At 42.1% G+C, this 948400-nt stretch overlaps 3 protein-coding genes and 1 long non-coding RNA gene across 12 annotated transcripts; 2 read left to right on the top strand and 2 right to left on the bottom strand.

The window, feature by feature from the left end:
• The first annotated feature begins 159517 nt into the window (after positions 1-159517).
• Positions 159518-180411, top strand: WNT5A (Wnt family member 5A). 2 transcript variants are annotated; one of them, XM_035106349.3, is made up of 5 exons: positions 159518-160323; positions 165734-165861; positions 166984-167249; positions 171618-171910; positions 176662-180411. In XM_035106349.3, the coding sequence occupies exons 1-5, from the start codon at positions 160318-160320 to the stop codon at positions 177118-177120; spliced, it is 1152 nt and encodes a 383-aa protein (XP_034962240.3). In that variant the 5' UTR covers positions 159518-160317; the 3' UTR covers positions 177121-180411. The 2 variants fall into 2 exon arrangements, with proteins under 2 accessions (XP_034962240.3, XP_088518379.1); XM_088662253.1 differs by lacking the exon at positions 159518-160323 and adding an exon at positions 163071-163355.
• Positions 180412-181256: 845 nt separating this feature from the next.
• On the bottom strand, positions 181257-191592 carry LOC148686930 (uncharacterized). The gene is made up of 3 exons (XR_015948239.1): positions 191345-191592; positions 182477-182592; positions 181257-181388 (listed from the first exon to the last, which is right to left on the bottom strand). It is a non-coding gene; the product is annotated as an uncharacterized LOC148686930 (long non-coding RNA).
• A 180715-nt stretch (positions 191593-372307) lies between these two features.
• CACNA2D3 (calcium voltage-gated channel auxiliary subunit alpha2delta 3) lies at positions 372308-876190 on the bottom strand. 8 transcript variants are annotated; one of them, XM_088662249.1, is made up of 38 exons: positions 875074-875805; positions 874318-874399; positions 747631-747747; positions 699366-699425; positions 656926-657088; positions 642638-642769; positions 639669-639729; positions 639423-639573; positions 632470-632544; positions 616235-616324; positions 613485-613598; positions 558073-558151; positions 550218-550351; positions 523684-523701; positions 511345-511416; positions 510111-510191; positions 504861-504935; positions 486624-486707; positions 479492-479563; positions 479135-479196; positions 476412-476479; positions 474770-474815; positions 474530-474627; positions 473436-473529; positions 470806-470901; positions 468825-468946; positions 468159-468239; positions 428282-428343; positions 426110-426154; positions 424278-424340; positions 420598-420668; positions 410203-410278; positions 408434-408486; positions 407111-407166; positions 403352-403463; positions 374193-374305; positions 373332-373414; positions 372308-372748 (listed from the first exon to the last, which is right to left on the bottom strand). In XM_088662249.1, exons 1-38 carry the CDS (start codon positions 875181-875183, stop codon positions 372656-372658), a joined length of 3264 nt encoding a protein of 1087 aa, XP_088518375.1. In that variant the 5' UTR covers positions 875184-875805; the 3' UTR covers positions 372308-372655. The 8 variants fall into 8 exon arrangements, 3 of the variants coding, with proteins under 3 accessions (XP_088518375.1, XP_088518376.1, XP_088518377.1); XM_088662250.1 differs by lacking the exon at positions 523684-523701 and having other exon boundaries at positions 875074-876190; XR_015948234.1 differs by lacking the exons at positions 372308-372748; positions 373332-373414 and adding an exon at positions 404982-405020 and having other exon boundaries at positions 374289-374305.
• Positions 449489-462217, top strand: LRTM1 (leucine rich repeat transmembrane protein 1). The gene is made up of 3 exons (XM_035106348.3): positions 449489-450104; positions 452416-453012; positions 457717-462217. The coding sequence occupies exons 1-3, from the start codon at positions 450098-450100 to the stop codon at positions 458151-458153; spliced, it is 1041 nt and encodes a 346-aa protein (XP_034962239.3). The 5' UTR covers positions 449489-450097; the 3' UTR covers positions 458154-462217.
• Positions 876191-948400: the final 72210 nt, after the last annotated feature.

Here is a 948400-nt window from a genome sequence, read left to right as displayed (position 1 = left end):
GGGGTGCTGATTTTTCATCTGGAATAGTGATTCGAAACTTAATCCGCTTGAGTTTTGTGTTCAGATTTAATAGTACTTCACACCTCTTTCATTTATTATACATATAAACAGCCTATTTTCCAACTCTGGATAGGAAATTAAATCAGGAAAAGTTTTTTTACTAAAAAGTTCAAAGAAAAAAGGTTTGGCTTAAAAAACTTTTGGGGAGGGGGGCAGAAAGAAGTACTGAAATTGATGTCAGTTTGGGGAAATTTTTTCAAAGGGTTAATGGGATGGCCTGACAATAGCAGGTTCCCTCTCCCGCCCTTTATGCCTAGAATGAAGCTTCTCTAACTAGATTTTCATGTACCTGGTAATTTCAAAAAGGCTTCTGTTAGGCCAGGTTTATGGAAGCCACGAGTGTCTGTTTCTCACTTAAAGCCAAGCAGCAGTAAATGGTGGTGGGTGGAGTGTATAGAGCATCAGCAACAGTACCCTCTTGCTGGCGATGCATTTGCATGCCCTCCAACACGATGTGGCCATAATTTGGGACACCATCTTCTGGGTCTGCACTCCTGCACAAATCACGTAACACGTGAGAGATTGCGGATCCGGAAAAATAGCTTTTGGGGGGCACGGTGTCCATAAATGCTCATTTTGGAGCACCACGCAAGATCACGGACCTAAAAAACAGTTGGGGGGGGAAGCAAAAACTCATATACTTGGGGGGGGCAGGATGTCCGCTTTCTTCCAAGGCAGTTGATGGGTATGCATTTTCCAGGATGGAGCAGGGTGAGGTAGTAGTAGGGTCAGAGGCATGAGAATTAAGAAATTCCTCAGGTTGTGCAGCCTTCTTTCCCTTCTAGTTGTTTAACCAGTATTGCTGTATGTTAAAGATAACAGAGATGAACTAATGTAAAAGAAGGAGGCAGAAGGAGGCTGCAACACTTATAAAGACTAGTTGTTGGAAACTGTAGGAGGGGAGGGTGCTATTCTGCTCAGGTCCTGCTTCTGGGTTTCCCACAGTCGTCACTGAGAGAACAGGATGCTGGACTAGATGGGCCATTGTCCTGCTCTAGCAGGCTCCTCTTTTGTTCTTATTGACAGTTCAAATTAGCAGCTGTAGATCTCATACTGCAAAATTTGATAGAAATTACTGCCTTAATTTCATAAAATCAGAAATGTTTTGGCAACTTTTTTATTAAAAAAACGCCCCTTTTTTGAAAATGTTTATGGGAGATGCCAGGTTTGTTTAGAAGAGCTTGCATCTGAGTCATTCAATTATTTTTATCTCTCAAAAGTCAAAACTGAATTTGGCGGCTACAGTTTGGGATCAGCATGCTTAGGACTGAATTGGATACTCGGCAGAACAGAAAATTAGTAAAACTTCGCTGCTTTGGTTGCTGTGGCATAAACGTTAGTATTTTGATAAAAGGTAAACTTGGAGCCCAGTCTCTGGAAAATGCGGTGAAACCACATTATGTTGGTGTGCTCAACTGGTAAAAGCTTATTCTATGCAACATGGTAGAAGCTTATTCTATGCAATTTCTGTAAATTGAGTCAGATCAACATTATGATGCTATTACCAAGATGCTTGTAGAGTGGACTCTGGCTTTGATGATAAAGGTATTAAAGGATATCAGTCACACACTTTATGTTGGCACTCCACATGTAACCAATGAAGCTGCTTATGGTTTCCAAAGAGCTCCTTCGACGTGCGCAAATGCTTCCATATTCACACTGGAGTTATGCCTCTCCACCTTTCTTTTTAACCACAGCACTTGCTGCCTTAAGAGGCTCTTCCCAAAATTCACTTGAGCTTTGGGAATGCTTTTTATGCAGTGTGAGGAATTTGGTTTTGGAAGGGATGCTTCTGTAGGCATGAAAAATCTACCACACAGAACTTAAAAGTGCTGCATTCCTAAAAGGAAGCATGCAATCTGATCCTATGCATGTTATTTGGAAGTCAGTCCCACTGAGTTCAGCCAGTCTTACTTACAAGTATGTTTACTTTAGTCATGTGTGTCTTAAAACATTAAATGTAAGCAATTTCTTTTTCCCAGATACAAGTATCGTATTATATGTAAAACCACTTATTTTTTATCATTTAAGATAAATATGTTTGCAGGTGTTTTTTCAGATTTAGTAGTCGGGGGGGGGGAGAGAAGCATAACCATATTAAAATTAGTATTTGTAGCATTCAATGGAGTCGGTGAAAACTGGAGGAAGGTCAGAACTGTCCAATTCATTTTTCTCATAAAGTGTGTGGATGCCAGTTCTATGCTCAGTTAGGCAGAAAAGTATTGTTACAATATTGTCCGGAGACCAGATGCCTCATAGAATGTGCAATTTTTCAAGTGGTATAAGTGTTTGTTATATTGAAACTTTGCTATTATATTTGGGGTGGGAGGGAAACCCTCATGCAGAAATTGGAAGGGATTATTTATTATTACAAGGAACATCATTGCTAGGCTTTGTTGCCCATGGAGCATCCCTTGTTTGGCAGTTTTCTTTCTTTTATTCAATGTGCCCAAAAGTATTCATACTAGAACTGCACTGATTTCCTCCCCCCACCCCCACCCCCCACACAAAGATTTTCAGGATAAAATGTCTGTTTGTTCCCTTGGTGTGTTTCTTTGATGTTTTGAAGAACAACCCCCCCCATTAACTCCAGGCTGTTGGGTTGGTGCCAGCAAATTACATTTTATTGCCATTGTGCCTGGATGCGACTCTAGTTGACAACTGCCCCCACCCACTGCTATAGCGACACAAGGGAAACAGCTGTTCTGTTTTGAGTAGAGATGGGTGGAGTGGACCTGTGACATCACATATGCTGACTAAATCCTATTTACCTTGTACCATTCTGTATGTTGATCTTTACTTTTCTGCTTGTGAATTGAATGTCTGCAACCATTTGTGAAAGGCTCAGTGACTTCAACTGTGAGAAGCTATTCATGCACAAGCAAAACTTTTCAATTGGTGGAGCAGTACTTCTGTTCAATTTCACTATCAGAGAGTCCATCTAGCCACTCAGGATGCAACTAAACTGGTAAAGAAAAAGCAATTTATATGCATTGTATTGCGGTATAACATTGCACCACCAGATGGCGACATGGAATCCCGGTTTTCTCTACCTGTTTTCCCTGTTTATGTTTACAACATGAATTATGCATCTCTAAAATTTCTTTAACATAAGTACAGAAAACAATTTTTTTGTAAATAGGTAAAAACATAACTATGAAAATTAATGACTGCATACTGCAATGTAGTATCATTTTTCTCTTGCACTGTAGTATGTAAACATAAATATGAATTGGTATATAAAAAGTTGATTTGTCTTTTGATAAGACAAAAATGAACAATGAGCAACAGTTTTCAAAAGAAGATTATTACACTTTCTGCAATTATGTAGGTCATGGTCTCTTCAGTTATTTCTTCAGGCCTCATTTTTAATTTGTTGAAAAGTTGCTACACTTTGTCTTTAAGTTACTCTCTCTCCAGTTAAAAAGTTAATTTTGGTAGTGGTGGGCATAGTTTGAATAGATAATAATTATAATTAGAGAATGCAACTGTATTTATTGATTTAAAATATTTCTCCGCCACCCTTCATACTGTTACAAAGGCTGGATGCCACCCCTAAGCTCTTTCCGAGGATTCCCAGCACTCACCCGGGGTCTGTGTTCCTCTGAGAATCAAGAGGTGATAGAACTGTCATAGCTTTAAGAATAATGTTGGAGCTGTATAGCTTATTTCTGTCTTCCCTAAATTTATATGTTTCAGCATTAATTTATATGTTCCAACATTAAGATATGCTTTGAACCAACCTAAAAACTGCTGACTGCAAAGACTCGTTAGTATAAATATCTCCATTACAGTTCCTGGTAACATTATAAGGTGGGCTTCAATATACAGATGAATAATATTGCTTCTAAAAAGAGTGAAAATAGATGTTTGTATATAAAATCACTCACTTTATTGTCTTGTGAATGTTACAGCAAATGTACATTCTTTCTTATACTGGTGCTGTATACAGTTTCAATAATGGAAATAAGTTATCACAAAAATGAAAGCTGAGCAAATCTGTCAAGAAAAAATATTGAAGGATCCCTGACACAAGGGGAAGAGGAGGTGGGAAACGTTCCTTCAATGAACTTCCTTCCTTTCAATTGTCTTAGGACCCTTGCCCAAGGTATTTTAATGGGATTGCATTGGCCAGTCTGCATACAGATTAGCTTTCCTCCTGTGTTCTTCTTAAAGGATGCTATGCAGCACACATGCTATGTGGCATGTGCAGGTAGACTTTTTTTTTTTAAGGACATTTTCAAAACATACCAAAATTACCTTATTACTATCGCTACCCTATCAATTATGTTATCTTCTTAATATATATTACAATATTAATATCATTGTTCATCACTAATACCTGGCTGAGTGATCTGGGAAGAACTGATCTCCTACTAATTATGTCTTATGGTATTCTTGGTACAATGTGGACATAGGCTCGATATCAATGGCTGAGGAGTAAGGAACACTGTAGCAATTAGGCTATCCATCTCCTTTGTCAGGATTCCTGCCCAGCTGATTTCTCAGTTCACATATATAAGTCCGTAAAAAGCTTCTGCTGGACCAAGCGAGTGGCCCATTCTGTCCAGTATCCTATAGTCACACTGGGCAACCAACCTCTTTGTCTCTGCTGTCTAACCAGGCTGGCATCCTCTTGGCCCTTGTGGTACCTTTCCTGATCTGCGGTTCAGTTTCTAATATTGTGTTTTTAAACAATTCCCAAGCATTTTGGAAATGTTTGGCGTTTTCGACTTTATCAGTTCCCTCATTTTATCCTATGGCATCAAATGTGACCGTGCTGGGTTTTCTTGCCAATTGGCCATTTACATGTATGCTTAGGTTAACAGCACTATTGCCACTGCTCCCAGTTGGCTCAACAACACTTATATCTCACACCATGTCCTGGCAGCACTCAAGATTAGGTCCAGAGCTGCTGACCCTCTGGTCAGTGCCATGGCCATAGTCATTTGGGGTATCTTGAAATTTTACCAAGGGTGATCGTTGGACCAGTACTTAAAATGCTGTATACATCCAAGAATGTTGGAAATCTTGCCCCTCCAATTGAAATGCCATCTTCTCCATTGTCCCCCATCTGAAACAGGGCAATGGAAATGACCTAGGAGGGGATGGTCCTTAACAAAAGAGAGGCCATGGCATCTCTTCTTAATACTTGCAAGTAAGGCCGACTCTGGGGTTGCGCGCTCATCTTGCATTATTGGCCGAGGGAGCCGGCGTATAGCTTCCAGGTCATGTGGCCAGCATGACAAAGCTGCTTCTGGCAAACCAGAGCAGCACATGGAAACGCCGTTTACCTTCCCGCTGTAGCGGTTCCTATTTATCTACTTGCATTTTGACGTGCTTTCGAACTGCTAGGTTGGCAGGAGCAGGGACTGAGCAACGGGAGCTCACCCCGTCACAGGGATTCGAACCGCCGACCTTCTGATCAGCAAGCCCTAGGCTCAGTGGTTTAACCACAGCGCCACCTAGATTTTGTTAATTGTAAGAATCAAGCCACGTCTATGAGAAATTGGAATTAACTCATTTTATTGCATGTACAGAACTTTAAAACTAGGAACATATTTGTTAGGTGGCAAATCCCAATAGGACTGAATTAAAGAATTATGCCGTCTCACAGATCTTAAATTTTTACTTTACAAGGATTTACTAAGGGTTTATGAGTTGCTGTAGTTCCCTAAAGCTTCACAATTGTACCACTTCAGCTGCTGAGGCTGCCAAACAAGAACAGCTGGTAAATTCACAACCGTATATATTTCACGTAGATTTCCAGCCAAAACTCCTTGAGGGACTATCCAGTTGGGATTTCAATTTAGTCCACTGATGAAGATGCTCCTGGCTCTTTCAGTGACATTTATTCTTTAGAAGTTATTTCATCTCCTTTGCTTTTTGGTAGGCTCATCACATAGAGCAGACTTGTATTAAATAAAAAAAATTAAAAGATTGTGCAGTAGCACCTTAGAGACCAACTAAGTTTGTTCTGGGTATAAGCTTTTGTGTGCATGCACACTTCTTCAGATACACTGAAACAGAAGTCACCAGACCCTTATATATAGTGGAAGTGACTTGTATGTTAGAAGTCTGTGCTTATATAGAAATGAATGGTTCTACTTACTTCTTTCCAGATGATTTTTCATCAGTTTAGGTGGCAGCCATGATAATTCATGTACGGAGGGGCTGAATACGTTTCCTGGCTACAACCACAGAGTGGCAATGAAGGATGGGAGGAAGTCCTACCTTCTGTTGGAGGTTCTTGCTTGGCATTAGGGAGGAAGTAAAAAGCTCTGAGGCTGTATCGAGAGGCTGTATCCAGAGCATCCGGTTCAGGCTAATTGCCCTACTGACATGCCTATGATGGTCACTGCTGGCTATTCCATGAGAACCATGTGTCAAACAGCTCTTTGCAACTCTATCCCTTCTCCTTGCTGCAACAATGCATTATGGTTAACAGAATGGGCACCCTCCCTTTCATATGTTCTCAGGGTCAGCAGTCAGGCCCTGTATGTACTACTCTGCCACTAATCACAGAGGGCCATAGAATTGATAAGTATCCAGCCACCTGAAACACTTGTCACTACCTTTTGGCAGAACATCTGTGTTCCAGTGCTGCTGGTGGTGGAAGAGTTACTTTCCTGCTCAGCAAAGAGCATTGTCATCATCATCATTGTTAAAAGAAATACAGCGTTATATTTCAAGAAGAAACATCAAGGCAGTTCAAGTGGCAGTTCAAGAGCGTGCTGCTGATAATGCCAAGGTTGCAGGTTTCAATCCCCAAATGGGACGGCAGCATATTCCTGCATTGCAGGGGGTTGGACTAGATGGCCCTCAGCGTCCCTTCCAACTCTACAAGTCTATGACTCTATAAGCAGCCAAGAGCAAGATAACAATTATGAAAATATAGCTATATTATGATAATATAGCTACTTGTAACAAAAATGCACAATAGATTGAACCACCCATAGTTAAAATATATAACAAACAAACCCATTAAAACAGCAAAGCAGTCTAAAAAGATGACCGTCCTGCTTTGATTGTTGTCTGAAGTCAGGAGATCAGGGAGATGCTTGTCTAAACAGGTGTGTCTTCAATTACTGGTGGAATGTCAGTACTCATGCCCCCCTCCATCATTCAGCAGGGAGAGCATTCCACAACACTGGTGCCAGCATTAAGAAAGCCCCAGTTCTATGTTATCAGTTCATGATAATAATCAGGCCATGGTCTTAGTTGGTCTTAGGCATGGCCAAACATGGCCCTCCAGCTGTTTTGAGACTACAATTCCCATCATCCCTGACCACTGGTCCTGTTAGCTAGGGATGATGGGAGTTGTAGTCCCAAAACAGCTGGCGGGCCAGGTTTGGCCATGCCTGGTTAGTTGTCCTTACCAGGCAGTGGAGGGGGGAATGGTGTTTCAGGTAACCTGGTCCAGAGCTGTATAGGACTTGGACTATGAGTAAAAGGATCTTAAATCTGGTTTGGTGCTTAATAAGCGGCCAGTACACAGCTGATGAGGAGCACCACTCAGCACCCAGCCTGCAGCATTCTGCACCAGCTGCAGTGTCTGGACCAGCTGCAAGGGCATAGTAGAACCTGTACCCTGTTAAGAAATACGTCATATATATGCGCTTGAGTAATCCAGTGCTTCAAGTGTGTTGAGATTCCTTGCAGGACACTGGTTGCATTAAGATAATCAGGGAAGCCTCCATCGACTGGGCGACAGTTCTCTTTGAAGCACCATTTACAGGGGCAAGGGGCAGGAAAGTTATAGTTTTCAAAAAGGAAAAAGTTATCAAATACAAGGGTTGTTTTTTTTTAAAGAAAATATTAAAAAGAGCTGAAAGGCAAAGAATACCCCCCATGTTCTGTGATTGATATAAGGCATCATGGCAAAGAGCTGACAACTAGCTAAAGAGCTAAAATGTTCAATAAAGTTCACTACTGGGAAGCTAAATAATTGCTTTTCAGGATTATTTTTTACCTGTGTGCTCTTTTTGGTTAGAGATTCATGGGCTTAAAAAAACAAAACAAAACCCAAACCACCCAATTTTATGCATTGCTACTTCAGCTTGCCAGTCAAACTTTGATCTTATTTTGAAGTGTTCAAAAGCTGTCCATGTTGCAAGATTTTGGAAAATCTGATCTTACAGGTTTAACTTAAATATTCTTTCCATTTTGAAGTCTGTCATGTGGGTGCACCACAAAGAGTGTTTGGTTTTAGCCTTGATGCCTTGGGTGGTAGTATGCAATAAGTAACAAAATACTGGGAATAAAAGAAATGTCCTGAAATGTATCCCTCCAGCTATTGCCCAGTTGAGAGACAGAGAGAGAGAGAGAAAGAGACAGGATGTAAAGTAAAACCAGCATTTCTCCCTTTGATCAAAGGAGAGATTCTCCCACCACCCAGCAGGCGATTAACACATAAGTAAATTCTCTTGTAAAAGCCATTGACTGGAGAAAAGCAAGTATCTGCTTAGCACCTAGAAAGCAAACTTTACTTATCCGGTATGCAGCTTTCAGTGGGGAAAAAAAGAACATTCTTTTTCCAAGTTCAGGGTTATAAGTGAGGCTTAGTTGTCTCAAAATACTGTCTGTCAGCAAAGTGACTTATTTCCCTATATAGTTTGTCTCTGGTGTTATATGACAGCTGCCATGCTTCTAAAAGGGAAAACAGTGAGTTAGTTCTTCTGGCTTAAGAGCAGAACTGATGTTGAAATTCAGTTGGCACAACCTATTTACGTGTAATTTCGCATTTATTTTCACTATTGGCAAATGACATTTCGCATTCGGTGCTTTTTTTTGGTGGGATGAGCGGAATAATCGGTTCCATTGTGGCGCTGTACGCAGCCCCTTTTTTATTATGTAGCTTTTTGAAGTCCTGGTAAGTATCCTGACACTTGCCCTTGACTTGATGTCCTAACTGTCAATCATTTGCTGCCATAAGTGGCCAGGCAATGTCCTGAATGTCCTCCGGACAATTCTTGTTTGCATTTCTGTTACAAAGGGCCTGCCATTGTTATTACACCTGCTAGTGTTCAGTGTCACTGGCCTCTCATTTAACGCACAATCAAGGGTGTGTTTTTTAAAAAAGAGTTAAACTGGCACCCAGCCCACTTAAATTAGAGAATTTGTCATGCACTACTATCTGCAACCATGAGAAGAGGACAAGAATATTACAAATGCCAATCCAATGGAGTATGTCCTTGATATTACAATATATTGTTCACTGATTTTTCCCCCCTGAACGCCCTTGCCTCTTAAAGTGAATGATGTCATACATACCCAAGGGCCAGGGACATTTTTGTTCTTGTTTTGGGTATTATTATCTGTGACTCTGTCTATCTGATTGTAATTAAGATAATAAGACAACACAATGGGAGGAATTCAAGGTAATGCTAAGCAGCTCACTCTTATCAGCTCAAGCATTTTTGCTTGTCTGATAGAATGATCTCCTCCCTCTGCACACTCCCTCCCTCTTTTTATTGGGTTTATTATTATTACAGTGGTACCTCAGTTTAAGTACACAATTGGTTCTGGAAGTCTGTACTTAACCTGAAGCGTACCTAACCTGAAGTGAACTTTCCCATTGAAAGTAATGGAAAGTGGATTAATCCGTTCCAGACAGGTCTGCGGAGTACTTAAACTGAAAGTACTCAAACCGAAGCGTACTTAAACCGAGGAATGACATTATTATTATTATTATTATTATTATTATTATTATTATTATTATTGTGTTTTTATATTGTGATTTTATGCTGTAACAGCCATGAGACTTGCTGGTATAGGGCGGTTGTTGTTGCATATTTGGCTACATCAGACGTGCACTTTCATCCCCTAAATATCTGTCGTTAAATCAGGAATGGTGGACTCTCAATCAGATGTGTGAACTGTCACCATCAGAAAATGCTGTTGTTGTTGTTTAGTCGTGTCCGACTCTTTGTGACCCCATGGACCATAGCACACCAGGCACTTCTGTCTTGCACTGCCTCCCACAGTTTGGTCAAACTCATGTTCGTAGCTTCGAGAACACTGTCCAACCATCTCACGTTATACAAATGTAATAAATAAGAATTAAAAAATAATACTATTCTGGGGGTTCTACCAACTGCAGGGTGTTTGTGCAGGGGGCACATGGGGGGGAGGGGAGGGAAGAGAAGCCCTGTTATGCTAGTATAAGTCATTGTGTTAGCAGAAGTCATTGCTGAATCTGGCCCATTGTAAATGACAATGGAATGAAGTGTGAAAGTCAAAATAGGGAACTGGTAAGAAACAGTTCTATAGAAAAGCTGCTTAAGGTGCACCAGTAGAACGAAAGCTCGTACCAATGACAAACTTAGTTGGTCTCTAAGGTGCAACTGGAAGGATTTTTTTTTATTTTGTTTCCAGTAGAACACTGAATCAGTATCATGGCCATTATTGGCTCTGTTCTGATGCGTATGGGGAACTAATCTCCACTAACATTAAAATGTGCAGTTTATGCATGGGTTGAAGGAAGAGCCTCCTCCATCTCTTGCTCTGTTGAATGTGTGACGGCCTGATCCATGTCCTCATTATTGCTCAAAACGAGGGTATGCCATAAAGATCACACAGATGGTACAGATCAGCCCTATGGGGATATTTCGGGCTATATGCACATAGATCCATTTCCACATTAACCTCAGGACACGTGCCAGGGGGGTCCTACTACTTCTCCTTTGCTTATCATAGACTTGACATGCTTTCAGGTTGGTGCAAACAAGGCAAAAAACTCTAGGTGAACATTTTGAGCAACTTGCTATGGATAGATTTTTTTTGTATGGAAAAGTTCAGAAAATTAGTAATTATTATCTGTTTTGTTGCATGCTGATGAGGAATGGAAATTTTATTCTGCTAGTGATTTATTTTGGGAAAATTGTATAAAACAAATTATTATTTAATTCTTTCACCAGCTGTATTTGCATCATAGGTTTATACCCTGGAGAATGGCTCTTGAATGTAAATCATTGCAGCAAGATTTTGGCCTTCCCACTGCTAAGAATCAACCACAGTGATGAAAGAACAACATATAGGAAGCAAAGAGCAACTCAGAGTTCCTGTTTAGGGATAGAGCTCCATTTTTATGTGGAACTGTAATCCATTTTTTAATTAAAAAAAAAGCTAAATTCTCCAATGAACTTCCTTTAGTGATGAACTGCATCAACACAATTACATGGTTTGGCACATCTGGTAATTAAATATTCATGTATTTATCTTCTAATGGCTGTGTTCAAGGATTCCCCACTCCTATTTTACCATTGGATAGAATTATGATCAGTTTTGCAGCTGTAGATTCTACACATGACCTTGACTGTTGCAGCAATTAGGAACAATTGGAATGCATTTAAACTTGATTTTGATAAAGTAAGAATGACAGACACTGGTTTTCATCCTCCTAGTAACTGTTTCCTCACAATGATGTACTTTCAATTGTCTTTCCACACTTTTCTATTACACTGGTAGAGGACTTCAACTCTTAAAATCTTATATGGGATGAGATTGTTTAGTGGTAATTTGACAATATGCAAGTGAAGATCAGAAGGGGAATTTAAATGATGTAAGTCACCCAATTTGATTGAAGCGTGACTTGTGTGCTAGACTAGAAGAGAAGTTTTCACATCTTAAGTAGTTTTCATTAAATATCTTGATTCAATTATTTACACTTGTTACCCAACTCATTATGAGGAATTTGAGGGTAACACAGGGGTAAAATAAGTGCTCCCAAATCAGAAAAGCATGAAACTGATGAATCCCTGTAGATCTTTTTGTTGTTGTTCTGCGATCCATCACAATTTGTATCTAAAAGCTTCTTGACATTAAAGACCAGGTGAGTGTGTTGAGGAAAGGGAATTGAGGCGGCGGCGGGGGGGGGGGAATATCTCCTATCCACATTCAGTTCTTTGAATGTAAAAGCATTTTTGGGATAACAGCCAGCAAGTATTAAATGGGTACATTTGATAAATGCAACACACGCACCTTGAGTGATTTAACTCCAGTGACCAATAGCCAACTCAAATAATATATATATAAGCAACACCTCCAAAGATGCTTTAAAAAGTGCAGTTCTGCAGCTGTGAGGCAGCAACTAAGAATACACATACTGTACTTAAAATCTATTGTGTCCAAATATAAACCTCTATAATGACACAAAAATGTGTAGAAAATGTGTCCTAGGAAAGCAAAGGGAAACTAAGGAAAGAGGCCCAGAAGCAGAAGGCCCTGTACATATTGGAGAATTTTCCTCTTTGATGTGATAGAAAGGCACAAGGAGGCATCACACAGCCCTACCTTGAGCAGTCAAAGTTCCCATAAAATAAAACTGACTGGGCCTGATACTCCATGATATATGACTTTAGATGTTGTGTGTTGTTTGTACCTACGTGAATCAGAAGGAAGGGGTTGTGGTCAGTGGGCTTTATAAGACTTGGCAATTTCTGGGTCACCTGGAAGACAGCACACCTTCCGGGACATCCTGTTACCTCGGCACACTGCTGCCTCTGTCACCTACCACCACCATATGTCTCTTCCTCCTCTGGGGAGCAGCAGGAATAATTTGGAACACTGTTCCTTTCACAGCCACTTCGGTGCATTCTGAGGTCTGCGACTGCTGTCATTGCTCCTCTGGCTTGGAATTAGTGTTCAAGGGGAGGGCATGGAATCCAATTTGCAGCTCCAGTGACGCAGCATAGCTCCTGACAGTCCTGCTTCTGTGTATCAGGGGCTCATCTCCTGCAATGAGCAATCTTCCTCCTCTTTAGGGGCACCCCACCTGCGTTGCTGTTCCAGGACAGTCCATTCTGCTCTTTCGAGACGTTCCTCATCTTGCCCTGTAGCTTGAAGTGTGGATAGGCGGGCCTCTAGTTGCTGTATCTTCTCTTCCAGCAAGGCAACCAGCTTACACTTGCTGCAGGTGCAGTTTTGCACATTCTCAGGCAGGGAGACAAACCTGGCCTAGGTGTTGCAGGTCACATACCTGCCAAGTTGCTGTCAGAGAAATAATGGACCAGGCCGGAAGTAGCAGACCGGAAGTAGCGCTGTCGCCATTTTGGAACTGGGTGGAGCATGCTCAGAAGTGACTTTTGATGCTGCTTTGCCCAGTTCCAAATTGGCCGCCGCGCCAGAAGTTGCACTGCAGCCATTTTGGAACTGGGCAGAGCAGCATCAAAAGTCGCTTCTGAGCATGCTCCGCCCAGTTCCAAAATGGCCACCGCACCAGAATAAACCGGGGGGAAACAAAAAAAAATCCGTTTTTTCAGCTAGGAACAGCTGGAAAAACGGGGATTTCCCGGGGAAAACGGGAGACTTGGCAGCTATGGCAGGTCACTGCAGTAGCTCCTTCACCGTCCATGTGTGTTGGTCCTACATCACTGTTGGGACAGCACTCTGGGCCTCCATCTCAAAACGCCCTCACAAACACCCCTACATACCAGTCCTGCTCACAAGCTCCCTGAGGCTGCAATCAGCTAGGTAGAACTGCTGCTGGATACTAACTCTTCCCCCAACTACCTTCCTCGTTCAGCCTGGCTTCCCTCTCCTTTCACTCGGTGTTCCTGGGAAATGTAATCATTCTATAAAGAGAAAATGAGAAGATTGTTACCTGCAGTCACACCACTCATTTTCAGCACCAGCTGCCACTACCCAAAGAAATATCCCTCATTTATACAGAGCAGCAGGTGGTATTATAGAGTTACCTATCCAGACCAGCTGTATTGTTGTTTTTGAAAATCTCCACAAAAGAACTTTGACACAAGTGCATGTTTTCATTTGCTTTTCAACAATGCTATTTTATTTAAAACGGAGAGAGGCAAAGGGGGAAAAATGGAATTGAGAACCAAAAAAACTCCATTTAAGTGTGGCTAAAAATTCTGAAGGCTTGTGTTGCTCTGCAGAGTTCAGAGCAGCGTTGCTCATAGGCAGTGCTTTTTTTTTTCTTAAAAAAAAAAGTGCTTGGGGTACTCTCATTTCCCTACTCATATTGAAATACTGTCCCTCAATGAGGCCAAACTTAGATCCACAATATGTTTAGGGGTATGCGTCCCCCTATGTCTCCCCAGAAAAAAAACACTGCTCATAGATAATGAACTAACACTTTGTTGATTTCCTGTGAATGCATAAGATATGATTTTAAGATATTAGGAAGGAATGTGCTGATTAAAAATATCACTAAAGGAATTCATATTGAAATTTAAATAACAGGGCATTAATACAACTATTTTAAGATGGATCTTTTTAAGAGTCTGATAAAAGGCATTTCAAGGGAAGGAACCAATAGTTTCCAGGAACTGAATTTGGAGAGGATATTTTATTCATTATTTTCGTCAGTGCCTAATCTGAGAAAAATTGCCTGTTTGACCAAATCAAGGGAGATGTTATTAAGCTATTTAGTGGTGAGGAGCCTCTCAGATATCCTGTGGTTTAATTCACCTGTTGGTTTTATGCTACGCCACTGGCGTAGGAAGCTGCTCAGGCACCCAGAGCAGCAAACATGATGTGCACCCGGGGACGGGGCATCGCTATGTAGCGCGCATGTGCAGTGTCACTACATACGACGCATCGACACTTTGCTTCTTCCTTCCTGCTGGGCGGAGCCACGGAGGCGAGGGGCGGCCAGGGAGGCCTCACCTCTGTGGATCCACCCAGCAGGAAGGAAGAAGCAAAGTGCACGCCGGCCGAGCAGGTGAGCGAGGAAGCCAGCTGCCGCCGCGCCGAGCAAGGCTTTTTACTGGGTGGCGGGGCTTGGCTTGGGAGTCGTGGGGGGGCACGCCGAGTGTCACCCCCGTCCACGGTGGCACCCGGGGCGGCCTGCCCCCCAACGCACTCCCCTTGCTACGCCCCTGTATAGAGCACCTTTGGATGGTCTGCCATGTTCATTCCTGCCTTCTGACCTTTTGCACAGTGCGGCCTGGAGTCATGTGGGCACCTATAGGGTGGATGCTTTAGGAACATGGCTGAATATATCATTCACCTCTGTTTCAGAATAGTCACTCAGGGGTGATCAGGGTAGAAACCCCTTTTTGGGGGGCTGAGGGCCACATTGACATGACTAAAGTGTAAAAATGGGTGTTGTGACAACTGTGGTTCTCAAGTTCATGTTTTAAACTTTTTTAAAAAAAATATAGGTGTGGTGACTTGGATGTTCCAAAAAACAAAACAAAACCCAATTTCAGGTATCATGGCGGATAACCCCAAAGAAGTGGTATAAAAGCCCTTCCGGCATCACTTTATCAGCGGGAGACTTATTAGGAGCAGTCAGTGAAAAGTTGTTGTTTTCTTTTTTTTAAAAAAAGAAAGAAAACACAACATTTTTTAAAAATGGAAAAATGTGGGAGAGAGCTGGAGCTGGGGCATCACAAAAAACCTCTTGGCATTGCAGCATCCTAGCAATGCATCTATCACCATATTTTAGGCTCATGAGGATTCCTTCCCACCTGTCAATGTCTTATTAGCTGGCAACTTTATTGGGTTTTATTGAGGGATGAGCAGGAGGCATGTGCAGCCTAGCTCACTTGCTTGAACTGTCTGGACTAATGAATGAAGGGAGTGTCGGGATAGCCGTCCTGAGAATGCAAGTCATCTGAGCCTGCTTGAGTTCCCTTGATTTCATTGGCTGTAGTCTTCCAGCAGCTTCCTGTAAAAGCAAGCAGGGAGATGATATAAAAGGCTGCACTTACAGCTGCTTTTTCCTTGCCTTGCTCCGACCTTCCCTAAAGTGGCTTTTGCCCTGAATCCTGCCTGGTTTTGTTGCCCTTGTGCCCTTAGGTTTTCAGATCTACCTGTCCCAGCTTTTTGATGCCTAACTCTGCTATGCCACCCACATTTTATTATTGCAATGAATGTATTGGTTTTAAATTAACCTCAGCTACATCTTAGTTGTATTATGCTATAGAGGCATCATTTACTTGGCTGGTGGTGTTTTTTCTAAAATGCCCGAACTTCGAAGTGGGACGGATGCAGGGAAGAATGGGTGCATAGGAGACAAAATATGTTTCAATTCAAAAAGGCATTGCCATCTTCCTTTCCCTATTAGTGGAAATTGTTTGCTAAACTTGTTCTTATCCTTTCAGAAAACAAAGGATAATATTTAGGGAAGGGGAAGGGGAAGCTTTTTCTTTTATTACATAGCTTGCAAACTGAGAGTCAATAGATTCATTGTAGGAGTTAGGGTGGATTAGCTAATAGTTCTTAACTCGGCTTGAGAAGCACTATGCTTTTAAAGCACATGACTTCCCCCCAAGTATTCTGGGAACTGTAGTTTACCCCTAACATAGCTACAATTTTAGCACACTTAAAAACTACGGCTCCCAGCATTATTTGAGTGGAGTCATGTGCTTTAAATGTTCCCTAGATGTACGGTGTGTACATAGCCATATCTCCTGGAACAGCAGTGGTTACCCACCCTTGAAGCATTTGAAAAAATGCCACTGAGATTTGGTTTGTAGAACCTGGAGTGCAAAATTCTCAGAAGAAACACAATTATTTTCCATTTAAGAATGGCACTGTATAAAACATTTTCTATCATCACTTTTAATGTCTTGCACATGTCTTTGAGGAAAATAAAACCCTTCTGGGTCTTGTAGACTATTTCCCACAATAAAATTTAATCCATTTCCCTGATATATTGGTATCTTGAGACTTTGAAGCCTGTAGTATCATAAAAGCTTTGTCTAATTTCATTAATTTCAGTAAATGTTCCTTGTTTATATCATATCCTACACCATTAAAGTGCCCAGACTCATGTCTTTAAGGTCATCAGACTGTTCTCCTTAATATGAAGAGATAAGAAATGGGGAACCGCTGACCTCAACAAATTCCCTATGGAAACACCTTAGTAGCTTCCCAAGGGTTTGGTGATCTCCTAAACCTCACATAAAGCCACATAGAAATGGCTTCTTGTATGCAGTAGGATGCCAAGTTTCTCCTCCCCTTAGGACCAGTCACTTCTTCCATGGGAAAGCCTATCAAACCTCAGTGAAACCTGTAACAGTTGGCCTTTGGGGTGGTACCATATCCATTTGCTAAGTTGGTTGAGCCGTCTTAAATAAACTAGAATTCCTGAAGAAGTATGTAGTTTAATACGCCTGATTTCCTGAACTCCCTGTCAGACATTAGATTCTGTGATGTCCCCCAGATGCTCGAGAGGTTAATAGTAATAGCTGGGATGCATATAGTGATACTGAGAAAGAATGTTATCAATAAAATGGCTCTTTCTCCTTGGTTGCACACTGTCCCCCCCCCAATGGAATTTAAGTTCAGATGAATTATTCTCGCAATAATGGCTTTATGTATCAATAGGTTTGTGTGTCTGTTTTGAAAAAGGGCCTTCTTATGTTTGTGCTGTCAGTGGCTAATTTCTCAGTGGAAGGATAGCAGCTGTTCAGTGATTGAAACATGAAGAAAGATGTGTTGGAATCAGATAAGCATCACTTCCAAAGCAGATTTACCTCCACATTTGCTTGCCTTTGTAATATTACTAGCAGTTAAGGAATGCTGAAACTGAGCTTTATGCTTGATTTGAATCATAATCTCATAAGATATAGTTAAATCTACCTTTAAGATGCTTTGGTTGCCATTTTGCGTCGACACGCAGCAGAATGCTCGTACATGGCAAACTAAAATTATAATCAATATTGACCTTTGGTAGTAGTTCTGTAAGGGTTCTAATTGTTGTCCCTTATGATTATAATTTGCCTTTTTGATGGCTTATGAGACTCTTCTCTCTCCCCCCTCTTTCCCGCTTTTCATCTGAAGTGATTTGTAGCTGCGCAGCATTACACTTTTATCTCCACTTCCAAAGCTGCACTTGTAAGACTACATTCAGCAGCAGATTAATCCCCAAATAGCTTGGTTCAGTTTTCACAGCTGCTGCCAAATAGGCCTTCCTTCACAGCCTTTTCCAAAGTTTCTTAGTCATTATAATTAACAATTACTCATGGCAAGGTTGTTTCTACAATTCAGAGTTGTTGGTGTGTGTGTGTGTGTGTGTGTGTATGTGTGTTGGGGGGTCATGAGTGTACTTTATGAGCAGGAATTATCAGTGTGAGAACTTAGGAGGAAACCATTGTTTTAATATTCAGAAGTCGTCCATTTTGAACATTAATCTAAATGCAAAAGCTCTGAAGCAAAGTTGTGGCAGGGGTGGGACATAGTCATCAGATGTAGCCTTCCCACTACACATGGTGAGTCCCTCAGATCACAAAGGCATAGCTGCCAAGTTATCCCTTTTTTAAAGGGATTTTCCATTATGCTGAATAGGCTTCCTCGCGAGAAAAGGGAAAACTTGGCAGCTATGCACAAAGGAGGCCGCCGGTCTGTTTGGCCAAGCTTTGCTAGCTCTTCTGTCACAGGCATTGAGTTTTCTTTCCACTGAAATAAAAGGTCTGCTGGGTAATATTTAGGCTACTTGGATATGAATAGAACAGATGTATTCCTTCCCACCATAAAAGCTATGGGATTGCCCAGCCCTGTTAAAAAAAAAAAGATTTCCTTTGTTCGGGTCTGTTGGAACTAGAATTACATTCAAATTACTTGCTCATGAAGACTATCTTGAAGAGAACCTGGCCCAAAGCTCAATCTACTCTCCCTGCACTTCCAGGGACGCTAGTTTTCATTTTCTTCACAAGGGATGGCACGCTTATGCCTTGAATGAATAGAAGAGAATGAAGAGAAGAGAATCCAGAGGCAAATATCCTTTCACAAATTCAAAGAATGGCTGCAGTCTGTGCCCAGATCCTTGTGAAATTTGATCTCCATGTAACCCACAAACTGGCCTGGATCAAAGCATTTGGAATACGCCTGCCCACCTTCCAACTTTTGTTAATGATGTGTTTTGGTACTTGCTAAACCATATGGCTGTTAGAGGATACTTAGTTCTTGCTTTCACCAACATGGAGTGTAACAAAAGAGACAGTAGTCTTCTGGTTATAGGCTGACCGCCTTGGCACAGGGGTCTGGTTGCTTGTCACCTATCACCAGGGGCACCAGCTTTACAGGGCCAAGTTGTCTTTGGCACCCTTAATGTCTGCTGGGAGGGGGCCAGGCCCCCTCAATGTTGAGGGGGCAAAGAAGGGCAAGCACGAGAGAGGAGAAGCCACCGGCCATTGAAGCTGCACCATGTTGGGCTCCTTGCTTGGCCTCCCACCAACGATAAGACATCGCTCACGCATCACATGCATGATGTTACATGTACGTGTCACACACATGATGTCATGTGTGCACAGTGCACACCAGGCTCCCTCAATCTTCGGTGCAAGGCGGCACCTCTGCCTATCATATATGAGTGGTTTACTTGATGTAAGTTGCTTTGAGGCTCTTCTTTTGTATAAAACAATGGATAAATTAAGAAATAGGATAAAATAAAGATGCCCTCAGCTTGTAAGGAATTGATGGCACAGCCCACTTGCCGCAGAGTGCACAAGGCCTAGTGCATTCCTCAACTAGCAGATATCAAGAGTGTTGAAACAAAGAGGAAAAAGGGAAGTTTCAAGTCTTCCAAAACTTTTTGGCCTGTTAGCAGCATTTTTTATAATAAAACATTCAAGTATGAACCTATAATGTTTGGAGTATGTGTTTTGGAATGGCTGAAGGCCTACTAGCAAGTGAAAATGTGTATACCACAGAATCCTAGTCACATAGCTTCAAGGACTCTGAAAAAAAATGAAGAATGGGGTAATTTGTAATTTTAAAAACAAAAGGTACCATTCAGTAGTAGAAGAACTTTTAATATTGTCTTCTTTGAGTATATGTAATATTCCAGATTCTTTATAAAAATAGATAAGTGCAATTACTTAGTTACAGCCTGATCCTAAATTTGAAATGAAGTGCAGTGAGTCTAGGTGTGCTTACTTCCAGGTAAGCTTCTGGGAGTAAGAATCCTACATGAGTTTACTCAGAAGTAATTCCCACTGTATTCTGTGGGGCTTATCCTGATGCATATAATTACATTCTCAGCTGATTAATAATTAGTGTTGGTTATTTGTTTCAGTTACAATGCATTGTGATTCAGAAGCAAAATTTGCTTTTTAAAGAAAACAATTGCCCTATATATACTTTTTTGACATGAAGCAAATATTTTAAACTTTACTCTCACAGAAACAACATGCATTAACTGAATGAGTTGTTCAGTACTCTTACTCCTAATGACAATTTATGAAGATGATTTGATCTCACAGTGTAAGTGAATGCTCTGCTGACAGGTTCTCATATGAACAGATTAAGCTCTCATTTTAGACATTTTTATCGTATCGATTCATTCCTATGGAAGAATGTTGGCTTTTACATTTTTAGAAATTATTCCAAATAGCTTGTCCAGATTACATCTTGCATTTGAATTTCAGCTGTGATTATGTTACAGTGGAGACTGACAATTGTATAATAGGTATATTTCAAACAGTGTAGGAGAAAGCAAGCAGGGCTGGTCTTCCTAGACGGGATGCATCTTTGTGTGTGCACCCCATATAGGAATTAGACATGTTTGTTTAGGATGCTTTCAGAAAATATATGTGTCCAAGCATTTAATATGTATTTACAATCTATATTATTGCTTACAGAATATATGCAAGCCACCTGTCTGTCAGAAGTAGACTAAGAGAATCATATAATATGACCCACAAGGGTCATCTAGTTCAGCCCTCCGAAATGCAGGAAGGTACTTTAAATGAAATGCTTTATTTCCAAAAAAAATAATGCAAACTGACGAGTCCAGAGGATCCTTTCTACAAACTCACAGACTTAATTGTATTTGTGAAAAGATCTGAGATCTGAAGCTCGAATTAGAGAAGTGGGTGGGGCAGAGAGGCCGATTCTCTTTGCCCCTGCAGTCCCCTGTGCTACTGCCTATGAGCTATTCCAGATGACACCCCCCCCCAAACACTTTCAGTGGACGTATGGGGCTGCAGGGGAGAGAAAAAGAATAGAACATCATCTCCCCCACTTTTCTTCCCAAGGGAGAGTGGATTTCTGCTGACAGGAATTATAGATCCAACCCATTACTTTTTATGACAACCACGGTACAGTAGCGTATGTCCCAAATTAAATGAACGAGCTACATTATGGAAAGGTTAAGAACTGCCACCCCTAAATCCACTTGAATAGCCAACCCATTCTCTAATTCATTGTGTGCTGCATGTGTAAGAAATAGGACAGATCGTGATGTTTGAGTCTCTGACCTTCTGGCACAGCTAAAGCGAATGTTTCCGGGGACTTTGTCTGGTGAAGGGCGTTGAAGATAAAAAGTGAGGTAAAAGGCAGTGAGCGCAGCCAAGGACAGGAAGCATCAGGCTGCATTTAATCACTGATTGGTACCAGGGGAAATCCTCTCTGCATGAAGCCAACAGTTGCCTGAAGAAAGGATGGAGGATCTGAGGAGAGCCTTCTAACTGTTTTTGCACATGTGCTTGACATTTTAGCAAGCTTACTTATTGGTCATAGAGGTAATCGCAGTAGTAAATGCTCACTGCCAGCACCACCATGAATGTAAGCATTGAGTGACTGTGGGAGGGAGCCAAAGGGTGCAGCATGTGGAGTAAGAAAAAGGGTTTGTTTGTTTGTTTGTTTGTTTAAAATAGTTTTTAAAACTGACCCCCTCCCCCCAAAAAAACACTTCTTGAGTCCAATAATATAGTGTAATACAGTAGGTTGGGCGTATAATTAGGTTTTTAAAAATGAAAATAATAATAATAATAATAATAATAATAATAATAATAATAATAATAATAATAATAATAATAAATACGCCCTAAAGCACTGCAGATTAGATATTGATGTTAGTGTTGTATTAGTACTCTGTGCTGTTCCATGAGACATTGTCTAAAACCACATTACACTGTTCTGAATGTACCTGGCCTTCAGCATTTGCACTGAAGGGACCAACATGTAAGCTATTCTGGGGAAGAAGAGCAGGCACAAATATAATAATAAATAAATGGTGCTAGAAGGATGTGACTATGGTGCTACATGCAGATACTGTATACCTTATGGGAATGTTTAGGTTTGAGTTGTCAGCAGCTGCACCTGAAAAGGAATAACTTCCAAGACAGGACTTTGAAAAGTTAGCATTAGCAGAGTTAGAGAAACAGTGCAAAATGAACTATCTGTTTACGATTCAAAGATTTGCTATGTGAGAGAGCTTGGTTACATTAAATATATCTATCATATGCAGGAGGAAAACAAATTAGTTCAACTCCCTGTTTCCTTTGCAAACAGAGAACTTCAGCAGTTTGGCATCATTTGATGGCCTGAGCGTTTTTTTTTGTACCTTTTCTTGCCTTTTAAGCAAGTCAAGTGCTCACTTTTAACTGTGCTATAAAAAAAAAGGAAGAGGGAGTTAATTTCAGCCGCAGCCTCTCTCCCCTACCTCTGACTGTGTGACTGACTGGACAGACACCAGCAGTTTTCTTTATCAAATGCTCCTGATGGGGAGATGCTTGTTATCCAGAAAGGCAGCTGCAGAACAACTAACTCTATAATACAGAGGAAATGCTCTGAGTAATCTTCACAAAACTAGATAAAGCTGAAAAATGCTTCTGTTTCAGTGATAATGTTTCAACATACGCATTTAAGGAAACAAGGCCTAATTCCTAAATAAAAGGTCAGCTGTCTTCGTTTATCACGTGTTCATTGTGACTCTGGATAGAAAATTGAACCAGGACATAAAAACATGAGGTTTGTCACAGCTGAATAATTTTTTTTCATAGGACTCTTGTTTGCTGCCAATTACCTTCATTTTAATTTTAAAATTGCATTCAGCCTGCAGCCGGTTCTTATACAACATAGTTTTCATCATGGCCATCAATGAATGATCTACAGCCTCTGAATGGACTTGCTTTATTTGTTTCCTTGTTTTGTTCTATCAGTTCCGAAGCACAGAAAGGGGAGTGTTAATCCATTCCTCCTTTTACAGGTAGGTAGCCGTGTTGGTCTGGATCGAAGTAATAAAAAAATTCCTTCAGTAGCACCTTAAAGACCAACTAAGTTTTTATTTTGGTATGAGCTTTCGTGTGCATGCACACTTCTTCAGATACCAGTGTGCATGCATACGAAAGCTCATACCAAAATAAAAACTTAGTTGGTCTTTAAGGTGCTACTGAAGGAATTTTTTCATTCCTCCTTTGTCATTTTCCTGCAGAAAACTTCTCCCAGAAGCTGCTATTTGCTCTCAAATTTGTGGGCAAAAAGCAATTTCAACAGGGCAGAATGGGTTAAACTTCCCCTTTCACTGAACTGCCCAAATTCAAAATCCCATGGCTGTGTTTTTCTTTGTTTCCTAAAAAAAGAGACATGGTGGTTGTATCCGTATGCAATAAACTGTTTTAAATATTTATGAGAAAATAAAGGGATGAATGACCATAAAGACTTTTTGGTAGGTATGGGCTACTCCCAAAAGATAGAAATTGTAGGAAGTAGTAGCTCCAATTGGTTGCAGAGAATTCAAGTAAGATCATCAGCTATCAAAATTTTATAACAAACAAAAACGTATTTTCTATCCTGCACGGAGATAGAGCTGTGCCTGCCCTGTTTCTGGGTAGATTTTGATGAGAAATTTGTTTAGGAATCAGTGTGGAAACAAATTGTTTTTAAAAGGCACTTATGAGGCAGCCCAAGAGCTGCCTCTGTGCCTCTGAAAATAAATAAATCTTTATTTTATACTTTTAAAAATTGGCAATTCAGCCACCATACCCATAATTGTTCACTTGATGACATTCTGAGCAGACACACAAACACACCTAGAGCACGCATACTACATGTTTGACATGGTGCGCTCTCTCTCTCTCTCTCTCTCTCTCTCTCTCTCTCACACACACACACACACACACACACCCCACAGAGGAACATACACCACATTTTTGACAGAATTTCAGAGAGAAGGAGACCTCTGCACCCATCGAAAGTGCTTCAGTGGATAGAAGTAGAAATACAGCATTTTGCTCTTCACAGAACAACCAGAACGCAGCATTTTAAGTCCTTTCGATCACAATGCTATGATGAGGTAACAAAGCCCTCTACCTTCTTTAGAAATCACTCTCTAAAGACAGCTCTCTAAAAAGCAGGCAAAGGACATTATCTCCCAATCTTAGCACTTAGTACCACAGCACTGGTATTGGCTGGGGGGGCCACTTACTGCAGCTTGGTGGGCCATGGGTTGGCCACACCTGCCATAAGGACTCTGGATCTGCACTGTAGTGTTTTTGTAAGTTGCAAATCCAGTGAACAAGGAATGGCCTTTTCCTTCCTTATTCAGACAGCATTGGCTGATAGTTGAAAGCCACAGTATTGTGTATATCTATATTTGCTAATACGGGATTTCAGCATCCATTTCAGCAGCTGAAATTTATGGGACCAAGTTTCCATTACACATTAGGGTCAAATCAGGCATTGTGTGCCTATGTGCTATATTCTTTCTTCTATGAAATTAGTATTTAATATGTCAAGAATTAGGAGTAAGACAATTATGTAGACCGACACACAAAGTTAGGTTGAGAGGCTATATTAGATGTGCTTCAGTAGAAATAAAACTTGTATTTGCTCTTGCTTAGAATTAAAATGTGTGTGTATTAAATGAAAAGTATAAAACACACAGAGAATAACTGAGAAGCTGATACTTTTGTGCAGTCAGTATGTTGCTTAGAATACAGTTTTATTGCTAATTCATAAACTCCTGCTAAATGACTTTTACAGTGGAAACACTGATCCTGCCATCATTGTAGCTATGGAAATAGCGAGGCATTTATAAGGATCTGGTTACATTACATCTGTTTACCGCACCATCTGCGTGCGTGTATGTGTGTACACACAGAAGGAGCAAGGGAAGACAGTTTTCCTCTGTGTATTAATTTATTTATTCAGGGCGATATACAATTGCACAGTGAAAACAGATTTAAAACAATATAAAAGCAGTAACTTTAAAATAGGTTTAATAACAATATGAATAAACACCAGACAGAAACTTAGTAATAGTAATATCCGTTCCCATTCCCATGTATGATAATAGCACAAATCATTTTGCTTTGAGCAGGGGTGGTCACTGACCTGTATTGACAATGCTAGCTAATTTGAGGTATAAAATGATAATCACAACAAAGTATACAGCACTATTTTGCAATGTAGTCTTGAGTATCCAAAAGCAGGGCTTTCATATAACCCTCATCAATTGAAATCTATCCATCTCCCAGTCTGAAATGGTGCCTCTCAACCTAGCTTTAGTTTTTAATTTTTAAGTTTCCACTGCCTAATATAGTCACAAACGATGTCAAAACGGAAACAGTTCATTATTGTGGAATATTACCCAAGAAAACACCCGCTGATGGATTGTTAGCAACTCCTGTAAGAATTCGCTCTTGGAGACAATTAGACACCATCTGGTTCCCATGCTCATCTTCTAAAGCTATGTTGTTCATTTATGAGCAAGAAATTGAACAGAACAACATTCCAGGATGCGAGAGACCAGGATGGTGAAGGTATTGGAAACCAAGTCCTATGAGAAACTGTTGAAGAAATAGGGGAACCTTAGAAGAATATTGTAGGACTAGACCAAAGAACCACTATTTATATAGTAGCCAACCAGATGCCTATCCTGTAAGCAGGATAAGAGTGCATCAGCACTCTCATTACTCATATTCACCAGAAACTGGTATTCAGAGGTATACCACTTCTGATAGGGGAGATGGTACACACCTATAACGATGGTAGCCATTGATAGTGTTATCCTCCATGAATTTGTTTAATCCATCTTAAGAGCATGCCAGTTGGTGGCAATCACTGTATCTTGTGGTTATGAATCCCCTAGTTTTAACTATGTGCTGCTTAAAGAGAAAGTTAAGGTGAAAGTTAAGCTGTTTGGGGGATTTGTTTTCTGTTGCTCTGGAGCAGGCACATCCCACAGGTAGATCGTGATCTACCCGTAGATCACTGGACGTCTGTAGTAGATCACTGGTAGATCACTGGCTCCCCCCAAGGAAGCTCAACAATTGTGCCTCCCCTAAAAAAAGCTCATTAACATTTTTGCCCTGCAGCCCATCAAAACGGTGCTTTCCTCCTCCCTAAAAAAAACAACTCAAGAACTTTGACCTAAACCCCTAAAACATGGGCCCTCCTCCTCCCTAAAAAAAGCTCAACAACTTTGACCTGAACCCCCAAAAAGGGGGTAGATCACTGCCAGTTTTTAACTCTGAGTAGATCGCAGTCTCTTGGGAGTTGGCCAGCCCTGCTCTAGAGAACAAGGATGGATCTGATGGGTGGCATTCAACTAAGTGGTTACATGCCCAGAATGAGGTCCACTTGTTTAATGGGTCATTCCCCTGTCTCCTCTCCCCACACCTCCTGAATATGCTCTGGCAGGTTAAGAGAACCTCTAAAACAGGTTAATAATAATAATAATAATAATAATATATTATTTATATCCCGCCCATCTGGCCGGGTTCCCCCAGCCACTCTGGGCAGCTTCCAACAAAACATTAAAATACAGAAATCCATCAAACATTAAAAGCTTCCCTAAACAGGGCTGCCTTAAGATGCATGTTTAGAGGCAACATGGAGGGAGGAGAGGGTTCGAAAGTCTGGTTGTGTAAGTGGGCCTTGTTTTGTGCACAAACACCACTTAGTGGTACATTGAATTCCATCCAATGGGTGGAAATAGCTAGGAATCAGATTTCATTTAAATATTAGGAGAAATATCCTAATGATAAGAGCTGTTTGACAGTGCACAGGACTACCTCAGGTGGTGTGGGCTGTCCTTTACTGGAGGTACTGAAGTAGAGTATGGATGGCCACCATTCACAGTATATTAGGTGCCTCCGGCACTACAGGTCATGCATCGATTCATTGGGGTGGATCCAATGCTAGTTAATTTTCAGAGAGTCTACTCTGAGTAGGACTAGCATTCAATACAACCCTATGATCACCAAGTTCCCTTCCATCTTGGTGATTCTGTGATTCCAATTTATACGACTTTTGCTCTTGTTCTGTCCTGCCTGACCTGCAGTACAACTGAAGGTAATTGGAATTATGCCATGACAGTTTGTCTGTCAAATGCTCCTTTGAAATAAATGGGATTCTTCTTTTTTCTTTTTTTCAAAACCACCTCTTCTATTTCATTTTAATGTAGCTGAAGAGAATAGTTCAAAGTTCATAGAGAAGAGTTCAAAGTTTAAGTTTCTTGGGGTTATGTTTGACAAAGGGTGAGAACCCTGGTCCAGGGAAAACAATTTGTGTGAAAGTCATATTGAAATCAATGGGGAAAAGTTATTTTAAGTATATAGGTATATATCAGTAAATTAAGACAGAATAAAAGCAGCAGCAGTATCTGAAGGACCATCAGAATTTTTCAGTCCAGTAAAAGAAAAAAATGCTAGTTTTCTGAAGGATTAAAGGGACAAGTCAACTCAGAAGCACAATTTTTCAAAATGGCTGTATTCAGACATGAGGGCATGAGTTCTCAATGGCAGATCTGGAGATTTTCTTGGGAGAAGATATTCTGTTAAACTGGCTGTGACTTGCCCCATTGATTTCAGTAGGACTTAACTTCCTCCCATTGGAAACATGCAAATCACATTTTTTGGCACTTGCTATTTTAATACCCACTAAACAAATAATTGTAACCATGACCCAACAAAACCAAAGTGTGTGTGTGTGAGAGAGAGAGAGAGAGAAGGAAAGCTCCAAAAATATTTATGTCAAAACATCCAGCATTTATTTTAAATTCCAATATTCTAGACCCTATTTCCAATTATTGCTAATATATTAAAAATTAAAAGGAAGACACCAATATTGAGATTTTTTTTCTTTCCTTAACTGTAAGATTAGCTTCTTCTAATTGTAGATATTGGTAGCAATAGAATAATCCTAAATAGGATATGGGATGTGATAATATAGGGTAGGTATTGGATGTTTTGACACATAGACCTCTCTTGGAAGTTTATTCTGCTCAGCGTGAGATTTGTCACTCAAAACCCCCATGGCCTTACCTTTAACCCACTTCTCTTTATGCTCTGCTGCAATAATTTGAAACCATGTGTAATACCTGACCAGTGCATGCTGGCAATCAATGGACCATTTTGAATTGGCCTTTGTATATTTTGTTATACAACAGAGCTTTTCAGAGTATTTGGAACAGTATTTCCATAGCTAGGAATCTGTCTCCAGCAGTCAAGGTTTTAATAAATTTTAATTTCTAGCGTTCATCATGCCACGCATATGTATTTCTTCTACATTAATGTTTCTTAGAATCCTGTTGTTGCAGGTTTCCTTTCTTTCTTTCCACGTTATATAATTCCTTGTTTTTAGAGTGTTTCTTCATTGTTGGTGCATGATAAAAACAAAATTTAAAAATCTTGTAAATGCTTGTATTTACAAGCGCTTTCAAAAATTCTGCTTAGCCTAAGTGCAAACAACAGATACGTTTTTGATGCTCATGTTGTCATTAATATTAGCAGACAAATATTTTTTCCTTAGCATTTGTTGCTAGCGTTAAGTGATTCACTATGATAGGCATGAAATAGTTTTGTCCGTCTCCTTCCCTCTCCCAGCATTAAATAGTTGGCTATCTGAAATGGCTAGTAGAAATAGGAGATTAGTTCTGTACCTTTATGGGTGCTATTTACAAAATTCCAAGTAAGCGCTGCACAGATAGACTGCTCCTGTGGTTTGTTCTTCAGTCAAGCAGCTGAGATTCAACTGAGAACATAGATGCTGGCTGTAGCTGTTCAAATAGCAGTAGGAAGAGGAGGAGGAGGAGGAGTTTGGATTTGATATCCCGCTTTATCACTATCCTAAGGAGTCTCAAAGCGGCTAACATTCTCCTTTCCCTTCCTCCCCCACAACAAACACTCTGTAAGGTGAGTGGGGCTTAGAGACTTCAAAGAAGTGTGACTAGCCCAGGGTCACCCAGCAGCTGCATGTGGAGGGGCGGATATGTGAACCCGGTTCACCAGATTACGAGACTACCGCTTTTAACCATTACACCACACTGGCTCCCGTATGCCAGTGTTTCACTCATCAGCAGCATTAGCTTCACTTTGCAGACATAGGACCAATGACTATCCAGCTTTAGGTTCAGCTTTGCCTGGTTTTCTGCCCTTACTAAGCTTCCCAGAAATCTGAAAATCAAATTTTCATCTGTCACACTGATGGTGTGTCCAGCAGTACGATCCTATGCATGTTTACTTGTAGTAACACGGGTGGCGTTGTGGTCTAAACCACTGAGCCTCTTGGGCTTGCTGATCGGAAGGTCGGCGTTCTAATCCACGTGATGATGGTGAACTCGCATTGCTCTGTCCCAGCTCCTGCCAACCTAGCAGTTCAAAAGCACACCAGTGCAAGTAGATAAATAGGTTCCGCTGCAGTGATGGCATTTCCGTGCGGTCTGAGGACAAACGCTGGCTCCCTCGGCCTGAAGTGAGATGAGCCCCACACCCCATACAGTCATACTTTGAAAGTCGAACAGAATCCGTTCTGGAAGTCCCTTCGACTTCCAAAACGTTCAGAAACCGAAGCTGCGGAAGCCCTGTCGGACATTCGGGTTCCAAAGAACATTCGCAAACCGGAACACTCACTTCTGGGTTTGCGGCGTTTGGGAGTCAAAACATCCGAGTACCAAGGCGTTCAGGATCCAAGGTACGACTGTAGTTGCCTTTGACTGGACTTAACCATCCAGGGGTCATTTACCTTTACCCTTACTTTTAAGTAAATATGCAGAAGGTTATGACTTAATTTTTCCAACCTGAAAAGACATCACATAATTTAACATTGTCTTAATAACTGTAAATGTATTTTTAGGTCAGTTTGCACCTTTATCCAGGATACATATTCAGCGGGTATCACTGCAGCTCTGATTTCATCCTGCTACTGGTCATAATGGCAGCTGGGTTGGAAATAGTTGCCTGTGATGTGATCGAGGGGGGAATGAAGTGAGGTCCAAAGAAAGGTAGGAAATGGGGTGACAGCCAAGTTTCTAGCATCTGGTGACATTTTCTGGTGACAGTATCCATAGTGGAGAGATCTATGTGGTTGGTCTGTGGCTGCTGTAATAAACTTTACAAAATTAAATACTGTCCTTGTGGTCATTGTTGCTTGTTGGGTGGGCAGACAGTTTCACTTGGTTTTGTGTTCTTCCATGATACTGAAACCCCAAAGTGTGAATTATTGTCACAGTATTTGGCTGAAAGCATTGAAATTCCCTTTCCTGAATAGTTTTTGCTGTACTTGAAGCCTGTTCAGAGTTATTATGTAGATAATTCCATGGGTGCAAAGAAAGAAGTGCTCTGGGAGCCAGAGCTTCATAAGGAGCGTGTGGGTGGGTGCCAAAGGGACAAACTTCTGACGAGTTTCAAATAGGCTTGCCAGGTCTCAGGGCTTGATATAAAATGCTACGGTTTTAGTCTCTTTCTCATTACTGTAGTAGAATTGTCTAATTTTGTCATTATTACCTGGTTCAGAATAGGCATTTCATGTGCTGTAAAGTGTGCTATCCATGTGCAAGGTTATATAGATTTAACAGATTAATTTATCAGCCAAGGTTTTAAAAAAACAGCTGAGGGATCTACGTACTTTAAAACACACACCACCACCCCCCAATGCTTACAGGCTGTTTCCTGCTTCAAAATGCGACCATCCTTGAGCTCTCAAACTCTTCCCACTGAGTCTCAGGGGATGATCCTCATCAGACCCCAACTATTCAAAAGCAGTGCCTCAGCCAACAAAAAAAACCTCAGGCTGTACATTGATTTCACACACACGTAACAGGTATCTGGACTGTGACTATTGCCCACGAGTAATTAAAGGAAGGGGAGTATAAGAAAACTTTTGAGGGAATGCTTGCATCAGTCTTTCTGCTGCAGATCTCCTGTGCATTCGTGCAGAAGATTATGAGAATGCCTTTGGATCACATGACACCAGTAAAACCTGCTGTGTTTAGCCTAATCCGCGCACTGAGACTATGCTACAGAATGCATGCAAAAGCTCTCCAGTGAGCTGTGGTGTTGCAGCACATTGTAGGGCAGGTGTGGGGAACCTTTGTCCCTCTAGATGCTGCTGAATTACAAGTCCCATTGCCCCTGGCTTTTTGCCATTAGTTGGTGGGAGTTGTAGTCCAACAACGTCTGAGGGCCAAAGGTTCTCCACGCCTCTTGTAGGGGGTGGCCAGTAATACAGGCAAGTGGGTCTCCACACTGGTTTCCTCATTAATGAACCAATGATAAACCACCACGAGACTTCAGAACTGCACAGAACACTTTTTGAAAGTCACTGATATTTATCATACCATTTGGGCATTCAATATTTAGGCATTTGGAAGCAAGATAGGACCACCCCAAAATAAGGGAGTGGGTTCTATATACAAGGGGAGTCCTAAGATATGCAGAAGTAAAGACATGTGCAGATTAAAAGGAAACTAATAATAATAATAATAATAATAATAATAATAATAATAATAATGTTGATAATTACCTGTGACCTTCAGGATTTACAGAATAAAGAGCAAATAGATAAGAAAAATGATTGACAAATCTTATTGTCTGGAAAATCATAGAATCAGAGAGTGAACTTCCAGGTTCATATTAAATGTTCACAGAATGCCTGTCTTTGCCAATTGCTACTTTTTGTTGAGGGGGACATGCTAGTGCCAGGCCAGATCTTCCCTGGATTTCTTCATTGTTTTCTGTGGGCAGTTTCTATTGTAAGGGGTGTGTGTAAAGAAACTAGATGTTTTTCAGATTACATACGTCTTTCAGATTAGTCTGTCGTTCACGCATGAAGTGTTTTGTGGCTGCTGAAAGTAGGGTTGTTATACGTCCTCTTTTTCCGGGACACGTCCTCTTTTCCATGGGCAGTGTCGCCGTAGCGATCCATAGTTAAAAGTCGGCAAATGTGTCCTCTTTTCTGCTCTTCAAAATATGGCAAGCCTAGAAAGGCAGATAGAGGGCTGGTTGAAACACAGAATGTTAGCTGAGGGGGAAAGGGCAGCGGACAGCAGGGAGTGGCAGGAAATTTGCTTATAGTGAGCCTCCTGGAAGGAAGATTTGGCAGGGGAGGGGTGTGTGTCCCATGAGATTAAAAGCTACACACAATCTCTATGCTATGTGGGGATGTTCCAGAAGGAAGGAAAGGGAGAAGGACACCGTTCCCCTTTCCTGCTGTATAGAATCAGCAGCCATCGTCCATACATGTGCACACACACACACACACAATATAGCAATTGTTCAAGTGTTCAGGACTGGAACACACCCCGAACCTGGACCCTCTAGCACAATAGAGCACAGCAAGGGAAGCCCTCGGGGAGAGTGGCCAGTGGCACTTCCCCCTTCTCCTTTCTTCGCACCCACCCTTCAGCACTTCTGCTCCAAGTTTGCCAGAACACTGAACCCACGTGTGGTACTCATACATTTGTGTTAGCAGCAAAAGATGAAAGGGAAGGGTTAGCTTTCCGTGCTAGTTACTGGCGAAAGAGTGAGTCTGGATTGCTTACTATGTTGGATGATTCGTTTCCCTCGCTTGCTGCATATTATGGGTCATCCACTAACCCAGATATTTTCAGCTGCTTAGTGACTAGTGCTGATGTATTAATACAGTCAGAAGTAAAAAAAAAAAATCAGCCTGAACCTTTTTGAATTCTATGGCTCTTCTTAAAAACTTCTTTAAAACTTTGTTTCCACATACCTATTGGCTTAACAGATGGACATATGATTTCAAGCTACTAAACATCAAGGACTGTTTTAAAAGGGGCAAGAATGCGGGTTGAGGAGAGAAGGCTGGAATTAATACCTAGAAAGAATTTGATTCTGGCTCAGACTTAATTGCCTTTCATTTTTCCATCTCTATACAGGCTTAAATTGAATATTGTGCATTTCTGCATCTGTTTATATTGAACAAGAAAACCTGCTACAAATGAGATTATTTTAAACATTCTTTAATAAATAAAGTGAACTCAGATGCATGTAGTTATATACACTCCTCTGAGGTATAAGGATGTTTCTTTGCAAATGTAAGTAGGACTGGACTTCTATAACTAGGCCACAGGAATGTTATTTAAAAGCAACTGAGAGGCATCCATGCAAACTCTTAAATTTAATTCAGTAGTTTAACAAAATAATGTATCCTGGATTTAATGCATATTAATACCTTATGTTGCTGTCCAAACAGTCACTGGAATAAAATGTCATATTTTTCTCTTTTAAATGCGAAGTGTCTTTCTTTCTTTCACTTAACTATTTCATTTCAACCATCTTGGCTACAATCCTCAACAAACGTACCTGGCAGTAAGTACCACTGACTTCAAGGAGCTTTACTTCTGACCAGATATGCATATGACTGTGTGGTTAGCGTTGCAGTCATTAACCCACTAACTTATGTTGTGGAAATGTAATGAGTAAACAGACAGAAAAAAATAAATGAGGCATTAAAGCTACAATTCTGTACACTTAGGAGTAAATCCCATTGAACTCAACTAGGCTTTCTTCTGAGTAGACATGCACAGAATTGTACACTTTAATCTGCTTTCTTAATGGGGACATCTTAAACACGTTGCATCTGTTGTGATGTGGATTTTGTAAAATTTGCTCCTGGGAAAATCGAGGAGTCTTAAAAACCTCATCCTATTCTCTAGGATTCTCATTTGGGAAGTTGAGTTCACCCAGGCCTTGGGTTCAGTGATGTACAGATGATTTAATGGCGTTTAGGTAGGGGTATGTGCTGGTCCCATGCTTTGACTTGAACAGAACAAGCATCTGCTCTGTAGCAAATATTCTGATTGCTATTGACCGAACTCCAGGCTTGTGGCCCGATATCAGCATTTGCAGGTTTTCTCATACACCTGAAAGATTGTTATCCAAAAGGCACCCGATTCTTTTCTTCATTTGAAACATTTTTTTGAAATTGGAATTAGATTACTCTTCTGATTGTTTTTTTTTTTTACAAAAAGGGCATTATTATTTCAGTAATTTTGCTTAAACTTTTAGCATCAGCTTTTAACTCCCCCCCCCATATGTACGTTTTCTCCTCTTTCTCTAATTGCTAGTGGCTGTACAGTTGAGTGAGATATACAAAAGATCTTTCAGTCTTTGCTCCTCTTTCCTCTCATCTTACATCTTCAAGGGGAGGTTGCATGAGGGTTTGGGGTTGGTTTATAAAAAACAGACATAAAAATTAAAAGCGAGACTGACTAGTACTGAAGCGAGGAAAAAGGCAGCTGGCCTTTTATCACCATAATTTTTGCTAAGTCTAGGAGACAGGAATGGAGATCAATTTCCCACTCCTTTTTTAATCAGCAAACTATATCCTGATTAATTTCTTAAACAGAGTATGTAAAAACAAGGTTGTTAAAAAGACACAACTTGCAAGATAAATTTCAGAATTGTAGGTGCTGATCTATCTTCATTTTTTTCATCTTTCTGTCCTTTGTTGTTGTTTAGTCGTTTAGTCACATCCAACTCTTCGTAACCCCAATGATCTGTTCTTTACATCGGCTTTTTAAATGACACACAACTTCTTTAATGGAGATTATTTGTATATTAGCTATATGCTCTGGAAGGTTAAAGGTCCTGTAGTTTCATGAATACTTGCTAATATTTTTACAGTTTACTTGCACTTTCTGTAAGGCAGAGCCACTGTTAGAAAATTGGAGTGAAAATAAACAGGTTTAAGAAATAAAGCAAGGCAATCTAAAGATTCAGTGTGCAGCTTTGATGTGGAATTCATATAAGGTCAGGGCCGGAACTAATATCAAGGAGAATGAGTTGGCCTTTCTCAAGAGGCAAATTTGGGGCTATTGTGAAAAGGCCTGCAATTTACCAGTTATTTAGTTTAAATAATTATTAATAATCGCTCAATTATTAACAGAATTTCAAGTATTAACCAACAATCACTCAATAATAAATTGTATGCTTTTTTATTCTATTTTAGTTTATGGGGTGCCATTTCTATTTTAGGCACCAAAATATTTTGAAACTTGTATGGAATGCTGTTGTTGTGTGAGCAAAACATACTTTCCTTCGTGGCTCCGACTCTGTGACTCTGAACTCAAAGCTCAGATATTGTACCCAAACCTGTCACATGCTCCCCCAGCTCTCCTTTTCACAACAACTGAGTGGAGCCTGTCATTTGCATGGATCATGTCCTTGGTGCATGGATTATGTCCATAGCTGCCAAGGATCCCGTTTTTCACGGGAAACCCCCGGATTTTAATCTGTTTCCCACTGTTCTCCCGAATAGAAAAAAAATCCCGGAAATCCCCCGGATTTCCTACCTGCCAGGGAGGCTCCATTTCGGGTGCCGCTCTGCCCATGTCTGGGCACCGGAATTGGGCAGAGCGGCACCGGAAGTCACTTCTACGCATGTCATGCGTAGAAGTGACTTCCGGTGCCGCGCCGCTGCTGATCCCGCATTTTTTAGCTGGAGACTTGGCAGCTATGATTATGTCTGCAGCCGAGCACTCCTGCAGCCAGCCACATCCTTAGAGACAGAGGCTTGTCCAGTTCCTCCAGCTCTCTCTTGGCCTCAGGCTCAGCTGCCAAGGCAACATCCAGCAGCAGAGGGATTTCCACTGTGCTGCAGGAGCCCTCCCCATCCTACTCCTCAGACTCCGACTACTCTTTCCCCTCTAACAGACCCTGCCACACTTTCCCCCTCCCAGATGGTGCCATGGGACCATCACACTTTCACTTGTGCAGCAGAACTTCCCCTTCCTCTCTCTCTTCCCACCTACGGCTCCTCAACCTCAGGATCTGCTCCAGTGGTTGGGAGGCTCCCCCAAACAGATTTTAGGGACCCGAGGGAAGGCTACAGGTGAGAGAAGAGGAAGGAGTAGCCTATGACATGAGTGTAAGTGCACTTACATAGCACTGGAGGCAACCCTAAGGGCTTGAAGTTTGATGCCCTGTGTTGCTTCAATAATTCCATGTTGCAACAACAACAACAACAATTTCAGAGGTCTTCAGAATTCTGCACACAGTATTCTAGACAGACTCACATCAATACATATAATATCTGCCTGAGGGCACGCAAAAACTGCCAGACAGAAAGGACATGGTGAAGCTGCGATATTTTTTAAAAAAGGTATGAACAAGAATGCACAACACTTGGCCACCTTTTAATTATAGAAACAACCCCCCACTCTCTTCATAAGGTATTATGAAGTACGATATTCATAATACCTCTTCATAAGGTATTATGAAGTAAAGGGAATCCCTTTTACTTCCTTCACAAAAAGCCCCTGGACCTATTCACCTGTAGTTTAGAAGGCTTAATCTACTCCAGAGGGGCTCCATTAAATTCATCTACTGTGTCCAAAAGAGGAGGAAATTACAGCCATTTTTAGGTTCCCCATTATAGTGAATGGGGAAACTCTTCATTTTATACAGAGTGGCTTGGAACCTGAAACACAGACCAAAGGAAAGAGCATAGAAATAGACTGGGGTTTTAAAGAATGCACAGATACAGATACGTGGTAAATCGTGGGGCCTGTTCACACCCCTCATATCTTCTTTAAAGGCTTCAAAGTAATTTTTGACCTTTTTTGGAAATGAATTACTCAGGTTATCTTTTAAATGCTGAACTATGTCACTGAAATTACTTGAATGAACTTCAGAGCAAGTCTGTAAAGAAACATGCTATTAAATCAGTACAAATGCTAGTGCCTTTGAACTGTGGTTGAAGTCATTTATCCTACATTAGCTCATTATTTCCCCCTCCTTGTCTGGAAATATTATAATAAAAATCCATATTTGATAAGTATGCCCTAGTAGCATAAAATACTTGGAGAGGGGAAACAGGCAACTGGGTTTGGAAGGAGAAACTTCCAATAGGTACTTTTAGTTTTTAAAATGGTGGCACAGCTGTGGACTATATGGAGAGGAACTGTAGAAGTTTAAAGGCACTTGCAGGACTGAAATAAATCCTACGAAATGGCTTTGAGTAGAGAGTGTAAAAGAACGGTGAGACAGGAGTGGATAAGAAAACCGAATGAGGGGAGGGAGGGAAGTCAAAGCTCGGCGGAGCATATTAAGATAGATCAATAGATGTTAAAAAGAAAAAAAAATGTGTTTATTGTGTGTTGTTGTGTTTGTTGTTGAATGTTTTGTTATTCTTGAATGTGTTTATTGGAAAATTTAATAAATTGCTTTTTAAAATAAAATAAAATAAAATAAAATGGTGGCACAGCTAATTGGCATATTTTTAGCTGCAAACATGACCCAAATCTTTCACATGACCAGATAAGGAAACTGGAGTTCTTCAAGTTTGTTCCCACCCAGATTGCTGTAGCCTAGCCTAAGCTTTTGGTTTTGTTTTAATTTTATCTTACTTTTCAATATGTATTCATCCAAACCGACATTTCATCACTCCAGTTGTAGAACAATGTTCCGTCAACATGAGAAACACACACACACACACACACCTAAATCTGGAACAAGTTATGAAATTACAAAATAGGCAAATGCAGAAACCAATGGAATCAAGTGTTTGAGTGTGCAACCTCTGATGCATGAAGCATCTTATGAAGGACACATGATATTTTGTTTGACCGTCAGCTTTTAAATTTCGCTGCAATGTGATACAGCTTTTGCTCCTTTCAGAAATTGTGGCGCTAACAATATTCCTTTCTGCAGCAATTCTTTTTGTATTTTTGAATACACACTTTTCTCAGCATACAAACAGAGTAACATATCTATCTGAATTACAGGTTGCAATTACAACACTTTTAGTTCTGTCCTTGTTTAGAGAGGTTTGCTTGCACGAACTCCCTAAACTCATTCATCACACCTTATTGCTAATAGAGCTGTATGCTGATGTTAGCGGAACAAAGTTGCTTCCATGGTCTTTGAGACACTGCAGTAAAGTCCCTGAGCAACTCTTCTATTCCTAATAATCCTCTGACCCTAGTGCAAAAATCCTCTGCAGCACTGGGCTTCTCCACCAGTGCTACAGCAACTGCATCCTGTTGACGAAGCAGGTTCTCCCCTTAAAGGAGAACATGGGTTGCAGAAGGGTTAACAAGACATCCCAGGGTTGGTTGGGCGGGTCAGTTTGGATGGCCACATGTGTGATTGGTGGGTGTGCTGTTGCTGGGGAATTTAGCATGTAGCAAAGCCTCTTCCCGGCTTGAAGGGAGGAGGGGTTGTGGGCCGCACGCGGGCTTCACGTGGGGGGGGGGGGAATGGCTAGCATTTCCCCCATTGGATTATCTCTTGAGGTCCAGATGTGGTGGGGAGGTTGCTGCCATCACCTCCCCAAAATGCGGAGGGGTACTCCCTTAAGGAGTCCAAGGGGCGTTGCCAAGTCCGAAACCATGGAAGGTGAGGGCCTGAGGGAACGACCCCGAATGGTGGCCCCAGGATGGGTACCTAGTTGATGTGCATCGCAGGACCCATCCAATGGTGGTTAACCCTTCACAGACTGCCAGCAGAGCGGGCTGGAGTCAGATATAGTCGGTTAGATCCAATGCCTATGCCAATACCTCTCTTCTTCCGTAATCAATAAAGTTGTGGCCAATTCGACCCATTAACCTTAAGCTATGTGTCCTGTGTCTTTATTCCTTCCGGGGAGACCGCGTGCATTGCCACACAAATGATTCATTGACAGCCTTAGCCCTATACATGCTTAGCGAGCAGCTTTTAGTTCCACTTTGCTGCTCACAACATCACAACAAATCTCCCGCCCGCCCTCCTCTAATTTTAGGTGTTCTTTGCACTGAACTTGCTGCGCCTATCATGGGGTCGCCTGTTTTGGATCAGGGGCCTGGTAGGAATTTGCCCACTTGGCTGATTGGCTGGTGCCAGGTGGTTTTTGCCTGCTGCGTAGCAGTAAGTCACAACTTGTAAGGGGACCAATGCCTAAGCAACCACTCACATCAGTTGTATTTAAATAAAGTTGTGGCCAAAATTAATGCCAAAAACCTTAAACTTAAATACTGTGTGAAGTGTGAGTTTTTGGGGGGATGTCTTGGTACCTCGGCACGCAAGTGGAGAATGGATGTGCCAAAGCTGAGATGGGGCACTGGAGGTAGGAGTGAGAATCACCTAGGTTGGTCAGAGGCCTGTTGCACAAGCAGGGTAGAGAGGAAAGTCCCCATTCCATGAGCTTTCTTTTGCTTGTGGTTGTAAGGATCCAAGTGGTTACATTTTTTTAAAAAACCAACCCACTTTTAATAAACATGCTTTGTTCATCATGCACTTGTCTTGATTCACACCTTTTGCCCAAGTTACAACCATACACACAGGCAGGATGTTTATCCCAGGAAATGAAGTTCAATCAGGAACCAAATGCCAATAAATAACAAAACTCAAGGGGCAGTCCCATCATTCTCCTGCCACTGGACCTTCTAGTGGCTGATGCTAGTTTGAGAATTCTTAGAAGTCATATCAAGTGTTGTTTTAATGCAGGACGCCAGAAATGTAGCGATGTGGGTACTGTGCATATTGTCAGTGGAAGGAAACCAATTGGCATAAGTTAAGGAGCACTTCTGACCTTAAACATTTCAAGAAGCGCACAAGCATTTGCATTTTGAAATAGCATCCACTATAAAAATGGAAATGAACTTTAGGGCATTGAGTAGGTGAGCTGGTGTTGTCATCCTTTTCTTTTCTTTTTGGTCATCCCTGTAAGTTATTGGTTCATTTCAGCTGCTAAATATATGTACATAGGAAATCAGGGACTTTCTGTCCAGGTTTGTAACAAAGAGACTAGTTCAGATGCAGCACCAAGCAGCTCATGTAACCCAGCAATGCCCACCTGGCAGATGCCTTAACTGTTCACCATCACTTGTATTTCTGGCATATATGCTGCTACAGCCCCCAGTCTCCTCCCTATGGTCACACACTCACAGGCCCTCTAAGAGCAGCCTGCCCTTGACACAAACGCACCAAATAAATCTGGAAGCTGGGGCTGGTATACCTGGTAGGAAGCTGTACACCTGGTAAGTGTTCCACATTTCCAGACACATTAGTTTCAGGCTGTGTACAGCTGAAAGCTAGAGCTGTGTAAGAAGTGATTACCTGATAGACCACCAGTTCCATTGAAGCAAGCAAAACATCAATTTTAAATCTGAACAGCATGGTGTGGAAAATAAAGCGTTCTGAAAGTTTTAGCTTATTAGTAAATACATACAGACAAAGTATGTTAAAATGGTAGTCAGTCAAGCTTGTTAAATCTGCAGGAGTCTTTCCTCCCACCCGCATCTGATTATCATCACACTGTAGATAAAAGGCAATTAGTCTCTCAGCTCTTTTCTAGCCAGTTTATTGGCATTTAACACACAACCACTGAACAGACAGGGCCATATTAAAAATTCCACTGGTGGATAAATGACCGTAAATTTCAGACAAAGGTAAGGAGCCGTAAGAGAAGCTGTCACCAAAGTACTCAAGCAAAAAGAATGTTAGTGCAGAACAGCACACTTGTAGCCATAGTTGACTGAAAATTATTGAATCATATATTGCCAAGAAAATGTGATTATGTATACTAGGAATATGTACACTAGGAAACAAAAATGATACTCCTTGGAACTATGCACAGGGTATAATAGGACCCTAGCATAATACTGAAAATTAAGAGCAAAGGTTTGTTTGTTTGTTTTAAAAAAACAGTGGTACGGGGAGGGCTGGCTGTTGCTGTTTTTGAAGAAATGCACGAAATGTTTATTAAATGAAAAATTGGGTATTTCTAGAATTTTTAAACATTTTTTCTAGAATGTGTTCTTAATGAAATATTAGTAATTAGCTGTCATATTTCCTTCTGAGATGAAATAAAAATAGGATTGGAAAAATAAAATGCTACTTATTTTAGAGAATAAAATAAGTATGTTGCCTTTTTAGTCATATTGACTAACATTAGTCACATTTCCTGAAAATTTCAGCATGTGCAATGTGTCATGTGGTAACTTACTGTGCGTTCTGCAAGAGTGCGGGGCTCACAGGTGAACCCCTTCAGTGTCTCAGCAAAAGGCCAAGGCAAAAATTCAAGACTACAGTAGGATTGTGCAGGACCTTGGAGAGCTCCCAGAGTCCTACTGAAACTGCTCAGCATGCACCTACCATCTGAAGCATAACATACAGTTAACTAGACCTGTAGTGTAGAAAACCCCGCCTCCCCAGAAGAGCCAGCTAGCTCTTAAAGTGCCCTTCCCTTATTTTGCAGTTTTTGCCTCCTGCAAGACTGGGGCAGTTTGAGAGACTTCTCCTCTGAATTAGAGCAGTTGGCAAAGCTGTGTCCTGTGGCTGAGGGGCTCCTGAAAAAAGTCCTGGCAGTTGTTCCACTCAGGATGAAGCTAGAGCCTTACCCTCCTCTGAGTCTTCCATTGCACAGTGTATGGTCCTTGGGTGAGGAGAAACTATTGCATCAGGCCTCTCTTCTTGTTTATCTACTACCATCTTACTTCAGTAGAATTCCTGGATTCCATAATTCTGTGCTGTGGAGCTAGCACCGCTTTCCCAGCACCTTTGCTGAGGTCATTTACTGATGAAGACTGTCCCTAGGATATCAGATCATCACTCCTAAGGAGCAAGCCATATGCACCAGCCCAAGTCCATTTGGTAGCACCTGCATACCAGAATAACTCGGGGTTATAGGCTTTCAGCAGTGCACTTAAGGCTTTTAAGAGGAAACTTTCTTTAGATTTGCGAGGTCTTAGACTTGCTTGTATTTTCGCAAAGCGGCCCGATTTTCGTGTTAATGGAGTGGATCCAGAAAATCATACTCCAACAAACTTCCTTCAATGTGTTTTTTTTTAATTTTTTTATCAAAGGACCACTTTGTTCATTGGAGAAAGCACCTCCCTCAAACAGAGAAAAGTTTTCCCACTGGAGGAAGGTTCTCTGTATCTAACTCCGTATCCCTTGCTTTGTTTGAAATAATGGTTTGGTTTGGTTGCCTCTCTTTTAAATCAGGAGCCTTCTATTGAGATGTACAGATCAAAATCCTAGTTTTTCTGAACTTGGAGTAGTAGAGTTGGCATCAGGGAGGTAACCCCTACATTTCGAATCTTGCTCTTGATTCTAATGCAAGAGTTACATAAACACCACAGAATTAGCAGTGTACCAGTTCTCTTTTTTAGCTATAGAAATGCATATTTCAGCTTTTTTTCTGAGTTGACCTTCCACATTCTGAAACTAATTTGCCATACTCCTTTGCAACGTCTGCTCAAGGACTTCCTCTTCAGAATAATGTGCTTCTTATTAAGAGCATCCTATAAAACTCAGGAGGATTGCATACAGAGGAAGCAAGACTGAGACGCATGAATTTCTATACCAGAGTTAGATATATGGTAGTGACGACCAAGTTGTATATCACGGTTGTTGTTGAGAAAGCAAAGGAAGAGAATGGCTGTAAATATCAGGCAAACTGGCTGTCTATATATATGCAAACCTGACATATGAAGAAGAACTTGCCAAAAAGGATAAATGCAGGCACATAGCCCAAAATGTTATAAAGGTTATACAGTGAATTTTTTACTTCTTTAATTCCACCTCATATACAATTTTTGAGGTGATAGTAAAATCCTAAAATAAAACATGATGATATTTGTTATAAATAAATCTTTGCTTTATATTTATTTATTTATTTATTTATATACTCCTCAATTAAAATATTTTGTCATAGTTTAGAACCACACCATGCCTATCAGGGGATGCTGCTATGCAAATAAGGTACTTGTTCAATAATATGACTTTTGTTGTTGTTGCTGCTGCTGCTGCTGCAGTTTTTGACGCTATATGAATATAAATATTAAAATGTAGATTATAACTCCCCATCTGTTAGGGAAACCAGCACAATTGGTGCACTGTTGTTATGTTTGCTGTCATTTTATTTTTCCCCTGCCAGGAACACCTAATTTTACAGGAGCACCAACAAGCAGTGAGCACCAGATTAGGCAAATCATCTTTATAATTACAAAAAATGCTCAAAAATCTGACCATTTCCATTCATTATATTCATTATATTTCATCTTCACCCATCCGTCACATTAGTCACTCTTGCCCAGGACTCACACAGGCTCAATTTATAATGATAAATTCTAATCTTGACACACACAAGATTTTCCTCAGTCATGTTCCCAGTATCTTATTTCTAACACCCAGACAATTAATGCACAGTCATTAAATAATCCCATGATTGGTAAAGAAGAGATCACCATATATTTCTACCAATAAAGCTACACAACTCCTAAGACCTTTTGGGAGAAAATAATTCATTATATCAGAGTAGGTAGAATGGTTGCCATCATAGAGTTTACCTAAAATAATTGGATAACTTGCTTACAGATTAAAAACATGTGTTAGCTCTATCCCTTTAAGTTTTAGGCCTCAGTATTAATTGCTGTCAGCATAGAGTAGACCAAACAAAAATAATTTTGCATCAGATCATAGTAAAGAAAAAAAATCTAATAAGGGTGAGGATAACTCTGTTTTGTGTTTTGTAGGGCAAGGAGTTAATCATGCAGCATCCAAAAACTGAGGCACAATACTATATATGGCTAAGACTATGGGATCTGCAAAAAATTATAACTCATACCTTTGAAAAGCAAAGAGTGAAAAAGCCCTCTGGCTCCCACAATGCTAGTCTATCTTACTCCAGCTGTCCTCCCTCTGGGGCTGATGTGAAGAGAACTGAGGAAAGGCCAAAAAGCAAATACTGGAAAAAGCACACAATTTGTAGTATATACACAGACTTTGTTTTTCTTTTCTTTTTTACCCACACTCAGAGTCATCCTTCTACAGAAATGAACATAAGGCTGTGGGTTGCTTGTGCAACAGCGTGTGGATACCTTTCCGCAGCCATTAGTAGTGTAATGAATGGCATGATGACTGACCCGTAATTTCTTTTTCACTTTTTCATTTTCCTCTGTATTAGGGATGTGGAACCTGCAGGCCTTCAGATGTTGTTGGACTATAACAGGCACCCCCAAACTGCGGCCCTCCAGATGTTTTGGCCTACAACTCCCATGATCCCTAGCTAACAGGACCAGTGGTTGGGGAAGATGGGAATTGTAGTCCAAAACATCTGGAGGGCCAAAGTTTGTGGGTGCCTAGACTATAACTCCTATTTTCCATGATCATTGGCCATATTGGCCTAGGACTGATGTGTGGTTGGAAGTCCAACAACACTTGTAAAGATACATGCTCTCTGTTCCCATCATTACAGGAGCAGTAGGGACTTGTGGCTCTCCATATGTTATTGGACTCCATCTCCCATCAGCTCCAGCTAGCATGATAACAGGAGTTATAGCTCAAAAACAACTAAGGGGGACACAAGCTCCCCACCCCTGCTCTACAGTTTCAGGTCAATCATGATTTTGACATGAATGAGAAACAGAAACTTCTATTGGAATGAGAAGCCAGGTATTGATATTATAGGTCACCAAGTTTAACTGGATTATCATCTTGCTGCAATTACAGTTCACCAGTTTTGAGTTTTGATTATTCTAGGTTGCCATCTTAACCAGATGATCATTTTGCTGCTTTGCTGTATCACAACAAAAATAGATGTATATCTCCAGGCTGCCAAATATATGGCTGTAGATTACAATCTAGCCCACAGATTTTGCTTTGTTTACATTTTTGTTGTATGTGTGGACCAGTGCCAGGATTTTGAAGAGGTGTTTGTGGGCCAAAGAAGCAGCCACAAAAAACAATAGTGATTCTTTTGCCACATGGGAATTCACAAAGGTGTAATTCCTTTACTTTGAGATATACTGTCCTTCTTAGAAATTTTAATAAGTGCTTTGTAGATGAAGATTAGAAAGATGAAGGTCAGTACTTGACAAAATAGAACTGAAAACCTAGTGAGCAGTCATCAGTAAAAAAGGAAAAGAAAACCTAAACTATATCTGACTTATAAAATAAGTAAGGAGGCAATTAAAATAACCTGCCAGTTCTATGAACCATAAACAAAGCTGAACAGTATATTGTGTGATGATTTTTTACCAGAGGGATTGTAGTCTATTTCTTTCGCTTTCTTTTGGTTTTGAAAGAGCACATTAAAACTTTTATTTCCAGCTTATGGAACTTCACACACAGAGCAGAAAAAAGAATTTGCAACGGAATCCAAATACAGATATATTGAAAAATTCTGTATTAGATGAACTATGACAGAATATTTTGAGTGGCCAAATTGCAGCAGGGGTTCAACTTTAAAAACAGCAGGATCTTGTTCGTTGCAGCCATGAGTGACATATTGCAAGCAAAATGGGGGGTGAGGTGGGGTGTTTAGCTGATAAATGTATGCTTTATGTTTAGAGAGAACTTGGTCTGGGAATTCTGCAAATGTTCTGGTTTAAGTATATAGCTCCAGATTTTGAAATTATTATTTTTTTTCTAATTTGAATGAGTAAGGAATCATAATCTTAAAGACTGGGTAAGGATCAAAGTAAACCCAAGACCATGATTGTGGTGCTATTATTCTGTATTGAGACTGCTTCCCTCATAACGGTTTTTAATTCTTACCTGTTGCTGCACCAGTAATCTGGGAGGGGTGGATCAGGTCATCACAGACCAGAAGTCTCATATGTACATGTAACTCCTCAAACATTTTTGCTCCCTTGACTCTGCTGAGACAAACTGCAATTTGGCTCCTCCTCTCTCTCAAATGTTTCTTCAGTCGCCGTTGCACCTTGTCATTATGTGACTAGAAAGTTTGGGTATCTGAATTTATTTGTTTTCCCTTCCCCATGCCTTTTTCAGTCAGTAAATTATTGTTGTTGTTGTTGTTGTTGTTGTTGTTGTTATATACCAGGGGGCAAGACCTGTGTCAGTGTTTAATTTTTGTACTTAGGAAACTTTATTCAGTGTGGTGGGAGAAGGGGATTTGTGCAACTTTAGACTTTCAGGCACATCTTTGAACTTACTTACTTACTTACCTCTTTGGGCATGCTGACCTCATGAAAGAACTTTGTATTCATAGATATAAATCACGTTTACTTGGATAAGGAGAAATTTTAAAATGAGCAAATCTGATTAGTAACAAACTCCATTTGATTTAGAAGCAAATCGCATTCAAGAAGGACCATGGTTTTATTCATAATGTTCGTTGTTGCTTAGACCTTTATGTTTGGGGGGGGGGGAAGCTTTTACAATAAGTCAATGATATACTTGCCCCCCAAAACTGCATAGTCAAAGATGATAATTGTTCTGATCCCAAAAGGACTTTATTCTGTATGTAAAAAAAGTCATTTTTTTAATTGTAACTTAACATTACAATATGATTGAGGTGCCATTTGGTATATGCAGTGCTTTTATCTATATAAAAAAAATATATGTTGAGGGGTACTCTCATTTTCCTATTCATATTGAAATACTGCCCCTCAATGAGGCCAAACTTAGAGTCACAAAAAGCACTGTGTATATGTCATATAGTTTTAGCAGATGCACATACCATTGTTTTTATTTATTTCATTTAAAGAATTCAAATTCAAATACAGTGGTACCTCTACTTATGAATTTAATGCGTTCCAAACGCACATTTGTAAGTAGATAAAATCTAAACCGCATCCAAGATGGCGGACAGAGCTCCATTCGTAAGTAGAAACATTCGTAAGTAGAGTTATTTGTAAGTAGAGGTACCACTGTATATAGTATAGCAACTCAACATCATAGCCTCCAAATGACAAGTCACTGCATTTCTGTTTAAAATTTGGTCTCATGCAGGAAGTTTTTGTTTTTTGGTTTTTTGTGGAGATGAGGAGAGAAATATTGTTCAATTTTTGTTTGTTTTCACTAGCTTGCTAAACCAGGAGATGCTCTTTGCAAGCTAAGGAGATGTAACATCTTTTGAAATTTCATATACTGTAATAGGAAGGTGGAGAATGGTGTGTGGTGTGGCAGCAGTAAGCACAGCAGCTCCTGTGATTTATTTCAGCTTCTGGAAGATTGTTCATATGATTGCTGGGAAAGCGGAGAATAAAATATAGGAAAGTGAATAATAATAATAATTTATATCCCACCCTCCCTGGCCAAAGCCAGGCTCAGAGCGGCTAACATCATACAAGTAAGACAATGTATAAAAACAAGTGATCAATAAATTAAGATACACCCCACAATTAATTCAAACAAATTAAAAGTAAAATTAAAACTGGACAAGTGGCAATCTTCAGGTTACCAACTGTTTCCACTGATATTATAAGCACCTGTGAAGAATTGTCATGCTGAGTCAGATCAGTAGTCCCCCCCCAAGAGTTCCTTCTCATTTTACATGTTGTTGTTAGGTCTGAACTTAAGAAGAGACCCACTGGATCAGACTAAACACCTATCTAGTCCAGCAAGCCATTACTCACAGTGGCAACCAAAATGCTTCTTGGGAAGCCCACAAGCCAGGACATTCAGCATTCAGAGGGAAGGAGAAATTCCCCCATCCCCCATTCATTTCCCCTGTAACAATGTCAGCCAGTCTATGGTGACATTACTTTGAATTTTCCCACTATTTATTATATGAACCTGGGAAATTAGGATTCTGACTGAACAACTGTACAGTAATGTATCTGTTGTCTTCTGATTTGGCTTGTCAAGTCTTAGCAGGCATTCATCTTTCTTACAATTTATAAAGGACTGTAAAATATATTGTTGGTTGCTTTCTGAGTTGAACGTCATCACTGGATTTGTTTGACATTGAGTTACATGTAAATAGCTCCTTGGCAGGATTAATTTGATTAATTTGTAAATTTTCCTACTCCTTAATTTTAAACCTCACTGTTTGTTTCATATTACAAAATCTTTCAAGGTCGCTGAACAAAATAATTGATTTGGATCCTGTAGGATAAGAATCCATAGGGTAAAATTACATAATTGGTTTTAATTACTTAATTATAGCATTTTAAATGTGTGGAGGTGAAAGGTTACCATTAGATGCAGAAGCCATGATGAGGAACACAAAAATAAGCCATGTGTTTAATTCTGTGTTTCTTTCCATTTTTATACAAGAAATTCAGTGAGATCTATCCTTGACCTTGGACACTGAGTGATTATAGCAAATAATATAGTGCTGTTATGGTTTTTAGAACCATAGAGACACCTTTGTAAATCACTAAGTGCACTTTAGCAAAGGCTTCATTTAGATTTAGTGCACTCCATGGGTAATCAGTGGTGGGAACCTAACTGACAGCAATTTAACATGATTGGGCAGGGTAATTACATAATTACCAGTAGTGTTTATAAATGCATAAGGATATTTTTATTGGGCGAAAAAACCAATTGCTTTCTTACGAAGAAGAAAACTAAATAAACAAATTTGTTGTCACAGGTTAAGAGGACATGCTCTGCTCCTTTATGAAATGTGTTCTTGTTATGTAGTGAAGTGTGTTTGTTTTACTGTGTAGCCTTTTCTATTTTGTACCAAAGTTCTGGAATGCAGCCTCCTATTTGAACCTCCTATGAAGCATGTTTGGTATATCAAATGGCTATTTTACACACTAAAGCTATAGAAACCTCAATTACACTGGCTTTTTTTCAACAATCCAGGAGGAAATTGTTGTTAGATTTTGGATTATAACCTGAATCTATTTGCAGCGCTATCTTATGCATGTCTACTCAAAGTAAGCTCCATTGAATTCAATAGGTCTTACTCTCAGGTGAGAGTGTATAAGGCTGGAACCTAAAGCACTATTCTGCATTACTTTTTATTGTTTCTGAAACAAGTTGTGGTTTCTTTCTTTACCATGCTTTCCCCATTTATCCAAATACGTCCACTGTGGGGGGGGGGGGGAATCATGGTACAAGGTGACCCGATTCATGATGTGCATATACATGTAAATCTAAAATCTCTGTTCATTCTATGCATAAACAGCAACTTGCCTATCGCCTCGCAGCAATTTTGTCCCATGTTTATTGATTTTATGCAAAGGTTCAGTTCGCACATAACATTAAGCCAAACCATGGCTTAGTGCAAACCTATGATCGTGCATATTCCTGGAGCAGAAATAATTTTGCAGAGAATGAACAGAGAAGTCAGTTACTGAGCTTTCAAGTTTCCATTACATTCGCATCACAAAGGAAGCTCAGTTTACCTTTACCAGGGCTAAACTTGAAATTGCTCTGTGCTTGTTTTATGAGTCTGAAAGCATTTGATCGTTTTAATTCATAGATCCACTGACTTTACTTCGAGGAATAAATATTTTGAGGGATTTTCCATCTAAGTGTACTTGGAGCCTTAAAAAATTAATCTCAAATAGCAGCATATCTAGTCAGAGCTGTCTTCAGGAAGAAAGCGATCCTTTCCCTGTGTTTATTAATTGTGTGTGTGTGTGTGTGTGTGTGTGTGTGTGTGTGTGTGTATCCCCAAAGTACTAAGGTTTATTCTGATTGGAATATGATTTCTTTAGCCTTTTAACTGTATTTTTATTTATTTATTTGGAAGAATTTTTTGAATAAATTTTTGTTTGTTAAATAATAGCTGAGGGGGAGGACAACGTAAGTTGCAGAATCAGCTCTATGGCTAAATATTAACTCTCCCACCAATCGTACAATGAAGTTCTGAAAATAATTGGGTCCCTCTAACCATCACCCTCAAAAAAACCAATGGGTTCAGTTACGAAACTCCTGAGTAGCAACATTTATGTCCTAACAAATGCAAGAAATTGTCTCCAAATATTTCAGCCCTTTCAGTTAAATGCTTATAACCCTTCTTTACTGGAAATGCCACTTTCTGCCATTATGCATAGGATCTGCTTGGTCTCTTTCTCAAGCAAAATGTTTCATGTTGGTTTTGTTTCTTTTGACTAGATGATCCAGTCACTGTTGGAGGCACATTGCCACAGCAAAATCTCATGCTGTACATTGATCACCTGTCCAACCTTTGCCTAGAGTGTGATCCCCAGTTCCTTCAAGAGATCCAACTTTACCTGTCTATAAAGAAGATGAGGAGGGAGACATCTGGGATAACCAAGCATCAGAGCATTAACATCAGAGCAGGTTAAATTCAAATTTATCATAGTCTTCTACTTCACACCCCACCCCTTGCAGATTTTTTGCCCGCAGGTGATGTTCGTGAATGTGTACCTGTCCTTAATTATTATAGTCATTTCCTCAGAAACCCCCAGATTGGTGATAGTAACTGTTATGTAGCATTTACTAGTGAAAGAATCCAAGACTTGTGTTATGTACTGATATTTTTTCACTTGTTCTAAGCATACAGAATGTAGCTTCCTTGCCTGCTTTCTCTTCTGCCATTAGGAGCAAAGCTTTGATATCTACAAGGCATACATGTTTTCACTTACTGACTTAAGGACTGCCCCCTAGGAATCTAGCACAGCCCACACACAATCCTGGAATATGTCCAGCTTTTCCTCTGAGCAGAATGTGAACCTGTGACCTCGTGAGCCTCAGGCAAAAGGGCTGCCTACTGAGCCACGGATACCCATGCCATCAATAAGTTTTAAATGCCAGCTGCAGACTTCAGAGAGATAATGATTTCAGTGTGTAAAAGGTTTGGTTGTGGAGACTGCAGCTCACACAGATGGCGTGACAGGGTAAATGTGTTGATATTTTATATAACATTTCCATACCTGAGATATTGCTAATATACTTAGAAGGACACTTTCAGGCAGATGAAAGTTTCAGGGTTATGTATCCGAAATGGACCGTGGAGTGCATGTTTTAATAAGAACACTTTTATTGATTGGATTTTAAACCCAGGATTTCAACAAGAGACGTGGTGTTGTGTTAAAGGGGTGGGAATTAAAAAGTGAAAATGGTAGCAAGTGAGAATCGGGAAAAATAAGCAAAGCAGGATTGAAATCCTACACTGATTTACCTGGGAGCAAGCCCCATTGAACTCAATGTGACCATACCGAGTACACATATATAGTGTTTAGCTGTTGGTGACTTACAGTTGGATACATTACATGATTAGCCATCCCATATTCATAGCTGCCAAGTTATCCCTTTTTTACAGGTATTTTCCCTTATGCTGAATAGGCTTTCTCGCGAGAAAAGCGAAAACTTGGCAGCTATGCCCATATTAATATGGATCTTTAAAAGGCATTTCCCCCACAAACTATTAATTTTAGTTTGCAGCTAGTGTTAGTTTTCACATGCACTTTTCAGATATTCACTGGACCCTGTCAAGGAGGGGGTCGCTTTTCATGACAGACCCAGAATATCATTCCAAGGCATAGTTCCTGAGTTTCTATCAGTATGCAGATGTGTTTCAACGTTGTCTGTGTTTTGATGAGTAGAGCAGGGCCAGCTACCTTCTTAAGCACCCTTTCTTTCCTTAGTCAAAGTATGTGGAAATAGTAACTAATGTGTGCATGTGGGTAGAAGTGAATTGACTGAAATTCTTGTTTCATACTAGGACACTAACTTAAGCTTCCTGAGACCAAATCTAAGCTTTCATTAGGTTGAACACAATCATAGATGGCCGCTAATGTCTCTTTAAGAAATATTTCTTCTATCCCTGGGCATGTTCACTCATTGCATCCAAGGCCTATTGGTCATATTGTCTCCCTGAGCCCTGTGCTCTGATTTCAAAAATTGTGGGGTTTGCGTGGGCTATGTGCATTTCAGAAGCAGAGAGTAGCATGAAAACCTTGCATTTTATTTTATGTTTTATTGTCCATTTTGTCTCATGCACTTCTGATTGTAGGCTGAAATGCATGCTAGGAACAGGCAAAGATTTTTAGAGAGATGCACAATTAGAAATGGACAAACACATGTGGTAATTAAATTGTGATTGTGACAATCAAAATACTTTTAAATACAGAGTTCTCAACAGTGCCAAGATTAAATCTAGCAGTCCATGCTCAGACTTGCATCTGCACCATTTCTGTGCATACTTCCTTCTGAGATGATCTACAAAGACACCATTTGCAATGTAATTTTGACATGTTCATTTTTCCACTAGAAGACAGATGGAATCCATTATCAATTTTGAATAGACTCACAAACAGTAACAGATGTTACCTGCCTGGGAAACCATCATCTGGACAGCTATTCCAGATGAGACAAGCAAGCAGCCTGCCTCACAGGATTGTTGTGAGGCAAAGACATTGTTCTGAGATCCTCAGGGGAAGCACAAAATACAAATGCATCAGATTAAATGATGATTATCAGTACTGTTGGTGGTGGTGGTGGTGGTTTTACTTCTGCAAATGTTCCTCTTCCCCTAATTAGTAGAATCTAGAGGTATTTCTGAAGAATACATCCCTCACTGATGTGTTGGCCTTGCGGTTCTGCTGCTTTAAAAAAAATATGGAGATGTTATTCTGCATTTAGCAGCTTGTCAATGGCTGATGACTGAGGATTTGAACAAGCACGGCAGTGCTGGCCTAAGAACTTTACCCAGCCTGCAAGATAGCTTTAATCCAGTCATATGGGAACACAGACAGCACAGCAGCCACTTCTGAAACATGAGACCACAAGGACAGCTGAATAAATTCAGAGACGTTTTGAACATTCTAACCTTTGTCTTAGGCGGGGGGGGGGGGGAATTTGATAATGAACAAAAACTAATACCAATTTATTTTGTTTTTGTTCTTCAGTCTGGTAGCTGTTAAGAATTTCATTTTATTAGAGTTGCTGCGTAACAAAGTATTAGCCAAGCAGCTTCCCGCCCCCCCCCCCTTCACACTATGGTATATTTAGTTCTGTATGTAGTCTATTCCTTCACACTCATTAAGGAATGAATCTGGTTTCTGTTTTGTTCAATACTGTATATACATTGCACCCATAAATATTTGAACTAAGTAAATATAGTATCTCAAACATGGAAAAGCTTTCATTATAAACTGGGGGCTGGTAGGGTCTTTTAAAACATTCTATTCATTGGCCCAATGTTGCCCTTTTGGAGGGGGGGGGAGTATGTAAGCCAAAAATATGATGTATTCCTGTCTGCTATGTTGCAACAGACTCTTTCCCAGATTATGTCTTGATTTGCACATTTTATATGTCTAGTGATCTGGTGATGAGGGAGCTCTAGGAGAGGCCTGTAGATTCCCTCTGCAGAAACACATGGCCGGCATTCAGCTGTATCTGGGGCTAATTTCCTTCTTTTCCTTCATTTAAGGTGCCTCATTCTGGTTTACAAGCAGTAGAATTGAAAGTAATTTTCTTACTTGGAAATATGGTGGGCTTGTTCCCAAGTGGTAGTAGCAGGGGTTAGGGTTTTTTTTTAAGTGTTAAGTAAAACCAGAATAACTTAAAGAGTCCCCCTGCCCCCAACGAATTAGCAAAGAACAGAAAGATTAGCCATCACAAAACTGCACTTGAAATAATTTTCCTAGAAAGCTACCTAAGAGGAATGAGCAGCAAAACATTTTGTTTCTAGGTTGATAGTGATTTCATATGTGTTTCTAGGTCGATAGTGATTTCATATGTGTACCCTTACGCATGTTTGTAATTATGCTGATTGAAGGCAAAGCACTATTTCATCACATATTTAGAAGGCAATATGTTCACATGACTAGCATTAAACAGGTACCTGGGTTTTATATAGGTTTATACTTTTTCAATAAAGAATTTAGAGCTGTGTGGCTAGGATTGTGTATATTCATAAACATGTATTATGCAAGCACGTAAAATAGTGGGTGGTCTAGCCACGTCCACCTAAGCCAATAAGGCTGGGGTGATTAAAACACACACGTTTCTCTAGACAGTGGGAATCGTCTGTTTCCAAATGCATATTTGGCTACATCAGACGTGCACTTTCATCCCCTAAATATCTGTCGTTAAATCAGGAATGGTGGACTCTCAATCAGATGTGTGAACTGTCACCATCAGAAAATGCTGTTGTTGTTGTTTAGTCGTTTAGTCGTGTCCGACTCTTCGTGACCCCATGGACCATAGCACGCCAGGCACTCCTGTCTTGCACTGCCTCCCACAGTTTGGTCAAACTCATGTTTGTAGCTTCGAGAACACTGTCCAACCATCTTGTCCTCTGTCGTCCCCTTCTCCTAGTGCTCTCAATCTTTCCCAACATCAGGGTCTTTTCCAAGGATTCTTCTCTTCTCATGAGGTGGCCAAAGTATTGGAGCCTCAGCTTCACGATCTGTCCTTCCAGGGAGCACTCAGGGCCGATTTCCTTAAGAATGGATAGGTTTGATCTTCTTGCAGTCCATGGGACTCTCAAGAGTCTCCTCCAGCACCATAATTCAAAAGCATCAATTCTTCGGCGATCAGCCTTCTTTATGGTCCAGCTCTCACTTCCATACATCGCTACTGGGAAAACCATAGCTTTAACTATACGGACCTTTGTCGGCAAGGTGATATCTCTGCTTTTTAAGATGCTGTCTAGGTTTGTCATTGCTTTTCTCCCAAGAAGCAGGCGTCTTTTAATTTCGTGACTGCTGTCACCATCTGCAGTGATCAAGGAGCCCAAGAAAGTAAAATCTCTCACTGCCTCCATTTCCTCCCCTTCTATTTGCCAGGAGGTGATGGAACCAGTGGCCATGATCTTGGTTTTTTTGATGTTGAGCTTCAGACCATATTTTGCGCTCTCCTCTTTCACCCTCATTAAAAGGTTCTTTAATTCCTCCTCACTTTCTGCCATCAAGGTTGTGTCATCTGCATATCTGAGGTTGTTGATATTTCTTCCGGCAATCTTAATTCCGGCTTGGGGTTCATCTAGTCCAGCCTTTCGCATGATGAATTCTGCATATAAGTTGAATAAGCAGGGAGACAATATACAACCTTGTCGTACTCCTTTCCCAATTTTGAACCAATCAGTTGTTCCATATCCAGTTCTAACTGTAGCTTCTTGTCCCACATAGAGATTTCTCAGGAGACAGATGAGGTGATCAGGCACTCCCATTTCTTTAAGAACTTGCCATAGTTTGCTGTGGTCGACACAGTCAAAGGCTTTTGCATAGTCAATGAAGCAGAAGTAGACGTTTTTCTGGAACTCTCTAGCTTTCTCCATAATCCAGCGCATGTTTGCTATTTGGTCTCTGGTTCCTCTGCCCTTTCGAAATCCAGCTTGCACTTCTGGGAGTTCTCGGTCCACATACTGCCTAAACCTGCCTTGTAGAATTTTAAGCATAACCTTGCTAGCGTGTGAAATGAGCGCAATTGTGCGGTAGTTGGAGCATTCTTTGGCACTGCCCTTCTTTGGAATTGGGATGTAGACTGATCTTCTCCAATCCTCTGGCCATTGCTGAGTTTTCCAAACTTGCTGGCATATTGGGTGTAGCACCTTAACAGCATCATCTTTTAAAATTTTAAATAGTTCAGCTGGAATATCATCACTTCCACTGGCCTTGTTATTAGCAGTGCTTTCTAAGGCCCATTTGACTTCACTCTCCAAGATGTCTGGCTCAAGGTCAGCAACCACACTACCTGGGGTGTACGAGACCTCCATATCTTTCTGGTATAATTCCTCTGTGTATTCTTGCCACCTCTTCTTGATGTCTTCTGCTTCTGTTAGGTCCTTACCACTTTTGTCCTTGATTATGGTAATCTTTGTACGAAATGTTCCTTTCATATCTCCAATTTTCTTGAACAGATCTCTGGTTTTCCCCATTCTATTGTTTTCCTCTATTTCTTTGCATTGATCATTTAAGAAGACCCTCTTGTCTCTCCTTGCTGCTTTTTGGAAATCTGCATTCAGTTTCCTGTATCTTTCCCTATCTCCCTTGCATTTTGCTTGCCTCCTCTCCTCCCCTATTTGTAAGGCCTCGTTGGACAGCCATTTTGCTTTCTTGCATTTCCTTTTCCTTGGGATGGTTTTCGTTGCTGCCTCCTGTATAATGTTACGAGCCTCCATCCATAGTTCTTCAGGCACTCTGTCCACCAAATCTAAATCCTTAAACCTGTTCCTCACTTCCACTGTGTATTCATAAGGGATTTTATTCAGATTGTATCTTACTGGCCCAGTGGTTTTTCCTACTTTCTTCAGTTTAAGCTGGGATTTTGCTATAAGAAGCAAGCATAACGCCAGATGCTGGGAATACTCTACCTGTGGTGATTAGTCAAGGTTTGTGCATTCACACATGAAAGTCATCACTTCAGGGGCGTAGCCAGGATCAAAACTAGGGGGGGGCAAGCCATGGTCGTTCAGGGGCGGGGCCAAGGCACAGAAGGGGAGGGGCCACAAAGTGGGCAGGGCTAAAGGGCCAACGGGCCTGATGACATCGTGGCGGTGGCACGATGTGCTTCTGGGGCTGGTAGCGTTGGCGGCTACCCTGCTTGGCTGGAGAGGACGGGAGGGTCGGGCAGGCGAGAGGGGGTGGCAGGGCGGGCGAAGGCGAGGCAAGACATGGCCGCAGCCACGACGGCTCCGAGGCGTTGCTGCATATCAGCATAATATTTCAACCATGGTTCAAGCCCCACCTTAGGGAAAAAATCCTGCATTGCAGGGGGTTGGACTAGATGACCCTTGTGGTCCCTTCCGACTACAATTCTATGATTCTATTGATATATTACCATAGCATATGCATCATTCTGCTTTCTTGAATTGTCCTACTCCTAGGCATAGCATCTAACTCCTAGAGGCCTAGGTGCCCCCCCCCAATTACTGGTAAATACCGTATTTGAAAGAGTCATCCCCCCATGTTGATGGGCTTTCTATGTGGGGCTTATCTGCCCCCCCATATTTTATTAAGGATGGAAGATGGAGGGAAGGAAGGAAGAAATAGAGAGAGAGATAACTCATATTTGTGGGTGTCTCTGGATGACGGTGTGATGCTGGAACTCTGCAGCAAGAGGACAGGAGGGTCGGGCAGGCGAGAGGGGGTGGCAGGGCGGGCGAGGGCGAGGCAAGGCATGGCCGCAGCCATGACGGCTCCGAGGCGTTGCTGCATATCAGCATAATATTTCAACCATGGTTCAAGCCCCACCTTAGGAAAAAAATCCTGCATTGCAGCGGGTTGGACTAGATGACCCTTGTGGTCCCTTCCGACTACAATTCTACGATTCTATTGATATATTACCATACCATATGCATCGTTCTGCTTTCTTGAATTGTCCTACTCCTAGGCATAGCAGCCAACTCCTAGAGGCCTAGGTGCCTCCCCCCCCCCAATTACTGGTAAATACCGTATTTGAAAGAGTCATCCCCCCATGTTGATGGGCTTTCTATGTGGGGCTTATCTGCCCCCCCCCGTATTTTATTAAGGATGGAAGAGGGAGGGAAGGAAGGAAGAAATAGAGAGAGGGATAACTCATATTTGTGGGTGCCTCTGGGTGACGCTGTGATGCTGGAACTCTGCATGTACAGGAGCCTTGTAAGCAGCTTTCTCTCTGCTTGATTTACAGCAGGCACGTCCAACAGGTAGATTGTGATCTACCAGTAGATCACTGGATGTCTGTGGTAGATCACTGGTAGGTCACTGGCACCCCTAAAAAAAGCTCACCCAAAATTTTCCTCCTCCCTCAAAAAAGTTGAACTATGACCTGAAGCCCTAAACAAAAATGGGCCTCCCTCCCTCCTAAAAGAAGCTCAACAAGTTTGACCTAAACCCCCAAAACAGGGCTTCCCTTCCTTTAAAAAAAACTCAACAGCTTTGACCTGAACCCCCCAAAAGGGGGTAGATCACCCCCAGTTTTAAACTCTGAGTAGATCAGAGTCTCTTGGGAGGTGGCCACCCCTGATTTACAGTATACAGATGCAGGAGGAGGGGCAGACTGGAACACCAATGCTTTTTATAAACATCACTGTGTCTGTCAAAGCTACAGCCCCCCCTTTCTTATTCACTTCTTTTTAGCCTTGCAGAGCCACCTTATTCAAATTGAATCCTCTGAGTCTGCACCCTCATTAAATCGCCAATAGAACTCTTAATGCTCCTGAATGCTCATTAACAACTGCCACTTAAGAACAATAGGGTGAAATGGTCAGCTTTCGAATCTTGCCTGGGGATATATGCTCCATTGTCTTAACTGCTTAACTACTGGTAGCCACTTTCCTTTATTTATTTGATGTGTTTTTGTTACTGCTGTGCCCCCCCCCCCAGCAAGCGGAGACTTAGCTGCTCTTGCTAAAGCAAAGCCCTTTCCACTTCAGTTTTTGGAGGGGAAAAGTGCTGGTTATGGTCTGTAAAATACATTAATTTTTTTGCTTCTAGGGGGGCAGCTGCCCCCTCCTGCCCCCCCTGCCTACGCCCATGCATCACTTATTGCTACAGTCAGCAATGGATATCACATATGAAAGCTGCCCATAACTTCACACAGTGAAGATATATTTCCATTAATATTGGAAAAATTGCTGTTTTGGTTTTTTTTTGTTTCTGCTTTTCATAATGATGTATTTTATATTTAAGGAGAAACATACCTAGAAATGCCTAGATCCAGCTCTATATGTTGTGCTTCTAATTCATCAACAGCTATGCAACCACTTTTCTTTAATTTGATGGAAATATATCTAGGATATGTAATCAGTTAGCTGTCAATTGTTATTTCACAAAAAAAGAAATCCTAGAAATGTCAGGTCACACATTAAATATATATTTCCAACATTTAATTTCAAAGCACGAGAGAAAGTAAGGTGGTCAGCCATTCTATAACATTTTTTAAAGTGCATTTCATTTGGCCTCACTGTGTGTGGCAGGCTTTCAGTCTAATTAGCTGAGTTGCTAGAGATTCAGAGCCTGTTCACATGAGTTGCATGTCCCTTGTCCCTCATGTGTCATGTTTATTAGATTCTAAGCCTGCCAAGTAGGGTTGGCCTTTAATTTATTGTATGTAATCCTCTCTGGGAGACTTTTTGGCCGAAGAGTGGGATACAGTGCTACAAACAAACAAACAAAGTGTGAATGAACAATCACAGATTAATCACCGCATGTTGACAATTCCTTCCCTTCTCATAAGGGACATTGATTGGAGGATGGGAGAATAGCAATTTCACCAACTCCATCTTCCCTCTGCTGCTGCCTCCAAGCAAACTCCCACACTTCTGAAGGATCTCCCAAGCCTCTGAAGCAAGTTTTGTGGAGGCACAAAGAACCACAAGAGAAAAGAGGAATTAGCTAAAATCACCTTCCTCCAGCAGCAGCAAAGCTTCCTTCCTGGCAGGTCTGGATCCAACCCATGGTGCCCCCTTTAATGGAACTGTGTTCATAAGTAACCATTCACCTTCAGTTACCTATTTTTGTAGCTCTTGTTTGACTATACATTGGATCTAACCTAACTAAATCCCAGATGCAGATTTCAAGCAGATATTAAGATGTCAGGATGCCTCACCACCAGTTTTGCATTTTGTATTCTAATTAAGTGGTATACTGGTAAATCTCCGTGCAGATCTGTTTTTTCTCATGCAGGCAGGATTCCAAAATAATGACTGATTAGAGTAAAGGAAGCGAATTATACATTCATGAATTCATTATGTAGGCACACAAAATTTAAATACACTTAATGACAAAAAGCTACACTTCTGGAAATAATGTTTTGCAAAAGGGCTTTGTGGAAATCTGTCTTCTTGTATAGCAATCCATTCAGCATATTAACATTCTCAATCAAAGCCAGCATGAAGAAACAAAAAGCATGAGGAAGAGCAGGAGTCCCACTAAATGAATTAACATATATTCTATAGCTCTGTTCCAAAACCATTTTTCCATCTGTTTTAACTAAGAATCATTCTATTGTCCTATAGAATATTCAAAACGTACTGCTAGCCTGATGAGGCCTCATTCTTGTATTCTAATATCATTGTTTTTAGAGTGCTGAAATTGCGATGAATAGGAACATCAGCGTATTGTTTTTTTTTAATGGAAACTTCTTTGCACCATCCATCTCACTTGCCCTGGTATCCTTGCAAGAATCCAAACATTCCCCTTATGCTCTGTCTTTTTTCCTGACCTGTTACAAACCTACCACTTTGTAGAACCAACTTTTCCTTAGCATTACAGTGGTGCCTCGCTAGACGAATTTAATTCGTTCCACAGGTCTTTTCTTATAACGAAAAATTCGTCTAGCGAATCCCATAGAAATGCATTGAATTTTTTTTTAATTTTTTTTTGCCCATAGGAACGCATTAATTGAATTTCAATGCATTCCTATGGGAAACCGTGATTCGCTAGATGAATTTTTCGTAAAATGAATTCGTCTAGCGAGGCAACCTCCGCTAGAAAAAACCTTTCGTTAAGCGGAAATTTCGTTAAGCAGGGCATTTGTTAAGCGGGGCACCACTGTACTAGTAAACATAAATCATGTTGGTCAGTTAATATGGTGATTGGAGTAATGTGCTCCCTTACAAATTGAGCAGTTCCTTAGGCATTTGTATAAATAAAGTTTATGGTATTTCTCTAGGCTTGCTTCTTCTGCAGGGACTCTGTGTGGCTCCACTCCAGGAACCTCCAGACATAGCTGCCAAGTTCTCCCTTTTTTTAAGGGAAATTCCCTTATGCTGAATAGGCTTCCTCGCGAGAAAAGGGAAAACTTGGCAGCTATGCCTCCAGAGCTTCAGACAAGATATGAGGTGTTCTTACTTCTTCTCACAACTGGAATCTTCTAGTGTAGTGCACAACCACAAAGATAAATGTTTTCTCATTTGCTTCTTTGAGTGGAGCCGCACAGATTCACAAACATATGGCTGGATGGACCATGGAGGATCATTAAATGGTACCCTTCAGGGTAGGATGGCCACTTACAAATTACGCCAAAAGAGGAAAGCAGCACTTCAGACTCCAGTGGCACATTGGAATCCAGGAGAACTCCCAGAGATGAAAGTGTTCCTTCATGGGGAGTGCATCCCCTCCCATAACTAATCTCTAGACATGGGAACCACCCACCCAGAGCACTTTCTTGCAACTGGTTGGTCATAACCGTCTTGATCACATTGCCCAGGAAAGGAATATTAGAGTCTGTGTGGTAGTTTTCTAACATCCTCCTCATATAGAGAGAACCATTTCAAGAGAGGCTGTACCACCACCTCTTTCAAGGCGTAGGGCAAAACTCCCCCTGAAGCAAGGCACTCCCTAGACCCATCCAGTCAATTGCCTCCTACTATATTTTATCAGCCATATTAATGGGGCAGGGATGAAGAGGACATATTGTTGGCCCCATCACTGCAAGCATCCTGCCTATATCCTGAGGCTGCAACAACTGAAACTGATTCCACAAGGTGTAATTTTATGCTGCTCCTTAGACCTCCTCCTTAGACCTCTTGGGCCCCTTGATCACTGCAGATGGTGACAGCAGTCACGAAATTAAAAGACGCCTGCTTCTTGGGAGAAAAGCAATGACAAACCTAGACAGCATCTTAAAAAGCAGAGACATCACCTTGCCGACAAAGGTCCGTATAGTTAAAGCTATGGTTTTCCCAGTAGTGATGTATGGAAGTGAGAGCGGGACCATAAAGAAGGCTGATCGCCGAAGAATTGATGCTTTTGAATTATGGTGCTGGAGGAGACTCTTGAGAGTCCCATGGACTGCAAGAAGATCAAACCTATCCATTCTTAAGGAAATCAGCCCTGAGTGCTCCCTGGAAGGACAGATCGTGAAGCTGAGGCTCCAATACTTTGGCCACCTCATGAGAAGAGAAGAATCCTTGGAAAAGACCCTGATGTTGGGAAAGATTGAGGGCACTAGGAGAAGGGGACGACAGAGGACAAGATGGTTGGACAGTGTTCTCGAAGCTACGAACATGAGTTTGACCAAACTGCGGGAGGCAGTGCAAGACAGGAGTGCCTGGCGTGCTCTGGTCCATGGGGTCACGAAGAGTCGGACACGACTAAACGACTAAACAACAACAAGACCTCCAACAAACCTAAATCAATTGTGCCATCAAATTCAGCACTGAGTCATTTTGCCTTCAAAGTGATTCGAGTGGAAGGGAGTTCCATCATGACTGAGAAAACCCTTTCTCCCGTCCTCACTTAGAGGCCAATATTTGTAATTATTCGTGTGATTTGCAGCTTCCATTTTTACTGCGTAGGGGTCATGCAGGGGGAACCTACATGTGTTGGAGCCTTGAATACTGTAGGTCTGCTCTTTCACAATCCTAGAGCTTGAGAGTAGAGCCTGGGGACACAGTCCCAATCCAGAAATCCATTTGCACCCTCAATGACTTACTGAACAGGTCTATGGAGGAATGAGGACTATATGACACATAAGATGGAGGAGCAATGGGAATGGAAGAAGAGAGCATTCGCTTGACAGGAGTGGGGAAAAGAAACTATGAGACAACTTCAAAAGGAGGAAAGTGAGACAGAAGAAATGGAAAAAGCAGGACAAATAACAATGAGCAGACAAAGCTACCACACAGCGAGGGCTTCTCACCAGTCTTTTGTCTTCATTTCCTTCATACAGCAAGAAAATTCATTATACAGTACAGGCAGTTTTCACCAAAAAAAGATGCAAATGAATTAAAAACAGATCTGCCTCCTCATGAAGGCACATTAAAGGAAGGAATGGTTTGCTTTATGTAACTTTTCTTGTTGCTGAGAACTCACTTGTAGAAGGTGATGATAAATGTTAAATGGTTCTAGTAAAACTGCTAGTTCCAAAACTGCATACAATGCTGACGTTTTCATTATATCCAAGGGCTGAAGAACATCCGGCTTTCATCGTAACTGTTTTGTTTGGTTATGTATAAAGACTAAATACACTGCCCTTGGGAGATATCTTAGTGTCACCTGCTCCTAAATTGAAAATTACTTGTTTAGCAGAAGTTTTATTGGAAAGGATAATGATCTTTTTCTTCAATGAGAGTTCTTTGAAGTGGAGTGGGACAGAATGTATAATAGGCCAAATCTTTTGGAAAAACCCTATCACACAGAAATACATTGTACAAATATTCTAAGCAACCATCCTAAATAAGTTATTAAACCTTGGGTTTTCTTTTTTAACCTCATTCATCCTATAGAGAGAGATTGTTCAGTAAATGATTTCCCCCCCTTCTTTTTTGGATGGTGCATGGAGAAAACACTATATGGAGGGAAACTAATATTTTAAAGTGGTTGTGTGTACAACTATATACTTTTTTATAGAATCTAGAAGGTAAAATGTAGTAAGTAGTAGTAGTAGTAGTAGTAATAATAATAATAATAATAATAATAATAATAATAATAATTTATTATTTATACCCCGCCCATCTGGCTGGGTTTCCCCAGCCACTCTAGGCAGCTTCCAACAGAAAAATGAAATAAAATAATCAATTAAACATTAAAGCCTCCCTAAACAGGGCTGCCTTCAGGTGTCTTCTAAAAATCTGGTAGCTGTTTTTCTCTTTGACATCTGATGGGAGGGCGTTCCACAGGGTGGGCGCCACCACCAAGAAGGCCGTCTGCCTGGTTCCCTGCAACTTGGCTTCTCGCAACGAGGGAACCGCCAGAAGGCCCTCGGTACTGGACCTCAGTGTCCGGGCAGAACGATGGGGGTGGAGACGCTCCTTCAGGTATTCTGGACCAAGGCCATTTAGGGCTTTAAAGGCCAGCACCAACACTTTGAATTGTGCTTGGAAATGTACTGGGAGCCAATGTGGATCTCTCAGGACTGGTGTTATGTGGTCCCGGCGCCAATTCCCAGTCACCAGTCTAGCTGCCGCATTGTAGTTTCCGGGTCACCTTCAAAGGTAGCCCCACGTAGAGCGCATTGCAGTAGTCCAAGCGGGAGATAACTGGAACATGTATCACTCTGGTGAGACAGTCTGCAGGCAGGTAGGGTCTCAGCCTGCATACCAGATGGAGCTGATAAACAGCTGCCCTGGACACAGAATTGACCTGTGCCTCCATGGATAGCTGTGAGTCCAAAATGACTCCCAGGCTGTGCACCTGGTCCTTCAGGGGCACAGTTACCCCATTCAGAACCAGGGAATCCTCCACACCTACCCGCCTCCTGTCCCTCACAAACAGTACTTCTGTCTTGTCAGGATTCAACCTCAATCTGTTAGCCGCCATCCATCCTCCAACCGCCTCCAGACACTCACACAGGACCTTCACCACCTTCACTGGTTCTGATTTGAAAGAGAGGTAGAGCTGGGTATCATCCGCATACTGATGAACACCCAGCCCAAACCCCCTGATGATCTCTCCCAGCGGCTGCATGTAGATGTTAAAAAGCATGGGGGAGAGGACAGAGCCCTGAGGCACCCCACAAATGAGAGCCCAGGGGTCCAAACACTCATCCCCCACCACCATTCTCTGAACACGGCCCAGGAGGAAGGAGCGGAACCACTGTATGACAGTGCCCCCAGCTCCCAACCCCTCTAGACGGTCCAGAAGGATGTTATGGTCGATGGTGTCAAAAGCCGCTGAGAGATCCAGCAGAACTAGGAAACAGCTCTCACCTTTGTCCCTAGCCTGCCGGAGATCATCAACCAGTGCGACCAAGGCCGTTTCAGTCCCATGATGAGGCCTGAATTCGGACTGGAAGGGATCCAAATGGTCCGCTTCTTCCAGGCATGCCTGGAGTTGTTCAGCAACCACCCGCTCAATCACCTTGCCCAAGAATAGAAGATTTGAGACTGGGCGATAGTTGGCCATATTGGCCACATCTAAAGATGGTTTTTAAAGAAGCGGTTTAATAACCGTCTCTTTCAGCGGGTCTGGGAAGGCTCATTCACAGAGAGAAGCATTCACCAACCCGCGAAGCCCATCGCCCTGCCCAGCCCTTCCCGGCTAGCTTTTATAAGCCAGGATGGGCAAGGATCAAGGAGACAGGTGGTTGGTTTCACTCGTCCAAGCAGCCTGTCCACATCCTCAGAGGTAACAGAATGGAATTGATCCCACACAACTGGACTAGACAGGACTCTAGCACTCTCCCGCCCCGGCCCTGCTCCCACAGTGGAGTCTACCTCTTCCCGAATCTGAGCGACTTTATCTGCAAAAAACTTTGCAAAATCGTTGCAGGAGATCAAGTGGCCCGTACTGGAGCAGGTGGTTCCACTAAACTGCGAACCACCTGAAAAAGTCTCCTGCTGCTGTTTTCTGCAGATGCAATAGAGGCTGTGAAGAAAGTCTTCTTCGCCGTCACTACTGCCACTTGGTAGGCTCGACATTGAGCTCTAACCCGTGTCCGGTCAGCTTCAGAATGAGTTATCCGCCACTGGCGCTCTAGCCGTCTCAGCGATTGTTTCATTGCCCTCAGATCCATGGAGAACCACTCCATGCAATCGGAGAGGGCACTTTGGCAAGGCCGTCTTAAGCACCTCTGGTGCCCTGGTGCGACGGATCCCTCCACCGCCCCGTTTTCCAGCGTTATGGGAAACTGCACCAGCTACTGCACCACGGGTGGGTGGGCGGGCTTAGCGACGGGTGGGCTTAGCGCACAGCACTGCTGCCGAGGGCAGTGCTGCCGTAGGGCCGGCCCTGCGCTTCGGAGCCAAACAGTCAATAGCCCTGGTTAACTCTACATTCCAGCGGGCCACCAGGGAATCGGCTGAAAGGCCATCAACATGGGATAAAACATCCCCTACCACTCTCTGGAAACCATTTGGATTCATTAAGTGGCGGGGGTGGACCATCCGAATTGGTCCCACCTCCCTGCAGAGGGGAAGGGTCGCGGAGAAGTCCAGTTGCACCAGGTAGTGATCTGACCATGGCACTTCTTTAGTTTCGCTTTTACTTAGTGTCAGATCACCAACATCCATAGAGGTAAACACCAGGTCCAAGGCATGTCCGCGGCTATGAGTTGGGCCAGACTTATTCAGGTACAGCCCCATGGAGGCCATGCTTTCCACGAAGTCCTGAGCGGCCTCTTGTAAGGTCGTGTCAGCATGGATATTAAAATCCCCTAGGACAACCAAACTAGGTGTCTCCAGGAGAACGTCCGCCACGACCTGAAGCAGCTCAGGCAGGGAATCCTTGGTGCAGCAGGGAGGTCGGTACACCAGAAGGAATCCTGTACTGCCCCTATTGCCCAACTTCCGGAACATGCACTCAGAGAACTGGGTCTTCCCAATAGGACGCCTGGTGCAAACTAGTGACTTCCTAAAAATCACTGCAACCCCCCCCCTCCCCGCCCACAAGGCCTGGGTTGCTGTGCATAAGAGAAACCTGGTGGACACGCAGCAGCTAAAACCAGCCCATCTGCTTCATCCAACCAAGTCTCTGTTACACATGCCAGGTCAAGTCCTCCATCCACGATCAAGTCATGGAAGGCACTGGTCTTATGAATCATTGACCTGGCATTGCACAGCAGTACCTTCAGGTCATGTGGGTATCCCTTGCTGATTCCAGTCTCCATCCAGTCAAGGCCAGACCCGGAGGCAGGGATAGTCCTCAGACAACGACTGAGCCTGCCTCCTCGGTAATGACATGGTCTGGTCTTAGCGTAACTACTCCTCCTACCCGTGATCACTGAGATCGGTTGTCCCAGTGCCACCCCCCCCCTGTGGAACCTGCCCCAGCCATTTTGTTGGCTGGGACCCACTCCCAGGCAGCCCTGACCCCTCCCCCTAAGAACAAATTAAAACCTATATAAAACACAAAAACACAATAAAATACTAACCAAGAAATAAAAATAACAAAAGTAACAAAATTAAACAAGTTCCCAAACCCAAATAAACATCCAACCCACCCCCCACACCATATGGTATTTAAAATGGTAAAAATAAAATTTTAAAACATTTTGCAAAGACCTCTGCACAGTTCAGAGTCCTCCTGGGCAGCAACAGCGATAGGGTCAACAGTCCCCAGGAGGCCCACCAGGCCCTGCCCTGGGCCAGGTGGTGAGAGGCAGGGACAGGACCTGCAGGCACTCACACAGGGGAGTCCTCCTCGGCAGCAGCAGAGTTGGAAGCAGCAGTCCTTTTTGAGGCCTGCCAGGCCCCGCCCTAGGCCAGGTGGTAAGAGGCAGGGACAGGACCTGCAGGCACTCACACAGGGGAGTCCTCCTGGGCAGCAGCAACATTGGGAGCAGCAGTCCTTTTTGAGGCCTATTTATCTACTTGCACTTTGATGTGCTTTCGAACTGCTAGGTGGGCTTGAGCTGGGACCGAGCAACAGGAGCTAACCCCATCGCAGGGATTTGAACCGCCGACCTTCTGATCGGCAAGCCCTAGGCTCTGTGGTTTAACCCACAGCACCACCTGCGTCCCTCTGAAGGCTTTAGGTACCATCTAAAGCAGATTTTGGAGGCACATGGGGAGGGAGGCTGCAGGCAGTAATGAGAAATAGGAAGACTTGTTGTGCAAGATTTCCATTGTGAAAGTGGGTAGGCATCATGAAATATCATATCCGTACAAAATTAAAACAATTGCTTGGCTTGATGCCTCATGTAAACACTCTGAATCATTTTTTTAAAGGTCATATCAACATTAAAGATGTCTAGTACTTTAAAAAGAAATAGCCAGTCAGTATTATCAAAAGCTTTTTGTGTAATAAGAAACACTAAAGGATCTTATTTGCAACTGCTAACCTCTTTGACTACATGAATAATATTTGTAATACTTTCATTCATTTGCTTATTCCAGATAAACCCTGTTGGGTCAGGTTCACATACTATAGACTGATCTCCAAAATTAGTCATACTCAGAGTAAACCCATTGAAATCCATAGTCAGGTAGATCCATTGATTTCAGTGGTCTACTCTATGGTCTACTCTATGATTTCAGTGGGTCTACTCTATGGCTAATGTTGAATATCACCCATAATGTTGAGTAAGTCTATTAGCTAGAATTATCATAAAGAGTTTATAGACATCATGTAACAATGATAGCAGCCTGAAAAATGATACCAATACACAAATCATGTTTAGTCCTTCATTAAGAAGAAAATTATAATTAGCATCTAACGAAGAAGTTTGTATCTTTTGATCTATAGTGATATCATTAACAATTTTTGAGTAGTTTTGGCTAAAATATCAACAAAGATATACATCCTTATCCCTCCATTTGAACACACAATCTCGTTTGTTTTTAGGTTATTACTTCTTGCAAACCTCTTTTCCATTGTTAACTTGTTTAGCTTCCTTTGATCTATAATGTCCATCTCTGGGAGATTTAAACAGTTGAGATAATATTTAATTTTTATTTCCTCTAGATTATTAGATTTTTTATTTCCTCTAGATTATTAGATTTAAATAAGATTTTAAAATACTAAAATTCACAAATTCTTGTCTAGGTAAGACATGTTCCAACCCAGTCCAAATTGGATCGGGGTTTTTTTTTTTTGCCTGTTCTTTTTATGATGTGCAAGTAATTTGTTGAGTTCATTGTCCTTACAATAAACTTGTAAATACATTTTATAAATGTGTTAAACAAAGAAACAAATAAAGTAAGAGAATGGTATCCAATAGTGGCTGTCCAGTGACAGAAGGGAATCCATCAGTGGAATGGGGAAAAGCAGTTTTCTGCAATCCTTCCCACCTTCCTGCAGCACCACACACCCTTAATCTGTTCTAGAGGATCTGGAGCAGATTTAGAGGTGTGGGACACTGCAGGAAGGAGAAGGGATTTCTGAAAATGCCCTGCCCTTCTGTTGCCTGACAGTCTCCACTGAATGATTAATGTTAAAGGATTGTAATTTTGCACATTGTACTGTTTTTGCAATGTGGTATTGAAATATTGGTGTTTAAGAATTGCTATTATTGTTTTAGTTCACAGTTAATATAGCACTTTACCATCCAAAACCACCTGCTTAGAACAGCAGTAAATGGTGAAGGCATAACTTATTCATTAAATCCTTATCCCACTGAATAAAAAGTAAATTTCCCATTAATTTGAAAAGTGTCAGAATTCTAGCCACACTTGTTAAAATATCGCCAAGCTTTATCTGCTGTAAATCTTGCAAAAAGTATATTTTAGCTGTCTCATGAGAATTTACATTCTGTACTTAAACAATGAATTATTGACATTTTGAAACCTATCTACTTGTGTTTTATTCTCAAGCACTAAAATACCTGTCTTATTTTTCCTTTTATTTCTTTTATTTTCTATTTTGCTTTATATTTTTGATTTATAGGAACAGAATATTTATAATTTCTTATCTACTGATCGTCATTAATTTTTTGTCACAACATTTTTATTAGGAAAAAAATGTATCAAAACTATCCAATGGAAGTAAGCTGCACATTTCATTATGTGCCTGTACTTAAAATTATGAGAAGCTATAGGATAAGTGAGTACCAGATTCAAAACGGGTTAAGCACATGACAGATAAAATTGTATGCGAAAGGGTTTCATTCCATGACTTACCTGTAAGGAAGCGTATTTACTGTACAGTGGAACCTCGGGTTGTGAACATGATCCGTGCGGGAGGCACGTTTGCAACCCGCAGCATTCACAACCCGCAGCACCGTGTCTGTGCACGTGCGTGACACAATTTGGCACTTCTGCGCATGCGCAAAGTGTGATTTAATGCTTCTGCACATGCACAAGCGCCGAAACCCGGAAGTAACCCGTCCATAACGCGAAAATGCGCAACCCGCAGTGATCACAACCCGAGGTATGACTGTACAGTGAATATATTATTTTAGCTTGTCCTTACAGTAAGGTACTTTGGACAAGCACTAAGGTGAAATGTTACATTCTAACAATGTCAGCCATCTTCACCTGTTTGTATCTTTGAGTGTGTGTGGATGGAAGGTAAAAGTAAAGGACCCCTGGACGGTTAAGTCCAGTCAAAGGTGACTCTAGAGTTGCGGCGTTCCTCTCACTTTCAGGCCGAAGGAGCCGGTGTTTGTCCAAAGACAGCTTTCCAGGTCATGTGGCCAGAATGACTAAACCACTTCTGGTGCAACGGAACACTGTGACGGAAGCCAGAGCGCACGGAAACACCGTTTACCTTCCTGCCGCAGTGGGAAGTGCGAGGGGATGGAAGACAGAGGTGTGTTGTAGTGCAAGGCGCATACATTATGGCATCCAGGGGTCCTGTCTGACAAGACTAGCCTGAAACATTTTGATGTCTGAGCCACAGAACAAGATTGTGCCCATATACAAAAGCGAAGCGAAGTACCAGTTTACATTAACACTGGCAAGAGGACAGAGTCCTCCACCCAGTGCTACAAAAAGAGGTTCCAGAACTCACCCTTGTTCTCTTATAATGACAACGGCGCCCACCTGAGAGGTGCCGGAACTGGGTTCCTGTGAATTCTGGCTGGGGAAAAAGCCCTGCCTCCACCACACCTGAGGACAACTGGTTAGCGGGCTCAGCAAAGGCAATCTAGCACAAACAGCTCTGTCCTACACTGTACTGTGCTGCCACCCCCTAGCATCTACCCCATGAGGCAGCTGCCTCTACCTAATGGTAGGGTCATGAAGAGTAGGGGCCTGACCTGAGCAGACCTGAGTTACCAGGGGTGTGTTTGCACTTCTTCCATTGTGACTGTTTTCCTTCCCCATCACTATCCCCTACTACACATGGCTGAGCAGGGTTTGGATGCTACATAACTTGCATGGGCAGATTGGCATCATATGGCATCCCCTGGTTGATTTCCCTACTATGCATTTCTCTGCCCCTTTCTTAAATGTGTGTGTGTGTGTGTGTCAACATTTTTATTATAGCAAAAACAACCGTTTGAATTTTAAAGTTGGGATTTTACATTGTTAGAAAGTGTTAGGGAATCACCTGCCAACTTTCTGTTCAGATTTGCTATGGGTTAGTCAAAAAAAAATGGGTGGGGAAACTCAGGTTCAAGGCATGGACACTTTCAGAAAGCAGGACCCCTATTATTCAACAAAGCTGTTGAGTGACTTAGGGAGAAATCTGAAGCTGCCTGGGTTGGTGGCTGTAGAGAAAACCTCCATTATTGAAGACCTCCTTGGGATGGTAGTGGAAAACTTTACCTCCAATGGCAGTAGAAGAAAAGGGGTGTGTCAAAGTAGAAGTGGAGAGGAAATCTATCAACTCCAGACTTTCCAAAGCAATGTGTGAACAGCTAGTCTTTGAAATTCATGCTTATCTGAATTTTGTGGTGCTGTTTTCCAACCAAGCAATGTTTACGAAAATAGATTGAAAGTGTGCATAAAAATGGATATATTAGTAAAAACAGCATTCAACATTGCTTGCAAAATGTGCACATTAGTTAAAATTGCGTATAAAAATGTGTTCATTGGGAGAAATTCATACTGAAATGCTGACGGAATTTTCCTGGCGATTTTGTTCAATTCTCAAAATTCTGCAAAATATGGAGAACTGGAAGAATGGAAAACTGAGAGAACCAAGATTGATAGATCCTTCCATACCTAGTAAAGGACACATCAAGGGAGACCATAGATGTGCAGGATCCAGATTCTGCCAATTACCCAAACATACACAAGGAAAAAAAATATCCACCCACCCTGGTGACGATGGCTGTCCCCCACCTCCCAATTGAAATAATGGGAAGGGGGGTGAATTAAAAAGCAAAACAGAGTGTAGGGATGAAAAGAAGGGAAGAAGACCTGGACCTACTTTCTGTGCTGGCTGGAGTGAGTCTGGCGGCACCTCAACAACTAGTGATCCCTTCTCACGAACTCTCCTCACCCTCCCCATTGGATTTCTTTCGTTCTGGTCTGTTGTTAATGAGCATGTTATTTTAGGAACAAATGAAATATGGTTTAATTCTCCAGAAATACTTAGCAAACTGTTAATGAAATAAATATTGCTTAAGTAGGCTCTTCAATAGAGTGGGGCCGACATTAGCTCCCTCTGACATGGTTGCTTATAATAAAAAGGCATTTTGAAAATTCACGCTTTTTCACTTGAGGTAGTAACTTTCCATAGCCACCCCAAGTTTATAGCAAGCGTCGTATTCATTTATAGTCATGGTATATACATATGAGTTGTTGTTTAATTTTTTATGCAGCATTGTTACACAAATGTGCCAAATCTGATTCTAATTGTGAAGCATACTAAAGGAATTTGGAAAGCATGCCCAGAAATCCAGCACCATTTAAATAAAACACATGTGTATTTTAAATGTTTTAGCAATCTTTGTCAGTACTAAATCCTGATGCCTGATACCAAGCTTCAATTAGGATTTTTTTTTTAAAAAAAGCACTCTTGCTCTTCCAGTCTATGATCTTTGTGTTACACGTATTAGCTAGTGTCATACATTAGTAGTTCAGTACAGCGGCTAAATGTTTGTTTGTTTTTAAAAGTAGTAGCAATTGCAGCAGCATTTATATCCCTGGGACTATTAATGAAGATAGGTTAAAAAAAACTTTTTTTTACTCTAGTCTGGTCTAGTACAGGTGTGGGGGACTTTTTGCCCCTTTGGATGTTGCTGAACTGCAGTTCCCATCAGCCCTAGCAAGTATGACCAATGACCAGGGATGATAGGAGTTGTAGTTCAGCAGCATCTGACAAGCCAAAGGTTCCCCACCCTTGGTTTGGTAGTAGTTGATGAGAAAATGCAGAAAACTAGCTCACAGAGATAATAAAGCAGAAGTAATTGCTCTTGTCATGCTGTTTGGCTTTCATGAAGGAGAAGCACCTGACGAAAATACTGGTCCACCTGGATCAGAGCGGTGGATGCTGATGAACTGGTTGTCTACATTTGATATGAAGGTGTTCTGCTAAATCAGCAGTGTTTCCTGATACAGTCATACCTCATGATACGTCTGCTTCATGTTGCATCTTTTCAGGTTACGGACGCGCCGAACCCGGAAGTCCCGGAATGGGTTACTTCCGGGTTTGGCGGGTCTGTAACCTGCGCGCATGCGGGGAAGCGCTAAATCGCACTTTGTGCATGCACAGAAGTGCCGCATTGCGTCACGCGCATGCACAGATGCGGTGCTTCATGTTGCGGCCTTTTCATGTTGTGAACGGGCCGCCGGAACGGATCCCGTTCGCAACATAAGGTACCACTGTATGTCAAAACTGAAGGTTCATGTTACTAAAAATTAAGATTCTGTGCTATCTTCTGGATCCATGTGCTCCTGGTTTCCTATATGTTGGAATCAGCTTAGAAACAAGGATGAGAACTGGTAACTGCGTGAGCTGCTGCTGTTGTTTCTCTTCCTCCTCAGCATCTTCTCACTCACTTGTTCCATTCCTGTTGTTCAGAAGAAAGTTGTTACAGGCACAAAGGAGCAGGAGCAAGGGTTATTTTTATTGTAGTAAAATCCCCTTTTCAGATTCTCTCCCCAGTGGCCCAGTTCAGTTCCTCTTTTTGTTGGAGCAAGCAGTCATTCAAAGGGTTAGAAAGACTGAAGCATATTTCTTTTATTTTCTTTTGTTTTTCATGCAGCACTGAGTTGGCAAGAGGTTGAGTTTGGTGCAAATTCCTGGCTTGTCATTATTTGGGAAATAGGATCTATATTCACTTGTTGCCCCAAAATGGATACTGAATGGACAGAAAGGGCAGCATTAATTAAAATTCATGCCTGCTGATTCTACTCTTGAACTCAGTGGGCATTCAGTGGAAGTATGAAATAGGCTTCTAGTCATATATACTGGTAACTGCGTCTTTAAGTTCCTCCATGATCAGGAGCCCTGATCGCACATCATTCCCAGCCTCGTAGAGGAATCCCTCCCATACATTTGGATGCATACAGATCCCCTTTTCCATTGAAGACATGCAGGTTGGGGTGAGCTTTGTGGGTGCCATCCAGCTTCCGCCTCTATGTATTTAGTATGCACATATGAAAAGGGCATGGAAAGAACTGCAGTTACAGTAGGCAGACACAAAGTATCCAAATAATCAGATGGCTGATTCCATGTGTGGATGTGGTCAACCTCACTGTAGCAGAAAAATTAATATTTTTCAGTTGGTGGAGGGGGAGCACAATTTTAACAAGTCAATGGAATTTGGAGTGGTATTATTTGTTCCCTTCTAACCAGCAGTTAAGCAAAGAAAGATGTCTGGATGTATTTTCCATCTTGTCCCTTGGTTCTCCTGCTTTGCTCTCTCCTTGATAAAGTTTTGGCAGTCAGGTCATTAAAATACAAAATTATTGCCCCTCAGACATCCAGTGATCCACAGTTGCTGACCTTCTGCTGTCAGAAAGCTTGAGTAATCAGCTACATTGGGAACGCTTGTAGCCTGTGGACCATGACAGTGGTGTGGACATCTTTTTCATCCTGACGGGGAACGAGTGCCGCAGGCAGTATGTTCAACATAGCGTCTGCATTAGTTCATTTCATATGTGGTTGAGAGTCTTTGCTTTTGCTTTTTCTGACTCATATGAAAAATACAACCATGCTTCAAAGTCATCATAGCACGTTCTGAATTCTAGTTCTGTGTCCCTCGGGTGATATAATCTGTTATTTAATACCCATACAATTGCCATGCTGGTATTAAATTAAGCATTGCAACTTAACGTGCAATGTGTGGATGCTTGAAACAGAATTTAAAAGACACCTAGGTTTCATAGCAATGTATGTTACTAGATGGTAGAACAATGTTGAAATTAACTTGTATCTCCTTTTTAGGCAAAACCATTTTTCAGATCTGAATATACTATTTGCCCCTGAAAGAAAAATTCAGATATGTCAATTCAGATTGTGACACACACACACCTTTCCTAGCATTTTGATTCTGATCTGGATTGGGGCTACTTTGATATTTTTACAAGCAAGCAAGCAAGCAGAAACCTTGAGATATCCCCATCTTATTTCTATCTTGTCTGGTTTGGCACACTTTTGGGTTTGTGGTTTGCAGATGAAAGCAGGAAAAAGATAGGAATTTGAGCAAGGGACACCCTTGACTCAGTCTACTACCATTACTTTTCTGGCAAACAGACAAAGATAGAAAGAAAGAAAGAAAGAAAGAAAGAAAGAAAGAAAGAAAGAAAGAAAGAAAGAAAGTGCCATACTCGAATTCATCTCCCCCACTCCATTTTCTTTTATCCTGATGCTTACTGGTATATTCATTACATTTTAAGGGTCTTCCTTTCAGTTTAAAAATTAGACTTTTAAAATATTATTTCACTCATTTCTGACAAATCTCACAATAGGAAGAAGGTAGCAGCATGAATCACTCGGACTTTAGGGGAGGTGAAAGGGCTTAAATCCTGTATGTGTGGCTTCTTATCTTTAACACCCCCCTTTTTTACATTTAAAAGCCACCAGCTCTGCCAGGGACATGGTGAGGGCGCAGCAACCCCAGAACTCTGCCAGTTGCCATTTTACATCAACTCAAGAAATTCTACCTCTGCCACCACACCCTGCAGAATATCATAGGGTGATGCCTTGAAAAGGGGCATGCTATGGAATGCCCTTCTCTCTGCCATATGTGAAGCAGCAACTACGGTATCAGTTGCTTCAGATGTCTTATAAAGACTTATCTTTTTGGCCAGGCTTTCCCTGACCCATAAAATTTGACCCTGTTTTATGTGCTCGAATTCCCTGAATTTTTGTTTTACTTGCTTTTATATGTTTTATACTGCTGTTTTATTGGTTTTAGGTTTTATTTTGTTTTGATTATATTCTTTATTTGTTGTATTGTATACATGCCCTCAGAAATAGCAACTTTTATCAACTTTTATCGTCAAAAAAAATCAAAATGTTCTAGAGGATTCCTTTAAAAAAATCTTTTTGGGAGTTCCCCAGCACACACATATATCGCCCTATCTGCCTGTAATTTGGCAGACTTTATAAATTACTCTGTTTGCAAATTTTATCTACTTACGACAAAAGGGAAGAAAGTGATAGACATTTTTTTAATATCCCAAAACTGAATGAGGGGGAAACAACCTTCATTTTCCCCCAGTCCTCCAAACCACTTCAGCTCATGGTAGTGATTTTCCTAAGCACTGAATTGGGGCCCCATATGAATCTTCTGGTCAGTGCAACAGATGGGTTTCCATGCTGGTGCCAAAAGCACCATTTTGATTTCCCCACAATGTCCCAGTTGTTGTTTTGTTGTTTAGTTGTTTAATTGTCTCTTTGGATGAAGGGCGATACACCAATTTAATAAATAGCAACAACAATTGATGCTGGTGAATTGCCCACAGTTGCTGTTTATATTCTTGGCTTGATGAAACATGCCAAAGCACAGTCTATATGTTTGTTGTTGTTTAGTCATGTCCGACTCTTCGTGACTCCATGGACCATAGCACGCCAGGCACTCCTGTCTTCCACTGCGTCCCGCAGTTTGGTCAAACTCATGTTCGTAGCTTCGAGAACACTGTCCAACCATCTCATCCTCTGTCGTCCCCTTCTCCTAGTGCCCTCAATCTTTCCCAACATCAGGGTCCTTTCCAGGGAGTCTTCTCTTCTCATGAGATGGCCAAAGTATTGGAGCCTCAGCTTCATGACCTGTCCTTCCAGTGAGCACTCAGGGCTGATTTCCTTAAGAATGGATAGGTTTGATCTTCTGGCAGTCCATGGGACTCTCAAGAGTCTCCTCCAGCACCATAATTCAAAAGCATCAATTCTTCGGCGATCAGCCTTCTTTATGGTCCAGCTCTCACTTCCATACATCACTACTGGGAAAGCCATCACTTTAACTATACGGACCTTTGTTGGCAAGGTGATGTCTCTGCTTTTTAAGATGCTGTCTAGGTTTGTCATTGCTTTTCTCCCAAGAAGCAGGCGTCTTTTAATTTCGTGACTGCTGTCACCATCTGCAGTGATCATGGAACCCAAGAAAGTAAAATCTCTCACTGCCTCCATTTCTTCCCCTTCTATTTGCCAGGAGGTGATGGGACCAGTGACCATGATATTGGGTTTTTTGATGTTGAGCTTCAGACCATATTTTGCGCTCTCCTCTTTCACCCACATTAAAAGGTTCTTTAATTCCTCCTCACTTTCTGCCATCAAGGTTGTGTCATCTGCATATCTGAGGTTGTTGATATTTCTTCCGGCAATCTTAATTCCTGCTTGGGATTCATCTAGTCCAGCCTTTCGCATGATGAATTCTGCATATAGGTTAAATAAGCAGGGAGACAATATACAACCTTGTCGTACTCCTTTCCCAATTTTGAACCAATCAGTTGTTCCATATCCAGTTCTAACTGTAGCTTCTTGTCCCACATAGAGATTTCTCAGGAGACAGATGAGGTGATCAGGCACTCCCATTTCTTTAAGAACTTGCCATAGTTTGCTGTGGTCGACACAGTCAAAGGCTTTTGCATAGTCAATGAAGCAAAAGTAGATGTTTTTCTGGAACTCTCTAGCTCTCTCCATAAATCCAGCACATGTTTGCTGTTTTGGTCCCTGGTTCCTCTGCCCCTTCGAAATCTAGCTTGCACTTCTGGGAGTTCTCGGTCCCATTAGGTTACTATTTTCTCAGCATCTGTCATTTTCTCTACAATGCCCTGCAATAATATTATGCCTAGACACAAAATAGTGGCCAGACTAACACAAGAGTTCTGTTGTTGCTGCCACCACCACTACAGATAACCCACAGAGAGGTTTAAAATGGGGGGGGGGATTAAGTGTTCCTATTAAGAGGGGACTAAAATGGTCAAAGATTTGTATGTCTTATTTTTGCTTTACTTTTAGTATTCTCCCTTTTATGCCAAAGGCTCCTCAATATGGCTTGTGATACTTTTTAAAAACCTAAAAGTTGAAAACGGCAAACTATAAAAATAAGCAAAAAAACTAAAGCCAGCAGAGGGAGCTGAGAGTCAGACAAACAGCAAAATATAGGAATCCCCTCTACCACTCAAGTGGCTTTGGATTCAAAACAATCCAGTCTTTTTGCCTGTTAGTGGAAAGTCAATGGCAAAGGGATGGAACAGTTTTCCTCCAGGGTATGGTTCCTTAGTTTTGATGCCACTGTAGAAAAGGCCCTGTCATTAAGTTAGCATGACAATGAACACAAAACCGGCAGTGATTATGTTTTGTTCTGTTAATAGTAGTCACAAGAAAGGGCTTCCATCCCCTCTTCACCATCACCACCACCACCACCTTGATCCAGATCAACCCTGGTGGCTGCTATTTACTAAAAATCATAGAACTGCCAGTGTGCCAGCCACACACCCTGCAACACACAATACCTGTATATAATACCCTCCCAACTGGTCAGTTAGGGTTCACATCCCTCTGCAGGGAGCCCTAGGTGCACATATCCACACTTCCTTTCAGAATTGCATCAATCCTGCACCATCTAGGGAGCATGGTTGACATGTTTGTCCTGGGGCACAGCTAGCCAGAAACATAATTGGAAGTCTCTTACCAATTAGGGCTATAGCCACTCTGGGCGGCTCCCAATCGAGTATTAAAAACAATGCAGCATTAAATATTAAAAACTTCCCTAAACAGGGCTGCCTTCAGATGTCTTTTAAAAACAGGATAGCTTATTTCCTTGACATCTGATGGGAGGGCGTTCCACAGGGTGGGTGCCACTACTGAGAAGGCCCTCTGTCTGGTTCTCTGTAACCTCACTTTTCGCGATGAGGGAACCGCCAGAAGGCCCTCGGCGCTGGACCTCAGTGTCCAAGCTGAACAATGGGAGTGGAGATGCTCCTTCAGGTATACTGGGCCGAGGCCGTTTAGGGCTTTAAAGGTCAGCACCAACACTTTGAATTGTGCTTGGAAATGTACTGGGAGCCAATGTGGATCTCTCAGGACCGGTGTTATGTGGTCCCGGCGGCCACTCCCAGTCACCAGTCTAGCTGCCGCATTCTGGATTAATTGCAGTTTCCCGTGTCACCTTCAAAGGTAGCCTTCAATGGAGGTGGCAGAACTCAGTGAAAGGACTGTAAGTTATTTTTAAAAATACAATGGTACTTAAGGGAAGAAGTGTTCATTTGTGAGCACAAGAAATGATGCATAAACAAGACCAATGAACAAACACTGAGACCTATGCCTCTTCCTTCTGCGGGCTCCATTTAGCCCTCATTTGTGTCCAAGTCTTTAATGTTGCACTGTTGTTTTTTACTGTGGTGTTACCAGAAGCACATGAAAACAAGGAAGGGTTTTGAGCAGAGTTATGAGAAGCAGAATGAAAAACAGTCACTGTTAATCCTTAAGAGGATTTGAGCTAAAATAAAAATGAATTTGGAAGATGCAACAGGAAAACACAAAATTGCTGGCAATTTTCCCTCTCCAGTGTGCAAAAGGTTTTGAAAACAAGGAACAACAATCACTGTAATTAATAATTTGTCATGTCTTAAGGGAGAGAGAGAGAGAAAAAAAAGATGAATAGTCTGAAATGTTTTTAGATTCTTGACTTAATTGAAATCAGTGTTTATATAACGTGCCAAAGTAAGAAATGTGTGTGACAGCCTAAGAGTGTCAGAAAAGAGTGTTGTTGAGTACATCACATGCAAAAGCACTGGACAAACCACTCATCTACTTTAATTATCATCTTATGCCAAAAAATGTTAATGTGATAGCTTTGAAGAGTAATTGGTATTAAAAAAAACGATCCTCAAAGAGAAACATTTCCACAAGTCTGGGCTATATCTCACCCCTCATTAAAGTATTTTTCCAGGCTGAAGGTTCCATATACGTTCCCTTCCAGTCCTCTGCGTTGGGGTCTCTTTTGAAACGATGAATCTCTTAAGTGCTTACCTCTGCCACATTATTAGGCTCTGCAAAGATTCTCTTCACAGATCTTGCCAAGATAATGATCTCTATGGAGAGCTTTTAAAACTGTTAGTATTGAAAGCCAGCTCTGTATTCCTCTTTTATTTGTTTAATCAGAATAGTTAGGAAGCGGTACTGTGGTCAGTTTGCTCATCAGACATAGGACACCTTATTGCGCACTAATGGCTTCCTCAGGCACATCTGTTTTTCTTTAAAGAGATAGACGCGCAAGTCAAATCTCTTTTGGTAAACCTACAGAGAAGATTAATCAGGAACTAGAAGTGTAAGAATGCAAAGAAATGAATGCTTTAGCAAGGCTAGCTGCAAGTCCTACCTGTTGTTGCTATATTTCCCCCTTTCAGTCTACTCACATTTCTGCATTTTCTCAGATAATTTATCCCTGGTGTCTAATGGTTGTTTCATGGCCTCTGTGCAGTGTCACATTTGAGGGTGCAATTAGGCAAGTCTGCCCATACATGAGTTCTGGGTGGAACATTCTTGAAAGCTTGCCCCTCTCTAGGAGATTAACCCCAACCCAACCCCTTATGTAGACTGCAGTGGTACCTCGGTTTACAAACACAATTGGTTCCAGAAGTCTGTACTTAACCTGAAGCATACTTAACCTGAAGCGAACTTTCCCATTGAAAGTTATGGAAAGTGGATTAATCCGTTCCACACGGTCTGTGGAGTACTTAAACTGAAGCGTACTTAACCTGAAGCGAACTTTCCCATTGAAAGTAATGGAAAGTGGATTAATCTGCTCCAGACGGGTCCGCGGAGTACTCAACCTGAAGCGTACTTAACCCGAAGTATGAGTGCAATTGGTTCCGGAAGTCCGTACTTAACCTGAAGTGTACTTAACCTGAAGCGAACTTCCCCATTGAAAGTAATGGAAAGTGGATTAATCCATTCCAGACGGGTGTGCGGAGTACTTAAACTAAACATACTCAAACCAAGGCGTACTTAAACTGAGGTATGACTGTAAGTTTTTTTCCTGCAGCATCAATACAAACAGATGGAAGTTGAGGGGCTTACTATCTTCCCACTCTGCCATGGAAATCATTGACTTTGAGGAATCTTTCTGGCAATTGTGATATAATGACTATTTCATATTCCCGTGTATCTGGAAGACCACCCTCTTCCCTGCAGATCTCCTTGGGTATTAAGAGCAGCAGAGGGTCATTTCTCCCTCAGAAGTTCAGGGTGGCGGCGGCCTGGGACAGACACTTTCTGTGGCAGCCTCTATTGGTAGGCAAACTAAGGCCCAAGGGCCAGATCCGGCCCAATCGCCTTCTAAATCTGGCCTGCGGACAGGGGCGTAGCCAGGATGAAAATCAGGGGGGGCAAGGGGCGGGGAGCAAGGGGCGGGGCCAAGGGGCGGGGGCAGGGCCACATCGGAGCAGCCCAAAATCGGGCTGCTCCGACTCCCTCCTCCCCCTCCGCGATAGGAAGGGACGAGGGGGAGCCAGGATCAGCCCGAAATCGGGCTGCTCCGACTCCCGACTCCCCCTCCGCGATAGGAAGGGACGAGGGGGAGCCAGGATCAGCCCGAAATCGGGCTGCTCCGACTCCCTCCTCCCCCTCCGCGATAGGAAGGGACGAGGGGGAGCCAGGATCAGCCCGGCTCCGACTCCCTCCTCCCCCTCCGCGATAGGAACGGACGAGGGGGAGCCAGGATCAGCCCAAAATCGGGCTGCTCCGATCCCCTCCTCCCCCTCTGCAATCGCTGGGGCAGGTGGAGGGAAAGCCCCAGAGCCGCGCAAAGCGGTTGCCTGGCTTTCCCTCCGCCCACCCCACAGCCAGCCGGCTAGAAGGGACGTCTCCCTTCTCCCTTGCTGGCTGTGGGACGGAGGGAGGGAAAGCCAGCCAAACGCTTTGCGCGGCTCTGGTGCTTTCCCGCCGCCCGCCCCACAGCCAGCCAGGGAGAAGGGAGACGGCACCGGGCGGGCAGTGGGGCAGGCTGGCCAGTGGCCCTGCTTCTAGGGGGGGCAATTGCCCCCTCCTGCCCCCCTGCCTACACCCATGCCTGCGGACGGTCCAGGAATCAGCGTGTTTTTACATGAGTAGAATGTGTCCTTTTATTTAAAATGCATCTCTGGGTTATTTGTGGGGCATAGGAATTCATTCATTATTTTTCTCAAAATATAGTCCGGCCCCCCACAAGGTCTGAGGGACAGTGGACCGGCCCCCTGCTGAAAATGTTTGCTGACCCCTGCTAAGCTGTGGAATCTCTACCCCACAGAGGTATATCTGGAAACTTTACAGTTTTCAGTGACACACAGTTGCTGAACTATGCTGTGTTTGAAAGTGACTCTCACTTCTCTGGGGCCTTTGATACCTGAGGTGTATATTTAGGAGTCCCCCGATGTTTGTGATTCTAAGTTGTTTTCAACTGTTTAAATGTTGTATTTGAATTGTTGTAACCCATCCTGGGACCTTAGGGTGAAGGGTAGGAAATAAAATAACCACCATCACCATAACTTCACAGTCCTTTTTATTAATAATAATAATAATAATAAGAATAATAATAAATACTTGGTTTCTAACATGTCATTATTATAAATTCCAGGTATACATAGTTTCCCAACTAAGTCCTGGATATATAATGTACTAGCTAAGCAGATGTTTTCCTGACGATATTCACAACCTATACCTGGTTAGTCTGTATGGGGGACATAAAGTCTGGGGATGTGGGGAGAGAAGTGATGGTGGTTTCTCTCTGAGTCTAGTCCAAATAGAGAACTCCAGGTAGAGAACTCCAAGTCTCCTTCTCCAAGTAGAGAACTCTCTGTCACCCTTAAATTTAAGGTGCAAAAATATCCACTTTCTGGTGGATGTGAACCTAATTCAAGTGTGGTTCCTAGAGACCTTCAGTCAAGCTTATAAGGTATACATACCAGAGGCTACATTCTGTGGCGGAGCTTCATGCTTTGGCACCCAGGACGGAGAGCAGGCGTGGCGTGGCTGGCGTGTGTCCCGAGGGCGTGGCGCACATCCTGGGGCGTGGCGCACCGCTTGCGGGCATGCGCCTAGCGCGGAGGGGCAGCCACGACGGCACCGCACCGGGATCGTGGTGCCGGGGGCTGTGCACTCCCCCCGCCCCCTCTTCCTCTGCCAGTGGCTCCATCTCCCTCTGAAGAGTGCTGTGGTGGCTTAAAGTGGTGAAAGATAAGAAAACACAACTCAGTGACTATATCTTTTATCCTTCTGGTGTTGGTTGTGTCTGTGACCACAGATTCCTCCCAGGCAGGAAACAGAGATCTAGAGCTCTGCACAAACAGCCTCTTGAAAGTTCCCACACTATTTGTGGAAATAGAAATTGGGGGCAAACATTTCGCTGAGTTTCTCCAAGAGAATATGAAATTCTACAATAGTTTCTTGGGGGTGGGGCTTACTATAAGCAGTGGCAGTAGCACATATTCTTTTCCCTCCCCCCCCCAATTTTTCAGGGTGTGTGTTACTCTTGCTGATGCTGCTTCAAGTAGTGATATTGCCAACTGTGCTGGCAGCCTGCCTGCCATTTGCATCCTCCATACTGCCCTAGACTTGGAATTGTTCCATGGCATTGGGGTGTGTTTTTCTGCCATCAAAAAATGGCGGAGAAGATTATACAAAGTGGCCTTTCTCTAGTGGGGATGGGGGGGGGCAGAGAAGCTCAGGCATTTTTTCCAGCAAAATATCTTCTGAGAAATTTTGGCTCAGCTCTCCTGAGATCACAGTGTGACTCCAAACCAGTAGACACTTCGTTTCACAAGAAGCTGTGAACATATTGGATACAGCATAATGAAATTTGGGTCCATTTGATGGGCCTGGCCTCACTTCTAAGGGAACCATTCAAATGGTCACAAACAATGTAATTTTATAAAGCCAAACAGGGAAAGGGGGCAGCGAAGTGTTGCTGTCCTGGGGAGAAAGGGAGATGGATACCTCCCATTTACCAGAGCTAGAGCCATGCTGAAATTGCTCAGAAAATAAAGACAAAGATTTTTTGGGGAAATGAATTCCTTCTGAGGTGTTGGAGAATGTCATTCCTCCTCCAAAAATATTCAGTAAAATGGCCTCTGTTTTTGCCATTTTGGATGCAGCTGTGGAACCAACTTTAATACTTATTAATATTATTATTGTTGAAGGAAGAAATAGGCTTAATTGTTACTCCTTCCAGTTCTTTTCTTTTAGCCCATTTTGTCCTTTATCCACCCAAATGAGCTAGCGATTGTTTCTTTCAAACGTAAGTGACCAGAAGTTTCTCACAAAAGAATTTTCTGACTTCTTTGGATTCCCCCCCCCCCAATCTCCTCCTGAACTGTTAAGAGAATTTCAGTCCACCATTGGAAATATTTGGCAAATTCACCTTCTTCCCCATTTTGCCACCCGCATGGAAAATCTAAGGAAGCTGTCTTTATCTTGTTTTTCTTGCTTCATAAATTTGTTCTTTGCCTAAGGCATATACAGCTCCAGGCCAGTTGATGGCTGCTTCTGCGTTGGTTATTGGGTCTGGATCTCAACATTGACACTTGATTGTGACTTAGTCACCATCAAGCTATTGAATAGAAGACTTGAATAGCTGCTTGCTACTCTTCCTAACAACAATGACTTTATTCTTCAGATCTAATGTGAGACCAACTACTGGCATCAGTACTGAACCATGAATATGGGCTGCTGTGAAATATTTTTTTTCAGTTGGCCCTCTAGAATCTACTTGTAACTCATGAGTTAAGAAGACAAGTGAAGAAAGTTGGTGTAAAAAGAAAAAAGAAAAGAAAAGGAAGACAAATGAAATATAGATAATCGGGAGACATGCACTCCAAAGCTTCAGATAATCCCTATTTATTTGTCCAGACATTTAAGGGCTTAGCTGAACCTACTAAACTCTTGAGACTTGTCCATCACAAGTAATGACATGCAAGCCACAAGAAATAAATGTGTCTGAAAGAAAATGAACAAACAAGTCTGGTGCTTATTAGTAAGAGGAAAAAGAGGAACAAGAACATGATGAATTTGTGCTTTTACTAATTTAGAGTTCAGACACATAGTGTCAGAAGACAAAGAGCAGAACAATGAAATTCAAAGCTAGAGACAAGATTTATAGCCTTATGACAATGTGCAAAGATGTTTATCGCTTTGTGTGAATCTTTGAGATGAGCAACATTTCCCAGTGTTTCTGGATTGCACTGGAGGGGGGGGGAATCACAGCATATTGCATTCTATGCTCTTTAGGACTTTGATTTGGCACAGCAGCGTTCTCATGATAGCAGGTTTCTCGAGTTTGTACACATTGTAGGTCGTTGCTAGGCTTTGTATTGACATTTGTTTCTTGCAGCTTAGTCACTGCCTGTTTGTAAAGTAAATGTCAGAAACTGATCCATGGGTAAGAATGTGCTGTATACTGAATGCTTCAGACAACAATTAATGTGCCTTTAAAAGTGGAAACATCTCCTTTGTAATTAGGTTGTTTAACTCTTCAGGTTGCAGTGATGTGTGAAACAGAGCTGATGAAAAGCCAGCTTAATGAAAAGATTAGTAGGTTGTTAGAAAGGGACCATTGAGAGATGAAAATGTGCCTTCTGAAACAGTTCTGAACTGATTATTACTGGAGGTACATTTCACTCCGTGGTATACTTATTATAAAATATATGTGACTGAAGAAAGCACTTCAGTAATCAAATGCCTAGCACAGAGATGATTTAGTGCTAATTAAGTGTTCACCCCAAAGGGATTTTCAAAACATATTATCCATGGTGTATACTAAAATAACCTCCCATGGTAGTACGATATCACCACCACTGTGAATCTTAGCATCTTCCTAATGACAAGCAGCTCACTAATCAGCAATGCACAGCTCAAGGGCAGCTATGTTAGCTGAAAACAGGCATTTTTTTTGGGGGGGGGGAGGTTCCAGCTAGATAAGCTTCATTCTGGAATTGAGCCAAAACACTTCTACCACCCTAGATAATGCCATGGTCTCAAGAATCTCCACAAGTATCAAGAAGAATAGCAACCTCTAATAAATGTGCACAGGTAGAATGGAGTTCAAGGGCTCCATGAAGTCAAAGAAGTGAGAGCAATTCAGGATTGTATTTTGAAGTGGATTTAGCTGGGCATGAAGCTTCTACCTATACAGTCATCTGGAACAACCTTGCAACTTCTCAGTGATACTTCCAATAGCAGATTCAGGAGCTGGGGGCGGGGGGGGGGGTCCAAGCCCTAGAAACTCTCACAGGTATCGACAAAGGGGGACCTATACCATTGCCTTTCTCTTTCTGCTTCCTTCCTCTGCCAGTGTGAAATATTAGCTTTTTATGTTTGTTTAATCTGTTTATTTTATGTCCTCTTTTTATTTCAGTAAAGCTGAAAGTAAAGTAACACCCTTGCAACTAGGTGGAGAAGGAAGGGCTCCTACATTCATAACAAGAGGCAAAAAAAATTACAGAATAATATACTGAGTAATGAGAATGCATCTTGCGACCTTTGGTGCTCTCTAGTTTCCCGTGTACCCTGTCAAATCCATAACTCGAACAAATTACATGAGTAAGTGTCTGTGGTCAATGCTTTGAATACAGAAGGTCTCCCAAAGACTTTCCAGAGCCACTGTCAGTCAAAGTAGACAAGGTGGGCCAGGTGGACAGTGGCTTGACTCAGCCATATAAGCTTCAGATATTCAAAGACTACTTGAAGCACAGAACACTCAAGGATAGGAAAGCTTCCTTCCTAATAAGAATGTCAAATCTTTATGTAATTCATGTAAACTTGGATGGCAACTTGCAGACCACTAGCTTGGTCAAAACTCCTTTAGTTCTTCTCTAAGTTCCTCAGAAGTTTTGCCTAAGCATGAACCTCATATTTTTGCTTTAGGGGAAATCCCAGGGCTAAATTCCTAGTTGTTATGTTGTGCCACCTAAAAAAAAAAATTCTTACCCACCTTTTGCATGTCTGCTAACAAATTGACCCTGGACCAGTGCTCTATGCAAGCACAGAAGCTCTGAATAACTTACTCGTGCACTTCACTGAAAGGAGCCTATCTGTGTGTGAATTGTTTTTGCACACATAATTAGTTCCCTCTATGAAATCAGTAAGGGCCACTATGTGTGCAAGAGATCCACGTGCATGTTTAAGCACTCATGAATCTGTGAATCAGGTACATGCTTCCCCCCCCTTATGAATGAAAGTGGACAGAAAGAAAATTCCTTGGGTGGGGGTTAAACATCCCATAAGCAGCTGGTGGGATAAGTAGTTTTCTTCAATTTTCTTCCATCAGTTTGTGCAGGGTGAGAAGACAGGTTCACCTACCTGTCAACAGTTCCCCATATTCTCCTACCTGCCTCCTCACTTAGCTTTTGTGTTTAATGTGTAACCTCTACTTTCATCTTGTTATTATACTGTGACTTGGCTTGGCTCTGTCTTGTGCTCTGCTCTCTTCCAGTTTATAATGGAGAATTTTTAAAATTAGTGACAGAATTGGGACATGTGCAATTTGCTGAAGTTTCCCATTAGTCTTTTCTTTACCCTACACAGGTTAACCTGGGGGACATGAGTGCATTTACAATTGGATTAAATCACGGTGCAAAGCAAAATATTGGTGTGAGTGCATACACACTCATTGGTAATCTGTAACAAAGGAAAATATATGCCACTTGAAAAACTGTGCCTGCCTAATGGTCTGAACAAAACCCAGATACCAAAAACAGAAACAGAAAGAAAATAAAAACTCACATAACCTGAAACCTCCAAAAACTAAGAAGAAATTCAAGGGGAGAATTGTATAGGAATCTTAAGGCACAAGGAGTGTAAAAATCCTTTGCCAGAAACTATGGATTTGTGGCAAATTATCTCTGTCTTAAAAAAATAATTGCTGTTTTCCTTTTATATTTTTAAGGATAAGAGAGCATGCACTGGTTAAGAATTTTTCCTGGATCAAATGTAGCTAAGTAACAGCTTTCATTGCCAGGCCAGACTTTTGGCTTGCATAATTTGCTCCTATCTCTTTGATAAGGCATGATTGCCCAAGATGCATAGTAGCTTCAACTCCCTTCTACAATCAGTTCATTTTTTCATCCATATAAACAACCAAATTAGTAGCTCCTTTCTTCTCCCATTTTCTGCAGAATGATGCATGTTGTGCTAGGTTGTGCCAGGTTTCATAGCATAACAAAGCACAAATTGAACAAACTTCCAAGAACAGGAATCCCAGAGGGTTCTCAAGAAAACCTAAGAAATTGTCCAAGTTTCATGTTGAAGTGCTGACCAAGTTCAGTTTAGACGGAAGCTAAAGGCTCAACATTCTTCTAGTCTTACAGAAACCTTGGATAAATGTATATTGCCCCATCATATTGCTCAGGTTAAAAGAGAGCTTTAAATGTTTCAAATGCTCCCTGTGTTATCCTGCCCCCTACATACACATACACCACAATTTATAGAAAGTTATTTTAAAGCCCTGGTTTAACATTTTAGTATTGCATTTGTCTCTGTTATTGGAGAAAAAACAACAACTATTTTTTATGCATGCCTTATGTCTCACAGTGCAATCATATATTATATCTACCCAGTAAGGAAGTCCCACCGAGTTCAGTGGTCCTTACTCCCAAGTAAATGGAAACAGAGTTGCAGCTGCAGTGATATAGCAGGTCATTAGAAAGCTCATATATTTCACTCTTCTGCTCCATCTTCAAAAACCATTTAGAATTAGAATTTATCCCACCTTGATTTTTACCCCCATCTAAAGTGTTCATTGTATGTTTTCTTTAAAAAACAATAACCAAAGATTTCTACTAAATGCCACAAGCTTTCACTTTGATATGCACACTGTTTTTATAAGTGGAGTCATGCAGATTACTCCTCTGATACTGCAGGCAGAGCTCTGGTACTCAGCATCACTTACAACTTGGAGAGAACCACAAATTTCTGTGGCTTTGCAGATCACAGGAGTGGCAATAGGAAACCATAGCCAGAACACTTGCATGTTGTCATGTCATGTGCCAAGTATCTTTCATATCCCATTTAATGCTGTGTCCAAAAGTTGGTGGTCACATGGCTATTACAATGCCTTCTACGCAGTTCTCCCATCCCCAGGTAAAATGAGTCAGATCCTGCAGACCTGAAGTCTTCAGGTTCTACTCACTGACTCAGCTGGTGCATTGCTGGGGTGAAATGGTTGCTGTTCCCATGGGGCTCCAGTAACATTTGGAGGATAGGATCACAAGCACCAGGACTGAGACACTAGTGTGAGTAGTATCTCTGTGATGAACCACTCATCCTACAAAATTTCACTCTTGAGTTGATGTATAACATAACTGGAGTTTTTTTTTGGGGGGGGGAGGCAAAATCAACTGTTCACTTCAGCAACATGGAATCCAGTCACTAGATGTGGGGTGAGCCCAAGGCCACATTTCTCCCATACTTCCCTCCAGGCACCCCTAGTTCTTAGACATAAACAGAGGTGCAAACGGACCTTGGTTTGTGCTCCATTTCACTTTGCAAAAAGCAGGTTTGCTACTTGATCAGAAAAGTAGATTTTCTTTTTTTAAAAAAATAATCCCACAAACTCTACGTTGACTGGAACCAGTTAATCGATTCCAATTATCAAGTACCGGTAGTTATATTCTTGACTTCTTACTTTTTAAAGTCCAGAGTCTAATGCGGCACTCCAGCTATTATTTTCCCATATATTCCTTTCCATCCTTCACTTCCTCTGTCTCTTTGAATTAATATGTTCCTGGCTTGGGGGGGTGGGGGGTGAGAACAGCTTCTTGCAGCGCTAAACACAAGAAGAGCCCATTAGAAACTCTGTTCTCTTGCTGCTTTTGTAATGAAGAAGAATAATACAAGACGTTGTAATCCTCCCTTTTGAACTAAACAATCCTCCTCTGCTATATTCCCTAAAGAGCAGAAACATATTTTGAAAGAACTCATATTAGCACTATAGTGTGTTTTACATTGGCTCTGAGACAAATAAAAGTTAAGCAAACATATCTTTGGCTGACTACTGTGTCTTTGGACACCCCTCATTCCACTCTTCCTTCGTCAAACAAGATTAATTGTTTAGAAGGGAGGGCTTCCATCTTCCATCTAAGAATGGAGAAATTCTTTCTACTTAAAAAAAGAGAAAACATTATTGAAGCCTTTCTTCATTATCCATTTTTACATATTGTGTTTTTGTCAAAGCAGTTTGTGGAGGGGGATATGCCTATGTCTATGTCTATAGCTATAGCTGTATCTATAGCTACCGTGTTTCTCCGAAAATAAGCCATACCCCCAAAATAAGCCATAGTGATAGGCAGTTTAACCTTGTACCATACTTAATAAAAAAATAAGATATCCCCTGAAAATAAGCCACCATGTGTTTTTTTGAAGAAAAATAAATATAAGACGGTGTCTTATTTTTGGAGAAACACAGTATATCACTATCACTTAGTCAGTCATAGCTACTTCTTTTGTTCCTTGATTCATCTCCAAACCAGACCTTATCAAATAAATACTGTCTTTTTAACATTTATGGTATTTGATCAAATAATCATTAGCCTTTCTAACCTCTTTTCCTCCCTAATTTCTTTTTAACCTTCCCAACATTAATTAAAGCACACTTGGTATTTTGTTTTAAAATATCCTGATTACGAAGACAATCAGCATATTACTCTGGTTCAGAATTAAAGAAGATGCGTGTTGCAATTTGTTCATAATTATATAGTAGTTTTTAAATTAAAATGTCAATACGACAAGGTTCTGGGTAACATAATTTATATACTGGTTTAGACAATGCAAACATATTTTTGGCACAGCTTTAATTCAGTAAGAACTTTTGAAAGAAAGTGTGAGAATACCCCCCAAAAAGCACATGCCTAATTATATCATTCTTAAGATCAGTTGAGGAAATTAACAAAAGACCCTGGAAACAGTCCTATATATATATATATATATATATATATATATATATATATATATATATATAGGCACCTTCAAGTCTCATTGATTTCAAATGGAGCCAAATCAAAACAATCCTATTTCAGTTTCACTTTTATTACTGTCAAAAAAGACCACCATGTTTGAGTGGCCCATATTTCAAATATAAATTTCAGTAGGTTGGATTTCTCTTTAATAAATAAAAATGTACATGTCCTGGACACCCATGACATACAATAATTCAAATGTGGTGTATTGGTTAGAGTGTTAGACGAAGACTTGGGAGAAGAGGACTCAGATCTTTGCTCAGCCACAAAGCTCACTAGGTCAGTTTGGACCAGTCAGTCTCTCAGTCCTAACGTACCTCATGGGGTTGTTGGAGGATGAGAACCATATATGCCACCTTGACTTAATTGGGAGGAAAAGTGGGATATAAATGTAATAAGCAAAAATAAAAAATGGAACAGTGTGGTCCCACAAGCCACAGTTAAGGAAAGACTTTGCAACCAGGGAGCCGTGCATTTCCTGAGGTCTGATCATGCTTAGGAATTATCTTTGACAAAATAAGGTATACAGAATCCTTTAATGTTCTCTCTCTAAATTTTCCCCACCCGTTTGACTGTAGGAGGTCTGGGGAGTGGGGTTATTGCCAACCAAACAGGCCAAGGAAGAGGGCTTGCAGAGAGTCTGTAAAGAGATTGCCTTAGGCTTGGCTTAGTTGGATCTAGGAGTTTTCCCAAACTTTGCCAGAAAACTGAAATGTTGCATAGTTCCTTTGCACTCAAAGCTTGCAAGCTTTTTTGCGTGTTGCCCCGTAGCCCAGCATGGGGCTGCATGGTTAATTTAAACATTAATTTAATTTAAATTTAATTACTGTTAAATTTAATTACTGTTAATTTAAACAGTAGGGGCTTTGACATAGTTGTATCTGAGCTGTAGTTGGTGTCCAGGACCCGGGGGAACAACGGAAAAAATCTTTTGATGTTTGTACCATTTGTTTAGCCATTCAGGAAAAGCTCTCTCACACAGAACATGAAAATTCTAACACGCACGACAAAACCCCTCAAAATTTGACCGAGCTCTTATTTCAGTTGCTGAAATATCCCACTAATATAGAGTGGTGAATATTTAAGCACACACTTAAAGTCTTCTATAGAAATTAGTTGGGCTGAACATTGCTTAATTTGGGTGGGTTTTTTTTTGTAAAGTTCATGACTTCTAATAGAATAGTACTTGTGAAATAAATGAACATCTCTACCTATTCTGCATTTTCCCATGTACAGCATGCTCCACATTGTTCATTCAGAGGTCGCACTGAGTTTCATAAAAAGTATTTCGTAGAAAGAATCTTTAGGATTTCAGCCTCCTTAGATCATTTTGGAAGGCCAGTTCCAGATACGTTGAGCATATTTCAAGAAAATGGAAAAAGTGAAAACGGATGAACTAGCAACAAAGGGAACACCCAGTTGCAGTGCAGAAGCAGTATATAGAGGTCATGCAGGAAATGCTAGAATACTTTCCATAAGTGGAAACTCTATAAATTACAACAACCCTAGGGTCAGATATTTATGTGCAAAATTGCTGGAGATTTAAGCAGCTATTCATTAAAATTGTGTAAATGCTTAGGTAATTAAGCTCTGACCATACGTTGGTATGCTTTCCTTCTGTTAAACAAAATGTGTTCCATTGGATTGCTGTAGAGGAAAGGAATATAGCGCCTGAGCTCCCGCAGAAATATGTTTGTCCTTTAAATTCATCTCCTCTTAAGGAACTTATATAAAGTAACATTCCTGTACCTATGGGAAAGCAGGTACAACTTCACTGAGTATATTTTGTGATTTTTCCTTATATTAGTCGCAAAGAAGTAATGTTGGTATTCGTTTGGAGCATTCCCAGTCACAGAATTCAGGATGTTTGAGTGGTAGGGGGTCTTGCTGTGCACATAAACTGGCATTTCCTCATTCTTTCAAACAAATTTCTCCTCTATTCATTGTTTCCTGGTAAATAGAAGAAAGACTGTTGATAACACAGAATGTGTATTTTTCATTTTTCATGGTTTGGCTGTAGATCTCTGAGAGCATAGCTGCCAAGTTCTCCCTTTTTTTAAGGGAAATTCCCTTATGCTGAATAGGCTTCCTCGTGAGAAAAGGGAAAACTTGGCAGCTATGTGAGAGGCACTTATACATTACCATAGGCATGCACATGCCACTTTTCCATAGGTGGCTTCTACATGGCTGGAGTAACGTTTAAATGACCCAACTGCACGAGTCGTAGCTGATTGCTATAGCTCTTTTCACTGAATCAGTCCCCTTCCATGGGTCCTGTTTAGCAATTGTGGCCAATGCAAATTGGCCCACATGGTTGGACCATTTAAATGTCACTAGCTTAAAGGGATCCCTCTCCAATTGACTTTTAATCTCACAGTACAGAGGGGCTGATTCCTCAATACAATGTCTCATTTCTTTTTCCTGTTCAGAAAAAAATCTGTGGTCTAAAGATGGTTCCACAGAGCATTTAAAATCAAAGTGAAAATAAGACAGTTAATGCCACGGTTCAATTTCCTGTTGCATATGGTGTTACAGTCCCTATGATAATTAGAACAACAGACATTTTTCTTCCATGCAACCTTGTTCTTTTTCAAAGATGTTTTGTCAGATTCTTTCTTGGCCACTTGCCACTTTGTCTTAAATTTTCCATTTTTCCCTCCTTGAATTTTCAAATCCCTCTTCAGCGATCATGCTGTTGTTGTCATGCCTTGTCCTTCCTAGACCCTTCCCATCAGAGAATGCCAGCTTCCTTTAGGGTGTGTCTGCACTGGCTGTTTCCCCCTCTGGATATATTCCAGAAAAAGCTGGCGAAATCCTAACCACACCTTGGACAGAATCACTTACAAGGGTGGGAAGAACATTAGAACATAAGAAACGTCCCGCTGGAACACACCAAAGGCCTATCCAGTTCAACAGCCTCTATCCCACAGTGGCTGACCAGATGCCAACTTCTGATCCTAGAGATCACGTGTAGCCATCATGATGAGAAGCCATAGATAGTTAAAGAGGTGTACACTTCCCCCCCCCAAAAAAAAAGTTCTGATAATGTCTGGACAATCAAGCTTGACACAAGGACCCCAGCAAGTGTGCCACTTGAACTACCCTATTGGGGTGTGCATTCATAGGTAGGCAACCCTGCCTGCCATTGAAAACCGGCGGGTGGGATCCTTGCTAGCAGAACTGCTTGAGAGAATCGGGTTCTGATTCTTGTTATAAGGCTTGAACTTCTTCAATGGGACCTTTCGTTGGTTCCGTTTCCCCCGTAAATGGGGAAATCGTTCTGTTTTTTAAAAGAGTGGATTTGATCTCACAACTCTCGTTGCTTCTGCACATTGACTTGGAAGCGCATAAAGCAGGAGTATCAAGCTCGCCATCTCAGCAACTCTACTCACAGCTGAGATTTCTAGCCTTCTTATGGAAAATCGCAGGCTGGAATATTTGCTTTAAAACCATCCCTATGCTGCCTCTTGGGTGTGTAGTTGGCAAGCAGGGCACCCTCTGTCACTTGTTTCAGACCATGTGATCAATCCTCAGCAGCAACTCTTTCTCCAGTCTGCTTACTGATCCTACAACATTGAAGTACTTTGGTGATCATGTAGACAGTGAGGCAAGCCTTTGTCCTAGGTATGGATGACAAAGGCACAAGTCATTCTGTGTTTCATAGGGTGGATGATCTATACTGATAGCATCGCTTTCATTCTTTTTTACATGCACTCACATATTCTCATTGCGCTTTTGTTATTGTTTTGCACTTTAATCTTGAATATCCAAGGCGGGCGCTTTGTTTTTTTTAACGTGTTGTAGCTTTCACCACCACCACAATCCCTTTCCTCAATGGATTCCTTCCTTCAACTGCCTTCTTTAAGAGAAAGATCTTGGCGCCTGCTGGGTGGCATTGTTTTCAATGCAACTAAGATTTGAGAGAGAAAATGTGTTGGCAAATGCCACCCACCCACCAAACATGAATGGACTGAACTATGATTCCCCCACCCCACCCTGAGTTCTAAACAGGGATAACCAGTTTGGTGCCCTCCAGATGTTGGACTCCAACTCCCGCCATCGTTGACATCTGGCCATGTTGGCTGGGCTGATGGAAGTTGTGACCTAGCAACATCTGATGGCTGCCATGTTGTCTACCCATGTTCTAAGCCTTTGAGTTCAAGGCTGCCACATTCTGTTCTCCCTTTTGTTCTGTCATTTAAAGCAGACGTTTTGGGGTGGTGCAGTTTCTATTCTAGGTGGGATTAAGTAGTCTTAATCATTTGAGCGCCAGCTTCTTAACAAGAAAAAAAGATCTATTTTGTAATAGGAAAGACATAAAATGTTTCTCATTACGTCCTACTTGGGTGAACTTGAATAAGGATGCCCCTGGGAGCCAATGGCATTGTTTCAAAGTAACCCTGCTGCAACAATAAGCCTTAAAAATAAACAGCCCAGCATTAGAACAAAGAAACAAGTCTTTAAGAGCTTTACAGAATTAATATGTATTAATGAAATTGTCTCCCACTGCCTTGTGCCACATGGAGTTCCTGGTTGGCACTCTTGAACTGACACACGATAGTTTGTTTTGAATAGATCACAACTGGTTTCTGAATCCTATGAAAGCTATGCTAATTCTCTAGAGATAATCATGCTATCCAGCTTACCTTAACATTACCAATATCATATTCGCAGAGAGGGTGCATGCATAGAGGAAGTGCAAGAGAAAATGGAAAGCTCTATAATGATTCTGTCAGGTATGATAATGCAACATCTGAAACAGATTATCAAGGTTGTCTGGTCCAAACCAGCCGCCATAGACCTGAATTACTTGGGGTGGTATTCCACTAAGTTTTCTTCAGGGTGGACCCACTGAAATCAATGGAACAAACTTAGCCATGTTCATTAATTTCAATGTGTCTACTCTATGAAACTTACTTGAATGACACCCTTGGCTATGTTGAACTATGTTGCAAAATTTAGAGTAGTGCAGAAACCAAAGGGTAGCTATCTTCTGGTTAAGAGTGAATCTTGGGGATGTGAATCAGGCTGGTTTGATTAAAACATGGATCAAACAACATACGGTAATAGAGCATCCTTCTAATCTGCTGTCTTGCACCATCTGAAAAGCTATTTTTCTTTTGTCTCACCTTTTGCATGGGCATTTTTCATGTAGAAATGCTCAGAACTTTGGTAAAAAAAGATATGGGAAATGTCTCTTAAGTGCAACCTCTCTTTTTGCAAGTATTGGAAACTTCCAAAGTGTCTAGGAAGGAAGTGGATTTCACAGATGATTTCAGCCATAAAACTGGGGTGGCAGAGGCTTCTCAGAGTTGTGTGATATTTAGATCCCAGCAAGGACTGTTTCTGCCAAGGGGGCAGGAAACTGTCTCCTTGACTGTCTTCAAATTGAAATGGGCACACAACCTTGTTTGCAGCCCTGGAGATAAGAGAAAGTTAGACAATGGGTCCTTCTCATAACTTTGCCTTGTTTCTGTGAAGCAGCTGGTTGATTCTGATAACAGAATTGCATTTTTTTAAGCAGCAGATTTTTGTAGGAGAAAAACATACACTCGGTATAAACAGACCCTACAGCACTATTTTAAAAAGTTATCATTGACAAAAAATATGCCTTTGGCGCTTGCATAAAGTTCCAGTTTAAAAATCTGCCCTATCTGCTTTGTCCACAGAAGCTAACACAACACATGCTCACAGTGTAACAGGATACGAAAAAAGAATGCCAAAGTAGCATTTGAGTTTTTTGTTTGTCGAGTGTAAAGGTTCTCTTCATTGCTTGGATGTTGGAATAAAATCAGACGCTGGCCCCGTTTCCAGACAAACCTGTCCAAAAGCAACAGAAACAATTTATATTTGACTTTATTTTGTCTTGTGTTTTCATGCTGACTACTGGAATCCCTTCAGCAGATTGTGAAGAGTGTCTGGAATGCAAGATGCTTGACTGCTAAGTTCAGAGAATAGTTTTACTCAATTGTCATGGATCTTGAGCATTAGCAGCTCCTGAACACCTAGTCTCTTCAAATGACTTCTTCTTAACAGGATACTTCATTCCCAAATGTTCGCAAATATCACACAAAGAGCTATAATCGTTAATAGGTTGGTTGCTGAATGCTTGGAATTTTATGAATTTTGTAGTATTCAAGAATTCCATAGCAGATCTCCCTGTTCTATGTAACTGATGTTTTAAGAATGTTACCTCTTTTGATCTATCCTGATGAAACTTCTTTGACAAGATCCTGATCATATTTTTATGCTGTGAGCCACCCTGGGATCTACAGATGAAGGGTGGTATACAAATTTAATCTCCTCCTCATCATCGTCATCCTGATTGCATAGATAGGTGCGGCATATTTCAACTCCATATTGGGTTGGCAACTTCTTTACTAGCTCCACTCTTTTAAGAGCAGGTAGGTAGCCGTGTTGGTCTGAGTCGAAGCAAAATAAAAAAATTCCTTCAGTAGCACCTTAAAGACCAACTAAGTTTTTATTTTGGTATGAGCTTTCGTGTGCATGCACACTTCTTCAGATACACTTGAAACAGAAGAGTCAGACCCTTATGTATATACAGAGGGTGGTGGGGTGGGTGGGAATGGGTGATGGGCTTATGGGAGTGGAAAACCTGTAGATGGCTGTTAACGACTGCTGATGACTGCAATTGGTCCTGCGGGGGAAAAGCAAGGGCTGAAGCGCTAAAGAAAGCTTGATCATGTATAATGAGATAAGAATCCAATGTCTTTGTTCATCCCAGGTGGCTCCATATTTTTAAGCTTGGTAATGAGTTCCAATTCAGCAACTTCTCTTTCCAGTCTGTTCCTGAAATTTTTCTGTAATAAAACAGCTGCTTTGAGATCTTGTATAGAACGTCCTGGGAGATTGAAGTGTTCTCCTACTGGTTTCTCTGTCTTGTGGTTCCTGATGTCAGATTTATGTCCATTTATCCTTTGGCGTAGGGTTTGGCCTGTTTGTCCAATATAGAGAGCTGAAGGGCACTGTTGGCATTTGATGGCATACACAATGTTAGAAGATGAGCAATTAAATAGTCCTGAGATGGTATGTTGGATGTTGTTGGGGCCAGTAATGATGTTGTCCGGGTGTATGTGGCAGCAAAGTTGGCATCTGGGTTTATTGCAGGCTCTGGTACCAGTGTCCATGTTAAGTCTGGTGGTTGTATTATTGTGGGTGAGGAGTTGTTTAAGATTGGGTGGCTGTCTGTAGGCAATTCTTTTAAGAGCAGTTTGACCTATGGACATTAGCCAGCAATTTCTCCTCCGTGCCCTGAAAAACTTTCTGCAGATCAAGCTGCTGTTAATGGCACAAGAAGAGAACATCCCCCGCCCCCATCAGCTGCAACCACATCTACTGTACATCATTTCCTGATGTACAGTACACATGGCCATGTGAATAATTGTCCTGGCTCTCCCCAACTTTATTGACAAGAAAAGCCCTTACCACAGCTTCTACAGTGTTCTGGATACACGTGTACACACAATTCTAGCTTCTAGGCAGTTGTCTGCAGGTCTAGGCACTGTGGAGTAGTTGCAGCAACAGTGGAATCCTGCCCCTCTGCTGTTTTATATACCCTCCACTGACGGGTTGTACCATAACCTGAGACTTCTCCTGCATGGTGGTCATTGCTGCTCTTTTCTGCTTCCAGCGCTTCTTAGTTCTAGGAGACAGTGTGCAGGGGAAGGTGGGGAGTCTACTGACCCTCTGTAGTCTGAACAGCCTCTTCTTCTGTCACATTTGGTACACCTTCCTCCAATACAGACTGCTGTGACTCTCCCCCCTCCCCTGGCTCCTGCCTTGCAAGCAGTGTTGTTGTTGTTTAGTCGTTTAGTCGTGTCCGACTCTTCGTGACCCCATGGACCATAGCACGCCAGGCACTCCTGTCTTGCACTGCCTCCCGCAGTTTGGTCAAACTCATGTTCGTAGCTTCGAGAACACTGTCCAACCATCTTGTCCTCTGTCGTCCCCTTCTCCTAGTGCCCTCAATCTTTCCCAACATCAGGGTCTTTTCCAAGGATTCTTCTCTTCTCATGAGGTTGCAAGCAGTGACAAACCCCATAAACCATTGGTCCCCTCTCTTGCCTCACACTCTTTGGAGTCCTGCCAGTCCCTGACAGCAATCCTGTTTTTTTACCATTCAATTCTCCACTGGCCTGCATTCTGCAGCCCTCCTGGGTGCCCATGCATCCTGAAAACCCCATTACATTATCAGCTGGACTTCTTTGTTAGCTCAGTGGACAGCATGGCACGGGGCTGCCTACCATGCGCCTGGCAGTTCCTGATTTTTTTTAATTAAAAAGTTAACTTTTAAAGAAATTAGTGCAGAAACATCTTTTGAAAAGGTTAAAAGTAAGGACTTCCCTTAAAAACAAAATCAGCGCATTCACTGATCTCAGGTGGTTAGTAGTCAGTTTTCCCAACTTCTCACAATTTAATCAAATCCCAGGGGAAGAAATCAGGAGGTAATTCTTTCCATGGGGGTTTTACAGATCAGGAGGTACAAGCAGCCTGGTGGGCTGCAGAGAACTAGATCAGTGGTTCCCAACAGGTGGTCCGGGGACCCCCAGGGGTCCGCGAGCTATGCCAGAGGGGTCCTCAAGATGCTATTAGAATAAAAAATATATTAAATATATTTTGTATGATAACAGATTTTTTGTTTTGGCCGCTTCCTGCATGAGCAGAGTCTAGCGCAAAACTAGAATTAGATAGAGGCAGTAGTTCTGCTGTATGCCGTTAGGTGGCGCTTTACAAACACTACTGTTTTGCAAAGAGGCAGCGCACGCATTCTACTAATGCTCACCTCCCCAAGATGCTTTGCGCGCATCGGCTTCATTTGTGCGCTACTGTGCAGGTACCCTGTCTTCTCCATTCCCCTCCCTCCTCCCTGGCGCGCGCTGCCTCTTTGCAAAACAGTAGTGTTTGTAAACAAAGCGTTGTTTTCCGTGGAAGCTACAGTTCGCGTAGTTAAAAATGGACCGTTGGTTAAAAAGTGGTTCATCTCATTAAGAACTGAAAATTAAAACTAACTGTATACTGATGGAGTACTCTGTTGTAACTGTAAAAAACGTATAAATATAAAATATAAAAAGACTCTTAATTTGGCTCTCACTTTTTAATTTTAGGATTGGGAATTAATGGGGGTCCTTGTCACAATAGCGGCTCGATGATGGGTCCTCGAGAAAATTTTGTTGGGAGCCCCTGAACTAGATAAATGTTTAATGAAAAGGGGAAAAAACCACAGCCACTTTACAATCATACATTCAAGCCCACACCCACTGCAATTGCCAAGATATTTTGTTGTGCCCTGTCAGGAGCCTTTTTTAGGAGAAGAAACTTGGAGGAGAAGTTTCAACACTAGTTTGGATGATATTACAAGCTACAGATAATAATGATAAGGATAATAAAGTTAAAGCTTCTGAACTCCTCCTTGTGGCTGCCCCAGATGGGTAGTCATTTACGTTTGTTCCCATCATGCTATACCATGACTTATTGTCACATCCAAACAACTAATTGCCACATCAGCACCCTCTAATTATTATTAATTTAGCTGTCAATACAATTCACAAGCAGAAGGGGCTACTAATGTATTATAACACAAATTTGTTCAAATAATTCAGATTTCCCCCCAAGAGCCTAATATGCACATTCCTGGCACATTTATTGATTCATACTGCAATTCTATGTGCACTTACTCAGTAGGAAGTCCCAGTGAAGTCAAGTGTTACTTACCTTGGCAAGCATAAGATTGGCATGTCTTGTCGATTTGGAAGTTATGTAGATTTACAACATCTTAATATTAATTCATTTGCAACAAGAAAACCTTGGTGAAGCCAAAGTTGTTGCTTGTCAAGCCAACTCCATATTCTAGGAAGAATGCCTAGAATAGCTTGTAAAGGAACAGGTGGTCCCCAACACCAAATTAAAACATCTAAAAATGTATTGCCAAAAACTGTTATAATCTGTCAGTCCCAAAGCATGGGTCTCAGTCCATCCTTTCCACTACCAAACTGCCAGCACTCATCAGAGTCAGCCAAAATTTGATGTTTTAATTGTGATGGCATCTTAGGAGTATTTTTGTTGCCTTTATCTCTGTCCAGTATTTATTTAATGATGAAAACTGAGTAATGTTGAGAGTATCTTTCCAATGGGCTGGCTGAATGTCTCCTGTAGAATATTGAGCTCAATCCACCTAAGGAAGGAGCTGGGTATCTCAATTTCATGGTTTGTTGAACTCTTACTATTTGGTAAGATGAAATGTATGGCAGAAGTCCAAAGGATCATGCAAAAAACAAACAAAAAACATTTGTTTAAATGGGAGCCCTGATGGCTCTCTCTTCCAACAACCACCCTTTGTGTATCCCCAACAAAGCCACTTCTTAGGGTGGGGAACCCTCCAGAACTAAATTAAATATGATGCAAGCAGCAGCAACTGGAAGAACATACCCAAGCATGTTCTCAAAATGCACGTGGTATTGTTATGAGTTTGTTGGGTGCTTGAGCTCCCCATTTAATTCCTGGACTCCCCTTTTCATTCCTGAGTGCCAGGCACCAAATTTAGCAAGCCAAATAATATAATACAGGCCAAACCAGTTGTTGTTTTTTCATGTTCAGGAAATTGCCTGGAGAGAGGTGCCATTAAAAGAGGACAAAATGGAAGAGTGAAGTCCCATTAAGGCACTAAGGCCAGCCTGCAAATGAGTAGAACCCCACCTCCTTCCTTTAAAGAGGAGCAATGGCAGGACTCTGGCTTCTCTCCTTCACCGGATGTTGTGGGATTCCCCACCCTCCTACCCCAAAACGTTGCAGCCCTACCCAAAGGTGAGAGGGCTGGAATGAGTGAGGACCTTGCTATGGAAGACTCAGTCACCATATCCAGGGCCAGGGAGTCCCCCCCCCCTAATTGGCCGATCTGCAGGTTTTCACCTCCCTCATAGCAATTGTCACAACTTTGGCAGTTAAGGCATTGGGTCTGGATCTTTAACATCTGGGTACTCCATTAAAGGGGCCTATGAAGGTGTAGTGCTGTCCAGGAGCCCACACAGGGGCCGATGGGCCATAGCTCTCCTTTGAGAGACGGCCCTGGAGAGATAACCACACTTGGGGGATGGCTTCCTTGTCTCGGGGCCAACACATACATTACTAACCATCAGGCAGGTTGGTTAATCATGGATGCCTTTGCCAAAACTGGTTTACATCTGTAATCAATTAATTTGTGACCTATTTCGCTCCAGTACCAATGTCCTGTGTCTCATGCAATTCCTATCTCCTTCCCCTCCCCTCCTTCTTAATAGCACACTGTTCTTATTGCTGTTAGGCATTGTGTAAGATTTCTTCTCCACCCTCTGCCGCACAAGCTGTGCAACTTATCAACCGCCTGCTGTTTACACCTTCTTCCCTAGCAGTTAATATCTTCTGTGATATTAGAACATTCTGTTGACGACATAATAACTCAGCCAACGTTGATGGACAATTTGCAGGTAACAAACAGGCATATATATTTGATTAAAAACCTGGAAAGTGCAGCCATCTTATGACACTGATGTTTTTCTGCTGTTATTGTTACAGCAGCAAGGGGCTTTAATTCCTGGGAGTGTCATAATGGTTTTTGTTTGGCCGAATACCTACAGTATAGTAGTCTGTTTGTCATCTTCCAGTTTGTTTTTTAAAAAAGAAAAAGATGATGGAATTAAAATTTCAAGCCAAAAATGTTTTTCGTTGCAGTGAGACCGAGATTATATAGCACTGGGGTGTTGTCTTCCAACTAAAATTATGGAATAACTCAGTGATATTCAAAAACAAAATGATTTCCCCACATACCATAATCTGTCCCTAAATTCAAATTAATCTCTGCTATCTGGCAAAGTGTAACTTTGTTTTGAATATTGCCTTCATATATTTGTACCCTTTTATGCTGTTCTGCTAGCCAGGGCTATAACACTTCAAAAACCAAAGTTGCTGGAATTTCTTGACTTGCCCAGTTACAAGAAATGATTAAAGATATAGCTGAAGTGCTTAGGAAAATGTCACAGGTTTGGAATCTGCTTAGAAGAACTTTGCTAAGAATATTCTGGCATCAAGGAGAGGCTGAACAGGAGGGGAAAGTATTCTGATACCAGCAGATGTCAGTATTCATTGGCACAGAAAGTATAGAGAATTTGAAAGAAGATAATTTCAGAATGGCAGAGTTGGCAGGACTAGTCAGAGGTTGATTCTTTGAGAACAGAAGATGTCCACTTGTAGAAACATTATAGGTAACATTTAGAGCCAAACTAGCAAAGAACCACCTTTCCCTTAACTGTTTCTTCATTGCAAGAACACCAGTAGGAGCCATCTGCATCATCTTTTGTGGTGTGCTGCCTCTGTGTGTGTGTGTGTTGAAAAGCTATAAATGTGCTAGGCTGTGAACCATCTAGCGCCATTAATTATGGTAAATCTTTCTGCACAGTGGAACATGTTGTAGCAAATGTAGAGAGTGATGGGGCATTCTCCAAAGGCGCGCTTGGTTTATGCACATGTCATTTTCAGATTTTACAATTTAGTTCCAGGATTCACTTCAGAGGCAATATGAGGTTTCGTCAACTTAAGAGCTAACACATCAAGACAAAGTTGGCTATTAAGTGAAACTATTTAGCATTCTGCTAAGCTAAGAGCTTTGCCAGTGGAACATACATATAAATGTGTGATGAGGATGCTAGTGACAATGTAATTAAATGTTTATAATTAATAAAAGGTGTACAGAAAGATTCACATTTTAAATTTCACAACCTCCAGCTGAACTGCAAAACTCCAGATCTTTCAATAAAATATTTCAACAAAAACTTTGCCAAATTTTCCCATTGACTTCAATAACCACTAGGAAAATTTGTCAAATCTAATTTTGTATATATGCAATCTTTTAGGGTCCGTGAGAGAGGTGAAAACAGGATTTGCTGTCATTGACCAGAATGCTGTGTTTGTGTGCGCATGTGTGCTCCTGGTTCCATTCTATCCGGAGAATAGGCTAGCCACGTGAAATCTTTGGCAACCAGTCCCGGGGGGCAGGAGTGGTTAGATAACAGAGAGGAAAAGGTGAAACCCTGTCTTGAGAGAAATAGAGAAATGCCAAAATCACAGCATGAGACTATATGTTGGAGTAGATTTTGTCAGGATGGGTGAATGAGGGAGCTGGGTGAGGTATTAGAAGGGAGCAACTGAGAGTAGAGAATACCGGTCTGTGCAGTAGGGTGCAGGAGTGTGTGAATGAGCGAGAGAAATAAGGACAGGAAGATTAAGTAGAGAAAGAATGAGGTATTCAGGGTGGGAGAGTGATAACTCTGGGTTGAGAGAGTTGGCTATGCTTACGTGAAAAAGAGGGAGAAGAAGAGCCTAGATGTGCGGGGTGTGTGTGTGTGTGTGTGTGTCTAAGAGACAGAGAGAGAGGTGGGTGGTCTATGTGTACCCTGTTTCTCCGAAAATAAGCCGTAGCAGGATTTTTAAGCATTCAAGGAATATAAGCCATACCCTGAAAATAAGACAAAGTGATAGCTGGCCGCGGCAGGAGGAGAAGGAAAAAATAAGACATACCCTGAAAATTAGCCATAGTGTGTGTTTTTTTATGAAAAAAAAATATCAGACGGTGTCTTATTTTCGGAGAAACACGGTATCAATGAAAGAGATGATCATAGTAGAATCTGAGTCCAGGTGGAGTGGAGACAAAGTCTTTACACAAGAATTTGAGGCACACAGCTGCCACTTCTCTCCACCCTGGGGTCAGTCTTCTGAGAAGCCAAGGGAATATGGCACAGGTACACTTGTTTATTTCCATCCTCCTCCTTTTTCTTTGCAAACTCCCCTCCCCCCACCAGAAATATCTGGTAGCAAAAAGCCCAGTATCCTACAAGTTACTCTAGTTTCACGGATAATAGGTTGCTATTACAATTCCAGCTTTTCTTCCTGATATTACAAGTGCCTCTATTTGCATTCTCTCATCTGTGTTTTCTCAGATGCAGAACATTATGTAATTAGTTGTGGGGTCTCATACCATCATTGCAGAGATGTTTCCCATTTACATTAAAGGCCTGTTCTTCTACCCAATAAGTAATTGTCTGGATGGCCCCAAATCTCTTTCAGCTTGATTTAATTGTTAAACATTAATGTAGCAGGAGGGGAAAGCCTTCAAAGGAGAGAGAGGAAAAAATGAAATGCTGGAGGGGCAAAATATTAATAGGTGCTTAAAAGGAAAACAGTAATTCTTCTCTTTCTAAGCCTGCAGCCCTACAGAGCCTAGTAGAAAAGAAACAATTGACTGTATTACAGGATTATATAGGTTTCATTGACTTAAAATGAACTGAAAGCAGCTGTAGGGAGATTTACCTCAAGTCTTTATTATTAGCCATATGAGGACAAAAGAGAGAGAGTTTTGTTTGAATCCAAAAATATAATTTTTAGTGGTGGTTCTGAAAAAGCTTGATAAAGGCAGTGTTGATTTTCAACAGACAAACAAAGAAGAAAAGGTGAATAGAAACACTCTGTTTTGCTAGCATTATAGGTGGTATAAAAGGGGTTAACTCCTTAGAAAAAGAAAAATTACAGCATGCTGTAGCCTTTTTCTTTAATATTATTTCATATGGATAATCTTTTGAATGCTACCATACCAAACCATCTGTTCTTCCATTGATCTGAGCTTGGACCAGCAAAACTGCACCTCCTGAATTCTTTCTACCATGCCAAAGGAGGCAAAGATCAAAAGTACAAGCCTATATGCATTGGCTTTTATAGAAAAGCCTGCTTGGGTTATGAGGCAGATTTCCCAAGGGAGCAGAGGGCATTACTAACCTATCCACCTTCGTGTGAAACTTGACTGGGCCAAGAGGCAAAATGAATGCTAGTTTCCCACATATTTATGAATTTGCTTGTGTCAGGGAAGTTGTGTGCCTTTTGAGTGATTGTTAGGTGGAATAGCGCATCCTGCCAATTTTCTAACATTTTAACCATGATGACATGCCAGCTGGGATTATCCCAATTTTCCCTTGCCCTTTTCTTCTGACTCTCCTGCAAACACACCATGACTTGCAACTTTGTGTTGGTGTCATGCCCAACCCATCCAGGTTCTTGGACAACAAGATGCCTCTTGTTCAGAAACATTTGGAGAAAAGGCAGCTATAGGAGACCAAGCGCAGGCTGTGCCCCTGAGAGCTTCCTAGAGCCCCATATTGCACAGAACTATTCTTGCGATGAAGGGAGATGCATGTAATGTGCACCTCTCCTGAAGTCCTACTTAATAAAAATGATGGAGATGGAAGTGACTCAGAGAACACTGAGGAGAGGAGGCAGGAAGGAGCCCTAAGCTGCTTAATCCAGTCTAACAAACCACGTCCAACTTTCCTCATCTTGATGCCATATATTACGTCAGGTGCAGGAAACCTCAAACTGTAGCTACAGGGGAAACAAATTGGAAGTACACTCTGTATGAGCTCCTGATTCTACCTGTGGCTTGAATTCAAGCTGGCAATGTCAAGGATATTTTTCTACAAGCATGGCACAAGCTATACCCGCAAAGAAAAAAGTGCTTTTGTGTCATCTGCTGTAGCTGTGATGTCAGGGGATTAACAGATCCCACCCTAGGTCAAAATGGCCGACATGAAGCTCTGGCCTTCCAACTAGATTTATCAGTGTCTAATGCCACATTAAAATTGTAGACTAACTCTTGAACAAATTTGTTGCAGCTTGTGTCCCATTTATAAGGAAAAGAGTTGTGGCAGAAAGACAATTGCTTGTATTGACCAATGCTGTTCACAAGAAGTAGAAGAATGGTTAATTACACCAAAGGTTTATTCAGGGGTCCTGGAACAGGGAACCAATGAGAATGTTCATGCTGGTGTTTTGTTTTTGTTTTTTAGAAATAATTATTATAATAATAAGACAAAGAATGGAATTTTTAAAAAGGGAGCTGTAGGCCACTTCTCATTGTTTCATAATCTGTTCATTCAACCCTTCTATACATATGGGATTAATGACTCTGAAATGTCAACCATATTTTAAAAATGGGAAAGGGTGGGTCAGCTTCATTGTTTCCCTATTCAGAAATATTAACTAATGGACCAGAGATCAAAAGCAAATGTTTGTACAATACATCTGTGTCACCCTTGAAGAGGAAGGAAGAACACTGGTTTGGAGGGCAAACTTTGTGACAAAGAAAAGGACAGCCATAAATTCTCTAAGCGTCTTGACACATTTTGGAAGCTTCTTGAAGGGATGCAAAATTAAAGTTAAAAACTGTGCTCAGCTGTAATCCCCACTAGTCTTGTGGTTCACCAGTGTACAGCTGGAAACCTCCACATTCAAATGCACTAGACGATTTCAAACAGAGCTCTGTTCATTGTGGCTCTGTGTCTAAGTATTTAAGATCAAGGGTGCAATCCAGCCAAATTAAGCACTTCTAAATCCCTTTGATTTTAGTGAGGGAGTTAAACATGGGCTTACAGAGTTGCCAATGTTTAAATCAACCTCTGTAGTTGATTTATATTATCTACAGGAATTAGGTGGTGAACTTGTTCATGTCCTGGAAATCAGCATTGTCATCTGCTGTTAAAGGCACAGTTACACAGGCATGTTGAAGAGTTGGCAGCCATGTGTGCTTAGCTCTTCCTTGTGTAAATTAATCAGAGAAAATTAATGAGTGAGTGAACCGTGCCCCAACGTATTTCTAAAATATGAGCTCCCTGCTCCGAAAACAATAATTTGGAAACCTGATGTGAAATATAATTCTACATAGAGTTTATCCACACAATCGTACAAAGTGTACCCCAACTGTGTGTGATTATTCTTTGCCCAATACTCCCAGTAAAAAAATTGTATACTGGTTCCAGATGTTTTTGCTGCAGTGAGTTTACACCATCTTGGCACTGACAAACCACTGTAAATTTTGAGGGCAGGCAAGGTCTTCATTCTATTCATTTGAAATGGGAGGTGCCTTTTTTTTTTAAATAGCTGCGTATAAACTAAAACCAGGGACATATAAATGAAAGGGGTAAATGATCAGTGGGTAGTGCGACAATTCTTGGGAGGGGAATAATCCTCTCTTTCCTTGGCACTACCGGCCAGCTATTATTTTATCAGCTGTGTGGAATATTCTGCCTGCTTTCACAGCAGTTTCTGTTCACAACTGGTGTGAGGCATGTCTTCCTTCAAAGAGTTGTGTTAGTGATCAATAGGAGTTTTGAATTGTTGAAAATTACCTTGCCTTAAAGGCTTTTCAGCCCAGGAGCACACATAATAAGGAGAGGCACATTTCTGTAAGCGAATACATTTCACTGAGCAGGTTACCGTTATTCACTTAACCAGCATTAAATGTAATCCTCCCTGATTCTCTGTGGCCTCTCCTCCTCCCCTTTTCCCTGTCACTCTTCATCTCCTGTGAAGGTAGAAATCCTGCCTTCAAAAGCCTGTGGAGACAGGGGAACCTTGACAAACCCACTGAATATATTAGCTGGAGACATTTGATCCGAGGAGTTTCTCTGGATTCACCGCAAACGATAACTTAAGTACTGTAACCTCTGATATATTACCTCACAATCCAAGTATTCCTAATTCGCCTCCTTTGAAATCATGTCTATCTCTCGAGCTACAGTCCGTTTAGATTTGTATCCAAGCTCTAATTTTAGTTTAGATTTTTTTATTTCACAAGCAAGCAAATTTGCTGGACTTTTCGTGACTCTAGTCCTTTTCACCAGCTTCGACGTTTATTCTTCATCGTACCTTAAAGGAAGGGAAAACTTCACTAGATGTGTAGATTCTGCCTGTCCTGGAGCATAAGGAAGGAATCCCTTCGCTACTCACCTTCACCGGGCTTATCTTGCTGACCAGCTTATGCTACACTGCGAGGGGTTCCCCTACCCCTTCTCCATAGAGCAGGCATCCCCAAACTGTGGCCCTCCAGATGTTTTTGCCTACAGCTCCCATGATCCCTAGCTAACAGGACCAGTGGTCAGGCTTGATGGGAATTGTAGTCCAAAACATCTGGAGGGCCACAGTTTGGGGATGCCTGCCATAGAGCCAGTTTGTGGGGAGTAGTGGCACGCAGGGGAAGACGAAATCCCCATTGTGCTAGCATAAGTCTTTCTGTGGGCTCCCACTGGCAGAGCCAGTAATGTGAATTGGCCCAAATGGTTCTATCCAATGCTAGACCCATTGAATTTGATGGACATGACTAATATAGGGCCATTGATTTCGGTGGATGTACTCTGGGTAGGATTTTGTTGGATACAACTCATACAAATGTATTCAGCTGAGTCTTCTTCAGAATAGATCCATTTAAATCAATGGACTGGAAGTTAATCATGACTGTTAATTGCAATAAGTTTACTTTGAGTAGGACTAGCACTGGATACAACCCAAAGGGCTGGTTCTTTGCTTTAGGCTAGGGCTACCTGGGGGTTGGAGGAAGTGTGTGACATGCATTGACACATACCCAGGTATTGGTAGTGATGGTGGAAAGGAAAGCTTGGGGGGGGAAAGGAAAAATCAGTTGTATTACAAATACTGTAACATGGGCAGTATTGGGGGGGGGCATTTTCACCTCCTCAAACAAGTACTTTCTTTACTCCCTCCATCCCCATTGCTGGACCACTGTGGTTACTTGAAGGAAAAGCATTTTTTACATCCCCCCTTCCATTTTACCCAAACTTCTGAGCTTATAATTGCGATGCCCCTTTACTGCCCAGTTCTGCAGCGATAATCATGCCAAGATAAAGTTGCATGCAAAAGAATTATTATTAATAATAATTTATTAATCGTCTTTTAACCACCATCTTAAGGTGATTTGCACCTTAATAAGATAATTAAAAACAGTTTAAAACACAAATGCAACAAATGCATTTTAAACTGGCATTCTGCTTCCTGGCAGAACCAACCATGCACATTCTGGTAAGTGGAACAATGCTCCTCACACACAAACACAAGGCTCACCTGGGCAGCAATTTCTGCCTCATCACGAAAGCCTGGTTCACACATTGAGTGCAACAGGCATGAGGCATTACAGAAAGGCTCTGTTGACATACACTTAAGATGACTGCATTTCAGAGAGCAGAGCCTAAGGAGGCAGGTGTCTCCAAAGGGTGCTGACAACAGTGAGGAAAGGGACCTGGGTGGTAATTCCTGCCTGTATACACGTGGCCTTTCTAATGTTCTTAGTTTCTCTTCTTGGGTTGGGTCCTAGTAAAGCCCACATTTCAAGGGCTTCAGGTGCCTGTTTAAATAGGAATAAATGCAATTAGAGACTATAGCGTTATGTCTTGTGGAGCTTTTTTGCAGCCCATTCCTCAAAGCACTTGCCCTGGCACAAATCCCCCTGAAATTTTATCTTGTACATTCTGCACTATTCTATGTTACCTCTAGTCATTTTATATGATTCGTTTTTCCGAAAAAGGGAAATCATAACATCTTTTGCTCTCTGTTTAGCCAAAACAAGCTGTTCAAGAATGTAAAATATACCATTTTATTGGCACTGGCTTAGCAGTGAGTCAGTAGACTTCTTGGGGGGGGGGAACACCCTACAACTAAAATTGGATTCTAAGCTTCAAAAATTTATGACAATTGCTCCTTCTTGTGGCTTGACTGTTGACATATAATTAATTTGGGATTTTGTCTTAAGGTTTCCTGTCTAGGTTTGTACCTGTCACAAAAATATCCTTGAAAGTTTATCTAACAGCTGGAGCACTGTGAAAGTCTATTGAAATGTAGCAAAGCAGACTAATGTTTGAGGCAGAAGGAAGTGTTCATAGCATGATGGAATTAAGGTGCAGAAAGAATATAACTTTCAGCTTACATCTAGGGCCTTGGGCTGATGGCCGTTTTGTATCAGTAATTTGGAGGAGATGTTATCGAATTTATTGGCCTGCTGAAACTGAAAAGTACTTACTAATAGTTAGTACTATTAGTTTGAAGCTACCAGCTGCTAATGGCAGTGGTTTTAAGAGTGTTGATATACCACCAATTGTATTTGGATAGCCATTGACCTTATTCCCCACATCAATGGTTCTCAAACTTTTTACACTGGGGCACACTTTCGAAATAAATATTTGCTCACACCACACCAAGTTTTCATTCCTAAGAAATACATTGGAAAATACAGTTCAGATTGTCCTCAGCATCACTTGATGTTCTTGCTCTCATTATGAAAAGATATCTATCCATATTCTGTTAAAAACATGATACTATACTACGCTGAAATGGTTAGATTTTTCTTTGATTGTTTGTGAATCTTCCTGCCACACTTTGCATCCTCCCCAGCCACACCAGTGTGGCGTTCCATACCCTTTAATATCTTTATGAAGCTGCTGAGTGGAGTCATCCAGAGATGTGGAGGGTGTTGTTATCAGTATGCTAATGACATGCAACTCTATTTCTCCTTTACATCTATAAGTGTGGCAGTGGATGTGCTGTATCAGTGTCTGACTGCAGCAATGGAGTGGATGAGAGCAAATAAAAACTGAAGCTCAATCCACTGGTGTACTGGAGAGCCAGTGTGGTGTAGTGGTTAAGAGCGGTAGACTCGTCATCTGGGAAACCTGGTTCGCGTCTCCGCTCCTTCACATGCAGCTGCTGGGTGACCTTGGGCTAGTCACACTTCTCTGAAGTCTCTCAGCCCCACTCACCTCACAGAGTGTTTGTTGTGGGGGAGGATGGGAAAGGAGAATGTTAGCCGCTTTGAGACTCCTTCGGGTAGTGATAAAGCGGGATATCAAATCCAAACTCTTCTTCTTCTACAGTTAAGGGGCATAGTTGAGTGAAGTTCAACCTGTTCTGGAAGGGGTTGCATTCCCCCTAAAGGAAGAGATATGCAACTTGGGGATACTCCTGAACCCATTGCTGCCACTGGAGACACAAATGGCCTCGGTGATTCAGAGTGCCTTCCATCCGACCCTATCTGGACAGGGACAACCTAGTTTCTTTCCATTGTCTATGCTCTGGAGAGCTCTAGGTTAGATTATTATGCCTTTGAAATCAGTTCAGAAACTGCAGCTGTAATGCAGAATTCAGTGGCCAGATTATTGATTAGGACCAGAACATCTGAGCACTTTGCATTGATTCTGACCTACTGCACAATTAGTTTCTGGACTCAGTTCAAAGTGCTACTTTTGACTTGTAAAGCTTTGTGTGTCTCAGAACCTCAATACCTCAGGCACCAACTCCTTATGTAAACGAGCCCAGGCTCTGCAATCTTCATCAGCAACCCATCTCCATCTGCCAAATCCCAGGAAGGTGGGGAGGATGGCTGCACAAGACCAGGCTTTTTCAGTGCTCCCATCTCCCATCTATGAAATGCTCTCCTGCCACCAGCCTTGCCCATTTTTAGGTATCAGGCTAGGGTGTTTTTATTTATCCAGGGATTAGATGGTTAAGTTAGCCACCAGTATGGTGCTCATCTTTTAGTGAGGTTGGATAGGACTTTTCCTCCTTATTAGATATTTGGGTGAACATCTTAGGAATTTTGTATTGTATATTGTTTTTCTTAGTCACTTTTTACAAAAAAAAGGTCTCAAACAAATTCAATCCATAATATAATAATACTACTAGTTTGGGAGAGGTGCGTAGGATCTTGCAGGCTTTAAAGGTTACAACAAGCACCTTGCTTCTTAGATTAAGGTGGGACGAAGAATGGATTGCCTTGATCTTATGCCACCTATTCTATCTGTCAGGTGTATAGGTTCCTAGTACAGGTGGGCTAAGATCAGGGCAGTCTTCTCTGTCTTTCTCACCCTAAAGCAAACACCCATCCCACTTATTAATGTGCTATATACCCAGATTGCTTCTTGTTTCCCAGAGATCTATGGATACAACTCCAGAATTGATACACCTGACTTACACAGTCCTAATTACCCTGCATTCCGCGGGTCCTTGTTATTTCCAGGAAGCAAATTGTTAAGAGGACCTAATGTGTGACTTGTCTTTTGCACTTGCACCAGCAACAGCTGCAACATGGCACTAATTCCCAGTGTTGCCAAAATTTCATAAATCGGGGAGAAGAGGAGGAGGAGGAAAGTGAAGAGGGAAACAGGGTTTAGTGATGAGACTGTGGCAGAAGTCAGTCCAGACTCACAGGAGAGGAGAAGGGCAGGAGACAGAGATGAGGCAGAATGCTGAAGAATCCAAGGAGTCTCCTCCTTCTGCTGCAACCAGCTCCCCTCTCCCCTGGTCACCAGAACATACACCAATCTCCCCACCAATCCCCTGGCACTGAGCCTTCTTCCCTTGGGGTTCCCCCAACTGGTTCCTCCCGCCACTCCTCTGCAACCAACCAGTCCAGGACACATGTTTGCATATAATGTATCCATGCAGATTCAGTAACACAGCCCAGATATACAGGTATTCTCCATCTGAAGAAATTAAATCGGTGACTCTATCCCCTATCACTTTTTCCATCTCACTTCTCTGGGTCCCTTAATGAATACAGATTCATTGGCTTTGGACCTTTAAGTTCTGCTTTCCCACTTACGTTTTTTCATGCCAGAAATAACAGACATTGTTCAGTGGCAGAGTGCTAGGTTCAATTCCTGGCATCTTTAGTTAAAGGTTCTCAGATAACAGGGCTGGGCAAAACCTCTGCCTGAAACCCACTTCCAGGTAGTGCAGACAATATTGGATGACATGGATTAGTGGTCTGGCTCAATAGGAGGCAATTCCATATAGTCATGTGTATACAACTTTCTGTTCCTGGAACAACCTCCACCTGATATAATTATCCCAGTTCAACAACAATATGCTATTTCTTAGACCACAAACAAGCTGCGTGCACACATTCCCTCCTCTCCTTTATCCTCCCATTCCCTTCTTCCTTCTCTCATGCACCTTAATTCAATATTTATGGGGTTTGTTAAACCACAGTATTGCATGGCGTTGGAATTGGGAAGCTGTAGTTTAAGCAGTCCCTACAAACCAGACGATCAAACCACAGTGTGGTGCTGAGTTGATACTCTAGTTTGTAGGAATTCCTTAATCATAGGAAACTGTGGTTTAACAAACCTCAGAAGTATTAAATTGAGGTGCAAGAGAGAAAAGATGGAGGCATGTATGTCTGACACCCTGAGATCGTGACATCTAAACCAGGGGTGGGGGACCTGTGGGCCTCTAGATGCTACTAGGATACAACTTGCATCATTCCTAACTGCACACTGGCTAAGGTTAATGGAAGATGGAATCCAAAAACATCTAGAGGTCTACAGGTTATATATATCCTTGATCTAAACTAAGCTCCTCGGTCAAGCAACCTTTCTCTCCTGCTTAAGAACCCTCTTCTAACCACTTTCCTGGACCACAGTGACCTCACTTTTCCTGTGACGTCTGCTACAAGTTAATATTCCTCAGTTTAATCCTTCCTTTTCCATCAATTAGTTTGTTCCACGATTATAGTGCTAAGAATGTACTGTTTTAAAAAAAAATCAATGCATGCTACGTTTTTAATGTAATTACTGCTGGTTGTTTAAATATGATTTCTTTTTCCTTTGAGGAGCAAAACCTGCATGATTTCAGTCCACGGCCACTTTCTCAGGTTGTTGCATTGACTTTCACCAGTTAGGCTGAGCTTGAATACAAATTCCCAGTGACCCACATTGATGCTGATTTGGCTAGCCAATAAATCAAACAGTGAGAGTGTGGGTTGTTTCTGAAGCCAAAATGGCAGTAGAACAGCAGCAGGAGCAGGAAGAAGGAAGGATAGTAGTGAAAGGAAATGGGAACAGGGCACTGCAGGACTATGAAGCTGGAGAGAGAGAGAGAGAGAGAGAGAGAGAGAGAGAGAGAGAGAGAGAGCGCAAGCACCAAGGTTCAAGAGCAATGAAATTGTGATTTAGGGAAAAGAATAATACATACGGGGCAGGTGGACTTAAGAACACCTCAGCTGATGCTTTTGAAGTGGGTTTGAAGAACAGGGTTGTGACATGTAAGAGTTTATTGTGAACAAAAATGTCTTTGAGGCAGGCAGGCAGGCAGGCACTCTGTTGGCTGTCACTGGCAGCCTTTGCATAACCAAATTGGACGGTGGCTCCTTCAGGTGTCTGGTTCTCAAGAGTTTACAAAAAGCGGGACAAAATGCTAGGGTATATATGTTTTTAATGCAAGGAATCCTCCCTGTTTTTAGGAACTTGTGGTTACCCTAATTGGCAGGTAAGAGAAACCTCACACCACTCCCAAGTTGCGTGATCCCTATGGAGGCTGGAAATAAGCATTTTCAAGTCAGCATATCGAGGCCAGTGTCTGCCTTAACTGACAGGCTGTTTCTTATTTTAAAAGGGGAACACAATCTAGATTAGATTATTTCCTTTGTGAGTCGAGTTCATTGTTTTACTGCTCCTTTCGCCCATTCTGCAATGCGTCCCTCCCCAAAGTCATCTATTTTGTACATATCTTTACGAAATCCTCTTTTGCTGAGAATTGTAGATTTGATCCGTGCTCTAGCCAATGAATGGGGTTGATCATATATGGGATCTGAGTGGGTTCATGACTCCTGTCTTTGTTGTCCTATACCTCTATGATCGCTTAACCTTCTGAGCTTATTTTGTAGGCCATAAAAGGGAAACTATCCCTTAACTGCTGTTCTCCTTTTTTATTTATTAAACACACAGCAGGCATCACATTGAAACTGCAATGCAAAAAAAGAAAGATATCGATTCTGCCCCTCCCCATCTGCCAAAAATAATTTGAGAATTAAGTCTGCCTCCTTGACAATTGCAACTGCATTTGTGAACTGTTACTGCTGCCTTGTTTCATTCCCTTCTTGCCCAGTATTGAGAAATAAAACAGAAACACATTGAGATCGCGTCACACGCTGTTGCCACACTGCTGCTCTAATGGGCTTACTGACCACAACCTACGGGGGCCAGAATGTGTCAACAGCAAAAGGGCCAACCTCAATCACTGCCTTTGCTTTTTTACTAAGTTGTTACATGTCTAATTCTTTGCAGCTTAGTGCTCCTGCTGCTCTGGCTGCTCCTGTCCAAGGCTCACATCTCGCAGCAGCCTTTCCTACCCCCCTGTTGTGCCACAAAGGTCCCAGCAGGAAGTCTTTCAGTGGAGCAGACAAGCCACAGTCTAGAGCAAATAGGGCATCACAATTTCCTAATAAGATGACTTACCAGATTGCAGCCAGAGTGGGGTGGGGTAGGGTGACTCCGTACAGCTTTCCTTTAACCACTTCCCTCCTCAAGCCCCAGGATTTCAACTTGTGTCAAAGCCCTAAATCGAGCCCAAATCAAATGGCATTTTATTCCCTCACAAAGTGTTGCCTCCTTAGCTTTGGCTGTCATAAAGCCCCATCTAGTCCTTTGCCAATCAATTAAATCTAGTAGTGACCGTCATCACTCCCTCCATCGGAGGCTCCTTGGTGTCAAAGGGGATGAACTCTACTTAGAGTGGGGTGGGATGCGGAGAGGAAGTTTCGTTACTTACAATTGCCTGCTCGGGGCATTGATTCTGCTTACAGAATGCCAGCGCCGAAGTGGTTAAATGACTTGAACATGGCTTGGTTTCCTGCCTGCACTTGTAGTGGCCTAAGGCGGTGCCTGCTGTTTAGGAGTGAAAGAGAGCGCCTTGCCTCGTCCCAGGTGGCAGACAGGCAAACCATGTTATTAAGAAGCAGAGATCGCAAAACCTTGATCTTCACAAAAAAAGGCCCCATAATTAGTCCCTAGCATGAGAATAAATGGCATTCCACATCAGCAAGGAAGGAAAAAAAACAAGCCTCCTTCAGATTTCATTAAGTGATTGGTAATATTGACAATTTTTAGATTCTCGCAGGGACCTCTTTGTTATTTGAGCCACTTCAGCTCCACACTTTCTCTTTCTACGGTACTTTAAAGTTTAGGGACATGTTCCAGGAGCCTCACACTCTGCCTTTTAAGGGGAGATGTTGATGTCTTGATAAAGCAAGCCATATGGTCAAATGGAGCTGGGTAAATAAGCGCTTGTTTACACAGTGTGATCATCATCACTACCTTCTCTGAGCCTGATCCAAAGCTCAGCAAGCAGAAGCAATGTAGGACATTGCCTTTTGACAACCAAGGGGTTTGAGGCAGGCTCATTCAGAGCAAGGTATTGATTCTGTAATGCTGGCTTCTGTTTTGCACTCAGTGGGGAAATGACATATTGAAAAATATGCATTAGGCCAGCTTACATTTCCACAATCTGTGTTTGGGGCTCTTGATATGCATATATAAATATATGAGACAGGGCAAATGTTATGTGTGCAGTTGAGGAGCGGGGGTGGAATCTATCAAGTCATGTCCATTTTACAGATTTGATTTACAGCTGTTCCCAGTAGGGACAGCATCCTGTCTAGGTAAGTCATCTAGCTTAGTCAAGAAATTGCTTGGTAACTTTCAAGGATACTCCTTCCCCCAAGGGTTTGATCCATTTCATTTTATGAATCTCCTGGGGCATCTACTGTTATTCCTAACTCAGATTGGTGATTCCAGCCTTTTCTTGTTCTATTTTTTTTGCAACCTGGGAAGTTCATCAGCCCCACAAACTAATTCAGGCACCAGCTGCAATTTTGCCTTTAGATCATTTAGATCATAATTGCACAATGTATTTGAAACAAAAATAACAAGATGTGATAGAGCATGTCCATATTGCCTCGTTTGGTGTGTTTTGCTGTGAAAAGCATTTAAGTACTGCAGCCACCTCTCCCTTAAGATGAAATCACGAATCCTAGCCTGCAAACACACTGTACCTTTTACAGCTTTGAAACACACTCTTTTCCTCAGAGAATTCTGGGCACTGTAGTTTACCCCTCACAGAGTTACAATTCTCTGAAACCCTTAACAAACTAAAGTGCCCATAATGCTTTGAGGGAAAGAATGAACTCTGAACTCTGCTTTAAAGGTATAGTGTTGTAAGCATGATCTCTGTCCTTTATCTGTTTTCGTATATAGGCTTTGAAAATGCCCTACCAATTTGCGCACACCAAAAGCCTTATTTGGGAATTCTTCGCCCTGCATGACTACGATCCCATGAGAGGAAGGTTGGGAGTTTTCTCCCTGGCCCTGCCCACTTTATTGCATCCCTGACAGTGTTTCCAGAGCTCTCCACTTCTGCAGCGGCAAACCCACTCTATTCATGTAAGCTCCCTACATGCTTTGGAACCCTAAAAGACCAGAGTTCTAAACTGTGTGGACAAACTACATGAGTCAAAAAGTCTCCCCAATGCAGAAGTACAGTCTTGAACACATGGGTGGCTGCAAGAGCATCAAATGCAGTGCAACATAAGGAGTGAGGCCAGGAAATGCGACCCCCCCCCCAAAAAAAGCTTTGCATTTAGTGAATTTTGTTCACTATAACCATATGAAGTAAATCCCCACTGTTCACATTTAACAAACAGTAAGTAAAGAAGTTGACTTACTCAATGGAGTCTTATCTCCATTGAACCTCAGTGGGACTTTAATTCTACGATGGCCTATGCTTTCTTGTAAGTACTCTTTGAAATGGCATGCACTAGTAAACAAAGTATTTCTATTACTGTATAATAATTTAAGAATAATGTTTTCTTTCTATAGTACATAAGTTTTAAAGCTGCCCCTTCTGAGTTCAGATTGGTAATGCTGATGTAGTGTACATTTCCAAATACTGATGGAATTTATTTCATTTGTTTTTATTTGATGCGTGCCTATATTACCAAGCCTGTGTTGCTTTCCGGATTTACTGTATATTCCTGCGTATAAGACTACTTTTTTACCCAGGAAAATCTTCTCAAAAGTCGGGGGTCGTCTTATACGCCGGGTCATATTTCTTATACAGCGAGTATATCCCAAACTCTATATTTTAACTGGAAAAGTTGGGGGTCGTCTTATATGCCCAGTCGTCTTATACGCCGGAATAGGTAGCATTTTCTGGATAGAGCATGCCAAGCTTTGTGTACAATTCAAATGAAGAGATTTCCTTCACTTTTACTTAAACCTGTGAATTTTTATTGATCTGAGAAGTAAAAAACAGGACACCCAAACTTTGGTTGATTTACTAGTTCTAAACAATAAAGACTAACATCGGTTTTGACAACAAACAAAACAAGTTTCTGTTCTATTGGTTATGTTTAAAAGATTTCAGTTTCAAACCAAACAGAACTTGTGGTTATTCTGTCAGATATTTATATAGCCACGGGGGCGCCATAGTCATGCACCGCATACATCATTGTATTTTTAAAATGTACTTAATGAACTTTTTTTTTCTCTTCTGGTAACTACTTCATTGCCTTAAATGAATGCATTCCATTAGAATTTGTAACAAATGAGTACTTTGTGTTTGCATTAATGCCAAACACGTTTAACAAATTTTTAACAAGGAACCCTGGCAAGAAGCCAAACTCCTAGAGGGACACTGAAGGAATGCTATAAATTTAAACTGGATTTTACCTTTTCACTTAACTCAGCAAGTGTCTTAGGTGTCTTTGGCATCATGGTATTTGCTGCTTTTCCATTTCGAGTTAGCTGAAATTTTGTATTGGGGTGTGTGTGTGTGTCAGAATTCTTTTTCCATAGCTAGTCCTGTTTGCTGGATACTTTTTAACACACGTGCAACTTGAAGAGGAACCCTTGGTTATTAAATCGGAGCTTTGATTAAATGTTGTGCTTGCGTGGTTTTTGCACTTACGAAACTATGACTTTGAGAAAACTTCATTCACAATGGGAAACCTCTCTGTCAGGACCAAGACTGCTTTAAGTCACATCAGATCATACACTGCCATTAGGGGGGGTGGGGGGGAATTACAGTTTAGATTTATGCAGAAAGCAAACCCAGTAATGGTTTTCGAAAATCTCCTGATGCTGTGTCTTGTGTTCACAGCTGGGTTGCAAATTTCTGATGCTGTTTGCAACTGCAGTTTTCTTGGGGGAAGTCTTGCCCTCAGCTGCTCCGAAGTGATGATGACATTGCTGGCTGGAATGGTGGGACTCTGGCACTCCATCACATCCACAGGGTCATGTTTTAAGTAGTCCCACGGGAATCAGGTATGCTGCAATGTGGGTTGGCGCTGTGAAATTAATAGGTAGTTTCCAAACCGCTTGGCTACTTTGCAGAGAATGCTTCACGGAGAATTTCCAAGATGCTGGGTTACCACACAGCCTTTTATAGGGAAGTGGGGAAAGGAAGCACAGAGGCTACCAGGCTACATGCAAGGAATCCTTGCAACAGTGGGAGGGTGGTTAACAAAGTGGCGGCTGGATTTCAGGCGTGTGGTAGGTGACCTGAAGCTGCCTGTTGGGATTGGAGGAATTCAAGGCTCTTCAGAAGCTGGGAGACATGGACCACACTGTGAGGGGCCTGGTGGATGCAGCAGGAGAATGGAATGTGAAGGAGGGACCAACAGCACCCACCAATCACAGTGCTGTGTAGGAAGAGAGCAAGGAGGCATCAGATAACTCTGGGTCCAATTTGGGGGACAATCTGATACAGGGAGTGGTGATGCCCTTCAGCATAGGGATGGTGGCCTTCCAGAAATATACTTCTTTGGGCTTTCAGACGCAGGTTATGTGCATATCCAAACAGAACCAAAGAAGGTCACTGTAGGTCAATGTTATTATTTTTTATAAACAGCTCTTTTTCCCATTAGCAGTTTCACAAAACAACTAAATAATAATAATAATAATAATAATAATAATAATAATAATAATAATAATAATAAAGATTTGTGCATGCCTTGTGCTGGGCTTCGTACCCCAAGGAGTGAGGCGGCCTCCTAGAGAGCTGGTCTATCCACTCTGTGTGGAATGCTCACTGTGGAGCAACCCCTCTCTCACAGTAGATCACTTTTATGGGAAGAAAATCTGCAGCTTGCCAAGGAGTGTCTTGCCGTCACAAAGAACAGCTAGACAGAAGGAGGCAAAGGTGCCTCCGATCTCCAGACCCTTCCTCCAGCGCTGAAAGTTGTGGCCCTGAGAAGGTTGCTCTCAGCAATGGTTAGAAAGTAGAAAGCACCCGAGGAAATGTCACCAGACACGTAAAGAGCTGCCACAAAACACTTGAAGCTAAAGTGTGTTTCGGTGCATCGACACAGCTGGGCAAAGTGTGAAGTCTTGTAGGATTTCGCCCCAGATTGGATTATGTATGGATCACCAGCTTGCAGATCCAAAGGCAGAAAAGTGCAGGTGAGAGAATGTCATGTAGATGCTGGGGAAATCCTGCAGGCCTGAGGGGCTCCAAATCCACACTGAACTGCCATGTGGAAAGGCCCTAAGTCATGCTTAGCAATCAGCGCATTAATCCTTTCAAATATTGTCTGCTAATAATAGGGGGATATAAGAATTAGCAGGTGGGGATGGAACCCTTTCAGGCAAGAGTAAGCTGTTGTTCTTGTATTATCATATTCTTATGCCAGGGAAAATGCAGAACACAGACACAATGATTTTACACTCTGAGCACAATAATGAATGTTCTTTCTTCAGTAAAGAGATCTCACAGCAAATTCAGGTGACAAATTTAAAGATATTAAGACAAAATGGCAATGAAGTAACCTGATATTGTATGAATGGTAGTTGGATAGTCCCAATGCTTAATTAGATATCAGTTTCCCAGTAATAAAACCATTGTTTATATTGATAAAATTATTTATAGGCCACCTTTTGGGACATAGCTCACCCAGGGTGACTCTCAGTGTCATAAAAGCAAAATAAATATAATGATCTGAAATAATCACAATTAGTGGCATACTAATTATTTTTAAAGACCATTTAGAAGACTTAAAACAAAGACTTCTAAACAATTAAGCAGAACTATGCTTTAAACTAACTTTTAAATTATTATTATTATTATTATTATTATTATTATTATTATTATTATTATTTACTGAATTGGTTAGTCACTTTATCTTGCTCAGGGCAGCCCAAAGCAACTGACAACCAAACAGACAGTCAGATAAACAAATGTGTGTGCGCGCCCCTTAATGCTAAGAGAAAAGGGAATACATTAAAAACATCCCATCCACTTCTAAAAGGGCACAGAAGTAAAGTTTTTGCCTTGCACCTAAAGATGTACTGAATAATGAGGGCGCCAGGCGAGCCTCCCTGGGGAGAGCATTCCACAAATGTGGTTTATGATTCTGGCTTGTTCCAAAGCTGGTAACCATAGTTTCCCAGTACATATGAAATGGGAAACTGTGGTTAATTAGAGACTTCCTGGTTTAATCCCAGGGCACTGAGAAGGGAGGAGTGAAGGAGCTGCAGGCACGGACAAAAGGATCATTCATTTCTTGGTTTATTAAATTCAGTTTTGACTGCCCAAATGCAGAAATCTCTCCCCTACCCCCTACCCCAGTCTTTCACTTACTTCCACGTCATTTGTTTGCCTTCTATGTGCGTCCCATGTGTAATGTGTCAGAAGAGGACACTTTAAAATTTTGTTAATGAGTTTCTCTTGCCACAAACATTCTGGAACAGAATGGACATTAACCCAGGTGTCAAAAATAGCCTGCATTTTACTACCGTTATTAAACAGTTTCCCCTTTCACCCGTTTGTGTTTACCCTTATCCTTCAGCGTCCTTCTCCAAATCACTCTGGAAAGGAAAGGGATGGAGGTACCGAGTGGGTTCTTCAGGCAGCAGGTGTCTTTATTCCAAAGAAAAAACCATCTGAGGAACAGTCGCAAGCTATAGGACCCTTTTACATCCTTCTGTTCCCAACATGCAATATTTACTCCGCAGTGCTGGTGCTGAGTGTCAGTCGCTTTCACCAAAGTCTCCTGAAGGCGTGCTGTGCTCAGCTTTAGAACGGGGTCTTTCTTTGCACTTCCGCGTGGAAATCTGTCCTAGAGCCTCAGGTGTGCTCATGCACACAGGCTTGGGGCAACACAGGTATGGGGCCTAACCCAGAATTCCGGCCTATGGAAGAGTACCATTGCCAATACAATAAGTGGTCCTGGTGCTAGAAACCCTGAGCCCTGTCATACAGCCAGCTTTCTCTGTACAGCCAGGGTGGGGATTCGGTGACCCTTCAGGTGCTGTGGACTCCCATCAGCCTCATCCTGCAAGGGTGCAGTTTCTACAGCAATGCCATACAGGTTGTCACGCTTCTAGTTGCGCACGGAGGGCGAGAGAGAGGAGTACTGGCAGTGGTACCTTGTTGCTTACTAGGAAAATAGGTTCTCCTGAAATCAATGCATGAGTAGGTGGTTTGTTTATGACTGGAATGTGTCAGCGTTGTGTGTTCTGCAAAAACAGTAACCGGAGAGAAAGATGCAAATTACATTCGGCTCTAGCAGGTGTTGGAAAGCAAGGTTCTTCTTCCTCCCTCTTGCACTTCTGTCATTTGTCCATTTCTCTTATTGTAGAAATATGTGCAATTTCTTGATGAGTGGATCAGCCAATAGAGAAGGATCATTGAAGGATCATTCAAGGATTTTGATATTGTTTGCTGAAGTCTGAAGGGACAGCTAAATAACAAATCTGCCTTCTGCATTTTATTGCTCATCCTCATTCCTTTATTTGTGCAGAATGTTTGTTTCAACAGCCTCAGTGAGTGTAAAGGGATGCTTCAGCTTGTAAAATATCAAAAACATGGGGAAATTGCAAACTTGTTTTATTCAGCTCCCAACCTGGTGCAAGGGGTGTGTGTGTCATAGATTGTTCTTATAGTTGGAACATGTGCTTCTTGTTAATTCACATGGGTGCTTCCTGTATGTGTGTGTGTGTGTGTGTGTGTGTGTGTGTGTATATATATATATATATATATATATATATATATATATATATATGAGTAATCCTTGGTGCCCAAAGAATGGGAACTATGTAGTTTGCAAAATGCAAAGTGTGCTTTGACTTACAGTTTTCATAAAAAGTTTGCAAAAGTTTTATGTGCCAGAACTAGTAACTTGATCTACTTCAGGAACTCCCAAACTTTCCAACTCTGTAGAAATCACTTCTTCTTATGCCAGAGTTGGATTCGAACTTGTAATGAAGTCAATGGGAATCTCTCCATTAACATGAAAAGGTTTTGGATCAGGCCCCCAACAGTGTTAAACTGTTTGCAGTTTTAATTTACTTCTCCAGTATAGATGATAAACCAATAATTCTGCTTGAGAATAACCCCAGCGAATTACATGTAATTCAAATACTGTTATTGTTGTTGTTGCAGCTGTTGTTGTAATGTTTTAGTTTTGCAGGCTTTTACAGTTTTAACAGGATTGAAATAATGCAAAGGATTTAGATGTGCAAAGTATGAAATATTGGGACATATTGGTGGCAATTGCTTAGGTTGTGAGGTTAGCACATTGAGTGCCAAGAGAGATAGGACTATACCAGCTCCAAGTTTCTATGACTCCTGGCCTGGATGCATAGTCCCAAATAGTTTTGTTTCTGAGAATTCAGAAAATACTATTTACCGCATTCCATTTTAAAAAAAAACCACACACACACACACACACACACACATCAGGGCTAGCAACTTGAAAGGTTATACAGTGGTACCTCGAGTTACAAACGCTTCAGGTTACAAACACTTTGGGTTACAAACTCAGCTAACCCAGAAGTAGTACCTTGGGTTGAGAACTTTGCCCCAGGATGAGAACAGAGAGTCCCCATTAGCGAAAGCACGCTTCAGGTTAAGGATGGTTTCGGGTTAAGAACGGACCTCCAGAACGAATTAAGTTTGTAACCCGAGGTACCACTGTATGTTCTCTCTAAATTTTGTAACCAGATGTAAATTGTCCTTGTTTGTTCATGTGTGTTTTTTAAGTCAAAGAAAAACTTTTAAAATAATCTTTTCAGACATGTCATTTATTAAAAACTACAGACAGAAGCATGTTATGCTCAGTGTTGTACTATTCACAAACATATTGGAAATGCATTTTATAGCAGCATACGGATACTGTTAGGTAATTCTATGGATAATGTCTGAACCGCAGACTTACGTTTAACGTGCTAATAAACTGTGAAGCATTCATTTTTAATTTTCTTCCTGTGTGATGGAAGGAAAAAAGCATTCTAAATAAGACTACTTTCAGGTACAGTACTGAAGTAATGCATATCGTTTTTAAGATAAAGAGGGAAAGACTATACCTGGATTTTACATTTTGCTGCAAATTGGTTAGGATCCAGATTTCAAGGATAGCTTAGCCACTGTGACTCATCACTGAGTGACAACTGAGGCTATTTTAGTACCTTACCTTATTAATGGTTTGGAGGCTGCAGCTGGGGCAGAATATCATGACTTGAGTGGTGAGTGGTGCCCCTTGCACTGTCTTCACCCCTGTATTCAACTGGGGTTACAAATGTCTACCGTTCTGGCTTCTGATGCTTTACTACATGGGCTGAATCCCAAGAATATTCTACAAGTAGAATGACTTCCGCTCATGCAATGCAGCTTCCTTTTCTCCTCCTCCGGGGACTGTAGGAACCCCCCAGAGCAGGGGTTTGGGGGGTTTTGTTTTTGTTTTGAGGGGGTGTACAGGCTATATTGAGAGGAAGAAGAGGGCGAGTAAGTTCCATTGCATGAGTGGAAATCATTCTGCTCATGCATGATTTTTGTTGGCTCCAACCCAATACCCGAAACCTAGCCTTCCTACTGAGATAGCTCCAGTTTGCTGGTAGAAGGAATAATGTGACCCATTTCAGGTTCTTCATGAAAAAGCAGACTACCCCTCTATATGCATCTCCATTGCAGATAACTATAGATCAGGAGCCTCCACAGTTAGAATGGTGAAATATTCATTTTGTCTGTTTAATCATCTACCCATCACCTTTCTCTAAAACTACTCGAGGTGGCATCTGACCAAACAGAAACAATACAATAAAAAGTGAAATGAAATAAAAGTGTGGGTGCAGGAAGCCTTCGCTGACCTGAACTGGGTCCTACTGTGTCTCCAGAAACTATGTGAGCTCACCGTTTTGGATGGCTTCTTGTTTTGCTGCAGTTATCAAGAGGAGCTGGAGAAAGAAGCAGACGCGAGGCAGTGCTGCAGGACGATGAGAGACGAGAGAGAAGAGGATGATTTGGTGCAGTGGGGATCTGAATGCAGTTGCCACTCTTGGAGCTCCACCCCCCGAAAGATCACAGAAGTGGACGGGGCACACGAAGGTTGCCATCAAACAATATGAGCTGCAGAAACGGGTGTCCTTCTCCATTATTTCTTGTAATATGTTACGAAGTCAGATACTTTGGAAAACAATTAAGGGGACTTGATTGGAAATTAGAAGAACTTCATTTCCTTTAATGGGGTCATATGAATTATTCCATTTTTAAAAAAGAAAAAAGAAAACTGGGTTACCATCTGTTCTGAACATTACTAAATGAAGTTAATTAAAGTGGGATCTTTAATTTGACAGATTTGTATTAATTTTAATCTGTAGTTGAGGTTCCATTAGCTGCAGTATCATTGTCTGCTGTTTCTGGTTAGTTTCTTCTAAAGTATCACTTCTAAAGCACTAGATTATTACAGGGACTAGCAAGCTGTTTCATAATGGTGTCGGCATTAGTCATACCCCCAGTAATGTGGGCTTTTCAGGGTAATAAAAACAAAGTCTTTGCCCTCCTCTGTTTCTTTACTGTTACTCAAGCCATTTTGATAGTGTAACCAATATTAAGCTCTGGGCCAGGTTGGAAATGAAATCAATTTTTACTACTAATATCTGTTGGCGTATGAAAATATGGTGTGTGTCTCTGACAATGCATGGGGCATCTAACAGTGTGATCCTATACATATCTAGTCAGAAGTAAGTCCCATAGAACTCAGTGGGGCTTACTCCCAGGTAACTGTGTAGGACTGCAGCCTAAAATGATTAGCAATTATTTGTATACAGTGGTTGATGTATGTCTGGAAGATAAAAGCTTGAAGCAAGAACCTATAGATGTATACGAGTGTCTATGAAGATGCATCAAACTTTTATCATCCAGGTGCACAACAGTATTTAATATAAAAGCTGGGACTCTTGATTTTTTTTTTCTAATTCAAAAGAATGTCGTGATTATTAAATATATGCATTTGGGTCTCCTTTATGGGAAGGGACCCTTCCTCATTGTTTTCTGAACAGGGAAACAATACATACCATGATTTATTATGTATTTTAGATGTTAAACAAAGAAGTATCGATGAATGAGTAGATAATTGAAAATTATCTCTGTCATCCAGCAAATTATAATAAATGTGAACATGTTAAAAACACATGCCAGGGGAATAGACAGGTAGGGGAGGGGGAGCCCTGGAGCTATTATGTGTAGTGACAGACTGCTATTGATGTTGAACTATCTGCTGTTTCCCCAAAGTAAGGGTCTTCCCTTAGTGAGCATGTTCGTTCCATCTGGAATACGTGCTCATAAGAGGAGCTCAGTCCTGTGACTGGCGTATCTTTTTGTCAGTGAGAGGGGCACTTACAGGCTTGTAAGTGGACATTGACTTATATGCACTTCTTAGAAGCAAACAACATGTGCAATCCACCAGACACCTTCTGTTATGAAACCTCCATTCATTTTAATAAGATGTGAGCTGGGCTTTGTTGAAATGAATGGATGTCGTGGAGCAGAAATGCTAGGTGGATTGGCCCTCCCCCATAAAATTAAACATGTGTGGCCTTAATTCTTGGTTCTTTCTTTCTTTCTTTCTTTTTTTCTTTGCTACTGTGGAAAAAAACAGTTTTTGAACAGGATATTCATAAAATCTTGCACTTAATTTAGAAATAAGTCATTATTTTTGAGTGATTGGTGCAATTAATCTTGATCATCCAGTATGAGCCATACATATGAACCCCCTGGAAATTATTTTTTGCCTAGAAAAGAGTACTTTATTAGTTGGTTGCACCATCGTTCTCGATGAAATTGAAGAGCCAGTGAATGCAGGCAGAATTTCTGCTCAATGTTAATTCAATTCAATACATGGAATAATAAATCTGTATAAAATATGTATAGCATAGATTATCCATATTCATTTATATTTTAAGTTTGTCCTTTGACTTTAAATGGGGTTTTGAACCTTGGGTTTGTTTGTTTGTTTGTTTGTTTGTTCATTTTAAAATGGAAAGCTCCTGGGAGTTTCTTTAGCACATATGACAAATGTTGCACTTGTGAACTTGGACAACAAAACGTGTTACTTTTGACAAAGTTGTTGTCCTAGTAAGGGATGGCTGTTTGGGCACAGTCCACTGGGATGTTCTTTTGCACAATCTCTATTGAACTGAAAGGAGGAAGACTAGGATATGAGCTGCTGCAGAGCTCCCATTCATTCCAACGGGGCTTGTGCAAGAGAGCTTTGCGGAAGATTGTGCCTTCTGTGTCTCTTACAGTCAGGTCTTTACCTTAATTCTGCAACTGAATACTTGAAGTAGGAAATAAACTAGGGAAACATAGGGTCCTTAAAAACAAAACTGTATAGTTAGATATTTATATGTATGTGCCAATTTTGTCACAGATATTATTTTGGGGGCATTTTTGTTTAATTTTGCTCCTTTCATGTTGGTAAGAGCATTGAACCTAACTTTTACCAAAGCCTAAGACTTAGCCTCTACAGAAGAAATTTTTGTCTAACATTGCTTTTTCCCATTTCACATGATATATACTATGATGTTTGGCGGGGGGATCTTTTCATACACTAAAATAGAATCTCGGGGTTTACAATAAACACTGTGATGTTGGGCAAACATTTTATTTGAGCAATGTTTGGTAGATTTCTCCCCCCTTGAAATGTAAAAAAGTCAAACAAGCCTTTTGGTTAACATTTAAGATGAGTATTATTTTACTGTGGGATCAAACTTGTACTGCACATTCTTTCATTTAAATGTACAGAATGAATTTTGTATTTAAATGAATTTTGTGTATCCAGTATGCACGTAAATGCACATTGACTTTCATTTGAAAGTGGGTTTCAATTTCCTTTTTAAACAGTGTTTATGGAAAGATTTCAGATGTGTCACAACCTATACCTGCATTTTCCTTTGGTGTAGAGTGGTTGTTTGAATGTGATGTTCTGCAACAATGGGTCAGCATTCCCTATTTACCTTTGACCCTCATTTGATAGTGCTTCTTGTAATAATTTTCTCCAAGTGAGTGGCATGTTCTGGATTGTGATCTTGACATGTGATTAAGGACATTGATATGAAACTAAGGAATCCTTAGAAATTACCAGTGGGCATGTTTTAGAACAGTCATTGTAATTTTAATGTCTCGTAGAAGTGTAAAAGTACCAAGGTATTTAGAATTCATAACATTGTTATCATGTGTATGAGAAGTGCTTGGTGTTGATCGGCTCGTTTATATTCATCAAATAAATCTGGTTTCTTTCTGAAGAATGTGTTGTATCGTTCAATTTAAGAACTGAGTATGATGCAGCAATAGGGACCTGTGAGTGAAGTCTGATTTTGCGCATGGAAATGCTGTCGTGGAGCATCAAGTCCTGCCAGGAGACAAAGCAAACATCTGTGTCCAATAAAGGATCTGCATGCTTGGCATAGAAGATCAAAAGCATGACTGCAATGAACCTCAAATAGAAGGTGAGGTTCTTCAGTTTTGGAATACAACACTGTAACTATATTCCCATCCACACTATACCTTTAAAGCACTATCATACCACTTTAAACCGTCATGGTTGTCCCGCCCCACTCCCAAATCCTAGGAACTATGCTCTGCTCAGGGTGCTGAGAATTGTTTCAAAATCCCTATTGCACTTAACATTGCTACAAGTCCCAACACGCTTTAACAATCAATTGCTCTTCATGGGGAACTCTGGGAATTATATCTCTCTGAAGAAAGAGACTTTCTATTTTAGTAACAGTCAATAATTTATATGGTTTTGCAGCTCTTTTTAAATTGGATTGTAAAGAGCTTTCTGCTTGGTTATCATACAGAGGGCCTTTTCGGTAGTCGTGCCTGTCCTGTGGAACACCCGTCAGATGTCAAGGAAATAAACAACTATCTGACTTTTAGAAGACATCTGAATGCAGCCCTGTAAAGGGAAGCTTTTAATGTTTGATTTACCGTGCTTAATATTTTAATTTGTTGGAAGCCGCCCAGAGTGGCTGGAGTAACCCAGTCAGATGGGCAGAGTAGTAGTAGAAGTAGTAGTAGTTGTGTATTGAATTTTCAGGCACAGCACAGTAGCAGAGCAGCCAGGAACTAGTTAAGGGAGGTAGTGACTGCTTTTAATTAGCTTCACCTGGGTTGGGTAGGCTAGCCCAAGTGCCTATATATAGCAGCAGGGCTGGGGGTTTTGTGTCCCTTTTTACTTGCTTGCTGCCATGAATAAAGATGTTACTATACTTCCACTGGTTGAACTCACTATATAACAGTAGTAGTAGTTGTTGTTCCCAAAATCTGGTTTCTGGTGTGGAATCAGTTCCTCCCACATATTACTGAGATGTTCTCTCTCTCTCTCTCTCTCTCTCTCTCTCTCTCTCTCTCTGTGTGTGTGTGTGTGTGTGTGTGTGTGTGAGAGAGAGAGAGAGAGAGAGAGAGAGAGAGAGAGAGAGAGAGAGAGATGCTTGTCACCCTTATATTGTAAAGAAAGTCCTGCTAATGCATGGCTAGCTTTTGTTAATGGTGTAGATACTACTCTAGCGCTGCTCTAGCTGTTGGAGAATGGGGCACCCTACCTCCTATTTATGCACTGCCTCTGACTTACCTGAACCCTTAGAACCTCCATGTTTAGAAGCAGTATACCTCTGAATAGCAGGTGATTGGGGAGGATGAATGAAGACTGCTGGCTCCATGCCCTTCTTGTGTACTTCCCAGAAGCATCTGGATAGCCACTTCTGGAAACAGGATGCCGGGTTAAATGGACTCTTGGTCTGAAGCAGCAAGGCTGCTCTTATGTGAAATCGCTTTCACTTGTTCTCCCACAATTCCTGGCAAAGAAAGAAGAATTTACAAGTCTTCCAAGAAGCAAATTGTGTAATGAGATTGAGCATATGTAGAAAATATATTGGTAGACTGCCATAGAACGGTCCTTTGGGCTGAAAAAAAGGCTAAAGCAAAATAAATAAACAAACACGTGAAGTACAGAACAAAAAGGGAGTACATTTCATGGGTGGATAAATGGTTGGATAAATTAGTACCTCAGAGACACTGAGACAAGTGATAGAAATTAGTTCAATAGTAAGACAGCTTTCTGGTTTCAGGAACTGCAGTATTTTTAGTGTGAAATTGCAGCCGTCCAAGCATTTGTTAAGAAATGTGTTTATATGCTATCCATGAAGGTGATCTAAGGTCAATGTCTGTGATGCGTCAGTTTGGAACCTAGAAGCACTCGCTCCTCTGTCAGCTGTATCAAAGGGTCTTGTGAGAGAAATCTAACAACTTTGGATAAACACAATGCTGGGCAAAGAAGCCGTATGTCCAGCTGTTTAAAAAACTGCTCCAGGTCCCCACCCCAAAGAACTAAGTGGGCTCCAGATGTTCTGGCAGTTAACGGCCACAGCAGGTCTTCAGCCTCATGACACAATGATGAACAATCGTCCAACTCCATATGGTGCCTCAGCCAATTAGGGGAAACAAATATATGGAGATCATGAGGCTAGAGGCCTTTGGAATGCCCCAGATTCACTCTGGATGGCCCCAAATTGTGCCTCTTGTAAATGTTTATAAACTAGTACAGCAGCCTCTTGGACCAGGGCTCATGAAGTAGGTAACGGATCTGGAGCTCATGGGAGACAAAGCGGTTCCACCTACCACCACCTCTGCCCTCACTGTTGCCTCCTCCTCCTCCCTCTCCCCTTTCACCCCCTGTTTAGTCAGTGCTCTCCAGGTGTTGTTTGACTCCATGTCCCATCATCCACAGCCAGCATGGCCCAATGTTCAAGGATGATGGAAGTCCAGCAATAGCTCTCTCTATGTGTGTGCTATCATTGGTGGTGGTGGGGGACCTCAAATTCCTATAGGCCACATATTTTTAATAAGAAAAGTAAAATGACTGTGTTGTGTGGGAGAAATGATTGCCTACTACTGATTATCCACTAGGAGCAAGGAGATCTGGTTTCACATCTCTTCTTAGCCTGGAAACTCATTGGGTAGCAGCAACTCATTTTGCTGCATGTGACAAAGCAGCAAATGGCACTGTCCTCGCCTGCAGTTCAAGGTGTAGCGTATCCAAGGCCTGTCAAGTTATTTTGGTATCTGAAGCATCACCATTGTTGTCCCTCTCTGGCCATAAAAAAATGCAATAATAATAAAATAACTAACCATTTGGTACCCTTTCATGGGGCTCAGCAGAAACTGCCTCAGGCAGCCTCCCCATTCTGCCCAGTGTTAGGGCTGGTTCTTGTAAGGAGTTTCCAGATCTGAGAGCAGGAGGCTGGGAATCTGAGGGTGAATGTTGGAAAATGGAAGGGCTGGATCAGCCTATATTAAGCCTCACTCCAAAGTATGGGAGGGACATTTTATTTCATAAAACGTATGTACTACTTGATTGTAAAAAGCTTCAAATCGTCAGACTTGTGTTATTTGTCCTCACTCTTCTGAACCTAAGATTGCAAACAACAAGGGGATCAAATCTATCGTCGTCATCATCATCATCATCATCAATGATTCACTTCCCATGAGGCATTCCAAAGTGATATACAAATACAATGAAAACATGCAAGAAACAGCTGCATATGAAAACAGTTAAAGCAATTGGAGTGCTTGTGGCAGCAATTAGTTTTATTAAATAAAATAATTCATACCCATTTGTTCCACTGTTCACTTCGGGTCCAAGTGCCATATTGATTCCATATCTCCTGCCCCACTAATTCCAGGTCAAAAGTCAGCGAGCTGAGCCTCAGAATCAGTTCAAAATCAGGGTGTCACTAGCCAATTATGCCATGGAAATATAAAGGAGACAGCGTGATTGTTAAATCGCAGGCCTTTCCAGATGACTGGCTCTTGGAGGATCTGTTTAAATTCTGACAGTGTTTCCCATGTCAGAATTATTCTCAGTCAAGTTAAACAACCAATTCCTCTGTATCTGAAAGGTGAAGGCTGTAAATCTCCTCAGCGAACTTTGCCAAGGCAGAGAAGGAAAGACTTGCGTAACTACCACTTGTACTTCCTCGGAGAACACGAGCTCAAGTCTAAAGCAAGGAGGCTGGTCAATAAAACACTGTTGGGCTTTGAGGAGGGGGAGAGTGGAAATACAGGGGAAAGTCCTGCCCAGCTCATGTGATAAGAAACATGTTCCTGGTTAGAAAAACACAACGTGACGAATAGGCCTCCAATGGAGGCTCCATCGCAGGGCCAGTGAATTAAAGAAGGATGACTGCTCTTCCTTTAAAGACTGGGAAAGGTCAGAGTAATTTGTACCAACGTGACACGAGATTCTCCACTGTCTTTTTACCGTCTGCTTTATGGAACTAATTATGAATACGTTATAGATTGGCATTGGGTGTTACAAATTCATAACGTGTGTGCGTATTAGCAACCTTATGTGGAATTGGTATTGCTTATTAATATTAATATTATACCACCCAATGCAGTCATTAATTTAGAGTTAGCTGCTGAACTCTGTTCCTTCATAAGCAGCAGTCTGTCACGTTTATAACTAACAGCTGTAGAATTTGATCCTCCTCCTCCTCCTCTTTTTTACTATTATTATTTGACCTTTAAAAATAAGAGCGGAATGTACCAGGATATTTATGAGAAAATGTTGGCCCCCCATCTTGCCTCAGCCCAAGCATTTCATAGAGAAGAGGGAGATAACCTTTCTCAGACTGAAGGCTGCCTTCCCTCAGGGGTCTACATGCCAGTGGTGGGCATAAGCAAAAAGTGGGCGGAGCAACTCTTCTCTTAGCGCAATAGGCTACATTCAAACCATGCACAATTCACAGCTTTCTGCACACACATCCAGGCAAAGAAGAATTGGTCAGTGGGAAGAATCCTATGGCCATGCAGAGGGGTCTAGTGGGTCATATTTACCTTCCAGACCTGTAGTTCCCCATCCTGGCCTAACAAGTCATATTGACTGTTTAGAACTGAAACACACTATGCCTGTTAGTTCCTAGCAAAGGGAGGCAAACTACTTGCAAATAATTTACTATTTGCATGTTCTAGTTACAGGTAGGTAGCCGTGTTGGTCTGAGTCGAAGCAAAATAAAAAAAATTCCTTCAGTAGCACCTTAAAGACCAACTAAGTTTATATTTTGGTATGAGCTTTCGTGTGCATGCACACTTCTTCAGATACACTAGAAACAGACCCTATATATATACAGAGGGTGGTGGGGGTGGGTGGGAATGGGAATGGGAGATGGGCTGATGGGAGTGGTAAACCTGTAGATGGGTGTTAATGGCTGCTGATGGCTGCAATTAGTCCTGGGCTGAGGTGCTAAAGAAAGCTTGATCATGCATAATGAGATAAGAATCCGATATCTCTATTCATCCCAGGTGCTTCCATGGTTTTAAGCTTGGTAATGATTTCCAATTCAGCAACTTCCCTTTCCAGTCTGTTCCTGAAATTTCTCTGTAATAAAACAGCTGCTTTGAGATCTTGTATAGAATGTCCTGGGAGATTGAAGTGTTCTCCTACTGGTTTTTCAGTCTTATGGTTCCTGATGTCAGATTTATGTCCATTTATCCTTTGGCGTAGGGTTTGGCCTGTTTGTCCAATATAGAGAGCTGAAGGGCACCGTTGGCATTTGATGGCATACACAATGTTAGAAGATGAGCAATTAAATAGTCCTGAGATGGTATGTTGGATGTTGTTGGGGCCAGTAATGATGTTGTCCGGGTGTATGTGGCAGCAAAGTTGGCATCTGGGTTTATTGCAGGCTCTGGTACCAGTGTCCATGTTAAGTCTGGTGGCTGTATTATTGTGGGTGAGGAGTTGTTTAAGATTGGGTGGCTGTCTGTAGGCAATGAAAGGTCTTCCTCCCAGAGCTTGAGAAAGGGAGCTGTCATTGTCCAGGAGAGGCTGTAGATCTCTGATGATGCGTTGTACTGTTTTAACTTGGGAGCTGTATGTGATGACTAGTGGTGTTCTGTTATTTTCTTTTTTGGGTCTGTCTTGCAGCAGGTTCTCCCTAGGTATCAGTCTGGCTCTGTTGATCTGTTGTTTAACTTCATCAGGTGGATATTTTAGTTCTAAAAAGGTTTGCTGTAGATCTCTTAGGTGAGATTCTCTGTCTGTAGAGTTGGAATAGATACGGTTGTAACGTAGGGCCTGGCTGTATACGATGGATTGTTTGGTATGTTTGGGATGGTAGCTAGAAGCATGTAGATATGTTTGTCGGTCAGTTGGTTTTCTGTATAAGGTGGTGTCTATACGTCCATCCTGTATTTTTATAGTAGTGTCCAAAAAATGTATTTCTTGCATAGATTGGTTCATTGTTAGGTTGATGGTGGGGTGAAAGTCATTGAATGTCTGGTGGAAGGTTTCCAGGGTCTGTTGTCCATGTGTCCAGATAATAAAGATATCGTCAATGTATCGTAGGTACAAGAGAGGTTTGAGTGGGTAGGAGTCTAGGAAACGATGTTCTAAGTCTGCCATGAAGATGTTGGCATACTGTGGGGCCATGCGGGTGCCCATGGCTGTGCCGCTGATCTGGAGGAACAGGTCATCACCAAATTTGAAGTGGTTGTGGGTAAGGACAAAGTGGCAGAGTTTGGTAGCAAAGTCCGCTGTGGTTTTATCTGAAATGGTGTTCCTTATGGCTTGTAAACCATCATTGTGTGGGATGTTGGTGTATAGAGATTCCACATCCATAGTGGCTAGTATAGTATTGTTAGGAAGATTGTTCAAAGATTGTATTTTCCTCAGAAAATCTGTGGTGTCACGTACGTAGCTGGGAGCACTGATAGCATATGGTTTCAGAACAGAGTCCATATAGCCGGAAACACCCACTGTAATGGTGCCAATACCTGAGATGATGGGGCGTCCTGGATTTCCTGGTTTGTGTATTTTAGGTAGAAGGTAGAAAGTTCCTGGTCGAGGTTCCGCTGGTGTGTTTGTGAGGATCTGTTCTTGGATGTGTAGGGGTAGCTCCTTGACAATCTTGTTCAGTTCTTTTTTGTATGCTTGTGTGGGGTCTGAGTCCAATTTCATGTAAAAGGCAGTATTGGAAAGTTGTCTGTGGGCCTCTTGGATGTAATCAGTTTTGTTCATGATGACGACAGCTCCACCCTTGTCTGCCTCTTTAATTATAATGTCTGGGTTGTTCCTGAGATTTTCTATGGCTCTCCTTTCAGCATGGTTTAGATTTTGTTGTAAGTGATGGTGTTTTCTGGTCACATCCGTTTGGATTCTGTGGCGGAAGCAGTCGATGTACAGATCTAGTGTGGTATTGCGTCCATCAGGAGGGGTCCACGTGGAGTCCTTTTTTGTGTAACATCTTTTCGGTGGTGGTTGGTGGTCGATGTTCTGTTCATTAATGCGTTTGGAGGGTGATGGTTGTTCCCCAGTAAGTTGAGAGGTGTTGTGTTGTGGGGATGTAGTTTGTTCTACTTTGTCTTGTTCTTGTTTGTGATGAAAATACTCCTTCAGGCGTAAACGGCGGAAAAATGCTTCCAGGTCCCCGCAGAACTGAATCATGTGTGGGGATTTAGCAGGGCAGAATGATAGACCCCGTGAGAGGACGGATTCTTCAGCTGGGCTGAGTGTTTGCTGTGAAAGATTGACAATGTTGTTGATCTTGTTTTGATTAGTGGCTTGTAGGTTGGAAAGGTTGCAGAGTTTTTTATTTTTCCGGTTCTTCAGTAACTCCAGTTGAGAGTGGTAAATGGTTTGTTTTTCCTTGTGGAACTCCTGCCAGGCTGGGTGATTCCTGATAGAGTTGTCCAGTGCAGAGAGTTCCTCCTTTATAAGCTTCTGTTTTGAATAAAGAACGCCGATAAGATGTTTGAGTAGCTTCTTGGATAAAGTGTGGCAAAGTTTCCTGGCATATTCTGTGGAATACGTTGATTGAAGGGCGTTCTTAATTCTAAGACCCTTAGGAACAATATCCAGGTTCTTGCATCTGGTCAGAAATATTATGTCAGTTTGTACCTGTGCCAGTTTCTTGGTGAGGTTGATGGACTTCCATTTCATGCGGCTCAATGTGGTGCCTTCCATAGTAGATCTCTGATGATGTGTTGATGAGGCTGTAGATCTCTGATGATGTGTTGTACTGTTTTAACTTGGGAGCTGTATGTGATGACTAGTGGTGTTCTGTTATTTTCTTTTTTGTTATTTTCTTATTTGCATGTTGTTGGTGATCTCTGCTCTCTTCTCCACCCTGTGATGTCACCAAGGAGCCTTCTATCCAATCCCCGGTACAGTGTTGCTCTTTTTGAAAGTTTATTTTGTTAAACAATACTGCAATGACTGAATGGATAAACTCATGAATGGGCATGCACCACTTTTGAAAATAAAAAAAAGATAGACAATCCACCACCCAAACTGATGGATTGACAACACTGGTAGCTGAACCAACATTTATTTCTCCAATACGGGCATCTCTCATTTCATTTGCAGAGCCCATGGCTGAGGTATAGCACGTGAGACTTCACTTTCTAGATGTTTTTGATAGTGGAGACAAGGCCCTTCTTACTAATTTGTAAATCACATGACACCTGCATTAATCTCGTGAGAGAGAGAGAGAGAGAGAGAGAGAATGTACAGTACTACAAGCCATTACAGCCACAACTGGCTAAGTTACTTTTTGCCATGGTATTGTGCTAGATCAGTGTTTCCCAAACTTGAGTCTCCCTGTTTTTGGACTACAACTTCCATCATTCCTAGCTAGCAGGACCCATGGTCAGGGAGGATAGGAACTATCGTCCAAAAACAGCTGGAGACCCAAGTTGGGGAAATACTGTATACCCCACTCAGATCCTTGCCATATTCAGAATTTCTAAATGTCTGATGTAGTTGATCACAATGAACATACTTTGTTGGATTATATATCTAGAAAGAGTGAGCAGAGCTTACTCATGGCAAACATTCTGAAGATGAAAACAGTTCAGTCTATTGAAATGGGCACTGGCTGTCCTGGGTGCAGCCTTCTTTAAGGGCTAATCAGTGCATATTATAATGCTTAGAAGATTAATTCATGCTCATCCTATCTTTTTAAAACAAAAACAAAAAGCTTGTCCAGCTATTCTGTCCTGCTGTAGAAACAGGGCATAGAACTACAGTGGAACCTCGGTTTATGAACACCTCGGTTTACGAATTTTCGGTTTACCAACACAGTGGACCCATCTGGAATGGATTAATTCACTTTCCATTACTTTCAATGGGAAAGTTAGCTTCAGTTTATGAACAGACTTCCGGGACCAATTACACCCATGCTTCGGGTTAAGTACGCTTCAGGTTGAGTACTCCGCGGACCCGTCTGGAACGGATTAATCCACTTTCCATTACTTTCAATGGGAAAGTTCGCTTCAGTTTATGAACGCTTCAGTTTATGAACAGACTTCCGGAACCAATTGTGTTCATAAACCGAGGTACCACTGTAGCTTCATGCCTACTGCAGCACAAACATTTTTATAGTATTATCCAGGGCACTATTTTTTATTATTATTAATAAAGTAAAAGCTTGCCAGGGGTGAGGGAATAAGGTGAATACAAAGTAATAAGAAAAGGTCATTTTATTTCCTTATACATCTTTCCCCGTGTTTCATAATGAGATATGACTTCCTTGCACAGTGTGTGCTTGTGTTGGAAGCTTTCTTTTGCAAGCGGACGCCCTGATCTTCTGCTGTCAAGTTCTCTACGTTGCTCTTTAGTGAAGTTTTCCCTCAAAACATCCCTTGTTAATAAACCATTGGTAGGGGCTGCCACAAAATACTGCAGTGTGATCACCCTTCAGGATCCCAATCGCTTGGTTCCATTCCCCGTCCTGCCAGTTTTCTGCCATCCCTCCTTTGTTATTGGTTCCTGCAACTATTTGGCTTTTACGGAATGATCACTGCCTGCCCCTTTCCGGCACATTAATCCTTACCTGCCAGTTTAGGATTGCACTTCATGAATCAGATGAAAGCTTTGGCCGTAATAAATTGGATAAACTTTAAGGTGACACAATATGCCTTTTGTTCTAGTTTTTAACTTTGCTACCTTTGCTACAAGGAAGTTTGCGTTACCTTTTTCTTGATAGGAATTTAATAGGCATTTCCCTCACAGATATGGGACCCAGTCGGTCGTTCTGAGTTCACCAAGAACTGAAGATTGCTTTAGCTGTGGAGCAAGCAACTGTCCATTTGCACCTTGGAAAGCTGGCAGCTAACACAGCTCTTTAAAGCTGGGCTATTAGCTGCCTTTGGCAAAAATGTGCAACCCTGGCTTCCAGGAACAATATTGATATTCTGTTTCATGGGTTGTTGTTTGTTTTTACCTTGTGTGTTTTAACTGGAGTGCAAACCACCTTGTGAATTCCCCCTTTACCCTTAGATATGCTAATTTTTTGGTTCATAGTTTTTCACTGCAAAATTTACAACTGCAATTGCAAAGGAAAAAACAAGGGGGCGGGGACACTCATACTGTAATAAATGGTAATACTAAATTCTATTTCATTATTTCATTTGGTTTTTCTTATACCAATCTGGGTATACAAAAATTAACCCCAGAGTAGTTTCCATAAAATAAGCAATGACCAAAACAAAGTCAGTAAGTCACCTTCACAATCAGTTCAGTTCCATCAATCAACAATACGAAAAGTGAGCCAACCTGATATAATACTGATTTCACTTCCAAATTTTAAAACATCAGTAGCAAGATTCTGTTGGTGGTTTTCTTTTCAAAAACTGCCAAATAAAATCGACTTTGAAATAAAACCCCTTCTGCTAGAAATCCTTTCCCTGACTTCTCTAAGCTACAGCGTTGAGGCATTTCCAGTGCTCAATAAGTAATCTCAACAACCAATAACTTCAATGCCCATAAATTTAATAGCAGCAGTAGCAGCAGCAGCAGCAATAATTGCTGTTATTTACACAGCACTTTCTCAGTGACTAAAGCACTTCCTAGATATCATCTATGGGGACCTCACAACAACCCTGTGAAGCAGACAGACATTATTACTCTGTTCAGGTAGGTAGTCATGTTGGTCTGATGCAGACAAAATAATAATAATAATAATAATAATAATAATAATAATAATAATAATAATAATAATTGTCCAGTAGTGGATACTCTCTGAAGAAGTGTGCATGCACATGAAAGCTTATACCCAGAACAAACTTACTTCGTCTCTAAGGTGCTACTGGACAATTATTTTATTTTATTTTATTTATTATTTATGATTACTCTGTGTTGCAGATGCATATCGAGGGGTGCTGAAAGATTCTTAAAGATTATATAATGTGTCCATGGCAGAGGTGAGATATAAAACAGGGTTCTGAGGTCAAACTCTTAGCCTCAAGCCAACACTAACTCTAATTAAGGCCATGAATGAAAGTGATGTGGTCCAAAAGGTAGACAAATATGCACATTTTTATTCAATTTACAAATATGGAGCACAATCCAGCCTTCAAGTCCAAAGGGGTGAAAGCCTCTATTTTGGCATATTGCTCACGTATTGGCATTGGAGAGTCTGGCAGGAAAAGTGGAAAGAGGCAGCCAAACCATAAGGGGTCTATCTGGTGCAGGACTGGATCACAAGATCTACAGATCTGCTTGTGCAGCTCCCTCATCCTCTTTCCAAAATCTTGCACCCCACCAGCAGGCATTCAGGTGGCTCCTATGGAACTGTAGGGAGATAGCACAGCATACATATTTGAACCCCACTGGACCTGTGTGCACATGATGATGCTCTCCGTGTACAGAATAGCAGGGGCTAGTTCTGATGAAAAGATCTAGCCGCTTTTGTGGCATGTGCTTTAGAGACTGTTTGAGGAAGAACATGTATTTCAAGGGCCAAATTGCAATGCCAAGAGGTGGGGTCTTCCATTCAACCCATGCTTTCTATCCAGCCTTTGGACAAGCAGCTGTCAGAATACTCTACCGTTTGCCCATGTCCCAGTTTAACTGCCCTGCCATTTGTGGCGATGAAACCAATGGGCAGGTGGGTGGGGTGTTCCGATGACCACTTTGCCATGCTTCAAAAATGAGCTGACAAGGTTAAGCCCGCAGAAACCGAATACAAGTCTGACATATAGCCTTGTGAATTGATCTTGAAGTTAGTTTTAGGGAGCACCTAGATAAAAAATTAGAAATTGTGTTGTCTAATTTGAGGATATTTATAGTGACCACCATAGCGGTAATCCAGGAATCTTTGAGAAATCCACTTATGCAATGATGTAAAGCTAGTATTTGCTATTGCACTAAAATTTCTCATACATGCACACTCAGATCGCTTCACACTCCTCCTCTCCCCCCCCCCCCGTGCAAGCACATTCTGCTCCCACTGTCGGGAATAGTAGGCAAGGGCACTCAGCACCTCCCAGGCTGGTCTCTAAGTACCATGCCCGTTTGATGTTCTGGACAAACGGATTATGTTCTATTTGTTAAGGTGTCTAAGATGATTGAAGCACATCACAGAATTCAAAGAAGATTATTCTGAATGAGCCATTCTTCAAAGGATTCCATTTTCTAATCAGTTGGTTCTGAGGATTACATCCCCCACCCCACCCTCTTGCTTCTTACTTCTTCTAAATGCTCCCTGTGACACACATGACCTCGCCTGTTTGTTAAACTACAAATTCCTAAAGAGGAATTATGTAGAAACTGGCTGTTCTGAAAAAGCATCAAACCCCCGATAGCGACTTGTCAGATTGAAGATTGCATCCCAGTTCTGGTTAAGTAAGAGCACAATTCATTTCCAAGCCCAAGACACTGAAAACAGAGACAGAGAGGAAAAAGATAAATAACTGCTTATTCGATTTGGGTGAAACAGATGAAACCAATCAAGCATGATGCCTTGATGCAATGATAAAAGCCTTGTGCTTTTATGCAGCTCAGCCATGTGTAGAGTTAGGAAGTTTCTCAAGGAGGAGAGAAAAAAGAAGTCAGATCTATGTTTTGGTAACTTTCGTCCTATCTGCATAGCCCCAACATTTGCAAGCAGCTTACATGACCCACATGTTGCAAGGGAGTCAGTGGTTGGAGAGATAGTTTTGATGTTATGCATACTTTTATTTGCAACACAGGAATTGAGATGCAAAGGGGACACTTGCCTTTTCCCCCAGTGCAGATTCTTAGTAAAATTTTGCAATTACACTACAAAGGCGAGTTTAACAGTTATGATTAAATACAGGAGATCGAGCCTAAATGAGTACCACATTGGTAGGAAGAGGCTTTGACCAATATTTTGAGCAATCTGATTTCACTTTGGGCTTAGATTCCAGCCTAGAGAGAGAGAGGGAGAAATGCAACACAACACTGCAGATTGTATATCATTTTTTTTTTAATAGTGGTGCAATGGGAGAAAATGATAAATTATTGGCTGCTTTCATAAGCAACTCAAGCAGTCTCATCTTTTAGTGGATTTTATTCTTGTCTTCTTCTTTTTAAAGATGTATTGCCCCCAAAGGCAATATATGTGATCATTTACAGATTTGGTCATGTTCTGCTCTGTCTTCTACCACATTTGGCTGTGAAGGCGGCTCTTTGCTTTCACAGTACAGGCACTCGCTTATTAGGGATGCAATCCGAAATCACTTCTGAAAGAGTACAGATGGGCATATGGAATTTGGGTTGGGCATACTCCAAGAGTAAGCGCTGTGTGGAGTGTAGTTCACTGTCATGGTGATAACAATTCTCATGACCACCACCCACCAGGTGCCTCATTCATTCCTATGGAGAGAGTAAATCAGCACACACAAAGAAATAGGCACATGAAACTCTTCTCTCAGCTGAAGTAAATGAGGCAGCAGTACCCAAATACACATGTATGTGATATGCAAGTACCTCTGAGTGATCTCAAGACTAGAGTGTGCATGCCACTTATAGAGAATCATAGAATCATAGAGTTGGAAGAGACCACAAGGGCCATCCAGTCCAACCCCCTGCCAAGCAGGAAACAGCATCAAAGCATTATTGCCATATGCCTGTCAAGCCTCTGCTTAAAGACCTCCAAAGAAGGAGACTCCACCACACTCCTTGGTAGCAAATTCCACTGCCGAACAGCTCTTACTGTCAAGAAGTTCTTCCTAATGTTTAGGTGGAATCTTCTTTCTTGTAGTTTGAATCCATTGCTCCATGTCCGCTTCTCTGGAGCAGCAGAAAACAACCTTTCTCCCTCCTCTATATGACATCCTTTTATGTATCTGAACATGGCTATCATATCACCCCTTAACCTTCTCTTCTCCAGGCTAAACATACCCAGCTCCCTAAGCTGTTCCTCATAAGGCATCGTTTCCAGGCCTTTGATCATTTTGGTTGCCCTCCTCTGGACACATTCCAGCTTGTCAATATCCTTCTTCAACTGTGGTGCCCAGAACTGGACAGAGTATTCCAGGTGAGGTCTGACCAGAGCGGAATACAGTGGTACTATTACTTCCCTTGATCTAGATGCTATACTCCTATTGATGCAGCCCAGAATTGCATTGGCTTTTTAAGCTGCTGCTAAAATCCCCCCCAAAAATTGAGTTATAGAGTTATGGAACAACTTTAGGACATGGTCTATCTCATCTTTGTGTGGTCCAGGATGCTCAAGTCCCTAGACAATCAGCCTCCCAGGCGTGGGAGTCATCTCACGCTACAAGACCCCTCCCTCCATCAATAGCCATTCTGTCAGCCTGCAGCAAAGCGAGAGAAAGGATGCAGAGGAACGAACATCTCTGCTGAGAAGCCAGCTCCATCTTGCTCCTCCATCCAGTGAAAGCAGGAAAAGAAGGAAAATGGGGCACCTAGCTCAGCAGGTTATGGCTGCTCCTCTCATTGAACTGTTTTCTGTTCTTGGTGTTTGTTAAAAGAACTTTGTGACTAAGCATCTGTGCATTAGTTTGCTTTTTTCTTCCTCCGTCCTAATCCCCTTTTCCTTTTGTATCATGTCTTTGATCCAGCACTGGGCCACAGGCCAAGAAATGGCTGCCTTTGGAACCACAGTGTGAGGAGGTACCGGCAATTGACTCATGCCTCCGTGAGTATGTGCAGGAAGCTTCTCCAGCAAAATCCAGCATCAGGCTAGAGAGCACACCTTCTCTTTCAGTGTACAGGGAAAAAGCAGAAATGCTGAGAGGGAGGTGTGGGCTTCTGTGAGAGAGGGAAGGGAGTGCAGGGAGGGAGAGGTGGCTGCAGGAAAAAGCCCCATGGCATTTGATGCTTACTACTGGAACACAATAAAAAAATTCCTTCAGTAGCACCTTAAAGACCAACTAAGTTTATATTTTGGTATGAGCTTTCGTGTGCATGCACACTTCTTCAGATACCCTGCTACTGAAGGAATTTTTTTATTTTGCTTTGACTCAGACCAACACGGCTACCTACCTGTAACTAGAACTACTGGAACACAGACAGGCAAGGAAGGAGCGGCTTCCTCTACCCCAATTCTGCAGATGGCCAAAGCACTCATAGGTGAAGGTGGCAACCTCATTTACTAAAAGCCAAAGGGAGAGTGATATTGAGGGAAGGAGCACTAGTACAGTGGTACCTCTGGTTAAGAACTTAATTCATTCCGGAGGTCCGTTCTTAACCTAAAACTGTTCTTAACCACTTTAGCTAATGGGGCCTCCCACTGCCGCCACGCAATTTCTGTTCTCATCCTGAAGCAAAGTTCTTAACCCAAGGTACTATTTCCGGGTTAGCAGAGTCTGTAACCTGAAGCGTCTGTAACCTGAAGTGTCTGTAACCCGAGGTACCACTGTACTGTCTGTGGTAATTCTGTACAGGGACGAGCCTCGGAGAAAGAAGGGAAGGAACCTAAGCACAGGAATCTAGGAGAAGCCTATAGAGGTGTCCTATGATGAACCAGGCTCCTAAGTTCTGAGAACAAAGGGCTCCCCAAGGCTTATTCTAAGCAAGAGTGGCCTGGCATTCTGAGGAACCTCAAGCAGGGCGAGTTAGAGGCATGGCCACCCCACTGTGCCATGTACCAGAGAGATTTGGCCCAGGCTCTTTAGGCATATGTGGATGTCTTTACAATCTGCTCACCATGTCAGGGCCCCACAGCCTGCGTTTTCTCCTGAGCTACAACACTGATATTAAAGTCCTGGAGATTCTGGTTTTGATGTTTGCAGTTCCACTGGGAAATAAATCCTATTATGCCTTCTTCCAAAGTCTTCTAGTGACCTGAGTTTTCTGGATTTTCTCTCATGTCTCTCTATATAATAGGATTGTTCATTTACATTATGTTACACAGTTTTAATAAGTAGGTTTCCTTTTTTTATGTCCGTTTCTGTGATGACTTCCAGTTCTTGGCTATAATATAATCATCTCGCAGCAGCAATCATATATTTTACCAAATCCATATGAGCCAGAGACACTGATTCTTTTAACAAACTCAAGTGACAGATAAAAAGCAACCGGGCCAATCTTTATGTAATAACATGTACAATAATATCTTAACGCCAGTTCCCAAAATTTCTGTAACTTTAGTATAGGACCACCACATATGATGAATCCGTAGAGACCTGCCCACATATCCACTCATGTTTCTACATAATCTTCCTTCTGAGAGGTGAGAGATGAATGACGCCCATCTAAAATCTTTGAAGAGGTTGATTGCTTTGGCTCTTGCATATTAAATGGTTCTCCTGTTGAATTCATCCACAAACAAATCTGGGTATGTTCTTGGCAAAGTTAAGCTTTTTATGTCCCATCTATTTTACACAGAGGGTCAAATTTTCTCATTGAAATCTGTGAAACTTACACTTGCTTAACTTTGGCTGGACCATGTCCTTTAGTTTGGACCCATTCCCATTTATATTTAATGGTTTTGTGCTCAATTCACAACCAACTCAAGCTCCATAGGTTTCATTTGGACTTAAACACATCTAAAGTTCTCTGGGCTCAGTAAAATCTTAGCTGACATAATGACTTCTAATTAATTTTGCCATGTATTGCTCTTTAGTTGGGGTTGGTACTTGCATCTTTTGTTGTATTTTTATGTTTCTTGGTTGGTTTTAAATTGTATTTGTATTTTGCATTAGTAGGGGGTCATAATATCACACACTTCTGCAATCTTTTGCTGAATGGCCGTTAATATTAGGGCGAGGAAAATAAGATCCTCTACCCCACAATTTTTAGCAAATGCTGTCAAGGGAACATCTCCAGGAAAACTTCACCATAGAGGTAAGTGGAATGTAAAAGATGCAAAGTACAGAGTTCGTGACTTTTAAAAAAACAGAAAAGGGACAACCATTACAGAGTTTGTAAGCAACAAAGAGAGCTGTGTGAATGTCATTGAGCACCTTGAAAAAGTGAGGTGGTAGATAAAATGGAAGCTTGCCGTTGTTGATTTTGTAAAGAAAAGAAACTTCTATCATTTATGGTGGGAATATCCTAAGGCAGTGTTTCCCAACAGGTGGTCCGCGGACCCCCAGGGGTCCGCGAGCTATGCCAGAGGGGTCCGCACCGCTGCCCAGCGCTGCCTGGGGCTGCTTCCCGCGTCCGCAGGGAGGGCGTAGTTCAGCACGGCTACTGATTGGCTGCAGGAAACGCCAATCAGAAGGGGCAGCCAATCAGAAGGGGCAGGAAAGAAGTCTCCGCCCAGGCGAGGGAGGGGAAGGCTGGCCGGCAGGAAGAGCGAACCGGAGCGTGGGAGTGTGCGGAGGAATACAGCGCCGCGCCGCGCCGCGCCCGAGAGGACATTTCCTGGCGCGCGCCTCCGTCCTGGCTCCCTTGGGGATGATGGGGACGAGGGAGCGCCCTTCCCCGCCAGGGCCTTCGGGAGCTGCGTGCCGGTTCGGCTGCCTTTGGTCCTCGCAGAGGCTGCAATGCACGGCCTGGCGTGCGCGGCGGTGGCGGCTCCGCGGCTTCCCTCCCACCCGCCAGCTGCGTGCCTCAGCTCCCGCCAGTAGCAGACAGAGCGCAAAGCTCTTCCCGGCCCCGCATCACTCTCCTCTTCCCTGGTAGCTCCCGACCCTCTGCAGGAGACTCTCCCGAAGGGGCAGGAGGAGCAAAAGGGAGCCCAGCGCCCCACTTTCCTGGGAATGGAAGAAGATGAGTTCGCCTTCAAAGTGAGCACTTCTTCCATCTTCCATTGCTGCTCCTGAGCCGTACAGAAAAAGTTTGAACGCCAAGAAGGTTTAAAAAATGTATTCTGTGTTTTTACTTGTAACCAGGCAGTTTATATTTTCTTCTGTGGCTGTTCTCCTATGACAGGGTGTTTTAAGGTTAATTTGCACATGCATTTCCACCAACTATGAAAACTATTTACTGTATGATATCATAAATACTAATGTCGATCTGATTCTCAGGGAGCTGTACCACCACAGGAGAGCTATGAGCTGCCTTGCTGAAATCTAAGTAAAAAAATTCCTTCCAGCAGCTCATACCAAAATAAAAAACTTAGTTGGTCTTTAAGGTGCTGCTGGAAGGAATTTTTTTATTTTGTTTCGACTACATCAGACCAACACTGCTACCTACCTGAAATCTAAGGTTTGTAGGTGCACAAAAATATTTTGAAAACAGCTGCCTTGGGGTTAGAATCATAGAGTTGGAAGAGACCACAAGGGTCATCTAGTCCAACCCCCTGCAGTGCAGGAACCATCTCTAAACAAATTAATGGGGGTCCTTGTCACAATAGCAGCTCGATGTGGGGTCCTTGAGAAAATTTTGTTGGGAACCCCTGTCCTAAGGCATAAGGATTCTGGACCATGATGACTGAAGTTACAAATGAAAATTTCCAAACTGGAGCAATGATTAACTCGCCAATGTGCATGTTAAATGACACTGGTGTAGGTATACCCACCAAATACAAGACATACCGTATTGGCCCGAATATAAGCCGCACCCGAATATAAGCCACACCTTAAAAATTTGAGAGGGGGGGGGAAGAAAAAATACCCGAATAGAAGCCGCTCCATTCCTTGCTGCTCCCGGCTGCATACTGGGGCGGGGGGAGCCACGCTGCTTTGCTGGCGGCCTTTCCCATTCCTCACTCTCCCTTCCTGACCTTGGGGGAGAGGACGGGGGACTTCGCACGGGGCGGGCACTGCTTTGCTGCGCTCCTGGTGCTGTTTAGCCCGCGCTCCTGACTGCATACTGTAAGGTCATGAATATAAGCCGCACCTTAACTTTCCATGGTCGGAATTTGGGGGGAAAGTGAGGCTTATATTCAGGCCAATACGGTAGGTGTGTTGTATACATACCTTCAGGAACAGTCAAAGGGTTAGGGCAGTGCTACAGAGGTGGCAGAGGTGCCACCTTCCTGAATGATGTGGCAGGAAGGGACCTCGACCCCTAGGAGTTGGATCCTATGCATTTTACTACCAAATTACCCATTTTGCATGTTAGAATATCTGTGGGGGGGTGTTCCCCCATAATTATCTCTACTGATGTTTGAAATCTACACCTATGCATCTCACACAACTTTTGTTCAAAGAAATATTACCAAAAGGTAAAGCGTCTTTTAAAAAATCTGGCACCTGTAGTAAAAACTTAGGTTTCATTTCAGTTTAGTTTTTAACTGGAAAATGCCCTGTACAGTCGTACCTATGCTTACGTATCCCTCCGGTTACGTAAACTTTGGGATACGTAAGCAGCAAACCTGGAAGTATATTTCCAGGTTTTTGCTGCGCACGCATGCACAGAAGTGCTCTACCGCCGCATGTGTGTGGGCAGAAGTAGTCTTTCCAGTTGCGAAAACCTCGGGATCTGGCCGGACCTCCGGAACGAATCCTGTCTGCAACCGTTGAGGTACCACTGTATACCATTACTGCTACCACTGTAGCAAATAGAGGTTATTGTGATAAGTAACTAACAGTGCAATCCTAGGCAATTTTACTCAGAAGGCTATTTAAACGAATTCATGGATAAGCCAAATATGAGCCTGATTATTAGCAGCTAGAATGTTTGCTATTGCCAAACGGAAGACAGATAATAAATTATCTTCAAAGATGGAGTGGCTATATAAAATGTGGAGTGTAGCCAAAATTGTATATAAAAGAGATAATTTTTTATATGACATAGAATCCTTTTATACAATATTGGTTGGTATACCATAAATCAATGAAGCTAGAGTTATTTTTACCATATAGATGGCATGATTTTTAAAATTATTTTGTATTCTACTATATGTTTTGTAGGTCTGTGTATTATTACATTTTTATTGTTATTGTATGAGGGCATCACTCATGTTTGGGAGATTTTGTTTGTATTTTATTAAATATTAATAGATTTTCATTTAATTTTTATTGTTGTTAATTAAAGTATGGGGAGACAGTGTGCCCCGATTTAGGCCTCTTGTCTAGCAAAGTTGCAATTCAAATTCCACTTACCTGGGATTGTAAGCCCCATTGGATTCAATGGGACTTACTTCAGGGTAGTCATGGTTAGGATTGCAGTCTAATACTCCAGTTTACTGAGGGCCCTCTATAGACTATAAACCTGGCTGAAGAGGACTAGCCATCACAGGATAATCCGACTATGTACACATTAGTGACTTGAAACACATGGAGGTTGTTTCCCCCTGTTGTGTTTCAAGTTGCATTATTATGTTGCGGTGCAAATCAGTTGATCAGATCAAACTGAAGGAGGCTTGTGTCAGTCTGGTCCTGTTGGATTCAAGAAACCAAGAGTCGGAGGATTCCATCATCACACTACACCTGCATTTAACAGAGAATCTTGCTGGCAACTGAACTGATCCATCAATCGCGGGCACAGTTTGCGATGCCACAAGCCACTTGCTGCTCAACTCATATCACAGGTGCACAAATTCAAGGTTTTGGTTTGCTATCAAGGATCCACATTTCTCATCCACCATGCACATAGATTGCTCAGTCTGCATTGCTTTGCATTCCCTGTGAACATCCTATTGGTGGGTGGGATTTCAAATCCATTTGATGTTTGGGCAATTGGACAAAGCACTTCTCAAAGCCAATCCTGCAGGCTGCTTGCTGTTCCCTCTTTGTTCTGCTCACATAACCCGTAATGTGAGCCTTCCCCAATCGAGTGCCCTCCAAGTGTTTTGGACTGCCTGAGGTTGATGGGAGTGGGAGTCCAACAACACCTGGAGGGTTCCACGTCGCTTACTCTGGCAGCTCTCCAGAGTTTCATGCAGATGTTTTCCCCATTTCTCCCTGGAGATTGCAGGGATTGAACCGGGGACCTTTTGAATGCAAGGGATGTGCTTTGCTCTTGAGTTACAGCCAGGGCTGGTCCTATCATTAGACCAACTTGGCAATGTCACAGTCCGGTCAGCGGGCAGTTGAAGCCCTGGCTGAGGACGTCAGGACCAGAGGCAAGATGGTGGTGTAGAAGCAGGAACAGGTGCAGGGTTGAGGGTCCAGCAGCAGGCAGTCGCAGGGTCAAGGAGCAAGGCAGAGACGAAGGTCTGGGAGTCAAGGAGCAAGGCGTCAGCAAGGCAAAGGTCCAAGGGTCGAGGACCAAGGCGTCGGCAAGGCAAGGGTCCAAGGAGCAAGAGGCCAGAGGCAACCAGGCAGGGATAGCATTGCTGTGGCCAAGAGCTGAAGGAAAATGCTGAGCTTTTATCCCTCCCAGCTCTTGCCACCAGGTGCAGTGAGTTATCAAGTGGCCTCACCTGAGTGGCCACTCCTTGCTTCTCCAGCACAAGCTGAGACAGGCCCCAGTTCTGCAAAGCACTATAGGCCTGACTTCTGCCCATACTCCTGACAGGCAACTGCCTCGGATGCAGACTTCAGAGTGGCACATCACTGACATTTGGTGGAGGGGCACAGTTTTATATAGTTTTTGTTACAGCTTATAAATTTCTGACAGGCGGATGTCAACAGCCTTGTATGTCTGATATTTTACTTTTATATTTTGAAGAATTTTATCATGTTTGAAGGAATTCATACAGTAGAATTGCCAACAATTTTTGCAGGGGCATGCAAGAAGTTAGCCTTGCGTAGGAAACAAAATAGCCTGGCAGAGCCCAGGCTCGAATTGCAAGGTGTCTTCCCACTCATAAAAATAAGTAACATTTAAAAACCAAAGACAGCACACACACAGGCAATATATCTTCCTGCTGCAGGGTATTTAATCAGCATTGCCTTTCCGCTGGTGCAAACATTCAGATAGCTTGTAGTTAAACCCAGGAAAATCAGTCCTCTGTCAGGCCAGATCTCAGTTCCCCCTCTTTAATAAAAACCAGTGGAAAACAAAAGCAGGAGAAACCTGAGCGCCTTGCAGCCTGGTTTTTTTTTTACCCTTTCTCCTCCGCCCTCTTTTGCCTCCCCAGCTGTTTTAATGGCTAGGGAACAGGAGAGGGAGAAACTTTCCAAACATTACAGAAGGAGGACACCTTGAACTGCTTCTTTTGGGGGGGGGGGTGTTATTAGATGCATTTTCCTCTGCGTCCTCATGCTTTCAAAAGACATCTCTCGTTCACAGCAACCATCTTTTCTCCCAGTGTTTGTTTTAAACCCTAAAAGAGGAACGCCGGTCGGTTTCCAGAGGCCCAGAGGATGCAGCCTGCGCTTTGATTTCCTTAATACCTGCGCCTGCCTGCCTGCCTGTTGATGACCTCCCCCCTATGGAGGTGGTTCCCTTTGCCCAACTACATTGGTCAATTACACCCTGAGAAACATCCAGGCAAACAACTTGAGGGACCCTTCCGGGGGTTTCATTCAGGCGGGCTGGCTTGTTTTACTGCACCGCCCCCTCCCCCACTTTACAGTTTTCTGCTATTCTTTACTAATGCCAGTGATTCGAGAAATGACCTTTAACCTGCGCAGTTTGCAGACTCCTAAAAGGGGATCATTGAAATGCCACAGTAAACCAAAGGCAATAAAATATTTACTAGGCATAAAACCCAGTTGCTCTTCCTTTAAAAGAAAGAAAGAAACAAAGAAAGGAAGACTTCTCTCTCTCTCTCTCTCTCTCTCTCTCTCTCTCTCTCTCTCTCTCTCTCTCTCTCTCTCTCTCTTTTAACCGGGCGTCTGCAGAGAGCTGTAATTTATCCATTCTTGATCATGATTTCTGCTGAATGAATCAAAGTCCAGGTTAATATGGGGCCTGATTTATTTACCATGTAACGCGTACCGAGGGGAATCTTTCCATCCAGTAATAGAAGATTCATAGAGACAGGGCGAGTCTGTGCAAATGTTTCTACTTCCCCAGAATTACACACTGGGATTCAATATTTCTCAAACGCAAGTGTCTGCATGTGCCAGGCACACCATTCATTGCAAGGGTGTGTGTGTGTGGGTGTGTGTGTGGGTGTGTGTGTTGTGTTGTGTTTAAAATCAAAGCTGCTGATCCTTCAGGAACGATCCACAACTGCTTATTTCTATTTATTTATTTACTTGTGGCATTTATAGCCCATCTTTGTTTGCCAAGCAGCTCAAGGTGGCATATATGGTTCTCACCTTCCTCATTTAATCCCCACAAAAACCCTATGAAACACAGTGACTGGCCCAAGGTTACCCAGTGAATTTCATGGCCAAGCAGAGATTTCAGCCTTGGTCCTATTCTAACACTCCAACTGCAATTGTTTGTAGAATGTTTTTTTTTCTGAATGGTGCCCACCCAGACTGGTAGGGTGAATGCAGGCAGGGAGGACAACAGTAGGTGGCAGCAGAGTCAATAAGAGACAGAGCCTAGTACTGCATTTTTCTGTGTATAAGACGTTTTTGCTACATTTCTTAAGGCAAAAATGGGGGGGACATCTTAAACATGGATAGTGAATGCAGAGGCAGTCAGGCGAGCGGCGGTGGTGAGTGATTTGCTGTGGTGGCAAGTGGTCAGGGGGACAATTTGATTCAGTGGTGAGAGGGCAGGTGGGCGATTTGGTGCTGCGGTGAGTGGCCAGGGGCGGCGGCGGGGGGGTGATTTGCTGCGGCATCGGGCAGGCAATTTGCCACGGTGGCGGGGTGGGCGGCAACCTCCCCCAAGAAAGCTCAACAACTCAAGAAATACTGATTTCTTAATTTTGGGGTTGTCTTATACATGCAAAATATGGTAATTATAGTTTTGTCCCCATCCACTTCTCTGTGGAGTTCTACAAGGCAACACAGAGGAGGAGGGGGAGGGGGAGGGGAGGGGAGGGGGAGGAGGATAGCCAAGAAGCAGACAGCTGAGGGCTGTCTGAGGGCAGACTGAGGCCCTGAGCAGTCACTGGTTCAGATATGGGACTGCTTCTGTCTGTACCTCTGGAAAACAGAAGATGATGTGAAGCCCTCAGTGGATGCCTTAGTCTTGCTTTGGCTGTGTGCTTTACATGAGATCTATATGTATTTACATCAGGTTGGCAGCGCTGTCAGCACCCTTTTTTCTCAAACCGGCATCCTTCAGATGTTTTGGACCACAACTCCATGGCCATGCTGTCTGGGGCTGATGGGAGCTCAAGTCCAATATCTGGATAGGAAAAGGCTGGTATACGTTGACTGGCATTTTTCCAGGATCTCAGGCAGAGCTGTTTCCCATCTACCTTTTAACAGGAGGTGCCAAGGAGTGAACCTGGACTCTTCCGCCTGCAACAGAGGTGACCTACTCAGGAGCAAGTGGCAAATTTCTGCTGAGCCAAATGGCTCTAGATTAAATCAAGTTCAGCAGTAGTTCCATTCATTTTCATGGCAGAAGTAAGTGAGCACTTTTTGCTCTCCCCCTGAATTTGGTGGGACTTGGGTAGTTCATTCATGAATGAGCCACTGGATCATGCACTAGTGGTTTGCGTACATGCAGCCATTGCTACTTGATTTCTCATCTCCAGGTGATGGGTGGCTGGATCTGTGTGACCTGCCTCCACCTGCTGATGGGAAGGTGATACATTCTGTGTGTGGCGTTTGATCCTTGAGGATTCCTACAATGGTAATCCCTTGCGCATGTGTGAACCAGGCCTCAGAAACACCCATAAATCCAAAGTAACTCAACTGGTAGAGTATGAGACTCTTAATCTCAGGGTCTTGGGCATGAGCCCACATTGGGCATCAAGATTCCTGCGATGCAGTGGGCTGGAGTGGACTGCATGACCCTTGGGGTCCCTTCCAACTCTACCATTCTATGATTCTATGAAGAAGAAATCAACTCAGAGAAACCAACACGGGCAGGGCTATGATTTTAGAAGGAGGCTACTGGTGCCTCCGGCAAAGGGCCCATTCTTTCATGAGTGTAGCCAGGATTGGGAGGGGGGGCTTGTTTTTTTTTAAAGGAAATCAAAGTTGCAGAACTTTTCTTGGGAAATCACTGGTAAAAATACCCCGTAAATAGGACATTGGGAGGGGGGGGTCAGGTTAAGGGAGAACAGAACCTCAGATAATTGAATACTTTAAATGCTTTTCAATAATATTTGTGAATGGGGGGCTGCCCCCTGCTCCCCCTTGGCTACGCCCATGCGTTCTTCACTTTCGCGTTATTTTCTATTCCCCACGTACCCATTGGGTTGGGCTATATCTTCCTTCCAGTGCGTGGATTGAGTGACCCTTGCTTGGCCGTGCTCTCACTCTCTCGCTTTGTTTTTCTGACCTGCCTTCACTTCCTTCTACGGTGCTTGCCCCCACCCCCCACCCCACCCCCGAGATGGCACAGATCCACCTCCAGAACGCCTGGAGGGTTTCTAAACCACACACCCGAGTGACCACGAGGAGCCATAAAAGGCCCCGAGGACGAGCCGCTCTGGTGGTGCGGAGATAAGAGAAGGTGGGGAAGGGCTTCTTTGCGCCGGGAGCCTCGTCCGGAGAGGAGCGCAGGAGCGAGCCCTCGGCAGGCCGGCTAGGTTGGATCCTGCACCTGCAAGGGGGCGCAAACAGACGAGGAAGCTGTGGGGCTTCGTTGCAGACGGGCCTTTCTCCGGCAGCTGCGGTCGCCTGATCAGCATCTCCTTATGCAGCCTGTTCCTTAAAAAAATCATCTTGACTGAGTTTCCCAGGGGTATATAAACATCTTGCAGGGACCCTAGACGGGGCAGAGGGGGAACAAGCTACCCGCTTCAATCCCCAGCATCTTCCCGTTAGGGCTGGGTGTAGGGAACTCTGATGGAGAGTCATATATAAATTTAATAAACAACAACAACAACAACAACAACAACAACAACAACAACAACAACAACTCAGAAGCCTTGCTACAACTTAAGAAAAATAGTCATATACAATAAATAAAACACTAAAACTACACAACCAAACTGAACAATTTCCAAATAAATCACAAGTTCTAAAATAAAGATGAAAAGCTAACAACAACAGCAACACCCCCAAACAATGCCCCAGCCCCTTTTTACCTTTGTACCAGCTCCTGCCCACCTAGCAGTTTGAAAGCAAGTGAAAGTGCAAGTAGATAAATAGGTACCACTCCAGTGGGAAGGTAAACAGTGTATTCATGCGCTGCTCTGGTTTCGCCAGAAGCGGCTTTGTCATGCTGCCCACATGACCTGTCTGCAGACAAACGCCGGCTCCCTCGGCCTATAGAGCGAGATGAGCGCACAACCCCAGAGTCGTCCGCAACTGGGCCTAATGGTCAAGGGTACCTTTACCTTTACCCCTGGCTAGTTAGTTACTTTCTGCACACACTCACACAACCCTCTCTATCCAGGGAAGCAAGAAGCATGATAGGACACATTCCAGTTAGGCAAAAATATTCAAGGAGGGTGTGAAGCAAGGCTGGCTAAGGGGGGGTGGTCTGAGGAAAGAGGGTGTGGCCTGGAAGAGTCCTGACTCCCAAGGGCCAAACTTGGAGGGCCTCATGGGCCTGATGTTTCCAATTCCTGCCTTCAACTTCTTCTTTGCGCTCAGGTCTTAGCTACCCCACCTATCACAGTCAGGTGTCAGTCACAGAAAACTGTGTGCAGTAATACTGGAAACAATGTTCTGGGTGATGAACAGAGTGTGTGTTTCCCACTTCAAGGGAACAGAGCCCCCCAAGGTAACCTAAAGTAGAGCTTACTCTTCTTGCCTCCCACAATTGAGGCAATCTGGTCCACATTGAAGAGACAAGCAGCTGATCCTCTGGAGCACATTTCCCAGAATTGTCCCATTGTATATCTTATCTCCCAGGGGCACAAATATCCTAAACATGTTTGCTTGGAAGTAAGCCCTGCTGATATGAATGGCTCCCACGGACAGGGAAATGTGGTTTTGCAGGATTGTGCCTTTGTTCTGTATATATGGTTGCCGGCATTCGTATGGAGGCTGTAAGCCAATAGGGCCACAGGTAAGTCTCAGTAAATCAACAGTTCCATAAGGTGAATCAATCTTTTTTAATCTCTTTATCGATTGTTGGGCTGGGCACGGTGGGGTTGAGGTCGAGAAAGGGTAGCGTGCCTAAGTAAGTTTGTGGGTGAGACAAAATTTAGCCACGCTCCTATCCACACTTCCCCAAGAGTTGGTCTAATTGAAATCAGCAGGGCTTGCTTCTGAGTACAGATAGGATCGTGCTGTTCATCCGGGTACTTTGCAGAACATAAACATACAAGAGCCTTGCTGGATCAGGCCAAAGGCCCATCTAGCCCAACATCCTGTTCTCACAGTGGCCAACCAGATGTCTACAGGAAGTCCACAAGCAGGGCAAGAGTGCAACAGTACTCTCTCTGCTGATTTCTCAGTATCTGGTGTTTAGAGTCATAAAACAAATCCATAATGGCTAGTAGCCATTGATAACTGTCTCCTCCATTGATTTATCACAGAGCTCAAACTCAATACTACCATTCTCTGTAACTGTGTTTACAAAATACGGGCCTCAACCTCCTTGGCTTTAGTGGAAATGAACTATTGTGGAACAACAACTGAAGATGAGCAAAGGGCTTAAATAACTGAAGAATCTTGTTGGTGTCCTTGCCCACCCCACTCTTTGGGGGGAAATTGAGACAGGGGATGAGGTGTTTATGAAGCTTCACAATGATGACAAGAAGCTTCAATGAAGAATTGAGCTGGAACTGGAAGCATGGCAGGTAATCTGCAAAACCAAAAAAACCCCAAAACCTGCTGCCACCTAAGGCTCCAGTCCTCAGCACACTTTCTGAGGAACAAGTCCCCATCACTTCCAAGTATATAGAGCTGTAGTTTGACTTACCTCCCATTCCCACCCTAGTCATAACTGAGAGCAGGCTAAGGTGGAGAGAGGTTGGATTGGATCACCTCAGGCAAACGGGGAGAAGGGGGCGGCGGCTCTTGTGCGGACTGCAGAGGGCTACCCTTCCCACCACTGGCCATTTGGTCTCCCTTTGCCAGAGATCCTTTCCCAGGACGCGCGGGAAGGGGAGGCGAAGACGCACTCAAGGCCTCCTGCTCCTCTTTGCTCCTGGATGGCTGAGCCAGAGCCGGAGATGTGGGTGGGGGGGAGAGAGGGGGAAAGGCAGCCGCCAGCCCGAGCGACGGCTTTGGCGGAGCCCTACAAAGGCCAAGGAGGACAAAAGCTCCAGCAAGCCTTTCATTCAGATCCTGCCTGATTTAACCGACCGTGGCTTGTCAACAACCTGCCAAATTGACAACGGAAACACACACCGCCGAAGGAGGAAACCGACCTGCCAGGGCTTAGTCATCCTTCAAGGGGGCTGGGCTGGGCTGGGCTAGGTGGGAAGTGTCATCCCACAACTACACGTGTAATCGCTGTGTGTGTTTGTATGCATGTTCCCCGACGGCAACCCAATCCTAATCGGGTTTAGTAGGAAGTAAGATCGAGTAATATTGGTTTGCAAACCATACAGGAATCTTAGCCTAAGGGGGAGGGGTGTGCAGCTCAGGATCCTAAGGACTTTTGCTCAGATATAAATCCCATTGGATTTCAATGAGACTTCTACGATCATAAAGCTTCTTGGTTAACCTGCTTAGGGTTGCAACCTAGTATGCGTGCTTAGAATTGCAGCCTTTAAAAAGGTTGCCTATCTATCATCTATCTATCGTTGCATCTGTCTATATATCGCAGGCACGTCCAACAGGTAGATCGTGATCTACCAGTAGATCACTGGATGTCTGTGGTAGATCACTGGCTCCCCTAAAAGAAGCTCAACAACTTTGGCTCCCCTAAAAAATGCTCAACATTTTAGCCCTTCACCCCCCCCCCCCCAAAACCCAGGGCTTTCCCGCTTCAGAAAAGCTCAACAACTCTGACCTGAACCCCTAACAAATGGGGCTTCCTCCTTCCTAAAAAACCTCAACAACTTTGACCTGAACCCCTAAAAAACGAGGCTTTCCTCCTTCCTAAAAAAGCTTAACAACTTTGACCTGAACACCCCAAAGGGGGGGGGGGTAGATCACTGCCAGTTTTTAACTGTGTGTAGATCGCAGTCTCTTCTGAGTTGGCCACCCCTGATATATCGTATCTTTCTGCGAGGTCGATGTGTGTAAGTGATTTGTGCGAGAAATAAAGTTCTTCAAAACGTCATAATTTATATAGTAATGTGTTTGGACTGTAATACTACTTACCTCAAGTATCGATCCTATGAATCGTTTTGCTTGGTTTGTTTTTTTAACTTGCAGGTGCACCTGGCGAATACCATTTATACTCAGATGGCGAGTCTAATACTTTTTCTAGCCAATGAAATGGGGGCTATCTCTGTCGTCTCTATCATCCAGAGACTTAGGCACGCTTCAGCCCACTGAAATTATCAGCGCGGTTGACGTTGCACTGGACTGTGGCACGGCGATATAAAATTAACCACGTTGAGAACAGAAGCTTTATGATTATGATTTCGATGGGACATGCTACTGTGCAAACGTCCTTAAGATTGAGCTGAATAGATTATATGATTATCATTATGGGCTGATCACCATTAATAGGGGCTTGAAGGATTGGAAAACCCCCCCCCCAATATCTAAGTAGGAAATTCTTCGGGGGGGGGGCGGAGAGCTTTTCTGCAGTCAAAGAGAGTTTCAGGTGCCATTTCTTTAAATTGCCCCTTTGACGGACATGTTCAAGATCGCTTCCTGTAGGTTACTCTTCGCCCCCTCACACTTTTTTTAATAAAAAAAAATAGTTAGCTCGTACGAGTTGAGATGCCTTTCAGCATCACCATTTGCTGACAGCAACAAGAGGAGCGGGGCAGCGCCCCCAGGTTTTGATCCTGGGTTCCCCAGGGGCCTCTGCTTCGCCACTGCAGGGAACAGGATGCTGGAATAGTTGGGCCTTTGGTCTGATCTGTTATCTGCTAGCAGCGCTCCTGTTCCGCTCATGGCAAAGTTGGGTTTTATACCAACCTTTCAATACATGGACGTGGGTGACGTAGGGGCTCCGATCTGTACCATTATCCTTCCAAGGCAGTCACGTGAAACGTCTTCCCCTGACCATCGGATTTGGTGCAGGTCAAAGTTTTGTGAGTACTTAAAGCCACCTTGGTCATCACAGCTGTTCCTTGGGGAGAAGAGCGCACTTCGCTCATGGCCAGAGGCACCTCTCTCCTTTTATTATTCCTTAATCTAGACCCGTTGCAAACTTATAGTACATACAGGGAAATCCGGCAGGGAAAGACTGGACTCCACAGCGCCACCTGGTGTCACAGTGTTATATCGCATATACAACGAATATAAAACGATTTTTCTTTATCAATCTAGGTGAGGACCTGCAGAGCTTCGCTGCGCAGTTGGCTAAACTTTAGAGCTGAGCCGACCAATTAAAAGAAAACAAAAAACCCTCATAGCCTTAGACCGGCCTTCCTCAACCTGGTGCTCCCGGCCAGATGTTGTTGAACTATAGTTTTCATCATCCCTACCTACTGGATCTGTTGAAGGGGGTTGATGGGAATTGTAGAACAAAACATCTGGAGGGCGTCAGGTCGGGGACAGTTGCCTTAGTCTGCAGCTACCCGCTCCTGCATACCTACTTGGAAGTAAGGCCCCTTTTATTCCAATGAGTCTAAGTAAATATGCAGAAGTTCGCACCTGAGCTAAAGTGGGTGGTTCCCACTCACGTCACCACGTAAAATAAATAAATAAAAAGTTTTCTCCATGTTGTAGACTAGGATTAAGGGCGAGTCCTGGATCTGAAAACAGTAAGTGCTGGATTCTTTATTTATTTACTACTATTTAATCCTTGGAACTCAAAGCGTTGCAACAAAAACAAATCTAAAATCAAACAAGGAATGATCAGAAAACTCGTAACCGTGATTAAAATAATGATTAAAAGATAAAAACCAGAAAATTAACAACAAGGGCAAGGGCAGGAGTTTTCTAAATCGGCGGAGTCACTGCTGCTCGTGGGAGTGATAACTATTCCTGCGTCTGTCTAGTGAACCTGAATTCCGAACTGATTAAGAAATGGAGAGAAAATTAACAAATGCTTTGAAGGGGCGGGGAGGGGGGCAAAGCAGCCACTCCAGATTCACTGATGCGGATGGCGTCCGTATCCCAATGGCGCCTTTTGCAAAAAGCCTGGCGGCGACGAAGACGCACTCACCCGCGGCTCCGGGCACCCTCCTTCCTTCCCTCGCGCGGAGCATCTCCGCGCCGCGTCCCTCCCGAGGCTGCCGCCTGAGGTGCTCCTTAGAACCTCGCTCTGGGCTGCCATAGGTTGGCGCGGGGCGCATGCGCGCCTCTCTCGGAGGGCTCCCTCTCGCCCGCTCTCTGCACCTCCCCTCCCCTCCCGTTCTCTTCCCCCTTCGGACGCCGCCGTCGCCGCCGCAACTTTTCTTGCACTTCGGAGGAGCGGCGAGGGCAGAAGCGCGTCAGCCGCCGGAGGGAAGGCGAGCGCCGGGAGCGACTCTGCGCCGCGCGGCGGAGCATGTAGCCGCGGGGAGAAGGAAGGAAGGAAGTCGGTCGAGGGGAAGAGGCACCTTCGCGCCACCGCGGGCCATGGATTGGGACAGCCGCCGCCGCCGCCTCCCACTTTGAAGCCCAGAGCTCCCCTTGCCCCGCCACCCGTCTTGACTGGCTTGCAATGGAGGGACGCAGCCTGGGCACGGCTCGACAGCCCCGGGCGCCCCGTGGCAGCGGGTAGGCAGCAGGCGAGCGCCGGAGGGAGCCTGCAGGCGCGCTCCGGAGGCACCCAACTCGCTGCTGCAGCACCACCACTACCTGGGCCGGTCTGAGTCCCAGAGCCCAGTGAGGAGCTGCCAGCCTCGGAGCCAGTCCCGTCCCCTCGCGACCGCGGATGGACCTTGCGAAGGAGGCGCCTCTGCTCCGTCGCTGGAGCGGCCCGGCCCGGCCCGGCGGAGATTCCTTGCCAGCCGCTGCCTTTCTCTGCGTCGGAGCGTACGGCGACGATTTGGGCTTCGCACCGCCTCGCTTGTGGATTACTTGGCTGCTAAGCTAGGCTCGCTTTCGCGGGTCTCTCTCTTCTCCTCGCCCGTCCGCCCCCGACCACCCCCCATCCATCTTCGACGCTTTCTCCCTCCCGCAACAATGGAGGTGAGTAACACAACTTGGGAATGGAAAAGCGGGGCGGGGGCTCGAAATCCGCTGGGCTGCGGGAAGGAGGGGAGTGGGGTCCGAAGCGATGGCTGGATTTGCTCCAAATTTGCGACCGGGGGGAAATCGTCGAAAGAGAGAGAGAGAGCGCTTAAAAATTGGCTCCTTGGAGAGGGAGGGCGCGAGAAGGAGGCTGTGGCTTCGGATTTCTTACAAATATTTGGCTTAAGGTGAAACTGACGAGAGCGAAAGAATGAGAACATAGCCTTCCCTCTCTCTTCAACTCGTTCATTCAGGAGCCCCTCTTTCCGCGCGCTCCCCCGCCGGTCAGAACTCTTCAGTCTCGTAACAAACCTGTTGCTGCAAAATGCTCCGATTCTGCCCCACCCTTCCCATAATGTCCCCCCTCCTCTTGTCTTAGTAGAGTTGATTTCCTTGGAAAGCCCTTATCTGTTCTTTTAAGAACTTGTTCCCAACGCCTAAAGCTTCTCAGTCTAAACCCCCCCCCCGCCACCTCCAAGGCCGATCTAGGTTTAAAGGACATCTCTTGCAGCTTTCTCCCGTGCGGACTTCTGTTGAAGAACCCGGGCATGGCAGACATGGAGGCCTGTACCTTTAAGAGAACTTGGCTCGTGGCCAGTGAAAAACCTGGCCGCTTTTCTTCTTCTTCTCCTCCTCCTCCACCTCAGTCCCTCAAATTTTGCTCTCGGTTTCTGCATATTGTCACTTTGCATCTGTAAAGCGTTCCGCTTGTGTTGGAAGGGGAGGACGGAAGGGGCTTTGCTTTGTCCCCCTCCTTGCTCCCCCCTCCAAGCCTCGCTGTCCCTTTGATGCTCCACATTGAGGAGGTTGTGTGTGTTTGTTTTTAATTGTCAATTGTATGCTAAATTAGTTACAGTCGCGAGGTCACCGGGAGTTCAGTTTCACCCAGAAACTAATCTTTTTGAGGGATGGCGGGGCGGGGGGCGGAGGAGAGGAGAAGGAGAGATCCAGGGAGATCTTGAACGAAAGTCCCGGGATATCATTTAATATGAAAGAACAGGGGGGCGAGGAGAAAAGGCAACCTTTTCCCTCCCCTCTTCCACCTCCCGGAGTTTTAGTATATGAGTAGCTTTCCTTGTTTAAAAACTGCAGCCCATAAAAACCTTGGAATGCTTCGCCCGCTTTTCTTAGACAGCCCCCCCTTCTTTTCCAAAGCCCCCTCCCCTCCAGGGCAAGGTGGTGGGCTCGCTCTTGGCCCTGCAAAGCCGTCCAGCCGGCCCGCCTCGGCAATTGTTCCTGCGTTTTACAACCCACTCGAGCCCAGGGGGCTCGCAGTCTGCATGCCTACTTACCCAAGGTAGAGCTAGCATTAAAACAGCGGCCATAAAACCAGATGCCCTAACAGGCTTTCCAGACCTCCTGTATTCTTTTTTCTTTTTTTAATGGGGGGGGGGGGAGAAGCAAGTTAGGATCGCAGGCGAGCGAGCCCTTCTGGCTGCTCTTGGGGAGGGATGATCTGCACCCCCCCAAAAAAGAAAACGTTTTAAAATAGCTAATTTCCCCCACAAAAAGCAATAGGCTGCTCTGTCTGGGGGCTGCCTTCGAACGCGAAGTTTAAATGGCCAGGTCCTAATGGACTCTTTGGCGGCTTGTTTCCAGTGTTCGCCAGGCTGCGCATTTTAAAAAAAACGGTTCAGGGAGACTTCGTGGCGCTCCACACCACCGGGCCTTTCTTTTTGGCGCCCTCCGAAGGGGGTCTCCGCCTCCGAGCTCTTTCTCCGTTCTGGATCAGGCTGAACGGAATAACCCCTAGAAATGGTGAAGTATTCCCGTACTTCTTAACAAAAAGAGAGGGCGAAACGCGGAGAGAGGCACCATCCCTCTTTCCCTGGCCCCCTAGTGTAGCGTTCCGGGGCTTCGTTTGACGGCTGAGGCTGCCCTCTATTGGGGGAGGCGGAGAACGGCTTCCGCGCCAAACTAGGCTCTCTCGCCTTTAAAACAAAGCCGGCTCCGCCATAAACCAGGTGACTCGTTTTAAATATTAGATCTATAGCTGGATCTGTGCGTAGAAAATCGCTCAGATGCAGCTATACTAGTGTTAATCCTCCGAGCCTTGCCTAATATTTCGACTCGGGGCGCGCGGAGTTTGAATAGAAACTTCTCCCGAAGAATCTCCTTGCGGCCCCGGATTCCGAAGTCAAGGCTGGCCTGTGTCACGATCACTGCCGAAACTGGGTTTGTGTGGCAGAGATGGGTCAGGGTGTTCTAATTCGGATATATTGTATATATTTTCTTCTGTGGTTGACTTTTGGAGAGTCTGCCCCTGCTATCCCGCGCGCCCACACCCCCTTGACAACCCCCCTAGGACTGCGCGTCCTTGGACACACACACACACACCCCCGCCTTGACTCGGCCAGCATCTTTGCGAGAGGCTTGCATCTCCGGCGGCGCGCTGCCCTCGTCGGGAAGAGAGTGGTAGAGCTCCGAGGCTAGGAACGCGAAGTTGCTGTCTTGTTCGCACGACGCTTTGAGAGAGGCGCAAGGCGCCCGACGGGCGGTGCCGACGTAGTCCATCGCTCATTCAACAGTCCCATATAAGACACACGGAAAAACCGAGGGGATCGGGCCACACAGGGAGCCAATGGCAAAAAGGCGGGGGGGGGGGCGTTGAACCTCTTATGTGCACATCGGCCGAAACACACACACATTGGATTCTCTCACCAATACTAGGACTATATACCGTAGCTGGGATTTATTCCCTTCTGTTATTTGCACACGCACATGAGATTTGCATCCCCCCGACGGCTGCGGGGGCTTTCTGTTCCCCTCCAGCCTCGCTTTCTCTGCTCCCTCCCCGTCCCCAATTTGCTGGAGCGTGGCCGGCTTTATGGGGCATGAACTCTCCACATTCCTTCAAGGCGCTTCAGACTGCCGGGGAAATAAATCGGGCGCCGGCCTGTTCCCCCAAATTCCTGCAGCCTTGTGTCATGCGCTGCTCGGGGAGGAAGGCCGCTCCGCGGGGCTACGTTGGCCCTTGGCTTTCTCCCGAGGTAGGAGCTCCTGGTTGATAAGCTGATTTATATATGTATATCTGTAGTAAGGGGAATCGGGCTGTGGGTGAACGAGGCCCTCTGGACGCAGCAAAGTTCGGGCCTGCCTAGGCGCGAGACTGCAAGCGCGGGGACCCCGCGATAGGCCGCGCAGGGCCAAGTTTCCTCGCTCGGGCCCTTCCGGCGCCAGAGCTGCCTTCTTCGTGGCGCGATCGCCTGGCTCAAAGCGCAAGGGAGCCCGCCGGTGTCAACGCACCGGACTTGGAGCCTGGGGGAGCCGCTTCGCCACCGTCACCGGCGAGCCTCCGAAAAGCCCCCTAGTTTCCGTGATCCGGTGTACTCGAGAAGGCCCTTCTTGGAACCCGGCCCACAAGCTAGAGGCGCTCACAGCTCTCCGCGCCGACATCCGTCGAGCCCGCGAAGCCCCCTTAAGCCCCCTGGAATAACGGTGTCCGACGTCCTAAGGCAAGAAGGGCATTAGAGGGGGAACGGCGACGCGGTCTGGACGGCTTTGTCAATCAGATTAGGTGGAAAGCGCCTACTTGAAAGGCCAAACTAGCGCGTGAGTCTGGAGTGGAGACCAAGTAGCTTCTCTTTGCTTGCATTATTAGGGCGTCATCCTGTCCCTTATCGGATTCTTGTAATCGGGCCAATAAAAATCCAGCCATGGGAGCTTTATGCGCGCGTTTACTTTTGAGTAAACTCCACCGAAGCCGCTGGGGCTTCATTTCTCTGTTATAAGCTTGGACGGCTGCTACCGTTTTTCTGGATCGAGCTGTCCCTCGCTCAACATTTCTGTTTACACCGACTTGAATGGCACACTTCACGCGGATCGAGTCCTTTATATTATGCGTGCAAAAGTCCCGGTTGCTGTCCAAAGTGGCGCTTGGAGCGCTGACAGCCGCAGAACTGCATCCCATCCCACCCGCCGCATTTTTTCGCTCTTGTGACACTCTCGAGTAGCCCCGTTCAGTTCACACACACAAACTCGGATCGGTTGGCTCCAGAGGACGATTTCGAGGTGCGACATTCCAGACTCTGGAATGCCTCACGTAACATTAAACGGGCGGGGCGGGACAGGTTACTAGACTGCGATCGCCAGATAGAACTTCGGACTGCAAATTCTTCTCCATAGTCCTATTTAAAGCAAGAACAAGGGTTTGCTCCCAGTTCATCAAAGGGAGCAATGAAGCTTCTTTCGCTGTGAAAAAGAGCTGGTTTTCTTTAATTCCACTGGAAAGGGAAAAAGCAGCCTCATATCGCCATTTAGCAGTACATGGAAGGGTTTCCTATACCCTTTCGCCTTCATTTCCCCACTTTAACGAGAAATCAGCTGCGCGGAGGAGGGGGTGGGAAGAGAGGAGTCGAACTGGGGGGGGGAGCTAACTCGCACCAGGTCCCTGCCCGAGGCTGCAGGAACTTCCAATATTCCCGTCTCCCCCGCCGTGCGCTTCCAACTGGATGGTCCCAGGGGGGCCCAGCCAGGTCACTGTCCTCTTATTGCCCCCTCGCCCAGAAGAGAGCTCTGCGCTCATCGGCTGCTTCAAACTGCGGCGCGCTTCGGCGGACGCGTTTCTCCGCCGCGCGCCTTTGCGCCTTGTTGCCCCTCCCTCCGTATGGCTCTGTCTTAACTTATCCAGATAGCACAGTGAGGAGCGGGATTGGGGTGTGTGTGTGTGTGACACTGTCCGTCTCTGCGGGGTTTTGGTTTGTGTCAGAGCCCTAGGTCTTGCTGTCTGTGATGGGGGGAGGAGGCGGGACGGGACGAGACGGGGGATTTTATGCGCGGACGTTGGGGAGGAGCGATGGCCGGCGGCGAAAAACGTGCTTTGCAAACACCTTCCTGAGCAGGATCCGTTTTGACGATTCTCGTCTGGAAGCGGCTCCTATAATTAAAAAGGAGGAGGCGCGCGTCGTTCTAATCCGAAACCGAGCGCCACGGCTGGGACGTGGGTGCTGCTGTCCTCCCCGTAGGCTGACCGTCGCTCTTCACTTGTTGCGCTCTCCGCGTCTGAGCAGCAAAACGCGGAAGGAGCTGGCAACGGCCTTCTTTTTCTTCCCGGAGGCGGATGGTGTGTGTGTGTATGTATGTATTTGTGTGTGTCCATAAAACTGTGGGCTGGGTGCCGCTACTACTCAGCTTTTTCCTCCTCCTTATCGAGACTGCTTTGGGATTCACTCAAAGCCGAGCTTTCGCGGCGAGGCGGGTGAATGAACTTGGAGCAGACACTGGCTTGGCCACAGCACAAGTCCCTGGCTGAGGCGCAGAAGGACCGCCGCGGCCTCTCCCAGACCCCTGGGGGCTGTGCTTTGTTCCCCGCGAGATGGTCTGGTCCAGGTCATAAAAGCGTCTCGCTCTCTTCTTCCCTCCCCTGCAGAAGTCCATGGGAACCTTAGTCCAAGGTGGAGCTCTGTGGACAGAGGCAATGACTTCTAAGTACCTCTTTCTGAGTCTGGCCATCTTCTCTTCACTTGTCCAAGTTGTGATAGAAGCCAGCTCTTGGTGGTAAGCTTTTTAATATTTTCATCATCTGTACAAATTAATTAACCCCCTTCCCTTTTTTAAAACCCATCCAATAAGGTGGAGGAGGCCTAGTTTGCTCCTGGGAAAATAAAAACTACAGACACCCTGAATCCACATTTCCTATTCTTTTAGGAGGGATGGAGGGGAAAGGATAAGCAGTCTGCATTTATGTAGTCACTCAAATCCTGGTTTGGAATAAGTAGTACTCTAGAAACTAAATTAAATGTAAAATTGTAATTGGGAATGTCCTCCTAGCTTTCTAGACACATGTGTGCAAAAGTGAGCCGCATACTTTTGAGTCATGTGTGTTTAGGTTCTTGTTGGTTTCAGCGCAAAAGAATTGTGCAAATGAGGCTGTGAAACCCTAGGCACACTTACTGGGGAGTAAGCTTCATTTTTTTCTGAATAGAATTTGCTTCTGAGTAAATACTCACGCAGAGAGCCGAGATTAAATTTATCCCTTTGAAAACAGGCACACATGTTGAGGTCTTTAAGACATTGGGTGAATAAGGCGTTTGGTGACTGGATTCACTTGTGTGCCAATTCTTGATTGTGAAGATTTAAATGATGGCATGAGGGGAGGGAGGGCCTTGAAATCCCATTTAATTTATTTGGCCTGCATCATAAGACTGAACTTTTGGAGGGTGACAATTCTCTTGTTACAGAAGATTCTCTAGTGTCTGATAGTTATTTTTCTTTTTTTAAAAAAACTGACATGGCGTGTTCTGGGAGCATCTTGGATTTTGTTTCCAGGTTTGAAAAAAGGAAAAAAAAACCATAGGGATGGATAGTGTGAAATTTGAAGCCTAGGAGGGGAGACAGCCTAAGAGGGGGGCAACCATCATATTTAGATAGCTGCATAATTCAGTGTCTGTCTCAATAACTTCATGCATGTGGTTTACTTTAGCTTTCCAACCATTGAACAGCGCTGAAGACACACACACACCCAGCACCTTTCCCACATTTTGGCCGCCGTCCCCAGCAGACCAAATGGAGCAAGCAAATTTGTTTCAGGGCTGGGTTCCATGTCTGCGGAATCCACACAGCATGTGCATTCAGCCGCTGTTCTTGAGCTTATTGCTGCAACCCTTTGTCTTTTCACAGGTCTCTGGGTATGAACCACATGAACCCCATGAACCCCGTTCAGATGCCAGAGGTGTACATCATTGGAGCCCAGCCCCTTTGCAGCCAACTGGCCGGGCTCTCCCAAGGACAAAAGAAACTCTGCCACTTGTACCAGGACCACATGCAGTACATCGGAGAGGGCGCCAAGACGGGGATCAAGGAATGCCAGTATCAGTTCCGCCACAGAAGATGGAATTGTAGCACTGTGGATAACAACTCTGTTTTTGGCAGAGTCATGCAGATAGGTAGGAAGTGCCTGGGAGTTGTGTGTGCTGGATTTACGTCATGGTGTGTATGCTAGGAAAACCTGCCAGGTTCTTTATGCGCCATTGAAACATGTCAAGAAGGAGAAAGCTAGAAGGCCTTTAACCCAGAGATCCTAGAAGCACATGGGGACCACTGGTGGTATGGAACAGGAAGAGTAGCATTGCCGTTCTCACCTTGTCCTGATGCATCTTAAAATTAAGCCAGATCTAAATTTAAAGGAGGGAGCATGAAAACAAGTCGTTTTCAGCCAGAACAGGGTCATTGCTGTGTCTGGGATTCCAAAGCTGTGTGACAATTGAATTTTACTACAGATTAACAACACGTCAGCTTTTTGTCATGCCATAATTTTTATGTGCGGTCCATTTCCCCTTCACAGCCCAGTTCTCTGTGTGTTTGGAAGCAAGCCCCCAGTGTGCTCAATGGGGCTTACTCCCTAGTTAAGTGTGCTTTAAGACTGCAGCCTTTTCCCCCTTCTCTTCCCCTAGCAAAATAATTTTTTTTCAAGGGGATTTCAATTTAGAAGTAAAATATGTTGGCACTCGCAGTCAACGTGCTTTCATTGAGGCTAAGAACATAGGTAGGTGTTGCATGCGTTTAACCATAATTATTATGGTTAATTAAAAATGCTGTCTTGGAGCAATCTCCCAATCCCTGTGTGCTGAGAGTGTAGCTTCTGTTAGTTGCTTTTGACAGGGCCCTTCTGCTGTAGAGCTCACATCAGCATAAATACTGCCCCTGCTTAAATTACAAGGGTTAAAAGGCAGCATCACTCTAATGACTGATGGGTTGCTCCCCAACTAGAATAATGGCATTTGTAGTATACATTCAAATCTATACCTCTCCATGTCCCCTCCCCAGCCCCAAATGCACAACTTGTGTATACCAGCATCTCCGAATGTGGAGATCTAAATCTAATTTTAAATCCCTCTTTTTGAAATAGGATAGGGAAGGATTGGAATGACTTTAAAATTAGATTAAAGGTAACTTCATTTATGCATTGAGTAGGCTTCTGCATTGCTAGCAGGGATGCTGTTAAGTCACATTTACCCTAGAAGTTAATTTTATGTAAAAATAAGCTTCAGAAAATCTCAGATTAAACATTTTCCATCCCTCCCCTCCCCCCCCAAAGGAACTAAGTGGAAACACTTGTTTATTGAAGACTTGAGTATTCTCCTGCAGCTTTGGATTACAGATGCTGCAGAACTGAGAGGTTTAGAATTACTGGCCAGATTATCACTGCCCCATACCGAAAAATAAAAACAGTACAGCAAAAGCCTGGAAGTATACTGAAACCTTAAGCGTTTGTATACCTGGTCAGGTATGTTCCAGCCTTGAAGACTCATGTCTAGGTTGCCATGGTCTCTTTTTGCAGACTTTGCATCTACAGATCCTGGAATGAGTCTCCATTGCTTCCAGGTCTCTGTTTCTTCTCCACAAGACATCTGCATGTATTTATTTTTATTTAGTAGGGTAATTGGCCACTTAGATTAACTGAAAATAGAAGTGAGTGTAATGTGTGCATTGAGCTGTTAAAGATCCTGAAAAGTGTATTCATTGAGAACAAGTATGCACTCTCATTGCATAGTTGGGTCTAGTTTCCTCGAATAAACTATTGGATTGGTTGCTGTTTCTCTTGAATGGAGGACAAGATCTCGGCTTCGGTGCCCTGCTTCTTGCTTAGACATAGCTCAGCCTTACAGGGCTATAAATCCACTTACAGTGTGCAGTTAGGACAAAAGATTGTGCCAGTTTGGGCTCTCTGCCTGGATCTGTATGTTTCTCTATGATGTCTTTGCTGATTGACCTGAAAGAATTATGAGCTGATAGTGGTTTGATGTAGCACACTAAAAATCCTGGAAGTTTATATAACATTTCAGACTGCTGTTGGACCAAATTTAAGTCAATAGCAAAACTCCAGCTGAGTTCAATATATCCTGCAGTATGTTCAGATTGCAAATGAGCCATCACTGTGGTACCAAAACGTTGACTTGCTCTCTGTGTAACTGCTCCCAGGGGTTGATCATCTAAACCTGATTTGCAAAAGCCTTGGCATTCACTTCAGCGTGATGTGAATCAGATCACCACAATATTGCTGGCTCAAATAAAACATGCTGCTTCCTTGCTTCTGAAAGAGCCTGGAAAATTGGTTGCATAATATTGGGAAAATGTCTCTCTCTGTTGTTGTTGTTGTTGTTGTTGTTGTTGTTGGTTGTTGTTTGTTTTCCTCCCTGGAAGGAGAAAGTAATAAACTGCAGCAAATTCAATTAATAACCTTTTAAAAAAATGTCTATGACTAGACATTTTACTGCACTGGCAATAATAGTGGAATCTCGGCTTCAAGTTGAGAATGCTGTTCAAAGGAAATATAGCTTTGCGCCTTATCATATGTTTGTATAAGTTCTTGCAGCTTGATGCAAAAAAGCCAAAGCCAAAACCCCAAGGCAGTGTCCTCCTGTTGGGCAGCTTAAATCCCATTGACGGCGATGGCATTTCAACCATCAAACTGAGCCGGATTACAGCCTAAATTCCCTTTCGAGATGTGTAAGCGAATCACTTGTTTTCTCTGCAGCCCCTTTCTGTCAAAATAGTATAAATGTAGGGAGGGCTTTCTTTTTTCTTTTTCGTCTTCTTTTTTTAAAAAATAAGACATCAGCAATTTACATGGGAGAATGCAAGAAAGCTTTAGATAATAATAAAGGAATCATGTTCGTGCCTAGCAGAGAGCGAGGAGCTTCTAAACAAACCAGCCCTCTACTGGCAACGAGATTTCGAATACTGTCAAAGTTGATGAGACTTGCTTTAAACAGGCTCCTACCGTCTGAAGCTGAAGCCTACAGAAAAAGTTTCATGGCACAGGGCTGCTTGCTCAAACTGCTCCCCACTCCCCTGCAAATTTCTTCCATCTGTTTTCTTTCTCTCTTTGGCGAATTTCGATCTCTACCTTTTTGCCCCTGTCCAGACTTGAACGGGTTCTTTTAAAAACATGCTTGTGGAGACGTGGCATATCCCCCCCAAAATGATAGTGAGATATGTGGCATGAGATGAGAGCTATCTCTGTGGAAGTGGACCAATTAGGCAAAGCTCCTATGAACTTTGCTGTGAATTACACTAGAATAAATACTACAGGGTGTTTTCAGTGTTCTGCTACGTCTGTTAAAGTCGAATCAAGCTTATAAAATGTGACCAAGAATTGGTAGGCCTATGTAGTAGTACAAAGTTCTCCAAAAGCAGAAGGTGCTCTCAAACAGAAAATGCCTCAGTGACAATGGTTGGGTGCTTTGGTGCATGCCTTCCTTAATCTGTTCCGTTTGTTTAAAAAGTTTGATTTTCCAGTGAGTCCTAACTTCCTCAAATAGAAAAAATATATACCTGCGAGTGCCTAAATAGCTAAAGACTCCACTGAAGAATGGTCTCTTTGAAATTTGGGTCCCATTCTCTGAGCTACTGAAGCTCTCAAAATTGTTTTTGTGTAAAACAACAACAAACACCCAGACCTCTGGTTTCTTAGAATCCTTAGCAGCACACAAGGCAGAGCTTAAACACAGCTTTAACCTTTTTGGAGCTGTTACTGCGAGGACAGTGTGTGTTGCAAAGTATCTGCTGGGGGTTAAATAACAGGGAGGGGGTGGCCTTTTACCTTTTGTAGAGACCCTTAGCTACTCTTTTTGAGTGACTGAGCATGGTCTGGCTAAAATTGGGAGGAACTGAAAGATGTGGCTTGTGGGCTTCATCAAGCTCCTACGAAGTGAGATTTTTTATAAATGAATTCTTTTCGGGGGAAATTGGATTCAGGTAATTTACCAACTAATGAATTTCCCCTCAGGATAACTAGTAATTAGCCCACTTGAGTGGAGCTTTCCATCACAGAAAACTCTCTCTTATGCTGCAATCCTGTGCACATTTACTAGGGATAAAGTCCCATTTAACCCAACGGGACAAGTTCTGAACTTCAAGCCTTTAAACGTTTGGCAATGAAGAAGAAACATCTTTAGAAAGCTTCTGACATTTTTTTTCTTTTACTTTAGCAGAGCTGATGGCCAGACCTCAGGCTTCTCCTTCAATATGATTCCTTCTTTGTCGATAAATGAATAGATAATTCAAGATGCCTGCATTTCTTTCTAAGGAGTTCCATTTCTTTCTAAGGAGTTCCCTAGGATTTTTATGCCGCTATCCTGTTATCTAACACCATCAGCCATAATGGGAACACTTCATTCCTGTGCTGTTGTTTCCCTTTCCAAATGAGGGGGGAAGCTTAGAATTTAATGGCGGTTTATCTTCACCTGTATGAAATAATAAATGTATGTGATCCTGGTGTGTAACTCCAAGCCTTCTCTTTTTCCTTGCAGGCAGCCGAGAGACAGCCTTCACGTACGCAGTCAGTGCGGCCGGTGTGGTCAATGCCATGAGCCGGGCCTGCCGGGAGGGGGAGCTCTCTTCTTGTGGCTGCAGCCGGGCTGCCAGGCCGAAAGATTTACCTCGGGACTGGCTGTGGGGTGGCTGTGGGGACAACATTGACTATGGCTACCGCTTTGCCAAAGAGTTTGTGGATGCCCGCGAGCGAGAGAGGATCTACCAGAGAGGAACGTACGAAAGCGCCAGGATCTTGATGAATCTGCATAACAACGAAGCGGGGAGGAGAGTAAGTCACACACACACACACCCTCAAATCACCACCCCCTCCCAAAAAATTAATGTTTGCTCTTGCCTTTTCTTACCGTGATGCCAAACCATTTGCGTTCCCAAGGCCTGTTTCAAATCTGTAGCAATACCTGTTCCCAAAACTCTGTGTGTGGTTGTTGTTTTTTTTGGTGAAGAGGAATTTTCTTTTGAATGAGTTTGAATGATGGGTGATCTCTGGAATATGTCTTGTTTAAATAAGAGAGATCCGTTATTTCCCTTTAGATCTGGAGGGGGAAAGGTTCCATTTAAATGCAATGGGTGAGAGTGGGAGAAGGAAGCCTATCAGTAACTATTAGCTAGAATGGCTGTGCTCTGCCTCCACAATTGTGCTCAAATCCTGCTTGCTGATTTCCCCACAGCCTTCCTGTTGGCCACTGTATGAACAGGATGCTGGACTAGATGGGCCACTGGCCTGATCCAGCAGGCTCAGTGGCAATAACAAGGGCCATGGGTTGATACGGTAGCCTTCCTTCAAATGGGCTAAATATCTACCCCCTTCCCCCCCTCCCTTCCAAGTTGTTCTAGTAAAATTGTGCAAGTCACAGTGAATTTTATGCAGAATAGAATTTTATTAGTTTATATTTCCAACCAATCCAGTTTTCTTTGGAGCAGGCGACCGAAGCGCTGTATTTTGCCGGAGTGAAATATTCTTGCAAGGGGGCTATTTTCACTCTTCCTTGTGAGGTTGTGAAGGAAAAAAAAAACACACGCCCAACAACCGGCTTCTCTGTATTATTAGAAAACATGCTCTTCTGCGGTGGAAGTCAGTTTTTATGGCTTTTTTAATCTTTAAAATCTTTTAAACGAATGAGTGTAAACTTCATTTTTATTGCCCTGGAGTGGAAGGAGCCAAAGTCATTATTTTCCTAGAAGTGACGGTGCCAGGACTCGTCGGCTGGAGACTTTACACTTGTGTTTCAAGGTGAATTAGGATGAAGGATAATTGAAAATTAATAGCATTTAAATGTGAGAAGAAGGCATCTGAAAGCAATGGAAAGGCCAATTTGCTGCTAGGCAGGAGAAAAATGGCTTTTCACAGTTGCCCCTGTCGGCTTCGAGTGGTTCCCTGCTACCACCCCCTTTGAGCTGCCTCCCTGCGATGGCATTTGGCAGAGGTTGAACTCTCCCTCCTCCATCTCCTGCCCCCCCCCACTTTCTTTTAATGCTGGGTGGAAGTGGCATTCAGCATCCACCTAATGTGTCAGACCCCAGGATTTTTGGGGCTGTGTCAACACTGACTCATGTCTATTTATACAGGGTAAATTATCGAGGTCTCCTTGCCAAGGCTTTACAAAGAGGATATTGCGGTGTAGGCCTGTCCCCCACCCAGAGGTGTTTTGGGGTTTTCTCTTTTGGACGGAGCGGCTCAGCTGTATGCAGAGAGATTGGTGTGGGAGGGAGCTGCCAAATCAGGAGTGGAAAATCTGCAGTGCGGGTGGTGTGCAGGGAGAGAGAAAATCTGATGCAAGTCTAGCAGCGGCAAGCCAGACCATGGACTGGTCAGGTGGCATTGATTTTAGTTCTGCCTACTTGTGTGTGGCTGAGGATTGGCGGCAGAGCATCTGTTTTGTGTGCAGAAGATGTCCTCGGCATCTCTAGGTTGGCCTGGGAATGCCAGTATGGACCTCGGATGGGGGACCTGAAGCCCTCTAGACGTTGCTGGACTCGCAGCCAGCAGAACCCAATGGCCAAGGATGATAGGAGCTGTAGTCCAGTAACATAGACAATACTACGCTAGACGGAGCAACAAACTGACTTGGTAGCCAGTTTCCTATGTTCAAGGGAAGAAGACCATAGCTTACACCTGGCCCAACTGTTTCCACTTTCCCTCTTGGAATCTCCCCTCTCTAGCTGATCTCAGCCCGATACAGCTCTTTAGCCAGGGAAACAGCCACCAGTGAATGCGCAGTATCTCCCATGCTTCTGCCTAATCCCACAAGCTAGGTGGCCATATTGGGTGCTTTTGGGGATCCCTTTGAACAATGTTTGAAATGGACTTCTGATTATGGTTTGAAGCAGTGCCTGCCCCCACCTGACATGACATGGTTCTTGCGTTTTTAAGATGTGCTGGGGTGTTTGCCAAGCACCATGCAAGTGCATGGTTGCTTCAATAATGGCAGTCGGATGTGTTCGTGAGAGTCCCTCGGCATTTTCCCTTTGAACATGACAGCCGGCAGTTCACCTCAATAGTTTTGAGGCAAACTAATAATTTGCAATACACACAGTTTGCTTGGTTTTCAATTTGGAACAAGCCATGGTTATTCTTGCAAGTGAATATGCATTTGAAATAATTGGCTAGATGAGGTTCACAGGGAATGTGCGAACACCCAGCGCGTTCCAGTGGCCAAACCATTTCCCCTACTTTCTTTACAGTAACTGTAGACTTCAGTGGTCCATAACAATGATGCCGCTGCTGATAATGATAATTTTATAATGACAACAGTTAAAATAATGTCAGTTAAGACAACAGTGCTTTTAAAGTTACAGTGAGCAATTACAAAAACAAGGAAAACAGTAGCTAAAACAATAGAATGCTGTCAAAGCTCCATAGTTTGGTGAAACAGAAAAGGCACAGTGAATAAATACGCTTTGATTCCTCTCCTAAAGGAAGTGGAAACAGTGTGCTAACTTGATCTCAAGGGGAAAGGAATTTGACAGCTATGGGGCCACCATTGAAAAGGCAAAACTATTTGAACTAGGCCTGTGTAGTATGCTATGATCTGATTATTATTATTATTATTATTATTATTATTATTTAAAAAAAACACTTAATACTGGCAGAAATGAGAGCAAGAACTTTCCAGCAAGAGAAGAAGGCTCTGGTGCATGGGTACAGGAGCTCTTATGTGTTCATGTGGTTTTCCTGCCCATTTGTTTTAGTGTGGGGAGCATATGGACCAGGCAAGAATCCCCAATGCACATTGGAGAGGATATGAGATTTCGGTTCAGGGCATTATTCTTATTGCTCTGGCATTTGGAATTTTTCTTTAGTCAGGAAGGTCTAGGAGTCAAAAGGTCTATTCTCAGATTTGGTTGGGAGTTACAGATCACAGCATTTTTGAATGGTCAGAAGCTCGCTCCTATTCCAGCCAGCAGTGCCTGCGCATGGCTTCCTTGCGCAGTTGTCAGGGCCTGCTGCCTTAACTGTTTTCCTTCCTGGTCCTGCACTCCAGGAAGCACCAGGTGGCTGGATCTAGGCATCCTTTTGATTTTCTGTGGTGTCTGACCTAGTATAGCTCTGGAGCAGTGGTGGGGGAACCCTTCTCTTCAGTCCTAGGGCCACATTCCCTTCTAGGCCACCCTTATGCTAGGAGTGGACAGCGCCAGAGGCAAAAGTTGGGTGGAGCAAGGAATGTAAAATTTACCTTTGTGCAAGCTAGATCCTACACACGCTTGCCTTCCACTGTCCATCCTCCATTGTCACCAGAGTTTAAGGACACATTCCAGCCAGGCAGAAACACTGCGAAGGGGGCATGACTTGGAGACAGGGCTGTAGCCTGAGGAGAGTCTCAAGAACAAAAGAGAAATGCTGTGTGTGTGTGTGTGTGTGTGTGTGTGTGTGTGTCATTTGGCCCCAGGCCTGAGGTTCCTTACCCCCTGCTCTGGGGCATTGTGAGAATTTAAAAGGGTGTCTAGATCCAGCCATGCAGTGCTTCACACAGGGGCCAGCGGCAGAAGAGAGCTCCCAGCGCCTTGCCGTACTTGGAGCCAACCCTGCCAGTCAGCATAGATGCTTTAGGCACCACATGGAAATACTTCTAATAGCATCATTAGGGGACCAATGCCATGTGACGAGCTGCTCTCATTTATATCAGGGGTGATGTGAGGAGTTGGAGACCACCTGATCCATGTAACCCAATGCTACAACTCCTGCCAGCATAGCGTGTGGCCTGCCACTGAGCTATTGTCCCCTCTCATCTCAGTGCCTGTCCAAGGGGCCAAGACAAAAAAACATCTGTAGAGATTTGGAGAAAACGACCCAATTCATGTGGTGAGCCCACGGTATGCCAAACAGCTTTCCATGGAGTAATTTCAGCCTCCGTGGGGTGGCCAGACCATTCCCCGGGAGCATAATCAAGAGTCTTGTATGACAACTGGTGCTTGCTTATTATTATTTTGTTGGCAATTTATTGTCCACTTTTCATTATTGTCCCCATGGTTGGTGAAAGGCTCTCGGTAAATGACATGCTACAAGTTGCACGGAGGGATGCAAGCCAGACTCGTTCCTGTCTGTTATGCACGTATGTGTGCTATGTATATATAAATATAATCTCCCCTTGGGTTATTTTTATTAGAAAGGTGAATAATAAGCCTATTAAACAAAGAAGGAAGCAGACAAACAAATTGACAGGGAAATGTGCCAGAAGTTCCTCTTTGTGTGCGGGACGCCCCCCCACTTGCCACGCTGTGCCAGTTGACAGTTAAGAACAGGTGGGGCTTTTTGTGAAGGGAATGAATGAAAGTAAAGCCGTTTTTAATCATCCTTCACAATAAGGGCGGTGTGGTGTTTTTTTTTAAAAAGGATCCCAACAGGGCAGTTCAGAGGTGTGTCTTGGAAGAGTGACAGAGCTGAGCCAAGGAATGCAGTGCTGTCAAGGGAATGGATTCCCCGTTGCAAAGGCCATGCCTGCTGCGCATTTGTGGTGGGCGAAGGTATATTTTGTCACAGACTTGCGCTGACCTTCTCCCTTCTTTCCAACTCCCACCCAGACAGTGTACAGCTTGGCGGACGTGGCCTGCAAGTGCCACGGGGTGTCTGGATCGTGCAGCTTGAAGACCTGCTGGCTGCAGCTGGCCGACTTCCGCAAGGTTGGCGACGCCTTAAAGGAGAAATACGACAGCGCAGCAGCCATGAAGCTCAACCTCCGGGGCAAGCTGGTGCAAGTGAACAGCCGCTTTAACGCGCCCACCATCCACGACCTGGTGTACATAGACCCCAGCCCTGATTACTGTGTGCGCAACGAGAGCACTGGCTCCTTAGGCACCCAGGGGCGCCTCTGCAACAAGACTTCGGAAGGCATGGACGGCTGCGAACTCATGTGCTGCGGCCGGGGCTACGACCAGTTCAAGACGGTGCAGACGGAGCGCTGCCACTGCAAGTTCCACTGGTGCTGCTACGTGAAATGCAAGAAGTGCACAGAGATTGTGGACCAGTTTGTCTGCAAATAGATGGGGACTGGTGGGAAGAGCTTTTTCCGGTCTACCAGCAGAGGGCAGTAGGGGGAGGGGGAAGGTTGCCTCAAGAAGGTCTCCACTCTTATTTATAGAGTCCAGCGGGTGCTTTCCTTGTTTATAGATTTTTTAAAAAATCTTCAGCAAGAAGTGATGGGAAAGCTTGCTGCATCCAGCTCAGACTGTGCATAGTTTTTTAAATATATTTTTTTGTTTTGCAATAACGGGTGGGAGAACCTGAGAGAATATTTATTTTACAGGATTTGGAATTAAGAAAAGAAAAGATAGAGTAGTTCAAAGGGAAATCCAACCCCATCCCCATATAGCCTCGTGGGACATAGTACAAGTGCAGTAGATGAGCTATCTGCGTTACATGCTTTGGATCAGAGCATGACCCGTAACGGCTTGGTGACATACACATCTGTGCAAGGTATTTCTTCTGAGCTTTAACAACCCCAAAGAAGTGAGACAGTCAGATACAGCATTGATCCGTATATCTATCACCTGTAGCATGAGCTTTCCTCAGTGTGTGGCAACTTGAAGGTGTGGATGGAAGCAGAATTTCCCAAAAGCCACGGTTGTGCTGCTAGGTAACATCTAAAGGCCCATTGGCGTGACATGGCGTCCCCCCCATTTATGCTTGGGAATTCTGTGCAAATGCATTGTGGGGAATGACGCTAACCAGTAGTAGCCAGTGGGGTGGGGTGGGGTGTGGCCTCCCGACACCAGTATTGCTCAAGTTTGCCCGGATGGCACTGGAGTAGGGTGGGAGTGAGTTCAAAGCTGTAGCAACCCATATCGGGAGCGTGGCTCTGTAGCTCTGCCCGCCTGCAGCAGCCATGATGGATGCCAGTTTTTAGGGCAGTTCTCTCATCAGCACCGTTCCACACTGTAGTCTCGCAGGTCTCCATTAGGAGGAAGGGGTGTTCTGAATGGGCAAAGGAAAAGAACCCCAACCAACCGATTGCTTCAAACAGCTAGCAAACCAGGAGGAAGAATATCTGACTTTGGCTGCACAGCTCAGATCAAAGCAGAATTTGGAACATTGCCACGTCAAGTAAAACGTGCCTGTCTCACATTATGCACATTTAGAAAAGCCTCTCTGCCTTACTTTATAAGAATATTGAAGAGCTATCTGTGGGATTTCCCAAGCAGTGCGTGTGCCGGTTTGACTGTGCTGAAACTGCAGCTGCATTGTGTGTGCAGTCTGCAAAGTCCTTAAAAACAGTAATAAATTCAAAACTAATTCTTTTTAAAGTGACGTGCGTAGTCAGTTCCCTTTTTTTAAAAAAAAAAATCAAAAATCAGTTGACTGTGATAGCATTGCGGAATTTGGGGAAATGCCGAGTTGATGATACAACCGCGTGGTACTTCTTTTTCCAAAGTGCTGTTACAATTCAAAGTGCCGTGTGGCAGCAACGCCTTTGCGATCATCCTGTGTCTTTTTCATTTTAATGCACTGTGCTTTAGAAATATATTGCAGCTATGCACAAACTGCTCAAACTGTACTTGAGCAATTATATATGGGGAAACTATGGTCTGCTGGTGTCTGGTATCTCAAACCTTTTTTTTTTTTTAAAAAAATACAATCATATTATCAGGACAAACTACAAACTTATGATTTCTTTTTTTAAAAAAGAAAAAAGAAAAAAACCAATGGCACAACAGTACAAAAGGCTTTCAATTTGCCAGGACAGTTTCTTTGTTTAGACTGAACATGTTATCTACCCTCCCCCCCGGTCCACATTTAAAATAACACACACTAACCAAGTTGGCGTAAGTCAGGTTGGGTGGTTCTCTCCCCCCCCCCCCATGCTTTCACAACACATGGGTGTTGAAGGGTAAGTCAATCACAAATTAATCAACGCTTTTTAAAATTCCTCCCAGAACATAGTATCTTTCCGCTCAATTCAGTGAAAGCTCCTGTATACCCTCTACTGTTGGTTATGTTTGGGGACTCTACATGCTTGATGTGTGAGTTTGCAATGATTTGTAGCAGACTTCCACAACCTACTGCCCTCCAAATGTTTGGGATGGCAACTCCCATCAGCCCCAGCCAGCAGGGCCATTGGGAGGTGAAATTCCAAGCTTTTAGACTGTTGGTGCCAGCACAGAGCTCCAATGCTTAAAAGCCCCTATGCAACTGAGCCAAGTTCAAGTCCATTTAACTGCTTGGGCCCAAGATATCCAAAGGACCACCTCATATCGTATATCCCTGTTTGATCACTAGCTTATTAGTGGTCCCCCTTGGCTCAGGTGCTGAGATTGTCTACCAGGAGACATGCTTTCAAAGTTGTACGTCCAAGTGTAGAGTTTCCTCCCAGCTGAGATCAGACCTGTTGACCTCCTGGTCCCTTGGTGAAGACTTTTTTTGAATTGCAGCAGGTGTTTTAAGTGAGGTGTTTGTGACCTTACGATCAGTTGCAACTGATTTTGAGATGCATGCTGTATCCCTCTTGTACACCGCTTAGAAATGAGGGTACTAAACGGTATATAAATGGATAAATCTGGAGGGCACCAGGCTGGGGGAAGCTTGCTCAGAAGCGTTCTCTTTCTGCAACGGCGCCATTGCAGATAATGGAAATGAGAGACAAAAATGCATCTTAACACAAACAGCCAGTGTTATTTTTTTAAAAAAGGCAGTCTTTGCTATTGCCTATGCCACAATCCCAGTGCTGCCTTTTCATTCCTTGAAAGACCTCTGCTCTTCCCCTAAATCATCCTGTCTAATACATATAAGCAGATTGCAATGAATTCCAGGCTTCCATATAGCATTACCATTTTAGAAGCTTTACTTTTTCAAAATTCTGTGAGCTGTCTCATTAATGACATCAGGATTATCAGCTTTCCAAATGATGATTGCTCTTAATTTATTGTGCAAGGGTATATTTAACTTCCCTGGTTCCTGGTGTCTGCAAACCAATGTCAACATAAAAATAAAATGAAATAAAGCACTAGTTCACTGAATATGTCACTTTTGGTTTTTATTATACAAAAACCATAATTCTTTTTCTAAAAAAAATATGTTGAATCACTTATTCTTTATAGCGACTCCTGTCTGTGAGAGCAGACATGAGTCTAATGATCCTAGCTATTAAAATGCTATTTAATGTAAAATATTTCACTTGTGTTCTTCAGATATTATGTAAATCTACTATGTCCTCTTCTTTGTTCTGTACATTTAATGTACATATTTTCGTATCGTGTGATTTGTATATTTCACTGGTTTTTTAAAAAAGGCTTATGCCGTAACAGAAAATAGACTATAAAAATAAAATGTTGGTTATATATTGGGAGGTGGCTTTAATTCTTTTGGACAGAGGGTTTTTATTTAAACAAGGAGCAAAGTTGCTTTAAAGAAATACTTTGTGGTAAGATAGGCAAATGACAAACAAACTGAATTTTAGAAAATGTGTAAAAATGGTGCGGGGAACTAAAACTCCCATCAGCCCTAGAAAGCGCGGCCAATGGCAAGGGGGAATTGGAATTGTAGTTCCACAACATCTGGTTACTTGCTATGATACTTGATGTAAATGCTTTAAAGTACAACCTTATATTTATCTAGATAGAAGTAAGCTCGATTGAGTTCATTGGGGCCTAATCCCAGGTGCATCGATACAGCAGTAAGAATGGAAACTTGGTAGAACCTTGAGCTGCTGCTAAATTCCGTGAGCAGAATGAGAATCCTGAGCACTTTCAGTAGACAGTTTTCCCCTGATCTAGCTTGCACTATCTTGCCTATTCGTTTCCCCTCCCTCAGCCAACAGCCAGTGGATCCTTTTTTTGGAAAGTTAAAACGGGACTGATCGGCTGTTCAGAAGGTGGAGCTGGATTCATCTCCCTTTTCTCTACCCAAATATCTATTTGTTGAAGCGCCTGTGTGCTTTGTGCATGCTGCGCTGGACTTGACTTCAATTCTGATCTTGCCTCATAAACAGGAAAAGCGAGAGCTCTCTCCTTAGGATAAGACTAAATTACAGAAAGGATTTGGGACATTGGGATGTTGCTGTTGAATGCCAACAAGTCCACCGGTGGGCATGCCGTTGAAAGCTGTTGAAGAGATTACATTCTTTATGCAAAGCAGTCTGCTACTGATGGTCCAGTCAAGTTGCCAGGTCTTTAATAGCAGTGAAGAGGCTGTAACTAAGACTGGCGAAGCTGGAGGTGATGGCTCCATCAAGGCAGCTGCAGAAGGCACAAACATGTCCTTGCCCGTTTCTGTGTGATGCTTTATCCGGAGTAGACCTGGAGGGATGTGTTTGCTCCTGCAGCGACAGCATTGATGTCAGAGGGTAGGAAGCAGTAGCAGCCTGTGTGGTGGGACAAAGAGGTGGAGCCACCCTCCCAACACTGCCGTCTCCTAGCTTACCTGAAAGGGGCAGGGTGGTGGCACAAGGTCATGCCTCAGGTGCGCCCATGCAGCTGTATCATACCATCACCCCATTGCAGGCCTGTCCAAGTAAGCTGCAATAACACCAGTGCCAGGATAGTGGCTCACCACATGGGCCACTGCTGTGACGAACCAACAAAGGGGTTCGGTGGCACAAGGTCATGCCTCAGGTGCGCCCATGCAGCTGTATCATACCATCACCCCATTGCAGGCCTGTCCAAGTAAGCTGCAATAACACCAGTGCCAGGATAGTGGCTCACCACATGGGCCACTGCTGTGACGAACCAACAAAGGGGTTGGCTGAAGACCTGTGGAGGTTGGACTCCACAAATCTATAAGATACCTTTCTAGCTTTCATGAGCTCTTTCCTTCTTCGCATCCATGATTTGTATTCATGTTTCCCAAAGCTTTTTTGGGGGGGGGAGCGTTAATAAAGCAACAACCCTAAATGATTTTAATCTCTTGCACACTGCATTAACATTTTAGTAACTCAGGGTAATGAATTCAGAGATCCTGTTTGACTCAGTCGTTCAAAAGGATAAATGTGTTGGCTAACATCACACAGCTGAGGACGACTTGCGCAGAGGAGCACCTGAACCTGCCTTTGTTTTCTGGAAATGGGGAGTTTGTGACAAAGTTAAAGGAGCCTTAATGGGGGGGAACGGGAACCATGATGAATACCAGGAGATGGACAAAAAAGGAAATTACATAGATGATTTCAGGTTCACCAGGAGAAACTTGGTCCACTCCACATTTGATTTCTTGAAATCTCTGCCACCTCAGCAAATCTTGATAGATTAGCTTTATTTTTTTCAAAAAGAAAGAAAAAAGGCTAGCCTAACGTACTGAACCTCTCTTTGGGTGCCAAGAATGTGTTACACCACAAAAACAGAAGATCAACATGTAGCGTGCTTTAAAATAGCACTTCTGGGTAAATGCAATTTCTGTGGTCCGATTACTCACATCTGGTTCCATTTTTCTTCGCTTGTATATTGACCAGCGTTCTTTATTGCGAAAGCACCGACCTCCAGTTCTCTCGGTCAGCATTTCTGGGGGACTGGAGTATGTTCAAATTCTTTCTAATAACAGGGAAATTAACAAATTTATATCTTGGAAGCAGCAGCAGCAGCATAGTTCTGCTACGGACAGAACAGAGATGATTTTAGATTTCAACCAAGTTTATCCGTTTTGGTTCCTTGTAGCTTTCCTACCTTGACAGTAGGTGTCTAAAATATTTGGAATATTTCTTTAAAACTGCAGCCTTGGAGCAGCAACCCAAAATCTGTCTTGATGTCAGGGCAAGGGTTTCATCTATAAAACAAACCGGATACATTCCCATCTAAAATTGTGTGGCATGCGAGTGAGTGCTAGAAATGGTGCAAACTTGGGTTATGGTAGAATAGTTAGCAAATGGTTGCCTGTCCTGAACTATTTGGATGACATGGACCATAAATCCATTTTTTTAATTAAAAAAAGTCCAAATGGGAAGTTACAATGCAGAAGAGCACTGCTAGATTTTGGGAAAAGATTACTGATTACAGTATGAGGTAATCATATAATATTGAGGCAAATTAAATCTAATGCAGTGCATGCAATGTGAAGGTCTGGTCTGCTTTTTCACAATAAAATCTTAGCTTTAATGCAGAAATATTCCCCACATTTTAAAAATTCCTCTGGGCTATTATTAATAATTTCTGAATTGTTAAAAAAAAACTCAACCTGCAACTGTTACCCTTTCAAGCATTCCCTCAATTTTTGGCCACAAATTACCCTAATTTTTACAGAACATAAAATGTTTATTACTGATTCCTCCCCACCCCCACTACAGTGGTACCTCTGGTTACGAACTTAATCCTTTCCAGAGGTCCGTTCTTAACCTGAGGTACCACTTTAGCTAATGGGGCCTCCTGCTGCCACCGGCACACGATTTCTGTTCTCATCCTGAGGTAAAGTTCTTAACCCGAGGTACTAATTCTGGATTAGCGCAGTCTGTAACCTGAAGTGTCTGTAACCCGAGGTACCACTGTATTTGGAAACGCTTATTAGCTTTGTTTTTAATTGTACATACCATCAGAAACTAAGATGCTATTAAAATATTTTCAATTTAAATTATAAAATGAAATAACGCTTCTCCACTGTGATTCGCAGAACATTCATAAATGATATTTTCACAATAAACCCAAAGCAGTTCTAGCCATCTCTCTCAAAGGTATCCCAGCCGCAATTCTGAAATTTGTACCCGAAGTGGGGAGAGGTGGTGATGTGGCCTGTGTGCATCTGCCTGCCAGATCATGTCATTGTTGCTGCCTGACTATCCTAATCGCTTCCTCCGGCATGCACTTAGAATTAAAAAAATCAAAGAATTGCAAGTTGGAAAGGGCTCCAGGGGTCATCTAGTCCAACCCCCTTCTTACCCTCCCATTGCTGAAGATATCAATGAACTCCTGGATGCAATGAACTCCTGGATCAGTGAACTCCTGGATGCATATAGTTCCTGGATCTCTAATGGGGGCCGTAGCTATATGTGCTGGATTGGGCCATTAGATGCCAGGAATTACACATAGGCCACCTTTCCCCATGTTCAGTTTCCAGTGTAGCAGGGCAGGTGCATACACACCAGTTTCCATGCACCCATGCCGCTTGCTAAATTGGAATAAATGTGAAAGTGGGCTAATTTCTTTTTTCTTTTTCTTTTTTTGCAAAATTAAATTCTTTAATTATCCGCTTAAATCCATAAATATTCTGTTTGGTACATATACATAAACATATATACATATACAGTACTTACCGTACATAAATCATTCTTTAACCATTTATACTTTTCTATATTTAAACAAACTTTTACTCTGATAATTGATCCGCAATTTTAACTTTTCCTGAATTGAGTCTTATATCAAAAGTAAGGAATAATGATAAAACAATAATAACTAAATGAAAAGGTACTTAAATACAATAAACTAAAGTGGGGGAAAAAATTTAGTATAGAAAATTTGAGTATTAATGATAAAATGTGTTAGAATAATTTAAGGCATAAGATGAAAACTGCTTAATTGGAATTTTAAAATGGACCCAGTGAGGGGGGAATTGAGGAAGTCAACAATGTTAAGTAAATAATATAAGAATTGAGATGTTTTTCTTTTTATGCTTTGTTTTTGTTTTTTGTTTTGAGTTTTTTTTGTGTGTGATTTTGTATTTGGAAAATGAATAAAAATTATTTGGAAAAACAAATGAACCCCTAGATCTGATCCGACTTCTCGTCATTTCCCAATGTACTTAACATTTACAATATTGAATGCACTTGCAATAATACCTTAATCTTACTGTATTTTCCAGTACTTTCTTATAACATATCTCACCCTTTTTCTTTACAGTACTTGATTGTTTGCAATTAATACAAGTGGACTACTTTCATCACTTTGATGTCTATTTGCTGACCTATGATTGACACTGTTGTTTAGTCATTTAGTCGTGTCCGACTCTTCGTGACCCCATGGACCAGAGCATGCCAGGCACTCCTGTCTTCCACTGCCTCCCGCAGTTTGGTCAAACTCCTTGACATGGTGAAGGAGCTTGAGCTATGACTCAAGAGAAGCTATGAGTTATGCCGTGCAGGGCCACCCAAGACGGACAGGTCATAGTGGAGAGTTTTGACTAAACGTGATCCACCTGGAGCAGGAACCGGCAAACCACTCCAGTATCCCTGCCAAGAAAACTCCATGGACCAAAACAACAGGCATGATTCACACTGGTGGCACCAAAAAAAGGGGGGGGGGTTGCACAAAAGGCGTAAAGTATATTTCTAGGTGGTTGAGTTGTGTCCCACATGAAGAAAAAAACCTTATGTATTGATGGCAGGAGTCCAACTATGGGGGGGGGGAAAGCTCCTTGTTTGGGGGGCACCCCACCTCTCTGGTGCAACCCATGCTGATTCTGACACTTTAAAAAAAACCATGATGCAGGTTACTTCTGGAGAGAATAACACCATTTGCTTAGTTTTTAAAATGATCAATATTGGGTGCAGTGAGCCGGTGTTTGGGCTGCTCTGACACATCTTCACAGCTGCCTTCTGAAGGATGTGGCAAGTGATTTGCTCAACCACAAGCCTTGTTCACCATGCCAAAGTCTCCTGGGAAACTCCGCTTAATGTTGGTTTCATCAGACAACCGCCGTCTTAAAATAGGTATGGGAATTACCCCTAAACTGTCTTAAATCCAAGTTCTGTGGTCCAGTTAAACCAAATGCACTATCCCCTGGGAATCATATTCAGAGGAGGACGTCCATAATACTTGCCTGTGGTTCTCCCTTGATGGTTTAGCATAAGTATGGGTGTATGGGTAGGTGCCTAATCTTATAGGTTGCCATACAGGTTTAGCCAGATCTATATGCAGAAAAAAATCCACATACAGGTGGATATGATTCAGGGGTCGACCAATGCTAAACCTTTAATAAAGATAATTACACTGATGATCTGTTTATATTTCTCTGCAACATTACTGGGCCAAATAAAAAAATTCCTTCAGTAGCACCTTAAAGACCAACTAAGTTTATATTTTGGTATGAGCTTTCGTGTGCATGCACACTTCTTCAGATGTATCTGAAGAAGTGTGCATGCACACGAAAGCTCATACCAAAATATAAACTTAGTTGGTCTTTAAGGTGCTACTGAAGGAATTTTTTTATTTTGCTTCGACTCAGACCAACACGGCTACCTACCTGTAACTATTACTGGGCCAAGTTCAGGTGTTAGGACTAAGGCCCAGGCCCTATACAGCTCAGGACCAGTTTACTTGAGAGACAGCCTTGCTCATTACATGCCCAGTAGATCACTGCAGTCTGTAGAAAAGTTCCAAGTTTCAAAGATCTCAGAAGGCCACTCCATAGCAACACAGACCAGGCTTGATGTTCTTAGTGTGGCTGGTTCTGCTCTGTGGAATAGCATTCTTGTTGCAATACAATGGGCATCCACTGTCTGTACTTTTTGGAAGTGACTGAATACATTTTTAAAAATATCTTGGGTCTGTGTGTTTTTAAACTGATATTTTTTATGCTTTTGATGTGCATTCCCTTGAGACAATTGCATAGAAGACGATTAATAAAAATAATAATAGCATTATATAAGCTTGTAAAATTATTCAAGTCTGTCTCAATGCTATGGGTTTTATTGTGGCCACTGAAGACAAAAGAAACACCAAGCCATCCATTTAAATTGCTAATAAACAGCTATAAATGGCTGAATAGTAAGAGATGCAGATAAACAAGATTGCTAATAAATAGCTGCAGTGCCGTTTCACGTGGAATAGAAAAGCATCTGTCTAATCTAATCCTTACGAATAGCTAGAGAAGAAGAGTAAGACAGTCCCAGAGCTGAGGATTGTTCCCAATAGGACATTGCTCCACCAAGATAATTCAGTTCCTACAAGCTCACCTGTCTGCCTTCATCCTTAAAACCTGTCCGGGGGGGAGGGGTAATCCTTGCTGTTAGCTGCCTCCTTCTGAAGTTCAGAGTTGTTTTTGTAGAACCCGGCAAGGAGGATAGGGACAAAAACAGAAATAGTTTGTTCAGCCTGTCACTGGCTCTAGCTCCCCCTACTGCTTTCCGCCCTACCAGTCCAAACCAGCACCAGCCACCAAAACTTAAATAAGAAGACAATAAACGATTGGCCACAGAAAGACCTACAAATATATTGGCTACTTCCTCAATTATCTTATCCAGTGCTTTTTTCTCTCTAAAAAAATGTTAATGAGTATGTACCCTCATTTTTGACTCAAGAAAACCACCATTTTATAGTTCAAATCGGGGGAAATAAATACAGTAAATGGACAGAAGTACAAAGATTCACAAAAGGTTTAGGGGCATGCGTACCCCTGTGTACCCCCCAGGAAAAAAAAGCACTGATCTTATCACTTAGGGCAGTGATGGCCAAACTTGGCCCTCCAGCTGTTTTGGGACTACAACTCCCATCATCCCTAGCTAACAGGACCAGTGGTCAGGGATGGTGGGAATTGTAGTCCCAAAACAGCTGGAGGGCCAAGTTTGGGTGCTGGACTGGATGGGATACCATTTGCACCGTTGGCAAATGCATGAATTGTGGTGCATCCTCTCTCCAGAGGCTCATTTCAATCAAGTTGTCCCAATTTATTAAGGGACTCCCTTCCCTGAGCAAAAACAGACTTTGCTGCACACAAACAATGTGAAGGCAGGTATGCTTGTGTTGCTCCCACATCTTTTGATAGGGGTGGGGATTCACACCCCAATCCAAAACTACTAATTCTTGCAAACAACTAAAGTTGGACCAGGTCTTAGCCCTTTCCTGCACCTGATATTTTGAGACAGCTCTTTGTGTCTGACAATGGAAGATCTGGCTAATAATAATAATAACAATAATAATAATAATAACAATAATACCTTTATTGTCAATGTACAACCTGTGTACAATGAAATTAACCGAGCTTCCTCCCCCAAACACTCAATCTCATAGCACTCTGTGTGCTTGTCGCACAACACACCAACCCCGAAAGTCAGTTGCACTATATTATTTTCCATTCAGCAGCCTAACAGCCTACGGATAGAAACTGTTTTTTAGCCTGTTTGTACGACTGATTATACTTCTATATCTCCTGCTTGAGGTTGGAAGATTAAAGAGATGCTGGCCGGGGTGTGAATCGTCCCTGATAATTTTTCTTGCTCTCCTAAGGCAACAATCCCTTGCGATGTCATCCAGCGGGCTCAGGGGACAGCCCATGATATCATGTGCTGTGTTCACAACCCTCTGTAAAGACTTTCTGTCCATGGCTGTCAAGCCAACGTACCACACTGTGATACAATATGAGAGGACACTTTCTATTGTGGACCGGTAGAAGGAGGTCATCAATTGTTGTTTAACATTGTTCTTTCGCAAGACCCTGAGAAAATGGAGTCTCTGTTGGGCCTTCCTAACCACCTGAGTTATATTGTTTTTCCAGGTGAGGTCTTCACTAAGGTAAACTCCCAGGAATTTAAAGGAAGAGACTCTCCACACAAGCCCCCCCCCAATATACAACGGGGCTAGTTCCCCTCTCTTCCTCTGAAAGTCCAACACGATCTTTGTCTTGCTAATATTTGTTGTTGTTTAGTCGTGTCCGACTCTTCATGACCCCATGGACCAGAGCACGCCAGGCACTCCTGTCTTCCACTGCCTCCTGCAGTTTGGTTAGACTCATGTAGGTGGCTTTGAGAACACTGTCCAACAATCTCATCCTCTGTTGTCCCCTTCTCCTTGTGTCCTCCATCTTTCCCAACATCAGGATCTTTTCCAGAGAGTCTTCTTTTCTCATGAGGTGGCCAAAGTATTGGAGCCTCAGCTTCAGGATCTGTCCTTCCAGTGAGCACTCAGGGCTGATTTCCTTAAGAATGGATAGGTTTGATCTTCTTGCAGTCCATGGGACTCTCAAGAGTCTCCTCCAGCACCATAATTCAAAAGCATCAATTCTTTGGCGATCAGCCTTCTTTATGGTCCAGCTCTCACTTCCAAACATCACTACAGTACTGGGAAAACCATAGCTTTAACTATACGGACCTTTGGAAAAACAAAGGGTGCAACTTTTGCAGTTCACATTGATGACTGGGGAGTGCTCTGCCTACCTTTCTCCTTTCCATTGAAAATTGCTTAAGTCTCTGTTTCCTATCTGGAGGTTTTGCTTTCAGTGCATACTGATCTCTGCAAAGATATGGCTTTCTAAACAAACAGTACTTGGAATTCCCCCCTTTGCTTAAGGTGAACTGGCAGGATGGAAATAAATCCTTGAGCAAATGTGAACTGACCACTAGCAAGGCAGGAGTTCAAAGGCCCACCAGTTAACTGCCCAAGAACATTTTTTTGTGTCATACATTCGTTCCACAAGTTATAAAAACATATGAAAGTTCAAGAAAGGTTTATTATTTCATAATGACTGGAAGTGGCCAAGACCCACAATGAAATGGGAGTGTTTAGATGATTTATAGAAAATAGAAGGGAAAGGTCAACAACAACAACAACAACAACAACAACAACAACAACAACAACCCACCTACCACCACCACCACCGGCTAGTACAAAATCCCTTTCTTGTCCAAGAACTTAGTTTTTCACTCCATAGTTATTTCATTTATTTTTTATTTAAGTTGTTAGGATGATAGCCCACTAAGACTCTAGAGGAAGCCCATTGAAATAAATCGTTTTAAGAAGGCTATGGATTTTGATGGGTCTACTCTGAGAATAGCTAACATTGGATATCACCTTTTGTTACTTATTTTATTATTGTATTTTTTACTGTCAAGCAGGTGGGGATAATAATAATAATAATAATAATAATAATAATAATAATAATAATAATAATTTATTATTTATACCCCGCCCATCTGGCTGGGTTTCCCCAGCCACTCTGGGCGGCTTCCAACAGAAAAATACAATACAATAATCTATTAAACATTAAAAGCCTCCCTAAATACAAGAGTCGCTTGTGGAGTTTTCTGCCTCGGTTATCAGAATTGCTATAGGAGACTTAAGTGATAAGCCCCATGACTGCAAAGTTTAAGGCGGGGAGGAATTTGCTGCTTTGTCTTAGGCAGCAAAATATTTTGGACTACCCCTGGACAACATAACCTGGGCTGTAGTTCTGTCAGTCTAGGTTAGAATGGCCATCTGTACCAACCTGCCTTGAGAATATTTTCACCACCCATCAGATACAGAAGTGTAATGAAATGTGTAGTAAAAGTGCCTGGCTATATAAAGGCTATCTTGTGATATTTCTTCTTGAGTCGCAGTTGAATTCTGGTTCAGGAACAGCACGGAGATCAGCTGCAGGTAGGAAGACACGGCAAAAATTGGGTGGCTTGCCTTGACGTAGTCAATGTATTTTCCACTGGTGCAGAGCCTCCATTGAATACAGCCATGTATTTGTAAGCCTGTCAGAAAACCAATCAAATTTCTTTGACTGAAAAGGCAAAAATAATCCCTCTGCTGTCGACTCGCTCTCTTTCAAACAGGGGTGCCAACCTGAATTTAAAAATGGGGGAGCAGGTAAGCCCTGCCCTACATGACATGGCACACACACCTTTTGAATGGCAATGCCCATCAACTTTGGGGGCCCTCGCCCCCTAGGAGTTGGCTGCTATTCTTCCAGATTCTCACACACTACTCTGGTAGGTTGTTGTTTAGTCGTTTAGTCGTGTCCGACTCTTCGTGACCCCATGGACCATAGAACGCCAGGCACTCCTGTCTTGCACTGCCTCCCGCAGTTTGGTCAAACTCATGTTTGTAGCTTCGAGAACACTGTCCAACCATCTTGTCCTCTGTCGTCCCCTTCTCCTAGTGCCCTCAATCTTTCCCAACATCAGGGTCTTTTCCAGGGAGTCTTCTCTTCTCATGAGGTGGCCAAAGTATTGGAGCCTCAGCTTCACAATCTGTCCTTCCAGGGAGCACTCAGGGCTGATTTCCTTAAGAATGGATAGGTTTGATCTTCTTGCAGTCCATGGGACTCTCAAGAGTCTCCTCCAGCACCATAATTCAAAAGCATCAATTCTTCGGCGATCAGCCTTCTTTATGATCCAGCTCTCACTTCCATAAATCACTACTGGGAAAACCATAGCTTTAACTATACGGACCTTTGTCGGCAAGGTGATATCTCTGCTTTTTAAGATGCTGTCTAGGTTTGTCATTGCTTTTCTCCCAAGAAGCAGGCGTAGGTAAGGAACCTTAAAATGAGAACTTAACAAGCTGGCAGCACAACCAAAATGAAACAAAAGAGAGTGGTGTTGGGGGCGGGGAGAGGCTTCTATGAATGAGATAAATGTTGACTGTGGTAGACAAATACCTTTTTCATCAACAGCTGCATCCTGTTACAGGTAGGTAGCCGTGTTGGTCTGAGTCGAAGCAAAATAAAAAAATTCCTTCAGTAGCACCTTAAAGACCAACTAAGTTTATATTTTGGTATGAGCTTTCGTGTGCATGCACACTTCTTCAGATACACATCCTGCATCCTGGTTACTGTTTCCAAAGGCAGTACATTCAGAAGGAGCAGGACTGTTTGTCTATTTTCATGGGTATCAATCAAAAGCAAATGATAAATGGCTGGGAGTGGTTGCGTAACAGTTATCCACTGAGAAGAGCACAATTATTTGCTAGTTAGCAATTCATGAAAATCTGTCTGCACCGGCACCTGGAAGCAGGGTGAGGTTAATTTTCGGCTTTGCTTTTGTGTGTGTGTAAAGGTAACACATTGGAGCTTGTCCACAAACAAAGCTCACTGGGTTGAATGGAAATCTATGTTCAGTTTTATTCACAGTTTTTATTATTATTTGAAATTTAACAATGCAAAAAGAAAAAAGAAAAAAAGAAAGCCGCCAGGAAAACCAGTTATGCTACAAGCATGGGTAAGACGTAATTAACCCATTCACCAAAGGCCTTGGAAAAAGGAATGTGTGGTGATGTACTCCCTGCCTACAGTTTCTGCACTTAAGTCATGGAGCAGGCCACAGATGCAATAAAAGGTGAAGTATTCAGATGTTAAACAAATTGAAGGCGCACTCTTTGCCTGAGGTTCCATTTAATCTAGGCTCAGTCTTGACAGTTGTATGGAAAGATTGGGGTGAAATGTTGCTGTGTTTGCAGGCAGTGTTATAAGAATGATCTAGTTGCTTCAATCGGAGTTTAATATACTAAAGAAAGAAAGTTCTCATATTCTTGATGTGAGAAAATACCAAATAAAGTTTCCCCCCTCCCCCGATCACAACTTTCCCACAGGAAATCTCATCTGCTTTCAGACCACACCCATCTATTCCAGTAGCTTTTCCTCCTTGGTGAATCTACCTGGAAGGAGCTTCTTTAAAGAAGTTGGAACGTTTGTGAGCTGCTTTCTGCTTAGCTTTAGATGGTTTAAAATTGCCCTGGGCCCGGAGAAACACATTTTTGGACGGCTTTTAAAGAACAGTTTAAGCTTTGAACTTTTGTTCTACAGGCAAATACTAAATTAACATACACCAGTAATGATAGTCTTCAAAAACTGGTATATTTTGTTTTGACAAATGTATTTCCTGAGTAGGTCTATTAGTATTAATCACATGCAGTCAGTTAGGATTGTCATATGATACCTATACTTAGCTTGGGAGTAAGCCCTACTGAATACAGTTGAACTTGCTTCTGAGTAAGCATGCAAGTCTTTGGCAGTGGGAGCTCACTGTGGGTGCAGTGTCAGGATTGCTGGATTGGCTCTGCTGCTGCATTTGCACTGCACTGCACTGTTCCCACTTCCTGCCTCCCTCTGAGTAAGTGATGGTAAAGTGTAGCATTGGAAAAGGTAGGTCAACAATGCAGCCTCACCTGCCCCACCACCTGCTACTGCCTGTCTCCCCTCCCCTTCACAATGTGTCCTGAGTCCCTGCCCCATGCCTTCTGAAATTATCCAGGTAAGTTTCCTAAGGGCGAATGCTATTTTTTATAATAAATTCAGTGTCCAGAAAACCACAGGGAAGGAAACCAATCTCCTTTAGTTCACTCCCCAAGAAATCAATTTTAAAGGCACCTAGTATAACCCTAGTCCCCCCTGACTGATTTGTCTGTAAATGGGCAGGTTTCTTACCTAGAGGGCACTTCTCTCGTGTATGCTACTTTTAAACAAATTGCCCACAAAACAGTAAGAGAGATAAAGTAAATCTCCCCCCCCCCTTCTGGCTGCCCTTCTCACTGCTGTCATCCTTGAGAGTCATTCTCTCTCTCAGAATGGGCTACAAGCCTGCAAATTTCATCCAATTCTGCCAAACCAATAAAGCTGAATATATTTTAAAGGCACCAGGTAAGCAAACAGACAGACAGACAGACAGACAGACAAACAAACAAACAAGATCCATTTGGCTGTAATCTGGTAGGCTTTGTCCACTCAGCAGCACCTTCCATGCCTGCAGATATCATCTTATTCTGCCCAAAGTGTGTGTGTGTGTGTGGGGGGAACTCATCACCTTTTGGTAATACTGAATGAGGAAGGCACAATGCTTTGCTTTTCCTAACTGGAATGCAGAATCAGACTCAAACCAGATCAGGCAGCCTCAAAGTGCTTTGCCCCTAATCAGACTGTTTACCAACGCAGCAAATTGAGGTCTGAATAGAATCTCTAAATATGTAATTACGTAATAAATACATAGTATATCACAGACAGTAATGTAAGGAGAGTCATTGGGAAAGGCTTCTCATTGTAGGCAAAATATGATTTTCCAGTGATTTTGCATGACTGTCACCCAAGAGCAGATGTTTCTGTTGCTTGTAGCTGAAGGGGGGAGGGAAGATGGCATGATTCCACACTTTTTTCCTTGTCTGAATGTCCCTACAGAGCAGGGATGGGGAACTTGTGGCCTTCCAGATGTTGCTGGATTCCAGCTCCCATCACCCCTGACTATTGGTCATGCTGGTTGAGGCTGATGGAAGTTGGAGTGCTTCAACAACTGGAGGAGCATAGGCCCTATCCCTGCTATGGATAGAGAGGAGCTGAAAATACAAAATACACATCATTTGGGTGAGAAATCCCCCAGGCTTCCCCTTTAAAAATTCCCAGGCTTGCGTCCTCACCATGTTGCCAGCTTTCAAACTGTGCTGGCATCGAGATTCGCAGATATACCTGGATGCAAGTGTAGGCTGAAGAAAACCTGATGTCCAAAGCGAGTAAGTTGCATGCCTGACCTTGCTTCTTTGACCTTCCATCTGCAGTGCTCAAATGGACTTACGGAACACATTTGTCAACTAATGATGGTTGTAATCTAATGACACCTATGATCACGTATAAACATTTCTGTGTGTGTGCCCCAGCTTCTTTTCCAATAAAAGCTCTTTGTGCCATATTGGAGGTCACTGCTGAAAAATCCCTTGAGGTTTTGGAACTGTTTGTCAGATGGTATGGGAGCAGGGATAGAGAAACTGTGGCCTTCCAGATGTTGCAGGATTTCCAGCTTCCATCACCCCTGATCATTGGCCATGTTCAGTGGGGGCTGATGGGAACTGGACTCATCTAGAGCAGTGGTCCTCAACCCCCGGGCCACGGACCGGTACCGGTCCGTGGATCAATTGGTACTGGGCCGCCCAAGGAACATTAAATACAATTAAATTAAAATTATTAAATCAAAACAATCTAAATAAAATATAAATAATCAATGTCCCCCCCTCGGTGGGCCGCGAAACAATCAACGACCCCCCCTCAGCGGGCCGCAGTAAAATTATCAAACGTTGACTGGTCCGCGGCGATAAAAAGGTTGGGGAGCACTGATCTAGAGGACCACTAGTTTACTCCCTCTGATATAGGGAAAGTGCAGTCAGAAAGAGGGCCTTCAACACCCCCTGTACATGTAGAAGTTCTGTACAACTTGGTCTTCTGGCCTAAGCTTAAAAAAAGGAAAAGTGTCCGTCTTTAGGGTAAGTTTATATTGCAGTATGAAAATATTTAATTAGCAAAGGAAATGTTTTGAATAGCTTCATGTCTTAGTGTCAGCTCAGGCTGTAATTTACCCACATAGACACATTAATTTTGCCATTAATCATTCTTAGTGAAAGTCTGTCAGGCTTCTCAGTTTGCCTCAGTTCCTGCTGTGTTTCTCGTATCTCGATATGTTTGGGGCTCTTAGGACCATGTGAGGGGGAAAAAAAATCCAATCTGCTTTGGATTTTATTTTCATTTCAAGAAGTAAGTGGTTTGTAATGCTACAAAATTGAATTAGCAGCCCGTTTTTCACTGGGAGGTTGAAATAACACATTGGATAAGATTTTAGTGATGATGCTGTATCCCAGTGCAACTTAGAAAAGAGAGGACATACCATTAGCTACTATTTTAGCCATGTTCCACATGCTTTACTATTGCCTGCAAGTAGAGTTCATTTATGTGACAGAAAACCCTGATTGGGCCAGATATACCCACTATGGGAGCATCAGGGCCCACATATATCCCTTTCCCACACTGGTCACATGAAAGGTAAAAGGTAAAGGACCCCTGGATGGTTAAGTCCAGTCATACACATGTAGTGGGTAAGTGTGACCACACCTTGTGTCAGTGGTTGGAGGCGGAGTTGGTGCCCATATTCTTTCAGTGGGAAGACCCAGTATGAACTGTCTCAGGCAAACATTTGACTCATCAGTACTTATTTATTTATTCTACTCCATTTATGAATCTTGTAAAGCGTTTCAATGTGATTTAAAAACGGAAGCATCAGCAGTAAAGGAAAGTAAAATAATTTCACATATAAAAACAATTAAATCCATTTCATGTGTAGAAACCAAACCAGTTTCATATAGGGAAGCAATTTCAAATTCAATACATCTACAGACTGGGATTAAAACATCCACTTAAAAGGCTTGTGGAAAAAGAAAGGCCGTCAATAGGCGCCAGAAAGAGAGACAACACCTGTCTGATATGTAATGGACAGGTGTAACTTGGAAGGTTTTGAAACATGTGCTCACCTGATTGTCTGGTTCTACAGCCTGATGCTTTAAAATTGTTAAAGCTAAGCAATATTTGGATGGTGGATGCTCCACCCCCGCTCCACTCTCACCACCGCTGGAGCTTCCTCTGAGCAATTCTGAATTACCTATAGCAAGAGAAGAATGAAAAGGCGATAGGGGAAGGAAGGAAGGAAGAGAGAAACTTTTTAAAAAATGGCTACATCTTCTGGTAACCGTATTTAGAGGATAGAATGAGAGAAGTAGCCTGTAAGATGATTCCTGTACATCTACGAGAGACAGATAGCCTAACAGCATAGGAAAGAGGAGTATCACTTCTGTTCTGCCAATATTGCGCATACGTATTCATTTATTGAGAGGATTGGTGGCTTCTTGCACTCTTTAGAAGAAGAAATGGTGGAAATCAGGCTGTGGTAATTGCTTCACTCCCTTTCTCTTGAATGCTGCTCTTTCTCATAGACGTCATCTTCACAACCTCACTCAGAAATGTGTGTACCATATGCATCTTCCCACTGCTGGCCCTGGCATCCAGGGAATTTTAAAACTCAAGACCATCATCTGTGTAAGCTGTGTAGGAAAGAATCCAAAAGACGTTAAAAGATAGTTTGAGATGCTGTAAAACCATTTTAAGATCTACGTTGACATCCCCGGTTACGAGGTGTAGAACGACCATGTAGTCATTGTCTGGTTCCCAAAGGAATAGGGCTGATCATCCAAATATGCTCTCAATAATTTTTATTGAAGTGAAATGGTGGTGGTGGTGTGTGTGTGTGTTTCCAAGCCAAAGATGTATAGGAATTACTGGATCCTCCCGACTTATGTCTCATGATAGGTTTCCTGTCAGATGATGCCCAGATTGCACACACAGGGCTATAGCAAAACGTCACGTGCAGCTGTTAATGCACCACTTCATCTTTGTGTTGAACATGTTCATATGGAGACTTGGAACACAGAAGTTAAATGATTACAGTGCAGGAAATAACAGTTTAACAGAGGAAAGGGTTTCCTAGGTTGTGCATTAGATTCCTAATGCAGCATATAGTGATGGACAAACTCTGCTCAGCCAAATTTGGAAATGGGCTAGCAGGGGTGGCCAACTTCCAAGAGACAGTGATCTACTCACAGAGTTAAAAACTGGCAGTGATCTACCCCCCTTTTTGGGGTTCAGGTCAAAGTTGTTGAGCTTTTTTTTAAGAAGGAAAGCCCTGTTTTGGGGGGTTCACGTAAAAGTTGTTGAGCTTCTTTAGGGAAGGAAACGACGTTGAGCTTTTTTTTTTTTTTTAGGAAGGAAAGCCCTGTTGGTTCAGGTCATTTTAGGGGTGCAGGACAAAGATGTTGAGCTTTTTTTAGGGCAACCAAAGTTTTGTAGCTTCTTTGGGGGGAGCCACTGATCTACCGGTGATCTACCACAGACGTCCAGTGATCTACCGGTAGATCACGATCTGCCTGTTGGACATGCCTGGGCTAGAGTTTTGACATCATTGTGATTGTTACAAGGCCCACGTGCCTTGCCATGCCCTCCAGAACACCCCAGCAGTCTCCCTTCAAGTCACCAAGCCCTCATAAGTCCTGCATGTTTGCACTGACAGCTCTTTGCTTGAAACTTACTAGGTGGCATAGATGGCGACCAAGAGACCTCAGTTGCTTGGAATGCTGATATTAAATTGTGGTCTTTCAGGGATTCAGGACCCCCAAACATGCCATTTCCCTGAGCACCGATGTACTCAGGGCTTGGAAACGACATCTACCTGGTGAGTGAGCGTGCTCATAATAGCATCACAGGTGCAAGGAGTTCTGAGACATGTACTTCCCAGGATGTCTGACATCTCTGCTGAGACCTGAGGTGCCCTGGGAAACCACATTTTTCAGTGTTCACAGCTGACATGCGTATTTCATTATAAAACATTTGTATCCCGCCTTTCATTAAGAATCTCAAGGCAGTGTATAACAATATAAAGTTCATTAAAAATACAATCCAAAGGAGAGCAATAAATATAGCAGACACTGCGGAAGCCTGGGCAATACTGAAACGGAAGAAATATAACCAAGCAGGACATGCACGGTCATGGACCTTAGCAGGTACAGTTGGAAGGGTCTCAGTTAGCCGTATGCTAACGTTGCTTTGCATTCTGAGACGGAGAAGAACTTTGTGGGGAAATGGCGTTCCGTTGGTAATGTATCCAAGCATTACAAGATGGAGTCTAAAACAGGCAGTTATGAATTCTGAGGACATCACTATTGATAGGCATAAATTAACAGGTTTTGTGGGAGGTAAAGTAGATGGAACTTGTGGAAGTGTGGATGGGCTACTAGGCTTCATTCACTACAACAACAACAACAACAACAACACTTTTATTAGTTGTACCCCGCCCATCTGACTGGGTTGCCCCAGCCATTCTGACTGGCTTCCAGCATATGCAAAAACGTATTTTCATGGCACAACACATCTTGTGCTGTAGGCTATATTCCAGTGGTGGGGAAACTCAGGTTTGGGGACAACATGTGGACCTCCTGGCCATGGGACTCTCCCCAGGATACACTTCCTCAGTCACTCTCTCTCTCCCCTGGTTACATCTCTCACTAGCTCTACTTTGTACCCTCCTTTGGTGTTTTAGCCTGGCTTGAATGTGTCCTTCAACTCCGATAATGACTTTTGCTTTGACGAAGAAGTATATGGGGGTGGTGGGGAGGTGAAACTAGCTTACAGTACAACGGTAAAATTTGCATTCATTGCTCCACCCACTTTTGCTTCTGTCCCAGCCCACCACTGGAATGTAGCCCCTAAAACAGAGCTTTCCCAACTTTTCAAGTTGGCGACACACTTTTTGGACATGCATCATTTCGCGACACAGTAATTCAGTTTTGCATCATTTCGTGACACAGTAATTCAGTTTTCCTAGCAAACTGGAGGATAAACCAACCCTTTCCAGTCCCAGGAGGAGCACAGGGAGTGTTTGTGCGACATACCTACACACTGCAACCAACAGACTAACGTGTCACGACACACAGTTTGGAAAGCTGTGTCCTATAACATTGCCCAGAAGTTCTCTGTCCTATAACATTGCCACAGTCTGAAGGAGGTTCCCTACCCCTGCTATATTTTGTAACGCCCAGCTAGGTTTGTCAAGCCAAATGCTACTGCCTGGGCAGACTTAGGCAGAGCGACTTTAAAAGCTCCCAGTTTCTCCAACTGTAAAGGGAACAGCGAAAATCCTTAGAATGCTCCCTATTGCCCTTTCCAATATTTTGACTTTGATTTAAACATTTTCAGATTGATATAGACTTAGGCTAGCAGAGCCAAAGATCCTGTACTTTTGTGCTGTGATATGATTCCCATCTGACCACATTTTATAGGTGTTTCTATCTATCATAGCAGTTAATAGTCCTTGGGGTGCTCTGCACAGCAATCTGGTGCTTTGTCATGGAAGTTTAAACTTCCTTTACCGCGCATGTAAAAATAATTTTTCATACTTGATGTGGTTTGGGAGATGCCAAAAGTTTGTTTCTAGCATGAAGGGAATGTAAAACCTGTATCAGTTTTATTATGAGGTGCAATGGCAGCAGATGTGTTTGTTTAAATCTGGGCCTCCCCCAATTGTGTATAAAAGGGTTCTATAGAGGCCCAGGGCAGTATTCGACTACATTTGCTGCACTAGCACAAGGGGAACTCCCCCTCCCCTCTCCACTGACCCAGCACCATTTCCAAATCTGCTGTGGAGGGTTGGGGGAATGACAGCACTTGCTTCCTCCAAAGCAGATCCCATCCATCAGGGTGGGGATCAGTCCCATCCTGCCAATATGTGTAGAGACATACAGTATGATGCTGAGGTAAAGTGAAGACTGCCCAGATAATATGCTTTAAATCAATTTTGTAATTTGCTTTGAAGCCTTTGTCAAAAATGGTACAAAAGTTGGACTTAACAGAGCCGACTTCTTGTTTCATTTGATTGTTACCCCTCTCGCTGCTGAAAATTGTCGCGCTACCAGCCAGAAACCAAGATCTGACTCTGTTGTCATCCCCTGATTTCGCTTCATTGTCCCAGATTCCTGCTGTTTTTGGTCACTACTTGTTCTGGCTACTTCAAAAGTCCTTTTCAGGCCTCTCGGTTCCTGATTCTCTGCCTCTCTGCATGCTGACCTAGAGAATACTGTACTCCACTGTATTATTATTATTATTATTATTATTATTATTATTATTATTATTATACCCCGCCCATCTGGCTAGGTTTCCCCGCCACTCTGGGCGGCTTCCAACAAATACCAAAATACATTAAAATATCACAGATTTAAAACTTCCCTAAACAGGGAATGAGGGTGAAAGAGGAGAGCGCAAAACATGGTCTGAAGTTCAACATCAAAAAAACCAAGATCATGGCCACTGGTCCCATCACCTCCTGGCAAATAGAAGGGGAAGAAATGGAGGCAGTGAGAGATTTTACTTTCTTGGGCTCCTTGATCACTGCAGATGGTGACAGCAGTCACGAAATTAAAAGACGCCTGCTTCTTGGGAGAAAAGCAATGACAAACCTAGACAGCATCTTAAAAAGCAGAGACATCACCTTGCCTACAAAGGTCCGTATAGTTAAAGCTATGGTTTTCCCAGTAGTGATGTATGGAAGTGAGACCATAAAGAAGGCTGATCGCCGAAGAATTGATGCTTTTGAATTATGGTGCTGGATGAGACTCTTGAGAGTCCCATGGACTGCTAGAAGATCAAACCTATCCATTCTGAAGGAAATCAGCCCTGAGTGCTCACTGGAAGGACAGATCGTGAAGCTGAGGTTCCAATACTTTGGCCACCTCATGAGAAGAGAAGAATCCTTGGAAAAGACCCTGATGTTGGGAAAGATTGAGGGCACTAGGAGAAGGGGACGACAGAGGACGAGATGGTTGGACAGTGTTCTCGAAGCTACGAACATGAGTTTGACCAAACTGCGGGAGGCAGTGCAAGACAGGAGTGCCTGGCGTGCTATGGTCCATGGGGTCACAAAGAGTCGGACACGACTAAACGACTAAACAACAACAAAATGTCAGGTAGTTGTTTATCTCCTTGACCTCCGATGGGAGGGCGATCCACAGGGCAGGCGCCACTACCGAGAAGGCCCTCTGCCTGGTTCCCTGTAGCTTTGCTTCTCACAGTGAGGGAACCACCAGAAGGCCCTCGGTGCTGGATCTCAGTGTCCGGGCAGAACGATGGGGGTGGAGACGCTCCTTCAGGTATACTGGACCGAGGCCGTTTAGGGCTTTAAAGGTCAGCACCAACACTTTGAATTGTGCTTGGAAACATACTGGGAGCCAATGTATTACTAAATAATGAAATGTACAGAACTAATGGAAAATGCTGATGAGTGAGAGCCATTTGCTAAGATACAATACCTTAATGCCATTTTGATTTAGTAGCGCTTTACATCTTTTCATTTTCAACATTTCTTTAATGCTCCGTGTCACAAATGTTATTATTACCGATGGCTTTTCTTAAAATCAGAAAGAACTTGAATCCTGGGTTTCACAGTAGGTTTGCTGTGTTGGCCTAGCAAAGCATGTTTACTTTTCACAGTTATTTGTGGGTTAGATATGGAGGAGAAAAATATACAGTTTTAAAAATAGTATTTGTCCACCCCTGCTGCTCTTTAAAATACTGTCAATTTGGAGACATCTCTGTATTTCTAAGGTATGAGATCACATTATTTCTTAATGCCTTTTTTGGCTTTGTTAGGTGCTATCTCTGTGCCCTCTCCCACATCTTATTTGCTTTTCCTGAAAGGGAGCAGAGAGCTTTACTATATTTATAGCTGTTTGAATTGCAGCGAATGATCTGTATAATATTTTCAGATTTGGTATGTCTGCTGGAAAACTTTTCATAGGATATATATGTTTTGGTTTTATGCTAACCCATCCACCGTTTTCAACAGGATTCTAATTTCCCCTGTATCCTTCCATTCCTATCCCTTCCTGCCTCAGAAATGAAGGGCATTACGAGTTCCATCTCCGGTTCCAGGCCTTCCTTTATTCTTTAAGATTTGAAGTTTTATGTTCAGTGTTTTAGGGCAGGTGCTTAGTTATTAGGCGAAAGAATCAATGATCCCCGCCAGTCCACCTGGAATTCTTTGTCCTTCCAGGAGGTTTTCCAAAGTCCATGTCTATGTTGGGAATGGCCAAGTGCAATTATTACATCTCTTCAGTAGGCTTGTTTTCCTCAAAGTAAAATCATTACCTAAACAGTGATACGCAATGTTTTCATTTAACTTCCTGAAGCCAATTTTTGGTGACACCAGACTTCTCAAAGCTTCAGTGATAGCCACAAAAGCTTCACTGGTGATCACAGTATACAGAGGTTTGCACATATCATTTTCTACTGTTAACAAACCACAAGGAAAATCTCAAAGTTCGGTGATCATCGTTTGAGGGCATCAGCTCTAGCCAGGAAAAAGGCATATTCGGTAACTGAATGTAGCTCATCTTGTGTGACTAAATGTAACGTCCAAATATGTCAAACCCATCATATTTTCCCATTGTCAAAAATACAGGAAAAAGCCTTCCAATTTGTTCATTCTGTCCAAAACACCCACATATTTCCTTATCTTCATGTTTATGTCAAGTAGCTCTTCTTTCTGCTCTATGTTCAAGCAGCCAGGTGGGATTTGACCATATTCCATATTATAGTTGTCGCACTTTATTTGCAGTATAGCCCCCCCTGGACAGAAATAATATGGCAGCATTGGGGAAGAACAAACCTCAGCAGAATAAATCCACCAATAATGCAGTATTTTTGTGTCCGGAACATGTAGCAGCACACACCCACAATAAGTGTGTAGTGGCCCCAAGCAAGCAACGTTCAGCACAGACTGACAGCTTTAAAATACAGGCAGAAAGAACCTAATCCCAAAAATGGGGAAGGGAGGGCAGAAGCTGTCAGGTAGCCAAGTGCTACTGTCTAGACAAATAAGGCTAGAAAGAGAATGCAAAGCAGGCTACCTGATTGAAGGGGAGGGAGGGAGGGAGAGAGAGAGATATTAAAGTACAGATTTTGCCAATTCTAAGGCACAGGAGCGGGAAGAAACTCTTCCTAAGGGGCTTGCAGTGAATCAGGAGATCCTCATTAGCATTTGGACCGCAGGGATCCCTTCAGGTGCTCCTTGTGAATTCTTGGGGGTTAAGACACCTTGGCTCATGGATAAAAAGGAGGCATCCCTAAACTGCGGCCCTCCAGATGTTTTGGCCTACAACTCCCATGATCCCTAGCTAACAGGACCAGTGGTTAGGGATGATGGGAATTGTAGTCCAAAACATCTGGAGGGCCGAAGTTTGGGGATGCCTGATAAAAAGGTTCCTTTGGCTTCCAAAAAACAACCAGAGAGAAGGAAATGGTGGGAAGCCAGCAGGACCAAGGATAGGGGAGAGGAGCTGCTGTTTCTTCTACCTATAACTCTTCTTCTTTGGTGATCACTCGTAGCGATTGGAGGATGGGTGGTGGCTAATGGATTGAACTTGAATCCTGACAAGACAGAAGTACTGTTTGTGGGGGACAGGAGGCGGGCAGGTGTGGGGGACTCCCTGGTCTTGAATGGGGTAACTGTGCCCCTGAAGGACCAGGTGCGCAGCCTGGGAGTCATTTTGGACTCACAGCTGTCCATGGAGGCACAGGTTAATTCTGTGTCCAGGACGGCTGTCTACCAGCTCCATCTGGTACGCAGGCTGAGACCCTACCTGCCCGCGGACTGTCTCGCCAGAGTGGTGCATGCTCTGGTTATCTCCCGCTTGGACTACTGCAATGCGCTTTACGTGGAGCTACCTTTGAAGGTGACCCGGAAACTGCAATTAATCCAGAATGTGGAAGCTAGATTGGTGACTGGGAGTGGCCGCCGGGACCACATAACACCGGCCCTGAGAGATCTACACTGGCTCCCAGTAAGTTTCCGAGCACAATTCAAAGTGTTGGTACTGACCTTTAAAGCCCTAAACGGCCTCGGTCCAGTATACCTGAAGGAACGTCTCTACCCCCACCATTCAGCCCGGACACTGAGATCCAGCACCGAGGGCCTTCTGGCGGTTCCCTCATTGCAAGAAGTGAGGTTACAGGGAACCAGACAGAGGGCCTTCTCGGTAGTGGCACCCTCCCTGTGGAACGCCCTCCCAGCAGATGTCAAGGCAATAAGTAACTATTCTACTTTCAGAAGACAACTGAAGGCGGCCCTCTTTAGGGAAGTTTTTAATGTTTGATGCTGCACTGTTTTTAATATTCGGTTGGAGAGGATGAGGCCCTCAATTATGAAGGCAATACACCCCAAGATTGACAAGTCTCATCCCAGGTAAAAGGCTGGAACCTGATTCTAAACCCCAAAAAACTTGTATTTGCCAACTACCCAAAACCGAAGGGTTTCCTTACAGGGAAAGAACAAATAATGAATTCCCTGGACATTCTGAATGATATGTTGCCAGGAGCAGTAAAGCCAAATGATATTATTTCCGTAGAGTATTTACATTACGATGGCTATTTGGTGAGAGCAATGATCACTTTTAGAGATCAAAATCTGGCCAAGTTTATTTACAGGTCAAGATATATATTCTTAAAGCTGTGGATAATAATACTCAGATTCTTTGAAAATAAGGCACCATTGAGTCCTCTCCTTGAAGTTAAGCATGAAAGTCCTAGTAAGGAGAAACAACCTTCAAAAGTCTGGCCTGATCATCAGAATCAAGAACTCCTAAAATTAAAAAGGAAAGACTCACATCTGGAAGATTTGCAATGCACTGTGAGTGAGGGTGAGAACAACTTCTCTATTGAAGAAAATACCCTAATCAGTCAATTCTGGACATTCCCACCTTTAATACAAGCTGAAATTTTAGAAAGATTAGAAACGTTAAGAAATAAGCTGGCCAGGAAAGACATATATAATGAAACTAAGGAGGATGACCGAAAAAAAGGGTCAGACCCCTCCTAAAATGATCATCACACAAGAACACGATTCAGCGGCCTGTCGACTACGTAACCTTCAGATAAAGGCAGAGATTAATCTACCTCCAATCAAGAAAGCACAACTCACAAAGGAGAACAATGCATCGCCCCCTATGAGGAAAATCATCCCTAAGGAAACCTCGCCAGACTTCTGGACCAAAATGAGATATTTAGATGAAGCGGAATTAGGCTATAACCAGGTAGAATACCCCCAGGAGGAGGCCTCGTATAGCAAAGGCCCTGTGACTACCAATGTGAGCACTCTACATTTACCATCTGACACCATAGAACACCTGGGTAGCTTCTCATGCAAAGATGATAGTCGGTTGCCACCAAAATGGTAAACTCTAAAAGTACCTTGGAAGATAATTGACAAAGAGTAGATTTTGGTAAAGCCAACCGTAGCTTTTTATCATGGAATATTTGGTTGGAAGCCGCCCAGAGTGGCTGGGGAAACCCAGCCAGATGGGCGGGGTATAAATAATAAATTATTATTATAAATTATTATAGCCGTGTAAGATTGTCTTCCATAAACACGGTTTTAACAATGGGTCCGTATGTGACTGTGGAGGCCAATTCTGGATCCACACTTCCTTCCACAGTGGGGACATTGGTTTCCAGGCAGGAGTTGATCACGGTGTTGATTTGCCACGCGTGCCTTCCTCTTAGCAAGTTTCTCCCTTGCGTCCTGGGATTGAGTTTCTTCAAAGTCCACAACACCTTTGGTAAAGGCTGTTCTCCAACTGGAGCGCTCGCAGGCCAGTGTTTCCCAGTTGTCGGTGTTTATACTACTTTTTTTAGATTTGCCTTGAGACAGTCTTTAAACCTCTTTTGTTGACCACCAGAATTATACTTTCCATTTTTAAGTTTGGAATAGAGTAGTTGCTTTGGAAGACGATCATCAGGCATCCGCACAACATGACCAGTACAACAAAGTTGATGTTGAAGAATCATTGCTACAACACTGGTAATCTTTGCTTCTTCCAGTACACTGATATTAGTTCACCTGTTTGCCCAAGAGATGTGTAAAAATTTTCGGAGATACCGTTGATGGAATCTTTCGAGGAGTTGGAGATGGCATTTATAAGTGGTCCATGTTTCACAAGCATATAGTAAGGTTGGTAGGACAATAGCTTTGTAAACAAGCATTTTGGTTTCCCTGCAAATGTCCCGGTCCTCAAACACTCTGCACTTCAATCAGGAGAAAGCCGCACTCACAGAGCTCAGGCGATGCTGGATTTCGGCATCAACTCTATTGGAGATGTTACAGATACAAACCCTGGTTGGCAGGTCCTAGCCTTTACTAATGTTAAAGTCTTCCAAAGCAACTTAAAGTCTCCTTCTTTGGAGGTCTTTAAGCAGAGGCTTGACAGGCATATGTCAAGAATGCTTTGATGGTGTTTCCTGCTTGGCAGGGGGTTGGACTGGATGGCCCTTGTGGTCTCTTCCAACTCTATGATTCTATGATTCTAATGGCCATTGATTACCTTCCCTGATTATTATATGGGAGAAGATGGGAAGGTACGTACTATGTGTTGTTAGCTTGCAGTTATAGCAGGCTTGACTTCTGATGAGTGCTTTCTCTAGGGCAGGGATGAGGAAACCTCTAGAGGCTGTTAGATTCTATCTCCTATCATCTCCAACTATTGGCCATGGGGCTGATCGGAGTTGGAGTCCAATATCTTCTGGAAGGCCACAGGTACCTTATCCCTGCACTAAGATCATTGTTCAGTGCGTTATATGTTGCTATTGGTGGAGACCTGGGTAGTCGCAGTAGCCCATGGGAGTGGCTGTCTCAGCACCTGAGTTAATGATTATAAAATTGTTCTTTTCTAAGTTGCTGGTAAATAAGTATCAATTTCTGATTTAACAAGTAGCAATGCAATGGTAGTCGTCTTGCCGCAGGCTTCCTCTGCCCAGCTCTGTTAATGATAATAAATCTAATCTGAAGAACCTTTTCCTCCAACCTGTAAGGCACCTTTTCATGCAGCCTGCAGTAGCTTTGCAGTGAGAAACACCATGGGCCGATTTTTCATATAAAATGTTCCTTAATAGCTTTCATATGAATTCAATAGAAATATTTCTTGCAGACATGTGGTTTATGCAGTGCATCTTCCCATAACTTTGGGCAGTAATTCTTTTTTTTTTTTGGCGTCTGCCTGCAACTCACCCTGGAGTAGAGCCTGAGAATTCTGTTGGAGCTGAAACATGTTAGTATCTCATTTATCTGTCCTTTAAGTACAGCAACATTATGAATGATATGAAAAGAGCCTTTAGAATATGCTTTTGTAATTAAAAAACTAACTCAAAACTGTGACTCATGGTGCACTTGTTGCAACATGCAGAGCTTCAATCACTATTAAGAGGAAGGCTGTGGATTTTCCTTTCAAAAGCAGGGTTGAATAAAACCTTCTCATAATAAGCGCCCTTATACCTACATCAAAACCACAGATAAGAACGGTTACAGGTAGGTAGCCGTGTTGGTCTGGATCGAAGTAAAATAAAAAAGATTCCTTCAGTAGCACCTTAAAGACCAACTAAGTTTTTATTTTGGTATGAGCTTTCGTGTGCATGCACACTTCTTCAGATACAGTGAAATGGAAGTTTCCAGGCACTTATGTAGAGAAGGGGTGGGGAGGGGTGGGGATGGGGAGGGGGGATCACTCAGAAGGGTGGTGGAAATGGGTGATTGACTGACTGATAGCTGTTGATGACCGCAAACGACTGCAAATGGTTTTGCATGAAAAAGCAAGGGTTGAGATGGCTGAAGATCGCTTATCATGTATAATGAGATAAGAATCCGATATCTCTGTTCAAACCAGGTCCCTCCATGGTTTTGAGCTTGGTGATAAGTTGCAATTCAGCAACTTCTCTTTCCAGTCTATTTCTGAAATTCTTTTGTAGTAAGACAGCTACTTTGAGATCTTGTATAGAATGTCCTGGGAGATTGAAGTGTTCTCCTACTGGTTTTTCTGTCTTCTGGCTCCTGATGCCAACTTTGCTGCCACATACACCCAGACAACACCATTACTGGCCCCAACAACATCCAACATACCATCTCAGGACTATTTAATTGCTCATCTTCTAACATTGTGTATGCCATCAAATGCCAACAGTGCCCTTCAGCTCTCTATATTGGACAAACAGGCCAAACCCTACGCCAAAGGATAAATGGACATAAATCTGACATCAGGAGCCAGAAGACAGAAAAACCAGTAGGAGAACACTTCAATCTCCCAGGACATTCTATACAAGATCTCAAAGTAGCTGTCTTACTACAAAAGAATTTCAGAAATAGACTGGAAAGAGAAGTTGCTGAATTGCAACTTATCACCAAGCTCAAAACCATGGAGGGACCTGGTTTGAACAGAGATATCGGATTCTTATCTCATTATACATGATAAGCGATCTTCAGCCATCTCAACCCTTGCTTTTTCATGCAAAACCATTTGCAGTCGTTTGCGGTCATCAACAGCTATCAGTCAGTCAATCACCCATTTCCACCACCCTTCTGAGTGATCCCCCCTCCCCATCCCCACCCCTCCCCACCCCTTCTCTACATAAGTGCCTGGAAACTTCCATTTCACTGTATCTGAAGAAGTGTGCATGCACACGAAAGCTCATACCAAAATAAAAACTTAGTTGGTCTTTAAGGTGCTACTGAAGGAATTTTTTTTATTTTACAGATAAGAACATTATGACTCTAGAACAGAGGCAGCAGAAGGTAGCCTGGGGTCCTGCATGAACCAATGGCCAATTTATGGAGGACTAGGTAGCACATGTTGGTGACATTCTTGCAAAGAGTTGAACTCAGTGGACATTTGTTTGGTCCTAGAAAGCTTTGATTGAATCCTTTGATTGAATCAGGATAATTTAACAGATTAATTATGTGCCTGATACTGCAATTCTGTATTCACTTGCATTGGAATAAATCTCATTGAACTCAAAATAGCTGACTTCTGAGTAGACCTGCATAGACTTGGAACATGAATCTGTTAAAAGATCTTGAGTATGCACTGTGTTAACATGCACTGTGCTGAATTCAAAACACATTGGTGGTCTGTGGGGCTTCTAGTAAAAAAATAAGGCAGACCACACAAGGCTGAATGAATTCAGGCCACTTCTCTTCTAGAGTTCTTGACTGTGAAGATGCTGGATTCCAGAAACCTAGTTATGATTTATAGCCAGAGCATCATTTAATGCATGGTTTTGTGGTATGCCGAAATACTTGGTTAGAGAGGTGTGAGAAATTTTAATCCCTGTATCTGCGGAACTGCAAGGGACACCTTCTTATGGTCAAAGGCTAAAACCTGTTTGTAGAATGAATTTTCAGTGCAGTTAAAATATCCATGAAATGTAAACAAAAGCAACAGCAAAGGGAAAATCACATCTACATAATCTGTGTGCGATTCATTAGTCATTCTAATAAATGAATTAGATTTGAAGAATACTGATAAATCAGTACAGTCTGCTTGCTTGATTCCTTACATCTGATTCGGCTGAAGTTCATGCTCATGCTTGTAACTGTCTACAGAAACCAGAAGAGTTGAACAGTTTTCAGGACCAGGTGGCAGAGGCAGATTTAGGGGAGTGCAACTGGTTCATTTGCACTGGACACGGAGCCTTGGGGATGCCACAGATATTATGTAGAATGGAAGGTGAGAGGAAGGGGGGCCTGAATTTGGGCATCACGCAGAGCACCACTGAAATTTGAGGACCCCCCCCCCCAGGTCTGCCACAGCACATAAGTTAAAGAACCCACTTAGAATTAGCACCACTCTCCTGGCTCTCATTTGCTGTCTCTGTTGGCCAGAAATCTGAGACTATCTCAGGCTAGGATGCATCCACATCCAAGGCGATGTACAGTGTTTCCAGCCTTGCAGGTACCTTCTCAAAGGAAGGCCGTATCCAGACCCCCTTAGAAAGATGACTCTGGGATTGTCTCTCAGTTTGCATACCCCCCACACCCCTCCATCTCTCACTAGGCATATCTCTGCTGCTCCCACTGGACAGTTACGAGCCCCTCCTAAGTCAACTCTTATTTTTGAGATACCTTGTTCTGGCTCCAAGGCAAAACATTCCAATACTTGGTCCCTTGTCTTAGCCCTGGGCCAATAAAATGAGATATGGCATCCTCATTAAGGGTTTGTTGTGGCCCCTGCCCACATCCTGAAAAAGCTTCTTGCATTGTGGTACACGCAGGAAAACATACTAGCACTACTTGTTATTTTGTCCCCACTTAGTTGCTCCCACCATTCTGGCAATTGACCTGTAACCTCCTTCCTATATGAATGTTACATCCCAGAAAATATCATGAGTGTGCTGTGAATACTGATGCATCTGCCTTACAGAGCAACCCTATAACATGTCTGCTCAGAAGTAAGTCCTGTTGAATTCAATGAATGATATTCCCAGGTATAGCCATAGTGGGGAACCTGTGGCCCTCAAGATGTTATTGGACTACAATTCCCATCAGCCCCTGCCAGTGTGGCCTAATGATCATGTATTGTGGGAAGTGTAGTCCAGCACTATCTAGAGGGCCATAGGTTTCTCATCCTTAGATTACAGCCTCAGCCAGTGAAGGAAGAGCAATTGTTTCAGCAGAAAGTTATACATACTAGCTACCACGTGGCTTTAAAAAAAAAATCATTTTCTTTGAACAAGGATTTTTACCTATGTCAACCAGAAGGTCAGTGGGTGGAACTGGAAACTGCTGGTTTATTTTTACTACCAGTTTATGTTTATTTTGACCAAGCCATGGAGGCTGTTGACTTTTCCCTTCTGCTCCCCACAGGGATATCATCTTTCCTCCTCCTGCTTAATGTTTTACAGTTTAATTAAGCTCATTCCATAATTTTGGAAACCACAAATAGGTGGCTTTTCATACTAAAATAAGGCGCTTGCTTAGGATCAAATAAGACACGGTCGTTGCCACCCACTAGTTCGCAGCACGCAGAGAGACATATGAGAGAATTGCTACCCACACACCTGTAGGCTGAAGAGTGACACCTGTATCAACAATGCCTGCCCAAGCCACAACTGAAAGCACAGTAGCAAAGGCGATCCTATTTTTGAACTGTGGAACTGAGAATGACGATTAGAAAGAGGGAAATAAGATGTCGGCCAAATCTTTTAGCGGGACACTTTTCTTTTTTTTGTAAAGAACTTCTCCTCTCTAGGCAGAGACTGGTCAGACAGCTAAAATGAGCTACTTGCTGGCTATGTCAGCAGTCACATTAAGGAGACGATGTTCTAAGAAGGACGAGGCATCCTTTAAAGAGTACAAACAGGAGCAGTTTTTCTTCCCATGCCTCAGACTGACCAGAAAGGGTCCTGTAGACTATCTACTTCATCCTTTCAAGGACACTTTTGATACTGGAAGCAGGAGGTGACAGCAAACTGGGTTTCTTCCAAAAAATGGGCCAAGACTTTCAAGTTGGCCCACTTTATCTGCAAAATGGGCAGCAAACTCAACAGGGAAATGATAGCTTGATCTTGGGGTTGAGACACCCAACTTGTGCTCAGGTGGATGATTCTTTGCAGACACAGGGAGAGTCTATGGCATTGTTTTGTTTCCATTCGGGTCAAATGCCTTATGCAACCTAGTCATCTCCCCTCATGCTCCACTTGGCTCCAGTCTCCACACACCACATGGTCCATGCTGGTGAAGCGGAGCGAGACACTCCTAGGAGTAACTATGCAGTCAGTCTGTTACTAGTATGGTGAACCAGGAAATCAACAGAGTGGTCAGCAATGTCAGTGCAAATTTTGTTCTGTGTTTTACCTCCATTGTCAGAGGAAGTTTGCCTTTGAACACCCAGTTGCTGGGAATCACATGTGGAGTCTGTTGTGCTTGGGTTCTGCTTCTAGGCTTCCCATAGGCATCTGGTAGGTTGGCCACTCTGAGAACACGATGTTGGACTAGGTCGGCCTTTGGCCTGATCCAGCAGGTTTCCTCTTATGTTCTTCATCCTGTGAACATTTTGGAATCCCAAACTTCCATGAGCCTTTAGAGCAGGCATCCCCAAACTTCGGCCCTCCAAATGTTTTGGCCTACAATTCCCATCATCCCTGACCACTGGTCCTGTTAGCTAGGGATCATGGGAGTTGTAGGCCAAAACATCTGGAGGGCCGCAGTTTGGGGATGCCTGCTTTAGAGGTTAAGCAACCTAAATGATTCATCATCCCCAACCGAGATCTTGAGGTGCAGGAATATAACCATCATAAATCAACAGCACATTGAAAATGATTATTTCAGTTTAAGCAACAATGAATTCTTCAAAAGGAACCTTTCTGCTGCAAGTACTGTTGTATTTATCCTAATATATTTGTTCTTGTATTTTGGCCAAAATTCTATAAATAAATATCTATCTGTCAACATTAATAGAGATGTAATATAATCCTCTCTTCCTCTTTCCACCACATAGAATTAATTTGTAAGCCAAATAAATAAGCAGGCCTAGCTGTAACACTTACCGACTACTGAGGGAAAGGATTATTTAAAAATCTTAGCAATGAGATAAGCTGAACATGCCTGGTGTAGAACAGACCACAGACGTCCTTACTCACTTGGCTTACAGCCTGTAATTTCCTTCTTCAACATACTTTCTTGGAAACAAGCTCCACAAGGTACAGTATGATGCAGCCAAGGTTAAGCTGTTTTAGGTCCAGTTTAACTGTCTCCAGTTGAAATTAATGGCAAAGGAACATGTGCAACTTGGGTGGCATTGTGACCAAGACTGGGATGCTCGCTCACAGATAGCCTCCCCCACTCCCTTCAAATATTCAGAATGCGCCATAATTCTGAACCAGTGATAGGCGACATGTTGCGCTCTAAATGTTTTTGGAATACGGCTCCCATCATCCCAGACCATTGGGCGTGGTGGCTGGGGCTGATGGGGACTGAAGTCCGACAACACCTGGATTGTTGTTTTTTTGGCCAGGTTACTTACCCTGTTCTAAACTATGTGAAGACAAGCAAGTATGTGCCATAACTCCCATTCACCATCCTTTCATTTAGCAAAGGAGTGGACACATATCTCTTGTGACCTTCATATATGAGCACAATTCAGGCTCAAACATGTAATCAAGCCGGCGGGGGAGGTTGCATGAATCGGGCCATTGTGTGCATGGCTCCCCACATACATGGCCCACACCACGCATTCCTTTATGAACATGTTGGAAGGCAGTGGCATGTTCCTACTCCTCTGCATTGCAAAATGATTGGCCCACAGGGTAAGTGACTAAACCAGACCTGCCTCAAGATTTGATCAGGCCTGGGGTGTCCTTGGTAAAGGGCTGCCAGGTGGCGCCCCTCCACCTGTCAGGCTCACCTATTGGCGATGCAATGATTTCCATTTGTGCAACAAAGCTGTGACAACCAGTGAGAGGATAATCATTACGAACAACAAGGGGGATATATGATGTTGTTTTGTTTTGTTTTTTAAGAAAAAGGGGTGCTGGAACTCACCATGAACTTCTACCCTTTCACTTAGAATGGCAATTGCGCCCACTTGAGAAGAGCCAGAGCTGGGCTCTGGTGAGCTCCAGCTGAAAGCAAGCCTTTTGCTGTCTTACATCATACTGCAGTACACCTACATTCTCACCATCAGCCACACTGCCTCCAGTTCTTGCACTTTCACTTGCTTGGTAGAAACATACCAAAGCATGTGATGTAGAAAAAAATGGAGCTGGAAGGAGACCGCAAAGCAATTTTTCACTCAAGACTCAAGCTGAGCTTCAATTTATGGAACTGACAGCCCTGATGGGCAGGGCTATAATGACAGAGGATTTGTTAGTGATCTGGTTGAACGTACTGTTATCTTTCAAAACCAAAAGGGGTTTGGATCTGGCTAACATTTAATCAATTGCACCTGGTCCACAACCAAATTAAAAACCAGCATACATCAATTTATGATGATGTGTGTTTTAATGACTTATGAATGATGTGTTAATATTTTCCCATTCTAGTTACTGCTTTTCTTGATGTCTGTGCTAATGCAGTTTACAGCTTCCTGTACATCACCCTGAGCTCCCCAGAGGAAGCGTGATGTATAAATATTTTAAATAAACAAACATGCTCCACAGTGTTGGCTTAAACCCCGTGGAGGCCCCTAGTCAGTCGAAATCTCAGGGGGACCCCTCGCAAATTATCTCCTAAAACGTTTTTTGTAATTTTCTTTCAAGAGAAAACCAATATTATTTGATCCATTGTTGTGAGGCCCCTAAAAGACCCCATAGGCCGATGCCTATTTCGCCTATTTGGTAATCCTGCACTGATGCTCCACCTCATAACACCATGGGATTTCCATTCTGTCAGTCATTCCCATGCTCCTAATGGGGGCAACTGGCATGTAGACACAGCTTTCTGTATGCACTGTCCATGAGAAAAACTGACATTCATTCTCCATACAATGGTTTATTTATCACAGATCAGCATATATGAGGTTATGGAATTCTGTGGCTCGTTCAAGCTTTATAGCTGACGTGAGGAGGAAATGAACCCAGGATTTGTTAAGGAATGCAGTTAATGGGTCAATTCTCCATGAGTCAGCACTAGATATGACTCGTTCCCTGCAATGCACCTGCACGCATCTTGCGACTCTCTTATTTGTGTTACTGGGCAGATTTGGCAAGTTACTTTGTGTATAAAAGATCCATATCACATGACAATTTTTGTGTGGAAAATATGCTCTGGCCCATGATATAGGGTTTTTGGTAGGTGTGCACAGAAAAGACTTCACACAAATGATTTGTGTAGAAGAGCAATGAAACAGCAGTGAGGGTGTGGTTTGATGACAATCATGGTTTGTTTGCTTTTTAGAAATAGTTGGGGAACTTTAACGTGTGCTTTCAGTACTGAGCTGGAGAAGATCTTTGGGAACGTTCCAGTCCTATGATTTTGTGATTCATGTATTTGGCGAGGTGACAGTTGCTCAGCAAGGCCTGGATGTTCCAAAAATGGCACAGTGAGTCAGACACACAGGTTTGTTGTGTTGGGCTCTGTGAGATTGCAAAAGGACAGGGAAAGTCTATTGAGGAGGGGGGCAATCCCAATACAACCCCAATACAAGGCATTGTCTGCAGTGGTAGTGGAAGGGTTAAAATGCTACTTTTGATACCATTTCTGTATTCACTGTGGTGATTCGCTGATGCTTTTTTCAAGATGGAGTTTGCATTCCAATTAGCTCTGCTTCGACTGTTCTTGAGGAAGCTACTTCTGATGTTTTTGGAGAAGTGCCAGCAGCTAAACGCACAGCCTTTTCTGATTCAGCTCTGGGTACTCCATGTAATATTTTGAAGGAACCCCTTGCACAAATAATTTGTGTAGTATATAAGGCAGGAAGAAGTAGTCAAGTATGACATAGTGAATTGAGAACAGAAGGCCGAGAGGGTGTGTGTGTGTGTGTGTGTGCGCGCGCCAAATTTTGGCCTTGGACAGGACACCTCTGAAATTTGAAGACCAAAGTCTGCCCCTGCCTCCAGATGTTGGACTACAACTCCCATCATCCCTGATCAGTAGCCATGTTGGCTGGAGCTGATGGAGTTCAAGTCCAGAAATATTTGGATAGTGTTGACATATTTCAAACAGTGAAAATCCGGACAGAAAAGTTATTGAGCTTTTTCTAAGCTCAACATATTTTCTATCCAGATAAACAATGCGGGTTCACCATCATGGTGAGCACGGTGTGCGGTGGAAGCCTAACAAGCCACTCCTGAGTTCCAAAGGTGGGGGCATGAGTGGTCACTAAGGAATAGGTCCCTGGCTGTTGTTGTTGGGCAGATTGTTATGTTGCAATTTTTCGGGTCAGCCCCCTGGGTATAAAAGCCTAGAAGAAAGGTTTCTCTTTTTCTTTGGCTGCGTTTTCGGATCCCCACCCTCCCTCCGCTGTTTTTAGGCCTCTGTGTTGACATTGTTGTGCCTCTTCTGGGGTCGCCTGTATTCAGGAGCCTGGTAGGAATTTTCCCATTTGGCTGATTGGCTGGTGCCATCTGGTTTTTGCCTACTTCATAGCAAATAGTCACAACTTGTAAGGTTGGCGGTTAGGCATTGTTTATTGGTTGTATTTGGCGGTCTGTTGACTGTGTTGGCCCCATGAGTTAATGCCTGAGTTAGAGGAAATGCCGGTCAGGAATACAGGGACTCTGTGCGTGTCCATAATCCCGGTCGGGGGCCAGCAGGGGAGAGCCAATTGGACCCGACTCCCTGTCTCTCCCTGTAGGGTTTCCTTTTGTTGACAAGGTGAGTTTATTTCTGTCCTTAGGTGACAGTTGGAGAACCAATGCCTACGCAACCACTCACTTATTTTATATTTGTATTTCAATAAAAGTTGTGGCCAAACTCATGCCAAAAACCATTAAACAAAAATTCTGTCTATGGTGTGAGTTATTTTGAGGGGTGGTTTTGGGGACCTCCACACGCAAATAGACAGACAGATGATGGATGGATGGATAGATAGATAGATAGATAGAGATGATGATAGATGAAAGATAGATAGATGATAGATAGATAGATAGATAGATAGATGATAGATAGATGATAGAGATAGATAGAGGTTTTTGAGCTATTTAAAAGGAAAATCACCAGGGAAACAACACTGCCAACATGAGTTGCCATACGTCCAGATTTTCCCAAACATTTTAGCGATTTCCGACTGCAGTATTCTAGATATGTCTGGGAAATTCCAGGCATATGGCAACCTTAATTTGGAGAGCACCATCTCAGCAACTTCTGTTATAAGGCCTCACAGAAACTACTATTGTAAAAAGGAACAGCTTTGTAGCAAAATAAAAAAATTCCTTCAGTAGCACCTTAAAGACCAACTAAGTTTTTATTTTGGTATGAGCTTTCGTGTGCATGCACACTTCTTCAGATACCTTTAAGGTACCTTTAAGGTCTTTAAGGTGCTACTGAAGGAATTTTTTTATTTTACTTCGACCCAGACCAACACGGCTACCTACCTGTAACCAGCTTTGTAGCAGTCATTAGCTACTCCCCCCCCCCAATTTCTTCATGTATGATGTATCTGATTATGGTACCTGTCAGCACTTCTCTTTAAAGTAAGCAAAACCCCTCTAGAATCTCCCATACTATGAAAAATGAATTTTGATAAAAGTATGATAAATAAGGCTTCCTCTCAACTCAGTCAATAACCATGTCCATGAATAATATATCTCAAAGTACATTTTCTTTTTTATTTATAAGTTTTCAGTTATACACTCATATCATTCTCCATTCTTTATACAGTACAGTGATTCTTTTTGGACTTTCCACCCAACATTCCACAACAGTTCTTCGTGCACCAGCTGTTGTTGCATATTGGAATAAGGTATGGGCTTTTTCTTTGGTAGCTCATTCCCAATTATGCCAGGAAGGAATGCTTCCGGTTTCTTGGGAAATGTGTGTTTTGTTTTGTTTTTACAAAAAAAAAAACAAAAGCTCGTTATACACCATTTCTCCAAAAGGCATTTTCATAACCGTTTTGCAAATTAAACCAAAGTCTTGGTAGAGAAGATAGCCAGAGATTTGCTGGGACTTCTGTCTGTCAGATCAAACTCTGCTGGAAACTGTGAGAAAGAGAGCATGTGGTATTTCGTGGCACAATGTTAAAGGCTGGATGCTGTTGCTGCAGTTTATATTCTGCTGGGCTTTAGTGTGCTGAGGAAATCTTAGAATTCCATCTCTCTCTCTCTCTCTCTCTCTCTCTCTCTCTCTCTCTCTCTCTCTCTCTCTCTCTCTCTCTCTCTCTCTCTTTCCACCCCTTTCCCTTTATAGGGGGATGTGAAGGAAACTGTTCACTTTTAAATCAAAATCCCTTGCAGATGTATATTCCAGGGAGGGGGAAAAACAACCCAAAGTACAAAAACTCTGAACCAGAAGAGAAAAATTAGTCAATGGTCCTGTGGTGAATTCCAGTGAACATCACACAGCCATGTAGGGTCCAAACATGAAAGGGAACTCCCCATCCATGAATGAACGAAGATGTTCTTCAAGCCAGAGTCAGATTGCATTACTGACAGCCAAATGCCTAGAAACGAACCCTTGAATCAATAGCTTTCCAGTTGCCACCATGTAATCGCTTTGTGAAAGAGCAACTTATTTTGACAGGCTTTGGCAAGAGCCAGCTATCCTGCAGCTTAGGGTAGAGGCAGGTTTCATCTTTAACACTATAAGACATGATTCAAGAGATACTGAGCAATCCCGTGGAGTGTAGGAAATGTTTAGTGTTTTACGCTCCTCAGAAGTTGATTTAAATCAGCCTGCCACAAGTTGACTCATCAAGCCGGACACAGCCACAGACTTGCCTGATAGCTTACCAAACCTACCATACCACCTGAAGATGTAACTTGAGTTTCTGAAGAAACGTCTCCCCCAGCTGCATGACATCTGTAGTAGTGTTTATTATTTAACAGGTGTCATGGAGCCGAGTTCAGTATTTGACAGTAAGCAGATTGATAGTAGATGATTGGGAAATGATTCCACAGGTAGTCTTCAAAGTGCAGATGTGTTTGTGAAGGAAAGAACATTTGTGTTTTCAGAGTTTCTGTTCAGTGCTTTAATGATTAGGGAAAATGAAGGGAGGTCTATTATTATTAATTATTATTATTATTATTATTATTTCACAAGCCTTCGGCAAAGGGTGGTTAAGGGGAGCCCTCACAAAAGGTAAGGGAGTTGGGTCTCTTCTGGTCTCTCCTGAAATTCAGGCACCATTTCTGTTTAGAGTTTTGACAGTCCTCATCCATAGGCAGGTCTGTGCTCCCACTTAAAGACAGCCTCAAATCCATCTGCAGATGCATCCGGCTAACATGATCTGCCATGTCACCAAGCCAGCTGTCAACAATCTAGTTATTTGTCAGTTCTGCCCTGCAGCTTGTCCTGTTCTGTTCACTTTACTTTTTTTTTTAAAAAATGCTTTAGCTCCCATACTTTCCTTCTTGCTCCTCATATCTTTTCTTTGGCTGGATTCATGTTCTTCTTCTGTTGGAAGCAAGATTCAGAAGTGGGATTTGGATGTGCAAACTGCATTGAGGGTTAGCACAGCACTGCGGAGTATTTGTTGTTGTTTAGTCGTTTAGTCGTGTCCGACTCTTCGTGACCTCATGGACCAGAGCACGCCAGGCACCCCTGTCTTCCACTGCCTCCCGCAGTTTGGTCAAACTCATGTTCGTAGCTTCAAGAACACTGTCCAACCATCTTGTCCTCTGTCTTCCCCTTCTCCTTGTGCCCTCAATCTTTCCCAACATCAGGGTCTTTTCCAAGGATTCTTCTCTTCTCATGAGGTAGCCAAAGTATTGGAGCCTCAGCTTCACGATCTGTCCTTCCAGTGAGCACTCAGGGCTGATTTCCTTCAGAATGGATAGGTTTGTTCTTCTTGCAGTCCATGGGACTCTCAAGAGTCTCCTCCAGCACCATAATTCGGAGTATAGCTTTAACTAATTTATTTGAAGGTGTTTCCCACTTAAGAGAACATCATAATCCCATAAGATATAAGGGAAATATAATATAACGTCTAGAATGGAAGAGGCCTCCAAATATTTTTTTAGAGGGGGGGGATGTTCCTCTGCAGAAAAGAATGTTTCAATAACTACATAAGAAAACTGGAGACATTTTGCATTGGTTCCTAAGACTCCTACAGGGAGTCTTTACGGGAGCCCATCCAATATTACTTATGCAGAGATGAGAATAACTAAAATGTGTGTCCTCTATGCAAATTTCTCTGTTATTGGGGAGCCATTTGAATAACATATTCTGCAGTGGTTCTCATGCCATAAGGTAGGGTGAGGAATCTATGGATCTCCAGTTGTTGTTGGACTACAACTCAGCACCGCTGTTCATCAACCATGCTGGCTGAGACTGATGGGAGCCGAGAGCCCAATAACATCAGGAGGGCCTTGTGGCATGAGACCCACTACAGTCTAAGCCATTCCCTCCAGTATCAGTGGAAGTTGCAGGCCAACAGAAAGGCAGCAGGAGAAACTTCTGATGGTTTGGAGATGCAGTGATGGGCTGCTACTCCTGTTGGCTTTCTACCCATCACACAGCAGTTAAAGATGCAGGAGTGCTGGCACAAAAATAGTTAAGACCATACAAACATCAAAAGAGCTTGCTGGATAAGGACAAAGACCTGTCTAGTTCAGCACTCTATTCTCTCAGCGGCCAACCATATGTCACAGGGAGACTTGTGAGCAGGACCTGAGCACAACATCACTTTCCCCACCTGAAATCCCCAGCAATTGTTATTCAGAAGCATCCTGCCTCCCACAGGGGAGTTAGAACAGAGCCATTGTGGTGAGAAATTAATAGCCTCGTCCTTCAGGAATTTGTCTAAGCCTCTTTTAAAGCCAGGTTGTTGACCATCACTACCACTTATGGGAAAGAAATCCTAACTGTGTGCTGGGTGAAAAAGTACATGTACTTTCTTTCGTCTGTCCTGAATCTTCCAACATCACTGTATCCCCCCAAATTCTAGTGTTATGAGAGAGAAAGGAAAGCTTTTCTCTCCTCACTTTCCCCATACCATGCATAATTTTATACACTGTGTGGGATTTCCTTCCCCACCCCACCAGCCAAATCTCCATCAGCCATAACAGCTCATTTAAAGGCAGTAAAATCCCTCTACCTTGCCAACCCTATCCAGAAAAAAAACCTGCACTGTGTTGGGGAATAAAGGGCTCTAGAACACTGTTGTTTAAAAGGCGCTAATAGGGTAGCAAGTTAAAGTAAGAAGTGGGGAATTTGCAGCCACAGTGGGGTGAGTTGCTACACAGTTTTTTTTGGGATATTACTTTTCTACTGAGATATAAATGTGCACATCATTTCATTATTACATTATTTTTAAACTTCTTATTCTTCTTCATCCACCCTTCACCCTAAGGTCCTAGGGCAGGTTACAACAATTTAAAATGCCGTACAACATTAAAAACTGTTGGAAACAACCTGTGATCAGAAAACGAGGGTGGGTCAGGTGAAAGAGGCCAGTTAGATATGTATTTGGGATTACCAAAATAAAGGATAAATATGACAGGTTCCCATGGGGAACAGTGATGATGAACAGATTTTTGCAAATCACTTCTGCACTGAATCTTATTGCTTCTTCAAAGTAAATTGAGTACAAATAATGACTTACGCATTTCTCTAGAGGGTAAGCATATTCATTAAATGTTGAACACTTTAATATTCATAAACTGTGCTTCGATAAATGGAACCAGTTGCAACTGCAAATAATGAGTATAAACATCTTTCTTACTTTGCCAGATCCAAAAAATCTTTTTCTTTGCAGAAAAATCCTAAGAAAAGGGGGAACAAACATTTAGCTTAACACGTTGAATAACTTATTACACATGCCTTTCCCACCAAAATGTTAGTACTTAATTTATTTTAGCTGTGTCCTCCTGTTTCTTTTGGTGTTTCATGCCAAGCTTCTGTCCTGGGGTAAAAGAATTCCAGTACAGTTTTTTTTAAAGGTTTTAATTAAAAATATTAGGCAGAAAAGTATTAGTGTACCCTTGACTTATTAATAACAGATTGTTGGCCTTTGAAAAGGCAGAATTATATATTCTGAACACACACATGTTATTTTACTGAAATAATTCTCAGAGTAGCACATTGCATTTGATAAGTGATTATGTTGGCAGATGTTTTCTTTTTTCTTTATTAATCCACTGCTGCTTTGTAAAGTGTTCAGGGGGGAGAACATCATCCAGTCTAAACTGGCTGCAGTCCTTGACAAATATGCATAGTTACCCAAGGCCATAGTTACTGTTGAATTCAATAGGATGTAATTCTGAGTTGACATGGTTAGGATTGTGCTGTAAATCATATGGAACATTGAGTTTACTTTTGAGTAGACATGCTTACCGTAGGACTGCACTTTCAATTGAGTGCAAACTTACTTCTGAGTAATCTTGCATGGAATTGGACTGCACATCTGTAAACAACTTAAACGGAAATTTGTGCATTCAAAACTGTTTCAGGGTCTGATCTCAAACTCCGCTTTCCACTTAAATTGGAGAGTACTTATGATAAGATGTCACAGCTCAGAACCAGACCCCAAGACGTTTCAGTTTTATAGTAGGGTACACCACGGAGATTTAAGCGAGAGAGGCTGTGGTATGGTGAGGAGATCCACACCATGGTTCAAAGGCCTAACAAAGGATTGTTGAATTTATTGAATTTGAATTTATATTGCGCCCTATAACCAGAGGTCTCAGGGCGGTTCACAGAAAAGATCAACATAAAAACACTATATATAGAATCAAAATAAAAACAACAACCCAATAACACCCCCCTCCAAAAGAGCCACATTTAAATGGGCATTAAAAAGGGCATAGGATGTCAATCAGATCAACCATTTTTGCCTGGCACCTAATGATGGTGCAAGGCAAACCTTCCTGGGGAGAGCATTCCACAGACGGGGAGCCACTGCAGAGAAGGCCCGTTCTTGTGTTGCCACCCTCTGGACCTCTCGAGGAGGAGGCACATGAAGAAGGGTCTCAGAAGATGATCTCAGGGTCTGGGTAGGTTTATATGGAAAGAGGTGGTCCTTGAGGTATTGTGGTGCTGAGCCATTTAAGGCTTTATAGGTCAAAACCAGCTCTTTGAATTGGGCCTGGTAACTATTAAATAGTGGGTAGACAACACAGCGGTTCTTCAAGAAGCTCTTTATTCGGAAGCCAGAACAGAACTGAACTGCATTGCTGAGCCGGCCTGCTTTTATAGAGGCTGGCTCAAACAATGTATCAAACATAATTCAAAGTTGCCTCCTAAAGTTCCCTCCTAAAGTTCCCTCCTAAAACAACTGTCAGGGACCTGAGGACCTGAGGGAAAACTATATACACTAATACATAACAGTAACTAACTAATACATGTCAAACAAACAAGTGTATTTTAAGAACATTTTTGGGGGGAAACACGTTGTAATAGGTGGATAGTAGCCAGTCCTGAGGAAAAATCCATATGGCCTGAAACACAAAGGGAAGTAGTGAAGAAAGCAGCAGAGAGACCTGATGAGGACATACGGATAAGCAAACCATATAAATCTGGCCTGAAATAAAAGTACTAAGATGTGAAATGTGATGCCCAAAAGTAAAATATAATAATAATAAAGACGAAAAAAGATTAAAGACTGAAAAAGCACTTTTGCTGTAGAAACAGAAATGAAAGAAGCCTTAGCAATATTTAAAAGGAAAACATAACAAGATCTGGCAACGGAATCTGTTTCATGGGGAAGCTCTAAGATAAGAAAGATAGTACAATGTACAAGATCAAAGGAGTGCTACAGAAAATCAGCAACGGAAAGATTAAAAGCCTGTGTGCATATTATATGGGCCTCAGAGCAGCCCCTGAAAGCGGGTGTCCTCGTTCCTACTCTTCCATGCAGCAACATCCATCACAGGGGGGGGGAGCTGTAGCCCACCAGATGTGGATGGTCTCCAGCTCCCATCAGTCCCACCCAGAATGACCCATGGGCAGGGATGTTACAGGAGTTACAGTCCAAAACATCTGGAGAGTCACAGGTTCTCCATCCTTGTTCAAGAAGTGCCTATCGCGTGAAGACGAAATGCCACATTGTGAGTTTCCTCACCCAAATCAGCAAGAATAAAAGAAGTGTGGTCAGGGGAGTCAGGTGGGTAAGATGGAAGTGATTTTGTCAGGTGGGGTGGGGGGTGGACCATGAATCAAAAGTGTGAGAAGTTAGGTTAAAAAGGAAGAAGAGGGATAGGAGAATAGGAAAAATGGAAAGCAGAAAAGAGATAGTGGTGGTGTGGGGGGAGGCAGGAGAAAAACCATTGTGTTTAGAAAAAAAGCAAGAAGAAAAACTAGAAAGTATACATTTATAATGTTGGGATGGGACATGGGGGTAGTTACAAGCTACGGAATATATATGAACAAGCCTTCACTTCCTTAAAACCAAGCCTGTATTTTTTTCCACATTCAGTGCAAACATTACTATAACAACAACAACAACAACAACAACAACCCCACCCATCTGTCTGGATTGCCCCAGCCACTCTAGGCAACTTCCAACACATCTAAAAACATAATATAACATCAAACATTGGTAGTTCTCATTAAATCCCTACATTCTAAAGCAAATTGCTGAAACCAATGTTGTTGTTGTTTAGTTGTTTAGTCATATCCGACTCTTCAGTTAGGTTTTTCCTAAATGTACTGTCTTGCATTGACTTTTCCATCTCATTCTTCTACTTTCACCAAAATGTATTAAGTAAGACAAGTAAAATGATGAGATGAGATGAAATCATATCACGGGTTATTATAATAAAAATTGTGTTACTGAACTATTGTGCAATTTTTATCATTTTCTTCCCTTATTTTTCATTTTTATCTGGGTAGTTTATGTAACCCTGACACATTTGTATATGCGAATAATTTGTCTGTTGTGAACACATTTTTTCAGTCATAGATAAGATTAATGGAAATGTTCTTTGCTGTGAAAGGTTTGTTAAATGAAAAAATAATACCACATTAATTATACACCTAACTCACATTTTCTCTTGAGATTTCTGGAAGCTAAGAAATATAGAAAGAATGTGAAAAAAATAGTGCCTCTATCAAACCAATACTTATTCTATTGGTATGAACAATAACATGTGTTATCCAATGAAATCAAATAGATTTTTTGCTGTGGCTTAGAAATCGGATCCTTTAAAATAATAACGTTTATTAATATCATCTACATTTTGTGTAAACAACACTTTGCATGATAATTAGATACCAAATGTCCACTAAGATTGCCACCTATGAGCCATTCATATGAAGGAAATATTTCTCTGGGACACCAGAATCCAACAGTTCATAATTAGTTGATTTCACATACTGTATATAACTATCCAGCACTTCCAGCAATGGAAGACAGGAGTGCCTGGCGTGCTCTGGTCCATGGGGTCATGAAGAGTCGGACACGACTAAACAACAACAAATATAACTATCTATTCTGTAACTATCCATTCTGCCCTCACAGACCCAGGCATTCTTGCACAGATAAAATGCACCACAAATATTTTTATTCATTTTTTCAATAAACTTCCGGCCCTTCAACAACAACAAAACCCACCTTTCCTCCCCTTTTAAAGAAAAACGATAATAAAGGGGAGTATGAAATGTTGGCTTCGCGTTAGCAGAAAACGCTTACACTCTCACAAGGCAGGGAATCCAATTTTCACCAATCCATCCATCCTTTTCAGGAAGTGCAGGCAAGTAGGGGAAGGGGAGGTGTGGGGGGGAAACAGAAGTGCACTTAATGGTTGCTGGGAGCTGCCATTTTTATTTCCTCCGAGGTTTGCAGTCCAAGACCAAGCTACGAACCATGGAGAGCCCAGAGCAGGTATAAGCAGTGGTGAGAACTGCTAGATCAACGAAGCCCTGGCAGCTGTCCTAGGATGCTGGGCTTGGGTACGCATCTCCTCTCTGTCTCACCTAAACCTTCACAGCTGTGAGTTCTCCTATAATCATAACCTCTGGAAAATCAAAAGATGCTGCCCACAATACATGAATTAAAACAAACTTTCTCACCAGAGTCTGCAATATAAATATTCTCCTCTGCCTCATGGGGTTTATTGAATGAAATTTGCTAAAATATATTAAAATATATCACAGGGGATGTGTGGGTTGCTGGAATGGGTCAGATGCCCTGTTGATGGACTTGCATTAGGAGGTGAAGAACTTTGATGTGTTCAGCTTTGAGTAACATGATTATAAGGTTTCAAGTTTATGTACATTCTGCAGGTTGAATATGCTCCTAGAGCAAAGCATCAGCAATAATAGTAAAAATATTAGAAGCTCACACAGAAGTCAAGGAGAGAGACTTTGTGAAGAGAGAGGCTTCTATAACTGCTTGTGGCTGCTTCCAGCATTACTTCTTAAAGAGCTGAGAACACTCCTTTATGAACAGATATCTCTGGCAGAGTGTTGGTGATGGTGGTGAAACCGCTAATTATGTAGTATTAGTATTATTAGCCAGCACTGGCTGTTAATGCATGCTACATAAGAGAATGTACCAGTAAGTATTGTAATACTGTGTGATTTGTTGTTGGAACCCCTGACAATGGTTGGCCTATCAGGAGAGCCCTGGCTGCTGTTGGTTTAGCTGCCCGAGAAAGTCAGAGAAGCGAGGTGGGGAATGGACTCCATTTGGGCTCTGCCTCAGGGAGCACTGAAGCTGCAAAGTGGTATATGGTGGTAATGTGCAGCATTTGTGCTAAGCATTTTAAGATGGTGACTGTTTTGAAATGGCTGTAATTGTGATATTAGGGGAGGAAATAATACGTCCATCTGGTTCTGAGTAAAACGGCACAACCTTTCTCCTTACTTTCTCTTCCCTTTCCTTTTCTTACATACCTGTATATTGTTGCCTGGGGATCTGGAAACAATATTTTTTTTACAATAACAAAAACTGTTCTTAATAAAGAGAAGCCTCCTTCTTCTTCTTTTTAAAGGAGAAGAAATGTACTAACCTTAGAACCACATATGGAAGCTTTTCTCAAAGCAAATACACAAGAAATTAGGCATTACATTTTCTTGTGTCCTAATTTAAGACCACAGCTATAAACAATGCCATCCGGAAAGGTGGAGTGCTTCCATTGCTCTCCCCTTGCACACCATCACAAACAACCAGTCTCTGGCAAACCCCACACATACCTGAGAGGTGGGATATAACGTGGTTCTGTAACTACCTCCAACTGTGCCTGTTCCTTGGCAGAATTTGTCATGCAACTGGCCAGAGATGACAGACTTTAAAAAAATGCTGTTCTATAGCAGATATAGCCACATGTTGCAGTGGGATGGAAACATTTATGGGTTCTGGATTTTCTGCCTCTTAGTTCTTCCATATGTGTGACATTACAAAAATTAGAAGGGCTGAAAGAGTTCACTTAATTTACAAGGTATTGCTTTCTCTAACACTAGAAGACCCCTTCGAGTATCAGAGAAGTCTCTTGTGTCACACAGAGAAAATTTGAAATTATGCTGATAGCGTGCAGAAGTTAGAGGACAGGAGATTTCTTTACCTCTCCGTTGTTTAGTAATTAACAACCTCTTTCCACTATTTTAAATCAAACTGCCCTTTAAAAATGTCTGTGCCTCGTATTGTTAGTAGAAGAGGAGAGGGCAAGAAGGTTAGAGAAAATAAGTTCTGGACACCACCATTTAAGAAGGATATTGAACAAGCTGGAATGTGTGCAGAACAGGGTGACCGAGGTGATAAAAGGTCAAGCCTTATGAGGAGCGGTTCAGGGAGTTGGGTATGTTTAGCTTGCAGAAGACTGAGAGGTGACATGATAGCCATCTTCAAATATCTGAAGGGCTCTCACCGGGAAGATGGAGGAAGCTTGTTTTCTGCTGCTCCAATACATTCAAATACAAGAAAGGATTAAGCATTAGGAAGACCTTCTGGATGGTAAAAGCTTTCCGACATTGGAATGGACTATTTTGGAAGGTGGTGGACTCGTCTTCAATGGAGATTTTAAAAAAAGGTTTGATCAATATGCAATCTAATAAAACAACCTCCAATCAAGCTCACTCCCCACCAAAAAGATAGCATAAGAGTAATTGTCTATACACTAAAAGTCAATAGGGGGAAAGGCATCAAAGCACAGTATTTCTGGAGAAACTACAGGATCAATGTGGAGTGTGGCCAATGTTGTATATTCACGGCTTCCCAAACCAGTAGTGGGAATGCACGGGATGCAGAGTAAAGATGCCGTTGGAGCCTGCCTTCGCTGCTCAGCTACAAAAGCTCTTGTCTTTCAGGTAGTGGTTTTCGCACACTCTTTGATATACACTCATTACATTTTGGCCTGAGAGGAATATTTGTGCCATAATTAAATTGTAATCTCTGTAGCCTAGGGAGCATTAATGTGATAATAATTTATAGGTTTTAAATGGCAATTAAATTTTTCACTCTTTCAGTCTAAAGGCAGGATTTATTGCCTGGCAAATGTTTCTTGTTGGACTCCTCACATATAGTTCATTGCACCTTTTATTTGTTTTGTTTTGAAAAAAAATCTATAAGCAAGTTTCTAATATGGATCATTCTTCTGAACAATCTTTTTGGCAACTGAAGCACATGGGAATTTCCCCATGAAATTGGACTGGGTGGCTGTGAATATTTATTTAACAACTTTTGCCTAGAAAGCTTAAGAGGTTTCCTATTCCTGCTAGTCTAGTTAGCTGTGACTGTAATGCAGAGGAGCTTGTCCTAAAAGGACTGGTGAGATCCTAAATGAGATGAGATTGATTCAAGACCCATCCTATTATTTATCTCACAGAAATATTCATATACTGCTAGATCATTAAAAAAAATCCAACCAGTTTACAAGAATGCATATATACAATTAAAAAAATATAAATTTAAAATAGGAGACGATCAACTAACTATCATGGAAAGCTGTTCTCTCAGTTGCTTGCACAAGCTTGGTGGAATAGACGTTTTCAGCAGGTATTTTAAGGTTAAAACAGAAGGCACCTGCTAAATCTCTATTGGTAGAGCATTTCACAGGACATGAAAGGCTCAGTTTCTTCTTGCTGTCAGATGAGCTTCACAAACCGATATGACTGCATGTCAACTGAAAATGTATGATACCCATTATAAAGGTAAAGGGACCCCTGACCATTAGGTCCAGTCGTGACCGACTCTGGGGTTGCGCGCTCATCTCGCATTATTGGCCGAGGGAGCCGGCGTATAGCTTCCAGGTCATGTGGCCAGCATGACAAAGCCGCTTCTGGCAAACCAGAGCAGCACATGGAAACGCCGTTTACCTTCCCGCTGCAGCGGTTCCTATTTATCTACTTGCATTTTGACGTGCTTTTGAACTGCTAGGTTGGCAGGAGCTGGGACCAAGCAACGGGAGCTCACCCCGTCACAGGGATTCGAACCGCCGACCTTCTGATCGGCAAGCCCTAGGCTCAGTGGTTTAACCACAGCGCCACCTGGGTCCCCATTATATCCTGTTACAATTAAGGCCACTTCAGTGTCATGTGTTAGCTCCATATTATGTCAAACCCCTACTCAGATTCCACCCCCAAAATGTATCCAGGGAGTGCAGGACTCTAATAATACTCATATGATTTTCAGTAGTGGAGAGTCCTCAAGTGACAATTTACAATTCTAAAGGAAGTTATGGGGAAATGGCCAGGGACATATGAGGTAATTTTGAATGGTGAACAGGATTCAATAGAAACAGAAGTGGTGGGGAGCAAATTAAGAAAGACAAAAGCTGTAAATAGATCCATCGAGTGTTGGCACGGAAAATTATTTTTGCTCAGGCAGGAGGAAGGTTTGGAAGGAACAATGGGGAGAAGGAAGGTGGGGGTTGCAGTGGTGCATACAATGGCTAAGAGGACTAATCCTGGACCCTGAAAAGGCTTGGATTAGGGGGTGAAGAATTTGTAGCTTTCCAAACATTGCTGCACTGCAGCTTCCATCATGTCTGACCATTGGCAGTGCTGGTTAGGGCTGACTGGAGATGGGAGTCTAACAACACCTGGAGGGCCACACTTTTCCACTCCTGGCTTCGATGGAAAAGTTGTTCCAGCTGTAGTTCCCCCCTCCAAATTACGTTTAATGGGAAAACAGTATTAACTACAAGGACATTGGCAGCTCTTTGCCAGGGATCATTTTTAATCCTTTGTTTCTACACAGTTCACATACCTGGAACTGCCAGTGTTTGCTCATTGTTAGTTGCATGCCAGATATATGTTTGTATATCTGAAAAGGGTGGTGTAATTCACCCGGTACTCATTTTAAGATGTCACAGAAGCCATGTTAAAGTCATGGGGAGAGGCTCAAAGTGATCTCACGGAAGAAAACAAAGACTAGGGATGAGCTTTGAACTTGAAATTTTCCCATCCTTCAGATTGGGTTGGTTGCCAAAGAAACGACAGGTGGGCAACACATGTACAGGTTAGAATGTAGTCCTGAGTGGCATGATGACAGTTGTGTGTTTAATGTATATAATCCAGGGTGCGCTTGTGCAACTGTTACAAATCCAGAAGCTCCTGTTCTTTGCCATATAGAGGTACAGAGAAATTTTGCAGGAAGATGTTTTCTTTATGTGTTTTCAAAGACTAGTTATATACCACACTGCTCACCTCCAATGATTAGTTACAGGTTTGGAGGTGGCTTGATAAGAATTATTAAATATCCTTCATTGAGCTGTGACTAAAAGGTTTCTCAAATGGGTTATGAATTGACTAGGAAGCTGTTAAAAACTGATGGAATCTCCTACCCTGAAGAGATAGGATGCATTTAGGATGCATTTCAGACCAAGAGTTTCTGCAAGGTGACAATTATCTTACTCATTCCATCACAGATCCTAGGGTTGCTGCATTTAAATAGAAGCTTTATGGGACAACAGTGCCGCAGAACCGGAATTTGTTAACAAATCTTATTGTGCCTCCCAGGCTTTAAATAAATTTCCATTGTATTCATATGGGATTAGTGCTCCACTTATCAGTTTGCGTTGAATTCTTGTTATCTATACTACTCACTTTATTAACTTCATTTATCTTGCTATGTACGGTACTTCAAACACCTGTCTTTTCAGTTGTGTTAATTCACGTGGTGAAGAAGGCACCTGCATGCTAAGTCTCATTGTACACTAAAGAAGCTGGTGCTTGTCAATTCAAAACTCAGGTGGGCCAATTCTGTGAATCAGCAAAGGTGGCTGCTGCTACACCAGACCATACGTCTGGATTTCCCCAGACATTACCAGGATTTCAAAGGTGGTGATTTGTCCTGGATCTCAGGCAAGTCAATAAAAAAAACCAACACTTTTTTGGCGTTTGTAAGAAAAAAAGCTCAACAACTTTCGGGTGTCCTGGTTTTTAGTTGGTATCCCATCTTCTTCCAGCAGCAGCAGCAGCAGCAGCAGCAGCAGCAGCAGCAGCAGCAGCAGCAGCAGCAGCAGCAAGAACACTAGCATTCCCTTAGTTGGAAGCCATCCACAATAAAGTAATTTTAGTACACTTTCTTTCTTTCTTTCTTTCTTTCTTTCTTTCTTTCTTTCTTTCTTTCTTTCTTTCTTTCTTTCTTTCTTGGGACCTTCCTACGGGGAACCTCCCCCCCCCCCGCTGACCAGCACTTTGCCCAGTGAGAGCAGCAGCAGCGGGTCAGGTGGGGGGAATGAGGAAGTTAGCGGGATGGAGGAGGCAAGGCTCAGTGATGTGGGAGAGCCCTTGCAACACCTTGTCCAACAGGTGGAGGGGAACAGGCAGCCCCTTCCAGCGCCTGAATTAAGGTGCGCCACCAAATGTAAGGTCGGGACGAGGCATTTTGGGGTGCCCAAGCTCTTATGCTGGTCACGCAACAGGAAACGTCCACTCCCGGATTCTGCGAGTGACTAGGAGGTCATGTTTTCTGCTATCTCTGCACTGTAAATATTATGCACAATAAAACCTTTAAAGAGAAGCACGGACCTGGGCGTCTTTACTCAAGAGTAGCCGCAACAACACCATTACACTTCCTTCCTTCCTTCCTTCCTTCCTTCCTTCCTTCCTTCCTTCCTTCCTTCCTATTTTTGTTCTTTAAATTTCCCCAAAGACCCCCCCTACAATTTAGCACATTAAAAACAACAACAACACATGCTTCTTTTGTTATTTAAAAGTATTGATGCTCAATTGAGCCACCAGGATTTCAGAAAAATGATGCATTAGCAACCCAGAACTGCAACATGGACAAGTAATAGCACTGCCCATATTTTCATGCTGTCCAGTTTATGGGCTTAATAAAACAACACAAGCCTAGATGAAAGTTTACTTAGAGCGTTACCACATAGCAAATGTCAAGAGGCGTACATGAGGTGGAGATATGTTAACTTTGCTAAGACAGTAGGCTAATTTACATACTTTAGGTATAGCTTACAATGTGATACCTAGTGGTCAAAATGGGATCACTAGCTAATGGAGCGTTAAGAGAAAACTTGAGGAAAATATTTTCCACATCCTGAATCACTTAACTTCTTTATAGCCTACTCCATGACAATATGACAACGTCTATCAACTCAAATAAGCAACCTCTGGCATCACACACACTTATTCAGAACATGTGGTGGTGAGTCAAAACCAAGTAACAAAGGCGTTTATTTTCCTACAAGGTCTGAGGGATTCATAAAATGTTACTCACATATTTGTGGCATCCCTACATGTTATTCTCACGAGCTGAAGAGAGTGCCACATCTTCCATAACAGTGCAATTGAGCTGGACACCAAGAATCCTGAATTTCACCTCTTCACTTCAAGTACATAATGTGGAACCTTTGAAGATTGTGATAATTCTGCTTATTCATTGCTGGATGGATAATATATACAGAGTTCAATGTGACAGATATCAGCCCTGGTGGATTGATGTAGTAGAAGGTTGCTGATTTTTAAGAAATTTGATATGATCACCTATCTGAATTGAGGTGTGACCTCATTTCACTCAACTGTTCATGAATATCATAGTAACCCCGAACTCATGACAATAAATAAATAAATACAATTTTGAATTAGTTTTAAATCAAAGTCTCCTCTCTCACACACACATACGCACCCCACATGAATCACATTATCCTTCACCGTGTGCATAACTGAATCATGCAAAGTTTAAAAGTGGATTGCATGAAGTAAACAAAAAACAGTTAAGGATTACAAGAAGAAAGGCTTTACCAGAAGCTTAAAGATTTGAAATGTCTTAGCAAAGCTGCTTTCTGAATACTTGTTTTCGCAATTGTACATGTACAAGACAACTGTAGGTTGAGAGGAATGGAGATAAATGGGGAGGGGAGGCTGAAATGTGAGAGACTGGATAGCGTGCTAAAAAGCATTTAGATAATTTTTGAATCCAAGCCTTTCTTCAGTATTTATGCACACCTGCTGTTGGTGCCCACTTTTTCTCTTATGAAACATTCCAGTGCTTATCATTTCATCTGACTTCTGTTCCATGTAAGGGCCAGACCCTGCAGCTGCTTCACGCACCAAACTGAAACAAGTCAATTATCCAAGATTCTGTAGTGGAGGTATATCCAGGGCCTTTAATGCACCTGAGCTCAGTGTAGATTGGTTCAATTGTTTGTTTGATACGGTTTTTTAAAAAGTTCTCTACACTGAGATTATGTCAAGGGAGGAATAATGTTGGATTTGAATACTGTGCGTTGTGTGATAATATGCTACCCTTTTTCCTAGCATGCACCTTTCGGGGGATATATATGTTTAAATACCATGTTGAAATTGTATTTGCAACCTCTCTGCACTCAAGGTAATTTACAAGCCATAGATATGCCAGATTGGGAAAGATTGAGGGCACTAGGAGAAGGGGACGACAGAGGACAAGATGGTTGGACAGTGTTCTCGAAGCTACGAACATGAGTTTGACCAAACTGCGGGAGGCAGTGCAAGACAGGAGTGCCTGGCATGCTATGGTCCATGGGGTCACGAAGAGTCGGACACGACTAAACGACTAAACAACAACAGATATGCCAGAGCAGGCAACAAAAATCATCTGACATAGTGCAAAACACATCTTTCTCAGTAAGTTCCCTCCATTTTGAGTTATGCAATGGCTACATATGCTTGGAAGTCAACCAACTGGAGAAAAGGATCCCTCCATGGTAAATGGATTTAATCAGCAGGGAATGGATGATTATTTTCCTTAAGTACTTCCAACGTACGTAATGGTACTCAGGAAAAAAGACCTTCCACTACTTGGTTCATAGACAAGGGCTTCTAGTGGAATGAAAGGGAGGCATAAAGGTTTTCCTCCTCTCCCTCAGAGTTTTAGCTTATGGCAAATTGTCTCAGCAAGCTGATATATTCCCCATCTGCATTTCACCCAGACACGTTGCCCTTCATTAGTGTTTCATATAATTGCCCCTCTGGGTGTTTGGTAGGCGAAATGTTACTTATGCCTGTGCTTTTCAAAAGATCTGCCCACACTGAGCTGAGCCTGAGAGAAAGATGAGTAAATTAAGATGAACAGATACTACTTCAAGGAACATAGTTTGCTTATCTATATTACTTTCTTATCCCATGGGTTTATCGCCTGCTCTTTAATTTTTTTTTAAAGATCTGCCAACAAATTTGTTTTCTTTATTAAAACCTTTGGAAACCAACAAAGTATTGCCCTAGGGTTATCGCATGTGACTATTGACTTTGAAGATTACCGGCCTGGGGCTGCAAGGCCCACTGAACTCATGGAAGCTTACTTCTGAGTAAACATGCATAGGATAGTGCTGAAAGTAAAACTGTACCACTGTGGAATAAGAGATTTGCTCATATGTGGAAGTAATGCCACCCACATGCATTGGAGAGCCTCCAGTCCGTATGAATGTTACACAAGCACATCCATTGTCGTGCCAGCCGTAGAAGTAGGGCTCATTTAACGCTGGATTTTGTTTTGTTTGTTTTGTTTTGGGAGGGATTCAATGGGGAAAAAACAGGCTGATTTTTTGAGAACAAGGATAGACCCACACCATACATTTAAAGCACATCCAATGCACATGACTTCCCAGGGGTATTTTGGGGGAGGCATGTGCCATAAATGTACGGTGTGGATCTGTGAACACAGCAAAGAAAACAAAAACAACCGTGCATGTATGAGCCCTCAGCCTAGAGAAAACACCTGCCTGGAAGCACCCTTTGTTTGCCTCATCAAAGTACCCTTCCTGGGATTCATTACAGCAGGTGTGGGGAATTTTTTATCCTTCCAGCTGTTGTTAGGGTTGCCAGACTCAATAGAGGACAGGACTTCTGTGCCTTTAATTGCCCTGCTCTCTTTTGAGTCTGGAAACCTTAAAGAGAAACCAGCAGACCCTTTGCTTGGAAATTAAACAAAGGGTCTGCTGGTTTCTCTTTAAGGTTTCCAGACTCAAAAGAGAGAGCAAGGCAATTAAAGGCACAGAAGTCCTGTCCTCTATTGAATCTGGCAACCCTAGATGTTGTTGAACTGCACTTACACCATCCCCATCCAGCATGTAACAATAGTCAGAGATGATGGGAATTGTAGTTCAGCAAATCTGGAGAGCCATAGCATGAGCAGAGCAACTTTCATCTCTAAAACAGCTAAATTACAGCCCAGGCAAGACAGATGGCTACATGGCAGCGCATCCCAGAATACATGGGAAGTTTGGTATCTATCCTCCCTGGCTAACCAGGGCTAAGAGCCTCCAAGGGCATGGGGACAGCCAGACTGAAGAAGGTCTGTAAACTTAGTATTGCTGGCTGAAAAGTGGAGAAACTTTTGAATATAAAGCAATATACATGTTTAGTTTGATGACTGCCATCAAACTAATGGCAATGCCAGACCCAGGTGGACAATATGCTCCTTTACCCCAGCTAAACATCGTCGGTTCACACAGAAGCTCTTTCAGATAATCATGGGCTCCAATTTTGGCCAGGACCAGATTACTTAATAGTTAATCCAGTCCTGAAAGTGATGTGTTTTACCAAGCCACAAAAGAAAACCAATCAGGCTAGCAGGAGCAGCAGTTGTCTTAAAAGCTTCTCATTATACAGAAGGGGAGGCTGTGGAGTGGGTGGGAAGGAAATGTAGCTTTCTGATGAGGAACGTTGGAAAATCATATTGCATGCCAACTGCTCTACATATGACAAGTGTCAAGTTTTAAAGAAGGAAGCTTTTGAATTATACATGAAATATCAAAACGACAGGACAATTGCTTTAAGCGCTGGAGAAGTGTGCCTCGTGTTTGTGCAACAAATTGCTTCAAGTTTAAACTTTCAGACAGCTGCTCAAATGCTTTTGGATAGAATGCCTTCATGGGAAATGCAAGTCCAGAAGGAACATTTTAAATAGAATATCCAAACTATGTCATATCTAACTTCTCAATCTTTCTGAGCTTACTGCCATGAATCCAGCATGCATTTCCAGATGGGGCCTGTAGAAATTAACAATGGCTGAGGCGGCGTCTGCTCATAATGCAGCAGCTGCTAGCAGAAGGGAAGGAGCCAGCTAATATTTTAATATCTACATTTCTGCATCTATGTATACTGTATATCCCTGCATTTAACGCTTTCATCAGCCAGACTATACAGTGGATATTTCAAAATACACCACTCCTTTTCTCCAGGTAAATCAACAGAGCTTAAAACAAGAGCGTGTTGTTATTCAAAGCACCCCTGGAGGAGGGGGGGAAGAGGGGAGTGGGGTTGAGAGAGAGAGAGACTGGTGTTAAAACATTTATGTCTTGCTGCTGTAAAAATTACTCATCTTTAATAAAATGTCTACAGACTGTACAATTCACATTTGCACAACAGGAGTCTGGTTCTCCCTCCCTCCCCTTTACTGAAAATATACAAAAACAGGTGGCTGGGCTGCCCAAGAAATTCCATTTTAAATGTTTACTTGTTTTCAGGTGCACTTAGGAATGTCGAATGGTATTCTAAGGACTGTACAGTATTACAGGCTACCACAGTAGAGCTTTGTTTTCTGCAGACGAAAAAGCAATACAGCTTTCTTTTTAGCACGTTTGACAGTTCAGTCCTAAGGATCTTTACTCAGAAATACGTTCCACTATGTTCAATGGAGGTAAGGGTGTATAAAATTACAGCCATCATAATTGGGTTTTTTCCCTTCATATTTGAATATATGTAATGCTTGATTTGAGTTCAGTGGCTTTTTAGTGATGAAAATCCTACTTCAGTGTAAAATTTGTTTAAAACAATAGCCCTCAAAACTAGAAGCTATTTACCTCTCCTCCTCTTTTTTATTATTAAAAAGCCATTCCATTCTCAGCTATGTAAATTGATTTCATATAAGCTCTATGGTCCCAGTCCAGAGTCCTCTTTTGTGAGCTATGATGGAGGTATTTCCAAATTTGTCCCATGCATTTCAATGAAGAGAGCCCATCCGCATGGCAAAGGGATTTGAGTGGCTGGGATTCCTCTTTGCATCTATCAGAACCCCCAAGCTCAGACCAGATAAATCAGGTCTGGAAGTCTATGGCTGCAATCTGGACACACTTTCCTGGGAATAAGCACCATCATACTCTTCTGAGAAGACAACATAGCAATGTACTATTTAGAGAAATCCTAGAAACATTTATGAAATCTTCTTAAAATGTACAGTTGTCTATCACACTCACATTTTCATTTAATTTTTTTGCTTTTCAGCTTTAATGAAAAGCATTCGTTTGGTTGCATTTCACCCAATAAAATAATAATTTAACATAATGCAATGAAATATTTTTCCTTCGAAAAACTTGGTGTATCTGTTTTCCAAATCTTAACAATATCAAGGTTCTCCATCTGTCCCACGGAGGTCCTTCCCGCACTCCCAATGAATTGCTCTAATTAGATTTAATGTGTGGTTATGCTGGCATTCTTTGGCAGGCTAAACTTCTGTGAGGTTTTTTGGCTGGGATTCTGTGAGTCGCTTGAATGGTTTTGCCACCGCAATTGACATCATTGCCTGTGACACTGCGATGACACAAAGCATGAGCAAAGCAAATTCCATCTCTGAAACGGTTAAATCACATCTTACAAGCGATAGGATCAAATGCTCGCAGTATGAGGATTTGTGGGAAGAGAGGGAGCATACTGGTTGCATAGCTGCCAAGTTATCCCTTTTTTACAGGGATTTTCCCTTATGCTGAATAGGCTTCCTCGCGAGAAAAGTGAAAACTTGGCAGCTATGACTGGTTGGTATGTTGAACATATGATCCCAAACACCGAAAGCTCTCTACATGTGATCTGTCCGGGGTGTGTGGGTAGGGAGGAATCTTGCATGACAGAACTGGGAAGTTCTTTCTCCTGTAGGGTCTCAAGAATATACTGTATGGTTTTTTTTGCTTATTTTGGTTGTTGTTGTTGTTGTTTAGTCGTTTAGTCGTGTCCGACTCTTCGTGACCCCATGGACCATAGCACGCCAGGCACTCCTGTCTTCCACTGCCTCCCGCAGTTTGGTCAAACTCATGTTGGTAGCTTCGAGAACACTGTCGAACCATCTCGTCCTCTGCCGTCCCCTTCTCCTAGTGCCCTCCATCTTTCCCAACATCAGGGTCTTTTCCAGGGAGTCTTCTCTTCTCATGAGGTGGCCAAAGTATTGGAGCCTCAGCTTCACGATCTGTCCACAATCTGTCCACGATCCGTCCACGATCTGTTCACGATTATTTCGGTTATGCATGCTTAAATACACAGGTAAGAATTTTGAAACAAGTATCTGGTTCCAATGGAATGTAATCTACTGTGCTTTCCCCCTTTGCAAAATGTATATCTAAATGAAAACTCAGACATCTTTCCAAGCAGTACGCGTCTTTCCTTCTGCTAATATTTTTACCAGATATGAGCTCCAGCTTCAGATAGAAATGAGGAACTACAGGGCAATGGAGACATATGGCTTTTAGAATATGTGCCAGATCCATCTGACATCATAATGGAGATTTGAAAGTTGGGGCAATTGGCTCAAATAAATAATTGTGTAACCTAAGGAAGGTTGCTGGAAGGGCATACTTCTTTCCAAAGACCAGGGCTGTGCAAAACTGGTACTTACGTTTTTAAAAAAGACACGCCCTACCACAACCATCAATATCATGGACAGGTGTACCTTTGGCTCCACAAGAAGCATAATGTTGCTGCAGTGAGTGCTTGCAGATATGTTCCTTCTCATAGATGTCAGTTGCCTTTCCCCCCTCTTTGTATGAGTTTGCATGTGTAAAATTAATTGGGCCTGCTGAATCCCACAGCGGGAATAACCAGAACACAGTAGACAAATTGCATGAAGCTGTTACTCTGTCAAACATGCAGATAGCCCCGATGGGTAAACTACAGTGCCCACCCAATGTGGTTGGACTGCAATTCCCATTGGGTCCATCAGGAAGGATGGGAGTTACAGTCCAGCAAAATCTGATGTTGAACTACCACTGTTTTATGGCACTGTATCTGATCAAGAAAAAATGCTGGACAGGTTCTCAACAATCCCAGGAGAATTCGTCCCATACCATCACCCCATGTGCAATCACAGAAGCATCCCATCTGCCCAGCAGGATTTCTGCCCTGGTACCTAATCACCTCCCACTAGCCACAGATAGCTACAGGACACACAGACCAGTCAGGGTACATATACAAAAAAAATCTCATACCTTCAGGAATATATTTACTTTGCAATGTGACTTCTGGCATGTACACAGTCCCCCTTCCTCTTGTTCAAGCTGTCCATGTGAGATGTAACTAAATGGAACATAGGAAGCATATGAGCCATTCATCCTCCTAGCTCAGCATTGTTTACATTCATGGGCAGTGACTCCCTGGGGTTTTAGAGAGGATGCTGGCAATTGGACCTGGGACCTTTTCCAGGCAAAGCAGATGCTCTGCCACCAAGCTTTGGCCTTGCCCAAATGCTTCTCTCCACACACCTGAGTCATTTAAATATAAATACAGAGGGAGGGAGGGAGGGAGGGAGGGAGGGAGAGTCTGAAAAGTGATTTGGGAAGTTATGTATGTGCAGAGTTCTCTCCTTCCCATAGGTAACAACATGACTTCACATATACCCAGGTCTCACATGATGCCTCCCTCTCTTGTATCTATTCTCGCAATGCAAGATCCATTACTGTGGTGCAGAACCGACAGACTATAGTTCAGCTCATGTTCAAAGCAGTAATTGAAATGTATGGTGTTTATTAAGCCCCCAGATGTTTGCAATCGGAGGTACAACTGTAGTGGATGAGAGGGGGGGGGAGAGCGCTATAATTTGCTGCCTCCCATCTGAGCTGTAGCACATTCATTTCAATAGCTTTATTTATCTTCTTCCTCATAAAAAGCATTCATACTGTAAATTTATTGAATGCTTAATGGCCTAAAAATATGGGGTTCATTAGGGAATGAAGTATTTATTGCAGTGTTAATTAAATAAAAGCATTGTAATCTCTCCAAATTGAACAATTATGCTCATTCGAACATTTTTTAAACAGAAAATCTTTTATGCACTAATTGAGTTGCGTAATGAAAAGCACGTGTAATAGAAACTTTAATCAAAACAAACACTGGAATTATTTGAACCTTTTTTTTTTAAACAATATAAAATGCCTACCTTACTTTTTTTAAAAGAAAAAAAGAAAAAGAAAAAAGTGAGGGACAACAGCCAGATTAGTTTCAAGACTCGTGACTTTTGAGTGTGGTATATTATTTCTAAGCTGATAGGCCACCCTCACATACCAGTTGGCTAACCCTTTAAACATCAAAGTTACTGCTTGGCTACCAGCCTCAGACCATGACAGCCTGGCGGAAAGCCCAAAACCTGACAGCCTGGCTCTAGGCCCTACAGCTCGAGCTGACAGGCTTTTCTGCAAAGGTCTGATGAATGGTTTCTGGCAGCTTGTGCTGCATTCTGACTGACTGCGCGAATCGTATTCAGTCGCAAATATGTGCATGGAACCTCCACAGGTCTTCAGTGAGTATGGCTCTCTGCCTAATACTCGGATGAACTGCATGTTCACACCCAGGTTTATTTTATATGGTTTCGTTTGATTTTTGTGCCTTGCTGCTTCATCACACCGCAGCTCCCTCCGCCATAGTTCATTTTCATTTGACGGGGGTCAGGGATTGTGTGTATGCAAGGATACTTTGAAACGGCTGCACTTTTGCCACCCCACCTACTCACCCCCAAATATCATCATCCTTTGAGCTCCTGTCTGTGAATATATTCTTCACACAGAGATAGCTGCTGCTAAGCAATTATTAGACAAGGTAATTTACAGTCATGCATGCTTCAAATTATTACAGCTTTGCTCCTTGGCAGCACGGTCTGAAATTAGCTAGGTACATCCATCCATGGAATAGTTTCACTCCAAGGTCTGAATACAACGTTGATAAAATGAGACAGGATTGCAAAATATTTTGGCTGTGTTCCTGTCAGTGTTCTGAAGGCAGCATGTAGCCCAAACACTTCTCTTTTTTGCAAAGCTCTGTCTATTATTGGCTCTTGCTTCAGCATTTAAGATGTTTACGAAAGGGAGAAAGGGAAGGAATAATTTTTTTTAAAGATCTGTTTCCTTGACGAGAGGATATAATTGTGTTGTGAAGGAAGTGGTCGTTATTTGACATCTGAAAATTTCCAGGGATTATTAAGAGATTTGATTATGAATGATATCCACAAAAGCTGGTATTTTTCTGGTCATATAAACAGTAGTTAAAATGCATATTGTCAGTGCATTCATGAATGTGCTTTGGAAGCAAATTCCTGCTTGCATTATCTTAAAAATGAGCAATTATTTATAGGAATATTTCCAGGAATCTCACAGAATGACTAAACATATATAGATCTATTAGTAAAAACAGACTTACCTGAATACAAGTTTGGGGTGGGGGGCATGTAATGTTGTTAGGCACAACAGACATGTTTTGCTCTTGAACTGCAGTAAAAACTTGAATCAAGTTCTATAGGGTTTGATCTTTGTGGATACAGGAAAGCAGGAGGGAGTTGAATTCTTAAATGCAGACACACTAGAAATAGGGTTTACTCAGTTCAGTAGATAAAATTAGGCTTAGACTTAAGCCTAGCATCTAGTACTGAATCTTCTCAGTGACAATTTTCGCACATTTATCATCCTTTGTATACTCTTTATGTTGATCACCCCAAGAGCACAGTGTTGTTGCTATAAGATAGCTGAATCAGTCATGTGATTCATAGCTCAGCTAACTCCCTGTCTCCTCCATTGACAAAACAGGAGTCGGGATTCCAAAGGCCAAAATCTCCACCTCGTGCATTTCATCAGAAGAAAGCCTTTCCAAAAGTAACAACAGAGCTTTCAAATGTCTTCAAGTCTCAATATCGGATCAGACTGCCAAGACTCAGCCAGTAGTTAAGAGAAGGTCACAAGGAGTGTACAAATTTTTGTTTCGTTTTGCTCTGAGGGCCTTCTGGCAGTTCCCTCACTGCAAGAAGTGAGGTTACAGGGAACCAGGCAGAGGGCCTTCTTGGTAGTGGCACCTGGCCTGTGGAACGCCCTCCCATCAGATGTCAAGGAAATAAACAACTACCTGACTTTTAGAAGACATCTGAAGGCAGCCCTGTTTAGGGAAGTTTTTTATGTTTTATGTTTTATCATATTTTTAATATTTTGTTGGAAGCCGCCCAGATGGGCGGGGTATAAATAAATTATTATTATTATTATTATTATTATTGGCCATGCATTTTTCAAAGATCACACATTTGTTGCATTATTCATTTGGTAAGATACCAGTTGTTTTGTTACCTATTCATTTTGATGGCTGCTATTGGCGACAGCCACCATCACCCTTAATTCCCCCAGAAGTTCTGTTATTCTGGGATAGTGTCACCAAAAAATGGAGTCTGCCATTCAAAAAATTGCACCTTTTTTGTTTGCAGGTGGGAATGGCACAATGTGTGGGGCATTTGCAGGGGTGGGGAGGCAGTCACACGAGTAGTCACCCATCTGAGGTCTGCCAATCTCCTTGAATAAGTATACTTGGGAGTACCATAAATGTACCCTTAGAACACATTTGTGCATCTGGAACAGGGACTGGATGAATGCCATTCAGTCCAATTTTTCATTCACTCCAAACTGAAAGCACACCCCAGATGGCATCAGTGGCAGTTTTTAAGACCATTGGGTATTTGAAAGATAGAAGGACAGTGGTACCTCAAGGTTAGAAACATCTCAGGTTACAAACACTTCAGGTTACAGACTCCGCTAACCTGGAAGTAGTACCTCGGGTAAAGAACTTTACCTCAGGATGAGAACAGAAATCGTGTGGCGGTGGCAGTGGGAGGTCCCATTAGCTAAAGTGGTACCTCGGGTTAAGAACAGTTCAGGTTAAGAATGGACCTCCAGAACGAATTAAGTTCCTAACCAGAGGTACCACTGTATAAGTATGCAAATGTGTTGTTTCCATACCACTTTTTCTGAGGGTGTGGAAAGAAACGACTGCTAGCTCAAAGATAAAGGAGGGGTGCTAGTCCCTTAGCAATACAAAGACAGCATGTAAGTAAAAGAGCATTAGTAGCTTTTTCCATTACATGCTGTTCATTTTCAGCCGTTCGATTTGTAAGTTCTACTACGCTAATCAAACTAGACATTCATATGGTCCAAGTAAAGATAAACGCCTTGCCAATGTGTTATGACACCAACAAATGAGTAGATAACAGCTAATGCAATTGCGTAGACCCCTGAGAAGACTCTGCTGTAGCATTTTTGTGCCGTTACAAAAGATTGCTTCATCTCCACTCACTCAGAAACTGTGAAGAAGAAGAAATAGCCAAGAAAGTTTTTACTTTGAGGGATTGTTCTTATTCTTCTCATACTATCCCAACTTTCGGCACATCACAGACAGGGCCGGCACCTCCATTTAGGCAAACTAGGCCTTGGCCTAGGGCGCCGAAATGGAGGGGGCGCTATTGAGCCTGCCGGCCGGCCGCCCACACTGCCGCCAGCGCTGGGAGCAACGAGCGAGCGGTGGCGGCGGCGCCGGCAGCGCCCGTAGCTGAAGCCTTCAGCTATGGGCGCTGTTGCTGCCGCCGCTCGCTTGCTGCCGTGGCCGCTGAAGAGCTCACAGCGTCCCCTCCATAGGTGGGAGGCGCGCGAGCCGAAATGAGAGCTCAGCGCCCTCCCGCCTATGGAGGGGATTCTGTGTGCTCCTCAGCGGCTGTAACGAGGGAGCGGTGGCGGTGGTGGTCATGACGCATGTGCCAGGGGGAGGCGCTAGAAGGTGATTTAGCCTAGGGCTCAAAAAGCCCTAGCACCGTGCCTGATCACAGAGCTGCCTGTTTTTCTGTCGAACCTTCTATATATATTAGTCACCATTCAACCTAGTCCTCTGGGTGATGCAACACAAATAAGATAATACAGTGGTACCTCGGTTTAAGTACACAATTGGTTCCGGAAGTCCGTACTTAACCTGAAGCGTGCTTAACCTGAAGCAAACTTTCCCATTGAAAGTAATGGAAAGTGGATTAATCCGTTCCAGACGGTCTGCGGAGTACGTAACCTGAAGCGTACTTAACTTGAAGCGAACTTTCCCATTGAAAGTAATGGAAAGTGGATTAATCCGTTCCAGATGGGTCTGCGGAATACTTAAACTGAAAGTACTCAAACCGAAGCGTACTTAAACCGAGGTATGACTGTACACTAAAATATCAAACCAGAAAAGTACTTCCCCTCTCTTTCTGTCCATCTGTGGGCCCTCTTCGTTGTGCTCTCTCCACAAGAGGTCCAGAGGGTGGCAACATGAGAATGGGCCTTTTCTGTGGTGGCTCCCTATTTGTGGAATGCTGTTTCCAGGGAGTCTCACGTGGTGGTTTCATTATATAGCTTTAGATTCCAGGCATTATTATTGGGCACTCTTGTGCACTTGTGAAACTCCCATCTGTATTCTCTAGTGATGGAGTGAAGTTTGACAATGTGGGTGGAGGGATTGGATATTGATATTTCGTTGATGTGTCTCCTTGTGCTAATGGATTTGCTCCAGAGTCCTTTCTGCTTCCTCCTTCATTTTGCCTAAACCACCACTAAACCCTAATATCCTGGCTCGATCACAGATCATAGGAGCATTGTTGGTCATCCCCCAAGTTCACAAGGCTTATCTGATATCAAAAACAAAACTGAACCTTTAACGTTATTGGCCCCGTCCTGTGGGATGCTCTTCCAATAGAGGTACAGCAGGTGCCTTCTGTTTTAACCTTTAAAAGCCTGCTGAAAAGTTTTCTATGCCACCAAGCTGATGCAGGCAATTAAGAAAACATATTTCTTTAATGGTTAGTTTATTATCTCTGATTTTAAATGTTTTATATGCTTTTTATTGTTTGTAGATATTGTTGTAGTAAACTGCTTTGACATGTGTTATGATGTAGCAGTATATACGTTTTTTTTAAAAAAAGTGTCCATGTCGTTAGGCTATTACCTACATTTCTTGGATAAAGTCCTCCTACATTTGGCCTTTGGATATGTTGTATGAATGAATGAATCTTTATTTGCATCAGCCATCGGCGATAGAAATAAAACAACAATACGATATACAAAGAATAGAAATAAAAAGTCAATTATATTTAGATATGTTAAGCTGCCCTGCGTTAAAGGTTGCGGAACCAAAGGTTGTGTGGAAGGCAAATGGCTAAAACAGTTCATTGAAGCACCAGGAGGAAAGATTGACTGGCAAGAACAATGGGACAGTTCCTGGAATCTCAGTTTGGAATATTATATTTATTACCTTGTGAACGCCTTCCATCTCTCTGTCAGAAAGCCATCCAAGCTGCCTTTGCCAATCTCAGGCAGAATACTAAACATGAGACGTGAATTTTGGCCGACTCCTTTTCAATCATTTTTTGGGTGGGTGGTGGCAAAACGAAACCACCTGAAACATTGCTGGGGTGGGGAGAGAAGAAATCCCCACACAGTTACCAGGGCAGGGTTTTGCTTATCTTACTTAAATTTACAAGGTGGTCAAAGGCTTTCTACTTTTTCCTTTAAAAACTTTTCTTTTTAAGCCATCTGCTTATCAAAGTGGTGCAACGCATTCCACCACCCAAACTTCCTGGAATGCCTCGCTAGCAACATTATACCACATCACATCACATTGCATTGCATTCCTCTTGAGCCAACAGGTAGGCTGAATGAAGCAATCTGCATGGCTTTTTTTGAAGGACCTTGATGTAAAATTTCTACAGTTTCTAATGATATATGTAATAACTTATATAAATATTTGAATAAGGTCATGCGCGTGTTCATTTTTAAGGTGACTCAAGACTCCATCCCTGCTATTTATGCCATGTAAGGTTGTATTGGGAGTTAGATTGGCATCTGAACCCCTTTCCGTGTACATTTATAGCATTTGAGATATGCCAGTCATGATTAACAGTCAGATCTCAGTGACTTCATTGCAGATGAAACCAGGAAATGAAGCAACTTGCGCAAGACTACAAAGCAACTCAGTGGCAGAGAGTATTCAGTGTTTTTCTTTTTTAAAGATAACAATATTCAGAGCTTGTTGCACAAATCCAACAGCTGTTTTTGTTCCACGAATGGGTGTGCAGCACTCATGTACAATTCTCGGTAATTTTAAATGGCCACAGCCATTTGCAGAGTATGGAATTACAGCAGTGTTTATATTTCCATGTGAAAACCATTGATATGATGACTTAGTCATTTATGTAACATTAGAGGATAGATGAAGATGGGGATCCTGGCTCTTTTCCATCTTCAAACATGGCTAATGTTTGTAACATTACACTGCTTTTTCCTTCTGCATTGATGAATTTGTGATTAATGAGGTTTTATCATAAAATACTGTACACAACTATAAATCACATGCAATTATGTGTGCAGAAACAAACTAAAAGATATTTACTTTGGAGCACAAAACGTTGATTTGGCCACTGTTGCTGGTTACACACAACTGAATTTGGTAGATTTTTCAAGAAAAACAAAGTAATTAAATAATAGTAAGGAAACTTTCGTATCCAAACTGAAAAGCCCCCAAGTTACTTATTACTCATCTCTGTAAAACATAAATCAAATAAATTCATGCATTTTGTTGCTCTACCACTAAATATGTAAACCTTCATCCCCATGCATTTTTTTAAAGGAATTACAATAATTGGGTGTTTTTTTTAAGTGTTCCATTTTACCAATTTCTGTGGAAATTCACAGATAGCAAATAAGAGCATGATTTAGCTCCAATATGTAAACAAGAATTGAATATATCCTGTTGAGGCTTGGGTGGGGGGAGGTGGCAGAGAATGAATCTTAACAGATTTCAATGACTTTGCAAAAAAACAAAACAAAAACCCACACAAACCACAGATCCATAATATAGCAGTGCATGTAACTGATCTTAAATGTTTTGTTGTTACATACTATACAGCAGGCATCCCCAAACTTCGGCCCTCCAGATGTTTTGGACTACAATTCCCATCTTCCCCAACCACTGGTCCTGTTAGCTAGGGATCATGGGAGTTGTAGGCCAAAACATCTGGAGGGCCGCAGTTTGGGGATCCCTGCTATACAGTATGTGAATAAATGTGTATGCAAGGGCCTAAGCTACAAATAACACTAACTGTGTTACATTATTACATATAATATTTATTTTTGTTTATGGATTGCTTCCTATAATGCATCTCAGTGATTTACAATTCACTTTCAATTACATCATCCCCACCCCACTTTATTTAATCACATGTGCAGAGGGAGGTGATGTTCCTTGGGAACACAGCATGGCAATGGAACCTTTTATTTTCCTAAGCCTCACTGCAGTGTGCGAGGTGGTTTTTGTTGCAACCATCATAGGGGTAGTTGCTATCTTCCAAAGCAACTACTCTATTCAGAACTTAAAAATGGAAAGTGTAATGCTGGTGGTCAACAAAAAGAGGTTTAAAGGCTGTCTCAAGGCAAATCTTTAAAAATGTAGTATAAACACCGACAACTGGGAAACACTGGCCAGCGAGCACTCCGGTTGGAGAACAGCCTTTACCAGAGGTGTCATGGACTTTGAAGACACTCGAACTCAGAACGCAAGGGAGAAACGTGCTAAGAGGAAGGCACGCTCGGCAAATCCACACCGTGATCAATTCCCGCCCGGAAACCAATGTCCCCACTGTGGAAGGACGTGTAGATCCCGAATTGGCCTCCACAGTCACTTACGGACTCATTGTTAAAACCGTGTACTCGGTTACATCGCCAAAGAAAAAGAAGAGGGCCAGGGCCGGCACATCCAAGAGGCAAGGTGAGGCAACTGCCTCAGGGGCAGCAGATCTGGCCTCGAAGGAATGCATTACTCACTGCTGTTGCCAATGTAGAGCTTTATTTCCCCCTTGTTCCTGATGTACATCTTCACTCATCCCTTCTTTCCTGCATATGTGTCAGTTTGTAGTTTGCCTCAGGTGTCTTGAGCTGGCCCTGGGTAGGGTCAAACTCCCCTTCCCTGCATACTGCATTCCCAGTGAACACCACATTTCTGCACCTGCCATTAAATACCATAATACAGAATGACAATATGATTGCAAGCAACTCAGTTAGGCCCTAACTTTGCTGCTTTCCCGTTACAGCGCTGAACGGTATCATCACCAATTTGCAATCACACACAGGGATCTACCTTGCTAGATCAGAGCAAAAATGTTGTTCGAACTTTATTGGAAAGTAATAATAATAAATAGATATTCCATTTCTTCTAAACAGATCAATTTCTATTTCAATCGTCTTCAAATATTTATCTCCCCCCCCCAAAAAAAATTTTCTTATATGCAGTCTTTTCATCTTGCACGTTAACATTTGCTGGAAGTGGGGTTACTTATGGAATAAAACCATTATCCCACAAGTTGATTTATGAGGGGGAAGTCATGTCCTGTGTAAGAAAGACACAGGAATTATAAACGAACTGTGAGAAAACTCAATGGCCATGGTCCAACTCAGAATTAAGTGAGTTTAAATCCACTGAAATAATTGGCTTAAACCAGTGTCAGGATGTAGCCTTTTTAGCTAAATACTCTAGACTCCATTCTCTTTACTGCTTGGGGGTGGTGTTCAAAACCATACATCAATCAGAAATGACAGTAAACTGGAGTACTTTTGGTAAGGGATCATGTAAGGGACACACACTAGTTTTATTCAGGATTCAACGTACACATAATTAATATTGGGTGGGGAGGAGAGCAGAGCCTTTCTTGGTGGCCCTACCCCTCTCTGCTATGTCCTACTGCACTCCCCACAATTTTTTTGGGGGGGGGGAGATATCATGAGGGGAGCTTGTTCTACATGTGCAGGCTCCCCATGCAATTTGGAACCCAGATTGCAAAGGTGTGGATGGGTGCGTGAGTGTGGCCCCACTCTTCCCCTTGGGATATAGGGCATAATGCCTGAATAGGATTACAGTGGTACCTCTGGTTAAGAACTTAATTCATTCCGGAGGTCGATTCTTAACCTGAAACTGTTCTTAACCTGAAGCACCACTTTAGCTAATGGGGCCTCCTGCTGCCGCCGCGCCGCCAGAGCACTATTTCTGTTCTCATCCTGAAGCAAAGTTCTTAACCTGAGGTTAGCGGAGTTTGTAACCTGAAGTGTTTGTAACCCGAGATACCACTGTACTCACTTCAGATATTATGGAAAATTGATGTTCAAGGGTTGTACTCAATTAAAATAAACTATAACAGGAGGCGTTAATCTCATCTCCTACCTGTTTGTGTGTGCAAGCGAGCACACACACACACACACACACACACACACACACACACACACACACTCAGTTGTGTAACAACAGCAATGGAACCAGATTCTTCAGTTGCCTGGCGAGGATTATGTTTACATAAGACACATGTGAAGGTTTGTCTGTAGTTTGGCAGGCAGGCGCACAATTTGTCTGTCTATTTGTTGAGCAGGGAGAGTGAGCCAACTAGGGGCTGTTGCTAGGAAGAGTGATTAGCAGATACTTGACTGCCTGCACATAATGCTTGCATGCAGTATTCAAGCTTGCAGCAAACACTCCCAAGAAAAGCCCTCTCCAAGGCTGGCTTTCTGTAGATATTAAAACAAGAGGAATGTTCAAAAAGGCAATTCCTCCTTGCCTGCGGTCAGAAGTGCTACAGCCCAGGAAGGCCTCTACCCCGTGATCTTACTGAACATGTGTTCAAGCTCTGCTGTAAGACACAGCTACAAGGCTACAGGTAGGTAGCCGTATTGGTCTGGATTGAAGTAAAATAAAAAAAATTCCTTCAGTAGCACCTTAAAGACCAACTAAGTTTTTATTTTGGTATGAGCTTTCGTGTGCATGCACACTTCTTCAGATACAGTGAAATGGAAGTTTCCAGGCACTTATGTAGAGAAGGGGTGGGGAGGGGTGGGGATGGGGAGGGGGGATCACTCAGAAGGGTGGTGGAAATGGGTGATTGACTGACTGATAGCTGTTGATGACCGCAAACGACTGCAAATGGTTTTGCATGAAAAAGCAAGGGTTGAGATGGCTGAAGATCGCTTATCATGTATAATGAGATAAGAATCCGATATCTCTGTTCAAACCAGGTCCCTCCATGGTTTTGAGCTTGGTGATAAGTTGCAATTCAGCAACTTCTCTTTCCAGTCTATTTCTGAAATTCTTTTGTAGTAAGACAGCTACTTTGAGATCTTGTATAGAATGTCCTGGGAGATTGAAGTGTTCTCCTACTGGTTTTTCTGTCTTCTGGTTCCTGATGTCAGATTTATGTCCATTTATCCTTTGGCGTAGGGTTTGGCCTGTTTGTCCAATATAGAGAGCTGAAGGGCACTGTTGGCATTTGATGGCATACACAATGTTAGAGGATGAGCAATTAAATAGTCCTGAGATGGTATGTTGGATGTTGTTGGGGCCAGTAATGGTGTTGTCTGGGTGTATGTGGCAGCAAAGTTGGCATCTGGGTTTATTGCAGGCTCTGGTACCAGTGTCCATGTTAAGTCTGGTGGTTGTATTATTGTGGGTGAGGAGTTGTTTAAGATTGGGTGGCTGTCTGTAGGCAATGAAAGGTCTTCCTCCCAGAGCTTGAGAAAGGGAGCTGTCATTGTCCAGGAGAGGCTGTAGATCTCTGATGATGCGTTGTACTGTTTTAGCTTGGGAGCTGTATGTGATGACTAGTGGTGTTCTGTTATTTTCTTTTTTGGGTCTGTCTTGCAGCAGGTTCTCTCTAGGTATCTGTCTGGCTCTGTTGATCTGTTGTTTAACTTCATCAGGTGGATATTTTAGTTCTAAAAAGGTTTGCTGTAGATCTCTTAGGTGAGATTCTCTGTCTGTAGAGTTGGAACAGATGCGGTTGTAACGTAAGGCCTGGCTGTATACGATGGATTGTTTGGTATGTTTGGGATGGTAGCTAGAAGCATGTAGATATGTTTGTCGGTCAGTTGGTTTTCTGTATAAGGTGGTGTCTATATGTCCATCCTGTATTTTTATAGTAGTGTCCAAAAAATGTATTTCTTGCATAGATTGGTTCATTGTTAGGTTGATGGTGGGGTGAAAGTCATTGAATGTCTGGTGGAAGGTTTCCAGGGTCTGTTGTCCATGTGTCCAGATAATAAAAATATCGTCAATGTATCGCAGGTACAAGAGAGGTTTGAGTGGGTAGGAGTTTAGGAAACGTTGTTCTAAATCTGCCATGAAGATGTTGGCATACTGTGGGGCCATGCGGGTGCCCATGGCTGTGCCGCTGATCTGGAGGAACAGGTCATCACCAAATTTGAAGTGGTTGTGGGTAAGGACAAAGTGGCAGAGTTTGGTAGCAAAGTCCGCTGTGGTTTTATCTGAAATGGTGTTCCTTATGGCTTGTAAACCATCATTGTGTGGGATGTTGGTATATAGAGATTCCACATCCATAGTGGCTAGTATAGTATTGTTAGGAAGATTGTTCAAATCATTCAGCTTGGGGTTCATAATACTCACACTATCTATCAAAGTCCACATGAATGGGTGGTGCCAGCGGCTGAACCTTATGCAGTTCATCTCATTTAAAAGGTTGGCTGCAAAATTACACAAGATCGGAAGCCTGCATTCTACCTCCCCTGGTGAGTTCCTGTGTTGGGGGCAACACATTAGCACCCCGTTTTTTTTCCTTGTACTGTCCAACAGTGCTTCTCAAACTTAGGTCCTCAGCTGTTGATGGACTACAACTCCCATCATCCCTGCCCACTGGTCCTGCTAGCCAGGGATTCTAGTGCATCAAATGGAGTTTGGGGATTTGGGGACAATGGTATCCACTTTCCCTGTGAGGCTGCACACACATAGCATTACGATATTGGCAGTTTTATCTACCAGCACTGTCTGCGAAGCTATCCAGATGAAACACGATCTCTGCAATCTTTGTGTCAGACAGGCAACTCACCATGCAGTCTGCAAGCTCATCTTGCAGGAAATCTAGATCCTTAATAACAGAATCACCTACTACCAAGATCCCCCACATCTCCCCATAGGATTATTCTTGGCATGAGCTGACTCCTCCTCACCGTCCCCCCTCCAAGGAATGAGTCCCTTCCAAGGGATCATTCGCCTTTTCCTGAGACCCTCCTTCTCCACAACAGCAGGGGAGTTTCCACTCAGCAGCAGAATGAAGCTATCAGGTCTCTGAAGATCTCTTCTGCAAAGAACAGTAGGAGCTTAAGCTCACACACGTAATATTTTGAAGCAAACACTTTCCATTTCACTCAAGCTCTTAAAAATATATGCATTCTACTGATCAATCATAAAGAGCTGCTTTGAGATCTGGGAAATGGAGCATAATAACACCCCAATGTAATATTAGAATATAATGTTTGGCACTCTCATTTGTGCAAAGAATAGCATGTTATTTTTGGACAGTGGGATTTTGTTTCTGTTCTTAGCCATGTTACAATTCCTCCTGGCATTCAACCTTTAGAAGCAAACATTTATCTAATCAAATCATTAACACCTTACAAACCCAATTTATAAAGGTTCTCCCCCTTTCCCCTAGCCCATCTGTTGAATAAACTTACCCAAGATTTTGGGAATTACTTAATATTTTCTCTGCAGACTTCCTCTAACTCTTATTACAGTTCCCAGCTATGTAGTTATTTCATTTTAGTGTTTTTCCAATAACAGTCTACTTTGGTGGAATACTAGAATGCTTACAAGTACAGTAATTTCCTACATAGGGGAAAGGAGCAGAAATCTCAGTTTGCTTCAGATTTAATATATATCTCTGCAACAATTCCTTGTGATTAAGAAACAGGAATACTTTTCTTGTTCAACTGTACTTTCATCCTAAAAGAACAGGGCCTCGACACACACATCATGGATGCAGAGATTTCAACAACTTAAACTTTAAACAGGGATTTTGTTCCTACCCGCCAAGTTTCTCTTGAGTGAAATCTGGCCTGAGCTCTTAAAAGAACAGTGTGGACAATATCATCTCCATGCAAAAGTCTCACACTAGGCTGATATTCTGCAGAATACTGCCTTCATTGTAACGGAGGCATAAGATCCCTCCCCCCTTGAAATGTAACCATCATTTCTTGATTGATGTGTGTGGAAATGGTACTTGGGGGGCATTTTTTTAAAATGGAAAATTAATTGTTACATATGAGAGACAGGTCATCGTCCCACAACATCAGAATTTATGAGAGGGAAGGACCAGTTGTGGTTCCCTCAGGGTCTCAATGACGAAGAGAAATGAGATGTTCAAGCTTCATTGGAAATGTTTGCTTTGGTCCAATTCAACTCTTATTCAGGGCCATTGGATTAATATATGCAGAAAATATAACACTACGGAAGACTGTTTGACACCCAAATTATGGAGCTGCCTTCCAAAAGAAGTTCATCTGGACACTTCACACACACACACACACACACACACACACACACACACACACACACACACAGAAACAAACACACAACCTTATACCCTTTGCTCCAAAATTCTAAGAAATGAAAAAAAATCAGGGCAGTTTTGAAAGGTTGAATCTGCCATCTTGGTTGTGCCTGGTCCTTGATATCAGGAGCCACCTTGCAAAATTTGGTCATGATATCTTGAAATCCCTGATTGCTCTCAGACTGCTTCAAAGGTCAGCCTGAATGAATGGTACCTTCAGACCTCCTCCCCAGAACACACCCTGCCCACATTTGCTTGCAGAAGTCGTGTGTTCTGCTGAATAAATGTTACAAAGGAAATAAGACCCAAGTTAGAGCAGTGATCCTTGTCTTCAATCGTAACTTTGTTTTTTCAGCCTCTCTGCCACAGGATCAGGTAACGTGCCAATGCCACTGTAAGTCGTTGTTGCTGGGACCCTCTTGTTATTCCAGCTTTTGAAAAAAACTGTTGTTATTATTTTCCCCCACTGTAGTTTCTTAAGATGCTTGATCTTTAAAGCCCCACACAGCTGATGATCTAGATATTTGTTGGACTGTTTCTCCCGTATCATTTGTCCATTCACAGAGATCTTCATCTGAATGTTTCCGCCATCTGAAGTGCTGCTTGGGGTGACAGGAGAAAGAGGTTTTCCATTGAAGGTTTGGCTACAACCACATCATTGTCATTTAGGTGCTAGGCAACAACATTCCTATTTTTCCAGGGTGTGTGTGTGTGTGTGTGTGTGTGTGTGAGAGAGAGAGAGAGAGAGTGTTTTGTGGCTACTGTTTTGTTGTAAATAAAACTATTGTTGCTGGATATATATATGCTATTAGGGACGTGGGTGGTGCTTGGGTTAAACCACAAAGCCTGGGGCTTGCCGATCAGAAGTTCAACGGTTCGAATCCCCACAATGGGGTGAGCTCCCATTGTTTGGTCCCAGCTCCTGCCAACCTAGCAGTTCGAAAGCACATCAAATTGCAAGTAGATAAATAGGTACCGCTCTGGTGGGAAGGTAAACGGTGTTTCTGTGTGCTGCTCTGGTTCGCCAGAAGCGGTTTAGTCATGCTGGCCACATGACCTGGAAGCTGTACGCTGGCTCCCTCGGCCAATAATGCGAGATGAGCGCCGCAACCCCAGAGTCGGTCACGACTGGACCTAATGGTCAGGGGTCCCTTTACCTTTATTATTATTATTATTATTCGAATTTATATATCACCCTATACCCAGAGGTCTCAGGGCGGTTCACAGAACAATCATTTTAATTGTTTTAATTATTATTTAAATTGTTTTAATTATTATTTAAATTGTTTTAATTATTATATTGTATCTTTGTTTTTATTACATTTCTGTTAGCCAGCCTGGAACATGATTGTATTGAAGATGCAGGCTATCTAAAGAAATAATGATAGCAGGGAATCATCAACTGGCCACACACACTCTCTTTGTTCTTCTCCTAGAAAAGAAGAATGAAAATAATATATAGAAGCAGTTGTACCTCCATGTAGAGATCTACCAGGGATGGAAAATGATGTAATTCTATGTCATCAAAGTATGGTCTACACATGCAGCAGAAGGGGATGTCAGAAAAAAAACTCCCTGATGTATTCAAAGAAGGGGGGCACATACAGGGGCCATGGCATCCCCACCTTCTATAGGTTCAGGCAGTGGGCGAAGGGGTTCTGCATGTGTGTGTGTTATTTATTTCATAAAATAATCTCAAAGTATATAAAAAAAATCTCAAAGCAGTTTACACAGGGCTTTTTTTTCCAGCCAGAACTCACCAGAACTCAGTTCTGGCACCTCTCAGGTGGGCGCCATTGCCATTATAAGAGAACAAAGGAGGCGTTCATGGTGAGTTCTGCCACATCTTTCCCCAGAAAAATAGCACTGAGTTTACAAACAATAAAACAGTAAAATTGGGGGGGGGGGGGAAGATAACAAACCTCCTTTAAAACATACAAAAGTTAAAATATGAAAACAGATTAAAATTACTTGATGTACGCACATAACAGCCCCTTTCATGTGGCAGCCAAACATACACATGGTGGGGGCTGGCTAAGTGTCAGAGATTAGCAACCCTGCCATGGGTTCTCATTCTTGCAGTTGGTCATCTGAACTTCCCTAGAGTGAAGAATGAATGGGGCAGTAAGTATCAGTTCAGATTGCTGGTGTTAAAAATCCTAGGGACATTTATTTGTTTTTTACTCTATGCTTTGGAACTGCACCCCACCCCCCAACCCCTGTCTGAAGTGGTGTAGTCCGGTTAGGATCCCATCACCTCATTCTAAACCTAAGGCTGAAATTGTATACCTACAAGGGAGTAACCTTTAGCACAATCATGGGGATTGATTTACTTTCAGATCATTGCATGTAGGTTTGGGATGCAAGGCAAATTTGAGTACTTGCCTGCATGCTGGAACCATATTTTTGGGGATTCAGCAGCCCACTTACCTTTAAACATCTGTTCAGTTGAGCCAAAAAGGCATCCAAGTGGCTTTTAGAGTTTGTGGTTATATATGGAGCACAGAATGTGCTTTCAGTTCCAGAGTGCTTTTGAATTTTGCTTTGCTGAAACACTATCTTGTTGGTAATTATCTGTCTGGTGAAGTCTTGTTTTTCCTTTTTTGCCTTCCTTTTTTCGCAGTGGGAAAATGTATCCGTTTTATCTAACCAGGACTAGTCATAATAACTATCCCTTTCTTACATATAAATTTGCTATCATTCTTTCGCATGCTTGAATGTTCTCCCACCTGTCCTCAATTTAATCCACAAATGTAAAGCCATAAATCTTCATGACGTTTTGGCAGAAATCACCCTCTCTTTTTTTTCTTTAGACGACTCCTTTAGGAAACGCTGAATCCAGGTGTTTGGTTTTTGCATAAGCTGCTGCAAAATGAGAATTTCAACATGACTATGTGCAAATAAAGGTAGAAGGAATGATGTTTGAATGATCGGAAAAGCAGGACCAAGTTTGTCCTCAGGTTTTATACAGGCCATCCACACCTTAAGTTAAGTTCAGGCAGCAAAAATTATAATTACAGCACCATCTGTTAAGAGGAAAATTTAACGTTAAGTTGCTTCTTTTTGAATAATAAAAAAAGGATACTCGGATACTTGGCCATGTGTACTTTATTTATAAGAAGCACACATTGCACTTGAAAGTCTCTTATTTCGACAAAAAAAGAATGAAAAATGGGATGCAAACTTCTCAAAACAAAGAGAGTTGGGACAAAGAGAGTAAAGAGAAGGGGGGAAGATGAAACAACTTGGTATTTTCTCTCTCTCCACCAGATGGTTTCCAAACCACTTGAAAACCCTATCACACATGTCTTTTGAACAAAACGAACACAGTATAACCCCCTGTTTCCAAGTGCCAGGAGAAGGGTGAAGGGGTCTTACAAGCACTCAGAGCCTCTGAACACCTCCTGGAATCTTACTGCTTTCGAGGCCAGCAAAAGCAACATATGTGCCACCATTTGCCAGTTTACGGCAGGGCTTTGGGAGGGGAATCCAGCCCTATTTTATTGATTGGCTAGCTGACCCGGCCACGCGTTGCTGTGGTTCTTTCCTGTGATCCCCACCCCACCCTGTCATGATCCATGACATATCCTGCCCCTCCTCCCTCCACCCCGGCTCATCCCTGTGTTTCCGTAGGATACCCTTCCCTCTGTTGTCCCTGGGGAGTGTTGGCCCCTCCCCCTGTATCTCCATACCTTGGCCCCCACCCTCGAAAAGGAACTGTTAGGTTCTGGGTTCTATTTCCCAGCATGCACTTTTGTCTGAACCCTCTGTTGTTCCTGGGGAGTGTTGGCCCCTACCCCTGGTATCTTCCTACATTGGCCCTCAGCCTTGGAGAAGGAGCTGTCAGTTTCTTGGTTCCATTTCCCAGTATTTACTTTTGTCTGAGCCCTCTGTTGTCCCCTCCCCCCTGTATCTCCATACATTGGCCCCTGTGCACACATTGTGAACATTTCTATATGTTTAGATTAAGGATCGGGGGTGATGATGTGCCCTGGGACCCAGAGAACTACTTAAAGAATCCCAACCCGGGGAGGGGGGGGTCAAATAGCGAAGCCCCATAGCCCCGTAGCAACAGACAGGCCCAGACAGAAGGAGGGGGGTCATATGGTGCACTTGGCGCGGCCCTCCGAATCTAAAGGGGGCCTCGCTCAGCATTTTCTCAATCAGTAAAATGAAAAAAGTAACTAAGGGGTTAAAAACAAGGACACATTATCTTATCTACCTGGGCTGGGCCTCTGTCTGGCCCTGCAAGGGCCTGGCAACAGAAGGCGTGTTCAGAAGTAACCGAGTTGTTCAGTTCCATAAAAAAAACCAGGAAGTGGCAAGGGGAAGGTAGGGAATTGTAAATGGGGTGGGGTGTGTGCACTGCAAATATCTGAGGACTTAAACTGGGGAGAGAAAATGAATGGTTGTTTTTTTTTTTTTTAAAAAAAGACACAGAGGCTTACAATCAGTTGTTTCTCATAAAATAAGACATACCCATAAAATAAGTCATATTTATTTTTGTCTTGTGGATTTTTGGGGGGTAGTGGTGCTAAATTGTAAAGTAAAAACCCCTTGCAGTGTAGGGGCCTACATAAATCAAAGGCCGTGCTGCGGCCTGTGGCAAACCCCTCCTCCGGCAGGCCCCGACCTCCACTTGGCAATGTTGGTTTTTTGGTGGTTTTTTTTTTTTTTGGTGGGGGTAGTGTTGCTAAATGGTAAAGTAAAACCCCTAGCCGTGCGGGAGCCTACATAAATCAAAGGCCGTGCTGCGGCCTGTGGCAACCCCCCCCCCAGGGAGGCCCTGACCTCCACTTGGCAATGTTGGTTCTTTGGCGGGGTTTTTTTTGGGGGGTAGTGGTGCTAAATGGTAAAGTAAAACCCCTTGCCGTGCCCCCAAGTGTGTTGCTGTGGGTTATCCCCCTCCCCGGGCCTAGTGGAGGCCTGTCAGCCTGTCAGGGGCCTAAAACAAAGGCCTAGATAAAATGGCTGCTTTGGTGTATTTCAGTTGCTTGGTTGTATTTCAGTTGCTTTGGTGTATTTCAGTTGCAGGACCAGTCTTCCCCCCCAGAAAAAGACAGCCATTGGAATAGTAAACGCGGGATTGGCTGCTTTGGTGTATTTCAGTTGCTTGGTTGATGATGATGTCATTTGGTTTGTAGGTGTGGCTTAGATTTCTCAGGAAGGGAGGGGTGGAGGAGGGTACTACGCCACTTGAGGGCGCTGTTTGACTTGGTGGAAAAGCAGGTCTGCACCTGGGCAGGTGTGCGATTTGAGGGATTTTTGCCCCCAACAACGCTCTAGGAGTGGCCTGGATCGTTGTGTCAAAATTTCAGAACGATCGGTCAAGCGGTTACGGAGAAAAGTGTCAAACGGAATTTCACGATTTTTACATTTATATATATATATATATATAGATTATTGATTGATTGATTGATTGATTATTGCATTTCAATGCCACTTTTTCCTCCAAGGAATCATAGAATTGTAGCATTGTAGAGTTGGAAGGGATCCCGAGGATCATCTACTACTCCAACCTCCTGCAATGCAGGAATCTCAACTAAAGCATCCATGGCAGATGGCCATTCTACCTCTGCTTAAAAAATTCCAAGGAAGGAGAGTTCACCACCTCTCGTGAGAGTCTGTTCCACTGTCAAAAAGGAATCTCCTTTCTTGCCACTTGAATCCACTTGGGTCTTATCCTCCAGAGCAGGAGAAAAGAAGCTTGCCCCACCTTCCATGTGACAGCTTTTTTAAATACTTGAAGATGGCTATCATACCTCCTCTCAGTCTCTGCCCTTGGTCACCTTGGCTGCCCTCCTCTGCACACATTCCAGCTTGCCAGTATATTTCTTAAATTGTGACAACAGTATTCCAGGTGTGGTCTGACCAAGGCAGAATAGAGTGGTGCTATTACTTCCTTTGACCTGGATACTAGACTTCTGTCGATGCAGCCTCGAGTAGCATTAGCTTTTTTTGCTGCTGCATCACATTGTTGATTCCAGTATAAGGCAGTTTCCTAAAATCCTATTCCTTTAGGGGAGAGACACTTGTGTGATTTTCTGTCTCAGGTGAGTAACCTAAGGTGACACTATGCACTATGTCTTAGGCTGGATTAGCGTAAGGGACAACCTCCAGGCTGATCCAGCCACCTGCACATAAGCAGTGATGGCATGACTCCTAAGCAGCTGCCGTGCAAAAGCTTTCATGTGCTCCCATGCATGAGCACCCACCCAATAAATCATGAACATTGTGTTGTGGTGGCTCCCAGAAGTGCAACCACAGATGGCTAATATTGGCCAGCATACAGGAGGCTGTAATGCAGGGATGGGATGGGAAACCTTTTCTCACCGCCCTCCCACCCAAGAGGCTGTTGGACTGCAACTCCCATCAGCCCCGGCCAGCATGATCCAGCCAGGGGGTGGTGGGTGTTGTAGTCAGTCTTACAATGTCTGGAGGATCACAGGTCCCTCATATTGTTGCAACCTTCTTCCACCAACTCTGTGAACTGACTGAACTGCAGGTGTGGGTATGTGCTTTTGTGTGTGGTCAGACCACACCATTGTCAAAGAAGCTATCTGGAATGCTGAATTCACTGTGTGTTTGTATTTTCAGCTTTGAAGCATCAAATGTCAGGGATTGTGGTTTATTCCACAATAAATGTCCTTAGAAAAAGCTTTCTTTTCCCCCTTTCTTTCTTTCTTTCTTTCTTTCTTTCTTTCTTTCTTTCTTTCTTTCTTTCCTGAAGCCACTCTGCAGGGGACATACTGATATTTGGTCCTCAAAATGTTCCCATAGAGGTCTGGGCTACAATTGCTTTTTTGGCATCATCAAGACAATTTAAAATCCTAATTTCCCATGAGTTGACTTATTCAAGGAGTATTTCTGGTTGCATGGAAGCCTGCTGATTGTCCTAATCTCCTGACGATGTGAAACAAAAATTCCCCTTATGCTCCTTGCTTACAGCATAAGAGACTTCATTGTCCGTTTCTCACAACACACACAAACGAATCAACCCCCCCCCCTCTTGCAAATAGGAGGGAAGATTTTATTCTTAACTATTAAGTTCATGTTGGCATCTTCCTTTTAAATAGGCGGGCTTCCCCAGGGTTGAGAGTGATAGGGGTTTTGTGTTGCCAAAAATAGACTCATATTCTACTATTGAAGGGGAGGAATAGCGTTACTGTTTAGCAGTAACACATTTACAGTTCACTGCAAGAGCTCAGGATGGTATAGAGATTAAAATGGCTTTTTATTGAGAAAACATTTATGCAGGCTTGGTGCTCCTTGTGATGAGCTCATACCATGTGGGACAAAGCCCAGCTAATACAGACTCCTAGGCTGGGGGGGGGGGAGTGTGTGTGCAATACATCTAAACATAAGTCCAATTAAATGTGGAGCTTAGTTTTAGGCAGATATTTATAAGAATGCCCTGCAATCCTATGCCCAGCACCCACTAACCTGGGACTAAGTTCCATTGGAGATTACTTCTGAGTAGACATATATAGGATTGCACTCTTTAGTTTGCATTTCAGGAACATAGGAAGTGAATATGGCAGTGGCAGAGGTCCCCCACAATAGCAGTGGAGCCTATGGTGAAGGCAGTGCCAGATATATGTATAAGCTAAACAAGCTATAGCTTAGGGCCCCAGTCTCTTGGGGGCCCAAAAAAAATTTAAAGGAAAAAAAAACTGGATGTACATTTCCAAAATATAAGATAAAAAAATAAAACCTACATACAGCAACAGTGTTTTGTGTTGTGCAGGCTCCTATGATGTAAGTTATGGGCCCTGCCTGCTCACCTGCTCCCTAAAATATCACAGGTTTGCTCATTTCTATATCAATAAAATACATATTTTGTTATGTGCAAATGGCTTTAGATACCTATTAGGTATCTATTAAGTATAAATTACCATACAGTGGTACCTCAGTTTGCGGCCGCAATCTGTTCCGCAGAGGTGGTTGCTCGCCGAAGCATTTGCTCCCTGAAGGCACGCTTCTGTGTGTGCGCGAATCGCCAATAGAGCACTTCTGCGCATGTGCGCGCTGCGCAGATCACGTCTGCGCATCCGACGCCACGGAACCCGGATGTAAACACTTCCGAGTCTGCGGCTGTCGCTCGCCAAAGCGGTCACAAACAGAGGTAGGTGTAAACCGAGGTTTGACTGTATAGCATATATTCAACACAAAAAACAGCCACAATTTGTCGTTGACAAAGGACAGCTGGACATATAAAGGACCCCATTACCTCCAGTAGCTTAGGGCCTCATCAAACCTAAATCTGGCCCTGGGTGGAGCCTGCCCTGGAGGAGAAGGAGGTGGTGGTAAGGAAGCAGAACTGGGACATCTTTGCACTTCAAACAGAAGCCGGGGCACCTTCTGTGAATTCATGGTGTCCCTATTAATTTGGGGAAAACTGAGTGATCTGGCCCCCTTCATGGATCAATGCCTTGTCGTGGCGAAGGGGCTTGAATAACTCAGAGAAGCTATGAGCTATGCCATGCAGGGCCACCCAAGATGGACAGGTCATAGTGGAGAGTTTTGACTAAACGTGATCCACCTGGAGAAGGAACTGGCAAGCCACTCCAGTATCCCTGCCAAGAAAACTCCATGGACAAAGACAACAGGCATATAAAAGTTATGACGCTGGAAGATGAGCCCCTCAGGTCGGAAGGCGTCCAACATGCTACTGAGGAAGAGCGGAGGACAAGTACAAGTAGATTCAGAGCTGATGAAGCGGCTGGGCCAAAGCCGAAAGGACGCTCAGTTGCGGATATGCCTGGAAGCGAAAGGAAAGTCCGATGCTGTAAAGAAAAATATTGCATAGGAACCTGGAATGTAAGAACCATGAGTGGAGGTAAGCTGGATGTGGTCAAAAATGAGATGACAAGAATAAATATCGACATCCTGGGCATCAGTGAACTAAAATGGAAGGGAATGGGCGAATTCAGTTCGGGTGACTATCATATCTACTACTGTGGGCAAGAATCCTGTAGCAGAAATGGAGTGGCCCTCATAGTCAACAAAAGAGTGGCAAAAGCTGTAATGGGATGCAATCTCAAAAATGACAGAATGATCTCGATACGAATCCAAGGCAGACCTTTTAACATCACAGTAATCCAAGTTTATGCACCAACTACTGGTGCTGAAGAAAGTGAAATTGACCAATTCTATGAAGACCTACAACAACTTCTAGAAATGACACCAAAGAAGGATGTTCTTCTCATTACAGGGGATTGGAATGCTAAAGTAGGGAATCAAGAGATAAAAGGAACAACTGGCAAGTTTGGCCTTGGAGTTCAAAATGAAGCAGGGCAAAGGCTAATAGAGTTCTGTCAAGAGAACAAGCTGGTCATCACAAACACTCTCTTCCAACAACACAAGAGACGACTCTACACATGGATATCACCAAATGGGCAGCATCGAAATCAGATTGATTATATTCTCTGCAGCCAAAGATGGAGAAGCTCTATACAGTCAGCAAAAACAAGACCTGGAGCTGACTGTAACTCAGATCATCAGCTTCTTATAGCAAAATTCCAGCTTAAACTGAAGAAAGTAGGAAAAACCACTGGGCCAGTAAGATACAATCTGAATCAAATCCCTTATGAATACACAGTGGAAGTGAGGAACAGGTTTAAGGATTTAGATTTGGTGGACAGAGTGCCTGAAGAACTATGGATGGAGGCTCGTAACATCATACAGGAGGCAGCAACGAAAACCATCCCAAGGAAAAGGAAATGCAAGAAAGCAAAATGGCTGTCCAACGAGGCCTTACAAATAGCGGAGGAGAGGAGGCAAGCAAAATGCAAGGGAGATAGGGAAAGATACAGGAAACTGAATGCAGATTTCCAAAAAACAGCAAGGAGAGACAAGAGGGTCTTCTTAAATGAGCAATGCAAAGAAATAGAGGAAAACAATAGAATGGGGAAAACCAGAGATCTGTTCAAGAAAATTGGAGATATGAAAGGAACATTTCGTACAAAGATTACCATAATCAAGGACAAAAGTGGTAAGGACCTAACAGAAGCAGAAGACATCAAGAAGAGGTGGCAAGAATACACAGAGGAATTATACCAGAAAGATATGGAGGTCTCATACACCCCAGGTAGTGTGGTTGCTGACCTTGAGCCAGACATCTTGGAGAGTGAAGTCAAATGGGCCTTAGAAAGCATTGCTAATAACAAGGCCAGTGGAAGTGATGATATTCCAGCTGAACTATTTAAAATTTTAAAAGATGATGCTGTTAAGGTGCTACACCCAATATGCCAGCAAGTTTGGAAAACTCAGCAATGGCCAGAGGATTGGAAAAGATCAGTCTACATCCCAATTCCAAAGAAGGGCAGTGCCAAAGAATGCTCTAACTACCGCACAATTGCGCTCATTTCACACGCTAGCAAGGTTATGCTTAAAATTCTACAAGGCAGGCTTAGGCAGTATGTGGACCGAGAACTCCCAGAAGTGCAAGCTGGATTTCGAAAGGGCAGAGGAACCAGAGACCAAATAGCAAACATGCGCTGGATTATGGAGAAAGCTAGAGAGTTCCAGAAAAACGTCTACTTCTGCTTCATTGACTATGCAAAAGCCTTTGACTGTGTCGACCACAGCAAACTATGGCAAGTTCTTAAAGAAATGGGAGTGCCTGATCACCTCATCTGTCTCCTGAGAAATCTCTATGTGGGACAAGAAGCTACAGTTAGAACTGGATATGGAACAACTGATTGGTTCAAAATTGGGAAAGGAGTACGACAAGGTTGTATATTGTCTCCCTGCTTATTTAACTTATATGCAGAATTCATCATGCGAAAGGCTGGACTAGATGAATCCCAAGCCGGAATTAAGATTGCCGGAAGAAATATCAACAACCTCAGATATGCAGATGACACAACCTTGATGGCAGAAAGCGAGGAGGAATTAAAGAACCTTTTAATGAGGGTGAAAGAGGAGAGCGCAAAATATGGTCTGAAGCTCAACATCAAAAAAACCAAGATCATGGCCACTGGTCCCATCACCTCCTGGCAAATAGAAGGGGAAGAAATGGAGGCAGTGAGAGATTTTACTTTCTTGGGCTCCTTGATCACTGCAGATGGTGACAGCAGTCACGAAATTAAAAGACGCCTGCTTCTTGGGAGAAAAGCAATGACAAACCTAGACAGCATCTTAAAAAGCAGAGACATCACTTTGCCGACAAAGGTCCGTATAGTTAAAGCTATGGTTTTCCCAGTAGCGATGTATGGAAGTGAGAGCTGGACCATAAAGAAGGCTGATCGTCGAAGAATTGACGCTTTTGAATTATGGTGCTGGAGGAGACTCTTGAGAGTCCCATGGACTGCTAGAAGATCAAACCTATCCATTCTTAAGGAAATCAGCCCTGAGTGCTCCCTGGAAGGACAGATCGTGAAGCTGAGGCTCCAATACTTTGGCCACCTCATGAGAAGAGAAGAATCCTTGGAAAAGACCCTGATGTTGGGAAAGATTGAGGGCACTAGGAGAAGGGGACGACAGAGGACAAGATGGTTGGACAGTGTTCTCGAAACTACGAACATGAGTTTGACCAAACTGCGGGAGGCAGTGCAAGACAGGAGTGCCTGGCGTGCTATGGTCCATGGGGTCACGAAGAGTCGGACACGACTAAACGACTAAACAACAACAACGAGTGATCTGGCATTATGATAACTACTTCTAACAGTCATGGCTTCCCCCAAAGCATTATGAGAGCTCTGGTTTGTTAAGGATGCTGTAAGTTTTTAGGAGGTCCCTATTTCCCTCAAAGAGCTACAATTCTCAGAGTGCTTTAGACATCAATCCCTCTTCACCAGGAACTCTGGGAACTGTAGCTCTGGGAAGAGAATAGAGGTGTCCTAACAACTCACAGCATATTTAATGAACTACAGCTCCCTTAATTTTTTTTTTGGGGGGGGGAGCCATGACTGCTTAGAATGATACCATAGTGCTTTAAATGTCTGATCTCTACTAGGGCTGCCATACGTGCGAAATTTCCCAGACACAGCCAGGATTCGGCCCTCAGAAATAGCGTGCGGGCAGAAATCGCTTAAATGCCTATGTCGGAAGTGTAAATTTTGGCGAATTTCTTTAAAAATAGCTCAGAACGTCTTCTTTTTCTGAGACTGCAGAAAAAGCTCAACTTTTGTGTTTGAAACATGACAACCCAAATTAAGCGTTCTCGATGAACATTCATCCTGATTTACTTGCAGGGTGTTTTTATGTCTTCCCGCTAATCATTTGGTCCTCCCACACTTCCGTGCATTTTCTCATTGCTCTCTTAACTACAAAATGACTTTTTAAAAACAAACAAACAAGTATATTTGTTGCGCCGAGGCGACAGAACGCTTTAACGCATGTTAACTGCGCAAACCTAAATTTCCAATAGGAGCTTGAATTCCCCACACAAAGTCTGGAGGCAATATTGTGGCTCAGGCACATCCATGAAGGAAAAAAAACAGATAAATGTTTAAGCAGGAATGAGCCCGTTAAAGGATTTTTTTTCTTTTTAAGGAAAAAATTGTATTGGGTTTATTTATAAAAATGCATAATTCAAAGCCAGTTTTGTGTGTGGGCCTCACTCATTATTTTTGAGCATTTGTGTTAGTATCCATGGGATTTGGCATATGAGAAATCTTCACTAGGAAATTTATAATCACATGCCACTCACTTTAATGACTCTGTTTCAAAAATATACATAGAATGTGCCTTTTATCTGACAAATGCTTTTAAAACTCTCATTAAGAGCAATATTTGTAAAAAACCTGATGTGTATAATGAATAATTACATGACTAGAGCAAGTATTTCCCATTCCAAAAGAAAATTAGTAACATAATAAACTCTATGCCTATGCAGTCCAATAAAATTGATGGAATAACTAATTCTCCTCTAAAGTGCATCTGCTACATAAGTGCCAAAGAAAGCACAATTCATGTCTGTTTTATTGGAGTCCCTGGGCCGGCAGAGTCATTTATGCTGGTGTAAAATAGGAGAACATCTGCCAGCACTGTAAATAAGTGGAAAATTCTCACTCGGTAGCATTTAACCGCTGCTATTTCACACTCACTCTTAGCCCAGTGGGAAAACCAGACACACCCACCCAACAATAAAGGGGGGAAAGCAGGACCATTTGCTTCTTAAGGACCTCAAAACAACGTTGTGCTCCCAGTTTCTGACCTCATGGAGAATTCTCAAGAGAGTTTTGACTGAATTAAATGCAGCCTGATCTTACGTAGCAAGTGTTGTGTCATGCTCGGAGCATCAGTTCAGGATTTTGTTTAGTCGTTTAGTCGTGTCCGACTCTTCGTGACCCCATGGACCAGAGCACGCCAGGCACTCCTGTCTTGCACTGCCTCCCACAGTTTGGTCAAACTCATGTTCGTAGCCTCGAGAACACTGTCCAACCATCTCGTCCTCTGTCGTCCCCTTCTCCTAGTGCCCTCCATCTTTCCCAACATCAAGGTCTTTTCCAAGGATTCTTCTCTTCTCATGAGGTGGCCAAAGTATTGGAGCCTCAGCTTCACGATCTGTCCTTCCAGTGAGCACTCGGGGCTGATTTCCTTCAGAATGGATAGGTTTGATCTTCCTGCAGTCCATGGGACTCTCAAGAGTCTCCTCCAGCACCATAATTCAAAAGCATCAATTCTTCGGTGATCAGCCTTCTTTATGGTCCAGCTCTCACTTCCATACATCACTACTGGGAAAACCATAGCTTTAACTATACAGACCTTTGTAGGCAAGGTGATGTCTCTGCTTTTTAAGATGCTGTCTAGGTTTGTCATTGCTTTTCTCCCAAGAAGCAGGCGTCTTTTAATTTCGTGACTGCTGTCACCATCTGCAGTGATCAAGGAGCCCAAGAAAGTAAAATCTCTCACTGCCTCCATTTCTTCCCCTTCTATTTGCCAGGAGGTGATGGGACCAGTGGCCATGATCTTGGTTTTTTTGATGTTGAGCTTCAGACCATATTTTGCGCTCTCCTCTTTCACCCTCATTAAAAGGTTCTTTAATTCCTCCTCACTTTCTGCCATCAAGGTTGTGTCATCTGCATATCTGAGGTTGTTGATATTTCTTCCGGCAATCTTAATTCCAGCTTGGGATTCATCTAGAATCCCAGTTCAGGATTAGGGATGGGCAAATCTGTCCATTTTGGTTTCTGTCAGTTTATCATTTTTCCACTCTAAGTTCAGCTCTCCACATCAGTTTGCAATTATTATGATTATTATTTTTTAAAGGCCTCAACAAAAATGCACCAGTATTTTAGGGTGAATTTCTCCTAATATTTTTGCCTAATACACGCTTTTTTGGGGGGGGGGGTATTGCTGTAAAATAAGCCATCTACAGTATATGCATTTTTATGGATGCTTCACCCGAGTATATTCACTTTTGTACACTTTACTTGACTGGAGAAGCTGCACGACAAAATTCGGAGAAGTGCAAATTTCAACAGACGGCTGTGCTGCAGCTCGGATATTGTTTGGGGAAGTGCAAATCAGATGAGATTTTCTTTAAATGTGAACTGAATCAAATTTCTACCCCATTCCTTGTTAGGACTAGGAAGGCTTTAGTTCAGGAATGGTTAATCTGTGGCCCATATGGGGGATGCTTTTATGAGATTTAAAATACAGCTCCAGAACCCTTCAGCCGAAATCCTGCCACCTTTTCTGAGCATGTGTTCCTGTGGTCACCAGGAACCTATTTACCTTGCATTCAGATGCCACTCTAGCCACTGCCGGAAAAACTGCAGATTGTCCCATAGCAACCAAAGAGGCAGCATGTTTTCAACAACTGCCCATCATATTTTGTGACGATTGCACTTCCTATATTTTTATAAGATGATCAAATTATAATGTTACTGGGGGGGGGGGGTGTCGTTTGGTTACGTGGGCCTAACAGGTGTCAGCAAACTTTTTCAGCAGGGGGCTGGTCCACTGTTCCCCTAACCTTATGTGGGGCCGGACTATAATTTGGGTGGAGGGGGATGAACGAATTCCTATGCCCCACAAATAACCCAGAGATGCATTTTAAATAAAAGGACACATTCTACTCATGTAAAAACATGCTGATTCCCACACCGTCCATGGACCGGATTTAGAAGGCGATTGGTCCAGCTCCGGCTCCCGGGCCTTGGTTTGCTTACGCATGGCCTATAACAATTCCAGTGTGCTCCAAAGGTTTGCTTTTTGCTCCTTAAACTACAGGGAAATGGTTTGATCCAGGCTGTAGTGAACTGCAACCCCAAGCGTTCACATAATTGTTTCAGCATTCCAAAACTGCCACCAGCAGCCCAGCAACAAGCATATCCACCATGGTTAAAAATGCTCATGTGAAAAGGCACTTTTTCTTAACCGCAAAGGATGAATCCCAAACTCCAACCTGTTGGAGAGTGCTGTCAAGTGAAATAATATGTTGACGTGAGTGTCTCTGATAATATGATGCCATAGCTGCAGGAAGGCATGTACGATCCTTGATTTGTTGACAGAATAAGGCCAACACCCTTGGCTTTGAGAAATTTCATTCTCTCTGGGAGATGTTTTGCTCTGTAACATATTACTATTAGAGATCTTGGAATATATATTCCTCTGCTTAGCGTGCTTAGGTTAACTCTGGCACGCAGCAAGATCAGCTCTGGATCTTCTCCAAGTTGCACCCTCTCCCAGAGGGCAAAGATTTTGCTACCATCGCCCATGCCTTGGGAGTCTCCTGGATCAGTTACAGCAAGGGACTCTACCCAGTGCTTCCCTTGAAAAAATCTTTGCGTAGCTCTGCTGCGGTAGACCACAGAAAGTATATTATACAAGTCCTAGGTGTACTTGAAAAGCTTTGGGTGACAGCTCCAGAATGCAAAAAGAAAGTGCTGGAAGAGCCTTAGCAGTAGGTAGGGAAGTTCGTCATATTCCTTACATTGCACATAACATGCATTTTTTTTGTTTTTGTTTTAGTAGTAATAATAGCAACAACAACAACAACAACTTTTGTTCTAATTGTCCTTCTTCATTCAAACATTTTAGAGTTCCACAAGCCACAGCCTTGGCTCAAATACTCATTTACCAAGGAAATGGCTGGAAGGGAAGCAAACTGAGACTATAAACCATACTCTATTTTTGTTAATTAAAATTTAATCCAGGCCCCCTAATAAATGAATAGAATTCAACATCCTGGTGTAAATCTAAAATTACCTTCCTGAAACCCATTATATGGATGCAAACTAAACCAATGTGACCTATTTTCCTGTAATTTATGCAACCTTTAAACCAAAGATTCTGCTCTTTTCTCCCCTTGAATCAGACTGGAAAAAGAAAACTTAAATATCTACCTGCTCACATGCAGTTTCAGAATTAGGGCCTCCATCACCACATTATGGAATGTTTTCCTCATTCAGACTGTATAAATAAATATTACAAAATGCTTTTTGGACTCTGCCTTGTCTGTTATGGAGACCAAAAGCCTTCCTGCTTCCAGAGAGAGCCACTGGAGCTTGCTTTACATTTACAGCATTTGTCAGGCTAGCAGCCAGCCAGCAGACAACTTATTGAAAACCGTCTCAGAATATTCTATACCCCATAATACATGAAAATTCAATTTATGGATAGTGAAAGGGGGAACCTACCCAGTGGAAATGTGACAACAGCAAAAACTGTAATGCAAAAACAACAGCTGAGGTAGTTTATCACAAAATAAATAAATTTCTCCCGCAGTCCTAATGATAACTTACTAACTTAAAAAAATATATCCTATAACTTAATTCCCCTCACAAAGCTATTCTAGATAAGCTACACTGCCTGTTTAAAAAGCCAAGAAATATACAAATGCAAGAGAGTAGCATGCTGAGATGAAATGCTAGATTTAAAGTTTCCCCTACTGATTTGAATTACACATTCTGACAGGCCATCATTTTATTTCAAGAGTTCCTGTATAATGCTCGATTCCATAGATGACAATACTCAACCACTATTTCAACATAGCTATAGACAGGCATTATTATTTTGTTCCCTGGAGCTGGCAGGTTTATTTTCCCTCTCATTGAAACCAATGGGGTTGGCAGTGACCAAGAACAACAAAAAAAAGGTATGGAGAAGTGCTGGGGAAAGTGTTCCTTTCACCTTCTCTCTTGGCCAGTATGAGGTCTGTAGAGGTTAGGAAGTGGTGATTCCTTGCCATTGGCTCTCCTCCCTCTGCCTCCTTCTGCAGGCAAACCTCTTCCAACAGAAATCCAGAATGAGATCAGCAGATGACGGGACTCTGACTAAATATAGCTTCTTAGAACAAGGCGTCAAAGTAATACCAATAAAGCATATGGAATATGTCTCTTGGCCACTGGATGTCACTGATGACCTCAGAAATACAATGGGGAATATGCTCCACTCCTAAGCTCTACACAGGTAAAGAAAACAGGAGAAGAAATTGCCAGCTTTTTATTTTAACACGTTACTCTTCTCCGAAACATTTTGGGAAGGCCCCAGGTGGCCTCGGGAAGGAGGATATTTCAGTGCTATCATTCGTTCTTATCTATGCACTTATTTCTCTTGGTGTGGAACAAATGACATTTTTGCAGGTAATTAGAAAAACGCGAGAATATGAAGATGGAACAGGGCTCATCTGTTTTCGCTGCGTGAATTGTTGGGGAAAGCTGTAATTAATCTCTGTGTTTAGTTTCATTAGGACCAGGGAGCTCTTTTTTAAAAATATATATATATATATGCCTGTGTTACAAGCAGATTAGCATGGCTCCCTGCTCACACGCTTGCAGTAATACTGGCCTTACAACAAAACAAAAACCATCCAGCCCATTATATACTTGTATAGCATTATCATAGTATCTGGCATTTTACAGAGAAACTAAGAAGACAGGCCGCTTGTGAAACCTTGACACAGGAGTAGAGCTGTAAGAGGAGGAAAGAGAGATTGGGGGGGGGGGTGAGGGTGAAAGGAGAACAATAGGTATTGTTCAATAGGTACCTGTTTCACTTGCAGAAGGCCCTTGGTTCAAACCCTGGCATACCCAGATTAAAGGAACAGGGAGCAGATAATGGGAAAGACCTCAGCTTGAATTTAGAGAGAATAAATGGATAAAAGGACCCAGGTGAAGGCAACTGCTAATGGACCTAGGCTTAGGAACAAATCTACCCTCTCAGCCCTTCCTGAAGTTGCAGGCCCAGGTGCAATGGAGCCATGGATGGGGAGGGTCTGGGCATGTTATAGTTGCAATAAACACAGGACAACCAACTGGGATTTAAACAGGCCACAACTTTATTGATGACAGATGTCAGCAGGTTTCGGTGCAGGCATTGGGTGAGTATCATGAATTGATGAGCCTGGCTGCTGGTTGACTTGGCAGGGTTTGCCAAGGTTATGGTTAACCCTATAATGTACATCAAATCAGGGCGATCCCCCACGATTATTCTTGTGGGGATACTGTGGCCCATCAGCCCCTGTTTGGGCGTCTGGACAGAAGCACCCCCCAAAAAAAACCTTTTAGGGGATACCTTGATCCCTTTGAGCTGGGGGGAGGGGCACTCTCATCCAATTAGACCCCCCCTCCAATCCAACCCAATGCCTTATCCATAGCTGCCAAGTTCCGACCTGAGAAATAAGGGACTGGACCAGAAGTAGCAGACCAGAAATAGCGCTGCCGCCATTTTGAAACTGGGCGGAGCATGCTCAGAAGCTACTTTTGATGCTGCTCTGCCCTGTTCCAAAATGGCCACCGCACCAGAAGTCGCGCTGCGGCCATTTTGGAACTGGGCAAAGCAGCATCAAAAGTCGTTTCTGAGCATGCTCTGCCCAGTTCAAAAATGGTCGCCGCGCCAGAATAACCCGGGGAAAAACAAAAAAATCCGTTTTTTCGGCTAGGGACAGCTGGGAAAACGGGGGTTTCCCAGGGAATACGGGAGACTTGGCAGCTATGGCCTTATCTGAAACAAAGTTGTGACAGTTGCTATGAGGGAGACAAAACTGTCAGATAGCTCCAGTTATTCTGCAGGCAAATTCCTGCCTGGCCCCTAATACAGCCATTGAAGAGGAAGTGACTGGGTATTTTCTTGAATACCCAATCATTTTAATGAGTGTTTTGTACTGCTTGTAATAATTTTTCTTGTTTTATATTACTGTGCATTGCCCTGATTTCATAAGAGGGCGGTTGTTGTTGTTGTTTAGTCGTTTAGTCGTGTCTGACTCTTTTGTATATCAATAATTTTATACATAAACAAATTAAATTAATAATAAAGAAAGGCAAACAGATATCAAACTGATAGGAGACAAATGCTTAACAGCACTACCCTAACCATGCCGTCCCATAATAAATTCCTTATGAAATGAACAGGGCTTACTACCAGATCAGTGGGATTAAGATGGAAACCTTTCGTTAATGATGTTAGTCATCAGAGCATGCTTGGCTTGACTTTGTTTTGACGGCTGGTCCTCACCTTTGTGAAACACAGTGCAGTGCAGGAAGTCCCTCATCCCCTGCAGATTTGGGCTGGACCTCTTGAGATGGCATTATCCAAAACTTCCAGGCCTTCCTTTTGTCACCATGTACCTTAGTGGCAGGAGGCCACAGTTAGAACAGCTAGAGCTTTTCGCCGACTTTCAGCAGTTTTTAAGACTTGATCCATAATAATAAGCAATAATGACAGCTGTTCTGCATGGTTCCTAAATGTGTCCAAGGCAAGCATCAGGCTGAAGCTTTTAGAAATTGCTATAGGATGGAGACTTTGGTCAGCATACATTTAGTAATTAGGAGCTCTCCTCCCTGCAATTTGCTGGCACCCCAGTAAAAAAGAGGAGTACAAGCTTGTACAAGTTGCTGGAGGATCCCCATTGATTTCACATGGAAGCTGATCCACATGAACAAAAGATCCACTATTGCATATAGAGGACTTCCTGCCTCTAGAACAGGGTAGCCAACGTGGCATCTTCCAGATGTGGTTGGACTCCAACTCCCATCAGCCCCAGGCAGCATGACCAATGGCCAGGGATTATGGGAGTCGTTGTCCAACAACATCTGGAGGGCCACAGGCTCCCAACCCCCTGCTCTGAAAGTTAGGTTGCTTGATTTGGGCAAATATTTCTGGGGTGCTTTAAGCCACTGCTCAGCGTATCTGGATGGGGAATGGAATAGGGACAAAGAACACCATACAGGTTGCCTCCAGACTGCAAATACTTTTCAGGAGGGATTCACGTGCACCTACCATATCTTCGCACAATTAAAGTGGGTTAAGTGCTCTGCCACAACAAATCCACTTAAAAAACACATAGCACAGACATTTTGCAGTTAGGAAAGTGGTGGGGAATGCATTGTACAGCATGGGTGAATGATATGCATAGCTCACAAACAAATCGGAATGAATGTTCACTAAAGACTGGACATAGTCAAACCTGCTCATAAGCTTTGTGCGAGCAAATCAGGACGAATGCCTGATGGACAGGTCTGAAGGAGACCACAGTCTACATGGCTGACTTCCCAAAGAAAGTGCAGGGGGGTCCTTGGAGAAAACGCGCAGGCTATCTTTCAGATTGCTTCTTACTCTTCTTCCCACCTGAAGGGGAGTGCAGAAAACTGACTTTGGAGCATGCTTAGGGAAGAAGCTATCAATGCTCTCAGAATCTGATGGCTTTTTTCTCTAGCATTACATTCCACCTCTCCCTCTTCCCCATGTAAGCCTCACCTTCCCATAAATATCTAGAAGAGTCTGTAATGCTGTACGACAGCAATGAATTAGAGCAGTCTAACAAGTGATCTGGATTGGGCTAAAAAGCCCTGCACATTTTGAATATTCAAGGGTTAATGTTAATCACACTAAGTGTGCATTTAGAGAAACATAAAACAGATGTTCGTATCAAAATATGATGTTTTTCCTCTTAAGAGCTAAACATGAAAAAGATGTTAAGCTGAAACATGCATGCTAATAGTTCTCTTCAAACAATTTAGTATTTTTCAGATGCGAAGATATTCTGAAATGCATGGTCTGAGCTAGAGTGGGTAGCTTTTAGAAAGGCACCGTTATCTGGAACTAATGGACCTGCTGCTTTCTATCAGTGGGGGAGGTTTTCCCTAGAGGGTTATGTCTCACCATTGAATTTTCCTTATGCATTCACTTATTAATCACTCTGAAGATTACTGCAACACACACACACACACACACACATCTATATCATGTGGCAAACAGACTATTCCCTTGGGGTATGTAAGTATCTACATAATATGGAAAATGCAAATGTTATTTAGAGGACAGAGCTTGCATGGGGGTAACCAAATCACATTTTAGTCACAATTTAAGATGTTGGGTTTTACCTAAGCATCTTTCAATGACTTGAGCAAAATGTACCTATAGGGTGCAATTATTTACCCCTTTTCCTTTCTTTTTCTCTTTTGCTGTATTTTGCTGTATCAAGTATATCTCTCAAAAGGCAATCATTCCATCCACAGTGTTTCAAAAGTCAAGTCACAAAAGCAGGATGCAGGATGTTGGGATTGCTTTCTTAGTCTGCCCAGGTACTAACTACTGATGGGCAACTTCAAGCCCCCTGTTCAGCCTTCTTATGGTTCATAAATCTAGATGCGGAACAGACAGTCTTGCAAATAGAGGACTGTCCACTGTAAAATAGGACACATCACTACCTCTACTGAGGCTTAAAGGTAAAGGTAAAGGGACCCCTGACCATTAGGTCCAGTCGTGACTGACTCTGGGGTTGCGTGCTCATCTCGCATTATTGGCCGAGGGAGCCGGTGTATAGCTTCCAGGTCATGTGGCCAGCATGACAAAGCCGCTTCTGGCAAACCAGAGCAGCACATGGAAACGCCGTTTACCTTCCCGCTATAGCGGTTCCTATTTATCTACTTGCATTTTGATGTGCTTTCGAACTGCTAGGTTGGCAGGAGCTGGGATCAAGCAACAGGAGCTCACCCCGTCACAGGGATTCGAACCGCCGACCTTCTGATCAGCAAGCCCTAGGCTCAGTGGTTTAGCCCGCAGCGCCACCTGGGTCCCTTACTGAGGCTTAGGCAGGCTTAAATCTAGCTGCTTCAATATAAGCTCCAAAACATGTGCTTCCTGTTTTATCCAGGAACAAACCGAGGCCTTCCCTGTTCTCCCCTGTGCCCTGATTTGCCTCTACAGCACAACAACATTTTCCTGAATTTGCAAATGGCGCTTGATAGAGTTCTCTTTGCAATTGCCTGGTGGGGAACTGGAATGAGCAACTGGATTGCTCCTTATCTTGCAAAGAGCTTATGGCAGCTGACAAGGTCCGCCCAGCAGAAGGAATAATTAAAAACTTGGCAAGAGCAGCCACCGAAGCAGGCAGACAAGTAAAACAGAATAGTTTTTGCAAGCAATAAGCACAGCAAGATCAGTGCTGAGCCAAATGTAAGCAGAGAAGCAGATAGTGAAATTGCTGGACTGTGGAGAGTTTTCTTTTGCTGGGTGTGTGTGTGTGTGTGTGTGTGTGTGTGTGTGTGTTTAAACTTCATGCAAGTGGCAAAATGGCAACTGGTTCTACATGCATGAAAATATATTGCACAAAGCTCCCACATTTAAGAACATGCATATGGCAATTTAATAGCAAAAACAATGTTTGTCTGCAATGCCCACCTACATAGTATATATATATATTAATTAGTGCTGTGAGAACTTAGGAAAACTTAACAGGTGAGATAAAGGGTAGGTTGTGCATTAGGGAAAGGCCACCTAAATGCACTAGCGCAAAGGAGGAAAAGGAAAAGGAAAAATACAAGTAGATGAGGAATAGGGGAATGAAACCAAGATCTCACAATGAAAGAGAAATGCTCATTACTCCAAAGCATTTGGGCTTGTGTTATTGGAGCTACTTATACTTCAAAACTACACTAGTGTGGGAAAAGAAACAATTACAAGCAGATGGAAGATTCATGACTGTGGAGAGGGCTGTTGCTCTCAGGTCCTACTTGTGGGCTTCCCACAAGCATCTGGTTGGCCACTGTGAGAACAAGATGCTGGATTGGATGGGCCATTGGTCTCATCCAGCAGGGCTCTTGTTACGTTCTTAGCTAATGCTAAATTTATAAATTGAATTTCTAGTAACAGATGTACTTTGATTAAATCTCAGCGGTTGTATTTTGATACATTGTAGACCAACCTGTGAGAATGCAGTGATGGGCACGATAACAATGCCTAAATAAAGTAAGATAAAATAAATAATCTTCACTGGCTTCCAGGCTGAATTCAAAGAGCTGTTTTGAATTTTTAAAACCCTAGATGTCTTGGGACCAGGTCACCTGAAATATCACCTACTCTCACTTCAAAACCAGACCATGAGATTTTCCTGGGATACCTTTTCCCACATCCCTCTGTCTAATGAATGAAAAGTGTACCTAGAGAGAGGTGCATTTTGGATACCCCTTTTTATGGGCTGTCCTCCCCAGAGGGACTCTCCTGTCACTATGGTCTTTAAGGCACCAGGCAAAGACCTTTCTGTTCTCCTAATTACAATCCTTCTTTAAGTCTACCCTTCCTGGGTTTCATATGCTGGTTCTAATTTGTTTTAGCTGCTTGGTTTTCTAGTTGGGGTTTCTGCTGTTTCAATTTCAGTTGTTTGGTTTTTGTTTGGTTTTTAATGTTTCTCTTCTATTTCTGTTCTGTAGTTTGCATTTTATTATTTCTGTTAGCTGGTCAGAGAACTCGGTTGGATGGGTGGTGTACAAATGTAATAAATAAAATACAGTTACAAACTTAATTCATTCCGGAGGTCCGTTATTAACCTGAAACTGTTCTTAAACTAGAGGCATGCTTTTGCTAATGGGGCCTCTTGCTGCTGCTGTGCTACTGGCACATGTTTTCTGTTCTCATCCTGGGGCAAAGTTCTCAACTCGAGGTAACTCTTCCAGGTTAGCGGAGTTTGTAACCTGAAGCGTTTGTATCCTGAGGCATTTGTAACTCGAGGTTGTTGTTTAGTCGTGTCCGACTCTTCGTGACCCCATGGACCATAGCACGCCAGGCACTCCTGTCTTGCACTGCCTCCCGCAGTTTGGTCAAACTCATGCTTAGGGAGCTGGGTATGTTTAGCCTGGAGAAGAGAAGGTTAAGGGGTGATATGATAACCATGTTCAAATATATAAAAGGATGTCATATAGAGGAGGGAGAAAGGTTGTTTTCTGCTGCTCCAGAGAAGCGGACACGGAGCAACGGATTCAAACTACAAGAAAGAAAATTCCACCTAAACATTAGGAAGAACTTCCTGACAGTAAGAGCTGTTTGGCAGTGGAATTTGCTGCCAAGGAGTGTGGTGGAGTCTCCTTCTTTGGAGGTCTTTAAGCAGAGGCTTGACAGCCATCTGTCAGGAATGCTTTGATGGTGTTTCCTGCTTGGCAGGGGGTTGGACTGGATGGCCCTTGTGGTCTCTTCCAACTCTATGATTCTATGATTCTATGTCCGTAGCTTCGAGAACACTGTCCAACCATCTCGTCCTCTGTCATCCCCTTCTCCTAGTGCCCTCAATCTTTCCCAACATCAGGGTCTCGAGGTACCACTGTATAACAAATTACACGTAAAAGCTTGCTTCCTCCTTTGCATTGCCCTACTGTGGAGGCTGTGGATTACTTATAAGTTAACACAACACACTTCAAAGGAAAATGTTTACTGAAAACCTAAGAACAGAGACCAAAACACAGACAACCTGGCTTACTCTGGTTGCTGTGTCAACCTTTTTCAAGGACAACAGAAATCTTGAGAATGTTTTGCTAATATGGAAAACCTGTTAAAAAGAAATGGGTGGTTGTGCGTGCATGTGTTTGTTTGGTGGTGGTGGTGGGGAGGAGTCTGGAATGTGATGCATCATTTAACATCTTTGCTTTTAGCATCCTCTCCATTAGAACGAGTTCACTAGGCTGTTCTGGTTTGGATTATCCTTTGTGTGCAGTGGGAACAACTTAGTGGAGGTTTCCTGAGTTCCCTAGTTCAATTCCCATGTGTTCAGAGGCATCAGATCAAGTGCTTAAAAAGTCAAGTGTTCCCATGGCAAATATCCACCACTGATCCTTTCATCTCATACAATGGCAAACAGCCCATTCTTTTGCTTCACCATTCTCCTTGGTAAGTTTGAGTTATGAGTGAGCTTCTTCACCAGTGTGACTCATAATTAGATTATTCTCCCACCCTACAAAAAAAAAAAAAGCTTTCTTGAGAAAATCTAGGCCCAACTCAGGATTTTCCTGAGAGTTCTCAAAAATAGTTCTCACGTCAGGAATTGCTTTCCTAAAACTTAAGTTCTCAAAGTGGGGCAATGGTAGTGTGGAGAACTTGGGAGTACAGCCCTAACCTCACCAAAGATTACATATCCTAAACTTGTTTATTTGGGAATAAGCCCTCTTAAACTCAATGGGCCTTACTTTGGAGTGAAGGTATTTGGCATTATAAAAATAACTTTTTAAAAGAAGTATTCAGCACAAATTAAAAGATTGGGGAAACCCCTTCTTCTAAAATGCAAGCGGCCAAAAACATTGTATATTTAAAATCATTTTGAAAAATTGTGCAAAATTGCTTTTCCATTTAAGCAATATTGTGTAAATATTCATTTTTTAAAGTAGGTGAGAAGGGTTTTGTTTTTTTTTGTTTTTTTAAAAAAGCAAATTAACACCCTGGTCAAATGGAGTTAATGGGAAAAAGTAATAGTGTATGTGTGTTGAGGTACAGATGCAGGTGTTAGGCTCAGCTGCCCAGTCAATATATTGCTGAAGACATCAAAACTGCACCTCTTTAAAAAGAGGGGGAAGTAGCACTAAGGTGATTTACATTTGGGGAGATTTCACTCCTGTTCCACCCTTTCTGAGATTTATTTTATTTTATTTTATTTGTAATCTGTAAGAAGAACCAGAGGAAGAACAATGGTTTGCCAATGACATCATGCAGGTGCCCTGTAAAAAAAGTGAGCAGACAAATCATGGCTATTCCAGAGGAAAGATGCAAGTCCTTTCTTCACTGTGAGTATTTTGCAGGAAGGATTGATTTATATACTGGGAATTTAGGTTTGTGCTGTGGATAAAAGCATTCTGTTGCCTTGGCACAATCAATAAATTATTTTTTAAAAACCAGACCTTGTAGCAGTTAGGAAAGTGATGGGGAAATGCTCAAAGTGTGGGATGGGTGGATGTTTAATAGGATAGTGTACAGCACTGCACAAGCAAATCAGGATAAATGCTGATTGTCACATAACCCCCCTACAGACAGCGCAAAACTCATGCACAGTGAAGACCAGACATAGTCTAACCCAGGCATCCCCAAACTTCGGCCCTCCAGATGTTTTGGACTACAATTCCCATCTTCCCTGACCATTGGTCCTGCTAGCTAGGGATCATGGGAGTTGTAGGCCAAAACATCTGGAGGGCCGCAGTTTGGGGATGCCTGGTCTAACCTCTGCGTAATCTTTGTGCAAAGATGAATGCTCAATAAACAGGTAATCTGGAGGAGGCCTTAGTGTGAAAGCATCCCAGATGGCCTTATTTCTTACAAACTCCAAAAGGGTAAGGTAATCAAGTCCAGTTCTATCACCACACTTCACAAGAAGCATGTCATTCAGAAATCTCTAGCTGACTCAATATGTTAAAGGTGTATGGTCCCAAATAGATGTGTGTATTGCTTTTCCAAAATGCACTGTCTATAGAAGAAGCAAATAACTCTTCGCAACACCTTAACTGCTTCTTTTCACAAGCCCTAGGGTTTACACTTTCCTCCTTTTTTGTCTCTACACTAGAGCAATTTGATGGGATTTAATACCACTGGGGGGGGGCATTTTAACACAAAACATGACGATGTTCATATGGATTTCCAGTAACTATTCAGACATTCCAATGCTAATAAACTTCTTTTACCACAAGTGCTAATGCGCAGGTGTGCATTTTTCAACAATGAAATGTCAATTTAAAAGAGGGCTGAAGCAAAGTCTGCAAAAAAGAAAGATTAGTCTTCCATGATGTGGCCTTTTGTTTTGCTCCTCCGTATTGTCGGGCAGACCTATAAAAAGAGTGGGCAGCATTTTGTTCCTATTTTTAATGCAAATAAAAGCATCAATAAAAAGGGTCTGATTTTACTCCGGTAGGAGGGATGATGCTTACAGATCACTACTGATCAACCTATGCAGATAAGAGTTTTAAAAATAGCCCTGAACTATTTCATTTTTGTTCTTTTTCTTTGTTCCATATTTATTACTGTAACAGATTGGTTGTGGTTTCAAACCATATTTATGCTGCTACAATTCTTTGAGATCGCTCTGGATTATCAGGCTCAATATCTTCCCAGGGAGTTGGAATAGGCTTATTCACAGGAGCATTGCTTGATGTTTATAACATTTAAAGCCCTAAGTGATTTACGTCCCAAATGTCTGAAAGACCTTCTTCTTTGGCGATCACTTGTAGCAGAATAAGATTGTCTTCCATGAACATGATCTTAACAGTGAGTCCATAAGTGACTGTGGCGGCCAATTCTGGATCCACACATCATTCCACAGTGGGGACATTGGTTTCCAGGTGGGAGTTGATCACGGTGAAGGTTTGCCAAATGTGCCTTCCTCTTAGCTTGTTTCTCCCATTTGTCCTGAGTTCGAGCATCTTCAAGGTCCATGACACCTTTGTTAAAGGCTGTTCTCCAGTTGGTGTGCTTGCAGGCCTGTGTCTTCCAAATGTCAGTACTATATACTACAATACTACATTTTTAAAGATTTGCCTTTGAACCTCTTTTGTTGACCACCAGCATTGTGCTTTCCATTTTTAAGTTCAGAATATAGTAGTTGTTTTGGAAGACAATAATCAGGCATCCGAACAACATGAACAGACCAACAAAGTTGATGTTGAAGAATCATTGCTTCGACACAGGTGATCTTTACTTCTTCCAGTACACTGGCATTAGTTGACCTGTCTTCCCAAGTGATGTGTAAAAATTTTCGGCAACACCATTGATGGAATCTTTCGAGGAGTTGGAGATGGCATTTATAAATGGTCCATAAAATAAAAAAATTCCTTCAGTAGCACCTTAAAGACCAACTAAGTTTTTATTTTGGTATGAGCTTTCGTGTGCATGCACACTTCTTCAGATACAGTGAAATGGAAGTTTCCAGGCACTTATGTAGAGAAGGGGTGGGGAGGGGTGGGGATGGGGAGGGGGGATCACTCAGAAGGGTGGTGGAAATGGGTGATTGACTGACTGATAGCTGTTGATGACCGCAAACGACTGCAAATGGTTTTGCATGAAAAAGCAAGGGTTGAGATGGCTGAAGATCGCTTATCATGTATAATGAGATAAGAACCCGATATCTCTGTTCAAACCAGGTCCCTCCATGGTTTTGAGCTTGGTGATAAGTTGCAATTCAGCAACTTCTCTTTCCAGTCTATTTCTGAAATTCTTTTGTAGTAAGACAGCTACTTTGAGATCTTGTATAGAATGTCCTGGGAGATTGAAGTGTTCTCCTACTGGTTTTTCTGTCATCTGGTTCCTGATGTCAGATTTATGTCCATTTATCCTTTGGCGTAGGGTTTGGCCTGTTTGTCCAATATAGAGAGCTGAAGGGCACTTAGTTGGTCTTTAAGGTGCTACTGAAGGAATTTTTTTATTTTACTTCGATCCAGACCAACACGGCTACCTACCTGTAACCATAAATGGTCCATGTTTCACAAGCACACAGTAAGCAGGCCCGGCTCTAGGTGCAGTCCCGGTGGCGCAGGGCGCCGGGCTGGCAGGGGGGGCACTGCGCGGCAAAGGCGCGCTGTGTGCTGCGAGGGCAGGGGCACTGGAGCGATCTCCGTGCCTCAGCGCCAGGGCGCCCGACCTGCTCGAGATGGCCCTGACAGTAAGGTTGATAGTACAATAGCTTTGTAAACAAGCATTTTTGTTTTCCTGAGAATGTCCTGGTCCTCAAACACTTTGCACTTCAATTGGGAGAAAGCGGCACTCACAAAGCTCAGGTGATGCTGGATTTCGGCATCAATGTCGGCTATTGTGGAAAGATAACTGCCCAGGTAGGAAAAGTGATCGACACTTTCCAACGTTACACCATTGAGCACTGCTAAGGGGTTATTTTGTACTTGTTGATGCATCACTTTGTTTTTTGTTTTTTTTGAATGTTGAGCGAGAGGCCAAGCTTTTTGTAAGCTTCTGTGAAGGTATTTAGGATGGTTTGGAGGTCATCCTCTGAGCGTGCGCACACTACGTTGTCATCAGCATACTGAAGCTCTATGACAGAAGCTATGGTAACCTTACTCTTTGCTTTCAGCCTACTCAGATTCAAGAGCTTTCCATTTGTTCGATATATGATTTCTACCCTGGTGGGGAGCTCTTCAGAGTTCCCCCACCCTCATGAGTATGGAGAATGGCAGGCTGGGAGAGTTCATCGGGGCATGGTATCTACAATAGTGGTTGGATATTGCTAACATTTATAAGTTCCCAAGTAACAAACAGTTTTCTCTGTGTCAGGAACCAAATCCCAAATAGAAGTTGTATGCTGCCCTCTTCCTTTTAACTGACAGCAAACAATGTGCTTTTGACTGACTGTACTGCAATGGTAATTCTAAGGCTGCCAAACATCCAGGATTCCAGAGTTGTCAGCAATGTCTGCACTGCAGCCCATGTTGAGAACTCAACAACTATAATAAAAAAATTTATATATGTAACAAAAAACAACTTTGCCCCCCCCCTTAACTATTGCACTAGGGATCTGCTCTGTCTTACAGTACTCAGAATTTAGTTCAGAGGGGCTTCCTGTTAGGTTAGTGGTATAGGATTGTTTCATAGTTAAGCCATTTAACTCATGGAGGATGGAGACCAATGGCATAAGGACATGATACAAAGGGCATGTGACTGTTGCGTAAAATGACAGCACCATGCCAAGGCCTCCACTTTCCTTAGTAATGCTTAAGGCAGCATATCCCACATCTGGACATTGTTACACTGTTTGTTTCCTTGCCACTTCTCCACATAATTGACTGCTGATGGCAGGGACAAAATAAAACACAATGTAATGTTGTCAGAATGTTGCACTTTACATCACAGAAGGGGAGGGGTTTTTCTGACACATGGCTTCCCTTCTCAGTGGCAGCCTTGTGTTCATTCTAATGTTTAATTTTACCCTGCCATGCTGCTCTCCTAAGATTGCCTATGTTATGAAGTGTGCTTTGTGAGCTACTTAATATGTTGTTGTTGTTGTTGTTGTTGTTGTTGTTGTTGTTGTTGTTTTATACCCCACCCATCTGGCTGGGTTGCCCCAGTGGGTTGCTTAGGATTGCATCCAATTCACACCCGTGGAACTGGAAATCATAAAACCTAAAACCTGTATGTTGGAATGGGTGAAACTTTCAGGTTTGGTTTTTCTCATTTTCCTCATTTCCCCACTTTTAAGTTCTCCATGTTTCCACATCAGTTTTAATGGGTTATTTTTAAGTCCTCAAAATTCAGCAGCATTTTAGCTGCCCAGAATGACTGGGGCACTCAGTCAGATGGGTGGAGTGCAATTAATAAATTATTATTATAAATTATTATAGTGTCAACTTCTAATGTATACTTTTTGCATGCAAGAGTGTTATTATGCATTTTTGTATTTCATTTTCATCATGTGCATTTTTATGCATGTTTTGCCCTGTGTGTACACAATATTTGGCTGAAGAACTGCATTGCAAAATTCAGAGAAGTGCAAATTTTGAAGGGTGGCTGTATTTCAGCATATTGTTTCAGAACATTCAGATTGGGTGGGTTCACCCTTAAGTTAATCAGATTGCTCCTCATCCTTACCCACATGCCTGTATATGGATATTGACGTGAAGGAAGGGCACTCAGCATGTGCTCAGAAGTACCCTATTTGAAATGTTTCAGAGCCCTTGTATGCTAACGAGATCTGAGGCTGAGCTCTAATCCAGTTTGTTTGTTTGTTTGTTTACTTGTTTGTTTTAAGGCACTGACCTTCATAACAATGAAACCCAGGGCACTTTGCAACTTAATTTAAAACAAAACAACAATAAAATGTACAATAAACCAATTAAAGGCAAAGGATGTCTTAACCATGACCATAACCCCCTTAAATTGTGCCAATGCCATAAACAAATCCAGGTTGTTCTTTTAGGAGGGTATGTGAGTGCTTTACATGTTTTTGGATTTTTTAAAAAAGGTTTTCAAATGTTTTCAATGTGGTTTTTATTTTATTTTTAATTGTATTGTTTTACCACTTAGGTGTTTGCCACCCTGGGTTCCTTTGGGAGGAAGATCAAAACAGAAAATGAAGAAATAACTGGTTAGTAGAGGATGGATCATCTACTTGGTGCCATGAATAATTCCCAAAGAACATGAAGTAAGTGGAAGACAGGAATGAGAAAAGGGGGATCAGCTAAAGGCTTGATCCAGTTGTTTTGGGTCAAGGTTACAAATCTGGCATACAGCAATAAACAGAAAGCCTTAGTGTTGACCGAGAGTATAAATAGGAAGGATCTGCCTCACTTGCCACAGGACACATGTTGTTGCACATTGTAATATAATAGCTCTCATAGTATAACGGTGGAATGCAGCCATCTACCAGCTGAACAAAGACTTCTGGCAAAAAGAAACCTATGAAGTCAATAGAATCCTACCGGTTTCAGCAAACTTTGAATTGATTCCTGCTGGGATAGCAGAACTTTGTCACACAAAGTAAAGCAGTTAGGCTATCAATAATGTTTCTCTAACTTTACTTATTCTGCACCTTGCTTTCTTTGACTGTATTTTGAGAAAAAAACAATTTCATTCAACAGAAGTGTGCGGCACTGTTTATGCATGGAGCCGAGTTTGCATATTTTTAGAGTGCAATCATTAGTTTAATCTCTAATATATGAGAGTCATGGGTAGTAAATATATGCACACTAAATATTTTTGAAAGGAGTTAGACTGTAGGCTCAGTCTTTCAACCTCAGTCCTTAAAAATCTTATGAATTTACATTTTGAAAATCTACCTAAAGGCATATAAGATCACATTAAAGACTAATAGGCTGCCAGTACCCCTCCCCCGAATATTTGAGCATAAGGGGGTGGGGAGCCAAGCATCTGAAACAACAAAATTAGATAAAGAAAATATAGACCCCAGGCAGGGACACAGAGTGCCAAAACTATACACAAAATGTTATACCACCCCTAGCAGCTATGTTCCATTTAATATATGCTGTACATGTTAATATATATTCCATTCTGCAAGTAGAGAGAGGTTCCTGGCTGCCAATGAAGCTCTCCTTCCTCTAATATGAGGAGTATGTGAGGGGAAATTCTGATGCGTCTGTAGCTTTGCAGCATTAGTGACTTATGCTTTCAGACTTATATTTTCAGTAGCCAAAGCAAATCTGATCTCTCGCTTTATCCGAGCCTTACTCAGATACAGTATATGAAAGGACCACTAGAAATGGCTCCATTCCACTCTTCCCAAACATAGGAGTGTCGTGTGGGAGCTAGAATGGGCTCCAGAATCCACTCTATGCCCGCACTTAAACAGGGGTAGTGTGCATCACTTCCGACTCTTGGCCAGGTTGGCTAGGGTTGGTTGGAGTTTAACAACATCTGGAGGACACAACATTGGCTGTCTTCACACTAAGAGACTTTGCATGTTTATCCTCTTTGTGCATTTCTAATTGCTTCAAACACAGTGTTGCCACACACATCTGAAAGCTAATTTTGTGTGTCCAAGGAATACGCCTTCAAAACAGTATGGTAGAACTGTGGGTGGGCATGGGGAGAATATTTCAGAGGTGGAAAAGGCTTAGAAAAGGGCAGTGAAAATGATCAAGGGGTTGGAGCAATGATTTAGTTTTTTTTTGGGGGGGGGATAAATAAAAGCAAACAGGATAGAGGACAGTTAAATATAGAATTTACTCCTACAGTGATGTCATCAACTTGGGTTGAAAGAAGGTTGGAAGAATTTGTGGCTCTTAATAGCAACTAACCCTGCTATATATGTTCAACTTCCACTCTCAGAGGCTGTACACCTCTGAATACCAGTTTCTGAGAATCATAAATGGGGATAGTGCTGTCCTGCTTGCAGTTTCCCATATGCATCTGATTGGCCTCTGTGACAATAGGATGGTGAATGAATGATAGGATGATGAATAATTCCACTGTTCGGCAGTGGAATTTGCTACCAAGGAGTGTGGTGGAGGAGTCTCCTTCTTTGGAGGTCTTTAAGCAGAGGCTTGGCAGGCATATGTCAAGAATGCTTTGATGGTGTTTCCTGCTTGGCAGGGGGTTGGGCTGGATGGCCCTTGTGGTCTCTTCCAACTCTACGATTCTATGATATGGGCCTTTCTTCTGATCCAATAGGGCTCTTTTACAATCCTGTCTTTCTGGAACATAAGTGACTGGTGAGAAGAGACTGGTTCTAGAGGAACCTCCTTGCCGCCTGTGTGTGGATTGCCACCCCGCCCCCATGGGCGGCTCGCCCCGCCTCCACCACTCTGGGTGCCGGAGCAGCTAGCTGCGACCCTGCGGAAAAGACAGCACAAAGAGCAGGTGTTCTTCAGCCTTAGAAAGGCTGTGCAGGGCAAGGAACACTGGATGGCGAGGGGGCAGAGACAGGCACACAAAGCAAGGACTCTCAAAAGTCAACCAAGCTGAGTTTATGCTAACAGGCTTCTCTCCTGAAATCACACTGAGTTCAAGGCTCCAAGACCAGTTATAGTCTTAGGAGAGCAAAACATTAGTGTGGAAACTGGAAAGATTTCCAGGTGCACCAAGGTGGAGGGTGAATAACTCTAGATGACTCTTATGAATATTTGCACCTGGAGGGCACATACTTCCCAGGACATCCTGTTACCTCCACATACTGCTGCCTCTTTCACCCTCAGTAGGGGGTCACCTACCTTACCTTCCAAGTCCCGGACTGCAGAATCTGGGACCAGCAGCCGTGTGACACTGGAAGTTGCGTCAATGCAACTTCCGGTGTCGCTCTGCCCATCTATGGGTGCCAAAAATGGCCGCCGCCGACACCGGAAGTCGCGTCTATGCACTTCCGGACATGCGTAGATGCGACTTTTGAAGCCGGTGGCAGCCATTTTTGGTGCCCATAGAAGGGCAAATCAGAAAGAAAAAAATGGCCGCCGGCAGGAGAAAATAACGGAGAAAAACGGGAGACGAAGTGATACGGGGGACCACCGGGGAAAGGTAAGTAAAAACGGGGGTTTCCCAGGGAAAACGGGGTACTTGGCAGCTATGTCACCTACCACCACCACATGTCTCTTCTTCCTCTGGGGAGTGGCAGGAATCATTCTGTACACTGCACCTTCCACAAGCCCCTCAGTGTATTCTGAGGTCAGCGACTGATGTCCTTGCTCCTCTCGCCCAGAGTTGGTGTCTGAGATGAGGGCATGGAATCAATTTTGTACCTCCAGTGACATGGTGTGTGCTTTATTGCTTTAGTGTTTTTGTGAGTAATTATGAGTGTATTACTTTAGAAAGACAGGGTTGAAATCCTTGCAGTAAACAAGCAAACAATACAGAACAAGATGCTGGAGCAATGTTTGTTATATGAGGAACATTCAGCCCTCTGTGCTTTAACGGATGACATACAATTGTTCAGTTTTCATATTCTCTCCTCCTGCCCCCCGGTAACTGGAGTGGCTTGGATTTCAATCTGGCATGGGAGTACTTACTTTAATAATTTGGATATCTCTATGAATGAGTCAGTTGGGGCCAGGGGTAAACAAATTCCTTTGCACTGAAGAGCCAGTTGCAACATCCCATTCAAAGCCCTTTATTTGACCTTGAAAGATCAGCCAATCTAGGTGAGAAATAATTCTGTTTTCGTGCTTCTCCAGTCTTGGTTTTTCCTTGACAGAGATTTAGGAAAGGAAAGCAAACAGTTGATGGAATAATAAACCCTCTTATTAAAAATATGTAGAGAACTTTTATTTATAGTGGAACCCACTCAAATAAATATGCCGTTAACAAACTTGTGTAAAGAATTATAGTATTACATAGTGTACCTAGTGATGAAATAAAATGCCACAAGACAAGTGGTGAAACCTGATGATTGATTATCAGGCCTTTTAAGCAAATAAACCAGCACCAAGTAATGATAATCCTTTTTGATGAACGTCTTATTACATTAATGCTCAATAAGGAAATAAAGCAGTATTAAGAAATCAATTGCTTATATTCAAAGTTGGATATTCTTAGCTCTGGAAAATGGTATGGAAAAACACAGTTGCATGAGTGTATCTTTTACCTCAATGTTTATCAATGATCACTTTGGATGGAGTACTGAACTGGGGTTTAAAATACTTGGGTCCAAATCATTTCTCAGTGATTAAGATGGTCTTGGAGAAATCAATTTCTTTTAGTTAAAGAACAGAAACGGAAGCATACTGCTTGGGACTGTTATGAGGATGAGTACTGTAAAGTTATTTACAATTTAAAAATCTGCTTAAAAATAGAACTAAATGACTGCTTAACTTCACAGCACTTTTATGGCCTGTAAAGCACAGGTGATTTTCTGGAGTATATGCATAAACCCCGATTAGGTGCTCTGTCTTAGACCAAACAAAAAATAAAAAAAATTCCTTCCAGTAGCACCTTAGAGACCAACTAAGTTTGTCATAGGTATGAGCTTTCGTGTGCATGCACACTTCTTCAGGTCTTAGACCAAGACACCCAATAGGCTTTCCAATTAAGCTCAGAGCTGTCCAAGTTCATTTTCACACACACACACACACACACACACACCTCATTATTGGGAAATTTTAAAATGGCTATAACTATTTCCCCTTTTGACAGAAGTGGGTGAAATTTGCTGGCATAGCAGTCCCTCCAGACATTAGCAGTCAGTGTGTACCATATTGTCTCCATTGTGCATCTGCAGCACACCAACCTCACTGCTGCATCCCTTTCCCACCTTCTGGTAAGATATGGTAGGTGCCATGTGTCCCTCCCTCCACCGCTGAATGCCCCAGAACAGTGCTGGTTAATAATAATATGCCAGCTTTAAATAATATGGCAAAAACAAACAAACCCAACAACCCCTAAAACAAAGAAGCCTTCCACTGACCCATAAAGAATTCTATCCACCCTGTACAGGGACCTGAGTTCCCTCCCCAACCCCACATACACACTCCCACATGAGGATTGCACGGTCGGTAAGTTCTGTCCTTCTCCCAGATCTAATAAATATAAATGGAAGTTCTTGGATTTAACCAGCTGGGATTGTATTGAAGTAAATATGACTGGGAAGTGTACTAAATCCTAGTACTTCAACTTAACTGGATTGCAGATTGGGCAATGTAACCTGTGGACCGCAGACCTATTTGGTATAGCTTGAGTAAGAGAACATAGCATGCTAAGTTACATTGTAGGCACGACAATCGGTTTAATTTAGCCAAAAGGGGGCTAGAGAAGAGCAGCATGTCAACACCACATGCAAAGCAAGGATACTCCCATCCCAATGATTAAAGAGTGACTAAAAAGGCCAAAGCTTGACTGTTTGTTTTCGTTTACCTAATTAGCCACACAGGCCAAGACACTTGGCAGCTAATGAAAGGGGTGAAAGAGGACAGCTCTTTTTCCATGATTAGTTCCATTACTTTTGGGAAGAGTGTACCAATGGAAGGGGTTATGAATACCCTTGGAGTGTGGGAAATACTGCATTGGTTTTCCAATGCTAGCGCTTCTGCCCAGTTTTCTAATGCTCCTTTCACACTGTAGAATCTCATGTGTTGTGGAATTGAGGCTTTTTGGCTGATATACCGAGGGCCCTCGACACATCCTAACATCAACGTGTGGGCCTCTGAATACTGAGGGTCCCTGCCCCCCCTAAAAAAAAAGATTGCGGGCCCATAGTGCTTCGGCCCCCAGGAGCTGGCGCCCTTGGACACAACAGTGAACACTGCCTACCCTTTCCGCACATGTGTGCTTCTCTTCCTTCATCATCGTGAACTGGCTCAGATTGATTCAGGCTGATCCGATTTGGTTCAGACCAATCAGAGGTGCCTCAATCAGACTCAGTCCCAATTGGCCAAATTTGGTTTGGAATCTGGCTGAACTGGTTGCACAGCCCTGCTACAGACATACCAAGTTGCAATATCTTTCATATTAATCTTTATATCCTTTCTTTCTTTTTGCAAAATCACCTAAAGAAAGTTTTGGAGCTTTTTGGGGTGGGGGGGGCGGGGCGGGGGAATTCGCCAAAAATAAATTGATGATAAACTTGCTGTGGCACCCTCTTTGCTCCCCAGCTCCCCAGAGCCTCCAGATGTTTGGGGTTCAGGGAGGCGGGGGCGCCATTTCCATCCAACCAGAGGCCTCTGCTGCACTCCTCTTTAGGTTGCCTCGCTGCACTTCCCACCGGGCGCAAGGCTGAGTCTTCCCTGGCCAGGTGCATTTTGCAGCACGCTGGGTGCAGGAAGGGTGGCTGGGGAAATCTTGGCAGCCCCACAGGGAAGGGTCGATGGGACCCTCAGGCTGCCTGCCGGGGTGAGGCCGTCCTGGGCCAATGAGGCAGCCAACAAGGAAGGCCCATCTATCCCAGCTCGGTGGGTGAAGCAAAGCGTGGCACTGTGGCTGGACTCCTTTCCCCCTGAAGGGCAGCACACACACACATGTGGGGTCTCCTGGTTTCCCCATGGCGAAGTTTCCTGGTGCCAGTCCCTCTTGAAGACCCTCACTTGAGGTAACCCTTCCAGGAGCTGCAGGGACCCTGAGCCCCACCCAAGAGCCATCCGCCTCCAGAGCGGGTGAGGGAAGGACCGGGTTGGAGGCATGGGCAGCCTCGAGGAGCTGCTCTGCCTGCCCCAACAGAAGCGGGGGGTGCCTGCCCAGCCACACTTTAGCCAGGTGTCTTCCCCCCACCTCCCAAACTTAGGCATTTGCTTCTTTTTTCCTGCTGCATCTGTGACTGGAGCTGTTGGAGAGGCTGCATTGGATTGCCATACATGCGGGTTTCCCCGGGAATTTTACCATTTGCTGGAAATTGCCCCCGGGCACAATTTCAGAGGGCCCAATCCCAGATATGTCTGGGGAAATCTGGACGTATGGTAGCCCTGCACTTTACTGCCATGCTAATATCTACAAGCATGTGTTTTCTGAAGGATTGCTCCTATTCCAATGTAGCATTCTAATATATGACTTTTCCAATCACCCACAAAATAGAAGGTAGTCATAGCCATTGATTTTACACATAATAATTGTGTTCCATATATTTTTGTGCAACTCCTCAGCAGATGGCTTCCTATCTATTTGCAATTTTGCTCGCAAAGCATTTGTTGTGCACTAGGTAATAAATTATAGGGACGCAGGTGGTGCTGTGGGTTAAACCACTGAGCCTAGGGCTTGCTGATCAGAAGGTCAGCGGTTCGAATCCCTGTGACAGGGTGAGCTCCCGTTTCTCGGTCCCAGCTCCTGCCAACCTAGCAGTTCGAAAGCACGTCAAAATGCAAGTAGATAAATAGGAACCGCTACAGCGGGAAGGTAAACTGCGTTTCCATGTGCTGCTCTAGTTCGCCAGAAGTGGCTTTGTTATGCTGGCCACATGACCTGGAAGCTATACGCCGGCTCCCTCGGCCAATAATGCGAGATGAGCACGCAACCCCAGAGTCGGTCACAACTGGACCTAATGGTCAGGGGTCCCTTTACCTTTACGTTTAGGTAATAAATTATCAGCCAACATCCTGTGCTTTCTGTTTGCACAGCTTCAGAAACCGTTCAACTGGACTACTTGTGCTGTTCTTAGTTTGATAACTTTGAAGATCTTTCTGAAATTCTTCCACAGTTTCAAGGATATTTAGCATGATATCTGTGCATGCTTAACCCCCCTTCATTCTTTAATTCTTAAATAAAACTATGACAAGATTTGCCACATTCAGTGAAACTGCAGAACAACCCAAGCAAATGTGATATTTGTTGTTTAGTCGTTTAGTCGTGTCCGACTCTTCGTGACCCCATGGACCAGAGCACACCAGGCACTCCTGTCTTCCACTGCCTCCCGCAGTTTGGTCAAACTCATGTTCGTAGCTTCGAGAACAGTGTCCAACCATCTTGTCCTCTGTCGTCCCCTTCTCCTAGTGCCCTCCATCTTTCCCAACATCAGGGTCTTTTCCAAGGATTCTTCTCTTCTCATGAGGTGGCCAAAGTATTGGAGCCTCAGCTTCACGATCTGTCCTTCCAGGGAGCACTCAGGGCTGATTTCCTTAAGAATGGATAGGTTTGATCTTCTAGCAGTCCATGGGACTCTCAAGAGTCTCCTCCAGCACCATAATTCAAAAGCATCAATTCTTTGGCGATCAGCCTTCTTTATGGTCCAGCTCTCACTTCCATACATCACTACTGGGAAAACCATAGCTTTAACTATACGGACCTTTGTCGGCAAGGTGATGTCTCTGCTTTTTAAGATGCTGTCTAGGTTTGTCATTGCTTTTCTCCCAAGAAGCAGGCGTCTTTTAATTTCGTGACTGCTGTCACCATCTGCAGTGATCAAGGAGCCCAAGAAAGTAAAATCTCTCACTGCCTCCATTTCTTCCCCTTCCATTTGCCAGGAGGTGATGGGACCAGTGGCCATGATCTTGGTTTTTTTGATGTTGAGCTTCAGACCATATTTTGCACTCTCCTCTTTCACCCTCATTAAAAGGTTCTTTAATTCCTCCTCGCTTTCTGCCATCAAGGTTGTGTCATCTGCATATCTGAGGTTGTTGATATTTCTTCCGGCAATCTTAATTCTGGCTTGGGATTCATCTAGTCCAGCCTTTCGCATGATGAATTCTGCATATAAGTTAAATAAGCAGGGAGACAATATACAACCTTGTCGTACTCCTTTCCCAATTTTGAACCAATCAGTTGTTCCATATCCAGTTCTAACTGTAGCTTCTTGTCCCACATAGAGATTTCTCAGGAGACAGATGAGGTGATCAGGCACTCCCATTTCTTTAAGAACTTGCCATAGTTTGCTGTGGTCGACACAGTCAAAGGCTTTTGCATAGTCAATGAAGCAGAAGTAGACGTTTTTCTGGAACTCTCTAGCTTTCTCCATAATCCAGCGCATGTTTGCTATTTGGTCTCTGGTTCCTCTGCCCTTTCGAAATCCAGCTTGCACTTCTGGGAGTTCTCGGTCCACATACTGCCTAAGCCTACCTTGTAGAATTTTAAGCATAACCTTGCTAGCGTGTGAAATGAGCGCAATTGTGCGGTAGTTGGAGCATTCTTTGGCACTGCCCTTCTTTGGGATTGGGATGTAGACTGATCTTCTCCAATCCTCTGGCCATTGCTGAGTTTTCCAAACTTGCTGGCATATTGGGTGTAGCACCTTAACAGCATCATGTGATCTTACTGTGGAACAAGTTTCTTGTTCAGTAAGGCTGCAGTTCTATTCAGACTTAGCTGGGAAAAGGCAAATGAGATCCGAGTATCCACACATAGGCTTGTGCCTCAATGATTGCTCTTGATACTTTGTTCAAGATAGCATGCTCAGCGGCCATAGAGTGTCGGAAGGGCGATGAAACAGGTGGAGAATGACACACAGTTATCCTGAAAGACAAAATGGCTGGCTGGAAGGAACAACTGCTACCTAGAATTTTGTTTCAGTTAGAACTCGGGCATAAGCCCTGAGACTACGTGTTTATTTTGGCTTTGCTCTGAACAGTGAGTGAAGAGCCAGGGAAAGAAATTGGAGGAAGCCATGGAAGCTTGAGCTAAGTCTCAGGGAAAGTCTCAGGAGGTCTGTGAACAATCCTCCCCATAGGAGCTACTGTACAAGAGAATTTCCCTGTCCTTGAAGGTATATACAGTGGCTTGGTTGGTCCCCAGAATGTATCCCATCTCAGACACTTGTTTAGCATTCATTAATTTAAAAATGCCAAAGATTTTACAAACCACATCTTTCCAGTCAGGGGGATTACTTCTGGTGTATACAATCCATGATCTGGAATTATCATGTGTGAACCTTTCAATAAACTGTGGCTTGAGCTTCAGTTCCCGGTCCGATTTAAAATGCAATGAATCAATTTGCCCATCTTTCTTACAAAGGTGACCTAAAATACAGTACTCCATGTTCACATATTTTAAACAGATTTGTGCTTGAGCCCTACAGCTATGAATGTGACAAAGGTATGAATGATTGGCCTGCTGTGTTGCTCATGTTGCATCAGTAAAACTATATATAGCACATCTGTATGTGTGTGTTTTTGAGTAATCCAAGCAATTCCTCAGTACAGTGAAGCCTTTGATGCCCTAAATCCAACACCATTAATGAAGGATCTAAATCCTGGAACTGAAAAAAACTGGTGGTTTGACTGCTGACCTGTCAAAACCTGCATAACATAAACAAGAACATATCAAAGATATCTTCCAATAATCTCAAATATAGAGCACTTTGCTTAGGCAGAACTCAGTGCAGTGGTTTAACCTACCTGGTGCAGTTTCTGTTCATCTTCTTTGTAATGTCAAGTGTATGATTCTATTTATAAATAGGTGATCAGACTCTGACAATGCATTGTGACGGAATGGCCTGGTGGGCAAAAGAACTCCAGGGTGCAGAGAGTTAAACCCCAACCTCCTGGATAAATGACACATTCCATTCCTGAGGGGCGGGACTGCCAGGGTTTTAAAAGGAATGGGAGGGAGTTAATTTGGGGAGAGAGTTGTGGGAGCGAGGGAGAGGTGTTTAGGCAATTGGCAGTTGGGAGTTAGGGAGTTGGTAGAGAGTAGAGTGTTAAAGAGGGATGCAGGAGCTGTATGAAGAAAACTGTGTTAAATAAAAAGAAGATAGGTGCTTTTAAGAACCAAAGAAACTCATGTTTATAAGTTAAATAATAAAGTTAAATGTGCTTAAACGTTCACTGACTCGGCAGTGTCTCAGTACCTTCAGAGGTGTGACAAAGAGGGGAGAACAAAGCTTTCCTGGGGAAGAGGAAACTGTTTGCTGTTTCTCCTGTCATACAAAGGGCTGGTTAGCGAAGCCGAAGGAGCCACATAGTTGCCTAAGGGAGAGGCATACTGTAGCTGTAGGGAACCCAGGGAGGGAGACCCCACTGGTGGCCATAGGTTTCGAACGCAGAGCCTGAGGTACTCTGGAGACAAGTCCAATTTGGACTCTGGAGGTTTTTTTCTCCTGTTTGTGGAGAAGCACAGGGAGAGCCTCTGAGGTTTAAGCAGTGAGGTGGGGGATCCATCACATTATGCCACGGAAGATTTGCTAAGTGGTCCTGTTTTAATGAGTGCTTAAAGAAAGCAGGCTGGGTTTACTGTCATCCATTGTCCTATTACCACCCCCCATCCCACATTAGGACAATCATTCTGGCCAGGAAGAAGAAGAAGAAGAAGAGTTTGGATTTGATATCCCGCTTTATCACTACCCGAAGGAGTCTCAAAGCGGCTAACATTCTCCTTTCCCTTCCTCCCCCACAACAAACACTCTGTGAGGTGAGTGGGGCTGAGAGACTTCAAATAAGTGTGACTAGCCCAAGCAGCTGCATGTGGAGGAGTGGAGACGCGAACCCAGTTACCCAGATTAGGAGTCTTCCGCTCATAACAGGACAATAGTTTAACTCTGAAAACCCTGATAACTCCATGGTCCTTTAAACAGAAAGAAAAATATCTGCCTGGTTGGAAAATGAAACATCAAAACCATAGAGCTGCATGGTCCTTTTCTTCCTTGCCAAATGTAGTGCTGCACTGAGCTCCTGAAGGTATTTATTAACTTTCCAGGCTGTGTGGCAACAGTCCAGTTTGTTGGCAAATTTACAAAATAGCTGCCATCGCAGCCCATTCACCTATTAGGCCAAAGCCGCAAATATCAAATGTCGCGCATGTATTTATAAAACACAAATGCAAACCATGGACTCTGTGACATCTGAGCCAGAAGTGTAGCTACAATAACAGTTGTGTGCAAGAAACTTCAAATGCCTGACAGCTGATTAAAGAACATTAGCTTGCCCTTCTTGATCCAGCTGTAAAATATTTCAAAAGTACTTTGTAATGTAGGGATGATGCTCCTTTGATATAAGAATCCTTGTTAAGGTTAACTTTAAACAGGCATGCTGCAGTTTTTTGGGAAGAGACAATTAAATCAGTGCTTTGCTAATCTTTGTTTGCGACTTGCCCCAAGGGACTAGGAGAAGCCTGCATCTTATTGTACATTATAAACCAAAAGAAGTGAACAGTAACATTCTTCCTTTGCTCTTTAATTCCCCTTCCTGGAAGAGATAGGGCATTCGTACTTGTAAATGTTAAATGGGTTGCATCAAGGCACTCCAAGGCTACGATCCTCATACTACCTCCTCTGGAGTCAGAGCACAGGCAACAATAGGATAACTCTGATGAAAGCAGCATGAGTCTACATTAAAACGCAGGGATCGGAGGGAGACCCTGACATTTCTCGATCCAGAACATATGCCAGTTACTGCTTCCACTCAGCAATTCTTTAGCAAGCATGGCAATATGCTGTAAATAATATATACAAAAACATATACAACCCAACTACTTTGCATATTCATAAATATACTGGTTTGGATTTATTGATGGCAGGAATTCTAACAGGGAACCAGCCCACACTGGCCAAAAGCAGCCTTTATTCCATATTCTTTTTAATATGAAACATTTAGAGTCAATCATACAACACAAACAAAATTATTCTCTGTAGGCTGTACTGCTATGCCCTCAATGTGTTTTGCATTTGTTTAGGTCCCAAACTCAGCTGGTATGTACACAGGTAGTCTACCAAATCGGAGAGCTGTAACTATTGATATTGGCTCTTTTAATGTAATGTTTTCAGTATCGCTCTTTGCAGCAAAAGGTAGTGTCAATTATCTTTTATGTGGAGGAGCAGACAGGCCCATATTCACAATTCCTGTCACTTCTGAAACATCGAAACCATAGAGCTGCTTCTGTCAATTTTGAAACTTTGGGTGCTTCCAGAATGCCACTGTTTTCAGATTCAATCACATACTTCAAATCTTTATTTGCCTCCTCCATGAGAGGTCCAGACTGCAGGGGTGTCAAACTCAAATTCATCGGGGGCCGCATCAGCAGTTTGGTCACCCTCAAAGGGCCGGTTGTATGTGTAGGACTATGTGCCCCCTCTTTATTATCATGAATTATTGTCACTGCATTCAATTATTACTGTTTTTTGTAATAATGTAAGTAATAACTAGCTCTGAAAGCAGAAACATAGTCAGAATAATGGCAAGTAGATATTCAAATGTACAATTATTGTACAATTTATTGAAAAATGATTTTTGGTAACTGCACTGGGTGGTGGAGGCTCGCTAGTGTTTCATGCAGGACCTTTGCAGAGCTACTAGTACCTGGAGATGCTGGGGTCCTTCTGCATGCAGGACAGATGTTCTGCCAGTGAGCCACCACCCTTCACCAAAGGGACTGGCTGAGGTTGAGTCACTGGAGCTGCTCTCCTGGTTCCAGGGTTTAAGGGCCAGAAGTATAGAGCAGCATCCTATGTTTCTGAGGAGAGGGAGAGGGGGGAAGTAAAGAGGGAGTGGGAGGGAGAGAGGAAGGAAGGAAAGAGGGGAGAGAAAGAAGAGTAGGAAATAAGGAAGGGAATAAAGAAGGAAAGAAAAAGAAAGAGGGAGAGAAGATGGAAAGGGAGAAAGAAGGAAGGAAGTAGAGGGAAAGAAAGAATAAGAATGAGGGAGAGGAAGAAAGATGGGAAGGACGGAAGGAAGAAAGGAAGGAAGTAAAGAAAGAAAGAAAGAAAGAAAGAAAGAAAGAAAGAAAGAAAGAAAGAAAAGAGGGAGCAGGAGGGAGAGAGGAAGGAAAGAGGTGAGAGAAAGAAGAGTAGGAAAGAAGGAATGAAGAAGGAAAGAAAAAGAAAGAGGGAGAGAAGACAGAGATAAAGAAGGAAGGAGAGGGAAAGAAAGAATAAGAACGAGAGAGAGGAAGAAAGAAAGGGAAGGGGGGTTGCCGCCTTGATTCAGCGCCAGCAAAGAGCGCGAAGGGACCCAGGGGCAAAAAGCATTTCCCGTGCAGCATGAGGCAGCGGGTGTCCGTTTTAGGAGAAGTGCGTAAAGCCTCAGAGTTGCATGTTCGTGAGGCTGAGCCGCTGCTGAGCTCACGTTCAGGAGGAGAAGGAGGTGAGGCAAGAGGAGGAGGAGGCAGCGGCTTGCTGGGTCGGTGCCCGGCAGCGCCGTGTGGAGAGTCCCGAGCCTCTGGGACGCAGCAGTGCTCTGTAGCACTTTGAATCCTCCTCCTCCACGCGGCGCTGCTGGGTGCTTTGTCTGTGCTTCAGCAGCAGCAGCAGCCGTTTCCAGGCGCCGAGCCGTGGCAGGAGGAGGAGGATTCAAAGTGCTACAGAGCACTGCTGCGTCGCAGAGGCTCGGGACTCTCCGTGCGGCACTGCCGGGCACTGACCCGGCAAGCTGCCTCCTCCTTCTCCTGCTGTGGCTCGGGGTGCTCCACGCAGCGCTGCTCCGGCCGCCTTTCTACACCCCCCCCGGCCCCAGCTGTTTGTCGGCGCTTTGTCAGCGCGGCACTTCAGCAGCAAGGTCCCGCTGCTGGGTCCCGCTGGCTGGGGTGCTCGGCGGGCCACATGACGAGGTCTGGCGGGCCGGATTTGGCCCCCGGGCCTTGTGTTTGACACCCGTGGTCCAGAGGATGGCAACATGAGAACAGGCCTTTTCTGCAGTGGCCCCTCCCTTTGTGAAACACTCATCCCAGAGAGGTTCGTTTTTTGCCTTCATTATACACCTTTAGGTGCCAGGCAAAATGTTCCTTTTCAAACAGGCCTTGGGCTGATTAATATTCTATGACCTTTTAAATGTGTTTGTGAGGGGGGGGGGTGTAGATTATTTTTCTGTTTTGTTTTTGTTTTCAACTATTTATTTTGTGCTTTTACGCTTTATTTTTATCTTGTGCACCACCTCGAGATCTCTTCAGATGTATAAATTTAAAAAATAATAAATAAATAAAGTATTAGCAAATTCTGGCTAAGCAATAACAAGTTACTTGCTCAACTTCCCTTAAAAACCAGACATTTTGTGATAAGGAAAGTGATGGAGAAATGCAGGGGGAAAGTGTGGGATAACAAATGTTTGATGCAATTTCATCTAATCTCCCTGCAAATAATTCAGAATAAATAGCCAATCAATATTATCTAAGCTCCCACCAACTAAATAATGAATACACAATATACAGGTTATCTGGACAATGAACTTTCTCCCCAAGCTTTGGTCCTGAAAGCATAAATAGCCTTTATTCATTCATCAAGCTATAGCTCCACCCCCTTGGACTGGATCTGCCAGTTGGGAATCATAGGAAGTTGCCTAATACCAGATCAGGCTATTTGTTCATCTGGCCCTGTTTTGTCTTCTCTGGCTGGCAAAAGTTCTCTAGGATCTGAGTTCTTTTGTGTCATCTTCAATCTGAGCCATTTAATGGATATGCCAGTGATCGAACCTGACCCTTACTATGTATATGCCAAGCATACCCATTACCACTGAGCTATGGTCCTTCCCTCAAATCTCTTTTCAGCTAGCCACCATGTTGGGAATAGCCTGGGTTGTCTCACCTTTCTCAGTCTCTGTCCAAGTGGTTGCCTACTTACAAAGAGTTAATGTTGTGCATTGATGCATTTGGCAGGATCCCAGTCCCACCTTCTCTAGGAACTGGGAAAGAAGACAGGGAGCATCAGGGGGCAAAAGAATGCCACCCGGACACAAAGAAGACTGTGTGCTCTGCAGATGATAGGTTTGCGTGCTTGAGAGTATTGGAAAGGCAACTAACCTTTGCATACGACCATCAATCTGATGCCTTTAGGCGATGGTTTAATCTCCTATCTTTATTAGTTTCTGAGCAAGAGCTTCATTGAGTCAACTAACAACTGTCGTAATAGCATTCTTGTCAGCTTTACTAGTTTGCCAAAATGCCAGATTATGTCATAGGCAGTGGAAAGGTCAAGGGGCACAGCCTCTGTCGTCTGATAGACAGTTTCAAAGTTAACAGACTGAGCAGTTGATTGACTGTGCCATACCTAGTAAGGTATTCACCTTTGTCTAATAGACTTTGTCTACATAGACTAAAAGCATCATATAGTGTGACAGAATAGATTTTTGTGCCTTGGAAAGAACACCAAGTTGGGAAACCCATTAATGGGGACAGTGGTCTGGCTTTAACAATGCAGTGCTTTTCAAAAGGGTGTGTACACTGTTGCAAATTATTCCTTGCTGAGCACCCCTGAAAAGAAATGGTGAACCTATTATGGTGCTTGCAAATGTTAGGCTAGATGGTGTCATAGGCCAGAGTGGTATCTTATTTTCACCAGTGTGGTGCCTGCTAATTGCTCCTTTCATCACGAGGAGGCAAGGATAGTTACCTTTTCTTCGCCCCTTAAGGAGACACTCTTTCATACTTTCTCTTTCAACTTTTCAGGGTTCCAAACTGCCAGTCTGAACCTTGAAAAGCACATAATGCTGAATGGGGAAGTGGGATGGGCGACACTCTTTCCCACTTCTTCTTTCTACGCAATGCACAATTCATGGCTCAGATCAGAGCAGGAGGGGAAAGGGAGCAATCTGGGGCACTGCAGAAAGGAAAACTGAATGTACAGGGAGGAGGAGGAGTTTGGATTTGATATCCCGCTTTATCACTACCCGAAGGAGTCTCAAAGTGGCTAACAATCTCCTTTCCCCTCCTCCCCCACAACAGACACCCTGTGAGGTGAGTGGGGCTGAGAGACTTCAGAGAAGTGTGACTAGCCCAAGGTCACCCAGCAGCTGCATGTGGAGGAGCGGAGACGCGAACCCAGTTCCCCAGATTACGAGTCTACCACTCTTAACCACTACACCACACTGGCTCTCAGGGGAGATGTGGAGGGCGGGAGAGGTCACAGAGGTCAGGAAAGAGATAAAAAATTGTGTGCCAGAAAGAGAGAGGGTTTACACACACACACACACACACACACACACACACACACACACACACACTCAATGGATCAATGCTATGGTGGTCCTTATTAGCACCAGATCTGTACTTTTTACTGAACAGTATAGTCTAACAATGTACCAATGTACCATTATATGGTGCTTTGAGGGAGCACCACGAAAAACCCATACAAATTCAAGTGGATTTGTTTTAATTCTGATGGTTCTGACTTATACTCTGACTCCATGGAAAAGCAAAGTCTCTCTCTCTCTCTCTCTCTCTCTGTGTGTGTGTGTGTGAGAGAGAGAGAGAGAGAGAGAGAGAGAGAGAGAGAGAGAGAGAGAGAGAGAGAGAGAGAGAGAGATCAGCCTCACCTCTCCCTTCCATGTCAGACTAGCTCAGGAATGAGCTATTTTTTAAAAAAGTCAAAGTGAAAGAAGCCCATCCTCTCCATCTTTCTTTACCAACCTTAGCAAATGGCATCAAGAGCTGGAGCAGTGCATGGGTAGAGTTGTAGTTGTCCTTTGGACATCTCCCATGGGCACCAGGGTCTTTCACCTTGACATGCTGCTCATCAGAGCACTGGGGCATCAGAGAGGGAAGGAGAAGAACATACCTCCGCCATTCCATCTCCCTGATTGGCACCACTGCTGCCATCAGCCAGGAAGCCTTGGGGGGAAGTTGGAGAACAAAGGTTCTGGTGAGGAGGTAAGGGAGGGAAGCCAGGCAGTATTCTTCAGCTTAGATTTCATTCCACGTTTGGGGGCTCATAAAACCTGCCTCTTCTTCAAGGCTTGATTTGAAGCAGAGCTCATCAGATGACGTCCCTTCTAATATCCTAATGTCCCCAGCCTTCTAATTACCCAGTAAAACAGCTGAAAGAGATATATAAGGGACAGTCAGCAGACTCTGGCTATCGCCATCGTGTTCTTCTTTGGAATTTCCTCCTGGCATCTGGAAGGCTGCTGTCAGGAGAGGGGAGGGATTCAATAGAGAGACAGAACTGAGCTCCAGGGCCACCGATCTGACCCAGCATGGAAATTCTGACAGGGCCAGGGTAGCAGCTCAGCTCTGTCAGATGGGTCATGCACATAGCTTCCAGAATGTGAGGATAGGAATCAGGAGAGAGAGAGAGAGGAGAGAGAGAGAGAGAGAGACGCCATCTCTTTAAAGACTAGTGAGAGCTGGCATTGAAGACCCTCCTCAGGGCCCCTTGATAATGTGCAGAGTGTCTCTCTCCACACCGGATGCTTCCCTGTGGGCATGCTACATCCCAAATGTCTGGTGCACAGATGACATGGGGGAAATCTAGTATCCAGAATGCACAGGTAAACCTAAAAGGGGTCTAGGCATGACAGATGTTTGACATCAATCAACAGTTCATTTTATTAGACTAGTTAATAAAGCTTTAGCAGAAGTCTTTGATTCAGACACTTCTGAAGCACATTGTCATGTGCGCACACGGAAGGTCACAGCTCAGTGTCCTCTTCGCAATCTGCTCTTCAATAATAAATGTGTATGTTTATGAGGTGAGCCACTGCGAGCAAAGTGTGTGTGTGTGTGTTTTAAGGTACTCTACCATTTTGCATAAAATATTGGATGTGCCAGACTCTTCCAATAAGCTTTCCTGGGCATTAAACACCACACACACAAACTAAACATCTGTTTCATATCTGAATGCCAAGCTTTTAAGAATGTTCGCCTGTAAAAAGCCCAGGTCCTTATTTTAACCAAATCACCAGGTGCTTATGAAATATCATACCCTTGTGAAACAAGAGAGAAGTGGAGATAAAAAGGCTGCTAGGACAGAAGAGAAAATGTCAACATGTCAGTAAGATGGACTATGGGTATAGCAGCATAGCAACAATTACATCAAGAGGAGGGGAGAGAATAGGGGTAGTTAGATTTTAAAACAAAACAAAACAGGATCAAAATATTTGGCAATGACATATATAGCAAAAAAAAATCCACCGAAAATACTTTTGAAAAAATCAGACTTCAGCCAAAAAAAAGAAAAAAAAGATCCACAGATCACTAAAAAAGAGAAAGAAATTCCCTGCCTTCAGAATTATAGTCTATAAAGACATGACACAAAAGGAAAATGGATTGAGAGGGAGGAGGAAATAAGCAGGTTCAGGTTCTAAGTTACACGTTATTCTAATGACCTGCTGGCTTAGAAGAGCCAAGAAGAGGAGACAACACAAGTTGCTGGCCTTTCAGCTGCACCAGCGGAGCAGCCCTATGTCCCCTTTCTTCCCAGCTCTGCTATTATCATAATAAAAAAATAGCAGATTAAGCCTATCAAAATACATGAAATATGAAAGGAATTTCATGAGATTCAAAGCAGCCAGCTACACTACTGTGGTTTTTAAAATGCATTTGTTTTTAAGATGACAATAATATACAGACTAAGATCCAAAAAAGTCAATGTGCAGCATCTGACACACATACTGGGAATTTCTGATCTGCTCTTCCCACAACGGTTCTGTGCTCGCCCTTCCCTCAAGTCACTTCAGGGTGTTGAAGAACCTGTCAGAGTGACGTCTAATTCAGCTCAAGGGACTGGCGTTGGAAGCAACAAATTAAGAGAATTTGTGTGCAAAAAGGAAAGCACATGAGTTCATTCATTGGATCCCAGATGACAGCAAATTTCTGCCTAACAACATAGATTTATTAAGAGTAAATAATGGGAGACCAGCGCAATTCACATCTTTCTGAAAGTAATCTGGTAGTAGACAAAATGAGCACAATCTTTCTAAAACTGGGGTAGACTCCAAGAAAGCTTTCAAATCATTTCATATCACATCTGCAAGACAAATTGGGAGAAGAACGAAATACAGGAAATTAGCGACGGGCAAGCTCCCGCCAGCTGGATTCAGAACTTGCTTGGTGTGTTTATGAGCTTTGTCCGTAGGCGCTCAGAAAAAGCTAATCTGTATTCTGAAAGTGATGTCTCCACTGATGGTACCATGTGCACATAGCTGTTCCTGCTACCTCCCTTCTACCAGCTATTCAAGCAAATGGGAATAAAGTATTTAATAGGATAGTAGAGGAAAAGCAGAACTCATTATTAAAGTATGAACAAGAAGGAAACCAGTGGAGGATGGCCCAGGACAAACTGTCACAAGCAAGGGGAATTAGAAGCAAATTTAAAGATTCCCCCAAAATTCACAAAAAAAATCTCATGGCCACAATCTTTCCTGCCTCCCCTAACACTTGAATTCTGAGAGACATTTCTGTCAATCTTCCATTGATTGGCCAATCAGCACTCTGCCCTGTTTAGCCAATCTGTTGCTATGGGTCCCTCCCATGCATCTCAGACAGAAGAGCTTGGAGCATGAGTAAAGAGCTGTTTGACAGTGGAATTTGCTGTCAAGGAGTGTGGTGGAGTCTCCTTCTTTGGAGGTCTTTAAGCAGAGGCTTGACAGCCATATGTCAAGATTGCTTTGATGGTGTTTCCTGCTTGGCAGGGGATGGACTGGATGGCCCTTGTGGTCTCTTCCAACTCTATTATTCTATTATTCCATGATTCAATGATTCTATGAAATCCAGAGCCAACCAGATAACGGATTATTATAGATATAGACATACAAACACAACATTGTCAGAATTTTCTTTTCCCCCAGGGAGGATGGGGGGGGGTTTGTTCATTTTGAATTCCCCCAAAGCCAACTAGTGATATATGTGCAGCACAGATTTCAGAGCGCTTCCCTCTTCTTTCACATTTGTGTTACTCTGGTTATTTTGCACAAGCCCTGCTGAGCTGAGGTCAGCCATTCCCTTACTCTGTATATCCTGGAAGGGGCAACAGATGGCCCAGCTTCTGAGGGCTGTGCATGCAGACATCTCCAAGGGCACACAAGAAGCTGATTGCTCTCAATTGTTCACCTGTTGTGCCGTCATGACTGGGCAAGCTATAATTTGAAAGTAATTTGGGGGTAATTGCTGTAACTACAATCCCCCCCTTTCAAGCACTAGCTTCATTTTACGTTCATAACGCTACCTCACTAATGGTGGCATTCATCATTTTCTGTCAAAACAGTATCAGGTGCTAATCTAAATCCAAGAATGTATGCTTGGTGCTATTGGGTGAGGGGATGTCAAAAGAAAAGAAAACCAACTGTCAACTCTTATTGTTACATAAAATTAACTTCTAGTATTACTTGGGTAATTAAACTGAACCAAAGACTAGGCAAAGTCATTTGCCCCCTTTTCCACAGTCAAGATTACTATAATTAACATACTCTCCCACTCAGCCATGCCCTTGGGTTGCTGAGCCTCAGACTGCGAACTTAGACTGTGTCCCACTGCCCCCAAATACATGTAAAAACAGATTGAGTTCAGTGCCTACAGGTCAGCGGCATGGAAAACAATCTGCTCAGACAGACTCAGAGCCCCGGTTAGGATACAGGCCCACTTTACACCGGGGGGGGGGGGAGTGGATTCCAAGAACATTTGCACCACTAATGATGCACATCCAAGACTCATTTGTCGAAAGGCGGCCTCCCAGGGCACAAGACCACTTCTGAAATTGAGGAGACGTTCAAAAACATGAATAAAATGGCACGTGGGCTGAAGGAGAAGAGAAAATACACACCCAAATGAATGTTTCGTGTTCTGCCCAAATGGTTTGGATTTCAGTCCAGATAGTCAGAGACAACATATATTTATGAGATCACCTGTAAAGATGCATGCAAGTGGCGATGCATATAATAACTCAGCTTTCCCCTTTCAGAGGAGAAATATGATCAGTGATCAGGCAAGGTTTTTATCCTGATGGCTATGTACTCTATTATCTCCAAGATCAGAAGCAGTCTGACTTTTCATCCTCCACCATCAGGTCTGGCAGCTGTGCCAATGGCAGCAGCATCACCTCTTCCATTTGGGACCCACGAATAGCTTCCACTGCTATCTGAACAGGGTCAGGCCCTGCCTCCCCTGGACTGCATCCCAATGGCCACCAGCTCCACAAAAATGACCAGGGAGACCATCGCAAGCTCCACATTCATCACTGTTTGCGTTATCCCTTCTTCCTCTAAGGCCCTACATTGTGGCCCCAATACAATTTGTGGCACCAACCACTCACCCTGCCAAAGTTCATTGTGAGGAGCTGCCACAGCATGGAGACATCCACGAGCTCCAACCCAACAACAACCTACTTCGGCCAACGGTACATTGCTGCATCACCAAAAAACCCAGTGAATCAGATTCTGTGGCCTGACTAGGGCAAGTGCTAAACATCCCTGAAAACACCAAACAAGCCCCCTGCCTTTTCAAATCTGCCAATCCATGAGTGACACCTTTTCAGAAAACATGTGGCCCTCCAATTGGTCCTGTCTGGCCTCTTCAATCTCACAAAGCACCCTTCCCCCCCAGCCTGGAAACAAGTGTTCAAGTGAAGGGCCCTTCTGACCACTCCTTGGCCCAAGAACATGCTTGATGCTAATATGCCCTACCCTGCCAAAATAGTCTCCACCACTGAAAGTAGTACCAAATTATATCACAGCACCCGTCTAGGCCAGAAGTGGTTAAGTTGTGGTCCTCCAGATGCTGGACTTCAGAACTCCAGCCAGCATGGTCAGTGGTCAGGGCTGATGGCCCTGATCGAGGTGATGGCATAAACAGATGTTCTTCAAGACAAAGGGCAAACTCCTCACGGAAGCATCAGGCTAGGGGTGTTTTTTCTTTTCTTTTAAAAAGTATGTGAATCACCCCATTCATAAACCTCCCTGTATGTTTATTTGGCTGTAAGCACACACTTCTATATAAACATGTCCTTTCCATGTAGAATGATGTGCCTATAATTAGGTTTTGGAAAGAGTGTGGAGGGTTCCAAAAGGAAATGCCATATGCTTCAGTGAGAGACAGCAGTATAAAGGCAAACATATTTTCTGCAATTAGTGCCTACAGTACTTGTTCTTCATGATGCCTTTGCTCCTTTTATTGTCCAAGGCAGGCTTCCAGTCGTGGACACCAAAGAGCTGCTTTGAGTGTGACCACAGACCAGGATCCTGCTTCTTCTTTCCCCTTCTGGTAGGCCATACACATCGGCATATTATTTAGAGAAGAACATCTGGGCTGGGTATAGGCTGCAAAGTCAGCCGCACGCATTATCTTTTGTTCCAGCTGGCTGAACAGAAGGCTGATATTCCTGTCTGGAGCAGCTGAGTAATGGGAGCAAAACATGTCAATACGTGCTCAGGTTGGTGTCTGAGAACCTGAAGGCACATTAGCGACACATCTACAAAGACAGTTCTACAGAGACCGGCTAGAAACATGACATCTATCACACAGGGACCTAAAACAGGACCCTAGAGCTGAATTTATTTAAGGGGGGGGGAATACCAACTTCTTAATCTAGGCAGAACCTCCAAGAGGTGCATGTAAAACAATATATAACAACGATCAATAACACACCAAGCAAAACCAGCAATTTAAAAAACAACAACCAAACAAGTACACCCAACCAAATTATATATCTGGATAGACTTGCTAAAACAAAAACATTTTGGGCAGGCACTTGAAACAGTATAGTTAGGGTGCCTGCTTTATATAAATAGGCAGGGAGTTCCAAAACATAGCTAGTGCCACACTAAAAGGTCAGTGAACAGATACAGAGCAAGCATGATATGGCACTTGTAAAAGTGCAAGTTCCACAGATCACTTGGGCACATATTCACATCCTCAGCAATTTATTCTTCACCTTCTAAACGATAATCCCAGGGCAATTTATGCATAAGATCGTTAAAAACAGTTAAATACATTGTAAGTGTAAAACAAATTTAAGACTGAAGCTATAAAAAGAAAGGCACATGTGATGAAGACCCATTTATCCAGTTGAGAAAGCTTGTGGGAATGTGGCAAGGCTTGTTCAGTGGGTCCCAAGCTGGTTGGGGCTTTATATAGCAACAGCAAACCTTGAGCTTTGCCTGATAACATAGAAGGATCATTTAGCAAAATCAGGTCACTGCATTAGAGTGATGATTTTAAAATAACTAAGGCTGCCATTTTCCACCCACTTTGTTGTTGTTTGGTCGTTTAGTCGTGTCCGACTCTTCGTGACCCCATGGACCAGAGCACGCCAGGCACTCCTGTCTTCCACTGCCTCCCGCAGTTTGGTCAAACTCATGTTCGTAGCTTCGAGAACACTGTCCAACCATCTCGTCCTCTGTCGTCCCCTTCTCCTAGTGCCCTCCATCTTTCCCAACATCAAGGTCTTTTCCAAGGATTCTTCTCTTCTCATGAGGTGGCCAAAGTATTGGAGCCTCAGCTTCACGATCTGTCCTTCCAGTGAGCACTCAGGGCTGATTTCCTTCAGAATGGATAGGTTTGATCTTCTTGCAGTCCATGGGACTCTCAAGAGTCTCCTCCAGCACCATAATTCAAACCCACTTACCTGGGTATAAACCCTGTTGATTGCAGTGGGACCTACTTCTGAGTTGATGTGCATTAGGTTGCACTGAAAGATCACTAAGACATGATCGGTACACCTTAGTGCATTTAATCTACTGCGCAACAGTGCATCAAATTTTTTATATATATATAGTGATAAGGAACCATTAGCGCATGGGAACAAAAGACCTGCATAGTATTATATGTCTGTACATTTGATTAACCTGCCTGCAGCAGATCGAGCTCATGTGGCCCACCCAGAATCGTAGTAAAACAAGTTGGAAGAGATCCAGCAGGCTGTTGAGTGCAAGATCCCTGCACTGAGGCAATGTGCCCACTAAAACATGTCCGAAAGATGTTTTGCTAACCTTGCTTGGAATGTTTCAAAGGAAGGGCAACTTCCTATGGTAGCTTACATGTCCTCTGATTTGATGGCAGGGAAGGTTCTCGTCATGTCTGGATTTCAGTGACAGCAGCTGTTATTGTTGCTCCTGTCCTGGCATTCCAGCTGCTCAGTCTAAGGGTCCAGGCTTTGCTGGGGGAGATACAGGATGATCACCCCAGCTCCCATGGACAGATGGGATGCCTTATAGTGATTTAACAGCGATAGGGAAATGGGAGGATTTCATTTCTAATGAGGACTCCTTTGTCTCATTGGGGGGAAAGTTGAAGCTCAGTGGCAAAGCTGGTCCCTTGCACCTCCTCTTGCCCTTTCTGAGCCCCAAATGCCAAGCACACTAAGCCACCCCCTCTGCCATTTCTTCCCTTCTTCTCAGGATGTTCCATCAGTCAATGCATGGGAGCCACTGCTGTCTGCCATGTGGATCCCGCTCCTCTGCTCCAACAAACCAAGAAAAGCAAGATGCATTGAAAATGATGAACAGAACAGAGAGATATAACTGTTACCAAACAAACAAACAAAACTTGCAGGGAATTCTCCTTCAAGGGTTTGGGTTTCGTTTTCTGTAACAGAACATTCTGTGATTAGTTTACTAAGATATAAGAAAACAAGCCCTTGATAAAGGCACTTTTGCCAGAACATACCCGGCAATCCGAACAATAAAATACTCTATCTTCTTGGCATCTTTGAGATACGTTTGTCCTTTTTGTATGCCTCTCCATTGCCATGTGAACCCCCTACTCTGCACTGCTATCCACTGCCTGCGCAAGGGTGGCAGTACCTAGAGCTGAATTTAAATTTATCAGAAGGCGTTTTCAAGTAAAATCTATGATATTTTTCTTTTGGTCGCACCCCTTGGAAAAAAAATTAAGGCCACCATGACAGACGAGGGGGCAGCTTCATGCTCAAAGAAGGACCTGGATTCCCCATTGTCATGAGTAATAATAATAATAATAATAATTTTATTTATACCCCACCCTTCCCAGTCAAGACCGGGCTCAGGGCGGCTAACAACAAATAATATCAACACAAGTATAAAAGAAACAATTCAGTTAAAATGCAGATTAATACAATGTTAAAATTCAATTTTAAAATTAAAAATCTACAAATAAGATAAAACCATTATGAGATAAAACCTTAGGGGAGGGTAACCGTGGGGTCAGACTGCATCAGTCCAAAGGCCAAACAGAACAGCTCTCTCTTGCAGGCCCTACGAAAAGATGACAAATCCCGCAGGGCCCTAGTCTCCTGGGACAGAGTGTTCCACACCAGGTCGGGGCCAGTACTGAGAAGGCCCTGGTCCTGGTCGAGGCCAGCCTAACCACCTTGTGACTCGGGATCTCCAGTATGTTATTATTTGTGGACCTTAATGTGGGTAGGTGGACCCATGCACCTAAAACTTGCCCAGGGAGTAGCAGTTCCTTCTAGACCTCTTGTAAGTGATAAAACTAGCAATTGCCTGCTACAGGTCAATTCACATGACCCCCTGAGTTTGCGGCAACAGAGTTTTCATCAGTCCATGTTAGCTTTATGCTAAGATGCCACGGGCTAAGCTGTCTGGGTGAATGCTGTCTCTATGGATATGCTTTGGACACATAACTATCCCATTGTAATCAAGCAAGCCTTACATTTTGGAATGTGCCCACTTTAGGGGCGGTCCTAAGTTAAGGGGACAGTCCTCTTTTCGGAAAACAACCCTGCTCCAAAAATCCACGTCGAAACCAGGATTCGTTTACCGCAGGCATCCCCAAACTGCAGCCCTCCAGAAGTTTTGGGCTACAACTCCCATGATCCCTAGCTAACAGGACCAGTGGTCGGGGAAGATGGGAATTGTAGTCCAAAACATCTGGAGGGCCGAAGTTTGGGGATGCCTGGTTTACCGTATGTCCTGTGGGACAGATAAACAAATATTAAAGCCCAATCATTCCCAGAGAGGAAACTGAAGGAACAGAAATGGCAATCGCAAGGAATATTGCTGCAGGAAATACAGCTACTTGAAATACTTTAAAGAACTATGTACCTGGGTTATATATCTCATCAAACCTTCTGCAGACATTGTAGATCTTGCCTTCATGGTGCTGACTGATCATTATTGATGAAACAATGAGTTCAGACCTCTTCCAAATAAGTCTGCTTTTCATTCCTTCGTTATTTAAATTCTTTCTCCCTCCTCGCTCCCAGTCTTGTAAAAAGCCAAACCACATCTTTCTTTAATAAGAGGTGGAGTATAAAATATTTTAATGGTACCTGAGGTTTTGAAAATCAGGAGAAGATACCTATTCTGCTTTTAAAGAAAAATAGCAAAGAGACTACATTTAAATCCCCGCAAAGCACCCAAGTGTCAGCAAACTGATAAAAGGCAAAGGAAATGTAAAAGATCATGTCTGCTGTGGAAAGAAGAAATATAAGAACAGAACTATGAGCAAACAAAAGGTTAGTGTGGCTTTCCAAATATACTGCCATGGTGACAAACCTTTTGCCATGTCAAAGCTAAAAGGGGATTTACTGTTGACATAACTACTAGCGGAATTTCATTCTTCCTCCTTGCTTTTCTTTCACACACACAGTTTTATCTGAATATCAGAAAAAGCAGGACCTTTTCCTCTGCTTTGCTTAATACATTTTATTTTGAACCCCATACATATTTTGTTTTTATTTCTCAGAGGCTAGATTTATTTCCCCCCAATATTTATTTACTTAGTTTACTTTTATTTGTTTTAGCCATAGGCCATAACAAAGTTCGAAATATAAAAATGCTGCAATCAACGTAAGCATAAAACAAGAATCAAACTGGCGGAAATCATGAGGCTGTAACAATAAGACATCAGAAATCCAACTTCCAGTCTACAGCAAGAGTATCACAAGAGCTTCTAAAGCAAAATTAGCTCATTACTACCAAAGATCCATGCAGTGATCTGATTTTTCACAACTTTGACCAATGAGTTTGATCCATCATGGTAAGCTGTCCAAGGAAGGAGCAGTAGAACATATGATTACATTTTTGTGTGAATACTACAGCAGATATTTATTTAATTTAAACATTTACACTGCTTTTCTGTTGTTGTTTTGCTGTTTTTAAATGCTCGAGGCAATTTACAGCATGGCATTTAAGATAGGCAGCAAAATGAATAATCATTTAAGAATCAAAAGAAGAAGAAGAAGAAGAGTTTGGATTTGATATCCCGCTTTATCACTACCCGAAGGAGTCTCAAAGCGGCTAACAATCTCCTTTCCCCTCCTCTCCCACAACAAACACTCTGTGAGGTGGGTGGGACTGAGAGACCTCAGAGAAGTGTGACTAGCCCAAGGTCACCCAGCAGCTGCATGTGGAGGAGCGGAGACGCAAACCCGGTTCCCCAGATTACGAGTCTACCGCTCTTAACCACTACACCACACTGGTTTAAAGCCATGTTCAGGCTCTAATCAGGGTTTCTTATTGGCAGAGAGGTTTCTAAGTGTCTTTAGCAGAGTGCACTTTGAAACGTTTTAATGACCCTCTCCAATCCTGCCAACATCTAACATTGATTGGCTGGCATGTGTTATCTATGTGCAATTTTGTATGTTTGCTACCTCAGAGGAGGAGCAGGAAGCCTGCACAGTCCATGCCAATGAAAACACCAAAGTTACAGGCAGCAGAGGACTGAGTAGTTTCCATTGAAATAACTTGCAAAAGAAAACAAATGCAAGTTACAGAAGAAAAACAATGTCCAAATTAGTAATGCAATAAATGTAATCATCATGAATAAGGAATGAAACAAATGAAACTTTTAAGGATAAAAACGATAACTAAATGGATTTTTTTGGGATGTGTGTGTGTAGAAACTGATAAATATGCCTCAGCTGAATGGTTACATTTAATCATGGCTTAAAAATCATCTGAAAATTCCTTAATGAGAAATTTCATTGAATAAAACTGTTGTGCATTCTCATCTCAAACTGTTTCTTAAATGTAAAAATTGTCTCACATGTCAAACTTTGTGAACAGCAGACATTTTTTCTTCATCATGCTAGAATCTGAAGTAGCAAACGTGTCTCAATATCTGGCAGGGATATAGTTTGCAATCTCCATCTTAGACTTAATCAGTAAGCAGAGTTTGTGACTATAACATCCAGCTTATTTTTTCCACTCATAAAAATTATTTTCCGTCAACCAAACACACCCTAAGTTGTGTAACGTTTTGCCTGATGAGATGAGAGATGGAGAACTTGCCTGATGAGATGGAGAACTTGACAGCTTGCCACATTTTTGTGAATTTTTGGTTGGTTCTAATAAAGTCCAACTGTGGACTTTGGAGTCTTCTTCTCTATCCAACGGGGGGGTGGGGGGGTGACCCATGGTCAGTTCGTGATGACTCATCCGGCTTATTTTGTTTACCTACGTAGCCTGATTAGAAAAGTTTACTTGCAGTTGTTCTGCCAGGGAAATTTTAGGAAGCCAATCCTTAGATAGAAAATAAGTGAATCCAATAATTTAAAAGGCTTAGAGGAACCTTCATTACAACAGGCAAGAGTCCGGTTTCAGCTCAGGCAGAGCAGTGTGTGTGTGTGTGTGTGTGTGTGTGTGTGTGTGTAGAACCCATAGTGAATCATCACCTGTACCCAAAACCCTGTTGGCTAGCTGTGACCAGGGTGGGAGGATGGAAGTGGATTTTCCTATATTTTCAATCTTTCTGCTCCCCCCCCCCCTGACTGCAATGGGAGGCAATTGTGTATTTCAGGGCTGATGTGGTTTTGGGGTCTGTTAGGGGACATGTCAGAGGAAAGAGGAGACGTTGGGGGTATATAGTCTTTCTTAACAAGCCCCTGAACATCTAGTTTTAGTCCCTGCTCTGGGTGTTCTAGGGGCTTTCTGGCATTGCCATCTTGACAGTGGGCCTCCATCTCTGCCAGTGGAGCAGCACTTATGTAGGATTGCAATGGTAGGATTACAGCCTTTAGAGAACGGAGCAATGTCCTCTTAGAGTTCCCAATATTGATGTAAAGCAGCCTTCCTCAACCTGGTACCCTCCAGATGCTTAGCACTACTGCTCCCATCAGCCAAGGGCCAGCATGACCAGTGGTCAAGGATGATGAGAGTCTTTTTAAATATATTTTTATTAGTTTTACAATATACCACCAATAATAGCCAAATTATAACAATAGTAATTAATTCAGATGATGAGAGTCTTAGTCCAAGACATCTTGAGGACATCAGGGAAGGGAAGGTTGATCTTAAGACTCAAATTGGCCGAGCTTCCAGATCCAATATACTATAACAGTCCTATCTTTCCAAGTCATAGATTATTTGAGGACAGCATTTAGAGTCCATAATTTTGAAGACAGGTAAAATTTACATCCCTCCCCCAAGTAATCCAAAATCCCAACCAATCTACTCTGTTTAATCTACCTTTAGCTTTGTTGGAGTAAGGCAGGGTTTCCAAATTCTTGATCTGGTAAACAAAGTATAACATATACTTGATATGGTAAACAAATTATACCATAAGGTTCTGACTGCATTTGGTCGATCTGTTTGAGTTAGGATGCTAATATATAAATCTTCAAATATCTAAAGGGCAGTCACATGGAAGATGGAGCAAGCTTGTTTTATCCTGCTCTAGAATCAATGGCTCCTTACAAGAAGGAGCTTCTGGTAGGAGTTATTTGACAATGGAACAGACTCCCTTGGGAGGTGGGACTCTCCTTGCTTGGAGGTTTTTAAGCAGAGGTTGGATGGCCATCTCTCATGTATGATCTAGTTGAGATTCCTGCCTTGCAAAGGGTTGGAGTAGTAGATTGACACTCGGGGTCCCTTCCAACTCTACAGTTTTATGATTCTATGATTCTAAATTGCTGTGCGTTACTGACACTGTCGGTTTCACCACCACTCTTTGCAAGATTCATGTATAATTTTCTGAGCTTGCACATCTAACTGCATGCACTTTCCGCCTCTCTGAGCAGCATGCAAAAAGGAATACACCACCAGCCACCAAGAAATACATTTTTTTCCGTATGAAAATTAAATCAGATAAAATCTGGCATAAAGAGGGTGGGAAGGTACTTCACCAGTGGAACAACAATATCTGCCTCAGAAATTGAAACTGGCAGATTATCACAGCACTCCTAGCCAGAGCGTTAATTAAATTGATGGTTTGAGGGTGAATTATAATTTATAAAGATTGGCGCCACTCTGCTAATATTCCACCTACAGGGGATACAGCCAGTTGCATTTTAAAAAGTCAAGCAACTTGGTTATATCAGAAACCTGGCTGGGTAGCATTGCTTTCTCATAATCAACTTCCTAAACTATCTCCAGAGGCGTCCTTCCCATAGGGGCTAGTGGCTCATTGCGCCAGGGCGCCGGCCTCTCGGGGGCGCCCCAGCATTGGCGGGGCGCAATGAGCCACTAAGCGCTATGGCTCTGCCGCCGCCACCTCTCGGCCATGGGAATCCCCTTAGCCGCTCGGCCATGAGAGCCAGTTTCCCTTGCCGCCTGGGTGCTCTGCGGGCATGCGCAGGCGGAGGCAGGGGCGGGCCAGCCAGCCAGCCTGCTGAGGGAGAGGGATGCTGCACCTGGGGGAAAGGAAAGGAAAAGCTCTGCCCGCCCTGCCCTTTGGCCAAGCTGAGCCACGCCCTGCCGGAGGAGGGTGGGCACAAGGGGACCTTCCTCCTCTTTGCAGCACAAGCCGGGCGGGCAAAGGGCTTGCAAAGTCCCGGTAGGTGAAGGTGCTCGTGGGGTCGTAGGCACGAGAAGCCTTGTTGCAACGCCTCTGGTTGCAGAAACCCACATTTGCCCCGAGGAAGAAGCGCGGGGAGCGTGGCGTTGTTTGGCCCGCCCCTCTCCCTCTGCAAAGGGGATGATGGAAGAGGCGCACTCTGTGTTTCTTCTCCTTTGTCCGTGCCGCTTCTTGCTTTTCTCCCTCCCTAAAGTGGAGCAGGACATTGGCCAAACTCAGCCCAGCCCAGCATGAGATCCGAAGGGCTGTGAGAAAGGAGGTGATTTAGAACTTGGCTCCCGGGGCCCCAATTTCTAAATTTTGGGAAAGGGAGGGGGTGCCGGAGGGGACCTTTGCGCCACGGCGCTGGATGTACTTAAGACGGCCCTGACTATCTCAGTCTCAGAATGAGAGGTTGGTGACCAAAGACAAGCAAGGTCAGTGGCATAGTGGGGGGCTGGGGGGCCATTGCCTTGGACACATTTTTTGAGAGGGCACAACCAGGCTATACTTCATTCATTGAGTGAGGCCATGCCTGGGCTGGCCTTTGGGGCTGGGACATGCTGCTCCACTCAGGTCTGACTGAGGGGCAGAAGTGTTTGAGAGGTGGCGGTGCTGCCCCTCTCCGATGCTGTGATTGCCCCTCGGAGAGGGGCTGGGCAGTGGCGCCGCCTCTCTCTGAGGGGGCAGGTCATTTCTTCCTCTGGGTGCCCAGCATGGAGAGGGAGGAATGAGCTTCCTTCACTACGCTGCCTCACGGCAGCAGAGGAATGAACTCCATCAGGCCTGACCCCACAAGGCACTATAGGCTAGTTCTAGTCAAATTTAATAATAATAGTCTTCATTACCCTATCAAACAAACAAACCCCAAAATTGGAGGAATGCATCAACTCCAAAAGTTGGTTATGACTGTAATTTGAAGTTTCAAGAAACAGTCCACTTTGGTCTGAAGTGCTTCAGGGACTACCCAATTTAGCTTGGGATCTGAATGCACTTTGAGGGGAAATGAGACTTAGTTTGGGAAATCAAAATATTCCTATGAATCTTTTTGCTTTTGAGAAAAGGAGGAGGAGGAGGAGGAGGAGGAGGAGGAGGAGGAGGAGGAGGAGGAGGAGGCATAGTAATCCCTTCAGGGTGGATAAAGCCATCCAAATTACAGGCAAACAGGTTTGAGGGCTTTTGCACTAGCCACCTTTAAATTTTGATTAGATAGATGATAATAGATAGATAGATAGATAGATAGATAGATAGATAGATAGATAGATCTAGATAGATTTAAACTACCATAGATTTAAACTACAGTATAACTTTTTATTTCTTGGCAGAATGTAATGAAATTTGCAGGCAATATTGCTCTTTCTGGGGGCACGAATCTTGCCAATTTTCAGAAGTATAGCTGTAGTAATTTTCCCATAAGGCAGCTGTTACTGTTTTAGGGTGGGTAAAAAGTATAATGGGACGCGGGTGGCACTGTGGGTTAAACCACAGAGCCTAGGGCTTGCCAATCAGAAGGTCGGCAGTTCAAATCCCCAAGACGGGTTGAGCTCCCATTGCTCAGTCCCAGCTCCTGCCAACCTAGCAGTTTGAAAGCACATGAAAGTGCAAGTAGATACATAGGTACCACTCCGGTATGAAGGTAAACGGCATTTCTGTGTGCTGCTCTGGTTCGCCAGAAGTGGCTTAGTCATGCTGGCTACATGACCCGGAAGCTGTACGCCGGCTCCCTCAGCCAGTACAGTGAGATGAGCGCCACAACCTCAGAGTCGTCCGCATCTGGACCTAACAGTCAGGGGTCCCTTTACCTTTAAAAAGTATGATGATTTCATCCCTCCTAGCATTTTGCAGGCAATTGGTCTAAAACAGAAGACATAAAAAGGGGGCCTTTAGGTAAGAACATTGCCAAATTTCCAACCAATTTGTTCGTGCCTTTAATGTCGATTTGGAGGCAAGAACGAAAGGGGTTTCCTTTCCTTCATATGACTTTCTTTCTTTGTTTTTTTTGGCGTCGGCATTGATTCAGTGGTATTAGGTAGGTGTCCTATGGTACTACACACAGAGCCCCAGGGAACGTGTGTTGGTTTGAGAAGTAGGCTGGGCTTGGTGTTGGAAAGTTCCTTCCTGTAGACTCATACATCTCCCACCCCCGTGTAGGAACAAAGCAAGGAGTTTTGAGCTCTATAGCTATAAAAGGTCTAAGTATCAGATTGAGCACCCCTGAGATTCAAAATAATAATGTGCTACTGTAACACAGGCTTAGAATGAAGTAATATCTTAATATGATCTGTCATGTAGTCGTTCCGCTTTAGTCATGCAAACTACTTCTAAGTCAATCATCCCTGGCATGCTGTTAATAGCAAATTGTTCCTTTCCAATAGGGATTTCCAAATTGGCCTTAATAGGCTGATGATCATAGACACCAAATGGTAGCTATTCAAAATTTTAAAAGCTGCCAAGTATCTTAGCTGGAAGACACATGTAATCTACCCTATTCACAATAAGGACAATTTGTAAGTTGAGACACCTTTTTGTCATGTGCTTATGTGTAATTAGTTATAATTTGAAAAGGACTTTCATTAACAAAGATACCTGCAAACGTAGTTTTTTCCATCTTTTAATTCACAATGTGGGTAGCAGAAGGAATTTCCAAGATCCAGTTCCATGTGATGGGCCAAAACTTAATTTTTTATAACACTTTGCATGAGTATCACAGTCATTTGGCAGTGTAAAATTTGTACAGTTATTCTTCAGAAGTTCTATGGCAGAGCTCAGTTCCTGCCAAATGATGCCTGAGCATTCTTGAACAGAATATAAATGTTAGTTGTAATTGGGGAGATGGATTCCTCATGCCAAACACTTAGAATAAGTAAAAGTGGAATTAAGAAGGTCTATTAATTCACAGCACATTATCCTTTCGGAATTGACAAAAATAGTAAGTGTTCCAAACAGTTCGCATCTGTCAAATGCTCATGAGGCTCCCAACCCCATTGAACTTCATGATGAAAATCTTCCCCCAAATCAGGAACAGTAATTCACATATCAGGCAGACAAATGATAACAAAACTCTTCTCAAAATGAAAAAAGAAATCTTTTTAAATCACATCTCAGCTTGCAATATTGTAAGATAAAGTAACAAGACTATAGCTATCCACCATATTTTGGAGTAGGGGAATAAATAGGTTTTTGCTCAATTCTGTGTAAATTGCTCACCACATGGTTTATTCAACCCAGGTATCAAGTGTCTGGGATATTATAGACTATCCCAGACTCTAGTGTTCTTTTCTCTGTATACCCATGTAAAAGAAGATAACTGAATCATCGTTACAGGGATCAAGATGTGTTTTCATGCTAAAACTCTATTCTGAAGGCATATTGGTTAGTTGGTCACCTTCCTTGGGTCCTACCAGAGCAAAATGACTGGCAATTCTGCTTTTAAGTTTAGTCTGCTGAGGTGGAAGTAGGTTGTGGAACCTTCTGGAGCTGCTTGGGGGGGGGGGCACAACAAGGTACAAGAAAGAAAAGAGAAGTCTGCAGGTGTGACATTGATCTCACCTGCTTTCTCTGCCTTGTAATCAAATGCCCCAGATTACATTATTTTCAAACTGCTTCCACAACCCTTTTGTCCATTTTGTCAACTATGCCACAATTTTTCAAATTTTATTTTGGCAACAGTGTATAGAATTGATAGTTTCAGACTACCTCCGAGGAGAGACCGTATTCTAAACACATTCAGCTCAATGAATCCCCCCCTTCCATGCACCTGAAGTAGGGATGGACCAGGCTATCAATTATTAGTTCGCTCAATTCCTCCTTTTCCCAATATTAAATTCAATTTGCAATTCTATAGCAATTTGCGATTTTTTAAAGGAAAATCCTTGCGAAAATTCTGTAACATTTTAATGTGAATTTCTCATAATACACACATTTTTGTATGTAGTTTTGACAAATATACATTGCTGTAGCTTACTTTCACTAATATGTGCTTTCATATGCACACATAATGCTTTATGTTTATACACATTGCTTAGCTTGAGAACTGCATCGCAAAATTCATAATAGTGTGAATTTCAAAGGATGGCTGTGTTTCTGTTCACATATTGTTTCGGAAATTGCTGATTTAGTAAGTTCATATTTAAAAGAGAACTGAATCATCTCCCCCCAATTCTCACCACCCCTATCCTGAAAATATCCTTCCTTCCTTTTTCCTGCAACCAGTGCCTACCTGCTTTTTCAATACCCGTTACTCAACTCAATGCCTTCACCTCTTAGGATGAAAGGATCTATTACCTTCAAAGGATATATCATGATAAATCTCTTAGTTTTGGAGTGCAAGAACTCTTGAAGATTAGGCTGCCTAAGAGTAAGAGGGAGACGGCCTCAACCATTTAAACTGCCAAGTTCTCAATGTTGCCTGTGTTAAGGACCACCATTTTTAATACAGTGGTAAGTGAGGAAAAGCTTGATAAGAACAAAATATTTAAAAAGTATAAAATCACAAGTCAGCTTAAATAATTGAGACTCACTTTTGGCTCATCCAGACTTGCCCTTGCCATGCCGCTTTCCCCCAGGGATACCTGATCTTTACCGCTGAATCGGCACAAATGTCAATCGGGTTTTCTCCAGATTGACGTTTGCGCCGATTTATCACTAAAGAGTGGGATTTCTGGGGAAAGTGATGGGGCAAGAACAAAAACCACCCAGACTCGTGACTTTTAGCCACAGAACAAGAGCAAGCCTGGGTGAGCCCTTAAAGTCACCACAGATACTAAAAACATAAAAATCTTGGAGGCAAGGATAAAGAACAAAGCCTCAAAAACTAAGAGAGCTAGAACATTTTATAATAATCTCTGAACAACACTGAAGTATTTATTTAAAATAGTGATGTACTACACAGCTAAGTTATCAGCATATGTAATTGTATGTGCGTGTGCATAATTATGTACAGATGCAAAGATCTCATGTAGAAAACAGCCTCTATTCCCTCCAGCTGAAAAGATAACATTCCAAATATGTATTCATTTGGTAATTAGTTTAACTTGGATACCTAACTTATTATTGTATAGACTTGTCTGAGGCATGTGCTCTATGTTGTGTATGATGTGGATTACGTTCAATGCGAATGAACAAAATGTGGACTCTGATCATTGTGTGTATTTTGCACAGAGCTGTACATATTTGAAATATAGAATCATAGAATTGTGAATGTTTTGCCAGTTTTTTCCATGCATTTTCATTATTTAGGACATTTGTAAATTATTTCCATCAGGCCTAGGGGGCGGAGCCTACACTCACCACCACAGCTTAAGAGGCTCCAGAGAGGCCTCTGGGACATTGCTGCTGTTGCTGCTCCCGTGAGTGTTTGGGAAGACTGCTCCCTCCTCTAGCCAACTCCATGGGGCCCAAGGGCGGGGCCCACACTCACACATACTCTGAGCAGCTCTCTGCAGCGAGTGGTGAAAATGGTTTTAAATGTTTTAAGTGGTCTTATTCTGCTGCACCTTGAATGGTGGTTTTTAAAAATAATATTATAAGGGGAAAGGGTCAGGGCTGCCTGGGAGGGGGCCTCAGCCAACAGAATGGCTGGGGCAGGTTCCACTGGGGGGGTGTATTGGGACACCCGATCTCAGTGATCATGGGCAGGAGGAGGAGTCATACTAAGACCAGACCAGACCATGTCATTACCGAGGAAGCAGGCTTAGTCGTTGTTTGAGGACTATCCCTGCCTTCAGGTCTGGTCCTGGGCGAAAGGATACTGGAATCAGCAAGGGAAATCCACATGACCTGAAAGTGTTGCTGTGTAATGCCAGGTCAATGATGTATAAAACCACTGCCATCCATGACCTGATTGTGGATAGATTATTTGACCTGGCATGTGTTACAGAGACTTGGTTGGATGAAGCAGATGGGCACCTCCTTGCCGCTGCTTGTTCACCAGGTTTCTCTTACACACAGCAACCCAGGTCATGAGGGCAGGGGGGTGGTGTTTGCAGTGATTTTTAGGAAGTCATTGGTTTGCACCAGGGGTCCTATTGGGAAGACCCAATTTTCTGAGTGCATGTTCTGGAAGTTGGGCGATAGGGGCAGTACAGAATTCCTTTTCGTGACCTTCCTACTGCACCAAGGATTCCTTGCCCGAGCTGCTTCAGGTCATGGCGGATGTGCTCCTGGAGACACCTAGTTTGGTTGTCCTGGGGGATTTTAACATCCATGCTGACAAGAACTTACAAGGGGCCGCTCGGGACTTCATGGAAAGCATGGCCTCCATGGGGCTGTCCCTGAATACATTTGGCCCAACTCATACCTGTGGACATGCCTTGGACCTGGTGTTTACCTCTACAGATGTTGGTGATCTGACACTAAGTAAAAGCGAAACAAAAGAAGTGCCATGGTCAGATCACTTCCTGGTGCAACTGGACTTCTCTGCAACCCTTCCCCTCTGCAGGGAGGTGGGACCGATTCAGATGGACCGCCCCCACCACTTAAGGGATCTAATTGGCTTCCAGAGAGTAGTAGGGGATGTTTTATCCCATGTTGATGGCCTTTCAGCTGATTCCCTGGTGGCCCTCTGGAATGTGGAGGTAACCGCCGGGACCACATAACACTGGTCCTGAGAGATCTACATTGGCTCCCAGTATGTTTCTGAGCACAATTCAAAGTGTTGGTGCTGACCTTTAAAGCCCTAAATGGCCTCGGTCCTGTATACCTGAAGGAGCATCTCCACCCCCATCGTTCAGCCCGGACACTGAGATCCAGCACAGAGGGCCTTCTGGTGGTTCCTTCATTGTGAGAAATGAGGTTACAGGGAACCAGACAGAGGGCCTTCTCGGTAGCAGCACCCGCCCTTCCATCAGATGTCAAGGAAATAAGCAGCTATCCTATTTTTAAAAGACATCTGAAGGCAGCCCTATTTAGGGAATTTTAAAATATTTAATGCTGTATTGTTTTTAACACTCGATTGTGAGCTGGGGAAACTTTATTAATTAGCTTTACAGGCTAATCCATTGCAAAAGTAAGTCTCCCTTGGGTTCAATGGCATCTATTTTCAAATAAATATACATACTGGTGCATTCACGGTCATTTTTGGGTTTTGTTACATTGCATAGATGTCAATAATGTTTCTAAAATGCATTTCTTTTATATGCAGACTTTGTTGTACCTGAAGTGCTATATTAATGATGTTATATTTTAATGTGGGAAATTCTTATATTTTTTCACATTGATTTTTTTTAAATAATGGCTTGGACATGATTTCATTACTTTTTAAATACTGTAAGTAAAACTAGAGCATGATCATGTCACGAATTCACTGCTGCAAAGTACGGAATTGAATCAAAATTGTACAAATATTAGAGAAGTATGCAGCCCTGTGCTATCACTGATTTTAGAATGAGTTAACGACTCCTTGGTTTGCTACTCCTTTCCCTCCACTTTGAAGACTGTGTTTTCGTGTGTGTGTGTTTATGGTTTTAAATGAATACATTAAATGGATACAGAATGAGTTAACGACTCCAGATTAGCATAGCTGCCAAGTCCGGGTCGTAAAGATCCGGGACCGGCAGCGCGCGCATGACCGGGATCGGCGCGCGTGTGACGCAACTTCCGGTGGCGCTTCGCCCTTCTATGTGCATCAGAAAATAGCGGCGCCAGCGCCGGAAGTCGCTTCCGCGCATGACCGGAAACACGTAAAAGCGACTTCCGGTGCCGGCGCCGCCATTTTCTGATGCCCATAGAAGGGCGAAGCACCACCAGAAGTCGCATCACGCAACTTCCGGTCATGCGCAGAAGCGACTTCCGGCGCCGGCGGCGCCATTTTCTGGTGCCCATAGAAGGGCAAAGCAGCACCAGAAAAATGGCCGCCGGGAAGAAGCGAATTTAAGGGAGAATGCCGGGATTTATCACCAAACGGGAGACCGCCGGGAAACAGTAAGAAAAAATGGGTTTTCCCGGCGGATACGGGATACTTGGCAGCTAGGCAGATTAGTTTAGGGGAGTAGAGGGCAGATCTGCCCACCAACAGAAGAAAATGGCTGGAGGCCCCCAGAAGGAACAGCAGAGGGGGCTTCTGCGCAAGCAGCAAAATATCACAGGTGACCTTGTCAATGGCATATAAGAGTTTAATGTTAAATGGATTGTACCCCTAATATTTCTATTAAGATCTTAACAAAGCATCTCATGTAAATCTCTATATCACCTACCACTAAATAGCAATGCTAATTGAAGGTAGCAAATTGTTTTTGCTCTTCACTCAATCATTATTTTTGACATACTTTTTTTAAAACACTTTCCCCCATCCACGTTCTCGCTAATTACCACACTGATAGGAAGCCTGGCCTAGGAACATAGCAGATGTGTGACTCTCCCATTTGCTCTAAGGCAGAATAGATAGGCACAATTTATTTCTGTTATATTTTAATATGTGCAGAGGGGAGCGCTATAATTTTCCAGTAATGTAATACAAGCAAGACACGTGTAAAGAAAGTTGTGTCTGTATGTTTTCCTGGACTAGATGTGTAGCACACAAATGGTTTATTTAAAGAACAATGCAATTTTCCTGAGCTGGGTGTTTAGTTTTCTTTATGGAAGGAAATGGAAATTGTTGATTTAGCTCCCATCTGCACGCAGCAACAATTGCCAACATTTGTTCTTTTCCACGAACACTTAAACACACACTGATGTATCAAGCAATAAAGATCTCCCAGGGAAATAAAACAAAATAGAGACTCCCTGCAGCAATCTCCAGTGTGTGGCTAGGCACACTCAAGGGACCAATACACTCCATCACTGTGAAGATATAGATCCCCTTCTCTCTTTCACTCCTATTGCAAAGATGTCTGATGTCCCTCCAGGTTCTACAATCTGGATTTGATTAAATAATTATAAACCCTGAGCAGCAGATCTATCATTCATGCTCCTGAACATGCCAACATGCCCCATTTGTGGCGATGCCAACCAATGGTGAAGCTTCTCTCATTATTGTCATTGAAAATATAGTGGTTTGGTGTTTGTGCTATTTCCTGGATTTTGGTGATATAAGATTGCCCAGCAATTTGCTTCTTTCGCCAACAACACTAAAGAATTTTATAATAAATCCCTTCTATATTTACTCAGTCCACCGCTCTGTCACTGAAATTAGCCATTTATGAACATATGTTCTGTAATACCTGTTTTCTTTTGCAGTTTGACTCTTCTTTGAATCTTAGCAGAAAATCAATCAAAATATGGTTTGCTACTCCTTTCCCTCCACTTTGAAGACTGTGTTTTCGTGTGTGTGTGTGTGTGTGTGTGTGTGTGTGTTTATGGTTTTAAATGGATACAGTACTTACAATTTCACAATATATGACAGCAAAGCTAAATGGACCACACTTGAGATCTGGTGCATTTTGCTTAGAAATCCTGTAAAGCAATTGATGAACTACAACTACATTCAATGAAAAATTAATTCAAAAGAAGTAAAATATCTAAATCAGCTTGTATTGCCAGGTCTATGATTCTGCTGTTTGTTTTTTAAACTTTGTCTCACATGGAGGGGTCGGAAAGGCGTAATTTCTATATCAGCTGCATATAGAGCAGCATACCATAAACGATCAGATTTACTCAGAATATAAGCATTACTTTGGTGAGTGACAATCCAAATCAATGTGCATGTAGCCTTGGTTAGATATTCTGAATATGCCCAACCAGCTGTTTGGTTACAAGAAGAAAACAAGGAGAAATAAAACCATCTCCACAACCTTCCACCCTGAAAAGTTTAAGAGTGTTTACTGGGGCTACATTTGTCTAGCCCAGCTGCTTAATAAGGTAGGGAAATAGCACAGATGCAAAATTCCCCACGCAAACAAAGAAATGCTTGCTGCCACAAAAGTATGGCCCCTAGCTAGATTGCACTAGTAAGATATCTTGGACATACCATACCAATGACAAACTTAGTTGGTCTCTAAGGTGCTACTGGAAGAAGAAAAATTCTTTACTTTTTTTATTTTGTTTCGACTACACCCGACCAACACGGCTACCTACCTGTAACTAGATCTTGGACATTTTCACTGACATCACAATATTCCAGATATACAGCCTTTTCCATTGCAACCTTACAACTATGAAACGAACTCCCGAGAAGACGGAATAGATCTCTGGAGGTGGGTAGATCCCAGTTTCAATCCCTGGCATTTCCAGGTGGAATGTGGTGGGGGAAACCTCTGCTGGTGATCCCGGAGAACTGCAGCTGGTCACAGCAGACAACATAGAACTAGATGGACAAATAATGTGACATGGTATAAGAACATTTCCTGTATTCATTTCTAGGGTGTATTAATGTACAACCTTCTGACTTTTTCTCCTCCCCCCCTTTTTTTAGAAACCTTCCAAATTCTACCTTACAAGTCTAGTTGAGGAGTGGGATAGCATTACTTTTATTGTCTGGGGGAAAAAATCTTGCTCCTGTAATAATTTTGATGCTTTATTTTTATTTTATGTTGGGAGTTAGCTTTAGGGTGTTTTTTGTTTTGGTATTGCTTCTATGTATTTCTATGTATTTCACAAAGCTTTGAAGGAAGTAGGGTATAAATACATACATAATACTTAATGACCATATACCAAGAAAAGAGAGAGAGAGAAGGTCAACATGGACCTCATATACATTGAATTATATCCGTTCCACAGCATCAAAGCAGAGGACAGACTGTCTTCCACGTAGGCAATTGGATTCATTAGTTCATATGAAAGAGTAGAACTGACATGTGTTGAACTGACCACAAGAGGTCACTCTTATTTTTTATGGCATGTACTGGAAAGTGTATTAACAATTTCAGCGGCTCTAAAGTGTTCTATTATTGTATCTATTTCAAAGCAGAATTCCATATAGATATCTACACATAAGTAACTCCAACTGATTTCAGTGAGACTTACTCCCAGGTAAGTGCAGGTAGGATTGCAGCCATATCATAACCCTCACCATCATTTACCTGCCCTTCACCCTAAGGTAGCAGTTTAAAGCAACTTAGAATAAATTGAGTTCTAAAAATATACATCTCGGGGGGCAAAAGCCTGGGTCAAGAGCTGTGTCTTCAGCATTCACTGACTGCTGTGCTGTGCAGATGCCAGATGCACTTCTCTGAGAAGGGGGTTCCACAACTTTGCAGCTGCCATAGAACATGCCCTCTCCTGAGCAGCCCCTGAGCTTTTGAGGGCCGTGGAACAACCAAGAGGGCCCCCTCTGCCGGTCTCAGCACCTGAAAGGATATGTAGGGGAGGAGGAGGCCTCTCAGGTATTTGGGGTCTGAGCCCTTTGGGGCTTTATCATGGAGAGAGGAAGTCCCGTCTAGTCTGGAAGTTACCAGAGCATGGAATACAGTGGCCAAGTTATTTCTGTTCAAAATGGAGCTGTAGCAGTAGCTGGGAAAAGGCACTTCTAGCTGCCAAAGCCATCACGGTTGTGACTCTCTTAGTTTTCTTCAAGGAATGCTCAGGTCACAGGAAAGGCACAAGGAATGTTTCAATGTCACCAGGCAGTGCATAGCCCCCATTTCCTTTTAAGAGGCCTCCATAAAAGCACTCAATAGATTATTACTCCCAAAGATATTGACTTGGCTGGTCTACAAATCCTTGCCAGTAAAATGGATATTTCTGATCTATTTCCACCGCTGTATTGACCTACAATGCACTGTTGACATACGATTTCTGCAGCGAGAGAATAATGGACCTCTCCCATTTTCCTTCATCTTCATTCAGTGGGTGTTCACTCTGTCCTGCATTCCACTCTGCTTGAATTCTGCTTCAGCTAGGAGAAGGTCTAAAATTAATTCGGGAATTGGAGCATACTGTTTATAATTCCTTCATCTCATTTGTATCCTCCCTGCCAGAAACAGTGGTGAAAAGGATAAGATGTATTCCACACTGTTTCTCTCCCTGCTCTTTTTTTTTACCTACTGGTGAAATCTTCCGTCCCCTGCAATTCCCCTGATGATTGACACCATGCCATTATTAAGCTTTCCCTTTAGTAACAGTGCAAGAGTAGAGAATTTTCATCAGAAGTGTAAGAGGAGAAGGAAGGTTTTACATTTTCTTCTGCCTGCAAAACCCACTTCTGCTGCTGAGCTGACTAGGGAACAGCAGAGTGATGAAAAGGAGCTGGACTGCTGAAAAGAATGAATCTTCTTGTGTAGCCCCACACCATTCTTCTCACTGCTGATCAGTGGGAGGGTATGTTGTGGGCCACTCAAGATTTGCCAGTGGGCCAGAAGCAGCCCAGGGGGTGCAGATTGTACACATCTCAACAAGAGAGGCATGTTTCTCAGAGACTATACTGATTGGAGAATGTGCACATTGTCTGGAGAATGTATACATACTACATTTGGAATGCCCTCCCACAAGAGGTCAAAGAGAACAATTACCAGACCTTTAGAAGGCACCTTAAGGCAGCCCTGTTTAGGGAAGCTTTTAATGTTTGATGGATTTCTGTATTTTAATGTTTTGTTGGAAGCCGCCCAGAGTGGCTGGGGGAACCCAGCCAGATGGACGGGGTATAAATTTATTATTATTATTATTATTATTATTATTATTATTATTATTATTATTATTATATATGCACATTACCTAAGGTCTGCTGAGAATTATGCATAATAGCCAAAGAAGTCCCGTCTAGCCAAATGTGCACATTCTCCAAGGCCCAATTATGTATAATGGCTGGAATGGCTAGAAATGGCTAGAAAATTCAGTTGAGATATGCACACTTAGCAAGGTATGTTGGGGATTATCTACTGTATATTGACCAGGAAATGTTTACGATTCCCTATTTATGGAAGGTTAATGTGCACATTCTCCATGAGGCCTGGTGAATATACACAATGGCTACTTATTATGCACATTAACCATTCAACTTATATTCCCCTTAACTTATACACACACACACTTTTGTTCTTTCTGTGCCAACTTTTCTGTTTGTGCATGTGCGCACAGATACAAATTTGCAAACATGTGAGTTCTGTTTCAAGCAGAAAAACAAAAGAGTGAGTTCTGCTTAAAGTTGATGAGTACCACAGATATTTGCAAAGAAGAGGTGGCTATGAAGGTTTTATTATCATGTGTTGCATTCACACTCCGATGCACAGGTGTAAATCATAGCCTATGAAATGTCATTTATAAGCATGCCTGGGAATTTTCTTTTTAATCCAGGTGAATATTTGCCTCTGTTTAAACCTTGCCCCTCTCACTGAAGGTACCAGATCTTATCTTATATATAATCCTGAATTTTCGTGCACATTTAAAGCCATTTTCAGCTGTTCCATTGTCCCAGGTGCAATTATTTATCTGTGTTCAGTTTCCTTTGGAATGAGTCACTGGGAGCTTATGATATTTGAGTTTATTACGAATATACAGGTTGAGCAAACTGCTTAAAAACTGCAGAAGCCAAATCCACTACCCTATATCAAACCTCCAGAGACAGCCCGGAGCTCAAAGCAAACCCACTTCCTCTGTGTTTCATTCAAAACTGCAGTCTGTCTGCCAAAGTGTTTCTGTTGTTTTCCAGCCACACCGAACCTGCTCTCTCCCTCTGTCTTTGGACAGGGAAGAAAGCAGATGAGGCATCTCCTTCTCTCCTTGGACCATTTATCCCTGATCTACCTAACAGAAGAAGTCCCTGGCATCGTTGCCACTGACTATTTATTCATTTAAAAGCACTTCGAGACCACTTAATAGTTTTCAAACTTCTAAATGTACAAACATCATCATCAGCAGCAGCAGCAGCAGCATTACTACTACTACTACTAACTTGTACCCCACCCATCAGATTGCGTTGCTCCAGCCACTCTGGGTGTCTTGCAACAGAATGTAAAAGAACACATGCTACATGAGACATTTAAAGCCTTCTGATACAGGGCTGCCTAAGGATGTCTGCAGAAGGTCATATAATTGGTTATCTCTTTGACATCTCACGGGAGGGTGTTCCACTAGTAAGCCCTCAGAGGAGGACCTCAGTGACCAGGGCTGAACGATATGAGCGGAGGCACTCATTCAAGTATACAGGGCTGAAACCATTTCGGCCTTTAAAGGTCAGCAGCAACACTTAGAATTGTGCTTGGAAGGGAGCCAGGGGTGCCATCTTGCCCTCAGGATTGTGAGTGCCCACCGCTGCAAGCAGACGTGCAACATCACATGCACACACTTGCACTTAGTGCATGTGACGTCACAAGCACTACGTACAGGCGTGTGCATGTGACATTGCATGTCTGCGTTATGGGGACCGGCAGTGACTCCTCTTTCTCTTCAGCCAGCAAGGCACCCTTTTCCGTGGAGAAGGTGGAGCTCGGACTTGGAGGCAGAGAGGCTCTCATAGCTGCCAAGTTTTCCCTTTTCTCGCGAGGAAGCCTATTCAGCATAATGGAAAATCCCTTAAAAAAAGGGATAACTTGGCAGCTATGGAGGCTCTGCCTTCACATACAAGCTCTACTCCCCAGAAAAGGATGCTTTGCTTGCTGGCTGGCTGCGGAAGATGGAGCTGAACTGCTTATCTCCCTGCTGGCTTTTTTCATTGACTTTGTGGGTGCCCTAATTTATATTATTGTGGGTGCCCAAGCACTCACAGCTCACTGGAGTTGGCTTCTATGCTGGGAACCAATGTAAGTCTTTTAGGGCCAGTGTTATATGTTCCCATATAGCAGCCTCTCCCAGTCACCAGTCTGGCAGCCGCAATCTGGATTAATTGTAGTTTCCAAGTCACTTTCAAAGACAGTTCCCTTAGTCATCTAATCTTTGTAGGTAAAATTACCCACCCCTGAGCATTTTTAGGATCTTATCAGTCCCCTAAAGTTGCCAAATGTGCCCCTCCACTTTCCCCTTCCCACAAAAGGTGGGCAAGAACTATTTGGCTCAGGTTTAGTTTTTAAAATAGGCTATTATTAAATATTTGGAATGGAGCATCCGTAATGAAAAACAAAACCACAACATTTCAGAAACATGCTGTCTGTGGAATACAGAAGACATCCATATTGGTTGGATTTATTTTGCCTGCATCCATCTGTGCATTCTGTCCCATTTTCCTGGTGAAATATTTGATTTCTTATTTATGCTAGTATCTATGAATGCCACAAGCTCTGTTTATGTTTTCACTTATAAGAGTTAGCTTATTTTCCCAACCGCTTACTGGAAGGAAAATGATAGAAAAGTCAAGATATTTAATCCTGATGATGCAAAGGTGGCAGTGATTACTCTCACAGTGTCTATTGGGAGAGAGAAAAGATCTCTTTCGGTTGAGGTTTGGACAACTTGCAACAGTTGCCCAATATTTATAATGTCATTAGTACAGCAGCTCTCAGCAGACACAAACCCAAATTTGACAGCTGATCCTTTTCACATATACTTATTAAAAGCTCAATTTTCAAGTTACAATTGCAGCTGCATTTCCTTGCCAATATTCAAAACCTGAACTGGGAATAGTTCTTGATCCCACAAGCTCTGTATTATCTTCAACAAAGTAAAATTAAAATTGTCAAAAGTCAGGTGCTAGCTTAAGCCAATATCAGTTGGCATGAATGTCAATGGTTGCATTTTTACATAATGTTAAGCCAAACTACAGCCATATGGACCATATGGTTCTTTATGGACCATAAAGAAGGCTGATCGCCGAAGAATTGATGCTTTTGAATTATGGTGCTGGAGGAGACTCTTGAGAGTCCCATGGACTGCAAGAAGATCAAACCTATCCATTCTTAAGGAAATCAGCCCTGAGTGCTCTCTGGAAGGACAGATCGTGAAGCTGAGGCTCCAATACTTTGGCCACCTCATGAGAAGAGAAGATTCCCTGGAAAAGACCCTGATGTTGGGAAAGATTGAGGGCACTAGGAGAAGGGGACGACAGAGGACAAGATGGTTGGACAGTGTTCTCGAAGCTACGAACATGAGTTTGACCAAACTGCGGGAGGCAGTGGAAGACAGGAGTGCCTGGCATGCTATGGTCCATGGGGTCACGAAGAGTCGGACACGACTAAACGACTAAACAACAACAACAACAACAGCTTAGTGTGAGCTTGCAGACTTCCAGAGAGGAGATTGAAGCTCCTTTGCTCTTCCCAGATCCTTTAAGCTCCATGTTGTGAGGCAGCTAAGCCAAGGTTCGGCTTAGTAGGTCATATGAACCCTTAACAATGACAAGTTGCCTATAGGAAACCTTGGCTACAGACCTCTCCAAAATCCAGCAGTTCTGCTAAACCATAATTTGGCTTACCATGTAGTGTGAACCAAGGCAATGTTTCATCTTTTCATAAACAACGTGGGGGGATAAAATTGAACCCTGCTGACTACTTCAGATGTTCTACATCATTTAAGGTCAAGAGGCCATCACACCTGCACATACCCCATCTCCCTCAACACACAAATTCACCCTCCCACTGGATGAAGCCACATCAGGCATGCAGGCCAGGGACTAGCACTGTTGCCTAGCACTGTTTTTCTCTCCTCTGCCAGGCCTTGCTCCACTAGAGTGACTGATGAGGTTAAAATTCCTGTCAGCAGCTTTGAGTTTACCTCAGGATTGTTCCCAGTTCCAAACACTGCTGTTTCTGTGGCTATTGGTGGATAGACCTTTCCCAGCTGCAGTACCAGAAATGTCACAGGGAAGCCTGGTCCATCTCTTTCCCAGTAAAAGCTGAATTGCAGAGAAGTTTATGAACTTGAAGAGTAGGAAAGCCTTTCATATTAAAGGGAAGAAAGAGACTAGAGAGCCTGTCCTCCCACTTGGTTTTTGCCTGCTCTCACAGCTCTAATAAAAACATATGGAGAAGGTAAATTAGGACAGCCGACTGCTTCTGTCAACGCTGAACAAACAGCATCTTTAAACTTTATGTGTGACTTAGAATCCAAGAATGCAGACTTTGTTTTAGTTGATGGGCTTGTTAAAGAAAATACTTTGATAGCATGGAGGGAAAGGGGGGGGGAGAGAGAGAAAAGAGGAGAATTATATAGAAATGAGAGCAGATTAAAGTACAAAAAGAACCCCTGACATCAGACAGAAGCCTGTTTGATTAGGTCACCCTATAGACTAGAAATAATTAAAAATAAAGAAGATAGATGGAATATGTCAGGTGCTTAAAACAACATCACGAAGCCTACTCAGAGAAGCACATGTTTGTGCAAGCCGAGGAAGCAAGGTTGTGGCAGATGTGGAATATTTCTGCTGGCTGAAGGCCTCGAGTGGACAAGGAGGAGGATTTTGAATACTGTGCGAGTAAACTTGATGCAAGGTATATTACAAAGCCAAAGCAAATTGGAGGTGGAGTTAAAAAGGAAGAAGAATGCTTGAAAAATTGTAGTGGTGTTAAGGACCAGACAGATACTTCTGCTAAAACGAATGCCTCAGTTATCCAGCCTGTGCTCCTCAGTCCTGCACTATTCTCTCCCCTTGGCCCCCATTCCACCCCACCCCCCAAATTTTGTGGCTCTTTGGTTAATAGCCACCCAGCTCTCCTGCCTCCTGCCCACCCAGCTTTCAAAATAATGAAGGAAGCATTTGCTTTCAGAAGAGCATTATTAAAGCTCCAGGTGAGTGTCTCCCTCTTGTTTTCCCCTGACATAGATTCCTGCAACACAAAGCCTCAGCAGGCTGGCAGGTGCTGTTAGGATCAAAGCTGAACCTCCCACAGAGCTTTATGGGGATTTCCACACTAATATGCTGATACACACATTGGCCAGATAACTGACATTGCCTAAATATTTGCCCTTGACTGCTATGCTTGGCCTCGCGCTTGTAGCAACAAGGTGGTTTGCAAGTTAGTCTCTTTAGCCTGCGCTATATTATCCAATTCCCATTTGCCAAACGGCGGGGCAACGGGGGTGGGGGGAGGATTAGGAGAGCAAGCATCAGCATTTCCACAGGTCTGCTTCCTGCTCATCCACAGACAATATTCTACTCAATTAGGAGCAAACCAAGGAATCTGCTTTCTACAGACTGTTGGTCCATTTAGTTTAGCATTGTCTACACCAGTGTTTCCCAAACTTGGGTCTCCAGCTGTTTTTGGACTGCAATTCCCATCATCCCTGGCCACTGGTCTTGCTAGCTAGGGATGATGGGAGTTGTAGTCCAAAAACAGCTGGAGACCCAAGTTTGAGAAACACTCGTCTACACTGATGGGCAGAATTTAAGACAGAGAGCCTTCTGCAGCCCTGGTCCTGGAGATGCTGGGGGTTGAACCTGCGACATCCTGAATGCAAAGCAAATGCTCTAATAGGGTTGGCACTTTCTCAGCCCAGCATCAGTAAGGACTTACTTCAGATGGATATGCTTCCACAGAAAGCTTACCAACATTGGTAGCTGGATTAATGTTGCTGAGTTTTCGTTGTTGTTTTGGGCTGGGAATGGTGTTGGAGAGAGACATAGTGATTGTAGTAATTACACACACTTCTTAGTAGGGAACATAGGGATGGGAGTTTAGAGATGACCCCCTGGAATCCAGAATAGCCAGAGAGAGGAACCCCAACAGATAGTGCTTCCACTTGCACAATGGGGCGTTTTCCCTCCTCTTCTGCCATGCCTCCCCAAAAGGTCTTGGCTTGGGAGAACCCTGTAAACAGTGTGGGGAGGGGATTGTTCTACCTAGCATGCTGTTATGCTTGTGCTGTTAGAATATTCATCTTTGTGTGACACTGAACTCCATCCATCATGTGTATATAACAAACTATAAACCTGAGAAACTTCAATATAATACAATGCCACACTCTAAAACAATAAAATCTCCAACACAATAACATTTTGAAACATCTTAATGTTTTGAAACATTAAGCACATTTTGAAACATCTTAAGAGTCAGGAGTCCCTTTCGTCTTCAGCCTCCCCCTTGCCAAGGCACACCCTGACTCACAAAATAAAACAATCACCCCACTAACGCATACACATCATACCTAAATTCTGCCTTAATATTATTGATATAAGGCATATATCAATGACAGCCCAACCAGTTAACTATGGACAAAGTTTTGCTGCATCAAAAGGGTTCTAATTATGTGACCTAACCAATTAATCTACTAAATGCTACAGCCTTTCTCAAGAGTCAGTTATGTTTTAGCCTTGTAAATGGGGTGATTAATGTCAGACTACAACTCCCATCATGTTGGTTGCAGCTGAAGAGAATTGGAGTCTAATAACATCTGGCAGGGCGTGGGTTTTTTCTGCTCTGCTTTAAAATATTGTGCCTATGATTATTTTGGCAAAAACACCAGAAGGTTGTTTTTTTAAAACACACACACACACACACACACACACACACACACACACCAAGATTTACTTTTAACATTTGGATTATTGTTTATTTTCTCCCTCTACCTGAAACATATGGAAAGTTTGATTATCGCTGAGGAGCTGCTGAGCCTACATTTATGGACAATTCACTGGCCATGTTAGCAGAAACTATGTACATGTCACAGAACATAAAGTTTGAATTCAGACCAAGCTCAGCATCAAATATTCCAAAATTTAACAAATGACCATTCAAGGAGAATATTGCCTAAGCATTTTCCCACAGCTCAGACGGGGTTATCTGTCATCCATCGACTTTTTCTGAGATGCTTTTTGTAAGCTTCAGGAAGCAATCTCTGTGGAAAATTGGAAGCATTCAATTATTTTAACCTGAATTACCTATAATAGATCTGCTACAAACATGAAAAGCTGTGTATTACAGTACAGGCTACGTGTGTCTTTAACTGCATTGACTGACAGAGTGAAAGAAGAGATATAGGAAAGAGGAGATATGGGATGCCTTGAATGATGGTCAGGAGTGCCACGGGCAACACAGGCCTCTGTCCCTCTTTCCTTCCTGCACTCCTCTGATGCCGTCTTGTATCTCTGCCTCCCAAAGGCAGAGCTGTTTGTTACACAGATGTTTGTTGCAGTAGCCCCAGCTACAAGCTCCCCAGGCAAATGGTGCCTCTGGGACATACCTACCAAGTTTCTGTGGGAGAAATAAGGGACCGGACCGGAAGTAGCAGACCGGAAGTAGTGCTGCTGCCATTTTGGAACTGGGCGGAGCATGCTCAGAAGCAACTTTTGATCCTGCTTTGCCCAGTTCCAAAATGGCCGCCGCGCCAGAATAAACCGGGGAAAAACAAAAAAATCCGTTTTTTCAGCTGAGAACAGCTAGAAAAACGGGGGTTTCCCGGGGAATACGGGAGACTTGGCAGCTATGCTCTGGGACTGGGCAGGGGTTGCTGGTTGCCAGGAGCTGAAGCGGCCTCAGAGTAAGCAAAAAAGTGGGCAATGGAGCCCAGCCAGCCAGTCCACCAACCCTTGCTGTTGGGAATGGACAGACAAGTCTCATGCCCCTGTGGGGTGGTGTGAGGAGGCACCTTTCTTTGGGGCAGGGGGAGCAGCTTAGAGACCAGGGGCAGCAGCAGTGGCTGCCCAGAGGACTCCCAAAGAGAGGGGAGAGGGAGGAGGCTGATGGCACACTCTACAAGGGAAGGTGTTTGAAAAAGAGTGAGAGGTACCAGCTCTGCAGGCAACGGATGACATAACTGGGCTTCGGAGCCCTACTGGGGTGCCACAGAAAGAATGTAGCTGTGGACTCAAAAAGATTGAAAACCTTCCCCCCCCCGATAAGGAAAGTAGCTGGAAAATTCATTGGAAAGTGTGGGACAACTATTGTTTGATGATACATCATCTAACCCATCTAACCTCCCTGCCAACAATTCAGAATGAATGTTCAATAAACAAAGGACCTCCCCACAAATTTTGTGCAGGCAAATTAGGATGGTGCTCAATAAACGGGTCTTCTGGAAACAACAACAAAAAGTTGGGGGAAGGGGTGCTTAAAGCGTGTGACCAACTCCTCGGCCTTCTGATGAGGTTTGCATTGTCTCTCAATCTCACATAAATGTTGCCAGGGTTAGAAGTGGTGGGTGCTCGGAATGGACCTACATAATAAATAGTGTGGGAGATCTCGAGGCTAATAAAAGTAGTCCCGTGCTCTTTCTCCAAAGTGTGGCTAATCCATATTTGCTGTAAACCATAGGTTAGAGGGTGGTTAAGGGCATGACCCAGGTGGCGCTGTGGTTAAACCACTGAGCCTAGGGGTTGCTGATCAGAAGGTCGGCGGTTCGAATCCCTGTGACGGGGTGAGCTCCTGTTGCTTGGTCCCAGCTCCTGCCAACCTAGCAGTTCGAAAGCACGTCAAAATGCAAGTAGATAAATAGGAACCGCTACAGCGGGAAGGTAAACGGCGTTTCCATGCGCTGCTCTGGTTTGCCAGAAGCGGCTTTGTCATGCTGGCCACATGACCTGGAAGCTGTACGCCGGCTCCCTCAGCCAATAATGCGAGATGAGCGCGCAACCCCAGAGTCGGTCACGACTGGACCTAATGGTCAGGGGTCCCTTTACCTTTACCTTTAAGGGCATGGCAATGAGTGTGAGCCTGTGTATGACTGCTTTCATCTGAAGTGCACAAATGCATTAGTTCATATTAAAGGCACATTCACAGAGGTCACTGTGATTCAGGACATCACAAAGTCTTTTTCAGGACCTGCACCACGTCCCCCTGATTCATTCGGCAAAGTAGGTAGCTGTGGCTGCCGCTTCTTCTTTGTTAATCTTCCTGACATAATTGTGCTTGGGTTCTTATAGCAATGATAAAAAGCATATGGTAAAGGAAATCAATTATATGCACCCCCTATAATAATGAAAAGACAGCTGGCTGCCAGATCCATAGGTTTCTCCAGAGCATCCAACATTTTTTGTATTTTAAAAAAACAAAATCCCCCTTGACCCTGTCAAGAAGGCCAGTGTTTCTCCTGGCAGCCTACTAGCTTTTAAGAAAAAACAACCTTGATTTTTATTTTACTACGGTGTAATGCAATTTTACTCATTATCACTACAGATGTCGAACCAAACCTAGCAATATCATAGCAGTAGCTGGAGCATATGGTTCAGCTATATGAATAATAATCATAAATCCTTCTTGACACTGGCTCATTATTATATCCTCTTCATGTCCCCTTGGAATCTCTTGTTTGGGATAGTGTTTAAGTCATTAAAAGTTTTTTTGGGGGGGTTTTCCCCATGAAGTTCCAAATGGGAATAACCACGTGTAAAAAGAAATATTTTCATTCTGATGATTACTGTGAATAGTGTAGTTTTATTTATCTATATAAAACAAACTATATTTATCGATAAACCACGCTTTCATAAAATATATACAGTGGTACCTCTACTTACAAATAACTCTACTTACGAATTTTTCTACTTACAAATGGAGCTCCGTCCGCCATCTTGGATGCGGTTTAGATAGGATTTTTTCTACTTACGAATTTTTAGATAGGGTTGCTTCGACTTACGCATTTTTTCTCCCAATGCATTCCTATGGGATTCGACTTACAATTTTTTTCGACTTACAAATGTGTGTTCGGAACGCATTAAATTCGTAAGTAGAGGTACCACTGTATTAAACATTGTTGTGCAGCATAAAAACATTATCCTGTATTAACATTTATATTAACATATAACACCGGTCTTGAAAGACCTTCATTGTATGTTTCTGAGCACAATTCCAAGTGTTGGTGCTGACCTTTAAAGCCCTAAACGGCCTCGGTCCAGAATACATGAAGGAGCGTCTCCACCCCCATAGTTCTGCCCAGACACTGAGGTCCAGCCGAGGGCCTTCTGGCAGTTCCCTCACTGCGAGAAGCAAAGTTGCAGGGAACCAGGCAGAGGGCCTTCTCGGTAGTGGCACCCGCCCTGTGGATGTCAAGGAGATAAACAACTCCCATCAGATGTCAAGGAGATAAACAACTACCTGACTTTTAGAAGACATCTGAAGGCAGCCTGTTTAGGGAAGCTTTTAATGTTGGATGTTTTATCGTGTTTTTAATATTCTGTTGGGAGCCGCCCAGAGTGGCTGGGGAGGCCCAGCCAGATGGGCAGGGTATAAATAATAATAATAATAATAATAATAATAATAATAATAATCATCTGGTTGGCCACTGTGAGAACAGGATGCTGGGCTGGGTGGGCCATTGTCCTGTTTCAGCAGGCGCTTCTTATGTTCATCCAAGGAGTTCAAGTTGTTTGATGTTTTATCGTGTTTTTAATATTCTATTGGAAGCTGCCCAGATGGGGCAGGGTATAAATATTATTATTATTATTATTATTATTATTATTATTATTATTTTGAAAACAACAATTCCCTTACCCTATGCCTGCCCCTCCCTCTTCCTGCTCCCTCCCCCTCCAAGCCATCCAAATACCCCTGGCAAAACTGTAGATGTAGTAGTGGTTAGGGGGGGGGTTACCTTAGGGTAAAGGGCTGTTAATAAATTTAATAATAATAGAACTAGTAATAATACAGTATGAAGCAATTTGTAATACCGTGGATGAGTCTTCACAAAACTACGTCATGGTAGAGAAGGCAGTAATATGAATCTACCTACAGGGTAAATTAAATCTAACCATCCAAACGTAAGAAATATATTAATGTTTTATTCCAATCTTCTTACTTTTATCCTAGAATAAATTAGCTTGCGTCAAGTAGCCGGAACAAGGTTCGCCTTAAGGGCCAATTCATAGAAACTTTAGGGAAATTAGTTACTTTCCCCAGGCACTGCATCCAATTCTCCTTTCTTTACTTTTTGAGTTGAAGAGTTCTTGTGGGCATGTGTGGTGTTCCATCACCAGCATAAACTGCAATCTAGCATGCTATGATTCAACCTGTGATTCATCTCATATGGGTTGCACTGAATTGTGGTTTTTGGATCACCAGATTATTGCTTCTCCACAAGATTTGCATAGGAAGCTTTGTGGTCATTCAAAACCACTATAATACAAGTTCAGGAACAAAACAAAAAAGCACACCACAGATTATGAAAGCTACACCACACAAGTCGAAAAAGGATGCCAACAAGGTTAATGAATAGAACAGAAGGCAGTTTTAAAAGGTAATTCAGCTTCTTTTTTAAAAGTAGAAGACTATCCCAAATGAGAGGTATAAAAAGGGATCCATACTCTGAGGGGGGAAATGTAATTTGACAATAAGCCAAAAATAAACGCAAAAGACAAAACAAATGATAAATTGCCTACTAAAATTAAGAATAACAAATGCCTAATGGGTGGCGCTGTGGGTTAGACCACAGAGCCTAGGGCTTGCCGATCAGAAAGTCAGAGGTTCGAATCCCCACGACGGGGTGAGCTCCCGTTGTTCGGTCCCAGCTCCTGCCAACCTAGCAGTTTGAAAGCACATCAAAGTGCAAGTACATAAATAGGTAGGCCCTGCTGCGCCCATGGGAAGGTAAACGGCGTTTCCGTGTGCTGCTCTGGTTCGCCAGAAGCGGCTTAGTTATGCTGGCCACATGATCCGGAAGCTGTACGCCAGCTCCCTCAGCCAGGAAAGCAAGATGAGCGGCGCAACCCCAGAGTCACCCGCAACTGGACCTAATGGTCAGTGGTCCCTTTACCTTTACCTTTGATGGATCAAAACCAAGGGAGGAATTCCATATTGTGCTGTCAGGGCCAGCATTCCAGCTTACTCGACAAAACAATCCCCCCCCCTGCACTGGTCCATGCCCCTCCCCGAGCCAATTTCAGGGTGTGGCGAGGAGGGGAGGGGAGGGGAAAAGCTTCATTGCACAAGCTTGTGTGATAATCTGTCAAGAAACATTCTCTTGTTTTTAGAGATTCTTGTTTTTATCTTTAAGATGCCTTGATTCCCAGGAGGAAAAAGTGGGGTATGAATTAATCTACAATTATAACAATTTATACATAACACTTTATCCACTGCACAGGGTTTTTTGCAGAAACATTCATTTATCATGAAGGTACAGCATTTATAGAAAATAAAAATTGATATTTTTGTATTTTAACAACCACGGCAAACCAATCTGAAAATATCGATTGAAAATAGGCATTCAAGTCCCTATTATGCAACTATAGCTCTATACTGAAGTCACATGACTACACTGTCCATTGAAATATTTATGGTTCATCAAGCATAGGCTTAGCTTTTGTACTGATGGCATGATAGAAGTCCCAGGCTGCTTTGTAGCTATCCATTGTATGAGGGACTCTGACCTACATCCAGAAGTCATTTTCACTAAGTATGAAATATAACGCAATCATATATTTCATAGTTAGCCTTCCTTTGATGCCAAAGCATACAGGCTGACAAATGTACAAACGTACATGAAAAGGAATGTTGCTTAGAAGTTTTTTGCTTTTTAAAAATGTAATAATTTGCTTTAACTGGCTTTATTCTTTCATCTTCCTTGACTAATACTAATATTTTAATGCAATTAAGAACATGAACGTCTCAATTCAAATTTGGCAGCCCCATTCTGAAAGCGTCCACCTGTAAGTATAGCACATCAATTGCAGTGTTAAGCCACCTCCCCTCCTCTCTGCTGCATCCCAGTGGTGTTCATCCCCAGTAAACTGTCCTGACTCCTGACCACCTGAGTCTTCGTTCTGTAATGTGCAAGCGGCTCACTCCACCCCTTACCTTCTGACCATTGGCTTTTTCAATAGCTTCCTACAGAAGAGCACTGAGGACAGGGTGAAAATCTAACACATGCAGCCACCCAAAGGCCAACCCTCTAAATTGATAACACAGGGGCCCCTACTCTGAAATGGGCATAGGGAGGACACCTGTGTTTTGGCGTGCATCTTCCCATTTTACACACACACACTGACCCATATAAGGACCAGAACTTTAATCAGCAGATCAAGCCACATAAATGACAGACTGAACCATGCATTGGATCTCTGCTGTATTTATGAGGCAGTTTAAGGTCCGTATATTTTTTTTTAAAAAAAACATTAAATACATTTTAAGCTCCACGTTGCATAGTAAAATATCTCAGGAAGTGACTGTATGTCATCATGTGCAGTACCTTCCTGGGAAATTATTATTACTATAATTATATCATTATAATAATTACCCGCCATTCACCCTAAGGTCACAGAACAGGTTACAACAATGAAAACACAATATTAAAAACTGTTTTCAACCACTAAATGATCACAGAAATAAGGTGGGTCCAAAAATACGGGAAAATATGGGGCAGAACTACATGGGGGGGGGGAAATGGCTTGATCCCATGTGCCTATAACTAAAAAAGGGAAATCTTAACTTTGTGCCAAAAATATTATAATGTTAACACAAGATGCCACCACGGAAAGGTCCTGCCTTTCGTGACTTACTGCTTTTAAAGAAGGTACTTGGAGAAAGGCCTCTGCAGAAGATCTTCCTCCACTTTAACTTTTTTATTTTTCAGTTTCTAAAAATACATATCACAAATGTCCCCCATATGCTGCCACCCCCAAGAAACATTCCATGTATAAACCATGTAAATAGATAGTCAAACAGTACATATATAAGTAGGTTTCTTCTCATCTCTACCTTAACAGATTGTCCCAAAGTGAGCCATGGGTAACTGGTGGTGAGAGGGCAACCATGTCCTTTCTGCTGTATTGAATAAACATGCATCATACAGTTTCTAAATCGACTTGTTTTCCTGAGTGCTCTAAGATGCTCATTACATCCTGACAGTAAGAGCTGTTCGACAGTGGAATTTGCTGCCAGGGAGTGTGGTGGAGTCTCCTTCTTTGGAGGTCTTTAAGAGGAGGCTTGACAGCCGTCTGTCAGAAATGCTTTGATGGTGTTTCCTGCTTGGCAAGGGGTTGGACTGGATGGCCCTTGTGGTCTCTTCCAACTCTATGATTCTATGATTCTACTTTCTCCAGTCACTATTCTGTTCCACCATGACTCTAACGTTAAGTTAGTAGCTGTTTTCCAATATGGTGTTATTATATTTCTAGCTGCAGGCATGTATTTGTAGGTCCTTATACAATAAATTCTTATTGTCATCTATAGACAGATTTAATAAAGCCATCCTTTTGGAGCAGGTTGCATCAGAAGATCGTAAGACACAGACAGGCTGAGATGGGAAGAAGCACCTCTTAAGGGTTTGGTTCCCAAGCCATTTAGGGCACCAGAGGAAAGCATCAGTGCTGGGACTGAGGAGGCAGGCACCACCATTCTTTCAAAATAATTCTAATATAGGCCACCCTCACTGTGCCAGTCAGGGCTCTGCAATAACTGAACCGCCCGGGTCATTGTTAAGGGCAGGCTCACATCTGTGCATATTTGCTTCATACCAGCAAACTGCAAGGTTGCAACTTACCTTGGCGCATGTCTCTGTGCAAACACAACCAGCCGTTTCTTGTAAGAAGTAGAATAGGAGACACAGGAAATGGAATTACCTCCAAGCCAAAGTGATTCTATCAGCATGATTTCAACTCCAAGCAGCCAAAGCAAGCAAGTCCAAAAGGAAAATAGAAAAGCATATCATACAGTACAGAGGCGGCGGGGGGGGGGGGGAGGAGACTACCACTACCACCCACAGTATGCACTCTCCCCACAGATTGCAGCCCCTGTGTTTTCAGGCTTCCTGCCTTATCCTTGAAAAGGCAATTGAGGCTCCAAACGGTTCGTGGCTGTTACAGTGCCAAGATTTAACATGCCATTTTACGCGACTTTGCAGCCCTCCCAATCCTGCAGTCACTTCAGCAAACAGTGTCTGCGATTAAAATCTTGAAATTTATCTATTGTAACTGGCAGGTTTCCTTCAGGAAAAAAAGGAAGACTTATTCCACATATATCCAGCTATGGAACTGGTGCTTGACTTCTGGTACTAATGTCCATTTTATCTGGAACAAATATCGAAATGGATCTCAACGTGCTGTGGTTTATGAGCATGTTGAATTGTAGTTCGTGTAAGTTTTAGTGAAATTTGATGACATTAATACTTATTTTACTTCACTGAGGTTATGTGTTACGTATTTATAGTACATCAATGTTAGGGAGATAATTCGGTACAACATCAGTATCTCAAATTATAGATTCTATCAGCATGTTCAATTGCTTCATTGAGAAGGAGGAGCTCTACTTCTTAAGAACCAAAGCAAGGAGGTATGAAGAAACACCAGTGATAATAATAAAAAGAGGCCTCCCTGCCATTGCCCAAATAATCCAAGGCTCCAGAGCTGTCTACAGTGGAACCTCAGTTTATGAACACCTCGGTTTATGAATTTTTGGTTCATGAACACCGCGGACCCATCTGGAACGGATTAATTCATTTTCCATTACTTTCAATGGGAAAGTTCGCTTCAGTTTATGAACACTTCAGTTTATGAACAGACTTCCGGAACCAATTACACCCATGCTTCAGTTTATGAACGCTTCAGTTTAAGTACTCCACGGACCCATCTGGAACGGATTAATCCACTTTCCATTATTTTCAATGGGAAAGTTTGCTTCAGTTTATGAACGCTTTAGTTTAAGTACCCCGCGGACCGTCTGGAACAGATTAATCCACTTTCCATTACTTTCAATGGGAAAGTTCGCTTCAGTTTATGAACGCTTCAGTTTATGAACAGACTTCCGGAACCAATTGTGTTCATAAACCGAGGTACCACTGTATTTCAATCCAAGATGCCTCTTCAGGCATTGCAAACGTGATGAAGAAAACACATGAAGGAGATAAGCACGGATGGTTACACTAATTCCACCCTTGCTGCCATTGCTTCCATCATGGAGGGTAACTGTAAGAAGCTGTGAGTCTCCTGTATCCATATGGAAAATCAGAGTTCTGAAATGTATGGACAGAGGGGCTCCCGGCTTCATACAGCTGTCTTCCACAAGTTGGAAGGCTACACAAATGGGGATGGGAAGGTGGAGTTCATCCCATTCCTCCATATCTTCACATGCTTCCTTCTCTACATATGATGTAACACTGAAGAGGACTAAGGTCTTCACTGATGAATTCTTTTTCATCCCTTTTCATCCCTTTCTGCTTATATCACCCCGAGCCCTAGAACAGGCACAAAATATTACGACCTTTGTTAGAGTTAACCCTTCATCAGAACCAAGGGTTTGGGGGAGCTCTCTGAGTCTGGGCTCAGATGCACTGCATAAAAGACCAACCCAGGTTAGGTTTGTACTACCAGGGGAGAGCAATGATTTTTTCTACAGGCAAAACATGTTGTTTAGGCTGAAAATCTTGTCATAATCTCTCTCCTTCCAGCACATTATATATGCCATTTTCTCAGCTTGGGAGCCTTGAACTTTAGCCAGTACTTGAAGGCTGAACTGAAAGATGGCAAACATTCCTAATAAAACCTTTTTAAAAAAAAAAGATTTCATTCATATTCCAAGTAACTATACAAGTCCCAAGAAAAGCCACAGAACGCCTGACAAATCATCCCAAACTCATACCACGGTGGAAAAAAGAAACCATAGTGGTGTGCAAACTATGCAGATAGTTAACCTTAAGCCTGAATGGTCTCGCTTTTGTGGTTTGATATCCTTAACGTTATTCAAAAGCAAGATTTCTCTTGCCATGTTAAGAAAAAACTTTCACAAGCTACAACACGTCTGGCTGGCTACAGTATGAAGAGCTTTCCAGCACACACACACCCCACTCTTGTACACAGAGTAGGGACTTAAATTTAGCAAAATTGCTACACAAACATTTTGATGTACTTTCCCATGTGCGCTTTCTGCGTGCTTGGTGGCTCAAGGAAAAGAACAGAAACATGGCAGGCACCATACAGGAACATAAGATAATTCCTTGAGGTCTGGAGTGAAATTGGAGCTGGTGCCAGAAAGGTGGCAAGCGTGGCAAATACCAGGGCCCCCATACCAGCCAAAGACACACCACCCTAACAGAGCAAGCAATCTACAGAATATCCCAGTAGATTAGAAGCAGCCTCAGAGAATTATCACTTTGTGTGTCCTGCCTCTTTCGGGTGGGGGTGCACTGAGGAAAGAATGGCCAAAGCTCCCCCAAAACCTGGACCTAGCCATCAGTGAAAGAAGCAAAAATTGAAGTCATGTATCTGTAGAATGTAGAGCAGCCGACTTGGAACTATTGAGAGGATAGAGATGAATCACCTTCTATGGTCTCTTAAGTTTGATATGCTGGATAAAGATAGTGTAGACCAATTGGGGGTAAAAATGCTTATGATCAAATTTGATGGGGCGGGGGCAGATAAACAGGATGCCCTTTTAAGCTCTCTGCCTTGCTTACTAGGGGACGCGGGTAGCGCTGTGGGTTAAACCCACAGAGCCCAGGGCTTGCCGATCAGAAGATCAGCGGTTCAAATCCCCGCGACGGTGTGAGCTCCCGTTGCTCGGTCCCTGCTCCTGCCAACCTAGCAGTTCGAAAGCACGTCAAAGTGCAAGTAAATAGGTACCACTCCGGCGGGAAGGTAAATGGTGTTTCCGTGTGCTGCTCTGGTTCGCCAGAAGCGGCTTAGTCATGCTGGCCACATGACCTGGAAGCTGTACGCCGGCTCCTTCGGCCAATAAAGCGAGATGAGCGCCGCAACCCCAGAGTCGGTCATGACTGGACCTAATGGTCAGGGGTCCCTTTATCTTTCTTACTAGGCTCAGAGAAACTCTTGCATGTGTAATGGAGGCTTTTGTGACATCTCAGACAGCCCTGAGAGATCCCATGAAGGCCCCCAGAGCCCGTGAGATACCTTCTCAGAGCCTGGTAGTTAAATCTGAGAGCTTTAAAGCTCTTTCCACACCAGGAAAACCTGGTGCAGAAAGAACTTTAAAGCTCTCTGCTATACGTGTGTTCAATTTGTGTGATTGTGGACTGGTTGGCTGCCAAGTATGTAAAGCTGCGATTGTGCATGTTAAGTGTGTGCAAGTTGAGAGTCAACTGTACTTCCTTTTGTCTATCACGAATCTTCCAAGAAATAACTTCATTGGATGTCTCTGACGTCCAGTATTTTGAGAAAGTGACAAAAATATATCTCCATCTGCTTTCTCAGCACTATGTATAATTGTATACTCATCTCCATACCTTTGCCATTTCATGTTTAAGTTTAAATAAGGCTGTGACTCACTGCCCGGCTGCTGTGAATGGGATATGCCTCTGTTCTGTCCAAACTTCTGCTCAGGAAATAAACAACTGTATTTATTATGCAGAAAATTGATCATGCAGAAAATGGCCTAAATATATGTACCTAACCACATTACAATTCAATGATTCAAATTCACCATGCAGCAAATCTTAGCAACCAGATAATCCAGGAAATGTTTGGGGGTCCCCCTCCCTTTAAAAAAACAGATAAGCAGAAAAATGGCATTGCTTTTTCCCATTCAGCACATCAGTAGCATCAAAATGCTCATTTATTATATTTGTACCCTGTTCTTCATGGAGCTCAGCTCAGAACAGACGGCTCCCAGGTGATCTCCTATGCTGGCATTGCTGAGGAACAGACCTCCTTTAGCAATGGCATTTGAAAATGATGGCGTGGCTGAAAATCATCCATGTGCATAGGTGTCTAAGGGTCAAAAACAGCTGAAATAAAGTATTTGTCTTGCATGGAGTGTGGCTGTCTTCTGGTGTGGCTTCAGTTCCATCATCAGGAAAGGCTCCAACACAATTACTGCTATGCCATGCTCACTTTATTTACCAACAGAAAATGATCCAATGGAACAATTTCTGCCTTTGGCTTCTTCTGGGAAATGGCTGCAGTTGTAAGCAAATTACCTTTTAAATGATTTAAATGTGACTGGGCAAAACCTCCAATTAATGTTGTAATAATGAATAGACAGGTTGAGGAAAGCATATCCTTTAAAGCAATCATGAAAATAAGTAGAAAACTGAGATTCCTTGACATTCTTACGGTTTGCCATTTGTTTTCATAACCATTCATAGAAAGTGACCGCAAAAAAGCCTTTTAAAAAAAAAGAAGCAACCTGATGCTACTATTTAAAATATAATCATAGATTAATACCAGAAAACTATAATCCACACTATTTAATCGCATGCTAAGAAATCTTTGAAAACTATATTAAGCCACTCCAACTTTATATTTATATTTATAGAAAGGGGTTAGATGTTGCCACAGAAAGCAAGATTTCCAATAAGGCCAAATCTCAAGAGGTAGTATAGTAGTAAATAATGAGCAAAAATCATGCCGTGAGTCCATTCAACAAACCCTTGCTTCCTACTGGATAGGAAGGTAGTACAGTGAATTGCAGTCCTTTACCTAATATAAACATACAAAGCTAATGGTGGCCATAACATTTCTTTTTATGCTGTGTGGAGTACAATCTTTATTTTTATTTTTATTTTTAAAAAGATTGTCTTTCACTAGGGCATTCTATCCCCTTCCACCTCAGTCTTGAATCTCATCCATCACCCTGTAGGCAAAGTGGGTTTTGGGGGTGGGTGGGAGCAGGGTCATCTTACTGACACCGGATTGCTAATTCAGAGTGTTGGCGAACAGTTCAAGAGACTTTGATCTTCTCAGCCAGTATTGTGGGCTATTTTATGGATGGAGTCAGGAGTTGAAAACAGCAATACAAGTGGAAAATAAATATGTAAATAAAAGTGGTTTGATGTGACTGACTCTTCTGAGTTAGGGATTTCTGGGCTAGGGAGGGGAGTGTCGACATCCCAAGTTTTTGATTTTTCTCTGCTGGTTTGTGCATGGGCGTATCATTTTGTTTATTGTTACTATGCTGCCACTGTTATGGGAGAGGGCTATTTTCTATATGTATGCTGTATGGAATGATAAATATTCAAGTTGTTTTTATTAAAGGATTTTCATAGTTAACAAGTCTTATTTATTATTTATCTTATTTATTCTTATTTATCAAGAGCATTCGTACCCCACTCTTCAGCCAAAAGGGCTCCCAGAGTGGCTTATATACAATCAGTCTGCAGACTTGCAATCTAAAATAAAATAAAATGGGTACCAATGTACATATTTATGGATGTGTGTGTGTGTGTGTGTGTGTGATCCCCTTTATTACATCTAAACTCTTTGCTTCAGAGTATCCACACAGAAACCAAAGGATTGCTCCCAAGTAAGCACATGAAGGCAGTTCCCCCAAAGTTTGATCCTCTTGAAGCATACAGAGTGATCAACACACTCCAGTCCTCTGCATCTATCTATCTATCTATCTATCTATCTATCTATCTATCTATCTATCTATCTATCTATCTATCTATCATCTATCATCTATCCATCCATCTTCTATGGTAAATGCATCCCTCAAACCCCATCTGCTGAACTCCATATGCAGGCTCCCCATCTGATGATGCCAAAATGCATTCCTTTGGGGTGATGTGAATGGAATAGTCCTTGTGCGTGGGAGAACACTCTCTCTCTCTCTCTCTCTCTCTCTCTCTCTCTCTCTCTCTCTCTCTGTGTGTGTGTGTGTGTGTGCCCATAGCTTCCCATAATCCTAAATCTTTGCATCACTGAATCTACTGGCAATACCTGATGCAAATATTTTAAATTTAGCACCTCATTTAGGCCTTCGTGGCCTTCCATTCTGCTGCTGTGCTTTTATTTGGACAAATGAGCCATAACAAGTTACTGAGTGTTTTTTAAAATCACGTAGATAGTTTGTGATTAGATATTGCTTTTGGAAGAAGAAGAAAAAGCTGCAAGTGATGCTTTGTCCCTAGTGCCTGCCATTTGCAAAAATGAAAATGAAATGGAAGTGATACACATAAGGGACCCTCCAGCTCATAAATCAAAAGAGGCGAATCTGTGCATGTGCAGCAGCTTACGGCTGAGTCCTCCCTTTCTATGGAAAGCCAGGGTTCTGAAGATATCCAGATGTGCGTCTGAGTTCACATGGATTTCTACATAGGAATGAAGTCCCTTCACTTTGTTATCACACAGTATGAAATATTTGTTTTGGGGGAACAAAACTGGATGTGGTGCTTGTTCATTTTAGCAAGCTGAATTACCCTGTTAGCAATAACAGTAAAACTAAATAGTGTTTTTGAGGAGCATAGATTATTTCAAGTCAAACATGTTACCGGCCACTGCTGTAGTCTTCTGTTATTTTCTAATGACAGCAGAGATGAATTGATGAGAGTTTGCTCTTTGTAGATACTGATAATGTTTGGCTTCCAGGTACATAGAATTATGGCCATACAAGTGAGTATTCAAGAATAGAAACAAAGGAAGGTTTTGAATGCATCTATGGCCTCTATCAATGTCCAATATGTATAACCATTTAGCTTCCAGCCAGGGCCGTCTCAGGCATGTTGGGCACCATGGTGGGCGGGCGCAGCGTGCAGCACGGCTTCTGCGCAGCTTTGCCATGCGGCGCCCCCCTGCCGGTCCAGCGCCCTGCCGCCCCGCGCCCCCCAGCCTACCCCTAGAGCCGGCCCTGCTTCCAGCAGCCTTTGCAACACATCTAAGATCCAGGGGGGGGGACAATTTCTTGTCGCAGTTACAAATTAGATAATTTAGGTGCAAAATAAGTAATTTTGAAGCGCTGTAGTAAGTACAACAGTAAGTGGTTTAAAAGTTAAGCTAGACATTGAGAAATATAGATATTCTCCCTGTATATCATTTTGGAAAGTCTGAAAATAAAAACTGCAGCCCAGAACCTTTTGCCTTTGATCTACATTTCAAGGTGATCTTTTTCTCCTGGGACCTAACTGTGAATACAATCAAGAAAACACCCACTGCCCATCCTCCTTTGTTTTAAAAGAAGTAGCATTTGAGACTCAAACCAGCTCCTTTGAAATTAATGGCAGATATCCAGAACTGCCCGCTGCCCACAGCTCTTTCACTTTCTCTTGACTGAACTGATTTTGCCAGCTTCAGTGAGGATTCTTTATAATACATTCAATATGTGAACTTCCCTTTGGATGGGCCACAGTAGTTTTGTGTTCACATTTTTATCTGTGCCTAATTTCCTAGGTTGCACATCATACCATCTTGGTTTTGTGCTTTTGCCAGTGGGGAAACTTTGCCTTGATCAATGCTATCAGTCCTCTTCACAAACTGCAAAACATGAGTTAGATCACCATAAATGCTCCTCTTTACTGGTGAGGATAACCCTAATCGCCTCAGCCGATGCTTGTTATTTAAATCCTCAGCCTTTGCAAATGTCATGATTTTGTCATTTGACACATTGGTTTAGCTCCCCTCTATGAGGGACATAGGGATGTGGTTGGCGCTGTGGTCTAAACCACGGAGCCTAGCTAGGGCTTGCTGATCAGAAGGTCGGCGGTTCGAATCCCCGCGACGGGGTGAGCTCCCATTGTTCAGTCCCAGCTCCTGCCAACCTAGCAGTTCAAAAGCACGTCAAAGTGCAAGTATATAAGTAGGTACCACTCTGGCGGGAAGGTAAACGGCGTTTCTGTGCGCTGCTCTGGTTCGCCAGAAGCGGCTTAGTCATGCTGGCCATGGTGAAGTTGGTTTCCTATATAGGGTGTTTCGATATGGCATATTGAAACATTAAAACTAGTGCATTAAAACATGCATTCTTTCTGACAAGATATGTAATGTTTAACTCTAAGAATAGATTCACCCCACCCCCCACTATTTTGGATTTCATGGAAATATCATGATAAAGGTAAAGGGACCCCTGACCATTAAGTCCAGTTGTAACAGACTCTGGGGTTGCGGCGCTCATCTCGCATTATTGGCCGAGGGAGCCAGCATACAGCTTCCGGGTCATGTGGCCAGCATGACTAAGCCGCTTCTGGCGAACCAGAGCAGCACACGGAAACACCATTTACTTTCCCGCTGTAACGGTACCTATTTATCTACTTGCAATTTGATGTGCTTTCGAACTGCTAGGTTGGCAGGAGCTGGGACCGAGCAACAGGAGCTCACCCCGTCACGGGGATTTGAACCGCTGATTTTCTGATTGGCAAGCCCTAGGCTCTGTGGTTTAACCCACAGCGCCACCCGCATCCCCCCTTTTTTGCCATTGATCTTGATCTTCATGGGCAGCTGCCGGGCCATGGGAGATTTCATGAGGGGATTTCAAATCAAGTGTGATATTATATTGGGCACTGAAAATATTTTTTTTCATAATATTCAACTTGGTGTCTTTTAATAGTTCACGGAAGAAATGACATCAATCCACTTACCTACACCTCCTTTTGCCAGGTTTAGAAATCTTTTTAATTGATGTGAAATAATTATAAAAATAACTATTTTTATAACATGCAAGGACATTAGATACATTTAAGTATAAAACAAAATCCAGTTACAACAAATGTAATTTGTAATAAATTTAACTTTCTGAGCAGGTGCATAATCAAATTTTCATTAAGAGATTGCCTCAGGTAAGGGCATCAAATAAACCTTCTGAATCAATTTTTAAAAAAACTTTTCTTCTTCTTCCCATTTATCCATTTCAGGATATAGGGATAACAATATTGAAAACACTATAAAAGAGATATGGTGAACATTGACAAAACTAATCCAAATCCACTTAAAAGCAGGAGACAGTCTATGCTCCTATACATAAGCGTAAGTTACAATATCATACCTTACTGAAATAAATATATATTTTTCTACTTTAACCTCTAAGGACACTTAAAGCAGCCCAAAAGCACTTAACCTTGGGGCATTCGCATCATAGACACAAGTACACCCCAAGGGCACTTTTTAATTAATGTGGAACAGGCGTTTTGCTTTGATTTTAAAGAAAAATGCACTAATCAACAGAGTACTGCATACCTAGTCATTATGGAGAGTAATGCAGTAATCAGAATGTCCTTTTATTCTTTTTGTTTCTGATACCAACCTTTTAAAATCAAACCAGAAATAAAAACAAAGTCATCCTCAGAGTAGACCCATTGAAATTAATGGGCACAGCTAACTTAAGTCAATGAATTTCAGTGGGTCTACTCTGAGTATCACTTAGTTGGATGAAGCCCATGCAGAATAACAAAATATATTCTGCACCCAGTATCCCAGAAGGGGAAAAGTTCTTGGATCATCTTACTCTCCACTCCCATAACTGACCATAGCTGCCAACCTGCAGATTTGAAGATAAGGAATCCTATGGTGCTGTCAACTCCCGGATATGAAAGTAAGGGCACCGAATAAGGGAATTTCCTGCAAAAAAGGGAAAGTTGACAGCACTGTAACTGGCTGTCCTCCTCTTTGAATAACTTGTTTGTTGATCTGTTAACCTGATCTTCTCATGATTTTCCTTTCTGAAGGAAATCAGCCCTGAGTGCTCACTGGAAGGACAGATCCTGAAGCTGAGGCTCCAATACTTTGGCCACCTCATGAGAAGAGAAGAATCCTTGGAAAAGACCCTGATGTTGGGAAAGATTGAGGGCACTAGGAGAAGGGGCGACAGAGGACGAGATGGTTGGACAGTGTTCTCGAAGCTACGAACATGAGTTTGACCAAACTGCGGGAGGCAGTGCAAGACAGGAGTGCCTGGCGTGCTCTGGTCCATGGGGTCACGAAGAGTCGGACACGACTAAATGACTAAACAACAACAACAATCCCACATCTGTTGTTTCCTACATTTCCTATCCAGAGTGGAGTTCATCTGTTTCCGCTGTGTAGCAATGCTCAGAGCTGGTTCATCCATGGCCATCTAAGAGGGACATTTGACATGGACACTGTTTCTCTGTCTCTACTGCTCCTAAGTGCAGGAGAGGGAGACTGTGGCACACAGCATACCCAATGACCTCTTCCTCGTTTGTTGTGCTAGCTCTAGTGGGGAGAGGAACAAAGTCAGACTGCTGAAGTTCCCAGAGTTTGTGTCGACAATGCCACTTCTCCTCAGCATGGAGGAAAGGCGCTAATGTGGCCACAATTCTCCTGCCTTGGCTCCCTGCCGCTCTGTGGACCAGCTGAGGGCTAGGAAGGAGAAGGTCATGGTCATCTCCCATTTTAAGAACTCTGCAGAAGCTGCCGCATCGTCTCTAGAAATCCCAGCGATTAGCTCCTGAAGCGGCTGCATTGAAAGCAACTCCCCTCAGTAAGGGAGCAAGGAAGGTAGTGTGAAATTCAGAATTAAACAGAGTTGTGATTCATTTAAAGGGAATACAGCCTCCTATTATGTGATTTGTATAGGAAATAAATGTTTAGATTTGACCCAGCATTTAGCATCTTTAACACCTTGGCCAGAATCCAGGGGAGAATTAGGCATGCTTAAATACATTGATTTCAATGAGCTTCAGCATGCCTAACTCTTTGCTGGATGCTGGCCATTGACTTAAAAGCCTTCTTGAAATATCGTCTTTCACCCAATATTTTTTTCATTTTGCATTTCGGGTAAATAGACCTGAACATAATACAGAACGAAATGAAAATATTTTGGATTCTGGCAAACCAGGGCATTTTCTGGTTTCCTGATAGCCGTAATATTTTATCGTTTTGGCTGCTTTTATCCCCTGCTATAAATTTAGAGTGGATACTTATCAGTTCTATTATCTCCATCATCCCAACCACTAAAAAGTTACAAATGTAAGGGAGGAAGTATGAGAGCTTTTATGTATTTATTTTCATTGGGGGAAACCGCTTGCTTGGTATCCATATGTTTAATACCTCCCCAAGCCTGGTTTTGAGAGAGGTAACACTGTGGTTTGAGAAGAAATGAGGGGTAGAGTAGCCTACACAGAAATGAAATGAATATTTTTTTAAAGTTCTTTTTCAGCCATAAAATCATCATAAAGGAAATTGTCTGATGAAATAGCAAATAATAGGTGGTGAATGATAAGCTCCCCAGCAACACAGTTAAAATATTGGGCTTTCAACAAGGATGATCTTCTGGTCCAGGCTAAAATGGACATTCTTATCCTAGAGTTACCACTATCCCAGAGTAATTAATCAACTTCCTCTTCCTCTTGAAATTTGCACAGTTCAGGTAGAGAGCTTTTTCTGTATTGCTTCTGAGTTTCTGGATGATAAATATTACAAATATTTCCATTGTCATCCTCCAAAAGACTTGGTTGTGCTTGTTTTAAAAATACGTTCATCTACTAGTTTAAAACTACTGCTAGAGGACAGGAATCCCAAGACTACATTAAATGTAGCCAAATTTTGTGTGTCTGCAATCAATCGCAGGAAGCAAGTGGTATCCCGTAATGACCCAACCCCTAAATGTTAACTACAGGGGGTTCGTTAATAAGTAATTTTAATTTTATATTTAAATCCTTGTTGTATTCACACTGCCCTTTGTATTTTTGTCATGTTTTATGATCTGTGACACTGTGCGTGTTGATGCTGGTCTGCGACCGTATTAATAAATTCATTCATTCATTCATTCATTCATAATCGGTTTATTGACCAGGGGATATTGCAACCTAAAATAGAAACAATCAGCCATGGATCTCAAAAGTTATGTGAATTGATCCTCGTTTTCTCAAGATTTAGAAGATAGATAGGCACACAAGCAAGTTTCGTGAGCTTAATGTTTTTTAAAAAAGCTTACCACACTTAATTTATTGTACTTTTTTTTAGGTCACTTAATCATAAAAAACTCAAAGGGTTAAACAAAAAGAAATATAAGTATATAAAGTACCAAATGAGTTCTTACAGTACTTGTGAGCATGTTACCAGGGATACGCCCCTCTAGCCATCATTCTTGATGTAGAACATCCTCATCACTGCTTCAAATTAGAACCAAGAAGGATGCGGGTTAATATGAAACAAGACAATTGCTTTAGAATGAAGGGTCTACTCTGTAGTTTCCTGAACCTTCCATTTATTACCAATATTTTATTTGCCTTGCAGTACTGTATGTTGTTTTGTTTTGTTTGGAGAGCCTGTAATTAATAACATGGTTCATTAGCTACAGGGAAGTTAATGCAGTAATTCAGTAGTAGTTTCACATGACTGTGGGAGGTAACTCACTCCATATGTTCAAGCATTGTATTTCCAAAATATTATTCTAATAGTTCTAAGATGATATTTATAGGGGGTAAATCAATCTGGCCTCCTTCAAAGTAGCTTGAACAGGGATGGTCCTATCCACTTCCCTGCTTTACAGAATAGGAACGCACTACTGGGGTGGCTTCAACTTAGGCATTCTGGGGAATATGTGATGTTTCCAGCAGCAGACGTATTACTGCTGCTTGTTCCAGAAAGTCCCCAGCCCTGAATATTTTTATACTTTCTCCTGCCTCCCTGGAAGAAACTGAGGGAATTCTTCCCCACTTTCCTGGACTTCATGTTACCTCATGTAAGTCAGGTGGCATCGTCTATGGATGCTTAGGAGATATCTGTTTCGAATGGAAGATCTGCGAATGTTTAGAAAAGGTTGGCAACAATCCAGGTGAAAGGAGGGGGAAGATAGCAACAACAACAAAGAGGTTGGTAGAACAAATATAAATACATGTGAGCTGGCTGAATATGAATCTCAAAGCAGGGGGAGAGCCTTTTTCTTAGGATCTGTGGCTACATCCCCTATTGTACTATTTGTGCTGTATTGGATATGTTAGAGGTGTGCGCTGGCAAAGTATTTGCCTGACATCAGTGCCAGAAGTACTGAGAAGCAACCTGATTTGCTTTGGATCTGCTTTATGTGTCCCTGATTTGATTTATTAATGAAACGATGGAGGGTATGGTAGGACGTCCCTATTTTCATTGGATTAATGTTGGAGGGTATGGAATAGGACATCCCCAGGGCTTTTTATCGGCCAGAACTCACCAGTACTTGGTTCCAGCACCTCTCAGGTGGGCGCCATTGCCATTGTAAGAGAAAGAAGGATGTGTGTTCATGGTGAATCCCAGTACCTCTTTTTCTAGAAAAAATATCACTGGACACCCCTATTTTCATCAGAGAAATGTTGAAGGGTATGGATGGGATGTCCCTATTTTCATTGGAGAAATGTCGAAGGGTATGTTATCATTGCCAAACTTTGTACAGAATGCTATGCCTCTGCAATATTCCACAGCATGTGCAGGTCATTTGTGCACAGCACGTTACTGATGTATTGAAAAAATGCTGTGGGAGGAAGGAAGGAAGGAAGGAAGGAAGGAAGGGAGGGAGGGAGGGAGGGAGGGAGGGAGGGAGGGAGGAAGGAAGGAAGGAAGGAAGGAAGGAAGGAAGGAAGATCCTGATGTGACTTGTGCATAGTTGGGTGAAGATATTTTTTGTGGAGCAGATGCAAGCATTTGGACTACTCGGTTTCAGGACTTTCTGCTGAGTGGGGTCCTAGCAGTGGGCCTCCTGTCCACCTGCATATGGCAGTTGGTACCCGCCAGAGTGAAACATGCATACCTTTGCTGGTGGCTGCTGGTTGGAGGGCAGCTCACCTGGTAGTGTCAAGTGAAGGGAAGCCTCCATTGAATCCAGCTCCGCCACAGTCTGGCATAAAGGTGGCTTGGATCGCACCGCCCAGTCTCAAAATTTTCATAATTAAAATTGGAATTCAGAGTGAGTACAGAGACCAAGAAAGAATGGAGCAGGGACATAATGTCCCTCACATAAACTGAGCACCACATGCCAAAAAAGTATTATTATTTTGCTCTTTCATAATTGATATGCCATACAATGCCTATTTTTACTTTACTTTGGCTTTTTAAGCTATTATTTTGCTTTAGAAAGATGGTGCATTTTAAATTATAAGAGTCCCATTTATTTTCCTACTGACAAGGTACACATAACATTTCAATCACCCTTACGTGCCGCATGATAAGATTATATCATTATAATTGTTCCAGCATAGCTGTCAGGACACACACACACACACACACAAGCTTCCCAGATAACAGAATTACATTAAAAGCACAACTCTTCATTCATAAGATTCTTTATACCAAATCAAAACAAACAACAAACAAAACCCCAGCAACTTGACCCTGAAGGAAAACACAAGAAAACAAACATTTACAAAGCCAGGAATTTATCTCTTCATATCATCAATTAGGCTGCCATCCAGCAAAGCTCTTAGGCTGCAATCCTGTGCACGCTTTCCTGGATGCAAGTCCCATGAAACACAGTGGAACTTACTTGTGAGTAAAGATGCATGAGCTTGCCCACCTCTCCTCTTTACAACTGAGCACTTGCTACTGGTAGGAGCCCCGCCCTCAGGATTTAAAATGCACCAGTTTCAACTAGTTTCTAGGGGTGGGAGAATGCATGTTGGGAACTGCAGGAGGAGAGGGTGCTTTTGCAGTCAGGTCTTCCCATAAGCATCGCTCATCCCGGACGCTGAGCTCCGGCTCCCTCCCTGCGAGAGGTGAGGTTACAGGGAACCAGGCAGAGGGCCTTCTCAGTAGTGGCACCCGCCCTGTGGAACGTCCTCCCATCAGATGTCAAGGAGATAAACAACCACCTGACTTTTAGAAGACATCTGAAGGCAGTCCTGTTTAGGGAAGCTTTTAATGTTGGATGCTTTATTGTGTTTTTAATATTCTGTTGGGAGCCGCCCAGAGTGGCTGGGGAGGCCCAGTCTGATGGGCGGGGTGTAAGTAATAAATGATTATTATTATTATTATCATTATCATTATCTGGTTGGCCACTGTGAGAACAGGATGCTGGGCTGGATGGGCCACTGTCCTGTTTCAGAAGGCTCTTCTTATCTTCATCCAAGGAGTTCAAGTTGGCACACATGATTCTCCTCCTCCCTGTTTTTAAACGCACAACAACCCTGTGAGGTAGGCCGAGAGACAAGGCCACCCAGTGAGCTTCATGACTGAGTAAGGATTTGAACTCTGGTCTCCCAGGTTCTAGTCCAGCACTCTAACCACTACACCACACTCGCTCTCCACACTTTAGCCCCTAATGCCCTGTTCTTTCTTTGCTTCACTAAACTTCCTCATGCTCTAGGAAGGAATCTGTGAAAAGCAGCCTTCAGTTTGCCCTGTGGGAAATCAGCTCTCACGACTCAGCTGTGATTTTCTGTTAGTATAAATCTCTAATGACAGTCCAACTCCACCCATCTTTTGATGGGAGCATCCTTAGAAACTGGAAGCTTAATGGCTTCCGTTTGCTTACAAAAGTGAACGTGTATAAACATTTTGCAAACCTTTCATGATGATTTAATCTGGACCTCCTACACAGTTTGTGGAAGGGGGAAGGGGATGCTTTTAAAAACTCATTTAAAGTCTATCCTACCTACCCACAAAGAAGATAGATAATGTAATACTAATAATAGTAATAATCCAAAAAGCTGTTAAAAAGCCTCCATGTAGGGATGGGAAACAATGAAGTAGGGAGTGCCTGTTAAAAGTACAGTTACCCGTTTCGGTAGCTGCAAAAGTATTACAGGAGCTAAAAAAGGAATGCCTTCAGGGCTGTGATTTCACCACCCTCATGCCTGTTGAAATCACACGTGCATAAGTGGTACCACTTTAGACTTTTTCATTGGGGGGGGCTTCGTTTTTAATCTAACTTTCTTATGCAGACATATTTCCCATCCCAATAGGACAGTCTTCCCCAACCTGGTGCCCTCTAGAAACTTTTGGACTACAGCTCCCATGATTCCTAACCATTGGCCATGCTGGCTGGGGCTGATGGGAGTTGAAATCCAGCATCATCTGGCAGACACCATGTTAGACAACCCCCCTTTCTCTGTTGTTGTCTTCTGCATTCCCAGGAACCAGCAAAAATCAAGTTTAGCAAGCACTTGATTTGCCCTTATATGTACCGGTAACTGGTAAGCAGTTTGGTGGCTTGCTAATACTGTAGGTCTCCTTCAAGTCAAGTACTTTATAACAGTCATAGACCAGCATGAGCAAAACATCTAAATAAATAGCATAACAGTATGGATCTAAGCGAATAATTATTAAATAAATAGGAGCAAGAACCAAACGTAGATTTAAACCTATACAGTGGTGCCTCGCGAGACGAAATTAATTCGTTCCACAAGTCGCTTCGTCTTGCGATAATTTCGTTTTGCGAAGCGTGGTTTGCCGCGGGGGGTGGGGGGACCCGCAAAAAAAATCGTCTTGCGAAGCGCAGCCATAGAAAACTTCGTCTTGCAAGTCACCAAAAACCTCGCAAAACGATTGCGAGTCTTGCGAGTTTTTTGTTGCGTGGGGCATTAATCTTGCGAGGTACCACTGTACATAAAATACTTAATTAAGCATAGATAATGGGTGAGTAAAAATTTATAAGAAAAATTAAAAGATAGGTTAATACAGCTCTATGGGGTGGGCTTCAGAAGTGCGGATCGAACAATATGGGCCTTCAGTTTAGGACTGAATTGTAGCATAGACCATTCTTCATCAAATATCTATCATGGCAACGCAAAATCTGGTGACTGAATATGTGACTTCTGGGCTCTCGTCCTGAAGTAATAGGGAGATGTTGTGTTGTTCTGAACGCCCAGGAAACTTATATAAGATGAGTTGGATAAACCTAGTTTGAATGTCTATGTAATACTGGCAATGAAGAAGGGCATGCTCCGTTGTTTCCTGTGGCCCAGAGTCACATGGGCATTTCTGTAGGTCTCCTTTAAAATGGTGTGTGTCTTTGTGTGTGTGTGTGTGTGTGCAATTCAGATCTAAAAATATTAATGGCTTCTTACATGTTTTTCAAAGTATTACTCCACCCACCCATTGCTCAAAAAGAAATCACCAACTCATCATTTCCCCTGCTTTCCAGAAAAAACGGTTTTTGGTTAATGCTGATAAACTCTGCCCTAATGTAATGAGACCATCTAAGCCCAGTAATGCACAGAATTCACTGAGCCTGGAAACTGAGCATGATAAACCCACAGCATATAATTTTCTAGTCCTAAACCGTGATTGAAATAGAACTGGTCAGACAATTGTCCAATGCAGTTCGAGCAACGGTTTCAAGCTTTTTTTGAAAAATAAAAAAGCAGGTTTTGGGCAATTAAATTTTCCATAGATATTGTGCTTGTTTAGTTTGTCTCTTCTGGCAAAGTAAGTTGTTATTAGTATATTGCTTTAAAATGTGTTGAGAGATTAGAGAGGAGTCAGCACAAGTATAGTAACAGTGCGTGACTTTCTGCGTCTGACACAAAATAGCCTACCTTTGGCAAGCTCAACTAGGGAAGCTGACTAAAATGACCGTGATATGCTCTTCATAATAATTTGTCAAAGGCATCCTGGGGCTCACATTTTTCTATATGCGGTACATTTGCACAGCTCATTTCTACAAAGTCCTACTGGATTTGAATATGCGGCCCTAAACATAGAAACAAGTTCTTTCCACACCAGCAATGACTTTGTTAGTTAGTTAAAACACTGGATTATTGGTTTGTTTTTGTTTGTTTTATGCAGTGCTTTTTCTGGGGGGGGGACGCATACTCTTAAACATTTTGAGAATCTAAGTTTGGCCTCATTGAGGGGCAGTATTTCAATATGAGTAGGAAAATGACAGTACCCCTAAACATTTTTAAAAGAAAAAAAGCACTGGTTTTATGAATTTTGAGTTTTTCTATACCAGGGGACCCCAAACAAAGCCCGGGGGGCCAGATGCGGCCCAATTGCCTTCTAAATCCAGCCTGCGGACGGTCCGGGAATCAGCATGTTTTTACATGAGTAGAATGTGTCCTTTTATTTAAAATGCATCTCTGGGTTATTTGTGGGGCATAGGAATTCGTTCATATATATTTTTTCAAAATATAGTCCAGCCCCCCACAAGGTCTGAAGGACAGTGGACCGGCCCCCTGCTGAAAATGTATGCTGACCCCTGTTCTATACCATAGCTGCCAAGTCCGGATCGTAAAGATCCGGGATCGGCAGCGCGCGCACGACCGGAAGTTGCGTGACGCAACTTCCGGTGGCGCTTCGCCCTTCTATGGGCACCAGAAAATGGCGGCGCCAGCGCCGGAAGTCGCTTCCGCGCATGACCGGAAACACGTAAAAGCGACTTCCGGCGCCGGCGCTGCCATTTTCTGATGCCCATAGAAGGGCGAAGCACCACCGGAAGTCGCGTCACGCAACTTCCGGTCATGCGCGGAAGCGACTTCCGGCGCCGGCGCCGCCATTTTCTGGTGCCCATAGAAGGGCAAAGCGGCACCAGAAAAATGGCCGCCAGGAAGAATCGAATGTAAGGGACAATGCCGGGATTCTCTGCCAAACGGGAGACCGCTGGAAACGGTGAGAAAAAAAGGGGTTTTCCCGGCGGATACGGGATACTTGGCAGCTATGTTCTATACAGTATTTATATAGTATTTTTATGTTGTGAACTTCCCTGAGAAGAACAGGGCAGGAACTACAGCTTTGTGCTTGTTTCAGTTGTACATGAGCTTTGGTTGGTTTCTTTCTCTCCTCTCAGCCCCCGCCCCTCATCCCAACCCTGTAATGATCTTTTTAAGGATTCTCAGGAATCTCAGGAAACCAACTGCCACATCTTGCCTGTGGGCCTCATTGAGAGGAGAAACCCACCCATTGGATGCCCTCCTCCAAACTCTAGATGAGGAATGGCTATGTATGTTGTTTTCATCCTTTTAAATGTGCTTCAGTCTGATCCGAGCAGCTGTCCAAGTGAGATTTATTCTTCTGCTTGTCCACTGATGTTCCCATCTATGCTAATCAGTCTTTCTTTGTACATCTTGATCATTATCTCCCTCGGGCTTAATTTCATATCCATTTTCCTGGCTTTCATGGTTTTGTTGCCCCATTTACTCTCATAGATCATTTGAGTGACTTAGCATCAAGGCTAATAAATCTGATTTATTTTGTTTTCTTTTTATTATTTTCTTTTTGGTCCTAACCCAATTACCCTGAAATGGGCCCAACTCTCCTCAAATCACATGGCGGTTCACATACTTTTGCATATAAAAATAAAATGAATTTATACATAAAAATTAAAAAAATTCCTCCATATGAGAAAGCAGCATGTCAACCTGCCCTGAGGCCATGTCATCGATGATATGATATTGTGAGATGGGAGAGTAGAACGGCAGACCATTTCATAGTAAGGTTTGGATTGATGGTATTGAGTTCTGCCTATAGGGTGGGAGATCTATTAAGATGATCTGCCCCAGGAGACTTAATGGAATCTAAAGGATTTCTGAATGTTCTGAGGGATTTTCCAGTTAGTAGGTCTGATGCTCCTGTTGGCATTTTTGGTTGAAACACGTTGGGCACATTGAATAATAATAATATATAATAATAATTTGGGCGGCTTCCAACAGAAAAATAAAATAAAATAATCGATTAAACATTAAAAGCATGCCTTCAGATGTCTTCTAAAAATCTGGTAGCTGTTTTTCTCTTTGACATCTGATGGGAGGGCGTTCCACAGGGCGGGCACCACTACCGAGAAGGCCCTCTGCCTGGTTCCCTGCAACTTGGCTTCTCGCAACGAGGGAACCGTCAGAAGGCCCTCGGTACTGGACCTCAGTGTCCGGGCAGAACGATGGGGGTGGAGACACTCCTTCAGGTATACTGGACCAAGGCCATTTAGGGCTTTAAAGGTCAGCACCAACACTTTGAATTGTGCTCGGAAACATACTTGTCTGTCTGTCTGTCTGTCTGTCTGTCTGTCTTTATTATTATTTGCATTTGCAATTGTGAGATTCATTTCTCTTTTTTGTACATCATCCCTGGATGTTTCCTGTCGTTCAATTGTTGTCCAGTTGCAGCAAATGAGCAACAGGAATCATCCTGGCAGCCTTGAACACCTTCCTCGAAGGAGAGGCCACCATCTCCTATGGCAGTCAGCTTCACTGCCAAGACAGCATTGATTTAGGAACTGCCTCCTAATATTTGTTTCCTGGCCGTTTCCACCCATTGATGTTTCAGAGCAGGTTTCTGCCGCTCTGCAAGTAAGACAGAAATGGCTGCAGGCTTAACATGGATCCTTTGCTTAATATTATCATAAATTTGTTATTTTAAAAAACAGCAAATGTGAAAGAGAAACTGAAAGAGAGAACTTGAGAAGGCCACCCAGCCCCTCCCACTCCCCTGTTTACTCCAAGATGCATTAACCCCTTCAGTGGCTCTTACTCTCTCTCAGTACACTGGGTATTCATTTATTTTTTCCAACCACTAGTTCTAGTCCTGCTCTCTGAGCAAAAGGGAACAGCATTATTCTTTGGCTTTGTCAACACTCATTGGTCAAATGTCATTGGCTTTTCAGAAAGCTGCCAAGTCCAAAGCTTTTGATTTCAGTAACAATGGACCAAGAATGTCGCGATATTTACATGGCAAAATTAACATGATAAAGAATTCTGAGTTGTATCCATGTTAGTCTTACATAGAGTAGACCCATTGAAAATAATGGAGAGGACTAATTTGGACACACTATTTTTTAATCGGTCTACTCTGACTATAACTTAGTGGGATACAGCCCACTGTCCTAAAAATACAGAATGAAGGGCTCACCAACAAAGAAACATTAGCTTCTAAAGGAAAGTTCTCATGGAAGGTAAAAGATCGGACCAAGATTGTGTGAACTGGATTATGAAAACTAAACTAAACTTGTCAAACATTCATTATATCTTGATTAAATTTAATGTCCACTTGTTTTTAAAGTTTTGTTTTTATCTGTATTTTCTATCAAGTAAGTGTGTGTGTGTGTGTGTGTGTGTGTGTGTGTGTGTACACCCACTCCAAAGGGGCCTAAAATGCCTTAGTATGGTTTCATTACTGATGATGTTAAACCAACAGTAGCTCATCATCACTGACCATTAGCCATGCTGGCTGGGACTGGAGCTGTAGTCCAGCAACATCAATAGGAGTATAGCATCTAGATCAAGGGAAGTAATAGTACCACTGTATTCCGCTCTGGTCAGACCTCACCTGGAATACTGTGTCCAGTTCTGGGCACCACAGTTCAAGAAGGATACTGACAAGCTGGAACGTGTCCAGAGGAGGGCAACCAAAATGGTCAAAGGCCTGGAAACGATGCCTTATGAGGAACGGCTTAGGGAGCTGGGCATGTTTAGCCTGGAGAAGAGAAGGTTAAGGGGTGATATGATAGCCATGTTCAAATATATAAAAGGACGTCATATGGAAGGGGGTGAAAGGTTGTTTTCCGCTGCTCCAGAGAAGTGGACACGGAGCAATAGATTCAAACTACAAGAAAGAAGATTCCACCTAAACATTAGGAAGAACTTCCTGACAGTAAGAGCTGTTCGACAGTGGAACTTGCTGCCAAGGAGTGTGGTGGAGTCTCCTTCTTTGGAGGTCTTTAAGCAGAGGCTTGACAGGCATATGTCAAGAATGCTTTGATGGTGTTTCCTGCTTGGCAGGGGTTGGACTGGATGGCCCTTGTGGTCTCTTCCAACTCTATGATTCTATGAACATCTGGAGGGGGCCATGTTGTTTATCCCTGAGTTTAATCTACCTTAATAATCAGATCGCCTACTTGAGTAGAGAGAATTATTATTTGAAGCTGTTATCAAGCATGCCCTTGGTGTTTCATTAAACTTAGACTCTAAAGGAATGATAAGAGCAATGGAATCTCCCAGGATATTAGAAACTCTTTTGACTTTCCACTTTGTAAACAGAGAAAACCTTTGCTGATGTCTATGGGACAATGCCCTACATTAAAAGAATAATATATTTTTTTAAAAAAAAAGCAAGAGGAAGAGCCTATGAGCTTTAAGATGAAAACTGATCCAGAAGATTGAAAGTGATTTATAGTGACACCTAAGAGGCTTGTGTGAAAAATGTTGCCCATGGTTTGCTTTAAGTTATTGCACCCAAGTGCATCTGCAGTGACTGGGGTTGAGAGGTGTAATTAGAACCAGAAAGTAAGATGATTTTCTGCTTACCATTAACAAAAAAACGAGTGTGGAATCCTACTCTCTGCCATCCATTTCCAGGACTAAATATATTTCCCCTAGAATAACAAAACCAATCTCTTCATTTCTAAGGGCAGTAAACCTTGCAGAAAAATTGCTGGACAATGGTAAAGATATTCAGGTCACTATTTCTGAGTTCTGATGTCAGTTACAGTGCTGCCTCGCTAGACGAATTTAATTCATTCCACGGGTCTTTTCTTATAACGAAAAATTTGTTTAGCGAATCCCATAGGAATGCATTGATTTTTTTTTTTTGCTCATAGGAACGCATTAATTGAATTTCAATGCATTCCTATGGGAAACCGCAATTCGCTAGACGAATTTTTCATAAAACGAATTCGTCTAGCGAGGCAACCTCCGCTCGAAAAATCCTTTCGTTAAGCGGAAATTTCGTTAAGCAGGGCATTCGTTAAGCGAGGCACCACTGTATCTATAAGAAAAGTTATTCACTGTAACCAAAGAGAGAGGGCGGGGGAAAGGAGATAATTGTGCAGTTCTGGCTGAATATACCTATGTACAGTCTAGCATCTACTAGAATCCAATTTAGGAATGCCCAATGGGCTCCTACAGGTGAAACTCGGGAAATTAGAATATCATCGAAAAGTGCATTTATTTCAGTAATGCAACTTAAAAGGTGAAAGCAATATATGAGATAGATGCATGACATGCAAAGCAAGATATGTCAAGCCTTTATTTGTTGTAATTGTAATTATTTGTCGTTAGCGGGTCAATTATAAATGGAATGTAATTAATGAAATGCAATAGCGATGTTTATTTTTGTTAATTTTTGTATTCTTGTAACTATTTGTTTTATTACTGTGGAATTTCCAAAAGAAATCATTTGTAAAAATTAAAAATTAAAAATAATAAGTTGCATTACTGAAATAAATGCACTTTTCAATGATATTCTAATTTCCCGAGTTTCACCTGCACTTTGAACAGTAGCTCCTCTTGCTATATACAGGGCTAAAGCTGGGATGAAACATTTTGAGAATGTCTCCTTCAGTCCTGCACAATGCCACAACTTTTCAGGAATTTTACATCCAGGATGTAAAACTATTCACAAGTGAGTGGACGATTTAGTCCTGATGGGGAATTCTCACTGAGACAAGTGGCCTGCAAAATCAAAGATTTGGAAGACCCAAGAGGTCATCTAGTCTAGTGCAACTCGTGCTAAGTTCAGGAATCCTGCAGACTGATGGACTTCATTTACATTTCCAGAGTGTTGCTATTGGGTGGGTTTCAATTGCTAACCAAGAAATATGCACATCACACAATTATAGTGGCTTGGTTCTATTGCACAGCAAACTTCCTTTGAAAAAAACAATTATGGCCCTTTTGCTGTAGCAAACGTTATGAGAAAATGCACTGGGATAACTATTTGATACAGTGTTGTGTAACCCCCCCCCCAAAAAAAAATCAGAACAAACAGCTAGCGATGTATAACTTCCACACAAACTTTGTGCCAACAAATCGGGATAAATGCTCAAAAATCAGGTCATCTGGAAGCAACCTTAGTAAGGTAATCCTTATGTTCTTATGAGGATCCCGGTGAGAACTGTATCACATCACTTGCTAACTGCAACAAAAAACAAACAAACCCTGCCCTCCTAGAGAATTTTTAATCCTTGGGATAATTTACCAGATCAAGGTTTCCGTACAGTTTACTTTAGAACACAGAACATGGAAAAGTGACAGCACTGCGGGAACACAAATGATCTCATCTAATCGCAGTACTGCTACTATTTACATCCTTGTATAAATACTTCCACACTAGCATCATAGACTGGGTCCTTCCAAAGCTCAGCCAGAGTCTCTGTCTTTCAGCTTCTAATTCCTACTACTGAACTCAGCATGGGTTTGCAGTCCTGTTGTCAATTTTCCTACGCTGTTAAAGAAAAGTGCTTGCTGGACCTTCAGTAGTCGGCGCAGTGGCCGTTTAAACAAAAGCAGCACCGACGTCCTTCGATTATGGGAATCATGCAGAAACCATGGGGCTCGGGTGTCCCCTGCTTGCTCTGATTCAACGTGGTCAGACCAGGGAGTGAGAGGAATATACAGTGGTACCTCTACTTACAAATAACTCTACTTACGAATTTTTCTACTTACAAACGGAGCTCTGTCCGCCATCTTGGATGCGGTTTAGATAGGATTTTTTCTACTTACGAATTTTTAGATAGGGTTGCTTCGACTTACGAATTTTTTTCTCCCAATGCATCCCTATGGGATTCGACTTACAATTTTTTTTTTTACTTACAAATGTGTGTTCGGAACACATTAAATTCGTAAGGAGAGGTACCACTGTAATAGCACTACAGGAAAGGAGCCATCCTATGATATACCCCAGTAGTGAGCATAGTGGGGGGGGGAGTTCCATATTTTATTAGTATTTATTCCCATGGGAAACCTGCAAGCAAGTAGCATGCTACACAAGGCTATTTCCCCCCATTTTCAAAATCACATTGATAGATAATACAATTAAAATGACGACTACTAAATAAAAGCTTCGCACTGGAGGGTGGGTGGGGTGCGTTTGTGGATAAGGCCACACACTTTTGCCAGCATTTGTGGAGGAGCTTTGCCGGAGACTTCTGCAGTATCAAAGATTGCTTGTAGGAGGATATTTCCATAAATCTGGCATGGATGCCATGAGCAACTGTTACCAAAGGAGAAAAAGGAACCCACCTAATATTTCTAAGAGGTCTGCATGCTCCTTGGCCTCCCTACTGGCTTGCAAGGTCTTTTGCCACCCTATGTATAACATATGAAGCACTCTACATGAGGGTAGTAGTGGTTTCTCTCTGTGTGTGTGTTGATCTTTTTCCTTCTGGAGGCCATTAATGTTTCCTCAGGGTATCCTGTCTATACTAATCTTAAATCTGCCAGATCCTTACAAAGAAAGGGGGTGCTGTGTTCGGAAAAGAGTGAATGGGACAAATTTCTAACTTCACAGCTAAGAATTATCAGCCCTTCCCCTCTCCAGCGAAATGCAGTCTTGGAGATTCATGCTTTGTTCTAATATGAAACAGAATTGCCTAAAGGCCTCAAAGGCTGGGCTGGAAGTAAGGTGCATGAACTGTAGATCATTTACATCCTTCATAAGGCTATTTAAGATCATTGTTTACTGTTAGGGAAACCATAAGTGATTAGTGCTAAATATGTTCAGCATAAGCTTTTCCTTTCAAAGACAGACAGACACAAAGATGTAATAACTGCCATATGTAAAAAAAGAATTAAATTAAGATTTTTTTTTTTAAAAAAGATTCAGTGGTAGGGGGAATAACAGACTTGAGCAATGCTGTTTTCATTTCCCACAAATTCAACACTTTCATAAGATATTGTGACTATCCTGCTATAATAGGCTTTATAGCAGTGAAGGGGACGCGCACTGTTTGCTGGCTTTTATATATGCAATCTCTGTGACCCTTTGACTGAACCAAAGTTATGTAGGCTGAAGATCTTGGGGTTGGAAGCAGTATATGTAGAAAAGCATTCTCAGATCTATGAGGAACACAAATAGTTATCTGTTACCCATTCTTCCAAAACACAGAATTATTGTGTTCCTAAAATGTTTTCATTTTAAGCCTTGAAAAGTGTCGTGAACTAGCAGGACAACTGGGGGGAGGAAGAGGATTCCAGCGAGGGGGGTAGGCAGGACTGGGACACACCAGGGCAAGCAGGGGATGGGAAAAGAAGTACTCATGGGGTGACGGAGGATGATGAGGGGATGCAGGACAGTGCACAGGAACCAAAGCAGGACCCAGGGGCAGAGGGGCCCCTGTCTCCACAAACTCGGTGGCAGGGCCGTCTTAAGTATATTTGGCGCCCTGGCGCGGTGGTGCAACGGATCCCTCTGGCGCCCCCGCCCCGCCCCGTTTCCCAGTGCGGCGGCCGGCCGGAGTTGTGCGGGTGGGGCCAGCGGGCGGGTGGGCACAGCGCGCAGCGCGGCTGCCAGGGGTGCAGCTCCATGGCGGGTGGGCAGGCGCAGCTCGCAGGTGGGCGCAGCTGTGCACTGCCCCCCTGGCAGGCGCCCAGGCACCCTGCGCCACCCAGCCTGGCCGTAGGGCCGGCCCTGCTCGGTGGGCTCTGAGGCGGAGGGAGCAGGAGGGACCTTCTAGGAAACTGAGGTAGGCAGAGGCCCACGGCCCAGCTCCCTAGCTGGCCAGGTGGGGCTCGCTAGCTCTTTGAGGAGGTGTGTGATTCCTCAGCAGGTGTAGGCTTGGGACAGGTGAGGGTCACATGCCTCATGAAGCCCAGATGCTGCAATCAGCAGGCAAATTATAAAGGGTAGGCAGAGCTGAGGTGCTGTTTCTGCTCAACTGCCTATGTTGATGAACTGCAGCTTAGATGCTCCAGGATCTCTGTGGGACTGTGCTTTGGTCTCTGGACTTTTTGGACATGTGTAGTTTGATCCTGGACTGGGGACTTGACATACTGACTTGCTGCCAGGTAGGCCAGGGGTTCAGGACTAAATGGCTCTGAACAACAACAGTGATTGTTCCTTAAAGGCCCTCTGCCTGGTTCCCTGTAACCTTACTTCTTGCAATGAGGGAACCACCAGAAGGCCCTCAGCTCTGGATCTCAGTGTCCGGGCTGAATGATGGGGTTGGAGACGCTCCTTCAGGTATACAGGACCGAGGCCATTTAGGGCTTTAAAGGTCAGCACCAACACTTTGAATTGTGCTCGGAAACATATTGGGAGCCAATGTAGATCTCTCATACCTGTTGCGATAACAGCCACTGCTGCAACTGCTTACAGAATAGTAGAAAATGCAGCTTAATGAAGGGATAACAGAGGAGCAACACTCTCCCCCACAAAATACTCTTTTCCATCCTTGCTTAGCTAGGCCTAGCTGACTCCATCCTCTTCCTTTATTCTTCCATATGTTTGCTCTGGTCTTTGTTGCATTGCACTTCTCCTGAAATCCAGTCTGCCTAGGATATTTTCTAAAATTATTTTAGAAATTGAATTTCTATACTACCCTTCATCCAAGGATCAAGGGGTGGTTTACAATATAAAAACTCAAAAATACATAACATAGTAACAAACAAAAACAATACCCCCCCTCCCCATTCAAAAGGCCATAGGTGGTTTAATCAGCCAAAGGCCTCAGAGAAGAATGTTTTTGCTTGGCACCTAAATATATATAATGAAGGTGCCAGGTGAGCCTCTTTGGGAAAAGCAAAAAGGGGGGAAAGGAGGAGCTGCTGCTTAAGTATTTGTTCTTGCTCTCTCACACACATTATTGTGAGGAACGCTTTTTGGCTGGAACACAAATGTATGGTTTTTTTTAATGCTTTTGATATGTTTTGAATTTCTTTCATTTGCATCGTTTCTGTTTGCATCTGTGTGTTTATTCTTTGTAATCTGCCTTTTTGGCCAACAGTGAGAGAGCATGGGAGTTGTAGTACAACAGTGTCTGATGGGCACCATGTTGACTATCCCTCATGTAGGCCCTAGGTGCTCAGGGCCCTTTTTGTTCAATTTGTGAATTGTGTGAGCCAATAAAATAAGAGACAGAAGAAGTTAAATAGTTGCTATCTTGAAAGTAAGTTCATATCAAACCCCAGTGCTTTTTTTCTGGGGGGAAGCAGGGGTACGCATAACCCTAAACATTTTGTGAATCTAAGTTTGGACTCATTGAGGGGCAGTATTTGAGTAGGAAAATGAGAGTACCCCTAAACATTTTTTATAGAAAAAAAGCACTGTCAAACCCTATAATATACAGTATGCAGGCCTATAAAATAAGTTTGTTTCATTTAGAAGCAAACTTGGGTGTTAACCCGAGATGTAGTGTGTGGTTATAGTGCTATTTCCCGATCCATCCTCGATGCTGAACTTTTTTTGCAGTACATACATACATACATACATACATATGCAGTTGGCAAAGATCATCCAAAGATGCTTTTGCTAGAAACTAGAAAAAGCCAAATGTAAAAAGGGTGAATTGGGGGAGGGGGGATATGTTGTGTTAGTCCCTTGAGCAAAAATAAGTTTTGTGGCATGTTAAAGACTTAATAAATGTCGTCCATATTCCTATGTATACTTGCTTGGGAAAGCAAATCCCATTTGACGTCAGTGGGGCTTATGTCTGAGTAAGCATGCACAGGAACAAGCTGCATAACAAAGAATTATGAGCGAAGGCACAAAGAGTTCCTTTAGGAGAGAAAAAACTACAAATGCTCCGTCTTCCACCTTGATCTCCAAACCAGAAGGGGGTAAAAATGCCCACGGCCTGCAGGGTTTCAGTTCTGAGGGGGGAAATGGTCCTTTATAGTTGCTTACACAATGAAACAGTTACTGCTTCCTTTGAATCAATCTGCCTCAGGCAGCCACCTGTTCAGGACACATTGGCAGAACTGAAAGGAGGCCATGGATTGAGAGTTCTAAGTGACACAGATGCAAGAGAGAGAGAGAGAGAGAGAGAGAGAGAGAGAGAGAAGACAGCACAGCTGTGAAGTCTAGGGCTGGCAGGAGTTTCAAAACTCTTCTTTGCAGCAGAAGCATCTAGCACACTTTATTCGATTTAGGGTCTGGCCAGACTGGCCTTAAGCCTCATTTACTTGTGCCGGATTGTAACAGCCCTAGTTTTTGCTACGCAAATATGAGGAATAACTGTGAATAAATACAAGAATCTTGCGGCTGAATGTGAGTGATTCCCTAACCCATGTTTTGTTAAGCACATGTCAAGAAAAATGACTGAATCACTCATATAGATTTAAGCAATGATAGTCTTGTGACATTTCTAAATAATATGGTTTCCAGCAGGGCTTAATTTAAATTAAGAACTCTGGTTGATCAGATAGCTCTACCCGTGAGAGTTTGCATCATCTATCGTAAATTGCAAAGTTTTATCTAGAACACATCAGCAAAGACACAGTGTTGATGAAAATGACAAGAAAATGACAGTGTGGCATATAACGTTTAATCAAAGTGGCAGGAAGGCTGATCATTCCCCCAATACCTGTATTCTAAAGCTCAGTATTTTTACATTTGCTGTTGTATTGTGTCAAAATCAAACACGCTGTCAAATTAAAAATGGGCAAACATTCACTAGTCTGATTTAGAATTGATTAAGAGAAAAGAAATCAGCATTAAGTGTTGTGTGTGTGTGTGTGTGTGTGTGTGTGTGAAGGTTAGTCCCCAATCAGTTCCCCAATTTCCCCAACTGATTTCCCCAATCAGTTCTGAATCAGGCTGAAAGGAGTCTTCACACATTCAGGGTTATCAGTAAGCTTATAGGTTCACTGCGTCTCCCTGTTTTCACCCGTGTAAAATGTTTAGGAGGGGTTAAATACAATCTTTTGCACCGGGGCTTGCTTCATAGCTAGGTTAAATCAAACACCTGCTAGAAAATTGTGATTTTAATATACTTTATTTAAAAAGTACACAGTTTTAAACCGTTTTCCATGGAACAAAGCAGAAAATAATGACCATCTGTTTCTATCTAATGAAGTCCTGTTCTTGATGAATTGTGACTATTGTATGGCAAATCCATCTTTGCATGATGCACCAAAAAAAAGATAAATCTCTCTCTCTTTCTCTTTTTACATAATTTGGAGAGTTTATATCACCCCACCATTTAAAATCATGAAATGCTGATGTTTTGACTATAGTTTCATGTCTTCTAAGTTGCACCTTTTCTCAGTTCACAGTTTATCCATGTATTGTTTAGCATGCCAAGTGATTGCTTCTCAGTCAGTGTCACCTTGAGAAAATGGCCAGAAGCAGAGGAAGCACAAGAAGAGTAGGCTTAGCACTCAGGCCTAAAACACCACCACATTCTCTGGCATTCTCCTGAAAAAAAAACCAACAACCACAATAAGTGAAGCGGGAGAAAAGCAGAGCGTTACAATTGTTCAAGCCAATATTTACTAACACACACATTTTAATAACACATTATTAACATTCTAAGCTAAATGGAGTGTGACCCTTACAGCTTTCCTTAACCTTTTCTCAATGTTAAAAACCATGAGTGTAGATCTGCCCACAGGCAAAGACAGGAAGCACGCAGTCCCCTCTTCACTCATCAAATGACTGATCTGATAACAGGGGGAGGGAGCAACACGAATAACCACCAAGGCATTAGGCTCTGCACACCCCAGCACACTCTCTCTTTTCTTTTTGGACCCCCTGCCACCAAAATCATTGGATGGGGCGAGAAAAATTTGCTTGGGGAGGCAGTTCAGGCCCCTAAATGGGAGTTTAGCCACCCCTGTTTAAGAAGGGAATGTGGGAAAGTCCTTCCTGTGTGTACTGAGTCTGTGATAAAAATGAAGCATCGTAGCAGAAAACAAAGGCAGTGGGAGATGCAGAAAAGGAACAAATACACTTTCGTTCATTCTTAACACACCTTTTCAATGTAAACCAAAGCACATACCTCAGGATGAAATCCATGGCAAGACTCTGGACGTCTTCTAATCTTGTGGGATTTTAAGCGTTCACATTTTAGGGATTCATTATGTTCTCAGAAGTTAAGGATATGCATTAAAAATCAGAATTTATCAAGCTCAAAGAAACACCCAAACCCCTCTAGTCCAGTGCCTGTCACAAAATGGGAGCATCTACTTGCAATACTACCCCCTATAGGTGCCAACTCCCTGGGGCCCTGGGTCCCCCAGGCACCTACATATTTCAGTGCATGGTACCCACAGTCTTGGGGCCAAACTGGCACTCCTGTTTGGTGCAGAGGTGTGTCCTGACATCCACAAAGCAAAAACAAGATAAGTTAAACAAATTGGAATATCAGATTTGCCACCCTTCCCAGTACCCTACTATTAAAACAGATTATCTAATCTAACATGCTATCAAATGAAACCTCATCACTTCTGCTACATATACAGAAAATATAAAATAAATTCATCAAATAAAGATACAGTTTTATAATCTCTCTCATTTACTTTTTCTGCATTCTGGACTTGCTTGCTTTACCAAGAACATCACTGAGGGAAGTGCTTACCAAGAGCCCCAAGCTTGCCACAGCCCCAAGCTTGCCACTGCCAACACCCCCCCCCCCCAGCAGTGATGCTTCTGCAGAGAGACGATGGCTGCAGCAATCCTGCTATTGTTGAATTAGCAAGTGCTCGAGATTTGGCTTTCTTGGTTACAGAATTGCATTTGTATGGGGGCAGGGAGGTTGTATGCAGTGAATTAGCAAACCAATTTACTTTGAACACTTTACTAAAAAGTACGTATTCCCATTGCTTGCCTGAGGTCGTGCCTGCGTCAAATAAAAGGATATACCTTATTTCTATTGGTTCCATGGTAATTGGCAAAACAGACTCGCAGTCACATTCATTACTTACTACCACCATGAAGAGATTGCTGTTTTGAATTTGCTGGATAACGAAGGACCTGTGAAAATAGAGTCAATTTAAATATCAGCCAAAGAATCACAGAGGAAACAATCCTGCATATGTATGTTTACTCAGACATAAGCCCTACTGTGTTCAAAAATGCTTACTACCAGTTGTGTGTACACAGAAACAGAATTCCAGCCTCGATTTCTAAGGTACCAGTAAAGATTAAGGCTTTCTTCACTACCGGAAGCTCAGTGGTAGAGCATCTGCTTTGCCTGCAAAAGGTCACAGGCTCAATCCCACCATCTCCCTGTCTGCAACTCTGGACAGCCTCTGCCAGTCAGTGCAAATAATACTGAGGTACACAGAATGTGTCACTTATGACCACTATTAACAGAAGATAGCAGAAAGTATTTCTTTAAAAAATCAGATCAGAAGAATCTCTGTGCAACAGCCCACTAGCCATGGCAATAAAATAAAATAAAATGTACCGAAAGATAGAAGTAAAAACTTGCGGTAACTATACAAAATACATTTTTTGGAGGTTTACATCAATGATCAAATAACAGATCTTATTCTAATTGCCCCTGCTAAAATTGTTGCAGTTTTTGCTGTCACCTGATTATCTTGATCTGCTAGAAGAAAGGGCACAGGAGCAGTGGTTGAGTGACCCAGCATGGACAGTGCAAGCCAGAGTGCAAGCCAGAAGCACATGGGCCACTGACCCAATACTGCCATCTCCACATGGACATAACTGTTTTTCCAGCTGAATTTTTTGACCCTCAAGTACAGCTGAAGGTACTGTGGAACGCCCTCCCATCAGATGTCAAGGAAATAAACAATACAGTGGTGCCTCGCTAGACGAATTTAATTCGTTCTGTGAGTCAATTCGTTAAGCAAAAGATTCGTCTTACAGGGCATTCGTCTAGCCAAGGCACCACCGTATCTGACTTTTAGAAGACATCTGAAGAAGGCAGTCCTGTTTGGGGAAGTTTTAAAGTTTGATGTTCTATTGTGCTTTCAATTCTGTGGGGAGCTGCCCAGAGTGACTGGGGAAACACAGCCAGATGGGCGGGGTATGTTTGTATGTTTGTATGTATGTATAAATATTATATTATATTATATTAATTATATTATATTTATTATATTATATCTTGCACACGTGAAAGCGCATCTGAATTTTGGAATTGTTAAATTTTGCAAATATTGCAAATAGGGTGCCAATGTGTCAAAATCACTAGGTGGAAAATAATCATACCATGGACAGAATTTCCTAAATTATTCTGTTGCTCGATATCATATAGGCACTGTTGAATTAAATTATTTGCTTTACTTAAGCAAAGTGTTAATAACTGTTGTGGTGATAAACCAGAAAAGTAAACTTTTGGTTGACAATTTTAGTCCAAGTGCTCTCATGACAATCTTGCGATATTGAAGGTAGTAGACCAGTGGGGTTCAAATTTAGCTGAAGCCATTTAATTACCGGTAAATGTCCTACACCAAATCTATAATTCAAGTGAGGAGAGATTTCCCTCCAAGCGCAACGATGCATTTGGAGCAGGAAAAAAATTGCCTTAGGAACTTAGACTGCACAGCTTCTGTAGACCCAAGGTGAGCGCCTGTCCAAATATGAGCCCCATATAATAACACTGCTAGGGGTTTAGGTTTAAACAGTTCAAGTGCTGATGGTACCTTTTGTACAAAAAAGCATGTCAGAATTTTGGCTATTTGAGATGCTTTTTGCTTTGCATATTTCTGATGTGTTCCCCATGACCCTAATTACTGAAAAATAAGGCCGAGGTATTTAAAGACTTGTTTGATCAACTGATTATCCGTATACCATCTATGGGCCCTATAGATTCTTGAAAACACCATGACTTAATTTTTTTGTAATTCACAGCCAGCTGTTCTCTTTGGGAGTATCCTGAGAATGCCTTCATCAGTCTTTTTAGGCCCACTTTTGTTTACGATACGTAGAAGTACGGCATCATCTGTGTATAATAATATATTTTAGAATAATATAATTATTATAAAAATAATAATTATGTGTATTATTATCATTATTATTATTATTATTATTTTGTGGCCAATTTAGGGGCATAATAAAGGTAAAGGGGACCCCTGACCATTAGGTCCAGTCGTGACCGACTCTGGGGTTGCGCGCTCATCTCGCATTATTGGCCGAGGGAGCCGGCGTATAGTTTCCAGGTCATGTGGCCAGCATGACAAAGCCACTTCTGGCAAACCAGAGCAGCACATGGAAACGCCGTTTACCTTCCCGCTGTAGCGGTTCCTATATATCTACTTGCACTTTGACGTGCTTTCGAACTGCTAGGTTGGCAGGAGCTGGGACCAAGCAACGGAAGCTCACCCCGTCACAGGGTTTCGAACCGCCGACCTTCTGATCAGCAAGCCCTAGGCTCAGTGGTTTAACCCACAGAGCCACCTGGGTCCCTTAGGGGCATAATACTTCGGGGATATTAAACTCTGGATAATATCATCTATATATAAATTAAACAGTGCGGAAGCCTTGCTTAACTCCCTTTGTGGCTGGTACAGATCCTGTGAGTTGCCCATTTGTAGAGCAATGCACTTTCAGCACAGTGTTTTTATATAGACATTTAATCAAGAACAATACTCTTTTATCTATACTTGAAGAGTTCAACTTATTGCACAGTCTTACTCGAGAGATTGAATCTAATGCAAGTTTTTAAAAGTAAGTCAACAAAGTATTTTAAATTAATCCATAGATTTTAAATTAATCCATAGATTATGTGCGGCAGGAGGTGGGGAGAAATTAAGCATTGAAAGAACTGCTCATGCATGATGTAGAAATATCAGGGGCTTAGAAATTACATCTGATTTCAAAAGGCTCCTATAAAAGTCTATCCTTGCCCTGTCAAGAAAGGCGCATCCCAGTGTTCTCCTATCTTCCCGCAGTGGTACTGTGGTCAACCTCTATGCTAATCTTTACATCAGTTCAGTATAACATGCTGTGACATGTATTGCCACCAAATCCAGAATAGATGTTTTCAGTTTGGTGGTCTGGCAGGGAATGTCTGAAGTTAAGTGAGGACTTGACCATGTGTAGATGTGGACAAAAACATAGTTCCACTCAGACGTCTCTACTTAAAATACATATTGTCTTACTAAGAAAATGCTCTGCTTTTTCCAAAAATCACAGAAGATTGGGGGGGGGGGAGAGACGGGAGACGTGAAAGGGAGGACGGCCTCTTTGAACCAATTCTGGGAATGAAACAACTGGGAAGTCTGCAATTAAAGTATCATCAGCAGAAGGATTAAATGCTGCTTGGTCTTCTTCAAACTTACGGAATAGCCATTAAAGTTACACTTACCCCTATCTGTAGTATGAGAGCTTTGTGATGATAAACACAATGTGCATTTTACAGTATCTCTCTCACACACAGAGTTTGAACTTTCTACAGAAACCTCCAAGCAGCTGGACCATGTAGGGAGGCTGACATCACTGCAGCGTAGCATCTGTGGCTTTGTGTGTGGGAGAGAAGGGGCCAATAAAAAGGAAAAAGGAGGAAAATTCTTTCACAGAAAATAACAGCTACATTTTTATATACGGTGCTATCTCAGAAAGTTATAAATGTATCGGGTCTCGAGGGGAATAAAATGCAATTCCCGTTTATCCATTTCAAGAACTGAAACAACCCAAATCCTACATGTTGTGCAATATTATATGGGGATTGTATGTGTAAAATTAGCTTAGGAGAAGCCTGAAAGGAGATACTCTGTAGTGTTGACACAATTGCTATTTGCCTTGAATCGCTCAAGGGATATTTTTTTAAAAAAGAGGGTTTGGTTGGGGGGGGGCTGCCATGTTGAGGTCTGACTACAGTACGGTATTGTGCAGACTGCCCCACGCATGGAAATGCTGCCAGAGGACATTCAAAGCATGGGAGGAAATGTAACTTGACAAGACACTGGTGGGCTGACACACAGTCTCACATCGGGCATGCTGAGGGTGTACTGTAGCAGCTTTCATGCTAGAAAACATTAAACCCTTCCCTAGAGCTTCACCTACCTCACGGAGCCAGCGTAAAAAAGAACCGGGCTTTAAGGTGGCAGTTAAGTGTACATTAGATGTCATTGTTAAAGGGGAAGGATTTCTAGCAATTGCAGCAAGGAACCCGCTTCCGGCGAGTTCTTGGTTTTCAAAGAGAGCTCACAAATATTTGAATCGGCACCTATGTGTGCAAGTTTTATCTGAAGGCGAAAACAAAACAAAAACCAGCAGGAACACGGGGCACCTTGCTACTAAACATCTTGCCAGATCATGTATTCCCCCCCCCCCCCCAGCCAGATACCCAACAGCCAAAGAATTAATGGCTACTTCCCTATTTGAGACAATACAGCATTTAATGTAAAGACCCAGATGAACCCCCTCCCTAGTCCACCAAGAACTGATTGAGGTAACACATTCATGTGCTGACTCCTCTGATTCACAGCAAGTTTCAATTCAGCTGACAACACACTATGAAGAAGAAACCACCCCGGCGAGAGCCAGAGAAAGGAGGGTTTCAAAGACAAATCTGCAAACCTACACCCTAGACCATACCAAGTGATTCATGCTTCAAGGTACATTTAGAAACAGATAATAAGCATCGTCATCAGAAAAACAACATCTCACCTCTTGCGACCTTCCGTATGTTTCACTAAAATAAATCTTCCCATGCTGCTATTCAAGCTTCAAATATTATACCGCTGGAGATCAGGTAACCTTCATTGGCTCCAGCTGATCCCAGTTAGAACTCCATGGACTAGAATGGATCGGATTTCTAGAACTGGGCTGGCAGGTCATGAGCATCAGAGCCGAACCACTTTCAAGTCCTTTCAGGGCTACGCCATCCTACTATGACAAAGCTTTCTGTGTACAATAAATAGACCACACACAGACCACGTGCTGTAGAAACTGCAGATAAAACTTTTTGGGATTTCCTCAAGTCGCTCTTATCACAAAGTTTTCATGTGTGCATAATTTAACAAAGTATTGGCTGCTTCCCCATTCCCAGAGCCTAATCTCGACACAAAGCTGCAATGGTGAATTTGTATAAACGCCCAGGCAGTTCCATGCTGGGTCATAAGCAAAGGATTAGGTTGTCACTGTCAGATGAGGATGAAAGACGTGGCTGGAGTAGTGCTCGGTCTGTAATCTCCGATGGGCAATTCATCAGAGGAATTTATGCTGCCTTTCTGCTCGGCAGAACAGCAGGTCACATTATTCACAAATATGCAATGGGTTTCCCATTCAGTAGATTGACTTCAAACAGTTATGATGCCTGGGAAAAAATTGCTGAGATATGCCACATGGTATGCTTTCTGATGCATTTCAGGCAAGCTCTCAAACGCATGTTTTTATTATAAAGGGTGAAACCCACAGACTAGAACTGGGAGTTATAGCTTCACTTCTGGACATGACTGGACTCCTCAATGACATCATTCACGGCTGCCAAGGCTGGGTCCTTAAAAGGGCGCTTGTAGAGTCCAGAGCCATGCGAAATGAAATCATTTTTTTCTGGTGTGGCTTTCTACATTGCTGCACCATTGTGGCGGAATAGTAGTACAGTAGTAGCAGCAGCAGCTGGTTGGTTATAAGTCTCCAAGTGACTTACAACACACACATAATCAGTGCAAGCTCTGAAGCCTGCCAGATGGAATGATCCTCTCTTCTCCCCCCCCCACCCACCGGCACTGCTGTGGGGGTTATTCCAAAACCCTTAGCCAATTTTGGGAGTGTGGGGAGGGTGCAGGGGCAAGAGAGGGGGAATGCCCCATTGCTTGTGCTGACAGGACACATTAAGTGAATCCCACCCATTATGTTGCGAAACAACATTATTAGTTGCGAAACAACTCCCACAACAGCCACAGGGAGCTTAGCAGCACACTAATAACAAAAGATCGCCTTTGTCTATCAAAAGTCTGGATGGGGAGGAGTTGGCATCAAAACAGAGGCACTGAATGGGCCAGGCAGACCTCACAGGGGAAAGCATTCCACATTACTTGAGCCACCACTGAAAAGGCCCTTGTCACTCCTCTCTGAGACTGCCCCTGAGGTGGAACTTGGAGACAGGCCTCAGAAGAAGAGCTAAGAGGCATTCCAGAAGGTGCCAGGGTCCTGAGCCATTAACAGCTTCAAAGGTCAAAACCAGCACTTTGAATTGGGCTAGTAAAGTTGTAATAGATTGGTGTTATATGATTGCTTAACTTTAACCTGTTGGCCATCAGGCAGCTGAATTATGCATTAACTGAAGCTTCTAAATCATTTTCAAAGGCAGCCCCATGTACAGTGCATCACAAGAGTCCAGTCCAGTCATTAGGTTACCAGAAGATAGATTACTGTAGCCAAGTCATCCCTGTCCAGATAGTGCCTAAGCTGATGGAAGGCATTCTGAGCCATCAAGCTGCACCTGATGAAATTCTGCTTTCTATGCAGCACTTAAAGAAATGGAGGCAGTGAGAGATTTTACTTTCTTGGGTTCCATGATCACTGCAGATGGTGGCAGCAGTCACAAAATTAAAAGACGCCTGCTTCTTGGGAGAAAAGCAATGACAAACCTAGATAGCATCTTAAAAAGACATCACCTTGCCTACAAAGGTCCGTATAGTTAAAGCTATGGTTTTCCCAGTAGTGATGTATGGAAGTGAGAGCTGGACCATAAAGAAGGCTGATCGCCGAAGAATTGATGCTTTTGAATTATGGTGCTGGAGGAGAGTCTTGAGAGTCCCATGGACTGCAAGAAGATCAAACCTATCCATTCTGAAGGAAATCAGCCCCGAGTGCTCACTGGAAGGACAGATCCTGAAGCTGAGGCTCCAATACTTTGGCCACCTCATGAGAAGAGAAGACTCCCTGGAAAAGACCCTGATGTTGGGAAAGATGGAGGGCACAAGGAGAAGGGGACGACAGAGGACGAGATGGTTGGACAGTGTTCTCGAAGCTACAAACATGAGTTTGACCAAACTGCGGGAGGCAGTGGAAGACAGGAGTGCCTGGCGTGCTATGGTCCATGGGGTCACGAAGAGTCGGGCACGACTAAACGACTAAACAACAACAATGCAGCACCTCTTCTTCTTCTTCTTCTTCTTCTTCTTCTTCTTCTTCTTCTTCTTCTTCTTCTTCTTCTTCTTCTTCTTCTTCTTTTATACCTCGCCCATCTGGCTGGGTTTCCCCTGCCATTCTGGGCGGCTAAAAGGTATACTTAAAGGTATATGAGCCTTCTTATGGCTTGTATGGTAAATTACACTCAATGCATGAGTAATGCCTTCTCACTGTGGCCTTGTAACAGCACTCCTTAGGCGACAAAGCAAAGGCAAAGGGGAAGAGAGACATAGGCCACAATCATTCTTCTTAATGCCCTACCTGCATAGTGGTTTTGGCTAACACCTGGAAGGTGCTCTGAGCAATCTACAGATGCCTACAAAGAAACCTACTATTAAGGGAAAGGGATTGGAGAAGCGATGGCGCCTGGTGGTCTCCCAAAGCCATAACCCTTGTTCAAGCTGGGTTAAAAAGAAAAAATGCATTTTTGTGGCTGCAGCATGAACTAAATTAGACTAAATCTAGGTTGTGGGGAAACCAGTCTTTTCAAATCATTTAGAAAGGTTTATACTTATGGCGTATCCTCAATTCTCTGATTTTTAGGGCAGGTAAAGTTATTTTCTAATCTCTTGTTTCTATTTTCAGGTGGAAGCGAAGATGAGACAGTGGCACCCAAATCCACTGACAGCAAGCTCTAATTTGAACCTAAGGCAAGCAATCTAAATATGGATTGCATTGGCTCTATGCAGTCAACAAATACAGTTGCAACTTTGGTGAAGCTTGTCAAAATACAGGAGAAAAATGAAAAGCAGAAGGGATCCCATTGCAATGGCTGCAAAGGAACATATATATGACACACAAAAAACAAAACCCTGCATTAAAAAAAGTGCTCTGCTTTCAAAGGATTCTTCCAATCTTGGATTTTAAGGTACCCTCAGGATTTCAAGGGAGAGTACGTTCTGAATCACCTGCTGAGCTAAGGTGACATTTATGTCACTAGCGATTTGGGAGCTCCAGCTCAGAGGAAGATAAAGGTTTCTTTTATTGAGCTCAACAACTGGTCTAAAAATCAAACGGAGGTCTAATGTTGAATATTCATGGTGAATGTTTCATGTTTAAACAAGAGAGCTCTTTTGAAGTGAAGTGATGTAAATCAAGAATTTGAGCCGATGCCTTTTACAACACTGTCATCGTCAGCATCACCACCAACTGCCATCTGAGGCAAGGCAATGCCACAATAGATAGCAGCAGCATGCGAGGAACCTTTCCTTTGGAAGCCATAATTCAAGACGCTTCTTAATTATCTCCACTTGTTTGAGACTACTGCTGAATTTAAACCAAAGGATTTCGTGTGCAGAAAACTTCCTGAAAACAAAGCCTCGAAGACTTCAATTTTCTTCATAAAAAACAATGTGGAGGGGGGGGGGGAAGATAAATCATTCAAAAGAAAGAAAAAAACAAATACTAGATTGCTAGCAGCCCATCCATTAGCACAGGGGTATGTTCAGGACCCTAATCTTCCCTCTCCCAGTGAAGAACCACCTCAAGAGCTGTGATGGCAAAAAGAAAACAAATCTAAAGTTTCGGGAAGTTTAATGTTTGATGTTTTACCGTGTTTTTAATATTGTCTTGGGAGCCGCCCAGAGTGGCTGGGGAAACCCAGCCAGATGGGCAGTGTATTAATAATACAGTGGAACCTCAGTTTATGAACACCTCGGTTTATGAATTTTCGGTTTATGAACGCCGCGGACCCATCTGGAACGGATTAATTCACTTTCCATTACTTTCAATGGGAAAGTTCGCTTCAGTTTATGAACGCTTCAGTTTATGAACAGACTTCCGGAACCAATTGTGTTCATAAACCGAGGTACCACTGTAATAATAATAATAATAATAATAATAATAATAATAATAATATAGTCACATTGCTGGGGCATATGGAGCCCAGCATCCTGATCAGGAGGCAAAGCCTCCCCTTGCTGGTCCTCAGACTGATCGTTTGATGTGCAGAGAGGTGGTGAGGGAGGATAAAAGCATAAAAAAACTAAAAAAAGACTGGTCAACAACTGGTTTTTCTGAAAAGTTTATTTTGGAAATAGTCAAATAGCTGAACATTTCGATAAGTTACGCCCTTGGTCATGTGAGCCTTTTCTCTGATTGGACAATCCCCCTTCTTTGGACACACATTCCCACAGACCACAAATGCTGCCTTTATATTTAGAAGTGAACTTGTGCAGGTGCCTTTCATTATGGCAGGCTGCGGGAGATGGAGGGCCCTTGGACTGCAGAGTGCCAAAGGAGGGGCATACCCAAAGAACAAGGAGAGGCACCAGAGCCAAGGTAGGCTGCCCAGAGGGAAAGAGAGAGCCTCTGATTCTTGACACTCATGGTGCCACTGCTTCTGCAGCATAAGCAAGGGAAGAAGCCTTCTCTCGCGTGCCATGACAAGGTCATATTTGACAATGACCCTTCCCAGGACATTCTGTACAAGATCTGAAAGTAGCTGTCTTATTACAAAAGAATTTCAGAAATAGACTGGAAAGAGAAGTTGCTGAATTGCAACTTATTACCAAACTTAAAACCATGGAGAGACCTGGTCGGAATAGAGACATTGGATTCTTATCTCATTATACATGATAAAGCTATTTTTTAGCCATCTCACCCCTTGCTTTTCCCTGTAAGACCAATTGCAGTCGCTAACAGTCGTCAACAGGTTTACCACTCCTATCAGCCAATCACCCATTCCCACCACCCTTCTGAGTAATACCCCTCCCCACCCTCTCAGGGATGTACCCAGGATCAAAGCTAGGGGGGGGGCAAGGCAAGCCATGGTCATTTGGAGGAGGAGTCAAGGCACAGGAGGGGAGGGGCCATGATGTGGGAATATGGGCGGGGCTATAGGGCCCGCGGGCCCGCGGCGGCAACTGCAGCGGCCGCCTTGTGCTTCTTGAGGAGCCTGGCAGCTGCAGACCTCAAAGTCAGGGACCCAGGAAGGGAGGGATGGCGCCCCCCCAACCTGCCCCAGAACTTCACCTCCAAAGTTGCACAGAATTAACTGCCCAGTTGGCAAGTTGGAACCCTCCCCAATTAACCCCTTCCTCTCCACTCCCAAGTGGAGTCCCCAGCTCTTCCAATTCTGGTTCTCCATTCCCCCCTCCGTGTTTGATCTAGGAAGAGCAGCAGCAGAATGAGCTGAACGAGCGAAGGCTGTGGGGAGGCAGCCCGGGCGAGCTCCAGCAGGAGGGTGTTGCGCTCTCTCCCCTCCTCTCCCTCACCGTGTGCGTTTACACGGCGGCAGTGGCCGCCTCAGCCAGCAAACAACTGTGCCCACCGCCACTCGCTCTTTCCTCCAGCCCCAGCGGCACGTTAGGAGTTTATTCTCCTCAAGCAGTTTCTTCCCGCGCTGAGGGTAGGGGTGGCTGGGTTGCCTTTAGGTTTTTGGGTTTTTTTAGGGGCTGCTGTGGAGAGGGAAGGGGGGTTTAAGCAGCTCGCTTGCCAAGATGTTGCTCAGGCGTCGCTCTTATGAAAGTTAAGGGAAGCAACTCCGCAGCTTGAAGTGATTTTGAGGAGGTGGGAGGGGGAGAGGAAGAAATTGAAAATGGGTTTTAACTGGGTGGTTTTGCATAAGGAGGCGCGGGAGTGTTTCCCTTTATTTTTTGCAGCGTAACCCTCCGTCCTATGCTCCCAGATGTCAGTGGCGGGGGGGGGGGAGTAGAGAGGAAGGTCAGGGCCCGATCCGGGGGAGGCCGAGCGGCGGCGGCAGCTAGGAGGCTAGAAGGTGGCGAAGGCGGCGAGGGCCCGATCTGGGGAGGCAAGGCCAGGAACAGCAGGAGGCAAGCGGGGCAGTGCCAGTGAGCAAAGCACGAGCCAAGAGGGAGCCTCTCAGCTTGCGCGCCAGTTTAAACGGAGCCGGGGGCCCGGCTACGCTCCACCCCCAGCCACCCGATTGGCTGGCGATGACGTGGCCGGGATCACCCAGGAGGTGTGGTGAACGTCCACGCCCCCTGGAGGGGAGGGGGCGATCTCTTTTTACTCTGGTAAGAAAACAGCCGCGGTTTGTTTGTTTTTTGCGCAAGCTGTTTTTATACCATTTTTTTCCTTTTACCATTTTTTTTCTTTTTTTGCTTCTAGGGGGGGGGGACACCTGCCCTGCCTGTCCCCCCTGGGTACGCCCATGCACCCTCTCACTATATATAAGGGTCTGGTGACTTCTGTTTCAGTGTATCTGAAGAAGTCTGCATGCACATGAAAGCTCATACCAATGACAAACTTAGTTGGTCTCTAAGGTACTTTTTAAATTTTGTTTCGACTACGGCAGACCAACACAGCTACCTGTAACTAGAACCTTCTCATCAGTAAGAGTCACTCCTGCCACAACTAAAGATACCTAGCAAGGTGTTCCCTGCTCTTGCAAAGTACCAGAATCCCCCATCATTCAGGCCAGGATGATATATCACTCTGGAAATACAGCATGATCAAGCAACAGAAGTCAGGAAACATCTCAGGTTTATGATTACCAATAAGCCAGGCATTATGACCAAACGTGTGTGGATGTGTGAAGGGCCTGTTTATTTCAGGGACACCTGAGGGCCTCCTGCTATGTATGCCAGGTCAGTTACACAGATTTCTGGATTGTGACTTCAGTTGGAAAAAAATGGCAGGGGCATGAAGAATCTAACTTCAATCCCGATTAAACAATTTAAACCTGCAAAATCAACAATGAAGCTCCCCCCCCCCCCAGGACGTGAGTTCACTTTCAGAGGATCAGGATCCAAAGAACCAGTCAGCCAATACCATGAACCCAAGGGATAGGTGTGTTTCAAAATGTGTGAGATCACACTGCTGTGGGGAAAGGAAGGCCTAGTCTGCTATTAAAAAGAACAAAAGCCCAATAGGGACTGTGGGCCTTGTGGGTAGCCCAAAGAAGGCTTCTAGATGGCCACAGTGGCTGAGAAACTGCAGGGCTCATTGACTTCCTTAGGTGCTATAGGTGCTGGGCACCTGTTAAAACAAAGGCCTTTTCCTACGGGGTCCAAGACAGGCAGCTAACTTTCAGTCATTCTATTTTAGCTTGCATTCTTTAGTGGTTACTATGGGATCTCATTTCATAGCTGTCACATTTTGATTTTTCCTATTGTTGGTTTAAGTTTAAAAAAGAAAACACACATGCACACACACATACACACACATCAGGATGTCGTAAATGGAAAATGATGTACAGCCTATACTCAAATATCTGTTACTCACATAATTGTCAGTTGCATAAACCAAACCCTAATGGAGTGGAACAAACTTCAACTGTTCAACATGCAGATATCTGTTGTTCTGGTTTCCAAGTCCTGTAATGTGTTTTCCAGGCTGCTGGCGATACTTCTAACTCACATTTCTCTCATATCCATTTTTTTAAAAAAAGAAAAGAAACCATGAATGAGTGTAACATCTATATTGCCGTCGTAAATTAGGCTGCTCAGGTTTTTGAACAGTAGATGAAATAGAGAATGGAACATTTTGGGACAATTTAAAATAATAATATGTATTCCAGTAGCTATGGCTCAGAGAACCTTAGATTTAGATACTTGAAAAGATAAATCTTTAGGTCAGACTTTGTCTGAAGCATTCGTGCCTCTAGGTCCATTCAGTCATCCCCTCCATGTGCAGGATGTGTGAACTGTGTTTATTGGCCCTGCTTCTGAAGTCCACCCTGCTCGCAGCACATCCAATGAAACATCTGCAATGTATGCTATAGATGCATAGGTGTTCTATAGGATTGGGCACCCTGTGTGATTGGGTTTCCTGACTGTGCAGTGTGCCAACAAGAGTAAGCTATATGTGGTGTGCTGCTGAACACATGGATGTGAGAAGGCAGGTCACCAAGGTGTGACAATGTAAGGGTGCAGCCACTGAGTGCAGTTCAATGTCATTCTTCTCTGCAGAGCCTACACATAGACAGAACAACTGAACACACCCCCTCCAGTGATACGGGGCCCATTGTTTCTCTTGAAAAAACGATTGCTAAACTGTCTGAAGTTTTCTATTATAGTGTGCAGAGAGCAGGACTGAAGCATTCCAGATTATAACAGCAATTGCTCTTATAAGATCCCACACTTTGCCTTTCCTTTTCCAGGATAATACAGGAAAGCAGATCTTCACATCCATCCCCTCCAATGCAGCACTTAAAGGAGGAGGACTGGAGATGGGAAAGTTGGCAGAGTAGAAGAGGTTCTTTGCCGTTGTGCAAATGCTCAGCCTCTGACCCAAAATACCTGGTGATCAGAAACATCTCCTGCTGCACTCTCCCCCTCCCCTTCAACAGCAGCAGCAGCAGCAGCAACAACAGACACAACAAACTGATATGGGCTGAATGTTTTCCACTGACAGGGGCTGAAGGTTTGTGTGGGAAGCCTCCACCCCCAACAATAGGTTCATGGTCAAAGAGTAGTAAGCTTGCTCCTATACCACCCTTCAGCTCTAAATCACACGTGGACGGTGGGGAAAGTATCTTGGACTCAGGGAATTAGTTTTAATCTCCCTGTATAATTTAGTGAAACAACTCTTATTCTACGCAGGAAACGTTATCATTTGTTTATTTTTCATTTAATTTATATCCCATAATCTTTCAAACTGAATCTCCTGTTCCAACAGCAGTAATGTTTCAATAGGATTGTTGCATTGTGTATTTTAATTGTGGATGTTTATATTTTAATGTTTCTGAAACTGGTGTTTTACTTTTAAAAGCCTATTTGGGCATTAAGCAGTATGTAAATAACAGTAGCAGCAGCAGCAACAGCAACAATAGCCCACCCATCTTCTCCAAAGGGTGCCTAAGGCAACTAACAACATAAAACCCAGTAAACCACATCCAATAATTTAAAAGTTATAAATATATCTAACCACTTGCAAAGGCCTGGAGGAACAAGAATGCTACCTCATCCTCCCTGATCTCCCCCAGGAGGGGGTTCCAGGAATGGGGTGCCACAACTAAGAAAGCTTCCTCTTGCATTCACAATCTCCTTTATCATCCACAGGGCCTCTGTCTCTGTCATAAACTATGGGAAAGGCACTTCTTCAAAGAAGTTGGAACACTAATAAAACAATAGAACAAAACAGTGAATAAATTTTATTTTCCACAGCCACATTAATATATTGTTTGGTGCTGTGTATGCAATAAAAACATTTCCTCTGGCTTGTGAACCACTTTTGAGTTTTTCCCAGTGCTGAAGGTATATTCTACGGTTACTGGAACCTCACATTCTCTGACATGCAGCACCAAGATCACGGCAGATGGCAGAGAATGCCGCATTCTTGCTTTTAATCAATCAAACATTGCTAATCAACTGCAAAGATTTATTATTCACTAAAACAAATCCTTACCTAAATAAGGGCTGATTCATAGGAATATCTAACTTTTTAAAGTTGGCTGAAATGTATTCCTATTCCAGTTTTAATCAATTTTCTTAATACAAACAATTCCTCCCATATATTTCTAGTGATTTTGCTGAAAATATTATGACAATAAAAGTCTCCTTGTGTTTAAAACGATCCCCTCCCTATGTAAACTATAATCATTAGGTTTAACTTTTTCTGCGGTATGTTACAAATGGAAAGTCATTCCTTGGACTTTTCAGCAATGCCTTGTTATTAGTATTTTACAAGAAGAAATATAGCCAGTCCCAGATTGTGGATGGGGAAGAAAAGGTCTAGTCATGGGTGAGCTCCCCTCTGCTAGCTTCAGAAAGCATTCAGTTTTTCCAAGCTTTTTCATAATCTCCTTGGAAAAACTTTGGGTCTTTCCAAGCCATTTCTGTGAAAGCTCGGAAAAACCAAACATGGGAAATTGTCTCCAGTTTTCCCTGCCACCCTTTCAGTCAAAGAGGACTTTGTGAAGACTTGGGGAAACTGGTTGTGGGAAGGGCTCCCTATAGCCAAGAGAAGCCATGCCGGTTTCTTCTTCACTGGACCGGATGTTACTGAGCATGCTCTAGGTCAGCTCAGCCATTTCCTGCTGGAGGTTTTGCGATTTGTAGTTTGCTTAGGGAAGGCACTGAAGTTCACAAATGACAAGGTTGGAGAAGGCGGAGATGAGAACATCTCCTAGGTAAAGGTTTGTCTTTGCACATTCTATCAAGGCACAAAATCACCAGAGAGAAACTAGCATTGCAGAGCTAAAAACAACAACCCTGTTTGATAGAAGAAACACGCCCTGCCAAAACAGATCTTTGCAACGGACATGCATACACGGACTCCTCCCCACAGAAAGGAAACTGTAGAAATGTTGACACAGTTTATCCCTGCAACAGGTTCTCCACTGTTAACATTAAATTGGCAAGCCGATCCTACTCGGATATGCTGACATAATGTTCATGCAATGGAATCTGAGATGTTGGAATCGTCTAGTGGTTGGTGTTCAACTCCTCATAAGTATTTGGCTACAATCCTAAGGATGCTTATTTACTAAGTTCTCATGAAATTAGTATGACTTAGGGCTCATCCACCCTTACCTTTTGCCCCATGCTGTCTAGGAACAGCTCCAAGTTATCCTGGTCCACGTCAGAGTGCTTCTCTTTCTCCCCCTGCCGGTTCCCCCAGGAAAACCTTATCTTTACTGCTGAATTGGAGCAAACAGCAATTCAGGTTTTCTGTGGGTTGCTGTTTGCTTTAATTTAGCGGTAAAGTCTGAGTTTCTGCAGGGAAAGTGACAAGACCTACTCAGAGCAGATCCATTCAAATTAGGGTGCCAAAGTTAGTCATATGCAGTAACCTCAATGGGTCTACTCAGAGTAGGACTAACGTTGGCTCCCACTCATAGACACTGGATCCGTATTTACCTGTCATGCTTAGAGCAGGCTCATTGAAAATGATGACACCTGTGCTGACTCTGAGTGTGGCTATGTCTGGATTCAACCCACATTGACTAATCTGCATGAAAAAGAATTGGCTTGAATGGAAAAGCACAGTGATTGTTTAGTTTCTTTTTTCTTTTAGGTGGGTGGGGCATGTAGCTTTCCAGTTTAAATAATCGGTAAGAAGGTGATCTGAAAGACAGAAACCCTGTCAGTCAGAGTGGAGAATAATGGGTGAGATGAACAGAAAGTCAGACCAGGCATGAAACAGGTTCCTAAACTGTAATAACAAATATTTGCCTTTATATCACTATATGAGCATTTCAGACTAGACATTGCTGTTGTTATAAGTCTGGGGGTGGGTGGGTTGTAAAGGCAAGCACCCAGAATCCCTGGAATCTCACACCGCTCAGAGATTGGGGTGTTATGCTGAGAGGTGGCTGGCTGAAAGGACTTGAAATGATTTTTGATAGAAAGAGTTATTGCTATTAAGAATTTTTTTTTGTTTTCACCCCAAAACAAATTACAAAATGATTTTTTGGTAAGTTTACAAAATGCTCCTTTAAAGAATCTGCCATGTTTCAAATTCTTATTTGAAGTACAAATGCATTCAAGAGTTTCTTTTGGCCTCCTTTGATCTGCAAAGCTCATTTAAGTCTCTAGCATTGATGAAACCTTTCCAAAGCAAACAGATAAAAGGAGGATCAGAGCCAACACATATAGATTTGTATGGTTTTGACACCTCATCGGGCAATCTCAGATGAAAAAGTGGCAAGCAGATGTCTTCTTGACATTGAGATGTTCTGTTGCACACTTGATATTGAAGATCATAAATGTGCTTTAAGAAAAGAGAGATACAGTATAGAACAAAATCAAAATCAAACAAAATTAAAAGATGATGGGAAACATGTTTCATTTTACCTATATTAAAGCTGTGCATTTTTATAAGGTACAGAACATTTATTAATTCCCATCTATCTTTGGCATGTGTTAAAATATCCAGAGAAAATCCTTTGCCATCACACATTTCCAGCTTCTTGCAGAAACTCCTTGGATATACCGGTATTATTCAATGGTTGCAACTTATACATTATGAGATCCTCATTCTAAAATATTTTTATTTCCTGGTGGGGAATATGAATCTTCCCTTCTGTCATAGCTTCCAAACAACTGTTCTCCGAACTAAAAATGAGTTAATATCAAAGTACAATGATGATACCCAGCTACTCTTTATTACGGTCGTAGACCAGCATAAGGAGGGAGGGGTACAATCTTTTAAAATCTAAAAACAAAACAAAAACGAGTTAAAACAGAATATCTCCCTATCAAGGAGGGCTATTATTCATATCATGTACTGCATGCATTGTAATCTGTGAAACACAACCCAGAATCAGAATAACAGAATCATAGAATTATAACGATTTATAAATTGTTTTCTCCATGTAATACATATAGCAGAGATTGAAGACCTTGGTTCCCACTTAAGGAGGGTCCCCTCCCCCATATGCTATTATGGCATTATACTGTGTGAAACCTGTCAAGATCCGACATTATATATGACGAAAATCAAACAGAACATAAATGGGTGCTAATTTTAACACATTTTAATGTGGTTAGCTGATCTGTTTACAAGTAAACAATATATGCAAAGGGTATATAATTTCCCTCTCTCATAAGGAACTGAAATGAAAGTTAACATTTTACAGCAATTTGGCAGAGCAGCAGAAGTTAATATCCTTTAGCAGCTTATGGTATTTCTCAGCTTTAAGTGGTTTATTTTTTTAAAAAGGCATTTTAATGCTTACAAGCAATTCTATTCACAGCACTAACTGGTATAGGCCTTTATTTATTTAATAGTTGCTGGGTTCTGCAGAAATTCATTCTAAATTAGGCATGAAAAACTCTCACACAAAATTCTCAGTGGTAGCTACTGCCTGCCTATGCCCTGGATAAGCATATATACCAGCTTTGCTGAAATTTCAATATAATCTGCCTTCTTTTCAAGCCAAATGATGCAGAACAATGTCGCCCTTCAGGAGAGTTATAATTGTACCTGATACGCAGCAGTAACTTTAGTACAAAAGGTTTATCACTGATGCAAATCAGAGGCACTGACTGTGCTCACACCTTTAAGGTGTATAGTATCCCATCTTAAAGTTCTGGGCTGGGTTTCTTTCTGGGTGTTGTCTTACAATAAATGTCAGCAACCCATGGCCAAGGTATACATTATAACAGGCACATGTTACTCTTGTAACTCTACTTTTGTAGCTCTATTCTTTCATTTTATACTGTTGAATGGAAATTGTAATGACATCACACAACATGTTTCCCTGTTCTTGTGAACCAATGATACAACACAGGGCCAGGAAAGCATGCAACATAATTACATGGGCTGTTTGTTTTAGGCGTTACACAGAAGAGAGAAGAGAAAGCGATGGAGAGCTTCCAGTTTTGTTCTTCTATTAAGATCTTGTTTGGCCCTTAGGCTTGCTAAGGGTCCATCCATACTTCCATTTATGCAGTGATTTCAAGTGATTTTAAGTCATGGGTCCGAGAGGTGGGGTGTTTTTTGTCATGGGACAAACAGAAGATTAGATGGGCCCTTAGTTAATTATTTATTCCCAATATTTATTCCCAAGACTCATAGAATGCATATAGAGTTTCTACACTCTCGGAGCTACAAACTGCAAACAGTTGGGGCTGAAATCTATTCATAGAACAATTCCATGACTGTTTACTCAGAAGTATGTCTCCCTGTGTTCAGTGGGACTTACTTCCTAGTAAGTGTGTTTAGGATTGCAGCCATAGTCCAGGAAAACAGCTAATGGCATTTGGAAAGAAGTAGCTTGTAATTTGCTCCAAGTATAGCTGGTTTGAATTTTTCAGTGGCGAACTTGTATTTCTGTGAAATATGCATTTGCTCCTTTGCTCCTATAATCGCACCATCACAAAAAAGTGTAAGGATGTCGAATGCCACCACACAGATTCCTCCTAAGACTGGTGCTCTATCATATCAAAGCCAAATCATTTTAAGGACCCTGCTATTTAGACAAAAAAAAAAGCACAGGCAAACAGAGTCCTCAGATGAACTTCACAAAATCAAATCTCAGCTCCCAAAGAAACTGATCAACAGCAGTCTCCTGCAGTACAATCTGATAGCACACACAGTACAATCTTTGGTCAACAGACCACAGACCTTGTGCGACTCCTGGATGCCAGGAGAAACATCTTCTTCCCTTTGCATACCAAACAGTTTACAATCAACCTCAAACCAATCCCTGATCTCAACTCTCTTTGATAATTCCTTCAAGCTCTTTCTTTCTCCGCCTAAGTCCATCAAGATTGTAAAACTACCAAATCTCCCTTCCTTCCTCTCCATCTCTTCCCCTGGTTTGATGTTACATTTATTTATTAATTGAAAGTTATATACCAGTGTTCACAAAAAAATGTCATGATGCTCTTTTCCTACTCCATCATAGGAATTGGGTAACTGGGACCCGCAATCCCCTTTCTGCCATCATCCTATGTACGGTAGATAACTTTAGGAAAACTATAACAAAGCCTCCATCTCAGCTCAACACCTTATACTACCTTTTCTTCCACTATCCAATGAATATTACCTATTCGTATGTTAACAAATAGCACAGGAGGCTATTGCTACATTCCATGCCAGATATATTCTGCTCCCTCAGAAGGCAAGGCTAGATCCCATGGACTCAAGTTACAGGGAGAAAGTAGGTTTCAGCTGAATGTCTGGATGGTAAGAGCAGTGCAACAATGGGACCAGTTACTTTGAAAGGAGGTTTGCTCTTTCTCTCTGGAGGTTTTCTAGCTGGACAATGGTCTGTTGAGGATGCTCAAGGTGTGGCTTTCCTGCACTAAACAGGAAGATGGACTGGATGCTCAACTCCATTCCAGAAAATGATTGAGGGACCCCCTGGTTCAGATTATCTTCTGCATGTGGAAAGGGGAAGCTGAAAAGATGGGTGGAGGTCTGGGAGCAAGTCCAAGGACTACTCCTGACGTCACCATGAATGTATTTGGGAATAACAACATTCTAATAGTCCCCCCTCTGTGTCCAAAACTATCATAAAGGTGAGTTAGTGGCCCTGTTTTATTTCTATTGTGTGCAATCTTTAAAGATGCCATTGTTAAAATTTAACTAATGCTACAGATTTCAAAACTACTACAACAGACAAGAGGGGAAATCATTTGCACCCTGAAAAGGCAGACATATAAGATGGGGTTGAACTGGGCCACTTTTATTTAGACCTTAAATTGAAATCAGCAGAGGGGGATGGCTATGGGGAGGGAACTAACTTAACTGCATAACTGTAGACATTGGGTGACCCACCCTTGCCTAAGGAATTAGGGCACAGCTTCCAAGCCTGCCCCGACTCCCGGGCCACACCCTGAAGGTGAGAAGGGAGGCCTTATCTTGTCATGCCCCACCTCGGGACTGCAGAACCCCATGTGGATGAGGGAGTTTGGCCTCAAAGGAGGCCCCATCTCTCCTTCTGAACCGTGGAGTCCAAGAAGAGACCCTCGGGGCCGACTCATCACCTAAAAGCTGCCTAAAGGGCATCACCAGGCTAAACCAAACTATTTATTTTCCTGCACCTAAACTGCCCAAAGTGACCAAATCAAGATCAACCTATTTAAACAACACAGCATACCATATAGCACTCCGTCCCGCTATTCAGTGTGAAGCAGGCAAAAAAAACACTCGAGATCCAAAATGCAGATTGGGAAAAATTCCTACATGGCCCCCTACTGGGAGACAGGCAGGGAGGGATGAGTGCTGCTGCAAACGGAGACGCTGGAGGGAAGGCAGATTGTCCCTTAACAGATCAAGCCCTGCCCACTCACTCACTCAGGCCACCATAGAAATGCGCCAATTGGGGCAGGGAATTTTCCTTCTCTGCCTCTCTTGCCCAACAGCTCGCAAAAGCGCCCAGCCTTCTTGGCACCATCTAGGCCTTTTGACTGAATGTTCATATGTTACCGAGGCTGGTCTGTGAGATGTGCTCATTTTTCTTCTCCATAGGATCAAGATTTTACTCTAAAGATTGTGTTGCAGGAAAACCTAATTGCTTTCCTGCTTCTACCAGCGCACAGCTTTAAAATGTATTTTTTTATTATTATAAAAAAAACTTTAGTTTTGATTCAGCTAAAGCGAGTTGTGACTACACCAATGAAACAACTTGAACTGAATGAAACAACTCTGCTGAAACCAGTCTAATACCTGTTTTGCTTTCAAAGTGGCTGAGGCTGCAATCCTTAACACACTTACTTGGGACTAAGGCCCAATACGCTCACTGCAACTTGTTTCTGAACAACCATACTTAGAGTTGAACAGTCAGTTCATTTTTGCTGGATTGGGACCGCCACCTTATTCTGTCGATAGTATAATAGTGTGAATCTACTTTTAAAAACGACATTTTAAATGAACAAGAATAACTTACTGGAAAATGCTAAAAAGCAATCCAGTTTTGTGTTCTTGTTGACAGCCCCCAATGCTTAAAAAAATATAGGCCAGCTTGTTTTCAATTGCTTTTTAAGTAGAAGATTTAAAAGATTCATAATCAGTGGGATATAGGATGACAAAAAATATCGACTGGGGCAGCCAAACCATAACCATAATGGCATTCTTATATAATCCTTATTTTCTTTCAGGCTCCTACATTCTCTAATGCGTCTATATTTTGGAAAATAATTTAAACATTGCACATCATGAAGTGCAAGTTATTTCTTCATATCAAGTGGAAAGAAAGAAAAGTAACCCACACCCATGTATTGGATGTTGAGGACTAGATTAATTATTTCCAGGTTTCGATCCTGGGTTTTCTTCTTCCAAGCCTAAGAAACTAGCAACTGCATCACACTTGGTTGAGATGAGGCCACTTACTATATTGCAGTTTCCTGAAGGGCGACTGAACCCATGAGAGTACAGCTGTTCACATGTTAACTATGGTGGATGAAGCTTTGGTTGGGAGGATTAACATTTAGTTCAATATGTGCAAGTAGGCCTCTTTTCAATCAGTTGGGGCTCCTAGTCATAGGGAGAAATCCTCTACCAGCACTGGGGTGAATGCATGTAAAAAGCGCACCCCAACCCCAATACATTCAACTTTCCCCCTGATGTATGTGCATTGAGAATGAAGGTCTGCATTCAGCTGAATGCAGTTAGGAGTCTCACTTTGAGCAGCAAGAATATTAGCGAAGAATTGGAAGAACGAAGAATTACCAACGATAGATGAATGGCAGAAGGAGATGACAGAATTTATGGAACTGGCAGAGTTAACCGGGAGACTCCGAGACCAGAGGGAAGAAGTGGTGGAAGAAGATTGAAAAAAATTCAAAGTGTATTTAAGAAATAAACATATCATTGAAAAGAATTAATAGAAGTTTAGGAGGTACAGGGAGGTTGTAGAAATAATATAAGTTTAGATAAATATTGATATGGATGTGTAGTTATAAATAAGCAGTATGTGTAAGATTTTGTGTTATGATATAAGATTAGAAAAAGAATAGTTATAAGGTAAACAAGGTATAAGAACAAGAATATGTGTAAGATTTTGTGTTATGATATAAGATTAGAAAAAGAATAGTTATAAGGTAAATAAGGTATAAGAACAAGACTTAGAAATTACTACAGAGGATTTACAATGTAACACAGTTGGAAGGGGCATGAGGAAGTCACAGCCACTAGAATTGATACAAATTGAAGTTTTGGAATTTTTCTTTTTCTTTTTTTGTCTTTTTGTCTTTTTTGTATTTGGTACTTTTTGTATTTTGTATTTCTTGTATTTTGTCTATTTTTTTGTCTTTGTGTGTTACAAAATAATAAATATTTTTTTGGGGGGGGGGAAGGAGTCTCACTTTGATCAGGAATCTTGATTTCTGACCACAGAGAGGACAACATCACGGTTAGACTCACCCTTTGGAGCTTTAGGGTGGGAAAAGGAGAGAGGGCAGGCCTGGTACTCACAGGGTCACTGGAAGCAAGGCCAGTGCGTGGGGCAGTTTGAGTCCTCACATGGTCACCCAAATACCTGAGGAAGGCTAGAAAGTTCCACACCTGTATAGGTCCAACTGGATCCAACTGAATGCTCGTAAGCTGGGGTAGGGCCTGTCACTGCTATGCCCCTCCACCACCTTATTCACTCAGCACCATTAAGTTTTTTATTTCTTTATAAAAAATATTTATATAGCGTACAGAAAACATCTAAGCAGTGTACAGCAAAACAAAACGGGCAAACACTTGGACACTGACTTACAGCAAAGCACTATACAAATTTCATTAAATAAGTAAAACTATAAAGGCAGAAAATGTCATAAGAAACTGGCCCATTACATAAAATGCACCCAACTGAATGTTGTTGCATGAGTAGGACTTGGGAGAGGGTCAGAAAGTGCGTCTGCAAAGGCTTTCAAGCCAGATTAATAAAACATTTAGAAAGAGGTGGTGTCAGGGGGCTAATTTAAGTTTACTCTTCCAGATGTGGTACCTCGCTGGACCTAGGGGCACCACCTCAAAATTCATATGCCAATATGTCAGCAACAATATTAGGCATCACATTTCATCATTATAGATTAGGGAGAAGTGCTTAACCCGGTTGTAGGATGCAGTTTTAATGCAGGGAATCTTTATATAAGAAATCTCCCTTTCCTATGAATTCTGAACTAAGAAAGTCATGTGAAAGCACTATGCTGTCAGAAACAGAACATTTGAATCTGCCCAAAGTCATAATTTGTTGATTGTTAATGACAGTAATTGAATAAATTACACAGTGAACGAAAGTGTTCCTATGAGCCTCTAACACTTACTCAAAATCATTTCTTTTTGGTTTACCATTGCTTCCAGAGAAAAATAATGAGTGTCTTGAGATTAGAGTATTACTAACATAGGGAGGTTTTCTTTCCACTATGGAACTCAAAATGATTTTCTATGAAAATTATCTTAGTTTATTATTTTTTAAAATACTATAATTTTCAGTAAACTCAGTTTCCAACTCACTTCATCCAAGTACTGCTGAATTATATTATTCTGTTTGACCTGAAATTGTCTTTAAAAGAGTCGGCTGGATTTCTGTCTTTCATCTGGGGAGAAAACTAGCCCTGTTAAATCAAATCTTTTCTTCATTTAATTGAAGCCTTTTTGAATATTGCAATAATAATGAAAGGCTGTCATCCTAAACACACTTACAAGTGAGCAGGACTCATTCAATTGAGTGGAATTTGTTTCAGAGTATGCATGCTTAGGGTTGCATTGTGAATGCTTTTCAGAGTTCTCAGCTCTATGAGAAAGGGAAGCCTAGTTTGGCACCAGGGCCTGGAAGCCTATGGCCCTTGCAAGGGCATTCTGGAGACCACAGGAAGTTCTGTATCTCCCCCTCTGAAAGAAGAGATGCCTTATGTTGGCAGTGGAGAACCAACCTCATTGGGCCCCTCTGCACCACCAAAGAAAACTCTGTGGCCTGCCATCATTTGAGGGTGTAAGAAAGCATTTACATATACTTCAGGCATAAAGATATAATGGTATAGGGGAAATACTTTCCCACAAAAAAGCAAACACAAAGCAGACATTAACCCAGAGGTTATTGGGATATACTGAACATTATTTTGTGAGGAAATCCTATGCCTATGTCTAGGACAGCACAAAGATGCATGCCTTCGTATTGTTCACAAGGACCTAAATCAAGAAAACATTGGGATTGGACTGTAGAAGAAAACTCTAGGAAAGGACAGAGGAGGACAAATAATGCCACTCCACCCACACATTTGTCCCGCCATCACAAGCTAAGAAGGGAAATGGTAGTTCATCTCACTTTGCTTTTCCTTCCTCATGCATCCACTAATACACACTAAGTGGAAAATATCACACTAATTGTATTGACTTAAAATACAGGCTGCGACCATTTTGGGTCCAATATGAGAGCAACTGCACACACACACAGGGCCGTCTTAAGCATATCGGGCGCCTGGGCGCCGTGGTGCGATGATCGCTCCGGCGCCCCCCTGCCCGACCCATTTCTCACCGCGGCGGGTGGGCAGGCGCAGCATCGCTGCAGTGGGCACAGCCACACGGCGCCCCCCCTGGCAGCCCGGTGCCCCCCCGGCTTGCCTTAGAGCCGGCCCTGCACATGCACATCACACCAAAGCTGGAGGTGACCTAAAAAACATAACAAAAAGGGCCAGAACAGGGCAGGGGCAGAATGAGATGTTCACAGGCTTTTTCAATGTTGTTCCAAATATGCACGATTTCACTTAAATGCATGGTGCCTTGGAACATAATCCCTTTTTTAAATTGAGAAGTGCCTGTATCCCCCCAAATCTCATTTAAGGAAGGCCAGTCCAGTTAACCTTTTCACATTCCAGAGGCGGATTTAGGGCAGTGTGTCTAGTTTCACTGCACTGGGTGCTGAGCCTAGGGAGTGCTGCAACTATGACGTAGTGAATTTAGGCAGCACAGAAGGTAAGAGGTGGGGGGGTGGGGGAGCGCTGAATTTTGGCCTTACACAGGGAACCATTGAAATTTGAAAGATCAAAGTCTGCCCCTGCTCCTTCCTAGGTTGGTATATTTAGGCATAAAGATGTAACACAGTGGAAATCCTTCTTAGGACTGACTTTGCTGGAAACTCAAACAATTGACGCAGATGTTATTGGGTAACATTAGTCATTCTCTTGTGGAGATATCTTACGCCTGTGGGTAGAACTTCACAAAGCCACATGTGTCCATATAGTTCCATTTAGCAATGAGGTCTACATATCCTAGAAATATGTCTTAAGATACAAAACTTTAAAACTATGAATCTTCACTTGTTTAGTTGATTCTTGGTGGATGCAAATAAATGGTCACATAGGAGAACAAAGTGCAACTTGATGGGTAATGTGTGGTTTGACAGCTGACAGCCATTAGCTTCAAACAGTGAGAGTGCATTCCAAGGACACTGGACCTTCTGATCGTGGTCCCATTTTTGGATCCAAGTAGCTTTCCCCTTAGATCAACATGAAATATTACATTCTGAAGCCACAACCCTCAAACTTGCCAGCTCTCGGTTTGTCCCCTCATGACCTCAGAAGTAGAGCAACACAACGGAAAGTCGCCTGGTGACCTTCGGATTGCAATGCCACTCTCAAAAAGCTTTAAAAATGTAGTAGTTGTGCCATATGAAAATTTAGTATTCAGGCACATTTCTGACGTTCTCAACAAGAGAAATACAAAAGCCACCGACAAGTCCTTCACTAGAATTAAGATAAATGACATAGAATCATAGAATCATAGACTCATAGAGTTGGAAGAGACCACAAGGGCCATCCAGTCCAACCCCCTGCCAAGCAGGAAACACCATCAAAGCATTCTTGACATATGGCTGTCAAGCCTCTGCTTAAAGACCTCCAAAGAAGGAGACTCCACCACACTTCTTGGCAGCAAATTCCACTGTCGAACAGCTCTTACTGTCAGGACATGTTTTAAGGCTTGCCTCATCTTTATTACTCAACACACTAGCGCTACATGCTAGCAACAAGACAGATTTGCTAGCATCAGAAAATTAACCATTACAATTATCCCTTTACAGCACAATCCTTGTTTTCAAAAAAATGTTTTCATGCTGAATTTATATGCTTCCCATGTCAAATGCCTGGTTTCAAGATGCAACACTCAGGGTAACTTGGATTCCTTTTCAGTTGTGGACAATGCCACAAACACTGATTTATCTCTTGAGGGAGGCCTTCTTGGCCCAGTGTCTCTGATAAGCCACACACACACACACACTGTAATGTTTTCATTACAGCACTCCTATTTTTGTGCAATCTTATTAACCTTATTCTTTGCTTAGGACCAAAAGTGCAGAGTATGAAGAATAGAATCATAGAACTGTGGAGCTGAAAGGGACGACAAGGATAATCTAGTCCAACTCCCTGCAGTGCAGGAATATTTTGCCCAGTAAAGAGCTCAATCCCACAACCCTGAGATTAAGAGTATCATGATCTACTTATGACTCATAAAACAAACATTTTTTGTGATCATCCTTGAACTGAGATATGGCTGGCCTTTAGCACATGATATTATATTATTATTATTATTACTGCTACAGCTACTGCTACTACTATTATACTGCCCTTCATCTGTTCACATAGATGGTTTATATTCTATTTTTTGTGATGGCATTTTTAATTGCAAGTTATAAAACTGTTTAAAACTGTACTTTATATTGTTGTAGCCCACCCCTTAAGGTGAAGAGTGGATAAACAACAACAACAATGGCCCATCTTTCTGTCTTGCAAAGAAAATGTCTCATCTAGCATTTCACACTTCTCCCTAACCCCTACAAGGAAAACATTCCACTTGATTCTGGTAAATCAACCAGTAGTTTTGAATATCGTACATGAAACTTGCAATCCATAATGTATACTGCAATCACATGTATGTTTACTTTGAAGTCTGTCCCAGTGATTTCAAGGCATGTTAATCCCAGGTAAGGATGGGGGTGAAATTTATGTAGTTCACATTTTAATAAAAATCCAGTAATTTTCACTGAACCAATATACAAAAAACCCATCTTTTGAAATACATGCACCTCCAAATTTTATTATGCAGCTATCCAACAAAAAATGCAAATAAAAGTGTATTTTAGGGGGCAGGTGTGCAAGAAAAAATATTACTAAAAGTAAAATTCAAAATTGTTATGCAGGAAAATTGGTTGCAAAAATGCATATAATAGGCAAAAGTGTATACAAAAAGTGTATTGAGAGAACTTTCATGTGGATGTGGTTCCTGAGTATTGTGTTCTAAGGCATGATAAAGTAGTCTGGAGAAAAACTAAGATGTGGAGAAAAACTAAGCAAACACAGAATCATAGAATTATTGAGTTGGAAAGGACACCGAGGGTCATCTAGTCCAACCCTGTGAAGCAGTTGCCTAAGTTATTTGAAAGAGAGGTCCCTATCTTCTTGTGACTGTAGCTCCTCTATAGCTGAAAATACAGCTAAAACTAACAGAAAGAAGGTTGAAAAATGGATTTTTAATTCCTCTATGCTTGGTGCAATTTGAGGCTACAGAGCCAAACTCCAGAAAAGTTACCCTGTACTTGGAAAATCTTATATCATGCACACATATAAATAATATACAGTGAATTGTACATTTTATTTAGCAACGTTGGCCCTTGGCTAGCAATACTGAAATTGATACAAATTCTTAACAATAAGCTGAGGAGGCTTTGATCAACAAACTTCATTAAGGGACTAACAGAAACTGCTCAATAAAGCTGAAATTGTCAATTCAGACACAAGGACTCAACACTCTATCCAACTTTGAACTCTGCATCCTGAAATCAGAAGAAAGGTTGGCTGTGTAGCTGTTCCCTAGGTTGTGAGGCACCTGCAATGGGACTATTCATCTGTGATAAGAGCTTCAGAACAGTTTTAGAAACAATGTGGACACCTGGTTTGTTGATAGATTGCAAAGTTAGCCGCTAGGAGAACTGCAATTTATAACTAGTTAATAAGCTAATGGGACCCAGGTGGCGCTGTGGGTTAAACCACAGAGCCTAGGGCTTGCCGATCAGAAGGTCGGCGGTTTGAATCCCCGCGGCGGGGTGAGCTCCCATTGCTCAGTCCCCGCTCCTGCCCACCTAGCAGTTCAAAGGCACATCAAAGTGCAAGTAGATAAATAGGGACCACTCCGGCAGGAAGGTAAACGGCGTTTCTGTGCGCTGCTCTGGTTCGCCAGAAGCAGCTTTGTCATGCTGGCCACATGACCTGGAAGCTGTCTGCGGACAAACACCGGCTCCCTCGGCCTATAGAGCGAGATGAGCACCGCAACCCCACGACTGGACCTGATGGTCAGGGGCCCCTTTACCTTTTACCTAATAAGCTAATAAGTCAGATGGTGATATGGTGATTTGAATATGGGATCAGACCCAGATCAAGCATGTGATGCAACTAGTTGCTATTGTTGACTCTTTGGACCAGCAGAGTCCTGGTGCCTAGGACCACACATAAGTCTCTTTCAATAAGCTAGGGTAACTCATATTTTTATATATAGCCAACACATTGCCTGGTCTCCTTGACAAATTTATGAACATCAAACTTTAACCGTTATCCATTCTCCCAGGATTAGACTAGACTAATTGCAGCAGTTTGTGAAGTTTAGAATTTCACAACCAGTAAGAATTAAAGTACTTACTTGAAACAATCATCGCAATCAATATTGCCAGTGGTCTCCTTGATTGTGCGTTCAGAAACAAAGGCTGGGTATTCGGTGTCACAAGGCTCTAGGGTTTGTTTCAATCTCTGAGCTAAAGCAAATAAAAGAGATTGATGGAATTTGGTAATAACTTCACTCAGAATCGTACAGTATAAGATACTATATCAAACGCCTTACAGTGGATGAAAACATTACTCTGCTTCTGCCACCCTGTGATTTATATAGGTAATGCATAAACTTTATTTTACAATTAACAAATCCATTTATGAAGAGGATGTTATTTTTCTAGGGGATGTTATTAAACTAGATATTCACAATTTGCCCTTAGCTAACCTAGGGTGCACAAACATTTCCGAAGTGAAACTACTGTATGTGCATGAACAAATGTGACTTTAGTTTCTAGTATACAAAACAACAGGGCTGAAGGTGCTGTAAACGCACTCTCTGACCAACAAAGCCCAGTTAGCTGGCATACACTTGCTGCTGTGCTCATTCTGGCAGCATCACAGAGGCTGGGAAGAACAGTGTGAACAGACTAGATAAGGCTGAAGGCTGTATCACAGAGGTGGTTTAACCTGTGATCTGCAGACTGCATATGTCCCCCAAGGGGTTTTTGGTGGCCCCCAAGACCCAGTAAAAATTGTCAATTTTAAATTTGTTTCTTTTTGCTGCTCCAGTGGGTCCCCTAATATGATGGGAAAAATTGTATTCCCTCCCAATATCTCTAAAATGTGTATTTTCAAAAATAAAAATTGCTATTTTTGCATGCTTGCTTTGATATGCGGCTCCCAGACAGCTGACCATGGGTCAATATGTCCCTCTGCCCCCAAAAGGTTAGGCACCCCCTGCTATATAACAGTATTTTCGTAGAGTTTGCCAAGAGTGCCTAACCAATAGTATTTTATTATAATTGCTAGAGTATCCAAAATTAGCTCTCATCTGAAAAACTCAACTGAAGGCAAAATCTTTTAAATTGATGAACGTATCCAAAATAAAATGCACTTGCAGGGGGTCTCCCACATTCTTTTCACGTATACTTGACAACGGATGTGAACACACACATTCTCATTTCTGCCCAATCATCTCCATTCTTTATACCATATACTGGCTACCCCTTAGTTGGTCTGGGAGTACCTGATGCCATAGGATTCTTGCAGTTGTGAGCCCTGATTGGAGACTGGATGTGTGGCCAATAGGAGCCACCTAAGTCGCCATCAATTTTACAGATCAAAACGTGGATCGCAAGCATCATAAAGGAATAATTCCAGGAATATTTCTCACAACCACAACACAAGGATTGGGGTACTTTGAGCGCTATGTTCAGGAAAGTAGACGCAGTTGATTTGATTCTCAATAGAATAGAAAGAGAGGAAGACAACTCAGGCATAGGGACTCGGTGCTCCCAGACTTTGTTGGGCTCCAGCTCCTATCATTCACGGTGACAGGGACTGATAGGAGCTGGAGTCCAACAACATCTGGAAGGCCACAGTTTCCCCATCCATGTTCTAGTTTCTGAACCTGCTCTCTTTAATGCCTGCTAGCCACCTTCCATATCACTGCCAGCTCACCCACTTCTAAACTATAAACACAAGCTGCATTAAAATGATACCTTTCTAGTGATCAGGATGAGGGGGTACTTTCCAGTCTCCTGGTAATTAAAGAAAGGGATCAGGTGAAGTGTATAATTACATGCTCTGCTTCCAGCTATAATGTGAATGAATACCCCTCAGGCTCAGTATCTTTATCTAGTGAGGTAATGGCAAACCTTTGCCCTTAAGGAAGGTTGCAAGGTAATAACACTGTTACAGTGGCAACACACATTTATTTCTATTTGTTTTGAGGAAGAGAGTCACGGGCCGAAAGGACATTTCATTGGGCAGCGTAACGTGTGCCATTGGGAGGGGGGCGGGGCAGGGGTCGCATAAGGACACTGCATGATTTGATCAGTACTGCCCCAATCCAGCAGACCAGAAGAGCATCAGAGGGCTACATTCAGCTGCTGTGTGCTACATTCTCCTAGCAGACTGCCAATGCTGGAAATGCTAGCAAAATGACCAAGATCACAGCCCAGATGGTCTGCTGCACTTTGCATTTCCCTGTAGGGACCCCCCCCCAGGTAGGAGGAGCTGCACCAGGAGCTGTGACTCAAGGATAGAGGGCAGATCTTTCCCTCTTTGTCTACGGTAATGCAGTGGTTTGCCCCAAAGACACACATCTCATTCAATCACGTGGGAGAAACTAAAAAAGGCACCCTCAGGGATCACTAGAACAGGAGCTAAAACTATCCCTGGTCCAGGAGATTCATAGAATTGAAGAGCTGGAAGGGAGCCTGGGGGGTCATCTAGTCCAATGGATGAATATCAACTAAAGCATCTTAGACAGATGGCAATCTAACCTCTAATTCCTCCACTTTATATGTGGTGAGGGAACTTGGGGGCAGTGCTATTTTTCTAGAACCATAAACACCTCCTTTGTTTTCTTAGAGTAGCAATGGCGCCCACATGAGAGGTGCCAAACTGAGTTCCTGTGAGTTTCTCCCTGAGAAAAAGCCCTGCTTGGGCGCATGATTTCACTCAATTTCTCCATTGGGAGAAGAAAGTCTCCAACAGCTTTTCAGGCGTGGAGGTCACCATGAACAGTTTATTTATTTTGTCTAAAGGTTTGTTTTTTTTTAAGTGGCAGCAGCAGCAATAGCTTTGGCAATCTATTTACCATTTCACACCCCTGGATTTAGGGTTTTCCCAGGGGGGAAATATTCAGGTAGTTTTGCAAAGTGGACTTTTTTGCGCCAGGGGGCCCTGGGATGAGAAAAAGAAAAGTCTTTGCAATTTTATCAGGGGGGGAAATGAGTTATGGGAAATTTCTGCTCTGCTCTAAGTTCAGTGTCTGGGAGAAGGGACAAATAAGGAGCTCTTCCCAGATTGCTCAGCTGGGAATACCGTTTCCAGCCCTGGAATGGGAAGATCAGCAATTTGCATTGGTCCCCCTTTCTCTTTGCCCCCCACAACCCTCTGGAGAATATTTAGGGAGTGTGCAGAAGCGTTGCAAGAAGGAGGTGGAACTGCTGAAAACTGCTTCCCTCTCCCTTCTGCTGACAGAAGCCTTACTGTCCCTTGAGCCCAATGAATGAAATAACTACAATAAATCAACAGGTAAGAAAGCTACAAAGCTCACTGTGGCTACAATCCTAGACATAATTACTTGGGAACAAGTCCTACTGAACTCAATAGGATTTCCTTTTGAGTACCCATGCATAGGATTGTGCTGTAAGAGAAAAAAAATGATCTGCAATCTAGAGAATCATATTGGACCAAAGGAGGAAATAAGTTTTGCTCTACAATATTCTCTTTTGCCTTTGCTGAAAAATGAAAGTGTTATTCCAAATGGTTAAACATTTTGCTTTATGCACTGTAATCTCACTGCAGTTTTCAAGCAAGGCTGCCATAAGATAATGTAATGGGCTTTGGCTGCAGTCTTCAAACCACTTACCCTTAAGTAGTCTCCATCATCTTACTATGCTTGACCCACAGGTTTCAGGACTGTAGCCAATGCCTGTCATCAGAAGCCCGCATGTGCAATGGAAAATGTCCCTGTGCATGGCAGGCTTCCCTTCTCATAGCAGAAAACTGGAAGTGCCTGCACACATGGAGTTCCATGGATCTTTTGGAATGCTGCCTTGTGTTTATAAAAGCAAAGAACATATTTGTTAATGTCGCCATGAATACAAAGCGTGCTTACCCTTTGTTGTTAGATCTGAATGCCACCAATTGCATAGATTAAATTCCACCAGAAACCTAAACCACAAAAGATCAAATATATCAAATGATTACATCTGGCATGTTCATACCATTAGCTGTCAGTAACAGGATTCCTTTCATTCTATTCAAAATAAAGATAAATGTAGCTTAAGATGAACTCTTTTCTACGGTTGTTAATTTTAACCCAGTTGACTTGATCCTGCCATTCCAAATTCTGCTAAAATTGGTATTCCATTGTATAACCAAGAGATTCCATAGGTAAAACATCTCATAGTTTCTAGTGTTTGGCAGTCTTCAGCTATCTTAGCTTTCAGATATGTTGCAGAGTTATTTTTCAGTACTGTCTATTTTGATTCTCTAATTAAAAATAATATGTAGATTGAACTTTCATTGCTCCTGTATTAAAATTCCATGGCTGTGGTACAAACCTTCATTGCTGTGGTACAAAAGAAGAAATGATTATTCCCATTCTAGCCTTCATTCTATGCTATGGTACGACACTGGCATCCTAGATGTTACTGGACTTCAACTCCCATCAGCCCCAACCAATATGATCTATGGTCAGGGATGATGGAAGTTGTAGTCCAGCATCCATCCTTGCTATAAAAAACAATGTTTTTGATCATAACTATGTAGGGTGCATATTGCTTTCTTCAACTTGATCTTAGTGATCACTAAATTTTGATTTTGAATTTTACAAAGAATTTCATTGGCAATTAGTAAACACACCCACACATATTTTTTTTGTTCCTTTCAAGAAATTCAGCTTAAAAACTGCATGCTGGAAGTTTGCAAAACCAGGTCAATCATATATATATTCATTGGTTTGCAGATAAGATTATAATAAAAATGTTAAAGGTGTTTTGTACTATCTTAGTGTGGTTGAAACTACTCAAACATTTGTCCATTTTCATTTTAAATATTATTAGATAATGACAAGACTTTATTATAATGTAAGAAACACAGATAGAGCTTGCATAAGCTTCAGGTGTGACAGCCTATGTGTTTGAATCCCTTATGAAACTGCAGAAGAGAAGATCCTCTGAAAAAGTATACTTGCTTGGGAACAGCCCACCCAAGCAGCACTGGAAACAGCCAAATATTCATATTAGATTTCACTGCAACCACAATAATAAATTTAGTTTGCATGTTGGAAATGACTACATCACAAAAACAGGTTTTAAGCATGTTCTGAAATTATGCACAGGAGATTTGAAAATCGAGGCAAATTGCTGTATACATGAAAAAACATGCAAGATGGAAAGGTACAAATAATCTTCAAATCTTAGTAAGTGTTACTTACAAGACTAGTTCAGTCACAATCCATTTTATTGCAGCAAAGAAAGCTTTATAAGGCTGGAGAGAAGCAATTTGTTTAATCAAAAGACTAGAATATATAATATTTAAGTGCACCAAGTGATGGATTTATGTAATATTTCAAGAACATATAGTCTTTTGGTGGTAAATACCACCCCTTCAAGATTTTGTGGTTCAGTTAATTTTGTAATACATTTTTAAACAAATGATGATCAATATAATCAGTGGCCCAGAAGGGAAATGACTAAAATGAGTATTTGATTATTATTTTTTAATCATTCAGTGGCTACTATTTCCCAGGCTTGAGCTCAGGAGCAGATTCTGGGAAGTGCAAAGATCTGCAGGAAGGATGAGGAATCTACTGGTGGATACATTTTGTCAGAGGAAAAGACACCACCAGACGTCTACCAGTGATGACGTCTACCTGAAATGATTAGCTCTGAAACCAGCAGTAAGTGGAATGAAAAAGTAGAAAACAAAGCCTTGTATACTTCCTTACCTTACTTTTTCTATTCTAAAAAGAACATGATGGATCATAAAACAGTGAAGCTAATGATTTCTAATGAAGGTTAGGCCGAGGTAGAAAACAAAATTCTTTCCATTGCGACATTTTTATTTATTTTTGCTTCTGAAGAAAAATCACCCAAAACTGAAGAAAATACTTAAGTCTGTTTCTCAGTTCTCTCAAAATATTCAATCATAAGCCAAAAAAACATTCCATTTTATTGTATATAATAAACGGTGAAGGTTTGGTGTGCTTCCATCACTTTGTGTTTTCAAATTTAAGAAATGGTAGGTACAAAACTAAGCTTACTAATCTACAGAGCTTCATAATTTTACAGAATTCTACTCATATTCTGTTGACAGTTTCAGCAACCATCACATTGATGACTAATAAATAGGCAAGGATTCTATTGCAAGTGAATTAAAAATATTCATGCTATATAACTGCCATTTTGGGGTGAGATCTAGTTGTGGCAGTCTGCTTGCACGATGAAAATATGCTTGTGCAATGGGGCTACCACTTTTTCTTCTTCCCCCTCTAGTCCTCCCTGAACCCAAACAATCTGCCCCCCCTCCATTCATTAACCATACTCACAAATCTTGCAGCAAATCCTGAGGCTCAAAATACACTAGGCCTCTCTTTTTATAATTTTAATAAAGGTGCATCTGGAGGAAGAAGCCTTTTTGTAGGTCTACAAGTTAGATGCTTAGAAAATGAATCTATTGTTCATTAATGGCTGAAGTGTTGCTGGTTTTAATGTTAAGCTGTGGGCTATTGAAATTCCCCTCGTAATTTAAAATATAGCCAATGTTTATAGGCAATTTACAAACTCCAGAAAGCAGGTGTTCATAACAGACAAAGACAGCGACAAAGCTTTAGTGCTAGTCGGGGAGAAAATGCTACCGTAGAGTCTTCGGAAATGGCAAATGTGGATCACACTGGGTGGTATGCAACTCAGAGTAGACCCATTGAAGTTAAACTTAGGGTCATTATTTTCAGTGGGTCTACTCTGAGAAGGGCTAAGATGAATACCACCCATTTGTCTTGATTTATTCCAAACCATTTTTCTCGTGATATGGAAGAGTGCTGAAAGGCAATATGAGAAGACTTCTGAGGCTTCTGAGAAGACGTATCGTAAAGATAACACATATATACTGCATTTCCTCTCTCTCTCTCTCTCTCTCTCTCTCTCTCTCTCTCTCTCTCTCTCTCTCCAACAATGTAGGGATGTTCATGTTAACTGTACTTACATCCAGTAAGCTATGGGCGCTGTCGCTACTTTCTTTGGTTGTTTTGCACATGGCTTGGTAGTCATAAAGAGTAATTCTAGAGAGAAGAATAGAGAGAGAAAAGGCTTGAGCAAAAGGAAGAAAACACATCTGGGGAAAACCGGGTGAAATACAGCAGGACTTGCCCACAAGGCAAGTAGAACAAATAAACATTTAAAAGGGAGCAATGGGGTTAGAAAGGATCATTAATACATATTCCAGATAAAGAAGAATAAAAGGCAAGGGAAAGAAAATATTGTAAAGTCTGTAAGTATTCAATAAAGCTGTGAGATTTTTTTAAAAAGGTATAATTAGAAACACTACAGACATAGAAAACAAAATGGGGGGGGGCACGTGCAAGGACAAAGAACACAAGGAAATGGGTAGAATGCACTCCATGCAATGCTAAGATAGCCAACCCTTGGACCAAAATTAAGGGCCAAAGCACATTAAGATTCAGTTAGTTTCAAAGGGAAAGAAGAAGAAGAGAAGAGTTTGGATTTGATATCCCGCTTTATCACTACCCGAAGGAGTCTCAAAGCGGCTAACAATCTCCTTTCCCTTCCTCCCCCACAACAAACACTCTGTGAGGTGAGTGGGGCTGAGAGACTTCAGAGAAGTGTGACTAGCCTAAGGTCACCCAGCAGCTGCATGTGGAGGAGCGGAGACGCGAACCCGGTCCCCCAGATTACGAGTCTGCCGCTCTTAACCACTACACCACACTGGCGGTGTGCTTAAATTTCTACCATTATAAATCAATGGGACTCAAAAGTGTTTAACTTTGGGATTGTCACAATCCTGTGGTTGCATTTTGGCTTTAGAAATCATTTCCAAAGCAAGTAGACTGAAATATTCTTGCACTTCCATTTTTTTTTTTGTGGCCTCCTAAGGTGTAGGCGGTTGAACCCAAAGTATATAGACAGTTCTATATGATCAGCACAAGGTGGGCTGCCACATGACTTCTCCAAAATACAGAGCAAGGTAGCAACCGAGTGATGAAGGAAAGTTTTCAACTATTTGTCCATTTCGTCTATTCATTTTACATTTCATAAAAGCGGTTCAAGCACAGACCTCGTCTGCGGTAGTTTTATGGTGCTGTTTTATGGTGAAGTAAGAAGAGTGGTGGTTTGGAACATGGGAGAGTCAGATTTAAATGTCCATAAAGCTTATACATTGAGGTGCTACATTTTAAAATGGTTTGAAATGTGACTTTCTTCATACTTAAAACATATTTTTTTAAAAATAGGACCCACAATGTGACAATATTTGCAGAACTATCTTCATGAAGCTCAATGCTGACTACATTCAGCCACAACAAAACCTACAGTTTTAGAATTGCCATTCTAACACAAGTGGTTTCTCTTCTTCCCCACAATACGTTGCAGAGGCTGAATATGTCACAGTGGGCAATTTGCCACAGGTCTCTGTGACCTAGAGGAGAAAGAAAGAAAGCCATTTGGAGTTGGATTAGCCCTTTGGCTAAGAACAGATGTATGAATGGAAATGAGGACACAATTTTCTTATAGAATGAACAAATTTGTTTGGTGTGTTTGTGAGTGGAGCTGGATATTATACAAATTGTTCCGCTGTGCCTCTGAAACTAGTGAAAGAAACACAAAGGATGCCTTTTTTAGCCAAAGATGTTCAATGTACATTATAGAAGAGGTAGAAATGTACAGTGCAGGCATCCCCAAACTTCGGCCCTCCAGATGTTTTGGACTACAATTCCCATCATCCCTGACCACTGGTCCTGTTAGCTAGGGATCATGGGAGTTGTAGGCCAAAACACCTGGAGGGCCACAGTTTGGTACAGTGGGTGCAGTGCTCCTTAGTCAACACTACCTGCTAGATCAGCAGAAATTGGGTTTAGAAAGGGGTATGTTAATACCTAAAATTGTAGAGTTGGAAGGGACCACAAGGGCCATCTAGTCCAACCCCCTGCAATGCAGGAATCTTTTGCCCAACATGGGGCTTGAACCCACAAGCCTAAGATTAAGAATCTCATGTTCTACCATCTGAAATACCTGCTACCTGTCACATTGGTGGGGATGGGTAGTACATTAAAGGAAAGGCACTCACTACAGTTAAAGCAGTAGCTCCCAGTAGGTGGTCTATTGGCTAAGGAAAAACCGTGTTATGACCTTGGCTGTCTTCCCCTCTCCATTTCCCATTGCCAAAACTGGAACAGGATACCATATGGGACTTAAAAGTAACATAATTCATGGGTTACAGTTGAAGACCCGGTGTCCAAATGATCATTATAGAAGAGGCTGTACTGAACATTTGTCCACATTAGAGCAGTAAATTGCAATAGCATATTTAGAAACCTTTTCCCATGGTACGCAATACTGCTGTCTTACTTTCCTGTTCCTTATCCAATTGTTGTCTCTGGCACAACGCCCCTTGGCCTTTTCCAATCTCTCAATGTAATGCATCATAATATGGAGATATACGTGGCTTTAATGTTCTTCTGTGACTAACACATTAATATTCTAGGGGTATCTTTGTATGAGAAGGTGATGGATCTCATGTCAGTGCAAGTGGCCTTCTAGTTGTTGTTTTCTCTCTGGGCCAAAGGCAGATAAGAGAGTATGGGAATGTTCACTTTTGCTATCCTTTCAAAATCTTCTAAAATGTTCATATACCTGAAGGAACGTCTCCATCCCCATCAGACACCGAGGTCCTCCTCTGAGAGTCTTCTGCTGGTTCCCTCACTGCAAGAAGCGAAGTTACAGGGAACCAGGCAGAGGGCCTTCTTGGTAGTGGCACCCTCTCTGTGGAATGCCCTCCCTTCAGATGCCAAGGAGATAAAGAATTACACAACTTTTAGAAGACATCTGAAGGCAGCCCGGTATTGGGAGGTTTTTAACGCTTGGTGTTTTTATTATGTTTTTAGATATGCCATAAACTGCCCAGAGTGGCTGGGGAAACCCAGCCCGATGAGCAGGGTATAAACAATAAAAATATTATTATTATTATTATTACTATTATTATTATATTACAGAGCAGTTCAAAAAAGCTGATGGTGGGGAGATTCCATCACAGAGGAGCCACTACTTCCTAAGTCCTGCTGGCTCACTGCTGCCAGGGAGAAAGAGGAGTGTGTGCACGAGAGTGACCTTTTCCATTCCCAGCTCCCATTCATACCAATGAGACAGAAAACAGCCATAACAGCTCCAGAGCTGGCACAAGATGCCAGGGGAAGAAGGGGACTTTGGATCCATTCCAAAGTGTCCCCTCATCCATCCCTGACACACCCCATTTGTGGACAAATTCTTCGTGGAGCACTCACAGTGGAAGATCAATGGCTCCAGAGCTCTCCACCACCATACCAGGGAGGCCTCTGCCTGTGGATCTCCCTCTTCACCCACAGAACAGGGCGCCCACAGCATCCTGCAGCCCCTCAGCCACCCTCCCAGAGAACATAGGATTGTTTATTACTTGTCCAGTGCAGTTGTTGTTGTTTAGTCGTTTAGTCGTGTCCGACTCTTCGTGACCCCATGGACCAGAGCACGCCAGGCACTCCTGTCTTCCACTGCCTCCCACAGTTTGGTCAAACTCATGTTCGTAGCTTCGAGAACACTGTCCAACCATCTCGTCCTCTGTCGTCCCCTTCTCCTAGTGCCCTCAATCTTTCCCAACATCAGGGTCTTTTCCAGGGAGTCTTCTGTTCTCATGAGGTGGCCAAAGTATTGGAGACTCAGCTTCAGGATCTGTCCTTCCAGTGAGCACTCAGGGCTGATTTCCTTAAGAATGGATAGGTTTGATCTTCTTGCAGTCCATGGGACTCTCAAGAGTCTCCTCCAGCACCATAATTCAAAAGCATCAATTCTTCGACGATCAGCCTTCTTTATGGCCCAGCTCTCACTTCCATACATCACTACTGGGAAAACCATAGCTTTAACTATACGGACCTTTGTCGGCAAGGTAATGTCTCTGCTTTTTAAGATGTTGTCTAGGTTTGTCATTGCTTTTCTCCCAAGAAGCAGGCGTCTTTTAATTTCGTGACTGCTGTCACCATCTGCAGTGACAGGACTGCATATGTCCAGTGCAGTCCTGTACATATTTATTCCGGAGTGAGTCCCGCTAGTTCACTGTCAGCTATGTGGCTACAGACTGCAGCCTTAATTGTATATTTTATTGTTTGTTTAAAACTACATTGCAAATGACCCAGAGTAAATGTTATGAGGGGGGGTGGGGGACATAAATATCTTATATAAATAAGCAATAAGCATTCTTGGTGAATTTAAACTCTGCTATAATCGGGAAAATGTGCTTGTTTTCATGCCATGGTTTAAAAACTAATACACTTGAAATCCATTTCATAAGATCCCCAAAAGAGCCAATGACCCATCTTGTCCAGCATCCTATTCTCACACTGGCCAACTAGATGCCTGTGGGAAGCCCACAAGTACTTGTAAACTAAATGCAGCAACACAGGCTTTGCTAGCCTGGTGCCCTCCAGATTTGGGGGGCATGGCTGTGCTGGTTGGGGCTGATGGGAGCTGAAGTCCAAAATTTATGGAGGGCACCAAGTTGGGGAAGGCTGCTGCAGAAGAATAACTTCCAGATTATCGCCCCTTCTTATAATGATGGCGTATCTCTTGAGTATCTACATTTTACAGATAGCCGTTTCCTCTTCTGCTGATTATAGCTAAAGAACACACTAACTATCTGCTTTCCCTCTGAACTAAATTTAAATCCATAAAACTGCCCAGCCCAAGCCTTGGGCTGTGGACCACTGCACTTAGCTTCTGTGCTTTATTTTAGCAACTGATAATAATATGTCTGAGTGTTTCTGACATCACTGTGCTAACTGCCTGCAACCTTGTTATTATCAATGACCATGGGATAGTTTCTCTGTGATATCAGGCAAAAAGTCAGGTGAAACACATTCATGAGAAACTTGTCCCTGGAAGTAATGCCAAAGAACTTTCTTTAGCGACTTAACATGCAATCCTTTTAGAGCAAACACCTTGAGACAAAACCTACTCTTTTATAGACAATTTCCTGAGATAGTAAAAATCAAGGTTTGAACTCTGCAATAGATTACGAGGAGAAAAGAAAAGCTGTCTGAAGTCAATTTAACTTCAAAGGATTACCAGCAGCTCAGGTTATGCCAGCAAATTTATAACAATGTTTGCCCTGGGATGCTCTGTAGGCATCTCACATTTCAATGCAAAGTGTTCAGTTACATTCTCAAAGAGATATTCATGTGACTTACATGAATGGAAGGTCTTTACTTTGAAGAAAGTATGATACTTACTCTTGGGCACTTATTCAAAATATTCAATACTTTTGAAAAACTCAACCTGACAGTACAAAAATAGATTTATCAATATAACATTATGGTTCAATTCTACAGAACTACTGTCCGTTGATTTTTAGGTTAGCATCATGTCTGGAAGCATATTGTGCCACATCTTTCTCAGAAGAACATAAAATGCCCCAATAAAAAATGGTCAGATCAAAGCGATTGCATGGAAAGGGAATTCTGTTCCTAGAAACAGGAAGAACATTTGGCTTCCACACCATATAAACCTGCTCAGATGCCCGTGATTCAGTTTTAAGGATAGCAAGCCTACGTAGTCACGTCATGCCTTTAAAGAGTCATTCCAATTTGCTCACAATACATGAAACACGGTGGTTTTATTTTGGAAGAATATATGCACTGTGTACATTTCACAAGAGGGAGAAACATTTGCTGTTCTTTTACACCAGAGACTAGTTAGCATCTTGGCTTTATTGAAATGGAAAGAACTAACATTTGACAAAATGTATCCTTTACACCAGGGGTGCCCAAACGTTTTTCAAAGAGGGCCAGGTTTGATGAAGTGAACATGTGTGAGGGCCGACCAAAGCTTGTTGAGCTTTCATTAGGGTTGAAGTTGCTGAGCTTATTTTAGGATTTTACCCCAAGACATATAGTGCCACGGGCGGCGGATTAAACCAAAACGGACTTTGGGCATGCCTGCTTTACACTGTCCAGTTGAAACTCCTTCAACATTTTACAAATGTTCACATTTACACCTGCCATGGATTTTAGTAGTAATGGGTGAAATCACAGGCTTGGATCCATAAGTCTGACAGAATGCCACTCAAGTAAAGCTCCTACCCAGGAAAGAAGGGGGGGAGTCCATTTTCATCAGTTCCTCATACCCTCCCTTCTCAAAATCCTGAAAAATGAGGGTTGGAAGTACCTGTAGAACAGTGTGGGACATGGCACAAAGCGGGGGGGGGGGGACCACCACCCTCCTTCCAGCAGGATCCTCCACTAGACCTCAGCCCCTTCCATTCATTCCAGAGACACTCTGGATCCAACTCATAAGCATTATCACCAAATGCTGCAGATGTGCATTAAGTGGTGGATAGGTGTCATTGTGACCCATGAGTTTTCCCCTTCCAGATCTCAGGGGTTTGGGATTATGCATATGTTTAAATAGGTGTTTGTGTGTGTGGAGGGGGGGTGTTAATCCCTCCCAGCTCTTCATTTTTATTAGTCAATTAAAAAATGTTCAATGTAGAGTGGATTTAGTCATATCCATTTTCCACAGTAACTGGGAAAATAGTCCACTTGGAAGCTTCCTGCAAAATATGATTGCAATGGCAAAAAACCCAACAATCAACAACAACAAACAAACAAAAACAAACCCTCTACTGATGTCTTCTAACTATCCATTTTGTAATGTATGAAGGCTTAGACATCTGCCTATATGGAAACCCAGTCAACAGATAACACTATAAACTGGATGCAACTCCAGCAGCAATACTGGCGCAGCATAGCTGCCAAGTTCTCCCTTTTTTTTAAGGGAAATTTCCTTATGCTGAATAGGCTTCCTCGCGAGAAAAGGGAAAACTTGGCAGCTATGTGGCGCAGTGAAATCAAGAAGAAAAAGGAGGGGGAAAAGAAAAATGCTCTTCAGAAGAACATTTTGCATAAGCAACATGATTTGAGACTGGTCTTGTAATATGACAATTCTGTAACGTTTTGATACAAACTAAATTTATCTGAACACACCACTGCAACACTTTAAGCACCAGGGTGCCCGTTAGTTATTATATAGTTAAGCTCTCTGAAATGGGAGCTTTCAAAATGCATCCACCCTGCGTGAAAACATTCCTTAATCCAAAATGCGTAGGAGATGGTTGTGGCTACTCAGTGTCATACCCTATACATGCTCAGAGGCATTCTCAACTTTCTAGACTTTGCAACTTCCAGCCGTAGGTTCTGTTCGTTGCAACCGTTTTGCAGCAAACACAAAACAAAGGAAATGAGAGAGATAAACCAAGCCTGACAAAAAGAGCCAAACCACAAGTACAAGCCTGCTGCGCCATTTTGGCTGCTTCTACTTGACTAGGTGGCCCTGTGTCCACAATAATAGCCCCTGTTAATTGGAAGCCATGTGAGCCAAGCCGGTGATGTTGTTCATTCTCTTCACTACTGTGGGGCCTTTCTGTTTTTGGGGAGGGGTGAGCAGCACAGGTGTTGGAAATGACCACGTTGTGTACTTGACATCTCTCACATGGTTCCTGTTTAGAGCAGTTACTGCTGCAGCCTGTGGAACTGCCAGCCAGGTTGTTGCAGCCATTTAGATGAATAGGCCCTAAGTGACTATTCATAGCTTTGACAAAGGAAGGAGGGACTGCGGAAAAGTGTATATTGCAGCTGGGCTATTTTAAAGACCTCTGCCGCTTGCCTGCTTTCTCTCTCTACATTAAAACAAAAATTATCTGCTTTGCAGAGAGGGAAGAGGCAGGTGGGTTACTTAGTAAAATTACCCTATTTGGGATTTAGCTCCTTTTTAATTGCCAGCTCCTGTTGTTTAAATAACCACCTCATTTTCTTTGTGTGCTATCTTCAGGATGGAACTTGGTTGTTCTCGGCGTATTAACTTTTCAATCAATGAGGCATCTCAAATTAGATACAAAGGCTATAAAAGGGGTTGCACCCACTTTAGTTTTAGTCAGTCTTTCCCTAACTTTCCCTAACTCGGTATAATGCTCAGCATCATATTACATCACAAAAAAATAAGGCATGTATGCATGAAGGTTTGTTTGTTTGCTTTTTAGAAACGCCAACACATTAGTTATACATTACTTGCAATAAAATATGGTTGTGGGATGGGATTAGCTTTTCAATACAACTTGGAACTGGATTTCTTAATTTTTGGCAGTATTTTATTTGTTAATATTTAAAAACATTTCTGTTTCACCCAAACGACAAAGTCTATATTGGATTAGCAATTATTTGACAGTTGTTAGATAGTACAGTTTGGGAATATCTGTGTGTTATACAAAGGGAAATTTCACCTGAGTATACCTCTAAGGTCAGTAACTACTTACATCAGAAAGTTAGCTGATGTAAATAATCTGCCCAGCCTCACTGAAGAAACTTTTTAAAGAGAGCTTCCATGCCTCTCCCACTGATCAAAAACCCAATCCTTCCAGAGAATATGTATATGGATTTTTATATGAATGGCCCACAGAGCAGGAATACAGTGGTACCTCGGGTTAAGAACTTAGGTGATTTCGTTCTGGAGGTCTGTTCTTCACCTGAAACTGTTCTTCACCTGAAGGACCACTTTAGCTAATGGGGCTTCCTCTTGCTGCTGCGCGGCCGCCGCACGATTTCTGTTCTCATCCTGAAGCAAAGTTCTTAACCCAAGGTACTATTTCTGGGTTAGCGGACTCTGTAACCTGAAGCGTCTGTAACCTGAGGTACCAAGGTAGTAGCAAGACAACTAAAGATGGAGGAGGAATTTATTCCGTTTGCATTTAAAGGAGAATCTGCGTAATTCAAACAGTATGTGAACCAAAACACAGGTATTTTTCAAAATTTACACTTTACCATTTGTAATATATTCTGTCAGCAGAATAGTGTTTACAAAAAGGCAACAATTACAATATGGGCTGTTGACATTGGTTACAACATAGAATTTTCTCATGGGAAAAATGATGTGGAGGAAAACATGAATTTCTCTGCCTGCTATCTTATTAAGGAAAAACCTACAAAAGATGATGTGCTGCTGGACACCGAGCAAATTAGTGAAAATGTACAAAAAGGGGTCAAATTTATGCTGGAAGGTAGTGGGAACCCTGATTTATATGTGGTGGTCATGTACACTAGAAAGTATTGGGAAATGATTCACACAATTTAAAAAGACTGTAAAACCCACATTTCCCAAAAGACCAGAGGGAATAATAGGTGATGACATTCCAAATAAGGCACTCAATATCTTTTATACACAACCGCGGCAGCTAGAATAGTATATGTGAAAAAACTGAATGAAGAAGAACTTTGGCAGAACAAATTGATAGAATACATATAATTAGTAACCATGACCGTGAAAGTAAGGAATAAAGATGAGTTAAAGAGAAGAGATGAGTGGAGGTGTTTTGGAGATTATTTTAAGGGTACAATATACAATTTAACCTACAAGTAGGAGTTAACATATAAGCAGCAGATAACATCAAAAAAGAAGACTTGGGAAGATAATGGGTGAAATATCAGGATATGCAGCAGATCAAGATTTCCCTAGAACGCCATAGAGAGATGGAATGAGAAATCTTAGGAAAAGAGTTCAGTGGTGGATACTGTGTGATGTGTGTATAAAAGCTGTCAAAATTGCATAAATAAAAGCTAAAAAAACAAAAACAAATAATGTGTACAAAATATACTATTGGAAAGTGTGCTTAAATTCATATATTAGCAAAAATATACTAATAAAGGGGGTAATAAGTTCCATCAGCAGAAGTATTTGCAAGGTTTGGGAAAGCCCAGGAAAGTGCACTTGAGGGGTGGGGGGGTTCCATCCATTAAACTAAAATCCAGTCTGGATTTCTCAAAAAACAAGTCATGCCAGATGAATCTCATTTATTTTTTTACAAGCGGAGTGGATCAGGGGAACGCTGTGAGCATTGTGTATCTTGATTTCGGCAAGACTTTTGACCTAGTCCCCCATGATATCCTTGTGGAGAAGCTGGTAAAATGTGGGCAAAATGAGGTAACTGTTAGGCGGATTTGGTTGACTGACTGAATCCAAAGAGTGTTCACCAATGGCACCTCATCGTTGCAGGGAAAAAGTGACAAGTGTGGTGTGGTGCTTCAGGGTTCTGTGATTGCAACAGCCACAGTTCCAGGGCTGTGGGTGGGTTGGTGGTGGAAATACCAACCCAGAGCACTGTGATACCCACAGGGGAAAGAACCAGCCCCAATGTGATTGTATTTTCACATAAGCCGCCTGAGACAGAAAATCAGGATAAATCTAAAGGAGGCCATTACACAGAAACAAGCAAAATAATTTTTGAACTTGGCTTCATATGTATTATCATTTTTGTTTGATGACTGCAAAAAGTAGTGGAGAGTAGACTTCTTACCTTTTAAAAGAACCCATTATGAGCAATTTGTTCATCACTGCACCCTCAACCTCACCAAAGAAGTTTCCAGTCTGCAAGAGAAAACATAATCATGTCCGGAGATTTAAATAAATGCCAATCTCTGCTGGCTGCAATGCACCGTGGCAGCTCCTATGAAACCATTGGAGGAGTTTTGACAGCTACGTAATGAAGTTTTAAGGGGTACTTCTCTTTCATAAAAATTGAAAAAGGATTTAACTGTCAGGACACGTTACAGGGATTACAAAATAATCCCTTGAGCAGATGTGAGAGCTTACACAATAGACTGGGGTTCATTGCATAACATCTGATGTTGGGAATAAAATAAAAAAATACACTCAAACCCTAAAGCTTGTAAAGAAAATACTCTAATCTGAGCATAAACCCATGTGATTAAAAAACTGCTCCATAAAGATATAAACAGGGTTTGAAAGGATTTCCTAAACAAATCATAAAAAAGTATTTATTTATTTTTTTGTAATTCCTATATGACCTGCTTAAACTGTTTGAAACTACATTTTATCAGACGTATAAATGTTTATATTCTAGCTTCATACTGGGGAGTGCTACATTATGCTCTTGTTCACTAAATTAAAGAGGCCTGGGATAATGAAGATAAATCTTGGACAGGAAAACAACCATTTGGGTTATAGGTTTTCAGGGCAATCCCAAAGAGACCCGTTATCTCCCAGGCAGGCCCCTTTCCTGACATACAGTTTCAAAAGTCCCATACATATGTACTGAAGTGTCATTCCGTAGCAGAGAAACAACTTGCTCGTTAAAACCCCTTGAGTACATTGCTTCATACAAGCGCCCCCCCCCCCATGAAATTCCTGCATGCATTCTATCTACTCCTTAAAGGAGTAATCCCAAAATTTCTGTGGGAAGAAAAGGGATGGTGTGGATTCCATGGGTTTTGTTTTAATGAAACCCTGATACCATGGCAAATGATAGACATGGCCTCAAATGTGCACCTGGGAGTTTGTTGGCAAAGAAATTACAGGCTAAGCCAAAAACGGAAGCATTCCTCTGCTTAAAGAACAAGCATTGCCTTCTCTACCCGAAAGTATTTGGGTGTGTAAATCTTGCTAGGAGCAAGGAGATCATTTGTACTTTATTGCTTTAATACATCAGGTTCACTGGGGCCCTGCGAGCAATGAATATCAATAGGCTAAGGGTGTCAGGCATCAAACAGGCCTCAACAGCTACACTTTCCCCAGATTCACAAAAATGACAACAACCTATATCATTTCACAAAAAGAAGGAAATCTGATTCTACACCTACCGTATGCATCAGTTGCAGTTAAGCTTTAAAGGTTAGCTTCCATCCCATAATAATAAGCTTTGAATAATTTGAAACAATAGTAGAATGATGCAACCAAGCGTGTTTAATTTCTGTTGGTTTATATGGGGGGGTATTTAAGCATGTATTGAGATCATGCAGCTTTAGCTGGATAATGTTTCTAGAATTTTCTGCTTTACTGAACTTAATTTGACCCTTCCATTTATTGTATATAGACAATACTAAGAATTCTCTAGAAAACACAATGTGAGTGCTTCTCTAGTTACCCATAAATGAGGAGTTTTCACAATATCCATAGGATGAAAAATACACACCAAGACAGTGTAACTGTGGCCATTCAACAAGATGCTGTCCTCCTGGGTCCTGCACAACCAAGGAGATATCTGCCCAATCCTCCTCTGTTCTTTCACATATATTCTCTCTGGTGTGAGTAGTTAACTCAATCTGCTTTAACTTTGCTATGCCAGGGTAAAGGAACCCCTGGCCATTAGGTCCAGTCGCTGTTGATTCTGGGGTTGCAGCACTCATCTCGCTTTACTGGCCGAGGGAGCTGGTGTACAGCTTCCAGGTCATGTGGCCAGCATGACTAAGCCGCTTCTGGCGAACCAGAGCAGCGCACCGTTTACCTTCCCGCCGGAGCGGTACCTATTTATCTACTTGCACTTTGATGTGCTTTTGAACTGCTAGGTGGGTAGGAGCTGGGACCAAACAATGGGAACTCACCCCATCGTGGGGATTCGAACTGCCCACCTGATCGACAAGCCCTAGGCTCTGTGGTTTAGACCACAGCACCAACCGCTGTATCATAAAGGGGAAATAGTTAAGGTTGCCATATGTCCTCTTTTTCCAGGACATGTCCTCATTTCCATTGGTATATAAAATAAGAGTTGTCATAGAGATCCATAGTGAAAAGTAGAAGTCGGCAAATATGTCCTCTTTTTTGTTCTTCAAAATATGGCAACCCTAGAAATAGGGTTGATTAAGGAAGTCTAAGTTAAGGACAAGGATTTTGGGACAGACAAAAGAAGAACAGAACAACTTGTGGAATTCAGTGACTTGAGCTGTGATGGTGCCCATAGAGTAGCCATTGCCAAAAAAGGCAACACATCACCCAGAGAAAGAACACTGATCTGCGTAAATTTGCACATGCTTACTTATGTGTATAGATACAAATTTAGAAATGATTACTATAACTTAAATAGAAATATAATACATCCCTGCACAGTGGGGAAAACTATGACCAGGGACCTGTTGTTGGGGACGTCAAGGCTCCAGATCTCCCTTCTTACAGTTCTTTATCTTTAAACAGGACTTTGACCAAGCAGAAGACTGCTTTTTGTAAAGTAGGGCTCATGGTTCCCCTAGAAGGCCACTAGTCTAAGTAGCTTTAAAAGGAGATTAGACAAATTCATGGTGGATAAATTGAAAAATAAATATCTCAGAAATACAATGGTACCTTGGGTTAAGAACTTAATTCGTTCTGGAGGTCCGTTCTTAACCTGAAACTGTTCTTAACCTGAGACACCACTTTCGCTAATGGGGCCTCCCGCTGCCGCTGCGCCACCGGAGCACAATTTCTGTTCTCATCCTGAAGCAAAGTTCTTAACCCGAGGTACCCATTCTGGGTTAGTGGAGTCTGTAACCTGAAGCGTCTGTAACCCGAGGTACCACTGTATTCCAAAAATATTCAACCATGCAATCATAGAGTTGTTATCAGTGGATGCTTTTCAATATAAATATTAAAATTTGATATGTTCTGCAGACTTATATATGGTCATTGTTTTCAAACAATGTTTGATCCAAATTAATTTAGGTCTACGAAGTTACTTCAGCATAGCCGTATATTGCCAGAGGCTGCTATATTGGGCCAGTGCTAATCCATATTTTCTGAAGTCATGCAAAACAAACCACACTCTACTTGTTCCTAATTCTTCCTGTATATTCATTAAATAACTTGAAAAGCCATGGGCAAACTTTAACACTCTATATTAACAGCCATAATTGTATCGCTCATACAGAATTGCTTTATCTTCAAAATGTTAGAACAAACCTTTCTAATTATTATTTTTTGGGGGGGAGACTTTCAGAGAAACCGCCATCTCAAGGTAAAAATTCCTCAAGAGTGACAGACATGTCTGCAGAAAGGGGTTCTATAAATTTAAAATTTTATGAGCTTTAGAGCAGACCCACCCTGCTGTGCGGCAGAAATTATTTCAGACCCCCAGAAAGATAGACTACATGCTTTTGGGCAGGGAGGTTGCATTTATTTTTTAATCTTATGCTACTTATTTCCTCAACAAAGATCAGACAGAAAACCTAATTTGTATGAAACTGATTTTAAAAAGAGATTTACACTTACCTGTGTGTAATCTTCTGAAACTAGTATAAATCCATTATTATCAATGAGGTAACAGTTAATATTCTGTAACATAATACAAGTTATGATCAAATGCTTGATTTCAAGAATTAAAGAAGTTCACTGATGCACTATATAAAGGGGAAATGCTTTATTCATATACATTGTTACAGGTAGGTAGCCGTGTTGGTCTGAGTCGAAGCAAAATAAAAAAATTCCTTCAGTAGCACCTTAAAGACCAACTAAGTTTTTATTTTGGTATGAGCTTTCGTGTGCATGCACACTTAAGCTCATACCAAAATAAAAACTTAGTTGGTCATTAAGGTGCTACTGAAGGAATTTTTTCATATGCATTGGTTAATGTTCACTGTGGAGATTCTGTCTTCATGTTTCTCATCCAAGCACATAATAGTGATGTTTTTCATCTCTCACAAAAGGCACACTCTGTGCAGGTCTGGAGGCCAAACAGCACTGATAAAGGCCAGCGTCTCTGAGACTGCACAGTGGTGCAGTTAGTTAATATTAATCTCTAGGCTAACAGGTCCCTTGTTTAGAGGACTTTGTGCATTACTTCATTTCCTTCAAAATGTAGTAAGCCAGCCATGACCATCTGCTAAATGGGGCCTGAGACCTTTGTCCCAAAGGCCTGTTTTGATGACATCACGGACACAGAGAGAGGATAAATCCAGAAGCTGTGTGCATGTGTTTGTGGCAATTTGTTAGGGGTGCAAAGTCCCCTGCCCTGAGATGCTGTGAGCAGTAAGCCTCACCACTCCACAAAGCCCAACCAGCGGAAGGTGGAAGTTTGGATGGCATCCAAACTGCACAATCTCAGATAAGGATGCAGTTAAGCACATACCTTGAAATGAACTCATTCTTCTTTTAGTCAACAGCAGGGAAGGGGAATCTGTAGCCCTCTATATGTTGTTTGACTCCAAATCCTATAATCTGGCCATTTTGGTTGGGGCTGATGGGAGTTGGAGTCCAGCAACACCTGCAGGTTTCCTATCCCTATCCCTGGTCAAGAAGGAAGAGCCTTAGCACAATATAAAAGGTATATCCCATTGCTGGGCAGCTTCGGGTAGGAGAAAAAGTTTCAAGAAAATGTTGCTTTATATAAGTACAGTCGTACCTCGCAAGACGAATGCCTCGCACAATGAAAAACCCGCAAGATGAAAGCATTGCGCGAGGGGACTCGCAAGACGAGGTTTTCTATGGCCGCCGCTTCGTGTTGCGAAGTGGATCCGTTCCTCCGCTTCTCCCCCTCCCCCTCACACAGAGCCGGCATCGGGGAGCCTTGTCGGACTGTTGCCGCCTGCCTGCCTTCCCCGAGCCAAGCGCCCACTGCGCTTCGGCTCGGGGGACTGGCGGCGGCGGCGCTTGGTCGCTTGGCTCGGGGAAGGCAGGCAGGCAGGTGGCAACAGCCTGGCAAGGTTCCAGGGCTGTTGCCGCCTGTCTGCCTGCCTTCCCCGAGCCAAGCAAGCAAATGCCGCCGCCGCCAGTCCCCTGGAGCCCATAGGAACGCATTAATTAAGTTTCATTGCATTCCTATGGGAAACTGTGCCTCGCAAGACGAATTTTTCATTAAACGAATTGACCCGCGGAACGAATTCAATTCGTCTTGCGAGGTACCACTGTAATACCAGGCCAAAACAATGGAAAACCCCACCTTTCTGTACATTTAAAATAACGGCAAAGAGAAGAACAGCCCACATACCTATTGGTAATATGTTTGCTTTTTACATAATCATTCCCCCAGCATGTCTCCAGTTTTTACTTGTGTTCACTTTGCAACCCTGCAGGTATTAAATGTTAAGAAAATATCTGCTGCTTACCTCGTCATCACAGCTGATAGAGCACCTCCCATCCAGAGATGTACACTGTAGGAGGATATATTTATCCCATGAGAATACTGTTATATTTTTTTCTGCTACTGAACTTAACAAAGATGCTTGATTTATAAATAATATTAAGAGAGTAAAATGAAACCTATGTGATTCCTGCTTGATATTGGGTTCTAGTTCTACAACAGATTAAGAGCTGTACCAAGTATTATTTACATATTTTACTTTAATCTACTCTTCATTGCCAATCCCAGAGCAGATTACAGTGAGACACAATCACAACACAAAGTCATAATATTCAACAAATTCAATTACATCAGACCCGAGCAGCAAAAAAACACAACCTCATTAAAACCAATTAAAAACATGCTTTTACCATAGATGCGATTAGGGAGAGAGGGTTGTTTGTAACGAAACCAAACACACTTAGACTCACTCAAACAAGTTCACTTGGTCAGGAAAGGATGGGTGGTGGGTGGAGAGGCAGGCTAGAGGCGGGCAAAGAGGAAGAGAGCGAGCCAATCAAAAAAAGATTGTGCCTGTAAGTATGGTCAGGAGAAATGTCTGTCCAAGTATGATGAATGCATAAGGCAATCAGGTTTGGACTGCAAGGGGATCGTTAAAATAATAAAAATGTGGATTTTTATGGTAGCAATTTTATGCAATGGAATGGAAGAGCCCTTAAAGCTGAATAAGACCGTAAGCCACAGGTGGGGAACCTGAGACTCTGGGTCAAATAGCGCCCTTCAGGCATTTCTAAATGGCCTTTGGGACTCTCCTCTGCTCTGTGCCCTCCTCAAGTGCTTCTGTCTGTCTGGAGCATGTCCTTGGACTGTGACCATTCATCTTGCTTGTTTGGATGGGAAATGGAGAGATGCTTCTGTATGTAAGAGCCTCAAGTTTTCCATGGTTGGAATGCAGCCTAAGAGCCACTCCTCCACCCACTTTTACCTCTGACCACCCATACTTTAGTACCTGGTCCCAGTGGCATAGTGTGTGTTACCACTGCCCAAGACAGGCAGGCATGCACCGGAGGGAGGGGTGCAGAGGGAGCCCGCTGCGGCCACACCAACACTACCACATCAAATCAGTCTTGGTTAGACTGATCTGAAGGGCACACTCACACCACCCTGGCAGCCCTGCGTGGCTTTGCAAGGCTGTGATCAGACTGTCCGATCCCAACCTCGCAAAGTGGCACAGGGGGTGCACTCACACGCCAGAGCCTAGGGGAGAAGAGAGGTGGTGAGACTGCCGATGCCTCTACTCCTCTCTGCTGCTTCCACCTGACCCAGGAGTGGAGCTGTGGCTGGCTGGTGGCGTTGGGTCATTGCACAAGGAAGCGGCCACCCCATGGCTTCCTCGCGTGCCAGAGCCCAGTGGAGGAGAGGGGCAGTGATGCTGCCACAGGGTCTCCACCACTTCTGCCCCTCTTCCTCCCTCCTTGGTAGGCTGTGGCAGTAGCTGTGCCTTCCCCTCCATCTTGGCTTTCGGTTGGTCAGAAATATTGATGTGGAAGATATACCTTTCGTTTTGTTTAAGCACCTTTTAAAAAGTGCCTATAGAGAGGCTCTGTATTGCATGTTGTCCTGGTATAGCAGTACCACTTTGGACTTTAATGGATGGGGTGAGTAAACTGATGGGCTTTATCTGGCAGGGAGTCTTTAGATTTTCATTGGGGGGGAAATGCAGCACAGGTTCTGCCAAGACCAACAATAGCATTAGGTTGGAAAGATAGAGAAAAATGGACAGTAGAGGTCTGGACTAATTATTTGTTTGAATTTATTCAGTCAGACATCGTGGCAGTAACGTCACATGGAAATAACATGGAAGGCCAAGTCTACTATGGTAAGGACCAGATGGAACCCCTATCTTCAATGGATAACAACTACTGGACCAGAAGACATTCAGTGGAAATTAAAGACATTGTGCCCGTGGCTGAGGACAACTGTTTGAACCCTTCCAATGGATTATGGGTGGGGGAGGGGGTGGGAAGGGAAAGGAAAAATGGTACGGGAAATTAAAAATTGGAAGGAGATAATATAATGTATGTAAAAATTCTTGTACTTCAATAAAAATCTTTTTTTTAAAAAAAGGTTCTGCCAAGACCTTTACCTCTTCTTCTCATCGTGGGATAAAGCTATCCAATACCCAACTGTAACATACCTGTCTACTAGCAGTCCAAAATTTCCTCTGGAAAAACTCAAGTTTCATCTGGATACCAACAGCTGGTGAAATAATAAAGAACAGGGGTTTGTTTTGTAGGCTTTTCATGCTTTCATTTAACAATTTACAATTCAATGCTTTTTAAAACTGGAAACAATTGTTAAAAAAAAGAAAATCTCTCAGGGTTAACACCTCAGAAAGAACGCAGGCAACAAATAGAAAGCAACACGCCACTCCACAAATAAGGTAAGTCCAGCCTGAAGAGACAGACTGACCTGCTTTCAATTCTAAATGCATTTATGTAGAATTTTTTTAAAAAAATTCAGTGGAACTGACCTCTACGCAAATTTGCTCAACTTTTGCAGCCACACAGCCATGTCTTGTGGCTGTCTCCACTGTGGGCTTACTCTCAAATAAAAGGCTGTTATTGGTGCCATAGTTAAGGCTAAGGGGGCCATAAAGCATTGAAAGAGCTACTAGTGCGTCTTGCATGACCCTCTTCCTCTCCAAGCTAAATTCTTGCACTAGTTTTTCCCAGTTTGGTGAGGTCCTATCCCCAATAGGCTATTTATTCAGGGCCATTTTCTGAGCCTGCCGGCCTTATGCTGTTGACCCTTGTTTTTCCAGTCTGAATAATTCATTTTAACAGATGATTTTTTTATAATAAAAAAAACACCCCACGAGAATGCATCTAGTTTGGTGATACAATACTGATATCAAATTCTAAATTGTTTTATTATATTGGTTCTGCACAAGTCTGATTCCATGTCTTCCTCATTTTTATTTAATTCAGCTCTCTCTCCCCCCATACATAAGAAATTTACTTTAACTGGGCAAGATAAAGCTAGCCTTCTGTGACACAGCAGAAGCCAATTGCCCTCAATGCAACTTGCCTTCCACAAACTGGCCAGGGAAAACAAAAATACTGCAACCATTCATTTTCCGGAACAAGAGGTTTAAAGGCAGGGTCCAGGAATAGTTTCTGAGTAATACTGTGCCAACATATGGGAACTAGATAGAGACGGCTACTTTCCAATTGGCTTGAAGATGTCTCTTGTGGTGGTTGGAAAGTGTGAAGAGCCAGTAATCTGTTGGCTTCATCCATGTGGGGAACTGTTCGCATGCTCCTTCAGCCACTTGGAAATGCAGAGGTGAAAAAGCATGATGATATTGGATTCCACACGCAGCTGGAACCTCTCGTTGAATGGCTCTCCTCATGGATGAAATCCCAACACAGGGTGATAACTGTTGTGTATTTAGTCAAAGGATTTTATATCTGTATTACTATTGTATGTATTTGCATTAGGGTAAAGTAACTACCTTTTGGTTCCAGAAGGTACAGCTACTATTGGTTCATTTCAGCTGCTGTATTTGGATCCTCTGTCTTATTGGTTTCCTCCAAAAGGCAGCACTGTGATTGCCTGATATTGTTCCCTCCAAAATGTATTCCTTTCTAGCTAGTCCCCCATCCCTATAAATGTAGCTTTCCTCTCCTCAGAGCTTAGTCTTGTTTGCTTGAATAAAGAAGTGTTACTAGAGAACTGTCTCCAGCATATTATGTCAAGAGAGCTGAAATCACGAACTCCACGTCACAACAATATCTGCATGCTAAGGAAGAGGGAGGCAGGTTCCTGGTTCTCCAAACTTCAAGGACTTCAGCTTCAAGGACTGATAATGTGATATCTGAACTGGGTCTAAATCTTGAATGCAAGCATGCGGTGGAGGGTTGTGTAGTATCCACACCAAGATATAAAATTTTTAAAAAAAAATCTTAACAACCAGCCTACACCCAGCTTATAATGGTAACATTCACAGGCCTCCCCAATGTAAAGAAAGACACTATTTAATGCTGTCTGTTCTGCTGACAGAAAGCTCTTTGAACCAGCAAAGCCTTCTATGCATAGAGAGGGGAGGGGAAGGTGAATATTCTCCTTTCTTGTGTAGCTCCCCCAGTCCCCTCCCACGCCCTACCAAAAGAGGGGAAATGAGAAAGCAAGACCAGATCACAAGCTAAGAGTCAGGCCCAAAGAACAAGTCAAAACACACTGGAGATAGAATACCAAAAGAGAGAATACCACGAAAAAGACCACTGAGTCAGGAAGTGCTCTTGCTCCATTTCCTGAGTCAGGAAGTGCTCTTGCTCCATTTCCAGAGTCAGGCAGAGTTAATTACAGTGGTGCCTCGCTAGACGAATTTAATTCGTTCCACAGGTCTTTTCTTATAATGAAAAATCCGTCTAGCGAATCCCATAGGAATGCATTGATTTTTGGGGGGGATTTTTTTTTTTTGCCCATAGGAACACATTAATTGAATTTCAATGCATTCCTATGGGAAACCGCGATTCGCTAGACGAATTTTTCATAAAACGAATTCGTCTAGCGAGGCAACCTCCGCTCGAAAAATCCTTTCGTTAAGCGGAAATTTCGTTAAGCAGGGCATTCGTTAAGTGAGGCACCACTGTATAGGCCTGGGTAGAGTCAGTTCGGAAGGTTATTCCCTGAGAAGCTTTAGTGATGCTACTGTACTCCATATGGGGCAGTGGTCGGCTCTTCTTAACAAGATTACAGAAAAGCACAGGGTGAGCAGGTAACAATTTTAGAATTACCCAGGGCTTTTTCAGCTGGAACTCACCGGAACTCAGTTCTGGCACCTCTCAGGTGGGTGCCATTAACATTATAAGAGAACAGGGCAGCTGTTCATCTTTTTCTAGAAAAATAGCACTGGAATTACTGGCCTTGGAATAAGATGAAGAAAGCTTCCCTTACTAATGCACAACAATGAAATACTTTTGAGATCTCATTTTGATGACAGGCTTCACATTAAATATGCAGAATAGTGGTAAGTTTATAGTGGTAAGTTGGAGAAATCAAAGAGACTTTATGTTTCTTATAACATCCATACTGCATGGGAAGAAATTTAAATCTGTGATGAAACAATTATACAATCTAGGAAATATTCCATGTGTAGATTATTTTTTTTACTGAACGGTACTGTGCAATGTTTGACTCCAAAGGACAATTGAAATCCTGGGATTGATTTCTGCAAAGCTTAAATTATTCTCATTTCAAAGTAATGAGGAAAAGCAAGAAATTGCTATTTTGTGTGGTGTCACTCTTAAGTGTTTTAATGAACTTTTAAAAACTGGATTAAATAGGAAATCAAAGATCAGGGAGAACCACTGGACCTGCTCTTGCTTGTCTGCATTCAGGTAGAACACCTACCATTTTAATGGGATTTTTTTCTTGTTTTAAAATGGCAGGACAGGATTTATTACTATTTTCCCAGGTGTTCCATTCTTTTTGATATCTTAAGCTTTTGGCTCATAATACAGCTGCAGCATTAACTTGCAAGGTACAGCTTAGCTATAATATTTCAGATGTGTAGCTGAGGCCATAGACTCAAACTGCATCATGATAAAATCAACAAATGTCCCGTGTGATTCTTTGATGGAAGAGAACAGAAGAAAATGCTCCCACACACACTTCATGGGAATAGTGGCTGGACCAAGGGTTTGCTTTGAAGAAACAGAACATAGCCTGTCCTCTTACTCAAGCATCTTTTATTGTTTATATGTTGTATTTTACAACCTTTTTAGGAAGACTGCATAGGGTTTTATGTGCCTTTGGAATGTCTCCCCAGAATTCATTTCCCCCAAACACACTACGCTTTGAAAAGCCATTGCCATATGAAGCATAATAAACGGCAATTATGAACGTTTCCTGCTTTTCAGGTCATAGTAATTTAATTGAACTAATTTTCAGAAGAATTAGCAGCACTAGTGAATGGAATACTAATTTTCTTTTGAACCCCAGTGTTAAAAACAAAGCAATTTTGCAGGATTTAGTGTGAGAAAATGTATGTATTTTTCTTGTGCTTTTCAATAGCAATGAAACAAACATAGGTTTGTTTGTTTTTTAAATGTTCAGATCATCTAATGCTCTGAGAACCATTCCACTATACACACCCACACACCCACCCCTTCTGGAGCCAACACATTCCTCTTCTGCACATTCTGCAATCCGTCAATATACCAGAGCTTCAGAGTTCAATAGCTAAACCCCAAGCTGGTTAATATTTGTCAGCGTCCTACAAATCAGTTGCACTTTTAAAAGGCAATGACTCAAACTTACAGCTCCCATGCCATTCATTTCCTGTACAGCCAGGTTCATGAATATAGTTGTTGCTTTTAATGGATGAGTCTGGAAACATTTCATTGATGCTGACAACATGGTAGGGGCATTAAATGGCACTGTGTTGAGCCATCTCTATTGACCAATAAGAAGTGTGGGGTGGGACTGTGTTGTTTCCTACCACTGTGTTTTGGGACATATGTGTTGTCATTTCCTAGCAACTAATAGCCGACTCATTGGCCACATTGGCAGAACACAAAAGGAAGGCGCTTATGGCAATGCCCAGTGGGTGTGCCCAGCAGCTGGCAACCTCATGCAGAGCAGGCATCCTAGGCAAACATCCCATTTCTGCTAGAGCTCTGCTGGCCCAGGGTTCATCACCGACTATCTGGAAATAACTTACAGACTAAATGCAGATGCTTGGGAACCCAGGAAGCTGCCTTATTCTGAGTCAGACCACTGGTCTGTCTAGCTCATTGACACTCACTGGCAACAGCCCTCCAGGGTTTCTTTCCCAGTCTGATATGAAGCCATCATAGCCTAAACCTTGGGACCTTTTGCATTTAAAGCATGTTCTCTACCACTGAGCTATGGCTCTTCCTGGTAACACAGCTATGGCTCTTCCCTGTCTTCCCTCAATTTATTTCTTCTTTTCTTACCTTTGACACCTAACTACCTGTAGTACCATTTCTTACTGCATTAAAGGATGCTCTGTTGTTAGTTTCTGAGGGCACAAGATGCAATCCAAACACGTCCAGCTCTCATCAGTGCTTGGATGGGAGGCCACCTAAGAGCTCTCATGGACGCCTCGAGGTGGGACACAAACATATTAAATGAATACAACAATCACTATAAGAAAGTGTTGAATCCAGGAGTCCTCTTTCCATTTGCAGAACAGGCTCTGATACAGCAGAAGCTAGAGTTGAAGAATGGTGGGGGGGGGGAGAGGCAATTTTTGGCCAATCTCCCTTCCTCTTCCTCTTCCACCCAAACTGGATTGGATTTCAATGTCTAGAATTGATGGAACATGTCAATACATCAATAATATAAATACTAGGGCTCCAATGAAATCTGCCACCCCATTCTTGGTGTGGTGGGAAGGGTAGGGACACTTGCCATAGAGGTGAGAAGTAGCTTGTCAGCAGCAATCTCCCCCCAGTGGCTAAAACCTGTCATTCTCTCCACCACAGCTAGGATACCCCTAGAGCCTAGGGCTTGCTGATCAGAAGGTTGGCAGTTCGAATCCCTGCGATGGGGTGAGCTCCCGTTGCTCGAAGGTGAATGGCGTTTCCATGTACTGCTCTGGTTCGCCACATGCCCCAGAAGCTGTACGCCGGCTCCCTCGGCCAGTAAAGCGGGATGAGCGCCGCAACCCCAGAGTCGTCCACGACTGGACCTAATGGTCAGGGGTCCCTTTACCTTTACTAATAGAATTACTGCAGGGAATTAACTGAAGAGTTCTAAGTACATTTTAACAGTTTAGACTTAATATAAAGTGGGGGTGGGGGTGGGGAGAGAGGAAATGGTCACAGTTTGGCTCATTTCCTTTCCAATCCTTCCCAAACCATCCAACCCACAGTGAAGCAGAGGGAAAACCTCCCCCACCTCTTATTTCATTTTGGCTATAATGCACAGCAGAGTTCACAAGGAGGTTTGTCTTGGTTTTGTCAGCATGCCTGTCCTTTTGCAAAGGAAGAGGAGACATGAACCGGAAACGTATTCATTAAAGCCTCTATATCTTGCTCTCCTGGTGCAAAAGCATCACCCAGGGTGGCTTACAACATTCAAAACGGCAGTTTCATGAAACATGATAATATAATAAAACAATCAGCCAAGGATTGTCAAAACCAAGCATAAATGCAGTATTTGCCACATACAACAAAAGCCTGCTGAAATAAAATGGTCTAATACATGATGAATAACAGTGACCTGGGAGTGATCAGAGTTCTAGTCCATGATCTTTTGGGCACCCAAGTATGGAGAAGGTCGCATTACATGAACACAGGAAAGATGGGAAGCAGGACCTACAACCTTTCATGCATCTATATCCCTAAAAGATATATTGTATATATTCATACCAGTAGATATATTAATATGTTCTAAATTAATATTTTATTTTTAAAAGTATCACCTATCTGCATAAAGATGTTTTAGAATCACTCACTCACTCATTCAGAGACTTATTTGGTAGGCTACCAAAATTGTTAACTACTTCAACATGATATAAAAAGCAAGTTTTGGTATGTCCTGATTCCTAGGAAAAAAATCTGACAATGTACTTATCTTCCTAAAAATGGTACCTATAAAATGCAGTCCAAAATAATTAAGGTCCATGGGGTCACGAAGAGTTGGACACAACTAAACAACTAAACAACAACAACCACTCTAAAAGCTGAACTATGATACAAGCATAGTCCGAGTAAACTTGGTTGTTGAGAAAGTCACCACCCTCTAAAGTGAAAAAAGTTAATGTGCAGATCTGTCTGAAAAAGAGCCACAAATCAATGCTGGATATATTTGTATGGGCAGCATACAACAACAGCAACAACAACAACAACAACAACAACTTCATAAAAAGCGCTACTCAACACATATTGTTAAAACATCTCTTCAAGGATTAATGTTTAAAATGTTCTGTTTAAAAATATGGGCAGTTCGGTGCTGGCAAATGCCAGCTGTCCCATGACAAAAGCAGAGATTTTGGAGGTATTGGGGAGACAAATGTGCATTTATTACACATATACCAGCAATTACGTACAAAGATCCCACAGTTTTTATGAAAATGCATGTTCCTGTATTTTTATAATAAGGATGTTGGCATTTATAGAGATTAGCTGTTAAGAGTAAATTCCTTTAAAGCAGCTTACTCTTTTGTTGGCATTATCTACTGCTAGTCATTCATTCATTTAATATTTGTTTTAAAAAATGCAGCAGTTTCTAATCTGTGCAGAAGATAGCACCACACTATATTGTTCAGTGATATTCAATGTTCAATATAAACATAAGGTACTTACTGGGTTGGCTAAGAGCCATCTATCCTGAAGTACCCTGATCTTTAGTTTTAAGCCATGTTGAAACAAGAAGTCATTAATTCAATCCCAGCAAGATTTTAATGTAAACTGCAATGCTGAGATTTCCCTTTTTCTAATCTACCTTCATCCTGTAGTCTCTCAAAGCAGGGTAGGGTTGTGCATATCTTTCTTTTTAAAGGACAGAGCGGTTGTGTTTATATAGCTTCTTAGAAAGATAATTGTAGGTGTGCCTGGTAAGATTCCATTGAAATCAATTTTCAATAGTGCACTTATAATAACTACATACTGGCAGGATCATTGTAAAAACCTGCAGTTTTAAAAATATATACCGTATGAGATACATTTCAGAATAGACAAATAAAAGAATAAGTTAAGACAATTTGGAGTACGCAGGAAAGGACAAAAATAAATGTAAAGAACCACAGAAAGAGGGGGAAGGGGGTCGAAATTGAAAATGGTAAAAATTGGAAAATAATAATAGTAATGTATATAAATGAAAATTACACACACACACACACACACACACACACACACACACACACACACTGCATACTGATAGCCTCTTGGTTTAAAATCATTTATCATTTCATTGGTACATGGTAAGATGGGGAAGCAGAAGACATGATCCTCAGAACTGATCCACTGATCCTCTAATCCACTGAAATCTATATGTTGAGACATGATTTATATCCTATGTCCTTTTAAAATGTGTGTGTGGGGGGGGTTATTGGGTTGTTGTTTTTATTTTGATTATGCATTCTGTGGTTTTATATTCTGATTTTATTCTGTGAACCACCCTGAGATCTGCGAGCATAGGGCAGTATATAAATTCTAATAATAATAATGCAAGCGCAGTGAAGATATGGAACACATTAGCCGGGCTGAAATAGGTCACAACTAATACACAATACTCTTTGTAACTTGCCAGAATAGCAAACAACCAACTTAAGTCTATAAGGGTGGAGAAGCAATGTTTTCCCTATATACCCTTTTGGTGTGATGCTAGAGCAGGCATAGGCAAACTCGGCCCTCCAGCTGTTTTGGGACTACAATTCCCATCATCCCTAGCTAACATGACCAGTGGTTAGGGATGGTGGGAGTTGTAGTCTCAAAACATCTGGAGGGCTGAGTTTGCCTATGCCTGTGCTAGAGCATGAAAGAAGCCTAGGAACTGACATTTATCAGATTACATTTTATGATTCATCAGCTGTTACAATGAGAAACCCATCACATTTACAAAAAGAAAAACACACACCAATAAATAAATTTTAGAAAGGGGCAAGATTAGATGTAGACACACAAAGCATTTTTTAATATAAAAAGACCAAGACTCCATGTGCTCCGCTCCCCCTTTCTTACCACCCAGGATGGCCCTGCCTTCTCCCTGCCCCTAGAGTCGGCACACCACACAGGGCTGGGTCTTGGTGGTGGCAGCCTTTCCTCCTCCACACCCACTCTCCAGTAGCCACTGCAAGCTGCCCAAGTGAGGAGGCCAGCAGGGGAGGCCATGGAGATGTCTTGGAGAGGCGATGGGATGCTTCCTCACAGCTGCTACCACTGCTCAGGACAAGTGGTATCTTGTTCTCCTTCCTGGGCACAGTGGCAGTACTGGCAGGGGGAATAGGGACATTCTAGGGTCAAATCAGATGGCTTTCATAATTCCAGCACTGTTCCTGGAAGATCGGGACACTTGGAACGTATGCCATCATAAGAAGTGCAAGGGGGAGGACTCCCAAGGAGAGGGAAGAGGAGGCTGAGGGAACATATCACAAGGGAGGGTGTTTGAAAAGGGGTGAGGGGCTGCCAACTCTGCAGGCAAGGGGTGACATAACTGGGCTCCTGAGGTTTGGAGCACGTTTCCCCAAAGGGAAGCCTCAGAAAGAATGTAGCTGGAGCTGTGGACTCAAAAAAGTTGAAAACCTTTGCCCTAGGGAGAGCATTCTTCCTAAAATATCTAGATTTTTCACTACTCACATCTTAGCATCCCTTGGTTCAGTTATTAGAAAGAACATGTTCCAGAATTGCTCAACTTCTCTATCACCATGTGTGCAATACAGACAGCTTCACTTATTACAGTAGTCTTTATGTTCACGTCCATTGACTCTCCCTTTTGAATATGCTTTTTGATGCAGCACCCATTCATTCTTTTCCCAAATGTGACTGAATTCCACTGAGCTTCCCTGATAGCAGAAGAGGCTGAGAGTGCCTGATTATTTTACCTGCCAAATTACTAAAATATATCTAGGCATTTCCACTGGTGAAACACTATACACCGTCCCTGGGCTTAAACGAAAGCAGATTCCACAGCATTCTTGCTATTTTTGTAAACGTGTGCTTTGCAATAGATTTTCTTTATAAAACAAACCCCATAGCGGCCTGCGTTGGAAGTGTTCGACAGCGAAATCAGTATAATTCATCCTCAATTGAGTGTTCCAAGGATTTATTATTTCTGACAACAGCACAATTGTGGTACATGTGGTGAAGAATGGAGAAGTTCACCCATATACCTTGCTTTCCTCTCTGCCTTCATATATTTATATACATATATATAAGTTTTCTGTGGGTGGAAAATAATTTTTAAAACATGGTGGGCACAGGCTAAAAAAATCTGCTTGTAGTTAAGAAATATGCCAAAAGCTCTCTAGGATGTTGTGGCAGATATAAAACTCACTGCGCTGTCTGCTACATCAGTTGAAACAGAAGGTTTAAAAAAATGCTGGAGGAAGAGGAATGGAGACACAGGAACAGCAGCCTGCTGGATATTGCCTTGTAAAACATACCTGCCATTGAAATGAAGAACAGCAGCAGCAGCAAGCAGAGGTATCCATGTCATTCATGCTTGATAGCATCATATGGAAAGTGTTTGCCCCCTCTGTGCACTATTTGGGAAATGTCATAGAGAGCAGTAACATGGATATTCCTGTTTCTGCCTGGCTATTATATCACATACACTACTTGGCTATGACAGCTACTGATCACTAAAGAGGACTACTAGGTAGCATTCACCATTAAAGGGTATAGAGAGCATAGAGAGTGTGACCTTGAACAGGTAGGACTCTCTCCCTCTGGTTTCCTACCCACCTTCAGTTGTCAGCCAACAATCTGCAGCCATGGGAATGCTGACCATAATGGGTCACTTTGCTTCTCCCTGCCCCTTAGGTTGTTACCCATCCTTTCTGTACTTCTGCAAATGTTGGTGTCTCTTCAAGCTTGCTGATACTTACCTCCTATGTAGAGGGTCTCAATTTAGCAATGTAAGTAAGCCAGACCTGGAGAATTTAGTTCAGTATATAAATACACACACACACACACACACACACACAAAATGAAATGTATCGGCTTTGTTACATCTTTCAAGCACTCATTTCAAAGGAATGTCATCTCATGGGGAAACTGTGACATCTATCTAAGCAGACCTCAAATAGTCTATTCAATAGAAATCTGTAAGGAAAGATGTCCTGATGCTCTTCTTCACTGTATGGCCATTTCCCACTCATGTGCTTGTTTATATTTTTATGTAGGCCTACTACTGATCAACGTATGTGAAGTTCTTTTTGTGTATGCAAGAATAGAACAAATCTGAAGCTTTTTTAAAAACAGGCTACCAAAAAAACCCCAACCACTATTATTATAAAGGCTTTGCATCCCTTTTTTTTAATAAGAGTGATACTTCACTTTAAAAAGATTGGGCACCCAACCCTCTCAAAACAACTCCATAGTCACTCTAAGAGAGAATGTTTACATTATTTCATTATCATTGTATAAGATTGACAAATGAAATGCCATAATTTAGAACAACCGCATAGCTACCAACTTGCAAAAAAGAAAAGCACCAAGACCAAGACAACATTGGAATCTTCTTTGATGTAGTCATGGATAATGTGGGCAATCCATCACGAGTGAAAATGAAATTGAGTAAAATGTATAGCCTTTGAGAAGAAATGATCTAAAATATCTAAATAAAACAACATGTAAACCCTGCGCTTAATCTCAGACATGCTTTTCTAATTCTTCCTTTTTCTTGATCCCTTTTGTTTCTATTACTTTTATGTAAAGTGTCATCTGCTTCTATTTACTGCAACAATATGAAGTCACTAATTAACTTTAATCATGCTTATCTACCCGACATTTTCTCTGTATCTGCAAAAGGATGCACAGCACATACAACTCTGTATGTAAGTGGAGAGTTGATTGAAAAATTGAAACCTGTTTTTGCTGCCATTACTAAATAGGCAGACACATGAAATTTGATTTAAAGTCTCTGGCTACTACTTTATTTAACTTGCAATTAAATGTAAGCTAACCCAGTCTCTCATTTCCCTGGGGTAGTACCAGACTCACAAGGCCCCCTTTCCCGCAAACCAAAATGCCAGCATAGGGGAGCCTAGCTGGTGTAGGAAAAGATTCTTGTATCTGGGCCAGATCACCAAAAAGCATGCCCTATGTAGTTATACCCCACCTTCAAATGGTTATGGCTCTCCTTGCACCACAAAGAGACCCAAATTTTGGGACTATCATACCAAGTTGCTCTTAGTGAGACATGGTTTTTACAAACAAGTGAATGAATTCAAGCTGATTCTCCCAATGGAATTCGAAGTATAACCTCAAGCTAAGTAGCAGCAGAGCCAGTTGATAAACTTTGTTGCATCCAGCATAGAATATAATATATGAGACTTCTTTGCATAATATTGGAAAGATCTCATAATCAAAACCCCAATTTGCTTCCCAGGATCTAATGGCTTAACTTTTAAAGGGACTGGGGTGTGTGGCGGGGAGAGCCAAATTATTTTACCTACCGGTAGCAGTCAAAGAAACCCGATCCAAGTCCATTGAAGCCCAAAGACTAAAATTATTCAAAGTTTTGGAATGGGTCCAGCAGTAATATAATATGATCTCCTATTAACCCACTGGAAGCAGTTGGTATGTCTCTCACTAATCACCAAGCCACTTAACAAGGAGGAAGCAGAAACCCTGTATTTTAAACTCTCTGACATATAGTTCAACATTCTCTTTGAATAAGGGATCTTGGAACATTAATACAAAGTTCATTTAGAAAGCTCTGAGAAATAGAAGCTTTAGAGATCTTTGTTTCATGACACAATACATGCAAATACATATTACTGATGTCCTTGTTTTATGTCTGGAAAAGCCACTTAAAGCAGCAGACGGTTTGGATTGAAGAACCGGTTTGGGAATGTGTTTAACCCATTCTGGGACTGATTTCGTAGCTCCAAATCATCCCCAAACTTCGTTCCCCCCCCCCCAATTCAAATGTGCGTTTTGGAAATGACAAGGGGAATTGCTTGGAAGGGTGTGTTTAGCATGGAGAAACGATTATGCAGAAAAGATTGAGCCCTACTCCAAACATCTCGTCAGCAAGTGGCTTTTTTCAGGGTGGCTGGGGGCAGTGTTTTTAGTGCGTTATTTGAAAAAAGGAGGTGCCAGAATGCATCCCTCCCCCTCCCTGCTTTGCCTATCTCCTCCTCCTCCACCGCTTCCTGCCCCCCACCCCGGCATTTTGGCACAACCCACCAAAGCGGGTTTACCACAAAGTGGTACGGCTAGAGCAGCCTGTGCAGCAAGGAAAGGAGGGAAATAAGTGTTGGCTGCTCTAACCCTGCCATGTTGTGATAGAGCAAGGGCCAGCAAACGTTTTCAGCAGGGGGCCAGTCCACTGTCCCTCATATCTTGGGGGGGGGCGGACTATATTTTTTGGGGGGGAAATGAACGAATTCCTGTGCCCCACAAATAACTCAGAGATGCATTTTAAATAAAAGGACACATTCTACTCATGTAAAAACACGCCGATTCCTGGACCATCCGCGGGCCAGATTTAGAAGGTGATTGGGCTGGATCAGCCCCCGGGCCTTAGTTTGCATACCCATGTGATTGAGCAAAGCAGTCCTCCTCTACCACAAAGTGGCATGGCTAGAGCAACCCGGCTAAACAAAGGAAGAAGGGGGAAATGTCAGCTGCTCTAGCCACACCACTTTCTGGTAGGCCCACTTTGTCATGTTGCACCCAAATGACTCCAGGGAAGCAGCGGGGGAGGAGGCAAAAAGAAACTCCTGGTGTTATCAAGGTTTGGCTATACATGTTTACTCTTAGCTCCTACTTTCTAAACACAATGCATCTCCAGGAAAGCTTTTTGTTAGACAAGTGTTCACATAACGAGCTGACGATTTCCATCATTTCCTATAGGAAAATAATAATAAAAAATTGTCCAGTAGCACAATTTTATTTATTTATTTTAAATATATATTTTGACTGTGTCAGACCAACATGGCTACCTACCTGAATTTATTTCCTATAGGAACACTTCTAATCAATCCTTTCTCCCTCTATGCTTTCTGCCTGACACTGCTGCAGCCGATCAGCAAAAGCCAAACAAAAACTGATTTGTCTGATCTCTGCTGTTCCCTGATTTCTCCAATCTCTTTCCCTCCCTCCATGGTTTCTGCCTGAAATGTTTGCTGCCCACCAAACAAGTAAGGAAAGGAGCAAGCATTGGCTATTCAGATATGGGAATCAACCACTGGTATAGCGAGGTTTGGGTATAACTTTGTGCTTGGCTGAGATCTCAGATGATGAGTGTTCTGATAGCGGGACCTGCATGCCCTTTTCTCCGACTTCAGAAGCTTCTTCTGTATTAATTTTTGAACATTTGCTGAAACCTTTTTATGCGGTTAGGCTTAAGGGGGGGAAATCTATTTCAGTAATAGTCAGTGAGCTGTGATTTAAGGGGGGAATTGTGTGTGGTTTTTATTGTATATATAATTGTTGTAAACCGTTCTGATACTATTTATGAAATTGTGGTATATAAGTATTTTTAAAAACAAATAAATCAAACAGTGCAAAGGCAGCAGCTTGTGGTTGCTGACCAGTTTGAATCTTGAAGATCATATTACAACAGTCCTGAAAGGGACACACTGGCTGCCAAGGTGCTACCAAGCCAAATAAGTAATCACTTATAAAGTCCTACACAACTTAGGACCTGGATATTGGAAGGAACATCTTCTAACATACTAGCCTGACTGTGCACTAAGATCAGGTCTGCCGGGTTTTTCTACATCCTAGGGACAACCATTACAGTCCATGCACTTGTTACTTCTAGATATGCTTACTCAGTGCTTTTTTTCTGGGGGGGACGCAGGGGTACGCATACCCCTAAACATTTTGTGAATCTAATGGGAGAAGGAACTAATTTTTAAAAACTGTTTAGTTTCTTCTCTAGCACGGTGCATCATCCCCCCCCAATGGTGGCCTCATTTCCTGTCACTGTGTTATCTGAAGAAGTGTGCATTCACATGAAAGCTCATACCTATGACAAACTTAGTTGGTCTCTAAGGTGCTACTGGAAGGGTGTGTGTGTGTGTGTGTGTGTGTGTGTGTGTTTTCTTAGTCTCAGATGGAATGAAAGTACCCCTAAACTTTTTTTTTAGAAAAAAAGCACTGTCCTTACTGTCATTTGCTTTTTGTGGGGTTGCCCTTGAATTTGGTCTGGAGGCAGCAGCTAATACAAAATGCTGCTTCACAATTGCTCTCTGGAGCAGCTTATCGGCAACATATGATACCTTTGTTTAAAGCACTGTGCTGACTGCCAATCTGATCCTATTTTAAGTATTACTGTCATGAAATGTTTTACTGGTGACTGGATTATCAAACACTTGTACAAACATCAAAATTTGTGTAAAAGGTTGCAAAGAGCAGCCACAGGGATGATTTTCCCCATCTCTGTAGCAAATCAATGGGGTGCCTTCAATAGAGAGGTAAAACTGAAACAGAGTTTTAAGCCTATTGCCAATTTTACCTGCACTGTGAAGTGGCTTCTCCCTACTTGATGCAGATACAAGGCTAGCACTTGTCAGTTTCACTGCTGCTCTCTGCAGCCTGTCCACACAACTACTGTACTCTGAGAATTTATGACATTCTATCCAACCCACAAAAGCTGCAAATAATAACACTGAAACTGACAGGCTCAATTCAGAATAATACCTCAATAGACGTAAAACTGGCAAGGGGTCCCACTGCTGCTCTTTTTGGCCCTTGAATTGGGACTACTTAATATGGAATTGTTGTCTTTGATGGTGCTTTGATGGTGCTGGAGGAGACTCTTGAGAGTCCCATTGACTGCAAGAAGATCAAACCTATCAATTCTGAAGGAAATCAGCCCTGAGTGCTCACTGGAAGGACAGATCGTGAAGCTGAGGCTCCAATACTTTGGCCACCTCATGAGAAGAGAAGACTCCCTGGAAAAGACCCTGATGTTGGGAAAGATTGAGGGCACTAGGAGAAGGGGACGACAGAGGACAAGATGGTTGGACAGTGTTCTTGAAGCTACCAACATGAGTTTGACCAAACTGCAGGAGGCAGTGCAAGACAGGAGTGCCTGGCGTGCTATGGTCCATGGGGTCACAAAGTGTCGGACACGACTAAACGACTAAACAACAACAACAATATGGAATTAACTCCTAACTTTCCAGAACTGGCAGCTGGATGGGGGGGGATGCACACCTGCACTGAACTTGTTTGGAAATGTTGAAGGTATCAGAGACAGAGCTCCTCTGGATATCTGACACCCAAGGTTGGACCAGCAGAAAACTCCCAACAACTTATAAGGGACAACTCTGTACACCCCTAGTTTAAGCAGTGAAATAACAGTTGCCAGACTACATTAGAATGCCAAAAGGAAGCTTGCTATTTTTTAAGTGGCCAGTTTTAAGAGCTGTTTTCATTCTTTTTTGCGCTCACAAATTTACATTAGAGTTTTATCACAAAGGATAGGTAGGGTGGGGGAGGGAGAGGGAAAAAAAGAAAAGAAAATTAAAGAGGACAATAACATCTGTGTACCCATTTTTATTGCCAATACCCTCAACAGGAAGGTAGAAATAGCCACATAGTAATAAAAGGTAACTTGACAGCTCTAATCATATGTTGCCAGAAGATGGACCAAGTAGAAAGGTTTGACTAAAAAGGGGGGGGGGGAGAACAACCAAAGGGTAATAATTTCTTCTACCACAACTCAAGAGTGCATCAAACAAGGCCTGTATTATTGTTGGAAATGAACCTCACACAGTGCTGTAACTTTTCACTGACCCTGCTCTGTGAACATCTTTTCAATTTGTTAGTGCTAAAAATAACACAATTGTAGTTGCAAAGGATTACTCAAACTAAGAGAGGCAGTTGAGAAGCATTATTTAAAGCTTCCATTCTGTAGCACAGAGAGCTTCAGGATCTTGGGGGAAACACCTGGCTTGGAAGACTCGTCTTAAAGACAATGCTTATAAAAACAATTTGTCATCTAATAGATATGCAAGCCAAAGGAAAAGTTTACTAAGTCTATAGAGAATTCTGAGCCGAGAAAAACCATAAAAGCCACAGCAGGAAGCAATAATATCTATATTACTGTTCTATATCATACATCCCATTCAAGACTCATGGGTGGAGCCTGGTGACAGTCATCATAATGAGAAGAGATGGGCTAGGTCAAGAGTGGAGGGAATTTTATTTGTAGAAATCAATACCGTGAAGCAGCACATCAGAACTTTCAGGTTACCACAGATCCTAGCAGCGAAACATTTTGACCGGACATTCACGTCTAGGTTAAATGCAGAAAATGTGGATTGAAGAGTTTTGCTGAGTGGCGATGCAATACCTTCACCAGTTCACACTTCAGGTCACATTAACCACACTTCTGTCAAAAACAGGGCAAAGCAAATGCAGGTAATGGCTACTATTGTCTACTTCATTATGTGCCAGCCTTCTGGAGATCTATTCAGCCCACAACTTCAATACAAGATGCTATCTTGTATGGGGCATCTTGTCTTGAGGTTGTAGGATTTGGAATAAACCCCCTCCTGAGATCTGCAGACTGACTTCTTTATTGGCCTTCTCTCCCCCCCCCCCAATTTGGCCTTTGGTTCAGCTGGCTAGAGTTACTTGGTTCTACTAGCTTTTCTGTTTCTGTTGGCTGTTGAGATAATTCATTTGTGGTATACCAGCTTGAGTACGGAAGCATCATCATAATCCACACAGAATATTCAAATAGACTCATATATTCATTGTCTTGCGTTTATATCTGACTTTTTTCGATCATGGAACTAAGGTGGCCTGATGTCATGAGCCGCACAGCACTGCTGGGATTGAGTTTGGGTTGGCAGACCCTGATGGAGAAGCAGAAAGAAACAGGGGGGGGGAGTTTAGCTGAACTGGAAGAACCTGGCTTGGAGGGGGGGTCTGGTCAGCCAAGGAGGCGAGCTGAATAGGCAGCGGCAGCAACTGAACAGGAGCCTGAGCAGGAGAGGGCAGTCTTTTTGCCTAGAACCAGGCACTGCCTTCACAGATGGGAGCAGAGCTGCCCTGATGGATTGTGCACTTGCAATCCCACAAGGGGAGGTAGTCTCGCAAGGGTGCATCTTTAAAATCTTGACAGGGGAGGTGTGGAAACACCCATCACTTGTGTCCGGTTCTGAACTTTTTGCCCTGCCCCTGAACTCCTGAACCATAACTCCTGAGAATTCTGTCTATTGTCAAGCATGTACCATTGCTTGCATGATTAATTCCAAGTAAGAGCCTCTGTCTGTGTACTTTGTGCTGGAGTCAAGAAGAAGAAGAAGAGTTTGGATTTGATATCCCGCTTTATCACTACCCTAAGGAGTCTCAAAGCGGCTAACATTCTCCTTTCCCTTCCTCCCCCACAACAAACACTCTGTGAGGTGAGTGAGGCTGAGAGACTTCAGAGAAGTGTGACTAGCCCAAGGTCACCCAGCAGCTGCATGTGGAGGAGCGGGGAAGCGAACCCAATTCACCAGATTACAAGTCCACCGCTCTTAACCACTATACCACACTGGCTCAAGACACATACATGTCACTGTCTATCCAAGGACTACCTAGACTCAAGCCTACTGAGGTTCAAAAGTGGTGGCCGCATGTCCCTTCAGACCACACCCTGTGACAATAAGGCATGCCCCTGTTAATACTTCCCTATTATATACCTGCATCTGAAGAAAACAAGTAAGGTTCCAATAGGACAGTAGGAATGCACACAGTACAATGCCTGCAATGTATTGACCTTGAAGTGCATACCCATTTTAGGAAATGGGGGGTTTGAAGCCCAGCTTGAGTGCCGCACAATCTACATTCACAGGATTCCAGTAGAGTCATTTGCCCTTCAGTGTTCGCAACATATCACTCATCAAGAGCATTATGAGCTAAACTTTAGCAGATGCTACAATAGCAGAACAAACATTTGGATGAGAAATCATATTGAGGGAATGCAATGTCCCAGCCCATGTTCAGCTTGGCGCACATTCCCATAGCATCATCAGATCTGGTACCATCTGCATCTGGTACCAGATGCAGCACCTCAGAGAAAAGAGGAGGGACAACAGAAAAGGTCTCAGGAATTTTTTCTGATGGAAGTGCATGCAGTATTGGTGACTAGTCTTTCTATCCGCTCTGAAATACTAAAATACAAACTATATCTTAATTAGCTACCAATAGTTTCTAATTGTGTTTTGCGATAATCCAGACTAGAACTATTATAGATTCACAGAACTGTAGAGTTGGAAGCAACCCTGAGGGTCATCTAGTCCAACCCACTGCAGTGCAGGAATCTCAACACACAGTTTCCCATCCAACTTGAAAACATACCAGACCCTGCTTAGCTTTGCAAATGTGGTAGCAGTTTTATTGCTGCACCATTCCGCAGACAACAGAATAAATGGGAGACCTGCAAAGGGTGTGTTTGATAGATCCCCTGCTCAGACCACTCAGTCCATTTCAGTATAGTAAAGCAGTTTCCCAACTTTTTTCTGACTGTGGCCCTCTTCTGACCTTGTCTCCTTCCTGTGCCCCCCATGGGCGCATCCAAGGGGGGCAGGCAGCTACCACCCATGAGTAAAATCAATACAAATCAATACATATTTGAGGTTCTGCCCCCCTAACAAAAGCCTGTCCCCTAAGAAAAATTATGACTATGCCCCCCCATCCTACCAGTAGAAAAGCTTTATTTATAATTTTTATAATTTATACAAAATACAATTGCATAAAATGATAGGAACAGAATGAAATATTGTTGAAGCACAAAAACAGAATCATGGAGCTGGAAGGGACCCGAAGAGTCATCTTTCTAGTGCAACCCCACCTGCAATGTAGGAAACTCAGCTAAAACATCCATGACAGATGGCCGTCCAACGTCTGATTATAAACCTCCAAGGAACCTCCCAAGGGAGATCCATCTTCCATGTGTTATAAAAAGTAAGCAACACTTATTTGACCCCAGTTATTTGACACAGAGGGGGAAACCTACAGATACAGCCCAAAAGGTGCACAGGGGTTTTTGTATATATGAAGGTAAAGGGACCCCTGATCACTAGGTCCAGTCGTGACCGACTCTGGGGTTGTGGCGCTCATCTCGCTTTATTGACCGAGGGAGCCGGTGTACAGCTTCCAGGTCATGTGGCCAGCATGACAAAGCTGCTTCTGGCGAACCAGAACAACACACGGAAACACTATTTACCTTCCCGTCGGAGCGGTACCTATTTACTTGCACTTGGACATGCTTTCGAACTGCTAGGTTGGCAGGAGCTGGGACCAAGCAATGGGAGCTCACCCTGTCACGGGGATTTGAACCGCCGACCTTCTGATCAGCAAGCTCTAGGCTCTGTGATTTAACCCATAGCGCCACCCACGTCCCAGCTTTGTATATATAGTAAAATTTTTAAAAGCAAATGTTCCTCACTTGACCTGGTGCAAAAAGATCTTGTTATCCGGAGCAGCCCTGGTTGCCTAGATAAAACACTATAGCCCCACAAACCCTTACCTGGGAGTAAGGCCCAATGAACTCAGTGTGGCTTTCTTCTAAGTAGACACTTAAGTTATTTACTACATGCAAGTCAGCAGATGATCCCGCTTGGCTAGGCGCTGGGGTGGATTTCATCCTGTACCTTGCAGAGTCGGGCCGACACTGCCAATGGGCCCTGCTCCACTCAGCAACATCCGAAGGCCCTGATCCACTAGGCGCTGGGGTGGATTGGACCCTGCACCTTGCAAAGTCAGGCCCAGGCTGCCACTGGGCCCAGCAATGGCAGCAGCAACAAGCAGCTCCGGCTTGCCCAGCCCTACCCATTGCCACCCCACCGCTGCACATACCTGACCTAGGGGTTCTGGATTGCGGGCTCTACTGGTCAAAATGGGAGCCTCAGCGATTACCCTCTCCTGCCAGAAACCCACCAGGACTGCTCCAAGGAAATGCACATGGCAAAAAGGAGTGCTAGGTCCTGGTGGGCCACCCCCTTACCCACTGGTGATTGGCCAAGTGGATAGCCAGCCAATCAGGATTTTTTAAAAAATGGATTTCCCCCTTCAACTTCTCATTTCCCTGGCTTAGAGTATGGTGGACTGTGAATTTTACATCTGGTGAATTAGGCCCTGGCAAATCTATAAAACCCACCCATTATGTAAATACCAGTTTGATTTTAGCACTCTGCTGAATCTTCTGTGAAAATGGCAGCCAGATTTCACTGGAAACGTGAAATTGTGGGATTGTAGAAGGAAGTATTATATTAAGAATTAAGAGAAATGACTGGATCCATTGGGCCACAATTCTTCCCAGCCCACACTTTGAGAGCCCTCTGAGCGCCGAACCCCAACCCATACACCAGTGGAGAAACTGTTTCTAGCATTTTTGTATTAGGGGCTGGTCCTGTTCTTTATGTGACACAAAGCACTTATTCAGAGGCTTGGTAGGGAATTAGGAAGAAGGAGGAGGGTGTTTTCTTCCTGTTCCCTCAATGGCAACCTCATAAGTGAAAGTGATGATGAGTTATGTCAGGCATGTTCAGCAGCAGTGGCACAAGTCGCTACACCCACAACTGCAGCATAAAGCTAATCCACATATCAGTTAAGGCTGTTCATTCTTGTTTGGGGAAAAAGAGAGGACTCATATTTTGCATGTCTGAAGTTCTTGGGCATTTTTTTCCCCAACAAAAATTTGTCGTCCCCCCCCCCTTTACAATAAAATCCTGTCAGCATGGCTAATCCCTAGGGAAATTTAAAGTATAAGCCCCAGAACAGTAAACAAGTGCACGGTCAAAACCATGTAATCAAGATGAAGGCCTCCTCATACTGAGATTACACACTCCATTGCCTCCAATCACAGCCAAGGACGGCGGGAACGCAAGTTCAGAGTCATCTGATTTCGAACGGATTGACAAAGCATGGCTAACAATCCAACAGAAATCAAGAACTACATGGGATTTAAAAAGTCAGCTTTATTTTTGTGCCTTGGATTTGAGGTAGATTAAATAATTGAAAAGGCTAGGCTATTAGGTCATGATTTCTGTGTTGCAGCTGTCTAGCACAAGTTGACAGACACTCTGCAAGGCCTGTTGATTTAATAAGAGGCATAGGAAATCTCTGTGGGTAGCAAACGAGCAGTCAATGAATCTGAAAAGAAACACGATTGAATGGGGTGGGGGAACTAACCAGCATTTGTAAAGCTGTGATTAGCTGGAGGTCCTATGGCAGCTACAGTTGTGTTTTCTGAATAAGTGCAATAATGCATAGGCAGCAGTGAAGCAACTTTGCTACAGAGAGTTATTGCTTCATATGAAGCTTGAACTGAAACCTGCAAGCTCGACAAGTGAACAGCCATGAAAGGTAAGATATAATTTTATGTAGATGTATTGTGAAGGGATATTACTTTGCAAATAAACTATGCTTTAAAATCCAGGCAAATCAATAAACCACAATTTTTTTTGTAGCTGCTTGCTTTTTGTGGACTCGAGCAAATTGTTGCATGCTAAGCATGCTGATTCAAAATGCATCTCCTATCTTCCTTATATGAATGCAGCATTCAGAAACCGTAATCAGACATTTGTAGGGTCAGTTCAAATATTTCTAGGCGGACTTCAAACACTATTTTTGGCAATGAAGTTTGAGAAATTATGTACATGATAAACTGTAATCTCAGAAAGTGAATGGCTTCATATGAAGGCTGACATGCTTGGTTATGAAATCAAAGGCTCTTAAATAAATGTATCTTTTAGGAAATTCTAATTTAAGTTCTGCATTCCGTGACTTTTCCTGAATATTTCAATACTATTTGACTTGAAGCTAAACCCTGTGCATGTTTGCCAAGTGGAAAGTCCCTCTGATTTCATTGGGATTTACCCCAAAATAAATGTACACAAAACTCAAGCCCTTAAGACTCCTGCTTAGAAATAAGAGATACTACTGATCTGCCTCAGGGACCATTCATGAAAGGAGACAGAAAGCTTTTATCAATCTGGACATATGGCTCTTAGCTATCATTGCCTGGTATATGATTGCTTTTACTGTGTAAAAAAGAATGCTGCCTGAGAAATATTATTTATAAAAAATTGTACTCATTATTTTGTTTGTGCCATTGTAAGGAACTGTGTGAACTTCATTCACTGTTTCAACGAAGGGAGACATTTTAAGATACTAGAGAATACATATGGATTATAGACATAAACAAGTGAACCATAATATGAAATATTAGTAATAGAATTAAAAGAACTATAGAAAATAATAGCAATAGATGTTTAAGAGCATTTGTTCAAATCAGAGTTATTATATGGTGTTATTGTACGGTGTACAGTACAAAAAAGTAATAGACTCACTGAAATTAATGAAACATAGTCAGGTCTATTCACTTGTATGGATCTGTTGAGGATAGGACTACCATTGGCTACAACCCTTTAGTTTTATTTATTTTTTGATGTTTGATCCAGAAAAGCATCCCAGACACTTGCTCAATACTCAGTTCACTCAAATGTGCATATTGTCTAGATCTCTAATGCATGTTGGCTATCTCATTCATTCCAATGTGCAAGCTGGTGAGCCACTGGAAAGGAATTCATAGAACTTAACAAGGAAGCTCTTGAAGGCTGGAAAGTTTTTAAACGGTTAAGAATGCTGTAGATCAGGGTGACTACAGATCACATGATGAAATGTAAGAAGCTGAGTAACACTTGCTGAAGTAAACGGGACCACTCATAGCCCTAAAGTTAATCAGTGTTTTTCATAACCATGGTCAGTGGGCTTAGTGCAGGGGTAGGCAACCTAAGGCCTGGGGGCCGGATGCGGCCCAATTACTTTCTCAATCTAGCCCGCGGACGGCTTTTACATGAGTAGAATGTGTCCTTTAATTTAAATGCATCTCTGGGTTGTGGGGCCTGCCTGGTGTTTTTACATGAGTAGAATGTGTGCTTTTATTTAAAATGCATCTCTGGGTTATTTGTGGGGCCTGCCTGGTGTTTTTACATGAGTAGAATGTGTGCTTTTATTTAAAATGCATCTCTGGGTTGTTTGTGGGGCATAGGAATTCATTCATTTCCCCCCCCCCAAAAAAATATAGTCTGGGCCACAACATGGTCTGAGGGATCGTGGACTGGCCCATGGCTGAAAAAGTTTGCTAACCCCTGGATTAGTGTCTCCCAGGGAGCAGCCAATGTGAGGCTCATCAGTGAATAAGTAACATGGATGAAAAATTCCTTAAGCAGCAGTTGGACCTGCTGTTTTATTATGAGGCTTGACCAAACCATTAATACTGATAAAAAATAAAATTACAATTATGCTCCACTGAAAATAGTCTGTTGAATGTTTTCTAGCTCCGTCTATGCTGTCAGTGGAATTCATTTACTATGCTGGGTGTAAATTTCACAGCGCACATTTTAACTTCTGGCAAAGTTTTAGGATTCTCCCCAACAAAGCTTTGAGTTAATCCTTTGAATTTAACGGATCTAAATTATCCATGATCATTAATTTCAATTGGTCTACTTTGAGTAGGACTGATATGCATGACATGAGGATTTTATGACTATAACTACAGTTCATCCTACTATTCAAATATACAAACTTACTCTGTACATGTATGTCTTCAGTATACTAACTGCCATCACAAGATACAGAATGTAACACTGATATTTCTTTTCTTATTGCATAGGTTCATTACTTTTGATTTCAAGTGTCATCTTGCTAACAGATGTGCTGAGTGGCTGTCCTCCAAAATGTCTGTGTAATCGCTTTTTAAAGACAGTGGACTGCAGGAATCAAGGGCTTGTTGAAGTTCCTTCACACTTACCTGCTGAAACTCAAATATTGCTGTTGTCAAATAATCACATTCAGAAAATCAGTCAAAGTGCTTTTGTTGATACTCTGGCCCTCAAAATCCTGGATTTATCTAATAACTCTATCACGGGACTGTTGCCTGGCACATTCAAAGAACTGCAACATCTACAGATTCTAAACCTAACGAAGAACTTCATTGAATATGTAGACAACAAAACTTTTAGTTCGCTTTCACGCCTAAAAGAGCTGGATTTATCCTCCAACAATATATTAAGTATGCCCAGAACTCTGGGAAAAAATACAGGGAACATAACTTTATTGTCTATGAAACATAATAAACTTCAGAAAGTAGACAGACTTCTGTTGGAATCGCTCCCAAACCTGAAAGTTGTTCTCTTTAAGGGTAACTTCTGGCAATGCAATTGTCAAGTCTTTGGCCTTAAATTGTGGCTGGAAAGTTTTTTATATAGAGGTAAGTAACTTTTCTCTGTTACATATATACTATACATCCAGCAAATGTCATTAAGACATATCTCACCTTCCCTATTTATTGAAGTTTTAATTCAAGGGAGCATCTAATAACATGGAAAATGGATTTGGTGGGGGGAGGCGCTGAGTATGGATGACTTCCTGATGTAGAATTTACTGTATAGCCCATACACTTCCTGCACTTGATACTGTGTAACAAGGTTTAAATATAGCAATAAGTGATGGTGGTTAGGGTTGCCTAAATCATACATTACAACATTCTTAACTCTATACAGAAGTTACTATGACTTCTGCTTATTGAGAGGGTTCATATTACGTTTAGTAGTACATACATGGCTTTAGCAAACTGTTGACAAGGAGCTACTTGCACACTGCAAGAGCATGTTGGGAAGTCTGGACCATTCACTTATGTTATATATACTGAAGCCACAATGTAAGAGCCTTGTTGGATCAGGTGAAAGATCTGTTGACCCTGATCTTTTGTTGGTAATGGTGACCTGCTAGATGCTTTTCTGATGTTTCTGAACACTTGTTTGTCCCCCAGCAGATAATACTGGGAACTTTTCTGTAAACTATACCTTTCCTATAAACATGGAGCCAGGGGCCATCATGGCAGCAATTTATTTATTTGTCATTTCATATCAGTGTATTTAGGTGACCTTAAATTTTAGAATCTTGAGAAAGAGCTTTGTAACATTAATCGACAACTAACATCCATTCATTGGTTTTTATCCCAATCTGTACTGAATTAAATGAATTCATGGATGATAAGACTATCAATGGCTACTAGCCATGAAGGCTATGCTCTGCCCCATTGGTCGTAAACAGTAACATTTTTGAATACCAGTTGCTGGAAACCACAGTTCTTGTGCTCATGCTATGCTTGCAGGTTTCTCGGAGGCATCTAGTTGGCCACTGTGAGAACAGGATGCTGGAATAGATGGGCATTGCCTTGATCCAGCAGGCTCTTATATTCTTGAAATGTTATTGTTGTTGTTGTTGTTTAGTCGTTTAGTCGTGTCTTTGTGACCCCATGGACCATAGCACGCCAGGCACTCCTGACTTGCACTGCCTCGTGCAGTTTGGTCAGACTCATGTTGGTAACTTCGAGAACACTGTCCAACCATCTCATCCTCTGTCGTCCCCTTCTCCTAGTGCCCTCAATTTTTCCCAACATCAGGGTCTTTTCCAGGGAGTCTTCTCATGAGGTGGCCAAAGTATTGGAGCCTCAGCTTCACAATCTGTCCTTCCAGTGAGCACTCAGGGTTGATTTACTTCAGAATGGATAGGTTTGATCTTCTTGCAGTCCATGGGACTCTCAAAAGTCTCCTCCACCACCATAATTAAAAAGCATCAATTCTTCAGCGATCAGCCTTCTTCATGGTCCAGCTCTCACTTCCATACATCACTACTATGTGTGTATTTATTGTTCATGTTTTTATTGTTGAATCACTTCAGGATGTTTTATGTGAAGCAATTCATATAGTTGCAATTCAATGCACATATTTCAACTCAAATCAATTCAACCACTTCTAACACAAATAAGAGCATACCCCTTACAAAGGAAACAAGTGGAGATACTGCTGTCATATTTCCAAAATTATGGTTTCAAACTAGTAGAAAGAGCAGATATATTGATCATGGAACAATACATCATGCAGTTCTGTACTCAAAATATTTATTCAGAAGTAAACTTCCTAGTTAGCAGGCTGTGGAATGAAACTAGATGGACACCTTAGCTACTGCTTTGAGAAGACTACATGAGATCACGATTAAGCTAAAATGTAGAAGAGAGAATTGGGGGGTGGAACTTGTGGGTTCTTTACACCTTCTGCCTTTCCTGGGGTAACCCAGTCTGATGAGTGGGGTATAAATAATAAAATTATTATTATTATTATTATTATTATTATTATTGTTTCAGAATTTGAGTACTGGGTAAAATATACTTCCAAGGTGGTAATCACTTTCCAAGAGCCTTGAACGGTTAAAATATTACTGAGTAATTTCTTTCCATCCTAGGATATATTGCTGGAGTCATGCTCCATACAGACATCTTCAGGGATATCTTGTAAGTGAATGAACATAATGAATAAATATAACTTAATTGTTAAGTTTGTAGGATAACTTCATTTATCTCAGGGAAAGAAACTTTCCAAGACAAATTACGAACCCTTTTTTGCTTTTTCCATCTTTGCACTGTTCTAATCTGCATACATTTGTAACATGAATAGAAATCAAGTTACTATCAATGCTATCTGGGGAAAGCACATGCTGTATATTCCACCAGCAATTTTTCATTTTACTAGCAGTTTTATTGTAAGACTTGCATAAAGCAAACTGATATATCCTGTGTTAATGATGCCCAATCCTCTCCCAGATCCATTAAATAATCTGCCCTACCTTTATATCCCCCAAAATGGATGGACGGATGCACACACACACACACACTCATGAACAAAAATAAGAATGATATGTCCACCTTAAAAAAAACAAACCACACACACAAGTAAAACAGCATAACAATCTGAATATTACCTATGCTACAAGTACACTAGAACAAAAAGTTTTAGCCTGGTGTGCAAATGTCCAGTTGTGATAATTGCTGAGGATGGATGTAATGGAGGACAGCGGGGATGGAGGGGAGTTAGATGATAATATGTAGTCCTTCACTTACTGCAAAATGTGGTAAGCAATGTTTCAAAGGAGGAACAGCTCGACCTTCCTGCTTGTGGGAGAAGCTATATTTTTGTCCCAGGAAATACAGTTTACATGGCATCTTTCTGCCAACATTAACAACCCATTGTCAGAATACAAAACAGCCACACTGCCCACCTGTCAAATTTGGCCCATGAGGTAGAACCTGATAAGGATCTCACCCATGGAGTGAAAAAGATCCTCCCCACCACTGTTGTGCATGTTCTACTCAGATGCATATTATAGTGAGTCCAATTGGGCTTATTTCCAGGCTACTGTGCATGGAATTGCAGCCTTATACGATTCTTCTATTGTTTTTTCCAAGTCATTCATCGGCAGTTGTGGTGGACAATCCCATTGTAATTATTTGCTGGACAACGGAATAATCTTCTTACAAGATTATGACTGAATTTTGAGTCTCCATTATTCTTTCCTACCTAATCCTATCAACATGCAGTAAACTGCAGCCCAGTCGTATCCATTTTAATGCACAATTTCCACTAAGTTCAACTCCTACATAATGCAAAAATTCCTTCCAGTAGCACCTTAGTGACCAACTAAGTTTGTCATTGGTATGGTACAAAAGCTCATACCAATGACAAACTTAGTTGGTCTCTAAGGTGGTACTGGAAGGATTTTTTTTTATTTTGTTTCGACTAAGGCAGACCAACATGGCTACCTACCTGTAACTCCTACATAATGCATTTAGGGCTGCAGTTGTACAGAACAATCCTAAGCAATCAAAATTAAATCCCATTGAGCTCAATGGTGTTTACTCTCTGGTAAGAGTCTTGGGGGGCAATCCTATGCACACTTTATTGGGAGTGAGTTCCACTGAACTTAGTGTGCCTTCTTCCTGGGAAAAACATGCACAGGAGTGAGCTCTGAGAATATTTATATTACACTGAAGGGCATCATAGCATTTTTAAAAAACAAAAATCACATAAAATCTTACAGTCATGGCAGCATGAATTCTACATAAAAAATACTGCAAATCTGACTAAACTCCAAGTCTGAGAGAATGGGAGTGAACATTGTTTGAATATGCAAGGAGGGCCTTTTATATACAAGTTAAAGAAGGCAGACAGAAAGCAGATTTCTTGAAAAATGGCTCACATTCAATAACTCTTGGATAGCAAAATGACATATTACATCAATTTTACTATTATATAACTTTTATATCTGTAACTTCTGTGTCCATACTTTTTACTCACTTCATTTTATATCTATATGTATACTTATAAACAGAAACAATAAAATGGGGGGGGGGGAATAGGCGATTCTTCCCACCCACCCTTTTGTATGCTCAGACTGAAATTCACTCCTCAAGTGATTGAAGACATGTGTGATAACATTTTTGTCCCTGGAAAAAGAAACCAGAACCCTAGAAACCAATGTAAAGTCAATCCAAAACTAATTTCTCTGCGATCTTATACATACAATTGTTCAAATATAAAGTGAGGTCAAAGAAAGTATAGTATTTCCTACCCATTAACTATCTCCTACCCTCAGTCCATCTCTGTTTAGACTCTCTTCCTTAGCCATTATATCTTCTGGGCCCCTACGTCCTGGTCCTATCTCCTGGTTCGTCTTTCTACTGAAACTTCCCTCAGCCTCTTTGCTTCCTGAGCTCGTTGTCTCTGCTCTCAATTTCCACCAAAAGCACACAGACCCTCTTGGTCCCAGACCTTTCACTGTAAACCCCCCCCCCCCATTTGCAACGTTATTACAACCATTTGTTTTCCTTGATTGGACTGTTTTCCAATAGCATCTATGAATGAAAGGAAAGCTTAAGTTTCACAAATGACTAACAAAACTACACACCAATATGAGGTTTTTCCATTGTTGTAATTTAACTGTAAACCAACTAGCATAGAAGATGGTTGTCATTTTTATACAGGAGAAAAATCTGTTTCTTCATTACTTTAGTTAGTGGGTGTTTGGTTGGTTCTTCTGAGTGAGCAAGCGCTTGACAAATGATCCTTCTTTTTAGGAGGAATTAGTGACAGTATCATCTGCTCAACGCCTGATCATCGGAAGGGAAAAGACCTCCTGAGAATTCCTTATGAATTGTATGGAATCTGCCCTCCTACAGTTTCCGATGTCCACCAGGCCAATGCTCTTCACTATACTTCTGAGCACAAAAGTTCTCCAAAGCTCGCCCATCACAATGAACACGGAGGAGACAGCAGCCGCTCACACTGTGAACCTAAACCAAAGCCACGGCCTGTTAGCTTGCGTCATGCAATTGCCACTGTAGTAATAACTGGAGTGGTCTGTGGGATTGTATGTCTCATGATGTTGGCTGCCGCTGTGTATGGCTGTGCTTATGCTGCAATCACTGCAAAGTACCACCGTGAAAAGAACCCCTCTGGTAAGGAGAAAGGGACTCTTGAGGAAAAAGAGTCGTTTGAGAGGTCATTGGCTTGAGTTACTGATAGCTATGGGCTTTCAGAAACATATACTACTCCCCTTGCCCAACAAGTTAAAGGAGCAGAGTTGGAATATGGCTGATTTATTAGTTCCACATTCAAAAATGTTTGCATATAACTACAGAGGTGCCAACAAGATTTTTCTGGCCACTGGTATACCATATGGCTGCACTTGCTAAAGACACACATTTGCATAACAAAGTATATTCAAATGTCACATGCAGATTTGTACCCTCTTTTGCAGGTGGAGGTGGAGTGCCCAAAATAAAGTCGGTAATAAGTTGTCCAACAGATGGAATGTCAACCAGTGAAGCTTTCCCCATAACTGTAGTTCTATACTCCAAAAGACTTACTCTATTTAATATCTACTTGCCACATACCAGTTAAAGGTACAATAGCCCTACAGTCCTCCAATGCCAGGGACAACTTTCTAATTTCAGCAGCGCCCTTTGCCAGGCCAAAATTCAGTACTGCCCCACCTCTTGTCTTCCTTTCTGCTCAATTCAATATGTCATAAGTCTGATGCCCTGTGGTGCCCCCTAGTCTAGATGCCTGGTGCAGCAGAACCAGTTGTGCTACCCTAAATTCACCTCTGCCAATGCCAATACTAAACTACACAAAGAACTCAGGTTTCATGAGTTGCAAACAAGGTGTGTTACTGTAGGTCTCTCATGATACTAAGTTCTGTGATACTAAGGCTCTGATACTAAGTTAAGTGGAGGGAGTAAAAAGTGATTTAAGATTTATAGCAATTCTGTTCAGATACTCATGCTTGGATAAATTCAAGCTTTAAATAGTTCAAACCCCAGTACTCATTTGTGGTGGTCATTTATTAATACCCCAACAAATACACTCTGAGTCTGAACTGGCGGTGACGGACCAGGACTGAGACCTTGAGATCATAATACATGGCTTGATGAAGTTATCAACCCAGTGTGCAGGAGTGGTGGAAAAGGCAAGTTTGATGGGAAGAGGCAGCAATGCTTCAGAATAGCAATTTCTGGAAACCACAGGTGCTCTTGCACTCAGATCCTGCTCGTGGGCTTCCCACAGGCATCTGGTTGGCCACTGTGATCACAGGATGGTGGGCTAGATAGGCCATTGGCCTGATCCAGCAACAATAATAATCCCCCTTTTTTTCTTTTTTGAGCCAAAATGATTTGACACACACACACACACTCAGCCATGAAGTTTGCTTGGTGCCCTTAGGTAGGTTGGCCATATTTCAAGTAGTGAAAATGCGGACGGGGTTTTTTTTTGGGGGGGGGGCAAAGTTTTGACTAAAGTTGTTGGACTTTTTTTGGCAAAAAGGGAGAGTAGATTCTGAGCTATTTTTATGGAAAATTGGCACTGCTGACATGGGCTGCCGTACATCCGAATTTTCCCGGATATTTTACCGATTTTCACCCAGGTGCTGCTGCCGACTGCAGTATTCTGGATATGTCCAGGAAATTCCAGACATACGGCAACCCTAACTTAGGCCAGCTTCTGTTTCTTCACCTAACCTACCTCACTGAGTTGTTGTGAAGATAAAACAAATATATAAAAGGATGTCATATAGAGGAGGGAGAAAGGTTGTTTTCTGCTGCTCCAGAGAAGCGAACACGGAGCAATGGATTCAAACTAGGTACAAGAAAGAAGATTCCACCTAAACATTAGGAAGAACTTCCTGACAGTAAGAGCTGTTCGACAGTGGAATTTGCTGCCAAGGAGTGTGGTGGAGTCTCCTTCTTTGGAGGTCTTTAAGCGGAGGCTTGACGGCCATATGTCAGGAATGCTTTGATGGTGTTTCCTGCTTGGCAGGGGGTTGGACTGGATGGCCTTTGTGGTCTCTTCCAACTCTATGATTCTATGATACAAAAGGAAGGAGAACCATGTACACTGCAAAAACCCATTTAAGTTTTTATACCAGCAACACCACTCCTCACTGGAGAAGGAGGCCCTAAAGGGTGGTGGAGGAAAGTTCAGCATGAGGCTGTTATCTCTCTCAAGGCTGGTCTTATCAGCATAAGCACTGAGTTGCATCTCGCCTCACTTGGACGCAGTCTTGGCGTTGCCAAATTGGCTAGATGTCTGTATAATAGCAATGAAGGCACAGCCTACTGCCTCCCAGCTCTGGAGTACCTGCGACTCATTTTGTGTGTCCCCTGTCTCAGTACTCTCCCTCTGATCACCAGTGTGCCCTTTTTGACTTGGTACATTTAAAACCATCTGCACATTACATTATATAGAAATATTTAATGTGTTCCTGTAAGCCTATGTGTAGCATTTTAGTCCACAAACAACTAGTTGCAGCAACATACTTACTAACACTGCAGATGCCGGCAGACATTTCAGACGTGGAAAAATATAGATCTAATCACTTAAATTAACAAATGCAAAGCTAGCGTTTTGCAACATGGGGCATTTTATGCCTAATGTAGTTAGATGAAAGGCACCATTTGCTATATATTCTGCGAGAACCGCAAATTATCTTCCACAATTGCTTGCAAGTATTTTCAAATGCATTGCAGGTTATTTTTAGATACTCATTGGGTACCAAATAGCAGGAATCTCTACTGGAATGCCCTTAATTTGCAAAGCACTGGTGTGAACATCTGCTCCTAAATACTGAAATTATCTGCATGGGCTCATTTAATTTTATGTCTCAAATAAAAATATCAAAAGCAGTTTTCTAGAATCTGAAACTGAGAATGCAAATACATTTTATTTTATATCTGATTTAGATTTTATATCCAGATTTATCTGGTTGTTATTCCTTTAACATCTTCCCAAGAGAAGTTGCCTATGCCATTTTGGTTCCAGAAACTATATATTATAAACAGACTTGTTGTTCATTTGAAATTTTTAACTGTGATAAGATAAAGATTATGTTCTCATGCTGTTTATATACCAGAGATCACCAACCTTTTTTGTACTAGTGGGCACATTTCCCATTCTGAGTGTGCTGGGGGTGCCTCCCACAGTTTGACCAAACTGCGGGAGGCAGTGCAAGACAGGAGTGCCTGGCGTGCTATGGTTCATGGGGCCACGAAGAGTCGGTCACGACTAAACGACTAAACAACAACAACATGTTTCAGCTAGGATGGGCATTCAGACAACCCAGACAAACAGAGACTAGAATATTATCCCTAGGCTCTATCTTTAAGGACTGGGGATGCGAGGAGGAAAAAGAATTGCTATAGTTCTTGACAGACACCTCTAGCTTCCAACCAGTGAATAGCTTTACCAGGGCTGTTTTTTTTAAAAAAACTTTCAATCTCAGTGCTTCTGGAAGGGATGTAGAAAGAACTCAGCTTTTCAGCTGGTGCCAACTGAGCAGAAAACACACAAGTCTCAAACAGTTTATCATTCAGCATACTTCCTAATTCTTGCATCTATGCTATGTAGAAGGTTATTTATTTTCAGGTATCTCTATGAAGTATGCTATTTTCATTCAAATTGCTCCAGAAAACATGGGAGAGCTGCACTATGCCCAGCTCCACATTCACCCTCTGAACAGTGGGGGCTCTGGCCCCCTCAAAAAGTACATGGGGGAGTCAAAGTGCCTTGGGTCCTAGGAGTCAGTGCACAAGCCCTGTTGCATTAATCCAGGCATCCGCAAACTGCGGCCCTCCAGATGTTTTGGCCTACAACTCCCATGATCCCTAGCTAACAGGACCAGTGGTTGGGGAAGATGGGAATTGTAGTCCAAAACATCTGAAGGGCCGAAGTTTGGGGATGCCTGCACTAATCTGTCTGAAATTTTGGCAGACTTCACCCCTTCATTTGCAAAAGAAAAAGGGGAAAAAAGGACAGATCATGAAGCTGAGGCTCCAATACTTTGACCACCTCATGAGAAGAGAAGAATCCTTGGAAAAGACCCTGATGTTGGGAAAGATGGAGGGCACTAGGAGAAGGGGACGACAGAGGACGAGATGGTTGGACAGTGTTCTCGAAGCTACGAACATGAGTTTGACCAAACTGCGGGAGGCAGTGCAAGACAGGAGTGCCTGGCGTGCTATGGTCCATGGGGTCACAAAGAGTCGGACACGACTAAACGACTAAACAACAACAACAATACCCTAAAATGGAAAAGTAAAGGTGACTACTGTACACAAAATATTCTCTAACCTATTTGTCTGAAATATTGCAGGCATCACCCACTCACTAGCAGCTAATACACCTGCAAATTTCATATAGTTATTTTACTACACTGTCAATGGGGCCCCATTGAATTTTCTGATCTATGGCTCACTTCTTCTGCTTCTACAGAAAGATCCAACACTGGAGTGGAATGGGCAACATGTTTCTGACACTTTCCCCATTTCCCCTTACGGATTACAATGTTGATTACTGTATAATGATTACAATGTTGAGTGGGTTGCATTCTGAAGTTAACAAGTAAATATATTTCTTGATCGATAAAGGTAGCATAGACTCAGTTTTGTTTGTGATGCACTGCATTTCCCCTTACACTTCCCTTGAAGGCATAGGACTCAAAGAAAATCTCCAATAGAGTGGATATTGTTGCAAAGGATTGTTCATGCTTGTAAACGAAATTGTTTTCCATGTTTTTGTTAGGAAAATCTATCAAAATAGATTTTAGACTGGAAGAAATAGATTATCTCAACTAGTGTCACAGTTGATAATAAATCAATAATGCAAGAAGGCTTTCAAGAAAAAAGAGATTTGAGAGTAAAGAATATGGTGTGGGGTGTTTTTTTTGTTTTTGTTTTTTTAAAGCTCTAGTCCGGCTTCTCAGTTTTAGGATCCTGTTTTCAGTATTTCTTGGAGAATGAGGTGGACACATATAGAATTCTGAAGCTACTAAGCAGGTTACAGTGCTTTAAAACTGTATGTTGGGCATCCCTAGAATATTTTCCTTTGTGTTAACAGGACACCAGCAACAGTGAATGAAATGACGCCTGTTAAATGCAGCTGGTACTTCTTTGTGGTACATACCTCGCTGGTATATTTAAATCTCAAATAGCCATAGAAAGAGGATACACCCTAAGAAAGATACTGCGCATGATAGCAAAAACTAGAAGGCATCCGACTTTCTTTTCTTCATATTTTCTCTATTGAAATGAAAAAACCAGCAACAGCATATAAAACCAGGGGTGGGCAGACTTCGGAGCTACGGTAGGTGTTAAAGACATGCTATTAGAATGAAAGAACAGGGTGGCTCTGAACACATTCTAAGCGTATTATCTTCAACAGAAAGTGATTTCACAGACCTTTCCCACAAAAGTTCAGTCCTGATTAGCTTTCTTCATTTGCTGTTTTGTTGTTGCTTTTGTTAAACAGCTAGGCTCCTTTGGGAGGAAGGGTGGGATATAAATTTAATAAATAAAACAGCTGGGAGTCTACTAGCACAGGCATCCCCAAACTTTGGCCCTCCAGATGTTTTAGACTACAGTTCCCATCTTCCCCGACCACTGGTCCTGTTAGCTAGGGATCATGGGAGTTGTAGGCCAAAACATCTGGAGGGCCGCAGTTTGGGGATGCCTGTACTAGCACATCCTGATCTGCCTTCTGATCACCCCTAATCCATATACGACTTGGGAAATAGTCAACATTGGTGTTCTGAAATTCTTTTGGAATGCCAGTAAAAATGTTGATAGTGGCAATCTGATTATTCACCTTTGTTTGTTTTTCTAAAGTTTTCTACAAACTATCTCACAAAAGGTTCCTATGTAAACTTAACCACTTGGTTGTGAGCCTGAGTTTTAGCTTCTGTGCAGCCAACTGAGTTAGAAAGATTTCAGAGAACAGAGGACAGTTCCAAGTAACTAATACTGTGGTGAAGAGCACCTGTTCTTCTCACAAGCCAGTTTATCTAATAATAAACTATTTTCTGCTGTAACCTTTCCCATTATGTAAGGAAAGTGTTTGATGACATTCAGGCCAGATGGTCAGCATCCTATCTTCAGTGAAAGATAACCAGAGCATCTGCTAATATGCAATCAATGCTCAGTGGCATCTCCTGCTCTTCAAAATGCTTCTCATTCAAAAAGTCTAATGTTACTTTAGCACATCCTGAAATATTAAACGTGTATTATATGCAAGTGTTCCTTCATTGGTTGAAAGTTGTATAATCTTCTTAAAAGCACATTAGAATTTTCCTGACTTGCAAAGACGTTCATTGCAGCATTTCCCTGTGGGGAGGGCTCTCTAAAACAACCAAATATTGTAAAAATGCATTGAAGCAAAAATAAAAGTTATCCTTTCAGTGTGTCCTGGAAATGTATCAGGATTGCATTGATCCTCAAGCTGTGTGGTTGGGCTAGGGATGTCAGAGAATTCCAGCAAAAATGGAAAGCGAAACAGAAATTACCAACATTAACATACTCATCCCATTCCCGGAATAAAATTCAGTATAGAGAATACGATCAGTATTCATTGTTGTGATAGTTTCCAACCCACAGAGGATACATAATGATATGTAATTGATCTCCCCACCACTCTGCAATTTGCCCTGTGTTTCCTTTGCACTGAAATGAATTGTGTGGAAGACTCAATGATAACATATTATAACATAACAATAATAAGCCGACCTGAGTCCCTGTCAGGGAAAAAGATGAGATATTACTTAATAATAATGGAAGTTCCATGCAGCCAAAATCCCCACCTCAGTGTCATGAGGGGTCAAGAATAAGGATGGACCAGGAGTCCTTAACACACCTGACAGCTGCAAGGAACCTCTAAACCAGCATTGGTTTCCCAGAAAGCAAGCTCCCAACTACGGAAGTTGTAAACATTTGAACATGTAAGGGGGACTCTCGCAAAGGCAAGAACCCCTCATCAAATGTTTATGAGCAGAACTTGGGCAAAGACAGCCTTGCTTGCATGGAGAAATGTGTAAAGCTTCTTGGCCTTGGGATGCTTTGCCAACATTCATGTCAAATGCCCAAATGACTTACAGCAGCTGAGCTTCACATACCATTTCTTAACATTTTGGATATTGTTATCGTCAATGGTACCTTGTACTCAAATATTATTCACCAGTAAGGTTAGAGGAAAGTTCTGTTCATTTTGTATTTTAATACAAACTAAAAGCATTCATGTATGAAAACAAGACACAAATGTATTATGTTAGGAGAAACGGCTTGCAGAAATGTTTATATCAGGCAAAACTGCTTGAAAAAAAGCTGTACATTATTATCAGAATCTTTTTTGTGATTTTAAAGTGTTGTGGGAATGCAGTGAACTGAACGTAAGAATCAACAGCAGCGAAATGCACACAGGGAAGAGCATGGCTATATTGGATATAAATAAAATGCAGCATTACTGATGTTATGTCGTGAGTGTGATTTCAGCTCTTCGTGTAGTCAGCTCTGAGTAGTGAGTCAGCATACTAGCAAGGAACTGCTAGGAGTCAAGTATAACAAGAACAGTCTTCTTTATTGCAGTAGGAATCTTGACTAACAGGAGGGAAAGGGTGAGTTCCTTTTATCCTCTCAGGAGCAGGGGTTGGGGAAAGGATACATTTAGATTTCGGTGGGACCCTATCAGAGTGAGGATCCAAATTGTGCTAACAAGTTAACCAATAGCAACTGTCACCACACCCATTTGAATCGCCCTGGTGCGGGAAAGGTAGTTACAGGACTAGCAGAGGAACTCATGTACACAAATTAAACCAATACATAACAACTGATCCAGCACTATTCATTACAAAACGAAAACATTGCTACAATTTACATTGTAGTTTTACGTGAACAAAGTTCTAATTTGGTTATTCAATTATTGGCTCTGCCCCCAGTAACATTTCAGCCTCAGGCCCTTTTTCTATGCATATACCAGCTCATATACGAAGTCCGTACGTTTTGTGTACCCAAAACACCTACTTTGCCTTGAACAGCAAACAGAAAATCCAGTACTCTGGAAGTTGGGTGGGAGGGTGGATTGTTGTGCCTGACTGACACAGGCCAACTTAAAGATGCGCACCCACACCAGGAGAATATGCTAGCCCAGTCCCACTCTTGAAAGCTCAAGTTCTCTTTCTTTAAGCAGCCCAGATAACTCATCTCAACCTGCATATGGGAAAGGATTCTTTCATATTTGCATGGATTTCACTACACAGTGACTGAGAATTTATAATGTGGAGGGGAGAACACCATAAGAAGCGAAGAATAAAAGACTGCTGTGGGGGAGTGAAAAGTTTGTGAATAGCAAAGATGTGTTTCAGAATGGTTTGACTCAAAATACTGCTTTTCACACCACAATTGAAAGATACCTTTTCACCAATCACATTTGTATCATTACATATATTGTAAAGGAGTGTCCCAGATCCAGCCAGTTTGGTGCTCCTTCAGATATGGCTGGACTGCACCTCCTTCCATCAACATCAGCGGCTGGCTCAGCTGCACAGCTACCTGGGCAGGGATAGCCTAACTTCTGCTTTCTGTGCTCCAGTAATCTCTAGGTTAGGTTACTGCAAAATGCAGAGGCTGCCTCTGGAGACAGGTCAGAAACTTCAGCTGGTGCAGAATTCAGCAGCCAAGCTGCTCGCGGAGTCAAGATGGTTTGAGCATATTAAACCCAACCTGGCCTGACTGCACTGACTGCCAATCAGTTTCTGAGCACAATTCAAACCTTAAATGTCTAAATACAGTGGTGCCTCGCTAGACGAATTTAATTCGTTCCACGGGTCTTTTCTTATAACGAAAAATTCGTCTAGCGAATCTCATAGGAATGCATTGAATTTTATTTTATTTTATTTTTTGCCCATAGGAACGCATTAATTGAATTTCAATGCATTCCTATGGGAAACTGCGATTCGCTAGACGAATTTTTCGTAAAACGAATTCGTCTAGCGAGGCAACCTCCGCTCGAAAAATCCTTTCGTTAAGCGGAAATTTCGTTGAGCAGAGCATTCGTTAAGCGAGGCACCACTGTACTGTAATACCTCAAGAACTGCCTCACCCCATATGAACCAATCCAGACCCTGCAACAGTAATAGTAATATTAATAATAATATATGTATATGACACCAATCTGGCTGGGTTGCCCCAATCACTCTGGGCGGCTTACAACAAATTAAAACACAGCAAGACATCAAACATTAAAAACTTCTCTGTACAGGGCTGCCTTCAGATGTCTTCTAAAAGTCAGATAGTTGTTTATTTCCTTGACATCTGATGGGAGGGTGTTTTACAGGGTGGGTGCGACTACTATCTTTGTGTGCCTCCTCCACGGGACGTAAGAGGATGGCAACATGAGAATGGGTCTTTTCCACAGTAGCTCCCCACTGTGCAATGTTCTCCCCAGAGAATCTCACCTGGTGACTTCATGATATATCTTTAGGCACCAGGCCAAAACATTCCTCTTCTCCCAGGCCTTTGGCTAATTAAACCATCTATGGCCTTATAAACTGTGTGTCGGGGGAGGCATTGTTTTGTTTGTTATTATGTGTATTTTGATCCTGTTAACCACCCTGTGATCCTTGGATGAAAGGTGGTCAATAAATTAAGGGAATAAAACAAACAAACATTAGAAATAAACTCCCATCAACCCTGACTCTTGGCCATGCTGGCTGGGGCTGGTGGGAACAACATCAGGAAGTTGGGTATGAAATAGCTTGTAGAAAACACTGGTGAACTCCAGTGCTGCTGCAGAAGTACTTTTGCCCATTGATGTTCCTGTTAAGCCAGTTGTATATATTGTTATTCTCGATATATACATTTGCAGCTAACTTCATACACAGGTATGACCAATAAGGGTCCACCTATGTTTATTAAAATTTATAATAAGAAAGATTTGTGATTTCAGATTTGCCATACTGAAATTTTGGTAAATACTGCCTTGTTAATGCAAATTAAACCCCTTCCAGGGCATTCAGAATCAAGCATTTTAAGGTGAGGAGGCCTGCGATGGTCCAGACATTAGGTCATTAAGTTGCACGTCATTGAGCTTACTTCCAAAACAGTCTTTAAGTGAGAATTTTATAGGAAGTCTAAGTAGCATAAGAAAGCAAAGCCTGTTTACAATATTGATATAGAAAAGGAGCGAGAATTTTTACCTGCTACCACTGGAGATTTTCTGTCATCTAGAAGCTGAATGGCAGTACTTGCTGTTACCACGTTGCTTTTGTTTGCTGTTTCTACAATAAAAAAGAAGCAGTTATTCAATATGTATTTTTAAACAACTGGTGGTATGTTTTCACAGCAGCAGATTAAAATAAGCTTTGCATGTCATCTGAACTGGAGATTGTAGTCAAGCTCTATCCTGCTAAACCATAATCTGTAACCAAGAACAAACCTTGGTTAAGGAGGGGAGAGATTAACCATGACCCCACATTTGGATGGCATGCTAACCCACACATTTGTTTAGTTGCTAGGTCGTGCTGAGCTCAAAGTTGTGGGGAGGGGCTCAAAGGACTGTGGCAGCCTCCCTGGAAGCCAGTACGTTTGTGTGTTCATGCTAAACAACAGTTCTTTGTGTGCACAGTGAAATTAGAAACTGAAATTACAGCACAATATTAAATTAAGTCCTGCAAATCTTAACTGCTTGTAGTTTTAAGTAAGCAAAAATGTTGGGTACCAATCTGGATTGATGGGTGCAATTCCTTCCTTCCTTCCTTCTTTTTATTTACGTAAAGATTTTATACCACACATTTCACATGTATCTCAAGGTGGTTTTGAGTGTATGAATTAGCTATGAATCGAAGCAAAATTAAATGACAAACCTGTGCTGAAAGGGATTGAGTAGACAAAGCTTCCTGGTATCTGTTCTGCAGCTCTTCTGTACCAAAGCGGGAAATGATCAGCATTGAAAATATTCTCCTTGTCTCCAGCTGTCAAGAAGTCTCTTGAAACAGAAGAAAACATAATATGTTTGCTTGTTTTGGTTTCTACATCTTAAGCGCCTTAAAAAGTTTTCTTTCTTTCCTTCTTTCTTTAGTTCTCCTGAAAGTAACTCTAAAATAACGTAAGCTACCCTCTCGATACCAGAGTCACTGGTGTCAGAATGGCAGCCCCACATGCACCTGGTTACAACTGCGTTTACAATGCCTTCCCAGGTAGAATGCACCTAAAATAAACATACTGCGGTTAATAAGCATAGCTGCTGCTAAGACACAGAAGCTGGAAAACCTGACTCCTCCTCAGCTTATAGGTAGCCCCAGCAACCAAGCAATGAACATCTTCCAGGAAGCATAACAGACAAGCACATTAGGCCTTACTTTATTGATGTTTCAATACAGTGGTACCTCGGTTTAAGTACACAATTAGTTCCGGAAGTCTGTACTTAATCTGAAGCGTACTTAACCTGAAGCGAACTTTCCCATTGAAAGTAATGGAAAGTGGATTAATCCGTTCCACGCGGGTCCGCGAAGTACTTAAACTGAAAGTACTCAAACCGAAGCGTACTTAAACCGAGGTATGACTGTATTTGGTTTCAATATTTGTATTTTTGTTATTTCAGTTTTGATTGTGTAGGTTGCTTTGAGACCCTTTGGTGTAAGAACCAACAAATAAATATAATAACAAATAATAATAATAGTAAAGTAGCATGTGTGTTGAGAAAAACCAAGAAAAGGAGTGCATGAAACAATGCTGAACCATTGCTTTCCAGGGTTGTTGGGTTTTTTTGGGGGGGGGTGATTTTATTTTACAAAACAAAAGAAACAGATGTGCGCAGAAGGGCTTTGGGCTTGTGTTTTTCAAAGAGCAGTCCTCCAAGCAACATGTAAATGGAGGTGCTTTCAAAAACATGAGAGTTCAATGTGTAATGGGGATGGTGAGGTTTCTTCTTCTTAGGCATGCTTTAAAATAAGTCTTGAGATTCTGGGCATTCTCACTTAAAATGTTATTTTGTAGCTAGCAATGCATGATGAATTGGGTGCAAATAGGGAACCATTTTCTTGGGAGATTCAGGGGGGGGGGGAATCAAGGGGATAGATATCCATTGCCTTTTGGGGGGTATATGAGCTGTATTAAACCTGCTAAAAACAGATCTGCATTCTTTGTGTGATGAGGCAGGATGAAACAGTTTGAAAACTGAATGAACAATCTGTTATGCACAAGCATCCCAAATTAAATCCCAAATTTATTTTCTTTTTAAACATTTATACACCATCTTCCAAACAAAATCCCAAGGAGGCTAACACACTATGCAATAGACAAAACACATTGCAATAAATGAAAATGAAATCATAAATTCAGTAACTGGTACATTTCTCAAGGCCAGGCGTTTTACCTCCATGCCGCCGCCCAAATAAGCTCAGCTGAGGTGTGCAAGTGCACTTTCAAGATTAGCCAAAAACTCAACGAGGTTGGCACCCACCTTATTTCCACGAGGACACAGCTCCATAAATTGGGCATTGCAACAGAGAAGGCCTTCCCTGGTTGCTACCAGATGCATTTCTGCAGACTGTAGTGCAAGCAAGAGGGCCTCATTCTGAGATCATACTGGCTACTCTGGTCTGAAGAGGTGAAGGCATCCCCTCAGATAGCCAGGTTCCAAGTTGTTCAGGGCTTCCTAAATCAGCAACTGAAGCTCACACTTGGCCCAGCAGAGTTTTAGTGTCCTTTGTTTTGACACATGGAATCTGAACTAGAATGCAGAGAACTGGTGGGGAAGGGAAAGAAGGGACTATATAAAATTATGTGCATGGTTCTCTACTTCCGGTACTGCTTTCTTACATTGCCATATACGGTACTACTTACTGATTAGTTAGCTGTTCCGGTCCCACAAACAAATTGACACGAGAAAGACCCGTCCGAGTTCCAAGGAAGGCAACTTCCACTCCCTTGTCTGAATTTCTGAAGAAGAGCAACACGCAAGGAAGAATTACATTTCCAGACGGTAAATGGTACGCAGATATTCTGAGGTCACAAGAAGTGCAAGCACAAACCAGGACTGCAATTTTAATCAGTTTTAATAAATATACTAATCAACTTAAGCTTTAACTGAAATTAAAATATTTCCCCAATTAATTAGTGGGAGTTGGACTGAAAGGATAAACTATTAAGCAGTCAACACAGATGCACAATCTCCCTTCCTCTAACCCAGGCATCCCCAAACTGTGGCCCTCCAGATGTTTTGGCCTACAACTCCCATGATCCCTAGCTAACAGGACCAGTGGTCGGGGAAGATGGGAATTGTAGTCCAAAACATCTGGAGGGCCGAAGTTTGGGGATGCCTGCTCTAACCTATAGTTGTGTGCAAATGGCTGCTTGAAATTATCCGAATTATCCTATACATCTGAAGGCAGCCCTGTATAGGGAAGCTTTTATAAAGGTGAATGTTTTACTATGTTTTTATGTATGCTGGAAGCTGCCCAAAGTGGCTGGGGCAACCCAGTCAGATGGGTGGGGTATAAAACAAAACAAAACAAAACACCCTACTTTTAGATGACTGGGAGCACAATTTATCTCAATTTTTCAAAGTTGGGGAATAAGAAATTACCTAGCAGGTTTTTTCAGGGGGTGGTTGTGGGGCTCACCATTACCAGTGGCTGTAGCACACTACCATTTAATTTAATAATGGGGAATATTTTGGGGAAATTATGCGAGGTGACCTTTTTATAGGGGGTGATGGGGGGGGGAATCTCAGAAGTTTCCCCAGCTCTAATCTGATGCTCTATCAAGGCTGCAACCCTGCACATTCTTAGGAGTAAGGACTAGCAGAGTCATTCCAGGATATTGTTTTTCATTGCCCCCCCCCTACCCTTCAAAAAGGAAAAAAAGGAAAAAAGGAAAAGACACTCCACTATTCTTCATGTGCTTTTAAACAATGTCCTATTGGTCCCTTAAGTGAATCTTCTATATTCCCTTCCCAGTTTCCCTTTTCAAAATTGGTTTTAAATGGCCTCAAATGTGGCCTTAATGCACTGATTTTATGCAAAACACCCCGAGAGCGAGTCAGCAGGGGCACTGCATGTCAATCTTGGGTTTTATTATTATTATTATTAAATTAAATGCTGTCCGTGCAATTTCATTTTGCAGCTCCAGAAAAAATGACGCCATGAGGGTTGTCAGGTGGCTGCCTAGAGATTCCCCCCATAGCCCTTTAATGGGCTGCTGACCTGGAAGACAAGAGAGTCCTCATTTCTCTCATCCATTATGCTGCAGGCTCTGTCATCAGCCTCCCTCCTCAGCTGATGTACAGCTCACTTGCTCATTACAGCGGGTAGGGGATGATTGTAGGGGAATGACAGGACTGAGGATAGCCACACAGCTGCCGAATCTTTTATTTTAGTAATGGGTTTAATGGAAAGGAGAAATAGCTGGGTTTCAGCTTAGCAACCCTACATGCCAGGGCTCCAAACGAAGTCACATCACAGCCCCAGTTTTAGAAAACACCAACAGTTGGTAGCAGCACCTCAGAAGAGAGAGTAGTGGCACTCTCAGGATGCCAGCACAGCAAAGCCTGTACCAGGAGGACAGTCTAGATCAGGGGTAGCCAGTGTGGCCATTGGCTTAGGGTTGATGGTTCCTGGAGTTCAACAATACCTGGATCACACCACATTGGAAATCTATGATTTAGGTCATTATTCTGTAAGTATAGTATTTTAACACCCATTACTCTAAACAAAATAAAAAAAATTCCCTCCAGTAACACCTTAGAGACCAACTAAGTTTGTCATTGGTATGAACTTTACTCTATGAACCATTCCTCTAGTACAGAAGAGGTTCTAAAGAATGTAGACATGAATTGACTCTTTCCACTGATACTAATGGAGGAGTCTATAAGGGCAGGTGAATTATTTCTGTGCATCATTGTAAGGGGGACTCCCTACAGGGAGCCAGCCCCCATCATCCTAACGTCCACCTCATCAAGTACAGAGAGCACCAGTGGTTCTGAAGCAGCCAGAGGGGGAGGAAGAGACTCAGAGGGGGAGAGAAATCAGAGTGAGGAACAATAGAAAGCTCAGGCGGAGGGATGCAGGCAGACGCTTGGGGATACTGCAGAGCCAGAGAACCGACTGCTGAGGGAGGAAACTGAAAGGGCATCACTCCTTCCGGCGCCAGAAATAAGGAGAGCACCGCAACGCAGGTCAAGGGGGTGGCGCTTCGGGGTGCCCAGACTACTTTGCTGGCGTAGGAACAGACGTACGCCATTGCCGGATTTTGATTCGGGATGAGAGGTCATGTTTTAAGCTGTTTCTACACTGTAAATAAATAGCACAATAAACTTCTTTGAAGACAAACTGGACTCTAGTTACTCTAGAGTAGCCACGCCGACCCTCTGACAATCATATATTTAAAACAATGAATGAATTGGTGAAAATAAATGTATGCAACCGAGTGAAGACATTATTAAAAGAATAATAAGCAATGCTCTGTTCACTTACTCTGATTTGTTCAGTGCAAGGCTGGTCCAATAAGCTTCTATTGGTGCGCTGACCACTGCATCAAACAGTACTTCCTGTATTAATTCTTTATCACCTATAAAGTTTTTAAAGCATTAATAAGGAGCATGTGTGCAGCCTTCTTACGGCAGTAAACTTGGAGTCAGTAGATATCGGCAGGAATGCTACATTTCTGTTATTAGAGACTGTATACTTCACTGCGGACTCTGGCCCCAGAAGAACTTGTAAGTACGCAAGTGATGGAAATCTCACCTATTTGAGATGAGATGGGGAGGAGGGAAATCTCACATACCACGGCTAGCATCTTTCTCTTGCACATGAAAATCAAAATTTCCTGGATTCCATGCACTAATCCTTATAGGAGTTCCATATGTCCATACTTTATTTCATCCAGGGACTATCATGCTTGGTAACATCATTCCACAATACTGGTTGTGATCCACCACCACCCATATTCTGTCCCAGTGCCAGCTATAGAAGACACAATTAGATGAGCACATGGAACATTTGCTTTCTGTGGCCAGCAATGGAAAATTCCCAGTTGCATGTGTATGGTTGTGCTGCATACAGTACCGTCTCACATCCCAACCACAGCTCAATTGAGTTTTTGTTACCAAAGCACATACAGGTGTGATCATCAAACAGCCTGAACGTCAAAATCTGTCTTGGTTTTCTCAGTAATACGTGCCAATGTATTTCTAGTGATGCAAGCAAAGGTTTCACCCAGCGGTTTGTTGTATAACATTCAGTACAAATGGAACTTTCTTAAGTAAGGATACTTAGTGTTTATGTAGCATTCAAAGAGCTTCAGAATCTTTATTGTGTTATAATCCATTCAGTGGTAGGTCAGTATTATAACCCCAATATTGCAGATGGGGGAACTGAAGCTGAGAGAAAAAAACTTGCCTAGACCAGCTACTGATTTGATGGTTCAAGCAAGCTCAGCCCCCCACCAATGATGTATGCTGCCTCTGTATTGCATTAAAAATGAAGCTGGTGTGTTATTCTGTAAAAGGCAAATACAGTTTGGAGGAATGCTGGCAATAATTATCAAAATCAGTCAACAACATACTTACAAGGAAGCAACGGCTCTTTCCCCATGAGGTAGTTTTGAATAGCCTTCAGCTGAGTCATTTGGCGGTGCTCAGGATGCAAGTCTGTGTTGCAATATGACCTGAGAACATAGCATGGTTAAAAATAATTTCAACAAATATTTGTGAGCGTGATCTCCCATTGTCATTCTGCAGGAGTCGGGCACACCACGCATGAACAAAAAGGCCAACACAAATTAAGTGCATGCTTTATTGAAGACTTACCATTCGTCTGCCAAAGATACATCAGGCTGTTCTAAATCAGTCAATCCTGAAATCAGAATACATGACAAAGGTCATTTTCTGAAAGCTATCAGCATCAGTTCAGTGTCTGTATACAGTTCATGACAGTCATTCTTCCTTCTTTGGGGTAGGGAGGGGGCTGCTAGGTTATATACCATAACTAATGTAAATTAAGTGTATTTCTATCAGTACTCAAAAATATGCAAGAACCAAGGGAGTACATTTGATTAAACCTTAGGAACTGAATATCATTATATATACAGGATCACATAGGTTAGACAGCTGGAAGACACCTGTACAAACTTCAAGCATGTGAAGACAACAGGCGCTTTTACCCTAGTTATCCCACAAGCATGATATCCTAAGGATTGTAATCAGTGGGTTGTATCCAATGCTGAGTGTGTGGAATTCCGTGCATGCAGCGGGACTTCCTTTTCCTCTCCTCCCCTAGTACACCACCCAAATATACTTTTGTGAGTGTGCAGGGAGATGGAGGGGGCAGGAAAGGAATAGGAAGTTCCATCGCATGCACAGAAACCAGTTGACCAGTGACGCTGCAGTGTTGGGAAATAGCCTTGTGTGTTTCTCTATTCCTTTAGTGATCTTGTGGTACTGTTACATATGCTCTTTTGTTATTGCTGTCTGTATTTTTAAGTTTTTTAAAAAACAAAACTCATGAAGACGCACAGGCATAAAAGAGCATAGGAGGTGGGTATGAGAGATAGTCAAAAAGGCAAGTAGCTGAAGATAGGAATGGAAAAGGACGCTGAGATTATATAGTCTTAAACTCTACTGACCGAGATGACAAAACATAATTTTTAATACAAAATGAAGATGACCAATGTAGGCTTGGGTAATTGTTTATACAGGAACATAGGAAGCTGCCTTACAGAAGACCCTATGCTGTCCACTCTGGCAGGCAGTTTCAGACAGAGGTCCTTCACATTAGCTGCATCCAGATCCTCTTAACTGGAGATGCCAGGGACTGAACCAAGGAAATTCTGCATACAAAATGTGTGGTTTAGGCTGGAACTATCTATCAAGAGTAACTACAGGGGAATGAAAACTCACTCTCAACCTCAGTTATCATTGTCTGAACAGCTGGACCCAGGTTCTCCTGTATGTTTTGGCTCTAAAACATTCATGAGTCCCACAACTGTGGTTAGCAGTAAAAAGTAGGGGATCTGATACTCTAATGATGATGCTTTGACCATGAAAAACACAAATTGGGGCAGATGGGGTGGGAGTTTTCCTGCTGGGCAAGCAAGGTGGCTGCATAGCTCCGTGGTCCGATCCACCTAACAGGCCTAATCAATTAAAACCACAAATCTAGCACAAAGATGCTCACAAAGTGAGGGATAAAATGATGCAGCCATGTTGCCGCTTTCTATGTTACAAGGAATCTTTGTTGTGGGCACTGTCCCCATAAATCTCTCACATATATCTTTCATCCAATTAGATATGTGCGCATGCACACACCCACACCCACATACCCAAAACATGCACAAGGTCACTGGGCAATAAAGCAGAAAAACTGCTTGAGAGACCTACATGCCTTAAGCCCCATTATCATGCAATAGTTGAACAAATGCCTAGGAAATCTGATTTGCTGTGCAAATGCTACCTTCTTCTATAGTCACGTTTCCTCTGAAGAAATATTTGCCGTGTCCTCTAGAGAGAGCCACACCTAAACTGTGCAGATAAACAAAAAGCAGGCCATGAAATCTGTCCCACACACAAAGCTAGGAAAGTGCAAGAGAAAATCTATACCATTTCTCCCGGCATTTTTAGTCCGTGCTCTAGAAACAATTCAGTGTTGTTTCCAAAACCTTGGTGGTTGCATTTATTGCTCAACCAGCCACTTCAGTGCCATTTCACTTTTACTGTGCCAGGAGCAATGGACTGTATCTATTTGTGTGTTTAGGGGTGCAGTAACCCGTGCATTCTCTGGCAAGCTCAAACGCAAGCCCCACCAAGGTCAGAGTGGTTTTTCCAGCTGCTTCATTTTCCAGCCAAGGTCTGAACATGCCCATGGGCTCACCAAGAAGGAGGCTCAAAAATGAAAGTCATCTGTGTGCGTGGGGGGGGGGGACTGCCCTTACTGATAGTTTGGGCGCCAGTAGAGCTGCTGAGTGCAAGGAAATACGAGAATGTGTTAATGGGGGTCATAATGACCCACTTGGCATAATTCTTTGTTGCATATTTGGGCATGTTAATATTTTACGGGATGTAAATAATACCGCATTGGGCTTATCTTCTCCATATAACACGGTCACACACGGAGGACTACTACTATAGAATGTATAGCATGGGCGAATGGCTGGAAGACATTTCCTCTGTTTTCTAAAGCATTCATGAAACTGCAGTACAGGTGACTTGAATGCCTGGCAAGAGATCAATAGGATAAAGCCCACATGGTTCCCACTCGGAGATACAATCTATTCTCTGTGGTCAGGTATCTAATTTGTTTGAGAATGGCTATCAACAAACCTTCGGAAAGGAAATTCCAAAGACTCTTTTTTGGCACAACAGAAATGTATGCTATAAAAGTACGTTTCCTTTTCTGCCCTTTAAACCATCTACACTACTATCTCTTATCAATACAGAACCCACAATAGAAAGGCAAGGATCTGGAAAAAAACGTTTTATAAAATAGCTTTTGCACTGCACTTATACTGCTCTCTCATAGGTAGAGGGGCATCCTGATCCACAGCTAAGTTAAGACAAGGGGCCAACCTGAGGCATGGATGCCACAAATGTCAAGAGCCATTACCAGAATCTGGTAATCTTCAGGCTTCTGTGCAAGTCACTGGTCCAGTGAGCTACCAGAACTATGGTTTACAACAGCTTTCGCTAAATGATTATTAATATTTCCATACCATCCTTCGTCAGAGGGTCACAGGGCAGTTTACAATATAAAAGCACAAAATATACAGCACAATACATATTAACAAACAAAAACAACCCTCCCCCATCTAAAAGGCCATAGGTGGTTTAATTAGCCGAAGGCCTGGGAGAAGAATAATGCTTTTGTCTAGCACCTAAGGATATGTAACAAAGGCGTCAGATGAACCTCCCTGGGGAGAAAGTTCCACAAGCAAGGAGCCACCACAGAAAAGGCCTGTTCTCATGCTGTTGCCCTGTGGACCTTTCGTGGAGGAGGCACACGAAGAGCCTCAGATGATGATCAACAGGGTCCAGGTCAGTTCATATGGGGAGAGGCCACTCTTGAGGTATTGCACTTTCCATATGTTTTTACTCCAACTCCCATCAGCCCCAGAATGGCTGGGGTGATGGGAGTTGTAGTCCAAAATATTTGGGCAGCAATGCATTTTCAGGCTCCGGACTACCCACCCTGATTGGCTAATGGATCCTCCTGGACAGGAAGGACTCCAAAAGGCTTCCATTTTGGGATGAGACTTTGCCTGAGCTACAACAGGCTTCTTTACTCTGGTATATTTTAAGAGTCTCTCTCAGCTCTCTTGCCACTTGGCTCTCCTCCGTCTGATGCCTGTGGCTCAGAGCTGATATGCAGGCAGTAGGGGCTTACTGCACAATTGGGCAGGAAGAAGAAGAAGAAGAACTGGGGGCCCATTGGTGCCACAGCCAGGACTAAGCTCTTGCCTGCTTTCTAGAGGCAGATCCACTTGCAGCCTGGAGCCTTTTACAGGTGTTACTGGCCTGCCCCTGGGGCCACACAAATTCTCTCAACCTCTCATGCAATGAGGATGAGCTTCTGGAGTGGGGAGTCTTTTGTATTCATGGAAACAATAGAGAACTTTCATCTTCCTGGGTTCTCCTTGAGGGGCTCAGAGAACGTGTGGGAATTTGGGGAAGAGCTAAACGCATAGCTCTGGAGCCCTGCTGTACCCTTGTTGCCTCTTCAGTCGAGTTAACACCAGGTCAGGAGAGGCTGCATACGCCCAGTATCATACTTTGAATGGCTTGTGGTTCAACAAGCCTCCTCAGTTCAGATCCATGGTGCACACAGAGATGCATTTGTGAGTATAATCCTTTAAATGGTACCATTCCTTTCCCAGAGCTCTGTGGCAAGCAGAGCTGCCTGTTTTCTGGAGTGGCAGGGGCAGTTCAGTAGAGGCAGGAACACACACATGCTGCTTTCCCCAAGCACTGAAGAGAACGGAGGACTTCCTGAGTGGCAGGTCCAGATCACAGCCAGGGAGTTTACCTAAAAAGGCATGCTCGGAAACCTTTTCCTTTGCTCTTTGCAGCATTGTCCAGGAGTATTTTATTGTCAGCCCCTCCTGATGAGCTTTTAATGAGCTTGCAAGGCTTGCAACTGCAATGAGCCTGATGAAATGTTCCATTTATTATGGCCAGCCCTACCTGAAAGGAGTCCCCTTGATGTCTGTATAATAGTAGTCATTTGTCATCACCAACACCCGCTTCTAGATTTAGAAAAGAAAGGAGAAACAACAACATGCCTGTTAGGAAAGGTTTGCAGGGTTAAATGCAAAAGCAAACTTAAAATCTGTGACAAGATTAATAACAGCAATATGCACACATACATGCAAATGTTTATATCTGACCCACAATTAATAAACACAGTGGACATCATGTCTCAGGGAAAGTTTTCCACTCCAAACATACACTTTAAACCAATGGCTTGTGGGTGTTTTTTTTATTAAAAAAAAGCAATTATTTGTTTTACTTCTAGCTGAAAAAGTATTTTCTATACGATACCCCTTTGTCCACTGTTTTCTTCACTTCCATAGAGAATTTTCCTGTTTTCTGATTCACCATTGCATTTCGAAGCTGAAAGTAAAATACAGTCATATAGTTAAACAAGGAATGAGGAAAAAATAATCTTCTTTGTAGTTCGCGTATTTGGGCAAAATGAAGATATTTCGCATAGCTGCATAAGGAGTAGGTCAGGAGTAAAACACCCCGTGTCAGTGAAGTTAACTCTTTATTCAAAAGAACTCAAACAGTGCAGGCCTAGTGATCCCAGCAACTCTTCCCAGTAGGTCTTGCCCCAATGAGCCAGTTGTGAGGACTGAAAGCCCCACCTTCCTGCCACTCTCCTCCCCAATTCCTTCCCCAGCAGCCTAAGGCTCTCCTCAATGCTCCACCCTCTTCATTTCTCTGCATGCTCTGGGAGATCAGAACTACTCACAGCAGGAGGGGGAGACTCCCTGGCCTCTTTAGTAGCCTGACTCCATTTCACCTCTTGACCCCCCTCTGCTTCTGCTGCTGATCATAGCTGCCAAGTTTTCCCTTTTCTCGCGAGGAAGCCTATTCAGCATAAGGGAAAATCCCTTAAAAAAAGGGATAACTTGGCAGCTATGCTGCTGATTCTGGATTGCTTTCTGTCACAGCCCGTTCCTGCTCACTAAACCCTGTTACCTCTTCAGTTTCCGAAATGTCCTCCTTCCAGTCAGTTCCTCCTTCTCCCTCCTTTCTACTAAACTACATGGGCATGTTCAATGTTGGGGTTTCTGGGTTGGATAGAACACCCAAGAAATTCTGAGAAACCCTAAAAGAGTTCCATTCAAATTTGGAAAAAAGATATGCACGTGGTGATGGGTACCCTACACATCTCCAACTGGGGTCCTTCTACACTGTGATATTACTTGTTTCTCACCAGACTAGATGACCTTTCAGAACCAAGGGCTGCAAAGAAACACTCCACACAGTGAGAAAGAGTCATAAGACCAGAATTGCCTCCATTAAACCAATATGCAGATTTGAGGTGAAGGTTTCTGCTCAGGAGAAATATCTGATGAGTTTCAGAAAAAGCTAGAAGGATTTATATAAAACTGGTGGGACTTCTAAATGGGTTCCACACATTCTTAATTTAAATTTCTTTCTAGAGATTACAGGATGTAGTTGGAAGCTCCTTGTATGTGTGGTTCTGTGCCTGACAATGAAGTAATATTTGTGGGATGGTCATGTGAGCACCAGAGTTTTGCATCCGAATTATGGACTGGGAGTTCAACTCACAATTTTAGCGCCAGGACATTTATTTGCCCAAGCATTTTAATGGTTTTTTTTTTACTTTATAGTCAATTTAAACTTGTTTTATACAGTGTTTCTCCCCCCCAATCCCCCTAGCTTTCTATATTTACATTGCTATAAATGATGTCATTTTCTTGTTTTTGGTATACTGTCATTTTGGTATGTTCTGTTTCCCATGCTTCAACCTCCCTGGTATTTATATAGATGAAGAATGTGCTAAATGCATGTCAGACTCAGAAGGAAGTTCCACTAAGTTCAGTGGGGCTTAATCCTAAGTAAATGGATGCAGGATGGCAGCCTGAATAATATTTTCAATAAATAAAAAAAAACCATTTCTGCTTCTTTTTTCATTTTGCCTTGAACTAGCCTAACAGAGCTCACACAATATAGCATTTGAATGTGTAAATAATGCATACAGCCCTGGAGAAAGGACATTTCAGGATACCTTAAGACCCTGCTGCATTCCAGGATTTGAACCCAGTGAGCTTATTCTGCTACCACTGCACCTATTTATTCGTCTCCAATCCACTTGCATGCATCATGGATGATTAATTGGACAATAGGGACAGGCTTTTTTTCATTGTCGATTTGCTATCAATGTCCTCCTGAAGGAGGACTGTGCTGTTGGGGGTGGGAGTAGGGGGGGGAATTGTTGCCAAAGCTTGTCAGGGAAGGAGCTGTTTTTGTTTTTGTGAAGAATTTGAGCATGGCTGACAGACTGAAAACTGCAATGTTTGCAGCTCTTTAAATTTAATTCTGGGCCATCTAGATCGGAGCTAATAATCTTAGTCTTCAGTCAGCAAGTGTAAAAGAATAATTTTTCGCTGGAGGCATATATAAAATAAAACATATATTTTACTGTAGATTTGTGTGTGTGTGTGTGTGTGTAAAACACACAGTGCGTAATAGGCAATTCTGGAAATATTTTCCCTTTTTAACTTTTGTGGTTTTGGACTAGGAGAGCTGGTCTTAATTAACAATCTACTTTCTAACGTTTAAAGAACTGTTCCATTTATCTTTAACATGTTTCTCATTTTTCTCCATTTCAGAGCCTGTAGTCTTCCAGCGCCCACTCCCCACACAACCCTCGGGCAAGTCACAGACTTTACAAAAAGGGCCCCCAAAACCCTCGTAGCTTTTAAGATCAAGTATGCATGTGGGAATTAGATTTTTATTTTTTATTTTTATTTAACCCTCTGAATGGAGTTCTTGGCTTTGTAGCTCAGTTTTTCATCTATTCTGTAGACTTTTGTTCTGCTACCTCTCTGGGGTTGAAACTGGTGACCAGCGATATGGATGCAGAACATCTTTCATCCAAAAGCAGGCCAGAAACTTTTAAGTATAAGTAACACAATGTGCACTCCCAAATGTAAAGCTTCGTTTTCACTAGGGAAGACATTTTAAACACAAAATAAAACTGTACCTCCTTTAATCTAATTAAAACTGCATGTTTTCTAGTCTTGTTAATGGACACAATGTCACGAAGCAATCTATAGAAAATGGGTAAAGAGGCAGGCAGACAGGTTGACAAATGTAGCACAATATAAGCTTGCATCCTCTACACCAGGTCTGCCAACTGACAATGTACTTCCTGACTTGTACACAACCAGGTATTGCAGCTTCAGATTTTGGGTGGCCCTGAGCAAGGTGTTAAAAGGTCCCTTCAGAACTCACCGCCACCGCCGCCACCACCGCCACCGCCACCCCCATGATGTTGGTGCTGCAACCACCAGCAGCCTCTTTGTTTTTGGAAGCTTCTATATATCTCTATCAACACTAAGGAAGCCTTTTGGGGTTGGACTGTTTGGTGGCTGCAGTATTGCCAGGGTCAACAGCAGTCACATTTGAACCAACAGAGGGCCAGAGCAGGGGCATCGTCTTGCCCCCACCCTCCAATTGAGGGTGTGCGGTCATCTGACATGATGCATCACGTGATGCCACCTGGAGGGTGCCAGGTGGGGGCAGGACGCACGGGGGGGGGGACGATCTCTGTGTTTGCTCATCCCAGCCACAGTCCAGGAGCTCAGGAGCCAGGCAGAGACTGGGACAAGTGAATCAAAGACTGCCCATGCTCCTCCCAGCCGTGCGGAGTTTGGGACAAGCATGGGCGATCTTTGCTTCATTCATCCCAGCTGCAGCCCGGCTCCTGGGCTGCTGGGTGGAGGCTGGGGTGCACGGAGCGCACCCAGTGGCGGCTCCCTCAATATTGGGGGGCACTGCCCCCTGCCAAAAAAAATATTGGGGGAGCTAAAGCCCCTCCACCGCTGGGCCAGAGTGGTGGCTGAAGTCACAGTAATGCTGAGATGATGACGTGGTCTCAAACAAATGCCGGCCCCAGCAGATGTCCAAATAATTGGAAGATGACACTGGACATGTTAGTGTCCGGAGTCAACCCAAGATATTGTGTTGGTGAAGTTTTGCTGCCACTGCTACAGCAGCAACAGTTCAAGTTTATATGCCTGTGAGATGTACTGAGTCAGCAACCACACTCTCAAATATTCTTCTGACTGGCAGGGAATAAGAAAAATAAATCTCCCCACCCCAGCTCCGACCACGGAGATAACAGGATCTGAGGTGTACTAACTGCTTACTACTACCCTTGGTCCCTTTCTTGATGAGAGCAGCATTATAACAGCAGGCCCCTCCCTTGACCTCTGCAAACTAGTCTAAGGACAAGATGCCTATCCCGGTTTCAATTTGAAGGGGGGGGGGTCAGTCTTTTCCCTTCTTCTAGAAAGCTTGATAGTGCAGGTGCTCTCCAGTGAGTGCTAATGCACAGATTAAATAGAAGTCTTTGAGTCTCTGGTGAGATGTTCAATGGACTTCAGCAATTGCAGAATCTGGGTATTTTGATTTGAATTGCACAAGTGGGGAATTTCACTTGCAAATCTCATTTTGAAATGAATTACGCCAAAGTTCAGGTTGAAAATGCAGAAAAGAATGTAGGAAACTGTTATGTACTGAGCTGAATCATAGAACAATAGGATCCAGAATCAGCAGTCTGATTGGTCCGCAGGAGCCACCCAATCCAACTCCAGGTGGAAGTGAATCCGCAACCTGATTGGCCTGCAGGAGCAGCCAATCAGGCTGCTGGCAGAAGTCAATCCACAAACTGATTGGCCCACAGTTGTAGCCCTGAAGTAGCCAATCACGCAAAGCCCATTGTGTAAATAATGTATATAAGCAGATGGTTTTGGGAAAAGGGCATTCTTCTTCTCTTCAATGACTACGAGCTGAATAAAGAGCATGAAATTCACTCTCGACTCCGAGTATATTTTAGAAACATCACATAATCTAGTGGAAATGTTTAGGAGCAGAAATCGTAAGAGCAGAAGGGAAGAGGTGAAAAGTCCCTGAAAAGATGAACTGATTTAATCAGCAAAATAAAGAAAGACTGGCACTGCTAAAGCCCTGAACTGTTTCATTCTTTATAAACTGAGTAGGGGTGGGCTGACAGAATCAGACATATATTTTGCAAGGGAGAAGGAAAACATAAACTTGAGTTGGAGAAAAAGGATAAAAAAATGCCTACATCTGAATGCTGATAATGCTCCAGAGGCAGACATACGTGATGAATCCCAGATTTCAGAAAGACGTGACACTGTAAATATGGGAACCTTCCGTTGATATATTCAAAACCTCTCCAAAATGAGTGGGTTTTGGAAGGATATAGGGGATGCTAATGTACTGCTGATATTTGAGAAGAGTGCTAGGAAATATCTATGAAAATGCAGACATGCAAGCATGACTTTAGTCGGCGCAGACATTATGGGAAAAGCTCAATAACAGGAACCGAAAGGAGAACACCTGGAAAGTTATGATTTAATTAAGGACAGTCAGCATGGATTTGCACAAAACGAATCATGCCTAACAAATCAGATTTATGGTGGAAGTAACAGAAAGACCAGGCAAAGGTTAAGCCATGGACATAAGGAAGACTTTTGATACAGTGCAGCTCAAGGAATTGACATGTAAATAAAGAATGACACGGAAGGGAGATGCAAGCTGACTGGACAACACAGATATGAAAAAAGGGCAGAGCATGATCTTGGAACAGAAAGGACTTAACTGAAAAGATTAGCACATACCTAAAAGAAAGTGTTAGATGGACAGCACTAACATGATCTTGCAGTTCTGGATTCTGGGGTTTGGACAGAGACCAAAAATGTGGTTCTTTTTAAAATATTGGTTGGTTTCTGGCATTTTAAACTGCTTCATAAGCAACAGAGACGTTTCTTCAGAGATATAGAGCAGCCTGGCAAAATTTGGCACAGGGTTTGCTCTTGTGTAATCTAACATCTAAATGGTATTTACTCAGCAGGACCTAGAGGTGACTCCTGGCTTTTGAAAGTTTGAAGTTCTTACCAAGCTCTATGGCTGGTGGAGCTTGTAACAGGACTAGTCTCCCTCTGCCAATCCTTACAGCTGTATGTACTATCTATCCTGTGATTATTTATCACCTTTATTTCCCATCTTCCCACTAAGCACATTCGGGTTATTTATTTATTGCAATATTTATACCCTGGTTTTTCACCTTTCTGTCTTCGCAAGGTGGCCAAGTGTGTTTGTTTCATTTGACCTATACAGCTATGAGAAGCATTAGGCTGAGAGAGTAGGCCTGAGCATGGGTTTGAATATGAGCCTCCCTAGAATTATATGTTATGCCAATCCTCTCCACATGACATACAGATTCTGGCTTCCTGAAACCTTTCTGCCCCTTCCCACTGCAGCTGGTATATCAGTTCTACGTGGGCTAAGAGTAGAAGTTTAACAAGTAAACTCAGGGGGAATTCAGTGTAGCACTAGGGCAATTGTTCTGTCAGCGCAAGGATGTTGGCTTGCCAGACAGAATGATCCCCCCCATCTTCTCCCCCTCACACATTGTTCTGGGGATTCTCCCAACCCCTCTAGAGCCATTATTTTTTATAGATGTGGTGACAGGGCCGGATTTAGGTTTGATGAGGCCCTAAGCTATTGAAGGTAATGGGGCCCTTTATACGCCCAGCTGTCCTTTGTCAACAACCAATTGTGGCTGTTTTTTGGGTTGAATATATGCTACATGGTAATTTATGGACCTAATAGGTATCTAAAGCCATTTGCACATAACAAATAGGAGCCTACACAACACAAAACACTGTTGCTGTATGTAGGTTTTATTTTTTTTTATTTTTATCTTATATTTTGGAAATGTACATCCAGTTTTTTTTTCCTTTAAATTTTTTTGGGGCCCCCAAGAGAGCAGGGCCCTAAGCTATAGCTTGTTTAGCTTATACATAAATTCAGCACTGTGTGGTGAGGACAGGGAGGGAAAGCACTGCTGCACTAGCAGAAGTCCTTGCATGGGTTTCCACTAGTGGGGCACAATAGTTGAATCCCACCCAGGCTCCATATAACACTGGGCTATCTTCTATTCTCTCCCCGCCCCCCGTCACTGAGCAGCAGATTAAATGAACCAAATGAACCAAAGCAGTGTAGGGATTTATACACACGGCCTCTTATTAAGTGCTTCCCTGGACCACCACCCAATATGGCCTGCCCTTGAGGGTCACTTCCATGGTAACCAACGGAAAGCAAGATGTTGTGCACGGCAAATGGCACTATATCCTTGGTACATCTATACACGGGGTACGTATGTACGAAGTGGAAGAAGAGTGAGAAAGTCAGTACTGTATATACCTGGGGGGGGGGGGAACTAATACAAAACGAGAAGACAAAAATAAAATTTAAATGGAGAAGGGGAAGAACAAGGGCCATTACCTTTCGCTTCTCTTTTCTTCCTGCTGCTTAACACTTGAAAGTGATATACTAGTGAATGCAATGACCTTTCTGACAAGCTCTGACAGAACAAATCACTCACCACATCATCCCTGTCTTCCCACTCCACCTCGGAAAGGTCGACGCTGCTATAGTTGGGCTTCCTTCGCTTTTTTACTTCTTCATACTAGAGTTTTAAAAAATATGTGTTTATTTTTTAAAAAGACATTGGACAAAATGATGAGCCATTTCTTTACAACCTCAAGTTCAGCTTTTATGCTAGATAGGTGTTTAGATGCAGTGGGTGGTTTCAGCAATGTCTTTGGTTAATCCCGAGGTAAGCACACAACAGCTTTACACAAACAAGTGTTTTGTTTTAACACAACTCTTTGGGGCTCCAGAATGGATTTCCTTTCATCAGAATGTGCCCTTTTCACAGACTGTAAGCACAGCAATTGTCAGTGTGCCCTTGACACCGAGGGATCAGGGACAAATAAACTTGGACACCTAATAAAAGAAAATTGCTTTGGAAGAGCACCACAGATACATTAGACTGCCAGCTACTACACCATATGGAAAGTATGCAAGTCGTACTCTCAAAGTTTATAAAATACATCCTGAACTAGCTCTGCAGCCATGCAGGAAGTGATATTTCCTAAAGTGTTATCAACAAAACGTTTACATATTTCTCTTTAAACAAGATAAGGCCCTATTCCTAGGAAGTTTGGTGTTAATATCTGCTGATACTGTAGTTTATCAGCCCTTTCATGGGGGCAGATGGGTGGGAGAACACAAGAAGCACACTAATAGAGACATGCTATTTGTTTTTTATCACTAATATGGCAACACTGTAAATCTCACATTTTAAAATAAGCATCACATGATGACAAATGGCTTTGACACTGGCGTTCCTGTAATGTAGGAAAATCCTGCCCCCTGCTGCACATCACAACTGAGAGACCCTGAAGAAACACCTTGTTATGGGTTAAAGCTAATACCTACAATGAAATGTTGTGAGCTCACCCAAGAAAATAAATCAATGCATTCTGTTACGAGTACATCTCAAGTGCACACAGTTAGTTATTCTGTATTACTCAGTGTTAAAACTAAGGCTGTACAAAATCCACAGGAAGACATCCATCTGAAAAACTCTTTTCTGGCACCAAGCTATGAATTCTGCCAAAAATCTAACTGCCTATACTAATTCTGCCAGCATTACTCTAAGGAATTGTTTGCTTCAAGAAAAGCTGTTAAATTCTTTTTAAGCACACACACTTTGCTCACAGTTGCATTGCACAATGGATTCTGTAATCTCAGTATGGCAATCTATAAACATTTTTACCTTTACTCACACAGAAATGACAGAGGGCTAAATTTCTGAGGATTGTAGCATCTTCTGAACATTTTTATTTTGGCCAGCATGTTTCAGAACATTTCCACATTTAGGGCAAAATACAACCTCCCCACTCCACACCAGCAGGGTTCTGCAGAGTGGCAGAATTATTTACTTCACCTACAGCTCCGCTGCAGTGGAAGAGGGGGAAGACCATTCAGACCCGCTCCTTCACAAGCTCCATGTTAGCATACGGTAGTGATCGGGTTTGAATCAGGCTTGAGGCCATCACCCAACAGCAGTGACACTTGTTGTGACGTGGGGGTTCGTGATTTCAGCAAGCATTACCGCTCTCTGACATAGTATGCTGGAGACAGTTTCTCTAGTAACTCTTCTTTATTAAGGCAAACAAGACTGAGCCCTGAGGAGAGGGAAGCTACATTTATAGGGAAAGGGAACTTGCTTAAAAGGGATACATTTTGGAGGGAACAATATCAAGCAATCACAGTGCTGCCTTTTGGTGGAAACCAATAGGACTGAGGATCCAAATGCAGCAGTTTAAATGAACCAATAGTACCGGTAGCTGTTCCTTCTGGAACCAAAAGTAGCTACTTTACCCCAGGCACCCCCAAACTTTACCCCAGGCACCCCCAAACGTCGGCCCTCCAGATGTTTTGGACTACAATTCCCATCATCCCTGACCACTGGTCCTGTTATCTAGGGGTCATGGGAGTTGTAGGCCAAAACATCTGGAGGGCTGCAGTTTGGGGGTGCCTGCTTTACCCTAATGTGAATACAGACAATAGTAATACAGATATAATATCCTTTGAATCAATACACAACAATACTAGTTTAAGATCCAGCAAACTGCCACTCTCAGAACAGCACATTATGGGGTCTTTTCTCTGGGCTCTGCCGACATTGGTATAACCAATACTCTTGCCTACCCTCATATTTGGCAGCAGGCAGCAGGCCTGCTCAGACAGCAGAGCTGAGCAGAGGGAGACCTCCGCTCAATCTGACCCTCTTCCACAGCCCGGCATAAGGAAAACTAACGATTGTCCTCTCAATCTCACTCTAATCCTTTTGAGGTATTACATACCCTGCAACATTCCTCAGATGAAAATAGGGACATTTCCCACTCACTCCCGCAACTGACCCTCCTCAACCCCCCCCCCCATTTTTTAAATCACACACACCCATGCATTTTCACCACCGCTACACACCCTCCACTGTCCTGAGATTTTGATTTACAAAAAGAAAAACCACAAATAAATAAATAAATATTAGAAAGGAGCAAAATTAAATGCAGGCGCAAAAAGCGTGTTTTTTTTTTAAAAAAAATAAAAAATCAAGACTCCTTGTGATTGAGATTGAATCCTGACAAGACAGAAGTACTGTTTGTGGGGGACAGGAGGCGGGCGGGTGTGGAGGACTCCCTGGTCCTGAATGGGGTAACTGTGCCCCTGAAAGACCAGGTGCGCAGCCTGGGAGTCATCTTAGACTCACAGCTGTCCATGGAGGCACAGGTCAACTCTGTGTCCAAGGCAGCTGTTTATCAGCTCCATCTGGTACGCAGGCTGAGTCCCTACCTGCCCACTGACTGTCTCTCCAGAGTGGTGCATGCTCTAGTTATCTCTCGCTTGGACTACTGCAATGCGCTCTACGTGGGGCTACCTTTGAAGGTGACCCGGAAACTACAACTAATCCAGAATGCGGCAGCTAGACTGGTGACTGGGAGCGGCCGCCGAGACCACATAACACCGGTCCTGAAAGACCTACATTGGCTCCCAGTACGTTTCCGAACACAATTCAAAGTGTTGGTGTTGACCTTTAAAGCCCTAAACGGCCTCGGTCCGGTATACCTGAAGGAGCGTCTCCACCTCCATCGTTCTGCCCGGACACTGAGGTCCAGCTCCGAGGGCCTTCTGGCGGTTCCCTCACTACGAAAAGCCAAGTTACAGGGAACCAGGCAGAGGGCCTTCTCGGTAGTGGCACCCACCCTGTGGAATGCCCTCCCACTAGAGGTCAAAGAGAACAACAATTACCAGACCTTTAGAAGGCATCTCAAGGCAGCCCTGTTTAGGGAAGCTTTTAATGTTTAATGGATTTCTGTATTTTAATGTTTGATGGATTTCTGTATTTTAGAATTTCTGTTTTGTTGGAAGCTGCCCAGAGTGGCTGGGGGAACCCGGCCAGATGGGCGGGGTATAAATAATAAATTATTATTATTATTATTATTATCCGCTCCCCCTTTCTTCCTCTGACTGCCTGCCTGCCCCACCACTGGGGCTGGGCCGCAGTAGTGGCAGCCTCCCTTCCTCCTTGCCCACTCTCCAGCAGCCAATGTGAGTTGCCCAAGGGAGGAGGCTGACACCATTGGCATGCTGATAGCAGTACCAGCCTGATGGAACATGTATGAAACCCATAGCAAACATGGGAAAGCACTGAAACTCCTTGTTTTTGGAAGGCTTTTGGGTAACTGTTACAGGTTTAATCTGGCACGTTGCTGAAACATTAATATTGCTTTTCTCATTGTTATCATGCTTTTATAATTATTTCTATCTCAGTTTTTCTCTTTCTTTTATCTTGCATTGTTGCTCTCAAGTTGTTGTAAGTAATGCAGGGTGTAAATCAAGTTAATATAAATAATACAGATTGGCTTGAATCCAGATAGTTGATGTCCCGGCACTGGGGAACAACCATGGGAGAGGGCTATTATTGCCTGCATGCCATGATCGTTGACTTCCTAAAGTCATCTGCTTGGCCACAGTGATAGGATGTTGGACGTGATAGGCCTGTGGTTTGATTTCAGCAATGTTCCTGCTTCTGCTTTAAACTTCACTCACAGAATAATCCCATTGCGGGGAAAGGAGAGGGGATTTTCACCATTTCCCCCCTCTTTTTGGAAAGCTTCCCCAGAGAGTTGGGAACCCTTCCTGAAGAGAGTGGGCTACAGTGGGAAGGTACCTCCCCTCCCCCCAATCTTCCTGCAGCAGGAACCTCTCCTAGATCTTGTTCCCCTGCATTGATGGAAGAAGCAGAAGTTTAAAAAGGCATGCAACACTGCCAGGTGTTGCCGGTGGGATAAGGAATTTGTTTAGTTCAAATATCCAAATGACTCAAGCATGTAATAGGGAGATGGGGAGGGAGAGGGGGGAGAGTAACATTTTAAAAGCAACATGCAAATCCAGTTTGCTAATATCCTTGGCTCTAGACAACATACTTTCTTAGCGAGTGAGCACTTAACAAGGTAAGGCAGAAATATCACGTGACAAGTCTAGCCTAGGGAACCCCACCCAGTGTTAGGTTTCATTATTAGAATGGAAGTTAGGCTTCAGCCTTTGGAGCTGCAAAACTCCCTCTCTGCTCCATTTATCAGAGTTAAATTCCCAGAGGAAGAATTTAGTTGGCATACGTACAACTCTCCCCCTGGGGATGTGTCTGGGAGCAGCACGGGCTCTCAGTTTAAATCTCCACTGGCAGGCTTTTAAGCTTTTTTTATTTAATTTGTTTTTTTTAAAAAAAACTGGTTTCCTGCAATTCTGGTATCATGTGAGCTGCATTTATTTTGTAGTTGAGCACGATCCTTTACTGAGCCCTGCTGGGCCCTGAATTTGTAAAGCATTTGAAATGTGTTCACTCATAAAAGGGTCCTTGTAAGAGCAAACTCCCAAGATTAAGATTAAACAAAAGTGTGACTTTCTTTGCTTTCTTATAAGAGAGTAAGAGCTAACCTTTTCCCTCCCTTTCCAAAGAAAGAGCTGCAGACCAAAGCTATAATTTAAGTTTTTAATCCAGAAATTCTTAGATTATGGTTGGCAATGAAGACCAGTTATTTTGGATTGGAGGTCCATGCCAGCTGGCAGTAACAATCTGCCATGCAGTAAAATTTCCAACCCATAATGCAATGGGAAAAAACCCCAACCCTTAACTATGTCACATAAAAGGAGGGGCAGTGGGTGGGGGAATAAACCTCAGCTTTCACACAGGGGAAAAAAGGGAAGCAAATAAAGATATACAGCCCTGAAAGAAGCCCCTGGCAATGTAACGTATGAGAAAAATTTCTCATCCCCCCACCCCCAAATATATGCTTATGTGACAACTAACACAGAACACATCTAAACCTCTGGTTCTCAAAGTGAAAAAGTCTTCTAAAGAGATATAAACAGCTGTTGGTACCACAGAATTATAGAACTGCAGAGTTGGAAGGGACCCCGAGAGTCATCTAGTCCAACCACCTGCAATGCTTGGACAAAGATACAGAAGATTGTCCTAATACATCAAACCTACCTAATCATAGCAATGCAAGCTGTTGCAAAGTATCTATCAATGCAACTGATAATGAGATCTATTGGAACTTCTCCCACCTCTCCCATCAATATTTTCAACTTTGGATAACTTTGAAGCAAAGGTAGATCAGAATGTACTGGCTAGACAGAAGATAGCTTCCACTAGATCTCAGACTGATTTACAGCATATCAGCAAGGATTCTGACTGTCAACAGCAACACGGATAATAACAATAACAACAACACCCTTCTAAATTAGGCTGCTGAGATAAAGTTTGTTGGGGTAGGATTTTGTGTGTGACAGGACTATGAGGATATGCTCATAGGCACTCTGTTACTTAATTCTAAGAATACGCTGACACCCCCATTGCTGTTCTGACTCTCGTTGGTGGATCTTGGGGTTCTAGTAAAAAAAAAAACCCTAACTAAAAACAGAGCACATCCCACAAGCCTGGAGTCTAAAGGCCCTCAAAGCACCATTGCCTCTTCTTTCTGAGCTGAGAACCTTTGCTATAGACAGATTATACAGCTGAGGTATCTTTATTTTTACCTTGGCTGTCCTCTCATGCTACTTCTGTGGAGATAAAGTCGCTCTTCAGTACAGCTGGAACTTGCTGCTTTTCAAAAGTCTCTCCCCCCCCCCAAAAAATGTGGTAAATTCTACTTTCACAAAGTGAAAAGGTAGCTGTATGGAATAGCCTGAAGCACTTGGATCTTGTGGTAAAATGCCTTGTGGTAATTTTGTCATATGAAATGGAGAATCTGCCCTCTGTTTTGTATTTCTGGAGAGCCAAATGGATCAAGCATGACTAAAAGGAGCTTCCTTACTACAAGGCTTTAAGAAGTATTGATCGAAATAAGGGGTAGACAACATGGTGCCATCCAGCTACCATTGGACTCCAAAGCCCATCAGCCTCGGCCAGCATAACCAGGGATGATAGGAGCTAAATAAAATTTGGAGGGTACCACATTGGCTACCCCTGGTCTAAATTAATGACAGCGAAAATAGTGCACAGATCTTTATGTACCTATAAAGGCTGGGTAAACAATACCTTCAGATCAGATCAACCACATACAAGCAGATTAGTAGTGTGACGTGTACTTGATTCTTTCCACGGCAAACCCTCTTAATTTAGGATTTAATTTGCATTCTTAAGACCTTATCATTCAGGATTATGTAAAAATGACAGCTGCTTATAATTATATCTCCTTAGAGTGGAAATAATTTAAACCATCTGCCATCATTTCAACATTACCAGACTTAAAACTCGGTGAGCTTGTTTCTACCTAATGTCAAAGTTGAAAGTAAAGAAGCAAAGTGAACTGCAAGTATATTACTACCAAATTTCTTGCATTTCATTTGTATGTGCAACTGGTTTTTCCAGCAAAGCATTCAAACTGTTAATTATCTTTTTAATATATGTAATTTAGGATTGCTAATTAGATAGCAATTTAATGCCCTCACAGGGATTCAGATGCTCTTTCTTTTTTAACATGTAAACTCCGACAGGAATAATTGTTGACATTAAAGTAATTGAACTCTTCAGTTATTTAAATGAACACAAGGCATTTACACTGTTCAAATCATTTAAATATTCCACTGTCAGCTACAGCTGTAGAGTTTTATGGAGTCTCTCAAAAAGCAAGGGTAAGTGTAGGTTATCTTAGTTTTCAGGCAGGACTCCCCAGAGAGAAATGAGATTTGCTGCTTATGAAAGGCTAACACCGTTTAAGTGGGGCATTAATGTTTCCTCTGAGACTTGGATTTCTCTGTTTTTCTATATTAGGAGAAACAAATTTTCCCAGAATTTACAGCTATGAAAGCCTTAATACTGGTTTAGCAATCTTTAAATACACCGGGTCTTTTTTTGCTACATACAATGCATTGTGGCTGTTAATGTTTAATTTAAACTCAGCAACTTGCTCTGGGTACGAAACTGCCATCGTATTTAGGGGAAGGTTTTTTATCTTTCATTCCTATATATACACACACCTTCCTTTACCAAAGGCAATGATGAAAACAATTGTATAAGGGCAGTTATGATTTTGTGAATATTTATCACGTTAACTACCTTTTGAAAGAAGAACAAATAGGATTTTGTAGAATACAGGATTACTACAAAAATGAAACCAACACTGCCATCATATCTGAACTAATGTTGGGAATTTGTGTTCTTATTACGTACATGAGTTGCAGTTTGCCTGTTAAGTAAAGGAAAGTTTCATTTGCACTGAGCTATCCTACATGACTAGGAATAAGTGTAAGATCACATGGCCAACTGCGCCTGCAAAGAAACAGCAGAGTTAAACCATCACATGTGTGTGGTCGTAAGAATAGGAGATGGAAGAGGAGTGGAACTAGAAGCAAACTGCATGATTATTTTCATGCAGGGCAAATGCAGAGAGCTCAGTGCAAATTGTACCTGACCTGGCTACACTGTTAATACGGAGATCTTCCTTGATGGAAAATACATATTGTTAAATGAGATAATATACTGGTGTTGGTGGCCTGTATGCAGTGCTAGCGTGGAATAAGTGGGCCTAATGTTTGAAAAAATAAGAAACTCCATCTATGGCGATGAGCTGATATCCTTTCATCAATTATATGCTTCTGGGTTAGAGTGCTCCTAGTGGCAGTTTTGCTCATTGAAATTACAGGGTTTTGGCATGGGCGCAAAGGTTGGTGGGCATCATGAAATGTTATGATAAATTGATGAAAGAGGGTCTTGACAAGGAGTCAGTGGTCTTAACAAATGTGGGCACCAGTGTCAATGGAAAACAGAATATACCTTTGAATCCCAGGTGCTGGAGACAAGTGGCAGCAGGGGGCCACTTTCCTCTTGTCTTTGTATGATCTATTATACAAGCTCTTAACAACGCATGGAAAATCTGGTGTGTGGTTTGAATCTCTATTTCAATTTTTTTAAAAAAACAAACCATTTATTGGGGGGTGGGGGGAATAAAACCCTGTGGCAGGTTCTCAGTGTCTTTTTCTCGCTTATGGTTTGATAACATAATGCTAACATTATATTCCTAAATTAAATTGTGTCTAATCCATGATGCTTCTCAATCCACCATTGGTGCCTATAAACAAAACAAAGTACAACAGCTGATGAGGTTCTTTTCAGAAAATGAAAGTTCAACAGCCTGCTGTAAAATAATAACAAATAATTTTATTATTTATACCCCGCCCACTCTGGGCAGCTTAAAGCATATCTAAAAACATAATAAAAACATCAAGCGTTAAAAACCTCCCAACACATAGCTGCCTTCAGATGTCTTCTAAAATTATCTCTTTGACATCTGAAGGGAGGGTGTCACTACCTAGAAGGCCCTCCGCCTGGTTCCCTGTTGCTTTGCTTCTCACATTGAGGGAACCAGCAGAAGACCCTTGGAGGAGGACCTCAGTGTCCAGGCTGAGTGATGGGGGCCGAGGCCGTTTAGGGCTTTGAAGATCAGCACCAACACTTTGAATTGTGCTCAGAAACGTACTGGGAGCCAGTGAAGATCCTTTAGGGCCAGTGTTATATGGTCCCAATGGTCACTCCCAGCCACCAGTCTAGCTGCCGCATTCTAGATTAGTTGTAGTTTCCGAATCACTTTCAAAGGCAGCCCCACATAGAGTGCATTGCAGTAGTCCAAGCGGGAGATAACCAGGGCGTGCACAACTTGGGTGAAACAGTCTGTGGGCAGGTAGAGTCTAAGCCGGCGTACCAGATGGGAGTTGGTAGCCAGCTGCCCTGGACACAGAATTGACCTGCGCTTCCATGGACAGCTGTGAGTCCCAAATGACTCCCAGGCTGCGCACCTGGTCTTTCAGGGGCACAGTTATCCTGTTCAGGACCAGGGAGTCTCCCCCTGCACCCCCCCAGCAAACAAAATTATTAAACTGAAATGTGTTACTTTATTATCCCCTCCAGCAGCACCTTAGAGACCAACTAAGTTTGTCATCAATACCTTTGATACATTTAAGGAGGCATGGAGAACACACACCTCTTTGCTCTTGGACAATAATAGTACTGGAGTCATGGATCGGAGTTAACATTTATATACGAGTTGATTTTTAGTAAAAAGCAGTTTACAGAAATAGTTCAAAATCCTAAACACTCAATCATAATCACATTTACTTGGAAGCAAGTTCAAATGATTTCCAAAGAATGACTTGTGAATTTTCCTTGCTACACTCTTGGAGCAGTTTTCGCCTGTGCAAGGGCTTCCACTTACGTAAAATGGCTTCCCTCTCTTCTGATGCACAACCAAAATTGGGTCCAATATTTACTATTCTGTTCCATTTTACTAGCCCCACTGGGAGGGCGACAGGTCCTCAACGCTAAAGTAGCGGATCAACTGCTTTTTCAAGACCAACGTCTTAATGCGGTATCAACATGAAATTGGCTACGACTCAGAACTGGAAGCATTTACACATGCTATTAAACTTTATTAGAGCGAATAGTCCCACAGAAATAAGTTTAAAGCTGTATGAGTCCAATAAGCAAACTGAGAAACCTACACCTCAACTGAAACCAGATTTTACTGAAAAGGCGCACTGATTTCAATAGTTATGAGAGCCAAAATTCCATATTAAGAGGCGGTAAACTTTTAATTGCCTCTGATTTATACTAGCGCACTATTTGGACCAGAATACATCTGAATTAAGTCCCACTTGTTTCAGTTGGATTTATTTCTCAGTCCATAAGAGAAATTTTGACAGTATGAGGAGAATCATCCTGAATATAGTTGGCATTTTAATTTAAAACACTTCCAATTTTATTTATACAGTATGGGCCTAATTTTGTCCCACTTGCAATGTTCATGCTGATACATGGTGGCTGAAAAATTTATCACCGAGGGAGAAAGATTGTGTACATAAACTTGGCTATGGAGCTGGCATCATTGCATCCACCACAACAAGGCACTTTACATGGAGCATAGGTTAAAGAATGGTTAGAAGGGTCCTATGGATGAAAACAAGGGAGCTCAATTATTGATGAGGAGCTTTGGATGGTCCAAGCATAGAACACCACTGCTGGTCCACAGGGCAGCTTGCCAGGTAGCTTGTGAGAACCACTGAAAATCTGAGTGTATGTGTGCTCACACTGAAAGCCCAAATGGTGTAGGCTTTTAAGGGTGCAGTCCTAACCGGAGCAAAAGTGTGCAGTGGCAGATTCCTTGCTGTTGGCTCCTGCTGGCTGAGGCAGAAGGTGAGGGAAGAGATGCTGTACCTATTTTGCTGGGCCAGCTTTAGGCTGCTGCAGCACAGCGGTCCAAAACTACACTCCTCTCCAGGAACTGTGTTTGCTTTGATCCATTGCCAGCCCAGCTCTGCCCTCTCTTCCCCAAATCACCCCGAGGACCTACTGCTTGTTTCCGCTGCTTCAAATACCACCTTTGGCAAGGGCCTCTGCAATGGTGCAGCCCACTGCTGGTGAAGCCTGTCAGGAGGACACCTCCTAACCATAGCGAGCAGCACAAACTGGGATTATTCTGCCAAAATTCTAAATTGATTGGGTCTCTCAAAGCAGTTACTCCCTTATAAGCCTTCATTCATCCCAATTTTTTTCATCACTTGGGGGAGAGGAACTAGGGGGGGATGCCAATGCTCTTCAAAGTTTTAGGAAGAGTCTGGGCAATTTTAGAGGTATAAATGAAGTGACTGAGTGACATTCACTCACTAAAAAGAAAAACTAAGTTAATGATTGAAGTGGCTGGACTCAGCAGCCCAGCTGACATTCAGCATGTGAGAATGTCCCTGTGAATGATACTATGTCAGGATGTAGGGTAACAAAATACATTATTTGAATTGTTCCTTTTATTTCACTGGGAAATAATTATTTGTAAAGGGCTTGGGACTCTCTCTCTCTGTGTGTGTGTGTGGTGTGTGTGCGCGTGTGCGCGCACACACACACCTAAGAATGTATTTTTTTTTTTACAAATATATATGTGTGTTATATCTGTAATTTTTTACAAATATATGTTAATATATATATATATACTTTATGTTTTTAAGACACAAGATGAGAACAAATGGAATTAATTTGAAGATGTTTCCTGTGCTCTGTATTACACAGTATTACTATATATTCTAATCTGTAATACAAGAGGAGTCATTACTATTGTGTTTTGAATTGTGGCTGGTGTTTTTCCATTTTTGTCTCTCTGACGCCTACTAGTTTTCCCGTTGTGGAAGATTTTATATATATATATATATATATATATATATATATATATATATATATATATATATATCACTGTGCGTTTTAAGTATATGCATTTTTTCAAGGCTGCTTCTTTGGACCGTAGAAACATTTCCTGTTAATATTTCCATACTGCAGCCAAACAGAGCTTTCAAATGTAGCAGAAAGTGAAACATATAGAGTTTCTGTTTCCTTGTTGCCATATATGATTTTATGCCAGTGGGGCTTTGTTTCTGTATTTTAATAATACTGTGTTTTGCAGTAAAGAGAAACACATTCAATACAAGTCTTAACTTTCACTTTTTACATAAACACAACATATTCAAAACATGCATGCATATATATATATATATATATATATATATATATATATATGTTTTGAATAATGGCTCTGCCTGCTCAGATTCCAGTGAAGGCTATGTCAATGGTTGATTATACATGGCAGTGCTATGCTGCCATCTAATGTCTGATCTTACATAGTTCATCACCAGCACAAGTATCTATAAGGAAAGCTACTCAGATGATTTGAGTTACACTCACCTTTGTTTATCCATAGGGTTTGGAAGATACTGTGGCTAATTTAAACTTACTGTACTCCTCTGAATGTCAACACTAGCTTTTTTTTTTTGAAGACTTGATCAAGAGAATGTCAACTTAATTGACAATGATCACAATTAAAAGTGTTATTTATGTCAGGAATGCTGAACCTGTGGCCCTCCAGATTGCTGTTAGGCTCCAACTCCTATCAGCCCCAAGCGGCACGAATGATGGGAGTTGTAGTCCAACAACCTACGGAAGGTCACAGCTCCCCCCTTTCTGATTTGTGTAAACCTGGCAGGGAACAGAATCTCAACAAGATGATTCAGTTATGAAGTTCAAGTCCGCAAACATATCAATCAAAATATGGCTGAAATGAAGAATTGCTAGACAGCTTTAACTTGACTTTTTGTAGAATACACTTACTTCATATGTTAGCCCCCTCCAAAGGGGAATGTATTTCACAATACCTCCTCCTACTGCATGGCTAATGAATCATTTTAAAAAATCTTCATAGTCCCAATAACTTATATGATCTGAGAGCAAATTTCCTTCATACACACAATGACTTCTGGCCCATTCGCATTTGCAATTTTCCCAGCGTAACAAACCATTCCAATAATCACTGCACCACTAAAAATAAATAAAACATCAAATGGGAATTTTCTCTCATTAGTTACTACTGGTTATTAGTTGATCATTTGAATTCATTGCAATTAAGTTGCTCTTCATCCCACAAGCACCTCTGACCTGCACAGCATACACAAGCTAATCAGGCTATATGTTCATATCCTTCAAATAAATGAGAAAATTGAGATGGCTTTTAAGTTCCTTCTACTGCTGTGCTGATATGAAACCATGCTGAAGGATCCAGATTTTTATTTTATTTTTAAATCAGTACTCCCAAAACCCACGGAATGCATATAATGTAGTGAGCTCCCTGGTCTCATGGGTTTTATTTATCTGTGCACTTACCATTGGAATGATTGTGTATGGTAATGAGCCAGAGATGTGCAGTGATGTGAGGAAGGGAAACATCCACTTTTTCCCATTAAAAAAACTGCTGTCATGAACAAAAACAAGGAAGGGAGATTACATCATTTGCCAATCTGTCTTGTATCATTTATTGTTGCTGGAATTCATTCCACATTTCCCTCTTAAACAAGGAATGCATGAGATCTAGTTTATGGAACCCATAATTAAAGAAAGGAAGAAGACAAGGTAAGGGCCCTTGTGTTACTTTTAAGTTTCACAGAGTAGGAAGATATCTGCCTTGCAGGACCTACTTTGTACTAGGATCCTGAGATCCATCAACTGGATTAAAGGATTTTGAAAGCTCAGGAACTTGTTTTGAATACTAACTGAACAGATCTGATGCATATCCTCCTGGATCCCAGTTCTACAATTAGTATGTGCATTTTGTGTGGTCATAGATTCCTTGCAGAAACAGGATACCCATTCATTTAAATGGAACAGTACCGCTGAGCAAAATAAGGGGGATGCTGCACATAAAGAGTTTATGTTACAGGTAGGTAGCCGTGTTGGTCTGAGTCGAAGCAAAATAAAAAAATTCCTTCAGTAGCACCTTAAAGACCAACTAAGTTTATATTTAGTTGGTCTTTAAGGTGCTACTGAAGGAATTTTTTTATAAAGAGTTTATGTGTTTACTAATGGTCCACACAAGGCTTTAGTTCAAATGCTATTTTTAAATGAGATAAATATTCCTGCAGCATATACATATTTACACAAATGAATCCTTCCGCATCCTTTTGAATCATGATAGAAACAGGCCATGAAATAAAATGGGATCTAGTAAGCACATAGGATGAAATCTAATGTCTCATGAGTGGACTTCCCTGAATACCACAGGGCTGCCATTCCTTCCTTCCTTCCTTCCTTCCTTCCTTCCTTCCTTCCTTCCTTCCTTCCTTCCTCCCTTCCTTCCTTCCTTCCTTCCTTCCTTCCTTCCTTCCTTCCTTCCTTCCTTCCTTCCTTCCTTCTCTCTCTCTCTCTCCTGGAGCTCCCAATAGTCCCCAAAATCTGCTCCAAAGGGTCTCCCATAACAGAACATACAAGGGACTGTGGGGGGAGCAGAAGAGGAAATCCAGTTGTATGAGTGGAAATCTGGTTTTTGGGGTGGATGGGCACAATAGGCTCACGGCCATCTATGTAATGCTCATTGAGGGAGATGTGAAAGGCTTTGTGTGACTTTGTTCAGTACATCAAATAATGTCAGTAAAATAGGATGTGAGAGTTCAAGGAAACTGGGGAGGATTCATCTTGATCTAGTCCAACCAGAAAAGAACATTCTTCTTATAATGCTCTTAAAGTGCAAAGCTGGTTTCAAAGAGTGTGGATTTTCATACAATACATTACAAAGCATAACATATATCTTCAAAGGAATCGATAGAGTTGAGCAAAAGCTAAATACCATGTACTTGAGTATAAGCCGACCCGAATATAAGCCAATGCACCTAATTTAACCACAAAATCTGGGGAAACTTATTGACTCAAGTATAAACCTAGGGTGGGTATCAGTCTCTGCCTAGGTCAGTCTCTAGAGCCCCATATGAAGTTGTTAAACCATGTCATGCTTTTTTTGCCTTTGGAATCTTTTCCAAGTCAACTTTCATTTTCTGCCACTCCCTCACTTGTTTTTCGTCAACACAAAATTCCCTACTTGCAATACAGGTACTGTTATTGCTTTCTTCTGCTCTTGACACAACCTTAAGTTTGAAACCAGCTTTGTATGACCTGCGTTTTTGTTTTGGTCCCGGATTAGAAGAATTGGGACCCATTTCTAACAGGATAAAAAAAAGAGAGAGAGAGACTTTGAAAAAGAATGCCGTACCATAGCGACTGAATTCTCAAAATATACCGTAAGCCCTACTCCAAAAAGAAGCCCTAGTTATTGTTCTTAAAAGAGATCAATTTATAAAATATAGCAGACTAAGTACTGTAAACAAACGTACTGTATATCCAAGACCAGAGATATACCGGTACTCGTATTCAGCAATGCTTGGGCAGAGCAAGGGGGTGTGACCAAGCACAGGTAAGACTGTAAAGGCTACGTCATTGGTCACAGCCCTGGAGAAGAGTGGGAGAAGAAGAGCAGCTGCATCTGACATTCATCTGACCAGGATGCAGTGTACCCCAGGTACCAGCACACAGAAGCGGGCATGATCTTGCCCAGTACAGCACGGACAACACAGAGGCTGCCGGTGTGCAGGAGAAAAGAAGAGCAGTGATATTAGCAATCATTGGACTACCCACAAAGGCACCCGCAGATGACCGGGAGAGACCGGAGAACAGGCAAGTGGGACCCTCACTCGAGTATAAGCCGAGGGGGCCTTTTTCAGCATTAAAAATGTGCTGGAAAACTCGGCTTGTACACGAGTATATACGGTACTCACAGAAAACTATATTTAAGTGAAACAACAACATTTGCTGAGTGTGTGTAATAATCTACAATTAAACTCACCAGGAGTTTTCTTTTAAATGTCACTGCTGAGAATAAGGCATGGTGAGATATTTGTTTTCTATAACTTGTTAATGTAGAAAAGGTGGGGAAGGAGACTACACAGGTTAAAATGTCATTTTAAAGAGTTATTAACAAACTCTCTTTAAAAGCTGCACTCATGACAAAGCTAAGTGTACTGATTATATCTTGGTCACATATTAGTGGTACATGGTGCTGGTAATGGTTTTTTTTGTTTGTTTCTGAGGGGTGGGGACACACACCAGACAACATGTATGCACACAAACGTGTTTGTCTCTTGTATCCTCCACCCGCCCCGCCACCCACCGGAAGCAGGGTTACATATACAACTGAACATAACATTTACACACTGCATACAATTCTGACCCAGGGTGCCCAGCTAGAAAGGACAGTTGTTGCTGTTGTTGTTTAGTTGTTTAGGCGTGTCCGACTCTTCGTGACCCCATGGACCATAGCACGCCAGGCACTCCTGTCTTGCACTACCTCCCGCAGTTTGGTCAAACTCATGTTCGTAGCTTCGAGAACACTGTCCAACCATCTCGTCCTCTGTCGTCCCCTTCTCCTAGTGCCCTCCATCTTTCCCAACATCAGGGTCTTTTCCAAGGATTCTTCTCTTCTCATGAGGTGGCCAAAGTATTGGAGCCTCAGCTTCACGATCTGTCCTTCCAGTGAGCACTCAGGGCTGATTTCCTTCAGAATGGATAGGTTTGATCTTCTAGCAGTCCATGGGACTCTCAAGAGTCTCCTCCAGCACCAGAAAGGACAGTGCTGGAGAAAGGACAGTTATTCAGCAGCTAATCTAAGAACTGAAGAGCAACCAGTGCTGTTGCTCTGCTAGCCCAACACTTCTCTTCCTTGCAGCCCCTTCCATGCATAAGAGGAAGTCCCATTATGTGAGTGGAACTTCACACATGCAGTGTTGGATGCAACCTACCACTTCCAGATTAGCTTTGTACAATATCCATTGCAGCCACTACATGTTGGGGGGGGGGGGAGTCTGAAGCAAAGCCCCACCCCATCAGAAGACGGAATGCTAAACTAAGGAAGGCTCCATTCAAGCAATTAGCAAATGAGTGTTTTGAAATCTAAAAGCAAATTGCAGGTGTTGGGAGTGACTATGGCCCCAGCACAGGAGGCAGACACAAGAGGCAGACTGTGTCCTGTTGCAGTTCTGATCTGGGGTCACAACACCTGCGATTTGCAATTAAAACAAAAGGGAGCTTCCCTCACATTGCAATCAGCCGGTGCAGGGGGCCTGATCTAGACTGAGACCACAGCAGGGACACCCCTCACCAGGATCCTGCTCCCGATTTGCTCTGCTCATGCCTGCAATTCACTTTGAGAAGCCATTCACATAATTGCTAATAGCGTGACTAGCATCACATCTGCTGCTACCCCCAGCTTTACGCTGCTGCTCCCATCCCAAAATACTAAGCAGTTTTTATAGGTAGGATGATTTGTCTAAATTTTGAATGTCCCTTAAAACAGTTTATACCCAAAAAATAATTCCACTGCCTTTTTGCACTGTTAAAACAAAACTTCTTAGAGGTGGAAGGAGGAACAGCCAGGAAAATGTTGGTGTTCTGACAATTTCATTTCATCTTCTCATCAAAACCACTCAAATGTAAATATTAACCAAGTGTAATGCCTAATCCAAACGTTAGAGGGATAAATGTTTTTGCAAGCTCCAATTATGACACTATCAATCCTTCTGTACAATAATCCTGATATTGTTTGATATGCAAATACCCCTCTGAGATATATTGCTGCTTTCTGCTTATATGTTGTTGAATTCTGATAATTACATTAAGTGCCTACCTGAGAAATGACATCCATAATATATTATAATGAATTCACTAATGCCACTCCTTTAGTTAGATTCAATGGTGATGAAACTGTTAAAGTGTTCCTATAAAACCAAAAAAATGAAGCTACAGCCTATGCTACCATTCAATAAACTTTTATTTAACAGACACATCAAACTTCTTTCTGACTTTGGTTAATTAAAAGAAGGCAAAAAGGGTAATGGAAATGAATTTTCACTTTTTTTTAAAAAAAAGAGTAATTGGGAGAATAATCCTTCAAGTGAAGATAAAATAGAGAAGGAGCTTGCATACAATATCCACACAGTTTTAGAAATTTGAGTCCACTTAAACATGACAAATAGGGGCTATTACTTAGGAACACAGAATTCCACTTTAATGTAAGTGTACATAATTGCAGCAATTTATGGCTTTACCTTGCACTTACAGGGGTTTGGGTCTCTCACCATACAACCTGTGCATTTCTATATCACCAAAAGGCTTATGTTATTATTTGCATTGGATCTTCAAGGGGGAAAAAAGTCTGCAATATTTTTATTTAAATAGTAGCCTTTTTAGTAGTCGTCCTTGTGAACCATTATACTTTATACTCTTTAATTATACTCTTTAATTCTGTGTGCTGTATCTTAAGAAGAAGAAGAAAAACATATTTTTTTATCTTACCAGAGGCCTGAGTTCTGGATGAGTCAGAATGTATCCATTGTTCGTGATTGCGAATGCATATCCATGAATACCTAACTGTAAGGATATAGGAAAGAAAAGAACCTGAATAAATAGGGCCTACAGAGCAGGTAAACATAAACCGTCAGGAAGTTCTCTGACACAAGACCCATCTAAAAAATGTGAACTGGACAGAAATACATTTCAGTAGTGGGTTTTCAGGAGAATTTCCTGGTGCATTGTGCCTTGACACCTCAAACCTGGCAATTATACGCCTTTAGCAACAAAGCATTTCACTCAAATTCAAGTGAAGTCCCTTTTCTTTAACATGTAGTAAAATAAAAAAAATCCCTATAGCTGTGGGGACCTCAGTATATTAGGGGTGGGGAGCTCTGGCCTCCCCCTTCCTGGGGGTGTCACATAACAATGATGGGTGGGGCTAGAAGCAAAAGATAAAATGCAAATTCTACTACTACTACAGTGGTACCTCGGAAGTTGAACGGAATCCATTCCGGAAGTCCGTTCGACTTCCAAAACGTTTGGAAACCAAGGCGCGGCTTCCAATTGGCTGCAGGAAGCTCCGGCAGTCCACTGGAAGCCGCGGAAGCCGCATCGGATGTTTGGGTTCCAAAGAATGTTCGCAAACCAGAACACTCACTTTCCGGTTTGCAGCGTTCAGGAGCCAAAACGTTCGACTCACAAGTCTTTCGGGATCCAAGGTACAACTGTACTACTACTATTTTTATTACTGAATTTGTATACTGCCTTTCATCCACAGATCTCAGGGTGGTTTTTTCTACACACATTTCCACAACCCGCTCTATCTGCCATCCAGGCAGCACCAGAGTTCAAGGACACTCAGGGAGGATGCAAAGAGGGGCTGGTGAAGTGTGTGACATGGGGACAATCTGAAGGGCCAGACAGAGAGGCTTGGAGGACTGAATTTGGCTCCCAGACCTGAGGTTCCACATCCCTGCAGTAAACAACAGAGCTACAATATCCACCTCATTGCATGCATGCATCTTCTCTCACTCTCTTCTATATTTTAGGGGAAATAAACAGATATATACACATCAATCTAACACAGGCATCCCCAAACTTTGGCCCTCCAAATGTTTTGGACTACAATTCCCATCTTCCCCAACCACTGGTCCTGTTAGCTAGGGATCATTGGAGTTGTAGGCCAAAACATCTGGAGGGCCGCAGTTTGGGGATGCCTGATCTAACACATTTAGTGTTGCCAGTAGTGGCTGTGGGATGCCTTCCGGACTACCTTGGGCACAGTGGGGTTCTTGGCCCCACCCTTTCCTCCTCTAGCCACACCTCTCTCTCTCTTGGCCCCATCCCTTCAAACTAAAACACATACATATTGATCAGCATGGCAACCCACTATTGTCAAATGTTAGTATTTCACTCGTTGCCTTTATTTATTTATTTATTTATTTAGCCAGCAGTATAACTTGGAGTTCACCTAATCCACTACCCTATACACACTCGTCTGGGAGTAAGTCCTACTGAACTTACATGTGGGGTTAATTCACATATGATGGATTAGGTAAAAGGTAAAGGTAAAATTATTATATGATGGATTTCCCTGTCACAAGTAGACACCTATCACTTATAGAATCCCATGCCAGGAAAAAGTGCAAGAAGATGCTTAAGAAGGCTCCAAATCTCCACGGCTATCCTTAGAATATATGGAAGCAAGTCTTGTTTATTTTAGCTTCTGTGGTTCCTTTGGACGAGAAAGCCCCCCAAATACAGTATTCCCAGAAACTGTCACAGCTGTCACTGACAGAGCTTATGACTGAGCTCAATGTGAAATCTCAATTGTTGTGCTTTGTGAGAAATCCAGCTGTCCTGCCGAATTAAAATGAGGGGAGGAGTTTCAAATATGCCTGCTCAGGGCTCCTCATATTTTTAAATTAAAATATCCTGGATTGGGCGATGATGTTTACCATTTACACCCCAGGGTTTTGGCAGGGCACAAGTTACCCCTTGCCCAGTTCTACCGGTAGCAGAACTCTGGCTTTACAGAAGGGAAGAGAAAAATGAAGCGTCCTTGCTTCCTTTACTCCAAAGTTAACGGAGCAATATGATTTATCAGAAAGGAGGAACCTAAAACATAATTAGCAGAATGTAAGTGCAGAAGATGTGCTGCTCTTTACTTTCCATGCAAAATGGAAGTTTTTTTTTTTAAAAAAAAAAACTTAATGGAGATAAGGAAAAACCTTGATTTGGTTTAAACCACTTCAATACTGAAAGACAACAGAAGACTCTGGCAATTGGACCTACGCACCTTACTGTCTGTGATCAAGAGAGTAAAAAATAAATAAAATAGACAGACATAATACTATATGCATAAAAAGGGACTATTTCTAATTCAGAGGCTCATACAATTTCCACTTTCAAACCTCAGAGATATATTGGAAGTAATCTGAGAGCAATGTAGTGTTGTATTAGGCCTGAAAGTACATGCATAATCAAATTTAGCACTGCACTTATTCCAATAGCAATCCTACCCCTTTTGACAATGCTTCTGTTACACAGCTGACTGCCCTCATTGATTGCAATAAATGTATCTTCAAATCACTGATGTCTAGTCATTAAAATGTCCCCTAGTGGAAAAAACCCGCTGCTGATAGCTTTGGCAGATGTTCTGTACAACACAGCTTTACCGCTGAGAAGGCAGATCAAATACGGAAATAGTTTTAAACCTGCTGTGTGTGTGTGTGTGTGTGTGTGTGTGTTGCAGTGCATAATACAACTTATTTGTAAAATTGCCCAAATCATCTCTTAATCAATTGTGACTCTTCTCAAGACATTCTTTAGCTTAAAGGTCACATTACTTTATATGAAAGGCCACTCTCTTCAGATAAGGTTCATTCTAAAGTAAGGATCAATCTTATATACCACCAGGGAATGGTGGGATAGATCCAGCGAAGCCTAAACAGTTTTCTGCTTACAGAATAGGGCTTTTCTCTCCCCTCCATCCCCGTTTCTCCCATGGCCCTGAAAATATGTTCTTGAAGGTCAGAGAAATGGTGTGCTATGGGGCATGAGGGGCTATAGTTGAAGAGGGAATCAGCAACATTCAAGAGCCACAGTTTTGATGGTACAAAGAGGTTGATGGCTGACCTGCCCTTGAACAGCCCTCATCGTGTGTGTGTACTTCACTTGCGTGCGCGTGACAAAATTATCAACTAAGGTCATTTCTAATACAATGGGGTGCATAATCAGGTACAGATTGCTTTAAAGGAAATGGCAAAGGACAATGAAAAGGGACTCCAGTCCAGTGCACTTGAAACTGGTACTGTACTTTTTCGGCACATATATTATCAACTATATTGCACAAGGTACATTGGCAGACTTAAAATTGTGATGCAAGAATTTACTATTACTGCCCAAGCCCTGTCCTTATTTAGCTGCTACAGTTTGAACCCAAACTAGTAATGTGCTGCCTTAGGCCATTGATCTTCCTATTCGCCTCAGCAAACCTTGAAGATACCAAATCACATATGAGAGTTTCTCCTCAAGACCACTTTGTAGCTAATTCAGAACCTTGGGCAATAATACCCAAATTCTAACTCCAGTAAGATAGATAGCCACAAATCTTACAGAAAATAAAAAATGTGTTTGAGAAACTCAAGCTTTTTTTGGAATCTATGAAGAACTGCTTAAGTCAACGATCTCTCCCTCTCTCTCTCTGTGTGTGTGTATGCGCGTGATTCATGTGGGTATTGCTATATTGTCCTCTTGTATATTTGTTTATAGTTTTACAAGCAAAGGAGTGCATTAGTTGCATAGCAACGACTTGGATCTAAAATTATCCTTTGCCCAATATCTTATGTCATTCTTGCAGCTTGGCTAAGCAAGAGGAAGTCAGTGATATATTGTTCATCCTGCAGTGTGGAATGTGGGAGAGGAAAAGCCACACGTAGGCTTGTGTGGGTTATAAGAGGCCACAACTTTATTGATTACAGCTTACTGAGTTTTGGCGTGGCATAGGATGGGATCCAGTTATCAGGCAGCTGTTGATGGAAGTTGCACGACTTGCAGGCCAACCACTGTGTGCACTGATACCACTGATATCCTATCCTACAGCCTGGAATGAAGTACGTGTGCTGCCTCCCTGAGGCCTTGAAGCACCACCCAGGATCCCTTAAGGGGATCTCCCAGAGGGAAGAGAGGTGCTCATCCCTGCTCTGGATTCAACCCAATGCCTTTCCACTTGCAATAATGAGTTGGGGTGAAATATAAAATAATGAACAACAACCATCAGAACACAAATGTTGCTATGAGGAAGGTCAAAGACCCACACCAGTTGTGAATGTGCGTGTCAATCAGTAGCTAACCTTCCTTCATAGCAAACTTAAGTCTCTTTCCTAAAAGTTCTCCCTACACTCTGCTCCCTGGTCTTGCTTCCTGAGCTCCACTGGCAGCACTGGTTGCTCCTGAGCAGTGGTTGCCACACAACTGGGCAGTGCCCTACAGCGGAAGCAGCACTAAAAGGGTTTGGGTCTGCTTCCTTCCCACATCCCACGTGGTGCAGCAAATTGATGTTTCCAGAAAGCGAGGTCTGGGGCTTGTAAGTTATCATGATCATGCAGGAGCTTGAGGAAATACTTAGCAAAGTTTTGAAGGGTTCCTTTAAAAACAAAAACACTTCTTTTTAAAGGATTTGGGAAATGTAGGCATTTCCAGAAAAGGGATAGTACATTATTGAGTAATATCTAAGGTATTAAGAGATCTGGGATTCCATGATAACATTTTGGGGGGGATGATCTGTGAAGAAAGCTTTCCTAGACTGGCTTTATTATACATAAGAAGCATACCCAATAAATAATTTGTTTGAATAATATGGGTTGGATCCCCCTCTAGAGCTACACCCGTTGAAGAAATGATAGCACTGACAACATTCTGCAAATAACAGAAGGCTCAGCACAACATGGTTTTTAGCACAAACACATCTTGGAATGGTGTGCAACACTTAGAGCAATACCTGGCAAATGTTGCACAAGGCCTTGTTAAAGAGATTGCACAAGAACTCGTGCTACAGAACAACACAGTTGGATTTCAGTTCTCTTTGCTTGCACAACGGTTGTGTGCTACATTAAGAAAAGCCCCTTCCTTTTCAGAAGGCGCTGCTCATTTGCAGAACAGCATATCCGGATTCAATAGACATTTTGCAGCATATAAATGTAATTTACTTCTAATTCAATACAATGAACTGGTAATCAAAATGTTACTCACCTTGTATTTTGGAATAGTCTTTAGAAGTTCTTTCACTGGAACATCTGTGCCCACCACTCCCAAAAGAATGCCTTTCGATCTCTATTTTAAAAGATTTTTTTTTTGTTTGGGGAAAAATGCAGATTAGTTGGAACAAACAATTACAGTTAGAGCACAGTAATTCAGTCAATAAGTATTTCCCATATGGATTAAAACTGCACTGAGCACCGCCGATAACTACCGTAGCTAATTCTTCCAACTATTTGACAAGGTATTATGGGTGGCTGCAGCTAATCTGGCTGAATACGCACACAAACAAAATCAATAGATGTCTTCTTTACCCTACCCTAGAAATAAAATCAAAGGTTGTGTGCAAAGTTGCAGCTGATAAGGATGCTTTCAATTAAACACTCTGACTCAGGAAGCCCCATCCAGACAAAAAATATGGCATAGAAAAATGCAATTTATCTTCTTTTTCCAAATAGCTTGCGAAGCCCAGGAGGCAAGAATTAAATGTGAAGGGCAAGGTAAATGCAAATATAAAATGTAAAATAGATTTTTAGAAACCTAGATCCCTATTATAGAAATATTTCTGGATATATACACTAGCACTAAGAAAAGAATAATTACAGACATTTGCTCCAATCGGAAAAACCACAGTGACAGCAAAAGCACACGCTTGCGCCTGTGTGCACAGATGTATAGTATCTTATGCACAAACATGTGCACATGTTGCTGCAGGGAATTTCTATGGTAAAATTGGTTACAGGTGCACATGTGTTACCCTTTTCCTGCCTGTGATCTATTCTGCCTTGAACAGTAGGCTGCTGTGCGCCCAATACAATAGTGTGGCAGATCTGAAGAATTCAGGGCAAGATTGGGGTGCTTAGATCCTATTGAAACCTAACAGCTTCCAAGCATAATTAAAAAATATATTTAGCTTTACCTGGATTGCATCCTATTTGATGTCCCCAAACTATGCTAAACAGTATTAAAAACCTTGATATTTGTATTTTTAATGTGTGCTGCTTCTTAAAAAGGGACAAGGTGTTTTTTATTTCAAGAACCACTGAAAGTTTACTTTTCAGTTCTTTGCTGCTAAGTATGTTGCATGGCCTTTATTTTAACACCAAGTACACATTTATGGGGGGAAAGGTAGAGGATCCCAACAGTCGAGAAATGCATAGCTTCATCAAGACGTTCACATTGGTGCTGATTTTGTAGCACATGGCTGGTGTATGGCGCGAGTACTTACAGTCTCATTTTGCTTACTAAATACTGGCATGGCAACAGTGGTCATCAAAACCAATCCCTGATCGTCTGCAAGCTACATTTAAAAAATAAGAAGAGATATTAATACAGAGCAATATGAGATGGGACCATTATCAAAGCATAGCTATGAAAGCATCCAAAGAAGTTATCTTCTGATTAATGGAAATGATGTTTAGGAGCCCATCGCAACCTGCATTGCATTGCTTTTTAGTGCATCTAAGTGAGGCTCAGTCCAAAACATGTGCCTATAGGAAGGTGTTGTTGAAATCATCTTTCATTTAAAGAAAGAGAAATACTGGTATATTACTGCAATCTTTTACCCATCTGTTGGATATGTATTGAATATTTTTGTATGTAGACAAATCTCCCTTAATTTTCTTCCATTTCCACTTCTCGTGGGATCCAAATTACTGCATTGTCCACAGGTTTTTTGTTTGTTTTTTTTGCAGGATGAACACTCTGATAGTAGTAGATGATGGTAGCCTTTGAGCTAGTACCTAAACTCCACTGGGCTGCTTCTTACATGGCTTTCATGCCAGCTTGGTAAGAAGTGAGTTGAGAGCTTATGGCTCTCAGCCATAGTCATTTCCACAATCTCCGATGCATTGCAGCTATGTTAGAGATCATGTACGACAATGCTGCTGACCTCCGTGAACTCCTGGCTCACAGACTGCATATAGCTCATGCAAACACAGATGACAGGCAAATTCCCTGTTAGCGAAAAAACAGTGCTGAACCAGTCTTCTACCTCCTGCTTTCCCATGGCCAAATTCAGCCCCAGCATTGGGAAACAATCAAGTTCTATGTTGTCACCAAACATATGGCAACCACATATTAAGATTGTGACTAGAGAAACGGGGACATATCCCCCCCCCCCCCGCCCCGGTAGATTTGTGATGGACAATTTTGACTGTTTGCGAAACTGTTCCTGGAAGAATATAAAACTAAGTCTTTATATTATTCCTCATATCTCAAAGTTCATATCTCGAAGTTTTTTTTACCTGTAAAGCTGGTATAATGTGGTTTTGCCAGTCAGTGGGAGTTGAGGCATTAATAGTTACTATACGATAGCCTTTCATGTAATCTTATGAACAAAGTACACATATAAAGAATTGCTTTATATGGATTACTACTCAATATACTATTTATTTACAAAGCACATTATGTGGGAGATTAACACTGTGACAGGATATACAGAATTAAGTCACACACACCACACACACACACACATGCACTAAACTAGTCGGGGGCAAGCATATGTTTGGAATTTTAAAAATACTGTATATCTCTCTGGATCTTCCCTCCCACACAATTCCCACACATCCCTCAATCCCCTCTAGCCAGGGGCTGTTGAAATGTTCCCTCCCAGCCACAGTGACATCACTTGTAGGAGCACAACAATGGGTCCAGACAGTATGGCTGAGGTTTCCAGGGTGTAGTGCCAGAAAGCACGTGAGTTATGCACTCAGGTGTGCCCCCACAGTGTCCTGTAGCACAGCACTTTGGGTGGATGCAGAGTTTTGCCATCTTACAAATGTATATTGGCATGGATAGTTTACAGGTACAAAGAGCTATCAAAACACGCTGCCATTTCCCCAGGGAGAAACAATAGTTCAAGCAGTCCACCGCCACTGAGAGAATACCACACCTCAAAGTATTTTAGAAAGTCCATAGCAAAACATCCAACATTTAGCAGAATGTGTATTTAGCTAAAGCACCTGATGTTATATTGACAGGTAGGGATTGAATAGAAGTTATGGGCTGACTCTAGAATTAAGCATCTATAATGGAGCTGATTTCTCCACCCCTCCTTCCTGTAAAATAGGGTGCAATGTGGCATGGGGAGGGCTGAGGGGGGAGGAAGGATCCTGGAAAACTTGGCAAAAGTGTATTTCACAAGCAGAGCTCCCACTCTCTGAGGTTGCCTGATGTGTGTGTGTGTGGGGGGGTCACCCATCTGCCCATGCTACAGCCTACCATTCAGTAGGGTCCCCCCAACTCTTGGTGGACCATTTTTGAGGAGGCTGCAATGCAGAGGAGAAAGCAGGTATGTCTGCTTCTGCCAGCACTGTTATGCACACTTAATTCTGAATCCAACTATTCATTTTTCAAATTGTTTCACAGCCATTTTATTACATGGCTCTTTGATATAATTAGCAAAAAAACATGGCCAAGACATGATGGAAGCTGGAGGGTGTTGTTTTCTCTTTGAAGGCGGTGAACCACCCAAGCAATGTTGTTCCTGGACAGTCAACAAATGCCTAAACAAGCAAATGCTTTAATTGGTATATTCCACTGGAATCCATAGGAATTCTGTTATCACGAAATAAGGTAATCATAAGCACGTGTAAGTTTAAATCTAAAATAAAATACTTTTTAAAAGATGATAAACCAAGTGGAAATTAGCTAGCTTCTGAAGACAGGAGTCTTAACGTAGTTAGTGAAGGAGTCCCATGGGTTCAAACAACATATTTATTAATAATTTGTATAAACAGAGAAGTAGGACAAAAATGTTAAATGGCTAAAGCATCAGATTGAATGTTTTTACAGCTGCCAAATATCACTATTTTCTGAACTGGAAAGCACATTGTGAAAGGAATGCCCAACATGAATGAAACTGTTCAGACATTATGCATTTGCTTTTTAAGTTATAAAATGGTTACTTTCTGTTTAAAGGTTGTTCTTGCCAGGGATGCAAAATATCAGGGAAAATACAAACTCAAGAAACTGAAACGTAAAGAGTGGGAAAGGAGAAGAAACCTAGTTAATATAGGAAACAGAAATGTAGTGAACTATATTGCCTTTCCGGATGGCCTATAACGTTGGAAGGCAGATTGAAATTAGCGTATAGAAATGAAGCTGGCAAGCATACCAAAAAAGCAAAGAAGAGCAAGAAATTGGAAGTAGCAGCCAGGACAGATAATACTGCAGAGAAGGTTATGTGAACTGTAGTCCAACAACATCTGGAGGGCACCAGATTGGCGGAGGCTGGTGTCAGGGCCGGATTTAGGTTTGATGAGGCCCTCAGCTACTGAAGGTAATGGGGCCCTTTATATGTCCAGCTGTCCTTTGTCAACAACAAACTGTCGCTGTTTTTGTGTGTGTTGCATATATGCTATATCAGGGGTCACCAAACTACGGCCCCCGGGCCGGATGCGGCCCAATTGGCCTTCCAATCCGGCCCACGATGACCCCCGCCGCCCGCTGCCGCCGCCCGCTCTTACAGCACGCGGCGACGATCTTAACAATCGGCAAAAAATCGCCGAAAATCCTTTGTGCGCATGCGTATGGGCCCCTCCCGACCCAGAAGAGGTCATTTCCGATGCACTTCCAGGTCGGGGGAGGCCCATTCGCATGCACACAAGCGATTTTCGGCGATTTTTTCCCGACCGTGTGCATGTGCGCATGCGCACGGGTGTGCACTCCCCCGCCCTCCGGCCCGCTGCGCGTGCACTCCCCTACCCTCCGGCCCGCCGCGCGGTAAGTCTGGGGATCCCTGTGCTATATGATAATTTATGGACCTAATAGGTATCTAAAGCCATTTGCACGTAACAAAATATGTATTTTATCAAAGTAATTGTTGAATTGAAATACAATTAAGAAGAAGTATTTTAATAGTGAAATACTTTTAATCCCCCCCCCCCACACACAAAAGAGTGGGGCCCTAAGATACAGCTTGTTTAGCTTATACATAAATCCGGCACTGGCTGGTGTAGATTATTTATGCTGCAAAGAGAATCCCCCTTGCATCAGGCTGTTCCAGCCCCCTAGCTGTTCCAGCCTCTGCTTGGGGAGTGCTGCATATACAGAATTCTCCATTCCACCAGCCCAATGTGTAAGTGGGCAGAAGTGTCACTGGCGGTATTCAGGCTAGCGAAGTGATATACCTGCCTCCTTCCAATGTCTTCCACCTCAGCCAGCATGAGCTGCAGGACTGCACACTGTTCTCCAGCCCCAGAGGTTGGCTGCACCCTTAGATGCCCTTGAGTTATCTCAGGCAAAGATAACTTTGAGGACAGGAACTGAGATGTGCTGCTCCATGGATATGATGGCTTCCAGGGAAGCAGAAAAAACTTTCAGAAATTCCATGAGGTAATATGTCCATCTTCCACAACACTTTGCTACCGATCTCAAGAGTCATTCCATTCCTATCCTTTATACCTGGTCAACAGAAGATGCTTCAAGCATCTGAAAAAAAGTGGTCTCTAGTCCACAGTAAGTTATATATTGCACCATAAATCTGTTAGTCTTTAAAATACCATAAGGTTAATATGGTTGCCTTCCTGAAACGTTCCAGCTTAACTCTAATTGTTATGTTAGGGAAAACATTAACATATTATGTAAGAAGCGGGAAGCCACAAAGCAGAAGCAATTGAAATAAAAAAAACAGAGCAAGTCTTCCAGACATTGCATCAAGCTTTCTGAATGTTTCTCTTTACATAAATAGGTGAACAGAGCTGAGTCACTTTTCCTAATGGAACTTGTTAACTATGAGTTGGTGACCAAATAAGAGAATTTCCCCCCAAAGATTAATGTAATATAAAATTTAGCCATCCTTGACATTGCTATATATTCCTGGCCTATTAATTCTATTCTTCCTAGAAGTTATTGTACTGTATAGCTGAAGGTGTTTAATAAGCTAGTTCTAGGCAGGATTTTAATAAAGTAGAAGAGCAAACCAAGTGCAAAGTTTTATAAAGTGAGGGTCCAGAATTCTAGGCATGCATAAGAGAACTGTGGGAAGGTAGGATCAAGTCTTCCTCCTGAGCCTCACACCTGGTACATAGATGGATATGTATGGCAACACAGAAAAGGAAGGCAGTGGTGACACAGGAGGCTAGTGGAGAGTGCAAACGGACTGTTTCCCCCCAGCTGAGACAACAGAAGCCCAAAAGTAGGCAGAGTGAGAACCAGTGTCAGGTGGAATCGACTAATTCTAGTTTGGTCTTCATCATCCACCCAACAGTAAGCAGGCACCAGTGCTCAAAACTCCAAAAAGTGGGAGTGCAGTTTCTGGGGAAACCCTTTTCCTGGATGGATTGAGAAAACAAGCAGTTCCCCCTGATAAGTGATTCGAAGCAAGCAAGCAGCCAGAAAGAGAGAGAGAGAGAGAGAACAAGAAACACCAAGGCAAGGGAAATCTGAATACCTTCTGCCTAGATATTACAAATTCCACACAAGGTAGAATTTTATTATTATTATTATTATTATTATTATTATTATTATTATTATTATTATTAGTTTCTATTTCTTGGACAGAGGGCACAGTTCACAGTAGAGGCAGGGATTGCCGAAAGGCAGATGGAGGGACAATCTCCAAACCTTATTCTGAAAGGATTGTGTTCTTGGTTTTATTTGTAAAGAATGGTTTTGAATGCTCCCCTTCTAACACGACCAACCCTATAAACATTTCACATTACGCTTGGAAGACATGTTGTCCACATAGGGCGACAGCCTCCTGCTTTGGCTGGCCCAAATACTTCCATGCACTGTGCTCAGGCAGTACCGGTATGTGATGTATATTGTGTCGGAAGGGAGCTCCCCAACCCCCGCCCAACAAGTCACTGCAGCTCTCAGGAATATGGCCACTGTATGAGGTATTTTGGTGGAGACTTTAAGATTTCCAAGACCGGAGATCATTTACAAGATTTGTGCCTGCAAATCATGTTGTGTGAATTGGCCCAAAAGTTAGACCTTTTATAACAAGTGTTTATCGCTAGGTTAGTGCCTTAAATTCTAATACAAAACCCCCCCAACCCACCGTTTGTTTCTGTCAATGTTAATACCAACTCCTCCTGTGTGTGTGTGTGTGTGTGTGTGTGTGTAATAGAATTTATTTTTAAGATCTTCAGCATTCCTACTCCAAATAGAAGGATGTGTGTTTGTCCTTTGAAATGCAAGAATAATTAGATTAAACCCAGTAACGAAGTCCAGATTCTCCAACCCCCATTTGCTTTGATTTTTAAAGGTAAACACATTGTCATTTCTTTTTAAGTGCTATTGCAAAGGGGTATTTTTTTTACATTTCATGAGACATCTACATTTCCTAATTGTAAATGATATGCACAAAATTTAAATGGAAGGAAACTTCTTAAGAGATAATGATTTTGGGAGGGAGGGGGAGGAAGTGTGGGGTTTTTTTTGTTGAGAAATAGAACTTTGGGTTTTATATTATGACTCTCCTTTTGAGGTTTTTATAACACCAGTTTTTTTTTTTAAAAAACTATTCAAAGGACCAGTTCAGCATTTAACATAGTAGAATAGTCAAATTCTATAGGCTCACAAGATTCCAGGCACCGGGGGGGGGGGCTTCAGGATGCTGTGCATGTAATATAAGAAGAACTGGAAAATAAAAAACTGCTCTTTCCGCCCCTGAAAATAAATAAAACAGATTTACTTTTAGTTACAGCCTGATCCTGTGATGATCATACAACTTCTTCATAGGGGCCTACATGTGTAGAAGCCAGTCTTCATAGGCATGAAAAATGTGATCCAGTATGATTCAATTTTGTGATACACAGATCAGTGATTAGAGTCTACATGTGTTGGGATCCACCTATGCTGATGTTGATCATGATGCTCCTCCAGGCACACAAGCATTAGCTTTAAAAAGAGTTTAAATGCACCGCAAAGAAAATAAGCAGCAGCACTCCAGAAAAACAACAACCCATAAATAGCTACTGTCCCATTATATTGTTCCTTTGTACTTCATTTGGTTCAATTTAACTTTTTAGATAACTTTAATAAAAAATCCTTTAAAAAATTGCTGATGCACTTCCACGGCAATATCAGGGTTGCAAATTTTCCACTTTTCCTTGTAATTCAGCACCTTGAAGTAGGAAAAAGTAAATGAAGCAGCGAATGATAAATGATGTGTCTAGCTTTTTGGAAACAGAATAGTGTCAAGATAAAAGGACAGCAAGCCTTGCCCAAATAAGTTAAGACTCAAAGAGCAAAGAAGCTGCTGGAAACTTTGAGGGAGCAAGATTATAGTCTAAAAACATTTCGGGCAGGGGGGAACCATGTTTTCAATGAAGCAAAATTATTTTTTCCAAGGCTGACTCTCTTTCATTACTATGGCTAATATATAGTCCCTCCTGTTTCATACAGGCTCAGTACTAAATACCTCACAACAGGAATAAGGTAACACAGCTCAAAGCCTGCTGTTTCAACAAAGCAAGTAAAACAATGCCCCAGTGGGCTATTACATAGGAGTAGCTTATGCTTGAGGAACAGAATAAGTTAGAAACCAGGAGGGCTAAATACACAGATTCAAAGCCCAGAGTAAACTAATTGCTTCTCTGAATTAATTATTTGGGGTTTTGTTTATGGCATCATAAGCCTGGAAGGCTTATCCAAAAACCAAATTATTCGGACAAGTCCAGATCTTATTACAGCATGTCTCTTCTTACATAGTGATCTAGAACTCATATTCAATTCTTATGTTTCAGAAGTGCCACAGCAGCCCCTTCACAGGATCGGTGCCATTCCACATAGAAAGCTGTGTGAAACAGCACACCGGACATTCACTCTATTTACAAACCCCCTATGCAAAATTTAACTCTATGTCCTTGTGTTCATTTCAAGCAGTACAGTTAATCATATGCATTTGTAGATATGAGGTCTGTCTTGCATCTCACGCTGTACCAAATGTTAACTGTTTATATAGCCTGACCAAAACATCACACAGAAGAACTTCACAAAATAACAGATGGTTACAAGTTGAAAGATTGCCCCATACTGTTAAGCTTGTGTAAAATTTGTGAGCAAATTGCTGTCCTAGCTACGTCTCTTCTCTTTTTATGGTAGTCATAATTTTTAAAAGTAACACTTCCACCTGTTGCTGTAGTTCTGCTGTTTTTCTCTTTAACCTTTAGATGACTCTAGAATGCTTCCAGCCATTATTATAAGAAAGGCCACAGAAAGTTTGGTAACAAATACCAACAGAAATATCTAGTGAAAATATGTTTGATAAATGTTGACATTTACTGATAAATCATGGAAATGGATTGTACTGAAGGCACTTGGTTATTCTTCAGATGTTCTGTTGAATGACAGAAATAATTGAGTCGCCGGGGCATGACAAATGTTCCCTTTACCAATAAATTATAGGAATGTGAGTGAAATGTGGTCATTTAGGTTTTAACCTTATATACATTTGCCTAGAAGTCCCATTAACTCCATGGGGCTTACTTCTGAGAAGTCCTATATAAGATGACATTGCTGCTGAAGGAACTTTTGAGTTGCATCCACTGTTCTATTCAGAGAAGACCCACTGAAATTAATGGGCATTAGTTACTTATGTTCATTAATTTCATTGAGTTTACTCTTAGTTAGTACTAACACTGAATGCAACATTGCTAATTTTCTTACATTTATTGCTGGCAGCCGAAAAACGTATACTGGTAAATGTCAATTTGTCCTCAATTCCTACCGATGTCCGTTGCACCCATATTTTAAATAACATGCACACTGCTTCGTATCTGGTAGGAATTTATAGTAGTTAGCTTACTTAAAACCATTTTCAGTATTTATTTTTTTGCAATAAATACTTCAAATTCTACAGTTAATAGTAGCGTAAGAGAGAATCTGCCACTTGTCGCCAAAAAGGTTGTTTATATCCACAAAGAATAACCACACACAATCCCTAAAAGTTGATATGAGATTTCAAGCAGATAGAAATTTCAAAAAGTAAACTTGGATGGCAACATTGTTATTCTAGAATCATCTGAAGATTAAAGTGAGCATGTTTATAGAGACATGACCATTTAAAATGTTTATACAGAAAACATTTGTAGATGATACACAGATTCCAACAAAAACACAATACAAGTTCAGACACCATATGGCAAAGCGTACACTAGCATTGATTCAAGTCATTCACAAAGAAAAGCATCAGTCCTGCACTGGTCTTCCTCAAACAAACAAATGCCAAATGGATTTGAAAACTTCTCATCATGCTTCAGTTAGTTTGGGGGGAAAGTTTCAATGTTAAACATCTCCGTGTTATTCAGAATGGGGGGGGGGACTAATTAGTACACTCAACAAAACTCCATTTCCACTCAGAATTTCATACCAAGTTCATGTTAGCTATCAAACAACTCCCTGTTGCTTGATACAGATCTGAAGAAGAAGATGTAGCTCTGTAAATATTTCTGTTTGAGGAATGCCTTATGACTTCGTGAGCCAAATAAGCCATTAGATAGACACACATACACTGTGCATCCAATTTACGCTGCATGTCCTTAGCACTGCAACTGCTCATATACCACCAATGACCATTTACAGACAAGTTGCAAGGAATGGGGCTACTGCATATGCAAGCAACCTCTTTTAATGAGCAATAAGGGATTTCTACTAATGAGTGAAGGTAGAAGTTACTAGTGCCTTGAAAAAAACGTATGCAAATTAAGCTAGGAGCACTAAAAATACCACGACTGCATCCAACATCTGCTAACCATAGAAGAGGCTGGAGCTAAGCCTAGGAATAAGCAGCAGTGATATTACATTTTAAACCAAACCTGTGGGATGAAAACTAACTATGAGATTTGCAACAATAACTGAAAGACAATTATGATGCTGTTCAAGAGACTGAAGTAGAACTGAGACAATAAACCTGACTGATGAGAAAAGAATAACTATTACAATATGGAATCACTTAACAGTTTTGTAATATCACAAGGGAGACTGGCTTCTGAAGGCTGTTCCAAGTCAACTATAGAGAAACACGGATAAATTGCAGCAAGATATCTCCAACACCTATTATTGCTTCATTCTTTTCACTTTTCATATCCCTCTTTTATTTCCCTGTTTATTTCCCAGCGCAGGGCCCAAGGCTGCCTGGAAATTGCACCTAGTGGCTTGCAGGTCATTTTCCTAACAACGTCCGGTGGAGCGAATTGCGGTTACCCAATGTTTTGGAAATGGGACTGTGCATATGCTTAACGATGAGTTCATACTTAACAGGGCTGTTCCTGGCATTAAAAAGCGGTTCAAAGAATGAACTACAGTGATACCTGAAGGAAATGATTTTATTCCTTGGCGTTTGAGATGCTAAGAAAGCAACAATTCTGCCTTTAGAACCTAGAGTTTGTGACTCTGTGCTCAAGGATATATGGAAGTCTTGTAGATCTGTAACAATGAACAACAGCATATACTCCAGAGCTGGGAACTGGTGGCATGATATTGGCATACTCTTAATAGGAATCATATCCGCCACTACTTTAAACTGGCGATCATATGCCCATAACTGACACAGTGCTTTTACCTTGGTTGCCTTTGCCTTAACTCTAGTAATAGTCCTAACAAATCACTGTACACTGTACACAAAAGCCCTTTTCAGCTGTTCATTCCATGCTGAATAAGAGGGCAGCCCCAAAGTGACAGGCTCCACCCCCCCAAAAGCCATACAGATGTTCCAACTCAAGTATTCTCTCCCCGCCCCCTTTCCTGTGGGTAGTTAGTCTGAACTGAATGAACAACTAAAAAGGGGCTCGAGCATTTTGGTGGAAGCGTTTAACCAAAAATGGTTTTTACTAAATAATGCAGAAGAATAATGAAGCCACATTTTTGCTAAGTCTAAAAAGGCTACTAACTTTTACAAGTGGGTTTCAGGAGTTTAAAAAGATTGTGGTCAGCACAATCCTACAAAGTTGAGGCAGAAGTAAGTCCCACTGCGTTCATTAGTATGAGAATTTAGAATTGCAGCTGCAAGCATCTTCATAATGATTGTGCTTGCTCTGGAAACTAGAGTAGTTACCGTATACCGCATTTTTGCACTGATAATTGGGTTGGAATAGATTTGGCATTTAAAAATTCTTGGTCCTCAATGTATTATTTCTTTATTTACTAACTACATTTCGATACGGCCCCAAAGCTAAAGCTCCTTGGGTGGTCCATAAAACAGTTAAAGTGGTTTACACCTCAGTGACAGTTTGAGTACTCAGTGACCATTATCTTGCATGCATAGTTCTCCTCAAAGAAAACAACATGGAGGCTTCCATGTATGTGTGACCCTGTGTTTATCATTGGACCATCTAAACTACAGCCATTGGCTCTGACCTGGAGCCAAGCTACATGTGAGGCAGAAGAAAGATTTTTGTTTTTGTGTTTTAACTTTATTACTCCAAATGATCAAAGTAACAGCTCTGAGGAAAGGATCTTAAACCTGTCCCTATTAGCTTCCACCCCCCCCCTTAAAATTAAAATTGCTTGCCCCTGCTTTTTTCCCTTGCCTGCAGAAGAAAATATAGTGGGTGCATGTGTATTTTTCTCTTGGAGGAGAGAAGCAGCTGGGACAAGGAAAAGCTTAAAGATCGCCTCTGCCGTGCCAAAGGTTTTCTGCCACTCTGGCTTTTTTTATCCATACCATGCTACTTTATTCACTCTGCGTCGATAAAGCAAGTTGTGCAGCTTCATGAAACAAAATGAAAAACGGCGGCGGGGAGGGAGGCTTTCTTGCTTAATAATGGCAGGAAAAGTCCAGCTAAGCAGACAAACAGAGGGGCACTTGGACTTTTCCATTCAAGTCTGCTGATCTAGCAATAATTACGGTAAAACAGACGTGAGGGACGAGGCTATTTTGTTGTAATCATACAGGAATTCTGGGAGGCTAAATGCTGCACCCCTAATAACACAATGACATTCTAAAAACTGTAGCAGTGTGTGTATATATATATACACATGTGTTTCAATTATATTTGTGAATTATACAAGAATGATGCAACAGGCATCAAGTGATATGTTGTGCTGGCCACAATTGTTGTTTGTGATATCATGAAATGCAATGGGGTAGCTCTGGATCATACCATATCAAAGCAGAAGCTGTACAACAACAAGAGCATGTTGCATGGAAACCTCCTTGGACAAACCATATGCTAGATGTACTGAGAGGCTTTTGATAAGACAATACAATAGGGACCAGTGAAAGGATATAGCCATGCCATGAATCCCATTGTTCCTCCGGTGGGGAATGTAACGGCCTAGGGATGGCTTCTTCGTAACTGCCATGTCCATTTGATGGTTGCCTATTATTTTCAAAGTGATAACAAAATGGATCCTTTATTGTGCAACTCAGCAGTCCACTCCATGTCCATTTTGTTCAAATAGCTCTCACATTGTGTCTGAATTGTAACTCTCAGTGGGTGACTTGACTGCTTACAATGCCTGGCTTTGATTTAAGCAATGTTATGCTCTCCAGTTCATTACAGCTGTGACATTGTAAAGCATTTCACTGATCACCATTGTACCATATTCATGACACTGTGGAAACATGAAGAGTTGGTGATTTCTTTTGAATAAGTATTGATTGAAAATAGTTTACCTTTTGAGCCTGAGGAAGCTGGAAAAAAACAAGAACAAAATAGAACAAGCCATCATTATATAATTGATGTGATATATTAACGTGAGTTTAGCTGCTTCATTAATTTAAAAAAAATCACCGAGCTAATAAAAATAGAGGAAGTAACAGGAGAAATATTTCCAATTAATTCAATCTGCTGCATAAACATGGGACTATAGGAGGAACGAAAGGACAGCTTGTCTGCTAAATATCACTAGCACTATGCAATTTGTTAAAACACTGCAGTGCTAGAGGAAAGGGATGGTTTCCCCAAAAGATATGGTATCACACTTGAATTGTGAAGTTCCATCTTCCTGTACACAAATATAATTCAATGTAGAGGTAACTGCATCGTTTAAAAGGCCTTTCTTGGATCTCTAAGGCCCCTCTTACTGTTAAGATCCATTCCAATTAATGGACCGTTCAAAATACACATTCATAATTGTGTGTGCACATATTTAAACGCAAGTATGAGCTGCATTTGAGTGCCTGTGCATAAGACACAATTATGATTTTGTAAACGAAAGCTTCATGCTACTAAATGGCAGAATGCTACTGTCACTACTGAAACTGTCACAATTATTTGAGGGCTGAATTGCAAGAACTGTAAAATCTGTGCCATTTGTCTTACATACTTCCAAACCGATCAAAGTTGCTGTTGATATCTAAATAAAGGCATATGCCAGTGAAAAGCTACACACTAATTTATGTCACTGAAATCAGTGTGAGAGATGATTTAGAGATTTCAGTAGGAGAGCTGAGAAAATATTTGACCCTTCTGTTGAAATCACTAGGCCACTGAAATGCTTAACTTTGCCTACATTACTCCTAAAGAAGACATGCTGATTCAGTCCACATAGATGTACTCATCAGGTATACCATGAGCTACGACTCAAATGAACAATCCAAAATAGGGCTCTACAACTGTATATCATACATTATAGGGATGAGGGAGAAGATGGCTTGCATTTTAATGTGAGCGTACTTAACTTGCCCTTCCCAAACCATTATATGACTCGAAACGCAGCTATCCTTCAAACTCTTGTTTTTGCAATGCACAAAAGTATACAAAAGGGTGTATTTTAAGGGAAGGTGTGCACACACAAAAAGTATATTAATGAAAGCAATGTGCAAAAGTGCATTATATTGGTGAAAACTTCCTGAAAAAAACTGCATACAGAAATGTGCAATGTGCATGAAAATACATATGGGTTTTTGTGAGAACTTTTAACTAAGCATTGCAAAGTGATGTGGAAATGGAGTGAACTGAACTTGAGGCTGGAAAAGTGAGAAATCCAAAGGGACAGATTTGTCCATCCCTACACACACATTACTAGCTAGATAAAACAACTACATTGCATAGTCCCAACTCCGGGGGTGGGAGGGTAGCCACTATGTCTGGTATTTTGTCAATAAAACTGAGCATTAACCAGTAGAGTCAATTACAAGCGCCCCACCTCTCTGCCAACACACCCACACACCAATCCTTTAGTATTTTCATTCAAACTCAATTAACTTCCAACCATGTGCCTGTCTTGAACTGATCCCCTAAGAAACAATGTCAGCAGCAAGTGCTTTCATTAGAAGCATCAGATGAAGACAGAAAACAACAACAAATTTACAAAATTGCATGCAATGTAAAAACACAGATCAGTACTTGCCAAAGAGAACAGCTGATAAAATACTTCCCTGCTGGAATCTACGAGTTGCTGACCTCTTCCTTAAATATTCTACTTCTAATTTAGTAGGGAGATGCTGAAAGTTTCCAACGGACAAGTGCAAACATTACAGGAAGAATCCATGTTCCTCCTAGCCAATTTGACTTCCATCCAGTCTTGCTTGCACTGACTGCCATGCCTTCAGTATCACCAATTGCTTGTTTCAATTACATGTTTCCCGGCATGCATTCTTCACACATTCTAGGTCATGAGTTTTACAGTTTCAGGGCTGCCATGCATCAACAGGGATTCTTGCCCATTTTGCTCATGGGAAGAAGAATGGGGAAGGGTTAAAAAGAGAGAATTATCCTCTGAATTCAAATGGTTCTGGATTAGAACCCTGAGAAGTGCTGCTGTGACATCAATGTCATGCTCCAGAATTTGGAGGACAAATCTTACCGGCACTGGAGCTGAGGCCTCTAGGCTAAAGCATATAGGGTGGTATCCAACTAAACAGCTCTGCTGGTGCTAGCAATTTTGGCTACACAGTGGCACTTCCTCTCCCTCTCCTTTCCACTTCCTCCTAAATATATTCTGGGGTTTTCCCCAATTCTGTGGAGCAGATTTTTTGGGGCATGAGGTAGTTGGAAGAGAGGGAAAGGAAGTGTCGTTGTACATCCAAAGCTGTTTGTAGAAAACCAATGCAGCTATGTTAAGGATGTATTTTAAGTCATATGAATAAAACTAAAAGAAGAATGACGGGCCAGTTAGACAGAAGTGGCTGACTTGCTTTACTTGCTTCCTGGCAGGTGAGTTGCTGTTGTTTACTGGGAGGGGAAAGGGCTGGGTTGAGGTTGGTGCAGTGGTACGGCACAGCAGAAGCACTGGATTGACTCCACCAGTGCCTTTCGATAGGCTGACCTCTGCACTGCTTCATCTCTCCTGGTAAGTAGGAGAGGCACATGATTGAAAAGCTAGCGTAGCGTCCCAGTCCCTCAGCTGCTTCTGCATTTAGGATAGCCTCCTCCCAAAATCTACTGGACCCAAATGGTTTCCATAATTTTTCAGGGAAGTGTTTGACTGACTCTATCCGGTTTGGCATTGTACTAGGCACACAGGCAACTGACTTAGTAACTCCCAGGTTGTCTCCTCCTCCTTGCCAGAAGAGTTCAAGCATCTTCTTGGTTTACTGAGGGAAACTGAGGGCAGTGGGGCAGCATGGAAGGTGGCTAAAGCATAGTCAGAGAAAAACTGAACCTGGCCATGCATGAGACACATATTTATGGTCAAGATGTCGTTGAATCTGTGTGGTCTCATCCAGTGGAGATATTCCGCATGGTGAAAAGATTGTGAACCCTTGTTCAACGAGGGCTTTGAAATAAACTGTAACAAATTTGAAAATAAAACCCTGTATACACCCCCCCCCCCCGGTCTCTTTCCACAGGGATGTAGAACTCACACCCAGTTCTTAGGTTTCATTGGTGATGCAATAAACACTCCAAAAAAAGGATGCAATTCTATATGGAAAGCTGTACCTTCTCACATTTAGCACCAGACATTCCTTCTATTTGCAACCCCGCTATGCAATATTTAATATACAATATACTTGCACCCATTTCAAGCAGTACATTTAATCATATGCATCTGTAGGCATGGGGGTCTGCATTTTATCTTATACTGTAGAAAATGTTAATTGTTTATATAGCCTGACCAAAACATCACACAGAACTTCACAGAGTAACAGATGGTTACAAGTTGAAAGATTGCCCCATACTGTTAAGCTCGTGTAAAAGCTGTCAACAAACTGATGTCCTAGGTATACCTCTGCTCTTTTAATGGCACCCGTAATTTTTAAAAAGCAATACTTTTGGAAACAATTTCAAATTCCCTGGATTGACTTCAGTTGCAAATAATCTGTAGGATTTAGGGCTCCTCTGTAAAAAAAAGAAAATACTTTAATTGTTTTAAACAACTTTTAAAATGACTTTAAATGTAGTAGTAGAGAGAAGCTGATCTAAAACATCCTTTTCTCGTTTGGTATTAGTGCAAGTCATCATTATTATCAGCCTCAGGCTTTTGACTACCACCTCAGAATTCCAATACAAGGAAGTAAGCAGCAGCTCCCAAAGGCTGGCTTTTGGAACAGTGTAGTCCCTGTAATAGCTCATTCATCAGACTTGAGAACGAGGAACCTGAGCAGTCCCCAAGGAAGATTCAAATTCATTCACAGGTCTCCCGCAGTCAGCGAGAGGGGAAGGAACCCTCGGCACCCCTTGTACACACGCAAGACCTGAGGACTTCACACTCGCTTGTGTTTCTCCTGCTCCACAGTCAGCTATGGCCTTTAATTTATTCCTATCCCATCTTTCTTTCATCATGGATCCCCAAAGCAGAGTGCAGCTGGTTCTGGTGGAAACTGCTCTGGGTCAAAATGAGAAACGACCTGGTCAAGAGGAAGAGAGGAGCCAGTAATGGACAAAGACCTGTGATTCCTGTATTCAGGCACAAGAGGGCAGCATAACTTATTGATGTCATGTGTTTACCACCTCTGGAGAAATGCCTATTTTTAGGGAGGGAAATAGTTAACATATAAATATTTCTGCAAATTCTTGGAAAATCAGCAGATTCCTATGGAAAGGGACTGGAAATAACTCATAGGAGTGAACAGATCAGGTTAAAGTGGCATGGATTAGAAATTTGACCACCCCTACTTCGAAAACAAATAAAATAAAGCTAAAGCTAAGGCATTTTCTGTTCTTAGTAATCCTTGCCCCGTCACATGTGCCCAACCTAACCCTGTGCCTGTTGACAAGCACATGGGCCAGGGTGGACTGCTTATGAAGAGTATATAAAATGACCCTGACTAAGCTGTAGCTCGGTTGAGTTGGGGAAATGTTTCTCAAAAACTTTATTCAAACAGTTATACAAAATTTATGAAATCTCGCATTTGCACAGCATTACTGATCCCAAGGCTTGGGAGTGTTCCTAAACTGTGCCCTGCTTTAAAGGAGAGGCGCATTACCCAATGTCGGCGTAGGCCACTCAGCTGTTTGACAAAATGTTGCTAATTTCAACACAAAACATGCTAATTTCAACACAAAATTCAAAACTCATTAAACTTTGGCTCAGCTCTTGTATTTTGACACCATGAATTCACCTATAATAATATGCAACGATGCTTAAGAAAATTATAGCTGTTTGGTGAACTTTAGCAAGAGTACAGGAAGAGTTCCAGCTCCTATGGAGCTGGAAGAAAAATTGGTCAAGTTTGGTATGTTGCAGAACACCTCTCTCAATTAATCTTTTTGATCCACAAAGATTAATAAATATATCGGGCAGTGTTGCATGCATGGAATGAGGTCCACTTGTGCAACAGGATTTTCACCCTACTCCTCCAACTGTGTGCCCCCCCCACTTTCCTCCCCACTGTGTGCAAGCAGGAGAAGGGAGGGGAAGTTTTATTGTATGAGCAGACTCCATCCAACAGACACATAGCCCACTAAGTACTAAAGTACTATGTTGCATTCTACCCATCACTTTGGGTCATTTTGGCCTCTTTCAGAAAGTGGCGTATATATTTTATTGAACTGGCCGGACTTTTGGTGCTACTACCTCTCATCTAAAAGGCTTCTTTAAAACATCACATTCCTAATAATTACGAGAAAGTATAATAAAAGTACTAAAACGTGACTATTCATTGACTGTTAACCTTCCAATTTAGTCCTAAAATGCTGTCATAGTAAATATAAAACTGGAAAAAAGTCTAGTAACTGCAGCACAGACCAAGAAATATCCAGTTCAACAATGGATGCATTCACATCTTTTTAAAAAAGTCTGATTAGCCATTATTCACAGTCACTAAGGGTCTGACTTGCTGGACACATAGTGTGACAACCAACTAAGTCATAACCAGAGGAGATCAATGCACTTAATTCCATTTTCTGATGTGCTCTGGGTGTGCTCTGCATGTGACTAACACTAGGTATCACCACCTAGCTCAAGAGCTAAGGAGCCATTGTGTGATAAATCTCCATTCTGTTGCTAGATTGTTTAGAAGTTAGTTGTATGAACAACTCACACTAGACCTGGTTAGGATTTTCTTTGAAATTACTTGTGCTGCTTTGACTGACACTTTGCCTCCTGAGAGGCCACAGGAAACAAACAATTTTCATAACAGTAGAAGCAAGAGTTCTTGGCTGACCCTTTACAGCAGAGCATACAAATTACTTATCTCTGCAAAACCCAGTGGGTACTATTGACTCCAGTGGCTTCTTCAGGCTCTGCCAAGACAAGAGTTGAGCAAAAGAAAAGGCTCCTCAAGCTTTCTAATCCTCAAAAGCAGAGTGTAACAGTTCATTTTCTTGCATCTAATGGAAATGTGTTTTTTTTCCTCCCTCATACCTTTGCCCAAGTACTATATATGTCATCTGTTTGTCTTTTGAATGCCAGCATTTTAAATTCAGCTTTGAAAAAAATATAAAGTTCACATTAGTATCTTACTTAAATAAAGGATATTCTGCAGTTAAAATAATTATGATTCAGTTTCAATCCCTTTCTATGTCTTGCACATGTTATCATGGCCGCCGAGACCACATAACAGTGGTCTTGAAAGATCTACATTGGCTCCCAGTACGTTTCCGAGCACAGTTCAAAGTGTTGGTGCTGACCTTTAAAGCCCTAAATGGCCTCGGTCCAGTATACCTGAAGGAGCGTCTCCACCCCCATCATTCTGCCCGGACACTGAGGTCCAGTGCTGAAGGCCTTCTGGCGGTTCCCTCGTTGCAAGAAGCCAAGTTGCAGGGAACCAGGCAGAGGGCCTTCTTGGTAGTGGTACCTGCCCTGTGGAATACCCTCCCACCAGATGTCAAAGAGAAAAACAGCTACCAGATTTTTAGAAGACATCTGAAGGCATCCCTGTTTAGAGAGGCTTTTAATCTTTAATCGATTATTTTATTCTTCTGTTGGAAGCCGCCCAGAGTGGCTGGGGAAACCAAGCCAGATGGGCGGGGTATAAATAATAATAATAATAATAATAATAATAATAATAATAATAATAATAAATATTTCACTGTTTTACAAGGCAGACTTATAGGCCAGTCGAAAACAACGTCCACTTGGAGGTCCCACTGAGTTCAATGAGACTTACTAAGAAGGATGCCTAGGACTGTGTTCCAAGTAAATTACAAGACAAATATTTAAGGAAGAAAAGACAAAGCTGGCTGTTTTGACCACTGGGGAATATAAAAACAGCTCAGATGAGAAATCACCAAAGCTCCCTTTTTATTATTGGAGGATATTCAATAATTACAACACAGGAAGGGCCTCAATCTGGCTCCTACACTTTAGTGGCTAATTTATTCATGGTTCCTCTTTTCCATTGCATTTGTGGCATTAAACTATGTTATGAAATTGCATTACAAACAATTAGCATGATAATAAATAGCTTTCCAACACACCTAGCACACATTTTCCTTTTTTATTGTCATTTGTTAAAATCTGAGAAAAAACATTTTTTTATGTTTACAGAATGTTTTTAAATTATCTACCACTCTATACCTATAGGAAGTAAGGGTGTCTAGGGGTGTGTGTGTGATATGCCAGTTGATATGTGGATTTCACATAGCCCTGTTCTATGCATGTATGCTTGGAAGCAACCCCTATTATGTACAAAGAGGCTCGCTTTCTTGTAAGTCTGCACAGAATGATCGCCATAAGCAAGCAAGATGCCCCTTCATTTAGTGGAGGGGGAGCTGTAGACAATGACCTCTCCGAACACTTGGAGCTATTTGTTGTTGTTGTTTTGTCATTTAGTCATGTCCGACTCTTCGTGACCCTATGGACCATAGCACGCCAGGCACTCCTGTCTTCCACTGCCTCCCGCAGTTTGGTCAAACTCATGTTGGTGGCTTCGAGAACACTGTCCAACCATCTCTCCTCTGTCGTCCCCTTCTCCTTGTGCCCTCCATCTTTCCCAACATCAGGGTCTTTTCCAGAGAGTCTTCTCTTCTCATGAGGTGGCCAAAGTATTGGAACCACAGCTTCAGGATCTGTCCTTCTAGTGAGCACTCAGGGTTAATTTCCTTCAGAATGGATAGGTTTGATCTTCTTGCAGTCCATGGGACTCTCAAGAGTCTCCTCCAGCACCATAATTCAAAAGCATCAATTCTTCGGTGATCAGCCTTCTTCATGATCCAGCTCTCACTTCCATACATCGCTACTGGGAAAACCATAGCTTTAACTATACAGACCTTTTTTGGCAAGGTGATGTCTCTGCTTTTTAAGATGTTGTCTAGGTTTGTCATTGCTTTTCTCCCAAGAAGCAGGCGTCTTTTAATTTTGTGAGTGCTGTCACCATCTGCAGTGATCAAGGAGCCCAAGAAAGTAAAATCTCTCACTGCCTCTATTTCTTCCCCTTCTATTTGCCAGGAGGTGATGGGACCAGTGGCCATGATCTTGGTTCTTTTTTTTTTATGTTGAGCTTCAGACCATATTTTGCGCCCTCCTCTTTCACACTCATTAAAAGGTTCTTTAATTCCTCCTCACTTTCTGCTATCAAGGTTGTGTCATCTGCATATCTGAGGTTGTTGGTATTTCGTCCGGCAATCTTAATTCCAGTTTGGGATTCATCCAGTCCAGCCTTTCGCATGATGAATTCTGCATAAGTAAGCAGGGAGACAATATACAACCTTGTCGTACTCCTTTCCCATTTTTGAACCAATCAGTTGTTCAAAATTAACTCAACTAAAAGATATCATGGAACTCTAGTGCTGAGCAGAATTCTCATGCCTTGAACAAATGATTAGAAGGTCATCCAAACAAGGACCACTGAGATTCTTTCTGAAAAGAAAGAAATCAAATAACAAAAAGGTGCCAGGCTGAAAACTGTTTTGCTATATGTATCATGCCATTTGACTAAAGAGAGAATATTATCCCAAAGTCTCTAGTTTGGTTATGATGTACTGTTAGATTATGTGCTATGGAACATCTAATAAGATATGTAAATAAAGAGGCTTTACCAAAGCCAAGCTGTTCAGGGTTTAAGATTAATTCCTTCCCAACTAGGCCTAATCTTCCCTGATTGGCCAATAACGGCAAAGAAGACACTCAGAAGCCCTCTTAACAGAAACACTTAAGACGTGAACCCATGCCACCACCTTCTATAATAAAAGGGCCATATATACCCAGGGTTACATATGCTGAAGCATTTAAATACAGGGCCATTTATTTTCCTGCCCTTTTACATGAGTTGTTATACCTGTCATTCCTTTTTCTAATTTGTCACAAACTAGAAAATAAATAAGTGTGTGTGTGTGTGTGTGTGTGTTCCTTACACTTACGTGATCCGTTGATGCCCCTTTCCATTTCATGCCAGAGCATTCCTGTGTGAGAAATGATAGCCCTGCTGTTGTGTTTCACCTTCCCATCAATTTTCATAAATACCTCATTTAAAAATGATTAGGCTTGGCAGTAATTAAAATTATGCCTTCCACCTTGCAAGCATCTTTGTATGGCAGACAATAAGTGCTAAGAGCAAGGGTAGTGGCAAGGGAAGAAAAAGCCATAGCTATGCCCTGTAATTTGTATCAGAAGCTTATTGAAGGTGGGATATAATGGTGAATTTAACCAAAATGACTGGAAAGTGATATCAATTTGCAATACAAGCCATCTGCAGCGTGTGTGTATATATATATCGTACATATGCATATACAGTATGCATGTCTTCTTTTTTCTTATTCTTGCCCATTCATTTATTTTTGGATATTCATATGGATGTGAAATACTTCCACCATATGAGTTTAAATCAATTATATTACGCTAGGGGAGGGGGAGTAGCTCCCATTTTGGGTATCTTAACCTTTTCTTACAGATTTATATATACCGGTATATACAAATTCAATTTTCTGCCCTGCTATATCTCCAGCACACACACACACACACACACACACAGAGCTTGGCTTTGGTAAATTTGAATATTCATAAATTATGAGGGGCATCCTAATTTCTGCGTTGTTAAGTGGATACAGTGGTACCTCTACTTACGAATTTAATGCATTCCGAACGCACATTCGTAAGTAGAAAAAATTTGTAAGTCGAATCCCATAGGAATGCATTGGGAGAAAAAATTTGTAAGTCGAAGCAACCCGATTTAAAAATTCATAAGTAGAAAAAATCCTATCTAAACCTCATCCAAGATGGCGGACGGAGCTCCATTCGTAAGTAGAAACATTCGTAAGTAGAGTTATTCGTAAGTAGATGTACCACTGTACATTCTGTCAGGCGATGGTGTGCTATTGTTAATTGTCTCAGAGTTTCTGCTTTTGCATGTCACTGCTTTGGGAAACAGGGGAGGCTGTGGTTTTCAGGCTTCATCAGTTAATACATGGACAAGAAGTTCCTCTGGAAAGCAACAACAGGAAACATACCTTGGTGCTGATATTGAAAGAGGAGGAATAATTGGGACTGTGGGGAATTTAAATAATGTGGGGTTTTTTTGGTCATTCTCATTGTGTACTCCTTCTTTTAGGCCATCTATCAAACTGTTACATTGATGGATAAGATAAAAGTATTAATTTGGTTTATTCTCCTTAGAGTGTGCTTCCACGGTAGACCTTCTACAGTGAACCCTGAAGAAAGTAAGAGAAGATTCCACACATGCCCCCCACACTACCCTCATTGTTCCCAAAATTGTTTCCCTCCCCCCACCTGCAGCTAGAATTTCAGAATGGATAGTCAGGGGACAGATCTCTAGCCCTATTTGGCCGTTATTTATCTCCGGAGTGGACTATTTGTAGGGATGGTGAGGGGGGGAAAGTAAATAAATCCCAATTAAATAAAAAAAATTCATTCCAGTAGCACCTTAGAGACCAACTACATTTGTCATTGGTATGACTTAGTTGGTCTCTAAGGTGCTACTGGAATGAATTTTTTTTATTTTGTTTTGACTATGGCAGACCAACACGGCTACCTACCTGTAACTAAATCTCAATTGTTGCTTTTTAAAAATAACTAAGATGTGATGAACATATATTCTCTGGTAAAGACAGCAACACAAAGCATGTAGCCAGTGTAACCTTCCCCAACCTGGTCCCCTCCAGATCTAGTAGTTTATGGTTTATGGAATATTGTGCAAACAAATGCTTTGCATTGTGACAACAATTGAAACAATTGAAAAGGAAAGAGACTTGCACCTGGGACCCCAGAATTGCAACATTCCACTCCATTGCCATAATACTGTACAAACCTAGTAAAGTATCATCCAGTTCAATCCTATGCATATTCACTTAGATGTAAGTCCCATTGTTTCTATTTGAGAGTACTTCTAGGTAAGTTTGCACAGGATTGCAGTCTGGCACAACTAGAACAAAATGATGCATCTGATGAAGCAGGATGTAACCTACCAAAGCTCATGACAAAATCCTTTCATTAACTTTTATGATGCCACAGACAGGATCCGTGTTTGAGTTTACTTTAAAATACTAGCATGGCTATTCTTCTGGAATGTTGCATCTGCCTCAATCATAGTTTTTCATCTGTATTTTCCAATACTTTCCCAATTCGTTTGTGAAAAGTTCAATTATGTCTAGTGTCGCCAACAGGAACTGATGACAGTACAATCAGTTTATTGATCAATAGCTTTACTCTGAGCAATGGACGGTGCACACCATCTGTTAATAAGTCTGAAGTTAACACATTTTGCTACTAGTTTTTAAAGCTACAGCTTATGAATTAGCTGCTCTGGGCCATTTCAGGGAGCTACTCTGTAGAATGAGTATACAGTTTTGCGAAGGGATACATACTTTGTTCTTTTTCCATACTACAAGCAACTCTGTAGAATGAGTATATAGTTTTGCAAAGGGATACATATTTTGTTCTTTTTCCATACTACAAGCAACTCTGTAAAAGACATGTAGAAACTGTAGGCTGACTGGAAACTACAGAAACCAGCCCAAGGGAATAATTGGAATGTTTCCACCTTCCGCCATTAGTGCTTTTTCAAAAATGAGAATTTTGCATAAAGTTTATTATTATTATTATTATTATTAATTTAAAAACACATTAGTGTGTTTTTTCTCGTTTGATCTAATACATGAGAAATGCAGAAATAAATTCTTCCTTCATTTAATGATTTGTTGCCTTTTGATTTTCAGGTTTGGGTCCTGACAGGCGCAACTAAATTTCCAGTGAAAACAGGTCTGAAAAATCTAAAAGCATTCTTTGTCCTCTCAGAGAAAGGGGTTGTACATCAATGACAAGTTGAAAAATTCCTTGCCCTGCTATATCTCCAGCACACAGGTGTGGAAGACATGTGTAGAGAAGAGTTCCCATTGGGATATCCTAGTAAATCAAAACTGAACACCAAGCCTGCTGCCTGTGATTTATAGAGATAATATTCCATAGCAGAAGACTGCGAGTTAAAGAGACAAACCCCTGAGCACTATGAAGAGCATCCCCAAAGATGCAGCACAAGATTCTAAAGTCACACGGGTGCAATCCACACTCGGGGTTCTTTCGTTTATGAGGTACTGCTGTACTGGTATGTTTCGCTAATGCAAATGCAGATCAGGGGTCACACTGTAAAGAATACATGTTTGCGCAACATGGTAAGACCAACTATGCCTTCCTAGGATCATACTAGCCTGCTGGCTCCCTTTGCTTGCTTTGCTCCTCTTTGGTCTTTTTAGCAGAGCAGCTAAGCCAGTGATGGCCAAACTTGGCCCTCCAGCTGTTTTGGGACTACAATTCCCATCATCCCTGGCCACTGGTCCTGTTAGCTAGGGATGATGGGAGTTGTAGTCCAAAAACAGCTGGAGGGCCACGTTTGGCCATCACTGAGCTAAGCCCAGTATTGGCTTACAGTGACATCCAAACCCAGGCTTGTTATAAAGCTCTTTCCTCCTTAGCGGTGAGTTGTAGTCAAGAACAAACCTTGGCTACAGCTTGTGATTAAAGGGAACGGAGACTGATGTAGAGCCAGGGTTCAGAAGCCACACTAAGTGGTGCTGAACAAAAGACAAGTAATGGAGAAGGGGGTAGCAGGGCTGATATATAAACTGATGATAAGAGACAAAGACAGATTGACAAGGATAATCCAGATCAAATGGGAGCAGGAAGGGATGATTCATTCAAACACGGTACAAGAAATGATGAAGAATATAAACAATATCAAAATAGAAAAGTATAAGGAATTAAATAGAATTTTTTTACTAAAACGGTATAGAAGCCCGGCACAAATGGTGTTCATAGTGAAAGGATTTAGCCCCAGATGCTGGCATTGTGGTCATGAAAAAGGATTCTATTCACAAATGTGGTGGGAATGCAATCTGGTTAAGGAATATTGGCAGAAGATTGTAAGGGTAATCTCTGGACTATTCCAAATAAACATAGAAATTAATAGGGACTTGGTATTTTCGGGAATATTGGGAAATAATAAAGCACAAAGTAACAATCAAGAGTTGTATAAGATCATGATTTTAGCTGGAATGGCAGTTATTGCCCTAGAATGGAAAGAAATATTTGCACAGATAGTGGCAGAGGATAGATGGGAAAATAAATGCCAAAAAATCACAAACAAGTGGGCATTTTATAGGAATTGGGTAGAAAGGGGAGAAGCCAACCCGAATATACAAGCACGAATGAACAGACTGTGTACATGGTCAAAGATATGAAGAAGGAAGTCCCGATCAGGGGGGAGGGTGGGAAGGGAGGGGGGAGGACTGGGGGGAAAGGGGGGAAAGGCAAATTGTAAAGATACATGGAATGAACTTATGCTTTTGTTATGTAAACCTAGTAAAATAAATAAATATAATAAAAAAAGAAGCCACACTAAGTCAAACTTTGGCTTAGCTGCCATGCTGCACTAAGCTAAAAGGACCAGGATGAACAAAGTGGCTATGGGCACCTCCCTGGATGCCTGAATCTTCACACTAGACTATGGTTTGCTTTAGTATGATATGTGACTGCAACCCCTTTATCTCCCTTGGGATGCGAAATAAAAAAGTGGATGATTCTTAAGTCACATATATGTATTGTATTTCTTTGTCACACCACACTGCACCACACCTTTGTGATTTCTGATCACAGAGAATGACTGCACACACAGGGTGCATTGAAAAGAAGTCCTGCAAAAAGGAGGAGGGAGATGGAGAACAATCACAGCACTTCTCCCTCACCCTAGTGAAAAGTGAAAGTTTTGGGGGAAAGGGCTTTCAAATGAAATACATCTGTGCTTATTGAGACTTAGCACCACTACCCAAAATTATGATGATCAGTCATGGAGGCTCAAACTTCCTTCCCACAGATTCGTTCCCAAACACTGAAGGTTAAATGCTAAAGAAAGGTGAGGAAGGGGGTGGGGGTAGGGATGTAGTTCTGGAGGCTGGAAGGCACTCCCATCAATAATAGTTATAATATAACATGTTTGTTGCACATAAAATAAATCTGAAAAATCCCAGAATTAAGTAGCAGAAGTAGTGGGCCAACTGCATGAGAAAGCAAGAAGCATACCGTACTACCACCAAAATAAACCACTCTCCTAATGTGGACTGGGTCTAGGTTAGAGGGCAATCAGAATGTACAGTAGGTTGACTACATGGAGTAATCCAGCAATTTCTCATTTTTGGCACTGTTTTATGGATTTGATGTCATTAGACCCTTCAACACCTCCAGCAACAGTAGAAGGCATTCACTTAGCCGTTTGAAAGGTCTGGATTTCCTTAGCTCTTTTTTAATCAAAGACGGAGTTTGAAATGTCAGCTCATGCCAGGGCTTAGATATGATGAAACTAAGCCACACTGGAGCTGCCAAAATACATTTTAAAAGAATGTGCTAATCAAACAAGAACAACTTCAACACCCCTCCCTTTTGTAGCGTGGGAAGAAGGGGGAAACGTGACTGCAGAGATTTGTAAGTTGATGACCAGAGCAGACCAGGTCTCAAAAGTTGTGAAGAAAGAACCACAGATACAGAAGGTGAAAGAAGAAGGCGGAAAAATGAACCTGGGGTAGGTGATGAGGAAAATGAGGAAATGGATTGAAAGTGAAAGAGCACACTGCCAAGAGTTGTATGGATAAGAAACACTTTCCTCTCTCCTTAAAATTTGAGAACTTGGGTTTATGTTTGGCCTGTCCACTGCATTGCTGTCTTGATATTTGTGCAGAAGACAAGTAATTGCCGATTAATTCTCCAATCCAATTACAGTATGATTATTGTTATAAAAATCCTGCTCAATGAACTACATAAGAGAAAATGACAAGCAATGCCAATTGGAGGACTGCTTCTGAAGTTGGCTAACACCTTGGCCTTACTAGATAACAGTAATAGATTAAAATGCAAGACCTGAGTTATCTTTGTGCACCATTGCTGAAAGTCCATGTTATACTCTATGGAAGGGCAGGCAAGAACCAACAAAAACATCTCTACGTGCTTCAGATATGGTTTTCTAGATAAAACTTAGCACTTTTGTTGGTTTCCTCGCCACCGCAGGAGGGGAAATGGCTAATTTTCTTAACCCACATGATTGCCTTTTAGTTTCTAAGGTTGCATGCAAGTCAAATAACAAATAAGAAGTGAATCTAATATGGGAGATGGATCTCAAGTTCAGCAAGAATGCCCTTAAAACAAAAAGTGGGATGCTGCAGGAAAATTGAAACAATGGCAGCCTTCAACACTTCTGAAGTTACTGTACATGAACAAAAATAATTAGAGTAGTCATTTGTTTCAATTGAAATAAAGTACTTTAATATTTATAGTCTGTGCCAGAATTATAATGACTCTGGGGCTAGAAGTGAAGTGTCACAGCATGTTCCACATGTTTTTAACACTGTTTCTAAAAGCTCCAGAGGCTATTAAATTTAATGAACCCATCTGCTACGAAATAGAGGTCCAACATAATCAGTTTTCTCAGTGCCATATAATGCAGATGGCATTCCACAATCCACGTGCCCAGATAGTTTTGTTTTGTTATGGTCTTCTTTAGGTGTGGGGGGATTTTATTTATTTTTTACTTTGTTTTGATGGTTTGAACCTCTTTTATTGTCTGTTGTATTTTATTTTACAAATACAGTGTACCATGATGCCTGCAATGCAAAGTTTAACTAATTAAAATAAATACTGCCATTTAATAACACCCTTTCCCCTCCGTAGCAGTTTTGACAACCAGCAATTAGCTCAATGATATAATACTCTGCAGCTAATATAATCACTGAAAATTGCCCCTAAGAACTTCCAGGTCTAGCACTAAGACAAAAGCAAACATGTAATTTATCAAATACAAAGGAGTTTGTTTCAAGAATAAAAGATTCTAGGTGAAAGACTAGATGTGCATAATGCAGTTTATTCATGCCTTAGAAATCAGGTGTCAGTGTGGAAATGGAAGCATTAAGTGGCCATCTTTACATTAGCTTGTCAATCTCCCCATGTGCTCTCATTTCAAGTGCTTTTATTTTATAAGAAGTGCTTTTATTGAGCCGAGCAACTCAACAGCTTCCTTAACCATTTGGAAGTCATCACAGCCCCTAGACTTTCACTGAAGCAGCATGTACATGCTTGTTCTTATTAACATCCAGCTGCTGAGGACAGGTCATCTTGGCTGCATCTACTGATTAAAAAAACACACCACTGCTCACTGCACTTTGAGCTCAAGTTCAGTCGAGATTGGAAGGGTTCGTTATGTTTCTGCCAATTGCTACTTTAGGTTTGTTTGTTTGTTGTCATGTAGCGCAATTAGGATTGCCAGACTCAATAGAAGACAGGACTTCTGTGCCTTTAATTACCCTGCTCTCTTTTGAGTCTGGAAACCTTAAAGAGAAAGCAGCAGACCCTTTGTTTAATTTCCAAGCAAAGGGTCTTCTGGTTTCTCTTGAAGGTTTCCAGACTCAAAAGAGAGCAGGGCAATTAAAGGCACAGAAGTCATGTCCTCTATTGAGTCTGGCAAACCCAAGCACAAAGCAGGTTCCCACTATAGGGGAGAGCATGGGTTGCGGAAGGGTTAACAAGATGTCCCAGGGCTGTTGGGGGCGGGTCAGTCTTGATGACCTTGTTGTATCTTATTGGAGGGTTGGTTGTTGCTGGGGAGTTTTAATTGTTGCAATTTTGTGATTGACAATTCTAGTCTTATTTAAGCTTAAGAAGCAGTTTGTGCCTCCTCTTTGCTGCTTGCTTTGAATCTCCCGCCCGCCCTCCGCTCTGTTTAGGCCCCTTGCTTTGACCTTGCAGTGCCTGTCTAGGTGGTCGCCTGTATTCAGGGGCCTGGTAGGAATTTTTCCACTTGACTGATTGGCTGGTGTCAGGTGGTTTTTGCCTGCCATACTGCAATTAGTCGCAACTTGTAAGGTTGCGGTTAGTCATTGGTTCAAATAAATTGGTCGAGGGGTACGGATTTTGGCTGGGCCTGACTCTCATGTGATTGCTGCTGCCATATAGAAGTATTCCGTTAAAGGAATCCTGGGCTCTACATGTTTGTCTGTTTAACCCCGCTAGGGGACAGGCCATGCATGAGCCACGGGGAGCATCTGGGGAGAGGACAATATGAAGGGCGTGTGCCCCCTGCCCCGTCCTCTCTCAGAGGATGCTTACTTACTGGCTCCTCTACTAGGTTAGAGGGGTCAGATCTGTCCCAGGCGGGGGACAGATGGCTGGGGAACCAATGACTAAGCAACCACTCACATTTGATTTGTATTTTAATAAAGTTGTGGCCAAAATTAATGCCAAAAACCCTTAAACAAAATTTATGGTGTATTGTGTGAGTTATTGGGGGGACATCTTGGTACCTTGGCACGCAATGGGTGTCATGAGCAGTTCTATAGTTCGCCTTTAACAAGATAGTCAACAGTGAAGCAAATATAGCACACTTGTTGAGAAAGCAGGATGTTTGGCTGCGACAGCTAGAACTCTGGAGCTAGGTTAGTCTTGAAAAATGTACATGGCTACTTTTGGAAGTTTTTACAAAGGCTTATTTTGAACTTCAGAAGTGTGCAGGAGTGCCTTTCCCCACATTTGACTGGTTTGTCAGCAGCCACACTATCTGGAGAAAGAGGGGAGTGCCTCAGTGACACATGCTCAGGTTACCACCCAGCTAGATGATTCTAATCCTGGCTCCATTGGAGGCTGCCTATAATGATGCTTCAGAGTCACCAGTTGGTACAGAATGCATGAATAAGAACTCTTATAGAAATCTAACTATCAGAGCATATTATACACATTCTGTTTCTGGGTCCAATTTGAAGTGCTGGTTTTTGTTTTAAATGCTTTGGGCCAGATTATCTGAATGCCCAGCTGCACAAGTCTGCCTAGGCTCTAAAATCAGCTTCAATTCAGCAGCAGGACCATAAAAATATGCCTTACCAATAGGGGGAAAAAACCACATGAGTAGGGAGTACAGTTTCATGAAACCTTTAAGGCACTCTTAAATTTCTTGTTTTTTAGCTTCTGAACAGAACTTAGCGCTGGCTAAGTTTTATTTGCTTTCAGTCAAGTCAGCACACAGACAAATCTGACTGGCTAAATAATATTTAAGCACCAGGCAAAACTTTTCTTTTTACCCAGGCATTTGCCCTTAATTTAAAGGGTTTCAGGTATCTGTGGCAAGATATACAGTATAAGTCCTGTCATTTATCTGTATAGCTGGATTTATTGGGCTTTTATTGGTTCTGTCTGCTATAATTCGTTTTTATACTATGTTTGTACGTTGCTTTAGGTCACTTTTGTGAAGAAAGTGAAACATTCCAACTCTACAGTTCTATGGTTCTATAAATAAATAAACATTAAATAAATAAAAGTAGCACTCATAAAAATGTTGAGAAGTGGTTTCTGCAATGATGGGCATGCCATGACAGAGTTTTCATTTTTAGAAAGTAAGGTATCCACAGAGGTTACCTATATGGAGAACTATCCAGTGTTTGATAGTCAACTAGTCTTTTGTCATTCTACCTGCAGCAAAAAATGTAAGGGGGAAATAGTAGAAGAAATCTATGTGTGAAAAGAAAAATAGAAAAGACTGATAGAAGATGCTACCACAAAGTATGATGTTTAAAGCTATTTTGATTTTGTGAGATACTTTAGAGGCACAAAATAAATTTCATTATTCCCTGCATAAATAACTGACTCACAAACACACTTCCTCCTCTCACCTTCTTAGAAATGGTTTTTACTATAATTTGCATTCACAGTAATTGCTAATATTTACTTGCCGTTGTCATGTAAGAGCATTTCAAACTAACTGTGAAATATTGCAATGGGCTTTCAGAGCAGCAATCCATAATGTGCACTAGAAATAAGAGACCCTGGGCTCCTTTTACTGTGCTGAAAATGCTAATTATATTCACTTATGATAATAGCTCAATTAACAAAATGCTGTCTTTGGGAATATCATCTGGGAGAAAGAGAGTGCAAAATTACTTTGATTTCTTCCTAAAACCTGATAAGACTTGGCTCTTTTATATATAATGCTGAGGAAAGGTGATTTGACATAAGCTCATAAAACCTCAGCCTAAGTCTAAAAGGGAGAAATTCTGTCCTACTAGATGCGGTTCATCCATAGGGGCAAGCTGTGAGCCACTCTTACCAACACCATGATCTGAATTGAGCCAGAAACTGTTCTTCTACTTGGTATAAAGAGGATCTATGGATGAAGTAGCAGGGATGGCAAGACATCAGGGGCAATGACAAGCGGCAGAAAATTCCCAACAAGCTTCACCAAATACGGGCTAGAGCTCATTTGAAGGTCTACCCAGGATTAGCCAACACACTGCCTCCTATTGTTGCTGTTCTCCAACTCCCATCAGTCCCAGTCATCATGGCCAATGGTTAGAGATTATGGAAGCTGTACTTCAACAACATCTGGAGGGCACAGCATTCGATACCTCTTCTGTAAGTCATGGTCCCAGAATATGTTATTGTTTAGTCGTTTAGACGTGTCCGACTCTTCTTGACGCCATGGACCAGAGCATGCCAGGCACTCCGGTCTTCCATTGCCTCCCACAGTTTGCTCAGACTCATGTTGGTAGCTATTGTGCTGAAAACCCCACATTGGGCTACCCTCTAACATATTTCCAAGCGCTACCTACATTTGCCAAGTGTACATTCATTGAACCCGACAAGGATACTTAGGACACAGGTGTGTTGTTTAGTCGTTTAGTCATGTCTGACTCTTCGTGACCCCATGGACCAAAGCACGCCAGGCACTCCTGTCTTCCACTGCCTCCCGCAGTTTGGTCAAACTCATGATCGTAGCTTCGAGAACACTGTCCAAGGACACAGGTGTACCTTACATTTAAAGAAGAGCTAACTCACATTTAAAGCCCATAGCTCCCCCCCCCCCAAAAAAACATTATATGAATTGTAGTTTCTTAAGGATAGTGAGGGATAAGCTAAAGTTCCTAGGATTCTGTTGTGGAAGCCATGTGCTTTGAATGTATAGCATGGATGTTTCCAAAGAGCACAAAAATGGCAGGGGTGTATATGCTATTCCTTGGGTACCTCTGGGCTCCTCTACTGTAGTGGTGAATGAATTCCCCCAAAGTTGAGTGAGCAACTTTCAACCACATTTGTAAAGGGAGAGCTAGGGCAAAAGGGGAAGAAGGGTGGTTTGATGGGGATAAGGAAAAGACATAGAAGCTCCCCATTCCCTCAAGTGAAAGGGCAAGACGGGTTTGTACTGAGTTCAACGGCTAGTTCTCCACCTATGGGTGAATGGATTGTGTTGTTACCATAAAAATTCCTAATGCTAATCATTCCCAGCACTGAACTTTTCTTCTTTTTATCCCCCCCCCCAATTGCCTACTTTTTGGCGAGTGTTCCACAGAGACCCCAATATCTCTTTCCTGGGTACAGTCAATTTAAACCTCATCAATGTTTATGTGTACTTGGGACTTTATGTGTGTGGCATTTTGCAATTACTTACATCTTATCAGCCATTCTGTTGCCCAGTCACCCAGTTTAAAGGGATCCTTATGGAGCGGTTCAAAATCTGATTGGGATTTTATTATCCAGAACAATTTGTGTCATCTGCAAACTACGGAACCCCCTTGTTCACTCCGGACTCCAGGTTAACTCACCCCCCCCCCCCGGGCTGGAAATTGCAACTTTAGGTTTCCTGAGTTTTCCCTTCACTGAAATTAATCTTAGCCTTCAGGCTTGCAAACAGCTTTTGTATATAATGGAAATATAACTAATTCCACAATAATCCACTTGAAAACACACTAAAGCTGTATTACAGTGATAAAATGTTGATGTCAAGGTAGAGCAATTTGCAATCTTGGTCATAGTCCAGTGATCTTGAATTTGTAGACAATTTTTTTTTTTAAAAAAAATACAAATATGCAGGAAATAAAGTGTATTATAGAATCATAGAGTTGGAAGAGACCATAAGGGCCATCCAGTCCAACCCCCTGCCAAGCGGGAAACACCATCAAAGCATTCTTGACATATGCCTGTCAAGCCTCTGCTTAAACACCTCCAAAGCAGGAGACTCCACCACACTCCTTGGTAGCAAATTCATAGAATCATAGAAAGCCTGGATTCAACCAGCCAGGTGCACACACAGAAGCTAGCTCAAGGGCTCCCCTCTAGCAATGGGGCTTTCCTTCCTCCTCCTTCTGTGTCCTACCCCCAAATATGCCCTGAGGGTCCGGAGAACTCCCAGAATAGTGTGAAGGGGAGAAGAGGAGGACCATGCCATCTGGCAAGCAGAAATGCTTGTGCTGACAGAATGATTATAAGACAGTGACATTGAACTCCTCCCTATAAATGGAGTTTGCCAAAGAAATAATAATAATAATAATAAATAATAATAATAATAAATAATAATATATTTATACCCCGCCCATCTGGCTGGGTTTCCCCAGCCACTCTGGGGAAGGATATTAAAATACAATAATCTATTAAACATTAAAAGCTTCCCTAAACAGGGCTGCCTTCAGATGTCTTCTAAAAGCCTGGTAGTTGCATTGCATTGCAATGTTTATCGACCAAACATAGGGCTGCCTCTGAAGATGGCTTGGAAACTTCAGCTGGTGCAGAATTTGGTGCCCAGGTTGCTCACGGGGGCAAGACAGTTTGGGCATATTACACCAATCCTGGCCTTACTGCACTGGCTGCCAATTAGCTTCTAGGCCCAATTCAAAGAGCTGGTTTTGACCTAGAAAGCCTTAAACCGCTCAGGACCGCAATGCCTCAAGGACCACCTCTCCCTATATAAACCGATCTGGACTCTGCATTCATCATCCGAGGCCCTTCTTTGTGTGCCTCCTCCATGAGAAGTCTGGAGGGTGGCAACAGGAGAACAGGCGTTTTCTGCAGTGGCTCCCCGTCTGTAGAATAATCTCCCCAGGGAGGTTCTTCATTATACATCTTTATGCACCAGGCAAAAACATTCCTCTTCAACTAGGCCTTAATATTCTATGGCCTTTTAAATGTGTTTGTGGGAGGGGGCATTATTGTTTTATTTTCAACCATTTATTTTGTGCTTTTGTCCTGTATTTTTATTTTGTGAACTGCCCTGAGATCTTCGGGTGAAGGGCTGTATATTAAACACATACATACACACATACCGGTACATACATACATATACGGGAAAGAAAGCATGATTAAAATTGATTCTAACATAGAAATCTGCCTTTTAACAAGTCCGATCAGCAGTCCACCAACCTCAGCATTGTCTACAATGACTGGCAGAGGATTTGCAATCCTACCTGCAAGGACTAAACCTGGATAGGGCTTTCAGCATACAGCATACAGCAGAGCCTCTACCACAAAACAAATTCAAATTCAAATTTTATTAAACGGTCACAGACCAAAACGACTCATACAACTGATCAAAGAAGGATAACACAGGGATAAACAGAGGACAATTTCAATACAAATTAGACCATAACAACACTGTAAAGGACATAAATAAAACTAAATATTCGCATTCGTCTGCGTATTGACATTGGAAAGCTCTTGTTTCCTGCGTCTAATAGCAGCTACGCAGCATTTGGCAACATTGATCGTAATTTCAGAGACCTTATCTTCTACCAAGGCTCTCAAACGTTGGGATTCTGGTTCATTTTTAAGCTTTTGTAAGGCTGGGGCGATAAAGGTTCAGCGTAGATCCTCGTAGAGACTGCAGTGCAGCAATACATGCAAATTTGTTTCCACTTCCGATGAGCCACATGGGCAAACATGTGACTCATACGGTTTACCCTCATATCTACCTAGCAACAGCGCAGAGGGCAACACATTAAATCTGGCCAAGGTAAAAGAATGTCTATACTTGGGTATTTGCAATTTTGCCAGGTAATTTGCGAATGAGAACCCTCTCCCAAAATCTCTTATTGTGGCGTATTCTGCCACAAAACTATCAGAAGTTTTGTGGGCACTTACTAAGTGCTTAGGTTATAAAGTTCCAGTTAGCCTCCAACTGACAGATACTGTATCCATATGATAAGATACAAGAATCCAGGACAGCTGATGTGCACAGCAATTTCACACAACTAACCCAGACACAAAATAACACTCTCAGGGTCTTAACTCAAGTGAGAGGTGCAATCAAAAGAACATTATCAGCTCTTTTCCTGCCCACACGAAGGCAAGCACTTATTGATGACCACACCAAATGTTGCTGTGAAAGACAGATGATAAGTGAGCTCATCATAATTCCAATGTTGAAGAAATCAGGTTTAAAGGTAGCTCAAGAGAGTATGAAAAATGGTATTGCAATTGGAGATGCTCAGATGTGACTAACATCACAAAAGACGGAGACTTGCACAAAGACGAGACTGTATATTTCACAAAGCCACTGTCCTATATGGTGTAAGACCAGTTTGCATAAGTTGCACAAACAGCCCCTAATAGTAGGTAATGCTTCTATCATAAAAAATTCTCTTTATACCTAGGCAATGCAACCAGTAAATATCAATTGAACCTATGGAGAAGCCAAAATAGCAACCAGCTTAGAGCTCCCTCCCCACTTCTCTTTGCTTGCTGCCAAGCTGGGAAGGGCAGTGGCAGAGAGTGAAAAGTGTGGAGAGCAGTATTTTCCCTCCCTCCCTCGCACACATGGTGTCACCACAGGGGGCCGCCTTGTTGGTGCTGGCCCATGACAGGGCCTTCTTGGTGATGGCTCCCTGTTTGTGGAATGCTCTTCCTGGAGAGTTGTGCGTATCTCCCTCATTATTAACATTCAGGAGGAATATGAAAAGATCCCTTTTAAGTAGAGGGACTGTAGGATTCTCCTTTCCGCACCACCCACTTTAAAACTCCCTTAGTAAGACAGAGGGAAGAAAATGGGCCTGTGGGGAAAGATTCCTTCTTATCAGGTCCTCACCATATGCCAGACAGTTGATCACGTGAAACTCAAGAATAGATTTTGCATAATGGGACTAATTATCCTGTTATAATATCTGAACAAATATCAACTAAAGATTTCTGCCAGGAAACTGCAATTAGCAACTGGAGCTATCAATTATTATCCCTTTAATATCCAAAAAGACAACACAAAAACCAGAGCCCACAAAAAAGAGGACTAGAGAAGATGAGATCAAGATTGGAAATCCACAATTTAACCCTGATTCAAACCAAGAAGCATATTAAAATCTATCCATTGTCATAGATTTGTCAGAATAACACAGTTTAAAGTTGTATAGTTCCTTTAGCACAGTAATGAACGTGGATGCTAGTAATGTTTCCAGATAGAGGTAATGTTATTTCTTATATAAATTTGCACAAAGCTAATGAATCTCAAATTTATTTATATGTTTAACATTTTCAAAAAGTGAGATTGAGCTCACCTGGTGAGATTTCTGAGATTTGTCTAGTTCTGGTGGAGGTTAAAAAACAGAAAAGAACTACCGTATAGAAAATCTGTACAGGCAATTAGAACAAATGTTAGATACTACTCACACTAAGCTACAAGTGTGTGCGATAGCTATGTTTATATAAAGAGATCCCACCATGTCATCCCTGTTTAGAAATGTATTGTTTCTTTTCTTTTTTAAATATATTTTTAATTAAAGATTTATTGAATTACAAAGGTGTGTGCGGTGTCTCTCATATTTTAACATGTATCATTTTTGCAAATCAGTTTCATTTTCTAAAATAATTGCAAGTAAGTTCTACAAACAATCAAAATGATCTACTACTTACCATAAAAAACACGTGAAAACGAAACAAACACAAAATAAAAGGTTATATTGTCATTGGAAAACAAGACCGGTTCTAATATTTTCTATCAATCATGCTTATAGGCATACAATAAAAGGAGAAAGGGTATTTACTCAACTTCAACATGAAAGGCATCTCCCTTTTAAAAATGTAATAGTACATTCTTAAACATATTGTTCACATACTAAAAACTCCCAAGGCATTTCTGCAAGGTTTCCTGATGGAATCCTGAGCATACCAGCTTCTATGTACACATATCTTCAGAATATGATTTCCAAACTCACCTTGAAGTTGTTGCCTCCTTTTTTTGGTTGGGATTTAACTAGAGATACCCCTTCTCCATTCCACCCACCCCAACCTCAAATTAGGAGTGCGCAATTTTGGATTAGATCTATCACATATCCACCAGATTTAGCTGAACATCTGCCACATTCATGAAAATGGTATGCAGAATTAGTTTATTGCGTGTTCGTAAAATATGTAGATTAGGAGCCATTCACATACCTGGTATCCTTGTTAATAATTAACAAGTTACCCACCTCTGCTTTATAGCATTGGAACTATAACCTTGTGACTTGACCTACTGGTATTGACTAGGGGTATGCGTCAGCAATGTGTGCACCCCAAGGGGAATTGGGGTGATTCGGGTCCTGATCTCACATTCATCAGGCCAGATTGCATCATTAACAAGGTATCACAAGGTGGAACAGGGAACCCATAACTTCCAAGTTGCTCTGCGGTCTCATTTCCCCCCAAAAAACCTTGAATGTGCAACCTATTTGTTTGAGCTTCATCTAGGGACACTTCCCCTGTGTCCAGTTTTCAATCTGATCGTCCACAAATAAAATTGGGGAGGGAACATGATTTCTATTTTCTATCACACTAAAGTCTTCCTTTGCAGAACCACTAGATCTATCTTTTTGAAAATTGGTAGGCTTCGTCCCCTCCAAAAGCATGACCAAGCATGCAATTTGCATTCAAGTCTATCAGGAAATTAAAACATTACAGAACTTTTCTTTGTTGAAAAATAATAATTTTTAAAGGTTCCCTGCACAAAACCCCCTAGATGGATCTGCATGAAATTTGACATTCTTAATTTACCCTGGGAGGGCTCATTTGCTTGCAAATTCCATCTACTTATGTGAAAAGGGGAAAAAATGTTATAGCTATTCTAAACTCCTGAGTTTTGGATGTAACAGATCAGATTCAGACCCAAAAAAATATTAATAGAATGACCAGAGCAGGTCCAAAGCAGATTGGGCTGCTTCCAAATGCTACAAATACAGATATAAAGCAAGTCTTGTGGTTGTTGCACATACAAATTTAATAAATTAAATTAAGTTTTAAAATCCCTAGTATTGATTGCAGTTGTATGAGTCTTATATGCATTAGCTGATTTTTACTTATGCCATACATTTGTACTTTATGTGCTTGACAAGCAAAATGGCAGCTTTGTTTACTGGGCTTTAATACACAAAGCCTTACATTCTCTACAAATGAAAGACTTCCCAGTAACTGCTGCAGGTGAAATTAGTCAATTCAATGTAATGTAATGTAAATTGAACTCCATCTTAGCAGCCATGCACAATCCAGTGTCAAGGAAGCAAAAGCTCAGGACATTCTATGTAGTGTCAAATGCAATATGAGAACAATACCAAATTCCTTTGGGTGTTCTGCAAATAAACAGGATGTATTAAACATTGCCTCTTGAAGACTTACAGTGCTGTCAACATAGGCTTCAGTCCATACCACGTCGTGCTCTTGATCGATCACTTTGGGTCGACTAAGCACATGGAGATATTCCATAACGTTTTCCTGAACATCGGCTAGAGTAGATATCTGAGTGAAAAACCCTGCGGAAGTTCAAAAGACACACACACAGAGAAAAACATGAGGCCATGCAGACAGAGGGAGTGTAGAATATGCATAATAATTACACTCATCTTGTCTTCTGTTTGCTCTGAAAGAAATAGGGGGGAGTGGGAGGGGGGGTGGACTTGAAGGAAAAAAATTCCGAAGAAGCCTTGTCACGCATTAATTTGTGAAAGCACAAGTCTGTGAAATGATATGTCAGTCCTGAAAGGTTCCATTCCTCAGAGTGTTATACACCATTGCACAGGCTGTCCTAATTTGTTTGGTTCCAAGTCAATTTTTCAGCTTCAGGATAAAGTAAAAGTGGAACAAGTTTGTTCTTAAAGGTAAATGCTTTTTAAAAAATACTGGGGATCTATTAACTTTTTAGGGCCTCCCCCTCCCCCTGCCCCATTCCAAGTACCCAGCATCACAAACATAAGGCTGGTATTGTAAAAAAAATGTCTGGTTGTATCCAATTCTAGCTCTTCACCAAAATACAGAGTTCCAAGCACCATAATTTCTTCTTCTGCCCACTGCAGTGGCCTGTGCAGTCCATAGTTGTCCACTGAGCCAGAAAGGAACTAAATAACTCTAATGTACTGAGAGTACTATGTGGACTGCATCACTGGGCTTAGGATGTGATCCTAACTCATAGTTTATTGTATTTTAGGAGTAATCCTAACCCCCAATCTACAGTGGCAGTTGGAGCTTGTATCCCTTCTCTCGCAGAGGGGCTCGACAATGATTGAAATCCCTGCTGTGACCACTGCAGGATGTGAGCTATTGTGAAGCCAGCGCAGCAGTGGTAGCCAGAGTAAGGTCCCAAATAGTGTTTTCCAGGGCCAACAAGTCAATTTGCTGGAGAAGATCCTGATCTCAGCCTCTCTGCTGTGCCAGCCAGAAACTGGCAAGGTTTGGGGTGTCTTGATATGGTTCCACTGCTCTGAGTGGCCCAGTCCTCCTCTGTAGGATTGTTCATGCTGATATTTTGAAGACTTTCTTTTGGTGCATTTCACTAACAAGGAAATAACAAACCTGGATAATTAATTAGTGAGCTCCTCCCACAATATTATGTGCATCTGTTGATATCTGGCACAGTACATATACAAATGCATATGCACATACATGTTTTCAGGCACTCACGTACACAAGGACAGTTCAGAGATTACTCTGAACATTTACAGAGGGAGAAATAGGATCGCTGACCCCCCCCTTTACTTGTGTTTGACAGAATGTCTAAAAAGATTACAAATGCATGTATGAGAATGATGGTATTTCCAAAATGAACAGTCAAATGTGTGGTTGGGCACAGATAGCTTTTCCTGATTACCGTGTTTCTCATATTATAAGACATGTCTTATATTTATTTTTTCCTCAAAAAAACACACTATGGCTTATTTTCAAGGGATGTCTTATTTTTTTTCTCCTCCTCCTGCCGCGGCCAGCATTGCTGCTGCGCCTATCACTATGTCTTATTTTCGGGGTATGGCTTATATTCCTTGAATGCTTAAAAATCCTGCTATGTCTTATTTTATGGGTATGTCTTAAAATATGAGAAACAGGGTATATGTACAGCTTTTAAGCAGATGGGCTGTTTAACTCATTATGCCAGAGATGTGAGAATGGGACCAGTGGACATGAATGAACAAACCGAGCTCATTCAAAAATCATATATACACACACATATATGTAATGTAAGTTCCATGTTCTGAGATTTTTGTCAATTTTGAGCATCACATTAGTCTCTGCACAGAAAAGAACAGCTGTGAAAAAAGACACATCACAGCACTTGCAGACATTATTACAGCAAGGAAGCTTGAGGGCTAACCACACATATTGCAAGCAAGGCACAGACATGGGGAGAAGAAGAAGAAAGCCCAATGGTTGTTTTCCCTAGGTGAAGTAGCTTCAGGAGCAGGAGCAGGAGTGGAGAACTGACACAGGGGCAAGGGTACTTGAAATGCTGAATGAGGTCATCCACTCGTTTGAGCAAAATTTATTTGTTTTGTTTATTAAACCATTTACATACCCCCTTTCACTTTAAAAGCACCAAAGCAGGCAAATGTGTGGGTGGCACCCAACTCCACTACTTATTTCCATCAGCCGCAGGTGGGGCAGTGGGAGTGCAAAGTCCATGCCAGGATGCAGTAACGGTTGGGAGGAGAGCCATCAAACTGAAGCTCAATCCATACAAGGCGGAGGCAATGTAAGTGGGTGGTTCACCTGCCAGGTAAGTGGTGTTCAACCTGTTCCAGAGGGGGTTGCACTCCTGCTAAAGGGAACGAGGCTAAACACAGCCCTCTAGGCCTCTCTTTCTGCCCCGTGGGCCTCTTCCCCAGGTCGCAGCCCCTCCCCAGCCACATCCCCCTCTCCCCAGGCCACACCACTCACCAGCCTTGCTTCACACCCTCCTTGAGTGTTTTTGCCTGGCTGGAATGTATCCTTGAACTCTGATAATGACTTTTGCTTGCCTGGATGGAAGATAGAGAGGGGTGTGTGAGAGTGTAAGTAGAAACTAGTCTGGTGCTCAAAGGTAAAATAAACACCTGTTGTTATGTCCACTTTTGCCTCTTGCCCTGCTGCCCACCGTAGGCATGTGATCTCTAGGAGTTTTCTCCAGCCCTGCACTACATATTCAGGTTGATACCCTGGGGGTGCTCATTGATCCATCTTTGTCATTGGGAAGACAAACTGCCTGGATTGCCATTGGGTACACTTGGGCTGGTATGCCTGGTACAGCCTTACCTGGGAAGGAATAGCCTAGTTTCAGTCACCTATGTACTAGTAATCCCCTACTTGGTTTATTGCAATGTGCTGTAAGTGGGGAAACTGTTAGAGGTCCAGAAACCTTCATCAGTTCAAAATCAGTTCAAAACTGTGAGACTGATAACTGGGGAGGGGAAAATATGAGTAAAACCCTTCATCGTCTTCACTGGCATACAGTCCATTTCCAAACCCAGCTTGAAGTGTAAGGATCATTTCTCCACATCTGTATCTATCTAGACCATAAGATCTGCAGAGGTCCTTATCAGTTTCCCACCTAGTGGGTTTAGCAGATTGCTACAAGTGAAAGGAGTGCAGGTGGCGCTGTGGGTTAAACCACAGAGCCTAGGGCTTGCCAATCAGAAGGTTCGAATCCCTGCGATGGGGTGAGCTCCCATTGTTTGGTCCCTGCTCCTGCCAACCTAGCAGTTCAAAAGCACGTCAAAGTGCAAGTAGATAAATAGGTACTGCTCTGGCGGGAAGGTAAACGGCGTTTCTATGCACTGCTCTGGTTTGCCAGAAGCGGCTTAGTCATGCTGGCCACATGACCTGGAAGCTGTACGCTGGCTCCCTCAGCCAGTAACGCGAGATGAGCGCCACAACCCCAGAGTCGTTCGCGACTGGACCTAATGGTCAGGGGTCCCTTTACCTTACAAGTGAAAGGATCTTTTCAGTGGTGACATGCCAGCTGTTGAATGAGCTCCCTAGAGCTCACATGGCACCTTTTCCATGCTAGACAAAGACCGTCTGATTTTTTATGCTGTATTACTTTTTCTTGTTACTTGTTTTTTCTGCCATTAATTAATTTTAACTTTTGTATTATGTTTTAGGTTGCCTAGACATCTAGAGCTACCAATAAATATGGTAAATAAATAAGTAAGATGGATAGTAAGCTGCCAGGGGACAGTTTGGAACAGAAAAGCAGTGAAAAAAAGAACTAAGTGCTCCCATAACCGCTTTTCCCTAGAAAAAAGTCAGTGCCTGCTTTTGTTACACTTATGCAGGTAGCATGCCATTTCATCCTTCATTGAAATGTGTGAGCCATTCTCTGCAGAACATCACAATTTAGGATACTACAGCAGTGGGTCTCAACAGCCAATCTTTTAGTTACTTCTTGGTGATATAATAGCTTAATAATAACTCCACAGGTTCAACTGCCTCTTGCCACCATTTTGTCCCTGCACAGACTGATGTATTGATGAATTTTCTCAACCTCTTTCATCAGTGTTATGTAACGTGTGAGGCACATGGTGTACAATTAATATTTAAATAAACTAACATTAAAGGGAAGGGACTGTCAAATTACTATAGTGAGGTAGACTATTTTCTTAAAGACTCGCCTAATACTGGCTCTTTTGTTTGTGGCTAACTAAAACATTGAAGTACGCCTTTGTTTTCACAGCTGGCAAGCTTTCAGTTGTAATTGACTGTTGAGGGAGAGGCATGGCCGAATCCTTTAAAAGTTGGCAAGCCAAACCTTTGGAAAATGTTACTTGTGCATCTGAAGATCTTGATAACAATTTGCCCCTTCTCCTGCTAGGAAGATAGTTGAAAACTTTCATACACTATTCTGTCGCGGTTTTGGGGTCTTGACTGTTTTAATGTATTTAAAATGGGCTGCTGCTCTGCCTCATTAAGCCTATGCTCCCTCAAGGTATGGCCTACTTAGGTAGGAGCAGGAGCTGGTGGTGGTCTCCTTCAGTGTGTGAAATTCCACCATGAACCAGTTCCAGAGAAAGGATTTCACTATCCACAATCAAGTCGGCTGGAAATCTTTCAAACACCCTCCATCTCTGCTGTGTGCTTCCAAGGAGAAAATCACCAGGAGGAAAATTGATTCTAGGGGCAATGACCTCTATGACAGCTACACGGTTTGGCTTACCCATCCATGCAAGAATTAAGACTGCAGTGCAGTCCTTCTGAGACTCCGCAGAGAGGCACTGCCAGGTCTCAATCCTCTCTTGCTGATATTATCTTTCATTCTCCTACCCCACAAAAAAAGAACCCAGCAGTGCTTCAGCTGATAAGCCTACCCTGATAAGGATACCCTCCATAAGTGAAAGAAACTTGTGCTAGTGATGTTGCTGCAGCATCTATAGGGATCGGGTTCAATTAACATGACATGGAGTAGCAGATAAATTCATGTTGCTCTTGACAATCTAAGCAAACCGACAATAAAAGATTCTGCTGACTTACACTAATTCCTTTTTCCTTTTTAGCTTTGGAATAAATTTCCCAGATTTATGCAGGTACAGAAAGAGGATTATTGGAAGATTTTGTTAAAAGATTTCTACCTTGCCTTTTGACCCCAAGATGGCTCACTACCATAACTACAAAAGACAATGACAACGTAACAATCAAAATCGATAAAACAATTAAAGGCATCAAGAGAATCTATTGAAATCTAATCTAACAGCAGAGCAGAAATCCAACACTAGTTTTGTTGAGCCCAAATGTGTTGCACCATTAGAATCAGGAGTATATGCTGTCAAATTGCCCTAAACCCTATTGGTTTAACCAGTGAAGCAAAGGAAATGTTGACAATCTAAATGAATAGTGGTTTGTTTCTGCTTTAGTTTCACTCACATGACTCCTCTATCGAGTTGTTACCAGAGTGGTGTGAGACTGGAAGATGTCAAAAAGCAACACCTTGTACACCCTTCTGCTAATATATCAAATGCCTAAAATGCATCCCAGGATATTCCAAGGCATGGGTAGTTTATGTGATGTGCCCTATAAGTTGTTGGCATCCAGCTCCTCTCAGCATGGCCAAAAGCATCTTCAGGAAATCTCTTTGGCTGCCCCTGCTCTAGGGCATTGTCTCATAAGACATTGTATTGGAAACCTTAGACAGGACTACTTCACTCGATCTCAAGATTAAATACTGAAACATTTGCTTAGCAACCTTCTAGCACAGGCATCCCCAAACTGTGGCCCTCCAGATGTTTTGGCCTACAACTCCCATAATCCCTAGCTAACAGGACCAGTGGTCGGGGAAGATGGGAATTGTAGTCCAAAACAGGGCCGAAGTTTGGGGAAGCCTGTTCTAGCATATTTCCAAGTGCTTCCTACAATCATTAAGTGTTTACACACTAAACTGGCAAGGAGACTTATCTGGGGGCTTTTAGCATGGATAAGGTCAAAAAGGAAGTGATAAAGAAACCATTAGGATTACAAGAGCGTTCTTTCAAAGACCACAGAAATATGGTGCAGAGCCATATATGCTATTTGTTCTTGGCAACTAACAAAATTCTTTATTTTCCCATTTATTGGAGATTGGGCTAGTACATGCCAAATTAGAAGAGAGGAAGGAAGCCACCTCCTGATGGCCCTACTTTCTGAATGGCTGTGGTTAGATCTTTATGAAGCATGGGTAATGTACTGTCTGAAAAGCTAACATGCTTTGTTGTTGACAAAACTGACTTTTAAAAACTTGCTTCAAAGGATTCTTACACAGTGACTAAGACTAAATCCTAGAGCAATATTAGCTGATTAAGACAAGTCTTTCAATTGAGTAATTTCCATCAGATGGGCACAGACAGCGGTTACAGCAATAATCCATGACTAAATGGATGGACTTCAAGTGAATCATTAGAATGTCATGTGGTGCGAACACACGCAATAGTGGGAAAACTTCAGTACATGAAGCGATGACAGAAAGAATCGTAGCTTCACCAGAGCTTTCTATCACTGCGCTGCGATTAGGCCACAGCCAACCTGACATGTCTGCACATAGCATAAACTGAAGCTCCATTCCTGAGTAATACAGAAAGTAGCTCATTCCTCTAACACCCTCAGGGTCAAAGTCCACAAGTGAGAAAAGGGCACTGCGGTCCACCTATTATCTGTGCCCCAAACCCTGTCTACTAACTGAATAGAAGAAAGCTCACATCCTGTTACAGGGTGCTTGGCGTTCTCTCGTGGTAACAGAACACAATACAGAAGATATCATTCATCTTTGCCGTAAGATATTCATTGCTACATTATTTCATTCTACACTATAGAACTGCTAGATTTCATTTATTTCCAACTTCCCCAGTGTGCAAGGTAGATTAACATAAACATTTATTAAAACAGCACCAGTTTAAAACAAACAAAATACAAAATATGTTCTGCGGACTAAGAGAAACAGATCAGGCACACACCTTTTAAATATCCATCCTAAAAGATGTATCAAAAGGGGAAGGATTTTGCCAGCCTTCCAAAAACTGCAATAATATTTTGTTAGGGTACAATATCCCACAGAGCTGGAACCTCAACAGAAAAGGTCCCATTTCTCCTGACAATCTTGCTTCCTAAAAGGAAGCATTAGCCAGATATATTGGGCAGATTCAAACAATTCTTTGCATGTTTATTTAGTCCCACTGACTGTGTTCACACATACATACTGTATGCATCTTAATCTTGTAATCTTGTAATCTTAATGAGGGTTTCCTGCAGGGAGAGGTGCTCTTAAACCTCAGTACCCAAGCTATGCTTAACTTCGAGAAAAATCCAGCACCTTGATTTATTCCTGGGGACAGTTCTCTGTATCACAGAGCATATTGGGAAAGTTTCTGCTTTCTCACTACAACTAGAAAGAGCTCCTGCCATCTGTACTAGTCTTGCACAGAATGCATTACAGTAGGTATGAAGGATGGTGACCAAATGAATTTGTTTCCTCTAAAAGCACTTCTAGTTCACTTTACAAGGTTAATTCTGCAGAAATAGTCTGAAAGTACTACCCTCTTGCACCCACCTGTGGGTTAGTGAAATACAGGTTTGTGCACAGATTGTGAGACCATAGAGTTAACTGAACCATACTGGGATGTGCTCCTTTAGCACGCCATAATTGGGATCACAGTTTAGTATTCCTTCAAAAAAAGAGTTAAATGAGAACAGAGAGGATATTACAGGGAGAAAGAACAGCCACATGGAAGGAGGAAATAAACATATTTTGCAAGGAAAATTAACAAACCTTTGTTGGCACAAGCCATCCACTTGAGGTTATCAGCAAAGGCAGCTTCTCTTCCTATCAAGTAGGTGAATATGCGAACCTGAAAATACAATGCTAAATTAATGTCTTTCTGCTATAGGAGTGTATTTAAAGGAAACACCTTAACCAAACTGATAAATGAGTATTAAACTGGTTATACAACACAGTAACATTAGATACAATCTAATATCCTAAACATATTCTACCGGAAATGCTCCACTGCTTTCAAGGGAACTTTATTCTGAGCATCAAACTACATATCACACTTAATGCATAAAGAGTGACTTTGTCCGTGGTTTTTCTTCAATTATACCTTCCCTTCCTATGAACAAACAGAAAATTGCTGTCCCTGCAGAGCTAAGACGGCTGGAAATAAAAGTTCCCATTGATATCAATGAGTGATTTAGGGTATCAGCCAAATAAGCTATTTATGCTCCAATCAGGCATTGTTTAACCAAATTACATCTCAGTTGATTTTTGTAATCACACACTATTCGGCATTTTCCACAAACTAAGAGTAAGTGCAAACTAGAACTTTAAGCTACTGAGTTATAGCCTGAAGTCACATGATACAGAAGTCTGTTCTATGGTTCAAAATATAGTAGACTGTTCTGGTCTAAAGCTTACATTTAATTACTACACAAATTATTACTACAGATGTGAAACATGAGATGACCTACTGGCAATGGCTCTGCCTCTCTTAACGCGTGATCATATATATATATTAATATGAATCTTCCCACAGTATAGAAGCATGGATACATTCTTTCAAACTAATTTCCCCACCCACACTACCTTGGAAAGAAAAACCGCAGAACAATCCAACACAGTCTTTGTTCACGAGGTGGACAATTAATTTAAAATACCTTGGAACTCCGCACCAGACACAGTTATATGAGAAAACCTGACACAGTTAAGGCTACAAAGGTCACATCATATTTAAGAAAGGCATACTCTCCATATTTCTAGAGACAGCCCTACTTTTGTTGCTGTTGTTAGGTGAAATCACTGACCCTGTTTCTGCACTTTGTGAAGACTCCATGCACTAAACTCCAGTCACTAAACTCCAGGCCTTACACTGGGTCAGGGTGGCCACTTACACAGAACAAAAGAGAGAGAGAGAGAGAGAGAGAGATCTAAAAGAGGGCAGAGATTTACAAAAATGACATAAGCTAATTTATGTATAAAGGTACAAAATCACAAATAATTACTATATTTTTAATAGAAGTACATTTCACCACAATGGGAAATACTGTGACCAGATGAGCTGTGGATTGGTCCCTCTGCTTGCCCCCCTTCTTATCTTTAAACTGGACTTAGACTGGACAGCCCTTCAGATAGAGGACTACTTCCTATGACTGTCCTATGACAGCCCTTCCAATAGAGATTTATCCACTGTGAAGTAGGACACCTTGCTCTTGGTGACCTGAAGAATGACCTCTGGAAAACATCTTAATGGCTGAACAGGTTCATGTGAGCGAAAGTGTCCTTTGAAGAACGCTTGCCCCATGTCATTTACAGCTTTGACATACTTTGAAATGTATCAGAAACAGGCTGGGAACTACAAGCCAATGTATTCTGTTCTAGCATTAGCCTTTCTTCTACCATGGAACCCAAGCCAGCGTACACGTGGTTCCATTTAGGCACTGGCCAGACCCAGATCTCCTTACCTTCCACAAGTTATTGTGGCCTCGTTTACTTTCAGAACACACCTTAGGTTCACTCAGTAATCACCTGCTGTCATTAGCATTGACAGAAACTTCAAAGTCAGCCTCTTTATCTAATACACTGCAGTAAGCCATATGGGATGTTACCAGTGCTTGGATAACTGAGGCCAGGCCATCTCTGTACAGGAGAAGGGTTCAGCGTCAATGCAAAACTAAAATGAAATTGTAAAGAAGGGTATGAATGCATTCACTGTACTCACACACCACCAGTCAATATAGGTCTGGATCATTCATCCTCCTCTACCAAGTCTATTGTTATCAAACTTGACAACATCCCTACTTCCTCCCCAAACCAGTTTTCGAAATCCAGTTTGAAATGAGAAGGATTGTTTTCATTTATTTATTTTGCATGCCCAGCTCTCATTACAGTGCCTTTATTTATCCCTCTCTCCACTTTTCCCTGGCCAAAGGTCAAGGTGTTTGGCTATGGAACTCAAGCGTCCCAAATGGAACTTTAATAAGAGAAATGGCAAGAAGAACCAGCTTCATTTTACACATTCAGCATAAGTCAATAATGCTTGGACATACCACCAGAGCCCCCCCCCCCCGGGAAAGGAAAGGAAAAAGTACATAAATTGTTGTCAATGTTTATCTCTGGGAAGATTGAGCTAAGCTCTAAGCAGAGAATGAATCTATCAGATAGATTTATGCCTGATGGTTTCCTTTAATCTACACATAAGCAAAAAGCAACTATGTTCCTAATAAAAGGAGAACAGAGAGAAGGATAGACAAATGTGGCAACAGGCCAGAGCATATAAACTTAATTAGATGCAAGTAATCAACGTTCAACAACTGTGTATTGAAGACTGCTACAAGAAAAGGACATGATTTTTATCAGTTCTATGTGGAGGATGCTAAATCTTATTTTCCCATCTCCAACCACCACTGCAGAATGTAGACAAATACAAGTCCTAATATTTAGTGCCTAAGAAAATTTAATACTTCGTATTATTCATTGCCACTGAACTGCAAGGTGCAAGGTGATTTTGTGAAGCTCATCTTGCATATTGTTTGTGATGCAGCTAGTGACAAGAGTCACAATTCCCCAGACTTCATGCTGCACCATATTACATATATATATATTCATAGCATTCACATTGCTGTACCAATTTAAAGTATAAAGCAGCAGCACGGCCCCACTCTTCTGTAAACCTGGTTTGTTTTTTGCTCTTTGGGTACCTTGCCCTTTCTATATTTGAGTATGCATTTTTGCCAGACTTCTTCCTACAGAGACACATGCCAATAGGGCTTTTAACCATAGCTGTCAAGTTTTCCCTTTTCTCACGAGGAAGCCTATTCAGCATAAGGAAATTCCCCTTTAAAAAAGGGAGAACTTGACAGCTATGCTTTTAACTGTGTTTCATGGTTATCCCCTCTCTCTAGATCTGTTACCTCAAGAAGGGATATTTTAACAACAACAATACTCTGGGTTGCTTCCAACAAAATATAAAAACACAGCAAAACGTCAAACATTAAGGAAAGGCCTTCAAGGCCACTAGCCAAACTGACCTGAAGCAAAGGAAATGTTTCCAGTTCCAATGTTTGCATAAATATGCATTCATGTTTCATTTTGCTTTATCAGAATAGTTACTGCACTGAAAATCCACCTTTAACTGTGAATAGATTATGATTATTTAAACGTTTATCGGACTGCTACGGAAAATAAATACAGCAGTCTTTTGCAGTGTGATCAGCACATTTTAAGGGAAATGCCTGCTGTACTGATTTTCAGTGATCATACCACTACATGGAAATAGTAGGTAGATTATGTGGGAAATATGCACAAGTGTCACAGTATCTCTAATACAAAGTTAATGAGCAATCAGTCACACATGTTCTCCATTGATTTTTTTGTTGAGCCAAAGAAGCAGAGTTGTACTCTTAAACCGATTGTATAAAATTGCCGTCTACCCAGGCTGCTCCCCATGTGTAGCACATGACCCCGCATTACACAGATATGGAACTCAGGTGCTTGGGAGAGCAGCCAAAATTGAAATATTTTAATTTTCAGCCTTAAGCCTATGAGGCCTAAACGACCTACTACGCCTCATAGAGATTATCCTCTGTGGGAGAGGAAGTATGCTTCGGCAGAAACATTAGTTTTCAGTTGTGAGCACTGCTTTATGTAACTTTGAAATATTGGGCCGCAAGCATATATTGCCTAAAAAGAAAAAGAAAATAACAATAATCCTGGCATTGTTACAGCTCTGCATTTGCTATGTTTGCAACTTTGATATGGAGGCCCTACAACCCTTACTGGCTTGTAGTGCTTTGGTGTTATGAGAAGCACAAATAATTAACAGTTGTCTTACTTTTTTCCACTTAGCATTTTTTTCTTGGCCGAGTCATTTTTATTACTGCAGCTTGCCTTGAGTTAGACGGCAGATTTATTTACACAGCCTTCTGTCCAAATCCCGTCTATGTGGTTTTTCCCCAGTTAACTTGCTACTCTTACAGGTCTGAAGGGTTCAAAGATTATAAATCACATTTATAAATGAGGTGTCCGGCTCCGACCTTTGGGAATATTTTGTGAGAAGGGAGAACAGCATCTTAGAAAGACAAATTCATTATTTAAATTTAATCCCACCCTTCATCCAATGAGCTTGGGTTGGTGTACATGTTGTCATGACCCCAGACCATGACTGTTCAGAGTCCTCTTACAACTGCATCCATGCCCTAGTATGCCCTGTGTCTATCCACAGGCACCAAAGCTCCCCTCCCCTCCCCTCCCCTCCCCTCCCCTGAGCACTGCTCAAAGACCTCTCTGCTGTAAGACTCTGATAGCTGGCCACAGACTTCCTGGAGAATCATGAGAGATTCCCACCGCTGAGAACCCATTACCTGCTTCTGCAGTCCACGGCTGAAGAAGAAACCATTCCTTTAAATGGCCAGGAGGCAGCACTCAGGCGATGAGTCTTCCAGTCAATGACTTCCTAGGCCTGCTATAAAACTCAGCCAGTTGCTGAGACAACTTAGATGTTTGTTCAGCTGCAAGAGAACTATCCATGGTCCTGAACCCACACCTTGATCATCTGAAGTGCTGACTGTTGCCTTTAACTGTTGTGTCTTGTCCTGCCTAGGGAACTGCTGACCTTCCCTTGCTTAGGACATCATCACTCCCCCGTGGTAAATATTTTGCATACAAACACTGTGATAGGTTGAAAAATAGTGTTTGAGGATTTGAACTCATGTCTCCCCAGACTAATTCAAGTGTTCTAATAATTCTTTAAAAAAAAACACAGTCCAGTGAAATGTTCTTGCGTGAGTGATATTTCAGATTAGAATATGACTATTGGTGCTTACAGGGCATATCCCTCTCAAGCTCACATTCAGAATGAGGGTAGTGCTTAATGCCCTCACTCTGAACTGGCTGCATGAGAAATGATTGTCCTTGTTTGTTGGGATCAGCAGGGTGTGGTTGCACTGTAGCAGTAGTCAAGAGGGACTGGCAATACTATTTATAATTTATTCAGTATTTATTTATGTGAAATATTTGTAAGCTGACTTTCAGGGTACAATCTCCCAAGGCAGCTTCCAGAAGTATAACAATATATAAAACATAATTAATTAAAAATGAGAGAGAAAAACCACAATAATTAGCGAAGAGGTACCATGAAGGGGAGTAGGTTGAGAAACAGTTTGCACATGAATGTATGCAAGTGCTTAATAATATTCGTCCCCCACCCCCACCCCGGTCTGGCATTAAAAAAAAAACCCAGCAGGTCTGTTTGGACAATGGTGAGCAATGCTGGCAAGCTGCCTTTGGCTTTGTGGGCAACAAGTTGTGCACACCCACTCTAGAAAGCATGTGATTTTCCTTTGTCAAGTGTCCTTCTCTATGTGTTGCTTAAAAAAAATGGAATTATGTCATTTGTCCTGCTGCTTCAGACGCAGCAATCTGGCAGTGGGCATTGGCTTCGGGGTAGCACAATCCTAAGCATATTTTCTAAGAAGAAAACCCTCCTAAATTCTCAATCCCTAAAAAAGCATGCCTAGGATTGCAGCCTCAGTTAAAAGATAATGCTATAGGATACAACCTCTTGCAGCTGACAGTGGAAGGCTCATTATTCCCTGTTGAATGTTTCTGGAGGCCCAAAGTCTCTGTGTGATGTGCAACAGCTGGCCAAATAATAATCTTCTCTACTTAAATTTACTAGAGGGAAAGGAGGGGACTTTGGCTTATAGCTTCCAGGGAAACAGAGACCTTTGCCTACAGCTGCAAGCCATTTCCATGGACAGTACTGTCTGAACAGATTTCCTTACTCACTTTTCTCCCAAGAAATGACTGCTGTCTTTATTGCAAATAAAAAAACCAAAAAATGACAGATCCATGTTAGACTTTATTTAGTTAATAGCAAAAAAGACAACCAAGCAGAAGGAGTTCTTTACAGATTCCTTTTAGAGACCCTCAAAGCACTTAAAAACAATTCACAAGTCTATAGAGTAGCCCTGAGTACCATGAACGGGCTTGGTAGACCTTTGATGCACTTATGCTTTTGAGCACATATTTTGCTGTGTACTTAAGAACATGAGAGCCAGCGCAGTCCAGCAAGCGCTGAAAGGAATTGTTAGATATCCTGCATCTATCTCTGTATCTGTGAGCAAAAATATACCAAAGATAGATACAGCCTATATCATATAGGTAATTGGCAGGTCTTTGGTCCTGTCTCAGTTCAGTATCCACTCGGATTGGTGTGTCAAAGGAATGGAACTAAGGGTGGAATGGTGCAAAATCAAAGGCGATTCAGTTGTCAGTGGCTCCAAATGAGTTCCAAAGGACAAAATATCAAGAGCTGCATACTTGAAGGGTGGGGGGAATCTTCTCTGTGGGTAGAGGACATTTTAGCTTTCAACCTGGTGGGTGTTTGACTGTCATCCAAAATAAGTGAATGACTACCAACTGGTCTTATATAGGAGCACTGCAGTTGGGAACAACACCACAGTGCGTCCAGAACTTCCCCATCCTATGGGATGGCTTCTATTAAGAGGGATTAGTTTGCACCCCCCTGCGAATCCATCTAATATACTGGCGCACCCTGTCTTTCAAACGCATAAGCATTTGGCACATGCTTAAACAAAAGGAATTGGCTGCAGTCCACCTCTTTGTCATAGTCTTTACTGTCTGCCCAGTTGGTGGTGGCAAATAGCTGTTGGGGTGCTGTCTGTAAGCAAGCACAGGCCTGCCATCCAATGCCTGTCTGAGGGAAGTGTCAGTGTCTAGGTTGGGATTTAAATCACTGGGGATATGTCTGAGCAATTTTAACTTGTTGTCACTTAGAGCTCCCAGTTCAAAATAATTTGTACGAATCAGCATGATCTACAGCCCCTTGTCCTGGCCAAGCCCAGCTAAAGAAGGCACATGTCTGATAGCTAAGTCTTTATTGACAAAGAAAGCACTTACGGCAACTTCCACGGTGCTGCAGATGCACACACACACACACACACACCTAGTCCCTCAGATCTGTGCCCTACAGAGAAGTTGCAGCAATGGTGAGACCCTTCCCCCTCTTCCAGCTTACATACCCTCCCCTGACGGGTTGCACGCCCATAAGCTGATTCTTCTCCTGCACTGAAGTTGCCACTGCTCTTCTCACTTCAAGCCCCTCCTGGTTCTAGAAGACAGTGGGGAAGGCAAAGGTGGGGAGTCTACTGACTCATCTAACACAAGAATAGCCTCTTCTTCTACCAAATCCTGCACACTTTCTCAGATGGCCTGACACTTCCTCCTCCACCTGCCCTGGCTAGTCCCCTCTCCTGAGTCACTCCCCTGGTCCCCTGCTTCCACCCCACACACTTCGGAGCCCTGACAGTCCATCCTAGATAAAGGGTTGAATTCAACACAAAGGTAAGGATATCATTCCATCAGCACAAGCATTTCTGCTTTCCTGGCACAGCAATTTCCTTAAGACTTAAAAATTATCTGATAGTCAGTACCCACCCACCGCACCCAAAAAACCTTTTCTTGCCCCTCAACAATAGTTTCATAACACCTAGAGGAAGAATAAACAAAATAATCAGTGGAGACACATGCCTAGAAATTTAGTACAACAGGTAAAGGTAAAAGACAGATCCAGTAGGGAATAATAGAACCAACAAGGACTCCACACCGGTCTCATCCCAAATAAACATGTTTCAGAAAACAGTGAACTGAACAGATGAAGCTACCTTATAGAGCCCCAGTTTGCACATAACACTAAGCCAAACTATGACTTAACATGAATAAGTAAAAATGTAAGCTCCTAGAGCAGAGATCGCAGCCAGTTTGGTTATTTTCTGAGCTCAGTTATAGTTTGACTTAGCCTGGTGTCCAAACTGGGGCTAACGGTTTACCTATCTCCAGACAAACTGCAAGCTCTTGGCATAACACAGCAGTAGAAGAAACAGGAAGGAGCAAAACATGCTTGCTAGTTTGTGCTAAGCCATAGTTGGTTTAGTGTTACATGAAAACAAGCCTAATGGGTTACACCACTGGCCTCATCTTCTGTCTGCTTGGATTAGTAGAGGTCTCCAAGTAAATCAGGCAGAGACCTTTCAAAACCTTCCCCCTGGGATCCTTTAATCATATATGCCAGGATTTGAATCTGAAAGCTCCTGCATGCTACCACAGAGGCACTACAGAGGTCATTCCACACATTCTCTCAAGTGCAGGCTTGATTTCCCTTGGCCAGCCAGGTAAGAACAGTTTTCCTGGGTTGAATTTCAGGGAAGTTGCAACCTAAGCCAGAAACATGGTGCTTGACAAGCAAACTTCACTTTTCAAGCCAATCCTTCTGACCAGACTGCTTGATTTCTTAAGCAAAACCAGTACAAATACTAAACTTTGCAATGTAATGAATGTCTCCTGGAAGGAACTGCCTTATTTTTTTCATATATGGTTACACAGCCAACATTTGTTGGCCTCCAGGATTCCCAAAATAGTTCTTCAGTACCCACAACATCAATGTGGAAAAGCATTATCATGCATATTCAACTTGAGCACCCTCAAGAGATGAGGAAGCAAGAAAAACAATAAGGCGCTGAAGAATGTTTATATGACTTTCTTTATGGGTGTTTATAGGCCACTCTTTACCATGCAGTCTCAGGGTGTGGTTACATAAAGCTTAACACATGTGGCATCTTCCAGTCGGTGTGCAAAAAAGTGTGCCTTGACCTGATGTCAAAATATATACAATGCTGAGGCCAGATGCACCTCAGAGATGGTATTCCATAGCCTGGGGGCCACACCACTGCCCCACAGTGGAACTACTAGCAGGACATCTCCTGAAGATTTCAACATCTGAGCACGTTTGTATTGGAGGATGAGCCCCTTCAGATTTTGAGGCCCAGGTCATTTAGTACTTTGTATGTCAGCCTAAGCACCTCAAATTGGGCTTGGGAGCCCACTAGCAACCAGTGTAGATATTTAAGAAATTGTATTATACGCGACTTGCCAGTAGTACCATTCAGTAGCATTCTGCACCAGTTGAATCTTCCATACCAGTTGATTTTCAGAATGTGTCATTTCTGGCCATGGTTAAATTAGACTGTAACTAATTACAATCTCTTTAACTACAGAGTGTAGCTAATGCCACAGTACCATAATACATTTCCTCCTTTCCCCTCCCCTATAATATTTAGATTTCATCCCATTCCAAGTATCCACGCTGCCTTCCTACTTGCAGCGGGTGGGGAAGAAATGAGGTGTCAGCCACAGGTTTGAGTCTAATGTGTATTTCAGCCAAATGGTTTGCTTCCAAGGGTTTGCATTGATATACAAAGTGGTTTATTGAAAAGCGTATTTCAGCGGCATGTGATGCGGAAGTGGGGGAAAATATATCTTAAGTTCAAGCTTGGCATGGCAAAACTAATTGTGTTTCAACACACAGGCGACCGAACAATTTAGACACAAAAGAACTTTGTCATTAACCCAAATGAAGCATGTAGAATTACAGGAGCAACAGTAGTGCAGGTGAACTAAGCAGCCAAAGGTACCTGCACAATGGTCTTGTTTTATATGTCTGTTAAGCAAGATAGAGCTCAGTCAGCCTGATTTTTTCCCCAAGCCAAAGTTATCAACTCCCCTATTTACTCCAGATACTTGAGATAGCTGCAGGATGTTGCAGGGAATCAGGGAGAGACATTCACAATGTATTGCACTCTGCACACAGCAGACAGAGATTAGTGGGATGACATAATGGATAAAGTGCTGACCTTTTACCCCTGGGATTCTGTCCAGGCTGCAATCCTATCAGATAATGAGTTTGGCAATTGCTGCGATTTTCTTTGGACGCTAATCCCCGTCACAGAATCTCTATAATTCATAATATAATTTAATACACCTGGCAACCTTACTCCAGTTCATTCTTTTGTTTTGTAATAGCCCAATGTGAAGTCAAAGGTGATAAACACTCTGATAACAAGCTCTTATCTCTCATAACAACTAGTTTGGAGGGGATTATTGCGGCTATAAACCATTTGGTAAAAATTGTCAACCAAGACAGCGAGGTAACAAAATAAGGTGACATTTGAAAGGTTTGTCACTAATTGTCTACCTACCTGCCAGAGATTTGATAGCATCAGAAATGCTGGAGAGAGAAAAATCTCAGATTAAAGATACAGATTCTGGGGCCAAAAGCAGAACACAAGGATTCCTAAAATTCTAAAATGAGTGATGGGGTTTCAGCCTTGAGGTTAATAGCTTCCCTGCCTTCCTTCCTGAATTTAGCAATATTTGTAACTGAGTAATGTATTCGGCCTGAAATATATTACCTACATTAACTGTTAAGTAACTATCAGGGCAAGGGCCACAGCTCAGTGGCACAGTGAATGTTTTGCATACAAAAAAATCCCAAGCTCAATCACTGGCATGTCCAGGTGCAGCTGGGAAAGAATCCTGTCTGCAATCTCCGGGAAGTTGCTGCTAGTGAAGCTGCTGCTTGTGTGAGTGTCTGGAGGCGGTTGGAGGATGGATGGTGGCTAACAGATTGAGGTTGAATCCTGACAAGACAGAAGTATTGTTTGTGGGGGACAGGAGGTGGGCGGGTGTGGAGGACTACCTTTGTCCTGAATGGGGTAATTGTGCCCCTGAAGGACCAGGTGTGCATCCTGGGAGTCATTCTGGACTCACAGCTGTCCATGGAGACGCAGGTCAATTCTGTGTCCAGGGCAGCTGTCTATCAGCTCCATCTGGTACGCAGGCTGAGACCCTACCTGCCCACGGACTGTCTCGCCAGAGTGGTGCATGCTCTGGTTATCTCCCGCCTGGACTACTGCAATGCGCTCTACGTGGGGCTACCTTTGAAGGTGACCCGGAAACGCCAACTAATCCAGAATGCAGCAGCTAGACCAGGGATCCCCAAACTAAGGCCCGGGGGCCGGATGCGGCCCAATCGCCTTCTAAATCCGGGCCCGCGGACAGTCCGGGAATCAACATGTTTTTACATGAGTAGAATGTGTCCTTTTATTTAAAATGCATCTCTGGGTTATTTGTGGGGCCTGCCTGGTGTTTTTACATGAGTAGAATGTGTGCTTTTATTTAAAATGCATCTTTGGGTTATTTTTGGGGCATAGGAATTCGTTCATATTTTTTTTTCAAAATATAGTTCGGCCCCCCACAAGGTCTGAGGGACAGTGGACCGGCCCCCTGCTGAAAAAGTTTGCTGACCCCTGAGCTAGACTGGTGACTGGGAGCGGCTGCCGAGACCACATAACACCGGTCTTGAAAGACCTACATTGGCTCCCAGTTCGTTTCCGAGCACAATTCAAAGTGTTGGTGCTGACCTTTAAAGCCCTAAATGGCCTCGGTCCAGTATACCCAAAGGAGCATCTCCACCCCCATCATTCTGCCCGGACACTGAGGTCCAGTGCCGAGGGCCTTCTGGCGGTTCCCTCGCTGCAAGAAGCCAAGCTACAGGGAACCAAGCAGAGGGCCTTCTCGGTGGTAGCACCCGGCCTGTGGAATGCCCTCCCACCAGATGCCAAAGAGAAAAACAACTACTAGACTTTTAGAAGACATCTGAAGGCAGCCCTGTTTAGGGAAGCTTTTAAAGTTTAATAGATTATTGTATTTTAATATCCTTCTGGAAACCAACCAGAGTGGCTGGGGAAACCCAACCAGATGGGCGTTGGTATAAATAATAATTCATTATTATAATACTGTTTTGAAGACAATACTGTGCTAGATGGTTTACCCAGCAAAATACAGCAATTGACGTGCTGTGTTCCTCTTGCATTTTCTAAGAATCTCAGGACAACTGCATACATACGGTAGTTAGTTCTACCCTACAGTTTGTAGGTCCCCTGTGAGATTTTGCCACAGCCCTCCTTGGTTTCCCTTCTCCTTCAGATGCCCATGTTTTCCTTGGATGCCTGTTTTCACTGCCCACAGTCCACTTTGGAGACCTCTGGATGCCCTCTTTATTGTGCGTTCATGATGATTTGCACTGATGATTGTATCAGGGTGGTTGTAATACACAACCCTACTTTCAATACTGTTTGCACATGCAAAGGTTTTTTGGGGGGCAGACATACTGCTTGGCTTCCAATTGGTGCATGTCCTGTAGCATCCTGATGACTTCCTGGAACTTTTCATACCACAAATGTCCTGGGGGGAGGGGAGTTTGCTCTTGATCCTGCTTTCGCTGTACCATAGCACATGAGTGACTCCAGTGATGTTGGAAAAGCATCACTGAACGACCTATAAATTGGAATAATGTGCAGGCAGCCCAGTATAAACCCACCAAGAATTCACTATTACTGCATCAATGACATGTTGGCACAATACACCTGCAGAAACCACCCGTTTGAAGGGGCCTTTGTTCCATTTCGTTTAGTCAGTACCTTCTGCTCTAAAGCACTACGAGTTTCTTCAGTGCTCTTTCTTGCCTCATTTCTCCATCTCTGTTGCAAACATTCTGACTACCCCCCCCCCACTTCCTGGACAGCTTGAAGTGTTCACAAAATGGAAATATTCACAGCAGCTCATGCAATCAGTGCCAGTGGCTTCATCACACAAGCAGAATACAAAATAAATATTGAAAATCTGTGTTAATTAGACAGCTGGGAAGTATTTCAGGCTTCAAAATGCAGGAGTGATGAAATTAAGTCAACTCCCTTTATCTTGATGTTTCCGTAGACTACGGGGCAATTGCTTCGTAGGCTATCAGCATACTGTACTCAAAACTAAAATCAGTACATTGTCTTTATCTTTGATTAAAAATTAAAATCCAACTCCACTTTATCATTTTTTTGGTAGCTTCACAGAATCCATGTGCTCCCAGAGTCAAATCAAGATGGACTGAATATTTAATACACTATTCTAATTAGCTGCAAACTGTTACCTGATTTCTATCTGTAACTGAATGTGAAAAGCCTCTAGAGGCCTAACGTTAACCTTCATCCACTCCAGTTATATTACAGGCACTAATTAGACTCTTTAAATGGCAAAGAAATAGAATTTTCATAACTAGCTTATTAAAAGTCTAAGGCACCCTTGGGACAGGGCAAATTGCTTCTACCATGATCCGCTTATCCTTGTACGACACCATACAGAAGACTCATGTTGTCTGACTTACACAGCTCATATTTCTCTCAAATTAATGAGCAGTCAAATTATTCCCACTGCCCCCTTGGCACAAGGAAAAATTGAAAATCCATGGCTACCAAGTGACGTGTACAACCCAGATGCTAAATAAAAAACTGCTTAAGGGGACACAGCTGCTGGAGTGCCTGTTTACATTAAACTAAGGAAGGCCATGAATACAGAACAAATTCCTAAAGACAGCAAAAAACTGCTTGACACTGTGGTTAAACCTTTCATTAGACAGGTCATTGAAGGCTACAGCTTCATTTTCAGACTGAAGAGATTGAAGCTTTCACATTCAGAAGAATTCTGTTGAAGAAAGTGACCGCAATTTGTCACTTGCCTAATTCTTCCTGGAAGCTATTGGATTAATTTGTACCAATGCAAACTTGTTGAAATCATAATGGATGTTTCAAATTCAGAAGAAATTCGGTTTGCAAAATTTCACATACTGCTTTCAAGGCCAATTTGGTTGTGGAAAAAAAGCAGGTGCGGGGTGGGGAAACAACTATTCTGAACATAAAAATAATTTTCTTAAAATACTTTAATTAATTGTGGAACATGGAGTCGGGAAGGCATTAAACAATTCCTTAAAACTTAAAAGAAAGAAAATAACTTAGGGCATTTTGCACAGAAGATTGTCCTACATAATTGCTAGCACTGGAATAATCACCCTCCAAGAAGATCTCTTGTGGCTCAGAAACTCTGTGAACCATTAGGGTGTGGATTATGCTCAGTTTGAATAATGGAGGCGTATCTAAGAAACACAGAGCTGGGAATAAGATTCTTCTAGGAAAAGAAAAACACAGCACTGTGTGTTTGGAGTTTAGCTTGCACAGTGGGACTCTGCCTTCCTTTCCTGGGACTCTGCCTTCCTTTCCTCTCCCAATGTGCCCCCCCCTAATTCTTTGGAGCAGATTTTGAGGGGGTACGGGGGAGGGGAGAGGAGGGGGAGGGGAGAGGAGGGGGAAGTTCCACTGCACCAGCAGAAGTTTGTTGTGCAAGTGGAATGGACAGCATTGTACACAACCCTGTTTTCCAAAAAATGTCTCCATTAGATGGGATGAGGCATGATATCAAGGAAAGTACCTAGAGATACTTGGTAGCAGCCTACTAAATGCTAACAGGTGCTGTTGTTATTTTTTCTATGCAAAATTTAAACACGTGTGTGTGTGTGTGTCCCTCCACACTGATAAAATTACATTTGCTTTGCAGTTGTTGGGCTTTACGGAATCTTGTTGTTGTTAACAGAATTGTTGTTGTTTAGGGAAGCTTTTAATGTTTAATAGATTATTGTATTTTAATATTCTGTTGGAAGCTGCCCAGACTGGCTGGGGAAACCCAGCCAGATGGGGGGGGGGTTATAAACAATAAATTATTATTATTATTATTATTATTATTATTATTAGTGATAGTAGTAGTATTATCCTGCCTTTCCCCCTGACAGTGACCCAAGGCGGCTTATAGCTATAATAGTAACAGCTAAAAACAGGGGATGACGACAATAATTTAAAAACAATTTATCATTGATATGATAATAAACAACTGTAAACCATCAGGAGGTCTCCATTCTTCCATTGTCCTTGCCCTTCTCTGTCTAATCCAGTAGCTTTTGTTATACCGGACACCATTTCTAAATGCACATCAAAGCAACCCTTGACCCAATGTATTATTAACAATCAGACAGAAGAAGCAAACCATACAGTAATTCATCTTCCTCCAAATCACATTTCTTTGAAAGCATTTTTAATGTAAAAGTAGAAATGGCTAAAACCTGCTGGTTTACTTTTAAAGTGTGTCCCAATTCAATTTACCCCTCTGTGAATTCCAGGAGTCAAAGATCCTCTAGTGGGCACTTAAACTTCGGCCTTGCATAGAAGAGCTCCAGCCATTTTTTCCACTAGCTGCAACGTCTTGCAACTGATGGTGCTTTAGAGGATTTCCCTACCTTAAGAAATTGGGTGGTTTTGTTTTGTTTTTTTAATGAGGCTAATGAGAAAAAGAGAAGGGAGGATCACGGGAAGGGAATGCAGAAGGCTTGGTGTCAACTATGAGATATCCATTTCATCATAGCCATGATTGCCCAGCTAAATTACTTCTTATGGTGGGAGTGGAATAGAGACTGATATGTGCAGGTGTGAAATAAAATCTAGTGAATGTTTAGTTCTGTTCTCTTCAGCAACTAGTTTTAGAGGGTCACTCTGAGGAGCAATTGGCAGGTAGCAAACCAGGCCATCAGTCCCTGAAATGGGCTGCTGAGAACAAGTCCTAGATCCTATCTGCCACTCCTTCTCTACTCTCTCTCTGGGAGGGCAACTGATGACACTTTTCCAGACCCAAATTTGATCATCCCTTTCAGCTGCCTTGGATTAGTGCCGTGACTACAAATTGTAATGTTCGAGAAATAAATTAAATTAAACTTTGTGTGTAAATTAAACTTCATGTGATGCCTTTTAAACTTGGGGGTATTGTTTCTGTTTGTTATTATGGTATGCATTTTTGTGTTTTTATATTGTCCACCGCCCTGTGATTTTTGGATGAAGGGCAATACAGAAATTCAATAAACAATAATACTAATACCATTAAAGAAATGACAATAGAATCTCCCAGTTCTTAACCCTAATCTCTCAGTCCTTAACACAGAAACTCATTTGCTAAATTATTCTTTGGGCTTAGAATTGCTAATACCATTTTTCTTTATTGGGGCTAATAAACTATATTTCACATTCTGTGTTTTTAACTGTAAAAACAACCTGTTTGCTAACCCTTTCATTTACATTTTCTTCGGTCCAAACCATGAGAGAGAGAGAGAGAGAGAGAGAGAGAGAGAGAGAGAGAGAGAGAGAGAGAGAGATCAATGCATTATACACAGGGGAAAACAGATGAGTATTATGTAAACATGGTTTTCCCCTAAAACACACAGCCTAAACAGAGGAATTCCATATCTCTTTGTAATAAGTGAAGAAAAATCAGCAGTGGAGAAAATACAAAACAAAATGAAGACATGAGAATTTCCGCATTTGATAACAATTAGGGAGATTTCCATATGTAGCAGCCGCAACCTGATTCGAGCTGATTCATCCAGGAAGTCCAAAGTTCAGATCCCAGGATTTCCAGTTAATGCAGGAACCTGTGACCTTCCAGATGTTCTTGGGCTCCAACTTCCATCAGCTCTAGCCATTTTGGCCAATGGTCAGGGATGCTGGGAGACCAACATCTGGAGAACCACAATTTCTCAACCCCCAAGTTAAATGACCTCAAGTTCAAAGGTTTTGGAAATCTTCTGGAGAGGTGTTGCCGGTCAGAGTAGGTAATAATAGATGGGTCAATTGTCTAACTCGGCATAAGTCAGCTTCATATGCTCCATAGCATTTAGTCATATTTTAATTACACAACAAACACAGGTTGTCCTTGCCCCAGGGTTTCCAAACACTGAAAGGAAAAGAAGGAATCCTAGCTTGGACTATATATAACCTACTTTCCCCTTCCAAGTAATTGATCAAGAAAGGGCCAAAATCTTTTTGGTGACTATATTTTTATTGAAAAGAAAAGTAATCATGGATAGAGCATGATAAGAACATCATGGATAGAGCATGATAAGAACAACGCATCACAATGGTATGTTGTCTACTCAGAAGTAAATTTGGTGGGTTCAACGTACAGTGGTACCTTGACTTACGAAGGCAAACCTACGTATTTCGAAGCGTCCATTTTGCGCATGCACGAAGCACGATTTTGCGCTTTGCGCATGCGCAGACCGCACGTGCCGCTTCTGCGCAGGCGCAGAACGTTTGTGTGGCGAAAATACTTCCAGGTTTGCTGACTTCGTAAGTCGAAACCTTCGTAACTCGAGGCATTCGTAAGTCGAGGTACCACTGTATACTTACCTGCAATCCTATACACAACTTGCCTGGGAGTAAGTTTCAATGAGTAAACGAGAGTAGCCATGCACAGAAAGAGGAAGAGAGGGGAGCTGAGAGCAGGTGAACCCAAGGCCTATCCTTGTAACACTAAACCATGGTATGGCTTTATGCGCAGTTGCAGCCTATAAGGATATCTCGTCAGAATGGCATGCATCTCTCATGAAAAGACCAACTCAAAAATATGACAAATAGATACCAATCACCTAGTCCAATCTTTAAAGCAGGAAGAGTCATTTTCTATGTTTAATTCCGCCAACCTATTGCACATCTGGGCTGAGAGGCTCTGCATTTGTTGTTTCTCCAAATTTCACAACTTTCTGAAACTCTTTTTCAGGGGTGAAATTTCTGTCTGGGTGGATTTTTTAAAAATCCAAAATGTCTCTGGCAGTACTTCCTGGTTGAAGACTTGCTTCCCTCTTCTCGTCTCCTGCCCGCCCCAGCAATATATCACCGTTTCTATAGCCTACATATAGGCTATGAGAGTCGTCATAGAGTCCTCTTTTTTGTTCTTCAAAATATGGCAACCCTATATGAACAGATACAGAAATAACTGACATGCCTTATCAGGAGGGAGACTTAAGAGGTTATGAGCTCTACACCTGTCCTGCTCACTTCCTCAGTGTGTGCTGAAGACTTGAGTTAGCTTGATCACAGTTGTAGCAGCTTGATGTCTAAAAATCACAGCAAGCAATGTCAGGAAAAGAAGAAGCTTCAAGTCACAGGTTTTTTTGGGTTTTTTTTAAAAAAGAAAAGAAATAAAGCATTTTGCCCAAAGAGCTATGGTTTAGAGGAGGCCTTATTTCTTTGAAATGTTCTTGACACACTATATCACTGTACACATTTTCCTTGTGGCAAAGGTTTGAAGAAAATAATTGAGTCTATTCAAAGAACATCTTTCCTGACTTTTTACTGCCTGCATGACTACCCTAGTTACAAAGTTTAAAATAATGGCAATGAATCAGAGCTCTAGGGCATTTTAATAGGTAGCAATGTTCTTAACATCTTAACACTCCTGATCTATCCAGAGTTTTATCGCAAATGACTAGTGCTCATTTCTACCTTCAGGGCAAAGAGAGAGAGATAAAAGTAAGGAACAGATGGATTCACAACCAGAATGACAAAGGGATATGTAGTGTTCAAAATGCTTTCTGAAAACCACAGCTCCCTTCATGAGGTTCAATAATGCATGTTGTATAGTTTCGATAAAAAGTATATAATTCAGTTTATAAAACTCATCAATGAAAACTGACCAATGAAGAGACAAGCCTACAATGTATAATGTAGAATTTCTTGTTAACAGTAGCAGTAATACATTATATTGCTCTTATTAGCCATCCTATAGCAATTTTTAATCTGCTTCACAATCCTTTAACTTGTTTTTCCAATATGATGAGATATTATCCCCACAGTTGGAGAGGGCCTTGGGCCTTGGAAAGCAACATGATCATTCTTCATGACTGAACAGGAATTTCAACTCAAGTTTCAACATGTCTATCCCCTTCTTCATCTATTTAGGAATAGAAAGGTCTGATCTCTAGCATTTGATCACCAGCTCCCATGGGTCATTTTAATGCAAAGTTCACGAGATTGCCTTCCATCAAAACGCTGCACTTTCATGACACCCAAAACCAGACGTCTGTGGCAGCTGCCTCACTGTGCCTAATGGTAGAACCGGTCCTGCTCAGCACAAGTACAGGTGTAGTTATCCACAGGGGGCAGTTCCTGAAGAAGAAGCATGCCCACATATTGAACATAGATACCTGCAGCCCCAGCCTGTCAGAGTGTTCAGGAAGTGTCCCATCCTTACCTCCCACAACCTCATTCTGACCCCTGAGAGCTAGGCTTGGAAGAAGAGCAAGGCAAAGTGTGCTAGCCAAGTATCCAAGGTAAGGAAGCTTGTACACAACACCTGGCCACATTTATACTTGGCTCAGAGGTATTCCCTTTGTGGCTTTTCCAAGTGCATGAATGCCAAACTCATCCCAAATAATAAATTTCTATTTCAGAACGAAAAAGGAGGTGGTGGGGAGAGCGTCCCACTTTAAACTGCAGCTGCTCTGATTCTTTAGGCAATAACAGGAAACTGTAATTACACTACAAAGCAATTTTGTAAATGACAATAGAGGAAAAATGCACCCCGGGGCCTGAATTATTATATAATAATTTATGTTGAAATGCTGTCAGCCAGCAACAGCTCTAAAAAGTAAATTATTAGAACATACTTCCATCTTTGCCCTGTCACTTCCTTAACCATTTAAAGCAAAGCTGACAGTTAATGGAGTAGAGGGCAAATTTTTATCTCTTCTAAAGCTTGACTCAGGCAGAATTTTGGTCACCAATTCATACCCGATATACTCAGTATAATCTCAGTATAATATACTGGTGTTTGGGGGGGGGAAGGATTCAAATCTGGATAGTATTCCATTTACAGAATACCCCTTCTCCACCTCTCTTGGATTTTTGAGCCCCTGGTGTTGCAGGGACAGCCAATGTGATGCCCTCCAGATTTGGTTTAATTCCAGTTCCCAGCATTTCTGAATACTGTACTGGTTATGCTTGTCATGGTTTGGGAGATGTAATCCAGCAACATCTGGAGGGCTACAAACTATTCCTGTGTTAAAGGAAGAGCTGTAGCTCAGTGGTAGAACATCTGCTTTGATGCAAAAGGTCCGAAATTTCAATCCCTGACATTTCCAGGTGGGGCTAGAAATGTTTCCGATGTGAAACCTTGAAAGTCACTGACAATCAGTGCAGTCCAAACTGAGCTATATGGACCAACAATCTGACTTGGAATAAGGCAACTTCCTATGTTTGTTTGTTTATAGCATTGATATACCAATTTTTATGCAAACCTTACAAAAAGGCATTGCAAAAATGATCAATAAAAGGGAAAGACAACATAAGATAAAGTTAAATTGCTGCTTCTCCTCTCAGGACAAAATGGTCCTTCAAAAACCCCTCACCAGCTTGTTTCTGGCTTGCTTCTCAGGGCAGGGATTGTAAGCCACTGTGTTTATAAGCCTCTGCAGAATTGGAAACTCATGCTTTAAGAGGATTCCCAATTGCACAGAAGTGACCAGAGGAGGAATGACTGCTGGGAGTAACGCAAAAAGAAGAAATGCCGTAGTGCACCTGTAGCAGCAAAACCGTACGCCTTCATCTGCAAAAAAAGTGCCTCCAGTATCAATTTATACAGCAGGCGCTGTAACTCTCCAACAGTCTGACTTCACCTCCAAAGGCACAACTTTCCATTGTCTCCCTAGACGGATGGATGCCAACAACTAACATTGAGGGATATCAGAATGCCACTTATTATTGCCATTCCATCAGGTTTCTGGTATTCCCCCCCTTTATGTAAGCTACAAGGAGTAGAAAGTTATTACCAATATTTATCAGCAGCAGAAAAGAAAATACATTTTAAAGAATTAGCTGCATTGAATTTTTTGGCTAAAAGTAAAGGACCAAAAGATCTGAGAAAGTCTGTTTCAGTTTTGTTTTCTCACCAAGAACTCAAAGAATAAATAAAATACAGAATTTCCTCAGATTTGGGTGTTTAAATTGTGGGAAAGGATCATAATGCATCTTTCCCTGCAATATTTAATTGATTGGTTGCCTGTTCAAATAATGGTCCCCACTTTCCCTTTTTTTTGCATACTTTGGCTAAGTTTGGGCGTAGAGCACTACTAAAACTCTACATTTCATGCTCTTCATTCAACACATGTCTATTATAAATATCCAGAATTCCATTTTGGCAGCATTCCAATCCGTTACAATCAAAGAGATTTTGTTCAGTTTCATTCATTGGATTTCATGGCCTTTTTTTTGTTTTTTGTTTCTCCTTTGCAAACTATAACATCCCCAACAAACTCCTTCTAATGCAAACCTTCAAGCTATCTACCGGTATCTCATGACAGAGATGCTCCCATTTCATTAGTATACACATGTACCCCCCCCCAAAAAAAACCTGGCTCCTCTTTATCTGTTTAGATGTACCATTAAATATATAACAGGTTAGACCCTCCAGATATTTCTTATTCTAGTAAGCTACAAATCAGGGGAATGGAATGGAGCTATGCAGACATGACTCTTGGAAATAGATATATGGTGGATTTATTTAACCCTCATTTATCAGAGCCAAGAAATGCAAAGCTCCAGGGGACCTAGACAGTTGCATGACTCTTGGCACAAGGAAGAAACGGAATCATAATAATTCCCTTTCCTAGCAATGACTTCAGCCTTTTTAGAAACTATGTGCAGCAAAGCAGATTTCAGGAATATTCTGTATATGCCCCAAAATGAAAACGATCCAACCCCAACTCCCTATTTTAATCCAGTTGGTTTAAACAATAGATTACAAAAATGCTTGTTAATATGTGCACATTGTGAGATGAACATAAATATTAAAAATCCCTTCTATAACCTGCCCTGGTGGAGAGCTCGTTCATTCAGCAGGCAGGTGTAGCTTTTTGCCACAGTGAATTGTTTCTCCAGGCACCCCAATCACAGGGATTTAGGGGAGAAAAGTAAATAGAGTTGTTCTTCAAATGGGGCACCATTCTCCTCCAGGTTTGGGTGTTGATTGTAAGTTGGAAGGGCGGTTGATGGTGACGCAGAGGGAAGAGAAGTTCTGTTGCACTTATGGAAGTTGTTCTGCACACACAAGGATTTACAGTACTGTAGTTGGAAACAGCCCACTGCTTTTTGGCTTGATCATGCTCAGACTCTCTAACTGAATTTACCTGTCACACACCTATTGAGAAAGGTTAGTTTCTTAAGAATACTTGGAAAGTTTTTGAAATGTATTTTTGCTTATTACAACTACCACTACACTACTCTTAGTTTTATAATTATTCTGGAGAAGGACAGTTAAAAAAGACTTTAAATACATAAATAGCAGCCAGACTCCGCCCCCTAGCAAGCCCTATTGGCCAGCTGAGGGGCTTAACATGGCGGCGAAGAGGGGCTGATGTAGGGGGCCGAACATGCCCCCCTGCAAGCGCGGGTAGCTGGCCCCGCCCACAACTCCTCCCCTCCCCATGCAGCAATGCTGTACTTCACATGCTTATTCCTAATTTAGGATATTCTGTAGATTCAGAAAAGCTTAAAAACATAAAAGCCTTCCAATTAAATCTTTGTGATCAATGTAAACTCTGTAGCTAGATAGTGTGTGTGTGTGTGTGTGTGTGTGTGTGTGTGTGTGTGTGCAAAGAACAGGATATTGATCCTACTCTCTGTGCATCTGTCATTCACCAATATTTTAGATTTTATTATTATTTTTTACACAATTCCCTATTACAGACTTAGGAGTTTTACCATTTTTAGCATGCTTCTACCTGTCATTACGGTATTACCTTAAAACTTATCTATGACACATAAATTAGTTTCTTTAAGTCCTTCAAAATCAGTTATGAAATATGAAAATTCAGATTCAAACATTAATGAATATCACCCTGTGAATTCTCTTCTGCTCATTAAATATCACTTTAGAATTGTATTATATGACACCTCATAAGTATGCTTTACAATGCTCCTCTGCATCCCACCAAACACTTTCTGTCATAGTTGGTGATCCGTTTTAATTTTTTTAATGTGGTTTTTACTGTGAACATTTTATTGCCTCCTTTATGTAAACTATGTTGATATTCCTTATAAAATTGTGGTGTGTAATAATTTTTATACATAAAGAAATGTCAGCTGCGATCCCTCCAAACAAGGTTGCAGACTTGAATAATGTTGCAAAAGGTCACAAGGACAGATTAGGCATCTGTCGTTCGCGAGGGACTTCCTTCCAAATGCAGAGTTTTAGACATGCACAGAGATGTGTGTCATGATGACAATATCAAATACAAAGAGGGAGGGCATGTTGAGAGATGGTTCTGGTGAGTTCTGGACCACCTTATTCCCATGCATTAGATCACAGATGAGGAATCTGAGGTTCTCCACACACCATCTCCCAGCAGCTGCAGCTAGCATGGCCAATACAAAATAAATTAAAAAATTTCTTCCAGTAGCACCTTAGAGACCAACTAAGTTTGTCATTGGTATGAGCTTTCGTGTGCATGCAGACTTCTTCAGATACACAGCATGGCCAATAGTTAGGGATGATGGGATCTTCGGAACCAGCGGAGTGCCATAGGTTCCCTATACCCGCAACAGACTAAGATGCAGTTTTAAACATCTTTCAGAGGTCACGCAAGTTGTTTGTCACAGAATCATTTCATATAATCATTGTTATTATGTGAAACCTTTAGAGGCCTGGTATCACTTTGTAGCCGCCTTACATTTTTGCCGAATGTCTCTGTTATTCTTGCTACGATTCCATTATCTGCTTTCTCTCGTTTATTTACAAATACATTCCGATATTAGGCTTTGATATGGAAGAGCCTCTCAAAACCTGCCTTCTCTTCTTTATAGCAGAATGAGCACATATCAAACATGTGCAGAGCAGGAATGTGGTAAACAGCACAGGCGAGCCAAGCGAAGCATATGTTGGTCCTGAAATAAGGCACTGACGGGGGGGGGGGGAACTGTGGGATTCTTTCACAGTGAGATGAGTCCCCAACTGTCTCATGAAAAAGCTGATATCATGAGTGTAGCAACAACAGGAAGACCTTTCCTTCAAGCCTATCACTGCGCCTCTGGTTCACATTATCTCTCTGGCCCGCCCGGCTGAAACATATTGTATCCTAACTCCCCAAGAGACTGCTGCTTCCTATTATCCTGATTGTGCCCAGCCTGCTTTCTTCAGTAGGGTGAGCATCAATTGAAAAGACAAGGATCCGCCTGAGTAAAAGGAGAAATGGGGTGTTGTTGTTCAGCACTAGCAGCCACTTGGCGATGTTCTATTGTGCTATGCCTGCACCATAAATGCATATGTACCCAAAAACACGCACACTGCAATGTAAGAGGCTGCCTAATACAAAGTCAGATTGGTCCATCAAGCTCAGGATTGCTTACTGTGCCTGGAAGCAGCTCTCCCAAGTCTCAGGCACAGCTTTGTTGCCTGTGATCCCAGTGATAGGGATCGCCCATAGACACTGTGCTTTGAAAAGATCCCTGCCCAGAGGGGCTCATGATCTAGAAACTGAACACAAGTGAGACAACAGAAGAAAGGGAAGGAAATGAAGGCAGGGCTAAGCAGGGGAACACAATATGCTATTATTTCAGCTGCACGTGCGCAGGCTTGGTTACGGCAGAATCTGGGGAGAAGGGTGCAGTTGGGTTTTGAGGAAGAAAAGGAGGGGTAGAATCACAGAGGCATTCTGAGAGGTAGCTCCAGTTGTAATGGGAAGCAAGGGAGAATCATTACTGAACCTGGGTGTTTCTGCATACAAAACATCTATCAGTGAGTCAGTACTGAAGATCCTGGAATAGAGGCTTTGATGTTCAGTCAGCCACTTGAAGGGCTGATAATTCTCTATCCTGGCTGATCAGGAATAATTTAGCTGTGTTTTATTTATTTGCAATTTTTACTGCTAATTTTAATTTTCTCTTTTTAATTGCTGTTAACTATTTTTATTGATATTTCAAGATATTTCTTGTAAACATTAAAGGTTTTAATACAAAAGCACTATATTAATGCTGTTTTTAGTCTAGGGCAGGCATAGGCAACCTTGGCTCTCCAGATGCTTTGGAACTACAACTCCCATGATCCCTAGCTAACAGGGCCAGTGGTCAGGGATCATGAGAGTTGTAGTTCCAAAACATCTGGAGAGCCAAGGTTGCCTATGCCTGGTCTAGGGTGACTTTTCAATTAACTGTGGCTCTTGAAGCAACCATGTTTTCTTGCTCTAGTTCCATCCCTTCCACCACCATTCATTGCTAAAATGTTGTTGGGGGATACACTGTATGAACGCGGAGGTGGGAAAGTTATGGGAGTGTAGGTGGCACTAACCCACACGCTGTCCTCCATCTGTTTTGTCTTCTAAAGCTAGTGAGCAGGAGTGAGCTGAGCCGCATCCTCGCTATATGAGCAGGTGGAGCTAGTAGCATCCAAGTTAATTCTTGTTGCTCTGCTCATTGCTCACCACTACTGTCTAGCCTCCCATCTCATGTCAGATGAGTGCAGGTAGTGATGGTGATGAGTACCAAGATGGGCACTCTTCCCCTTGGCAATCACCTTTCCTGTGCCTCTGGAATTGGATGTCCCTGTTCTGGCCCCCACGGTACCAGAATTGTTCATTGCAAGAGTTGACTAGGCATATTTCCTTGGCACCTGAGGAAACATCTATACCAAAACTGCTTTGTGAGATCCTAAAGGGGGAGAAAGGCGGGGGGGGGGGCAGAACATCATCACTTAATTTCCATCCTGACCTTGCCTATATGGGGTGGTGAAAAGATGAATCTTCAATAGCTTCCACTCCTAACATGCATAAGTATTTAACAAAACACCATTCCTTCCCGCTCTGCCCCCTGTAGCAGTAGTTTTGGTATCAATTGACTTGGGAGGTCTGTCTTTGCTGAAAGTAGTTAGCATCTGAGAGAAGGAACTGGTCACATACACCCCTCCTCCCTTCTTTGGAATGCATGGAAAATAAGTAAAATCTGTGTGGCTTGGGATGCTGAATGAGGAACAGGATAAGCAAAGCAAGAGAAGGGTCACCTACCAAAAAAAAAGGGAGAAAAGCACTATAAGCATTCTTCTGCAAGTCCCCAACTGATTTATATTAGAAGTAGTATTTAGGGCAATAACCCAGAGGCTGTTCTTGTGTCGACACACAGGGTCCTTAAGTAGTACACAACGTGATGGTTATTATTCTGTTAAAGATGGTCTTGGCAAAACTCCGCACTTACTTGTTGCTCCCCTCTCTTCCTTGTTTTGTGTTAATCATTCCAATATGCATTTTTTTAAAAAAATAATAGATTAAATGTAAGCTCCTTGGTGCAGAGACCTTTTTAGAATACACATTCTGTTTACCAATATGTTTTTCTCAATCACAGCAGTTCCCAATTAGCTAATGACTGAAGGCCGCCTTGTTTTTCAAAAGCCAAGCCACAGACCCCCTACTATTGAAAATTTTGATAACTCTATGGTACCGGTAGTTACCTCTGGAAAGCAATTTTCTAAACATAATGTGGGGTAGCCCCTAATGAGCAAAGGATTTTAGATATACTAAAAAACAGACTAGGGCTGAGCAGTATCTGGTTTTCAACATTGTAATATATCAGCCGCTAAACATCACAGTATTCTGATATATTACGAGGTCTGAAATTGGAGATCAGGCATGGAGATGAGGGAAGGAGCAGCCACAGAAACTGGATGGGTGGGGGGAGGAGAGCAGTGGCAGCCAGCAAAGATGCGAAGATGCACATCGCGCTGTGGCTGCTGCTGCTTTCCTGCTGACTGAGAAAAGCTGCTCTGCCTCAGTGCCAGGGAAGGTAGTGCCACAGTGCCTTGAAATGAGGGCGATCAGCTGCCCTGTTTTGCCTTGGTGCAACAGAAGGCTGCAGCATTATCAGCTGGCCTGGTCTCCCTCAGCATGAGGGAAGGCAGCTCAGATCAGCAGCCTTATTGGCTGAGATCACCGTGCGCTCTAAGGCAAGGTTGGGTGGCACAGGGCGGCGGGCCGCCAGGGGACTGCTGCGCCCGCCCGCCGCGGCGAGAAATGGGGCGGGACGGGCGGGCGCCGGAGCGATCTTTGCACCACAGCGCCAGGGTGCCCGACATGTTGAAGACGGCCCTGATTGGCAGTGTGATTTCATAACTGATTTTGGCCAGTGTATTAAAAAATCGCACAGTGCTAAAACAGACCATAAAATCTGTGATACTACCATGCAAATATGACAAAAAAAGTTGGGGGAGGCAAGGGATGGGGCCGCAGACCCCCCTGGGTGCATTCCACAGACCCCCCCCCCCAGGGTCCCCAGACCCCTAATTGGGAACCACTGCTCTATCATATTCAGTGACAGTGATTACCAAAGCATGAATGCATCAGCTTGGATCCTGCAAACAGAGGTTTGTTCATTGGGATGTTCCTGGTAGCTGGTGGAAAGAGAGATGGGGATTTTCCTCTGATTCCACCTTTCCGCTGCAAGCCCCTGTGCCCCTGAAAAACGGCTCCAGCGTTGGGAGAACAAAAATCTCTCCTAAATCACAGCCCCTTCCACAAACAGAAGGTGGAAGAACAAGTCTGGATCCAAGCCAATAAATCGCCAGAATGATCATCATTGTGACTCATGAAGACAGTGCAGTCAAAACCCATCTGGGCCGTTGTGCTCATATTTGTAACCATTCAGTTCATGTCCTAATAGTAGAGGAGGGGGGAGAATCCAACATGCTTCACATTACTATGCTAAGCAGACCAAAAACATTGTTTAGGGAATTATTTTGGTAATAAAACCTGCTTAAGTGACCTGAAACATCAAACCTGCTTAAGTGATTGTTGGCTTTCTGTGAGGTGAGGGAAGGGTGCAGAGACATATCCAGGTTCCCTACAGCAGACATAATGTTTCCTACTTCACCCAGAATCTTGTCAGTTTTTCCATTCTGCTTTTCCAGATATCCTCGAATGAATCATTCAAATTCCTTGCTTAACGAATGTGTACCTATTCCTGGATTATTCCCCCCCAATAACCTCCCAGTAATGCCCATTTGTAATAAATGCTAAAGATTAGCCTTGCTATCCTGCCCAGTATCTCATCTTTGAAAGTAACCAGTGCTTGACTAAATAGGAGTATATTAGCAGAAGCAGCAGAGCACTGAGTATTCCACAGTATTCCTTATCAGTTGCTTCCAGCTTCCTAAATATAAATAAATATTCCTCTTCCCGATAGTCCCTGTTTTAGACCTCTATCTTAAATAGGCTGGTACGACCTGCAAAGTGTGCCACTTCGTTTGCTTCCCGTTTCCCCCCGGTTTTCAATATGTTAAAAGAGCACATGCCCAATGTACATCCACATCACCTATACATTCACTTCAGTGTTGACTTTTTCTACTGTGGAAATCTGTCGATTACAGCCTTATCTACAGCGAACCAGAGAAAATCCATTAAAACACTCCTGACTACAAGCTGTGTCAGCTAATCACTCCTCAACTGTTCTGAATGCTCAGACAGTAATGGCGGCTAATTAGCAATGGCCTAACCCTTTATTTTCCACACTGTTCTTCAAAGAGGCATGTGCTTAATGCTGCACACACACACACACACACACACACACACACACACACACACACGAATGTGAACTTGGGATTGTGTATCCAAATTCAATATGGTTGGTGAGAACAGGCCTTAAATGCATTTCCTCTCCTGATCTATAATCCTGGAATAGAATTCAGCATTCTGAAATGAACATTAGTGCTGAGCCATAATTTGGGAGGGAGGGAGGGAGGGGGGATGTTTTGCAAAACTTTCCACACTATACGAAAAGCAACTGTGCATAACTTCTAAAACGTACAGGAAATGTCCACAAGTCCTTCTTCAGACCCTTGCACTCCAACTCATTAAGGGCTATAAAAAGGACGAAGGTGAGGTGCCAGATGAAGCAGGGTTTTCAGCCTTGTGCTTTTCGTCTTTTAAGTTGTTTACATCTGAAGGGTTGTTTTGCAGAGCTGGCCTTGCCATGAGCTAGACAGAGAACAGCTGACTTGGGGTGTCATGAAAGGGCAATAAATTGTTAGTGATTCCGTTTATTATTGGCACTTAGGGGGATATTCTGCCTTTGGGCCAAAATGACTTGACATACTAGGGTGCTATGTACCTTGACTTGGGATGGGGAAGGAGGGGAGGAAGTACACTATTAGCTGCTCTGCTTACACTATTAGCTGCTCTGCTTCAAAGAACAAAATATCTCTCGGTTGCCCCGTTGGTTTTGTACTGGGGGGGGGGAGTTTTAAAATATACAGTATTAAGAAATTCACAGGCAAATCCTGGCAATCTGCTTAAATTTTCAAGAGTTTATGCCAACTTTGGAGGAGGATCTTAAAAGCCTAAGAGGCTGCACCATACAAACTTGAGGCAGATGACACCTGGCTTGTGTAGATTTATTGAAGTTCAAATTCTCCACAGCAGCATGTGATCATGGGAAAAGAATGCAAACTTTTTTTTCCTCTTGACTGACTTAACATTAATTTTTATAATTACATTTCCTAGGGAAGCAATCTTCTGATTTCAATAATGGGAGGAAAACAAATATAACTAATGTATTTTCTCTAATAGATAACATTTGTGTTCTTGAAGGAACATCTTTGGCTCCAACAGTACTTAGATTTCAGTCTCTGGGGAGTCATTAACTATCTAAAGGCCAAAGGAAAGAGGCAAGGTTAATGTATAACTCAACATATTAATTTGTTCTGTATGTCACTTGGGTTATACAGAGTGTTATTTATTCTCCTAGCATGCAAAATGAAGCTATTAGGATCCAGATGTGTTAAACACACACACACACACACACACACACACACACACACACACACACAAACACACCTCTCTCTTAATAAAAATACATATAAACAATTTGCACAGGATTAAAAATATATGTACTCGGATAAAAAGAAAGCCACCCTGAATTTTTAAAAAAGTTCAAAGGCATGGCCCCATAATTTCTGCACAGGAACCACAGGACAAACAAGACCACCACTGCAGTTCCAGACCTGAAACAAATGAAGAAGTACATACAAAAAGCAAAATACACCGTCTAATACCAGAAACACTTAATGTTAAACAACACTTGTTCTAAATGCATTTCTTCTAAACACGTTTACTGAGAAGTGGTTCCTGTAGAGCTCAGTGGAGCTTTTTTCCTGGAAAATGGGTCCAATATTATAAGTTATGTGTAACTTTCCCCAAGTATGTGTGTGGTTTTGTGTGTGTGTGTGCGCGCGCGCATGTGTGTTTAAGAAGGTGCAAAAAAAATTGGGGGAGGGAGCATCCTCACAGGAGTTGGGCTGAAGTAGACAATAGATATTACCCAGTATTGTTTTTTCTCTGGGGGTTTGCAGGGGTTCGCAAACCCCTAAACACTGTACTACTAAAAATAATTTTATTATTTGTATCCAGTGCTTTTTTCTTAAAAAAAATGTTTAGGGGTACTCTCATTTTCCTACTTATATAGAAATATTTCCCCTCAATGAGGCCAAACTTAGATTCACAAAATATTTAGGGGTAGGTGTACCCCGGGGTACCCCCAGAAATAAAGTACTGTTTGTACCCCACCCATCTGACTGGGTTGCCCCACCCACTCTGGGTGGCTTCCAGCATATACAAAAACATAGTAAGTATATGAAACAAACAAACAAACAAAAAATTCCTTCCAGCAGCACCTTAGAGACCAACTAAGTTTGTCATAGGTATGAACTTTTGTGTGCATGCACACTTCTTCAGAAGTGGTATCTGAAGAAGTGTGCATGCACACGAAAGCTCATACTTATGACAAACTTAGTTGGTCTCTAAGGTGCTGCTGGAAGGAATTTTTTAAATTTTGTTTCGACTACATCAGACCAACACGGCTAACTACCTGTAAATAGTAAGTATATGTTATTCTTCCTGTATAGCAAATACACAACACACACACACACACACACACACACACACACACACCTAACCATGACGATAATCTACACCAAGTGCAAGAAACAAAACACTATTTGCAATAGCATGTTGTTGTTGTTGTTGTTGTTGTTGTTGTTGTTGTTGTTGTTGTTGTTATTATTATTATCATCCTAGAACTAACTTTGCTAGTTTCACTCCAGCAAATTCCCTTCATTGTGGCCCACTGTGAGAGCTTCTGCTGTGACTGTGATGCTACTTGGATTTGATTCAAACCTCTTGGGCATCCCAAAACAGATGTCACACAGAACTCATTGCTGCTAATGGCTTGCTCTCCGCTGACACAAATGAAATCCCTGTGGAATTCACTTAACGCTGCACACATTGGATCGTGGTTTTGATACTTTTCTGCCATGTTGTTTTACTTAATGTAGCTAGTCATCTGGGGGAACAACTGCTGTAGGGAATAATAATTTGCTTCTAAAAGCAGTAACTCCAAAGTTTTGTTTTCAGATAAACATGGTTTAGTCCGTTACAGCAGCCATTCCCTTGATTGAACATTGTGAGAGAATAAGGTGAGTGGTGTGAAAAATACATTAAATAAATTATGTATGGCTTCTGTGCATCCCTGAGGATCTACCCATGGAGAAAGCTCCTCACTGTAGCTCTCCTTGAGCCATTGGTCATGTACAGTGAATGCTGCCTAATACAGGAGAGTGCATTCACACATGAAGCAAAGCAGCTCCGCTTGGTTCAAGGCTGGGCAAAATGTTCCCCTGTGACTGCCCCATTTGCTATGAAATGGGAATCCACTTCAGTAATTCGAGGAACATGGATATCAGCAGAAAATGGATGGATTTTGATCCCATAAGTATCTCTGCATAAGTGCTTGATGTATCATTTCACTTGGTTTGAAATGAACTCTGTAGATTATTTCTTTCTAAACAGTTTGGGTTGCTGCCTAAGATTTCATCCCGGTAGAAATATGAGAGAAGGAATGACCCAAAGCAGAAATGCCATGGTGCACCTGTAGCAGAAAAAACTGGGTGCCTTCATCTGCCCCAGCTGCCAGAAAACATATTGTCTCCTGAGACAGATGGATGACTACCACAACGACAACTATTAAGGGAAAGGATGAAAATATGTGTTATTTTCCCTTTCATATTAAGTAAATTTGATAGAGTTAACCTCTAGTCTTTACTGTACTTTCCTCACCCTGTCCTTTTCAGCTGGTTGTTTCCTCTTAGCTCAGTGTTTTCTGATAAGTTTTTGCCAACATGGTTAGATACCTTTCCATCTACAGTTTACCTGTTGTATCCGTAACTACAGAGGAATAAAGGAAGACTTTAAGAAGAGACTTTGGTTAAGCTTGTTGTTGTTGTTGTTTAGTCGTTTAGTCGTGTCCAACTCTTCGTGACCCCATGGACCATAGCATGCCAGGCACTCCTGTCTTGCACTGCCTCCCGCAGTTTGGTAAAACTCATGTTGGTAGCTTTGAGAACACTGTCCAACCATCTCGTCCTCTGTCTTCCCCTTCTCCTAGTGCCCTCAATCTTTCCCAACATCAGGGTCTTTTCCAGGGAGTCTTCTCTTCTCATGAGGTGGCCAAAGTATTGGAGCCTCAGCTTCACGATCTGTCCTTCCAGGGAGCACTCAGGGCTGATTTCCTTAAGAATGGATAGGTTTGATCTTCTTGCAGTCCATGGGACTCTCAAGAGTCTCCTCCAGCACCATAATTCAAAAGCATCAATTCTTCGGCGATCAGCCTTCTTTATGGTCCAGCTCTCACTTCCATACATCACTACTGGGAAAACCATAGCTTTAACTATACGGACCTTTGTCGGCAAGGTGATGTCTCTGCTTTTTAAGATGCTGTCTAGGTTTGTCATTGCTTTTCTCCCAAGAAGCAGGCGTCTTTTAATTTCGTGACTGCTGTTAAGTTTTGGTTAAGCTAGTCCTTTGGTTAAGCTAGTCCTGTCAATACTGCTTGCAAATATGACAAACGAACAAGTAATGGAAATATTTAGGCTAAGGTTATCAGATTTTTTCCCAGTGAATACAGGGACACTTTTCAACTTCTTTTCAACTTCCTACTAAATAGATAGATTTTGTCAGAGGACTGATTTGTAAATCTGGGGACTGTCCCCGGGAAAGCCTGGTAACCTTAATTTAGGCACCAGGCAAAAATATTCCTTTTTAACCAGGCCTTTTGTTGATCCAGTGGCGTACCTAGCCACCTGGCTGCCTGGGGCGGCAAACCCAAAGGCATCCCGCCGGGGGGGGGGCGGAGTGTCCGTCACGACGCATGCGTCGTGACGCACAATGCATGCATGCACAGGAGGCATACAACGCGGTGCCATGGCAAACCCCACGAGCAAGCAGCTGAGTGAGGCAGTCTCGTTTGCATCGATGACCATCGGAGGTGGCCAGTCCTGTCCAGCCTGCTGCCCCCTGCCCAGCCTGCCCCCCGGGGTGGTGTGCCCCCCCACCTATTACTACGCCACTGGGTTGATCTTGGGTTGATCTCTGGTTTGATCATCCAACACCCTTTTAGAATGTGGCTTGGGGGGTTATTGGGTTATTGCTTTTGGTCTGATTTTATGTTGTGGTCTTGTCGTGAACCACTCTGAGCCCCCCAGGTATAGGGTGGTGTATAAGTTGAATGAATGAATGGATGAATGAATACAATTTTGGCACTTCTACAAACTTATCTTGTGGGTCATAGGTACAGTAGGTGGCTCAAATGCAGCCTAAAATCCAGCATTTTGTTTTCAACCTTGGTGAAAACTCTTCGTTTAGGAAATTCTGGCATACAGATGATAAAACCAGATTTCATATAATTTATTATATAAGAGTGATGATCCAATACATTTTTTTTAAAAAAAACAGAGATTATTGCTGATCTATAGGAGTTTTAGGAAATAAATATCACAGACAGTTCAGAGATAATTTCGGGAGGCTTTTGATACTTTAGCCCTTCACATTACCATTGCTTCTTCTCGCTCAGTGAGATAATTTGGGAAATATATTTTAAAGAATGGCTAGTTTAATATTTTCAAGAAAATTAAGTTTTAAAAAGAGCTTTCTCTCAAGTAATTTGGTTCATATTTAACGCCCATGTAATGCCTGTCAGGACCAGCATGAAATACAGGTGTTTGTTCTTTATGGGTAATTTCACACATTCTGGCTAACATAAGTAAATCTGTGTTTATTTAGCTGCTGGAGTGTGAAAACTGTAAACAGCACACAACAGATGATTTGAGGGGCATAGGCCAATGTTACTGGAGCTATTCAAATTCTGTTGTGTTTTAGATTTCCTATAATTTCCCATTCTGATGAAGTGGGGTGATGGGGACGTTGGCTTCCACACACAAAAAGATGGTGGTTCCACTAGTGGACATTTCTTCACACTCAAAAAATGCACCTTGGAATGGAACACATGTAGAATTCCAAAACAGTAATGGCAAGTCCAGCAGAACATTGATGAGCTCTGTTAAATTCTATTCCACTCCAATTAATGACACCCCAATCCCACAAAAGCAAGAAGAAAAAAAAAAGAAAGAGTGGTTATCATCTCTTTCATCACTGACCCCCTCCTAATTTGGGCCAAACTTCCAGCCTTTTCAGAGTTTGGTATAGCTCCAGTTCAGATCTATTTAACTAAGCTGGAAAATTCCATCTATATGCTAAATTTTACCCTTTGGCATTATACCTTTTGGTATAATGACCATTATACCACCGACTGTGTTATTAAGAGCTATCCAGAAGTCAAACAAGATCAAGCTTTCAATATAAACTCACATTCTTCCTTGCCAGAAGTGCTGCTTTTTAAGGTGGATTTGTGAAATCAGTTCACCCTGTTTTTCATTTCATGAAAAGCGGTTAAGCAGGATTCCACCACTGCAGGTGCATAATTTGTGGCAAGACAGCTTATGTCTGGAACACAAATCAACTGCAATTAAAGTTTAAATACTTCGTGCTGAAACACAGACCGCATTTGCTCATTGTCTGGTGCTAATGCAAACATGCATACATTTAGGGATATGACTTCACATATAACAGTTAAGTCTTTTCACTCAGCACTTTTTAGCCACCCTCATAATATTTACGGATCACTCTTTTTAGATCTCTTGGTTGGATGCAGCAGCTCAGCTGCCAGCCAAAAGGACCACATCTTGGCTGTATTCAGAATGTTTCAACTACTGAGCTGACATTTAGTTTAAAAATAAAAATAAAAAATAGGTGTTTGTAAGCCCATTTACTGGTACGTAAAAAGCCTTTTCACATTTTCCAAGCTCTGGAATGGCTGGGAGCTATTTGATATGTGCGGAGAAGTTAACAGTTATTATGTCTTTCCTAGACGACTTGACTGACTGAAAGTAAAAAATGTTTCCTCCTGGAAGATGGAAGGCATTTCATATCCACTATTTGCTATCATTCTGCTTCTTGATTTTGAGTTCCAAAATGCACACAACTAGGATGGGACTTGTTAAACACGAATTCTAAATCACTGTATGCTTGCTCACCAAGTGAGTAAGAAATTGTCTTCTAATATACAAGTCCTGGTTCTGGCATATATTCGTATTAGTATCTTTCACATGGTAGGGACCAGGACTGGACCTTAGGAGCACACCTGCTTACTGACATGTGAAAGAAAACTTATAGGACTGTGGTGAGCATTGTATACACATCAGTTCTTATTCACCCACTATGCATTATCTGCCCTTCACTCAAAAGCAATGCAAGAAATAATGTGTATCAAGTGAACACCATAGTCTCTCACTCTGTTGTTGTTGTTGTTGTTTAGTCGTTTAGTCGTGTCCGACTCTTCGTGACCCCATGGACCATAGCACGCCAGGCACTCCTGTCTTGCACTGCCTCCCGCAGTTTGGTCAAACTCATGTTCGTAGCTTCGAGAACACTGTCCAACCATCTTGTCCTCTGTCGTCCCCTTCTCCTAGTGCCCTCAATCTTTCCCAACATCAGGGTCTTTTCCAAGGATCCTTCTCTTCTCATGAGGTGGCCAAAGTATTGGAGCCTCAGCTTCACGATCTGTCCTTCCAGGGAGCACTCAGGGCTGATTTCCTTAAGAATTGATAGGTTTGATCTTCTTGCAGTCCATGGGACTCTCAAGAGTCTCCTCCAGCACCATAATTCAAAAGCATCAATTCTTCGGCGATCAGCCTTCTTTATGGTCCAGCTCTCACTTCCATACATCACTACTGGGAAAACCATAGCTTTAACTATACGGACCTTTGTCGGCAAGGTGATGTCTCTGCTTTTTAAGATGCTGTCTAGGTTTGTCATTGCTTTTCTCCCAAGAAGCAGGCGTCTTTTAATTTCGTGACTGCTGTCACCATCTGCAGTGATCAAGGAGCCCAAGAAAGTAAAATCTCTCACTGCCTCCATTTCTTCCCCTTCTATTTGCCAGGAGGTGATGGGACCAGTGGCCATGATCTTGGTTTTTTTGATGTTGAGCTTCAGACCATATTTTGCGCTCTCCTCTTTCACCCTCATTAAAAGGTTCTTTAATTCCCTTCATGGATCAATGCCTTGTCGTGGCGAAGGGGCTTGAATAACTCAGAGAAGCTATGAGCTATGCCATGCAGGGCCACCCAAGATGGACAGGTCATAGTGGAGAGTTTTGACTAAACGTGATCCACCTGGAGAAGGAACTGGCAAGCCACTCCAGTATCCCTGCCAAGAAAACTCCATGGACAAAGACAACAGGCATATAAAAGTCTCTCACTCTACATGCCAGAAAAGAGACTAAGACAGGGAGAGAGGGATGCAAGCAGAGGCAGGGAGGGAGGGAAAGAGAAAGAGATGTTCCTGCTTCATCCCCTGCAATTACCCACTACTACCATAAGTTTGGTATAACAGAAGAAGCAGGATGTGGGAGTTCATGGTGGGAAAGAGTTGGTTGAGAGATGAAGAGTGCCTCTTTCTTTTTCCTGATTTTCTTGCAAATGCTTGAAAATACTCCTCCGTTTCTAGTTTCTGTGGACCCATTTCAAGGCCAGGGCCACCAAGCCAATATAAATAACACACAGCTTGTCTGTCAGGCAGCGGTGGACCAGAATGAGACAAATGCACCACACGGACTGGAAACTTTCCCAAGCGCTGCGGATAAGCCATCAGGAGAAAGCTGAGAAAACACAGGGCCTTGTCTGCTCTGTAGAACTTCAGCATCTGCTTGGAGTGGAGCCCTGCCTGCTTCAAGAGCAGATGAGGACACAGGGGACGGTCCAGGAAACAGGCCGTGCCCACTACCTCACTGGGTCCATGGATCAAAGGAAGCCTTACTCACTAACCCACACCATGATTGTGGGGGAAAACTGTCCCAGCATTTCCAAGAACAAGCAAGACAGGCCATCTGAGGAGCAAACTTATTTATATATTTATTTATTCATGACATGTATATCCTGCTTCCCAGCCGCAGCCACCACCCTGGAAACAGTTTACAATAAAATACACACAAATTATTATTATTATTTTCCAGTGAAAGGAATAAGGTTGTTTTGTTGTTGAGCCTTTGAGAGGCCAGGCTGTTGATTCTGTGCTCCCTGCTGCTTTTTAAAGCCTGTGGTTGATTGATTATTTGTGCTGCTTGGCTGCTCTGTCTTTTTATTATTGTGGTTAGATTTTTGTTTGTTTGTTTGTTATCTTGCTTTTTATGGAAAGGCAGCATGTAAATGTTAATTAAGAATAAATAAACCCTAAGACAGTCAAGTTATAAGAAAGTTCCCTAAAAAGGAAGGACTTAATCAACTCCCTGAACACAGGGAGATAGGCAGCTGGCTGACCCAGCAATATGTTTTGAAGTGGGGGCCCTAAAACAGACAAAGGTCCTCCGCCTCCTGCAACACCTTCAGTAGATGAAGGCATCTGTAGCAGGTATTATGTTACAGATCTGAAGCTTCAGGTCTGAATATACAGGGAGACATGTATATGTCCTCCTTGAAAATAGTTATGTTGTGATGTTTTTTTCTACCACCCAACTGCCATGGCTGTGGTGAACAAATTGATCTCTGAACCTGAAAGGCAGAATTTTACATGGAGCCTACATATTACCTGTACCCTCATAAGCTGGAAGACACTCTAAAAATGCAGAAGGTTCTCCTAACTTGAGCTATCATTCCAATGTTTCAATGGCCATGGAATGTACTATGTTATAATTTGAATTTCCTTCTCCCCTTAAAACTGGTTGTAGGGCTTATGTTGGTATTTGAACTTGAATCGTAGGATTTGCTTAATGATCTGCTCTAGAATCTTTCCTGGTATTGATGTCAGGCTGACTGGGCGGTAATTGTTTGGGTCCTCCCTTCCCCCTTTTTGAATATAGGGACAACATTTCACTCAATAGCTCAATCTTTTACAGACAGGGAAATCCAAACAGGCAAACTAAACCAAATGTCTCCCATTGATCAGCCAATAATGGCATGATTGATTCTAAATGTGGCTGTTATCACCTTGCTCATATGAACTTCTAGCTGGTTCACAGCAACACATGGTGACATGGCTTCAGTTTCTTTTTATAACTGTTGCCAGACCATACTTTTGTCATACATTTAATTCATTCAAGAATGTATGACTAATAAAAAAAAGTTGAAATGTATCCAGATTGACAATAATGGAGGATTAAAATACTTGAGAGCAAGTAAACCATTAATGCTGAAAGTATTTTCTCTCTGCCACAACAGCTGGTCTGCAGCTCTATCTTTTTTTTCACATTATACTTCTCCATCACTAATAACAAATCTTTTAGAGTCACTGACAGCACCACCTTATTCATGTCTACTCAGAAGCAGTGCTTTTTTCTGGCGGAACTCACAGGGAAGAAGTACCATCACCTCTTTTTTTGCTGCTCAAGGTCTGAGTATCAGCACCTCACTTTTTTTTACCCAAGAAAAGAGCCCTGCTCAGAAATAAGCCTTACTGAACTCAAATAAATAACTGGCTCCCCAATAAGCATGCATATTGCGGAGGTGCAAAAGAGCTGTATCAGTATGAAATCTAGAACCAAGGCAGGGCTGCTCTGGGGCCTTCTGTTTTCATTTCTGTATTTTTATACTATCCATGTTCCACAGTGGACTTGTATGTGGCAAACATCCAGCTCACATTAATTGTCACATACTCTGACATCAAATCAAACACACTGCTTTTGAGTGGAGACAGTTCAGACATTCAGCAAAGAACACTCAGTAATTAAGTAACAAGAGGTGCCTTAGCAGGGAAGGGCTCTAGACCAGTGACAGAACACAAATCACATTCAGGAGGTCCTGTGTTCAATCCTTAGCATCTTCCAGTACATCCTAGAAAAGATTCCTGCCGGAAATTGTGGAGAACCACTCCCAGTCAGTGTAGACAATGCTGACCCAGACAGATAGTCTCACTTGGTATAAGGCAGTTAGGTTTGCCAGACTCAATAGAGGACAGGACTTCTGTGCCTTTAATTGCCCTGCTCTCTTTTGAGTCTGGAAACCTTAAAGAGAAACCAGTAGACCCTTTGCTTGGAAATTAAACAAAGGGTCTGCTGGTTTCTCTTTAAGGTTTCCAGACTCAAAAGAGAGCAGGGCAATTAAAGACACAGAAGCCCTGTCCTCTATTGAGTCTGGCAACCCTAAAGGCAGTACCTCTGTTTCCTTACACTGGGGTCAGACTTTTGTTCATCTACTTCAGGATTGTCAACTTTAATTATCAGCAACTCTCTGAAATATTGGGTTAATGAATTTTTGGCCCTACTACCTAAGGTCCTTTAACTGGAGATGTCAAGGAATCCAGGACATTCATTCAAAGCATGTGCTCTCCCATTCATCTATGGCTCCAAATGAAGTTTCCTGATATAGTGCTATCCTAACCGGTGTGGGGAAAGCATATTCAACTGCACTCCATTAATCAACATTATTTTACAAGTTCTAGAGTGAACACCTAGCACTGAAATCCATTGACTCCTTCCTACATCCATTTCAGAGTACCGGTACATTTTTTCCCCTAGCACTGAGGCTGAACTAAATATCAGGTAAGAAAACTTAGTGAGAGGTAACTTGCCCATGAGTATCAGACTGTACCTAATGCCTACGTAAAGTTTAATTAACCAGCACTTAATGTTAAGTAAATTGTCAACAAAGCAACATGTGAGCAATTACTGTAATAATACAATAAGATTCACATAAACAGAAGTGTGCCGTGACAATACTTAGCAGTGAATTTACATATTCATACTCAGCTGAACTGGAACTGTTGGGGCATTCCCCTCCCCCACCCACCGACATGAAATGCAAGGACACCTTCTTAGCATTCCCAGGAGTTTGTTTTGTTTCTGCAAGGGGGTGGCATTAGACAGCTTTCTGTTCCTGCCAGAAGCTTTTGACGCAGTAGCACACAGTCCAAGGGGAGGGGTGGGTTACCTGACAGCATGGCTAATAAATGTAATTATGATAAAAGCCCCTAAACGGCTTCATTCTGCACTGTCACTCACAGCCCAACCTACTATTGCTCACTCCTGCTCCACAATATGACCTTTGTCATGCTTGAGAAAACAGCTCCCCACTGCTATTTGACTCTTACTGAGTGACCAGATGGGGCAGTTTTGCTTCATTATTTGTGCCTGTGAAGTGGAAACGCCAACAGAAAGATTCATTACTGTCAAGACCGTCACTGCAAAGCTCCCCTGATTTATTAGGGCATAACTGCTGTACTGGATGTAATGAGACATAAATGTTCTGCAAGGCCTATGAACTCCAGAAGGAAATACACTGCCATCAAGAGGCTACAGCATGCCTAATTTATTAAAAGGTTGCAACAGGGCGGTGGGGCATGGGGATAGACTAGCAGTACCAACTAATGCGTTTGTGTTTCCTTAACTTTCCAGATTGTAACGGTAAAAATTATTGAACATTGGTATCTTGGTAGAAAAGTGATGCAATTAACCTTGTTAAAAAAGAATCATTGATCTGTTGATATTCCTTAAATGGGATGTTCAATAAAAAGTTAAAATTGTCTGTGCATATGTGTGAGTATGGAAAGAATTATACAAACTTCTGTTTCTCTGACTCTGCAGATCTTAGCAACTAAAGATGAATTCACATGATCAGTCTGATGTTCTGAAAATAAAAGTCACACGGACCTATGCAGAGTTCAGTGTCACTGAAAACCATGCAGGATTAATGTTCCATTGCAAGGGTCCTCGATAGTGATGATGAGTCATAGAGTTGATCCTGTATGGCTTTCACAGGCTTTAGTCATCTAGTACCACATGCATAGCAGATTGTGTGAATGTCGATTTCACATGAACCTTGCCATTGTTTCAGTGCCAGGCAAAAAAAAGACACTTTTGTTTTCCCAGGAATTTTGACACCACCAATGATACAACCAAATTGTGAAATCTGTTTCTAATATGTTTATGTGATTTTATTATTGTATTTTTTCCTTGGCTGCAAATCATTTGGGGACTTTTTCTTTTAGTGGGAAACTATCCATAAATTCAACTGAACCCTAAACCTAACATGAACATTTCAGAATGGACTATCTGTCTATCTATGTGCCAGCATGGACACAATTTTGAAAACATTTGCACCAGTATGAAAGATCATTCCCTACTGATTTCTGCACATGGAACTGGCATTCACATAACCTCTTCTGCAAATGACACTGTCTATAAAAGTCATCTATGGCTGCCATACCCAGAAAGGCCCTGAGACAGCATAGTAGTGTAGGCACATATTCAAAAAATCACACAACAGCTTCAGTAGCAAACCATTCACTGATCCATACTCTTAGTATGCTGGAATAGATGGTGCATATTGACTGAGATTGGGCCTTTTCTAGTATTTCAGTTTAGCTGGTTTGTAATTTGGCTGCTACTACAGTAATTGCAGAGAAAAACACAGCAGAGAACAGTAGAGGTTTTTAGGAGCCTCATCCTCTTCCCATCTATTTTGCCATGCCTCTTGTTTGTGTCAAAGTAGAAAATAACAGTCATTATATTTGTGTGTTATAGGAGTAAGCAATGCCACTAGAATGTTAGTTCAATCTCTTTTCTGTCATTCTGTCTGCAAAATGAAACTCATTTCATGAAAGACCATCATACCAAGGGTCCTTCAACTGTGCCAGTGCTTCCTTGATAGAAGCCGAACACCTTGCAGGTATGTGATGAAGAAATAGGTGATCATTAAGGTTGTGCTTGGAACTAACTTATGTATTTATAACTGAAGGCACCAACTATGTCTGACCAAACAAAATGAGATTATAGGAGGTTCATAACTGGTTCTCCAACCATTGTTATTCTTATTATTTTTAAAGTTAAAGGCAGATGCGAAGATGGGCACAAGCTGGATTGGGACCACAACACCATGGCAAATGATTAACTGTTTTGCCTCATATCATTTCTCCAATCTAAACTGTTCCCTATCACAGATGCTATTTTTCTTTAGGCAATATTTGACTATGTGATCCTTACTTGCAATTTGGATTAAGACAACCCCACGTGCAGGGGCTTACCACGTTTGTCTGAACTCCTTGGTCGTCTTCATTTTAATTTCTTTTCAAACCAGGCCAGTGTTTTCTTTCAGTCCAAATCCAGACTAAGTATTTTGAATTGTTCATCAGAAACCCACATTTTCAGCCTATATTGAATCGTGAGGTAAAAATCTAGTGCTAGTGAATAGGACAGTAGAATCAAGTGTCCATGTTTATTCCTGATTATCTGATCATATATAATCAATTGCATAATACTCTAAAGCATATAGCATGGAGAACAGGCAACCGTTAAACACAAAAAAATGTAGCACCCTAAAATACAGCATCATTAAAGTATCTGAAATATTGGCATTCCTCAAAGCTTTAATCTTTATAGCAGGCACCCCCAAAATCAGCCCTCCAGATGTTTTGGGACTACAATTCCCATAGTCCCTAGCTAACAGAACCAGAGGTCAGGGATGATGGGAATTGTAGTCCCAAAACATCTGGAGGGCTGAGTTTGGGGGTGCCTGCTTTATAGTATTAGAGCAATCCTCATTTCATTTTATAGAGGCCACCTCGCCTTCTTATCCAATGTTCCTGGGGAAAAGAGACCAAATAAACATCCTTCTCTTTGTAGTCTTCCACCTCAACACAGGAGAGCAAAAACCGGGAGACGGGGAGCTATCCATGCATAGCTGTCAAGTCTCCCATTTTTTGCGGGAAACCCCCATTTTTAAAGCCGTTTCCCACTGTTATCCCGAATGGCGAAATATCCCGTAATTCCCCCGGATTTTCAAAGCAGCTCCTGCCGGCCAGGGAGGCTCCTTCTGCACATGTCTGGACATGTGCAGAGCCGATTTCGGGTGCCGCTCTGCCCATGTCTGGGCACCGGAAGTCGCTTCTACGCATGTCTGGACTTCCAGTGCCGCGCCACTGCTGATCGCGGATTTTTCAATCCGGGAGTTGACGGGTATGTATCCGCATAGCTGCCAAGTTATCCCTTTTTTTAAGGGAAATTCCCTTATGCTGAATAGGCTTCCTCGTGAGAAAAGGGAAAACTTGGCAGCTATGATGTATCCGTGTTTCCTCACAATTAACTGCTATAAACTGGAAGCCGAGTCCCCACTTACAGGGAGTAAGTACCATTGAGCTCCATTGGACTTACTTCTGTGTAATGGTGCCCAGCATTGGGCAGCATGATACTTGCCTTCTAACAACTGCACATTGTTATGACTGAAATCATCTTAAAATAGTGGTAAGAATAATTAAGCAAAAGAGTAATTAAGTAAAAGAGTAAGGCCATATGCCTCTTGTAGTTCTGTAACCTCAGCTTTGACTTTAATAATGCTCCATTCCTCATTGAACTGGAACAGTTTATATCAGCCCAACTCCTCCTGGAATTTATGGGTCTTGTAGAGACTGAAATGCTGTTAGCACCTGATTAAATAGTAAGATGGGAATAAGAGTCAGTTTCTTTTGCCACTCAACAACCCATTAATAAGTCACTGTGGAGCACCAAAAAAGTAGCTCAAAAACATTTGTGTTTTGTTGAATCACTTTATTTTGGTAAATCTAGCTTGATACCTTGGTGGAAAAACTTAGTTCATTAGGAGTGTTTTATACATTGCTCAGTTTACCTTATGGCTCCCTCATGCCTCTTAAAACATGTCTGTATTTAAAATGCTTTGAAATGAACTAGAGAAGCCAGGTGTTTTCTCATTAAATTATGGATAAAAGGACACTGCCTCCATTTTACCTATCTTTGGGTTTTTATTTAGTTTACTGTTAAAACCATCATAAGCAACAAGCCCTTCGTGTATGTGATCTTAAATGAATAGATGCAGTGAACGTCTAAGCTGATACAAGCTTTACAAACTTTAATGTCAGGAATTGACACGAACATTTGAAGGTTCAAGTGCATGACCATGGATTTTGGCTGGCTTTGGTAGCCCATCAAAATATATGCTTGCCACTGTCCCTTTATTACTTCAGGGGGAGGGATGGAATGAGCCATTTTCTAGGCTCAGGAGAAATGCTTGCCGTTTGGTTAAGATTCCGTGGTCTTGGGAGATCACTTAATGATTTCTCTGTCTATTCTATCAATTGTTATGTTCTATGCTAGATGCTGTATGGTTTTTAATTATATTTCTTGCTTATTTCATATATTGCATTGTAATACGATACAATAACATATAAGAAACAAAAAAGCAAAAAATGGTGTGCTCTGGTCCATGGGGTCACGAAGAGTCGGACACGACTAAACGACTAAAAATGGTCTGAAGCTCAACATCAAAAAAAACCAAGATCATGGCCACTGGTCCCATTACCTCCTGGCAAATAGAAGGGGAAGAAATGGAGGCAGTGAGAGATTTTACTTTCTTGGGCTCCTTGATCACTGCAGATGGTGACAGCAGTTACAAAATTAAAAGACACCTGCTTCTTGGGAGAAAAGCAATGACAAACCTAGACAGCATCTTAAAAAGCAGAGACATCACCTTGCCGACAAAGGTCCGTATAGTTAAAGCTATGGTTTTCCCAGTAGTGATGTATGGAAGTGAGAGCTGGACCATAAAGAAGGCTGATCGCCGAAGAATGGATGCTTTTGAATTATGGTGCTGGAGGAGACTCTTGAGAGTCCCATGGACTGCAAGAAGATCAAACCTATCCATTCTTAAGGAAATCAGCCCTGAGTGCTCACTGGAAGGACAGATCATGAAGCTGAGGCTCCAATATCTTGGCCACCTCATGAGAAGAGAAGACTCCCTGGAAAAGACCCTGATGTTGGGAAAGATTGAGGGCACTAGGAGAAGGGGACGACAGAGGACGAGATGGCTGGATAGTGTTTTTGAAGCTACAAACATGAGTTTGACCAAACTGTGGGAGGCAGTGGAAGACAGGAGTGCCTGGCGTGCTCTGGTCCATGGGGTCACGAAGAGTCGGACACGACTAAACGACTAAACAACAACATATACTTTAAAATCAATATGAATATTTAACGCAGACATGCCACCTGAATGAAGTTCACAGACCACTGGTGGTCCACAGACCACATTTTGGAACCCCTGGGCTAGACGGTGTTATATTGTCCTTCTCTCTTTCTGCTGCCTCCTACCTCCCTGTAACCTCAAGCTCCCTTTTTTCTGTCTCCTAGGAAATCAAAAGGTTGGTCAGAACTAACTGCTTTCTATGGCATTTATTTAACAATGAATAGACCCATTTGTTTCATTTTCCGCCCCTTTTCATTATGAATTCTTTGCATCAACCCTAGATCAGTAGCTCTCTGGGGCTAAAGTAGACAACAAAGCTAAACAGCGAATCAACAGAATGATACTGCAGCAGAACAGTTCAAGATGGATGTTGACAACCTGTAAACAATTTAAAGGAGAACAACAAATATGGTCCACAAAGGAAACCACATGAGGATTTATCAGGTGGAGATATTTTAACAATTTTAAAATATTTAAAAGAATTTCAGAAATAAGAAAATAATCTTATTCACAGAACATAATACAAAACCCAATATTTTTAAAGGTGAGTTAAAATAAAATAAACTATACAGGTTATTTACATTAAATAGCCTGGAGCTGGGGGTAGGAACACCTCATAACATATGCAATAAATTGTTCATGTAACTGCAGAATCAATTATTCTGGAATATTTTTAAAGCTGGACAGAAAGGTCACCTTAAATTCAGACTGGACTCCAGGCATTATAACCACAAGCTGGAAATGGCAATGATATAACCTATGAAATAAACTGTTTTTTGTATTGACGCAGAACAAATGCCATAAATGACAATAATGAGAGTAAACAGCAGCCTGTGAACATCACAGTTCATATAAAGGTGAATTCACCTCTTATGTCCTCACAGTTCTCAGTGCTGGCTAACTGTTAAGGGGAAATGGTATGTCTATTTTTTTAAAAAAAAAATATTATGCACCAGGTTTCAATTCACAATACAATAATATGAATATAACAATGGAATAGCACTGAAACAAACAATGCACAACCACAAAAAAGCCAAAGAAAACAACAGCAGAAGCATTCAAAGCAAGAAAACTAGGTCCAATAAAACAAGCAGCAATAATACAACAGAGAGTTGTACCAAGTGAAGTCACAAGGCTAGTGGAACAACTTCCACTTGTGCAACAGAACTTCCCTTCCCGCATCTCCCCCAATTTGTTCTTGGGTTTCCCCCAAGTATTTGGAGTAGTTTTGAGGGGAAGGGAACAGGAGGAGGAGAGGGAAGCAAAGCTCCACTGTTCAAGTGGAGGTCATTCTACTCATGGAATAAATTTGTTTAGATTCAATTCAAAATTGCTGCACATAAAGCAAGGTTTTTAACTTTGCATCTGAAGGTAGTCAAGGTAGGTGCAAGGCAAACCTCTCCAGGGATAGAGTTTTAAAGTTGAGCCACCAAACCTTTATTATGGAAGGGGCACTTGGGAAAGGGCCTCAGGGAAAAATCTTACTTAATGAATGAGCAGGTTCATAGGGGAGTAGGCAGTCTTTCAGATGTTATCCGTGTTGACTAAAGTTTCACACTTCCTAATGCACTAGTGGAAACTGCAGTAATCATGTGAAGAGAGTTTATGTGAAAGACTTCCCACAAGAATAAGATTCAGGGTTGCCTATAATTGTTGCCAGTTAGAGGTGGAAGACTTCTGAGAGAGAGAGAGAGAGAGAGAGAGAGAGAGAGAGAGAGAGAGAGAGAGAGAGAGAGAGAGAGAGAGAGAGAGAGATAGTACAACAGTATGGCCCTTTAACTGTGATAAATGCCTCTTGCTTGTTTGGACTTCAGCATCTCTGGAACTGAGCCTTACAAAGGTAAGAGTCACCTCAAACTTTGTATCTGGCCCTGCACACTGTTATGTGGCCCTTGGAATGCTGCCTACAAGAAAATATAGCACTTAGACTGAAAAAAAGTTTTCAGACCGTACTCCAAAGTATTTAAGAGAGGGTGGTGGTTCTTGTTTATTTTATTAAAATATTTTTTTTTTAAAAAAATCAATGCCTAGCTGCTGGGTTCAAGGCACAGGAGAAAAACAATAAACTCTTCCATATACTTAGAACTTCAAAATCGTACATTAATTGAGCACATGCAGAGTCACATACTGGTGGAGCAACAGAATCAGAGACAGGAGGGCAGTAGCAGCTTTTTCTCAACAGCATAAGCATTGCAGCTGTAATAAAATGTGTTATATGAGTTCTGAATGGAACCTCAGCCAGTAATCTGGCTGCTGCAGTTGTTTCTGAGTCATCTTAAAGGGCAACTCCAAGTAGAGTGAATTGCAACAATCCACTCTGGAAATTACCAGACTATGAAGAACCATGGCCAAGTTATCTCTGTCCAAAAGGGGCTGTAGCTGGTGAACAGCTGGAACTGGTCATTTCTAGTCATCAAGGCCACTTGAACTTCCAGCAGCAATGTACTGCCAAGCTACCAACCTGCTCATTCAAGGAAAAGCTGTCTTCCTCCTTCCAGACTTAAGAATTTAGAACACATAACACCTCTGCCTTTTAAGGATTCATCTTCAGTTTATAGGCCCACATCCAGCCCATCACCATCTCCAAACACTGGTCTAGCACCTCAACTGCCTCTCCCCATTCAGATGGAACAGAGAGGTAGAGCTGAGTGTTAATAACGGCCTATTAATGACACCTCACTCCAAATCTCCTGATGGCAGCTCTCAGAGGCTTCATATAGATGAAGCATGGGGGACAAGATGGAAGTCTGTGGGAAACCACAGGACAGCTCCCCTGGTGCTGAACAGTAGCTTTCTAGAAATAGCTCTGGAGGTAGGAGCAGAACAAGTAGTACCATGTCTCCAAGCACCAGCTCCCCAAACTTCTCCAGAAGCATACCTTGGTCAATGGTATCAAGTGCTGCGGAGTAGACTGGAGGAAAAGGCTCACAATGTCTCAGTTAATCTCCATCCTGCTATGGAGTAAGTTGCTCAACAGGACCTATCTATAGAGCTTCAACTGCCGGTCAACCTTGCTATCTTGTGTGCCATGTCTACTGCTCACTGCCTTATCTTTTTGATGCCACATAGTCTTGCTGCTTTGCTACTGTGCCTTAGGGGTACCAATTACAGATAAATCAGAATAGTCACTCAAGGTTTCTATGGCATGTGAAGCTGTTGTGCTGTCATGGATAGCTCATCACTATAGTGGCATCAGGAGCAGTGCCCCCGTAAGTAACGTTGCCACGTCTGTGGGCCACAAGCAAGCATCTTGGCAGAACTAGAAATAAGACTGCTTGTGCAGGCATGGCCCAGCCCTTTCATGTGCATAAGTTTTGTATGCAATCTAAATTAAAACACATGATCATATTCTCTTCTCTTCCTCAGACACAGATATGAATTTTCATGGGAAGTGAACATAAAAATAGGGGTGTGAACTTGATCAAAGCAAAATCATTCAAATCTCCGGGAAATGTTTATAGTAATCCACTTGTTTCTGTCACAGATGTTTCAGCTGGTACAATTTAGCTTGCGTGCACATTTACTTAAAGAAATGATTAACTGCTTCTCTTTTTGCAGATAGTTCTCACAGAAGAATTAAAAAAAATGAATAGACTTCATCGCTTTCTTTTTGTTCCACAGTATGCTTTTCTTATGAAATGAAATTAGCAAGCATATTTAAAAATATATCTGGTTCCGCACAATAGTGGGTTTTAAAGTAATTAAACACAGGCGTTTGCTTTCCAAAAAAAAGAGAAGGGAAAAAGAACATTTCTTTTTCAGTTAAGGTGGGCACAAAAGATAACACAGAGCTTTTCCTGGGCAAGGAAGTTTAACACGTAATCCATCACTTGATTGGTTGCTCACATTTTTATGTGTTTAAATTCACCATTTTTTAAAAAAAGAGTTGACTAAAGTTCCCGGATGCCATTTAATGTTCATGATCATGTTCCTGGAAACAGTATTACTTGGATCCCCAGCCAAACCCTGAATACTTCCTCCACCAAACCTCCATCAGACCATGTTCCTGCCCCTGGTGTCCAGCTCCTTACAGAAAGTTGCAAGAATCAAAATGCATTCAAAGACTGGTGAAGGCAACTTCTGAGAACTCAGAAGGACAATAAGCTATGCCTGCTGGATATCCAAAAGTTCCTTCCCACTATTATATAAAAGTAGCGATCTCTGTGACAGATCATATGGTTCCCATTTCTCAATGTGGGGTTGTTTTTTCAGCTGGTCCTTGGACTGGATAATTCCATAGCCCTTGCTGGGCATACCAAACCTTCTCTGCTGTATCAGGGCAAGACTGTAGTTCTGATTCAAACAAAATAGACTCACATGGAAAAGACAACTTGTTTTCATTGATGAAAAACTGGTTAAATGTCTGGAGAGCTTCTCTTATGCCTGTTCTCCACCCATGGGGCCCCCCATGGGGCCCTGCTGAAATTTGAGAGCCCAAAGTCCACCACTGGCAAGGGAAACAGATGCCAAATCTTTGGGTTGCTCTCTGCTGATCCAAAGGGTAGGACTAGAGCCAGTAGGTGGAAATTGCAAGAAATCAAATTTGGACATCGCTTTAGTAGAAATTTCCGAAGAGCTCCCTGACCTTGTTATAGGCAGCCTTGGGAGGTGGGGGCGGGAGGCGTTCTCCTTCACTGTATATATTTAAGCAGATACTGGACAGTCATATGTCAGGGGTACCATGGCTGTACAATAGACTCTGTTTTAAGCTGTGTGTGTGTGTGTGTGTGTGTGTGTGTGTTTGCGACTAGATGGCCTCTAAGGTACCTTCTAATGCTTTTTCGTTCTAGAAATAGAATGTAGGCAGGTAATTAACAAAAAAAGCAAGATAAAAATGTATAAAATAACTAATCTTCAGCAGAAGAGCTATTTAAAATAAAAATAAATTAAAAATTAAAAATCTTTTGTTAGTTCAGTTGTGAAGTCGGCCTGTTTTATGAAATCATAACACAGAACAACTTCACATTTCTACTATTATTGAGGTACTCATGATTGCTTCTAATTTTTAGGAGCATGTCACACAACAGATGGTGAATTAGACAATGAAGAATTACAGTGCAGTGAGATATGTTCTCCATTAATGAGTCCCAAGTGATTCATGATTCTGAGGTGTATTTTCAAGATATGAATCCCCAAGGAAGAAACACCACGAAACAAAGACACTGTGGAGCATCCAGCCATAAATTCAACTCATCTTCCATGTTATAAACCAGGCAAGTTTCTTTGATTGCTCTTAAGGGAAACCTCAGCTATTTAGATTAAAGCTTAACGGAAGTCGGTGCTCCAATGTCTTCCCATAAAAACAGAATGTATTTACCCTGATGTATAAGTCACCTCAACTTTTTATACAACCAATTAAAGTAAGAGCTGTAGAGATGGTTATGTCATAGTGCTGAAAATAACTCCAGTATTTAAAACCTTTGCACAGAACTGTATATGCTGTAGGACTTGTTTACTGGTGGGCATGGGAAACAAACAATTAAGTCTACTAATGTTAATAACTAATTTAATAAACACCCATCCTTCTCATAGCTAACAGTCAAATAGTGTTAACATCAGTCCCAATTATTAGGGGTCATAATGAAGATTACTCAGAATTCTGATCCTCTATTTGTACTTGTTAATGTCTGATGATTCCCCATCACCCACCAGGCTTCTCCTCCTCCTCCTCCTCCTCCTCCTCCTCCTCCTCCTCCTCCTCCTCCTCCTCCTCCTCTGCTGAACTCAGATGGCTCCATGCTGACCACACTGAAGCCAAAATGGGTCCACCCACCCAGATTATTATTTTTTCAAAAATACCCAGAGGATGCCCATAGTATACACATGTACATAACATGAAAATTATTCTCTAAAAGGGTCCACAAACCAGGAAAAAATCCAGAACATTATTGTGTATGTATGGCCTCACACAACAGGCTGGGAAGGCTTTTAGCAGCTTCCCACAGTGGAAGAAGTGTAGTCTGTGCTTGAGATTTCGTGCTTTTGATGCCCAGTGCATTCAGAGTATGTATGATAGAAATTCCCACCAAAGATCTTTGTGATTTGGAGAAATGGTTTGTATTGGGATGAGGGCTCATCATAGCAGACATTTATGTTATGTCAGTATTATTATTATTTTTAAAAAAACAAGACAATAACAACTTTGCCACACTTTGAGAAGCAGCAGACGTATCAGGATCATATCCACCATTCTCCTACTTGATCCATTAATTAGAGATGCAGGAAAGGAAGTTGGAAGTTCTACATGCCAAATATGCACTTTACCCAGGGATCTAATTTCCCCCTCACATCCCCAATTTGGAAAACTATATTCCGTTTCACTACAAAATTGTAACAGCAATAAAGCCCTCAAAGGGCAGATAATCGTCCTGTTTCAGGTCACAATGCCCTAGGTGGTGTCTGAATCCTTCCTTTAGTTCATGAGACACCTCATGATTCAACACACAGTACACACTGACCTTTGAAATATTCTGACCCTTTCTTAAGAAAAGAAAATCAATTTAATAACACCAGGACATTAGCGATTTGCCGCTCCTAATGTTCCGTGTGGGTAGCATCAGTATATTGCTAAGCTACACAGGGTTGCTTAACATTCTAGGGAATGTTTTAATCTCCTTGTAGATGGCAGTCTAGAGGAAACAGATAAATGGTCACTGCAGTTATGTTGTGGTCCAGCTATCAATTTTGCCAAATTGATGTTAATGTTCTTAAGCATTATTTTACCCTTGCGGAAAGTGAGGAGGAGAACCATATGCTACCCTTTTTACTTTTTAGAAGCTCTCTACAGGTACTCTTGTATAACGCAGGGTTACAGTTTGTTCACTGAAATGTGGCATTTTATAGTTACCTCAGCTCGGACTTGTATGGTGCTTTACTCATGAGTCTTTATTTTATAAAACTAAACATCTTGGTTTCTACTTGTGCGGGTTATCCATGAAACTTAAAACCATGAAAGGTCAGACTTCTGAGTTGCAGTGAGACCCTAAAAAAGTTTTTTTAAAAAAAAACCCTGCTCCATGCTGCAGAAGTTACACTTAACACGCAGGAGGCCAGGATTAGCCTCATGACTGCCTTCACATGAGTCATACCTAGGCGCAGCATCCACTTCCTAGGCGTTGGTGACTGGTTCCCCGATTGGTGCCAGAGCTATAGTTTAGGAAGCAGCAGTGGCAACTGTATAAATAGACTGTATAGTTTGAGCCATAAAGTGATTGTGACATGTGCATCGTGTACTCCAGCAGAGACTAGCCAATAAGGCTCCTTCCCTTCACATCTTTTATAAAGGATTCAATGACAAAATGAATAGCTGCCAACAGCATCAGTGTCAAGTGCAGAAATGTGTCAGTTTTTATTATCTACACTGTCCTTCATATGTATGAAGATGCTACTGCTGCCATACCATGCAAATAAGGTGTATTTATACTATTAACATCACACAATATCAGGGGAAGAAACCCCTAAGAAACAAATAATACTTTCATATTTCATCTACCACATCTACTTTGAACTAAGTTATCATGTGGTATACAATTATTAGGGGCAAGTGGGTACAATTCAGGATGCCTTTGCATGTGAAATTTTACTGTTTTTAATGGTTTTGCGTGAGATAAAATTTGGGGTACCTTTGCATATGTTTTTTTTTTTTACTCTGTTCATAATGGTTCTTGGACGTGGCTAAGGGGGGCAGGGAAGGGCAGCTGCTCCCCTTAAATCAATAAAAACTGATAAAATCAATAAAAATACTTAATAATAATAATAATAATAATAACAACAACAACAATAATTTATTATTTATACCCCGCCCATCTGGCCGGGTTCCCCCAGCCACTCTGAGGTTTTGTTTCCACCCATGTAATGGTCAATGTGTGGTATAATTCAGTGTACCGTTGTATAGGAATATTTACCATTTTTAATGGCTTGAATGAGATATGAATGATTCAGGGCACCTTTGTATGCAAACCTTGGCCCTGGTTATTTTGTATCTAAGATTGTGTATCAAAGATTGCTTCCTTTCAGACATCTTCCTGCTTGCATGTGGAAAGGACAAAAGGGAAGCAAAAGCCCAAAATGCATGCACAAAGCCCAGAGAAATTCAGACCACCAGTGCTGAACCCTTTTTTTGAGATTACAAATCTAGCCTGGATTCACCGTGGGCCACAAATACATACTGTGCGCATGGCAGGGAGCCTCAACAAGTTTCAATTCAATTACGTGAATGTTGGTCCCAATTTTCACAGGCTTCAGGGCACACAAAAGTGTGCTCTTTCACAGCTACGGCCAGAAAGTCCAACTAGATTCCAGGACAGCACATCAGCCAGCTCACATTCTGCAGTCCTAAACCATCAACTTCCAACAGGAATGACCTTAGATTTCTAATTTCCACTAGCCCAGCCAACTTTAAACTGCGAAACTCAAAACATGTACTGTTGTTTCTGACTCAAACTCATGCATTCAAGATATTGCCTTGCCTACCTCATACCTCATACCAACACAGCAATACTCTTGAATAGATATGTTCAAAAACATAATCAGACCTTGGGTGGAAGTCCTTTTCTCCACAGGATTTGGAAGTGTATCTCATTTAGGTTCAATGTGCTGGTACTTGTGTACAAAGCCCTTGAGACCAGGATACCTATGAGATGGTCCTATCCCTTATTTAACCAAACAAGCCCTGTACTTCACAGGAGAGAGCCTCTTGCAGATACCATCTCAGCAAGAGCTCCATCTATATGATGCAGGAATTGGGCCTTTAGCCTGGCAGCACTTATCAAGCCTTCAGAACTCCATCCCTTTACATACCAGACAGGCAGCGTGTCTCTTTGCCTTTTACCACCTACTGAATACCTTCCTTTATAAATAAGCCTTTTAAGTTATTCTTCTCCTAGTCTGTATCTGATTTGAAGCTGGTTTTATATATGAAATTGCTTTATGTATGTTTTTGTTGTTAAATCATTTCAAGATGTGTTATAGGAAGCAATTCATAAATGGAATTATTATTATCTCAAAAAAAAGTTTTAAAAAGGCAACTACTGACAAAGCACATCCTGCCTGATCATGCAGCATAAACGCAATTACTAACCATTATAATTCTTTTCACAGCAGCTCATTTTGCATTTTTTAATTTCGTGAATGGCGAGGGTGATTTTCTATTAAATCATCAGAAAAAATTAATTCCCGAGTCAATCCCAGACAATTAGCAGATACTCACACCCTAATTTCAACTTTACTAGGTCTAGCTGGCTTTCTGAAAAATCAGAGATACACACGACTAGAGTATAATTTCACTGTTGTTTAAAAGCTGTGAAATTATACTCTAGCTGTGTCACAATTTCTATGCCATTTTACCCCAAAGTCTAGTAAAGTAAATGGGAATGCTCAAAAGCAGATTACTAAATGCACCCCGATTCAGTATTTTATGCTGTCACTGAGCTGTCCCACAAATGGTAAAACAATTCCTTTAAAAAAAAGTAAAATAGTCATGCAAACCCAGCAGCAGATTTATAAGTATGTTCAGCATGTGCAAAATTAGGGGTCCCTGAGGCTGAAGTGCTCCCAAGTTATTAGCATGGAATGGTAAGTGAGCCTTTGAAATGCAACTACAGACGATGAGTTGCCATTGTTGAATTCTAATATTACAAATTGTTGCATTGTTTCCACTCTCCATTTCTCCTACTCCCCAATTAAAGTCAGTGGAAGGGTGGTCCATAAAGGCAACCAGGACATAGCTCTACCAAATGAAATGTCAAGCACATTTTTTTTTAAAGTTCTCCCCAAATCTCAAAGCCACACTCTCTCTCCTGTCCCGTGCATCCTTCCATAAATATGCAATATGTTTCTCAACACCATTTTTAAAAAAGCAACAGCTAGGAGAAGATGCATTTTACACGGGAAATGACCCCTGAAAAGAAAATAAGGCTGTCCATTCTAAGTTTGGTTGGGTTTTTAAAATGCAACAAACACACATATAATAAGATAAGAAGAGCCAAAGGCCCATATAGTCCAGCATTCTGTTCCCACAATGACCAACCAATTGCTCTTGGGAAGCCTGCAAGCACAAAAACATACTCCTGGTCATTTTTGATCCAGATCAAAGCTTACCTGGTATTAGTTGCTCTGCTTTTCAGTTAACAAATATCTGCCTTAGAGCACAATTCTGCTGGTCAAGGTCCCACTAGTAGAGAACACCTGTATTTGAGAGCTTGTCATCATCAGAGATATTGTTTCACAGATACAATATATAATGGACTTACCTTCCTATCTGGCCAATTGTACTTTTCAAATATGGCATCATAAGTGTCCACAGCACCATCCGTAATCAGCATTATGGCTTGACTGCAAATACTCCCTTGTCCTGTATGATTGAACTGGGAAACAAGCAAACAAATATTCATTGAGGTCTGGCATACCTAGCTAGGCAAATGAGTATTTGCTGTAAGAAAGCCATGCTCATAATTCCAGTGTGCATATGCTTTACTGAAAAGCACCCAGTGCTATAGCCGTCACTTTCCTGCTCATTCCCTCAAAAAAAAGCAAGCTGCTGGTGAAACCCCTATGGAATTTAGTACTACATCAGAGCTATAAATGCACACCTTCCTAAATCAAAGAAATTTGCAGGAAATATGCCACAATTTTGGCATGGTGTGTGTGTGTGTGTGTGTGTGTGTGTGTGTGTGTGTGTGTGTGTGTTTTAATGTTAAGGTAAATGGGATTGACAATCACAATGGTGAGGGAAAAATACAACTCCCATTTTACTCATGACTCTTTTTTCTATTTAGGGTATTTATCATCTTGGACTCCTACCTGCTACTTCCCCATGGACTGACACCTACACCCAATCCGAATCCCAAACTAAATCTATAGATTTTTTCAAAGCAGATAAGACTCCCTCATCTTCTCAGGCACCCTGTAACTTTGCTGTCCCATCCTGATCCCACCAATTGTTTAGCCACCAATGAAGTACAGAAACCAAGGTTCCACCATAATGTTTCCCTTGCACAAATTAATTACATTATCTGTAATTCTGCATGCTTTTATTAGAAACTGGGGCATGAATTAATCTAGCAGTCTTATATCAATGTAGATACACAGTCTTTGAGCCAGGATCTGAACTGCAAGTCAAATCTTTTTCCAGTTCAACCAACCTCCCTTCGTAAGGAAGGCAGTTTTATTAGTTCTCGTAGTGCCCAGACCACCCCATCTAGAAAGAGATTATATCAATGACTGTGCAGCAAATGCAGCAACACGGTAATTGGGTAATGGCATAGATGCCAGTAAGTAACAGGAGGCTGTGTTTGTTTCTTTAACAACCAAGCAGAAGACTCCTCCCTCAGTGCTGTTACTGAGCCTTGGATTCCACCTACCGGTACTATGATGGGAAACACTAAGTCTGCCTTGCTGAAAATGGGGTGATTGGAGGAGAGGGTGGGGGAAATGGCACCTGCATTCTCTTTCACTTCTGGGATTACCTCTGGGTTATAACTTGGCAACCACTAAGTAATGGTCAAATGTGACGATCAATGGCAACGTGCCAAGATAAAACCAGCCCAATCAGGGCCCATGACTTATAAAAGTAGAACCCCCTTTTTGAAAAGTGACATTTCCCGTGTCTAAAGGCACCTGTTGTTCTTCCTGAACTAAATCAAGGACAGTATGTAAAAAAAGAAATGGTGTATTAAAATACCTTAGAGGTGGGCTGTCTTCATCTATTTATTTTAAAACATTGCTTTATTCTGTCTGAATCTATCATATTCCACAGAATAAGCTACCGTATTCTCTTTTTAAAGCAGGTGATTAAATGTAAATGCTTTGATGAGTAATATCTCCTCATATGTGTCTAGAAGTTCTTTTTAGTTTTTATTGAATAGAAGGAGTGATGAACGTCTTTTCCATAATAATAACAATGACAAGAGCCTTATAATGAACTACAATTAACTCAGTGATTCATCAGTTACCAGTGAAAATTTCGATGCATCCTGACATTTGTAGCTCTTGGTTGTGATTAACAGTCTTTGAAATGTCACAGAATTTTATTTAATTGGTTAAGACTTTTTTTAAAAAAAGATAATCACGGCAAAGATCACATTTATCCCCGAAAGAGATAATTGCAGTTGTCACATGATATAGCAGACACTGACTGCTGAAACAAGCACTTCTGTAGTCCTGCAGAAACCTATGGGAGTTGAATTTATCAAATGTTGGAGAGAGTTTGGACATAGTTACGACCACATCTTTCAAAATCATTTGTACCAACAACTACTAGCTCTTTAGCAAGCTAAGTTATACTAAAATACAAGAAATTATAAGTGAAAATTAGTCAAGCTTAATTGCTATAGCCTATGAACCAGTCTGAAAAGCAAGACTCAGTAGACTAACATAAGTATCTGAAGAAGTGTGCATGCACACGAAAGCTCATACCAAAATATAAACTTAGTTGGTCTTTAAGGTGCTACTGAAGGAATTTTTTTATTTTGATAAGAATAACACGTTTAAGCATGAGAATGTGCCAACCTGTAATTCTGAAGAATAGATTTACATACCACATACTGTTGGATAAAAAGAAAATTACCTAAATTATCACTGTAAAAATATAGCACAGTGTCTTTTGATACTAATCTGTATCTGTAAGAATGCAGGAGGAGATCATTATTTATTTATTTTCATAGAAAGATACATACATACATGTATGTGTGTGTGTGTGTGTGTGTGTGTTTCCACAGTTCAAACCATGCTCAAGGTAGCTTACAACATGAAAAAATTCAAAACTACAATATAAAAAAGTAGCTGTAAAACAAAAAAAGCACAAAGCTGAACAGTTTCCACATAAATCACAAGATCTGTAATAAAGATACAAAAAACCCAGCAACCCAACAGCCACAACTTCCCACAACAACAACAAAAAAACCCCAAACAATACCCCAGCCTAAGCAGGTGGCAACTGAAACAAAATACAAAACTTATAAAGGCCAATAACGACAAAACTTAGCAAAAAGCAGTAACTTACATCACTGAGCATGTTGAAAGCTTCAACTAAAGCTATATCCAACATTCCGATTCCTTTTGCAAAAAGTTTGTCAAGGTGCTCCCTGAAGTGCTGGGGAGGTGAGAAGAAAAGAAATGGTGTTTCAATCAACATATTTGTGAAGATTTTTGCATCACACCTACCCTTGAAATCTTAAAGGCAAAATCAATGAATGTGGCTTCTGGAACAGCATCAGGTGCTTTTTATGAATTCTGAAAAAAAGCTCAAATAAATCAGGTCTTTGCCCCTCTGGTTTCAAGAAGGAAGCTTTAAACTTTTAAAGAAAACTGTGCCTGTCAGATATATTTATTGTGACAATTTATAAGGAAAAAGAACCAAAGAATATACAACAAAATAAAAAAAATCATAAGATATATGATTCAAAGTTAAGTCCAAAGTGTACGATATAGGTGATCTGGGGACAGAACAATTGGTTCTTAACCAGGTTATATGATTCAATGATATTTACATTAACTGTTAATCAAGTATTTGTCAACCGTGGAAGGCAGAGAACTAGGAGGAAGGAGGAACAAGGAAGGAAGGGAATACTGCTTAAGATGGCTAGACAAGACAAAGCTGCCTCAAATGAGACACAATGCTCTAAGTCAGCAGATTTCATACATACAACCATCACCAAAGGTGGCATAGACAAGAGGTACTGTGAACACAGCACAGGCTCTGGCCCATAAAAGGTTTAACACAATCCGTTTGTTAGTCTTTAAGGTGCCATAATGCTGTTGTTTCAGATGCAACAAACAAATACAGCCATGCCTATGGAACTCAAGATACTTGCAGTAGGATGAATTTTATTTCATATTCGTTTTGCCTGCTGCATCTTTTTATTTTCTTTTAAATGACTGAAAATGCTCAGTATGCAACAGCCCTTTCTAAAAACCAGTAATAATAGTAATAATAATAATAATAATAATAAATTTTACACAAGCACAAATATATATGAAAATGTAGCCTTTAGATTTAATAAGGAAAAGAGTGGCACACTGTTAAACAGGGTGCCATAAAAGGAAATTGTATGCACTAATTCCTTGTATGAGTTATTTTTCTATATTTTCTCTATGAAGCATTCCCCCCCTGCTCTTAGTGAAATAATGCATTCACATGGTTTAGTAGATGAAAAAATATTATGAAACTTTCATAAGAAGGGAAAAAATCCCTGCTTAAGGCAATTTTGAAGCATATGTTGCTGCTGCAAAACTAGGCAGATTTTCCAATGCAATTAGTGTAGCTTCATGTTCATGGTGACCCAGTAAATATGGTTCATGCAGCTCAATATTTCAAAACACCTAACGGCAAAATCTTGTTGATCTAAATAAGCAGTTAAGACATAATGAATCCTGTAGCCAAGATTGTGGAATGTGTTTCACAGCATTTTGCTATTAAAATTTAAGCAAACGTTGAGAAATATGTATATTCCAACATGTCTCATTTTAAATGCTAGTGACATTTTATCTTCTTAACTTAGAAAGCATATCATGAATATAAAATCTAGGGACTCGAACAGGGATGGAGGTGGGGGGGGGAGAGATCTTCAGATTTATAAAGCTATCTTGAGCGTATGCTTCTGGTGATTATGTTACATTGCAAACCTCTGAACTATGTTACAAAGCTGAGAAAAGGCCAAGAGATTCCATGTTCCCTTAATGCATCCTGTCCCTTCTGAAGGCAAATTTCACTATCCTATTGCAACTTCATACTGTACATCATTATGGGCACAGCTACTGTAAAACTAAATCAAGGCTAGCCAATGTGATGCCCTCTAGGCGATGTTGGACTCCCATCAACCCCACCAGCATAGGTAATGGACAGGAATGATGGGAGTTGTAGTCAGCACATCCATTAAGGCGAACTAGGCAGTTGCCTAGGGTGCCAAAATGGAGGGGGTGCTGGTGTGTCTCCCCGCTCGCAAACGCTCTCTCTGCCGCCGCCACTTTCGCTCCTGCTGCTGCTTGCTGCTGCAGAGGCGCTTCCCTGCAATGACCTGCAGGGGGCGCAGGGCCGCGGTGCACTACGGAGCCAGAAATTGGGGGGGGGGCGCTCAAACCAATCAATCAAAGCAGGCAGGGAGGCGGGGGAACCTGAGCGTGCGCATGCGCACCCAGCTGTTAGGCAGACGGGTTTTAAAAAAAAAGGAAAGAAGAGCGTGCGGCCTTCGGGGCGGGGTGGAGGAGGACACGCTCCACACTCCAGGCTCCTGCCCTCACGCGCCTCCTTGGCCAATCGCCGAGCGGGAAGGCGGGGGAGGGCAGAAGGTGATCTTGCCTAGGGCACAAAAAACCCTAGCACCGGACCTGGTTGTAGTTCAGTACCATTTAGAGGGCAGTTATCCCTGGGATAAAATAAAATAAAATCTGCATAACCAAGGTTCTAGTTCTTTGTTGGTTTGCATCTGTCTGTCTCATGAGACAAGGGAGGAGTACGCCGTTGCAGTCAAACTGTTGGAAGGTTGCAGCTCCTGCTGTAGCAGTAGAGACTGATGAAGAAGAGACATGTTTTGTTGCAGGTGGGGAAGAAGGTGTCCAGTTGTGTTGCTACAAATACACCATGGTGTTTCTTCTCTTTGCACTCCTCTCAGCAGTCATTCCTCCTCTGGTCACTGCTATGGATACACTACAGTCGTACCTCGGGTTACGACCACCTCGGTTTGCGAACAGTTCGGGTTACGGACTGCGCAACCCCGGAAGTGTTTTCGCCGCGCACACGTGCGCAGAAGCGGCGCACGCGCGATCGCGCAATCTGCAAATGCGCAAAGCGCGAAAATCACGAAAATCACGCTTTGCGCATGCGCAAAATGGCGGCGCCCATCGCGTTCGGTTTACGAACTATTCGGGTTACGAACTGCGATCCGGAACGGATCGCGTTCGTAACCCGAGGTATTACTGTACTTGACTAGCTTTTCAAACTGTTTCTCAAAATTCAAACTCACAAAGCAGTGTCCAAACCCTAGAAACTGCCGAAGAAAACTCAAGGGAATGGCAAAGGCATCCCAACATGGACCCTTTGACTACACCAGGCATCCCCAAACTTTGGCCCTCCAGATGTTTTGGACTACAATCCCCATCATCCCTGACCACTGATCCTGTTAGCTAGGGATCATGGGAGTTGTAGGCCAAAACATCTGGATGGCCGCAGTTTGGGGATGCCTGGACTACACCAAAGTCCTATGCACCATGGCATCTGCCTTGGCATTACCACACGGTTCAATCTCCAGCAGCATTACCTTTTGTACCTTTATGAGCGGAGGAAAGGAATGCGATGCAACATTTCGGAACTGAAAAAATAAACTTTTGAATATTTCCAATGGGGAACAATAAACTTCCCTAATTAAAGATGAGAACAGTCTAACTCTCACCCACCTTAACCTTACACTCCTGAAACTGAAACCATGAATTAGACTATACCGAAATGGACCTATGGGATAAATTTAAAATGTGTTCCTTTAGCATTAATAGGAAACAAGATGGGAAAACTTTTTAGCCTCTTCAACATGAACATTTCCCCAGTAGTCCCCATTATATTTATAATCTAACATGATGTTAATTAGACAGTGGCATGCATTAGAATAATCAACCAATTAATTTTAGGGGAAAAACATTGTGGGGAAACTTTGATTACAATATGAAACAAACAGTGTACAATCAAAGAAAAACCACTACAAAGGTTGGCAAATAAATATTCACCAATGTAAACAAAATTCCACTGTGTGTACTCAGGAAATAAGCAAATTTATTTATTTATCTATTCCCCATCTACTATCCAAAGACGGCTGACAGCATATCTTAAACACAACAAAATGTACAAGTTCTTCTTCTTCTTTGGCGATCACTCGTAGCTGAGTAAGATTGTCTTCCATAAACACGGTTTTATCAATGAGTATGTAAGTGACTGTGGAGGCCAATTCTGGTCCCACACATCCTTCCACAATGGTTCCCAGGCAGGAGTTGATCATGGTGTGGATTTGCCAAGCGTGCCTTCCTCTTAGCACATTTCTCCCTTGCGTTCTGAGTTCGGGTGTCTTCAAAGTCCATGGCACCTTTGGTAAAGGCTATTCTCCAACTGGAGTGCCCGCAGGGTGTTTCCCAGTTGTCGGGAAATGTTTATACTACATTTTTTTAGATTTGCCTTGAGACAGTCTTTAAACCTCTTTTGTTGACCACCAGCATTACGCTTTCCATTTTTAAGTTCAGAATAGAGCAGTTGCTTTGAAAGATGATAATCAGGCATCCGCACAACATGACCAGTCCAACGAAATGAAATGTTCTAAACTGGCTTTTACACTGGAGCCATTACAACAGGTGGCATTTGTAATTTCATGTCTGATACATATTTGAAGGCCATTAAGTCCAGCTAGTTCCTTTTGCCTTAAAGAAGCAACACAGGGGGAAACAGACAATAACTTAGATGAAAGGATATTAATGACATGTGAGCTTCCCTAGGATTGAGGTGGAATTGTTGTTGTTGTTTAGTCGTTTAGTCGTGTCCGACTCTTCGTGACCCCATGGACCATAGCACGCCAGGCACTCCTGTCTTCCACTGCCTCCCGCAGTTTGGTCAAACTCATGTTCGTAGCTTCGAGAACACTGTCCAACCATCTCGTCCTCTGTCGCCCCCTTCTCCTAGTGCCCTCAATCTTTCCCAACATCAGGGTCTTCTCCAGGGAGTCTTCTCTTCTCATGAGGTGGCCAAAGTATTGGAGCCTCAGCTTCAGGATCTGTCCTTCCACTGAGCACTCAGGGCTGATTTCCTTCAGAATGGATAGGTTTGATCTTCTTGCAGTCCATGGGACTCTCAAGAGTCTCCTCCAGCACCATAATTCAAAAGCATCAATTCTTCAGAGATCAGCCTTCTTGAGTTCCCCTAAAACAAGCAAATTGAATAAGCTTGACCCATTCTGAGCTTCAGGGCACCAATGAGGTCACCAGGAATATGACAAGAAGCTTCTACATCTCCGATTCACCTTTAAAGAGAACTTCCACTTCCCTATACACTTGAATGCTGCAGCAACATCTTTGGATACCAAGATTCCTGAGAGAGTGGTGGCTTCCTTGGAATTATGGTTGAGGGCTCAGGAACCAATGGAAGCCATCAATTTTGCTGCTCAGATTGCTCAAGGAAATGAACACCAGGATTTCTGGGGCTATATCCAAAGTTGCAGCTCTGCTGGCACAACAGACTTCTATGTTTGCCATAGAACTTCCTCTTTTTCCTGTACCCTCCACCCCACCCCATCTCTGCCCCTCAAAAGAAGCGTCAGATTGGGGAACCCTAGGAGCAGATTTTGGGAACCTGCACGGGAGGAGAGGAAAACAGAAGTTCCACAGCATGAGTGGAACTCTGTTCGCACAGCATTGGATGCAACCCCTGTACTCTGATGCAACTTTGTAGTTTCCCAGGGTTTCTGGATCCCAAATCACAATTCTCAAGAACCTAGCACACATGTTTCTGCTGCTGCCTGCTAAAGGCCCCTGCAGCAGTCCTTATCATTGCCACAGAAAGCTAATTTTAAACAGAAAGGGAAAATATTTTATTAAGCAGCAGCAGGGAGAGTTGGTGTTGAGGGTAGGACTGAAGTCGTTTCAATATGAGGCTCAAATTTTGAGTAATTTGGGTTTGGCCTATAATTAACTCTCGACTTCCAAACTGGGGAATTTCTTTTTCAAAATTCTCCAATTCTACACGTCAATTGTATTGGTAGCAGATACCTATTCATAACTGGGTTCCTGTTCTTAACTTGGCTCCAATAAAAGCCTGAAAACCCAGCCATATATATGTTTACTCAAAAGTAAGAGTATAAATCCCTTCTTCAGTTAGGTCGATGCAATAAGATTCCAATTTGCTCCAGTCAGCTAAAGGAAAGTCTGGTAGGCGGCTGCAGAAAAAACTGGAGAAATTACCTCCGCTTCCCATTCATGGAAGCCTTCTGTGAGTAAAGAGACACAACTGGATATGACCCTGAGCTGATGAAATAAAATTCCATAGAAGGTTCACATTGCTGCAGAGAAAGGAAGGAACAACTTTTGTTATACTCTGAAATTTGATTGTGATGATTCCATATTGCTATCCACCTTGGACACTACCAAAAGATGGGATACATTCTTTTTAATTAAAAAAAAAGGTAAAACAAAGATATGAGGACTGGGCACAACAAATGAGGGAAATGCTTTTATCGTGCCATAAATTCGCTGGGCAATAGGAACATAAATGAGATAGCTGAACATTCTGTGTCACTATACCAGTTCAGAAATAAATGATAAATTACAAGAACTCAGGCCAAAGAAGGATGATTTCAAAAAAGTATCTTCACAGAGTTTTAATAAGGATAAATTCCAGTAAACATCAACATCAGGACAAGGCCCTGTTTCGATTATTCTTCATCAGCTGGAATGTAGAAAGTAAAATAAATCTTAGATATAATACTTATAATAAACAAAAGTAGCTTACCACAGATTCACAGGTCAAAGTGTACCAAATATGTTTGCCTTACTAGCTCAAATTGTTTGCTGCACTTAAATGATAGAGGAAACGAGGTTATAACAGAATTAAAGAGACAGTATTACATCTAGGCATACTAAAAGTGTTAAGGTAATTTAAAGGCATAGGGTCATTGTTAAGTTCACTGTAGTTTCAAAATACAGAGACGATTATAGAAATGGTGTAAAGTCTAGACTGTTGTTCAAGCCCCCTGGATGTAGTGTGTTGAAGAGATGGATAAATTTGGATTCCTGTTGGAGAAGGAGTCTATCATTGTTCATACGTTGAAAGTGGGTTTGCGGCAATGTCCAAATTACAAAGAATGAGAAGTCATCCTCTGTGTGTTTAAATTGAGTATAATGTTCAACTAATGGCGCCTCCAAAATGTGATTGCGGATTCTGGAGCGGTGCTCGCTTATTCTAAGTTTGATGGGCCTAGAGCATTTTCCAATGTACATTTTTTGGCAAGGGCAAATCCATGCATATATACAGTTTTTTGTGTTACAGTTGCTGAAATGTTTGATGGTAAACTTAAACTTGGAGTGTTGATCAGAAAACTCCTTTACCTGTAAAGAATATTTGCATACATTGCATCTTCCACACTTAAAATGACCTAAGGGAAAATCTTCTCTCATTGTGGTTTTTGGGAGTATATCTGATTTCACCAAGAGATCTTTGAACGATTGTGTTTTTTTAAGTCCGAAGAGAGGTGGCTTTTGACACCCAGGAATGTTGGAAAGTAAATGCCAGTGTTTGTAGATAATGCCTTTAATCGCCGGTGTACGAGATGTATACTGCAGAGTGGAAGTGATGTGATTATTATTCACCTTGTCTGGACGTGGTTTGAATAAATCTTGTCTATTTATCTTTTCCGTTCTTCTTAGTGCTTCACTTAGTCTTTTTTGTGAGTATCCCCGTTGGACAAGGGAAGCAGTCATCTTCCTTGCAGAAATGTCAAAGTCTTGGTGTAATGAAGAGTTTCTTTTTAATCTTAGAAATTGGCCGTACGGAAGATTCTTAAGTAAATGAGGTGGGTGGAAAGAAAATGCATGAAGCATGGAGTTGCGGTCTGTGGGTTTGTGAAAGACACGTACTTTGAGAAGTTGATGGTTGTCTCGAAATACTGTGGTATCTAAGAAGTTGACTTGTACATCGTGAATGTTGCTCGATAGGCGAATATGTGAGTCACGGGTATTAATCCATTGTACAAAGTTCCCAGCCAAATGGCGGTCTTCCAGAATCATGAAAAGATCATCAATATAACGGTAATATTGGAGAATATGTGATTTAAATGGGTTGGAGTCACTCAAGATGTGCTTTTTTTCGAACTCTATCATGTATATGTTGGCGATGGAAGGTGCGCACGCCGAGCCCATAGCCACCCCTTTCACCTGTAGATAAAACTGATCCAGAAGTCTGAAGTAATTGTGATCCAGAATGACATCAAGTATATCAATGAGAAAATGAGTGGGGGGCTCTTTCACAGTTCTTGAATCCAAAAGTTCCTTAATGATCTGTCTAACTTCAGGAAGGGGGACATTCGTGTAGAGGGATCCTACGTCCAGAGTAAGTAAGCATGCTGATGCTGGTATCACTTTGTTTTCAATTGTTTTGATGAATGTCTTTGTGTCCTTAATGTAGGACAAGGTGTCGATTGCAAAGGGGTGAAGGAATTGTTCAATATATTTACATAGTGGTTCCAGTAATGACTTGTTACCAGACACAATAGGTGTGCCCGGTGGTTTTTCTAAGGATTTATGGATCTTGGGCAGTATGTAGAAAACTGGAGTACGCGGGAAAGGATTGAGTAAAAATTTTGCAGTTTTCGAATCAATGTAATGCAACATGATGGCTTCGGATAAAACCATACGTATTATCCGTGAGATATCCTCTGTTGGATCCTTATTTAGACATTTGTAGAAAGAGGTATTGCATAATTGTCTGTCAATTTCATTTAGGTAATCATAAGAGTTAAGGATCACTATTGCACCTCCTTTGTCAGCGGGTTTAATGACGATATTGGAATCATTAGCTAGATTGTGTATTAGTTGTTGTTCATAGGTTGTGATGTTCTTTTGAAGTTTGGGTGGTCTTTGTTTTTCCATTTTCGTAATGTCCTCCAGTATAAGCTGATAAAATACGTTCAAACGTGCATTCTCCACAGGTGGAACAAAGGTAGAGCGGGAGACCCTATGCCTTTAAATTACCTTAACACTTTTAGTATGCCTAGATGTAATACTGTCTCTTTAATTCTGTTATAACCTCGTTTCCTTTCTACATTCCAGCTGATGAAGAATAATCGAAACAGGGCCTTGTCCTGATGTTGATGTTTACTGGAATTTATCCTTATTAAAACTCTGTGAAGATACTTTTTTGAAATCATCCTTCTTTGGCCTGAGTTCTTGTAATTTATCATTTATTTCTGGATTCTCCCAAGAACTCCAATTTCCACTATACCAGTTCAGCCAACCAGCATTATAGATCTCAGTGCCCACAGCTATAGTGGCAATATTTATAAGGGTTGACTCCTAATTTCATTTATTATGTATCTATCACTGAGATGCTCTGTCAACTTAATTTCATCTGGAAGTATTTAAAATGATGTGTGTGAGAGAGAGCTTAATGTATAAAGTAAGAATGCAAATTGTGATACTGTTGCTGTAAATGTGGAGTTGCATTAAATCAGATAGTCATATAATTCCTAAGAGGTAGGAAATTGTAATATGAAGTTTCTCAGACATGAAAACCTCTTGGCCCAACTAAACACGTATTAAACCAGGCAATTGCACATGTTTGTAATTTTGCAGGAAAAGTACAGACAATGATAAAATACTGTCTGCACTATTTCCCACTTTGAAAAGAAGAAAAGGAATGTTTTACAAATTGATACACTGAAAGGCAAGACCAGCTTAATAACAAAACTATAATATAAACCAGACTGGTACTATGTAAGAGCAGAAATGTATGTTTTTACTGTTTAGCTCAAGGAGATGCAAATCCAGATTCCCAAATTATGCTTAAGACGATTGCAAATTTCACCATAAACTGATCTTTAGTTTTGAGTGAATGTGGCAAGGTCGACCCACATGACCACTTTAGAGGTAGATGATTAACCACAGAATTGCTTTTCCCATAAATGTTTATATATCAAAGTAAGAGTTCTTATGGATATGCCCCCACATTGCAAGACCACAAGCTACTAGATCCTAAGATCATGTCATCTGGGATCCAAGGGGTGGTTGCGTACAGCTGCACTGCAGTGCTTCTGAGCCCCAGCTCTTCTTCTGTCAAAGTTATTACTGAAATTGGACGAGATGGGGGATGAAGGGGGCAGAGATAAAACTCTCTAACACATACACATTTGAATCCCATGTTTGTTAAGTTTTACAGCCGTGGCAATTTGCCATATCATCAAAGAGGGTCACTTTGACATGACCACATGGAAATGAATAAGAATATCCACTTGTGGCAACTCTTCTACATTAAAATGGAAATTTGAATCAGCTGTCTGTCTAGAGGGTAGTTCACATGGTTCCACAGTGTGTAGTTTCAGGCTTGTGTGAGCCCCAACCTCGCACTGCACATGGAGTATCACTAGGTGGCCTATTCCCATAGAAAGGCATAATCTACTGTATGCCCCCCACACACTGTGTGTTTCTTGGTTTGCAGTGGTTTGCACATATGGGACACAGAAGTATATGTATGCACCCAGTGCTTCCCCCCCTAGAAAAATAGGTTCTGGTACTCACAATGAAGTTGTTACAGTAAGTGCCACACTTGTTAACAAAACAACAAACAAACAAACAAACAAACAAACAAACAAAAAGAGGTGCCGGTACTGCGTTCCCTTGAGTGCCCCCTTGGGGGGGAAAGCACTGTGTGCACCCCACCTTGCAAAGGATGTTCTATACACAATAAGAAGTCAGACATCACAAGCCTCCTCCAGGAACACATTGGGAAATTCAATGAACCAGCCCAAGCACATTTATGGGAACCCTTTCAAATGGGACTGAGAAGCCTCCATAATAGAAATGCAAAACAATTTGACTGCATCAAATTATGGTACTTAATTTCAACTGGAAACTCAGTTGGTACCACATAGCTGCATATATTGCACACACAAGAAAGCATACACCATTCAAAACCAGTGTTTTATAATTATAACAGAAACAGAACATCTTAATAAAACATTTTGGAACTAGGTGGCCTGTTTCCTCCCCATAAATTTATTCTAGTGCATGCTGTTCATGTAAACATATCAAATACTTTAACATCACCCTGTCATATCTGACACTAACCTTGCCACTTAACTCAATTCATTAAAACACTTCATTTGATTCAGATGTTTCTCAAAACTCTCTTTGTCTATAAACTGACAAATGAACAGTCTCAACTAAAGTAGATACAATTTAAACTTTTTGTAAAGAAGAAAAGAAAAGCAACAACACGAATACTTACTGGAACAGCTTTTTATTACAAAATGCCTGTAATTAAGATGGGTGGGGTATATACAGAGTGGGAACTTATTTGTTGCATTGATCTGTGTAAGGAGCACAGAGAGAAATGTTGCATTTCAGGACCAAATGAGATGTGATATGGGAGATCCTAGACTGGATATCCCAACATTCCCCACCCCCGCCTTTGGTTAAATACATCTGTTGGCAGGCTATGGGTGGAAAACATTATTGAACCAGAACTATGATCCTGGAATTAATAAAGTGTGGGGGTGTATCTAAGCTTTTCCCAATTTACCATATATTTCCTCTCTCAGAAGGTACTTTTAATTATGGGTGAGAAAGGTTGCCAACCCTGTACATGTCTATTCTTTAAGTGTGGTTAATATGAGCAGAGGAAGAAGAAAGTTTAAGTCAGAAGAACTGTGCAAGAGCCAGAGTTAAGCCTTCCTCTTCCAGTGCAATGGTCCCAAGGTAAATCCTCCCTCCACCCATGATTGTTAATTCCCCACCCACCCATTATCTAGAGAGTTTGCTCTTTTGAGTTCTAGTTACAGGTAGGTAGCTGTGTTGGTCTGACGTAGTCGAAACAAACAAACAAAAATCCTTTCAGTAGCACCTTAGAGACCAACTAAGTTTGTCATTGGTATGAGCTTTCGTGTGCATGCACACTTCTTCAAATACACTGAAACAGAAGTCACCAGACCCTTATATATCGTGAGAGGGTGGGGAGGGGTATTACCCATCTCACCCATTGCTTTTTCCTGCAAGACCAATTGCAGTCATTAACAGCTGTCAACAGGTTTACCACACCTGTCAGCCAATCACCCATTCCCACCACCTTACCTTCCAAGTTCCGGACAGCAGAATCCGGGACCGGCAGCCATTTTACACCGGAAGTTGCGTCGATGTAACTTCCGGTGTTGCTTTGCCCTTCTATGGGCACCCAAAATGGCCGCCGCCGGCTTCAAAAGTCGCTTGTACGCATGTCAGGAAGTGTGCCGACGCAACTTCCGGTGTCGCTTCGCCCATCTATGGGCACCAAAATGGCCGCCACCAACACCGGAAGTCACGTCTATGCACTTCCGGACATGCGTAGATGCTACTTTTGAAGCTGGCGGCGGCCATTTTTGGTGCCCATAGAAGGGACGAATCGGAAAGAAAAAAAATGGCCGCCGGCAGGAGAAAATAATGGAGAAAAACGGGAGACGAAGTGATACGGGGGACCACCGGGAAAAGGTAAGAAAAAAGGGGTTTTCCCGGGGAAAACGGGAGACTTGGCAGCTATGCCCACCACCCGTCTGAGTAATACCCCTCCCCACCCACTCACTGCATATAAGGGTCTGGTGACTTCTGTTTCAGTGTATCTGAAGAAGTGTGCATGCACATAAAAGCTCGTACCAATAACAAACTTAGTGCTACTAAGGTGCTACTGGAAGGAATTTTTTTACTTTGCTCTCTTGAGGTTTGGCAATCCACTCTCAGCAGTAGGTAATTTTCCCCCCCAAGCAGAATGTTGATGCAGAATTTTACCCTCACCCTTGTCAGTGAACAGTAAAATGAAGAGGATACCAATTAGGTTAAAGGTAAAGGAAAAGGGGCCCCTGACCATCAGGTCCAGTCGTGTCCAACTCTGGGGTTGTGGCGCTCATCTCCCTCTATAGGCCGAGGGAGCCGGCGTTTGTCTGCAGACAGCTTCCGGGTCATGTGGCCAGCATGACAAAGCTGCTTCTGGCGAACCAGAGCAGCACACGGGAATGCTGTTTACCTTCCCGCTGGAGCGGTCCCTATTTATCCACTTGCACTTTGATGTGCTTTCAGACTGCTAGGTGGGCAGGAGCTGGGACCGAGCAACAGGAGCTCACCCCATTGCAGGGATTCACACCGCCGACCTTCTGATCAGCAAGCCCTAGACTCTGTGGTTTAACCCACAGCGCCACCTGGGTACCTACCAATTAGGTTGCCACAACATAAATAGAATCACAACTTTCATCTGGCCACTGAAAAATAACTCAGATAAAAATGTCTTGTGGAGTCTTGAAAATGGGACTAGCACCCCTTTCTCATGGAAGATAATGAGAAGCCAGGCATAGGGGTTTTTGCTTATTCTCATTGGGCGCCATCCAATGCTGCTGTGGACTGTCTGCAGCCCCACAATTGGGAGTCCCTCTGGAGCAGAGTTGGGGGAGCTGAAGCGGAGAGGAGGAGAAGGGGAAGGCCTACTGCACAACTGGAAGCCCACTGGTACAGCACAAAACTCGGCCCTCCAGATGTTTTGAGACCACAATTCCCATCATCCCTGATCACTGGTCCTGTTAGCTGGGGATGATGGGAATTGTAGTTCCAAAACATCTGGAGGGTCGAGTTTGGGGGTGCGTATTCTAGATTGATGAACTAATCACATACAATTAAAAACTACCTCTTGGCTGAGCTCTCCTTTAACTCAAACCCAGACAATAGGCTTTCTAGAACCTTTAAAAATTGTATTAAAATGTTCTAGGAGCAACACAGTCAGATGGGCAGGGTACAAGCAAATAATAATAATAATTGACAGTCTAACTTTCAAGAGGAGAATTCTAATCTGGTTGTGGCCAATATATTTTATTGGGACATTAGGGTAAAGGTTGGGTAATAAATATATTTTATTATTTTATTATTTATTTATATATTTATTTATTTATAAAATGCAGATATGTTGCACTATATTTTAATAAACTTGGATTATGAATTGCTAAAGATGTTTTGGAACTTCTGTTTTGTAGCTGTTATACCATGTAACAGTCATCACCACTGCTCCTTTAGTCTTTCAAAACTATGTTAGGGCCCTGTGTATAGTATAGTATAGTATAGTATAGTATAGTATAGTATAGTATAGTATAGTATAGTATAGTATAGTACAGTATCTTCATCCTTTGGCAAACATCTTTGTATGGTTCCAGAACACAATATATTTCACCCCTCTTTTCATTCCAAAGAAGGCGGTAAAACTATAAGATATTTTCTGTCACATGACACATGTTTTTATAAGAGGATGCTTCCGCAATTAATCTTCAGACTATTCAATAGTATAATTACTGTGGCACCAAGTACTAATTAATAAGTACATAATGAAATAAAATGGCATTAAGCAAGCTGTCAGTTTGCCATTGCTTAACACCAGTTGGCAAAAGCAGCACATTCAATCTGTCAAAAATAATTCAGATCAACATGCAAACTGTAAAGCTAAGAATATGGTCTATATTTTTTTTCCTGTGGTATCAAAAAGAATGAATTTTTAAAAAATCTTAAACCTGTATATACATATATACCTGTATATATACCTGTATATATACGGAAACCTGCATTGTTTCTGGTGTTTTACCGTATGCGACATATATATATATATATATATATATATATATATATATATATATATATGATCTGTAACATCCGTAAAAGCAAAAAGCAAAAAAGCAAAAAGAAGGAGTCTGTCGCACACAGCAAAACAACACCAGAAACAATACAGAATGAAGCATTAAGAAAGATACAAAATCATAGCCTTCTTAAAACTATACATGGACCTAATGCGCAGGGTTGTTTAAGGACAATTGTAAAATAAAGTCACAACATATCTAGATAAATTTGTCATTACTACCCTCTTACTCATAATGGCATAAATTACAGCACATTGCTTTCCATGGAAATTTGCCTAAGTCTGTACAGTTTGGGTAATGTGGGAGACCTCTGCCAGTCAGAGCAGGCAATACTGGACTAGATGGGCAAACGGTCTGATAAGGCAGCTCCCTGTGTTTCATAGAGTATCAGCAGAGCCTTCCCAGCCAGTTCAGCTGAGGTAGCTATTTGACACTGCCAGACCATACTGGAACCAACAGAGACCAACAACATATTGCAGGATCAAACTTGTTGTTGAAGGAGTAACAACTTCATCTTGGGTTCAGTTCATACTGGAACCTTGCCACATGGGTGGCCATTTCAAACAGAAATGTGTGGTGGGGGGCCATTTGTGTGAAGCGCCTGGGCTCCCCACATGCTTTGGGAGATTTCAACCACTTCACCACAAATCTCCACAATGCTTTCCAAAGACCATCTAGGGAAATGAAGTTAATGGCTCTTCTAGACTACCGGGGGGGGGGGTGGAGAATGAATTAATCAGGGATTTTTTGTTTTGAGAGCCAAGAGTAGAGTCTGCAGCCCACTCTTGTTTAACCCTTTATTGGTCACATCTATTTGAGGTTCTTGTTGTCAACGGCCCTTTCTGCTTGGAGTGCCTACTTACTTTTATGTGAGCTCAAGTTTAGCTTCTCTCTTTTTCCCTTCGTGCCCAAAGAAAGGAATCCGTGAGCTTGAACATTTGTATCGGATTCCAACAACAGATGTCAGTTCCACCCAACTTTAATGCACCACAAAGTCACCTAGTTCGCTGAAAGCCTCAAAACCATTCCTAGTCTCATTAGCTGCAGTTACGAAGACATCGGCTAAAATGTTCCACGGCTGCCAAGTATTCCAGACCCCTTCATGTGTATCTGATTGCCTGCACCACCCTTTACTTTGCTTACATTCTGATACTGAAAGCAATTATCTTCTGGCAGACTGGGTAAGTTCCTGGTAATATTGTTACAGCAATGAGCACAGTGAGGAGCTGTTTCTGGAAACACACAGTGAACAGATTAAGAAGAAAGCCTAAAAAATTGGTGGATTTTATACCAAGTACGTAGACTAAAACTGGCCCAATAATAGACGGGAATTTTATGAAAGAACCAACCAATACTTATTATATTGTTATGGTTGTCCGATACAGTTTCTATTTTAAGCAAGAAGTACACCCTTCTTGCTCACGGGACTTTTTTGTGTCACTTTATAAAATGTTGTATTTCCCCACATAAAAAAAACTCAGGAACCCATTGACATTGGGTTGCCTAACTTCATCTGGAGAGATGAGCCAGCTTCCTTTGGCTTCTATCAGATTGGCTCCATGGCAGGAGGAGGAGGAGCTGGCTACTGAAGCCATGCTCGACTCTGCACTCAGCCCCCTCAACACTGAAGAATTCCAGGGTTTCAGATACTCCCCTGCCTTTGAAAGGAGCCCCTGAAGCTCATTCCTTGACCTGAAAGAGGCACACTTCAGTGATATCTCTACTGATCATATGCAGCCTCATCATAAATGAGCAGAGGAACCATACATCGCATCCAACCAAACAATGGGATTTCATTAGGAAAATAAAATCATGGTAGTCATCTCATACATGGCCTTTTGATACAATTTCCATTATTTCTTACCTCTTTGTTGGCTCTGTCTGCTTGAACTAATGTTCCATTCAAGCAAGGTTCTACGTAGTGCAGTTCTTCATTGTACTACAGACAGTGGGTGGGGGGGAAAAGGTTGGACATTTAATATAAGCCTTTGAAAGATCTAAGTTAATGACAGCAAACAACGGAGAAGATTTATATGGACACAAAACCAACATAAAATGCAATGGTTTCCTTTCAAACACGTAAGCTTTGTCTTTCCCTTATAGACTTTGTTTTCAAAAAGGATGGATCAGAAACTACCCCATCATGTATATTTGAATGAACAATTCATATTAGGCCCTGGCATCATGTGAGCAAACTCTTAACAAATATTTAAATCAGGGCACTGCCCATTGGTTTCTATTGTAGATTTGCTTCTGTGAATAGAGTTTATATTCACAGAAAAGGATGGTCCTGCCTCCCCCTTTGCTCCACAGCCTGCAGTCCCATCTCAAAAATCTGCACCTGTGAGCTGGTTAACCCTCAGGAATGGTGTGGGATGCAGTGCAGGGAATATCAGGTGGAGAAGTTGGCAGAGTAGTTTAGTGGTATTTCATGCATTGTGACTTGCTGTTATTTTTACTGATTAGAGTTTAGTAATTCTTCATCGTAACTGATAAGTGTAAACTGTTTGATTATTATTTGCTGATATTTAATTTTACTGTTTAGTGTTAGATTCCAATGGATTATTGAAAATTGCTTTATTTCATACAAGTTGTTTATTTAAAAGTTATTGTGACTTTTTGTTTTGGATCAGATTGTTATTACTAATGTCTGACTTTTTATTACTTTCAAAAAATATCTTTAATTCAATATTTTCTTGGTGTATAAATGCATGTTCATGTGAGGACCTGATTCTTGTCTCTTTTTTCAGGTTGTAAAGTCTTTACTACAGATCAGTTACAGTTCTTATGAGACATTAATGGTGAGTACAGTATAAGGTCAGGGAAGAAGATTGAGAGAGTGTTGGAAGCCGCCCAAAGTGGCTGCAGCAACCCAGCCAGTTGGGGAAGGGGTGTAAATTTAAAATAACAATAACAACAATTAAATTCTGCATCTCATGAATGGAGGAGCAATGTAGGATCCAAGCAGGGGAGGTGGTGTATAAAATTTTTCAATTAATCCTGAAAAAATGTATGTGTCTCTCCACTCCCCTGTTAACCTAATGTACATGGTAGCTGTGAGGACCTGATTCTTTTGCCGCTCTGCACAGACACTGAGAGACAACAGAATCGCAACCAGTAGGTGAAACCACCAGACATTTGACCTAATTATCACATGGGAACGAAGACAGCGTTGCAAGAATTCATCTAGAGGGGGGAGCAGGGTTAGTGAATTGCCTGAGAGAGCATCCTTGGTTTATTGTGCTTGGTTTATTATTTATTCTCCTCAATTAAGCTAAGCACTCACTAGTTGCAATCTGCTCCATCTTGGACATCTGCCTCCATCACTCATATGGACAGTTCAATGCTCTCTGATAATCCTTAATTAATTACCCTGACACACAGGCAAGGGTGTTTAATCTGGACCATGTCAACCATTTCTGAATACTAATCTCCTATTAATAAAACAATCTGAATTCAGATGCTCATCCCTTTGGTGCAGTTGTGTTCGGCGGCCACTTTCTGCACAACTCCATTTACTAGAATTGGGAATGTTCTAATTTGTTTTTAAAATACCCATAGGTATTTTTACATTTTTAAGATATCCTGTTTATAAAATATATTTCTTATATATCTTATGGTAGATTGGTTTGTGGACATCTTAGGATTCTGGAAGATTGTGAACCCAGTTAACATGCACACATCAGTTTTCTCTATGTCTCTTTCATAAAAAGGACCTCTATATTGAAACACCTTGTGAAGACCACCATCTCTTTTAAATAAAAAATACAGATCAAAGAGGAGTTCACTCAGCTGAACTTGGGGAGATTGTTCTTTTCAGGGGCTGCACAGAAAATAAAACTTTCCAAACTGCTCTTCAAACTCAGCAAAGTTCAAAAAGCAGTTTGGGAATTTATATATTTTAAGGGAGAATTAGAATGCACACAGCAGCTGCATTTGTCCTTCCTACATCAATTCCCCAAACTGCTTTTTGACTTTGTGGGAGTGTAAATAGCAGTCTGTGGATTCTGTGGAGGTAGCTTGTGTGTGAAAAATAAACTTTACGAAACAAAGCAAGTGAATTCCAAAGAATATTGGCAAAGGGTCCTTTGAACCACAGCTTAAGCCAGTTTCATATTCTACCCTTTAATGACTGCATTATTTTTCACTCCAGTCTTTACCATTCATCCCTTATATTTAAAAATAAAATAATATTGCTGTAATTGTTAGCTTCTTTCACCCATAGCACATTTTTTAAAACCATGCAAGGATATTCTTTTCAATGTATACTTAAAAAAAAAGTATCTTCAACTATCCAGCATACAAGCTTCCAATGGGGATAAATAAGGGAACACCAAATTAAAAGTTCAATAAGGAGCTTTGCTGTGTGACTAACATCCAGAATTCATGGCTGATGAAATTCCTGTGCTGTACAGTATTCATCTGACCAGCCCACACTCTTTTTGTCTTAGTAACAGGATGTTTCACTACAAACATCTTTATGACACAGCATATTTCATTTATTTATTTTGCCACCAAGTTCTGTAAATCACAGCATCTCATTTCCACTATGTTTTTTGGTGCTTTCCCTCTCATTTCTCTCATGCTTCACATCCAATATCTCTGGCTTCTGCTCCTCACCTCTGTGTTTCACCACACTCTGCTTCTGATCTGATAACTCCTCCATTCCCCAGCTTTATCTGCCCCCCCCCCCCGCTTTTCTCATGCAGTGGCCAAGCCACAATAAGAGTTAAAATTGTGCACATTGTGATAAAAACACAAGGCTTGGTATATACAAAGAATATATATTATTCAGATAATTCCTTTGTTCAGAGATGAAAATGTCTCCACATAGCACCTCCAGTTTAAAAGATTTCTGGCAGGAAATATGTCTGCCCAAGTCTCAGGCAATTGGCGTAGATAGCATGGGACTAGGTATGGGACAATTGACTCAATTTATGGGAAGTTTATATGTAGTCTATTTTCAATGCTCTACAGGAACAATGCTCTTTAACACTGGTGTATTTGGCTTAGTATTGCCTACATCAGCCTTCCACAACCTGGTGTCCTCCTCAAGATGTTGTTGGACTAAAACACTTGTTGGTCTTGCTGTCTGGGGTTGATGGAGATCCTAGTCCAAAACATCTGGCATCAGGTTGGGAAAGGCTCATCTTCACTGACAGCTCTTTTCCAGAGTTTCAGGCAGAAGTCTTATTACCCAGTCCTAGTTTCAGGTAGGTAGCTGTGTTGGTCTGACACAGTCAAAACAAAATAAAGAAATCCTTCCAGTAGCACCTTAGAGACCAACTAAGTTTGTCATAGGTATGAGCTTTCGTGTGCATGCACACTTCTTCAGATTCAGTATCTGGAAGGATTTTTTATTTATTTATTTTTTACCCAGTCCTAGATGAAGATACCAAGGGTTGCACCTGAGACTGTCTGCTTGTTAGCAATGACCTTTATCAATGATCTACAGCACCTTCCCCGTAGTTCATTTCCTATGACTATCCTTCTACTCTGAAACAGGAAGGCAATTTGCAATCACCTCCTCCTTTCTGGGCACCTTCCACATAGTTTCTCTAGTTAGCACAGGACTATCCTACATATATTAAAATGAGCAATTGTGACGGATCTCTAAGGTCAACCATATTGTCCTTCCTCGACAAAATGATAAGACAACAATGCTGTTTTGAGGAAGCAATATTTTTCTCCTGCCATAAACGTTGCTATATGCTATGATACTGCTGAAAATCTTAAATTGAATTAAAATTTCCATCCCAGCCAGGGTGTTGTTAATTTAATGGCAAACTCATATTTCTATAAAAGCCATTGTCCCCAGGTTTTGGGCCGAGACAGAATTAGCACTATGTTTTTTATGATAATATTGTTAATTTAACGCTTGGCTTAGTATTTTACTTCAAAGCAGACTGGGAGAAAATGTCTATTTTTCTTACTACAGACATCTCTGTTCATGCACCGATGATCTGACCTTATATCTTAACTTAGGCCACACAAAATCAAGTGCATTGTCTAACAGTTCTTTTTGTAATTCAATCATCTAGTCCATCAATTTTAGATAGATTTTGCAATAACTTACCCGTGAAAGTGACAATGATTTTTTTGTTGCATTATCTTTTTATGTTTATACTCTGGAAAGGTCTGCATTGGACATTTGTGTGCCATTTGTTCATGGGTATATTTAGAAACATAAATTATTAGAGGATGAAATGAAGCCAATACATATCAGGAAAATAACCCATTTATCTGTATCACTGAACTATTTTTCAGGATTCAATTACAATAATTTTAAGAGTTGATTAAATTTTTAATTATGATCATGTGTACTCGCATTGCTGATAATGACAACTATAGACATAATTCTACGCAAAGATGGTTGAAGATTTCCTCTCCAAATCTTTCTGTGTTGCATACAGAAGAACCCAGATCAGGGTTACCCAAACTAAGGCCCGGGGGCCGGATGCAGCCCAATGCCTTTTAAATCCGGCCCGCGGATGGTCCGGGAATCAGCATGTTTTTACATGAGTACAATGTGTCCTTTCATTTAAAATGCATCTCTGGGTTATTTGTGGGGCCTTCCTGGTGTTTTTACATGAGTGGAATGTGTCCTTTTATTTAAAATGCATCTCTGGGTAATTTGTGGAGCATAGGAATTCGTTCACATTTTTTTTCAAAATATAGTCCGGCCCCCCACAAGGTCTGAGGGACAGTGGACCGGCCCCCTGCTGAAAAAGTTTGCTGACCCCTGACCCAGATTCAAACCCTAGGTTCTGAATGCAAGGCTAGGAAAGATTCCTGTCTGAAAGCTTGGAAAGTCACTGTTGGTTAAGATAGACAAGACTGAGTTATTTATGTATTTTATCTATTTAATATATTTGTTAGTTGCTTTTCTTACCATGTAACTCAAAAGCAGATTACACTAAGGGCCTGTTCTCAAGCAGCTGATTTTGGGTGTTATGAAAAAAGGGGCAGCAAATTGTTATTTAATTTATTCTTGCTGTATTTTTTCACAGGCAGGGAAAGTTTGCATGGGGTTTTCTGCCTCACTTGCCAAAATACTGTAAGTTTGTCAGCCTTGGGAACAAAGGCTTTGGTTGGGAAGGGCACCATTTTTCTGCTCTGAGGCAGAAAAATGCTTTGGGCCGGCCTTGAGCTTTCCCATCCATGCCCTCCCAGCAACCACAGCTGGAAAACACAGGAAAAGACTCCATTTCCTGGTTATATTTTCTGTCATTCTTGAATATGCAGCAACTGGAGCAATGTTTTCTCACAGTATGTTTTAAAGCTTCTCTCGGACAACAGAATGATCTATTGCGTCAAAGCAGGTAGCAAGAAGATGGGAGAAAAGTAAGGTTTCTTGCACCACATTACTTGAAAATAGGGGTGTAAATGACAGAGTAGGGCAGGGACTCCATTTCCCATCTGCCCCAGCCAGCACAACCAATGTTGAGGGATGATGGAAGTTGTAATCCAAAGCAAATGGCCAAAGTAGGAACTCAGAGCAAAAAATCATGCAGTTTCAACCAACTGACTTTTTGCTCTCTTATGTTGTAATTCAATCAGCTGTTTTATATCCAGTGTTAGCCGCCCTGAGCCCGGCCTTGGCTGGGGAGGGTGGGGTATAAAGAAATTATTATTATTATTATTATTATTATTATTAATTATTAATTATTATTATTAAAAACAACAACCCAATAGTAAATATTGATGGTCGCAGGGTTTATAGATAAGGAAAGTATTTTCTTAAAATACTGTACATTAATTTGTATTTTTTAAAAACATGCAGAATGTAACCACTTATTAACCTGATGATTAACCACTAAATGCACCTATTTAAATATTTTTATAATTAGGTTGGCACATTTAGCCTCTGAAACTTATTTACTGGAGTTTTTGTTGGGCAATAAGCCGTTGCTGATAGAGAATGCAATTAGGCTTTTCTATTATGCAAGCTTCTAGTGATATTAATGCAGTGAGCAATTACAGATTAATAATGACTAAATAAAAACACAGATTAATAAGATTATTAATAATAACAAACCTTTCCTGATAGAGAATGCAATTACACTTTGCTATTATGTAATCTGCTAGTAATAATAATGTAGTGAGTAATTGCTGATTAATAAGAAAGATACTATTTCCTAACATTTTTATCTCATAAATTTACAGTATTTTTGGAGTCTAGGTGCCGTTATACCATTTGATAATAATGTGCGTAGCTGAACACAAGTTTGATACACATGAAACACCAGTGGGTATCCACATTCAGTTCATGGAATAGCACAGTTCTTAATACTCTTGCATTTATGTTTCCCAAAACTAAAACAGAAAACCAAACTTCTGCAACCTGCAGATAGGTTGGAATGGCAGAGGATGTTGCTGTGAAGACAGAATCATAGAATTGTAGAGTTGGAAAGGACTCTGAAGGCCATATCTTCCAACTCCCTGCAATGCAGGAATCTCAACTAAAGTATCCATCACAAACGGCCATCCAATCTCTGCTTTAAAACTTTCACAACCTCACAAGGGAGTCTGATAGACTGTTGAATGGTTCATACTGGAGGAGAATTCTGTGGGTCCCAACTACAGTAGTACAGCCCAGATCTAACTTTGCCATATCTGTGAAAAGTGTGTGTAAACAAATGAGTTTTCCAGGCAGACTTGGGCTTTGGCACTTCTCCATTTCTAGAGATTTTGTATTATCCATGCTCTTACACACTGTCTTCATCTCTTGTCCTTTGAATCCCTGTGTAGACTCCATATCTCAAGGGGGAGGGGAAATAGGGGGGAATAATTAAGCAGAAAGTTAGACATACTCACAGCAATTATGTTAAAAAAATCATCATCTCCCAGAGTATCCAAAATGGACGACACAGTCTGCTTTGCAATGGTCAGGCGGAGTCCTTTCATGCTACCACTGACATCCACTAAAATGACTACATCTTTGGGAGAAGTGGCTGCCTGGATATACCTGGATAAAGAAGGGAAGGAAGGCAGTATAAATTGAATTTACGAGGTTGTAGCTCCTGACCCCCCTGAAAGTTTTAGTGGACAACTGTGACCTACCATTTTCGATTTCTGCAATCAAAAGCAATGACTCCATTTTCGTCTGGTTCCCATTTAATTCCTAGAGAGAGAAGAAACAGGTTAGTATAGAAAAAACAAATTTATATGTTTCAAAGTTTGAAAGAGAAGTCTGGTATTCTTATTCACTGTCCAGACTGGCTAAATGCTTTTTCTTTGTTGGGGTGGGGAATGATAATAGCTACATTGCATAATTCCTCACAACTGAATTTAGAACAAAGGCCATTCCCACAACACAGTTAGGATCTTTCACAGGGTGATTAAGATACTCACTACACTAGAAGATGGGAACTGGCAAGGCCATGTTGTGCCAATGTTCCTCCTCTAAACTAACTTGCCAGCAGTGATTACTGTCATCATGCCTTATGGTATTACTCACAGGCTGGGTGTCCAGACATTTTGGTACAGGTCCTATGATCATACTGAGGTAATGTCTCTGATTAGTGGATCATAGAAAAGTATGTTAATGGACATTATCGTCATCATTTTTATTCACTGTTCCTACTTGGTTTTCAAATCATGATGGAGGGAAAGAATAAACCACATTAGGGTTGCAACTTATAGGATGAATTCATATGAGTGTTTTTATCATTGATCACAGAGTAATTTGAACCCTATTTGATCCTTCCTAGTGACATGTGGATATCAACTAGAGAATAATCAAACACATTTCCTGCTTAACTGAACTGTGGTGCTTTCCGGTGTCAAAATGTAAAAGAAATGGAAATAACACTGCAAGGAAGTGAAATCTGCCAGGTTAAGGAGTCAGTCACCAAAAAAAAAACTGAATTAAAGAGCAATGTTAGAAAGCTTTAACCTGGTTTGGCTCTGTCAGGCCGCACAGTGAAGCAACCCAGCTTAGGGAGTGCTATTAAAACAGGTACATTTTTATTGCTTGTAGGCAACTCAAGTAGCCTTAGCTGTTGAGGCTGGATTTTATGTATGATGAGATACTGAAACTGAATTTTGATTGATCTAACAATGAAGTTCTACCTCAAATTCAAGATGACTACCAATATGGCTGTTGCTGTTTTTAAAGTTTGAAGCCAAATGAATCTCCTGATAACCCACAGGATGAAGAAGGATTGGATAAGGTTCATAGCTCAGTGATAGAACATCTACCTTGCACACAAAAGGTGTCAAGTTCAATCCATGGTATCTCCTGCCTGAAACCCTGGAAAGATGCTGCCAGTTAGAGGAGACAATATTAAGCTAGATGAACCAGTACTGAGCTAGAAGGACCAAGGATCTGACTCAGCATAAAGTGGCTTTCTGTGTTCCAGCCTGAATCATTAACAATGAGAGAGTTCTCATTCATTAGCAATCTTATACGAGCAATCTTATACTAGTGTTCTCGAAGCCATGAACATGAGTCTGACCAAACTGCTGGAGGCAGTGGAAGACAGGAGTGCCTGGCGTGCTATGGTCCATGGGGTCACGAAGAGTCGGACATGACTAAACAACAACAACATACTAGACATGATCCAGCCAAAATGTTTTTAAATCACAATAATTTAAGCAACCATTTAACACTTGAACTGGATTTTTTTAAAAAAAAATATGCTTAATTTTGGTTGGATTATGTCCAACATAAATACGGTAATTTCATTTTAGCATGCCAAAGTGTTCTAAATAGCTTATTTGTACCTACAGGAACCTTCTGCAGTAAGCCCCTAGTAATCAAAAATTTCAAATGAGAAACTGAGGCTAAGGAATAATATTTGCCCATGGTCACCAAGTGAATTCAGAACTGAGAAGAAATTTATAGCTGTGTTTCCTATGCACTTTCCAAGATAAAAAAGTAACCCCACCACATAAATCCTTAGAATGAAAGCCGCAGAACTTACGTTACTATGATCTGGATTTCCAGAGATTTAATTGCAAATTATTGAAAGGAGGACACACAGAGTTACCAACTCAAAGCCATTCTATTATCACAAGATAGGATGGTTTATTGTGAGACTGGTGCTGTTCAAGCAAACAAGTTTTTCACAACACTCACACATTAGCATCACAATGCCATCCAGTATTATTTTCCTCTTTTAATCTGGATTTCTCCTTTCTGCAGAAAATACAGTATTTTTTTTTACATTTCCAACAACGCTTTTGCAATTTTAAGTCCACGTTTGACAGCACTCATAGTCTATAATTGCACTGCATATTTCTGTTTGATATAAATGGCTGCAAAATAAAACACATTACTAATGCTTCATCCTTTTGAACAAACACCAATCAAAACAGCTAGCAAAATAAATATTTGACAGCAGAGAAGAAATGGTGTGATCATATTAACTGTATGTAAGAAAACCAGGAAACAGTTAAAGTGCTCTAAAATTATCTGTTTAACATCATTATTTTTTACTTATGTGCTTTTATTGCCACAGCTGCGGTGTCAGCACTACCGCAGCCTCAAGTCATGCTTTCTAAATTCCCAAGCAAAATTAAAACTTCCTTTCTATTAAAAATTCAAATGTTGCTGCAGTAGGAGAGATATCCTAAGGGTTTCAGCTGTTTCCTTCCTCCAAGGGAAAAAAGAAGAAGACTATTTGCTGCTTTGGAAGGTCTTTGAGTATATGACTGAGCTAATGGTGCTTACACTCAGAACAATTTCAACTTGGAATGAATTGCTCTGATCCTAAGTCCAGGAAGCAGTCAACAAGAAGGAATATGCCAGCAATACCTTGACATATGTGCTTCTGCTTCTCAGTACAAGCAGAGGATGGAATGAGAGCAGAAGGGTGAGTCAAGAAAGGGTCAGTTCACTGGAACACAGTAAGCCAAGAATGTGTATCTTCCTTTTCAAAGAGCATTAATTTACTCCAGCCAAGTACTGTCCAAATTGCCACTTTAGGAGTAGAGTACCACAGCTACTTCACTAACAAAAGCAAATAAAATGAACACTCTTACCAGGGTGGCGGTAATCAATTCCCCTCCCCAAAATTTCTTCTTACCTGGGTATTGCCTAAAAAAGCCCTTTGCACTTCCAAAATATTGCCATATAAGGGAAGGGTCACGGTCAAAGTTGTCAACAAACACTTTGTTTAATGATTCCGACCAAAAGACTCCATTCACAATAGCAGGATCTGAAAAAGAAGGAGGAGAAGGTGTGAGAGAACTTTGGTTGGGTAATTAGCATCCAAGAACATCTTCCCCAGCGGCTGTGCGTTGGCATCTGCCTGTCTTGAAAGAAAATGGAAGAGCACACCTTCAGGGGTAAAGTCAAGCTGCTGGAGAGTTACAGCACCTGCTATTGCTGTAGAGACCAAAATGGGAGAAACATGTTTTATTGCAGGTGGGGCAGATCAAGGTGTCCAGTATTGCTGCTAGAGCAAGACTATGGTGTTTCTTTTCTCTGTGCTCCTCCCAGTGATCATTCCTCCTCTGGTCACTGCTGTGGATACATGACCTGACTGTCTCCAGGTATTGCGATCATCTGCAAGGGATTCCCATATGGCAGGGTTAATGTTGTCAGCCTTCATGTCATGACTGCAGAAATCTTTGTAATGCAGAGTTGGTCTGCCAACAGCCCTACTGCCTGCACCCAGCTTCCCATAAAGCATGTCCTTGGGGATCCTGCCATCTTCCTTCTGTGGAGATGGCATTGGGGTTGGTGGGTAGAGGGAAATTGACAAAGATTCTTATAGCAATCTAGCCAGAAAAGAAGAAGAAGAGGAAGAGGAGGAGGAGGAGGAGGAGTTTGGATTTGATATCTCGCTTTATCACTACCCGAAGGAGTCTCAAAGCAGCTAACAATTTCCTTTCCCTTCCTCTCCCACAGCAAACACTCTGTGAGGTGGGTGGGGCTGAGAGACTTCAGAGAAGTGTTACTAGACCAAGGTCACCCAGCAGCTGCATGTGGAGGAGCGGAGACGCGAACCCGGTTCACCAGATTACGAGTCTACCGCTCTTAACCACTACACCACACTGGCTCTCTTTTAAAACTAATTTTTTAAAATAACTATGGGGCGGGGGGACTTTAAAATTCCTCAATGTCAATGCAGAGAAACACATGCCCAAGCGTTCAGCACAGTAGTTCCAATGACGTGTAAAATAATGGTTGACCTCAATCGACTTAGTTTAATGGGGTAATTTTAATGGAGTGGAAAAGAGGTGAATTGTTTTCTGGACTAACATTCATCAAGGAAAACACTAGGAGAGGAGGGAGCAGCGGAATTGTCTGAGCTACATATCTTTGAGCTAAGCTTTCATCTAAATATTTATATTTACAAGCACATGCTGTTCATTAAAACAGAGCAGACTTTGTTTAAAAGACATGTCTCCCTTGAGCGGCATGCTTTTCTAAATATGGGAGGGCATGAAAAATTAAAACCAACAATACCAGAGATATCCTGGACAGGAACCATTGTTCTAGCTGAAATCAAACCTGGCTAAGAGGTCAGGGATCATCAGTTTGGAAAGACAAAAACTACCGATTTTTACTAGTTGAAGCACAACAGCCAAATTTTCAACCCTATGCAGGCTGTATACAGATGTACCCAGGGCTGGGAACTGAGGAGTTGAAAAAGTCACTCTTTTTCAGGAGCAGGCACATAGTTTGGGGATGCTCCTAGATCAATTCTCTCTCACTGGGGGCTCAGGTAAGCTCTGTGGTGAGAAGTACCTGTTATCAGCATAGTTTTGTTTGCCAAATATGCCCTTTCCCATACAGGCTTCCTCAACCTCGGCCCTCCAGATGTTTTGGGACTACAATTCCCATCATCCCTGACCACTGGTCCTGCTAGATAGGGATCATGGGAGTTGTAGGCCAAAAACATCTGGAGGGCCGAGGTTGAAGAAGCTTGGTTTAGTCACTGTGATTCATGAACTGGTTACCTTGGGACACGGGTGGCGCTGTGGTCTAAACCACTGAGCCTAGGGCTTGCCGATCGGAAGGTCAGCGGTTCTAATCCCTGCGACGGGGTGAGCTCCCGTTGCTCGGTCCCAGCTCCTGCCAACCTAGCAGTTCAAAGGCACATCAAAGTGCAAGTAGATAAATAGGTACCGCCCTGGCGGAAAGGTAAACGGTGTTTCCGTGAGCTGCTCTGGTTTGCCAGAAGCGGCTTAGTCATGCTGGCCACATGACCCGGAAGCTGTACACTGGCTCCCTTGGCCAGTAAAGTGAGATGAGCACCGCAACCCCAGAGTCGGTCACGACTGGACCTAACGGTCAGGGGTCCCTTTACCTTTACCTTTAATGCACTCCATGTGGGGCTTCCCTTGGGATTGATTTGGAAACTGCAGCTGGTACAGAATGCTGAAGCCATGTCGTTTCAATACTAAAATAAATAAGGTAGTGAAATATTTTCCCTGTTACTTTAATCACACTTACCACAGCAAACTAAATGTTAATCACTAAAAGCACCAAACTTTACATTTAGGAAGTTGAAGCCAAAATGAGGCCATTAAAATTTTGTGGTGGTTCCCAGGAAGAATACCCTCTACACATGCTGGGACAGCATAAGATGTCTGGATGTGAGAGGGTCATCCTTGTGTCTTCTCCTAGCAGCACCATGGACAAAAGAAAGTGTTTTGGAGGGAAACAGCTGCCACATTTCTCACCTTTGGAAGCTGAGAACAAAGGTCTTTGTCTTTCACACCTACACTAACTGAAAAGGGTGCACAGTTCACCCTGCTCTGCTCTCTTGCAAAAGGGGGGAGGGAAGCAACAATTTTGCCTTTTCCATTCCACTTCCCTATCACAAGGGAAACGGCGCACCATTTATCTAACAATGGAGCAGGAAGGAAGATTTCTCTTTCACGCTACTGTAGTTTTAAATGTTGCTGCTGGAGTGGGGAAAGGTTTGTTGCGGTTGCTGCCTTGGACACCACCACTAGGTGTAAAATTGACCTCTATGTAGAACAGGGTTTTTTGTGTGGTGGCTTCTCACCTGTGGTAAGGTGAAAAAGAAAGTCATTTCTATCCGCTCGGGCATTTTAGGATAGCTGCAAAGATCCTTCTTTTTAAACAAGCTTATAATGGATAAGGGAAATGAGGAAGCGGCATTTGCTTTGATTTGCTTTTGATTCTTGTACTACTCGTAGGCTATAATTGCTTACTTTTAAATTTTCATCATTGCATTTTTATAAACCTACTTGCGTTATTATTTTGCTGTCACCTACCCTAAGAATCAAAATAACTGAAAACAAGCTATATGTTTTTTAAAATAAATGGAATGGAAACTATTGGCTGGTTTCCTGCGAACATTTCAAAATGTAAGTGGAAAAAAGATTACCTAGGGGAGGATAATTTACCCTAGGCTATCCAATAAATCATTTTCCAAGCCAGAGAATGAACACAGATCCAGGTCCACAGAACATGACCAAGTCAAGTTCTATATTCTCTGGATTACACTGACTCTTAAAATGACCAGATTATACCTACTCAACCTGTAGAATATGGAGATCAAACCTCCTGGGTATGTAAAAGATGATGTTGAAAAAGACTATTAAAATCCCAACCATTTGTCATGATTAGAATTTCACAGCAGCTCTTATAACACTATGCAGAAGACTTCACTATTCATTCTATATTCCACTTCCATGAATTCCTTAAATTGCCATTGCTTTATCTGAAACATTTTTCTTAATCTTACGGGTACTCTGTATCCTCTACTACTTAGATGTGAAATGTGTAAATTATTTTGGGAGCAGTAATAATGCAAAGCAGGGCGGAGATCATCCTCCTTCTTTCATGGAATATAATCAGATGCCAGCAAAATGAAGCAAGTGTATTTCGCTTTTCTGCCAGTCCTTTAAAGCTCTCTTGATTAGCCTTTTTCAGAGAAGTTTCCTGGCAACAACCTTTGCAATACCCCCCCCCCCCCGGGGAAGCTTTCTCCTTTCACCCTTTTGATAAGACATATGTGGCAATGTGCAATTTGTTTTAGTGCCATTTCTGCAGTTGCTCTCAGGTTCTTTATTGATATTTAATATAAACAGTGCCTGTGGACAAACAGGTACACTGACAGGAATCTGAAATATAATTGTCCAAATGCATGTAGCAATTAGGTTGTTGTCATAGATATTATTGACCCTAAGAGGTAGAGCTGAGACAAAGACTGCATTCAGCCAGAACAAACGCAATGCCATGGAATGTACAAAGGGAAAAGAAAGCTCAATGACAACACTTATTGCATTTCTTCGGTTGATTAATATTCTATGGACATTTAAAATTGTTTGTGTTAACTATTTATTTTGTGCTTTTACCCTGCATTTCTATCTTGTGAACCACCCTGAAATATTTGAAGGACAGTTTCATTTAATAATAATAATAATAATAATAATAATAATAATAATAATAAATAAATAAAATGATGGGCAAAGCCCCGTTTCCACAAGCATTATGTGTTCCAAAAGATAGGTCTGTCAAAATAAAGCACATTTCCAAATAATGTGCCTTAAATTCCAGATAGTCTTAACTCAAGCTTTACACAGTATCACACACATGCTATCCACAAAGAGATGTACAATGAAGAGTTTACAAGCAGAACAATTTTAACAGGGGCTGGAGAGTAGTAGTCTCGTCTCCCCACAAACCCATACCTGGCCAGCTCTTAGCAGTCAAGGCCAAAACAGGGAGCTTTTGGGAGAAAACGGAGACTGATATGTCATATCCAGGATACATGGCGTTTCCATGCTCTCTGGCTTTCTTCACGGTGTTCCGTTGCGCCAGAAGCGGTTTGGTCATGCTGGCCACATGACTCGAAAAGCTGTCTATGGACAAATGCTGGCTCCCTCGGCCTGAGAGCGAGATGAGCACCACAACCCCATAGTCACCTTTGACTGGACTTAACTGTCCAGGGGTTCTTTACCTTTACCTTTTACATGACTATCTGCAGTGTGTGTGTGTGTGTGTGTGTGTGTTCATAATAGCGTTTAAATTTCTGTGGAAACTCGGGTTTATTGCTAGGCTATGGAAATAAGAAAGTTTAAGAGTTCACATGCTTTTTGTTCTAATTGCAGCATGAAATGGAACAGAATTAATTATTGCCCAGACACAAATTTGTAATGTTCATGAGTCTGGATAAATTGGCAGACTATGTTGTCCAGACATACTTCATCAAGATGATTTTGATGTATGCGGCAAACTGTGACAGTGCTGCATACAGCCAGGTTTTAAGGCATCAGAATGTGCTGAAGCTATGCACAGCTGCACATACGCTCACAGGAATCAGTAGCATAAGTTTTAGAAATGTCTCCAGTTCACTATGAATTGCCTGAACATCTGGAGTTTTACATAGACAGCCCCTGGATGACCTGGAAAAGCACTTAATCAAGATCGGCTTTATTCGTGGCTGGCATCTGTGTCCCCACGCCCCCATCTCTTTTGTTTCAGCAGTAGGTAGCTCTAGTTGCTACCATGCACTCCAAGATCACTGAAAGAATAATGAGTCAGTTGTATTCTTTACATTCAGAGTAGCCCTGTTGTGCCTTAATGCAGTGTTTCTCAACCTTTTTTGGGCCAAGGCACACTTGTTCCATGAAAAAAATCACGAGGCACACCACCATTAAAAAAGTTAAAAAAATTAACTCTGTGCCGCCCTATATTGACTATATAATTATGACTGTAAGAAACACTTGCCAATTGCTGTGTTGGTTGCAATCTCCTATAATAAGGCTTCACAAGCCGCTGATTTCTCTGCCAGCACAATCCTTTGCTCAGCAAGTTTCAGGTTGAGCTCATCCAGCCAGCTTCTTTAAGTTTGTCTAAAACCACCCTCCTGTGGTGGTGGCTGTTGAGAGCTGCGCTCACCCCGCGTCGTGACCCGGCCGGCTTCCTTTCCGGCGGGTTAGTGGTATTTATTGGCGGCCGCCAGTCACGTGACAATGCAAATCGCCCTTCTCGTCGCCGCACGTCGCGGCACACCAGCCAGCGTCTCGCGGTAAACTAGTGTGCCGCGGAACAGCGGTTGAGAAACGCTGCCTTAATGCAACTGTGCTTTTGAAAACTTATAATCACTGGTTCCATCATTGTGCCCCCCACTCCCCCCCCCCAAATAGGGTGCTCCTCGCTTTTTTAAGGGTGCCTAAATTATTACAGAATGTTGGAGCTGGAAGGGACAGCTGGAAGTTATGTAGTCCAATTTCCTGTTCAGTGCAGGATGCAATTACATCCATAAGAACATGAGAAGATCCTGTTGGATCAGGTCAGTGGTCCATCCTGCTCTCACAGTGTCCAACCAGATGTCGATGGTAAGGCTGCAAGCAGGACCTAGGTAGCTCAGTCAGTAGCTCAGAGGATGAGGTCATGGGTTCAAGCCCCACGTTGGGCAAAATATTCCTGTCCTTCAGGGGGCTGGATTAGATGACCCTCATGGTCCCATTCATCTCAACTATGATTCTAAGCATCTGCGTATATGCTTCTAGTGAAGGGAAACTCGTCACCTCCCAAGGCAGTCTTTTCCTACAGCTCTTAATGTTAGGAGGTTTCTCCTAATGCTTAGCCAAAGTCTGTTTCCCTGTCATTTCTCGTCCTGCCTCTGGAGGCACAGAGGACAAACCTTCATATTCTGCATGCCAACCCCTCAAATATTTTGAAGACAGTGATCATGTCTCCCCTCAGTCTTGAATCCTCCAGACTAATCAGACGTCATATGTGAAAATTACCCATGACCTCCTAGCCTCATCATGATACCACTTTCTGTGGAGATGAAACTCTAAAGATTTGCTCCTGAGACCTGATTCCCAGACTGATTTGCCCATATTGTGTGGCTAAAATTACAGTATGGAGACAGTTTATGTGTTTACTCCTGAGACAAACATGAATATGCCAAGAATCTGGGAATAGTTAAGCATGCTCATGTCTGTCTCTTTGGTGACAGGCTAATAAATCCTCCCCATGTTGCAAATGTTGACAGAGGAGTGATTTGTGGGAGTGCTTCTCTAGATGCAATTGTTAGCATGGGAAGTAGTCTCAAATGGTGATAAGGAGTTATTTTCAGCCTAATTTTTGTTTCCCATCCAAAAACTATACCAATGTTTTGAATTCATCTGTGTACAGATTTTGTTTCGCATTAAATTGCTTATGAGCTCCACAGCATATATCAGGGATGGAGCCAGAGTCCTGAGCAGAATTAGAATAGCTGGGCAGAGTGGGTTTGGGATCCGGCCTGAATAAAAAGCTAGAGGGCTCTGAATGAAGAGCCCGCTTCTGTCGTTGTGCTCTGGGCAAGGGTATATTAAATGATCACCTTCCCCACATGGTTTAAGATCTTCAGAGTGTGTGTTAATAGTGAAGTCCCCTTAACCCAGACTCTAGATTCCCTCCCTCCCTCCCTCCCTCCCTCTCTCCTCTTGGCTCAAGCAACTTGCAACAGCCTTCAGGTCATGGGACCCAGCCAAGGAGCTCTGCAGAACCCATTAATAACTCAATTTAGTTTCACCACACCAGGTATGGAACCTTACATCATATCTAACAAATCTTGTGTTAAAATTTATCCGGCTCTTGCCTGGATCCAGTATTGTAGAAACAAAGCCTAATTAACCTTGAAAAAATTACGTTGCTCAGATTGTCCTTTCCATAATGTATTCATTAACATAATGTTTCAGATTCTCCTCTTCTAGGGCTGCTTCCACATTGGGCATTTCGTGTAGAATAGCCTGTTTTCAGCCACAGGGTACTATAGGACAACATACACCCTCCTCTCTTCCAGCTTCTGCTGGTGGAAAGAGCACCACTGGTGGAATGGCTCTGCCATAGTGGAGTCCCAAAGCTGCACGTGATGGCTGAGACACAATGCTGGCAGTAGCCAGCAGAAATCCCAGAAGCAGGGTGTTTTGCACCAAGGGCAGGCTCGGAGGTTTCCCATTCATAGAATCAAAATCCCATGGATCTTCTAAGGGCACCAGTCTTCAGGATTCTCTGCTGCACCAATCTGGAAATGGCCGCAGCAACTTTTCTCCCATCCCTCACAAAAGCCCCTGGCTAAAGCATGTGTACCAACCTCAAGGCACCAGACTACACTTTCAATACCCCCCCAAAACCTAACAGAGATCATGGAGATCATGGAGTCATAGAACTAAGCTTCAAGGCTCCCATCAGACCAATATTGCTTTGTTCTCTTGGATTTGGTCTTTAAGGAAATACAGCACCCATGGCTCAGGGACTTAACACATTCCATTCAGGATCCCCTTAAGATCACTCACGGTTGCCAGATTCTTGATCAGCGTCCTATCCCTAAAGAAGAAAAACGGACTCCTGTATGGCTCGGATAACTCTTTTAAACCATGATTTATGTTTTAGGATGTAATTAGGTGATATCATCATTGATGTCTTTTATTAATTTATGAGCAGAGGGCAATGTTTATGTTGCAAATTTATTGTATTGTATGTTGTTGGTCTTTTGTTTTTTGTTTGTTTGTTTTTTGTTAGTTCTTGGCTGTTTTAAATTTGGAGGTTTAAGGTACATATATGTTGGTATGGGAATTGTTGTGTGATGGGCCAATGGCCGTAATAAATATCTATCTATCTTCCATTCAGGATCCAATGATTTCTAACGTAAGGGGTTCACATGAAACTCTTCATGCATTAAAACCATGCTCAGGAATTATGAGAGTTGTAGTCCAACAACATCTGGAAGGCCACAGGTTAGCTACTCTTTCAGTAAACATTTATGCTGTGCTCCACAGCCTTCCTGGCTGCCGATGCTTCCTGATTTGAAAAAAGGTCCATGGGAGGAGTTGCGTCATGATATCTTCATCTGGGCTTTAATTGGTGCTTTTGTAATCACCTACCCAGGTGGACTGTTTTGCATTGCTTTAACACAAGCCCTCTTACAAAACACCACATTCCTTTGGTAAATAAGGGCACTGTGGTCAGATATAATGAGCTTCCAGCTTTTGATTTGGGGGAAGTATATAAAAATAGAATTCTAAAAAACTGAAATTAAGCTTGCAACCCAATGTACCATGGCTAGTTTTATAGAACTCACAAAACTGATTTTAGTTATTTCTGAATAAATAAAGCATTGTGCTGTATGAACTGCTTAATTTATTTCTAGAAATACTGCACATTGCACAGATTCGGGTTTTTTTATATAATGTATTTTGTGCTTCTATATTGTGATTTTATGTTGCAACCAACCTGAGACCTGTAGGTATAGGGTGGTATACAAACTTAATTAATTAATTAATTAATTAATAATAGAAGAGCTCAGGATACTACAAATTCGGAGAAATTAAGTTTAGTGCCTAAATAGAACTCATTTTGAATTGTGTCAAAGTAAAAATAAAAAGAACAAAAAAGTTTGGATAATCTAAAAAAGAAAAGAAGAAAGAGAGAGAAAGAGAGCAAGAATTTGTAAATTCTCAAACCTAGTTTTTAAATGTTGTACACTTCAGCTAAGTATTAACGCTAAGCAAGTAGAGGGCATCTTTTTTCTTTTCTTTTTCCAAGACAGTTCCAAAGTGTGATCTGTTTTATATAGAAAGGAGAAATGTATAATTACACTATTCTAAGATAACAGAGTGAAGAAATCCCACCATGGAATAAGTGCTTAAGAAAAAGTGTGCATGTATCTTTTGTAGATCTTTAAACCTTCCTTCTATACTATAAATAAATGCTGTAATATTTACATTTGCCTCACAACCATCTGAATGTAAGCCTGGCATGGCCAATCCCAAAGGACTTCAGAAAGTACTGATTATGACGTCATTTGCCATTGAGTGCAAAGGTTTAGACTAGCTCCCAAATGCATATTTTCATGACAGTTATTGCATCTGATTTTGGTTTAAAGGGCAAAATGGTATTCCGTTATTCATACTGAAAGCAATACCTCTAGTCCAGAGATATGTGCCCCCCTACCAAGGATTGCACTCTTATTTATTTATTTATTTATTGAATTTTTATTGTGGCATGTGCTGTAAACATTCCCAGGGTGGATGGATCACAATAATAAACTGGACAAGGGTTAGATTTAAAAAAACAAACAAAACAGAAACAAATGAAACATCCTCCCAATGAGAACTCTTCAGATATACGGTGTAAATATATTTATTTCATTAAGCCCATCCCCGGAGCTCAGCCACTTTGTCACTGGTGTAGGGACTGCGGCTGAAAAATCCACAGCAGTGAACTGTGAACAAGCAGGCTATCAATTTAAACAATGGAGCAGTTTTGCAGGGACGCAGGCTTGGAGGGAAGCTATTATAAATAATGGTGCCTCAAAGAAAATAGCTCTGTAGAATACAAATAAAAATCTATTCCTGCTTGCGAAAAGATTAGATCACTTGTTGAAAGAAAGCTGGTGCTGGAAAACATCAATACATGGTGCACTCAATTTACATTATAGGCCATTTCTACAAAGTGCTGCTGGTATCTCCCCACCAGTATCTCCCCAACATGTAACTAATGCCTAGAATTAGGGCTACTGCACATCCCACTCACCTCTTTTACCAAACAAGATAAGCTGGGATGGGGGCATTGTTGCTGAGAGACACAGTGCCTTTTGGTTGCCTATTGCATTTTTCCAGCCCCTTTGTTTTGCCCCCTTTGTTTATATGCTGTTTCTCAATGAACTGAACATACTGTACCAAACAGATCATATGACACAGTCACAATGAGATCTGAAATACCCGCATGATCTTTTTGTTTTACTTGCTAGGGTCAACGTTTGATTTCAAAATTACAACATGGGGGCACAGACGTGAGTTTATTTAGAAATATATCACTCATAGGCACAACCACCTTGAGTCTTAGCTTCCAATTTTGTTGCAGAACATTTTTTGGTTCAATAAACCTATTTCTGTGCACCTAAACTTTTCTTTCGTGGATTTTGTGGCTTCCCATTCCTCCCCTCTGTTTATGCTTGTGACATCATCAGGCCTGCCTCACGAGCCCCTTGAAAGTATAATACTATTATAAAAATCTTGCATAAATGAAATTACTTAGCTGGGGAGGGGAGTCCCCTGCCTAAGATACAATGTGCAATTGCTATTCCAAGTTGCACACAATCTAACAGCAAACTTATTTTACTGTTTCATAGATGAAGAGAAGTACAAGGTTGCATGCCGCTATGTCCATTTTCAAAAATCTGGTGTCCAGCATACAGGTCTTTTCAGCTCCATGGTGCATAAAGGCTTATCAGCCATGAAAGCTAACAAATTAAACACAGCGGTGACAGGTGAAATTTTATTTCAGGTTTTCACTACTAGGCAGGAAGATAGATATATAGCGAGAGAGACTACAATCAATATGCATCATTCAAGGGATGAAAAATTTCTAGTTATAATATCTTAGAAAATAGGTAATCTTAGCTTGACAGTCACTTGGAAAGAGCTGCTAGGGAAGTATGACTGAATGATATTCATAGCTCCTTTTAAGTGGCAAATTGAAAAAACCCTACTTCATCAAAAGTGGCTGTGGTTCATCACATTGCAATATATTTTTGAGAAGGCTCTATACACTCAGAAGAACTTCTTCTCCAAGGCAATCAGAGCATTGATTACAGTTTGCATTTATCAACTTTCAGCAAATCAACTCATAGTGTGCAGGGGAGCCAGAGAAAGCCATGAGATGGGGTTACATTCCCCCCCTCCAACGTGGCCTTCTCTCCCTCTCACTGGGCCATAAAAATTAAGAGATGTTTTAAGTTCACTTTCAAAAAGTTTTGAGTCTACCATCACCACAACTGCTGAGCTGGGAGAAGCAAATGACAAAGTCAAACTACAAATGCATGTCCCACAGAGATCTGAACTGGGGGTGGGAATCCAGTCTTTGTAAAGTTGTTGTGTGTTTTTAAGCACATAACGTAACAAAATAATACGATACAACCCTATCTGTTTCACTGTACTTAGTTGTTTTCTGAGTGGTTTTTGTTCTACTGCCCAAAGGAAAGGAAAGTGTGAGAAATATACTTGTTATGTATGTGGCCCCTGTTGCCATCTTAGCTGTTAAAAAAACAAAAAACCCAAGAAACAAAATTGCCATCCTGAATAGGAAATCAGTAGCAGGTAAAAAAATCATTCTCCCAAACTAAATTATCTGTGGGCAAGATACCTGCAGATACATTCCTTTTAACTCCTGTCACATGTATGATGCTAAAATCCTGTCCCCACTCCTATGTTTACCCTTTGCACTTGAAGACAAACTACCATTCCCCTCAGCGGAAGCTGTCCTTCTACACACCAGTAGCAGATTCAAGGGGGAAATCTGGATTGGGACTGCAGTGGGGGTAGGATTAGAAAATATCTACTGCAACACCAATGTTCCAATTCTGTTTGGCCCCACCATACCATTAAATAGCCATCTGTACAATGGCCCATCTAGTCTAGCATCCCGTTCTCACAGTGACCAACCAGATGCCCATTAGCAGAACCTTGGTTCAACAGTTATCTCCTGTACGATTCCCAGTAACTGATATTCAGAGGCCTTTGACAGTGAAGGTAGAACATATCCATAATGGCTGGTAGGTGTGGGTAGCCTTGTCCTCTGTAAATTTGACTAATCTTCTTTTAAAGGAACAGGCAGGTGCTTGAGACAGGCCTCAATTGAAGGAGGGAGGGAGGAGGGGGTTATGACAACCCTTTGCTCCTTCTGCTGCATGCCCTGCAGCATGGATTGTTCCAAAGTTGTTGTGGAGGAGAGGAGCCCAGTGCAGAGCTATCATAGCGATAATGGTGATAATAATGAGCATGACTAAGTTAGGGCCATTAACTTCTATGGGTTTACTCTGAGCAAAACCTAATTGAATGCCATTCTAAATATTGGCGACTGTGAAGCATAGCTGTCAAGTTCTCCCTTTTTTTAAAGGGAAATTCCCTTATGCTGAATAGGCTTCCTCATGAGAAAAGGTAAAACTTGACAGCTATGCTGTGAAGGACAACAAATTCAGCTCTGTGACGACTAGCCGCCTAGCCCATCCGAAGTGTACATTGAAAAGTGAAAGACCTGTGTTGATATTAAGCAAACTGCACACACCGCTTCTGAGGAAACATCTAGCCACGATATCGCTAGATTGCCAATGACATCGCTTTGGGGCCTGCACAGTCATTTTGTTTGGGAGGAGAACTGCCTCTCACATTCCTCCCCATTCCACCTAGCAATGAGAGCAAGTGTCAAGTGAACATGAATGAACTGAGTATAACTCAGACTCTCCCTAAGCACCTGATCTGTCCTCAGAATACAGAGCAACATTAACCAGGTGTCTAGAAATGCTGTGTTCCACTAAATGCAGTATAACTCAGCTTCTCCATTACTTTATCTCCACAGGGAAAGGGACACACATACAGCCAAAGCTCATACTGGGTCAAGCGCTCTCCCCAGAATGTAATAACTGAATAGGCCCTCAGGATTGCTCCGAGGATTGTTGGGATGATAAATGAAGTAAGAATTGTTAATGTGCTATAGAAACCCAACGTTAATATTTTCCCTTAAACTTTTGTTCCAACGCTGGTTTTGTTTCCAGATTAGCAGACAGATGGATTACAGAGTGGGGAAACAAAAGATCCCAACTTTTTCTTTTTCTTTCCTTTGCAGAGTTGCATTCCTGTATCTGACAGAACGGTACCAGCAAAACTGGTCCATTTAAAATGTCATATAGATACATAACTTGTCACTTTATATGGTGTGAATGAGTATCATTCGCTGCAATATAATGATTGGAAATTAGTCAAGTTTTCTCAATGTCTTTCTTCACATGATTGAATTTCCCGTCCTACATTTTGTGCGATCCATATGTTTTGATATAAAAACTTGATAGCACAGCTTCAAATTTTCGGCAACATATTGTTTGCTTTATATTTGTCAGTTGAGCTGAAGTAAAACATATCCCCCGCTGACAGGAATGCCTGAAAATATTCGCGGACTTTACCATCTCTCAAGGAAAAAACCTCAATAATTCTGGTAACACGGATAAAATCTTTTCCTGCATTTTCTAGAAACTCACTGCAATACAAAGGGATGGCGGGGGGGGGGGGCAGCTTCAGAAATAAAAAATGCACCAAAAGTATACAGCAATATCTAGCTTGGGTGATAGAGCAGCGCCCAGAAGTCACCACTTAAAACAGAATTTGATTATTTCCCCCTTATTTAGAACAGGATTGATAAATGTACTTTCTCATGAATTGCTTTATATTTATTAGCTGTATTTTGATTTTCTACAAAGGTGTTGGACTTTAATATATTGGTTCCCAGAAGCCTCTTTTAGCATCACTTAAACTCTCACAATGACTAGCTTTATCAAACTACTTTCTTGCATGAAGAAGCAGCTTTAATGTCACACAATGGAGTACTTCCACTTACCTTTGTTGTACATGTTGGTTGGCACTTGGACATCACTCAGGGTAACATTCACAGGCAAGTTATTAAAATGGTCGTTTGGTTCTAGGATGAATTCCTTCCCCAGTTCTAAGAAGTTCCCATCTTCATCCCGCTCATTAATGAGGACGGCATTGAAATATTCATACTGAAAAAAAGAAATCCAGTAATGACATTACCAAAACAGCACTCTTAAATACTAAAAGCATGTTTATGCACTGTTTCAGGATTCATTACATCCTACTATATACAATATTCGGACGAGAATGTAAGAAGAAACCTTGTGGATTAGACCAACTAGTTGAGCACTCCATTTCCTAACAGTGCCCAATCAGGTTCCTCTTGGGAAGCCCACTAGCAGCACACAAAGACAATAAACCTCTTGCATCGTTGGCCCCCAAAAGTATAATGCTTATGATCGGAGGGGGGTGTTTGCATATAAACATCATGACTTGTAGCCATCAACTCCTTTCTGTGCCACAGCTTTTACCTAATGGCTACGGCACAATCATATTTATCATCTCACATGTTGAACATACAGCCCATAGCCAAACCAAGTGTTTCACAATTACATCAGAACAAATGATTGCTGCACGCCAACAACAACAAGGTGTAGACTGGCTCTGTGAGCTCAATATTTAACGTTCAATCCACAACTGCACATAAAGATGGCACCTAGTTGAATGCGGGTGCCGAAGGAATAGCACACAACTTGCTCAGCATCAGTACAACAAGCACATCCATCTTTTATATTTAAACCTAACTTGTATTGAATAACAATTTTTGAAGTATAAGCATTCGTTCTTTTAATGATTGGCCCTACAATTATTTTTTAGCCAAGGGAGTTCCTTTTGTGGTGTAATTACCTTCCTCTTTACTACAGGCGTATATACCCTGATATGGCATTTGAAGGAGAGAGATTTGCAGATTTCTGCATAGGCTTTAGCCTTTCTTCAGACATTAAATAAAAGATAAGCAAAAGAAATTTAGATTTTTTTTAAAAAAATGATGATTTTTTGTGTGTGACCTAGGTCAAACAAGAATTCTATCAAACTCTATACAGAGCAAACTAACCTCTCAGTTATCTTTCACTCATAGGGGATTTGAAATAAAATAATGAAGAAAATATAACGTTAGAAGACCCGTTAACTGTTTTTGCTACTATACTATTGTTTCAGTTTTGTATTATTATTTGATAATCTTTCACAATAGAAAAAATAACCAACAGATCCAACTATAATATTGTTTAGTACTGTTAGCATAAATTACTCTGGTTTCTCTTCAGATCGTATAAATCTTTCGCCTTTACTAATGAGGATCTCAACAACAACAACAACAACAACAACAATTTATTATTTATACCCTGCCCATTTGGGGTTTTTCACCTTTCCCCTGGCACAGTAACCAGGTGGGCAGAACCTCACACCAAAATGCAACACGGGTAGTAGTTATAGATTGTGATGGCATCTAGAATACCCACAAAATGCACAATTTTTATTTATTTATTTTAAAAATCATCCTACACAGGACTGGTATGAAGTGTTGACTCCAGGAGAGACCTACTGACAAGAGTCCCCTTGACCTGCAATGCCTCCTATTCCCAAGAAGCCACTGTAGAGGTAGCATGGGAGTATGGAGTGCCAAGGAGGCGATACACAGAGTCTCCAAGGAGCATGTAGCAGCCGCCACTGCCGCTGAAGGCTGGATCGGCTGCACCTATGGCTCCTGCCACCTTGCCTCAGGGGTGGGCCGGCTCAGATTGAGGGTGTCTTGCTTAAAGGCCCTCCAAAACTAGGAGCCAATACTATTCTTGTATCATTCTACTGTTTCACCCATTTCGTGACGTTGGGTTGTTGTTGTTGTTGTTGTTTCACACTTTTTTAAAAAACTATTTTATTTTTTAGTGTAACCTATCCCAGGAACACTTGAGCATTTGTCACTGCAAGTGTGTTATATAAACTGAATGAATGGACGCTAAATGAATGAATATTAAGCAAAGTATTTCACTTAATAAATAAAATGAAGCCACTTTCCTGCTTTTCAAATCCAATGCTTCGTGTCCTGTAGATGTATAATAATGAATAGCATTTTTAAAAATCTCTAGCTCTCTGTGGCAGCCACTGAAATATATGTACACGGTGATCTTTCTCATCCTTAATATCCTCCCCTAGCTAATCATACATGGCCCCTGTAACATTTCCTCTTCTTACACACTTGAACTGTCTCTCATTTGCCAAGCTGAATAGCACTGTTGCTTCATGTGGCCAGAATACTATAGTGTTTTAAGATTGGGGAATTATGACAGGAGAGTTTAATGGAGCCAGACATGCTGCTGGAGACTCCCTTAATCACTTGTGGCAAAGTTTCCAGGTAATTTTGTGGGTGGAGCAGGGGGGCTAGGGAGATTTCTGGTAATTAAACTAGATAAGCTGGATTTTCGTTAATTCTAAAAGGGTGCATGACTTTCCCTCCCCCAGCTGAGGATGATGTAACCTCAGTGTCTGTGAATGGAAACAAAATACATATATATTTCTAACCCACCCTTCATTGTGACTGATCTCAGAACAAGTTACAGATTAAAATCCACCCAAATTCAACAATCACAATTGGGGGGGGGGATCCACTTAATAACAATACCAGATAAAATGAAAATATTACTAACTAATCCTTAAAATACAGATCGTTAAAGCACAGAGCAGGCTACAACCTAAAGCTAATACCCTGCAAATGTTCAAGGAAACAAATAGGTTTTCGCTTGGTGCAGAAATAAGAGAATAGTACGTGCCAAGTGTATCACTAATGAGAGGTTACAGTTAGGTAGCCGTGTTGGTCTGGCTAATTGTAAGACAAATTGCAGTCGTTAACAGTCATCAACAAGTTTCCACACCTATCAGTCAAAAACCCATTCCCACCTGAGAATACCCCTCCCCACCCTCATACTATATATAAGGGTCTGGAGACTTCAATTTCAGTGTATCTGAAAAAGTGTGCATGCACACGAAAGCTCATACCAATGACAAACTTAGTTGGTCTCTAAGGTGCTACTGGAATTTTTTTTTTTTTATAAAAAAAATTGACTAATGAGAGGGTGTTTCACAACTTGAGGTGCCACCCAGAATGCCTTTTCCCCATGTCATCATACAGCCAAAAGGGCTTCCTCTGAAGTTCTTGGTGCATGGGCAGCCCGGTACAGGCAGAGGTGGTCCTTCGAGTAGAAGGTCCCAGGATGTTCAGGGTCATTACTAGCACCTTGAAAATGGCCTCAAAGCATACTGGCACCTGATGTTAAGTCTTTCAGAATTGGTATTATATTATTCTGACCAGTTGAACCCCTTAACACTCTAGCAGTCACTAGTTTGCAGGAAGTGTGGAATGAAGAGATTAACCAAAACAAGTTTTCTGCCTTCCCTCATAAAGCCTCATTATCTGCATTTGGAGGAAGTCCATGATGCCTATACCATTTGCTGAGAGGGGGAGAGGCTGAGGCGCCAATCTACCTAATCTACTTTTCTCTGTTACACACACACACACACACACACACACACACACACACACAAACACGCACCTGAAGGTGGGTACAGAGGGCAGCCCAGTATGAAAGAGGAGACTCAGCCACCCTGGACCCTATAATATTTGGGAACTGCCTCTCTCTGGAGACTTGATGTGAGGCAGTAGATTTGGGGTGTTTAAGCTATGTTTCCACCTATGTTCAGTCGGTATACTTGTAATACAGTGGTGCCTCGACTTACGAATTTAATCCGTTCCAAAGGCACCTTTGTAGGTTGAAAAATTCGTAAGGCGAAAAGCGCCATTGGAAACGCGATTCCCCATAGGAATGCATTGGAAACGGAAAAATTTGTAAGTCGAAGCAACCCCATCTAAAAATTCGTAAGTCGAAAAAACCCTATCTAAAACCACTGCGGTTTCCGTTCGGATGTCGAGAAATTCGTAAGTGTGCGGCCATTTGCCCCATTTGTAAGTCAAACATTTTGATTGTTGAGTCGTTCGTAAGTCGAGGTACCACTGTATACACATCTAATACATAATACATATTAACACACGTTACAAAATGTCAATAAGCTTCTTGTGACTTTCATTCAAAGGGAACAGTCCTGCATAAGCTGTGTGTCACTGGAGCTTCTCAGTGCCCTAGAGACATCCAGCATAACAGAACTTCCATTAATAAACCTGAGTGCAGAACTTTGGGTAAAGCACATTACATCCCAGAACCTTCTAAAGGAGTAGGGATTCCTGCTCAGTTCTATCATTTTATTCATGCACATTTATTTGCTTTTCCTTTGCTATATAACAGCACTTTGCATCCAAACCATATTTTGATGTTTACAGGAGGGAAGTCTGCACAATATTACTTACATTCAACTTGGCATTGATCCATTAGCAATCTTTTCCCAAGTACCACTTTTCTATTTATTGTGTAATCATTTTTATTATCATCTTATTTTTCAAGATAACATATCTCTCCCTCTCCCTCTCCCTCTCCCTCTCTCCCTTTCCAGGGGCTTATATATAAATATTCAGGTGCTGAACTCCATCCAGCCTCTTTCAACAGCCTTCTTTCAGAGATAGTGACTACTGACACAAAAGGTGCAATGTCACACTGGAGAATTTTATTACTTGGTTGACTTTCCTCTCCCTCCTCCTTTTCCTCCCCATTCCTCCAACAAAGTCATGCTTCATATGAACACATTCTCTTTATTTCCCATTTCCTGGGTGTCCATTTCCTTGTTTCACATACTTTCCCCCCTTGCTCTCTCACACAGAGGAAAAGAGCAGTGCAAGTAAGTTGGAAGGGAAACATCATAGCTAAAGGAGAAGAAAAGTTAACATATCCAATCTCCTATCTCCTTGGCTAGAGTGTACAGTGGTACCTTGGGTTACAGACGCTTCAGGTTACAGACGCTTCAGGTTACAGACTCCGCTAACCCAGAAATAGTACCTCAGGTTAAGAACTTTGCTTCAGAATGAGAACAGAAATCACACAGCAGCAGCAGGAGGAGGCCCCATTAGCTAAAGTGGTACCTCAGGTTAAGAACAGTTTCAGGTTAAGAACGGACCTCCAGAATGAATTAAGTTCTTAACCAGAGGTACCACTGTATGCTAATAACAAAATTTGTGAGGTGGTTCAGGATGGGGGTGAGTTTGCCCCCCATTATTATTATTTTTCCTCACCAGGGTATAATTTGTATCCTCAGCCAGAAACAGACTATGTTCACTAATACTTATACGATAACGCTGGGAAAATCCCTAGTGGAGAGATTAAGGAAAGCTTTTTTTTTAGACAGAAGTCATGTTGTACAGCATTTTCTCTTGTGAACATCTGCAATTGATTTCGAGAGGGAAAGTGTGTGTGACAACTGAAAGGTGGTAGAAGGAAAATTAAAAATAAAAACTGGGTTTTTTAAAAATGGACAGCGAATCTATCTGGCTCTCTGACACCACATTTGAGATAATGCCCCAGGGAAAGGTGCTAAAAGCCTTATTTGCTGACAACACAGATACTCGGAGCAGCTAAGCTCTAAGAGTAAATGACTTCAATTCAATCTTGTCAATAGAGGTCAGCCTTTAATACAACCTTAACAAGGTGATTCCAGAGACAGCACAGTACGTTGTGTCTAAAACATATTAGCCTAATAAACAACAAAATTATTATTTGCATTGGGACAACCCCAAGACAGACGGTGACATGATCACAAAGTGCGATCAATTTAACAGACCTAGAGAGAATAACAATAAAGAAATCGGGGAATGTAACCTAATAGCAACAGTACTTAATAATTAGCATTTATATGGTGCATTTCAAGGGTTCAAAGCAATCCATATATATTACAGAAATGAATCAACAATTTAGTGACACAGCTATTACTATTTCCATACTGTGCATGAGAGACTGAGAGGGAGTGGCTTAGAAAACGTACTTAGTGGGTTCATAGCCAAAATACAGAGGCTGGCATAGCTGGACACCTGCCAAGACCCAAGCCTGAGAAGAGGACCCACTGCAGACCAACGCAGACCCCATGGACCTCTTGCCATTGCCCCCTACTCACCCATTCTGTCTCCCTGGCATGCAAGGAGCGCAACAGCAAGCAATGAATTGAGCATCTGCCCCTTCAAGCTCACTCATCTGACCTCTGAATAGTGGTGGTGACTGGGACCAAATGCAGAGGGAGAGCATGGTTGATCATCATGCTCAATGGCTGACTGAGTGAGGAGGGGTCTATTGAATTCCCAACCTGACCCCCTAAAAAAATCCCAGACTGACCACTGGTGAGATTAGTGTTGAACCAGTGAGATTCTGGCTTGCACTTCTTATTGCTACACTGGACCAGCCTTTAATAAAAAGTAGAAGTCATCTAGCAAAAAATAAATAAATAGTGTTGATATTCTATATCAACTTAAACTTGTGCAAACAACAACCAAAACCTTCTTGTACATGAGTACTACTTACATAGTTCACACAACATTTCCCTTGTGTGACGACGGTCAGATGAGGGAGGTAATTCTTCTGAAGTGGTGCACCTCTTATCATAATGCAGCTATACAAATGTATGGTACGAACACACTTGGAATAGCACGTACAGTTCTGGTTGCTTCACTTCATAAATAATGCTGTAGTGCTGGGAAATATTCAGGAAAGGGCTACCAAAATGATCAAGGGGTGGTGCAACTCCTCTTTAAGGTTGGAATAGGGTGCACTGGATTATTGCAATGCACTCTAGGTGGGGCTTCCCTTGCGCTTGACCTGGAACACTGCAGCATGGTTCTTGACAGGAGTGAGACCCTGTCAGCATATAACACTTCTACTCAGAAATCTGCACCGGTTGCTGATTTGTTACCGGGCCTAGTTCCACGTGTTCCTTTTAGTATATAAAGCCCTTAACGGCTTGGGACTAGTTTACTCACAGAATCACCTTACCCCATAGATGTCAACCACTTGGACCTGTGGACAGCGCTCAAAACTCCCATGGTTCTAGGCACATTCAGCGACAGGGAATTTCCTTAATGCGAGCAATTTTTGATCTGTGGGAGTAGTACTGCGCCTAAGGTTTCAGATTAAAACTGCCACTGCTGGAACAAAAGGAAGACCTTTTTCTGCCTCCCCACTTCCAGCCACTCGCTGAGGCCTGGAAAAGGGACCCTCATAAGAATATTAAGGGGAAATAAATGGCTTTGTTTTTTGCAGTCTTCAGATGAGGACTAGACCATGTGGAAACTGAAGAGAAGATTTTAGCCGCAGTTCATTTTCAGCTTTGTATTCTTGTTATAAAAAAGCAGCCTAGACTTTCATTTGCAGCGCCCATAACCTAGGTTTAAGGTGCCATTATCTCATGGCTTTCATATCTCAGTTTCTAACACTGCCTGCGGAACTTGCACTGCTACAGGTGCCACGTAATACTCATTCCACCTTGTGTTGGCACCTCCTTTTTGGAACTCCCTACCTGTTGGCTGTACTCTTTTCGACACCTTCTTAAAACTTTATTTTAATGCAAGCCTTTCCAGACACAGTGATGTCAGCATATAGTAGATTCCACAAGCTCCTGCATCAAACCACATCGGGTCTCCACACTGACTTATTCCGAAGTAGATGAATTTTCCTCTGTGATGTGCAGCCTTGAATTGCAGTCCCTGCTGTCCTTTCTAGAACATCCTCCAGCGTTGTTTGATATTAGACAACACAATGAAGCAAAGCTTAAAATCATCTAATGCAGCAACTGCTGGATCTTAAGTCTTACCACTCCAAACCAATTTCTTCAAACTGTATACAAACAGCTGAGAAAGGTGGGTGAAAGGGTACAAAATTACTGAATGTATTTGTAAGTAAAGTGAAAGGGATTCTGAACTGAACATGTACAAATCCTCTGCAGATTATTTATTGCTCTCCCATGTAATGTAGCAATCAGGTCAGCTAAACCTGCAGTCAGAATAACAAGGCCACAATGATGACTTAATTTTTAAAAGTTTTTTTAAAAAGCACATCTGTCTAGAGCCAAAGAATTTTGAAAAAGTAAAACAAATGCATCTGTCTTAGTCATAAAATCTCATTTTTACACAGAATTGCTTGAATAAAACGAAGAAGAGAGTTAGTGAGGCTGTCATCTATACAAACTTACTTGGGAGCAAATTTGGTGGAATTTTGAATACATATACATAGGATTTGTTTCCATTATTATACTGTACTGTACTGTAGTCTTGCTGTTAAATGATATCCAGTAAAAAAAATCTATAAACAAATCACTAAATACTTGTAAAGATTCATATGTATGCTGCCCAAAGGGCAAATTAAAAATCTAGAATTTCATCTCAAAAAGTTTTTTATTATTGTCAGGGTAACATCAGACTTTATTAATAGTATAGTGTGCAGAAGTGCCGATTTACTCTTAAAAACTTTCTTACTGAGGTTCAGCATCTGCATACAATACATTGGATAGTTTATTGGGGATGTGTGGTGTGTGTGTGTGTGTGTGTGTGTGTGTGTGTGTGTGTGTGTGTGTGTGTGTGAGAGAGAGAGAGAGAGAGAGAGAGAGAGAGAGAGAGAGAGAGAGAGAGATCACTCCAGTTCGGGTCATAATTGCATTTGTACATTCTCTCTATATATAATAAAAATGCAATAATGTCACCATGCAGCCCCTATTGGAGGATTTGTAGTGCCACATCACAATCATGAAGTGGAGTAGGGAAACAAACCCTCCACCAGCAACAAAGGGGGAACAAGTTTTAAAGAAGACTGTTGCCACTGCCAATGACCTGTCCTCCCCAAAAACTATTTAGAGACACACACCCAATAAGTGAAATGGTCACCTACTCATGGGAGCTGAATTTTACCTAAATTTAGGTGAATTTCACCTAAATCCTAAAATTAAAGCTGAAAGTTGTCTTTGATCTACTTAAAAAAAATACAGATGAGCAACAACAGCTTCAATAACAATTAATAGCTCAGAAATATAATATTATGTACAATGTTTTATTTTATTTTATAAAGAGATCTCCCAGAGTAACATTTTCACAGTAACCCTATTTAGTTAAACTCCTTGTTATGTATACTGTGAACAATTTCTAGTTGCTACATTAATCTGAAATACCTGTGAAACAATTTACTGGTATGATTACTGAACCACAGACATGTAATTCAAATCTGAATACATTCAGAATTATGATTAGATTGCCAAAGTTTAAAATGGTATTAAATCATCCAACTTCCTAATTTAATTTCCCCCAAAAAACAGATTAGCAGTATTCATTGTCTAGCATCAATTTGTATGACGTCATCTATTTAAATCCAAACTAGATCATGCTTCTGGCTATAAATTTCTGTTCTGAAAGCAGTGCAGTTGATGAATTATATTTGCTTTATTTATTGCCTATGATGAAAACTGGTTTGAGTCCGTTAAGTGTTTCAAATTCCAAGAAAACAATCCAGAAACAGAGATACTTGAAGTATAACTAAAATGTTGTGCTTTGGAGGAAATGTATTTGCATATTATCATGATTATCATTTATCATACCGAGTACAAGACTGGAAACAAACGTCTCACAAATGGAGGTCACAATTCAGAGCATATATTATTTCTCATTTTAAAAATAAATAAAAGTATAACACTACATACTTTTTGGTTTATAACTGGATTTTTATTTCACCACCATCAAAAACAGGTCACAACAATATAAAGAATAAAAGGATTACTTTCTCCCACACACCCTTTCCTTCTCTCTCTACATGTGTGTATCTGCGTATGTACAGTATCAGTGCAGAGCTATAAAACCTAATAAAAACCATTTTTATTTACTTCATGAAATTTATACAACCATTTTTATTTACTTCATGAAATTTATACACCGCTTGACTGTAAAAATAAAGACCACAAAGCAACATACAAAAAGAAGACAGTAAAATTATTAGTAAAAGCAACTATTTAAAACGCGGGGGTGGGAGAATCAACTTTAAACTAAACACAGATCCAAACACACACCAGCTTTCTCCATATCTGGGTTGGCTTGCCTAAGCAAAAATGTTTTTAGGAGGCACCTTAGAAAACATAGTGAAGGTACGTACCTGTGTGATGTCAATAGGCAGAGAGTTCAAAAGTGTAGGTGCTGCCACCCTAAGAGACCATGGATCAAAAAGGTTCAACAGGCATATGTTGGGTTTGAATTATGGTGCTGGAGGAGACTCTTGAGAGTCCCATGGACTGCAAGAAGATCAAACCTATCCATTCTTAAGGAAATCAGCCCTGAGTGCTCACTGGAAGGACAGATCGTGAAGCTGAAGCTCCAATACTTTGGCCACCTCATGAGAAGAGAAGACTCCCTGGAAAAGACCCTGATGTTGGGAAAGATTGAGGGCACTAGGAGAAGGGGACGACAGAGGACGAGATGGCTGGACAGTGTTCTCGAAGCTACGAACATGAGTTTGACCAAACTGCGGGAGGCAGTGGAAGACAGGAGTGCCTGGCGTGCTATGGTTCATGGGGTCACGAAGAGTCGGACATGACTAAATGACTAAACAACAACAACAACATGTTGGGTAAGGTAATCTGGCAGGTAAATGGGTATGAAGCTCTTAAGAGTAAAAGTATTAAAAGCATGTTTCTGGAAACGTTAAACTAGCATATTTTTAAAAAGAATTGGGGGGAAAGACTTAGAAATCCCAATTCTACTATATATCTGGCAGTGAATTTGGATAAATGGTTTTATCAATCTAATAGCTTCAAATTTTGAGGGGAAATCTGCTTAAAACATGTCATCAATGGTATTTAAATTGAATGTGATTTACAATCTGAGTAACCATTGCTGCTGGCATTGTAAGAAAGTCTGTGTAGGGTTTATTATTATTATTATTTCAAAAAAACACCAAAAATGGTGAAAAGATAAAAATGATACTTGGAAATTGTTCTAATCTATAGAGAACAGATTAAACGATATAAAAGGACCAAAGATCCATTGTATGTGTTATTAAAGTATTCCTACATGCCTATAGAAGAAATTGGCATGGAAGTGGTACTGATTATTTTGACAGCTCCAAAAACAGTCATTGATTCTTATTGAAAGAAGCATCCCCATCCCCCTTTATCAAAGAAGTTTTACAGAATACTATCTGGAAGGGCATATTTTGCAAAACAAGCCACAAAGGAACAAAAATCATATTTCTTTAGAATAACAACTTTCAAGGTGGTGTTAGCCCTGCACACTCTTTCTTTGACATAACAAAGACAGACATAAACCCTCTCCAAGTCAGCCAGGTGTGCATCCCAAACAACTACAATTTCTTCTACTCTCCAGGAATCTTCACATTGTTAGAGGTTGTGCCCCTTTGTACGTTAAAGGGTCCTTTTAAACTAGTTAATTGGGACTGGATGAGAAAGCATTTCCTCTGACCTAAATCAATCTTCCATCCCAGGACATTTCAGTCTTCGAAAGGGATGGACCCTCTAATGATAGCTGAAAGGATGCTGGAGGGAGATAGGTACTGGGTTGAAATATGCATACCATTAGGCACACATCCCACAATTTCACCCTCCACTCTCCCATGTAGTATGGGAAGTGGGGTTTATCCCCTTTCAAATTGTTGTATCAAAGGATTCAGGGATAGTCATGCCAGACCCAAATCTGAGCACTAGGTCTACTGTATTTATTGCTTTATGATTCCCCCCCTTCCTCTAAGAAGAAGAGGAGTTTGGATTTGATATCCCGCTTTATCACTACCCGAAGGAGTCTCAAAGCGGCTAACATTCTCCTTTCCCTTCCTCTCCGACAACAAACCCTCTGTGAGGTGAGTGAGGCTGAGAGACCTCAGAGAAGTGTGACTAGCCCAAGGTCACCCAGCAGCTGCATGTGGAGGAGCAGGGACGCAAACCCGGTTCACCAGATTACGAGTCCACCGCTCTTAACCACTAATAAATTATTATATTAAATTATTATATGTATATCAATCTTCTTCTGCAAGCTGACCTCTGTGGAGATTCCAACCACTGTTGTGGAATAGTTGATGTCAGGTTTTGTAGCTTAAAGAACACGGAATTTGTTGCAGCCTTGAGGAAGGAGTATCTCCTTAACATACACACACATTTCCTTTCCTTTCTTTCTAAGGCACCCAACTCACAACACAAATGTTTCTCCTCCTTTTCCTTTCACTATTTCCCATCTGTGCTTTCATTTGGGGCCATGATATACAAAAACAGCATGGTTGTTTGCTGCCGCTCTGAGTTTGTATACTCCTTTGGACAGTCCAATTTTCAGCTCACTACCAGGAACTACTTATCCATAGTTTGGCAGTTCTCGGTTATCAGACTGTAGTCAGCACAAGAAGATGGAATGCCAGGTTCACCCTTCCCAACCATCCAAAATAGAGCAGGGTGTGTGTGTGTGTGTGTGTGTCCACCTAAAGGGTATGTAGATAGGGCTTGGTGGCAGAAACACCAGCATGAAGCACAGCATGACAAAATAACTGTCCTGGCATTGGTTCTTGGGGATTCTGTAGCACAGGTTACTCACTTTTCTTTGTCATTTGGCAGCCCTGCCAAGTAAATAAAACTTCCCTGGTAATCAGCGGTGGAACTGGTTGTAACTCCTGGCAAAGCAGCAGCATGCAAAGAATGTTTTGTTCATCATTTCCTTGGAAACACAAGTAACTGGGCCAGTAATTCAGTCTTCTTTACCTAAGCAGCCACTTGGTGAGAACCCAATTACCTCTCCCGCCACTCCATTTGACTAAGCATGCAGAGCCCAGCTGCTAAATCAGGCTGGGGAGGCATGTACTCAACCCTCCTGTGCATATATAATATTCCTCTAAAACTGGGAATATGCACATAGAAGCCTGCTTCCACCTATATATTCCCCCCGCTGGACTGGGGCACTGGAGTATAAGATTTATCTGACAGGAGGAAGTCAAAATAATGAACGGTCTACAAGGCTGACCCAGTGGCTATTAATTCAAGATTTCCAGACCTAAGCTGATTCATTGATGAGTTGCTATATGTAAATTCCAAGGGTAAAGTTGCACTGAGTACCTTTATCTGCCAAGATAAAGACTGAAGGAGGTCCTCCTACCTAAATATAGTGCCATAATAACACTTCATTAAGTAACCATATATCATTTCTTATTGTGGCTACAATAATATATGGAGTGACCAGACCACACAGACATCACAGCATAAATGCATACAGCATGTCGTGAAAAACCCAACACACAGTATGTATCTTTACCACTTACCAATTTGTACTTTCAACCAACACGGAGATTTAAACCAGACTTTCCTTTTTAAGATTTAGTGACAAAAAAATTGCAGGGCTTGGTTCTCTTCACACTGGCAATACAATGTCTTTTAGCAATGTGGAAGTAATAATGTGAATCTTAGCTTAGCCAATGTCCAAGAGTATGAACCGGGAGTATAGACAGAGTTTCCCTCTGTTCTGGGATGGTACTGAAAATTCTTAGGAAAGTGAGAGTAGAGAAAAGGCATCAATCAAATCAACACCAGGGTTTGTTTTAAAGGAATTCTTACAGTACAGTAATATTGCTTTTGCATGAGAAAAAAACATGAGAAGCTATTGCTCTATGTGTTTACTTACACACAGCAACCACATTTGAATTTTTGAGTCAGCGGCTGTGCTTGGACATAATGTCAGTCAATCTAGACAATACTAAACTAGAAGGACCCATGGTCTGCATGGGTATAAGGCAGCTTCTGATGTTCATAAGCCTGGGTAAGTTTCCTATTTACTTATGTATGATAGCTCAGTCAGTAGAGCATGAGACTCTTAATCTCAGGGTGATGGGTTCGAGCCCCACATTGGGCAAAAGATTGCTGCATTGTGAGGGGTTGGACTATATGACCCTCGTGGTCCCTTCAAGCTCTAGAATTCTGTGATATATTTAGACTGCTTTTCTGGGCAAATACCAACCCAACTAAAGTTTGCCCCATGTGTTGCGAAGCAGCACATTATTGGTTACACAGGTGCAGTGGTGGAGCTTCATGCTCTGGCACCAGGGGAGGAGAGCAGGCTGGGGCGGGGCTGGCACGCATTCTGGGGGCGTGGCGCACTGCCCGTAGGGGTGTGGCACGCATTCTGGGGGCGGGGATCACCGCCTGCAGGGGCAGGGCACCCAGCGTGTGCAGGGGAGCAGCCACGATGGCACCCTCGGGATCATGCTGCTTGGGGTGGAGCGCCCCTATCGCTCCCTCCCTACGCCCCTGCACAGGTGGGGTGTGTAGAGGCAAGTGTAATGCATAGCTGCCAAGTTATCCCTTTTTTAAAGGGATTTTCCCTTATGCTGAATAGGCTTCCTCGCAAGAAAAGGGAAAACTTGGCAGCTATGGTGTAATGTAAAGTAGATGTACACATCTACATCATTTCAGGGATTCTTACATTATTGTGGAGGGGAGTTAAGAATGCTAGCTGAATTTCCAGGAATTAGGGCTGTGAAACTTCCCTGATGAGCCCTTTGACAATACCTACTGCGTGCTTGAAGAACTTCAAGAAGGTTTTCAAGGGTTCAAATGGCCCGCTAAAGGGGCCTAAGGGAATAGATTAGCCAGCATAGAGGTGAGAGTCCCTTCATCTTCAGAGAAGGGATGCTGGAAGGATACTTTGGTGTCATTTGTTTGCCAGTGGGGGTCAATGGGTGAACTACAGGGAATCCATGATCCCTCCTGACCCGCCCCCCAAATCCCTAAACACCGCCGTGTCATTTCCCTGAAGGGAGAAAAAGCCCACCAGGCCTCTCACATCTTCACTGGAACCCTCTACAGACGGCCACCCTTTCCTCTTCCCAAATTCAGCTATTTTGTCCTTGCAAAGGGTAACCTGGTAGGATCCAGGTGTGAGAGAGCAGAATCAATGTGAGGGCCTGCTTGAGTTGGGCTGTGCAGAAATTGAGGGAAATAATGTGTGGATTTTCAATGGTATATTTTTTGGTGTGTGCGTATACTGCATGCAGACAGACAAAATATACCATCAAAACACACAGATATTTTTGCAACTTAGGTGCAGTTTGGTGGCAATAAAGATCAGCGGCGGCCAACAAGGCAGTGCTGTACTCTCAATTTTGTCTTATGTACAACCTGCCACTTCTATCTCCCTTGGCCAGATGGGGGAAGGAATCAAGTGGAGAATGGAAAAGATTTCTGTATCCAAATGTGCAGTCCAAATGTAGTTAATGTTGTTAAAGTGGGGAGGGAGAGCAGCGTGCCTTGGAAAATGGCTTCCAGATCTACCTTGTTGTAGTGTAGTGGGTCATAATCATTCCCAGGATATTCCAAAGAAAAGAAAAGAAAACTTTGATTACATGTATTTTGATGAAAGATAGAAACATGTGTACTAAACCTCCCACACCCAAAAGCATTTCCATCAGTCTTTATTGAGTGCCATGGGTATCTCAGAGAGCCCCCAGCGCAGAGCTATGTTGTTTCTTAGCCAAATCCCATCATCCATTACAGAAGGTTCAGTTTCTCCGTCATAAGGACAAGTCTATATATGAAAAGTAAAATGTACTTTTATTCGTTCTTGCCAATTCAGTACCATTTTCATAAACAATAAAAAGATTAGCTCACTACCTCTCCTCTTGCTTTCCAGATTATATGAAAGATTTTTTGGATCACGCTTGCTGTGTTTAATTCAGAAGGTACCATAAGTTTGCTATTCCATCATTGGCCTTAAGCTTAGGTTGGCTTTCTCGTTATAGCTCGTCATAACAAAACCCATCTGGAGGATTCTTCCTCCTCTCTGGCCTGTACCTGTTTTCCATTTCTTTCCCGTCTAATTTTCTTTCTTTATATAGACTATGGAGTGAAAATCCAAAGCAAGCTGCATACTGAAATCCTACTGATTCTTAACAGCACACACTACATATATAGGTCAGGAGAATCCTTCAAAGAAATCATTCCTAGAAACACAAGAAAGCTGCAACACACTTACCAGAAAGTAAGGCACATTGAACTCAGCTGGGCTTGCTTCTGAGTAGACATGCATAGGATTCCACTGCTCACTGCCTTACACTGAGTTGACTCATTTGTCCATCTAGTTTAATATTTGTCAACACTAAAGAGCAGCACCTGAAAATAACAGGGGTTTAACCCAAGACCTTTCGCAAACAAAGGAGGTTATCTATCCCTGAACCACAGCTAGGGTTGCCAGACTCAATAGAGGATAGGACTTTTGTGCCTTTAATTGCCCTGCAGACCCTTTGCTTGGAAATTAAACAAAGGGTCTGCTGGTTTCTCTTTAAGTTTTCCAGACTCAAAAGAGAGCAGGGCAATTAAAGGCACAGAAGTCCTGCCCTCTATTGAGTCTGGCAACCCTTCTCCATAGTTTTCGCAGATGAACCTCTAAAAATAAAATGAACCCTGGAAATCCTTAAAATTTGCACAGAGAGTTTTCCTTAGGTGGCAGTGATTTCTCCCAACACTATCCCAACCCCAGTCCTAGGTGAGCTCACCAATGGATTGATCTGTAAAACAAGTCATTCTTTGTTACTTAATTCACTTGTTGAAAGTTTTGGGAGCAAAAGATTTTTGACGTGTGGCTATAGATTGTATATGCAGAACAGCAACCAATACAACTAATACAATCTATATTTGCTGTTGTTTTCAGTCTGCAAACAATATGAAATTGTTAATGACTCCCTCCATATTTGCATTGCTTTTCCTTTGCATTAAAATGAACGGTGTGGAAAAAAGATAATTACTACTGTATATAAAATTCCACAGCAGCGGGCAGCAAGACGAAAGACATAGCTTTTGTCAGAAACCAAACTGCATTGGAACAGAAAGAGTGATGCATGCAACGAACATGTACTGGAATGGAAACCAATGCTTTATTACATCCTTACTTCCAATAAAATAAGCAGCTGTTTGACACTATTACTCATCTCTTTAAAAAACTGTGCCTTTCCTTCTGCTTTCAATTCTGCCTCTTCTTGATTACATCTTCACTCTCCTGTGTGTCTTGTTAAAAAAGACATTTTCAACCATTCTTCTTAATGTAAGTGTTCTGAATTTTGATATTTATGTCTCCTAATGGAAGCCACAACTTTTTTTCCCCGCCCTCCCCTTTTCCTTTCTTTCAAGGCACACAGAAAATCAACTTGGGGATTTAGAGAGTGGCAGTAGCTTATGTGAAGCTTGCAAAGCTTGTAGTTTAATAGCAGTGCCTTGAGCACCAAGTCTGCAGGGACATTAAAGTAAAATTAATTCTCATTTTATCTCGCTCTTTCAGTTTTTGCTGTTGGCCAGCAAATGCCAGAGTGAGTAGTGTGTTCACTACTGAGGAATCTTTCACATCAGTTTGTAACATGGGGATTAGTAAATCTCTCAGAGACAGAGATGCTTACAACATTACTTTGCTTTTAATGCCTTTTTATTTTATTTTCCATCAATAGGTCTTTGGGGCTTGTAGGAATTGAATGCCTATTTCGGAAGGGGTGTACATTTGAGGGGGTTTACGGTGGTTTGCTCTAAGGCTTAGGTCGGAGGAAGCAGACTTACCACACAGGGTTTGGAAGAATCTGGTGTTAAAATGGCCATATTTTGCAAGAAATGTTTTCTGTGGCTCACTGCTTCATGAAGCACACTTCTTACTCTTCCCATGTAATGCGAGGGGTGGGGTCTTGCACATCTCCCCTGCAGTCACCCAAATGGGAGGTGTGCATGTTACAGGACACAAGGCTCTTGCACTCATGCTATTGTCCCTTGTTTGTAATGCCCAGAGGCACTCAAGGTCTTAGGTCTATGAGATTTATTGATGTCAACCTTCTGGAAGCATTTTCACAGGCACCACTTACTTCATTGTAGTGATTCAAGAGTAAGAAAAGTCTTGGCCAAAATTACTAATAATAAAAGTGCAAAAGAAAACTAGGCTCACTGGTCTGTCCATTCATGCCTGTATTGTACTAAAAAGTTCTTAAAAAACTGAGGTGGGTTTTTTTTTTTTTACAATTAGATAATGTTAGTTGTTAGCATAACTGGGTCCCCTTCTGCTTAAACCAAAATAAATGCCTTAAATGAGTACGACTATCAGAGGGGTTCATATCTATAGGCCTTAATGTTCCCAATGGGTCAGGAGATGGGAAAAATGAACTGAAGATGCCATCATGGAACTCATCATTGCTTAGTTTCATGGGTGGCAGCGGTGAGAAAGGCAAATTCCATGCTAGGGATCATATGGGCTGGATCTAGACACATCAAAGAAGCATTTCAGTTTAAAGCATTGTAAATTTAAACAGGAAAAACAGGTAGAGAAAAACAGGACTCCACATCACCATCTGGTGGCACGATGTTATATCACATATATAATGCAAATAAATCGCTTTTTCTTTACCAGTCTAGCTGAATCCTATGAAAGGAATTGAAAATAAAACTGCCAATTTGTATAATGCTATTAGGCAAATCTATGGTGCAACTACATTTGGAAAACTATGTGCAGTTTTGGTTGTCTTACTTCAAAGGGGGTACTTTAAAGTTGGAGAACATTCAGAAAATAGCGAGCAAAGTGCTCAAGGGGGTCGAGTGACTCCCCTATGGGGAAAGGTTACAGCATTTGGGGAAAATTTAAAAATTGTGCATTGCATTGTAACACTAGAACTTGTGGACAGCCGATGAAGCAGAACAATGGAAGATTCGGGACAGAGAAGAGAAAAAACTTCTTCATGCAATGTATGAACTGTGGCACTTGCTCCCACAAGAGACAGTAATTGCCACCAACTTGGATGGCTTTAAAAGAGGATTAGAGCCAGTGTTCTTCAACCACTGTTCCGCGGCACACTAGTGTGCCGCGAGATGTTGCCTGGTGTGCCGTGGGAAAAATTGAAAAATTACTTTATATATGGTCAATATAGGCACAGAGTTAAATTTTTTAACATTTTCAAATGGTGGTGTGGCTCGTGATTTTTTTCATGAAACAAGTGTGCCTTTGCCCCAAAAAGGTTGAAAAACACTGGATTAGACAATTTCATGGAGGATAACTCCGTCAGGGTCTACTAGCCTGATGTAGGTTATGCTCTTCTGAATACCACTTGCTGGAAACCTCAGGATGAGAGAGTGTTCCTGTGCTCAGAATCCTGCTTGTAGGTTTCCCACATGCATCTGGTTGATCACTCTAAGAGCATCATGCTGACCTAGATGGGTCATTGGCCTGATCCAGAAGGAGGTTCTTCTGTTATTTAGTGGAAACATAAGATTCCTCTTCATTGGACATGGAAATGTCCCATGGTATTGCAGGATGAGCACTACAAGTCTCTGAGGGCTCATTTTCACGTTCATAAACTAGTACGGTATCATTGGCATCCCTTTCTCTGCTAAAGAGGTCCCTTCACTGTTGGTGCTGAGACCTCATAGCACCATCAGAATCTGAGGGTTTACCACCTGTTCAGCCTGCTTGCTCCACAATCCTTCTATTGGTGCTGTGGCCTCAGATGTAGAGTGATGTGTTAAAACTCAGTCGTGTCCTCTTTCAACTTCATCCCAGCTCCTCACAATGGAACAAAAGCATGAGCTGCTTGTACCTTGACCTTTCACCCCTTCAGACATTTCTGCATTATAACCTTCTGCAGACCTCACACAGTTTTGTGTGGTGGAGCAGGAACTGCATTCGGACAATGCTCTGTTCCTTTCCACAAATAGACTTATAATGAGCAACTCGGGCCCATGGCTATATTGACATACACCTTACACTTGGCCTTCATTTTCTGTGGTTACTGTTTCTTATAGTCTCTACCAAGTTGGTGCTTTGGATTGTATCATGAAACCCAAAAGTCTCTTGCCCATCAGTACCAAAACTCTGATACAGTCAGTCATGGACATCAAATGTTTCTGAATAACTGAAGCAACTGGCCTTGGCTTAATTTTTGTACTTTAGGCCCATGTCTTTCCATGTCATAGTTTTGCTCAGCTATTTTCCTGGAAGTGTAAATTACCAGCAAAGCACATGAGCAAAGCAGCAAAGAATAATTAGGTCTGACTATGACACATGGCAAACAATTATGGACTCACATACACAGACTCATTGTCAAACTTGCTCCAGGCTTGGAAATGTCTTCACATTTTTCCACAGTTTATAGAGGAATTTGGTATGTATAAAGTATATAATTAGTATTATTAAATGTGATTAATTCATACTGTGGGAAAATGTAGAAAGAACTGAAAGATAGTTTGGCGAATTCCCTCCCCTCTCCCCATTGAAAATGCAATCAAGCATGTGCATATTTGTCTCCCTGAAAGTCCAAACAAAGCCAGGACACAATTATGGAATCTGGCTTTTTTCTCCCCTAGCTGAAGTAATGTATGCCCCATTTTTCATTGTCAGAATCTGTACTGAAAGTCCTTTATTTGAGTCATATCATTTCACAACACAGTTATTGGGGTCAGCTGGCTCACCCTGATATCACTCCCTATGCTCTTGCGTGTCTTTCTTCTCATTCCTCTCTCAGGTTTTTATTTGGCTGCTGGTGGCAGTTCAGCGACAGACACTGCAGTCACCATTTCTAAAAAGGAAAACCTCTCCCCACCCCAATCTCTTTCTCTTAGCAGAAGCTGTGGGAAACACAGCAACCTGGGTCTACTTTCCATTGTTCTAGAGAAACCACCTTTTGGATCCCATTACATTGGTTTAAACGCCACATTTCTGTGTTGAAGATTAGATCACTGCAGTGTGTTTTTTTGTTAGGCTTCCCTTGCATTTGGTCTGGAAGCCTTCTGTTAGTCCAGAATGCTACAGTACGGTTGCTGAGAAGGAATAAGTCCCTATCAGCATGTGTCATCTCTGCTCAGAGACCTGCACTAGCTGCTGATTTGTTACCAGACCCAATTCAAGGTGTTACTATTAGGATATAAAGCCCTTAAAAGCTAAGGATTAGCTTACTCAAAGGATCACTTTATCCCATATACGCCCATTCAACCACTTCAATCTGCAGAACTGGCACTTTTACAATGGCTGCATAATGGGTAGCGTGGCACCGGAAGTTGCTTCTATGCATGTCCAGACATGCGTAGAAGCGACTTCCGGTGCCGCGCCGCTGCTGATCCCGCATTTTTCAGCGGGAGACTTGGCAGCTATGCTATGGTGCCCAAGCCTGCATCAAGAATTAATTGCCCTTACATAAAAATTCAAAGCTCCAAAAAGTAATTAGGTAGACGCTGCAACTGTTAGAGTTCTGTATTATAGTATTCCATAGATGCAAAGGCCTCTTCAACCACCTATGCCTTGACCAGCTACATTTTGTTACACAATCTGTGGTGCGCTGGAAGCAATCCACAACCTTTAAATTCCAGCCACCTATGCTCCTCGGAAGAAAGGGTGGGCAGTCCAAAGAAGACTAAAAACTGTCTCTGCTTCCAATGTGCTGTGGTTAATCTGAAGATAAGAAACTTCAGTTTCCTCGGAATATGGTGGTCAGGTTGTTGACTGAAGGGTGGTAACGTACCAGGCTAAAACAGGTTCAGGTTCAGAGCCTCGATTTGGGTCTCTATAACTAGTTTATGACCAGTGTATGTGACTTCCTTTTCCTATATGAGTCTGCCTGTGCATTAAGATCATCTGTATTCCCACCTGTGATTCCTTGCTCAAGGAAAAGCAGGATATAAGTATTTTAAACAGAAGTAAATACTGTAAATACCCTGGAATTAATCTGGAATTAATGTTACAAATTGTTGCTGTTTAAGCACACAGTCAAAGCTAGCAATATATGCAGTCATTATGCCACTATGCTCTTACTTCACTTAAACATCCGTAAGAGAATTGCAGGTGGCTTAAGGGTTGCAGTCTTTCATTGTGAGACAGTGTAAGTGATTTTCGTGTCAGTTGCACTCAATGTATTGCATATGCTTTCCTTTAGACAATAAAAGAAATTTTCAGCAAATTGATTTTATTTGATTATTTGACATTCCTTCATAATGTTCCCATTTTTAACTTGAGGAAAACATTCTGAATTAATAAGATTTTGAGCAACAAGATCTAGCTTAATTAAGAGTGGAAATATGTAATGTCTGTCAGATATTTATTTCACTGTTGTGGTGCAGCAGAGATGATATATACAAAATTAAGATGTACCATTTGCTGATGACCACAAAAAGCTCTTACTGAGTGAGCGGAAGACCATTACCAAATAGATTACTGAGTCACATACTTTCAGCCATTGTAATAAGGTTTTACTACATTACACATGTGGGAAAAGGTAAACAAACAGTTAGGTTAGGGGAGAGCATGACCTACATACTTCTAAATGTCCCATTTATTGCTCAATTTTAAGAAGATGACACACTTAAAAGTTCCATTTTCCTGTCTTCCATGTCATGAGTCTGATGCCTAATTTCCCTGGCCAATTATCAGACTCTCTTGCTCTTCTTGTACATTTGATCTGCTTTAGCGTGTGTTTCCCCCTTCATGGATCAATGCCTTGTCGTGGCGAAGGGGCTTGAATAACTCAGAGAAGCTATGAGCTATGCCATGCAGGGCCACCCAAGATGGACAGGTCATAGTGGAGAGTTTTGACTAAACGTGATCCACCTGGAGAAGGAACTGGCAAGCCACTCCAGTAACCCTGCCAAGAAAACTCCATGGACAAAGACAACAGGCATATAAAAGTTATGACGCTGGAAGATGAGCCCCTCAGGTCGGAAGGCGTCCAACATGCTACTGAGGAAGAGCGGAGGACAAGTACAAGTAGATTCAGAGCTGATGAAGCGGCTGGGCCAAAGCCGAAAGGACGCTCAGTTGCGGATATGCCTGGAAGCGAAAGGAAAGTCCGATGCTGTAAAGAAAAATATTGCATAGGAACCTGGAATGTAAGAACCATGAATGGAGGTAAGCTGGATGTGGTCAAAAATGAGATGACAAGAATAAATATCGACATCCTGGGCATCAGTGAACTAAAATGGAAGGGAATGGGCGAATTCAGTTCGGATGACTATCATATCTACTACTGTGGGCAAGAATCCCGTAGTAGAAATGGAGTGGCCCTCATAGTCAACAAAAGAGTGGCAAAAGCTGTAATGGGATGCAATCTCAAAAATGACAGAATGATCTCGATACGAATCCAAGGGAGACCTTTTAACATCACAGTAATCCAAGTTTATGCACCAACTACCGGTGCTGAAGAAAGTGAAATTGACCAATTCTATGAAGACCTACAACACCTTCTAGAAATGACACCAAAGAAGGATGTTCTTCTCATTACAGGGGATTGGAATGCTAAAGTAGGGAATCAAGAGATAAAAGGAACAACTGGCAAGTTTGGCCTTGGAGTTCAAAATGAAGCAGGGCAAAGGCTAATAGAGTTCTGTCAAGAGAACAAGCTGGTCATCACAAACACTCTCTTCCAACAACACAAGAGACGACTCTACACATGGATATCACCAAATGGACAGCATCGAAATCAGATTGATTATATTCTCTGCAGCCAAAGATGGAGAAGCTGTATACAGTCAGCAAAAACAAGACCTGGAGCTGACTGTAACTCAGATCATCAGCTTCTTATAGCAAAATTCCAGCTTAAACTGAAGAAAGTAGGAAAAACCACTGGGCCAGTAAGATACAATCTGAATCAAATCCCTTATGAATACACAGTGGAAGTGAGGAACAGGTTTAAGGATTTAGATTTGGTGGACAGAGTGCCTGAAGAACTATGGATGGAGGCTCGTAACATTATACAGGAGGCAGCAACGAAAACCATCCCAAGGAAAAGGAAATGCAAGAAAGCAAAATGGCTGTCCAACGAGGCCTTACAAATAGCGGAGGAGAGGAGGCAAGCAAAATGCAAGGGAGATAGGGAAAGATACAGGAAACTGAATGCAGATTTCCAAAAAACAGCAAGGAGAGACAAGAGGGTCTTCTTAAATGAGCAATGCAAAGAAATAGAGGAAAACAATAGAATGGGGAAAACCAGAGATCTGTTCAAGAAAATTGGAGATATGAAAGGAACATTTCGTACAAAGATTACCATAATCAAGGACAAAAGTGGTAAGGACCTAACAGAAGCAGAAGACATCAAGAAGAGGTGGCAAGAATACACAGAGGAATTATACCAGAAAGATATGGAGGTCTCGTACACCCCAGGTAGTGTGGTTGCTGACCTTGAGCCAGACATCTTGGAGAGTGAAGTCAAATGGGCCTTAGAAAGCACTGCTAATAACAAGGCCAGTGGAAGTGATGATATTCCAGCTGAACTATTTAAAATTTTAAAAGATGATGCTGTTAAGGTGCTACACCCAATATGCCAGCAAGTTTGGAAAACTCAGCAATGGCCAGAGGATTGGAGAAGATCAGTCTACATCCCAATTCCAAAGAAGGGCAGTGCCAAAGAATGCTCCAACTACCGCACAATTGCGCTCATTTCACACGCTAGCAAGGTTATGCTTAAAATTCTACAAGGCAGGCTTAGGCAGTATGTGGACCGAGAACTCCCAGAAGTGCAAGCTGGATTTCGAAAGGGCAGAGGAACCAGAGACCAAATAGCAAACATGCGCTGGATTATGGAGAAAGCTAGAGAGTTCCAGAAAAACGTCTACTTCTGCTTCATTGACTATGCAAAAGCCTTTGACTGTGTCAACCACAGCAAACTATGGCAAGTTCTTAAAGAAATGGGAGTGCCTGATCACCTCATCTGTCTCCTGAGAAATCTCTATGTGGGACAAGAAGCTACAGTTAGAACTGGATATGGAACAACTGATTGGTTCAAAATTGGGAAAGGAGTACGACAAGGTTGTATATTGTCTCCCTGCTTATTTAACTTATATGCAGAATTCATCATGCGAAAGGCTGGACTAGATGAATCCCAAGCCGGAATTAAGATTGCCGGAAGAAATATCAACAACCTCAGATATGCAGATGACACAACCTTGATGGCAGAAAGCGAGGAGGAATTAAAGAACCTTTTAATGAGGGTGAAAGAGGAGAGCGCAAAATATGGTCTGAAGCTCAACATCAAAAAAACCAAGATCATGGCCACTGGTCCCATCACCTCCTGGCAAATAGAAGGGGAAGAAATGGAGGCAGTGAGAGATTTTACTTTCTTGGGCTCCTTGATCACTGCAGATGGTGACAGCAGTCACGAAATTAAAAGACGCCTGCTTCTTGGGAGAAAAGCAATGACAAACCTAGACAGCATCTTAAAAAGCAGAGACATCACCTTGCCTACAAAGGTCCGTATAGTTAAAGCTATGGTTTTCCCAGTAGTGATGTATGGAAGTGAGAGCTGGACCATAAAGAAGGCTGATCGCCGAAGAATTGATGCTTTTGAATTATGGTGCTGGAGGAGACTCTTGAGAGTCCCATGGACTGCAAGAAGATCAAACCTATCCATTCTTAAGGAAATCAGCCCTGAGTGCTCCCTGGAAGGACAGATCGTGAAGCTGAGGCTCCAATACTTTGGCCACCTCATGAGAAGAGAAGAATCCTTGGAAAAGACCCTGATGTTGGGAAAGATTGAGGGCACTAGGAGAAGGGGACGACAGAGGACAAGATGGTTGGACAGTGTTCTCGAAGCTACGAACATGAGTTTGACCAAATTGCGGGAGGCAGTGCAAGACAGGAGTGCCTGGCGTGCTATGGTCCATGGTGTCACGAAGAGTCGGACACGACTAAACGACTAAACAACAAAGCGTGTGTTTCAAAATTACAAATGCAATCCAATGCACAGTAACAAGCCTTCGGCGGCAGCACAAATAGCACCACTGCTGTGTATTTGCGGGACATACGTACAAGGAAAAGCAAGGAAAGAGGACAAATCTATACGAGGGTAAAAGGATAATCAGAAAGAATGGGAGAGGGTATACTAGTGGCCAAGTATGTTGGTGGCCCAGCATGTAAATCACAACATCCTAAATGTGGGTGGATCCCAGATTTTTCCAATAAATTTTTGTGTCTTTCTTCTGAAAGCAATTAATTTCATAAAAGTCAAAACATTTGCCATTTTTGGCCCCACAGTTTGACTCCCAAGAGGGTTCTTGAGCTTCAAAGCCTGCTAGATCAAAAAGAATGGTAATAAATTTAAATTTTCCTGAAATAATCCCAACGCATTTAAGAATGGGGTGCTAGAGTTTTAACTGTTGTGCTATAGAACAGTAAATAGACGCACAACTAAAAAGTGTCATTTGCTGGTATCCTAAAAAGGGAAATTATCACAGTGCAATTGTCTACTCCCAAGAAAACACCACTGGATTGAATGGGACTTATCCCGAGGAAGAGCACATGGGATTGCACTCCCAAGTGAATTAGTAAATCACATATTTTGAGTAATGTTATTACCTTTTACTATAATGTGTAGGAAGATATAAACAAATGGTTTCACTGGGTCAGACAGAAATCTTTGTAATATAAAGTCATACAATTGTTACTTAGTGTCAGAAAATTTGAACCTTTATTGCAGGCACCCCCAAACCTCGGCCCTCCAGATGTTTTGGACTACAGTTCCCATCTTCCCCGACCACTAGTCCTGTTAGCTAGGGATCATGGGAGTTGTGGGCCGAAACATCTGGAGGGCCGCAGTTTGGGGATGCCTGCTTTATTGGATCATCTTTCCATTTTCTGTCTGAGGGACCTAAGCTCCACCTAGAAAGGAGCTTCACAAATGTAGTTCAAAGGGCCTCAGATTATACATTTTATAATCTGGGTTTTCAAGAAAAGGGGCCTTCCACCTGTTTGTTCTACCCATGCCCTAATGTGAAGTCTTTGGGCCAAACCAGACCTATGAAACAGAAGCTTACAGATTTGGCTATGAGGTTCAGGTGTGAGTTTAAAAATTTAGAGTGTACAAGGGAGGAGAGCTTTAAGATGTTTTCCCCAATCCGTTTCTGATATCACAATACAACCAGCAGAGAGAAAAAGCAGCAGAGTCCAGAGTTGTAAAGTGGGGAAAGAAAAGTTTCTCTTCCCTACCCTGTACATTCCTTTTACTGGATTTATTCTGCCACGCCAATACTTTTATGCCAATGTACAGAACTAAAAAGCCCTTTCAAGGGGCACACACACCATTAAAAAAAGAAAAGAAATATAAAACATTGGGGGGGGGGACAGCAACAGGAATTCTGTAGACCACATAAGGCATATAAAAGGTTTTTAACCATGTTTAACAAACACACAGGTGTCTGGTTTGGTTCTTGGTTGGTATGAGACATGTTGTGGGTGGACCTCCAGATGTTGTTGGGCTGCAGCTTCCATCAGCCCTGACTATTAGCTGTGCTGGCCAGGGCTGATGGGGGTTGGAATCCAACACACCTGGAGGGCAACCAAGTTCCCCATTCCTATGTGAGTACAATCTTACAGGGGTCCATTCTAAAACTACCATCAGCAGAGATGCTTGTGTTATGAACCCCACCACCACCACCACCAATTTTCTGCAGCTGGACTATGATTTGGTTAAGTTTCTGAAATGCACATGACTTTAGATTTAGAGGAGTGTTCAGAGCAACAGAACTACAATTCTCAGCATCCCTAACAAACCACAATTCCGGTTCTTCTTTGGGGAAAGCTTCAAAAGCAGGATGCAACCTATGAGTAGTGTTTCTATACCAGGTTGTCATATTGGCAGAATTCTGAGAGAACATCCCCGTTTAGATAGATACAAAGAAGAGTACAGCTATAACTGCACATGACTTGAAGGGCATTCATGTGAAAGGGATGCCAGCATCCTGCAATTTCAAGGACAAATACAAGGCGCGATACCGTACGGATATAACACAGCATAAAGTACATGTGAAAATGCTATAAACTATTGAGAGGGGGGGAATGCTTGTGGAAGGAAAGAAATTATATCAACAATGGTGCAATGTAAAAGCAAAAATGCTCCAGACACCCATATTCTCTTACATGACTTCTTAAAAGACTTATTTTTTAAAACAAACATAAAAAAAATCATTCTATTGTACTGGTATAAAACAACAGTGGCATCTAGTGGCTAGTGGTATTATAAAATGCCTTTTAACTGTTTTCAATAGTAATTCATTACATTCCTCTAGATTGAACTTGGATGCCTTGCAACTCCCATACTAATGAAAATATTGAGGAAAAGTTATGTTTTGAGGATATTATGCTACATATTATTCCCTGCTGGCCTGAGTTTTAAACGATTCAATAAGTTAATAGATGGTGGTGAGGGAGTTAAATCTCTAAGCTTATTTAGAAAGGAAGCATTCACAGAGCTTGAGAACCCCTTCAACACAATAACTTCAACAGTTATTATGTTAATATAAAACAGTGTCTTACAATTTTGGTTTTCTGTTGACTTAATATGATGCATACTTGTTTCAAAAGCATAATAAGGAAGGGAGATACATCTGCAGAATGTGCTCAAATTACTTCTATTAATGGGAACTGTTGGGAAAGTTCAAACACACACACACACACACACTTACACACTCACACACACACTTTAGAAGAGTGTAAGAGCAGCAATTTCTTCCACCCTGTTTAATATTAATGTGCTGTGCTAAACTAAATTGCCATGCTCCAAATCCACAGAAGAAGTTAACATCCAGGATGTTCAAGCATTCCTCACTTGCAGAAGAAAAGCTTGAGTCCCTCCAAATACTAGTTGCTGGAAATCACCAGTGGAGCAGGGAGTGTTCTTGCACTCGGGTCCTCTTTGCAGGCTTCCCATTGGCCAAATTGAGAACATGATGCTGGTCTAGATGGGCCTTTCGCCTGATCCAGCAAAACTTTTCTCTCATGTTCTTAATACTGTCCAAAAAAGATTGTATATTGTTTCCTGGCTGTTGTCCATCAATTAATAAGAAAATACACTGCATTCAAATATTATCAAAGGGTAGGGAAAATTTTGCTTAAATTCTCATGGGTAGGATTCCAAGTAACTGTTCTTTTTTTAAGTTAGCTTACTTTCAAGGTAAATCCCATCCTCAGAAAGGACCCTTATCTCTTCTGGTTTTCTTGTGGAGTGTCTCCCTCCTTGCAGGTAAATCATTTCCCCTCACCCAAAAGTTTTTTGCACCTCTTACCAAATAGATGTATCACATACAAATTATGTATGCATTAATAATGCCAATGCCACTATGTGTCTCAGACCCTGTTCTGTTTTAGAAATGCTTCTGAAGTTTCCAGCTAAACTAGAGGACAGAGGGGAACATCAGAACCTCTTCCTAGCCTGAGTATGTAGCCCTTCCAACTTTCTCAGACCCAGAGGATAAGCCACCAATAACATCCCCTCCCCCTCCATTTCATAAAAGCCAGTGCCTGCAGAATTAGACAAGGTCCACTTAAAGGAGCACAGCCAGGGCCTTAGAGCAGGGGTAAGCAACCTAAGGCCAGTGGGCCGGATGCGGCCCAATCGCCTTCTCAATCCGGCCCGCAGAAGGTCCAGGAATCAGCGTGTTTTTACATGAGTAGAATGTGTCCTTTTATTTAAAATGCATCTCTGGGTTATTTGTGGGGCCTGCCTGGTGTTTTTTACATGAGTAGAAAGTGTGCTTTTATTTAAAATGCATCTAAGGGTTATTTGTGGGGCATAGGGATTCGTTCATTCCCCCCCCCCAACAAAAAATATAGTCTGGCCCACCACAAGGTCGGAGGGACGGTGGACCGGCCCACGACTGAAAAAGGTTGCTGACCCCTGCCTTAGAGCCAACTACAATACAACTTTGCCAGTCTACTTAAGACTTCAGTTGGCTTCAGCTCGCTGCTGGCACAACTTCCATATCTCAGTCAGCAGGCCAACTGGGAGCTGTCTGTGGTCCTGACTTGCTTAAAGCCTTGCTTTGCTTTGGCCTGACTCTATCTGCCTGAGGCTGGATCTAGACACACCAAAGAAGCGTTTCAGTTTCAGGGGAAACAGGTAGAGGAAACACTGCGCCATCTGGTGGCACAATGTTATACTGCATATACAACGCATATAAATCGCTTTTTCTTTACCAATCCAGCTGGGTGGTGGTTTCCATTTCCCTCAGTGAACAACAAGACGTCTTGGCAAAACCAGGCACACAGACATTTTTTTCAAAAATGGTGTCATGTCTGTGCAGCACCTAGCACACAGATGCCACTTAACAGATATTAAATGGGAGCAGCAATTAAACGCTACCCATAGCTATTGACTACTATGGTTGGACTTTGTGATTACAATTCACTTTCAGGCTACTCTTTCTTAATGATGGTAATAATATTTCAACTATAGTCATTACATTAAAGATCTATCATCTCAGGCGACATGTTAATTGGCATTAGTATTTATGTCTATATAATGACACTGATAGTCAGTGAACGGTGAAAGCACTGTTATTAATATCAGCAGTTAAGATGGAAATGAAAATGAAAAATGTGAATTATTAGTTGTCATTTGCAAATTTAATTACTGCTAAGGAACGCTGATTTTGACTGAGATACAGAAACCTATGGTTGCAATACTTATATTTTAGCAAATACAACAAAAGCACTGCTTAACATTTAAGAAAAATGACAGCTCAGGAAGTATAAATGTCAACAGTGTAGTCTCACAGGTGGCTGTACAAATTTTCAAAGCATATTTCAGGAGCTTCAGAAACAGAAATAATGTTATGGTCATAGTTACTTCCCTATCAGTAAAGTAGATCCAATTTTCAAAACAAACACAGTGATAACTGAAATTTCCACAAAGAATACAAAGGAATCCAGTTATAACAAGCTAAGATGAAAATACAAACGCACTTCCATTCTGCCAAACCCACCCAACCCCCTGCCATCCCAATCCAAGAGTCAAAGACTTGTAGTATATGGGAATGGAGACAAATTCACATGCTGATGGATTCACTCTTGCCTGAGTCCCTAGGGATGGTATTATTTCTCTCCTGCATCTAATTACTACTAATGAAGGTTGCGGCTTAAATTGATCCCTTAATATAGCATAATTGCACACATAACATTCTGATGGTAAAACAGAAAAAAAGAAACCAATATAGCAAATATTCAGTGATCTAAAATTAATCATTATCCAAACTCACTAGGTAGTAAATTCCTGGCTACTGAGTTGGTAGTTCAGGAACTTACCTGGAGCTTAATATCAGGGACAGCTTTTCACATACACAAAAGCACACGTACGATTGGCCTATTTCTGCCACAGAAATTATTAGGATGAATTATTAGGATGCTCTTGCTTATATGGGAGTTCTTTTTGTGCCCGGGAATTCCTGCGGAGCTTTGGATTTGAGTGTCTTGTGTCCCATCTCCAAACTTTACTTAACTATTTTACCAGTAAGACAGGCTAGATCCTCAGGCCACCTGGGTAATTGAGATTGGGCTTTGTCTGTCAGTTCTCTTTTACACAATTAAAGCACAATCTACTCAGAAGTACATCTCAATGAGTTCAGTAGGACTTTCTCCCAGGAGTTCTAGTTAAGTAGATATAGGACTGCAGCCTAACAGCACAACCCTGTGAAAGTCTATGTAGATGTAAATCCTATTGATTTAAACAGAGCTTATTCCCAGGTTAGCAGGTTTAGGACTGCAGTTTGTTGCTCTATATCTTTAGTATTCCTTTCCCCTCTCTTTGAATATTTATGTTAAGAGGGCAGTGCCATTTAAGATAGACCTACACATTTTTTAAATAATCAAATCATTAATTTATGTTTTATGTAAATGCCAGAAGTCTTCAAGTGCTCATTTATCAAATTGCTCAAATGTATTCAACATTATCAATTTGCTATTGTTGTTTTATTAAACTAATTGACTTAAACAGGCTTTGTTCCAAGAGTTCATGAACTGAGTGCACAATTGAATGGTAACTTCATTTTTTTTCCTGAACAAAAAAAGCACTGCTAATTAAAGGGGCAATTAAAGGGGAAGTCAATGTTTTCTCTTAAATGCCAACTTAGTCACAGCTCTAATGATCTAAAACAGGGGTAGGCAACCTAAGGCCCGGGGGCCGGATGCGGCCCAATAACCTTCTCAAACAGGCCAGTGGACGGTCCAGGAATCAGTGTGTTTTTACATAGAATGTGTCCTTTTATTTAAAATGCATCTCTGGGTTATTTGTGGGGCCTGCCTGGTGTTTTTACATGAGTAGAATGTGTGCTTTTATTTAAAATGCATCTCTGGGTTATTTGTGGGGCATAGGAATTCGTTCATTATTTTTTTCAAAATATAGTCCGCCCCCCCCAACATGGTCTGAGGGACGGTGGACCGGCCCCCTGCTGAAAAAGATTGCTGACCCCTGATCTAAACACAGGGCACAATCAGCCGGCTCACTTCATTTCAAAGTATTAAGTCTGAGCTAGGCTGCCCTATTACAAAAAAACAAAAGCTAGAGCTGAATGGTTAATTAACTGTGTGGATACAGCATATTATGAACCGGACAATGGACTCCATAAAATGTATCCTGCTCTGGTTAAAATTATAGAGCTAACCATAAACTAGTAGAACAATAGTAAGCTGTTGCAAAACCAACAGAAACCCTACATGCATTTGAAAGTTAAAGGACTAATACATTTGACGACATGATAATGGAAAACAGAGCTCAGCATTAGGCATCAAATGATAATCAGTTACAGAAATCTGTTAATGCTTGCCCTTCAAAGAAACTCATCAGGAAACTCTATCAAAATATATGTGCAGATCATGAAAGGAAATAGCAAAAGGGTTAGCTGAGATCCCCCCTTTTTTTAATAAAGACACTTTGACAGATTTCCTGACCTCATTTTTATGAATATGAGTATCAAAATAGTCAAAAGCTATTGATATAAAAAATATAAATATATATATGGAGGGTGTTATATTCAATCTGGGCTTGAAATGTACATGCTTCAGCCAATAGCTAAGGTTGTGTCCATGATATTCATTATCAGATTTGTGCCTAAATGCCATGATATCATCACTTAGGAGCGTATAAGTCATTTCACATAATACAGTTTTATGCTACCCTGCTGGAGTTCATTTGCAGATAGGCTATACTGTAATGAAAAGAGAATTCATAATGATGTCTCAAGACTCCAAGATGCACAGAAAGGGATGCAATTCCATGTTCAGAAACATCCATTTGTGCCACATCATGACAGGAATTATTGCAGAAATCTAGTCTTCCAGATCCCAAACAAAATAACTGGGAAATTACACCCACTGATTGAAGTAGAATTTAATTGCTGAATGAAGATGCCACTTTAATTCCCAGTCCTATGCTCCATTGCTGTTGTTTAAATAGCAGAAGTTAAAGCATGGGAATACGATTGGGTTGCCAGTGGCACAGTTTGCTTTAGGTAAGAAAACACTGCATATAGGCAAAAAGCATATGGATCTGTTATGAATGAATTCAAATCTACTGTGTTTTTGATAGTGGCTCCCAGTTCCTACTAAAATGTCAATCCCATTGGTACTGTTTTAGGCTCTGGGCTTAATGGTTTAACAGAGGCCCACAAACCACTCATTAGATGGAAATGTGTATTGCTTCAGAATGTGGCAAATTATCCATGCTGTATCTGGGAGCCTTCCTATTCATTCTGCTGAGCAGAGCCCTAGACTTGGCAAGCCCTGACAGCACTAACAGCTGTTCCAAGCTTTTCCCCAGGAAGTTATGACATGAGTTTTCATCTCTTCGTTCTCCCTTTATTGGTTAAAAGGTAGATCTCAAAGACCAGTAGTTTTCTCATACTAAGGATCTACCAATCTCTCAATTTTTCATTTTTTTCAATCACAACCAGTTTGTGATTTTTTTTAAAAAAAAGTCATCATAAAAACCCATGCATAATTTAGTGCCTATATTTTCCTAACATGCACATTTTTCCAAAGCATTATGTTAAAGCACAATGCTTTACAATGTTGTAAAGCATTGTGTTATTTTCACAAATGTAGACATTTTATACATGTTTTAACATGCACATTTTGTTCACATTATCTGATGGGAGAACTGTCTTGCAAAATTTGGAGAAGTGCAGATTTCAAAGGATGGTTGTGTTTTAGTTTGTATATTGTCTTTGAAACTGAATTAGGTAGGTTTGCATTTAGATGTTGACTGAATCAAATTTATCCTCTATGCTGACCTTAAGCAGACCCTCCTAAGTTGCCAGCTATAACTCTGTGTATGCCTTGAACCAGCCCCCTCACCTATTCTAACCCCTCTGGCAATAGGGTTCCCCTACAAAGTATGTTACAGTGCTCTGAACACCGCCATCTGTGATCTGCTCGCTTTTACTCACTTTCATATAATGCAATGCTCTGAGACAGAAAATTCGATTAAAGCAAATAATTGCACACTGACCTCTATTTTTCCTCCTCATATACATTCCTTAAATCTCTCTCAGCCCTATTATATTTTGAAAATGATTGTTAGTCCTGTTCATGCATCTAAACAGGGTAGAGCGACTGCATTGTGGGGGGAACATGATTACAGTGGCAGCTCCCTTTCCCCAATTTCCACTTATTAATTGACTCCTCTAGGCAAGGTTGGCCATCATAATGTTTGCCACCTGTTGACTCTCTACCTTGTTGCTTAGGTGCATGAATAGAGCTTTTGTGTTGTGAACAAATTGTTCTAACATCAAAACATGAAAAGCCCCCAATTACTCTCCGCTCCCAAACCTGCATTCATTTTGTTCAATCTCACTGTAAGTTCTAAGGCTGCAATCCTAACTTCACTCACCTGGGGGTTAAGACCCATTGAATTCAGTAGGATTTACTTCTGGTTAAGCTTGCTGCATAACATTTTAAAGTTATGCCCGAATGTAATGTTGTCTTCAGAAAGGGTAATCTGCCCTTTATCTTCTATAAATCCTTCCCTCAAAAAAAATGTGGAAAGAAGCTGAGGGTGTCTCATTATCAGATACACTTTGTTCCACACTAGTAGTGTATGGCAATAAGTGGGAGCTGCAACAGAATATTGCAGTGGACTGCTTCTGTTCAGAATTCCAGCCAGCCAGCCATGAAGCTGCTATGAAGCATTGCAGATGCAATCTAATGCACACTTAACACATAAATTCCATCACTGAATCAACAGGACTTACTTCCAAGTAAATGTAGATAGGATCATAATGAATATTATGTCCCTGGGAATAACAAGACAAATGGTTGCAGGCAAACTGGATGTTTATAAGGATTTTCCTTCCTTCTTCTGTCAGTGAATTTTACATGTAAATGAAGACCTTTATTTTTTTCAATCTAATCACCTAGCTAAATAATTCTCTGAATACGTCTTGGGATATAAATACATTAACCAACATGTGTTCAAATGGCTTTGGTTTTAAATTTATTTAACAGGCAGCTAAGACAGTTTGTGGAATGGGTAGGTAGAAATGATGGATATTTCGTTTTGTTAAAATAGTGTTCTGAACATATGTTAGGAAGTCTTAACACACAATAAATCAAGTTTAGTTCATACCGGTCAAGATGCAATGACAGTTATTGCCTCTTGATCATAGGGAAAAAACAATTAGATATCTCATACAATGATAGGGACCCTGAGGATTATCTAGTCCAGGCATCCCCAAACTTCGGCCCTCCAGATGTTTTGGACTACAATTCCCATCATCCCTGACCACTGGTCCTGTTAGCTAGGGATCATGGCAATTGTAGGCCAAAACATCTGGAGGGCCGCAGTTTGGGGATGCCTGATCTAGTCCAACCCCCTGCAATGCAGGAATATGCAGTTGTCCCTTACAGGGATCGAACCTGCAAACCTGGCATTGTTAGTACTACGCTTTAACCAACTGAACTATCTAAAGTTTGTAGTATTCACAAAGTGCTCAGCAAACAGATCTTGCTTTGGCATTACAGGATGGTAGAACTGGAAGCATTAATGTAATTTCTGAATCAATTAAAAAGGTGTCTTTTAAGAAACATGGTATCTGGAATTCTGCCTGTTTATGCTGTCGAAGCAACCTGCTGGCTAGCTGTCTGCAATTGCTATTAAGGCAAAGGACACAGAATTCACAGGGCTGTGGTCAAATAACTGATGAAGGTTTGAGGGCTTCTGAAAGAAAGCTGGCTGTACTTCAAAGATCTTTATGGAGATCTTACCTAAGTTAGCTTCTCGTTCCTAACAATGCAAACCTGAATGCTAGTCTTACAATAATAGGTAGACAACCTCTTTTTTTATAATAATTTTTATTAATTTTGTACAAACAAAACAAATACAAACAAAACATACAATATAACACTGTCCCTTCGTTTTCCCTCCACCCACCGGTCCACTTCTGCCACCAGTGGTACCCGTGTGCTTTAAGAATCAAAGGGGTCCAATTATAAGTTGGGTTTAGCCTCCCCCCTCCCTCCTCCCCCCACATCCCCCCCCCTGCCACTGAAAGGACAGGGATGGAGGAGTTCTGGGGATTGGTTTCCCCCAGCTCTTTCATAAACATATTTAAACAGATACAAACACAACAAAAAAAATAGGGAAAAGTTACAACTTCCCAGTTCTTATTATCTTAACATTATAATTGTGACTCCCTCGATAGTCTTCCTCCTGGTTTTCCTAACAAACTCTAATTGCTTGTGGCGGGTTTTCTATTCCAATTTAAAATCCTTTTCTTATAATATTAACTCAATCCTCCTCCTTTTCCATGCTATCCTCCCACAGGCCCCCTCCTGCCACAAGAGGAACCTGTAGGGCACAGCATTTCCAAGGTTCCGTTATATCCCCTCCTCCCCCCTCTGGGCACCCCCTGCCACTGAGTATCCCAGAGTAAGGAGAGGAGGGTAGGCAGCTTTCTGCCTGAACATCTATCTTAACTCACAAAAATTTATATTAACTTAAAAATTCTTTCCTCAGCCATTCTTCTAACTCCCTCCAGAAAATACAGCTTCTCTTTTTTTTTTTTACACTCCATCCCCTCTCCCTAGGTCTTTTCCCCCAATTGGATCAGCATTTCCATTGACAAGCCAAGATTTCGAAAACCGTCTTTCAGAAACCAAAACAAAATCTTTTAACTAAAATTTTCACCCCACACCAGTTCTTTCCCAATTCCATCTCCAGGCCTCCGTCCCCCCCTGCCCCTGTCCTTCCCAACCCTCAATAACACCACCCCACATTTTAGCCCCTCCAGGGTCTTCAATTCCATTGATCTTCATGTTCCTTTGCTTCTCATTTTCTTGCTCTGCTTGTTTTTCTTCCTTTTGAAATTCATGCTTTGCTTCATCCCAAACATATTTTTTATAGTCCAAGTCCCCTTCAGGATTTTCATCAGGTTGTTTTTCCTCACACATAGTCTCAAACTCAACAGTCTCTAAATCCAAATTTTCCTCTAAGTCCTGAACTTGGACTTCAGCCTCAACTGATGATAAATTGGGATGTTGCCGTTCCTTGTAAATGTCCTCCCATGTTTGTAGGTAGTTCAGCACAGCCTCCTGGAAGGCTCGAGAATACTTTGTTGTCATACTTCTCTTAACCGCAGACAAACAGGAGATAGGGAACAAAGGGTGCTGGAAAATTCCTTCCTGTTAGACGATCGACTCCATTTTGGCTGTTCTTTTCCTTTGTTCTTAACTCAATCACAAATCCATTTTTAACTCCAATTTAAATAGTTCTACCACATTTTCAATCAGTTTTTACTGTTCACAGCAATGCAATAAATCCACCCGGTCTTTTGACAGTTTGACAGCTTTTGACAGCTGTCAAAAGCGCTCTTCCCCTTGGTGATGCTGTACCTCAAGGGGTGCCGGACTCGGGAGCTGAGAAGGTTCAAAAAAGTTTTTCTTTCTTTCGGGTCCACCGTCCCAAAAACTTTTATGTCTTTCGGCATAGGTTTATTTAAAGCGCCTCCCAGTTTGCCATTAGGAAGAGACCGACTTCCGTTTCTTTAAAGTCTCTCCTATTTTTCCAATTGATGAATTTAGAGTCCAAATAGAAATTCCACTTACTTTCTGGAAACCTTTAATTTTGTTCGGAAGAATCCGCCGCTTGCCGGGTCAGGACTCGGAGCTTCGCTTCTCGGAGGTAAGATATAGCCCAAAATGGCTCCCGCGGTTCCACCCCGCCGGCTCTCGATCGCTCTACTGAGCTCTCGGGCAGCAGGGGATCCGCAAAACGGAGCAGCCGCTGGGCGCGTGAGTCACCAGGACTCTCTACCCGGTGTTTTTACGGGGAGTCCGCTCGCTCTGCGGACTTCCCCCCCCCCTCCGCGAGGCCAGGGACTTCGGCACGCAAAGTCCCTGCGTCCTTCTCTCCGCCGCGACAGACCGGAAGTCAATAGGTAGACAACCTCCTTGCAGGAGGAGCAGTCTTCTGGAACAGATTATGTTCGAGTTTCGAGGTTTGACTGTACCATATATAGGTGGCACAATCCATTTGGAGAACATCCATCAGGACATTTAAAAAGTGAAAGAAGACAGCTTGTTGCTGTGTAGGATGTTATTATTAGTCTGGGCATGAGAGCTACTCAGGATTTTAGGTTTCAGCTCTCATAGACAATGTTTTCCCAGGAGCAAATTTTCAGTGTTCACTGACAGACATGCAGAAATCTGCTTGCTTTCCTCTTCCCTTTTGAATCATGTCTATTGGATGGGGATCCTGTGGGCAGCAGTTTTCTTGTTTTTTTAAATATATGTACACAACTTAGAAAATGTTAGGCATCTTATAAGTGTTAAATGATAATGATGGTTCTAGTTCACAAAGAAAAGCAAGAAAATCATACTTTCACGGTAGGGAAGGGAAAGCATATTTTGGATTGTATGTTGACAGAGCTTTCTCCCTAATGCCCCCCCCCCCCAAAAAAAACCCTGGTGGAACTACCTCACTATAAAAGTATACAGTATAAGGCAGCATCACTTTACAGTAGGCAATAATTGAAGATTCCTCTTCTCTTTGGCCTTTGACAGGTGAACTATATTTTTTATTATCCTCCTATATATCAATATGTATGTATTGTATTGTGTGGTATTATGTGGTGGGGTTCTTTTATTTGTATTGTTGTACAGTAACTGTATTAACTGGTAGGTAGCAAATGCAATAAATAACATAAAACATAACATAAGAAATCTCTGGAATTTACTTGAGCACTTGAGTTTAAGATAATTCATGCAATAGGTAGGATTATCCGCTGATAGATTTAAATTTTTTAAAGCCACAAATGATCTCTCTTGAGCTACACCCACAGAGGACCTTCCATGCTGCTTGGCAGGCTGCAGATCTTCTCGTTGAAACTGATGCATTCTACCCTTTCACTACTACACATCTACTCAGATGTTAAGGCACTAGCCTAGCTTCCTAGAAAATACCTGAAATCGACAGAAAATCAACAATGATCCAACCATTAGAAGCATGAATGTTTGGAAAGTTCAGCTGCTACCAGGATATTACTATCAGTGCCCCTGACCCTTAGACCTTGTAGAAATTCTGTCAAGGCCTAACGCAGCCAGTGAAAGATTTAAATCCATATATGCTTCAGGTTATGCTCTCCCATTCATCAAACAAACGGTATTTGATTTTAGTGAGATAGACAGTCCTATCCCCTGTTCTGATTTATTTCTTTAAAATAACAGGCCCCTCGCTATAGATTCCTGTGATTAATTCAAATAGGTCCAGTGTCAAGGACCATAGTAATGCTGCATTCACATTTTATTGCATAGAAATTATATGAAGCAAGGGACGCGGGTGGTGCTGTGGTCTAAGCCACTGAGCTTAGACTGAGCTTGCTGATCGAAAGGTTGGCGGTTCAAATCCCTGTGACGGGGTGAGCTCCCGTTGCTCAGTCCCTGCTCCTGCCAACCTAGCAGTTCGAAAGCACGTCAAAGTGCAAGTAGATAAATAGGTAGCGCTCCGGCAGGAAGGTAAACGGAGTTTCTGTGCACTGCTCTGGTTTCGCCAGAAGCAGCTTAGTCATGCTGGCACATGACCCGGAAAAACTGTCTGCGGACAAACGCCAGCTCCCTCGGCCAGTAAAGCAAGATGAGTGCCGCAACCCCAGAGTCGTTTGCGGCTGGACTTAACGGTCAGGGGTCCTTTACCTTTACCTATGTGAAGCAAAAACAATAGGGGAAATAAATGTACAAAATGGGACAGAGAAGGGTGGCTAGACATGCTGGGGACATGGTGAACAAGCTGCTTGCAGTTTTCAGAATTTGGTATTTTACCATAGATAAAAAGTCATAATATTACATTATTTCCTCTTTATCAGCGCATATTTAGTTACTTACATTCAAGGGCTATTAATGAAAGTGGTGAAACATCTGCAGAGGGTCCTGAAAGAGGATCATGAGGCCATTTTTATGAGGATGAAAACCGTGCAAGTGAGCACCATTAAACACACATATCACTTCCTGGATCTCAGGCTATAGTGTAAGTCAGAGGCACATTCAGGCATGTATCTGAATGAACATCTGAGTGAAGATAGGGCTTACCAGCACCGTATTACTTGGAAGAACCTTCTGTGAATGGAGACACACAACTGAATACAACAACTCTCATTTTTTGGTGCTGCCAAAGTTCAATTAGACCCTGCAGTGCAGGCAGCTCATCAAAGCAGCCATGCAACTGCTTTTTGCCAAGTTGCTTTTTGCCAAGGAAGATGGCAAAAACCTTTTTGTTCCACTTTGATACATTTAAGTTTCTCTCTCTCTTTGTATTTGGCTGCCTTTCTAAATTGTCTTGCTTTTACGGATCCCGACGCTTTTAACTGTGCTTTAAGGATTTCATGTGAAACCACTGAGAGGACCCATGAAACAGTTCCCAGAGTGTTATAATACTAAATCAAGCTCATCCAAATATGACTAATACAGTCTTTCCTGCTTACTAGAAAGCACTAATGGTTCTTACAAATTTCCCCATTCCAAAGGAAAATTGCTGAAAGAACAATGTCCTCTCCGCCTCGCTTTCACTCTCAACCTGGTCATTGTTTTATACTGAGCAGATGGTATTATGAGATTTCCTTTTGTTAAATAAAGAACAACCATCTCCCTTCTAGGGTTGCAGAGAGGTCACTGAAACCAAGATTAACAATTGATTAGTTGTAATGGACCATGGCAACAATAAACAACAAAAGGCCTTGTCAGAGATTAGGCTCTGCGGCTCATGCTGCCAACACAAATGGCTTTTAACCTAAAAGTGCTAAGATCATCAACATTTCCCCAAACCTAAGGATTTAAGGAACGAGGATGAACTGTGGTGATAAGGCATCTTTAATAATGGGTTCTATAAATGTGCAGCTGGTTTATTCAGGCAATAGATCTGGCTTCTTGTGGATACAGGGAAAAGGAATATGATAGGTTTGCAAAATCAGAGATCCTATTCATTTCAAAACATAAGAAGAGTCCTGGATGAAGCCACAGGCTGATCTAGTCTAGCATACTGTTCTCACAGTGGGCAACTAGGTGCCTATGGGAAGCCTGCAAACAGGCCATAAGCACAATAGCCTTTTCCTGTGTGATTTTAGAAGGGTTTTCAAATATTCCATTGATTAATTTTGTTTCTAATTGTACAGAAACACCAAAGTTTCCATAGCTCCTTAAAACCAGCTCTCTGTATTTTTTTATCTTTAGGGTTCAGTTTTAATACTGCACAACATGTAATGTAGATTATCAGCACATTAGACCTTTACTGAAAAGCGAAGTAATGGATTTTTTTTCAGCTTCAGTTTTCAAGTGCCCAGATAATCAACATGATAAGTGCTGTTCTTGGATATGGATACACATCCCAAATTTCATCAAAATATGAATCCAGGCAGTTCAAGAGAGCTGAGAGGTTTGCTATGTTTCCAACGGGAAGGGGACATTTACACTCTCCTGGAATGAGCCAATGGACTGTTATTTCTACCTTAATTTTCATGCAAAGTCTTCATAGCTACTTGCTATGCATTAGTCCAAAATGTATTGTATGCAAGTAGATGAAAGAGCATTTAGATTACTGCCCTGCCCTGCCTATAGACCCAGTTTAAGTAGTGGCTATTTAAACATAAAGTTCAACACTTTTTCAAAGAGCAACATCACATCTCTAATCCCATTTTGAGGGTTAAATTTCCTAAAAACAAATTTCTTGCCGATAGATTTTATTTATAGTTCTCTTGTCTGCCCTTCACCATAAGGTCCCAGGGCAATATAGTACGCATTATAATAAGAGTTGCGATTGTAAAAACAAATAAAACCATTTCAGCCTGAACAGAAAAGTATAATTCCAGCAAAGAAGTGAGTCCCCCCAAAACAAGATACCGCAACAGTACACTGCAACTAGACCTCATGCTTCTGGTTCCAGAGTTTGAAGTCTTGCCCAAAGTTGGAAATTTTGATTACATTGCTGGGAAAAAATAGGACTCATTCAGCCATATATTGTCGTAAACTATAAAAGTATGAGCCTACGAAATGACTAAGTCATCTTCATTGCATAAAGGCACTAGGCCTTTTATGATACTGTATTTACAGATGACCATTAGTTGTATCCAAGGGTTCTACACCATGAGCAGAAGAAGTTTCCACGCATAGAAAAAAGGTCCATCTGTGAGCAGATCTCTTCTTCCATGAATGGAGGCTCCTTCCACAACAGAATGTTTGGACTCAGCATACTAACCTCAAAAAGTCATATTTTTTCCTACCTGTAAATCAGCATCAAATTCATGTTTCAAATGAGCATCTTCTGCAGCTTCAACAAGACGCTAAAAAAAAGAAAACAAAGTATTACTTTCTAGAAATTTCAGGTATATTTTCATGTTGATAAGCTGATAGATAATCTTTCACCCAGTTGTGAATATTTAGTAAACATGGTGATGGTAGCACCACTAAACTTATTGGGTTCTGGGGAGCCTTCTGTTCCGTCCTGTCCCCAGTTTGGGGGAATACAATTGACTTGCATAGGGGAAGGCATAGATCCCAAATCACTGGGATTGGAGTAACCTGGGGAAATAACTGACTGATTAAAAAGTAGAAATGTATGTCAAAGATAAAGATTCCTCAACCCCTCCCTTCCAAACTCTGGGTGTTTTTCTAGTCAGCTTGGTTTTGTTTCTCTGAGTTGTGTGTGTGTGGAGGGAGATGGGCATATATTTATTTGGTCTGCTAAAGAATCTTAGGGAATCCCTAATCTTCCACAAGGTGCCTTATTAACAAGCACAATCCAACTCAGAAATTGAATTTTCCCCAAATCATCCTGATTCACTTCATCATTTGAGGTACAAACGAAGTTGATATACATTCATAGTATTTACTACTTAAAGGAGTTGCGAACAAAGCTCACAGCAGGGTCATCTCATGGAGAAAATCTGCTGAGGGTCAGACAGAAGTACTTCAGAGCATTCATTCATTTACGGCAAAAATGTTTCCTATTATACATGAGTTGTTGGAAGCTGCTTGATAGCAGAACCAGGCATCAAAAGTTACTTGCTCTCCTTTTCACAATGGGTGAAATCTAGACTTCTCCTGATTTCCCTTCTCTCCCTCCAACCCCCTGAATCACCTCCCATATTGTTCTGGAGAGTCTCCAGAACAGTATGGGAGGGTGCATGGGAGGTGGCAGGGTGAATTAGCAGAAGTCATCTCCTTCAGTCGCTGGAGGGAGCATTCCCTGAATGGAACTCTACTTAGGGGATGATCTCACCCACAGAAGCAAAGTCTGGATCCATCCTCAATGATGTAACACCATGCATGACACGATGCATGTTAATCCACCCACCAGCCAATGACAAGCAGGTAGGCAAATGCATCCTGTGGCAGAATCCTAAGTGCTGTGCTAAGCTACAGAAACTGGAAAGAAAGCCAAAGTCTGATGGTCTTGTGTAAAATTGAGTTCTGCCTCGGTTTTTTGACAAAATGCAGTAAAAAAGAAACAACCTTCAAATCAGTAGACTACCTGACAAACTTGAAATAGTATACTGTCCTACGGAGTGTTATTTACATGTAGTAAACATATTGATCAGCACTTGTTGCATCTATTATTGCCCAAAATAGAATAGGAATTCGGGAAGTACAGGAATTCAGGCTAGAAACTAAGTCAACTCAGAGGTCCAATATATTTTTATCGTGCTCATTTTTTTCTTATCAAATTGATTTTTAATAATATTTAAATCCTAAAATTATTTTTCCTTCACTAAAGAAAGATAAATCATGTAAAGTATGTATTAATTACAACTGATAAGCATTGGGGGCAAATATGAAATGGAACATATAACATTATCCACCGAGTAATCCTTTAATAAAAATGTAACATTAATTTGAATGCCTTAAAGTATTTCAAAATCAAGTCTCTGGCTTACCCACTTCATGTGCATTTGAAGTACCTGCCCTAACATTCTCCCTGTTTTGTTGGCTGTCCCTAAACCATTGGTATTCCATTAAAATAATAAGATCAGTCATGGTGTAACTCAGTGATATAGTTCATATCAGTTTTGGAAAAACACAATATTTTGTAAGAAATTATAAAACAGCTTTCTGTATATAGTATTGTTAAATTACACAAAATTAAGCAGAAATATTCAAAAGGCACGCAGCTTAACCTATAATATTTCAAATTGAACGGCTAATTAAATGCCCTCAAAAAACAAGGATTTATGCAGCATTTTACACTCATTTCAGAAAACAGCATTCATATGACAGTTTTGAGCAGCAGCACATCCATAAAATCCAGTCACCAGGGTGTAATAGCAGAATAAAGCCAAGATGAAGTCGTTGTTTCTGGTTGTTAAGAACTAGTTATTTTATATTAACATATAAATTTTCAAAGCAACATCAGCTACACACAAATTCATAGGGGAAAAATGCTTTCTCAGGAAAGGTGCATAAGATCATATGTTGCACGCTATGCACAATCATTATTTATGTTAATTAACTTATTATATTATTATCAGTCTAGTAGAGTTATACTGTATAGTAATAGCATTATGCATAGAAGGAATGGCCACTTCTACCCAAAGCTACATTTACAATGTAACTATTTTCCCCCTTCCACCCAGCCTACACACAATAGTTTGGGGAGTCAAAGAACAAACTATTTTTCAATCAGTGTAGCGATTTACTGCACTGATGTCACTGCGGAAAGATTACAACCAAACTCTGGAGACTATTCAATAGTAGATTATCAAAATAAAATAAAATAAAAACATTACCAAGATCCACTTCCCGTATTACCTCACTGGTGGGTTAATTTCCAAAGTGGAGAATAGACTTCAGTTCTAGCAAACTTTGCATGTTTGCAGGTGCCTTTCTAAAAGGTTGCTTTTTGTCGAGAAGGGCTTAGATTTATTAGTGTGGAGGGCTTTAGGTAATATTCTGGCATAGATGGGTAAATATGCTGAAAGTTCATCTTAATCCCATCAGAGTTCTTCACTGTTTTCCCATCATTTATATGTAAAGGCTGGAAAGGTAACAGAACAAAAGATTCCGTTGACATCACTGCAATTTATCAAATTTAAAGAGAAGGGCAGACCAATTTCTTCCTCCATTCCATTTTCTAAGTCTTCTGTGGATTAGCTGTGTCCAGAGTTCCACTCCACCAGTCTTCCAATTTCTCACATCATTTCTGTAAGGTCCATGCACATTTTACCTTTGCTACATCAGTTCGTTTCATATGTTTACATGGCTCCTTACCAACCTTGATGGCAGAAAGTGAGGAGGAATTAAAGAACCTTTTAATGAGGGTGAAAGAGAAGAGTGCAAAATATGGTCTGAAGCTCAGCATCAAAAAAACCAAGATCATGGCCACTGGTCCCATCACCTCCTGGCAAATAGAAGGGGAAGAAATGGAGGCAGTGAGAGATTTTACTTTCTTGGGCTTCATGATTACTGCAGATGGTGACAGCAGTCATGAAATTAAAAGACGCCTGCTTCTTGGGAGAAAAGCAATGACTAACCTAGACAGCATCTTAAAATGCAGAGACATCACCTTGCCGACAAAGGTCCATATAGTTAAAGCTATGGTTTTCCCAGTAGTGATGTATGGAAGTGAGAGCTGGACCATAAAGAAGGCTGATCGCCGAAGAATTGATGCTTTTGAATTATGGTGCTGGAGGAGACCCTTGAGAGTCCCATGGACTGCAAGAAGATCAAACCTATCCATTCTGAAGGAAATCAGCCCTGAGTGCTCACACTGGAAGGACAGATCCTGAAGCTGAGGCTCCAATACTTTGGCCACCTCATGAGAAGAGAAGACTCCCTGGAAAAGATCTTGATGTTGAGAAAGATGGAGGGCACAAGGAGAAGGGGACGACATGGTTGGACAGTGTTCTTGAAGCCACCAACATGAGTCTGACCAAACTGCGGGAGTGGAAGCCTGGCATGCTCTGTCCATGGGGTCACGAAGAATCGGACATGACTAAATGACTAAACAACAACAACAACCCTCCCCACAAAAAAATCATTTGGGAATGATCATGTGGCAACATAATTGTAGATTGGGTGGCTGTGGATACAGTTAGCAGGCCACAGTCAGTCAAGTCCCGATGCTGGGCTAAGGGAGAATAGGGTGGTGGCCTTCCTAATTCTACCATTCACCATTTCCCCTCTGCCATTGTTGCTGCTCCGAAGAGGGGAAAGGTAACTTTTTAAAATTCCTAAGAGCAAAGGTATGCATCAACCTTTCACACATAAGGCTATTTTTAAGACAAAACCAGGCAATGCAATTTCAGTCATGGAAGAGGAAGAGGTGCTATCAAGGAAACTGGGTCTTCAACTATGTCAACAAATGTCAGCTTTAAAAGGGAAACTGGACAAATTCATGGAGGATTAGGCTACTGAGGGCTCCAGGTCACAATGGCTGCATGCTCTCTTTAGTATCAAAGGCAACATGCCTCTGAATACCAGTCACTGGAAGTGGAGAACAACAGTGCCCAACTCCTTATTTTAGCCAATTCATGGCCATCCTCTGGCCTTCCAAAAACAGTAGCTAAAAAGGCCATCGTGAAAGATAAGGCCAGACCTCCTCAGCTCCCTGAACATGAACAGTACATTCATATATTGTTATACATATAAAATTTAGCAACTGAATTCAGGAAATGCAATATTAGCAAAATGAGGCATTTATCCTTTCTTGCTTTGTTTTGTTTTTACAGATGTTTTATGTGGATTTGGAACCTTTTGAAATTTTGTCTGTGCTAAATATATGTAGTGCTTCTTACATTATCAGAGAGGGGTGTGTCATCCACACATCATGCAAACCTTTGTTTAAATGCAGTCAATTTAAAAAAGGGGGGGAAGAAAAATGTGGCTTTGATGTAATATTTTTTTGAAAAGTAAATTAAGAGCAAAACACATGTGCACCTACTTGGTCTAGTAAGTCCTCACACCAAATTGTCAAATTGCTTTTTTTGAATCTGTGGAGTTCAAAGAGCATGGCTGGCTTTCATGAAAAGGAAAGTAGGGAGGGGAAAAAAGGGATTTATACATGGAATATGTTCACTTGCCATTTGGCGGAGGGTGGGCGGTCTTAGCTACTGGCTGAGGAAGCAAGACTTGACAGTGTGACAACTAGAGTCACATCCATAGCTCTGTCACTTGGACCAGCCAGGGTGGAAGGTGGTGGAACAGGAAAAAAATGCCCCTTCACTATTGCCAGCTCTAAGGCTAGTGCAGCATATAGGTCTGAACAGACCCACAATGATCATGTGACAGCAACAGGGCCACCTCAAGATCCAGTGGCCAAGAACCTGGGCCTGATCAGCACAGCCTTGAAATGCCTTGTTTCAGAGTTTTCCACTGTGCCAGGAGGGATGGCAGCAGTGGTAGCTTCTACCTACTGTTTTTGCTGACACACTGACGTACTCTGTGCTGGTGAGGCTTTTCAGCTGACAGTGGAATGCCTCCACCAGTGGAGGCAGGTGGAGCTTGGCAGGGTTGGCCAGAGGGGCACCTCCGTTCCATCAAGTCCCCTCCAGCATGGTGGATAAGGCAGTGTTTCTCAACCAGTGTGCCTCCAGATGTTTTGGGACTACAACTCCCATCATCCCTAGCTAGCAAGACCAGTGGTCAGGAATGATGGGAGTTGTAGTCCCAAAACATCTGGAGGCACACTGGTTGAGAAACACTGGGATAAGGGGTCAGATTACTCTTCTCAGCTACAACCCTATGCACAGTTACCTGGAAATACATCCAACAGGAACATAAGATCAGAGTCAGGCCCCAGTTTGTCCAGCATTGTGTTCTCATGATGGACAACCAGATGCATAGAGGAACCTCACAAACAAGGCCTGAGTACAACAGCACTCAAGTAAGCATGAATAATATTGGGCTCCATACACAGATCCTGATAAATGTAACTTCTTTGTGCATCACGTTGTAAAGCCACATGTCACTCAACTAGAACCTAAAAGTAGGGCATGGAAATTAATCTAATTAAAATAAATGTCCTTGCAATTAAGCATTACTTAGATGCTAAGAGTGAGAAATCCACTTAATTAAACAGATTACACAATATTGTCTCAGTTAGATTGGGAGGCTCTGGCTTTCAGCATATTGAACAACATGCTGAACAAATCAAACATCTTTCTGTGTTGCTATCATGATGATAAGGATTATGCCCACTTTTATCACTAAGGCCTTGACTTCATAGCTGCCAAGTTTTCCCTTTTCTCGCGAGGAAGCCTATTCAGCATAAGGGAAAATCCCTTAAAATAAGGGATAACTTGGCAGCTATGCTTGACTTCAGCATCCCAAAATGCTCAAATAAGGAAGTGATTACAATACACAGACTTGTTCATTGTCTCCTGCTTTATTTTCTTTTTTTGAGTAGGTTTTGTGTAATACTATTAACAATGCACCAGAAAGAAATACAGCAAGTAACATCATAGATATAATTTGAAAGACACTAGGGGGCAATAATTGCTGTTCAAACATCCTAACTATTCAATAGCTCATCCTCCAATATCATGAGCACATTGTAATTGAACTGAGATTTTGGCACCGAGCTTGACCAGTTTGTCTTCTATTTACAGCACATACTTGAACTTTTGATAGGATGGAAAGTGGCATATGTGGTGGTTTTTGATGCTGCAAGCCAGCTGTGCCTGCATATTTGTATAAAGAGGGCATCTTCATGCATTTGATGAAGCGGACTCCTACTCCCAAAGGCTTACACCATGATAAATATGTGGGTCTTTAAGGTGTCAGAACACTCTTTGTCAATTTTGATAGATGCATACAGTGGTAAATTGGGTTACAAATGCTTCAGGTTACAAACGCTTCAGGTTACAAACTCCGCTAACCAGTGGCGGAGCTTCATGCTCCAGCACCGGGGGTGGGGCTGGCACCCGTTCTGGGGGCGGGGCACACCTCCCAGAGGGGCATGGTACACATTCCAGGGGCAGGGTGCGCATTTTGGGGGCGGGGCGTGGCAGGCGCCTGCGATGGCGCCCCTTGGAGCCCGCTGCTCGGGGCAGCCCACCCCCATCTTCCTACGCCCCTGCCGCTGTCACAGTCTGGTCGGCGGGCGGTTGAAGCCCTGGCTGAGGACGTCAGGACCAGAGGCAAGATGGTGGTGTAGAAGCAGGAACAGATGCAGGGCTGAGGATCCAGCAGCAGGCAGTCGCAGGGTCAAGGAGCAAGGTGGAGGCGAAGGTCTGGGAGTCAAGGCGTTGGCAAGGCGAAGGTCCAGGGGTCAAGGATCAAGGCAAAGGATCAAGGAACAGGAAGCCAAATGCAACAAGGCAGGGATAGCGTTGCTGTGGCAAAGAGCTGAAGGGAAATGCTGAGCTTTTATCCCTCCCAGCTCTTGCCACCAGGTGCAGTGAGGTATCAAGAGGCCTCACCTGAGTGACCACTCCTTGCCTCTCCAGCACAAGCTGAGGTCTTCACCTGAGTGGCCACTCCTAGCTTCTCCAGCACAAGCTGAGGCAGGCCCCAGTCCTGCAGAGCACTACAGGCCCCAGAGCCTGACTCCTGCCCATACTCCTGACAGCCGCTAACCCAGAAATAGTACCTCAGGTTAAGAACTTTGCTTCAGGATGAGAACAGAAATTGTGCTCCGGCAGCGTGGCGGCAGCAGGAGGCCCCATTAGCTAAAGTGGTGCTTCAGGTTAAGAACAGACCTCTGGAATGAATTAAGTTCTTAACCAGAGGTACCACTGTTGTTGTTTAGTTGTGTCTGACTTCCTCATGAGGTGGCCAAAGTACTGGAGCCTCAGCTTCAGGGCATGTCCTTCCAGTGAGCACTCAGGGATGATTTCCTTCAGAATGGATAGGTTTGATCTTCTTGCAGTCCATGGGACTCTCAAGTATCTTCTCCAGCACCATAATTCAAAAGCGTCAATTCTTCGGCGATCAGCCTTCTTTCTTGAATTATGGGAGGGAAGGTAGGAGGCCCTTTAAGAAATCCACAAAACCCAATCCCACCCCTTGCTTGGCTCCCTGCTTGTGAAATCCTCTTTCCATGAAGACTCACCTGGTGGCTTCACTACATATCTTCAGGTGCCAAGCAAAAACATTCTTCTCCCAGGCCTTTGCCTAATTAAACAATCTCTGGGTATTATTATTATTATTATTAAACTGGGGGTATTGTTTTTGTCTGTTTTTATGTTACATATTTTGTAGTAGTAGTAGTGATGATGATGATGATGATGATGATGTTGCAGATGTCTGATGTGGAGAAGAAATGGATAGAATGAGGCATTTACTTCTTTTTTAAAATTTCCTTATGTAGATCAAGAGACATTTCCCCCACAAAGCTCTCAGCCACAGATTACGATTGAACTACCCGTGATTTGTTTTGTTTTGTTTTGTTAGTTTCGAAAGTACTGACTTCTTTCCTTGTAATATTATTGGTTTCTGAGAGCCCTCCTGTGGCTAAAACCTAACATCTGCATATTTCCAGGGACTTGCGAGAAGGAAGTACATCTCACTGGATAAAGTGCTTAGTGGTTTTTATTGCAAAATGATGACTTAAAACCCAAAGGGGGTTGAACTTTATGAAGAAGTGTCTGTCATATATTCTGCATGTCTACTGAACTACTAAATTTTTTATTTTAATTGCTTTTATAATCCTAAATATATTCATCGTATAATGCCAACTACTTAATATAGTTCTGACCAAAAATCACAAGCTGGAATATCTTGCTGAATAAAACAATCTGAACTGATGCCTTGCTAGGGAGAAGGGAGATTTTCATCATTCTGATCTATCAACCCACCCATATGTGATATGTGATATTGTAGGTGTGGTTCCTACACCTACAAACTTCCCCCATTTATTGCAGTGGAAGGAACAGTTCCGTGCAGGCACAGGTCTAAGCAGGCACAGAATTCCAGTGCAAACACAAAACCACCTATTCTCTTTAGCAGATCTGCTCCCTTCACTGAATTGGCTCTTATAATTAGAAGTGGATCATGCCATTTTATGGTCTAGTCACTAGATGGCACTGGGCTTAGTTGTAGCTGGGGGGGGGGGAGTCTTCCTACTTGTTAAAAAGAGACAATACAGTTAGTTTGCTGAGTCATGTGTCCTCAAAGCATTCTATGACAAGGGGAATGCTTGTCTATTACTTTGTGTGATAAGCATGCATTATCCTAATCTTATTGTTGCTTCCAGAAGTAAGAGGGGGAAGATCTTATCCTTGTCTCCAGATGGAAGAACCTCACTGTTGGTGCAGCTGCTGAAGGGAGCATCTCTTGGATGCGCTAGTTAAAAATACTTACGCCCCACCATTTGCCAAATAGCACCAAGGCATCTTGCATAAAGTCAAACAAGATACAATATTAAAACAAGACGCAGTGCAATCCTATACATGAAGGATTTGAGCTCAGTAAGACTCCTACTATCATGGATTACAGTCATGGTATTTAAAACATAAACGAATACAATGTCAATTCCTCATAAATTCATCTTCCATTGTAGCAGAGCAATGGGCCCCAGAAGCAGCTGATCACTGAAGGTCTATGATTGGAGTGGGAGATGACTAGTTTATTTTCTCACCTATATCTCCAGCGAGGGCAGTTTTGAATGTTACACAAAAGCAGTGGTGAGGGGAGACCCCAATACTCATGCTTCTTATATGTATTTCCTCCCTGTGAAAAACTCACACTCTGAAAAGGAATTCTAATATCTTCTCCACGTTATGTTGTTTTCAGGTTAAGCAAGTGAATGCCTGAAAGCGCTAAATTTCTTGTGTCTGGTTGGCTTTCTACATTGGCACAGATTATTGTATGCAACCATGCGGGGCTCAAGCCATTATTCATTGCTCTGTGTTGCCTGTGGCTTCTCCACTGAAACCAATGAGCTTTTTCTACACTAGGGTGACCAGAAGTATCTGCATCATGCTTTTAAATTGCAAAATTTGCATTCACTCAACCACTGGCTATTAGAATGTGCAAGTCTTTTAGCCAGTTTAAAATCCGTCTGAAGACTTATTTATTTGACTTGGCGTTTAATTGGACTCTTTGCTGCTACTTTAGCAGCCACATGCCCTTTGCAGATTAGGGATTTACCAATACCACAAGTGAAGTAAAAGTAACACAGGAAATGAAAAGTAACTCATGAAATAGTCACTGTATTTTAGCCCTGCAAGATTGTGATTGCAGTATCCTTCTGTTGACACTGGGAGTACAAACGCAAGGGGAAAAGGTACTTTGACTATCATATTTCATTACATTTCTATCCCACCTATGGATCTCAGAGTGGCACACAAAGGATTCTCACACAATCTCCTATCCATTTATGCTCTAACACTGATGTCCTGCACTGAGCAAGGGAGTTAGACTAGATCAGGGGTCCCCAAACTAAGGCCCGGGGGCCAGATGCGGCCCAACCGTCTTCTAAATCTGGCCCGCGGACGGTCCGGGAATCAGCATGTTTTTACATGAGTAGAATGTGTCATTTTCTTTAAAATGGATCTCTGGGCTATTTGTGGGGCCCGCCTGGTGTTTTTACATGAGTAGAATGTGTCCTTTTATTTAAAATGCATCTCTGGGTTATTTGTGGGGCATAGGAATTCATATTTTTTTTCAAAATATAGTCCGGCCCCCCACAAGGTCTGCAACAGGTGTCGGGAACTTTTGGCCTTCCAAATGTTGCTGTATTTCCACTCCTATTATCCCTTGCCATTGGGCATGCTTGCTGGGGCTGATGGGAGTTGTAGTTCAGGTGAAGGGTTCCCTGCACCTGATGTACATGGTCACTCCAGCTCTATGATTCTATGGGCACTGACCCACTCAGACCTGCTTAGCTTCAGCATAGGTGCTATAACCTGTTCTCCCAGGCCAGGCCTAGGTGACAGCAACTCAGCTCATTTGAAACATAACGGGTTATACTGAAGTAAGTTCTCCTCCAAGTAGATCCACTGAAATTAATGTACTTAAGTTAGTTGTGCCCATCAGTTTCAATGAGTCCACTGAAGAAGATTAGCAATTGATATAACCCAGTTTTATATCTATTCATTTAGTTACTAGGAGATTTTCACCCTCACCACCCAGAAACTCCATAGAAATATACAAACTTGATTCGCAACATTATTCTAACAGTAGGGACAACACAAACCAAATTCCCTTCCCTGTGGAAATCCAAATCCTATTGAAAAATTAAAGTCTAAATAGCTCATCTCAATGGACCAAGCTCTTCAGTGCTACTGAATCTCACGAATGCAGCGCAGCAACCAACAGATAACACTCTATCCATTGTTGGAGTGACAGCTTAAATTCATCACTAAACCTCAGTCATAGAGGTTGTACATTTCGGAGTAGTTTGCCCCTCAGGTATGCTATACAGAGCTTTAAAGTTAAACCTGACTTGTATAAGTCATTCAGAGAGCCTTTTAGGAAATGAATGCAGGAAATAAATAAAACCAGCACTTTCAAATCAGCCTGAGAGCAAGCAGGCAACCTGTGATGCTCCTGTTGTATTGGTGACATATACTATGGCTCCTTCCAGTGGAAGCAGTTCATACTTTTAGCTTACAGGCATCCACTGGTATAAGAAATTCTGTAATGTACATGTAACTCAACAAAATGTGTTTATTACATGTCAATGTATGGGTGAAATTTGAAAAATTAGAATATCGTCGGAAAGTTCATTTATTTCAGTAATTCAACTTAAAAGGTGAAACCAATATAGGAGATAGACTCATGACATGCAAAGTGAGATATGTCAAGCCTTTATTTGTTGTAATTGTGATGATTATGGCATACAGCTGAAGAAAACCCCCAATTCTGTCTGAAAACCTAGTGAGCTGCTGCCAGTCAGTGTAGACAATACTGAACTAGACAGACTAATGTTATAACTCAGTAGAAAGCTGCTTCCCACATAAAGTGTTGTTGTTGTTTAGTCATTTAGTCGTGTCCAACTCTTCATGACCCCATGGACCAGAGCACGCCAGGCACTCCTGTCTTCCACTGCCTCCCGCAGTTTGGTCAAACTCATGTTCGTAGCTTCGAGAACACTGTCCAATCATCTCGTCCTCTGTTGTCCCCTTCTCCTTGTGTCCTCCATCTTTCCCAACATCAGGGTCTTTTCCAGGGAGTCTTCTCTTCTCATGAGGTGGCCAAAGTACTGGAGCCTCAGCTTCAGGATCTGTCCTTCCAGGGAGCACTCAGGGCTGATTTCCTGAAGAATGGATAGGTTTGATCTTCTTGCAGTCCACGGGACTCTCAAGAGTCTCCTCTAGCACCATAATTCAAAAGCATCCATTCTTCAGCAATCAGCCTTCTTTATGGTCCAGCTCTCACTTCCATACGTCACTACTGGGAGATATAGTGATAGAGATATATATAATTTTGATTGGTGGAATGTTTTTAAATATGAGCTTGCATATTTCTCATTTCATGTCTGGAAAATTAGGGTTCAAGAAGGATTAGCAACTTGCTGATAGAACTGCAAATGGATCATTGGGTTCATCTGTTCTAGTTCCCTGGATGGGTAATTCTTCCTACAAATCAAGCCAAAGGCAATGCCCCCGTTGAGAGTAGAGAAAAACTGATTATTATTTTTTCAGTACAGAGGTAGAAATTCTAATGACTCTAACCATGATTCTGATCCTCTAAAAAGCAAAAAAAAAAATGAAGCAATCCATTTGAATATCTTAATTCTGGCTAACTCATTTATATTCAGGTTAGAGGTTTTAACAACTCATTTCACTCACAGCAAACCAAAATGAAATTGAACAAGCTTATTTGATAAGCTTTGCTTAAAGTGAATTCTTTGAAATTCAAATATATTTTGCTCTAGTGCCGATATAAATATTTGCACATGTGTTAGGGGCTGTTAAAATTACTTTTTAAATGGACTCGACCACAACTAACAGAGACATAATTGGGTTCCCATCAATGATCAAAAGAAGCCAGTTAACCCTGGGATAAATAATTAGCTCCTGTTTAATTAAGATAATTTTCCATTTTAAGGCCGAGGGATTAAAATTCAACCCACACAAAATTCCATTTCTTTTAATGAACTTCAAAAGGCACAATCATGTTTTTACCTATGGGAACTATGAAGGAAGATAAAAGAGTTGAAGCGCCATCTACCCATCTGGCATCAGAGCCTTCCTGGTTTTTGTAGAATGGGACGGCTCAGGGAAAGCTGGCATGTGAACTATTTACTGATCCTTTGGGCAGCTTTCAACCCTACAATGTTGTTTCCAGAGTGAAAAGGAAAATAGGCAGCGAGCAGATTTCAGGGGAGGGGCTTGTGTTACTGATAAAACTAGGCTCATTTTGAGAATGTCACCTACACAGTGACAAAATATGACGTATGTTGTTTAAATAGCTCAGCAGACACGCTTTGTACAGTACTTTATACTTCATATGCTACATGGTTCTTTTTCTGGAGCTAAATTGCATGCTTTTGCTCCCCAGAATATATTTTAGTTCCTGTAAATGTGGGTTTGTCTAAGCCAGCTCTTTTTACCTGTCATGTAGGATATTAGGAATGCATAGCCCTAACAACTTCTTCTACTACTTTATATCCCCAACTCCACTACTTCTGTCCTACAGTGACATAGAGAAATATAGAACAGATTCTTCTTCACCCACAGACTGCTTCCCAGGGCTTGAACAAGTACAGTAGTACCTCTGGTTACGAACTTAATTCGTTCCGGAGGTCTGTTCTTAAGCTGAAACCGTTCTTATCCTGAGGCGCGCTTTCACTAATGGGGCCTCCCGCTGCGCGCGTGCCTCAGGCACGCAATTTCTGTTCACATCCTGGGACAAAGTTCACAACCAGGAGCAGCTACTTCTGGGTTAGCGGAGCTTGTAACCAGAAGCATTCGTAACCAGAGGTACAACTGTATATGACTTGCGGCCCATTTCTGTTATTACATTTCAGCTCAGTGTTTGTATTTATCGAGCTGTTTTTGTGCTTGCAGTTTTGTATACCGCTATTAGATTACCTTTTAAGATATCATAACCAAATTTCACATGATTCCTAATATCAAGAGCAGGTTTTTCAAGTGGATGCCATTTTGAATCAAGAAAGCAGACTTCTGGAAACTTCACTGACTTTAACCACCGATTTCAAAACCTTGCTGATTTCTTAGACTCCTGAGCAACCTCTGGGAACTAGTTCCTAATACAGTTCAAGCTTAAGACTTTGTGAAGTGGCAAGGCATGTACGTATTGCCTTTGGGGGGCTTCTAGTGGATATAGACCTATATTTGTAATGCCTAATAAAGGTTTGGCAAAGTAGAAGTAAAGGTAAAGGTAAAGAACCCCTGACAGTTAAGTCCAGTCGCGAACGACTCTGGGGTTGCAGCACTCATCTCACTTTACTGGCCGAGGGAGCCAATGTTTGTCCGTAGACAGTTTTTCTGGGTCATGTGGCCAGCATGACTAAGCCACTTCTGGCAAACCAGAGCAGCGCATGGAAACACTGTTTATCTTCCTGCCGGAGCGGTGCCTATTTATTTACTTGCACTTTGACGTGCTTTTGAACTGCTAGGTTGGCAGGAGCTGGGACTGAGCAATGGGAGCTCACCCCGTTGAGGGGATTCGAACTACCGACCTTCCAATTGGCAAGCCCTAGGCTCAGTGGTTTAGACCACAGCGCCACCCACGTCCCTAAAGTAGAAGTAAGTAATGTCCAAACAGAGGATTCATAAATATTTCTTCTGGAGAAACACGTGAGAACTAGGAAAGGGTACAAACATGATCACCACCACGTAGGTGAACATGCTTTTCCTTTCAGATGTTGTACGGAAGCATGAAACATGAGTGCTCTGCATTTGATGTAGAAATGATGGGATTCAAAACCAAAGTACCACTGTCCATTACATAGGACTGTTAATGTCAGTCTCAACTGTACAGCAAAGGTGACAGGAAAAAGCAGGAAGTAAGAAGGACCTGGGCAATATTCCAGTTTAGCTGGTAAGCAGAAGCCAGAAGTAATACTGTTTAGAGCCATCCTGGCTGGAGTGAGGACAAAGAGAGACAGGTTAGGCACCTCAGGTTAGGCACCTGATGTGTCCAGTGGATGACACACCCAAGTCACCAGGGCTTATTCTCCACTCAAATATATTTGAACTCTGCCTAAATTATCTGGAAGCCTTTGCCAAGCAATTATACTTACTGGTCCCTAAGGGAGATCATTATCAGTACAGTTGGAAGCAACAGTTCAGCGGACCCCTCATCAGAGGTGTTCCTCCAACATCCCCTTGACCCCCAAACACACACGATTTCTTTTATTTTTACAATTTTAAATGAAAGTTGTTTGTAATATTCCCTGAAGAAAATTATTGCAATCGGAGCAGTAACTACGTACAACCTCTCAAGCCCTCTATATAAATGCATGGGTTGTTGTTGTTTAAAAAAATCACATTTTCCTGTTGATCAGCATCAAAAAGAAATACACAGATGTAATTCTAATGTAACAAAAGAGTTCAGTACCCTTACAAATGAGTTTCTCTGTTTCTTGCTCTGCCGTTCTGGAAGCCCCATGAAATCAAGTGAAACCCCCTTATTTTTCCCATTTCAGTAATTGCTGCCTTAAGGAACTGAACTATTTTTGCACAGGAAAAATAACCCCAACAAGATGAGACCCTGCAGGCCCTGCTTCAGCCCAATCTGTTTTCAAACCACTTAGATATTAAGTCCTTAATAGGAAGTCAAACTGTTGTGTTTCCAGAGGAACATATTGGCACCCAGGGGCTGCTAATGTGCCATCGGCAACATCTTGTATGCAGCTGGGGCTATTGTGTTACAGTATTATTTTATTTCACTTGTTCCAGATGAAGATATAAACAGAAGTGAAAGTCTTCAGGGCTGTCATGGCATAGAAATATTGCATGTGAATCAAGGGTTTGCTGCAACCTCTGGCCTAAACATTTTGATCAAAATGTGATATGACCCCATCAGTTGGGTTATGCTGTGGTGCCTGCAGGCAAACATTCAAGCTTTTTAATTCCCCTAACCCAGTAAAACATATTAACATGAAGCATCATAAAAAATCTATCCAAGTTGCCCTGCCATGCAGACAACTCCACGAATGATTCCAGCTTATTTCCTCCTCTGAACACCAGGTTAAGTTCAAAACATTACTCAGTGTGCTCAATAAACTTGATCAAGTCACTGCTACAACTTAATATGGTTTTGAGTGTAATTTGGTGAGTTTGCAGACTTAAGCAGACTTCCCTGATCGGCACCTCCCAGACTGATGTGTCAAACTGTGGTTCTACTTCGGAATCTGCATTCAAACCAGATCCCTTTACAAAGTGTTCCAGTGAGAATCTCTTATCTCTGTGTTTGCCCTGCTAAAACAAAGCCCTACTAGATGACTGAAGCAGCTAGTTCACATGGCTCCTGCTAGGCATGTTGGGAAACCTACTGCAGTTCCCCCTGGGAGTGACAGGATGGAGTGCCATGCCTTCATTCTCAGGGAGAGTGTATGGCCAAAAAAAAAAAAAAAAGAGGCTGCCACACCATGTTTTTCCCACTATATAACGTCCTGTTATGAAGATTGTACAGCAAGGAATGTGGCTTCCCTATGTTTTTTGCCATTATGATGTCCCATCACTCAAAGAAGGGTTGGGAGCGTAATGCATTCTAGCCACTCCAGCCAACTAGAACATTTCAAGCTGGGGGGGGGGGCACTCGGCACCTGAGCATCTCCTGTTGGGATAACAGCTCCTGCTCTAGCTCTAGATGCTGCCCCTGAGGACACTATGCATACCTATGTTGGCACAAGCAATGAGCCTGGAAGGGGATGGCTATGCTCCATGTTAGAAGACTGGCCCTTTAAGGCCTTCCACTCCTCACAGAAGGGGGAATTTGGAACTGGAAGAATAAAACATTTTCTGGTTCCAGATGTCTTTGGAGCCAGTTGCTCACTCGGAACTCTCCAAGGTGCTGAAGTGACAGGGCTGCCTGGCCCCATTATGTCCAATGGGCTTGCTGTCAAGGTCAGGACTGGATAGCAATGACCAGCAACACTAATGTTTACAAAGGCCATAGGAAAAAGAAAATGGCTATTAGGCCATGGTCCTTTTTTGTTTCTCCTAAGTATGTGAGCCACACAGCCTGCACATTCTGTCCATCCAGTCATGTGTGTGCTGCTCTGCACATGAAAGCTTCTTGCCACTGAGCTTTTCCCCTTCTGTGTAAGTCACCCACCTGGGTGAGCAGAAAGCAATTCAGAAGGGACACAAGATACTGATGGGTGCAGAAGGAACCAATGGGAGAGGACCCTAAGTTTCTTGTGCAATTGGCATCTGTATATAAAGTCCAAGTCGTATGCACAAGGTCAGTGCTTGCCCAAAATATAGTTTCTGGCTAAAAATATGCAACTTTGTGAAATGCAATCTCTCTCTTTCCCTTCCTCCCTCACCTTAAGACTAAATTTAAATGTGGATGTCCTTGATCTGAAAGAGTATTCTTCTTCTTCATTCTCATCTTACAAGAAAAGGTTGTCTCACACAACAGAACATGAGTGCACTACTGCAGTGTACTTAAGAGTCTATCACCATAAACGTTTCCCTACTCTGTAGAATAAGGAGAGGAATTCTGAATTTTTCAATGAGTGAAAGCAACTAACGTAGATGAAGTAAGCTCAATGGTAAATATGCACTGGGATTAGACTTAATAACCACTGAAACAACACAGGCACCATCCAGCCAAATACAAGCACCTTTAAGTTCAATTGATTTTACTTGAATAATTAAGTGCCTGCCCAAATCTTTCCCATTGAAATCAATTAGGCTTAAAGTGATTAACTCTGTTTTTTGACTGCAGGAGCAATCTCCCTTATTAAAACAACGGTAGCAGCAAGCACCCTTATTTGACAACTAACTTTATAATAGCTTGTTACGTAAGTTTCCTAACATTGATTGACTATACAATTCCACCTGGACTATGGGAATTGTATTACTTGCTTTCTTTAATGGATATTGAGCACTTCCTTCAGTGCAAGGATACCACTGCATTATATTTTGTAACAAAAAGAGTAATGTAAAACGTATTAAAGAATTGATATTTTTGCGGCACGTTAAATATTTAAGTTGAAGAGAGAGCAAGGGAAAGAGCTATAGCTCAGTGGCAGAGCATCTGCTTTGCATGCAGAAGCTCCTGGGTTCAAGTCTCGGCATCTCCAGGTGAGGCTGGTGGAGAGTCCTACCTGAAACTCTTCAGAGCTGCAGCCAATCAGTGTAGATAATACTGCCCTAAATGGTCCAATGGGTCTGCCTCAAAATAAGGCAGCTTCCTATGTTCATTGTAGAAGAGATGAAACAAAAAAAGGACAAAATATCTGCAATGCTGTACATACCTACTGAGTCACACTGAGTTCAGTGGGGTTTACTCCCAGGTAAGGGTGTATAGCAGGGTTTCCCAAATTAGGTCCTCTAGCTGTTTTTGGACTACAACTCCCATCACCCCCAGCTAGCAGGACCATTGGTCAGAGATGATGGGAATTGTAGTCCAAAAACAGCTAGAGACCTAAGTTTGGGAAACCTTGGTGTATTGGATTGCACCCTTAGTTGCACTATGTTGCATTTGTAGGTAACAGGTCTTGTACTCATAAACAGAACTTTTTAATAAAAATAAAAAAGGGCAAATGCAAACTACTTTGATCACTTCAATAATATATAAGGACAGAAAATATCAAAAAGGCCAGGCCAATTTATAGTGTACAACCTTTTCTCCTGTGCCAGCATTGCACATAGCTTTCGCACATTTCAGGTGCTGAAATGGATAAAGCGTTTGGTGAGTGCAATCCTATGGTCCCAGGGAGTTTCATTGCCAGTGGTGCTCCATCAGTTGGTGGGGCCAAAAATGGGGTGGCTTAGAAATGCCTCAGCTGTTCAGGGCACCTGAGTAACAAGAGGATCTATGGCTCTCTCATTCCCCAATACTCCTCCAGAGCTGGAATAGTCAATTGCATCCCACCAGAAGCAATGGGATGCCTCTATAAAAAAATGCCTTTATGTCCATCTTCAGCCTTAGCTGGTAAGAGCTATCAGGGCACAGGAAATGTTGGAAGCTATGCCATGGTTCACACCCCACTAAAAAAAACAAGGGTATACACTGCTTTATGCACACACAATTCATCTAATATTTTAAAATGGACTTAGAATCGTTATAGGGACCTGTCAGACAGCAGAGAGTTTAGTGTTGCAGTGCTAGTCACTAAGGTTGAGAAATGCTGCAGTTTTCTGTGTCCTCACATTCTGAACCTCCATTATTATTTATCTCTGCCCTTAATGGCATGCAGTGTCACTGAATATTTGTGAAGGCCAGCTTGGAAGGCTGCCATTGTTGTCAGATAAATGTTAATAGGACATACAGAATTAGGTGGGCTTTTAAGGTTGTTATTTTTTAAAAAAAAAATATGTATTTTTGAACAGAATAATCATTTTGCATTAAGTAACCTTTGCCTGACATTTCAAAGCGATGTTTCAATCGCTACTTGCAAACTTTAACTATGGAAAATAAGCTTCCTAATGGTATATAAAACTTGTGGCTGATCTTTTCTCTCTCTCTCTCTCTTTTCCCCTCCCAAACAATGTCAATTTAAAAAGTTTCATTCGCAGGATTTTCTGTCCCTAGCAATATTCTATGGTGATTAAAAAAAAGAGAGGCTAGATCCAATTAAAATACTGTTTGCATTTGTATTCATATGGGGATCTATAAGGCAGGCTTCAGCCTAAAGTTGCTGATCTGGAGGCTTATAGAAGAAAGTATGTTTATATCAGAATGTGTTTAAGAGGGCGTATGGCTATGCTGATGAAATTTGTAGTCTGATACTTCTAGAGGCACCAGGCTGGGGAAGGCTATGATAAATTTAAACTCCTAGCTGAAAAAGAGCTGATATTCCTAACATTCCCACCCAAATTTGCCTTTAAATTATAAAGTAGGACGAAAAAACCGCACAGCATTGTTCCACATTTCAGAACATAGAAGAACACCATTATGTTATTTTGAATGCTTTCTCTCTCACACATCTGCTTATAAATATTTTGAGAGCTCCTGTCTAGTCACCACTGTAAAAGCAGAAAGAGGCTTATGGTAGGAAATGTGTATAGCAGAATCCAGATGATCAAAACCTCATTTTTATATGAATTTGCGTGTCCTATAACGACTTTTCAGTTTCTCCCAAACTGAATTTTTCGAAGTCCCAAACAATTGAAATAAATTAGGTTACACTACATTTCTTAACTTCAGGGGTTTGGCATATAAGTGTTCAATAAAACACATTTTATTCCCATTGTAAGAACATCAGAAGAGTCCTGAGGCCCATGCAGTTCAGCATCCTGTTCTCACCGTGGCCATTCAGATGCCTATGAAAAACCCACAAGCAGGAAATAAGCTCAACGGCACTCTTCCCATTCATATTGCCCAGAAACCTGCCTGCATTTGGGCAAGTACCATCCAACCATATTGGGGACTTCACTCTGGATTTGTGTAGGGTTTACTCCTTAGCCTTCTTGTCCTCCAAAGATAACCTGCAGTGGTTTAGGATCAGAGTATTCCTTCTCCTGGATGAGCTACTTTCCCAGGATGACAAGCCCCATCTGCCCCTCATATCCCTCTACAGCAGGCATGTCCAACAGGTAGATCGTGATCTACCGGTAGATCACTGGACGTCTGTGGTAGATCACCAGTAAATCAGTGGCTCCCCCCAAAGAAGCTAAAAAACTTTGGCTTCCCTAAAAAAAGCTCAACATCTTTGCCCTGCACCCCTAAAATGACCTGATCCACCCAAAACAGGGCTTTCCTTCCTAAAAAAAAAAGCTCAATGTCACTTTTCTCTTCCCTAAAGAAGTTCAACAACTTTTACGTGAACCCCCCAAAACAGGGCTTTCCTTCCTAAAAAAACTCAACAACTTTTACCTGAACCCACAAAAAGGGAGTAGATCACTGCCAGTTTTTACCTCTGTGAGTAGATCGCAGTTTCTTGGAAGTTGGCCACCCCTGCTCTACAGCAAATACAGAAACCACCTTCTTGACCGTTAGACCCACTCTTGGTCTTGTCTGCTTAATCTGCCAGAGCCTGCCTTTGCATGAAGGGAAAGTCCATAACTCACTGAGGGTTTGAGACCTATCGGCTACCCTTACCTGGTTTAGCTGGCCAGTCAAACCTGTTCTTGGGGTGTGGTCATTATCGCATGGTGGAAGCCACTGGTAAGAGCTGAGTGCAGGGTGGAGACCAGGAGGAACACAACGTGTCCCCCACCAGAGGTACTATCCCTTACCTAACACGCAATACACTCTCTTATTTCATTTGCTACCACCCAAGTGTTCAGTCTGGATGTACAGAAGTCCTCAAAGGTTCTTGATCCACTTTTCAATTATAGTGCAATCCTAACTAAGGCTGGGGATGGAGACAGTGCACAGGCAAAATTCTACCAGCTCAGGCCAGCTAGAGCAGGAGGTTTGGAGGGGGGGGGGCTGACTTACCCTATATGCATATTATCTTTTTATTTATTTCCCCACATTGATTCCAAAGGGGGTGGGGAAATTAGTTATGCCAGGTGCTAGACTGATGTAGATCAGATGTTCTGGACTACAATTCCCATCTTCCCCGACCACTGGTCCTGTTAGCTAGGGATCATGGGAGTTGTAGTCCAAAACATCTGGAGGGTCGCAGTTTGGGGATGCCTGATGTAGATGGTGGGGGCCTGATCCTGGAGCATCTTGGATGAACACTAAGGACCAGTGAATCCAAAACTCACTCCATCCTGCCACTGCTACACCCCAAAGCCCCACATTTCAGGGCCCAATCCCAGTCACCGCCATCAAAACCACAGCGAGAAGTAGGTCTATTGATGCAGAGCTATCTGTGAATGTGCTGGGGGTTTCCATGACAGACTTGCCAATCTTTTTCAGCCCCCCTACTCCTTCCTCTTTTCCAGCCCCCCTACTCCTTCCTAACCTCCTTTAGCCAGGCAATTCAAGGACTAGGATTGGTCAGTCACTCTCCCCATTACCATCTGTGGTTGAAGAGGAAATCACAAAGAATTTCTAAATACCTGGGGCATCCTTTTGGTCACATTAAAAAGATTAAACTTGACAAGGCAGGTTTCACAATCATGAAAGGGGGATTAACATCCCTCCGTTTTGAAAAACAGATTACATATACATATATGTTGTTTGGGTTTAAACCAAAATTAAGGGATTCAGCAAACAGTACTAACAATTTTGAATCTGCCCTGTGAACAATATGTTTTAGTTATCAGGTGTATGAAGTACCCTTCTCTAATATATGACTTAGGTGTATGAATCACCCTTCTGAGCAGTTGCCATTAAAACATCATGTGCCAGTAAATTATTAAAAGTGGGTGTTATTGTGATGCAGGCATCATGTGACCCAGCAGGCTGAGCACTAACTTGGTAGGAGCATCACATGATCCGGCCGACTGGCCTATTGAAGCATCATGAAATCAGGGATCAAGCTCAGTGAAGGCACCTGAAAGGAGAAAAAATATTCCTCTCTTCAACCGGGAAAGGTTTCCAACCAAGAAAGCTGGAATCAAGTCTCAGTCATGCTATGAGGAAGATGTCAGTACAGTAAATGGGCCCCCACTATACAGTTGCCTAGGTGACGCTTGAAAGCAAAGAGTTCTCTGGGGCACACTCAGCACGTGCTGAGATGTAAAAATCATAGCAATTTTTGACAACCATTGCTTTTTAAAAGAAAGATATCTTAAATATATGTCAAATGAATGCCAGATGTGTTTGACATACAACGTGCCAACAAGTTAGGTCACAGATTCTTTGTACGGGGTGAGAGCCAATGCAATGCCAGTGGGTTATGCTATGCCAATGCTATGCCAGCGAACATGACCTCCACACCCACCCACAGCCCCCCGTAATCTTGGATCTGCTCTGTGGGGTCCCCAACCCACCAGAGCAGATTTTAGGGGGCACAGAATACTACGGGGTGGAGCAGAGCGCAGAGAAAGGGGGAGTCTATGCAAGCAAAGTATGTTGTGCAATTTGGACAATACAAATGAGTATCACCTAGTATATTTTCAATATTTTTAATTATGCTGCAATCCTTAATATTATTTTAGTTCTGTGGGATATTTTATTACTCTTTTTCCTGCTCTTAATTGATATGGTTTTTATCTTAACTGGTGTGCTTTATTTGCTGCATCTTATTGTAACTTGGAGGGACGCAGGTGGCGCTGTGGGTTAAACCACTGAGCCTCTTGGCCTTGCTGATCAGAAGGTCAGCGGTTGGAATCCCTGGGAAGGAGTGAGCTCCCGTTGCTCGGTCCCAGCTCCTGCCAACCTAGCAGTTCGAAAGCATGGCTCAAAGTGCAAGTAGATAAACTACAGCGGGAAGGTAAACGGCATTTCCGTGTGCTGCTCTGGTTTGCCAGAAGAGGCTTTGTCATGCTGGCCACATGGCCTGGAAGCTGTACGCCGGCTCCCTCAGCCAATAATGCGAGATGAGCGCCGCAGCCCCAGAGTTGGTCGTGACTGGACCTAATGGTCAGGGGTCCCTTTACCTTTACCTATTGTAACTTGACTTTAACTTCAGTGTTTTAATCTGAAACAACCCAGAGAGCAAGCGTGTAGCAAGGGAGGGGCATAGGGGGAGGGCCACCCCTAGCTCCAGCCTGGCAGGGGCAGCATGGGGGCAGCCCTTTGCCTCTTCCGGCCAAGCCGCCAGCACCACTGGCCGAGCAGCACCGCCGCCGGCCAAGCACAGCAGCAGCCCCAACCTGGATGGACTACACATGTGCAGACATGAGCTGTCCATCCTGGCTCATCCTGGCACGTGTGTCATGCGTTGTCATGTCATGACACATGCGTGCTGCAGAGCGATGCCCTGCCCCCAGGGGGCGCCGCCCCGGGCAGCCAAGCGGCACTGTTCACCACTGCCAGAGAGCTATTATTGGGTGGCCTTAATACATTAGTAAATAACAGCCCCCCCTTTTTTAGCTGTAGACTGTTCCTAAGACACGGTGCACATGATACTGCAAATTCTTAAATCTCTCTTGGAAGAATTAGAAGCTAAAATAAATGCAAGTCGAAATCTGACAGCTGAGCCTGCATCTTTTACATTCCGTTGGTTTAAATGGGAGACAAAATCTCGTGCTGAACAAATCAGGGCACAGTCTCATTGCCTGCTGGAATCGCACAGAGTGAAAAATTAAATCTGAACCGTTCTGTGCTGTTCACAGAACACAAAAGCAATATTTGAGGACAATGATTCCCTCAAAGGACATTTTCTACAGAGCTGCGAAACTGCTCAAGTATGCCTGAAATTTAAGGGCTGTCCATACAGAGCGAGTATTAGATATTTCCCCTTGGCAGTTTGTGGTCGAAGCCATGAAACGGGAAAGCGATCAAAATCTCTGCCTGAGGCAACCACACATCTTACAATTGCCAGCAGCAGGTTGTGGGGCACAGCTGCCACTTAACGACCCATGCAGGCCGTCAGTAGGGAAACGCAGCATACGAGCAAAAGCGGGGCTGAACAGCTGACAGGAAATCCTACCGGTCAGAAACTGTAATATACTTTTCATAAATGAGTAGAACAAAGGCATCATTTCTTCCAAGATAACCTGCTTGCAAGCACTCTAGAACTCTAGACTTCTGAGCCTCCGAGGAGCAGAGTGTCCTTAACTCTGAAAGTTCTTGCCATTGCACTTCCCCAGCTGCCTCAGACTCAGCCAGTCTTCTTGACGGATCTGAGCAATTCACCCCATACACTTCAACAGATTTGGTTTGAGTGACTGAAAGTGCTCCTCATAGACTCAACAACATTAGCATCATATGGTTAATGAGTTTACAATGAGCCATTTGGTTTGAGGAGGCAGTTTCCATCCCTACAGTTAATCTCTCGGGAGTCTACTGTAGATGGCAAAGGATGCCTGGAGGCACATTAATATACGAATGAGATTTTGAGTTGGTCCTTATTGGCCCAGAAAGCCACTGGAAGCAGTTGGTATGTGGAGTGCAAAGAATTGTAATTTAGGGGAAAAGACTGATCAGCAAAGTTTATATTTACCGGTAGCCAGGAAAAAGTGTTGCCCCAAAGCAGGAGTTTCTTAATTCCAAAACGCATTAGGCATAATAAAACATTTTCGCACTTTAAGAACCTGTTACCTTTTGGGGTGGAGATTTCCTACTTGTGTTGGGCTTGGAAAAGTGGGGCGCTTTTAAAAAGGCATGAAAGCAAACAACAGTTTGTGGATGGAGTTCTCCAAAAAGGTGGTCACTGCTTACTGATCAATTGATTTATTTTTTCTAGTCAAAGAAGTGTTTTTTTTAAAAAAAGATTTCCACGTGGTGACAAAAACTTAGCATATTTTCGGGGTCTGCCTCCTGGCTCTTCAGCAGTAAAGAAACTGGCCCCAAGAAAGCCATGCTTCTCATAGGAAGTGCTATTCCACCTCTCAGCAATAAGAAGCTTGAGACCAGGGAAACAGTCTTTCCGATGCAATTCCTTCTACTTAATAAAACTAATATCCCACTCTTCTTTAATTTCAAGAAGCCAAAAGCAGCTAAAAACAGTTAACCTTGCAGAATTTAACAATGCCATATTTCATGATAGGACTGCTTGAATCTCTTCATGATGATTTAGGGCTGTTCTCCTTCAAATACCCACAGGAAAGCATTGACAAAGCATCCGGAGATTTGAATACTTCTCACAGGCAATAATGAGAGACAATAATGAGAATAATGTGATAATATGGAGAAACCCTTAGGGGTCATCCACACTTCCACTTGTTTGGCACTTTCCCTTGGGAAACCCCACTGTATATCACTGAAGCAGAACAAATGCCAATAGTTTTTTGTGTGTGTGTGAATTGATGCTTGTTCCGATTCAGCAGGTAAACAGCAGGCTTCCCCCCAAAAAAACCCTGTGCCTAGACAGCACGAGACAAGTGTTAAATCTCTCGGATCTATTCTATGCTTTCCAAGCACAAGACAAGCGGAAGTGTGGACAAGCCCTTAGCAGGTAGCCCATCAGATCAGGGAGACATCCTGTTTGTGATGCATCTGCACCCCTACTTAAGGGATAGAAAATACTGGTCTAACATCTTTACCTTGGCTTCTGACGCTTAAGGCGTATGTTTTTAGGAACCGCCTTATTTTTGTGATTGCCAGTTGTTTTAAACTGTTTTCAGTGTTGTGTTTTAATGTTGTGAGGTGCCCTGGGACCTTAGGGTGAATGGCGGATAACAAACAAACAAACAAATAATAATAAATTTTCTCTCCTCCCCCCTGGTCTTCATTCAGGCACAAGCACACTGCAACACATCACCCTTCTTCCTGGATAACTCCGTTGATTAGAGCAGGCATACGCAAATTCGGCCCTCCAGATGTTTTGGGACTACAACTCTCATCATCCCTGACCACTGGTCCTGTTAGCTAGGGATGATGGGAGTTATAGTCTTAAAACAGCTGGAGGGCTGAGTTTGCCTATGCCTGGATTAGAGAGTGGTGCTGATAATGCCAAGGTTGCAGGTTCGATCCCTCTATGAGACAGCTGCATTGCAGGGGGTTGGACTAGAATCTCAGGCATCCCCAAACTTCGGCCCTCCAGATGTTTTGGACTATAATCCCCACCATCCCTGACCACTGGTCCTGTTAGCTAGGGATCATGGGAGTTGTAGGCCAAAACATCTGGAGGGGTGCAGTTTGGGGATGCCTAGACTAGATGATACTCAGGATCCCTTCCAACTCTACAATTCTATTATTTCCTTCCCTGGGAGGCTCCTATGCATCTTCTATTGGTAGAATCCAATTGGCTTGACTACTAGGACTCCTTGATAGAGAGCTAGGCACAAGAGCCTCCCTTTATCCAGCTGCATACAGTAATGGCTGGCAGGGCTCTCTCCCCCTGCCGCTTACCAAGAGAGAGCAGGAGGTTGGTACAGGGCAAGTGCATTGTCTGAAGTGCCAGATTGGCTCCACTGCTGTGCCCACAACACCAAGCTGCCACTGCCTTGCCCATCCATCTCTCCCTCTCAATAAGTGGCAGGAACACATGGAATTAGGAAGGTGGTAGGAGAGCAACACAGCTGGCCGCTCCTGGCTACATGTGTGCAGAGAACAATGGATCGTGACTGCATTAAGCAACATTTCGATTGAGAGACAAGAAAATATTATTTACAGAAATAAAATTCAATTTCTGTAATTCAATACAGTATTTGAGAAAACTGTTAACACTTAGCAGGTGTAATCCCTATAAATTCAAACATACATAAACCTTACTGTGCATTTGTACATAATCAGATTGTTGCTGAATGATATCCGCTTCATGTAAATACAACACATTTTCAGTTTAATAGGTTACGGACCTACTGTTAATCATATTTCCTACAGGCTCAAATAACACTATTGTTGGACCCCAAACAAGACAAATCTGATTTGTGTTGCTTGTTTTGTTACAATGGTGATATACCACCTCAGACTGCCAAGTTATGATTTATCAAGTGCTGCCAAGGTATAACCTTGATGTTAATAAATACTCATTAAAGAATAAAATTCCAGATCAGCACTGTCTTTGTACTGACCTGAGCATTAATTTGTATCTTACGTTTTTGGTGTTTTTGATAGAAATGAAAAGTAAACAGTGGCTCTTATCATTTTTAGCATAATTATTTTACCTGAACAAATAGAAAGATAACAAAATATGGTAAGATATCAGGAAATGGGGGCTTAAATTGTTCACAAGCACACAGAAAGTTTGTTCCATGTTTCCCTCATTGTTCATTTGGACTTCTCTTGTAGGATCTCTCAGGAATTTCCTATCTATTGTATATTTTCTCTTCTAAAACACAATTAAAATGATGTGTATCACTTAATTCCTTCAGCACACCAAACTAGAAGCTTTATTAGAAGACTTAGATACAGACATCCAAGTTATTCTATTATATTAGAATACACGCTCTATTTTAAGCTTCTTTATTTTTCTTTATTTTAAAAAACTGGAAATAATTAACTACCACAAAGGGGAGGGTGGATATTTTCAAGGAAGGAGAGCTGTGTGAGAAGCTGACAGGTCTTTTCAAAATAAAGGGAGACATTAAACAAATACATAAGGCATTTTCAAACACAACCTTTAAATGCAGCGTGAGACTGATGGATTAACAGAACCATTTTGCATTTTGAAAAAAACGCCTTCTCTCTCTCTCTCTCTCTCTCTCTCTCTCTCTCTCTCTCTATCTCTCTCTCTCCCTGCTGCATTAAGTAGGGCCCCAAATCATTGTAACCAACCAGTAACAAAGAGTCTTCATCACAACCAATAGCCAAAGAAGAGTACTGTACCATCCAGTTCTGTCCTAACTACCATGTAAAGTATTAGCTAATAGATAAAAATATTATATGTATTTTTGTCTGGTGGGACCAAAAGCCCCTTGGAAAGTGACGTAGATAAAGTTACGTGGGCTAGAAACCCCACCCCTTGCTGGTGGTGCTCCTCAAGTACCACTGCATGGAATTCCCGTACATGTTAATAGGGGGGTTAATAGGAGGTCTTGTTATTACACTTCACTAATTAATGGTGCAAAACTCCAGCTCTAGTTGGGCTACATTCAGGCACAATACTGCAAATTATGACATTGTGGCCGGGGGGGGGGTTGTTTACAACCCTCAGAGCTTCAGCTACTCTGGACAGCACTATTCCCAGGGTTTTATCTTACTCCCGCAAAGACAACATAATTTAATTCGGACCATATGAACTTCAAACCATTGGGCAGGAGAGGGTACAAAATCCCATCTTCTCCTTTAAAGGTATCGCTGAATGAATGAAACCTTCCAGGCGACTCATTGCAATTCAATCCAAGTCAGCAGTGACCAGATGCTACCATTATCTGGAGGCTGTTTGATGGCCTGTATAAAATAAGCTGATAGTCTTGATGCACTACTTAAGGGACAAATGACCACATGATCCATGTCATGTTCAGTATTGCCCGCATATGTTCAGAGCTTCAGCCAAAGCAGCTGGAGTTAACTGGACGTTGGTAGAGGGAAAAAGTCACAAGCATACAATGCTGTCACCGGGCATTTTTCAATCAAACGTGAACAGTGAAAATATGCTGCTGCTTTCTGGATCACAGGTAATTTGCTAATGGCACACCAAGATAGAGACTGGAGATTGTATTGTGTTTTTAACATTCGGTTGGGAGCTGCCCAGAGTGGCTGGGGAAACCCAGTCAGATGGGCGGGATATAAATAACAAGTTGTTGTTGTTGTGATGATGATGATGATGATGGGGATGGGAATGGGAAAATATCACCTCTTCTGGGATCTGCAGCATAAAGCACCTGCTTCATATTGTTCCATGGGGAATCCAGCAAGTACATTTAAAAGTAACTATTTTATGGCTTGCTAAATAGCAGTTTGTGATGCTGTTGATTACTGCAAAGATAGGCATGTGTTACTTTCCAAATTTAAATGCGTGTGTGTGTGTGTACACACACACACACACACATGCACGCACACACACATGATTACATGTACATTGTTCAAGTACAAGTTCCAGTAAGGAAGCATGAATTTTAAAATATTTAAAACCATACCTGTCTTCAATAGTGTCATAATCAAAAATATAACACACAGTGATTTGGAAAGACACAGAAGTATGTCTGTGTGTGCGCGTGCGCATGCATGCATGCACACATGCACATGTGCATGGCTGTACAATGGTACTCACTAACTCTCCTGCCCTTTCCATACATTGCATATATTATTAGATGCAATAAAATAAAAAATTCTGGTAAGTGCCAGATACCAAGAGAGCATGGGAGCTTGATGATATAGTAATGATGCAGCTCAGACAATAAGGAATGGTTTAGATCAGGCACGTCCAACAGATAGATCGTGATCTACCAGTAGATCACTGGATGTCTGTGGTAGATCACTGGTAGATCACTGGCTCCCCCCAAAGAAGCTCAACAAGTTTGGTTCCCCTAGAAAAAGCTCAACACTTTCACCCTTCACCGCCAAAAACAGGGCTTTCCTTCCTAAAAAAAACACCAACAACTTTGACCTGAACCTGCCTCCCCCCCCCAAAAAAGGGGGGTAGATCACTGCCAGTCTTTAACTCTGTGGGTAGATCGCAGTCTCTTGGGAGATGGCCACCCCTGGTTTAGATCACTGGTAACAAGCTGTGGCAAGCCTTGGGCTTCTGTGTTTCCCCCTCTTCTCTGCTCTTCTTTTGTACATGAGAGGCAGAGAGTGAAGGCTTTGACTTCCACCTTTGATTAAACCAGAGTTTTCTGTACAGTCAGTGGTACCTTGGTTCTCAAACACCTTGGTACTCAAACAACTTGCAACCCAAACACTGCTGAAGTCTGTCTGTTTTTGCTATTTATTCTGCATATTTGTTTTTGCTGTTCTCTTTTGTTTTGTTTTTGTGACTGTGTGGAACCCAGCTCAGCTACTGATTGATAAATTGTGTGACTGCAGTACATTGTTTATTGCTTTCATTCTATGGATCAATGGTCTTGCTAGAAAGTAAGACCAGTAACCAGTAAAATTCATGTTAACTTGCTGTTTTAGGGATTGTTTTTAAAAGTCTGGAATGGATTAATCCATTTTGCATTACTTTCTATGGGAAAGCGCACCTTGGTTTTGGAACGCTTTGGTTTTGGAACGGACTTCTGGAACGGATTAAGTTTGAAAGCCAAGGTACCACTGTCCTTTGGGGGAGATTGTGAATTATTGTAACTAGCTAGTTAGCAAACCAAGATAGCAAATCACAGCTTGATTCTAGTTTGTTCTAGACTTAGAATAACCTACAGTTTTTCACATTTATATATCACTGGTAACTTGGGTTAAGTGAAAAAAATGAAAGTGGAAGGAAGCCTGCACTGCACTGCTTAAGCTACAGTATTTTGCTGCCTGCAGGTGTGTAAGACGACACTGTCCCATCACTTGTACTGAAATAAGGCTCAAAGGTGAGCCTGGTCATCTTTGGTATCTAGGGAGCCACTTGTCCTTTGCCTCAGGCAGCAAAATGTCTTCAGTCAGGCTTGCAGTAATGATATGAAGAGCAAAGCTGCATCTATGAGGCCTTGATCCTGATTTCGATTGTCACACATCTGGCAAAGAGTATTGCAGGGCAGGAACACCCTTAAGGATTCTGCACATCTTTAGTTTTAAAGTGCCCTAACAGGGGAACATCTGGAAAGGAGAGTCTAGGTTACAGAGGAATTTTCTTTTACATTTTGTACAGCTGTACCTCCCCTAGTTCCTAATCGGTCGAACTAATTAATTTCAGTGTTATTTTCAAAGCTTCCATTTCAGGAAATTGTTTATTTTTTGACTGCCAGGAGTTTCAGTTAGCATTTTCACTAGGGGATTGCACTACAATTACTTTGACTGATGGCACTCTTGGAAGCATCCACCAGAATTGGTCTACTGAGCCACTTTAGCTGGCTAAACACATTGCTGGCCTGCAGATGAGCCAAACTATATCTCCATGCCTGCAGAAAGCCTGCGGTGAAAGATCAGTGGGCTCTGCGTCAGGCCTCAAGTGTTAATACTGCCAAGCACACATAGAAATATTACACTATGAAATAGGAATATTTCTAAAATCAAAAACATTTCTTCACAGCAGGCAAAAGTGGAAAAGATACTCAGCACTGATTGCATGCAGAAATAGAAGTTAAATGCAATAAAACTTTATGCATACCAATATCAAAGCTGATCTTCCTGAAGCCACATGCATTGCAGAAATTTATGTAGCTGCTTATGTTTATTGAAAATATATGTATACATTTCTCCACTAGTTGTATGTATGGAACTCACACACATTCCAGTCTGTATGATCTTGGTGTTCTGATTGTTGGTGTCAGTTAATTGTATTAAAAGAAATGCAGTTTTAAACTCCTGCAGATTTTTTTAAGCTGCTCTGTAAAAATAGTGCAAGGACATTGCGGGAGGTGGGGGTGACACTCACCGTCCTTTTTAAACTCTCTTGGACACTACTATAAAGGAAATGTAGCAGGTTGCACATGGCAATTAAAACAAAATCCTACTTGCCTGCAGGAACATATTTCTTCCATAGCAGGAACTTAATATTTTAAAGAACTGAGGACTTAACAAGGCAATATAATGTAGTCAGTATACTAAAAATTTAGAATTCCATATGGTGTGTTTCACATTTAAACGTGGGATATGTTTTTCTGGAGGAAAATATGCTTTTATTGGCAGCATTAAAGGATGTATATAACATGAGCCGATAACGTGCTGGAATTGAAAAGAATTTGCTTTTTTTAAAAGAAAAGAAAAGAAAAGATGCCTCTTACATGGCGTTTTGGAGCTCACTTTGGTTATTATTGCTGTCAATGCTGTGTGCCCCTAAACAAAACAAAAAAAATCCAAGTTCTGGAGTGAGAGGGGAAACAACTATTTGCAGGGCTCTCACAAATCATTCAAGCAACATCGTACAGTAACACTGCAAGAGCAACTGTGTAATCTGTAGGCTTAGGTGTAGCTTGTCTTAATGGGCCAAAAGGGCAAAACTAGAATCCCGCAGTCTAGTGCAGTCTAGTGCTCTGCACACAATGACTGGATTCCAAAGCCCACCAGATAAGTACTGCAAGTCTAGGCACACCCCTTCCCTCTCACCATCCAGATAAGGTCACATAAAATGTTATTCATTTTATTTAAAATACTTTTAAGCAGGATTTTTAAATTATTTGAATAATATTAGGCCATCTTTCTAGGCAAATCAGCACACGATCAAAATCAACAATCGACAAAAAGATCAGTAATGTAAAATTGCAAAACTTAGAACTACAATGGTCCCTCGACTTTCGAAGTACTCGACTTACGAAATTTCGAGTTACGAATGAAAAAAAAATGGCCGCATGCTTACGTTTTTTTCAACATCCAAAAGGAAAACCATTGTGGTTTAGATGGGGTTTTCTGACTTATGAAATTTAGATGTGGTTTACTCGACTTACGAATTTTTCCGTTTCCAATGCATTCCTATGGGAAACCGCTTTTTTCGACTTACAAACTTTTTGACCTACGAATGTGCATTCGGAACGGATTAAATTCGTAAGTCGAGGGACCACTGTACAGATCAGCGATTATGTATATTTAAACAGGAGTGGATAAAGTGTATTTCAACCAGGCCATCACCCAGTTCATGAGCATCATGGAAGGAAAAATGGGAAAAAATAGCTCCTTGGGGCCTTCTGAAAAAGCTTGCAATGTTGAGATTGGATGTAGGTCCGATGGAAGGGAGGGAATTCCATAAGAACATAAGAAGAACCTGCTGGATTGGGCCAAAGGTCTATTTGGTCCAGCATCATGCTCTCACAGTGGCCAGCCAGATGACTGCGGGAAGTCCTCAAGAAGCTGTGGGGCCACCACAGCTAAGGACACCTCCCTTGTGGCCTTAGCTACCTACACAGAATGTAGTCATTCCATTTGAAGGCACTGCTCTTTCCTCTTAGAGCAATCTTACTGTGTTGGGGAAGGTCAATGGAGGGGTGGACAAATTGGCAAATTTAAGAAGATGGGAACAGAGACGTCCCACCCCCACCCCCTGCCCCCGCTTTTCAGTACTGGTATGCTTTATCCCTTTTTCCAGAGATGTATCAAGAATGTAGGATCCAGCAGATCCAAAACAGGACCCAGCAGATGCAGATACACCCTCAGCAAGCTTCCTTTCTGCCCTTTGCACCAAAGGAGCTCCAACAAAAATGGTTCTTTCTATACTGGCTGTGAGGGAGCTTCCAATGCAGATTTTCCTCTTCAGAGGTCAGAATCAGAGAACCAGAACTGTAGAGTTGGAAAGGGCCCTGAGGGTCATCTACTCCAACCCCCCCTGCAATGCAAGGATCTTCTGGGCCCAACATGGGGCTTGAACCCACGACCTTGAGATCAAGAGTCTCATGCTCTACCAAGATGCTTCCTCCCTGCACAGAAACGCAGAAGGATGCAAGTTTGAGTCATACTGCCTTTTTCTTTTACCAGATGCTGCCATTTCAAGTTACAGAAACAAAAAGAGACATTGTATCAGACCAGGAACTAGAAAACAGAACTCAGCCATTTATGTTCAATTCAGAACCAACATGCAAAACAAGTTTCTTTTTAAACTTAAAGATACAGATTCTTTTACCACAATCATAGTCTAAAGAAACAGAAGTTCAACCAACGAATGGGGTGGCAACTTAGGCATCATTCTCTTAAGAAGGAAATCCATCAATGACGGTACTGCTTTGCATAACATTTTACAAGCTATTGCCTGTGTATGGGCACAATGTAAATAAAATGTTATTTAATTAGAATTTCAAATTTAAACAAAAATACAGTGCATCTCGCCATGATGCGGAAAACTATGAGCTAGTGAGTGTTCAGTTTGCCGTCAAAGGGCCCTTGTTCTCCCTTCTTAGGATTCCTTATCTTTAATGAGCCCTATGTTAGGTGAAGGATTCCTGCATTGTAGGGAGACTGGATGGCCCTCATGGCCCTTCCAACTCTTCAATTCTATGATTTTATTGTTCTATGAAACCACCCTTGATCTAGCCAGGATTGGACTCTTCTCTGTTAAGTAGGACACAGGGCCACCTTAACAACCAAACTGGTTATTTCCGTCAGATACTTGGAGGGGCAGAGGAGAAAAATAAAGCATTAATTGAAGCACTTAGGGTATAAGATCCTGTTGGTATTATTACATCCCACATAACTGGGCATTACCCTCTAATTGAATGCCTGTTAACCTGAGACAAAACATAAACAAGACAAATGGAAGAGTAGCATTAAAACCTACAACATTTTATGGCAGCAAACCTTCTCTCCACTCCGAGCTTCTACTATAAAACAAACACACTGCGCACAGGCACAATACAATAGTTCTTTTTTCCCCATTTCATTTTGCAAGTGCAGTTCATCACCCAACCTTATGCACTCTTGCTGCTTGTCTGGGCAACAACATTGCTCCATAATGTAGTCTTTGTGCTTCAATGATTGCTGTAATCTAACCTACATAATAAAACGGAGAACCATTTTCTACACAACAATTTATAGAACAGCTTTGTAACTGTTTACTTCTTTCACCCAGCCTTAGCTTTTGATTGGGATTTACTGAGTTTGCCTGTCCCTGGGAATGTATTTATAGACCTGCCGTGAATGATCACTGAAAACACACTGCACTCACTTAAAAGAGGAACCATGAGCTAACCTTAAATCATCTGTCTCAGTGTCAGCATTAGAGAAGGTGCAACTTTACCTACTCTTATTTTTGATATTCCCCCCCCTGCTTTGGCAAAAGCTGCAAATAATTAAAATAAATAAGCCTGCTCGTGCGAACAATAAAATGGTCTAAGAAAATGAACGTTCTTTGGCTGTTCACTCTCTGGAGGGGGACACAATTTGTTTTTAAAAGATGCACAGGATGAGTTATTTAAAATCACTTGTTGCATTATTGCTTGCAATGGGTTGCTATTTCAAATAAACCAATTCATTTAACAGGTTCACAGGTTAAAGATCATGTTTGTAACATTACAGGATGCATTTCCAAATATATTTCATTTCTCCTCTGTAAAATGATGAACAGCATATGATGATGATGATGATGATGATGATGATGATGATGATGATGATGATGACTGGGCCGCCCCAGCCACTCTGGGCAGCTTCCAAATGGTATTGTCTACTCAGAAGTAAGTCCCACTGCCTTCTATGGAGCACAGGATTGCTCCATAAAGTAAGGTGCATAGGATTGCTGCCTTATTAAGGTTAATTGTTACAAAGGAACTAGCAGAAATACATTAAAATGCTCTTGCGCTGTCAGTATGGAGCATCTTCCCCTTTCACTCAGATCCTTTGTGCTCATGATTTCACTTGCTAATTTTGTTAAGATACATTCAAGAAGAGGAGGAGGCAGTGGAAGACAGGGAGGCAGTGGAAGACAGGAGTGCCTGGTGTGCTCTGGTCCATAGGGTCACAAAGAGTCGGACAGGACAAAACGACTAAACAACAACAACATTCAAGAAGGAGCCATGTTTGTACCCTTAAGCACCCGCATTGTAAAATCTGGCCTTTCCAACTTTTTATGTAAAAGAACGAAACAGGAAAGAAATATTTGACTTTCAAGGTCAAGAATGGTAGCTAAGACATAGTAGGCAAATCTATGTTATTGTGAGATTGAGGGCTTGACTGGATGACCTCCTGGAACCTTCTGTATCCACACTAGTGCAAACCTTGGCATGAGATTCTGGGATGGAAATTCACCCAAGTCAAGCAGAAGGATGGCATAATAGTCAGCGTTACTCCAGTGCTCTCCACATTGACAAAGGCAACCTGTTGATCAGCCCTTACTATATAAGTGGACATGCTTAAGGTTTGTTACACATAAGATCATTTCAGTTAGGTAAAGTAGTACAAAAGGCAAACGTGTGGAATTTTTCTTCCTGTTAGTCCTTCACGCTGAGGTCCTGTTTCTGCTTTAATGGATACTATGCAGAGAAAGCTGTTAAACCTTATTCATTATTCTTTTCTTGTGCTTAATAACCCTTAATAGACCTTAATTAACTCACACCAAGTAATCCATATGCAAGCCTACTCCAACATCAGCCAATGACATATCATTACCATACAAAAAGCAACTTCTCTAGGGAGGGGTGGCAGATGCAACCCTCTGATAACAAAGAGAATAATCTCTCTTATCTGCATGTTGCAGAGATATTTTAATAAGCTCCACTGATACAACAAAACATGCAGCTGAGGCACACAGCTTCAATGGAAACTCTATGGGGCCATAAATATATAAAACTGTAGAAACGCATGGATGCTAAAGGGAGGAGGAGTTTGGATTTGATATCCCGCTTTATCACTACCCGAAGGAGTCTCAAAGCAGCTAACAATCTCCTTTCCCCTCCTCCCCCACAACAGACACCCTGTGAGGTGGGTGGGGCTGAGAGACTTCAAAGAAGTGTGACTAGCCCAAGGTCACCCAGCAGCTGCATGTGGAGGAGCGGAGACACGAACCCGGTTCCCCAGATTACGAGTCTACCGCTCTTAACCACTACACCACACTGGCTCTCTCAGGGGGCCAGGACAAAGTACATTATTAATATAAGAACTTACTTGGGCACCTAAACTAGAGTGAATGTATCCGTGTTTTTTTGCAAGTTGGTTTAATACTGCAGCAAAACAGGATCCTAAAACAAATGAAGCCATAAAGAGTCTTGTGAGGTGTGGGGAACATTTGGCCTTCCAGGAGTTGCTAAACTACTGGAAACATGGCTAATAATGGCCAGAGTTGATGGGAGTTGCAGTTCAACAACATCCAGCGGGCCACAGGTTCCCCACACCTGTCTTGAAGACTAATAAACAGATATGGTTGAATGTGTTTTTATGGGCCAGAGTCCATTTCATCACATGCATGTTGTGGTAATCTATCTGCATGTAGACAGAAGAACAAAAAAGGTCAAACAATGCAAGAGTTGCCCGATGAAGAGCACAAATGAATAAAGAAACCAAACAAACAAGAGATCCAGCCAATGGAACATAGGAAGCTGCCAGGGTTTCAGGCAGGAATCTCTCCTAGTCCTACGTGAAATGCTGTGAGTTGAACCCAGGACCTTCTGAACATCTTAAGCTCCCTAGTCCTCCTCAGGTCCCTAGATCATTCTTCCCACCTTAGTACCACAGGTCCTAAGGTGCTGACAGGAAGCTAGCACGTTTTGATTACCACCCTTTTCAATGCATTATTTCCCCCCTGTCTTTCAGTATCATTATTAGTTCTTTTCATTCCATTTTAATTTTTTGTTGTCTCATTGTTATTTCCATTCACATTTGTTTTAGTAGATTGCAGTGGTATCCCCCTTAGATAGTTATTGCTCTGGGGCCTTGCGTATGAGTCTTTCTTAATTAACCTGTTTTGTTTTGTTTTATTTATTCTTCACTCAGTCTTATTATTATTGCTATGTGTGAGAGCCAAGAGATTTTTGTTTCATTTCTCAACAGTCTCAGCGTATTGCTATTTATCATCATCATCATCATCATATATTATTACTCACTGTTTGTGTTGGTCTGGTGTGTGCCACAACACACAGGTACACATATCTTGTCAAATCCCTGAGCTACATGAAATGATTGTGGAAGTTTCCATTCCCTACTTGTTTGATTAAGTCTTCATAATCTTTTCCTGCCTCAAAGGCATATTTTTCCCTAAATAGCTACTATCCATGTAATGAAAACACCTAAAATGTGAAAAATCTACTTCCATGCTCTGAAAATGCTTGCATAGAGAAATAGCACAAAATCTTGGTAACAGGATGCTTCCCCACAACACAGAAAATCTACTGCATATTTCTTATTCTGTGGAGTAAAAAAAACCTACTATGAGATTGATCATTATGAACTACCAGGGCAAAGAAATGACTTAAGTGTTCAGTCCAGCCCCAGTCATACTTTACTGGTGTTGTTGTTGCTGCAGCAGCAGATGGGCAAGTATGTTGTTGTTGCAATCCAACATGCACTAACATGGGTGTAGGTCTCATTGAACTCAGTTGGGCTTTCTTCTGACTGTCTTCTTATGCTTAATATTGTACAGCACTGTAAAGTACTATAAACTTCAGAGGTCTGGGTTGCACTGCTGCAGGTAAACAAATCAGAATAGTATATGCAAGAACGGGGCACCCTGTGTTGAAGGGGCAGCAAAGTTGTGCTGTTGACTGCCTCTAATATCAAGTAGTTCCCTTGCCCTGCCCAGCAGCATCCATACACTGAGCTTGGGTGTCTGTAGTAGGGAACCCTATGGATGTAGCCTCTGACAAATTAGGCTAACACAGGACTGCATGGAAGCCTACACACAGAGGCTTCTGTACTGCAGATGTATACACTTTATGTGCAACCGCTTAGGGCAAGGAGCTACATGACATTGAGGGCAGAGCCAGTGGTGCAACCCTGCATCCCTTTAAAATGAGGAGCCTCATTCATGTCCTTAACAAATAAAGGGGGCTAATGAATCTGGTTATTCGCAACACATTCCATGGAAAGCAAAAAGAGATGCTAGAAGGAAAAGATTATTACTTAGTTCATTAAATTTATACGCCAACTGATTGCAAAAAACCTCAAAGAGGTTTACAAAGAGATAAAACCATAAAATCATGGTTTTATGATTATGGTTTTATGATATTTACAATATTGATATTTACAATATTTTTAAAACATACAAGAAGTTAAAATACTAAAACAGATCAAAATTCACAACAGCTTTTTCTAAGTATCTGCGTTGTTGTTGTTGTTTAGTCGTGTCCGACTCTTCGTGACCCCATGGACCATAGCACGCCAGGCACTTCTGTCTTCTACTGCCTCCCGCAGTTTGGTCAAAGTCATGTTCGTAGCTTCGAGAACACTGTCCAACCATCTCGTCCTGTGTTGTCCCCTTCTCCTTGTGCCCTCAGTCGTCCCCAACATCAGGGTCTATTCCAGGGAGTCTTCTCTTCTCATGAGGTGGCCAAAGTATTGGAGCCTCAGCTTCACGATCTGTCCTTCCAGTGAGCACTCAGGGCTGATTTCCTTAAGAATGGATAGGTTTGATCTTCTTGCAGTCCATGGCACTCTCAAGAGTCTCCTCCAGCATTATAATTTAAAAGCATCCATTCTTCGGCGATCAGCCTTCTTTATGGTCCAGCTCTCACTTCCATACATCACTACTGGAAAAACCATAGCTTTAACTATATGGACTTTGGTCGGCAAGGTGATGTCTCTGCTTTTTAAGATGCTGTCTAGGTTTGTCATTGCTTTTCTCCCAAGAAGCAGGCATCTTTTAATTTCGTGACTGCTGTCACCATCTGCAGTGATCAAGGAGCCCAAGAAAGTAAATTCTCTCACTGCCTCCATTTCTTCCCCTTCTCTTTGCCAGGAGGTGATGGGACCAGTGGCCATGATCTTGGTTTTTTAATGTTGAGCTTCAGACCATATTTTGCGCTCTCCTCTTTCACCCTCATTAAAAGGTTCTTTAATTCCTCCTCACTTCCTGCCATCCAGGTTGTGTCATCTGCATATCTGAGGTTATTGATATTTCTTCCGGCAATCTTAATTCCGTTTTGGGATTCATCTAGTCCAGCCTCTCGCATGATGAATTCTGCATATAAGTTAAATAAGCAGGGAGACAATATACAACCTTGTCGTAGTCCTTTCCCAATTTTGAACCTATCAGTTATTCCATATCCAGTTCTAACTGTAGCTTCTTGTCCCACATAGAGATTTCTCAGGAGACAGATGAGGTGATCAGGCACTCCCATTTCTTTAAGAACTTGCCATAGTTTGCTGTGGTCGACACAGTCAAAGGCTTTTGCATAGTCAATGAAGCAGAAGTAGACGTTTTTCTGGAACTCTCTAGCTTTCTCCATAATCCAGCGCATGTTTGCTATTTGGTCTCTGGTTCCTCTGCCCCTTCGAAATCTGCGTAGGCTTGACTAAACAAGGATGTATTTACCAGGTGCCAAAAAGAATACAGTGAAGGCACCTGCTTGGTATCAATAGGCAGGGAGTTCCACCGCTATGGCAGTTGCATTCACTCAGCAAGGAAGCAAAAAATAACCCACAACTACAAGCAGCACAAACACTCTTACCTGCAGCCAAATATTAAACAGGTCAAGGAACTGTTATAGCGCAAAACACACACACTCACTGGCTGGGAGAACAGACCAGGCAAAGACAAGGGCGACACAAAGCCAACCCCTCCCTGTTTTTCTGTGGGCTTGCTCTCCTTTTTACCTTCTTTTGCCAAGCTCAGCTCTGAGGGACAATTCACAATATCATGTAGAGGCAATACTCTGAAGAAGGCCGAATTACGTATCAGACTGCATTGCTAGTGGAAACGTATGTCTCAATAAGAATGAAATCTATGTGCTCACATGTGGATGTCACCATAAATGGGGCCAACCCAGTGCTATTTTTCTAGGAAAAGAAGTGCCAAAACTCACCAAGGAATGCCTCCCTTATTCTCTTATAATGCCATTGGTGAGAGGAGCCAGAATGGAGTTCCAGCGAGTTCCTGCTTTGCTTAGAAACAGGCACTGAGAATAATGAGTAAAAACCATGCTCTGACAATCCCACTTCTGTGGAATGTCCAAATCAGCCTGAAGGGGTTCTCAGTTCATTAGGATCACACAAACGTCTCTTTATGATTGGTCAAAGCGTGAACAAAAGTCATAATACAAGGAACCAGCAAAACATGCCGCTGAAATCCCGAATAAAAATATCGTTGAAACCCTTTCATTTGTTGCTGGTAATTAATACAATTATAGTCATCTTATTTTATTATGTCTTTATTCTGTCAGCTGAGACTATTTATAGTGAAACTTGGTTGATTCACCATAATTTCATTCCTCCCACAGCCCATTTCAGCCCTGTGCTCAGAAAACTGTATAAATTTATTTTGTATTTTAATATCACAGCGTCTGAAGGCTTAAAAAGGTCTAGAAGTTATAAATTAAATAAAGTTGTGTGGTACTGAATAATCACTGCTGGTGGGAGGCCAGGTCACATGATCCTCAGGATTCTGGGAGCTATTTGGAAGTCTTCAAGGCAATAACTGTAGCCAGTTTTTTGCACACTCTAGCACACACCTTCATTTCTGGGCACTGACAATGGTGTGAAGAAGGGAGGGAGAAAAGGAACAGGCCTTTGTTAAATAATTCTAGTATGTTACATTTTTTATTGTGAAAGGTACAGAGAAAACCACATTTACATATAAAATTAAATGTCAGTTGGAAATACATTTTTTCTATGTCCTGTGTATTTTATTATACACTTTTTCTATACTGTTGAAAAGGATTTCCTGTCACTTCTTCAAGGCTAGAGTGGGAAACAAAATCCTTGAGCTAAAAAACAAATTCCATAATCATTCAAGTTCGTTCTCTTTCTCTCATCTCTCGCTTTGTATCTGTGAAAGGAGGTGATTATTTTAAAGCAGTTAGTAAACACAATACATTAAGCATTATTTTAAAAATTAATAAATCATACAACCATACATTTTAAAAAATTAATTAATTACTATGGGCAGTATATTTGTTTGTATATAAAAACGGCAGATTTAAATTATGCAACACAATGACATCACTAAGAGAGGCAGAAGGGTAAGAGATTGTATTGTGCTGTAACACAAAGTAATTACATATAAATAAGAACTCAAAAAAGGTCAAGGCTTTGGTCCCTGAGTGAATACATTTTGTACAGCCTTTCACAAAGCTTCTAGGTAGGGAATTGATTGATTTACTAAATTTCTAGGCCGCTTTTCATTGACATGAATCGCAAAGTGGCTTACAAACAATAAATAACAATAACATAATGGAACACCACAAATACAACATCAAATATATAGAGTTACAATCTATAAAACACCATTAACAAAACAACTAAAACAAAATAAGCAAAACAACATCATCATCATAATTACAACAAAAGTTATATTATAGGATTCACAAAGTACTATAGCATTCATAGTCTGTTGAACAATATTAGCAACAGTAACAAAATAGCATCCAAAAAATACGCTAAGCACTGTTGAATTCATACACACACTCTCCCCATCACCAGGACTCATAATCTTGCACTCTATTCAGTTCACTAAAAGACATCTACACATAATGCCTGTGGCAGCAACTCCATTCTGAAGGCTCATAGGGCTGGAGGGTGGGTCAAGGCAAGGCGGGTGGGAAAAGACATTGGTTAGTGGCCAGAACAAAGTCTCTCTCCCTTCCCCACACCCAACAAGGTAAATGCATCTCAGTGCCCCAACCTTTCTGAAAAGCTGGTGAGCAACTGCTTGTGATGGACGGGAACATCCCAAGGCACTGAGAAGGGGGAATTTAAAAGAATTAAGTGGGAAGAGTTAAGGGAGAGTGTGACGGTTACCTCAACCTGCATGTAACTCCCAGACGTTTCACGGTCCGTTGGTACCTGCACCAACCACGTTTTAATTCCGCTGCCACCAACCAGTATATGTCTGGTAATCTCTCCACTCACTCCAGTCAGGGATAACGTTGGAACAAATTTAGATTTAGTACATAAGCATGTGGTTTCCAAAAGATTAGTTCTTATTTTCTTTCATAACAGTTCCAGACTTCACCTTCCACAGTGTTCAAAAGGAAACCCACCCACTCCACCAGGGAGATGATACCACCAATGGCAGCAGAGTCTGAATCCAACCCATTGAATTTGCAGCAAGGAAAAAACTTACACAACATGGTAGGACCCTTATGTAGTATGCATCAGACACTGGTTCATCTAGTTCAGTACCTGGGAACTTTTGCATGCAAAGCAGAGGCAAAGCTGGTGTTTCACCTCTGAGCCATGGGCCCTTCACTAGCACACCCATTTCACTACTTGCATGACAGTAATACAGTCATACCTCAGAAGTCGAACAGAGTCCATTCAGAAACCAAGGCGCAGCTTCTGGAAGCCATGGAACCCGTGGTGGATGTTAGGGTTCCAAAGAATGTTTGCAAACTGGAACTATCATTTCTGGGTTTGCAGCGTCTGGGAGCCAAAACATTCAAGTCGTAAGGCGTTTGACTTCCGAGGTACGAGTGTACTGCCATTATATTGACCAACCTAAAAAATATCATACTAATAATGACTGCAAGCAATTTGCAAGCCTGCTGTAAAAGCACCTGTGGGCAGAAAAATATTTGTCTTCAGTCGGCGGTGTTTATGAAATGCAAATTCCAATATTCGGCTCCTTGCAAAAATGTGTCCCTACATGTGGAATTTCATGATAAAAAGCTTTAATGTCCCTGTTTTCTCTTGATAAACCCTGCTGGTTTACTGACGCGTGAATGTGCTGAAATTGAATTACTGTACAACAGCAATTACTTCTCGCAGTACACCTATAATGGAAATCAATTCTGCAGTGAACACCAGATAGCCAGAAAAAGGGGGCAAGAAAGAAAGTAAAAACTATTAAGGGGGGGGAATCTCCCTTTCTTCTGTAAGGCTAAGGCATTAAGGCTTCAAGAAAGAAAGAGAAGAATATATACTCTACTGCACTTCAGAAAGTAGGGATTTTAGTGTTATCAATGTAAATCAAACAGCCATCTTTAAAAGCACTTTACATAAGTAAAATGAAAACTTAAAAACATTTCATGCCACAGAAAAGTTTAAGCAATAAGGCTGGTGACTGCATTTGGCACATGACCTTTACAAAGCCTGGTCAATTTCTTGGGTGTTTTTTCTTCTTCTTCTATGGGCTTTCTTCAAATGAATATAATGAAAGCAACATGACTCTTTCTCTTCTTCCCAGGTTCCTTATTGTGGCAGACAGAATGTTCTCATCATTTGTAAAAATATACACTCTGTAATTGACTAGATAATGTGTGCCTGAACAAACAAAACAGTGTTTGATTTCAGGTTCCTCCAACACATGCTTGATTATTCAAACAATAATTAAGGTGTTTGCTTGTAAAGAGGCTGGCAAATTCATTCATTTATATACCACCATTCCTCCTGAAGGAACCCAAGCCAGTGTGCAACATAAAAAAAAATACAACATGATGCATCCAAGCCAAATTTGAAGCATGTTGATGCAACACAGGCTGAATTACTTTAGCCTTCTACTCCAGATGTCTTCAACTACAAGTCCCATCATCCCCAGCCAGCATGGCCAATTGCCAGAGATAATGGGAAGTGTAGTCCAAAACATTTGGAGGGCACCAGGTTGGAGAAGACTGGATTAAATAGTCATAGAAAGAACATGGAAGAAAACATTTACATTCACTTGAATTTTCAGCACCAACTAAGAAGAATAAGTGTTTAAGAATATGCAACTGCTTAGTTTTCAGAAATCAAGATATCATCTTGCCTATGAAGACTTGACAACTGACAGAATCCAAGCTTTGTTTAATAAAACAAGAAGTGTATCCTGGGAAGCCAAAGAGGAAAATGCTCAATAAGGGAGTTTGAGGATGTCTTTGTTTGGTGGCTTTTGGCCAATTCTCTTCAGAAATAATTGAGAGAACATTCAGAATTAAATTAGGGAAGAATAAAATAAAGCATATATGAGAGTCGGACCTTCAGATGGGCACGTGTACCAATTCAAATATATTAGTCAATTGATTTGCCCAAATATTTCTTTCATAGCCTGTCTACAAGTTTTGTTGGTGATATTATGTAAGTATTAATGACAATCGTATTCTACCATTAAAACATCATATTAATCAGCTGTTTGGACTGCCCAGCCTAGAGGATGTATAAATTGCACATAGAATAGGCCAGCTGAGGAACATTAGAACAGAATAGAAACATTTTTTTTGTCACTGGAAGTATTTCAAAAATCACCAACGCTACTAATTACAATTTCCTCCAAATGTTCCAGGTATGCTTAAAAAAATACTCTGCAATAATCCTCTTCTACTCTCAAACAATAACTCTCTCAATGAAAAACATGCTGTGTTAGCACAGATGATTTTCAGCTAATTCAATTAGTTGCTAGGAGACCATTTCAGTCAATGATATCATTTGAAAATAAAAAAACAGTAGTAATATTTAGATCTCTGAGCATCTTGCATTGTATCATGCTTGTGGCAATGGAGACTGTCAGTGAAGAGCAGTGAGGAAGGTGCCCTATTATTATTATTATTATTATTATTATTATTACTACTACTGATGTTGCTGCTACTACTACTATTAATTAATTAAATTTGTACACTTCTCTTCATCCAAAGATCACAGGACAGTTCACAACATAAAAATACAAAATGAGAACACAAAGTACATAATAAAACAAAAACAAACCAATAACCCCATCCCCCTTTTAACATTTAAAAGGCCATAAAATGTTAATCAGTCAAAGCAGATTAACTAGATAGGTAGATAGATTAATTAATTAATTAATTGGAGGCCCTAAACCTTGGGGTCTCAAATTTCAGCAGTGCCTTGTGCAACACCAAAATATGAAAGCTTTTGCCTCTTGCGCTCCATTCTAAAGCATATTTGTGGCATCCCCTGCGGTGCCCCGGAGGCTTCATGCCCAGTGTGACCGAACCAGTTACACTCCCCTAAATACTGTTTTTATTTTCATTAAAACAGGTTTATTCAAAAGTTACACTCCAGCTTTGTCCACTGCCATAATATCACAGAATGATCACTCCAGTCTTCAATCCCTCATCACTGTCAGGAAGTCCTTGAAGTATTGTGGTCCTGAGCTGTTAAAGGCTTTAGAACAGGCATCCCCAAACTGCGGCCCTCCAGATGTTTTGGCCTACAACTCCCATGATCCCTAGCTAACAAGACCAGTGGTCGGGGAAGATAGGAATTGTAGTCCAAAACATCTGGCTGAAGTTTGGGGGTGCCTGCTTTAGAAGGTCAAAACCAGCACTTTAAATTGGACCTAAAACTAATTGGCAGCCATTGCAGTCGGGCCAGGATCAGTCTAATGTGCACAAAACGTCTTGCCCCAATGAGCAATCTGGCCGCCAAATTCTGCACCAACTGAAGTTTCCAAGCCATCTTCAGAGGCAGCCCCATGTATAACACATTGCAGTAATCTAACCTAGAAGTTACCAGAGCATGGACTACAGACGCTAGCCTATCCGTATCCAGATAGGGGCACAGCTGGGCTACCAGCCAAAGCTGATGGAAGGCACTCCACGCCACTGAGGCCACCTGAGCTTCAAGCAACAGCAAAGGATCTAAAAGTACCCCCAAGCTACATACCTGTTCCTTCAGAAGGAGTGTAACCCCACCAAGAGCAGGCAACCTCCCATCCATCCAGCCTAGGGAACCACCCACTAACAGTGCCTCAGTCTTATCAGGACTGAGCTTCAGTTTGTTGGCTCTAATCTGAGGCAACGAAACAGTCCAGCACTTCCACTCCCTGAGGAGCCCCACACAGAAGGCTCCACTCCATGCAGAGCAGCTAGGAGTTGCCACTCTTTAGAGTTCTGTAAGCTGTCTCTTCCTTCTCAAATCCTCTCCTTGATTGATTTCTAATCAGAGAGACCAGTAGAGGGGACAATCCATGATGCGCACACAAGCGTGAGAAAGATGAGGAAGCCAACAAAGAGATTTAAAGTGGTAGTGGGAGTTGAAATCTAGCCATAACTGGAGAGTGACTAATTCCCCAGCACTGATCTACAAAATCAGGGCAGTGTGGTAGCTACTGCTCAAATACAGTATGTTATCTGACCCTGAGTTTCCAACTTTTTATACTATTCATAAAGTACTTAGATTTCCACTGGCCAATCAAAAAGCAGATAAGCACTACTGTCTGATAGAGGGTACTTAACTAACTTGTCCAACACAAGGGGAGATGAGAAATGGCGACCTTAGCTGGACTATAGGATCAGGCTGCTTCATCTAAACATTGCAAAGGGTCACCAGAGAATGGATTCTAAAAGCAGAGCGGTTTTTACAATTCCAGCACAGCAGGATTCAGAAAGAAGCAGATCTTCTGCAACAATTTTCTGCCAGCTTAAAATAACTGGTCCTTTGAATCTCTGCATGACAGAAATTATGTGTGCCTAAGTCCACCCCAAGCTGCAATTGATCAAAATATCCCTAATCTTCTTCTTGCTCTAGAATTTTCTCTTACATAATTTAGCCTGCCATTCTTACCCCTCTGCACAATCCATTCTGGTTTTGCTAGTTGCAGGGAGGGGAAATGAGCTCTGCAGGGCATAGAATCTCCTCAAATGAAAATGTTCCTCAGCCACCCCACTGGCTTCAGAGGTCTCAGCACATTTAGCATATCTTCACACATATCATCATTTTTAAAAAGGAAGCAATAAGACTCAACAACCTGAGTCCTGTGTCCAATACACTTTTTGCACTCTTGCTCATTTGCAGGAAAACACACAGTCCTGCTTACTGAACCAGGAAATCTTTTGTTTGCTTTTCATTCCTTTTTAAATGTGTTCTTCATATAATATGGTTGTTTGTTTTTACTTTTTTTTTTAGTCCTTGCAGATTGAACTGAAAAGTCCACAGTAACTAATCTTCAGGAAAGTCCTCTTAGAAAGACAAAATAGCTATAGTAAAAAGCCATGTACCAATTACTGGCAACATGGCTTTCAAAATAATTCATGTGCTTCTACAGTACAGGCAGATTCTGAGATCTAATTCCCAGTCTCTGACTGTGAATTGTTTTCTTTTGTAAGAAATATTGACTATGGAGTACAGCATGTATGTGTCACAAGTATGCACCAATCACAGAGTGTAGCAACCAGGAAAGTGAGGAAGGAATTATGGGGCTGCATCCATTTTTACTCCTCTGGTGTACACAGTTTGCTAAAAAACGTGTATACATCCTTTGATATTGACATATGTTTTCTAAATAAAACACTCCCCAGAAGGAATTTGAAATGCGCAGAAGAAAGAGAAAACGTAGTATCAAATGATTAAGGTTTCTGTTTTGTTTGTATCAAAACAGATATTTAGTACTCTTTCAGATCTTCTCTTATAGAATGCCACATATAGCGTACTGTAGTTCTCCCGAGGCCTTTCTGTCGGTCCATTTCTACACCATCATACTGAGATGCCAGGAGTACAAGCTCGTTACCCAAAACATAAAAGAAAATTTTATCTGCTACCTACCCGTACAGCTTCAGACTTTTTGTGAAACATCTCCTCCATATTTTTTGCCAGCTTCTTCACAAGCTGAAGACCATCAATTTCTTCTACAGTAACATCCTTCTCATATTCTTTATATTTCTGCAGGAGAAAAAGAAGTTGCTCAGTGGAACAGCAGAGCTAATCTAATGCAATTAGATACATGGTGTAACTTCTCAAGCTTCATGGGGAAATACTTATTTTGCTGTGTAACCTGCAATCATAGAATCGTAGCGCTGGAAAGGATACCAAGGGTAATTAGTCCAACTCCCTGCAATGCAGGAATCTTTTGCCCAACCCAAGGGCTCAAACACACAACCCTGAGATTAAGAGTCTCATGCTCTACCGACTGAGCTATGATTCAGACCTGGAGATGCTTAACACACACACACACACACACACACACACACACACACACATTACTGGAGGAAAAGAAATGAGTTGCTAGGTGGTTCCCAAAGATTTAAAAAAGCAGGCTATTTCACCCACACTTTTACATTCAGTTACCTATGTGCTGTGATTTGCCCTACCTGTGGGTCCATTGGCCATGCTTAAGCCTTGATTCAGGGCTAATCCAAAGGTTATGCCCCATAATGCTCTGCTGTACAGCACTCCCACCAAAAAGTCCATAATGTACAGTAGCAATTGGTGATGCACGGTTGTCAAATGTAAGGTGCATCCATGCCGCCCTGATCCCACCCACCACCACTCTGCCCCAACCCAATCCCATCCAGGTAAGCTGTTGCAATGTGTGGTACTGCCCCACAACACCAGCTGCTATTGGCTGGCCCCTTCCAAGCCTCTCTCATGGGGGTGGGAGGGGGGAACATGGAGAAAGTGTCACATCACTTTTGTTTTCCTCTTATTCACAGTTTTAAGTGTTGTAACTTGATTGACATTGGTACGAATAGCAATACTATGTGTTCTAAAGATACCCTATTCTTCGCTCCATAGGACGCACCTGACCATAGGACACACCTAGTTTTTAGAGGAGGAAAACAAGAAAAAAAATATTTTGCTTTCTTGAATTGTCCTAGGCATAGCAGCTAACACCTAGAGGCCTAGGTGCCTTTGCCCCCCCCCCCTTAAATATTTGAGGAAGCTTCTTTTGCAAAGGGGGAAAGTTCCTTTTTTTTAAGGATCAGCTCAAAGTTGTGCAGCTTTTTTTTGTAAATGAGAAAAGCCCCGCTTTGGGGGGGGGGGGTCAGTTCAGAGTTGTGCATCTTTTTTGCAAAGGGGGAAAGCTCCATTTTTAGGATCAGCTCAAAGTTGCTGAGTTTCCTTGCAAAGGGGAAAAATTCCTGTTTTTATGGGGTTCAACTCACAATTCTGCAACTTCTCTAGGAAAGGAAAGGGACCCATTTCTACAGTTTCCAGACTGATAATCTAATCAGCCAGTCACATGTCTCCCTCTGCAGACAACAATTGAGCCCAGGCCAGGAGGGACTGGGGAGGAAGCTAGCTCTCTTATCTCCCTCCCCGATCTCTTGCAATCAGCTGCTGAGCGGGTTCCTTTCAACGCACTCATTCCCTCTTGTTAGCCTTTAGCTCTTTCTTATATATATATTTTTAAAAAGCACGATCTGCCTTTAGCCCCTGGGAAATTCGGCTCCAGTGACCACACATTCGCTCCATAAGACGCACAGACATTTCTTCTTGCTTTTTAGGTGCGTCTTATGGAACGAAAAATACAGTACTTGGATTTATACTTTCCTTCCAGGCTCTTTGAGGCATTTTACCCCTTTTTAATGCATCAAAACGTGCAGTAGTAAGAAGAAAGCATTCTAACGTGCCTTTTAAGTAGGTTCTGCTGGCAAACCTGCCTATATGAACCGTAATAACCAAATTAACAGCATGAGCCAATGCATATTTACTCAGAAGCAAATGCTATTATGTTCAGTGTGTCTGTTTTTTACTCACAGGAAACTCTATACATGATTGCACAGGTTCTTTTACAAGGGAAAAAAAGAACTATATTGGATTAGTTTAACAAGGGTGCTTCTCCTTCCACCTGCCCATTTTCTTTACAAACAGAACATGCCAGGGTTTGCACAATTTCTCCCTCAATTTGTGAGCAATTTGTCATCATCAACAAGAAAGTATGCTTTTTTCTCATCCCTTTGATCATATTGTCTAAGATCAATAGCTACTTCCTTCCCATTTTGATTAGGGCAAATCAGAAGATGACAGTGAACAGAAGAAACAGGCAGATTACAAGTCAAAACCATCAGTATTCAGTTATTGAAATCAAAGTTAAATTTGCTTTCCTTATTTTATCCCAACCCAAATCCTCAAGGATTTATATACTCCCTGGAATTGGAGGTTTCACTTTTCACAGGATTGGAAGAGCTGTGTGTGTGTTTCAAGAAAACACGCAGTGAGAGAGATAGGAGTGCTGAATATAAGAAACAGCTGAGTAACTGCAGACATTTCAGGCAAACTGGTTGCATTAAAGGTTTAATGTTTCCCTCAAGGATCATGGTTGGGTTTTCTTAAAATCAATATCTAAAACAACTGCCTTAAAAAATGACTTTACTCATTATACTGACAGGTCAAGAGGCAGAGACATGGGCATACGCAGTGCAGGGCAGGGGGAGCCACTGCCCCCCCAGAAGAAGAATAAGCAAAAAAATTAATAAATGGAGGGGCGCTGCACAGGCAGAGACATGGGTGTACCCAGCGCGGGGCAGGGGGGTGCTGCCCCCCCCAGAAGAAGAAAAAGCAAATAAATAAATAAATGGAGGGGGCACTGAGCTGGCTAGCCCGCCCGCTGCCGCCCGCTGCTGCCTGCAGGGCCGTCTCTAGGCCCGGGCTGGGGGGCGCCAGGGGGCCTGGCCACCAGGGGCGCTGTGGGGAGGAGGACACGGGAGGCGATTCTCCTCTGAGGCCGCTGCTACTGTGCGCGTCTTCCTCTGGAAGCTGCGGGTGCCTCTGGCGCGACCCACAAGAAGAGATGCCGCCGCTTGCCGCTGCGCTCTCGCCTGCCCACCTCACGCTCGGGCCGGCAGCCACGCTCCTCCTCCTCCTCCAGCTGCTGCTCTGTGTGTCGGGCGGCGCAGCTGTGGGCATGTTGGGCGTCGCGCTGCTGCTGCCCGTCGGGGCAGCGCCCTGGCTGTGAGTAGCGCTCGCTCGGGGTTGGGGGGGCGGATGCGCTGCCAGCCAGAGGAGCGAGTTGATGCAGACCCCCGAGTTGTGGGCCTAAGTCATGGGCCTTCCACTGCTAGAAGGGGCTGTGCTGGCGTGAGAGCCGGAGCCCAGAATCACTGCCATGCCAGGGAGAGGAAAAGCCGGTCCCGGGCCTGCGCCCAGGGCACAGATGCTAACCTCACAGGTGGAGCTGCAGGAGGCTCTGGGCCACGAGGGGCGGGCAAGTGTCACCTGCTTTGGCCAGGGGCCCCAGAAGCGAGCCGAGCGGAGCCTTTTGGGGAAGCCAGGCACCAGCAGGTCTCTGGCCCAGTGCCTGCTGGCATCTCACGGTGGGGTTGAGAGACTCCTGCATGAAATCCCGGAGAGCTGTTGCTGCCAGTCAGTGCAGACAGTACGGGTCTGATTCAGTTACAGTATAAGGCGGCTTGAGAGGCTAAATGGCGCCCAGTAATTGCTCCCAGTAATTTCTTCACTGGTCATCACAGGTATGGTTTCTGTCACAAACAACAAGTTTCTACAGATATGAAAAGGTACTTGATAATATTGAAACCATTTCAGTTCTTCTCTGTGGGACAGTAGTTTTTAAAACCCAGTGCTCAAACTTCCCACTGCTGTATGTTTTGCCAGAAGCTGATAAGACTACACCATGCACAGTGACTCCCAGATCTCTAAATTTAGTTCCATTAGTTTTGAGCTGGCTTCTGACATATCTTGTTTTGAGCCAACTACTGCAAAACTGCCAGTCTGGCTGAGGGTCTGATGACGGAAATATATCTGCAACAATGTTTGTACTGGGTCATCTTCAGAACTGCCAAATATGTCATTGGGCCAAATACAATCTCATATCTGCTACCTTGTGTATTTTCTGAAAAGGATTGTGGGGTATGTATGCAAACATTTAAATAGAATAAAGCACAAAAGTGATATTTCTAAGAAGTAACCAAACACCCTGCAGGGCCCTGGAACAAATAACTTTCTTCACCTGCAAAGCTCCCGCTCCCGAAGTGACTGCGGCTTGTTTACTTTGAGATCTGTTGCGACTGACAGCCAGAACCAACGCTTGTTTACCAGGAAAGAAGGTCCCTTCAAGAAGTCTAGAAGAGCTTGCTCTGCAGGAAAACCTTCTTTGGAGGTTTTCAAGCAGATCTTGCATAGGGGGTTGGACTAGATGACCTGGTCTCCGTAGCCCCGCCCACATTCCCACTTTGTGGCCCCCCTCCCATGCCTTGGCCCCGCCCTTCCCCCCCCCTAGTTTTGATCCTGGGTACGCCCCTGGGCAGAGAGGCAATTCCCCATCATGTTTATTTCTGATAAGAACATATTTGATTCTGATAAAGGATCTCTCCTTAGCAACCGACCTTAGTCTTCCTTAAAGTTTGCTAATGAATGCACTCAGCTTATATATGTTACGCAGTACTGGCAAAACATGCAACCAAAAGTTGGGTTTGAGCATGGTTCTTGATAATGCCAAAGTTGCAGGTTCAATCCCCAGAAGGAAGCATATTCTTGTATGGCAGGGAGTTGAACTAGATGATCCTTGGGATCCCTTCCAACTCTATGATTCTATCCTAAAATGTGGGGAGTGCATCCTCACCACCTAGCAGGAGTCCTCCTTTTCAGAGTTATTTCAAGCCAGCCAGGCCCTTCTCCAAAACACTCTATCCTAGAACCTGCTGGGACTCTAATTCCCATCAGCCCTTGCCATCATGGTCAGTATCCAGTGATGATGGGAGTTGTGGTCCAACAATCACATTGGGGACCTCTGGTCTATCCCATTTTTCCTTCTTAATTCTCCTGACTTTTGGACTTGCTTAGTCCTCACTGAACTGATTGGGGTTTTTAGGGAGGATGACCCTTAGGTTTAAAAATCTTTTTTTATGTTTCTTAGTGGTCTGTTTCCACAAAACAGGCATAGGCATTCACCAGCTGAGATCACTATTAGAGGGAATGATACAGCCTGCTCAGTGCATTACTGTCATCCAGGGGTTCAAGTTGCCTTAAATATTTGCATTAAAACAATAAATAGTATTTAACATTTGCATAGTACGCACAAGTGTTTAAAGAGATTCAGACACATTATCAATTCTTACAACAACCCTGTAAGATGTCAGTATTACCCTCCATATAGCAGGTGGTGGTATCAAACTAAGATAAAGTAGCTTGCATGAGGCCATCTGGAGTATTCATGAAAGAGGCAAGGTTAATCAAAGTTATTGATTCATAGCACTGATTCTTGTTTCATAGAGCAGTCCCTTAGCCACCACGCTTACAGACTGTTATTACACATGCTAATCTCCTCTTTTTTACTATGGTGACACATGAATGTATGTGCCAGACTCCTTAAATTGCTTTTTGAATCCTAGAGAGCTGGGTGCACATGAAAAACATGCATGCATGTGCTCCTTAGCATCCCAGCCATTGCTTGATGAAATGCATGTGAGATGCCAATGGCCAACTTTAGGCTCCAAGCATCCAGGTTGCTACATTGGGTCAGGAAAACCCTACCTATGGGGCACAGTTCTGGAGTTATGTAACTTCACAGCAATATCCAAATCAGTCAGAGCAATAATACAGGTAGATCTTTCTCCTGGTGCCTGGAGACAGACCGATGGTCCAGCAGAGAGATGGCCAGGCAGGCAATTCAGTGAGGAATCAAAGTAGAGATTTGGTGGGTGAGTTCCTCAGCCAGCACCTGAGCAAGACATAGCTCAAAATGAAGAGCAAAGACCAGGATTCCTCATACTCGGCCCTCCAGATGTTTTGAGGCTACAGTTCTCATCATCCCTGACCACTGGTCCTGCTAGCTAGGTATCATGGGAGTTGTAAGCCAAAAAGATCTGGAGGGCCAAGTTTGAGGAAGCCTGGCAAAGACAGCAGTTTATTTAGGGCTAGATGTAGACTTGATCCCTACTTAGTTAAAAGCTGCTATATCACCCTCTACTGAAGTGATGTGGCAGTGCAACAGATATGAAACCAGCTGTTCCCTCTTGCTCCTATAGTAGTGCAAAGACCAGGGTTCAAATTCCTCACTCAACCACAAAACTTATTGGGTGACCTTGGACCAGTTACTGTTCCTTAGCCTAACCTACCTCATAGGATTATTGTGAGGATAAAATGGGAAGAGGGAAAACCACGTATGTCATCTTGAGCTCGTTGGAGAAAAGGTGAGATATGCTATGCTATATCATATCATATATCATATGGAACAATAACATTACATCACATTACATTAAACTTGGTTCCCACTGCCTTACACTGTAGAAAGTTTACTTGTTTTGAACCTTCTTGCATTCTGAGTCGATTAGACTTCTGGCTTGGATTAAATAGGACAAATCTTTTAAACTGACTTAGGTGAGGGATTATGTTATAAGAGGTCATATATTTGCATTATTCATTGTGGTGTTTTAATTATATATGTGTATCTTTGTGAGTTAATTATATATGTGTGCCCAGAGATTCTTTTCCATTGACCACATTAAACAAAACTAAACCAAAATCATTCTAACAGTACACATGCATTAAAACTACTAAAGAGAAGGAAACAGACTCAAAGTCAGCAATAAATAACTGTTTTGAAGTGGAGGAGAAAGTAATGAAAGCTGACAAGCACAGGTTAGATAAGAATCTTGTCACATTCCCGAAGTGAATATGCAAATCTCCATGAGACTTCAGATTTGTCGCAGTACAAGAAATATTCAAAACACCAACTCCTTTTGTTAGCCGAATCAGCGTTTGGCAAGGCATGGTCCCAAGAACATTTATCATTTCTGAAAGAAAATACACACACACACACACAACCCCCACATTAATTCTGCAGCATCTATTTTGCCAGATCATTTCACACAAGCACAAGGAAAAGAGAAGCACTGCTTCACTGTCAGAACTTTTAATGTTGTTCATGCACTTGGGTCAATTTTTTAGTTGCGTGTTCATTGAGCATATGGTAATAAGGTGCCAAAAGCAACTCAAAGGAACTTGAAGTGGAAGGTTTGCACAATAATAATATAATAAATGCATCTTGCCCACAATCTATATGATCAAGGGTGCTGCCTAGCTAATGAAATCACCCTACTATTTTATATTTTTAATTCACAGTAGGGAACAAATTCAAAGCCAATCGGATTAGACATCAAAGCAATATTTTCTTGATGACTGATAGTGTAAGTCACAAAATACTAGTCCTCCTGCCCTCTAGGGGTCTCACACACCAGAAGAACCCACTATGCCCAAAAGATAACCACTGACACTCCTACAGCAAGCAGAACACAGAAAGAGAAAGCTTTCTAGTCTCCGACAACTATAGTCATAGAATCCTAGAGCTGGAAGCGCAGAAATGTCCCATACGAGGATCAAACCTGCAACCTTGGTGTTATCAGTACCACACTCTAACCAACTGAGTCCTCATCTGGTATTATCCCTGAATGGTGAAACACAGCTAAAGCAGGTGGTTAGGGACCATTCCTGTGTGTGCTAGCCATACCTGCCAAGTCCCGGACTGCAGAATCCGGGACCGGCAGCTGCGTGACACCGGAAGGTGCGTAGACGCAACTTCCCGTGTCGCTTTGCCCATCTATGGGCACCGAAAATGGCCGGTGCTGGCTTCGAAAGTCACGTCTACGCATGTCCGGAAGTGCGTAGACGCAACTTCCGGTGTCGCTCTGCCCATCTATGGGCACCAGAAATGGCCGCCGCCGGCACCAGAAGTTGCAACTATGCACTTCCGGACATGCGTAGATGCGACTTTCGAAGCCAGCACTGGCCATTTTCGGTGCCCATAGATGGGCAAATCAGTAAGAAAAAAAAATGGCTGCTGGCAGGAGAATATAAGGGAGAATAACGGGAGACGAAGTGATACGGGGGACTGCCGGGAAAAGGTAAGAAAAAACGGGGGTTTCCCGGGGAAAACAGGGTACTTGGCAGCTATGGTGCTAGCTTCACATAGTCAACTACCGGGGGTTTCTGAGCATGTTTGGATGAACAGATGGGAAGGAAATGTTGATAAGGCACAACTGCAGAGCAGCATTCCTGCTCACTGATAACCCCTCCCTCATCAAAGGAAGTTGGTATGGCAGCTGAAATACCCCATCAAACTTCTCTCTTTAGCAGAGTTATAGGGAAAAAACAATATTGGCAACATGCTAATCTAATTTGAGCTTTCTCTACCTAGATATATGGTTCTTGCCCATTGCTTAATTGTAAATATACAAGGCATAAACGACAGTATCCTCAATTTCATGCTTGATTATATTTGATTTGGGGTATGTGGAACTCGATATATACCCTTTATTTGTTTGCTTATTATACCACCTTCAAGAATAAGCAGCCTTCCCTGACAGCACACAACAGCTTCACAAAAAAATCAAAAAATGGAATGACATTTTTAAAAAATTAAATTATGACAACATATAAAACCACTACAAAATCAGTCCATAAAGGCCTGCACTGTATTTTATAAGCCTGTAGTTTTTAACATTACTGAAGGCTAGATGTTGGAGGTTATGGCAAGTAAATGAGTTACGGTATTTCCTTTAGTATGGGTGATATTCAATGTCACATTAGTAGGCTTCCACTCACACAGTTGGTGTTCCCTTCCTCTTCTTTGGAGGGTCCCTCAACCCCCAGCACAAGAGCTTTGGGAGGGGGGGGAGAGGAAGGGGAAGTCCTATTGCATGAGTGGAAGTCTATTCTGATAGTGGGAAAACACAGGTGGATGTTACCCATTAGCTGGCAATACTGATGCATGAAGAAACATTGGTGCTGCTGCATCAAGGAAAGCTATTCTAATATCTAGAGGTGATGAGAAATTGTGGGAACCCACTGAATTAGGAGGTTGCTAAATTGGAAGTAGCTGTCAACTTTTGAACTGGATCATATTTAATTTATCCCCAAGCAAGAGTTATCTCCAAACCAGGAGCATGTTATAGGACTGCACACTCACGTGGACCCATCCTTCCTTTGCTTTGATTTTCTCCCTGATTTCCCAGAGAGGAATTCAGCAAGGTGCTATGGCAATCATTCTGTCAATGGAAAGATTTCAGATTTCCAGAAGGAGAAATCCCCCTCTCATCGCCCCTGAGGGCACTGTTCAAGGGGTTGTCCCAATGCCCCACCATCGGTGTGCATAAACCAATATTGGGGACAAGTTTGGTAAAGGGAAAGGGAAAGGACCCCTTGATGGTTAAGTCCAGTCAAAGGTGACTAGGGGGTGCAGTGTTCATCTCTCTTTTCAGGCCGAGGGAGCCGGCGTTTATCTGCAGACAGCTTTTTGGGTTATGTGGTCAGCAGAGGACCATGACAAGTACCAGAGTGCACGGAAACGGTGTTTACCTTCCCACCGCAGCGATACCTATTCATCTACTTGCACTAGCATGTTTTTGAACTGCTAGGTTGGCAGAAGCAACGGGAGCTCACCCCGTCAAGTGGATTTGAACCGCTGACCTTCCAGTCGGCAAGCCCAAGAAGCTCAGTGTTTTAGATCACAGTGCCACCCGCTGAGACAGGTTTACATGGGGGGAAGAGAGAGGGGGGAATCCCCACTGTGCTAGCAGAAGTCCCTGCGCAGGCTTCCAGTAGCAAGGCTCATTAGTTGAATCAGGGCCACGTTCACACAACCATATTGGCAAATTATACTTTGCACTTGCCCTCCAAATTGAAATTCAAAGCCACAGTTTGGCTGTTGTTTCTGATTCTGATTTGGAGGGCAAGCACAAATGACAAGAACGAGGAAGTCACAGAGGAAACTGAGGCACGTGAGGAGAGGAAGAAGGGATGCAGAGAGAGTATCTGAGCCATGGTTTGGTGTTAAATGTGAAACAGCACGTTGCCTCAGTTCAGCTTAATCTGCCACCAACGTATTGTCAGCAACCCATTTTGGCAAGGAAAAGTTGGCAGCAACCATTACAAAACTTAATTGGCTTCTCTGAAGGTTGTTTAATTCTATATTTGGGATGTCCTGACAATCAAAAGTAATTGATAAACGAGTCTGCAAAGTCATAATAAGCTTAAAACTAATACAATCTGCAGCTGTTAATGTGGTTTTCAAGGTCCAGAGCCAAAAGCTTTTGTCAACAGGCTTGGAACTCTGCCGTAATGAATTCTTTAGAGTCCAAAACTGAGCAACGAAAAAGAATGCATAGATGGGTTGCTAATGTGCCTCTGATATCCAAACAAATTGTTGTATTTTCACTTTTCTTACATTTATATGTACCTACAGTTACCAGTGGGATGCAAGTGGCGCTGTGGGTTAAACCACAGAGCCTAGGGCTTGCTGATCAGAAGGTCGGCGGTTCGAATCCCCACGACGGAGTGAGCTCCCGTTGCTCGGTCCCAGCTCCTGCCAACTTAGCAGTTCGAAAGCACGTCAAAGTGCAAGTAGATAAATAGGTACCGCTCCAAGCGGGAAGGTAAACTGCATTTCCGTGTGCTGCTCTGGTTCGCCACAAGCAGCTTAGTCATGCTGACCACATGACCTGGAAGCTGTACGCCGGATCCCTCGGCCAATAACGCAAGATGAGCGCCGCAACCCCAGAGTCGGTCACGACTGGACCTAATGGTCAGGGGTCCCTTTATCTTTACAGTTACCAGTACCTACCCATGCATGGCGTAAGATCATCTCCTAGTCACAGTCTCATCTGAGGTTACAGCTAATTCACAAACACTGGGCTCAGCCACCGGGCAGCTCTACAGGCTCCTTGTGATGTGTGTCCATTTTGTGTCTGTGAAGGCAAGGCAAGGGGAGCCCACTCTGCGTATTGACATCACACACTATGCTTGGATACAGTAAGTGGCAATAACAGAACCTGGGACTGCTAATAAGTGGCTATGCAGTTGGAGGACAGACTTCTGGATTGGAGGGGGGCTGTCGGAGCTGGGAAGGAGGTGAAGTAAGTAGGAAAATTCTAGAGGTGCAAAGAAAAAGAAAGATTTCATACTGGAACATTTCTAATCGCCCTGTGCAACCCTTTCACATCTCCAAATCACCAGGTGTAAGTGTTACATTGATTTTAATAGATGGCGGGGGGGGGCAGGGATGCCAACAAAATTTATTCTCTAACAGTTCGATCTGGATGCTTAAGAAACCAAAGATGCGATGGAAGGAGTGTGCGAGCAATGCATCACTGAGGACAAAGATTCATGTTCCCCCCTTCTCTTCAATCCGCAAACTCCAGGCACTTTTTTGGACCAAGGCTTTTATTGTTGAGCAAAGTGAATCAGGTGAAACAACAAGGAGTGTGTGTGGACACAAGAGGGCTCCTTGCAGATGGAAGCCCTTGCGCAGTGGTTCCATCCCAGCCTCTGAAGTGTGGAGGCTGGCAAGAGAGAGGGGTTGTATGATGGGACTGAGGCTGCATACACACCACACCTATTTAAGCACTTACTACCCCCTCCCAGCGACAACAACAAAAGAGTTATAGCAACTGCAGTTTCCCCTCAGAAGAGCTACAGTTCCTGACACTCTTAACAGACTACAGTTCCCAGTAATCTTTGGGGGAAGTCATGTGCTTCAAATGTATGTGTGTACACAGCCAGTCACTCAAAGTCTAATCCAATTAAAAGATGCTATCTGCTAGTCTTAAGTGATCGCTGTGTGTATGTGGGGGGGGGGAATTGGCATAGCAGAAAAATATAAGACATGTTTTGTGATGGTGCATAGGTATGTAATTGCTTTTGCATTAATTGCCCCATGAAATGATGCTGAGACAGTATAGGATGTATGAAATTGATAATTCATTTTACCCACCAGTGATTTTCAGTGTTTTACCTTGTGAGAGTGACCTGGGAAATGCCCTATTAATTAGACAAGGCCACATGTACCACCATCCTACGGTTCACTGTGACCCTGGGGTGAAGCTCTGATGAAGCCCCAAGCAAGCAGGTGTTCCTACGCTCACTTTCAATCTCAGAGTATGCAGTTCCAGAGTAAGTTTGCCAAGAATGACAGCTAGAATAGAACAACAGCCACTTTAATTAGATACACAAATTCTGTGTTTTTGTAATAGAGGTATTTTATATGATAATTTCAACAGCATGCAAAGAGAGAGAGAGAGAGAGAGAGAGAGAGAGAGAGAGAGAGAGAGAGAGAGAGAGAGAGAGAGAACCCTCAAAGATAATTAGTTTTATAACGCTTCCCACTACTGATACACAGTGCTATAGTGGATGGCATTCTGATGCCTAACATTTTCCCCCATTCCTCAGAATAGATGTTTTTCCTGAAACTTTTTCTATATTGCTTTTCCTGTGCATTAAAAAAAGTTTCCTAAATAAGGCATTTAAAAACCTTGCAAAGAAATAATATTAATATTATGTTTAGGGAAGCTTTTAATGTTTAATAGATTATTGTATTTTAATGTCTGTTGGAAGCCGCCCAGAGTGGCTGGGAAAACCCAGCCAGATGGGTGGGGTATTATTATTATTATTATTATTATTATTATTATTATTATTATTATATGGGAAAGCTCCCTGCAAGATAATAATAATAATAATTTGTTATTTATACCCCGCCCAGCTGGACGAGTCTCCCCAGCCACAATACAGCATTATTTTAAATTAGGATAGCTGCTTATTTCCTTGACATCTGATGGAAATGCGTTCCACAGGGCGGGTGCTGCTACCGAGAAGGCCCTCTGTCTGGTTCCCTGTAACCTCACTTCTCGCAATGAGGGAACTGCCAGAAGGCCCTCGGCGCTGGACCTCAGTGTCCAGGCTGAACGGTGGGGGTGAAGACACTCCTTCAGGTATACAGGACCAAGGCCATTTAGGGCTTTAAAGGTCAACACCAACACTTTGATCCCCACAAGTCAGAGTAACATATCTCTCTGCGTGGCAGCCGTGCATGTGAGCGCCATTACTGGGTTACTTCCAGGATTCTCACAGTAGACATGTGACATATGAAGGGCAGGTTCCATTCTCAACAACTGGGCCCCACAAACAGCATTTGTGTTAAACTATAACTCCATGTATAGGAACTTGTGTCTGCCCGTCATGCTTTGCACCAGAAGTGGATTGCAAAGGGGTGGGACGGCATCACTACGCTATCTTCCTGGAAGGTTGGTTACTATTGCTTACCAGGAACTAGGAGGATGCTTACCAGGAACTAGGAGGAGGCAGAACCAATCTTGTGCCCCCACCTGTGCATTTGCACCACAGCAACCTCCCTTTCAACTTCCCTCTTCCTCTTATGGTAAACAACAGGGACACACCTGCCAGGAACCTAGGATAGCACCTCAGCTCCACCCCTACAACTGCTTCTGCTTTGCATACCCACTCCAAAGTGGTGTTAACAGTGAGACTGTCACAGCAACTGATTGCCATATGAAGTGAGAAGGGGGGTCCACAATGTGCATTCGGGGTATGTATCTCCATATGGTATGGGAGAGGAAGAAAGTGAGCTCAACTGGTACCCATACTGAGAGTTCATCCCCCCCCCCCTCCGCCCTCCACAATTGTTTAGGCAGCAAAGTTTTGCACAGAACTGGCAGGTGGGATTATTTAGTGACACAGGTGGTTCTTTCTATTTAATTCCTGATCATCCCACACAACTCCCACAACCATGTGGCCCTCTTTTGCTGGGGCTATTCCCCAGCAGCATAAGGATGCAAGTAAACGCAATATGGGACTGCTTGTTCAGGGAATAGGCAAGGGGGTTTAAACAAAAACTCTGCTGTTTTTTGAGCCATTGGTAGTTACTCCTCCTCTTCACCTGCTCTCCATGATTTAGGTCTCCAAAATGTCCACACACCCTACTGAGAACTCACTTTGATGATTGCCATGTGGTTTTGTCTTATGAGAATGATATTATTATTATTATTATTATTATTATTATTATTATTATTATTACTATTGTGTTGTGGGGCATAGTATTTTGGCATGGGGACGAGGGGGGTTTAATCATTGGGACTTACCACAAACCAAATTAGAATCATCCCCACCCCCACCATGCCTGCCATTCATAATAGGGTAAAAGGTCCACCCATACCCTGGTCTGGATCCAGTTGGGAGCTTCTCACGCCAGCTATTTCTTTGCTTTTTAAACAGATGTATAAGGCCAAAACATCACTATAGGACATAACATCCCTGCATTAAGTCCCCATGCTCACTCATTCCCTAACCCATTAAGTCAATATCACTTCCTACATGAAAATGTTCCTTTGCTCACAGATTCCACCGTGTCAGCATAAAGGCCATTTCCTAAAATGTCACTCCTTTCAGAGCAGGTAGCTTTGTGGAGATGACTCCTACTCTGGAATGAAGATAACTGTGCTGCTATCAGCAATGTTTTGAGAAAGAAACAAAAGAGCTGTAATCACTGAGGTTTCAAGCATCTCACTATATTGAAATCAATTAGAGAAAAAGTGAGGACAAGGAAGATAAGGAGTGAATCAGCAGCTGTTACTAGGGAACTCTGAACAGGTTTCTTCCAGTATCCAGACAGAAATGCAAAACACATCAACAAACTATTGCCTTTCCATATTAGACAAATCAGTCAACCGTGTGCCTTAAAACAGTGGACAACATGAGATCATTCACAGGAAATGAGACAGTACTGAAATACTCATTGTCAGCTGTTCAGTGCCACCAATCTTTGGGCAATGGTTTAGGCCAGGCACGTCCAACAGGTAGATTATGATCTACCGGTAGATCACTGGACGTCTGTGGTAGATCACTGGTAGATCACTGGCTTCCCCAAAGAACCTCAACAACTTTGGCTCCCCTAAAAAATGCTCAACATTTTAGCCCTTCACCCCCTAAAACAGGGCTTTTCTCCCGCCTCAGAAAAGCTCAACAACTCTGTCCTAAACCCCTAAAAAATTGGCCTTCCTCCTTCCTAAAAAAATCTCAACAACTCTGACCTAAACCTCCTAAAGGGGGGTAGATCACTGCCAGTTTTTAACTCTGTGAATAGATCGCAGTCTCGGAAGAATAAGAGGGTAGACAAAACAAAAGATAAAAAAGGAATGGAGGATTTTTGACGATTATATAATGAACAACAAGCTATCTAAAACCCAATTGGCAGAACACAATTGAACCCAATGTAAATTAAGGAATAGACAATGATGTAAATAGGCTAAGAATTGTGCGATATAGTAAGGTTAAAATTCACAAATTGCAGAGAGGTAATTTGGAAGTCAAAATAGAAGATATGTAAATGATGTTTATTTCATGATTATTCTTTTTGTATTTATCTAGCATTTAGTGTGTTGCCTTTTTTCTTTCCTTTTTTTCGTTTTTTGTTTGTTTGTTTTTGCCCCTGTGTTCTTTTTTTTTCTTATACATTTTCTTTTTTTTCTTATACATTTGTCTCCACATCCCTCGTTTTTTCTTTTTTGTAAAGGAAGCATGTGGATGAAGATTGTTTGTTTTTGTCCTGTTAATGTTTTTAACAAGAAAACCAATAAAAAACTTTTTTAAAATAAAATAAAAAGAATAGATCGCAGTCTCTTTGGAGTTGGCCACCCCTGGTTTAGGCAACCCAGGTTTGGGCAACTAGACACATTTCCCAGTCTCAAAGGGACTAATTGGTTTTTAACACTTGAGTACAATGAGATCTATATTAGTCTTTCCATAAAGACTGTAACACTGTGGGGAGGGCACAACTTCACCTTCATCTATCCTTAGGGGTGCATACTGTTACAGAAGTTGCCAACCCCACTCTCTGCCAAGTGGTTAAAAACAATTAAACATTGATAGAATTAAAACCAGAGAGAGAGAAAGAGATTCTGTTAAAAACATACAAATAATTGCAATAAAAACAGCATGGCACCAGCCCTTTCGTTAAAAACCATCAGTTCCCAAAAGCTTGTTGGAACAAGAAAGTCTTAACCTGCTGGCAGTGGTGCTTTTATGTTCTTGTGTCCTATTCTGCTGCTGCCTACCTTTAGCAACATTGCTAAAGGAAGGGTGATACAGACAGTTGAATAGACGGGGTGGGGTGGTAGGTATCTCCTTGCCCACGTGGTGCTTTGACTCTAACACTTGAGAGTAGGGAAGACAGGTGAAGGGAAAAAGAAGGAGGGATAATGTTGGCCAGGCCACTCATCAGTGCTTGGCATTTTAAGGCAGACTGGAGGGGCCCCCAGCAAGCATTTGAGATGACTCGGACTGGGAAGCCACCAAATATCTGCATTATTCCACAGTGCTCTGGGCTGTCTGACATAGAGCTTATCACATAGATCAGTATATCACTTGGTTTCTCTCTCTCTCTCTCTCTCTGAGAAATGCTGCTATTCAAAAGTATTTCAGAAGCAAAAGAAAGAGATGGCTTAGCCATAAACTAAACCGAAAGTTTAGCTTCAGCAGAAGCAGGGGGCACTGACCCGCATATATTTCCCTCGGCTCAAAACTCATCATGGCTGTGAAGTTTAATAGGGTCTACGCTTGCTTATCTCTTTGAATAACGTCCTCCTAAAACTTCCCTTTCTGGATAACGCGGGCCATTTACTTCCACTCTCACATTGGCTTTATTTCACCCCTGGCACTACTCTGCTTCTTGTCAAGGACAGAGCACTGACCTCTTGCCTGCATTTTGTCACATTCCCGAACACTTCTGCCACCAACGGATCCACATCCATTGGACAAGGCGGGTGCGTGTGTCAAATGCAGCCCCTGGAGTTATTTGCAGGAACCATGAGTTGGGGGGGGGGGAAGAACTTTTATGTTTTCATCAATTTCATTTGTTTTAGTTTGTTCTATTGGAGCTGAACGGCTTGTCCAAACTAGATATTACATGGCAAGCTGGTATAATATTATCCCAACTTTTTGTTTAATTGAGAGCAGTTTATGAGATTGCAGCTTAGGCAAAAGGAACAGCATGGAGGGGCTAGTTAACTCTTCCCCCTCTGGATTTCCTTAACTTAAAATTGAAGCCTAGTTGCTTTTTCCACCCTGGGGGAAAGCAACTGGGGAACAGTGATTTTGAACAGAAAATGGCCAGAAGGGAAAGGGTAAAGCAGCAGCTTCTGGTTCAAGAGAGCTGTTTACTATTTTTATTAAATCAGAAGGTTTTTATGCCGTTCAGCAACTATTTTGAAATATAATATATATATATATATATAATTGTCCAGTAGCACCTTAGAAATTAACTAAGATTGTTCTTGGTATAAGCTTTCGTGTGCATGCACACTTCTTCAGATGCACACAAAAGCTTATACCAAGAACAAACTTAGTTGGTCTCTAAGGTGCTACTGGACAATTTTTAATATTTTTTTTATATATTTCGACTGCGTCAGACTAACACGGCTACCTACCTGAATCTAGCATCTATTTTGTCACTATGTATGCTGAAGACTTAAATTTTAATTACATTTTAATTTAATAGGACTTAACACCCCCCCCCCTTTTCAAACCTGATCAGTGTAAGCCTATTATGTAGCCATTTATATTTCATTGTGGAACAACACACAATTCATTCAGGCCTAATGAAATGGGTCCACATAATTATCCTGATCCAGAGAAGAGAGTTCCATTCTTGAAAACATAAGAAAACCTACCAATGACTCCCAAAGAAAAAAAAAGTGGAACCAAAAATGGGCTTTCCAGGGGATGGCTATATTGTACTTCCATGCTGTTGGGGGCGTTATGCCTCTGGACATTGCTGGGAATCACAGGGGCCCAGTGTGCTGTTGTGTTCATTTCCTGCTTCCGGGCTTCTCATAGGTATTTGACCAGCCTCTGTGAGAACAGGATGCTAGACTAGCTGAGCCACCAACCTGATCCAGAAGAGGATTGTCTTATGTTCAAAATTTAAATATCCACATATCAAATTATATCAGTCATCCTTCCATTGTTTGAAATAGAAATGCTGGGTGCATATAATATTCAGACCCAGAATCCATGCACTCCAGAACCTGTTTCATGTTCCCATCTATGTGCAGCAGTCGCCTTTGACAACAATATATGGCACTTGCAAATAATGAACTAAGATGCCACTTATAGAGTCCTTTCCATAACAGTGACACTAGAAAACACTAGCTGCTTCTCAATTCAGTTTGCGCGCACGCACACACACACACACACACACACACACACACACACAAGCACAGATGCAGAGGCTTTTCTTTTTATCACACACTTTTAGTTAAAAATGAAGGAGATGAAGCTTGAAACCTAATTAAGGAAATGGCTGGTACACAAAGAAAACAGCCAGAGCTCATTATTCATGTTGTAGCTCTTTTCAGTTTTCTAGAAAAATGTTGATGAATAATCTACAGCTTACAATGCCTCTAAAAATTTCATGTACCTACCATATCATATCAAATCCTATTATAATCAATCAAAACAAGCAACAAATGAACACATCTTCTTCTCCCCGCCTGCACCACTGCAGGGAGGAACTGGCACAACAAATGTAATTTCACCATAACTTAACAACAAAAAATACTTAAATGCATTTGGTTATTATTATTTAGAAGACTCTGATAGTTTGAGCCAGTTGTATATTACCTTGCTAACCGTATTGCCCATAGAATTCACTGCTGAAAATCACCATACCATAAATCAATATGGCACAAATCATTTAGATCACTGGTTCCCAACAGGTGGTCCGGGGACCCCCAGGGGTCCGCGAGCTATGCCAGAGGGGTCCGCAAGATGCTATTAGAATAAAAAATATATTAAATATATTTCGTATGATAACAGATTTTTTTGTTTTGGCCGCTTCCTGCATGAGCAGAGTCTAGCGCAAAACTAGAATTAGATGAGGCAGTAGTTCTGCTGTATGCCGTTAGGTGGCGCTTTACAAACACTACTGTTTTGCAAAGAGGCAGCGCACGCATTCTACTAACGCTCACCTCCCCAAGATGCTTTGCGCGCGTCGGCTTCATTTGTGCGCTACTGCGCAGGTACCCTGTCTTCTCCGTTCCCCTCCCTCCTCCCTGGCGCGCGCTGCCTCTTTGCAAAACAGTAGTGTTTGTAAACAAAGCATTGTTTTTCGCAGAAGCTATAGTTCGTGTAGTTAAAAATGGACCGTTGGTTAAAAAGTGGTTCGTTAAAACGACAAAGGCCTACAGATGAAGAGGAAGATAATGCATTTGATGTTCAAGCAACTGTAAAAAATGTATAAATATAAAATATAAAAAGACTCTTAATTTGGCTCTCACTTTTTAATTTTAGGATTAGGAATTAATGGGGGTCCTTGTCACAATAGCGGCTCGATGAGGGGTCCTCGAGAAAATTTTGTTGGGAACCCCTGATTTAGATAGCCCCATTAAATCTGTACCCAGGAATCAGCAAAAAGAGAGGGGGGGTGACACCTCTCGGCACTCTTTGACCAGAAGTCTATTGTTTTCTACGTTCATCTGAAGTTATATCACCATATCCGATAGATGCTTTTCAGTGACATGCTAATTAGGGCATGAGAGTACATACTTTTAATTTAAGCAAATAAGGAGTACACGAATTTCAATTTTATGATAACTCACATTTTCCACTGGTAAAAGCTGTATTCTGCAATTTGGTCCATTTAGCTCAGCATTGTCTACACCAATGGTTCTCATTTTTTTCCCTCTGGGCCACACTTTTAGAATAAAAAATGTGTTCATGCCACCCTGAATTTTGTATTGATAAGAAATCCATTGGAAAACAAAAAGAAACAACCCCTAGCAGTGCTTGATTTATAACACAGAACATAACTACTTTACAATGTGATAATGGGACATCCCGAGAGCATAAAACAATGCAGCTACATAAGAACATAAATCATTCCCAAAATATAATTATAAACCAGGTTCTTACATATGTACTCCTTCAGTATGTATACAAACTCAATGAGAGGTGTGAGCTTGCTTTATAAATGAGGTAATCTCATTTTCATTAGGTCTGATCTGAGACAAGCAAACCCTCATCTCCTCATCAACATGAAGAAGTTTCTTTTTTTCTGAGCACAACAATATTTCATGGAGAACTGTAGAATAGCCAATGCTATACGATTTCTGGTTGTATTGGGGGGGAATTATTTTGCTACTATACTATACTACACTGAAATGTTAAAATGTTTCTTTAAAAGTGCTGACCTTTAAAACCCTAAACAGCCTCGGCCCAGTATACCTGAAGGAGCATCTCCACCCCCATCATTCTGCCCAGACACTGAGGTCCAGCAGCGAGGGTCTTCTGGCGGTTCCCTCATTGTGAGAAGCCAAATTACAGGGAAGCAGGCAGAGGGCCTTCTTGGTAGTGGCACCCGCCCTGTGGAACGTCCTCCCACCAGATGTCAAAGAGAAAAACACTTACCAGACTTTTAGAAGACATCTGAAGGCAGCCCTGTTCAGGGAGGCTTTTAATGTTTAATAGACCATTGTATTTTAATATTTTGTTGGAAGCCGCCCAGAGTGGCTGGGGAAACCCAGCCAGATGGGTGGGGTATAAATAATAATAATTAGTCTTCCCACCACGCTTGTCATCCTTTCTTGCCACACTAAAGTGACATATCACACCCTTTGAGAATGCAGGTCAGTGGAGGAAACAGGAAACATTCCTTCTATGTATTTGAAGGCATCTGAAGGCAGCCCTGTTTAGGGAAGCTTTTAATGTTTAAGAAATTAGTGTATTCTAATATTTCTATTGGAAGCCGCCCAGAGTGGCTGGGGAAACCCAGCCAGATGGGCGGGGTATAAATAAATAATTATTATTATTATTATTATTATTATTATTATTATTATTATTATTATTATTTCCCTAAATTAACAAATACAAATCTCTTCTGTGCAAAACCTAGGCCCAAAAGAAAATGCAACATCTGTGTTTTCCTTATTGTCATTGCATAAGCTATACAATCAGTAATTCCCTCCTGAAGTTTACTTCTCACTGAAGACCTGGAGGAGCCCCCTGTGCTTGGTTTCGAGTGCAACACTGCATTTTCTACTTAGGAGAGGAAAGACTCTTAAAACATCATGCAGCAGATGTACCGTTTTCCTTTTGCACTTTCAAAGTCTCTTACTTTGAAGTCTTTTGAGGATATCTTGTATCTTTCAGTATTAGCTTTCTGCATCCAGGAACCTCAAGAACAAAGAAATGACAGGGTAATAGATGGCCTGGGTTTAACTAAGTAAGTGATGGTACAGATGAGGCCTGATAAGCTTAACATTTCATCTCCATGCTGCCACCGTGGGTTGCGAGAAGATTAGAACTGTCTTACTGTGAGGAGGGCAAGCTCCACAAATTCACTCATACATGGCAGTTCTATAATGAGGTGATACTTCATTCCTTAAACTACTGAACTAGAACTGCACAAACAGATGTGTGCCTCTGGCAGTTCTTGTCTATGCTGCGCAAGCTTTGCAGCTTCCCACATACTGCAAACAGAATGTCCAGTTGCTGCAATTATTATTCAGCACTGGCAGATGCCAAATAATTGCATCCAGTGTGTTTTTGTAGATTTCCAAAAAAATTATTCAAAATGTCTTTTTGAGGCCAAACGTGCTGCCTAAATGTGCAAGCCTACTCTAGATGCCTAGTTTTGTTTTCTTCTTTTAAAAAAACCTCTCTTCTAGTGCAAAGTACACATTTTTAAGAATGCAATCCTAAACACACTTAGTTACCAGGGAGTAAGCCCCATTGGTAACAAACAGAACTTACTTCTGGGCAAACCTGCCTAGGACTAAAAAGGTTTGCTGTGGGTGGATTTTACCATATGCTCTACTCTACATCTGCATCTGATGTTTGGTAAAATTCTCATCATACGGCAGAATATATCTTTAAAAATTTGCCCAATTCTGCAGCACAGTCTTCCAAGTGTACACCTAATTTTCAGTCACAGCTATTTTGGAAGTAAATTCCACAGAAGGTAAGGAGACTAATCTCCAAGATAATATTCTTAGGATTGCACTCTTATAGGCCAATCCTATCCATGTTTATTTTTTAAGTCAATGATATGAGGGCCAAACTACAGGTGAAACTCAGAAAATTAGAATACCGTTGAAAAGTGCATTTATTTCAGAAATGCAACTTATTATTTTTTCTTTTTCTTTTAATTTTTACAAATGCTTTCTTTTGGAAATTCCACTGTAATAAAATAAATAGTTACAATAATACAAAAATAAACATTGCTATTACATTTCATTAATTACATTCAATTTATAATTGACCCACCTAACGACAAATAATCACAATTACAACAAATAAAGGCTTGACATATCTTGTTTACATGTCATGCATCTATCTGATATATTGGTTTCACCTTTTAAGTTGCATTAACTAAAATGCACTTTTTGACGATATTCTAATTTTCCAAGTTTCACCTGTATATATGACCTGCCAAGCTTGAGTACAACCTTGCTTCACACGTGGTCAAAATTGGGGGGGGGGGCTCCAATCATGGGTGTAGACAGGGGGGGCAGGAGGGGGCAGCTGCCCCCCCCTAGAAGCAAAAAATTATTGTATTTTACAGACCATAACCAATACTTTGCCCCTCCAAAAACTGAAGTGGAAAGGGCTTTGCTTTAGCAAGAGCAGCTCTCCACTTGCTGGGGGCGGGAACACAGCTGTAACAAAAACACATCAAATAAATAAAGCAAAGTGGCTACCAGTACTTAAGCAGTTAAGACAATGGAGCAGAATATCCCTTCAGGCAAGGTCCACCCTATTCACCCTATTGTTATTCAGTGGGAGTTGTTAATGGGCATTCAGGGATCGCATTAACAGTTCTATTGACGATTTAATGAGGGTGCAGAGGATTCAATTTGACTAAGGTGGCCCTGCAAGGCTAAAAGGAAGTGAATAAGAAGGGGGGGCTGTAGCTTTGATAGACACAGTGATGTTTATAAAAAGCATTGGTGTTCCAGTCTGCCCCTCCTCCTGCATCTGTATACTGTAAATCAGGGGTGGCGACCTCCCAAGAGACTCTGATCTACTCACAGAGTTAAAAACTGGGAGTGATCTACCCCCTTTTGGGGGGTTCAGGTCAAAGCTGTTGAGTTTTTTTAAGGAAGGGAAGCCCTGTTTTGGGGGGTTTAGGTCAAACTTGTTGAGCTTCTTTTAGGAGGGAGGGAGGCCCATTTTTGTTTAGGGCTTCAGGTCATAGTTCAGCTTTTTTTAGGGAGGAGGAAAAATTTGGGTGAGCTTTTTTTAGGGGTGCCAGTGATCTAGCAGTGATCTACCACAGACATCCAGTGATCTACTGGTAGATCACAATCTACCTGTTGGACGTGCCTGCTGTAAATCAAGCAGAGAGAAAGCTGCTTACAAGGCTCCTGTACATCACAGCGTCACCCAGAGGCACCCACAAATGTGAGTTATCCCTCTCTCTATTTCTTCCTTCCTTTCCTCCCTCTTCCATCCTCAATAAAATACTGGGGGGGGGCAGATAAGCCCCACATAGAAAGCCCATCAACATGGGGGGGAGGACTCTTTAAAATACAGTATTTACCAGTAATTTCTTTTGGGGGGGGAGGCACCTAGGCCTCTAGGAGTTGGCTGCTATGCCTAGGACAATTCAAGAAAGCAGAATCATGCATATGCTATGGTAATATATCAATAGAATCATGGAATTGTAGTCGGAAGGGACCACAAGGGTCATCTAGTCCAACCCCCTGCAATGCAGGATTTTTTCCCCAATGTGGGGCTTGAACCCACAACATGGTTGAAATATTATGCTGATATGCAGCAACGCCTCGGAGCCATCGAGACTGCGGCCCTGTCTTGCCTCGCCCTCGCCTGCCCTGCCACCCCCTCTCCCCTGCCCGACCCTCCCATCCTCTTGCTGCAGAGTTCCAGCATCACCCAGAGGCACCCACAAATATGAGGTATCCCTCTCTCTATTATTCCTTCCTTCCCTCCCTCTTCCATCCTTAATAAAATACTGGGGGGGGGCAGATAAGCCCCACATAGAAAGCCCATCAAAATGGGGGGGTGACTCTTTCAAATACGGTATTTACCAGTAATTGGGGGGGGGGGGAGAGGCACCTAGGCCTCTAGGATTTGGCTGCTATGCCTAGGAGTAGGACAATTCAAGAAAGCAGAATGATGCATATGCTATGGTAATATATCAATGGAATCATAGAATTGTAGTCGGAAGGGACCACAAGGGTCATCTAGTCCAACCCACTGCAATGCAGGATTTTCCCCCCAAGGTGGGGCTTGAACCCACAACATGGTTGAAATATTATGCTGATATGCAGCAACGCCTCGGAGCTGTCGTGACTGCAGCCGTGCCTTCCCTCGCCCTCACCCGCCCTGCCACCCCCTCTCGCCTGCCCGACCCTCCCGTCCTCTTGCTGCAGAGTTCCAGCATCACAGTGTCACCCAGAGGCACCCACAAATATGAGTTATCCCTCTCTCTATTTCTTCCTTCCTTCCCTCCCTCTTCCATTCTTAATAAAATATGGGGGGGGGCAGATAAGCCCCACATAGAAAGCCCATCAACATGGGGGGGATGACTCCTTCACATACGGTATTTACTAGTATTTGGGGGGGGGAGGCACCTAGGCCTCTAGGCGTTGGCTGCTATGCCTAGGAGTAGGACAATTCAAGAAAGCAGAATGATGCATATGCTATGGCAATATATCAATAGAATCATAGAATTGTAGTCGGAAGGGACCACAAGGGTCATCTAGTCCAACCCCCTGCAATGCAGGAATTTTTTCCTAAGGTGGGGCTTGAACCCACAACATGGTTGAAATATTATGCTGATATGCAGCAACGCCTCGGAGCCGTCGTGACTGCGGCCGTGCCTTGCCTTGCCCTCGCCCACCCTGTCACCCCCTCTTGCCTGCCCGACCCTCCCGTCCTCTCCAGCCAAGCAGGGTAGCCGCCGCCGTTGCCAGCCCCAGAAGCACAAGGTGGCCGCTGCCGCCGCTGCCGCCACCACGATGTCGTCAGGCCAGCTGGCCCTGTAGCCCCGCCCACGTTCCCACTTTGTGGCCCCGCCCCTGAATGATCATGGCTTGCCCCCCCCCTAGTTTTGATCCTGGCTACGCCCTTGGCTCCAATCCAGATTGGGACCATGGCTGTGGGGCAGAATCAGCTCACTGGATAGTGGAGAGCCACTATGCTAGCTTTCCAGCAGGTGAGTCATTGTTGATTATTTGGAGGGAGAAGGGAGATGCTAACACACTTTAAGAGGGTGGTCTTTAATCTTACTGTTGCCATCCAACTCTGGATCAAGGGCACTGTATCTGCCATTTGCATAGCAAGGAAAGCTTGCATTCATTCCAATGAGAGTCTTTCCCCTTTGCCCCCCCCCCCACATTGAAATTGTCAATGCAGGGACCTCAATTTGAATTTGGACCATAGCAGGAGCTAAGCATTTGAACCCCACATTCCTTGCTTAGGGTTCCAATCTAGATCAGAAACTATGCTGAGAATTTCTGAAGCAAAAATATTGCACTAAAGGGCAAACTCCAGTGTTTTTCAACCTTTTTTGGGCAAAGGCACACTTGTTTCATGAAAAAAATCACAAGGCACACCACTATTAGAAAATGTTAAAAAATTTAACTCTGTGCCTATATTGACTATATATTTCAATTTTTCCCACGGCACACCAGGCAACATCTCACGGCACACTAGTGTGCCGCGGAACAGTGGTTGAAAAACACTGAACTATACCATTAATGCCACATATAGTTTGGCCGTAAATTCCGCTTTAGCAGAGAAGGAAGCATGCTTACTCTGAAGTATACAAGGATTATAGTGTAAGGTCCAATTATTTGTTCCTAGAACAGTGCCTCTTTTGAAGGGATTTAAAACAGTCCTACATATACAACCTGTTCTATAGTCAGATCAAGGGGAAACAATATATTCAGACACAGCGTTCCACGAATACATTCTACCTGCAGTCAGACACAGACAGGGACCGTGTGTACATTTTAAATGAAGTACCCAAAATTCCATTGAGGGATTTCAGCTTGCAAAATAAACTTCAAAAGCTTGAGTGTCTTCTGATATTCTGTCTCTGGACTCATTCCGTGAAATTGCACCCCCATTATTCACATCTTTCCTCAAACTGTTATTAAATGTGCTATGAGAGAAACCAAAACCCAATGAAAGCTATACCTTTTATTTTTAATTAATACATTAAAAATGTAGGTTTTCCAAATGAACGAGTTCAGTTTCACTGGCCACCTAGTTGGAAGGAGGCCATCTCTTTTTAAAAGGCCACTGCTCTTTTGCATAGATTAATTCATTTAAATGCAAATTAGATCCTCCCTATTGTCTACCACTAAGGCTAGAAATCAGCCGGGGCTATTAAAAACTGACTAAGTGGCAAACTTAGCTAATGGATGCAGTTTATTAATTTGTAAGCCAAATACAGATAGATTTTGTTCCTTTGTTTAATCCATAATTAGAGAATTACCTCGTAGATACTAAAAACAGTAATACCATCTTGGCCCTCCATGCAATCATAATATTACCCAGGGACATTAACTGTTAAGTCATATTTATATTTGGAGTGGTTTTTGTTGGTTTGTTTCTGCATTTTTACTTTGGTCCATAACACAGAAATAAAGTATTGCCATATAAACAAATACATGTTTAGAATAACATGGGACCTATTATTGAAAGCACCTTCTGAGATTTCATTATCCTATTATTTGCACTGCTGTTTCTCTGTGGTGGAATTTCTTTCCTATTACACAGTGGACCACAAGCAGGATGTGAGGGCAATAACCTTCTTCTGTTGTTCATCCGCAGCAGCAGGTACCAAAAAATGCCCTGCCCTGGAAGTGATCTGTCTGATATAATAGCCTCAGAGGAGGCAGAAGAATGTAGAAGTTACGACCAGATTCCATGAACGCATTCTCTTCTTTACTGTCATGGAGTAAATTCTCCTACATTCACCGATATATGGTTTGTGACCACATTTGCAATCTTGAACGAAGCGACTAGCATTTGTTTCTTAAAGATTAACACATTTATGACAAAAGCTCTTGTGGACCATGTTCTATTTCATCATGCATCTGATGAAGTGAACTTTAGTCCACTAAACTTTATGCCATAGTAATTTGGTTAGTTAGTCTTTAAGGTGCTAATATGCTCTGTAGTTTATGTTGACTAACACAGCTATTTATCTGGATTAGTGCCTTTTTGCTTTCACATTACTATTTACCTTCCAAAATTGATTTCTGCTTATTTCCATAAGTCCAGATTCTTCATCAAAAATCACCACTGAATTCATTCATATTCCTAAAATGATACTCTCCTGCTTTTGTTAAGGATGAACACAATGGTAGAACAATCAGTTACTTATCCCGCCTAATTCAGGACAGCATCTAATAAAGTGAATTATGGGGTGTCCATTGTCTCCAGGGGATTTCTTTCAGTGTATGTTTTTATTTAAGTCAGATAATCAGAAATTGAATGATCCGACTGAAATAATAAAGCGTAAAAGAGGTAATCAAGAAGGTGAAGTGATTAGATGTTTCCTACACTGAGGGTTGGAATTTTTGCTCCAAGTAAAAGCAGATAGCATTAAGACAATATTTGACAGGGTCCAGAATTCCCATTAACCGGTCCTGTAAATCTGTTACAATATTTATTATTTTAGATTTCCCAACACACACTTCACATGGGTATGATTTCCTCCATGTGAGAAGCTGGAGATGGAAGACATTAATCAAACAAGCATATCTTTGAATTCAACCAGCTTAACATGTTATAAAACAAACAGAACAAAAGGTCTGTCCATGTGGAAACTATTTTCAGACTGTAAGGGAAAGAAGGCTGAAATACTGGATGAAATGCTTAAAATAAAACCTCTATGATCACAAATCATATGGTACACTGGCAACAAAGCAGAGCAGATTATGTTAATTAAGATGCAGACAGATCGATAGGAGCATCTTCTGAATCAAGGAGACTCAGCAAATAAATGGGATGGCATAATCCATAAAGAGAGTCTGATCTATTGCAGTAAATTGTAGCCTAGTCTACCTCAAAGAAATTGTTCCCTTGCCCCTTTTCATTTACCGAAGAACTCAAAACTTTTGAGATGAAATTATTACAAATTGTCGTCTGGATACACATTTATTGTCAAAAATACAGCAAAAAACCCTTTGCAAAAACAAAACCAGGGACTAATCTAAAAGAGACATTTACTATCATAGTCAAGGACACATACTTAGTAAAATTAAGCAAAGACAAATGTGTATATAAGTGACATAAATACTGTCCTAGACCTCACATTTTAGAGAGCAGCATCCTTACTACACCAACCAAGCCCCATTAGAAACTCCAGAAGGTGGTCCTGTTTTCTGTTCAGACAGGTAAGATAACCTAGAGAGGGAAGACATGTTAGACCTACATAGACAAGGCCAACCTGCCTAAGAGACGGGCTCAAGCCACCACTTCAGGCAGTGGAAGTCTGCAGGGTGGCACCCCGTGGGCAAACCGTTCCTGCCACCACACAGCAGTAGCTTCTTCTGTCAAGATCTCAGGAGAGTTCCACAAGATATCACCAGAAGCTGCCACCCCACAGCCCTGGTGAGTGAGGTTTCAAGGATGGAGTGGTGGTGGTGGTATGGTCCCATTCCATCTCAGGCCAGAACCCAGAGCTGGTCCTTTTCAGCAGTGCACACTTGACAGCACAATCTTCTTCCAAAGAAAACTGTTTTTTAAAGTTACAAAACCTACTAATGAACTTGAGAAAAAGAAAAGGTACTGTTTTTTCTGTTTTACACCCATACTGAATGTGGATGGTGTGTAAGCTGCTTTGTATCATAGAGAAAAACAGGAATCAATGGGATTGCACTCTAAATAAGTAAAAGAAATGAGGAATAAATAAAATGCAACAAAAGAATAAAGACAAAAAGTGGCAGATACAATCCTTTGCTGCTTTGAAAACACACTTTAAATCTTTGTATTTATAGAAATGCGCTATCAAGGCTTCATACACATCCAATTAAAACTGATGGTACACTTTACACGAAAGCTTTCAAGGCAATTAATACTATTCATTTCCTACTGATTGACAACAGAAAGGCTCAATTAGGGTTCAAATTTAAAATAATCCTAAATGCATTCAGTGTTCTCTGACAGTTGTCATTCAAAATACCTTTGTAATATGAAATAGTTCAGCACACAACAAACAGGTAAACTCTCAGAGGATGTTGGCCTTAAGAAAAAGTATGTTTCCTGTCTTTCAAAGTGAGAATAATGAGGTTCTGTTGATAATCTGCCCTGTAAACTGAGGCTGTAGAGTATGAGGAAACAATATAAAGATCATTTCTGTAATGAAGGGGTGGGTTTAAAATTTATAAATAAATAGATAACCAAACAAATTGACAAAATCAAGGAAGATTAAATACACGAGTAGAAAAAGACTGGTTCAGCCAGACTATTTCTTCATCCTATCTACATCCTATATGTTAAGAACAAGGTAAAGGTAAAGTGACCCCTGACCATTAGGTCCCATTGTGACTGACTCTGGGGTTGCGGCGCTCATCTCGCGTTACTGGCCGAGGGAGCAGGCGTACAGCTTCCAGGTCATGTGACCAGCATGACAAAGCCGCTTCTGGTGAACCAGAGCAGCGCCCAGAAACGCCGTTTACGTTCCTGCTGTAGCAGTACCTATTTATCTACTTGCACTTTGACGTGTTTTCAAACTGCTAGGTTGGCAGGAGCGGGGACCGAGCAACGGGAGCTCACCCCATCATAGGGATTCGAACCGCTGACCTTCTGATCGGCAAACCCTAGGCTCTGTGGTTTAACCCACAGCGTTCCTGAAACAATGTAGTGAAGAAAAATGTAGTGGAGTCAAATACATAGATGCTGCAGGTTGTGGTCATGGTGTTCAGGAATGGTGACTGTGCCACAAAACATTTCTGACTCCAACAGCAGACATTCCAAATAGTTTGTAAGGTATTGGGGCAGACCAAATTCAAGCATCGCCTTCTTCCATACGTCTACATTGAAGGCTTTTTGTTGAGCCTAAAGTTTCAGTTTAAGCTTTCTTTCAGAGGAATGTGGAGCTCAGGACGTTACAGGAGATATGGTGGAAACCAAACCTTATGAGGAATGGTTGAGGGAATTGGGTATGTTTGGTAAAGAGGAGACTGTGAGGAGATATGATAGCCATCTTCTAATATTGAAAGGGCTCCCACATGGAGGATGGATTTTTCTCCTGCTCTGAAGGATAGGAGAACGGCTCCTACGAAAGGTGATGGACTCTCCTCCCTTGGAAGTTTCTAAGCAGAGATTGGGTGGCCATCTGTCATGTCTGAGAGAGCTGGGATTTGTGCATTGCAGGGGGTTGAACTATATGACCTTCAGGATCCCTTCCAGGTCTACAATTCTATGATTCTATGAAATGTCATTTTTTTAAATACAGGCATTTATACTCTAATTTTCCCTACTCCAGTTTTCCTTCCTCAAAGGGGCTTACAAATTATAAAAGCAAGCATGGAAATAACAATATTCGTTCAAATGTAACTTCATGATTGAAGTAGCACCACATAGAAAGAACACCAAGAGTCAAAACAAATAACTGGGGCTTTTTTTTTAAGCAGGCGGCAACAGAATTAAAAGGGTATTTAAAGACAAATGTCTTCAATTACTGATGGAGCACAAATAGCAAAGAAGATGACCTAAATTACTGGAGAAATGTGTTCCAGATACAGTTCACCACCACAGAAAAGCCCCCCCCCCAGCACTCTTTTTATTAATGTAAAGTATCTACCCTCTACCAATGGCTTCATGCTTTGAAAGAAAGGCTGGGAAGGGGGGCTATTTAACTTTTTCCTTGTTCATGTGCATTCAGGCAGACACTTGAGAGAGAATATGGGTTCAGTTGGTTTTTGTAGTACGTACTTATAAAAACTGCAACCATGTTTAACCAGATAATGTAGTGGTACCGAAACAAAGAATTTGTGTACCATGGATGCTAACGGTTCTCAAAAAGGCTATCGAAAAGGCATGAACTCAGTTGGACTTGACTTCTGAGTACACATGCATGGGACTTCACTACACATTTCTTACTAAAGCTACCTCTTTAGATCAGATTTTTAAAAGCCCAGCAAACCCGAGATGCATTTAAACATGCAATTTACAGTACAGATGCACTGATGAATTTTGAGTTTTACCTAAACGATATTTGCCATAGCATTCACTCCTCTGTTTTGAGCAAGTGTATTTAAATGATCCTTTAAAATAAATATTTCTGAATTTCATTTATTTTCCTTCCATTCACTGCCAACACACCTGAGTCTTGGAAGTCACACCAAGATAGCATTTTATTTAATGACAGCATTTTATTCAAATAGCTCCCATGCTTGAATTGGTCTTTAAAACAATTTTCATTACATCTAGAAAACCTAGGCGGAAATAATGTGTTTAGACTACATTGATTTTTAATTAGCATTTTACAAACTAGATTTCTGGTATATGTTTGCGTTTTGTCCTTATCAAATCTTATTGAAAGCAAACACATGAACTGATTGGTTATTATGACTGCCGGGAGACTATGGGTAACTCTGCCAAAATGTCCAGGCAAACGAGATGCAATCCTGCTGTGACAACCATCATTCAAAAAGCTGAGACTTCTATTCAACATGAGGATTTCCCCTCCATGTGCTCTACAGAATCTGGCACAGCTCACAAAGTGGCACATATTTTTCTCCATACCAAAATCTTCAAATGAATATCTAGCATAGGGATAGGAACCCCACCTCCCTTCGGATCTTTACAGACTACAACCCCCATCATCCCTGACTATTGACTATGCTGACTGGGAGTAATGGGAGCTGGAGTCCAACAACATCTTGAGGTTCCCCCATCTCTTGACTAACCCAACGAGGGACCCAGTGCATAGTCAAAATCATAGATTCAAACTATGTTCGTTGAAAGGCATCCTTGATGTAATCAACAAAGCTGCACAGAATGTGGATCAGCAAAATCAATCCCTAACTTCTATGACTTCTTACATCGCAGGGGATAGCATATATTCATTCAAGTTCATATTTTCACACATGATGTGTGTTATTAACTGCTACCTTCAGCCACGGTATTAGGAAAGTGTTCAATCAATACTTTGCAAATACTCATTCAGCTGGGCAGAAGGCATATTTTAAGGGAAAAGCGGAAATGTTTCCAGCCACGAGTTACATTAATCTTTCAAGCGGTGTTTTTAAAATTCATTTTAGCTCGTTTCTTACAGAATGGTAATGCAGAAATATCTATCGATCAACTTCCACCACACTCAAAAGCACATTTTATGGGAGGTAAATCCCATGGAAATCAATGTGCTGAGTGAGTAAACGTATTTAGGAACCTGGGGACTAATCTAGCAGGATGCTAGAACAAAGAAAAAGACAGAGTTTACACACACACACACACACACACACACACACAATAAAAAAATAACTTTGAAGGCTTCTCTCTGCATACCACTGCTGAAGGAGGCCCAATACTGTTTATTATTTATATTTTTTATTAAATTTGTATACCGCCCTATGCTGTAAATCTCAAGGCAGTTCACAACGTAAAGTTACAATATAAAATGAATCAAAATGCATAATAAAAACAAAAACAACCCAATAATTCCCCCCTTCCACAACACATTTAAAAGGGCATTAGAGGTCAATCAGCCAAAAGCCTCATTATCATTTTTGTGCCAAGTAAAAACCGCCCAGGCAGTTTCAGTGTATTAGTATATTCATTTTATTGCTGGTAAGTTACTCTGCTCTGTGACCTTAAAATGGATTTTATTTTATTTTTTATTGTGCCTTAAGCAATGTTTTGTATTCTGAATTTTGTGCCTCTCCCAGGAAGAAATGACAGATCAAGCTATATTTTATAAACAAATAAAGTAATAATTTTAAAAATTCATTATAGTTAAGTTTCCAATGTGCGAGTGCAACAGTAATTTATCTTTAAAAAGCTGATATATACTAACACACACACACACCACAAATCTGTGTTTGTTACTTGTATTTCACAAAAACAGCTCTTCACCAAGGCACAGTTTTGCTGAAATAACAGTTTTAACTATTGAAATCAATAATTAATACCTACAAGCTGATACCCAGTATCACAGTCCTCACACTTTAACTATAAAGCCACACAAATTGTCATTCACTACAGATTGTCAGTTTGGGTATAAAAACCCATGAATAATGTTTTGTGCTTTCAATGATCCAGATGTTAGTTTTAAGCTGCATGGGTTGAACCCAGGCTCATTCTTCTGAGAATGGAAGGTGCTGAGATCCAAGAGAGGGTCCAGCTGAAGAAACGCATAGGCATTTTTCATCAATTTCCCTTTTCTCCATGCCACCTCCCACACTATTCCTCCGGAGCAGATTGTGGGCAAGTACAGGTGGTCATAAGTGAAAATCACAAAACCCACCTTTTCTCCAGCAGGATTGTGCTATGAGTGAAGATCCACTCGTGAAAACTCTCCTACACGTAACACACACGCACACACAAACATTTCCACACACATGGGATTGGACCTAGACTTTCCTCTACCTTCAAGTCCAGTTATAATATTATTATATTTTTATTTATTTTCTCACCTTCAAAATATTTACTTTCTACCGCCAATGGGGAATTTCTTTTTGAATAGGGGAAGAGTATTGATTGTCTGGGTTCATCCATTTAAGAACTATTCTGAGGCCTAAGAGAAAAAATCAAAAGTTGATAGTCAACACAAGACAAAAGAGAGAGGGGAAAACCCTAACATAGCAAAGGGGGTCTTGTGCTCCGAAAATACATAACAGCAACAAATTACTCTCTCAAAAGAAGAATGCAGGTCTTACATGAAGTGGAACAATTAATTTCACGCTTGTCATCCCAGCCTCAATAATGTGTTGATTTGAATCAGATATTTGTGGTGCGTTACTCCACGCAGTGGAAAGGCATGGTGCCTCCTGAGCCCTCGCGCTGCCGTGATGGCTACCATTGTAAAACAATCCATCAATAAGAGTAATTACAGTATTGATCAAAGCGGTTGGCTGTTTCGTATCAGAATCAATTTGGAGGAGTTGCTAGAAACAGAAATGTCTAATGGACTATTCCATCACTAGTCACCGCAGCAAGTGAAACAGCTAATATTCTGGAAAGCTCTTAATAATTACTCATTGACTGTAGATTTCTGCTCCAGCAGTTAACTATATACCCTGCTTACTGTTGCTTGAAAGTCAGTGGTTGAAGGAAGGTCCCAATGCAAATGTATTAAGTGCCAAGATGTGCCAAAAAGAAAGAAAAAGAGAGAGGAGTGAAAACACCTTAATTTTTTAGTGTTCTGTTAATCAGGGAACTAATTGCATTTCTGCTGGGTGTTACATTGTTGCTGAATGAGGAAATGCATTCTAGATGCTCTCCCACCGTTTTCAACAGGAGCAGCAAAATGCTTTGTGGTTTTATTGTAGACAATAGAAAGAGTCATGTCACTAATGTGAAATTGTTGTGTACTACATTACAGATTTCCAGAAGGTAGGTAGGTAGATGCCCAATGCCTTCCAAATACCTTACGTTAAGGTTCAGGTACCATGCAGAAAGCGAGGAGGAATTAAAGAACCTTTTAATGAGGGTGAAAGAGGAGAGCGCAAAATATGGTCTGAAGCTCAACATCTAAAAAACCAAGATCATGGCCACTGGTCCCATCACCTCCTGGCAAATAGAAGGGGAAGAAATGGAGGCAGTGAGAGATTTTACCTTCTTGGGCTCCTTGATCACTGCAGATGGTGACAGCAGTCACGAAATTAAAAGACGCCTGCTTCTTGGGAGAAAAGCAATGACAAACCTAGACAGCATCTTAAAAAGCAGAGACACCACCTTGCCGACAAAGGTCCGTATAGTTAAAGCTATGGTTTTCCCAGTAGTGATGTATGGAAGTGAGAGCTGGACCATCAAGAAGGCTGATCGCCGAAGAATTGATGCTTTTGAATTATGGTGCTGGAGGAGACTCTTGAGAGTCCCATGGACTGCAAGAAGATCAAACCTATCCATTCTTAAGGAAATCAGCCCTGAGTGCTCCCTGGAAGGACAGATCGTGAAGCTGAGGCTCCAATACTTTGGCCACCTCATGAGAAGAGAAGAATCCTTGGAAAAGACCCTGATGTTGGGAAAGATTGAGGGCACTAGGAGAAGGGGACGTCAGAGGACAAGATGGTTGGACAGTGTTCTCGAAGCTACGAACATGAGTTTGACCAAACTGCGGGAGGCAGTGCAAGACAGGAGTGCCTGGCGTGCTATGGTCCATGGGGTCACGAAGAGTCGGACACGACTAAACGACTAAACAACAAACAACAACAACCATGCAGATAATAAAGTTTGGACCAAAAGAGGAGGCATGTAACATTGTGTGTATTTTGTGGAAAGCAAGCTCAGTAGAATATGATTAGGAGTCAAAGAGCAACAGGAGAAGGGGTCTTTAACCCTTTTACCGCTGGCTATTTTCCCACTCTATTTTTTTTCCCCTTGGGGAAAAAAACTTGAGAATATGTATCTTTTCCCCCAAAGGAGTACAGACCAACTCAGACTCAGACTTCGACTCAGACCAACACGGCTACCTACCTGTAACTAGAAACCGGGAGGTTTTTAAAAATATAAAATAATAAATAGAGGTTTTCAACATCTCTTAAAATAAACTTCTTGATAAGCACCTTCTACATACATACCCACAAACACAAACAACTACCAAGGCTGTTATTCATTTTTCTTTACAAAATCACTTTAGGGATTTTACATGCATTTGCTTGTGGCGAGTGATGTTCATTTGTGGCAGTCTACTCACATAACCGACAACTAGCAGAAAACACATTATTCATAAGCAACACAGCTAACCCAACAGTTGTCTTGTCCTTGTGAAGCATGTTGCACAACCCTTATTTGAACAACAATTATTATTATAACCAGGAAAAGTTACATTTATGTATAACCCCATGCACTACCACTTGTGAAACAATGACAACTTTCAAACTTTTGGTGCTAATATTATGTTGGATTTGACCCAATGTCTAGTTTTAGCCTTGGGCCTACAGACTGCAATAGCACATACACAAATATTACAAAACAAGGGGCATCATCTTGCACATTTAAATACCATTCCATGGAAATAGGTTAAGCATATGTTGGAATCCTTTACTGAAATTAATGACACTTAACTGTTACTCAAAAAGCACTTAACTTTGGCTGCATCATATATTAAATATCTTTAATTATCCATACAGGCAGTCAGAGATGGTCTACAAAATATCTGTTTTAATTAACAACTTGTGCACCAACAACTAGTATACAAATAATTAATATTTCCTTTTGAAATTGTTCAACTTGTATTAAGTATGCACACTTTGTTTTAGTGTCCATGCATCATTAGCATAACTTAATGGGATACTACTGAACCATTAAATATTTTCTTCTTAGAAAAGATTTCCCACAAGTCAATACCATGACTGACCAGCTCTAACTTGGATGAATAGAGAACTTTAACTCAGCAACAACAGCATCCCAAAAAACCCAAATACAAAACTATATATATATATATATATATATATATATATATATATATATATATATATATATATATATATGTTGGCATCTGTCTATCTTGAAAGACAATGGACTGTGGACAATGGAGTGTGCCTCCAGTGGTGAAGTCAAACCGTTGCATTAGCAGCACAGAAGTGACCTCCCTGGGGCACAAGCCTGGGCAGTGTGTATGGAGGTCCTGAGCTGCCCAGACAACAAGACCCCCCTCTCAGCCTCACCAATGTGGTCCAAAGGAAAGAGCAATGCATTTGGCAGCAAACTGACTGTAGGAGTTGCTAGAAGGAGGCGTACAAGATACCATCAAACCATCTAAGGGACTCCACTCCAGATTTGTGTAGGGCTTTACTCATTAGCCTTTTCTAAACCTCGCAAAACAGTGGAGGTTTAGGATCAGAGTTTGCCTTCTCCTAGATACAATACCTTCCCAGTTTGATGAGCCCAATCTGTCCCTCACTATCCTCTACAGCACATGCCTTCTTAACCGCTGGACCCACAATAGTGCTCGTGAGGTATTCTGCTGGCACCCACAAAGTTTTGAGCACCACACACACACACACACACACTGCAGTGGTGAGAGTGGTTACCTTTATTTCCCTTGAAAATTGCTTAGAACTGAAGGAGGAACTTGGGAGAGTGGTGCTCTTTCCCATTTCCTCTTTCAGCTCTATTCTTTTCAAGACTACAATTAATACTCCTGAATCCGACTTTTACCTAGATTCCTCAGAAAAGTGAACTATTTGCACTCACCTGTCTCTTTGTGGAGGGTTTGCTCTAAGGGAGAATTGACTGGCGTGGGTGGTGCCTATGTCACTCCCTCAAATATCCAAATGCCCCCATGGGCCTAATAAGGTTGGCAACTCCTGCCATGGCAAGCTAATTTTCAAACCAAGAGGAGTTCCAAAGTATTTTGTGATATGACATGGGATGCAGGCATTCTAAGAAAGAAAGAAAAAAAGTATCTGAGCACATGAAAGTCCCTTGTGTGAGCCTAAGCAGCTGATTCTGTCTTTAACCAATTCTCAAACTTGGGGTGGCTGAACTTTAGTGACTCAGAAGCATGGCATGTGATAACCAAAACCAATCACTCTCCTGTGTATGGTGAAGGCAGGAGCAAATGGAAACCTTATCTCCCTGCACAAAGAGATTGATCATGCCATCTCCAACATTACCAACCATCCGCACAGGTACATAATGGTAGGAAATCCAGTGGATGTATTCTGTCTGGTTGATATCATGGACAAGACTAAGTTATAACATCCTGCAAGCTACCGGTAGTTCCAACTCCACAAAGGACTTCAGAGATGTCCTCAGAGGCTACCCTCAGCTGCGTGGATTCCCTCCCCTCGAGATTCACCACAGCCTGAGTCAGAACCTTTTATTCCCCCACCACAGATACAATGATATTTTTTTAAAGTTAGTTGGCATTTTAATATTTTCTATTTAGTTGGCATTTTAATTAGTTTCTATTTAGCTGGCATTTTAATATTTTCTATTTTTGGTTTTAACTGGTATATATTAACTGTTAGCAAACCCAGCCTCTGAAGCTGCATTGTATGGTTTGTGTGATTCACACGCCTGTCTGTGAGGAGCGTGAGAAGGGAAGAGACAGGCTTATCTTTCTTCCGTAATGAGACTGTAAAATTGTACTTTCACTTTTACTCTGTGGATCCTTCTGCTCTCGGAGCTGAGAGAGAGAGAGCATCAATGATTGCTTGTCTGTATATTCTGTAAATAAATTAGTAGTTTAGAACTACAATGTCTCTAACTTCTTGCTGTGTTAAGCCAGAAGGATAGTGTGCTTACACCAGCTGGTGTAGGTCGCTGGGAGCGCCCTGGAAAAGAAGGGAAGGGGGTGCCTTTTCCAGAGCTACGCTCACCAGAATACGTCCAGAGGAATGGGGGCTGCAGGCACCCCAGGGTGTTTTTGCCTACTATGCCCTTAAGCACGGGGCAGGCAATGAAAGCCTAAGAAACAATATAAAAATAACAGTAGCAGGACGGTGGGCGTTGCAGATGATTCACTCCTGCTGGGATCAAAAAGGTGTAACACTAAGGTAGGAGAAGCCTACAGGTACTTCAGCTGCCAGTCCTTCGGGAGATCTGATTGCACCGTTCTGCAGAGAAAATTACTATACTGCAATCCAGACACAAACTATCAGCACTTAGAGGGTGGGTAAGGAGCGACAAAAGGTTGAAGACTCAGCGCAGCATGATATCATACTGTCAGACCTTTGTAAGAACGTATTCTCTTCTCTTGCTGCTCATGTCTTGCCATCAGAACAAATCAGACAAAAGCATCCTTCCAGACAGCTGGGTTAGAAAAAGATTAACCTTTTCTAAATGCTTAAGACATACAGAGTGAAGACACACTATTGATAATATGCACAGCAATCGAGGGGTTTCTCCCCTCCCTGCAAAGCAGCAACATTTAAAGAATAACAAAAGTGGTTCCTTGGAGGATGTTTTCAAAGCTTTCACTTCCCCACAGAAAGGGGAATACATTTTCCCTTTTTCAAAAGAAGATTGTGTTTAGGTTGCACTGCAACAACCAAACTAGACATTATCTTAATTATGTGGATGCAATTAGCATGGACACATTTTATGATGTGAGCCTGAGAACATGCCACACCCTACCTATAGGGCGAAAAAAGGGCGCAAAACTCTTTCTCTTCCTTTTTTTTTAATTTTTTTTTTTTTAGATTTAAAAAAAGCTTTATTGATTATTACAAATCATTACACAAAACCTACAAAAGAAAAAAAATGAAAACAAGAAAAAAACCATCAAAGAAAAAACAGCAACAAATAAAAACAGAAAAACTACAAAATACATATGTGTGTCCATTCAATTAATCAGCATCTAAAATACAACAACTGGTTACCCCCCTCCCCCCACCCCTTTCCCTTCTTCTCAACCTTCACTAAACTGTCTTATCAGTTCTCCTTCTTGTTTGTATCTGCACCTTTTGGTTCCTATTCCTACAACATATCCTTTATTTTACTACTCCTCTACCATTTTTTATACCTTCTTTCAACGTTATTTCTTTATTTCTTCCTTTTATATCTTATTTCTTTCTCTTTTCTTTTTCCTCTCTCTCTGCCATATTTTCACTTGAGCATTTAACAATTCTGTAATAGGTTTGGTTTTTCCGCCTGGCACCCAATATAGTCCATAAATAATTTCCAATTTTTCGCACTATCTTCTTCCTTTATTCCCTTTACTTCCTCATATCTTTTGGCCAAATTACAATAATTCATTACTTTGATTTGCCAATCCTCCTTAGTTGGAACCTTTTGAGATTTCCATTCCTTTGCTATTAATAATCTTGCTGCCGCTGTGGCGTAACTTATCAAGCATCTATCCTGTGGTTTAATATCTTCCCCTAGCATGCCTAGTAGGAAGATTTCCGGTTTTTTCTTAAATGAATATTTCACTATTTTTTTTAATTCCCTATAGATTTCGTCCCAAAACACCCTGATGTGTTTGCATCCCCACCACATATGGATGTAGGAGCCTGTCTCATTTAGACATCTCCAGCATTGACTACTGGCACCCGGATACATCTTTGCCAATTTCTCCGGTGTTAAATGCCACCTATTCTGCATTTTTAGCAAATTTTCTTTTATATCATAATTGGGTGTAAATTTTGAATCCCTATCCCATAAGCTTTCCCATTTATCCATTGTAATTGTCTTTCCCAAATCTTGACCCCATCTAATCATTGAATTTTTTGTTAGTTCTTCTTCTGTCTCCCATATCAATAAGGTTTGGTATAGATTTTTTATATGATTTTCCGTAGATCCCAATAATATTTCCTCTAATTTTGATTTTTCTTTCTCGAATCCAATCTTTTTATCTTGTTGAAACCTTTGGTTTACCTGGAAATACTGCAACCAACTGCTGAAATGACTTTTAACTTCTGCATAATCTTTTAGTCTTAATGTTCCTTCTTTTTCTTCTAAAAGGGTTCTATAAGTTGGCCACCTGCCTTCCATATTACGTCTTTTAACAGCCACAATTTCTAATGGGGATACCCACCAGGGGGTTTTGGGTTCGAAATATCTTCTATATTTCTGCCACACTTTATATATAGATTTTCTTATAATATTATACATAAAAACATTTTTTTTTACTTATTTTATCTCTCAAAAGGTACCAATGCCATCCGGCCCCTATTCCCTCCCCTTCCAAGTCCAACAAATCATTATTTTCCAAGTCCATCCAGTCTTTAAGCCATGTCAATGCTGCCGCATCGTGATATAACTCTATATCTGGCAATCCGGCCCCCCCTCTCTTTCTATGATCTATCATAATTTTGTGCTTTATTCTTGGTTTTCTCCCATTCCAGATGAAATTCGATATATCTTTTTTCCAGTCTTTGAAGTGCTTTTCCTTACCTAAAATTGGCAGATTCTGGAATAAATAATTCATTTTTGATATAACGCACATTTTAATTAAAGATATCCTGCCCATAAAGGATATCTTTAATTTTTTCCAGGTTTCCATCTTTTTTCTTATTTCTTTCCATGTGGTTATATAATTCTCTTGTATTAAATCGATATTTTTATTTGTCATCCTTATTCCTAAATATTTCATTTTTTATTAATTTTTAAACCAGTTATTTCTTCTAATTTACATTTTTCTTCTTTTTCCATATTTCTTGTTAACATATTCGTTTTTTCATAATTTAATTTTAATCCTGCTAATTTCCCGTATTCTGTAATTTTAGATAATGCTTGAGGGACACTAATTAAGGGGTCTTCCGTCGTTATCATTAAATCATCGGCAAAGGCCTTGATCTTATATTTTCTATTACCGATTATTATACCTTTTATTCTTTCATCTTCCCTTATTATTTTCAATAGAGGTTCCAGCGTGATTATAAAGAGCAATGGCGAAAGGGGGCATCCCTGCCTAGTGCCTCTTGTGATGTTTATGTTGTCTGTAAATTTTCCATTTATTAACAAATTAGCTTTCTGACTCTTTCTCTTCCTACAATCCTTCCCATTAAAAAAATGCTTCTCCAAAGGTGGCATTTGCCTCTCAAAGATGGTAGGTAAAGGTAAAGGGACCCCTGACCATTAGGTCCAGTCGTGACTGACTCTGGGGTTGCGGCGCTCATCTCACTTTATTGGCTGAGGGAGCCGGCGTACAGCTTCCAGGTCAGGTGGCCAGCATGACAAAGCCACTTCTGGCAAACCAGAGCAGGGCATGGAAACGCCATTTACCTTCCTGCTTGGAGCTGTACCTATTTATCTACTTGCACTTTTGACGTGCTTTCAAACTGCTGGGTTGGCAGGAGCTGGGACTGAGCAACGGGAGCTCACTCCGTCACAGGGATTCAAACCGCCGACCTTCTGATCAGCAAGCCCTAGGCTCTGTGGTTTAACCCACAGCGCCATCTGCATATCAAAGATGGTATTTGGCACCAATAGAAACTTCTCTTGAAGTGCAAATAAACAATGATTTCAGGCTGAGGCAGGGAGAGAGGGGGAAGGAGGGAAACTTCTCATCCCCACCTCTATGATCCCGAGGCTGCTCAGGTAGCTACTTACTACATAATAAAAATGTGCACATTAAATTGCATTCTAGTTAGACTCTAAGGCTAGTTGGGGTAACCAAAGGATACTAGGCAGTTGGCTCATATTACACTGAGCCTCTTGGGCTTGCCGATCAGAAGGTCGGCGGTTCGAATCCCCGTGACTGGGTGAGCTCCCATTGCTTGGTCCCTGCTCCTGCCAACCTAGCAGTTCGAAAGCATGCCAGTGCAAGTAGATAAATAGGTACCACTCCGGCGGGAAGGTAAATGGCATTTCCGTGTTGTGCTCTGGTTTCAGTGTTCCGTTGCACCAGAAGTGGCTTAGTCATGCTGGCCACATGACCCAGAAAAACTGTCCCTCGAGATGAGCACCACAACTCCAGAGTCGTTCATGACTGGATCTAACTGTCAGGGGTCCTTAACCTTTACCTTTTTACACTAATTTTGCCTCAGTAGCATTGGTTACCCATTTGTTGCCAGCCTTGATTTAAAGTCCTGAACAGTTTGGGACCAGGTTATTTGAAGGCCTGGGGTACCCCTGTGGTTAATCCTACCAATATCTACTCAGAAATAACTCTGCTGAGTTCAGTGTGCCTTGCTCCCAGGGAAGTGGTGTTAGGATTTCAGCCTCAGAATCCCCATTCTTTAGCTCATCACTAAGGTACCAAGGACATGGGCTTTTCAGGAGTGGCCCAACACACAGGGAACACAGCTTGGCTTCTCTCTTGTGGCATTTAAGTAGACCCCAAAATCTTTGTTATTTTGCCAAGGCTTTTACTGACATTAGTGTAGGATCATTAAATAGGAGTTTTATATGATGCTGGTTTTTTAAATACATATTATTTACTCCACTGTTGTCATGCTTTTAACATTACCATTACAAGCCTCCTTGTGATGACTTGCCCAAAAAGGAAGAGTAGAAACAAACAAGCAAATAAACCAAGGTGATTTGAGAGATAACACACACACCCATCCCCACCTCAAAAAACCATCTGCCCTCTCACTCACTCTTCTTCCCTTTGATCCATCATATTATCTCAGTTGCTATGGGAAACAAAAGCTACTGTGCTAGTGCTATGCATTCTAGAGGTGCCCTACAATTCAGTAGGGTAACTCTTGAGGAACATGGTTTAGATTTCATCTGTCACCAATTTATGTGCATATCATTGCATGCATGTCAATCTAAGACTTGAAATCTTGTCCACACATACCGGTAATTGGAGTAAGTCTCAATGAACTCAGAGAGAAGTACTGACAAGTAAACATGCACAGGACAGGACTGTGAGAGAAAGATTAGTAACTTTTGCACAAAAAAGTCATTCAGTTTATCGTCCTTACAGCTTCCTTACAAATCAATCCTAAATTTGTCACTTTTAAAAAAGAGAATAAAGTGACTCTAGTCTTTTAAGGCCACAAGTAGGGCTGAGCGATAACTGGTTTTCAATATCATGATATATCACCAGCTAAACATCGCTATATATATATATATATGCTCACTGGAAGGACAGATCGTGAAGCTGAGGCTCCAATACTTTGGCCACCTCGTGAGAAGAGAAGAATCCTTGAAAAAGACCCTGATGTTGGGAAAGATTGAGGGCACTAGGAGAAGGGGACGACAGAGGACGAGATGGTTGGACAGTGTTCTCGAAGCTACGAACATGAGTTTGACCAAACTGCGGGAGGCAGTGCAAGACAGGAATGCCTGGCGTGCTATGGTCCATGGGGTCATGAAGAGTCGGACACGACTAAACGACTAAACAACAATATAGATATATAGATATATAGATATATATAGATATAGATATATAATGCGGAGGCAAACAGGACAATGTCATGGCAACTACTACTACTTAAGGGTCTAAAACTGATATGTGGTGATGTTATCAATCACCTCATGGTCACTTTCAGCAGCAGGCAAGCCTAAATGAATCCAAATGAGACTTTTGGTTTCGGACTTTGCTACCAAATGGTGGTATTCAGGGCAATCCAAAGTACGGTGATAAATCATAGGGAATACAAATAATCTGGGACTGCTGGACTGCCAGGAGGCCTACTAGGTGGCAGAGAAGGTTGCAGTAGTTGAGGGAAGATATAACCAAAGCATAATTGGACAGAGTGGACCAGGCAGTGGATTTGTGCAATGATAGCAAGGGGAAGCAATAAGACAAATATGAAGACACTATCAGCAAAGAGAATAGTGATAGCATCACTGGAAATCAGAAGGAACTGAGCAGAGGAAAGCTTTGGAAGAAAGAAATGTCCTGAACATCCAAATGGATGCAGGCAGTGATGACCTGGATGAAAAGATTAGGAGTAAAAGACGTGTCTTCAGCATATATGTAATCCTGAAAGCCATGAGACTGGATGACATCACCATATCAAGGAGAGGACAGAGACAAGCAGAGACCCAGAAGAAAACAAGAAGCAGAAAGTTAAGCTTCCATCCTCATCACCCTACAAGAAAATAAACATGGTAAAAGAAGAGGGAAATCACAGAGAGCTTGAGGGGAGTTGCTCACAACATTAACTCTTAGCCTTTCAGAATAATACTCATTATACAATCCCATGGCTAAAACTAATGTACTGTGAATTATCTACTACTTCATTATAATTTAAATGACTTTTTCTCCCATTTTGCAATTCATCATTTAGTAACTTTACCATGTGGTGTAATGAAATATTTTATCTATAATCTATCATCTATCTATCTATCTATCTATCTATCTATCTCTATCATCTATCTATCACCCTTATTTTAATACACAGATATTTTACGGATCCTGGTCAATAGTCTCTTGATGCCCATGAGGGTAAATCCACTGAACAAGTAATCTTTGAGTCAACTCTGTAAGCAGTGAATATGTATTCAGCAACTAAAATTCATTCCATACTGCACTACAAATGGGGCTAAATATTATTCAAATCCATCATCTTGGCTTGGAATCAGAGAAGAATCGGTGGAAGGGGGTGGGTGGGAAATGAATTTCCTACCAGCCTTCTGAGCACCCTCGCCTGTCACGGCTCAGGGACCTTCCTGGATGTGTCAGGTGTGGCACAAGGATTGGGTGAAGAGGGAGATTGCAAAAAATCAGGCAAATAAACACAAACACTTTAAAGCAAAATGATATTTTTGTAATGAACAGGTGCACAAGTTAGAAATTAATTGATTGAAAAATTTGATATCCTCCAAAAGAAGTGCAAATCTGAAGGAACACCTGAGAACTGTAAACAACACATGAGAAACAAATGTGCATTCATTACACAGCAAGCTGATCCCCAAAGCAATTTCAGATAATCAACACAGAAAAAGCCTCTCAAATTATAAGCTTGACCTGTCAATCACAACTGAGTTCTCCTTCCATGCCCTCACCCAGTTAAGATGTACACTGTCCTTATCCCCATTATCCTACCACTGTATTACGATGTTATGGCAAGTTTACTTTCAGTTTCAGTAGACACTTGTATGAGCATGTTTTTAAAAATGTCTGTGTTGCTGAGGTGCCAAAAAGTGCCTTAGAAGTCCCTGCTTCAACTTCAATATAGACTTTCCCTTTGATAAGCCCAAAATACCACAAAGGCATTCCACTTTACCTCAGAATCTAGGATTCATCCAAATCCCGTGCACACCTCTAGTTAATATTTTCTTTATTTTGCTATCATACAGTAGAAATGAGAATGATCCATGTTCTTATGCAGCTGCCTTGTTTTACACTTTCTGGATGTCCCATGATGATAAGTAATTGTGTTCTGTATTATGAATCAAGCACTGCTAGCTGTTGTTTCTTTTTGTTTTCCAATTGATTTCTTATCAATACAATATTCAGGGTGGCGTGAACACATTATTATTCTGAAAGTGTGGCCCAGAGGGGGGGGGATGAGAACCAGTGGTGTAGACAGTACTGAGCTAAATGAATCAATGGTCATAGAATCATAGAGTTGGAAGAGACCACAAGGGCCATCCAGTCCAACCCCCTGCCAAGCAGGAAACACCATCAAAGCATTCTTGACATATGCCTGTCAAGCCTCTGCTTAAAGACCTCCAAAGAAGGAGACTCCACCACACTCCTTGGTAGCAAATTCCACTGCCGAACAGCTCTTACTGTCAGGAAGTTCTTCCTAATGTTTAGGTGGAATCTTCTTTCTTGTAGTTTGAATCCATTGCTCCGTGTCCGCTTCTCTGGAGCAGCAGAAAACAATCTTTCTCCCTCCTCTATATGACATCCTTTTATATATTTGAACATGGCTATCATATCACCCCTTAACCTTCTCTTCTCCAGGCTAAACATACCCAGCTCCCTAAGACGTTCCTCATAAGGCATCGTTTCCAGGCCTTTGACCATTTTGGTTGCCCTCTTCTGGACACATTCCAGCTTGTCAGTATCCTTCTTGAACTGTGGTGCCCAGAACTGGACACAGTACTCCAGGTGACGTCTGGTCAAAGCAGAATACAGTGGCACTATTACTTCCCTTGATCTAGATGCTATACTCCTATTGATGCAGCCCAGAATTGCATTGGCTTTTTTAGCTGCTGCATCACACTGTTGACTCATGTCAAGTCTGTGGTCTACCAAGACTCCTAGATCCTTTTCACATGTACTGCTCTCAAGCCAGGTGTCTCCCATCCTGTATTTGTGCTTTCATTTTTTATTTTTTTGCCCAAGTGTAGTACTTTACATTTCTCGTTGTTAAAATTCCTCTTGTTTGCTTTGGCCCAGTTGTCTAATCTGTTAAGGTCATTTTGAAGTGTGATCCTGTCCTCTGGGGTATTAGCCACCCCTCCCAATTTGGTGTCGTCTGCAAACTTGCTCAGGATGCCCTCAAGCCCATCATCCAAGTCACTGATAAAGATGTTAAATAAGACTGGGCCCAAGACAGAACCCTGTGGCACCCCACTAGTCACTACTCTCCAGGATGAGGAGGAGCCATTGATGAGCACCCTTTGTGTTCAGTCAGTCAGCCAGTTACAAATCCACTGAATGGTAGCATTGTCTAGCCCGCATTTTACCAGCTTCTTTACAAGAATATCATGGGGCACCTTGTCAAAGACCTTGCTGAAATCAAGATAGGCTACATCCACAGCATTCCCTTCATCTACCAGGCTGGTAATTCTGTCAAAAAACGAGATCAGATTAGTCTGACATGACTTATTTTTCAGAAACCCATGCTGACTTTTAGTGATCACGGCGTTTCTTTCTAGGTGCTCACAGACCGTTTGCTTAATGATCTGCTCTAGAATCTTTCCTGGTATTGATGTCAGGCTGACTGGGTGGAAATTGTTTGGGTCCTCTCTTTTCCCCTTTTTGAAAATAGGGACAACATTTGGTCAGACTTGGTATAAGACAGCTTTCTATGTTGTTGTGTAAAAAGCTCTCATGGGGAGCCTCGCTCACACTGATTTCTCACACTGATCTAGTGGGGCCATGACATGCACCTGACCACCTGATTTGTTGTTGTTGTTTAGTCGTTTAGTCGTGTCCGACTCTTTGTGACCCCATGGACCATAGCACGCCAGGCACTCCTGTCTTGCACTGCCTCCCGCAGTTTGGTCAAACTCATGTTCGTAGCTTCGAGAACACTGTCAAACCATCTTGTCCTCTGTCGTCCCCTTCTCCTAGTGCCCTCAATCTTTCCCATCATCAGGGTCTTTTCCAAGGATTCTTCTCTTCTCATGAGGTGGCCAAAGTATTGGAGCCTCAGCTTCACGATCTGTCCTTCCAGGGAGCACTCAGGGCTGATTTCCTTAAGAATGGATAGGTTTGATCTTCTTGCAGTCCATGGGACTCTCAAGAGTCTCCTCCAGCACCATAATTCAAAAGCATCAATTCTTCGGCGATCAGCCTTCTTGATGGTCCAGCTCTCACTTCCATACATCACTACTGGGAAAACCATAGCTTTAACTATACGGATCTTTGTCGGCAAGGTGATGTCTCTGCTTTTTAAGATGCTGTCTAGGTTTGTCATTGCTTTTCTCCCAAGAAGCCGGCGTCTTTTAATTTCGTGACTGCTGTCACCATCTGCAGTGATCAAGGAGCCCAAGAAAGTAAAATCTCTCACTGCCTCCATTTCTTCCCCTTCTATTTGCCAGGAGGTGATGGGACCAGTGGCCATGATCTTGGTTTTTTTGATGTTGAGCTAAAGGCCATATTTTGCGCTCTCCTCTTTCACCCTCATTAAAAGGTTCTTTAATTCCTCCTCGCTTTCTGCCATCAAGGTTGTGTCATCTGCATATCTGAGGTTGTTGATATTTCTTCCGGCAATCTTAATTCCGGCTTGGGATTCATCTAGTCCAGCCTTTCGCATGATGAATTCTGCATATAAGTTAAATAAGCAGGGAGACAATATACAACCTTGTCGTACTCCTTTCCCAATTTTGAACCAATCAGTTGTTCCATATCCAGTTCTAACTGTAGCTTCTTGTCCACCTGATAGCTGAGTTGTTGCTGCTTACCAGGAAGCAGGGGAGTGCGGCCAGGTGGTGTGGAGATCAGCAGAGTGCAAACACAACAGTGGAGCTAATCTAGCACTCCTGCCAATACATTTGCATTTCTCTGACCTCCCTGCCACTGCCTCCTGCTCTCCGTCCCAGAAAGTAGCAGCACCTCAGCTTTCAGGAGGTCAGGTGAGGACTGCTGTCCCATCACAATGTCCATTACTGAGTGTTGCATGAGCTGAGTTGTACCAGGGAGACATCTTGTCTGGTGACCCATGCCTGTCTCCTTTGGCGTCGCAACAGAATGTGTCACAACATTCCCTCCTTACTGGTATTGACAGCTCACCTGACATGTCATCTTCTTTGCAATGTTGAATCTCAAGTACCAGAGTCCTCATCTTTATTTCTTGTCCCTGAAATAAACATCTTATGAAATCTTTTATGTTCAACACAAGCAGTTCTGGTCATCCTGAAAACGTCAATAATCAAGACCTGACCCAATTTGATGTAGAGCATGGCAAACTAAAGATGCTGCGTGCATGTTAAGCTGGCCAGAAGAACAAACTTTTGAACTGTGACGCAAGACTCTTAGCAGCAAATTAGACTTCAGAGATTCATCTCTTTATGCAGTGGCCCGCTGTGCATTTTACTAAAGCTTGCTGTTAAATGGCCAAAATCAGCCAAGCATTGGCCCAGCTCATTGAATTAAGTTGTACGGTTAGCTAATTACAGTTTATATATGAAGAGTAATTTAGCAGTTAGCAATTGTTGGATACATAAGTTTGTAGGAATGGGGGGTGGGTATGAAAGTACATATGAGGAGTACATAAATCGCACCAAAGATTCCTAAACTATTCTGAGCTTTAATATATAATCTGCAGGTCTTCAGATGTTCTTACACAGAGTTTTAAATCCTATTAAAATGGATTATAAGAAACACAGCATATAGAATACAAAAGATAATTTATAAATTTTTCTAGTTGGACAAGTACTGTGATAAAATATTAGGAAACAACAATTGAGTTTGGCTATTATTTGCAATATTTGCATTTATTTTACAGCTGCTGTTCTGTCCAAAGCCTCCTACAATTCTGAGTACAGTTGATAAAAGATCATCTCTCAGCAAAAGAATTTCTAATGAAATCACACTAATATTGGCTTAGTGCTACAAGCTTTTAGGATTAGCAATCAGTGCAATCAGTACAATAGAAGAACTCTTTATATCTGGTTTGTACTTTATTCCACTCCAAATTAAGCACTAAGAATCGTGTTGCAGTTACTTAAAGCTGACCCATCTAAACTAAATAACCAGAATGTCTCATTAGAATTTTTCACTAGAAAGATTGCCAATATCTGTTTCCTTTTCCTTTTCTTATTATTGCGTGCTTTACTTTGAGAGCAGCAACATTAAACGACCTGGCTTTTGGTGGTGACCTTAACCACAAGTCATTTTAGTCACCAGCCCAGCAAATCCTTTTATGGCGATAGCTCTGCTGGTCCATAATCCCTCTGAAGATGTTGGCTTTTAACGCTTAAGACAGCAGTCTGATGTAATCACTCAATGATTAATTGGTTGCAAGATACACTGAAATTGCCAGAATCCAGAAAGAAAGAGAGAGCTTTTTGAACAAAGTGTAGGATCTAGCTAGTTAGGCACTTTAGGTTACAATCCTATGCTCATTTACCAAGGAAAAGTCCCATCAATGTCGGTGGGATGCACTTCTGAATAGACATGTCTAGGAGTGCACTTTTAAAAGTCTATTGATGCCAAGTGGGAATATCAAGCACATTCCTAACTGCTCTTAACTTTGGCTGGACATGCTTATAAGAAGTACAAATGTTTGGAAGAAAAACCAGGTTCTCAGATAGTCTGAGATGCCAAGATCGGAGTAATATATCAGCTTTAAAGATATTCTAGAGTATTGGCTTCTATAGACTGAAATCTCTATCAAAATGCATTTAGCCATTTGTGCTCTGTGACTCTGCTGCTTTTTAAAGTTAACGTGTCAGTTTACTGACCTAGTTTGCACAAAATGATAACCATGCTTAATAAACTATTGTTAAAGCTGATACATCTGGCAAAGATCACTTAAACATTGGTTTGTTATGTCACAGGATAGTTCAAAGCACCAGCAAACCAAGCAAGCCTTGAGAATGATTTGATATTTTTTTGGCCACTCTTTAATCACTACTTTTGAGTGGTGACAAATCCTTAACCATAGTTAAGGAGTAGGTTCCGTTTCACACATAATGCCCAGCTATGTTTAACATTAACTGAGGTTTATAAACCAGCAACTAACCTTAGTTAATAAGTGACATTTAACCATATTTAATAAACCAAAGTTAAGCTGTTAGGCTGAGTACACACGTAAACAAAACCCAAGGTTTTGTAGCTTAATAAACCATGGTTTAGTGTTATGTGTTGCTCCAAACCATGGTTTGTCACAACAGAAAGGAGCTGTAGCATCTTGATATCATATACTCACCCCCTCCTATGGAAAGGCCACTAGGCAACTGGAAGCTTCAGATTAACATCAGTTTAGTGTGTTCTCTGAATCTGAGTTACTGTACTCTGTTATTTGAAACAAGCTAATTTCGTAAACTATAGTTTGAAGTTTCCTTCTTGATGCAAATGAACACATGAGCTGGATGGCTTACATATTACATTGTTCTTCTACCCATCCTCTTAATAACTCTTGGGAGTGTACATTATTCTCCCTACCTGTTTAAATCTCACAGCAAACCTGTGTGGTGGGTCAGTCTGAGGCAGTGTGACTAACCTCAGTTAATTCAGCTTTGTGGCTGAGTGAGGATCTGGACCCAGGATTTCCTCAGTCCTAGCCTGACACTCTAATCGCTACAACACTAGCTATGGTTCACAGTGCTTTAGTAGTTTGAGATTGTCATCCCATAAAACTTAGATTATAATAATTATATATTGTTGTATGTGCACTCTTGGGGAGGAACTCAGTGAAGAGGGAAACACTTGTTGCCTAGAGGAAAAAGAAAGAGCATATAAAAGGCACAAAAAGCTACCCTGAGATGTAAATTGTAGCATTGCTTCTTCTTCACAGCAGTAGTCAGCAGGTAACTTGTGCAATAGCCAATGGAATTACCACTAAAAGATGCCCACCTGTGTAAAGGACGGCTTTGTGCAGAAACTAGTATGTGTTTGAAGAAATTATACAGTGCATGCATTGCAGATTTAATGTTACAGGAGGGACCAACCGAAAATCTAAACACAGGAGAAAAATAATAATAACCTATTTGATAGGGAAAATCTACTCCTGGTAGTTCTGCTATTATGGTATTATGTTTCCCACTCCCTACTGTTTGGGAGAACAACAACAATTTACTGCTTTTTTATGCTAAAAAAAACCCCAGGCTTCTAGGGATGAAGGTAATCCCTAAATTTAGCAGATGATGGGCAAAATCAGAGAAGCATGTCACCCTGGCTTTCTTAGATCAAGTAAGGGTTATTCCACTGCAATCTAAGGCATGTTGAATCAGTAGTAAGTCCCACCATCTTGAATGGTGCTTACTCCCAAGGAAGCGTGTTTAGGATTGTGGCCTCCAGCCAGGCAAATAAATAAACACATCTGTAATTATAGCCACAGGAAGAGGACAGGAAATAGGCTGTTATCTTCCCCAGACAGACTCTTATCAACACACCCATTAAGGCTCAGAACTGCTATCAAGGATAAAATTACTGGAAAGGAATGCTAAATGCATTATTGATGTACTGAGGAGTAAAGGGAAGGGAAGGATGTAACAACTCCTGTCGCTGTATTTTGGAGTTAATGTTATGTGAATCATCCAGTGCTGCCTTTTCCAGCTCAACTCACTCCACATCATGTGGTTTTGCTTTGCTTAGGATTAAAACCATAGAAAGTGAGTTGTTTCAGCACCCAAGGTATTCCAATTGGGAAGGTTTTCAGCTGCTTCCCAGTGAAAGTTCATTAGCCCATCTCAAGGAGAGGCAAATAATGGTAATACATGCTCAGTAATGATTAATATATGTTGAGGAGGATAAAAGGCTGGTAACCAACCACTACCAAAAGTATAAACACTTTTATAACATTTGCATGGATGAAATATACTTTCCCACTATTTGATGTTTCATTTAGATTTTATTGAGTCAGTGAGAGTTGTGTGATTGTGGAATAATATTATATTTCTGTAAAGTGTGTTAATTCATTTGAAACATCCCCATCTGTCTCGGTCTCTGACTGACACACACACACACACACACACACACACACACACACAGCACTTTCTCTACTGCAGCTCTGCCTTTGCCTCCTGAAAATCCCATGCAGAAGGTCATAGCAGTATCTACAAAAGCAAAAGGCTAAAAGCAAAGAAAAGTGGAACTATGCACCACCTGAATATCCCATCCCACTCCTTGAGGGTCTTTCTTCTTCAAGTCTTCTTTCTTTTTACAACCTCCATTGTAAATGATGGCAGAGCAAGAGAGGAAATGAGACCTATGGGCAAACTAGGGCAGGGAAGAAACAGTGGCTAACTTCTTGGGCTATAAACTGCTGCACCACCAGCAATGCTCTGGCTTTGTTCTGTCATTACTTAGTTCCCAGGTCTCCACATTTCAATGGAAGTGGAATCTCCTTGCAGCCTGCTTATGAATGGCGCCCGTTGTCAAGGTAACAGATGGAGGAAGATATGAAGGATACACACCCCAAAGGGCATGCTCTCACTGCTCTTGCTAGGTAGAATAGGTTGAGAAGCACCCTTCATTTTTATTTACTCACAGCAGCATACCACCATGTGAACTCTACTAATGTTGGCCATATGGAAACCAGATCTGCGAAGCCACCCTTTGGAGAATCGGTTGGGCTGCCTTTGCTCCAAAACCTTGGAGCCTAGACACATGGCTAGGCAGGAAAGATCCTTAGCTTACAGTGCATTTACTGGTAGTCTTTTTCCAGAGTTCCAATAAAGGTAAAGGGACCCCTGACCATTAGGTCCAGTCATGACTGACTCTGGGGTTGCGGCGCTCATCTCGCATTATTGGCCGAGGGAGCCGGCGTACAGCTTCCAGGTCATGTGGCCAGCATGACCAATAGATGTTCCAATAGATAGAATAGAGTTCCAATAGATGCATTTTATTCCAAAGATTTAATACAAAGCAAGCAGAAAATCAACAGTAGGAAGATGGTAGAAAATAAACCAGATATTTGGGTTCTTTCTTTGTGCTATTCTACAGAAAATACATTAATATTTTTCAGCTTCCTTCCTTGGATGTGCCATAGACTTTCTTCCTTAATGGAGTCCGTAGACTCTAGTAATACTATCCTAATGTGAATATGTATGGGTAAATGACTGCCCATTTCCCCTCAGCTCTGAAGAAGCAAAAAAGAAGAAGCAAGGAAGTAAGTTGCTCAGCAGCAATTTAACAAGTGAATATAGGGTCACACTTTGAGTTACAGGGTGGGGGATTACATCTGAACAAAGGGCTTATAAAATATGTCAGATTCTTTTAATCTCATGGCAATTCAACATCTTCGTTCCATATTTTTGGAGGATAAGATAGGCACTTTAAATTAAAAAGACTGATAGATGTGACCTTAATCATTTTATTAGCAATAGACTATTTTACAACATCAATTGAAATAATGGCCACTGAAGTTCACTGGAGTGGTTAGTTCAGAAGAAAATGTACAGGCTGGAGACAAGCAGCTAGCACCCCAAGGGAGGAAGGGCAGCATAGAAATTAAACCACAGGTCCTTTTGTGAAACTCACAGACATCCCCGAAAGGTACACATTTCACATGTGAGAAGTAATTTTCTTTTGAAAAAATTACCTGGGTGATTTAATTCTATAACCTGAAAATCAGCAAGAATGGAATATTCCCATACCTGGGTGGGAACTGGACCTATACAGGCCTGAAACTGCCAGAAAGTTGACCCAGCTCCAGCTAGCAGTCAGTAAAACGTTTATAATGGTCCCACTGCTGAAAATAAGTGGTTAGAATCATAGAGTTGAAAGGGACCATGAGGGTCATCCAGTCCAACCCCCTGCAATGCAGGAATCTTTTGCCCAACATAGCTCTCGAACCCACGACTCTGAGATGTAACTCAGATGTTTGATTCAAATATAACAGACTGAACTGCTCATGTTATTCAGTTTAGCTTTTACTTGAAACAGATTTATTTTATTTTAATTTCATTTCTGCCAGCCCCATTTATTCCATTTTCCACTCATTAGTGTCTCGTTTGTTACCTTTCCACCCCCACCCCACCCCATTTCTACATGGGTTAAAATAGATACCATCATCATCTAATCATTATAACATTGTTGTTTTCCATCCAAATGGTATGAAACATTCAGATGTTGTACAACTTATGTACAGCCTAAGACTTGCCAATTTTCAAACATATTGAACAAAGGCTCCTCTTTTTATTAGATCTTTAATTGTGTGACTCAGGGGGCATCCTCTAAGCTTCCAATTGCTCCAGGCCTCAGACTGAAAATGACAAGACATGGGAGCTATCCAGAGTTCTCCAAGATCACCATCCCTACAGAATATTCTCTGAGTATATCAGTTTGCTAATCAATGCAATGGAATGCCTTAGAGACATTTTGCAGATGTTGAATGAATGTTTCCGTGTTTCAGATTGGACAGATTCTATGTTTCATATGGGATAATTAATTTTCCTTTGAAAGAACAGATAGGACAGATTCTGTGTTTCATGCCTTGTCAGCTCAGAACTTTCCAAGATCCCCCCAGTCCTCTGTACAAACAGCTCTAGGAATTTTTCAATAAATATCAGCTTACTAAGCAACACAATGCCTCTTGTCAGTTTCAGGGAAACATGCTAGGAAAGGCCAATGAAAACAAAATGGACAAGAGAAGAAATGAAACAAAAGGATTTTCATACATTTCTCCCATGTTTTAAAAATTCATTTGTCTCTCATAGCAACAAATTATAAATTAATGGAGGGCATTATTTCATTTTTCATTCCTTTTAGAAATGAATGCACACCACCACAAGTTTCTACTCACTTTGACTACAACCAGAACTGAGTCTCCTGAAAACTATTCTCTAGGAAAGCATCACTAAGCAAAACAAAAACAAAACTGTGTCACATCCTCTGCATACACACTCACTCTTGTTTTTGAAAATCATGCTGATAAAAGCAAAGTTCACACCAAATGATACCTAAGCCATTTGAGGTCAAGTACAGGACTGATTTCCCTCTGGAGGCAAAATCAATTTTTAAAATTACAAGCAAAGTGAAATCATTCTTGAATCTTCATATCAAATCCCAGATTATATGGGAGCTCCTGTTTAATGCAGTCACTGCAACCCCCAAATTGTATTATATAGCAATTGTATACCTAGCAATGTCCACATTTTCTTGAGGACCTTGAGCATCCCAAAAGTATCTGTAATCTTGATTGCTCCTTTAGAATTTGAACAATACGACTCTAGGCATGGGATAGAACTGACATTTACTACACAATTTGTTTACCTTCATTACACTTCAGGAGGCTCAAACTATTTGATATCTGAGAGGAGAAGCTAGGTACAATGAATCTCGGGAAGCTGGATTTCAACTAATCACCAACATATCAAAACTTAAGCAAGCGTTTCTTTTGTTGTTTGAACTGTGCCATGTTTACTAACCAGTTTTCCATACATGCTGGGGAGAGGAAATTAGCACTGTATCTCATAAATAATGTAAAAGAACTAATTTACAATAATTGGTATGTGGCATTTATCAACAGTAAATGTGGAAAACATGCACATAGACAAGCTATTTCAACCAGTAGCTAACCGTCAGGAATCTGTCTGTCTTCAGGGTTTCATAAATCAAGACAGTCCTTGTGTGCATACCAATGAAGGATGCTACCGAAGCAACGGATAGAAACAACATCTTTTAATGTGGAAAATTGTTTTAAAAGTGTAACATAAATTAAGACTTTATAGGGCATAAATATTCATAGCTTCTGGTCCACCTCAGAAAACATTCTGACAACAGTTAGATTTTCCACTTTCAATGTACCACTGACAGGCTAATTTAAATAAAGTTAAATTAACATCTTAAAAGCCCTGTCGTCATGAGCATTTTTCAGGCAACCCACCTACTATTATATCAAATCAGCAGAACAATGTTGACAGCAAAATTCCTAAATAAATGTTGACAGCAAAATTCCTATATCTGTCTATCTAGATATAGATAAATGCTCTATATTGTCTCTCATCAGTAGGTATATCAAAATGATGACTGTACTGCCATAATAGATGGAAAGCTACTTTTGCTTATGGAGAGGGGAGTTCAGCACATTCCAATTAAAAGAGAAATATGGGGCGGGGGGGGGGAGAGAACTCTACAGAATATGTGAATTAATGGACATGACTAACAGGCTCAGTTATTTCAATGGGTCTATTCTGAGTAGAACTTACCTATTTGGCTACAACCCACTGTCATATATTGTACATAATAGCCTAATAATTTGAGGGATATTAGATTTTTCTTGACCATAAAATAATTTGTTGTTGTTTAGTCGTTTAGTCGTGTCCGACTCTTCATGACCCCACGGACCAGAGCACGCCAAATAATTATCTTAGCCAAAACCTAAGGCTCCTTTGACATTGCAGCTTGCAGCAAAGACTGCCAGAGGGAAGCTAATTAAGATTTCAAGAAGAAAAAAATTCAAACTCTTCCCTTGGTGCTGCATACTGGGATAGAAGTCCCATTGCATAATTTTGACTCTATGGGGGACAATTTTAACTACTAAGTCAACCATTAGAAAACCTGTTGCTTCTCAGATGGAGAAATCTTCTGAGAATCAAATGAGAAGCAAGTGCCATCATTTTAGGTTAAGTCTAGAAAATTATTGCATGTTGATATTATTCAATTTTATGTCTGATATATTTTGATACATTATGTCAGATATGTCTATATACCGGTATTTATTTAGGATTGGATAGATGCTTTCATGTTATAATGCAATCTTTTTTTAAAAAAGTCCCAAAGAGCTACTAGCCCAAACACATTTTTAGTAGCCCACTTACCAACACATGCCAGGACTAGCCATTTTTGGCACACTTTTTACAAGGAGAACCAGGTCGCTTCTAATATACAAAAGCTTCTCTGCCTATTTGCATGGAGCGATATGTACTTGCCTCAAGCATAAGAGTGTAAGGTGAGCCTGCTGGATCTAGTCCAGCGTTGTGTTTTCACACTGGCCAACCAGTTGCCCGTGGGACGCCTGTGACCATACCCGCCTGCAATTCCAAGCAACTAATAGTCAACCAGGAAACAGGTGCTTCAAAGCCTTTCACAGAGGAAAACAACTTAATTTCACATTCTAAAAAGACTTAGAATTTAGGCAAAGCAGTACTGATCCAGAGGCAATTAATTCACAAAGATTTGCAGTGCAAGCAAAAGCAAATGTTTAGACTTGGAAAGTCTTTTTAAAATGGCTAGCTGAATACCATGAACGATGTTAGTAAATGAATGTCACAGGAATGTTGTATCTGCAACTGGCATTATACAGAAAGATGCAAATTATTAACATGTTTACATTAGGAAACGATTGGGTGCAAAATTGCCAAAGGCAAAGTGAAAGCAGGTTTTAAACCATCAACACATGATTTATACCAACTATATAAGATCTAAGTTATGCTTTGTAGAAATTCTTCTAACCATTCTTTTCAAGTGGGGAAAGGCTTTTATCAAATATACTATGAATGTGATGCCATTGGAAACAAGATTACTCTTTTATGTATATTTTATTTTTCACAGTTGCCTAAGGGCTATGCTTGTATGCATCAGTTTAGCACAACTCTATATATTCGCCTCCCAGGCACAAAAATACTTCTTGATTAAGAATAGTCTTCCTTCCCAGCAGCAGTTAGATGGATTCATTTCTTAATCAATCTACATTCTCTGCTTGAATGTTCCTTTTGTTGAGCCTTTCACCTGAACAGAAGCATCAATTTCAATCTCACTGTGGAGTCAGCAGTCTGCAGTCCAAAAGTTTATAGGTAATATGTAAAACATTGTGGGGTTTGTAGTTCAATGAGCACTGTTTTGCTTCAAGGATGCACAAATATTTACTCCACTCAGCATTTAATTGCTGTAAATAGCGAAGTACAAAGAACAATTAAAAAGAAGCTGTCAAAAAAGAGAGTTTCCAAACAGGTGTCAGATTGTTTGTTGCTTTCTGCAATCTGCTTTCGTAATTCAAATTTGCTTGTACATACAGACAAAGTGAACAAACATCTAAGTGAAACTTAAACACAATATGGCAACTGGACTGTTCAAGTTTGCTTACAACAAGCCATCATCCTGATTACCAGTATTTGTTCTGGACGGGGTGTGGGTGTGTGGGTGTTAAAGAAAAAGATTGACAACAGTATTGGCAAATGAGGAAATTGCTTTTCAGATATAAACTCAGAAACTACAAAGTTAAAATGAATTAGGCTGCCTTTCCTCTGAGTTCTTCATGCCCACAACACTACAAACATACAATCCAACTATCTCAATTTACAAGCAATAGTCCCTGTTTCTGGTGTCTATCCCTACACAGTCTAAGATTTGAATGACCAGAAGGTCACTTGCACAAGGAACCTTCCTATCCCTTTGTCACTGAAGCCCCCTGTGTCTTCAGTAAGACTCTCACGAGGAATGGGGACCTAACCAGAAAAGATTAGCTGTGTTCAAGGTGCTGCAGGCCAACAACCTGAGCAACAGCATGGCTATAATTTAGATGGACAGATCCACCAGACTAGCAAGACCAGAGGCTTAAATACTGGAAATCAACCAGGGCTCCAGCATCATTACTGGCCAGTGCTAGAACCTGAGGCTATCAGATCAGGGGACTTTGTATCTGAGATGCCTGAATCAGGACCTACTGTACTTTCATAAGAGTATAACAAGATCCCTGTTGTATCAGACCAAGGGCCCATCTGGCACAGCATCCAGTTACCTACAGTGGCTAACCAGATGACAGTAGGAAGTCCACAAGAAGGACACGGGGGCTATCAGTGCTTTGTTTGGTTTTTTTTAAAAAGGAAGTAATATTTCATATACAGTGGTACCTTGGTTTACAACCATAATCCTTTCCGGAGGTCCGTTTATAAACCAAAACAGGTTGTAACCCAAGGTGTGCTTTAACCAACGGGGCCTCCAAAAAAAATCTGTTTATAATCCCCCAAAATGGATTGTAATGCAAAAAATGTTGCAAACTGGGACACACACTTCCTGGTTTGACATGTTTGTAATCCAAAACATATGCAAACCAAGACATATGCAAAACAAGGTACCACTGTATATAAACTAATATTCATATACCAGTATATAAAAGTGCTAGTGAATAAAGTCACAGAAAAAGCCCTTGGGGCAACAGCCCTCTCTCACTGCACCTGGGATTTCCAGTGCCTGGTGTCAAAAGATATGAATTTGATCCTGACTTGTATGAAACTGTCTCATTTCTTTTTAAAGTCGCATAAATGGGTGTCTATCACTGCAAGGAAATTTCATAGTTTAACCATGCACTGTTAAAACGTCTGCATTTCCAAAAGAACCGTCCATCTCCGTACCAACGACCTTACACTTTCCGCTGGCAGCACAGGACAGGACAGGCACCAAACCTGGATGCAACTGCCCAGGAGGAGGAAGAGTGAGAGGTTCATGCCAAAAGTCTTTAAGGTCTTCTACTCCTCAAGTGAAGGGTGAAGTCTGGAAGAGGTGATCTGAACCAGGAGGAACAAATGGCTTAAGTGCAGCCCTAGATTTTGTTAGAACAGCCTTTACCCCCCCCCCAAGTGCCCTCCAAGTGTTTCAGACTACAACTCACCTGGAGCTTCCATGGTGCTGCAACTATCTGGTTGCCTTGCTTCCTTGCCCCATGGACTTCTTGTCAAGATCAGCACAAGCCACAGTGAGACAGGAGGACTCTCTCAGTGCTAGGTGGAGGAAGCCTACAATTTGTGGCAATTCCCCCTTCACACAATAGCTGCATACAACACAGCCCATCTTGTTCAGGATTATATCCTGCCTTTCTATGATGGTGGGACCCAGGTGGCGCTGTGGTTAAACCACTGAGCCTAGGGCTTGCTGATCAGAAGGTCGGCGGTTCGAATCCCTGTGATGGGGTGAGCTCCCGTTGCTTGGTCCCAGCTCCTGCCAACCTAGCAGTTCGAAAGCACGTCAAAATGCAAGTAGATAAATAGGTACCGCTACAGCGGGAAGGTAAACGGCGTTTCCATGTGCTGCTCTGGTTTGCCAGAAGCGGCTTTGTCATGCTGGCCACATGACCTGGAAGCTATACGCCGGCTCCCTCGGCCAATAATTCGAGATGAGCGCGCAAACCCAGAGTCGGTCACGACTGGACCTAATGGTCAGGGATCCCTTTACCTTTACCTTTTACCTTTCTATGATAACATCAAACTCAAGGCAGCTTACAAACAAAAATGTGTAACACAGCAAAACTCATGTATGTATGTATGTATGTATGTATGTATGTATGTATGTATATGTTGTTGCTGTCCTTTCCACATCTAATACACAGCTTTGATCACTACTTGTATCCAAGTAATAAATTACATTATGTAGCCCCTCCCCACCTCACTGCTCTTGCAACTTGAAGAATGCCACGATCATTGCATCTGCTCTGTTCTTTTTGCACACCAGGAAGAATAGTTCTATCCTAATGCTTGTTTAGTTTATGAAGCCTACACACAAACACACACCAATGGGGAAACCTTCAATCATATGTCCACCTCTTCAGTCTCAATTGGAATTTTACTTCCTTCTTTGCTTCTGTTTGAACAGGCAAATTTGTCTGCTACAGGTGATCCAAGAACTATTGAGCTTTCTCCTCTAAATAATACGAGGTCATCTTTATACTGATGGGTTCTGGAAAGTGCATTTTCAGAAATATATGGTTTTCACGAAATTCCTACCTAGGAATACTATTTCAAGAGGAAAATTTCTAAGGAAAAAAATGTGTTCCATTTCCCAGCCAATCATTTATATTCACTTTTTAGACACGTATTTTTCACAACACATAATTCCCTATTCTTTGCAGACTATTTTAGAAACATCAGTGGGCTTTTGGAGTTTTTGGAATATGAACACATAGTCTTGTAAGCATAAACAGCAGCTAAACACTTTCTGCACATAATGCATTGGTAGAGCACAAATAACAACAGTATTATCAGCCTGCAGATACATTCACTTAACTTATAAAAAGATTACTTTGGCTTATCAAGACATTTAGGAAGTTAACTTGGAATCCATTGCACTTTGTCAACCATAATAAGGTTTTATTCTCACATGAGAAATTGCGGTTATCAGCTTGACACAGTCAGATAAATCCTAATTCCTTTAATCTGCAGAGGAAAGGCGGGGGGGGGACCACACGATTTCCAAGACCATCAAATGATATCAACTGGCTGATGTCAAGTGCTAAGTGAACATCTCCAAAGGAACCATACAGTATAAGTTTACTGATATTTTTGGATTAGTGTCACCCTGTCAATAAGCCTGAAAGTAGTTAAAGCTGTAAGCCAATAGCGAGGAATAATCAGCTTTGTGCAGCATAGGGGCTATCTTTCTAGTTCCCAACTACTTGCTATAATACCTCTGGCCCAGACTGAGCAGAGACTGGCTAACACACCAGGTTCAGAGAGGAGCAGAAGGTCAAGACTTGATAGAACACGAGTCCATAAGATGGGCCAGAATTTGTTGAATCAGAACAAGCCACAAAATTTTGGTGAGCCAAAATTGATGTAATAGTGTTTCTTCTCCCACTACCGGTGGAGTTTTCATTTTTAAATGGTTTTATATTAAGATTACAAATCTATACCTAATACAGTCATAAGTATACTCTGACACTATAAATATAATACAATCCTGTGGTCAATAATAATTTCATCCCTGCAAACACAGGAGCTGGTGGGCCTGAAGTTGCGGGTGTGAAAGGGAGGTGGGGGGGCTGTCCAGGCAGGAAAGAAGGCTAAGCACTAAGCGCTTGGACATAATTGCAGAAACAGCAGGGGAACAAAGGCTGTCTGGTGTTGAGCAGGATAGGTGTGGCAACAGCACTAGCCTGGCACTAACTGACAGCAGAATGTTTCCTATTTGGCTTTTTCCCGCCAAGAGAGAGGAGGGGGAAATAGAAATAGGAACAGATGCTGTGGTCTAGTCTCATTCAGAGCAGCTGTAATTATATAATTTTAGCAATTAATTCTGGCTGGCATTTTGCACAGCTTTGAATGCTCTATAGATCATTATTCAGAAAGCGGCCTCTTGCCATTGGTTTCTTCTGTGTAGCCTAGCATTCTGGTGAGCATTGCTTACAAGAAAGGGAAATACTAGTTTTATTCACTTAATTATACATGCATACCTACAGTCGGACACGACTAAACGACTAACCGACAACAACCTACAGTATGATCCACATTCATGGTGCTTTGTGGATAAGCAAAGCAAAAAAATCAAGGTCCAAGGAGGATTGTAAATCTAAATGCCATCGGTATGGAAGAAAACAGAGAGAGAATACTTGGTCATTCTGAAAACAGGATGTTGCAATAGATCGGTCTTTGGCCTGATCCAGCAGGGCCCCTTTTCTCTTCTTATAAGCAAATGCAAATATTAACAAGAGGTTAATATAGCCAAATGCAATTGTACCAGCTAGGCTTTAATTACAGTTGAGGGTGTGGGTTTTGTGGCTACACCGACAGCCAAGAAAGTGACCTTATGACTTATGACAAAGAATTGGAAATTTAAGCTTGTTAGACTTGCTTTACTCTTCACTAAAACCCCATGGTCTCTTACATTAAAGAATTAAAGAACAGGATGCCTCTGACCACATCCCAGGACCATAGCTGCCAAATTATCCCTTTTTTAAAGGGATTTTCCCTTATGCTGAATAGGCTTCCTCGCGAGAAAAAGGAAAACCTGTCAGCTATGCCCAGAACAAAGAATTTGTGTTCATTGCCAGAGAAACCGATTACTGGTTCGTTTTGGCCACCTGATTTAGGTAGAAAAGTTGCTTGGCTGTTGCTACTGTTAAACATTTGTTTGCAGTTTGGGATTTGAATGTTTCAAAAATGAAAAGTAAACTTGGAGGGGGGGGTAAATGATGTTCTCAAAGGTCATGAGACCAGCTCATTCCTCCACAGCCTGCTGTTGTTTAGTAGTTTATTCATGTCCGACTCTTTGTGACCCCATGGACCAGAGCACGCCAGGCACTTCTGTCTTCCACTGCCTCCTGCAGTTTGGTCAAACTCATGTTGGTAGCTTCAAGAACACTGTCCAACCATCTCATCCTCTGTCGTCCTCTTCTCCTTGTGCCCTCAATCTTTTCCAGCATCAGGGTCTTTTCCAGGGAGTCCTCTCTTCTCATGAGGTGGCCAAAGTACTGGAGCCTCAGCTTCACAATCTGTCCTTCCAGTCAGCACTCAAGAGTCTCCTCCAGCACCATAATTCAAAAGCATCAATTCTTTGGTGATCAGCCTTCTTTATGGTCCAGCTCTCACTTCCATACATCACTACTGGGAAAACCATAGCTTAATTATACAGACCTTTGTCGGCAAGGTGATATCTCTGCTTTTTAAGATGCTGTCTAGGTTTGTCATTGCTTTTCTCCCAAGAAGCCGACGGCTTTTAATTTCATGATTGCTATGACCACCTGCAGTGATCATGGAACCCAAGAAAGAAAAATCTCTCACAGCCTGCTACTCAAGATCAAATCTTCTTTCAGTATCTCCCCTATTTAGGTACTGAAAAACTGCTGCAGCTATCACAGGATGCTTTCCTGTATCTCCACATGCAGCTGCTGGGTAACCCTGAGCTAGTCACACTTCTTTGAAGTCTCTCAGCCCCACTCACCTCACAGAGTGTTTGTTGGGGGGAGGAAGGGAAAAGAGAATGTTAGCTGCTTTGAGACTCCTTCGGGTAGTGATAAAGCGGGATATCAAATCCAAACCTACTCCTCCTCCTCCTCCTCCTCCTCCTCTTCTTCTTCTTCTTCTTCTTCTTCTTCTTCTTCTTCTTCTTCTTCTTCTTCTTCTTCTTCTTCTTCTTCTTCTATTTTGTAATAGGACATAGACCCTAAACCCCTTTTTTCTCTATATGGATCTCCAGAAATTTCTCCTAATTCTCCCTTAAAGCCAGCAACCACTTCTATCTCCTGCTTTGCAGCAAGCGCCAGAACCTCAGTGCGGCAAGGCAAGGTGGGAGGTGAGGGGAATGAGAAAGGAAACTGAATAAGCTTTGAAGGACCCTCAACACATGCTCAGAAAGGACAAGTATTCTGATGGAAATTAGATTTCCCCCAAATCCTTGCAATTCAATTTCAAAAGAAGCCGGTTACAAATCGGGGGTAGCGGTTGCCTACATGACAGCAAATAAGGTCACAATTGCTTGGCATCCCGTTGTCATTCTGTTTAGTGGCACAGTGATTCATCTCTTGAGCGGCCAGATAAATGGAAAGATGAAGTGACACATAAAAGTAGGCCACGATAAACATGCTGGGGAAATCTGTTTGTTTGCACAACACTCATCTGCCACTGGAAGCTTGGGAGGTGTGTGAACAGCAGCAGCAGGTATTTACACTGCACTCATTATCTCAAGTGAGTGGCCTTTTTCAATTTTTGCAAAACTGCCTGGTCTGAAGAGTTAAAAGCCCTATTGAGATTATTAGACTTGGTGTTTAATAACTTATGTAGAGTCCAGGGGGAGCTCACACAGTACCCCTGCACCAAACACCCTCACTTATGCCCTTATGAGTTCATGAGCATGTACTCTTCCTGGTTTAAACTAAAAGCAGCTTGTGATTAGGTGCAAATTTGGGAAACCATGGTTTGGTCCTTCCTTGTTTCAGCACACCACAGTTCAATCTTAATCAAACCAGTATTTCCCCAGTTTGGACCTAATGATAAATTCCATTTGATTCAAACCATGAAGAGGATGCTTCTGATACCTTCCTTGCAGCTGTGACAGAATCAGAGAGAGCAGGTGTGCTTGTGAAAGCCCAAGGCTTTCTTCTGCATGTTCACTGAGTGCTAACTACAGTTTTCCGCCATGACCAAAACAAATATAAAACCATCCTCCTCCCCCAACCCATCACCGTAAATAGATTTACCCATACTTTTCAAAAGATTCTAACAAGCTTTTCTCTTCCCAGATGTGTGCACCTTTTCCTGTTGCTATAACAACTTGAACATCCCTTTATATTGAATAATCCACTCTTGATCTGTAGCAATATGCCATCTATGTAAACTTGCACCAGCAGCTTTTTAGGCTCAAGGGAGTTCAACATTTCCTTCACCTTTTAAAAGACCTGTTACAGAACACTGAGAAAGCATAAAGGATTTCTAACAGTAATTGTTTTAATCTTCAGCTCTCAGCAAAATGTGTACTTATTAGTAGTGGTATTCATTTATATAAGTATTTCTATACATCCCAATTCCAAAGAAGGGCAGTGCCAAAGAATGCTCCAACTACCGCACAATTGCGCTCATTTCACACGCTAGCAAGGTTATGCTTAAAATTCTACAAGGCAGGCTTAGGCAGTATGTGGACCAAGAACTCCCAGAAGTGCAAGCTGGATTTCGAAGGGGCAGAGGAACCAGAGACCAAATAGCAAACATGCGCTGGATTATGGAGAAAGCTAGAGAGTTCCAGAAAAACGTCTACTTCTGCTTCATTGACTATGCAAAAGCCTTTGACTGTGTCGACCACAGCAAACTATGGCAAGTTCTTAAAGAAATGGGAGTACCTGATCACCTCATCTGTCTCCTGAGAAATCTCTATGTGGGACAAGAAGCTACAGTTAGAACTGGATATGGAACAACTGATTGGTTCAAAATTGGGAAAGGAGTACGACAAGGTTGTATATTGTCTCCCTGCTTATTTAACCTATATGCAGAATTCATCATGCGAAAGGCTGGACTAGATGAATCCCAAGTCGGAATTAAGATTGCCGGAAGAAATATCAACAACCTCAGATATGCAGATGACACAACCTTGATGGCAGAAAGTGAGGAGGAATTAAAGAACCTTTTAATGAGGGTGAAAGAGGAGAGCGCAAAATATGGTCTGAAGCTCAACATCAAAAAAACCAAGATCATGGCCACTGGTCCTATCACCTCCTGGCAAATAGAAGGGGAAGAAATGGAGGCAGTGAGAGATTTTACTTTCTTGGGCTCCTTGATCACTGCAGATGGTGACAGCAGTCACGAAATTAAAAGACGCCTGCTTCTTGGGAGAAAAGCAATGACAAACCTAGACAGCATCTTAAAAAGCAGAGACATCACCTTGCCTACAAAGGTCTGTATAGTTAAAGCTATGGTTTTCCCAGTAGTGATGTATGGAAGTGAGAGCTGGACCATAAAGAAGGCTGATCGCCGAAGAATTGATGCTTTTGAATTATGGTGCTGGAGGAGACTCTTGAGAGTCCCATGGACTGCAAGAAGATCAAACCTATCCATTCTTAAGGAAATCAGCCCTGAGTGCTCACTGGAAGGACAGATCGTGAAGCTGAGGCTCCAATACTTTGGCCACCTCATGAGAAGAGAAGAATCCTTGGAAAAGACCTTGATGTTGGGAAAGATGGAGGGCACTAGGAGAAGGGGACGACATGGTTGGACAGTGTTCTTGAAGCTACGAACATGAGTTTGACCAAACTGCGGGAGGCAGTGGAAGACAGGAGTGCCTGGCGTGCTATGGTCCATGGGGTCACGAAGAGTCGGACACGACTAAACGACTAAACAACAACAACATACCACCATATAATAAAGTATCAGGGGGTGTATAACATTACAAGCACTACTAATATTAATATATATGCCAATACTAGTACCAATACTACTGTACTATCATTATTCCAATTATATGCCAATGTAGACATTCTGCCATCTTTTGAAAATGCAGCTGTTTTGTCTTGCACCTTGATTTCCCTACCCAAGTCTTCTGTTTTAATGGCTGTGCTCATTTAATAAGATTGTTTTGTTGGGTGTTTTAATTACAGGTGCTTACATTTCATGTTCTACTGTATATTTTTAATTGTGGGTGTTTATATTTTAATTCTCGTCTGTGTAACTGGTTTTTTACTTTGTAAACTGCTTTAAAGTGTATTTTGGCATTAAGTGGTATATACATTTATTTTTATTTTTAAATATTTATCCATTTTTACCTACGGAGTATTAGGGAGCATCCTTATCCTACTCAATGAAAAAATGAGAATAAGGTAGAGAACATACATTTACTGTAGACTGTGGTGAAGATTTTGACACATACCCAAATTTAGGAACTGCATTCATCAGAATAGCAATAATAATAATAATAATAATAATAATAATAATAATAATAATAATATAAAAATACAATACAATTGATTTGCGGGGGGGGGGGGCAGGGGCAAGACCAGAGGACCATTGTTGCCTTCATTCTCTGCTTCGTGGGATTTCAAAAAGCATCTGACCCGACACAGTTGGAAACTTGACAATCTTGACCCTTGGTACAATCCAACAAAAAAAACTTCCCATGTTCTCACACTTCATTTGTCTTTAAGGTGCCACTCTTGACTAAATGACTCTTGACTAAATGACCAAGTTCCACGGACAGGGCTAACTTCAGTATTCTGGGGGGTGGGATGCTGCTCTTCAGAAGCAAGGCTCTTTCATAGAAATATACAGAGCACGTGTTCTTAGGTAACATAGTACAACACTTTCTGGTGAAATAGCTCCCCATACGTATATTTCTTTGTAGAATGATGTGAAAAATTCACAGTGGGACACAGTGCAAGCATGGTCCAAATTAAAAGGGTCACCAAGAGGTCTTTTAGACCCTCTTTATCCAGTTGCCCAGGTAGATGCGGAGTTTTGTCATTCCCTCCATATAGGAGGAAAATGCTTTCTGGGAGCCACTTGCATGTGACCATAATGCGCCAGCCTCTTCTCGCTTTCCCTCTGCTCGATTTCTGGGGTGTATACAACATGCGGATTTTGATCTACGAAAATCTACACTGCTTGTGGGCTCTACAAAGCTTGATCCCTTGGTGCTTATCTTGATATTTCAATCCCTGTAGCATGAATAGTGGGTAGTTTTAGCTCCTGTATCTGCTGGCCTTTTAAAGTCCTGTTCTTTGTATTGTACTGTATTGTGCTGAGCTCTCTGCATTTCAGGTTTTCTGCTGAGTTGGATTTTTAAAACTTATTGTGGATTTCCATTATAACGTTCTTTTAGAGTTATGTTTTTAACTGATTCTGTATGATGCCAAGACGACAATAAGTGCGACAAATATTAATTAATTAATTAATCCTGGGATCCAGGGGTTTTTTTCCAGCAGGAACTGGCCGAAGCTCAGTTCCAGCACCTCTCGGGTGGGTACCATTGCTATTCTAAGAGATCGATGGTGCTGGAATCACAATGTTGCAGTCAAATGAAGTGTTTCTGAGTGGAGTAGATTCAGGTGGGAGGATAAGCAGCAGCAAAGGAGGAGATATCAGAGAATTAAACATAAAGGGAAGGTGATTGTTTTTAAAGTGAGGGATGCCGACCTTCCATTAATGTGGCAGCTTCCTTCAGTACGACTCTCTCCCCCACCCCCTACCTCAGAAACTGGTATTCATTTTAATCTGCATTAACACGTTCAAATCCTCTGCAGGAGTTTTTCGTCCATAATCGCTACCCAAATAAAATGTTTTGCAGAACACAATCAACTCAGTTATTATGTTAAGATATGTAAATATACCTACAAATAATAATAATTTAAAATATGATTGCAGCAATTCGATGGATCTATTGAAATTATGCTACTGCATCTATTTACATGGTGCTACTGCATCATTTTTAAAAGTCAATGTGAAGGAGAATTCTTATAACATCTGTTTTTACTGGGGGCATTGTACCCTCACACCTGCTCTTTTGGAATATATATGCCTGGGATGTTGTACTGTACTAGAAAATGAAGTGGCTGCTTTTAACAACACTAAAGAAAATACAAAACTTGAGGCTTACGTAAAGGAGGACATTCGAGGAAAAAAACCCTCACTTTAGAAACAAACAACATCAAGCACCCAATGTAAATAATTTATTTCCTTCAAAATCAAATGCATGCCTCTTAACCTTGATCCACACTGGCAGCTGAACTGGTGTAAACTTTATGCCTAAAACTGGAATGGACAAGAAAAATACAGAAAGGCTAAGCAAAAGGCCACAGGAAGGTCACAAGATGCAAAAGGAAAAAGAAACTGAAATGCAGAAAAGGCAAGCTAAGTATCTCTGGGACCGCAGAGATGGAGGAGGGTGCCATGAGGCCAAGGGTCACTCTGTACTTACCTTATTACTCACTATGTTTATATGCTGCCTTTTTTGCCTTTGCACTCAAGGCGATTTAACATTTAAAATAGCAACTTACGAATAAAAAAGATACCATACAAAAGGGGGGAAAGAGTGGGAGGCAGGAAAAGAACAAGCTTTTTCAGGCACCGGCTCTTTCATAATATCAGGAACATGGGAAACTGCCTTACACTGAGTCAGACCACTGGTCCACCCAGTTCAGTACTGTCTACACTGACAGGCAGTAGATCTCCGGGGTTTCAGGCATGAAACTCTCCCAGCCCTACCTGGAAATGCCAGAGACAGAACCTGGGACTTTCTGCATGCACAGCAGGGGCTCTACTCCAAGTCTATGGCCCTTTCCATTGTTTTACAACAATGTATAACAATGATATACATGGAATGGACACAGATGAGAGCAGTTGGTCCCAGCTAAGCAGATAAAAAGAGGGGCTGGGCTGTTTCCTTCAGGTCCACCATTTGGAAGTCATCAAACTGTAAAGTTGGAAGAGGTCTCAAAGGTCATCCGGTCCAATCCTTTGCAATGCTGGAATCACAGAACAGAACGCTGGACTAAATGGGCCATTGGCCTGATCCAGCAGTCTCATACAGTATCATGTTCTTATGCCTTCTTGCTTAGGGGATGAAAGAAAGAAGGAAGAGCAGTAAGGAAACGAAAATTATTCTTTATTATTATTAACAACTTTTGTTTTCTTTCTTTTATTTCCTCAAGTCCTGCATATTATGAGCCCTTTGGGAACACCACTTTGGATGTAAAATATGAATTTGGGTGAAATGCCCATAAGATGCCCTGAGTCCTTGGGACAGGATGATATGCTAAGATAATAGGTAGTGTGGGTGGGGACAAGAAATATGCCTTGTCTCTCAATGTTCACCAATAGAATCCAACAAAGCTAGAATCTTTTGCAGCTAGCCATTCTCTGGAAGGAAGGAGAGGTTACCAGTTTTCAGGCTAGCACAGAAGAAGGCAGCGTGGTCCTGTCTGGATGTTGTGGACTACAGTTCTCGTAACAGCCAGCTGGCAAGGTCAGGGGTCACAGGTGATGAGAGCAGTAACATAGCAACATCAGGACAGCACCCATAGGCCACTCCTGGCCTAGTGTTACTTTTGGCTACTGTTACTTCTTATGTCTGATTGTCCTCTTGCCAAATGGTGGGCTTTTTGCTACAAGGAGAGACCTGATCCCATAATATGTTATTCTACTGGTCAATGGATGGGGCCAGCCTGCTCTGCTTCTTTCTCCTTTTATAATCCAGGAAATCTGGGGAGAGGGGTGGGTTCATATACTCCTGGTGTCACGGTCCGGGCTGTTTACAAGCAAAGTCCCAGCAAGGAGCGTCGGGACCAGGGGCAAGATGGTAGGCACAAACGTCCAAAGAGCAGAGGTCCAAGGGTCAAGAAGCACAAGGGAAGAAGTCACAGTCCGCAGGTCGAAGCACAAAATCACAGTCCAAGGGTCAAAGCACAAAGTCACAGTCCAGGGGTCAGAGCACGAAGTCACAGTCCAAGGGTCAAGGCACGAAGTCACAGTCAAAAGGTAAGGAGACACACGGCGAGGCAGAGAGTGTGTTGCTGTAGCAAAGAGCTGAGGGGAAATGCTGGCCTTATATCCCCTGCCGGCTCTCGCTCCCAGGTGCAGCGAATACCAAGTGGCCTCACCTGTGCGGCCACGCCCTGCCTCTCTGGAACAAGCCGAAGAGGATCCCAGTCCTGCAAAGCCCTGCTGGTCCCAGGGCCCGGCTCCTGCACAAACTCCTGACAGCTGGTGAGTATCATTTCTCTTACTGACCCATGCCACCTTTTCTCCAATTCCAAACTGCTGGTGATTTTTCAAGCATGATCACTATGCACAGGCATGTATTAATTATCACCTTAGCTAAAGCACGTACAACATCACCCTGCATATTTGTCTCTCTTGCCTGCTGGAAACCCTCGGGTAGATAAATGCTTGCAAGCATTCACCAAAATAAATAGTTTTCTTTCCAGGTGCCTGCCTTTGATATTTTAGGACACAGATGTATTCAGCACGGGAGGGGGGGGTCGAAACTGAGATCCAGCAACCCGAACCCTACCTTGAGATAATTTACTGAGACGGCAACAACATTGTCAGAAGCCTATAAGTCATAGGAAGTTTCTACTGTCTGCTAAAACCTGAGGACCCAATTATCTGGCAGTATGTTATCGAAGGCTAAGCTCATCACAGCTGCAGTAAATAATGATTTCCCTCACTCCGGCAGTGTGTGTGTAGAAGCAATGCACAAAGTCTTTCAGGCTTTTCAGTATACACAGATAAACAAAACAACCAAAAACGTCTGACACATTCACAAACAAAGTAATATTCATATTTATATTCATCCCAGAGTAAATTAGGTAGTTTGAATGCAGCAGCTTGCTTAATGCGAGTAAATTTGAACAAACAGATTGATGAGGGGGGAACATAGGAGAAAAAGATGGGGGAAGCAGCACCGATTATGTTTTTATACATTTGCGTTGAAGTGGAGGCTGTATAAGGCACACTCTGCAATGTGCCAAGCATTCTACCTTCTATCAGCAGAGAAGCATTACATTGTGGTGACTAGTTATCTAAGGTGCCCTACCTTATGACTGCATGGTGAAAGCTGTTTAACACAATAATGCCTCATAAAGAATGTTGTAGAATGTCAGAGTTCTTCCTTTATACCTTATAACAACCTTGAAGGGTAGGTCAGGATTCCCACCCCTCTGACGCAAAGCTGAGGTGGAGAAAATAGTGGCTTCCCTTAAGGCCATCGAGTGAATGCACTGTGGGAAGATCTGAGGCAGAGACATCATGGCTCAAAGCTCTCTCGCTCTCTCTTGGCATAGTGCTGTTGTGCTGACAATTTGGGCCAATGGGTTGTCAGCTGTTAGAGAGGGGAGGGGCAAAAATAAATCCTCCACAAAAACTGGGGAGAGGGGGAAATGCCAGTGAGAGCCAGTGTGGTGTAGTGGTTAAGAGCGGTAGACTCGTAATCTGGGGAACCGGGTTCACGTCTCCGCTCCTCCACATGCAGCTGCTGGGTGACCTTGGGCTAGTCACAATTCTCTGAAGTCTCTCAGCCTCACCCACCTCACAGGGTGTCTGTTGTGGGGGAGGAGGGGGAAATAGATTGTTAGCCGCTTTGAGACTACTACGGGTAGTGATAAAGCGGGATATCAAATCCAAACTACTACTCCTCCTCATAGCTGCCAAGTTATCCCTTTTTTTAAGGGATTTTCCCTTATGCTGAATAGGCTTCCTCGCGAGAAAAGGGAAAACTTGGCAGCTATGCTCCTCCTCCTCCTCTCTTCTTCTTCTTCTTCTTCTTCTTCTTCTTCTTCTTCTTCTTCTTCTTCTTCTTCTTCTTCTTCTTCTTCTTCCATTCACTTTCAAAGCAAAATTTTTTCCAGAATGCTAAACAGGCTCCCCAGCTGGTGATATCATTTTATAGGTTCAGAGTTTACTTTAGGAAATGAGAACTGAAGCTCCTCTGGGCATTCAGTCAGCCTAGTTTCTAACACCTGAAGATGAGCCCTTAGGCAGGCTGGACCTTATCTTTTTATGAAAAAGCATTATCGGGGATCTTGGGCCTTGTTAATCACTGTTGTGGAACAATATCCTGCTTAACTTTATTGGGAAATGACATTGTGGGAAGGGGGAAAAGATGGGAACACAAATCTCACAAGCCAATAAAGGAGAATCTATTTAAAGCCACTTTGTTTAAAGTTGGAGCTATGGAAGAAACTGATACCTTTTCTAAAATGGGAAATAATAGGGCATAGAAAGGTTGACAATTCCTGACTCTTCAAGGGTTTTAATTCCAGAGAATTCTCTCTGCATTGCATTAACATTTTATCTATCTTTTCAGAGAGCAAGGGCCCTTTTTATTTTTAACTTTCATAATAAGCACCTTAGACAGCACCCTGCAGGTGCTCTGATATTATGAATAGAATCCCAGCAAAAGTGCTTATCTTTGAATGTGTCTGTAGAACTGTGTAGGCACAAACTAGGACCTGCACTGGGTGTCCTCATTGAGAAATGGCTACTGACCATTTTGGAAACAATGAGTAGGCAGTGGGGAAGTCCCAAAATGGGCAGTCACTTTTGATATTATAGGAAATAAATAGATATAGGCATAAAGGTAAAGGGACCCCTGACTGTTAGGTCCAGTTACAGACAACTCTTGGGTTGTGGCGCTCATCTCGCTTTACTGGCTGAGAGAGCCGGCGTACAGCTTCCGGGTCATGTGACCAGCATGATTAAGCCGCTTCTGGCGAAGCAGAGCAGCACACGGAAATGCCGTTTACCTTTCCACCGGAGCGGTACCTATTTATCTACTTGCACTTTGATGTGCTTTCAAACTACTAGGTGGGCAAGAGCTGGGACCGAACAATGGGAGCTCACCCCGTCGTGGGGATTTGCACCACCGACCTTCTGATCGGCAAGCCCTAGGCTCTGTGATTTAGACCACAGCTCCACCCGCATCCCTAGATATAGGCATAGACATAGATATATCAGTCAAGACAGATCAGAAAAGCTCAAAACACTTGAATGTAGAAGGCATTAGCTAAGAAGACATATCCCCTAAAATTCAATGTAAAAAGGTAAAGGTAAAGGGACCCCTGACCATTAGGTCCAGTCTCTGGGGTTGCACGCTCATCTCGCATTATTGGCCGAGGGAGCCGGCGTATAGCTTTCAGGTCATGTAGCCAGCATGACAAAGCCGCTTCTGGCAAACCAGAGCAGCACATGGAAACGCCGTTTACCTTCCCGATGTAGCGGTTCCTATTTATCTACTTGCATTTTGACGTGCTTTCAAACTGCTAGGTTGGCAGGAGCTGGGACCAAGCAATGGGAGCTCACCCCGTCACAGGGATTCGAACCGCCGACCTTCTGATCAGCAAGCCCTAGGCTCAGTGGTTTAACCACAGTGCCACCTGGGTCAATGTATTTAATTCAATGTATTTAGGCTCAAATTGGACGATATTGAATATGACGTCACCCTTGCAGTCCCTCTGTTCTAATTTAAAATAACAGCCAGAGGGAACCAAATCTAAGTTAAATACCATAGCATGTCTGTGCATGTTGAAAGCTATATACTCCCATGCAGTGGGTACAGCTAATGGCATGTTGAGGAACAAATAACAGCTTCAGGAGGTATTTGGGGCAGGAAAAGGGTACATTGAAAATGATTCCCCTCCTCTCTCTGTAACAGAAGATGCTCAAAGTGCCCTTTCAAGTAAGATGAGTAGAGGGGACTCTCTTGGTAGCTCTCCTGCCCTCAAAAGTGTGGGGCAGCTCCTAGATAGTGGAATCTTGTAGCATCAGCTCTACACAAGCGCCAACATGCTACAAATACTTTTTTCCCTATTCAGCTAAAAAAACTTGCACAATAAATAACTGAGTAAGGTATTTTTAAAACATACATTCCCAATGCTGATTAACTGGATGGACAAAGTGAACTGGACAATCTTCCAAGACAAGAGTATGAATTATGACATACTTTGAGATGGTAACAAGGAATGATAAAGTAGTAAGAGAAATCAAACTCCCTTAGTTGTTCTGAAACTATCAAAATTCTATTGGTTTTTCTAGCAGAGTGTTTCCATTCCCAAGTTAAATCTTAAGTACAGATCAGGTCCCATGTTCTGAAATATACTTCATGGAGAGATGAATGGCTCTGAATTATGAAAGGAAGCTGTGTAGTTTCTGATATGATTAAAAATGTAACTCTGAAATTAATCTACCAAATACCACTGTAAAAGACAGATACTAAGATGGAAAGATTGGTTTTCAACATTCCACAGTTCAGGGGTGCTTACTAATGTAAACTTTAAAACTAATTTTAAAATAATAGATTTTGAAATGATATGAGAGTATGAATGTGGTTTAGTGGTTACAGTTGGATTTGGAAGATGGAAGATAGGGATTCTAGATTGGTATCTGCCATGCAGGGAAGCTGTGACAATTTAGTATTTCTCTGCCTTGCTTCCCTGAAAAATGATCAATAACAACCTTATGGGGTGAACAAAACACATTTTGAATATCATGGTGCTATTTAAAATTACTTTACAAGTGATACAGAGTAGCTGTAATTTAGAATGTTTTCTTACAAAAGTGGCATATTCCGAATTTTTTTATAACTCCAATTTATAACATTGTTCTCTGACACCTATTAAGACCTCTTGTTTATATCAAAAAGATTGTCATTTTCTCAGAAAAGGGGGAAGTACTATTGGGGATATCCTATTTTATGCTTGTATACTTAAAATTCTCAAGTTTATATGGGACATACTCCAAAGTATGTATAGAATTGCAGCCTTATTATATATGACAGTTAGTCAATTGCAAGCAGCTCTTTAATTGTGTTTCAGACCTTGACCAAAAAGTCCCAAACACCTGCTGAATGATACCTTTCCGGTATCTGTTAAGGTGACTGTTGGAAGAAATCATCAATCATTTAGAATCCTCATAAAATAAAAAAATACTGCTATAAAATAGTCTAATAAATCCAATACAGTTGTTATACTGTTAAGCATTGGTGGAAGGCTGCAGATCTGACAAGTTTTAGCCAAGAGTATAAGGAAAGTAAACACAGTTAGTTTTTAAAAGTCAAGTCCTCACATATAAATAATATCTAACCCAAACTTTCATAAAATGCCATAGCCACATCTTCAGGGTAATGACCCTGTGAATTTACCTACCGCATTTTCAATTAATCTTCAGAACAGAACATTAGGATAATTTTCTTTTGTATTCATGGGCTTTCAAGGTGAACAGCTAATAACTGGCAATAAGTTACTTGCTTAAGATTAATGGTATCCTGTGTAGAGCATTGTAATTTGTCCTGTCATCCTTAGTAGGATATATGGATGACTGAACATGATGAAAGAAGACTGCCAATGGTCTTCAGGGCCACTGGACACACTCCAAACAGAGCAGTGACTTTTTCAACCTTGGGCATGCCTTTTGAAATAAAGTGACAATTTACCATTTAAAAAACGTTCCATACCAAACGTATTTATGCACAGAATTAGCATTTGTTTCTACATAGGACAGCAGCGCTCTAGTTAAGCCTTCTCAAATCAGATGCTCTCCAGCTATCTGGATTATACCTCCCATCAGCCCTAGCCAGCAAGACCTGGCAGCTGAAGCTGCTGAGAGTTGTACTCTAAAACATCTGGCAGGCACAAGATTGGGTAAAGCTCATCTAGTAGATGGCAAACATCAGGCTGACAGTTCACAGAGACCTGAAGTTCCTATCAGAGTTTGCCAGATTCTGAGCTTCCTTCCTTCCTTCCTTTCTTGTTTAAGAAGCAGAGGAAGGAGGAGGGGGAGGGGAGGAGGAGTCTCTAGCCCTCCTAGAAAGAAAGTTATCGAGCAAAATGTGCAGGTATATTAAGCAATTTCTATGAAATGAGAGTGATGTGGCCACCTTGTGTATTCTCCCCATACTGAGGAATGCTCCCAGTTATTAGACAACAACAGCACATGTGGGGGGGTAGGGGGGAGATCCTCATAATTAGGACCAGCAGGAATAAACTTCAAATCAGAAGCCTGAAGTTGATTGATGAAGTACACCACTTAGGACTTGTCTCACTCACACATCTATGCAGCCTGGGTCCATGCTGCAAAATTGTACAGCAAGGTGATAGGGAATCATGGAGTAAAGTCCAGCTGGTGTGGACCAGTGGACTTGAGAAACATTAGTTCCCTACTCATGAAAAATCCCATAACTGTGAAGGGTCTCTGCATTCAAAGCCAATGGGATTTCAAACTACTGACAGAGACTGAGTTAATGGAGCCCACCTTCCATAACAGTGTACCCTGGGTCTGTAATAGCATTCAACACATATTTTCAAAGTTGTGCATGTCGAGACAGCAAGCTGTGGAGTAGGGGCACTTACTGTAACAACTTCATAGTGAGTACCGGCAGTTCACACGTTTACTGTAACAAGTTCATCATAAGTACTGGCACCTCCCCCCCCCCAGAAAAACCACCCCAACTTTAGATGTGAATGGGACAGAAGTGTGAACAAATAAATATAACTGCCCCTATCACTTCTAGTTTGACACTAAGTAGATCTTCACAGAGAGAAACTGGTCAGAGCAGCTATCCACATGCTTACGTTTAAAAAATTAAGTATTCATTTGTGCATTTTCTCCAGCCAATTAAGGAAAAGTTGGTTGATTCCCTCTACCGATTTCTCCCACTGCACCAGGGCTTCTTGCAATGATCACCTTTCTAGACAGATGTGGCACTCGTTCCTGAGACATGCTTGAACTGTGTTTCCTTGAAGGCACCAGTCACCATAAAAATCAGACATCAAAATTAAGCTGTCTCAGTGCACTAAGCACGTGCTGTACCTTCTGAGAATACAAAAATCTACATGGCATCTGCACACAAGAAACCTATATACATAGTAGTTATCTCAGTTCCTGAAACTGCTTCGCACGCATTATCTTAGAATGCCTTCTGTCAGGTATGCCGGTTTTATTACACCCATTTTATGAATGGGGGCTTGGCATAAAAGAGAGCAAGTTGCTTCAAGTCACCCAGTTGGTTCAAGGCTTCCAAGAGATTCCATATGCTCTTCACCACCATACCATGCTGCACTGTCAGTGCGTGGTTACTATGGTCTACGCACCAGTCTACAGAGTCGTCTGTCAGATGTGCTGTAACTAGAAAGCTTTCCCCTCCCCCCACAATGTACTTTTAAAGCAAATAAAATCCGGGCTTTCTTCTTTTGTAGATGCTTCAATGCAAACTAACTAAAATAAATAACAAAAATAAAAAATGATTGTGTAAAATTACAATACAAAAAATGCTTTTCTGTAGAGTGAAAGAAGTTATTTGCTTTCAGGAGGAACAAAAGCTGGCTGAGCATACCGTTACTGGATATAAAAACATGAAGGAGAAAGCAAAATTTCCATGTACGGCGACTCACTGAGGAAGCATAATATTTGTGTTAATGTTGCTAAGTGATAAGATGCAAGACATTTGAACACCCTCATTTTTAGTCAACAGTTGACTTGCATAAAATGTGTCTTATCCACATCCCCACACGCTGCCGAGCACAACGTATGAATTCTATTATATTTGATAAATTCTTTTACAAGAATAAAAGGAGGGAGAAAAAGTAAAAGGTGAAATCATGCACATTCCTACAATACGCTGTGAGTGACATACATGTATCCCAGGGTTTTCAGTTCTCTAGTTCCAGATCCATTTAGTATCTATGGTGTGTTTCCTGCAGTATCTACATAATTAGCATGACTCAAAGCATTACAAAGCTTTTTTAGGTCTTTGTAGATCATTAATTTGCTTTCCTCTCATATTGCTTTAATGGTTTGCATTGTTTATTGCATTTAAAAAAAACACTCCCTAGTAACTGCTGTGAGATCCCTTCTTTAAAACGGAACTGAACTAAATGAGGAGACAAACCAGAAATTTCAGTAATGATGCAAACAGCTTCATTAGTGTAGACTCAGTGTAGTGTAGTGTAGTGTAGTGTAGTGTAGTGTAGTGTAGTGTAGTGTAGTGTAGTGTAGACACAGCAGTGTAGACTCACTTATAGGCTATTTTTATTTACTATAAGTGACCAGACCTGCTATAGATCTGGACTGAAATTTCAAAACATTGATTTGGCTTGTATCTTCCAACATCTTAGCTGTCATCTCCACTCTCCTTCATTTGAAGTTTTTAAGCAGAGGTTGGATATCTATTTGTCATGGATGCTTTAGCTGAAAATCCTGAAATGCAGGGTGTTGGACTAGAACTAGATGGGCCTTGGGATCATTTCCAATTCTACAATTCTTTGATTCTATTATCTGTATCACTCATAGTTATACTGCTTTATTGTGTTCAAATACATCCTTTGATTTTTACAATATTAAACTACATTCAAGTTTCCAACACTTTAGTTAAGTACTAAAAGTGCACATCCTTTGATACTATTTTGAGCTGAGGGCAAGGTGGAGATGAAGTGTGTCATGAAGGTCCCACAGGATACCTGAATACCTAAGTTTGGCTCTGCTTCTCCCCCACACAGTGGCAGCACATAATTCAAGTGCATGGATGAGAAAAGAGCACTTATGTCTTGTAGTTGTTATCCAGGTCACAGAGCAAAGAAATCACAGAGGCGAGCCTGGTTTTCCAACTATAGGCCACCCAACAGTGCTGGTCCAGATGACAGGAATTTGCTGGCTGATAATAAAACAGAAACCTGCAAGTTTTCCATTAGTGTGGTCCAGAACATTTGGAAATTCTGACAGCTCAAAGATTATAGTGAACTTTGGATGTTAAGAGTTTTGTATACCATTCAACAGGCAACTAATAGCCATTAGTTCTCCTTGTTTTCTCTTGATACCTGGTACCTTCTCTGTGGTTTAGGACTGGGAAACCTGTGACCCTCCAGATTCTGCTGAACTCCCAACTGGCCTAGCCAACATGGCCAGTGATCAGGGATGATGGGAGTTGTTGTCCCACAACATCTGGAGGACCACAGGTTCTCTATCCTGGCTACAGACATTTCAAAGGCTGGAAACAGGACACAAAATAGAGACTTATTCCCATTTCAGCCATGGTGTCAGGCCCCAATATGTAGAATACAAATGGCCATGGTCATTCACTGGGAAGGGTGGATGGGGCAAAGGCTGCATAGATGTCTACTCTCCAATATTATGTAATGAACAGATTAAAGCTCTACACTCTACAGTCTTAGAATTGTAGAGCTGGAAGCATTCCCAAGGGCTATCTGGTCCGACCCCCTGCAATGCAGGAATCACAACTAAAGGATCCCTGACAGATGGTATCTGTTTTAAAAATTCCCATGAAGGAGAGTCCACCACCTTCTTTGGTAGTCCATTTCACTGCTGAACATCTCTTGCTGTCAGAAGGTTATCCCTAATGTTTAATCATGAGTCTGCTTCACACAGGAAGGCCATATGCTCAGAAATCTACAACTGGCTGTAGATTCTATTGGTTCTGTCCTAGGCTACTATTTTGGGAAGGGCCATAGTTCATGGGTAGAGCATCTACTTTGCATGTAGAAATTCCCAGGTTCACTCCACATCATCTCCACTCTCCGGGTAGGGCTGGGAGTTCCCCCTTTCTGAAACCCTGGAGAACCACTGCCAGTCAATAAGCTAGTGGGCCAACATGGTATAAGACGACAGTCTCCTATCAACCAGTGAATCTCAGGAGTTCTTCTTACAGTTCTAGAGAGGGACAAAGCCTGACTTCCTGTTGCTCTCCCTTGCATCTCTGAAGGATGGGAAAGACAACAGCAACACAGAGAGAGGGCTTGAAAGGGGTTTGCTGCCAAAACAATCAGCTGAAAAAGCCAGCCAGAGGTTTCAACCACACTACCTGGAACATCCCTTCAGGACTCTTGTCTGGCCTCAGATTTGTGAAATCCAAAGCTCAAACAGACCTCTTAGCAAAACACAGTTTGTGGGCAATGCAAGAAGTGAAGCATTAAAGGAAATCCTCTTCACATTTTCCTTTGCATAGAAACTCTTCCCAGTTTGATGATTAAGTTTATCTCCAAAACCCAGCATGGCTACACAGTGCTGTGTCAAATGATAACATAATGCAGATTTAACTGAGAACAGAACCGAACACATTAGTAAGTAAAGGCCACACAGTGAGAGAGAAGGAGAAGTAATGACTTGGGGGGGGGAGCAGGGAGAGTCTTCAAAGTGCTTCACAGTTTCGGCCCATTGTGTGACCTTCAGGTATTTGGCACTTTGACAAAGATGAAAGCAACAGATGGGACCATGTGCCAGGAAAATGAATTAAGAGCTGAGTGAAACAGGCACAAAGAGTGAGATGTGCCACTGCCTGGGAAGCTTGCAGTTCCATTTGGGTCAAAAAAAATTAGTACCTTGTATTTTGCTTGATACCTTTGTGCTTTCTGCAGAAACTATCCATCCAAACATTACCCCCACCACAACAAGCTTGCAACATAAATGTTGACAGTCTGGCAAGACAACACAGAGAGTAGTATCGACTGATATTGATCCATTTACTTATCAACATACCTCCATCTTCCCAGTGAATTGACACAAATGTCCATAGGCATGGTGCACATCTCAGCAGCAGAACAACAACAACTGCTCTCTAGAGAAGTGGGCTGAGTGTGCTTGCATTGTGAAGAGAAGCGGGCTGCACTCTGACGGACAGGGCCAGCCCTACTGTTAGGCACAGTGAAGCAGTTGCCTAAGGAGTATGGTGTGTATGTAGCCTAGGACAGAATGCCCCAGGGGCATGGTGCGATGTAGCATCATTCTCAGGGGCATTCTGAGGGATGTTGGGGGAAGACGCAGCATTGGATTCAGGAGCGAAATTGTGGAACTTCCTTCCAGAAACAGCCATGAAGTAAGGTGAAGCAACCCACAAACAAGGGATGCCACATGAAGGCAAGAACTAGTGTCCGAAGTGAGTAACAGTACTTTAAAACATTAGTGGAAGAAGATATGGAGGACAAATAAGCCTCTTCTTGGCATACTGGCATACTTCAGTTTCTTTTAAACTTCTGCCTAGTACTCTCATTATTTGGAATTGTGGGTTTTTCAATGTGGGCTTTACCACCAAACTTAATATTTTTACCACATTCACAGTTGTATTTGTGAGCCAGCATCTTGGCGGGGGGTGGGGAAAACATTTTTTATTTTAAAGGAGTATAAACGTGGAAACAAACAAAAATATTTTGGCTGGTGATGAGGACCAGAGCCAAACAGGTAGATTTTGAGGAACTGACTAGAATAGACAGGTATTGCCATGAGTCCTGAATAAGTATAGAAAGCCTGCATGTTTAAACAAACAAACAAAGAAATAAACAAACAAACAAACAGTCTCTTTGTGTTATTAACTTCTTTGTGCTGCCCTTCCTCCACAATGCACATCCATTAGAAAATCATAGGAAAGTATACCAGGGGAAAATCCAATGCATCCGACATAGAATAGCTCATGCCTGGGTAGTTTGGATTAATCCATTATGTAACCAAAATGGGCATGACTGCCATTTGAGGGCAGGGGACAGAGTTCACAAAGAGCTTCTCCTAACCAAGTTCCACTGAGATGAATAAGAGAGCACAACTTTTGTGTAATTGTCATGCTTCTCAACACAGTTTGAGCAGGAGGAGAAGGTCCCAACAGATTATATCCTACATCTGAAACAGGGGTATTCTATAAATGGCAAGCCCTCTGACGGCAGAGCTCCAGAAGTATATAAAGCCCAGACTTCAGCACAACTCTATTCTCTTTAAACATCCGAGGTGTGCTACTTGTCCTATCATGACTTTCACCATACAGATTAATTTAACCAGGGTGAATAGCTTTGGAATTTAAAAGCCAGACAGTGTTTATTTAATTGTGATGCTGCACGGTTGTCTCCAAGCACAAACCTCTCAAGGAACAATAAGGCACCACTCCAAAAATCTTCGCACATGTCAAGAAAGGCACAAGCCTGCTTCTTTGAGTGTTTTACTTATGCTGCCATCCTGTGACCAAACTCGGAAAATGCAGAACAAAAAGCCCTCAGCACTGACACAAAGACACAATGCACCCAAAGATAAACTCTCACTTGAAGGTGCCTGGAAATGCTAACATTCTGTCCTTGGTGAAATGCAAGTCTCATAATGGTGGCTACAAAATAGTCTAGTAGTTCTGCACTTTAAGCACACCCACTGGTGTTTTTGAACAACAGCTACAACAACTAGGACATTTCGGAATATATCAGAGAAGTGCTGTTCCAACTTCAGAAACTTTTTCACAGAGTAAAAGACAGATTTTTCCCAATCAGGTGCACTACAGATGTTTTGTTCTACAACTCCCATCATCCCTGGCTACAGGCCATGTTGACTGAGGCTGATGGGAGATGTAGTCCAACATCTAGATTGCCACATGCTCATCCACTCCCCCAGCTTAATCCCTGACTACTCACGCTGAACTGAAACAACGCCCAAATCCTTAAAGCTGATTTTGTTCACATTCATCTCTTATTCTATCTCCCCTCCTGTTCTCTCCCATTCTCTGTGGCTGAAATGTAGATTATTATTATTAATTATATTTTAGTCACCTTTTTCAAAAAAAAAGAGAGAGAGAGAGAGAGAACTTGTCTCAATGCCACTTGAAAACACTAAAAATAAAGATAAAACAACAATAAAGCAATTTTAATACAGGTAAAGCACCAAATCCAGCTCAACCCCACCCCACTAAACTGGTTCATGTGGGGGAAAGGTGATCCTTGAGGTATTGGGGTCCTGAGACACAAAAGGCTTTATAGGTCAAAAACAGCAATTCAAATTGGGTCCAGAGACTAATTAACACCCAATGCAGTCATGCCAGAATTGGTATTAAGTGTTCAGACCATCTGAACATCAGCCACTGAATTCTGCTGCACCAGCTGCAGTTTCCAGACTGTCTTCAAAGACAGCCCCATTTATAACACATTGCCATAATCTAGAGGACACCAGAGCAGAAGCTACAAAAGTTAGGATATCCCTGTCCAGATAAGGGCAAAGCTGGGCGGAAATTGATGCAAAGTATCGCCCCACCAAAGCCACCAGAACCTCTAGCAATAGTAGTGGAACCAGATGTACCTCGAAGCTATGCAAGTGCATTGGGGTAGAGGTCTAACTTGCTTGATAGCTCTGAGATAGCATAAATAGGTTGGAATGGCCATAGCTTAATGGCAGAGCATCTATTGCACATGCAGAAGGTCCCAGGTTCAATCTCATTTGAAGACATACTTCCAGCACGAATCAGCCAACTGACATAGGAATTGTGCCTTCAAAGATGCTCTCTGCAACTGTCGATCAGCTAATTGTCAGCTACAGGGAGCCTATTTGAAGTCTCTACAGTGGAGAATAGGCTCCTAAAAATGGAGCATTTCCCCACCTGCCGAGAAAGTGGTTTACTGAGTTTGCAGTCTTTTGCATTCTGTCTTATTTTATTGCACACTGCTTCTGTAATTTTTGGCTATGCTTAAAAAACCCACAACTGAAGTAAATAAATAAAGGGAAAGGAGTCAGTACTTGCTGCGGAATGCCTACTTTAGAAGCAGCCCAGTCATGGTGGACATCAGGGCTAGGCATCATTAGGCACCTCCACAGACACATAACCTTGCATGCAGGGGCACTGGTGACCCTCAGAGCCTCTATAATAATAATAATAATAATACAGTCGTACCTCTGCTTACATATCCCCCTGGATACGTAAACTTTGGGTTGCGAACGCAGCAAACCTGGAAGTATACTTCCAGGTTTCGCCATGCACACATGCGCAGAAGTGACAGAAGCTCTCAATCGCGCCGCACGCGTGCGCAGAAGGGTGCCTCCAGTTATGAAGTTTTCAGGATGCGGCTGGGCCCCCGGAATGGATCCCACTCATAACCAGAGGTACCACTGTAATAATAATAATAATCATAATAATAATAATAATAATAATAATAATAATAATTTATTTCTACCCCGCCCATCTGGCTGGGTTCCCCCAGCCACTCTGGGTGGCTTTCAACAGAACATTAAAAATGGGGGGGGGGACTTCAAACGTTCACAGATCAGGCCCAGATGGAATAGGCAATGGAGTTAGCAGCAAGTAGGAGAGGGAAGTGGGCCTTCTCTCATGGTGGGGGCCCCAAGAGCTGCCCCAAAATTGGAGCAAGCACTAAACCCCACAGCACAATGTGGAGTTCCACCTTTAAAGTAATGAACAGAGCAGAGTCAGGCTGGGTTCCTGTGGTCCAGCTGCACAAACCAATGAGCAATTATCCACATGAGTAGCCTCCAAGAAACAGGAGTGAATGTTTTCCACATTCTGGCTCTAGAGCTTGGCATGGCAAGCAATCCTCCTTTCCAATATTGTGTCAAACCGGGTGGGATAAAACCGTTATCAATATAAACAGATTTGCCTGTGGAAGAAATGAAAGCTAAAGGAGCCAGGCAGGGAAGCATGAACAGAAAAACAGATGATAGCAAGATAAATTGGTCGAGAGCTTTGCATAGGCAGAAATGTATTTCCCTCCCACCCACCTCCACCCAAAAAACCATTGATTTGACCATGCACTGGAAGCAGGTCAAATGAAGAGAGGAAGCACCGTTAGTCATCTTCCACAGATAGCTGTTAAGATGAGACTATAGATACCGATACTTATTTGACTGTGCCTGAGAGATATCAAAGGAAGTTCAAGCTGCTAACAGACTTCCTTTTTACATAATTGATCTGTAGAATACGTTATAAAACATGTTACTCTGAAATGAACTCAGCTCCTTTGAACATTACACTCATCTGAGTTTTGGTTATCTGCAAAAAAAGGGGGGGTAGACTTAGCTTGACAAGGGCTCTGAAATTAGGCTGGCCTCATTTTGGTATCATACTCCACTATCCCCACACACCACACATTACAAATGTTCTCTGTCATGAGGAGCTACTGCCATCTTCAAGTTGTCACCTTTCTCCAGACAGAGAGGCTCTGTGCTTTCAACAAATACAAGAGTCCAGGAGATGCATACAGTATGTTATTGGCATCGAGGTGTCAGTAAAAGGTTAGATTGCAGAATTTCTTCCCATCCTGCAGGCCCCTTTCAGAAGTGACCATCCTGCTGATCTGAAAACATTCCCAAAGCAGAGTCCTTCCTTTAACAAGCGGTGCCATGACATGTCACAGTGCACAAAACCTCATACCAGCTCATGAGCCTTAAGGACAGGCTATCTAACATCCAGAGGCAACAGTGACAGCTTGCTGCAATTGCATCGAAGTCCCTAAAATCTATGTGTGCATGCATGCATAGAGGCATTGCTAACTGATCAAGGGTGGTTTAAAAATACAGATACATCCTGCAACAACACAAGAGCCCTGCAGCCGTGGTGTGCACATGCATGCACACACACACACATTTCTGGTTACAGGTAGGTAGCCGTGTTGGTCTGGATCGAAGTAAAATAAAAAAAATTCCTTCAGTAGCACCTTAAAGACCAACTAAGTTTTTATTTTGGTATGAGCTTTCGTGTGCATGCACACTTCTTCAGATACAGTGAAATGGAAGTTTCCAGGCACTTATGTAGAGAAGGGGTGTGGAGGGGTGGGGATGGGGATGGGGGATCACTCAGAAGGGTGGTGGAAATGGGTGATTGACTGATAGCTGTTGATGACCGCAAACGACTGCAAATGGTTTTGCATGAAAAAGCAAGGGTTGAGATGGCTGAAGATCGCTTATCATGTATAATGAGATAAGAATCCGATATCTCTGTTCAAACCAGGTCCCTCCATGGTTTTGAGCTTAGTGATAAGTTGCAATTCAGCAACTTCTCTTTCCAGTCTATTTCTGAAATTCTTTTGTAGTAAGACAGCTACTTTGAGATCTTGTATAGAATGTCCTGGGAGATTGAAGTGTTCTCCTACTGGTTTTTCTGTCTTCTGGTTCCTGATGTCAGATTTATGTCCATTTATCCTTTGGCGTAGGGTTTGGCCTGTTTGTCCAATATAGAGAGCTGAAGGGCACTGTTTGCATTTGATGGCATACACAATGTTAGAGGATGAGCAATTAAATAGTCCTGAGATGGTATGTTGGATGTTGTTGGGGCCAGTAATGGTGTTGTCTGGGTGTATGTGGCAGCATACATTTCTGGGCACCTCTTTGAACTCTATACAGTACACTGACGGGACTCTCCCACTGAAGAAGATGATGGTGCTGGTGAAGGAACTTACAATTCACGGCATGCACTGAGCAGACTGAATGGAGACCCCAGAGACTGCACAAGAATCTAAGCACCCATGGCCTGTTTAATGTAAACTGAAACCTTCCAAATGCCTCTGAGAGGGAAGTAAACTCCTTTATAGTGAACAGGTTGCAATCTAGGCAAAAACTTAAAAGGTGGTAATGTAGGTTCATGACTTCATTTTCCATAAGTGGAGACTAGAAGTATGACATGTCAGTAAGTACAGTAATCTGGTGGATCAGAACAGCTACTGCTCCACCCTGTTTGTTTGTAGCTCCTTTAAAAAAAATCCTCTACTCCACACTGCCCACAGCCACCACCAAGCTTCCTAAACAAATTGAAATAATATTCTTCGCCTCCCCCCAAAAAATCAACTCCACTTTTAAGCCAACATGAAACAATCAGGGTATTTGTAGACTTCCATGAGCTCAGATTTAGCTATATTTGAGTCATGCATAACACTTAAGGCAGTGTCGAAAGACCCCATTGAGTGGGGGCTAAATTCATGATGGAACAGTAGTCCTTTTTAAAAACTATATTGTAGCAGTAGCAATGGAGGCTGCCATTTTGCAGTGTAATTCCAGGGGTGAGAGGAGAACGTGGCCATCAAAAATTTAAAAATGCAGCTGCCATATTTTTCTCAGAATGCTCTGGAATGATGGGATACTCTGGGAAAACCATGGCAGCTTCCTACAAAGATATTGGAGCTAAAATACAGTTTTAAAAAAGAAAATCATTGCTACATAAAATAAGCCCCACACCTTTTTTTTAAAATAAAAAAAAACCAACCTTCCCCTACTAACGGAATTCTTTCCAATGAAAGCTACCATGACCCCTTCCGTCATAAATACCATAGTGATTGAAGCAAGAAGAGTAATAATTATAATGTTACATCCTAAAGAAGATGTAGCTGATGTTGGACAACTACCGTAAGATTAAATATTAATATATTATTACCCTATTGTAGATATGAATATATAATATATTGATATAACCACAGAAACAGATTTATGCTAATTATAATAATATGATGTAACTCATGAGTGAAAATAAAGTCATGAGAATGGATTCACATACATTTTTTCTCTCAAAAAATAAAATTGGTTTGTTAGTTTTTCCACAGTCATGTTGTGGTGAGATCAACATGGAAACAGGTTATGGGAAAGAGCCAAAACTTACTTAGACTTAAGAACTAGCCTCGTTTAGGAGCTATCATGCACCCCTAAGATATGTACAGCAACAAGGGTGGAATCTACACACACACATATACACACATATTAAAAACACTGTGAAAATGCTTTTTTAAAAAAATTGAAAAATACATTGAATTTGGCATAGCTCACTGTTGCCACCTAGTCTCACATTTCTTTATTGCACTTTACAACACATTTTAAATGTTTTATTTGCAGCTGTATAGCTGAGTCCAAGGTGTCCGTGGGGAATAATGGCCTTATTTATTTTATTCTATTACATTTCTGCCCCACATCATGGGATTCAAGACAATTTACACTGTGGCTCCAAGGTAGACTCCCACCCAGGCACAGGCCAGCCCCAGACCTGCTTAGCTTCAATGAGGTAGTAGTCTTGTATGCCTTCGCAGGAGAAAAACACTTGGGGCTGATCATTCCAGCAGAGGTGAAATTGTTGCAGAGATACATATTCTACCTAAGCAATTTATTCCATTAAACCCATATATGTCAAAGAAGGGTGTCTATTAATAGACTAGAAATGAGCATGCTGTGTACACATGCGTTGGATAATCAGAGCATGAAACAACCAAAACAAACAAACACACTCAAATAAATCAAATGGGTTGAAAATAAAGCAAATTAGTTTGGGGAAAGAACAGATGTTCTTGCTCCACTCCCTGCTATGTCCAGTGAATACAACAGAGGATGTGCCCACATAATATTACAAATGCCAAACATTGATGGAATCTGTGGCACAGTTTGTTCAACTTGCCATTCATTTCTCTTTTGAGCAGCAGCAAAATGCAAAAGATTGATAACATCAAATTGCTGTTGTTGATTTGTTTCAATATAAATTGAACCAGAAATCTGCAGCCCAAGAACTGGAAGGTTAGTTAAATGTGAAATTGAGTCCCATTGCTCTCCTACTTTGGGTTCCTCACTGTCTCTTAGTGTTATCACATCACAAAGCTACAATAGCACTACTGGAAGGGTGTCCCCCCTGTTGCAGTCTAGACTTCAGAGTTAGCCCACCAATGCTACTTTGGCAGCCTGACCGCAAGCCCTTTCCCTTTCACACATTCAGTGAAAGGATGCATGGAGGAATCAAATGCATGCTGATTTCTGTGCATTCAGCTGAAGGCGCATCCCTCTTCACCTGTTCAGTGTACACATGGAAGGTGGGCCTCGGATTCTGCCCACTATCCCCACTCCCAACTTCCACATGCTCAGGTAAATCGTGTGTGCATACACTTTGTATGAATACAGGCTGCCCGTGTCTGATCAGGAACCTTAAGGAGTCGCTGATTGCAGGTAAACTCTGTTCAGGCCTTTGGGGGTGAGGGTGGGAAAACCACATGCAAGCTGATTCCTCCCTCTGTGAGTTCAACGTATACATGGTTTTCAAGTGTGAAGGACCTATGGTTTCCCCGGCCTCCAAATCTCCCTTGCCTGCAGCCTCCATGGATTAGCTCTCCCCTTGAGATGTTTCCACCTTGCTTCTTCCTTTCTTCCTTGCCTCCACCATGTTTTCCCCTCAGGTTCTACTGCCTATGACCATGTCCAGCTCCCTAGTGTGCAATCTGCTCAGCTCCCTAAGATGCTTCACTTCCTTCCCACACGGTCCCTCCATAAGACAATGCTGGGAAGTTTTTTCAAAGCTGATGAATAATTTCTTGCCCCAGTCCCTCCATCCTCTGTCTTGAGTTTCGTTCTCCACCTTCCATTTCCTTCAGAAAGTTCCTTCTTCTCAGCCCTAGCCTAACCTGTCTCTTAATGTCTCTAAATTCTAATGCATCTTTTCGGCCTTAGTCTTCCCATTCTTCAGTATCCCAGTTTTTATATTGCTCACAGAAATGGGGCTACACACTGTTCAATTCCATGAGCAACTGGTTATCCCATGCCACCACATAGGCCTAGCCAAGTACTGTTAGTGGCTTTGAATCCATAAGTGCAATAGAATGAGATGTACATATACACAATCAATGCCTTTAAATATTAATAAAACTAGGTAAGACAGTTCTGCCATACATGGTAAATACTATACGTGGGGGCCAATATCTTTATAAAATATAAGGAAAACAGTATGCCATATTTATAAATGATACCAAACTGAGAAGCACTGAAAACTTTACAAATGACAGAGTAAGGATTTGAAATGAACTCATTAAATGAACAGCTGCACAGATTGCAACAAAACTAATGGTATCTGACCACAGCAGGGGACAGGTGATCCTCATTGCCTTATTTATTTTCAACACTAGCTTAGCCTAAAGAAGTCTAGGAAGTGTGTCAGGGGAATTGTGCCAGCTTTCAATTTTTTTGAAGCATGCAAGAAAGAAAAATCAAGAACATTTATTTTATCCTATTCACAAATGAAACAATGAGCAGTATTAAGCACAATCCACAGAAAAGCAGATTTGGGGTTAAGTACAGTACTGTACTTGGACAAATATCCTAAGCATAAGCGTACTTAAATAGTGAAATACTGTATCCAATGAGAAGTTGGTGTCACCTTTAGGGGATGCTTAATAGACACAAGGTATCATGTTTAGGTCAGAGGTTTGGACAGCAAATTGAAACATACTTACTGGAAAGTAAACCCCATTGAACTCAATGGGACTTGTGTCCAAGTAAATGTGCTTTGACCAGATGAAATTGAGGGGCTGTTACAAATTTATTCTATGCAATAGACAAAAAATAGCTGAACGTTATGCAGCTACAGAGGTTACAAGCTCTGTTTTGTAGAGTCGCAAAGCTGAGCAGAGAGGCACAATTTACCATGCTTGTAAGTTAATTACATGAAACTAAAACAGGCAACCTACCTATAATGCTATAGCTCACCATGATACAGTTCCAGTGTGGCATTCAAAGCCCACACCTGCATTTGCCAATCTCTGTATTATTGAGCACCAGAAATTCAATTAACAGCATTAAGAACAGAATGCAAGAAGTCAAGGAGCAAGCATTTGTGTATCCAAGCTAAATGAACACGGAGAAAATAAAATGTTGTGACATCAGTAGAGGTCTGTTTGGAAAATTGCCTAGATCTGTGATGCTTGAGAAGGCAAAGTCACAGATGCTACCCCTGCTTTAGGTTTCACTGAGAAGAGGCTAGTCCTGGCAGAAGCTAGAGAGAAAATAGTGGAAGTAGTACAAGTTTACATTTCAGTGATTCCTAGAGGCTGAAATGCGCTGGTTGGTAGCTAGGTTCTCAGCAAATCAATAATAAAGTTTTCCTCCTTGTAAAATTCCAACAGGCATGTCTTATCTAAACATCTCAATGTTAGCAATGACATTGTATCACATGGTTCTGTCTTCCAAAGGAATGTCCTTGTGGCACCTTCTGAAAATTTAGCAGAAGCTCAAAGACAAGAGTTCTTCCATGTAGGTAACACAGCGCTATAGTAAATCAATGGAAAGTTAGGCATTGACTTCAGTTTTGTTACAACTTTAAGAGCCTCATCCAACTTCATTTAAACCCCACTCATTTCAATGGAAAAAGATAAGCAGGTGCTTAACTCTCTCCCACTGCACTCAGTGTGGCTGGATCATGCTCACAAGGTGCTTGCACGATTGTCTTCCACTCTCTTCTCTATAAAACAAGCCGCTTACAAAAGAAAGCTCTCAACTGAGTAGCATGAGTGGAGAAGATCATTATGTAGCCATTAGAGCTAATGAGATGATGGCAAACTCAACAATAATAAAAAATAATAATGATAACACAGTGCATAGGCCAAGGATTTAATCATGGTTTTCCAAACAAGAGGAGTATTGCAGAGTCTTCATAAGTCGGGCAAAAAGTAGCTTGATTAGGTAAGCCAACACAGTAAATGCATTAACTATAATACAATACATACTAAAATGCCTCTGGATGTTTTCTCTTACATAAAAGGAAACATGTATTTATTAATTATAGCAAAACTAATAGGTCTCCAATTCCTATGCTTCAGGCCCTGCTACCACATAAAATCATCATATGGAAAATTATCAAGTCAGAAAATCTATTATTTTTTCAAAGCCTTAACATATTGCCCATTAACCCTTCAACGTTTTGCAAAGATCTTTGATAACTGTACGAACACACCATTCCTCCAAATACACCGACACACACTGCCATTTTGTGCTGGCACCCATTACACTTTTATCAGGATACAAGTACAATCACCTCAGTTTAAAACAAGAAAAGCACTGTCAACAACTGATGTTTCAGTAAAGAAGGTACCAAAAAAAAAAGGTCTTTAGACTTTATTCCTTCGTATTGAGATGACTGAAGGAAAAAGGAGTGCTTTGCTGTATTGTTAAACTTACCCAGCTTGCATGGAACTGCTGTTCTGATTTTTTCCGTTCAGGCAATCTATATATATAAAAATGTAAACTGGGCATGTCCGTTCCTCTCTAATGTTCAACGAAACCGCTTGACTGATAGCGTTGAAATTTGGACACAACGCCACATGCGAATAAGAGAGTAACCTAAGACACTTTCCGTACAACCCCAAACCCCATGTTTCAGAACACACAACTCACCCCAAAGTGCATGCTGGGAAATAGAACCCAGAAGCTGACAGTTCCTTTTCCAAGGGTGGGGCCAAGGAATGGAGATGCAGGGCGGAGGCCTCAGCTCGCATTTACATACTAGGCCAAGCCAAGGCCTACAGACTAGGCCGAGTGGAGCCCGGGGGGAGGGGCCTGAATAGGTCATGGGTTGAGCCATGGTGGGGGGAGTCCCAGGGATGACCCAGGAGGGGGGGAGGGGGTACAGGATACCTCATGGGTCATGACAGGATGGGAGGAATCACAGGGATGAGACACAACAATGGGGGGGAGCACATAGTCCAGGGACGGACGGACACATCCTCCCCCTTTCCTGGGAAACAAGGACCCTGAGTCAGGCACAGCAACGCGTGCCCGGGCCAGCTAGTGAAATAATAAAACAAAGAAATGAGTCTCTGAATCCAGTAAAATTGTGCATATTCCATGCATTTGAAGAACAGTTAAAAGAAATAAATATAACAGCTTTCCTTCAATGAATGGAAGAAAGTTTACGGAATGGGGCTTTCCCACCTCCCTCTTCTCTAAACTCTAGACCGGGGTAGTCAACTTTTTTATACCTACCACCCACTAATACATCTTTCTTGATGTTAAAATTTCCTTACCGCCCACCAGTGCTGGATGGAAGGAGGATTCAGCTTATGCCGTAGAACCCCCTACTGCCCACCTAGAATCCTGAATCGCCTACTAGTGGGCAGTAGGGACCAAGTTGACAACCCCTGGTCTAGACCAAAGAGTACTTCTGCACTCCCCTCCCAAAATACAACACAATGTTAATATTTTTTAAGTTCGCAAGGGGAGGAACCACTGCCAAATTTGCCACTGAGAAATGTTGAAGAGTCTCTGTGGCCATAAAAAACATACTGATGGTCTGTGGATACACCAACCCAATACACAATATAAGACAATAAAGAAAGGAACAATTTAATTTAAAAAACTGAAACAGAATTAAAACACAATATTACGGTCTGCTGGTACATCAAAGCAATAATAATAAATAGGATGCACAACTACTGAAGTAATTGTTGGAAATGCCAAAAAGAAAGGGGGGGAATGATTTGGGATTGTTATCATACATGGTGTGTGTGTGTGTGTGTGTGTGTGTGTGTGTGTGTGTGTGTGTGTAAAGGTTACGAGTACAGTAGAAGTCAAGCTACATAGATTTTTGTTTTGTTTCTGTTTTTTGACAGCACTCACCAGTCCAGCACCTCTTTTTGCTGCCCAAGGCAGCCATTTTGTGCTGGCACTTACATATGTGATTAAAAAAAGAGCACTGTATAGATTGCTCAGTAAAGAATGAACATAAGGAACTCAGTTCATATATGTTGACAGTATCAGGGTTACTTCATGCAAGCAAGTGAAGATTATAAACTACAGTACACCTAAAAAGTGAATGGATTTATAAATGCTGCGAATTTGTATCATTGACAAAATTGACACATTTTATAAGAACAAGAGGAGGAAAACAGTAGCAAAGTTATTTTTGAAATGAATTGGGAGCCATTTATTGAGGGGGCTTTCATACTATTTTGAATTACATCATTTGAAAATGAAAATATACAGTAATGGCATTTTAAATGCCCATATTTTATAAGAATTACTGTACCGGTATATTCCTGCGTATAAGACTACTTTTTAACCCAGGAAAATCTTCTCAAAAGTCGGGGGTCGTCTTATACGCTGGAATATACGGTATATCTGCTCACCTAGAAGTTGAGTTTTAGATATATATATGAGAGAGAGTGTGTGTGTGTGTAATGTGAATATACTTCATAGTTACCCAGCTAGGGCAGTATGGAACTTAAGAGATGGCCATGAAGTTACAACGCTTTTTATTTAAACTTGCAAACAGAAGTACAGTATCAAGTCTTGTTATACAATCAAACAATACGGCAGGCCTATGGATTTGATACACTATGCATTGTTTGTTTTTGTTTTCTCTTTTTATATTATTGTTGTGTGTGGAACATATCAAATAATCATCATCACAAAAATTAAACCAAGGACTTGGTCAGTTAAAAACACACATGCAATTCAAAACAGAGAAGCCCAGACAGTGAAACGTAAGCTGTTTAAAAGGCCTGGGTAAATACCGTAGAAAGGTTTTCATGTGGGGCAAAAAACCCATCAAGATGAAGCCATAATAATAATAATAATAATAATAATAATAATAATAATAATAATAATCCATAACTGGGACACCACTATCAAAAAGGCTCCCCCCCTAGTGATGGTTTTCCACCTCACTTCACAGAACAGGCATACTCTGAGTACAGCCTTACAGCATGACCTTAAGGTTTGGGTAGGGAGCCGTGGGAGAAGATGATCCTCTGCTCTTGGGGTCACGGATCCCACACCATGGTGTGGAATATGAGGGTGGCGGGTGGAGGTGGAGCTGTCAGAAATCCACCACAACTTACCATCACAGTCAATGTGCACCAGTCAAAGAGGTTTTATAATTACTCTCAGCTACAGGACTGGATCATTTCTCTTGCTCTGTTGTCCAAGGCATCATTCATCTTTCTGAAGTTGTGCTGCCCCATTGAAAAAAACAGCCTCATCACTTCCTACATCTTATCTCTATAAAGCAAAACCCGATCCATTTCATTCACAATGCAAACAATTATCAGGGTGCTGAATGCATGCCGTCTCTAAGCTTATAGTGTTCTCCACAAAAGCACTGCTTCTGTGTCTTTTAATATATTCCAGACAATTTTCATTTCAATGTAAAATAACTAGCTGCCAATTCAGCAGCATCTACCTCCCTCAGTCTGGACTAAATATTCCACCTTATGGTTGGCATCAGCAGACATAGTATTCCCCTCAGGCCAGTGTCATGGGATTAATTTTGACTTCTGCAGCCGGCAGTTCTTTTATATAACATCTAAATAGCAAAATGCAGCACATAAAAATTCTTTGCAACATTCAATCTCCAGAAATGATTTTGTTCCAGCTATATTTGATTGTTCCCCAGGAAAACCAAAGGATGAAAAGCAGCACCAATGGGGGGTGGCTTTAATATTAAGGGGTAAGGAGAATTCAGGATTGTGGCACTTATTTGGGGGGGTGTTACTAGAACCCCAAGATCTACCAACCAGAGCAAAGTGCAAAAGACATGCACTTAGAATGATTCTGGGCTAGGGTTCCCAGGTCAGGAGTATCCCAGCCCAAGATTTCAGGGCCCAAACTCTAGACCTAGGGGCTCGGAAATGGAAGTTAATTAGGTGTGGAGGAAGACAGGAACCCACCATAGTGTCTATGGTATACTTTGCAACCAGCTCCTCCTAGCCTTCTTAATAATTTATTATTGTCACGTCACTCACCTGCAGATTCAAACTCTCCATCTGCCACCTGGATGGGGGCAGGGAAGTCTGGAGGTCTGGCAACCCTACTCTGGGCCTAGGAATTTGTTTTCAGGACAATCCCATAAAACAATACACCTGCTTAGCTTTCTTCAGCAGCCTATTTTAAATTTTAAAATACATTTTGTTGTTGCTCTTGTTAAATAGCTGGACTGGTGCAAATCACCCAGCAATCTACCAGTAGACCCCAATCTACCTTCTGCTGATGCCTGCTTTATAAAGTCAGAGATTAGTGGTAACTGGCAAGGTAAGGTGGGGCAGAGAGCAGTAGGCAGCTGTTGCTACTGCTGAGAGTCTGAGCAAGTGTGGGCCGTACTCTTAATGGAGGTCACTGCTCAGCAAAAGAGGAGACATATAGGGATCCTTGTGCATGGCGGGTGAACAGCCAGAAGTCTGGAGGCTCCTTCCCCTTGGGCATTTGTGAGGAAGTGGTTATGGACTAGCCTCTACTCCACCACTGATCTCTGACCTTGAAAAGAATCCATTTATTAAATTGTCTTCAGCACAGGAAGGAGGAGGGAAATAGGAAAATGTCACTACCTGATATTGTGGAATGGTGCATGAAGGCTATGCATATTCTGCACTGCCTGGGGAAATGTAGAATTTGTCACCAGGAAAAGCTTGTTTCTGCAGACTGTGAACATTTTTTAAAAATGTATCATTTCAACAGTTTGGTTTGTCTTATTCAGCTCATTGAAGTGGGCAGGGGGATCTGAATGCATGGTGAATTTATCACACTAGAGAGCTATGGAATGGAATGGAAGCAAACATTGGTCAAAAGCCTCTGGCTCGTGGTTTAAGTAGGCCCGAATGTATCTTGTCTGCTTGGACAGTGGACTATCGGAAGCAGAAGATGCTGACAAGGCCTAGAGCTATGACAGCACAGTATGCCAGCATTAAGAAGATACAAGCTTTGTTTTACCATGTGGCCTTCACTAGTACAGAGTTATGTGGGAAGGACCTCTGAGTCCAAAATAAATGACGTGCTTCCACTCTGAGTGACTGAGTTCATAACTACAATACATTGCCAATGGTACAGGCTTGGGATTATTAAAACAAGTCTTTTAACAATGAAAAGTAAAACCATGATTAAAAAAAAATCAAAGTAGTATTTTTCAAGCTGTTAAGAGTTAAAAAAAACCATAAATGTGGGCAGACTGATTTACAACAGCCAAAGTCTTACGTTCACACAAGACCAGCTTGTGGAAACCCCTATTTCCATGGCAAAAAAATCCCTTTTATCAATTGCATTATTGACCTCTGTAGGATTAATGGTGCAAGTAAGTGATCATTAGTGCATATCAGAGAGCCCATTTTGGCACACAGCACTTTTTAATTCCAGTCTTCCATGGTGTGCTGAAATGTGTTGCTTGGTTGAACAATGTAGGGGATGCATTAAATCTACAGCTGCTGTTGTATAATAATGTAGGAGCAGAGCCCAAGAACCTATCATTCAATTTTTGGCTGTCTAGGAAGATTACAACTATTTCCTTCAGATCCAGATCTTACTGTCAAGGTGCATGCATTCTGTCATCTTTGTAATGGTTTATGAGAATGTATTTGTTCTTTTAGACAGAAATGGTGCAGAATGTTGTGGCCAGAAATTCAGTGAAAACAAAATTTACAACCTTGACTCTCGCTCATAACACCCCAAACAGGTCAGAAGCAGCTTAAAGTGACCTTATTGTCTTTTATGTCATGCAGCCAAAAAGGTCATCAGGAAGAATGCTTGACTTGTTATGATTTAAACGAAGCCAGAATCAGGTTAAATTTTATCACTTGCCTGTACAGGCCACTTTCCTATTGCGAAGCCGAACAAATAAGGGCTATTGTTCAAAGAGTCCTTGCCATGTGCTTCACCAAGGCTATGTACACACCATATGTTTAAAGCACATCAAAAGCACTCTTCCCCTCTCAAAGAACCCTTGGAAATGTATTTTGTTAAGGACACTGGGAATTGTAGCTTTTAATCTTCTGCAGCCCATAAACTTAGGAGGAGCACTTTTCCTTTGCAGTATACCTATTCTCTGCTTTATTGCAGTCAACTGATTTCATAGTCTGATCTATGGTGACCTTCTCGTGAAGACATTGTATTGTTGCTATCTGTTCTTATCCTTCCATGGGAATTATTTGCATAGTTCATGACTCTTAATTTTATCAAATTTTGAGGATGAATTCAAAAATTGCTAGGCTGGACATGCGAAAAATCCATTGGCTATGCAATGAACGATCTCCTTCCCTGAGTGGTTTACACGCAAGGAAAAACAGCAGACTGGGACGCTGTTAAGATTTGAGGGCATACAAGCCCATAGACACAAATTTGCAATTGGTAATTTATATGTAAAGATGCAAATTTACACTTCAAATGTCACAGAAGGCAAGCAAACTAATTTCCAGTCTATATCAGCCCAGGTAAGTTCTTTAATTAATTTGCACCCCACCCATACCAGTTCCTTTGCAATTCACTTATACTCACCTAATTTCCCAATAGATTCTACTCCAAATCAACTCAATTCCCCTTTAATTACCCACATTCATTACCCCACAAATAATATCTAGATGCAGTTACATTAAATTAATTTAATATTCTACCCGGTAATCAAGATCACATTCCCGCTCTCCAATTCACTGTTTATTACAGTCATTTATACCCCACCTTTTAGAATAGAACTCTAACCAAAGCAGCTTACAAGTAACATTCAAAGCACAGCTAAAGACTCCTCCAGGTTCTCCTCTGGTGAGGAATCCCCCAGCTGAGACATGACATTGATCAGAGGTCAGGTGATCACCCCCACCCCCACTGTGCTATCTGCTACTGCCACAGAGGAAGTGGAAATGGGCTTTTCCAGTCCAGGGGCAGGTCAGACAGTAGACCACTCCCAGGGGCCCTGATAGCAGTTTGAGAAGATGCTATCTCAATATCCCCCTCCCCCACCCCACCTTCATTACCTATCCGGAAACACTGGAGGACTCAGAAAAAGATCCAAGGCCTGTGCTTCAGAGACCCACCCCTAACATCGCCCTGCAGTGGATCAGCAAATATTTGTTTCCAACAACTAGGAACCAAGAAATCCATGCTGCCTCCAAACACAGAAGTTCCACTTCTAGCTATTCAAATAAATGAATGTATCCAATATATATTTTAATGATGAGCATTCAGTAGTGATCCTGGAAACTGAGAGAGGAAAGAAGCAGAACGTATTAATGAAGAAATGCCAACAGTGAATGCAGAATCCAGTGCTGCTGTGAGGAGCTGGAGGCAGGAGCTTGGAACCGAAGCCACCTGCCTTGAGCTAGTGAGCAGGGCTTGTCCCACGTGAGGCCAGGAAGACATGTGGAGGACCAGGTTCGCTTAAGTCTGTTGTGCACAGGTGGGGAGTCAATTTACAAAACATGCCACAGCAGCCTACCCCCTCGTATCAGCATCTAAAGCCAGGCTCTGCATCTCAACTTTAACTGAAGTTAGAATTATGAATGTGAAGAGCAGGGCTTTCATGGTTATATTCTCTAAAACTGGTTAACATAGGCAGCATTGCCACACGCTGTTACTTCTTTTTTATTGACACACTAAAGCATGTTTTTTTAAAAATTGAAGAAGGCATTTTAAAGTAGTACCAGGGATGTCATGAGAATCAGAAGTGGGGTGCTTGCATAGGCCAAAAAAAACAAACCCTGTTCAAATTCTTGGGAGGGCCTTCTCCTTAGCAAAAATTGTTAAGCACACAACATCCATTTCCCCCTGGGGATTCTGGGATATGCACTCCTAGTCCTCAGTGAAAAGAGACACTCCTACAGAGCTCCAGGGATACAACCTCCTCTGCCAAGTTCCACAAGGCAGATTTTTTTCATTCACAGGGAAGGGGAGCAGTGGTGGTAGATGCTACAATGAATTTTGAAATAATCACAAAACTCTAAGCATTTTAGGCCAATAAGAGAGTATCATCAATCCTGAAATAATAGTGATAGGTAATTGAATTGCGCTTTATATAAAAATTGCTGCTTCTAACCTACTGGCTTTAAAGTATTTATTTTACTGTTGATTTGGGTAGGTGCTTTGGGTATGTACAGAAATGACTTTTAAAAAAAAACAACCTCTGTAAACAACGAATAAGTAACATACTCACTTTGTGCATTGTACACAGTTTTGAGTTTTCCAGAACCAGCATCCCTTAGCACAGCGACTGCGAAATTTACTCTAACCAGGTAATGTTACACAGGAGAGATGTCCTGCTGAACTAAAAACAGACTACTCAATTCCTAAGCATTTACAGTAATTCCTTAGAGCCCACTCATGTGGTCTATTAAGCAGGCAAAATTCCCACCGCTCTCAAAGTAGGACGGGGGGCTCTTTAAATAGGTTTCTTCTCATGTTTCCCTGAAATATAGTCAGGAATTACTGTACAATACAACAGCAATTTCTCAGCACACAGCTCAATACTGAGGCACCGGAAGTCAAAGGTAAAACCAATTGAAACAGGCAGAGGAAATTTCAGTTAGAACAAATGCAAGAAAGAAAAGCTGGGAAATTATTGAGGCAGAGTGTGTAATGGAAGGGATCAAATAACAGCTGGGGGGGGATTCAGTGTTCAAACTCCTCAAAAGGCAGATGCCTCCAGCAAAAAGATGACCTCTACACAGAAACAAGCAATTTTTAAAAAATGGTTCACAGACAAGAAGGTCTCTTCACTGAAAAAGCATTTTTACGTTCACCAAGGCCATAACCACCCTTTGAGCCCACCATTCAACTTATCACTGACAAAGCTTAACTATACCTGTTTTGGAGTCTCTATATACAGTGGTACCTCGGGTTACAAACTTAATTCGTTCCGGAGGTCCATTCTTAACCCGAAACCGTTCTTAACCTGAGGTACCCTTTAGCTAATGGGGCCTCCCACTGCCACCACGCTGCCAGCACGCGATTTCCGTTATCATCCTGGGGCAAAGTTCTCAACCCGAGGTACTATGTCCAGGTTAGCAGAGTTTGTAACCCGAAGTGTTTGTAACCCGAAGCGTTTGTAACCCGAGGCACCACTGTATTTCATCAATAGTTTAGTTTAGTGCCACATCGTACTCTTGCTAGTTTCACCACCCTTGGAAATTCTATGTGGTAGCCCCTAAACTGTGGAATTCATTTCCCACAGAGGTGAGTCTGGCACCTTCAATTTACAGTTTTAGTCATATGCTGAAGACACACATTTTTATCCTAGCCTTTGACATATACATATATTAAGACATCTGCCAGCTGTACTGTTCACCTTTCAACAGCTTGCTGGTTGGTTGCCATAAATGCCAATGGCAGAAAGGGAGGAAAGAGAGAGGGGAAGACGAAGATGGGGGTGGGGAATTGCATTTGCTCCCATGGCTATATAATAAATGTCTTTCAGCTGTCTGTGGTAGGTACAGAGCAGTTGGATTCCCTGGACAGTCCCATTACAGGCTGCAGGTGAGACTTCCTTAGTTCACTGCTTCTACAGAGAAAATAGAGAGAGATTTCCTGCACAAATGCAAATTACATTTCTAGGAGAAGGCTGAGAAGAGGCCGTTGTTCTAGTAATTTTGTATGTCCACTCAGCATTTGAAAACACAACCCACCACCTGCATCTTGACATTGTATAATCCAAAAAAGCGTAGATAAATTTGGTAGATAAATTTAGGTAGATAAACTACAAAGTAGTCCTTAGATGAGTGGGGGGGGCGGTCTTGTTACACCCATGCTGTTCATGCTTGAACTAGGTCAATATAATCTAGTATTATAGGGAGGAGAAAATAGATTAAAAGTAAGAATATTCAAACTTCAGCTTTGACAGGCTTGAAGGAAAAAGGCTTTCATTTCATGACAGCTGTGCCAAATCTCTGCCCGTCACACTGTTTGTACATGATGCTATCATGTTACATTAATACACTTTTTTCCCTTTACTGGTAGGATAAAGGAAACTGGTAGGAGGCTAAAAAGTGAAATGAAGTGTTTTGCCTTACAGACATGGGCTATCTGCATCCAGCAGATTTATCACCTCCTGTATATATTTTGCTTTTTGCAGTATTTCGGCTACATTTTAACAAAGCCCAACACAAGAGGTGTTACAGATGACATGGCAACAAAGAGCTTTACGCACCCAAGTTGTATTTCAAAGCTCTCATTTTGCAGCACAGGTTACAGAATCGCCAGAGGCAGAGAGGAGTTGGAGCAGGCATCCCCAAACTGCGACCCTCCAGATGTTTTGGCCTACACCTCCCATGATCCCTAGCTAACAGGACCAGTGGTCAGGGAAGGTGGGAATTGTAGTCCAAAAACATCTGGAGGGGCGAAGTTTGGGGATGCCTGAGCTAGAGCATCAGCCAATGTCATCTCTACAAAACTAGTGGAGGTAAATTCCTGGGCTCTATATTTTCAGGGGAGTGGTCAAATTCATTGATAGGTTGTGTGGGGATAATTTCAGGCTCAATCCCTGCTGGGTGAAAGGGTCTCCAGTGGCCAGTGTTGGAGCTTTCAAATATTTTTTTTGGGGGGGGTGTTGTTGGTTTTTGTGAAATGATTTTCCACGTGCAACTGTAATATATAGATAGGCTTTCTACATAATTGAGATTGTGTGGAAAGAGGTGTCTAGTATGTTGGATACTACACCACCATGTGAGCAATACACTTCATATGATCCCTGTTCAGGCATTCTAAATCACTCCTGCAATGAGGGCGAATGAGAATGAATAGGTTGAATATGGTATTTTAGGTGGAGTGTCCCTACACCTCCGCTCGTTCCCTCATCTTGGTCCTCCTGGTGGCAGGGGGAGGTATGGGGGGGGCTCCAAGTATAAAAAGGACTGCCTCTTCTGTCCTAGCCCACCTGGGGATTCCCTGGTGGCAGGGGGATGCCTGGGATTGGAGGGGGTAGGGGTAGGATGTTAAGGAAAAGAAAAATGGATGTTTAAAAGTTATATGTTTATCATCTGTTTGTTGTTTGTTGGTTTTTCTTGTTCATTTTTGTGGTTATGTGTTATATTGTTCTATTGTGTTTTGATAGAATGAGCATGCTAGCTCAACCCCGACCCCCCCCCCCCTACAACAGTGTTAGAAATTCAGATATATAAGCTAATCACCAAACGGCACCCTTAAACCTAGGTTACGGTCGCCACAATGGAATCACTGCACCGCAATTATTGCCGCTCACCATTTCTGGAAGGTATAACTTCTGAAGCTGGGAGCCTGCTCTAGTGGTGTAGGCAGCCAGGAAAACCAGGGTTCTAGAATGCACAGGGAGCCTACAGGAGTAGAGTGGGCTTGCTTCTGCAGCCATTACCCCTCCAACTAGTGACAGGTAATTGTAGTGGAGAAAGCATGATATTACTCTTCTTCATTCATTACATGAGGGATTTTGACACAGTGTGAGAGACTAAATTGGAATAGAGTAAGGTCCCACCTGGAAGGAAGGGACAGTGGCATAGTAATAGGGGGCGGGGGGCGCACCGCCCCGGGCAGCAGGCTGGGGAGGGCAGCAGGTTGGGCGGGGCTGACCACCTCTGACGGCCGCTGCCACGTGACACGCCGCCGCCATGGAGGAGAAGCCCTGACACAAGCGAGACTGCCTCACTCCGCAGCTTGCTCGCGGGGGTTGCCGCGGCACATGCCTCTTGTGCGCGCGTGTGTCGTGCGTCAGGGCGCATGCGTAGTGACATGTGACGCATGTGCGCGGCGGACACCCCTTCGCATTTGCTGCCCCGGGCAGCCAGGCGGCTAGCTACGCAGCTGGGAAGAGAGGTAACGGTTATGTTGCTTTTTGTATTATACTGAATTGCCACAGGTGGAGGGGGGTGAAAGAGGTATTTGTAAATTGTGCTTAATGTGAATACTATTTTTTGTCCCCCCCTATTTTTTGTTTTCCCCCTCCTGTCTTTTAAATTCAGTCACATTTACACATATCTCTCTGTCTGTATTAAAATCCCTCACCCCTTTTCTGAAAAAAAAATGCTCTATGCAGAGTAAGTAATTTAATTGCAAGTGAAATGCACAGAATTGAATTAATTGTGTGTCCTTATTGATGAGGTAAACACTGCCATTGTTACTTTTTATTAGTTACAGAGGAAAGCACCCTTACCCTTCCCAAATATATATATATTTCAACTATTCTAATTGTTCAAATGGGGAAGAAATGATTTGAATGAATGCAGTTCCCAGATCAAAGACCTAGATCATTATTTACAACGGTTTCGTTCTAGTGATCATTACCGGTAGTATGGGGGGGGGGACGACGACAAAATGGAGTACGGCACTTTGATGGCAAGGAGGATGCTCAACTGCCAGAATTAACAAGTCAACACAACATTTTAGTTAACACCAAAGTCAAGTATATGCAAAGATATCAAACTAAAACAAAGACGCTGTGACACTGGAAAAAAGAGAGAGATGCAGAAGAAATAAACTGGTCTCAGTTTTCTTTGTGTCTGTGCAACTTCAGAATGCAGGAACTAGTGATTTAAATATTATCCAAGTTTAACTATTTACCTAAATGTATACATTCTAAGAGTGTGATCCTATTTCCACTTGAAGGTTGGACAAAGGGTCCTATGATGTGGTGTATGAACAGCAGAGGGGTCCCCATGCTGATGTTGTGCTGGAGGCAGTGTGTCTTCCAGTAGTGTGGGGGAAATTCAGGGATGCGGGGAGTGCTGGAGCATGTAAGGGCAAGCGTGGAAGCACCAGATCCAAAGTCCCCTTCTTCCTCCAACACACCTGAAAAGGATGAACTGCACTATGCCAACCCTTGGTCTAGCGTTGTAAATTCAGGAGGGGAAAATCAGAAGCGCTCTTCCTCATCACTTCCTGCCCAGATTGCAGTGCAAAGACAGGGCACAGGGTGTGATGGAATGTTAGATATATACTGGGAAGACCTAGGTTCAAATACCCACTCAGCTCAACCGCTTGTTAATTGACCTTGAGCTAGTCACATTCTCTCAACCAGGGTTGTTGTGAGAATAAGTGGCAGGACCTTGTAAATACGTAATATTCAAGGTTACAGTCCTTACGTCCCACCCCTCTAGGTGATAGTGAATAAAGTGAAGTTAAAGGTAAAAGGTAAAGGGGACTATGGGGTGCGGCACTCATCTCACTTCAGGCTGAGGGAGCCGGTGTTTGCCCACAGACAGCTTTCCAGGTCATGTGGCCAGTAGTTTAGATCACAGCGCCACCCATGCCCCTAGTGAATAAGGTAAGCAAAGTTGGTAAGATCTCGCCTTAAGCAAAATTTCGAGGAGAATTTTGACGTTCCTTCTCAGGTCAACAAATAATTTGGGAGTTGGGAACTTAGTGAAAATTCTGATACATTTTTTCAAGAGCAGAGAATACACATACGGTATCCATAGCTGCCAAGTCTCCCATATTCCCCGGGAAACCCCCATTTTTCCAGCTGCCCCCAGCCGAAAAAACAGATTTTTTTGTTTTTTCCCGGTTTATTCTGGAGCAGCGGCCATTTTGTAACTGGGCGGAGCATGCTCAGAAGCGACTTTTGATGCTGCTCTGCCCAGTTCCAAAATGGCTGCGGCGCGACTTCTGGCGCAGCAGCCATTTTGGAACTGGGCAAAGCAGCATCAAAGTCACTTATGAGCATGCTCCGCCCAGTTCCAAAATGGCAGCAGCGCTACTTCCGGTCTGCTACTTCCGGTCCGATCCCTTATTTTTCAAGAAGGAACTTGGCAGGTATGATGGTATCCTGAACACAGAACAACATCTGCAGACTCAAATGAGACACAAATTTGCATAGCCAAGCTAATTTCCTCTGAACAGAAAATGGAATCTTCTTATTTCCTTCGCCTGTGGCATTTCAGTAGAACATTTTTAAATCCAGCCGTCAAAGGGAAGTGATTTTTAAAAGATGCTTCAAAGCCTTGGAAAAGGACTCAGTCAGAGTTTGCTTGTAGTACATCCAGTGGCGTTACTGGTTGCATTTTCCAATTTAGATCCTAATCAGCATATCTGAATCCAACATCAGGAAATTCTGATAAACATTAATAAGAAAATAACACATTTAGACATTCTAAAAGAGAACCGATAAGGGGATGCGCAAGCCACAGCCTCAGAATACCTTTAAATAAATCTGTAAAGCTCAAATTTTCATAGATCCATCAAGGGGAACTCTTATGTGAGGTTTATCATAGGCAAAAGAGCTTACCAGTTCTGTTTGTAAGCTTTGCAGCCCAAATGGAACTGGCTATAAACGCTTTCCAGTGATGGGGGTGTCCTCTGTCTAAGAATATATATATATATATATATATATATATATATATATATATATATATATATTAGCATGCTTACCCCTGAGCTCAACTCAAAGTGGTTCGTAATGCTTTAAGCCACCATGTCGGACAGATGGATGCAAACTAACTTTTGAGAATCATAGGGGCCCAAACTAGCTCATCAGATTAGTAACAGCATTATGTGCTGGGTTGTAGTGTTTGGGGGCTTAGGAGGTGCCTGACATCCTGTACTTCCCTGAGGTCAAGGGCATGGCAGGGGGGAAAGATTCAGCATGCAGATTCAGCATGCAAAGATTGATACACATCACCCACTGAAAGGCAAGCAGAGATGGGAGTCAGCTGGACACCCCACAAAATGGTATTCCACGCTATGATGCCATCACGGTGAAGGTTCTACTTCTCTCCTTCATGCCCACCTCTCCCGGGGCTCCTGCACCTTTAATAGTTCTGTAGAACAAGGAAATTCAGCAGGTGTCGCTTGCCTTGTAGTTGCTGAAGGACAAAGAGCAGGACTTTGATGTCCACTGCGGGACTGGAAGTTTTCATATGGGAGGAGACAGCTGTGAATATATCTTGATCACAGGCTGCTTAGGGCTTTAAAGGTCAAGACCAACCCTCTAAATTGAGCCTGGAAACAAATTAGCAACCAACGGTGATGACATAATAGCAGGGTTGCATGATCCAACCTGCAAGCCGCAATTAACCTTGTAACCAGTCAGTATCCGCACTCAAACTGAAATGGTTTTAATTATTTTTTTTAATGTAATGGTTTTAACTGTTTCTGTATACAAAATTGTTTTATGTTATGTTTTATTGTGGATGTCTTGTGTTCTTTTCTTTTTTCTTTTTGCTGTGAAATCATTTCAAGATGTCTCATAGAAAGCATTTCTTAAATGAAATAAATGAAATGAAATGAAATAATTTAAATTTTCAAAGATGGCCCCACAGAGAACACATCAAATAGCTTGGACTGTGACTAGGGCATGAATAGATAGAATCTATCCTATTATTGTGACTGAAATTTGTTTTGAGGGGGAAAGTCTCTCGAGTTTTAAATTGTTGTGACATGCCCCGGTGGCTTATGGTGAAGGATAGGGGATAAATAAAATTGATAATTATAATCTAGAAAAGGATGTGACTGGCCAAAGCTGGTAAAAGGTACCAGCACTAACCAGGACATCCTGTTTCCTAAAGTGGAATTCAACTCCATCAGGCTGTCTACCTACCAGTAATCCCAGAGCACCAAATGCTTATAAACAAAGTCATGTGGTCTGCCAGCACCAACTGCATTAAGCTTCAGTCTGGACACTGAGAACGAGAACAAGCAAGGCCAAGGACTGGAGGGGGAAACAGGAACAAGGAAAATAGTGCAGAGAAGCAGGTGCCAGTAAAGAAATGGATGCCAAACAGCAGCAACATTAGCAAAAATAAAAAAGATTCGGCACGTTCATAACTTGAACTAGTTTGCAAGAGCAGTACTGTCATCTGAAATCTGTCTTTTCAAGATTGCTAGTGTGATAAGGAAGCAATCAACACTCCACAGACTTTTGAGCCCTTTTCCTGGTACACATACAGGAGAATGGGCGTGCCACTGACAAGCTTCCTGAATGGTGCTATCCTGCCCAATGAAAAAAGAAATACAACACATATTCCCACTTGTTCTTCCTCTCTCCACTAGGGTTAGGGAGATCTGAGCAGTGATTATATCACTCAATTTTTTCTAGGTTTGAGATTTCTTCCCAATGCCTCCAGGTAAGATTCCGAACAAAATGCTCACGTTCACAATCATTAAGCTTGACACATGTCTCCAAGAATTACCATTATTTTGTACCTGGGCCACTGCATCAAACTTTGATAGTCCATGAATGATGAATATTTACAACAACAACCTCATTATGTTACAGGTAGGTAGCTGTGTTGGTCTGACGTAGTCAAAACAAAATAAAAAAAATCCTTCCAGTAGCACCTTAGAGACCAACTAAGTTTGTCATAGATATGAGCTTTCGTGTGCATGCACACTTCTTCAGATACACTTCAGATACACATACTTCAGAAGTATCTGAAGAAGTGTGCATGTACACAAAAGCTCATACCTATGACAAACTTAGTTGGTCTCTAAGGTGCTACTGGAAGGATTTTTTAAATTTTGTTTTAACCTCATTATGTGTAATGATAATGCCGTTTACAGCTTTGGGGATCTGCATACACCTTGTGCCACCCAACAATTGTCTCAGTCCTAATTTTCACACATTTCCCATGCATACATGCTTCCTCCTTTTGAGATGACGAGATAGGGGACTTTTTTTATTTATTTTAAAAATGTATGCTGAATATATGCATGCCAAAAACTCTGCTGTGGTGTGAAACATTTTACAGTATAGGATACAACCACCTTCTATTAGTAAGGACTCTTGGGGGAATAGATGGATATGGGTAAAATCAGCTTTTAAAAATTAACTATAAAAGAAAAGAGGAGCATGACAGTGAAGAAATGGAGATGGAACAATGGCTCAGATAAGAAACACTGAAACATTTGTCCAAACTGAATTACAGGAATCATATGCAGAAAACACAGAGCCAGAAATATATAGCAAATTGGAGCCCTTGCGCATGACTTAACACTTGCATCGTCTACTTACTGAAATGAGAAATATTATGCTAACGTAACCAAAGTAAACTTTTAGCTGTATAAAGATAAATTATCTTTTATCCTGTTTTTCCTAGGATCAACTATGGTTCTAGCTCAACAAACTGGGAAAGATTAATGTCAAGATTAGGAAGTTTCAAGATACTAAAACTTCACAAATCTGTGTATAGTGAATGCTGTTCACATTTCTGTGACTACCTGCCTGAGGTGAAACCATTTAAAACATGTAAAACCCAATTTTGGCAACTTAAGTTTGTCTACCAATGTGTTTTTTCAGGTGTGATATGCATACAGAATTAACATCCACCAGCACCACAGGCTCCATGTCCTGACCTATGCACTTTCATTGGAATGTCTGAACATGGACCCCACTTATACATGGAGATGCTCTATTTTAAGGAACATCTGAAGGTCAAAGGTGGAGCTGCCCATCTAGACCAGGCATCCCCAAACTTCGGCCCTCCAGATGTTTTGGACTACAATTCCCATCTTCCCTGACCATTGGTCCTGCTAGCTAGGGATCATGGGAGTTGTAGGCCAAAACATCTGGCGGGCCACAGTTTGGGGATGCCCGACCTAGAGCATTAATTCTATGCTCATCTTTACCTATCTATTTATTTATTTATTTGTTTGTTTATTTGTTTATTTGTTTATTTCCTGCCTTTCCTAAAAGTTCAAGGCTGCTCACAAGAAAATAAAAATACAATTAAAACCATTTTTTTAAAAAAATTAATCAGCAAGCACTAGATAAAAACAAAAAGGAAGGGCAAGAACAGCAAAGATAAGCATTAAAGGAATCCAAAGGAATTAATAAGAGAAAGAAAGAGATTTTAAAAAACTTACAACATTCAAATCATCATACAGAGAGACAGTACTAGACAAATCCAGAACAAGATATAGCACCACTGGAGAGGCAATCGAATAAGGCCAGTAGGATTCAGTAAAGCTACCACAGGCCCAAAACCCTCCTAAAAAGGATGTAGTTGGGTCACTAACACATTACTACAAAAGAGGGAAAGCAGTGCCTTCAGAAAGTAGGGCAATATGCCTATTTATATGTAGGAGCATATTTAAATATAATTTATACGTAGGTGAAACATTAGGAATAATTTATATGTTGATGCAAATGTAATTATTATTATTATTATTATTATTATTATTATTATTATTATTATTATTATTTATACCCCGCCCATCTGGCTGGGTTCCCCCAGCCACTCTGGGCAGCTTCCAACAAAATATTAAAATACAGAAATCCATCAAACATTAAAAGCTTCCCTAAACAGGGCTGCCTTGAGATGCCTTCTAAAGGTCTGGTAATTGTTGTTCTCTTTGACCTCTGGTGGGAGGGCATTCCACAGGGTGGGTGCCACTACCGAGAAGGCCCTCTGCCTGGTTCCCTGTAACTTGGCTTCTCGTAGCAAGGGAACCGCCAGAAGGCCGTCGACGCTTCCGGGCAGAAAGAAATGCTGGTTGAAAGAGTGGATGTTACTTAAAAATATGGAGATGTTGGAATTAGAAGGTTGGGATAGAATTTATGGGTGGCATGGCTATCTAATGTATGGGAAAATACAGGTACAGTACATAAAAGATTTATGAATCACTTAGTGAGAAAGGCTCTATTTGAAGTTTGGGAGAGAACAAAGGAGAAAATCTTAGAAAAAAACTCCATGGCGGACCTCCCCAGTAGAGGCAACCTCCACACTCAAGAATAATGCAAGAAAATTGTGGCCACCCTACAAAGAGTTAGTGGAAGAAATGAATGAAAAAACAAAATTAAAAGATTATGAAGAATTTTAAAAGATAGGAATAAATTGGTTGGGATATTTTCAATTGAAAGCGACAAAATGTAGAGGGTTTGAAAATAAAATATCAAAGTTAGATAATGAAGTCTTACAGAGTAAACAAAAAATACAAAAATGTATAAATTATTAAATAATATACAAATAAATCAAGAAATTAAAAGTAAGAATATGTTAAGGTGGGAACAAGACTTACGGTAGGTTACGAAATTGAATACAAAGATTGGGCTAAATTTTGGACAAAAAATATAAAGTTTATGGCTTCGTATCAATTAAAAGAAAATTTCAAGAAGATGCATTATAGATGGTATATGTCGCCAGATAGGCTGGCAAAAATGAAAAAATCGGGTAACAATAAGTGTTGGAGGTGCATACCATATGTGGTGGTCCTGTCTGAAAATTAAGAAATTTTGGAATATAATACATGAGGAAATTAAAAAGTTGCTAAAAACATCACACAATAAAAGAGCAGCATCATATTTATTAGGAATTTTGAATGAAGACATCCCGAAAGATAAAATTAATATTTTCCTGTACGCGACAACAGCAGCGAGATTGTTGATAGCCAACAATTGGAAAGGAAATTATATTCCAACCAAAGAGGAATGGTTGAATAAATTATGCAAATATTTGGAATTAGCAAAGTTGACTGATTTGATAAGACAAAAATAATTCAGAAACAATGGAAATGTTTAAACGATTATTTATGTAGGCAAGGATCAAATGTAAGGTATTGGTTGTGTTTAGAGTAGACTTGCAAGAGATTTAGAAAATTTATTGACTGAAATATTTGTGTGAGATTGTATGGGGGGGGATGCGGAATAACAGATATAAGCTTGCTTAAAATGTATAGAGGAAGTGCAGTGTAAGTGGTGGACGTCAATTAATGAAATTTTATTATTATTTTCACATTATATAATAAATTTGGAAGAAATTCTTCCAATTATTCTTCTTTTTTCCTTTTCTCTTTACTTCTTCTTCTTCTTTTTCTTCTTTCTTTCCTTTTTTATATATAAATGCACTATATATATGTATATATGTATATATGTATATATGTATATATACATATGTATGTGTTTATTTGCAATATCTTGTTTATATTTTGCAGTAACTATGTTAAATAAAATTTAAAACTTTTTTTTTTTTAAAAAAAAGGAAGAAATGTTGTAAACTGAAGTGAAATACAACTAAACATGGCAGGTAAGATTGTGACCTAGTGACATGTCTGCCCAGTGGTGGAGCGATGTGCTCCGGCACCCGGAGCGGGGAACAGGTAGGAGCGTGGCTGGCACGTATCGTGGGGGGCGTGGCACAAGTCGCGGGGGCAAGGGGCACGTTGCGGGGGTGTGGCATGGGGGTGCGTGGCGCAGGGCACGTGGCACAATGGCAACCCGCTCACGATGGCACCCGGGGCAGACCGCTCCCTCCGCCCCCACCTTCGTCCGCCAGTGCCTCTGTCTACTGTCCATGTGCTGACTGCCAATGGGCAACTTCAAAGCTTCTCCTGCTTTCCTTTCTTAGGAACCTTTGCCTTTAAACTTGATTTGTACTCCTTCAAATAGAGGAGTCCTTCTAACAGAGAACTGTTCACTGCAAACCAGTAGGACCACCGTAACAGGAAGTCCTTCCCAGTGTGATAGGTGGTCATCTATTTTGGGACTATTTTGGAGGGCCTCCCTTGACAATCCTAGTGTATGAGCAGGGGCACATTGGATAAGGCAGTCCTTCTTACATACAATGTCTGAAAAGAGCTAAGATACCCAGAGAAACTCCAGACAGAAAATGAATAAAAAACACATTTACATGTATTTCTTATTATTATATAGCCAAGGATCTCAATGTGCTTCTCCCCATCTTTTATCCTCACAACAACCCTGTGAGGTAGGTTAGGCTAAGAGGCGATGATCAGTCCAAGGTCACCCAGCAACTTTCATGGCCGAGTAGGAATTTGAACCCTCGTCACCCATATCCAGTGCTCTATCCACTACACCACTTAGATTCAAAAAAGTGTTTGTGTTGCTCGGTTTAAAAGAGGTGATTATTAAAATGTAGAATCTACTTGAGGGTTTTTCCCCCTCAGGAAAACAGCTTGAATGCAGGCATTAAAGGGAAAGGGACCCCTGACCATTAGGTCCAGTCATGACCAACTCTGGGGTTGTGGTGCTCATCTCACTTTACTGGCCAAGGGAGCTGGCATACAGCTTCCAGGTCATGTGGCCAGCATGACTAAGCCGCTTCTGGCGAACCAGAACACCACAGGGAAACGCCATTTACCTTCCCGCTGTAGCGGTACCTATTTATCTACTTGCACTTTGACATGCTTTCAAACTGCTGGGTTGGCAGGAGCTGGGACCGAGCAATGGGAGCTCACCCCATCGCAGGGATTCGAACCACCGACCTGATCAACAAGCCCTAGGCTCAGTGGTTTAACCCACAGCGCCACCCGCGTCCCGCATGTAGACATTACATACTAGCATTTCATTACACACTTTACATACTAGCAGGGCCGGCTCTAGGCCCGCCCCCGGTGGCGAGGGCGCCAGGGCGCCAGGCCACCAGGGGCGCCGCTGCGCCTGCTGAGAGGCGCAGCTGAGGCTGCCCCAGGCGTGCCTCCGCTGTTCAGCAGCTTCAGTCCGCCTGGGGCAGCCTCGCTGGGAAATGGGGCGTGGGGGCACCAGAGGGATCCGTCGCCCCACGGCGCCGGGCATGCTTAAGGTGCAAGTTTACCATCTGAGTAAGAGATGGCTTGAGTATAAGCAATGTTAAGATGTATACTGAGAAAGCTACCATTTCCTGCTCTCAAATTTTGTGGTATTAAAACAGCTTGCTTTGGGAGATGTTTGGGGTTTGTTTACAGGTTCTGTTGATCTTTGGACTGTAATTTTTAATTATGTCAATGTGGCCAGATCCCTTGAACATGAAAGGTTTTTTCTTTTTCTGACTCTTCCCCCCCCCCACCGCCCCACCGCCCCACAAAAAGGATGTGAGACAACAAAACCAGCTATAGATGAATTATAGAAGAAAATTAGCTCTTGAAAAAAAAACCTAATGTATTCTCTTTGGATCATCCACTTAAAATTTCTATATTAAGAGACTTTTTATTGAAAACGTAATATGAATGTGCTATAAATGAATTGAAGGCATCTCATATTTCCATCACATATCAAATCACATATCAAAGGCAGAGCACTTCACATTTAATCATAAAAGTAATGGGATCATCCCATGCATGCAAAATGCAGTGAAAGTAGCAGGGTGAGACAACACTGAGGTGAGTAAGTACCAAATGGCTTGAAATGACATTTATTTTTTCTTTCAGTTAAAAAGAAATCTAAACAATATTACATTTACACTGAAGCAAACACAGACTACATGGTTCATTATCACACATCTTAAGAAACAACCTGAAATCCATGAAAACAATAACAAGAAATTAGGAGGTAGAGTGGGATACAATTAGTCTCTGTCAATTGGTGGCTGATGCAGACCATAGAGAAGTTTCCAGATCTTGTATGACTTTTTCCAAAAGCTCTGGGGACTTTTGAAAGGAATTCAAGAAAGCTTCCAAACAAAAGGAATCAGTATTTGGGTTTAAATGTGGGAAACCCAGATGGAAATTCCTATTCAGACCTGAAGCTTACTGAGTGGCCTTTCTTTAAGGCTCACCACAGAACAATCATGCCGTACCATTAGACAGAGTTGCCTCAGGGAGGAGGTGCTGAGTGCCAAGGAGGTAGGTGTTGGAGGACAGATCTGTATGTACCACATAGTCTGACTGGTGCCCTGCTCTCAGGTATGTACTCTCGCCAATACTGAAGTTTCAACTGCTAGTCCATTCCAAGTTTATACATGGAATGAGAAGGGGCTCCATCTTGTCCTTTGCTATGGGCAGCGCAACCTTTTGGACCAGCCCTGATCATGCCTAATGGCCAAGGAAAGACTAATCCCCTTGTGATACTTCAAGGGTTCTTTAAAAGGGCCTGGTCCAGGGAGGTCACTAGAACAATCGCCTAGCTCAGTGGTGGCGAACCTATTGCATGCGTGCCAGAAGGGGCACTCAGAGCCCTCGCTGTGGGCACACGCGGCGGCGCCCCTCCCAACTCCCCACAATCCTATGATTCAATGGTTAGCCCGCCAGGCTGCACTTCTAAACCCCGCTTGTGCGGGAGGGAGCAAAATGCTGCCGGGCTTACAGACAGTTCTGCACCAAGGCACTTTAAGACAGCGGAATGGAATGTTCACGTTTCAGCTGCAGCCCACGGGCAGCAAACTGGCTACTCGCGCATGTGCGGCTTTACTTGGCATGTGCTGCCCCTACGAACTCTGTGCTGGGGCACCTCCCTTCCAGGCTGCAACCAATGGCAGCAGAGCACTGAACCACTGCGCGTCTCTGGGCTTCACTCTAGGACAGGGGTGTCAAACTCAAATTCATCGGGGGCCGCATCAGCAGTTTGGTCACCCTCAAAGGGCCGGTTGTATCATAAATTATTGTCACTGCATTCAATTATTACTGTTTTTTGTAATAATGTAAGTAATAACTACCGGTAGCTCTGAAAGCAGAAACATAGTTAGAATAATGGCAAGTACAGTAGATATTCAAATGTACAATTATTGTACAATTTATTGAAAAATGATTTTTGGTAACTGCACTGGGTGGTGGAGGCTCGCTAGGGTTTCATGCAGGACCTTTGCAGAGCTACTAGTACCTGGAGATTCTGGGGTCCTTCTGCATGCAGGACAGATGTTCTGCCAGTGAGCCACCACCCGTCACCAAAGGGACTGGCTGAGGTTGACTCACTGGAGCTGCTCTCCTGGTTCCAGGGTTTAAGGGCCAGAAGTATAAAGCAGCATCCTATGTTTCTGAGGAGAGGGAGGGGGAGGGGAGGGAGGGAGGGAGGGAGGGAGGGAGGAAGGAAGGAAGGAAGGAAGGAAGGAAGGAAGGAAGGAAGAAAAGAGGGAGTGGAAGGGAGAAAGGAAGGAAGGAAAGAGGGGAGAGAAAGAAGAGTAGGAAATAAGGAAGGGAATAAAGAAGGAAAGAAAAAGAAAGAGGGAGAGAAGACGGAAAGGGAGAAAGAAGGAAGGAAGTAGAGGGAAAGAAAGAATAAGAATGAGGGAGAGGAAGAAAGATGGGAAGGACAGAAGGAAGAAAGGAAGTAAGGAAGAAAGAAAGGAAGAAAGAAAAGAGGGAGCAGGAGGGAGAGAGGAAGGAAAGAGGTGAGAGAAAGAAGAGTAGGAAAGAAGGAATAAAGAAGGAAAGAAAAAGAAAGAGGGAGAGAAGACAGAGATAAAGAAGGAAGGAAGGAAGGAAGGAAGGAAGGAAGGAAGGAAGGAAGGAAGGAAGGAAGGAGAGGGAAAGAAAGAATAAGAACGAGAGAGAGGAAGAAAGAAAGGGAAGGGGGGGTCGCCGCCTTGATTCAGCGCCAGAAAAGAGTGCGAAGGGACCCAGGTGCAAAAAGCATTTCCTGTGCAGCGTGAGGCAGCGGGTGTCCATTTTTGGAGAAGTGCGTAAAGCCTCAGAGTTGCACGTTCGTGAGGCTGAGCTGCTGCTGAGCTCACGTTCATGAGGTTGAGCCGCGGCAGGAGGAGGAGGAGGTGAGGCAAGAGGAGGAGGAGGAGGCGGCTTGCCGGGTCGGTGCCCGGCAGTGCCGTGCGGAGAGTCCCGAGCCTCTGGGACGCAGCAGTGCTCTGTAGCACTTTGAATCCTCCTCCTCCTCCACGGGGCGCTGCTGGGTGCTTTGTCTGTGCTTCAGCAGCAGCAGCAGCCGTTTCCAGGCGCCGAGCCGTGGCAGGAGGAGGAGGATTCAAAGTGCTACAGAGCACTTCTGCGTCGCAGAGGCTCGGGACTCTCCGTGCGGCGCTGCTCCGGCCGCCTTTCTACCCCCCCCCCCGGCCCCAGCTGTTTGTCGGCACTTTGTCGGCGCGGCGCTTCAGCAGCAAGGTCCTGCTGCTGGGTCCCGCTGGCTGGGGCGCTCGGCGGGCCATATGACGAGGTGTGGCGGGCCGGATTTGGCCCCCGGGCCTTGTGTTTGACACCCATGCTCTAGGATTTCCTTTTCACCTGCTTGGCCAGGCCAGGAAGCAAACTTTCAAGCTGAACCCTCTCCCATCGCCATGGGTAAGTGCAAGATTCTCCCTGATAGGGGATGCACAGCAGAGGGCAAAGGAGACTGTTTTGTTTTTTTCATAGGATTGTGGAGAGTTGAAAGGTAACCTGAGGGTCATCTAAGTCCAACCTCTCTGCGATGCAGGGATCACAACTACAGCATCCATGGCAGATGGGCATTCAGCTTCTGCTTTGAAATATCCCAAAGAAGAGTTTCTTGAAGGGAAATTATCAAAACGGCCATGTTGTCTGGGAGTAATTCCCTTTTTCATGATTTCCCAAACAAGGCTAATGCAAACTTTTACCTTTCAATACAAAAGTTGTTTGCATGATTGAAAGCTCTGTTATTGTGTTTTTCTTTTAAGACAAAATATGTTAAGTGGAAACAAAATAGAAAAAATTCCTTCCAGTAGCACCTTAGAAACCAACTAAGTTTGTCATTGGTATGAGCTTTCGTGTGCATGCACATTTCTTCAGATACCAAGTGTGCATGCACACGAAAGCTCATACCAATGACAAACTTAGTTGGTCTCTAAGGTGCTACTGGAAGGAATTTTTTTTTATTTTGTTTCAACTACGGCAGACCAACACGACTACCTACCTGTAACTAGAAGTATGCTAAGTGGGTTTTGGGTTGCAGTTTGGGCACTCAGTCTCTAAAAGGTTCACCTTCACTGGCCTAGCTAGTCCATTTAGTCCAGAATTCTCTACTGTTGTTATCTACAGATTTGGAGAAGGGCTCTCCTTTTATTTACATGGCTGTGTAATTCAAATCCAGAACCTGGAGTGGGATCTGATAAGGAGTAGCCAGAGGCAATGGCACAGAGCCACCCTCCTGACAGCAGCATTGTTGCCACTTATTGGAGTGGTGTTGGGACAGGGCTGCAGCCACCCTCGGTTTGTTGCCATCCTGACCAATTCTGCCCCAGTACGTGGCAGTGCTGACATGGTTAGGGAGCTGATGATGCATTGCCACCCCATCCTACCAACTGGTCCTACCACTAACCTAGAATCGCCCAGACCAGAACATATTCTATAAATTAAAAAAATAAATGCATCTATTTATTTACGGAAAACAGCAATCAATACATGGAGTCATTTGGCAAATAAAGGAATACAAATAAAGGTGTTGATCTCCTCACCAAATATACCTGGCTTTCCACTAACAGCAGGCTAACTCCCAGCCTTTTACCTATGCCTCCATTCTTTCTAATCTCACTCAATCTTCAGTCTTTCTCCATAGCCACCCTTCCTAAATGTCAACCTGTCACTCCATCTGACTCTATCCACCATTCCAGTCCACTCTGTCACTAATTCTTCCACTTGTTGTTCTGTTACACACCTTCTAAAGCTATTGCTACATTTTGTGTTGTTCTATAAATTAAGTATGCATTGTGCGAAGAGGTACTTTCACCCTCTAACACCTGTAATGTGACTACTGTATGAAAAGCATGCATTTTCATGAGTCTGGGGCATGGCTTTTACGTACATGATGTGGCCACCTCACTAAAGCTGAGCAGGTGAGGGTCTGGTTAGTCTCCATGTACCTCATCCTTAGCTCAAGTGTTATCAGCTAAAGGGCAGGTATGAAACTGAATGCAGGCAGAATAAATGCTCATAGCAAATCTTTCAATCTATCAATTGTATTGACTTCAGTAAGAGTCAGTAAATGAGCACCCATACGTTGATTCTGAAATTGGGAGAAAGTTCAAAAGCAGTTTTGTGATATAAGGTTCATTGGTCTATAAAATTCTACATTTTACTGGGCAGGCGCCAAACCTAAAAAAGACTATTTAGAACCTGGCCCAAGCTATTTAAGTACATGGCATAATTAAAAGGAGTTAGCATCTTAAAGTGTGCATGGAGAAAACAAGCAATTTCAAAGGCCGAGACTATGATTGAAGGCATTTTGCACCCTTGCATATACTTTTGTGTATTTAGTTAATGATTTTAATGTTAACTGAAAAGTAATCCTACAGTGATTTTGCTGAGCCCAAAATACTAAACTATTTATACTTTGGATTTACGGCTTGGTATTAGCATGATTAACACTATTTATTCTTGTATATTTAAAATGACAATAGTATTTCCTTTTAACATTATTAACTTGCATCTTCATGGTTGCTGCACTGGAGGCTTGAAGTCATGGACTAAAACTGTCATAAAAATAAAGCTGCAGCTCAACAAGACTGTCATTCATGCCTTTCCTTAATTTGTAGGAACTCTCATAATCTTACTGACCCATCCCCTGGTAATGACAGTATTAACTGCAGTAGCTTGGTGGGGAATACTTAAGAAAGAAAAACTAAGCATGCCAAGAACAGGAGAAAAAAGAGCAATTAATGTCAAGATGATTGGGGCACGTTTTTTCTAGATCAATATAAATGAAAAATTGAGGAATTTAAGAAACAATTATGTATTTTAAAACTAAAGATAGATGTTCTGCGTGAATCAGATGTGTTAGCTGAATGTTAATTTATTTGAAGCCTCCAGTTCTTATAAGACTGTATAGTATTCTCACCTCTCGACCCTTGGTTTCCAAAAGAAGAAGAAGACAAGTTTAGAACACAAAACCTTGAAGGGTGGAATGCATCAAGAATGCAAAACATACCCTTTTTAAAAATCAAACCATCCTCCTATATATAAATGTTAGTGCCAACCTGCACACCTATATACCATTGCTGTCCTAAGCTAAACATCTGCATGGACAATGAAGCAAAATAAAATAAAATAAAGCATTGCCAAGATTATAAAAAGCTGGTATTGAACATGAGGCTGAAGCACTATGCAGAGTTAAGTATGCTTAAATCTATGTACAGTATTTCTCTGGGTCTCAGTTAGGTACACCTACTTCTGCATAGTACCGGGCAACAGAAAATCTCCGCACTGAACTCAAGGTGCAGTCTTGCGTGACTTATTTTATTAGTCTGTCTACCACACATCTCTAAAATGTACAAAACTAATGGAGGTGAGACCTGAATTCATTTAAAAAACAAACAAACCACTTTTCACACCAGATCCGCAGGACCTCTTGTTTTGTAGGAGGATATTTTGTTGCAGATCAGCCTCCTGCACATTCTTAAGTAAGCATGCCATGGAAGCTTTTCTTCCCAACCAGCTAGTCAGATTTCAGTCCTGGAATGAGGCGGCACTGCCAGTGTTCATCCTACCACCAAACACAGCACACACACCCTCAAACAATGCCACTTGCCTCACTGGCTGCTCCACTTTCTTTGGAAGAGCAAATTTGAGAGAGCTGTTTTTTTTAAAAAAAACACATCTATTTAAAATATAGATTTGCCTTATTTCCTTGATATGGCATTCAGGTTTTCTCAGGGGTGGGAGAGAACGGGGCTCAGAACTGAACCACTCTGTGGTGATCCTTTCACCCGCCATCTCCGGATTTTTGACCTGCATTTCTTTCCTTTTTGCCATTTAGGTGCTGATATTCCTTCTAAGCAACCAAATAATTTTATCCCTCTTGACAGGTGTAATTTTGTTTCAATTCCCCTGACATTTCCTCTTCAACTACTCCTCAAGTACCCCGCGTAGTACGGACTGCCCGTGAAGAATTCGTTACTTTTACAAACATTTCTCACATGCTCAAACGCACATGCAGTCACACTTTGTGTCACATTCTCACTAATATGCCATCCTTCTTTTGCTACAGCTTTGCTACTCCCTACCACCCACTTGACCCGTGACACTCTTTATGTACAGTTCCTCAATAGGCTCTGTTCTTTTTCCTGGATCCAGCCTTTGCACAAACTCCCATGCTCTCTATGCCCAGTAGAATGGGATAGGAGTGAAGGGTACAGATCTGAAAGAGGGACGGACACTGCCATATTGTAGAGACTGTAAGAGAAAGAAGTTAAAATACAGTAGTAGGTAGTAGACTCACTGGGAATATTCATCTCAAGCATTTCCAGACAAGGTAAGCCGGGCCACTTTGAGGCACCTACCGGTACCTTGCCTCATTTGTGAAATGCGCCAAACCTGTATCAGCTAACCAGTGGCCTCTATCTGCACAGCCGCCATGTTTGTATGGGGTGGCCGGGGGGGGCATCTCAACAACATACCAAACTTCAAAAGTGTGTGCAGCTAGAAATCCTGTTATTCAAATATTATGATGGTTGCTTTGATCCACTTCAGCTGCAGGATTCAATGGGGGGGGGGAGAGTATTCTTTCTTATTTTTAACCTTGTACACTTGGCACAATTCTTCTCTCAACAATTCTCCATGATGAGAAATAACACAGAAAGCAGACATAATCATTACCGTACTGTGAATGCACAGTTCTCATCTGCATTTCTTTTTAAAGAAAGAGGATGCGAACCTAGCATGATGATAGATGTGGCCCATGCATCCCCAGTGACAGCCCACCCGCCCTAGAAGAGTCCTATACATGTGAATTCATTTGTGCTTATAATGCCCTGGACGTATCAGATAACCAAGAGCAAATGCATTGTCAGCAATGTAAGCCAACGCCTGCACCAGACAGATACCTGCAGTGCAGACCTAGGTTGAAGTGAACACCATACTTAAGGAAGACCTGAAAAGACCACAGAAAAGCATATATCTCTTCTGTGTGCAATCAGAAATGAAAAGTCCCTAATGCAAATTATTAATGAACGGTGCTGTTGAAGTATTGGCTCCATAGTATGAAAAGGAGCAGAATATATTGTTCCTTAAATAGCGAGTCATTTTATTAAAGGTATTGCCTATGCTTATACTACAGATAATAAAAATTAATAAAAGGGGGGGGGGAGTTTCTAATTCAAGCCCAAGAAATTCCATTAAGACATGCATGTGTGTAAACCTCTACAATTGACATCTCAGGAAATAGGCTGCATAATTAAAGAGATTTGGGGTGTCTTCTCATTCCTTTTACATTGTCCTTTAAGTTAAAGGCAGAAATTTGTATCTCTGTGAATGATTGCTAATAAGTACCAGTACACTATAGCTTACTATACCTAACAAGAACAACTATTGTTAACTGGTAACTTTAACAATGATAAAACTTTAGAATGCAAACAGATTTCAGGATTCAGCAGGTCCCAGCGTAGAAGAAGAAAAAAACATGGTTTCATGCCTTTAAACCCTGCCTTTCATCTGGGATGTAAAAATGCCACCTTTTATAGTGAAGTATTGTATTAGGCTTTTATTGTCATTCAAATAATCTGTGACCACAGGAACTTCACCAGGGTAAGCACAACTGCAATGAATGGGAGTATTCGGTGAATTATGTGTGATATTTGGCAAATATGATGGTTTACAGTATGCCAGCCTAGAAAATGAAAAGGAACACTTTCCCAAGGTGCAGATAAAATCATGATCATTCAGACCCCTCCTCTAAACTTCATTGCAAATGGGCAACTTGGATATGTTTGGAGCTAAATGCAAGCTTACCACCATGCCCCAACCCCAGGGTAGGCTAATGAAGTGAAGAATATGCCTCCCCCTACAGAAGCATATAGACAATTTCCTTTATAGTGCAACATTTACATGACAACCAGCATAGGAACTGGGGAGATCAGCCATATCAAAGAAACAGTGTTGTGGTTCCCCCCCCTCCCATTTACTATACTGCAGGAAGAACAGCTCTGTTTCCCTTAAAGGTAAATGAAAGACACTCAAACCAACTATTCATCCTTCACGGGGAAATATTCTTATTTGTCTGGAAGCAGACCCTCTTGAATTATTACTGAAAAGAATGAGATTATGAATACGTTAAGATTTCATTTCAAAAGCTCACTGAGGAACAAAAATTAAATGACCCTTGCATTGGATGGGAGGGTAGCAACACCATATTTAGGCCACACAGAGAACACAATGCAGAGTGCAGAACAGAACAGCCCTGTCCAAAACAAGTGCATCATCACAGGCTGCACTGAAATGAACTGGGCTTGCGGCACCGATCCAGAGTGCTTTGAGTCCTGCATCTTTGTAATTCACCTTAGGCTTTGATCTTAAGTACAGTGACGCAGAAGTCAAATCTAGTGACCCAATGGGTCTTCTTTCCAAACAGGTATTTCAAGGTTTAAAGTGCTACGTCTTGCATCGTAACATCGGTCCAAAAGGCAGGTGCAGGTTTCCTATGCACGCTGCTCCAGACTACTAAATAAGGTGCCCATAGCATGTGTACACTCCACATTGCTGCTACTCTAGTGCATTTGGTGGCTACAGTACTGCAGAGTAATGGCTCATGTCACTATCCATTGTAACAGATTCCTTTGGGAAATATTCTATTATCCTTCCATCCAAAATTAAATGCAAATTATCCAGTGAAACCAAGTATGAAACAGGATACCTGGGATTAAAAGCAAACTAAATTTTGATCCCGCAGAGCCCCTTTCTGTCTTTTTGCAAATGGAACACAAAAACAAAACCACCATTCATACTACTATTAAGATATATTAAAAATGTACACTTATGCGGCACTTTGATTAATACTTTGTTACCATAAGAATCTTACTGCATGGCCACGAGTGTCACCTTACTCGTTTTCGTCTTCCAATAGCACTTGAGTGTGACTTATGTTAGAATTTCAGTGTTTCTACTCTCATCGTTAGTATCTTTTTATTCATAGAGACACAACAATGGGCAGTTGGAAGGTGAGATGAAAGCCAGTAGCATTTGGGTTAACTCTCTACTATCTCAACATCCAAATGGATTATTCTTCACAGCCAGACACTAAGAAAGGGTTTCACATCTGGGATGGTGCAATGATGTCATCTTGCTAACTGTTTGGATTACAGTACTACTGTTCCAGTGGACTAAACATTATTGTTTATACCTTGAACTGCCCCCCCACAACTTTGACACATCTGAAAATGAAAACACCAGGTATGCCTTTCTCTCAACAATGTTAAAAAATATAAGCTATTGCAAAGACAAATACTTGAAACACAATCCTGCTGCTCCAGTTCTACAGAGAAATGCATAGCTCACAATATAGACACCAGGTCAAAATTTAAACTATTAAAATACACTAAGAATCCTAATAATAATAATAATGCCACTCAAATGCTAGGACAGCTTAAAGACTTTAGCAGCAGTACGCCTCGATGTGCCCATCCTATCAGCATTGGCGTTTCCTGTTTCATTTAGTTATGGTATTTCAAACCAAAACACAATATATTTTTTTTAAAAAAAACCCGCCAGATGGGAATTAAATACACAATTATCAAGATGCAGAAAGAGGAACATAGTACTGCCAGTGCAATTGAGAGATGATGAAGAGAATGTAAAATGAGCATTGTAGTAGCTTCCGATTATTTACACTGCAGTATAGCAACCAATAGGAAGGTATCCTACTACTTTAGGAATATTCTTTATTTCAGAATAATCTACCATAAACAGATGAGGAGTTATTACAAGGAATACCATTTCAGAACTCTTATGTCCTTATTTTTCTATGCAACTTTTGGAAAATGGCAAGAGACCACATTTTGTACAAGGATTCTAAGCCAAAGGGGTTTCCAAAATTAAGGACTGTATATCTTGGATAATAACTCTTTTTTTAAAGTACATTTTAAGAAGATTAGGAAGCCTGTATATGCTGTTTTTAGACATTTACCCATACCATCCCTTTTTAAAACAAAACAAAAAAACTGGAAGGGGTGTTTTTACACAGTATCCACAGAAAAATTCTGTCAGTGAAGGAAGCATTATTTAATAAATGCTGAGTATTCCACTTTAGTGTATAAAAAAAGCTTAAATAATTTGGAAATATTTCAAAAGACCTCAGGCCCAGAACTGTGTTCTGCCATAACTGTTACACTTTTTTAAAATCTCCAGTTTCAAATACTAAGTAACATTGAGAGGAAGAGTATTTTCTGCTCAGTTGTTATGTTTCTTTAACAGCCATTAGGTTTACTGCACTAACTGTAATTAGTGAAGCATAAAAGTTTCTTTGCCCTACCAATGCAACACAGGAGCAAGGGCACTCTTAGCAACAGCAAACTGTTTCAATTCACTGACTTGAATGGCACAAACCCTTACCATGCAAAATACACAGCACATTCTTCGTTCGGAGCAAAACCTTATTTATTTGTGTGTTGTTGTTGTTGTTTTTAAAAAAATCTATTTAAAGTTTAACTTGGTCCATTGAATCATTTCAATCCAAGCTCTAAAAATTGCATCTGGATAGCTGAATTTCACTTCGAAAGCTCATGTCTTCAAATCATGCGGAACTGCAACCCCAGAGCCCTTTTTCAACTTACCACCGGCCTGGATTTCTCATTTATTTTTAATTCATCAACAGCTATATTTAAACACAGGTTATCTGAAAGCAGGATTTTAATATAAGGTTACATGTTTAAATGAGACCAGATGCAAGCTCTAATAATCTATAAAAGGTCTAATAATCTATTCTCCATTCTCATTACTCTCCAGAATTATGGAGACTTAGCCCAATTTCTCAAGTTTTTGCACTACTTCACAAGCTTATTACCCAGCTGTGCAGCTGAGCAGGAAGATAACCACATTCATTCTCCTTATCTGTAATGATGTAATACATCCCAGCACTGGCCTGAGATGATTGGAGGAATAATAGGATTGTAAAAACTGCAGAGATGACAAACAATAGTCATGCCTTGGGTCCCCCACCCCCACCCCCCATTGCAACGAAGTATAGCCAGAGAGAGCAAAATAAAATTTGCCCGCTTTTTGTACCTCTTGAATGCAGTGTGTGTGTCTGTGTGTTTGCATGCATGTGTGTTTACACAGAAAAACTGCTGCTAACATCATAATCCCCACCTAGGGAGCAAAACAAAAGCCAGGCACACTTCTAAATCTAAATAGCTCCACCACAGGGAGCCAAAGTCATTTGGGTGGGCTCCGTTTAAGAAAGGGAGAGTAATCTAAAAATAACCAAATAAAAATAAAATAGAAAAATTCCTTCCAGTAGCACCTTAGAGACCAACTAAGTTTGTCATTGGTATGAGCTTTCGTGTGCATGCACACTTCTTCAGATATAAAAATAACCAGTGCATGTTGAAGTCTATAGTCTCTGCAGTGTGTAAAAAGACAGCAGGCTGTTAAAAGTGTGGAGGGAGGGGAGGAGCGGAGAATCTCCTCTGACTGAAAGATGTCGTTCCTGTTTGTTCAGGGTACCAAACCGGATTCCATTTTCAGCACTAAATCCATTGCTCCGGTGCGTACACCTGAAGCGATCCTTACCTTCTGCAGAAGTTGGGAACCTGAGTATTTCGCTGCGATGGATCTGATCTCCCCACCAAATGCAGAGGCCCAGAGTTTCACACTGCAAAGAGAGAAAGAATTAAAATGCGGAGGCAAATGTAGTAACACATGACAGTTAATAACAACAACAACAACAACACTCCACTCACAAAATCTGAGCTGCAACTCACATACTGTACCGGTATATACCTGCAGCTCAGGACTACAGTGTGTCCCTCTGGGGAAGCGGACTGTGGTCCACAGAAGCTCACAGTCACAAGACATTAGCTTAGTCTTCCAGGTGCACAAGGCTCTTTGTTATTTCAAAACAGGAAGGGTGCACTTTCTCAGTTTGAACCCCCCTCCCCGTTGAGCTATTCCACTAGGCAAGGCGATGGGAGTGGGGAGGCCTCTTTCGTCAAACTTGCCCGAGATGAAACTTTATCAAAACAAAACCTCGCTCTGCACCAGCAGCAGCAGCGGTAGCGGCTCCGTTTATTCGCTTCGCGAGATCCCTGTCCCTGAGCTCCTCGGCTGAAGCGGGACTGCAGGCGAGGAGCGAGTCGAGCGTGACCGGCCAGTTGCCCGGCCCGAAGTTCCCCCGCGGAGGGAAATTTGGAAAATAATCATAAATAAAGCTCCGTTTCCCGCAACCCCAAACCAAAACGGCAGAAAGATGTTTCGGGGCTGGGGGAGAGACAAGGACCCATCCATGCCAACCCATTTCGGGCACCCCGCTCTCCCTGCGACACTTACACAGCCAAGGGGATCTGCTGCTCCGAGCCGGCCACGGCCACCAGGCTGAGGCAAACACCTGCCCAGAAGAGGGCGAGGAGCCCCGCGGAAGCCCTCCCGAGCCCGGGCATGGTGTCGCTCCTCGGCGTGCCTTTCCAACAGCACTGCTCTCGGCTTGCGCAGCGTCGGCGGCAGAGAGGGGAAAGCGAGCGGGCGAGCGCGGAGCCGGGGCGCGGAGTCACGGCGCCATCCTCTTCTCAGCTCCGCGAGAGGGGCGGCTGGCTGGCTGGCTTCACTCCAGATCCTGAGACGGGTCGGGCTCTCCCGGCAGGTCCCCGAGAAGTGGGGTGTCCTTGGCAACAGCACCGCGGCACCGCGGCCAACCCGCCCCTTGCCGCTGGGCGACCACAACTCCGCTCCGCAGTCGGCGGCGCGCCGGAGTTACTTCCGCGAGTGACCTCGTGGCTGCTCCCGCCGGCGCCTTGAAGTGCAGAGCCCGGCAGGTTTGGGCGGGAGGGAGCTCGGTGTAGTCGAGGGTCAGGTGGGGAGGAGCTCAGCGTCCGAAGCGCGGCTCACTTTGCCCAGGGAAACGCAGAGAGGTCCCTCCCTCCGTCCCCTTTTGGGCGACGTGTGTACGCGCGCCTCCCTCTCCCTCTCGCCCTCCCTCTCTCTCTCTCTGCGTTCATTCAGCGCTGCGCAGCTCCAGCGCAGCCTTCGTCCCAAATCAAGTCCGCGTTGTTAATATACCCTGGTGGGGAGCGGCGCGGCGTCGGCCGCCTTTTAAGGAGGTGGTGCGCGCCGTCAGGCAGGCATCGAAAGGGGTGGGAGGAGCAGCAGGAGGAGGAAGAAGAAGAAGAGCAAGCCAGGGCCGAAAGTGTCTCCAAGGCGGCAGAAGCGGAGCAAGTCCGCAGGAAAAAGTGCAGGACGGAAAGCAGGACGATCCGCGTTGGGATCAGCGGCAGCAGGGACCCGGAGGGAAAGGCGCCGCAGCCAGAACCGCAGCCCCGCCGCCGCAGCTGGAGGAAGAGACCTGGTCAGTTTCAGGCAGCGCGCTCCTGCGGGATGAGCAGCGGTTATCGCGGCCCTGGTGATGAAGGGCTGAGCGGATCGCTTCACCTCTCCCACCCGCGGCACTTCCAAGTCGCAGCGCGGGAGGGAGGAGGCGGAGGAGCGGGAGGAGGGAGGGTGGCGGCGGCGGCGGAGAGGGCGAGGAAGGCGCGCAAGGTCGCTCCCTGCCGCCCTGCCCTCCTGCATCGCGCTGACGAGGAGCCAACCTGCGGGCGCCCCCTCGGCCCTTCAGGTCAGCAGCCTGCGCGGGCTGAAGGGCCTCCGGAGCTCCCCGCGAAGCCCGTCGCCGCGCGGGCCGCCGGCAAGCATGGTGGGCTCGGCGGAGGCTCCCTCGCTCTCTCGGCTGCGCGTTGGCTGCGGCGAGGCAAGATCCGAGAGATCTGGACGGGAACCCGGGTGGGTGAAGCGCGGCGGGGGGGGGGGGTGAGAATCCGATGAACGAGAGGAAATGCAGCACAAGGAAATCAATGCGAGCCTAAGTGACTGCTGGAGCCGGGGAATAAATTATTAATCTGGCCTTGTGGAGGAATCCCCTTGGTAAGGGGTGAGGGGCAGGATCGCGAGCTAGTGGTGCAACTGAAGCCAAGATGTGTGTGTGTGTGTGTGTGTGTGTGTGTGTGTGAGAGAGAGAGAGAGAGAGAGAGAGAGAGAGAGAGAGAGAGAGAGAGAGAGAGAGAGAGAGAGAGAGAGGCGCTAAGGAAGCAAAAGATGCTGTTTTCAGTTACTTAGGGGAGGGGGGTAAACTGGTCTCCTTAACCTTTAACCCCCCCCCTTCTACCTGGCAACTCTTACCTCCAGTGCATCAGAAGTAAAGAATAAACAGTTGCCCACCTGATTGTGAAATAAGCATCCTAAGAATTAAAGGTGAGCTGAGTCATCCTAGTATTGTATTACAGGGGGGGGGAGTACAGGAGCTGGAGCGCTCTCTTTCTCTCTGTAAGGTGACAGTGACTATGCACTCCTGTTTGAGGATGCAGTATCCAAGGCACCCACACGCCTAACTTTCTTAATAACTTTTGAACTCTGTTAAGAATCCCACCTTCTCCACCAGGGGTGTTAGGAGTACCAAGCCCCTGGTCTTCTGTGACAGGTCTAGGTTGTCTCTCTCACACACACAAACCCCACTTTTTAGAAAACTTTAAAAGAAAAGAAACAGTTAATAAGACAGCTGAGCACTCCGCAAAGAGAGGCACTAGTGAGACCTCAGCCACCCACCTCCTTCATTTCCCAGAGTCATCTATACATATAAATTAGCATATTCAAATTTCTGCTATTATGAGACTGTGGCCTGAATCCTTTTAACTACCTATGAGCCCTCCTGCTTTCCAGCATGCTGGTCACTCTGCTTACAATGTGATCCACTGCCTGCTAGAGTCTTTCTAAAGAAGGGATTTTGCCTTGAGAGAAACATTTTTATTCTTGAACTTGGGTAAAACAGCAGCAGCAGCAGCAATCCAATGTTTATTTGTGGAGTAGGATCATAAACATTTCTGTATGTGTAAATCCATGCTGCTTTTCCTTGAGCCATGTCATCAGGTGTAGAGTCCACTATCAGCTGGCAAACTGTAATAATAATAATAATAATAATAATAATAATAATAATAATAATAATAAGTGTGTGACTGGGTAGCCATATAGCCACAATGTGCTTCCATTTCCAGTTCATAAATGTTACACACCCCTGGGCATCCAGGGGAAGGACTGTAACTCAGTAGTAGAGCATCTGCTTTGCATCACAGAGGGTTCCAGACTCCATCCCTACTCATACCAAAATATAAACTTAGTTGGTCTTTAAGGTGCTACTGAAGGAATTTTTTTATTTTACCTCCTGGTGGGGTAAGAGAGTCTTTAGTCTGAAACCCCAGAGGGCCACTGCCAGTCAGTGCAGACTGTGGGAATGTTAAGGAAGGTAGGAGAGGATATATTGTTTTGATATTATGCCTCCTCACTCACGCTAGTGAGTAAACTAGTGAGTAAACAGCAGAGTACATTCCCTTTCTAACTTATTGGAAGCAAGTTCATTAATTATAATCCTTTAATTAAGCAATCCAGTCTGGATTGTTCCTGGTAAGTTTCCCCTTTATTTCCCTCTTAAAATAATAACAACACAACACAATCTTCTTTAAAAGTAAGAATAAAGTTTTGCTCACATTCAGTTCACAGCAGTAATCTGAAGGCAGGCTTTATCTTGTGGTTACAGTGAAAAAAAGTCCGAGCTATCTCAGATTTTCTGCTTGTGGCCTCCATTCTAAGTGAAGGTTGAGCCATTCACTGGCTAAGAGCAAGAGTAAGAGAGTAAGAGTCCAAGAGAGAGATGGTTGTTTAGCCAGACCTTTAATCTGGTCAACTAGGTTCACACCCATCTACCTGGTCACACACAGGGGGAGGAAGCTCCAGAGCAGGTACGACAGGAAGTCCTCCCTGTCTGGAGCTACATTCCCCTATGTGTCCATTCTAGGCAACAGAATGTACTTGACTGCTCTAGTAATACCTTAATACATCCCACACAGACAGTACTGAACTAACGTAGGTGGAGCAGTGGTCTGGCTCAGTATAAGGCAGATTCTTGTGTTTCTGTGTGACCTAACTATTACAGCCAGAGTGAAGTACTCCCAACAATTCTTTACGTGCATGGACCTTAGAAGCAATGCAAACTGGCTGTTGTTCCCACAATTTATAGAATCGTAGAATAGTAGAGCTGGAATAGACTACGAGGCTCATCCAGTCCAACCCCCTGCAATGCAGGAATATTTTCCCAACGTGGGGCATAATAATAATAATAATAATAATAATAATAATAATTTTTTATTTGTACCCCGCCCATCTGGCTGAGTCTCCCCAGCCACTCTGGGCGGCTTCCAGTCGAATATCACAACAATACAGCAATAGCACAATTACAAAAGTCACAAACAATACATAAACCACATCAAAAAATACACAACCGAATAGAAAACAATTTCGACATAAATCAATATCTCAAACTAAGAATACATCCTTAATACAGTTTAAATAACATAGGTAAAAAATAACAGGAATTTAAACAAAACAAAACAAAATGGAGCCCTCTCTGCCCAGCAGCAGCGGCGGCAACAGTCCTTTATAAAGCCCATCAGGTCCCGCCCTGGGCCAGGTGGTGAGTGGCAGGACCGGGGCCTTCAGGCGCTGAGCATGGGAGTCCTCCTGGCTGGTAGCAGCAGCAGCAGTTCTTATAGGCCTCAGGCCCCGCCCTGGGCCAGGTGGTGAGTGGCAGGACCGGGGCCTTCAGGCGCTGAGCAGGGGAGTCCTCCTGGCTGGTAGCAGCAGCAGCAGTTCTTATAGGCCTTGGCTTGAACACATAACCCTGACATCAAGAGTCTCATGCTTCACCAACTGAGCTATCCAGGGGTATGTTCAACAATTGCTTATTTTGCTCTGATCTAGTGGCAGTTCGCAGGAGCCTAGGTTACATAGCTACATAGCTTCTGTCCTGGTGTCTCATATGGCTACATATGAGTACTGGCACAGTGATTAGGTGGGGTGAGGCTCTCTTGTCATGCGGCACCCCCTGGGTGCCCTACTTTCCCCACTGCCTTGGCTGCAGATATCAACACTAATTTGGGGTGAGTTCTCACCAAAATCATGCGGGAGATCTCGTGCAATTTTGGCACGGTCTTGCCTGAAATCAGGACCAATGCCAGAGGTACAGGCGGCAGCAGCAGAGCAACACTTCCTGTTTCACCTTGTGGCGAAATAAGGCACACCACCCCCTGGCCTACAGTGAAGCCATCATGCGAGTCATGCTTTGTTATGAGCACAAATTGTGTACCCACTCAACCTAAGGTTGTTCATGGCAGGACACCATACCTCCAACAACTGTTCACTGAGGTCGTCCAAAATCATCAGCATCTGGCAGCATGTCCAAAAGCCATGTGAATTACAGTACCCCCATTGCTGCATTACATTGTATGGTAAAGAACCCCTGGATTATTAAGTCCAGTCAAATTCAACTATGGAGTGTGGTGCTCATCTCCGCTTTCAGTCCAAGGGAGCCGGTGACAGCTTTTTCAGTTCATGTGGCCAGCATGACTAAACCGCTTCTGGTGCATGGAGCACCATTGTAGTACAGCTTCATAGCAAGATGGTTCCTCTAGCTATGGACCATTGCAGCCAACATTATGCCTCTCAAACCTGCAATACCATTAATAACATCAAAACTGAAACATTGTATCACAGGGTTTCTAAAGCCTGAATGTTTGGTGGCCAAGTAAAGAGAACTGGTAAATTGACATATTGAAGGTTTTTCAGAGGATTTACATATTGATGTATCAACAGAGTGAGAAGAAACATGGGGCAACATGCATGATGATAAGTCCTAAAACCATGGAGATAACATATTAAATATATAATAATAATTGGTTAGATCTAGACTAAGGCAAAATTGTTTTAAAGTCTGTATGAAGTAACTGTTAATGAAATTATGCCAAACTGAAAGCCCTTCAAATATAGAAGAGGATCGGAAGGTTCCTTCACTGAGATAGGTAGAGCATCCTCAAATGGAAGGGGTCTTCCTTTAATAGAAGGACTATTTTCACTGGAGGAAGGGAATCTTTAGATCCAACCCAATGTGTTTAAACTACAAGAAGGTTGATCTAGATCAGGCATCCCCAAACTTTGGCCCTCCAGATGTTTTGGACTACAATTCCCATCACCCCTGACCACTGGTCCTCTTAGCTAGGGATCATGGGAGTTGTAGGCCAAACATCTGGAGGACCGCAGTTTGGGGAAGCCTGATCTAGATCAACCTGGTGTCCTTCATGTGGTTTGGGCCAGTACAACCTCCATAAGCTGGGGCACCAGGTTGGCAAAGTTAGGAGAACGTCCTACACAGGAATACCGTGTTTCACCGAAAATAAGCCATACCCTGAAAATATGCCATACCCCAAAAATATGCCATACCCCAAAAATAAGCCATAGTGATAGGCTTAATTAAAAAAAAGACATCCCCTGAAAATAAGCCACCGTGTTGTTTTTTTGAGGAAAAATAATTAAATATAAATAAATAAATATATTTTTTTTTTTAACATACTTTTTATTAATTTTACAAAATACAAAAAAACAAAAAAACGGTACATACTTAAACCCCTTTTCCACCTCCTTCCTACCCACCCACATGGGTCCTCCCCTGCCACAGAAGTATCCCATGTTTGTGAACAGTCAGAAATGGTCCATTTTATGCTTGGATTTCTGTCCTCCTCCCCCTCCCCTGACCCCAAAGCCCCCCCCTGCCACCAGGGAGCTCCAGCAAACCAGGGCAGTACGCAGGAGGACATCCATCCAACCATCTATTGTTATACCAAAAAAAGAGAAAAATAAAAATAGGAAAAAAAGGGGAAAAAGAAAGGGCGAAGAAAAAAAAGAAAAAGAAAAAAACAATACAAAACAGAAAAATTTTTCTTGCATTCATAGTTGAAAAACCATATTTTATGGGCTTCCCCTCCCCCCCTTCCCCGGTTTTCATCCCTTTTTTATCATCTGCAACAGTTTCTTACTTTATAAAAATACACCTTTGTATCTTATACAACTTATAAATCAATTGTTAACATTTTCATCTAATATTCAAATCACTGAAAATTCAAACTCCAATTTTCTCTTCCCGTGCCTAATTTTTTTTTCTCCCTCTATAAGCCTCCATATTTTCACATTTTCCAAAATCCATTCACTTTTAAAACTATAACTATTCTCAATTTAACCTTACATCCCCGATTACCGGCTCCACCCCCCCCAATCCAGCAAATTCCAAAATCAGCAGACCAGTTATAAACCTGTTAATCCATCCTTATAATCACAACATCACTTTCCCTTCACCCCACCCCCTGTTTACAGTCTCTTGCCATCCAGGTCACCATACAGGACCCCTGAATTTCTTCTCTTCTCTGCATATTTTTTCCTTCTTCCCTGTGGGCGTTCTGGAGTTCCAATAATACCAATCGTGCCCCCCTCAAAGGCAGGGCACTCCATCCAACTTTTTGTAGAGTAGAGTCATCATTTTTTTCATGGTGTGTTTCATTTTGTGTTGAATCATCACAGTCCTCATCTTCATCTTTTCCTTCCCCATCATTGTCATTCTCACATTGCTCTTTTTCAGTGTCAAAAGCTTCATCTCCTAGAAAATCATATTCCGCCATCACCTCCTGAAATTTCTGCTGTAACTCCTGTCGTCGTGTCTCCTCTTGACATAACTCTATTCTTGTTTCCCACATTAAGGTCAAAACAGACCGCTGGAACTCAGGGGAACACTTTTTTGTTGACATATTTCAGTCCTGCCAAGGTCAAAACTTATCACGTGGGGTGGAATATGATCACAGTTTATTTTCTCGACTCCATTTTAACAAGCTGGCTGCATTCTTCAAGTCTTGTTAACAATAAAGTTCGAACTCACATTTCACAAGCACTTAAGCCAAAAAAGAAATTCCACAAAGTCCAGAAATACAAAGTGAAGTAAAAATTGACTTATAAATCCTGATCAACTCACTGGATTGCCTGGGCTGCCGGCTCCCGAGGGAAAGAAAGGTTTTTCTTAGGCTTTACCTCATTGCTGCAGGGCAGTCATAAACCACAGTCTCTCTCCCCTTTTCACCCTGCATCAAAGGGGATATTCTCTTTGATGCCTTTGAGGGATCCTTTTGAATTACAAATCTTCTGTTTATTGCTTCGGGTTTCTATTTACTGTCTCTTTGTTGCCGTGGGGGGGGGGTGGCTTCCTCTTTTCTCCCCTCTCTCCCAGACCAAATTGTTTTATAATCCAAATCGTGAGGTTACTTACAGTCTTTTCCAATCGTTTTATTTTCGGAAGAATCCAGCGCTCTCCGCCTTCGGCTTGAAGCTTCTCCCTGCTAGAATAACGTTGCCGCTCAAAATGGCCCCCGCGACTTCTACCCTCCTCGCTCCGGAGCTCTTATTAGAGCTAACCGAAGAGTTGGGGAGTCCGGATTGGGTCTGTGCCGAGCAAATTGCCCTCGGGACGCCCTTCCCGAGGTTCTAAGGGGCGCAGCGTTGCTCTCGCTGCCCTCCCCACTCCTAGCAGAGACGGGCCGTCTCGGAGACGAGACGAAACCCCGCCGATCGACGCTGGCGCTGAACCCGGAAGCCCATAAATAAATAAATATAAGATGGTGTCTTATTTTTGGAGAAACACAGTAGTTACACACTGGATCAAACTGTTCAGAAAGGTGGTGCAATGTTGTCTCTTGGATTTGCCACAAAAGGTTAGATGAGTATCCGTTTCTGGTGCTCTTTAGGAAAAGTATGTACTGCTTCATTTTAGTACAATGGATCAATCATTAAAATGTCTCTAATCAAAAGCAGGGGAGAAACTAGCAGACTTGAAGAAGGGTATGGATGGTCTATTATGGGAAACACTACAGCAAAGTCACCTTGCTGCTCAATGAATAAGCATTAGCTAGACAATTGTGCAGGGGTCAGGGAGCGTTACATGACCCACTCTGGCCTATTGTTATGAAAAGATTTCCTTGCTGGTCTGGCTAGTCTTTTCCTGCAGTGCTTTGGCCACAGGAACAGATGAGAGTGTTCTGCAGTCCATCTACTATTGTCTATATTGCACAGCTGCTGAGCTCCAGGTTTCCATCCTCCACCACCCTAAGACAGAAGACCTGTCTTCCAAGTCTACCTGTAGATGCCAAGCATTGAACCTGGAGCCTTTTGGATACAAACCGTGTGCTGAGCTACACCCTGTCCCCAGGTTCCGGTCCCTTTGAGGATTTGAATCCTGACTTACAGTTCTGATTTTATGTGAATGACATCGTTTGTATCCCATCCTCAGTCTGGTACTGCTGTTCAATATTTTAATAAGGGATTTGAGTGAGAGTATAGTTCTACATCTTTAAGATCATAAAATATTTGAAAGCCTTTAAATGCTTAGGAGAACAGAAAGAAATGCCACTAACATTCAACAGTGGGAAATCTAGGAAAGAATTCAAACACACACATACAAAGTGGGAGATAATTGGCTAGGGAAAAATCACTGCTGCGAAGGAGATGTGATTTATAGTGGAACACAAGCTGAACACAAGCCAGCAATGTGATGCTGTAGCAACAAGAAAAATGTTATTTTGCATATCATTAGAAGAAGCAACATATCAAAAGCATGGGAGTTAACAGCACTATTAAACTCAACAGGATTCCTCTGTTATAGTGGTGCAGAGTTGTTGTTTTTAAGGAATGGATCTGCATTAATGCAGAATTGCAGAACAATTAAAGGTAGTATACAAAGCAAATGCAGCCATGTTGGTAAGCTATAGAATACATAAGTTATGTAATGTAACACACAAGGAAAGACCAGGGATCCTCCACCTTCATCCTCTACCATCATCTGTCTTCCAATTCCCATATATTCAAGTCATAAAGCAGTGAATGGATGCAAACCATGGGTGCGAGAGAGACATGGCACCAATGTGGCCTAAGCCTATAAGATCAGGAGAGTTACAGTGCCCTTCATCAAATAGAGTCTGGATGTGAAATATGCTTCTGCAAACTTAAAGGATGTGAGGAATTTGTTTAGCATGCATTGGAAGTTACCTTGTACCAAGTCAGATCACTGGTCCATCTAGCTCAGCATTGTCTATGTTGACTGATAGCAGTTCTCTAGGGTTTCTCCAAGCCTCACCTGAAGATGCCAGAGAGCAAACTTTCTGCATGCAAAGCAGATGTTTTACCACTGAGCTATGGCCCATGGTTTTCAGGGAAGCTTCACCCATTGTTTTTTAACAACAGAGTCTGTCTGTATTGTAAGGCTGAAATTCTAAGCATCCTTAACTGAGAGTAAGCCCCGGTGAATGCAATGACTTATTATTATTTTTTAAAAGAAACATGAGTAGGATTGTGTCGTAGATGTCCTCAAACACTACTCTTAGGGTTGGATTCCTCCTGCTGTTGTCATATTTTTGTTTCCCACTCTTCTTACTCTGGTTCAGATCATGCTTCACATTTGCGCAGACGTGTTTTTCCTGAAACTGTGCCTTAAATTTCATACTCTGCATATCTCTTTTTTACATTACTTTCCTCGCCTTTCATTTTGGAATGAAATATATTCATATATTATAGGCATAAAAATAATCCCACAGAGTTTGAAGTATGGTGGATTTGCTTAAAAGAGTTGAGCTTACCAAATTAACATATAAGAGGTCAAAATAGCATCCCTCTCAGGGAGGGAAATGGCCCCTCCCTCCTTGCCAACCTTAATGAGAAGGCTGGTACGCTTGCACCTCCTTCTGGCTGGCAAGAGCAGCAAAGCAATATGCTCCAATGAAGATACTTAGCTGAGATCATATGAAACAAGGAGTTTGCCTCCATCAATACCCTGGTGAAAATAAGGCCACAGTTGTGCGTGGATACATGAACAGTCCTATCTGAAACTTATCAAGGAGCAGGTTTCATGCAGTGCTAATATGTCTCCCCACATTCTTAGAGTCACAGGAACGAGTTATAGCAACTGACTTCCCTCTGATATCACTATGATCAGAAGGTCGGCAGTTCAAATCCCCGCAACAGGGTGAGCTCCCATTGCTCAGTCCCTGCTCCTGCCAAGCTAGCAATTCGAAAGCACGTCAAAGTGCAAGTAGATAAATAGGTACCAGTCCAGTGGGAAGGTAAACGGTGTTTCCATGCGCTGCTCTGGTTCGCCAGAAGCGGCTTTGTCATGCTGGCCACGTGACCCAGAAGCTGTCTGCGGACAAATGCAGGCTCCCTCAGCCAATAACGCAAGATGAGTGCTGCAACCCCAAAGTCGTCCACAACTGGACTTAACAGTCAGGGGTCCCTTTACCTTTTACCCTTGGAGGGTGCATCAAACAACTTGACTTGGGGGGGGGGTTCTTTTTCGAATTCCAGTCGCTCTATTTGAGGGCTAAACCGCACATGACTTTAGTCATGTATTTAAATGAACAAGGTTAGCCTGGCCACCTTTCCTTGGGAGAAAGAGCTTTTGGAGCCCAGACTGTGGAATATGCTTCTGAACCAAATATTAGCACAAATCTATTTTTTAAAGCATATTTTTAATCACCCTCTGCCTGGCTGCTATTTGCCCCCAGAGGTGCTGCTTGATTTTCAAGGGCAGAAAGGGGGGGGCAAGTGAGCCAGATTTCCAATACATTTGGAGTTGGTCTTTATTGCTGCTTTTTCTACAAGATAAAAGTGGCCAGGTTAAATTAACTTATTTTAAACATGTAGTTTGCTCTTAGAGGAGAGTTTGATCTGTATCTTTTCAGCAATTGCCTCCAATACTGTGCCTTTTCTGTTGATCATGCATCAGCTACTTTGGAAACTGTCCCAAATATCATTTTTCTGTTCATTTGCTGTTGCTTTTAAAATCACAGCAACGGCAGCAACTAATTCTAGTCCAAGGATTCAAGCCTTAGCATTTCTGGAGCAGAGTCCTGGGTCCGAGGCTAGTTCTCTTAAGATGTATAGTGCATCTGAGACAAAGTTGGCAGGCAACAGAAGCAGATCCATGGCTTAATAGCTCTTTTGCTAGGTACAAGAATGTGAAAACTCCAAAACCCACAATGGGGCAATACCTTTATTGGCACTGACCAAAATGTCATAAGCAAAGCAAGGTATTTTTAAATTTACAAGAAACTCAGAGAAAGTTGAACAGCTCTCAGAACTATAACAAGAAAGTGTGCTAGGCACAGAAACAGTCTCCCAACAGCCACAGAACAATTCTCTGTATGACAGGTATGCAAAGCAGACAGATATTTTGCACCATCAATCAGCCCTAAACTTGAGAACCTTTATTTCTACCTGCAAGTGGCTTATTTGGTTCACCCCTTTCCAAAGCAATCCCTGAGTTTCCTTTTGCAGTTTCTCTTTTCTATAATTGCTCAACCTAGGGAGCATGTCCTCCTGGGAGCTTGCCTTATCCAAAGCCATCTGTATTTGCTGGAACTAGCAGTGAGAGAGTGGGTTTATTTATATCTAGGTAGTAGAAGCACCCCAGCAGAAAAGAGGGGGTACAGAATAACTGGAAACATGAACATTATTGGTAGGCAAAGGGTAATCTTCTGTCCCTAATGATTAGCTGCAGAAGGGCTTTCTAGAACCTCATGATTCATGTCCAAGGAATGCTTGCATCAACATCCTACAATGGAGGCTATGACAGGTACCATTTTCATACCTTAAGAAACCACTTTGTTTGTGTGCATTTATTTATATTTTTGGCTAGGGGTGGTATTTCATTGTTTTTTGGCGATGTTTTTCTGTTTCATGTTATTCTGACTGAGCTCCTGGCTGCGTGAAAAGTGACAGAGTGACCAGCAAAGACTTCAATCGTCTTCTACCCATTTACATGGCAGTAAGCCCAATTAATCTGAGTTGGACTTGCTTCCAAGTAGACATGGATCCGATTGTGCTGTTAGTGTATATTTCTTGAATGCAGCGACCATACAAAAAGCCACGACTTCAGAACCTAGCATATAAAATAGTGAGCTACATCTCTGGCATAGGCATTCAAAATTGTCAAATCCCTGCTTTAAAATCTGACTGGCAACTCAACAGTTTACCTGAAATTACACTCCGCGTAAAGAGCTGCCTGGCAGATAGCAAGCAGAGACTTGGAGACTGTTGCTATAATTTGATGTTCTTGGAATAGTGCAATCAACCAGGGGAGTAGAAAATAAAAGGCATAAACAGGCACTAGAATGATGAACGGTTATCCATTGATCATAGGCTATTTAGTCCATAGCTCCACGCATTTAAAAGGCAACAGGACACCCTAACGGAATGGGGAAACCCTAATTATCAGGTTTTTGCACCCTGGATACACTACAGGTTTTCCACCCAATATGGGTTTTTTCCCTAGAGGCTTTTTGTGGCAAGAGTGTGCCGGTTTCACCTTTCCTGCACTTTGTACCTGGTTGGCAGGTACAGATATTACACCTTGAATTCCTGGGAATTTATGTTATTTCCGCATTTTCAAACATGTATTCCAAACACTGGAAGAACGACATGAAAGGATGGCTGTGTGACATGCTTGGCTTGGAAGGGTGCAATTACTGCACCTGAAGAAGGTAATTAGGAAGGAGATTTTGGCTTGGCATATGGAGCAGGGGAAAGAGCAAGTAAAAATGAAATAACTGGCACGAATGTTTATTGTGCTTCATTTTCAGGCAGCTACATACGGCAAGCTCTACTCAGCTGTCTGTGATGTACAGCATCAACAAAAATAACCTACTTTCTGATACCTGCTTTGCACCCCATATCCATGGTTTTGATCTACCTATGTGTCTCATTAGCAGAGGAGGGCAATATTCCAAGACCTCATGCAAGTGTTAAACCAGAACTCTTAAGGCTGTAACTTTCTCTGGGGAGAATCCTGAGGGGAAATAATGTCTAAATCATATCTGAAAAGATGGGTTTTTTTCTGGCAGATCCTGACTATTTATTTATTTTTAAAATTTCTATGCCACTTAATTTATTTTAAATATCTCTAAGTGGTATAAGGAAAAAAAATTGATGCAACCACAGGCAAAAATATAGAAATTTTACATTAATACAAAGTTACTACGGTAATAGATATACAGGGACGCAGGTGGCACTGTGGATTAAACCACAGAGCCTAGGGCTTACCAATCAGAAGGTCAGCGGTTCGAATCCCCGCGACGGGGTGAGCTCCCGCTGTTCGGTCCCAGCTCCTGCCCACCTAGCAGTTTGAAAGCACCTCAAAGTGCAAGTAGATAAATAGGTACCACTCCAGCGGGAAGGTAAACGGCGTTTCCATGCGCTGCTCTGGTTCGCCAGAAGCGGCTTAGTCATGCTGCCCACATGACTCGGAAGCTGTCTGCGGACAAATGCCGGCTCCCTCGGCCAGTAAAGCGAGATGAACGCCGCAACCCCAGAGTCGGTCATGACTGGACCTAACGGTGAGGGCTCCCTTTACCTTTACCTAATAGATAAACAGTGGTTCCTCAGTTTTTGAACATAATCCATTCCTGAACACCGTTTGACTTCAGAAACGTTTGAAAACCGAAGCATTCACTTCCAGCAGCATTTAATTATGGAAAACTCAAAATAGAAGCCGCGTGGCATGTTCGACTTCTGAAAAGTGTTTGAAAACCAAAGCAGTTACTTCTGGGTTTTTGGTGTTCAAAAACCAAAATGTTCAACTTCCGAGACATTTGAAAACCAAGGTACCACTGTAAATCCATTCATTTTCCTTCTGAGACACACTTCCTCTCAGCTTCTGGGTTCTCACCAAGGGTCCAAACAAACTCTCTGCTCACTCACAAAAGTCTCACAATGAGAAGAGTTCCTGGAAACAGTGGACATCATCCTAGTCTCTCACTCTAGACCTGCTTTTTATGGACCATCACTTCCTCAGGCTGCCCACAGTTATGTCCCATTCAACTGCATTCTCCACACCCAGTTCCAGCTTCAGCAGGTTTGCTGAGTTTCCCAGAGAGTCCAGAGGATGGGGAAAGGGACTCGCAGCTCTTTCTTCACCTGCTGTCCTCTCCTCCTCTACAGCTGCTTATAGGATTAAAGCTCTGTTAAATTCCATGCAAGTTCCTTAGTTAACCAATTCACCAAGTCACGATCAAATCTGAGGTCAAGAAGCATTTTTCATAAGTTACACTACCCAATAATCTGCATGATTCCAACTCATACATAATGATGCTATTGATAAAGCTTAGAAATATTTCAAAGTAATCTACTTTTTGTAAGCGTTTTTATTCTTACTGATCTGCCAATAATTTCTTTGTAAGTCGTAAAAAAAAAACTTGAGCTAAAAATTTAGTTCAACAGATACAGGTCGCAGTTTAAATCATTTCTTGAACAAGGCATAAAGCAAAACTTAAGGGAAAAGATAAGCACAGTGAAAGCAATATATCAGGTACTATCTTGTCATCTGTGTTTTGCTTTACTAACTCAAAATCTTACCTCACAGTTTGCCCCTGCCCCAAGGAAATGATAGTTAATTGAGCTTCTGAGGTGGCTGCATCAAATGTCTTGAGATGGCCGCATTCAGCTTCAGCAAACCCACCATGGGTTAAAATGCAAATGAGCAAAGCACGTTATCACACCCTAGCCAATCAGAGCTCACATTCCATTGGTAAGCTAGAATGCTTTAAGTTAATGATGTTTTTAGCTAACCAAATCCAATTTACCAGGCCAGTTTTGCTCTGGCCCCTTAGCCCTGTTTCATATAGCTTTAATTTATTTTCAATTTTCAGTGACAGAGGGGGTGGTGAAGAGGAAGACCCATTTTTTGCTCCTTCAGAGTGTCCAGCTGAAAAATGAATTCTCAGTCTGCAAATTATCTTTTTATATACTGCAGGCAGGGTTACATCACACACGTAATGTTGTCGCTGCTCCAGAAATACTAGATACCTGAGAGCTTGTGAGAAAATTGAGAAACTGTAATTGAGAAATATGGCATATGAAAGAATGGCCTCCTAGAAAAATGCATGGGGGTGGGGTGGGGGAGAGACCAGGAAAAGGTTTCTTCCCCTCTTTGGCTTGCAATGATTAAAAGTAAAACAGCAATCAGAACATTGTAATGGTTTAAACTAATACATGTCCATTACAATAACTTGTACACTGGTTGTATAAATAACAGAAATTTGGATCTTAGAATTACCTGTCTGAAAAGGAGGAGTTTGAAGGAAGATTTTGGGTCAACCAATCATGCTCAGATTTGGCCTATCTGAAACAAAATGTGCCTTTCCTCACACACCCGTGGGTGCCCTACACCTTATCCCCTTATAGTGCTGTTGAAAATTAACAGTCCTTCTGGGGACTTGCTCCCAAGGATGTATGTTTAGGATTTCAGCCTTAATCCTCATTCTCTACTGGAACCAAGCTTTAAGTGGATTAAATTGCATTTGCCACATTCATCCCTTTATATCTTACATTTCCTTCTTGCCTCAGGGGGTTTCCCCATAGCCTGTTTTAGATTATAGCATAGGCAGTGCCAGGGAGGGGGCAAGGGGGCAAGTGCCCCCAGGCAAGAAACTCATCCCCTCACTTCTGAACTCCTGCCATTAGCATTATTTTTCTTTCAGAGAACAACTAGCCCACCTAGAAATATACTTTGCACTCTTTCTGTGCCCCCAGCACCACCAGCCACACAAATTTGTATAGCCTCTTTCAAAGCATATTTTTGCCTAGAAAACGCCATAACACGACAAGTTTACTAATAGTGACAACAGCAACGGAGAACAAGGCTGAAGGAACACAATTTCTTTAAAAATTTGAACCTAAGTGATGAGTTGGGGGGGACCAACTCCAGTAAAGGAGGTAAACCTAAACATTAGGAAGAACTTCCTGGCAGTAAGAGCTGTTTGGCAGTAGAATTTGCTGCCAAGGAGTGTGGTGGAGTCTCCTTCTTTGGAGGTCTTTAAGCAGAAGCTTGACAGCCATCTGTCAGGAATGGCTTTGATGGTGTTTCCTGCTTGGCAGGGGGTTGGACTGGATGGCCCTTGTGGTCTCTTCCAACTCTATGAGTCACATCAACTGTTACTTCTCACAGGGCAGTTGGTGTCAGATGACCCTGTTGCCATGGAGGGGGCAGAACAACTGGAGCAGATACCTTTGCTTGCCTCCCTTGCTCTAGTCTTCCTTCTGACCATCTTCACTTTTTCCTGTTCAATGGAGTTTTCCTCTCTCTTATTCCATGTGCTTCTCTACCCTTCCCCTCCCTTTCCAGTGATGGGAATGTAGTTGCAGAAAGCCCTCTAGAAAGTCAGTTGTAATGGTGTAGTCCCCATACATTATTAGGCTACTTCTTGCAAAGTAATCCTGTGTGGCTCATAAATCATTTTAAAACATGATGGGGAAATTTATCTCTCCCCCCCCCTTTATTTTTAAAAAAACTGACCTTGAAACAAAGGAACTGAGCCAACATACCTTTTTAATCCTGATCCTCTCAGGTATTCTGGGATAGCTCCACTTCCTTCGCCCCTAATCAACAGGCAACAGTTTGTAGGGTGTAAACTGCAAAATAGCCAAAATTTGTTCACTCAGACAAGGAGCCTCAGCAAGTTTTTATAATGAAGGCAGGGCTTATGGTTTTAAATATGTATAACAAATAAAAGGAGGATTAATAACATCTGCAGCTGTATTTGTGTTTATGTCAAAGGGTTGTTGAAGCATAGATACATTTCCACTGCAAGGACTATTAATCTATCACTGTGACACTAATGTTGTAAGAAATTTCAGTCAGACAGCTATGCATATTACTATTTAATGGATCATTCCATTTTAAGCAAGCCACATATTCAAGTTGTAAAGCAGGTGTCTAGAGTTACAAAGTATAAACCTCCACATATATGTATCTTAGGTTACAGAGTACATGCATACAGTATATGATCTATAGTATTGCTTTTAATCACCCTGGAGGAAGTAGATACATTTACAGAAGCGGCTTAAATAATTGAATGAAACCAGCATTTCCTTTAACACTTACCTTAGAAAAATTATTTTCTAGTGCTTCCATCTTTTATCTGCCCACTATAAATTAACCATATGAACTATAAGTTACTCCAGTGTGATTTACAATACCAAATGTATTAGCTGTTGTATACAATATTCAATGAGTTATGGGTTATTAATTAGCATGGTCAGCTGTTTGCAAGAAGCTTCAGAAAAAATGCAGAGCTTGTCTGGTTTTTTAGAATCCTTCCATAATAATAGATGTGTGGAACCAGTTTTCTTGTAAGAGGGGGCTTAACAGAAAAAGAGAATCTTTGAGGACAAACTGCTTCGACTTAAAAAAAAAAGGCAGTATACAAATATTTTCATAACTAAGTAAAATAGTATTGGAGAGGGGGAAGAAAACAGTTAGGGGAAAGGCATCAAGTTCAGCGGATATTATGAGGGTGAAGTAGGAAGCATGCACTTAGACAATGCTAGATTCAAAGTAACACTACCAGACTCCCAAATTTTGTGCTACCAAAACTCAAGCTCCGTCTACCAGCTTTTCTTTCCTTTGGATCCTGACTGAGCAAAGCCCCAGCCTCTGTCTTCCAAGCACTTGGGCTTGACTCCCAAGGCTCCTTTGAATAAAGAGCCATCTAACAACTAGAATGTCCTGTCATGGGCTGAACCATGCAAAACTTAAGGCGGGGTGACAACCTATTTGACCCAGGGCTGTATTCACTCTTCACCAACCTTGCAGGGGTTGAATGCCAGTAGTGCAATCCATGAACTCTGTCTCCTGTACCATGGACAGCTCCCAGGCATTAGACATATTCTACCGTAAGAAGGCCTGTCTCTGAAGTGAACATTACTGAGCCAGCCTGATGATAACCAGAGCCCTGATCCTCAAGTAAAGTGGCAAGGGATTTAGACAGACAGCACTCTGGCCTGCAGCTATGCACTGAAGTATCAATGAATGCCCTCAAATTGTGCCCATGGCCTCCAGCTCTGTTTGGGAGAGAATAGTATTGGATGGTTATGGAACAGATTGGTCGTCCAAATGATCTGGGCTGCCAGTTCTAGGTTCAGGATCCAGCAATGCATCCTCCTAAGAGGAATACTCTAAGGAGTCTCTCTCCCCTCAGAACTAAGATGATGATTGTTGTTGTTGTTGTTGTTGCTGAGTTGTTTAGTCGTGTCCGACTCTTCGTGACCCCATGGACCATAGAACGCCAGGCACTCCTGTCTTGCACTGCCTCCCGCAGCCTGGTCAAACTCATGTTCGTAGCTTCGAGAATACTGTCCAACCATCTTGTCCTCTGTCCTCCCCTTCTCCTAGTGCCCTCAATCTTTCCCAACATCAGGGTCTTTTCCAGGGAGTCTTCTCTTCTCATGAGGTGGCCAAAGTATTGGAGCCTCAGCTTCATGATCTGTCCTTCCAGTGAGCACTCAGGGCTGATTTCCTTAAGAATGGATAGGTTTGATCTTCTTGCAGTCCATGGGACTCTCAAGAGTCTCCTCCGGCACCATAATTCAAAAGCATCAGTTCTTCAGCGATCAGCCTTCTTTATGGTCCAGCTCTCACTTCCATACATCACTACTGGGAAAACCATAGCTTTAACTATACGGACCTTTGTCGGCAAGGTGATGTCTCTGCTTTTTAAGATGCTGTCTAGGTTTGTCATTGCTTTTCTCCCAAGAAGCAGGCGTCTTTTAATTTCGTGACTGCTGTCACCATCTGCAGTGATCAAGGAGCCCAAGAAAGTAAAATCTCTCACTGCCTCCATTTCTTCCCCTTCTATTTGCCAGGAGGTGATGGGACCAGTGGCCATGATCTTGGTTTTTTTGATGTTGAGCTTCAGACCATATTTTGTGCTCTCCTCTTTCACCCTCATTAAAAGGTTCTTTAATTCCTCCTCAATTTCTGCCATCAAGGTTGTGTCATCAGCATATCTGAGGTTGTTGATATTTCTTCCGGCAATCTTTATTCCGTCTTGGGATTCATCTAGTCCAGCTTTTCGCATGATGAATTCTGCATATAAGTTAAATAAGCAGGGAGACAATATACAACCTTGTCGTACTCCTTTCCCAATTTTGAACCAATCAGTTATTCCATATCCAGTTCTAACTGTAGCTTCTTGTCCCACATAGAGATTTCTCAGGAGACAGATGAGGTGATCAGGCACTCCCATTTCTTTAAGATTATTGTTATTAACATTAGCTGAAACAACAAGATAGAATACCACAAATAAAACAATGAAAACCAGAAAATTTAAAATAATAAACAATGCAATAGCATACAAATATAAACAAGTCCTAGCCACCTGACAAAAAGATGAGCCCCACTGCATGGAGAAGGGCCTCTGATAAATACCGCAGGGTCTGGGCTGGTTCATCATGCTTGCCACAACTTCTGGAGTTGCTCCCACATTGTTCCAGGAGTGCATAAAGCTTCTGCCAACATGATTCAGCTGCACAGCATGTTGATATAAAACAGACAGGTGACCCCTGTGCATTGTTCCCCCACCCCACCCCATTGAAACATTTACAAACACAGGGAGTTTCTCATACATCAGAGCCCTTTGCTTAATACAGCCCTCTCCTTCAGGGTTGGAGTAAAACAGAATTGCTTTTAAGTTGTGTGCATGCAAGTCAGAGGTTGGAGCCCAGAATAAAGACCACAAGAACAGGTGGAGATTAGTTTGGGAACACATCAGTCTGCTTTCTCCTGAGAAGGATATGTTCCCTCTGTCTCTCTTTTCCATCCCATGCACCATTGCACTCTTTGCTTATCAGCTAAATAAAAACAGCATGGGAATGAATACTGAGTGATTGTCAAGATGCTTCTGGTAGCTAATAGCTATAGCCAACATAATGCATTGTGTCCCTAAGATGCGCATGTCTTCCCCGTGGCCCTGGATGCTGTCGGCTAACGCAATAGTGCTGTGTCAGGAGAAAGCAGCATTCCACACCAGCAAACACAACTAATTCTGAAAGCAAGAAATGCAGCTTTCAGGAGGGTTTAAAAACCAGGGAGCTGCAATGGTTGGAGATTGCTCAGTGTCTAAGCTGAACAGAACTAGGGAGATGCTGAGAAAGGATATGGGGGACTAAAGCAAAACAATGCCATGATCAAGGTCATTTAGGTCATTAAAGGGAACATTTAGCACACACTGACATACTACATAATCACTTACAATGCTATCGCCCATGAGACCAAGATAGGAGCTGGAAAACCCTCGCTCCTCTTGAATATGAATTGCCACCAGGGACCGGTAATAATCTCAAGGCTTGCATCATTTCACAGCTGAGTTGTTTGAAGACAGGAAGGCTGGCCATCCCTGGGAGCAGCTGGAACGTTTGGCGTCCTCTCTCATTCCTGTGTAGTCTAAACTCCCGAAAATTCTCCCCCGTTTATGACTCTTCCTTTCAAACATGCTGTCGCTAATTTAATCCCCAGTAAAAAATAAAAGGGCTCCTTTTTCATCTTGCTCACTTATTTTAATCGCCTATAGAAAGCCTCTTAAAAGTTGTTTTAAATGCACTGATGCTGAGCAGAAGCTAGCTAGGATGGCACTACTATAGTTGGTGGGGGGAGCTAGGGGATGACTTTGCTATCCCCAGGTAACCCCTTTCACTCTCTCTTCCCGCCCCCCGCCCCCGTCACCACTTGGCTCACAAGCATTACTTCAGCACTTTTGTGTGCAGCTTGGCGTTATCAACTAACAGAAGGAACAAAGACACTCGTCTGTATTTCTATGGCACAAAAAAGCCAGGACTAATGAAAGCCCATTTCTGTGCCTTTACTTCTTCTTTTTATAGGCCACAGAGAGATACTGCTATCATTTATTCTGAAAGACCAGATGAACTGCTGCAGACATAGATCAACACACACAGAAAGCAAATAAAACCACTTTTAAAATTAGGCTGAATGCATATTTTAGCTGTAGTATTTCCCCCTTTGGCTCCATAGTGCTTTCGGGCTTGGAGATATCTGTCCTGCGGAAGAACTGTGTCATTGTTATCAAAAGTGCTGCAGAGCACTTCCATCTATTGTTACACAGAGGTACTTGTATCTTTGTAAGTTTACAAAAGCATAAAGTGGTAGAGATGCAGAAAATTACATGTATTTTAGAGATGAAGGTGTAGTGGGCACTCTGAAAGATTTTGAATATTATCCAGTGTGATTGTCAATCGATATAACGTGATACACACAGATACACACAGACACTCTTTTTATTCTGAAACTACTCATTCCCATAGGCATTTAAATTTGTTCTGGATGAAATATATGTTTATCTCCTTGGATACCTCCATCTTGTACAATACACAAAATCTTTGTTCCATTAAAATCATTATCAAAACTACCATTGGCATGATCAGGATGGCACCCATCTGTTACCTACAAATACACAACATGTCATCAGGCTGTTCCATTAGTCAGCCCCTATTTTGCCGAATCAGCACTTCCAGTGACTGGGAGGAAAACATATTGCTAGCACAGAGAATATAAAGGCTCAACAGAAAAGGCTGAAGAAGATATTCCTCCAAGAAACATTACAATATTTGTAATTACAATAAACATTTTTAACATTTTGGATGGAGAGCGGAAAATGCAGAGCACATGGAGAAAAATAAACTTAAGTTAATAATTTAACAGACTCCTCTAAACCCAAAACTAACAATTTCACTTGCTTTTATTTGCCTCGTAAATCCTCTACAATAAGAGCTCAGTACTTTAGTGAAGTCCTCCTGTGCAGTTATTTATATGCTACTTATATATAAATGATCTGGACTTTTTTTAATATGCAGTTTTCCAACTGAAAAATGATCATTGAACAGCATTGCACAGTGGAAGCCATCTCCTCTGTTCTCCAAAGCAACACTCACAGAAAGTCACCTAACATATCAATCACATTTTAACAATGAGACCACCCTTTTATCAGGCCTTTTCCAACACATTAAGGGAAAGCGCCCTTGGAATCTATCATCCCAATATGACTGATGAGTCTTAGTGAGGTGTAATGCAGCAGATTGCTGCAGAGTTGGTGTATTATATATAAAAAAAGATAGTGGCCATAATTAGCATATGTTGTATAGCATGGGTGGGCAAAATAAGGCCTGGGGGCTGAATCTGGTCCAATCACCTTCTAAATCCAGGCCGCAGACGGTCCAGGAATCAGCGTGTTTTTACATGAGTAGAATGTGTCCTTTTATTTAAAATGCACCTCTGGGTTATTTGTAGGGCCTGCCTGGTGTTTTTACATGAGTAGAATGTGTGCTTTTATTTAAAGTGCACCTCTAGGTTATTTGTGGGACATAGGAATTCGTTCTTTTTTTTCCCTTCAAAATATACTCTGGCCCCCCACAAGGTCTGAGGGACAGTGGACCAGCCGTTTGCCGACCCCTGTTGTATAGTTTGGGTGTTGCATATTCATCAATTGATTGGGTATTTTTTCTCCATTTCAGCTTAAGCACTATGAAAACTGACTTTCAGGTTGTAATCTCAGCCTAGGACTTCGCATCACCAAGTCCCAAGTCTAAATTCTATTTGGGGAAATGAATTTCTCCACTGACAACACAAACCAACCCAAGGATTTTCCATTTTTATGAAAGCTTGACAACCTTTTTTTAAAAAAGGAAGAAAGAAAAGAAAAAGTTCAGCATATTCAAATTGTAAGTTTATATTAAGTAAAAGCAAATCCCACGAGACATACCCACATGTGAGAAAAATACTTTGCAGATGGATCCCACTACTGGTTTGCAAAATGTGGGTGCCATTTGATGTGATCCCCATCCACAATGCAAAGTTTGAACGGAGATACTGTTTTCAGTTCATCTGGCAACACCTTGTTGTACACAGCTGTATCAGAATGAAAGCATCTGCCCAATATCAGCCCATAGTCATGACCTCAAATCATTGCTAACTTAAACAAATTTGCCAGACCATTTCAGCTAAGGTAGATATACACATTTTGACTTTATCAAAAAATTTCACAGCTGTGTGGCCATGCTAGGAAAGTATAATAGACCATAATATGAGATATTGCCTGGGCTCTAATCATTTTGATTGTCTTGCCTACCCCATAAAAGAGGAAACCTAGAGAAGCCACACATTTCTGAATGAGAAGAAAGCAAACTCACCTAATTTTATGACTTTTCTAATTTTGTAAACCAATCGGATGGCGTTTTGTGGATGACTAATGTAGAAATGTTATAAGCCAATGAAGAAAACACCAGAGAAATAAAATAATTCTGAGGGGAACAAAAACTCCCCCTCTGTTAGTTGCAACCGGACTAGAATGAAATCTAAATTCCCTAATTTCTCAAGCTGTGCACTTTAGCTGGAGGAGAATTTTTTTTCCTTCATTGATTTAGCCTCCTTTTATGCTTTCCAGGGAACATATTTGGACTGTTCAATAAAGGAGGAAATTCATAGAGATTTGGAGGGAAATATTAGAGGACAAGCAAATCAGAAAGTTAGACAAGAACTTGATTGTTTCTCTTAAACTAAAACAGAACAATGACTTGTATCCAATGAAGTCATATTAAGAGTTAGACTAACTGAAATCAGTAGGCATGCATAGCTTAAGCCCATTGATTTCAATGGGTGTACTCTTGAATATAGCTGCACTGGCTTCAACCCAGTAACTGAATGTGGCTTCTGACGAATCCTGTAACCTCACAGCAGAGGGATCTTGATTATAGGATGACATCCTAAAGCTGCTAGAACCAAGAGCTCTGGGCAGTTTCCAGGCCCAGCCCTACGTGCAGGCTGGGTGGCGCAGGGCACCATGGCGCCGGCCTGCCAGGAGGGCGCCGCGAGCTGCGCCCACCCGCTGGCCAACCGGTCCGCCGCGTAGCTGCGCCTGCCCGCCCGCCTGCCGCGCAGCAGCGCCTGTTGCACCCGCGCTGCGCGCGCCGCCCACCGCGCTGGGAAACGGGGTGGGAGGGCGCCGGAACGGGGTGGGAGGGCGGCGGAGGGATCCGGCGCACCATGGCGTCGGGGGCGCTTAAGACGGCACTGGCAGTTTCCATTAAGTATATCAGTGGCTACAGATCATGATGGCTATGTACTACTTCTGGTACCTCTGAATACCAATAGTTGAAATCTCAATGAGGAAGAGTGTTGTTGCACCCAAGATCTGCATTTGGGCTTCCCATAGGCATCTGGTTGACCACTGTGAGAACAGGATGCTGGAGTAGATGGTTCTTAGGTCTGATCTTACATCTTACATTCTTACATATTCCCATTGTCCATATTAGCTTGTTAAAGTAGAAGAAAAGTACATACAAGGAACTATGTTTAATCTGTGCGGATTGAATATAATAAACCTAAATGAACTGGCAGACAGATCGGTACCGTAGGTAGAATCGGTATCAGCAGGTGGCTTCTTTAGAGCATATTTGGCATGCTTTTTCTTCAATGGAGCCTTAAGCTAGTTTTAAAAAGTGTGCTGACTTGTTTTAATTAAATTGCAAAGTGGCAAAAAGTAATGATTATATGCCTGTGGGTGGCGAATCTAATGTGTCTCTCTAAGGAGTAGTCTGGTAAACCTCCAGTCTAAGGAGGAAATATAAAAAAGCCTGATTACTTAAAACTACTAGGCAACAGATTATAATGGGAGTTTCCAATGTCAAGTCACTTCGCAATGGAATGCTTGCTAAAGGGCAAGCCCAGTTCAACAGCCTCAAGAATTCAGACAGAACAACCAAATGCCCAAGCTAGCCTGAGGGTAGGTTAGGTTGAAGACTTCTTTTAATAGAGAAGAGATTCCCAATAAAATGCAGCCCACTTCAAGCTGCAGAACTATGGTATAAGCCCATTGAATTGAATGGACTTACTCCTGAGCAGTGTTGCAGCAGAGCAGGAATGGGAAGAGCACAGTTCTGGTACATCGACCACCACTCACATGAGCCAGCATAGGAAGGGAGCTCCAAAGATTGGGCAACACTATGGAGAAAGTCTTGCCTCTGGGTACAATCCATATGATGTCAGGGACATCTCTAAACCAAGGTCTCCTGATGAACTTAGCACATTTGAAGATTCATATGGCAGGCAGATGTCCAGTTCCAGTTGTTTTATGTGAGTTGCAATGTGAACTGCACTTAGCAGTGCACAGAATACCAGTTCGAATGTTTAAGCACTGGGACAATGTGTTGAGAGCAGCATATCAGATGCAGTATATCCTACATCTGAACCAGTTGTGGCTGTGCAGACACCTAACATATGAAATATCACATGCCCAGTTATCTAAATATGATCACTATGATCCCCACCAATGGTGTAGAAATGCTTGCAATTGCTATATGAGTCACTGTGGTGCTCAGCAGGGGTGCCAACTTGAATAAAATATTGTGGGGCCCAGGTAAGCCCTGCCCCAATCAATCACATGATGCGGTGCACGCACACCATTTAAATAGCAATGGCCATCGACTTTGGGGGGGCTCCAGTCCCTTCAAATATTTTATTTGGGGATCAAAGACCCTTTGGCCCCTAGGGGTTGCCTCCTATGGTGCTCAGTCAGCTGCATCCACACATGCATGTGAAATATTTAATGCCTCTCTGTCTGAAAATTGTCACCATGTAGTACTTATGAAAAAGTTTGCAATCATTATATGACTCACTGTTTGCTGCACCATACTCAAATAGAAACATTAGTTAAGTGTACAGTTGTACCTTGGTTTAAAACCATAATCCATTCCGGAGGTCCGTTTGTAAACCAAAACCGGTTGTAACCCAAGGTGTGCTTTTGCCAATGGGGCCTCCCCATTGTTTGTAATCCCAAAATTGTTTGTAATCCAAAAAAAATGTGTTGTAATCCAAAAAAAGTTTGCAAACAGGGACACGCACTTCCAGGTTTGATGTGTTTGTAATCCAAAATGTATGCAAAGACGTATGCAAACCAAGGTACCACTGTATGCATTCTCTCTCTCTCTCTCTCTCTCTCTCTCTCTCTCTCTCTCTCTCTCTCTCTCTATATATATATATATATATATATATATATATATATATATGCAATATTTTATGCCTCTATATCTTAATATGATCCATATGAATTGGTCCAAAAATGTTGGAACGTTGGTGCTTTTCTGAAAAAGTGTATGGTTGGTGGGGAATGGCGCCATACTAAATATTGCATGTCCTTTCTACTGTATTGTTGTCCTCACAATGAGCAGCTCAGAGTAACAGCCTGAAGAAGGTGACAGCCAGAGACTCACTCATATAATTAATAATGAAGCGGTACTTAATAAACATAACAGAACATTCAAAATTCAACAAGATGCAGTTCTGAATGCAACACATACATTCACCACGTACACCTCCCACACACAGAAATGAAACAGCGTGAACAACAACGGCTGAGAGGGAAGGGCTTTATTCTAGGTGCTTGTTTCTTATCCGTTAAAAATTAACAGTTTTCCAATACATATCTCCCTGTATAGTATGCTTTTGCCAATGAATTCCAATGGGTGGGTGCAGATTCATGATATAGTAGTAAGACAATGGCACCATACACCACAAACAGCACCTCTGCTTTTTTAGGTCACACTTGTGAAAGCAGAGACTCCCTTTCTAAATACAATAACGCCTTGAAAAGGTGGAATTAACAATCTAGCCATGCAATCTGTGATCATAACATAATACAGTAAGGGATATTAAATGGGTTTCTAATACAGTGGTAACTCGGTTTACAGACGCTTCAGGTTACAGACTCCGCTAACCCAGAAATAGTACCTCGGGTTAAGAACTTTACCTCAGGATGAGAACAGAAATTCCGCGGCAGCGGCAGGAGGCCCCATTAGCTAAAGTGGTACCTCAGGTTAAGAACAGTTTCAGGTTAAGAACGGACCTCCAGAACAAAATTAAGTTCTTAACCCAATGAACCATTAAATGATTTTGAATATATAACTTTACAGTTATATATTCAAGTTATATACACATTTAATGTGTATATAAATGATACACATTAAATGATTTTGAATATATAACTTTACAGTTATTTCATGGAAAATGGGAGTAAGAAACATTTGGCCCTTCAGATGTCAAACTCCAACTGTCATCATTCCTGACCATTAGCCATCTTGGCTGAGGCCAATGCAAGTTGCAGTTGAACAACAACAAAAGCCATCTCTGATGTAGGGCAACCATTCCATCCCTCTTGCTGATTCCTGCTAGTCTAAAAATGGCCAGTCTGGCTACAGATTTATAGTGTCAGCATTAAGGATGTAAGAAGCCACCCATTTCCATTCCATTGAGATGCAGTTTGGTTTCCACCAAATGCCATGCTATTCATCTTGCTGTCCACTATTTAACATAATTTGTGTAGTTATTAATGTAATGTACATAAGTTATGAATACAGATGCAATTATATCCATACTGTTCATTTCAATGTAAAGGAAACATCAAAACAATGGGGGGGGAGTAATTAATTGCATATGCAGGCTTTAAAGAAAATAGTAATCGTATTATCTGAATTAATACCAACTGTATTTGCTGGGTTGGCTTCCATTCTGCTTCCGTTTCCAGTGGAATTCTCTGGCACGCCAGTTAATGCTGCTGGAAGAGTTCGAAGGTCAGCACTTTAAGAAAAGTATTTATTCATATGCCAACAGATGCACATCTTCGGGGGGAGAGAGAAAAAAAAGGGGAAGAGCAAAAGCTAAATACAAAAAACAAAGGGGGGGAATTGTGTGTTTGTATCAAGTGACAATGTATACATTTAATAAATCACACATGTTAACTTTCTTTACATTCAAAATTCCAGAAAGTTTTTCTTCCCAGTGCCCTTCATTTCACCACTTTCCACAACTATATGAAACTTAAATTACTGAGTTTAGTTACACAAGAGGATATTAATCCACATTAATTGTACAATGTGTTTGTCCCTGAGCTTAATTAGGTTCAAAGGCCTCAAGGGGGCACAGAAACTCATCAGAAAAAAATGGATATGCAGGAAACAGAAAATCTATGCTATACATGAAATGTAAGGGAGGGGGGTTATTTTTTTACCTCAGTCAATACCATTTTTATGCAACTAGTAGTGGATTACTGGTGGGTATAATGGCCATGTCTACTTTTAGTTACCACTTCGACGGTAAGCTGCTGAAAACCACTACATTTAACCTTGTCAGTGTCTCAATTTTGAAATTAGGATCATCTAAGGAATTAGCCTTATTTTTCCCCCCATCATGGTTACAAAGTACCCTACCTTTGATGCTTGAAATCCACCACTGAGATAATTAACTAGACATAATTACAATGCGCGTTGCAAATTATAGCTTTGCCCTGTGTGGAAAGGACGTGTTTTATTTATGCTTGCTCCCTTGTGGCCTTGTGACTGATCAAGCATGAAATTTAATATTAAAAGGTAAGTGGCTAACATGAACCCTCATTTTCTGACCGCTAGTGAGCTTACTGCTTACTTACCCAGGAGTAAGTGCATTCAATAGGACTTGCTTCTGACCAGACATACCTAGGATTGCATTATCAAGCCTTCTAAATTACTATGTCTGTGCTGACTTAATTCTGTCTCATAGCAAAACAATATATTTACACAGAAATAATCCAGTTTGTAACTCTAAACATGAAATCATGGCTGTAAACTCTGGGTCAAATAAATGCATTATGCTAAATGATATGCTTTTTAAAGTGTTTGTGCTGGCCACTTATATTTTGAAGGAACAGCAGCCATGCAGGGCTCTGATTCAGATCATGCGCTCAATGCAGATCAAGGCATCACAGCAGTTTCCTGCTAAAAATCCCCCTTGTTGGCTATTTGCCCACAAAAGTGTCATTGGCCACTTTAAGGTGAAAACAGCAGCCCAGGGGGTGATCATCATCAGAAACCCAGCACAGGGTCCTGATCCAGACTCAGAGAGTAATCTGAATCAGGGCTCCACTTTTCCTTCAAATTAAAAGTGTCAAGCTACACTTAAAACAAAAGTGTGCCTAACATAAGATGCATTCATGGCCCACTCCACAATTTCATCTGTTGCCATGTATATATTATTACCGGTATTTATTTTATTCATTGACCGCTGTGCCATTGCCAGGCATCCAAGCACTCTTGGATGAGTCCAATTTTCTCCATCCCTTAAAGTTGAGTTTCAGGCCAGGTTTTGTCATGGAAGCTACAATGGTCACCCTGAACTTTGCCAGGACAATGATACGGGGAATGTATCCCACTTGTTTCGCCTGGACATCATGGCAGCATTCAGTACCCTCAACCATGGTATCCTTCTGAAGAGGCTATACTGAGTGCTAGGAGTATTCTATTCCAAATAATAGAAAAGATGAATTTTTAAGGGGTGTAGAAGATCTAATGTGGGATTACATAGGAGAAAACATAATATTTATGGGAGATATGAACGGAGTAGTATCGATGGAGATGGATAGAACACAAGGAGATAGGAAGAGTGACTCGGGTAAATTACCTATGTCCTTTTTCCAAATAACAGAAGATTTTGATCTCTATGACATGTGGAGAACCAAGAACCCCAACGTGAAAGACATTACTCATTATTCAGAAGCAAGAAAATCTGGGGGAAGAATAGACTCTATTTGGTTGAATAAGGGATTAATGTTACACCTAGAAAGGGCGGAAATCCAGAATAGATCTATATCGGATCACAACTCAGTATCAATTCTAATGAGATTCCAAAGTAAAACAAAAGGGAGGTGGAGGCTAAATGATGAAATTTGGAGAGGTGAGAATAGAATAATAAGAGCAAAAGAAAGTCTGAAATAATTCTTTGAAATAAATAATAGACAAACAACAGATAAGAAACTAGTTTGGGAAACGAGTAAAGCATTTATGAGGGGATATGAGATTCAACAAATGGGGAGAATTAAAAAAGAAAAAGGGAAGAATATAATGGAAATAAACAAACAAATAAGGGAGAAAGAGAAAGAATTGATTAAAAAAAAACCCAAAAATGAAGAATTATTGCAACAGGTTAAAAGGCTACAAACACACTTATCAGATTTAATAAATATTGAAACTCAAAATAAAATAAAATGGACAAAGCAAAGATATTTTGAACACGCGAATAAACCCAGTAGGATGCTGGCTTGGTTGAACAAAGAACAACAGTCAGGGAAAATAATAAATAAAATTATGGAAGGAAATAAAGAAATCACAGATGCACAACAAATAAAAACATGTTTAGCCATTGATAGCCTTGTCCTCCATGAATTTGTCTAATCCCCTTTTAAAGTATAGAAGGAGCATCTCCACGTCCATCGTCCAGCCCAGACACTGAGGTGAAACTCTGAGAGCCTTCTGGCAGTTTCCTCACTGCAATACTTGAAGCTACAGGGAACAAAGCAGAGGGCTTTCTCGGTAGTGGTGGAATGCTCTTTCCTGTGGAATGCTCTTCCATCAGATGTCAAATGGATAAACAACTCTTTGACTTTTAGAAGAAATCTGAAGGCAGCCCTGTTCAGGGAAGTTTTTAATGATTGATGTTTTATTGTGTTTTTAATATTTTGTTGGGAGCCGCCCAGAGTGGCTGGGGCAAGCCAGTCAGATGGGTGTCATATAAATAATAAAATTATTATTATTATTATTATTATTATTATTATTATTATTATTATTATTATTATCCAAGAGATTGGTCTCTTTCTCCCTGCACTCTTCCCTTTACATGCCCCCCAGGGTGTGGGATGTACGTCATTCTTGTTGTTTAGTCGTTTAGTTGTGTCCGACTCTTTGTGACCCCATGGACCATAGCACGCCAGGCACTCCTGTCTTCCACTGCCTCCCGCAGCTTGGTCAAACTCATGTTAGTAGCTTCAAGAACACTGTCCAACCATCTCGTTCTCTGTCGTCCCCTTCTCCTAGTGCCCTCCATCTTTCCCAACATCAAGGTCTTTTCTTGGCTTGTATTAAACCAAAGTTCAGTTATTTGAACCTGCCAAATCAACTGAGCACAGCAAATGTTAGTTAATAAGCTAGGGTAAGTTAGTTAGGGTAATAAGCCATGATCGGAGCCCGGTTAGTTAACTGAGATTAAACCAGAGTTCAGATCTAATGGGGAACTCTGGTTTAATGTTAGGAATAAAGCACCAAAGCCGACACACAAAGAAGAGGAGATGTGTGGGGGAGGGACAAAAGAGGAGTGAGAGAGCCTAACATTCATTCCTAGCTAGCTTCATAAACCATGATTTATGAAGACAAGAAAAATTACCCAAACCAAGCCATTGTCATATACACCCATTGAAACAAAGCAAAAAAAAAACACCCAAACAACCCAATGACCTACTTGACTCCAGTTTCAGATTCATAAAGTCTCTTGTCGATATAAGAAGGTTAAAATGTGCTGATCTGGACTAGGGATAAAATGAGCTTATTGCATTGGTTGCCAATAAGGAAAGCCTGCTTTCCATGACAAGACTGTAGAACGTCAGTGGAGAAATTTAGCAAGCAGCATCAGAAGTCAACAACAGACTACATAAAGGAGGTGTTTAAAATCCATAGAATGCACATGTGCTTTTACACATTATACAATTACATATTGCTTCTTTTGTGCTGGAACAAAATTTAATCCTGATTAAGACCAATTTCCTTTCTAAAAGGCACAATATATATTTAAAAACTGCCTCTATTCCAGTAAGGTTTTGCCAGCGTCTCTTCTTTAGTCCACCAGCTTTCTTTGGGGGAGCCCAGCATTTCATTATCGTGGCATGAGGTGTTGCTAATGGCACATTATAGCACTGCAATTAAGAACTACATTCTGAGCGACAAATTAAGGGGTATTTTCATTCTCCCGTGCCCCATTTAAACAAAAAACATACACACAACTATTTCTGACCCCTGTTGTCAAGCACAAATAATGAAATACTATCATAAAAAGCAGGGATTTTTTTCCCATGCTAGCATTTGTGCTTACAAAACAGATTGCAAATATTTTTGAAAGATTACTCACCTGCTCTTGAATGCCCCGTGGGTGGGTACATTTCTACTGCAGCCATTTTTTCTCCTGTTAAGCCACTATTGCTTTGCATTTGCTAATTACACATAAGCCTAAAAGTGTACCTACACCAGGTAGGCTTTATTCCTCAAAGTGTAAGTTTCGACAGGGGAAGCATTTTGCATCGGTCAAATGAAATGTCAGTGGAAAATGTTTTAAATAGCTAATAAAGTGCATAACAGTGAGATTGATGAAACAGGTTAGATTGATGAAACAGGCCTCCCTGGTTTTACGAATCCAAGTCTATGAAGTTTGTTTGTTTGTTTTTGGCATGCCGAATCACCTTGTGTACACAAACAGGTGCTTCCACATCTACAATCCTGCAAAGGATGCCCACTGTGTGACATGGAAAAGGTCAGATCACTTCACCAAGAGTCAGTTCTGCTGGGTTCCTCAGTGTGCAGGTTCACTGATGTCTACAAGCAAATAGGAGAGCTAATCCCCTGGGAATGAATGGGAAGCTGCATGCAGCTGTGAATGCAGATCTTCACTATCCACTGTGACCCCGTAGACGTTGCTTGCTGGCTTGCTCCTTTTTCTGTGGGCACTTTCATCTTTTCTATTTTAAAAATGGAACTAACAAACACACCATTACACATCTCCTTGAACAGCCAAAGCATAAGCTAAAACACAAACGTAATCCTGTAAAACAAGAATAACTTAACATCCTTGCAGCCATTAAGTATCAGCACAGTGTACCATTGTTAGAATGCAGGTGTGGGGAATCTCTGGCCATCCAGATGCTGTTGGACTCCAACCCCCATCAGCCTCAGCTAGTATGGCCAATGATCAGGGATAACAGGAGAAGGAGTGCGGCAACATCTGGAAGACCACAGGTTCCCCATCACTGTGATTGTGGGATCACAGACTGGAGATAAGCCTTTGCCTGCTCTTTGACAGTAGAAAGCAACAGACAGAGGTTTATCTCTGATCTTAGCTCTATGGTCACGAACTTTCAGATCTAGGGGGCTCTCAGAGGCGGGCCTCCAAAGTACTTAATATACAGACAGATTGATATGGAGGCAAGATATCCTTCAAATACCATAGTCCTAGCTCCTTGAATTGTGCGCAGAAATGAGCCAGGAACCTGCCCCCATTTTACAGCCTAGCACCAACCACATCCCTAAGACTACACCACTTAGCCTCTTGGGCTTGCTGATTAGATGGTTGGCGGTTCAAATCCGTGTGACAGGGTGAGCTCCCGTTACTCTGTTGCAGCATACCAATGCAAGTAAATAAATAGGTACAGCTGTGATGGGAAGGTAAACAGCGTTTCCGTGCACTCTGGCTTCCATCACGGTGTTCCGTTGCACCAGAAGCGGTTTAGTCATGCTGGCCACATGACCCGGAAAGCTGTCTGTGGACAAACATCGGCTCCCTTGGCCTGAAAGCGAGATAAGCGCTGCACCCCATAGTAGCCTTTGACTGGACTTAAACCTTTACCCTACCTTACAGCCTCCATGCAACTGGAAAAGAGGTCCAGGCAGGGCACTTAAATGACAGGTTTTCTTTCACCCAGACTTATGCCTTGACACTACTCAATTTATACATTTATTCCTGCCCAGATGGAAGGAAATATATCCAAATAACGCCATTAATGATGTTTCTTGCAGCAATGAAAAGCTGAAAGCTTGTTACTATGGTTCTGTTCCCTAGTGGGAATTGAGGAACACTGTTTAAAAAGAAGTGACTAAAAATAATCCAGAAATCAGCTTAAAACGGTTTGCTGAAAGAAGGAACAACTGCAGATTCCTCTCATTCCGGCCTGTCATGTTGCAGAGTCAGGAAGGAACTGGCCACAATGGCTGAACTCTATCTCCAGCGACAGAAGCAGTGTGCTGCTGAATACCACCAGCTGTGAATTGTATGGGAAGATAGTGCTATTATTGCAAGTTTCCCATAAGCAGCTGGTTGGTCACTGTGAGAAAAGAATGGGGGATTTGGGTCATAATGCCCACCAGCTAGAAAGCTGCAATGTCCTGTCACCTGTACTTAAGCTTTGGAGCAGCCCTTGCCAGAAAGGCTTGCATGGTACCTTAGAATCATAGGATTGTCGAGTTGGAAGCGATTCCAATGGTCAGTTAGCCCTGCAATGCAGGAATTGCAGCTCAAGAATCCTTGCAAGATGACCACCCTACCTCTGATTAAAAACCAACCAAGGAGAGCCGACCACCCTCTGAAGTAGCCTGCCCCACCATCTAACAGCTCCCACCATCAGGAAGTTCCTCCCAATGTTAAATTGAAATCTGCTGGACTAGATGGGCCATTGGCCTCACCCAGCAGGGCTTTCCTTATACAGTGGTACCTTACTTACAAATTTAATGCGTTCCGAATGCATATTCGTAAGTCTAAAAAAATTGTAAGTCGAATCCCATAGGAATGCATTGGGAGAAAAAATTCGTAAGTCGAAGCAACCCTATCTAAAAATTCGTAAGTAGAAAAATTCCCATCTAAACTGCATCCAAAATGGCGGACGGAGCTCCGTTCATAAGTAGAAACATTCGTAAGTAGAGTTATTCATAAGTAGAGGTACCACTGTATTCCTACATTCCTGTAGGCCCCATAAGGATCTTAAAGGAGAGGGGAAGTATTATCCTGCTTCCTCTTTGGTAAAATTCACAAAGCACCTTAGGAAGAGACTAGTGGGCTGTATGATCTTAAAATTTGTCTGATTCTCTCACAGCAGTCTCTTAACCTCTTTTCTATCCCAAGGTTAGGCTCCCTCACCCCTTGTGTTGTTTGTAGAGACATCTTACACAAGCAGTGTTTGCTTTGTTTCATGAACCATCCACCAAATCTCTGTTGATATCCAAGAAAACATACCCTGAAGAATACTGCGCTGATCCACACAACTGCTTCACGCTTAGTCTTTCAGAGCATATCCAAAAGTCCTCTTCCCAGCTAGTACGGTATTCATAGTTGAACTGCATTACACTAATAAGACAAACTACCTTTATTATATCTTACTTGAGCCAGGTACTGGCTGTCTTTAGCACTAATGTTTCTTTTGAAGTCCCTCCTTTAATCTCCTCAACTCCTCAGAGAGGTGATCTATTTTCTTTCATGTCCAACAATGTAAGTAGGGGTGTGTGTGTGTGTGTGTGTGTGTGTGTGTGTGTGTGTGTGTGTGTCTCCAATGGACTGTTTTAGGCTGCAGATATATGACTACTGCTCAAACTGGATCTCATGTCTATATTGTTGTATGCATTTCATACCGTCATTTCAGTTTTAATTAAAGGATTATGGTAATAAGTCTTATTTGGAGTGGCAGTGCTGATCAACTGCTCCCCCCTTCTTTCAATTTATTTTCCCTGGAGGCGCTTCATTCTTCTTTGTTATACACCTAAATTCTATTTAGCATTTCTAGTATATATTTTTTTTGGGGGGGGGGTTGGAGGCAAAGCAGTGTAGTCATGTTTTTTTTCTAGAAGCCATGTGTAAAATGAGATGCATTTTGGCTCTGTCATTATCACACATAACAGAAATTCCCCAAGTCCCTCTGGCCTATTCATTAGATTTGTCAGAGCACTCATCACACAGCCCTCTGTAGTAAGCATAAATAATGATGATGTACATTGGTCGAGTCTGCCATTTGTATTATCCTGCTCTTTGAAAATACACTCAACTGTAAAGATGAAAAACATTGCATTATTATTTGCCTACATTGTTCTCCTCTAGACCATTACTGCACAGCACATTGTAGTGCATCATTTTTTATACTTATAACTCCAAGTGTGTGAAAAGCTAGATTAAATATACAATTTGAGGTGTTTTACAACAGCTGGACATTTGCTTTTATGCTTCTAAAAAACCTTGTTCACCTCTGCTCTTGCTGGCTTATACATGGTCCTCCAGTACTTAAGACCTCTTCTAAGAATTATCGAAAGGAGAAAATGTATAGAACACTACTTCTGCCCTAATTAATCTGCAGAAAAAGAGTGAGAGGGGGGGAGGGAGGGGGAGATATAAATAGATTCAGATAAATGCCAGCATGTGGTAGCAGGGGGTGAGGGGGGGAAGAGGGAAACCCCTAAAAATCAGCTGGAGGAACCTTCCATGAGCAGAGATCCCACTCATGGAAGGTGCCTTCATCCATTTTTCTCCCATCTCTTCTGACACTCAGGAGAAGTTTTTTGGGATCCAATCAAAGCTTTTACTGATAGAATGTGAGCTGAAGACATAACATGCAGAGGTAGCCAACATAGTGCCTGCACTTCAGGTGCTTCTCGACTGCAACTGCCGTCAGCCCTGACCATTGTCCATGCTGGCTAGAGCTGTTGAAGTCCAACATCTGGAGAGCATGGTGTTAGCTACCCCTGTGTTAAGTAAATATAAGCTAAATGTTCCTCAATGTATTTCTTGTACAAATTCCCATACCATTCAAGTCCAAACGTTACATAAGTAACAATTTTAAACAGTTCATTTTTGAAAGCAGATTTGGTGACACATTAATGAGAAAAGTGCTAGGCTTATTTTTGGGGTATGTGCAAGACAGGAGTGCGTGGCGTGCTATGGTCCATGGGGTCATGAAGAGTCGGACACGACTAAACGGCTAAACAACAACAACAACAACATTTGTGCTGTGGCATTATGATGTTCAGAATGAGGTTGTAATTCTATTCACATATACCTGGGAGTAAGTCCCATTGCACTCAATAGAACCTACATTTTGGTAAGTATTTATAGGCTTGTACTATCAAATCGCCTCTTTTTTATTTTATACTAATTCAGAGTTTTGGGGGGACTGTCAGCATGAATATAAAAATGGCTTTGCCAGTTGGTGCAGGGTAAAAACTGCCTGTAAATGCATGCCTTGTGGCAAAACAATGGAAAACCTAACACCCAATAGTTAACCATCATGAGTTATTATATTGTTACAAGCCACACCAATCTCTGAGCGGTGAGGAGATATTCTAGAGGTTCTAGGCACTTATCTAGGATTCAGTTTCTTTGGAATGAAGGCCAACAGAGACTGTGGTGTCTTTAGACTATATGGTTTTATTTACACATATCTACAAACTGAGTATAAGATGGAGGGGCTTACGGCATTAACACCCCAACAGATTTTGTTTCTATTAAACACAGGTTTGGATCCAGCACAGGGCAAGCATGTCTCTGCAGCCAGCTTCCAGCCTGATTTCAGCTTGGCTCCCCTCTCCAAACTCTCCCTTGCTATTGTTCTTCTACCCAGCAGCTAGATAGTGGTGGGGAGGCACACACATTAATGCTATAACACAGAGCAACTTCTTTGGTTATGCTAATCATGGTGCTTGATGACTCAGCCACAACCATTGCCTAGAAGGGATGGCTTTGGTAAACTTGCTTTCATACTTTCTAGCCCCATAGATAAAGGAACCCAAGGACTGGAAGAGACTGACCCATGCATCATGCAGACAGATGCTCCAAACTCTCAACATCCATTTCTCTGCATGTGTGTGTAAATCTGAGTATAATCATTCTTGTACTGATTGAGAGGGCCACTATTAAATGATAGTTGAGAGCTCTTCTATTGCAGGTAATGGAAATACTACAGTGGATACAGATGCGTTTTGTTGACTACAAGCCCAAACAGTTAAGTTCCAAGAATACAAGTTTAGCCAAGTATATAACGAATAAGATCTTTGCCCCATTGAAGTCAACAGGGTGCCCTAGTTTTCACTGAAAGGAGCGTATATACTTATTTGATTCAAATATTAATTGCATGTGTTGAGGGTACTACAGAGGCCCCCTGACTGATAGTCACCTGCTTGACTTCACTTGATGGGGCAACCAGAGCTTAAGGTTCAGGACCCATCCATCAGCCAAAGGAATGAGAAGCACAAACGGCTATTCAACCATGAACATCAGCAAGGAAAGAGCATCATTGCCCCCACTGCTTTTAGTTTGCCTGCTTTCAGTTTGTCATTTTGCTCTCCCCTTCCTTCTCTTTTTAGTTTATAAGCCTAATAGCAGAGCCTTCCTCTGTTTATTTTCATTGATGTGATCAGCTCTGGAAGACAATAATTGTCTGGAAATCTGAACCAATATGTGGAACTAAATGAGAGTGCTCTGCAGAAAGCGGTAGAGCTGATAACTATGAGTATCCATTGTTTTGGGTGCCAATTGTGGTCGACTATACTTTTAAGCTGCCCCATAGTTTATCTGTCCCTGCAGAATTCTAGATTCTGAGTGATCTGGAAATGCCTGGAGCTGATGGATGTCTCTATTGTTCTGGACGTGCCTGGAGCCAAGCCTGAAGTTCACTGAAAACCATTTGGATGCCTTTCAAATTAATAATGAAGGTGTCTTTGCTTATCCACTTTGCTTTCCAGAAGTATTTACAATAGAGGAAGAGGCAGCAATTGCCATCTGAAGTGGCATATGCCATAACCAAGTTAAAACTTGCTTAATGTTGGCTAAAAGTATCATATAACCAACATGCTTATGTCTAATTAATGCATGAAGCGATTGATGCCATAGAGTATGCTGTCCTGTCAGGCTTAGCTAGGACCTAGCTGCCAAGTTTTCCCTTTTCTCGCGAGGAAGCCTATTCAGCATAATGGAATTTCCCTTAAAAAAAGGGAGAACTTGGCAGCTATGAGCTAGGTGACCTTGGGAGGAAGGGAAGCCTATTGTTCCCCTTCAGTCTACCTGAGATACTCAAAGTGTGAGGTCTGAGCTGATTTCTCCAAGCTCCGACCACATGGCTCTAACAAGGTTTTCTTGAGATTCTATACCAATAATTTACAGGCTTACTTTCACTGCTGTAACTAAGCCAAGCTGTACTGACTGTGTGTTCTGACTGGTGTATGGAAAAGCATATGAACCTAACCTTTGAAGAGTTTGTAAGTAAACCACTTTTTAACTTACCAAACTTGTGGTCCTTTCTATGTAAGGGGAAGAAGGGAACTTTGGAAGGAAGTTACAAGGACCTATTTTAAAGGTCTTAACAGCCTATATTTCCACACTTTACTTTCCTGCATATTTTGTGATTTTAAATCTCTCCTGGGGTTCTCTTACCAAAGAGTATTTGCACCAAACCTGGATCTTGGCGTCCAAGGAATTCTCCTTTTTACATACCTATGTTTTCCTTGCCACCAACAGTTAAACCCATTGAAATCAGTGGAACTTCAGCATGCAGAAATGGGCATATCCCAGCAGGACATTATTTGTACCCTATAGATTAGGTTGGATGGAGAAAGTGTGACTGGCCCATGAAAGGTTACAGGTAGGTAGCCGTGTTGGTCTGGGTCGAAGTAAAATAAAAAAAATCCTTCAGTAGCACCTTAAAGACCAACTAAGTTTTTATTTTGGTATGAGCTTTCGTGTGCATGCACACTTCTTCAGATACAGTGAAATAGAAGTCCCCAGGCACTTATGTAGAGAAGGGGTGGGGAGGGGTGGGGATGGGGAGGGGAGGGGGGATCACTCAGAAGGGTGGTGGAAGTGGGTGATTGACTGACTGATAGCTGTTGATGACCGAAAACGACTGCAAATGGTTTTGCATGAAAAAGCAAGGGTTGAGATGGCTGAAGACCGCTTATCATGTATAATGAGATAAGAATCCGATATCTCTGTTCAAACCAGGTCCCTCCATGGTTTTAAGCTTGGTGATAAGTTGTAATTCAGCAACTTCTCTTTCCAGTCTATTTCTGAAATTCTTTTGTAGTAAGACAGCTGCTTTGAGATCTTGTATAGAATGTCCTGGGAGATTGAAGTGTTCTCCTACTGGTTTTTCTGTCTTCTGGTTCCTGATGTCAGATTTATGTCCATTTATCCTTTGGCGTAGGGTTTGGCCTGTTTGTCCAATATAGAGAGCTGAAGGGCACTGTTGGCATTTGATGGCATACACAATGTTAAAAGATGAGCAATTAAATAGTCCTGAGATGGTATGTTGGATGTTGTTGGGGCCAGTAATGATGGCCCATGAAAGAATTCCATCTACAGAGGACAAATTTAGGGAAGGGCCAATATTTGTCAAAATTTAGGGAAGGGCCAATATTTGTCATAATGTTCTATTGAACATGAGGTGGCATAATACATTATGTGAATAAACAAAGCCTATGGTTATTAACCCATCACAAACCTGCCATTCTACCACTCGTTTAAAAGGTATAAAGCTGATCTTTGGATAACATAAGCCACCCCTCTGTACTGTGCAGCTTCCATTTTGATGTGACTCAAAGAACTCTCACCCACCCCCATTTTGTTGGATCCTGCAAACACTCACTTAAACCAATGAGGCACTGTAGGGCACACATTTTCTAAAAAAAAAACAATTTGCCATTTTATTTCTAATGCATACTGTGAATGTGTCACTAACAAATAACTGCAAGTAATAACAGAGAGGTGAAGGCATATTTAGGGTCCAGCCTCAAGTCACTTTTCCTGGTCATGCCGTTTTATAGCTTTTCCCGCAGTGGTTTGGTTGTATTTTTTCTCAGCGGAGCATTTTAATGTTTGGATTTCAGAACCTGACTTCTGCATGCGTCTGCATCGCAGGGGGCTATGAGACTAATTTAACTAATGTTTGCTTGGCGACTTGAGAGCCTTAAAAGAAGGTGTTATTGAAATGTTAAGCCTCATTATAATTTAGTGTTATGAACTCAGAAACCTCTATCCATGTGGTTGCTATTAACACAAGTATTACTATTATTTTAAGGAGTAGGGATATTATAGATGTTAATTTAACCACATTCATGATTTGAACCCTTTTTGCAGCATACTCATTTGTGTATTTTATTCCAAACACCTGTGCTATACATTGAACGGCAGCCAGAAGATTATTTTATGATGCAACCAAAATAAATATCACTGGAGAATGTTGACTAACAGTGGGCCTTGTTATGCACAGGATTTTTCCAATTTTCCCTAAAGCAAGAGGAAAAGACTCTCACAGATGGTTAGAATCTCCCTGCAGCATTTTAATTTGGTGTTTGCCACTGTTTGTTCTGCACAAGGCCTTCAGGAATTCATTCATTCATTTTCATCACAGTCTCGAGGACCACCTGAAACTGCTCTGTGGACCACAGTTTCACAGTTTCTGCTTTAGCGCTTCCAATGGCCTTTCAGAGCATAAGAGAATCAAAATTTTAACAATGTATATGAGAAGGGAATTTAGAGCATTTTCCTCCTGTACATAAACACAGGCTTTCAAGGGAAGCTCCTTTAAAAGGAGACATTTGACCTTGGCAAATCACTGTGCTGTGGTGCTGTTAAATCTCACAGGGAAAAATTGCCTATTTTCCTTACTGTTAATTTCTCAATATAGCAGATACATCTAAATTTAGACTTAGGGAGTTATTGAACTTCCTCTGAAAAAAGGTAACTGAAGCTATGCCAGCACCTGGAGCCAATCCCTGTCTCTTCATCTTTTCTCTCCCAAGTCTCTTGATTTAGTAGAATACTGATGCAACTGATTTAAATTGACCTTGCTCCATTTCATGAGGAAAAGCTGAGTTTTGCCATTGGTGTTCACTGCTTGGTGGCAGTCAACATTTGAGAAGTAAAGAATGGCCAGGTGTACTCGTGGGAATGATAGCAATTAATATTTTTCAGCAGCAAATCTCCTCCATATCTTGAGATTATTAGCTAAATGTTGCAAGTTCAGTTATGTGTATGTGTATTGCACTGTCTTCATATATTTTATGAAAAGTGTGGATTATAAATAAATAAATAGCAAAGGCTGACAAGTCTTGTTTCCAATCACTGTCACCACTATCCTCGTAAATTGTTGTCGGGCCAAAAGTTGGAGCCATTGAGTTGGAGCCAAATTTTCCATTCCACTCGTGGAAGGAACTTCTGTTCACAGAAGCCTTCAAAGTGGAGACCTTTATTCCAGTCAGTATAGCTTTGAGCGGGGAGGCTCCATCCCACTTCGCCACCTGGGGAAAACAGGAATATGCTGCCTTCTTCCCTGTTGCCACTGTGCCCTACCTGCCACACCACTTCCACCACAAGGCCTTGGTGCTTGGCTTCTCTGCCTTGGGGGTGGGGAAGAGGAGCAGCAATGCTGCACACTAGAAGGCCCCTCAACCTCACTGAACTTAGTCAGGGGGGCCAGTCCGCAAGGCCTTGGCATTCATCTTCTCTACAACTGGGGCAAAGAAAGAAGAGCAGCAATGTCGCGCACCAAAACATCCCGCTCTTGCAGAAACTCAGTGAGAGTGGAGCATTCCAGTGGTGTCCCTATTTTCCAGGGACATCCCTTATTTACAGAAGCCATCCCAGTTTCTGACTTGATCCCGGAATGTCCTTAGGACGTCCCTTTTTTCATTGGAGAAATGTTGGAGGGTAGGGAGTTATCCAACCCCCAAGCCGTCTGAAGGCAATCCTGTATAGGGAAGTTTTTAAAATGTTTAATGTTTTATTATGTTTTTATATATGTTGGAAGCTGCCCAGAGTGGCTGGGGCAACCCAGTAATATGTGTGGGGTATAAATCGTAAAATTATCATTAATGGAATGGGACGTTCCTGTTTTCATTGGAAAAATGTTGGAGGGTGTGTGGGGCTGGGGGGATATTGCCTCTTCTGCTTTTGCTGCCTGAGGCAGATGGTTCACCCCACCTTATGGGTGAGCAGACTCTGGCCTCTAACTTTCCTTAAAAGCATCACAACCATAAGGAAAAATGAGTTCGGTACTAGAGGTGTTGCTGATGGGAGCAGAGGCTTAAGAGGAACATATTTATTATTATTATTATTATTTCTGGGCTCACAGATTTCTGGGCACACTAACACATCCATTGGTGCTGCCGTTCCCTTTCAGTATGTTACATAGTGACCTCTAAAGATATTTTCCTCACAAAGACACCATGGGTGTCCAATATTCTCTATCACCCAGGGGAAATAATCCAGCAAACTTGAACGTCACACCACTTGGGAGGCAGAAAGGAAAACCCCAGGCAAGAAAGACTCAGACATTTTGCTTACATGGTTCCAATATTCAAACTAATTCCAAAGTCAGTGATGTGAATCACCCCACAGGGAAGTGGTTCCCACCTTGGTGTGTGTAAATGTGTCCCAACACACCTTATATTCAAAAGACGAAAGCTTTTAGATCAAACTTTCCCAAACTGGTCCAGGGACCACCAGTGATCCATGAGCTTCATTCACCCATGGATTTGTGGTTGAAGATGGGAGACCAGCAGATCCATCACATTAAATATTCCTGTTGATTCGTACTGGCATTTTATTGATTGGTTGATTTAACTATATTTATTTAACTATATTCTGCACTTTTCATAAAATGTATTAAGGTGGCTTACAATACAGGCAGCTCCCCATTTGCGTGCATTCAATATGTGCATGAGCAGGAGCAGTGCTTTTTTCTGGGGGGATGCAGGGGGATGCATACCCCTAAACCTTTTGTGAATCTGAGTTTGGCCTCATTGAGGGGCAGTATTTCAATATGAGTAGGAAAATGAGAGTACCCCTAAACATTTTTTAATAAAAAAAGCACCGTGCATCAAACCGAACTCAGAATTGATCCAGTAACGACATTAAGACATCACTGAAATATAACTAAAAGGGCAGAATGGGGTGTTTGGAGGCTTTTTTCAATGGTTTCAATTATACACAATTTCACTGATGCGTGGTGTCTCAAAGTGTAACCCCCACGTAAAATCAGTCTATAAACATCCATAGAACATACTCAATAAAGCTCAAAATATTGATTTTTTTGTTCTTTATATTGTATTTTAGTTTTAATTCTGTGGAATTTGAATAATAATATTAATATGCCACAATATATAACAAATAATAAATACAATATATAATAAAATTAAAATACACTTAAAATTCATGCAGCAACTAGCCCAGGACACTACAATAGCTACAACGGATAGAAGCATCATTAAGTGATTTGCAAATTTCAAGTGCTCCTTAGAGAGAAAGGGTTTGGGAACCACTATTTTAAACAGTTTTGAAGTTCTTTTGCTCCATTCACTATGCTTATTGGGGGGGGGAATCTACTTGAACATCAAGAATATTTAAAAAATAAGAAAACTCAAGAATAAAGCTAAAAATAAAATAAATGAAATAAGTTATACAGAAACAAAAGGGAAAGTAACTTTTGACTGGACAGTGGATTTGCAGCAACATTAAAAATATCTCTTTTGTGGGCCATTGGGTAGGGGGGGAAATGGAATACCAGCTGCAGTTCCCGAACTGTTTTTCAAAGGCCGCCTCATGTAGAATGCATGGCAGTATTCTAACCTGGAGGTTACCAGACGATAGGCAACTAAAGCCAGGCCACCCGCTTCCAAATAGGACTGCAGCTGGCCTGCTAAGGGAGGAATTCTATAAGACCCTTGAAGCACATAATTGGCCTGGCTCTATCTGTGGACACACCCAAGTGTACTGTGGTCCATCCCAGGCATCTCTAGACTTGAACAAAATTTCAGAATCAAATTTTGTACAGCTGCAATGACATATAAAGCTACTTGCATGTTTCTTTTGGAAACGACTGTCTGCTCCACACAACTTAATACAGCATATCAAAAATCTAAGCTATTTTAGGGAGTTTCTCATAACCTCCCGCTAAGAGATTCTGTTAGAGATGCAAGACGTAAGCATGCTTTTAGCACCATCATTGCACAGCATTTAGATGAGTGTTGATAGTGCTTTGGTGCTGATTAAGGCTCTTTTGCTTTCAATGGACCATAGTCCATTATATGCACTTGAATATGAAATCCTTGCTTTATTTCACAGCATTATAACTCCCCCCCTTTATATATTCTTCTTCGGGTGACAGCAGCAACAACAACAACAACAACAACAACACACAGTTAATTTAGAACTAAGCAGAAGCTAACTTGATGCCAAATTTATCTAATTGTCCCAGTGGAAATGTTAGCAGGTCAGCTTTTGTAAGAGGTCACCTGGAGACAAATTAGTTAGAAGACCGGGGGGGGGGTTCAGCTATTGATTAGGGAGAAAACCTATTGGCATATATGTATTAGGCTCCTTATTTGTCAACTGGGCTTTAAATCCAGTAATGAATGGGTATAAATTGGCAAGAATTTCAATAACCTGTCCCTGGAAAAGACCCTGATGTTGGGAAAGATGGAGGGCACTAGGAGAAGGGGACGACAGAGGACGAGATGGTTGGACAGTGTTCTCGAAGCTACAAACATGAGTCTGACCAAACTGCGGGAGGCAGTGCAAGACAGGAGTGCCTGGCGTGCTATGGTCCATGGGGTCATGAAGAGTCGGACACGACTAAACGACTAAACAACAACAACAACAACAACAAGGTGTCCATGTTGAATCTCACCTCTTCCCATAGCTGCCAAGTTATCCCTTTTTTACAGGGATTTTCCCTTATGCTGAATAGGCTTCCTCGCGAGAAAAGGGAAAACTTGGCAGCTATGCCTCTTCCATGTGACCTTGCTAGTTGGCTTTCCTGACAAGCATTGTGTCTTGAAAATCCTGAATGTAAGGTATGCGATGAACCTCTTAAATAAATAAATAAATGTTTGAGCATCTGGCCACTAGTGGTCATAACTGTTTTCTAATGTAATGTAAAGAGATGTTGTTGGATAAAAAGTCATGGTGACCCCTTGTGGGCATCCTGATCCTCTTTTTCTTTAAGTTGATCACCTGATTGTACTTATCATTTTTATTGTTTCTTCTGCTTAATTACCTCTGCATTCTTCAGTCCATGGCCCAGATAATGTTTAGGTATTAGACACAAACACAGTTAATAAGAGAGAGAGGTTACCTAAAGCAGCCCCACTGACTTGTATTTTAATCGCTTCTCTAATCATAGCAACTAAACATTCATCACAAAGCAGCACATTGTAACACTTTTACATTTTTGTTTGTTTGCAATGGATAAATCAGGGTAAAGGTTCTTAAAATAAAATAAAATTGCACAAGTTTTACAGGAAAAAAACAACATTTCACCCCAACCCACAACTAAGCACTCATCACATCTAGTCAACCCTTCATGTCTGGCATGGAGTTCAGAGCCAGGATGGGTTCAGAGACAGCTTGCCATAGACTGTACAGCTGCAAGCACCTTTCCCACATTTAAGTTGTCAGATAACAGGACTGGAGAAGATGCTTGCCTGAGATGCTAGGAAAGAGTTGCTGTCAATCAGAGCAGAAAATACTAGATGGGCCAGTGGTCCGACTCAGTAGAAGGCAGCTTTATATGATCATAAATAATAAACTGTCAATCTTCCTAAACTGCATATCACCAAGATTTCTTTTTTTAAAAAGGCTATCAAGCTGATACTCATTTTTAACTTCATTTATATTGGACATATTCATTTATTCCTGAGATAATTCACAGAAAACTGCCTTGTAACTATAGCAACTGTTTCTGAGACGGCAGAGATACAAAAATGTCAATACATCAGTGGGATATTCATTTATTCATGTATTATTTCTTAATCAAATATTAAAATAAGATACTGCAAAGCAAGCACCTGCCTTATCTAGTGGTTAATGAAGCAAGATACATGACTATCGGTGAAATTATATACATGCCAACTCAGATGTAAGCTCCATTGAGTTCAATGGGGCATGCTCCCAGATAAATATGTGTAGACTGCAACCTGAAGCTTTAGAAAAGAATACAGTATGCCATTCTGATTGGGGGGGGAGTCAGTAATAGGTAATTCAATAATTCCCAGGAAATATAATATGAAAACAAAGACAAATGTGGACATCACTAATTACTTTGGGGCAAGAAATGTAGAATGTATGGCTAATTTCTATTGAGCATATAAATGAGCACGTAAACAGTGGCAATTGTGTGCATTCAGACTGAGGCATTGGCCCGGTTAGTCACCCTATGCAGGGTCCAAAGGTTCCTGATTATGCTGTCAATCTATGCAAGTTCCCTGACATCACTTGGAGTCTTACATGTTGATTAGGCAAATGCTGTTTTTTTGCACCCTTTCTCCCTGTGAATGTTTGCAGTATTTGTGGAGATTCTCCATTCATTTCATACGAACGTATATGCAAGCAAGTTCTGCAAAACAGTGAAAAATGTAGGGCATGAAATAGATGTCTGCATTTCCTTGCTTTGAGTGGCTTAAGTATTTTTTTGCTTTCCTAGTCATTCATGTGTGGTCGCTCGTGTTTAAAAAATTGAACAGTCTGTTGCTGAGATACAGCTACAATCAACGGTGGCGTTAACTTTCGGGGCTTGTTCATTTTGCTCTTGCATTTGGTTGCAATTTCTTCAGTAAATACAAGGTTGCAAAAATTAAGTTTGTGTGTCTGTGTAATTCTTCATCAGTGATACTTTTAACCAGGATCCTTATTTCACTTTGGGGTTTTTTTGGGGGGGGGGATTCAATGTAGCTCTATGGCAATTGTTTGGTCAACACAATCATTTCTGCCTGCCAGACAGAATGATCCCCGCCTCCTACCCCTGTGTGGTTCTGGGGGTGCTCCTAGCCCCCCACAAGACAATTGGGGGTGCATGGGGGAACCCTTGTTGCGTTAACGAAAGTCCTTGTGCAGGCTTCTGCTAGCAGAATCTGCCCTGTTATTTTTATTCTCTGCTGCACCCCCCCCCCTTGCTTGAACTTCCTTGCTGTGCTCAGATACTACTTGCAAGGTGAAAGCAGAAAGTGCATTACTGCTAATATGAGCTATCTTTCTATCATTCAAATGTTGTTATTTTCTACTGCTATTTCCTATAATGTTTCTTCTTAATGGATGGAGAAATAGGGAGTCTGTCAGAGCATCTAATTGTTTTTAACTTTTGCTCTTATTCTGTTCCTTTCCAGGGATGTGTAAAAGCATCTTTCTCTGAGAGAAATTGGTCTCGCAGCAGTTCTTACGCTCTGAGAGGCATTATTGTATATGCAAGTATAGATCAAAGATCTGGAATGGGCTACCTCACATCCCACAGATATGGGTGATTTTTCTGGAAAAACCAGTAACTAAAGTGTGCTAACTTTCAGGGTTAGATTCATCAAGACTTACAGTGCAATCCTAGGCATGTCTACTCACAATGTATATAGCATTGAAATGTTCATTATATTTTTCATAAATGGATATGTGTTTTAATGATTGATCATTTAATGACTTTAAAATGTTATAATGTTTATATAATCAACTTGAGTTATTTGTTGGATTGTCTTGTGTTTTGAAATCATTTAGTATTTGTTATTCTAATGATTTATTGATTTGCCTTTTTCTGTTGTGAGCCACTTTGAGCATACAGTGGTACTTCGGGTTACAAACACTTCAGGTTAGAAACGCTTCAGGTTACAGACTCTGCTAAACCAGAAATAGTACCTCGGGTTAAGAACTTTGCTTCAGAATGAGAACAGAAATCTCACGACGGCGGCACAGCAGCAGCAGGAGGCCCCATTAGCTAAAGTGGTACCTCAGGTTAAGAACAGTTTCAGGTTAAGAACGGACCTCCGGAATGAATTAAGTGGAACCAGAGGTTTTTGTCTGGCAATGTGGTGTATAAATTGTTGTTGTTGTTGTTGTTGTTGTTGTTGTTGTTGTTGTTGTTTCCCATTGAGGTTTGTGGGACTTACTCTCAGACAAGTGTTACAGAATTGCAGGCTTAAATCATAATGAGAAATATGCTGAACTTTATTTCCTTCATTTTCTAACTGGGAAATGTGCGCTTAGCAGGCATGAAATACAACATATACAGTTAAAATAATTTTCTTCTTCTTCTCAAGTCGCTCTTGTTTTGAGTTCTACAGTGCTGGAAAATGGGCCTCAGTCAAAGAGGCACCACTATAGAAACATCATAACCAGACACTGGAGAGACCTGTCAGGAGTAAGCATGGACCAATGGTACCAAATAGTATGGGAAACAGCCCTACTAGAAAAATTAACCAATAAACTGAAACTGACACGGGGACAAATAGAATCCAGCAACAGCATACGAATCAATATGGCTAACCTGATGCACACGAAAGCTCATACCAATGGCAAACTTAGTTGGTCTCTAAGGTGCTACTGGAAGCATTTTTTTTTTGTTTCAACTACGGCAGACCAACACGGCTACCCATCTGTAAAAATGTTACTTGGGATAAAAATTTACAACAAAAGAGCACCACTATGTGGACATCAGCCACTTTACTTCTAAAATAAATATAGAAAGCAACAAAACATACTTCCATGGAAATGTAGTTAGGACTGGTTACTTACCACACTGCAACTTGTCACTATTGCCCCCAAGGAGTCATTGTTTCCCCACAAGGAGACTGGTACACAAAAGGTATCTGTTGTAGCAAATATTCTTCAAACAGCAGTTTATTAGCTAACTTATCGGCTTGAGGAACAGAATAGCTTCACACACATGGAAGTTTAAAATGGATTCAATGTATGCGCATGTTTTTCATGTCATCCACACATTCAAGTGGCAGCTCACAATTTCCTCCTGTTTTCCCAATCCTCAGATAATGCAGAAAGCGGGGGAGGGGTTGTGGTGTCCCACATAGAATTGCGTGTTATCCAGCTGTGGATGTAGTGAAGCACACTGTCTGGTGAAGTTTCCTTGCATGCATGGCGAGGTTTTCCTGAGTGCCCTCCATTACAACCCCTGCTTCAGTTGGCAAGGCACTCCTCAGTAGGCTGCTTGAAGGGCCAGGCACTGCGCACACACTTTTAAACAGTTTAACCCACTGTTTTTTGCAAGTCTGCTACCGTCCTCATGATCCCTGACCATTGGCCATGCTGACTGGGAATGATGGGCATTAGAATCCACGACACCTAAAGGTTCCCTCCCAAGAGCTGTGCCTTATGGACAGAGAGAAAATGATACAGAGATTACATGTTTCCCTGGTTATTTATGTTCTACACAGCCCCTGAAAAACTATGCAGAGTATAAAGTTAATGCATACACTGATTATAAGATTTCCCAATATTAAAAATTCAAAGACTCATCAAAACAAGCCTTGCTGATATACTGAAATGATCACTTAGCACATCTGAAGCCTACTTTAATATTTTAATTACTCACTAGGGGAAATGAAGATGTGGTGAAATATAACTTTATTACACTGATGTTTTGACTAGGGAATGTTTGATAATCTGAGGACCATTAATTTTAGTATAGTAATTAGCAAAATGCACTTCATTATGATGTGTGTGTGTTTATTGGGAAGACTTGTATACTGGCAAGGATCCCTAGGGGACCGCATTGTATCTCAGGACAAGAAAACACATTGTGCCCTGTGAAAGGACTGGGTTTTTGTTCTCAAGCTAATGACAGCTATCCAGTTAGATGGAAGACAGCAAAGGGTACACTGGGGAGTGGGACACCCATTGTGTTACCCACTAATATCCAGGCACAATTGAAACACTAGTAGTACTAACCATTAAAGCCTGAACAGTGAACCCACCTGAGCTTCAGAGGCTCTGGTCTTTAGCCTGCCACTAAGGTAAATCAGGTTGGCCTGTACCAAGCCTTTTCAGTGGTGGCCCCGCACTTATGAAACTTCCTCCCCACCTTCTCCCACCTCTTGTGGCCTTTATTCTGCCAAGCTTCTTCTTTATTTTATACATATACATATAATCTCATAAGGACTTGCCCTAAAAAGTAGGGAAATAAATAAATCATCTAGCCTGTTGAACTCCAGCTCCCATCAGCCACAGGCAGCACCATCATGGGCCACTCACTTCCATCAGGATATGACATTGTTTGGCAGCTCCAGAAAAGAAGAAGAGGAGGAGAAAGAAAAGGAGGAAGAGCAATGGAGAATGGAAAGCTGGCACCCAATGATTGAGGTCCTCCCTTGATGACTCTAGATGTCAGAGAGGGGGAAGCCAGTCTGTCAGATCTCTCAGCACACTTCCTGTGGAGCTCAAAGCCTCATCAGGGAGGAGACTTTGACCACAAGAAGGTGGCAGTGGAGCTGGAGATAGAGAGGCAGGACACAATCCCGTCGCCAAGAACTAGGAACCTCCTTAGTAGGTGGGACCAGACACCCCTGCCATGACAGAGAACATGTGTGCAGACCTGTAGGGTGACGAAGTATTGCATGTGAGCTCACCCAGCGTTATCTTTAAAAGCTTGGCAGGAGGAGCATGTCAACCATCAGGACATCTCCATAGCTTCTGTTCAGTTATGAACCTCTTGCCTTGTTCATGTGGATCAAAGATCCAAGTGGGACCTCCAACAAAACATTGCCATGTGGAGTGCTGCTGTTCAGGATTTCAGCGGCTATATTCAGCTTCCCCTTTTCCACCAGTTTCCCATCTCACAACAGTCACCATTTCCATGGCCACTGAGCATACCCAGTCTTTATTGGACGACTTGTTTGTTTTTCTCCCCTTAGGGTTTTGGGGAGATTTTTTTGTCACTGGGTGAGTAAAACTTCCCCCCAAACCTGGTGATACTTCCGTCTTCTGTATGATTGGTGCTGCTTTGGCTTCATAAGCAATGGCACTCAACACCTGACTGCTGGAGACAGAAGGAATGATTGAGTTCCGCTTGTTATGCAATTGCTGGAAACCACAGAAGGGGAGAGGTGCTTTTGCGGTTTCCCACAGGCGACTGTGAGAAAAGGATGCCCATGCTGGGCTAGGTTGGCCACTGACCTGATCCAGTAGGCTTTTCCTACGTTCCCTACTTACACACTCCCTGATATATGGTTTATTTCCTTGTCTTGGGATCACAACTTAAGCAATCAGAAGGCCACTAGTTTAAGATTTGCAACTTGTGCCTCTCACCCTGTACAACTGAATACTTTTCTTCATGATTTGGCTAATTATTCTTCCTCTAAAGCAGCAAAAAAAAACAACCCTGCTTCTTTCAAATTTGCATCAAGTCACATTAGGCTGTATCACAGATGTCTAATTTAACCTGAATATTTTAATTTGGCAATTTTGAAATCAATTATCTCTTGCACACAAAAACACACAAAGGTAAATGATTATTGCAAATAATATAAAAGCTATTGGGGAGGGGGAATAAAGAAAAGTGTCTTCTTGTATTATAGGGTAACAGGAGAAAGTTAATAATCCAAATGAGGAAAATGCCTTTTATGCAATTGAAATTAATTATACATTCATCAAAATATATTACTTGCATAATAGATCCTAACTGATTTTGATGCTGTTTGCTAGGGATTTCACTGCTTAGCCTTTATTTTGAATTACAATAAACAGATATATAGCTATATCATAAGGTGCATGATAATTAATGGGATATATATTAAAAGGGGAGAAAGGGTATGATCCATCCAAAATTAAGCACCTTCATTTCAATAAGAAACACACTGTAAAGCCTATACTTATCCCTCCCATTGAAATCAGATGAATGAAGGTACTTCAAAAGAATATAAGACGGTGCCTCATACTGAGTCAGACCACTGGTCGATGTAGCTCAGTATTGTCTACGTTGACTGGCAGTGGGTCTGCAGGTAGAAATCTTGTCCTTAAGCCAAAATCCATGATGTAAGACGGAGAGAAGTAAACAGCAACACCAACAAACTCAAATCCAGCTGGAATGCAGATTAAACCTCTAAATCACCACAACAATTTATAGAGGGAATCTAAATTTACGGCATGTTGTACGCTAAAAGAGAATTATATGAAAATGATGTACTGGTGGTATTTGACTCCTAGTTAGCAAAAATGTATAGAACAAGTTCAAATACCTGCTGGAAATGTAAAGAAAAAGAAAGTACATTTTATCCTATGTGGTGGTCATGTAAAATAATAAAAGTTTTCTGGGAAACTACAGTATATATAAGGAACTGAAAGAAAAATGTTTCAAATAACTTTTTATTAAAAATCCAGAATTATAGGAATTATAGGTATATACATCCCAAAGCAACAGAAAAGACTTTTTATGTATGCAACAACAGCAGTATGGATGCTACCAGCCCAGAGATAGAAACAAAGAAAAGTCCCTACCAGAGAGGAATGGCAAACCAAGCTGTTAGACTACGCCGAAATGGCAAAACTGACCAGAAAGCTCAGGGACCAAGAAGACAAAAGCTTCAAGAAAGAATGGGGGAAAATTATAATTTACTTAGGAGACCATTGTAAGCATATGAAAACATTAGCAGGATTCTAATCTCACTTGTAATGTAACAAATACTATGGGCAAAATGGATAGATATAAAATATAGATTATGATATAATATGCAGTTGAAAATGTTGACATTAGGACCCATGGAGGGGTTGGGGGGCGGAAGTCTTGAGATTCAGAGAAATCTCTTTATAAGGATATGTATTTGGGTTTGTTATAAATTTATATCTGTAAAATCAAGAATCTCTCTCTCTTTTACACACACACACACACACACACACACACTTTATTTATAGAGGGAATCTTATCCAGCCCTGCTTGAAGAAGCTGATGATTCAGCCTAGAACCTTCCACATCCAGAGAAAATGCTCTGCTACTGAGCTACAGCCCATCACGTTTACCTGGACCCGGTGCCAGTGCCAGACTATTTTACAGCCCAGCCAAGACTGTTTTATGTCCTGGACAAAACTAGCTGCTTGCACCCCACCCCAAAATTTCTAACTTCAATTTTCAAAAACATGACAACGATGATGATGATGATGAATTCAATTTATATACTGTCCTTAATCAAAAGATCTTAGGGCGGTGTACAATGTTAGAAACACATCACAACACATCAATGATAGAAACATAGTAAAAAGCATACTGACAGACAGCCTAATAGTAAAATAATCATAATAATAACAGCTCTTCTCCCCACACTTGTCCTGTAGAAATGATGACATTCTTCGTATAAAATAAAAGTAAAACATTGTCAAACTAAAGTAAAACATTGTCAAACTAAACAAAAACTAATCTGTATAAAACTGTGCCCCTCAAAGGTCTGTAATTCAACCCTCTGAGGTTTGTGCCCTAAGCGCTGCTTAGCTGGCCTAATGATTGCACTGGACCTGCCTGCTGGATCACACCTGTAGCATCTTAGTTGTATGTTATGTACTGAGCTGAATCCTAGAACAATAGGATTCAGAATCAGCAGTCTGATTGGTCCGCAGGAGCTACCCAATCCAACTCCAGGTGGAAGTGAATCCGCAACCTGATTGGCCTGCAGGAGCAGCCAATCAGGCGGCTGGCAGAAGTGAATCTGCAACCTGATTGGCCTGTAGGAGCAGCCAATCAGGCTGCAGGCAGAAGTAAATCCACAACCTGATTGGCCCACAGGTGTAGCCCGGAAGTAGCCAATCACGCAAGGCCCATTGTGTAAATAATGTATATAAGCAGATGGTTTTGGGAAAAGAGCCATTCTTCTCTTCTTGATGACTATGAGCTGAATAAAGAGCATGAAATTCACTCTCGACTCCGAGTATATTTCATTGTAACAAATGGGTAGAGCCATAGCTCAGTGGTAAAGCATCTGCTTTGGTTCATTTTGATTTGATTAAATAGGCTTGTGTATTGCTTTATACAAAAAAGGAGTCTTAAAGCTATTTTCAATGTTTGTTATTATTGTTACTTACTAATTATCCCCGTGATCCCTAAGAATGTGCTCTACCCTGTATTATGACTGACTCTGTGTTATGTCTGCAAACGTGACATGAAGGCTGGCAACATCAACTGCACCATGTGGGAATCCCTTGCAGATGACCGCAGTGCCTGGAGACAGGCAGGTCAAACATCCATAGCAGTGACCAGAGGAGGAATGACCACTGGGAGGAGCACAGAGAAAAGAAACACCTTGGTGCTTCTGCTGCAGCAGAAGGCGCTATAACCACAGCAGGCGCTATAACCTTCCAGCTATTGGACTTCACTCCCAAAGGCGTTCTCCTCCATTGTCTCCTGAGACGGATGGATGCCAAGCATCCCTGTGAAAACAGCACTAAACTTTCCTTCTGGAAAACCCACTCCAGTTTAAGCACTTTCCAATAGTTGTGTGTGCATGCCATAGCTGCCAAGTTATCCATTTTTTAAAGGGATTTTCCCTTATGCTGAATAGGCTTCCTCGCGAGAAAAGGGAAAACTTGGCAGCTATGGTGCATGCCCGGTATACAGATTAGACAACTCTTTCTCTAGAGCAGGCTTCCTCAAACTTGGCCCTCCAGATGTTTTGGCCTACAACTCCCATGATCCCTAGCTAGCGGGACCAGTGGTCAGGGATGATGGGAACTGTAGTCTCAAAACATCTGGAGGGCCGAGTTTGAGGAAACCTGCTCTAGAGCCAAAGAGCCATGCAAATGTTTAAGTCCTTGAATCAGAAATTTGATTAGGGGTCCTGTTTTGAGGCCATATGGTCTAATGGCCAAGTTTATTGCAACCCTTCCTGGGAAGAACTGAACAGCATGGGGGAGGGTGTTGCCTATTAGTATTCAACGAGACTAACTGCTGCAGCTGTAGAAGTTGTAGCCATCATTAAAACTATTTTGAACAAGTGTTCTGGTCCAGTTGAGTTTGAAGGGGAATTTAATAAGACCTTCAAAAGAGATGACATAGTAAATTTATGCCGGCAAGAGATATTTCACATTTGTGAAAAGGAAGCAGGGAGAAAAGTATACACTGTAGGAACACACGAGGCTGCCTTATACCAAATCAGACCATTAGTCCAGTCGCTGGAACCTGTAGTAAAAGAGAGAGTTGTTGCACACAGATCCTGTTTGTGGTGTTCCCATGGGCATCTGGTTGGCCACTGTAAACTAGATGGGCCATTGGCCAGTAGGCTCTTATGTTTTAGTATTGTCAACATGGATTGGCAGCAGATCTCCAAGCTTTCAAGCAAGTCTTTCCCAGTCCAACCTGGAGACACCAGACACCCTCTGCATAGAAAGCATGTGTTCTACGGCTGAGCTGTGGCCCTTCTCCTATAGCAGGGTTGCGGAACCTTCATCATCCTGGTAGACACATTCCCTCCTGAGCAACCTTCTAGGAGCACATGCCAGTGGTGGGACCAGATGCAAAAAAGGGGGGGAAGCAATAGATGTTCATTTCATCACTGTAATGTAGGCTAGTTTCTACACACACTCACATACTTGTCTCTATCCTGCATCCAGGCACTAATGGGGCATTATCGGAGTTGAAGGACACATTTCCGCCAGCAGAAAGGAGGGTGTGAATAAGGACCAGTGAGACCTGGGGAGAAGGGGACTGGTTGGAGGGGCAAGGTGGGGGGAGAGTCCCAAGGGTCATCTTTTCTATGAAAGTAGAGTTTATACACCATCGTGGACTGGTTGGATGCAGAGGAATGGTGGGAGGAACCAGCAGTGAGAACCCCCATGGAAAGGCGACTCAGAGCCTGAGGACCGGTGGTGAGACAATGATGAGTGGGAAGAGGGAGGAGACTGGAAACAGGAGGTGGAAGCTGAAGAGATAACAGGGGTTAGTGAGCTGGGAGAGTGGCAGAGGGCAGTCCAGAATCAGAGGCAGAAGCCAACGCAGAGCTAGTGGAAGGAGCAAAGCCAAGAGGCAGAAATGAGGCATGCTGGTGAGGAGTCTCCCACTCCTAATGTGACAAATTCCCTTCCCCTTCTGTCTCGCAGAACCAGAAGAGGGCTGAAACAGGCAGAGCAACAACAGACTTCATGCAGGTGCAGTCTCTGATGGCTTAGGAAAAGCCCAGGGTGTGGGGCTCAGACAGCTGTGGGGAAGTGGGGACATGCAGTCTCCGCAACTGATTCATGGGGTGAGACCTGACAGGGATGAGCTGCTGTCAGGCCCGGCTCTAGGTAGACCCCCGGTGGCGCAGGGCACCATGGCGCTGGCCCGCCAGAAAGGCGCCGTGAGCTGCGCCCGCCCGCTGGCCGGCCGATCTGCCGGTCCGCCACGCAGCAGCGCCCACCCGCCCACCGCGCTGGGAAACGGGGCGGGAGGGCGCCAGAGAGATCGCGCTGTGCCTGCCCGCCCACCCGCCGCTGCGCCCACCCGCCCACCGCGCTGGGAAACGAGGCGGGAGGGCGCCGGAGAGATCCGGCGCACCACAGCGGCAGGGGCGTTTAAGACGGCCCTGGCTGCTGTACTCATTAGGCCTGACACTCAGCCAAGTCTGTGAAGATCCTGTTTTTGCTAATAAAGAGTTAACTCCATCTTTGAACTGTGAGAGATTTACTCCGTGACATACAAGTTTAAATAATAAATAATGGATGTAGAGAGGCTTGGAGAACCTCACTTAGCGCTCTGGCCTGAAGTTCAACACTCTTGCCCTTAGGGGTGAGGTAGACACAAATAATCTGCACCTAATATTTGCCTGTTCTGTGTGTGAGGGAAAGTTTCTGTGATTAATGGCTTTCCCCCCTATATAATATGGCTCAGCCGAGCCATAGGATTGCCAGCTGAACACTGTTCAAATGATTTTGTTGTCGTTGGCAGGACACTGAGAGTCTGAGGTATATACTCAGCTGGATGTTACTGAAAATGATGGGCCACAATTTAGCCAAACTTCTGAATGCTTTTACGTTCCCCTGATTTAAATTTTGAGGTGGGGGAGCAGGTTGAGGACATGTTCAACTCTGACATTGAAATCAATGAGCCTTAAAAGTAGGGGGGGAAATCACAAAATGGGTTACAAAAAAAGAAGAACAAACCCACAAGAAGAAAAACTGCAACACATAAGAAAGTAGCTTATTGACAGCACCTTGCATCATAAGAACACAAGGGCTGTCTCACACAGCTTCCTATTTCCAGTAGCAGCCAGGAACTTGAAAGCAAGACATGGTGGTGAGGGCCATCTTGCTGTAGCTCTTAGCATCCTATATCCAGTCAGTGACATACTGCCTCTCAACACAGGAGTGGCATTTCACTAGCATTTCTGAAAGCTAAAAGAATAGGCCTGTTCTAGGGACTCTCAAAGGAAGCCATCAATGTGTGGCAACTGTGTGTAGCTCTGGACAGGAAAAGTGCAAGTCCTCCATTGTGCGCATGCAAAAGCCCTTCCCATTCTCTTTGGAAGGGCTCTGTGGAATCTAAGCATGCTTTGGCAGGGGAATGAACCAATGCCCCACTCTTACATTGAGCTTGAGGTTATCATCCATTGAAAGGGCTGGCTACACCCACCAATAATTGCAATTTGATCCTTCTGATTCTACTCATTGTAGTTTATTTTCTTTTTTAAAAAAAATTCAAGTATATTGTTACTGTGCAAGAGCTTGGCAGCTAGTTAACTGCATTATCAAACCCAGTAGACTATTTATTTGGGTGAGCCTGGGTTAATCTGGAATTATTTGCAATTACCTGGAATGCAGTGCTGTGCAATATTCATCCCTTTAGAATGTATCCCATTAGAGGTGGGGGGGGACCCTATTAGAGCTGATAAAGGCAGATTCAGATGTCTGGTGCTTTGAATGACATTCTAATGATGCTCAGGGATTCATCAATGTGTCTTTTTTTTTTAACCACCCCAGATTGTAGGGGTATGTAAACAGAGACACAGGAGAATTACTGCAAGTCCCGTTTGTAACAGAAATATTTCCAAAGATAAAATTCATAAGCAGCGGAACTTGAAAACAGAGTATATTATTTCAGTGCTGAAAAATTCTAAAATTATAATGAGATGGTTCATGAACATCCTCATTATGCTAATCCAGATTCCTTCAGGAACATCCAAGATAAAAGCCGAAACTGACAGAACCTATTTGTGGATAAGCAACAGTCCCTACACTCACATTGCTGAAGTGCATGTTAGTTCTACAGAAATGCTTTGTTCCTAATCTCTTGAGCTGTACTTCATTAGACATGTAAAGCTCACGCTAGTATAATTTGACTAGGTTGGAAAGGCAAAAGGAAAGTTTAGATGTTGAGTGTTGCAGCCTAGCTGCAGATGAATTTGGCCAGATAACTGACACAGTTATCTGAAATGATCAGCTGGTATCTTCTTTTAACTTGCTTTAGTTGAAGAAAACCTTCACGTACAGAAATTATATCTTAGAGCTACCAAAAAAAACAACCAAAAATAAAGCTAGAGATGGGGCGAGCAACCTTTGACCCTCGGATTAATTTTATGTGGGTAGAAAGGAGGAAGAAAAGAGAGAGAAGGGGGTGGCAGAAAGGGAGAGAGGTAAAAGGTGATGGAAGAAAGAGAGTGGAACTCCCATCAGCCTCAGAAAGAATGACCAAAGGGATGGTGGCAGTTGTTGTTCAGCGACAGCTGGAGAGCTACATGTTCCCTCCTTTGGTTCTAATGAATAGACTAGCTAATAGTCTATTATAGCCCTACTCAGTCCCCATGACCTTTGGCAAGTTTAAAGGCGACTTTCTGAAGTCTGCTTCTACTGATGTAGGCTCCTTGGGTAGTGTACAGAAACCTACATGAGTACAGTAGACTTGAATATGTAGAGGGCAGTGGGGTTGAGGAGGTAGAGCATGTCCTCACACCCACCTCGCATGTCGAATTTCCCATTTATAACAACACCTGTGTATGGTTATGTACACTGCCTTGGGCTGGTGGAATGGATTTATTTATTTTTTTACCTCAGAATTGTCTGAACTGACTGGCAGAATCTCTCTAAAATTTCAGACTGCTACCTGGAGCTGCCAAGGATTGAAACCTGTGACCCATCTGCATGGGTTATATCAGAAATATTATAGATTCAATGCAACATCTATGTTTATATCCCACCTTTCACCAATGACCTCATGGTAGCATTCATAGGTCTCTATTTTCACCTTACAACAATCCTGTGAAGTATGTTTGGCCAATAAATTGTGACTGGCCCAAGGTCACCTTATGAATTTGTGGCTTGGTAGGGATTTGAGCCTTGATCTTCCTCATTCTGGTCCACCACTCTAACTACTACAGCACACAGGCGGATAACACAATGCAGCTTCAATATTTGTATATAAAATTAGCAGGCCCTCACTGATGAGGGTGAGGCCACTTCAAGACATTTTGCTGCCTGAGGTGAAGGAGAATATGGAGCCCTTCCCCAAGGCACAAACAGAAGTGAGTTTGACTGGTAGTTGAATCTCACTCCAATATTGGGGAAAGGACTGTATCTTCCACTGCACCTGAGGGCAGAAGACTAGTGTCCTCCTCATACCTCAGCAGCGTGGCCTCACTCTGCCTCATCATAGGACCATCCCTGGATGAAGGTACACATTGTTAAGGTACAAAAGACAGAGACACATTTGGCACAGACACACTTAATGTGCCCTAATGACTATTATCCACCATGTCATGCAGCAAGCACCTTTTATTTTAGCTTGAGAGTCCCCACCACCACCACTCTGTTTCTCTTCTTGGCTGCAGGAAAACACGTAGCATTGTCTTGTTTGATGTTTGGCACACAGGCAACGTGTAGCTCCTTGCCAGAGCCATCAATATTGAGCAATGCCAGTGCAGTGTCCATCATTCTTTCATGGTTATTCAGATCACTTTGTGCCTGAACACTGAGACACGACGTGCTGGCCTTGTCAGTCATTGCTCGCATCTGCATTTTGGCTAGTGATGCTCGGGAGTTTTCAGATTTCCTTGGCAGCATCTCCGTGTGCTGCTCCATCTCTACACCTGCATCTTTGTGTGCATCTGTTATCAGCAAAAGCAGCTTGTAGTGGATTCACCTAGGATTGTACGGGTCCCCAGTGGAACACATCTGCCTTTGCGTATACATGGTGCTCTGGAATGCTGTGCTTAAAACAAACAAACAAACATACATATGATGCTACAGTTCAGCCTTAGGAAATCATGGCTCCACAGGCTAGGGAGCCAGTTTTAAAATTCCACAATCTGAGGAATATATTAATATGGGTCAACAAAATAGTTGTGCATCTGTGCCACACTGACCTGCCCACTGTGTTGCCACTCCCGTTCAGTAAGCAGCACTGGAGGTGACACTGAGGGAAGGTGAGCCATGGTGCGACGGGAGGCTTTTGCACTCTACCATCACCTGCACACTTGCTAAACAAATACTTTAAAAAACAGATCTCCCCCACCCTGTTGCATGTGCAAATTGGGGCACACATGCAGTCCCTCCAAGTGTCCCTGTTTTTCAGGGATGTCCCTGATTTAGAGAAGCCATCTCGGTTTCTGATTTAATCTTGGAATGCCCCACCTTCATTGCGGAAATGTTGGAGGGTATTGAGTCATCCGCCCCCACAAGCCGTCTGAAGGCAATCCTGTATACGGAAGATTTTTTTTAATGTGTAATGTTTTGTTGTGTTTTTATATATGTTGGAATGTGCATAGAGTAGCTGGGGCAACCCAGTAATACGTGTGGGGTGTAAATAGTAAAATTATTATGGAATGGGACGTCCCTATTTTCATTGGAGAAATGCACATGGTTTTAGAGGCAAAAGCTATCCACTATGATGTGTAGTTTGAGCCTGAGATAAACGGGCCTAACTGCTTGTAAAAGCCTGCTGGTATCTGTAAGCTTCTTTTTGTTATCTCTACCTGACTTTTCTGCTTAAAGGAAGCCTCAGAAACCTTACTAACATTAAAGTACACAATAGTAAAATGGGCAAAGTGATCTGAACAACCCCAACGAAAACAGCAGCCATATTAACAGAGGACTGTAGAAAGATTAGCTGCTTCTTTAGCCTTGTGCAGCCATTTTGCTGATCCCAAGTGAGCTTCAGGATCCCAGGAAAGAAGCCACTGCCCCCTGCCCAAGGCTTGAGCATCTTTCTTCCATTCCCCTCACCCTTGTCAGGAACCTTTGATAGATCTAAAGAGAAGAGACAAGGACAATGCCCAGGCTCAATGACACACAGCCCAATTAAATTATCTTTTCCATCTGTCTTACAGCCAAAATATGCCGTTTAATCTTTCCTGTCCCCAAATCCTGGCTGAACGCTAAGCAGTGCATTAGAGGCACTGGGCTGTTCTCTTAAACAACAAAACAAAGGTACTGTACTTTGCCCTTTTGTATCAGTAAGCCCGTTGCATTTTGATGAGGGCCTCTCAAAAGGAGGTGTAGCAAAGCAGCAAATTAGGTTTTTAACGAAAAGCCCAGCCGTACATTGCCAGCCAAAGACGGCAACATTTGAGGCCACGTTTCATGAGCATAAATTGAACTGCCCTTGGGGACGAAATATCATTTATGCCACTGAACCTCCTTTTGTGCATAGATGCCATTTCACACCCCATGAACTTTTAAACATGATTCATCTAAATCAAAGAACCAAATGCAAAACCTGGCAGCTGGGACGTTGTAGGGATTTTGGAAGCTCACTGGGAAAATGCAGAGCACTGATAGCACTGGATGCATTGAAATGGTTCGTAGAGGTGGGGGATTTCCTCCTCTTCATTGTGTGCCCCCAAAGCCATTAATATAATAAGGAGAATTAAAATTTTGCCTAACTCTTTTCGATGCAAAGCAACATTATGTGGAAACAGATTATAGAATGAACTGAGGCTGCAGTGAGTCTTGGCACCAGGCATGTCTCAGAATCAAATTAAGGACATTTCATCTGCTGCCACCTAGGTGCTGCCAGGCTGTGGTATGCTTTCTTTATAGCAGAATCCCTTCCAATGAAATGTTACAGTGCATTTTCCAGCTTTGTTTCATTCCTTTCCCCTCCCCACACACCCTTTTAAAAAGTCACAATTAGCATTTGAGATTAAAGGTGGGGGGAGCTATTTTCCTGTTGTGTCTTTGAGAAAATAGAAATAAAAATGCTACTTACACTTGCTAACAACAGCCTCTGCTTCTTTTAGCATCCCAGTATATAAATTGGTTTAATGCTCAGTTTCTCTGGACTGGAAAATTAGAATGAAATGTGGGGCAAACCCACAGATGAAGATAAAAATGTGGGTTGCAGCTGATGGTGACTCTTTCTTATGAAAGTACATGCCTTCCACAGTGTCACTCTCTATATGTCTACTCAGGAGTAAGTTCAATGAGGTTTTTGCCCCAGATCAGTGGGTACCAGATTACACAAGGTGGATAAATTCAGTTGGGGCTGAATTTCCAGCGTGGTGTTGACAATGGCAAGGTTGCAGGTTTGATCCAGCACTTGATGGAGTCCCTTCCAACTTTATAATTTGTTGAGGCCTACCATGCATTCCTACACACACGTACCTGGGAGCAAGCACCATTGAACTCAGTTGAACTTCTGAGTATACATTCATAGGATTTTAGTTTAAGCCCCTTTATTATTAGAGACTTGTACGACTACTTCTCTCCAATTAAAACCAAAGCTCTATACTAATCAGATCATTAATGGATATATTTGAAATAGAACAACTTGGCACCAGTTGTTTTAAAAATGGTAAAAAAATATATATGTAATTTTGACAACATGACAAAACTATTGCTTAACAATCTAAAATAATAGATTTGGGGGTGAAGCGTAGGGAAAACACTGTTTCATATCAGAACAAAATTGCCTAGGGAGGTTAATAGAGGTTTGATTGTTGTCATGCCCCAGCCCCATAATCAGTTATGTCAACGGCAACTGGTGATGAGCTTGAGATTTGAAATCTGTGAAAAGAATGAACAACCAAGCTTGTGGTTTGTTTGTTTGTTTGTTTTAATGCCCCCTCCCCAACTCTTTTCTTTTTGTGTCACATCTTTTAGATTGCAAGCCCTGGTTGGTTGGCATCCTTCAGTCTCCAGAGACAATGGAGTGCGCCTTTAGGGGTGAAGTCAAACTGCTGCATTAGCAGTACCAAAGCAGTACCCTGAGGCACAATCTTGGTCAGTGTGTATGGAGGTCCTCAGCTGCCCAGACGACATGACTCTCCTCTTGGCCTCGCTGATGTGATCCAAAGGTCTGAATACTGAGAAAGTAGGGGGGGGGGGTGTTCTGTTCTGCCTTGTTAGAAAAAATCTCTTGGACACCTTGTCAATAAGTACAACTCAGTCATTCTGTCTGAGCTTCTGTAGATCACCTGTAACTCTACTTAGACTAAAGAGGATTTGAGGATTTAGAGACAGAGTGAAGGCATATGTGAAGAAAACACTCTTGTCTCTGAATCGAAGAAGTTACAAACCTGCAGGTCAGGTACTGTCTAGTTTTTTCCTTGTTTTGACACTCGCATAGTCGGAGAGCAACACTCCATTCTCTTTTAACTTTTCATATATATTTTTCAAATCCTCAGACATGCCCGGAATCATTTTCTCACTTAGCCTTCTTTCTTTTGTAAACTTGATCTCCTTAGGGCTTTATAAAGTTTTGACAATGAACCAATGGATATTTTCACGCTCTTTGAAATTTTATTACATAAGGTGGTTATCCTTTTTCTTCAGCCTTCTTTTCCTGTACAAAATGTCTGAAAATCGTAATAGGGCAACAATAAAGCAAACTCGCCCCAAATACAGTAGCTGACTTGCGATCCCTCCCACTTCTTTCAGAGACAATGGACTTTGAATTACAGCCCCCTGAAAGCACATAGACTCCCCACTGTCATCCGTGGAAGGTAGAATCCTGTGAGCACATGAGGATTTGTCTGCTACAAAAGAGGGAAGAGGGACATGGCCAGCTTCAGATTTAAAGAGTCCCCTTGCAAAGTGTCCCCTCACTATGGTCTTCTACAAGCTTGCCTGCTGCCACCAGCAGAAGTAGGTCCTGTCTTTTAACATCTACATAGGGCTGCCTCTAAAGACAATTCGGAAACTTCAGCTGGAGCAGAATTCGGTGGCCAGGTTGCTAACCAGAGCAAAGATAGTTTGAGCATATTACACAGACCCTGATCTGACTGTACTGGCTCCCAATTAGTTTCTGGGCCCAATTCAAAGTGCTGGTTTTGACCTATAAACTCTTAAACAGCTCAGGACCGCAACACCTCAAGGACCATCTCTCTCCATAAGAACCTACCCACACCCTGATAGCATCTTCTGAGCCCCTTCTACATGCACCTCCTCCATGAGAGGTCCGGAGCGTGACAAAATGAGAACAGGCCTTTTCTGCAGTGGCTCTCCATTTGTAGAATGCTCTCCTCCGGAAGGTTCGACTGGCACCTTCATTATATACCTTCAGGTATTTATTATGGGAGCCTTTTGGTGGAACCTGGTTCAGCTGCTCCATATGGTCCATGGTAAATCTGGCAATGGGAAATTTACATGGTGCCCCCTTCCCTTGATGCCCTAAACATGTGCTTATTTTGCTTAATGGTTACTCCAGCCCTCGTCATGAAGCTCACTGGGCAACCTTGAACCAGTCGCTGTCTCTCACCCTACTTCACAGGATTGTTGTGATGATAAAATCAGAAGGGGGGGAGCCATGTACTTGAGCTCCTTGGAAGAAAAGGCGGGATATAAATGGAATAAATAAACAAGAAAGCAATTCAGCACTGGGCCCTGTCAAGGTCCCACAGCTGCCTAAGGGTATCAGGTGCGAAACAAGCCCAAATAAGCATTACCACGCAAGACTACAGAGTTCATTGCTTTTTTAAAATTTGTCATTTCCACATATTCCTTCCCAGTATGTCATAGAACCATGTTGCATTTACAAGATGGATCTCATGTTCACTAGAAACACAAAGATAGCATAACTTTAGGGTGAAGCTCACGGAAAAACTCATAATGTTATTGTGAAAAGCAGCATATGTGGTTTCCCAGCTGTAACACAATCACTACATGCGCCTGCATGTATTACAACTGCAGAACTGAATTGAAAACTATAACTAATATTAATTTATTATTAAGAATAATTCCCTTATGCTGAAGCGTATGTTACAGGATGCCAGGAGATAATTAGACTTCAGTGATAAACTTGTTACACAAAACTAAGTTCCATGGAAACCAAAGGGACTTAATTCCAAGTGGTTTGTGTTTTCATATTTTTTTGGAACGTGTTATTCATTGTTGGCAGGCTCTGAAGGAATAAAATGTATTGGAAAAGCAAACATTATCTTACCATAGAGCAAAGTAAACGGGATGAGATTATCTACAAAAGGAATGCCAGCAGCCTGGAAAATGCAGACAGTGAAAATAAAATCAAAAATAAAAATAAAATTAAGAAACTAATTTTTTTTTAAAAAAAGTCACACACACATTTACACCCAACTACACACTAATTATAACTGACAAAAGTTACTAGCAATGCAATTAGTACCATTTCTACTGAGAAGTAAGTGCAATTGAATTCAGTGGGGTTTACTCTCAGTAAGTGGGGCTACAGGATAGCAGCCTTAGCTAAAATATGACATGATGATACTAAGACCACTCATAAGTACATGGATAGTTCTCGGAGCTTCTCTGGGCTTGTTTCCAAATCTTGTGAACAAAGATTCTTTCATGTTCTTTATATATATATATATATTTGGGTTTGTTTATGATTTAAAGATTTCCATACTGCCCTACGTACATGCCCTGGAACTTTCCAGCTCACTCAAATCGGCAACGATGAGCAAGGGTCAAGAAGAAGAAGAGTTTGGATTTGATATCCTGCTTTATCACTACCCGAAGGAGTCTCAAAGCGGCTAACATTCTCCTTTCCCTTCCTCCCCCACAACAAACACTCCGTGAGGTGAGTAGGGCTGAGAGACTTCAGAGAGGTGTGACTAGCCCAAGGTCACCCAGCAGCTGCATGTGGAGGAGTGGAGACTTTGCACACTCAGAGAATGTGTAGGGGGACAGTACTGCATATGAACAACCCAAGCTCTTCTTCCCTGCCAGTACTTTTGGATCCACTTCTGTTACTCAAATTGACTGGAATGAAGGAGTGTGTGTGATCATCCCAATATAGTCGAAAGCACCAATTGCCCTGGATGCATATTAAAATTCCCATCTGGAGGCCCCCGCAAGTGGCAAGGTGCATGGGGAGGTTCTTGCCTAGCCCTCTCTCAAGCATTCTGGTTTCCTTTGTGCAGGAATTTCTTCATGTGGAAGCAGTTTATCATACAGGCCCCCACCAACAGCCTGAAATGGTACAGTTTTACAACATGGCATGCTCCTGTTCAATGCCCCAGTCAGTCACCTGTGTCCTCTTCCAGGATACTCCATTCCACCTCCCTCTCACCTGGGATACCATTTCCCCTCAACAGACAGGATTCCATGGCCACTTGGGTCACATCCATACTTGGGTCACTATACATTTAGCATACATTTAGCACACATGGTGTTCCCCAACAGAATGCTGGGAAGTGTAGTTTATCCCTCACTGAGCTGTATAATTCCGAGTACCCTTAGTAAACTACAATACCCAAGATTCCTTGGAGGAAGCAATGTGCTTTAAAGGTATGGTGTTGATGCAACCCCAATCTTCGTTGTGTTGTTTTAGGCTCCTCTTTTTTAGAGTTCCCCCCCACTTGAAGCTTTTAAAAATACTTTTCTCAATGCACATGCATTTCTAAACATATTCTATCCTATAATATAATGATGATGATGATTGTTTTATCATTATACATGACCCACCTGGCTGGGTTTCTATGCATTTCTATGTATTTTGTATTTTTTTTCAACTAAAACCATATTACAAAATTTGCAGAAGGGTGAAGTCCGAAAGGTAATGATGTTCTGATTGGGTATTAGTCCGAGAGGTGTTAATTGGGTTGGTTTGTATAAATGTGGACCAAACAAAATTATTCTTCCCTCATAATGATTGGATGGTGCTGTTTTGAACTTTGGCACTTCAGAAGCATAGGGGATGCTCCTACTGAAATGTCTTCCCAGACTGCTGATACTGCCACCCTCTATTAAACATTACAGCCTTGTCCCCCATCTGCAATTAACAAATAGGCTCATAGCCTAGCATGTGTAATGCCCCACACTGTTACAGCTCTCAAACACCCAAGGGTGCTCTGCTGAGACCTTCCTCCCACTTGCAGAAGATGGAAGGCTGCTTCAGAACCTGCATGCACCAATTAGCACCAGCCTTTTGCTTTCATTAAAGAGTTCTTTGATTCCTTCAACATCTTGTACAGCCGTGGATAAATCATTAAAATCTGAAAATGCAGCTATTCCTTGACATGTGTTAAAAAAAACCATATGTTTCCAAGTCTGTCAAATCTTGGTTGAGTTTAAATGTATAAACAAGTAACAAAGCTATTCTCTAATACTTCCTTCACTCCCGTGAATGGTTCTTGCATATGGCTTAAAATAAACACATTTCTGATTTCTGTCTCCTCTTAAATCATGTCAGTGGACTTGGGAGAGCACATTTTATTCCTAACTTCCTGGCCCTGCCACGCGTTGCCATGGCTAATCCCTGTGACTGCCACCACCCTGTGTCGATCCATGATGTATCCCACCCCTTCCTCCCCCACCCCCGATTTTCCCTGTGATTCTCCCCAACCTGTCCCGTCCCATGATGTCTCTTCCCCCCCCACCCCCTGGGTCTTCCCTGTGACTGGCCCCACTGTGTGCTGATCTATCCTGTCCCCTCCTCCCCCCAACCCCCACCCAGGCGAGTCAGTGCCTCCATTCGGCCTAGTCTGTAAAGGCTTCAGCCTAGAAAAGACTTTGGCCTAGTATGTCAACAGGGAAGGTTTTATAGGTGTAGTACCAGTGTAGCCTCCACTAGAGGGTGGTGGTTTGCAACCTGGTTCTTTTCCCAGCATGCATTTTCATCTGAGTGGTGTGTTTTGAAACACAGGGTTTTGGGGGTTTTACCTGGCACAGGTTTGACATCTGTCTTAGCAAATCAGGTGGATGTGCATTGAAAGGAAGAAAAACAGCAGCCTTACCCACATAGGTACTCCAGATGCCTACCTCTTAGCCACACAGCATCCCACATCACATGTGCTCCTGACAGATGTTGCCCAGACGCTGCTCATTAACGTACTGGTGCATGGAGTAAAGAGCCTTTTATACTCGATGCTAGACCCATGGAACACCTACATGGATAAGTGCTTTTCAGAGGGCTGTGTGTGGCAGCCGTTTGTGACCTTTAAATCTGACTTCAATCTTTGGATGCTGGCACTGTGAAAGAGAGCATTCAACACAACTGAGGATCAGGGTCAAGTAGCTTTCAATGTCAATCATAATGCCAAAGAACAGTCTAATGGATGGAATCAGAATGTGCTAAAAGTCTGGAGGGTAACAACAACTCAGGGTTGCTTAGTGGAAGAACAAATCAGATAAATCTTCTTTGCTATTAGAGAAAGTTACATGGCCACACACATCTGTGCTTTTTTTTGTATTGGAATTTTGCTTTCCAGTCTATATTCCCTGCAAATTATAGATGGTAAAGTGATTCCTACATAAGAAACAAACACACAAATTAAGTGTAACATCATTACAGACTTCACTGTCTAATGTAACTTCATTGACATTATTCCATAGTGCATGTTTGATCTCTCTCTTTGCAATTATTAAATATGCATGATATAGTGCATCACTTTTGCTGCCATTCAGTGACAACCATGTGCAAACTGCTGACTAACCAGCCACAGCTGTACAGGAACTTGCTGTTGTAGCAATTCAACCTCTCTCAGTTAGTTGCACACTACAAGCTGATGCGGCTGAAATATTAAGGAAGGTGTAAATGGAGGTCACAAATAGAAACTAGGAGACAAGTTCACTATGTTGAAGGAAAACAACAGGTTAAAACAAAAACAAAAACCCACAACACCACCCAACTCTACAATCCATAAAACTGCAAAATGATTGCAGGGCCATTGTAAGAATTGGTTACACAGAAAACGTCTAGGGGACAGCACAGCAGCAAACGTTTCATGTTCACAGGAACTGATAATGGCTTTATTACTAGGCAGAACCAGATCGTTATGGGACCTGACAGAGTGGCCCATTCACAGCAGTTTTCTGGTGGGCAAGCACTAAAAGAATCAATTAACCACACCCTTCCCAATGGTACTGCATAATGTTTAAATCAATATGAAACAACAACTGCTTTTCCTAAGCTTAAATCCATACTCTAGCCCCATCCATCTATCTTCCCCAACAGGCCCACTTAAACCTAGGGTCACAGGAAGTTGCCTTATACTAGGTCAGACTATGCATCCATTTAGCCCACAATTATTGTTTACTACAGCTTACTGTGGTTCTTCAAGATCTCAGGAAGAAGAAAAAGAGGACACATGGCAACCCTACCTACCATCCTTCTCCATGACGATGTTTCTAGGTGCTCTCTTTTTTAAAACAGTAAATGTGTGGCTTTCACTCATTTGCTACATCAGATCCAGATGCTTATTTTCAGGGTAACATTTCCATTATTTCCTTGTATTACCTTTGCCCAGGGCTTCAGGTACATGGTGTGGCCACTGGGGCAAACTCAGGTAGGGCTTCCATTGCTATAACAAATGGAGGGTGCGATGTCTATGGCAGATCTTTTCCTCAATCCAGACCATGATTCTGCAATGCTCTGGCCGAAGCATAGGATTGTCCACTCCAGGAATTGCAGAGAGTTCTGGAAGGAAGAGCACCTCTCTATGTAACTGGGGGCAGAAAAGTACTCTAAAATAAGCGTCTTCATTTAACAGCTGTAGTCTCAGTCCATGTACTGGTGTTTCTACCGGTAGGAGCCCCTGGCCTCTGACGAAAGTGATAACCGACACCACTAGTGGCAATGAAAGCAAAACAGAAAGAAGACAGTTACAGGTAGGTAGCCGTGTTGGTCTGTAGTAGTCGAAACAAAATTTTAAAAAATCCTCCCAGTAGCACCTTAGAGACAAACTAAGTTTGTTAGTGGTATGAGCTTTCATGTGCATGCATGGTATCTGAAGAAGTGTGCATGCATACAAAAGTTCATACCAATAACAAACTTAGTTCGTCTCTAAGGTGCTACTGGAAGGAATTTTTTTAAAGAAAAAAGACACTGAAAGTAACAGGAACTAAAAGAGGGTTCTTTTTCATGCACCCAGGTGTTTACACACACACACACACACACACACACACACACACCGGGTATATGAGATAATTCAGCAGGCCTTGAACTCACCACAGAAGCTATAGAAGTAAAACTTTATTTCCTTCTTCTCATTGAGAAAGATCTCATGTGTGAAGTTTAATTAGATCACCTATGATAATCTCTCACATTAATCCATGACTGTCTGGTTCCTGTTAATATGGAAGAGAGGTATTTGTAATACAAATGAGAGCTTTTGAAAATGTAGATTATATGCTTAAATAGAAACGATTGCATAAAAACCATGTATGGAAAAAGCCTTGATAGTGTATTGATAAAATATATACCGTGTTTCTCCAAAAAGAAGACACCGTCTTATATTTATTTTTCCTTTAAAAAAAAACACGGTGGCTTATTTTCAGGGGATGTCTTATTTTTTTATTATTAAGTATGGTACAGTTTAACCTACAAGGTTAAACCCTGAAAATAAGCCATCATGATAGGCAGTTTGTAGGTTAAACTGCCTATCACTATGGCTTATTTTCGGGGTATGGCTTATTTTCGGAGAAACGCGGTAGAATGTAGAAATATACCGTATTTAGAATCTATATTATGGAAAGTTGTTTGTCCCTTCCTGTGCATGGATTCCAAACTTTCTTTTGCCTCTCATCCAGTGTTCTTAATGAACATCCCAGAATAGTAGTGGGTGGGCGCGCACACACACATGTGCACATACTGACAACATACCAACAGAGCAGAAGAAATGCTTTCCTCATAGTGCTGAGAAGATGCAAAACACTCAGAATCCTTTATCTTGTTTATCCTCGTGAAGAGGAGGGGGAGGAGTTTGGACTTGATATCACACCTTTCACGCCCCTTAAGGAGTCTCAAAGCGGCTTCCAATCTCCTTTCCCTTCCTCCCCCACAACAAACACTCTGTGAGGTGAGTGAGGCTGAGAGACTTCAGAGAAGTGTGACTAGACCAAGGACACCCAGCAGCTGCATATGGAGGAGCGGGGAAGCGAACCCAGTTCACCAGATTATGAGTCCACCGCTCTTAACCGCTACACCACGCATGGCTAAGTGCCATGATTTGTTTGTCTCTGGTACCAAAACGACTCAGATTGGCACAGACTGTATCACCAGTTGAACTGGTTGCAAGCGTAGGTAAAGTATACAAAGAGACTGCATTGCTGTGTGAATGTGAAGTAATTAAGTGTTGTCTTGTCACCAGAGCTGGTTTTATCATTTGGCAGAGTGAGGCAGCTGCCTCAGGCGGCAGGTGCTGAAGGCTGTGAACTGGATAGAGCTGAGTGTGCCACATGGTCTGCCCTGGGACCCCAAAGCTACCCTACCACCCTCAGGTGCAGAATATTGTCCCATTGACAGGGTTGAAGTAGGATTCAGCTTTTGTCTGTGGAATAGGAAGGAGGTGGCTTTTTGTCTTTTGTCTTGGGCCAGTCCTGCTTATCTCTATTTCAAAGTAACAATGATTAGAACTAACAATGGAGATTACAAATTGGCAGTTAAGAGAAACTTTATGTTGTGGAAAAGGAATAACAGTCACTACCAAACAATGCTCAGGTGGGGCGGGGGGGTAAAATAGCTAGTGAAAACAGGTGTAAATATATACCCAAATGAATCTGTATTGGGCCAGGTTTATAGCATCAGGAGAAAAAGACTTTGAGGGCATCGATTCCACAATATGACAGAAGAATTATTGACCCAGCAATGAAGTGAGGAAAAGTCCAGGTAGCCTAAATGTGGTTCTTAAATAGTGTCAAAAAACTTTATTTCTTCTGAGGAGCAGAGAGAGAGAGAGAGAGAGAGAGAGAGAGAGAGAGAGAGAGAGAGAGAGAGAGAGAGAGAGAGAGAGAGAGAGAGAGAGAGAGAGAGAGAGAAGAGAGAGAGAGAGAGAGAAGAGAGAGAAGAGAGAGAAGAGAGAGAAGAGAGAGAAGAGAGAGAAGAGAGAGAAGAGAGAGAAGAGAGAGAAGAGAGAGAAGAGAGAGAAGAGAGAGAAGAGAGAGAAGAGAGAGAAGAGAGAGAAGAGAGAGAAGAGAGAGAAGAGAGAGAAAGAGACTGGCTAGCATTCTTAAGCTCTCTTTAAGCCAAAGTTTATTGACTCCATTATGCATAATTTACAGCAGAAGAGTATTAAGCAAAATGTACATTAATATTCACACCCTTTCCTTACTTCTAAAGATTACAGATGTTCTATGTAGTTTAGCTCAATTTATCATGTAGTATGGTGTCACCTAGTGGAAAAGCAGAAGAAATACAAGAGTGAATCTGACTGGAAAGGGATTTCTAATCTATACCTGAGTGTTTACTATCCATTC

The sequence above is a fragment of the Zootoca vivipara genome, chromosome 2 (assembly GCF_965207765.1).
Source record: "Zootoca vivipara chromosome 2, rZooViv2.hap1.1, whole genome shotgun sequence".
Classification (NCBI taxonomy): Eukaryota; Metazoa; Chordata; class Lepidosauria; order Squamata; family Lacertidae; genus Zootoca; species Zootoca vivipara.
Note: the sequence above shows the minus strand (reverse complement) of the source record. Positions and strands in the feature narration are given on the sequence as shown.

Bases quoted from the DNA above. Each gene is read 5' to 3' on its own strand.
- CACNA2D3 (XM_088662249.1), bottom strand. From the start codon at position 875,183: ATGCCCGGGCTCGGGAGGGCTTCCGCGGGGCTCCTCGCCCTCTTCTGG. The intron at 639,730-642,637 runs GTAAGAAGAAAT...TTCTCTCTCTAG, and splicing joins CTTTTTTAGGCAATACCCAG to GAATTAAATGGGAACCAGAC. The intron at 420,669-424,277 runs GTAAGTGTAAAT...TTTCTCTTGCAG, and splicing joins TTTCAGAAGATTACACACAG to ACTGGAAACTTCTTTGGTGA.
- LRTM1 (XM_035106348.3), top strand. The intron at 453,013-457,716 runs GTAAGTAACTTT...CCTTCTTTTTAG, and splicing joins GGAAAGTTTTTTATATAGAG to GAGGAATTAGTGACAGTATC.
- WNT5A (XM_088662253.1), top strand. From the start codon at position 163,200: ATGAACTCTCCACATTCCTTCAAGGCGCTTCAGACTGCCGGGGAAATA. The intron at 163,356-165,733 runs GTAGGAGCTCCT...CCTCCCCTGCAG, and splicing joins GCCCTTGGCTTTCTCCCGAG to AAGTCCATGGGAACCTTAGT. The intron at 167,250-171,617 runs GTAGGAAGTGCC...TTTTCCTTGCAG, and splicing joins TGGCAGAGTCATGCAGATAG to GCAGCCGAGAGACAGCCTTC.